General features: G+C 33.2%; 29 protein-coding genes, 1 long non-coding RNA gene, 2 other non-coding genes and 1 pseudogene across 129 annotated transcripts; 17 read left to right on the top strand and 16 right to left on the bottom strand.

The window, feature by feature from the left end:
* Nucleotides 1-173,340: 173,340 nt before the first annotated feature.
* LOC141454439 (uncharacterized) lies at nt 173,341-175,332 on the top strand. Its single transcript, XM_074128664.1, has one exon. The coding sequence runs from the start codon at nt 173,341-173,343 to the stop codon at nt 175,330-175,332; it is 1,992 nt and encodes a 663-aa protein (XP_073984765.1).
* A 78,480-nt stretch (nt 175,333-253,812) lies between these two features.
* LOC141454438 (uncharacterized) lies at nt 253,813-259,101 on the top strand. Its single transcript, XM_074128663.1, has one exon. It carries the CDS (start codon nt 253,813-253,815, stop codon nt 259,099-259,101), a length of 5,289 nt encoding a protein of 1,762 aa, XP_073984764.1.
* A 31,776-nt stretch (nt 259,102-290,877) lies between these two features.
* Nucleotides 290,878-291,032, bottom strand: LOC141454829 (U12 minor spliceosomal RNA). Its single transcript, XR_012458982.1, has one exon. It is a non-coding gene; the product is annotated as a U12 minor spliceosomal RNA (small nuclear RNA).
* A 36,512-nt stretch (nt 291,033-327,544) lies between these two features.
* LOC141454281 (serine protease inhibitor 88Ea-like) lies at nt 327,545-336,794 on the top strand. Its single transcript, XM_074128368.1, has 6 exons — nt 327,545-327,763; nt 331,838-332,131; nt 334,465-334,764; nt 334,845-334,980; nt 335,326-335,558; nt 335,952-336,794. The coding sequence occupies exons 2-6, from the start codon at nt 331,838-331,840 to the stop codon at nt 336,255-336,257; spliced, it is 1,269 nt and encodes a 422-aa protein (XP_073984469.1). The 5' UTR covers nt 327,545-327,763; the 3' UTR covers nt 336,258-336,794.
* Nucleotides 336,795-337,588: 794 nt separating this feature from the next.
* Gmer (GDP-L-fucose synthase-like protein) lies at nt 337,589-340,679 on the bottom strand. Of its 2 annotated transcripts, none has more exons than XM_074128369.1 (7): nt 340,521-340,679; nt 340,032-340,199; nt 339,820-339,934; nt 339,616-339,744; nt 338,239-338,452; nt 337,944-338,072; nt 337,589-337,860 (listed from the first exon to the last, which is right to left on the bottom strand). In XM_074128369.1, the coding sequence occupies exons 2-7, from the start codon at nt 340,166-340,168 to the stop codon at nt 337,622-337,624; spliced, it is 963 nt and encodes a 320-aa protein (XP_073984470.1). In that variant the 5' UTR covers nt 340,169-340,199; nt 340,521-340,679; the 3' UTR covers nt 337,589-337,621. The 2 variants fall into 2 exon arrangements, with proteins under 2 accessions (XP_073984470.1, XP_073984471.1); XM_074128370.1 differs by having other exon boundaries at nt 340,032-340,260; nt 340,521-340,660.
* A 286-nt stretch (nt 340,680-340,965) lies between these two features.
* Nucleotides 340,966-354,948, top strand: Gclc (glutamate--cysteine ligase). Of its 2 annotated transcripts, none has more exons than XM_074128367.1 (12): nt 340,966-341,210; nt 341,624-341,733; nt 344,074-344,259; nt 344,665-344,837; nt 344,952-345,106; nt 348,696-348,758; nt 348,836-349,032; nt 350,441-350,609; nt 352,019-352,216; nt 352,327-352,485; nt 352,570-352,751; nt 353,965-354,117. In XM_074128367.1, the coding sequence occupies exons 1-12, from the start codon at nt 341,061-341,063 to the stop codon at nt 353,975-353,977; spliced, it is 1,755 nt and encodes a 584-aa protein (XP_073984468.1). In that variant the 5' UTR covers nt 340,966-341,060; the 3' UTR covers nt 353,978-354,117. The 2 variants fall into 2 exon arrangements, with proteins under 2 accessions (XP_073984468.1, XP_073984467.1); XM_074128366.1 differs by lacking the exon at nt 353,965-354,117 and adding an exon at nt 354,288-354,948 and having other exon boundaries at nt 340,967-341,210.
* Nucleotides 354,949-362,476: 7,528 nt separating this feature from the next.
* On the bottom strand, nt 362,477-363,784 carry cold (coiled). Its single transcript, XM_074128371.1, has 4 exons — nt 363,628-363,784; nt 363,435-363,554; nt 363,178-363,356; nt 362,477-363,094 (listed from the first exon to the last, which is right to left on the bottom strand). The coding sequence occupies exons 1-4, from the start codon at nt 363,683-363,685 to the stop codon at nt 363,023-363,025; spliced, it is 429 nt and encodes a 142-aa protein (XP_073984472.1). The 5' UTR covers nt 363,686-363,784; the 3' UTR covers nt 362,477-363,022.
* Nucleotides 363,785-369,196: 5,412 nt separating this feature from the next.
* On the bottom strand, nt 369,197-376,659 carry LOC141454278 (uncharacterized). Its single transcript, XM_074128360.1, has 8 exons — nt 376,454-376,659; nt 374,535-374,830; nt 373,659-373,843; nt 373,096-373,145; nt 372,384-372,486; nt 371,427-371,590; nt 369,880-370,203; nt 369,197-369,783 (listed from the first exon to the last, which is right to left on the bottom strand). The coding sequence occupies exons 1-7, from the start codon at nt 376,525-376,527 to the stop codon at nt 370,119-370,121; spliced, it is 957 nt and encodes a 318-aa protein (XP_073984461.1). The 5' UTR covers nt 376,528-376,659; the 3' UTR covers nt 369,197-369,783; nt 369,880-370,118.
* Nucleotides 376,660-377,647: 988 nt separating this feature from the next.
* On the bottom strand, nt 377,648-387,381 carry Tcs4 (Threonyl-carbamoyl synthesis 4). Its single transcript, XM_074128359.1, has 8 exons — nt 387,179-387,381; nt 386,809-387,067; nt 386,195-386,323; nt 385,907-386,105; nt 385,361-385,506; nt 384,758-384,966; nt 383,936-384,055; nt 377,648-377,958 (listed from the first exon to the last, which is right to left on the bottom strand). Exons 1-7 carry the CDS (start codon nt 387,379-387,381, stop codon nt 383,962-383,964), a joined length of 1,239 nt encoding a protein of 412 aa, XP_073984460.1. The 3' UTR covers nt 377,648-377,958; nt 383,936-383,961.
* Nucleotides 379,292-383,739, top strand: LOC141454275 (peroxisomal N(1)-acetyl-spermine/spermidine oxidase-like). Its single transcript, XM_074128355.1, has 4 exons — nt 379,292-379,582; nt 381,874-381,949; nt 382,060-382,269; nt 382,352-383,739. The coding sequence occupies exons 1-4, from the start codon at nt 379,492-379,494 to the stop codon at nt 383,673-383,675; spliced, it is 1,701 nt and encodes a 566-aa protein (XP_073984456.1). The 5' UTR covers nt 379,292-379,491; the 3' UTR covers nt 383,676-383,739.
* A 144-nt stretch (nt 387,382-387,525) lies between the features above and the next one.
* On the top strand, nt 387,526-392,031 carry aay (phosphoserine phosphatase). 4 transcript variants are annotated; one of them, XM_074128362.1, is made up of 6 exons: nt 387,526-387,658; nt 390,490-390,711; nt 390,833-390,992; nt 391,130-391,264; nt 391,341-391,648; nt 391,739-392,031. In XM_074128362.1, the coding sequence occupies exons 3-6, from the start codon at nt 390,856-390,858 to the stop codon at nt 391,828-391,830; spliced, it is 672 nt and encodes a 223-aa protein (XP_073984463.1). In that variant the 5' UTR covers nt 387,526-387,658; nt 390,490-390,711; nt 390,833-390,855; the 3' UTR covers nt 391,831-392,031. The 4 variants fall into 4 exon arrangements, with proteins under 4 accessions (XP_073984463.1, XP_073984462.1, XP_073984464.1 ...); XM_074128361.1 differs by lacking the exon at nt 387,526-387,658 and adding an exon at nt 388,155-388,296; XM_074128363.1 differs by lacking the exon at nt 387,526-387,658 and adding an exon at nt 388,296-388,498.
* Nucleotides 392,032-394,004: 1,973 nt separating this feature from the next.
* ERp44 (Endoplasmic reticulum protein 44) lies at nt 394,005-401,086 on the bottom strand. Of its 2 annotated transcripts, XM_074128357.1 has the most exons (8): nt 400,901-401,086; nt 400,718-400,793; nt 400,480-400,635; nt 400,205-400,389; nt 400,013-400,128; nt 399,804-399,848; nt 397,517-397,815; nt 394,005-395,737 (listed from the first exon to the last, which is right to left on the bottom strand). In XM_074128357.1, the coding sequence occupies exons 1-8, from the start codon at nt 400,955-400,957 to the stop codon at nt 395,391-395,393; spliced, it is 1,281 nt and encodes a 426-aa protein (XP_073984458.1). In that variant the 5' UTR covers nt 400,958-401,086; the 3' UTR covers nt 394,005-395,390. The 2 variants fall into 2 exon arrangements, with proteins under 2 accessions (XP_073984458.1, XP_073984459.1); XM_074128358.1 differs by lacking the exon at nt 399,804-399,848 and having other exon boundaries at nt 400,901-401,085.
* Nucleotides 401,087-401,917: 831 nt separating this feature from the next.
* LOC141454274 (uncharacterized) lies at nt 401,918-410,683 on the top strand. Its single transcript, XM_074128354.1, has 8 exons — nt 401,918-402,078; nt 402,667-402,889; nt 403,368-403,519; nt 404,636-404,829; nt 405,415-407,336; nt 407,567-407,774; nt 408,925-409,223; nt 410,460-410,683. The coding sequence occupies exons 1-5, from the start codon at nt 402,057-402,059 to the stop codon at nt 405,745-405,747; spliced, it is 924 nt and encodes a 307-aa protein (XP_073984455.1). The 5' UTR covers nt 401,918-402,056; the 3' UTR covers nt 405,748-407,336; nt 407,567-407,774; nt 408,925-409,223; nt 410,460-410,683.
* A 14,318-nt stretch (nt 410,684-425,001) lies between these two features.
* LOC141454602 (uncharacterized) lies at nt 425,002-458,862 on the bottom strand. The gene is made up of 3 exons (XM_074129032.1): nt 458,279-458,862; nt 427,090-427,247; nt 425,002-425,616 (listed from the first exon to the last, which is right to left on the bottom strand). The coding sequence occupies exons 1-3, from the start codon at nt 458,607-458,609 to the stop codon at nt 425,425-425,427; spliced, it is 681 nt and encodes a 226-aa protein (XP_073985133.1). The 5' UTR covers nt 458,610-458,862; the 3' UTR covers nt 425,002-425,424.
* Nucleotides 458,863-465,917: 7,055 nt separating this feature from the next.
* On the top strand, nt 465,918-486,315 carry LOC141454096 (DDB1- and CUL4-associated factor 11). Of its 3 annotated transcripts, none has more exons than XM_074127923.1 (13): nt 465,918-466,346; nt 468,164-468,254; nt 468,360-468,443; nt 468,534-468,696; nt 470,341-470,490; nt 470,605-470,792; nt 471,709-471,801; nt 471,888-472,067; nt 481,345-481,411; nt 481,520-481,675; nt 483,314-483,420; nt 484,628-484,780; nt 485,891-486,315. In XM_074127923.1, the coding sequence occupies exons 1-12, from the start codon at nt 466,228-466,230 to the stop codon at nt 484,778-484,780; spliced, it is 1,551 nt and encodes a 516-aa protein (XP_073984024.1). In that variant the 5' UTR covers nt 465,918-466,227; the 3' UTR covers nt 485,891-486,315. The 3 variants fall into 3 exon arrangements, with proteins under 3 accessions (XP_073984024.1, XP_073984023.1, XP_073984021.1); XM_074127922.1 differs by lacking the exon at nt 485,891-486,315 and adding an exon at nt 485,707-485,748; XM_074127920.1 differs by lacking the exon at nt 485,891-486,315 and having other exon boundaries at nt 484,628-485,748.
* On the bottom strand, nt 474,759-483,245 carry LOC141454098 (odorant receptor 85c-like). 7 transcript variants are annotated; one of them, XM_074127926.1, is made up of 6 exons: nt 478,093-479,067; nt 477,903-478,002; nt 476,603-476,707; nt 475,965-476,126; nt 475,206-475,274; nt 474,759-475,001 (listed from the first exon to the last, which is right to left on the bottom strand). In XM_074127926.1, exons 1-5 carry the CDS (start codon nt 478,971-478,973, stop codon nt 475,209-475,211), a joined length of 1,314 nt encoding a protein of 437 aa, XP_073984027.1. In that variant the 5' UTR covers nt 478,974-479,067; the 3' UTR covers nt 474,759-475,001; nt 475,206-475,208. The 7 variants fall into 7 exon arrangements, with proteins under 7 accessions (XP_073984027.1, XP_073984026.1, XP_073984030.1 ...); XM_074127929.1 differs by lacking the exon at nt 474,759-475,001 and adding an exon at nt 482,723-483,245 and having other exon boundaries at nt 475,053-475,274; nt 478,093-478,252; XM_074127928.1 differs by lacking the exon at nt 474,759-475,001 and having other exon boundaries at nt 475,053-475,274; nt 478,093-478,252; nt 478,841-479,062.
* A 111-nt stretch (nt 486,316-486,426) lies between the features above and the next one.
* Nucleotides 486,427-527,882, bottom strand: Sin3A (SIN3 transcription regulator family member A). 14 transcript variants are annotated; one of them, XM_074127900.1, is made up of 26 exons: nt 527,653-527,881; nt 521,259-521,363; nt 521,035-521,165; nt 520,516-520,572; nt 520,202-520,431; nt 518,755-518,878; nt 518,529-518,665; nt 518,112-518,451; nt 517,071-517,154; nt 516,820-516,978; nt 516,262-516,693; nt 509,722-510,085; nt 507,150-507,364; nt 506,823-506,980; nt 504,702-504,822; nt 504,449-504,592; nt 504,115-504,340; nt 503,274-503,494; nt 502,103-502,286; nt 501,843-502,006; nt 501,559-501,741; nt 500,569-500,733; nt 499,698-499,792; nt 498,840-498,969; nt 489,597-489,830; nt 486,427-487,800 (listed from the first exon to the last, which is right to left on the bottom strand). In XM_074127900.1, exons 2-26 carry the CDS (start codon nt 521,341-521,343, stop codon nt 487,726-487,728), a joined length of 4,458 nt encoding a protein of 1,485 aa, XP_073984001.1. In that variant the 5' UTR covers nt 521,344-521,363; nt 527,653-527,881; the 3' UTR covers nt 486,427-487,725. The 14 variants fall into 14 exon arrangements, 12 of the variants coding, with proteins under 12 accessions (XP_073984001.1, XP_073984013.1, XP_073984007.1 ...); XM_074127912.1 differs by having other exon boundaries at nt 509,722-509,935; XM_074127906.1 differs by having other exon boundaries at nt 518,112-518,430.
* On the top strand, nt 525,924-534,153 carry sel (canopy family protein seele). Of its 2 annotated transcripts, none has more exons than XM_074127955.1 (5): nt 525,924-526,181; nt 527,953-528,169; nt 528,251-528,366; nt 532,300-532,506; nt 533,915-534,153. In XM_074127955.1, exons 2-5 carry the CDS (start codon nt 528,082-528,084, stop codon nt 534,068-534,070), a joined length of 567 nt encoding a protein of 188 aa, XP_073984056.1. In that variant the 5' UTR covers nt 525,924-526,181; nt 527,953-528,081; the 3' UTR covers nt 534,071-534,153. The 2 variants fall into 2 exon arrangements, with proteins under 2 accessions (XP_073984056.1, XP_073984057.1); XM_074127956.1 differs by having other exon boundaries at nt 525,928-525,997.
* LOC141454097 (uncharacterized) lies at nt 528,641-530,884 on the bottom strand. The gene is made up of 2 exons (XM_074127924.1): nt 530,447-530,884; nt 528,641-530,323 (listed from the first exon to the last, which is right to left on the bottom strand). The coding sequence occupies exons 1-2, from the start codon at nt 530,808-530,810 to the stop codon at nt 529,347-529,349; spliced, it is 1,341 nt and encodes a 446-aa protein (XP_073984025.1). The 5' UTR covers nt 530,811-530,884; the 3' UTR covers nt 528,641-529,346.
* A 1,268-nt stretch (nt 534,154-535,421) lies between the features above and the next one.
* Nucleotides 535,422-554,763, bottom strand: LOC141454094 (zinc transporter foi-like). Of its 7 annotated transcripts, none has more exons than XM_074127914.1 (13): nt 554,272-554,411; nt 552,103-552,244; nt 545,645-545,804; nt 545,102-545,271; nt 543,437-543,480; nt 542,371-542,551; nt 541,251-541,420; nt 540,984-541,175; nt 540,344-540,473; nt 539,709-539,797; nt 539,213-539,531; nt 538,700-538,887; nt 535,422-536,935 (listed from the first exon to the last, which is right to left on the bottom strand). In XM_074127914.1, the coding sequence occupies exons 3-13, from the start codon at nt 545,800-545,802 to the stop codon at nt 536,783-536,785; spliced, it is 1,794 nt and encodes a 597-aa protein (XP_073984015.1). In that variant the 5' UTR covers nt 545,803-545,804; nt 552,103-552,244; nt 554,272-554,411; the 3' UTR covers nt 535,422-536,782. The 7 variants fall into 7 exon arrangements, with proteins under 7 accessions (XP_073984015.1, XP_073984016.1, XP_073984018.1 ...); XM_074127915.1 differs by lacking the exon at nt 554,272-554,411 and adding an exon at nt 553,779-553,919; XM_074127917.1 differs by lacking the exons at nt 552,103-552,244; nt 554,272-554,411 and adding an exon at nt 554,684-554,763.
* Nucleotides 553,171-572,429, top strand: LOC141454100 (proton-coupled zinc antiporter SLC30A2-like). Of its 19 annotated transcripts, none has more exons than XM_074127943.1 (9): nt 553,171-553,704; nt 553,789-553,856; nt 558,202-558,425; nt 558,567-558,686; nt 558,767-558,929; nt 559,971-560,124; nt 560,214-560,364; nt 560,450-560,690; nt 561,150-572,429. In XM_074127943.1, the coding sequence occupies exons 2-9, from the start codon at nt 553,829-553,831 to the stop codon at nt 561,269-561,271; spliced, it is 1,203 nt and encodes a 400-aa protein (XP_073984044.1). In that variant the 5' UTR covers nt 553,171-553,704; nt 553,789-553,828; the 3' UTR covers nt 561,272-572,429. The 19 variants fall into 19 exon arrangements, 17 of the variants coding, with proteins under 17 accessions (XP_073984044.1, XP_073984040.1, XP_073984039.1 ...); XM_074127939.1 differs by having other exon boundaries at nt 558,178-558,425; XM_074127938.1 differs by having other exon boundaries at nt 553,171-553,711; nt 558,178-558,425.
* Stlk (Ste20-like kinase) lies at nt 571,584-577,927 on the bottom strand. Of its 2 annotated transcripts, none has more exons than XM_074127952.1 (7): nt 577,694-577,927; nt 577,391-577,589; nt 576,821-577,053; nt 575,814-575,985; nt 575,257-575,443; nt 574,936-575,166; nt 571,584-572,830 (listed from the first exon to the last, which is right to left on the bottom strand). In XM_074127952.1, the coding sequence occupies exons 2-7, from the start codon at nt 577,565-577,567 to the stop codon at nt 572,793-572,795; spliced, it is 1,038 nt and encodes a 345-aa protein (XP_073984053.1). In that variant the 5' UTR covers nt 577,568-577,589; nt 577,694-577,927; the 3' UTR covers nt 571,584-572,792. The 2 variants fall into 2 exon arrangements, with proteins under 2 accessions (XP_073984053.1, XP_073984052.1); XM_074127951.1 differs by lacking the exon at nt 571,584-572,830 and adding an exon at nt 573,407-573,563 and having other exon boundaries at nt 577,694-577,925.
* Nucleotides 577,928-578,174: 247 nt separating this feature from the next.
* On the top strand, nt 578,175-580,637 carry LOC141454104 (proteasome subunit alpha type-1-like). The gene is made up of 5 exons (XM_074127954.1): nt 578,175-578,312; nt 578,754-579,004; nt 579,636-579,795; nt 579,888-580,100; nt 580,242-580,637. Exons 1-5 carry the CDS (start codon nt 578,310-578,312, stop codon nt 580,461-580,463), a joined length of 849 nt encoding a protein of 282 aa, XP_073984055.1. The 5' UTR covers nt 578,175-578,309; the 3' UTR covers nt 580,464-580,637.
* Nucleotides 580,638-582,423: 1,786 nt separating this feature from the next.
* Nucleotides 582,424-587,991, top strand: LOC141454103 (methionine aminopeptidase 1D, mitochondrial). The gene is made up of 6 exons (XM_074127953.1): nt 582,424-583,990; nt 584,202-584,418; nt 585,181-585,372; nt 585,480-585,630; nt 586,993-587,103; nt 587,244-587,991. Exons 1-6 carry the CDS (start codon nt 583,902-583,904, stop codon nt 587,450-587,452), a joined length of 969 nt encoding a protein of 322 aa, XP_073984054.1. The 5' UTR covers nt 582,424-583,901; the 3' UTR covers nt 587,453-587,991.
* A 6,554-nt stretch (nt 587,992-594,545) lies between these two features.
* LOC141454109 (uncharacterized) lies at nt 594,546-598,955 on the top strand. 2 transcript variants are annotated; one of them, XR_012458406.1, is made up of 4 exons: nt 594,546-595,285; nt 596,065-596,255; nt 597,472-597,567; nt 598,713-598,955. It is a non-coding gene; the product is annotated as an uncharacterized lncRNA (long non-coding RNA). The 2 variants fall into 2 exon arrangements; XR_012458405.1 differs by having other exon boundaries at nt 594,550-596,255.
* LOC141454107 (uncharacterized) lies at nt 598,426-604,155 on the bottom strand. 7 transcript variants are annotated; one of them, XM_074127958.1, is made up of 6 exons: nt 604,087-604,155; nt 603,725-603,875; nt 601,605-601,805; nt 600,220-600,339; nt 599,182-599,358; nt 598,426-598,831 (listed from the first exon to the last, which is right to left on the bottom strand). In XM_074127958.1, the coding sequence occupies exons 4-6, from the start codon at nt 600,315-600,317 to the stop codon at nt 598,717-598,719; spliced, it is 390 nt and encodes a 129-aa protein (XP_073984059.1). In that variant the 5' UTR covers nt 600,318-600,339; nt 601,605-601,805; nt 603,725-603,875; nt 604,087-604,155; the 3' UTR covers nt 598,426-598,716. The 7 variants fall into 7 exon arrangements, 5 of the variants coding, with proteins under 5 accessions (XP_073984059.1, XP_073984058.1, XP_073984061.1 ...); XM_074127957.1 differs by having other exon boundaries at nt 603,973-604,130; XR_012458403.1 differs by lacking the exons at nt 599,182-599,358; nt 603,725-603,875; nt 604,087-604,155 and adding an exon at nt 602,047-603,684 and having other exon boundaries at nt 598,426-598,520; nt 598,701-598,831.
* Nucleotides 604,156-605,568: 1,413 nt separating this feature from the next.
* LOC141454675 (acyl-CoA-binding domain-containing protein 4) lies at nt 605,569-610,674 on the top strand. Its single transcript, XM_074129190.1, has 7 exons — nt 605,569-605,984; nt 607,106-607,299; nt 607,458-607,614; nt 607,698-607,801; nt 607,884-608,019; nt 608,374-608,474; nt 608,567-610,674. Exons 1-7 carry the CDS (start codon nt 605,924-605,926, stop codon nt 608,699-608,701), a joined length of 888 nt encoding a protein of 295 aa, XP_073985291.1. The 5' UTR covers nt 605,569-605,923; the 3' UTR covers nt 608,702-610,674.
* A 1,674-nt stretch (nt 610,675-612,348) lies between these two features.
* Nucleotides 612,349-651,759, bottom strand: row (zinc finger domain-containing protein relative of woc). 12 transcript variants are annotated; one of them, XM_074129185.1, is made up of 26 exons: nt 635,629-636,082; nt 635,390-635,556; nt 635,212-635,269; nt 635,040-635,136; nt 634,861-634,925; nt 633,951-634,029; nt 633,686-633,799; nt 632,957-633,139; nt 632,655-632,875; nt 629,494-629,715; nt 628,895-629,020; nt 628,137-628,373; nt 627,565-627,706; nt 627,315-627,427; nt 625,141-625,182; nt 624,739-624,927; nt 623,818-623,991; nt 623,532-623,714; nt 622,143-622,259; nt 621,936-622,050; nt 621,675-621,852; nt 621,160-621,347; nt 620,036-620,131; nt 616,874-617,067; nt 615,955-616,004; nt 613,240-613,376 (listed from the first exon to the last, which is right to left on the bottom strand). In XM_074129185.1, the coding sequence occupies exons 2-26, from the start codon at nt 635,548-635,550 to the stop codon at nt 613,373-613,375; spliced, it is 3,348 nt and encodes a 1,115-aa protein (XP_073985286.1). In that variant the 5' UTR covers nt 635,551-635,556; nt 635,629-636,082; the 3' UTR covers nt 613,240-613,372. The 12 variants fall into 12 exon arrangements, with proteins under 12 accessions (XP_073985281.1, XP_073985280.1, XP_073985279.1 ...); XM_074129180.1 differs by lacking the exons at nt 615,955-616,004; nt 635,629-636,082 and adding an exon at nt 651,631-651,759 and having other exon boundaries at nt 612,349-613,376; XM_074129179.1 differs by lacking the exons at nt 615,955-616,004; nt 635,629-636,082 and adding an exon at nt 637,488-637,600 and having other exon boundaries at nt 612,349-613,376.
* LOC141454671 (uncharacterized) lies at nt 640,863-678,276 on the top strand. 22 transcript variants are annotated; one of them, XM_074129168.1, is made up of 33 exons: nt 640,863-641,137; nt 642,228-642,484; nt 645,182-645,282; nt 645,766-645,805; nt 646,828-646,890; nt 648,134-648,227; nt 649,129-649,194; nt 650,832-650,927; nt 651,003-651,065; nt 654,851-654,949; nt 655,454-655,621; nt 655,798-655,965; nt 656,144-656,311; nt 656,490-656,657; nt 656,836-657,003; nt 657,182-657,349; nt 658,076-658,252; nt 662,619-662,795; nt 664,149-664,244; nt 664,320-664,382; nt 665,334-665,501; nt 665,679-665,846; nt 666,581-666,757; nt 667,053-667,145; nt 670,460-670,645; nt 671,544-671,687; nt 672,686-672,754; nt 673,380-673,466; nt 673,564-673,629; nt 675,044-675,142; nt 676,471-676,664; nt 677,548-677,619; nt 677,874-678,276. In XM_074129168.1, exons 6-33 carry the CDS (start codon nt 648,186-648,188, stop codon nt 677,986-677,988), a joined length of 3,525 nt encoding a protein of 1,174 aa, XP_073985269.1. In that variant the 5' UTR covers nt 640,863-641,137; nt 642,228-642,484; nt 645,182-645,282; nt 645,766-645,805; nt 646,828-646,890; nt 648,134-648,185; the 3' UTR covers nt 677,989-678,276. The 22 variants fall into 22 exon arrangements, with proteins under 22 accessions (XP_073985269.1, XP_073985270.1, XP_073985272.1 ...); XM_074129169.1 differs by having other exon boundaries at nt 646,819-646,890; XM_074129171.1 differs by lacking the exon at nt 645,766-645,805 and having other exon boundaries at nt 648,134-648,211.
* A 1,397-nt stretch (nt 678,277-679,673) lies between these two features.
* TRNAQ-CUG (transfer RNA glutamine (anticodon CUG)) lies at nt 679,674-679,745 on the bottom strand. Its single transcript has one exon. It is a non-coding gene; the product is annotated as a tRNA-Gln (tRNA).
* A 1,622-nt stretch (nt 679,746-681,367) lies between these two features.
* CCT5 (chaperonin containing TCP1 subunit 5) lies at nt 681,368-691,153 on the bottom strand. The gene is made up of 10 exons (XM_074127899.1): nt 690,921-691,153; nt 690,167-690,392; nt 689,562-689,760; nt 687,705-687,897; nt 686,995-687,144; nt 685,598-685,717; nt 685,330-685,515; nt 682,837-682,974; nt 682,580-682,760; nt 681,368-681,741 (listed from the first exon to the last, which is right to left on the bottom strand). Exons 1-10 carry the CDS (start codon nt 691,026-691,028, stop codon nt 681,614-681,616), a joined length of 1,629 nt encoding a protein of 542 aa, XP_073984000.1. The 5' UTR covers nt 691,029-691,153; the 3' UTR covers nt 681,368-681,613.
* Nucleotides 691,154-705,310: 14,157 nt separating this feature from the next.
* Nucleotides 705,311-1,129,699, top strand: LOC141454695 (uncharacterized). 6 transcript variants are annotated; one of them, XM_074129209.1, is made up of 20 exons: nt 705,311-705,933; nt 949,662-949,790; nt 974,588-974,689; nt 979,490-979,525; nt 985,922-985,945; nt 1,114,644-1,114,698; nt 1,115,932-1,116,125; nt 1,116,419-1,116,847; nt 1,118,110-1,118,223; nt 1,118,943-1,119,130; nt 1,121,237-1,121,395; nt 1,121,692-1,121,882; nt 1,123,985-1,124,157; nt 1,124,835-1,125,005; nt 1,125,245-1,125,277; nt 1,126,247-1,126,472; nt 1,127,633-1,127,726; nt 1,127,983-1,128,357; nt 1,128,613-1,128,821; nt 1,129,502-1,129,699. In XM_074129209.1, the coding sequence occupies exons 1-19, from the start codon at nt 705,709-705,711 to the stop codon at nt 1,128,809-1,128,811; spliced, it is 3,117 nt and encodes a 1,038-aa protein (XP_073985310.1). In that variant the 5' UTR covers nt 705,311-705,708; the 3' UTR covers nt 1,128,812-1,128,821; nt 1,129,502-1,129,699. The 6 variants fall into 6 exon arrangements, with proteins under 6 accessions (XP_073985310.1, XP_073985308.1, XP_073985309.1 ...); XM_074129207.1 differs by having other exon boundaries at nt 1,121,692-1,121,891; XM_074129208.1 differs by having other exon boundaries at nt 1,121,234-1,121,395.
* On the top strand, nt 843,424-843,555 carry LOC141454832 (U4 spliceosomal RNA; annotated as a pseudogene).
* Nucleotides 1,129,700-1,132,579: the final 2,880 nt, after the last annotated feature.

The following is a 1,132,579-nucleotide window of genomic DNA, read 5'->3' as shown; positions in this document are numbered from 1 at the left end:
TATTTTGGCGACAACATTAAATTGAACGAGGCGATGATTTTTTTGATATCGATTATCGTTGTGAGGTACGAAGTATGGAAAGAAGACTCTAAACGTTCTCTTTAGAAAGGCATCCTGGGAAACAAGAGAAATGTTAAAGCTCTCTCTCCCCGCAACAAGAGATCCTGCAGGATAGGCAGCCCACATTAGTCATCAAATAATTGAGGTTAGACCGAGGTAGAAGAATTTTTTCCCAACACCATTAGTTCGGTAAGTTGCGCTAACGAGTTAAGTCTAACTAATTGCTTGTCACTTTAAGTATTCGACATTGCTTTCTTGCTGGGCGCCACGATAGCCGAGCGGTTTGAGGCTTAGGCCCTCAAAGCTATGATGTGTTTGTGGTATTAGGTTCGATTCCCGGTCTAAGCCTTGAATTTTATCTAATTATTTATACGAGAATTCAATCGTATAGTAATGTATGTACCTAGTTCGTCTCAAAAAAATATGCATTACTTCACTTCATTTGCACTTTTTACATCGCTTTACCTCCGCCGCAAACGCGTTCAACGTCGGCGGATAACCTATTGCTTTCAGCCCGGACAGTCTTCTGTGCTGCTAACATGCAAAGATTTAGCTGAGACTCCTCTCTTAGCCCAAGAAATAGGCTGCTTCGCTCCACCCTCAGCTGGGGTTTTCTATTCAGGATTATGTTTCTGCCTTACTTCTTCTTCCATTACCTAGTTCTTGTACTCTTGGTGGTTAATTGGAAAAGAGTTTTGTGTTTCTTTTTTGCTAGAAATGGCGTCAAAAACAACTTGTACACCAACCGGGTATAATACTTATCTCTAATGCGAAAATGGGTGTATTTTTAAGGCCAAAGGAATTACCACAATTTCTCATCAATATTAGTGGTTACTTTACAACTCCGTTCGTTAATTTTCATCTTCCAGCTATTTGGAACACTTGGATAATTCAAGCTGATTGTTTCATTCTTCTGTTTCACTTTTTCAAACAACCTAAACCAGATTCTAAGCACATCTGATACCTAAACTATTGCTTGTATTGAAGACCCAAGTTAAGACTTTGAAATAGTAAAACTTTTATTTTTGCGAGCTCTAACTTCGAATTTATATTCTAGTTCTACCTCCTTTTATCGTGACAAATGCCACTTCTGTGGGATCTGTCGAATCGGTTGTATTCGCATGATGTCAGATAATTGCCTGGCTTGGTTTCGAGGATTAATTGATCTCTTGTCGCTAGGACCAGTTCTCGCTGATGTGAATTAGAAAGTGATCGAAACCACTAACACTTGTTTTCCAACCAGAATTTTGTTTTTACCCAGGTGAACTCGAACTCCAACTGTTCGTGGACGTAGATTGCAAACATTCTTTACTTAATCTTCTCACTTACCACAACAAGTAAAATCCATGACCAAAGCCAGGAATCGAACATAATCCAGTCGAACAATATATTTCAGCTTCGCCTATAACCGCTCAGCTGCCATTATAGATTTTTTAGAATTTGTTTTATTCCCAAATTTTGGGTAAAAAAAATGGATCCATCTTACAGCTTCTTTACAAGGTTTAGTTAAACTGTTTACTTTTAAATTCTCCAAATTACGTTAAACCGTGCCACTTTCATTTCTAGAGTTCAATATTTTTTTATTTAATCTCTTAGATTAATGTAATTAAAGCTATCAATAATTTTTTTATTTTTTTACTTTATTTGTACATTTACAACTGCAACAATTGTTGCATCAAGTAAATTTGATCTTATTGGCACAGTTCACTTGTAAAGTCATGGTTAGAGCAATCACTCACTGGTGAAACTCTTTCGCAATGATTTAATCACAACAAATCTCTAGGCCACTTCCGCTTCAATCGTCGGGGAGGACTATCTGGAAGGTGAAGAGAGGATAGCTGTTGTACGAGAGGATTAGGATGTAGAGCTAGGAGGCTGTGAAATTTACGGTAGCGAGACTTTATTAGGTCAGTGACGAAAGGGATGTGAAGGTCAGTGTGTATTGTAAAGTTAGAAATGTAGAATGGAGCATTCAGGATTTTCCGTAGGATTTTAGACTGTAGTGTCTCAGAGAGTTTGGAGTTAGAGAGAGTTTAGGTTGAGCCCCACACTTCTGCTCCGTATGGGTCTTAACAGTGTCTTGTATATTGTCAGTTTGTGATTCAAGTCGAGTTTAGATCTGCGGCCAAGTAGTCTAGTAAGTAGCTTGCAGCGTCTGTTCACGTCTTGTCGTTTCAGTCGAGTATGTGGGTTCCACGTGAGTCTCTTGTCAATGTACAGTCCTAAGTATCGTACGACTTCAGCTGGAGGAATCGTTACACCGTTCAGTTGAACTGGTGGACTTGCAGATTTCCGTAAAGCAAACGTAGTGTGCACTGATTTTTGTTCAGTAATTCAGTAATCAATAATTAAAAATAATTATTGTTTCACAGAGGTTTTAAAGTTCTTTTATCTTTTCATTAACTGGATAATTGTATTTTCTAAATTTAGAAATCATTTCCATCTGAACATTTAAAAGCTTTTAAAATAGTATAACGGAACGAAATCAAGTGATGATCTCACGTAATCATACCGCAATATGTATCTAATGTCAATATGTACGAAAAATGTCAAAATATGTCACTTTCTATGCCCTATTTTTCATTTCTTTTATCTTCTTCTGTCACATTTTTACCACTAAATGGATCTCATTGTTGCTCTGAAAATACCTTGATAACTTTTATTTATTTTGTATTAATGATAAGAAATATTTAAATTCGTAACGTTTCCGAAATTGGACCAAACTATTACAAGAAAAATAAATAAATAAATAATAATCGGGAAGAATCTAATAATATAGAACAAGTTGCAAAGATGTACAAAGCCAACTGTCGCCCACATTTTTTTCACACGACCAAAGGTTCATATTTGCATCATCATCATCATCATCATCATCTCCCCAATGTATTATTTATAACTCTACTTTTTAAATGTGAACTTCATAAATCATTTTATTAAACAATTATACAAAATATAACCTTTTAAGATAAATAAATCTGGACTTTTTTTTTCCTTTTGTTTCTCCTACTTATTGTTTTAGATGATTCATGCAACCGTTTCAGTTGGACGCTGCAGTTGGGTATCTAAATTTTGTTAATTATGCAAATTATGATATTTTGGAAATGTCTTTCGCATTGATTGAGCCCGTGGAATGAGGCTCAGTCTTATGCTAGCGTTTTCCTACCAATGAGACGGAAGACGCGCAGGTTTTATCAGGTTATATCTTTTTTTTCAATTAGAAAATGCCTAAAAATTATGAATATTTCGTAGATGCCTCAGTAGGTCATAAAATAAACGACACATGTTTGAGAGCTAAGGGAAGTTGTAAATATTCTGAGAAATTCGCAAGCCTGAATTCTCCAACCACTATACTATAACAAAGACTATGGTTTTTTGTTTAGAACTTTACAATACATAGAACATTGTTTTGCGATTCATTCTTTTTCTCCTAAGTCACTGAAGACATTCCGCCATTTAAGCGCGTAGTCCTATAATATTCAAATAAACATTGCAATCCATCAGCATGAACACATTGTTAAGTTTAACACCTATAAAGATGTACCATAGTCATATCCTCCATATTGTCTAACGGGCATTTATACCGAATCATATATACCAGTTCATAATAAGGGAGAAAGCTATAACAGCGATGAACCTACAGCGTGTCCTTCTTGGCAGTGGTTTCTTTGGTTCATTAAGGAAAGCCTGATCCTTGAAATTTTTTCTAAAAAAAAAAACTTTCCTTGATAATGGAACTTGCTGGCTAGTGTTTCAAGGGATTCGAGCTGGGTTATGGTTGAATCGTTACCATATATCCTGCAATGTGTAAAAAACCTATTCCAAAGCACATTACTTTACCAGATCCAGGCAATCATATCTGATAATTCCGCGATTGTCCGATGAAATAACGTTATTGCAATTTACGTCGCCTTTGAGTTGGTTAATACTGCTGTTTTTTTTTTTTTTTTTTTTTTTTTTTTGGCGCATCAACAGCTGAGGTTATTAGCGCCCGGAGCTTTTTCCAGTGCACTGCCGGCCTCCGGACAGTGTTCTCTCGTTACAGACAACACTGTCCATCACCGGACAGTGAGCTGTAAGAAGCTCCTAGGAAGAGAAAATCTAAGGGTCAGCTGCTGGATTCGAACCCGGGACCTCCGCGTGGGAGTCCAGTATGCTAACCTCATAGCTAATCCCTTCCCTCGCTATGTTATTATTGTAATCTGAATAATCCTTAAAAAATCAAAGTGATCTTTTTTATTATGATCAAGAGGGAGAGCGAAGGTTCAGTAATTTTGGACACCACCGCCCGAAAAGAACTCCTGCTGAGCCCTTACAACTACCACAAACAAAGTACAACAACAGGAAACCAAAGTAATGTCTGGGGCAAAAGTCCAATTCCCGAACTTAGTCACCGAAGATTCTCAGTGATCTGAACAAATCGAGTTACAACCTCTAAAGGTGAAACATTCTAAGCCTCTCTATTCTGACTAAAGGATCCTAAATTTAACCTCAACACGTCCCCCAAACAACCCATCATGACTCATATACTCTATGTCCCTAGGGACGACCGTGATTTTGCCAGACACGCATCAAGAGTGTAAACAGAAATTAATAAATCCAGTATTTAGATAGGAAACATCCCGATAAGGATATTAAGCTTCCTGAAACGAAGAAATGTTTCTGTGGAAAAGGTATCACTCGAACAGTATATTAACCTCTAGGACAGTGATGGCGAACCTATGACCCGCGGGCCAGACACTGCGCAAGCTTTTTCACTGACCCACAATTGCTAGGCAACTATTTGTTTGTTTACGCGGGTTGATTTAGATTTTCTAATTGTGTGGATAATTTATATTCTATCTATATGTTTTTCAATCACGCATTGACACAAAAGCAATTTAAATGCTATCTATAACCTTTAGTTTGATCATTAAAGTTCTAAAACGCAAATGAAGACAAATGCTTTTGTAGTATTTGAAATAAAGCAAAAGTGTTTACAAAATAACAAATAAAATGTATAATTTTACTCATATTTTGTTTGTTAAGAAAATCGACAACCCAAAGCAAATAACCATATTTAGATTTTTCTTCAGATAAAACACACTTTTGTAAGGTTTTGCTCAGTTATGTTTGTAAAAAGAGACTTCCATAGCACTTGTTTCGTCCCGTTTTACCCGTTAAGCCAACTGAATTTTAAAGATGTTTAGTTTTAAAAATATTCAGTTTAAAATTTTTAAACTTAACTCTTGTGCAAATGGGCATTAGCGACCCAAGAGCTAGTACTAAAAAAAAAAAAAAATGAGCAAAATTTGACCCACGTCTCAAAAAGGTTCGCCATCCCTGCTCTAGGAGAAGGACTATAAAGATTTTAAGTGAAAACAGAGTCAAAATATGGGGGTTTCAAGATTGTTGCACTTGGGTTTCGAGGAGAATAGAGCTCGGTTTCGAGGAGAATAGAGCTCATTCACGCTGAACACACAATATTAGAGAACAAAATCAAAAAGCTTCATTCAAACGATTAATTAACCTTCCACCCTTCTCACAACACTAAATTTTAAAAAAGCAATTAAGCATTTTATTATTATAAATAAGTAAATAAAAGTCTAGATAACAATAAATAAAAAACCTCAGAGGATAAGTACAGATGTACTTAATCAGGAAATGACTCAGTACATTCCTTTCTAAGCCCTTCCTCAAAAGCACTAGGGCTAACTCAGAATTTTTTATATGACGCGAGCAACGTCTGTCAAAAGGATAATAGCTTTTCAGTGTTGATTCGTTCTGTTACCTACAACATTAATGGATAAAGTCAAGGTAAAAGAAAGAATTAGAGACACATTTTTCATTTTGAGGTCATGACAGTCCAAAACAAACTGTGATTTTAATTGATGACCAAGTTCATAATAATTAGGGAATTCAGTAGAATAGTTTAAAGTATTATTAACTATGTGATTATGAATGATAGACGAAATCCTAAAATAGATTAAAAAAAAAAATGAAATCCATAGATAATCGATTCCAGTCGTTTATAGCGTGCTTAAGAAATAATTGTAGCGCTTTTAGAAATCACCTTAATGATTTAATTAACGAAAGCAACTTTATTATAAAGTTGAGAGCAGTAATCAATCCCAGAAGTTAAAGCAATATCAAGGCTGTAACAATGCCATAATCTACTTTGTTGTAGTTAACTTTGACATTTAGCAATCTTTTTTTAGAACTACAACTACGACCAAAAATGACTACAACTTCAAAGCGAAACTGCTTGCCGTCATGTTTCCGTTACGAATTGTATTTACCGAAAATTTTAGTTTATCGCAAATGGTCTGCGAATGTGAACAGTGAAGCTCGAAGATGGAAATTCATTGAAAGTTTAGACTGAATTTTTGATTTGAGTTAATTCGGCGAAGGCACTTACTCGGTTTAGTTCTCAAGTAAATACCGCAGGGCATCTTGGATACGTACGACGCATTATAACCCTAACTACCTTCCCAGCCGGAAAATACGTCAAAGGCAGGAGTCCTCAGGTTATCTAGCTCTAGAAACAGCCGTCTAGTCTGTGTTATCTCGCCCCTGACAACTCCTGAGGTCCACCCAAATCAGTCCAAACTTAGATAGCCCAAAAAACTAATTCTAAATACTAGTTCCTGCTTCATTACAATCATGGAAATCAAGCGAGAATCATAAGCATGTAAAGAGCAGCTACTCACCATCTGAATCAATTTAATTACAACTGTCCTGTTAAAACTGTTGTATAAGGGTTGATCGTCAAAAAAGTGCACGAAAAAGTGTAACGTTGAAAAAAAACCCAAACTTTGACAATTTTTTTCTCTTTTTCTATTAAAGATAAAAATTCCCAAATTTTCTTTACAGTAAGGGCAAACCCTCCTTTATAATTGTAATTTTTTTTTGCAACAACCCAGATCTAATGGATTTCGAGAATAAAGATGCAAAAGATAAGCAAAAACTGTTCTTGAAAATGTTCTTGTTCTTCTTCTTGTTACCTTTTTTTGTAAACAACGTAGCGCCTAAACGCGTGAACCGATTTTCATGAATGAGGTGTCATTCGATTTGGAATTTCATGTAGATTAGCTTTTGGGAGTCTCATTGTTGTACATTCTAGGGGAGAGGAGTTAGCCTTTAAAAACCTGAAATATCCGGTGTATTTCCGGACCTACAAAAGAACTAATTTCCCAGGTTTTAAGTAGAAATCATTAAAAAACAGTGAATATGACAATAATTTACTTCTATTCTGTATCGTGTGTATAGACTATTTTTACTCAAACTAAGCAATAAGGCCAGGTTTTTTTTTTTGGAACTCCAATGGTTATCTTTTTAAAATCAATTATGTATTGTTCCTTTTAAAAAAAAATAAAACCGAGAAATGACTCAGTTATTGCTTTATCTTGATTAAAAATGAAAACCGCAAATAGGGAATGCCCAAATTATGAACACTAGCTTTATTTTTCTTCACCTCCTCCTCCGGAAGAGGGCAGAGTAGAATATTTCCTTTTTGGTTATTAAGTATTGGGAACTCCAGACACGTGTGTTTCCGGTCATTAAGAATTTTTTTGCTATATAATTAACAAAATAAAGTTTCGTAGACCGAAGTGAAAACAAAGTATTAATAAATGATTCTTTTGTGAGGAGCTTACGAATTATAATTGAAGGCTGTGCATTTCGTAGCAGTCATACATAACTTATTGTCTTCTTATTATCTTAAGCTGCCAAGAATTTACGCAAAAAGTACGCTGTGGTTACTGGAGTGTCACCAAAGATTGCATTAAAGCAAATTTGTAAGCGCAAGAGGCCCAAAAGAAATAAACCAATTCTTCACTTTATTCAGTCCGATTTTTGTTCTTGTTAATGAAAAAAAATTACCCTAACTCGTGATGGTTTAGAGCTACAGCCAATTTGATTAACACTAATTGCTAGAAAATTAAATTCTCTATAAAAATTAAATGATGGTTTTGGTTTTTTTCCGGCCGTAGTTGATGGATGATTTTTTGTGAATATCGAGGCGCGGTCATCAATAAATACAACTTTTTTGCTTTATACCAACGTTTCGGTAATTTTTACTACCTTCTTCAGGGTATTATAAAAAAGTTTGTGAAGTTTAATGTAGAGCTATATCATCATAACTGCCTTACATTTTGCCTATTATTGTAAGAGATGGTATCTTATGAAGTGTTTTTCAGTTTAACAAAACCAAAATTTGTATTAACTTCATTACAACTATCACCATTTCTTTTATGAACATTAATATGGCAAATCTCTGACATTACGAGGGTCGTTTGAAAAGTCCGTGCAAAAATAAAAACTACTTAATTTTTTGGGGTAAACCTTTTTTATTTTTCAACATAGTCTCCTTTTAGGCTTATACACTTCGTCCAACGCTGCTCTAGTTTGTTGATCCCTTCCGAATAATAGGATTTGTCCAAGTCTGAAAAATAGCCATTCGTTTCTGCAATCACCTCCTCGTTTGAATAAAATCTTTTTCCCGCCAGCCATTTCTTCATATTGGGGAACAAATAGTAGTTCGAGGGAGCCAAGTCTGGAGAATAGGGGGGATGTGAAACGAGTTGGAACCCTATTTCCATTAATTTTGCGACCACAACTGCTGAGGTGTGAGCTGGTGCGTTGTCGTGATGGAAAAGGACTTTTTTGTGGGCCAATCGTGGGCGTTTTTCTTGCAGGTCGGTTTTCAAACGGTCCAATAACGATGAATAATATGCACCTGTAATAGTTTTACCCTTTTCCAGATAGTCGATGAGGATTATTCCTTGCGAATCCCAAAAGACAGTCGCCATAATCTTTCCGGCCGAAGGAACGGTCTTCGCCTTTTTTGGCGCAGATTCCCCCTTGGAATGTACGGGTACATAATATTTTGCATCAACATTTGGACATGACAAAGCTATCCACAAGATGGGTGCCGCGATTGCACACGCTTGACCAAAAACGAAATCGTGTGAAGTGTTGCAAGGACGGTTTGCAGCTGTTCCAGAAGAATCCGCAGGACTTTAAGCGTCGTTTTGTCACTGTGCATGAAACATGGATACATCACTACACTCCTGAGACCAAAGAACAATCTAAACAATGGGTTACCAAGGTAAATTACAAAAATTTTTGTTTACGTTTAAAACTTTGCTGTCATTCGATTAAATGCTGATTCTCAAAAACACTCACTGGTTACAACGATTTTTCTATCCAGATATCCTGAGATCTTGTTGGTTGGTTAGCATACACTTTCCTGCCTTGTAAAGGACTAGGGCCCTTTAAGGCTATCGCGCTAAATATTCTACAGGAAATATTATTCAAGGAATAATTTACCTTGAAATTGAAATATTGCTATTAAAGTTGTGGGCGTGATTTATCTCTTGCGGTTAGTCATTTAGAATCGTGAATTGATATTAAACTTAATAAAAACGAAAAAAAAAAACGCTTCAAAGAAGTGACGTATATTCTAGCCAAACAGAAAACTCGTCTAAGAGTATTCATATTTAGCGAAATTTACATAAACTTAACAATATTACTTGCACGTTCACTTTTTTTATCCGCCATTTTTTCTGCTAATGCATAAGTGAAACTTTTTTAAAAAAAACTATTGTTTAATAAATATAAACTTTTAAATAAATAATATGAATTCAACTTATGTAAACTTTCATTTATTGAAATTTATTTAATGTTAATTTAGTTCTCTTTTTATTATTATATAGTTTACTGTTTTAAGTTTATATAATTTTATTATTAAACGCATTTTTTTTTATTTTAAAAAACGTGTTGTATAACACTTGCATTATAATGTAGAATTTATAACTACTTAAAAAAATTGTTCAGTATTATTACAAACTAATTATGTTAATTTTATTCATAAAACAATATGAGATAAATAACAAACTTCAACCCCTTCATTGTCTTCTCTTTGCGCTGCCCTTCTTTGATTTCCAAAATGAGCCCCAAATTAAGATTGTTAGATGTTCAAAACAGGGAATATACCGGTTCTAGCCCTTGTAAACTATGTAGGATCTCTAGGGAAATCCCAGCTAAACGGGTCTGGTTGATTGAGTTAACCACTTTCTGGCGTCACACAGTTTGCCCTATTTTCCAGGTAAGATATATTGTAAGTCGTCTTGTCACCTAGTGAGCAACCAGGCTATATGGGAAACTGAAAGGAAAAAACTGGAGGAACAGGCTACTACCTGTCGAAGAATCCCTCGCCTCAAAAAAACAGGATATGTTCACCATCAACACGCGTTATTCGGAACTGGTTGCATGATACCTTAGACTGGGCTAGGGAAGAATTGGCTGAGACTGAGGAGCAACAGTCAAGGATAACTTGCTACTTTCCCTTTTCCCCAAACATATTCACTAGAGGCTCTGAGAACTTTGCCAACCGGTCAACAAGATGAAGAGGTATCCAGAATAAGGTTTACGACAACCTCGATGGTAATTGAAGGACAAATCCTCACAATATCTCTGTTCGCCTGCTTTTAGCACTAGTTAATGTAATTAAAAAAATGTAATAATGCCTGCAAGACACCATAGGGTAGGTAAATATCGGATTTTGACTTTTAACCGGATTACTGAAGCAGGAGCTTCAAGATCAGCAAAAGTTAAGAGAAGTTTTTTACTCAATGGTGATAGCGCAACAAAAATGATCCTATAATTCGATTAACTCTAGACAATGGATGTCAAATAAGATGGCAATTTGCAGGCAACATTCGGAGCAAGGCTTTTGCGCCACGATAGCCGAGCGGTTAGAGGCAAGGCCTGTAAAGCTAATATGTATTGTGTGGTACTGGGTTCGATTTCCGGTCTTAGGCCTGGGATTTTATTTAATGTTAAACATGAGAACTCCATTGTAAAGTATGTTTGCTAGTCGCCTCCGTCCACAACACCTAATCGGTAGTTGTACTGCATGAAAAAATAGGCTTTAAAAAGCAATTTCAATAATTCCCAACTCTATAAAAATGGTTTCCTAGATAAATATGCACTTTATAGCTGAAAATGTGCAATAATATAACGTAAGTGTTCATTAAACACAAGTGCAGAATATCATGCGCAGACAGGAGCCTTCATATAATTACAGGATATAATAATGCCTGCAAGGTACCATTATGACCTTGATCTATAACTAAACGTTTAATATTATTGAAATAGACAAATAGTTACGTAAAATAGTGGTAAATATACATTTTGTAATATACACATATCTATGTGAAATGGCTTTAGGCTAGGAAAATATTTATTTTAAAAAAATGAAATGTGTCAAAGATAGAATTTGATAAATATGGATGATAGACTTATATATTTATGTTATGGCACAAATTATATACGATACACTAAACACAAGAGAGCTTATATAAATCCAAAATTGGCAGTCCACATTAAAGAATTTAATTGCTGGTAATTCCGTTCATTCTGATGCAAAAATGTAACTCAAAAGTTGTAAAGAAAGACTCGACGAAATGAAACTTTTAATTGTGGGTATGCATTTTACAGAAAACAGTTGCAGTCTTTTATTTGGTCAGAGTATTTTAAACGTAATTGAACGATAATACGCTTTAATGTTAGTAAATTAAAAAATGTGTACCTAAGTTTAGGTCAACCTTATTCTGTTCAGATAACTAACTCCATTAAGAGTAAGATCAATGTTTAAAAAAAAAACCTGTAAGCAGTAATTATGCAAATAATAGTCTTTTTAAGACGCAGTAATTAACACTTTATTTGGAAATAAATTTCCAAGCTGCCATATTTAAATATTCTTTCAGAATCTGTACGAGAGTGAGAAATGGGATAATTAAAGTGAACTGGTTTCTTTTAAAAATAAAATAACTTAGCAATTAGTCAGTAGCTGTTGAGGCAATGCAAACGCCTATAAATGCATCCATCGCGTCTCTGATTTAAACGTTGCTTTTTTTTGTTTCACGATAGTTAATTTAGAGCAGACGGTGGATGTGATTCAGTTGTGAAAATGATTTGTATCTGTGACGAAATAAAACCGGCTTTACCCTTCATATTTTGTATTTTTCTCTCAACTCGATATGAAAAGTATTGGGTTCACGCTAAATATTTGAAATTAAATTTTCGCTTAAAAGTGTTAGTTTGGTGTGTACCCCTCCTCAGTCCCGAAAATGGTGTGGTTGACTTTATAGTTTAATTCAGTCTCACCGGGGGTCTCGTTCAAAATTCCATCGCCAGTAACAACTTAGGTCATTGGCACCTGCAGCTTTGTTCAGCAAGCTATAAGAAGCTTCTAGATAGAAAAAAAATCTAAGGGTCAACAGCTGGATTCGAACCCAGGATCTTCGCATTAGATTCCAGCACATGCTAAACCCCTCAGCTAATCCCTTCTCTGCTTTTAGCTCAACAATACCATTTCACTGAAAGAATTTCCTCTATTTTTCTGAGAAAATCTCCAAAAAAAAAATAGCTCCAACGAATTTTTCATTTTAATTTTTTTATGGAACATGTAATCGTATTGGTCTATAAGTTTCATTACTAACATTTCTATTGGACAGTTCTATTAAGAAGACTTCTTATACACGAATAAAGTACTCTTTGAGCTCTAAAAAATAGGGGATAAATGTGTCCATAAAATTTTTTGAGTTTCAAAGAAATTCCATAAACTGTGGGTAAAACTTTACTGCACTGATTTTCCATTTTTTTTTTATAATTTTTCCCAAAATGCCACTCACGAGGAGGTCCTTTGAACTTAATAAATACATTACAAACTATAATTTAGAAGATTTTTTTTTAGCGGAATTCTTTATTTTTGTGAATCCTGCGGATGTCAGAAGGCCAGGTTCGCCTTACAGTTTCATTTTAGGAACTCACTGCTCGCTGAGGCTACAGGTAACTGATGGGCCACTTTTTTGAATAGACTATTAATTTTTTTTTAAAGAAAACATTAATTTCTTCATTCCATTAAAATTCCCAGACGTTTTAAAAGTCAGCACACAGATTGTTTACTAAAATTGTAACTTTAAAGAAAAGATACAAAGAGATTAGAAATCCAAGAAATTATGGACGCCAAATGATCTTATTATACATACAAAAAAATGGGATCTCTTAATATAGAAGTAACCCGGTAGTTAATTAACTGTAGCAATCGTTAATTCAATGAAGTTCTAACGCAGTAGCGTTATTATTAGATAAGCTATTACACTGATGACAGAATATTTACTAATTACCCGGATTAATTGATGTCAAAGTTGTGTGGGGTGGAAAAATAAATCTGACGGCCATTAGATCTAGGAGGCTGCCATGACAGTAGTAGACATTACAATTACTAGACCAGCCACAAGCATACCTAGTTTGGAGTTTTTTAATTCCTTTAAAAACAAAAAACAAAAAAAATAGTCAAATTAAAGTTTTTTTTTTATAGTTATAAAAGTACTATTATTAATTAATTTTGTTAATTTTGGACTAAAAAGAAGTAAATCAATCATAAGTTCCTCAGTTTAAAACTTGTGCAAAATCTCGCATTAATATTTCTTACTACTACGTACTCTCAAAGTCCAAACTTCTATTAATACCATTGTCAAAGTTCTAACTTCTCTTCACTAACTACTATTCTCAAAGCTCTATCTTCTCTTACTACTATTGTCTAAGTTCTAACTTCTCTTGCTAATATTCTCAAAGCTCTATCTTCTCTTACTACTATTGTCAAAGTTCTTACTTCTCTTGCTAATATTCTCAAACTTCAAACTTATACATTTTCTTTAAACCCTTGATTTCGAAATGTTAATCAATATAGCTTCGAAGTTCTCACTGTAAATTACGCTAATTTGGTTGGCCTTTCTCATTGTCTTTTTTCTCATCAAAATTATGCAGGGAGGAAGTTGTAGATGCACCTGTAAGGCTGCCAGGGGAGAGAAGTTCATGCCTCCTTCGTGATCCCAAACGCACAAACTTCTGGACTAAAACAAATAAAAGTCTTAACACCCGAATGTATTTACAATATTTTTAAGCTCCAACGATTTATCAAAGCATCTTTCAGGTGTCCAAAGAATCGTGGTCGCGTTAATGGTGGTATCTTGCTCCACTTTTGGCCCTAATTCAGTTTTGGGCCCAGTGTTAATCCAAGATATACTAGACTCTTTCCGTTACAAGACAATATCCACGAAGGAAGCGTACAACGATGCCATCTTGTTTCTTTCTCCTCGTCCCTAGCATAACCAAAGACTTTTGCTTATCCAGACCTACCATGAAGCATCATCACACGCTGAATAGATTGCACAAACTAAGCTCTCCAGTAAAGCTAGCGCATTTTACACCAGGACCAACCAAACAAAGCTTGTAATAATCACAACAGTGGCATCACCAGTGACCAATCATGAATTTTATGAATAAAAAGTAATAAGCATTAAAGCAGCTTCTGAAGTTGGCTGGTAATGTTTGAACTAACATTTTAACTGCAACTCAGACATTGACTTCTTTATTTGTTGCCTAATTATCATTCATTGCAACCAACGCGCATGCACATTAATTTTTATTTCTTAATTAATGAAGAAGACTAGACGAAAGGTTAATATTTACAAATACATATATCTATATTCAACGAGTGTGTGTGTAATTCAGCATTAAATTACTGCGAATAATATGCTTCTGTATATTATATAATCGTAAACCAAATGAAGATGTAAATCGCTACGATTTAATTGATTGTAAAAAAACACCATCTTATTGTATGATATCAACCTTTGCAAGTATGTAGCAGGTTTTGAACATGCGTTCTTGTGTTCTTGGTTCTTTCGTATTGTACATTATATTATCTCTTCTTTGATGTAGATACTGAGATGTTCTTACAGAATCTAACTTTTTGATGCATGGAATTTACATTGATTTTTGTCTAACAATTTAGTGGTAACTAATTTTGTATTTATCGTAGTTTCTTTGTTCCAAACATTAAATTGCTGAGGAACTCCATCGAATTTATTTAATTCCTTCTAGAGTTATTGCGATTACAAACATAGTTTTAGGCTAAATGATCACGAAGTTTCGACTAGAATAGATGCTCGTTTTGACAGAATTATTAGTTGGATGTTTGGTCTAAATTGCTTTAAGTGGCAACATAGTTGCAAAAATACGTTGAATTTTATTTGACTTATTAGAATTTGAACTTGTTGCGGTTCTTACTTTGGGAGTTATACTCACTTTACTTTAGAGTTATACAGAGCAATCATTTCTTTTGCCTTGAATAGTAAGAGAAATTAATTAAACCATATTTAAAGAAGATTTCGTGTGTCAGTTTTAAGAGTTGCATTAATTGCATTTTGCTACTAGTGCAAAGATCAAAATTTCATTTAACAGATCCTCTGTACTTTTTAACTACGTGACAACAGGGAATGGAATACACGTGAAATAGAACTTTATTTAATGTATTTATATGTGTAACAACAGACGGAAATACAAAATCGTGAACTCCCATACAATTGTTTGCTGTAAATCAACAGTCAATAGATTGTGCATGTTATTATATCCTAGCTTTGTGAGCAGTATCACCTAAATAGGTATAATGCTCATTGCACTTTATGACGATCAACAAACCTGGCATTTCCTTATGGACAAGCAATAATTATACTACCGTTATTGTTTGCTACGAATATATTACCTTCTTTTAACTTTTTATTGTTTAAAATAACAGATTTTACTCCGGTTACAATAATTTCTAGTTACTGGTTATGGTTTAAACCATAAAAGTCATGGCTTATCTATTTAAATAACTAGTAGATTTGATGGGCCTGCGAGTTGATAGCTGTTGTTAGTAGTACAGATGAAAGGATCCTCCCCTTTAGTCTAGAAAAGCAGTTAAATAAATTATGTCAAACTATTTCAAGATAGATAATTAGTTAAGTGTCTAGGAGCATATGAATAGTTCAACGATACAACCTCAAAAAAAAATCAAATTTACCGTTACTCGAACAATTTTCAATCACTCGAAAGATTTTGGATTTCCCTCTAAAGTTGACTCGATCTTTTTTGCATCTAACTTCCGTTCGCGCTTTTGGCAATAATCGATATCTTCTACTTCTCTTAGTCAGCCTTTTCTTGAGGTGAATCTGTTACAAGAGGCAGTCTTTGCAAGAAGATAGCGCTTTGAATCATTCAAATATACTTTTTTGTGTACAGTACGAATAGGTCTTATAATTGCAGAAAACTTAAAAATGGCAGCAATTCTAAAAGTAGATGGATTCTGCGCCCAGTTTTTCTGGGTTTTGAAGCCATTCCAAAGGTTAGCGCAAATGAAAGCGTAGACATGCTAGTCAAAAGAAAGTCCTATGATTGTACCTGACTTGGTAGTTTCCAGATTACTGGCCATCAGATCAAAGGGGAAAAAATTACATAACTGGCGGAGCAAAATTCTTCGACAAGCAACAGCAATCAAGATAATAACTTCTGAAACCCAGTAATGCAGAACTTGCAGGGTTCTTAAGGTTGACCATGAATTTAAGAACAAATCTACAAAGTGAAAAGCTTGCCCTACAATATCCCCTTAGCACGCTCATTAGAGAAGATACTGTGAGGCCATTGACCACTAAGCCGAGTAAAAGAGTTTTCAAGACAGGACTTTAATGAAATTCTAGTATCTTAGTTTTTGGTCGAAAAAAATTCCAAAAAAATGTAATAAAAAGAGTCGCGCGAAGAATTTTAGATTGCAGAAACTGATACAGCATGGGAAACCAATCGAATTGGTTGATTGGTCCCTAAGCAGAACGTAGTTGATTAAACGGTTTGATGGTTGTATGTCCAGGACAACAGTGAATATACGAGGGTCGTTTGAAAAGTCCGTGTAAAGTCAGAGAGATAGCACTACTGGCGCGTATCGAGGTTATGTTTAGTTAGTAGCATCTCTTGGAAGAACACACACCAAGTTTCAGCCAGATCGGTCTATTTCTTTGTGTTTGGCATTCGTTTGAATCGAGGAAGTCGAGTGATTTTCAAAAAATGGACGACAAAGAATTTCTTGTGTTGATTAAACACTACTTTATGAAAGGCAAAACGCCTCAGGAGACTAAAGAGAAGCTTGATAAACATTATAATGACTCTGCACCATCGATTAGAACAGTTTATAAGTGGTTTCAAAATTTTCGGAGTGGCCATATGGGCACAAGTGACGCTGAACGTTCTGGACGCCCTGTTGAGGTTACTACTCCAGAAATCATTGATAAAATCCATGATATGGTGATGGATGACAGAAGAGTGAAGGTGCGTGAGATTGCTAGTGCTGTGGGCATCTCGAATGAACGGGTACATAATATTTTGCATCAACATTTGGACATGACAAAGCTATCCGCAAGATGGGTGCCGCGATTGCTCACGCTTGACCAAAAACGAAATCGTGTGAAGTGTTGCAAGGACGGTTTGCAGCTGTTCCAGAAGAATCCGCAGGACTTTAGGCGTCGTTTCGTCACTGTGGATGAAACATGGATACATCACTACACACCTGAGACCAAAGAACAATCTAAACAATGGGTTACCATCTGCGCCAAAAAAGGCGAAGACCGCTTCTTCGGCCGGAAAGATTATGGCGACTGTCTTTTGGGATTCGCAAGGAATAATCCTCATCGACTATCTGGAAAAGGGTAAAACTATTACAGGTGCATATTATTCATCGTTATTGGACCGTTTGAAAACCGAGCTGCAAGAAAAACGCCCACGATTGGCCCACAAAAAAGTCCTTTTCCATCACGACAACGCACCAGCTCACACCTCAGCAGTTGTGGTCGCAAAATTAATGGAAATAGGGTTCCAACTCGTTTCACATCCCCCCTATTCTCTAGACTTGGCTCCCTCGAACTACTATTTGTTCCCCAATATGAAGAAATGGCTGGCGGGAAAAAGATTTTATTCAAACGAGGAGGTGATTGCAGAAACGAATGGCTATTTTTCAGACTTGGACAAATCCTATTATTCGGAAGGGATCAACAAACTAGAGCAGCGTTGGACGAAGTGTATAAGCCTAAAAGGAGACTATGTTGCAAAATAAAAAAGGTTTACCCCCAAAAATTAAGTAGTTTTTATTTTTACACGGACTTTTCAAACGACCCTCGTAAAGATTATGTATTGGCTTGTCAGTTTAGGTATTTATTAAACGGTTTATCACTTTTTTGCCATCGGAAATACAAGTATTTCTTCAATTTTCTTTTTACAATGTTCGAGGAAACACTATTAAAATATTTACACTATTTACCAGTAAAAAATAATTACATTTTGAAAGTAATTTTAAATAGAGTGCCTTACACGATCTAATGATAGTTGTACAAGTAGAAAAATCAATCAACAATTCTGAGTGGAGCACATATATGACCTTAATATCGGCCTAATAAATGGACGAATTCACCTTTTATGATAGAAATCAATTTAAAGCACCCAGTCCAAGGTTGGTGTAATTACTTAATAAATAAAAATAAATACGTTTTCTACTGCATAACCCCATCAACAAATAGATAATTTATTTTCTTTGTTCCCAAAGTTAGGTTTATTCATAACAAAAATTGATTAATTTAACCATTAGCTTAGAAAATGATTTTGGTGTTTAGAAGCGTTTAAATTAGACTATAGAATATTTTTTTGTTTTCAGTGTTCTAGACTTACTCAGTAAAAGCAAATATTAAGTGATGAAAAATTCGTTGTAATCTGAAACCAGATGTAACGATGATCAATCAATCAATAAACCTTTATTTATAATTAAATGTAAAATACAAAAAATAAACAAAAAATTATTAGGAAATGCATGGCGTATAGCCGTCTGCAGGAGTTGGTACATCAATTATGAAAATCAAAAATAATAAAAAAACGGTGATAAACAAAGAAGAGAGAGAGAGTGAGAAAGTGTGGCAATAAGATGTAAATGAAACAGAATACGAAATTATCTATTAAAGTCATATGAGAAAATAAGGATGAATAAAACTAATAAATAATTACAAATTAACTATACAGTAATAAAACATTAAAAACTAAATAATTCCTTCTCTATTTGGGCAGGTTACAGAAGTGATGACAAAAATAATAATAACATATTAATCATAATAATAAAAATAATAAATTTAAAAAAATTAGAAAAAAATAATAATAAGCATCATGTTATAATTTGGAAAATGCGTATCAACTATGAATAAAGGAGCTGTCTACATTCAGAGCTTGAATCCTAGATCTCCAGGCCACTTTAGTGAAATTTAGAAGTGGGTGGAATTCCAATGAGGATAGCAGCCGAACAATTTGGTAGCTAGGAACAATAGAGGCTCCCATATACCGAAGGCGAAGCTCACCCAGTGATGGACATTCGGCTAAGAAATGGAAGAGGTCTTCGCGGACCCCGGATGTACATAATGCACAAAAGCTCTTGTCCTCCTCACAATCCAACCATGGCACGCTATTCAGCTTCAACAACTCTCCCCTTAGCTTAAATAGCCACCTTAAGTCCCCTAATTTCAGATTAGTGGCAATATCTTTGCCGAAATAAGCCCCAAAGTGTGCCTTCACATCAGTTAGTGTTCTATACAGCAGAAAACGCTTTGTACTTCCGGCCCTTCTGATAGACTCCTCTCGACAAACATTCCGGATTTTAGCAACTAAATCTAACAGCTGTGTTTGCCAACGGTCCTGGTGTTCCAGCGAAACATCAAACTCAGCAGAGTACCTCCGCGCAAGGGCCGTCCAGCGACCGAAGAATGCTACACCTCTCCCAATCACCTCAAGAGCCACAATTCGAGGCAAACGGAATGCCGGTAGATTTATTACTTTAAGGCAGTACTTAACATGAAGTAGTAGGGTAAATAAAAATAAAGGGTCTAAAGCTGTTTCAATGTGTAGAATATAGTTAGGCGTAGATGGAGGCAGGGCAAAAAGCTTTTTAATAAAGTACCGCTGAAATTGTTCCAGGGCGTCGAATTGCTCATAACCCCAAACCTGGCAACCGTAACAGACAACGGCCCGTGAAGCAGCCTCAAAGACTTGGTACTTAGCATTAAGTGGGACCTCCTCTTGTGAAATAAAGCTCGACCAAACTTTATTGATGCCTGCTTTAGCAGAGGAAATCTTATAATTAAAGTGAGGTGCGAATGAGAGGCGCGAGGTTAACGTCACGCCTAGATACTTATATTGATTGACATTCTCTAAACGTTGACCCTTGTAGAACCACCGCTCATTGGCAGCCGGCCGACCCCCTTTCTTAAAAACCAATACCTTTGATTTGTTAAAATTAAGAGTAAGGTTCCAGCGATCGCAATATCCCTCAAGAAGGATTATGTTCCTTTGAAGGAGAGTAGGACTGTCGGCCAGAAGCACAACATCGTCTGCATACAAGAGAATGTTAACTTTAGTTGAACCAGCACGCACCCCACCTTCCAAAAGCATAGGGAGGTCATTAAGGAAAATACAAAACAGGATAGGGCTGAGAAGGCACCCCTGTCTAACCCCACTTGCTACCCGGAAGAACTCTGATATTCCGCTTCTGCCTCGGACTGCCGACATCGCAACAGCGTACAAAGACTTCAGGATATGTATAAATTTGGTAGAAACCCCTATATTAAATAACTTATATATTAACGAGGCGTGATCCACGCAGTCAAATGCTGACTTGAGATCTATAAAGAAACTATAAAGCAGGAAATGCCTTTGTAGTTGCTAACCTCATTAATGTCACCTTTTTTTAAAAGAGGAAAAATAATGGACTTACTAAATGATTCTGGAGTTATGCCCGAATTATATATATGATTAAATAATGAAAGGAGTCTATCAAGGAATGTGGAAGGAGCATTTTTGTAAAATTCAAATGTTATCCGATCATGACCAGGCGCCTTGTTGTTACTGCAATTGTTTATAACTGACCGAAGTTCATCCATCGTGAAAAACGAATCCAGCGAAGGGCACACAATACTGGGCTCGGCATACAAGGTAATTGGCACAGGAGACATTGGGTTTAGCAAATTGCGAAAATGGGTCACCCAGGCATTCATGCTAATTTCGTTACCGCATACAAACCCTCTACGTTTAAACTGGTTAATTAAGTGCCAGAACTGTTTTGTGTCTTTAACTTCTTGAAATTCCGAATTTATTGAGACAAAGAAATTTGTTTTTTTATCCTTACACAGCAATTTATACCTACTCTTCGCTTCATGATATGCGGTAATTGCGAAGTGAGAACCAGTTTTCCGAAATAAGTTAAGGAGCCTAAATGATCTTTGCCTCGCCCGTAAACAAGAATAGTCAAACCAAGGCTTTCTTTGAAACTGTCTTATATAATGTGAAGAATGACCTGCATTGCAAGAGAGAGAGGGAGTCTTGATTAAATTTGTGAGAATATCCACACCCTCCTGTGGGTCCTTAGGGAGAGGAGGAACACTAGCAAGTAATGTCGACAATGTCTGTTTATACTCCGCTGCGCTATCCTCTCGCCATACCAACTGAGGCAACAAAGGAAGGACAGCTACATCTGCTACGCCGTCAGACTCGCCAAAAACTACCGAAAAATAGAGCGGAAGGTGATCTGAGAAAGTCTGTGTAAGTACCTTAAATACACCAATTAAAGAAATACAATTTAGAGAGACACAACACAAATCAATCACCGAACACCCAGGCCCACCGATAAAAGTAAAATCACCAGCCCAGTCATCCGCGAATCTCCCATTCAAGACAATTAACCCTGAATCGGCGCAAAAGTCTAAAAATTTAGAACCGTTGGCATTTAACAACTTGTCCTGAGACTGTCTCTCGGAAGAGCATAACGCAGAGTCCAACACCAAACCAATGGGGAGTAACTGTGCAGTGCCAATCCTCACATTGACATCACCCACTATAATAATGTTATCACATTTCAGGCCTTGTACGAAACTTGTTAAGCTGTTGAAGTCAGCCAACCAAGAGCTAGGGTTCAAGTAAACTGGTATTACTAAGAGAGAGAAATTATTCCTATTAAGTGAAACAATAATTCTACCATTAATACTGATAAAATCTGCAAATTCTTTTCTAATAGTAGATTTGATACCAAATAACATACCGCCACTAGGGCGCCCGAACTTAGATGATTTTATAGCTGGGACCCAGACCAATTTATAATTAACAAAATAATTTGAAAAAAAATTAATTTTTTCTTCTAAGACAAAAGTTTCAAATAGAAAAAAAATATCATACTCTGATATAAAATTAAGGAAAAAATTATCAGAAATTTTACTTCTCAAACCTGCCACATTATAAGATAAAAACTTAAATTCAAAAGAACGATGTATCGACATATGTTTCCTGCAGACAGGCCTGCCTCAGAAGCGATCAACTGAGCACGATGTGGAGGCGGGCAACCGTTGAGCTGTCGAATGCTGCTTCAGGAAGTAGTCCTTAGGTAGAGTGTTAGACGATATAGCGGAAACAAATTCTTTCAGGTCCACAGCAGTTAGTTCTCGTAGTTTCAGCAAACCGTCATCATTTCCATGACATAATCCTTTCGTATTACACCAGGTAAACTTAACACCCTCCACTAGCAAGCTGTCTAGTCTTAGTGATGTCTTTAACCGACTATTTAATCTGACTAATTCTTTACGTATTAGGATTAATTTAGTTCTCTTCTTTCTTGTAACTTCGGCCACATCCTGATGGATTATAAATCCAGTATTTTTCAGTGTTCGAATTGCGCCCAATACCAGTATCTTGTCACGAAAATGAGTAAACGATACCATCAATGGAGAATTAGAAGTGTCTCTCGAGCCCAGAGGAAAAGCGTGAATATTATCTGCCATGATTTCAACTTTAAGTATATCTTTGCAAAATTCTGAAATTATATCCGAGTACGTTTTAGTTCCTCCACTGGACGAGTGTTTCAAAACTCCCCTGAATATCAGATTATTACGACGTGATTTGTTATCAAGGTCTTCCATCAATTTTTCGCTTTTCACATTAGCTTCTTTTAATTGTTGTATTTCACATCTCAATAGCTTATTTTCCTCCTTCATCGAATTGTAAGCCTCTCTTAATGCATGTATATCTTGTTTGGTCGCTAGAGAGGCCAATTTACTATCTAATAAGTCAGATAGTACAGCTTTCATTTGGTTTAAAACCACTTCATTTGAAGTACCTTCTTTATCCATTTCCTCTACGTCCAACTTTTTGCTAACACGCTGAAGTTCAGGAGAGCTTCTAGCTCGTTTTCGTGTGACCAAACTAGAATTCGATACTTTAGGGCTAGAAACTTCTTCCAATTTCTTCGGAGGCATACAAAAACAGTAAAATCGTTGACAAGTAAATTTCTTCCAGACAACAGATAATTAGAGGAGGAAAAAAAACAAAAAACAAAAAATACGAGGAGTGAATAAGATAAAAATTAAATTAGTTGTTTAAATCTTAACAATCAGATTTTTTCATTCAGAATTCTTTTCATTCTATAGAAAGAATAGACTTTGCTTATAAACAAAGTTTAAATAGGTCTTCTATGACTCTTCTATTATTAAAGGCAGTTTATTTTGCAGATAAATAAATAAATATATAAATAAAGTTTTGTATCGCTGAGCCTCCACTCTAGCGTATGAAACCCAAACTACTGATTTTATCTTAAAAGTAAAGAGTTAATTATTTAAATTCATCCACTTACGTTAAGAAAATCCACCAAATAACTATTCACAACAGTTAACGGACACTATTTTTTTAAAACTGTAACAAAAACTACAAGAAAAATACAGTTTTCCTAGGAAAAATACTGCAAAAACTACGGAGCAAATATCACACGTGTTGACTGGTCAAAAGACATGAACCAACTCCAGATGTAACGATGATAATTGTTTGTTTCAGATAAAATCCATGGTTAACTAGTTTTTGGGGCGCGACAATCTCTGAGCTCATTTAGCGCCCGGAACTCTCGCTGAGTTCTGAAACAGTTTGTAGATTTGACTTTGGGGAACAGATAAAAGTCACATGGGGCCAGGTCAGGCGAATAAGGCGGATGGCCTAAAACTGGGATGTTGTACTTGGCTAGAAACGTCTTTGACAGACAATGCAGTGTGAGCCGGCGCGTTGTCTTGTTGGAGAACCCATGACTTGTTCTTCCACAAATCGGATCGTTTTTTTCCTTACTCTTTCACGGAGTTGAGCAAGCACCTCACTGCAGTAATGTTGATCAATTATAATCGATATTTTTCATCCGTTTTAGACGTGGAAGGGCGACCCAGGCGGTCATCATCTCCGACTTCTTCTCGGCCATTTTGGAAACGCTTGAACCTCTCAAAACGTTGCGCACGTGATAAACATTCATCGCCATAAACTTCTTTTAATAAAAGATAAGTTTCAGTAGCGGTTTTACCAAGTTTCATGTGAAATTTCACGACAATTCCTTGCTCTACTACTCGTACATGTGTAGTATCATGTTTTCGGCTAAACGAAACTAACACCTCTTACCCGAACGACGGTTCCAGTCAGACTGATTTCTCCACAAACACGTGAGACGCTGCAATCGAAAGAGAAGGCTTTACGCTGCACAGCTGTCGGTCGTTAGGATTTGGCGCATGCATAATTCTTCTGCAGCATCAGTCTAGTTATTTAATAGCCAGCCACACCTCGTATTTGGAAGTTAACTATTTTTTTAGTAGGATTATGAGTTTCGAGAAAATTAAATTACGAAAACTGGGCAAGAAAAGTCATGAGAGTATTTAATTAGATTTCCTGCGATATTTTTACTTTGGTAAAATCAAAAATACTGTATTACATATTTAGGTTTTAATTTATCTTATATGAAGAATTTTCTTTTATAAAATGGTATGTATTAAAGTATGTTTTAAAGTATTTTCGCCCAACATTTAGAGGCACTGCCGTATTTTATAAGTTTTCCTAAAAGCTATCTTTCTTTTCAAAACTTATATCGCCAAATTCATCCAAAAAATCCATAAAATTCGAAGTCATTAAATTCAGTAATCTCCACAAATTACTAGCTAGCGCACTAACCTAACATCAATCAGTTCAGCCAAGTTTTTAGTTTAGTTTAGTTTATTTTTCTGTAAAATCACTAAACACTAGAATTGATTAAAACCCATTGTATCTAGAGAGATATAGGTGTATTAACTCGTCCACCATTGTGATCCATCCATGCATACAAATCAGCTGCACACAGCCGGAACATTTTCCGCAAGCATGAATCTCATGATCCATGAAACAATAAACTTATATATATAGTATATAAAATGTTTTCATTATTATTATTATTATTATTATTAATTACAAGAGTACTTAATAATGAAATATTATTAAATCCATATATAAATAGATCGGATAAAGCGCCTGTAAAGTAATGAAACACTTATTCTTCTGCTTCGTTTTGTTTGCTGATTGGTGGAAAATAATTAATCATATTTTAACTCTTGCTTACGTTTATGTTGACTTTTTTTTAAACAAAATGAATTATTCATTTTATCAAATGAATATAGTTTATATGGCGGAGAAAGAATTAAAACTTAATTGTGAATATAATTTTAATTATTCTGAATTCAGAAAAACAATTTTTGCGAGAAATACTTGAAAATTGTTGTCCGTATCATTTATGGGTGGTTGAAGAGGATTGGTTTCTATTTTCTACTGTTTTTAAAACAGGAATTATTCCTGGCGATACTTTAATATTAAATATTTTTTTTATAAAAAACCTTAGCACTTCTGGATATTAAAAAATGTAAGAATTTAGACAGCCAATAAAATGGCAAACTAATACTACCAACAACTGATTGCATTGTAGTATGTCCGCTGCCTTTGTATACTAAAAGTATAGCACGTTAGAAGCAAGCTTAGTATACTCCTTAAGGCGTGGATATCAATATCTACAAAGCTGAAACTATGCTCAAAGCGACGGTGATAGGCTTTTAATGGAGGTTTTGGAGCAAGTGCGTCGAGGAAGGTGTTAAAAATGTTGTAATAAGTGAAAACGCCGATATAAAACACTCAGAGGAGTATGCAGTTTCACGGTTTTTTTTTTAGAAAAGTGGGAGACTTAGCTGGCTGGCAGTGGCTAGAGGTTTTCCCCAAACATATTCACTAGAGGCTCTGAGAAGAACCTCCCCTTTGCCAAACGGTCAGCAAGATAAAGAGGTATCCAGAATAAGTTTTACGACAACCTCGATGGTAATTGAAGGACAAATCCTCACAATATCTCTGTTCGCCTGCTTTTAGCACTAGTTAATGTAATTAAAAAATGTAATAATGCCTGCAAGACACCATAGGGTAGGTAAAGATCGAATTTTGACTTTTAACCGGATTACTGAAGCAGGAGCTTCAAGATCAGCAAAAGTTAAGAGAAGTTTTTACTCAATGGTGATAGAGCAACAAAAATGATCCTATAATTCGATTAACTCTAGACAATGGATGTCAAATAAGATGGCAATTTGCAGGCAACATTCTGGACAAGGCTTTTGCGCCACGATAGCCGAGCGGTTAGAGGCGAGGCCTGTAAAGCTAATATGTATTGTGTGGTACTGGGTTCGATTCTCGGTCTTAGGCCTTGGATTTTATTAACATGAGAACTCCATTGTTCTCAGAGGAGTATGCAGTTTCACGGGTTTTTTTTAGAAAAATGGGATACTTAGCTGGGTGGCAGTGGCTAGAGGTAATTCCAGGTTTTAGGGACATTGTGAGCATGATCACTAAACCAGGGTGTTTGTTTGCAAGGTGCATGGACCCTGTGTTTAGTGAGACCCATGACAGGAACATGATGTCCAGATGAGAGAAATACAGGACCAGAGTTATATGCTACGCCCACTTTTTTTTTCTTTTTAACGGCGGAAAATTAGCCTGCCCAGATCTTGACTTCGCCGCCATAAGTGCTGCTAGAAGCAGCGTGGGAGTCCAGAGTTTTGGCTTGCCTATCTGTTGATTGTGCCCAGATTGAACAGATTCTTTAAGAAAAATAACGTAATTTTGACAATAAACTTAATTTTTTTTTTCATATTTTAAATTACCATAACTTTTGAAAAACCTAACCGATTTCCAAAATTGTTTTTGTGTTTTGCTCAAATACTATAAAATTATGCAAAAAAATATATATAACGTCCCATTTGAAAAAACAAAGTTGGATGCTATATGTCGAGATACAGGGGTTTGAAAAAATGGGCCAATCACTGAAAATAAACTAGACTAAAAATGATCAAATACGTGTTTTTTATTTTTTCGAAATTTCCCGCCGTTAAAAAAAAAAAGTGGGTGGAGCATATAACTCTGGTCACCCTGTATACCAGTAAATTCATTGGAGATCTTGGGGCTTCTAACACTTTTAAGGAAAGAAGTTTTCATATAGTAGCTGTAGAACTCGTTAGGTTTATTAAAAACCCAATCCAACAAGCTGCTCCTCCTCAAGGAGATCACATCGCCATTCTTCTGTAATCAATCAATCAACCAATTAATCATTCAATGCATCTTCTTTTGTGAGGCAATCATGCTTGTCCGGATTATTGTTATTTTCTTGAAGTCCTCGCAATATTTCAGTACTCTACCGGTATTCTCTGTTATCTAATGACGATAAGCAATGTACAAAAAGTTCACCAGATTGCACTTAATTTACTTTGGACACAATTATATTTATATAACGTTGAGTTACTGCTCTGATACAAACATTAAAGAATGTTTGTGAACCTTAAACTGATCTTAATAAAAAAGAAAAAGAATTGATTAAATAAATGCTATTACAATATTAATTACTTTTTTATTCCTTTTAGGTTGCGCTTTATAAATAATTGAACACAACTTCTTGCAAACGATGTTATTGGAATATTAACTGGTTCTAACTAAACTGATCAAGAGCGGTCCAGCTTTATCTGAATCTCTTGCAAAGTTAGTGAGGCGAGTCATTTATATTTCTTAATATACTTTTCTTTTTTTTTGAGTTTAATAACAGGGAATACATCGTCGTTAGCTGGTGTAGTATGTAATAAACGGGATAATATCTATGAAACGGCAATTTAATGAGTGATAATTACTGTAGGTCATTTAATAAGACCATAAATCTTACTTTTCTATTTGTTGATTGGCCGCCCGCCAATACGTGGCTATCAATGTTAACATGTAATTTAACTGGAATAAAAATTTAAAACTTTTAGGCTTTAAAATCATTTTAAATTCATAAAACACTTAGTGTTATAATATTTTGTGTTATAAAGTAAAGTAATGCTTATTTTGAGAAGGGCTACCCAGATCTTTTCGAGCGGAGGGGATTGTTTGGAGAAGTAAATGCATTATAAAACTATTCATCTCATTTAAAATACTACACGAGTTACTTTCTTTTTGCGATTATTTTTGACACTATATTTGCAAACTAATTTATAAAAAATGATCTCTCCATGTTATAAAATAAAAATTAATATTTGACAGACATTAATTTACTAAATAAGTAATTTCTTGAAGTTTATGACTCAGTGAGATTCCCAAGCTCCGCTAAGACAGAAGAAACGGAAGCCAGATTGTAAGGCCTCATTCTGTGAAATGGCAAACTTAGGAAAACTGACTACAATGTTTCAGACTGAGCTAGATGTAGCATACGAGTACAGGTAGTCCTCGGTTTACGACGGTCGCGAGTTACGTCGTTTCGTGGTTATGACTCCCATTTACAGTATAGTACTGTACAGTTATGTACTATGAAGAGCCCGCGAACTACTGTACGTGTTTTGGTGTGCAGTACTGTACAGTTGTACGAAAAGTCCGCGAAATAATGTACGTGTTTTGGTGAACAGTACTGTACGGTATGAAATTTTTATTACAGTACACTACTGTTTTTTATTACTGTTTCATTTCATTATTAAACGTACTGTACAGTATTTTATGTAGGGTACTGTGTTAGGATAGGCTAAGTGCTTACAGTACTGTACTGTTATTATGGTAATACAGTACTGTATGTATATGGTATAGTTTACATTACAGTATGTTCCGACTTACGTCGAAAAAAAACTGTTTACGACGCCGCGTAGGAACGGAGCAACGTCGTAAGTCGAGGACTACCTGTATTTATCCTGCTGAGATTAGATGAAAAGGTCAATCAATTCTAGAGACGTAATTTTCTCAGAAAGGCAGCTTTATTGGTTATTATAACCTGCGAAGTTAATTCAAGATAGTGTGAGACTGATTGGACGAACATTCTGATGGGAATTAGCGTTCAGGGCAATGGCATAATGAGATGGTAATTAGGACTTGGAGGGTTTCCATGGTATCTTGAGAAGACCTGGAGCCATTACGCCATCAATGCCCATAGAAGGGCGTTGACATGCGCAAAAAGTCGTTGTAATAATGAGTGGAATTCCAGGCCAAAGACAGAAAAAATGGTTCATTACTAAACCACTCGCCAAAACCAAGATATTACTCCACGAAGTCCGCGAGTTCTTAAGCCACTTAAGGGTTACCGCATAAACTGTGCAAACACATGAATCATATTAGTCTGAAAACGGATATCCTATTTATGTTTTGGACAAAAAAAAATTGGAGAACAGTCGGCACAGCTCTTATTAGGTATTTCCAGTTGTAAAGGGCGGGTATGGCTCAGGATTTGGTACTTTGGAGAGAGAAAACAAACTCGTGTCTTTTTTGGGTTTTCTCCAGCTAAAAACAAAAGTCTCTCAGCAGACTTTGGACTCTAATCAAACCCAAAATACACCGAATCATTAACACTTACATACCTTATCTGCTTTCCAGAAGACTAAAATCTATGAACTGGTTGAATTATTTTGGATTATATGTTTCAGTGTTCTTTAAGGGAGCCACAATAGATTCTTTTAAACGCAAAGGATGTCCCTTTATTGACCCTTATTCCCTTAAACTCTAGCACTAAGTGACCAAACCCCAATTTTCTACAAATAATATATTTTATTATACATTATTCATATTATAATATACTAAACAGAAATTGGTTTCTAACTCTATTCTTATACTTTATTTACTTCAACAATTCAGCTACTTTTTTGATTTATTGCAAGCTTCAGTAACTTTTAATGACTCATTAATTAAAAATGAATATATGTATCCTTAATTTACTTCCGCAGCTTTATTTATATTTTCGAGTTGAACATCTTAATTTTTATGAATCATTTTGGCTGACATTTTGGTAGAAATGTAAAAAAGAAAATGCTCAGAACTTTCCTATAAATGATCTGATCAATTTAGTAATTCAATTACTATCCAATCTATGCTTTCACCATATACACTTAAATGCAACTGAATTCCAAAATTTAGAAGGTTAGGTCTTCGAAAGTTTTATACTTAAATGAATCAATTAAATATAAATTTTAATGGTGATTGCCTTAGAGTTGATTGCCATGGAAAAAGAAATCGTTTGCTGCTTTGAAGCAGAAAGTTAGTTTGAATCATTAAATTCAGGGAATGCATTCTAGAATAGATCGTAACACCAAGTTAAACAGTGGATAACATTGGATGTGCTTTTTATACAAATATATTATATATAAAAAAAAAACTTATCAAATCAACAAATTACTTTTATCAACAGCAAAAGTTAGCTTTTAATTAATTGTTGAAAGTGATGTTAGGACCGCTGGGTAATATCTTTGATTTAGAAGCACGAGACAGAAGCATAAAGACGAAATCAATAATTATTTAAAATTATAATTGTATTATACAACTGTAAAATAGGGAAATCGTCAGAATTTATCATGAAATTAATATAATTAAGTTACTGTTCCGTGAAAGTACCGTAGATGGAAAAGATTCAGGATAATAAAGAAAATATGATGATGTTAAAAAAAAAGAGCAGTCGATTTGACTTTGGTTCTACCAAAAACACTTGAGGAATCCCCCAATTTAGTCAGCCAAAATAGAGTCACCAGCTAGGTCATCTCACCTCAACCTCAAACTCTTAGCTAACTGTATTATTGAAATGAAATACGTTTAATATGGTGACTATTTTACCACTATAGAAGAATGACAATATTATTATTGTTTCAGATTATAACTTTCTTAATATAAAGTGATTAATATAAAGATTGTATAATCATGCAGTTGTATCATTCAAAGATTGCATGATCAATAATGGATTACGACATTATGATCGCATGTGAGGGAGTGTGGGTGTTAAAATAGAAAAACCGGCTTTGATATTGTATTACAAAAATTTTTTGAATTTCAGGAAATATTGCATCCTTTTCGCCAAATTGAAGAAGTTAGAGGAACAGAAGAACCAAGGTGACCAGCAAAAGGTTTTGTTTAAACCAGATTTCGGGGACACTCGAAGCAGAGGAAAATGATAGATACAGATGGCAAAGAGAATTGACAGAATTCTAGATAAAATACGAACAGTTTGGAGGTACAGGTTGAAGTAAGAGTTTAGTATATGTTTGGGCATGGTAAGGGTCCATTTTGGGCCTAGATTCTGGATCATAATTTCTCTATAATTGAATACTCTACTAGGGGATATTTTCTACTCTTCATAACTGGCAGCCTGTCTTGTCTGAGAAGGACTATTCATTTTGGTCGTCGCTATCAGATTCGAACTTGGAGAGTTCCCACAGGATGCTGGGATATGATTTCTAAAACGGAACAACTTCTTCTTCATGAGAGCTTTACACTATATTTATTTTATGTTTTTTAATTCTAGAGCAACATGAAGAATTTCGCCTTTTTTTTATTTTATTAAAAGAGAGGTTAAATTGCAAAAGTGAAAGATGCATTGCGTCATTAAAAATTAATTACTAGAACGAATATTTTTTTGCAAAATTGCAATAAATTATAAATAAAATAAAATAATATATAAAAAATAAATACACATGTAGAACAAATAAGATTCTTTAACAATGCTCTTTTAACAACATTATAAATAATAAAACTAAAGTCTAACATTATTAGTGTTATTTTTGCAATAATACAATGTTCTATGTTTAAATTATGCAAATATTATTCGCCAGCCCTGATTAATACACTCACGGCTTATTGCCACTTCCGCTCTTATTGTAAACCATATTTGATGCTCACTTTTAACGTAATTATAACATAAAAGTTGATGTATATTAAAGAAATAATAATGAAACTGGGATTTTTAAATGTATAATTAAAAAGATTTACAATTTATAAGTTTTCTTGTCCGTCCACATTCCGGGATACTAGAGAACGGAGTAATATGGGGAGTATGTTTTGTTTGAAGTCGCAATGACATAATTCTTAATTTCAACGACTTTTTGTCATACAGACTGTGAAATTTGAAGAGTCTTGAATAATAGAAAGGAAAATACATCCTTAGCTTTTCACCACATAACTATTAGCACAACGTCCATGATGCTATCAAAGAAATACCAATTTTCAAATTGAAGTACAAAGATCCAATCTTAATTTGATGTAGAACAAAACGAACAAAATCAATAACCACACAAACAAAGCACGATCATTGTAGGCAGCGGCATCCTCAACTGAACATAATCTTCAAATGGTTCATCAATTTCCATGCGTAGCACACCTCTTTATCACATCAGTCTCTCATGAGGGCACACATTCTTATCAGAAACGTTTGACATTTAAAAAAAGGACAAGTTTTACAGACCTAATGAACTAATTTTCAAAAACAAATTTTGTTAGTAAGAATGAAGTTTGTTTCTGAAATACGGATTTGAAGAAAAACCAAGAGAATGGCGGATTAAGAGAATTCATAAATAGTAAAAGGGTTGGAAATCTGAAAACGGGCTTCAAATTGAGGAAAAACTGATCATTTATTGGGTGAAATTCAAGTACTTTCGGTTTTTACAAAGTTAACCAACCAAACAAGTTAGTTTTTCAATGACAGCCATATTTCTGTTTAAGTATGAATAGCAAGTAAAGTAATACTTAGTTTTTTTCAGGTGGGCTTTACAGCCGAACTACCAATCAGGTGTCTTGTCCGGAGGCGACTAACAAATATACTTCACTGTAAATTGCTCATATTAACCATTAAATAAAATTCAACGCTTAGACTAGTTCCGCAATACATCTCTGCTTTGCGGGTCTAGCCTATAACTGTTCGAATTTCTCAGATTGTTACTTCCATATTGAAACGAAGCATAGAGGAGTGACTCCAATACCGAAATTGAGAGAATTCAGTGGTTTCAAAATAAAATATATATATATACGAGGGTCGTTTGAAAAGTCCGTGCAAAAATAAAAACTACTTAATTTTTTGGGGTAAACCTTTTTTATTTTTCAACATAGTCTCCTTTTAGGCTTATACACTTCGTCCAACGCTGCTCTAGTTTGTTGATCCCTTCCGAATAATAGGATTTATCCAAGTCTGAAGAATAGCCATTCGTTTCTGCAATCACCTCCTCGTTTGAATAAAATCTTTTTCCCGCCAGCCATTTCTTCATCTTGGGGAACAAATAGTAGTCCGAGGGAGCCAAGTCTGGAGAATAGGGGGGGATGTGAAACGAGTTGGAACCCTATTTCCATTAATTTTGCGACCACAACTGCTGAGGTGTGAGCTGGTGCGTTGTCGTGATGGAAAAGGACTTTTTGTGGGCCAATCGTGGGCGTTTTTCTTGCAGCTCGGTTTTCAAACGGTCCAATAACGATGAATAATATGCACCTGTAATAGTTTTACCCTTTTCCAGATAGTCGATGAGGATTATTCCTTGCGAATCCCAAAAGACAGTCGCCATAATCTTTCCGGCCGAAGGAACGGTCTTCGCCTTTTTTGGCGCAGATTCCCCCTTGGTAACCCATTGTTTAAATTGTTCTTTGGTCTCAGGAGTGTAGTGATGTATCCATGTTTCATCCACAGTGACGTCCAGAACGTTCAGCGTCACTTATGCCCATATGGCCACTCCGAAAATTTTGAAACCACTTATAAACTGTTCTAATCGAAGGTGCAGAGTCACCATAATGTTTATCAAGCTTCTCTTTAGTCTCCTGAGGCGTTTTGCCTTTCATAAAGTAGTGTTTAATCAACACACGAAATTCTTTTTCGTCCATTTTTTGAAAATCACTCGACTTCCTCGATTCAAACGAATGCCAAACACAAAGAAATAGACCGATCTAGCTAAAACTTGGTGTGTGTTCTTCCAAGAGATGCTACTAACTAAACATAACCTGGATACGCGCCAGTGGTGCTATCTCTCTGACTTTGCACGGACTTTTCAAACGACCCTCGTATATTAATCATTTATTTAGTTTTCAATCAACGCATTGCGTTATAAGCAACAATAATAACAATAAACAACATATAACATTCAGAGTGGAGAAGTTACTCCAACAACATTTTACTTTCTATTGACTCTCGTCATCAGAGAGGAGATCGCGAAGCCACACTGTCTTTTAAGACGTCTAGAAGTGTTGTCTGGAAATGTTCTTGAAGATAGATGTTGTACAAGTGGATTGTGATGTGTTTGAATGTTAAGATGGAAATTTCTGTAACGTGTTTTTGCAACTTGTGTTGCACGAAAGGAATGTTCAAGTCTGTGTGAATGGTTTGATTGGTGACGTAGAAAGGAGCGTCTAACTATAGAGCGAAGAATTTTAAGACTGCAAGGACTGGATCCTTTGCAGATTTGAGCGTTTGGTTGAACAACACAGTTCGATTGGCCATAAGCCCAGACTGGCTTTAATATATTTACATAAATAAGTCTTTTGTTGTCCAGAGTGAGTTTTGATCTGTCGTCGAGTAGTCGTTTCAGTTCTGTTCTCTTAAGTCGAGTATGAGGTTCCATGTAAGTCTTCTGCCAAGTTAAAGTCGAAGGGAGCGGACTACCTTGACTACTGGTAAAGGAATAAGATTGTAAAAGACAGGAGGAAGAGTGATGCGTCGAAGAGTGAAAGTAATGTTTTGAGATTTTGTCTCGTTCTGTTTGATAGCCCCATTTTTTGGACCATAATAAAATATTAATGACAAACATTAAGCATTAAGATATCAACCAAAAAATATATTTGCGCCAAAATTAAGAAAATTACCACGCCAAAGTATCCCTTGTTTGTGGAGCAATAAAATGAGATTGGATTACAAACTTGGACTACATCCGCTGAAACCTTCAAGACATTTTATAATTAGAATTAATTTTTGTACTTCAAATGCACATATTATTGGTTTGAAATTGTTTCCTCAATTAAAGCAATAGTAACTACTACAAAAACACATTTTGCTACAAAAATTGATCCTTCATTTAAAAAAACATTTACTACATATCTTGTATGACGTTAAAAGGGAGCCTATTAATTTCTTGAGATAAGTTTCTCTTTAAAATACTAAATACAGAAGAAAATCTTCAAATGTTGATTTGGTAATAAATACATATTTACAATAAATGCAAAATATTTTAGCATCTTTCGTTTTCTTTAAGTACATGCAAGTATTTCTTAATATTGTAAAAGTTTTTCCAAAAACATTACTTACACAACTAATGCCTGCCACTAGTTATTAAATATGTGGGTTTGATTAAATAATAAAACTCGCTAAAGTTGTAAGTAATAACCTGATTTATTCACACATTAACATTAACTAACATTAACATTTACTAGCAACTAACGCTATTCATTACAGTCACCATTTACAACAGTCACAACAGTTTACTGTTACTTACTCACTTCGTAACGCCACAAAACTGTTCCCCGACTGACCACTGGTCCGCACTGCACCGAATTGCACTAGTCTCAGCTGCACTAAAACAGCTCTACTCATCAACTGACTAATTGCCTGACTAGCTAACTTTGAAGCACTCCGCAACACTGACTCTCTCAACACTAACTCAGAACTTGACTAAAACTCTCTAAACTCAATAACTAACTGCTCTAAAAACTCCTTAAAACTTGATTAAAAACTCGTTAAGAACTCCTTAAAACTCTAAAAAACTGACTTCTCCAGCTGTGTCTGCCTCCTTTTAACTGCGGGCCTCCCTCCAACTGGGACTGCCCTCCTCCAACTCTCTGAGCATAAGATTCCACGCCCTCCTGACGTTCATTGGCTGGAGAAAACTTACTGCCACCACCTCAGCTGGGGCCGCCCTCCTCCTACTCTCTGTCTCGCTCCTACCTGTCAATCACTGGCTGGGAAAACACATATGCCACCACCGCAAACTGAGGCCTTTCTCTTAGCTGGCTTTTACACAGGTCACTAACTCCTTGAACAATCTAGCCCTTTCCTTTCTAGTTCAGGTAGAGACCAGCCCTTTTGTCTACACAGTGGTGGCCTGATACCGACTTTGGTCGCTTAACCCCTAGAACAATCTAGGCCTTTCTTCTCTGCCACAGGTAGATACCGCCCCATTTGTTTATGCAGTGGCGGCCTGTTACTGACTTTGGTCGTTCAACCTCTAGAACAATCTAGGCCTTTCTTCTCCGCCCAGGTCAACTTCGTTACAATATATTATGTAGGTATTAGAAAAGTTTTCCTTTGTTGATGGAATCATGAAATATTCTCATCAAATTTATTTGTTACTTTCTTATATGTATAAGATTTTAAAAGAGAAAGAAATTGTAAAAAACAAGCGTATTTTCGTTCAATCTTCAGTGCACAGGGGCCGCTACAATTTAGTAAAAAAAACCAACATTATTCCAGCTGGCTGAATACAATGGAATCGTGACCCATAAACATTTCCCCTTGATCAAGGCTATTATTATTGTAATTAGAGGAGTTTTTTAATTCAATTTGTTTTTAAAACTAAAAATAATATCTTCTGTTTTATTATAAAAAAAATCACAGATTTTCTAGCGGCGAAAAATGCTTTATTTTGATACTGTGAGACGATAATGAGCTGGCATGGCTCCAGTAAGATAGATGTGGGGTTTTCCTTGTAATATGGTTGATCACGGGGAAACAAAGGCATTCCACTAGTTCTGGATGACGCGCTTATAATCTGTTATAACGGAAAATTACCAGAAATATTTAAAAAGAAAAATACATATTACGACAGTAAAGTCTGCCGTTTATTGACGTACTATTTTGCTACGTTATTTATAGATAGATGTACAGTATAACTATAGCTGCTTACAAATGCTGACTGACCATATCTTTTTTATTCTGTTGATCTAACTAATGATGAATTTACATATATTCTAATGAGATATTCAGATTAGTAAAGGACGTTGTCAGTCATTATGCGGACAGACTATCGATGTATTTAACATACTTATCTAGATTCAATATAAATAAATTTCACTGAGCAGCATTCATCGATTATTCTGTGTTATTTAATTATTTTTGAGTTTAGATATTTATTTTCTCTCATTGCACTTGATAAAAGGAAGAATAGTAATCGTGTCAAAGTTTCTATTACCTATAACATTCGTTTTAAGTTCAAAAAACAGTTTTTTAAGTTGTTGTTTTTTTTAAGTCAGGCCAGTGTGTTTGTTTATATGACGAAATGAGGTTTTGCTATTAAGAAAATTCCGAGGTACAGCGTTTCAAGAAGGTTCTATTGGCTAGAAGTGTTCGACTTCATTCTAATGAGTCATTTCGTTTTCATTCCCCTTTTTTTGGTAAACTAGATAATGTTGGTGAGATTTTAATAAGTTTAATATGTTGGAATCCTAAGAATTTTAGCTAGAAAGATACGAATTAGGATACACACTAGATTTACTTTTTATAACGATATTTTAAGACAACAGATTACACGACGGGACGGGACCCATACCCCACGGCACTGCAGCCACCAAGAGGCTTATTGTGCCTTCCGTTAAGCCTAGTAGGTGAAACCTCCCATTCTAAGATGGTTGAGGACTTTCCCTAATAATTCCTTCCGCGCTACAATCTCCTCTGGTCTCAAGGTACCAAAGATTTCATAGCGCAGTCTCTCGATTGCAAAGCAATCGAATAACAGGTGATAGGCCGTTTCTTCCTCTTCCTGGCACAATCTGCACAACAGTTTCGAGCTAATAAGCCCTATCTTGTGCAGGTGCTTCCTGAAACTCCTGTGAATAGGCCTGTAGTCAGAGTGATCTAATTCCTGCCCAAACCTAGAGTCACTTTGGTTCTATGTTTGCACAACAAGGGCATAACCCTCTTGCTGTGTTTGACACCAGGAAGCATCACCCAGTACTTTTCATGTTCTCTCCAGATTCAGTCTCTGAGAGCCGCACGAACTGCAACCCTAGTAATCTCCAGGACTGGTTCTGGGCCAATGAAGGGAGTACTAGCTCCATTCCTGGCCAACTGATCAACTATTTCATTCCCCTCAATCCCCACATGGCCCGGCACCCACTCCAGTCGGACTTTATTGTGCCGAGCCAGTTGATCTAGAGCCTTTTTAAACTCCCAGACCAGGGAAGAGGTAGTTCTGAAGGATGAGAGGGCCTTCAGTGCCGCTTGACTGTCCGAAAAAATGCAAATCTCCCTATTTCTAAGATCCATTCGCAGATTTTCCCCAGCGCAATTTTTTTTTTTTAAGACAATAAGATGCAGTTTAGTTCTATGCTAATAGCAACATTAGCGCCCTAATCTAGACAAACACAACGTTCGTCAATCCTTGCGCATAATCTACCTAGAAACACAGGTTGTGATAGAAACTATAATTAAGTTATCCCAATTTCATTATTATTCAATTCTTTAGAGACGCCCAAGAGATCTTATCTCCAATCAAGCGTGTAGCTAGAACAAATTAAAGCATTAAGGCCGTTATTAATGACTAAAGCAAACTATTTGGACTGGAAATCCAGAAAGGTTACCTAACCAAACATAGCCATGGAATTAAAAACTTGAGATAGAATGATTGTTTTTTGTATATTTAACAGCTGGATTCATTAGTTTTCACCAATTCAATTAAGTAATTATAAGCGATTGATTTAGAAAATTCCATTTGTAAAACTTAGTAGAAGTAAAAATCCTGGAGCTGTTAATACTTTCATCACTACATCATTGCTAAATTGTTGTTTTTGATTATCTTTATCATTTTTGTAAATGATCATACCGAGCTTCGGTTTCCTGAATGGAGTTCGGGTAAAGATTATGCTTAAAAGCCACTTGATATTAGGGGATTATGATTAAAAAGGCAAGGAGTTGAAGACTGATTGCGGAATATTGTTAGATTGAATATAAAGGAAATGACGAAACTCAATAAGGTTTCATTATGAAGAGTATTGGTCAATTTTTTTGTAGGACTTTTGTATTTAACTCAAGTAAACATTGGATTGTTTAGCGGAATATATAGCTCGCAGCGAAGTTTTTTGAGCTAAGTAAGTCAGATCGTCTGTCAAGTACTCTTGGTATCGTACTAAATAGTCTTATAATTTCAATTATTTTCATTCTGGTGTGAGAATTCCAAGTTACTGAGTAATACAAGCTATTGTCAGAAGTAAAGTAAAGTAATTGCCTATTTTTTCAGGCGGGCTTTACGTCCAACTATCAATCAGGTGTCGAGAGTTACAGCAATGTTCACAGGAGCCCGACACCTCGAGCTGACTCCGCAGAATCACATTAATATATACACTTATTTTTCCCACATTACTCTCTTACTCTTACTCTCTTATGCCGCTTATGCTCATGTTCTGATGTTCTCTTAATATTTTTCCACGCTCTCCTGCAATTGTATTCTTGTCAAACCCTCCGAGCTGTTAACATCTAATTTTGCTGTTAAATAAATTTTTTTAAAAAGCTCTTCTCTCTTTCAAATATCATAACTGGGGACGGAGGCGATTCTTCTTCTTCTTCTTCTTCCTCTGGCTCTACGGTCCTCGAAGGACCTTGGCCTCCTCTAACACCTTTCCCCACTCCTCTCTTACTAAGGCAACTCTCCTCCATGTTCTCACTCCCAAACTCCGAACATCTTCCTCTACATCATCCAGCACCTAATCCTCGGCCTTCCTCTTTTTCTCGCCCCCCCTGGGTGTCCATTCATTATCTTCCTGGGAATTCGGGAATCTTCCATTCTTACCAAATGGCCTAGCCATCTCAATCTTCCCCTCTTAATGAAACCTACCAAATCCTGCTCCTGGTACAGCTTTCTTATTTCTTCGTTTTTTTCTTCGTATTTTCTTCTTATTTCTTCGGAGGCGATTAGCAAACATAATTTACTGTAAATTTCTTTCATTAACCATTAAATATAGAATCCAAGGGCCTAAAGACCAGGAATCGAACCCAGCACCACAATACATACATGTTAGTTTTACTGGTTTCGCCCCTAACCGCTCGGCTATCGTGGCGCCTATTGTCAGAAGTAAGAAGGTACCATGTTATTGAAATAACACCAGGACAATTAGGATGTTAGAGTGTTTGAAGTAGTTCATCCATCTTTATCTTCCATTTTTTGCACCTTCTTTCTGTTCTTGAAGGTGTCTAGAGGCCGAAGGTAGGTTCGGGCTAAGAAAAAAGTATAGCGTGTCATCAGCAAAGGAGGAAGGTTCTGTTCTAGGATCTGTAAAGGAAGCAGTGTAAACTGTGAATAACATAGATCCTGCAACACTTTACAGCGGAACTCCTGCATTCACAGGAAATTAAGTAGAAAAGATCCTCGAGAGGATTCTATTTAGAAATTTGAAAGGTTTGAACTAAGCATACACTTCGAACGCTTCCTTCCAAGGATCAAGTTGGTCACTAGATGAGATTTTAACAAAGTACATGTCACTAAATATTGAATTTTATATTAAATAATATTCAAATAGCGGTAAATGAAAGAAGAAATAGTTGATTTATACAAGAGAAATGCAAGAAAGATTACTGATGGGCTGGAGATTGAAGCAATCAATAAGAATATAATTATTTTAAAGACAGAGCAGAAGTATTAAACAATGGACAAGTGAAAGATAAGAACAAACAAATTGTCAATTCTCGCCTCGTGGCCGGAACTTGGCAAAAAAAAAAAGCAAACCTTAACGGTAAAAGTATGTACGACCTTGTGAGATGACCTTGCGGTCATCGTCAAACCATTGTATGTTTATAAAACATACATCTATCTATCTAGTAGCAAACATATATACATATTATGCATGTGCAAACACAGGTATTCATAAACTCGTAAGACAGGTGCAAGCTGAATGTGCAAGGTCTCGTACATGCATCTAACATGCTTTACAAAACTCATTGCTTTCTACTGAGTCAACTTATCTATCAAAACGAAACAGTTTGTACAGTTTTTTTTTACAGATAAACTGAATCGAATATCTATTTTATGAACGTTATCTTTGTAATAATTGAATTCATTTTAACGTAAAACTGCCGAAATTAGGAGGTTAGTTTCGTTATATTATTATTAATTATTGTTTGATTTAAATAATTAATTTTTGTATTTCACTCACTATTCTAGTTGAAAGGAAGTATTTTGATCATACCAAATTTTTGGGATAGGGTCAAAAAATTAAAAATCACAGATAATTCAAATTTGATATTTATATAATAACAATCACTAATGCTCTTAAGGGAAGGGATTAGCTATGAGGTTAGCATACTGGACTCCCACGCGGAGGTCCCGGGTTCGAATCCAGCAGCTAGCCCTTAAATTTTCTCTTCTTAGGAGCTTCTTACAGCTCACTGTCCGGTGATGGACAGTGTTGTCTGTAACGAGAGAACACTGTCCGGAGGCCGGCAGTGCACTGGAAAAAGCTCCGGGCGCTAATAACCCCAGCTGTTGATGCGCAAAAAAAAAAAAAAAAAAAAAAAAAAAAAAAAAAAAAAAAAAAAAAAAAAAAACTAATGCTCTTAATTATTTCTCTGACAAAACCCTACAGAATAATCTATCCATTCTATTTGCAAGCAATCTGATAAGTCTCTTCAATAGAAGACTCCACAACTTCTTATCCTATCACCGGAAAGCTCTTTTACTACAGCTTTCAAGTCTAACCTTAACCAATACTCCCTTCAGACGACTGAAGCGCCAGTGGCTTCGTGGTCATCTTCACTGATTCCAACGCCATGAAGTGATACCACGGAGTATCTTCTTCAAAAGTCACTCAAATCATTTTATTCTAGTTTCCTATTTCCATGTTGCAGATTTAAAAGTAGCTAATAAATAATTGATGTTAAAACAATATATCAAATAACAACCAACTTTTAGATTTTTCCACTTTTCTGAAAATGTTTTCCCACTTCATATTTACATTTCATCCAATCAGGCTTTGAACTTCAATTATTACGAGTATTTGAACAATTTTTTAGAAGAATCCATTTTGTAACGGTTCTGCGAAGGTATAGGATTGGATTTCTTTTCTTTAGTGCCACTTCATTGTAATATGCGGTTCAAAATACTACGGAATGGGGAATTAAATGTTTAAAATTGATGTACGCTAAAGTAATATGAATGTTCCTCCATAATTTTTAACAAACAAATATCAGTAATTTTAATTTTTGTTTAATGTGAGATATCAAAGCGTTATGAAGTTACAAGTTAGCTGTTTTTATTTAAATAATGCTAAAGATATTCTTTTTGGTCGAATACATTACAACCTTTTTCCATAATTCTGTTCATTTCTTGCATAAGATCAGGCGACAACTAAATTATTATCATTATAAGAATAATTTAGTAAAATTTAAATGAAAATATAAATAGAATTATCCAATAATCCACGGTTTGCTAAAGAAATACACATATAAGCTTTTATATGTTGCAATTTCAACATTATTATTTGTATAGATTACATAATTGAGTTTTAAATAACACTAGTATTATTATATGTCGTAAAAAATATAAATATGAACATGGCATATGTTTTTATAAATGATTGGAAACTGGATAAAAATGGTTAGAATTGTTTACTTTGAATCTATACCAGGATAAGAATATATTATGAAATAGTGGCTCTAATAGTCAATCGCCCACTATATCAGAAATATGTTCTGTCTCGAGAGAGAATAATGTTCAAAACCTGACCTATTGCATTCAAAAGCCATTGGTGTAGGCTAGGGCTAGTGTTGCTGCCGATAATAAAACTAGAAACAGAAATTAGGAATTCTGGTCCGGATTATCTGGACATACGAGGGTCGTTTGAAAAGTCCGTGCAAAGTCAGAGAGATAGCACCGCTGGCGAGTATCGAGGTTATGTTTAGTTAGTAGCATCTCTTGGAAGAACACACACCAAGTTTCAGCCAGATCGGTCTATTTCTTTGTGTTTGGCATTCGTTTGAATCGAGGAAGTCAAGTGATTTTCAAAAAATGGACGACAAAGAATTTCGTGTGTTGATTAAACACTACTTTATGAAAGGCAAAACGCCTCAGGAGACTAAAGAGAAGTTTGATAAACATTATGGTGGCTCTGCAGCCTCGATTAGAACAGTTTATAAGTGGTTTCAAAATTTTAGGAGTGGCCATATGGGCACAAGTGACGCTGAACGTTCTGGATGCCCTGTTGAGGTTACTACTCCAGAAATCATTGATAAAATCCATGATATGGTGATGGATGACAGAAGAGTGAAGGTGCGTGAGATTGCTAGTGCTGTGGGCATCTCGAATGAACGGGTACATAATATTTTGCATCAACATTTGAACATGACAAAGCTATCCGCAAGATGGGTGCCGCGATTGCTCACGCTTGACCAACAACGAAATCGTGTGAAGTGTTGCAAGGACGGTTTGCAGCTGTTCCAGAAGAATCCGCAGGACTTTAAGCGTCGTTTCGTCACTGTGCATGAAACATGGATACATCACTACACTCCTGAGACCAAAGAACAATCTAAACAATGGGTTACCAAGGGGGAATCTGTGCCAAAAAAGGCGAAGACCGTTCCTTCGGCCGGAAAGATTATGGCGACTGTCTTTTGGGATTCGCAAGGAATAATCCTCATCGACTATCTGGGAAAGGGTAAAACTATTACAGGTGCATATTATTCATCGTTATTGGACCGTTTGAAAACCGAGCTGCAAGAAAAACGCCCACGATTGGCCCACAAAAAAGTCCTTTTCCATCACGACAACGCACCAGCTCACACCTCAGCAGTTGTGGCCGCAAAATTAATGGAAATAGGGTTCCAACTCGTTTCACATCCCCCCTATTCTCCAGACTTGGCTCCCTCGGACTACTATTTCTTCCCCAATATGAAGAAATGGCTGGCGGGAAAAAGATTTTATTCAAACGAGGAGGTGATTGCAGAAACGAATGGCTATTTTTCAGACCTGGACAAATCCTATTATTCGGAAGGGATCAACAAACTAGAGCAGCGTTGGACAAAGTGTATAAGCCTAAAAGGAGACTATGTTGAAAAATAAAAAAGGTTTACCCCAAAAAATTAAGTAGTTTTTATTTTTGCACGGACTTTTCAAACGACCCTCGTAAACCTGAGAAAAAAAATGCATGCAGCATTACTAACTGATAGCTTTCTTTCTTCATTTTGGATCAATGAATCAATCACTATGAACAATATTCTTCATAAAATAAAAGAAATTGGTTTTTAAATGACCAGTTTTGGGTAATGGTATACCAAGTTGATTGTCCAACGATAAGAACAGTTTTGGATGAACATTTAATATGTAAAGATGCTGGTAAGATACTGTAATTTGTGAGAGAAAAAAAAAACAATTAAGTAGGAATAATTATAATTAAACTAGTTTCGTGCATAAAGAAGACAACAAGAGCATATCTTAAGACCCAAGTTCCAAGGCAAGGCATTTGTGATTGTCAGTCCTAAACGTTTGTAAAACTCAAAACACATCAAAAAAAAAAAAATTACTCTGAAGCTACTGGACTTAGAAAACAATAAATCTAGAATATCCGAGAAGAAGTACAGAATTTGGAATTAGCCTTTTTGAAAAGACTTCACCTTCTAAACAACCTCTTGAAAACAAAGTTGATTACTTTTATCCAACGGAAACTCTTTTATTAGACTCACAAGAACTAACGTGGCCATTTAATTCTTATAGCACTATAATTATCACGAATATTATACAATTACGCTACATTCTCAAGTGTTATTAATTAATGTTTGTGGACAATTAAGGCGAAGTGTTATTCAAATCAACTCCCAGTATTCTTATTAAAAAACAACTAGACTGTATCCTTTTCAACCGGAACTTCATCATAACTTGCGGCAAACTTAAAAAAAGAAAAACCATTGTTCGCTTAAAAGTATCGTGAGGTTTTTCTAATTGAAGAAAAATCAATTTTCCAATTATTGAGAAATGATAGATTTTCTGAAACATAAGCTTAAATATTGCCTTCCTTATAAATAAGCAATACCCTTGGCTGATAACTACCGAATTTGAAATAGAAAATTATAGCCAGAATATGTTATAGTAAGGAAGATATTGGCTGCCTAAAATTACTCAAGATACGAGGGTCGTTTGAAAAGTCCGTGCAAAAATAAAAACTACTTAATTTTTTGGGGTAAACCTTTTTTATTTTTCAACATAGTCTCCTTTTAGGCTTATACACTTCGCCCAACGCTGCTCTAGTTTGTTGATCCCTTCCGAATAATAGGATTTGTCCAAGTCTGAAAAATAGCCATTCGTTTCTGCAATCACCTCCTCGTTTGAATAAAATCTTTTTCCCGCCAGCCATTTCTTCATATTGGGGAAGAAATAGTAGTCCGAGGGAGCCAAGTCTGGAGAATAGGGGGGATGTGAAACGAGTTGCAACCCTGTGCGTTGTCGTGATGGAAAAGGACTTTTTTGTGGGCCAATCGTGGGCGTTTTTCTTGCAGCTCGGTTTTCAAACGGTCCAATAACGATGAATAATATGCACCTGTAATAGTTTTACCCTTTCCCAGATAGTCGATGAGGATTATTCCTTGCGAATCCCAAAAGACAGTCGCCATAATCTTTCCGGCCGAAGGAACGGTCTTCGCCTTTTTTGGCACAGATTCCCCCTTGGTAACCCATTGTTTAGATTGTTCTTTGGTCTCAGGAGTGTAGTGATGTATCCATGTTTCATGCACAGTGACGAAACGACGCTTAAAGTCCTGCGGATTCTTCTGGAACAGCTGCAAACCGTCCACACGATTTCGTTGTTGGTCAAGCGTGAGCAATCGCGGCACCCATCTTGCGGATAGCTTTGTCATGTTCAAATGTTGATGCAAAATATTATGTACCCGTTCATTCGAGATGGCCACAGCACTAGCAATCTCACGCACCTTCACTCTTCTGTCATCCATCACCATATCATGGATTTTATCAATGATTTCTGGAGTAGTAACCTCAACAGGGCGTCCAGAACGTTCAGCGTCACTTGTGCCCAAATGGCCACTCCGAAAATTTTGAAACCACTTATAAACTGTTCTAATCGAAGGTGCAGAGTCACCATAATGTTTATCAAGCTTCTCTTTAGTCTCCTGAGGCGTTTTGCCTTTCATAAAGTAAGTGTTTAATCAACACACGAAATTCTTTTTCGTCCATTTTTTGAAAATCACTCGACTTCCTCGATTCAAACGAATGCCAAACACAAAGAAATAGAACGATCTGGCTGAAACTTGGTGTGTGTTCTTCCAAGAGATGCTACTAACTAAACATAACCTCGATACGCGCCAGTAGTGCTATCTCCTCTGACTTTACACGGACTTTTCAAACGACCCTCGTACGAAACATTAAACTCTCCTTTTTTTTCTCTTATAAATTTGGTAAATCTTGGCTGGGACGAAATATTTCTTATAATTTGGAATTTAGAGTGTCAAAGCACTTGAAACGAAATGCTGCTTGCCTTTGATTGCCTTTCAAACAATTTTTCAATTACGGAAGTAAAAATTACAAGAAAAGAAAAAAACAACAAATAAATAAAAAAAAAACTAAACTAGTTTGTAAAACCAGTAACCTTAAACTTTTTGCTTTTTAAAAAATTAATTTTTATTGGCTGAACTAGTTTTAACGCAATTCATTTCAATGTTTACACGCAATAAAAGGTTATTCAAATAAATTAATGTTATTTAAATGCTATTCAATTAGTTATTGTTCTTTTAAATAGCTTCAATTAAATAACTAAATATTAAAACACACGAATTATTGTCGCAACTAGTCGAAAGAAATGATATTAATTGCATTTAATAAGTTGTCAATTATAATATTTTTTAGATTTTCGATTTCAGAGGTTAGAGTGTTTATTGTCCTGACTATTTAATGTATCTAGTACGTAATTGACTATCTAGTACGTAAACAGTCAGGACAAAAGGTACACCAAACTATTGATAGGTGAGCTTTGGTCCTTAGATCGAAACTTTGGCAAAAATTAAACAAAAAAAATTATATCTGAAATTGGCAATAATGTTCCTTCCTTTTGAATTAATGAATCAGTCACCAAAAACTATAAACTATATTTTTAAATTGAAAATAATGATTAGATCTGCCGTGCTGACAAAATCAAAGATATTTTTGAATTATTAAACTATAAAATGTAAAGAAACTCCTGATGAATGGCATTAATGACAACTGAAACGTAGAGAGCAACAATAAAGATTCCTTAAAAAGACTTCTTCAGGCTACAGCTGAAGAACATCTTCAAAAGTTCATTTAATTTAGAACAGTCACTTGATGAACCACACAAAGCAACCAAAAGAGTTCATCAAAACATTTTGCCTTTGTCTTATTGAAGAATATCTTCCACCTAATAATCTACAGTCTCATGGTTTAGAAAGCAAGAAGCATTCTAAAAAGAGAGAGGTGATTTAAAGTTGACAAAAAAAAAACACAAAAGCAAACTGAAATTGTTCGGGTACTTGAGCCTGCATAAATTGATTAACTCCACTTTTTGAAATATCTTAAATTTAAGTGTCAAAGCACTTGGTTCAGTCATAGCTTTTTTGTATTTATAATAAATTTCCCAAATAATAAAGATTAGCACCATTAAACGACCAAACTTTTGTTGGCCATTAAATAATAAATAATTTAAGCCATTAATCAGATTTAATCGAGCTCTAATGTAAATCGTTGCAATAATTCAACTCAAATTCAGGTTGCAGACGCTGAATGATAACAGTAAATTTATTTGAATTTATACTATAAACAGGAATTTTAAAAAAGCAATGTACATTATTTCATCGCATTTCTCCCACTATTTGTTTTATGGAGTTGAATCGAGTTATGCAGTGGAACGGCCCAATTGAAAGAATATAATTAATAATATTTCTTATTATTTAGATAATGCGCTGACAATTTGAGCAGCGATAATTATTAGATCATGCGCTGACATTTTGAGTAGTGATATTAAATTAATTGCTCATTTAAAGCATATCAATTCGTTTGTTATTCTGTTGGTAGCTTACAGCGGCAACCATAATCATTTAACAATTGCTGACGATGTAATTACCTGTCAAGAGAACAACAAAGAATTGCGGAGGTAGTTAGCGATAGATTATCTAAGCAATTAATTTCGTATTAATAATCTAAATAAATTATGAATTTTTTTTGAATGGAATTTACTAATCAATAACAAATGTCAATTAACAAATTAGCGATTGTTTTCTATATAATGGCAATTATTTATTAAAGACAAAAGAATGGTGAAATTATAAGTTTATTACAATGGATGGATTTTATTAATGAGTAAGTATTGAAAGCTATATCGTGCTTCTTTTATTCCTGTGATGAATAAAACAATTATTTAAGCCTGTAGAATAATAAACATCTTTGAACACAATCAAGTTGCACTTCGCATTCAAGAAAATCAACATCAGGTACTCTATATTAGTTATCTATTAAAGGAATATGAGATCTCCGTGGAACAGAAGGCTTCATCTAATCGCAGTTTACGTTGCTATTAGTTTTTTTTTTTTTTTTTTTGGCATTGGCTTCCGCCATACAGCCAGCATCGTCTAGGTGCTTATCACTAGAATATCACTCACTCTCCATTCTTACCTACAAATACATTCGCTTCACACATTCATCATTCTACTATATACCGCTATTTACATAAACTACTGCTAATGGATGGAGCAGCACATCATGGATGGAGCAGCACTCTGTGCTCCTGCCATCCTTCTACGAGCTTAACCAAAATTAAAATCACGTAATCCTTCTCTAAGCATTTTCTTCCATTCATTCTAATTCGGCTATAGCTTTTAAATACATTCATATTTCATTGCTAGCTCTGCTATCGACTTAAGCACATAAATGTTGGTGGAGAATATAATGTCTTCGTAGCGAAATGGTGCATCTAAATACCTGTATATATCGTCAAACATGCGTTTCCTTTCTACCACATAACGTGGACATATCATTATTACATGTTTGAAATCCTCCTCCTCATTGCAATCTACGCAAAGAGGAGAGGACCTTTTGTTGATCCTGTGTAGATACGATCCGCACACCGCGTGGTTCGCTCTCAGCCTGCTTATTGTCGTAACAACCCATTTATTAGTGACAGTTCCCTTAAACCATGGTTGTCTAGGTAACTGATCTGCCATAGTTTTATAGAATCTACCTTTATCACCATTATTGTAATCTGTCTGCCATTTTTGTAGTGCTGCTTTTGCAATTATACCCTTGATATCGGTGTGTGGTAATTTATAATTAGCCATTTCCCCACTATTGATGGCTTCCTTTGCAAGTGTATCAACAATTTCATTCTCTTTTATACCACAATGACCCCTTACCCACAAAAAATTAATGCAGACTCCCTTCTCTTTAAAAATGGCAATAGTTTCTACAATCTCTGCGATAATGTGATTGCTATTAGTTGACTTTGTATGTAAAATGCAATTCTCACTTTTTGATCTTAGTGAACTTTGGGAAGAATTCGGCTAGAAACATTTATTAACTCTCTTCTAGCGTGAAGGTAAACGTTTCAGAGAATTATGAGCGTTCGTAATAACAAGGCAGAACGCAATCAACAGGCGGAGACGGGTATGCAGCTCGGCTTCTACAGTCGCTGAACAAAAGGATATTCTATTCCTTAGAGTTCCTTCCTTATTAAAGAAAAAAACACTGGATAAAAAAAATACAGAATATAGTTCTAATAAACGTTTATCAGATAATTATTAAGAATAATGATAATAATTAAAGTAACGTGGGTGGGCTTTGAGTTTTAATTTGTTGAATAAATACTTTTTAAAATAATAACTTATAATTAAGTTTGAAACTTCTAATAAGATTCAGCAGAGCTGGAAACCTTTATAAATATAAAGTACAAGGCAAATTTTGAAGGAGCTTAAATTGAAATTGCGCTTAAGTAGAAATATCGAACATTTGATCCATCATACTTTATTTCCTGTCACTCTAACTGATTTCCTACCGGCTTTCATCTCAAATTCAGACTTCAAATGTTGGTTTTTAGTTTTGTGTAAATTAAATTCTATTTAAAAATTCTAAGGGCCTGCCAATGGCAAGCAAATACATGTATGCTAAAATAAAATTTCAACAAATTATTCATAAATAATTAAACTACTAAAAATAATAAACGCAAACAGAAAACGAATATTTGAACATCTGGATTTAAGCATCCATTTTTAGTAACTGAAAAATAGTTAACTTCCGCTCAAATTCAGTTGAAGCCTGATTTTAGAGACGAATACAATTTAGAGTCTTCAAAAGTGCTCATGTTCAACATATGACCGTCAAGTTTTTTGGCATAATTTGAACTTGAACTATTAAAGCAAGTATATTACAATTTCATATTTGTTAATTGGTAAGTTTTAACTTGCTTAAAGTTCAATTAAGACAGCGTAAAACAAAGAAACAAAAAACCACTCTTAATTATTGGCATTGGGTAAATATCTTCAGTTTTTTAGTAGTTAAAAAGACAATGAAGTAATAAAATGTTATTTGATTTATATTCGAAGAACTACCAGTTATAAATTAATGATTCGGAAAATAAGGTAAACAAGACAATCACGCAAATATTATATTATTAATAATTATCATTATAACTGCCACTTTGTTCAGCATTCTATTACAATAACGTGAAACGTTTTTCATTTGACAAACGAGGGGCTGTAAATACAAATAATGAAGACCAAAGCGATAGATAGATGAAGCAGAGAATATTTTAACTATCGTAGGAATCACCTAGCAATGGATATTAATTGTCCTAAATTCGTGAAAGAAAATTATGTATCCAAAAAAGTGCCCCAATATGCTACCAGTTTTTTCGAAAAGAGACTTGAAGATATTTAAAAGTAAATGAATTGAAGTTCTGCCCGAGGTTATACCCGTGGATTGTTCCTTAATAAGGGAGGTCCACTTAGAAGCTGAAGATGTCAAAAGAAGCTGTGATATCTCGGAAAATTCATTGCATTTATTCGATTGTTTGAAGGGTGATCGAAAAAAACTACTTCTTAAAGAATTCGGTACCCGATTAGTATAAAGTGTTTATTTTAGTTTAAGTCGGTTTAATATTGGAGATTATTGGCTAGCAGAGCTTTTTTACGTACACTGTCGGCCTCCTGGAACTGCACGAGGTCTGTAAATTAAGTAATGGGACTGATTTTTTAAAATTTTTTATTCAAAAATAATTACGATTCTATATTGTCACCTTCAAAATAACTTCCTTCTGAAGCCACACAGCGCTGGAGACGTTTCTTTTACTCCTCATAGCGGTGCTCGAACTCCGATACTGGAATAGCTTTCATCTGGTCGGTTACAGCCGTTTGAATGTTTCCGACTGCCCCAAAATGAGTTCCCTTGAGGTGATTTTTCAACTTCGGGAAGAGAAAAAAAGTCACAAGGACTCAAGTCAGGCGAATAAGGAGGCTGAGGAGCCACAGGAATGTTTTTACTGGCCAAAAACTCTGGTTTATTGAAATTGCTGGGTGACAAGGAGCATTATCGTGATGCAGCACCCACTTGTTCTTGATGTTTGGTCTCACACGAATGAAGCTTTTTTTTTCGAAGTTTTTCAAGAACCTCTCGGTAAAAGTGTTAATTGATCGTTTGACCTTGACATAGAAACTCTTTGTGGACGATTCCGTGGATATCGAAAAAAACAAATCAGCATGCATTTGATCTTCGACTTCGCCATCCTTGTTTTTTGGGGCCTTGGAGAGGTTGAAGGGTGAAACTCCATGCTCTGACCCTCATTTTCCGTAACGTGTCCATTACTGGTGACGGACGAGTCTTGGGCGTTTGAGTACGACCCAGAAACCAAGCGCGAGAGCATGGAGTGGCACACTTCAACCTCTCTAAAACCGACCAACTGAAGGCTATTCCGGTATCGGAGTTCGAGCACTGCTATGAGGAGTGGAAGAAACGTCTCCAGCGCTGTGTGGCTTCAGAAGGAAGTTATTTTGAAGGTGACAATATAGAATAGTAATTCTTTTTGAATGAAATTTTTTTTAAAAAATCAGTCTCATTACTTAATTTACAGACCTCGTAACTTGCTGAAAGAGCCTCCTGGGGATTGGAAATCTGGGATTAGCAGGATTAGTAACCAGGACTAACCACTAAGCTAATCTCTTTCTTATCTATTTATTGCTTATTGTTGTAATAACAAATCTCTAAAGCGCTTAATAAATCACGTATTAAAATCATGGAATAATTATTTTATATTAAACTCCTGCTAAATTAATTGGTTGGAAAAGGAAGCCTTATAGCCGGATATATTAAACGAACACATGCCATTCAAACTGGCTTGTATTCACTTTATACTATTGTGCAAACCTTTTGTATGCAAATTTACATTATATAGCAAGCTATATGCTTAAACCATATTATACTTATTATACTGGGTAGAAGTGGATATGAGAAGTTCCAGGCCTTACAGAGGACTGGAGGAGTGAAGAGAGTTGATTTAATGTAGGTGCTTGTATGGTACGTGAAGTCACATTAAGTCCAAGTATGAAGTACTTAAGGCTGGCTGTGGTTATATAGCCCAGTGTTTGGGGTCAATCTTGGGCTGGAGGGCGGTCGCTAGTGTTCAACACTATTGTTATGGCAGATTGCCTAGAGGGAATACCACCTTCTTCGCTGTGTGTCTCGTATTTAGATCTATCCTTCGTCTGCATACACATTTACAGCGCCAGGAGGGCTGGTCATTATTTCCTATTATCCGAATGTACCATTAGGTTCATTCATTTTGGTCTATCTCTTAGCCGAAACGCTTAAAATATAGTTTATATAAATCGCTTTGGGACTAGCCCACAATTTGCTAAAACTTAGACTTAGGATTAATTAAAAGCAATTATCTTACAGATGAAATAGCTAATCTTTTATTGTCTTCTAAGACTTTTTTTATATTGATCTCTCTCAGTTATATTTTAAAGGCTTTTAAAGTTGCCTCTGATAAGGCATCAGGCAAAATCAATACGTGTATAGAGGCGCTTTTTCTTCTTTCAGTTGATAGCCCCAACAATGCATGGGTTTTTCTATGTCGGCAATACCCCCATCAAGAGGTCTACGATCGCCTAAATTGTCCTCTAGCCTTGTTAGAGTCATGTCTATCAATGAACTTTTTGGCCATCTCCGCCCTGAAATATCCAACTACCTTTGCTACGACTATTTGTGCATTCATACTTCGCTGTTCGCACTAATTCGTGACGTTAAACTTATCGACTTCATTTAAAACAACAGAAGATTGGTCAATACGATAGAACATTTAATCCCTCTCTTTATTTTGGGTTCCTAGACTTATCGTAGAACCCAATATACTCACATGACTATTAAAAAGTAAAAATGTAAAATAATGCCAATTTTTTTTTAGGGTGGACTTAACGCAGAACTGCCTAATTAGATGTCTTGAACTGACTAGCAAACATACTTTACTATAAAGTTCTCAATTAAACATTGAATAAAATCCAAGCTCTAGACTGAGGGAATCGAACTTAGAACCATAATACATGATAGCTTTGCGAGTTTTGTCAATAACCGCTCGGCTACCTTGGCTACCGTATTGTAACTAAACAGTATTTCCTTCTTAGTTTACCATTATTATAATTATTAAGAACTGGCTTACATTAAAAGTCATTCCATATGGATTTGATTATTAAAATTAAAATTATTGACTCAGAAAGTCATTCCATAGTATTTAAATTGCTGTGTAAATAAATCCTATCGCTCAAAACGCTACATCCCCCTGATCAAATGAAAATAATGTTATATTGATTCTGGCGGAGTCCAAATAAAAATGAAAGATTGCATTTAGTAAACTTAGATTGTTTGAAATCAAATATTATGTTGATTTACTAGAATATTTCTAGAATATTCTAGAATATATTAGAATATTGATATTCTAGAATATTTCGTTCCGAAAATATTTCGTTCACAAGTAGACAGAGATGATCGTCTACGAGGTCTGTAAATTAAGTAATGAGCCGTTTGAATGTTTTCGACTGTCCCAAAATGAGTTCCCTTGAGGTGATTTTTCAACTTCGGGAAGAGAAAAAGTGATCGGGGAAGAGTTAAATTTGACTCACACCACCGTTCATCAAATTTGGACCAATGAATTGGGGATGAGAAAAATCTACGCAAAAATGGTTCCAAAAAAAACTTTCTTTTTTGGAGTTTTTGGCCAGTAAAAACATTCCTGTGGCTCCTCAGCCTCCTTATTCGCCTGACTTGAGTCCTTGTAGACTGTCAACCGGCGATCCCGGAACGCACAAGATCCCGGATTCTGTCAACATTTTCATCGGTTCTCTAAAGATGAAGGCCTTCCGCTTTGTGGTTTATCTTCAATCGACTCTCTTCCTTCTGAAAATGCCTTAAACCACCGAAAAACCCTGGGCTCTTGACAAAACACTATCTCCGTAGGCCTGCTGAAGTTTAGCCATGAGTTTCCGTTACACTGTGCCCAAAGTCTGAAGCAAAACAGTCGAAAACATTCAAACCGACCAGCTGAAGGCTATTCCAGTATCGGAGTTCGAGCACTGCTTTGAGGAGTGAAAGAAACGTCTACAGCGCTCTGTGGCTTCAGAAGGAAGTTATTTTGAAGGTGACAATATAGAATTGTAATTCTTTTTGAATGAAAAAAAAAATAAAAAATCAGTCTCATTACTTAATTTACAGACCTCGTACTTCTGAGCGGCTAGTAAAAGTGAAAAAACATGAAACACAATTATATTCCTTAGATAAACAGCATTGTTACCAAAAAATAAAGAAACCATTAGCTAAATGGGGGCAATTAAGTGGTATAATAATGTTGGCTGGCGTGTACAACATAGAAACAAGGGCTACATTTCACTTTTGACAAGGCATGAGACTTCCTTCCCCTCAAATTGTTTTACTGATTACACGGATCTTTGTGTTTTTATTTTCCACTTAATACGCATCACCAAAAAAAAGTAAACAGGCCTATCGGAATGGAATATCATAAAGGCAGCGCGCAATGTTGAAGGCTAAAAAAAATAAATAACCATCTCCCAGGTAATACGTTTCGGCAACGTAACAGTTCGTTGAACAACTTCAACTTAGTGTGGATAACTAACGAGAAATGGGGCTCAGATAAAACAAGAAGCTATTCAATCTCTAAACGAATAAATTTCAGTAAATTTTGAGAAATTTAATATTAATCGAACTAACGGATAAAGAACTGACTGGTTCTGTCTATAACGGCCCCGTTTGTGTCCTGCGATTCTCCTGCGTGCCCTTAACTGTTCAGATATGATACGATAGTTGCACAGTCTGCCTAATTTCAATGCCAGTTAAATAAATAAATGCTCGCTCTTTGATTGAATCTAACACTATATGTGCTTAATATTATTTAAAACAATTATTACATTGTAGAGTGTCTTGTCTAATGGGCTAGGAAAATGCAAAAGTAAAATTAACGTATTTTTGTTCTTGAAAGAATATAAATTTCAATTTAAATTTTTCTAAATTTATTTGAAATAGATCATTTAAATTTTGGTATTTTTTTTAATAAAAATAAAACTTTATTTTATAAATTTGGTTGAGAATGCCTGTTTGGAACCAGCTGGCCGCTCAACGCTATTAATATGATAATATCTTCAGACATTTAATTTGAATAATGTGCCCATTAGCAACACGTCGGACTTGAATTTGTCAATGATATGATTTTTACTCGATTGCATAATTTCTAGCTTAGCTTTGGCGGTCAATTCAAACTTAACAGTTATTTCTATGGATAACCAGAAAGAGAGGTTCTAATTTTAGTATGCTAATTATAGAATATAAAGTGGGTTAAGCAAGGTGGAATTTAGAAAAAGGGAATAGCAGGGTGTAATATTTATCTCCACTGATCTGCCGACTTGCGGTCCATCGCCAAAACAACTTAGTCTTAAATCAAGAATATTTAGTAATCATTTAACCTTTAATTTTGCACAGTGAATTTTAATTACTAATTATTAAATTTGGGGGGGGAAGATTACCCTGCCATGTCACTCCTGCTGATAAATAGAATATTTTAGCCGCGGAATAGTTAAAGTAGATCCAAGGTTTAAATATGTTTCTCTTGTAATGTACGGAATGGAAGCTACAATAATTTAAATTGTTTTCAATTAGTATTTGCCCTAACCCCAGCAAAAGAAACCTTCCCTTTTTTAAAAAAATTATTTGATTATTAAAACAGCAAAATAATTAATGATGGGTGAAACTACCTCCAGCATTAGCTCTTCACATATTAAGTTATCGTAGCTGTAACCAGATGTATTCACTAAAGCAAATCACGAGTCCATTGGCGTTTAAGATATCCAAGAGGATCGTCAGAAATTGTTCGGAAAAAGGAGGCACTAGACTAAAAGTTACTGATGTGCAGATTAAGGTGTTGCGGAATTGTTTATAGCGGATTAAGGTTACATCGGCCAGGAAAGAAATGTTGAGGTTATCATGAATGGTTCGATGGATACATAGAAAGAAGGGTTGACAATAGAACGGTGGGTTTTTGATTGCAAGATTTGTATTATTTGCAGTACCCAATAGTTCGAGGCCGCAACTCTGTATTGCTTAAAGTAAACTCTTGTACAAGAGACGTTTTATTCTCTAGAGATAGTCTGGATCTGTTGTTCTAATAGTCTTTTGAGCTGTATGTATCATGAGTCCATTTCTTGTTGCTTAACTAGAGTATAAGAGGTTCCATATTAGTCTACGAGGGTCGTTTGAAAAGTCCGTGCAAAGTCAGAGAGATAGCACTACTGGCGCGTATCGAGGTTATGTTTAGTTAGTAGCATCTCTTGGAAGAACACACACCAAGTTTCAGCCAGATCGGTCTATTTCTTTGTGTTTGGCATTAGTTTGAATCGAGGGAGTCGAGTGATTTTCAAAAAATGGACGAAAAAGAATTTCGTGTGTTGATTAAACACTTACTTTATGAAAGGTAAAACGCCTGAGGAGACTAAAGAGAAGCTTGATAAACATTATGGTGACTCTGCACCTTCGATTAGAACAGTTTATAAGTGGTTTCAAAATTTTCGGAGTAGCCATATGGGCACAAGTGACGCTGAACGTTCTGGACGCCCTGTTGAGGTTACTACTCCAGAAATCATTGATAAAATCCATGATGTGGTGATGGATGACAGAAGAGTGAAGGTGCGTGAGATTGCTAGTGCTATGGGCATCTCGAATGAACGGCTACATAATATTTTGCATCAACATTTGGACATGACAAAGCTATCCGCAAGATGGGTGCCGCGATTGCTCACGCTTGACCAAAAACGAAATCGTGTGAAGTGTTGCAAGGACGGTTTGCAGCTGTTCTAGAAGAATCCGCAGGACTTTAAGCGTATATTAGTTGAAGTAAACTGTTGTACAAGAGGCGTTTGTTCTTTAGCGATAGTCTGGATCTGTTGTCTAATAGTCTTTGGAGCTGCATCGTGTTTTCATTTCTTGTCGCTTAAGTCGAGTATAAGGGGTTCCATCTAAGTCTTTTATCGATGAACTTTAAAGTAGAAGTATAAAATCTTAAAAACAAAATTTTCCAAATTTGAAAATTGTTTATAGTTTACATTTTTCTTGACATAAATTTAACGATATAAAGGTTTTTGACAAATTGGCTTTTTCTGTTCTTATTCCACTTAAGAGAGTTTCAATTTTCTGTTTCACTCAAAAATAAATACTGTAAAATCGTCTGAAAACAAAAAAAAAGAAGTAATGTGTATTTCTGTTTCGAGATCGATAAGTTCTCGAAAACCTGGCGCTCGATTTCTTAACTCAACCAACAGTTTAGTTCTGCAATATTCCCCCCCAAAAATGGCAACCTAAAATTTTCTTTCAACACCCCCCTACATTCACAAGATCATGTGTGTAAATGAAATAGCCAATTGAGCGGCTTGCAACTAATATTTAGTAAAAATTCCAAGTCTAAACTTCGGTACACATTAAAATTTGTAATCTTTTCAGCAATAAATGGTTAATATAATGACGATTCCCTAAACAGCGCTTGAATGTAGCCATTCACCTTAATCTTAATGCTGAAATTCGGTCATATTTTACCTCTCTAGTGAGATCATAAAATATATAACTGGTAGTTAAGTGGACTGCTAAATAGTAATTTTTATTTCGTACATTTTTATGTAGCTAATATAATTTTTAAAAATAATCAGTATTACAAATGCATAAAACCTAAGAAAAATACACAATATCGACATCTTTATTATTAATAGTTGGTTATCAGTTATATACTTTTTAATTTAAATATGATGAGCTTATCCTAAAAATTATTATATAATGTTACATTGGTGAAAGGTGATTGGTTAAGATAGTACATAACTGCTGTAGAGTTATCCCCTGATACTGTAGTGACGCCGGTATTGCACGTCAGACATGCAGACTTGCATAACCAACTTTAGTTTTTTTTTAATGATTTTCTTAGGTATTAATTACATTATAGCTAATTATTGTAGCTAAATCAAAGAAGCTTTTAAAGGTGATTCTATTAAAAAAAACTAAATGGTCTATTGTTGCAACTGCGGTTTCAATTTTTGTGGTCGGAAAAGCTGGATTCCACGGATTGAACCTTCCAGTTCAATAGCTAATGTTCAAATTGGTTTTAGTTGTTTTTAATGTAGCGGTAGTTTTTTACGGGTATTTCAAGTAACAATGAAAGAAGATTAAATTGTTTATTGTGTTCTTGTCTCTTCAGTTGTGCACGCGGCATTTGTCAATGAATCCTGTACTGGACACGCGGCCGGAAACCATTCAGTTACGATGAAAATAATGCAGGCCGTCTTAGAGTAATATTTATGAATTTTTATCAATAATTTTGTATTCACCATTTTTTGAACTAGCAAGAGCACCCTGGATTTGAAGATAATTTTCATTCTACTGAGATACTGAGGCGTTGAATATCATGGTTTTTCATAAAAAGTCAACTATTATTCAATAGTTTCATTCGATTTTCATGACATAAAATGATAAAAAAAAATTTCAAAATTTCCCTGATAGCCAATCTAGATAGAATATTATTACCTTTTGATTTCTCTCTGGCGAAGAGAGATACACGCCAGAGTTATTTTGAATTGCTAAGCTAGATAAATTCTCAACTTAACTATTTATTCGATGTGAACCCAATTACATTCACGTTGATTTTAGCGTAATTGAAGAATATATAAATATTTGAAATTAATTCTAAAATTAGTTAAATATTTATAATAAATTTTAGTTTTCTTACAATTCTGCCTAATACTGGCCAAAAAATTAGACGTAGAAAATATATTAGGCAGAACAATAGGAGCAAAAAAAAAAACAGAAACAATAGGCCTACACGTGCGGAACTAATTACAGTGGTTTATTCCGCTAAAAATAAACATCAAAACAATGGTCTTTCTACCAGTCATCCAGTTCTTGATCGATGGAAAGATCTTATGTCTTCTGTGGCGACAACTGGAAACAATAATGTCTCTAAAGATGGAGTAGGGAATGACAGAAAACTGAGTTATCTTCTTTTAATGTCTGGTAGATATCTTCATATTTTAGGAGATAAGAAGAAATTTGAATGGGACATTGATCTGGCTTGAAGAATGTATTTGATTGCAGCTGAATTGATTTATAAAAATTCTAGATCCTTAATTAACAATCCTTGGAATGGAGTATCTCAAGAATGGAAAAAAAAAGAATTGCAGTATCTCAAACTAAATTTGGTTTCGTTATAACTATTCGCATTTAAGGTTTGAGATAGGAATAACCACCGGAAAGTGGTTTGTTTACGCAATTTTGGTGGGTGTTAGTTAGAAAAGGCTCTAATTATTCTTTAAATTTTGCCAACTAAAAACGTAAAACAAAAATTAAGTTCAAAGTAGAGAATGTTGCATGTTCGTTATTTACGCAGTTAATATTAATTGGGTTCAGGCGGTTAGAGGCGAGACCTGCAAAGCTAATATGCATTATGGTACTGGGTTCGATTCCCGGTCTTAGGCCTTGGATTTTATTTAATGGTTAATAAAAAGAAATTTACAGTAAAGTACGTTTGCTAGTGCCTCCGTCCACGACACCTAATTGGTAGTTGGAAGTTAAGCCCCGCCTGAAAAAATAGGCGATTACTTTACTTTACTATTAATTGGGTTCAGCAATAAATGATTTCATCATGTCAGTTTACCGCGGTTAAGAATACTCGTACATTCTGTGATTGAACTTCTGTTCTGAACTCATATCTTAAGATTGTGGCAGTAGTTGTATTGATGATTAAGGTCTTAAGGTAAGCCCATAATCACTCTGCAACGCTCTGTTTTTGCGTAATTCTAAAAATCGTTTCGATTAGAATAAAGTTGTAACAGAGCAGAGACAAAACGAGATGTTCATGGTTGTCTGGAGAACAGAATGAGCGGCTGTTGCAGAAGAGAACACATTTAAACCACCTTTTAGTGGCTATATCGAAAATTAATTGAGAGCAGGACAAAATCAACGTCCAAAACCTGCCCACTCAATCGGACGTTTTATTTTAAAACAATTAAGTAATTAAACTATTTAAAAGTAAGAAATGCTTTAAAAAATTGTTAATTTTAACAATAATTACTCTTGAACACTAATTGTTAGCACTAATTTGTTTGGCGATGTTTCCAAATTTGCACCTGATATTTCCAAAACATTCTCTCGATTAAAAAACCAAAATTATTCATAACTAAATTAAGAAATTATACGCAAATTTTTTTTTTTCAAAGAAGTTTTATGGCTAGAGAAGTATTTTTCTTTAAAAATCATTTATTTTTGTAATCTGCGTCATAATTTTGCATTGTTGATGATACTTAATTATATTTAATGAATGAACGCATTATTACTATCATTATTCTCGTTAATATTAATACTAGAAGTTATACTAGAGCCCTAAAAGAAAAAATATGCTTTTGAATTATTATGAACGCCCATTAAGTACGAAAATTACAGCTTTTTATGCAGATTTTTAAATAAATAAAAATCTAAATAATACACCAGAAACCTCTCAGAAACTTTGTTTTCATTTAGACAAATTTAATTTAAATAATTGAATGGAGCTATTAGAATGATATACCTAAAACTATTTAAATTAATTTCACTAATAATTTCAAATAATGTATGTAAAAGACTAATTATTAAGACTACTAAGAGTAAAGTTCGAATTTAAGAAACTCATTGTCTCGAACAAAGGAAGCAATGAAATATAATTAACTAAATAATATTATAAATATCTCCTTAACAAAAACTAACAGTTTAAGAAGTTAAGTATAAGGGTTTGATTAAACGCCAAAAGGTAGACAAATCAGCGAGTACCCAACATTTCATTTATATTTCAGATCTTAATTTCAGACATTTAGAAACGTACGAAAAAGCTTATGTGTTCTCTTCAAATTTTATGACAACATCATTTATGTAATTTTACTGCATTAAATTTTCATTAATATTCTTCAGAATTTATTAGATGACAGACATTTATGATGGCCATTGTCATCTACATAATATTTGATAAATGAATTCTAGCACCCATTTAACTTGGATTGATTGTAATAGGAAATAATAAAAAATTACACTCTGCAATTTCTACTCTATGGACATAACTAAACCAAGAATGACGATGTTAGCTATTTATGTCACAATGTCATTAACTAACGACGACAACACAAGCATCTACTAATCTTGTAACACACTGGTTCAAAAAAAATTAATAAATAAAACCTATCGAAAACGTAGGCAAAAACCTTGCCTCTAAGAAGGTTACGGATTGAAGATCTAAGATCCCTTATAAACCTACCGAGGAATCCCTTAGAATTCGAAAAACCATACAGGAAACCAAAAAGAAAGGTAATTTGGAACTTAAAGTAGATTAAAAAGAAATCATTAAAGAATACAACAATAAGGATTAGAAATCAATTCTGTAAAACTATTTTGGGAAAAAAAGATTGCTAATTTTCAACTTATATTCTAATTAAGAGAATCAATTAAAGAAGTTAACTGCACTGAACTAGTCAAGATGTATCGTTAATATTAATGTAAAAATTAAACTATAACATGCTATTTTCATGCAGAAATAATAAAAATATAATTGAAATTTAGAATAAGTAATTGATAATAAAGTCTTACCTTGTTTAAAAGAATATCCAAATTCATCAGCATCTCAATAGATCACCAGTCCAATAGCACTTGACACTAGTTAAAATAATTCACAATACTATTCGCACTAAAACTGTATATCACGCACTAAGTATAACTTAAACACAATTTATAAAGTAGAACTTCACTTTAACACGCACTGATATTCACTTAAAAATTCACGTTAATAAAGAGTCACGAGTAACGAGCTAAAGATGGCTGCCGGTAACTGGCCAGGCAGATCAGCTGGTAAATTAAGGTTTTCTCAGCTGAGTGACAATTTTTTTTTTTTTAAATTTTTATTCATTCATAATCTAAAAAATCTTTTTAAATCTTTTCTTTTTAATCTAGTAAAAGTTCGAACATACTTTTCCAAATGGTTTTTTGAATTAGACTTCTATTCATTGTTAATGTTTTCTTTGATCTTTTCTTTTTAATCGACCAAGATTCAAAACACTTATTATTGATCGTAAACAAAAAGTCAAAAATCTGCATGATTAGTGAAATTTCTAATTTGAATTTCCAGCGATTTTTCGTATTATATTTAGCATGAATACTCAAGTAAGGCTTTGTCTAATTTGAGAAAATAAATCACCTTTTCTTGATTACATGAAAGTATGGCTCCGTTTTTGGTGAGTAGATTTAAAAACATATGTTTTCTTAGTGAAATCACAAAATTGAAATCTTGGAAGGAAACCAAAAAGGAGAACAACATCTAAAAAGAACAAAAAATAACACAATCTTTCATTTTTAGTGAGATATTTATGGTTAGGTTGAACTCAATCTAATAGCACTTTTGAAAGAGATTACTTCGATCTCCTGCAGAGTGATCGATAGTATCTTGTGTTCTCGATATCACTCTCATGAATGTTAATAACATTTTGCGACCTTTAATTTTATATTTAAAAAAATAATAATAATTTTTCCATTTATTAAAAAATAGAATAAACAATATTAAAATCTGCAGTCTAATCACAAAATAATTTAAAGACAATAGAAGTATCAAATTATTTTATTAGAACCTACTTTACAATTAGGTCTTAAGTTATTTATTAAATGCATAAATCAACGTTTACTCTAACGATCCGAGAAATTGCAGCTGGTAATTGCATATATATACGCTGTTTGTAAGTGCTTAATTGAACATGCTATAAACGCTAGTTGTGATTGTACAAACGATCGCCATCTCAAATTAACACTTAACTTTATTTACATCACAAATTATCACTTAAATCAACCCTTATACAACTGTCCTACCGGACAGTTTTAATAAGGGGATATTCACGGTTTAAAAACTGAATTTTGGAAATTTTAAACGGAATGGTTCACTTTTTCGTTATCTAGTGAATGAAAAGAATCAGTTTTTTTAAGAAAATGGTTAGCCCAACAACTTCTCCTACTGATGGTTACTATTTAGGATTATAACTAACGAGAAGTCGGTCAAAATAAAAAAAAGCACCAACCATTACACCTACGTTTCGACAAATTTATTGTCTTCTTCAGGGCCTGGATATTACAAATAAATAATACAACAATTAGACCGTTGAAACATAGTAATGAAAATACTTAACATCTTATTTAAAAAAACTATAAGAAATGATATCAATTAATAATTCGTTAGAACTTAGGTAGTTATGTGACTTGGTTGAGTTACAGGTAAAACTGGGAACCATAGACTGGAGAACCAGATATAGATATATCCAAATGTAACAAGACTTAAGTGGGGAATTTAGGTAATTGTTGTGTTATTTGTTTGTAATAATCCAGGTCTTTAAGGAAGACAATAAATTTGTCGAAACGTTGGTTTAAATACGGAGTTTGTTTATTCTATTTTATTTTTGATCGAATCCTCGCTAGTTATAATCCTAAATATATTAAGTTTACTGTCACTGAAAGCTGATATAAATTCACTGATGGTTAGTTTATACTCTCCGGAAAGAAATCACCTATTGTTATTCTCTTGAAGTTTTAAGAACTGTAAAGAGATTGGATCATTGGACCACACTAATTTGACTTATTGAAGGTTTTGAAACAGTACTTAACCAGTTAAGCGCGTTTGACGTGTATACACGTCAAACCAAATCTCTATTATGGTGCGTTCGACGTGTATATAATATAAAATTGCCATTAACTATAAAAACTCGAAATTTTAATAAAATACAATAAGAATATTATTTGGTGGGATGTTTCCTTTATCTTACCCAATAGAACTGCCAAGTATTTTATACGGAGGGGGTGGAGGGAATCATTTGAATGATAAGTGGTTGGTACATGTTTGGTCTCCGCATTAGAGATTGGGAATTAGGCACACAAACAGAAGCTCTCAACCCTTGTGTAAGTCGTTTTTACCTAAGATAGAGATTCAGACCTCAGTACGAGCATAATTTCATTTCGTACAGAATTCAAAGCTCTTTTCTTCCTTGTAAAAGCTCTTGGGTATCAAGTTAACTAGGCTATGCATACGTAAAGCGGTGCAAGATTTTGAATGAGCATAGGATGCTCTACGTATAATCTCAAGCCCCAGAGATTGCAAAAAAAGTCGCTTGCAGTTAATAAACTACTGTAAACTTTTGGTTGTTTTGCTCTGCGTTCGACGTGTATACACGTCATTGTCTGATTTTAATTTCGCACTCTGTGGGGAGGTTTTAAAAATTAAATTCCACGCTTAACTAGTTAAAGATATTGCAGGAAATTTTATGCTCTGAAGTAGTTAAAACAGAACGAGGCTTTAAATTCTGAATCAAAATTCTTTTTATTCCGCAATTTGATTCTTGAGATATAATTAACATAAAAAAAATAAGATTAAACTATGACCTATAATAGTTAATCAGCTGCTAGAGATCATGTTGTCAGACTATAAAGCTGATGCAATAGCGCTATTTTGCTATTAGATGAGTTTTACAATCGCATTGCAAAGTCTAGTTACTTTGAATGACATTAATTACTGCCAAAGTTATACTGACTAGCCGACTTACAATCGTCAGTTTATAACTTCCAACAGGTCTTTTTTTTAAGCTCTTTGTTTAAAATAATCTCCTACTATTAATAGACGTGAACATTGACTTCCTTTTGTTAATTTTCTTGCAAATGGCAAATGTGCACTTCACTTGTCAACTGATACAAAGAGGCCTTCTTCGAGAACTGGACTTATTACTGGGCTAGAAACTGCCAATGAATGATTCTGCCATGACTTGAGAAAGAAGCGAACTAATTATATTGACAATAACCTTCGCTAAAAATGGAACAATAAGTTCTCAAATTTAATTGACTAACCTTGAACTTTCTAGGCGAAAAAATAATCTGATGTGCAACTCGCACGACTTCCTTCAAATTCCTAACATTTGAGCTACATTAAATTCTTGCTAACACTATACAATACAAATACAATAAATTTCAATCTAGTTTCTGAAGCTTTTTCAACTTCCTCACAAGCAATGAACAAGCCAATTAATTAATCATGAAAGCTCCTCCCCTATCCCTACAACGCTCCATGCGAATTTACCATTGTTCGAAACAGTGCTGGAAGTCTTTTTCTGTCAGCTCCTGCATGACGCGTACCGCTTTTTCTTTCACAGCTTCAACGGACTGAAATCGTGTTCCTTTTAATGCAGATTTGACTTTGGGGAACAGATAAAAGTCACATGGGGCCAGGTCAGGCGAATAAGGCGGATGGCCTAAAACTGGGATGTTGTGCTTGGCTAGAAACGTATTGACAGACAATGCAGTGTGAGTGACTTGATGGAGAACCCATGACTTGTTCTTCCACAAATCGGGTCGTTTTTTTTCCTTACTCTTTTACGGAGTTGAGCAAGCACCTCACGGTAATAATTTTGATTAATTATAATCGATATTTTCATCCGTCTTGGACGTGGAAGGGCGACCCGGGTGGTCATCGTTTCCGAAGTCTTCTCGGCCATCTTGGAAACGCTTGAACCACTCAAAAACTCGCGCATGTGATGAAACATTCATAGCCATAAACTTCTTTTAATAAAAGATAAGTTTCAGTAGCGGTTTTACCGAGTTTCTTGGGAAATTTCACGACAATTCGTTGCTCTACTACATGTGTAGTATCATGTTTTCGGCAAAACGAAACTAACACCTCTTACACAAACGACGGTTCCGGTCAGACAGATTTCTCTACAAACACGTGAGACGCTGCAATCGAAAGAGAAGGCTTTACGCTGCACAGCTGTCGGTAGTTAGGATTTGGCGTATGCATAGTTCTTCTGTAGCAGCATCAATCTCGTTATTTAATAACCACTCCTCATAGTTCTATTTTATTTCAATTGTTAATTTTTAAAGTTCTAGTTTGGTACATTTTGGGATGCGTTTTGTGTTCGGTTACATCAATAGTTTCCACTATTGAAACCAGATTGTTTGTCCAATGATTATTGCCTCGAGAGAAAGAAAACGATTGTCCTGAAAGTAGGACCTTATTGCCTGTACTTGGAGTATAGGTTTTTTCCAAAGTGTGAATATTGAATAGAATTGGTCCTAAGAACTCTGAACCTTGAGGAACTACAGCTCTGAGAATTGTGATTACTCTTACCTCAAAATGTTATGCTATTTAAAAATCTGAAGTCTATTCAGAATAGAGTGTATTCTGTAGATAGAGGAAAATATAGCTGTGGTTTGAGCTAGTACATCTCAGAGCCTGTTCAGCAGGTCAAAAGAGATGGATAACAGGTCTTTTGGAAACCGTTTGCGAGGTAACAAGTAAGAACAGAATTCCTCAGAGTGAATGATGGTTCAATTTCTTATTTGCAGAAGACTAAGCCGGTGAAGCTGTCTTAAGAGTTGAAAACTTTTTAAAATTAAAGCAAAACAAATAATTTGACACCATTAGTTTTATCAGTTCCTCTTTAACACTCTGTCTGGCGTTTGTTTATAATAACTCAATCAAAAATACCCCCAAAAAACCCTCAAGTTAATTGATGTTCGGTACAACCTCATTTCGCCGTACTTTGATCTTCATGTGATTAATAATATTTTCAACATCAGAAGATTAATGATTGCGTAGTCAAAAGCGAAACAAAAAATTAGAAAGATAAATATCTTACCAATTTATACCCATTATTTGCATAAATAACTTATTTTTTTTATAAACCTAAATTATTTATGCTAATTACTGACCGCAAACAAGTTTTTGGACATGGCTAACTTATTGGAAATTCAACTATATCGAAGTTAGACCCACTGGGAGTTATAGAGTATGATGAGAGCAGAGCTATTTAGACATCACAGAAAACAGGTAATACACGGCCGGGGATGGTGATCATTCAAAACGTTGAAACTCAAATATATTCGTTGAGCGATTACGAAGTTAGTCCGGCTTAAAACGGATTAAATGTAAATTACTAACAAAGGTAATTAGGATAGAGATTAGCATAGTGGTTAGCGAATACTGGATCGTGGGTTCGAATTCGAGTTGCTGGCCTCTTAGATTTTCTCTTTCAATGAGCTTTTTACAGCTCACTGTTCGTTGATGGTATCAAAGTATCTAAAAACTCTGGATTCTTTCATAAATTTAAATATCTCACCAACTTAAAATAAGAAAACAAAAACAGATATCAGTCTTAATAAGTCAAAACAACCATTCATTATTAAATATTAACTCTCAAAATTGCTCAATTTGTGATCAATACAGGGTGTATACGGAGGAGTGGTCGAAACTTCGGGAGGTGATTCAGCTGCTCAAATGCAACAAAAAATATTCTCTTCACTTTGGCCCGATTCTCAATAGTGTCCAAGAGATTTGCATTTTTAACTTTTCCGTCGATATTCGCGTTTTTCGCCATAAAAACGGCTGTAACTTTTCTATCCTTTATCCTACAACAAATCTGCTTATTTCAAACGAAAGAGCATTCAATTTTCTATAAAATTGCTTGGTACAGAGCTCCAAAACGTTTCTTATAACAATGAAATTTTTACTTTAATGTCTAAAAAAATTTGTTCTCGATGATTTTTGTAAAAATTTTCAACTGCATTTTTTCAATGATTAATGAATCAAGGAGTCACATAATTTCAGAAAAAGTTGCACATTTATTGAGCTTCAAGACTTATTTTGGTTTTTAATAAAACCCTACCCCGAACAGAGGGGTGTAAATGCAGAAAACTGGGATTTTGCGTAACCAACTTTTCGATACTAATTTACTCAAATGTCAATTTTTGGAGAAGGAACAAAAAGAAAAGTAACCAGTTTAGTTTTTAACAATTATTATTTAATAAAACGGAAGTAAAAAATAAAGTTTTTTAATAATAAATAATTTTTAAAAAGATAATTAAAACAAGATAAAGCCAAAATTGGGGAGGAAATTGAGGAAACTTCCACAAAATTTTCACAAAATAAATAGATAGCTTTTTTCAGTTAGTAGCCTAAACAAAAATCTTTATTTATCTTCTTCTTTTACCTAATGTTTCTAACCTATAGAAAAAATGTGATAAGTGGTTGAACAGAACAAAATTATTCAAAAGAAATAAAATTTAAAAAAAAAGATACAATTACTAGCAGGAAGGTGGGTTCGTATGAATATTGGCTCCAATCTTTCTAGTTTATCATTGGAATTGCGTTTTAAACGCGCGAACACACATATATAGAGAGAAAAAACACAAGAACAAGAGAGGGGGCAGGAATTGGTAAAGAACACTTATGGAAGCGATACGCATCATTGGACAACCCTAAGGCTATGGAATGTTAGAGGTTAAAGTATAGGAAATGCTAATGAGATAGTCTCATAACTTTTCTGTAGAACAGGGCTATAGAGGTTGCTTTCGTCCAGGTACAGAGCCAGCCTCTCTGGCCACTAGATAGGATTAACTGTACTGCGAGCAGAGACAGTGCCCTCTAGATCCAACAGGACTGATTCTATATTTTGTAAAGTGGGCCATTCTACTATCTTCTACCTCACCTAATTGAATTCCTCAATGATAGAATTATAAATTACCGAATAAAAACTACCTGTGATTGTAATTCTTTCTTTTATTTTCAGACGGTTGTCTTGCCTTTAATATATACGAGGACCTTTTGGATCTATCTTCCCTCCGGGCAACATTTTGTTTTATCTTTTCACACTTCAAAATGTTGAAGTAAATCAGTGCGAACTATTCGTCTTATTTTTCTCGGGCATTATTATTTATTATTTAATGACTTATATTTTTTTCATTTTTACCTAATTGATTAGGATTCCTCTGAAAATTTAATAAGATAATCTCATTTATGTGTCTCACCGTTTATCATCATTGTCTTTCATTCAGTCATCAGTTCTCACTCATTCTTCTAAATTCCGTCTCAATATCTGTGTGCTGCGTACAATCTCTTAATCTTCCAATTATCCCAGATCTTCCACATCTTGTATTCCACTTAAAGGACTAAATATCTTTACCAGAATTTTCTACTCCAAAACTCCTAGCATATCACAGTCACTTAGGTCAGGATTCGCTTGCGTATAATATTGTTTTGGCCCAATAACTATCTGGTAAATTTGGAGCTTAAGGGTTGGAGATATACGAGGTGTGGCTATTAAATAACTAGACTGATGCTGCTACAGAAGAACTATGCATGCTCCAAATCCTAACTACCGACAGCTGGGCAGCGTAAAGCCTTCTCTTTCGATTGCAGCGTCTCACGTGTTTGTAGAGAAATCTGTCTGACTGGAACCGTCGTTTGTGTAAGAGGTGTTAGTTTCGTTTTGCCGAAAACATGATTACTACACATGTAGTAGAGCAACGAATTGTCGTGAAATTTCACATGAAACTTAGTAAAACCGCTACTGAAACTTGATCTTTTATTAAAAGAAGTTTATGGCGATGAATTTTAATCACGTGTGCAAGTTTTTGAGTGGTTCAAGCGTTTCCAAGATGGCCGAGAAGACGTCGGAGATGATGACCACCCGGGTCGCCCTTCCACGTCCAAAACTGATGAAAATATCGATTATAATTAATCAACGTTACTACTAGCTCAACTCCGGGAAAGAGTAAGGAAAAAACGACCCAATTTGTGTGAAGAACAAGTCATGGATTCTCCATCAAGACAACGCGCCAGCTCACACTGCATTGTCTGTCAAGACGTTTCTAGCCAAGTGCAACATCCCAGTTTTAGGCCATCCGCCTTATTCGCCTGACCTGCCCCATGTGACTTTAGATCTGTTCCCCAAAGTCAAATCTTCATTAAATGGAACACGGATTTCAGTCCGTTGAAGCTGTGAAAGAAAAAGCGGCACGCGTCATGCAGGAGCTGACAGAATAAGACTTCCAACACTGTTTCGAACAATGGTAAATTCGCATTCTAGGGATAGGGGGGGACAAATATTGGACAAAAAAGAAAGGCCCCATTTACACAGAAAGTTTTATTAGAATCTCTACCTTTAGAGATAAGGTATATTCTAATAATAAGTTAGATGTGTACAACTTAAAATACGAACATTTATTGAGCGAATTAAGTGTTAACACTTCCTTCGACTTGATAAAGGTACCGGAAAAGATGAGAACCGCGGCCTTCGAAGATTACATTTCTTCCCATTATCCGGGCTCATATCGGTTATTTACAGATGGGTCCAAAATCAATAATAAAGTCGGAAGTGCTGTGTATGATCTATTTTACGATAATTAAATTAGAAGATGAGGCGTCCATCTATACAGCGGAGCTAATTGCTATTTTAACGGCTTTAAAATATATTTATTCGTTGTCGGAGAAAAAATATACCATTATTAGTGACAGCCAGAGTGCGTTGTGTAAATTATCACATATACACAACCAGTCTGCAGGAATGAATCACATTATCGCAGAGATTGTAGAAACTATTGCCATTTTTAAAGAGAAGGGAGTCTGCATTAATTTCTTGTGGGTAAGGGGTCATTGTGGTATAAAAGAGAATGAAATTGTTGATACACTTGCAAAGGAAGCCACCAATAGTGGGGAAATGGCTAATTATAAATTACCACACACCGATATCAAGGGTATAATTGCAAAAGCAGCACTACAAAAATGGCAAGACAGATTACAATAATGGTGATAAAGGTAGATTCTATAAAACTATGGTAGGATCAGTTACCTAGACAACCATGGTTTAAGGGAACTGTCACTAATAAATGGGTTGTTACGACAATAAGCAGGCTGAGAGCGAACCACGCGGTGTGTGGATCGTATCTTCACAGGATCAACAATAAGGTCCTCTCTCCTCTTTGCGTAGATTGCAATGAGGAGGAGGATTTCAAACATGTAATAATGATATGTCCACGTTATGTGGTAGAAAGGAAACGAATGTTTGACGACTTATACAGGTATTTAGATGCACCATTTCGCTACGAAGACATAATATTCTCCACCAACATCTATGTGCTTAAATCTTAACCAGAGCTAGCAATGAAATATGAATGTATTTAAAAGCTATAGCCGAATTAGAATGAATGGAAGAAAACTCCATAATTCTCTCTTTTTCAGGGCAGTTTCTCTTCTCCAGCTGAGCCTGTCAAAAAGACCTCTTACATCAGATTCACTGATTAAATTTAATTTAAAACATGTGTGTATAAATTATTTATAGTAGTCTAAATTTTATTTATTTCATCGAGAGATTAAAACCACTCCAGGAAGCAAAAATCTGACATCAAGACCAACAGTAGCCGTAACTTGATCGGTTATGTTTGTTCATCTATCTCTCTTTCTATCTCTATTTAGAAACAGTAATAATGTTAATAATAAAATATTGCAAACGCGGAAAAGATTCAATCACGATATATAAAGTGTAGGCCTAACTGCATAGGCAATAAGAAAGAGAAAGTGCATCCAACAAAGTGCCTACATGTCGGTGCAACATAATTATAGCATCTTCATTTTTAATGTACGTCATCAATGTGCTAGCTACATATAAACAAATATAATTGTAAATATCTTCTGATAGAATCATAACCTATTAGAAATGTGAATGCATTAAACATGCAAATCAAATGTGCAGTCTAATTTACATATTAGAAAATATTGCCTAGATTGTATGATTATATATATATATATGTATATATGTATATACTTTTCTCTTTTATTTTGGATTCAAATAGATATTGTTTGAGATAATATTTAATTTCTTTTTTTACGATCAGTAGAAATAATTCTAAAAGTTTTCGCCCTGGACGCGTTTCAAGAGAAAAATGGATTTCATTAAACTGAAAGGATCCAGAATTCCAGTTTATAGAAAAACCATTTGGAATCAATTTACGTTTTTTCTCTGGAAATCCATCGTCTGCATTTCTCTCAACTTCATTAATAAGTTATATTTGGGGCAAACTTTCAATATTTCTCTGCAGTGAGATATCAAAATTAGAAATCTGCAAAAATATTTTCTCTTACAAAGTTTAAGAGAAAGTTTCAAAAAAAAAAATGGACTTAAATTAATTAGAATAAATACTAAGTGTTCGAATTAATGTTATTTTATTCGCATAAATTATTGGATTATGACAAGAAGTTGTTGAAGTGCAAAGAACAAGATAGTGGCATAATGTTCTCTTTGCTTTCCTATTTCTTGATATAATATATATATATATATCTCTTCTTGGATTCATTATTCTTTAAGAGAAAGCTACACTATAAATAGAGAATAATTAAAATCATAAAAATAGAGTGGGTGGATAGGCCAGATGGAATTGAGCCATTAAATATAGAGATGATTTATTTTTATAAATTATGTTAAGCAATATTTTCTTTATTACAAGAAAATTACTGCTAGATTTCCCTAGCTAGTTAATTACATACTAGATAATAAAATAAGTTAAAGATGCCCTCTTTTTTTTAATGTATAGCATTAAATAGACTAAACGTCCACCAAAACTATACCAAATTAAAACTCGTGACTTCTATCAATTCGTGACCCTAACTCGTATCTAGTGTGGGCTGCAAATATTATTATATATATATATATATATATATATATATATAACGGCCGAACGCATTACTAGGCGTGCGCAGATATTAAATATATATATATAGTAAAGATGGCGTGCAGTAAAAACTGCGTCCTACAGTGTTTGTGTATATATATATGTATATACCACCTTCATTTTAATGTATTCATTGTTGTTGGAGGATAGTTACATCTGTTTAGCATACAATCATAGCAGACCTTTAACACCCCCGCGATTAGCTTGCAGGCATAACTATGGTCAGAGAAGTGTGCACTCTTTGAGTGTGCAGCTTTACCCGACATCTGTCCGCCTCCGACAGGTAATGGATCGGAATTGTAGCGCTAGCAGAATGGAAAAACAAATATACCGCCTCATTCTTTTATCATCTGAAGATTGAAACGAACAACAATGCAAGAACAATGTTTCATCTCTCTTGTTCCTAAAAATGCATTTAAATCGATAGGTCTTAAAATGCAGTTTGGTTTTATAACCAAAATGAAAGTTAATACTTTGACGGGGAGATATCGATTTCTGGCTAATCGTGGTGCCCTGCGGACAACTGCTCTTAGGAGCAGTCCAACTGAGAAGGTATCATAGCAAAGATATTGAGGAAATACTCAGCTTAGCACCTTTCCATCTTGCTGAGATTTGGCCACAGGGAATCTTCAAGGCCATCTGAAGAACATCTTCATCCCGCTCCTCTATTCTTTTGAAGCAGAATCCAAGGCATCGAGGACTCTTGCAGAAGGATGAATGGCATAGAGATGACTATATTAAAACAAGAGTCTTCGAGGAAACGTACGCTTTCTTGTAAGTAGCCTTTCGTAGTAAACCCGGGCTTGGATAAACCATTGTCCTCCCAAGAAAGCCTTCTTAAATGTTAGTGGTGGAGATGAATGTACTCTTTTTTAAAAGGGCTAGGCTTTAGGAAATAGTCATCTAAATGAAACAGCAAATCTGAGTGGTTATTAGGTGAGATGGGAAACGTTGTTTCTGGGAGAATTAGGAGTCTGTCGCCAATATGTCTATAGCACGATCTCAGCGTTTTCTCTAGATGTCCTGGGCGGTTAACAAGGTAGCAAGGGTGTACATCCTAAACATTCCCAACCTTATATTTTAGGACAAACTTTAAAATTTCTGGCAAGATTAAAGCTGATATTTACTCGCCTATCTTCTCCTACTTTAGTTTCCCTTAGATCTTGGGAAGCCATCTTTAGGTTATCTTAGAAGCATTGTCTGCGTGCAGGGGAGAAGTCCCTTTCTGAAGAGCTTGAATAATTACTTACTGGTAGTTGTATGCAGATAGATTTCATCACGGGTATTGCCTCTTAAGATTTTGGAAAAAGTTACTATTAGAACAGAATAATGTCTGCAAATTCTGTAGGACAGAATTAGTCCAACTTTTAACAGACTGTGAAGCCATTTTTAAAATAAGTTTTAGACTCCTGGAATGTTACTAGATGCTGGAGGACTTTTGTACTGAAGATGGTGCTTTAGGCCTTCAGCCGAACTCCTTGCTCATTGTATCTTCAACAAAGCTTTAATTGCTTTTCCAATCTCTTCTTGATAACCGCCCTGAATATTGTCCTTATCGTATAAGTTACTAATTACCTAATAATTGTTTCTCATCTTGTACTTCTTCAATCAATTTATAAAGCTGAGGACTGACCTATTTGTGGCTAAAAAACTACACTTTCTTTCATTCAAAAAGAATTCTATTTTACTTTGCTCTAAACATCAGTTAATGTCCAACAACAAATAATACTAATAATTTATAGTCCGCTTTACCATTAGTTCAAATTAGGATTGAATTAAAGATATAAAGATGGCATTAAGATCAAATTGCTTCGTGTATTTTTAAGGAATATAATCAATTAAAAAAGTAATAAAAATTTAATTTAAACGTTAATTGTGCAGAAAATCAATTTCTAAATAGAATAAATCAAACAAGAAAAATTAAATACTGTATATCTTTCATTTCTTTATATAATTAAAGAAAAAAAAAATTAAACAATTTTTTGTTTTTTGAAATATAAATAAATATAAGATTTAATGTAAATTATTTAAATGGAAATATTTGAAACATTAATAACAAGATTTCTTATTAAAAATGTATATTGAATTCTTGTACGAGTGGGGAGAGCCGAGCCAACCAACATTGCAGAAGGTGCGAGTTAATACGGATCGTGGCCACTTGAAATTACCCTGGAGAACCGCGTTGCTTTCACTAATTAAGCAGAAGATGAAGTTGCTGGAAGTTAAGCTTTCAGATGTATTTAATTATTGGCCACAGATGAAGTAAAGTTTGTAATTAACTTTTTTGTTAAAATAATCTGTTTAAACTCAGATTAAATACGTGTACTTTCATATTTTCTCTTACTTCTCTTTAGTGATAGAGAGAGAGAGAGAGAGAGAAAAGGATTGGAAAAAGTCCTGAATTTGAGAAACTATCGGAAACCGGATACGTTCAGTGATACCAACTTCAATACTAAATATTTGGAACAAAGTAATAAGAAATCTGTCTTCTCTGCTTAACCTAAAAAAAATTAATCGATCTTTACTTAGCAAAGTATCTGGCCATTTCCTTTTAAGTCAAACTAAAAAAAAAAAAAAATCTTCCCATTCTGCGACCGTTAAATAATTTGGCAATTATTATATAGAAAATAATGAGGGAACTTAATCTTTTAATCATCACAAGCGAGAGAGTGAAAACACACCATTAGGCTTCATTAGTTCATTAAATCTATCCGTCTTTAGCGTTCATTAAAGTATAATGCAGTAAATCTATTATTTTCCGTTATTGAGCAGAAACTTTTCGGCATGTTTCAACACGTTAATCACTAAACTAATTAGACTCCGCGAACTCTTTGATTTTTTTTACTCAATACATTATTGTCTTCACATTTCTTGTACGAATTTCTGTTGTAAAAAAAAAATGGCCTGAAACTCAAGAAGAAGGAGAAGAATACCAACGATGTCCAAAACTTTGAATGAAAATTCCAAAATTAATGTTTATATGTATATAAAAACACTTTCTTTGGCCATTACCTAAAATTGACCTTCTTAATGCAACAGATACTTTAACCAATGGCGTAATCTTATTGATATTAACGGAAATTCACGATCAGCAGGTATTATTAAGTATTAAATTAATTAATGTACTTTTTGATTGGAAAAAAAAGAAGTTTATTTTTAGTTTAAATCAGCCATCATTGTAGTCAGGACCGGGTTTTCCTATAGGCTAACTAGGCTTCAGCCTATGGCCTCAAGATCAAGAGGGGCCTACATTCAAATTGTTAGCAAAATTAAAATTACACTATTCTAAAAACAGTGAACACTAAAACACTGTTTAAGTGATGTATCACAGTAGTGATGTATTTTATTATCTCTCTTGTAATTTATAAGAATGGGACGTGAAAGGGCCTCATAAGTGGAATAGCCTAGGGCCTCTTTTCATCTAAATCCGGCCCTGATTGTAGTATAAGCAACAAAGTATAATATGGAAATGTTTGCAATTGAAAATCTAGCAAATCTCCTATTTATAAAAATGAATGGTCCACTGTAACAATTATTTATTCCAAATAAATAAAATAAAAATAAAAATTTGGTTGAGGTCTCATCGTTCAGCAGATGATCACGAAATAAAGAAAGTTCAACCAAAAGATCCTGAACATATTTGGAATATTTTATAAAAATTATTATTTTTAATGTATTATTGTAGATATTTATGCAATAGTTTATGAGTACTTTACGTATTTTATAATTTGTTAACTATTTTTATAAAATGTTCTTATTAGAATAGAATAGAATAGAAAAGAAATTTATTATTCTGGGACAATTGTCCCCTAAGAATAAACACAGGTACAAATAGAAGCCTTTATAGTTTGGCCTGTGATTAAACAGAAAATAAATAAATAAATAAGTATTTACAAAAAGTGAAAATAAAAATAACAGCAGAAATTAAGGAAATAAATTAAAACAACTAGAATTTCGGAGGAAGCTGGATACAAAGGAGATAACTGAATAGACGGGATTTAAAGATAGAAAGGGTAGGAGCATGGCGGACAGATGATGGCAAGGAGTTCCAGAGAGAGGTAGCACGTATCAGGAAGGACTTGTCAAAGGATGAGGTACGGTGAGAGGGAATATAGAGATCAGATGAGCGAGATCTAGTATTATGGGAATGTATCGAGGATTTAAACTTAAGGAGTTGAAAAATATAGGAAGGTCTTTGAGACTAGATGACTTGAAAAAAGGAAGAAGCCAAAAAATATTGGCAGCGATAGACAGGAAAAAGCAACTTCAACTCATCGTAGCAGTGCGAATTGCCAGAGTCTCTGGAAATGCTGAAAATAAATCTTATGAAGCAGTTCATGAGGCGCTTGAGCTTAGCTTCAATATCACCAGAAAGACCGCCATACACTAAACAACCATAGTCGAAATGGGGGAATATAAGAGAGGAAACTAGGAGCTGCCGGGTCTTAATTTTAAAACAATTAAAACAATTGAGGTAGTGTTCTACATTCAAAAAGGTGACGGGAACTATTAAACTGCTTAAGGATATGGATGGAGCGGCGAGAGATTTGGGAAACATGGTTTTTCCAGGAGAGGTTTTGGTTAAAAGTGATACTGAGGTTCTTCACAGAAGTGCAATATTTTATTGGGATATTATAGAGGAAAAGATTACGAAGAGGAGCCAATGATTTAAGGAGTGGGTTGGAGCCAATAACAATAGCTTTATTGTTTATTGTAATAAACGTGTACGATACATGAAATGGGGTCTGCAATGATTTTTGCTTTCTTTCCTTTTTGGAGCATAAAAAATATTTAAAAAAATTAAAGTAAATCTATACACAAGTAAGCGATACGGTAAAAATATAATTAACAAGACACCCCTGGTTATAAGTAATATTTATTTAAAGGATATCCTAATTTCGTCATTCTTCTCAGGGTTAATTTTAGCGAAGAGAGGTCCGTACTGTTGAAACAAAGACCTGATCGAAGTTTAAGTGTCTACATATTCTACAAAGTTTTAGAAACGAATACTATCTGCGGTAGGTATCTCATCATTAAAGTAATAAAAACGTGAATTACCCTCACGATAATCTAATAATCACTTAATTCACTCACAAATAATTAACTATTTACATGAATAATGGTAGAAATTAATCTCAGAACTGAAGTAAATCATATTTTTTTTTTTTTTTTTTTAACGTAAAAAAGAATTTGGTAATAATTCATTGCAGCGAGAGGAAAAGAGTGGAAAAAATATTGAAAAAAAGAACGAACAGAAAACGATAGAAAACGTGACATTTTATTCTTTGCCATATTTCTTGTTGATACGCCAAATCAAGTTGAAAAGGAATTTCGGAGGTAATTGGAACACAATCGTGAAGTTCAGAGTTATCTTGGGCGTGCAAAATTTCATGTACTTGTGTAATTTATACCTTATTTATTTTACATTCAAGGTGATCGAAATCCATAGTAACGTCTAGTCATTATTATCTGAGCTTTCAATAGTCTCTAATGAAATTTAGAAAATCCAAAATGACCCCGTAGAAAGAACTCCAGAGAGACTGGTTCCCTTAAAGTGGAGGAAGCTATCTTCTACTTTTCTCCAGTCTTCTTTAACGGTACCTCCTTGCACAGACCTGGAGTACGCTATCTTGGTCTGTTCGAGGATAAACGCCTAACTTGGAACGCACAGAGTAGGCTTAAGAGACAAGCCATGAAAAAAAAACCTGCCAAAGTTCTTTTCCCTGTACTTAAGATAAGATAAAAATTTATTTCATATTCAAAATACATACATATATACATTAGAGTGCCAGTTATGTACACTATAACCTCCAGACATAGTTTCAGAAATTGTACAAACAAATGAAATTATACACTAAGGGGAAAAACAATGAAAAACCCCCAGCTTATACGAGAGATTTCAATTCAGGGAGTCCCTAACTCTCCTGTGCCTGAGCACCGTGTCCAAACTATAGTCACCTATTCGTCTGCAGAGGTGACTTGATTCACACTTACTGAAGAAACCAGTAGCGAGGTACTTGAGGTAGTGTTCTACATAGTCCATGTTGGTGTTACGAGTGAAAGTCTATAATACGGGCGTAACGGGGTGAAGTTGTCACAAGCCTGAGGAATTTATTTTGTGTGATCTGTAGCGAGGCGATATTGGATCGACAGACTCCAAGAGGGACATGCATAAAGTAACATGGGCCTAACCCACTACCTTGTACAGGATGTGTTTATTCTCTGGAGACAGTTTAGAGTCCCTGTAGAACAGCGGGAATAACACCCGAATGGCTGCCTTACCTTTATTAACTCTGTCCTTTATGTGGGGAGTAAAGGTCAACCCACGATCCATTATTACTCTAAGATACTTGACAGTGGCAGGCCACGGCACAATTCGTCCCCCGAAGTGGACATGTTGATACAAGATCAGCCTGCGCTTAGTAAAAAGGGGTTAATTTTTATTTTTCACTTAGTGAAAAATCGGTCCATACATGACATGGTCCTAGTAAGCCATGTTGACTATCGTGTCCAATCTCCTTACCCAGTACTTCGAAGATCTAAACTGCCGACGGAACTAAAAAAGTACTATTAAGGAACCCTGTAATCAAACGAATGTCGACCTACAGACCAGAATTCTGGGACTCAGCCAGACATACAAACATACGGACAATGAATAAATTTCTGTCTCTAATACTCTAATACGGACAAATGGGTACCCTGTTACCATCTCACAAATCTAACATTAAAACACCAATCTCAACATTCCTTTAAAGCAGCTAGCCAAGGAAAAATACCAGAAATACCATTCTACATCTCTCGTCTTGTACAGCCTTTCGCTTCTAATACCATCCCGGAAATCTTAGTCGCCGACTAAAGCGTCAGTGGCCCCGATATTTCCTGTGGGACCGATCAGTCTTCGCAGATTCACGTCGAAAGTTCTATCAATGGGTCATTTCTCTCCTCTAGCTACTCACGTTTAACAAATACTGCTGTTAATCTTATTTGGTTATTGAGTTCTTAACGACCCTGACAGTAAGTTTCTGAATAGTTTTAACTATTCTTTAATTCTGTTTAATCCTGGATGAATCTTCGTCAAACAGAATCCGCTTTATACCATCAAGTTCTTTTTAATCAGTGTTTTTGATTTGCATAGTTTGTGGATTAAATCTTTAATCAAGAAAAAAGAACTTGTCAGAAACTAGGAAATACGAATATCAACCATCTTTACACGAACTTGATGAACTAAATTCTGATATTGTAGACAAATCCGGAAACCGGTCAGCATGAAAGTAAACTAGAACGATGCAAACGGTCTCACATAAATGAAGAATAATTTCCTGCTAAACTATAAAAAATAAGTGATCCTAGTTAAGCTGCAGAAGTATCTCTAGCATTAAAAAACTCTTGGAATTATCTTAAAATGTCACTGAAATAAGAAAATAAATTTATCAAAGTTGATCGATCTATTTAATTTCTAAAATACATAAACTAGAGAAACTATATATCGAAAATAAAAATAAAATAATCTGGATGTATAAAAATACAACTTGTGTATGATAATGTAATGTGTAAAAAATAGACCACTTATGTAAAATACAGAAAACGACTTTATATTTACAGTCAGCTAAATGAGTAGGTAAATGACAACCAGTAGCCAACTCCATTCGCTCAACATTTATAAACTTCATAGCTGTTTATTTGATTGGGATAATCAAGGTAATCGAACGATATTGATGCATTAAGAGTTACAATATCACGTTCATCTGATTCACACTTTTTCCCCACGAACAAAGTATTTTTAGTTGTTGTTTTCTCTCATTCTACTGTAATATTCTTTTGAGTTTTTAGATTTTCGATTTGGAGTTCTTACTGTATATATTCTCTTTGAGGTCTACTAAAATACGAACTATTCATTGGAATAAAATTGAAGAGCTTGGTGCAAAAAGGAGTTATCTACAGTTTTTTAAAAAATTTTTAGTAGGGACAAAAAACTGAATATGCTTTAAGATGTATTCCTTATGTTGTGTCTGCTGTAAGGATTAGTTAATATATTGTGATGGGGGTCATTTGGGGCCCAATTTGAACTTTCTAGGGCATTTTTTTAAGCTTGCTATAAGCAAAAGTTATTTTGCAGCTAACTCTTTTTTGCACCAAAATCATAATTTTCAGTAAAACTTGAGTACATATTAAGTACTTTAGTCAAGAGATTTCTGGTTTTTGAGCTTTTAAGTGGCATTTTGTGTCTTGTCGAAGCGAATGTTAGATATATTATTATGCCTGTCAAAAAGACAAATAATAATATCTACCTAATATAAACATTAAATAAACCTAATATAAAAATTTTTTTCTGCAACCATGTCGGGAAGTTCTCATTACTCAATTAAAATCAGCTGTGTAATGCCCAACTTCCCACACTAGTGGGGAAAAATTCCCATTAGTGTCACTTTCCGCACAAGTGAGTGGAAAAACTTTATTGTGCTACCTTGATATAAGAAGTTTTGTTATTAAATATTTTCTGTAAAACTTTAATAAGCTTATTTAACGTAACTAAATAATTAAAAAACGAATATTAAAAAATAGAATAAAAATTGAAAGGAATATAGAAATAGAAATAATACTTTAATAAATAATTAGATATTTTTAATTATAACAGTTAAAAAGGTTATAGTGTTACCTTATAGAAATTTAAAATGGATTCTTGCGATTCCTGTTTAGAAAACACTCCTCCATCAATAAAAGAAACAGCAGAAAATGTAATAAGTAATGTAAATACGTAAGTAATGTAAATAATTGTAATATGACAATAAATGTTTATAATAAATAAATTACTTTTTGTAGACTGTAAAAATGAAATTTTTAATTTTTTTAGTTAATAAATCTAATGGTTGCAGAAAAAATATACAATAATATTTAACTCGAATGTAAAGTATTTTCCTCACACTCGGCAATTTGCACTTGCACTCGCCTCGCTTCGCTCGCTCGTGCGTGCAAACCCTGCCTCGCGTGAGGAAAAGTACTACTTTCCACACTTGTTAAATAAATAACTATTGTTTGATTGATTGCGTCATCTTTTTTGTTTGCAGCAAAAGAAAGTTATCTGCAGCAGAAAACTCATTTTTGCTCCAAATCTAACCTAGGTTAGAGAATAAGTAATAATAAATGAGTCTGCATAAAGACTCGTTTATGCACCAAAAGATGTAGAATTGAACATATAGTAGGGGGCGCCACTAAACACATTTTCTGAAAAAATGTAGATAACTCCTTTATGCATCAAGCTCTTCAATTGTTGTCTGCAAAATGTGATTGAGTGAAGTTTTAAGAGAAAGAATGTATTAGAAGTTTTTGTCTTTTTTGGGGCGCCATTTTTTTGGGGGTTATATCCGGTCCCAACTCTTGCATATTGTTTTGGAGGAATTAGTTTCTAAAATTTTGAGTTTCAAGTAAGTTTCTCGTTCTTAACCTTTTTTTTTTGAGAAAGGATTGTTCACATTTAAGTTGTCCTTGCGCAAACAATATTGCAGCTCCTACAGAGCATTTTATTTCGCCAGATAAAAAGTACAAGTGTCACTAACTTAAAAAGAAAATCAATTTTTAAAAAATGCGATAAAGTGCGTGTAATCAATAAAATAATCAATTAATTAGAAAAATTGAAATGTAACAATCAAGATTATCAATTTTTTTAAAATCAAATAAAACTGCAACTGATAAAACAGTTAGATCCGGTATTTAGATGCACATTCTGCGTTAACCTCAATGCACTTTTATTTTACTTTCACTAAAGCTCGTAAAGAGAAGTATTTTTGCGTTCGTACAGATCTTTTTTTATTATTATTATTATTATTTAGAATTGACTCCGGAAACACAAAAATTTTAAGGGCTGCAGAGTAAATATACACTTTAAAGAGTCACAGTTGGTAGGAGACCTGTCCACTTCCGGCCAGCTTTCAAGTTAGAATCTCGAACATGCTATTCTACAGGAAGTCGTATGTGAGTTTACTACAAATATTTACTACTTTTTTGTCGAATATTAATGCGGACGCAAGATTAGTGTTTCCAGTAGCTAATTAACTTCCTCTGCTTCAAATTAATGAGTTTTTTTTTATTATTATTAAGTTTTAAACAAGATTTAACGGTCATAGCATCCGGGCTCGTGGCGGAACTTAGATTTTTTATTATCCATGTCAATAAAAAACAGAAAATTTTTTTTAAACAGCTTCAAAATAAAAAGTTTAGATGATCCTTTCTAGAATAGGCGGAGCCAAAAGCATAATCTAAGCAATAAATATTTATCTACGAGGGTCGTTTGAAAAGTCCGTGCAAAAATAAAAACTACTTAATTTTTTGGGGTAAACCTTTTTTATTTTTCAACATAGTCTCCTTTTAGGCTTATACACTTCGTCCAACGCTGCTCTAGTTTGTTGATCCCTTCCGAATAATAGGATTTGTCCAAGTCTGAAAAATAGCCATTCGTTTCTGCAATCACCTCCTCGTTTGAATAAAATCTTTTTCCCGCCAGCCATTTCTTCATATTGGGGAACAAATAGTAGTCCGAGGGAGCCAAGTCTGGAGAATAGGGGGGATGTGAAACGAGTTGGAACCATATTTCCATTAATTTTGCGACCTCAACTGCTGAGGTATGAGCTGGTGCGTTGACGTGATGGAAAAGGACTTTTTTGTGGGCCAATCGTGGGCGTTTTTCTTGCAGCTCGGTTTTCAAACGGTCCAATAACGATGAATAATATGCACCTGTAATAGTTTTACCCTTTTCCAGATAGTCGATGAGGATTATTCCTTGCGAATCCCAAAAGACAGTCGCCATATTCTTTCCGGCCGAAGGAACGGTCTTCGCCTTTTTTGGCGCAGATTCCCTCTTGGTAACCCATTGTTTAGATTGTTCTTTGGTCTCAGGAGTGTAGTGATGTATCCATGTTTCATCCACAGTGACGAAACGACGCTTAAAGTCCTACGGATTCTTCTGGAACAGCTGCAAACCGTCCTTGAAACACTTCACACGATTTCGTTTTTTGTTAAGCGTGAGCAATCGCGGCACCCATCTTACGGATAGCTTTGTCATGTCCAAATGTTGATGCAAAATATTATGTACCCGTTCATTCGAGATGCCCACAGCACTAGCAATCTCACGCACCTTCACTCTCCTTTGGGAATCCATATCATGGATTTTATCAATGATTTCTGGAGTAGTAACCTCAACAGGGCGTCCAGAACGTTCAGCGTCACTTGTGCCCATATGGCCACTCCGAAAATTTTGAAACCACTTATAAACTGTTCTAATCGAAGGTGCAGAGTCACCATAATGTTTATCAAGCTTCTCTTTAGTCTCCTGAGGCGTTTTGCCTTTCATAAAGTAGTGTTTAATCAACACACGAAATTCTTTTTCGTCCATTTTTTGAAAATCACTCGTCTTCCTCGATTCAAACGAATGCCAAACACAAAGAAATAGACCGATCTGGCTGAAACTTGGTGTGTGTTCTTCCAAGAGATGCTACTAACTAAACATAACCTCGATACGCGCCAGTGGTGCTATCTCTCTGACTTTTCAAACGACTCTCGTATGCGTTAATTTTAGACATAATCTCCACAAAGCTTTTAATATTTACAGAAATTCATAAATTTTTATATGGATATTAAAATATTGTTTATTCATTCTGTAAATCTATTCTTTTAGAGAAAATAGAAATGATTGAAAATTTTCTTTTTTCTTTTTAATTTTATGCCAAGCTTTCAACTTAAAATCTAGATCATCCTCAGGGCTTCTCCGAATTTGTTTTATTTTTATTTATTTATTTTTTATTTAAGGCGCGTCGACATCCGAGGTTACTGGCGTCCGGAGCTTTTTTGCAGTGCACAGTGTTCTCTCAGTACTGACAACACTGTCCATCAACGGGCAGTGAGCTGTAAGAAGCTCCTAGGAAGGGCCAGCAGCTGGATTCTAACCCGGGACCTCCGCGTGGGGAATACAATACGCCAGTGATGGCGAACCTATCACCAGCGGGTCAGACACTGCAAGCTTTTTCTCTGACCCACAATATTGCTAGGCAAATATTTGTTTGTTAACGCGGGTTGATTTAGATTTTCTAATTTTGTGGATAATTTATATTCTATCTGTATTTTTTTCAATCACGCATTGACACAAAAGCAATTTAACAAGCTATCTATAACCTTTATTTTGATCATTACAGTTCTAAAATGACGACAAATGCTTTTGTAGTATTTGAAATAAAGCAAAAGTGTTTACAAAATATCAAATAAAATGTATAATTATTACTAATATTTTGTTTGATAAGAAAATCGACAACCCAAAGCAAATAACCATATTTAGATTTTTCTTCAGATAAAACACACTTTTGTAAGGTTTTGCTCAGTTATGTTTGTAAAAAGAGACTTCCATAGCACTTGTTTCGTCCCGTTTTACCCTTTAAAATTTAAAAGTCAACATTTTTTGAAACACCCTACTCTATAGTTAGGTAGGGATCAGATTATTCTTACTTTTATAGGGGCACAGAGACTACTGGATACATCTACATAGAGTTCGGGACACTTTAACACGAAATGGTAGTACCATGGGGAACCGTAATCTCCCCGAATATCATAATAATCTTCCTAAGTAATTAGAAGTAAAATCATTGTTCAATTTTTGGACTATGGATAATGATTACCAGCTGGAATTCATTGCCAATGAAGATTAAAATGAAAAACTAAGTAGCTATTTGCTCAATCAAAATGTATTTTTAGAGTTGAAAAATAAAAACCGCCTGCCAGCTGAGTATAAATTTAGAAAAATAGGCGACTAACAATTGTAATTTAATGCGTTTTCAAACATCTATAACTGCTTATCACAAAGTGTTACTTTCAGAACAACAATCAACAGAAAAGATCTCCTATTTAGTTATTTTCTTTAACCTGTTATGGCTGACCTAAAATATAGAAATGATAAATGGATTGACTGTTTAAAAATATTTCATTAGCTGTACTGAAACACCCTCAGCTAATCGCAACGACCTTGTTTATAGTTGACTTCCTATCGAAATGCATTTGCAATTCTTATGAGCCGGCCTGTATTATTTTTTTGTTTATTATTATTATCTTGTTTTTTCTTCTTAAAAGAAGCTGCTCACTTAGTGACTGGGGCATGGTCACGCACACTAGCTAGCGAAGATAGATTAACGGATGGTTAGCCGGTTGGTTTAAGAAACTGTTTTCAGTTCGTCTTTATGTTGTAGTGGTATCTAGAGGAACCAGTTCTGTGATTGACCGCGCGGTACAACTTCAACTTCAATTAGTGAAGATGGTCACGTGACAGGGAGAAAGTGGACACCACTATACTTCATTCACTTCCATACCCTTAGCCACATATATCTCACTTGCATCTCCTTCGGCGCTCTATCTAAGCTATGCACTTTCTAACCGTTCACAATCTAATTTCACAAGCTCTACCTATAATTTCATTTGTTTTGTTTTTAAACTCAAACTTAAACTCAAAAGTCTTTCGTTGTCAATAAAATTAAATGCAGCGGCATTGATTAGAGAACCAAAGACGAAGTTTTTTTTTTTATTTCAATTACTCATCTGTTCAAAAAAACAAATACGAAGGCACTACTTATATTTTGAGCCTTGGCAACACTGAGTGTTGTCAGGTGCTATCTGACGTTTCCACTTGAAAGTTTGACATTTTTGACCATAACCTTCTTCAGAACGATTTGTTATTTGAGCACGATTTTTGTTACAGTCACTTGAAAATTGTGACTCAGCGAAAAAATGGAATTAACTCGTGAAAATTTTCGTGCAATGATTTATTACGACTTTCGACGTGGATTATCAAGACAGGAGTGCATCGATCAACTTACTTCCACTTTTGGCGATAAAGCCCCATCCTTTGCCACTGTGAAACGCTGGTATAACGAATTCAATCGTGGCCGTTCGCTCACCGACCGAAAGTCGTGAAGGTCGTCCAAAATCAGTTGTTGTGTCAGAAAACATTGACGCTGTGCAAAAGCTAATAATGCAAGATCGTCATGTGACATACTGTGAGATTGAGGCAACCTTAGGCATTAGTTCCACCAGCTTATATAAAATATTGCATGATCATTTAGCCGTGAAAAAGGTTTGTTCTCGTTGGATCCCACATAATCTGACAAAATCTCAAAAAGATGCTAGTGTCGATTGGTGCAAACAAATGCTTAAGAAATACAATGATGGTGCTTCAAAAGACGAGTAGAAGATTGTAACAGGTGACGAATCATGGATATATGCGTACGAGCCGGAAACTAAATAGCAGTCGACTGCATGACTGTTCCAAGATGAACCAAATCCAACTATTCGCGCTCGAAGCACTGAGAAACAAATGGTCGCCTGTTTTTTTCGGAAAAACAGGTCATGTGGCAGCAGTGCCTTTAGAGGAACGTAGAACGGTCAATTCTGAATGGTACACAACCATTTGTTTGCCGGAAGTCTTCGATGAAATAAGGAAAACAAACAAGCGCCGTCGGATCAATCTTCATCAAGACAATGCCAGCTGTCACACATCTCGTCTAACAACCGACTATTTGAGCACTCCAAAAAATCTAATTAATGGGTCATCCGCCGTACAGTCCTCATTTGACACCAAATGACTTCTTTCTGTTTCCGAACGTCAAGAATAAATTACGTGGACAACGATTTTCGCCGGCAGAAGAAGCCGTTGATGCATTCAAAAACCATGTTTTGGAGGTGTCTCAAGCGGAATGGAAAAAATGCTTTGACAAGTGGTTCGAACGCATGCAGAAGTGTATAGATCATAAAGGAGAATATTTTGAAAAACAATAAAGTCATTTTCAATGACAAATTACTGTTTTTTTATTATTAGGTTCAAAATATAATTAGTGCCCTCATATATTGGACTGCAAAGATTTAGTTATAAGTTATAAGTTAGTTCACAGAAATTATTCAATAGTATTTTCACCTGTACAGAAACTCCCGTGGTTACCATTCTTCTACTTCTTCATATTAGAGTAATGTGCTGAGAGATATTTTCGTCCATAGTCTGCTGGGCAACCGGTATGCCATTTTTTGGCGAAAGGAATGCCCAGATGTTTTAATATTAACTAATTAGCATCCAACCTGTTTATTTTCTTTTGTCGGCGTCTTATTCTGAATATCTTGTTGTAGAAGTGTGTATATTAAGGATTCAAATAGCGAGGAATCGGTCCAGAACAAAAAAAACAACAACGGACCAATTTATTGTCTTCTTTAGGTCTTGGCTATGCAAGTTGATTGAGTTACAGAAAAACGCTCGCTATTTGAATCTTTAATATAAATATTTACTGTCACTAAAATCTTTTTCTTTTTTTCCTTTGGACATGAGAGGAATGAACGACGACCATCCAGTGATGGAAGCCGTTAGTTCGCCCCGTTAACAAGCTTACACAGCAACTATCCTAGGAGGTAGGCATTATTTATTGAGAGTTAGTCGCGTGGTCAACGTCGCTTTAGTCTGCGTTTGAGGATTTGAAGGAAGTGTTGTAGTAGACATGTTGTGGAACAGAGGGTTGTAATGACTGAGTAGATTTGACTGGAGATTTATGTCACGAAATTGGGGCTATTTCAGAAACTAGAGGGATATTTAGATCAGAGTGTATTGTGAGATTGGAGACGTAGAAAAGAGCGCTAACTATTGTTCTTAGAATTTTAGACTGTAAGGTTTGAAGTAGGTTGATGTTCGATTTTTTGACACTTCCGAAGAGTTCTATTCCGTACGTCTATATTGGGGCAAGTAGAGCGGTATATAGTTCTATTTTGTTCGACATTTTGTTTAAGGTCAGGCCACTAAAATCTAATGCAATTTCATAGAAGTGTATGTTGGCAGAGCGAGTGGATGATCCCGGACTGCTTGCATCCATACCTTACTTCCTAGAATGTCTCCAGAGAATCTGGGTGAGTGATTCCATCCCTAGGAGTGCTATAGTTTAAGCAGTCTCGAGAGAGTGGGGCTCAACAGAATAACTTTGGTTCTAGTTCTGTAAACCTCGTAAATAAAATAAGAAACAACGACAAAAAGTCTTTGATAAACGGATATCCGAAAGCAACACGGTTTTAGTCAAAAAGTATGAAATTCCACGATAGCGAAAAATTACTCCTTTTTTTTTGTCACCAAACGGAATGATGTAAACAATCTCTTTAAAAGCAGACATAAAATTCATGGATGCTGAGAAAACATTCACGAACTTATCATAGACAATACTAATTAATAATCTAAAGTAATATACGTACAAAATTTCTCTGGTTAGTTTGGTTGGAAAAGACTTTTCTTTACAAGTCATCCATTCTGTTAAAAGAAATAATTATTCATTCAGTTAATTAATTTAGTCTACATTCACAAGTTGCAGCAGATAAAATAAGATAATTTTTTATACAATTCTGTAGATTTATTTAATTTAAAAATTACTTATTAAAAAAACTCTTTGCTAATGGATCAGAGTAAATGTTAAAACGCCCAATGTGGCCTCAGTTAAGTGAATTGAAGAAATAAAATAAGAACAAGTCGAAATATTCGCAAAATTCTAATTACCATTAATCGAATTGGCAGCAAGATTTACAAAAGAGCCCATAATTTCTGTCCAATCAGGATTCCTTATTTGACAAATATTAAAAATTCAAATTGAACCAATTACATCCAGCTATAAACACTCTAGAAATATCTAGTATTTGCTTAGGTTTGTTTATTTTTTCATTTGCACAGGAAATTGTATGTTTTCTTCAGGTAATTTTATATAATTTTTTTTCTTAATAACATTTCTTATTAATAATATGCGCTCAAATTTTACAAACTTTTTTTAAAAATATTTTATTGTAATTTACCACTGCAACAGTTGTTGCAACAAGCAAATATGGTGAAAGAAAAAAGAAATAAAAGAAAATCATGAGTGGAGAAGTGGAGACCATCTTCTCTTCAATCTCCTTAGAGGATTACCTGGTAATGTGGAGAAAGATAGGTGGCTCTATGAGAGGGTTAGGATGAGCTGCTGCAGAGGAATGAAATTTGAAGAAACGAGTGTTAGCAAGATCTGTAATGAAAGGGATTTTGAGATCATTACGGATAGTGAGGTTAGATACATAGAACGGAGCGTTAAGAAGTTTTCGAAGTATTTTTGGTCTGTAATGTCTGGAGGCGTAGTGAGTTGGAACGCTTAGTCCATCTCCTTACTTCAATGTCGTTTGACCAAATCGGTCGCAGTAACTGTAGATATAAGAGTCTTTTTGTTATGTAGATTAAGTTTCGATCGTCTGTCAAGTAGTCTGTCGAGAAGTTTTGTAGCGTTGGTTAGTTTCTTGTCTTTTCAGTCTAGTATGGGGATTCCATGTCAACCGTTTGTCTAGGTGCAGTCCAAGGTAGCGTACTTTGTCCACAGTTGGTACAGGAGTTTGGTTCAAGATGATGGGAGGTAGGATTTTCCGTCTGAGAGTAAATACTATAAACTTAGACTTCGTAACGTTGGTTTTGATTCTCCAGTTGAAAAGCCAGTCCTGTAAGTGGTTGATGTGTGTTTGAGAAGTTCGTGTAGCGATAAGAGGATCGGAATGAGGAGATAAGATTGCAGTATCGTTAGCAAAGGTAGAAAGAATGGTATTTGGATGTTGAGGTATGTCTGCTGTATACGAGGTGTGTTCAAAAAGTAACGGGAATTTTCGTGTTTTGAAAAAAATATTTATTTATTCATCTACATTAATATTGTCGCCTTCAAAGTAGTCCCCTTCGCATACAATACACTTGTGCCAGCGCTTTTTCCAATCCTCGAAACACTTCTGAAACTCGATCTTTGTGATAGCTTTCAGCTCTTTCAGCGATTCGCTTTTAATGTCATCTATGCTTGTAAAACGACGGCCTTTTAATGTTCTCTTTATGTTTGGAAATAGAAAAAAGTCACATGGGGCCATGTCTGGCGAATATGGAGGCTGGGGCATCGTTAAAGTTTTGTTTTTGGCCAAAAATTCACGAACAAGTAATGAAGTGTGAGCAGGTGCATTATCGTGGTGCAAAATCCATGAATTGTTTTGCCACAAATCCGGGCGTTTTTTTCAGATTGCTTCACGCTAACGGCGTTGAACTTGTAGGTAGTACTCCTTATTGATTGTTTGACCTTGTGGCAAGAATTCATGATGCACTATGCCATTAAAATCGAAGAACACAGTGAGCATAACCTTCACATTCGACCGCACTTGTCGAGCCTTTTTCGGTCTTGGCGATCCAGAATGCCTCCACTGGGACGATTGAGCCTTAGTTTCGACATCATATCCGTAAACCCATGTTTCGTCACCTGTTATAACACGTTTCAGTAGATCCGCATCGTTGTCGACTTCATTGAGTGATTCTTGAGCAACTTCCATTCTCCGCTGTTTTTGTTCGAAATTCAACAATTTTGTAACAAATTTTGCTGCCACACGTTTCATACCCAAAACATCCAAAAAAATTTCATGGCATGAGCCAATTGATATGGCAACATCATCAGCGACTTCTCTGATTGTGATTCGGCGATCGTTCATAACCATTTCTTTCACTTTTTTCACGTTTTCATCGGTTGTTGATGTGCTTGGACGTCCAGGTCGTTCGTCATCTTCAACGTTTTCGCGGCCATCTTGGAAACGCTTATACCACTCGTAAATCCTTGTTTTACTCATAGCAGACTCACCATATGCCTTTATTAACATTTCACACACTTTATTACACTTTATTTCATTTTTTATGCAAAATTTAATACAAATTCTTTGATCCATTTTTTTTAACAAACAAAAATCGCCAAGCTCGAAAAACACGTCTAACCTTAACGGCTGCCACTTAAGAAGTAAACAATGAATATTACTGAAAATTTTATCGTACTTCAGGGGCATGTGTACCAACATAATAAAAAAAAAAAAATTACAATCAGACTCTCCAAACCCGCGAAATTTAAAAATTCTTGTTACTTTTTGAACACACCTCGTACTCGTATATAAGGAGTAAAGAATAGGACCTAGGACACTGTCCTGAGGAACACCAGCTCGAGCTAGACGGATATCATAGTCTGCTGCTTCACAGTTGACTCTGAAATATCGATCTTCTAGATTTGAGGATAAGGTAGTGAGTATGAGGATTTACAAACTTGTTTTTTAAGTTTTAATAAGTTTTAGATAAAGTTTTAGTTGTCGTTTGTAAATTGTAATTTGATTTCAAACCAATTTGCGGTTTTTTTGTTATTTTTCAGACACGATCGCGCGATTCTCTCTGTAGCTAGTAAGAGAAATTAAGTCATTAATGATTTCAGTCTGCAAATAATTGGTCATAAAACAATCAAAATATAAAATAAAACACTAACATTTCTTTGTCAATTAGACTATTGGGAGTTGTAAATCTTTAAATAGCCAACGTATAATTATATTAACTGTTTTTGTAAATTCTCTACATAAATTATTGGGAGAAAAAAAAGAATCTAAAGTATTCCCCATACAGTTAAATTCAAAATAGAAATCCATTCTGCTCTCCAAATTAACTCTGTTAAGTTAGTAACACAAAAGGAAGATTTACTACAATCTCCTCTCCTATAAGCTAGCCATCAAATATCCCGGTTTGGGCATGCGCCCTCCTTAATCTCTTCTGCTCACTGGTGTACTAGAATCCCCAAGGCATCCTCCAGAGTAGCTTAAAACCATTTTTGGTTCCTTGATATATTACAAAATGACATACTGTTAGTTTAAAATAATAATAATAAATTTTCTGTAAAAAAAAAATATCATTTGCACAGGTACATCTAACTAATAAATAATAATCGAAACTTTTATTTGAGTAATTATATATCTTATCAAGAACAGATATATGTATGTGTATATAATGTAATATTTTCTTTATTTTATTATTATTGGAAACTACCATTTATTGTCGCCATTTCAAGATGTGTTTGGTTGCTTTAAATTATTGTAATTATCTTGAGAATATCTTAATGGGGAGAAAGAGAACAACGTGGAGATGATGAGAGGATATGAACAAGGAACTGTTTCCATCCACGGCCATATATATCCTATTGTCATTACAGCTATTAAATTTTATCTTAGAATATGGCCCCAACTTTGCATATCATCAATGACCAGTCCACGGCTGGCCTCATTGTAGCATAGAACTTGAATATATCTAGAGTGGCTAAGAAAGGAGAAAAGCAAAATTGTACTGAATGCCGGACGTTTGAACATTTTCTAAAAAAAATTCAAGGATCAAATTTCATCCTGTATAAACTTGTTGACGTGATCTTTTACTTTAATTTAAGGAGCAACAACATTTAAGGTCACTGGCGTCCGGAGCATCCTTCTTAGTGTCCTGCCAGTTTCTGGACATTCTTTTCCATCCTGTATTCAGGGTTTTTTAAGGACCTTTCCTATCGCATTTCTATTACAGTATAATCTCTGTATTACCTTTTCTGTCTTTTTTTCCAGAATATTTATACTTTTCAATACTTATTTCGCTGTTATTTAAAGATACAATCAGTGTACCTCTTCTAACGAAAAACTGAAAATGTAAAGAACTTAATCAAGGTTCTTTCTTCCATTTAATTCTATCTAAATTTGTTCTTACACTGACCAACCTAACTAAATACAAAGTTTTCTAAGTGAATTAAAAGAACAAAACAATTATAGAGCGACCAATTAAAAGAATTTTTCTTTTTTTTATTTCTTTTAAAAAATCATTCTTAAAATAACATTTCTATAAGATTAGATGAATTAAGTAAATATTCGAGTAATGATTATTAAAGTAACCGCCCATTAATTTACTGAAGTAATAACCAGGTACGTACTTTGTAAAGTTCTTTACTTTAAGCTCTAGACTAAAGTACCAGCATGTAAAAGTAGATTGTCTGTATTAATGTAAATAATCCAGAATTCAAGTTAATGGAGTTTATTTCTTGGTCGGTTACTAAAAGTTATTCCATTTGTAGATCAGAAATTCGATTGAAAAGTTAATATTATATCATTCTTTATTAATAATAATTTCAGGACCAAAAATACTGACTAGAATGACCAGCAAACTAGTGTATTTTGACTCTTACCACCGATATCTATAGCAGAGCTACATTATACATATTAGGTCGCCTTAATTTGGAAACTAAACTTCAAAAACGAAGGAAAAATGGTAAATACTAACTAAAATGAACAGCAAACTAGTGTATTTTGACTCTTACGACTGATATCAATAGCAGAGCTACAATATACATATTAGGTCGCCTTAATTTGGAAACTAAACTTCAAAAACGAAGGGAAAAATGGGAAATACTAACTAAAATGAACAGCAAACTAGTGTATTTTGACTCTTACCACTGATATCGATAGCAGAGCTACAATATACATATTAGGTCGCCTTAATTTGGAAACTAAACTTCAAAAACGAAGGAAAAATGGGAAATACTAACTAAAATGACCAGCAAACTAGTGTATTTTGACTCTTACGACTGATATCGATAGCAGAGCTACAATATACATATTAGGTCGCCTTAATTTGGAAACTAAACTTCAAAAACGAAGGGAAAAATGGGAAATACTAACTAAAATGAACAGCAAACTAGTGTATTTTGACTCTTACCACTGATATCGATAGCAGAGCTACAATATACATATTAGGTCGCCTTAATTTGGAAACTAAACTTCAAAAACGAAGGGAAAAATGGGAAATACTAACTAAAATGAACAGCAAACTAGTGTATTTTGACTCTTACCACTGATATCGAGAGCAGAGCTACAATATACATATTAGGTCGCCTTAATTTGGAAACTAAACTTCAAAAACGAAGGGAAAAATGGGAAATACTAACTAAAATGAACAGCAAACTAGTGTATTTTGACTCTTACCACTGATATCGATAGCAGAGCTACAATATACATATTAGGTCGCCTTAATTTGGAAACTAAACTTCAAAAACGAAGGGAAAAATGGGAAATACTAACTAAAATGAACAGCAAACTAGTGTATTTTGACTCTTACCACTGATATCGAGAGCAGAGCTACAATATACATATTAGGTCGCCTTAATTTGGAAACTAAACTTCAAAAACGAAGGGAAAAATGGGAAATACTAACTAAAATGAACAGCAATCTAGTGTATTTTGACTCTTACCACTGATATCGATAGCAGAGCTACAATATACATATTAGGTCGCCTTAATTTGGAAACTAAACTTCAAAAACGAAGGGAAAAATGGGAAATACTAACTAAAATGAACAGCAAACTAGTGTATTTTGACTCTTACCACTAATATCGAGAGCAGAGCTACAATATACATATTAGGTCGCCTTAATTTGGAAACTAAACTTCAAAAACGAAGGGAAAAATGGGAAATACTAACTAAAATGAACAGCAAACTAGTGTATTTTGACTCTTACCACTGATATCGATAGCAGAGCTACAATATACATATTAGGTCGCCTTAATTTGGAAACTAAACTTCAAAAACGAAGGGAAAAATGGGAAATACTAACTAAAATGAACAGCAAACTAGTGTATTTTGACTCTTACCACTGATATCGAGAGCAGAGCTACAATATACATATTAGGTCGCCTTAATTTGGAAACTAAACTTCAAAAAAGAAGGGAAAAATGGGAAATACTAACTAAAATGAACAGCAAACTAGTGTATTTTGACTCTTACCACTGATATCGATAGCAGAGCTACAATATACATATTAGGTCGCCTTAATTTGGAAACTAAACTTCAAAAACGAAGGGAAAAATGGGAAATACTAACTAAAATGAACAGCAAACTAGTGTATTTTGACTCTTACCACTAATATCGAGAGCAGAGCTACAATATACATATTAGGTCGCCTTAATTTGGAAACTAAACTTCAAAAACGAAGGGAAAAATGGGAAATACTAACTAAAATGAACAGCAAACTAGTGTATTTTGACTCTTACCACTGATATCGATAGCAGAGCTACAATATACATATTAGGTCGCCTTAATTTGGAAACTAAACTTCAAAAACGAAGGGAAAAATGGGAAATACTAACTAAAATGAACAGCAAACTAGTGTATTTTGACTCTTACCACTGATATCGAGAGCAGAGCTACAATATACATATTAGGTCGCCTTAATTTGGAAACTAAACTTCAAAAACGAAGGGAAAAATGGGAAATACTAACTAAAATGAACAGCAAACTAGTGTATTTTGACTCTTACCACTGATATCGATAGCAGAGCTACAATATACATATTAGGTCGCCTTAATTTGGAAACTAAACTTCAAAAACGAAGGGAAAAATGGGAAATACTAACTAAAATGAACAGCAAACTAGTGTATTTTGACTCTTACCACTAATATCGAGAGCAGAGCTACAATATACATATTAGGTCGCCTTAATTTGGAAACTAAACTTCAAAAACGAAGGGAAAAATGGGAAATACTAACTAAAATGAACAGCAAACTAGTGTATTTTGACTCTTACGACTGATATCGAGAGCAGAGCTACAATATACATATTAGGTCGCCTTAATTTGGAAACTAAACTTCAAAAACGAAGGGAAAAATGGGAAATACTAACTAAAATGAACAGCAAACTAGTGTATTTTGACTCTTACGACTGATATCGATAGCAGAGCTACAATATACATATTAGGTCGCCTTAATTTGGAAACTAAACTTCAAAAACGAAGGAAAAATGGGAAATACTGACCAGAATGACCAGCAAACTAGAATTTAATAATATGAATTAAGATTATAACTGGATCTATTATATTTTTACTAACTACTATGCGTATTTCTTTTAAACATTGGCAGACATTTTGCCCAAAGAATAACCTTACACCGAAGTATCTCCGAGTGAAACCTGCGATTCTAAAAATTAACCTGGAAAGTATGAAATGTGTATTTACTTAAATAATTGTGCCACATTAATTAGATTTGTACAGCTAGAAGGTAATACAAGTCTATTTGCTAGCAGTTTATATCTGTTCAAAGAATTTACACGTATGACTAAAATAAGACTATGGCTTCACACATAAACTGCTCTTTGGCTCTATGGCCAATTATTCTGCTAATTTCGCCCACTAGTTTCACTAGTAATTTATGAGCCGTATGTAGTGCCTTCATTGGCGACCACACACAATTATCTAGCTGCTGGCTATTGACGGTTAACGTTAACTGCAAAAGAAATATTTTTATATTTAACGGTCTTATTTTTTATTAGCTCCATTCTTGTAGTGGATGCGCGGTGGGTAATAAAATATTATGGAGCGTGTAAATATAATAAATGATCCATTTATTTATCCAAACTCATAAAAAATTGGTTGACATATTTTTCATTTCAGGTTGAAAATTGGGAATGCTGGCTCTAATTTTAATCCATGAACCTCCTTCTAACAATCTTGTCTATGCTAAGCTTTCTATTTGAAAATATTATCTTACTTTCTCCGACCGCTTTCAATAGTTATTGTTGCGATTTTGTAGGTTTTCAAAATTCGATTATTCGTAGTTTGGTCTAATCTGTGTTTAGCGAAGGTTTTCCCTCTTAATCTGCGTAATCAGCGCTTTTTAATTTATTATAATTTTGCAACTGCATAAAATAATGCAAAAAAGAAAACTGTTAAAGGTATATACAAAATATAATATGTACAAATATGCACGCACTAGTGTGTTAATGTAAAAGAAAACATAGTAAATTGGTATGCATTAATTTTATTAATGCAACTTAACAACCAACCTAGAAGGCTCCGTGCAGTTAAATGATTTCAACGCCTGAGACTTCGATAAGAAATGGCCGGAAGAGTTTTCAAGCAAAGAGAGCAGATTAAAAGTTTTGTAGCTGAACCCTAAATTGGTATGAATTTTTTTGGGGCTGAATTGGGCAAAAAATCTGATTCACAGAGAAAAAAAAAGTAAAGTAATCGCCTATTTTTTCAGGCAGGCTTTACGTCCAACTACCAATTAGGTGTCGTGGACGGAGGCGACTAGCAAACCTACTTTACTGTAAATTTCTCATATTAACCATTAAATAAAATCCAAGGCCTAAGACCGGGGAATCGAACCCAGTACCACAATACATATTAGCTTCGCAGATCTCGCCTCTAACCGCTCGGCTACCGTGGCGCCCTATTCAAAGAGAATATTCAGACCAAATTGGATGGTAAGGTTAAAGACATAAAATTGAGCATTTACCATTGTTCTTAGGCTTTGGAATTGGAAGGTTTGTATTCAGTTAGAACATTTGGCTATCCTGCACAGTTTAAGTCCTCCATGTAGGAGCAATTTAAACTTACATTTCTTGCGATAAAGTTAGTCCACCAACAATTTTTGTTTTTCGGTTTCAGACGAATATGGGGGGTTCCTTGTAAGTGGGGCAATAATTAAACAATCTTAAGAGTATTCAAATTTGATTTATGTTTGTTAAGTTCTACCTCCGCGAGGTAAGCGTATTAATTGAGCCGCGTTCACTGCACAAATCGAGTAACTCCACTTTTTGAAATATCTTAAATTTAAGTGCCCAAGCACTTGGTTCAGTCGCAGCTTTTTTATATTTATAATAAATTTCCCAAATAATAAAGATTCGACACCATTAAACCACCAAAATTTTGTTTGGCCATTGAATAATAAATAATTTATTTCAGGAGCCATTTTGATTAACTCCCCGTGCTCTGAATGTGAATCGTTGCAATAATTCAACTCAAATTTAGTAGCAGGCGCTAAATGATAACAGTAAATTTATTTGAATTTATATTATAAACAGGAATTGTAAGAAAACAATGCACATTATTTCATCCCTTTTCTCCAAATTTTGGTTTTATGGAGTTAATCGAATTGCTCAGTGAACGGTTCAAATTAAAAGTCAGAATAGTATTCATTTTATTAGCCACTCATTTTAGCCACTCCTGGATCTAAGTAAGTGCCATTTTTAACTCGTTTTTTGATCTTAGCCACTCTGAACTTTTGTTTTTTAACCATTTTATAGTTGTTTTTTCACACACTATCCCGTTTTAGCAATAATTGGCAAATAAGAGACTCGGACTAACTAATAGTTTTGTGTAATTGAAATTAATTTTCAAAAAACAAACTATTTTAAAACATCAGCTACTTACTAACTTTAGTAATTGAACTGTCCTTTCAAGTCGTAAAGAAATTGGACACTCTAACTGTAGATAAATCTGTGCCCCTTCGTGATTACTGACTCCCTCGTCAATGAACAGTGAAGTGCTTTCTTGCAGTTACTACACGCTATTGATGGAATATTGAGCAAACAACTTGATGATAACATTCAATAGAATGAAAATGAAGTTGCCAAAATTCTATCAAAAAGAATTTCTGCATAATTATATCAGACAAACAATCAGATGTACCAACAATTTTATTGTTTACATTTTCTAAACATTTTTTATTTTTTAAAGAAAGAACATTCGTTGTTTCTTTGTTATTTACTACCAGTGCTTAACAAGAGAGAAAGATAACTGGTTGTTAGTAATCCGATACAGTAGTACAAAGAGTATAAAGTTTTTTAATATAACCGTAATTAGAGAGTTGAATTTTTCGTTTTTGTAACTTTTGAGTATTGTGATCCTTCAGCTAAAAATGATTTTATCTAAGAGGAATGTTTCTCTTTATCGTAGCCAGCCTTTTGGGTAGGAATCAATCCTGTTTTTTGCACCCCATTACTACATTGATGTCAGGTAATGTTCTAACTTTACCGCACCTGCGTTATTTGTAATCACCATTTTCGTACAAAAGTATCCGTTGGTTACTTGTAATGCTCATACTTAGTTCATGTAGAGTATAGGGCTGCCTGCTGCTTCAGGGTCCACCAGTGTTGTCAATCTTAATTTAGCTGTCAAGTCCTTCGGTGAAAGTATTTAGCATCTTGTCCCTTTGAAGGTCTCCTAACTTTCCCTTCCACATTTGTGTGCTGTCCCTTTTCCAATCCCTCTTCCATCATGCCTCTATTTATATCGTCTGTATTTTGAAGATATGGAATAAGTTACTCGCTTTCTTTGTCCGTCTATCAGCAATCTCGTTCCTAGTTACTGAACTGTGACTAAGAAGCCACTGATAGTTCACTGTTCACCCTCTGGCCGTTGACCACTTTTCTAACTACATGAACACGGGGAAGCTGCAATCCAACTCCCAAATATCAATCACGAAGACTACTATGGACTTATCTCAACATTGGAACCCCAGTTTCAGCCGAGCTGGAAAGTGCTCGTACAGCACTTTTCGTTCGTCGAAACTCTGACCGAAGAAGTATCTTAACCAAACAGTACCCCCTCTATTGATTGGCAGATCAGTCAGTATAGATATAAAACAAATCTTTAGAAGAACAATCTTCAGGTAATTTAAAACTTTATTTTGTTTTTTGTTGGTTTTAATTAAGTCGTATCATCGTCTGAGATCGTTATCGCTAAAAGTTCCTCCTCAGTGCGTCTACGGTCCACTGTTCTCACCTTACTTGTAACTTATCCATTACTGGGTTTAGGCTGAAGAGGTTGTAAGGAAAAAAGAAATCCATGGGTTCTTTGGATAGAAATCCTTGGATAGAACCTGGGATTTTTGTTATGCTACCCTTTGTTATTCTTATTTGACACCTAATTGCAACTGATCATGCAACTGAATTCGTGTAATTATGAATGTTTATGAACTAATGATACGAGGGTCGTTTGAAAAGTCCGTGCAAAGTCAGAGAGATAGCACCACTGGCGCGTATCGAGGTTATGTTTAGTTAGTAGCATCTCTTGGAAGAACACACACCAAGTTTCAGCCAGATCGGTCTATTTCTTTGTGTTTGGCATTCGTTTGAATCGAGGAAGTCGAGTGATTTTCAAAAAATGGACGAAAAAGAATTTCGTGTGTTGATTAAACACTACTTTATGAAAGGCAAAACGCCTCAGGAGACTAAAGAGAAGCTTGATAAACATTATGGTGTCTCTGCACCTTCGATTAGAACAGTTTATAAGTGGTTTCAAAATTTTCGGAGTGGCCATATGGGCACAAGTGACGCTGAACGTTCTGGACGCCCTGTTGAGGTTACTACTCCAGAAATCATTGATAAAATCCATGATATGGTGATGGATGACAGAAGAGTGAAGGTGCGTGAGATTGCTAGTGCTGTGGGCATCTCGAATGAACGGGTAAATAATATTTTGCATCAACATTTGGACATGACAAAGCTATCCGCAAGATGGGTGCCGCGATTGCTCACTCTTGACCAAAAACGAAATCGTGTGAAGTGTTGCAAGGACGGTTTGCAGCTGTTCCAGAAGAATCCGCAGGACTTTAAGCGTCGTTTCGTCACTGTGGATGAAACATGGATACATCACTACACTCCTGAGACCAAAGAACAATCTAAACAATGGGTTACCATCTGCGCCAAAAAAGGCGAAGACCGTTCCTTCGGCCGGAAAGATTATGGCTACTGTCTTTTGGGATTCGCAAGGAATAATCCTCATCGACTATCTGGAAAAGGGTAAAACTATTACAGGTGCATATTATTCATCGTTATTGGACCGTTTGAAAACCGAGCTGCAAGAAAAACGCCCACGATTGGCCCACAAAAAAGTCCTTTTCCATCACGACAACGCACCAGCTCACAACTCAGCAGTTGTGGTCGCAAAATTAATGGAAATAGGGTTCCAACTCGTTTCACATCCCCCCTATTCTCCAGACTTGGCTCCCTCGGACTACTATTTGTTCCCCAATATGAAGAAATGGCTGGCGGGAAAAAGATTTTATTCAAACGCGGAGGTGATTGCAGAAACGAATGGCTATTTTTCAGACTTGGACAACTCCTATTATTCGGAAGGGATCAACAAACTAGAGCAGCGTTGGACGAAGTGTATAAGCCTAAAAGGAGACTATGTTGAAAAATAAAAAAGGTTTACCCCAAAAAATTAAGTAGTTTTTATTTTTGCACGGACTTTTCAAACGACCCTCGTAAGTAGTAAACAAGGCTTGAATATTCGCAATGATGCTAAGGTATCGCGAAGTGAACTCTTGAATTTAGTTCTATGTATAGCGCAAAATGGGAGATTTCGTAGTATTATGAGAGTTCTACTTCCAAGTACATTTTATTGAACGAGGCGATGACAACAAGTGGATTCTTTTCAACTTATCTCTTCCATAAACTGCACTTCTTTTTTACTGCTGTAACTATTTCCTACGGTGGTAATAGTTGTTCTACCTCTGAATCTCTACTTCAGAAGGAATTTTTGAGACAAGAGAAATTGTGCTGGCTTGAGGGACTGTATAGAAATTTGTTAAAAAGGCTAAGATCAAGATATGGACCTCTCCTTGGTAATAAGATACGATTGAGTACAACTGTGACTTTTTCTTTTAAGAGGTAACTTCTGTTGATGTGAAATGCCTTTTTCTTGCAGTAGAAAGAACCTCAGTTCTACCACTTCACCATCATCAGAAGAAATAAATTTATTTAGAGTAATATTTAGTAATAACTAAAGTTGAGATCTTTTTTGCGTCCGCCATTCACTGATATCCGTTTTCCTCCAGTTAAATACGATTCATAATTACAGATTCACAGAGAGGAAAACGCACTAAAGGTTCCTTTCACCAATCGAACAGTTTTAAAGCGCAATGTGCACGAACATTTTAGACAAACGCACAAATACTCATTATCAAAAAGAAAAATAAAAAACTTAAATATTTTTATAACTATTGAATCGTGTTTTAACTTTTCATATTACACGTTCTAATCAACGATTCAGCTGATCTGTAAACTAAAGTAAAAGCCTACTAAATTTATTTATTAATTGTACCTTACAAAAGAAATATTCGAATCTTAAGGAAATTGTTGTAGTTTATTTACTTGTATATTTTGGTTACAAAGAAAAAGATATTTTGATAATTTATTTTTGATGTCTTTCTTATTTTACAAAAAGTATTTCTACATAATTATAATTGGTAGGGAGATGAAGATTCATTAGATTGTTAACAATATGATATATTACCTTGGATATTAATTATTAGCTTGGTTTCGTAAATATCGATAGTATTGTAAAGGAGTTGATTGAGTTGTTTAAATACAATGATTTATTGTAATCGTCAGTCGTGAGAGTATTCCTCATCATTTATTAAGAAGTTGAAGGAACAGTTGAACACACTAACTGCAAAACTTGATAATAAATAAACCTTATAATACTACAACTTTCTTATAAAAATCTATCATTTTTTTCGAATTTAAATAAATAAATGAGGTTAACAGTTTGATGAAAAGGCCGCAGTGAGGATATTGATGCTTATTTTTCTCGATCGTCAAGAAGTTAACAGTTAAGGTTTTGCCATAACAGTATTATCTCTGTTAATGATGTCGTCTAAATGCATGGTTCAACCGCATTTAAACCAGTGGTACACAAAATTTCATTGCAACTGGCTAGCTGAAAAGATTTCACTTTTTAAAATTTCACACAGGTCTGAGATGAAATGAAATCGTGGATCGTAAAACCAAGGATGCGATCTCCTTACAACATACATCTCCATACTCAATGTTAGTCTCCAATATTAAACATTATGCAAAAGCGGAGTGCTATACAGAATGGCAGCGGATATGCGAATTGTCACAGGCAAGAAAAGGCCAACTTTACACAGCCTTTACAATCTAGTGTCCCCAAAAGACCATGGTTTTACAAATACAAAAACTACAATAGGAAGTTTGTTAGTACAGTCATTAGAATGAGGTTTAATCACAATTATTCGCCTCACTATCTAGCCAGGATTGGTGTGGAAACAACGCACAAATGTTCGAGTACTTCTGGAATAATAGCAGACGCCAACCATCTAATCCTGGGATGTGCTAATAACACTAAAGGAAGAGAACGATTGTGGAGGGCTGTGATAGCGACTGGATGTCCGTTACCTGCCAATTTAAATACTATTCTGGCAGCTGATGATGGCAGCATTTACACAGAGCTCTTTGAGTTCATAAAAAACAACAGGATAACGCTGTAATTAATCAAAATACTAAAGACGCTCGTCATGTATAGAGTTTATAGAGTAGACAACTAAAAAATCAAAACCCAAAACTCAAAATAATCTAAACAACTGATATAAAGAAGACATCAGCATAAACATTTATAAGAATAGAATCATTGATTTTATTTTGGATGTATTAACACGCAAAGATATTTGTTCGAACACCCAACATTTAAATAGCAGATTTGCTAAGTTCAAGAGACCAAAATACAAGGGGAAAAAGAACTACACGCAGTTTAGGACATAACTTTTACTAATTTCAATGATGTTAGTTTCCGTTGTCATGCGATTCCATTCTGTTTTATTAATGTAGAGAAGTAGAGAAGCATTTCGGGATACCCTTCGTCTATGGTTTTCTATTTTGTTTAGATAATTAAAGAGGTTAACTGTTAATTAAGCTTTACACTCATGTGAGCACTCATTTTATCGTGCCCCAGATGATGGAACCATTCAGCAAGGTACAGTATGAAAGTGGTAAGAAGAGCGGCGATAATTGACAGTCACCATTCGCTGCGCCGTCATAATGTTCTCTCTCCCTAATCTCCTTCAACATCATCTGAAGAAGAATGCTCTAATGGAAAAGAAACTAGAAGATAGATAACCAACATCTTGGCAAGTACCCAACCTCTTCAAGCAGACTCTAAGAATGAGCCGGAAGTTTTATAAATCCAATAATCTGAAGCCAACCTTACAGCGCTTCAAGTAGATGTGAGGAAAGCTTCTTCTAAAAGCAGTCTTAACGGCGACGATTTGCAAGACTTTAACCTGTTAAGTGTGTTTGACGTGTATCTCTATTACGATGCGTTCGACGTGCATAATCGTTGTGAAAAATATAAAATTGCCATTAACTGTAAAAACTCGAAATTTTAATAAAGTACAATAAGAATATTATTTGATGGGATGTTTCCTTTATCTTACCAATAGAACTGCCAAATATTTCATACGGAGAGGGTTGGTGGGAGTCAGCCAAATGATAAGTGGTTGGTACATGTTTGGTCTCCGCATTAGAGATTGGGGAATTAGGCACACAAATAGAAGCTCTCAACCCTTGTGCAATGCCGTTTTTACCTTAGATAGAGATTCAGACCTCAGTACGAGCATGATTTCATTTTGCACAGAATAGAAAAAGATCTTTTCATCCTTGTAAAAGCTCTTGGCGTCCCTAGTTAACTAGGAGCAATGCATACGTGAAGCGGTGCAAGGTTTTGAATGAGCACAGAATGCTGTGGTAATCTCAAGCCCCAGAAATTGCAGAAAAAGTTGCTTGCAGTGACTATTACGACTATTGTAAACTTTTGGTTGTTTTGCTCTTCGTTCGACGTGTATACATGTCATTGTCTGATTTTAAAACTAAATTCCACTCTTAACTGGTTTTAAGATTTGTTTTTCTCAACTCACTTGGTATCATACAATTAACGAATCATGTTCATATACTCGTAAACTCCAAGAAATCAATGTTTCTAGTTTGATTTCTTCAACAAAATATGCTCAAAATTTTGCTTAAAAACAAAAAACAAATAAAAATAAAAGTCTGTCACACATTGAGTTGAGGTTTCGGTTTCTTGTCCATCGTGGGTACCTAAACGATGATATGTATCACTTCTTGTGATACTTTGTCCACATAGATACAAAACCTAACGATTACTTCTTAATCAGGAACACTAATTATCTGAGGAAACTCTGTTACGCGAAGTTATCTTAGTAAATTTATTCCCAACAGCGAATAAGAAAGTAACCAATGCAAACACTAGCAATTCACAAACTTGATAGCACCCCCACTTTGAGGCTTAGCAATAACAAGTAGTAGAATGAGTACATAAACTACTAGGTTCGGCTAAAGAACAATATTCGTGTTAACTGTAGCGAAACGAATTAATAGTAAGTTAGTATCGACGGTCCTGGTCGAATCGTGTTATTTTTTTAGCCCCTTCAAGCAAAGGTAAGACATTGTTAGTGCCCAAAGGGGTTTCGTGATGGCGCCTTATATAAACTAGTGGAAAATAAATCATAAATACTTCATTCAGTAATCAGCTGAAGGTAGTGAAAGAGATTCGCAATAACTTCTTGTCTCTCCCCATGTTCCAAGAAGCCCTCAATTTTATTTTGATGGCACATACGAGTATCTCTTTACTCAAAATTCCGCATTCAAGTTACGAGCAAAAGGACTGAGATAAACTACTACAGGATACTTAGTATTTGCCTTATAACAGCAACCACCAGAGAAAGTGCATAAGAAGTCGCCGGAACCGTGGATTAAAAACCCCCCCAGACCAATTGCAGGCGAAAATGTTGTATCAGCTAAACTTACAGCGGCATCACTTCATCAAGGCTGACCTTTAAAAAAAAAAGTCACCGATGAAATTTCAAATTATAGAAGAGTTACTTCCATTTAATATCGATCAAATAAATTACGATCTCTCCTAACACATATATATCTGAAGTTTATTCAATTTGTATCGATATTCCCCATTTCTCCTTAGTTACAATGCCATTCGTCTTCTGTCAAATCAAAGATGACATTTATCGGTAGAAAGAACTATGCCATTAAGAAGTTGAAAGGTATTTTCCACTAGCAGGTGGAGATATGGACATGTCCGAGTTATAATTAATTACTGCAATTAATGTTGGATAATTATAAAGTTAATTTTTATTATTTAGTCTTTCTCTTTCCCATTTTCTTTAACATGTTTCAACCTGAATGTTTACTTTTTTGAAAAAAGTTAGAATACAAAAACAAGTAATACAAAAAAACTGGTTTAGAAATTATGTATCAGAAAATAGATTTTTAATAAGAAATAGTCAAAATGATGTAGTATGCTTAGAATTTATTTGTATGGATTCAATGATTTTTGAGTATTTTACTTTCCCAGAAGTTGAAAGCATGTAAAGAGTCCCATTTTAAAATTTTAAGACTATAAAAATAAGCTTGTATTGAATTAATAGTTTATAATTTGTTTAGACAACTCATAATTTTTAAATTTCAATGGTTCCTAGTAAAAAGGCAGAGTTTTAATTATGAGTTGTCATCGATAGAAAATGTTATTAGGGATCTCCAGATTTCGTATATTATTGGATTTCAGGGCTGGTTTTTCTTTCCCAAAGCACCAAAGCCAGAGACCCAAGATGGTCTAGTTGTTTGTCTCCCTTTCTACAACGTTCAGGATCTTATTCATCTGTAGCGTAATGATCTTCTTTGGTCGCAGAGAGCCAAGTAACTCATAATGAAAACCTAGCGGTAGCAACGCAAAACGGATATGAAAAATCCATTTCCACCTCTTCCTGACAGCTGATTAACAGCGGATTCCGGATCAAATGTCCTGGCTTTGAAAAGATATTTACTAAAACTACCGTGCCTTTAAATGAAGCTTGTAGTAGATTAATCTGGGCCCTTACCTATCTTTTGAATGTCCTCAGTTCTGAAAATACTTTTACCGTCCTTAGATTACTAGAATAGGTTTTATTGTGCCCTCACTAAAGTAATAACTTACCGTTCGTAAATTACACAGGGTAAATGTAAATTGTAGAGGTTGTAGTAACGAACTGGTTACTACTATTCTGGTTAGCCTCAGAACTTTTTAAAAAATCAAGTGAAGTAATGAAAAATATTAGTGTAAAATCTGATTTTAAAGACCTTAACTAAGCCAATCATAAAACTAAGGTTTTTAAGACTTGAAAAATTGAAATCACAATTCGAACTCTCCAATATTTACGAATGTTTCCACTTTTATTTGATTTTCTAACTTTTCTAGCTCCAAATTAGAGTAAGCCTATTTCTACTATCCGCTACTATTCTGGTTTTGCGACTTTATAGAAGGAATTCACACTTTTATCTTTAAAATATCTAAACTAGAAAAATGTTATTAAGTACAAAAAGTTTTAACTTATTTCCGAAGACGAAAGTTCTAATAATCCATGCCAAAGTTCAAAATCTTGTATATTTAGTGAGATAAAAGTGTTATATCCGTCATTGAAGTCTTGAAACCATTTGATAACTGGATAGTACAAATTTGAATACTTTAATTTAAAGGCAGAAGTGCAAAAACAGCATGAAAAAGACGAAAAAACTGGTCTATTATTAAAGATAAAATGTTAATTTCTGTCTTTAAAGTCCCAAAAGAAAACCAGTACCGAGTAGTACAAACAGATTTACCCTAATTTGAAGGGGAGCAGTGCTAAAACCCTATGTAATGGATATTCCATATGAAATGGTTATTCCCTTTTTCGAACTCCTAAAACAAGGCCAGCGCCATTAGGAGAACCTAATTCAAACGTAGAAGTGCAAAAAAACATAATGTAAGTGTTAGAAAAACTAGTTTATTAACAGAATTAATCTCTCAGAGATTGGATCTGGAGAGAACACGAAAAGAACTGGGTGATGCTTCCTGGGGTCAAACACAGCAAGAGAGTTATGCTCTTGCTGTGCAAACATAGAACCAAAGAGACTTTGGGCTTGGGCAGGAATCAGATCACTCTGATTACAGGCCTATTTACAGGGCACGGTAGGTTCAGAAAGCACCTGCACAAATTGGGGCTTATTAGCTCGGAACCGTTGTGCAGATTGTGCCAGGAAGAGGAGGAAACGGCCTCTCACCTGTTATTCGATTACGTTGCAATCGAGAGACTGCACTACGACATCTTTGGGACTTTGAGACCAAATGAGATTATAGCGCAGAAGGAACTGGTAGGGAAAGCCCTCAACCTTCTTAGAAGGGGATGTTTCACCTACTAGATTTAGAGGGAAGGCACAATAAGCCTCTTGTGGCTGCGGTGCCGTGGGGTATGGGTCCCGTCCCGCCCGTCTAAATCTAACAGAATTAATAGCGTAATTCCGTATTTAAAGTCTCAAAAGTAGATCAGGGTTTGGATTATACAAATAGATTTACCCTAATCCGATAGCAGAAGGGCAAAAACATAATGAAAGAGTTGTAAACCTTTCCTATTTGGAGAGATAAATGCTTAATTTCCGTCTTTAATTTAACAAAACCAGAGCAGTGCTAAAATTTACAAATAGTTTTACCTTAATTCGGATGTAGAAGTGAAAAATCTAACCAATTTCAAACTAGTGCTAGTTTGTTCTTACAGAATTAACCTAATTTGAAAGTAGAAGCGCTTAAATAGTATGTAACAGTGGAAGCACTCGTCAATTTTTTGAGAGTTCGAATTGTGAATTCGTTTTTCAAATCTTAAAACCAAACCAGTGCTGAACTGTACAGATAAACTTACTTTAATTAAAGAAGTTATTAGAGTTAGACCATAATTAGGGAATAACTAGGGCTGCGGAAGTAGAAGTTTATGTATTATAAAATGGATAAAGTTTTCTATTTTAGCAACGTATCAGTCAACATTGCGAGAAGCGGTATCTTCTTTGATAAATCCAAGTCAACAATGAAACCAGTGGAACTTGAAGCAGTTTATAGAAAGATAGATAGACTCAGTTGAGCTGAATGTATTGTGTTCTAGAGAGAACAACATGAGAACCGACCGAATGGCGGCTAGCTCATAAATTTGATTTAACTATGTCCTGAGAATAAAGGAAGAGCCAATTCTTTACTTAGATCCTTTTTTTTCCCCCGTCTTAATAAAATATATGCCGCGACATCCGGTTCTGACGGGTGTTATTAATAACTAGCTGTAGTTACCTGTCGGGTCTTACTTGCTATTGTGGTAGATGAAAAGAAGGCAGAAGTGATTGGTTTGAATGTGTGCTTGCTTCAATAAGAATAAATTCGTAAAAAACGCGTTTTTTTAAAAAAATTATTTAGTAATTTACCATCTGTATAAATATATACAATAAGTAAATAGGAGGTGAATGAGATGAACTGGTGCGGGAGGAGAGCAGGAGGAGAGAAGCTACCCAGCGGTAGCACTCTCTATAGGAGATAGGGGAATGTGAGGAGGAGAGAGGAGAGATAGGAGAATAATGGCGTTTAGTTCTTCAGACTGCAAGGAAGTCGCAGGGCCACTGGCGATTCAGTCGGCGAGTAGGATTGTTAGGGATGTCAGAGAAGGCGAGAGACAGTACAAGAGGATTGGAGCAAGTGGAGAGAGCAGTATGAAATTTTTGGTATTTAGTCTTGGCGAGTTGGTCTATGAATGGGATGTTGAGGTCGTTGTGAAGAGTGAGGTTTGTCACCGTAGAAAGGAGCGTCAGCTATCTGTCGGAGGAGTTTTGATTGGAATGTTTGTACAGTCCGTATATTTGTAGGTTTAGCTGAACCCCACAGCTCTAGTCCGTAAGTCCACAGAGGTTTGAGGATAGTACTGTATATTAAGCATTTGAGTTCTATGGGCAATTTGGAGCGTCGTCCAAGAAGTCTGTAAAACAGTTTCGCACGTTTCGTCATTGCTTGTCTTTTAAGTCTAGTGAGTCTATTGTCTATATAGAGCCCAAGGTAGCGCACCCAAATCTGTACAAGAAAGAGGATTACAGTTGAAGAGGACCAGGTGGACAGGAGCCCCGCCGGAGAGTAAACGTGGCATGCTGGCATTTCTGTGGGTTCATTTTAATCCGCCACTTCTTCGCCCAGGATTCTATTTTAAGTAATAATTTTGTGAAATAAGGGATTATTAAACGCATTAATCGCTAAATTTAAGAGACCCAATTGGTTCTTTCTGTAGTACAAACAGATTTTGATCCTAAATAGATCTCTTGTACTAGATTTCAAAGAGGCGTTTGAAAGTGGCTCTGACCTTGAGCTTGTGCTTCAAGGTAATTCAATTTAAAAAAAAAAAAAAAAGTTACTGAGACAAACTAGACATTAGAAGACTTAATTCTTAACTTCCTGAGAAAGTGAAGAATTGATTACTTTCTATAAGTCAGTTAAGTACAGCGAAAGTGCTGTTTATTTTTAATATCTTTTTTTTTTAAAAAAGATAAGACTGTCGGCGAAGGAAGTGCTGTACTAATTATCAAATCAGTCTTCGTCGATCCGGTTAGAAAAGGGAGGAGTCTATAACATCCGGTGGAAGTCGTTATGAAATATATTATATTCCAAATCTCTGCCATCCGGTCCTGCAGGTTCTTAATGCGTCACTTCCACATGTAAAATTAATGTTTTCCTTCCATTTAAATGAGTAAATTAAATTTAAAAAAAAAAAAACTGTCTTTACACATAAAGCATTTATTATCATCAGTTATCTCTATTTTAGCATCCGCTGGCCAGCTAAATTGAAAACGGAATTGTTGTGAATTGATTTGATTGAAATTTCCTTTTATGAGTTCGCTAAAATAATTATAAACGGCTGATGTACAAACTTCTGCACCAAAACCCACCTGGTTGTACTGGTATTGAACTGTGAGGTTCAACAAAACGCTCCAATCTTCACAGAATTTCAGTCGAAAATCCAACGCACTGTAGTTAACGGCTCCATTTTACATTTCAAATCTTAAATATCCACCCAAACTTAGAAATTCCATTTTTTTTTCTACGTCCAGATTGCTGGGACTCGCTTTAAAAACTTTCATCAGAAGTTACAGTCTCATTCAGAAAATCCTCTTGTCCGCCATTTATCCTCTCATCATATTCCAGTTGGTCCTCCTAGGCCAGGGATGGCGAACCTTTTTGAGACGTGGGTCAAATTTTGTTCATTTTTTTTTTCGTACTAGTTCTTGGGTAACAAATGCCCATTTGCACAAGAGTTAAATTTAAAAATTTTAAACAGAATATTTTCAAAACTAAACTTCTTTAAAATTCAGTTGGCTTAACGGGGTAAAACGGGACGAAACAAGTGCTATGGAAGTCTCTTTTTACAAACATAACTGAACAAAACCTTACAAAAGTGTGTTTTATCTGAAGAAAAATCTAAATATGGTTATTTTTGCTTTGGGTTGTCGATTTTTTTTAACAAACAAAATATGAGTAAAATTATACATTTTATTTGATATTTTGTAAACACTTTTGCTTTATTTCAAATACTACAAAAGCATTTGCGTTTTAGAACTGTAATGATAAAACTAAAGGTTATTGATAGCATTTAAATTGCTTTTGTGTCAATGCGTGATTGAAAAAAATACAGATAGAATATGAATTATCCACACAATTAGAAAATCTAAATCAACCCGCGTAAACAAACAAATGGTTGCCTAGCAATTGCGGGTCAGTGAAAAAGCTTGCACGGGTCATAGGTTTGCCATCATTGTCCTAGGCGATTAAAAATGCCAGTGGCCTTTGGCAGTTAATCCTAGAGATGTCTTAGATGACCAGTTAAGTAATGGATAGCCCAGTCAAAGTGCTCTAGTCTCAATATTATTGTCATTGTTATACTAATAGTGCATCTAGCGCTGATGTACGAGGGTCGTTTGAAAAGTCCGCGCAAAAATAAAAACTACTTAATTTTTTTGGGGTAAACCTTTTTTATTTTTCAACATAGTCTCCTTTTAGGCTTATACACTTCGTCCAACGCTGCTCTAGTTTGTTGATCCCTTCCGAATAATAGGATTTGTCCAAGTCTGAAAAATAGCCATTCGTTTCTGCAATCACCTCCTCGTTTGAATAAAATCTTTTTCCCGCCAGCCATTTCTTCATATTGGGGAACAAATAGTAGTCCGAGGGAGCCAAGTCTGGAGAATAGGGGGGATGTGAAACGAGTTGGAACCCTATTTCCATTAATTTTGCGACCACAACTGCTGAGGTGTGAGCTGGTGCGTTGTCGTGATGGAAAAGGACTTTTTTGTGGGCCAATCGTGGGCGTTTTTCTTGCAGCTCGGTTTTCAAACGGTCCAATAACGATGAATAATATGCACCTGTAATAGTTTTACCCTTTTCCAGATAGTCGATGAGGATTATTCCTTGCGAATCCCAAAAGACAGTCGCCATAATCTTTCCGGCCGAAGGAACGGTCTTCGCCTTTTTTTGGCGCAGATTCCCCCTTGGTAACCCATTGTTTAGATTGTTCTTTGGTCTCAGGAGTGTAGTGATGTATCCATGTTTCATCCACAGTGACGAAACGACGCTTAAAGTCCTGCGGATTCTTCTGGAACAGCTGCAAACCGTCCTTGCAACACTTCACACGATTTCGTTTTTGGTCAAGCGTGAGCAATCGCGGCACCCATCTTGCGGATAGCTTTGTCATGTCCAAATGTTGATGCAAAATATTATGTATCCGTTCATTCGAGATGCCCACAGCACTAGCAATCTCACGCACCTTCACTCTTCTGTCATCCATCACCATATCATGGATTTTATCAATGATTTCTGGAGTAGTAACCTCAACAGGGCGTCCAGAACGTTCAGCGTCACTTGTGCCCATATGGCCACTCCGAAAATTTTGAAACCACTTATAAACTGTTCTAATCGAAGGTGCAGAGTCACCATAATGTTTATCAAGCTTCTCTTTAGTCTCCTGAGGCGTTTTGCCTTTCATAAAGTAGTGTTTAATCAACACACGATATTCTTTTTCGTCCATTTTTTGAAAATCACTCGACTTCCTCGATTCAAACGAATGCCAAACACAAAGAAATAGACCGATCTGGCTGAAACTTGGTGTGTGTTCTTCCAAGATATGCTACTAACTAAACATAACCTCGATATGCTCCAGTGGTGCTATCTCTCTGACTTTGCACGGACTTTTCAAACGACCCTCGTAACTCTCAAAATAAATTTTAAAAAAGTTTACCAACACTATAGGAACTGCTCTTTACATTAAAATGTCCCTTTTATCTTATGCAATCCTCTTCAGAATGCCTGTCCTAAAAAGGAAAGGAAAAATCATTCAAATAAATGTTACGGATTACATGTGTACTAACTTACTATGTTAGTAAATACTATAAGATCGCTGATAAGTGAGCAATGCCCTGTAGAGATTTTATTTTTATTTTATTGATTGATTGATTAAAGTTGAAGTCAACGTCTCTACATTATAGTGATATCAATGGTAATTAAGATCACTTATTTATAATAAAGAAAAATATTTTTTGAAAAAGCACTAAGATATAAAAAATGGTTACAAATATCTGTAAATTATAACTGCGCAAGTCAATAATTTAATATATCTTTAGTTTTTTAATGTTTAAAGAGGAAAAATAAAAGCTGCCAATTATTTATGATTGCTAGACTGTTTATTTTGAAGCGATATTTTAGATGTTGCTATGAAATGTTTTCTTAATGCAAATAATTACATCTACAAAAAAAAAGCAAATAAAGTACCTGCATAATAATCTTTAAAATTAATTAAGAAATTTAATAGAATTATTAACAGTGATTAAAAAGAAATATAACTTATTTTAGTGTAATATTTAAAAGCAAAAAAATTGAAATACATTTTTAAAATGATATTGTTCTTTGAGATTTTAAAAGTACGTGGTAATAATTTAAGACTTAAAAAAAGCCAAACATAACTTTATTTTTTTTTTTGCAAAAAAAAAAGCTAGCTATTAATTTTTATTAGTTATTTATATAATTTAAATATTTATTACCAACTCTTTATACCAGATAAGGAAATCGCCAGTACGTGATTGTATAACTTTGGTTCTCTGAACTTGATGACTTTAAGACCTCTTTGGACTTATTAATTTACGATTTTAATAAACAGAATTTTTTTTTCTCGTCTCTGTTCGTTTAGAAATTGTTGTGAGTGTATGTCATTTTTCGTGTTTTATTTAAGGTAAGTGGGGGGAAGATGCCAGTCGGGGGAAGATGCAAGTAACGTCAGATTTTGCATATCTACAACTGGATGGCAGCGATTCCTACGTTAAAGTGTGTAGTAAACAACTGTGAATACCGTGCTTGTGAGTATTTCTATTTATATCTAGTTTAATCGTCGTTAAACCGAAAATTCAACTCTTTGAACTTGGTGAGTACCCATGTTATAATATTTCGTTGTCGATACTTAAGGTTTGGTGACGGATTGACTAGATTAAACGTAATAATTCCGTGATATTTGTGTCGTGTGCATCTTGGTGAGTATGTGTTAGCTTGAAACAACATGGCTGAAGCCGTAGTACAAAAAATAAATCTATGTGGCGTCTTCCTCCAGTGCTTGGGGTAAGATGCCACCTATTGAAGTGTTTCAATTTCATGTTGATTCTCATTCATTATTACATTATAATAATATATTTTATAATATAAAACAATTACTGACATACGAAATATGGTTTTTGTATAATACATTAATATTATTAACCCTTGAGCCGTCACCTTATGTGAAGTGCCATAAGCCGTCACCTCGGGTCATATTGACCCAGCATTAAAAACTATTAAATAAAAAGGAAAACTAACTAATATCATGTTATAGGGAATAGAAATCAAAGACAAAACTTTTTGGCAGCAGGCCCTTAACAACTGGATCCATTCTAACCCGGGACGCAGAATCACCACACTTCAATTTGGGTCTTTGCTGAGCGCCGCGTGGAATAGGGCAGCCACTGTTGGAAATGGCAGCGTGGGATTTTCTGCATGCGGAATTTATCCATACGATCCGCAAAAAATTCCAGAACATGCTTATACCATTTCTGACAATATGAAAGAAAATTTGAATGCCACACAAGAAGTTAACGCACCTCTGGCAATAGCTTCAACAAGCAGCAGCGGTGCCATCACTTCTTTTGACGAAATTAGTCCTATCCCCAGATTTCAGAAACCCAAGCAAACTCGAAGAAAGAAACAAACTGCTGAAGTCCTTACGACGGTGGAGAAACGGGAGGCATTGAGAAGAAAGGCTACTCTGCCGACAAAAAAAAAGGGGGAAAAGTACTCCAGAAAAAGAAAAGGAAGTACAGTTCATCTTCAGCATCCTCCGCTCCCGATAATGTGGTAATGACCAGTGGTGAGAGTGACATTAAAGAGGTGGTCAATGATTTTTGTATTGAGTGTAAAGGATATTTTTATGATAGGAAGGGCCCAAAATGCGATTGGCTTCAATGCATGACATGCAAGAGATGGCTACATGAAATTTGCAGCAAAGACAATTAGCATTGCAAAAAATGTTAAAAATTAAACAAAAAATGTCTTTTGTTCGGTGTTCCTTCCCCTCAGTGTTTAATGAGAATATTTTGCTGTTTACCTAACATTAAATTTGTAATTTTTTCTTTCTCAATTTATATCTTAAGATATTGTTGCATCTTCCCCCGCTCAACTGGCATCTTCCCCACATGATGGGGGAAGATGCCAGTTTGCCAAATTTCATTCAAACGCATTTTTATCGGTTTTGCATTTAATTAAATATACTAATATATAAATGTAATTAAAGAATAAAAAACAACCTGGACGTTGATACATTTGGTGTTGTTTTTCGATAACCCAGTTTCCTACAAAACGGAAATAAGTGTTAAGTGTGGCATCTTCCCACCACTTACCTTATGTATTATAAAAAGATCAATGATTTACAAATATATTCTTTTGTTTCATCGTGCAAAACGATTGAAGAGTTCTCGAAAGAACTTAATTGTCAAGAAGAAGGCAGTGTTAGGAATAGGAAACAGTTTTTCAGGATTTACTTACTTATATGTGTGCAGATATTCGAATTGATCAACGTAAATATTCGTTTTAAGGTCACTAGAGTCCAAAATGTGATATCTCGTGATTTCTCGAAATGTTACTCGTATTTTAACTCGTTACCACCTTGCAGCACTGCAATAAGCTTTTGGTTAAATTCAACCAACGGAGAATGCCTCTTTCTAATCTAATCAGATGTTGAATAGGGGCTTATTTGGGTCATAGTGGAATACACTTAAGAAGACCCCCTCATTGTCCTGCGTCCCTTTCTGTAGAAACCAGCTGTTGGTCATTCGAGAAAGGCCAGAAACAGGGTAAACTCCAGATCACGCAGGTGTCAAACTTTAGGAATCGTTAATTCGACTTCCTGATAAAAAATTGTATCTATTTAGGTATATTATTTTATTTTTTTTATAAAAAAAAAACCTGTTTTGAATCTTATTAAATCTGTTTAATGGCGTTGTGCATTAATATTTTTATTCCTCCATCTCCGAAAATGGGAAATAAAAATTAATGAACAAAAATCAGTGTACATTACTTTTACTTTACGAAAATCTGCGAGTCCACCAGTTCAACTGAACGGTGTAACGATTCCTCCAGCTGACGTAGTTCGATAATTAGGACTGTACATTGACAAGAGACTCACCTGGAACCCACATCCACAAGACGTGAACAGATGCTACAAGCTACTTACTAGACTATTTGACCGCAGATCCAAACTCGACTTGAATTACAAACTGACTATTTTCAAGACATTGTTAAGACTCGTATAGACATACGGAGCAGAACTGTGTGGGGCTCAATCAAACCCTCTAACTCCAAACGCCTGCAGACACTACAGTCTAAAATCTTACAGGAAAATCCTGAATGCTCCATACACCATTTCTAACCTTACAATACACACTGACCTTCACATCCCTTTTGTCACCGATCTAATAAAGTCTCGCTACCGCAACTTTCACAGCCTTCTAGCTCTCTCCATCCTAATCCTCTTGTACAACAGCTCTTCTCTCCTCACCTTCCAGACAATCCTCCTCGTCGCTTGAAGCGGAGGTGGCCTAGGGACCTACTGATGTGAGTGCAATCCCCTGAGAAAGAGTTCCATCAATGGGTGATTGCTCTTACAAGACCTTCACGTGAATTTAACCAGTTTCAACATTTGTTGCAGTTGTAAATATGGCAAATAAAGTGAAAAAAATAATAACGTATAAATTTTGTTGAACATTTTTGAATGGCTGAAATTACGAGCTGAAGTATTAAAGAAATGTTGGTTACCTGATGATTTGTGTACCTTTTGTCGTTTAATCAACCATTATACTTAACTTCTTAAACTGTAAGTATTTGTTAAGGAAATATTATTTTATAAGAAGTTTCCTGTATACTGTAGGTGAACTAAATTTATGTTATTCATATTTTTAAATGAATATAATAATTTTTTTGTCTCTTCAATTAAAAACAAAAACAAAAAATCAGTAAAAATGTTATGCAAAATATAATTGCGTAACAAAATATTAATAATTTAAAGTATCATTGGTCACATAGTAGGGTGACACTCTTGCACATTACATAAATTAACAAGCATACCGGAATTTACGCCTTGAATTAAAAAAGTAATATACATATATAATTTTTTCATTTGAAAACATAATATAAGAAGTAGAAGAATAAATTATATCAACTAAGATTTATCATGAGTGTAGCGAACAACATAAATCAGCTGTGATCTTATCTGCAAATCTTTTACTTTCCAAATTACAGTACTTTTAAAAATGAATAAATATTTAAAAGCTCGCCATATTTAAAAATATATTTATTTAATTTATAAGCTGAAAAAGCTAACTATAAGTAGGCGATATTATAAATGAAGTATACAAGAGGCTGTGGCGATAGAATCAATTTTCACTTAAGAATATCCGAGGAAATTTAAATTAAATGGAATAGAATTTGGGAATATTTCCTATTGGTAATCTTTATTGTATATTTAAATCCTCATATTAACATCAAATCATTAATTTGTATTTATTTATTTATTTACAACCTGTACATATACATATATATCAAGTAAATGTGATCTTCATTTAGTTATGCACAGATTGTAGGCTGAATCCTGGAGGATCCAGTGCCACAATCGGGAAGGCATGCTGAGAAAGGCCAGCCAATGCTGGAACTCTCTAAAGGTTGGAAGGAAGTTTAGGAAATAGGTAAAAGGTCGCGGGGCCAACGTCGTTTCAGGCGTCGTGGAGGACTGTCAGAATGGGTTGTTGTGGATAAAGGCTTGTGCTGTGGGATTAAGAGATGTATGGTTCAGGCTATTATGGAAATTAAGGAAGCCGAGAATGGATTAGGTCATTGACAAAAAGCGATATTGAGGTCTGTGTGGAGGGTTAAATTGGATACATAATTAGGAGCGTTGACTATATGCCGAAGGGACTTTAGACTGAAAGGATTGGATTCTTTGGATGTTGGGAGGTTTCGTAGAGCCCCACAGCTCAGCTCCGTTGGTCCAGATGGGTCTTAGTAGTGTCTTGTATTAGAGTCAGTTTGTTCTGTACGTTCATGGCTGAACTCTCCGCCATAGCAGCCTTCGTAGTTGTCCGTATCGTCTATAGAGTTCTTGTCTTTTCAGTCTAGTGTGTGGGTACCATGTAAGTCGACTGTCCTAGGTAGCGTACCTGTGTGAAGGTTCATTAATATTAAAGTTATTATTATTACAGCTCATTTTACTAAATATTTAGATGACACTATAGAAAGAAATGTGAGCGATTCCTTCCAGAACTGTCTTAAGAAGCATTTTCTTGGTAAAAATATTTTAAATCAAGATTATAGTTTTTCATTTGTGCAAGAAGAGCCTTCAAAGTTAAAGAAAAATCGTCGGAAAATTCTCCAAAACTGAAGATTTCTGTTCTGTAATGTGGCACCTTCTGTTAGTAGCTTTTATTCAAATACTTGTTATAGATGAGAAGGTGGTAATATGGGACAGTCTTTTTTTACCTTGCATATTTTGAACACAACTGAATTTAAAATCTACTCTGAAGTAAAATCATAGACATACATTATTTGTCTTGGTAAATTTGGAGTCGTGAGTGGATCACAGCAAGGAGTCTGGAGTTACACTGAAGAAGTCTAACGTGGTGCCATATTGGGTTTTCAGAAAGTGTGGTCGTAATATGGGACACACATAATAATTATAGTTAATGTTCTCCATTTCTCCATGAATTGTAAAAATAAGCCTTAAATATGGCCACAAAACTGTATTTTACACAATTATTGTACATTAAGGATGAAAATTAGGGTGTAATCAGTTTTCTTAGAGAAAGGTTAAGAAATCTTTGAAATGATCTTTTTAGGCCCTTTACATGAAACACTAGTTTCGTCCTCAGTGCCACTTTTCACACTTGTTCGTCAGACGATTAACGAGGTTGTTACATGGGACAACGCAGTCTCATAATACCACCATACGAGTACATCGCGTACAATATAACCTCATTTTTTCCCAATGTACATTCATATTTGAAATCCATAATACTGGCAATTAAAACTCTCTACTTTCTACATTTTTCATGTCTAAGGGAAATTATTCTAACTTCCGTCGGTATTAACCAAAAGCAGAGGAAAATCAACCTTAAGAAAACTTTTTAGCTGCCACTCGATTGACGCGCTGCCTTCTGCAGTAGACAAAGCCTACCCCAAAGGCACCAAATACTAACAGATAGCACTACTGGTTTGCCAAAAACAGGGGTGTCCCAAATGCCAACCCCGTTCCATATTACCACCTTCTCCTCTAAGTCTCCATGTGCAGCTTATTCAAAAAAATTTATAATTTAAATCTTCTTGTGGCATTGTGCAGTGAGACTTAATTGTATCATATTAAGTTCTCATATACTCATACTGCATACATTTTCTCGGACTTTAAATAAAAGTCTGATTCAGTAAATCATTGTATTATGCCAAGGAAGAAATAAACCTGCATGCAGCGCTCAAGATATCACTTATCTCATGGTAACCTTGAAAAAGAAAGTAATGGAATACGAGGGGGTACCCAAAAAAAACCGGAATTATTTTGTAAAAGCTATTTATTTACAAATTTTTTACAGAACAACCTTATCCCCTTCAAAATACTCTCCATTACAACTAATACATTTGTCCCACCGGTGCTTCCACTGTTCGAAACATTTTTTGTAGTCATCTTTAGAAATGGCTGACAGCTCCTTCTTCGTTTTTTTCTTGACCTCTTCAATGTTGTCAAATCGGTGACCTTTCATGCCCTTTTTCATGCGTGGAAATAAGAAAAAGTCGCACGGAGCCAGGTCAGGCGAGTAAGGTGTGTGGGGCAGCGGAACCATGCCATTTTTAGCCAAAAACTGTGTAACAGAGATGGCTGTGTGTGCAGGTGCATTGTCGTGGTGGAAGAACCAGTCTCCTGTTTGCCACAAATCGGGTCTTTTTTGGCGAACACTATTGCGCAATCTTTTCAAAACTTCCAAATACAAGGTTTGATTGACGGTCTGACCTGGGGGGACAAACTCTGAATGGACTACGCCTTTGGCATCAAAAAAGAAAATCAGCATTGTTTTGATGTTTGACTTGACTTGACATTTTTTTGGTCGGGGTGAAGATGACGTCTTCCATTGGCTCGACTGTTGCTTTGTTTCTGGGTCATAACCATAGCACCATGACTCATCACCAGTAATGACCTTTGACAGAAAGTCTGGATCAGTTTCAAGCTGTTGTTTCAAAGCACGACATGTTTCAACTCGATGTTCTTTTTGATTGTCAGTCAGAACTCGAGGAACAAACTTGGCAGCAACCCTTTTCATCCCCAAATCTTCCGTTAAAATTCGCTGAACCGAGCTCCAAGATAACCCACTACTCTCTGACAGTTGATCAATTGTCTGTCGACGGTCTGTGAACACCAGCTCTCGAATTTTTTCAACATTTTCGTCGATTCGGGCAGTTGATGGACTTCCAGAACGAGGTTTGTCATCAATCGACATGTCGCCATTTTTAAACCGAGTAAACCACTCGTATACTTGAGTTTTTCCCATAGCGTCATCTTTGTAAGCTGTTTTCAACATTAAAACACTTTCAGCAGCATTTTTGCCGAGTAGAAAACAAAATTTCAGAGCTGCACGTTGTTCACTTAAACTTGCCATCATAAAAAACGAAAAAAGAACAAAACAGCGCTGGTAAAAACAATCACTGCAGATGAACAGAACAAGCCAGGCAGACAACACAGGCAGGACTGAACTGGCAAGGAATTGCGCTATACACGTCTAGCGGCAGAAATGCGTACTACATAAGCTCCATGCGCGGCAACGCAATTCCGGTTATTTTTGGGTACCCCCTCGTAGAGCCACCGTTATCTCGTGAAACAAATGGACATTGGAAAAGCTGAGGGCTGGTTTTCTTAGCCAATATATTGGTTAAGTTTGAGACAATAGAAGCCAACTACAGCTGCGAATACCAATTTGTTGGTTTTCCAGCCCTTTAATAAAACAACAGAAATGGTTACTGCGTAAACAACACCAAAAAAAAAACATAACATTGCTGTTCGATGATGGACTGCGTTTCCTGTAACGGAAGTACTCCGTCCAGAGGCTGACAGTTAAATTAAGAATCCTCCGGGAGAGATGTCGCACCTTAATTAAAAAGAATTAATTACTTAATTAAAAAATGTATAATGAGTAAATACGTTTTTTATAAATATCTAAATCGCTTGTTATATATAATTTCCTTTATGTATCCTGTCAATTGACAAGAAATTAATTCATCCTGAAGCTTATGATGCATATCTGGCAAACATATTAATTAACTCACTTAATAAGTCTAAAATTCAATCCATTAAATCCATTTGTTAAAGTGAATAAAACAAAATTTATACTGGACCGGAAATTAGTGGTTGCCAAACGAGAGAAGAACTTGCTAATAACCCACCTCTTGAATGAATAGATACAACTTTAGATTCCTTTAATAAAAAAGAGATATTTCTTTATTTTTTGTTCGCTGGTTCTTAAAAACTAAAAATAGGAAAAAGTTTTATAAATTTTAACCGACATTTTGTTTTTATAAGAAGTTTGTAATTTATCTACGCCATGACCATCTGTGGCTGTCAACAGAGAGCTTGCCTTGTTCGTGCTTCAAAACATAGCTTTATCATTTAGAAGCTTATTTTCCACTAAACACGTACAACTAAATTATATTCCTTTAAAATAAAAAGAAATAATAATTTTTTGAGAGGGGGGATTGATGATAATTTTTGTTGTGTAGAGACCAATCCAGAGAACAACACTAGGGGCAGACTGGCCACATCCATGGACTTGTTCTCTTCTTGTTTATAAACCAGCGAACAAGCCAGGGAGAGGTTAACGCTTCAACAGATTAGCGCGTGCGCATAAGTGCCTTCTTCATTTTGTATTATAATTATTTTAATTTTTTTTACTGTATATAAATCAAACACTTCGACATATTGAAAAGAATGAGAGAAAAATTGTATGTGAACTCGGTAAGATGGGCCTGATTATTGATGTTTAAAACTAGCGGTCACGATCCCTCTGTGTATAGTTATAGAATGAGCGTCATATCAACTTTTATACCCAACCTGTCAGTGGATTTCATAGACGTTCACCTGTTAAACTCCGTGAATTGGCGTTAACATAGTTTATTATTTAGACGCGTGTAAAGGAGAAAATGAATTCCCCTGGTAATTTAAGGGGGAGTGAGATCAGATACGGTAATGAGAAAGTGGGGATGTTGAGTAATGTGTTCATTAACACTTTTAATTTAGCATTTCTCCAGTTCGGTTCTTCTCTATTTGAGAATAAATTGATGAGAACGCTTCTTGAGACAGTTCTGCGAGAAGAAGATGGTGTTCAGCTTCCTTCTACCATTTAATGGTAACGATTATTTTTATTCACTAGGCTCCAGAGTCGCAATTTGGGAAATCTGCAGTTGATGGTTGACTTGGTTGAATACTGCACAATAATGGGAGATGTACAGGATACTTGGTGGCTTCTGAAGATCTTTATGGGATTTTGTTGACCTTACAAGCTCTCTGAGGGGGCTCCTCTTCACTAAAGAGTGTGCAGATCGCTGGGTTGTAGCTTTTCGGTGATCACCAGCAAACTTAACGCGCCCAAGTTCCTGACAGCGTTTGCGTTGCACTCTGCTGCGTTTTTTTTATATTTTTTTTGGCGAAGGTGGAATGTATACACAGAGGGTAGCCTGAATTTGGAGTTACGATTGCAAAATTAATGGGGAAATAAGGAATTCGGATCTAGATTTACCTGAAATATTAGGATTTCTGTTTTAATGTATTAATAATTAAGCCAGAGGTGGAATGTACACACAGGGTAGCCTGAATTTTGTGTTACGTTTGAAAAATTAATGGGGAAATAAGGAATTCGGATCTAGTTTGACCTGAAATATTAGGATTTCTGTTTCAATGTATTAATAATTAAGCCAGTGGTGGAATGTACACACAGGGTAGCATGAATTTGGAGTTACGATTGCAAAATCAATGGAAAAATAAAGAAATTTCGTCTAGTTTGACCAGAAATATTAGGGTTTCTGCTTCAGTGCATTAATAATTAAGCCAGAGGTGGAATGTACACACAGGGTAGCCTGAATTTGGAGTTACGATTGCAAAATTAATGGGGAAATGAGTAATATTCCTCTAGTTTTGAAAAAAAGAATGTTTTATTGCTTTAAAGCATTGATAACTAAGCCACAAGTGGATTATGCAAACAGGGCACCCTGAATTTGATGTTAAAATTTCTTATTTTTCCATCAACTTACAGAAGTGATTTGCATTTCGGCTACCCTGTGTATACACTCCACCTCTGGCTTAATTATTGATACACTGAAGCAGAAATCCTAATATTTCAGGTCAAACTAGACCAGAATTCCTTATTTTTTCATTAAATTTTAACTCAAAATTCAGGGTACCCAGTGCATTCAGGGCCGGCTCCAGGTTTTTGTGGGTCCCTTGGGCGGCTCTTTGTGGAGGAAATTATGTGGCTACAGCCAACTAGATTAATTAATTACACAGTAAATAAAACGATCTAAATAAATAGGCCACGCCCCTGGTCGCTATTCTAAAGATTAGTCGTCGTCTTCTTTAGCAGTCATTCTGTTTAAAACCATGTACCTTGTGCTTTGTTGATTCATCTTCTTGATTTGCTGTAATCGCTCCTTCAGGGTCTGTACTTGTGGCGAGGAAGTGCCAAGGGACTCTAGAAGTGATGTGGGCTTCGACACTTGCCCGGGTAAGCCGAGTGCTGCCACTGACCCTGGCTGCAATAAATATAAACAAAAATTATCGTAGAATTAATATTTATTCGCACTTTCCATCAGGTTACTTACAGGAAAATAATAACAACGTGGAAAGGTCAATATGTCATATTTTCTGTGCAGTTACCGTTGGAACCACCACTAAATATAAATATTCCCAGCCACAGGCTATAATTGCACATTAGTGTATAATTTGTACATCTGAGCCACACACACATATTAATCACATTTAATCGTTACATCAAAACAAATAACAAACGTTTATATAATTGAAACAAAAACTTCTTTTTTATCTTTTCTTCATTTATCTAAAAAAAGTTAAACTAACCAATATTTTGAAAAAAATAAAAAATATACTGTTTGAAGCTGTAGAAACCAGATATCAATCATAAGGTGTGATTGCATAAAGTGACTTATGCAAAATATCTAATAAAAGTTAGTACGTCCACTGTTATACAAATTTTAGACGATCAATGCAAGCTACGTACATACTTGTGTTAGCTAGCTAAGTAACGAACGAGGAAGAAGAACTCTTTCAATCTGCAAGTTAACATTAAGTACGTGACTTTGTGAATTCTCCGGCTTATTTAATTATAACTTTGGAACACCTTTTTTATTTTTGTAGTGCTTTCTGTCAAAATAATACAAACGTTAACGTACATGTAGTGATTTTTAATTTTCTATATATGTACACATAAATGTGATATAAAGGTTAAAGCTCACTGTGTTAGGAATCATACCGGGATGTACGAGAAAAGCGACTCCAAATTCTGTATTATTTATCATTTTACATTCTCGGAAAAATATTGCGATCATGCTAAATCTGAAAACTCACCGTAAAATATCCGTGTTGCGGTCACGTAAGCCCAAAAAAAAGATTCTGACGAAAAGAGACCATCACAGGAGAAGCGAAAAATCAAAGTAAAATAAAAAGTTGATATTTACAATGAATGTCACCAAACGATCAGCGTTAAATGTAAGACATTTTGTGTAGAACCTTCACAAAAACAGCACATACGATTACCAGCAAAAATATCTTAGTATGCTTACTGAAAATACATTCATAGATGTAAAACATCAATTTCAAACCAAAATCTAACCATATATTAATTTTAGGGAATAACTGCTGCAAAACAAATCATTTCGTAGCACCAAAAACGATCTAAATTTAAGTACCTAAGTAATAAAGTATTATATAATATAATTTATAATCTAAGTATTTAAGTATTTAAACTCAAACAATGCATTAGTTTAGGAGAAAATAGCATTTAAACTTTTCAAAGTATCGTAAAAGCCTAGATTTTGAATATTTCGCTCCACATTGCTCGTAAACACTATTATTATTTTAAATAGCGTTTGAATTATTGAATTTACTTTTAATTGTAAGTAAATAACAGTTTCCAAATTTAATAGTTTGCTGAATCTTCTTTAAATAAATTAAGATCATTAGAAAATATTTAAAAAAAAAAAGAATTGGAATGACTATTTAAAGCTGTTGCTTACAGACGCCATAAATCGCATTACAACTTTCTGCATGTTTGGTGCACATTGACAGACGGCGTAAATAAGCAGATATATTCCAATGCTTTATATCCATGGACAGAGATGTCAGTATGAAAAGAGAGTGTCCTCCAATGGTAAGTTGGCAATTGAAATATGATATAGTCTGTGGTTGCAGAAACATAACTAGCTGTGTGATATATGTTTTGAAATATGTAGAAGGTATTATGTCAGATATGTTGTCTAGTAAATTGTGTATACAATGTTCTAACATAAATTTTAACATGTTTCAGAAATTAACTGTCGATGGTTGCCTTAAAATTTAAATAAGGGTTTAAGAAAAAATAACCTTAAAGAATTTAAAAAGAATGTTGAATTGTTTATTTTTAAATTACAAAATGTCCCTTAATTCTTTGCATGTTAGAAAATCGCAAATAAAGGCCGATTTCTCTGTTTACAAGCGTCACAAGTTTGTGCGAATTGTCGAATAAAAAAGAATAGAAAAAGTAAAACTAAAGATTATTACCGAGATTTAGATTTAACGGGCGGGACGGGACCTATACCCCACGGCACCGCAGCCAGAAGAGGCTTATTGTGCCTTCCCTCTAAGTCTAGTAGATGAAACCTCCCCTTCTGAGAAGGTTGAGGGCTTTCGCTACCAATTCCTTCTGCGCTATAATCTCCTTTGGTCTCAAAGTAACTAAGATATCGTAGCGCAGTCTCTCGATTGCAACGCAATCGAATAACAGGTGAGAGATTGTTTCTTCCTCTTCTTGGCACAATCTGCGCAGCGGTTCCAAGCTAATTTGTGCAGGTGCTTTCTGAACCTACCCTGTGAATAGGCCCGTAACCAGAGTAATCTGATTTCTGTCCAAGCCCAAAGTCTCTTTGGTTCTTTGTTTACACAACAAGGGCATAACAATCTTGCTGTGTTTGACCCCAGGAAGCATCACCCAGTTCTTTTCGTGTTCTCTCCAGATCCAGTCTCTGAGAGCCTCACGAACTGCATCTGTGGTGATCCCCAGGACAGGCTCCGGGCCAATGAAAGGAGTGTTGGCTCCATTCCTGGCCAGTAGATCAGCTACCTCATTCCCCTTAATCCCCACATGACCCGGCACCCATTCACCGTTTGATATAGTTTTTTTTATTATTTTTATTGCCAAGCTTTCGACTTTGATACTACGTCATCTTCAGACGAGCTTATTATATCCATGAACATTGGAATTTGTTTTACATTCTGAGCTTAGTCTTAAACTTCGTGTATTTAATACTGCTTGCTTAGTTACTGAGTACAAACTCGACGTTAAAATGTTCATTTGAACCGACTATTCCTCTACCTAAATCTGTCTGGACAGAATACAAACGATCCTTTAACGTTAACGACCACTAAGTTGTAAATAATTTTCGATAAATACTGTATAAGTTCTACAAGTAGTAAATTACATAAATCATATTTCAACAAAATAAAACGCACTAAAATTTATTAGATTAATTAAAAATAGTTTTTTAAAAAAACTATCGTCTCGCTAACCAAATAATGTTTACAAACAAATATTGCATAATAATGAGAATATTTGTAATAAATTAATAAAATAAGAAATATGTAAATATTTCACAAGTGGGTTGTATGTGGTTTTTAAGTTTAGACACAGTTCCCTGAGACTAGGTAGGAGTTAAGATAGATAAATTATAGTTGCGTTAACCTGCTGATCTGGCAACGGAGATTATTCGGTTGCATTATATAACAGGTGGTATGTTAGTGTATTCATGTTGCAACTACTGGCTGGCCAAAGTACTGAATGGCCATTAGTTCTGAAACTGTAATTATTCAATAAGATATAGTTTAATTAATACATTTTGGATTATATTTAGTTCATTTAGATCAAATGAATGGGTTTTAACAAGTAGCAAATACAATCAACTTCTCGGCCGGAAATTGAGTTACTTGTTTTTCATCATTTTCCTTCTTCTTTTTTGATAATAATTTGAGACCAAATTTTGGGACGTTGTTAACCCCTCTATCTCCTTCCATCGAAGGATAAATTTGAGCACGATCCCTCCAAAAACAAATCAGCTTAAAATCTCCAAAAATTTATGGGCGATCATTTTTTGGTTTGAATGATAAGGTAGGTAGGATCTTCATTTACTAATAAAGAAAGATTCAAAGAAGATTCTTCTTAAGCTATTAGTGGTGGACAGTGAAAGTGAACAAGGATACAGAAACTGCATCTAAAGGACATCAAGACATAGAAGTCCGAGTTCTTTTATAATTTAGAGGAGGCCAGGATATCTATTGATAAGTCCTTAGATGCTTTAAACTCTAGAAAAAGCGTAGCTGATGAGCAAGCAACTTCACCTGTGTGTAGGATGAGTCAAATAGAAAAACAATTGCTAAAGTTTTCATAATATTTCTTCTTCACTGTTTGTCTGTATGTTAATTTTCTCTTTCATCAAAACTATTTTTATTGACTTACTTCGCAAGATCTACACATGAAAAACAAGAAAACAAAAGAGCCTGTATGAATTAATTAGTAATAAAAAATTAATTACACTTCGGAAATCAAAGTCATTATAAAAATTTAATGACACTACATAATTATTATTATATTGCTAGACCAAAAAAAAAATTACAATGTAATAAAACTCAGAATTAAAAAACAAAGCATTAAAAAATATTAATAATAAATATGTGATTATTTTTTTTAAAAAAACTTTATTAACTGCTAATAAAAACATGCAGTTCAAGTAGGATGTGCAATTTTAATTGGCAGTTTCATTTTTATATATCTAGACATTTTAATAAAGAAATATTAAATTTTATAGTGGGTAACGTAATACAATTTATCCTTCTGCTAGGATAATTGAAAATAACAATGAAGTTTAGTAAATGATCTGGGTAGATACTAAGAGAATGAAATAGAAACTTTAGTAAAGATGACAATGATAATAACTGACGGGCAATGACATATTGTCAAAAAAAGAAATGCATATAACTTGGGGCAATGAGGAAATAACAATAAGTGGCCTGAGATTTAATAATTATTGAAGCAAATGTTCAATTAAATTAAAGAATGCAACAAATTTAAACAGAACAGAAGATATTTTTAGGTAAAGTATGAAAACTAAAAGTGTATTCAGTTATTTATTTTATTTATTTTCTTCTTTTTTTTTGGCGTTTATTTTTGCTACAATCAGCGCGTTGGTGCTATAAGTAACAGCGATAACAGTAACAAGAAATAACAGAAGTATACGAGTGGAGAAGTTACCCAGTGATAACACTCCAAAACATTATATGTTTAGTCACTCTCTTCACTAGAGAGGAGATCACGTGGCCACTGTCTTTTAAGGCGTCTTGTCCGGGTTGTCAGGAAGAGTTCTAGAAGAAAGATTTCAAGCTAGAGGATTTATATGAGTTTGCAGGCTGAAGTGGAGTTTTCTGTATCTTGTTTTAGCAACCTCGGTGATAAAAGTAATGTTAAGGTCAGTGTGTATAGTCAGGTTGGAGATATAAAATGTAGCGTTTATGATAGTTCGAAGTATTTTAGATTGTAGCGATTGAATCCTTTGGAGATTGGAGCGTTTGGTTGAACACCACAGCTCTATTCCATACGCCCAGATGGGTTTTAAAATAGAAGTATAAATTAGTCTTTTGTTGTCCAGAGAGAGTTTTGATCTGTCGTCTAAGAGTCTTTTAAGTAGTGGATAGCGTCTGTTGAGTTCTGTTCTTTTAAGTCTAGTGTGGGGGTTCCAATTTATTTATTTATTTTTAAATTATATTCTTTGAATGATCCCTTGGACTTGAAATAATTAGAGATAGATCTGTTGAACATTCAAAGTCACCCGGAACCAGGATGTTCCTTTATTTACAATTTGAAGTGCTGATAATTTCGGATATCTGTCATCTGTAAATTTGAATACTTTAATTATACGAGTATATACTTGTTTATAGTCAAAAAGAAATTGGATGATGAACAGAAATAACGGGACGAACTTGGTCTCGAAATGGACGAAATGGGTGTACTTTGTACTTTGTGACAATTTAAGTTCCTTTTTACAAAATTAACAAAGCAGTATCTCAATTTCTTTGTTCTTTACACCGCTTTATAGCACCAATTGTCGTTAGTCACATTGCAAAATACTTGTAAAAGTAAATAAATATAGGTACTATAATATCTTTAGCGTTACATCTTTCTAAAATACCATTAAACAGCTGTGCAAGAAACTTAAAAAAATAAATTTATTTTATTTATTAACCGCGCTATAACTCGAGTTACTACAATTAATAAAATTAATTCGCAAAGAATATTACAAGGGAGAAGAAAAAATTACAATAAGACAGATTTTACATGGTGGAAACAAGAAGTGGGGAAGTTGGTTTGTTTGTGGAAGAGAGCTGAAGAAGTTTAAATCATTGGTTCCAGTTTTGGTAGAGAGGAAAGGATGTGAAAAGGAAGTGCAGGTTAGAAGTGGACAGGGGACTAAAAGTCCTGCAGGATGCTAGATCTGGTAAAAAGAAATGAGTAAGGTCTTTAGCAATAAAGTGACGAAAAGTTAAGAGGAAAAGGTTGTAATTTGGGACGGGCTCGGAATTTGGAACACCCCTGTTTTTGTGAAACCAGTAGTGGCTATCTGTTAGTTTTTGGTGCCTTTGGAGTAGGTTTTGTCTGCTGCAGAAGGCAGCGCCGTCAGCCGAGTGGCAGCTTTGTCCAAGAGAGGACCGTGTTGATTTTTCAAATTAAAAAATTTTCTTAAGGTTGATTTTCCTCTGCTTTTGGTTAATACCGAGGAAAGTTAGAATAATCTCCCTTAGACAATAAACATGTAGAAAGTAGAGAGTTTTAATTGCCAGTATTATGGATTACAAGTATTGGAAAAAAGATGAGGTTATATTGTAGGCGGTGTATGGTGGTATTATGGGACAGCGTTGTCCCCATATATCAACCTCGTTAATCGTCTGCCGAACAAGTGTGAAAAGTGGCACTGAGGACGAAACTAATCTCTTATAAATAATTTGTTTTCTGCAGGGTACTATAAAGTGCCTAAAAAGATCATTTCAAAGATTTCTTAACATTTCTTTAAGAAAAACCAATTACACCCTAATTTTGTATCCTTAATGTACGATAATTGTGTAAAATATAGTTTTGTGGCCATATTTAAGGCTTATTTGTACAATACATGGAGAAAGAAGAACATTAACTATAATTATTATGTGTGTCCCATATTACCACCACACTTTCTGAAAACCCAATATGGCGCCACTACAGACTTTTTCCAGTGTAACTCCAGACTCTTTGCTGTAATCCACTCAGGACTCCAAATTCACAAAGACAAATCATTTATGTCTATGATTTAGAGTAGATTTTAAATTCTGTAGTGTTCAAAATATGCAAGGTAAAAAAAGACTGGTCCCATATTACCACCTTCTCATCTAATCTCCTACCCTGTAATTGAAGGAATCCTCGCATATGGCCGAGAAACCAGTGCCTATAATAGAAATGGATTATTGGAGAAGATGTTCGAAGGAACAGAATAAGAAAGGAAATGAAGATTAATCAGATTATGGAGGAGAGAAGGTATTAAAGTGGAAACCGAAATCATACGGGAACTTCTAAAGAATGCACCTGGAAAGTTGGCCAGAGACTTTGAGAACGTGGAATCCCCCACAAAACTGTAGTCTAAGAGGAAGAGCCTGAAGTTTGGAGAGGTGATAGGAGAAGCAGAAATAAATTGGTACAATTTAACAGGAAATGATAGTAAAGGATTGTCAAAAAATAAATTACTCCGGAGCAAGGAATGTCCACAAGGATTACTTTAGGATAATATTCTCTTTTAGACAGAGAGAGAGGAAAAAGAATTTATAATATTTAAATTCATTCCGTTGGTGAGTCTCGCCCACTATATTTCGGCCCAAGAGTGGGTAGCCACTTAATTTTGTTTCAATCTTTACTTTGGAATGTAATCTCCTCCATTATAATAATCCCTCAGAAAATGAAGAAATAAATCAACTTGGGTTTGATTTCGTTTTCAATTTATTTAAAGATAATCTTGAATTTCGGTGGTTTAACTATTTTTATAAGTTCGCCTTATTGTTTTTTTTTTTATTTGTCAGTCCATTGCTTATTATAATTTGTTTAAATTATATTTAACTTGCCCTTACTTTAAAGAGAGAGTATTTGTAATCGTGCAGATATTCGTTTTCCGGTGATTGGGGACCCAATCAAAATTTAAGGTTACAGTTTTGAGTGATTTTACACCTGCCGACATTTTTTTTAGGCCTCATTAGATCATTAAACGGATATTTCTGGTAAAATCTCGAAACGCTGATGATCACTGTACATTCTTCACTTAGCAAAATAAAGTAAATACTCTTCAGAAATCCATTAAAAAAAACTAGCCTTATATTATTTTAAAATCACATGTTCCATCATATACACCTATTTTACCATCTACGAGGTTCGTTTGAAAAGTGCGTGCAAAAATAAAAACTACTTAATTTTTTGGGGTAAACCTTTTTTATTTTTCAACATAGTTTCCTTTTAGGCTTATACAGTTCGTCCAACGCTGCTCTAGTTTGTTGATCCCTTCCGAATAATAGGATTTGTCCAAGTCTGAAAAATAGCCATTCGTTTCTGCAATCACCTCCTCGTTTGAATAAAATCTTTTTCCCGCCAGCCATTTCTTCATATTGGGGAAGAAATAGTAGTCCGAGGAAGCCTAGTCTGGAGAATAGGGAGGATGTGAAACTAGTTGGAACCCTATTTCCATTAATTTTGCGACCACAACTGCTGAGGTGTGAGCTGGTGCGTTGACGTGATGGAAAAGGACTTTTTTGTGGGCCAATCGTGGGCGTATTTCTTGCAGCTCGGTTAACAAACGGTCCAATAACGATGAATAATATGCACCTGTAATAGTTTTACCCTTTTCCAGATAGTCGATGAGGATTATTCCTTGCGAATCCCAAAAGACAGTCACCATAATCTTTCCGGCAGAAGGAACGGTCTTCGCCTTTTTTGGCGCAGATTCCCCCTTGGTAACCCATTGTTTAGATTGTTCTTTGGTCTCAGGAGTGTAGTGATGTATCCATGTTTCATCCACAGTGACGAAACGACGCTTAAAGTCCTGCGGATTCTTCTGGAACAGCTGCAAACCGTCCTTGCAACACTTCACACGATTTGAAAATCACTCGACTTCCTCGATTCAAACGAATGCCAAAGACAAAGAAATAGAACATCTGGCTGAAACTTGGTGTGCGTTCTTCCAAGAGATGCTACTAACTAAACATAACCTCGATACGCGCCAGTAGTGCTATCTCTCTGACTTTGCACGGACTTTTCAAACGACCCTCGTAAATGGCTTCGAATTGACGCTCTCTTCTACGTCTCCAATCACACAATACACTCTGATCTAAACATCTAAATAACTTCTATACCAATCACTAACCAAGTACGATATCTCGGACTAGATCTTGACAAACGACTAACTTGGAACCCCTACACGAGACTCAAACGAATTGACCTTAATCTGAGGTATTAAATATTGAAAAGACTACTTGACAAACGTTCAAAACTGACCCTGACGAACAAACGAACACTATACACCGCTATACCTGCCCCGATATGGACGTACGGAATACAACTCTACGGAAGCGCTAAAAAATCGAACATCAACCGACTTCAGACCTTGCAAACCAAAAATTCTAAGAACAACAGTTAACACTCCCTTCTACGTCTCCAATCACACAATACACTCTGATCTAAATATTCCTCTCGTTTCTGAAATAGCCCCAATCTCTGCATACAAAACTCCACTCAAATCTACAGAGTCATTACAACCCTCTTATCCAGAACATGTCTACAACAACACTTCCTTCAAATCCACAACGCAAACTAAAGCGATCATCTCAACACATAAAGCCGATCTCCTAGAACGACGAGCTTGCCAACCTGACGGAACTAACGGCTTCCATCACTGGATTGGTCGTCGTCCATTCCACTCATGTCTCTGGGTGCAAATATGTATATGTATGCGTTTTCTCATCTCTTATGCTTATAGTGAATTGATCACAGTAGAAAAATAAATAAAATAATAATAACAGTTATGTAGCTTAACGTTAAACACCACACTACTCTGAAGAAGGTAATAGATTTACCGAAACGTTGGTATGAAGAAACTAAATTTGTGTTTGAATTTATTGATTGACCGCCCCTCAATATTCCCAAAATCATTAGATTGGATACCTTTCAGGTGCCAAAACTGATCAAAACTCCAGCTCGAGAATGAGCGAATATCCCGTCATTCTGAATGAAACGTCCAAGAAGTATCAAGGGATATAAAACTCCCAAGGAGAAGTAAGGAATATAATTGACAAATAAAATTTTTTGCTAAAGTTGTCCCGATAATTTAAATAATTCAGTAATCAAACGCAATAAAACACTTAAAAAAAAAGAATATAAATTCTGTGGGAAAGATTGTAATTATTCCAGCCGGGTGAGGTAGGGGTATGTGTACAACTTTATTGTCTTACCTGAATACATAACTAATTACATTGAACTTGTGTTAAAGTAGGTGTCCAGTTTAAAAATAAAAAAGGTGAATACAATATTATAGGTTGGTAAATGTAGGTTGATTTAGTATGAACGCTTCTTTCTTTTTATTCTAAACTTAATTAGATATAGAATCACGCATCTTTCTATGTTGCTGTAAAGTACATGGTTAACTGGAGATCGTGGATTTTATGTTGTTTGGTGATTTTATAGTTGTCACTGTAACAACAACAACATGGCCTCTCTACTAGCCACATCATATGTTTTCCTTGTCGCCGTTTCACAACACGAATATAAAAGAACTATGTCTTCGGTTACAACTATTTTACTGGTATTAAAAGTGGCACACTAACAAAATATGCAAGTTAAGTTAATTCACCTTCTACTTTAAATGATTCTGATTAATTAAAAATAAAGGTTTAATTAAAGGTTAACTCGGATAACTAACTCTCATCTAAACAGTTTGTACGAATGAGATATTTCTATTCTAATATTAGATGGAGGATGGAGTTAAAGTAGTGCTGCACGAGACCGAGACGAGGCGAGACTTTATGCAGTCTCGATCTCGGTCTCGGTCGCTCAAATCTCGGTCTCGGTCTCGTCGAGATATCTCGGTCTCGGTTTCAGTTTTTTTGAATTTTTGTTTAAGTATTAAAAGCGGTTTGCTATTAATAATCTTTTCAAAATTTTTTATTATTTTCTAATAATTATTTTAATTTATCTATTGGTAATGAAAATGTGTGTAAAAAAAGACAACTACTTACACTTCAATGCATCATATATTACTATTACTGTTATATATCTTTATATAATTTCAAAAAGATGTTAAAAACGCGCCAAATGAAAGACCCAAATAACATATCTGCCTCCTATAACAAGTCGATTCGTGAAATAAAAAATACACCTCCCAACAAACTTCCCGCTCTATTAGTTATAGCTGTTAAGATTAAATTAGGGCGGCCTCAAGGCCTACGCCACTGCGACCCCTTTGGATCTATTGTGGCTCATGTCTAGTTATAGCTGTTGGTGAAGATAAAGAATCTGATGATTCACCTTTTGACGACGACGACAACTACATCAATATTTTTGCACCATTTGCTCAAAAATCAGCAAATATCACCGAAGCATGGAAGACAGAAATAATTAATTATACCAAATTAGACCAAACACCAGTAGACTTTGACATTTTAGAATGGTGGAAAACACTTGAGAATTCCTTCAAAAATTTGTCTAGAATGGCGAAAGATATTTTTAGTATCTGTGCAACTTCAGTGCCATCTTAAAGATTATTTTCGCAAGCTGCGTTGATAATGACCAATAGAAAATCGGTTAGAGGCGAGACCTGCGAAGCTAATATGTATTGTGGTACTGGGTTCGATTCCCCCGGTCTTAGGCCTTGGATTTTATTTAATGGTTAGTAGAAGAAATTTACAGTAAAGTATATTTGCTAGTCGCCTCCGTCCGCGACACCTAATTGGTAGTTGGACGTAAAGCCCCGCCTGAAAAATAGGCGATTACTTTACTTATGTAATTCGAAGTCAAATAGATGTAGTAATATTGAACATATATAATAAAATCGTATCTTTTAATAATAATTAATTCAATACCCGTAATGATTATTTATTAATAAAGTACACAATTTTATAATTTTGTAGCTAAAAATTAATATTTGAAAAACCGGGACGAGACCGAGATTTCTCGACGAGATAAATATAATGTCTCGATCTCGGTCTCGGTTGCTCAAGTCTCGTCTCGGTACCGAGACCGAGATTTGTCTCGTTTCTCGTGCAGCACTAAGTTAAAGTAAACCCATTCAGACCTAAATAAGACGTAGAGAATATTAAATCGAAAGTTTGACAATGTTTTTTTGTTCATAAAATGATTTAAAAAAAAAAAAAAGATGGCAATTTCATTAAGAAAGTTGTCCTGAAGGGTAGAGGTAAACCTCTTTCTAATTCAGGAGACAGGATGATGAGATGTTTAAAAACTCTATTAACTTCTACCATCTAAATAATTATCTGTAAAAAAAAATCATTAATTCATTAAATTGAAATTAAAAACAAAAAGAAACACCACTTAATTTGCAATATTTTTTCATTTTATAATACAGTTTAATTACAAATACGTTTTTCTAGATAAAGAACAAAACGTTCCAGTTGGTAGAACTGTTATTAGTTATTATATTATTATTGAATTAAATTGAAATTAAAAACAAAAAGAAACACCACTTAATTTGCAATATTTTTTCATTTTATAATACAGTTTAATTACAAATACGTTTTTCTAGATAAAGAACAAAACGTTCCAGTTGGTAGAACTGTTATTAGTTATTATATTATTATTGAATTAAATTGAAATTAAAAACAAAAAGAAACACCACTTAATTTGCAATATTTTTTCATTTTATAATACAGTTTAATTACAAATACGTTTTTCTAGATAAAGAACAAAACGTTCCAGTTGGTAGAACTGTTATTAGTTATTATATTATTATTGAATTAAATTGAAGAAATATAAACAAATGTAGTATTTACGTAACGTAATTTGTTTACCTCCATAGAATTTAATTAAGAACACAGAGAAACCATAAAATGGAAAAAAATTGTAATTATGGATAGTCAATAAAAAAAAATGCAATTATTTAAAGATTACAAAAAAAAAATATTATTATTAATAAGAGAGACACGTCCAATATTGAGAGGAGTGTTCACCAAGTAAAAGGGTAGAAGACCTCTTTTCCGCGTTCAATTTTATGGTCTATTAAAAATAAAAATTAAAAAAGTCTACATACGCTTAGTTGACAAAACAAATCTTTAAATTATAAACTGATTTTGGCTGCTATTTAAGACTTTCTAATAAGCAACACCATCTAAAAGTCTCTTTCTGGTACAAATAGATCAAATGTTGATTATATAATTTATTAATTGTAAAACAGAAATTTGGAAAAAACTTAAAGTAATTGCAGACCATCAGTTTGGCTTCTAGAGTCATCATTCCAATATTCAGCAATATCTTCGCGTTGTGGAGGGTGTCTTCATTGATGTGAAGCAAGCTTTCGCTAGGGTATGGCGTACTGGGGCTGCTCTAGAAGTTGAACGGTGTCTTTGACCATTCTTTTCAGGTAATGGTTAGAGCTTCTTTAGTTCGATTTCAAAGAGTGTAAGTAGATGCTCCGGTGGTTAGGGAGTATTCTAGGTTCTCTACTGTACACAGCAATACGCTGCAGATATCCCTATTTACTCTCATACTAAACTCTCCTCTGATCTCCCAGAAAGTTAGAGTATGTGGAGATAAAAAAATAAACGGAAGTAAGTATCGGCGTATTACTTCCACTCTTCGAAAAATAGCATTCCTTCCTCCATATTAACATATAATCAAACTCCTCTCCCTAGTTTTGATGTCGTCCTTTACTTTGGGCTGTTTATCGATTAAAGACTAACATGGAAACCCTTATACTCTACTTAAGCGCCAAGAAATGAACATACGATACAGCTCAAAAGATTATTAGACTACAGATCCAGACTTTCGCTTGAGATCCAACGCCTCTTGAACAACAGTTTACTTCAACTAATATGGACCTACAGCTATCGAACTATGGGAGTTCTGCCAAGCAGCCTGACCTCCCAAGAATTCAAATCTTGTAATCAAAAACCTTGCGTCCAGATGTAAATGCTCTCTTCTATGAATCCATCCGAACCATTCATGATGACCTTAATGTTCCTCACCTGACCGACATGACCTTAGTCCTCTATAAAATAAATTCCAACACCTTAATCTGCAAATCAGAATCCTTTAATCTATCGTCTCTCTACCTGAGAAATTCCTCCTGGACCTCCTAAGTGCCAATGGCTCAATAATTTGCACCAAACCTTCACATATCTGCTGTAAAAACTATTAAATCTTAACTATGTGTCTGTTGGGAAAGACCCCCTACGCTATCTAAAACTCCTATAGATCCTGGCCATTGCAAAGTAAATCATCAATAGCAGCTAAGCCGAGACTAAGATAGTAATGCATTACAGGACAGAGCTATCCTAGGACAATATATCTTAAGAAGAAGCAGCCCAAACTGTTCCACCTAGAATTCTCTTTTTAGAATTTTAGCTTCACAATATCCCTTCTTGATAAGACGGAAGTTTGCTGCTTCTTTTTGCATCTGCAGCTTGCTAACACCTTCCGTTTCCAAACATGAAACTATTTCCTTCCTTTTTACCTTTACCCCCACCCCATAGTTCTTCATGGTCCTTATAATCCTGTCTCATTGTAATTTATCTTTTCCACTGTTAACCCCAATTCCATAACGAGCAGCGTATATACTAAATTGTATTCTGTGGTTGATTATGGACAAAGAAATTAAATTGGTGCACAAATTCCGAGTATCATTTCTAATAATTTAGAGTAATTTCTCTTCTTGTGAACTTTTAAAATAATTGTACTAAATTAAGTTCTTTTTAGCCTAAGTACACCACGGGTGACATTTTTTCAGCAACCAGAGCTCATGTCTGGCTTTAAATCTCCCTTGAATCAACAAACGAACATAAAGTTGCCAAATAAAACTTCTAAACAGTGCTGCTAACAGTGTTGTTTTAATCGCAGTTTCAGGTTGGTTAGTTGGTACTGAATTAATGTAACCACAATAGCGAAGTATGGTATTTGTTAAGTATTTATGTTACGATATTAGATAAAATCATTCATAATTTTGATCTTTTACCTGGAAGGGACAATTTATTTTCACTTAGTGTTTTTAATGTATTGGAAATTAGGTTTTATTTATTCCTTATCTAGGTATATTTAACGAAAATTGAACTTTCAACTCTGACACATTATGTTTAGGGTGTGCATTCAATAGCGATTCAAACAAATTGCATCATTAGGTTGTTCGTAGGAGTGAGATCTATGAATGAAATGAAATGATAACGTATTTGCCCTTGAGCTAATAATCGTTTTTTTCCACCCCCACTTTGATATTTAGTCACCATTGAGTTATTTCATGAATAGGAACTTAATGTTGAAATGTCTTTTCTTTTCTCTTTGTTAGTCCAACTATTTCCTTCAATTAAACCTCTATTTGATTCAAAAACTGAACAAACTCAGTAGGAGACCTTAGCTTTTAAAGTTCATAATTCTTTTCTGTAAATAATAGTGTCATTTATTTTGTACGATAAAAATATCTTTACTGTACAATACACTAGTCTAGGAAGTAATCAACAGAAAACTGAAGGTCATCTTTCGGAACAATTATGATTTATTGCTCTCGTGAGCTGCTTGATGGTATATATTTCTCGGTAAAGCCCCCCAAAAAAAATTGCTCTTTAAAATCTGAAGATTATCTACAATTTTCAGGGTCAACAGAAATTCCTATTGTTTTAATTCATTAGCTAGATCGCTTCACAGCAGAAATGCGAGAAATGATAAGCATTTAGTAAACTTTATGTTATGATAAGTTTGGGGTTTTTGTAAGGTGCGCAACAACAAGGGTCCTTTGCACCTAAACTATACTGTAGAATAGACACTTTACTACACAGCCTAACCTAGTCAATCTGATCGATACAAACCTAACGGTTGGCCTAACTCCTTTTTTCTTCTAACCTAACCAACTAATGTTGGGGTGGAGTACTCGATATTCCTCGCACCCCATAGAGATCTAACCTAAATTTTAAAAAAACCTATTTACACATTTATATGTACACTCATATACTCATCTTATTAATTACATTCGTCCTAATAAATACAATCATCCTAATAAATACAATCATCCTAATAAATACAATCATCCTAATAAATACATTCATCCTAATAAATACATTCATCCTAATAGTTATATTCCTATATATACATTGAGTGGAGTACTCTATATTCCTCTCACTCATTTACAATCCTAAATCTATTTACATTTACGCAGCCCATTCATACGCGTGCCAGGGTGCCAATCCCGACACAGACCCACCCGTCCTAGAAAGCAGTGGCTCCCGAGAAAGTGCAGGAAGACGTCCTGCGAGACAAGAAGACAAAAGTTTGCCACCCCTGCCCCGACATTGGCCCCCCCACACCTCTTTCACACACACATTCACACTGCCTAACCTACTCCTTCCTTATGATAAGTATATACATTTAATAATTATCTAAGAGGAAGACAGATTATCGGCAGTAACAACCAAAAATGATTTTGTTTTAATGTCAAACTTTAGTTCCAGAAACTAGGTCATCTTCAGGGCTGTGATACATATTTTACAGAAAAAAGATTACAGTACAAAAACATTATTATTATTACATCATTAAACAGTATCATACTTACATCGTAAATGTTAAACCTAAAAAATGAGAGTACAGTCTGAACCGAAGATATACCAAAATCGTAAAGCTTAAACGTGAGAAAAAATAATTGTTCTTTAACTTGGAATCTTTTTTCCAGTAAAATCTATTCCACAGCCCTGAAGATAACGTAGTCTCTAAGTTGGAAGCAAATAAACAAAGCATATTATAAAACTTGTTGACTGATACTAGCTAAAAACTACCTTCTTATTAGATTAAAGCAGGGGTCCCCAAACTACGGCCTGCGGGCCACATGCGGCCCCCTGAGGCCATTTATCCGGCCCTCGCCGCACTTCCGGAAGAGGCATCTCTTTCAATGGTGGTCAGTGAGAGGAGCACTATATGTGGTGGCGGTGCCGCAAAGCGCGATGCACGCGTCACGGCTCCGAAAACGGTGTAAAATAACAGCAGAAGTAGGAAGAAAGGCAAAGCACTATAACTAAACCGGACATTGGACCATCTCATTAGCCAAAAGCAGGTCCATAATTCCCACAGAAATACTGGGCAGTTTGGTGATTTAAATTTACTTGTTCCTTATTTGAAATATTCTATTTGTTCCCGTTTTGTTTTTTTTTTACTTTAAAATAGTTTGTTTTATAGGCCGGCCCTCCAACGGTCCGAGAGACAGTGAACTGGCCCCCTGTGTAAAAAGTTTGGGGACTCCTGGTTTAAAGAATCAATCAGCAATAATGATAAACTGTACTATACAATTTAAAAAAAATATTAGAATTTTTTATTAAGATTAGAGTGTAGTTTCAGTTATTTTTTTTTTTTTTAGCGTATTTATAATAGAGGAAGGACTCTAAAATAAGGAGTTATTTTTTGCATACTTTCAAAAGTGACTGTAAAACGGAATCCAATCTAATTTAGAATTGGAAGCTTCATAAAAATAAAAATAAAAAAAATGCAAGATGTCTGCAGGCTAAAGTTTTTTTTTATTTTTTGTTACTTTGGTCCACATTTTGGAAGTTAATCGCACAATTTATGGGGAAAAAAAGCATCTAAATATTACACATTTCCGGTTCATCTTTTCCTTTCTTTTTTTTTTTATATTTCCGGAAAAGTATTCGATGCGGTTATAACAGGTTAACTTACTGCAACTCAGGCAGAATCATTAAAGAGCTTTTAGCAGCACTTCCTTTAAATTTAAAGATTTTATTGCAGTGATTATACATATTATTGAAAGTAAATTTTATTTTTAGAATAAATTCTGATTATAAATAAAATTTAATTACATTAAATTGAAGTAAGAGAAAAGGCGTGTGAGTGTTAGCATGGAGATAAATATAAATAAATGAGCTTATAGAAAGTTGTAAGTAAAGAGAAGTTACATGTTGCTAGGTTATGCTGAGGATGGTAATCGCTAATTATACTCCATGATACAGGAATGCTGAAAAATGGCCGTATTTTTAAGACATCTCAATCGTGCAGCAATGTACAGCATTAAACTCTGCGCGGACTCATTCTTAAATCATTACAATCTATATAGCTGACTATCACAATATTCTAACTTAATATAAATCATAATATATTTATGTATTTCTAGACATTCTAGCCGTTATTATATGGATAGAGTTAGTAAAAAAAATAAAGATAACATACACACAAAAAATAAAATAATAATCAATCCTTCACAATTCTGGTTGATTACTTCTTTAATAAAAAATAGAAAGAAAGATAGCTTTCACCATTTAATTTTCTATGTATTCTTCAGTGTTTGTCACGACTTTAGTACAGCAAGATCTTTTAACAGCAGACTGTTATTGAGCCTCTGTAAACAATCTAACAGCCTACAGGTCGTGTCAATTTACACTTACAGTTCTATCTGTTAAACTAGCCAACGTTCAGACAGCTGTGTAAGGCGTTGAATAAGATAGTTTACCAACCATTTCGTGTATATTTAATTTTGCCTGTAGTTAATTAATCAATACTTTTTTCTCAGTTGATTAATTAAATATTGGCAAAACTAAAAGCTGTTGTTTTCTTTGGATAAAGGCAATTTTATACTACGATTGTGCGACTTAGATTTAACCATAATCCAACGAGAACACACCTATTTAACATTAATATAGGGTGTAAGCGGAGGAGTGGTCGAAACTTCGGGAGGTGATTCAGCTGCTCAAATGCAACAAAAAATATTCTATTCACTTTGGCCCGATTCTCATTAGTGTCCAAGATATTTGCATTTTTAACTTTTCCATTGATATTCGCGTTTTTTCACCATAAAAACGGCCGTAACTTTTCTATCCTTTATCCTACAACAAATCTGCTTATTCCAAACGAAAGAGCATTAAAGTTCCTATAAATTTGCTTAATACGGAGCCTCAAAACGTTTCTTATAACAATGAAATTTTTTCTTTAATGACTTTTTTTTTCTTTTTTTGGGGTTTATTTTTGCTACAATCAGCGCGTTAGCTATAAGTAACAGTGATAACAGAGTAACATTGAATAACAGAAGTATACGAGTGGAGAAGTTACCCAGTGGTAACACTCCCAAATACGATATTACACGGTTAGTCACTCTCTTCACTGGAGAGGAGATCACGAGGACACTTCTCTTAAGACTCTTGTCCGGGTTATAAGGAAGAGTTCTAGAAGAAAGAGACTATTTTGAGCTAGAGACTTTATATGAGATTGCAGGTTGAAGTGGAGTTTTCTGTATCTTGTTTTAGCAACTTGTATGACAAAAGGAATGTTAAGGTCAGTGTGTATAGTCAGGTTGGGAGACATAAAAAGGAGCGTGTACAATAGTTCGAAGTATTTTAGATTGTAGAGATTGAATCCTTTGGAGATTGGAGCGTTTGGTTGAACCCCACAGCTCTATTCCATACGCCCAGATGGCGTTTCAAAATAGTAGTATAAATTAGTCTTTTGTTGTCCGGAGAGAGTTTTGATCTGTCGTCTAAGAGTCTTTTAAGTAGTACTTTAATGCCTAAAAAAATCGTTCTCGATGATTTTTGTTAAAATTTCCAACTGAATTTTTTCAAATGAATTATGAATCAAGGAGTCACATAATTTCAGAGAAAGGAGGGGTGTAAATGCAGAAAACTGGGATTTTGCGTAACCGACTTTTCACTACTAATTTCCTCAAATGTCAATTTTTGGAGAAGGAACAAAAAGAAAAGTAACCATTTTAGTTTTTAACAATTATTATTTAATAAAACGGAAGTAAAAAATAAAGTAGCAATAAAATGCAGTAGTTGACTACAATTGTTTGTGTAACTTATTTTAATGACGTAATGGAGGTTTTTTTGATCAAAGTTAATTAATAATAATTCAAAAATAAAATGGTCATTTTCTTTTTGTTCCTTCTCCAAAAATTGATTAGTTTTGAATTATTATTGATTAACTTTGATGAAAAGAAACCTCCATTTTGTCGTTAAAATATGTTGCACAGACAATTGTAGTCAAGAAACTAAAAATTTGCCACAATTCTTTTCCACTTCGTTGTTTGAATAGTTAGAACAATTTTTGTAGCGATTTTAGCTAGGCACCTCCCTGTAGTACTTTTTTACTAATGTGTTTTTGGGCTACTTTATTTTTAGTTAAAATTAGAAAAGTTAAAATTGCAAATGTCTTGGTCAATATTGAGAATCGGGCCAAAGTGAAGATAATATTTTTTTCTTGCATTTGAGCTGCTGAATCACCTTCGGAAGTTTCGACCACTCCTCCGTATACACCCTGTATAAACAACCCTAAATACGAATGAGGAAATGAGGAGAAAAATTACATCATTCATCTGTTTCTTCTCCTGCACCAATTTCAGGAAATAAAATAGTTCTAGCCATCATAAATCCAGCAGCGCTGCTGTAAACTCATTATTCTTCATATCCTATAGGAATAAAATACAGATTACTGAAATATGTGTAAGTAAGAAAGTTATGCTACACATACACAAACATATTTGCGCACACATCTTGTTTTTTAGAAAAATTAAAGACAAAGATCGTGGGCGCATTGAACATAGCGAACAAAGGGTCTGCAAGAATCAAAGAGTCTCTTACCTCCTGGCTGGGCAGTGGAAGAGCCTGAAGATCCACCAAAAGATGGGTAAACTTGGAAGGATAGAGCTGAGTTTTTTCCCTCACCATTGTGCTGTGAAGTTGCAAGCATCATTAGAAGCTAACATTAGTTAGAAAACCAAAATTTGTCCACAAAAGTATCCACACACTTGATGTACCGGAAAAGTAGTCACTTCCTTCAGCAAACTTCTTGATCTCGAGACGGAAAGTGAGTTCATGTCGCCAAGAGATGCTTCCCGCAACTCCTAACCATGAAAATGCTATGTAAATCTATTTTCTAACACCTAGGAAAAGTAATATTTCACAGTAGTTCTAGTGAAATTGTATTCTAACAAATTCTAGAAACTTCACAATTTACAGTACGCCGTGACAATGAGGTCCTTGAGCTAGTTTACGTTCATACGTCCATTCCCAGATAGGACGTAATCGTCGACCTCTTATTTTTTTTTTTTGGTCCACCTTTGAGCTGTATTAAGACTAATGTTACAGCGGCGACGAGTGAGAGAGACATAAAGACAAAGAGAGCGGAAATTTCCTAATTATTGTTGCAAAGAGATTCAGGTGGAATTAAAAAGTTACTTTATGTTAAGGTTACTTTGTTAGTTTGAAATTAGGGTGGCTCTGGCCACATAATCTTTCATTACACACACACACACAGATCGATTTGTTAAATATACTTTTCCAATTCAGGTGACCTCATTAACGTACAATTACGGTGCAAAATTTGAAAAACTATACGATCACAGAACTTTCTCCGTACAGAACTTTTAAAAGCTGTAAGAGAAAGTACCAAAAATTGAGAATAAATGCACTATTATGCTCACAAGATTCTATTAAACAAATTTTTTGGAATCTACGATCATTTGTGACTTGACAAATTCTTACCAAAATAATGCAGTTTTCAAAACATTTTATTGTTTTTAAATTCAACCTCTCTCCAAAAACGAGGCTAAAAACAATTTTTTCTAGCAAGATGATAAAAGTGCGAACAATAAATCTCTGTGCATGAAATTTATACAGGATGTTATCAGAAATCCTATGAACCATTTTTCAAGATAATCTCAAAAAAAATGAACAATCTACTGTGAAGCAGAGGGACTTCCGTTTGAGATTTGTTTTTTCATACTCTAGACCAGGGGTCCCCAAACTTTTTACACAGTGGGCCAGTTCACTGTCCCTCAGACCGTCGGAGGGCCGGACTATAAAAAAAACTATTTTAAAGTAAAAAAAACAAAAAACGGGAACAAATAGAATATTTCAAATAAAGAACAAGTAAATTTAAATCACCAAACTGCCCAGTATCTCTGTGGGAACTATGGGCCTGCTTTTGGCTAATGAGATGGTCCAATGTCCGGTTTAGTTATAGTGCTTTGCCTTTATTCCTAATTCTGGCTGTTATTTTACACCGTTTTCGGAGCCGTGACGCGTGCATCCCGCGTCATTGGAAGTAGTACTGTACATGAGCGACGCAGCGCTAAGCGGCACCGCCACCACATATAGTGCTTCTCTCACTGACCACCAATGAAAGAGATACCCCTTCCGGAAGTGCGACGAGGGCCGGATAAATGTCCTCAGGGGGCTGCATGTGGCCTGCGGGCCATAGTTTGGGGACCCCTGCTCTAGGTGGCAAGACCGGAACAATATACAAAAGATGGCCCTTTAAACGGAAGTCTAAACATCTCTTTCTCTTTTTCCCGGAAGTGCTTTTTAATCGATCTTTTCTGGTAAAATATTTATATTTAAAAAAATGGATCTACCCTTATGCATTTAGTAAACCATATTTAAAGAAAAATCTTTCCCTTCATTTTGAGAAAATCTGAAAAATCAATTTAGTATACCAGTACCCTGATTTTGACCACTTTCTTCTTAGTCTACTGGAAGCATTAAGCATTAATTAGGTATCTGGTAAATTTAAAACAGCATTGAAATATTTCTAACCTATAATTCAAATAAATGCCTTCGAGGACATCAAACAATCGATTAAAAGTCAACCAACATTGAAATTTTAATGCAGAAACTTTTTAAATAAATAAAGCTATTTTAATATGCATTTAAAAAAAATAAAAATAAAAAAAGACTATATTATCTTTTGAGGTTATTTGGTGCACGATTTCTGCATATCTTAGCACTTCAAACGCTATTATTCAAAAAGTCAGTTTCAATATTATCGATATATGCACACTGACAAAATAAAGTGCTCCTTATCAGTATATGAATTGAATATTATCTCTCTTTCAGATCTCTATTTATTAAAAAGTAAATAAATAATTAATAGCTTTTTCTTGAAACGTACTTGTAATGGTTGCCTGTCTAGAGAGAATATACAGAACTTAGTACTTGGTAACAAAAAAAGTAAGTTCTACTTCGGCAAGATATTTAGAACAGAAAAAAATGGTCTGTCAGCACTTGTATTCACTTTTTATGTTGCATACTTTATGCGATCTCACTTTAAGATCAATAGGTTTGTGAAACTTTTTCGTGCAATCAACTTTGAAGATATTTTTTTCTAGATTGCATTCACGAAAAGATAATCAGTGTGTTTTCTCCTTTAAAAAGTTGGGCAAAAGTTAAGGTCGGATTACTTATCTATTTGAACTTAACCTTTTTTAAAGGAACTCCTTGTGTTTTTTGTTTTATTATTATTTACTTTAGCTTAGTTACTTTTTTTGAAAAAAATCTGAAGTGAAGAGTCACAGGATTTCATCTTACCAAGTTTATCAAGGTGCTGAATTATTATTAGATTTTAAATTAAGCCTAAAGCGAATATTCCCACAAAAATGATTTAAAACTAAACTTTGTTAAGGAGTAAATCGAAGAATCCATTTTCGAAAAAACCCAGAAATGTGAAAGATTCACTTATAAAATATTACTTTCTGTTTTGCAGTTGCGTAAAATCTAGCATTTTTAGTAACACTTTAAATCTCAGTTTATAATAGTATAACCGTACATTAAGCTGAACTGGTACTTTAGAGAATTAATATCCAACCCTCTCTTTCCCCCTTAATTGTTGTAAATGTTCGGAAATAGAAGCTATAGATTCTATAGTATCGTATAATATAGAACAGTGATGGCAAACCTATGACAAGCGTGTGAAACGCGAGCTCATTTTTAGTAACACGCATCTTCAAAGATAGAAAATTTCATAATTCAAATAATATTAAGACTAACAAACGGAATCGGTTAACAGATGAAGGTCAGTGGCGCTTGCTTGGCTTTGAAATGTACCAAGTATAAACCCAAAATAGGAAGATTTAGCAGACAAACTTCAGCACCAAAAATGTCACTAATTTTTCATATAAATTTTATATTGTTTTTCTGTTTTTGTTCAATTATATATATTGATTTTCTATGTTAAGTGTAAATGAAATATGTAAAACAAGTCTCTAAATGTAAATCATTGGTTTCATAATTTTGGTTTTTGTATTTTAAATTGCATTAAACAAATAATTAACTTAAAATAATTATTAATATTTCTATTATTTTTAGTCTTCACTTTTGTGATGTGCGTCACGAAAATTATGTTTCGATTTTCCAAAATTTTGACGCACCGAGCTCCAAAAGGTTCGCCATGACTGGTCTAGAACATTACCACTGCTTTTAGAATACAAAGTAAATCTTTGTGGCCATTTTTTTTTTTAGATTTAAAGGAAATCAAAAATGAATTCCCGATGAAAATTCTGTATCTTCTTCCTTTTACCGGTACCTTTTCTTCCACTTCTTCCTCTTCTTCTAGTCATCATCCTGCAAGTCAATTTCCGGCTAGCTATTCCTCAAGAACGCCCTTCCCAAGGATATTATTCCTCTTCTTCTCTCTCTAAATCTCCCACTAAACTTCTTCTTTAATCCAACAAGCATTCAATAAGCTGTTCTCGTCCTTTATCCTATCCATTATCAACTGAAACCCTCCAGTTTTTCTCCTCAGCTCAAGATCCTGTTCTAGTTCATCCTTGTGTTCCTAACTTAGTAACCACAACCGCAGCACTTACTCCCTCTAAGAGTACGCAAAAAAAAAAAAAAGTAAATATAGTATATAATACGGATGTAGATAAACTCAAAGCTGCATATATTTTCTTGTTAAAATACAGATAATTAAGATGTTGTTTTCAGTGTGTTGTCGAAAGACACAACAATGTAGCGACTATATTAAATTGGCACTTTCTGTTTTTCAACGTTGTGTCGAAACATAATGTGCCACCTAACTACCATTTGATTTATTATAATAGTGTTTTCAGACAGTGTTGTTTTATGTTAGGCCATCTTCACAATAATAGTACGCACAATGTTTATTCCATCTAGGTGCATCCATGGCCATAAATACACACACAAGTGCTACGAGTGCAACAATGTATACATAGATGAATATATTCCTTACGGATTCACTATATAATACTAACTACATTATCTAGATCCATGTGCAACCCAAACCTGTTTGCACTTTTACATAAGAAGCATCAAACCAGCTAACCAATGATCATGCATTTTTTTTAATATTTGTTTTAGTTATTTATTTTGTATTTTTAATTGCTTTCGATATAATCGCGTCATAAATTTTAATTATGCAAGAAATTATATAATGTCTAATTAGTTTCTAAAAGTTATGTTTTCTTCCTCTAGGTAAGAGCAACGTTTTGATTCTGGAAAATGTGAATCCATCTTAACAACGCCACCAATATTAATCTGCTTCACTATTGATGGAAATTCACCAAAGCCTTTTTGATTCATCAAAGATTTTGCTACTTTATCAAAACCATTCATGTTCCTATTTCTTTCTATGTTAAGGTATGGTTTCATCTGTTGAAACCAAATCATTCTTAGAATACTTGAAGATCACTTCTAAATTTGTCTAACTTGTAGTGAATAATGTATCGAAGAATAATATAATATTACTGAATTCTGCTTGCGTGTGGATCTGACAATATGTAAGAAAAACGAAACATCTCCCATTGTCTATCGACAAAAATTACTTGAGATCTTAAATTATTACTACGATCATCGACCTATCTTCACAGATGGGTCGAAGATAGACAATGGTGTAGGATGTACCGTGTACACGGAGGGCGTTACCCTTAAGTGGACACTCCCTCCATACGCCACAGTATTCACGGCAGAAGTGTACGCGATATGCCAGGCCCTGAAATTAACCATTGAAAAGAAGTATAATAAAGTATTAATATTGTCAGATTCCTTAAGTACTTTGATGGCTCTCCGGGATATATTCTCACCTGATCCAATGATTATTAATATCAATGATATGTTGCACCAACTACGCACACATGGACAGAGGGTGACATTCACATGGGTACCAGGCCACATTGGCGTATCTGGGAATGAAAAGGCGGATCAGGCGGCAAAAAGTGCCGCCTCGAATCAAATACAAAGTGTCATCCCTGTCCGACCCACTGATCTAAAAGCTCACATTAAAGAAAAAATAATTAGGAAATGGTAGCATCAGTGGGATTGCGTAAATGAAAAATTGAAAGATATTGAACCACGGGTGCAACGCTCAACAGGTGAGAGTTTCCCGCGGCGAGAATCGGTAATAATTACGAGGCTGAGGATTGGACACACCCGAGTGACCCATGGGTATCTTCTCACTGGAACTAGAAGACCGAGGTGCTCATGGTGCAATGAAAGGCTTACTGTGGCACATGTGTTGGAAGAGTGCCAGACACTGCGTCAACATAGAGTTCAAGCAGTGCTAGAAGAAGGGTCTTCTTATAAAAAAAAAAGGCTATTTGCATTTTTGAAGAAAATTGGATTTTATCATAAGATTTAGGATTAGGTTAGGTTAGTTAGGTTAGTTTAACAAAAGGGGAGAGGAATATCGAGTACTCTCCCCTTTGGATGGACGAGGTATGAATGCATTTTTGGCATGGTTGTATTTATCAGCGTGAGTGTATTTATAAGCGTGAATGTATTTATCCGTGTGAGAGTATTGATCAGCGTGAGTGTATTTATCAGCGAGAGTGTATTTATAAGCATGAATGTTTTAATTAAGAAGAATGTAGGTATAAATGAGTTTAAATATTGTACATATTGCTAGGCTTAATATATTTTAAAGGGTGTAGGAATATTTATAAGAGTACTACACCCCAAAGTTCAAAAATGATAGCTAGAATAGTTTGGGAAAGAATAATAGATGCAAATAGCCTTTAGGTGGTGAATAAAACTGAGACAAGACGAATGAGTTTGGTAAGAGGAGGATGGCACTACTGGGCACCCGCACTCCCTCTTGCCGGCTGGACCGATAACCTATGAAGGGAAGTGTGGACCTAGGTCGGATTACCCGGGGCTCCGCCATGCCTCACTGGATGAGATATTGGTTGGACGCTAATCGGGTGGAGAGACATGTGCCATCCTAGTCCGAGAAAAGAACACAGCTCTAGGGGCGCTAATGACCATAGTCGTCGATGCGCCAAAAAAAAAAAAAAAAAAAATATTACTGAATTAGCAGCCATTTGCAAAAAAAAATGGTGGATTGATAGAAAGAAATATGCCTAAGTTTCGTTTAACTTCTTTTTAGATTGAATAATTATATTCATAATTTTTCAGTTACAGGTTTACATTAGAAGGGTAAAATTTTGGTTTTGGTTTTCATTTTAAAGACGCGTATTTTGCTAATAATTTTATTTATTTATTTCATTCTCAAGATACAGCTCCCACAATGTACCGCCTCTCTATTTTTATATATTATACATATATTATAAAAATTATATATGAATAAAAAAAGTTAGTAAAAGAAATGGTAGAAATAAATTTTATGAAGGTAGTTGAAGGAAGTGATGTCAACCTTTACAATCTAGGACAAACGAGTGTAGAGTTCAGTGGAAAGACTGTAGTGAAGAAGCCGAACCAGTGAATTATGGCCGCGAAGTGTCGTTAATCACTGCGCCAGTATCTCTTTAGAATTTTAAAAAAATAAAAAAAACTTTCCAACTTCAGTTAGAGAAAGAAATACTCGGTTCTCGGCGAGTGGTCGGTAGGTAAGGTATCTTGATGTGTGATGCAGAAGTGTTTGTATGTTAAACAGATCCTACGTAAACATGTTTATTTACAAGTTCATTAATGTTCGTCTGTAATCTTGATGGAAATATATTGCTAGAATTCTCCTTTTTTAGACATATATTAGTTATCTCATATTATTACTTCAGCCGTTTGTCATTTTGCTAGAAAAATAAAATAAAGAAATCGCTTTTGCGAGAGAAAAACTTCTGCTTTCCCTTTTTGCATAAATCATAAATTACTTTGAACAAAAATTATAGCGTGTCCAATCCTAAAAAGACTAGAAAAGATTAGTAATGGCTATTTCCGTCCTATCAGAGACTATTGTGTAGTGTCGGTTCCAATAGACGGGAAAATAGAAGCTGTTTAAACTTAAACCATGGAACTTAGTAGCTTATTAGCCAATATAATGCTACATTAGGTTCTTTTTTTTTTCTCAGCGCTCTGCCGGCTTCCTGAAAATGTTCTTTCGTTACAGTTAGCATTAACAGTGAGCTGTTGGAGGCTACTATAAAGAGAAAATCTAAGGGCCGGCTGATGAATTCGAAACCAGAATCTTCACGTGGGAGATACAGCGCTTAACATTGAGCTAACTAACCTCTTCCCAATATATTTGCTGTGAGAAATAACTTCTTATTTATTTCATTGCTGAAAGAGAAGAGAACTAATATCTAATCTAATTAAGTTCTAGTTTTTCTGGTCCCTTGAGAGTGAATAGTAATAATAATTAGGGATCACGGTTAACTCCGACGCCATATTAATGACGCATGGCAAAAGCTCTACGATCTGGAAAAAAAGGAAATAAGGGTAAATACAGTGGTACCTCGGTTTTCGAACGACTTGACTTTCGAACAAAATCGGTATTCGACCAAGAAATTCGAAAAAATATTGTCCTGAAATCCGAGCAAACATTTGGAACTCGAACACCCGAGATGAGCCGAGTTGTTTTTTATATTTACACTTTTAGATCTTATTTCTTGTTTAGTTACATGTTTTTACATAAAATATATATAAAAATTAGGCCAGTAAAACGGCATTTTTCTGGGGCTTAGAAACGAAATAAACTGACATAGTTTACATTATTTCTCTTGGGATAAATTGTTTCGGTTCTCGACTAAATTGGTTCTCGACCGCACTTCCGGTGGTCGAGAACCGAGGTACCACTGTATTACGCTGAATTACAGCCTAGGATCCCCAACAAGACCATAGTTTGTAGAAGTACTGGAGGGAAAAAGGCAATTTTACACTACAATAATGCGAATGAGGTTCAACCATAATCTCATAAATCCACACCTGCATAAAATCAAGTCCTTCAATATATATCAATATTAGATAGTCCTAAATGTGATATAACAGAAATAGTGACAAGTTCCTAAAGGATACAACACATGTACGATTTCCCTGTAGCGCTAAAAGTATTTTAGCCATAATGAATCCTGAAGCGCTACGAAGGATTTACAAATTCATTAGAGGGAATAAAATAAAAATATACTATGATGAAATAAAATCTCCATCTTTTGGATTACATTAGAAGAAAATTGGGTAAATCTTTAGAATAGCTCCCCAGAGGCGTGGCCTAATTCGAAGTGATTCTGATTCGCTGTTACTATAGAACCCGCCATATTCAAATATAAATATAAAACTATTTCTTTATTTTATATTTACACTTAAATCTAGCGGGTTATATGGTATCAGCGAATCAGAATAACTTCGAATTCTTTATTTATTTCTTATTGGGGGGCTTTGCCCCCCACACCCTCTGATTTTTTCTTTTTGGGGGGCTTCGCCCCCATACCCCCCTCCTAACCTACCTAATCACCCTCAATTTTTTAATTTGTGTCACACCATTCATTACAATAATTACACAGAACAACAAAAAAGAAACTACCTTATTCTGTGGAGTCCTTTTCCTGAGGAGGGTATACTTGTCGAACTCCATTCTTACTCACACTACAATCATGCTTTAATTTAAAACAACCCGCAAATTTAAAACGCTCATACTCATAAAGTTACAAAAAAACGGCACCTCCGGTCACATACAGAACACTCGCGGGAACTATTAATACATTAAACAGGAAGCAGTTGCTATGCAGTATGTGTACTGCGCATGCGCGCTAAACATAAGCGCTACGAAATTCGCACCATCCGCACATTGGCGGGAGGTAGTTTTAATTTTCCCCGGTAGGTGCGCTGTACTTCCCACCCCCTAAAAATAAACAGGCCACGCCTCTGGGGCGCTATTCTAAAGATTATCGTATTTGGTGATTGATTCATTGATCCAAGAAGAAGAAATATTGCCAATTTCAGTCACTGTTCAGTCAAGACAGATGTCACACCGACATTATAGGTTAAAAAAGTAAAAAAATATTATAATTATTGATAACTAGCTGTACCCGTTCACACGTTGCTGTGTTTGAACAAAAAGGCAGTTTTGATACCTCAAACATAATTTATTGTAGGGGTAGTGAACCCCCCACAACTCATCCACCCTAGCGTAGGGGTAGTGAAACCCCACCACTCATCCACTCTAGCCAGAGGGAGAGGTTCAGCCCCCTTGGCACACAGAGAAGGGAGGCTCGACGAAGGTATATAAGAAGAAGAGGAAAGTCAAAGAAGAATAAATTCGAGATTCAACTGGGATTCAATTCAGTGATAGATCATATTGATACTGCGTTACATATTCAGTTCGAAGTTTCTGCTCAAAGTCTTACACTTCAGTTGTACACATCGTTTAGCCACGTCAGTCAGTCTGTTCGGTTCTTGTGTAAAGTATACAGTCCTTGGCAGTCAGTCACATATAAATATAATATCTTATACCGATACTAAAAGTGTTATTTATCAATCAACGTCTACAACCAACATCTCTCTCCTAAACCATTACATTGGTGGAAATAAATTCAACATGATATCTCAGTAAATACACCCGGGCCAGGCATTAACAATTTTAGGTTAAACTTTATTTATTTAAACATCGAATTTTATGAAATTTTATACAAAGCATTACTAAAACATTTCCTATTTTAGATACCAGCAAAAGGAGTCATAAAGAGAATTGTTACTAATAAGTTTCTTATTTTAGAAAAACAAACAATATGGGAATTTAACAAACTGTACAATGCTAGAATTTATTGCAGGATTAAAATACTGGAGAAATTATAAAAATTGAATACAACTTCCACAGCATTGTCTCAACGCCGACAAAACAGGTAAAAACCCTTAATTCTTAGATATATTTCATTGACTTGCTTCTTGTTAATAGAATAAAAACGCCGACAAAAAGGGTGAAATAACAATAAGCATAGCCCCTTACAAACATTAGGAAGGAATTCCAGCTACATTCAATAGGAAAGGATTTTCCCAGGTCAATTGGGAAATTGTAATCTTCAAGGAATTGCCGATCAATGGAAGTACTAATAAAAGGACATATCTTTCTGCACCTGGTAAAAACCCAGTTTATTATGCTTACTACTTTCACTTTTAATTGTTCTTTGTCGCATGTACCTTGAAGGGTGATTAAAATCAACACCCCAACTAAATAATTTTCTTTCAAATGGCCATATACATTTATATATATATAATGCTATTATAATACTTGTTTACCACTAACAAAATATTAGCTTAATCTATCTAGCTTTAGCACTTCGAATTCTGTCGACATAATCTGCAGACATTCATCGAACTTCGAATTATTAATTAATTATGCAGACATTCATCGAACTTCGAATTATTAATTAATTATGCAAACATTCATCGAACTTCGAATAATTAATTAATTATTTATGAGCTCACACCCACTTCTCCTTACGGCCGTATCCTAGCTACGCATTCCCCTAGCTGCGCATTCCTACATTCCTGCTCGCAAGAAATCGATTTCGTCCACTAGTTATAGATTAATATTAAGTTTACATAAATTAAGTAACGTTTCTATCAAGGCCTTCTTCGTATACTACCATCGATAAAAAAAAAAAAAAAAAAAAAAAAAAAAAAAAAAAATTATATATTTTATTATATCATGTTACATATAAATCATATTATATCATCAAATCAATTATATCATTTTCTATCAATTATTTTAAGTATGTATTAATTTTTAAATTTTACTCTGCATCTTTTTACATCACATTTGTTTATTAATTATCTAGTTCTATAATTGTCATATTTATCACAAATCTTTCTAATCATTATTGTACCTTAGATTTAGTCAAATTTTATTCAAATTTTTAAATTTCTAATTTTATATCGAAAATGAATCATTAATTTTTTTTCAATTGTTTAATATTCATACTCAAGCGAAAATACTTATTTAATCAAAAACAGATACAAAAAAAAAAAAAAAATTATTTAATCATTTTTATAATTGTTAGTATATAAATTCAATATATGTAAATGAAGAATTATTAATCAATTCTTATCCATACTTGCAAAATGAAATCAATCTCAGCAATCTGTCAATTATATGATAAAGATGCTAATCTTGCTAAACTAACGCATGCTGTACAACAAACAATGTTCATTCTCTTTCTTCATATGTTTAACAATAAACGTCAAAACAGCATGAATTGAATTGTCATCTAAATCCAAATGAACCCATGATGCACATAATCAAAAATCATTGTATTCTCAACAAAATTGTAATATCATTTTCAGCAAAACTCTTGTATATATAAATTTTATTCTTACATGATACTTAGTAATGGATTTACCAAGTATTTCAATACCAACAAAATGGAAATAATTAATTTAATAAATGTAGAGTGTCATATATGTAAATAATTTTAAATTTTCCATGGCATCTGGATTACGAATGTAAATATTTAATGGATCTCTTAATATTTCTAAGACAAGTGCAGATCCAATATTATGTATTTAAATCATTAGTTTCTTTTTATGTCATTAACCAACCATGTAAATATTGTTCTTTCAATGTACATATTTTAAATTACTGCCAAAGACTGCTCCAAATTTTAAATTCTCTATAACAGACATGACAATTCTGGCTCTCATAAAAACAGCATGCTAGTCGCATATCACTAGCCAAAAATGCTATAAATTTAGCAGCATCAACAACAGCATTCAGCCAAGCTACCAACGCTAATTTTTCGCCAGCATTCAGCCAAGCTACCAACGCTAATTTTTCGCCAGCATTCAGCCAAGCTACCAACGCTAATTTTTCGCCAACGAAAAATTACTTCAGGAGGGGGGATGATGTAGGGGTAGTGAACCCCCCACAACTCATCCACCCTAGCGTAGGGGTAGTGAAACCCCACCACTCATCCACTCTAGCCAGAGGGAGAGGTTCAGCCCCCTTGGCACACAGAGAAGGGAGGCTCGACGAAGGTATATAAGAAGAAGAGGAAAGTCAAAGAAGAAGAATAGATTCGAGATTCAACTGGGATTCAATTCAGTGATAGATCATATTGATACTGCGTTACATATTCAGTTCGAAGTTTCTGCTCAAAGTCTTACACTTCAGTTGTACACATCGTTTAGCCACGTCAGTCAGTCTGTTCGGTTCTTGTGTAAAGTATACAGTCCTTGGCAGTCAGTCACATATAAATATAATATCTTATACCGATACTAAAAGTGTTATTTATCAATCAACGTCTACAACCAACATCTCTCTCCTAAACCATTACATTATTAATGACCAAATGTATACAATACATCGAAATGAAAATTAACAATAAAATTATCCCTACTTCAGAGTACAGTAGTGTCCTTGCAAAGGTATCATTTCTACATAATGTGAAAAATTCAGTTAATGTTGTTGGAGGTGGTGACATTGCTCTTGCATGTACATTTTCTGATGTAAAATACACACGCTGTCCATTTTCAAGATGTACTGCTATATGAACAACCGTTGAATATCGTTCATGAATGGAAAATGATATTCAGGTAATACGCCATACAGCCTCATTGCTAGTTATGAAGCGTCCCAGTTGATATTGGGTGACTTCATCGTTAGATGCAGTTGTATTTTCCACTCCAAACACTGCCATATCGCTTCCTTTGTTCACATATTTGCAAATATATTTTCTAGCTTTCACTGAATTGCAGTACCCAACATTTATGTGTGCGTTATACGTTTTTAGTAGTAATGGAGAATATGGTACTACCCAACGATTATCAACGTCAATAGTATTGTTGAGTACTTTTAGTTTAATGGATTTTCCACCATCTTCGGTATAATTTATTCTCGTATTAATAATTGCAAAAAACTGTTTTTCATGGTTTTCATGGTTACACTTTCAACAAATATTACTAATTAAATGATGTTATTTTGATATTTTTGGGATATTTGTTCGGGAGCACCTAGAACCCCAACTCTGATTTTAAAAAAACTTTGCAAAAACCTTCCAGGGGATATACCTAATAATTTCCCAAATTTTCACGGCGATTGGATATACGGTTTTTGAATCTATCGAGTACAAACAAACAGACACACATTCATTTTTATATATTTATATAGATAATCATAAGCGCTGAAGAAGATATAGTCCCCTAGATCGAAAGCTTGTCAAAAAATAAAAATATGACTGAAATTTGGAATAATCTTTCTTCCTAAAATTAAACAGATCAAATTATGTCTTTTAAAAAAAAAAAAACTTTTACGGACTTAGAGTACCAAAAAAAACAGTTATTTTGGTTTAAATCGGTGACACTAACACGGACCAACATCTCCCTGATGTTCATGTAAACTATATTCTTAGCTACACAGGAGAACTGCAACATTACCTCTAAATAGATTAGCGAGGAGAAGCCGCTAATCAGTAAATTAGACGAAGAAACTATAACTGGAGTTCGCACACCACCTGTCTACCGCCAGGTAGATCGCTTTAACTTAGTTTTACTGTAAGTCATCTTTACTACTACCGTTACACAACCTGATATGAACAGAGAAAATATATCGTAAGCAAGACCCAGTATTATGACAACTAAATAATTATATTTCATATCTTTAATGGTTTCTCAAGTGACAAGATATAATAAATTAATTTTTTTTATTTTTAAATGATTTATATTAGTAGAGTTACGGTTAAGCGTTGAAAGGTCAGTCTTGAAATATATTTACCAAATTACCTGAAACATGAAATAAAATATACAAAGAATTCCGCGGCTATTCGCTTGATTAGCTACAGTTAAGGAAATGAAAAAGCCTTAAAATTTATGGAAATGTTCAACTCATTGGCATTCCAAAAAAACAGTTTTGTAATTTTTTAAAGAATTATTTTAGAAAAAAAAATCGCTGTTCTTATTCAGGGTGATTTACATGGCACTGGCGATTTACACTTCCTAACTAACTTATTCTAATGGCCCTTTTCAGCAGTGACTATTGTAACCTTTTTGGTTTTTGGATAATATAAATCTCTATTTAAACTCAGCGTTATACTTATATATTACAATAACTGTAGTGTTATTGCAACTCAAAACACCTCTTTTTACTGAATGCGGTAGTGTAGCTGCATCAGACTGTTTCCCAGGAGACCAGATACTTTATCACCAAAAAACCTTTTGGCGTTTAATCAACCCTTATACTTAACATTTTAAACTGTAAGTTTTTGTTAAGGAGATATTAATTAAAATCAATCTTAATCGATTTGAAGAATATCGCTTGTCCGGATGTACAACTTTCTTTTTGCCGGAAATGTGAATTTACTTGAACGGTTCTTCCAGTTTTTTGTTTATTATTTATTTATTTTTTGCAGCTGTCTAAAAAGAATCACAAACTAGTTTCATTTATTTCTTTTTTTTTTAATTTATAATAATTAATTGCAAAATATGAACCGTTCACTTTTATTAAACATTTTATTCTAAAGAAGACACTTTATTCCAGGGCAATTTTGTGAAGAGATGGGATTGCCAAACTTCCTTCAAAAAAGCCTCCTCTTTTTGCTTTCTCTCTTTTTGCAATCGTTTGTTATTGCACTTTCACCGGAAGTGTATACACTCTGTGATGTCCAGAATCCATAATAGAAGAAGAATAAGAAGAATAGTATTTATTTGCTTTTAGAGTTACACTCTTTACAAATGGGTCTGGTTATAATTTTTTTTTTTTTTTTATTTAAACAAAGCTGGAAAATAAAAGTAATTCTTACAATAATTATAAAAGAAATTTTACAAAACTGGAAAACTGAAAAACAAGAAAAACAGGGAAAAAAGAAAGATAAAAAAAAAAATCAATTAAAAAAAGAAAAAAAGAACACAATAATATTAAAGAAAAAGAAAATGGGCTAAAGCTAACACGCCAACATAAGATGGTCACTTTTAAATTTTGTACATTTCGAATTAAGTTTGAGAGGGCAGAGTACGGAAATAACTGGTTTGTTAAAGAAAGAATAATAATAATGACAATAATAGTTGAAACACTGAGGTTAGCATACTGGACTCCCACGCGGAGGTCCCGGGTTCGAATCCAGCAGCTGACCCTTAGATTTTCTCTTCCTAGGAGCTTCTTACAGCTCACTGTCCGGTGATGGACAGTGTTGTCTGTAACGAGAGAACACTGTCCGGAGGCCGGCAGTGCACTGGAAAAAGCTCCGGGCGCTAATGACCTCAGCTGTTGATGCGCCAAAAAAAAAAAAAAAAAAAAAAAAAAAAAAAAAAATAGTTGAAACAGTCACAATGTTATCATTAAGTATCTTATGACAATAATATTAGTTGTCGTATTTTTAAGGCTTCCATTGCAAAATTGTAAATGTCATTTAATTTTTCTTTGGTATTAACTGTTAATATATTATGCAGATTTGTGAAATTAGAGAAATTTTTATTAATATACTTATACAGATATCTGCGCCTAGGGACGGATTTTTATGTATTTAAAAATGCCAAATATTTAATTAAAATATGCATTTATTTTCGTCAATTATGTGGAAAATATGTGATTTTCTTAAAATATTTTCTGGAATATTTAAGTAAAATGGACATTTTTTTTTTATGAAAATGAAATTTTTTTTGGGGGGCAAGTTATAATTATTTATACAAGAAAAGAACATTTTTACAATTTATAATAATTTATTAGGAACAAAATAATTTGTTTTTACAAGTTATAATGATTTATACAACAAAGAACATTTTTACTATTTATAAAAAGATGTGTTAAATTTTCAATTTTGAAAACTTCACTCTTCGAAATTGTTTGCAACCACATGAAATTTCAAATGTTGGAACGTAAAATGGCGACGATCTGGGCGTAAGATGGACTTGTAACGACTAAAAGATCGTTCAACATCTACAGATGTTATAGGTGCCTTGCTGAAAGAAGTTATCTCGTTGGTTGTAAAAGGGTACACGATGTTCTGAGGTGACTTCTGTTCCACTGATAATATCAGAAATCTGGCAGATGGTGTCCCATCCTTTGTTCTTGCTCAGTACTTCTACCAGTTTTGATCTGATCAGATCTCCCTTATTCCCACCTTTTCGATGTCTTTTTTAACGTTGGACACGTTTTCTGTCAGTCGAACATTTTGGGACTCAAGTTGGGTAATGGCTTGTGCAAGAAATACGCAATTGTCAGAAATGAATGCAAGGTCGTTCCTTAAATTAGGTTTCTCGAATAAAGACTTGGCTGTATTTATCGCTACTGCTTCGTCTTCGAGATGTGAAAGGACATTCTTGATTTTATTGTAGTTTTCATAGTAATACTGAGCTGCTTCCAGCCAAGTACCCCATCTTGTCAATATTGGTTCTGGTGGAAAGCACAAGTCCGGATAGATAGCTTGATAGCTTGTCACAAGCTGTGCAGTACAAAATGTCTCCATCACTTCGAAAAAGTTCTGCTGGAAACTCGCGAAGATATTTAGCAACCAGTTGTTTGTTTGAGGCCGATGTTCGTGGCATTTCACCCAAAAAAGAATACACTAAGTGACCGAACGAAATGAATTGGACACTTCAACGAACGAGCTGAAAGAACATACAACGTCAGACAACTTCAAAGAACTAACAAGTGCCCGTCACTGTTTAGCAGCATTCTGTGTAAATTACAATAACCATTGTACCCACTGTGATTCACAGCCCTACAGTCTGTGGTTCACAGTTCCTGTCAACCACCTCCCAATTATGAAAATATGCCCAAAATGAAAAATATGTACATATTTTGATTAAATATGTAGAAATATTTATTTATTTTAATCAAATATGTATAAATATGCGATAACATCCAAATATGTGAAATAAAAGTAGACTCAAACGGCTTAAAAAGTGTCAGTATGAATACTTCTAGTTCAAAAACGTCTGTAAATTGCCTAGAAAAAAATATGTAAATACATACGAATCCGTTCCCTAGTCATTATACATAGCGCATTCCATTAAAAAATGCAATAAATTTTCGGGACTACAAGAATTGCAAATCGGGCATATTTCCAAACTATTTAACTTGATACATCCATTATTGAGATAAAAAGAAGGCGAATCAAAATTAGATAGACGAATTTGAGAAATCAATCTGTGCTTTTTAATGGAACATCTAAATGCAAAGTACTTTTCACCACCCTTTAGAGAGCTAAAATGCCTAAATTCCTTATTATACTTTGAATGGATGACCCTATCGATATCAGAGGACAACAAATGGTTATAGAATCGCTCATCAATATCTTTTATTTCAATTCTAGAAAGGCTGGAGTTTAATTCTAAAATATGTTCTGAACCAACAGGCAATAATTTGTTCTAAAATTGGGTATACCAGTTATAATTTACGTTATTATAATTGCAACTATCGTTTACCTTTAAAGCATTAAATACAATTTTTGGTAACCGCTGGTCAGTCATATTTTGTATTTTATTGTACCAAGAGACCATTCTTTTCATTACTTCAGACTCTGGATGAGGGAGACCAGTCTCCAATCTAATGAAATGACTGGGAGTTAGATGAGGTAAATGATATATATTTTTAACGAAATTGTTCAGAACTTTATCAAGATCACGACTTTCACCGGAAGTGTATACACTCTGTGATGTCCAGAATCCATAATAGTGGTGAATCCATAAAATAGCCTCTTCAAAAAAAAATGTATCCCAAAATTATTTAGCGAGGTTCTTCTATTCACTATTTATTCTAATCTTAGGCAGAAAAATTAATCATTTCTTTAAATATTTATGTATTATCACATAAATATTTATTCCGTTTGTAGGCCGTCATTTTTTTTAAAATATAAATGAACTTTTATTCAAAACAACTAATCAACCTGTATTGTTAATTTGCATTTAAGCTATTAATCAATAAAATATGGTTAGTTAAATAAAACACAGGACGCGTAGTATGTAAATAGCATATCCGCAACTATCGAAATGGTCGATATAAATTCATATCGAATAGAAAAGATTTAGTAGGTAATATAAATAATATGAAGTATAAATATTAAATTTAACTATCTTCGCCTACACATTTAATTATAAAAATCGTAAGTCTTATGTATTTATTTGTGATCAGAGGTATGTCATTTCTAACAAATGGCGCTTCTGCATTTTGTTTTTTTGCAATGTTCTAATATTATGGCTTTGGGATTACTTTAAGTTAGTTAGTGGCCAATTGCAAATGTTCAATTAGCAAAAAGAAATCGTCCTGATTTGATAACTATTGTTACGTTATTGAAATCTGTCCGTTGAAGAACATCTTTAAGAGGTAGAACGAAATTAAAATGTGGTATCATGACGGACAGCTGGGGAGAAATTCCACAAATCACACTTCTTCATCTTCCTGTGAGGTGTGGACAAAGTGGATCATTCTCAGAACTTCAGGAGAAGATCTTTCGGCCTAAAGAAGGGAGCAAGGATTTCTTATTTCCCAATTTACTTTTAAACAACTTTTTACAGTATCTCAAACAGGGTTGGGCAAAAATTTAATCAATTAAAAAACAATTGAATTAAACCGAAATTCAATTTTAATCATGATTAAAATTAAAAAATTTAATCGGCCAAAATTAGTTGATTAAAATTAAATTCACTTTTAATTTAATCGGAATTTAATCAATTAAAATTTTTAATCATAACTAAAAATTAAGATTAAAATTAAATAATCAGAATTTTAATTGATTGAATTAAACTCCAAATTTAGTTTTAATCACTTTGGACGATTAAATTTTTTAATTTAATCAAAATTTGGGAGATTAAATTTTTAAAACCAAACATTGCCAATGGTTAAACCAGAATTGGACCAATGCATCTTGTAATGATTGAGGAGATGGTTGTTGGTTGTAGACGTTGCTTGATAAATAACCCTTTTAGTATCGGTATAAGATATTATATTTGTATGTGACTGACTGCCAAGGACTGTATACTTTACACAAGAACCGAACAGACTGACTGACGTGGCTAAACGATGTGTACAACTGAAGTGTAAGACTTTGAGCTGAATCTCGAACTGAATATGTAACGCAATATCAATATGATCTATCACTGAATTGAATCCCAGTTGAATCTCGAATCTGTTCTTATATATCTTCGTCGAGCCTCCCTTCTCTGTGTGCCCAGGGGGCTGAACCTCTCCCTCTGGCTAGAGTGGATGAGTGGTGGGGTTTCACTACCCCTACGCTAGAGTGGATGAGTTGTGGGGGGTTCACTACCCCTACATCATCGAAATTTAAATTCAAAAACAAAGAATAAACATTTTAATTAAAAAATAAATTCAACATGATATCTCAGTAAATACACCCGGGCCAGGCATTAACAATTTTAGGTTAAACACTTTATTTATTTAAACATCGAATTTTATGAAATTTTATACAAAGCATTACTAAAACATTTCCTATTTTAGATACCAGCAAAAGGAGTCATAAAGAGAATTGTTACTAATAGATTTCTTATTTTAGAAAAACAAACAATACGGGAATTTAACAAACTGTACAATGCTAGAATTTATTGCAGGATTAAAATACTGGAGAAATTATAAAAATTGAATACAACTTCCACAGCATTGTCTCAACGCCGACAAAACAGGTAAAAACCCTTAATTCTTAGATATATTTCATTGACTTGCTTCTTGTTAATAGAATAAAAACGCCGACAAAAGGGTGAAATAACAATAAGCATAGCCCCTTACAAACATTAGGAAGGAATTCCAGCCACATTCAAAGGAAAGGATTTTCCCAGGTCAATTGGGAAATTGTAATCTTCAAAGAATTGCCGATCAATGGAAGTACTAATAAAAGGAGATATCTTTCTGCACCTGGTAAAAACCCAGTTTGTTATACTTACTACTTTCACTTTTAATTGTTCTTTGTCGCATGTACCTTGAAGGGTGATTAAAATCAACACCCCAACTAAATAATTTTCTTTCAAATGGCCATGTACATTTATATATATATAATGCTATTATAATACTTGTTTACCACTAACAAAATATTCGCTTAATCTATCTAGCTTTAGCACTTCGAATTCTGTCGACATAATCTGCAGACATTCGTCGAACTTCGAATTATTAATTAATTATGCAGACATTCATCGAACTTCGAATTATTAATTAATTATGCAGACATTCATCGAACTTCGAATTATTAATTAATTATGCAAACATTCATCGAACTTCGAATAATTAATTAATTATTTATGAGCTCACACCCACTTCTCCTTACGGCCGTATCCTAGCTACGCATTCCCCTAGCTGCGCATTCCTACATTCCTGCTCGCAAGAAATCGATTTCGCCCACTAGTTATAGATTAATATTAAGTTTACATAAATTAAGTAACGTTTCTATCAAGGCCTTCTTCGTATACTACCATCGATCAAAGTTATAACAATTTAAATTGAAAACGACGTCAACGAAAATATACATCATATGATTTTAAACTAATCGACGGAAAATAAGTTTAATCGACGAATATATTAATCACAAAATTTTATCAAAAAAAAAAAAAAATTATATATTTTATTATATCATGTCCATATATAAATCATATTATATCATCAAATCAATTATGTCATTTTCTATCAATTATTTTAAGTATGTATTAATTTTTAAATTTTACTCTGCATCTTTTTACATCACATTTGTTTATTAATTATCTAGTTCTGTAATTGTCATCACAAATCTTTCTAATCATTATTGTACCTTAGATTTAGTCAAATTTTATTCAAATTTTTAAATTTCTAATTGTATATCGAAAATGAATATTCATACTCAAGCGAAAATGCTTATTTAATCAAAAACAGAAACAAAAAAAAAAAAAAAAAAAAAAAAAAAAAAAAAAAAAAAAAATTATTTAATCATTATTTTGCTTTTTATAATTGTTAGTATATAAATTCAATATATGTAAATGAAGAATTATTAATCAATTCTTATCCATACTTGCAAAATGAAATCAATCTCAGCAATCTGTCAATTATATGATAAAGATGCTAATCTTGCTAAACTAAACGCATGCTGTACAACAAACAATGTTCATTCTCTTTCTTCATAATATGTTTAACAATAAACGTCAAAACAGCATGAATCGAATAAACAAGTATTATAATAGCATTATATATATATAAATGTATATGGCCATTTGAAAGAAAATTATTTAGTTGGGGTGTTGATTTTAATCACCCTTCAAGGTACATGCGACAAAGAACAATTAAAAGTGAAAGTAGTAAGTATAACAAACTGGGTTTTTACCAGGTGCAGAAAGATATCTCCTTTTATTAGTACTTCCATTGATCGGCAATTCTTTGAAGATTACAATTTCCCAATTGACCTGGGAAAATCCTTTCCTTTGAATGTGGCTGGAATTCCTTCCTAATGTTTGTAAGGGGCTATGCTTATTGTTATTTCACCCTTTTGTCGGCGTTTTTATTCTATTAACAAGAAGCAAGTCAATGAAATATATCTAAGAATTAAGGGTTTTTACCTGTTTTGTCGGCGTTGAGACAATGCTGTGGAAGTTGTATTCAATTTTTATAATTTCTCCAGTATTTTAATCCTGTAATAAATTCTAACATTGTACAGTTTGTTAAATTCCCGTATTGTTTGTTTTTCTAAAATAAGAAATTTATTAGTACAATTCTCTTTATGACTCCTTTTGTTGGTATCTAAAATAGGAAATGTTTTAGTCATGCTTTGTATAAAATTTCATAAAATTCGATGTTTAAATAAATAAAGTGTTTAACCTAAAATTGTTAATGCCTGGCCCGGGTGTATTTACTGAGATATCATGTTGAATTTATTTTTTAATTAAAATGTTTATTTTTTGTTTTTGAATTTTAATTTTGAAATTTTTCCTTGGACTAGAGTATTGTCTCCTCCCAACACCAGGAAAATTTGTTTAAATTTTCCGAAAATGTTATTAAATTTTTGCCTTTCTTGGCCGCAGAATCATTTTATGTGTGTTTGTAGGTGTTTGTCGTAGATGTGCTTTTTTAATTTTGCTTAGATGCACTAATTTTCTTTCATTGTCATTTAAGGTGATTAGTGCAGTCTGGTTGGAAAATATTTTGTAAATTTGGTACGGGCCATGATATTTTTTTCTGAATTTTCCTGTGGGCGTAAAATTTTTTAAATAAACGTAATCTCCTACATAAAAATTTTGTTTTGAAGCACTTTTATTATAATATTTTTCCCTTATGTGCTTGGCTTTTTCATTATTATGTTTTGCCTGTTGACGAACTTTTTGAATTTTTTCATGTAGACATTTTGTATGAATGTTAAAATTTTGAACATCTTTTTGTGGATAGTTTAGTATCCAGGGAAATTGAAATTTGGTACCAAAAACTAGTTCATGGGGGGTAAAGTTTGTGGATACATTTTTCGTTGAGTTGTGTGCAGCTTTAATTAATGGCAGGTAATTATGCCAATTGTTGTTACTTTGGACATAGTGAGATATGTTATTGGCGATGTCTCTATGGATTCTCTCTAATCGTCCATTTGACGCAGGGTGGTATGGCGTCGTGCACACTTTTTTAATTTTTAACAGTGCACAGATTTGGAGTAGGATGGTGGACGTGAAATTGGTACCCAAATCTGTGAGTAGGTACTTTGGCGTGCCGTATCTGGTGAAGATATGGTTAACAATAACTTGAGCAATAGTCTCCGCTTTTTGGTTCGTAATTGGAAACATTTCCAAATAGCGGGAATATTGACAAATTATTGTTAATATGTATTTGTATTCTTCGCCAGTTAGAATATTTGTTGATGGCTCCAGCGGTCCAACAACGTCAATTGAAATAGCTTGCCAAACATTAGTTGGCTCGCTAAATGTGCCTATTGGTGGTTTATGGGCGTTGTCGGTTTTTCTAGTGGCGCAACTATAACACGTCTTGACATAGTTCTCCACGTCTTTGGTCATGTCAGGCCAGGAGAATTGAGTTTTTATGCGGTCATATGTTTTTTGTCTGCCATAATGACCAGACAATGGGTTGTCATGATACAGCTGTAAAACTATATCACGCATTTTGCTTGGAACAAGGATGTTGTTGTCCAGCACATTGATTAGAAGGCCTGAATCATTTACGGTGTAATTTTTTGATTGGGCTAGACGTCGGCATTGCTCATCTTCAGCTTGCTGCTGAGCTATTTCTAAGAAGTCGATGTTTGGGTAATATTCTGGGGATATATCGGTGTTGATGCAGCCTATATATCTGCTTAACGCATCTGCATGAGCGATGTTTTTACCCGATCTGTGTTCGATGTAGAAGTCGAACTCACTTAATTTCAGTGACCATCTGTACAATTTCGAATGCGGGTCTTTTAAATTTTGAAGCCACTGCAGAGCTGAGTGGTCAGTTATTATTTTGAATTTGTAGCCGAAAATGATATATCTGTACTGTTTACAGCCAAAGAGAATGGCTAACAGTTCTCTTTCCGTAGTGCAGAGTCTTGTTTCAGTTTCAGACAGTACGCGGGATGAAAAGGCTATTGGACGTTCTTCGCCGTTTATTTGTTGGCTTAGAATTGCAGATATGCCAACGTTGCTCGCGTCCGTAGTCAATATGAATTCGTAATTATAATTGGGGTATGCTAGAATCGGTGGGGAAATCAATTTTTGTTTTAGAATTTGAAATGCCGATGAACATTGAGAAGACCATACAAACTTGGTATTTTTCTTTGTTAAGTCTGTAAGGGGCTTGGCTATTTCCGAGAAATTATGAATGAATTTTCTGTAAAAACCTATAAATCCTAGAAAAGCTCTGACTTCTTTTAATTTTTTCGGAATTGGATAGGTTTCTACAGCTTTTAACTTCTCGTGATCTGGAGAAATGCCTTTTTTGCTCAATGTATAGCCTAAATATTTGCATTCATCTTTGAAGAAGGTACATTTATTTAGGTCTATACAAAGATTGCCCTTCTGTAATTGTGTGAGAATTTTTTGTGTAGATGTTACATGTTCATGAAATGTTTTGCCGTGAAAAATTAATATGTCGTCAATGAATGTGTGGCATATGTCACCCGTGTATCCCGATAATAATTTATCCATTAAACGCTGGTATGTTCCACTAGCGTTCTTTAGACCGAATGGAACAGATAAGAATTTGTATGTGCCGAATTGTGTTATGAATGTTGTTTTGTCTTGTGATGATTTGTCAAGTCTAATGGAATGGAATGCGTTTGAGATGTCGAGTGTTGTGAAGTATGTTGTGTCATGTAATGTTGATAATATGTATTGAATGTCTGGAAGAGGATAAATTTCCGATGTGGTGATTGCGTTTAATTTACGCAAATCAACCACGTATCTGTACTGTTTGCGTAACTGGGTGATGTCGTTTGGATCGACTTTTGTGTGATCCGCAGACTTCTTTTTAACAAGAATCACGGGATGAGCCCAGTTACTCGTCGACGGTTCGATTATTCCTCTATCCAGATTATCTTGTATTAGTGCTTTCAGTATGGGGGCTTCTGAATGTGATAGTTTGTAAGGTCGACTGTGTACAGGCGGATGATTTTGTGTGTCTATGTGGTGTGTAATATCTGTAAATTTTGTTTTGTAATCTTTATCATGAGTGAATGTGTCATAAAATGGAGAAAATGCTTCAACAATTTTGTCTGCTTGTTGTGGAGAGAGATGAGTGAGTTTCTGCCGTAACTGTTGTTGAAAAGCTCGTAATTGTGTTTTCTGTTCGTCCGAGAGTTGTTGAATAGAATTTATGGTATGTTTGTTTGATGAGTTGTACGTCTCAGGGTTGTATTGAATGTGTGCTATTGGAAAATGTTTCGTGATGCAGATTTCATGTTGTGTTGTATTTATTAATGTTATGGCACAAGCATTGTTATGTACGTTAGTCAGTGTGTGGGGTAAGTAAATTCCAGTAGGTAGACTGCCATGTTGTGTCAATAGTATGGAACCGTCTGGAATTTTTGTATGTAGCGTGTAAGTATTGACGATGTGTGATCGTGCAGGAATTGTGATTTTGTGTCTGGTTGATAATGTTTCTGGTAAAGTTGTGTTTTGAATGTTGTTAATTTGTGATGTTGTGTTGTCTGTTAAGAATGGAATGACTGTCTTGTTTATGATTATGTTTGAGTTTTTGAAATTAATAATGGCTCGAAATTTTGTTAGTAGGTCTCTCCCAATTATCATTTCAAATTCATTTTTCAGTTGGGACACTATGAATTTACCTTGAATTTTTGTGTCTTGGGCTATGGATAATTGAATGTTTGACAGACCATAATTAGGAATAATCTGGTTTGTGATCGATTTTAAAATGATACCAGATTTTTCGGGCCTCGATTTGACGTGACTGGCATCTATGAGCGAGTGTGAAGCACCCGTGTCGATCAGAGCTTTAACTTGTTTGTTTTTAATTTGGATGTTGATTAATAAATTATTTGAATCGTTGAGTGCCGGGATCAAGACCGTGGTAACCGTTCGAGCGCCTAATCGTTTTTTGAATTATTGAACCAGCATGCCTTTGCAGTATGGCCTCGTTTTTCACATATCTGGCATGTTGGTGGAACCCATCTATTCGACGTATTGCTAGTATTAAATTTGTTATTATTATTATTATTATTGCCGTTATTATTACTATTATTGTTATTGTTGGGCATTTGTTTTTTGAAATAGGGCCTACTTTGCCTGAAGGTACGATGGTCTGGCTTAAATTGTGGCTTTTTGCCAAAATTAGTACGCGCTTGTTTATTATTATTAAAATTATTATTTTTGTTGTTGCAGTCGCGGTTCCAGTGGTTGCCTTGACAAAATTTACAAGGCGAAGGTGGTTTAGAAATAGAAACTCTCCTTCTCTTATTTTTCACAACTTGAAATTTTTGTGTGCATTCCGAGTTCCAATGGACGCCGGAACAATGTTTGCATGGCGATGGCGGTTTGTCAGAAGACTGTATCGGCGAATCTGCCTTTTTAATGGCAAATATCGAACCTTGAGGTTCTGCACTTTGTATGTCCCTGAGGGCTGTTGCATAAGTTTGAGCCTCATCAAGGTTTTTGGGGAGTTTAATTTGGACTTGGGCCTTCATGGAACTTGGAAGTGATTTTATGAAGGCATCTGTTGTTAATTTTTCTACGAGATTTTGTAGCGTTTGTAAAGGATTCTGTTGAGCTTTAAATAAGAGCGATGTGGAAATATGCTTTATTCTGTCAGCAAAAGCTTCCAGAGTTTCTGCTGGATTTTGTTGCAAGCTCGTTATTTGCTGCAACAATACCACGGGCGTTTTTTCTTTTTGAAATCTGGCAATTAGACTGTCCGTTGCTAGTCGGTATGATAAAATGACGTTATCCTTTGTACACTGCGTTTTAAAAGTGTCAAAGAAAATTTTTGCTGCACCCGTTAATTTTAAAATTAGGATTTCCAGTTTGTCGGCTTCTGACCATCCCGAAATCGTACTATAATTATTAATTTGTTCTATGAACGAATTGATGTCGCTATTATGTGCTCCATCAAATACCGGTAGGTTATTTATTAACTGTAAGTTGCGGATGTTTACTGTGTTGGATGAATTAATTTTATTTAACAAATACTCGATTGCTTGATCAGCAGATTTTTGTTGCCCATCGATTGTGTACATGATTGTTGATAGTCTTTCTTTTAATATTAACAAATTGCCACTAGTAGGAAGTTTATGATGTTTTAATGTCTGAATAATTTCGGCTCTTTTCATAAGAAGTAAGTCGAAATTAATAAAAATATGAAACGTGCAAATAAATTTAAAATAGTGTAAATTAAAAGATAAAATTAGAATGAATAATAGAAAAATGAATGAAAAATTTATCTTACCTTTTAATGAGAAATGGCTGGGTTTCGATAGCGCTGCCACCAATGTAATGATTGAGGAGATGGTTGTTGGTTGTAGACGTTGCTTGATAAATAACCCTTTTAGTATCGGTATAAGATATTATATTTGTATGTGACTGACTGCCAAGGACTGTATACTTTACACAAGAACCGAACAGACTGACTGACGTGGCTAAACGATGTGTACAACTGAAGTGTAAGACTTTGAGCTGAATCTCGAACTGAATATGTAACGCAATATCAATATGATCTATCACTGAATTGAATCCCAGTTGAATCTCGAATCTGTTCTTATATATCTTCGTCGAGCCTCCCTTCTCTGTGTGCCCAGGGGGCTGAACCTCTCCCTCTGGCTAGAGTGGATGAGTGGTGGGGTTTCACTACCCCTACGCTAGAGTGGATGAGTTGTGGGGGGTTCACTACCCCTACACATCTTTATTCCGCCTAGCTGGTGCCTCTTCTCTATCAATATTATCACTTTTCCTAAACTTGGCACCTTCATTCTACCAGTCTGGTGTCTCACCTGTACTATGTTGGTGACTCTCAAGACTTACACAGGACCACCTTACACTCACATTTAACTATGTTTACCACTCACTAGACTTAGATAGGACCACCTTACACTCACATTTAACTATGTTTACCACTCACTAGACATAGATAGGACCACCTTACACTCACATTTAACTATGTTCACCACTCACTAGACTTAGATAGGACCACCTTACTCTCACATTTCACCATGTTTACCACTCACTAGACACAGATAGGACCACCTTACACTCACATTTAACTATGTTCACCACTCACTAGATTTAGGTAGGACCACCTTACTCTCACATTTCACCATGTTTACCACTCACTAGACTTAGATAGGACCACCTTACACACACATTTAACATAGTTGGCGACTCACTAGACTTCCCGAATAGTGATCCTGACTAAATCTGGTAAGTGCGAATCAGAAGAACCATCAAAGTTTCGGCCCATTAGTTTGCTGCCCGTGGCGGGCAAAGTGTTGGAAAAATTGTTGATGGATAGAATCATGCATTATATGAATTCAAATCATTTTCTTTCAAGTAAACAGCACGGATTCAGGCCACAAATGTCAACAATTAGTGCTCTGAAAGCAGTCAATGAATATATAATTGGTTATTTCGATATAAAGTGGGAAGTGCTTCTTATTTCGCTTGACGTTCAGGGAGCGTTTGATGCAGCTTGGTGGCCAGCTATTTTGAAAGGTTTGAAAGAGAGGAAATGTCCCAAGAATTTGTTTCAGCTCTCAAAAAGTTATTTTACTGAAAGATCTGCGAGTATAAATCTTAATTCAGTATCAAAAGAGGCCGTAGTAAGCAGAGGATGTCCACAAGGATCATGTTGCGGCCCAGGATTCTGGGTTATTATGTACGACGATCTCCTCCGTCTTCAGCTTCCTGATCGTTGTGATGTTATAGCATTCGCCGATGACTTGTTAATACTAGTTGCTGGAAAATCTGGCTTGGAACTCAATGTTGATGCCAACAGAATACTTACTACAATAGAAAATTGGGCTTTAGCCAATAAAATTACCTTCAACAAAAACAAATCTAAGGTGCTGCATATGTCTAGGAGAGACAGAATAAATTCTGAAAATATAGCAGTGTATCTTGATGGCGTGCAGTTAGAAATGGTGGACCAGTTGAAGTACCTGGGAGTGATTTTTGATAGAAAGCTATGCTGGGACCGGCACTTACAGTTCATTTGTGAGAAAAGCTGGCAGTTTGTTAATATATTATCAAGAGCGGCTAAGGTGCATTGGGGACTTGGTAGTCGTGCGTTGAGTGTCATCTACAAGGGTGCGTTTCTCCCTCTAATTACCTATGCGGCTCCTATTTGGAGGTCTGCCTTAGGACTTAAGAAAAATAGGCAGAAACTCAAAAGGGTTCAGAGATTGTTTCTTTTGCGTTTGATTAAGGGCTATCGCACTATTTCATTTAGCGCTGCTGGAGTGATTGCTGGAGTCATGCCGATTTGTTTTCAAATAGAGCAACTATCAACTATTGATACTATTCAATCGGGTGGAACAGTCAGGGACTGGGGTGGAGCAGTTATGGATGCACCTGTTGGCTTTAAGGATTGGCTGCATCCCGCTGAGATACCAACTATTCATATGGACTTGGAGGTGACATACGATACAGACATCTTTACAGATGGAAGTAAGGATGGTGATTTTGTTGGGTGCGCGTTTATTGTGATGAGGTTGAGACAGGTGGTGGTTCAAGAGGGGTTTCGTCTGGCGGCGTTTTGTTCAAATAACCAGGCTGAGCAGTTGGCCATTGTTAAGGCTCTGGACTGGGTTGAGGGCCATTTCTTCTTCGGAGAAAAGGTAAGAATTGCTACCGACAGTCGTATCACCTTGGACTCTTTGCGGAATAGGAAAAACCACAACCCTCTAATTGAGATGATAAGGACAAGGCTGTGTAGGCTGCGGAATAAATGCACTATTTCTTTTTCTTGGGTTAGAGCCCACGTGGGTATCATGGGTAACGAGACTGCTGATCTGATGGCAAAAGCAGCTTCAAAAGATAGCGATCTGACCATAGCCTACAATAAGTTCCCTAAAACAGCACTAAAGCAGTGGGCGTATCAACGCAGTGTAGAAGCCTGGGAGCAATTCTGGAACGAATCAACCACGGGTACACTCACAAGAGATTTCATTCCCTCTGTGACGGCTCGACTTCGAATGGACCACTTCACCATAAGTTATGGATTAACTCAGATTCTTACTGGGCATGGGAAAATGGCACATTATTTATTGAGATTCGGTATTTTGCAAAATTCGTCTTGTGGATGCGATTCTTTTTCAGCCCAGACAGTTGATCACCTGCTATGGGATTGCGAATGCCTCCTGTCAGCGAGACGGCTGCTCATGCAGAATGTCTTAACGCAGGGCGAGAATTGGCCACCCAACAAGGCTGTTTTGCTTCAGCCGCAATTCTTCCGGCATTTCAACTTTTATGTCAGGAGTGTGCTCGAGTTTTTGTATAGGGGTCAATAGTGTGTAGATAATGGTACAAAAAAAAAAAATAATAAAAAAAAAATAAATAAATAAAATAAAAAAAATAAAAAAATAAAAAATAAATAAATATATATATAAAAAAAAAAAAAAAAAAAAATAAATAAATAAATAAAAAAAAAAAAAAATAATAATAATTACTATTGAAAACAATTTCCTATTGTATTTGCCAATCAGATAGTAAGCTATCTTCGTCACTGTATTGAATGTCCGCCATGATTTTGTTTGCTTAATTTATCGAATCTTACATATAATTTAATTTTCTACAATAGCCATGTTTTAATTATATTATGTTATGCCCGTGGTTTTGTGTTTATATAAACGTTAGTTGTCATATTTGAATTTGTACTGTTATTTGTTAATTTCATGTAGTGCTCAAATGAGCGGAGCATGATGGAAATAAAGGAATTTTCTAAAAAAAAAAAAAAAAAAAAAAAAAAAAAAAAAAAACTCACTAGACTTAGGTAGGACCACCTTACACTCACATTTCAACATGTTTACCACTCACTAGACTTAGATAAAACCACCTTACACTCACATTTACCCATGTGCAGTGGTTCTTAACCTTTTCATAGACGCGGAACACTAACATAAAATAATTTGAAATTCGGTATTTAGCAAGAGCTTAAAATTAAATTCAAATTAAAAAAAAGGAACAATTTTTCGTTTTCGTATCTTTCCTAAGTTTCTAAATTTCAATAGATTTAAAATTGAAATTTCGCGGAACACTTGGACCATATTCGCGGAACACCGGTTAATATCTTTATATCTTCTAAAATTATAGATCTGTGCACAAAATAACTATAGTTTATAATTGAGAAAAACAAAGTGTACAAGAGAACAAAATTTTCATACGAATACGTGGTTCACAATGGGAGATATAGAACGGCCATAATTTTACAGAATTTCATGACCCAAAAAATTTTCAACCCTTTATATCATCTACAATAATAGTTCTGTGCACAAAATAACTATAGTTTATAATTGAGAAAAACAAAGTGTACAAAAGAAGAAAATTCCATACCAATACGTGCTTCACAGTGGGAGATATAGAACGGCCATAATTTTACAGAATTTCATGACCCAAAAAATTTGCAACCCTTTATATCTTCTATCTTTTTAGATCTGTGTACAAAATAACTATAGTTTATAATTGAGAAAAACAAAGTGTACAAGAGAACAAAATTCCATACGAATACGTGGTTCACAATGAAAGATATAGAACGGCCATAATTTTACAGAATTTCATGACCCAAAAAATTTGCAACCCTTTATATCTTCTACATTTATAGTTCTGTGCACAAAATAACTATAGTTTATAATTGAGAAAAACAAAGTGCACAAGGGAACAAAATTCCATACGTATACGTGGTTAACAATGGGAGATATAGAACGGCCATAATTTTACAGAATTTCATGACCCGAAAAATTTTCAACTCTTTATATCTTCTACATTTATAGTTCTGTGCACAAAATAACTATAGTTTATAATTGAGAAAAACAAAGTGTACAATAGAATAAAATTTCATACGAATAAGTGGTTCACAGTTGGAGATATAGAACGGCCATAATTTTACAGAATTTCATGACCCAAAAAATTTTCAACTCTTTATATCTTCTACATTTATAGTTCTGTGCACAAAATAACTATAGTTTATAATTGAGAAAAACAAAGTGTACAAGAGAACAAAATTCCATACGAATACGTGGGTCACAATGGGAGATATAGAACGGCCATAATTTTACAGAATTTCATGACCCAAAAAATTTGCAACCCTTTATATCTTCTACATTTATAGTTCTGTGCACAAAATAACTATAGTTTATAATTGAGAAAAACAAAGTGTACAAGAGAACAAAATTCCATACGTATACGTGGTTAACAATGGGAGATATAGAACGGCCATAATTTTACAGAATTTCATGACCCGAAAAATTTTCAACTCTTTATATCTTCTACATTTATAGTTCTGTGCACAAAATAACTATAGTTTATAATTGAGAAAAACAAAGTGTACAATAGAATAAAATTTCATACGAATAAGTGGTTCACAGTTGGAGATATAGAACGGCCATAATTTTACAGAATTTCATGACCCAAAAAATTTTCAACTCTTTATATCTTCTACATTTATAGTTCTGTGCACAAAATAACTATAGTTTATAATTGAGAAAAACAAAGTGTACAAGAGAACAAAATTCCATACGAATACGTGGGTCACAATGGGAGATATAGAACGGCCATAATTTTACAGAATTTCATGACCCAAAAAATTTGCAACCCTTTATATCTTCTACATTTATAGTTCTGTGCACAAAATAACTATAGTTTATAATTGAGAAAAACAAAGTGTACAAGAGAACAAAATTCCATACGAATACGTTGTTTACAATGGGAGATATAGAACGGCCATAATTTTACAGAATTTCATGACCCAAAAAATTTTCAACTCTTTATATCTTCTACATTTATAGTTCTGTACACAAAATAACTATAGTTTATAATTGAGAAAAACAAAGTGTACAAGAGAACAAAATTCCATACGAATACGTGGTTTACAATGGGAGATATAGAACGGCCATAATTTTACAGAATTTCATGACCCAAAAAATTTTCAACTCTTTATATTTTCTACATTTATAGTTCTGTGCACAAAATAACTATAGTTTATAATTGAGAAAAACAAAGTGTACAATAGAATAAAATTTCATACGAATACGTGGTTCACAGTTGGAGATATAGAACGGCCATAATTTTACAGAATTTCATGACCCAAAAAATTTTCAACTCTTTATATCTTCTACATTTATAGTTCTGCGCCCAAAATAACTATAGTTTATAATTGAGAAAAACAAAGTGTACAATAGAATAAAATTTCATACGAATAAGTGGTTCACAGTTGGAGATATAGAACGACCATAATTTTACAGAATTTCATGACCCAAAAAATTTTCAAATCTTTATATCTTCTACATTTATAGTTCTGTGCACAAAATAACTATAGTTTATAATTGAGAAAAACAAAGTGTACAAGAGAACAAAATTCCATACGAATACGTGGTTCACAATGAAAGATATAGAACGGCCATAATTTTACAGAATTTCATGACCCAAAAAATTTGCAACCCTTTATATCTTCTACATTTATAGTTCTGTGCACAAAATAACTATAGTTTATAATTGAGAAAAACAAAGTGTACAAGAGAACAAAATTCCATACGAATACGTGGTTCACAATGGGAGATATAGAACGGCCATAATTTTACAGAATTTCATGACCCGAAAAATTTTCAACTCTTTATATCTTCTACATTTATAGTTCTGTGCACAAAATAACTATAGTTTATAATTGAGAAAATCAAAGTGTACAATAGAATAAAATTTCATACGAATAAGTGGTTCACAGTTGGAGATATAGAACGGCCATAATTTTACAGAATTTCATGACCCAAAAAATTTTCAACTCTTTATATCTTCTACATTTATAGTTCTGTGCACAAAATAACTATAGTTTATAATTGAGAAAAACAAAGTGTACAAGAGAACAAAATTCCATACGAATACGTGGTTCACAATGGGAGATATAGAACGGCCATAATTTTACAGAATTTCATGACCCAAAAAATTTGCAACCCTTTATATCTTCTACATTTATAGTTCTGTGCACAAAATAACTATAGTTTATAATTGAGAAAAACAAAGTGTAAAAGAGAACAAAATTCCATACGAATACGTTGTTTACAATGGGAGATATAGAACGGCCATAATTTTACAGAATTTCATGACCCAAAAAATTTTCAACTCTTTATATCTTCTACATTTATAGTTCTGTACACAAAATAACTATAGTTTATAATTGAGAAAAACAAAGTGTACAAGAGAACAAAATTCCATACGAATACGTGGTTTACAATGGGAGATATAGAACGGCCATAATTTTACAGAATTTCATGACCCAAAAAATTTTCATCTCTTTATATCTTCTACATTTATAGTTCTGTGCACAAAATAACTATAGTTTATAATTGAGAAAAACAAAGTGTACAATAGAATAAAATTTCATACGAATACGTGGTTCACGGTTGGAGATATAAAACGGCCATAATTTTACAGAATTTCATGACCCAAAAAATTTTCAACTCTTTATATCTTCTACATTTATAGTTCTGCGCACAAAATAACTATAGTTTATAATTGAGAAAAACAAAGTGTACAATAGAATAAAATTTCATACGAATAAGTGGTTCACAGTTGGAGATATAGAACGGCCATAATTTTACAGAATTTCATGACCCAAAAAATTTTCAAATCTTTATATCTTCTACATTTATAGTTCTGTGCACAAAATAACTATAGTTTATAATTGAGAAAAACAAAGTGTACAAGAGAACAAAATTCCATACGAATACGTGGTTCACAATGAAAGATATAGAACGGCCATAATTTTACAGAATTTCATGACCCAAAAAATTTTCAACACTTTATATCTTCTACATTTATAGTTCTGTGCACAAAATAACTATAGTTTATAATTGAGAAAAACAAAGTGTACAAGAGAACAAAATTCCATACGAATACGTGGTTCACAATGGGAGATATAGAACGGCCATAATTTTACAGAATTTCATGACCCAAAAAATTTTCAACTCTTTATATCTTCTACATTTATAGTTCTGTGCACAAAATAACTATAGTTTATAATTGAGAAAAACAAAGTGTACAATAGAATAAAATTTCATACGAATACGTGGTTCACAGTTGGAGATATAGAACGGCCATAATTTTACAGAATTTCATGACCCAAAAAATTTTCAACTCTTTATATCTTCTACATTTATAGTTCTGTGCACAAAATAACTATAATTTATAATTGAGAAAAACAAAGTGTACAAGAGAACAAAATTCCATACGAATACGTGGTTCACAATGGGAGATATAGAACGGCCATAATTTTACAGAATTTCATGACCCAAAAAATTTTCAACTCTATATATCTTCTACATTTATAGTTCTGTGCACAAAATAACTATAGTTTATAATTGAGAAAAACAAAGTGTACAAGAGAACAAAATTCCATACGAATACGTGGTTCACAATGGGAGATATAGAACGGCCATTATTTTACAGAATTTCATGACCCAAAAAATTTTCAACTCTTTATATCTTCTACATTTATAGTTCTGTGCACAAAATAACTATAGTTTATAATTGAGAAAAACAAAGTGTACAATAGAATAAAATTTCATACGAATACGTGGTTCACAGTTGGAGATATAGAACGGCCATAATTTTACAGAATTTCATGACCCAAAAAATTTTCAACTCTTTATATCTTCTACATTTATAGTTCTTTGCACAAAATAACTATAATTTATAATTGAGAAAAACAAAGTGTACAATAGAATAAAATTTCGTACGAATACGTGGTTCACAGTTGGAGATATAGAACGGCCATAGTTTTACAGAATTTCATGACCCAAAAAATTTTCAACTCCTTATATATTCTACATTTATACTTCTGTGCACAAAATAACTATAGTTTGTAATTGAGAAAAACAAAGTGTACAAGAGAACAAAATTCCATACGAATACGTGGTTCATAATGGGAGATATATAACGGCCACAATTTTACAGAATTTCATGACCCAAAAAATTTTCAACTCTTTATATCTTCTACATTTATAGTTCTGTGCACAAAATAACTATAGTTTATAATTGAGAAAAACAAAGTGTACAAGAGAACAAAATTCCATACGAATACGTGGTTCACAGTTGGAGATATAGAACGGCCATAATTTTACAGAATTTCATGACCCAAAAAATGTTCAATTCTTTATATCTACTACATTTATAGTTCTGTGCACAAAATAACTATAGTTTATAATTGAGAAAAACAAAGTGTACAAGAGAACAAAATTCCATACGAATAAGTGGTTCACAATGGGAGATATAGAACGGCCATAATTTTAAAGAATTTCATGACCCAAAAAATTTTCAACTCTTTATATCTTCTACATTTATAGTTCTGTGCACAAAATAACTATAGTTTATAATTGAGAAAAACAAAGTGTACAATAGAATAAAATTTCATACGAATACGTGGTTCACAGTTGGAGATATAGAACGGCCATAATTTTACAGAATTTCATGACCCAAAAAATTTTCAACTCTTTATATCTTCTACATTTATAGTTCTGTGCACAAAATAACTATAGTTTATAATTGAGAAAAACAAAGTGTACAAGAGAACAAAATTCCATACGAATACGTGGTTCATAATGGGAGATATAGAACGGCCACAATTTTACAGAATTTCATGACCCAAAAAATTTTCAACTCTTTATATCTTCTACATTTATAGTTCTGTGCACAAAATAACTATAGTTTATAATTGAGAAAAACAAAGTGTACAAGAGAACAAAATTCCATACGAATACGTGGTTCACAATGGGAGATATAGAACGGCCATAATTTTACAGAATTTCATGACCCAAAAAATTTGCAACCATTTATATCTTCTATCTTTTTAGATCTGTGTACAAAATAACTATAGTTTATAATTGAGAGAAACAAAGTGTACAAGGGAACAAAATTCCATACGAATACGTGGTTCACAATGGGAGATATAGAACGGCCATAATTTTACAGAATTTCATGACCCAAAAAATTTTCAACTCTTTATATCTTCTACATTTATAGTTCTGTGCACAAAATAACTATAGTTTATAATTGAGAAAAACAAAGTGTACAAGAGAACAAAATTCCATACGAATACGTGGTTCACAATGGGAGATATAGAACGGCCATAATTTTACAGAATTTCATGACCCAAAAAATTTTCAACTCTTTATATCTTCTACAATTATAGTTCTGTGCACAAAATAACTATAATTTATAATTGAGAAAAACAAAGTGTACAAGAGAACAAAATTCCATACGAATACGTGGTTCACAATGGGAGATATAGAACGGCCATAATTTTACAGAATTTCATGACCCAAAAAATTTTCAACTCTTTATATCTTCTACATTTATAGTTCTGTGCACAAAATAACTATAGTTTATAATTGAGAAAAACAAAGTGTACAATAGAATAAAATTTCATACGAATACGTGGTTCACAGTTGGAGATATAGAACGGCCATAATTTTACAGAATTTCATGACCCAAAAAATTTTCAACTCTTTATATCTTCTACATTTATAGTTCTGTGCACAAAATAACTATAGTTTATAATTGAGAAAAACAAAGTGTACAAGAGAACAAAATTCCATACGAATACGTGGTTCACAATGGGAGATATAGAACGGCCATAATTTTACAGAATTTCATGACCCAAAAAATTTTCAACTCTTTATATCTTCTACATTTATAGTTCTGTGCACAAAATAACTATAGTTTATAATTGAGAAAAACAAAGTGTACAATAGAATAAAATTTCATACGAATACGTGGTTTACAGTTGGAGATATAGAACGGCCATAATTTTACAGAATTTCATGACCCAAAAAATTTTCAACTCTTTATATCTTCTACATTTATAGTTCTGTGCACAAAATAACTATAATTTATAATTGAGAAACACAAAGTGTACAATAGAATAAAATTTCATACGAATACGTGGTTCACAGTTGGAGATATAGAACGGCCATAGTTTTATAGAATTTCATGACCCAAAAAATTTTCAACTCTTTATATCTTCTACATTTATAGTTCTGTGCACAAAATAACTATAGTTTATAATTGAGAAAAACAAAGTGTACAAGAGAACAAAATTCCATACGAATACGTGGTTCACAATTGGAGATATAGAACGGCCATAATTTTACAGAATTTCATGACCCAAAAAATTTGCAACCATTTATATCTTCTATCTTTTTAGATCTGTGTACAAAATAACTATAGTTTATAATTGAGAGAAACAAAGTGTACAAGGGAACAAAATTCCATACGAATACGTGGTTCACAATGGGAGATATAGAACGGCCATAATTTTACAGAATTTCATGACCCAAAAAATTTTCAACTCTTTATATCTTCTACATTTATAGTTCTGTGCACAAAATAACTATAGTTTATAATTGAGAAAAACAAAGTGTACAAGAGAACAAAATTCCATACGAATACGTGGTTCACAGTTGGAGATATAGAACGGCCATAGTTTTACAGAATTTCATGACCCAAAAAATTTTCAACTCTTTATATCTTCTACATTTATAGTTCTGTGCACAAAATAACTATAGTTTATAATTGAGAAAAACAAAGTGTACAAGAGAACAAAATTCCATACGAATACGTGGTTCACAGTTGGAGATATAGAACGGCCATAATTTTACAGAATTTCATGACCCAAAAAATGTTCAATTCTTTATATCTTCTACATTTATAGTTCTGTGCACAAAATAACTATAGTTTATAATTGAGAAAAACAAAGTGTACAAGAGAACAAAATTCCATACGAATACGTGGTTTACAATGGGAGATATAGAACGGCCATAATTTTACAGAATTTCATGACCCAACAAATTTTCAACTCTTTATATCTTCTACATTTATAGTTCTGTGCACAAAATAACTATAGTTTATAATTGAGAAAAACAAAGTGTACAATAGAATAAAATTTCATACGAATACGTGGTTCACAGTTGGAGATATAGAACGGCCATAGTTTTACAGAATTTCATGACCCAAAAAATTTTCAACTCTTTATATCTTCTACATTTATAGTTCTGTGCACAAAATAACTATAGTTTATAATTGAGAAAAACAAAGTGTACAAGAGAACAAAATTCCATACGAATACGTGGTTTACAATGGGAGATATAGAACGGCCATAATTTTACAGAATTTCATGACCCAACAAATTTTCAACTCTTTATATCTTCTACATTTATAGTTCTGTGCACAAAATAACTATAGTTTATAATTGAGAAAAACAAAGTGTACAATAGAATAAAATTTCATACGAATACGTGGTTCACAGTTGGAGATATAGAACGGCCATAATTTTACAGAATTTCATGACCCAAAAAATTTTCAACTCTTTATATCTTCTACATTTATAGTTCTGTGCACAAAATAACTATAGTTTATAATTGAGAAAAACAAAGTGTACAAGAGAACAAAATTCCATACGAATACGTGGTTCATAATGGGAGATATAGAACGGCCACAATTTTACAGAATTTCATGACCCAAAAAATTTGCAACCATTTATATCTTCTATCTTTTTAGATCTGTGTACAAAATAACTATAGTTTAAAATTGAGAGAAACAAAGTGTACAAGGGAACAAAATTCTATACGAATACGTGGTTCACAATGGGAGATATAGAACGGCCATAATTTTACAGAATTTCATGACCCAAAAAATTTTCAACTCTTTATATCTTCTACATTTATAGTTCTGTGCACAAAATAACTATAGTTTATAATTGAGAAAAACAAAGTGTACAAGAGAACAAAATTCCATACGAATAAGTGGTTCACAATGGGAGATATAGAACGGCCATAATTTTACAGAATTTCATGACCCAAAAAATTTGCAACCCTTTATATCTTCTATCTTTTTAGATCTGTGTACAAAATAACTATAGTTTAAAATTGAGAGAAACAAAGTGTACAAGGGAACAAAATTCTATACGAATACGTGGTTCACAATGGGAGATATAGAACGGCCATAATTTTACAGAATTTCATGACCCAAAAAATTTTCAACTCTTTATATCTTCTACATTTATAGTTCTGTGCACAAAATAACTATAGTTTATAATTGAGAAAAACAAAGTGTACAAGAGAACAAAATTCCATACGAATACGTGGTTCACAATGGGAGATATAGAACGGCCATAATTTTACAGAATTTCATGACCCAAAAAATTTGCAACCCTTTATATCTTCTATCTTTTTAGATCTGTGTACAAAATAACTATAGTTTATAATTGAGAGAAACAAAGTGTACAAGGGAACAAAATTCCATACGAATACGTGGTTCACAATGGGAGATATAGAACGGCCATAATTTTACAGAATTTCATGACCCAAAAAATTTTCAACTCTTTATATCTTCTACATTTATAGTTCTGTGCACAAAATAACTATAGTTTATAATTGAGAAAAACAAAGTGTACAAGAGAACAAAATTCCATACGAATACGTGGTTCACAGTTGGAGATATAGAACGGCCATAGTTTTACAGAATTTCATGACCCAAAAAATTTTCAACTCTTTATATCTTCTACATTTATAGTTCTGTGCACAAAATAACTATAGTTTATAATTGAGAAAAACAAAGTGTACAAGAGAACAAAATTCCATACGAATACGTGGTTCACAGTTGGAGATATAGAACGGCCATAATTTTACAGAATTTCATGACCCAAAAAATGTTCAATTCTTTATATCTTCTACATTTATAGTTCTGTGCACAAAATAACTATAGTTTATAATTGAGAAAAACAAAGTGTACAAGAGAACAAAATTCCATACGAATACGTGGTTCACAGTTGGAGATATAGAACGGCCATAATTTTACAGAATTTCATGACCCAAAAAATGTTCAATTCTTTATATCTACTACATTTATAGTTCTGTGCACAAAATAACTATAGTTTATAATTGAGAAAAACAAAGTGTACAAGAGAACAAAATTCCATACGAATAAGTGGTTCACAATGGGAGATATAGAACGGCCATAATTTTAAAGAATTTCATGACCCAAAAAATTTTCAACTCTTTATATCTTCTACATTTATAGTTCTGTGCACAAAATAACTATAGTTTATAATTGAGAAAAACAAAGTGTACAATAGAATAAAATTTCATACGAATACGTGGTTCACAGTTGGAGATATAGAACGGCCATAATTTTACAGAATTTCATGACCCAAAAAATTTTCAACTCTTTATATCTTCTACATTTATAGTTCTGTGCACAAAATAACTATAGTTTATAATTGAGAAAAACAAAGTGTACAAGAGAACAAAATTCCATACGAATACGTGGTTCATAATGGGAGATATAGAACGGCCACAATTTTACAGAATTTCATGACCCAAAAAATTTTCAACTCTTTATATCTTCTACATTTATAGTTCTGTGCACAAAATAACTATAGTTTATAATTGAGAAAAACAAAGTGTACAAGAGAACAAAATTCCATACGAATACGTGGTTCACAATGGGAGATATAGAACGGCCATAATTTTACAGAATTTCATGACCCAAAAAATTTGCAACCATTTATATCTTCTATCTTTTTAGATCTGTGTACAAAATAACTATAGTTTATAATTGAGAGAAACAAAGTGTACAAGGGAACAAAATTCCATACGAATACGTGGTTCACAATGGGAGATATAGAACGGCCATAATTTTACAGAATTTCATGACCCAAAAAATTTTCAACTCTTTATATCTTCTACATTTATAGTTCTGTGCACAAAATAACTATAGTTTATAATTGAGAAAAACAAAGTGTACAAGAGAACAAAATTCCATACGAATACGTGGTTCACAATGGGAGATATAGAACGGCCATAATTTTACAGAATTTCATGACCCAAAAAATTTTCAACTCTTTATATCTTCTACAATTATAGTTCTGTGCACAAAATAACTATAATTTATAATTGAGAAAAACAAAGTGTACAAGAGAACAAAATTCCATACGAATACGTGGTTCACAATGGGAGATATAGAACGGCCATAATTTTACAGAATTTCATGACCCAAAAAATTTTCAACTCTTTATATCTTCTACATTTATAGTTCTGTGCACAAAATAACTATAGTTTATAATTGAGAAAAACAAAGTGTACAATAGAATAAAATTTCATACGAATACGTGGTTCACAGTTGGAGATATAGAACGGCCATAATTTTACAGAATTTCATGACCCAAAAAATTTTCAACTCTTTATATCTTCTACATTTATAGTTCTGTGCACAAAATAACTATAATTTATAATTGAGAAACACAAAGTGTACAATAGAATAAAATTTCATACGAATACGTGGTTCACAGTTGGAGATATAGAACGGCCATAGTTTTATAGAATTTCATGACCCAAAAAATTTTCAACTCTTTATATCTTCTACATTTATAGTTCTGTGCACAAAATAACTATAGTTTATAATTGAGAAAAACAAAGTGTACAAGAGAACAAAATTCCATACGAATACGTGGTTCACAATTGGAGATATAGAACGGCCATAATTTTACAGAATTTCATGACCCAAAAAATTTGCAACCATTTATATCTTCTATCTTTTTAGATCTGTGTACAAAATAACTATAGTTTATAATTGAGAGAAACAAAGTGTACAAGGGAACAAAATTCCATACGAATACGTGGTTCACAATGGGAGATATAGAACGGCCATAATTTTACAGAATTTCATGACCCAAAAAATTTTCAACTCTTTATATCTTCTACATTTATAGTTCTGTGCACAAAATAACTATAGTTTATAATTGAGAAAAACAAAGTGTACAAGAGAACAAAATTCCATACGAATACGTGGTTCACAGTTGGAGATATAGAACGGCCATAGTTTTACAGAATTTCATGACCCAAAAAATTTTCAACTCTTTATATCTTCTACATTTATAGTTCTGTGCACAAAATAACTATAGTTTATAATTGAGAAAAACAAAGTGTACAAGAGAACAAAATTCCATACGAATACGTGGTTCACAGTTGGAGATATAGAACGGCCATAATTTTACAGAATTTCATGACCCAAAAAATGTTCAATTCTTTATATCTTCTACATTTATAGTTCTGTGCACAAAATAACTATAGTTTATAATTGAGAAAAACAAAGTGTACAAGAGAACAAAATTCCATACGAATACGTGGTTTACAATGGGAGATATAGAACGGCCATAATTTTACAGAATTTCATGACCCAACAAATTTTCAACTCTTTATATCTTCTACATTTATAGTTCTGTGCACAAAATAACTATAGTTTATAATTGAGAAAAACAAAGTGTACAATAGAATAAAATTTCATACGAATACGTGGTTCACAGTTGGAGATATAGAACGGCCATAGTTTTACAGAATTTCATGACCCAAAAAATTTTCAACTCTTTATATCTTCTACATTTATAGTTCTGTGCACAAAATAACTATAGTTTATAATTGAGAAAAACAAAGTGTACAAGAGAACAAAATTCCATACGAATACGTGGTTTACAATGGGAGATATAGAACGGCCATAATTTTACAGAATTTCATGACCCAACAAATTTTCAACTCTTTATATCTTCTACATTTATAGTTCTGTGCACAAAATAACTATAGTTTATAATTGAGAAAAACAAAGTGTACAATAGAATAAAATTTCATACGAATACGTGGTTCACAGTTGGAGATATAGAACGGCCATAATTTTACAGAATTTCATGACCCAAAAAATTTTCAACTCTTTATATCTTCTACATTTATAGTTCTGTGCACAAAATAACTATAGTTTATAATTGAGAAAAACAAAGTGTACAAGAGAACAAAATTCCATACGAATACGTGGTTCATAATGGGAGATATAGAACGGCCACAATTTTACAGAATTTCATGACCCAAAAAATTTGCAACCATTTATATCTTCTATCTTTTTAGATCTGTGTACAAAATAACTATAGTTTAAAATTGAGAGAAACAAAGTGTACAAGGGAACAAAATTCTATACGAATACGTGGTTCACAATGGGAGATATAGAACGGCCATAATTTTACAGAATTTCATGACCCAAAAAATTTTCAACTCTTTATATCTTCTACATTTATAGTTCTGTGCACAAAATAACTATAGTTTATAATTGAGAAAAACAAAGTGTACAAGAGAACAAAATTCCATACGAATAAGTGGTTCACAATGGGAGATATAGAACGGCCATAATTTTACAGAATTTCATGACCCAAAAAATTTGCAACCCTTTATATCTTCTATCTTTTTAGATCTGTGTACAAAATAACTATAGTTTAAAATTGAGAGAAACAAAGTGTACAAGGGAACAAAATTCTATACGAATACGTGGTTCACAATGGGAGATATAGAACGGCCATAATTTTACAGAATTTCATGACCCAAAAAATTTTCAACTCTTTATATCTTCTACATTTATAGTTCTGTGCACAAAATAACTATAGTTTATAATTGAGAAAAACAAAGTGTACAAGAGAACAAAATTCCATACGAATACGTGGTTCACAATGGGAGATATAGAACGGCCATAATTTTACAGAATTTCATGACCCAAAAAATTTGCAACCCTTTATATCTTCTATCTTTTTAGATCTGTGTACAAAATAACTATAGTTTATAATTGAGAGAAACAAAGTGTACAAGGGAACAAAATTCCATACGAATACGTGGTTCACAATGGGAGATATAGAACGGCCATAATTTTACAGAATTTCATGACCCAAAAAATTTTCAACTCTTTATATCTTCTACATTTATAGTTCTGTGCACAAAATAACTATAGTTTATAATTGAGAAAAACAAAGTGTACAAGAGAACAAAATTCCATACGAATACGTGGTTCACAGTTGGAGATATAGAACGGCCATAGTTTTACAGAATTTCATGACCCAAAAAATTTTCAACTCTTTATATCTTCTACATTTATAGTTCTGTGCACAAAATAACTATAGTTTATAATTGAGAAAAACAAAGTGTACAAGAGAACAAAATTCCATACGAATACGTGGTTCACAGTTGGAGATATAGAACGGCCATAATTTTACAGAATTTCATGACCCAAAAAATGTTCAATTCTTTATATCTTCTACATTTATAGTTCTGTGCACAAAATAACTATAGTTTATAATTGAGAAAAACAAAGTGTACAAGAGAACAAAATTCCATACGAATACGTGGTTTACAATGGGAGATATAGAACGGCCATAATTTTACAGAATTTCATGACCCAACAAATTTTCAACTCTTTATATCTTCTACATTTATAGTTCTGTGCACAAAATAACTATAGTTTATAATTGAGAAAAACAAAGTGTACAATAGAATAAAATTTCATACGAATACGTGGTTCACAGTTGGAGATATAGAACGGCCATAGTTTTACAGAATTTCATGACCCAAAAAATTTTCAACTCTTTATATCTTCTACATTTATAGTTCTGTGCACAAAATAACTATAGTTTATAATTGAGAAAAACAAAGTGTACAAGAGAACAAAATTCCATACGAATACGTGGTTTACAATGGGAGATATAGAACGGCCATAATTTTACAGAATTTCATGACCCAACAAATTTTCAACTCTTTATATCTTCTACATTTATAGTTCTGTGCACAAAATAACTATAGTTTATAATTGAGAAAAACAAAGTGTACAATAGAATAAAATTTCATACGAATACGTGGTTCACAGTTGGAGATATAGAACGGCCATAATTTTACAGAATTTCATGACCCAAAAAATTTTCAACTCTTTATATCTTCTACATTTATAGTTCTGTGCACAAAATAACTATAGTTTATAATTGAGAAAAACAAAGTGTACAAGAGAACAAAATTCCATACGAATACGTGGTTCATAATGGGAGATATAGAACGGCCACAATTTTACAGAATTTCATGACCCAAAAAATTTGCAACCATTTATATCTTCTATCTTTTTAGATCTGTGTACAAAATAACTATAGTTTAAAATTGAGAGAAACAAAGTGTACAAGGGAACAAAATTCTATACGAATACGTGGTTCACAATGGGAGATATAGAACGGCCATAATTTTACAGAATTTCATGACCCAAAAAATTTTCAACTCTTTATATCTTCTACATTTATAGTTCTGTGCACAAAATAACTATAGTTTATAATTGAGAAAAACAAAGTGTACAAGAGAACAAAATTCCATACGAATACGTGGTTCACAATGGGAGATATAGAACGGCCATAATTTTACAGAATTTCATGACCCAAAAAATTTGCAACCCTTTATATCTTCTATCTTTTTAGATCTGTGTACTAATTAACTATAGTTTATAATTGAGAGAAACAAAGTGTACAAGGGAACAAAATTCCATACGAATACGTGGTTCACAATGGGAGATATAGAACGGCCATAATTTTACAGAATTTCATGACCCAAAAAATTTTCAACTCTTTATATCAGTGGTTCCTAACCTTTTCAAAGACGCGGTACACAATTATATGTATATATTTTTCTCGCGGAACACTAACATTAATTAATTTGAAATTCGGTATTTAGCAAGAACTTAAAATTAAATTCAAATTAACAAAAAAGGAACAATTTTTTGTTTTCGTATCTTTCCTAAGTTTCTAAATTTCAATACATTTAAAATTGAAATTTCGCGGAACACTTGGACCATATTCGCGGAATACCGGTTAAGAACCACTGGTCTAGAGACTCGTGAAGAAGTCCATGTCTACAAAAATGAACCAAAAAGTAATTATTGAAGACGCTCAGAAAAAGTGGCCTCGCCAATACGTGGTTCGAACCATTGGTTGAAAAGCCATAAAAGTGGATGTAGTTTGATTAACGATTGAAATTGAACAAATTCTGTGATTAAAATCAAAGTTCAATTTAATTCTCAGATTTAATCATAATTTTTTTAGTTTGATTAACGATTAAATCTGAAATTTAATTGATTAAATATTTGTCATATGATTAAAATTACGATTAAATTCGCCGATTAAATTCTGATTAAAATTAAAAATAAAATTAATCAATTAAATTTAGAATTTAATCTTTTTTTTAATCAGTGCCCAACTCTGATCTCAAAATGAATATTTCCTGTGATATCTTGAAATTAGATATCCTCAAGATTACAATATCTCAAATGTAGTGTGAGAAAAAGGGAGAATTTTTTGTCTTTCTCCCTCTTACTTCTGCTTGAATGAGAACAGAAATTAAATGGAGCAATATAATAAATAAAAAAAACGAGAAAACGGTTATTAAACTAGAAATACTAGTATTATTTCTATTCCGGACTTTAAGAAAAAAACGTGCAAACCTCACCATAAACATAAATAAAACAAAATAAATATTGTAATAACTAAGGTAAATTTAGCCAATCGTATAACTGTTAAAAAGTATCCAATAATATCTTTGTATTTATTTATTCAGTGAATTTATTCACGGTAGTGTTTTTAAAAAATCATAACTATTTAGGATATTACAAACACAAATTTGATTTTATATTTACAAATTATAAGCAAAATCAAATATTTTGTAAACAAAAAAAGAACCCAGTGACAGCATCCCAGCTTGTTAGCATTATTTACCTGTAGAATCACCGTTTTTATAATGAAATAAATTTTAAAATGCCCAATAATATTTGGTTCTTTATGTATGGAAATGGTTGACACTTTTTTTTGGTTCTCTTTTTCGAAACAAGTTGTTACTATGGTTACAAAATTATCAATTTCATAGGATTTATGACAAAATTTTTCTCTCTTCAGTTGTCTGTAGCTTTAAAGATTTATCTTTTAGTCGGATTTAGTTTTAAGGCTAACTGGGGCATTGTCTAGTATCTGATAATTGTTTAAGCATCAATTAATTGGTTTAATTTGGTCCAGGAAATAGTTTCAAAGAATGTTAGGTGAAGGGGCACTCCTAGAAGTGATTAGACTAATCCCTAAAGTCCATTTTAGTACATTGTACCGTCTTGCCATCTTATTGTACTAAAAATCTAATGCGGAAAGCAGTCAACTTGATCGGAATAGCCACTTAACGGAATAGATTTTCATTATTTTGAGATTCACTACGATGATTTTGTTTTTAAATGAAAAATTACTATATTCCATGTAAATTTTATAAATTTAAATCCACTTTTACTTAATTTTCTTTTTGGAAAATTCTACTTTATTTATTTATAATACGGACAATCACCCAGTTACAATAAAATAAATATAATTTAATGTAATTTATAAGTAACATATAATATAATTTATAGAATATACGATACATATATTGTCATAGAAATAAAATATAAGTATTAATAATATAACAAATATAAAGAGAAAAAAAAAAAGCAATTGAATTTTTAGGCTTTTTGAGGAATAATAATGATGCAGTAATTAATAAATTTTAATGATTGCACAATAAATTTTCTTTCGTGACTAATAAGTAATCGCCTATTTTTTTCAGGCGGGGCTTAACGTCCAACTACCAAATTAGGTGTCGTGGACGGAGGCGACTAACAAACATACTTTTTCTGCAACCATGTAGGAATGTTCTCATTACTCAATTAAAATCAGCTGTGTAATGCCCAACTTTACCTCAATAGTGGGGAAAATTCCTCACAAGTGAGTGAAAAAACTTTATTGTGCTTCCTTGATATAAGAAGTTTTGTTATTAAATATTTTCTGTAAAACTTTAATAAGCTTAAATTTATTTTAATTTAAGCTTAAGCTTTTAATTTATTTTATCTAAATAATTAAAAAACGAATATTTAAAAAATAAAATAGAAATTGAAAGGAATATAGAAATAAAAATAATATTTTAATAAATAATTAGATATTTTTAATTATAACAGTTAAAAAGGTTATAGTGTTACCTTATAGAAATTTAAAATGGATTCTAGTGATTCCTGTTTAGTTTTTTTTTTAGTTAATAACCCTAATGGATGCAGAAAAAATATAATTAAAACTGTCCGGTAGGACAGTTGTATAAGGGTTGATCATCAAAAACTGCACGAAAAAGCGTAACGTTGAAAAACACCCTACTTTGACAATTTTTTTCTCTTTTTCTATAAAAGATAAAATTCCCAAATTTTCTTTAAAATCTCCTTAACAAAAACTTACAGTTTAAAATGTTAAGTATAAGGGTTGATTAAACGCCAAAAGATACACAAATCAGCAAGTATCCATCATTTCATTTATACTTCATTGATATGATTTAAGTAATTTTACTGCATTAACTTTTCCTTCACATTTTTAGAATTTATTAGATGTCACAGACCCTTATGCTGGCCAGTTTATTCATTATATTTTTTTTGTTATAATTTTGATAAAATGTATAATATATCTTCGTTATTAAATAGGTACTTTATTTTAACTCTATTCCAAATTATTCTTCTGATTTATCTTTAATATGCCCTTTATTTTGACTAGTCACATATACGAGTACATGCATGTTAAAGTAGAAAAAGACTAAGAGTCGGCTACTGTTTAAATTTGAATCAATATTTTTGGATTTAAAACAATATTTCAGTCTTGAATTCGTCTTACCGAAATATTCGTGAGCACAAATAACACACAGTTAAACTCAGAATAATTCATCACTCATTTTATCATAATTATAATAAAAAAGTATTATGAATGAAGTGGCCAGCATAAGGGTCTGTGACATCTAATAAATTCTAAAAATGTGAAGGAAAAGTTAATGCAGTAAAATTACTTAAATAATATCAATGAAGTATAAATGAAATGATGGATACTTGCTGATTTGTGTATCTTTTGGCGTTTAATCAACCCTTATACTTAACATTTTAAACTGTAAGTTTTTGTTAAGGAGATTTTAACTCGAGTGTAAAGTATTTTCCTCACACTCGGCAATTTGCACTTGCACTCGCCTCGCTTCGCTCGCTCGTGCGTGCAAACCCTGCCTCGTGTGAGGAAAAGTATTACTTTCCGCACTAGTTGAATAAATAACTATTACTAAAAAAATTAAATAAAATAAGTAAATTTCTTTTATAAACCATTAAATAAAATCCAAGGCCTAAAGACCGGGAATCGAACCCAGTCACACAATACATATTTGCTTTACTGGTCTCGCCTCTAACCGCTCGGCTACTGTGGCGCCTTAGTGATTGATTACTAATACTTGTAATTACTAATAATTGTAAAATCAGTTATTTAAAAAAACGTTTCAATAAGATCATGCTAGTGTAGAATAAATTAAAAATCAGAGGGTAGAATAATGTTAGTTTTGTCAAAGTGGAAGAATAGATTTCCTTTAAGGTTCTATTTTTGGGTAAACCACAGTCCCATCTCTTGTGTATTAAGGAGAGGATTTAAATGTGCTACTAAAATTGGGTTTGAAGAGAAAATTTCTCGACCCAAATTCTTTGGGAAATCGTTCTCACGCTTTTCCGTGAAAGTATTACTTTTCCATAATATTGAGGCAAAAGCTTGTTTCAGGCTGGATCAGAGGGGGGAGATATTGAGGACCAGAACATGGAAGTAGTTTTAATCACATTTCATTCGCTGAACTAGCTAAATTATCGTTTAAAAACATCGCTAAAAATTTTACAACAGAATTGGATGATGAATTGCTTTAAAAAAAACAAAAACAAAAAATCAGAATTATAAAAAAAATAGATTAGAATTTCTGCTCGTTTAAACATACATTGAACGATCAGTTGTTAAAAGCGGAGAATATATGTAATACACTTGCAATGTGACATTGATGTAGTATTACACGAACCAAGGTACAGTAATTAAATGCAGAATTTGCTTTAGTATAGTGCAAGAGCGATGTACATCGCTCTTGTTAGGAAGGACGGCATTTTAAACTACACAAAGTTGCTCAGGGAAGAAACTACCGTGACTGGTCCATCCTTGAATTGACACGCCATTCTAACGGCATCTTTCATCATTCATCTCCACACACTCACACTCTCAGAAAGCAACCAACTGCCTACTTTATATGCAAACATCTACTTACAAAAAAAAAATAGAAGAAGTGGAATATTGAGGCATTACAATAACATCCTGATACATATTTAATTCTTGTTCTGACTTCACAAGATGTGTTTAAAAACTGAGGTAGACTTATATTTGTTTTTACGAATGCCGGAAGGCGGCGCATTAGATAATATTCTAGTTCTTCAGTCAAGGCTAGGTAATCGTTCTGATTGTCATTATTAGAGCAATACGAAAATAGCATCTCCATATTATTTCTATTTCAAGTTATTTTTCCTTTAATCATTAAATAATGGGCCCGAAATTGCACTAAATTCATTAAAAGGATTTCAAGTTTTGTGTTTGTAGAGAAAACTTGTCTGACCGGAACCGTCGTTTGTGTAAGAGGTTTTAGTTTCGGTTTGCCTAAAACATTACATTGCCGTTACACATGAAGTAGAGCAACGAATTGTCGTGAAATTTCATATGAAACTGGGTAAAACCGCTACTGAAACTTATCTTTTATTAAAAGAAGTTTATGGCGATGAATGTTATTCACATACACGAGTTTTTGAGTGGTTCAAGGGTTTCCAAGATGGCCGAGAAGACGTCGGAGATGATGACCGCCCGGGTCGCCCTTCGACGTTCAAAACGGATGAAAATATCGATTATAATTAATTAAAATTACTACCGTCAGGTGCTTCCTCAACTCCGTGAAAGAGTAAGGAAAAAACGACCCAATTTGTGGAAGAACAAGTTCTCCATCAAGACAACGCGCCGGCTCACACTGTATTGTCTGTCAAGACGTTTCTAGCCAACATCTCAGTTTTAGACAATCCGTCTTATTCGTTTGTCCTGGCCCCATGGGACTTTTATCTGTTCACCAAAGTCAAATCTGCATTAAAAGGAACACGATTTCAGTCCGTTGAAGCTGTGAAAGAAAAAGCGGCACACGTCATGCAGAAGCTCACAGAAAAAGACTTCAAGCACTCTGTCGAACAATGGTAAATTCGCATGGAGCGTTGTAGGGATAGGGGAGGGGTGTATATTGAAGGTGATAATAACTAAATATGTATAAATTTAAAATAAAATGTTTTATAGCAATAGTCTTGATTTTTAATAGCCACAACTTATATTTGAATATACATATATTCAGGTTAAATATAAACAAAATCTATCGAGTAGTTTACGAGATATTTGAAGTTAAAGTTTTCACTCTGTAAAACGAAACCAAACGTTAACCAAAAGTATCACGTTATCTGCTCGATAGATTTTTACAAAATTTTATACAATTATGTACTAAAGTTGCCTTTATATACAGGTAAAATATAATCAAAATCTATCGAGTAGTTTACGAGATATTTGAAGTTTACATTTTCACTCTGTAAAACGAATACTAACTTTAACCCCAAATATCTCGTTTTCTGCTCGATAGATTTTTACTAAATTTTACACAATTATATACTAATTTTTTTTTTTTTTTTTTATTTATTGACTGTTTAATACATGAATGTACATACAGCAAGGGAGTGAGGGAATTGCAATATACAAACTAAATACATTATATAAAAATACAAAGAAAAACACAACTAAAAAAGACACTATTCAATGAAAATAACAAAAAAGAAAGAAAAGAAAATATACATGTAGTCAATTATATACTAATGTGGTCTTCATATACAGGTAAAATAGAAACAAAATCTATCGAGTAGTTTACGAGATATTTGAAGTTGAAGTTTTCACTTTGTAAAACGAAACCAAACTTTAACCCAGAATATCTCGTTATCTGCTCGTTAGATTTTTACGAACTTTTATACAATTATGTACTAACGTAGTCTCCATAAATAGGTAAAATATAATCAAAATCTATCGAGTACTTTACGAGATATTTGAAGTTAAAAATTTTCACTCTGTAAAACGTAACCAAACTTTAACCCAGAATATCTCGTTATCTGCTCTATAGATTTTTACGAAATTTCATACAATTATGTACCAAAGTTGTCTCCTTATACAGGTAAAATATAAACAAAATCTATCGAGTAGTTTACGAGATATTTGAAGTTAAAATTTTCACTCTGTAAAACGAAACCAAACATTAACCCAGAATATCTCGTTATCTGCTCGATAGATATTTACGAAATTTTATACAATTATATACTAAAGTGGTCTTCATATACAGTTAAAATATAAACAAAATCTATAGAGTAGTTTACGAGATATTTGAATTTAAATTTTTCAGTCTATAAAACGAAACCAAACATTAACCCAGAATATCTCGTTTTCTGCTCGATAGATTTTTACGAAATTATATACAATTATGTACTAAAGTGGTCTTCATATACAGTTAAAATATAAACAAAATCTATAGAGTAGTTTACGAGATATTTGAAGTTTACATTTTCACTCTGTAAAACGAATACTAACTTTAACCCCAAATATCTCGTTTTCTGCTCGATAGATTTTTACTAAATTTTACACAATTATTTACTAATGTGGTCTTCATATACAGGTAAAATAGAAACAAAATCTATAGAGTAGTTTACGAGATATTTGAATTTAAATTTTTCAGTCTGTAAAACGAAACCAAACATTAACCCAGAATATCTCGTTATCTGCTCGATAGATTTTTACGAAATTTTATACAATTATATACTAAAGTGGTTTACGAGATATTTGAAGTTAAAGTTTTCACTCTGTAAAACGAAACTAAATTTTAATCCCAAATATCTCGTTATCTGCTCGATAGATTTTTACGAAATTTTATACAATTATATACTAAAGTGGTCTTCATATACAGTTAAAATATAAACAAAATCTATCGAGTGGTTTACGAGATATTTGAAGTTAAAGTTTTCACTCTGTAAAACGAAACTAAATTTTAATCCCAAATATCTCGTTATCTGCTCGATAGATTTTTACGAAATTTTATACAATTATATACTAAAGTATTTGTACATAATTATCATCTTCAGGGTTGTGTAAAATTTGTGGAGTTTAACTTTAAGCTATATCATCATAACTTTTACAATTACCCTGAAGAAGGTAATAGATTTACCAAAACGTTGGTTAGATGAAACGAAATTTCTGTTTGAATTTATTGATTGACCGCACTTCAATATTCCCAAAATCATCAATTGACAACGGTGGAAACCAAAACTATCATTTAAATGTAATAATGATAGCTTCTATGTGATTACACATAACTTAGATTTAGTTATTTTAATGACAGGCCTTATATTATAGTTGAAGAAATATTTAATCCTATTCTTGAAATTTATTTTCTAATATTTAACTGCTTTCGGTCCAGAACTCATACTACATGCGCATTGTTAGCGGCTAAAACATGGTTTGTACTGAAATGTGTCGTAAAATCGTATTATTAACGTTTAAAAGGAGATGATCAAGACAGAATGAAGTTTCTTAAAAAGAGTATAGATGAGATGTAAACGTAGTATAATTTAATTCGCTAATTTGATTTGGGATCTAGTATTGTGTTCGACCACTGCTCGCCCATAATATGAACTTTAAAATGTTGTCTAACTGACTGATCTATCACTTCTAAGTGGTATTCAACTAGAATGTGGTCAATGTCTTCTAATACATTTAACGTGCAATGTTTACAATTCAATTGAGGATTAATTTTGTGTGTCATGGATTTGGAGGAAATTTGTATGACGTATTTACCGGAGGTCCTGACTTCTGCAGACAGTGTGGTGAACTGAAATGGTACGTCACATGATAATTATATAATTTTTTAATTTTTTTTACGTCAATCAAACAACTAAAAAGAATATATTCATTTGAATCTAATAATTAGTTTAATTCAGTATTGATAAACAGAATTTTTATTAATTATAAGATGGCAATATCTTTTAAATATTGCAAGAAATTTTATACTTAGCTGTTTTACTGTTGATGAAATAGAAAGCAAGGTGGCGATTATGCATCCGAAAGGAGAATCACCAATCTTAAGGGTCTCTACCATCATCCACGCTAAATAGCGTCCTCCAAGGTACTAGTAAACGTGGAGTTCAGAACCCTACAATGGCATTTCACGGATCTTATAGTACCATTTTGTAGCAAGACAAAGTTCCACGCCTAGTTCCACTAAGAATGGTCACAGGATTTGACCACGCCAAGCAAATTGAATGGATTCTCCGTTACCTTTCTGCAGATTTCCGTCCATATATTGCAGAGATGCACTATTTTGGAGTTAATCCTAACAGAGTAACAGAACTGGGCAAGAAACTTCTTATTTACAGATCTAACATTAAGATATTGTAACTAATTTCACGCCGTTAAGATAAATATATTCCTTATAATTCTATAATTGAAATGGTTTCAACCAATAAGTTGCATATTAAAGCTTTTTATCATGTACAAGTTAAATTTTCATTTATTTCACTTCAAAATTCTTGATTGTTTCATGGCTTGTGACCAGTTATAATGGCCACTAAAAATATTAGAAGTAATCATTTTAGAAACCGGACCGTTTATTTTATCTCTCGTTATTTTATTTAAACTAAAAGAAAACAAGTCGTGTTTATGGAATAGAACAAAGGCAAACCGTCTCCAAACCAAAGAAACAAAAACATCCTAGACAAGGGTTCGTGCAAACATAACGGAATACCAAGGAATTGTCTCTCATTAGAGACAACACCTTGGTCTTAAAAATCCCTTAATCTCTCACTGGATAGTACTTCTTGTTAGGATAATATATCATTGCCACAACTTCATCTCTAATTGGTTCTATAACTAATAATGATAACTTTTATAGAAAATATTTTTAGAATTATTTAGTAAAGTAAGTTTTTTTTTTGTAGGATTTGATCGATTGTTTTTGTATTATTGAATGATTATAGAAACAGTTATATCGATTAGATGTTAATGGCGTTGTTGGAATTTTTATTTTACCTCAAAAATTGTTTAAATAATTCCAATTTTTTGGAATTATGCTGCTCACCAATTTTGTAAAAACTGGTTTTTTGGACTCAGGAGGTTTCAAAACGGATATTATCGAATTAAGCTCTAAACTGTAAATTTGCACGATTATGTCACCTGACTCATTGCAGTAAGAGAAAGTAATTTATAAAAACAAAAACATTCAAATCACAGAAAAAGTTGGTTGTAGATTTGTTTTTTAAAAACAAATCATGGTGGGGATGATGAGAACGGAAGTACAAAGAATAAACAAACAAAACAGACTTTAAAAAAAAAGGCAACAGTGACGTGTGAAATAGCGTATACGTGCTCCCATCTTACTATAAGATAGTTATTTTTATCTATCTAAAGAGTTAGTGGATAGAGAAAAAACCCATTATGAACGTAATGGTGAATAACGTAAAAAAAAAAGCAAAACGGAAGTTAAATACTATTTCCTTTTTCATTGTCGATTGTTTCAAATTACTTTACATTACATATCTATTTTAGATAATCTGTGTGTATATGCAAGATGGGTGGAAGTAAAAGATTTATCTTGTTCTTTGCCAAAACATCAAACAAGTGTACAACATTTCGGTTCGCCATTGACCGTCAGTATTCACTATCTCTATTTTCTTGCCTTTCTTCGATGAGAATATCATTATAGCTTTCTTTACTTTATTGGCCTCAGTCCTGCTTTCCTCTCTACTTAGCTACAGTTAGATTAGATTTGGGCTAGTTTGTATGTAGTGTGTGAATTCTGTTTGCTACCATTGTTATTTAGTACTAATGTTAAATTTCACATTAGTATACTATTCTGAAAGATATTTTCCAATAAGGTTTCCTTAATTTAATGTTTCAAGCTGTTTATACCAATAAAAATTTAGAGATAAAATGGAAACCTCATACGCTCACAAACATGAGATAAGGAAAAAATTTCAGAAAAAATGCTAAGGGAAACATTTTTTTATTCTTACAAAAAATAATAGCAATTGGCCATCTATCCCCACTGGGTTGGGTGAGTTGGCCAATGTAACTTGGGAGAGATGGCCACATATTGTACTCGTAAATGAAATTGCATTAGTAAAACGTAAAAATAACTGAAAACAACAAATGGCTACTTAATATTTACTTTTTTAAATATTTTCAATAATATATACATATATATTTTTTTATTTATTTATTTTATTAATTTTTTTCGGTATTTCGGTAATGACTATAAAGAGATGGGACAGATACAATAGACTAATTACAATGTTAAACTTTGACAAAATAGTAAATACAGTAGATACTGGGAAATTTCTTTTAATACAAAAACGTTAAACACAAAACATCGGAAAGATCAAAAAACCCTTACGAACCCTTATATAGATACAGAATTAGTAGTCAACATAATTGCCCAAAAAATGGAACACAATAAAACAATACACACAAATACCGCCACAGAAGTTTGGTTTTTCCGATGTTTTGTGTTTAACGTTTTTGTTAATGGTTTTGTTAACTGATTTTCTATGTTACTGATGCTCCTAGATTGTTTGTATTTTTGTATTTGTAATATCCAGGCCCTGAAGAAGAGAATATATTTGTCGAAACGTTGGCGAAAAAGACGAGTTCTTGTTTTTATTTGGACCGATTCTTCGCCAATTCTAAATCCTTAATTTAGTAATTTACGGTCACGAAACCAATATATTAAAAAAAAAATAAACATAAAATAGTAAAAATAATTGGCCATCTATCCGTACTGTTGGTATGGCCATCTGTCCCGAATGCTAGAGAGAGATGGCCAACATGATAACTCAACGCGTACTTTTTGACAGTTTTAGAAGTTAGGATTCATTAATGTATACTGTACTTTCCTAATATGTAAAAAACAACACTAAAATTTCGACAAATTACATTCGCTGCAGCACGCAATATGCAACCATCATAAAATTTTTTGTTGAGACGATAATGTTTTTATTCTCTGAGTTAATTAATAACGCTTTGACGCAGACCAAAATAAACTCACTGTTGTCAGACATGAACGTTCATCACTTGAGAGGTCACGCAGTGCCGTCGGACGACATTTCGGTTAAATTTCGGCTGTTGGCCATCTCTCCCGATTGGCCATTCCACCCGACTTTACCCTATATGTGTTTAACCGTGGCTTAGTTATTGGATAGCTCATCGTTACGGTAAATAAACTCTTCTTGCGCTTTTTGCCAATTGTTTTAACATTTACAGCAATCGGTGAACCAATTAGTGCACAAATCTTTAGTTTGGGCACAGTTTATTGTGTCTTTAAACAATAGAGAATTATATTTACTACAGCAGTATAGTAACCTGGTTCCCCGGTAGTCTGTGATGATGCATAAGAACAAAATGTCGATTAGTAAATATTGCATAGTTTAAAACAAATAATAATTAAATTGGTTTTACGATTCGGAGTTTGGAGAAAAGTTAGAACTTTCGAGATTTTTTGCAAGAGAAAATCGCGTCAGCATTTACATCAGATTTTTTCTATAAAATTGAAAATCATTCCATTGATAAGGAACTTTGTCAAAAAAGATGCCTTTAGTAATACACTTAAAATTCATTGTTTAAATAGTTCACATCCTTTTGTTGTATAATACACGTATCAAATTCTATAAAGTATTTAAATATTTGCTAACAAAATGTATTAATCACTATAAATTGAGTTTACAGAACGTATTAATTAAGATGGATCAAGTGAGAATACTTTGTTGAAGGACATGTAGTATACTCCTACATAAATGCTAAGTATAAATGATGAATATAAAGACAATTGATTTGAATATTCAGTCACTTGTGTGACATTTCACTAAATAAAATACCGTGAAGTTTAACATTTGAGTGGTTCAAGATCATTTAAGTGCTCAATGAAATTTATTCTGAGTGGGAAGCTAAAGAACTATTTTCTAACATTTTGCCACTTGTTAGCGCGACAAGTAATCACTGTACATCTTTGAAAATAAATAATTATTAATCAAATAAGATTATGGTTAATTCAAATAACATATGTTTTAAACAGTTTTTTGTAGACTGGTACAATTATTGATTGGATTATAACCCTTTTCCGTCCCAAAATTTGTAAATATTCATAAATATAAAACGTTTCAGGGCTACCCATCTTCAGTCTAGTCAAATAGAAGAGATATAAAGCCAAAACAATTTAGTTTAATCAATAGCTAAAAGTTTATTAATTATTTTATTCTAATAAATCATTGATTAGACTGAAAATGGGCTTCAGAAGTCCAAAATTTTGGTCTTTAAACATTTATTGCAGAATATTGTTCATTATTTTTGGTGACTGATTTATTGATCCTAAAAGAAGGAAGATTATTGCCAATTTCAGTCACAATTTTGTACTATTTTTTGCCAAGCATTCGTTCTAGGGACTACGTCATCATCTTCAGGGCTTATTGCTTGTAGAAAATTAAAATATTTTTTACATTTTTTAAAATCAAAGGTTATTTATGTCTTCTGTCCTGTCTATTTGGTGCCCTGAAGATGCTCGAAAGCTTGGCAGACAAAAAAAAAAGATACTAAATTTGAGACAGAAAAGGGTTTAAATCCTGTACAAGATGTCAGTGAAATCGCATTTTGGAATCAGTTGCAGCATGACTGTGTCATACGTGACGCCCACAATAAATAATTCAATCAAATCTAACCAATAAAAATATAGACATTTAGTAATCTCTCTTTAAAATAAACATGCCTCTCATCTGACCAAGCGTTTATTTTGAATTATAGAATGGATTCGCGGCCCGTTAGGGGTATTTAAAAAAAATATAAACATCCTGTGTAGATTTTTCAGTTTATTGCTCACAATTTCCTTTTTTTTATCAGTTTATTATTTTTTTATTTTCTAAGCAATAAAATTAAATTGTAAAAGTAAGTTTATTTTTATTTAACTAAATGCTAAGTAAACAATCAAACAATCTTAAATAACAAATTATGCATTAAATAAAATGAACTACTATCAGAAGGATGAGTTGCAATTATTTCTATGTATTAATTACGAGAGGGATGGTTATTAAAAGACTTTTAAACTGATAAGTTGTTTTGAAAGTGAAATTAAAAATAAATAATAGTTATTTTAAAGTAGGATTATTCTATTTTTCAGGCGTGCTTTATGTCCAACTAACAAAACAAATCATATTCGTGAAGATTGTTAAATACTTTGCCATATATTACACTAATTAACACAGTTCCTAATTGCAAGTCTAAGTGATTGTCACCCGAAAATTCATCTCAGCTTGGAGAGGCGCTACAACGGCGAGGCGTCTGATTACTGATATTAATATTATTAACAAATATTTGATAATATTTTGTGAATAAAATATTATTATGTTCTGTAAACTACATAGTCCTACATCAATTATTTGATACATTATTTGGGAAAATTCAAACAAGAGAACTTCAGAGCGAGGTGGGTCGATTGGGGTTGCCTTGGAAGTGCCGTTTCAATGGACTTGACCAACAGGGCCAGTAAATATTGAGATTTCTGCTTTACACTATTGATAGCTAAGCCAAAGGTGGAATGTACAAACAGGGTAGCCCGAAGTTGAAGTTATGATTGCAAAGTTAGTGGAAAAATAAGTAATTCTGGTATAGTTTGACTGGAAAGATTAAGATTTCTGCTTTATACTATTGATAACCAAGTCAGAGGTGGAATGTACAAACAGGGTTGCCCGAATTTGAAGTTATGATTGCAAAGTTAGTGGAAAAATAAGGTATTCTGGTCTAGTTTCACTGGAAAGATTAAGATTTCTGCTTTACACTATTGATAGCTAAGTCAGAGGTGGAATGTACAAACAGGGTAGCCCGAAGTTGAAGTTATGATTGCAAAGTTAGTGGAAAAATAAGTAATTCTGGTATAGTTTGACTGGAAAGATTAAGATTTCTGCTTTACACTATAGATAGCTAAGTCGGAGGTGGAATGTACAAACAGGGTAGCCCGAAGTTGAAGTTATGATTGCAAAGTTAGTGGAAAAATAAGTAATTCTGGTATAGTTTGACTGGAAAGATTAAGATTTCTGCTTTACACTATAGATAGCTAAGTCGGAGGTGGAATGTACAAACAGGGTAGCCCGAAGTTGAAGTTATGATTGCAAAGTTAGTGGAAAAATAAGTAATTCTGGTATAGTTTGACTGGAAAGATTAAGATTTCTGCTTTACACTATAGATAGCTAAGTCGGAGGTGGAATGTACAAACACGGTAGCCCGAAGTTGAAGTTATGATTGCAAAGTTAGTGGAAAAATAAGTAATTGTGGTATAGTTTGACTGGAAAGATTAAGATTTCTGCTTTACACTATAGATAGCTAAGTCGGAGGTGGAATGTACAAACAGGGTAGCCCGAAGTTGAAGTTATGATTGCAAAGTTAGTGGAAAAATAAGTAATTGTGGTATAGTTTGACTGGAAAGATTAAGATTTCTGCTTTATACTATTGATAACCAAGTCAGAGGTGAAATGTACAAACAGGGTTGCCCGAATTTGAAGTTATGATTGCAAAGTTAGTGGAAAAATAAGGTATTCTAGTCTAGTTTGACTGGAAAGATTAAGATTTCTGCTTTACACTATTGATAGCTAAGTCAGAGGTGGAATGTACAAACAGGGTAGCCCGAAGTTGAAGTTATGATTGCAAAGTTAGTGGAAAAATAAGTAATTCTGGTATAGTTTGACTGGAAAGATTAAGATTTCTGCTTTACACTATAGATAGCTAAGTCGGAGGTGGAATGTACAAACAGGGTAGCCCGAAGTTGAAGTTATGATTGCAAAGTTAGTGGAAAAATAAGTAATTCTGGTATAGTTTGACTGGAAAGATTAAGATTTCTGCTTTATACTATTGATAACCAAGTCAGAGGTGGAATGTACAAACAGGGTTGCCCGAATTTGAAGTTATGATTGCAAAGTTAGTGGAAAAATAAGGTATTGTGGTCTAGTTTGACTGGAAAGATTAAGATTTCTGCTTTACACTATTGATAGCTAAGTCAGAGGTGGAATGTACAAACAGGGTAGCCCGAAGTTGAAGTTATGATTGCAAAGTTAGTGGAAAAATAAGTAATTCTGGTATAGTTTGACTGGAAAGATTAAGATTTCTGCTTTACACTATCGATAGCTAAGTCGGAGGTGGAATGTACAAACAGGGTAGCCCGAAGTTGAAGTTATGATTGCAAAGTTAGTGGAAAAATAAGTAATTGTGGTATAGTTTGACTGGAAAGATTAAGATTTCTGCTTTACACTATAGATAGCTAAGTCGGAGGTGGAATGTACAAACAGGGTAGCCCGAAGTTGAAGTTATGATTGCAAAGTTAGTGGAAAAATAAGTAATTCTGGTATAGTTTGACTGGAAAGATTAAGATTTCTGCTTTACACTATCGATAGCTAAGTCGGAGGTGGAATGTACAAACAGGGTAGCCCGAAGTTGAAGTTATGATTGCAAAGTTAGTGGAAAAATAAGTAATTCTGGTATAGTTTGACTGGAAAGATTAAGATTTCTGCTTTATACTATTGATAGCCAAGCCAGAGGTGGAATGTATACCCAGGAATGCCTGAATTTGAAGTTATGATTGCAAAGTTAATGGAAAAATAAGGTATTCTGGTCTAGTTTCACTGGAATGATTGATATTTCTTTCTTCATTCTTTTGCAATCTTTCTCCTTCATTTGTTCAAAGCTAGAAGAGAATTTCTTATTTTTCCCTTCAATTTTCAGACATAATTAGGAATTCGGCTACCCTGTGTAAACATTCTACCTCTGACTTAATTATTGATACACTGAATCTTAATATTTCAGGCCATACTAGATGAGAATTTCTTATTTTTCCTATAATTTTGTAATGGTAACTCAAAATTCAGGCTATCCTGTGTATCAATGTCGTCAGTTCTAGGTTCCTTTGGGCCCTTGGGCGACAGAACCTCAGCGGGACCTTTGGAGGAAGATATCATCTGGCGACAGCCAACTAGACTAAAATTATGCAGTAAATAAATAGGCCACGCCCCTGGTCGTTATTCTAAAGATTAGTCGTCGTCCTGCTTTGGCAGTCATTCTGTTTAAAACCATCTACCTTGTGCTTTGTTGATTCAATTTCTTATATGTTTTCTTCAAGTATTTTCATTCACAGCGCTAAAATTTCATAATTTCCAAACTGGTCTATGAGAGATGAAATTAAAATATTCAGAATTTTAAGTGAAAAAGCAAATATTTACCCCCAAAAGGCTGACAGCTTTGAAATAGAATTGTAGTGGCAAGAATGAAGCAGTCAACAAAACTAAAGAATCGTGCAAACTTTAAAACTAAAGTTAAACTTTAGCTCCGCTTTTAAGCTTCAGTTTTTTTATTAAAGGAAAGTCAGGAGCCATTATTGTGGGAACATAACGGAACGTTCTTCATATTATTAGCTACTAATACCTTAATGAAATAGAAAATGTCAAATTTGATTACAGACCCTAAAAGTTAACTGCTTTTAATATTATTATTTGATTAGTTTATTTTAGGTCTTTAGATTTAGTGCAGCTTCGTGCTTTGGTTTAAATAGATTATATAGTTAATAAAGGCCACTTCTTTTGATTTTAATGTCACGTTTAGTCCAAGAGAAACGTGACATGTTTTTGGGATTGAATTTCTCAGATAATGAGGTGATTTGGTTTTATTAAACCAAGTATTTGTTAAAATCTGACGGACTACCTAAATAAAACGTTTAAATTTCAAACTGAACTCTATTAGAATTAACAAAAAAATTGTTTGTGAAATTGACCATTTGTATGTACGCAGTCCTTTTTATATTCGATACTTTTTCTTTCCGCAGTTTACGTGTTGAATTCTCTTGAAACATGTTCTTTGTACTGAATAGATGAATAACTTTTTCTCTTTAACGAATCATTTTCGAAAAAATACTAGCTAAACACTAAAAATCTATTCAGAAAACTTATAGTTTCGGTTAGGTGATACAATCCAAATTTGAAATTTATGGTTACCAATTTCTTTCTGCTTTGGTTTAACTCTGGACAACAAACTAACTTTCTCCGTAAACTCCGGTAAACTGTCTACAAGACTACCATTTCCTTTACTCTTTCGAGATTTGAAGATGACCGTATACAGGACAAACTCCTTCTCTACAGATCGAATATCCTATTGCAATTCAAATTCGAAAATATGCATTTCTCCAACAATTTTTCCTTACGAATTGTAAAATAAAGTGAAAAATATTAAATAAATATATACAAAAAAGAAGAAGAAGAAGAAGAATTTAAAAGAAGAATCAGTCCCGTTTTCAGTCAAAAGTTCATCACGATTTCAATTGGTAAATCGTGACAAAACTATACAACATACCCACTCATGGTTTAACTGAGACTTAAAAAATAAGTAAAAAAAAAAAAGTATCAACAAAATGTCCGTACGTGGAATGTTACAAACTGATAATTTAGTAAAAACAAAAACCAAAAATTAGTATGTCTGTAAGTAAGCGTGGTTACATCGTGAGTTTAAACTAAAAAAATAACTATCAATTTGTCGGAGGCTGTGAATCAACAGTTTACAGTGAATTGAATGAATAGAAAGATGAGTGGAAAACAGATGAATGTTAAAAATGAGATAATAACTAAATGCAGTAATGTTCTCATCTGGTTATAGTTACTGATGAACTCTTTGTCAGAAATAGTATTCACCTATTCATTCAAAAAGGAAACGAAACTATTTCATTTCTTTCACAGTTGAAATGTTGAATGGCTAGCTTACCCCGGCTTTATCAATGAACAAAATCTATTGCAGTTTTCTACAAACTATTACAAAAATATTCTTCAAAATTCAAATTCAGCTTAGAAATTAGAAACTAGAATAAAATTAAAATTGGCGAAGATACAATTTCTGTTCAATCTGTTTTCTCCAAATTCAGTTTTATTCAAGAATCGAATACCTTTTTTATTAAACTTACCAGTTCCGATTCAGGTGCATAGAATGATGTTTATATTCTCCTCTTCCTTTGCAAGTTCATCAGCTTTTCGTTACTCTTATCCCTGATTGTCCAGAAATCAAAAAATAGTCTAACCATACTTCTTTAGGTAAGATGGTCCAGGCGGTCATCTGCTTCTCCTGGAGTAACTAATTAAAATTCAAGAAATAATTCCAAATAGTTCAACCAAACATTCCAAATCACAAAGAATACAGTCCTTCCAATCAAAAATTCTCCGACAGATTACCAATTCTCCATTTTATGTCTCTAACTCCACCCACATACGTAACTGACGAATCTAAATCTAAATATAGAAAATTCTTTGACTCTCTTCCATTCTGTACCAATCCTCTTGTTCGAAAGCTCGCATCTAAAACGATTCCAGTTCACGACGATTGAAACGCTGTTGGCCTCGTGACCAGCCCCAGTAATGTAAGAAACTCCAGCGAGAGTGTTGCCGGTGGGCAGCTTCTCTACTCAAGCTGGTCTAGCCATGAAGTCTTTTTTTATCATATTCACTGATTGCATTTTATTCTTTTTGTAGATTGTGAATAGCAAATAAATTTAAAAAAAAAAATCCAAATATGAGCAAAAAATTATTAATTATTTAATTGATATAGCGCTTAAGAAGAAAAGCACGTACATTTGTGTGATGCCAGATTTGTCACTCATTTAAAAACTAGATACTAAAAAAATAAATTCTAATCTTTGGTAACTTCTATAAAAAATTGTGAGTATTCATTTATAACTAACTACGTATAAGCAACCCCAAGATGTTTGATGGGATTTCTATTTATTGTCCAACATTTGATTACATCCATAAACTGAGATAACAATATAATTGAAACTTAATTTAATAATAAGAAAGTAGAAATCCATTAAATAGCTTTCTGTGAAATGCAAAATCTATTGGAAAAAAAAAAGATACTAGAAGATAAAGCAAAGTGAGTGGCGTTCGGTTATACTCGTCTCTAATGGGGTCACACAGCGTCTAGTAATAATCAATTAAAAAGTGTCAAATAAAGGTAGGCTGGAAGTATCTAAGTATTAAGTATCAAAGTTGTTGAAGAGTTCAGGTAATTTTAGATTTACCAGCGGTGATAACCTAGTTTAAATTATACTTTAAATAATTTATATTAAAACCATTAAATAAAATCAACTGTCTATATCAGCGTTTCCTAACCTTTTTTGGCTCGCGTCACCACTTGGTAGTACATCATGCTAAATTGTATCACTTCGTAAAAATGATTGTATTTAGTGAAATTTGTTATTCCGAGTGTGTTATTTTATTATTATTACCTTTATTTGTATAGAGATACAATGTATCTGTTACAAAGGAGTCCCAAGTTCATGTTCACTTTATAAACTTTGTAAAGTGTAAGATCTTAGTTTTAAAACTTTTGTAAATTAAATTTAATGTTGCTTGGATAGAGCTTACTCATTACAATCAGTCTCTTTAAGCAGATTTTTACATAGTTATCATTTAAGTTCTGTCACATGATAGTTCTTTATCATTTAATATATTCTTTATCATTTATCGACAATGATGTAGCTTTTCCTAAATTTTCTTTATGGAAGGGGTTTGAAATCCAATGATTATTTGCGTTTTCGGGTTTTGGAAAATACTCCATGAAAGACAATTTTAATCCTGTTAAATGTGCTATTATATTTTTTCGTATATCTTGAGACAGACTTACTTTATAGATATTAACAACTTTACAGTATAATATTTAATTAAAATAATTTTTATGAATTATAGGAAAACAACGTATCTATGATATTTTTATGATTTAATTTTTTTTAATTTTTTATGTCCGCCATTACTGATTATTTTTCGCGTACCACTGGTGGGAAACGCTGGTCTAGACCAAGGATCAAACCCAATAACCAAACAATAAGGCTGTAATGCAAAACAATACTCTAAAAACGCTCGGCAATCAAGGCGCCTAAAATGTGAAAATCTTCACGATTTTGTGTATCACCTCGCATAGGGCCATGTACTCAATCTTCTCTGTATCGTTCCAGCTGTAATTATAAACGTCAAAGTTTACAGTTAACTATACTTTTTATAAAAAAAGAAATAGTTATGTAAATATGTTCCTCAATTTATTAACAACATGAAAAGGGCGCGTATTTGTTATTTTAATAACATATTTAATAATATTCTACATTTTAATTGAATTAATACTAATAATAATGGTACAAACTAAAAATTACAAACATATTTGGCCAGCGGCTATTTAGTGTGACTATTTTCACGATAAAGAAGGTCACCTTCAACAAGTTATGCGTAGAAAATTATTAATTAGCAAGGAAATCATTTATTTAAATAATATATAAAATATAATGTATAAAACTGAAAATAGAATATTAAATAATTTTGGTTTAATCAATTTGTGTATATACATTAAACGGATATTTTTTGAGATGAGGAAGTGGACATTTTTGGAAATATCTTTTGGAATTACCAGCCATAATTAAGATCAGGTATTGCCAAAGGCTTCAGGACACCATTTGCATGACTTGTTGATGTAAACAAAGTCGTCAAATGAAAAAAAAAAACAGAATAAAAAGTTGTACAAAGAGAACGAAGCAATTATTTTTACTCAAAGAATAAATTAAGATGGCAGTGTGCAAGGTGGAATAGAAGACCTGATTGTGTAGTGGAAGTCTACACTTTCTAAGATCAAAGGAGAAGGATAGTTTGTCCTGGAGATACTTCCCCAAAATAGATGTTTGGTTAGCTACCTGATCATCCATGTAGATGTGCCATATTGGCTTAATTGGCAAACTTCTATCTTCACCAGACTTATCAAACCACATTAAAAGATAAGTGAGAATCTAGAGTAGACATGGTTTTGGATTTTTCCTTCGACAAAATGCATTCTAAATCCACAATTCGATGGCATTTGAAAGAAAGATATTATTCTGGACAGAGTGGCTTGTAAACATGGAAAGCCACTGTAACTATTACTCTATTTGTTACCAAAACGGCTTCAAGCAGAAGGTTTGATATCTCTTATACGTAGAAAAGAGCTGTTTGAAAGAAACATCTACGTAGCCGAAAGCCTAAGACGAGCATTAATTTCCAGAGTCGTTGTTTCCTCGGATATTCAGATTGACCTAAAGATCATTAACCACTAAATATTTAATTCAAGTCTTGAGTGGAAGGTTTCAAACCTGCGGTATTCCGTACTGATACCTTAATTAGATCTATTGTGCTACCAGTAGTGTCAGGTGAGACCCTTGCAACCCCTCTAGGTGAAGAAACTACTTACCTAGAGGTACTCCAGGGTCGTTCGTAGTGGAGAAGTGTCGTCCTGGAGCCCATACTACCCTTCTTTATAACGTCTTCCCCCAAAGAAAATTCTAGGCAGAGTTCTATACTTCCTTTAACACCTGGTAACTACCTAGGATATACAGGGAACATAAAAACTCTCCACCAACGCCACATCTCCAACGAAGTCCACATATTCTAAGATGGTTCATCTAGATTAAAGAGATCCATGATTTCGTGTGAAGTTTTAGGAAGAATAGAGCAGTCAGATGTAATCTTGTCAGTGATCCATGCATTCCACCCACATATTTTTTAAGGCCATCCTAACCACCTATGGAGGCTCTATGGAGAAACTACCATGCCCCAAACCAGCCTCTTGATTCTTCCAAGGAGGGGATTGCCCGCCCCAATAACTAATATTAATTCTCCCTAACTCTCTGGGACAGAAAGGAAAGGCAGCAGATTGGTACGACCACTACATAAACCTTAAATCCCCTAAGAAGAGTATGTACTACATATATCCGCTGGGAGATCCTTGGAAGATCACTTTAAACTGACTACCGTGTGCAGATTTTGCCAAGAACTGTTCTTGTAACCCAGAATGAAAGTTCGAAAGCTCATGCATCTGAACTAGCCTCACTTCAGACTCATAATTAGGGAACGGATTCGTATGTATTTACATATTTTTTTCTAGGCAATTTACTGACGTTTTTCAACTAGAAGTATTCATACTGACACTTTTTAAGCCGTTTGAGTCTACTTTTATTTCACATATTTCCACATATTTGGATGTTATCGCATATTTATACATATTTGATTAAAATAAATAAATATTTCTATATATTTAATCAAAATATGTACATATTTTTTCATATTTTTCATTTTGGGCATATTTTCATAATTGGGAGGTGGTTGACAGGAACTGTGAACCACAGACTGTAGGGCTGTGAATCACAGTGGGTACAATGGTTATTGTAATTTACACAGAATGCTGCTGAACAGTGACGGGCACTTGTTAGTTCTTTGAAGTTGTCTGACGTTGTCTGTTCTTTCAGCTCGTTCGTTGAAGTGTCCAATTCATTTCGTTCGGTCACTTAGTGTATTCTTTTTTGGGTGAAATGCCACGAAAATCGGCCTCAAACAAACAACTGGTTGCTAAATATCTTCGCGAGTTTCCAGCAGAACTTTTTCGAAGTGATGGAGACATTTTGTACTGCACAGCTTGAAACAAGCGCGTTTCTTGCTCTTGACGTTCCCAAGTCACCCAACATATTGCCACCGGATCGCACATAGAGAATAAAAACAGAAAGCAAGAGAGGACGTCCTATCAAGCCTTCCTTACATCTCCATCATCAAGAAAGTCTACTCTGAGTACAGATCTGTGTCGGGCTTTGGTTAGAGCAGATATCCCTTTCCACAAACTTAAAAATCCTCATTTCAAAGGATTTTAGTCGATACAAGTTCATCTTACGCCCAGATCGTCGTCATTTTACGTTCCAACATTTGAAATTTCATGTGGTTGCAAACAATTTCGAAGAGTGAAGTTTTCAAAATTGAAAATTTAACACATCTTTTTATAAATAGTAAAAATGTTCTTTGTTGTATAAATCATTATAACTTGTAAAAACAAATTATTTTGTTCCTAATAAATTATTATAAATTGTAAAAATGTTCTTTTCTTATATAAATAATTATAACTTGCCCCCCCAAAAAAAATCCATTTTCATAAAAAAAAAGGTCCATTTTACTTAAATATTCCAGAAAATATTTTAAGAAAATCACATATTTTCCACATAATTGACGAAAATAAATGCATATTTTAATTAAATATTTGGCATTTTTAAATACATAAAAATCCGTTCCTTACTCATAATTAAACAGACCGGACTAGAGTGGATATTCTAATGCGAGTAGCACAACAGTCCCGTTGATCGCAGAGGCAACCACCTTGTATCTACTTTCTTCTTAACAAAATGTCTTAGACATCTCAACTTGTCTTAGAACAATCTTAGACATGTGTCAGCCTACACAATTTGGTGAAATATTTGGCATGGTTAATCCAAAACTCTTTTAATCGATTGCTGTGGCTAATTTCACGATAACTGAAAAGGCATAATACCAATAAATAATAGTAAAAAAGGCATAGATAATCTTTAAGTTTATACAAAAAAAATAAATCAATTAGGCATAGAATTAAAATATTTATTTGATTTTTTGGTTCATTAATTTATTGATGTGACATTTACTAAATAATGGAGATGGCGAACAAAAAGGAGAAATAATAGCAAATGAAATCTATTAGTTATTCTAAAATTTTGCACGCTTAAAATAGTTTGTAATCAACGATATAAAATTACCCTTCATTAAACTGAAAGGTCATTGTCAACATTGTAAGTAATGCTGTTATCCTGAATGTTCGTGAATGTCAACCTTCAAATTGTAATTCCATTTTTTTGAATCTACAGCATACCTAGGGTAAGTAATATTTATATGTATTTATTTGTCATTATTTCTACCTAACTACAAATATTATATTGTAAATCAAATTACCATCTAATTGTAGATAAATATTGATTAATCGAAGAAAAAAATATTTTTATTCACCGTTAGGATTCTTTACAACATAATTGAAATGTATAATTCATAAGTGCGTGTTACTTTAATATTGTAAATAAGTTTTAGTTTGCTCAAAGCATCATCTGCTTTGAAATTGCTGCAATTATAATCGATTAGATCAAGTGTAATATTAATTTATATAATTATTATGTAGTAAGATACATAATAAAGTCACAAGAATAAGAATTACAGAAAAAGTCAAAATCTTAGCTAAGTAAAAAGTCACACTTCAATTGTAGTGGCCAGCACAAGAAATATAAATTTTTGTAAGGCCTAAGTGAAAAATTTGAACATTTACAAGCAATTTATTTGCAATACTAAGTACCACTTTAGTTAGAGGCGAGGCCCTCCGCAAAGCTGAGCTCCAAAGTGCCAGAGAAAGAAAGTTCGTTCTCTTAGTTGATTCCCAGACTGCGATCTTAAGTTTCAGTACCGATCTCCAATCTGTGGACTCGATCATTATGATGTCATTATTCCAGGTGAAAGAAGAAAGTAAGAAAAGAAGTAGTAAACCAATGGATGGCCGGGCAATGTGTGTCACCAGCCAATGAAAAGGCTGAAAGACCCTGGAAGATGCGACATTTTCAAGTATTGTAAGTATTGGGTTCAATTCCAGGTCTAAGCCTTGGATCTTATTTAATATAGTAAAGTATAGACTAGTTTTTTTAATGTAATTTTAATAAGTTTTGGTCACCAAAAGAGGTGATTTAATTTTTACTCTTCATTTAAATGTATATTTATTATTTTTATTCTTAATCATTGCAATCATTTATGTTATAATAATCTATCACAATCAACCTCATGATATTATTACCACTATTTACTTTTTCGTATTACTTTTCTTGTAATTTCAAGTATGTTTTAAGTTCATTTTACAGTAAATTTCTTTTGTATGAATTGATAATATAAAACATTTTTGTTTCTCTTTAAATTTAATTTCAATTTAAATGTTATGTGTAAAATCATTATGTTATTATAATCTAGATCAGGGGTCCCCAAACGTTTCATTCAGGGGGCCAGTTCACTGTCCCTCAGACCGTTAGAGGGCCGCACTATAAAACAAACTATTTTAAAGTGAAAAAAACAAAACGGGAACAAATAGGATATTTCAAATAAAGAACAAGTAAATTTAAATCAACAAACTGCCCAGTATTTCTGTGGAAACTATGGGCCTGCTTTTGGCTAATGAGATGGTCCAATGTCCGGTTTAGTTATAGTGCTTTGCCTTTCTTCCTACTTCTGGCTGTTATTTTACATTGCTTTCGGAGCCTTGACGCGTCCGTCCCGCATCATCGGAAGTAGTACTGTACATGAGCGACGCAGCGCTTTGCGGCACCACCACATATAGTGCTCCTCTCACTGACCACCAATGAAAGAGATGCCCCTTCCGGAAGTGCGGCGGGGGCCGGATAAATGTCCTCCGGGGGCCGCATGAGGCCCGCGGGCCGTAGTTTGGGGAACCCTGTTCTAGATGATAGTGACAAACTCTTGTAAAAAAGTTTAACTTTTGTAGAATAAAGATTAATAATAATAATAATAATAATAATAGTACGTATCTTTGTTAGTCGCCTCCGTCCGTGATACCCTAATTTAGTTCTTGGACGTGAAACCTGCCCGAAAAAGTAGGTATTACTTTACTATTTAAGTACCGCTTTAACAAAATAAAACCATAAAATTGCTCAGTTAAAAGATTAATTTCGTAATTTTCTAACTAAATAAATGTTTTTAGTTATTTTAAAGATCCTGTAATGTCAGACCAATGTTAGACCAAGATATTATGTACAAATTTAGTTAACTTAAATACTGGCTGGCTGATAGATATCCGTTTTGTGAAAATCTAAAAGAAAAGGGTGTAAATAAATTCATCGTCACCATCATATAGTAAAAGACAGAGAAAGCACAACTTCTTCTTTTTTATAGATCACAAGTAGAATAACAATTTCTTTTTTATTTATTACCAATTTCTTATTTACTATTGAGAGACTGAGCAAAAACGTCAAATTAAAAAGTAATTTATTACAGATAGAATCTGTATTTAATTTAAAATAACTGGTTAATAATTAACCGGACGTTTATTAAAAAAGGAAGAACTTTTTATAGATTCCAAAGAAACATTCAATCTGAAATAGAAGCTCTTGAAACTGATTAATCATTCACATCCCGGTAAACAAAAGCAAGGGGGAAAAAAAATGAATGTGCTGAACTTAATATTCTTTTTAACGGAAATTGCTAGAAAACCCGGAAATAACGTTAACTCAATATTTATTTCAATTTCCTAATCTCTCTCTCATTTGCTCTTTTCTAATTGATATGTATCAGTGAACGATATAGACGCCATTAGTAAATTTTATTTGTTCTACAGGAAGGACTTAATTCTGTATACATATTGCTCTACAAAAAATAGGGGCAGTTGCTTTTTTAATAACTCTATTCGAAGGAAGTTTGTGTTCTGGGGCATAAATTTAAATAAATGTTTTTTAGTTAATGGTCTAGTTCTAGTTTCTAGGGAAAACCAAAACAAAGATGAAATAGTAGATAAACAAGATGAAGAATTAAATTAAGTCTTCGATAAACTTAGCTTAAATTATTCTTGTAATATCTTTTACTGTTAACTGTCTATTTTTATGTAATTAACGGAACAAGCTAAGTGATTGTCTTGAGAGAGGAGTTTCTAGTTTCGAGCCGCTGGCCATCCCAACCTTGCAGTTATTGGTTCTTAAATCAAAAAAGCTGTTCTCCGATTCTTGGAGACTGCAGTTGAGGATGATGTGCTCCCATTTCTGGTAAAGGGATCATCGCTAACTTGACTGACAACGGTGCACCAGTAATCCAGAACTTCGTTCTAGATGTTTAAGATATTTGTTCAAATTTATCACTGAACAAATCGTATGACTGAATAGAGAGTTCGTTTGTTTATCTTAATTTAGTAAATATAGTGGAATAGAACTGTGGAGTTGAACCAAACGCTCCAATCTCTAAAGGAATCAATCTCTACAATCTAAAATACTTCGAACTATTGTAAACGCTCCATTTTATGTCTCCAATCTGACTATACACACTGACCTTAACTTTCCTTTTATCACACAAGTCGCTTAAAACACGATACAGAATACTCCACTTCAACCTGCAATCTCATATAAATCCTCTAGCTCAAAATCATTATTCTACAACTCTTCCTGATAACCCAACAGAACGTCTTTATAGACAGTGTCCTCGTGATCTCCTCTCCAGTGAAGAGAGTGACTAATAGTTCAGTGTTTTGGAGTGCTATCACTAGGTAACTTCTCCACTCGTTTGCTTCATTTGTTACTCTGTTATCATTGTTACTTATAGCTGATTGTATCTCAATAACATCCTTATTCCAACAGTAAATCAAGTGAAATATCTCGGGTTTTCTGGACAAACTATCCTCGTAATCATAAAACCGGACAGAGTGTACGAAACTGACGCAAAATGATAAAACTATTACTTTGCAAACGCTATAATCTAATCCTAACGACTAAAAATAGACCATAGAATGCCTTTCCAGCCCCAATAAGGACTCGAACAGTGCCTAAACGATTCTTTCCCCTTCAAATACGATCTCTCCAATCCGAAAATCCTAAAAACAGTAATGAATGCTCTATTTTATCCAACCTAACAATCCAAACTATATAGCTGGATCCCGCTATTGGAAATTCTAAGCCATGGTCTCCTCTAATCCACTAATTCGAACCCAGCTCTACCAGATCACTTCCGATCAATCCTCCTCGAAGATTCTGGCGTCGAATCGCTCCGTAATCTTCAGATTCCTTAACAATACCTTCAGTTTGCTGACATATATATAGTTCTGTTGGTTAAGTGACCTACACGGGATAGTTGCAGTATTATTCACGTTATTATTTGTATTGATTGCATTGATGGAACTAAAAGCAGTAGAAAAAGAAAAAAAAACGAAGTTTATTATTTCTTGCTAAAAGTCTTATTGTTAGAGCTGTTCAAAGATAGAGTGGACTGGTTGTTGATAAATATTTCACTTTCAGTTTATATGTACTAACTTAAATGATCGATATATTGATATTAATATTGGTGATAATTTATGCAGTATAACGATAATCTTTACTAAACCATCTCGCTAAACAAAATTAAAAAAAAAAATCTGTCCCTTCATTCTAAAATACTTCGAACTATTGTACACGCTCCATTTTATGTCTCCAACCTGGACTATACACACTGACCTTAACTTTCCTTTTATCACACAAGTCGCTTAAAACACGATTCAGAAAACTCCACTTCAACTTGCAATCTCATATAAATCCTCTAGCTCAAAATCTTTCTTCTAGAACTCTTCCTGACAACTCAGACAAGACTCCTTAAGAGCAGTGTGGCCTCGTTTCTCCTCTCTAGTGAAGAGAGCGACTAATAGGCTAATATTTTGGAGTGTTACCACTGGGTAACTTCTCCACTGGTTTGCTTCATTTGTTACTCTGTTATCATTGTTACTTATAGCGCCAACGGGCTGATTGTAGCACAAATAAACGCCAAAAATAAGTAAATATATTTTCATTCAATAATGCAAAGTTTACTGATACATTAAAATATTTAAATAATCTTTAGTTTACTGGCACCGGAAGTTTAAAAAAAATTAATAAAAAAAAAATTCTCGCTATTAAAGTTAACTGCAACTAATAATTTCCGTTCTAATTACGTATCTATGCAAATAACTGTGAATCTAATTAGCATTTTATGCTTGATCAACTAATTAGCAGTTTCTAAATTTATAACCCAATTTATTGAACAACTTGACACAAGTGAATATACAGTAGGAATGGATGTTCTTGTTTTTCTGAACAAACTTAAGATTGGCTCCCTGTGTACAAAACAGGAAAAAGAGAAGACTTTTCCTGGCCTCTGAGATTATGTAGCCGAAACATTCTAACTTCAATTTTTTTGCTAAGATAAACAAGATCTTGGAGAAAAGAACTTGTAGAAATGGAATTGGCAGCATCTTCTTTGTTTAACTGAATCAAGGTATTTAAGTTATTAATACTTTGTGTAGCTGATTTCTGTAATATACCGTAGATTACAGATCAACCAGACGAGTTTTTGATTTAAGAAAATGATTTTTCCAATTTATTGCCCCTAAAGAAAGGTTTTCCCAAATATTTCAGCTGTTAGGCATTGAGGATTTTTCCTTCTCTTCTACTTCAATTTACTTTTCTATATCTCTGAAGTTAGAACAACAATAGCGTTAATAAACATCCATTAGCAGTTAGACATCTTCCATCATTATTAAAGCGAACAAATTCTCTTCACCAATTTTAATGAGCTAAATTAATGATATCCTCCATCTTCTCAAACCAGTACCTGAAGAAGGACACAAACGTTGAACAAATAAGAAAATTAATGCTTTTTTGGCCTCCATTAAAGTTTGAATAGTGACAATGAGCGAACATTCAACTTATCACAGGGTAACTTTTTTGTTTTAGACGTTCTTATTATACTTTCTGCAATACCCGACTGTACTGGGTGATAGCCGTTCGAATAATTCACTTCAGAACTTCATAAAAGAAATGAAAATTATGGTATTAATGTTGGCTTAGAACAGGGGAGTCAAACTTAATTAAACCGCGGGCCACTTGGTGCAACAGGCAAGATTCACGCGGGCCACAACATATTTGCAAAATTTTTCCTAGTTTTCCAATATCTGGATTTAGAGACTGAGAACAGACAATCTTCATTACGGTAGATAGATGTTTATCCGTTAATCTGGGTCTGTATGCGGTTTTATTTAATTTCAGAGACGGAAATAGTTGCTTACACAAGGACGTACTCTAAAAATAACACAAAATTTGTTCAGCAAACATTTTTGGGTATTTCTCACCTAAATGAGAATATATTTTGGGAATTCCTACTTCGTCTTTTAAAATCGAATCATTCTGGAATTTCACTGAGAATGGCAGGGACATATGGCTTCCAAACCTTGCTGGAACTAAGTCACCGCGTTTATACAAGCCCTCAGGAGGCCTCCCAGGAAAAGCCCTGGGCCACGTATATACTTGTCTTCTTCAGTAGTTATCGGAAACTGAGAATTGTGGGTACGATGTTGCCTCGATCTCCCCCTAAGCGCTATTTCCTTCACAGAACACTTTTTCTGTTTTCATTTTATTTCAGTACATCGTGGGCCTCAAGAGATTACCTCGAAGGGCCACCAGTTTGATACCACTGTCTTAGAAATTTTAGGCCAAAATATTCATAAACAAGCTGAGTTTTTTATACAGCGCTTTTAAAAAATAATCAGAATATTTAGCATGACTTTTGTAAACATAGAGTTCAGTTAGGTTAAGATTAGATTATATTGAAAATACAATATATATTGGTAAGATTAACACACATTATTATAGTTTAACATTATATATTCCATGTTTCTCTCGCATAGATATAATAATAAAATGAAATAGAAGAGTATCAAATTGATAAATGCAATCTTTAAATTGGAAATGGTACGAAAACAGATAGTTCACTATGAAGACATGGGCGGGATTGAGAGTGAAGGCGACTTGAAGAGACTGGACCGCACCAACGCCCACCACGCTCCGTTATAGTTGTGTCCGGGTGGGGCCTCGATGCTTTTTTGTTTTACTTCTTCCTTCCTCTTCATCTTCTTCTATTTCGAGCCCTTAGGGCGCCATGAAACAATGGTTGTAGAGAGTTCGTGGGCCTCCTAAGGGGTCTCCTCTATTAAACACACTGTATCGAGGTCGCAACCTGCGGGGGCGTGCTTGGCGGAACTTGCTTATTGCTATTGATATAACTTAACTAAACATTTACTTGTAAAAATGCAGAGAAATGTTTTAGTTGGTTTCTATTTTCTTTTCTTTTTTATTATAATATTTAAGTATAGAACATACTTTTATCACGATTATACGTGTCCCACGATATATGTGTTATTATATTCTTATTATTATAATAATAACATCAACTTGGACTTATAACTATTGTTTTAATGAATAATAGAATACATTTTATTTTATCTATTGCAGAAAATTTGCATTAATACATCATTGGTCTTCCAAACCTTTATGGATGATGTTACTAAATCAGTGGATAAATAGGGCACCACTTTATGAGCTCTAGAAATACTAATGGAAAAGGCGAACTAAATATTAAGAGGCCTAACGCAGTCTCCAATCACTCAGATTCCTTTACCTTTAAATTTGCTTTCTTCCAGTAGTCAACGACGCCCGCTACGTTGGGTTTTACTTAGGACCGAAGATTTTCTTGGAATCTCCACACTAGAGAACAGAACTAAACAGATCAACAACTTAGAAGACTCTTAGAAGATAGATCTAAACTCTCTCTAGACAAGAAAAGACTAAATTATTCTTCTACTTCAAAACCTATCGAATAGAACTGTGGGGTTCAACCAAACGCACCAATCTCCAAATAATTCAATTTTTACAACTTAAAATACTTCGAACTATTGTAAACGCTCCATTTTATGTCTCCAATCTGACTATACACACTGATCTTAACATTCCTTTTAGTTGCTAAAACACGGTACAGAAAACTCCACTTCACCCTTCAATCTCATATAAAGTCTCTAGCTCAAAATAGTCTCTTTCTTCTAGAACTCTTCCTTATAACCCGGACAAGAGTCTTAAGAGAAGTGTCCTCGTGATCTCCTCTCTAGTGAAGAGAGTCTTAATAGTTCAGTGTATCTCAATAACATCCTTATTCCAATAGTAAATCATGTGAAATATCTCGGGTTTTCTGAACAAACTAAAACAGGATACAAAAAATTCCATCTTAACATTCAATCACATATAAATCCTCTAGCTCAAAATCTTTTTTTCCGCATCGCTTCAGTTAGTTTTTGTGTTAAATCAATAAATTTTGAAGTTAAGATGAAAGAAAAATCAATTTTCGGTGAATGAATTTTATAAAACAAAACCAAAAACAGGGCGTTTTTTTCAGTAATAACTGTAAAAAATGTTTGTGAAATTTCAGTTTTAGCCCACAGACCATAACAGCCTGTGTAATACATCTATTTAAGACGTCATTATAAAGTAATTTATTAAAGACATTATTTCTATTAAAGTCAATTTAATAGTTAAAAGCATTCATCAAGGGTTTTAATGAAGTCTTCAATTTTTACTTTATATATATATGTATATATACCTGAAGAGTCAGCTAGCTAATAAACCTGATGGAAGTAAGATGGACAGTAATTATCTTTTTAGTACATTATTATTACAGCGATGTTTGGAAGTGGTTGAAGTTGGTAAATATATTAAATATAATCTACACTCACATGAGTCTCAGTTAATTGGCTAGATGGTGGAGGCTTGACTTAAATTGCAAGCTCAGCTAATGAGAAAATTGTTTCAATTAAAAAAGTGGATAGGCCACCATTTTATTTGGATACTTACTTCCTTAGGACACGAACTGTTAACCCAATCATTGAATTTATTGCTAAAATTAACAGAATCGTTTCCATAAAGTCGCACCTTGGTTGGAAAGCTTTAATATTAATCAAAAATAAGCACCAAGTTAGTCTTACCTTAGTTTTATAGAACCGTGCACTGCAAACTGGTCTTATCTTCGGATATTTGAACCCTATAGAATTATAATGTTATAGTTTCCTGCTTTTCATCGTTTTTAAGATATTTTGATTAAATATTCACCCAGTTGATTTTCATTTAAAACAAACAAAATAAACAAAACACTTTTCCTGACTCAAAAGAACTCAAAACAGATTTGGACGATCATTTCAGCCAATCATTTTCAGGCCGATAACTCTGTAGTTCAGCGCTTTCAAAAGAGAAGAACCTCCCGATCAAAATAGTTTTTGTTAAGGTTAAAATATCGCATTCAAATTCCTATTTTTTTGTGTGAATTTCCACCTTGAAGTGGCTCGGAAACTTTACCTGGTTCTTGATTCAAAAACTCTAGTCTCACTTTCCTCAAGAACCTTGATCTATCCGGGCTACCTTATAATCCTACGTTCCTTAAAGCGGTTTCATCATTAAATTCCCTCTTGCTAGTCTCTTTCTTTGAACTTACCCATTTCATTCTTATGTTTCAATCACTATCCATATATAGGCATCCTCAGATGCTCATTAATCTCTGAAATTTTAGCCATCTAAATGTACTCTTGTTTTTTAGCCTCGCTGTCTATTTTTGGGACTGCTCTCACCAATTTCCCGATTTCCTCGCTGGGAAAACTCAATTTCAAATATTGGCATGTTCGGAAATGATCCAGAAATTTGATTGTTGAATAATACATAACCATTAGATTTAGTAAATCAGAGAACAATTCAGAACGAAAGATTATCACACAAAATGGAATAATTATTTATTAATTTACTCAACATTTAAAGGTTGAGGTTAACTTAATATTCTTCACTGTTTTTTGTTAAAATAAATTTATTAAAACTCTACTTTTTGTGCGCAATTTTATAGAAATAAATAAGCCGAATACGAACCAAATAGATTTGTACAAAATAAAACATAGTTATGTTTAACTTCATCACGGGAAATGACTAATTTCCTCACAATAATTGAAATCTGGGAGTAAAATTAAGTCTACGTCGTAAAGAGGTTGTTCCTTTTTTGAACGCATAACCACATGGTAAGCAGCGTTTTTCTGCGTGACCATAGGAAACAAATAATCTTAATTTAATAACCTTAAAGATTCGTACTTCCGTGAAACTTTGATCCGAGGAACAATACCAGACAATAGAACTGTTGACACTGCCAAATTATATATTTTATAAAGAATATATATTAACTATATTAATTATATACATTAATTTCATACTTGGCCACCCAAGAGCAGATTAGTGCTTATTAAAAGCGTAAAAAATTAGTCTTTACGTTTTTATAATTTCATTTGATTATAATTTTTGTAGGTGTGTTAATTTAAGAAGTTTTTTTTTTAGCCCTTTTTAGCCGAAGGCACCTGTCTAAACCCCTTTTCATTAGCCATTAGCATGGAAATCAAGTGAGGTTCTTACTTGACGTAGCGTGTAACCGGTTGAGAAGATTCTTATGGAATTGTTATACTCGTACGTAAGGAAATGGCAGCTCTGATAATAATAAGTTTAACCAAAAAAAGAAGTTTGTTTGCTATAATTAAGCTGTTCAATGGGCCGACCAGTTGCTAAATTATTATTCCAGCTTTTATAAGAGCCTATACATACATTATAACTATATGACAGACCATTGGATATAATATATACATATACATGTAATGGAGGAAAATTAAATAACCAAACACTGTAATTGTAATAAACATAATTTAATTTATGCCCCATTAACTTAGTTATAAATTGAGCTTATACTAATTATTAGATGCTTTTAAAAAAAAAAAAAAAAATTAACAATTTTATAAGTTCAAATAATAATTTAGCGATTTTGGTATCTTAAGTTTTGTATTTAAGTTTGCTGAAAAAGAAAATTCTATGCTTCTAGTAGTTTATAAGAAGCAAACGTAGAATAAGAAAGCTTTATCGGTTGTTCAGAGGGTTGCTGTGACGCTTTGGGATATTGGCAAGGAAGCCAATGAGGATAATAGGCAAGATTGCTAACATGAATGAATGTCGTCAATGGATATTTAGCTCTCTCTGTTGAACTTTTAGAACCCAATGAGACACTTCATGATGGAACAGTGTTAGAATATCTTGAGCGGGGTCTTTAAGTAAAGAGAATTTCCACTTCCGTCGAAAACTGACAGGAGCAGTCACAAAAATAAAGGCAGCAAGGCTAAAAAATTGTCGATAGGATTCCGAAGATGATTTAACTAGTGCAGTCGAAGAATGGTGATGTCTACAGAGAGGTTTTGGTTGTAATGCTTTACAAACATAGTAGAATGTTGTTCTAAGTTTTTGGTATCAGAATCATTAGCCTAAAAGGAAGAAAGATTATTACCAGTTTCAGTCTTAAGTTTTCTTTCTTTTTACAAATATTATGAACTTGTCAATTTGTATTTACAAATTATATAGAATTATTTAAAAAATATCACATCCTACCGAATATAATTAACTTAACCCTTGAGCCGTCACCTTATGTGAAGTGCTATAATCCGTCACCTCGGTTCATATTGACCCAGCATTAAAAACTATTAAGTAAAAAGGAAAAACTAACTAATATCATGTTACAGGGAATAGAAATCGAAGACAAAACATTTATTCATACTTTAATAAAACAGAAATACAAATTTAAAATAAAACAATAACATAAAGATGTAATTTCTAAATGAGGTGCTGCTTAGCATGTAATGAAAAACAGAGAAAATATTTACAGTTTACAATTAAAATTAAAACAGTTAATTAATTACAATTATTTCTACAGTTAGTGCAAATAGTTACTGAGAGTATCTTACATATGTAATTTTTACAGTTACTGCAAAAAGTAGGATATTTATTGTCCCTTGTACAAGGGCATATGTGGCATCTTCTTCGTTTTTTAGGGTTAGGAATGTCTTCTTCATTTGTTGCAATCGGAAGAATTGTTGCGTCTTCTTCTTGCAGATACATATTTATCCTCACCTTCAAATTCCGTGGGATCACGGTGCTCAGCTACCCTCTGATAATGACGTTTCGCAATAATTGATGCCCCAAACTTTTGAGGAAGGTGCGTCGGTCCAGTTTGAAGTTTATATTTTTACGTTGAGAATTATTTTTACATGTGATATACGCATTAATGCCTGACACATTAAGTAAGTGGTAAATAATGGCCATGGGCCATCTATTTGTTTTTCTTCCTACAGAATAATTTGCACAAAGTTGGTCATTAGTGTCTACCCCTCCTTTGGTAGCATTGTAAAAAGTTATAATTTCGTGTTTATTTTTGTTCCCTGTTCCGCTGTCAATGGATCTATCGCTGTGCATTGTAGATAACAAAATTACTGCTCTTGATTTTTTGGGTACATAAGACACCATAGACTTCGGTCACTCAACTCCCAGAACAATCTCCACGGACAATAGCTACATCCCCCTCGGCGGCAAGGCAACTTTGATACTCGTACAATATTATTAGTAGCAATAACAATAAAAAAAATTCCTTTAATTGAATAAAGTTAAAGAATTACTTGCTTCGGAAACAGTTTTATTGGAGGAGAAAAATATTACTCAAGGAATCACCTCGGGTCAAAACACTAAGAAATGAATGACACAAACCGTCACCTCGGGTCAAAATTACTGGTTCGAGCCCGTACAAAAGGCGGCGGGAAAAAATCCTATGCCATCTCAATCAAAATACGTCAAAAAGAGATAAATAAAAATTTCGCGAGCCCAGCCCCTATAGATATTAAAATAGAACACTTGAAAGTATGAGTCGGGTCAATATGACCCGACGTGACGGCTGAAGGGTTAAAAACATGGTATAAATCGTTTCATAATACAAGTAAAACATTTCATAAAAGTAGCTAAATTAAAATTTAAAACCCACTTAAATAGATAATTTTAAGTAAAAAACTGAGCATGAGATGTAATCAGGAAGTCAGTAAAACAAATTGAAGATCTATAATAAGTTAATAACAAAACGGTAATCTTCACGAAATGGGCGTCCCATAACAAATCTCTTAGTACAAAAAAGAAGAGACAAACAAACATAGAGAAGAGCGGTACTTTTGCTCTTCATTAATAAGCAGATAACAAGCATCTGAGGAGGCTCATATTTGGCTAACGACTAAAGCGGAGGAATGAAATGGGTTGGATCGGTATGTTCAAAGATGAGGACCATCAAGAAGGAATATAATGAAATCGCTTTAAGATATCTAGGATTATAAGGTGCCCGAGGAAACTGAGGCTAAAGTGTTTGAGGTAAAGAACCAGATAAAGGCCCTAGCAACTTCAAGGTGAAAATTCATTGCAACAGAAAGTTGGATGCAATAGTTTATGCACAACAAAAACTATTTTGTTCAGGAAGTTGTCATCTTGTTCTTCTTCTTAGCCATTAAAGCACAGTACTCCAGAGTCACCGGCTGGAAAATGATTGACAAACTCAATGATTCGGGCAGAGAAAATTATGGGTCTGATCCCTTTTGCGGGTTAGTACTCTCCAAGAGGAGCTTAGAAAGGTGAAGAAGGTGATCAGCAAAGTCACCTCACTAAACCAACTTCCCAGTTCTAAGTCTTGGTGAACATCTGTCCGGTATGATAACCGAAAAAGATCCGAGTTTTGTTTTGGTCTGAATGGAAGATAAAATCCGCCAGCTAGCTGGTTTCCTCGAAGAAGTTAGAATGTTATGTAACCAGAAGATTATGTGCTGAGATAGAGGCAATTTAAATACACCTAATGACAGACAGCGCTACTATATCCAAAGAAGGTACACGTGTGAAGCTTCTAGAAAATGGAAAAGGATATAACCTCGCTTAAAATTTTCTCAAGTTTCTTAAAGATTTTTTTGAATTAAAGGGGATCTGAGCAGGCATCTTCTTTTTTTTAATTCAAGACCTGAGGTGATTGGCTCCCGGAGCCTTTGACAGAACACTTTCCGCTCCTACAAATGAAGCACTTAAAGAGATAATCAAGTTAAAGCAGCTGAATTCTAACCCGGTACATCCGCTTGGTTATAGTTTTTATCTTTTATCTGCATCCATTTCTGCTTCGGCTAACCGGCTTACAATTTAACAACTTAGAAAAAGGCTATGAAATTATGTAACCAATTTTATGTAGCCATTAAACATATATCTTTCAGAGAGGAAAAGACATAATTAAATTTATATCTAACCTAAAAAAAAAATCAAATAAAACGCAGGCAGAAACAGATGTATTGGAACCTTAATGTACACGCAAAGCACAATGTTTTGTAATGAATAATCCAATCTATACCAATATGGCGATAATAATTTTTTTTATTATTCTTAGTTAAACCGAACATTCCAGATATCATTGCTCCGAACAGATAATATAATGGTTACTTAATGTCCAGCTTTCTACTACTTTATAGCTTACTTGAAAAAAATTGTATAATGCAAGATTGTTTACAATAAATTAATTTTTACATAAAAGCTAAAAGTTCGTCATTATTTATATTCAATAGATACAATGAAAATGGGCTCAGTGTACCCATTAAAAATAATAAAAGAAATCTAAAGCTAAGACCTGGACAAACTCAAGTCTCCAAGCAGACCAACAAACAACTTTCCTGAAGGAGAATGTCTCAAGCAATTCACTTGAGGGATTGATGGTTGTGGCCATCACTAAAGAGTAGTCTTTCAGATTTTCTCGGAGCCATTTGGTTATGAATACCGTGCTAGAACCTGCCACTTTTGAGGAACAAGTAATGAAGTATTTAAGGAATGCAGGAAGATCTAAAATGGGCCAAATTCAATCTATAAGGGGGAAAAAACAGGAGAATACTAAGAATTCATTATCTACTGATGATCAAGTCAGCTATGTGAGTAAGATCTGCAATAAATGAAATCAGCATATCGGTTCGGATGGTATGATTGCTAAAATAAAAGAAAATACATCAATGATTGTTCGAAAGATATTACATCAGAAGGACTGGAACATATTTAGGCTTCAACGTTTTGATGTTCCGTACAGTATAAACTCGCAAAGTCCTGGATAGGTACAGTCATTTCTTGAGCCAGTTTTGATGGTTTGCTTTGTAGTCACTTAAGAAGCATTCGTTATCTCTTGATTGAGTCGTTCGAGTCTAAGTGAATCGCTTTGTCTAGGAACAATGTCGAGATATTTAATGGTACCTGCCGAGGGAACAGAAATAATAAGATGCAAATTTTCTAGGAGAGGAATTCAGAGTTTGTTGAAGGATGATGTTATTTTAGAAAATGCTTAAAACACAATTGGTTTATACATAAATGCAGTTCTAATTAAGATTTTAAAAAAGACAAAATGTTAGGGAAAAGCAATTGTGTTTTATTTTTTTATACTATTACGAGTATTTTGTGTTAAGTACTAAGTATAAGAAGTAAGTTGTAATATGTAGAGACATATTCTTCACAGAAACGAATCCCATTCGGAATGATTCCTTACCAATCCTCTACAAAGTACATTACAAAATTTCAATAAAATACTCTAATCAAGGAATAGATTAAAAATTCAATTTTAGAACTGTACCAGTTCTGTTACTAATTTATTTACAAAAGGTTGTAATTAAAATATAAGTTTTATTTAATAAAATGGGTTATTTTATGGAAGATTATTATTATTTAATTGTTGATTCAAGCACTAAGGGCATTAAGGTAATCAACAACGTAATATTTTAATTAATATTCACAGAATGACTGTTCTTGTAATAAAATAGAAAAATGAACGTCAAAGAATTAAAATGAAACAATATTTGTTAGAAAATGGTTCTAAAAGGCAAGTTTATTCTGATTTAATCGCTGGTTTTAATAATTTTTCATGAATGTGTTAAGGTTTTATTTAATTATATGAATTTAAAATATGTGATGGAAAGTATTCTTGCTAACCCTATGGTATCTATGTAAGTTTAGAGCATACTTTAGACTTCTAACGTGCCTTTTTATACAATCTACAGTTAGTATTCCTCTTAAACCCTTACATTCAATAATCTTTCATTTAAATACCCTTCTGCTACCAGACATAGTATTGTGTAAATATAAAACAAATTTAACGTTTTAAAGCTGAGAATTATAAGAAGAAAGTTGTTTTGAAGTTAGACTGTAGATTCGTTTGCATTGGAAGATTAGATTGGACCCAAACTGTTCTTGGTCACAAATAAATGAAATTAACTGTAAAGCTGTGGGTCGTATAAACACAAAATTTTTTTAAAACTCATTAAAAGACTCATAACTGGAGATGAGACATGTAGAGGCTCATTAAAGAGATGAACATTATTAGTATATAATATAATGAGTTGCTCATTATGTAAATAAGAAGTTGGTTAAGAAGTGTTTAGAAATTAGGAAAATTATACTTCATAAGTTAATTTCTGTTATATGGCTGAGTTACTTCTATGTGAATATGTTGACGGGATTGATTGGCGCTGAAAGCGGGGTCCCCTTTACAGACAGAGAGAGAGAACGTTAAAATTGAACGTTAAGTGAGGAGTCATCCCAACTAATAGCGAGTGACCTATGTAACAGTAGACCAGACGGTAGTTCCACTTTCCACCGCCATCTCGGACGGGTTAAAAGATGCGCTCATGTCTAAGAGGATGCTGTTTTAAGAAGGAGATGTACAGAAGAGACGACATGATTTAAGATTGCTTCGTGTTGGATTCTTCTGCTCTTACAAAGTCACGTCCTACGACAGCTTTATGATTTATTTGTTACTTATATTTGCTACACCACACTACGTCACTTCCTTTTCTCCATATCGGTACATTTGTTTATTGCTTTGAATTTTTCATCCTGTCTTCGGGGGGAAAACAAAATTATATTATCGTAAATTTTATAAACAAAAATAGATTAGAGTGGACCCGTTATTGAACTTTAACTTAACTTCGGCCAAATTAAATAAATTATGGACTCACGACTTGTACTTTTTATTTTTTTATTAAACTTACTTTATCAAAATTAAGTAGAAACTGGCTTATGTCCTATTTTGACCAAACATCGAATAGTTCAATTCGACAGACAGGTATATTGGCTAGGATTATTGCATCGTGATCATTACCCAAAAATATACGTTTTAAGCGTACTTCCTCCTGAACTAGTGGTTGAACCCAACAACATCTCTTCCAATTCGAGATATCTTGAGGAAAGTTTATAAAAGAGGTCTATAAGGAACATCCAAGATGTCTGAAACTTCCATGGATAATGGCATCGCCGTCACTCAAGAGGTTCATTAAAATTTCCTTTATCTTCCCACAGATTCTGCTCGAGCCGTCACCTTTTTTGGACTCAACTTCTTCAAATGTCTTCTGAGTCGACAATGCCCTGTGAGGAAATCCATCAGCTTATAAAAGCCTTATAACTTCTAAGGATCTCTCCCTCACTTACGACAGGCCCCCCTCTCCCATTGCTTCCCAGCTATTCTAAGGATGGCTCCTCCAGATCAAAAGAAATCAAGCTCTCCTGGAAAGTACTAGGAAGAAAGGCTCAACAACGGTAATCAAGTATAGATGTCACACCTATGCTTTCCTACATAATCTAAATTAGCTCCCAATTTAAAGATTAGAATATCATTGCTGAATGTCCGTCTTATGAACAGGCTCGAGGGAATAACAGAATTAAAAACAACATTGCGGAGGCTCTTAGAAATGATTCAGCCCAAATAAACCAGGTGATTAAGTTTTCGAAGCTAATTAAGCTATTTGATCAAATATAACTTGGAAAGTGGATCTACACCCTGAATATTCAGTGAAGTGGTGAAGAAGGAAATAAGATGAAGATAGTGGAAGAACTTAATAACCGAAAAAGGCTCATTGCTCAAAAAATAAAAATTAGGAGTGCTCCTATGCTGGATTTACTCCCCACAATCCGGTGCTGCCCAAAATGGCCTCTCACTTGGTAGTCCTTTCCCTCTATTCCTCCCCCCAAAAAAATGACATTTTTCGCCCCACTTTTGGTAATCTACGGGTTCCTTGGAAAAATTCGCGAAGAAAGTCCTTTATATCGAGTAAATTTCCAAAAACTAACATTTTCGGTCAACAGATTTGCTTCCTTTTTTGCGAATTTGGGATTCGCATTTAATTTTTTTTTTTTACACGCTTTAAAACCGTACATCAATCAAGTTACAGCATTTTAGGAAGCCATTCTTCCTAAAAATTTCAATTAAAGTATTAGAGGTACATGTTTTTTATTTAATTCGCATTATAAAGAAAATGCCAGTAAAATTTTTCCAGATGATTTCAAAAACGGAAAATTTAGCCAGAAAAATGATAGTTCTAGTTTTACGAGAGTGTAAGGCAGCATTTCCCAACCTTTTTTTGGCTCGCCTACCACTTGGTAGTACATCATGCTAAATTGTACCACTTCGTAAAAATGTTTGTATTTCATGAAATTTGTTATTTTGAATGTGTTATTTTATATTATTGCCTTTATCAAGAACAAAGGAGTTCAAGTTCGTGTTCACTTTATAAACTTTGTAAAGTGCAAGATCTCAGTTTTAAAACTTTTTTTTAATAATTAAAAATTGCGTACATATTTTTCCCTTCAAAATTATTAATTAATTTACAAAGTTCTTCTTTAGGATTATTATACGTATTGTATTTGTGCCCAAATCTTCTAAATTAATTTCTTTCAAGCATTCAACTACCTGTAAGTAACGATTAAATTTAATGTTGCTTGGATAGAGCTTACTCATTACAATCAGTCTCTTTAAGCAGATTTTTACATTGTTATCACTTAAGTTCCGTCACATGATAATTGTATTAAATTTTCTTTATCTTTTTTCGATAATGATGTAGCTTTTCCTAAATTTTCTTTATAGAAGGAGGTTTGAAATCCAATTATCATTTGTATTTTCGGGTTTGGGAAAATACTCCATGAAAGACAATTTTAATCCTGTTAAATGTGCTGTTATATTTTCTCGTAGATCTTGAGATAGACTAACCTTATTACTGTACATATTAACAACTTTACTGTATAATATTATTAATTAAAATAATTTTGATGTATTATATAGGAAAAAACGTTTCTATGATATTTTTATCATTTAATTTTTTATGTCCGCCATTACTGATTATTTTTATCGTACCACAAACCAGCAACTCGCGTACCACAGGTTGGGAAACGCTGTTGTAAGGAATCATGTTGAGAAAGGTGTTAACAAGGAATGCCGACGAAGAAAGCTGCAGGCAAGCGAATGCAGTTCATGCGCAGACATGCGGAAAATTCTTTTAAAAAAAATATGCATTTTTTCTTAGAACATTTTTTTATAATCAATTAGAAATGAGATGGGCACCCACCCAATTAGAAATGAGATGGGTACCCACCCAATTGAAAATGAAAACAATTAATTGTGGTCACGGTTTGTAATTAAAAATAACTTAAATTTACCACCCAAGTATAAAATATTTTACACCATAACCAGTAACGTTTTTTTATGATCAAGTTTATTAGTTTGGTTTACGCTACGGTTCGACGAACAACTTACAAGGAAAAATATTACCAATATCCAAGGGACCAATAAGCTGTCGAGAGATACCTAGTATTTATTACACACATGTAACAGCCTTCCAGGATTGCAATAATACAAAATCAGTCAAGTGATACCGTCCATAAATTCTATGTACACATAGTAGGGAATGTGTTGAACAAAAACCCATTTCAAATTGATCATTCGGTAGAATGTTAAATAATATTTAGTTGGCCAGAGTGCGCTGCACTTTGCGCTGCTCACCATGAGCATAAATGGCTAACAATCATTTGAATACAATGCTATTAAACATATGTTTACAGCCTCTGGTGAGGGAAAAAATAGTTATGTGTAATGGCGGTTCGTGATCGCCTTCTAGCTGTACATTTGTAACGGTTCTGAGGAATTGAAATTTATTGCCACCAATATTTATTAGGGGCGCCCCCGCACTAAACTTTAGCATTCTATTTAATATATGAAGGAAAATAATCAGAAATATGTGAATTACAAATTTTATTTGTAAATAATTTGAGCAATTTAGTTCATGGAAAGCATAGAGATATCTGGGGAGGTAACCATATGATTTTCCTTATTAAGAATCTCGAGATAATTATACAATATTTGAAACACGGAATTTTAAAATATATATTCAAGTATTTTCTAAATTATATTCATAAATCTGCACATCACTGTGTTCACAATTTCCTAGAAAGAATTGTGCTAGAATTATTGGTTAATTAGAAAAATAAGACACATACTAGACTTAAAAGACAAGCAATGACAAAACGTGCGAAATTGCTTAACAGACTTCTTGGACGACGCTCCAAATTACCCATTGAACTCAAACGCTTAATATACAACACTATTCTCAAACCTATGCGGACTTACGGACTAGAACTGTCTGGGGTTCAGCCAAACATACGGACAGTACAGACATTTCAATCAAAACTCCTCCGACAGATAGCTGACGCTCCTTTCTACGGTGACTAACCTCACTCTTCACAACGACCTCAACATTCCCTTCATAGACCAACTCGCCAAGATTAAATACCAAAAATTCCATACTGCTCTCTCTACTAGCTCTAATCCTCTTGTACGTTTCCTCTGACATTCCTAATACTCCCCGCCGACTGAATCGCCAGTGGCCCCGCGACTTCCTTGAGGTCTGAAGACCTAAAGATCATTATATCCCGTAGAGAGTGCTACCACTGGGTAGTTTCTCTCCTCCTGTTCTTCACGTACCAATTAATCTTAGTACTTCCTGATTTACTTATTGTATATATGTATATACAGATTGTAGATAACTTAATAAATTATAAAAAAGAAAAAAAAGAAAAATAATTGATCCACTTGTAAGTGATGTACAGATGAAGTTTAGTGACAATCTTAAGAGGCATTTTTGAACAAATTGGAAAAGAGAGAATTCTATTTAGTAAAGTGAAGGTGTTTGCACAATGTGTTGTGATGCCGCAACTTTATTCAAGCGTCAGCCGATGTCCAATTCGTAGCCTAGACACTACATCTATTCTCTATTGTATGGTGAGTCCCAGGCCAGTGAAGTTTCTTTAATAAATTTTGGGTTTGCTGTTAGTTTTGGATGTCCACTCTGGCTATGCGCTAAGCATTACTTGTTCTTTTACCAATTAATGTAAAACAGAAAGTTTTCTTGACGCAATATTTTACCAGAGAACTCGGCAATGATAAGCTTTATCAAAACAAAACTGTTCTGAATTTAAAAAAAAATTAAATGAATAGAGAATAAAGTTAGTTTAAAAAACAAATTGAGAGGGCTAAAGAATTAAAAGTCAAAGCTAACCGGGTTTAAATGAATAACAGAAGGAAGTAAAGATTCAAATTATCAGATAAAGCGCTACAATCAACGTTGTATTTATTTACTACATACAGTGGCTGAACAGTTTCCAAGAATGTTTGCAGATAAACAAGAAGAAACAAAAAACTAAGAGAATAAAAAGCAAGAGAAGGTTTAAGTCAGTGGGAGACAGCCTGGACTTGCTCGACACAGCTGCACAGCTTCAGGCTAAATCTCCAGAAAGAAAGTCCTTTACCCTTTTATACAATTACAAAAAAAAAATGAAGTGGCCAAATTATTATTTACTAAAATAATAATCGCTTCCAGTGCACGTGGGCCTTGGACGAAAGATAAAGAAATTTATCTCCGGTCGTCCATTTCAAGAAGTTCAGGAAAATGTTAATTATAACAACTTAGTCTTTTCTTCTACCCAACTGTCGCGTAGGAAATCCGTCTTTAAACGAGTTAAAGAATTCTTCTCCCTAAGGCGAACTGTTCTTCCACCCATTTACAACTAGCAATAAGTGCTCCTCTCTCTGCAGATTGTGTTAAGTATCTAGGAATCTTCAAGGACAAACGCCTAACCTGGGAATCCATATACTTAAACGGGAAAGAACTAAACAGATGATTCAAATCTCTCTCTAGACTTCTTGACAAACGATTGAAACATCCATTAAACAACAAACGACTGACTCTACACTTGTGATACGCAAACCTGCCTGGACATAAGTGATGGAAACTTTGGGGTTCAACATCTTCAGAACTTAATTCTCCACCACTTGAACGATGTCTCCAAGGATTAAAAGATGGGCCTGTGTTCATTAAACTATCTTTGTGAGAAGTTAAGATGGAGGTGATGTCTGCGTAAGGTTGATGAGATCTGGAATGGCGGCAGTGTAAAGTGCAGGTCCCAGGGTTAATTCTCTTAAGATGCTGAAGATGTCCTACTTCAACAGGATAAAATGAGGGAATGAGGGAATAGAGGGACTATTATTTTTTTTGTTACAAAACAAAGTTAGGAGGTCAACAGTTGGATTTAAATGTAAATGTGGTAAATGCGGGGGATGTCCTTAAAAATTATAAAAAATGTATTGTATTTTATTTATTTATACAATATTTTTGGAATACTGATTTTCAGTTCTCTTATTTTGTTTGTATTGTTGTATTTGTAATATCCAACCCCTAAAGAAGGAAATATATTTGTCAAAACGTTGGTAAAAAGACGAGTTGTTGTTTTGGAACGATTACTCGCCAATTTTAACCCTTAATTTAATATTTTACGGTCACTAAACCAATATTCAGGGTGTTCAGCATAAGACTACCGTAACTTCGGAAGGCGATTCTGGGCATCATTAACAACAAAAAATTCCATATAAACTATGGCTCGATTCGGTTCCGTTTTATACATATTGTAAAGTTTTTCTTGTCCTTTTACTCAGAAAGAACTTTACTTACACAACTAATGCCTGCCACTAGTTACTTTATATAATATGTGGGTTTGATAAATAATAAAACTCGCTAAATTTGTAAGTAATAACCTGATTTATTAGCACATTAACATTAACTAACATGAACATTTACTAGCAACTAACGCTATTCATTACAGTTACCATTTACAACAGTCACAACAGTTTACTGTTACTTACTCACTACGTAACGCCACAAAACTGTTCCACGACTGACCACTGGTCCGCACTGCACCGAATTGCACTAACACAGCTCTACTCACTAACTGACTAACTGCCCAACTAGCTAACACTGAAGCACTCCGCAACACTGACTCTATCAAACTGTTCCTTCCAAAGTCTCTCCAAAACTGTCTCTCAAAGACTGACTTCCACGACTAACTCAAAAATAAACTCAAAGCTTACTCAACACTTCACTAAAAACTCTAATAACTCCGTCTGTCTCACTCTCACCTGTCAATCACTGGCTGGCAAAACACATATGCCACCACCCCAACTGAGGCCTTTCTCTTAGCTGGCTTTTACACAGCGGTGGACCGTTACAGGCTACGGCCACTAAACTCCTACAACAATCTAGCCCTTTCTCCTCTAGCTCAGGTAGAGACCGGCCTTTTGTTTACATAGTGTCGGCTTGTTACCGACTTTGGTCGCTCAACCCCTAGAACAATCTAGGCCTTTCTTCTCTGCCCAGGTCAACTTCGTTACAATATTTTTAATTTTATGTTTTTTCAAGGTACTACTACTTTTTAGCAAAAAATTAGAAACTAGCTATTTCTTATGTTTGGGCCACAAAGTGAAATACTTGATATTATTATTTTGGAATATAAATTAGCTTTTTTAAAAGAAAATTTAACCTTCTTTCTAATGAGCTAATTGAAATTGCTGTAGCTTTAATAGTTTGAGAAATATAGGCAACTTTTTGCTAAAAAGTAGTAACACCTTGAAAAAACATAAAATTAAAAATATCTATAAAACGGAGCCGAATCTATCCATAGTTTATATGGAATTTTTTGTTGCAAATGATGCCCAGAATCGCCTCCCGAAGTTACCGGAATCTTATGCTGAACACCCTGTATATTCATATTTTTCCAAAACATTAGAAATTTCTTTAGTTGAACAGCAGTTAAATTTCAGGTTCAAGAAAATATTGAACACCAAAACGAGAATTTGGTAATCGTAAGTTAAAATATAATTTGTCTCTTTTTGAAAGTAGTAAATAGAGTAGGAGAATCTAAATCTTTGCGCAAGAAACTGAGAGATTTAGCGCAAGGAAATTATTAGAAAAATAACAACAAAAGATGGTGTCGAAATCTCTACTTTGCACTCTTATCACTGTAAATCTTTTTTTAAAAAAAAATCATTCATCTCTTTACAGAATTATGAACAAAATCAATAAATCAACATGATTATTAGTATTATTTTTTGTTACAAAACAAAGTTAGGAGGTCAACAGTTAATAGGCTAACCCTAGGCAAAGGAATATCTACAGTAGAGAAGGTTATTAAAATGCAGTAAAATTTGGCCAGCATCTCGTACTAACCAGTTTTAGATGAAGCTGTAGGGGGTTCCTTAAGAAAGCATGGCTGCCTCTGTGTTGTGGTATTAATGTGTATTATTGGTGCTCTGTGTGCAATTTTCTCTCTCTTCTTCAGGTGTTGTATTATTAGCTAACAACAGCCGCCGACGGTGATTTCTAATCGGTTTGAAATTACTTTACCATTAGTTATTTCCAGCTTTTTAGCTAGTTGAAACAGGCTAAGTAACATTGTTGGCGGCCTTACTTTGAACAAACAAATTTGTTAAAGATTGTAATGTTTGTTTTCAACTACTTCCTTAATTCTTTTTTTCTTTCGCAGTATCCTTTAGATTTTTTTTATTTTTTACAAATACAGAATTTAAATTTACGTATTTCGTATTGACACGCGTTGTAGTAGGGTAAAGTGCCCCAATTTCGTCCCTGCGTCTAATTTCGTGTCCCCCTATTTAAAACAATCGCCAAGTATTGCACACTAATGGCAATTTTAAGAAAGCTACATTGAGGCAACAGTAATCGTTTGGAAACGTCAACTCGAGGTACGGTTCATGTCCAGCCGAGTTCTGAACTGTTATATTTTTAGTCATAATAAGTTGTTATATTTGGTAGTGTTTCAAAACCAGTATTCCAGTCTTTTAAAGGTTCGTTAAAATATTGATGTTGCTCAGGGCATGTCACATTTTGTCTGTATTTTTTGAAATTCTTCGAAAAACGAAACGCCAGTTCATTCATGTGTTGTTTCTATAGTGGTAGCCATCTTTAAAAATGCAATTGTTCGTAATTTCGTCCCCTTAAGTAGTCTAAATTTCCTCCCCGAAATTATTTTTATTTCATATTTGAAAAAGTCATAGAAAACAGTTGATTATTTGCTATCGATTTAGATGGCAAAATGTAAGCAATGGAATCCTAAGACAATGGTAGAAGCAGTGAAGGCGGTGAGAAAAAAAAGAAATGGGATACAAAACGGCAACAAAGACATTCCAAGTTCCAAGAGCAACGCTGAAGGATTATGTCAAATCCTCGATAGAACCAGAGAATATGGTTAATAGAAGTATTGGCCGACCAACAGTTCTACCCAAAGTCATCGAAAAAACTTCTACGGGTTAACTGACGGAGACTTGCCTCATATGGCGGCGTTTCAGTTAGCTAAGAAGAACAATTTGCCTCACCTTCTTCCAGCAACAAATCAAAAAGCGGGTTGAAAATGAGAACGGCTATTTCTCGAAACAAAAGACATGACAGTTTTTTCAGTGAGATTTGTTCTGAGTTTTGACTTTTCATCTTATTTGAAATTTGTGTATCAATGTATAGTATTATAAAAAACACAACATTCTTTATTACCGAATATATTTTTTTTACTTGTGGCCGAAGGGACGAAATTAAGAACACTTTTTTTAAACAACTAAAAGTGTACTTTTGTTTAATTATATTTTTTGCGTTTCTTGTATGAATTTTCTTAACAATATTATTGCAAAAATCAATAACTAATCTTCAAGGTAACAATAGAAATTTTGTCAAAGTTATTATTAGTTTTTATTTTACAATAAAATTCAATATACTTAAGAGGGGGACGAAATTTGGGCACTTTACCCTACGCTACTTCTATCAAACATTAGGAGGATATCAAATGGTACAAACGTCTCTTAAGAAGTAAAAATGAGACCACCAGGCAAACCAACCTAACTTTAAACATACTGAACCAAACAATAATTGCATAATTAAAATAGTGCAATGCATAATAACCCTTAATTTTCTAAATTACTCCTTAACAAAAGATAGGTATCTAAGATTTTTCTTTTAGTTCTTGGAAGTTATATTAAGTTTAGCCAAGATAAATAGCTAAGTTTATGGTAAAGAACTTTGTAGATAAAAAGCAATAAAAACTAATAATTACTGACTAGCTAAATCACCCTGTACACTGAATATTAACATTTTTATGTTTCAATAATTAAATATTGTTACATATTCATTGCATTACCAAATGGTTGCACTTGGTAATAATATAACTTGTGTTGCGTTGTAAAATTTAATACATTCTTATTTTTTGCAACAAATTGTGCGGGTTTTTTGTTGTTTTTTTTACTTTTATTTCATGTGTGAAACTTTGCATTTAATTGCTTTAATTACAGTGTTAATATTTTACAATTTATCGTAGCTATAATTAATACTGGAAGGGTTTGTATTTTACTAACTGTTAATGCTAATAAAGATTCTAACACGAAAATATAAAATGAAAATATAATTATTGTACTCTTTAAATATTTTCCAGCGATTGCGCCTATCATATATCCTCTCCACAACATATCAACATTTACATTGGATACAAGCCGAACTTAATGCTAAGGCAAAAAATTTAAAAAAAAAAACCTTACTACATAAGATTAATTAAAGCAATATATGCTTTAGCCTTCTGTGCTTGTATTTTCTATAATTAAGAGAATTTAAGTTATAGTCCATAATACTTTTTATATGCGGGTAGGGACTATGTGTACAGGAAGTTACAAAGTTTTCCGTAGCGTTGTAGATAAATGTGGACACGCTGGCAACATCAAGTGCTGCATGCATGTAATCTATGGGTGTCCACACCCATACATACATATTTATCCATTGTACTGGGCACCAAGAAAACCTCTGTATGTGGATGTCGCCCTCACATACCCACAAAGTCTATCCCAATCCTTCCCGTTTAAGTACACTATTAGGTCTTCTTTGGACAGTTGAGCCTTCCCAAAATACCTCACTCTAAACTCGGCAAGAATTGGGCACACAGCCAGAAAATGGAGAATATCCTCTTTAGCTTTTAAGTTGCACATGGTACAATCCCAGTTGGCTTCAGTGAGGACCATGGCTAATAGTTTAGACCCAGCATATGAACCTCGTCCGAAATACTAACCTCATCGTTGATAGCTTCTGCTCATCTCAAATTTACGACACATAATCTACACATGAGAGCAGCTCTTTATAAAGAATGTAGCGTTCCGAACGGGATGCCAAAGCCAACATTTCCTCACCATGACCACGACCCACCATTTCCACAATCCCATAAGCAAATAAAATCTTACACAATGGCGGATATGTAAGGGAACAATATGCATAATATTTTTCAATAAAATAATCAATATTTCTTAACTTTTCCACTGTCGCTTTACATTAGTAACATAAAACAGAATATATTTCGTTTAAAAAAAACTCGATTTTTAGTGTATTTTTGGAGAATTACGATTACCGGATACTTTGCGTCGAACTTAACCTAGTGTACTCTTGCATCTTGAGATTCATAAGGAAAAAACGGAGATCTCGGTGCAAAATAGTTTTAGAAACTACTTAAGAAGTATTAGAGATTCGATGGAATGCTTTCTATTGGAAGTATTAAGTTAAATTAACTGAAATTGAAAACATAACGATCTTGAAAGTGACCTGTGCCGAAGTATGTCGGAACATACTGTCATAGAATTTCTCTTCCGTCTGTCAGAATCGATCGCTACCTTTGGCTGTATGACGACAAAAATTAGTTTGTAAATTAGTATTAGAACCCACATGGGTCAGCGGAATAAAATTTTGGGGTTCAACTAAATTTCCCTAACTCCAAAGCGTCTGATCTCTTCAGTCCAAAATTCTTCCTACCGCTCAATATCTTGTCACCTATCTCACTATCCACAGCGACCTTAAAATCCCATTTATTAGGACCGTTAATTCTTCTTCAAATAAGAAACTCCATTAAACCCCTTTCAAATCTTTCGTTAGAAACTTCTCTTTCCGATTCGTCCAGATCAACCTTCCCGTTACCTCAAGCGTCAATGGACACATGATCCTTCTTTAATAAATTGTCATGAGTTACCATGGTTACCCTATCAGTTTCTGTGTGTAGTGTTATTTCAAACAGATTTGCTTGTACGCGTTTGCTATTTGTAAAAAACGAACTCGGAATTAGAGAGAATTGTAACGTTTTAAAGGATACAAAAAAGGAACCGGATAAGCAGGCTGTTTAAGCAAAAGTAACCCCTAAGTGACTTTCTTGAAAGATGGAACTCTTTGAAGAAAACAAATTTCACTCCAAATATATGGTTCTTCAGACTTATATTCTAATCAGACGAGTTCAGTTATCATCTAATATTTCAGTTCTCTTCAGCGGTATCCTCTTAATATTAACCAATTAAGTTATGTTTTAAATACATTCTATTGCAAATTACCTTTTAACATATATCAAACAATATTTAAGGTTTGCACGGCCGAGTTAGTTTAAAAGCGTGTTCTAATTTTTACACAATAGTTGGCCCACAAGGCCGTCTATATCGTTAATACTGTGTTTTATTGAGAGCTAGAAGTTAGTTACATTCGTTAGTTATTATTATTGTTTAGTTTTTTACTTTGATTGTTATTTACAACAATGATATAAAATATATTCTCTAAATCTAATAATATAGTTCAATAAATAGCACCTGCTCTTATAATGACGTTTTCTTTTTGCGTATTTTAACCTTTAGGGTCACTTTATTTGAAGGTAATTGGGATTTATTGACAGTTTTAAATTATATTTAATATTTATTTTTGAAACTTATAATATTTAATTCTTTAACAATATTTTATCAACTATGGTTAGCCATTTTAGATTTTCACTTAATACACTTTTTGCCAATCCTGGGCCAACATTTTGGACATTACTTCTGTAGTTAAGTGTAGCTGGGGGATTGCTTGAATTTGTAGAGCCACAAAGTTAGTAGAGTACGAGAGGATAATTTATTTAAAGAAATAGGATTATTAACTGAAAATATGTGAAATTAGTTTTTACTAATCTAATAATTAGGAGCACTCGAAATATATAACTAGACTAAAGAAGCTAAAGAAACTGACCTAAATGAAGCGTGGTTAACGATTCCTGTTGGTTTCTTTCCTGTTGGTGAAGTCCTTGTAAGCTGGTAGTCCTCTTTGTAAGGCTTATGCTTTGGAAATAACCTAAGATTACCGGGGAGACCTGGTGCTGTGCTGGTTGCCTTTACTAGGGGGTAATAGAATGAACTTCTAGATCTCTCGAATTTCCAAAGTAACTAGCTATTCAAAACAAAAGCTCCCAAAGCTGGCTGGGAAATCAATCAATCGAAGGGTTATCATCAGTAACAGATTTTCCAATTTAAGATTTCGAACTTATAAATAGTTACCAGAGAAGAGTTGAGACGGAATACTGAGGATTTCTCTTATTTTCACCACTCTGTATTTCCATCTTTCGTATCAGTGAAATGAACACTGTACATCATTACATAGAAGAGTGAAAAACAAAGAAAAACCAAGATGAATTAAACGAGGCCAGCAGGAGTTGGAAGAGGTAATGGAGGGGGGCTATTTTTAAAAAGAGGATAGTAACGAATGTAAACCGGCAAGTTGTTCTTAAAGGCGCAGTCCTATGAGAAGTAATATTGTGGTCAGAAGAACGAGAACAGGTGTCGCAAATTTACGGAGGATTTGAAGATCTTTACAGGAGTCTATGAGGAAATGTTTGCTTCAGAATTCATGGTAAAGTCAATTTAACGCCAAAATATAGGGATCTCTGGCAATTCCAAAGATATCTCAGAAAACCATTCATCAGGTGCTCTTCAAGAAATTAAAAAGAAATTAGTGAGGTGACGAGCAGTTAGTGAGTATTTTTGGGGAATTGTGTAGATGTTGGTGATTAATTTAAGTCCCAGCTCAAGCATTTGATGCAATATGGCAGTTTTAATGCAAATCGTGGTAATTTAAATTTCGGAACATTAAAGAAAGAATTTTCGTCAATTTTGGCCAAGTACGAGACATTTTTATTGGATAATGACATACAACGTGTACAACAAAGTACCTTCTGTTATATTTACAAACTACTAAATATTGAATATCAATATAGTAACCCGCAATTATATTTAACACTTCCACTACCCCATAATGTCACAACAGTAATAGCTCAATTGAGAACTTGTAATACATTAAATTTAAAATTATATTTTAAACATAATATATACGCGATAAACCCGTCAGAAATTTGTCAAATTTGTAATATGATGGAAACTGAAGATCTTTATCACCTATTGGTAATTTGTCCTCTGTACACGCCACTAAGAGAAATACTGTTTACAAATTTAGGTATTAAAAATAAATTAAATGCAAGCAACTACTTTGAAGTATTAAACATCGATACAAAAAACAAAGCCGTATGGATTTATAATTATTTTTATAACATATGTAGATTACGTTCTTTTTGTTTGGGTCAATGACCCATTTACTATTTGCTATTGTACCCTGAATATACAAGAAAAGTATGCTCTTGTTTTAACGTGTTGATGTAACTTGGATAAGTTTAAAATTAGTGTTGAAAAATTATAAAATGTACTTGTGTTTGTGTGTGTAAATGAGTATTCAGTAAATAGTATTCAGTCTGTTAATGTACAAAGGCTAAATTTATGTTTTCACTTGAAAGAAATTATTATTATTATTTTTTTTTTTTCTTCTCTTTTTGTTTACTAGTTATTAACTATTAAGTTTGTTCATAATTGTGTAAGTTTGTTTGTTAATTATGTACTGTGAGCTCTGTCCAACAAGATTTTGTATCTTTAGAGGGATAAAAATAAATAAATAAAAATAAATTTAAGTCCATACGAGAAGGATAGACCTAAAGTGATATTTGAGCAAGAAGGTAGTTTTAAGATAAATGTTTTCAAGTAAAATTGTAAGATTATTGACGAAAAGTAAAAAAAAAAACTAAATCGGGAATTGATTGAGAGAAAAATTGGGAAAATAAGGAATGGATTTAACCAAGAGTTTTGGAACTAATTCAATTCAAAGTTTGCTTTAATTTACACAAATTTCAAAGTAGCTCCATTTCATTTGAATTAAAATATTCTTTCGCAGCTGCTTTTTTAGCCGCACGGAATTACAATGATTAGATTGAAGTTCGACACAGTTGACTTAGGAAGACTCGAAGACGGTTTGTTATTAATTACAATGGGAAGTAAGATTGGGATGCTGCATTTGATAGATTTGAAGCTGGGCCCATTTTTGTGCTCCCATATTTCAATACATTTGTGAGAGGGGAACTGAAAGAAGGGAATGAATACAATTTGTGTAAAGTTTTATAGTCAGCTGATTTTTCTTTCTTTATTTTTTTAATCTTAAATTATTTGTGTTGTAATTTTAGTTGAAAGTAAACAAATGGTTTTGCAACTAAAATAAAAACAAAACTTCCAAAATATACTATTTCAAAGTTTAACCTTAACTTAAGTGGAATTCAGTTAAGAAAAATTCCGAAATAAGGCCACGAGACAAGAAAACAGAATGGCCCACCAATATCGTATTTGAACTCTCGTCACAAAAGGTCAACATTGAGGTTGAAACACTTGGAAGTAACCAAGAAACGCAAATGCTGAGACAGACAACAAATAGAAAAGTAGCGACAGTAACAAATGAAACAATAAATTGCATTGTATTTCAATAAATCCAACTGTTGCGTTTTACGCTATTACACTATAAGTTGGTTATGAGTTATACAGGTGCGGTTTACCTTACAGGCTATTTTTTTTATAATTTACATACTAGTAAATAAATCAAATATTTTATTACTGCTTGAAAAAAGTTTGACACTTCGATTTATCTTTTTAAAAGGTATGATTTTTGTTGTTTCATAAACTGTTACAAACTATTAGAAATGGTTTTAATTGTTGTTAGTAATTAGCCATTTTTTGTAGCGTTTCTTTGTGCTGCAATCAGCGCGTTGGCGCTATAAGTAGCAATGATAGAAGTGAATAGTAGATACAAACGAGTGGAGAAGTTACCCAGTAGTAATACTCCAAAACACTGAACTATTAGTCTCCTCTCTTCACTAGAGTGGAGATCACGAGGCCACTTGTCAGGGCCTCTTAAGGCGTCTTGTCAGGTTGTCAGGAAGAGTTCTAGAAGAGAGATTTTGAGCTAGAGGATTGCAGGTTGAAGTGGAGTTTTCTGTGTCGTGTTTTAGCAACTTGTGCGATAAAAGGAATGTTAAGGTCAGTGTGTATAGTCCAGGTTGGAGACATAAAATGGAGCGTGTACAATAGTTCGAAGTATTTTAGAAATGAAGGGACTGATTTTTTTTTTAATTTTGTTTAGCGAGATGGTTTAGTAATGATTATCGTACTACATAAATTATCACCAATATTAATATCAATATATCGATCATTTAAGTTAGTACATATAAACTGAAAGTGAAATATTTATCAACAACCAGTCCACTCTATCTTTGAACAGCTCTAACAATAAGACTTTTAGCAAGAAATAATAAACTTCATTCTTTTTCTTTTTCTACTGCTTCTAGTTCCATCAATGCAGTCATTAAAAATAATAACGTGAATAATACTGCAACCATCCCGTGTAGGTCAGTTAACCAACAGAACTATGTATATGTCTGCAAACTGAAGGTATTGTTAAGGAATCTTAAGATTGCGGAGCGATTCGACGCCAGAAACTTCGAGGAGGATTGATCGGAAGTGATCTGGTAGAGCTGGGTTCGAATTGGTGGATTAGAGGAGACTATTTCCAGTAGCGGGATCGGACTAGGTTGGATTCGAACCAAATAGTTTGAATTTTTAGGTTGGATACATAAAATAGAGCATTCATTATTGTTTTTAGGATTTTCGGATTGGAGAGCTCGTATTCGAAGAGGAATGGATCGTTTGGGATTGATGCTGGAAAGGCATTGTAGTATGGTCTACTTTTAGTCGTTTGGATTAGCTTATAGCGTTTGCAATGTAATATTTTTATCACTTTGTGTCAGTTTTGTACAGTCTATCCGGTCTTATGATAACGAGGGTATTTTGTTCAGAAAACCCGAGATATTTTACTTGATTTGCTGTTTCAATAAGGATGTTATTCAGATTAAGAAAAGGGATTTTGGAAGTCCACATAGTTTCAGTAACAGTTTACGTCTTATTTCTGCATAAAAATAAATATATTTTCATTTTGATCATTTCATTTAAAGACCCATTTAAAAAAATGTCATTCGGATAAATTATTTATTTTATTTTTAACTTAATTAGTGATCTTAATTAGATTTATTTCCAATATCGGATAATCTAAATATGACATCTGAAAGGAGAAACACTGGGAGTGCATAAATGCAACAGCAGGCACATTCCTGTATTGTAGCTGTCACCCGCTGTCGGACAGATCACGGGGCTTAGCTGTTCCAGCAATCTCTCCTCTACCTTAATAGGCGGCCTTGTTCAAAGGCTTCACTATCCCTTCGTAACAACCGCACTGCTCATTAAAGTTGGTACCCTTGTCTCACTTGTGTTTTACTATCCGCTTTTATACACTTCTACACTCAGACATCCAACAACAATAACTAATAACTAATTTACAAATAAATAGAGAATTTAGGAGAGATAGTTGAAATTATTTTTTCAATATTGGTTCAAATTTAGTTTACCCTGTGTGTATTATCAACTATTGGCTTATTTATTAATATTTTATTTATTTATTTGTTTTGTGAATCACATACAAAGAGTTGAGCAAATGAATACACAAGAAAACTAATTCTACCAAAAACAGAATAAGTAAAAAAAAAGGAAACTTTCATTAAATAAATACTAATAAAAAAGATAAATGAAACTTAATAAACTGTAAGATTACATAAAATTGGGATTAAATAAGCAAATTACAATTAAATCAATGAAGTCAATAAAGTTGGGCTCTTCTTCTCAGACATTCTTTTAAATAAATAAAAACCTAATTCATGATCAATTCATCATTTGAACCAAACAGAGAGTATGTAGACAAAAAAGAACATCTTTCTAAATATTTCTGTCTGATTGAGTGATACGCTGGACAAATAAACAATATTTGTGGCAAATCTTCATACACTTTCAAATCACAAAATTGAGAGAAAATTTTAGGATCGATTATATACTTATTGATACTGATATTTAATGAAATAATGTATTGACCTGTAATTCTGGAATTGTGTAAATACTCTTGTTACTGTAATCTATGCAGAAGTTATTTCTGACTTTGCAAACTGTAGTCATATAAACCATAATAGTAGAGACTAAAATTGGAGAGATTCAATATCTAAGTTCTTCAAATAAACTTCATATTTGGACAGTACTAAAGGGATTATTTATTTATTAATATACTCAAGCATAAATCTCAATCTTTCCTCTCAAACTAGATGAGAATTCCTAATTATTCCATTAATTTTGCAATCGTAATTTCAAATTCTTGGATACCCTGTGTATACATTCTACTTCGGGCTCAATAATTAAATGTATAAAGAAGACTGCAGTAAAACTAGACAAAAATTCCTTTATATTTTCATTAATTCTGCAATTGCAACTTCAAATTCGGCCTACACTACGTTTATAGTCCTCCATTGGCTTATTTATTAATATACTCAAGCGTAATTCTCATCCTTCCCAAACTATAGATGAGAATTTCTAATTATTCCATCCCTTCCGCAATCTTAAAGGCAAATTAGGAGTATCCTTTGTGAACAATCCACCTCTGCCTTAGTTGTAAATGAAGGAGAAATCATATACTTTTGTTCAATACTAGGCAAGAATTCCTTATGTTCCAATTATTTTGTAATGGTAATTTGAAATTCAGGCCTAAATAGGATTGTACAAACAGGGTACTCCGAATTTGAAGTTGCAGTTGCAAAATAAAAGACAGAATAAGGAATTCTCGTCTAGTTATCCGGAAAGATTGTGATTTCTGCCTTCAGTATATAAATAATTAAACCAGAGGTGGAAAATATACACAGTGGGGCCAACATCAGCACCCTGCTTATCCGGACAAGTGCCGGGTCACACATTGCTTGTAAGGACTCACTTAATTTAAAGAGAATCAAGACGCTGAAGACAACAAAACCCAAGGTACGTGGTTTTAAACAGAATGACTGTCAAAGAAGAGGACGGCTAATCTTCAGAACAGCGACCGGGGGCCTATTTATTTATATCATTTTATTTACAGTATAATTTTTAATCTAGTTGGCTGTCTCCACATCATTTCCTACACAAAGCAGCCCGCTGAGGCTCTGTCACCCAAAAACCTGGAGCCGACGCTGTCTTCCGGTATAAAATTTACTTCGGCACGTTCCATGCGAAGGAGTTGAACCGAAAGGGTTCTCAACCCAAAACTGTCAAATACTTAATACTGCAACCAAATTACAGACATCTCTAATTCTGTTCTCCATAATCTTCTCAAACTTTCATTAGTAACAGAAGTGGTAGTAAAATCTAAATATGACAAAATTCAATCGTTCAACAGTCGATTAACAGTGGTTCGTTAATAGTTCGTACAACCACATAGTTATCTAATGGTTCGGACACTTCCCAGACAAACTACCCGATGGTCTGACCCATCTGAGGATGGGCACAAATCTGAGCTGGAATTGATAAGTTTGGAGAAGTGCCCTAACTTCAGTGTTTGTGCAGGCGTTCTATCTAACATACAAATACCCTAAACTAAGCAATAGTGTGTTCTAAAGCAATAAATCAAAGTATTTGGCGGCAGAAAGTAATTTCTTATTTAAAAGAAAAAGTAAATAAATATTAAAAAATTCGTCCAATTGGGTTAGTTGCACCCAAGATAACTGTAACTAACCCAAAATGTAAAATTTATGAGGTTATGAATTTTCTTACGTCGCCCTTAGCAATATAACATCACCATTCGTTCACTAGCCCCATATAAAATGAAATAATATGTTATGTACGAATATAAATGATAAAATACATTATTGTATGCGGTACTTTTAATCAAAGTATATAATGGCGGCTTTCCTTTTTATGTTTTAATATCTTAGGAGGTCCTCCATTTAATGTTTTATTATTTCTAGAGTTCTATAATAACTTTTATAATTATTTTATAATAATTTTCAAGTTTATTTTTATTTGTAAACATTAACGATTTCTAGAAATAAATAAATCATTTTTTAACGCATTACGTTTATCATCGTAGTGTTCGGGTGTACCATCGCTGGAGGGTCTTTTGGATAGAAAAAAACTCTTTGTGGTCCAGTGTGTGAATTGGAGGCTGCATTCAGATTTATATTGGGCTTTTTTAGAATTTATAGTAATTACAGTTGATTCAAAATAATTCTATGGTGATATATGGCACTTATATATACATAGCTATTGTTTGTATTAGTGTGTATACTATTATAAAACATATTGGAATTATGTCTGTATGCGCCATGGATACCTGTGTTCTAACGGTACACTGTGAGGGAGCTTACCTTTCTTTAAGGTATACCTGCAAATTATTTTACTCTCATTTAATTTAAATGATTTATAAATTATACTTTAATAATTAATTTAGTAAACATTTATTTTTTTCTTATTTCCTTTTTTAAATAAATATTTTCTGCAACCTTATGTGACAATTTACAGCCGTAGAGAGTAACATATAAAGTGGGTGTGATAATACGCAGTAGGCTAAGATGTCTGGGTCACTTACTAAGAATGGTAGAAGACAGAATATCCTTTGAAGCTTTTCATCGGCCATTTGGAGAGCAGAAGAAAAAGGGGAAGACTCCTGGATGTCTTGGAAGACGACCTAAGGATATTTGGTTTGAGAAGATGGGTGGTCCAGGTCAGAGAACACTGGAGGAAAGTGGTTGCGGAGGTCTAGGCTCTTCGAGGGTTATAATAGACCAAGAACCAACCAAGAAGAAGTAGAAGAGAGTCAACTTCTAATTTTATCAACTCTACTACGAAGACAGTGAAGGTAGCTCTATTTTAACTTTATTAACAATATTAATCTCCATTTATGGGGTTAGCTGAGTGGTTACCGAACTGGATTTCCACGTGTGTGTTCCGGGTTCGTATCCAGCTACTGGCGCTCTTAGATTTTTCTCTCCACGCAGGCTTCTTAGCGCTCACTTTCCGATGTTAGTGTCGTCTTTAAAGAAAGAACACTTTCCAGAGGCCGGTAGAGCTCTGAAAAAAAAGCCCTGGGCACAAATTACCTCAGATGTTGAATAATAATAGCTTTAAACCGATTACCTCTGCTCTGAACATGTAAATTATCATTTTATGAATTTTACTCATAAAAACATGTGCCTAAAAAATTTCTATTTCTTCACAATACCTTCCTAAACTGTGTATGTTTTTTTAAAAAAAATATCTCATGTTAAGTAAATTCATTAAAAAATTTGGATGTTGTGGTTTATCATCAAACAACAACAAGGTACTTTGTACCTTGAGTCGCAGTCTGTCTGTGTAGGGCAGTCGGTCATGTGAGTTGGGCTAGTGAGTGCGTGTTTAAATCATATCATATCAGGAGTATACTCCACTATCATTTTTGAATTATTCTTTAAACCAACTGTAACATTGTAAATTGGATATCCATTTAACTGTAACGTATGTTGAACTAATTAAACTATATATCAATTTATTTCTTAAACATTTTCTGATCAATCAAAATAATTTACTAAACATTTTCTGGTCCCATCCGGGCCGGATTTTGAACTAACGATCTACAGATATACAGTCCACATCTATTATAGAACATTCAGATTAAACAGTGTTTGTCTCAATCAGGCTATAATGCCTAAATAACTAAAAATAATTGTATTTTCAATCAAAACCATATTATATTATATTATTATTTTTGCTGTTACTGTGAAATACTGATTAATATTTTCAAAAAAAACAGCTATAGTTTCTTAACACACTTGAAAAATTAAAATAAAACTAAATTCGTCATTTCATCCAAATAATCTTTAAATTATAGAAATAACTAACCATGCGGTCTCGAGTTTAGGAGTACGCTGTCGTTAGTTCTGATTTTTGCCGTAAGTTAAAGCGTCATAGAGCTATCGCTTCCGTTAATTTTTAAAGTGTGTTGCTTTACGAAGTGTGGCAATAAAATTTAGGTATAATCCTAAATAGAAGAGTAATTAATTATTGTATTTTCATATTTACAAACTGCATTTCAATATTAACTATCAATATCTATTAAGCTCTCATTTATTCAATGTAATCATTTCTGATTTATTTAATTTGTGTTTATTTTCATAATTCTTTGTATTTATCTTGAATCAAAGCCTATGTTAAGTTAAAATTATATGTAATATTATCTTGTTGTCTCTGTTTATAGACGTTTACAGTAGTTGTTAATTCATGCATATTTTATGTTATTTGTATTATTTTTCTAGCTTTCTGATTTTGCTCTAATCTTCTGAATTCTGTAACTTTCCTTTTCCCTTAATATCTATCTTTGCTTATTCCGGTATATCTCATTTTATTTTACATTTTTTAACATGACGGAACCTCTCAAGCTGTCATTAGATCAAAAAATTACCCTGCATAAAGACAAGGCCTTTTCGCTAGCCGATGATATTAAGTCAATCTGTGAGACTGGCCGCCGAATTAGCACTGATTCCACAGCAATTTCGTTATTTAAAGGGATGTTTAGATCACTTGATGTAACTTATGAAAAATTTATGAATGAATGGGCTGAAATTAAGTCACTTTATTTGGCAAAGGATGCAGAATCGGAATTTCCGTCTAAACGAGAATCGACAATTCTTAGGGCTACCAAAGACTTTTATTATGAAGCCGGGGGTATTTTTGAAATTCATTGCGCCTCATATCAACCCAGGCCTACCACTTCAATTCAGAATTCACTGTTAGACTTATCTCAGTGTATTTCTATTCGATCACGACTTCCTCATATCACAATACCAGTATTTTCTGGCAAGTTGCAAGATTGGCCCTTATTTAGAGATACTTTCAGTTCCATGGTCCATGATGAAACTTCGTTGACAGCTGTTGAGAAATATCACTTTCTTCTTGCTAACTTACAGGGTTCTGCCCTTTCTGTCATTAAACATGTACCAGATTCTGAGGTAGGCTACGAACAAGCCTGGTCAGCATTGCTTCAACATTATGACAATAAGAGAAAACTCGCAGCATTCTACCTTGACCAGATACTGAATTTTAAACCTCTCACAGGTAAAGCTACAGCAGCTTCACTGCAACACTTTATGCAGGTTGTCATTGAAAATGTCACTTCCTTCGAAAAAATTAAAATTCCTAATTCGCCAAAGTACATTATGTTTGAACTAGCTCTTCGCTGCTTGGATGAAAGCACAAGAGAGTCATTCGAATTGGCTGCTGCAGATGAATTTCCCACTTGCGATGACCTAGCCAAATTTGTGCGAAAGAAGGTAAACGCCAAAGACATTACAGAAAGGGGCAAAGGGGATTTAACTCCAATCCTTAATCAACCTTTTAAGCCCAATAACACTAGATCAAATAGAACTCCTATCAAACCTTCCAATTCATTCTTTACAAATACAACCTCTTCTCCATCAGTAGTAAACGAGGCGAATAAACTTGTTTCTTCCTCTCGTTCTCCAACATGTTTTCTATGTAAGCAAAGGCATAAGCTTACGGAATGTCCCACTTATGTTCGAGGCACGCCTAAACAACGTTATGATATTCTAAAAAATTGGGCTGGCTGTAAAAATTGCCTTTATCCTGGCCATCGTACGAGAGAATGTACTTCTCGTTGGAAGTGTCGCCAATGTGGAGGACGTCATCATACCACCTTACATTTACAACCATCCATACCTAGTATGCCATCCATTACTCAGCCAACTCCTCAGTTACCTTCTACTAATAAGGAGGAACCATCCGCTACAAATGTAGCATTCTCTGCCATTTCTGCTAACCATACCCCGGAAGTGCTTTTGGGCACAGCAATTGTTCAAATTTGTGACGTTAATGGTGTTTTCCATCCGATAAGAGTAGTTATAGATTGTGGTAGTCAATACTCTTTTATAACAGAATCATGCGCTTCCATGTTACAATTACCCTCTATTCCCTTTAACATATCTGTATCTGGAATTGGTCAATCCATGTTATTAACACCAACCAAGAAGGTAATGTGTACATTACGATCACTTTGCTCCGTATCACCTGACCTCTATACAGAGGCTGTTGTTATCCCAATCATTACACAACAATTACCCCATCAAAGGTTACCCCCATCAATATGGAAACGCTACATTCATCTGAATTTAGCGGATCCTGACTTTTGGAACCCAGGTCCTATTGATTTTCTTCTCGGAGCGGATCTTTTCTTACAGATCTTAGACTGTTCTTCACCTCCCTGTGAGTTTAATTTTAATCAAAAGGAACCAAAACTACTTAGTACCATCTTTGGTCAAATTATTATGGGTAAATGCACGGAGCTTTCCTGTTCTCAATCTACATCATCATTCTTTATTACTTCTTCAGATGTCTATTCCCTTATGGAAAGATTTTGGGAAATCGAGACCATCAAAACTGAGCAGCCCACTTTATCACCCGACGATCAATTTTGCGAAGATCATTTCAAAGCTACTCATTCTCGTATGCCTGATGGGCGTTATGTCGTTTCATTGCCATTTCTCACCGTACCTAATTATCTAGGCCCAACACATTTGTGTGCTTTACACAGATTACGCAATGTGGAGTTTAAACTTGCATGCGATTCCGCTCTTTCCCATCAGTATCATTCATTTCTGCAAGAATATCTTGACCTGGGGCACATGGTAACAACTAACAGACCCGCAAAATGCGTAATACCTCATCATGGGGTTTCGAAGATTGTAAATGGTGAATCGAAATTGCGTGTTGTTTTTGACGGTTCTTGCAGAACAACTTTTGGATCACTAAATGATTATCTGGGTGCAGGCCCCAAACTACAAACGGATATCAGTGACATCATTTTGAATTTTCGAAAACATCGATTCGTGATTACTGCAGATATTGTAAAGATGTATCGTCAGATACTTATATCCGTTGATGATAGAGTCTATCAACATATCTTGTGGCGCTTTTCTTCTGATCACCCCATTGAAGAATTCGAGTTAACCACAGTTACCTATGGTCTCAAATCATCTCCCTTCTTGGCCTTACGGGTCATTCAACAGCTTGTGACTGATGAAGGTGCACTTTTTCCTCTAGCCACTAAGGCTCTTACCCATGACACCTATGTTGACGACATAGTCACGGGTGCTTCCACTATCGACGGGATATTATCTATTAAAGAGCAATTAATTGCCCTATTATCAAAAGGAGGTTTTCAGTTGAGCAAATGGACGAGCAACAGTTCAGACGTTATCAAACCTAGTCCTGATCAATGTAAGGTAATGCCAATATCCTTTAGCGAAATGGAAGAACCAACTGTTAAACTTTTGGGGTTGCAATGGGATCCAATACAAGATGTCTTCTCATACAAGATACATATGTCTGCTTTACCTCCTACCAAACGAATGATATTATCCATAATAGCACGTATTTATGATCCTCTAGGTTACGTGCCCCCATCTGTGTTTATCGCTAAAATACTTCTACAAGAGACTTGGAAATTAGGAATTGGTTGGGATGAGAATTTGCCAACTGCTATCTTGCACACTTGGGAGAATTTTCTTCTAGATATACCTAACCTTCAACAAGTTCGTATCCCACGCTACCTTATGTTGGACGATACACAGGCACCATGTTCCATTGTTGGCTTTTGTGATGCTTCGGAACGAGGCTATGGTGCTGTACTATACATAGTCTCCATCGTGAATTCGAAGAGGAAAGTTTTCCTCCTTAAATCTAAATCTAAATTGGCTCCACTAAAGCCCATGACAATTCCCCGCTTGGAACTTTGTGGTGCATTATTGCTTGCTTCATTGTACACATCTATTGCCAAATTCATTAAACACCTCCGAATCGAATCTACTTGGTTTTTCACCGATTCAGCTACTGTGCTTAGCTGGTTTCAAATTCCAGCACACACATTGAAGACCTTTGTTGCACATCGCGTAGTTCGCATCAGCGAACTAACCGAGATTAAATGCTGGAAGCATATTTCTTCCCATGAAAATCCTGCAGACTGCTGCTCAAGAGGTTTGCTACCAACCCAGTTATTGAATCATCCCTTATGGTGGGCGGGCCCCCCGTGGTTGATCCAACCTGAGACCTTATGGCCCTCAAATGAAACTAGTATCTCGTCTGAAAACATACCTGAAATCAAATCCTCTCATGTAACGTTAACTGTTACTTTTCACGCATCGGATTTCATCAACTGGACTGAAAGATTTTCTAAATACCGTCGTCTGGTCAATTCTTTAGCTTACGCCCTCAGATTTGTACCAAAATCAAAGTTTTCCGATCACATCAGACCTAAGGGTCCTATCACTGCTTTAGAATTTGACGCTGCTAACATCAAATGTATCAAACTTTTACAACATCATTACTATCCGGAAGCGTTCAATGAACACCTTAACCCAACTCCATTAATGTTATGTCTTAATGTATTTGTCGATCAAACTGGTATTCTTAGGGTGGGCGGTCGCTTACGCCATTCTTCCTTACCTATTGAATCCAAACATCCAATTTTACTTCCAAGACGTTCTCAATTCACTAACATTTTGATAGATTATTTTCATATAGAACATGCACATGCCGGACCTGCAACTCTTCTTGCTGCTATTCAACAACAATATTGGATTCCTGCTGGACGAAGTTTGGTGAAACAACGGAAACGAACATGCATCATCTGCCATAAAATGACCAAATCAAACCGAGCACCACTTATGGGCGATCTACCTCCCGAGCGGCTGTCTTCAGTCAGAGCTTTCTATCAAACAGGAGTAGACTTTGCTGGACCATTTCTATGCAAGGAGACGCCTCGACAAAAGTCACCGCTGGTGAAGGTGTATTTATGTTTATTTGTAAGCTTATCTACCAAAGCAGTTCATCTTGAATTGGTGCATTCACTATCCACTGAAGCTTTCATTGATGCTCTAGATCGTTTTATTGCAAGGAGGGGCAAACCTGTTAAAATGCTCTCCGAATGTGGAAAGAACTTTGTTGGCGCTGCTAACTATCTAGCTGAAGTAGCTGCCTGGCATGACTCAGAAACTACTCAAGCATGCATTCTTGATCACATCAATCATCATCACATCACATGGCTATTTAATCCTCCTCAAGCACCTCATTTTGGGGGAATCTGGGAGGCAGGAGTCAAGTCTACCAAAACTCTGCTTCGCAAACTTATTGGCAGTTCTACATTTTCATCCCAAGAGTTGAACAACATCTTCATAAAAATCGAAGCTATATTAAACTCACGGCCACTTCAACCTCTGTCTACAGACCCTCAAGATCTTCAAACTCTCACTCCGGGGCACTTTCTAATCGGAGCGCCACTCACTGCTCTTCCTGAAGCCACGTTAACAGACGTACCTCTTAATCACTTAACTCGTTGGCAATATCTGAGAGAGCGAGTACAACATTTTTGGAATCGTTGGCAGAAAGAGTACCTCCAAACGCTACAACAACGTACCAAGTGGATTACTACAACAACCCATTTAAAGGTTGGTGACATGGTCCTCCTAAAAGATTTACACACCTGGCCATTACAGTGGCCCCTTGCTCGAGTTATCAGTATTCATCCTGGCCCTGATGGTATCGTTCGAGTAGCTACTGTGAAGACAGCTCAAGGAGTCTATAAGCGCCCTGTAACTAAGCTAGCACCTCTACCTCAACTGAATGAGAACATGCCTTAATCAATTTCTACATCATATCCAGACCACCATCCACATCATCACGCAACTTCTCATCACATCACATCACATCTCATATTATTATCTTCATAGTTCTTCAAAAGTTCCAAATTTTGGTGGGCGGTATGTTAAGTAAATTCATTAAAAAATTTGGATGTTGTGGTTTATCATCAAACAACAACAAGGTACTTTGTACCTTGAGTCGCAGTCTGTCTGTGTAGGGCAGTCGGTCATGTGAGTTGGGCTAGTGAGTGCGTGTTTAAATCATATCATATCAGGAGTATACTCCACTATCATTTTTGAATTATTCTTTAAACCAACTGTAACATTGTAAATTGGATATCCATTTAACTGTAACGTATGTTGAACTAATTAAACTATATATCAATTTATTTCTTAAACATTTTCTGATCAATCAAAATAATTTACTAAACATCTCATAATCGAAAAATCACAGTTGAAACCTAATAAATCGATGTTTTTCTTATCAGGAGATCGGAATCTAATAATGCGATTGAAATACTTCAATTTAAAGTGCTAAAACTGTGAAAATGCAATTTGGAAATTTATTTACAGTTGCAGTGACTATCACCTGAACCTTAACTACAATTTATAACCTTCGCCCTAATTAGAAAACGATACTGATGAATATTTTTAAGATTTATTATGACAGGGCCACATTGTTAAGGGCCAATACTGAATGCATACAATAATTTTTTTAATGGGATTATTAAATCAAGCCAGAATCATTAAACAAATATGTAATCACTTAGCTTGTACCACTTTCTGTTCGTAGTTCATAACCCGGTACCTTGTTAGTTAGACATACAATTAAAGAAGAAAGATTGTCCAGTGGGTGTGCACATTGTCTAGTAAAACTCCACAATGACATTAGAATAGATTAATGGAGGACTACTAAAGGTTGTTTCTATTATTTTATTTCTATTTCATCTAGATAGTTATTTTGGTTTGTATTTTCTTTTTTGTACCTTCTACATCCAGACTCTTGTTCATCTAATGCTTTGATTTCCCTACTTCTTTTATTGTCCCACTTCCTTTAAAACTGTAATTAACTGTTTCGATCCTTTATTTACTGTAATTATGGACTTGTTGTTTTGTTTTGAAAATTAAATACATTCTTGAATTCAAATATTTATTTATAAATGATTTAAAGCAGGGGTGAGCAACCATTTTAATCATTGGGCCAATTTAAATTTAATTTTTTTTTTGGCGGGCCGCACATAGATTAACTTTTATTAATAATTTACGAAACTTCGTACGAAACGCATCGCGTCCGTATTGCATGTTTGAACAAGTCACCGACAAGTGTGTAACTCGTCACAAAAAAATCGCGCAGACGCGGCGCGTTCGTATTTAATGTTTAAAAACGTCGTCGACAAGTAACTCGCCATAAAAAAATATGTAGGTTTAGTATGTACTACCATTTTATTACAATTAATTTTATAACAATATATTGATGGGAGAAAGTCGATAAAATAAATTCAATTTTAGAAATGCTTGGCGGGCCGCGTGTTGCTCATCCTTGATTTAAAGAAATGATGAAACTATTTTCAAGCTGCTGCAGTCTGTGATGCAAAGAGAGCTCAGTTTAGTCGGAAAAGCTGCGCCAATTAACCTAAAATCTAAATTTGAAGAAAATTGGGAAATTCATTTTACTGAAAAGATTTTTTATTTTTAATGATTCTTTTTTCTGGTTGGAAAATGGTTACATTTAAGGGAACATTTGTATCAAATTAAAAACATAATTATCTTTAATGTATAATTAGGTTTTTTAGTACAAGTTCCAAGTTTAAAAAAGAAGAAAATGAATTGCAATAAGGAAATACTGAGTGAAATGCACACCAGGAAGTTACAATCGATAAATGTTTTGGTTGACTGTTTCAATTCGATAAAATTTTTCAGTAATGAAAATGAGGACGAAAAGTCCTCAAAATCCTATTTTCGGCTGGAAAATCCATTAAAAAAAACTTGTAGCAAACCAGTAAACAAACTATCTCATCACAGTTAAGGAAGCCCAAATCCCTTTTCGTAATGGATTTATCTTTGTACGTAACGACACCCTGTTCAAATCTAATCTTCAACATGTTCCATCATCTTTTACAGAAGATTGGATGAAAAATATTTTATAATGAATTAAAAAAAAAAATAAAAACCTCTATGTAAGAAATAATGAAGACAATAATATCGATTAACTATTGATGACACCTAATGAAGAATACATCCTGCGCCAGTGTCTACTTCCTCACTTAAGGATAATAACAGTAAATGAAGGTGATGGTAAATTAGTCCTGACAGGAAGAAGATAGTCTTGGTAGATATTTATGAGCCAGGCTAGAAACGTGACGCTTACCATCAGAATTGTCTTCTTTTCTTTTTTGTTCTTCCACTTCTTGTTCTTGTTCTTGAAAACATGAGGCGTTTTTCTTCACTACACACCTCAACTTCAAATCATGATTTCAGTCAATTACATCTACCATCTTTTTGATATTAAATACTTTAGTAACTTCTTTTTTTTTAATTATAATTTTAACATGTACATTATTTGTACTGAATTTTATTATCTCCAAGAACGTGAACTAATTGAAATTTCCCAAATGCGATCTTATTGGAATGTAATTGTAGGGTAAAGTGCCCAAATTGCGACCCCCTTAAGTATATTGAATTTTATTGTAAAATAAAAACTAATAATAACTTCGACAAAATTTCTGTTGTTACCTTGGAGATTCAGTTATTGATTTTTGCAATAATATTGTTTAAAAGGTGTGCTCCAAAAATTACAAAACCCAGGCAGAGACCCCTCTTTCCTGATTATAGATTCCTTAAACTTGCTGAACCAACTGATTAGGAATGGTAAGTCAGTATATCTGATATGGGTGAGAGGCCATTACGGGCTGGTCGGCAATGAGAAGGCTGACGCTGCGGCGAAAGCAGCCACTCGATTGCGGGAGCCTACCATTAACTCACTATCTCCCTCAGACATAAAAAGCTATTACAAGAGAATAAGTTATAAAAAATGGGAAGAAAGTTACTCCATATCAAAAAATCTGAAGGGTAAATTCTATTCATCCATTCAACCTTCCATTCCGGTCAAACCGTGGTTCCATCAATACACAGAAGGTAGAGGATTTTACAGCACCATCTGCAGGCTAAGATTTAATCATAATTATTCACCACACCATTTGGCGCGTATCGGAATTCACATAAACTCTACATGTCCTTGTGATTCCGAGTCAATAGCTGTTGCCAATCATATAATCTTAGCCTGTGACAAATATACCAACGGCAGGGATCAGCTGTGGAAGGCAGTATTGAAGACAGACTGCCCTCTACCTGCCGATTTACACACTATACTGACGCACCAGACAGACAACATCTACCGAGAACTATACAACTACATCCGAACAAACAAAATAACAATATAAAAGAAATAAATTATATCCCCTCGTAACATCTTTCAAGCTGTACGTTTCAACACAAATCCGACTGTTCAACTTTAAATTAATCGCAAGTACACGTTACCAATGGCTAATTTGCGATGTACAATAAGGCCAAAAAAAAAAAAAAAAAAAAAATTCATACAAGAAACGCAAAAAATATAATTTTAAAAAAGTACACTTTTAGTTGTTTAAAAAAAGTGATCTTAATTTCGTCCCCTCGGCCACAAGTAAAAATAAAATATTGGGTAATAAAGAATGTTGTGTTTTTTTATAATACTATATATTGATACACAAATTTCAAATAAGATGAAACGTCAAAACTCAGAACAAATTTCACTGAAAAAACTGTCATGTCTTTTGTTTCGAGAAATAGCCGTACTCATTTTCAACCCGCTTTTTGATTTGTTGCAGAAAAAAGGTGTGGCAAATTGTTCTTCTTAGCTAACTGAAACGCCGCCATACGAGGCAATTCTCCGTCAACAGTTAACCCGTAGAAGTTTTTTCGATGACTTTGGGCAGAACTGTTGGTCGGCCAATATTTCTATTAACCATATCCTCTGGTTCTAATGAGGATTGGACATAACCCTTCAGCGTTGCTCTTGGAACTTGGAATGTCTTTGCTGCCGTTTTGTATCCCATTTCTTTTTTTCTCACCCGCCTTCACTGCTTCTACCATTGCCTTAGGATTCCATTGCTTACGTTTTGCCATCTAAATCGAAAGCAAATAATCAACTGTTTCCTATAACTTTTTCAAAAATGAAATAAAATAATGTTCAAAATTTCGTTCCGAGACGAAATTTAGACTACTTAAGAGGACGGAATTAGGTAAAATTACATTTTTAAAGATGGCTGCCACTATAGAAACAACACATGAATGAACTGGCGTTTCGTTGAAGAATTTCAAAATAAAGAAAAATTACATTTTTAAAGATGGCTGCCACTATAGAAACAACACATGAATGAACTGGCGTTTCGTTGAAGAATTTCAAAATAAAGACAATGTGTGACATGCCATTAGCAACATCAATATTTTAACGAATCTTTAAAAGACTGGAAAACGTTTTGAAACGCTACCAAATAAAACAACTAATTATGACTAAAAATATAACACTTCAGAACTCGGCTGGACATGAACCGTACCTCGAGTTTACGTTTCCAAACGATTACTGCTGCTTCAATGTAGCTTTCTTAAAATTGCCATTAGTGTGCAATACTTGGCGATTGTTTTAAATAGGGGGACACGAAATTAGGCGCAGGGACGAAATTGGGGCAGTTTACCCTATCTAGCAATAATACTTGATTTGGCAGATTCTCTCTAAAATTTGTATAATAATAAAACCATTTATTAGTGATGGCAGAATATAGGACTCGCACCAGATTGTTTGATATTCTGGTGAATTTTGACTATGTTAAAACTTCACCAGAATATACCTAACCGGATACTCCATCTAAAAGATAAATTTTGTATTTTTTCTACAGCAGCATTAAATAAAATTTTTATTTTCAAACTAATCATTAGGTAAATTCATTAAATTAAAGTCTTCATTAGCAATAACCTGTTCTCAGGTAGATGAAAACGCCCTGATCATAATTTTGAAACAAAAAGGCCGGTGTGAAACATTCACACGACTTACTTTTACTGAACTTTACGTACTTAAATTTTTTTTTAATTTTAAAATCGATACTAAAGAGTAGTTCAATTCAATATCATGTACAGTTTCTCTTTAATTTTAGGAAAATTCTGTAATAATTTCAAAAAACTTTTCAGTTAAATCTCATTTCTGGTCAACTATGTTAATTTACTTCAAATTTGAAATTTCAGTTAATAAATAATCAATCTTTACTAATACATGAGCCGCTCATGAACTCCATAAAACCAAAAAATGGCGAAATGCGATGAAATAATGTACACTGTTTTCTAAAATTCCTGTTTATAATTTAAATTCCAATTTACCGACAACATTCAGCGCCTGAAACCTGAATTTGAGTTGAATTATTGCAACGATCTACATTAAAGCATTGGAGTTAATCAAAATGGCTTCTGAAATAAATTATTTATTATTTAATGGCCAAACACTTTTTTTTATAAATAAAAAAAAACTATGCCTGAACCAAGTGTTTTGACACTTTAATTATTTCAAAAAGTGCCGTTAATAGATTTGTGCAGTGAATGGCTCATATAATAGTGATTTGTCTTTAAATTACTCTAAAATGGAAAAGCTAAACCGCCTACGCCCAAAAGTGCCCCTTAATTACCCTTAATATTTTCGGATAAATTTTTCAGGTTAAAAGTTGTACATACGCAATATTTATGCGTAGTTATGCAAAGTTGAAAAATGTTATAATAATAATAATGTTATAAACCTAAATTGCATCTACTTTAACAGATGTTATTAGCCACGATATTGGCACTTGAATGTTGAGCAGGAAAAATAGGCGATTACTTGATTTTACTGAAACTGTGTATTATTTACTTTACATAAATTGCTGCAGTCACATTAAGTGTTCCAACAGAAAATGGAAAATTTTCAAACAAGCGTAATGTTTTTGTAATACATCATAGGGTGGAAAGTCTAGTCCTTGATAATCTTCAAGGCGTCTGCGGGTATTCCAGCCTAAATATACAAAACAGTACTGGCATCCAATTCTGCCACAAAAACTGCAGCTTACTGCCCCCAATCGTATTGTCTACATACATCGAACAATCATTCTCTCCAAAGGGAGCCATAATACATGTTTTAGAACGAAACAGATTTGTCTTTTATTTAGACGTACCTCTTCATTCTCCAATCTAGGACACTCACCAACAATCGCATTCCTCTTGGACAACTTAATCTCCAGAAAATGCAGTATTCCTGTACTATTTCTCACTACAGGATACTATTCTTTATGCTGCATAAGTTATTTGAAGTAACATTACAATTTCTTAGAATCGATCACACTTTATTAATTTCTTTTGCGATTATAAATTAATAAATAATAATTAAATTAAATGGTTTCAAGAAAACTATTATAAAAAAAAAAAGCGGTTAACATAATTTAACATAAAAATTAACCGTTAGAACAGAATTACATCACAATCAGTTCCACCATCGATATAGAGCGATTAACTCATTATCTTCTCACTTACATCTGCATATTATACTTGCAAATCCATAAATATGCAATAGAATATTATATTCATTTAAGAAATAAACTTCAAGTAATTAAGAAATCAGTGCACACCCTCGGGGTTTCCCAAAGCAAATGAATAAGTACTTCTTTTTTTCATGCCAAGAAATAATATCTTGTACTGATTTGTAAAAGAGATGTAAATGTCTGAACAAATTTAATTTCCACTTGAATACTATGTCTGTTAACATGTACTATACATTTAGAATGAAAAAATAATAATTATAATTACATAAAAACCATGTGCGAAACTTTGTTAATTCAAAACAAAGGTTTATTTCTTAATTGGTGACGTTTAGCTATTAATTGGTGACGTTTAGCTATTAATTGGTAACATTTAGCTATTAATTGAATGCCAACAGTTTTTATTTGTTTGTGCATCAGATTGATTGACGTTTTCTAGTCGAAATTCTCAATCATTTCCATAAATAAAATGATAATACCAAATATTTGTCCTCACAAGCAAGTTTTTTCGTTCCCAAAATTTCTAATTTCTTGGTTAAGCATCCCAAAGATCGCACCAAAGATAATCCCTTCAGTCTGCTTATTATAAACCCAAAAAAAAAAGGTTGCTTCAATAAGTTTGGGCCCTAAATTGTACCTATAGACAAAAACGTCTTGTTACAAAAAGAATGAATAAAAATATTTCTTTTCTAAGCTTTATAACTATTAATCTACTGGTTACTTAGCGACAGAGATCCTATAAAAGCGCAACAAAGGATAATTGATGTACACTAATGTCCTCCAAATTGTCTGAGCGTTAAGAGTTACCCTCTCACCACATCCAGCTTCCTCATTCTTGTAAGCCTTTAAAAACCAATTACAAATCATAAACTACCCAACATATATTTAAAACGGTTATTGCTTAAAAAAAAAAAAAAAAAAAATTTTAAGATTAGCAGGAGGTAAGAAGATGTTTTGCTATATATGGATAAACGCCACCAGAATCCTAGCTGGCAGCGCCTCTGGTGTCAAAAGGTCAGACCCGCTCCAATGGGCACCAGATATTTCTTCCTTTTTTAAAAAAAAATAAATTAAAAAACATATTCCCTGGATTAAAACTGTCCATAAATTTTATTTGATAAGATTATCAGTTATCAATTATTAGCCAATCTTTTCTCTTCCTTTCTTAATAATAATTGTTAACCCTAAATATGGATTTATTTAATACCTATAAATAGTTGAAATAGAATGTGTACTTATTAAATAAAGAAAGAGTTCATTTTTCGTAATGGTCACTTCGCAACATTAACCTTAATGTTTAGATATAACTTGTAAGATTCCTTACTTTTTATGGATTTACTCTGAGTAGGCATGCAATTATAATAATACACACATGCCTTTATCAATTTGAAGCGTTCACTCTAATTACCTTTTATAGGGTAATAAAAATATTAAAGTAAGTATTGGCATAACCATTCGCTTTTTGGCTTAAATTATCATATTTCTGATCATGCCATTTCTAATCGTTTTTTATTGCTTCAAATAAAAATAACAATTTTGGGCTAAGAGAAAGATTGGCTTAATTTTTTTTTTTAAGTAAACCGCGTCGACATGGCTGTCATTTACTGCCTTCGGAGTGACGGCCGTGCTATCTCTTTAATTCCTGCGAACGAGGTAAATTACTGAAATTGAGTTCTTCACTGTAATTATCTGTTTTAAGATCCGAAGAGTATTTTCAATAAAATCTACTGCGGATGCTGCCATCTCTTTCACTTAATATATTTCGATATTCTAATTTATTCATTTTTCTTAACTATGAATTTTTAAAAAAACATATCTACTTTTTAGCAACTAATTACAATTAGATGACTTCTTAACGTAATCAAAACTTTAACCTTTTGGCCAGAAATGCAATCAAACTCTAAATTTTTCGGTTATTAAGAGATTCTGATCGCAAGAAAAATGTTTAGTTCTTTGGTGAGTTAAAATCGTAAAATATAACGTTTCAGTTTCGTGCGATTTTGGAAAGAGTTTTCTGGTGGTAGGAAAGAAAGAAGATTGATCTTAACTACCTCCATAAAACCGTTCCTAAAGGAGAAGTGATTACTAAAGGTGACCGAAACGTCGAACATTTAAGAACTTTAAACCACAGCCATTGTTTTTAAATTCGACAGCTTACCCAGTACAGCCGAATAATTTAATCGTCGCTCTCTTCCTGAACAATTCGCTGACGATCCTCCAGGACGTCTTAAGTGCCAATGGCCTCATGATTAATTCGAATGAATAAATGGGAATAAAGCTATCAAATCTCTCAACACAGCCTTACCACTGGGTAATTTCTTCCCTCATTATTTATGGATATTGTTTAAAACAGGATAATTTGTTTATTTTGTCTTCAGTGGCAAGCATTCAATCTGAAATTAAAAAAAAAGTATCTATTTTGTAGTTTTATTGATTTTAGAAAAGCCTTCGATTCAGTAGATCATAACAATCTATGGGCTAAATTGGATTCTCTTGGAGTGAGTGGTAAATTTATTAGATTATTTAGTAAATTATACAAAAATGCCTTATTTAAATTATCAGTGAATAATATTTTATCGAACTGGGAGATTGATATAACTAAGGGTGTTATACAAGGTGAATCCTTGTCACCTTTATTGTTTATTCTCTTTTTTGCGGATTTTGAGGATTTTCTTAGAGAAAAAGGTGTCTCAGGAATTTCGATCACGAGGTCTGTTGATATTTTAACTCTAATGTTTGCTGATGACTTGGTGTTATTCGCTGATTCATGGTCTGATGCTCAAAAAAAATTGCAAATCGTTTCTGAATATTGCCACATAAATTCTTTACAAGTGAATGCTGATAAATCTAAAGTAATGGTTTTTCGGAGAAGTTTTAAAGTCAAAAAACTGAAACCTCTTTCACTTAATCAAATGAATTTGGAATATGTAAATCAATATCATTATCTAGGTGTACCCTTCAATTCAGTATGTAAGTTTTCTTCTGCAACAAAGTATTTTATACTCATTGTTAGAAGATGTTATCTTTTAAACAGTAAGTATATTTTTTTTTTTTTATTTTTTATTTTTTTTTGCGCATCAACAGCTGAGGTCATTAGCGCCCGGAGCTTTTTCCAGTGCACTGCCGGCCTCCGGACAGTGTTCTCTCGTTACAGACAACACTGTCCATCACCGGACAGTGAGCTGTAAGAAGCTCCTAGGAAGAGAAAATCTAAGGGTCAGCTGCTGGATTCGAACCCGGGACCTCCGCGTGGGAGTAAGTATATTATTATTATTATTATTCAAAACAGCTGCCATTATCAATGGCAAAATTTGGCCGTTTTAATAATCAAATCAATTTAAAAAAAATACATACGAGGGTCGTTTGAAAAGTCCGTGCAAAGTCAGAGAGATAGCACTACTGGTGCGTATCGAGGTTATGTTTAGTTAGTAGCATCTCTTGGAAGAACACACACCAAGTTTCAGCCAGATCGGTCTATTTCTTTGTGTTTGGCATTCGTTTGAATCGAGGAAGTCTAGTGATTTTCAAAAAATGGACGAAAAAGAATTTCGTGTATTGATTAAACACTACTTTATGAAAGGCAAAACGCCTCAGGAGACTAAAGAGAAGCTTGATAAACATTATGGTGACTGTGCACCTTCGATTAGAACAGTTTATAAGTGGTTTCAAAATTTTCGGAGTGGCCATATGGGCACAAGTGACGCTGAACGTTCTGGACGCCCTGTTGAGGTACTACTCCAGAAATCATTGATAAAATCCATGATATGGTGATGGATGACAGAAGAGTGAAGGTGCATGAGATTGCTAGTGCTGTGGGCATCTCGAATGAACGGGTACATAATATTTTGCATCAACATTTGGAAATGACAAAGCTATCCGCAAGATGGGTGCCGCGATTGCTCACGCTTGACCAAAAACGAAATCGTGTGAAGCGTTGCAAGGACGGTTTGCAGCTGTTCCAGAAGAATCCGCAGGACTTTAAGCGTCGTTTCGTCACTGTGCATGAAACATGGATACATCACTACACTCCTGAGACCAAAGAACAATCTAAACAATGGGTTACCAAGGGGGAATCTGCGCCAAAAAAGGCGAAGACCGTTCCTTCGGCCGGAAAGATTATGGCGACTGTCTTTTGGGATTCGCAAGGAATAATCCTCATCGACTATCTGGAAAAGGGTAAAACTATTACAGGCGCATATTATTCATCGTTATTGGACCGTTTGAAAACCGAGCTGCTAGAAAAACGCCCACGATTGGCCCACAAAAAAGTCCTTTTCCATCACGACAACGCACCAGCTCACACCTCAGCAGTTGTGGTCGCAAAATTAATGGAAATAGGGTTCCAACTCGTTTCACATATCCCCTATTCTCCAGACTTGGCTCCCTCGGACTACTATTTGTTCCCCAATATGAAGAAATGGCTGGCGGGAAAAAGATTTTATTCAAACGAGGAGGTGATTGCAGAAACGAATGGCTATTTTTCAGACTTGGACAAATCCTATTATTCGGAAGGGATCAACAAACTAGAGCAGCGTTGGACGAAGTGTATAAGCCTAAAAGGAGACTATGTTGAAAAATAAAAAAGGTTTACCCCAAAAAATTAAGTAGTTTTTATTTTTGCACGCACTTTTCAAACGACCCTCGTATATTGTGCGAAGCTATGGCGGATGTGTTTTCTTCATGCAAAAAAAGGCATCACTTTCCGCACTAGTGATACAAAATATACTAATCTAATTCTTCCTAGATTACCAGCCAAACAAATAGAAGCACCAAAGAAATCATTTCATCCATTTTTCTTTGAGTAATGCGCTGAAAATTACACAAAGATCTTTTTTTTTGTAACTTTGAACTAGCTGGACCTTGAGTCGATCATTTCTTATGCAAGCACTTACTGGTGTTGTACACTTGTCTAGTAGACTACTATTAAATAAGCTCTCATCAAAACGCTCTTTAATAGGAACATTAAAAGCTACATTGGATCAATTAGTTACCTTTAATGAAGTCAACGCATAAAAAAGGTATTACTATCGATTATAATTGCATTTTATGATTCTTCTATTAAAGAAATAATAATAATAATTTCAGTAATAACTACTAATATCAAAATCTTTGTCCTAGACAATTCTCTAGCGGGTAATTTTCTTTTTTCATCTGTTTTGTCCTTTTGTTCGTTGGTTCTATCTGTGGAGGAGACAAAGGTTTCTTAGTTATCGTCTTACTTATTTGACTTTTGTGTTATTTTAAAAGGATTGCTGTTGTAGGCTTACTTTTTTGAAAACCATAGTATTCACTTCGAGCTCTCTATGATTGCACATTTAATGAGCATAAATATGCTTCCAACTGCATTCATTATTCTTGCAATAGAAACCATTAGATTCTACTTCAGACAGTTAAACAATAAAAAGAAGTTATAATTGTGCAGTATATGGACACCTGTTGAGAATAATAACTTTCTCATTTCTCAGTTTCTGTCCAATTTAGGCTGTTCACTTGCCTCTTACAGCTGTAATTAATTCTTATACAAGTAAGAGCTTGAAAACATCAGCCGAAAGTGAGATACTGCCTAGATGAGAGGCGCCACCGTAGCCGAACGGTTAGAGGCGAGACCTGTAAAGCTAATATGTATTGTGGGTACTGGGTTGATTCCCCGGTCTTAGACCTTGGATTTTATTTAATGTTTAATACAAGAAATTTACAGTAAAGTATGTTTGCTAGTCGCCTCTGTCCATGACACTTAATTGGGTAGTTGGACGTAAAGCCCACCTAAAAATAGGAGATTACTTTACTTTACTGCCTAGATGAGGATTCTGATTACAATTGGTACATATTTTCTGGGTGCTCAAAACAAAAAAACGAGGACGATTTCTTGTCTAGATCAAGGGGTTTCTCATAGTTGGAAATTTGGTTAGGTCATATGGTACGGATAGCCAATTCTCACTGTATCCATCTAGAATCTAGACATTTACAACACGGCAAAACGCCGCAGTTGTGTAGCCAACAATGCTTGGAAAACAAATAGCAATGGCGGGTGAAAACCTAGGCCAGAAGCAAACGACGAAGAGTTTCTGTAGCCAATCGCTTAAGTTTACTACTAACAACAAGGCTAGAAGGCCAATCAGACCATAGGTATCTCTCCAGACTCTTTAAGAATTGCTCTAAGTAGAGTGTGCCACAAGAACCACCTGAGTCGCAGTGCCATTGGTTTACAGAACAAACTTGTATCTAGATCTAATCTAAACTTAGATTCAATTTGTAAACTTAGAGGATTATGTAACATACGTTATGCAGACAAAAGATGGATATTTCTACACAGATGTAGGAGAATTTAATCTCGTTTTACAGCTGGAATTTCCTAAATAATACATTATTATTTTATTTTATTTATTTATTTATTTGCACTGAAGAATAATCTTCATGGCAAAGGAGTTGGAACATTGGCAATAATAACGTACAATGTATCATAAAATACAGATTACAAAAAGTAAATTTAGCAAAGACAATAGTGAAAAACTGAGTTAACAATCAGAAAAATTCATAATACTAGTTTTACAATATATAAACAGGAAATGATTTTTTTTTATTTATTTTTTAATTTAATGGCATTAAGAAAAAATAGAAATATGTCTTTGATTTGGCTTGAAGAATTAGTGGCTAACAGGTTTGTTAAATTATCAAGTGCAGAAACATCATGTGATTTTAAATACTTATTGATAAATTTAAATCTGTGGGTCCTCAACTCGGGGCATATAAATAAAAAGTGATACAAATCGTTTTGACCAAAGTTACAGAAGTCATTTGGAAAAACTGTAATCTCACATCACGAACTAAAATTCTAGGATGTTTTTTAGAGATCATGCGCAACTGCGCTAAAATCCTTATCTTTTCAATACCCTCTATCTGAAGATAAGACATATCATTAGAGCCAAGAGGACTGACAAATCTATAGTGATCATTAAATCTGGAATTTATAACAAATTCAACGTCTTTGCTCAACAGGTGATTTTTAAATGCGATTAACATATCACTTTTACAGGCTGAAATCTCACTAATGTTCTGGTTAATACATTATTATTTACATTTTCTAAATCGCATTATTGGAATATTATTGTTCTGATCTAATTTTCTACCTCTACGACCTCCCCTAAGTGAGCATATGTTTACAATATTTGGGTTCTTGAGCACTTTTACTAAATATGATCGGCAAATAACGTCTATCTTATTAATGGAACTTTTAAGATTTCAATTGTTTCCTCTTTGTCAAAGGATGTTAGCTATTTTATTTTTTTGTGCCCAAGATAAATAGTATAGTTTTTACATGTGGGTGTAAGGCCATCTTTTATTGAGTGAAAAATGTGCGCACGCGCGGCATATGTATATATCCTGCGAGTAAACAGGATAAATGGGCACATTTCCTGGAGGCCGTAATTGTTAGAATTGGAACTTTAGCCTGCAGCAATGGTATTACTCTCTTCTAGTTGAACCCCTCTTTCGGATTGTTCTTGATGACGGACTCTCTCCCTAGGTTAAGTGCGGCCTTTACTAGGCATCATTTTTTATGGGCTCCGAATTGTACTTCGTGACTGCAATTACAACTAAACTACTTCTTGCAAAGTGAACCTGCCTATTTTATATCTACTTCAATGTTGGTATAAGCGTGTATTCAGGTGTTTGAACTGGTCCGTTTAGCGGTGATACGTTATTATTATTTACCATACATTCATGGCTAATGATGTTTACAATATCCTGATAGTATGCTACAAACTATAAATAGTCGGCACTATTTCTTGCTTAAAGATTATAAACTATTGTCCCAAATGGCCAGCATCAATGTCATTATGATAGAAAAAGAATTATTAGGCTAATAATAGATTTCGTATTTAATATTCTAAATGAAGAAAATTTAGGGTATCATGTTCTGGATCTTCGGGAAATCATGTAAGCAACATAAAATCTTTTTTTCGAAGCATTTGGCATCGATTTTCTTGCTCTTGGATTCCCGATCTTGGCAACATCATCTCCGTATTTGGGAAATCTTCAGAATTAGGGACTTTTCAACAATTCGGTTCATTATCTCCTCAACACTTTACCATTCCATGGTTCTTTTGCTCTTTCTTGTTAAAATAGACAAACTTGAAGTACTTTAGGCTTCATTTATTACTTAACAGGATGCAGTAAATCTTATATGGCAGATTTAAGACTTCTTGTGACGATCCCACTTAGTATGTTAGCTAGCTTCTTCAACTCCTTAATGTATTTTATCTCTATTCAGTTTTCAATATGTACAGTGCTTTCTTTTATCACTGATCCTTAAATGCTTTGGAAAATCGTCCTGAATCAGCGTGGATCTGTTCAACACATAAGACGGAGAATTTCCTTTTTGGTCGACATACTAAATAGATGTATTTCTTCTTTCCAGAGCTGACTATCATCTGGGTTGGCTGTGAGATTTTTTTAAGGCGTCGCTTAAAGAAATCTGTAACTTATAGCAAGCGAGTTCCACTGGAGGCCACAGATCATTCGCAAAAAGTAGCCCACTTTCTCCATGTTCGAGCGATCGCATTTAATAGTTCGTAAAAACAATATGTAGCTAAGTAACTACATTTGGAGTATATCTTGACGTTGCTGTTTGAAAGATGAAACAGAGTCTCTAAAAACCAGGCAAGTAACATACAACTGTGTGGCAGCGCCCTAGAAAGGTTTGAATCCATTTGAAAAGTCGTGCACCAGTTTTTGGAGTAAAAGCTTTAAACAAAGTCGATCATAAGCTGCCTTAAAATCCATGGATATCGCAGTAGACATTATATCTTCGTGTACAGTAACCACCCTGCATGGATTTGGACATAAATATGACCCTTGGTTGATGTTACTGAACAAAAAATAATAATAATAATGAAAAACCAGACTCTTAGGAAAACATTTTTAGCGTTAATTGGATTTAGCAACGATTCAAGGCGTTCAGAATAATTGCATAATAAAGTTAGTATTCTTTTTAAGTTAATCTGTATTCCACAAATTCATATAATTGCGATAAAGTACGACTTTTTAATGCGCCAAACTTCAAAATGTTCATTGGAGTTAACCAGAGTTCAAGACCTCTAAAGAATATCGTTTTTTTGTAGATATATGTACATAATTACTTCAGAATTACTTAATTATTAGCTTAAAAAATAATAACTTCTTAATCGTGACCATATTTTTTATTTTAAAAAACATAATCTTTTGTTAAAATATTTGCCATTTTGTAAGTTGTAACTTTAAAGGATAGAAATTATTATTTATAAGTGTTAAAAACATCTTTAAGACTTGGCAACTGTTGTTTTAGTAAAGGTCACACTCTTAAACGATAATAGACGATTTTTGAGCAACAAAATGTTAGAACATAATTTTAATTTTTAAACAGTATTATTTATTTCAAATCATAAAACTTTGAAAAACAGATGGAACATTATATTTAATTTATGACAGTTATTAAAACTAGATTGTCGTAAATATAGTAAATAAAGTTCATATTTATGGTTAAAAAAAAAAAATTTAAAAAAAATGTGCATGATATGGAAATTACTAAGTATGACTTTTGGCATCTTCCTTTACCTTGATATTTTAATAATTTACAAGAAACAATGGCTATACTCACTTCTAATGACGACAGTGTTTCTGAGCATTTAGATCGCGAATTGGGTCAAAGAAAATATAAAAATAATAATAATTACTTTTTGATGGAAATCTTCATATATGAGTTATTACAACAAAATTTTAGTTCGTACCAATCAGTGTTTTACATATATCTGTTAAAATAGAGGATATTAATGCGATTTAGTGGCAAAAGAACCTATTACTTTTCTTTTATTTATCGTCTATCTCACCTATGAAGTCCTTAAATTAATTTGATTTTAACAGACAATTCTATTCATTTCTATTGCCAGTCTTTTTTTTAGTCTTGATAGTCTTTTTTTTAGTCTTGATAGTCTTTTTTTTAGTCTTGATAGTCTTTTTTTAGTCTTGCTAGTCTTTTTTTTAGTCTTGCTAGTCTTTTTTTTAGTCTTGCTAGTCTTTTTTTTTTAGTCTTGATAGTCTTTTTTTAGTCTTGCTAGTCTTTTTTTAGTCTTGCTAGTCTTTTTTTTAGTCTTGCTAGTCTTTTTTTTAGTCTTGCTAGTCTTTTTTTTAGTCTTGATAGTCTTTTTTTAGTCTTGCTAGTCTTTTTTTTAGTCTTGCTAGTCTTTTTTTTAGTCTTGATAGTTTTTTTTTTTAGTCTTGCTAATCTTTTTTTTTAGTCTTGCTAGTCTTTTTTTTTAGTCTTGCTAGTCTTTTTTTTTAGTCTTTCTAGTCTTTTTTCTATTGCTAGTCATTTTTTTAGGACTGAAACGATGTTTTATTCAAAAAGAAAGCATTATTTATCGATTAAAAACAGGACTTACATTTTTTTAACTAAAAATAAATACTTTAACTTAACTTTCAACTTATAAGTTCCATTAAAAATTGAATCAAGTTTATCCGAAAAAATACAGTATCTTGCTGATATAATGCTTTCTTCACTTTGTTTGGCAAAGCCTGCCATGGACTATTACATGCACCATGCACTTACTAGTGTAAGTAAAAGTATAGTGTGGTAAGTTCTTAGTTACAAATTTTAGATCAGTAATGGCAAATCTTTTGAGCTCAGCGCGTCAACAAATTTTGAACTAACTTAACTCTGGTGCTATGTCACATACAGAAATACTCATAATTTTGTTGATATTTGCAACCACAGTAGAAGAAAAAAAAAGATTTATTAAATGACCCCATTTTATGATCATCGATCTAAGGAATGTTTTCCCAGATCCTTATTCTCAATAACTAATAAATGAATATTTAAAATTATATTATAATTTTTTGCCTCTGTCGATGCGTTACACCCCAAATGAGTTCGTGTGTCATCTCTGACACTCGTGTCATAAGTTCGCCATCACGGTTGTTGATGAACAGAACTTTATATTGATTGATTCCAGCCAAGCAGGAGAATCAAAACAATCACGAATTCCGAAGTCAATACCAAATAATAATATCAAGCGGTTAACAAATTACTCGAACGGTTTTGTTTATTGTTCTTTGATAAACCGCCTATTCTTAGTTGGTGTATTTTTAAATGTTTTATCTACTTCAAACCGAAAGAAATTAGAGAAATAGAGACTATCTGTAGAAAAAGTATGGCTGATTTTAAATCAGTTCGCCATAATAGAACGCTGCACGAAAATATTTTGTTCACCTATTTTAACATGATATATTCCTCATGTTGGTAAATAGATAGCAGTAATGGGCGGCCACAAAACATTGCACAAATATGATGCACTATCAGCGTGGTTTAAAATAAAGAAATTCCAAATCACGAAACACTAAATCTAACCGGAAACGCTCAATAAACTGCTCCTGATTTATTTTACTTTATTTTGTTTTTTCTTTTTCTAGTTCACCTAATGTTGTTTAAGTTATTTCATTAAAGGAAACCAAAACTGCTAAGGTTATGGAGGAATGAGAGAGATCTTAAGTTCGTGCCCGCCCTTCGGCGTTTTTAGTTTTTATTTCTTCAAATAACGTGATGTCCGAGTATACACGTTAAAATATATGGTAATAAATGGTTATTAATTTGATAATTTTAAAATTGTTATCGCTGGCGGCCTCACGTCTAATCGCTAAATACCTGTCCTGCACCATTTCCTCTACTTCTACCTCCGAGAATTCAAATCAAAGTAAATATTATTGAATGATGCTAAACGTATTGTTGCATTCACTAAAAGAGCCCCCATCAATTTACCCAATTTAAGGAAAGAAATTCTAATGGCACAGCTCTAGAAATTGTAACTATCGAATACAGAAAGAGCTGTATACTAGTGAATTTAGGAACTATTTCCACTTTTTCTATTAGTTATTACTCCGTATTCTTCGAAATAGATCGATCCTAATTGTACAACCTAGCCTTGACCTTATTGTTTAGTATCAAACACAGAAGCAGCAGAATTCTAGAGAAATTAGAAGACTATTTCCACTTTTTCCATTTGTTTTTACTTCTTGATGTCCAAAATAGATCGACCCAACATGTACAATCTAGCGTTGGCCTTGTTATTAACTATCGAATTGAAAAACAGCTGAATCTTTGTGAGTTTAAGCGGCAACTTCCACTTTTTCCATTAGTTTTTGCTTCTTGTTTATCAAAATAGATCGATCCCAAATGTACAACCTAGCATTGCCCTTAATATTAACCATCGAATACAAAAACAACCGAATTTCCGTGAATTTAAGAGACAACTTCCACTTTTTCCATTAGTTTTTACTTTTTGTTTTTCAAAACAGATCGACCCCAAATGTACAACCTAGCATTGACTTTATTGTTTAGCATCAAATACAGAAGCAGCAGAATTCTAGAGAAATTAGGAGACTATTTCCACTTTTTCCATTTGTTTTTGCTTCTTGATGTCCAAAATAGATCGACCCAACATGTACAATCTAGCGTTGGCCTTATTATTAACTATCGAATTCAAAAACTGCCGAATTTCCGTGAATTTAAGAGACGACTTCCACTTTTTCCATTCGGTTTTACTTCTTGTTTATCTAAATAGAAAGACCCCAAATGTACAACCTAGCGTTGGCCTTATTGTTTAGTATCAAATACAGAAGCAGCAGAATTCTAGAGAAATTAGAAGACTATTTCCACTTTTTCCTATCAATTTTGCTTCTTGTTTTTTAAAATAGATCTACACAACGTGTACAATCTAGCATTGGCCTTATTATACCTACATACGGTATAAATTTGGTTAAAGATTGTAAAACAGATTTCCTCAAATTACCTTGTTCTCGGCTCTTGAGAGCAATTTTTATGCCAAAATCTGATGTCCTCTCCACATCATCCTTCCACAGCAGCTATCCTCGTGCTCACTTCGTTTCATCTTCAGCAGACGTTTAGGTAGCCAACGATTCAGTATTCTCTACACCCCCAGTCCATTGCTTCTTCTTCACCTCTTCTTCCTTATCTAGAGCAGTGATTCCTTACAGTGATACCTTCTAAACCGGTACGTTCAACAACTTTCTAGATAACCACGTATCTCATCTAAAATTTATTATTACAAATTACTAAATTAATTGAAAGAACTTTAAATTTCGCCTCTGATACCTATTCATATTATTTGACCTTTTAAATAGTTAAACAATGTTTGTATCATCAGTACATAATGTATACTACTATGTATAATTCCAAAAATGTTATTTTATAAATTCTTTCTCTACGTTATACGTCGTATATATACATATATATAAAGAAGGAACGCCAATGCCTTTATGCCTTTCAAATACTACTATTTATTCTAAGTCACGATCAATGTGGCCGATAATGTAAGGTAGTGATGGCAGAAATTACTTTCTATTTTCACCTGTACTAAGCGGAGATTGATTAAAATAGTGAATGCTCTTAGTGCAACATTATTACCTTACTCTTATTTCCGGTACTTGGGAGCTCTCAGTAGACTGACGCTAAATGCTCTTCATCGTACCATGTGTTTATTGAAAATAGTAAACTCTGTTATAAGATATTAACAATGCAATATTTAAAGTTACTTGAATTTTTAAATATGAGGCAGCTTTTTTGAAAGTCTTTTCTTATGAGTGACGCCAATCTGACTTCCGTATCTCTCATGAGCTAATCAGCCGGTGTTTAGCTTTCTGAATTTCGTGATTTAATAGAAGAATGTGCATGCAGATCTGTTGCTGATGATTGTCCAACAAAGGACTATCTATTCACCGGAGACGGTGAAACACAAAAAACACTTTACCGAGATGTCCATTTTCTGAATGAATCTCTGGCCAGAGAGACGTGCCTACGCACTTACTATGACGACGTACCTCTTCAGAAGAACTTAGCTAACTTAGACTGATGGCGACAGGAGGTCCTCGATGGCCAGAGGATGAATGTGTACAGCCAACGCTTGAAGAGGCCAAACCACTAAGTTACACCCTTCAGAGTTAGGGAAGTCATACCCTAAAGCAAGTGCATAAAGCAAGTAGGGGTTGCACCGGGGATAAATTTATATTGCACTTCTCCTCTCGTTCAACTCATAACCATGGATATTACGATTTGTGATCTAATTTATCATTGCTTGAAGGTCAGAGGTTCAGTATCCTGGGATATTTGCAAGTAGCCCTACTTGTATTTATTTAAAAGAATAAGTTTTCTGCTCCTAAGTGCCAAACAAACTCTGGCAAATCTCCGTGACAACAGGAATGAAATCACAGTGGTTAAAAAAGATACCCGTTAAAGATGAATTATTTAAAAAAAATAAAAACCACCACCTACATCTCCATTTTTGTTTTAATTATCTTTTTTGAAAAGTGTTCGTAAGTCCGGCAATATAAATCTTTTCTTTAAAAAGTATCTTTTTTAACCACATATGAAAAGTGCCATCCTGAATTTATTTATAGTTGATACTAGAAATAGAAATGATTCTGCTTTGATATTACCGGCATCCGCTTAGTCCCTGATGCCATACACGAGCATACCATATTGAAAATATGCCCGTAAAATAGGAATCACTTCAAATAAATATATAAAGTTACATTCTCAAGCAGTAAATTTACTTCTAAACTGGTGTCAGTGAAATAGAGAAAAAAATATTTTTATCTCTGTCGGAAGTACGACTGGATAATTTAAATCTGTCTTAACTTAGATAAATTTTAAATACATAAGATGTATTTCGAATATTACTTTTTTTATAAAATTAAGTATGAAGCGGTCAGTTGGATTATTGGCTAGCAAATTATACAGCTATTTATTAATGAAGTAGGTATACACAAACTGCTGTCGCCGGACATAAACTATGAAAATATCATACTTTATACGGTTAGAATGGTCTTCAACAAATGGCAAATAAGTTAAATGAGTTTCTATGTTAAAATTACTAAGTATAAAAAGATACTTCCCTGTGAAGATGGCGCAGTTTATGAACTCTGAAGGGACTAAGATCTGTTAATTGTCACTTTATTCTTATACAAGACCTTTTTTGGAATTTCGGCAAATACGGGCACGGGTTTACGTTTTTTCATTAAAAAAAAATGAAACGTCTGGCGTGAAACACTGTTATGACTTCTTTTTACAGCAATTCACGTACTAAAGTTTTTGTTGAACATCAGGAACTGGTGTTACAAAAACCAGCCGTATGGTAGCTTTGTTCAAAGACACGAAATTAATCTCTTTTTTTTGGGCCAGTTTGCAAGTCACCGTTGCTGTGTTTGAAGGCAAATATTTGCGAAAGAAGATAGTTTTATAGTTCTGTAAAAAATGCTGGCCAAAAATGCAAATAATATCTGGAGCGAAGTGTTAAAAAGAATCACATAAGCCTGCATGCACTGAAAGCAATAGCACTGGAAGCCCTGCACGTCCGCTAACTCTCTCAGGAGATTGGGTGTACATCTATACAGCTTCCTAGATCAGAGCCAGCTTTGGTCTTGACAGTAAAGTGAAACTTCTTAGGAGCAACTTTGATGGAGTATTTGCTGCTGTATGTTGTTGTCCAAATACGCTTGCTAATTAAGAAACCGATTCAGAACTGCGTGAGCTCATATTGAGTGTGCAGATGGACCAATATGCACCAATGGACAGTCAGCCCAAAATATAAAAGACAACCAGTGGGCGGAGCGACATAACTAAACAGGGCTTAATAACTAAAGACTATACGAGGTGTGGCTATTAAATAACGAGACTGATGCTGTAAAACATTTTATTTTAAATTTGTACATATTTAGTTATTATCACCTTCAATATACACCCCTCCCCTATCCCTACAACGCTCCGTGCGAATTTACCATTGTTCGAAACAGTGCTGGAAGTCTTTTTCTGTCAGCTCCTGCGTGACGCGTGCCGCTTTTTCTTTCACAGCTTCAACGGACTGAAATATTGTTCCTTTTAATGCAGATTTGACTTTGGAGAACAGATAAAAGTCACATGTGGCCAGGTGGAGAATAAGGCGGATGGCCTAAAACTGGGATGTTGTACTTGGCTAGAAAGGTCTTGACAGACCAATGCAGTGTGATGGAGAACCCATGACTTGTTCTTTCACTAATCGGGCCGTTTTTTCCTTACTCTTTCACGGAGTTGAGCAAGCACCTCACGGTAGTAATGTTGATTAATTGTAATCGATATTTTCATCCGTTTTGGACGTGGAAGGGCGACCTGGGCGGTCCTACATCTCCGAAAGCCATCTTGGAAACGCTTGAACCACTCAAAAACTTGGGCACGTGATTAACATTCATCGCCATAAACTTCTTTTAATAAAAGATAAGTTTCAGTAGCGGTTTTACCAAGTTTCATGTGAAATTTCACGACAATTCGTTGCTCTACTACATGTTTTCGGCAAAACGACGGTTCCGGTCAGACAGATTTCTCTACAAACACGTGAGACGCTGGAATCGAAAGAGAAGGCTTTACGCTGCACAGCTGTCGGTCGTTAGGATTTGGCGCATGAATAGTTCTTCTGTAGCAGCATCATTCTTGTTATTTAATAGCCACGCCTCGTATTGAAGTTAGCGTGCCTTCAACAGCTCTTTGATAATGACTTATTAAACTATAAGTTGAAATCCCCTAAAATGCGAAAACCCAAGGAAGTAGTGGAACCATCTCCTGGCGCAACCGCTACCGGTAATCCTTCCTCGATAGGTAGCAGCAGCTGCTTAATCTGATTGGGCATGCTTACCTGTAAAGCTTATCGAGATTGAACTTTCTTTCTGTAAGAATAGGATGCCATTAAATGGAAACCATTTGATGGTTTGTTCCATCTTGTACACCATTCGGGATACTGAAGATAATTATAATTTTGCGTCTACAAAAGAATATTTTATTGAACTGCCAGAAGTTTAAAGCCTTTGATATTACGTAATAAAATACATTTAAAAATATGTTTTAATAAATAATAAAACAAATTGTGATTAGGATTAAAATTATAGTTATTATTTGCTAAGATTCGCAAACATCTGCATAATGTTTGTTCGTATGTATGTGCTGTATTGGATGGCTGTTAATTAGCTAGGGAGAAGCTGTTCGGCAGCCAATCTGGCCGTTAGGAGTTAGTAACTACTTCTTAACTTCTACATCGGTTTGCAGTGGTGTTGGATAGGATATTTGTGCACATGCGCGTTACCGCTATCCTTCCAACACGATTAGCAGATTAGCAAATTGAAAATTAATTTATCGATTGGACGTGTCAAAGTATAATTTAGTACCTATGATGATTGTACGCAGATAAAGTTGCGTTATAATGGCCGACTTAAATGTATGCACAGGATTTGATGTTCAAGCGTTAGTCCGTCAATTTCATAATTATTATTTCGCAACAGGGTTTTTATTAAATAAAACTTTAAAAAAAAGTCAAAATTAATTCTCTATGCAACAAATAATTTTGGTTGCAAAAAAACTTCAATACAAATTTTGATAGTTTGAAAAAACGGACAAGTAATATTAGAACAGTAGAAACAAGTTTATCGTCATTTAAAAACTGTATATTACTGTTATTTTATGAATATTTAAATTTAGTAAGATAACATTTTAAATTAATTAACAATTCAAATTAATAAAGGAACCTCTAAGACTGAATTTAACCAAACATGTTTGGTTGCGTTTAAGTTTTAAGTTAAGCCACTTACAATTTTGAGAAAGAAAAAAGACACTGAAAGTGGTATGAGAAGAAAGTAACTCAATAAATTTAAATTTTGGATATCAAGACTATTAGAGGTAATAAGACTATTAGAGGTAATAAGACAAATTAAAAAGTAAGTTGGTCACACTTTATTTTAACGCTATAAATAATTTAAAATAATAGATTTTCCTCTTCAACAGCAATCCTCTTCCTTGTACAGATCTGGTGCGCTACCTTGGGCTCTACATAGACAAACGACTCAAGTGGAACCCACACAGTAGACTTAAAAGACAAGCAATGACGTGCGAAACTTCTTTACAGACTACTTGGACGACGCTTCAAATTGCCCTTAGAACTCAAACGCTTAACAAGCAACACTATCCTCAAACCTATGTGGACCTAAGGACTAGAGCTGTGGGGTTCAGCCAAATCTACGAACATACGGACAGTACAAACATTTAAGTAAAAACTCCTCCGACAGATAGCTGACGCTCCTTTCTACGGTGACTAATCTCACCCTTCACACCGACCTCAACATTCCCTTCGTAGACCAACTCGCCAAGACTAAATACCAAAAGTTCCATACTACTCTCTCGACTAGCTCTAATCCTCTAGTACAGTCTCTCGCCTCCTCTGACATCCCTAATACTCCTCGCCGACTGAATCGCCAGTGGCCCCGCGACTTCCTTGAGGTCTGAAGGCCTAAACGCCATTATTCTCCAATCTCTCCTCTCTCCTATTCATATTCTCCTCCTCACATTCTCCTCTCTCCTATAGAGAGTGCTACCGCTGGGTAGCTTCTTCTCCTGCTCTTCTCCCGCACCAGTTCATCATACACTTCATATTTACTTATTGTATACTGTATACAGATTGTAAATAACAAAATAAATTAAAAATAATAATAATAATAGTTTTAAACGGAGGTCCCGGGTTCGAATCCAGCAGCTGACTCTTAGATTTTCTCTTCCTAGGAGCTTCTTACAGCTCACTGTCCGGTGATGGACAGTGTTGTCTGTAACGAGAGAACACTGTCCGGAGACCGGCAGTGCACTGAAATAAGCTACGGGCGCCAATAACCTTAGATGTTGACGCGCCTTAAATCATTAAAAAATAATAATAATAATAATAGTTTTAAAAAGTCCAGAATTGCCGTGAGAAGTCTTGGGAGTGTTAGACTAGTTGTTTCCGGTTCAGAGAATCTCGAAACTTGTATTTCAAGTGAAAATTGCAAACCAAAACGCATACTCACTTCCTACTATTTCACTCACCTGCTGGTGCTTATCTCAGTTGTCTTAAAAAATAAAATAGACTTCCTTTTGATGAGTGTCAATTGAACCAATATCAAAGATAATAAATTTTGTCAGAAACTATGCCGCAGATTAATCATTGAATGATTATCATTAAATTTAACCATCTCAAGGTAGCAAAAAGTCATTAAGTGACTCAGCAAAAAGAAAAAAAGCTTAAAATGTTCGGCGCGCACTCTGTCAAAGATTTCAATTTAAGGATTTCTTATTTTATCTTATCTAAATAGTTCAATAAGTTGTTGCCTTGTTGTTTTTTTATAATTATTAGATTTTAAAATTGATAAAATATCTCGTGCGAACTTGATTAGAAAATTTGTTTTGAAAACATCCGTGTATATACGCGACGGGAAGTTAAAGACCAAATTGGATTAGTGAGCCGCTGACCCAGAGGAAGGGGAAAGATTAATGGGAGCACTTTCGCCCATTAACTTCAATTATATTGGCATGCGCCTAACGGCAAACAGAAGCCATATCCACCTGGCGTCCCGCTACTTTAAATTCTGATAATTTACTATCAAAACAATTAATTTAATCAGTAACATACAGCCAAAATGTGCTACTTTGAGTTTTGAAAACATTTTACAATTTGAATTAATGAATTTCAAGTTCCCCTAATTCATTCATGCATTTCACGCTTGAACTATTAACATAGCATAGCTTTTGTAGGGCCAAAAGGCTGAGCACACTTAGAATATTTTCAAAAAAGGGAACAAAAAAAACTGTAGATATTTTAGCCACTCTTTTTTGACGAATTTATGAAGTATGAAAGTTCAAGAATTACACCAAAGGTTGCCGCTTTTCATAGTCTCCTGCACTTGCGCAGAACCATGCTCAAGTTTTGATTTCTGCTTAATAGTCTTGAGAGTGTGGTAGATGTTGGAGAGGCGAGGCGATACATTGAGATTAAAAACGATGTTAATTTTGAACTAAAAACCTAAATTAGATGCTCTACATAATAACAATACAGCTTCAACGGACTGAAATCGTGTTCCTTTTAATGCAGATTTGACTTTGGGGAATAGATAAAAGTCACATGGGGCCACGTCAGGCGAATAAGGCGGATGGCCTAAAATTGGGTTGTTGTACTTGGCTAGAAACGTCTTGACCACACAATACAGTGTGAGCCGGCGCGTTGTCTTGATGGAGAACCCCGTGACTTGTTCTTTCACTAATCGGGCCGTTTTCCCTTACTCTTTCACGGAGTTAAGCAAGCACTTCACAGTAGTAATGTTGATTAATTATATTTTCATCCGTTTTGGACGTAGAAGGGCGACCCGGATCGTCATCATCTCCGACGTCTTCTCGGCCATCTTGGAAACGCTTGAACCTCACAAAAACTCGCACAAAAACATTCATCGCCATAAACTTCTTTTAATAAAAGATAAGTTTCAGTAGCGGTTTTACCAAGTATCATGTGAAATTTCACGACTATTCGTTGCTCTACTACATGTGTAGTATCATGTTTTCGGCAAAACGAAACTAACACCTCTCACACAAACGACGGTTCCGGTCAGACAGATTTCTCTACAAACACGTGGAGACGCTGCAATCGAAAGAGAAGGCTTTACGGTGCACAGCTGTCGTTCGTTATGATTTGGCGCATGCATAGTTCTTCTGTACGAGCATCAGTCTCGTTATTGAATAGCCACACCTTGTATTATCTGTCAGATGGAAGGGAAACGCTACCTAAAACCAATTATAGCGACCACCAAGTAAAACAATACCAGTAAAGCAGATTCTAGGAAGCAAGTCTAGTTCCGAATTTCGCCCAACTAAGATTCGCAGCTATCCGAACAAATTGTGCAACAATTTCAAGGCTAAAGAAACTCTAGTTCCTTCACCGTCAACCTATTCCAACGAAATAACCAAAATCTAACCTCTTCACACCTTGAGATGGTTGTTTCCTCTAACCCTACTGAAAGAATTGATCGTGAGCCCAATATTTGTAAGGGGTGTTCCTTAAAGCATAATGTCCAGTGAATGAATCATCGATATTCCTGAGAAAGGTCGGTAACATCTCCCTCAATAGTCTAGAAAACAACAAATTTTGATCAGCCGATTGTCCAATAACCTCATCCGCCAATGATGTTTTGTTTAATTACCAATTAAGATGCTTTGTTATTGTGCCAATCAGGAAATTCGTCCATCAGTTCCGGATAAACGTTATCACTGTTTTCTTAAAATATTTGCGTGTAATTTAGTTTTAACGTCGTGAAAGTTAGATGTTTAAGTAACAGTCAGGTGGAAAATATTTATGAAATTTATGACAGAGATGAATTTAATTAAAATCAGAAATTTTTGCGGATACTTTGATGGGATCACCGCCTTTCTTTATTCACTAGAAAAAAAAAAAAAAAAAAATAGTGCTCGTAATCTCTTCTAAAGACTGTTTGTTGTTAAACTAACAATGTCATTTCCAAAAAATATAAACTTTTTATGTAAAGTTTATTAGATAAATCACAGTCAGGGAAAGTACATAAATAAAGGACTTAACACCTTTTTTGTAACATAATTACCATTTGATGACGATTTGATCCAACCAAAACTCAAAATTTGTAGAAAATTGGCTGACCGGTTTTCTTCTGAAAGATTTTTGGACTTTGTGGCGATTGTTTAGAAAAAAATTAAACACGTACAGTATTGAAATTATCTTAGTTTTAATAATAATTGTAAATTACAAGATAACTCAACTACGCTAACTGATTTAAAAGAAATTTCATCATGTGCTCATTCCAAATTTTTTGTTCTCTAACTTATCCCGAGCGTTTTTCTCATTTACGCTGCTTAGAATGAGCAAATGAAAGTTGTGTCTTGAACAGATGTTTTCCGTTAAAAACGTTGGAAATCTGGAATCTGACGGAAGCGCTATCTTTGATCTTATTTTTTTTAACCATTCTGTGTCAAGTTTAAAAATGAACATCATTGTCCACAAAACTCGTGTAACAATTATTTATAAATTTTAACAGTAAAAAGTATAAACTAATCAACAATCATTTAAACCTTTAAAACCTGATCCAATTAGCGGCGACACGACCCAATTTTTTTTTATTTTAAAAGACTGTTTCATCTTTTTTAATTTAGCACATTTTTTTTCCCAGTCGGTTGTTCCAGTTGGACAAGTAGATGGAATTTATTATATTTAATACATTATTCCATAATTACAATGTCCTGTCGTCTAAATCTCGTCTCCCGTCAACAAACGGAACTTCTTTTTTCAAAAAGAATACCACTCCTTTTTTATAACTTCCGGTAATTTTGTCTTGCTGGGTGAAACATCATGTTTAAAAAGGAAATTCTAAGGAATCTATAAATAAAAAATATTTCTTTTAATCAAAAATTCTTCCAGTATTTTATAGCTCCTGCTCAAAATGTAAGCATTTTAACCAAGTTAACTCTATTAAGTACGTATCATAAATTAAATTAAATCTAGAAAGTTTAGTCGATAATTTGCTTGATTGATCAAATTAACAACTTGATTGATTGTACTTTGTGCAAGAAAAGATGGATGTGCTTATCAAATGCATGTTTATGAGCATACAAAAAAAAGGCCTACAAAAAAAATACTACACTTTAGTGGCTACAAAACGGGAACACTCTGATTTTGAGACAAATTAGGCACCTTGATACATAAAATAAGTAAATTATTGAATATAAATCAACATTAAATCACATACTTAAAACAAGATTCAGTGTTATTAAAATTAAATTGTCATTGCATTTAACAATAAAGAATAGTTTAGTGGGAAGAATGCACTTGGTCTAGCGATATTCTGTGAATTTGTCTGGCTTATTTTGGCAATGTTATGCAGCTGCGTTAAACTACTTGCTTCTTTCTTTGTTAATAGATTTATGACTGCACTAAATCCATGCAGTTAAAGGAAAAGCTTTTTGCAACATTTGTACTGAGCCCTTAACTCAGATATCTCGCTCATATAGTCATAATTGTTAATATACAGATTTTATATTCCTCATGAGCTGTTAGTTTTATTAATTCACTTTACAAGATTTTAATGATTTTTTTTAAAGTTGAAAAAAGGATTCAAATCGTAACTTGGCGTGTTTATCTTTAAAATATCCTTTTGCATTTGAAGTCTGAAACGAGTGCGTCCAAATTACTGGTGAAAAACAACTCATCTTTGTTTCTACAGAAGAATTTTTATAACTAAAGCAGAGATAACACCATTTTTAAAAAAATTCATTTATTCAACTTCATGCTGCAGTTTTATTTCATTAAATTTGAATACCGTCAACTTGAGGCACTTTTTTTCGTTTTCTACTAGGTCCTACCATCTAGTGGTAATCTTATAAACTACTATCTATGCACACCCATACAGTTCTTTTGTGGGTCTATTAACACATTCGTTGTTATAATATTTATTCTTTATATTTATAATAAAGAAAGAGAAAAGAACTTTAAAACAAAACCAAAACGTTTCTATAAATATTTTTAGATATATGTATGTATTTGTAAAAATGTTATATTGAAACTTAGCCTTGCAGGTTTTCATAAAATCTGAAGGTTTTGTATTATATGTATATTTTTTTTTTAATTTCTTTTAACATGATAAATTTACAAATTATAAATACACACAAAAAATAGAAAAATATGGCAAAATGTAACCTTCAAAAACAAAATAAAATAACAAAAGTTGTATTACAAATAGAGAATTATAAAATAATTTTCAAAGACATCTATATCACGCGATCCAGCTCGCCCTATCACGGAAAAAGTACTATGGCGTACTTGTGTAATAATAATATTTATAATGAATGATCCATGAAATGGATGAAGGTAAACATAGAACATAATTTAATAACTATCTGGATTTGGTTGTCTTTCAGTTAGATGGAGAACGGTTATTAAGAATCAGGTGTAATTTGGGCTGAATTCCATTAGGGAGGATGTAAGTGTAACGGCCTCTAACTGTAATAAAAGTTATGGAATCTTCTTTACTAATTTTATTGCGTTTTAGACGGATTTTAAGTACCTTTCCTATTGGGAAACTTCGAAGGTGAGATTCAAATCCCAGAAGCCTAGGACCAGCATATAGAAGAAGCATTTCATAACCTTGCAGGAAAAATATACCAGACTTATTTTCCCTTTGATTTATGCTCGAGGCAGATTTGAAGTTTGATCTTCATTAACCAGTCATTATGAATGAGATGAGTGATTGGAAGCTATAAGCGCTGATGCTAGTGGCCATCCATGTGTGCCTTCTTATTGTAGAGATGCTGCGCCTTTGATTTGGCACAATCGGCCAACAGCAAGCTGAGTTTACAGCGAGAAATTGTGTAATTACCAAAAATTTTAAAAATTTGAGCTTTGGCTCTCGACGGAGTCTTAGAACCGGCCAACTCTTAGTGGACTCTCTGGTTGCTATTGAATCTGACAAAAGACTTGGCGGAAGAATGAGATGTTTTTGAAAAAAAACGTACACGATTGTAAAACATAAATCTATAGAAACGAACAGGTCTTTCAGTTGGCTCAACAGGAGATAAATGATACTGCAACCGCTCGCACCATTGTACTATTCTGCAGCAAAACGCGTACTACAATTACGCTCAAAGATATTTGTAGAAGATGGCATTTAGACGACGTATGAGAAAACAACGGTCGTCTTTTAGAAAGCCGTTGCCATGCTCGTCGAGTCGGGCTGGGTTAATGACTATTTTCAGAATATTAGGTGGCTACTTCTTAAAGAATCGACTGATTTTGGATTGGAGTAGTCGACAGCCCCACTTTCAATCTTTGCAAGAAAAAATGACGTTAAATATTTACAGCGATGTATAAGTTTGGTGGATGGCACTCACTCAGAATGACCGCCAAAGCCTGGTATAAATATGAAAATGTAATTTTGAGAAAAAAAAATGAAAATCTATACAATTTAGGCTTTTTGCAAACTAAATTTTGGAAATGTCTAGCTGGTGTTTATGCTAGATCAAGAAATTGTTCATAAATATAGCCAACTGTATAAGATACTCAAGTGCACAATATCTATTTTATATAGTATTGATCGGATTCCTTATTCAACAGGTTTGGTATCTTCAGGATAGTAACTGTTGTATATGTACAAAGGTAGTAAGTAAGAGAAGTAGTGGGGATCACTACTAGACATGTAAGTCAGTTATTAAGGTATGTTAACTGGTGAAATACTTATTAATGAACCTGACCAAGAATACGTTGCTTTTAAAAATAACACAGTAACCCAAATTTACCAAAGAATAACAGGTGAGGTAGATCGCTTCACCCGAATTCACTGTAAAAGTAGACAGCGAACTCAAGGGGACGACCTATACCTCTTTAAAAAATTTACATTTGCTAACTTGGTAGCTGAACCCAGAGTTAACAAGGCTCTATATTTTCCTTACTCATTAGTTTAAGGCACGATTGCCTTGAGTTAATTCCAGTAACATAATGTCTAAGTCTCAATTAGAACTACCGAGAGACATCAGTAAATGTAGGTCCTAATAATTGTTAATCTTAATGACTTTTTGATTTAGTAACTGATTATTTACATCTATTATTTCAAATTACAATAAAATATAGTAACAATTTTTGCACTTGGGACCAAACGAAAGGGTAATTTCACCTTTAACTTTCACCATCAAATATAGCAACCTTCGCGCTATCTATGAGCAGCTCAGAGAAACATAGTGACTTTCAGCTAGCTTTCTTAGGTTCAAAATTGTAATACAATTATTATTACGTCATTTATGATAATATTTCTGAATACCTTACTTTGTTAACATTTTATGTAGAGGGCTAATTAATTCTTATCTTGCTTGCCAATTTATTGTTTTATAAGTCCCCAGAAATGGTACTTTAAATGGATGATCCTTCGATTACTAAGCTGACAATTTTTCTTCTTCTTTTTATAACTCTTTCCCAATTCCTAAATTTACCCAAAGTAATATTTCTGCAAAGAAATTATTTATATGCTTCAATTGGAAGGTTGCAGCAACCGATAGGAAGACCTGGCGGAAGAGGATTGTGGAGACTAAGGCTCAGTAATGGGCTGTAGCGCCAATGGTAGTAGTAATATGTTTCAATAATTTAATAATAATTTCTTGAATTAGACAAATTATTGAAAATGAATAGGATCCAACAGTAGATCCCTAAATAAAATAAAAAAAGGGAAATAATGTAGTTTGAAGTTGAAGAGGTTTTTAATGAAATTGTCATTAAATGTTACGAAAATTACCTTGCCCGGCGAGTAAATGAGACAAGCTCAGGGGTTGTGAACCAGTCACGGTAAATGATAAGGTGATAAATACAGGAAAATATAGTTATAGACATATAGAAGTAGGCAAGGCTTTCATTGAAGATTTCTATTCGTTATAAAGAAGAGAAATTTAGTTTCTTTAGAAGCCGAATGAAAAATTGGTGGAAGATGGAAGACCTGGGACACCGATGTATTTAGTAATTGGAAATATCTGCATTATTAGTACGGGGGGTGAAGTATACTTTTTGATTAGAAAGTCTGCGAACATATCGTATGCTAATGCTTGTTGTGAGCGCAAAAAATAGAAGTAGGTTATTCTTTCCAGAGTTGGACGTCACATGAGTAATGTAATCATGAGTAATCACTGATGAGAGACGTAATTAATCACTATCTCTTAAGACCATGAATCCATGAATAATGAGTGGTCATTCATTACCCATTACTCAAAATAAGTCTCTTGAATTTGTTCATATAATGAAGTACTTGGATCAAATAACTTTCAAAGTGGTATAAACGTGTTTCCTACTACCTAACAGAGAACTAAGATCAAAGTAAATTTTATTATTAAAAGAAAGAAGGTATGCTGCTGTTTTATGTATTTGATATTTTATAAATCGTATAATATTGGAATATTTTCAAAATTTATTAGCATCTTGGAAGAGTTCATGCGAATACAGAGAGTTCAGTTTGGTCTTTTAGTGGCATCAATTTTTATATCAAGATCATTTCTATAGTTTTTTTACTCTTTTTTTATGTTAAACAATTTATAGCACTCCAATTAAAATACACAAAAGAATACATAACTATATGTTACATAGGGTAGCGAAGACAGTGGGCCGTTTGGACGACTGCCCCTACTTAAAATTTTATTAAAACTGTTGCATAAATAATAAGTTATATTTAATTCCTTGATAAGAATTATAAGCATTAGATTATTGAGATAGACAGATGAACTATGGAGAATCACCCTAGTTTTTCTTTGAATAATTTTCTAAAATTTCGACCTTTAGGACAGTTTGTCTCTAGCCGTAGTCAAGGAGCTCACGCATTCTAGCGGCAACTGTGCGAACTCACATTCGCTGCTTTCTCTTAATTTTTATTTAACTTCTAATTCTGTAACTTCAAAAATCTGCTCAATATCTTAAATTTTGCTTAATATATTTCATTTTTTTAGCTTCTATCCTTTTCATTTGCCAATTTTTTAGATAACAAATAATAAGTTACCTTTATGTGGGCTTAACGCTAATGCGTGACACAAGAAATTTTTCAATATTGATCTAAAACAACTGAAAACAGGGGAAATCCCAGAAGAGATTCACTTAATAATAAAGTACACAATAACTGATGTCACATAACCCATAGGCTATTATTTGCGCAATTAAATAATTAGATTATTTTATGTGATAGCAATATATCATAGCACACTTTTTTTAAATTATGAGGGTATCAAATTTCTCAATTCTTGCCTGTAATAAAGTACATTGACTTCGTTTCGATCAACGAACTCCAAATCATTAATTATGACATAATTTATTGACGGTAGTTGACATTATGACAAGTAATTTTTATGTGGGTATTACCGATCTCTAACGTCATTAAATGTAAATAAATAAAATAAACACTTTTGCAGGTAGCTTGATAGTTTATTTCATAAAGGTTAAAACATGTAGTGGAACACATTCAATGAAGTAACATTTAATTATTACATCTACAATAAATATGCTTTAAGAGAATTTACCGCTTCCTTTTCTAACTACAGACGAGAGAAATTCACATCATGAGTCCCAAAGTTGGAAGTTTTGAGGCAACTGTACTCGAAAAAAATTAATTAATTAATTAATCCAAGAAATTAATAAGAAATTGAAACAATCGAACATTTTTTTTTTTGGAACCCATTATTTATTATTTAATAACTTCAACTCTTTCTTTAATTAAATTATTATCACTGGTAAGCGGAAACGAAAGAAATGTTGAGTGGAATAGTAAGATCGAAAAACTAAATAGAAACATCCTGACAAATTCAGAGGGTTTGGATTCGTTTGAGGTTGTAACGCTTTGTTGACCCTTATCCAAAGAGTACAGTCAAAGAGCTACAGTCAAAAAATGCAGTAAATTCTTGAACAATTTTTAGTTTGGAGCGTTTGAGTCAGTAGAATCTCAAGAAGTCGCAGTAATCATTTTCTAAAATATTTAGAAGGAAGAGTTTTTTACTTAAGGTCAATGCTACTAATTTAAGTTTAATTTTATGCTAAATTCTTTGGAAAGAAAAAGATTTATCATTCTTGCAAAGTTAGTTACAAACACAAGAAATATGCCATTACATTACATATAAATTATAGTAATTTTATGCAAATATACGAAGGATATATGTAAATCAATAAGGCCAGTAAAACAGAGCAATGACGCCACAAGAAAGTCCAATGAAGCGTGAAAGCTGTGATTCCGTCACACACTTAATCCAACTATCACAACCTTGCCCCAATCAAAACGAAGCAGCTAGGAAGAACCGGATTTTAAGAACAAGGGTGCAGCTCTAACCTTGTCTTTTTTTTTACTTACTCTTATTTACTGGTAAAAGGAAGTACTGCGATCGAAACTAATTTTAAGAAATTAACTATTCACAAGAATTATCTTTTTTGTAGTCTCTTGAATTCCTTCCCCGAATAAAAGTAGATTTTAGCAAATGTCTCATCTTTCAAATCCATCTTCAAATTCATTAAATCAACGTAAATAAAAATTTAATTTTAGAAGAAAGCAACGAACGCCGACAGATTGTAATCTCCTACACAGGTACCAATGAAGAATTTATTCAATCTTAAATAAACCGCTGAACTATATATTCCTTAAATGCAGTCACATTTTAAACATTGTCAAAAGCAGCACCAAAAAAAAAATACGAACTGTTCAAGGAGAGCTGGTAAAGTATTCTACCTGAGTGAATCATGTAATTTACATTAGAATGCTTGTTCACTCATAATGTGACGATGCCAACCAAGAATGTTAATTTCACTTAAGTTCTGTTTTGGTAAATGGTTTGTTTACGCAACTATTACTTAAATAAAGCTAAAAGGATGCTAGGTTTTGGTTAAGAAAGTGGAAAAATGTGTTTAAATTTGTTGTGAAATTTAACTTAAATTTGTAGATCAATTTTAATGTTAAGAATCCACTTAAGTTAATTTAATAAAATAAGTCCAAAGAAATTACCAGTAAATAAGTCATTTTTTAAGTCTACTGATTGAATTAAATAATTAAGTCTGCTTTAATTTACTTAGAACAAAAACAAAATATTACACTCAAGACATGACTATTGAAGATGAAGTCATCCTCCAGGTTTTAGTGACAATCTTGTATTAGGTCATCTACATGCAGGTTAAAAAAAGATAGTCGTAAACGGCAACCTGCCCGATCGCCCTTATGTGTCAGAACAGGCTTCTTTTGTTTGTAATTACCAACCTCCAAACTGTAGACACAAAGACTTCTTATAATATTCTCAAGAAGGCTTGGAATTCTTTTCTTTGTTTTTTTCACATCCCTTTCCCACAGCTTCTTCCTCTTCACTCTGTTAAGTATATGGGTTTCCCTATCTTAAGTTGCTTAAAGAAAAAAACAGCATTAGTTCATTAAAAAACTCTTCACCAGGCTCTGCTCTGTTAACATGCCTTCTGGTATTATTCGTCGTTTTTTACCAACTTGCTGGTACACATTTTAAAAAGCAACACACTGAATGTTGATCTCTTAATAATTGGTAGTTTGAATTCTTTGTTTTAAAAAAAAATTGGTAGGAACCTCAACTATACTCCATTTGTTAGGTTACCGGTTACCTTATATTTATTCAATCTATAATATGTCCATAATATGTTCATCCATCATTAATTTGCTGAGACCTTAAGCCTTAAAAAAACTTCCCTTTGAAATGTAATTCTAGAGAAATGCGATTAAGGTCAATTCTGGAAGAGGAAATGGTTATGCTTCTTTGTAATAAGTAATTTCAGAGAAATGTAAGGTTGTACAAAACGAACTGTTTTAGGACGAATTAAATGTTTGACAGGAGGTTAATGAATATTCACATCAGATTTTGTTTTCAGTAGCAAACATGCGGTTTTGCTTCCTAATTTAAAGTGGAGTGCCCATCTTGTTTACTAACAAGACCAATCGTAAAATCTTATAGCACAATAAAACAATAACAATGAATCTCTAAAGTGAAACCTCACCATTGGAAAGTTGAATTAAACCTTGACTAGAAGTCTCCTCCATTTCCCCTTCCTTCTTGATCACCGTGCACTCACGCTTCAATTATCCACCTTCAAAAAGAAAAAGAAACTGGCAGTGGGGATCGAATAATTTTGCAAATGATTGTCCCTATTATAAAATCTAATGACGCAAGAAAGATTGCTTTGAATCTATTGTGCTGTTGCTTCGTTATGAATCATTACTTTGAATAATTTGTTACAACTCAATAGAATTTTCTTTATCCGTAGAGACTTACCATTTATTGAAGAGATGTTTTATCCAGATAAGCCATTAGTTATGAACTCCCCATAGAGAGAAATGGACTAGCCACTTCTTTAGGGATCTTGGCGGGAATCCCTGGACCAACTTCCAAGACCACACTTAAATTTCGAGCTCATTCATTCACACAAAACACACGTAAATACAATAAAGTTAGTTGATGTGTCTGTGACTATTTGGGTTTGGCGAAGCCACGGGTAAAATCTGACCACCAATATTCCCTCAATGCAACCTACATCGTACTCTTAGACGTTACCCCTAATGCAACATCACATTAGGGAAGCTATAGAGATACATTTTGAATTGAACGTTGTTGGAACGCTCTTCTATGAATGATCTCATTGTTGATCTCATTCTTGATTTCAACAGTAATATTTATTTAAGAAAATTCAAACTATTGATTATAAATAAAGGTAAGAGAAAGTGTTCACATCATATTTTTGTTAACACTGAAGCTTCAAAAATATTGAAATCAAATTATCTAAAATTGCTGGAGCTTGGATTCGGTCCAAAATGTAGTATTAAACCAACCTAGAAGCTCCTAATTACATAAACCGCTTTATGTTCGCTGAAACAGGGAATAACGAATAAAGATTCCAAAACTTCGTTTTAGTAAAAGATAATAATATTTGTGAAAATATTTCTAAGGGAACTTACCCCACCAGTCCTCAGAATTCCTTAAAAATAAATTTTCTAGAAATTAATTATGCAAAATAATTGCGAATATTCATGCAACCAAAATTTTTGATATGTATCTATGTCTTTTAGGTATACGAAGTATTTATTACATGTAATATAGATTTATGTAATTAAGACTCCAATTAATTTAACGGATCAATAATCTATATTTTCAAAAAGAAGAACGGATATTGCCAATTTCAGTCTTATAATTATTAGTAGTGTCTCCTACTGTATTCCTGAAGTTCTAGCCTGTATATTTTCTTCTAATTCTGAATTAGAACCACTTATTTAATCCTACTCAATAATATATAAGACTCAGAAAAGTACGTTCTGTTGAAGCAGCCAATTAGAGGGCAAATGCCCCAATTTGACTCTTTAATATGATTCTCTGGAGAAAATGTTTCAAAATAATTACAACTAATATAAAGTAGATCGTTCTATCCGTTTTTAAAAAACAATAAAAAAAAAAATCACAAAAAAAGTAAAAAATCTATTGTGAAAACAGGCCATTTGGTTGTGGAATTACAATCACTAGTTACAGTCCAACCCGCTAGAGAGACCAAACCATCAAAGTTTTATCTTCCTACGATTCTATTATGTTAGAAATATATTTTTAATACAGAACGAACACATTGAAAATTTTCTTACAAATCACTTTTTCGGACTTAGGCACTTCAAAAGGGATATTTCTGATATACAATCACTTTCGAAAATTCGGTAATCCTTTACCTAGTAAGTGAATTTAAGTAAAAATTAGAAGATCAAGGTATGAAAAAATAAAAAATAATAATTTGTAAAAGAATTACGGAGCAATTAGATTTGTTGTTATAACGGATGATTCATAATGATGACATTCATATCATAATCAAATTAACTCTTTTGAAAATAAGAAAATATTATACTATGTATTTAATATATGTATTGATCTTTTAAAAAAATAATAAAAACAATTAAAGCAATAATTTTATTCACTCATAAATAAAAATGCAGTAAAATTGTTCATTTAAAAAAGTACTTTAAAACCATATTCAACTGGGGAAAAAAATGAAAAGAAATACAGTCATTTATGTAAATTTAATAGTTGCTTAAATTATTTATCGTTGTATTAGTAAATTGTATTCAAGGTTAAATATTAGCATTTTAACAAAAACATGAGCCCAGCAAGAACAGAGGATTAGATGCAAATGTCTAATACTTCACTAGCTTATATTTGTAAATAATTGTGATTCACCTATAGTTACTAAACAGGAAAGCTTCAGTGACAAGACAAAATTCTATGGTAGACTATCATGTAATTAAAGATTTTCAATTATTGTAAAAACAAAAACAAAAAATAAGGCGAAACAACAGAATCCTTTGCGAAAAATTTACTAAATGCAGATTAAAAAAAAAGGTGAGAATATTCAAAGGACTTATCCTTACTATGATGATCACAAGTATTGTTCATTGTTTTTAGTGACTGATTCATTAATACAGAAGGAAGAGAGATTACTCTGCCAATTTCAGTCATTATTTATTTATTTTTCCCGAGCTTTCGACCTAGGCGCTAGTCTTCTAGCATTCTATATCCTTGTACTGAAGAAAATAGATGGGTTGGAGACTACCATGTTTAGATTTTAAAATTTTTGAAGAATAGGTTATTTTCCTTTTCTTGTGTAACTTTACGTGAAATATCTTTTTTTTTAAATAATGTTTTTTGCCATTGTGACAGTTATTAGAGCAAAAGAGCAGTAATATTTTTATACAACACAAGTTTCAGGATTATACTTGAGGTTTCTCCCAATTTTGTCTTTCTATTATCTGGAACGAAATACAATTTCCTGAGTTAATAAAATAATAAACATGTCAAATTAATTTCATGGAGGCCAATCGTGGGCACAATGAACAGATTCAGGATATTAACAAAATAAAAGAAGTAATTCAAAAGATAATTATTTTGTTACATAATTGAAGGTTGTATCATCATCAGTGTCTAATAATAATGATAAAAAAATGTACAGGAAAGTAATATTTCCAAACTTTATACTTCCGTTTAGAAAATATTAATATTCCACGATGTATTTTTGTAAAGATTAAAAGCAGTTTCAAAACTTAACGTAATAATACTTTATAAATAAACTTAATAAATACTACTTTTGTTGTGATCGATTTCCGTGCTGAAAATCAGTTTTTGAGGAAAAAGTTTGAACTTCAATAAATATCTTTATGGACAGTAATTGTTGTTTCAGTTTGATAAGGGAAACACATGTTTCAAAAAAGGGAAAAGTCAACAGGGCCCCAAATGTGTTGGACCTTGTCAAAAATCTTGCGAAAAACTTAACCACTAGTTCCCTTCCGAAAATTATTAGGGATTTATTTTTACGTTTAAATAAAATGTGTAAATTGTAGCATGATTGTGATTAGAGAAATTCATGTGCGTGTGTGTCTTCTAGATTTTTTAAAAATTACATTCACCCTTTATTCGTGAATGAACAAACCGTCTCTTTTGCGCAGAAACTAGGTCAAGCTTTTATGTAATACAATGTTTACCACCAACCAACCTGGCCAGCTGAATCTGCATTAATTTAGTTTTAGTCCCTCCTATAAAACAAATGTTTTTTAAACAAATAACTACAAAAAACATCCTAGTTTTTTTTTCTTTCTTTCTTTTTTAATGATTTCTAAAAACTCTGTACTGGATACTGTTTTACTATGCCTCACTTATGTCCGAATTAAGAAAACTTTGAGATTGCGGATCCAATTACCCAAGTTCCTCGAAAGAGAGTTTAATTTTATAAAAAAAAGAAAAAAAAAGAGACTATGAGCTGGATTTGAAATTGGGAAAACTTGGCAAGACTATCCTCTTTATGGTGCCCGAACCCCTCAGGGGATCTGCGACAAACTTCTCCAGAAAACGCTCAAGAAGGAGAAGAAAGCCTGCTCTGGAATAACCTTCCAGGACTGAGGCAAGAGAAGATCTACCTGGGCAACTAAACTGCAAGAGGTCTGATATTTGCCTCAGTATGATTAACAGCAGGCTGCAGATCACAGTAGCTGATTCTGTGGGGATGTAGAAGAAACCAATTCATTTAATTAAGGACTGCTTAGCTGCTGTTCAGAGAAGATTCAATTGCAATTGTTCACTCTTACTCTGGGCTGCACTGCAGTGCATCCTACGAGTTGCCATTGTTTTTATTAAGGTGTACTTATTTAAGGCTGTACCTTGAAAAGTATAATTCCAGATATCCCTAATACTGTCCTCCATTTATATGAACATTACCTGACATTGGCTTTTCTCGTCCATGTTCTTTCTTATACGTAGTATTTCTTGCTTTTATGATCAAATTCAACACGATTTAAGCGCTGCTGGCCTTGCCATTACTTAGTAGTTGAAAGTCGCAAAGCTTCATGGATGTATTGTGTGTTTTGAAAAACTAATACATTATGAGCTAAGTCTAATAAAAACGAATATTCTCAGTATGTTCTACTTTGCTAAGAAATAGCAATAAAATTATTAACAATATAAGAATTGAACCTGTTGAAAGATGACTTGTAAGTTGAAATTTATGTTGATTACTTTCAATAATTAATAATAAAGATAGTGATCAGTTTTTGGATTTGTATTCACTGTGGGATTTCCAGTATTATTTCTATTTATTAGATGAAATAAATAAAAAAAAAAAAAATTATTCAGGAGACTATTAGAACTTATAATCTTTGTAACCATTAGTACAGCATTAAGTATTCAAAGATTAGCCTCACTTAGTGGAGCTTGGCCAGTCATAAATCAAAGCCGGTACTTCCTGGAGGTTGATTAACAATCACAGTTCCGGGTAGTTCTAAGGTTCCCCACATTGGTATAATTCATCCACTTCTTGAGAGCCAACATTATTACTTTTTTTTCATAAAATCCGGCTTAGTTTCTTAATCAGTTAATTTTAATCGTATTTCTTTTTATAAATTGGATGGTTATTAAGGTTTCTTTTATTGCAGCAGTTAGTCATCTAATGATATGTGGGCAACCTAAAAGATTAAATTTATTTTGTTCGAAGACATTTTTAAATTAACAAATAACTTGCGACTGATGTTCGTTTGTTGCCGGTTATAAAATAGTGAATTAATTGAAGCAATTCGCAACAATTTATAAATCATAAAGGAAATACTCAAAACAATCAGCCACTTTCATATATTATTCCAGTTTGAAGTATTCTATTTGGAGAATTAGTCATTAAGTATTGAACAGATCTATAGGATTGATTTTAATAGTTTAATAGCCGAAATTTAATTTTTTTTTTTTTTTTTTTAATAAAATACAATCTCTAAATTTTTCAATTTTTTTTAATCCTTTTTTTTATTATTGCTCTTTCTATCCTGTTCACAATTCAGAATTTTTGGGGATTTTAAATAATCGAAAAGCAGTTTATTTGCAAGTAGAAAACAATTGTAAATCAAAAGTAACCAAAGAATTTACAGCCCATAAATGCTTAGAAGCAAGCAGAGTCTCAAAGTAAAAGCAAAAAAAGGGAAATGCACAGAGATACTTGATAAAGATCAACACTTCCAACTGTTTTATGCACATTTCTGTTTAAGATTAATTATAAGTCATATAAAATTCACTTAATTTTGCGTAATTTAATCTAAAATTGCCTAAATGGATGTATGTAAATGTAGTATAATGTACATCTTAGATTTACTAGTTTGGAAACCAGGTTTTCTCGGTTTTTCTATTTTCAAAGAGTTCATAAAAGCAGAAGTTCAGTATCGTCTTGTTAATAGAGTATCATATTGCAAAATTTTCTGCAAATTTTAAGATTGGGGAATTGTTTTTTACTTTACTTTTGTGGTTTTATCATTTTTTCATAATGATTGCAACATGTTGAGAAAGAAGATTCGGATGGTTTTCTAAACTAATAGGTAATGAAATGATACGATTGTTTTTAACTAAGGATTTCAAAGCATTAATTTTAATTTTTTTTTTTTTTTTCTGAGTAGGCTGGAAATTCATTGATAAATAGCCAATTCATCTTACAAACCTTGAACTAAGCTATTATTACGGTTCATTGAATTAATAATTGGGATTTCCTAACTAGAAATAAGAAGATTTTATAAACAGAGTACCCTTAGTAATTGTTCCTCCAATAGGTAAATCATTCTAAACAGTATTCAAATAAAACGTCAAACAATGGACAACGTAACATTAACAAAGTTACGAGTTCCTTCAATGCAAAATAGATTATAAGCCTTGAGGTTTTATTGTAAAATATGTATCTACTCCATTTGTAATGCACAAAAGAACAGCGGGGCTTCCCTGTAGGAAACTATACAGATTATAAGAACAACATCCTTTAGTAGCTTGATAAACAACTGCTTAGATCGGAATATTTGTCTTTGGTAATTTCTATGTTTATAACATTGTGAACAATACTGTCAGATATATTCTATGATGCTAGGTTTTTAGTTATTTACAGAAGTAATTACACATTCATCTTTTTTTCTAATTAAACATGTTACTCTTTTTTCCCATAAGTGTAATATTTAAAAATATGTTTTGTTTCATTCATTTACATTTTTATTTTACTGTTAGAAGATTCCACAAGTTTGATTTAATTTTTTCGATAATTTTGAACAGTGTAAACTACAACCTTATTTCATAGACCATGAGTTCTTATATATTTTTTGAGTAGTAGTAACAACCATACGTTCACTAGACACAATTTTGTTATTAATTTATTTTCCAACGTTTCAGCCACCAGGCTCATCATCAACCTATTTATTACTACAAAATATTTAGAGTATTATATATTTATAAACAAGATTAACTCATAGGTTAGCAAATTGTCTTTCAACGTGGACAGTGTTGACTGTATTGACAAAACACTGTCCGGAGGACGGCAGTGCCATGAAAAAAAATATCCGAGCGCCAATAAAAAACCGTCATTGACGTGCTTTAAATTGAAAATAAAATCGCATACAGCCAATACTATGCTAGTTTTATAGTTACAGTGTCATCACCATTACTTACAAGAAATATTTACATTTATTACTATTAATTCTTACTTTTTAATATTAAGTTTTCAGTTCGTATCACGCTCTAAAAATTATTTGAAGCTTTTAATAAAGACCAATATTGAAACAGCGCAGAAAAAAGTCCCAATTGTCGGGATAACAGTAAATATTCCCAATTATCATATTGCAATTCTTTTTACTCAGTTCTTCACAGAAAACACTTTATAAAATTGCCCCAGCTCTAGCTAATTCCATAGATAAGATACATTTCCAAAGTAATGAGTTTCTTACTTACAATGACTAATGCAAAATTTAAATCGCTTTTGTCTGTTGTCTTTTTTAGTAGGAGTTTTGTAGGATGGAGGACTTAGAAAGAGATAGCGCCAAGGATGACGTCAGTACGGGAATTCCAGTGTCAGCGAGATGAAATTGACGGTGCATTGAGCATGTGGCCCAGTTGTGGAAGGACCGTGACAAGCGCAATGACGGTGACCTCTTAAAAACTGTTCACCGCTTATTTCTACCTCATTTATTTACCTCTATGCTTCACAATCTATCCTTCACTTCCTATTTTTTTAAATAAAACTAGCAGGAAAGTTACATTTGTTTTGAACTTCTGTTTTTGTAACGAATGTTTATACATTTGAATACTTGCCTTGATTTTTATTATAGATAATTTTCTATTCTGTTAAATCTACCATCTTCCTTGCAAGAGTAAAAGTGCACAAACAATGTTTCCTGTATTTTTTTTTTTAACCTGTCCTGATTTCTTCCTAACTCATTTACTATGTAAAAAAAACATTGCAATTAATTGTTAGATGCGTTGTTTTAGTGCAGGAGATTTGTTCGCTAAAAATTGTAGTAAAGTTAAGTAATGCCTACTTTTTGTTTATGCCTGCATTGCGTAGAAATACCAAATCAGGTGCCTTGGACGGTGGCGACTAGCAAACATAATTTTACTACAAAGTTCTCATATTATCCATTAAATAAAATCCAAGGCTTAGTCGACTGGGAATCGAACCCAATAACACAATACATAATTAGTTCTGCGCGCCTCGTCTCTAATCGCTCGGCTACCTTGGCGCCTATGTGTTAAGTACAGTTCTAATACACATACATTGTTTTGAAAGGATAAACAGGTTGCTAAATTTCGAATTTTTAAGTAAATTTATTAAATGGAAGTTCTGCAAGGGTTTTTTTCTTACCTTTTTTGAAAAATTTGAAAAATTCTATTAAGGACTGTTTTGGAGAAAGGGTATGGGATAGACTCCCCCTTTATAGTGCCATTTTATTTTTAGGAATGGCTGAATCACTTAAACTCAGTAAATTAAATACACCACCTCATTGAATTTATATCTGACTTAAGCTATTCTTGTTGTTTGGCTTACTATTGTATTATCTAATTAAGACAATCAATGTAATGGGAACTACAGTGGTACACTACATAGTAAGTAATAATTAACACAAAGCTAGTACCTTTTTTATTTAGATAATGTAATAAGTGGAAAAAATAAAAGATAATTCACCATGTATGAATAAAACACATTCATTCATTTCTAAAAACTTGTTTACACCTAACTTTGTACTGATTACTCATTCATATTCTAGGTATAGGTGCCATTAATGAAATATATTGTACAATATTTAGTTCTCTGAGCAGTAAGTACGTCTACATGATGGCCTCGAACCTCCTTCAAATAAAGTAAATAGCCTCTCATTCCTCTAGCCATATTTCTTGACATTTTACGGGTGAAATCATATCCAGAAGCGGGTTTTTACGATCGACCACTTAATCCGAACAGATTCCGTTTGTATTCTTTTTTTTACTCTTAGTCAAATTTTTCAATTTTGAGTTTACATCAGAATATAAATTTTGAGGTTCGTCTAAGTAGCCAAAAGTGGTGTTTAGAAAAGGTTATATATTTGTGTGAGGAAAAAATATCTACAAAAATGAAAAACTGGAAGTATTTCATTACTGAATAGATTTTTCACTTTTTAAAAAATGGATATGTATATAAGACATTGTTTTTTTGAAGAAAATTCGATTAAAGAGACTTGAGGGTTAAGAGAGTGTGTATTCTTCACATTAAAATACCATCTCAGAACAAGGTACTGTTCTTGGTCTTAAAATAAATTCATTTTAGGGCCTTCTAAGGTATAAATTAAAATGTAAAGGTTTGGACTTTGAGAATTGTTAGTGAAAGTCTATTGACACGATTTTTCAGTGCATAAATTGTATAAATCAAAGATGTGAATCATACTTTACGACTTTCTCTTCTAAAATTTATTATCTCTTCAATTAATAAAATTACTTTAATTATTTATTACTCTCAAATAAAATATATGAGGAAGGCGTTAAGTTGCCTCTCTCGCATGATAAAACGTTCTGAATATATCTTGGTGTATTGCTGTAATTAACCTAGTCAGTTAACTCTTACAAGCAAATAATATTTTCTTCTTCTTATTCATCATCATCTCCTTCTTCTTCCTTCGAGAAGAACCTTCGCCACTGCAACCACTTTCTTCCACTGTTCTCTGTACTAATTGTATACATGAAAATCTAAAACTTTTATTAGAAACATTTTCCAAGAAAAAATTAAGGATATTTTTGAGAAAGAGGTGTTGGATTTCCAAAAAACTTAAATTCCAGCAATAATATTTTTTTACATAAAAGGAAACCTCAAATAGTACATTTCCAAAGAATAAGTCAATTCCAAAAAAAATTGGAAATGTACGCAATATTTTCTCTTGAGAGAGGCAATTAAAAACAAAAAACTAAATAAATACTTGAATTACAAATAGCTTTAATTAAAGATACGTGACTCATTATAATTTGTAAGAATCCGGAGGGAATCAAAATCAAAACGTATAGAGTAGAAATGCTATTAAACACTTATCAACAAATTGTCACACAAATTAAAAAACCGATCGTTAAATAATTAATTGAATAATTTTCAATTAAAAAAAATAGAAGTGTTTTCTTTTTATATATTTATTAATCTTGAAGAGTAAATAATTAAAAATTAATCAATCATTGGAAATTAATTAAATATTTTAACCGTCATGTCCACAAGATTTTTTTTTTATTAAATATGAAATCATCTTTAAATAAATCAAAATAATATAAGATTAAATGTATTTAATCTGAAATCTGATCAAGAAATAGTTTAGATTAAGTTTTTTTTTAAATCCATCTCATCGTTCAGGTTTCTAGACAACTTCACAATGTTTATCAGCTCTTAGAATCTCATCTGCGAACCAGGAATCAGCACTTCATTAAAATTCTCCTCTGCATCACTTTAAAGCAGAATTACAAGAGTAATTATTAAATTATTGCTAAAAATAATGGTTTGGAAGGCGGATATAAAAACAAATCATGGACAGCTAAAAAAATAATTTCCCCGGTATCATAGAAGAATGATTTTGTTTTTATCTTTAAGGAAGAAGGAAGCAGAATTTTTTTTTTTTTTTTTGACAGCTAATTGGGTTTTTGCAAAGAAAAATGCAATTCTATTGATTTTGATATTTCCATTTTATAAAGAATTTTATTGTTTAAAGTAATTAATGTACCCAAAATGTTTCTTAGATTCTTATTAAACTAATATAGGGTAAAATGAAGACATAAAAATATCATTTCCTTCTCTTATTTCCTATAAACCTTTTTTAACGAGGACACATTGAATCTCTACAAACTTTGGAATTGTACTAAAGGGGCTTTCCACAAGTTTCTCGGCAACATTTTCTTTGATTGCTTTAAAACATTTTTCCGGCGTTTAATCTTCTTTATTTGATAAAATTTCATTCTATAGATTTCATTATTTTTTAATTACTACAAAAGGATACATTTATAGTGAGGTAGTCCAGAATTCAACCGACCAATTCTTTAATTAATAACAAAAACTTACAGTTTAAAATGTTAAGTATAAGGGTTGATTAAACGCCAAAAGGTACACAAATCAGCGAGTACCCAACATTTCATTAATAGTTAAGTAATTCTACTGCATTAATTTTCATTAATAAGTTATTTTTTAGAATTTATTAGATGTCACAGACCCTTATGCTGGCCATTTTCGTCTACAAAATATATGTTCAAGTAGCACTGTAGATTGACTGTAATATCTAGTTATTTATAATAATCAAACTATTAATTACAGGTTAAAAAAAAAAAAAATATGAGGCTAAAAAATTCAAAACTTTTTTTTATAAAAAACTTACATTAATGATTTTATTTTATTTATTTATTTTTATTTTTAAATAAAAATCGTCGGTTTAAGTTCATTCTTCGATTAAAGTAATTGTTACTTTATGTAGTAGTCAAACGTTTATTAAAACTGTCCGGTAGGACAGTTGTATAAGGGTTGACCATCAAAAACTGCACGAAACAGCGTAACGTTGAAAAACACCCAACTTTGACAATTTTTTTCTATTTTTCTATAAAAGATTAAATTCCCAAATTTTCTTTAAATCTTACTCCAAACCATCCTTTATAACTGTAATTTTTTTGCAACCACCCAGATCTAATAGGTTTCGAGAAAAAAGTTGCTAAAAATGAGCAAAAACGACTTTTTCAAAAAATGTTCTTGTTCTTGTTCTTCTTGTTCTTCTTGTTCTTCTTGTTCTTGTTACCTTTTTTGTAAACAACGTAGCGCCTAAACGCGTGAACCGATTTTCATGAATGAGGTGTCATTCGATTCGGAATTTTATGTAGATGTGCCTTTTGGGGGTCTCGGTCCTGTACATTGAATGGGAGAGGAGTTAGCCCCCTTTATGTAAGGCCCCCTCCAAAATTATTATTACTAATTACTCTGTAAATCTTGGCCCGACTTTGATAAAATTTGGTAGGATGATAGGGTTAGGGCTCCCCTACCTGACAATAAAGCGACGATCTGCTCTTACACTTGTTAAGGGGAAGTATAGCAATCGTTTCAAATTATCGAAACGTGAACCGATTTTCATGAATGAAGTGTCATTCGAATCGAAATTTTGTACAGATTTGTACTTTAAAAGTCTCGACGCTATGCCTCATAAGGAGGGGAGTTCGCCCCACCCAAATAAGGCCCTTTCTAAAACTATTATTACCAATATTTCTACAAAGCTTAGTCCGATTTTGATAAAATTTAGCACGAAGAAGTGATTAAAGCTCCTCTACGTGGCTGTGAAGTGCCATCATGCTCTTACACCTACTAAGCGGAAGTACTGCAATCGTTAAAATTATCAATGAGTGAACCGATTTACATCAATGAATTGTCGTTCGATTCAAAATCTTTGCCTTTTAGGGAGAAGTGCTGTAATCGCAGTTTATTTTTCTTGCTCCTCTTAAAAGGAAGTACTGAAATCGCAGTTTAATTTTGCTATTTACGTACAAATACCTTCCTATTTTATTCAAAACGGTTTCGATTTTACACCTTATCAGGTTATAATGATAGAATAGCTTATTCCAAATTTTAAAAAAATCTGTAAAGCAGACGTAACTTTGCTAATAGACAAAAAGGTAAATCTATCCAAAAGGTACAAAAATCTCCTTAACAAAAACTTACAGTTTAAAAAGTTAAGTATAAGGGTTGATTAAACGCCAAAAGGTACACAAATCAGCAAGTACCCAACATTTCATTAATACTTCATTGATATTATTTAAGTAATTTTACCGCATTAATTTTCATTAATATTTTTTAAGAATTTATTAGATGTCACATACCCTTATGCTGGCCAGTTCATTCATAATAGTTATAACTGTGATAAAATGTATATTATATCTTCGTATAAATAGTTACTTTATTTTAACTCTATTCCAAATTATTCTTCTGATTTCTCTTTAATGTGCCCTTTATTCTGAAGTTGTCACATATACATGCATGTTAAATTAGAAAAAGACAAATTTAGAGTCAGCTACTGTTTAAATTTGAATCACGGAGGATTTAAAACAATATTTCAGTCTTGAATTCGTCTTACCGAAATATTCGTGAGGACAAATAACACACAGTTAATAACAAGTAGATTATTCAACATTATTTATTCATTTCTCAATTGTAATTTAATTTAGTTCCCCTAATTTTACTTATGGTAAAATACTGGAATAATTAGCTGTCCTAAAAATATGCATATCTTATTTATTTTATATTACATATACACAACATTGTGGGATGAATACCTAGATTGAGAATGTAATTGAAGAAAACTATATTATTTACGATAAAGCCAGATTGACTACTTCATAAAATAACAATTACTTTAATCGAAGAATGAACTTAAACCGACGATTTTTATTTAAAAATAAAAATAAATGAAATAAACAAAATCATTGATGTATGTTGGTGTAAGCAATTTTTAAAAAAGTTTATGAATTTTTTAGCCTCATATTTTTTTATTTTTTATAACGTTATCTTTTTCACCTGTAATTAATAGTTTGATTATTATAGATAAATAGATATTACAGTCAGTCTATGTTAAATGGTGTGCTACTTGAACAAATATTTTGTTGATGAAAATGGCCAGCATAAGGGTATGTGACATCTAATAAATTCTTAAAAAATATTAATGAAAATTAATGCGGTAAAATTACTTAAATAATATCAATGAAGTATTAATGAAATGTTGGGTACTTGCTGATTTGTGTACCTTTTGGCGTTTAATCAACCCTTATACTTAACTTTTTAAACTGTAAGTTTTTGTTAAGGAGTAATAATAGGTAATAATTATCTGGCTTTATCGCAAATAATATAGTTTTCTTCAATTACATTCTCCATCTAGGTGTTCTTCCCACAATGTTGTATATATGTAATATAAAGTAAATAAGATATAAGATATTTTTAGGACAGCTAATTATTCCAGGATTTTACTATAAGTAAAATTAGGGGGACTAAATTAAATTACAATTGAGAAATGAATAATTGTTGTTGAATAATCTACTTGTTATTATCTGTGTATTATTTGTGCTCACGAATATTTCGGTAAGACGAATTCAAGACAGTAGCCTACTCTAACTTTGTCTTTTTCTACTTTAACATGCATGTACGTATATATGTGATTTATCATAATTATAACAAAAAAATATTATAAATGAAGTGGCCAGCACAAGGGTCTGTGACATCTAATAAATTCTAAAAAATAACTTATTAATGAAAATTAATGCAGTAGAATTACTTAACTATTAATGAAATGTTGGGTACTCGCTGATTTGTGTACCTTTTGGCGTTTAATCAACCCTTATACTTAACATTTTAAACTGTAAGTTTTTGTTAAGGAGATTTTTGTACCTTTTGGATAAATTTTCCTTTTTGTCTATTTTACAAAGTTACATATCTTCTTTACAGATTTTTTTAAGATTTGGAATAAGCAATTCTATCATTATAATCTGATAAGGTGTTAAGTCGGAACCCTAACTACCACTGGAGAGATCTTTTTATAGAATGATTATAGTTGCGTTCCCCCAAACCATCCTCAATAACAATTTTTTTGAAAAAGCGTTTTGAATAACATAGGAAGGTATTTGTACGTAAATAGCAAAATTAAACTGCGATTTCAGTACTTCCTTTTAGGAGGAGTAAGAAAAATAAACTACGATTGCAGTACTTCTCCCTAAAAGGCAAAGAGGAAAGATTTTTTAATCGAACGACAATTCATTGATTTAAATCGGTTCACTCATTGATAATTTAAACGATTGCAGTACTTCCTCTTAGTAGGTGTAAGAGCAAGATGGCACTTCACAGCCACGTAGAGGAGCTTTAACCACTTATTCGAGCTGAATTTTATCAAAATCGGACTAAGCGTTATAGAAATATTGGTAATAATAGTTTTAGAAAGGGCCTTATTTGGGTGGGGCAAACTCCCCTCCTTATGAGGCACGGCGTCGAGACTTTTAAAGTGCAAATCTGTACAAAATTTCGATTCGAATGACCCTTCATTCATGAAAATCGGTTCACGTGTCGATAATTTGCAACGATAGCTATACTTCCCCTTAACAAGTGTAAGAGCTGATCGCCGCTTTAATGTTACGTAGGGGAGCCCTAACCCTATCATCCTACCAAATTTTATCAAAATCGGGCCAAGATTTACAGAGTAATTAGTAATAATAATTTTGGAGGGGGCCTCACATAAAGGGGGCTAACTCCTTTCCCATTCGATGTACAGCGTCGAGACCCCCAAAAGGCACATCTACATAAAATTCCGAATCGAATGACACCTCATTCATGAATATCGGTTCACGCGTTTAGGCGCTACGTTGTTTACAAAAAAGGTAACAAGAAGAACAAGAAGAAGAAGAACAAGAACATTTTTTGAAAAAGCGGTTTTTGCTCATTTTCAGCAACTTTTTTCTCGAAACCTATTAGATCTGGGTGGTTGCAAAAAAATTACAGTTATAAAGGAGGGTTTGCCCTATAATTTAAAGAAAATTTGGGAATTTTATCTTTTATAGAAAAAGAGAAAAAAAATTTCAAAGTTGGGTGTTTTTCAACGTTACACTTTTTCGTGCAGTTTTTGATGGTCAACCCTTATACAACTGTCCTACCGGACAGTTTTAATGAGAAAGAGAAGCAAACTAAACTTGGGTTATTATTTCTGCACTTCGATACTACAAAATTTGCCAATGATCTGCTATTAATAGCGAATGACAAATAGATATAATTAGTATCAAGGGATAAAGTTCAAATTAGAAACAAAAATATTGATGAATTAAACTACTGGTGTTCAACTTTCTTATTCATTGCTATTATTATCCAAGCCAATCCTGATAGATAGAAAACTATCCTCCAACTTGCACAATCAATCTTCACAGTGGGGTAACCTTTAGACCAACCAGTTCATCACAGAGCTTTTCTAAATTCGTTAAAAACAAGTTTATAACGTCGTCTTTCCAGTAATTCTCAGTCTTTTACAGTGCGCAAAGAAAAAGTGTTCCCCAAGGTAGTGATATCACAGACTCTGTGGAATTCTCAAATAAATCAGAAATATTCTTGACACATTGAAGAATAGAAGCTAATTGCTTTATTGTTATAAAATATATGCTACAATATTGTAAATAATTACAAAGATCAAGAAAAATATCACAAACGCAGATAATAAGCAATTTTATGAATATAAACGCATCTAATATTCAAGGTTAACATTTATTTTTGTCTAGTAAAGCATTCATAACTAACTGCCCAGCCAATTACACAGTTATATCAAATCTAAACTCCTACACAATATGATGTTTATTGGTCATGAAGTGTTTATTTGTTTATCATTCTGATAAGTGTTTTATCAGTAAACTCAAATAATTATGTTTGTAGATTGCGAACTAATAACCTTCTATCACAAATATTAAAGATAATAATTTTGTAATAATGTATAAAAAATAAAAATACATTTGCACTGTAGTAATTTTTTGTACTAGAATGAAGAGCAAACAATGATCAAATGCAAGGCTTCTTTTTTTACTCCTTAACAAAAACTTACAGTTTTAAAAGTTAAGTATAAGGGTTGATTAAACGCCAAAAGGTACACAAATCAGCAGTTCCCAACATTTCATTAATACTTCATTGATATAATTTAAGTAATTTTACTGCATTAACTTTTCCTTCACATTTTTTAGAATTTATTAGATGTCACAGACCCTTATGCTGGCCATTTTCGTCTACAAAATATTTACTCAAGTAGCACACCATTTAACTTAGATTGACTGTAATATCTATTTATCTATAATAATCAAACTATTAATCACAGGTGAAAAAGAAAACGTTATAAAAAATATAAAAAAAATAAGAGGCTAAAAAATTCATAAACTTTTTTTACATCAATAATTTTATGCATTTATTTTTATTTTTAAATAAAAATCATTGGTTTAAGTTCATTCTTCGATTAAAGTAATTGTTATTTTATGTTGTAGTCAAACGTTTGTAATAATAAGTAATAAATAATCTGGCTTTATCGCAAATAATATAGTTTTCTTCAATTACATTCTCAATCTAGGTGTTCTTCCCACAATGTTATATATATGTAATATAAAATAAAGAAAATAAAGATATGCATATTTTTAGGACAGCTAATTATCCCAGTATTTTACCATAAGTAAAATTAGGGGGACTAAATTAAATTACAATTGAGAAATGAGTAAATATTGTTGAATAATCTACTTGTTATTAAATGTATGTTATTTGTGCTCACGAATATTTCGGTAAGACGAATTTAAGACTGAAATATTGTTTTGAATCCTCCGTGATTGAAATTTAAAAAGTGGCCGACTCTAACTTTGTTTTTTTCTACTTTAACATGCATGTATATGTGACTACTCAGAATAATTCATCACTCATTTTATCATAATTATAATAAAAAAATATTATGAATGAACTGGCCAGCATAAGGGTCTGTGACATCTAATAAATTCTAAAAAATGTGAAGGAAAAGTTAATGCAGTAAAATTACTTAAATTATATCAATGAAGTATTAATGAAATGTTGGGAACTGCTGATTTGTGTACCTTTTGGCGTTTAATCAACCCTTATACTTAACTTTTAAAACTGTAAGTTTTTGTTAAGGAGATTTTTGTACCTTTTGGATAGATTTTCCTTTTTGTCTATTTGCAAAGTTACGTCTACTTTACAGATTTTTTAAAATTTGGAATAAGCTATTCTATCATTATAACCTGATAAGGTGTTAAATTGGAACCGTAACTACCACTGGAGAGATCTTTTTAAAGAATGATTATAGTTACGGTCCCCAAACCATCCTCAATAACCATTTTTTTGAGAAAGCGTTTTGAATAAAATAGGAAGGTATTTGTACGTAAATAGCAAAATTAAACTGCGATTTCAGTACTTCCTTTTAAGAGGAGCAAGAAAAATAAACTGCGATTACAGTACTTCTCCCTAAAAGGCAAAGATTTTGAATCGAACGACAATTCATTGATGTAAATCGGTTCACTCATTGATAATTTTAACGATTGCAGTACTTCCTCTTAGTAGGTGTAAGAGCATGATGGCACTTCACAGCCACATAGAGGAGCTTTAATCACTTCTTCGTGCTAAATTTTATCAAAATCGGACTAAGCTTTGTAGAAATATTGGTAATAATAGTTTTAGAAAGGGCCTTATTTGGGTGGGGCGAACTCCCCTCCTTATGAGGCATAGCGTCGAGACTTTTAAAGTACAAATCTGTACAAAATTTCGATTCGAATGACACTTCATTCATGAAAATCGGTTCACGTGTCGATAATTTGAAACGATTGCTATACTTCCCCTTAACAAGTGTAAGAGCAGATCGTCGCTTTATTGTTAGGTAGGGGAGCCCTAACCCTATCATCCTACCAAATTTTATCAAAATCGGGCCAAGATTTACAGAGTAATTAGTAATAATAATTTTGGAGGGGGCCTTACATAAAGGGGGCTAACTCCTCTCCCATTCAATGTACAGGGCCGAGACCCCCAAAAGGCACATCTACATAAAATTCCGAATCGAATGACACCTCATTCATGAAAATCGGTTCACGCGTTTAGGCGCTACGTTGTTTACAAAAAAGGTAACAACAAGAACAACAAGAAGAAGAAGAAGAAGAAGAACAAGAACAAGAACATTTTTTGAAAAAGCCGTTTTTGCTCATTTTCGGCAACTTTTTTCTCGAAACCTATTAGATCTGGGTGGTTGCAAAAAAATTACAGTTATAAAGGAGGATTTGCCCTATATTATAAAGAAAATTTGGGAATTTAATCTTTTATAGAAAAATAGAAAAAAATTGTCAAAGTTGGGTGTTTTTCAACGTTACACTTTTTCGTGCAGTTTTTGATGGTCAACCCTTATACAACTGTCCTACCGGACAGTTTTAATATATATTTTCAATCCAATATCAGAAAGTTCTTTTACACTTTCTTTTATTCTGACACCTTAGTAACAGAGCTAATTTTCGATTTCGTGATTTCCAAGGAACTGTTTTGAGGTATCTGGAGTTCAAGAAAGTAGTTTTACAAATTGGTCTGAGTCGGTATTGAGGTCAGCAGACTCCAAAACTGATTATCGCAGGAAAACTTCATTTTTTCATTTTTTAAATAAAAAAGAAAGTTTGATCCAAATCAGCGAACTGGAAAGTTCACATTATTTGGTCATTTTTCAGTTTCTGGATAATTTTTTTTAAATCGCTCTTCAGAATTTCTTTAAACGTTTTTTGAACTCTAATCAAATGCAGTGCTGAATCACTTTTTTATTAAACATCCTTTTTTATTCCATCATTTTAATGAGATTCAGGGAGAGAGAGAGGTTCCTAAAGATTCCAGTACCTTGAAAATCATGGATTTTTCCCTTTGTGCAATGCATATCTTAAAGGGTTCATCATTTACAGCTCTCTGTGAACGAATAAGTGAACTTCTTAAAGGGTCTTATTATTGCATTACAAAATGTTGAAGGCTCGTTACGCAGTGAACGTGTAAGGATGTAATTCAAGTTTATGACAGAATAAAGTAAATTCAGAATGTTTCAACTTATTGTAATAATTATTTTAAATAAAATTGTTTACATACAAAATCAACTTTTAAAGATCTTACTTCTAAATACTTACTTACTTTAAGCGGTAATCTAGGATGATCATAAAGACTTCATGGAATTTCCGTAATACATTCACCTGATCCTCGGAGTTTTGTGTACGAAACACAGCTTAGGAGATTCCGAAAGCGTTTCGAGAAAACGTTGGTTTGATGTGTGGCAAGAGTTGAATGATTATGTAAAGAAAAATAAGTGAAAATATTTTGCTGAAACACAGTCTCGAATCTCCAATAAACCCAGGTTTGTACTGGAATGAGAGAGGCATTTTTATTTAACTATGTAAAATGCGACTTAAGTTCAAATATAACTTCTCGAATCCGAATCTAAACAACCAATGAAGGTGAAGGTACTTTATAGTCCTAAGGATGTTTATGGTGGCAAAGAAAATGGAGATCAGTCGTCTACTCTTTAAATGCAGTTGATATAATGAAATAGAGACAAGTTTCTGAAAGAACTGTCTGCAGAAGCATGATTCCCCTGTAGCGCTAGAAGTATTTTAGCTATAATGAATCCAGGTGTGCTACGAAGCACTCATAAACAGATTAGCAACTTCATAATATTAAACACTTGCTAACAAAATAATCTAATTACCTAATTAATTTTTCTCAAAGCAAATTCGCTATTTGGCCGAATCTATTGCTTCCTAATCAGTAAATTTAAAAATTAAATGGAATAAAAAAATATATAAATTTACTGAATACTTCTTCTTTGGGTTTTCAAGTTCCACTCTTGCTTGCTAACTTCGCCAATTCGAGTAACCTATTCGTTACCTTAGTCACTCTATCTGGTGAAAATATATCCCAGCAAATAGTTTTTATCTCCAGTTGTATGAATAACAAAGCCAGTTTGGGTCTTACATCTTTGGCTTATGTCTGGAATAGATTTTATCTAGCTAACCAAAAAAAAAAATTCACATTTTTACAAATAAAAGAAGGGAGGGCCAGCATATTTTTATTTATTTTAAAATCCCATACTTTTACCCTTCTGTTTAGCTGTCACTTCCATTCAAACAAAATCTTTGTTTCTTTCCGCAAGAATAGACAATTTTCAGTAAAGCTATTATAATCTTCTCACAATAGTTTGCCATTAAACTTTAAAGAAGATTAAAGTATAAGAAAAAAAAATGTTCAGGTCAAAGATTTTCTGAATAACAGAAGGGTTGAACAGCAAACATCCTTTCACCAGCTTTAAACAATTTTATCAGTATTTGGGTAGGAATTCAGTTGAATATTTTTGACCGTAAATCTAAGGATAAAGTGAGACTGAAAGCTTCTTAATAGTGTCATATTTACTGCTTAACATAAATTCTATTTATCTTTAAAAGAGGAAGCTATTATTATGGTTTTTAAGTCATAAGAGAAATAATAGCTCACATAAAGGTTTAGCCGTTGCTCTCAACAATATTATGAAAAAAATGTTGACTTGAATTTTGTCACATCCTAGACAAGTTCTAAAGACTAAAGACAAGAACTTCAACAGACTTCTAATGCGTTATAAATTCTAACATTCTCATTTTAATTAGAAACAAGTTCTGAAATTTGAGACTTTTTATAACAAGAATTTTAAAGAAAATATCTTTTCTTAAATAGTTCATATAAACATTTTTTGAAAAACTTTAATGACTTTTTCGTCCTCTGAATTAACATCACATACTCTTTTAATAAATACTTGTTGATCTATTCAGGGAAATACAAAAGTGAGACAACTTGTAGGTCTTTACTCTTTTGGAGATAATTGCAATGCTAAACTGGAAGAATGTCTAAATTTTTGTTGCCATTATAGTTTTTACGAGTAAATTTAAACATAAGGAACACCAAACAATTCACCAAATGTTATCTGATTTTGGCCAAAATGTTTACTTTCAAAGATCCCTTTTTCCATATTGGAAATAAATTAAATAATGCATTTTCAGAACTAATTTAAACTCCATAAATTATTAAGAATTTCGCAGGCACTTAGATGACAGTGTAATAAATGTATACTGGGTTCGGGATTGACAAAAGCATTAATGTACTGGGTTCGATTTCTGTTTTTAGCCTTGGATTTTATTTAATGATGTAATATTAGAGCAGAGTATGTCAGCTGTCCGCCTCCATTTCAACTCCTGATCCGTAGGTCGATGTAAAGCCCCTCCCAAAAAATAATATTTACTGTTTATTTTTACCAATAATTTCTGTGGAAAAATCAAACAAAACTTTTAACATGTTTGGTTTAAAACCGTGGGAGCAAAGAGATGAAAAAGATGTCAGATGATTTTGGAATTTCAACAAAAGTTTTCAATAAAATCATAATGTAAAAAGGAATTCGCTTGCACATTCTGCTGGTAACTGATCTATGCAGTTGCTATTGGTCAATAATCTTTACGGACTTAATCCATTCATACATCTAAAATAGAAATGCGCAGAAATCTTACTTGTCCCATATTAAAGCAACTAGGGTAATGGATTAATCTCACCACACCTGAAAGATTGAATACTACAGGCAAGATAAACACCCACATAGAGGTTATATTGTGTCTGAAAAGGAAAACTTGTAAATTTTTGTGTCTTAATCCTACATTTTGTTTATTGGCCATTACTTCACGATTTTATTGAGTTGACAATTTCCATAAATTAAACTGTGGCATCCTTTAAAACTTTCACTGCATCGTGTGTAGGACCTAAATTAATTGAATGATCTGATTTCCATCGCGAACATTAACAAGAAGTTTAAAGATACAAACTATGACGAAAAAGTGAAAGCTACCATGTTCACCAGCCATCTATGACGTATTGCTAGCGGGCGTGCACTTCACACCGTGGCATGTACTACAGGTATTTATCTTTATTTCTGTCTCTATGCTAGTCAATTAACTAGTTAAACTTAAGGTTGATTTACTATTTACTTAGCAAAGGTATTCTTATTTATTCAAAGGAGTTAGATTTTACCACAAAAATGTTTAACAAATAAAGGGTGTAGACCACCATCAATACCATGTGTTTACTTAGTTTAATGAAAATTGTTGGGGCCATTTTTGAGAAAATCTCAAAAAAAAGGGAACAATTCTTTCAGTTTCTCTTCTTAAAAGATAACACTGTCCATCACCAGAGTTCTAAGAAGCTCCTAGAAAAAGGATATCTAAGGGCTAGCAGCTGTATTTGAACCCGAGATCTCCGCGGAGGAATCTAATATTTGTTGACCACTGAGCTGATCCCTTCTCTCCTAAAAATTATTATTCTTTTCCTTAAGTTATTTTTAATTTATAACAAATATTTATAACTTTTTACCACAAATAATTTTTTTTTCTTGTTTCTGGATTGGTTTTTCATATTCATATCTCAAACTATATTATTCTGAAGACGAAATAGAAGAATAGAATCTTTAATCCGGATGCATAAAATGCTGAAACAAACGTGACCAGTTTTCATGATTCTCTTCTGTCATCAAAACATAGAAACACTTCCTGCTAAAACACCGTTGTGTCCTATTTGTATGCATCGTTTTTTATTTGTTTTAAATCATAAATTAAATCTAATTGCTCTAAATAAAAAAAACTTAGTCGTTTGCAAAGCTGAAATCAAAAAAAATCACCGTTCTTTTATTTTCCAACATCACATCCAGGGTCAAAGTTACAAGGTTAAGGAATAACTTTACTATTATTATTATTATAAGCTCGTCAAACTAGATTATTCATTATTTTTATTAGTTTTAATTTGGATATACTATCTCATGAGACTTGAGTGTAACTAAAAATGATTGAGTGGTCAGGCAAATATGACGGTTACCTCTATCTGATTGTGTGATTGTAAAGCGCCTTCCATAATTCAGCGTATTTTTTTAAAAGGTATGTTGTCCGTTCCAGGAACAAGAGGTTATCTGAGAGGTGATCTTGAGCTATTCTTAATAATTGCTTCCCATTCTTGCTTTTCATTCTCCCACTCATCCTATTACAAAGAGCATTCTGTAAACGATCTGTCCCTCGCTGTTCTTACTTACAATTAGTGGCGCAGCTTCCCTATTGACCCCCTTCCACGCAGTAACAAATGAAGAAATCCGCTAGTTGGGATAGCCTGAATTTACTTAGGAAGTGGATTATGAGAGAGAATAAAAAAAAATCAGGAGATGAGGCAGATCATCAAAAAGATGGGAGGATAACTCCCATCCAGGAGGATGCTGCCAGAGTTCTGAGAGATTAGCAGAAATCTGGAGGGGATGTTTGAGTTGATGGTAACCTTGAAGAAAGGATAAGCCAAATTGGCATAAGTGAGTAAGGCGCGCGGAATAGGTGCAGGCAACACTGTCGATCCCGGACAGTGAACTATACAGGCTCTTTAAAACTTTATATACATATATTTTTCAATTGAAGAATTCATTTATTTTTTTATGCAGTATATATTTAGTACAATGCACTTTTTTCAACAGTTTAAAAATTGATCTTATGCGCGAAGTATGGATTTTGAATGCTGGGCAAAGAACATATTGACGGTTACTAATTCACTTGACTTTAGATTAGTAGCTGGCGGAATTCCTAGAGTGCCGCCATAATTGGTGATCAGGGATTTAAAGTGCAACAATTTTGCTCTTCCAATCTTTCATTTTTCATCGTAAAATCGCTTTGTGGGAATGCGATGTCCTGATGAAAGGTGATTTTCTTTTTTTAATCCACTTCTCTTCACTATCAATGATCTTTATAGCAGATAAAAATATACTTAGCCTACTTCACAAAATACACTCAACAAATCTCTTTATCAAGCCATGAAATGAAAACTGTTCAACAGATTAAGTTGACTACTGATGTATGTATGTTATTGATCAACCTATACCATCATATAAATATTATTTGATTGATTACAACATCTCTGTGCAAGACTGGGAAATTTTCACCATCTCTAGTACACTGAAATTGAGCTAATCCTTTCTCTGAATATGTCACCAATGATGAAGATTTATTCGAAAACAATTTTAATGACCACGATTATATTCTATATATATCATTATAATGGACCTATGAACTGGCTTAACAATCATTCTCGGAAAAGTTCTCGATCGTGCCAATCAATCTGTGATACTACTAGATTTATTGATTTCAGAAATATAGGAAACTACTTTGTACTATAAATTTATAATTGTTTAAACTATTTTATTGGTGAAGGAAGAAAGAATAATGCCAACTTAGGTCATTATTTTTTTTATTATTTGGCCGACCTTTGACCTTTTTTTCGTCCTATTCATAAGCAGACATAACAGTAGATACAGAAACTGTATTGTTACAATGTAAATTGTAGATTACCTAGTACCTAGGTCAAAAGCTCGGTCAAATCATAAAAATATTATGACCGAAGTTGGCATTTTTATTTCTTCCTTCAGCATTAATGAGTCACCAAAAATAAATTAACCATATTTGTTCTCAATATCTCAACTATTAATAAATTATTTATAATAGTTCATTAAAAAAAGTAAATCTTGTACATGGTTGTAAAATAATATTTTTATTGTCAACGAAAATATAGTAAGTTCTTCATACTCGTATAAATTAGAAATGTTAGCTTCACTTTCACTGTGACTCAAACTCCACCAATTGCAGCACTTCTATTCTTGTCTTTAAAAATAAATAAATATGGGTTGATGTCTAAAATTTTGTTGTTTATTGGTAGAATCCTCTTCCACGGCCTTTCTATTGATCGCAGTAAATGATTCCATGCAAAGTTGCTGATAGGAGCTAGCTGATATCGCGTAGGAGATAGCTTTGGAATGGATTTTGTCAGATTGCAGAATATTGGCTAAGTGCACACCACTTGGCGTAGATTGGAGCAGCCCCAAGCTTAGCCCAGATTGCCAATTTCTAAAGGCACTACGAGGGCAAGCTTAAAGCGATCGTTCTTCATCCAAAGAGGCGACTACCTATGAACCATCCAAGGAAACGGAGACAAAAGACGCAAAAGTGGAGTGAAATCAGTTTATGAAAAGTACAAAGATCAAATTGGAGCTGTAGTAGTAATTAAAACCAGTTAGAGAATTATCTTCAAAACCTCATTAAATGTAAGCCCATTAAATAATTGCTTAAAAGATTTAAAAATACAAAAAGTAAAGACAAATATTAATAATTTAATCAAATAAAAATAAAAGAAATTTATTCAAAGAAAACACCAACAATCCTGTTTGCCTTCATTCAACTTTTAAACTTCTTGGAAATAAGTTGGGCATTTTTATAAAATGTTAATTTTTGTGGTTTTTAAAAAATAAAATATGGTGGTTGTTACATTAAAGTTTTAAAACGTGTAAGATAGTTCTATTGCAAGATTTCTTGTTTAAGATACGTATAAGGAAGGAATGAATTGCCCATATTCTGTTGAGTAGTGGATGCAACAAGCTTGGAGAATGAACAACACACGCCTGTAAGCCGACGGCAAATAACGCAAATGACCGTCAGTTTGTCGCTGACCTTGGTAATGTTTACTCTGTATCTGACATTATGTATATATTTGCGTATAGAAGAAAAACAGATATGATGCACACTTTTTACGTTACACGGAAGAAATCCCAGCATCCAGGGCAAAATTCTTCTATTAGAATAAACTTATTAGATAGATGAACGATTCTAGAAAAGTAGATTATTTTTGGCACTTCTTAGCAAGCACTTCTTCACAGAAGGAAACAGGCGTTATAAATTTTCGATCTAGATGATAACTGTGGGATATGTTTTGTAGTGAGGTAGAAGGAAATATCGTTTTTAAAGGAATACATTTCAAACTATATTAGGAGAACATTTCATTAAAAAAAATTAATATATGTTAAAAAGTTTAAAAAGAGACATAGCTCCACCTTGAAGCTGAGAACCTGTCCAGACGAGAACCATCTTAAATATCTGGACGCTGTTGATCTAGAAGCTACCGTCGAATTTATTCCAGAATTTAAAACGTTGAAAGATGTCCGATTATGTTGTGTCATGATGTAAGCTAGACATAAATAAATTTTGGCATTCAAAGATACAATGAATAAATATTTTGTAGAGAAGAAAACTAAATATCGGCCCGAATACATCTTAGTGCATTGCTGACCTACGCTTTTTCTTTACAAGCAATTCTGTCTAACGCCGGGCGCTATGGAGGCTCTTAGGAAGAAAAAATCTAGTTACAAATATTAAGAAGATCAATTATCTTCTTAAGCCTTTTGAATCTTAGTTCGAAAAAAAAATTTAATTTATACCCTCCATTTGCAGAAAATATGTATTTGTTCAGTCGAACTCATCTTTTCGCGGCGCCCCCATCCTTTTAAATTTTCGCGCCATGCTTTTCCCGCGTTTTGGTCCCCGCCAAACTTCTGTAGCCTCGCATCTTGTAACCTTCATAGGGTTTTCGCTTCTCTTCTTTTCAGGCTACAGTGCATCTCGTCATCGGCAAGAAGAAGGAGCAACAACCGCCTTCCTGTATCCTTTACATCACACTTCTCTTCAGCATCAGCTTTTCTCCATCTACATCTGCAGGGTTATCTCGGTGTCTTTTGTTTGCCCTCTTTATGGCCCTGGCCCTTCAGGCCTTGACCCCACTTGGTGACCAACCTTGTCGAGGTGGTGGGGCTTACGCACTAAGGGCACTAGAGATTAACCCTCTCTAAAACTATCGCGTTTTCCGCTTCTGGGTGTAGGCGTCTTCGCGCGCCTACATTATGGTCCTCCGGGCCGGATATACTTCCGGTGCTTCATCTCAGGTCGCGCGGTTGATTGAATACTTCTCTTGCCTTTTCTTCGCATCTTTTACGCTTATTATTCTTAAGGGGGAGTAACTTGTATTTCAAGGAAGACGACCCATTCAGTGGTGCTTAACAGTCGTACTCTGTCCCCATTTATGCTTCGCCTACGCCCCCCGCCCACTCTACGCGTATTGCTGAAGCTGAGTCTTCAGGGCGGGCGGGATGTTCAGTCGAACTCATCTTTTCGCGGCGCCCCCATCCTTTTAAATTTTCGCGCCATGCTTTTCCCGCGTTTTGGTCCCCGCCAAACTTCTGTAGCCTCGCATCTTGTAACCTTCATAGGGTTTTCGCTTCTCTTCTTTTCAGGCTACAGTGCATCTCGTCATCGGCAAGAAGAAGGAGCAACAACCGCCTTCTTGTATCCTTTACATCACACTTCTCTTCAGCATCAGCTTTTTTCCATTTACATCTGCAGGGTTATCTCGGTGTCTTTTGTTTGCCCTCTTTATGGCCCTGGCCCTTCAGGCCTTGACCCCACTTGGTGTCCAACCTTGTCGAGGTGGTGGGGCTTACGCACTAAGGGCACTAGAGATTAACCCTCTCTAAAACTATCGCGTTTTCCGCTTCTGGGTGTAGGCGCCTTCGCGCGCCTACAGTATTGTTAAAATGATGTTTTTTTGCACAGTCATTTGATAGAGGATAGTGACTTAAGTGGTATAAAACAAAATTGAAAATAGCACAACATTTCAATTTTGAGCCAGTTCGTTCAATAAATAAGTTATATGGAATATTAATATGGACCTAAGCACCGTATAGGTTTCAAACTCCTTATTTTTCATAATTTTCCAGCTGAACCATCTACATCAATTTGGAAGCAATTATTTCTATTACTCAACTCTAATCACCTTCCAAATACTTCCAACAGTTTCATTTTTATTCCATTTTTAGTTTCCTGTTTGAATTAATAGATATGAAACCATTGATAAGTTTTACTTTTTTGGTTAAAGAAATAAAACATATTTGTACTGGTAAAAACATAATTTGAAGAATTCGAAAAAATTTGGTTGAGAAATGATTTCTGATTCCTAATCAATTATTTCTTTGAAATTCTTTTTGTCAATGAAGCAAGCCCGATGAGTCATCCTAAAGATTTTTAGATTTTATTACTATTTTTAACCATGGGGGAATCCTTTCTCTTTGTCATATATATACATATATCATTCTTTTGAACAATATGATAACTAACTTCCATTTTGTTTAAATTTTTTCTTTTCTTTTTTTTATTGTGTTTATTATATTCACAAAGTTTTTAGTGATAAATGATTAGAACCTAAAAATTACTTTTTAAAAACGAAGTAATTGGTTCAATTATTATTCTTTACAAGTACCGAGTTAGATAATAAATTTATAAAGTCCTTAGTTATTATAAATACTTAGATTTTAATGAATGAACGAGTTTACTGTTTGGAATTTTCAATGTTAGAAATGACGCATTTGGTATTTGTTTCATTCCTCGTTTACAGTCATCAATCTAGTATAATAATATTTCTAGTATTTTAGTTTTATCTGCTTTTGTGAATTCAAATGAGACAAGATTTTACAAATTATTTATCTCCGTAAGTGAAACAATATGTTAGATATCTCGCCATAATTTGAACATAATTACTGTCAATATTTGTGGTAAAATTGACCCGTCCCTTTTAATTTCAATGCGGTATCTTCCATTGAGAAGGGCAAGTTGTAGAAACAAATATTATAGACAGTGAAATATGTTTAAGTTTCAAACAAGAACTCTAAATTGTAATTTAGAGTTTGCTGGTCCCTTTGATTTTTCTCTCCCAAGAGGGTTCTTATAGCTTTCTGTCCTGTGATAGGCAGCATTAGTCATTATGGAGAGAACACAGACCAAAGACAGGTGTGCCCTGAAAAAATACTCCAGGCACCCAGCGACCTCCAGTGTTGACCGGCCAGAGTTAACCATTTTGTAAAAAACACTTTTTCAGATTCAGGGGACCGCATAAAGAATCGCAAATACCGGCTCTGACTACTATTCATTGTATACATGAATTTTTGTAAGTTTAGTCGTTTGAGTATTCACATCCTTTTTGATGCTCTCATTCCTTTGAGAGAGGTTCGACTAGAAATTAAATCGTTTGAAATAACTTCCCTTATGATCAGAACAGATTATGAAGTAGTGGGATCATCTAAGAGCGAAGAGCACTTTTTAATCTCCCAAAAGCCTTCTCGGGTTAACTGGTATCTGGCGAAACTCAAACCGATCGAAATAAATTGGAACTCTGAGTAGCCATTTTGTCTATTTATAAAATCCTTTTATTATTTATTTCATCGTCAACTACTTTCTGTACCTCTGTCACAGACTATTTATTTTGTGATAATTTATTGCCTACGTTATTTTCTGATACCTAATTTATACTTATTTCACTTACTTCTCACTCAAATATTCTACCTCCAGTAGAATCAAGTTTCTAAAGGTATTATCTTTGTGTAGAAAACGTCCTGGTATGACCCAGCATACTATTATTCTTATTAACAGAATTGTTCTATACATTCCTACCTTCAAACAAAACGTTGAGTACCTGGTATTTAACAATAGCAACCTATTAAATACAAGTTACCGTTATAAAACTGTTCAACTGGACAAACTATGCCCAGTCTTAGAATTCCATTTTTTTTTTAACACTTTAAAACTGTTTATTCTCTAAGAGGAATTTGAAAAATTTATTATAGGTGAACAAGTGCAAGCAGGTTGGTGATCATTTTTAGGGAAATCATAAAATGTTCTTTATTAAATAAACCACGCAATTGAATCGTATTAATTATTAAGAATTATTTGGTATTAATGTCAATCATTATAACTACTATAAGTAAAAAAAGAAAAAAATAAATAAAATTTATTATTGTGATAATAAATAATATCATAATTTATTTATAAAGCAAATATTTAATTTATTTTTAATGACCTTCCAGTCACTCTGCCAAAAAAAAATTATATTACTGCAATGAAGATTTTAGGATCAATATAAATAAATAAAAGCATTATTTACTAACTGTTATTTATTGATCACTCAACGTTCTTATCAATCATGACGTTGAGTTGATAACAATTTTTTTGCGTGTAAACTATAATATATTTTAATTAAGAAGTCAAATAATTTTACTCTTTATAAAGCAGCTTTATGTGACGGAATAATTATAAAAGGATGTCATTTTTTGACCTAATATCTTGATGACAAAATACATGTAAACATAGGCGTAGGATACATTTAATTTTTCTATATGATACAAACTTATTAGAACCAGCTTCTCTAAATAGTAATATTCCTGTGATTCTAATAAAAGTGAAACACAAACATCAGTTAGGCCAGAGATGAACATAATATTCATATGGTAGCAAAACGAAAACCTGGAAGTAGCAAAGAAATGGTTAACATTGAATAACATGAATCCTTGAAAAAGGATATTTACCTTAGAGTTCCAAACATGAAGCAATCATAACAAACTTAGACCATGAAAACTACTAAACTGAACCACGAAACATCACACAGAAGACCTCGCCGAAAAATTGTCCAAAGTAACATCCTAGTATTTAGAAAACTAGGCAGTAAAGTGGACCTCCATATAGGTAGGTGCTTATTTCTCCATTCTCAGTCAAAGCTTATGTCATTCTGAGCAATTCCGAACGCCAAAATAATATTCAAGCTACAAAAGAAAGCAATCAATATTAAATTCAAGTACTGTACAAGAATATACTGCGATACCAATACTAATAGAAAATAAAATAATGAGTCTCACCTTGCATACAGTGCTTGTTGTACATGAAGAATTATGGTAAAGTCCAAACCAGAGGCTAGGAACTTCACTAAAATAACAAAAATAAATACCAAATTAGTCAAATCTTATAACACTATATCTTGGTTATCAAAATATTGTTTCTGAATCACAAAATTGTCAACTTTCGTAAGTAGAAGACAAACTTATTAATTCGTTATAAAACTTCTAAAAAGTATTACTCAAAAATAGATGTTATTCAACATTAAATTTGAGCAAATCATCACCCGGATTCCAAAGCAATGTACTTCCCCCAATCGCTATCCTGGAAGCCAGAGGGTAAATGGAAAAATTATGGTGAGGTAGGGTGAGTTAAAATAAAGAAATAAAAGAATTTATACACATGCGATAAACCGATTCCAAAATAAGTATCACGATCAAATAAAACCTTATAAAAAGAATTAAAAAAGAAAAAGAAATGCACAAAGAATAGTTGCGCATGAGGTCCAAACATTATTCTAATGTAGTGGGGATTCAGAAGTGGCCACAGAGAGGTATTCCCCACATTAAGAACGTCTACCTGGTATATTAGCCGTAGAAGTGTCAGTCTGCGGACAACCGCTGTGGATGAAAGTGCCTAAATAGTTCGAACAGTGATATTTTGTTCATTTTATTTTAAATCGTTTTATTTATTATTGTTTTGATATTTAATTCGTGTGTGTTTAATATTCAAAAGTTATTAATCATTAACTAAGGTAAGTTTATTTGTTATGTTATTCTTTACAGCTTAATAAGAAAGTTAGTTGTAAATTAAATTTTGAATTGGCTTACTTTTGATTTTGTTATTCTCTTTGCGCACACAACAGCAAGTTCCTATGCTCACATTTTAGTGTGTGTAGTGTCAAGATTCATTTTTTATCCGAAATCCAGGTATACTTGTGTACTTTCTCAGGAGTAAATCATACATCAAACAGTTTTAATTAATAAATATCCTTAAGTTGCATAAATAAAATTAGTTAATCATTAACAGAAATGGAAACTATCACTTAATACACAGTTTACACAATTGTCTGTCGCGCAATTTCACTTTCATCTTACAAACGGTTGTGTATTGGAGACCGAGCAACTGGGTGAAAGTGTTGCAGTAACGTTTGTTGAATCGGTAGTAGAATTATGAATACTTGTTTTAAAGAAAGTTTTTTTTTACAAACAATATGCTTTATTTACAACTTGAATATAAACAAAGTTAATATTAGTGGAACGTGAAGCTTTAAATGCAATCTTTCATTTTATCTGGCGAAGAAAAAGGAACGAAATAAAAATAATACTCCAATGTTTTCCTTCGAGTTAGTATATTTTTGTTAAGGATGATATGAAATAATGAGTCGATGAGAGAGAGGATGAAAGGAATATACATGGTTCAAGGTTTTCAGTCAGATCTAATTGGCATTCAGTTTAAAGAAATAAGAAGGAGTAAAATAAAAGAATATCTTACCATATTTTCTGGATTTGTAATTGCCCACTGTAGATATGTGCATAGAAGGAATTAAACTGAACTATTTAATAACTAACTATTAAAAACTTAGTTCCCCAAGAAAAATCAAATAATACAGTTTTCACAAAGTTCTAACTTATTACTTTTTTGTATTTGTACCTCCTTTCTTGTTTCTTGTTCCGTTGCGTATCATTCTTGTTAAAGGTTTTAATGAAAGTGATCGACGGGACAAGTTTAGAAGGTTTTTTCCCCAAAAAAATGTTTTATTGCATTGTGTTCAGTACCCTACTACTGAATACTTAACATTGGCAGGAGATGATAGTATTTGTATTAACTCCTTTGTATATAATATAAATTCTCCTTAAATCATTTAATAAATTAATTCTATTCAGTAAGGTTTGAAACTTTACCTCCCGAAAATGAATAAAAGAGAACACGCTTAATGAACGCATACATTACAAAAATATAATCGTAACGATAACTAATTAATCATTTAAGAAGTTTCGACTCTTCTGAGACCTGGTTATCTGGATTAAGTCTCCAACTCTGATTCAATTAATATAAATGGGGAAAAGAAAGCAAGAGAAATTAATTCAAGTTTATATTAAATTCATAAGGGTTGTCTAATTCACCGAGTAATAAGGTTTTCTTCTCTGACGGGCTGATCACATATGAGTCCTTCAGACTTACCAATTCTGAACAGCAGTTCAATTTTTTGAAAAAACTTTCAAATACCTCAGGCTACCTTATATCAGGCCTATGCATTCCTGCAACAGACCGTTAAGAATAGCTACGAACGTCCGAATGGTTGTCCAGCTTGAATCCCGTTGGAAACTTTTTCGTTTTGGATTTCTAGCTACTATTGCTGCTACTAGTCCTATACTTTGCTTTACCACAAAGCGATTTGAAAACCTTAAAATTAAGATATGTACTAAAACATGCATTATATTTAATTCTAAAGTTATTGATTCCCTTCCTGAGAGAAAATCTGATTGCGCATTTGCACATACTTGTTTTACTTATGCCGTCAAGGTGTTTTATCTTATCAGTGAATGGTACAATGGAGGGTGTGATATTTCTATCTGCAGGGAGAGAATACATTATTTTCCATCGGTACAATGAACCGACTTGCAGTGATTTCAGGGAGTTAGTTGTATTCCATAGTACCACAAAATACGTGTATTTCGACTGTTATTTTCGCCGAACTTAAAAAAAATATATATATATTTAAAATAAAATATAAAAAGACACTTCTTTCTGTTGGTTGATTTAGATCAAAACCTTGTCGACGCCTGAAACAATATATGAAAAATCAAACTTTACTGAAATACCTTTTTCAAATCCTTAAAATGTTGTTTCTTTTGCAAACTCTAAATTCAAAACTGCATAAAGATTCCATATACAGAAGAGAGAAATAATAATGATACATCTTGTATTGTAGAAGGAGTTAAAATTGTAGGAATCTAAAGGAATTGAAAGAAAAAATTATAATATGACCTTGTGTTAAATGATTAAGCCACAAAGAGCTGGCGTAAAAACCCATTTTATAATTTCATTTCTTTTCTTTTTTTTAATATAGGTATTTATAATACAAATTTTAATGTCAAATGGTAAATCATGTTTGAAAAATTCTTTTAAAAACTCATTTCCAATAAATTCTTTCGTTATTTAATGATGTAGTGACCTGACTTGTTTCGGAACAATAACATAAATTAATACAAAAATCTCCAAAAAGGGCGAATATTTACAATTTTGTCTCATCATTTTTAATATTATAATAAATATCTAAATAAATAATGTAATATATATCGTCGGTGGTATGAATATTTATCTTCAAGAAATGTCAAAAATGGGACTCCTTTAATTTAATAAAAAATTATTTGCTATGCATTCAGTGTCCAGCAAAACCGCTTTTTGCGGTTCTTTAATTGAACAAGGCCTAAAAACTCGCTTTATGGAATGTAAGCTTTTCATTTAATTATCAACCTTAGCAAGTCTTGCAGAAAAAAAACAGAACATTGTGCTTATATTTTTATTGTACGTCTTATAACGTTGTTCGTGATTTTGTACTTATTTGTCTCCACGTGACATTCAGCTATTGATATTGTCATACACCCGTGCCGAAACATATAGCTTTTAGAGTTTTTAAAACCTACACTCAAACCAGATTTAAAAAGTAATTCTCAAAGGAAGAAAGAATAATCCTAATTTCAGTCATTATTTTTTTATTTTGCCGAGTTTTCGACCTAGACTAGGTCATTTTCAGGGCAATACAATATTTTTACATTGTTATTCTAAAGTTATTGGGTCTTCTGTCCTGTTTGCTTATGAACTCAGTTCATTATTTGCTAGTTACTGAAAATAACTTTTTTATTAAGTTCCGGCAAGTTTGTTGTAAATAAAATAAATGAATTTTAAAAAAATAAAATAAAAAACAAAATAAAATATGTATGTTCCATTAAAAAAACTAATTTTAATGACTGAAATTGGCATTATTCTTCCTCCCTTCTGTGTAAAACTAATTAGTTATTCAAAACTTTTTTCTGCATCTTTTATATTTTCATTTAAAGTGAGCTATTTTTAAAAAACTCCCAAAACTGAAAAGTCTTTTTAATAGAATAATACATTCGGTTAACTGAATTTGAACTTAAGTTTTTTTAGCATTCATTTATTAGAGTTGTTTCGAATTTATTCGAAAAATTCACCTACTCTGATTAATATAAGAAAATACTTTGGGAAATAATAATTTTAAATCAACAAAAATAAAATTTCGATCGAAAAAGGTTTCAATTAAAATTGTTTGAAATTTTAAGAAACTTTCTAGAACTATTTTCGAGAAGATCAAATCAACCCGCTTCCTCGGTTTGCTAACTAAGCCTATGATGAATTAGTAAAAGGTCTGAGGGGTGTTGTGATAGAAGATGAAGTAGTTAATGCATGAGTTAATAGTTAACTTATTTACTAGAGTGAACATATAGTAATTTTGATCAAAGACTCCCAGGGCTGGATATAGTTACTTCAGTATTCTGGTATTTCTAGATCGTACAGTTAAAGATCAGCGTGTTTCTCAAATCTTCTACAATGTCCCAAATGATATGACAAAATTTCTGAGGCTTTTTTTATTTTCTAGATTTTAATAATCACTGAAAACATTAAATTACAAGATACAATCCACCTATTATCTCAGTTTTTTCGTAGAAGTAATAAATTAATTTAACTGCCAGTAAAGAGAAATAGTTACACTTGAATGCACACCGATAGTGTAAATAGAATTTTTTGTTATTAGCTTTCTTTTCTTTGCTTAATTTTAATTTATTTTCATCTTTATTTCCAGATGATGCATCAGTTATTATTCATACTTATAGCATTACCAGCATTTAGCTTACAACAATGTTTAACACCAGATGATACAAAAGTGACTACAGATCCAAATGCAAGATTAGCTTTATATAAAGGGGAACAGCAATTCGCCTTAAGTTTATTACAAACTATTAATGGATTAATGCCTGCAGAAAATATTTTCTTTTCGCCATTTAGTGTCTATAATGCGATGTTATTGGCATATTTTAGTGCTTCAAATCATACAGAAGCTGCATTGAAGAAAGCTTTGTTCATACCTGAAGCCCAGGTGAGTTTATACATATGTTTATTTTGTTTAGTTATCAAGAATGTTAAATTAATTTAAAGAAAGCAATATATGCTGATAAATTTTAAATATTATTTAATAATACCACTTTGAATTGATCAATAGTTACCAATTATATTGTTAGAACGTGGACCAATTACATTGATCGTGAAAAAGGAATAAATCTTTCATAATTTTGGCTCTAATTGAATTACAGCAAAAGCGTGAGCGAAAGCATTTTCTGCTGATTAAATTAAAAGTAATGCCGCAAAAATTTGCCTATTGAACTCTCTTCCTATGTGTCTAAAACTCACTGTTCCGTGATGGACAGAGTTGACTGACTCAAGAGAACACTGCCTGAAGCAGAGCGCCAATGACCTTTGAAATTTTAGCGCGTCAATATTAAAAAGAAAGTAAACTCTTCCCAAAATTAAATCCTCCAAGTTTAGTTCATGTTATAATATCATTTTCGCATATCTAAATATTGCCAGCAAGCTGTCACTAAGAAGGATTTCTGTTCATCCTCCTAGGCAATTAAAACGTCTGTGGCCTCGCGATATTCTTTCTCCTGAGGAGAGTGATTTATCTGGAGATGACTTAGGGAGAGTTATCAAGAAATTGCACCCGTTTCTCTATTAAATGTTGCACACTAATAACGCTACAAAATATTTTGCTTTAGAAACAATAAAATTCAAATCCAAAGAAAAAGTAAAAGAAGAAGAATAAAGTAAAATTATTTTTGGGAAATAACTAAAGGGTTTAATTTTAGAATTACCGTAATGGAAATTTTTATTGATGTTTCCAACAAATTATACCAGTTACATAGATCTTTCAAAATAATCACTCTTTGATAATTTTGTCCCTAATTTATTTGTAAGCTGCTTTGAAAGAAATTAAATTTTTAGGGTAATAATTCCATCTATAATTTTTAACGAACTTAATTTCTGTAACGATATTTTAATTTATGTTTTGTTTTTAACGATTGATTTACAATTCTATACTAAAACCCGCTTGGACTTACGGTATTGAACTGTGGCGTTCAACTAAACGCTCCAATCTTCAACGAATTCAATCTCTTCATTCAAAAATCCTCCGCACTACCGTTAACGCTTCATTTTACGTTTCAAATCTAACAATCCACAGAGACTTAGAAATTCCGTTTGTAATTCAGGTTGCTCGAATTCGCTGTAAAAGTTTTCATCAGAACTTATACTCTCATTCCAATCCTTTTGTCCGCTATTTATAATCTCAATACCTTCGAGTTCATCCTCCTAGGCAATTAAAACGTCTGTGGCCTCGCGATATTCTTTCTCCTGAGGAGAGTGATTTATCTGGAGATGACTTAGGGAGAGTTATCAATGGGTAACTTCTTCCCTCAGTGGTGCATAGTGGTATTGCATTCCCTCAGTGGTATTGTCATTGCTACTAATAGTATATCTGGCGTTGGTGTAACTTAACAAATAATTTTTTTAAAAAAGTTTATGTATATACATATAATAAATATTTCACTTCTATACAAAGTTAGTTTAATATAACTAATGATACTTTAATATTTAGTTTCTTATTCAGGCTGCCAATGTGGAAAAGAGACATTATCTCAAATTCCCATCTTAATATAATAATTGAATAGTTATTGATAAGTGGGTATTTTATTGAATGTTGGCCTAGTTTTGTTAAACTGGTTCTAATAGTAACCTTGAATTACTGTCTGAAAAAGTATTTGTATGTTTGAATGTGATGACATTTTACCCCCATTTTTTCTTAGGGATTTCATTTGCCTTTATCCCAGTTAGTTCATGGAACTGAAATTTATACAAGCTCACAACTTTGCATGGTAAAAACGAGTAAAAGTTTTTATATTATTGATTCCTGTTTTGACAGGTTGCTTCCCTTCCCTTTTTACAGATATTTTACTCAAAAACGCTAACTTTATTAGCTTAAAAAACTACTTAGCTTATTATTATAACTAATAATGATGTGATCTGTCACGGTAGAACTAAGTGCGGAGGCCGGTTGTGAATTTAGTGAGAAGGTTCCGGGCGCCAATACCCTTTGATGATAGCACGCCCTAAATTAAAAAAGAATAGTAAAATTCTCCTGACGCAGTAATGTGGCGCTAACATTGCCACAGAATCAGAATTTGTATTTCCTATTAATCAGCGTTGTTTTAAAAGCTAATTTATTTCAATTTATCTACATAGTTATTTAAATAATTTCTAATATTTATCTCCTTATCAAGCTTTATTTTCCTTACTGCTCCGAAAACATATTTCCAAACAATTTCATAATAAGTGAAACTTCTTATTTTTAAAAATGGTGATCTGGATATGTTACAGGATAAACTAAGCACAATGCAAGCTTACAGATTGGAGAAATATTTCCAAAAGATGAGAGCCTACAATGGATCAGCCAGTTACGAGTTGTCTAGTGCAAATCGTTTATTCGTATCTCCGCAACAATCTGTACGAGAATGTATGAAACTATTGTTTGATGATGAAATTACTGTAACAGACTTTGCTAAAGATCCAGCTGCTGCTACTAAACAAATTAATAAGTGGGTAGCTGACCAGACCAAAAATCAAATTAAAGATTTGCTGCACGAGGGTCAACTAACTTCAGTCACACAATTAGTATTGGTTAGTATTAATTACCTGTTTATTGTTCTCTAATTCATTCAAAATTTCCAACGATATTATAATCTTTTTTCTTTTTTTAGGCAAATGCTGCATATTTTAAGGGTTTATGGAAAAGCAAATTCCAGCCGGAATCTACTAGAAAGGAAGTTTTCTACATTTCAGGATCTCAAAATGCATTTGTGACAATGATGAGACAGAAATCTACTTTTAATCACTGTAAGCAAATTAGTTCAGTTCAATTTTTTCAAATAATAAAAGTTATGAAGTTATGTTACCGTAATATTACATATCAATTCCAATACAAATAGTGCACATTTAAAATAACATATTACAAGAAATGGATTAGCTCAAGGTTAGTATTAAGTATGTGTTCAGCTTCCTTCACCTTAGAATACTCTATGTAAGAACTTCTTACATTTAGATGGACAGTTATCTCTTTAGAGCTTACTCTATTTTGGACAACAATTTGTGGCGACCGGTAGTGCACTAAAAAAGGCTCATATATATACTTATCAAATTAAATATATACTTATAAAAATTGTTAATTTGTTTGTTTTTCAGTGGTGAGTGAAAAACTTGGCGCGCACATTCTAGAATTACCTTACAAAGGTGATGACGTTTCTATGTATATCTTATTGCCCCCATTCGCAAGTCCAAATGGTATTACAAATATATTGAAACGTCTTACATTGGATAAATTTCAAGAGGTAGCCTCTGAAGGATACATGGTTCCTAGAGCTGTTGATGTCTCTGTACCGAAATTCACCATAGAAAAAGAGCTAGAAATGACTCCAGTAAGTACAATGCAGTCTATATAGATTTAACCACATTTTAGTGCATTAGATTAAATTTAAAGATTAGGTGTCATACTACTTTTTTTTAAAAAAAGTACTTACATTTTAAGTTGATAATAAAGAATCTTATCTTATTAAGGCAGAAGTATTAATTATTATAACGGTAGAAGGCAGATTTTTCTTATTACCACAACTTAGCCCTCCGAAAATCCTGCAGAAAGAAAGCAACCAATTTAAAGAAAAAAATTATAATGACTGTAGTCTATATAGTCTATGTTTCAATATTTTTTCTTCTGCTATTTGTTTGATATTCCTTTTACAATAAATATATAAAAAAAGATTAGGTTAAAAAAAAAATACGAGATAATTTGTAAGTAAAATAATCATTTACAGATACTTGAATCACTTGGCGTGGGTGACGTGTTCAAACCTACCAGTGATCTTTCTGGTCTAACCGGTAAACCTGGACTTAGTTTAGACGAATGTGTACATAAAGCAAAAATTATGGTGGATGAAGATGGTACAACAGCAGCTGCAGCTACAGCAGTTTTCAACTTTAGATCGTCAAGACCATTAGATCCTGCTCGTTTTATATGCAATCATCCATTTGTTTATGTAATATTTGATAAGGTGTCGCAGACCATACTGTTTACTGGAATTTTCAATAAGCCACCGACACAGCAAGCTGCGAAACCGTAGGAACTTGTTCTATTAAATCCAATTTTCTTTTTGAAAAAAAAGACCTTTAATCTTCGCTCGTACAAATTCGGTGTAAGATGCTGTAATAATGGAGGAAGTGTATTACCCTTTTATAATAACTCACTTTTAGGTCTCACTTGAGAAAGTAAATTTTGTTGTCAAAATAATAAACCAACCCAAAAAATTGTAAATACTTAATGGACTGTATAGAAATTAATAAATTTACTACATTATATTTTTAAAGAACACCTACTCGATTTGTACCTATCTCTTCTAATACTAATGACAACTGACTGACAAAACTCGCCTAGTGGAAGAGAGCTCCAATTTGTCTTTTATTGACTTTTAAATTTTACTGCTAGTCTATTTTTAATGTAGGTTTTAATGATGAAAAAGAGAGAATGTATGTAAGAGAGAAAAATCCAAATTGTATGTATATTTTTAAGTTATTTGTATTTTTTTTAATTTGTTTGTACAGCTATTATATTTTCAATGATATATTTATGTGTTAATAATAAAATTTGTTACTTAATTGAAGACCAAGCATTTATTCTATGTAAAGTTGATTTCTTTTTCTTTTCTTTTTTATTGGAGCTTCAGTCCGCAGACTAGTTTAGCCTCCCTCCAGAATCTTTTGCCAATTTTGTCTAACCTGGACACATCTTTTTTTTTTCAATCATATCTTCATAACACGTCGAGCCATTACACTGTAGGACTCGATTGCTTTCTAGCATCTAGCTCATAGAAAGCATCTAATAAAATAACTTCGTCCCCCATGCGCTACAAATGGCCCAGTCATTTTTTGGAGTCATTTCCTTTTTAGGAGTAAATACAATCTCGTCATAACATAATCTTAAAATAATCGTCACATCAAAATCGTAGAATGCTTAAGAAATTTATTTTCCTAAATAGGAAGTTAAATATTGGCACAACCACTATATTCTTAAAAAATGAGCTTAGAATATCTGAAGTACTTTCTCTTGTCTCCCGCATTAGAAACCACACTACAGAAATATTTCACATTATTATTTCCTCTCTTTTATGGCAGGAAACCAAACATCGGTTTTTAAGAGAAATTTTTATAATATATGTTCATCTCCTGTCTACCCTTATATTTTCCGTACCTTCAATCTCAATGTTCGTAGGTCGCTAAAAGAAACTCCGGGTTGCTAATAACTTACTTCTTGACGTGCCTGTTAAGAAATACTAATATGATTGTTACGATACTTCACCCTACTAAGCACTGTCTCATAATCAATGATACTAATGAACTTAGAAAAGTTGCAATGCAAGGAAAAATTAAAATATGCACTTAACGGAAATAAAAAAGATTAAAAAATAAATAAATTTATTTTTATCAATCTTTACAATCTTGCAATATGTTGATTATTTCTAAACCACTCCACAGTTTCTTTGACTGCCGCAGAAAATGGTGTAAATTTGAAATCATTAGGCAAAATACGCCTTAATTTTGCATTACTTGCAGTCTTCTTAAATTGTCCATCAGCTTTAGTAGTATCAAAAACTATAGTGCCTTTAAATCCAAAGGCATCTGCAATGAGGCGTGCTACATCGCCAATAGATAATTCACTTTCTTCGTCAACTAACAATTTAAACTATGTTTAGAAAAAATAGAACTAAATACATTTTAGTATATACATTTTTGTTTTATATATATATTTATACCTGATAAAATGATGGGATCAACTTCGTTATACGTTCTAAGTACATAAATAATAAGTTTAGCAAGATCTAAAGAATAAATAAATTGCCTTAATGGTTTTCCACTTCCCATTACAGTAAATACATCGCCATCTAAAATAAAGTTGAATTCTGTATCAAAATGAAGATGGTATATGCCAATCTTTTATTTGACAAGAGCAAAACAAAATATACGCTTCAGCTTTTAAATGAGTAATTCCGATTAGGTGTATATGATTAGAACAGTTTTAAAACTTTACTTGAAACTAAAAAATTGTACCTTTACTAATTACATCATGTAGTTTTCTTATAAGCCCAGGAATCACGTGACTTTGCTGGAGATTAAAGTTATCATAAGGACCAAACACATTACAAGGAACAACAGATGTATATATTTTTCCATGTTGTTCATAATATCCTCGATTAAGAACATCCAACATTCTTTTAGCATAACTGTATCCAAAATTAGAAGGATGTGGTGGTCCGTTGTGAATCTGCATTTAAAAGAAGCAAACCAATGGTTACTCCAATTCAAAATTTATGCTATTTCAATCTTATGTCCATCTTCCATTTGAAGAACTATTTTTTCTTTGTTTTTTGTTTTACTTTTTTTAAAAAAATAATCTGTGTGATTGGAACCGCATTGCTGGATAATATCGCTGAGACCATCTATCACAGTTGCTTGTTTTTCCAATTACACGCCGGTTTCGCATTTTCAACCAAAGTCGGAAGATGGTACAACTATTTGGCAAAGAAAATTCAATTTCCACTTATAATGTTTCTATCACACACTACTAAGCTGACAGTTAGAACAAGGAAAAACATGAATGTTTATGGTATAAAATTGACATGACCTTTTTGCTTAAAAACATTGGAGGCAATGCCTGTTATACTTTCACAACTATTTCTACAATTTCTTCAAATAAATGTAGAAAATAGTGAAAGGTGTAATGTTGTTTCTCTCCCTAGAACCTTCCTATATTCTTTATTAGGGGTGTATTTTAGGAAACTTGGAAGGTATCCCGAACTTTTGGCTTCCCGTGATTTCTTGGGATTTCCTTAGAGATCATGGGTAATTTTTCAGAGTTAAGAGGGAATATTTTTTTTAGAAATCTCTCTAGTTTGAAATATCTATGTAAGACTTTGGTGGAAGTTTATCCGTGACTGCTGATTCCCCTCTTCCAGGAACGTAACTGCAGAGCCTGGTCTCCTTAAGCTGAAGAAGCCATCATCAGGATTCGATATTGGGGGAGTGATTATTTCTACTTCCGGGGTTTTTCTTAGTAAAACTTCCCTGGAAAATACATAGATTAGTGGTTTCATCATTTAAGGTGTAGTACGATGAATGGTCTAATCGGAAATTCAGATGAGAAAAATCAGAAAACGAACAATGTACAGGAGTGCTGGTCGCAGTGAAGGACACCTGGCTCACAAACAATCAAATATTAGAAACAGGGCTGAAGAAAAACTGTAAATTTACTCAGACAACCTATTTTATGAACCGTTCCTAAATGTATGAAATGAGCCCTACGTCTAACTGATTTTTACATTATTAATGTAACGAAAAAAAATCCATTTCTGTCATGAACTCTATTAATTCTACAAGATATATTTTTGATATCAGAGAATATTGGACTTAAACATCATTAATTGTTACCATAGTCTCGTCGATTGGATAGGTCACATCGTCAGGAAATATGCAAGTTGATAGACAGGATACAACTTTGGCGACGCCAAATTCTAAACTGACACTCAGGACATTATCATTAATCTGCATGTTTTTCCTCTAAAACAAAATAAAGATGTTTACAAATCACAAAAAAAAATCTAGATGTTTAATCTGACGATTTCGCCAACTTACAAAAAAATCTAGATTTTGTGACATGTTGTAAAATAATCCTCCAACCATAGCTGCTAAATGTATCACATGTGTAGGATGGTGTTTCTTAAAAATATTTCTGGTATCTTCCAAATTACTAAAACATGAATATATTTAAAGAATACATTTACACAAAAGTAAAGAGTTCACTAAATAAGTGATTAATAACAAAGGGATAATTTATTAATATTTACCTAAGATCACCATCCTTTGATCCAATAAACACCCACAATTCGTCAGATTTACTATCATTTTCTATTATTGACTGAATGGCCTTTCCTACAAGACCTGTTCCTCCAGTGACCAAAATCACTTTTTGATTTTCACTCATCTTACAACCATTTAAAAGAATGGATTTTCAACTAAAAAGAAAAAATATACAAATACTGGCATTCATCTTGAGGTAGTGTCAAGTACCAGATCCTACAAAACGAAAGTGAAATAAATCTACTACTTCATGAATCAGTCTCATATAAATAATAATTTTTTGTCAATAACAAAGTGCAACTAAGGCAATTTTCTTGGTTCTTATCCTCAGAGAACAACAAAGTGCCGAATATCATTATCAAATTCAAAATTAAACAGTATCATTTAACAGTATCATCATCAATGACCAGACTTATCCATAAAGTTAAAAGCTATCATAATTTTTAAGTAACCTTATGAATGGAGAAGTTACTTACCAAATTTTTAATTAAATACAATAAATGCAGTTAGTATCAAAAACAAGCAAGAAAAAAACAGTTGTACTTTTTCATAACTTTGAGTAATGTAGGTTCAAATCTGGTAAATCACAGTCCACTTCAAAAATCCACTTAAAAATCCCTACAACACATAATTTAGTTCAAACTTGAAACATAATTTTAAAAGGAAGGTTTCACTATTGACTAATTAATAGTAGAGAACAGAAAAAATATCGACAGAGAATTTTTTTTAAAAAAGAATCTAACTTAAATCTCATCTCACTCAGTTGTACAGCAACTAAAGTTCTTTTTTAATACATAATTCACTTTCTTATTAAACATTTAATTATAAGATTGAACTCGTAAAAAATATTTATCGACGTCTGATCGATTATAAATAATTTATTTTATAGTGAAGGTTATCAGGTTAGTTCAATACGTCATTTATTAATAGATATCTCTCTCTCTTTTTACCTAGTGTCGGGTCCCCAATGTTTAGTTTTCGTTGGTGGTTGAGGTAGGTAAGATCTGCAGTCAAACATGGGATTACTGAGTGAAGGCAACCCTCTTTCCTGGGAGAAGACGAAACAACTAGCCGAACATGTTAGAGAACATGGAATAATTCAGTTCATTAATCTGTATCACAAATTGAAAGATAGGCAAGGCGATGTACTCAAATGGGGAGATGAGGTATTCTTGTATTGCAACAAATAAATAGCCATAAAATGAATTAAATGTTCGTCATTTTAACTCTTTTCTCACTTTCATTATATCCACTTGGATCTTTCTATGTGGACAATTTTTGACTCTAAAATATCAGTAAATATGATCATAAGGATATTTTAATGGTACAAATTACTAACATGAATTCCGTACTTTCATTAGAGATACTGGTAACATTTTTGTAATCTTATGAAAAAACTTGCATTTATGATTGAACATGTTCATTTATGTGACTCTGTCCTATGCACTTTTGATTTATTGAAATACATTGTATGTTGGGCGGTACTAAGGTTATTTATTTAATAACTACTTGCTTTTAATCATGTGCTTATCTCGCTAGAAACCTGTATTGTAGTGTGTCTACTTATTGATTGTTTCAGATCGAATACATGATAGTCAAATTCGATGACTTAAACAAAAAAGCAACATTGGCTCTTAGAGGGCAGGAACTTTTAAAAACTTTAAACGAAAAGGAAGCTATACATTCCGAGTAAGTTCTTTAAGTAAATGAATTGTTTGATGTGACTTTTTTTGGGGTTCATAATCATGTATATAATTTTTATCAGTTTAATTTATGTACTGTCATGAACATACTTGAACCTTTTGTAAAACTCTGTTACATTTCTAATTTTTATAAAGATACACTCTGGCTTATAATAATTGTTTCCATCGAAATGTGTCTAATGTTCTCACGCTTAAATACTCCACTTTAATTTTATCTCATATTCACATTTATTTTATAATTGGTTATAATGATTTTTATATCTTATTCCATTCACTTTTTGTTTTGTTTTCTACTTTACATAATTTGTAGAGCTCTTTGAATTTAAGCAGACATTGCGATTGCATTTCATTGAAATGTTTGGTTCTGTTAATATAGAAGTTGCGTCCTTTAAGTATTTTCGCTATTTGGATATATATTTCTTTATAAGAAACCCTCGTCAATGTTCACTAACTTCATATTAAAGACTATTTTCAACTTTTATAAGATAATCGTATTTGATGAATGAAATACCTCTATGCAGAATTTTATTAACCAACGGCTGTTGAACCCGCTTATAAGGTTAAATTGCATAGTATTACCATCTCAAATAAAAGCAGTATAAGTATAGTAATTTAAATATAAGTATTCAAAAGCCATAATTTCAGCAGATTTCATAAAAGCTATGCCCTTGGTAATTCTAATCCTTTAATTCATCCATCTTTCTCTTTTCCTAGTAACTCTATTCAACATTTGAAGTTGTTCGATTTGATAGTACATACATAAATAATATATTCAGTGCAAATAATCGCTGAGTTTTATGTTCTTGTTACAGTATCGTTTTCACAGTCTGTAAACTTCAATAAAAATGCAAGCATAATTGCATAATTGATGGCGCCCAGTTTTACACAAACTTATGTTGCACTCGTACTCTTTAGTAAGGTTTATAAATCTGTTAAAGTTTTAAAAATATCCAATTTTTACTAAAATTTTCTTCAACTTTTATTATAAGAAGTTCTCTTCAGATTTGGAGTATTACCTGTTCAGTTGCCCTTAGAGTTGAATATTTATTGATTAGTTTATTTATTTTAATTCTTAAAATTTAATTTTAAATTTTTTGTTCACTTAAATTAGTTTTTTGTTCCTAAAAAGTGACAAATTAGCATTTAAACTACTATAAATGTGGATAGTATGCCAAGGTCATACACTACACAATTTGCTCAACATTCAAGGTTTATTTTTACCAATTTAGAACTAATTTTTTGGCTTCGCCATAAGTGTACTAGAAAAAAAAGAGCATTTGATGGCTCTTGGTTTCCTGCTACTTTCTTACTCACTTACGAAAAACGGTTATGCTTATTAATATTGTTACTAACATTTAAGTAAGATTTTATGGTAGGAGCCTCCTATATAGTGCATATTGTGTTGATAGACCCTATTGCCTGTAACTAGTGAACGCTGTCTGATCGCCGGCAGTGCAGAGTTTTTGTAAAATTGTAAGAGAAATCGTAACTCATACTTCCGGACACATCAGTTACTCAGTAATGTTCCTCGGTAATATTGTATAACCGATAGATCCACAAAGCACACCAAAATGGCAATTTTAAGGCACAGAAAAATGTAACTACCTTCTTAGAAATTCCTTCACATAAAGTTTTCTTTGAAAAAGTTACATATAATTCTTGTAGATATTCATGTACACAATCAATTAGTGAACTTAAATTAAAATCGTAGGAACCGTTTTCAAGAAAATAAAAAATAAAAGGGAAATATATTCAGATGTATGACACATTCGATTGATTATGGAATCTAGGGGACTCTGTTGCACTTAAATGAAATGCGAATTTTTCAAATTGTCTACATTTTTTTTTTAGCTAATACTGACACATACTAAGATTTTTTCGCATTAGGGTACCTCACAATCTGAATTTACTTTTAATACTCAAAATCGAAATCTTTATGATTATTAAGTAATATTGTGTCTAAGCAAAAGTTTAAAAAAACCATAATTTCAATTTCAATTATAACCTACTAGTCTGGTTAACATACTCTAGCGTGGAAGTTGTTTTAGTTTCAGTTTACTTTTTACTTACTTCTTCCATCAACAAACTGTTTTTTTATACACTAATTGTTTCTATTTATCTTTTAAAAAATATCGAATAAACGCATAAACAATTTCTATAAACGAATAGTTAAAAAAAAGTTTACTACAAGCACTTTTTTAGGAACGTTTATAGTTGCAAGATTAGAAATTAACATTAATTCTGCCACATTGACAGAGTGATTAAATGGAAAAATCAATTATTCATTAAAAAAATTATTTCATTAACAAATTGAAATAATAAACAGGAGTGTAAAATCTGTATGGAATCCTGAGTATGCTTCATACATGCTTGAAGCAACTCCTGGAAAACCTTACGGCGGATTGTTGGCCCATTTCAATATTGTTGAAGCAAACATGCGATATAGGCGAGAAGAGGCGCAGAAACAACTCAATAGTAATGAGCGACTACTTACTTTAACCAGCTTTCCGAGGTAATGTTTTATAAAAAGTAGTATTGAATATTAATCAGATATTTTTATTTGCGTTAGTTCATTGTGATGATTTATTGAATTGTGTTGAATTAATTTTGTCAACAAATGTTAAGTTTCAGTATCATAAATTCAATTAACGAAACAAAAATTACATTATGTAGTTTTCTTATCTTTTTCTTCTTAAATCATTTATTAATTTTTTTTTGTTCGTTCAAGTGAAGTATTCGTATTACTTCACTTTATCATTAAATTTCTTAATAAAAAACAACCGTTTTTAAACTTTTTTATTTATGCATAATATTAAAAATGATAAGTGAGCAATTATTATTTTTAATTTTTGTTTTGTTTTGTAATATCCCTCTCCAGATCGTTCTTCTTGCCAATACAGTAGTGTGTTACTAACAGGCTTGGTTGCGGAGTATTCACAACTCCACCATCATATCCAACACCTGGCGATGGAGCATCTAGATCATTGTTCATACCAGATGAAGTAATTTATGGGGGCCATCCCCGATTCAAGACGCTAACTAGGAATATACGTTTGAGACGTGGAGAAAAAGTTGCTATTAATTTGCCTGGTAAGTTTAAATTAAAAATCGTTGAATAGAAAATGTTTATCTGTTTGAAAAATGAAATTAATTATTGTTTTATTTCGTTATTATTATTTTTGTTTTATTGACTTCTTTTTGCAGTTTACAGAGATGATCGCACAATGTCTCCATTCAAGGACGATTTAAAAGCACTAGGTGACGATGGATCAAGTGAGGAAGCAGCTAAACCTGATCATGTCTACATGGATGCAATGGCTTTTGGTATGGGTTGTTGTTGCCTCCAACTAACTTTTCAGGTTAGTTTTGAATTTTTTATTGTATATACATCACAGCTTTAATTTTTCTGATACATTACCTTTTTAATATAATTTGTATTATAAGTGAAGAATTAAAGAGGGATGTTTATGTGTTTTAAAGTGAAAAACGTTGAGTATAAACGTCCAACCTGAACGTTACTTTTCAGACATTTTCCAATCTACTGTATGAGAATTAGTCTGCCATACTTGATTTTGATTATAAGTTCAATCAACTGTTTATATTGCTTCTACAATGAGTCTATCCAGGACCGATTCCACTTTTGAAATGTGATTATAACTGACTCGCGTCTGACTGAATGGCGTCTTTCTTTTTTTCATGTTGTAGTCCAGCAAGCTTTTTTTTGGCCTTTTCATCCTTAAAAACATCCTCTACAGGGTTCCTCAGACCCCATTCTCTCACTGAGCATTCCGTTTTTTTTAATCCTCTGACAACGTGATACTTCTTTCTTGTTAACTTCTCTCCTCAAATTCTCCAACAAAAATAATGATCAACCTTACCTCTAAAGGTGGTTTATAGCCTGAAACCGATCCGGATTAAAACCAAAAAATATATATATATATATGCTTAATACCTGAATGTTATTTATCTACTTTTTTGTCGGATAAATTATTGTTTAATTAGGTAAAAAATAAATTTCGCATAAATGTAAGTAGTGAAGGTTATAGATATAGGGTGCGTTCCACTTGGCGACCACAACGACCACGACCACGACCGCGATTTTGGCCGTTCCACTTGCTTGTGAGCGTTGCGATCGAAAACCCAAGTGGAACGGACTGTGGGCGTTTTAACCGTTCATGTAAACATTGCATATGGCGGCCTCGAAAATAAGTTAAAAGCTTGAAGAGGTTGTTTTTTAATTTAAACCCCATTTATAAGCAGTTATAATAAACTTTATTAATTATTGGTAAAGTTGACTTATATTAAAAGAATATATATAATTCAATTTTTTATATTACATTTTAGTGGAGTATTTATAAAATTTACGTTTAAATAAAATTAAAATGTCTTTTGTGGCAACAGTTGGATATTTATTAATAATGCTTTAGAAAGTTCTTTATCTAGTTCCGATTAGAGTGGAATGTAATTTTACAAAATCGCAATGATAAAAAGCGAAAACTTAGGCCACGTATTATTAGCTATCAGAGTAATTGATCTTTATTCAAATAAAGAATTTAAAAGTTATTTCAGGTAAATGATTTTGTGTTATTCAGTGATTTAGTATGTAAAGGGATAAGTAATTATTTATTTATTTATTTTTTGGAGACTTTCGAGAAACACATTCTATTATTTACATGAAATAATACTTTCATTTACATGAGATAATTTTTTCGGTCGCCATATTTTGTTTTAAAAATTGCGCCAACTCTGAAAGCCCACTTCGACCCAGCTCTATAGATGGGGCGTTGTGGTCGTTGTGTGGGCGAAAATAATGACGTCATTAGTGACGTTTTCGCCACGACCACAACGACCGCGGTCGCCAAGTGGAACGCCTAAAAGTATGATTTGGTCGTTGTGGTCGCCAAGTGGAACGCACCCATAATAGTTAGGACTAATGCTAACTTAATTAAGACTTACCTGATCATTCTTCTATTTTTCCATGAATTTTGTAATCGTCGTAAATCTTAGTTGAAATTTCGAATTCTCCCTAGTGAAAGGGTTATAAAAATATAAATGAAATATGTACTAGTATTAGATAACTTTTAATTTTAACGTTGAAAAAAATATTCATTTGTAAACTCACTAAATATTTCGTATCCTTATTAAATTTTCTATCCACATTCATGAGTAATACCATTCATCAACTAATTGCATGAATTATTACTATTACCACTAATTGTTTCAATTTGTAGATTTCTTTTCTTTGCTCTTTTTAAAATTGTTTTAAAAATTACCTTCAGGCATTTACAAAATAATAGCTTATGATACAAGTTTTTATTGATATTATTCAAAAATATCTCGTGATTTTTTTTTAATCTATTCATCTTAAACTCTTAAAAATATATATATACACATAACATATGTATTATACATAAAATTATGAGAACACTCACACGACATTTCCATAGACACTCATGGAAGGTTCTTCAACCTTCGAATTTCACTAAATGATCCTTAGTTTCAAAATTGGTTTACAATAATAGCAGGACTTTTGGAGAAAGCGTTAAGAGTTGAAGATATGAACCCTTCTTTAAAGTTAATTTCCTTTGGTAAAGAATAACAAACTATTTTGAGAATAAAATGGATTTGGATTCTCTAAAATGAATTTGAAGTTTTTTGAACTGTAAGAACTGTGTTTTCGGGAAAATCCATTCAGAATAACAACTTTTTCCAGTCACGTCAATTTCTTAAAATTAGAAAAAGAGACTAGCCACTTCTATCCCTACAAAGCGTTCTTAAATTAATTTTCCTGAGTATAAGTTTCAAATAATAATTATCTTCATTGTGTTCTTATCATATTCCGGGGGATTGGAAGAGAATTGAGTTGACGGCTTATACAGAGATACTCCTTTTCTTGCCAAATAATTATATCATTCCGGGAGTGCCAACAGCTGAGTTCCCATCAAATCTCAGCTGTAACTAGCCATTTTTACCATTCAAATTTCGAAAATAGTGGTAATAGAAAGCAAGGCAACCGCCGCGAGGTATTGTTTCACTACTTTTTAATGATAGCTAATTTCTCTGCAGCTAAAATTAAAGTTCGCATTCGCATCAAATAGTTCTGAGAAAACTTAGCGCAAGATTTTTTTAACAAATACTAATATCCGGATGTTGATAATTTTTATTTTATAACTGTCTGTAAAAGTAGACGTATGAGATACGCCGAAATTGGAATGTTTAGCATCTAACCTTTTAATCAATGAATTTAATTACATTGTTTAAAAGAGGAAAAAAAAGAGAGAGATAAGGAGATAAAATGATAATGGAGTCTTGTTAAAGAACTAGTAGCTAATGTTACATCATTATATAGTGTAATATAATCATCATTATACATCATTATATAGTGTGACATTTTAGAGCAATGTTTTGTTGATCATTTCATTGTACTTATCCAACTAAAGAAATACAGTGAAAAAAAGAGAAAGCAACTTATTTAAAACTATTTTAAGTTCAATCCAACAAGAATATTTGAGAGCAAAAAGGAAAATTACAATAAAATTAAATTGATCTAAACAATTCCTATAATTTGTATAATAATTATTTATTCTAATTCTATCTTTATTTCCATTAGCTCCTCAAGACCCAGATTGTGTTGTAACTTTTTAGGGGTGAGTTTCCATTAGTAATAGCCATGGTACTGTAATCCATCAGGGCTCCATTTTTTTCTCTGCAGACGAAGATAACAGTGTGCAGAGATGTTCTTAGCTCTTAAATATTATTTATATAAATTTAAGGGGGAAAAAAAAGAAGTTTATTTTTATTGGAGTTTACGTCGAACTTCTGATCGGACAATTCGTGTCGAAGGCACTATTACGTTTTACAACTAAACTAGATCTGGATTCTGTATAATTTCAAACAATTGATTTAACTGCTTTGATGTATGCTTTTCTAAAAATATTTATTATACAGGCTTGCAACATAAATGAGGCCAGGACACTTTATGATCAGCTGACTCCATTATGTCCAATTATGGTGAGCCTGCTACAAGTTATTGATATTGTAAATTTAATATTTAGCATAGGGGTAATTAAATTTTTTATTTTATACAGTTAGCACTGACTGCCGCATCTCCCATACATCGTGGTGTCCTGACTGATGTTGATTGTAGATGGTCTGTAATATCTGGTGCTGTTGATTGTAGGACTCGTGAAGAAAGAGGATTAGAACCTTTAAAAAATCATCGATTTGTCATACCTAAATCAAGATATGATAGTATCGATTCTTATCTTAGTATTCAAGGAGATCCGTAAGTTATTCTTTTATATATTCACATATATTTTTTTAAATTTTTAAACTTTATATAAATTAAGTGAAAGAAACGAGTATTTATCCCCCAGAACCCCTTCTAATTAAATTCTAGAACTTTTACTTCATAACGACCCTTTAAAGTACTTTACTGAATCTGGTTCTTGTATAACACATTCTTGACTTTTAAAAGAACTTAGAGTATCACGTTAACTCTAAAATATTATTTACTACTGTCAAAATAAATAAACTTATTTTTGCTTAAACAAATTTGTTTGTTTATGAAAGTACTGTCAATACTTAGTTTTTCAACGGCCTTCTCAATAGATGAGTTCAATAAATCAAGGCCCAATATGTAGAATATACTTTCATTATGTACGAAATAGTTGAGAACTTTTAAGATCATCAATGGATGAGTTTGTAAAGGAAGTAGAGCAAACCTATTTACGCAAGGCCATTGCTTCATATTTTAAATAAAAACATGCTTTAGAAAAGAAAAGCCAATGATCGATAATATTAACTAAAGTTATTCTTTTAAAATGGATTATTAATGATAAGTCTCCAGTTCAAGGAAGGAACAATGTTAATGATATAACTGCGACCCCCTTTATTACAATGTTGTGTATACCTATTGTAATTTGATCTTGTTTACGTCAATCTCGCTTTCTTGGAGTTTTTTTTTTTAAATATTTATTTGATTATGTGGGAAGAAAAGAATAATGTCAATTTCACTCATTATTTTATATTTTGCTGAGCTTTTAACATCTTCAGGGCTTATTGACAGTATAATTATTTTAAATAATTTTAACGTTGGTGTATCTTCTATCCTTTCTACTTATTATGAACTTGAATGGCCTTAAACTCTCAAGAGGAAAAATCAATCCCATTTATGCAAGTAACGGCCTACTTCCTTGAAGTCCTAGTTATTCCATTTAAATGGTAGGACTACTTTAGTTTTTATAAAGTGCTTTTCAACCTAAAGTATTTAAAAACGAATTGCTAACGAATTCTCTCGCAACTTTAATTAAATGTATGGATATTCAAAAAGCTCAGGCATCGTAAAAACGGAGAAAAAAAATTATTCTATTAATTTGTAAGCTATATCTCTAACGTGTTTAGAAATATTCCAAATTCGGGTATATTCAATACTATTTGTTTACTTTTTTCATATTTATCAATTTTTGGCATTGACTCCAAAGAACTATAAAATTCGAAAGAATTTAATAATGAAGCATTGCGAAGAAATATAGTAAAATTGAAGATTCCTAGACTTTAGAAATTGAAAGAAACCCCTAGGGTTAGGTTAACATTCTTTTTCTTATATAACAATAATTTTTTAATTAATTAACTGAGTTCTATAAGATTATTTTTTTATTATTCGATTTACTCAGTGTAAAAGTTTATTTCAGGTATAATGATGTTCCATTAGTTATGGACAATAATATTTATAACAAATTAAGAGATGCTAATATAGATCATCTATTGGCACAGCATGTAGCACATCTCTTCATAAGGGATACAGTATCTTTGTTTAGTGAAAAAGTCAATCAGGCTCCAACAGATTCTGATCATTTCGAAGTGAGTAATTTATCAAAACATTTATTGTGTAAACAATGTGAGCTGGAGGTTTTTTTTTTTAGTGAACTCGAATTAACGTGATTGTTAGAAGGTATTCATTACATTACTGCGTATTAACCTTTCTCATGTTGACTCTCTGCCTGGATTTTTCATCATCATATGCTAGTATTTCACACTACAATGTTTCATTCATTCAAAAATACCCTACAGTTAGAATTTCTAATCTTGATATTAGAAGTAATTTTATCAAACAATACAAGACAGTTGTTTCCGTAAACCAGCCGTTATTCGACAGCATCTGGCATGATGGATGTCTTTTATAAACTAGACTTAATTCAAACGACACCTTATATGCCATTTTGATCTTTATTCCTGTGCAAAAGAACATTCATGGTAAGAGTTAACTCGTCTTTAAGTAGCAGACGAGGAATTAAAGAGGTGTACTTCGACATCTACACATTCCTAGATTTGACAATTCTGTTCGCGCGATTAACTCAGAAGACACTCGTTCTTTTCCAGATATTACAACAACAGTAATGTTATTTATGCCATAGTTAACTCACGAGCTGCTTTGTACGAAATAACAGATGGTTTTATAAGTGGAAATTGGATATAAATAAACAGACGGCTAAAAACAAAAATATTTACATTGAACTTAACTTATAGTTAGAACCTTAAATATCGACAACATTGACAAACACAATGTTGAAAAAAAAAAAAGAACAAATATATAAACTCTTGGTGCATGCAATAGACACCAGACTATTTTGATCTAATCGCATAAAATTGACGTTAGAGACATGCCTATCTACCCTTGGACAGCTCTATCCTCTTAATTACCAGACGGACTCCACTAAAACTACCAATTTACTATACTGTTAACAAGTCTTAGGTCTCTACTGTCATACTTCTCTCCAATCAGGATTGGTACCAGTAAGATATCAATGAATAAACTATAAATCTTCCAAAACAAAGTACAGCGCATTCCCTTGGAGCATTGTGGATTGAGCGAAAAGAGCTACTTACTGGTAATTAGTAATACCACTGAAAAAACTATAGAAAGAATTAAGTAAAGGTTTATAATTGTTTTCATCAGCTGCGGAAGATGAAATATGTTAGATTACTAAATTGGACAACCAACTACTTGACATCGACTAAATTATCGCAGGGCATACTTCCAAACTATTATATAAAATTTGACGATCAACCCTTATACAACTGTCCTACCGGACAGTTTTAATATTCATGACTAATATATACATAATAAGTACACATTTTACTCTTTTGTGTGGTTTGTAAGGCTGCCTGAAAAATAGAGATATTCATTTCTTTGAAAGCTTTATTATCATGACATTAATCTATGTACCTTGTAAAATTATATGTAATATTTTTTTTATTTTTTACTGTAGAATATCCAGTCTACAAATTGGCAAACAATGAGGTTTAAAGTACCACCACCAAACAGCCCAATAGGATGGAGAGTAGAATTTAGACCTTGTGAAATACAACTTACCGATTTTGAAAATGCTGCATTTGTAGTCTTTGTGGTGTTACTTACAAGGGTGATACTTTCATATAAACTTAATCTTCTTATACCTATCAGCAAGGTCAGCGGTTAGAGATTAATAGTTTTTAATTACTTTTAATAATTTTAATTACTTTTAATTTTAACGAAGAGAACATATCATCCAGTACCCCTTCCATTTATGTTCTAAAGGTTGATGAAAATATGACAAAAGCTCAAAAAAGATCCGCAGTAAGGGAAGAGGTGTTTTGGTTTCGAAAAGACATAACATCAAGTGGACAACAAGCAAGTGACATGCCCATTGAACATCAGTATGGAGCAATGACAATCAATCAAATCATCAATGGCAAGGTATTCTCATATGTTTAGATTCTGTCTTCAATGAAAATTTGGACATTCAACTTGTAAGTTCATTATTTCTTACTATACCTGCAGGAAGGTGTATTTCCTGGTTTAATACCACTAATAAACAGCTATCTGAGTGGTATGGATGTAGATACAGATACTCATTGTTCTATACAACAGTACCTGAAATTGATACAGCGAAGAGCGTCTGGAGAATTATTGACTACGGCTAGTTGGATAAGACAGTTTGTTAGGCAACATCCAGCTTACAAGTAAGTCAATATAATTTGTTGTCTTCTTTTTATGCGATAAACAACTTATACATATTTCTTTGAAACGATCAACCCTTAGCATCGAAGGTAAAAGTTGATGATTTCAGCACATAGGGTTTAGGTTTTTTTTTTGTTTTCTTTTAAATGTTTTAGGAACGCCATCTGTAGTTTTTCAATTCCTTGGCCGAAACAAAATGAAAACTGTAGAATTAAAAATAAACTTAATGCTTTTTATTAAACTTTGGGAAGGGGACTAGAATTTTGCCCTTTACATGGTGCTGATATTGGGCAATGTTACATTTAATGAAGTGTTGTACCGTAAAGCTTGATGGTCGTAATTGTATATGCATTAATTTGCTAACTAAATTTCTTTGATAACTTTCTAACTTACATTATTTTATAAAGAGTCAGTGGAATTATAGTGGACATGAAGAAGCCAAGAAATTGATGTATAGCTTGAATGTATTGGAAACTGTATTTCTGGTATGAGGTTTTAAGCCAATTTATGTTAATCAAATGAAAAGGACATTTTCGCAAATATCCGAAGTCCTATATCTATACATGTATATTATGTAATCAACATTCGATTCGATTCCTAAAAAATGTAGTTATATTGAACAATATCAACTAGAAGAGCTACTTTAGTATTAGTACTCGTATATATTAATTGAGAAAAGTTAAATGCATTGCTAAACTTTAGAAAATATTTTGTTGTGATGTTATTTGACTGTTTATATTTTTACTTTTCTGTATACTTGTTACTAACATTAAACACTCTTTGGTATTATAGCTTACATTTGAAACACTAGAAAAATTGAATTTTAGAAAAGTTTGGAATGGGTGGAACCTTGCTTCGTATTATTTTTGGTTTTGCAAACTGCTAGAAATTTGTTTTGACATTCGGAATAAAAAAAAAATTGAGTAGGAATTTAAGTAGAAAGAAAGAAAAAACAGTCTTGTGTGTATTTGTAGATTATTATTTTTAAATATAAACATTACGCCGGAAATGTATTTGTGATAAATTTATTTATCTATTTATTCCGGCAATTCTTAACAATCTATCAATTCTAATTCTGGACATGATAGAAATTTTGCTGCAGATGGATTGGCTGCATGCGATAGAGATACCTCTCTATTTATGCTATCACTAAAACCAAAATTATACGACTAGTATTTGTTCAATTAGAATAAACTTCCAAAAATTTGCCCTTAGAATGTGCAGTTAAAACCGAATATAAAGAAGAGCAGTGAAATCATCTATATTTACATCAATATTTATATCAAGAAAAGCTATCCTGATTTCTAGATGAGATAATCCAAGTCTGAAAATGCCCTTATTAAACAGTGACCAGCAGGAGTTCAAATATAAATATTTAAAACTTAAATTCAAGCTCGTCTTTTAATAATTATGAAAATAGAATATCAGTATGTTTAACAACAATTCTATAACTTTTTTAATGTGAGAAATCTTGAACAAATTACCATTACACAAAATAAAAACTTTAATATAATTGATTTTTTTTTTTTTTTTTTTAGGCAAGATTCTTTAGTAAATGACGAAGTAACATATGATCTTCTAAAAACTATTGACGGCATACAGAATGGTTCAATACCCTGTCCAGAATTGATAATACCAAGTCTTGTTTCCAAAACACAAGAATCAATTCCATCGGCTATGGAAAAAGTATATTGTGGAGAAGTCAATAATTGTTGTGATTCATAAATATTGGGGCATGCAGTTTAATTTTTTTATTTCATTATTATTTGTTTAGACACAATAATCCACTAGAAAAAAAAAAAGTAATCTAAACTTAATGTATATTAACTATTTGCAAAGTCGCAATTTATTTTTTTAGTTGTTTCCTTATCAGCTTTCATCTACAATACTTTTTTTTTTTTTTTTATCAACCATCAATAAATGCTTTGTTTAATTAGTACAGAATAAATAGTACATGTTTATTCAGGATAAATTTATGGAGCTTATGGCAATTATTTTTATATTTTCTTGGGAGAAAAAACAAATTATTTTAAGCTTCAAGATTATTTCAATGTGTACATTTGTTGTAAAATCGTAACTCCTCATTTATTTTTTGGATTAGGAATCGTAAGTTTGTATTAACTTAAGCAAACTTCATTCAAATAAGTCAAATATCGTTAAGAGCAAATACCAAAATAGATTTTAATATGAAATAAATACTTCATGTAAATAAGAAGATGACTTTTTGATTAATATAACTGTGATCCAAATCATTTTTGCCTTTATGAGAACTACTTTCAAATAATTTATATTTTTCAATTAAATTTGAATTATTTTCCCATTTTTGTTTTTTGTTTTTTTAATGAGTAGTTTTAACTTAAAACATACTATTCTTTTGTTTATAAATTTAAGAAAAGTAAAGTGCAATATTATATTTTGTAATATCCAAGTAGAAAAACTCGGAGCATTATTTAACCACTTTCTTGCCAGTGAATTTAAAATTATGTGATGTAAAGAAACTTAATTATTGTTAACATTAATAATTAAAATTTATTCTTAATTAATTATTATTAGGTATTGCAAAAAGTCTTAACTCTACAGCGCATTTCACTCGATATCAACTTTTGTTTTTTTAAAAATAATGAGTATGGTTCATTGTTTTAAGTGACTGAATTCATTAATCTATTAAGAAGAAAAGAATAATGCCAATTTCAATCATAATTTTTTATTTATTTTGCCGAGCTTTCGACCTAGGCACTAGGCTGTGGAACATATTTTAATGTGTAAATAATTGTATTATAATAAATTTGTATAAAGTAATGTAATGCAAAGTAGTATATTACTGTATACAAATTCATTAGTATACAATTATTTATACTTTTCAAATATGTTCCACAGCCTAGTCCCTAGGTCGAAAGCTCGGCAAAATAAATAAAAAATCATGACTGAAATGGCATTATTCTTTTTTTTCTATTGCAAAAATAAGGAGGTTTAAATTTTGGTTAGGTTATTCCAAATCCATCAATACTCCTTCCATAAGTTTACTAGGCTTGTTATTCCTACCACTTTTATTGAGTAAAGATGTTGCTGTCTTATTAACAAATTAATTAACACGAAATTAGTGTAAATTTATGATTCATGAGGGCATTTATCAATCCCAACTGATTGTTTGTTTCCATCATCATTTATCACTGATGATACCTTCTTAAACAATGTCATAAAATAATAATAATAATCCAGCAGATATTTCGAGCTGCTCATTCAGTATCAGAAGTTAAAAATCAAAACATTATAAAATATCTTTCGATCTAATACTTAAATTTTATTAAAATAACAGAACAACAAGCCTTTCAGTAAATAAAGGTTTTTTTACTTCTTCGTAGCTGGCTTTGCACCATAGCTATTTTATCTTAAATTTCATCCGTTAATAAGACTAATTTAAGATTAGATTTCTGCTTAACAGTTTTGATATTTTTTTACTCTTTAAGAAGGCTACTTCTTAAAAGCGAACTAATCAGAAAAAGCATTCAGAATTCATGTCTCTGTTGATCAAATAATCTTCCACATATTTTTAAGTTGATTTCTTTACATTCTCCAGTTGCTCTAACTTGATGTAAGAATGAAAAAAAACAATAAACTTTCGAATGCGAACGTGTAATTTCGAATAGACATTGCTCTAACAAACATTGTTTGTTCCAATTTCAATTTCGAATTTCCAGAATACATTAAAATATGTGTCATGTGAATTATAAAAAGAGCTAATTTAAATATTAGCTTTATTCCGGTTGCCAGATTTAACAATCGGATTCAGCATCTAGATGTAAAGCCTTAATGTTACTTGCACAGCTATGAAACGCCGCTGCATTTTATGTCTAGAACACCGTTGACACTGAAAGGTAATAGTTGGATAATATAGTTTTAATATAAGACCTTACTTAGTTTCTCACATTTAAAAACTTTGCTTCTGTTTTTCATTTAATTTCTGAAGTAACCATGTATGTGAAATTCCATATTGCAGCTAGGTGCAATACTCAACACACCGTTCTGTTGCTTCATTCGTTCTGTAGGTGTAGTATTCGATTCGTCGTGGATAGTTTCCCTCTTCTTTGTGTTTTGATAATCCCTTTTTTGGTTGTTAGTGATAATTTTAACTTGAGTTTAATTTGAATTTATTTTTCTTCATAACAAAAAGAAAGGTAAAGAACCATTGCATTTAGCGGTTCTAAGATCAGTAAAAATTACATTTACTATGAAGATCAGTTCTAATAAGAAAGTATAAATACTACTGTTTTTGGAAGGCTGTGATTCCTGGTCGATTTTTTGTCATTTTAAAATAACAAAAATGAATGTTTAGAAATTTACGTAAAAATTCGTAAATTACATGACTTGTATGTAATAAATGTAGTAAAACTAAGCAACTCCTTAAGTTTTATTCTAAACATAAGAATGTCCAGGTATTTGAAGTATTATATTAAGTTTTGCTGAATTTTGTAGATTTTATATGTATGTGAAAATCGCAATTTATTAAATAAACCTAGTAAAATTAGCCGTTTCATGTATAAAAATTGTACAGTCGACTTACTTTGGTCTTATTTCTCCATATTTATTTATCCTTTTGAAATAACTTAATAATAAATAAAATGTCAGAGATAATATACAAGGTGCCTTAGAATTTAGATTATTTGTTACATTTTATTAACAGTATGAATTTGATAGCATTTACATTTTTGAAAAATAAAGGTCCATATTTTTATTTAATATTTATAATATTTCAATTGACAATGAAAGAATATTTTTTAAGAAATATTTTTATTTAAACATTAGATGAATTTTTGTTGATCCAATTTTATAATTAGTAAGCGAATGCAAATTTTTTTAATCTTACAAATTACATTCCAGTAAAAGAATCACGCTGGATACCCTCTAATTATTTTATGTATGTAATAAGCTAATCACTACAAAACCATTAAGAAAAGCCTATTTATAACCTTGCATTATTAAATACCTTTGTTTGTGGATGTTACAGTAAATATACTTAAAATTTGTAAAAATAAGGATCTGTTAGATGCAAAAATAGGGTACATTAAGTATACAAGGAATTGCATGAAATAAGTGTATTACATGTACTCCTCCCCCATTCGATGTACAGCGTGGAGACCCCCAAAAGGCACATCTACATAAAATTCCGAATCGAATGACACCTCATTCATGAAAATCGGTTCGCGCGTTTAGGCGCTACGTTGTTTACAAAAAAGGTAACAACAACAAGAAGAAGAACAAGAACAAGAACATTTTCTGAAAATGCCGTTTTTGGTCATTTTCGGCAACTTTTTTCTCAAAATCTACTTAATCTGGGTTGTTGCAAAAAATTACAGTTATAAAGGAGGGTTTGCCCTTTATTTTAAAGAAAATTTGGGAATTTTATCTTTTATAGAAAAAGAGGAAAAAAATGTCAAAGTTGGGTGTTTTTCAACATTACGCTTTTTCGTGCAGTTTTTGACGATCAACCCTTATACAACTGTCCTACCGGACAGTTTTAAAAAATTGATTGCTCATTTCTGAAATATGTCAACAAAAAATAACCATTGAATTGGAAATAAATAATTTCTATTAAGAAAAATGTATTATTAGCCTACAGCGTGAAGAATTGCTGGAGATGAATTTAGTGGGATTAGAAGCCTGCTAGAAAACTAGCTGTACAATTATTTTATGCAAAATCAGCTTTTTTTTCTGCAACTAATGGAAAAGGCTGAACAGTTGCAGATAAGAATAGTGGAACAGTTGGTGATGCAATCTTTAAAAAAAGCCTACACTAGCGGCCCCCATTATTATTCTATTCAATGTACTTTCGGTGGCTAGCTCCCCTAAATGAGATGAAAAAAGATAATTTTATTCAAATCAATAAAAAATTGTTTTTTTTAGTCTTTTTATTGTTTTAGCAAAGTGAAACAATTATTTTATTACATCTTTGTAGATAAAAAAAACCAATACATATAAGTTAAATATGTGTATGTTTAATTTTAGTATTATTATTTTAATAAATAATATTACAATAAAATAAATAACTTCTTGTTAACATTTTTGCAGCTGGTGTTTAAAATCCTTTTTAAAGCTTTTAATTAATTTTAATATTTACGTCATAATTTTTTAGAAATCGCTTTTTATAATATTTTGTTTGTCAAAACTGCTGGTTTTCTATCATTTTCTTCGGAGATGGAAATCCGATAGCTATCAGGATGTAAAATAAACAAATATGCTATAACGATGAAATCATTGTGATTCTCCGTTAGTGTGGATCCAGCAATGAGTTATACTAAAAATTCTAGTTTACCTTAAGGTGGTGCTATACCATACCCATAGGTGGGGATGCACAAGTTCTTAAGGCAGACATCTATGAATACTAAAACAAGCATTAGGTATTTATCACTAATTAATTATTATAACTCAGTACATTTTCTTTTAAACTTGCAAATATATTGTTTGTTCTACATTTAAAAAATTATATAGCAACAGAAATGGTGGCAAAAGTGTTAATGAGCTCATTTTATAAATTATAGTAAATTATGAAGTTTATATATCTAAATAATAAACTTCAACTTGGTATTATTTTATTACTTTTTTATATGCTGTATAAAACTTTTAGATTTTGTTTGTTAAATTTAAAAAAATTAATCTATTTTTTAATTAGCATTCCAGTTAAAAAAAAAAAAAATTCAAATATTACTGTAACGTTAGTAACTAACTAAAAATTCAAATACTACTAATGAAATAAATATACCAAAGGATATTTCATGTAATTGTCGTTTTTTCCCTAACAAGTTTGTTTTTCCTCTGAATAGTTTTTAATCTCTCTCCTCCTCCTCATAAGCTCTTACTCAATGTCTGTAAAATCAGTGAGGGCTTCACTGTTGTTAGTCTCCTGTTATTTATTTATAGCAACCTCTATTCTGCGTTAAAGGCTACTGGTAGCGACGTCCGTAGCTTCCTACGTTGTCAGACGACTTTTCATGTAACAAAGATCATCTCCTAGACCTTCTTAATCTCATGAGAGACGATTTTAATAACAACCATTACTAGTGAGGCAGATAAATTCACATACTCTTTCGAATATTAATATTTAATAATACTCATTACTAGTTGGTAGTTGTTTTTTAATTATGTTATTGTTTTTTTCTTATTCCTTTTTTCATGTAAAGTTATTGTAATAATGCAATGACTATAACAGTATTCAATCAGTGATAGGGAATGGCAGACAAATGGCTGAGCTGGCTTACAACTTTAACTGAAGTTAAAATCAAGCAAGGGTTGATTTTAAGTCCGACCGTTTGATGATCAAACTTTGATCTTTCTAGAATAATTTAGGAGGTGATATTAAAAGTAAAAGTTTTGTGGATGAGATGGTGGTGTAAACCGAAAAATGCATTTTTTTGCCCTGCAAATATTGATTTAGAAGAGTAATATATTTGAACTTGAAAGTTGAAGGAGGTAGATAAAAAATTATTATTTTCCTAAAGAATCAAAATTAAACTTGGGCCATGAAATTTAAAAGGAAAACATTTTGGATCAGTTCGAATTAACACAAAGTTGAATAAAAGGCTAAAAAATTCTGATATTATAAGTTGAACTGGCCCTCCATTTTTCATTCAAGTTTATACCACTACTGCACAGCTACTAAAATTTAGCTGTCTGCAGATGATGACTATAACATTCGTCAAAACGTCTGCATTAGTTTCTGGTTGGCCATAATTAACAGATGGTTAATATGCAAAAGAAGTAGAGTAAAAATTTAATTTTAGCAGCTCACATAGTAATAAGGTTAGCAACTTATTTTGCAAATTTCCCCTCTTGATTATTAATGTCTTGTGAAGGGTAGAAAGTAGTCAAGATAGGAAAAAATACACTCTAATTCTTCTTTTAAATCAATATATTTGAAATAATGGCATGAGTTACATGTAAGAAAGTAGATTGTAAAAAAAATGGCAGGATGATACCGTGTTAAAAAATATTCAATAAAATAAAATAATGATTAATTATACAATTAAAAGTAACTGTTAATAAAGATTTGCAATTTTAATACTTTTTTCCTTAACAATAAACTACATAAAAAAATATAAAAATAATAAAATAGTTGTATTCGAAAATTATTGTGAATTTTCTTCAAATTATTTTTTACATCTTTTGCACTTATTTAAATACTTTTTTTAAGGACGGAAATGGTGTTTCTATAAAATCACAAAATTTATTTAAGTTCATTTATCAATGAAATATTTACAAATGTATGTATAAAAATAGGTACCGAAACTGTGGCATTAATAACGTTTCTTTAAATTTTTTTTTTTTAATTCAATAACATTCATTATAAAATATGCAATTATAATTGCACTATTAAATAATACTAATAATATTTGGTTTTTCAGGAAGGTATTTTATATGTTTTACCCTTTGAGACGGGCTTTATAATAAGCACGCACTTTTAGTTGCAGTCTTAAAGCAGATATACTAAATAAACGTCATATAAATAACCACACTGAAAGCTTGCGTGGATCCAAAATGAGCGATCTCCTCAAGTGAAGTTATATTTTTCTCATATATAAAAATAAGAGAAGTAAAATTATATTTGTATTGAAACAGATAGGTTTGCCTTCGTCAAGAAATAAAAGTTTCCATAGCTTCTACAAACCTTTAAATAGGTTATAATAATTGCAACAATTTTATAAAAAAAAATGGTCACATTTTTTAGCAATACCAAGATTATATATTAAAAATCCCAAAGATTTGCATAGTCATGAACTATTCAGTCCAATATTTCACAATGGCGAGCTCATTTCTTCATGCCATTGCTATAGTAGTAACTCCAAAAAAAAATTAGATAACGTTCACATGGCTGACTTTCTTTTAAAACGATTCTCAAGGTTTTCAAGAAACATAGAAGTAATTGTGATATTTTTCTAGAAAACTGCGGTAAATCAAAATAAAAACTTCAAGAAACTGGCACTTGTGGTTATAGTATTTTCTTTAAACTCGAATTTTAGCGACAATTCGTCAATATTATATAAACTGTAGGACGGAAAATGAATTTAGAAGGGTAGTATAATAAACCCCTCTTCTAAAATGCCCTTAATCGAATTGAAGGGATAGATTTTTCAGCTTGAGTTGTAGATCTACATGTGTACAATGAATTTATCAAGAGTGTTCTTCTTTTACATATATTTTACATTACAATTTACTCATTTTTTTTCCATTTCCTTTACAGATACTTAAATACTTAGATCCATCAAAAAACTTAGTTATAAATGCCAACGAAGGTTGTAATGATACAAGGGTTGGTGTGGAGTTCACAAGGTTAGAATCCTACCAGAAACTTTCGAATATAGACTACAATCTATTTTGGCTATGTATATATATGATTTTTCAATAAAATAATAATAATAATAAATACAATAATATTAATTATATCAGTTTTAATTGTTCCAAGAAGAACCATTTATAATTGCAGAAAATTACTTATTCTTTGACATTTATTAATTTTTTTTTTTAACTGTAAATAATTTTAAAGGATTGAAATGTTTACCAAATATTTGCACACATATGCGCATGTTTAGTTATATCTGGACTTAGTACAATTTTTCACGAAGAAATTGAGCATCAAGTCGTCGTGTGGCCAGCTGTGTCAATGGTATCTACTGTAGCTTTTGAGCATGTAGGTGGTTACCTATAAATCTTTGTATTCCTGTCTATAGTCTATTAGAGTCGGGTATTTCTTCTAACTACTTGTGCATTGGCTCGTTGCACACGAACCACAGTACTTCCAAGGTGATGCGCCTTGGAAGATTTGTTGTTTGTTAATTTCTGCCTAGCAAGCCTCAGTCCAGACAAAACAAGTGTATGTCGGTAGAAGTCTAAGTATTATTGTGCACAATAGTTACGAATAGAGCACAGAGAATTTAGTGAGGTCTGTCTGTTAATTACGTTTAAACCTATCTAAGGGTTAAATGATCTTTCATGTTAGAGGAATATTATACAAGATCTTGCAGATTTTCACGAGTGCCCGTATTTTGATATTTTGATATTGATAATTGAGTATTGCGTAAATTTTTTTTTGTCTGTGTCATCTGTATGTTTGTAATTCAAATTTAGTGATAAATGTTTAGTAATGCTATTTCAGGGAATACTTTTTTTGGTCAATGATTTAAACATAATTCTTTGAAAACAGGCCACACTTCACTAAATAAGTTGTAAAATAACTTAAAAAGAAATCAATTTCTATATAACTTAAAGTTACATTCATAAAATCTTACCGTAGATATATGATAAAGATAAACAGGAAGAATGAAATCAGAGTGGCTCTGCAGTTAGTAGCGGATGACTGTAACATAATAACAACATAATTACAATTTCAAAAGAAGTCTAGCATTGTGGTTACTTCATTAAAATTTTAAAAAATATTACCATAATGAAATAATTGCATTTGTCACCAGCACAGCATTCAGAACATTTCCAATCTTCGTACCACACATGTGTACATCTAGGCATGTACTTTTTCATTGTTTTTTCACACTGTTGTTTCGTAGCACATCTTTTGCTAATGTAGAACTGCTTGTCAGCTCCAGCCTGCCAATATGGCATAGCTAAGAAAAACAAATTAACCAATAGAATACAAATTATAATACAATTTATTGATTTTATTTTTTAAAGCAGTGACTTACTTCCCCATTTAATTTCTGTTTGGCACATATCATATTCAGGCCTGCACTGATCAACCGTTGTTAAACATTTACCATTATTACTATCTTGATCTTCACAGACATAACACTGAAGAGTGGAACCTATAAATATTTGTATTTAAAAACCAGGTTTGTTAGTATAATGGTCTTAATGTTTTAATAATGTTTTACTTACAAGAATTTATAAAAAATAAAATGAAAACTGACTTCAAAACAAAAATAGTGTTCTCCATTTATTAAATATTAACATGCACACATACACACACTCACAACCACAAGTAGACACGCCTCTTTCTTCACAACTGGCTGTTTGTTTGAATTATAACAACTAGTGATGCGACTATTTGAGCAGAATCGGTCTACTGGAACGAATCCAGTGGTAGAACGAGTTGATTCAAATCCTTATTTTTAAAAAATGTTATTCCGCCCAGCCCAAAAATTTATGCTAAAGTTACTTAGATGTTACATAGAAAAAAAATGTTAAACTGACTTGAGGCTTTCATGTAGAAGTCACACCAACCCACACCAACGTTAAAAACCTAGCAAGCAAAAATACTGAAGCTTGGTGGGGGGCATAAGTTCCAAGATTTTTTAGAAGACTGTCAATAATTACAAAACAATTATAATATCTATTTTTGTATTTATTTTGTTTATTTCTAAACACTATATGCAAAGACTTAGGTCCATGTTAATTTGTACATAAAATAAAGCAAACTTTTTAAACTAAAAGCATTTTATTGTTAAAAAGCATTTTTTAACTAAAAAAAAGTGAATTTATTATTAGAAAATAATTTCTGCAGTACCAAAGCATAAATTATTTTAATTTAACGGAAAATAACTGCAATAATAATGTTACATAATGAAGAACATTTATTAAATACAATCAATCTGATTCAATACAGGCAGCAGAGTGTTTGGAACCTCCGTGACAGTGTTAGTTTGAAGTTTCAAGCATAGTTAGAAGTAGATTACATCATCCAGCATTTATTTAAACTCATGAATCCTAGCTGATAATGGATTATAGTGCAAAATCTTTAAGGAATTTAACTAACGGTGTACTACGATGGACAGATTTTCATTTTTCTTTATTTAATTTATTTTTTTAAACTCCTGTAAGGTAAAGATTTGTCTTTAGAAAGGTTGAGTTTTAATTTGTAGTATCTTTGGATAGAACACTTTTTATTTCAAGATTACTCTTAAAAAAAAAAAAAACTTTATTTCATTTAATAATGATGCTTTTCAGATTGAAACAGCCACTACTTGCAAAATTGTTCTTCAAATGAAGTTGAAATGAAAAATACGTTAAAAAACATACAAGAAGAATATAAAGACAACTTTTGTTATGAATCAATTACTAAAAAATGTACTATTTAGTTATATTCAATACGGAAGTTTATGTCACAATGTATTATTTGAACTTTTTGAATTGAAAACTATTTGAATTTTTTACTTTTATAAAGATGAATAAACATTTTTAATTTTAAAAAAATTTACTCCCCATACCAATTTTTTTACATGGACTGGAAATTTATATTCCACTTTTGAAAAAGTTCAAAATAACAAATTAGTTCTTAAAAAATCCATCAGAGAACGCAGAATGTCAAAAAAGTTAAAAAATAAAAATTAGTTTCAACAAAATCCGTCAGAGAACGTAAAATATCAAAAAAATCAAAGAAAATAAAAATTAGTTTTAAAAAATTCCCTCAGAGAACGCAGAATATCAAAAAAGTTAAAAAATAAAAATTAGTTTCAACAAAATCCGTCAGAGAACGTAAAATATCAAAAAAATCAAAGAAAATAAAAATTAGTTTTAAAAAATTCCGTCAGAGAACGCAGAATATCAAAAAAGTTAAAAAATAAAAATTAGTTTTAAAAAAATCCGTCAGAGAACGTAAAGTATCAAAAAAATCAAAGAAAATAAAAATTAGTTTTAAAAAATTCCGAACGCAGAATATCAAAAAAGTTAAAAAATAAAAATTAGTTTTAAAAAAATCCGTCAGAGAACGCAAAATATCAAAAAAGTTAAAAAATAAAAATTAGTTTTAAAAAGATCCGTCAGAGAACGCCAATTATCAAGCAGCATTAAAACAGTAGTTTTTAAAATAACCACTAGATAGCACGGTTGTAACTTCTCCGGATAAATACAACACAAATTTTCTTCAGTACGACTTAAGTGATGAAGGGGGGTATATCGCTCTGTCGCTCGTCACTCCAAACATATCTTATTTAGTCCCACCTCTCTCTCTTAAAGAATCATGAATGTATAGGTGTTAATGGTTAATGGTAGAGGAGATGTCGCTTCGACGGTCGGAAGGCAAATATTCTATCTAGTCTAACATTAACCACTCTTTCTTAAAAAAAGATGATATAAATATAAACCATATCTTTAGTCCAACATTGACCTGTCTCTCTTAAAGAATTCTTAGTCTATTCTTTATTTAATAATAATACACAAATAACACTTATATTTTTTCGCGGTCGTCTCTTTTTTCCACAAATCACTATTTTTATTTTTCTCATTTACACCTGCCTCGTTTACGCACTCAGCACTCGACTGATTCTGTACAATAACATGTTTAACAATCTACATATTCAATCATATGAAAATCTTATTATTTTTTATTATGATTTTTATTAAGTGACTCTTGCGGTCGGGGCCCAGAATCATGAATTTATGGGTGCAAATGATAGAGGAGATGTTGTCGCTTCGACGGTCAAAAAGCAAATGTTCGCCCCACCCTCCCGCCCCAAGCGGCGAATTTCCTTATATACCCTCGGACGTTAGTACCACCAGTTGCCACTAGATCGCTCACGCTGTTCTATTTTAACTTTTTATTGCTCTTACACACTCTCACGACTTAAGCAGCCATATTTAAACCTTCTGTTAAGGTTTTCTTTTTTATTTCTTTCACCATTTAGACCCTGGTGGTCCTTTTTAACCTTCTTGTTCGGTTATCCTTTCTATTTTTTCGTAATTTCTTTATCATTTTCAAACATATTGTTAATTTTTTGTTATATTTCAATTTTTTCATATTAATTAAGGGAATAAAGGAAAAATAAGTACAATATTATCAATTATTTATTTTTTTATTTGATTAAAATTATTTATGCACTTTTACAACAATAAATTTTTATAAAATTTTTACAAACTCAATATTCTTAACTGATTATATTTTATATAAATTATCAAAACTTAATTTGAAATTATAATTTTATAAAGAAAACATGCAACTTTTAACCACCTATAAAGACCTACAAAGGACCACCTTACACTCACATGTAAGACCTTCTTTCAACAAAAATTAAAACTTTTAATTAGATAAAAAGGGAAAGATTTAAATTACACGAAAAAAGTTTTTAATTTATTTTATTTTTTATGTTGAACGTCTTTAATAATAGATAATATACCTTAAGAAAGCTCCATAAGATAGCGCAGTAGTATATTAAAGTTGTTTTAATTGAATGGTATGCAGAAATGATGGGAATTACCTCAACCTACGAGCGGGCGTGCTGCAATAAATAGCTCCATGGTAACTTCGAGGCAGCGTAGGGAACTGGATCAAGAAAAAATTAAGCCCTATAATAAAACCTTCTTTACTTACTGATAAATAAATTGTTTTTTTTTTTAAATATTGAAACCTTTTTTAATCAAATTTAGACACTTAAATGATACAATCAAGTTGAGACATTTCCCCTTAAACAGTGTATAGCAGAAAACATTTAAAATTGATATGCCTTAAACAAAAATATTAATTTTAATTTCTTCTTCTTCTTTGTCTTCGTTCTTATGCCATTCAGCGTCGTGCTTCAATAATTTAATTTAAATCTATAAATTTATTAAACGCAAAATCTTATACTAAACTATCTTTAAGCTTACTAATCAACTTGAATGCTTCCGGTTTTCGAAAACGAACGAACAAAATAAAATTGTTACAATAAAATTGCACAACAGAAGTTATTGATTAACGATAGGTTGAACTTGAAGACATAAAAAAAAAAGTGAAGAGAATTGAATTTTTTTATTCAGCGAAGATGATTGCTATGCTATCTTGTGGCGCTTGGTAGAACTTTATAAAGATTGTAGTTCTAATAATCGCCGCTAGATAGCATGAAAATGTACTTTTGCCCGTTATTGGACAACTCAACGACCCCATATTTAATTAACCAATATACAATTTTAATGAACTCTAATGGAAATATTTAGCATTTCAAAATAAAATCATTATTTATAATAAACACTTACCTTTAAAATAATGCATTTATAAGTAAATACTTCCAGATAGCAACAGCAATGTATTGTAATTACTTACTCTTCTTAGCATTCTCTATAAACTAAAGTAGTCAAATTATTTCAAATGCTTACGCTATAATGCCAAAATTTATGATAAAAACACTATTAGATGGTACTAAGCAAAACTCTATTTTCCCATAATTAATTAAGAAATATATAATTTTCATTAGAGCAGTTTTTTCTCAAGTTTAGTAAGAATTGCACTTCATTTATACTTTTACCTTATTAGTAATGCTTATTTATTATGTAGACAATTGCAACACAAGGAATATGTAGACGATATAGAATAATTACAAAAAAAATAAAATATTTGAAGCTTATACTTAGTAATACTAATATTTCTTCTACGAAAGAGGAACCATTACTTATTCTATTTCAAAGAGAAATATTATTCATCGTAAAAAATGTTCTAATTAATGATTTAATACTTTTAAAATACTAAATAATGGATAAGTTTACCTGAAGCATCATGTTGACATCATATTTTAAATTTAGTTTGACTAAATAATGTATTTGGTTGAATGAGTAATAATTTACCTACATTTCACTTTAAACATTTAAATAATTTTTTTTTTAATGAAAGCACTTATTCAGGACAAAGCACTCCCCATATACAAATGCAGAATGATAAAGTGCGCAGGTGGAATCAGTCCTGGTTACTATGATAATGGACTCGTTCCGTGGAATTGGCGTTAAAAGCGTTCATTTCTATTGACCAAAATCGGTGAACGGAAAAAGAAGGACCTAGAGTCCGAACTCAAAAGGATTTTAATCGTTTCAGATTCTACTCCTCTGATTCCTAGAGATTTAACCAATGAAAATGTTGGAATTGGAACCGGAGTTGTTTAATCGTTCCAAACCCTCTGCTGCTTGTATTTAATCAGCTACATAGTTCGTTTCTTTATTATATGATATCATTACAGCGGTAATTTCCTTTTAATTAAACTAATTTATGCTTTAATACTTTAGAAATAATTTTCTAATAATATTGTTTACTTTTTTTTGTGTACAAATCAACATACAGTGCATACAGGTACCTAACATAAAGCTTTACACATAGTGTTAAGATATAAACCAAATAAATTAAATTATTGTTCATTGTTTTTGTTAACTGATTCATTAATTCAATAAAAAGAAAAGTATAATGCCGATTACAGTAATTATTTTTTAATTTTGCCGATATTTTTTGGTACACGTTATTTTCTCAACCGATGTTTCACTTGTTGTTCAGTGAATTCCGATCAATTACAAGTTTGGTTAACTAAGCGGAACAAGAAACAAGCAGACAAAAGTAATTATTTTATTTAAATTTATTTGATGATGATTGTGTAACAGATGAAGAAACCCAAAGTATTTCATTAAATGTAAAAAAAAAAAAAAAAAAAAAATCAATATCATTTCACTTATTACACACAATGAATTTATATAAATAACGGAATAAAAAGAAAAATAATAATAGTAATATAAATTTCTTTATATTTTCCAACACAATTATTTTATACTTTCATTTCATTTAATTACAATAAAAACAAAAAACTGATTAATAGAAATAGATATTACTTATTTTTGAAATGTACCATGTACAAAGATAATTTGTTTCAAAGATTCCTCACAGCTATCGAAATACATTTTCAGGAAAAAAAGGTTAATTTAATTGCCATTTCAAAAACCGTAATCCCCCCATATCACACCATACTTATTTATTTAAAAATATATACCTGAATAAAAAAAAAAAAAATACAAGTGGCCTTTAGTTATCTGTAATATTTAAGTAATATGATCTGTAATAATAATTTAAAAGTAATATTTACAAACAAAATCATTAAATTTCAGATACATATGATAATTTGTAGCAGGATACGATAAAGTTTAGTACAATCAATTAAATAAATTACGTATTTTGATGAATAAATTATTTTTATTGTATACATATTTTTTTTATACTTGTACAAATACTTATTTTTTTAAAATATCAATTTGGTATTTTATATGGATTTGGTTGTGATGGGGGGGAATTAACTAACATTAGGTTAGTAATACCTATTGGCGCTAATGGCCATAGACGTCGATGCGCCGACAAAAAAAAAAAAAAAAAAAAAAAAAAAAAAAAAAAAAAAAAAAAAAAAAAAGTAATACCTATTTTGGTTCCTCATTAAAAATATTATGTATATAAAATTTAGGAATTAATTCCAACATTTTTATTTGTATTAATTAATTTATTTATTTTTTTTTGAGACTTTCTTAAGGAAGGTGTATTTTCAGTGTGTGAAGTGTCTATATTTTTTCACCAACCAGCAAACACTTTCAAAAATTACTCTTGCACACACAGCATCTGTGTTCCTTTTTTCTTTTAGATATTACATACTGTAGACTTGTCATTTAGTAAATAATGCTTTATGCACTGTGTTCAAATCGGGAACTATAGAACCTTTTGTAGACAAATTTCTAGAATTACTGTTTCTGTAACATTAAAAAATTTTATAAGTAAAATAAAAATCTAATTTAAAAAACTACTATACACGCTGTCATTTATTTTAGTAGTCACACATTCTGCAAACGTCCAATTCATATGACACTTTTTTTCTAAAACACAGGTAGGTAATGGTTTTAACAAAAGAGGAAGTGAAGCATTTAGCCAAATCCCACAGAAAACTTATTTGATTTGGGTACATTTTTTCTGAACACCCAATCAATTTTGTATGAAGCATTTCGATCCTTATAGTCGTACTATTTAGTAATAAATTGAAATTACTATATTTATTCTATAAAAAATTAATTCTCCAACAAAGTTAACATTTAGCTATTAAAAAAAAAAAAAAAACTTTTTTAAACTTATTTAATTAATATTTTTTAAATTTAAATTTACATTTAAATGTTAACTTTTTCATAACTAAGTTCATTGTAATTAGATTCAAAAACTCAGAAGTAGAGAGCTGCACGATGAATCAATGTCAACCAAAACATTCCCCACGATTAATTTGTTGAATAAGTTGGTGTCACTGATACGAAAAATGGTAACAAGAAAAATTAAGTCACTTTCAAGACCGATTTCAGCAACATATTTAATTATGCTATCTAATACTAGATAAATTGTAATAAAATATGCCAAATGTCACTTTACGACTACGTCATCTTTCTCAAAAACTTGTTCCAAGCATTAAACATATCCGTCATCCTTTTTCATTCCTCGAAGGCCTCCCATTTAGCTACCCATTCTTTCCGTGATGCCCTCCGCCCAAATTTATGCCTTCTTTCCTTCATATTTTAAGGTCATCTAATCTCTCATTTCACTGATCTGCATCAAATAGCAGAATGAATTTAATTTCCACGAAATACACAAATGTAGTTTGTACCCCCAACACAGATTCGCATTGAGTGCATCTTGAAAGCCCTAAAGGATCTTCTCTGCAGGCCGCTTCTGAATAATCGCACTATCATTTTCTTTGTTAGGCTCAAAGTTTCTGCCTCGTAAACGTACCATATTTTAATATTCACATGGATATATTTATTTCAAATCCTTCATTTGGCGGAATTTCAGAACAGAGTACAAATAAAAGGAGATTAATTTTTAATCGCTTTGCAGCCAGCCAAATTCTCATTGCTCAATAAATATTTTTAATGCCTAGTTCACTCATAACACTTGTCCCCCAAAATAATTATTTTCATAATTAAAAAGTACTTACGTAGGTTTAACGAGTAAACATTTCATAGGTTGACCATCTAATTGCCTATTGTGATAGGTATCAACTGCTGTCAACGCATCATCCACATTTTTATAAACAACTTCAGCTGTACCAGGTCGTACTACTCTAGATCCGATTAAAGTTCCAATATCTTCAAATAATTCCTAAAATAATTAATATTCAAATTACAGGGGAATTGATTAACTCAATGATTAGTGTACTAGACTACGACACGGAGATCGCTGGTTCAACTTCATCAAATTATTTTTTTTTTCATGAATATAAATGTAATATATTTAGTTAATAAAAAAGCCTGTGCTCATTTTTGTTAACTATAATTACAAAATAATTGTACGTCATAATAGTAAAGTAAAATTTGTTTCTAATCTAAATGATGTTCAGAATTCAGAAGGGAATGTAAAATGCTTATATTTCTAGACTTCTTAGAATTATGTGGTTTTATAATAAACACATTACTTTTTCTTCGGCTTACAAAGGAAATATGGAAATCTACTTTATGTGAAATTGTTTTCCAAAAAAAATTCATAAATTCTATTATTACAGCGAAGTAGAGAAGGATTCCCTTTAAAGTATCATTTCACTGAATTGAACGGTATTACCATTGTGTAATATAAGTGAGAATTAGAAGATTATTAAAATAGAAGCTCTTGACCAGAATGAAACTTATGGATGATGTTTTTTAAATTTATAAAGACCACTCAGATATAGATCTTTCGTTTTTTTCCAATTAGTTGTTTAATGGAAATTAGTTTGACAATGAGATTATGGGATATCACCTTTCTCTTAAAAGCCATTATATCTTCTAAACAAATGTACATTTTCTTTTAGTATTATATCAAGATTTACTGCGCAAATAATAAATAACAATAATCAATAAATAGTAAAGAAATAATTTCTATCAGTTAAACAAAGGTTTATCAAAAATATTGTACTGACCTTGATATCTTCGTGTGTGACTGTTGGTTGCAAATTAGAGACAACAATCCTATAACCTTCTTGTCTGGAACTATCCAATCTTGTTTTAATATCTTCTTTCGACCTATGAGAGTAGATTAAGGTTTGATTACGGAAAACTGTTGCTTATGCATATTCATAACTATAATTAAAATGAGAGAAAACAAATAATGCAGAATTTAGTTCGAAAATAGGATGGATCTATTCCATTTTTCATTGACTACTTTTATATATATATATCGCTATTCGATGCTAGCATCCATCCCAGTGAACGGTAGAATGATGCTTTATTTTGCGTGGCGTTCGATTGATACCTTTCTATAAGGGAGCGTTTTTCATGAATAATTGAACGCTAATTGCGTCTAATCCATTAAACCATCTTCACAGTGAGGGCAGGCATTCGAGTTAAGAGACCAAATTACGATACAAGTGTACTTGTCGGTAGTTTGTTCACTTGATGAGCAGAAAACAGCAGCTCTGTCTGGCTTTTGTTGGGTGTGTGAACATTAACAAAAAGTAGTCCAATTAATGACATCAATCAAGCTCTTCTAATTTATTAATTTATTTCTTCTAATTAATGTTCTAATTTAAAAAAATTCAAAATATTTAGTACTGAAAACTCATTCCGAAAATTAACATTACTTGCTCTGATAGTAAATAGTCTAACAAATTATTTATTTATAACTGAACAAACCTGTATAAACCTGTATTTTGTTTTCCATGGCGCAGCCAATCTTCTCTCTCCTGCAAAGAAAATCAAAAGTATCTTAAATTTAAAAACTTAACACTGAAAATTAATTGAATTAATGCCGTCAACCGCTAGCTGAATATAAATGTTACAATAATCACAATTGTAATTATGAGGTTTCTTTTTTGGAGCATTTGAAGTGTTGAAGTGCAAATGAAATGATTGTTTATTCATTGATGATGAGAGAGTTCTTCGAGAACAATCAGAGAAAGCTTTTTGAAACCTTTCAGATTTTCCTCTCATGTTTCGGGGTACTATTTTGGGTGGCATCATCGAGTTTCTTCAGGGGCAGAGAGTTTAGCATGTAATATTGAATGGGCAAAATACCATGAGCATAAATCCTAAAGAAGCTCCAGATGAAGGGTATTTTAACGTAAGTGCACCAATAAAATCGTTTTCAAAAGATTTACTCAAGTCACCACCGAAAGAGCTTTCACCATATTGTCCTTATAAAAACGCAAGTACAATTTTTTTAACAATTAATTATTAATGTATCATCAGATACATACCCTAACTACATTCCTTGGCACATGTATTTCTAAACGGGGTAAATTAGCCAGCCGATTACTCCAGCTTTCTGGAGCGTCCAAATCCATGTAAGCGGTGGGTCTTGGCGGAGCAGATACTGGTGGCTGTCTATTCTTAATTGTGCGATATAATGACTCTCCTGCACCACCACCTCTTCGAGAATCCGCTAGAAATAAGGAAACATAAATGTGGTTCAAGTATGTACATAATTTTATATTTTCAGAGAAAAATTAAAGCGTAAAACTCCATTAGATAAAAGGTTCTCATTCCATTAAAAAGCATAAGTCAAGGAAAGTTTATAGACCGCAATTCACTGCGCAACAGCTTATCACAAAGACACTTAGCCAGTAAATGATTGCTAGAAAGTACTTATATCACATTTTCTATCTTTAAGCTTATTTAACGTAGTACATACTACACTATCTTTAATTAATTATCCTAATACAGCTGATACTGAACATTTCATATTTATTTTGCACTTCATAAACATTTATTTAACATAAAAATGACCTTACGATCAGTGATTATTCACTTTTTTTAAAGTCTCTAACCTTCTACAATAAAACTGAAAACACGATTATAACTGCAAACACTGACGAAGTGAATTGGAATACTTCTTTATACATCTGTTCTTTTTTTCTTTGTTTTAGAAGTTAACTAAACTTTCCGTGGAACTAACTACGTAAACCGCTCGTGTTACAATTTTTGTTTAGAAGCTCGCACTCATTTTTAAATCACAATAAAAACAAAACAATAAACCGGAGTAGGTTTCCAAAAACTACTGCATTTTATCTAGTGAATTGTATTCCAACTAATTTTAAATAACAAATGAATAAAATAAGTTTAAAACCACTTACAAGATGGAATAAGTGCTGGCTGTTGATTTGGTACAGTTCTTCTTGGTATAATATCTGGTTTATTTCGTGGGTTTACTGAAACATTTCCAACACCAGAAGAATTACTTCTCATCATGATTCTTTCTCTAGCATCTGTCTGCCTTAGACGTTGATTCAGCCTGTCTCGAGCGTCTACCAATTTTGATCTCGTCTTTTCAATTATCTTTAGTCTGGCGTCAACAACTCCAACTGCTACGGCTCCACCAACTCCCCCGCCTGTGGCCTTTAGACGTGATGTTTTTTTACCGTTTTGCAATCTACAAAATACATCAAAACTAAAAATACTTAAAACCAAAAAGGGCTATTTCATACACAAATAAATCATGCACTCATCAATCTCTATAACGTAACATATTTCTATAACATCTCTATCTCTAGAATGTATTTTCTAAAAACGTTAGAATTTTTAGAAAGCTTTAAAGCGGACATCTTAAAATGGATTAAAGGGATGGTTTCCACCCACTGTTTCAAATAAAATCTGAAAAATATCTGATTTCGTGCACTTTCGGCAGTAAGAATAGAAAATACTTTTAAAAAAAGTAGCTGCTAAAATTTAAATTAAGTAAGTGCTATAAGTAGTTCAAAAACAAAGGCGGGATGAACTAAAATGCGTGCTACAACTGATAAAATCAAGAGTAGTACAATAACTTTTGGTAGATGCTAAAAAAGGAAGCAGGCTCCCTAGAAAGATCTCTAATGAAATTTATACATATTGCGAATATCACACACATTTGCTCAAGTGTCGAAAATTTTGACTTTTTATTTTCATTCTAGCTTTATATAGTTTCATCCGATCAGAATTTATTACGGCACTCTGTATTAGAGAATTGAATTCTAAAGAAACTATACTAAACACTAAAATTCACTAATTTGTCAGTAAATTCTAAGACCAGTAATCACAAACAGTAATTATGATAGACACCACCCAAATATATATTTTTTCTATTTCAAAGAACAACGATTGAGTTTTTGGATTATTCAAGATGAAACTGTCAATTAGTATTAATGATAAAAATATTAAAAATACCTAGAAATTTTGTTAAGAAAAATTTAAAAATAAACAGAAATAACATACTATATCTAATGCTTTCACCAGACTTCCACTTTTACTTTAGAGAAAGCTTATAATTCTGAACAAAATCTGCTGAAGTGGGACAAAGAATTAATACCCTCTCCAGTTTGTTTAGAATAGACAATTCAATAAATACAAAAAATGAGCCTAACGCCAAGTAAATTTTTTTTTATTCAACTTACATTCAACATTATCTTGAGATACATTGTATATTTATTTACATCTCATTATACGAACATTTTAGAGTCGTACCTATTTTGCAAATGAATTTCAGAAGGGATAAGAAAACTAACGAAGTATCTAACTTATAAAGTAGAACTCCGAAATTTTGACGCAATAATTAACTCACTTAAAGTTAGGAGTTCACTACAGCAACATTTCTTTAGGAAGTGTACAAAATAAAATTTTTAGTAAAAAAAAAAACTATTGATGCGGCAATTGGATTCTTAGTTGGTGATTAATTTAGTATGGAATTATATTAAGCGTAGGATGAAATATTTGATAATTTCTCTGATTTACAGGTTGCACAGAGTTTTTTTTAATAAGCATGTGTGCTTCTTTATTAAAAGTGACTCTCTAAAAATATATGGTACTTAAGTAATTCTTAAAAAAAAACAATAAAAATGAAATTTTTATTTCAAGCAAATAAGAACCAAAAAAATCGACAATACATTTCATTTAATTAGGTATTAACATTTGGGGAATGCAGAGTTTGGAAAATAATTAATTAGTAACGAATGACACCTAATAACTAACTACTTTTTACTGTATAACTTTAATAATAAACTTTAGGTTAAAAAGTACCTACCCTCCTCTTAACCTCCGGTTCCCACCAGCTTTCTTAAATTTCATTTTGATTAATTCATCAAGGCCAACGTCCATAATGTACTTATCTTAAATATAAAAGGTTAATTCTTCAATTTCTTTTGCTGCATAGAGAAACCACAAACACAACTGCAATGGTTGTAGCGGAGCACAAGCACAAATGACTGTAAACACAAAGTGCCTACTGCCACCTAGATTACATTTTTCATTCAGTGGTATTCATTATTTTGACTGAAATATTAAATGTGATAGGCAATCTTACGATTTGGATTGTGAACTGAATTTTTGTAGAATATGTTTATAATTACTTAGTATAATTGAAAACTCACATTGACTAACTTTAGTTCTTTAATGACTACAGAAGCTTTTTTTCGTATTAAGTCTGAATAGATGAGTACTTCAACAGCCAATTCAAATTTCTTGAAGAAATAAAGTATTTTCAGTTTCAGATAGGCTCTTTTTTTATTTCCCTACCAATGAATCCTCCTTTTAAGCTTAATAGAAACCAATAGGAGAAAATAAAAATAAAAAATAACCGATTTCTATTGAGAAATAACAATTTTATACTCAGATAAGCTAGATCAGTCAAGGTAATGTGTGATGGGATGTATTCATATACGTAGTTAAAGTTTAATTATTTTCACCAAATTTATCACCTTTGATGATGCATAAACCATCAGAAATAGAAAGAGTAAAAAACACATGCGTGCAACCTATCAGCAACTCAATTAAAATTCTGGTAATTGTTCAGAATAAGGTTTCGTGGTAACTTTGTACCCTCAACTAATTATCTCGTATTTGTCTTCATATTATTGAATTCTTATTCAATTCTCTTGCTTCTGTATAACAACAATATAATTAAAACTGTAGTAGATAAATGGCAGTTTAAGTATACTCATAATGGCAGTATACTCATATTCTCAAGTTTACTACTTACATATGTACTATTATTCGGCTAACCAGACGTCAGCCACTATTGCTCTGTTTTTTACATCACTTTACTGGTTGTAGTTATGGATCCGTGAGATTATATTATTATTGTATTCTGACAGATTTGAGAAGGAAAGCATACAGTAACGACTGGTAGATTCAAGTTTGACCAGTGTGAGTATTGATTGGGATTTAAGGTTTTTGAACATAAAATTGTTTATATAATTTAAAAAAGAAAATATGTATATAGTATTAAAAATAATGTATTTATTCAGAAATAAAGATTTATTGCTGTATAGATAGGATTTAATATTCTTTGGAAACAGTTTCCATAAAGTACTATATATATTAAAGTTATAATTTTACATTTTTTTTAAATGTTGAAAAATCAGCATATAACATAATGAGGCTTCAAGTAATAATAAAAGCTCAGAATTTTATTGAAAGCAGGCTAACTGAATTGCAAAGTATGGCCCTCCAGGTAAACTCTCTCGAGAAAGTTGTTTACCAAAAGTTGACAAAGACGCTTTGTGATTGGCAGATTGATGTAAAGCTTGCCTGAAATAATAACTTTTATTATTTAAAATATACTGTACTCCAAACAATCTTAGCCATGATTGGTCAATTGCAGACTGCAGAGCTGTTTCAATATCTCTAGAACTTACGAATTTAATTTAATTTATTGCAAGTAGTACCTGTATATTGATCGAAAATCTATATTTATGGACCATATTTATATTTACAGGCTTCAATGTTCTTAATCTTTTTTCCGATTAAGAGCAGTATCAAAAGTCTCACCTCCCATCTATTAATATAGATCCCCAATAAATGTTTTAGATTCTAAAACAGTCCAGCACCAGAATTTGACTATTTCTGACAAAACTGATAAAATAGTATGATTGATAGAAGGATATTAGTTAACATTTTTCAGATAAATTACTTAATTCAACCAATGAAAAATAAAAAAACATTTCACTGATATTTTATAGATTTAAAAATATCCCTTGATGATTCAATAAACAAAAGGGTTCGAGACATGAAATGTGGCTAATTTTATACTTTTTTTACTTATTTATTTTTTTAATTAATAATAGATACAATTTATAACCAGCAAAAGAAATGAGATACAGGAAATGGCACAAATATGAATGAACATAGCCCGTACATAACAGATCAACCAGAGACATAAGCAGCATGAACGATAACTAAGCTATAATGGAAGTAAGTACTTATAGCTAGCTTACACAACCACCACTTTAAGAGATCGATTTGTTGAAATGGTCGCGTGGTCATAAGCATCCGATGAAAATTTGAAGGAAGAAAGAAACGGTAGGATAGATAAGGTTCAGATATAAGAGAGAAGATAGAAAGCGTTTGAGTTTATAAAGCAGTTCTGTGAGCCATACCCGGAAAAGTATGCTTGGAATATGTCTAAGAAGACCCTGGCAATACTGCTTTAGTCCTGGGGAAATAGCGATTACATCCATTACTCGATGTGCCGAGAAAACTGTCTAGTGGGAACTCTGAAAACCGGACGGATGATCAGTTATATTATTTAAAGGTGCTATCTGTTTGGAAGCAGAGTTGTAGAAGTTTTTCGAGAGGAAGGCTGATTAATCAGAAGACAAATTGGTCGGTTAGAGCTTGGGAAAGAATGTTTATTTAATTCAAGGGTCATTTTTACAGAAGATAATTATATAAGAAGGAAAGTAAAAGTGGTCCTAAGCACAGCGTTACAAATATTAGAGATCAATTTTCTTAAATACTTTTTTACGTTTTCCAGAGCATTGGATGAACAGTATTTGTGGGAAGGAAAACTGGTACGACAAAGGGTTCAAGCTAAAGGGCTCTTAAGCAACAAATTTTATTCTTAACATTGTTTATTTATGTAAATATTTTAATTGCAACTAATTTACAAAATAAATTTAATATGTTATAATAACCCAGCTGGTCAATTGAAAAGAATGGACGATTAAATTCTTCTTTAAGAATATAATAAAAGCATACAAATTTTAAGAAATTATTTAGGCCTTGAATACATCAATAAAATCTTTATTAAAAAGCTATGTGACACAATATTTCCATCTAATTATGTTAAAAACTAGAATCAACATCTTGAAATATGTAAACACCCAAATAAATTATGAAGTTCCTCTAGTTAGGCCGTATTCAGTCATAAAATGTAAGTATATATCTTTTATACTAACTTTCAATATATGTAACTAAGAGCTAAGAATAGATTTTTTCGGATTTTCTTTTCCGGATAAGAATAATAAAGCATTAAATAGCTTGCCTCCTGCAAATTCTGTAGATAAATAATTACACTCAGGAAGCAGATGTATGAACAGGGCCAGGCAGCAGACACACTATATAAGTTTTGTCAGGAAGAGGACTAAAAAGCATTGCACTTATTCTTTTCAGCTTTATCCATCGTCAGGCCTCATAAATAAGTAGTAGATTTCTTTTTTGTTAGAAAATATTATATATATTAGAAAAAAAATCCCTTAAGAAATTCTTTCATCGTTATTATACCAGAAACGTAGAGCAACCGTTTCCTTAATCCAACAAAAATGTTCGAATATAGAATTTTTACTTACGCTAAATTCTATGTGAAAACCATACGTGTGCTGAAAGAAACTTCGCGCTTAGACTTATTACTTAAACTGTTCGTGAATAAAATTTCAGTCAAAAATGATTACCTTTATTATTTTCAGATAGCTTTTTTTTAATAGTAGCGCTAAATTTTATAGGGGACAAAATTTAAATTTAAAGTGAATTATAGATAAATAATTAAGTAGAAAAAAAAGCCTCAGAAATTTTGTGAGATCATTTAGGACATTATAGAAGATTTGAGAAACAATCAATTTTATTTGTGTGATCTAGGAATGAATACCAGAATACTGAAGTAACTAAATCAGTCCTGGGAGTCTTTGATCAAAATTACTATATGTTCATCCATGAAAATAGTCAACTATTTACTCATGCTTTGACTATTTTATCTTCTATTCGCAATGACCCTCAGACCTTTTACTAATTCATCATTGGCTTATTTCCGAAAAGTGTGAAGATTACATAATTGATTAAATTAGTTATACAAATTAAGGCAATTATAGGAATATTCTTAGAAAGCAACAACAATAAGAATTATATATTTTTTAACAAGTAACTGATCAAATACATGGTTATTGTTTAATAAAAGTGCGTTATAAAGTGCAAACGAGGGATTAGCAAAATAGAGCTCTGTTTATCCCGGATTTATTCTAGCTGTTCGGATGCCTCAAAACTACCCCACTTGAAAATGACGATTGGTAGAAACTCTCTTACAGCAAACAGTATAAGAACCAGCTACTGTTTTGAACCCATCTCCAAAAATACAAAAAATTATTTTCCTAATTTTTCGAATATTTTAGTTTAGCATTATTTTTTTTTTTTTTTCTGCAAAGACAGAAGATAAAACCGGTGTTTTAGTACAATTTTTAATTCACTGAAATGGAACAGTAGGAAGTTCTGTAAACGCCTGAAAAACTAGACACATGTTAGAGACATTTATCTATTTTTACCATACAAATTTATAAAGACGGCAAGATTCTACAATTTTGAGCTAAAGCTAAAGAGTCAGTTTAGGTGAAGAATGAAGGTTACAAATACGTAACAAAACTAATCATCAGAACAAAAATAACTTTATACTTAGTAATCTTCTACTCAAATAAAACTTAAATCATTGCTATTATTAGAACAATTAGGAAAACTACATTCTTATGTAAGGATATAGAACAAAACGTAAAATTACGTAAAACTATATGAAAAAAGTCAGGTATCTAAAAATAGGTAACACAAAACCATAACCAACTACTATTAAGTAATATTGAAATTGAAATGAGAATTTATTTACAATTTAAAAGAAAGATTAAAAGGAAAGGAGGTTCAGGTTGCAGTGCCTATATACACTCCACAACCTCAATATTTAGATTGATAAATGCTATACTAAGGCAAAGAAACTTAAAAAACGTTACTACATAAAGTTAATTAAAGCAATATATGCTTTAACCTTTTGTGCTTGTATTTTTTATAGCCAAGAGAACTTATAGTTAAGTAATATGAGAACATAAAGAAATATATAAAATGCCTTTAAACTGGATTGGTAAAGTATCAGGCGTGAAACGATCTCCAAGACTTTCTCTAACACTAATTTTCATGGTTTTGACACAGAGTGACCCTTAGGTACTATTAGGGTATCCCCCCCATTTAGGCTGCACATCTGTAGGCGGGCTGCAAATACAAGGATTTTCCTAGATAAGCAGTTCCGAAACGAGATGTACCGCTTCCAATGGTGATGACATGACCATTCTGTATTATAACTATACTATCTTCGCGGTGTTGTAAGTGCCTTCAAAAAGCTAGAAATTGGAGGCTCCATAGTTGTCCAGGCTCATTGCATTTTTTTTAAATCTCAATAACAGTGAATGCTTTTAGGGAACCAAGAATGTAACCTGAATAATATTCAAAAACCTTTATGTAAATTGAGGGACGTCAGAATACATCAGCTAAGGTAGGAAGAAAGCTCAACTTAATCCTTATACAACTGTCCTACCGGACAGTGTTAACATGTTTTATAAAAGTTTAGGATTCTTACTGATATGTAGGTTTACACTATTACAGGCATCACACAAAAGAGATAGTTGGGCCATGTCCTAAATCATGCGCTACTCTTCAAGGTGAACCATGTATGACTGACCCATGCTTTCTAGATCCTTGCCTTCCACAACCAAAAGTGGTAATCGTTGGAGCAGGAATGGCAGGACTGTCTGCAGCACACAGGCTCGCTTCGTGTGGCCTTAGAAATTTTGAAATTCTTGAAGCGACGGACAGGTAACGAAGTAATAAATCTATTAAGTTTTAATATAATTTGTAAGTTTTGCCATGTAAGATACAATGAGGTTTTTCATTCTAGGCCAGGAGGACGAATTCACTCTTGCTGGCTCGGAAATGTAGTTGGAGAACTTGGTGCTCAATGGATTTCTGGCGGAAGTGAGGCGAATCCTACATTTACTCTTGCTTGTATGGAAGGATTACTGAAAGAACCTCTCTGTAGAAGAAAAGTAACCAAAGATGATATAATATGTTTAATTAGTGACGGAAGAGCCATAGATTCATTTTCCGCTTCAGTTGGCATTAATATTTTTCGAAATGTAAAAAGACAAGCATTTACTTTATTTAGCACAGATACACAAAAAAGTCACGGTTCATTACAAAAATTTATAGAAACCAGAATTTCTGAAGAATTAAAACTAGTGCCAGAAGAAAAGCGTTCAGATGTAACTAAAGTTGTTTCTGGAATGGTAAATACTTTAAGAACTAGATGGGGAACAGATCTGACAAATATGTCATCAGATGCTTATGGAAGTTTCATAGAAATTCCTGGCAAAGCGATAAGAGTTCCTTTAGGTTTTGTTGGCGTACTTGGAACTTTGTTAAGAGCTATACCTAAAGAGAATATAAGTTACTGCAAAGAAGTAGATTTTATTAAATGGGATACCGGATCTCCGAGGGTGTTGGTGCGTTGCTGTGAAGGAGAACCTATATCTGCCGATTTCTGCATAGTTACTTGTTCTTTAGGTGTACTTAAAGAAAGACATTGTACTATGTTTCAACCACCTTTACCAGAGGAGAAGGTTGATGCTATAAAAGCCCTTGGATATGGTCACTTAAATAAATTAATAATGGAATATTCGCGTCCTTTTTGGGCCTGCGGTGAAGGAGCATTACTTTTAAGTTGGGATTCTAATGAATTAGCGGAACGATGTTGTTGGTCGAGAGGAATTTCAGTGATCGAAGAAGCGCCTGGTAGTGCTAATATGTTAATGGCTACAATAGGTGGTCCAGAAGCTTGTGCAATGGAAGAATGTTCAGATGAAGAAGTTGCCGTATTGATAACCCAAACGTTGAGAACATTTACCGGAGATTTTTCTTTACCATTTCCTGTGAATATTCTTAGATCAAAATGGTGTTCTGATAGACATTTTAGAGGTGCCAACTCATACATGGGTTTACATGCAAAAGTATCCCACCAGTGTGAACTAGGAAGACCACTGCCTGGCGCTTGTAATCCAGGAGCTCCCGTTTTATTGTTTGCAGGAGAAGCAACATCTCCAGGTCACTTTAGCACAGTCCAAGGGGCAAGGCTTAGTGGTGTAAGAGAAGCAGAAAGGATTCTACAGCTTGTGCGAAAATACAGAGGGCCTCCTAAAGAAGAATCATCAGCAGCAGTCCAATAAGTTTTTGTTGTTGTAAATTGAAACTTTTCATTTTTGTTATTAAATGTTTTCTAAATGTTTTAAATTTTTTTACTTAATTCAATAGTGTAAGCCACGTCTTTAAATAATCTATTTATAGCGAAATATGCATTATTGTAATAAAAAAAAAAAAAAAAAACCTGCAATTAAACAACACAAACGCAAAATAATAGCGCAGAAACACGCTGTCCTATTTCATATAATGTTTATTTAAAAAAAAAATTATACAAAAAATATCTTACCCCTCCACAAATAAGTTTCATAAAATTCAAATATTTTGCAAAAATAATTTAGGAGAAATCCATGGCACTTTCAAGTCAGCCTTCACCACTTCTTCACTGATATCCTCACCAAAAGGGCATCTATTTGAAAATAATATTACAAGATCATGACAGGTATATATCATTCCAACTGCACCATATACTTCACCAATTAAATTATTGAATATTTCTAAATTATTATGTTTACCAACAAAAAAAAAAGTTAACTTATCAAGTAGAAATTATTATACGTCCCCTTTCGTAAGGTAAAATATCGTTAAGTAATAATTTAACCTTGTGAATAGTTAACTATGTTCTGATGCATAATAACTACTTCATCTTCTATCACGACCTTTTAGAAGTTTATCTTTGGCTAATTTCTCAACAGTGTAAACATCAAACAATTGATCAAATGCTATCAATTAGGGCAATTAATTACTCTACTAGTCTAAAAAAAGAAAAAAGCTAGTCAACATTTGAGGTTATTGGCTCCCTAGACTTTTCAGTGGACTGTCGTCCTTTAGATAGTGTGGTCTTGATACAGAACATTGTCTATCTCCGAAGTGTGCTGTTGATACTCCTAGCAAAAGCTAAGTATAGATCGATGGCCTTGAAACCAGGGATTTATATTTTCTCTAATTTTATTTCAAGTTTCTAATAATCTCAAATAATAACTTTATTAATTAAAATTTTTATTTAAAAGTTAAATTTAACCAAGAGAAGGAATACATTTTCCTCTATAAACGAAATATATTGTAGAAGTTGGAACCCATAAATTCCAAGAATAAAACTTAAATTACTCACTTTCCTAAAATATCAACCAAATGCAACTGATCTGGGTTAAAACATGGCCTTCCAGTGAGTAATTTCTCGACGCCATTCCAAGCGATCATAACACCATTGTCCGTGCAAAGATGAGAAGGTGGTATGTGGCATCTATATCCTCGGCGTTCACAAACAGTCCGTAAAGCAAACCTGATCATTTTATTACAGGCCACGCCTCCAGAAACGACCTTAAATATTAAATTATTAACAATATTTTGAATTTTTTACCACAAATTGCTAAAAAAACAAAAAACAAAATAGTTTGAATAGATTACAATTGATACACATACACTAGAACAATAACAGCAGAATTGTAACATAATTTTAAAAATATCAAAAATGGCACTGATGGAGAAAAACGATCATTTTAGATCTTGCTCTTAAAATAGAGAATGGCGTTTTTTCACTTTACTCTTGTCTTTTTCACAAAACAACAGTATGGATTACTGCTGTGGGATTTTTTATTATGTAATGTTAATAGAAAGAAATACTCGAATATTTCAATTACGATATATGTATAACGTTCTGTAATATGTCTGTTTCAAGTTGTAATAATTAGGAACTTACGACATACCTACTCACCAAAGACTTCTCTTGTGGCAATAATGCATTTATTTCACAAAATTCCATAGCACGTTGTACCCTTCTACACAAATGTTTTATTACGGCGTATTGAACACTAGCACAAATATCGCTTACTGTTGGAAGAACCATATCGCCTATACAACCTTAAAATTTAAAATAAATGAAGCGTCGAAAAAAAAACCAAGGCACAGTAATTAAAAAAAAAAAATTGTAGACAATTTTATATAATATCTATCTAATTATAATAATAATATATTGACTTAGAAGTTTATGAAGAAATATATATTTATATTTGTATATCTTATAATAACATACAGAACCAGTTTGCCTCAAGACCTGTTTCATTTCTTTTCCGGCACATCAACATAAAGTGGATAATTTATCGACTCTTTTAAAAACTTGATTAAACTTTATCTTTAAATAATGTAATTAAATGTAACTCGTAATAAACAAAAGTCAATTCTGGATTACTATAATTCAAGTACTGTATGCTATTTAAGGAGTTATCAGCAAACTCCTTTAGCTACTCTTCCGCAAACTAACCATGTTTCTCTTCTTGCTCCAAAATTGTGCGCCTTGCAGAGTTCTTTATGCCTGCAAAACTAAAATGACAATCTTTAGATCGCAGTAACGGCTCACTAATAGCAAAAGAAATAGGATTTCCTTCAACCGCAATTCTTTCTAAATTGCTTGCTCCACTACCTAGACCATTTAAGTTATTTAACTTGAGTCGCCGTCCGATCTGTAATTAATACATTGATCAGTTAAATTAGAGACTGTTTGCTATTAAGACGATTTAGTATATAAATAAAGAATTCAAAGTAAATATACCTTATCCAAAGCTTCACCCGGAGCATCATCATGAGTTTTCCCAAGAAGCAGAAAATTATCTACATCCTTCGCAACTGCTATCAAAGCGTGCCCTCCAGAAACGAGAAGGACGAGGAAAGGAAAGTTCACCTATAATTGATTCCAACATTAATAAAAATGACTAAAGAATGAATATTGGGAAGTTTTTTTTTAATGAGTGAGTAAAACTACTGGACTCCACGCGGAAATACTGGGCCAAGACCTGCCTTTTTGTAGATTTTTGCTTAATAAAAACCTCTTCTTACAGCTTACTTTCCGGAGGCCGGCAATGCAAAGAAAAGTGTACTGAGCACCATTCAACTAGTAAGAGAAGGTATCGCGATCAATACCTCAGTAAAGTTAAAAGAAAATAAATATGTAAGTAAAATTCCAAATTTTAAGAATGAGGTTGAGCAGAATTTCCACTTTACTAAGTTAAGTTTTTTTTAGTGAACTATTCGCACAAAATCGTGTCAAGACAATGGTTTTAGTCAATTGCGTTAAAAGCCTTACATTAATGTTTCACAATCACCTATTTTTTTCTTTAAATTTGCACATCATGGTTTGCTTATAAAAAATGGCTATTTTTCTGTAACCTTTTCAACCATCCGAATAGTTAAAGCGTGCGCTTCCATGTGATGAATGGGTATTAACGGTTTTCCGCTCATTTCAGAAAGCTTTTTAGCGTACTTCATACCGACTGCTAAAGAAAGAGGTAATCCTGGCCTTGTAGTAACTGCCACTGCGTCTAATTTATCCAGAGTCAGATTTGCATTGGCAAGTGTTTCCTTTACAGCCTTTTGAATATTTTCATTGTGGGCATCTCTGGCAATTGGTGGAATGATTCCCCCTAACCTGCAGTAACGAATAAATGAACAGTGATTCTGAATCATAACTATCATAGAATTAAAAATCTTAGCGACAAAAACAGAATTAAAAGAGTTAAGGAAAGATAAGAAAACTTACTGTGCATGTAAAGATTGTTGAGAGAATAAGGACTCCCCAATTATTTTACCGGCTGTATCAACAATGGCAACTCCAGTGTCGTCGCAACTTGTTTCAATACCTAGTACTTTAGAAGCCAAATTCCTTTTATTCACATTTTTAAATAATATGTATGATATTGAATCTTTGAGTACGCTAGATATATTGCGTGGAATTTTAAACATATCGCATTACTGTTTTAAAAAAAATGTTTTAGCACTAAAGTTCAAGGGAATCTTGGCTAAACATTTAGCTCTTTCAATAAGTTTTACAAATTTAGTTTGCTAAGTTTATGTTACAGATGCAGTTAACATTTAAATCGATTGCAGATTACCTCTAAATGACGAGAAATACCCGAAATGATGCTGCGTACTACACCTGAGCAAATTCGTCAGCCATACTAAGCTAAGCATGAATACTAAACACTAAAACAGTCATATATTCTGCTGCTTGCTGAACAAGGTAAGTTTGTAAATAATTGATATTGTTGCATCGATTCATCCTAATTTAAAACTGAATAAATATTAAAACCAGCTTAAAAACTCAAAAATAGTACTATTTATGTAAAATACTCCATTTCAAATATTAGTATAGAATACTTTGCCGCCTTTTAATGAGAGTGAATGGTTTCTGAACTATTGAAAAGAAATCGACTGTAATATTATTTGATATAAATTTTCAATGCATTGTCACTTTATAATAATTTTTAAAACTTTGCTGTCTTTAAATTAGTATCTCATTAGAACTTTTTAAAGAATTAATTGTAAATAAAAATTTTTAAAAAAACGCAAACCCTGCATTTCACAACTATAAAACTTGAAATTATTCCGTAAACCAAGTTTATTAATATTTAAAAATCTTAGTTATTACTGTTTTTTTAAATGATGTAACAGGTTATGTTTATCTTAATGACAAATATGAGTAAATAAAATGAAAACGTAAAGTAACTTATTACTTGGTATTTATTCATAATTTAGTGAAATTTTAGTTGGACATACAGTTGTTTAGTGATTACGTTCTTTAAAGTTCACTTATGGATAAAGAGAAAACATGGGAGAAGTTACTGTTTCTACCCTTAGTCCTCCACATGGATGAGTGAGGTAGGGTCTGTATCTTCAGTAGGTTGATACAATTGTCTCATGTATTCAAACTTTTTTTTTTGTAGTGCATAATATGCATTGCTTGAGTTGGAAGATGTTTCGGTAGTAATTACGAAATGAAAAATTTGAGGAGGATCTTCCATCCTTTTACTGCAGTATTCAAAAATTGTTTATTTGCATAAACAATTCGAATCTTTATTTGGTAATAAAAACAGTTATAATGTAGCATCAACGTTTTGAAAACTTAATTATTTCATCAAACCAATCCCACAATTTAATGTATTATATACACTGGGCCAAAAAAGTCTGTGAACACTAACCTAAATTTTATTACTTTTATTATTATCTTATTAGAAACTTCTTTTATTTTCAAATGAAATATACTATTCGATAGAGAGAAACCAGAGTTTTTCATTTTATATTCAATCTTTTATTTTTGTTCAGCAGGAATATCACAATTAAATGTTTAACAAAACAACACCCCAAACGAATGCAAAAAAAGTCTGTGAACAGCTGTATAAATATGTAAAAACATTAAGATAACAAACAGAAAAACGATTGAATAAAGTTTCAAAGTTCTCTATTGTATTGTAGAAACCACTACAGTCAGTTTTGTGAATAAATAATCTAATTAGTACATATTTAACCACTAATATGGAAGTTCCCAGACCAATTCGAGAACTTATTGTGACGTTGCGAAATGAAAGAAAAAGTATTCGAGAAATAGGGAAGATAGTTCAAAAAAACCCTTCAACGGTGCATAATATAATTAAAAAGTACGGAAATGTGATTAGTAGGCCACGCAGTGGACGGCCACCAAAACTTAATTCCTTTCATAAACGGCAAATTCTGAAGTCTGTTCGAGAAGAACCCAGGACAAGCGCTCAAAAAATCAGTCAAGAATTATCAAATGGTTATGTGTAAGCGTAACACCGCAGACAATTAGAAATAAATTACATGAATACGATTATTGCGGTCGAGTCCCGAGGAAAAAACCTTTAATCAATAAAATAAATCGTAACCGCCGATTGGATTTCGCGAAAGAATATGTTTCTAAGCCTTCTAGTTTCTGGGAAACCGTAATCTTTTCAGATGAGTCGAAATTCAATGTATGTGGGTCTGATTGACGACAAAAAGTGTGGCGAAAAAGAAATGAAGCTATGAAAATGAAAAATATGAAGCCTACTTTTAAGCATGGGGGAGGCAACATTCTGGTGTGGGGTGCATGAGTGCTAAAGAAGTGGGCAAGTTAGATCTAATTAATGGTATGATGGACCAATATGTGTATGTGGATATATTAAGACGCAATTTAAAAAAAAATTCAAAAAAATTAGGGTTGGAGGGAACGTTTGTCTTCCAACAAGACAATGACCCGAAACATACCGCACTAAAAACTCGGGAATGGCTTTTAAATAATACACTCTGGCGCCTAAACACCCCTCCACAATTGCCAGACCTTAACCCAATAGAACATTTGTGGGATGAAATCAGCCGCCAAATAAATAAACGAGGAATAAGAAACCGTGAACAACTAAAAAACGCTATTTTAGAAGAGTGGGATAAAATTCCAACATTGACGACCACAAAATTATTAGGATCGATGAAAGCTCGCTTGTTGGAAGTGATTAGGAACATAGGAGGTCCTACAAGTTTTTAAAATTTATAATTCACGTACAATGTGTAAGAATGATTTATTTCTGCAAAGTGTTCACAGACTTTTTTTGCATTCGTTTGGGGTGTTGTTTTGTTAAACATTTAATTGTGATATTCCTGCTGAACAAAAATAAAAGATTGAATATAAAATGAAAAACTCTGGTTTCTCTCTATCGAATAGTATATTTCATTTGAAAATAAAAGAAGTTTCTAATAAGATAATAATAAAAGTAATAAAATTTAGGTTAGTGTTCACAGACTTTTTTGGCCCAGTGTATATCCACCTATACATGTCTTGAAAAATTAAGAGACGAGTGACATCACTATTTATAAGTAAATGTGAGCATTAAAATAAAAAAATGTTAATAATTATCTGAGTTAGTGTAATGTATTGCAAAATGCTTGTTAGAATGGTAATAATTTGTGGAAACTTTCATGCTGCATTTTACTTGGATTTTATTGTCTCCTCGCTACTCCCTTAGATGTAAGCAATTCCTTAACAGTACAAGGAATCTTAATTTGAACCGTTATCTGTTGCAGCAATAATTCGTAATGAATAAATTAAAGTAACCTTGAATAGAGCACGTTGCTGAACTGTATAAGCTGCTTTTTATCAATTGTAATGAAGGTCATATTTTTTTCAAGAAGTTGTTACTGTTACAACCTGCGTAAGCTTTAATTGTTAGTTCAGTTCCTTATGAGAGAGAAATTTCGGTTCCTCATGTGATATTTTGTATACTACCATAGGATTTATCTCAACTGGTAAGAGGAAACAAGTATTATGTAATCCTTTGTGACGCATGTTTTTACATTTTAATGCATTCTGTAACTACTGCTGAAATAATCCCAACAGTGCAACTTGCTAATTTATTGTTTTGTCCAGCATTTAGGTTATTATCAAAAGGTATGACTTCTGGAAGTACAAGAACTATTTGGCGCAATGCCGATGCCGTTTGTTTTGATGTGGACTCCACAGTTATTAAAGAAGAAGGTATCGATGAGCTGGCCAAATTCTGCGGCAAGGGAAGTGATGTGCAAGCTCTGTTAGTAACAATTTTCCATTAGTTTCAATCCCATTTTAATGAAATCTTGATGACATGTTTATTTTCATTAATTTTGTTGTGATAAACCAGTTTAGTGTTGTCTCCCTATTTCCTTATTCAGTGAAATTATTTTCCAGAACAAAAAAAGCAATGTCGGGAAAGATGAGTTTTCGAGAATCATTGCGTACTAGATTGAATATGATTGATCCTTCTGTTTCTCAAATACAAGAATTTATAAGATCCAAGCCACCTACATTTTCAGATCATGTGAAGTTGGTACATTATTTTTACTAATTGATGCTGTGTTTATTTACTTTAAAATAATATTTTTTTTTTTGTATACATTAGAGAGCTTATTTCATGTCTACATAGTCGTGGTGTGCCTGTCTATCTTATATCAGGAGGCTTTAGAAGTATAATCTCTCCTTTGGCACTTAGATTAAATGTTCCACTAGAAAATGTCTATGCCAATAAAATGAAATTTTTTTTCAACGGAGGATTCGCTGGTTTTGATGAAAATGAGCCTACTAGTGATAACGGTGGTAAAGGCCGTGTAATATCTGAATTAAAAAACAAGTACTGCTATAGTAATGTAGTAATGATTGGCGATGGAATGACTGATTTGGAAGCTTGTCCACCAGCGGATGCTTTTATAGGTCAAGTTTTTCGTCTTGTTGATGGTATTACTTTTTTTTATATACATCGAAAGGTCTTGCATTTAAAACATTTCTCTTCCTTTTGCACAGGTTATGGAGGTAATATTGTACGTGAAGAGGTGAAAAACAAAGCCGAGTGGTACGTTACTGACTTTCAAGAACTTATTAACGCTTTAAAGTGACATTTAAAAAATTAAGTTATTTCGAAACTTTAAAAGTAAACTACTTCAAATTTTTAAGCTAATTAAAAATATGTGAAAATTTCGATATATTATATTTTTTATCTTAACTTAAATGCATACCAGTGAAATCTGATAACATGTTTCTTTGCAAGAAGAAATTTTTATATTTCGTTGCAATAAAGTTATTTTTAACTAGTAAAAGGTGTTTATTCTATCCGAGACATTGTTCTCAGCAACTAGGTAATGATGTAATAAAAAAAAAAAAAAAATACTCTTTTTAATTATACTGTCAAAGGGAATGCCTAAAGGTTATCGAAAAAATGACAGTATATCAATCAGCCTTAGCTCTTAATCTTATCTAATGTACACACTTATTGGAAATGCAGAGTTCACAATGAGGAGAACAAAAAATCTGGTGTGATACTCGTATCCAACTTTCTATTTTAGCTTATCTGACAGGTTTAAGTGATGCTCACATTTTTTCCTTTTTTTAAAATGCATAACCTGTGTATGTAGGGCCCATTGCCAAACTAATTAACAAAAGTAACCGGCTGTAGTATAATTCGGCATTGTGCCATTCTACAATCTTCTGTAAATTTTACCTATGGTTCACTAAAAAACATCTAGTGATCTTCTACATAAAACCTTTCATATGTGTCCTACATACATATTACACGTGTCTTGGGGTTCCGTGAAGTCTACTGGAATAACCACAGGGTCACGATTATCCTTGATGAAGCGGGACTTCCCTAGACGCGTGATAGATACAGCTATATAGGTGGGGAAATTTTGTAGTTGAACCACTGACATAAAAGATTTGTTGCAATTTCGTCAAGTGACAGTGTTTACTTAAAATGTAGAATTCTTATAACACGTCACTTCATCGATAAGTATATAATAAGTGTTAGGCTGGCATTCGCAAAGATGCCATGATCCCTGAAGAAGTGGCTACTTTACTTCTATTTCCACTGCGGTTATGTTAACCTGAGTGACTCTAGGTTGATGGTACCCCAATCTTCTCCTATGTATGCAGTCTTATCTTCTGCATCGTACAGCGAACTCAGAGACTCTCGAGCTCAACAATGCGGTGGAGATTTTACTGCAAATAATCTGCCTAGCAACGAGCTAGAAAACAGACAAATACAGCAAGGGTTACATTTTAGAATCGTATCTTTGCCCTGCTTGCGCTTAGCTCAGACTGCCGCTTTTCTCAACGTAGTCTTTTCATAGCATCGCTGAAGTTGGCTGACAGCAAAGCTGGCTAGTGAAAGCTTTCATTGCCTAAAATGCCACAATTTGTTGGTACCTCAAGTAAAATGAAAAAAAATAATTTTTTGTTTTCACGTTAAATGATGGAAAAAATAAGGACCACATTATATAAATTTCAAAAAATTTCCTTCCTGAATAGAACGATACAACTTGCCTACCCTTGCAAGATCAAGTTTACCTCTTAAATAATTAATTCTGCTTGTGACTGGCGCTGAATAGTGAATGACTAGGGCGATGAGTGCGGCTTTAGAGAACAGGAGGCCTATCTTAATTTTTCTTTTAATCAATAATTAGATGATCCAGTGCGAAATTCAAAGCAGCTATTTCGCTAACAATGCTGCAGTGCATACTGGACTTTTCGGTCCTTATAGATGTAACCGACAAAAATCAGGAAACAAAATAATTTTTGTTTTGAAATCATGAATCAAATTAACTGACAAATGTAGGCCTAAACATTTTTGAATAATAGTATCTTCCTAAGTATAAAGTTGTAAACTAAATAGCATTTCTAATTAGCAATTAAATATCAATAAGATAAATTTCACGAGTTTAGAGAATAGATGCAAACCGGCGTGCTCGTTTACATAGATACTTATGGTGCTTATGTGTTCTACTTCCGTTTTGTTGGTTCACCAGAATTGTTACTTTATCCAGAAAAAAGTTTTGACGTAGATTGGCGGCAAAAGATCTTTCAATAATTTGATATCAGAAACAACTATGTACTAATTTGGAAATATGTTAGTCCTAAGATTGAACAAATTAAAATTGTCCGGTAGGACAGTTGTATAAGGGTTGATTGACGCAAACTGCAAGAAAAACACCCAATTTAGACAGACAATACTTAGATAGTATTGACAATACTTTACTGGGATAATTGGGAACCTTGTAAAAAAACAAAAGGAAGATAATTTAAAAACAAAAAAGCCTCGACATTTCATACATTTCAATATATACACAACAAATCTTACAATGTATAATAATTTAGCTATATATACAGAAGCAAGAAAAAGATATTTACTTTTATAAAGCTGAATTTATACTTATAATAAAATATTTAATTTTAAGTTTTCACGTTTAATGAAGGAGAAGACTACTTATGTATACTTCATAAAACTTCTTTTCTTAATAAAATAATAAACTATATTCCCCTTTTTTCAAGAAAAAGATCTCTTCGTAAATACTATTAATACTTTGGTCTATGAAAGTAAGTTAATTTTTTAACACGCTTCGTTTTACGGATGTGAAAAGAAATGCCTCTAATTTGGGCAATCTTTTGAATGCATAATTTGCAAATATTAACAAAAAGTATATGATCCAAAATGAATTTAATTAAATTATTATAAAATTATTAAAAAAGTTTTTTAAAAATACTTCTGAAGTTAATATGAACGATCGGGGCATCTCAAAACTCACTTTTTACAAACTGAAACAATATTTGTATCCAAATTGTAAAATAAAACAAAATTATTTATATAAGAATGAAAAGATGTGTTCATATATTGAAAAAAATTATATTCTTCAAATATAAGCACATTAATCATTTATTCTATCTATTCGAGAAAACCTAATTTTAGTCTTTGTGTATTTATTTCATTTTTTTTATTAAATACATCTTACCAAATGTAGTCACAAACTATCAAATAAAAATATTTATATACAATATTTTCTAAGTAATACAGTGAACTTCACTCACTGTACTAATTTAATATTGATAGCAAAGATGCATATTAATAAAACAGTTCAAACCATGTCCAGCATTCATGTACATGTACTATGTAGGTAATATAACAAATTTACGAACACCGTACTATACTTATTTCTTTACAAAAATTTATTTACAAAAAACTATTTCTAGGGAAATAGAATAAAAATAAATTAGAAGAAGATCCTATTAAATAAAGTAAACATGAAACAAAAAATCACAGAATTTTATATTACCTCCTGATGATGTCTTAATTAATTAAATAATACAAATTTAATGCAATCTAAAAAAATATATATCCATTAACAATTTTTTCTCAACTCAGCAAGCTACAAATTAGATTTTTAGAAGGTAATTAATAGTTTTTGAAAATTAAATTTATTGTAATCCCAACAAGAAAAAAATAAATATATGTATCGATATTTCTTGTGTAAAAATGTCTAAAGTATTAGGTGCTAGCAGAGGTGCTTTCAAACAATAGATGACAGTTATGTATACCTCATTGGATCACTGGATCCGTCCAAAATTATGCAGAGATTTAAGATTTTTTTTTACAATATTATCATAATCCTACTCTCTTCTCCCTCTTCTACAGTTCATCTCTTAACAATGTATAACGATTTTTGGACGGTCCAAGTTTTTTGAATGATGATTCTGGTGGTGTAGTCGGACCATTTCCGCTAGTACCATGTTGATGTGATCCAATTTCATTTGGATCAGGTCCATAATGGAATTCTCTATGTAATTTACCAGAATATAAATCTTGTATAAAAGATTTTAGACGACCAGGAATTTCCATATTTTTTACATCTGGGAATAAGTACATATGTCGAAATGAGTCTATCGCTATAAGTGGTAAATCGGATTGTGATTTACCCAGGTGGTGCAAAGGATGAGCAAATTTCTCTCCATCAGCCGTCAAAAAATTAATGTTTTCTGGAACAAAGAAATCATTATTAATCAGTAAAATACGATAAAGAAACCGATGGAAAATGAACATACATTTGAATATGGAAATTTTAAATTTCCTCAAAGATAAAAAAGTAATAATAGACGTGGGACTGTTCAAAGCGTTGGAGAAGAATGGTATACTGAATTAATAATAACAATATCATTTGGCCTAAACTCCAAAGTTATGTAAAATAATTTTTAAAAAACAGTGCCTGTTTTTCATTAAAAAAAATGGATAAAGAGAAAAATAATAAGTTCATCAACCTTGATTATTTAATGCTACTTTCAAATACGATATTTTATTTGTCGACTTTGCATCCAAAAAGAATGGCATTTTAAAGATAAAATTGTAAATGCGTTTTGAAATCTGTAATTATAGATTATAATTAATCTTTTTAAATTATAGATTTTCTATGTTTTTAAAAGGAAAGAAAAAAACAATTATTTTATTTATTTATTACTTTTTCATTATTTGTATTTAATTCAAATTAAAATTTAAATAAAGAAAAAGGCAAAATACCGAAAGAAAAAAGCATACATCATCAGTAAAAATTAATAAGTTTATTGACGGGAATAATTCTTGTAATTATTCTGCACCTATATTTATACAGCTCATAAATATAAGTATACGTATACTGTAATAATATTGACTAGTAATCTGTATCAAACGTATTGCCAAACATTAAAAATCTAATTTGATCTCAAGGTCTAAAAGTTGTCATTATCTGGTAATGGTATGCAGGCAATGCTCTGAGGGGGGGGCACCCAAATTTTAATTCGGTTATCTGTGTGTGTAATTCAAAATGTTAGTGAATGATAAAATTTTGTAAAAATAATAAAATAAATGAAATCTAGTTCTTGTTTAAGGGTACATTAGGTTTACTGCATGTGTGATGACATAGAATTGTAAAATTGAAATCGTATTTTATACGGGAGACACGCATAACTATGCAGAAAACATTAGAATCAAATTTTTATTTAACAATAATTATTTCTCAGTACAGATGAAATTAATTAAGTTCCATGTTTTCTGCATCAATTCGCGTGCCACTAATATTAAAAAATTTGAAATTCAGTATTTAGCAAGAACTTAAAATTAATGAATAATAACGATTTAGCCCATCACTAATTCATTTCCACTGGAAAAATGCTGTAAAAGACTATGACTTAAAAAGATAGGCCAGCTTTGGTAGTAGAAAATTCAAATTTAAAAAAAAGGAACGATTTTTTGTTTTCAATACATTTAAAATTGAAATTTCGCAGAACACTTGGACCATATTAGCGGAACACTGGTGTTCCGCGGAACACCGGTTAAGAACCACTGATCTATATATTTAATTTGCTAAAATACTTTTTTGAATCAACTGAAAAGTGAAAAGTAATATTTCTAAAAATACAATAAAAATTATCGCTCTGAAGAATAGCGCTTTGTTTGATTGAGAGCGAAAAGAATTTCATGAAAATTACACAGTCAACTTTCTTTAGATATAAATACCTATTCGTTTTCATCCCTCATCTTGTAAAGTGTTAAATGGTTCTAAACAAAAATGCTGTTAAAAAAAAATAATAAATCTTGAATTAAATTTGACCTACAGAAGTTGGAAAAATCAACAATGACAATAAGTGCTGCCAGTCACTGTGTTGTAATCCTAATTAGTTCTGATCCAAACTTCAGAATAAATGTAGGACCTATTTTTGAGTTTAAAGTTAATATAAATTAATTTCAAGGATTATTCTTAATATCACATAAAAAAAAATTCTTACGTTTTTCTGTAATTAGCTGATCGGCAACAATATCTTTAAATCTCTTTACAGTATCATCATCAATACCAGGACGATGAAATAAAATCAAAAATGGTAGTCCTTCTTCAGTTAATTCTTCAGCATTTTCAAAGGTAATTTCTCGAACCAATGGTACACAACGATCAGCCATCCATACTGATGTTGCATCATAATCTAATAATGAACCTTTGTAAGCTTCATCTCGTTCATTAGAAAGAGCTACATCTGGTCTAAATACGACTATAGGCTGCCCAGATGGATGCATCACACGTACTGTATCACTGAAATAGAGAATACTATTAATAAAATGTAATTGAAAATTACTATTTTAATGTTGAACTGTTGGGCTTCAATAAACAATTATTTTAATACAAGAAGGTACTGTGATAATACGATTTGCTTAAAAAACAAAACAAAAAATGATGCAAGTTTCTGTTTCGTTTTCATCAGTAACATATAGACTAGTTGTAACAAATTTTATGCATCGCCTTCATTATACCATCTATTACTTTATTACTATTATCCTTCAGGCGCGCTAACTTTTTCTCATCAGAAAAAAAGAATAAATTGAGTTAATTTGACAGTAAGTATATTTGTTAAAAGTTTATTGACGTAGCTCTTTACTAAATCAACGTTTGGTTAGGATTTGTGACCTTTCCCAAAAAACTGTCGACCAAATTAAGACATACAAACAAAACTGTGCCTACACAAATTCATTACAAATAACTATTATGATCAATTTAAAGTTAAGCCCACCTGAAAAAAAGCGCTTCACTTTACTAATTAATGAAACTTGTTTAGGCATTTAATCGAAGTAAATTAAGGATTTGTGGGCACGGTCTTACATTTATTTGTTTGGAGTATCACCGCTGTTTTGATGAATTGTTTTTAACTAATTACCAATTTTGTTCCATTGCGGTTTTTATTAATATTATAGTAAAAAAGTAATAAAAATTGATTACCAATAGTTATATATCACTTACATTACTAATAAAATTATTAGTAACAAAGTAAATTAATGGAATGATATACGTATTATAACACCACGTTGGTCAAAGAAAAAAAAATGTAACTTTAAAACTTTATAGGAAGCAACACTTTATGCCGGTTGGGATTATATAATTTCTATATCCAACTAGAAGTTGCTTTAAGGAGTGTTTAAACCAAACGAGCGAAAACATACATATTCTAACCACACCACAAGCCGATGCCCCAAATTTTTTTTCCAACTCTGAGCATTCGCGAAAATCTATTGGACTGCTAATTTCTGAATACTCGGTATAAATGGCTTCACCTACCGATTGGTAACACTATTTATCCTATTCCAATTCTTTGCTTGATGTACTACCGAGTCATTCATGGGTAAGAAGGGGAGGTTTTCCTGATCAAACAGTGTCATCTCATTATGCTTTTGTCCTGAATGGACACACTTATAATATCAGTCTTTCACTACTTGAATTAACTAAGAAGCACTTGATAACCAATTAAGCATCCTGGATTCTGAGAAAATTACAACTATGAAACTGTTATCTCTTGTGATCTAAGGAGCATGAATGTATCGCAAATATCTCTTGTCCAACGGAGACCCAGAAAACGCTGGTAACCCCGGCTGCCCTTCTTGTAATCTAAAATCGCCCTAGAAAACCAACGGGGTACACATAATCTCAGAAGCAATCTTATTTAAAAAGTTATTGCACTGTATCTTAAATGAAAGAATAGTTATAAATTAGAAAGTAATGGATTACTTCTCAAACCAAACCCTTTCCCAAAAAATGTTGGGAGTGCACCCTGTTGGTTTAATGGCAAATTCATCAACACGTAGTGAATATACGAGTGCGTTACTTACAAGTAAATCTAAAGGTTTTATTTTTAATATTTTGTCTATGAAAATTAAGGATGTTATTTGGACATTTGTAGACGGCGTGTTCGAAAGAACATGTACAGCAAGACCGTTTTAAGAACAACTGTAGGAATACCGTTTACTAAAATAATTCATACTGTTATTCTAGGATCTAGTTTATTTGGAGTAAACGTAGCTAAAGTCCTCTGTTGATACTTGATTTCTAATAGGATTCAAAATTCATAGTTACTGTCAAAAGGAGCCCAGTTGAGGAAAACCATTTCTAATTATTATCACTAAAAAATGTTGAAATTTTAAGGTGAAAATTTACAGTATGAATTCAAAGCGGTGCAATCACAAGTTCTTCAACAAAGTTATTTTTTTTAATCACAGAGAACTCAAAATGTCCTTTAATTTTAAGTCCCTTACCTGAAGGCATGTTTTCTTGAAAATAACAATTCAGTGACATTCATTCTGGAAAAAGTTAGGCCTTATATCAACAATGTACTAATTCCCTGGATGGTTTGGTTATTTTATATTTTATTTTATTTTTTAATAATAAACTAGTACTGCTATGAAGAAAAAAAAGTTAGCCAAAACTGCTAGTGTATTAATGACATTAGAAAAATATTTCTTACCCAAAGCCTACATGAAACTGGCAATCATCTTTAAGATTGGAAGCTGCTCTTCTAAATGTGTTATACTCAGGGCAGTCTTTTTTATCAAAGAATCCAATTATTATTCTTTTCTTTGTCTGCAACAGCAAATCTCACTGTAACCTTAAATTCGCCGAATAATATTTGCATGTATGTAAAAAAAAGTTTGCTTACATCAAGATTATTTAGTTCAGATACATCCTTAAATTCCTTGATAGGATCTTCAAGTTGTTTCTTAACAAATTCTAAGAAAGCTTCGACTGATCTCTTGCCCCTATACTCTCGTTTTGCTGGCTGGCCATTACGTATTACTTTCAGTGTTGGATACTTCGTAATGTGAAATCGCGTGGCGATAGAACCTACCGATTTTGAATATTTTTTGTTAACTTATTTTTTTTTCAAAACATCCTACAAAAGAAAGAAAAAAACTAATTTTTCAAATTATTTACCTTCTCTATCACAGTCAACTTTTCCCATAACTACCTGTCCAGGGGTGGGGAACGCTGCTGATACTTTATCGGCTGCCTCGTCAAATATAGGAGCCAACATATTGCTAAACCGGCACCAATCGGCATAGAAATTAATAAAAACTAATTCATTAGAGGCTGCAAAACATACAGAAAAAAAAAAAAATTAAACGAAGAGGCATTGTTTTAGTACTAACTGCAATAAGTAGAAATTATTTACCTAACGTGTGGTCTATCATTGACTGTGTAAGTGACACAGCGCCACTATTTGTGGGATTATAACAAATATATGTTACCTAAAACGCAAAATAGTTAAAATCTAAAACATGGAAAAAAAAATTTGCGTGTCTGAAAGATAACAGATTTAATTAAGTTGGTTGTGCAAACAAAAAATGCTACTTACGAATAAATATATTAAAACCATTAAATGACTGCATTTAGGAAACAACAAAATATTCATTATAAAGGTATAAATAATTATATCCACAAAACTTTAATTACAATCTAAATTCGATCTAATTCAGCACCGCTGACTGCTTTATGAGTGCCACTCAGCCACCTTTACAAGATTTCATTGCCAACATGGCTGAAAATCAACTGACCTAAAATTTCCCCATATATTCGCCAATATAAATTATCGAAAAAGTAAAAATAAGAAAATGAAAATCATTGAAAGAAAATATTGTTAACATTCAAAAGATAACTACTTAGTATTAGATAATAATATTTTTTCTCTTCGCTATCAATTTTCTTAATGATAAAAGTTGTCACCCAGTATCTCCTCTTTCAGAATTTATATTTAAAAAATTATTTTCAGATTACTCTTTTATTAATCCTTACGACATGCTAAGGCTGTAAAAAAATAATAATGCCGCAATTGCGGTGAAAACGTGTTTTAAAAACACAAGCCTTAATCATTGGTAAAAATAATTTTGCAAAAGTTTTGATGAAATTTTTCTTTCTTGAAGTGTCTGAACTATTAAAAGGCGTAAGTCATCGATTATTATTAAACTTGGTTAAAGAGCTGGGATACGTCCATTAGAACTTTTGTCCTGCAAGTGCCTAGCATACCTCTGATACTTTCGACATTTTGCAATAAATAAGTTAGAAATTCATTATTTCCGCACTCACAAATTAAATTTTTCCATTGCACTAAGTTTGCCTCGCACTTAGTCATCGATATCAGTAAAATACATACCAGTGGCGTACTTACCAGTAAAATACCATTCTTTTTAGAAAATATTTGCTATCTTATTTTCTTAAGAAAAATCTGTAATCAATTACTAGTTTTAATGTCTTTATCAAAATGTTCAAGTGGGGTACTACATATTTCAAATCATTTACAGGATGCCAACAAAAAAATTTTACTTAAATAATTTCGCCTGCCAGAAGCAATCAGATAACCTCAAAAATCTTGAAACCTTCAGCCTTCACTCCTTCACTGTGGCTAAGGGCTAGGGCAACTGATACTAAGTTGAGGTTGTGGTTTGTGATAGTTATCTGTACAAATAAAATTCAAGATATTAAATTTTCGTTGTAATATATAAATTTTTATTAAAATGTCTCAAATTACAAACAAAGGTGTGTTACAAATTTTTGTTAAGTTATAAATACCCTTTTCATAGATTTTTTTTTATTCATTGTTCAAGCCAATTTTTTTTTTAATTGAGCATTACTGAGTTGAATATCATATAAAATTAAAGTTTATATTTGCTCCTTTAAAATGCATTTTTCTACCGAAATGTTTCCTTTTTTTTATTTTAATGAAAGATCAGAACAATCTTCTCTGCTTTCACTCTTAACAAATGTACAAATGTAGCTTTTTGATTAATTGCACTGCTTCTCTATTTTCATTATAATTCTGTTTTTAATAGAAATTAGGGCATTTTACTAAGGGCAAAAAAGATGAGAAGATATGTAATATTTTTCGTATTCAGTCATTAAGGACGTATTCCAACAGGAATACACAGTACTACTCGAAAACGGGGTCTTGAACTTTCGAATTCCAGCACCTCCTAATGAAATAATTTCATAATTGTTTTTTAAATTCGTTGTTGAAACAAGTCTTTAAAATTAAATTAAGGCAATAATTTTAAATAAATAAAGTTACATAGTGTAAAATGAAATGAATACATTCTAAATGAATTATTTGTAAATTTTTCTGTTCAGCATTCATGCCCGCTGGGAGAGGAAGAGGAAGGCTTGTCTCTCAGGAGGTTTTGGACATCCCTCTCAGAAAACCTGGGATGTTGCCAGAGAGAACAAAAACCAATGTAACTGATAAATTAGCCCGATTAGATATCTTATTTACTGGACCTCTAGAAGATCTTGTTGTTTACAGGGTGTTGGATGTTTTTCTTTTTAGAGAAGGTTGTAGTGACAGCGACATGGAGTAAGTAAAATTGAATTGAATGTACCGATAGGAGGTTTTAGCTTAAGCTGATGCTCCTATTTTTGTCCATTTATGTATATATTGAAAATGAAGCTATCTATCTAAAAAATTGAATTTGACAAGGAAAAATACGGCTATTTGACAATGCGGTAAAGCAGTTTAACATGAAAAAAGCGTTATTTGATAAACTTAACTCAAAAACTTTGTCAACATGTCTAGGCTGTTTTGTTTACAACCATGGGCATAGAGTCCGACCATCCCGCTTTTATTCTTGGTATTTCGTTTAGTTTAGCTAAACGGATTCTGAAAATCCAAGCTTACAAGAGAAATCTTTAGAGCGTTAAAAATGCAATATTGTACCTTTCTATCTAATTCGTCCAAAAAATCCAGATTTGATGCTCATTCCCTGGTTCACACCTTCCAATCTTTTTAAAATATATTTGAAAGCAGCCAAAAATATGATGTTTGTTTGTTTCAGGAAAATGATGGAGTATATTTTTAAAAATATGATGGTTGATGCATCCAATAGTAATTACGTATGTAAATATTTATATGTAATGTTTCGACATACCGAAAAGGGATCTACTCTTCGTACATTGTTTTATCGCTATTTAGAAAAGTATTATAAAGGTAAATTTTTCTTTCATTAGAAAGCTGTATGAGACGATTATACTTTTTATTTGTTTTCAACTAGCCCCTTTAAATCATGTGATCGAATATTGCCATTTTTAGTGGCGTTTGAAAGTTTCTTAAGACCTTTATCTTTTATCCAGCGTTTCCCACAACAGAAGGTAGTTGCTATTGCTCAGCCTTCAGAAATCTTGTTTGGCCATTCTCCATCTTAAAGGTCTCGCTCTGACTTGGTAGTATGTACCTCCTTTTCTAGCCCGGGGAAAACCAATTTAGAACTCTCATCTATCTGTAAGGGCTGTCTATCTATCTTCGTTCCTACTTTGTATGAGGCTATTTCGTTGTAACATTCTTTTCGCAAACGTCTGCACTAAGGGAACCTGTGCCCTTATTTTACTGCGGACATCTCCATTTTATCTTGTAACTTTTACCTACTAACGAAATCTCCTCCAACCGTTAAACTCGAGTGGTTCTACAGACTAAATCTATTTCGTTTGCATTCAAATATTACCTGATTTAATTCAAGGTTCTCTTCGGTACAGAGGCGGGTTTAGTACATCAGAAGCGTAAGCACTTCAAGATTTTGATACAATAATAAAATATTAAAAATGTATATTTTTATGTAGAACCACTTTATTTGAACAGATTTCTCCTATTTTTTTTAATGTGCAAGTTCTTTGATCTGACCATCAAAGCTAATCTTATGTGTCTCAACTTTTCTCATATTTATTTTTCTTGTAAATACATAAGCTATCCCGTTTTCTCTTCTTCATGAGAAAACTTACTCTAGTAACTGAATAGTTCTATGAACGATTCAATGTACTGTAAAGATGAAGATATACTCAGAAATGTCCACCCAATGATCACAAAGCCGTAATAGAATTGCAATATACGTACATGGATTTATGGTCGCAAGTGTATATTGGCCGCTTAGCTATCTTCATAATCGTTAAGAGCAATCATTCGAGTTAGCCTAGCTAAAAAATTGTGTTACCATCATTCGATTATATATTTGTTCAGAAGCAAGAACAGTTCTTTTGTATTTAATGATGAAATTCTGAATAGTTCCATTCTAACTTAAAATTCAAACGAGTTTGTTCTTAATTTTCATTTTAGACAGTACAGCGATTAAGTTGAACCAGGGACCTGTTGAATATAGAAACTTCGTTATGCTTTTTGCTGCTGCAACCCATCATGCACGCAATGTGAACTTCGCTCCTTTTGATGAGCTAATTGACGGATTACTTTCGCTTGCATTAAATCTTGTGCCATCATCTTTACAGGAAGATATCCAAGTGTTTTCTTTATGCGTAAGTAATTCCTTTTCATTTGAGATAGTTTTAAAAAATTTCATTAACTTCATTAAAAAGCTAAAAAAAAAAAAAGTATGTAAACGCCTTCTCAAAATTAAGAAAACTAAATTTTACTTAGTGTCTTTGTTTTTTTTTAAATTGTTTACATAATATACAAAAAAAATTACTTTTAAAAGAAACCTCTAGATGGTGTCTCCCTTAAGGTTAATTTGTAGTTATTGTTTGATATGAGTTGTAGCCCTATTAGAAAAATTCTAATTAAAACTTGCCAAATAACTTAATGGATTTTCAAAACGTCAACTACTTTGATCTCCTTATAGAAATAATAATACTGTCTCAATTAAAGTTTTACCTGCCTTCAGGCAAGTTGATTTGCCAGCGTAATTTCTACAAGCAGAATCTAATGAATAGAATCATTGGTGCATACATACTTATATTCGAATTTTTCAAAAAGATACAAGATACATCAATTTTGAAGTTTATTTATACTCAGCCCTGCTTTCGATGTGAAATAGTTTGTATTAATTTAAAATACTTGAAACAAATATTGTTTAAAAAACTAATAATTTTTTTTTTTAACAGGTAATCCGTTATTCTCAGTATTTGACAATGCGCAAACCAGATGGTGCTCCAGTCACCCATTTAGTGGAAAGAGAAGCTAATTTGGAAGAAGCTAAAAAGTTAGCGAGACAGATGTATTTAAATAATGAAATAACCAAGAAATCATTAGCTTGGTTAAGTTTAGTTGTTGAGTGTAATTGTATAACGAATGATTTATTGGAACAGTATTCACCACCCTTAGATAAATGGTCACTTAATCTTCTAAGGACTGATACACTTCGCATAAGACTGCCAAAAAATGATTTCACCAGATATTCATTGAGTGATGTATCAACAATTATTGATTTTGTATAATGTCATAATTTTTATGTATATCTTTTTTTTAATATACTCTTCATAAAAGCGTAATATCTTCTTAATGTAAATTATTCATAATTTTTATTACGTATAAAATAATTTTTGAGATTTTTTTTTTAATTGTGTAATTGGGAAATTATTATAATTTTAATGGAGGCAATTTGCGATATAGCCACTTTCCAAATGTACATAACGATATTAAATCGTTTACAATGACTTACAAATTTTTGTCAACTGGGATTAAATGACATTAAAATTCCAGAATAACTAGGTTATCAGAAAAGAATAAATTAAAAAACTATTTTGAGATTAGAAATTTAGGTTTTGTTTTCTTTCTTTATGTTAAAGGATTTCTTTCTTTTGGAAAAACAAATAATGATAGTGAATAATTAAAATAATTTAGAATTATTCATAAGCCAAACATTAAGTTGCTTATGTTGTCAAGTTTTCCTAAGGTGTATGTATGTGCTTACATATTGTGCACTGAAGGTCTCTAAGAAGCGATGGATGAGACCACAACCTTACCATCTCGAGATTTGAAGCCTCGGTGGGTTTTATCCTCCCACAATTTGTTATTCAAAAATCAGGTTGATAGCTGACATCCCAGTAGCAAGAAGGGTAGAGGCACGAAAAATTCCCCTTAAGGAGAGTGCAGTACGTTTTAAATCAGAATTATAGTTAGTTTTCGAACAAGATTGACCGTAATGCTGAGTTTCAGTGATGGTTAATCCAGACTTCCTAAAAGTGTTAACGTTCAGTGTCTGGAACTTAGAATTGGGAAAATTAAAATTCCATACCGTCTGCTTTAACAAATCTGAAAATGTAGGAATTTAAAAAAACTATATTGAAAGTACAAGAATAAACAAACTATTCTGGGCAAAGTCACAGAAAGTTGCTCTAATTGTTGGGTACATGTAGTAATAATAATAATAATAATAATAATATTAATCTGAGAAAAGAGAAAAATAATTGTCCATTTCAGATATTTTTTTTTTTACTTATTTTGTCTAAAAACAGAAAAATGAAATTGGTAATTTCTTTAATTAATTCAATTGGCAGTAAATGAATGTATCAGTCACTAAAAAAAGATGAATAGTACTTTACAATAATGATTATAATAATGAACTTTTAAACTCTTTTGTATAAAGTAATAAAGTGCTTCTTTAGGGTGATGGCTTTTGTAGAGCAATTATAAACAGGTGAATAATTACCTTCTTAATTCTAAATTGACAGATTAATTAAAATTTAAAATTAGCGTTCTTCTATGCTTCTTAAAAGAGATATACAATATATCTGTGTTCCTACATATATCTCTATGTTTATATTATGAACTCGTAACAAATTTATAGAATATATTTCTTCCTTAAATGGAGTTTATTTGCTTAATATTTCTACAATGTAAAAGTATATTTTACTTTGTCTACTCTAAAAATAAAATTACATTTCTATTCATTTTATCTGATTTTATTCCTTTTTTTAGTATCTATGTAGAAAACATTTTTTTTTTTGTAGCACAAAATTTCAATGTGAAAAATTAAAAATTCTGAAAATTACATAAATTTTTATGTCAGCTGTATTTATTTAGAGTAAGTTTTCTATTACTTTAGCTTATTTTGTATTGAATTGTAGAAGACATAAGAAGTGTAGCTTACACTAACTAGAGAAAATATTATTGTGAAGTACCATTTTATGAGCATATGTAAAACATTGTGTGTTGTGATATCGAAATTTAAACCTCCAAAGTTGTTTGTGCCATCCGGTTTATACTGAAGAGTATTACTACAATCGTGCGCATTGAAAAGTTTTTTCGTTTCAGGTACAATGCCATTGTTTTTTACACGTGGTTTCAGAAAAATTAAGAATGTTTTGACTAACATTTGTGGAAATATTCGAAATTACTACAGTTGGCATGAATTCCAAATAAACTGGACTTTGCAGAAGAAATGCCTCTACCTACATTCTGCGATGTTGATTTCTTACGTTTTAATGTACGCTACCACTGAAGCTCTTAAGACATTCCCATGGTAGCAATTTTTTTTTTTAAACAAATTATTTTAGAAACAATATTGTTAAGCATTAAAAAAAAAAAATGGGATTTTTTTTATTTGCAAGGAGGACATTATCTTTTTTATCTTAAGGCTTATCTAGATAATTGCAATAGATGAACTTCTAATAATTGGAGAAAGGATCGAGAAAAATACGCTTCTTAGACCGCTTGAGGTCATAATTACACTGAACTTATTTAATATTTTATTCAATTATAATTGCATTAAAATTTGAGTTCTGTATCCGTTTGATGCACTTGGCGCCGTGGTGGTCACGGTATACATTGGGAGTACTGTCAGGCCCGGCGTGGGTTGAATTCTTAGTGCAGTCTTGTTTTCAATTTTCTTAGACCTGTCGCAGTAAATACTTCTGCTTCGTCTCGCCTCCCAGCAATCACAATTTAACAAACAGGGACAATGGTCAGTGGATATTCATCAATGAAAGGATCAACTAACAATAACATAACGCAATGTACGAATGAAGAAGCATAATGCAATGGAGGAGGCATTCACATATTTAGCTCCAGTTTATTTATCTCTGCAAAAATCTGCTAGAACATGGTAAAGAATTCGGCTCTGATATGGTTATGACGGTGATTACTAGGATTTTTGGATTCCAAAGTCATGAGGTAAATTTATTTAACGAAAATTCAACCACGGCAGTCACAGCTAGGAATAAGATTGGTGTGCAATCTTAACGAAGACCCTGTAGGCTAAACTTTCTCCTTGCATCTAATTCTGTAATTCAAGTATGTAAAAGAGATGTCATGCTTTCTACTATACTGTCTTGGAACCTTAACAAATCGAAAATACTTGTCTTTTGTTTATGGGGAAAACTGGCTGGCCAGTGAGAAGTTGTTTTTTTAATTTAGGAAAGTGAATCGAGATCCTAAACTGGTGTAAGTAATGTAGAGTTAACGCCACGTTGGCCTAAAATAACCAAGGCTAAAATTGTTAACCGTCCATAAAAGGAAATTATCTTAAGATGCTGTAAATGTCCTCTTGTAAGTAAGAAAATATGTTTGGGTTTTTGCTCTAAATCGAATCCCTCATTGATTCATTTTTGTTGTTGACAAATATAAAATAAAACCACTTTTAAATTAATAATTTTTCTTTTCTCATTTTTCAGACTAGTAGCATTTTCATCAAAACATCCGAGAGTGGTACTGATAATATATTTACTTGGAAATTTAAAACTTTTTGAGAACTATCTAGTTTACAGAAGTAGGGAATCTATTATATCAAACTGGATAGCCCTGGCAGCGTTACCCGCATGTTTGTTTGTTAACTATCCAAACGAAGTCATCTTAGAGACAGGAAAATTTATTTTGAAACAGTCCATCTTACTTCATTTTCTTTCAACAGCCCTACCATTAAACTCTTCTTTTTTAAAAGCTGTAGGCCCAAATATATCTCTGGGTGCTATTGGTAAGTTGGCCTTAAAGACTACATTAGTATAGTAAGAAGATTAGTACTTCCATCAATAATAATCATAATCAGGCCCCTTAGTGGCTGAGAGGTTTTGAACCGCAAAGCTGAGTTGAACTGTGGTACTGGGTTCGATTCTCAGTTTTAGTCTTTGATTTTACTTAATGAATTATTAAAATATGTTAATTGTAATTTTTGCTATCTACCGCCATCTGAAATTTGAGTTTAGTTATCTATTCATAATCTTTTTTGTCGTTAAGTAGGGTACAATTTAATAAGTACATAGTTCAGCTACTAAAACAAAGTAAAATCAAAAGCATTTTTGTTTAGAAATTTTCCAATATAAGTTTTCAAATTTATTCCAAAAAGTAACTACTCAATTTCAGCCCTCTTATTGAATTATTTTTGTTTCGGTTTTTAAGAACAGTTTTAATGTTTTTAAGACATTCATTTTGATAGAACATTGGAAACATTTAAACTATTTGAATTGTTAACATATTGAAATTATAAAGAAAAAGAAAAGAAAAATTAAATAATTTTGAGTAACTGAAATTTTTTATAAATAGTCCAGATTGTGACGATTCAAGTAATTCTCTCTTTTGTATCATGTTCATTTGAACGTACATATATTGTACGGTCTTTTTTGGGATTTTAAGATGACTAGAATTGTTTTTAGATGTTAAATGAAATTCAAAAGAACTTTCATTACAGAAACAAAATGTTCATCTATTAATATATGTTTAAAAGCTATTAAAGACGAAATTTCTTTTGAACTGGTTGTCTGAAGTAAGAAGAGAAGTAATAAATTAAATCTGTAAAAGAAAGTGATTCAAACCATTACCCAGAATTACAATTTGTCAAATGTACTAAATTTAGGAGTTTAGGGCGAATAATCTTTCAAATCTGGCAATCTCGAGAAGCTGTTGGTTGAAATGACCTACAGGAGTACAGTGGCACTTTGTAACATTAACTAAAAGTTTTATTAAGAATTCTAAGGAATTTGAACAATTCTTTCTAGCTCACTCTAGCTTTTAATATTAAATCAAACCTTATTCATTAACTCATACTTAGACTTTACAAAATACCTTGGCAGTATTTCAGAAATAAGAGTTCGACAATAATAATTGTGAGGCAAGTGGTTTCAAAATTGTCTCTTTAAACTTTACATTTTAAAGTGACTTTCGTCCTTTAACAGATTTTGATGTTATACAGCTTTAACAATTACTTTTTTTTCAGTTCTGTTCGTTGTGTCATGTATTGCTGGCCATCCTCTACACTTAAGTGCATCTCTATTCTTATGTGGAATTTATATTGATGAACTGCAATTCATCTATCATAAAAATGATAACATCAGAGGCTTACAAATTTTTGTGTTCTGCTTTACTTTATATACTAATTCTGTTTTAACATTTGTAAATACTTTGTTCGCTTATTATAAAATAGAACTAAATATGCAGTAATCTTTTTGTTTTGTTTTCTAATTCATGATGAATTTTTTAAAAATTTGTTTGAGTTTTCTATTACAATTTTTTGATGTAGAAAAATCAAAATACCCTAGTCATCAAGAGGCTTAGCACCAGCCAGCTCGTGTATTTAAATTAAAAATGTGTTAATATACATTGAGGATGGAAATATTGGTAGTATTACTTCGCCTACCCTAATGGCAATTTAATCGGGATATTCATATTTTGAGATTCCGTGAATGCAATTTTTTGCGCGTCTTTGTCTACACGTGCATTTGCATAAAAGGTCAACAAGTAAGCACAAACTTTGTGTTCAGTTTTATTTATTTTTCTTTTTAAGGCGCGTCAATATCTGAGGTCATTGGCGCCCTTTTTCATTGCACTGCTAATCTCCAGACATTTTTCTTACGTTATTGACAAGACGGCCAATGTAAGAGCCTTTTAAGACAAATTTTTTTGAAGTGAATGCTGAACTCTTACCCGGTATTTTCGCGTGGGAGTCTTAAGTACTAACCATTGACCTAATCACTTAGCTGTTTAGTAGTTATTGACATTAGTGTTAAATGTAACTAAGGTTTCTATTACTTAACCAGAAGAGTGACTTTACTGATGCGTTTTTTCTATTTTAGAGAATTTTGTAGAATAGAGCTACAAATATTGAATACTATTTGCTTGCCTAAATGCTCTCAATTGTATTTGAAATATTTCTCCTTCTAATTTGATTTTTTTTTTTTTTAAAGGGCTCTCGGGAACTGCAAATTTAAGCACCTCTCTAAACACACTTCACTATAATAAACGAATCTTTATCTATGTAAAATTCAGGGACGATAATTGTTAGCTTCTCAAAACAGTCTTTCCAGGTTAATTGATTTCGTGTGACGATAACTAGATAGGTAGTTTTCGCAAAATTCTAGTTTGCATTACAAAACCAATCTTTCTGTTTTATCCTCATTTAATGCCATAATGTCATCATAACGTATATTATGATGAGAAGTGTACTTTTTGATTTGGAAGTCATTGAATTTAGACTCAAATGTTCAGTTATTTGGTGGCGGTAAGAATGCTATTTGTTAAGTCCTGAAAGGGATCTTTTAGTACACCGGAAGGATGAATAGATGAGCAGCGATCAAAGAATTGTTGGCTTATTTGGTCTAGAGTCGATTCTCACTAGATGCAGGGCAAGACTTCCGAAAACAAAAGTTAATACAGGGAAGCACAATGGCCTGCAGATACACTTGGATGAGGGTGCGCTAGATTAAATTACTCCCTCACAAATGTATTTAGAAACGCAAAGTAGTAGGAACTTTGGTAAGTAAATAAGAAATTTTCGAAGTAAATTATGCAAAGTGCATCTATTTGTTCTAAAAACAGTAATTTATGATAATTTATTAGTGATAAGTATTATCAAAGTTCTTGGTACTCGTTGCAATTAAAGGGGAATGGGTCAATTTCCTTTAAATGATACTTATAAAGATATACGTTAGAAGTACAATGTAGGCATCTGTGTGTGTTTATTGGTGAGTGTGCTAGACTGGCAGGATGAGTTGTTGGTAAACTTTTGTTAAGTGTAACTGAGTGAGGTAAGAACAGAGGAGAATGTGAACGGGAGAAACAATAAGATAGGAAGACTCCGTTGGGAAATCTCTCAAGCATGCCTGCTAATGAGTAAAGTGGGCTGAGGCAATGATGGCGGCCATTGTTGGATGAGGGCTATAATTGCCTGTCGCCTTCCTCCGCTCTATATTATCTCATGATGATGCTGATGATGCCTCTTTCCACCTTGCTCTTCCACCCACTTCCTCACTCTCCACTTGCTATCTACTTCCTTTAACGAGTCAAACTGTATGTACTGAAGGGAAAGGGTTAGAACTGAAAGCGTAATACTACTACTACTAATGTGGCTCCAAGACAATTAGTTACTTATCTTACTTCTAGGGCAGCTTACCAACCATCACATCATCTACCTTCACCGAGTAGTAGTGATTCTGTCTACTTAGTTATCTGCCACAGATCTACACCAGTATGCTTATTCTAATCCTTGCACAATTAAATGTTTAAATATAAATGTTTCTTTCATCAAAATCTTAAAATTTATGTGAAATTTACATCATTCCTACAACTTTTACAGTATTTTCCCGTAATTATATTTTTTTTTTAAATGAGAAAATAAAGAATTATAGCAAATCTAATTGACAAACTTTCTTTGGATTTTTTTGTACAAAACATTTTAGAGTTCTCTCTTTCCACAGTTTCTGAATTTCAGAAGGTTTGTATTTTCAAATGGTTGAATTTTAAAAAGTCGACTAAAATAAAATCTTTTCCTTACGGAATGAAAAAGAAGGTAAAGCTGGAAAACTAAATAATAAAGTGGCATTTTCGCTTGTCTGATTTTGTTTACAAATGGGTTTGATGGCTGCTGAATAAAGTATCAATTTTAAACTCTCTGTGAGTTTTCATAATCAATCACATCTAAGAAATACTTTGTACTTGTTCTTATTTAGGTTCCCCTTTCCAGGGAAAGTAGAAGGTCTGCATTATCGCAATACATTCTCTTAGAAGAGTAAAGGAAGTAAAAATAGGTAACGGTTATAAAGATGTACAATCCAAAGTAACGAACGCCAACATGGTAAAGAAAGTACAATCTGATGGTTTTGTTTATGTTGGAATATTAAAATAAGATGACCAAATAAAGGGGGGTTTAGGCCTGGATCGTCTTTCAATCAGGGGTCGAGACGATCCTAGAGTATTATTAACTGGAAATATTATTGAAGAAAACAAATTAGAGCAGTGAGAATTTGCTCAGGTAGTCCAGCAGCTGAAGTATTCATCAAATCTAGTAGGCTATGTAGAATAATTGTTAATGAATTAGAATAGAAGAAAGCTTTGTTTATTAAGTGAATTACTGGTAATTAAGGAATCCGAGCTTATGAAAAAGCTGACGAGTCGCTGCAAGTGCGTTCTTCTCAACTCTTTGTAGGCCTGCCAGATTCAGAGTGGAAATTAAAATAAATTTACATCAGATGGCGTATCTTAACACTCTCTACTGAAAATATAGATAAACGTCATTGATATAGTGTTCAATTCGTCTTAAAGGTATGTAATAATGGAATATTAAAATAAGTTATTTTAAAAGAAGTGTAGTCCTATGTTTTAGAAAGAAGGTAGGGGAGGATGTGGAGGGATGGGACATATCTTATTTTCAATTTTTTATAATGCTATCTGTATTATTTAAGGAGCAGACAGTTGTCAAATTTTAAAATTCTACCCTTAGTGAAGGTATAATTTGTGTAAAAGTGTATAAATATTAAAAAGTTTACACGTAAACAACCATATTTTGTTTCAGTGTTAAATGTCCCATCCCTCCCACTCTGCGGGTGGGATGGGACACACTTGCAGGAGGAATGGGACGGTCCTTTTTGAACTACAATGATCACTTTAGTAACAATGAAAGTCTTTTTGTAACTCTAAGAAACTTTATTTCAATAAATACAAGTATTACCAAATTTGAACATTATGAATAATTATCCTCATAATGATAAAAATCAACAAGATTTAGACAAAAGTGCTATAACTAGCAAGATCTGTCTCGAAATAGAGTATGTCTTTGAATCTGGCTCTGGAATCTACTTGAGCCTTTGGCAAACATCCGATACTATCCTCTTCTGGTACATAAGCAACTTACCTGCTTTCGAAATTTAAGCTTAAAATTTATTGAAAATCATTTTACGAAGTCTGTGAAAAGAAATGCCGATCCTTGTACATGTAATTTGCGTGAAAAATTTAAAGAAGTCATTGTAGAAGTTTTCAAGAAAATTATGGTAAATAATAAAGTTAAATTCGTATTACAGTGCTTCATTTGAAAACTAAGTTTTAAAAATCTGAGTGAATCGTTTTCTTGAAAAAGTGAATAATAATAAGAAAATAGAAATAAGTTAAGTGTGGTATAAAAAGGAATATGAGGAGTAATTTATAAAATACCAAGTGGGTAGTTCGAGGACATGAAAGATCCAATTAGTACAGCCAGTTAGGGAATGGAACCCACCCTTGTCTCAGTATGTTATACACGGATAAAAACTAAGCTACTATAAATCTAAACGTGACTTTTTTTGTTATATATTTAAGACAGACTACTTGCCCACTCCTTGCCAGACAGTCATATTTCACCTTTGTTTTCTTCATCACCACTATATTACACAAAGTTAAAGAAGATTTGTAACATAATTAATGCCTGGGTAATTAGTATAAATTTAAATTAATATAAAGTTCATCTGATTAACATGCATCATCTAAAATATCATGTTAATTTCAGTTCTATCATTTAACTCCATCAAAGTTTAAATCTGATGTTCAATATTTAAAAAAAATAATAAATAAAATAAATAGAAATAAATAAATCATTTCCTCACACCTGTGAAACTGTAACATGAGTAAAACTGTTGGACGCAATAGTCTCGACCACTTCGTTGTTTGGTCCATTAGGGTGATCTTCTCGCTACTGAAGTGCAGCTAGAAAGAGGTTAGGTTCAGTATTTTAAGTAATAGCTTACAGCTCAAAAACTGATTATCAAGTTCTACAACTTAATTTAAGGAGTTTGAGACTGTCACTTTAAGGATATTCGGACATTCAGACCAAAAAGCCTAATGAGACGATACTTTCGCTGGCTTGGTAAACCCTCTGAATGTTACCTTCCAATATCCGTAATGCCTTTCTTGGCACTCATCATTTGGAAAATGCGGAACTCTGTTTCTTTCTTTGATTTTTTTTTTTATTATAGGAAAGTTTGATTTAAAGTTTATTTACTGTTTTTCATTTTTCAATTGTTTGTGAAGTTAGCGTGATGATTGCATTATAAGAGGATTGTGGTTAAATTTAGGTGGAAAAGAGGGAGAGGGATTTGGCCAGTGTTGATCTGTTGTGATGATTCTCTGCGGGAGAACAAAATGAGGATGATATGATGATAGTGGTGGGGATATTTGGCGCGCCATTGATCCCTTTTCACTCACACGGAGAACTGGCCGCACTCAGTTTACTAGAACAGTGATAGCAGTAGAGTCTCAATATGCCGACGGCTCCAGTTAAGTTAAGTGGCCAACACTGGCCTCTCCGCATCATCTCCATCACCTCCTAGGTTCCTTGGTTGCTGTGCTCATCACACTAACTTACTGATTCGCCCCGCATCCCTTCTTCAGTTTGCCTTTCTCACTGTTACATATGTATGGTGTTACTGGGCAAGGCCTCGTTCAACTGCTATCACCTAGATTAAAATTAGTACCCAAACCTTATCTTTCTTTTAGCACTTTTATTTTCCACTACGCTTTCTAAACTAACCAAACCAACAAGCACTTTCATGAAAATTGCTTACTAAAAATTATTTACATTTAATGCCCATTAAACCTTATCAGCTAAGTACTCTCTTTGGGATAGTAGCAAAATACCTTCCAATTTTCTAGATTTAATCATGAAAGTGGGGGTGAGTTGTTTAGTAGTATTATACATATCATATATTTGATTTTATATTAATACAATTGTTTAAATCTGTTAGCAAATTACAATAATTTTTCATCTAAGCTTCAAGTAGATTTGCCTTTCTGAGTTTAATCAATAAACAGTGGACGAAATTCTTTCTTTACTACCTTTCAATCATACGAGTTCTATTAAGGTTGATTCTTCTTTGCAGTTTTTAAAGCTTTTACTTCTTTAACTTCTTTTACTTAGCGCAATAACCCAATCATTGAAGCATGGTCTCCTCAATAAGTCCCCGCAGATTAGATAAGTCTTATGCTCTAAAACTCTCTGCAGCCATTTTTAAGCTATCTGAGCCACATCTGACACCACGATGCCCCAGCTTCTTGGGTATTCAAACGTTAGCCATCTGGGAAATATTTTCAGCCCGATAAATTCGTCCCTTTTGTTGGCAACTGTGCAACAACAAGTACTTTTATAAAGTATCCTCTGCTGACAGGTTTTGGATCAAGTTTTTAAAGACATAATCTTTAGGACTAACCTAATACAAACTCGTAGTTTGTACCATACAAGATAAATAGTTTTTTAAACATTTTTTGGAATCTAAAGTAACATGTATTTACGCATAAAATGTAAATTTTGTTCTAAGCCGAAATTTCATTATCTGAGTACTCGAATAAACCAAAATACATAAACTCTCTTACAAATTCTACAAATAACTTTGCTCCACTTTGGTTTTTATCAAGTGATCATATATTTTGTCTGAGTTTCATTTATTTGGAGTTCTATATTTCTGCGAGATATATTCAAAAGTAGCAACTGACTCACTACTTTTGAAAACAGTCTTGCGAATTGTAAAAATTTCTCATCAAAGCTAGTAAGTCATCTTCGTAATTATCTTTCTTATCTCAAGAAACAGAAAACAAAATTCTCTAATCACTAACTTTTGAGAATCGGTTTTTGAAACATTTATACTATTATAATTCTCGTTTCGCTACACTTTACAGCTTCAAATTGCCTAATGTTCTTTAATATTGAATATTTCTACAGTAATAGTAATTATTTTTAATTCCTTTTGCACAGCGTACTCGACTCAAGACGCATTGCGTTGGGATAACTTATAAGAAAAAATCTTAATGGAAATGGTTGCTTAATAGGATAAATTATAGTGGTTTTCTGTAATGTTTTCATATAATCAAATTCTTCAATCTTTGCTGGTGTATTGGTAGAGCGAAGACTATTCCAACAAAAATAAAGAAACTCCCTTAGGTTATTAAGTTCAGAGAAGAAAAGTATTTGATAATTAACTCTCCTTTTCTGGTTGCAGTTACAAGTCTAAGCCAAGTTCAAATTCATCGAGCTTTAACGCAACCAAAACATATTTTACTTCAAGAATAAGACTATAGCCTTCATAACTTCTCTCGGACTCTATATATCAAAAATATTTTTCTGTTATTTACTAATGAATCGGGAACGTAGACTCTGGTCTTCCACGTACAAAAACCTGGATTTGAGCTCTGCATGCAATTCAAATATCTCTCTTATATTGTCCAGTGATGGACAATATTGCCTTTAGCGAAAGCATTAACCAGAAGCCGGTAGGGCACTGAAAAAGGGTGCCAATGATTTCAGACGTTGTTCGTCTAGAACAAAAAAAAATATTGAAGTATTTAGTAAAGTATAGTAGTAAAGTAACTGCCTATTTTTTCAGGCGGGGCTTTACGTCCAACTACCAGTTAGGTGTCGTAGACGGAGGCGACTAGCAAACATACTTTACTGTAAATTTCTTTTATTAACCATTAAATAAAATCCAAGGCTTACAGACCGGGAATCGAACCCAGTACCACAATACATATTAGCTTCGCAGGTCTATTGAAGTCTTTAATAGCTCACTGTCTGGTGTTGAAAGTAGTATGAATCGAGTAAACACTTGTCTCTCTTCGGACAGTTGAAAGGAAATAGTTAGTAAGGGCCACTTCTCTCCGCGCATCATGTTCTTGTATTATCTCAAGTGGCAGTAGTCTAATCAAAAGAATTCACTGTAGCGCTGCCATTTCCTGTTACTATCGTAGTGGCTCCGAAATAAAGGTTTCATCAATAGATCTCCAAATTAGTGATGCAAGGTTATAACTTCCTTGGTACCTAGATGGGAAGAACATTCACGAATTGCATCTGTGAGTGCTGTTTTTCTGGAAAGGAGCATGAAACTAGATGAAGAGAATTTGGACAAAAAGTGGGAATTAAAGTGGTTTTTGTTTAAAGAACTTCAAGAACTGCCACTTGCGAAGGACTGTAAAGACACAGGAAATGAAACAACTGATATCTGTGAACTTTTTGATCATAAAATAGGGTGGATTCAGAGAAAATGGTCACCAATTTCGACTTTTTATTGAGTTTGGTGAAATATCGCTAATTTTTATTGAATAACTTAAGTTTTATTTTATGTGACAATAATTGCTGGTGCATTTAGTATAATTAAAAGAAAAACTAATTATCCAAATAATGGGAGAAAAGTTAAAAATAGAATGGTGATAATATTTCCTAACTGGCCAGTAGAGAATTTCCGGAAATGTTTTCGTATTGGTTAGTACAGTTAGTATGTGCGTGCGAGAATGAGACAGTAAATGAATAGAATAGAGTGGCAAATTTGCTGGGAGGAGGTTGAACGAAGAGTAGAGGGTGATGAAGAGCGGTGTTGCTTGCTGGCCCCATACTCTGGCCTCCAGTAACGCCATTAATCCAGTGAGGTTTTTCTCTTACCCACCCGGGGGCGGCAGCCCTATCCACCAGCCCAGCCGGAAGAAGGGCGGCAAGAGTAGGAGGATGCCCAGCTCTTGACAGCTGGAAGGGAGGTTACACTTTTAATTAAGCCCCCTAACTGTGCCCTAATGGGGAGCTTCCACATTACTTTAATCTGGCTCCAATTAGCCTTTATTCCATCCAGACCATTTCTGTGCTCTTATGCTCTCTCTCCTACTTCTAAATGTCTGGTAGTGTGTGCCACGCCCCACTGCTGTCCGTGCTCTGCCATTTCCCAATTATTAAATACATTATCGCGCTACATCTTTCTGATATTAAACGGTTTTTCAGAGAATTCGTATTGCTCTATCTTCGTCACTCTGCTTGGCTAGTAAGGAGCTTTCCAGACCTAGTCAACGAAAAATTCTGAAGGTAACCTTCCCGGGAAATACATCTAATGAAAATAAATAATAATATATGGAATGTATTAGGTGTGTTTTGCTAAAAGCCGTGTTGTTAATCATATTTCTCCCAGTTAGACAGTATTTTTCTATTTTGTAATAACGCATTTTTTTTATTTTAATGTAAGGACATAAACAAATGAGGTCATTTGATCCTTTTTTCAGTGCACTGCTGGACTCCGGGTAGTATTCTCTTGTTACAGATTTCTCCTAAGTTGCCATCTCCTAAGGTCAAAAATTCTAATGGCAGACAAAACACAAAAACCAGGAAATCGTTTCTGTATTTGTTGATTTGATTTCTCAAGATTAATTTTCATTAAATTCAATTTTTAAAAAACCCACAAGGGGTGTCTGTTGCATGCAGGCACTTGTGGAGTAGCGATCCCACAGGTTACTACAGCCACAGTACTCCATGCATACTCACCAGAACAGAACGCGCACAAATACACATAACACAAAGCTTATACACACATCATGGCTTTTATTATTTACTTAGAAAGGATATGAATTGCTTTATGGATGAATAAAATTTAAGAAAAATCTGTACCATAATAAAATGTAGAGGGGAACTGTTAAACCTTAATTCTAGACCATACAGTAAGGAGAGTTCCGATTTATGTTCCTTGTGCAATCTGAATCAAAAAGAAGATGATAAACATTTCCTTGCAGTCTGTCCTGTTTTGAGTGAATTTAGAACCAGGTATTTGGTGAAAAAAGAGCTCACACAGGCGGAACTGATAGATGCGTTAAATGGTAAAGACTGGAACAGCTCATGTATATATATGTTAATGTAGCCAGTAGATATAGTCAGTTTTTAGTTTCTGAGTTCAATTATTAAGAAGTTAATGTAATTTTGTTCAGTTAGGGTTTTATTATTATTTTTATTTTTAATAATGTTCTTATTTCTCCTTATTTATTGTATCATTTTCTCCTAATTAATTATTGTTTTAGTTTCATATTTATCCAGTTTTTCCTTATTTTATAGTTTTTATTTGAGTTATTGAGTTTAGTTCAATATAACAACTCCTGGCAGACGGTTTTTTATACCATGCCTAGAGCAAGCTTTCTTTTTCAATTTTGTAAGTTTATTTTGTATGTAAATAAAGCTTTCTACTACTACTACACATAACACAAAGGACACAAATAGTACAAAACCTAGGGCTATCTTCCGTAGGAAGGAAGCGATCCTTTTAGGAGAGATTAAAAGGAGGCATAGCCACGCCACTAAGACGAGACTGTGGGCCAATCCTTTACAGTCCCAAGAATTAAAAGATTAAAAGTTACCAAAGAACTCTGTGGTCCTTTTGGAAAACCTCTACATCATATAAGGCAGTCGACTACGAGTGAAATTCAATAAAATATTTGTAACGTTTATTTCGTTCAAAAAACATTAACGTCTATTTTGGAATTTGATTCACTGTCCGACCACAGAAATATACCTTGATAACCTTCTTTATCTCTTTTTTTGAAAGTAAATTTTATCTATTTCTGGATAGTAAATTTCGAAATACATGAAAAGTCGATCGGTATTTTATTCTTGATGAATTACTTCTTCATAACGAAAAAGCACAAATATATAGAACTACTTTTGATCAATTTATCCTCAAAGCACTTGCTAAAAGTATCGATCAATTGTAATTGTAATATGGTTCCTCGATTAATAAACGATTGGAAAAAAGACAAATTAAGTTATATACAGAATTTATGAATACTTTATATGCATGGAACTTATGTGTTCTCAAGAACCGTTGATTTATTGAGAAATCTTAAGGGGGTTAATAAATAATAAAGCGCTTCATGTAATTGTGGATTTTGTTGAAATATGTTGGTTTATTAAATTTATCGGAGTAATTGTAAAGTTTTTTAAATGTTCACTCGAATCGCCATTAGAAATAGAAGAAAGAAACATTTTAACACAAGAATAATTTCATCAAAAATAAATACAGTATCCAAAAATAAGGAGATTCGGGGTTCGAACCCAGCTGCTTGCTCTTAGAGTTTCTCTTGCAAGGATCTTCTAACAACTCGCTATGCGTTGATCGGCAACGTTATCTGAGTAACGAGAGAATACCAAAGACCGACAGGGTGCTAAAAAAGAAAGTTATCTAAGAATATATTAGCTAGCCCCTCTCTGACCACAACATCCGACAAGTTCGACATTAAGCCCGCCAGAAAAGAAAAAATGTAGAATCACTTTTTTTTTAGTTAATGACAAATTATCTAAAAACATGACTTACCGATGTAATCGTCAAGTGTAATAACAACAATAATAAACCATTTAGATAAGATGTTACAAACAAATTAATAAAAAAAAGAACTTGAAATGAACTAAATGCTCGCCAATTTCCTTATCACGGATTGTTCACTTTTTATTGACAAAATAAATCATGATCGATTATTAATGTAATTGATCTTAGTAAGTAAACATATCAAATATTATTAAGTACTAAATTCAAGTGTTTAAATAAATAATATCATCATTATTAATGCGTATTTTTTTTTTAGTTATTTATATTTAAATATACATGTCGTTTTTGGATAGATGGTTATTTGAGGAAGTATCTGTTACCAAAAAAACATTATTGGCATCATTTGACATGACATTTTGAGATCCTGTGAGTCCCAAAAAGTGATTTTAAGAAAATTCTCTCGAGTTTACATGTCTATATTAGCCGCCTTGATCAAAAATAAGAATCTGAAAGTTGATCAAGAAATAGCCAGAGGAGAAAATACAAAAAAAACTAGTTTGGAAAAAACTTAGACCTTGTCAAAAGGCGAGGTGTTTCCCCTGCTAGAACTAGAAGAGTGGATGGTTTAACCTAGAGTTAAACTGTTGGGCAGACTGTTTCAGGAAGAAGAGAAAATGGGCCTTGTTAATCTAGCTAACTGAACAAGCTGTAGGCGTACAAATTCTTTAAACCTCTTCTAAAATTAAAAATTTTTCATTTTTATTTCAGCCTGTCTGGATAATTCAAGTTCCATACTAGTTAAGTATGGTATTATTATGTTTTGATTTTGAATGATTACACCTGACTGACATACTGCCAAATTGGTGAATTGGAAATATGCCAAAAGTGAAAAAGTTGCAACGCATTTCACAGAAAAAATCTCTTCAGCTACTCAATAATTTGCTTGAATACTTACCACTTACATTTTGAAAGAAATCAATGAAATTCAAATTTAATCTAATTATTCTTGCTGGGGAACAAACTTCGGGCAATTAATGAATGTATTCATTATATGGATTAATCTCAGCTCTGCAGCTGTCGATCTCTTATTCCATTGCCATAACAAAGATTGTGCACTGAAAATTCATTTTCCGCGACCGTCAAACAAGAAACTGCTTTCGTTTCGTTACTATTGTAGATTACTAAACGAACCATTGGAATTTATTAAATAAAGTTTCATTTAGTAATTATTAATAAAAGATATAAACAAAAGAAAAAAGGGGGAATATAGAACAAAATAACATGAGTAAATCCAACTTGGAGGCACACTCTGGCGGAGAGACAAATACAGACTGAGCATGAGCTCAGAGGAAGTTTAATTAAAGCTTAATTGAATGTGTAAAGCACCGTGATACGGCCAGTATACGTCATCCAATTCTGTTTAGAAGGCAAACAAACAAGAATAAGTCATTGCCTTCCTAGGATTTGTTACCCTATAACAATATTATTGTATAAAATATTAAAACTATCTTTTATTTTCTATATTTAATTTATGTTGTATAAAACTAATAATAGACTGTTTCAAGTTAAACTGCTGAAATTAGTTTTCGAAGTAGGGGTACACGTTGCAACGAGAAAAACAAACTTAATGTTTCTTCAACCAATTAATCAACATTACTAACATTTGTTGGATTTAATGTCATTGAAATTAATCTTGGAAATTTAATCAACAAATACAGGAAATAAGGAAATCATTATTGAAGTGATTTCTTGGTACTAAACCAATCACAAATTATTACTTTTATTTTTACTTTTTAATTTAAGACGCACCAACATCTGAAGTAATTACTTCCGGAGCCTTTTTTTTTTTCACTTATTGCCAGTCTTCTGGATCGTGTTTACTCGTTACCGAGAACACTGTCTATCACCGGATAGTGAGCTGTAAGAAGCCTCCCCAGCCAAAGATTACAATATAGATATTGGAACACTGTTTTTTAACGCTTAGTCCATCGAAGCACGCATGTTTTATCTACATTATATCTGACTGATTTCTTATATTTATCCATCTGCAGAGAGATTGATTCATCAGTTTGGGTCAAAGAATTTGACTTCAACATCTCTCTGATGAATCTATAAGTTTAGCGTATAACAGAAACATAGTGGAAGATAAATTCATTACACCAAATTGATGATATCAACAATTGATGTTGGTTGAATAATCGTAACCTGCCCGAAACAAAAAGTAGTAAAAAGAAAGCGCATTACAATGGATAAAATCAACTATATTATCCAGAACTACTCATCTAACCATGTTCAACTTCTTAGTTTCTGTAAGTTGAGGTTAGCTGCTTTGGATAGTTGCTGAACAACAAGTTACTAACCTATAAATCAAAAAAACTATAGATAAAAGATAAATAAATAGTGAACTCAATGACATATTGGTGAATGTAAGAGCGAGTAAGTGAGAGATGAATGGTCCTAGAGGATAGATAGAAGGGACGTCAGCACCCTTGTAGCCGAGGTCCATGGCGTCAAGCTACACCTTGTAACTACATATGTTATCTGTCAACATAACCAACAGTCCAATACTAACATAACATTTACTATAATCAACATACATTTATCTTGTTTAATGTTCAAGGCTAGCCTCTCTGATTTAATATATTATAGATTATCGATGTTACTTTATATTCATATATTATTCGCTTTCAACCTGGAGTAATTTTCGCGCATTTTATGCTTTTGCTGCACTCTATTTCTGTCTTTTCGTAATTTAAATTATGGAAAGATTGATTAACATTAAAAAATTAATGTATTAACGCTAAAATTTCATTATTTCATTGATTATGTGTTAATAAATTAACTATTTCAATCAAACACTTTAAGATAAAAATAAAAAAAATTCCTACTCGTATTTTATTATTGACTTTACGTTCAATGTTTCAAACCTGGCTCAATAGTACAGACATTAGGACGGAAATAACAGTTATCATTATCATACGCCTCCATAACCGATTTAAGGAAAACGGCAACACACACAATCCCTACTTAAGAACATTTACTCAAGCAGCAGTTCGCAGTTCCAGTTCCAGAAGTTCGCAGAATTAATTATTATTATTATTATTTCTGTTTAAACCTCAAAGACATTTTTCTTGGATGTTGCAAAAGTTTGATCTTAACAACAAATTAAAGCTTTTAAGAATCCTGTAAGCTAATCAAAGCAATTATAATCAAAGGAGTGGCGACTACGTTCTAATTGGCTTAGAAGGAATCACTGAAAGCCATCATACCATAATGGAAAGATGGACTTCAGTCTCTTCACTGAGGAACCAATAAATAAAATATAATTCATGAATTTTTTTAATGTTAATTGTTTTTTATAATACATATATTTTTCTTTTTATAATGTTTAATTTTAATATTAATTACATAATTTATACAAATCATATTTATCAAATAATAAATCTTTTTTTTTAGGTCCATTAATTTTTGAGATTTTTTTACTTCCGATTTACGTATACAATTTATTTATTAAAGACATATTTTTTACAAAGATGATAAAAAGGCAAAAAAATAAATATGTTATTTAGGATTGTAGGATAATCCTTTTTCTTTAAAAAAAAATTCTGATTGTTCGGAAGTAATTTTTAAGGACACTGGACCATCTTTGGCTCCTCATAAAATATTTACAATATAACTACTATATTTACATCACCATTTTGTTTTGTTTTTTTTTGGTTTATAAACACAAAAAAATGGTTTCTTATTTACAAAAGTATATCCGGTGTTATTTTGATGGTAAATCACAGAAAATGAGAAAGTTTTTGGGGAAAATAAATAAGTAAATAATACAAAACCGGATATAAGGAAAAAGGAAAGGGCATCGAGGTGAATGGAATGGTAATGTTAACCAACGTAAGGCCTGTACAATGTTTCCTCTCTAGAGGAATCGTGCGCAGGATTTCCTTGTACTGGTTGTTGGCCGGTTGTCTGAGGCGATTCTTCTCGTTTACTTTCATCATCTTTACCTTTAGCTTCCGCTTGTGCTTTCTTACTTCGTTTCCATTTCATACGCCTATTCTGAAACCAGATCTTTACCTACAACAGTATGATTATCTTACTTAAACTTCGGCTTAAATAAAAGAAGAAGAAGAAGAAAGAAGCTAACTAACTGAGCGAAATTCAACGGCACTGAGAAAAATAAAGATTGCATAATCTTATAAACTTTAATAAAATCATAACATCGTTTAGAATTTTGTGTACAGTTATCTCAATTACAACAAAATAACAGTCTAATGAATACATTAAACAGGAAAAATTTGGATTATATAACTTATTAAATAAATGACTAAAATTACAAGAAGAATATGTTGACCACATATAACAAGCTTTCCTTTATAAATGAAGACCCGCAGAACTGAGATTTTGGGAACAAGAGAACAACCAAATTGGTTCTGATTACAACAATTTTTTTTATTTATCGATAAGATGCTCAAATTTGTATGCCATAGTGAACATAACACTTGATTTTCGAGGCTTATAAGTATATTTTCTTATCTTAGAGACTAAAAAACTAGGGATGATAGACCTCTGGACAAATTAGGTGATGTTTTGTTTACAGTTTTAAAAAAAAGTCCTATTTATATTTGCTTAGATAGGTAAGCAATTATTTTTTTCTAAATAGATAATTTACTTTTGATTTTGATATTCTTTCATCTCTAAATCTTTACGTTACCATTTATCTAGATACTCTCCGAAACAATCATGAACATCTGAAGCACTAGAAGTAAAGAGAGTTATACCAAAATCTCTTTTGCGCAGTGCTATCACTGGCTGGCTAGGTTTTCTTTTCAAAGGATTAATGTTGTATCACCTGTAAGTTATATTACTCTTCGTAAATTATTTTTTTGGACGCAATCAAAACAATAAAGAAAACAAAAATTTACAAGTAATAATTTTTGGAAATGATTAGTACTTTTTATGCTATTTATTGAATACTATTGATATTTATTGAATACTATTGCTATTTATTGAATACTATTGATATATATCGAATAGTATTGCTATTTATTGAATACTATTGCTATTTATTGAACACTATTGATATTTATTGAATACTATTGCTATTTATTGAATACTATTGATATATATCGAATAGTATTGCTATTTATTGAATACTATTGATATTTATTGAATACTATTGCTATTTATTGAACACTATTGATATTTATTGAATACTAATGCTATTTATTGAACACTATTGATATTTATTGAATACTATTGCTATTTATTGAATACTATTGCTATTTATGGAATACTATTGCTATTTATTGAATACTATTGATATTTATTGAATACTATTGCTATTTATTGAATACTATTGATATTTATCGAATAGTATTTATCGCTGGACGGTTTACTTCCAAACAAATAGATAAACCGAGCAATTAACCGTAATTTTTGTGGAAAGGACGCCAACTTATTGTTACTCTTGGTTAGATTAATTTATTACCCAACACTCCTTAATTTATTTAAAATATTATAATTTAGATAAATAAACTTGTTACTAACTTGTGTTTCTGTGAGCATTAATGATGTGGCCACTTCAAACCTTTTCGGCCTGGACAGATATTTATTCTGCCTGAATTGTTTCTCTAATTCTAATAACTGTTGCGAGGTGAACGCTGTCCTAGGCCTTCTCGTCTTGCCCAACAGACTGTGGTGGGCTTCTGAAACAGATTAATTTTGCATGATCTGATGGTGTAAATTTAACCTACAATAATAAAGAACATGAGTTGAAGGACAATGTGCCAACTTGAAACTTTATTTATTGGAGTTTGAGGGTGATACAATCGATTTTTATCTTAAGTTAAAGATTTTGTAGCTTATTTCTTTTTCTTATTTGGATTGGCACCAACCAGAAGATAACACCATAACCTTTTAAACAAATTCGGTCCAAAGAAAGTACTGCATTACTGTTCTGTAAGGAATACTTCAAACTAAAACTTCTGTATGAACCATCCTAAATTCAGATGAACTGTACATCTTTATGATTTCTCAACTTTTAAGATAACGATTGTAGCTTTAAAGTCAGTTTTTACGTTGAAGAGGATTAAAGGTCTAAAGTCTAAAACAAATGAAATTGAGAAATTAACAATAAACCAATTCTCACAAGTATTTAGCCAAAACGAAATCTTACTGGTTTAAGATTTGAACACAACAATGGATTGGTTGTTGACTAATACCTGTGTAACAAGACCAGAATGACTTTTGGCTTATTCTCTTCTACAGAACGTTTCCAAGCCGAAAGAAATGATTTATGCTTTCGAAAACCTTGAATTACTTGGGACCATCACCGCCCATCTTGAAAGAGACTTGAAATACACTTTTAACAATTTTAGTTTACGCATAAAATTATTGTCAGAGGCAGAAACAAAGTCGGTGGATCAGATTGAAAAGAATCAATTCTAAGATCTGATTGATCAATTTTCTGTATGATATTATAGAAGTTATTTAATTTAAAAATGTTTAAAAGAAAGAATAATTCTGAAATAAAGTAAGTATACAGCTTAAATCATTCAACACTTTTACTTTATAGCGGCCATTTAAACATAAACGTTGGACGATTTAGAAGTATATTGAGAAGGCAGTTTTGTGAGCAGATGGGATATGTAAACAAGAGAGTTGTCGTCAGTGTTTACTCCATCTGTCCAAGTATGACTGTAGTATATATATATATATATATACAACTCGGTGTGGACCAGCCTAACAAGATCACATACCGTCTCTTTCAGTTTTATTTAAAGAGGAGTTAGGCCGGCACTGTATAGTATGTGTGTATACTTTGTAGGAGGTAAACGGAACGAACCGAACGAACGAAAAGAGCGACGAGCGGCGGCCAACAATCAAGAGATGATTGTCACATACAAGTGAACTAAGGGGGGGCCGCCCTGGGCAAGGTGACGGACGAGTAAGGGGTAGAAAGCCCCAGACGTTGTTCATGATATAATCAATTGGGCAAACCCCCTACCGACAACTCTAACCCACCTTTCTCCTCATCCAAAACTTGACAAAACCGACCCTACTACTTGTACACACGCGCCAAACTTGCACATATTCACCTTGTATTCTACACACGAGTGAAAAATTTCACTTGTACAAGTAGTGGAAGACATTTGAGGCCACCTTCTAAACTATACTATCTGTCCAATTTGTCCACTTTCTATTTATCTAACGATACCTTCCAACTTATTTCTACCTTTTTTTTTTTGGTTAAGAAGTCAAAATTTATTTTAAACTACATTTTTGTCGCAATTTAGTTTGCAACTGATCTCCCATTAGTTATACCTTCTAGAATATCTATCTTTAGTCGAAACTTGGAGCGATAAAAAGAAGACGAGGGTGAATGAACCAAACTGTAAAATAACCACTTCTACGCTCCGATACTCTATTAGCGCTGATATTAAATTCACTGATACGTTGGTTCCTACTTCTGATAGAGTGCGCTACCTTCGATTACATATGTTCAAACGACTAATCCTCACACCAAACTGAAAAGAATGGAGACTAGTAGATGATTTCGCATGCTATAAATACTAGTAGACCAACGAAATATAATTTTCATTGCAAACAAACATACGATTACAAACTTGCGATATTATATGAACCTCAGAACTAGAGGAATGGGGTTCCTCTAAGACAGGGGTGTCAAACTAGCGGCCTCTGAGGTAATCTCTTGTGGCCCACGTTGTACTGAAATAAAATGAAAATAGAAAAAGTTCTTATGAAGGAAGCAGCGCTTTGGGGGAGTTTGAGGTAATATCGTACACACAATTCCCAGTTTCCGTTTAACTACTGAAGGCGAGTATACGTAAACGTGGCCCAGGGCTTTTCTTGGGCGGCCAATGGGCATATATAAACGCGCTGACTTAGTTCCAGCAACGTTATTAAGCCATATGTCCTGCCACTCTCAGTGAAATTCCAGAATGATTCGGTTTTAAAAGTCGAAGAAGGAATTCCCAAAAATCCAAAAATGTTTGGAAAAATGTTTGCTGTACAAATTTTGTGTTATTTTTGGAGTATGTTTTTGTGTGAGCAACTATTTTCGTCTATGAAATTAAATAAAATGGCATACAGATCAAGATTAGCTGATAAACATCTATCTGCCTTAATGAAGATTGTCTGTTCTCAGTCTCTAAATCCAGATATTGGAAAACTAGGAAAAATTTTGCAAATATGTTGTGGGCCGCGTGAATCTTGCCTGTTGCACCAAGTGGCCCGCGGTTTAATTGAGTTTGACACCACCCTTGCTCTAAGCATTTAAATCTTTACCAAATCCAATCCTTACCCACCACTATCCTTTCAAAAATCACCTTTGTCTCAAATAGAACCCTACATAATGAACTATCCAATCCCACCGCATCTGAACCGATAAAATGGTCACTATCAAAGATTCCACAACTTCTTATCCTATCATTACAATCCTCTTGTAGAACAGCTTTCAAGTCTAATCTTGTCTAATACTCTCTTTAGACGACTGAAGCGCCAGTTGCCTTGTGATCATCTTCACTAACTTCAACACCATGAAGTGATAACACTGAGTATCATCTTCAAATGTGTCTCTTCATCGCATTTTTTCGTGAATTTTTACAGTTTCAAATAAATAATTGGTTAATAAAAGATACAGATCTTAAAATTAAATGAAGAATTGCCCAGAAAATGGAGAAATAAAGAGAAATTCTGTCAGGAAAACGAAGTTAAAGGTGAAAGTTTGCCGCAAGGTTACATTATTGAAAGTTGACGCGACAGCGGTGTGAACAATTGGCACCATAAGGACTGAATGGAAGATCCCCTGTTGTAAACCAAAGCCTCTCTAATCTGTTACCCCCTACTAAATAGTTACTATTTTTCTCTTGGCTAACCCTGTCTCCCCTCGACAATATTAGTCACAGCACTTGCACATACGTACAAACACACAGACAGACAGACGCGTGCTCACAAAGAAGGACAATTAACACTAAGCGGTTTCCACTAATCACATTATACAGTATTTTATTCATTGACGGTTTTTCTGCTTCCATGTTTATCTTGGCCACATGTCGTTTCTTTGTGCCTTTGCAATCATTATCATTGAATTTGTTTCTTTCTGGCTGACAATGCTTGTATCGTCCACTAATGCATTAAATGTCTTCTAATTCATTTCGTTCAACACGTATCTGGTTGGCAAACAAACAAAGTTGTAACTGTTGCTAAGAATCGCCATTTAGATTAAGAAATATGTTAGCTCTTTAATGTTGCAGATAAATTTGGTAATTCGACATTTTTCATCTCTTTCCAGGCAATTTCATTTCATTCACCCTTAGGTCCATATGTCCCCTTAAGGAGCTCCAGAAATCAGGAGAAAATACTTTTTGACGTCAAGTAGTTTAAATGTTGGATTACTACCCAACAATTTCTTGATTAAGCGTGCTTTCGTAACTTCTAAAAACCAGTAATTACAAGTAAAAACAAGTAATTCGACTGTCTACGGCAGCTTTACCCAAACTGGAATGAACCCTCTGGCTTTATATTGCAAATATACAGGGTGTTCATTTTAAGACGGCTCAAATGCATTTGATACTTAAACGGTTGATCTGAACGAAAAATATTAGAGGAAAAATTTGATGCCCGTCACCTCTAGTTTCAGAATATGTGACTTGATTTTAGATTCCTGCTCGCATACGCGGCTGACGCGCGTCCAAAAGTGAGGGTTTACAGTTGAACCCCATTTTCATATATACAGTTTTAAAGAGTATAAAAAGTTATGAAAATAACCGGAAACCGCAATTCGATATCTTTAATATTAAATGTGCTAGGCCATTTCAAAATCTGGTATTTATTAATCATATTTCAATTTTTTAACTTGTTATCAAAGAGAAAGAAGAGCACGCGATAGGTCATTTTTATGTATTTTTTCCATCCTCTTGCTACTAAAAATATTGCCAAGGCAGTAAAGCTAGTATTTTTCTTAAAATCGGGAAATAAGTCGTTTTCCGAGTGATTTTTCTAAGAAAAATCAAATGTTAAGAGCTTTAGATGTTCTCAAGCTTACCAAAAAATGGCTAAAAAATAATTTTACATCTGTTACAAACAAGAAGGTTTAATAATTATTTGGTAATTTTGGGAGAGTTGCGTTTAATTACCAAAAAAATTGGTAACCTCCTGCCACATATTTAATTGATCAATATCTTTCATGTAAAGGATCAAACTTATTCTTTACTTTATCAAATAATGCACTTTACGCAGCTTGTGCAGCATGTACTGTGCCTCCAAAGGTGCCTTCTCAGATACAGAGAGCAGTTAATAACCTCCTGGATAAACTGGCTTGCGAGCCAGAGAAGGGGGTTAACTGCGAACCCTTACTTTTGAATGAGCGTCTGCCGCGTACGCGAGCAGTAATCTAAATTCAAGTCACATATTCTGAAACTAGAGGTGACGGGCAACTAATTTTTCCTCTACCACTTTTTGCTCAGATCAACCGTTTAAGCGTGAAATGCATTTGAGCCGTCTTAAAATGAACACCCTATATAGTTATTGTAAAAACTATTTTTCTGTACTTTACAAAATATAGAACATGGATTTGTGATTGTTCCCTAAAGAAGAGGGTTTTTTTTTTGGAAGGTTTCCGGGTATTGGAGTCTGGTATGTTCTTCCTGTGGAATTGAGAAAGGTTTTATATAAATCTACCGGCTCCCTGATTGTTGATGTTCTCCTAAAAACTTTGGTTGATACCAGGGCTAAAGGGGCATTTACCTTCTTTAGATTTACAAACTTTGATCTGGGGGCCAATATTGGAATGGGTGAAAAGGGTTTGCGGAGAGGGATATGCGGAACATCAGGGAAATTACATCTGATTCCGATTCCCCTTCACTTTAAGAACTTCTTGGTTCTCTTTTTAGCCTGGGAAAGCCATCCTTAGAAATATTGCCTCATGGGACATTATCGATTTAGTGGGCAATCTGAAGAAACCTGTTCTAAAACTTGATTGCACTTGCAGATTTTTGGGTGAAAATGCCACCTTCTAACCTTCTAACTGATAGCGAAGCCATCATTTAAAGGAATTTTCAGACTCCCGAGAATCTACCAGGTGATAGAGAAGAACTACCTCCCCTTCTGGAACCTTCTCAGATTCTAAGATTTCTTCAACAACCAAAACTGGGTGCTGTAAGATTTGTCTGGCACAAGAAGAGGGCACATTTTGAATCTGAAAAAAAGACGGAAGTGTACTGTCATAAACTGCCATTAAAATTATAGAAAATTATATTATAATTTAACTTTGTATATTTTTTTTTAATAAATATTACAAATTCAAAGTAAAAATAAATGGTTACACATTGTTGAATTGTAGCAGAATATTTGCTGGAATAGGCCGGTGGTGACAGATGCGACTGTTGACATAACAGAGGGTGAAATTATGGCCGCCAGGGGTAACAACCACCCATTCAATAATACTGTAATAAATACATACATTAAATTAGCAATATTGCCAGCACTGATCTTTATTGCCCACTTCCCCGTCACCCTAATATCAACATTGCGCGTATTTCACAATACATTTAATTCTAAATTATTACCATTTACTGTTTTCTTTTTATTTATCTCTTTTCAACCCTAAGTTTTTATATTTATATTTTTTTTTTTGCTAATTTTATTTCGTCCTGTTATTAAGAAACTACAGCGATTGGTGACAACTTCACTGGTTCTGTTTCAAAAAAAAACATCACTAAAACTGTTCATCCTTCCTTATGAAACAAAACAATTGGCGTCCATTATCCAACTTTCACACTAACTAATTAACCAAAAAGGAAATATTAAGGATGTGGCAAACAATATTAAAGTAGAAATTTGATAAGAGGATTCTTAATAAGTTTTATTCGTTAGCTATAAACTTGAGGAGATACCGTTCTCTTGGCGTATAATTTAGCTAATAACTTGCTGAAGATGTTGAAGAAGTAAACTGCAATAAATTGTGGTAGCTGATAAATTCTTGAAATAAGTTATTGTTCTGCAGTTACATTGTTGAAGCTGCAAAAATAAGACATCTCTAAACAAATTTCGTTCTTAAACCTGTTCTAAAATTCCATATTTTCTCCAAGATAAATGTTTCTGTATTGGTAAAAGTTTTCAACTAGCAATAATTAAAGTTTTAGCTTTTAAGATGAACTTTTAATTTATTTTTTATTCTACTCTTTTCATTTGAACTGCACTCATTGTAAAAAATTATTTAGTGGGTATTGACCGCATAGATACTTAATAATTTTGAACAATATTATTTGTACATTTTTTGTAAAAACCTCTAATAAAGATCGATTGATTGATTGAAATGTTTTTGTTCAAGAAAAATTGGTTGAATAATTCCAGGTTCATTTTGTTTTTGTTTTCTAGACTTATTACTCGTATAAATTCTTAAATACTATACAGATGAATACATGCTGAGGAAAGTACAGATCGGACAAGAAGAAACTGCGAAAAAACAATTTAAAAATAAAAAAGACAAAAGTTTTTTTTTGAATGTTCTTGTCTCTCATGCTTGGTTCGGACATTGATTCGGACATAGATAATCTTTGCAAAATGTGGGTGATACCAATGGAACCGATCAAAATTCGCTCCCCAATTTTCTAGTTAATAAGAAGTTAAAATTCTCCTGAAATACGAGACATAAGGAAGTATATTGGGGGTTTCTTCAGATCTCTGCAGCAGCAACCACTTCTAGAAAACCGCCCAGCGAAAATGGATAACATTTAACAGAGTCAGAATGAAGATATTTTTAATCTTTAGTTCCATAAAGGGAAATTTTGTAATGGACATAATAGTATATATGACATTATGGGCTGCAATAATAACTAAAAAAACTCTTTGATTCGGCTTAAAAATATGTGTTTGGTTAGAAGTAAGAGAAAAAATGGTGGAAAAATCAGACAAAATGGTTAATGGTTATATACGTTAGTAAAAAGTGCAGAGATAATAAAAGTGGATAAGAAGGTATTTTATGAATGGTTTTAAACAACATAGAGATCGTCGTGTGTTTTACTGTGGGTTGGTAAAAGAGATCTGTTTGTAGAGGAGGCTGCCACGCTGGACCAACTTTAATCTGTCTCAACTTTCCATCTACCCTTCTTATGACCAGCGTACATACTCATTAATTCCAGCCTGCTCTCCCACCCCGTTCGCCTAACAAATCTCATTGTTTGGTGTACACAAACAGATAATCCTATAATGGGAGTCACATCTGTGCGAGAACATCTCAAACTGCTCTCAGCTAGCAGGACGGTCTGTATAGTTACAGAGCGGTTACTCGTACAGCACAATCAGTACTCTCTTTTACTCTTTCTACAGATCAGCAGGGGGTACCCTTCAATGTTACAAATCTAGAAACATATATCATTTATGGAGCTTGTACGTATATCAGTACCGGGCTGTAGACAATCAAAGCGACGTTATTGCTTTAGTAACACCTGCCAGAATACCAATTCTCCCTCAATTCAATTCGTCAGTTTCACAAAAACTAATCTGAAATCTATAAAAGAGCAATTATTTCATCCCAGATCGTTCCCCATTCATTGAAATGTTTAGAAAAATATTTATTATTCAGGACAGCTTAAAGCTACTCCAATTGCCTTCAATTGGTTTATTTGTCTAGCGAATGAAAAACATAAATTTTGTGACTCTTAAATGGTGATAATTAGGTGGAATTTAACTGAGCATTTGTTCAAGTCCAACTTTGTTGGATTAATTCATTCAAACTTGTAAAAACGATTTACATATTGCGAATCGTTCTCTATGAACAGCATAAATACTAATTGTCACAATTGCTACGGCAAGATGAGAAACCCAGCTAGTTCTGGAAACTCTACAGTAACTTCAACATTAGACGCGGAGTTCGTGAATCTTTACATTCACAATAAGAATTTTAAGCTGCAATCTGGGTTAGAACAACTTGAACTAAACAGAATCGGGATAACTGGATAGACTAATGTGAATGCTAAGAATGCGGAATCATTCGGAAATTAAATATATGTTGAAGCTAATATTGGAGGTATCATTAGAATCATTGAAAGGAACATTGACGATTCATCTGAGGTCTTTTAGATTGGAATGACTGTATTCTCTAGATGTTTGAGGTTTACGTATCCAAATTTGTATTGAAAGAAAGAATCGATTAGTCAAGAATACAAAATTGTGAGAGAAATATCCGTTACAAATACTGTATCGAGAACATTGCAACAATCAAACACGATTATTCTATCGAAAAATCATTCGAACGATCACATTTAGGTAAAGTATGTTATTTTGTTTAGAATCAATAGAAAATACTGGGGTTCATCTTTTAAATTAAAACATTTAATTCCAAAATAAAGCTCCAGTGATTCTGATTGGGGGAAAAAAATCTTTTAACTTAGAAGAAAAAGAAAAATAGAAAAATCACAAGAATAACACTACAAATAGAAATGCTATAAATAAATTTTAAAAAAAACAGAGCAATTAAATTGGTAAGATTCTTTGTCCTGTTTATTTGAAAATGTTAATCAACACATAATGGTTAACCACAAATTGGTTGGACTTATAAGTAAAAGGTAGAGAGGATTGTGGCATTGAACTCACAGCGTCACATTGAGTGTGTGCAGTTCGACTTGCTATACTATAAGCAAACACGTTTCTTAATTGACTCTCGCTTAGTGTTTGACTTTGGAAAACCATGTTCAGTCAGAAACCCTACTCTAATCAGTACTATCACTTACAATCACTACCGCTTAAGAAAACCACAATCTACCCTACATCAAGAAGTAATCTTTAATGGTACGTAGTTTGAACTTCAACTTATTTTTACCAAACTAAAGTTTGAACTGTGATAAGAAATATTTTAATAATTAAAATTAAAAAAAAAAAGATGTTCAGGGGTGGTATTCCCTTCCTAGAAGATCCACTGTTTGAACATTGACAACTTGAAGAATATTGTCCGGAGGCCGCCAGTGTAATGAAAAAGCTCTGGGCATTAGTGACCTCGAATATCGTCGCGTCTTTATTAAAACATACTTATATGTTTGCCCTTTTGTATTTGAAATGAGAATTTTTGTGTACCGAATCAAAATCAATAAAATTAAAATTATGATTATTGAAAATCTAAACGAACAAACGAGTACTTAAATTATAAAAGAGGAAAAAGTTCTATAAATAACTAGCACACAGATCAATAAATTTCAATACTCACTTGAAAATGCATCTGCTACGTTTTATTTCACAAAATTTGTAGACTTCACCCAATAATTTCTTTTAAAAAACTGTAAACTTAATTGTTGAATCAATAATGACTTTCGAAATGCAAATTTCAGACCTGCCACAATAAAAATCTACGTTTCAATTCAGCTTCTGGAATTCAGAATCTGAGATTTTGGCACTGTTGAAGTGAAGACATTTTTTCGTAGTTTTCTTGGCTTTCAACGCAGTGTCTTCAGGCTTCTAAAGAAACCTAACTACATTTTCATCTACTGATTTTCAATTTAGGTGTGGAGAAGCTATGAAAGTTACAGTTACTAAGAGCTTTCTTGGAGATGAAAGGTTAGCGAAACTGAATGTAAGTAAAAAGTAAAAGACTTGGTTCAAGATTTTGTAGAATAGTCTTTTCTAATTTTACTTGTGCTAAAAAAAGAACTAATTCTGTTAAAGAAAACTTTTTATGAAATCTAAAAATCAATCACAATTTAGCACTGATTACCATAAAAATTATTAATTACATAATTCCGCAAAGTTAAATCTTCCTTTAAATGTAGTCTAAGTCAGAAGAGCGAAAAGTTAGTTTTTTCCCCAAGCGATAGATTCAATATTCTATTGACATAAAACTCAGAACTAAAAGCATACCATTGCATATACATGAGGGTGTATATATGTCGTACAGCATGGATTCTCATGTAGTTCGCATTGTTTGTATAATCTCACGTATACACTTCAAAGTTAAACATATACAACATGAGTTATGGTTTGGATATGTCAACAAACTTCATGCAGAATGCTGTATTTATAATAAGTCTAACAACACTTTATGTGGCTGGCTGTGAATTACTGATGAATTTTAATGATTTCATTATGATTTTTTTTTTTGCTTGTCTAATTAAAACCATGAAATAATTTATTTGTGATGTTAAGAAGGCAAAATCTACAGAAATCTTGACCCAAAAAATGTAACCATCCTGATCCTTAAATCACGCTCACCTTGCATTGTGTTTGATTTGATGGTTCTTCTTCAGTCCAGTTAAGGAAGAAATAAGAAAGCATACATGAGAAGTATTCTATCTTTTTTGTATGCCGTTTCCTCAAACCCTTCATTTCCGTTTATAAGATACCAATAACATCAACAAGATTTCTTATTTCCAGGAGCCTCTACTCTACAACTCAGAGATGATCAGTGTTGTTTATAGCGAGAGAATACTGTCCGGAAATCGGCAGCGCACTGAGAAGATACCGTTAGCCAATGATTTTACGTGTTAAAGTGTACATGTAGCCACGGTAACCGAGTGGTTAGAGGCCAGCAAAGCTAAGATGTATTGTGGTACTATTGGGTTCGATTCCCAGTCTAGGCCTTGGATTTTATTTAATGGTTAAAATGAAAATTTATTAGTAAAATGAGTTTGTCAGTCACCTTTGTCTACCTAATTTGGTAGATAGGCGTATAGCCCACCCGAAAAAATAGGCATTACTTTACTTTTTATTTAATTCTAGACATGAAATCCTCTCAATTAAATGACAGCACAATGATCGTCGCTCTGGTTGCTCATGGATTGGGCAATATTCGTCAGTGGGATGTTGTTTTATCTGGCCTAGTTTAGAGGTCGGCAACCCGTGGCTCTTTTACCCCAATTATATGGCTCTTCAGCCTGCCCAAAATAAATTGTATATTTCAATTTTACTGAAACAAGTGAAAATTTCATTTATTAAAGTAAAGATATTTTTTCAAAAAGAATTTTAAATGCGATAGGTTTGAAATTGAATAGAATTATATTAAAATGAAGTACGTAATAATATAAGACTGCCGCCTTTTCATTCTAATACAGGTTTAGTTATTATTTATTTGTTTATTTACTTTGCAATATATGAAAATAAATATATAAAACATTTAAATGTTATTGAATATCGTAAAATAATTGTTTGTGAATACAAATGATCTACAGAGATTTTTATTCTATCATCCTTGCGGCTCTTGGGTAAGATTTAAACTTAAGGCGAGGCCCGCAAAATTAATATGTATTGTGGTACTTTGTTAGATTCCCGGCCCTAGACCTTGGGGATTATTAGTTATTAAAAGGAATGAATAACAAAGTATGTTTGCTATCCACCTACGTTCACGACACTTGATCGGTAATTGGACGTAAAGTCCGTTTGAAATAACAGGCATTTCTTAACGTTTTTTATTTTCATCAGTAAGTATTTAACAAAAGATCCTTCGGAGTCACCATGATTCTGGAAGTACACTCAATGACCAAACATTTTTTTTGGTGTAGAGCTATACCAATAATGACTTATAATTATTACTTTTAGTTAAGCATAAATTGGTTAATTAGAAAACCTTATTTTTTGGATTATTCCATGAGGCTAGAAAATAAAAAATACAATATATATATAAAAGTATATGCAATATCGGAAAACAAATTGGTATTTGTCGATATAAATATGTGAAATCTGGCGTATGTGTATTGAATATTATTAGACGATGTATAAGATGTGCGGGAAGGAAAGAAATGTAGTGTGATATAGGAGGGTGGTTGGGAATGGTATAATATTCTTTAAGACATATAGCCGAGAATGGGAGGCAGTGCAGCGAACAAGGAAGAACAAATCTCAAGGATTTATATGTAATATGTCTGGTTGGAGGAGAGCTTCTAGTGTTCAGGGTGAGCAGCAATAGGAGCGGCAGTGTACGAGCGTCTGGAGACAGAAAGGGAGCCCCATCTCTCCATTTGAATTGTATGAGAAGAGAAAGTTAGCGGAGGGGAGCAGAAAGGTCCTCAACATCGCCCTTCACACTCCATGTGGAAGACGGTGAGGTAATGTGGAGTTAAGCTCATGTATTATTTATTCCTCTTCTCTTTTAAGGGAGATTGGAGGCGGCCATCTTTAACTTCACCAGCCTCGTTACAAAGGCAAATGTACAATTAGACTAAAAATGCAACCTTGGGCCCAGATCCAGTGGGTAAACTGGTGGAGGGTAAAAGAAGCAAGAGGAACTTTCAAGTCCACCTTCTCTCAGGTGAACCTTCAACAATTAAATATAACCCAAGCTTAACCTCTTTCACTAGGAACGCATTTATTTATCTGCTCTCTATTTTCCACTGGCTGCATTTCCAGCAGGGTCGCCTCCAGGTTTATGCGGGCTCATGAGCGACAGAGCCTCAGCAGGCTCCTTTGGGGAGGAAATCATGTGGCTACAGCCAACTAGATTAAACATTATATAGTAAATAAAACGATCTAAATAAATAGGCCACGCCCCAGGGCGCTATTCTAAATATTACCCGTCGTCTTCTTTTGCAGTCATTCTGTTTAAAACTATGTACCTTGTGCTTTCTTGATTCATGTTATTTGTCGAGCCCGGGTAAATAGGGTTTTGACGATGGCCCCATTGCCTATACATACCACCTCTGGCTTAATTCTAATATTTCCGTTAACCAGAAGAGAATCCCTTATTTTTTCCATTAATTTTGCAATCGTAGCTCAAAATTCAGGTTACTCTGTGTGTACAATCTACATTTTGCTTGTAAAATATTTCACTAAAACCAAAATCTCTATTTTTCCGGCTAACTACACCAGAATTCTTGCATAGTTTTGATTAAAAATATTTAGATTGTGCAAAAAAGGGTGCCCTGCATTTGAAGTTAAGATTGCACAATTTATAGAAAAATAAAGAACCCCTTTAAAGTCTGGAAAGATTGAGATTTCTTTCTTCAATTATTCACAATCTTTCTCATTCTACTGTACAAGAAGAGAATTTCTTATTGTTCCAATTACTGTTCAGACGATATTTAAATATACAGGCTACCCAGTGTATTCATTCCATCAATGGATTAATTATAAAACATTTAGAAAAACAAGTGCAAACCATAGGAAAAAGATTGAACTTTTCTCACAATATCATTGAAATACCAGACTGTGTACGTTAGGTCGACCTATTTTGAAAAAAAGAAGGAAAACCATAGTAAAAAGAAGAAATTGTATCCTAAATTCACTGGAAAGCTGTTTTTTCTGTATTTCATAGTTAATATTAAGGGCAATACTAGATTGTACTTCTTGGGTCGATGTATTTTGAATAACAAAAAGTCAAAACAATTGGAAAAAGTGGAAATAGTCTCCCAATTTTGCTGGAATGTTGCTGTTTCTGCATTTCATAGTCAATATTAAGGGCAATACTAGATTATGTACGAGGGTCGATTGAAAAGTCCGTGCAAAATAAAAACTACTTAATTTTTTGGGGTAAACCTTTTTTATTTTTCAACATAGTCTCCTTTTAGGCTTATACACTTTGTCCAACGCTGCTCTAGTTTGTTGATCCCTGTCGAATGATAGGATTTGTCCGTCTGAAAAATAGCCATTCGTTTCTGCAATCACCTCCTCGTTTGAATAAAATCTTTTTCCCGCCAGCTATTTCTTCATATTGGGGAACAAATAGTAGTCCGAGGGAGCCAAGTCTGGAGAATAGGGGGGGATGTGAAACGAGTTGGAACCCTATTTCCATTAATTTTGCGACCACAACTGCTGAGGTGTGAGCTGGTGCTTTGTCGTGATGGAAAAGGACTTTTTTGTGGGCCAATCGTGGGCGTTTTTCTTGCAGCTCGGTTTTCAAACGGTCCAATAACGATGAATAATATGCACCTGTAATAGTTTTACCCTTTTCCAGATAGGCGATGAGGATTATTCCTTGCGAATCCCAAAAGACAGTCGCCATAATCTTTCCGGCCAAGGAACGGTCTTCGCCTTTTTTGGCGCAGATTCCCCCTTGGTAACCCATTGTTTAGATTGTTTTTTGGTCTCAGGAGTGTAGTGATGTATCCATGTTTCATCCACAGTGACGAAACGACGCTTAAAGTCCTGCGGATTCTTCTGGAACAACTGCAAACCGTCCTTGCAACACTTTACACGATTTCGTTTTTTGTCAAGCGTGAGCAATCGCGGCACCCATCTTGCGGATAGCTTTGTCATGTCAAAATGTTCATGCAAAATATTATGTACCCGTTCATTAGAGATGCCCACAGCACTAGCAATCTCACGCACTTTCACTCTTCTGTCATCCATCACCATATCATGGATTTTATCAATGATTTCTGGATTAGTAACCTCAACAGGGCGTCCAGAACGTTCAGCGTCACTTGTGCCCATATGGCCACTCCGAAAATTTTGAAGCCACTTATAAACTGTTCTAATCGAAGGTGCAGAGTCACCATAATGTTTATCAAGCTTCTCTTTAGTCTCCTGAGGCGTTTTGCCTTTCATAAAGTAGTGTTTAATCAACACACGAAATTCTTTTTCGTCCATTTTTTGAAAATCACTCGACTTCCTCGATCCAAACGAATGCCAAATACAAAGAAATAGACCGATCTGGCTGAAACTTGGTGTGTGTTCTTCAAAGAGATGCTACTAACTAAACATAACCTCGATACGCGCCAGTGGTGCTATCTCTCTGACTTTGCACGGACTTTTCAAACGACCCTCGTACTTAGAGTCGATCTATTTTGAAATAAAAGAATTAAAAACCATTGGGAAAAGTAGAAATAATCTCTTTAGTTCGCTGGAATGCTACTGTTTCTGCATTTCATAATCAATATTAAGGGCAATACTAGATTATGTACTTAGAGTCGATCTATTTTGAAATAAAAGAAGTAAAAACCATTGGAAAAAGTGGAAATAGTCTCCTAATTTCGCTGGAATGCTAGTTTCTGCATTTCATAGTCAATATTAAGGGCAATACTAGATTATGTACTTAGAGTCGATCTATTTTGAAATACAAGAAGTAAAAACCATTGGAAAAAGTGGAAATAGTCTCCTAATTTCGCTGGAATGCTAGTTTCTGCATTTCATAGTCAATATTAAGGGCAATACTAGATTATGTACTTAGAGTCGATCTATTTTGAAATACAAGAAGTAAAAACCATTGGAAAAAGTGGAAATAGTCTCCTAATTTCGCTGGAATGCTAGTTTCTGCATTTCATAGTCAATATTAAGGGCAATACTAGATTATGTACTTAGAGTCGATCTATTTTGAAATAAAAGAAGTAAAAACCATTGGAAAAAGTGGAAATAGTCTCCTAATTTCGCTGGAATGCTAGTTTCTGCATTTCATAGTCAATATTAAGGGCAATACTAGATTATGTACTTAGAGTCGATCTATTTTGAAATACAAGAAGTAAAAACCATTGGAAAAAGTGGAAATAGTCTCCTAATTTCGCTGGAATGCTAGTTTCTGCATTTCATAGTCAATATTAAGGGCAATACTAGATTATGTACTTAGAGTCGATCTATTTTGAAATAAAAGAAGTAAAAATCATTGGAAAAAGTGGAAGTTGTTTCTTAATTTCACTGTAATGCTGCTGTTCCAGCATTTGATAGTTAATATTAAGGCCAATGCTATATTATACATGTTGGTTCGATCTATTTTGAATTAAAACAAGTAAAAACCATTGGAAAAAGTGGAAATAATATCATAATTTCGCTGGAATGCTAGTTTCTGCATTTCATAGTCAATATTAAGGGCAATACTAGATTATGTACTTAGAGTCGATCTATTTTGAAATACAAGAAGTAAAAACCATTGGAAAAAGTGGAAATAGTCTCCTAATTTCGCTGGAATGCTAGTTTCTGCATTTCATAGTCAATATTAAGGGCAATACTAGATTATGTACTTAGAGTCGATCTATTTTGAAATACAAGAAGTAAAAACCATTGGAAAAAGTGGAAATAGTCTCCTAATTTCGCTGGAATGCTAGTTTCTGCATTTCATAGTCAATATTAAGGGCAATACTAGATTATGTACTTAGAGTCGATCTATTTTGAAATAAAAGAAGTAAAAACCATTGGAAAAAGTGGAAATAGTCTCCTAATTTCGCTGGAATGCTAGTTTCTGCATTTCATAGTCAATATTAAGGGCAATACTAGATTATGTACTTAGAGTCGATCTATTTTGAAATAAAAGAAGTAAAAATCATTGGAAAAAGTGGAAGTTGTTTCTTAATTTCACTGTAATGCTGCTGTTCCAGCATTTGATAGTTAATATTAAGGCCAATGCTATATTATACATGTTGGTTCGATCTATTTTGAATTAAAACAAGTAAAAACCATTGGAAAAAGTGGAAATAATATCATAATTTCGCTGGAATGCTAGTTTCTGCATTTCATAGTCAATATTAAGGGCAATACTAGACTAAAAACCATTGGAAAAAGTGGAAATAATCTCTTTAGTTCGCTGGAATGCTACAGTTCTGCATTTCATAGTCAATATTAAGGGCAATACTAGATTGTGTACTTAGGGTCGATCTATTTTGAATAACAAGAAGTCTAAACAATTGGAAAATGCAGTAATTGTTTCCTAATTTCACTGGAATGCTGCTGTTTCTGCATTTGATAGTTAATATTAAGTGCAATGCTGGATTGAACATGTTGGGTCGATCTATTTTGAAATGTAGACTGAATTTGATATTACGTTTGCAAAAATAATGGAAAAAAGAGGGATTTTGGATTAGTTATACTGGAAAGATTAAGATTTGTGCTTCATACTTTTAGTAACTATGACAACGGTGGATTGTACCTATAGTGTAGCTTAAATTTGTAATTACGATTGCAAAATTAATAGTAAAGTGAAAAATTCTTTTCGAGTTTTGATCAGAAGAATGAGATTTCTGCTTTAGTGAATTAATATGGAAATACTGGGTACCCTGAATTTGAAGTTCGTCGAGATTGATTCGAAAGATTGAGAGTGCTTTCTTCATTTTTTTGCAATTTTCATTGATGAGCTAAGTATAAGTATAATTTCTTTCACTTCAGTTTCATTCAGTTTAAACTTGAATTCCGGTCGGAAAATAATTAATAAATTTGCGTCTTTATTAAATTTAATTGTGTCAAGATAATAAAAATTTGTGTATAAATTATACTTAAAACGAAATAAACACCAATATGATCCCAACTTGACTACAAAAGATGGTACTGCAGAGGGTCATAAGGGATTCAGTAATCACCATTCTATTTATAGATATGATACAGCAGGGCTTTAATAAGTGCAGTGAAGGAGAAGAATAAATAATTAAGCTATAATTAATTATTCTAATTTTTCTTAGTATTGTTTTGTTATAAAAATATAAATTTATATATAGGTGACAAAGTGTGACAGATGGGTGGGCTTCTGATAATCTGGTAATAAAGTGATAAGGCCTCCATTTAATGCCATTAATACACATTTTTACTAAATCAATCTGAGATTAAAATTTTATAAATTAGATATAAAAGCCTAGGGTATTAACTTTTATCTAAAATATTTAATTAATAATTATTTAAAATTGTGGACAATATACTTTTTTTTATTGTATAATTATTATTGATCGGTTTCCTTAACTACCTTGGTAACCTTGGTCAATTTTCATTGAACATTGTTCGTTTAATCGAATTCAACTGAACCAAAACACATGATCAAATTGACATGCACGTTTTTTTTACCTCTCCTTAGGGTGGTAAAGTTATAGTTTGTTTGTTATAATTATAGTTTAGTTATAGTTTGCTACCTTAACTTCTCTTCAGGTTTGTGAAGTTATAGTTTGCTACCTTAGCTTATTAATAATTATTCTCTATCATTTTGGTAAGATGCTTTTAGCTTCTTTATCTTGTCTAAAATAATTCATTTTGTAATTGTTAAAAGCAGAGAATTTATCACAACAAGCAGTTTTTAAACAAAATATAGCGTGAAACATTCACTCAACTTTTCTATTACACTATTATTATTGGTAGAAATGAAATTTACTTCAGTTCCTCTCAAATAATTGTGAGGAATAAGGATTACAGAGGACGATTGACTTTTAACCTAAAGAATTTCAGTAAAGTATGTTTGCTATCCGTCTCCGACCGCCGCACGCCTGAAAAAAAAGTGCTATTCTTTACTAAAAATTGCATTAAGTATGTTATTTTATATATATTATTCATTTGTTTTATTCATAAACTTATGTTTCCCTTTATATAAGTAATTGATTCAGGTAATAACTAATTTTTAGCTAATTAAAAGAACTGTTCCAGTAACTGGATTCAGTTCTTGTTTTAAAGTTTTAAAAAAGAACAAATATTTGGGCCAAGTCTTGGAAAATATTCTCATTTTCAAACAGCAGTGTAACAATCTGTAGTCATTTCCTATTGGAAATCTATCGCGGTTAGAGACACGAAGAACTTTCAACAGAAAACCCAATTTGAATCAAAAGATTCAATACAAAAATTGTTCAAACAAATGAAAGATACGTACAAAAAAAAATTATGTTTTCAAAAAATAACGAATAAAGCACAGAAGTATTAGATATCATAAAACAAAATTGTATAAATGAACTGTTTAACTTTGTAATTTAAATTGGCTGCTGATGAGGTTGGAAAATGTTGTATCAAGATAGGTTATATAGCATGATGTGAGAGAGATGCTGTCAGCAGTGTTGGTGGTTGGAGGCGGTAGTGTGTGAGTGAGAGCGCGCCACCCAAAGAGAAAACGGAAGGTTGTAATGCGGTTAGAAGTTTGGCGGGCGAGTGGAACGCAAAGGTGGGGGTTTATATATATATATACAACATTCTAGAAGAGTGGGAGCAATAATGGGCGTGGTCAAAAAACTAAACTCCGCCCTGTGTGAAACTCAATCCTCATACTGTGTACAGGCTTGGTGCAGGTCTCTTCGTCAGTGGGTTTACTGGAGGATGGGACGAGGCTTAACAAAGCTCTTTATAACAAGGTGTGCAGATGGAGGGTGCCGTATCCGGTGGCTGGACGAGGAGAGAGATCGTTAACAATTAAAAGATACTAACTTGATTAGAAGGGTTCACCTCGTGCTCTTATGTGCGTACTGGAGGACCCCTGGGGGCGGCAAACAGTTCACCAACCTAATGATCCTCCTCAGCCCCTTCGCCCTGGCATCTATCTCCCGCCTCTTGATACCTTACATTGTAACTCAGATATCTCTAACCATCCGCTGTACCATTCTCTCTCACACAATCTCTCCAAGCCATTCTACACTCTCTAAAGGTACAAAATCCTTTTCAAACCTGTTTTAACTATCAATAGACAAATAAATTACAGTTTAAATTAATTTATTCTCCTCTTTATAAATAACAACACTCCTACTAAATACGCCATACATTTATATAATTTAGGTAAATTATCTATAAATATTGTCATTTACGCCTATTAAATAATCTCTGAATTTTTAACAGAACCATATTTATCAAACAGTTCAAAAATAAAGAAAACAGGTTGAAATTATAACATGAAGGTAAGCGCCACGATAGCTGAGCGGTTAGAGGCGCGGCCCACTAAGCTAATGTCTAATTTTGGTTACAGGGGTTCGATTCCCGGTCTGGACTAAGATTTTATTTAATATATTTAATGAATAATTGAGTGAACTGTTTGCTAGCCCGCTTCTAGCCAAATCTGATCCAACTTTATGTTGGACGTAAAGACCGGCTGAATAATAGTAACAGATTTTACTGTTGTACTCATTCTCTGATAATGAATGATGTTGCCTTTAACGAGAGAACACTCTCTTGAGGCCGGCGTGCACAACTTATCAAAGGGATTTTCAAATGAAAATTGTAGTATTATTGTTGAGAGCTGAATGCAAGTGAAATACAATAAGTATGTATTATATTCCTACAAATGTAATTATATATTCTAAAAAATTGAACTGTATTAGATTATTATTACTCAACATCAGTGGTCACCAAACAGTCGATCGCGAGCTACGCTCGGGTTGGCAATCCTGAGTTGCTTGTGGTCTGGCTGCAGCCGCGCAGTAATTGTAATTCAAGTTGCATTGAGGTTGAAAGCTATGTTCAGCTCTATCTACTTGTGTGAAGCATCTTTTTCAAGTATGAAATTCATAAAAAGCAAATATAGAAACAGACTGACCGATGAACATTTGGACAACTGCATCAGAATGGCTGCTACAACATACTCTCCAAACTTCAAGAAAATACTTGATGACCAAAAACAGTTCCACTCCTCTCATTGAAATGTACATTTTAACTTTTTGTTACCCTTACTGTCAGATATGTAGATTTTAATACTAGAAATGTATGTTTGTAGGCAATAAACGTGTGTTAATTCCATTTTGCGTACTTTCTTTCGTCCAGTATTCCTTGGTAGCTCACTAGAAGATTTATAAATGCTATGCTAGCTCACACGCTCAAAAGTTTGGTGACCACTGCTCTACATATTATATTTTATTAATTATATTTCATTGTAACTGGGTGATTGCCCGTATTGTAAATAAATAAATAAAAAATAATTAAGCCTTTGTGTAATGTGTAGTAAATAACAATATCGATTGATTAGCCTCAAATAATTAAGTACTTGTAAATATTGGCGGGTAATCAAATTGTTTTTTATATCTATCATTACAAATAAATATTTCTATAAAGTAATTCATTTTTAATTTATATCTGACAAGTTGAACATTGAATCATTTTTATTATCTAAAATGCACAGCGTGTTAAATAGAGAGAGTATCAATCAATAAACCTTTATTTATAATTAAATGTAAAATACAAAAAAATAAACAAAAAATTATTAGGAAATGCATGGCGTATAGCCGTCTGCAGGAGTTGGTACATCAATTATGAAAATCAAAAATAATAGAAATAAAAACGGTGATAAAGAAAGAAGAGAGAGAGAGTGAGAAAGTGTGGCAATAAGATGTAAATGAAACAGAATACGAAATTACCTATTAAAGTTATATGAGAAAATAAGGATGAATAAAAATAATAAATAATTACAAATTAACTATACAGTAATAAAACATTAAAAACTAAATAATTCCTTCTCTATTTGGGCAGGTTACAGAAGTGATGACAAAAATAATAATAATATATTAATCATAATAATAAAAATAATAAATTTAAAAAAATTAGAAAAAAAAATATTAATAAGCATCATGCTATAATTTGGAAAATGCGTATCAACTATGAATAAAGGAGCTGTCTACATTCAGAGCTTGAATCCTAGATCTCCAGGCCACTTTAGTGAAATTTAGAAGTGGGTGGAATTCCAATGAGGATAGCAGCCGAACAATTTGGTAGCTAGGAACAATAGAGGCTCCCATATACCGAAGGCGAAGCTCACCCAGTGATGGACATTCGGCTAAGAAATGGAATAGAGAGAGTATGATTTGCTGTTGTTCTTCTCTTGCAAGGTGGGGAAAAGTAACCTATTAAATTTTTTTTTATATGTATTTTAATTTATAATATCAGCTCAATGTTCTTATATTCTAGAAGAATAAATTGAAAAATAAAGGCAATCAACATTGACGTATGCGAAGTGTATAGTTAAAAAAACTTGAAAATGGAAAATAGCGTTAATCTTCAAATTTAATAATTTGAATCGCTGCCATTACGAGACAGGTAACAAACTTTCAGACAAACTTATAATTCCACTGTAACTTAATTTCACATAATTCATAAAAGAGTTTTTTATATAAATTTTTTGCTTTTTAACCCATATAAATAATGGGCACTCAAAGAAAAGTCACGATTTTATAAACATTGTTTAATTAAACATTTGAACTAACGCAATTTCCTCGTACTATTTACGCTAATCGATGCGCAATGTTTATATATTTTGGAGAGCTTATTTCAGAATATAGGTCGCCTTTAATTAAACAACTAATTACTTTTTTAATATCTTGTATAAATAAATAAAAGATTCTATCAATTGGCCAAACTGTCGCAAAAACAGTAGCGGCTTGAACAATGGTTGTTTTAAATTTAAGTCGCTAAATTTTAAATCGCACTAAAGGGGAGCAAACTCTGCAGAAAAACTGTAGGAAGGAATAATTACTCCAGTTTGGCATATAGTCCTACCCACAAAACTCCTAGAAATTCCCAAGTTAAAGATTGATTGAAGTCAAATTAGAGGTTCTAAGCTATGGTGAAGGCATCCATATCCTGATCCTGGTGAAGACATTCTGGGAATCCTCAGGTACGACCACTTCCTCTAAAAAAAAACAAACCTTAAAACCACTGTTCCAGAAGCAATGGTACATCTTCCTCTACCATTTCATTAGGGGTGATAAAATGCGCTCGAAAGTACGCGGTTGGAAAAGTCTTCTTACTCCAAAAAGAACGGGTGCCCAGTACCACTTTAGCCTCGTTTAAGACGAGCACTCCCTTGTCTCATCTTTTCTTCATCCTTGGGACTTCTGACCCCTTGAATTGGACCAAAGAACTTCTGAGACTATCTTTTTCTTTACATAATGTTAACGAGGCTTAAGCGTTTCCCTTTTGTCCAGATTTTGATGAAAATGTGACTTCTAGAAGTTGAAAAATCTAGCAAGATTTTTTTACTTTCTCTAAAGTAACTTACCTCTGGAAGTTTACGTCACATCCTCAGAACTGCAATAAAAAGGTTTTTCTGAAAAAATATCCCGGATAAAAGTTTTGGATGTACAGTTTACATATGTATACATATGATTTGTGGAAGAACCAGTCATGGGTTCTCCATCAAGACAACGCGCCGGCTCACACTGCATTGTCTGTCAAGACGTTTCTAGCCAAGTACAACATCCCAGTTTTAGGCCATCCGCCTTATTCGCCTGACCTGGCCCCATGTGACTTTTATCTGTTCCCCAAAATCAAATCTGCATTAAAAGGAACACGATTTCAGTCCGTTGGAAGTGTGAAAGAAAAAGCGGCACGCGTCATGCAGTAGCTCACAGAAAATGGTAAATCCGCATGGAGCGTTGTAGGGATAGGGGAGGGGTGTATATTGAAGGTGATAATAACTAAATATGTATAAATTTAAAATAAAATGTTTTACATCAATAGTCTCGTTATTTATTGGCCACACCTCGTATATGCTTCTCTGCTGTACTTCTTCTTAAGACTGGTTAGAGAAGATAAAATTGTACGAAAAACTGTTATTATATTAATTTTTAAAGTCGATAAGTTTAGATACTTTCATTGGATTGGCCATAGAAATTAATCAGCTATATCTAAATGATATGTTATTTATAGAACAGATGGGAAATGGCTAAGTGAAATACCGACAATTAGACTATGAATATAGGAGCTTGATTTATAGTTGATATCTATGTATATGTGTGTCTTTGTGTACTGAAGTGGCACGTGTGCATCCCGAGAGACCACTTGGAGGGTGTGCCTACTTCCCTCCGATGACCGTGGTCACATACTGAATGAGTATCAAGGGACAAATATAAAGGGTACTACTTGCTAATTGCATCGCACATACATACAAACATCTCTCTTCTGTATATATGTATATATATATATAAGTATAACACTCATTTAACTGTATTAATGTAATGGAAGTAATTTAAGAAAATTACTACAATATTGCTACATAAATATGTTTGCAATATTTACTTGTTAATTACAAATAACTGGGCTATTAAAATAAAAATTGTCTTTTTTTATTTAAATTTTTATTTTGTCGATCCTCTGACCATATTTACTAGAACTGGGCTAAAATAGTTCGCATTAAATAATATTTAAATTGATACTAAAAAGAGGACTTATCACACTATCTTTTTTTTTACTATTTTCGGACTCTACTGGTATTGGCCTCTTCTGGCGATGGGTCGCAAAATTTGGGGGAAAATGTTTTAGTACCTGATCTATGGTTGTTAACAGAATATCCGTTTCCGGTCAGGTCTTTTAGTGGTTCTCAAAACGAAATATAAAGTTTAGGTCTCCCGTGATTGTTGCTTTTAAAGCTAAAATGATAATTAGAGAATTACAACTAAAAATTTCAAATATGCCAAAGAAATATTTCATTTTTGTGTTCTTACAGTATTTAGGAAACATTTTAAAATGTTAAATTTAAAAAAAAAAAATGTCTCTAAATAAAGCATTTTGTAATTGACAATAATATTGTTTGCTCGGATAGAGAGTGTGTATTGGATCCACTTGAAGATTCTGGGTGTAGATGATTGACATTGCTTGCCAACAATTGCTCTATTATTAATAATAATATTGAACAAAAAAGACAACTTTTTGTCTGAAAACAATTAAGCAGGATGTTACCTATCGTATGAATCGAGCATGATAACGACAAGGGCCCCTATATCAGAGTGTTGCCCTGATATAGATCACTAATGTGCACTGTTATCACTAAATATATATAAAATTATTAACAATTAACAAGAACCATATGTTATCAATTATAAATTGTTTGTGGAGCAATATTATGTTTAAACACTTGAAATACTTTGGTACAGCACATATGTTACGTTATCTTACATAGAATTTTTTGAAGTAGCGCAGTGATTGAAGCAGAAACCGACCTCTAGTTCGTCGTGTGCCAACTATTGAACAACTGGATCCTTGGGAGTACGCCCATAGGAGTTGTCACACAGGCGGGTTTGAGTCATCCTCAATGTCCATCATGCTGTGAGGTAGGCAAAGCGTTCCTCAGAACATCTGAGGTTGTAGGAAAGGGATATATCCCAGAATGTTGCTACCCTTTCTTCCCTGTACTTCCCTAGCTAATCCCAAGCGAGGTCGAAGAATTGATGGAGGTGAATAGGTTAAAAACAGAGCCTCCGAGGAACTGGGCACTCCCCGGAGTAAAAAGCCTTTTCCCAGATCAGCTTAAGATCCATCGAACTTCGGAAAGCGTTTGACCTTTCTATGAAATCTTCCTAAAGGATGTTGATACTCTCTCTTGAGCGTAGAGAATTCATGGTTTTTTAAAGAAGTGATCATCCCATCTCTCTTTGTGGGAGTAACCCAACAAGTCATGGTTGGTCATCAAGTCTTGGGTAGGATATGTCATCTATGGAAAATTGGAGAAGGCGTCTGCGCTAAGGACTGGATATCACGATTTCAGTGCTACCTTTATAGAACCTTATTTCAATTTCACTTTACAAATAGCAATATCGTTAATTAGATCAGATTAGTCTTAAAGTTAGGCGCCACGGTAGCCGAGCGGTTAGAGGCGAGACCTGTAAAGCTAATATGCATTGTGGTACTGGGTTCGATTCCCGGTCTTTAGGCCTTGGATTTTATTTAATGGTTAATACAAGAAATTTACAGTCGCCTCAGTCCACGACACCTAATTGGTAGTTGGACATTAAGCCCCGCCTGAAAAAATAGGCGATTACTTTACTTTACTTTAGTCTTAAAGTTATTCAATACCAATTTAATTTATTATTTATAGAGAAAGTCAAAAAAAAGGTTAACAGAATCCACATATTTGAGATTACGAAGTCAGCATCCCAATAAATCAAGAAAAGAGACTTTAACGGGAGCATAAGTATGAACTATTTTATACGTCATCTTTAATAATATAATTTTCATAATAATTATGATACCTAAAGATATTGTTTATTATTTTTATGAATCAATTTTATTGGTACTTTTTTTGCAATTATTTTATCAGTACTTAGAATTAATTTAATGACATTGTTAATCTAAAAAAATGACTTGCTAAAAGATGCCATTAGAGATTAGTTTTATCACAGGAATTGATAATTAATCTCCCTTCAGATTAAAAAAACATTTTAATCAATTTCAATAATAATAAAGGGTATATTTTTCACTTATAATAAACATAGCAATAAAAAAAGTTATACAGAACACAAATGCAAGGACATCTATCAGCAGAGTTGCACCTAACTAAAAATTCCAACTTGTTACTGAACAAAAAATTGGGGTTTACTTAACTGCTTTGCCCCAAAACATCTAATTCTAAACTCTCCTAAAACAGAACAAACGGCAATACAGTAATAAACACCCCTCTACTTGGCCCAGATTACATAAACTGCACAAATGCACTCGCTCATTTCTCCCAAACTGTAGAATTTAATCCTAAGAGCTGTCCTCTAACCTTGAATACATTTTTCATCAAAATTAAGTTATTATCATCTGAAATATAAGGATTTTGTAAACTCAATGAGAAACCCTTATATATACTATGATAAACAGAACCATTTAAATCCATTTCAATATTTTTTAAAGAAAATTTATAAATTCAATTTAAAAAATAATGAAGGAAATAATATTGCATTTGTTAAGAGTATTTCAAATTTCAATTTTATTTTGCAAATCTCCTGCATCTGGCTAAGAAAACTAAATCATTAGAAAGAACTCCCATGTTTGTCTAAAACCTTATTATTATTCTAATATAATAAAAATTAACAAATAATAAAATCAGGAACATAATGTAGAAAGTTTAGAATGAAACCCATCGGACTTCCTTTTATTCGGAAATGGGAATATTATAATCTTGATTTGACTAGTTTTCTAAACTAATAATTGAAATTTAGTTGAAGTTATGAAAGTGGCAGCAAAGTGAAGTTCCATTTGGAGCGAACAGTCCAGATTTCAACCCCTCAGCGAAGAGGGGAATTACGGTAGGTAGAACAATGTGATTGGTTTTCTAGAATCCGGTCTGAGTGTTTTTGTTTACAAAATATCTCAAAAATTTGAAAATCAGAGGTAGCTGAAACATTATAGTTTAATTTTGTCCTTGAACTCGAAATTATTATTAAAAAAGAAAATTACTTCTTTTATATCTAAGGCAAGCAATAAGTGTTGTAAGTTTATGAATTTTTGTTCAGTGAAGAACCATTTTGTATCTTTACATTTCAAGTTCAATAGAAAATTCAACTTAATAAATATTAATTACAATTTAAAAAACAATAAAAACAATTACCTAAATAAATAAAATGTAATAAACAATTAGTGTACTGTACACTATGCAGTTAGTATGCCCCTGTGAAATCTACTGGATAGACTAAAACCAACAACTACATGCATGTTATGAAGGTTTAGCATAACATTATCGGCCTGTTTTTGAAGAAGACGCATTATTCTTAAAGTATCACTTAAAATGTAGAATATAACAGAAAAAAGTATTCCAAACAGTGTCAAAGAGTTTATCTATAACTTGGAAATTTGCTTTGTATTACCCCATCTTTGGCAAATTATAAATATTAGAAGATATTTAATAATGTTTAAAATTGAAAGGAAAAAAACTATTTTTCAAGAAAATTGCATGTTTAAACTTGCTAATGAAAGATTTAGTCTGCAATCTGCATCTCGGGAAAATCAGTTTCGAGCCTCCAATACAAATATTTACTCTAAAAACTATAAAATTACAAAACTTGAGTCTGTTTCAAAATATCTCTTTTGAGCAGTAAGTAAAAGAAAGTAATTTGATTCAACTTTTTTTAAATTTCAATCATTCTAGTAAAAAGAAACAAAGGGATTAATTAAATTCGAGACCCACCCTTGCTTTTTAATTTTGCCACCGATTCCTGTGCAAGTGTTTCCTTGTAAGGTGATGCTTCAAGTTCTCTTTCCGGCGTCCCAGGACACGAAAAGATTCTGTGAGTAAAGTTATACATCTTCAGGGTTCAAAGTATTTTGATCTATTCTCCAATTCTTTTGATTAGGAAATAGTATTTAAATAAAATTGGATTTACTTTTTTTATAAAACAGAATAAACGAGAATGTTCGCAAAATGATTAGAATTAGCTTCAGCAGTTTTTATTGTGTGGAATAATGTTTTTCATCTTCAAACTGTTATTGAAATACTTATAATTGAAATACAGGTAGTTTTAAAAATATCTTTAACATTGCATCCCTTCTTGTTCATAATAACTTATCACAACTCCCCTGCGTTTCGTAAACTACCTAATTTTATAAATACTATTCTTAAATCACTTTGACAAAACAGCAGTTTTATCTAAAGGAGGCATTAATTACGATTTCTGGCAATTACCTGGAAAATCGCACAGTTATGAGTGGCTGCCTGGAGCATAGCTGATCTCGCTAAAGTTGGTAAGAAAGTGACATTGCACTGAGTTCTATCAGATTGCAATTGAAGATGTCCAACCAAAGCATCGTTTAAGGAAGCGTCCCAAAATTTGGGAAACTCTGACTTATAATAAGCGAATGTTTTTGAAGAACGGATCAGAACGGACTGATGTTAGCGATATAATTTTTATACGTCAACTTCTATTTTTATTAATCATCAAACTTCTTAAAAAATTATTTTAAGATTTGTTTTGTAGATTATTGTGTGATAGCACCTTAACAAATTGTGTTGTCTACTTATCCGTAAAGTGAATCAGTTGTCAATAACATCGTCAAATCATTGCATTTATTACTTGCAGTGAAGTTTAAATATATATATATATCACTCATCACGTTAGGAATGTAATTCCTGCCAGAATATCTATTGCCATTTCAAGGAAAAAAAATAAAAATGGTAGATAGTTTGTTGATGGCCTGATTTAAACAAAAATCAGACCTAAAATGTTGGAAAAGTAGAATAAATTCCAGGCCTACAAGTAGATAACAAGACGTAGAGAACAGAACTGGACAATTGCCAAACTTATACCATTAAAAATACAAAAGGATTTACTCTTTAGCCATTAGGATTTAAGACTGATATAGATTTAGATTGTAGAATGATCGGATAGAACGACCTAAAAGATCTATTTTGGTTGTTTTAAAAGTTTGTTTAAAAGTTTTTAGGCGATAGTAAACTACACAATTTTAGTAGAATGTGTGGTAGTTAAGATAAAATTTGCCTCCGAATTCACAAAATTCAAACATTAGTTTGCTGACATTTTATACTGGGCTTCCCAAGATATTGTAGACTGTTCAGGGTAGGTTTATTTAAGCAATAATTACTTTTTGTTATGCCCCAAAGTATGTCAAGTTCAAGAAATGCCTAGTCCACTTTCCTGGCTGAGGTTATAGGGCGATTAGTTGTTAAGAAATGTGACGAACTATTTGATGCATAAGTTTTATATGCCAAACAGTAGCTTAAGCTCTGGCCAGTAAACTTCTAAGTCCATTACACTCTAAACAGAGGATAAAAGAAGCATTTGATGTAATTAAACTTTATATGTGTTTTTTTTTTTTTGCCTAAACTACCCCAATTAAGCTTGAATAACTAATCACATTGGCATAACAAATCTATATTGGCGTCTGAGTTTAAGCTTGCACTTAAAGACTGACGCTATTTGTAGTAAATAGCGTTTATATTAAGAATTCTTGCGAGGAAAAAGGATGAATCACGTCAATTGCTACTTAAGAAAAAACATTTTACAGCCAATTACCTTTTCTGTTTGAACCTTAATACCTAAATATTTAAATTGGGTTTAACCTCAACTTATTTATTTTATTTAAATACCTTCGGAGTTTTTTGAAGGGTTGATTTTTGAAGGGACCAAAAGAACTACTTCATTGAAGTTTTTAGTAGTAACTAACAGGAAATATGACTCTTTAAATGTACCTGCTGAATTGGTAGTTTAAAGAAAGGCGATTTACTAAAAAAGCATATCCGCTGAGAGTGTTCTGTCTCAGAATGGTCAGCCTAGTTCAAAAATTTATTTATAGCAGAAGTTACAAATATAATATTTTGTTTACATTTTACCAGAAGACCCGGTTACAAGGTGAAGTTGAAAAATCAGCATTTTACCATTTTAGTGAATAATTTTCAATTTTTTTGAATATTGAGATTTCCTTTAAAATAAAGCTATTAACTGATTGGTGAACTGTCCAAGCTTAAATTTTGAAGAAAAGGTACTTTAAACGGAAAAGGAAATTACCAGATTAAGTCTCTGAGATCACTTCTTTTAACTGTATCAGGTACCATTGATGCTATGCGTTAGAAATTGCAGCGTTTCCCCAACCCTAAAGGGACTTCTGATGTAGTTTAACTTACCAGTCGTTCCCGAAACGTACTAAAAGAAATTTATCTCCAAAAATGACTCGTTCTTGCCGATAAAACTTTCAACACCGTATGTTAATTTCTATCCTTCAAGATCTAAAACTTTTTATTTGAAATATGTACGTTGAAGGACAAATTAATTGAAGGCTAGTTTTGGAGAGATTTCTTTATGAAGTAATAATGTAATGTTGAGTATGAAGCTAATCGCGAGATTTAAGATCGATTAAGATTTTAGAGAAAATTGTTCCACAAAATGTTTAAAATTTTAGGAGAAAGTTGTAATTATTTTTTTAGAAGACTACCATAATCTTTTTACATATTTATTTTAGTTCCAGTTTTTAGTACATTGCTAATGTATGTAATTCTAATTACACCTAAATAATATTATTGTTAATTAAACATTTTGCTACTAATTCAGTGTTAAAGAAGTTTGTTCGCTTGAAAATGTGAAATCTTTTCAGCTTATGCATTCCGTTAACTCAAATAACTACTTTTGTTTGAAATTCTTACACAAAAATGGATTCTAAGGAAAGGTTCTAGGATGCCATGGTTCCCCCGAAATTCTTTTGTTCTTGGTGACTTTGTATTGTGGGCAAGAAACTTGGTAGTCAACATTTTATTTTATTAGAAAAACTTAAGTATGAGAAAGGTGAATATCTGATTGTGTGTTCAAACCATTTATTTTTAAGTAATCTACCCATCTTATTTTGAATAACAATTAAGAATTCATTAAGAATTCATCTACTCGATCAAATATTCTTCTGGCATCACAATCAAACTTTGTTCTTTATAAATTCTGTACAGACATACCTGGAAGATGTAGCCTAGGTGCAGCGTACAGCATTCCAGTTCTAGCCAGCCATTCCAACTGTAATTGGTGTAAACTGTTTTGTTTTTTATATAAAGGTGTGAAAGCTGATGGTTGAGCAGTGGCGCCAGGTGGTGAAGAACCATGATGATGATGGTGGTGGTGATGATGATTATGATGGTACAATAGTGGAGGATGGCTAGCTGTTTCCGAACCTGGACTAATACTGCCTTCCTCACTGGCTGATCTATTCTCTTCGGAGGATAATAGCGAATCTATACAGAATGAAGTTCTGGCCGGTGGCCGTCTCTGTTCCTCACCCGAAGTAGACATGCTAACGACTAAAACTTTGTTGTTAAAGATAGTAGAGGTGGAGGAGTGGTTGCCGTAGGAAGAGGTATATAGATAACACAGGCGGGGCAAACATACTCTGTTTTACCCTATATCTGGGTAAAGTGGTAGGGTAGCCTTAGTAAAGGCTGTGTGTAGCAAGCCACGCCCAATTATAGCCTAAAGCCACGCCTATTAAACCTCTCTCTCTCTCGGTGGCTTCTCTTTCCACACACCAGCATCGATCTCTTAACAGACTCACCCCTTCACTACATCCCTGGTCCTCTCTACCCAAACCAGTGCCATCACTACTTCTTCCTCTTCTTCTTCACCAAAACTCCGACTGGCATAGTCGGTCTTTGGGCTGCTCTCTATACTATAACTGGCGGCGGCTCCAACAACACAAAGATGAATTGTCTTTTCCTCTCTGACTTTAGCTGCAATTTATTGCGATTACTTTTTGTATCAGTTTGTTTGTACTAAAAGCCGTGGTTTCTTAGTCCCTGTCTTTCTCTCCTTCACCGCCCCCTTTCATCGCTAATATTACTGGTAATACCTTTTACAAGAATTTATCTTTCTTCTACGACTGTGCGCCGCTTGCGGAAGGGGGCGGACAACATACTACCATACATGCCATTTTATCAACACCTAGGTTCCCTATATATGATATTTCTTATTGCCTAGCCGACTTCCGCCCAGATAACTCCTTCCCATCTCAGCAACGTTTCCATTCTACACCTCCACTTTATATCACATCCATTAATTTTTTTAGTTTTTATTAATTACATTAATTTCCAACACAAATCTTTTATTTTTATATTCGCTGTATCCTTGGAAGAAAACGGAATTTAGTTTATTGTTTCAAATTTTAGTTTTCACATGTTTCTAGGCCATCTGGACAGATAATCGATCATCTTTTTATCTTGAGATACTAAAAACTCCAGTGTGAACTAACACGATCTTTTTCCCATAAGTTTTACAGGTTCTAACTCCGAATTATTGTAATATTTAATGCTTTATGCAGTTTCTTATATGCAGTTTAAAAGGACTATTCTTCTTTTTTATGTTATTGATAGATTGAACAGAAAGCGAATAGAAATATTGTCAATCTCAATCTTTTTCATTTTCCTCAAACATTCTCCTTAGAGACTAGTTCATCATAAATCTTAACAACGTATGATGATAATTAACAATGCATATTAATTTTTATTATGCAAATAAATTGTGAACATAATAGCTGATTAAAATATTTTGAATCACTTGCAAAATAAATAAATTTAAGTATAATATAAGTACATGTATTTTTTCGTAGGTAATGTTTCAAATGAAAGAGAAGAAACATTATTTAAAAAAGTTTTTTAAAAAGTAATTCTAAAAAATGCACATTTCTGGAAAAGAAAATACATGAATCGAATTTTGTTTTCAATCATTTGGGTTAAAAGTTTACTATCGCAAGTGGCGATGGAATACAATCGATTTTTCTGGGGGGTTTTCTGTTCCAGCATACTTGTTTACAGTTAACAGGCATTTTTCTATTCAGTATGTAAAAAATAATTCGTTATAATGTAACTCTTGCAATGCATGATTTTGCAGCAACGATTGTACAAATGGCCTTACGTTCTTGGAGTAATATCGAAGTAAACTTAGGTGAGTGATTAATAATAATAACTACAACTATTTGAGCATTTGCGCTTTTGTTGATTGCAATAATACGGCATTTTGCTCTGACGTAAAATTTGCTCAGATCCATTGATTGCTACCCCTACAGAGCCAGGAAAGCTGCCACCTCATTTCCCTTTTTTCCTAAATACTCAGGCATCCAGGCAATTTGTACCAACATTCATCAGAATGCCTAACAGTCTTTCTTTGCCTTAAATTAATTTTTACGTCATGTCATGTTTAAATTGCCTGGATACGACACCTTCTTCTGTAATCTGAGCATCACAACTATATTGCGGCTAGCTCTGTTCTCGAACAGAGTGGCCATCTCGATAGTGTGGCCACTATCCTTTGTATAACGATAGATCATAGCCAGAATTAGCGCTGAACTCCCTCTTTTCTGTCTAAGAACTTTCAGAGTCACATGCTAAAAGTAATTTCTTTATTAGATGATGTTATATCGTACATTTATTTCAAAAACTAAGCCCTGATACCCAAAAAGTCTGGGGCTTACTATGTGATTTAAATATAGGGAGGATGTGTGCAACTAAGAGGGAATAGTAATCCCAAAATCGGCTTCCACAGCCATTTAAACAATATCTTCTATCTATCTTTGTAAATTTGAAAGAATATCCTAGAAATGTGTTTAAAATAATCGAAAAAACTGAAATCCTTTTGAGATAAATGAGGAATCAGAAGCGAAAAGTTTTTAGATTGGACCTTTCGTTGTTTCATTTCAAATTACAGTAACTTACTATGAAATTAAACTTTAACAAAGGTAGAATCAAGAAATAATTTTTTATTTTTTAAAAACAAATATATTTAAGAATATTAAAATATAGTAACATTAGGATGTTTGGCTGTAGAAGGAATGGAATATGGTAAAAGATTTGCAATGGAGTATAGAAGCCGGCAACGTTTGAGTGTATGTCATATTTGATTGTTTGTGTTCGCTTCGTTAAACTCCCTCTATTCAGTGTATATAACCTTTGGGTTATATGTTATATATATATAAAACCTTTATAACAATACTAACACAACAATGGTAAGAAAGAATTGCGCACACTCTGTTGTCAAGTCACCCAAATAACCATATAAGAAGACTTAGTAAATTTTGACAAGTTCCACATACCACTATTTCAGCATATCTATCTTGTTCTGATGCTAGAGAAGACGTGTCTAACATAATATCAAGGATAAAGATATGTTATGTATGTCGCATAAATCCATGCATGCGCATGATCCTTTTGCAAAACAAAATCCCGACCTGAAGCTGTCGCATGATATTATTTTATTATATTTCTCAAGGGCTACATCCAGTAAAACTTGTTTAAAATTTGGATTTTTTACCGCTTTAATTAGTAGAGAAGCTTAAGTCTCAGTTACACTCAAATCTGCTCGTTCAATTTTGATTTTATAAAAATATCAGATATTTGTAGATAGTATAAAGAAAGTTCTTCCTCTTTCTTGGCCTCAAGTTTCTTGTAAATCAGACTTTATTTATTGGTCTTTCTTTAAATAGTGGTCTGCCTGTAAAATCCAATTTTAAAACAATTGTCAGTATAAATCAGTAAAAGTTGATATTTTAATTTTGGGTAAGTCAGAACTTTGTGTTTAAGTTAGTTGGAAGTGGGCATTTCCACCCAAATCCGTAGTGTCCTCTCACAGAGTAAGTTTTTTACTGTTAAACTTAAGGAGATAAAACTAACCAATTACAAACAGAATTCTTAATGGAAAATTTCTACTTTGCATTTAAGAACTTTGGTTCAGATAGGAATATCGTTTGTGCCATGCCATTCTTACAAAATGGATCTGGAGTATATTGTATGCAAGCTAGAGGAATTAGAAGATCTCTGAGGACACTAATCTGTACTACAAATAAATTCACTCTTGGATGTACCTCGCAAAGATCCTGAAGTTTGTTCATCACCCAACGACTATTTGGAAATACCTTCAATTGAAAGAGATTTACAAGGTATTCGAAAACAATCTTGTAGTAATTCTTCGTCTGTGTTTTAACAAAATTTTCCCAGAAATGGATTGCCACAATCTTCTAGAAGCTTACTTCTCACTAAATTAAAATAAATCAAGTTTAATACTCTTTTTTTTCTTATCGCTTTCTTTTCAATCATTTTGTTAGAAATGTTTTTCTTCTTAAACAGTATTTTTATGTTCCTTGCAGGAAAATATTGTGATCGGGTAGAATTTTTAAAAATTTTGCCACCATTTTCATTGAGTACATCTACAATTTGTATTGGATCATTTAACAGTAAAAATTCATAATTCACAACAATTGCATTAATAATAATAACGCTTTGTATTAAAATGTAAACAAAAAATAATATGAGAAGGGAAAATATTAATAATAATGATTGGGAAGGGATTAATTCAGTGATTAGTTTATACTGGATTCCAACGCGGAGATCCTTACAGCTTACGGTGTTGGACAACTGATGGGTAACTAGAGAAGCTGAAAGAAGCTCCAGACGCCAATAACCACAGATGTTGACACGACTTAAATAAAAATAAAAAGAAGTTATTTAATAATGTTTTCTTTTTCATCAAAGATGTACAAGAAATAATTAATATTTACATTAATAAACATCGGAAAATGGAACATCTATCGATTAGACTGCTATACAATTAGTAATTAAAGTATTTCGTGAATAATCAGCCAATGTGTTTCTAATAGGATGGTACATTCAGTCAAAAAGTGAAACATGTCTTCCCCTGATCCTGAGCTATGCAGGGAGCACTGTTCAATTTCAACTGTCTAAGAAAGATGTCAACAGTTAGGCACAATAACTTACCTCACAATTTAAACAACCGCCGGAGATCGATGACATAAATGGTAAAGAGAACATTAAAAGGCCGTCGTTTTACAAGCATAGATGACATTAAAAGCGAATCGCTGAAAGCTATCACAAAGATCGAGTTTCAGAAGTGTTTCGAGGATTGGAAAAAGCGCTGGCACAAGTGTATTGTATGCGAAGGGGACTACTTTGAAGGCGACAATATTAATGTAGATGAATAAATAAATATTTTTTTCAAAAAACGAAATTCCCGTTACTTTTTGAACACACCTCGTATATGTGCGAAGATCTCATGTGCAACGCTGTAATTTATCTTTAGATCTATCCTAAGCTTTTAATCAGTTTTGACCCAGATCTTTCTGAAAAGATTTTTTTGCCAGCTAAGAACGTTCCTTTACATCCAGATAACCATATCTTTAATGGCATATTCTGCTCAATCTATCTGCACTTAATGCAAAAAAAAATGTGGAAATTCACTGAAAAAGAGGTTTCGTTTCCATTATATGGTTTTGAGTTCTAAAAATAGTAATAAGTATAATCCTTTCAACCAAATTTAAACGAATAGGTATGTACTTATAATTTTCGGCCTAGTTTCGACATCAGTGCCATCTAGCGGTCTAGGCAAAAGTTATGCCTGCATTGGACATTTTTTTATCACGGACTGGGAGCACTATTAAAGCTCAAAAGAAAAAGATTTTTTAAGACCCAAAGCTGGAAATTGAATAATTGATTATTTTGAAGCTGAAGATCCTGGTCTCAATAGCATTTTTCTAAGATCAAAATTCATGTAACTGGTCAAATTGGATTAAATTAATCATTAAAATATGTGCCATCTCACTAAAATCTTTGTTATTCTTGGTACAATTGTAAGTGGAGTTTATATACACGAATTGAACAGAGTTAAATAACAAATAGTAATGGGCATTGGATCTTCAGAAGATATATTTCAGTTATTACACTCTTTTATCACAAAGACTAGAGAATTTTCACATCATAAATAGGTACACAGCAAAATTTACTTTCAGTTGATCTTCGGGTTCACAAGTAATCATTTCTAAGTTTTTAAATTTTCTTTCCACATTCAAACCTGGAAAACGAAATTAATTTCCAAAAATAATTCATAACTTTTATGGATAATTTGAATTAATACATAAAATTAGTAAATTTATTTTCAGCGCATAAATTCATTTATTCATTTCAATAATTTCTTATAACTTATCTCTTAATTAATAAAGTAGAATTACAAAATCTTTTGGGTTTTTCATGCAAACTCATTTGCAAAAAATTAGTCTCTATAATATATCCCTTTTTATTTTTCACTTTGCATTTCATTCACTTCTCTCGAAGCTCTAATTTTACCCATTTTACTCTACTTTAGCAGTGAGGGCCAGTTTTATTACGAAGCACTATTGCATTGTAAAAACTATTGTAAAAAATAAATTTCATCACAAATTTATGGAAATATGGTAAATGCTTCAACAAGGGGTTTTTCGTAATAGTCCACTAAATATATGTACAAACAATTAATTGCCTTTTTGTGCTTTTTGTTATTCTTCTTTTGAACATTTTTATAAAGAATGTAAATTGAGAAGTGTTTTCTTCTGCTAGAATTCCTTCTCAAAATGGTTCATAATGTCGAAACAAAGAAATCTGTTAATGAAGAAAAGAAAATGTCTCTCATTATAGAAAAGTCAGAAATAAAATTTCTATTACAATAATAAAATCTTGGCTCAGAAACCCCCAAGCAAGCAGTAGGTCAGCATAGACATACAAAATTTCGTCCGCTTTTGAATTTTCTTAAAATGCTACAAACATCGCACATAGTTTAAACAGTTATCTATAACGGAACCCCAATTCTCGTGAAATTGGTTAGCCGGATTTACTAGAAATTATTTTAAATGATTATTACATTTGTGTATATATATATATATTGGTTGAAATAAGAGAAATTTGCGCGTATTTCTCTCACTGAACTTTCTTTTATAAACAAGATGTACTTCTTTTTATTATACTTGCTAACAATAAATAGATCATAAAATTTAAAATTAGTCATAAATCATGTACCTTGACATAAATGAGTGAATCCGTGGATATCTTTTTCTTGGTAAAAACCAATCTTTGCTTTTCAAAGAATTATCGCATAACCAAATTCCATATTCTTGGTATTCTGTTTCATTTTTACATTTCAAATCTGTTAAAAACGTAGAAATTAATAATTAGATATAAATACTTAGGTATTATCTCTTAATTTGTCTATTATATTACTATTAAAAATTGCAATCTAAATTGTATATTAACTCTGTCGGAAGTCAGTATCCTCTGTCGTTTTGTTTTCATTTTCTGGTTCTAATTGGTGGGTATCTGGCATATCTTTAGAGGAGACTTCTTTTTCCAACTGCACTTCTCGGCAACAGGGATATTCCATTTTTTTAAAGAAGATTTTGTGTACATGTATATTTTTTTTTTTAGTTCAACCAGATTTTGACTTAAATCATTATGGTATTCATAAGTTAATGAACAGTATTTTTGAAAATTTTGTTATTTTGTTACCTAGCATCAATTTTAATTTTTCAAATTATGAGGTAAACATTAATATTAATGATTAAATACAACTTAAGCATACTCCAAAATAAACTTTCTCAAGAAGTATTCGGGAGGGGCTCCTCTCTAACTTATCAGTTTTAAGCATGAAGTTCAAACTTTGTCTATTTGGTTCATGTATTTCTTCTAAAATATTCTATTGCATAAAAAATGGATAAAAGAGATCATAATTTAAAAAATAATAGTTTTCTGTTGGCTATTTTCATTGTAACCAAATGTAAGCACTGCACAAGGTATATACTATGTAGTATACAATACACTATGTAGGTTTCTTCTATATCTGTATTCTGCTCTATCAGAACCGTAGAACGTAGTTGCTGATAGTAATTCGTGCTTTTCAATAATTAATTAAAGTTTAAAAAGGAGTTAGATATTTAAGATGGTTAAATAGTATACTCTTAAATATTTATCTGTGATATTTATTACTTTTGTGTAACGGCAGTGATTGTGTTAAGAATATTTTATTTCAGAAACCTTTGTGACCAAGAAAGCCATATATATATTTGTTATATATTTTTTGTTTTAATAATATGATCTGAGTTATTTTAATGGGAGTAAATAGGTCAAGAGAAATGTCTTCCAGTAATGTTCAAGACGATGAGTCTGCCTCTGGTAATTCAGACAACGAATCCGATTTGGCGACAATATTACAATATCTTATCAGAAGGTATAGCTTTTGTTTTTATTCTTGATGTTTAGTTTGATTTTTAAAAGATAATGCTTCTTCATTGCATAAATTGATTAAAGTCTCAGTAAAAGAATTGCAGGTCTGATATTAGAGAACAATTGGTTTGCAGATGATGTAAATATGCTTCTTATATCTCTTTTGAGTTTTATAATTTCGAGTAATTTATTGTTTTAATGAATTTCTACAATTCTTAACAAATTTTAAGATCGAATTAAATATATTAGGCTAGCTCTTTTTTTTTCTTTCTTTTTTCTTTTTTTTTTTGAGAAATGTTTAAGTTTTGAAACTGTAATTGTCATTTTATTTTTCGCCTTCAACGGTAAACTTTATTTTATTCTGTTATTATTTTTTTAATAATTCAGATTTTTAGGGTTTTTACTTGTCCACTTCCAAGTGTAAAAATGAAAAGCAAGAAAGGTATATAAACTTAGTTGTTACATCTTAACGATTTTTCAGATTCCTTGTTAATTTAATGGGGCAGAAATGCAGAGATAAATCCTCCAATCATAAAATATAACTTCAGAATTTGAGATTATTTTAATACATTCGATGCATTTCTAATATTTAAGTTCGAAGGAAACCTAACTTCTACAATTGTCAGCTAGTAGACTTTGTTGGAACAAGAAAATTCTTGTTATTAAAACTTTTTTTGGCATGCTTTCAATCTTGGACTTCTGTGAAACAGCATGGACAGCAGTGTAATACGCCTGCTAGAAATTTAAAAACCAGCGGTGCAATCTGATATTATACAGTCTTTTCCCGCAAAAGATGGTTACCTGTCGACCTTGAACAATTTATCTACTATGTGTTCGAAACCATTAATTTTGTAAAAAAGGACCTTATTAGGTAGTACAGAAGTAAGCTGTGCTTCTGTAATGAGGAGCTTGCCACACTTAAATCGGGCAGATCTCTGCCGTTGACCATTCGTCGTACATCCGTTCCTGAACCCTGATTCCCAGATACTTATATACAGTTCCTTTTAGACGCTCTTACTTCCATATAAGTTCGCATTTTTCTTGGCTGACGTTCGAGCTTTTATTTTAACCACTCTAAATTATTTGTTTAAAGCCGTATTGATGGCATTTTTAGCAGTGAAAATTAAGAAAGAACTTTTAAAGACGAATAATTGTTCTATCCACTTACTTATAAATTTTAAAGAGATATAGATGCTTGTATTCGTTTAGTCCAGAGAAAATTTGCTGCCACTAATGTTGATAACATTAATGCAGCTAACTTTAAATTGGCTTTTAAGTTTAAGCCAATTTTGGGAATTGACTTGAACAGTGGTTCTCTCACGAGTTGGTTTACAACACTGTGAAAGCACTTGGAATAAGGATGGTTTGAATACATTTTTTATCACCGAGAAAAAAGAGTGCCTTAGCTTCAATTAATTTAATCACTCAGCACAGAATCGCAAAAATTTGCCTTTACAAAAATGTATTGATACCCTTAGATTCAGTACTCGGTTGTACTAAAACAAATACTGAATATTTTTAAATTGATTTAGAATTTGCCACTGCAAATTCAAAGTTTCCAAGTATTTTCGGAAATCTTTTCACCGCCAATCGGGTTTATTTCCAAAATAATGTGACTGTTGGATAATTGCTGCAGGTCTTCGCAATTTATTAAATCGTAGTCATTGTCCAGACCGGCCGAAGAGAGAGATGACATTTTCTCTTGTAACTGGTCAAATTGGCCTCATATTATCTTATAGTTAACCCTATCCAATCATCAATAGCAACTGAAGGATAAACCACACTTTTAAACTGCTTTAAATGATTTTTTTTTGTTTTCAGTGGCCAAGTGCGAATATTGGGCAGTGATGACTCTCTACCATCTTTTCCCAAACTGCCTCCATCAGTTACATCTAATGTTGAGAATATCAAAGTAAGTGTTTTTTTTTACTAATTACAAACTTTTCTTCGGCTTTCGCGTGTCTTAAAACTTATTTGTAATTTATTGAAAAAAAATTAAGGTATATTTTTGTTTCAGAACAGTGAAATTGCACATATGACTAAACTTGCTTCAGGTATTTCTTACAATGACTCCATTACAGAAATGCTCAAAAAAAGAGAGGTAATCTAATGTAATTTTTAACAGAAATCGGGATTTAATATTAACTTTTGTAATTTTAGTAATTCTTATTAATAGAAAACTATTTTATAGATTGGGCTTTTAAAAGGTGGCAGCGGTTTTAATGAAAGGGAAAAATGTTACATCAGTAATAATAGATTACCTGTAAAACTGAAACCCATTGATACGTATGATCATAAAGTGTTTTGTGGTATTTATTCTCAAGACGGAAATCGATTACTTACAGCATGTCAGGGTGAGTAAGATAATACTTGATTTACATAAGAGTTTATTGTTTTGTAGATTTTAAATCATTGTCAGAAACAAGTCTGTAAACAGAAACCTTGCCTATCCTCGAATAACTTAATAGAGCATATCCTTGCCTGTCATTGCTAACCTTCACTATATTAACAATGCTGTGGCTCTTGCAATAAGTGATTATGAGATTCTTCATCACACTAGTGGAGGACCTTGTGAAAATCATCCATACAAATATGAGCCTCTTTTACTTAAGGCCTATAGAACATAAAATTAAAGAATAAAGGCAGTTTTAATGTGAAAAAAATAACTGAACAAGTCTAAAGCGATGATTACAGCAGACCTTAACTTTGTTTCTCCTTCGATAGAAGAGGTTTTGATTGGAAAAAGTTGAGAAAACATTTCGAGACTTCTTTTAACGCCTATTACGAAAATGTGTTCGATAAAAAGAAGATCGTTGTGCTGCTTAATGCAGAAAGAAGAGAGAGATATCTTTATTAGTAGAATACTATCAAACATAGCTCTCCAAAAGTCGTTGCTTTTAATAAAAAGATTGTATTCTGCAAGAACGTTGGAGTTCATTGATCGAAAATGTTAAATTGTTCTGGATACAGTTAAAGAAGTTGCAGAGGCAATTTTACGATAAAAGTAAAAGATAAGCGAAGGCAACCAAAGGATAGTAGAAAAGATCCAATTACTTACAAAGTTATTTAGTCAGAATTTGCAACTTTTAAGTATTAATATAGTATTAAGCCCGGCAAGCCTGTTTTATTAAAATTGTTTCACAGACACACAAACATGAAATTATTATGAAAAATATGAAGTTCTTTACAGAACAAGGTGTATAAGGAGACTTATCCAGGAATAAAGCTGTTGGTCGTAACACTAGTTTTAACGACTTGGGGTGGAAAATTCTGAGTTGGATGAGTAGATAAATTTAGAGACAAAATATAAGATGAGATCTAGAATTTTAAAGTATGTAGGTTATTAGTCTGCAGTGTCTCTCCAAGTAAGCAAAGGATGTTAGAAGAAGAAGGTTGGAAGAAGGTTATGTTGTTTGAATTGTTGAAAGAAAAATGTGGAATTTGAGGAAAGAGATGAGAAAGTCTGTGGTTTACGTTAAGCAAGTTAATATTAAGCGAAACTTCGGGAAATAGGGCGTTTTTAGTGGAAAAGTTGGCTTTGGAGTAAGAATGTTTGTGGAAAACCGAAAAGTGAGTGAAAAAAATAGCCCATAAACTGTGACTTCAACTGGTACTAGACTCTTTTGCATTATTTACTAAAGTTATTTACTACAAATTATAGACGTTTAACTTAGGGTACTTAAGAGAAGCAAGGTGTTTTGGACTCTTTGAAGACATATCTCTGTATAGCTTCAATAGGTTAATAAAACAGTGCTATTTTTTAAGCTCCGTAGTAGCTAAGTGAAATCCGCCAGCAGAAAACAAATCTGAACATTTAAAAGGTTTAAAAAAATAAGCAAATACACATTTCTTTGATCAATATTTTTTAACAAAAGCTTTCTACAGTTCGACCCAGAGTTATTTATAGTTCAATTAATGGTCGAATCCATTTTGATTCATGATTTGTAACCAGTACTATAGTTCTCAAAATATATAATATTTAATTTTGTACATTGCAGATCGGTTAATGAGACTTTATGATTCTTCGAATGGTGTGGTATTTAAACAGTTATTAGAAATACATGGTAGAGATGTAGGTTGGAGTATACTAGACGCTGCTTTTTCACCAGATTCCAGGCATATTGCTTATTCTAGTTGGTCACCTACTTGTGAGTTAAACAGTTGAAATATAATAAAACTTAATTGAAATGGTAAATTTCATTTTTTATATTGATTTTTTGCCTATATTGTTCTACATATCCGTAAAAATTACAATTTTCTAGTACATATGGTTGATGTAGAAAGCGGTGGTGATGCGTGCTCACACAAAGCGCTTGAACTTTGCCCAGAGGAACGAAGGTTTTGTGTGTTTTCATTAGCATTTTCAGAGAGTGGACATGATATAGTTTGCGGTGCTAATGATGGCAATATTTATATATATAACCTTGCCGCTAACGACAGGACTCTTAAGGTTTGTAAATCGTTGTTCTATTATGTCTCTAATCTCACTTGTCCTCAACATTTCTGCTGTACCCGCTCTTGTTTTATCCTTTTACAGTAGATTACTTTCTACATAAAACCATTACGTGAAATTAAAGACCATGTACATCATCTTTCATTCTACATACAAATACAAAACTAAATAAAATATTTGATAAATGAATAGTAATATTTGCAATATTAGAAAGTCTTCCACATTTTGTTTTTGTTTTTAGTGCAATTGTACTTGGAAGCAAAACAAAGACCTGTTTTAATAGCTCATTTTAATTAAGAATGCTTTAATAAATCCATAATAAATAAGTTAAAACAAGCTATTGGTAGGAAATAATTATCTTATTCCACTCTAAAATCTGACTACAAGAAGCTGTTTTTGTTACTGCTAATTAGTGTAATTTTGGAAACCCTTTAAATGAAAGGAAATTTTAGTTACTATGAAGAAAAGCAATAGTTCCGACAGTAAAGTAAAAGCCTTGCTTATATTTGTTTCATGAAATGTGAAACATTTAACTGTAATGAATCGAGAATAAGAGTTTTGTACTATTTTTTCATAAACTTTATAAGAATTCAGGATTCAAGATTGGCGAGGAATAGGTCAAATAAAAAACAATATTCATCTTTATCTTATATTCATCTTTCATTGATATTCATCTTTATAAGAATCTAAGGTTGCCAAGACTAGACGGTCTTCTACCAAAGATTGCAGTGGTTGTATTTTGTTTCTACCTGGTTGATTTCCTTTATTTATTTGATAAGCATACTGCAAAGTTTAAAAAGCATGCGTGGTTCTTTTTTTCCACATACTTATTAGTATGTAAAAATAGAAATTTTTATGTAGTTTTTGAATCAAAATTATGTTTTTATACTTAAACAACGACTTATTTATAAAGGTTGAAGCTCACGATGATGACGTTAATACGGTGACATTTGCAGACAACACCTCTCAGATTGTATACAGCGGAGGTGACGATGGTTTATGTAAGGTGCGTCAATTAGATATCATTTTATTTATATGTTGCAATAGTAAAGTTATTTAAATATGTAAAATTTTATTTTGTAATATGATTAGGTTTGGGACAGGAGAACACTTTCTGAAATGAATCCAAAACCTGTGGGTGTATTAGCTGGACATATGGATGGTGTAACATACATTGATTCAAGAGGTGATGCTAGACATCTTATTTCTAATTCTAAAGACCAAAGTATCAAACTCTGGGACATCAGGGTATTCTCTTCATCGTCTGCTCAGGTAGGAAATGAGTAAATTATAGTTTTATAAGATAGTTGTTTGGCTTTCGTTTTTCATTTTTCAACTCGAAGTATACGTCTTGAAATACTAGAGGCCCGAAAGTGAGCCTTTGTGGGACATCTTAGGCTCTTTAGAAACCCAGTTTTCAACTTAATTACCTTACAATGCTTAAATAAAAATTCAAGTGATGTGATTTTAAGTTTTGATAACGCATCGAGTCTTCAAAGTTATTGAGGAATATCCTGCCGGATGTCATCTCATATCTATTATTAAGTATTCTTGAAAACAAATAAATATTCATTCATTCAGATAAAAATATTCTATTCACTTCAAGAAATTGTGGTAGTGAGTTCGATTCCCGGTTTTGGCCTTGAATTTGATTTAATGGTATAAAAATAAATTTATAATAAAGTATGTTATCTATCCGTTTTTATCCCCGTGCAAGATTGGTATTTAGACGAAGTGCCGAAACCTGAGTTTAATAGGCATCACTTCAAATATGAAATGGATCTTCAACATTATTATTAATATTTTTATAACTTTGATGTGTCTTACAAAAAATTAATTCAGGAATTTATACATCAATCTAAAAAGGAGTAAATGTAATCTATGGTCGTCAATATATTTATTATTCACGTTTTCATAAGTTTGAGTCTAATAAAACTTGAATTAGAATTTTTTCTCAAATGAAGTTATAGTACTTAACAGCAGTTACTTACTATTGAGTAAATTACAAACTTAATATTGAGAAAAAATTGCGGCAAATAGCAATACCTTATCTGACCAAAATTCTGTCAAAAGTGGAGGCATCACCGTCTCTTTCATATCAAATTTATGTGTTACCTTGTAGTTGCAAATTTGAAACAAATCAATTATTCAAATTAGACGAAACCGATACCTTTTTTTTTGTAATATTTGACATTAACTGTTAGCGACATTAAGAACACAGACATTTTTAATTAAGTATACAGTAAAGAGAGAATATTTATTAGCAACTTAAATATTTTATTAATTTGGGAGACCTTTGGTCAAACTTGGGATATGTTTATTTATCTTTTGAATTGTTTTTTGTTTAATGAATTTCATTGTGGAAATCAATATTCCTTATCATTCATGTAATAATGTGATCACTTTATTCAAAATTTAGTATTCAATGACTTTTATAGATTTTTTAAAGTGAACTATTTTTTTATGGAATTAAATGTAATTTCAACACTTTTTTTTTTATCGTTTTGCTTAATTTTACCATGCGATATTACAGTGCTGACAATACTGCTGAGTCATAGACTATCTTTATGGTCTGAGGAGATATTGGGTGAATATCAATGTGGTTTCCGGAGTAATCGGTCAACGATTGATTATATTTTCTCCTTGAGGCAAACCCTAGAAAAAACGTATGAATATTATATAGACCTACATCATCTCTTCATAGATATTAAACAGGCATACGACTCGGTCGATAGGAATGAACTAGTGAAAGTTCTGGTTAATCTAGGTATTCCTAAAAAGTTAGTACGACTCATAAGGGCGACACTAAATAATAGCAAGTGCAAAGTTAAGATACAAGGAAGGCTGTCTGAAAAGTTCGCCGTTGATAGTGGCCTAAGACAAGGAGATCCACTGTCACCTGTACTTTTCAATCTTTTATTGGAGACTGCGGTAAGAGCCATTCGTACCAATCCGAATGTTACGATTCTAAATAGATTGACTCAACATTTAGCCTACGCGGATGATGTTGTGATCACAGCAAGGAGTAAAGCGGCACTAACAGGATCCTTTCAGGAATTTGAAAGAGCAGCCAAAAAACTGGGACTTCGAATTAATTTCGAAAAAACATGAAGTAGTCTAAGTCCCCATTAAATAGGGAGAATATCCAACTGGGAGATTATTCCTTTAGAGCAGCAACTCAGTTCAAATATTTGGGGACCATTTTGACTGAAAAAAAATGAAATAGAAGAAGATATAAAGGCTAGGATTTCTGCAGGAAATAGATGTTATTTCTCCCTACGAAAAACCCATTTTATCCAAAATGATGTCATGTAGAGCTAAATTGCCAGTTTATAAGACCATTATCCGACCGGTAGTTACCTTTGGCTGTGAAGCATGGGTATTGACCAAGGATAATGAGCGTCTTCTAAATATTTGGGAAAGAAAGATTTTAAGAAGGATATTTGGTCCCGTAAAAGTAAATAATATTTGGAAGATCAGAACTAACAATGAGCTTCGTGACTTATATGGCGAACCAGATCTGGTCTGTTTGGCTGAGATGGCTGGACGATGTCGAAACCGACATCAGAAGGCTGGGAGTCAGAAGATGGTGACTCCGTGCTTTGGATAGGGACGAGTGGAATGCTGAGCTGAAGGAGGTCAAAGTCCTTACAGGACCTCAGCGCCCTATTTAAAGAAAAAAAAAAAGTGCTATTATAAGGCTCTAATAAATAATCTTTCTAGAAAAATATTTCTGGTAAAACTTAATAATGGATGTGTATTCTAGGTCATCTAGGTAATTATCAGAATATTTAAAGATAATCTGTGCATCTCTTATCGAATAGATACCAAAAAACTCATCGATCTAAGAAGTTTTATCGGGTAAAAATGTTTTGTATAAAAACAATCTCAGAAAATGCAGATTATTCCAATTTTCGAAATCTATTTATTCTTGTTGTTGCAAAAAACTATAAAAATTGAAAAAGTTGGGTATTTTTTAACATTATGCTTTTTCGTGCAGTTTTTGACGGACAACTCTTTTAAAACTTCATACACTTGTGAGATATTCGAAATGAGGGACCATTCCGAAAAAAAGTCCTTAATTAATTTTGAAATCATATCCCTTCGTTCAATCATTTCTTCAGCATATATAAGTATATTCATATTTCATTCTTCATCAGGTTTATTTATTGTTCTTTTCAGTCTTCAGTTACTTAATCAAGGTTCCTGTTTTTAATTGAAAATTTAACTTCTTCAGAATACATTTTTTATTCTATAATAATACACTACTTCAAAAACAATTTTTTTTCTGATCAGTTACATTTATAATTAAATCAATAATAATAGGCTGTGCAGTATCTAGAACAATTAGTGTACGCTATTTTTACTAATTATAAAATATTTTAAATATTTCAATATTAATTATCTTACTTATTAGTTTGCTTTATCTTCTCTAAAGGCGTATAGTAAATTAAAATATGAGTACGCTGTATTGATCAGCTGAAAATAAGTAAACATTTTGTATTAATTTTTTAAGAATTTATGAATAACATTCTTGAAAAATGCCCTAAATATCAAGGTATAAATCTCGTGCTTAGTAGGAAATTCTTAGATATGAAGGATATTATTTCAGTTTGAGAGATGAAAGTAATAATGCAAATTTTAATAGAAAAAAGAATATATTTTGTAAATCTGTTAACCCGATACTCTTTGCGATCCCTAATAGTTCCCAAAAGATTTAAAGATATTTAAAGATATCCTGTTACTAAATATGACAGAATTTTTTGTCACATTTCAGGAGATTGGTTTAGACATGAGTTTTTAGTTGATACTTTCTGTAACTGTTATATTGTGTTTTCATTATCATATTAAATTTCCGATAGTAACTTACCTAATAAATATTTTTTGAGAATGTTTTCGTCACCTATTCATCTAAGTAAGAAAACTGTCCGTGAATGCATATCTTGCTGATAAAATAAAAATATAAAAATAATTAAGCTTGTAAACGCAGTTTTGTTTTAGCACGTTTTAGTGGTTTTCTATTTTGAGGAGGTATTATCTTTGATTGAATAATTGAATTGAGAGATTCAATTTTTTTTTCTACTACAATTTGCTATTAAATTGAAGGTTCATAAAATAAATTGTGGGCTTAACAACTGAATAATCTTAAGAATGAAAAATTATACTTACATTTGCAAATGTCTCAAAATTTGCTGGCAGCTTATTGATTGAATTAAAATAAATTTCATAAGGATTTTTAGTCATTGCCATCATTATTAATATAAACTTTGCAGATTCCTTATTTGCGTTTATCCACTTTGTATCATACAGTGCCATATATAGTAATTCGCTCTGAAATCATTTTTCTTTATTTTCTTTTTTTTTTAACCAGAGTACCATTTGTATATTTTTTGCAATAAAAAGTTTAAATTATTAAAATCTCTTAGCTATTAAAAAAAAAATGGAGAATTTACTTTTTGTAAAGTAAATTAATAGTCAAGAAACCTTGAACCATTTATAGATAGTTTAACTTCAGATTTATGTATCGTAGGCCAAATTAATAAAAAAGTAGAACTCTACTCTGGGCAATTTTTAGATTTTTGTTTTACTAAAACTAGAAGTATCTTTGAGTTTTTATTTGCTGTAGAATAAAACGTAAATTTGAGATACCTTGAATACTGTCCAATAAGTTTCCATTATAAATCAAGTAACTTAAAATTCGCCTTTTAGTTATGCTGACCAAAAAAAATTGACAGACGAATTTGTTAAAACTATTTTTTCGGGTACAGAATTAACTTAGCTAGTTAACATTAATTATATATAATTACCGCATCACTTATTGACTTCCCGCACCAGCAAATGTAAAACACATCAAAAATTTCTGTAAACCCCATTACCAGTGCATTAACCAGCGTCGTAATCTTCCCGTCACCCTATGAAAAAACAAAATTATTTTTCTATTATATATATATATATATACGTACAAAATTTTGAGAAAGTATTCAATTTATGTTAATATTTGTCTGCCAAATAAAAAAAAATTTGTGAGCAATTACACGATACTGTCTTAACTTTTTTTAAAACATTTATTTAGTAATTTTCAACTGTATATAATTATATACAATATGTAAATCTGATGAAGACGTAAATTTCTGACCTCAAGGAAATACCCAGGTGTCTGGCGATTCAGGCGGTTTGGTGGATTGTCAGGTATAACAGTAGAGGCGTATGACTGCAAGGTTTAAAGCAAATACGGAGAGCAGTATGGAACTGGTGATATTTCGTCTTGGCAAAATGTACGAATGGAATGTTGAGATCGTTATGAAGAGTGAGGTTGGACACGTAGAAAGGAGCGTCAGCTATCGATGTCGAAGTAGTTTTGATTGAAATTTCTGTACACCTGTAAGTTAGTGGTATGTCCACATAGATTTGATGACATTATTATATAAAGACAGTTCTGCGCGTCGCCCAAGTAATCTGTAAAGAAGTTTCGCACGTGTTGTCATTGCTTGTCTTTTAAGTTAGTACGTGGCGGGTTCCTAGTGAGTTATTTGTTTATGAAGAGTCGAAGGTAAGGTCTGTGGAAGGAAGAGGATTATTCAATAAGACAGGAAGACTGTAGCCTCGCCGGTGAGTAAATGTGGTTTACTGGCATTTCTGTGGGTTCATTTTAATTTACCCTTCTTTGCCCAGGATTCTATTTTTATGTGCGTCTGTAACTTAATATCAATTACAATCACCATAAACCAAATTTGTAGTTTAATAAAAATAAAAATAGCAAGCATAAAAATGAAAATTACTTTACAAAATACTGTTCAAGAGTGATAGTGTTCGAATATTGTTCAACAGTGTTAGTGTTCAAATAGTATTCAACAGTATCAAAAATCCATTCAGTAAAAGTAATCCGGGTTGGATGGATTTTGATCGTTATGGCTTTTTTTTTTTTAGGTAAAAATAAGTTTTCAGTTTATTGCAATATTTTGTTACCATAGTCCTTAAACGATTAAGTTCTAAAATTAGTATAAAATGGGAAGACCAGAAATGATTAAATCCCATTCTTGTTAGGATTTTTGGTACTTTTTAAAAGACATCCTAAAAATTATTCGCTAGTAGCATAAATATACTTACAAACATTATAAGAATCCCAGAGAAGGCCATCGAGATTGTACTTACAAAAAAGAATATCATTAAAGTGTAGTTCCAGAATGTGTTCATATCGTTAATCAATCTGAAATTTTGAAATTCAAATTAATTAATTTTTATGTAGCAGCCTCCCTCACAAAAAAAAATATATATCGAAAAGATTTTCTACTTTTACCTAATAATCCGAATATGATGTTTAATGTTCTGTTTAATACATTCATTGTAGCAATGTTGTAGACTGGGGTTTTCATGATATTCTGTAATTTTCCCGTTGCATTTTTTACCATATATTTTCTGATACATAATTGCTGCTCTCTCAGGTAATCTGTTCAATGCTGATATTAATAAATGTATTTCTATTAATACATGTCTTACCATGACTGTCATGATCAGATTAGCTGTTACTATGTCTGTTACAATTATGTAATGATCGAGGATTTGCAATGTACCAGAAATTAAAAAACTAATTGTAGAGTTACTGCCGAACGGTGTCCAACATGGTAATGCTAAATTTACAGAAACGCCATTTTCATTGTATATCTTTTTACCAAAATCCCCTGTGAAATAATCAGATATAGGTCCTAAGCTTACAATTAACATCCCAAAAACACCTATTAGTAAAGGTACCGTTATATAAATCACTTTTTGTAATTTTTTCATATAAATCTTCAAATTATCCACAGTTTTCATAGTATCATGATCATATGGTTGAATATCTCTTCCAATGTCATCGTGAAATCTACTCAGACTTGGCCTTGTATAATTACTTGAAAATAAAATTGTAAAAGTAATTGCATTCATAAAAATAAAATGTACAGTTTGTGTAGCAACGGTTTGATCATTTAATGAAAGATAAACTGTAATTGCTAATGCGATCGTATTTAATATGAGCACAATAAAAAATATTGAAATTTGTATTATACTTAAAATTGTATAAATGCCTGGTTTAAATATCGCATAAGTGCCACACAATACTGTTGCAAAGCCATATTCCTTTTTAATTGTTTTATAAGCAACATCAGTATCCTCTTTTGTTATATTGTCATAAAATGCCATAATTTAAGCGTTCTAATGGTGGATTAGATTCTTTCCCAGTGCCTTCTGGTACTGACTAGTGATGACTTATACAGTTTTTGTTTGAGGAGAACGTGCCTTTTTTTTAATTCATGTTATGTTGTAAATATTTAATTTTGTTTTCCTAAACTTTGGTCAAGAAAATATTTAGTAAAAAAGAAAGTGAACTTTAAGAACAAGTTGGCTGTGAATAATGAATTTAATACCTTTTTTTTTATGCCTTTTCTCCCTCTTTCTCTTTTCTTTGTTTTTCAGTTAAAATTTTTATTTATTTATTTGTGTATATATTTAAAAAGGAAATGAAATTTTAGTTTTCTTTCTTCTTTTTTTTTTGTTTTACTCTGTATATATTAATTTAGCAGCAACTCAGAGGAGAAGTATTTGTTTAATTAAATTTATGTATATACTTTTTGTTGTCCTTAAGGGATTAATGTCCCAGGACATAACGTATTTCTTTCTTTCATTCTATAACACACACACAGCGATAGCATTTGTGAATACATGTTAGATTCTCGTTCTCATATCTTACGGCTCTAAAACCTAAAAAAATTGAGTTACGTTGTACATACGAGGGGCGTTCATAAAAGATTTCCTCTCGCCCACTTTCTGTGCAATGAAACTTGCCAGTTATTAGTCCTTCTCTACATAGAGACACATAATTCTCCAATTTTTTTTTTTAAGTAACTGTAAACGCCTCGCTTGTAAGTCGACAAGTTGCTCCAAAAGCCACGTTGTAACTTCGGAAATCGAGAGTCTCATCATCTGGAAAATGCTAACCTTTTAAAAATAACTTCATTGTTGGAAAGAGGTGGAAGTCCTATGGTGCCAGTTTTGGTAAATAAGGGGTTTTGCAATAGAATTTAAAAGCCATCAGGAGCATGCTTCCATTTGGGCAACATGGAGGATTGTGAACTGATGTATTGTCTTGTAGAAGACTAAGGAATATCTTATATGCATGTGAAGATAGTCTAGAATGTTTTTTCTTTATGGACCCGACACTAATGTTAACATTTTGGGCGCTAGGTGGCAAATGGTTACGCAACGTTTTTCCAAAATGGTTGGATGGTGTGTTTATGAATAGCATGAGCAGGGTCGCCTTGGAATAGGGAGCTGTTTGCTCCGAAGTCCGCCACAATTGAATTGACGATGCCATCATCTTGACTACATCATATGATGGGGAATCATCTCCATAAACCTCTTTCATCTCCTTTAGGCTGGAAACATAGTGGAGCGGCGAGCAAAGCGGTGATGATAGCGAAGAGCGAAGCGGCGAAATCAAACACAAGTAAACATATGGGACCGCGCATAGTGGCGAGCAAAGCGAAGATAGAGCAACTCTATCTATTTCTAGTTTTTGTTTTTGCCGCTTCGCTCTTCGCTGTCATCGCCGCTTTGCTCGCCGCTCCACTATGTTTCCAGCCTTAGTGTGCGTTCTTTGAAGTAAAGCAACTTGGTGACTGCTCTATATTCCACTGGGTCCATTATCATACCTCATACAACTTCATCACCTGTAAAACCAAGACCGTTCTGAGAGACCTATATCATTACACACGTGCAGTTTCAGCGACCTAATTTAAATAGAAGTTGGTCAGGAGGAATCTTTAATGAACGCCCCTCATACGCTCAAAGTTAGAGGAAATTGAGTCTATCGGAAAGGCTGTTTTAGTGAATTCACTGATCATTTTTTCAATATTTTCTTAAATTCTTTACACATCTGTTGTAAAAAAAACTTGCACAAATAAAATAAATGAAGTATGCCTATTTTTTTCAGGTGGACTTTACGTATAACTAAGTATCTACCAAATTAGATGTCGTGGACGTAGGCGGTCTATCAAAAGTAGTTTACCATAAATCCTTTTATAACCATTAAATAAAATTCAAGGCCTAGTCCGGGAATCGAACCCAGTACCACAATACATCTTAGCGCTTCTAACCGCTCGGTTACTTTCAAATTTGCTATTTTTTATTGAAACATTTTTCTAAGAAAAGTAAATTGATTTAGGGTTGCTTTCGACAATTCTTGCCTAAAGTGTATAACTTTGTATTCTTTTGTAACGGGCTGCAGGCCTAGAGACAGTTAAGAAGTTTTTCAGACATTTCTTCCAACCGATTCAGTCCTTTGTGGTAACGATTTTCTCAGTCTTTCTCATCTTCAGTCTATTCTTTACACTTCCTTATTTTAGGTTAACCGCGTTTGCCTTCTGCATTCCACTCGAGAGATGCGTCTCGATCGAGATACTCCATCACAGATACGTTTCTCTTTTTATGTCCCTTCACGATGAAGGAAAATGTAGTTACTTTCTTTTCTTTTTCATTTTTTTACAGAAATTTAATAAATAATTATGATTTCCAGGAAGCGGCAAGAAGAGCTGTAGGTTTAAGTAGATGGGACTATAGATGGCAATCAGCACCAAAGAAATGTAAGTAGAAATCAAAATAAATGCAAATACAGGAAGGAAATTTTTCATTATTTATTCTAAATAAGAAAATTATTTATTTAAAAAAAAAAAAACTTTATTTTTGCCTAGTGTTGACACGGAGGGTGAACATGAAAGGCGACACGTCACTAGCTACCTATCGTGGACATTCTGTTCTGCAAACGCTAATTAGGTGCCATTTTTCACCAGCTTTCACAACAGGACAACGTTTTATCTACACTGGCTGTGCTTATGGAAGAGTAGTTGGTTAGAACAGATTTTGTTTATTTTCTCTCTCTCTCTCTCTCTCTCTCTCTCTCTCTCTCTCTCTCTCTCTTGTGATTCACTTGGGCTTTATTTAAGACAAAAGATTGACTTGGAACGCGCACTCACGACTTAAACGGACTGAAGTTAACAGGCGCTATCGTCTACTCAAGAGACTAGACCAACGATCTTTTTTTTTTTTTTTTTTTTTTTTTTTTTTTGGCGCATCAACAGCTGAGGTCATTAGCGCCCGGAGCTTTTTCCAGTGCACTGCCGGCCTCCGGACAGTGTTCTCTCGTTACAGACAACACTGTCCATCACCGGACAGTGAGCTGTAAGAAGCTCCTAGGAAGAGAAAATCTAAGGGTCAGCTGCTGGATTCGAACCCGGGACCTCCGCGTGGGAGTCCAGTATGCTAACCTCATAGCTAATCCCTTCCCTGACCAACGATCTAATCTTTTTTTTAAAACAGACCACTGATGTACACTTATATTTATTTCAAATTATAACAATAAAAGCAAAATATTCCCTAATTTAGAAGTTTCAGTAACCAAAATTATTTGTTTTTTAAATTCTGTACGAAACACATAAAAAATGAAGTGATTTTAACGTTAATTAATCGAATATATTTTTCTTAATATTTTTTTTTTAAAAAATACAGCTTCTTTAATTATTCATAACTTTGAAAGTAAAATGGCCATTAAAATGATTCCCATTGCATTGTCTTTATAGCAAATTATATTTAAATAAACTTTGTGCAATTACATGTTTTGCTAATAATTTGAAAAGATACAAAACATTTAATTAAGATTTTTTTATGAAAAAAAAAGCAAAACAAATATTTTTTGATCAATGGTAGCGACCTCTAAATATTAATCGATTTCGCTCTACTACGGACAAAACTTTTTGTTTTTAAATGAACTTTAATTTTCCGCCCGGTGCTCTTTAAAATTTAAAAGTCAACATTTTTTTGAAACACCCTAGTCCCAGGGTTTGCTCGAACTCGCTATAAAAACTTTAAATTTTAACTTTTAAAAACTCAGAACTTACCAGCCTCATTCCAATCATTTTGTCCGCCATTTATCATCTCCTCTTACATTCCAGATAATCCTCATAGGCGATTAAAAACGCCAGTGGTCTTGCTATCTTGTGAAATGAGTAGTTAATCCTGGAGTTGGCTTAGGGAGTATTACCGTTGGGGTAACTTCTCCCCTCTCAGTCAGAATGTTGTAGTCTCAATATAATTGTTATTGTCACTAATAGTGCATCTAGCGCTGGTGTAACTCTCAAAATCAATTTTTAAAAAAAATATATTGCAAAACTTTTCGTTGAAAAGCGAAAATCAATGTTAAAAAACTTTTTCTGTACGATAATTTGTTACCTTCCCCTGCTATGTGAAGGAGATGTGACTTCCGAGTACACAAGTTTAAATATCCTTTAACTAATTACTTTTAGAACTCTATTGTAAATAAAGTCATTTATACCTTCTAGGATTTCCAGTATACTTAGTACACTAAACATAATTAAATCTACAGATAAATGAAACCAATAGGATTCTGATTTTCTTTGACTGCTTCGAAAAGTTAAATCTAGCTGGTGAAAAATAAAAACTAATATATATATATATTTTTTTTTTATTAGTGTATGATCTGCTGACTGGACAAATTATACTAACATTGCAAGGTCATACTAGCTGTGTAAGAGATGTTTCCTGGCATCCATATCGACCTGAAATCATTAGTTCTTCTGTAAGTACTCCATTAATAATTGTACGTAACCAAGTGTATGTTTTTTAATAATTTAAACTTTTTTTTTTTAATCTCTCCCGTAATAATCTTTCTTAACATCAAAATAAGCAGGTTCCTAACAAAAACTAGATGTGTTAGAATGTATCTTTTACTAATTTCTTATTCAATCAAGGTGTTTTAAGAATTGGACATTTATTATTTCTCTGAATTGATAACTCAATATCTCTCGGACGAAAGTAACTGTTAAAATGTTCAATCGGCCGCCATTCAAATTATGATTTGTTTTAGTAAATTTTTGATACCTGGTTGGTTTTGCATTATTAAACAGTATCAAATATTTTATCCGTTTTTTGTTTACAACTTTCGTGGGTTCGGCTCGTTCCTATAATTTCTACTTTTAAGAAAAAAATAACTAACCGTACTTGTTACCTTAATAACTCTTATATATCTATTTTCATCTGAGGATGTTTTAAAGCATAGAATACATTGGCATAAAGAAAACTTAGTAATATATCGTAAATGTGATTGTAGATTATGTAAGTGTTAGATCAGAATTTGTGGTTGCTCGTTTTAAAAGTAATTTCAAGTTAGGTTACAGGCTATATAGGCACAATCTTCTAGCTTCCATTCTTTGTGTAATCACTTAATAACTGATTTGAGAGATAATCTCTACTTTAAACTGATACTAACAGTTTCAGCCTTATGAAGGTAATTTTTAAGTTAAGAGGGGAGTTAGGTCAGACGGAGGAAGAGCGATTATGTGCCCTATGTAACTTAGGAAAAGTTAAGAATATGTCCCTATCTTACAAGAATATAGAATTAAGTGGCCAAGAAAGAAGGTAATCCTGATAGAAATAATTCAGCTACGTAATGGAGGAAAATTGACAAATTTGTTCAGTTTGTAAATAAATATAGGATGTTCTGATAATTGAATATTATAATTATAATACTTAGTTTGCTGAAATTCGTATCTGTTTAAATTGAAAGTATTCTATGTCCACAAACCCAGAATTTATTTTTCTTGATTTCTTTTCATCTTAGAGAGTTTATTTTTTATTATTTTGTACGATGAACTCTAGGATTACTATGCCTAAAAATAGCTTTTAGTATTCTTTCATATATTTTCTTATTATAAAATATGTAAAATAAAGCTTTTTCTATTCTATAAATATTTTCATGATTTAACTTTTATCATTATTTGTTTTAGTGGGACTTCTCAGTAATTTGTTGGAACCATTTTGGATTAGTTCAAGAAGACGGCGAAGTTGGAAGCCATCTGGTAATGGATGATCCATTAGCCATTAGCTCAAGGCCTCTTCGTAGATCGCAAAGAATTGCTGACCGTAATAGGACACATTAAGTTAGTTAATAATAATTTTATGCTTATTTAAATATTTTTTAAGAATTTTAGATCACTTGCAGAAAAAAATGTGTTTAAAGTATACAAAATGATATTTCGCAGCTTTTCACAATGTTTTGAAATATAAAATCTCGACTACAAAACGTTCATTGAAGCTATTATTTGATAGTTAACGTATAAAGCATTAAATAGTCAGTGGTGTTTAATTGTAAATATGAACTCTAACCGTCGTTGTAAATAGGAAGTTTTGTGTCTAATGATTTACATCTTAGATTTAAATTTCATTTTATTGTGAATTCAACTCAATCTAGTATCTGTATAGGGGGGTCGGCGCGTCTGTCTTTATTTTTTTTCTTCACCACTGCTGTCCTGAAATATTTTCTCCATTCCTTGTCATTCGAATCTTCAGCAGTCTTTTATCTCCGCTTAGATCTTTTCTTCTCTCATACCACCTGAAGTTTAGTATAGCTTCTGAATTTTTTTGCTCTCAACTCCTCACCTGATCCATCCTCCCTCATTTAATCATAAAACATGTTCGTTATTTCTCAGACCAAACATATCCATCTTAGCAATATCATCTCCTTCTACTTTCAACTTTTACTCTTGTTCCCAGTTAATCAATCCTCGTCTCAGCACGCACGATTTCTCTGATTGTAGAAGTTTCCGATTTGTATACTCAGCGCTGTTTAAATTTAAAGTTGATTTATATTTATTACTATGTAGAAAATTCCTCTTTCACTTTTAAAGCTAATTTATTTAGATCATCAAGTTTTGTAAAACTGTTCCTGATAAACTAGTTTACATTTAGTGGATTATATTATATTCATTACTAAGGTTTACTGTTTAAAGGTGTGATTTACTCATTATTAGCTAATACTGTATTTTCACGTTAGTTATTAATTTATTTTTTCAATAATGTTCTGAAGGGAAATATGCAGAAAATGATTAGCAACAATGTGGTTGAAAAAGTGGGCAGTAATAGTGGAGGCTTAATTCTTGAAAATTCATCACCAAACCTTTGGTTTCACTAAGTTACCTTCTTAGGCCAATTAAATTTTCTGATTTAAATGTATATAAAATGATAGTAATTATTAAACCTATTTGTTCCAGGAAGGGACGGTAGCAATTTATTCCCTAAAAATATTTTGTTGTATAGTAAAGTTGAGGATATTTTTCAATAATTCGGTGAACAAAATAAAAATTTATGTGTCGCTGTTTCATAAATAAATATTTTGACAGAAATGTAGAAAATCTAAATATTGTAATTAATATAACTGCGGAATTAGGAAAGGTATTAGTCAGAAGATGTGATCTGTAACGTAGCACTCATTATTAATTTAAATATTTGCAATATTTCAGTAAATTTTATTTTTTATATAAATGTTTTTAATTATGCAGTAAAGTGTAGCTCTTGTGTATATTTTTTGTGAATTTGTTTTATTTTATTTACAAAGAGATTTGTATATATTCTTAATTTCAGTTTTGAAACCCATCCAAACATGTTTATTCATAATAAAAGCAAACGTTTTTTTCAATTTGTTGTAAAAAAAAAAGTTTTTATTTTTCAATCCAAGGATAAAATAAAATTTATCAAAAATCAAAATGTGCCTTTTTTAGAATAGACTTTGCTTTACCTTCTTGTATTAAAAAAAAAAAAAATCTGAACATTTATTAACTTATAACACATGTTGTCCGTAAATTTTAGAGTAAGAAAATGGAGAATAATATTTTCCATGTAAATTTTGTGTAAACTAAGGGATTGTAATTAAAATAATATATCACATACCAGGAAATTTGTGATTTTTTTTTTAATTATTATTTTTGTTTTCAGTAAACAAAAATAAAGTGATTTAGTACTAATATCTGCTTTACTTGACTTCTATTGTTCCAAGAAATATGAAAAAATATCTCTTGAACACGACTAACTCTTACCAGTCATACAAAATATGACCCTAGTGATCCTTTAATTATCGCAGATTTGCAATAAAAAACAATCTATTAATCAGTCAGATTTTGATAAAAGCTTGTTGCAATTTATTGAGTGGGACACAAACTAAACATTCCAATTCCAAACCTAAAAAAATCCTTACTTCAGCCTGCTACACGTTTAACCTTACCATACATCATTACCTTCACAATCCCTAATTTTTGCTGATCTAATAAAACCTAGCTCCCACAATGCACTAGCATTGTAATTTTATCTCCATTCTAATCCTCTCGCTCTACAGCTCTTCTCTTACCAACCAAACAATTCTCCTCGACGCTTGAAGTGGCCTTAGAGATCTATTGATGTGAGTATATTTATAACCATCCACGGTGAAAGAGTTTCTTCACCTGCCAAATAAAATGTGAACTGAACCATTTCCACTGAACATATTATTACTTGTTATACTTGTGTTATTAGAAGAATCAAACTAACCAAAATAAAATAAAACTAAGTCCTCTTGCAACGTAAGTGCCTGGAAATGTGGTAATTGTGAAGTTGCTGTAATGTACAATGCACTTGTAATGAAGTGAGTGAGTCTATGCAGCTCATTTGTATATTGTCACTCAAGCTTTAGCTACCCAGGTAAGTGTGCAGATATTCTTTTTTTATTTTTTGTTTTGTTATTATCAAGAAATGAATTGACGAAGGCTTCCTTCTTTTCATTATACAGGAAAAGATCGAGATAAATTTAGTTAAAATAGAAAATGATTTAACCATCTAAAGGGGAAAATTCTTGCAAGCCGAAGTTCATGCTAATTTTCACCCTCTAAATAAAATACATTCAAACTATTTTAATTTATTCTTTACTAATAAAGAAGTAGAATTCCCAAAGTCAAAATGTCAAATATTTATCTATATTAGTATTCAAATTAACACTACCTGAACATATAAAAAAAAGGGCTTCCTTTTATTTAAAACAAAATGGACAAATTATAAAAATTATATTACTCTGAAATTTTCATTTCCCGTACATGAAAATTCTGTTCCTGATATAAAAATCCAAAGACGCTTGTAGATAACTGTTGGTGCACCTCTGAAAGTAGTTGAAAAACAAAAAAAATCATTAAATTCATAACTTTCTTGCAGTTAGTTAAAACTGAGATTTGTAGAAGTAAAATATTCTATTGGACATTATTCAGTTAAATCTTAAAATTAGGTTAACTAAAATTAATATTTTCATTTTCGTAAAAACGTCCAAGATATTTGTGCAGGTCACGAATGTACGGGTTATTATACGCATTGTGAATTTCAATACGAGGAATACATGCAAATTTCTACAAGAAAAATTAAAGGGTACTAATCTCAGAGGAAAAACTAACCTGATTTTTTTTTAACCATGGTTAACTTTTAACTGTATGACGATGATAGTTTATCATATTTTTAAATCTGGATTTAAAAAATTCAGAAAAAGTTTATTAACTTAGCACCTCTTAAATCTACACATGACTTGTTTTCTTTTCTTTAAGAGACTATTATTTTAGAACCCCATATTAATTCGTGACAAAAAATAAATAATTACCACAGGTATTAAATAAGATAATTTGAACTAATGGCTCAAGAGAAAGCTGGTGAAGGGTTTACAATAACATAAAACATACTATAAAACTTCCAAAAAGGACACTATATTTTCTTAATAATTTGTTCCTTAAAGTCTAAGGGGTTAGTACAAATTTATTTACAGTGGCAAAAAAAAAAAAATATGATCATAATGTAAATTATAGCGATCAAATTTCAAATATACTTTCAATATTTTTGTTTTGTTTTTTGTTGATTTTGTACAAAATTGTGTAAGCAGTAAATTAAAAAATAAAGTTTGTAAAACTAACAACTCTTAAAATATTCACACATTTACTTTGTACTTTGTTCTATAATAATTATAATACAATTAATAAATATATTTCCTCTTTTTTTTTTTTTACACAATATTTAAAGTTTCATAAAAAGGATTTATAAAAATTTACAAATACACAAAAGACAATTTTTAATTTTTAGGGGATCACAATAAAAAAATCTTTTTAAATTCATTTTGTTACGAAAAAAAATTTTAACAACCAAATTTTGAGCAATTTCGGAAGGACTAGCTTTTACATGTTCACAGTTTGTTTCAAACATGGTCCCACCCCATGATATTTATTTTAATTTTTTTTTTTTTTTGAGATTTTTTTATTATGTTGTGTATTTTCGCTTATAAATCCCTTTTTTAATTAAAAAAAAAAATTAAATATATTTGTTCCTACAGGAATGTAAACAAATTATTTAAATAATAACAGGGAAAAGAGAGGGATATATAAACATTTACAATATATTAACATTATAAACAGTGTGTACTCTAATCTCTTTCTTAATAAAGCTAGTTATAAAAATATATTTACATAAATACTGTACATTTGGAGGATTGCTTTTTTTTAAGGAAATATTTTATAATAAAGAACAATGTAAAAGATTTTTTTTTTAAATAAATAATTAGTTTATTTTTTTGAAGAATTATGAATTAAAGGCGCAATCAAATATACATCATATATACACTATTTGAAATATACAGTTATAACTATCTTTTTTTTGTGGTTTTTAATTTGCTCAAATGCGATTCCACCGTCTAGAAAATCACTTATAGAAATAGAAATATAGATTAATACACAAATTATTTGATTGCAAAAATAATAATGTCTCCCGTCTATCATTCGACCTTTATTTTTTTTTTTCTTATATCACCAGTCTGCTGAGTCTAAGCAAATTACCTAATTTATATGTACAAAATAAAAAGTTATATCATTAAAAAAAAAATATATATATATATAAGTGGAGTTAATGTAATGATGATACTTGTACCGAATATTTGGAGTACTGTCGATATGGTGGCGAACTGTCATGTGGTGAATGAGTTCGAATTATTGTAGCATGTTTAGATGAGGCGTTATTATCACCGCCAACTGTTGGAGGCCCGCGTCCAAGTAACCATAATCTACAAATTTCTGCTAATTCCCTAGATACATGACCTTTAGCCCAACCTCCGTGCCATTTTTCAAATCTTGAATATTTCCGTCTTGATAAACGACAATGGCTCTGTAAAAAAAAAAATAAATAAATAAATAAAAACCAACGTGTGTATATAAAAGTAAAATTAATAATTGCTTGCTGTAATTGAAATAATTTTCCTTAAATCTTATGAATATATAAATAAAATAATTAGCACTGTTCGAAGGGGTAAGTACCAGAAGGTATGCATGCTCTCTTACTCACAGAAGGCCAGGAGTCTTTCATTGAAACCAGTAAGACAAAACAATTGCTACTGTTACTAATTTTTTAAATTACGGTTTACCTTAAGCACATGTCAGATATCTGATTGGTTCTTTTTCGATTGATCGGAAACCCAATGTAAGTGGAAAGTCTAGGGTTTTGTACAGGTTTTTCACCATCCATGCAACCTGGGCAAGATAATCTATCATCTAACTTAGTAGAAGTAAAGTAAAGTAATAGCCTATTTTTTCAGGCGGGGCTTAACGTCCAACTACCAGAATTAGGTGTAGTGGACGGAGGCGACTAGCAAACATACTTTACTGTAAATTTATTTTTATTAACCATTAAATAAAATCCAAGGCCTAAGACCGGGGAATCGAACCCAGAACCACAATACATATTAGCTTCGCAGGTTTCGCCTCTAACCGCTCGGCTACCGTGGCGCCTCTTAGTAGAAGTAGCTGATGTGATACAAGCACTTTCAAGTAACAGTATATTTACCATTCTACACTTAATTATTGAATCTCTTTCATGTAGTTCTGTACATAGTTTTTGAGTAGATTCATATTCATGGGAGGATAATAACAAAAATGATTGCCTAGCTAAAGAAGATCTCCCATAAAAACAGCAGTCAGACACGTTAAGGCAGCTCGTATAAATATATATATAAAAAAATGTATTCTTATAATACACAGCAACTATGCAACCGCCAAGTAAACTAATAGTTGGATTTTTATAAAACAGAAAGTTATAAATAATATCTAAGAGACCCCCAAAAGGCACATCTACATAAAATTCCGAATCGAATGACACCTCACTCATGAAAATCGGTTCACGCGTTTAGGCGCTACGTTGTTTACAAAAAAGGAAACAAGAACAAGAAGAACAAGAACAAGAACAAGAACATTTTTTGAAAAAGCCGTTTTTGCTCATTTTCGGCAACTTTTTTCTTGAAACCTATTAAATCTGGGTTGTTACAAAACAAATACAGTGATAAAGGAGGGTTTGCCCTATAATTTAAAGAAAATTTGGGAATTTTATCTTTTATAGAAAAAGAGAAAAAAAATTGTCAAAGTTGGGTGTTTTTCAACGTTACGCTTTTTCGTGCACATTTTGTCGATCAACCCTTATACAACTGTCCTACCGGACAGTTTTAATACAGAACTAGAAATAAATAAATGCGCACCTACTCAACTTGCAATTGAGGTACAAAAATTAAACACAAAATAAATCAAAAGTGAATAATAACTAAAATACGTAAACGCCAATTTTTGTTTACTATCTTCTTCCCTCTCTATTCGTAAATATTATATTAAAATCTACTAGTATGAGTTTTCGAAATAGAAATTCTGTCATCACTAAAAAAAAGTGAATCTAAGCAAATTAAAAAAAAAAGGTCATTCCCTCCTACAGTGTATGAATGATTTAGGTAAACAAACTCAGAAACTAATCTTAAATCGCGAGTAGCTCAAATTAGGTCTTCTTGTAGTTACTACCATTGGATCTAGTGATAAGATTTGGGACAAAATAAATCTACCAAAAATGCCCTTTACTAAATAGATTTTTCATTTTATGGCGATCATCTCGTAAACGATTTTCTTTCAAATTTAGTGAATTGTTTGCAAACCTGTAGGTCTATACATATATTAGTTTTTTAAAGAGGGAAATGATTATTACACTTCCATTTAAAGTGCTGTTTTAGATAATGTATATTAGATCTTAACAACTGTATCGTATAATGGAGGCTAAATTCCTTAAAGGGATTTTTTCCCGGTTACCACATATTTCTCAGAAAAACCACTCCTACCTTAATGTTTAGGTATAAAACAACCCAAACATTAATAGAACATAAAATTGTTAGATTTTTATTATTTATTAGCATTATTACTTTATTATTAATTAATATTAAATCAATCAATAATATTCTTTGCACTTTCACATTTTAAAAAAAAATCTAGATAAATCTTTCAAAAACAAAATACATTCCTCATGATTCTAACTTTTATTACTGCCATTACCATTCATTAGATTTTTAAATACATGCTACATTTATTATCAGAAAAAGTTACCCGACAACGAGGATAATCATAACAGTTACATGTTTGTTATTTTTTATAACTAAACAGAATTAACTGGGGAAAATTTTTGACTTTGCAATTTCTAACAATTTACTTACGGATGATCTAATCCTGTTATCTCAACTTTTCCCATTTAAAGATAAGAATGGCAGTGAATTGTACCCATCTATTTGTTTAGGTGAAACAGTTTAATCTCAAAAAATTGTTTCAAGAATGGGAGAAGATTCGATAATTTTTTTTTTTCAGCAATGTCTAGAACATGGTTCTTACAAGTGTGTTCAGTGAATATGCCTTTATGTTTCATGAACAATATTGAAATAAATAGCATAAATGTCGTAAAAGCTGTTATTTAATTTATCCCAAGGTTGAGAGAATTTGGTCAACTAGTCGTATCATACATACTTAATGTTGTATATGATCAGGGGTATTAATGTTTTATATTAAATTAAAAGAATAGGAAATATATACTATTTTTCTTAGCAATCCTGAGCCATGTAAAAATTGCATAAGGTGCTATCTATTTGTGTAAAAAAAAAAATCGAAATACGAATTAACACCGCATTCTTCGGATCGCGGACGTCTCAAAGTTTAACTAACCGATGCATTGGGGATACATAGTACTGAACATTTCTAAATTTTCATGTTCCACAACAAAAATATCAATTGAAATGAGATCCGCAATTATAAAAGAAATTGAAAACACTGGTCTAAAGAAAGGCCTTGTATTTATTGTTATTCTTTCTTGAAGGGCGCCATTGATACACGAATTTAATTGCAAAAATTAAATAAAAAACATTTTAAAGGCTTTTTCTCTCTCTCTGGTCATTGCCGAAAAAGAACCTTCTGTTAATAATTTCAGGCGTTACCATATAGAGTTTTAAATTAATTACTGATTGTTTTAAATTAATTTGATTAGTTTTTCCAGAGTTGTACACTCAATAACCTTATTGATAAACGAAATTACAAGTATTTTATTTGTTTAAACTTTTACTTAAACTAGAGTTAAATATTATTATTATTCCTGCATTAACCTTGAAACATTTTTTTGTTCTGATTTTAAAATATAACAGATTACATTGTAATTAATAAAACAAATTCACTACCAGGTAAGCTCTGGTGCTGAAGACATTCTACAATCTAACTTGGGGGATCTCACAAAAGAGGAGGAGAAAACACTATAACTGCATTTTAAGCGTTCTTCTCCAAACAGAGATGAATGTGTGTTAGAACGGCCCCCAGGATAATCATGGAGTCTCTACACATATCTGAAAGTTAAATGTTTGATAGAATAACTTTTAAAAATATTTATGGCTATATTACAATTAGTTATTTATTATTATTACTATTATTATTGGCGTCTAGGTAATCTTAAATATTTAGCGATAAAAAAAATAATAATAAAAATAGACCACAATGCCACAATGTTCCAGATAAGAAACTCCAATTTTTTTAAGACAATGTTTATGATTAACAATCTTGCATTTTGGGAGCTCAATATCGAGAACAAAACTGTATTTAATTAGTAATGCTTTACGAAATAACTGTGAACTCTTAATTATCACAATACAGATTAATGAAAGTTCAACAATAGATTAATATTTTCTTAAATAATTTCTAACACGCTAGTGACTACTGTTAACGTGAGACTAGAGCGAGTTCTTTACCTCTCACTACCAATAAAAAGTCGGCTTTACAAAATTAAATTACATAATTTTTTTTTTTTAGAAAAAAATAAAAATCAAGTGGATAAGAAATCAAATGTTTCAAGATTAATGCAGTTATCAAAATAAATACGAATAAAGCTTCAAACAGAAAATAAATAAAGAAATAAATACAAAAGAGATTGTTAATATTTATTTGGCAAGGACTGAAGTAATTTCGTTTTAGCAACCATATACTATGTAAAAAGCATACCAATTATTATTCCACTTAAGTCAGTGGATAAATAGTCCCTTTAAATGGTCCACACAGAACTAAACAATTAAGGTAATAACGTCACATAATTTGATTAAACAAAAATTCGGCTCAAAAACTGGGCAGTGTTTAATAACCAAAAAAAAATTGTTTTAAAAAAGTCATAAAATGGAGTAGGTATTAACAATGATTGCTCTTTGGTTAGTATAGCTCTGGATTTAGGATTTAGAAGATTCTTTAGAAACTACACGGGTTACTTTTACTGAGTGCTAATGGCGCTACCTTTAGATTTTTCTCTTCCTAGAAGACTTGGGTCTTAGAATACTGTCTGCTGATGTACGCTTGTATACAGGGGAAACCTAGTCTAGAGGCTGACTGATTCTTTGAAAGAGGCCAAAGATTTTTTTTGTATTGGTGCGTCTTTAATAAATCTGAATGTCTGATATAAATGGAAAAAATCCACTTTTCTTGGTTGATTTGAAATTAAAAACATCCTTATAATTTCCCATCTGTCTATTGCCTAGTTATTGTTTTCTTTTATTCCTCTTAACGTTAAAGGAGAAAGTATTCCGATTGTGACAAACTTTCTAAAACATCCATATCTTTTGATCCCGAGTTTTTATACGTTCTTTGATAGAGTGAGGGAAATATCTGACTTGATAATAAGTATGAATATTTTATGCTTACAACCTAAAGGTTTAGATCAAAATCCAAAATTTCCACTTCCATTTTTATAACTAATTTATTAATTTTCTTATAATTAACACACTTACAAATGAGGATCCCCCCCGGAAAAATTATTTTGGGTAATTGCAAGATAATCGTTTAGTTTCCGCCATTTTCTTGGCAACTTAATAAAAAAATTATTAAGTGAAAAAGTGTAATATGTTTCGCAATAAAATTTACAAGTTACAAACAAAGTGGAATATTTATTTCATATATTCTATTAAAGCAATGTAGCCTCCATCTATCTGCTCTGCAATATAAGACAAATTTAAAATCAGGCTGATTTCATCATTCTGGTGTGATAACTATTATTCATGAAATTTAGATTTCTCAGTTTTGTGATTTTGGTTTGTTTCACGATGCATCATTACATTTTTTTCTTTTAAGCTTTTGTTTCAGTTGTTGTTAAAATGTATATTTTATCTTACAGCTTTATATATATATTCCGTGTTTGAAGAAAAAGGCCAATAGTTGAATTAACCGAAAAAGCAACTTTTTCATGATTTTTGTCCTGAAAACACTTGAGTTAATTGTATTTACAACAAAGAGGCTCTACAAAGTGAAATTTCATTCCAAGAAAATAGATTTTTAGAACTTTTTGTTTGTAAGGAAATATATGGGGGAATCATCTCTTTAATGGGCCTATTTCAATAAATCGAACGGTGTTTCAAACAATGTAATATTATATTAAATCAGAAACATGTTGCTAAATTTTCTTCAACTTTGGTTATAAAATTTTGTTAAAAAAATAATGAGTGCAACATGAATAGTTATCAAGAATATATGAAACCAATTAAAAACTGATGAAGCAAAATCAAGTAAAGGAAACGTAAATTTGAAAAGAATGTTCGAAGATCGTTAGCCTTTTTGAATGAAAAGTGGAAAAAAAAAAAAATTAGCAAGAAGCATGCAAATAAAATGACGAAACTCTAAGCAGCATTGACCTAACCTAACCTAAACATCTATTCGACATACATAACACAGCTTAAACTTTTAAACAAACAACGATTAGATTAACACTGGGCCACATTTACCAATTAACGGAGAAAAAAGAAAGTTGAAAGTTTGCTGGTTTATTGTCAGAAATAATAACTGAAGAAGCTGGAGAAGTCTAGGAAACTGGGCCACAGTCCTCTAGGTAATGGCGGATAATCCTTATCCTCAGTGATACATCTGATGGCATTGGCTCTTGGCATCCAAGCTACTAGCATCTCTGGTTCAAATGAAGTTGGAGGAACAAAATTGGTAAATTAGAAAAATTTCGACCAAATCTAAGAGCGTTCTATTCCAAAAAGAACTAGGATTAACAGCGAACTTCTTGCAGAAGAAACTATTCTCTTATACCTATTTTTATATTTATATATCATTCAAACTAAGAATTCCAAAACATATTTAAATACTAACTGACGTTAGTTGGCAATATCCGTATATTGCACTAAAAGACCATTTAGAGTGAAACCTACCCCTGGCAACCACAGAACTGCTTTCCTAGTGAAATTATCAAATAAAAGTTAAATATTACTTGCACACTATGTAAATAAGATGTTAATGGAAAAATCAACGAATGTTTTGAGAAAAGCACAGGAAAGTGAACAAATTTTTCAATTAATTTTCTTCAATCGAATAGAATCGAACATTACCGTATCCTTCATTAAATAACATTTAGAGGGAACATAATCACCCAATATCCTTGAAGTCCTTGAAATACAAATTTTCTTGAGAATTTGTTTAAAAATAAAAGTGTAAACTTGATTTGCTAAGTTCGTAAACCAAGTTAATAAAGAAAATTATTAGAGCCAATTTGGCAGAAAATTTCAAAGGGAATTGTTTAATTCAGATAAGTGACACTTCCGGAAGAGAAACATAATACAAATATTAAGCTCGTATAGCCCCCAAAATATATTTTCATTATTTTCTAGTAGTAAGTATTATTTCTGTAAATCTCTGATAAAAATATTAAGCATTATTATTTTGTTAGTTACAAGGAGCTTTTATTTTTTATTGACTTCCGCAAAAATGCGTTTTTACAAAGAATTTATGGTTTTACGTATTTAAGAGATTTTGTTTTCTCAATCATTCTTTCTCCCTCAAGCACACACCAATTTTTAAAACAACATTCATAAGAGATCATTCAACTCAATTTTGAGTTTGTCACGATTGCAATACTTCTGTTTCACTAATAGTAAAGAAAAGAAGACAAAAGACCTTTAAAAAAAGATAATAAAATGGTAACTGACAAGACAAGAAATGTTTTCTACTTTCCACACACTATTTTCCTCTTAAAAGTTAAGTATTGTTTTCGTAAAGATTTTTCATTTTAATTTTTCACCTGAAATAATAACTTTTGAAGAATCTATACTCTTAAACCAGAAAAACTGGTTTTTAGAAATGTTCTTTTTACGTTTATGTGATCAGCCTAAATTAAAAACTGAAATTAGCCGATTGTTCGAATTGTATGGCAAAAACAAGAATAATATATAGCGTTTAGAAAAATTAAATGTCTTGACAAAATTATAGTTTGAATAAAACAAGATATTTTAGAAAAGCGAATTTACGGAATGTTTTTTTTAAAACTCGTCTACGATTATCTAGAAAAAAAAAATTGTAACGGAGTTGGTTTTTTGATTATAAAAAAAGGTATAAGACTTATGTTTGAAATATTTAATCAGATTATGTTACTGGGGAGCCGAGTCATGACTCTTTCTTAATCAGAGTCAAGGAACCAAAAACAAATATTGTACAAGTTGGTTAAGCAGTTGCATTAAGATAAAGCCCGCAAGAGATGTATTTATTTTTCGTCCAATTATCGACCTTCGACTCTCTTCATGTTTGTGTAAAGTTCGATTTCCGATAAAAATACTCAAGTTCGAATCCAGCTGCCGGTCTTTTGGATTTTTTTTCTTCTAAGGAGCTTCTTACAGATAACAGAAAACGCAATAAGAATTTAGAAATAGTATAAGAGTAAACATGTATATCTAAAACAACTGGGATTAAAAACGTTCACTCCAGTAAGTACTACCGAACAGATTTTCTTTTTAGATTATAAAATGCTTTCTTTCTCATCTAAACGACTCTCAGTCATTACAATAATTTTTCCATGAAAAAAAAAAACCAATAAAATTTCTAATATAATAAACATTTTCAGAAGAAAAAATTAAAATTAAATTTGTTATGACTTCATTAATCAAATTCCTTTAATTATTTTATCCGGTCATTATTCGATCATTATAAAATGTTACATAACGTCAAATCTTTTGTACTGAGAGAAATCGTAAACACAAATTCAAATAGAATAAGTTAGAAACAAGATTATGTTCGATCCGACAAAAGCTTGGAATTCTATGCATGAAAAGAATCATAAAGTACAATCTCTTCTAGTTTCTAGGAAACACCTGGTAAAAGAGGAATGGACAGAAGTAGGGCATCAAATGGGTCAATACAAGATGGGGACTAGATTCAGCCTTGTGCAGGACTGCATTCATTTGAAAGAAGTGATCACCAGCCTTTGCTATTACAGAGGACATCTTAAGTAAAAAAAAAAAAGGAATACACAGCCTCATGTATAGTTAAAATAATCTGTTTGATTACAATTATTTTCTTTAATTTATCTCTAAAGAGGTAGAACATGAACACCAATCATTCTCATTTATTCGATTGAAAAAAACCTACCAACAATCCTGATTGTATTTAAAATTACTATCTTGTGCATTATTATAATTACTTGTCAAAAAGTAGACTTCCTTTTGAAAAGAAAACGGAAACAGATTCTGGTGTTTGAAGAAAGCTTTAAAATAGAATTCGAATAATTAAATTTTGACCACGAATCGAATCGAATCCACTTCAAGAAATTGGTTACTTTTTCTAAATGAAATAAAATGCCTTATTATTAGTCGGTTAGAACTTTTCAAAAAATCATTTCCATTGTTTTAAAAATTAATGAAAAAAAAGGAAGAAAATCTATTATATTCTGTGAGTAGTTTCTTTTCATAAAATGAATTACAATTAAAAAAAAAAAAAATGACGATGAGTAGAAAAATAATCTCAATTGTTTTTTCCCCTAAGGAAAGCTTAAATGTTAGTGTTGAAGCATGAAGTATTGAAGAGAAAGGCACCATACCTGTTTAGCTCTTGTAAATGCTCCTTTTCGGTATAGTACACAATTATTCGCCACATACAATATCTTATCGTTTGTTGTTTGGAACAGACACTGCGAGTGGTCAAGGTTTGATTCCTCCAATTTATTTGAACTGAAAGTAAACAAAAGATTATATTTCTATTTATTACTAAGGTTAAAGGCTTATATTGTAATATTTAAAAAACTCTTTCGCTGCAATACAATTAAAAGGGTAAACTTAAAATCTTCCCATATCTAATTTTCTCCAGCGAAAGTTGGAGTCGTGGATATAGCCTATAATTGCTTTTAACACCATATAATATATTTTACCATATAACCATGATGCGTTAAAATACTGAAGTAAATTATCTACAACTGATACCCTACAATTTCATCTTCATTAGAACAGAAGTTTAACCTAGTAAAAGCAATCAACTCTGCATGTTCTTACTGTTAATAAGAGTATAAACATTTTGTTATCGAGCGGATCACTGTCCTTTAAATAGTTATTGATTTGCTTACATCCGCAAAACTATTAGACAAAGGATAATTTTATGCTTTAAAGTTTCATCTGTGCCATAGAGTAAGTTTGAGGAACTCACGTTTACAATTTGAAATTCAAATTTAAACTTAAAGTGATATTCAGCAGTTCTAATCACTGGTAGCCCCACTCTGTCAAAAAAAATAAATAGTATATACCGAAGAATATTTATTAACTTCGAAACCCCAAGCTTAATAATTGTTAAAAAAATTTGCATTTAAAGAAAACTATATTAGTTTTAATTATATACTTAACTATTTCATTAAATACTTTTAATATTTTTTGTCTAATAAGTATACTTTTAAAATAATAACTCATACCTGTTGTCAGGGTGTTTATTTTTTGACCATCTCTTCAAATTCCGATGTAAGTAGACTGCTTTTTTACTCCAGTTCTCTCGATCATCCACATTCATCTGGCAATTCGAACAAAAACAGAATGAAGAAAAGGAATTTTCTTGTTAAAGAAAATATATTTATATTTATGAAATAATTTTACTAAAAGAGACTATCCTAGTTAACAAGTCATAGACGGGTCAGATTTGCACTTTTGTTTATATTGCTTCCAGTGGACAATGGCCTTGTACTTCTAAAGAGATTTATGCGATATAATGTAAGAATGTTGAAGAACTAAATTAGATCAATTATTTGTTTAGAATAATTATTAAATTAAATTTTCTAGGTCGCGGCGAAATGGGCTCTTTGGTCAACACCCATGAAATCCTACAATTAGGTACTTAGTTTTTTTACTCTATTTTTAACAGAGGCTCATGAGCAACCAAATTTGTTCATGTACTTCTTAAAATATATTAGGTATTTTCCTCTCTTTCACCTAAAAGATAATGCAATTGTTATAAGATCAGACTCACTAATTCAATTGCATATCAGTAACAATTTTTTGGTTTTAAAAGATAAGAAATTGCAATTGTTAGCACGATTCGGAGCATGTTGCTTTTGCTGACATCTTCAACACGGTTCGGTCGTAAAGCTTATTTCTAGAATAATTAGTGAACAGAATATTTTTCACATAACGAAAAATAAATATCAATTTGCTTAAGAATCCATAAAACTATGAACTAAATGAATTCATGGAAATATTTATAACCAATTCAGTAACAGAACATAATCGTTATTAACTTATATTTATAACTAATGATACAATTTATTAATAATGAAAGCAACACTTACTGACCTTGTCGTTGGCGCTAATGCTATCAATATATTCGTCCCATTTGGCCGCTGCGGACTGTGCTGCAGATTCTTGTGCATTATTTTGCAGAGAATTGCCTTTTTCTGTTTCTTCTTCTTCATTTTCCGAGTCCAATAACTCTACAGTCACCTTACAATCTTCTTTATACTATAAAACACACAGTCAACAAGTTGCTAGAGTATTATTTTTTGAATAATGAAATCCTAACTTTCATTTATTTTAATACTAAATTTGTAATAAATGTTTATTTTAATATTGTGTAGGTGGGGGCAAAACCGCCCCAATTAATAATCAATCAACGTTATCCTCATTTGGCAAAATGGTGAAAAAAAATAGTAGTTCTATAAACGAATTGTTCACACCATAAATCTTGGTGTTTGCGAATATCAAGTATAATTATAGCTAGTGAAACTATATTATGTTATCATTCAGTCATAAAAACATATACGACACACACCACAGATAAAACTGACCATTACATCTATCCAATTATTCCCCCATGCCGTTTAAATGTAATATAAACACGTTTGAACAAATTCAAATGAAATAAGTATAAACTTAACATTACTCATACATTCCAGATTATTAAACAAAATTCATATTGTTGGGGAAGAGTTCTCAACATTCCTAAAACCCGAATAAAACAAACAAGACCATTATATTCAAGATGGGATTCTCAATATTTCAACCGAACCTGCTGTATTTAAACCTTACCTATTAACTCATTTTAATACTCCAATACTCATTAAAGCCAACTACACTGCCTAGCTATTCTATTCTCGTTTAGCGTAGAATCAATGATGAAAAAATAATAACTTCTTAACAAATGTTTATACAGTAAACTGTCGAGACGATAACGATTTTTATTTTATTTTTGAGCTAATTTTTTACATTTAGACACATTTTCTACTTTTTCTGTCTCAGGGGACCTCAAAAGTATTTTTTTAACTTCTTTCTTAGCAAGATACATACTATATATATTTTGTAGCAATTATCTCCCGCAAGAACAGTTGTAGCGGCTCTGAGGTAACCAGATTCAGCTGACTGCCTGCTAGCTGAACCGTTACACGTTCCTCCAGCACCTCCTTTTAACCTGTACTTGGTATGCAGCCGATAGCATTCAACACATGTTTCTTCCGTTACTAATTGCTGCAACTAAAAGAAAAAAAAAATCCTTTAACTTGGGTGCTATCCAAACAATAATAATTTTTATTATTATTAAAATACAAAAGTGCTATCTACAAAAATATATATACCTGCCTAACTGCGTATGTTACAATTCTATCAAGAGTAAAGCCAACGTAAGCATGAATCCCGAACATATTTCTTAGGGTATCTTCATATGTGGTTGGATCCATGCTACAATCAAGTACACTTTTTACCATGTCTAACATTACAGCGTAACAATCTTGACAATGTTCTAAAAAAAAAAATTAGAAAATCGAAAAAATATTTAAAACTCATTTAAAGCCAAATTATTACCTATGTAAATGTTGCATAAAAATAAATAAAATACCATTTGGTTTCAGCCTAAGCGCAACAGCTGTAGATTCTTTCCTATTTATACTATTGGCAGCTTCTTCTTCAGATATTTTAACAGATCTTTCTAACATCTTTGCCAGACGTTCACAAAGTATTTGATGAAGACGAAGGAACAAATACCAGCTATTATTCCCATAGAATAACGTGTACTCGTCATCCTGAAATAGGTTACCAATTACAGCATAATTAGTACAGATTAACAAACAATCTTGTGCGTGGTAAAAGCAAATTAATGCTATATTTCTACTAGTTCACACTTCAAATAAAAAAACAGAAGTAAAAATAGATGTAGTCTAAACATTTTTACAATTTATTCTTAGAGCAGTCTAAACATTTGAACTGTTTATTCTTAGAATATTTTTTTTAACCTTTTTGAAGAAATTTATTTGATACTTGTTTATTATTTATTTATTTAAATGCACGAGCTTCTTCTCCTATGGCCAACATTTAACTTCAGTTGCTACGTTCCGCTCTGTTTGAACCGTTGACTTTATGAAAATAGATGTGATACCTTAAGTAACTTATTAGAAAACTAGTCAGTTTGGAGGAGCTGATTTATTATGTGAAAAAATTTAAAGAAGGTTTGTAATGACTGAACTGAGTTGATAATCCTACCACATTTTTATATATTCAACTTAAATAATCAAGTCACAAAAGCCGACTTCTTAAAAAATTATAAGTTTAATTATTTATGTACGCCCTTTTCCAAAGTGCTGAGTCATTTAAAAGGACAAAGACATTGGTAATTAAGGACATGTCTTTTTATAGCACTCTAAAAAATAACCATCCACTTATTATGAAATAAGGAATGGACTCCAAGGTGCCTCTTTCAATTTCGAACTCGTAAACTTTCAAGTTTTGTTAGATGTGGGGGGTTTCGAAAGTTATAGCATAATTTTAATTGTAATTTTATCTTTTATATTATTTCTATTTTAATGTATGCTTCTAGTTTACAAATAAAACACACTGAAATAACGCTACAAAAAGAACTTGAAAAGTAGCTTCCGGAAAACTCCCCTGAGTACAATTTTCAAATGAAAAATATTACATTTAAAACTATAAATTTAGTTTTAGTTCAGTGTAGTTCTAGGATTAATTTAAATTAAAAATTAATAAGTTTAAAAAAGCAAGTAATTAAACATTACCAGGTACTGGGTTGGTGAAACTCTATCATTAACATTTTCTTGTTTGACCTTCGAGCTATCACTATTAGTATTGCAAGTTGTTTCATTAGATGATGCACCGGCATGCGACCTTGACGCCATCGTACTATCGTTCTTGTTATTACTGGGAGGAACTGAGTTACTATTTGTAGGACCATTACTCTCTTTACTCAGCCCGCCGCCATCAACTTCTATTTTCTCATCTAAAATACAAAAGGTATAATATAATAATGGTAAATAAACTAAAAAAAAAGTTTACTGAAATTCAGATTGACTTATGTTGCAGCGACTGTTTAGGAAAGTTAAGCTTTCACGATTATGAAATTTCTCAGATATTTCAATAAGATATGCAAAATAGTGATTTAAAATTGAATTAAAACCCCTTAAGTCGTTGACAAGCCTTTAGGTAAAAATAAATAAATATTATGAGAAATAATGTGTAGAACATGTTTGCCTCAATCTGTCTTACCGAAGATGTCTTCATAGAGTAAGTTATCAAAGGCATATTAATATTAGGAGCGTTGTGACAGTGGACCATATTTCCGTTGAACACTGTGTATTTGCAACTCCTCTAAACATAAACTTTTAACTTAGAACGTTCTTTAAAAAATTAATCGAAATTTACCAAATTATGGCTGTGCTCTCGTGAATTTAATCTTGGAAGTTTTTTTTAAACATTTACTGCACCTAGCTTTCGCCCAACAATCAAGATTTATTGGGTTTTAAGAGATCGAAAAAGAACATTAAACCATTATAAGAAAATAACGATAGAATCTTTTCACTACACTAAACTTATTAAAAATCATCAATGCAATTTATTTACCAGTGGAATCCCTTTCATCGTCGCTCAGTTCTTGCCGCGGATGATGAAACAGATCTGGTAGGAATTGTCTTAATAACTGTTTTATTCTAGTTTTATCTTGTTTGTGAATAGTTGTTTGCCTTTTCACATGATAGATTAACAAATTTGCAGCATCATCCAAAACAGATCTGTCACAATATGTAAACATCATATGTGGTCCATTTTTACCTTCTTCACTCTCATTACGCTGCAGTAAACAAAATATTTATATTTAATAAACACATTACTAAGTTATAATAAATGAGAAATTAATATTGTTTTGTACACAAAAATATATATATTAAATAACTCTTACCTCATCATAAGCAAGTTCAATTTCGTTGATTAGTGATTTGGATCTTAAAGCCTTGAGATCGTTTTGCTTAAAATTAATACCTTGATGATCAAGAGACTTGAGGTAGAATTTTTCATTTTGTTCTCGCCATGTTTTGTTGAATCCCTTTATAAAAAAAAATAAAGTAAATAGATAAAAAATAAGAACAATAATTAATTGAAAGAATTCACAAAAAATCTATGCAACTACTTTAATATCTGACACAATAAATTACCTTTTGTGCTTGTCGCCATTCGATTTCTTTCCCTTTTAGTCTTTTAAGTACTATTGGGACAGCTACACTTGGATTCTTTTTAAGGCCATCAATTATATCCGTGGCTTTTTCACCATATATTCTACAAAAATATTAATTTGATGAAAATTCAGTAACTAACCCTCAAAACTAAACCCCAGGTTTATAGGTATGTAATAATTTTATAATCCTAAGAATAGAGTGACTTAAAATGATAAAGTTTGCTGTATACAAATAAAATGATAACCAAAGAGTCAACGTTTCGGATCCCAGATTTTTTTTAACGTAAACGTTTGGCAGAAACCAGTAAAAATATCCTAATTGTCAAAAAAAAAACTTTTGTTAAAAGTGCAGTCCCTTAGAAAATTCACCCCACAATTACTTATTTGGGGAAATTAATATGAAGACGCAAAAAAAATGTTTTCGTCAAAGTGTATCTTGGCATAACAAACTTCTGATGATGATGAACCTTTAATTGGTAATCCAGCTCAATTGTAGACATTTTTAGGCTGGAAACATAGTGGAGCGGCGAGTAAAGCGGTAATGATAGTTGCTTCAAATCAGAGAGAGCGACGAGCAAAGAGTCGCATGCACATAGTGACGAGTTAAGTCACGTTCTCCTTTCGACGAGACATGATGGAGGAATTATTTCTACAAGAAAATTCTTTATTGAAAATTTGGTATTTTCAGCAAGCAGGAGCTGCAGTGTTAATGATATGAACAGGACTAGACATGAACATGGTGAATTCCGTCAATTGTACCAATAACTTCGGGAGCATCCTGGCAAGTTTCATTCGTATTTTCGAATGCCTATTTCATCATTTAATTACATACTAACCAGTGTTGAAGGCATGTTAATCAAGAAAAGAACGAATTTCAATGATAACCACATTAATCTTGTTCCATTTCTTATCCAACACAAATCGGATGAGAAGTAGAGGATCCTTTTGGTCTCGCAGAGGTTTCTTTAAAGAAAACTACACCAATAAATGCAGCAATATCCATTTTAACCTTTGAAAATTGAGCGCGATAAGAGCGAAGAAATCAAACAAGTCACAACGTGTTGCTCTACTCTCTCTCTTGGTAGCGTTGCTTTATCTTCGCTTTGCCCCCCACTATGCGCGGTCCCATATGTTAGCTTGTGTTTGTTTTCGCCGCTCTACTGTTTCCAGCGTTAGTAGTTTCAACGCTCTCATATTTTTACAGCTAACCATGATTCTTTTGTCAGTTAAATAGTTATGACAAGTTTTCATATAAATTTTAATTCAGTTATAATGGATCAAAAATTTGGTGAAAAAATGCATTAGGATGCCACATTAATTTCTTTGTTGAACTAAACAAGTTATTTGACGACTAAATATTCAAAAGTATGCTAATTAAACCAGTTTATGGAAGTTTAATTAATGGTTGACTTTATTGTTAGAATTATAGGTACATACCTATAAATTTTTCTGAGAAAGCATTAATAAATTTTTAAAAACATAATATTGTAAGCCCCGTATCTGGCAGTAAACAAAACTAAAAGTTTACTGTCAAATTAAGGCACTTTTAATATAAGGAGCTGTGAATGTTATGACAGAGGCTTTTAAAGTCTTAACAGAAACGCAACTCCTTTAATGATTCCCTAACTTGTACTACTTCTAAAAGTGTAGGTAAAACAAACACACTTCATCTAGAAAGATCCTAACAGGTGTACGGAATAATGCTTGTGTAACTACTTTATGTAAGCAACAAAATTAGTGAAGGTTTAATGCACGAATCTAGCTTCACTTTCTTAAATTACCGAAAATCAAGTTTCTTTTTATAGAAAAAACTTGAAACTTTAAAAAAAAAGTATTTTTGAGGAAATTTTCTTAAATTTGAAAAAATTACATGGACATTTAGAATTTAAGATCATTAAATTTTATACGAAAATTTATTGACTTCCCTAAAATTTAGTGTTTCTTTGAAATTATGATTATTCCTTTACACAAAAAAAGGTTCTAAACAATATTTTTTCTTAAAGAGAATTTTACCTACAACTGATGTAATTTCAGTCTACCTCATTTACTCCTTCTGACAACATTAAGAGTATTTTTTGACACTTATAATAATTAAAAATACCTTTTGATGGCTCTAATGTGTATTGTGGGAGATGAACCTCCGAGGGTGTCATCAAGCCTGAATTTTGTTAGTTCTTCAGGTGCCATTCTTGACATTTTCTTCTGTACGCCTTCCAGTATACGAATAGTTGCTGCATTAGATTCTATCACAAGATCCAACTAGAAAATAATAAAACCATATTGAAATTATTTTAAAACATTTTTACCTATCCTAAAATTTTCACTAACTATTCCAGGTTCCTGGATATTTTCAGATGAATACGTGTCTAAATCCAGAAACAACCTTTTTTTGTTTTATTATCATTGATGATTGATGAAATAGAATTACCTCAAATCTTTCATCTTCACAGCGGTAGATATATTCTTCATATTGTGTCTTCCTTGAAGTAACAAAGGTAGAATCTTCGCTCCATGTTGGAAACGAGACCCAAGTATCATTGAGAACTTGTTTACAAAGAAAATTTCTTCCAGAACACTTGGGTGGTGGAACATGTTTTGGTAGTGCACAATAGCTTGCACCAATCCTCTTACATGTTGAAAAATCTAGAAAAAAATATAAAATTGAAATTCAAAGTACATTTAAACAATATTAATTAGTAATTAAAATCACATAAAACATTTGATAGGAGCCAACGATTCTTAAGATTCATGAATTGAGTATTATTGTAACTGGCTTTTGGTAAATAGTAGTTATATGTGTTCCCAAAATGACTCGACATAGTGATATATAACTCTGAACTGTAATCGCATCAGAAAGAGCACCATCCACACTAAAAAGGTAACGTTTACTCATTTGGATGTAGAAGCTCGACATTCTATTCGCGTTTACAACAAAAAAATGTATAATTTTATATGCTTAACAACTCTAAGGAGTTCGATCAATGAAATTTATAACAAGAAAATGTTTTAGTGGCGATCCGAATAAAACTTAACTTATAATATTGAACAAAAATGCAAAAAATATACTTTAAATATTCCTTCCAATTCAATCAATCAAGTGAAAGATTTTAGATGGTTTCTGAATAAATGCAAGGATTGAATTCCCTCTCTTTCTTTTAAATTTGAAACTTTCGACAATTTTGCTTTCTATTATCACTAAATTAATCAATTAGTAATTACACCATTGACATAGTGAATAAGTGAACATTCATTGCACACTATCTAGCGGTGATTCTTCATATCTATCGTACTTCGCATGCCTCCACTTTTTGTCACCACCAACATCCAACACCCTTTACTAATATTAATTTCATCAGTGCTATAACAAGAAATATTCAAGGCTCGTTCTTTCAAGTACTTTCTCTATTTCTTTTCCAAAACAAAACAATGGAAAGAGCCTAAACTGTTTCAAATTGCTTTTCTGAAAGGCAGGTTTTTTTTCTATTTTGGAGCAAACAATATTCTCCTGTCTCTACTCAATCGTATTCACCGCTTGAGACTACTTTTTTCATAATATCTCATTCTAAATGTTTTAAGAAGGCGCTTATATTGTCCGAGAAAAGATAATTCAGCCAGGACTACGGAAACTTTCTGATACAAATCTGGTCGAAGAACTCGAATCATCTTCATATTATAAATGTTTGGATAACTATCATGTCAAGTTAAAAATGAGGCATAGGATCCGTACATAAATTCCAGTCGAAGGTTTCAAAAAGGATACCCTGTTGTTCGGTGCAGTAAATTTTAGGCTCCTAGTAAATTATAAATTATTTTTTTCTCTTAATTATTTTCGCATTCTCTCTCTAACAAATACACTAAAATGCTTCACAATATTACTGTCCTAATCTTCGCTAAAACCATTTCCTTACTCCAGAATTCAAATATATTATTTTCAGCGAATCTCATTCATTACAATCATTTTTAGGACTTATACAACAAGTAATGTTTTATTTAAGGGTAACTTTCAATTAATTATTGTGATAAAAACTTGTAAGAATTTCTATTATCCCAATTAAGAATATCTAGTTTAACCACTATTTTATTATCATTATTTTTATTTATTTATTTTTTTAATATTTTTTTTTTAGTTGAGTGTAACTGCGCCTTGAAACATTTTTTTCGAATTCTAAGTACCTTTCTCAGTTAGGTTATAAGTTAGACCAGTGATGGCGAACCTATGACCAGCGGGTCAGACACTGACCCGCGCAAGCTTTTTCACTGACCCACAATTGCTAGGCAACCATTTGTTTGTTTACGCGGGATGATATAGATTTTCTAATTGTGTGGATAATTTATATTCTATCTGTATTTTTTTTAATCACGCATTGACACAAAAGCAATTTAAATGCTATCTATAACCTTTAATTTGATCATTACAATTCTAAAACGCAAGTGACGACAAATGCTTTTGTAGTATTTGAAATAAAGCAAAAATGTATAATTTTACTCATATTTTGTTTGCTAAAAAAAATCGACAACCCAAAGCAAATAACCATATTTAGATTTTTCTTCAGATAAAACCCATACTTCCATAGCACTTGTTTCGTCCCGTTTTACCCGTTATGCTAACTGAATTTTAAAGATGTTTAGTTTTGAAAATATTCAGTTTAACATTTTTAACTTAACTCTTGTGCAAATGGGCCCAAGAGCTAGTACTAAAAAAAAAAAAAAAAAAAAAAAAATGAACCAAATTTGACCCACGTCTCAAAAAGGTTCGCCATCCCTGAGTTAGACAAATGCCAATTTTCTCTACATTAAAAAGCCCTCTTACGAGGGACATAGTATAATGTTTAGCCTTCATTTGTGGCAGAAGCACTGGATCGCTATTTACAAATAAATTAAAACTAATTTGAGAATAATTATACATACACATTCTCTTGAATTATTTTTGTCGCAGACACTGCACTAAATATTAATTTTTTTTTTTTTTTACAATATTTTGTAAAGTTTAATAAATTTACCTATATCCGCTGTAGCAGCAGTAGTGACCAAATCTGGCCGAGTATCATGAGGGATGGGCCTGAGTGGTAGTTGTTCGTGAGAAGACTGTGGTGTAGCTGTAGCATGTGTTGGCGCGCAGCTCGCTTGAGAATGATGAGACGGAGGTGGTGGACTGGCACTGTTACCACCTCCGCCTCCGCTTGTCAATCCAGTATCACCTCTCCCCAACATATCCTTGAACCAAGCCAGCACGTCAGGACACCGTGATAGCAATGGTGTGATCAGGCAGAGCAGTTCACACCTAGAGATGATCTCAAGGTTGAACAGATGGCAGCATCGCAGAAGATTCTCGTATGCTTGAGGATTCCTCAACTGCCGCTTTATCTGAAGAGCAGCCATAACACAAGGACGTATTCGTAATAAAAACTAACAAAAAAACGTGAGAAGAAAAAGGTGCGGAAACTACTAAAGCGATCCAAATGGGGCACTAAGACATTCAAAATCTCAATTCTCTTTCAATAAAGAAGTAGCACTTAGCAAATAATAAGAAACCAAACTACACCAACAAAACTCCTAGAAGCTAAATAAAAAAAGAAGCTTTTACTAAAAGTGAAAAATCCTAAGTGTAGATAGTGCAAAATTAATAAAGCTAAAATATAAATAATAGTGTGGCTACAAAAAAAAAAAAAGAGTTAATTTTTATAAATTAGTAAATCCAAACAAAAAAGCAGGTAAGGTCTTCATTAACATTCACAGCAAACCAAAACCACTGTTATATGGATCCCAGTAACAAAATCACTGATGTACACAAAAAAATATGGCAAATAATAATAGATTAATTATGCAAAATCCACAAAGTTTACAATAAACTAAAAATAGATGATACGAAATTAATATATGTATATAAAGATAATTCTATAAGAAGGATGACTATTTCCATTGATTGATGAATGGAAGGGAACTAAATATAAGCTCATAATATTTTGATTTACAGCGATTTTAAGTATTTACTTTTGAAAAAATTTACTGTGTACTGCTCTTTATTCAATCAAAAAACAAAATATTCTTAAGTAACAGTAACATGTTCTTATTATAGATGTTTTAAGATTAAATGACTGAACTTCATAAATAAGTCTGGAAAAAACAGAACAAGAACTCTGGACAATACATCAAAATATTTTCTGAGAGATTCTAGCACATTTTTAGCCGACTTTCTTCTGTATTTACCGAAATATATAATACTTAACATTTACCAACATTTCTACAATATTAACGAAGCGATAATAAAATGAAAATAAAGGTGATAAATGTCCCAACTTTACAACTCTCCCAAAGTTTCTTATTTGTAATTTTCTGCAATGTTCAAAATAAAACTCATGTGGTTTAGGATGAGTTCTACAACTTTAAGAGAAAATCGTAAAATTTGTAACGAAAAATTAATACTAAGGAATAGAATAAAAATTCATCACTTTGAACGAAAGAAAATTTTTTTCTAACATGGTTAATAATGGAACATCAATATCACATAAATTTCAATGTCCTAGTATAATGAGTATGGTACATTGAAATATAAAATTTAACATTAAAAATCGGATGGTCAGCACAAAATAATAAATAAGTTATCTTTTTCTTTTTTCAAGTTTACTTCTTAAAAAATAGTGATCTTATTTAGTGTCCAAAACAATAAACTCGCCAAAAATATCTTCTAAAATTTAAACCGTTAATCGCTAAAAAAAGATGGCATTTAAATTGCAACACGTAGGAAGGTTATCATATCCTTCCAAAGAAAAGATTGTGGACTCTGCGGACTACACCCGCCGATTATATTAATATTTGCAGATTCCTCTTAAACTTCCCGTATCATTTACTAGGAGGTTGACAAGTGATGTTAAATAAAGTAATACACTATAATTACTTTAGTAACCTTAAAATTGCTTATTCGAAGTTTGAATTCGAATAACAAAACTATAAGCGCAAAATATGTATCAAATTTTATCAAATCAATCTATCTCATCATCACCATCACCCTTCAATTGAATTATAGAGTATAGAATTATTATAAAGTAGTACAAAATAAACGATTTATATATGTAAGATAAGCCAAACCATCATAAGAACGGGAATTAACAATGTTTAAATATTTAATTTCTTATTTTTTTTTATCTGGATAAAACTTAGATTATATTTAAATTAACTTCCATTAATATTTAAATCAATTATTATAACTAACTGCTGATCAAATCATTGACTAGGGATTGTTTGATATGTTGGCACTGCGTTCAAAGAGGTTATCTGCAGAAAAAATATCTTCTGTTACTTAAGGTTCCAATTAATGATATAATCGTAATTTAAAATGAATATCTGTTGTCATTTTTTAACTTCTTCTACTTCACATATTTTCTTTTAAAACATTTCAATGAACTTTTAAGTTATGGTGCTTTGACGGGTACATCTGAAAAGAATGAGGTATATCCTTGCTTCTTTCTAATCAATCGAGAGTTTTTGTTATAAGTTCCTTACAAACCAATGTCCAGAGAATAATACTAAAATAGCCAGACGCGCGCAGGTGGACTTCTGGTGTGTCGCAATATCAATTATAGAAGTTTTGCACAGATAAAGAAAACGTGGTACAATGAGGAAAAAAAAATAAAATAAAAATAATCCTAGCCAAAAAATTAAAACAAGAAATTGGTTATACATGCAAAAAAAATAATTATAAGTTAATAAGAATTAAAATATTTTTAACTGAATAAAATAAAGCGAGTGTGAAAAAGGAAAAAAAATCACCAACCAATAATTATGCAACAAGATATTCAAAAAATTAGCTAATTATACAAAAGCGAATGAGCCATTTTTTGTGAAAGTATTTTTCTCAGTAATTCAAGAATTCTCACTTAATCCAATCTCAAAATGTTTTATTAAAGATAATGTTCAGTTCAAAAATCACTTCAATGCAATTCAGAACTTTAAAAATATCTGAATAATAACATCAGAGTAAGTAATAAAAATCAGTACTGAAACTATTATTTTTCCAAACTAATTGGCAGCTTAATAGAAACAAGAATAATGACCTAATAAAGAAATATGAGTCATTCTCTTTAGCCATCTTAAGCAAATTTAAGAGATAGGTAACAACAAGAAATAGAATGTTAGAAAATTTAAATTTGGAATTAATTTCTGTTTTAATAATCCAGTAAAAAAAAGTCAATAGAATCGATAAAACATACTCGTACTTGCAACAATGAAAACAAAAAGCTAAAAATTCACTTTTTCGAAAAGAGAGCTCAATAAATTTTAACTTTATTTACATTTAAAATGAAATGCACTAAGTTGGTAAAATAATTAATTAAAAAATACAATTATTATCATAATATTATAAATAATATTAAAGTATTCAGTTACAACAAGGGTTAGTCTTGTTTTATGGCTGCTCAATTAAATTTATTCCAGCGATACTACCATTTATTTTTTTATTTTTAAACTTTTATATAAATTACAGTAAATAATTGCTAATAATTCACTAAATATAAGAGCTGAAATGAAGAGAAAAAAATCGAGATTACCGACAGGATTGTAAATTGTTATTTTAAGAATCTATTGTATGCATGCAAGCAGAGCTTCACTCTTTAAATTTTAAGATTAGTAAATAAATGCAATTCAAAAGAAACGTTTCAAAGCAGTACTTCATCCTTGTGCTTTTCTAATACACCTCTTGAAGTTACATTAACATAAATTATCACAGTTCTGAACAGGCACAAACTAAACTAAAATAGCCATTTGTTTTTTAGAGGATTTCTTATTTTTTTTAAAAAAAGTAGTTTTCAGCGCTATATCAACAATAATTTACAATATGATTGATCTACCCACCGCCTAATCAGGCGTCAACTTGCATAAAGAAATAAAGTAATTCAGGACCGTGTGTTTAAATTCAGAGTTGAAAAAAGAATTCTTAAAAAATTTGGAATCTAACAATTTTTGTTATTTCTAATGTAAGAAACGAAATAGGGTCGGCTGGTTGAGAAGCAATATGTTCTCAAGATCAACGAATGGACATTCGTTGGATGGTGCAGATAAATGGGGCAAGTAGACCAAAAATTAAAAATATGAGTTCCATAGTAAAGTATTATAGGAAACTCGAACGTATTCCCTTAAAATAGCAGCGGCCACTGATGGTTGGTTAGAAAGATAGGTATCAATCTGAATTTTTATTTAAAAAATGTGTCAAAGAATTGAATTCTAAAGCCATGTGTGGAAATCCACTTGTTGCAAAAAGTGAATTAGGTGTCACAGTTTTTATCACTGTTGGCTAATTGAAATAAAGAAAAGATACGAATTTCGGATCTTATATCTTCCAAAAATTTGTTTTTTACAAAATTCGCAAACAATATACATGGGAAGAGAAAGAGAAACATACCGGAATGTCAGGGCGTGATGGTTAGTAATAGAAAGTAAAAAAGCAGTAAGACGTGAAATAGTAATGGCTCAAGAACAGACATTAACTTTCAGCAGTTGGCATAAAATGGATGACTTTTTTTTTTTTAATTTCCAGTTTCGGATATTACACTTCCTGGAAGGAATCCACAAATTGTCTTGTTCTTAAATTTTGGAATAGATTCTAAAACAGGCTAAAAGAAGCCCAAATAATGAGCAGGAATGGATTTTTGAAATGTAATATCTTGGGGGGGGGAACGTTTCAATGGCTGATTAAGTTGAAAAAAAGCTTTTGCAACTCGATTATTCCCCACTCAAATATATTTTCACGTCCTCCAACGAGGTTATTATTTATCAATAAATATTGAATAAATGAATAAATAGCTGAAGCAATTTGCTAAGGTGGTACACTTCGCTAATATTTTATTAAAAATAGCCTAAAGAACTCAATAATAAGTACTCCATGCATCATGGTAATGATAAAGGTCAACTCTAACAACAAGATAAGCTGTTGTACATTTCTGTATCAACGAATGTGCAACAGTCCCAGTTTCAACCATTTGATACACAGCTTTAGCAGTTCCAAGGAAAATGCTATGGAAATGTACGAAAAGTTATTCTAATGGACATTAATAAAAGTATGTAACTAATAAGAAACATTATCAGTTATGAGAAAATAAATTAATTTCATTTTCGAGAGAATAATTTAAAAAAATTAAATTAAAAGGGGGAACTTAATTTAAGAACGACTAAACTTTTACTTCTTTATTCTTTTACAGTAAATAAACGCTAATTTTCTTCAGATTTTTGTTGTACAGAAAATTTTTATTCGCCTTTACATTATTTAGATCACGGACCCGTTCTTATTTTTTTCTTTTTAATTAGCAGTTTAATAACCTAATTGTGAAATTTATACCTTATTTTTCCTACATCTAAAAAAAAAATCTAGATTTATTCAATTCTTATTTACATGTTTTATAAACTCATGTACCTTATTAGAAGTCTTTTAATCGTTTTGATGTATGAAAAGGTCGTTTTGATTGATGGAATTGAGCCGAAATCTTGGACTGACCAAGTAACCAATTCATGTTTGGTTTTCCAATTTAAACTTATTTAAATACTCAGAAGTTACATGCTAAAAACGGTAGTTCAGATTTCTTTAAAATAATATCCGAAAAGAAAAATAAATAATCTGATGTCAAACAATTTAACTGTTTCCTTTTACGGTTATTAACGAAGTTTACGCTCTCAAATTATCTCAAAGCTATCAACTTTTACCAAAAATGTTGTCTAAACCTAGATAGATATAGTAGTATCGTAGATGGTAAAACAGTACTAAGACAAGCGTGATATTATAACTCCTTCAGAACCCATTTATAAAATGTAGGTTTATGTACGCTTACATTATTTCATGCGTATAGCAATTTCTTAACCATTTCCGTCAAAATAAACAAAAACTATGACGTAAATTCGCATTTTTGCTTTTCCGATTTTCATCTAATTCAAAACTTTGGCAATGAAATTGATTTTTAATAGTATTATACACGAGATGGATATTCTATGAAATAAAACATTATAGCGCCGTTGTAACAGCTCCTGAAGACTCCAAAACAAAATTGAATAACACAAATTTTCCCCAAAAAATCATTCTAGATAAACATGCGTATTCGAAGTTACTGAAGAAAATAGTTTCAAGATATTTCTGAGGAAATGAAAAAAAAAAAACTGTGCAGTACGAGTTAGTAAAGGTACAGTTGTTATTTACTAATTTTGATCGAGATCGTATTGTCTCAAACGAAACAAATAATTTCACTTTATGATTTACGCCCTTGTACATAAAAGCTGAGATAAGGGGAGCCCCCTTTTCGGACACTGGAGACATAACTTGTACATCAAATGAAAATTCAGGATGAATAATCTGTACATTGCAATACTTTCGCCTTATGTGAGAAGGCAGAAAAGAAGTAAAAAGGCTCTTAAAACGAATTAAAATGCAGTGATCATAGACTCCAAACTAAGATACAAAATGTACATTGTTTTTCTTGTCGTGCACCACACCAAAAAAAGCAGTAATTAGCGTACAGAAGAAACATGCAAGATAATTTTTTTTAAAAAAAAAATGTACTTACAGAGTCGAAATACGTAGGTTGTGTAATATTGGAGGTCTGTAATTTTTGTCTCTTGATTGGTGTGGGTAGTGATGATGAGGAGTGATGATGGTGATGATGATGATGGTGGTGGTGATGGCCCGATGAGGGAGCAGCTCCTGCGGACACAGGACTGTGAGAGCTGCTAACAGTAGCTGCGGCCGCTGCAGCTGCTGAATATAATTCACTTGCTGACCTCTTCGCGCCAATACTACCGCCAGCACTACCACCAGAACCACCACTGCACTTACCACCACCACCACTTGACCCTCCAGGCGGAGAACCTTTAGTAAGTCCATCATTCCCTCTTAATTCATTACTATTAGTACCAATCACACGACTTGATTCATTTCCACGTCCACTTGGGTACTTCATACTCATAGTGCTTCCTTTTCTGTCGTTCATCTTAGAACTCTGTAATAAGCACAACCGTTAATAAAATTGAACAAGGAAAGTATTTCTGCTTTATCTTAAATTTTTGTATTTTTAATAAATTTTGGATATAAACAAACTTTAGAACTAAACACACAACACACTTACCAGATTTGCCAGAGAAAGAGAGTTATGGCTCGTAGCATCAGGCAAAAATTGACCAAATTCCATAAGTAAATCATCGTGATTTTCGAATAGTTGAGCCACTTGTGAATACACTTCAGCTTCTGTCAAATGTTTGCCACCTCCTCCACTCCCTCCACCTTCCTAAACACAATCAAACAAAACCCCCCTCATTAGCCTAGCTTTGCTCTATTCTTAAAGAAATCAGACTTTTTGATAAACAAATGAAAACTCACCTTTACATTTCTTTGTTCTTTTTGATAAGTGTGCAAAATTTCAAGGAATTTCTTATATTTGTCTGGCTGTCCTTGAAACCGATTCTATGGAAAATATAAAAATCGTAACAAATTAAAAATGAATTAATTTAACTATAGTAATAAAAATATTGTTTATCTACTGAGTTAGAGAACTTAAAACCACTGTAACACGAAGAAATGAATATTTAAATAAATTTCTAAGAACTTGCTTTACATATGAAACCTTATCGGAATTACTAGACAGGCCTTTGAAATTGTTTAAATTTACGGATCCAGAAGGCGGATACATCTAACTTTGCTGTACACAGTTCTTAATATACAATACATATAATGTTGTAATACAATGAAAATAGGTATTATTATTATTATTATTTCAATTCTCAAGTTCATAAGAAAAACCTAATTCAAATTCTTTTTAGAACATTTTCATTGTCCTCACTGAATCATATAGTGGCCGAAACAAGCAGTAAACGCAATTTTACGTGAATAAAATCACTGACTTTTTTATTTACAATTTATTATATTTGTAAAAGAACTTTTAAAATTTTCAATTCGTTTTAGCAATTTTTGAAGAGATGAGAATAGTTCCGACTTTTGGGGTGAGTTGAGTAAATAATTTTACAGAGCACTCTCCCTATTTCCGCTTAGAAGCCATAATTAAATAAATTTTAAATCTCGAATTTCACAAAACTACATTTTATAATTTTTTTTTAGAAAACAATGTTTAAGTAAGTGTTTAAAATTATCGTTTGAGTTTAATGATAATAATAGTAGGATAATTTTCCAAGAGAACTGAAAAACTCTAAACTCTCTGATAATTACTCCAAATCAAAGAATACATGATGGTTAAACCGCACAAAAAATAATTTTGTAAAAATTAATAATTGAATGTTTTTTTCGAACAGAGTTTTAACCAAATCTAAGCATGAGTACACGAGTAATTTAGGCAAGTTTTCAATAACAGCTTTATCGATTTTACTAAAGGGAATGTTACTAAATGGAATAGAAAGTAATATCTACCTTAATCTTATTAACATAGTTAATAGCATGGTTGAATTCCACCGGTTGGCTAGCTGGACCAGAACCTGGTGGAGGACCACTATTATTAGAAGTTATTCCTGGTGGTCCTCCAGTAGATGGTGCTGGTACTTGATGATTTCCTTGTGTTGGAGGATGTACAGCACTAGAATTAGCAACGGATGGACCCTGGGAAATAGGAACAGCTGTACCACTACCGGGGACGGTGCCTACAAGACCACCAGATCCAGTTCCTCCACTAGAACTTCCTCGATCATTTCCTTTAACATGTATCGATCCAGCAGAAACTAAGGCACTTCCGCTGCACAAAGTATATATATTTCTTTTAAATAATACAAAAATGTTATTAAGTAAAACTTTACAAGAATCGGTTTTTGCGAAAAAAGTATTAAATCTTACCTAAATACGGATGAAGGAGCTTTATTCTGCTGATTTGTAACAACCACACTCTGTGGTTGGGTGGGAGTTAAAGGTGGAATTTCTGTCATTGTGTGATGTCCAAGAGGATTGGAAACGGATACTTGCAATGAATATCCCTTTTTGGAAATAAAAAGACAAATTATAAAACCCATTTTATAAAAAAAAATGCAATATGTATATTTACACAAAATATTAAAAAACTTACAGTATCATTTGCTTGAACCTCAATTTTATAACCTGGTGGAAGGAATGTATTGAAGCCTGATATTAATTCAGGATAACCTTTAAAGAGGTGTGAAACTCGAGCTATAACTCCTGGAGTGTCAATACTGAAATTAATTATAACAAAAATATATATTATTCAATTTTTAATGGATATAAAAATAATTGACGCTATAAAAAAAAAATATTATTATTAAGTTTGTTGAAAAAAACGTAGCAAATGCTTCAAAGTATATGATTAAGAATTACGGAGCACATACTTCTCTCCTTAACTTCAAAAGAAGTGTCGGATTTAATCACTGATAAAAGATTTAATGAGCCACTAAAAATGATCATTATCCGCAAATCTTAGTATTTGTAGACTTGAATTTGTTACTTAAATCACTGAGCAAAGAATGTTTATAAAAACGAACATTTCCAAGTGATTTTAGAAGGTTGTTTTGATTAATTAATTAACCTATAAGAGAAGCTTAAGAAACACGGAGAAGGTGGATTTAATTCCAGCTGTAGAGGTGGCCATTTTTGATTGACAAATACAAAAAGCTCTAAAGGATACAAAAGTTTAATCTTACAAATATCACAAATCTCACAAATAATACTTAATAACAATCGTGTTGCTACAGCTTTAAATAATCAATTTTAGTCAAGACTTTATAAATATCCACTTCTTATACTAAAATAATCATCTAATTTTTCAGGATGGTCTTAACGACCTCCTAACAATTAGATGTTGTATACGGGACGGAAAGCATTACCTTGCCATTAACAAATAAATAATAGCTACAAGTGGGATTCGAACTGGGGATTTCACACTTACAAATAAATCCACCCTTCAGAACTACCAACAACACCTGCCCCACTTCTTGTTTTATATTTATTTTTTAAAGCCTAGTCTATTGCTTTTCCTTATCGATCATAAGTGCGATTTATCCAGTACAACTTTTTTAATGTCAGAAATTGTTAACAAACCTAATTTGCTGCATCTGATGTTCTTGTATTAAACTCTTATTTGCTAAAACTCATTTTCAAATATTTTATATGTTTTACGTCTTATGAACATAGATATTGAACTCAAATTAAAGGAACCAAAGGTTGATGGAGGCAGATCTGCATTTTGACTACAAAATAATGTCAAAATCGCTTCACACACTAAGCATTTACTAAGATATAATAACAACAAAGTATAATCAAAGTATCCGTCTATATAAAAGAAATGCCATTACTACAAAAAAAAAAAAAAAAAAAAATTAGCAAATGCTACATTTTTATAAAACACATTTATTTATTAAGGATATATATAGAAATATTTTGTAATTATTATAGCTCTTAAGATTATACGTAATATTAGATTTTTTTTCTTAAGACGGAAATGACAGTTTAGGAAAAAATAAAGAATCTTTAAAAAGTGAGAAAAGGCAAAATTTGCTTACCATTGGGATTTAAATTCTTTCATAATCTCAAGAAAGTCATTATAAACTTTAGGCTGGCTATTAAATTTATATTTGACTTGATCCAAATAAGATAAGGCATCCTCTACTTTAAGCCTTTGAAATTGAGGCGCACCACCAGCCCCCGGCGTGGACCCTCCTCCAGGTCCAGTGCCCCCTCCAGAAGGAACCCCAGGACCGACAGCTGGAGAGGTTGCTCCTCCACCTTGCACCTTCATTTTGTAGAATAATTTAAATCAAAAAACTTTGTAGAAATTGAATAATTAGAAAAAAAAGAAAGATAAAATAAGACTTACTTTATTATGTCTTATGTGCGATTGCACCAAGATGCCTGTGTGGCCACCACTTTGGCTCTGCAAAGAAATTGAAATCATTGAACATACAATTAATATTTCATAATTTTTGTTTGACATATCTAGTGGGCACTGACAGAAATTGATCAGAAAAGGTAACAGGCTAGGTAGGAGATACATTTTTAATAATTAAGTTAAACTGAATCTTATAGGTTACGAATAGAATATCAAATTTAATACATTAGCCAGAAAATCAAGATGAAAAATCTGTACTTCTTTTCATCATTTTTTGAGTTTCTTAAATTAGATTTTTAAAAAATGCGTGGCAAATAAATTACGAATCTTTCATATTTCAACGAAAAGCACATGATATTCACAAACAGGACAATTTTTACCAGAAAAATATGGTAAAACGTTTTATCTCCCATGTATAGAAATCAAAAGTGAAATAAATAATGGAAAAATTAAGATTAATTTTATTTCTTCAGGTAATTTTTGTTTATTTCGTGAATAATCAGTTACCTTAATGTTAGTAGCTATTGATGGCATTGTATAATTTGACTGCAGTGAATATTGAGCTAAACCACCAACTTCGGGATTTCCCCCTCCTTTTACACCTTGGGTAGTATAAGTAGTTTGCACAAGACTTGAGACTATAAATTATATTATTAATTAATATTCATTATATTGGATACATTAAATAAAAAAATAATCTACTACAGAATATTTATGGACGTAATAAATACCAGTGTGCGGTGAACGCTGACTATGCAATGATTGTGGGGTGAGCACCCCTTCAACTTTGGCCGTTTCTTCGACCCGACGCTTCATCGCAAGTCACATTGGCCCTGCTGGAAACAAGTTAAAAAAAAAAAAGGATTAAAATTATGAATAAATAAATAAAGTAAAATGGTTTTTAATAACAACAAAAAATTGACCCAGTTTGCACATTCAGAGCCAAGATACACAATATTTGAATGATATGTTCAAAGAAACTTGAGTAAATCGGTAAACGCGATAGCTAAGAGGATAGAGGAGTTGCATCATTTTAGCTGATCCGTATGTTAATAATCTATTCGATTGCCGGTCTTGGACTTACGATTTTATTGAATAGCATTAAAAGAAATTTAGATTGAAGTATATTAAGCTATTGTGCTTAAGCCACGACCTTTAATCTACTGTTGGGCGAGAAGCTGCCTGAAATAATAAAAAATTAACAATTATAATCAGTATTCCGACCATACATTTCTAAAACCAAATTTAATGCTTCAATTAAATTTGAACATCCAGTGTTTTTGAAGAAAAGTGAACAAAAATTAAATTGATGTATTTAAATATATATAATATTGATATAGAAAATGAACAAAATATAAATAAAATTATACTAGGGACTATTAATCTTTTTTGCGCATGCTCTTTTTCTCTTAAAATTTTAACGGAATACATAGGCCTCCAGTATGTACAAAAAGACCAATTTCCTCTGTACTAAAATCGTTTACAAAAGCCTTTAATAAATTTGGAAAGAAAATGAATTTAAAAAAACACTAAAAGCTGTAAAGACACTGCATAGATAAAAACAATAATTATGGAAAGGAAAAAAGACAACTTTCAAAAAAAAAGGTTTCAATATTTTACTAACATTTTTAGTCACACGTAAACACTAAGTAAACCACACTCAGTAAGCAGGTGTAGTATATGTGACTGAAGCATTATAAGTAGAAGTAAATACTGTACGCCATGCTCAAAAAGATGAATCAACTTCTGGTGATGGATGAAATTCCGGGACGGCCAGAAATTTGAAAAACATGCGCGGTACAACGAATAAAAACAATAATATTATCCAGCGAACCAAACCAAATTTTCAGATGTTTTCAACGCTTAATATTTATATATTTAATCGTAATAGATCATTCTTGTGTAAAATTTTCTTTGAAACGATTATAATACAAAATGATAGTTCTATATATTAATCACTCAGACTTTTTTTTAAGATTTGAAATTTTAATAAATAAAAAGTCAATTAAAGGCAGATTTGAGGATTAAAGAAATTTGTAGTTTGAAGTAAACTATGAAAATATTTAAAATGAGTTTCACAGCAGAAAAAATTTTAAGAGATTAGTTGTCAGTACCATCTATTGCTGAAAAATAATTTTTCTTTTATTTGAAAAAATGTCATAGTCTAATTCCTCACCTTCAGGTCAATGTTGTGTGTTAAATTTAACAAAATTAATATATAAACGTACTTAAGAACAAGTACTAGTCACATAAGGTATATTTTAATTTAAGCCCTGAACAAGCAGAAAATTCCCTGTGAAACTTTGATTAAGGTACAAATTAATAAAGTAGTTGTTAATTTTAACTGCAATATTTACTATTTACTACTAGTAACTATTTACACGGATCCCATCTTATATATAAATCTTATAATAAAAAAAGTTGTTAATTTGAAACTAATCAACAATAAATTCATGCATAACATTTAACTTTTCTTTTTTTAAATTACAGCAACAATTTATCGGAGATAATGCAAGTTAATTACAAGTTAAGCTCTTCTTTTTTTTCTTAATTTACAGCAGTTTTTATTCATAAATTTTTCTGTAGTAAGGTTTAAGAGAACTCAATAACTACATTTTTTAATTTTAAGGAGAGCAAACAAACGTCAACTTAACGAACACTGAATTAAGTTTAATTCATTTAGGGCACGGTGAAAAATTGTATGCTTGCTTATCACAGAATTATTGTTACTTTTTCATATAATCTATTCATTGATATCATCTGTAAAATGAAATTAGTAAATAAAAAAATTTATGAAATTCAGAAATTATGTCATTGAATTTTATCAAAAGTAAATCTTAATTTTAACAGCGTAATTTTTTTTTTAAAATTTATTATACTATGTTCCCCATATTAATTTTTATTAATGATAAAACGTACAATTACAAAGAAGATTTAATTACATTTTTCTCCTTATAGGGCACGTAATTATATTAAATATTAAGATTTTTTGACTGTTCAGAATAATTTTAAAACATTCATTATTTTAGTTTTTTTTAAACTAAGTATTGTTGTTTTGTAATAATGCAGTAAATGTATTTTTTTAAACTATAGTGTATTTTAAAAAAAGGAGAAATATATGAATTTCCTACAATTCAGAGATCATTCAGAATATTTTATTCAGCAATTACTGGCTTCAAATAACCAATACACATACAACTGCCTCAATGGAGAACATCTGCCTTGGCCAAAATTTACTTTTTTAAATAAATTTTAATAATGTACATTAATAATTTTTTTCATTTACAACTTCAAAATAGAAGGATAAAAATAAAACAAAAAACTCAGTAACTAATGAAAATTACACTTCCAGAGAAATTAATTAAAATAAGCTAACAGAAAATTGCAACAGCAATGACCGGGTAACGACAGGGAATGAGATTGAGGCGAAGTGGGTCCTGTGGGTGTGTGAAGGCAACAGTTGTTGCTTTTGCGCAGGTTACCAATATCTTCTGAAGCGGCATAAAGCATCAAAGAAACTGGAATAGGATACTTTTCATCCAACTTTCACTAATTTAAACTGAACAATCATAAGTCATGACATTATCTTCTTTAAAAATAACAAATATAAAAATAATATTAATTCTGAACCTACCTCACTAAGTATCCTTGCTTTATTGACCTTCATTTCATGTTGGATATAGGCTTAATAATTTTCGAAATAAATTTTCGTACTTTTTACTTAATATTAAACAACAAAATAATAAAAGATAACGACTAACTATATTTATGCACAACACTAACATAACGCTACAGAGTGGCATGCTAGACTGTCTTCCTTCTACACCCACTAAACAAAAAACTGAAGAAGGGAGTAAATCATTTTTATTCAAAAGATATACTTAAGTCCAATTTCAAAAAATTTTGAGAAAAAAATTGATCATATTTCACAGGCTACCTCTTAGGCACCAATGCCAAAGAGGGACAACTAATTATTATTGTTTTGGAATGAGACTCTTAAAATATGAGAGAAAGGGTAAACATGGCAACCCTGCATTACCCCCACTCAAAACCCGGCTACCCCGCCATTATAAAAGTGAATAAGGCAGGGCGAATCGATAAAGGAAATAAGTTCCAAATTATGCGCTTTTACTTCAAACTATAACAAAAAGATGAGAATTTCATTGACAAAAATACTTGAGAATACTAAATTCTAATATAAAAACATCAAGCGGCCTAGCACCACATAAAATTAACAAGAATACTAATTTATAAATGCGTATTAGTAGTTCGTTTTATTTTCGTAATGCCTCCTACTTGACAAGCTACAACGTTGCCGAACCATTCACAACTTGGCAACATAGCATCCTAACGTCTGGCTGGAGAGCCAAGAGATCCAAAACAGGTCCGATTTCTAAACGATATCTTAACAAAAATTTACACAAATTGTCTATTTAATCCCGTAATTCTTAAATTCATTAAACAGTCATTCGTATGACGAAGAATGACAATTCTGTCGGATAGTTAAAATATTTATGCAATAAGGTATAAGCAATTTAAACTGTTGAACAAAAATGACACTTTTATTGGAGGTAATAAGAATATGCTCACGAAGCTGTGATCTCTTAAATAAAATATTGGCAGTTTTTTTAAGTGGATACTAAAAACAATTACTCACCCGGATTATCAAAACAGTCATTTGTAACTTCTTTCAACTGCGTTCCTGTAACAATCTTGATGCACTAAACTTAACTCCCGAATGAAACTTAACTAAATAAATAAAATATATTTAACTAAGTAAAATTAAATAGGCCAGAAAGAAAACAAACGGAAGCTAATTGCCGTAATATCAAAGAGAAATAAAAACAAACATTAGAGTAAGTTAAATAATAAATTAACAGTTCGCGAATAATCGGATATGATAGTAACTGCAGGAAAAGAAGTGTAAAAGATGAAGATCTCACTGAGAGAGTTTCCATCGGTAAGTTGCATATCGAGAGCGACACTGAGTACACTGGTTTGAAGTTTAGAAGAGTCCAATCCAAGCACAACCCCCTCCAAAACTATTTCAACAATAAAATGGACTCATCCTACATTTGTCAGGTTGACAACATAAAGGGGAATATCTCACTCTATTATAACACTAAATATTTGAAGGTATATTATTTCGAAGTAAGCACAATGCATTTATTAGAATTAGTAGAAACAGAACAAAAAAGGATATGAGAACTAAAAATTGAAAGCATAATTTTCTTAAGTAAAAAAATATTTTCTAAAACAAAAAATTATAAAAGTTAATCATAACATCAGCAACCAAATTTGCTCTATGCTTCAAATTTTGTATTTGAAAAACCTAAAAAATTCAACGAGAAGAGACGAGTAGGTACATTAGTTCATGTTAAGTTGGTAGAGCAAGAGACATCGTAAAGTGTAAAAAGAGACCATGTTTACAACCACAATGGTATGCGGCTCTAAACTGTAACTAGTAAATGTAATGTCGTTTTACAATCTTTAGTGCCTTAAATATTAGCAAAATAATATTCTAATTACTAGATAATAGTTCTTTCCAACAAAATATAAAAACATGTGACAAGGAGAAAGTGAATTTATTGCTTGGGAGTTACAACCAATCAGAACAGAGATACGAAACCAGCTGTTCGATGAGCAAGGAACAGGTCAATAATATGAATTCTAAATTCTAACTACAAACGCTTCGGGTTGCTAATTACTAAATTTTTTCTGACTTGGACACTTTCTATACCCTTAATGTAAGATTGATCCAATTAAGTGAAAAATATCCTTTCCACTCTGTTTTAAATAAGTGTAAAGATTTTTTCGAGATTCTATATTTGAATACAAACAGATGTTCAGTATGGCCTATCAATTTGAAATAATTAATATTTTGTACAAATCTCCTAGCAACACTATAACCAAAAAATTTTTAACACATTTTAAAACATTAAAAATGAAAAAATGAAACTTTATTTGTTTAAAAACTACTTTTTAAATTCTAAAATCTTGAAAAAAAAAATTGTCACAAAAATTAATAACTCTGATTTGAATAATTACAAGATCCAATAAGTTACTAACAATTTTATAAATGCGGCCTACTTGAAACAATGAAAATTAATTAAAAAAACTAATCAGTTAATACTTTTAATGTAATTTTATTCTATACTTCAAATATATCAATTAAAAAAGTTATAAATAATTTTTGTTTCTAATAAGTGATGTTTTTAATGCAAATTAAGAAATACATAGCATGTTTAAATTAAAAGTGAATCCAGTTAAGGCTCATTTCTACTTTCCTTTTATTTTTAAATGGGAATTAACGAAAATAAAGAAAAATGCAGCGTCCTATATGCAGAATAATTAAAATAAATGTAAAAAAAACGTTTTTTATTAACGCTAGGATAAAGGTTATACAGGTGACTTAATTTAGAAATTCAAATCCAGTTTTATTTACAAGTTTTTTTGAACCACAAAGCTATATGTTCAATTTTTCCAATGCATGGGGATTGCCAAGCTCTAAGTACTTAAATGCCCAACAAGAGTATTCATGAAAAAGAATAGGATTCAATGTTGTTTAGAATGAATTATGAATTTACCCGGATAGCTGATATTAACGAAAATAAGTTTTAATCCTAACATTTGCAAATTACTTCTATTATTTGATGTTTTTTAATTTCAGAGATGTTTAACCACAATAGGGCTAAGAGCAAATATTGAAATTTGTATATTAAATTTTATTTTCACTTAAATAATGTAGTAAGTAACATACTCTTTAAACTCACAAAGATGATAAGTGAGTAGAAAAAAACTTAAAAATCGTAAGGTCCAGTCTGTAAATAGCATCAGAAAGAGGGGGCGGGGACGCTTAACTTCCAAACTTGACATTCAATTTTATAAAGGCTGTATCTTTTCCCTTTTTTTTAATTTTAATAAATGAAACAAAAACCTCTGACTAAAAAAGAAATTTTAAAAAAAAACCGAAGGGAAAAATAAGTTTTAGAAGGAAAAGAAAAAATAAAGACAATCTTTTTAAAAGAAACGTTATATCGACATTTTAATGCCTAACTTATCAGTTTCACTATATTCTGTGATTCCAAGTGAAGGATGAATTACAAAATATTAAAAATTGTTTACCTGAAATTTTCATGACGCCTTAAATAATTCTTTCGGTGATCGCAAATCACACTAAAGCAGAAAAACAAAATGTTTATATAAACAAATAAAACGCTTAATTTCCAAGCCCCTTTACACTAAACGATTAATTATATCAAAAGAATTGAAATTAACTTTTTGAGTCTTTTTCCAAATAAGACAACCATATTGGCCTGTGGAGGACGCGGGACAGCGTTCCTAAACACAACTGTAATCACGACGTCACGCTTTCTGACAAATCAGCTGATATAATACAGCTGTTTCTTTTTTTCTGTTTACTAGCGGCCTGTCTTTCAATTAGCCAATAATGGTTGAAAACGTGGTCCTACAGTTTGAGTGTAAAACAACCGAGTTTTTTACATTTTATTAATTACATTTAAAGGGTGAAGTTGTAATTGTAAATGAACAAAAATGAGGATCTGGGCTCTCATATTTGCTATTTTATATTTAGATTTCGTCAGGTCTGAAGAAATTAACACTTCTGAATTAAGATGTTTAGGTATTTATTTATATTTTTATGTATACACCTAAAAAAAAATATTTTATTTATTTATAATTTTTTCTTAAATCGATCATTTAGTGTGCCAAAAGCTCGTAGAGGAAATGGAAAAGGAAGTGGAAAAAGTGGATCCCTTGAAAAAGGTTGAAGTTGGTACATACCGTATAGACCATAAAGGAGATCAAAAGCAAAAGACTGTAAGCTAAGTTTTCATGTACTTATATCTGATATGCAATAAGTAATAATAGAAAGCAACATGTTACTATGGCTAACACTTTTGACTTTTTATTATTTATGATTACAACTGTAAATTTTCCCTCTATACTGGAAATTAATTTCTATTGATGAAGTGTTGGAAAACTTGACTTCTTGAATGATGTAGGGCCTGACCATCGAAGTGGTATTTGATAAAAGAGGTAATATCCTAATACTTTTCTATCTAGAATCAAAGGAGATGGAATCCTGAGACACACGGAATCTACTTAGTGTACTGTATTACCATTAAAAAATTTCAAATTTTCATGGAACTAAACGTGAAAGCGTAGAACGTATGTATATCCCATTTCGTGAATATCTCAACAGTTTTTACTGTGAAATAGCATTCAAAATTTAAAACCTATTTTACTCAAATTTGTAATTAGAAATTTATTAAATATTCTTTGTTATATAGTTACAGAAAACGAAAGGTTTTTTTACTCTCTGCCCAAATATTTGGGTCCAGTCTACACAGAAAAAAATTAATTTAATGCTGGATTAAAGCCAGAATTGTGGCCGGCATAAAGTGCACTTTCACACTTCCACAAATGATTAATTTCAAATTTCTATCAAGAAATATAAAATTGGTTTTTTACTGATCAATTTTGAGACCGGTAGTTACTTAATTTCGTTGATAAAACGTTCAAAGACTAAGAGCCTAGGAAAGGTAAAAAAAAGATATTCGGCGTAGTGAGGGATAGAGTGGGTCACTGGATAGCGAATAACAAAAACAATGAACTTGTGGAATCATTGAGGCAGACTTGCATGTAATATAAAGGCCAGTTCAGTTGGCTAGGACGCAAATTAGAAGAGAGAGAATTCCCAAAAAAATTGTTAATGGAAATTCTGGCGGGAGTAGACACATGGCAGAACTCCAGTAAAGATGATTGCTCGATATGTATACAAGAAAAATTTAATAAATTTATTTTAAAAAGTTCGGAACATTTTGAAATGTCTGAACAATTTTCTTTAATTTATTTATAAATATTAATGCATCTTGTCCATGGATTTTTTCATTGTTAACAGTTAATGCTGTGGACATAATCGGCTGAGAAATCATTTGTTGTTGGCTTAAAATTTTTGGTTTCAAGACTACATTGTTTAATGCTAGTGTAGCAAAATTTGAACTGTAAAGACAAGATGGTCCTCTTACACTACCGTAATCCCAATCATTAGCTATAGCAAAACATTCGGTATCGCTTGTATATTTTATTTCAGTGTTTCTACTGTATAAGCTTCTTTCAATTTCTTTTAAAGTATCTTTTAAATTTGAATACGTCATTTTATCTACGTTACGTAATGATGGAAAAGCTAATTTACCACCAGCTGCAATACCAATTGTTAAGTCAATGTTTTCCGTTTTATCGTCGAGACTTTTGATTAAATGGGGAAGTGATCTAAAAACTTGGATGACTGCCATTATAATAAGGCATTTTATTTCAAGTTTTATATATTGTTTTTCCCCTAGCCGAAGAGCGAAATTTATTGCACTAGTCATATCTATGTCTGCTGTTGCTACTAAAAATCTGTTTCTCATACCATCATCTATTACGTGTGAAGGTGTATCTATTGAGTCAGTAAAATGTTCTTTAATTAATTCTTCGATTGAATCACTAATTTTTTTTTTATAAAACTTGTCAGCACGATCGCCCAATGAAAGTGTTGTGCCGCCATAGTCAGAACCTTCTAATTCCCTAATGTCTTGAGGAATAAATTGATCATAGTGCTCTATTCGTTTTTTATGTAATATCTTTCTAATATTTTCTAAATGATGTTTTTTTGAATGTTGTCCTGTAGGTTCTATTTTATCATCTTCATCTAATATTGTTTCATCGTCTCTTAGTGGAATAAATTCTTTTGTTTTTATGCGTGTATCGTAAATAGCTTCCTCTTGGCTCGCTAAATCAGATAATTCATTAAACAGTTTTCTTTCATATAAGTATAAATCCCTAGCAGATTGCTTATCAACAAACTCACTAATTTTTATTAAACAAAGTAATGAATGTCCTGCAATATATCTACCTTCATCAACAAATCTATTTGCTATGAAACCTTGAGTTGGAGATGTAATTGTGTTTACTAGAATTCCATTTTTAATTATTTCACATATAGGTTCACCAACACGTACAAAATTGCCTGTATATTTTAGCCATGAAACCAAACCATGTTTTTCTATTATTATAATTCTATAAGTTAAATTATTATTAGTAACTATTTGTTTGTCATCGTTACCATCTTTTATATTGAAGTAGAATTTGTTTGATGAACATATTTTTTTTTTTGCGCCCATAGTTTTATTAACAGATAGTAGTTTAGGAAGAAAGCTGTGCATAGTCGCACAATATCGCACTTTACTACTTAATAAATTGTACGAGTAAGTCACCATTTCGTCGAAACAGAATTTTTTTGTATGAAAGTTGTTAAAGATTAGCAATGCTACAGATGGTAATTTTTATTTGTTATTTAGTTATTTGAGTGGAAAATAATATTAAATATTTTAAATATATACTAATACAAATTAAATAACTCATTTCTATAGTAATAGATTGATATGATTCTTGTTGGTGTTATACAAATAAGATCAAATTAGATCTTAAAAAATTCTGATAATGCACTGTGTTTTTTTATATACGTGAACATTATTATGAATGATTTTTGGGAAATATCGAGGTGCGGTCTTAAATAAAAACAACTTTTTTGCTTTATACCAACGTTTCGGTAATTCTTACTACCTTCTTCAGGGTCTGTACTAAAGGAATATTTCACTAATATAGATAAAATTGAAAACCAAAAAATAAAATGAAAAATATTTCTAAAACATAAAATTAAATACATAGATAAATATAATAAATATAATTTGGAAAGACTTACATTATAAAAAAAAAATCACAATATCTGAACAAGAGACTATACCAACACCAACACGACTGCAAAACTAAAAAACCTAATGATACCTTATCTTCTCTCACTAAACACCATCTAAACTTACAACACGAATTTGACTTTGACAACACTTCCATAGTTGCGACTAACACCAACAGAAACAAACGGAACATATTAGAAATGATACACATTAAAAAACAACAAAAATCCATCAACTTTAGGACAGACACGAACAATCTTTCAAATTTTTACAACAACATTCTTCAGACAGTAACTTAACAAGTTACTCACCACATTCCTTAGGTTTTTCCAGCCTTATTGTTTTCACTCCTCCCTTACTTCTATATAAACCCGCTTTTCCGTGAATCCTTGTTATTGAACAGTTATGATGATATACTCGTAGCTCTACATTAAACTTCACAAACTTTTTTTTTTATAATGTAAGTTTTTCCAAATTATATTTATTATATTTATCTATCTATTTAATTTTATGTTTTAGAATTTTTTTTTATTTTTTTTTTTAATTTTATCTATATTAGTGTAATATTCCTTTTGTACAGACCCTGAAACGTTGGTATAAAGCAAAAAAGTTGTTTTTATTTAAGACCGCACCTTGATATTCCCCAAAAATCATCTAACAACGGTAGAAAACAAACCAAAACCATCATTATTATGAATTTTTAAGTTTTTTCGAAAAATTTATTTCATGGGGTTTCTGGAGTGCTGGTAACGTTTTAATTCCCTCTTAAGTTCTATCTTTTTAAATCTAATATTTACCTGTAACCGTTTTCATGAAATTCCTAAGTCGGTACTTATTATTTTGCCCTACAATAACTATCTAAAGAATTAATATTAAATTTGCTTCTCTTCAGTTTTCGGTTTTTAGTTATGCTGAATACTCATAGTCAATTCAAAATATCCATTTCCCGGAATTAGGAAGGAGAGAAACATCAATTTCCTGCGAATTTTAATTATAGTTCATATTTTTTCAGGTTGAATATAGAAGATCAGAAGTATTTTTAACTGAATTAATGGAAAATATTTGTGATAAAATGAAAGATTTTGTGAGAGCTAGATTAAAAAGTAATGGGCAGTTAGTGGTTATACCACTATTCTCTCAAGCTGGGCAGATGAATTCCATGATTAGTGATGTAGATATTATACAGGATTCAGATTTAAATAAAAGTCTACAGTTTTACGTAAGTTTTATCTCAATCTCACTAAAATATACTTTATATAATAAGAGATCAAAGATTTTGTTCTTCATTCTTCTAAGACTAACTTCAGGTGCGAAAAAGATTACCGAATTTGAACGGAATTCTAAAGCCTTTTTTTTTTTTAAATTAAATTAAGTAGCAAATTTTATCTTTGATAAATATCCATTTTATATGGCGTATTAATTATCACTTGATAGCCACTTAGATCGTCCAACATAGGGCATTAATCACTCACACTTCCTGCAGTTCATTTTTATTATGTATCAGAAGAACATAGTGATTTAAGTGGGATACAAGCTATTTTAGTTTTTCTAACTTTCTCTAAAAAACATATTAGAGCTTCCCTGGGTTGGGATAGCATCGCATTGTTTTTATGGGTGTGGGATTAGTCAATAGTAAAAGTTAAAGAGACAGGTAACAGAAAGCTTAAATACCAAAATCCGTAATCAGAAACATCGCTTTACTATGAAGATTTTCCAGTTGTATGGCTTCTGTTTAAGACACTTTTCCCGAACCCTTGAATTTTATCTTCATACTATGGACTAAATGGATAAGGTTGTTGTACAGGTTCGCCTCTGTGGGTGTAACTGACTCAGTCGGCGATATCTCGTCCTTTAATTCCAGTTTTTCTATCTTTAAGATGACATGGATTTACAGCGTTCAATTCAATAATGGCATCTGAAGCTTAAGTTTAATTTCATCATTACGGCTTCTTTAACTTAGGCATTCTTATATCTTTTCATGCTTTCTCTTTTTCTTTTTATATCATTGCATCACTTTCTTTCCAAGATTTTTTTCAATTTTCTCTTTTTCTAATTCTACTTTTTCAGTACCTTCTTTAACATCTTTTTTTTCCATCTTCACCGACTTTTTACTTTTGCAGGCCTCATCCTATTCTGCATATTTTTTGTGTTTGTTTCCAAACCTTTATTTTCTTTTTAATTTTATCTTCAGCACTTTTACTTCGTTTAGGATTTTGCTTTTTAATTAATTTTACAGAATTAGTTTTCGTTTTACCATAATTTTTTCTGTAGACTGTTCAATCTGTTACTATCTGCATTCTCCGTTGATTCCTAAAGCCCTGAAGGTTTGTTTAAATTAGACGCCATCTGACTCTATTGATTTGCGATAATATTTGTCGCAAATATTCATATTACGATATTTCTTCTCATTATTTTGTTAACACTTTTATCTATTAATTCTTTCCTCTAAACATTATTTCCTCTATTTGTCATAACTTCCACAGAACTGATGTAGTTAGCGCTATATCAGCAGTTGAGTTTATTTGCTCACTTATAACTAAATAGCTGTTGTCTAACCTAATTCATTTTCCTAAATTTCCTTGTAAAATAACTCTTGAGAACCTTTTTAATCATCTCTTAAATTTTAGTGTGAAGGAATTCTTGAAGAAAATGAAGAAAGTTTTGTAAAACGTTTCTCAGAAGGTGGAGAAAATTTGGATATTAAATTATGTACAGAAGCAGCTCAACTTTGTAATCATACAGTTGAGCAAGATTATGAATTTGAAGCAAATGATGAATTGTGATATTATTTAAATTATAATTGTAACAAAATTTTGTGTTCTAGTTGTTTTTATATTTTTCTATTAAATATCATGTTTAAAACAGATTCGTTACTTTTTTTTACGAATATTTAAGTGATGGCGAAAAAACAATCCGTCAGTAAAACCTCCAGGAAAAACAGATTCAGTAATTTTTATTTAAGAATTTCTTTTACTTAAATGCGTATTGTTAAGATATTATTTATCTTCCATGATGTTACATTTTAAGTGAAAGGGGTGTAATGAGCCTACCAAACAATGCAATAATCTAGTCCTATCATACCGTACTGTGAGAATCAAAAGTAAACACATTACTAGTTATTTGTAAAGGTAAAAAACTTAATAAGAAAACGTGACTTTATAATTACCATATAATCCTAATATAGAAAAATGCCTTGAATTTTCACGTCACTTTTTTTTTTTTTTTTTTTTAATGAGAAACATCTCTCCTGGCGAAATTTGTAAATAAGTCCTGAAAGAGTAGTTAAGAGATACTTTGCAAAACTAAACAAAAAAGGAGTGATTTCAGTCCCCTACTCGTGGTGCCCTCTCGTTTTCGCCGAACGACTGTCAGCGGGTAGGTGAGACTTGTTAGCTGTGGTGAAAGCAGCTTACCTAACCTAGAAACCCTGAAATAAAACAATGGATATATTGAGTTAATAAGCCATAGTAGTAGGACACTCTAAAATCAAGGTCTCTGGACCTCCAGGTTGGTGGTTGGACGTAGGGCTAACAAACCTACTCCGTACAAAACATATTGTTACAATTCCTCAGTGGAGGAGGCCCAGGTCCTTGTAGGGCCGTAGCAATGTATAGATAGGTAGGTAAACAAAAAAACTCAGTCCTTACATTAGCAAAATGTATGAATAAGTATTCTAATGTTATTTTTCGAGTAGTATAATTGTAGATTTTTTTATATTTTTTTGTGGTTTGGTTTGTATTGCTAGATAACATCGCGTACTTTTATCCGTCTTAGCTCGTTTTCTGTATCCCTGATTGGACTTTCTTGCATCATCAAAGAAGGTTGATTATTCAGTTTGGTTTAGAGATTTGACTTCAACTATGTTTCCGAATCATAGAGTCTGCTAGGGTAATGTGATAAGAACCTGACTAGTAGTCATTAAACAAAATAATTATTCGTAGTCTAGTCGTAGATGAAGAACCTATTCGCTTTACAGATATCTACTTAGGACAAGCTACTTTTCAAATATAACCTGAGCACCATCCTGAGTTTAGGAACTCACTATGAAATCTTACTTAAATTGGTTTTTACATGGAATATTCACCAACCACCGAAATGAGCTTTGGCACAGGATCTCTTGGTACAAATTATATATTTAAAAAAAAAAAATTTATTGAAAAATATTTTATTACATAAATGAAATTTCTTTCAATTCTACGTTATTAATTGATTTAATAGGTAATTCATTTATTTGAACAAAAATTAAGTAAATAAAGCTTGTTTAAAAAAAAAAAATTGCGTAAAATAATTATAAATAATAATAATTTATACTCTGAGAGGCAGTAACAGAATAACAAGATTAAAAAACGCAGCTATATAAGTATACTTATATAGTAAGATATTTTTTTCTTTTTTTTTTGCTTGTTACATATAAAATATGAAATTAACAAAGGAATAAATAGCGTAACTGAAAATGAATATGTACAAAATGGACAGTATTTCCTTTAAAAGATGCAGTAACTAAAAATAAAATTAAAGTACAATACATACCATCAATAACATACTTCTAGGAACTATGTGTATTTACAATCTACTGGAAATTAACAAACTTTCATCCTCTTTTTAAATTACTTGAACACATTATCTACACAGAATGGAGGGCAATAAATTTAATTAAAAAAAATAATAATTGTTACTAAAACCTACTTTGTATTCAATTTAAAAAATACAAAAATAAAATGAAATGCTGACCTGGATAATGAAGACAAAATTTATTATTGTATTATTACTTTTTATTTCCTACGGGTGAATGAAATCACAGACATTCCAAGATTGTAGCTGCATCATCTCATTTTTTATTTATATTCAGTCTCACTAATTTCCTTTTATTTCGTATTTTTTAATTTTTTATTTATACCGCCGACCTCTGGACAATGCTCTCGTTACAGACAACACTGTCCATCACCGGACAGTTAGCTGTAAGAAGCTCCTTAGAAGAGAAAATCTAAGGGCCAGCAACTGGATTAAAACCCGTGATCTCCGCGTTATTTTATTATTTATTTATTAATTTTTATAACATTTCCTCACAGAAAGAGAGAGAGATTCATTTAAATAACCCTTATCTTTAGGTAATAAATAATTTACAATTATTTAAAGCGTAGATAAAAGTCTAAGGTCTCTTTACATATTGTTCCTTCACCATAGCTCATACATAAAAATAAAATAAAAAATAATGGTTAATACTCGAGAAAGAGAAAAAATAAAAAATAAAAAGCTTAATTAAGAGTAAGCTTAAGTAGTAGAAGCACTTATTAAGGCTTTGGAAATTTTTCTAAGTACATATGCTTACATTCTCAATTTTAATGTGATGACTTTTATTATTATTGACTTTTTAAATTTAATAATATTTTATTATTACTTTTTAATTGAATTATTAATTTGAAATAAAAGAATTACTTGAAAAAATACTATCTTTTTTGTTCTTTTTAAATTATTTACAAATCTTTAGATGATTCTCAAAGCGAATGCTGGAATGATGTCATGAGGTCTTCTTCATAAAGAGCAATAATTAGCATAATACCAATGCCAGACATAAGTCCAAATAATTGAAGTAAACACTGACAGAGTGAACCACCTTCTTTAGAATGACTGCTTGTCAGTTCTGGAATCTGAAATATTCCAAATTTTAAGTAATTACTCATATATTCTTCAAGTACGTAAATTTCTTTCTATACTTGTATTGCAATCATATTTCAACTCTAGTTTCCATCGAAAATATTTACTATGAGACACTACCAAAAAATTAAAAAGTTGTTAACCAAATTTTGATTGAAATACAAAAACTAGAAAAGTAACTTTAGGGATGCGACTTTCTTAGATCTTCATATCTATCTTTGATAGCCGATTAAATTGAACTTTGCTTTGGTAAATAAATTCTTTATTTAATTCTTCAACTTGTTAGGAATATTAAAAAGTAAAACTGATTGAAATTAATTAAGAAAAAATTCATAATACTGTGTTTATTAATTAAAAATTACTGTATGAAATTTAGTTGTCTGCAGTGTTGCTTATCTAAATGTAAACATGCAAGCCCATATTTTAAATTAAATTATGTAATAGTAAGAAAATTTACTTTCGTGGTTGCAATGAATTGATAATAAAATGTTCATTGTAAAATTATGTCTACAAACCATTTTTTCTCAGCACTTTTTTAAAAATTGAACTAACAGGAAATGTTTTGTTTAAAAGCCGTTATGTGGTGATCCCTTTAAAATATTGATTCATTACTAGCATAAAGAGTAGGTACCATTTTCTGTACCCATTAAAACGAACCACTCAGCTTAATTAAGTTATCCTGCCATTAACATCAGTTATACAAGGAAAAATTAATTTTGCGCTTTAAAAGACAGGCTGACATTATTATTCAGATATAACAATTCACTTCTTAGCTTCATTCAAGGCGGACCAACTCTAGTTGACAAAGAGGAGAAACAGCCATTCAAAATATGAAGGAAATGCAAAAAACCCAAACTTTATCACCTTATATCTCCTACTGAAATACTACTAGAAAGTTGGAATTGTGCACCACTGTAGAGGTAAGCGAGTATTATGATTGCACATATTTTCGCAGGATTTATCCCCAATAAGACAGGAGCTACAGCCATTCGAATTGAGAAGGAAATGTAAAAAACTCCTAAACTTTTGTCACCTTATATCTTCTTTAAAAATACTGCTAGGCAGCTTGAGTTGTGTACAATTGTAAAGGTAAAAAATACTATAAATTTACATAGTTTTGGTTTAACTTTATGTTTTGGTACATTTCATTTGCGAAAATAGCCATTCGCAGATGTATGTCAATCCAAATGCTCTCACAACTTATTGTGCCAGATTTCTTAAATTAGAAAATTTTAATTTTGTGAAATAAGTGTTATAAAAAAACTAATTTTGATTCTGATGCTTCTAAACTGTGTTTTAGTTCATTACTACATTTTAAATCAATCAGTTTCATTTGGAGATAATAAACAAATTTTGTAAAATCAGGATGGATTTCGTGGGCCATAAAATTATTATTAGTCGCTGGTCCTTGGTATAAGCCCTCCACTCCTTATCAAAACCTCTATGAAATTTATGTTCTCGGAAAAAATTAAACAAATATCTTTAAGCTACTTTCAGGAAATCGCACAAAACTGAACAATGATTCAATAAAGTCTTCCGCTAAAGGAATCAAAATTGATAGCTTCTTGCGGAACTCCTTAGCATCAATTTTCAGTTTGAGGATATCTCAATGAAATACATTTCTAGCGAAAATTTATTAACGAAAAATTGTATCAGTAGAAAGAGGAAGATACAAAGATTTCATAACTGAAAATAGAAAAAATTACCATTTAATTTATGTGAGGAATATTTTTATTTTATTAAAATTCCGTACATACCATATCAACAAGAGCGATGTAAAGGAACATTCCAGCCGCTCCAGAAAAGAGCCACATTTTTACATCACCATTATGTCCAAGAACAACACCAAGTGCCATACCGATAAAACATAGCAAAGAGGATAATAAATTGTAAAATACTGCTTGCCTAGCTGACATTCCAGCCTTTAATAGCACTGCGAAATCCCCTAAAACATACGTAAAAAAGAGTTTTTTAACATCATTAATTTTTGTGAAAATAAATAAAAAACTGATTAAAAGAATTCCTTCATAAGGTCACGAAAACATTCAAATATGATGCTCAATTAAATTTAAAAATTATCCCTTCATTTATGTTACTTTCTTCGCTCAGAAAATCTTACTAATTGAAGATAACAAACATTTCTTCTTTTAATAATTAATTTAATGAATTTTATTTCATTCATACAATAATATTGACCAAGCTTTTTATTCATAATAACCTTTTCTCAAATTGTATTGTATCAAATTTGACGATTAAATAGAAATACTAACCAATTTCATGTGGTAATTCATGACAAAAAACAGCAACTGCTGTAGAAATGCCACCTCCGATATTTGCAGCAAATGCGGCACCAATAGCTAAACCATCAGTGAAATTATGAATACCATCGCCCATGATAACCATCCATGCTACATTGCCCATTGAACCAGGTGCTGAATGTACATGGCCATGTGTATGAGCGTGACCATGATGATGTGTTTCATGTTCCCTTAAGATTATTGTTGTGTAATCAACTTGAGAATCTGTTGCTTTTTCTAAAAGTTGTTTTTCGTAACTAGGAACTTCTTCCTTGTTCGTATCACTCTCCACCTAAAAAAAAAATTGTTTGTTTAAAAGTTCTATCAATTCGTTCACTCACCAATAAATACCACCTTATAAAAACACATAAAGTTGTAAAAAAATCGGGTATCTTTCTAAACTTTCCCCTTTATAATTCATATTATCATAAAAGCTAAGCAGTTTAGTAAATATCATTATAAAACTTACATCTTGACATGCTGCTTTTGTTGCACCATTCTCTTCTCTTATCCGACTTATGTTATTAATTTCTGAATCAGCAAGTGCCTGATGGCCATCTGAAAAAAAATATTGGTAAATTAAATTAGATACACCCGAAAATCTGAATGAAAATAAAAAACCTCGTTTAATTTGTTAAAGAGGTATTTTATAGTGTTTTTTTTTTTTTTTTGAAAATGGTACCATATAAGCAGAATCCGTAAATTAACAGTACGATCTTCACTTAATAAATTTTGATGCAATTAGTCCTTGGTTATAGTGAATAGCTTGCTTACTAATAGGTTATAAACAAATTTGAAAAAAAAAAGCGTAAAATTTGCTATAAATTCTATATTAATTCTAACAAAATTTATGTCCTTCAGGGGCCACGAGTTACACATTAGTTTGCAGCGAAGTTACTCTCACATTAGATCAATGTTTCGTAACTTTCAAAAGCTTATTATTTACAGATTAGAGCCATTACTTAAGCACATTATTCGTGTCAACATACAATTATTCACTTTTCACTTGGTTTGCACGGAAAGCACTTCTAGTAAAGAGGTCATTTTTTTTTAAGGACATTACGGTTTTAAAATTATTGTAAAAGGTATCTATTAAAAACTTACCAGTACTGTTAGTTATTTCTCCATAACAATAAGGATAAGAGCTGTACTTATGTTTACATAGTTTTTCACCAACTCTAGATTCTTCATCTGTACCATGATCTTCACGCATAACTCTCACAATGGTATTCATCTTTAATTCAGAAATAAAATATTAAAACATTCATAATTGTCTATTCTTACAAATTATAGAGAAAATGGTAATTTTGTCACAATTCTATATTTTAATTTTATATTTTGTTATGAACATTTATTTACATCTAATTTTCATATCTACAGAAAAAAATTGAACTAGTTGAAGAATTAACAGGCCTTAGCATAATATTTCAAATTAGATAACCTAATTTTGGATTGCTGAAGACGCCTTAGAACAAATCGTTCAACCCTGCTGATAATGCGCCTCAGAAGCCTTTGTTTTGTTTTCTAATTAAATTATTGTTGTGTGTTATAAAAACTTCTACAGGATGCACCAAAAAAAAAGATAAAACAAATCAAGAGTACTCTTCCTTAAACCACAGTAAAATGGCGTAGTGAACCAATTAAATTTTCTTGATCTGAAGTTACGAGACCGTACTGGGTGGACCAGTTACAACAGTTTATAGTACATAAGAAGGTATGAAAATACTAATCCATACGTCATTACCTTATTTTTCCTCTGATTTTTTTTCTTCCATTCTGTAATAAGTGATAAACATTTTTCAGTAAAATAGAAGAAAGCTACAGAAAGAGCAGCCACAAAACCTCTCCAGAGATTTACTTCATGTTGATTTATCGTTTCAGAATTATCTTCAGCAGTTTCTTTTCCATGAAAGTCAATGTGACTAGACATCATTGCCTAAAATACTTACAATTAAAAGCAAGGAACACTTTTTGTTTTACTGTAGACTTACTAATTCAATTAATTGCTTACATGAGGAAGCAAATGGAGTAAGGCATCTCCGCATAATGTACCAACAGCTAAGGCTACCAAAAATTGTAACAAGCCATGGTAGACTGCTTTCTGCATTACAGGAATTACTGCTACAGCCAGTACGCCGCATAGACTAATCAATACTACGCTAACGCTAGCATATATCCATGCTACAAAAAAAAAAATTAATTAATTACAAGTAATCATAATAAAAAGATTCAAATACTTACTAATAACAGTAATCGTAGAAAGAACCTCTCATGGTACATGTTCGCTTTCCTTGATTCAGGTATGACTTTCTTATTTTCGAGTTAGTGTTTAGATATTGATTAAAACAGTTTCTAATTCCGAGAAAGAATGGACAAAAGTGATCAGAGTCTAATTTTGTTCTTTAATAACAACTTTAATTTTGGTCAAGCCATTTTTTAAATGCGCAGAACTCACATTTAAAATATTCCTATAGAATTTTCGTAAAGTTATTTTTTTGCTTAAGTTAAAGAATATTTAGGTTGAGGATTGTTCTCAGTTTTTAGATACTGATATTTTACATATTATTTTGGATTATAAGATTAGATGACTTTGAAGACATTGGTACTGGCTTGTGACAATGTCAACGGTATGTTTACAAGAAGAAATACCCCTAAAGGACCTACGGCACCAATGATTTGATTTCAGATCTTCAATTTACCCATTCTTGTTTTGGAAGAATCTCATGAAGAAGGAGTAGCTTTAAAGGTTTAATTTAATCTTAAAGGAATGTGATACAATAAAAATTAACTTTTTAATGTTAATGACAAACCAAGGTTAGTCTCACAGTGGGCTGAAATGCCGAATATAAAATATTGATAGTGAACACACGCTAAAGTAAACCCATTTACTGAATCACTTTTTAAGTTTTCTCCAATTGTTTTTGGTATGCTAAATAGTCTTTAAAGACATTAATTCGGTGCCAGGCAATTGTAAGACAAGTGCCATTCTAGAGCAATGGAATCAGATCGATTGGAAAAGAATGTGAGTCGCTGATGAGTTAGTTGGTGCGCCCGAGTTTTCGAGTGGATGATTCAATGATGAAATTATAATAATAATAAAAAACAACTACATAAAAATTAATGTACATTACCGCTAGCTGAAGTCCCAGATCCAGAATGTTGTTGATGATGATGATGATGGCTGTGGTTGTTTTGTTTACCATCATGTTTACAATCATTTCCTCCAAATGCCATGTAATATAATAACTTCGGGCATAGTTCCTTATATTCTGATTTAGTCACTACTTCGTTACTAGCATTTAAACTCCAACACTATAGATTTTAAAAAATTAAAAAGTTGTATGGTCAATTTACATTAAAATAATAAATGTTGATCAAAATAACTTCAAACATCCTATCAAATGCCAGATATTTTTTCCACAATTCGTCTAAATTGTTGGCAACCCTAAAACATTGTGAACTATAAAAAAAACTTTTAGTAAAATATTTCTAGTTGGCTGGTATTGGCTGAAAATTTAAGCATTCTCCCCAGATTTTAAATTATTACAAAGTTTATGTTTTCCAAAAGTTTCACTTGTTTTCAAGTCTTCTCAGACTAGATCAGAGATACGCCAACAATTCATTTTAACTTGCCACCTTTTTTACCCAAATTGCCTCGTTTTGATTTTTTTGTATTTTCTCTTAATCCAAGTCTAACTTCGAAATTACCATTTCACCGGAAATACACATTAAGGAATATATTTAATGATGTTTTGAGGAATTCGGCATATTTGCCTTACCTCTAAATGACATTTAAGAGTTATTGTTATAATGTTTACATGTGGTATGGATCTGGACACTATTTAATTTAAATTAAAAAAACAACAAACTCAAGATCATCGTCGAAGAACAGCTGTTTTGACTCTTAAATCTGGAAATTATGAAAGTAATGCAATAAAGAGAGAGAGAAATAATTTTTATTCAATTATGTTATATAAGTTTCAAAATTATGCAAACAAGCACACGATTATGCAAATTGTTGGGACAACTGCAATAGTTAATTCAAAAATTATTATTCCACCGCCTGTCATGTTCGGTCAGCGAGTTACTTATATAATACATATTTCATTCTACAATCAAGATCGTTTTCATTGCAATATTGATCGAAAAATAATGACGTAAAAAATGTAAACTACTAATTATTTATAAGTTTCATACCAACTGAGAAGTCCCACTTTTTTCATCTTTCTCTTGAGTGTTATCTAAGTACAAAAAGCAAATAACATAGTGTTAATAAAACTATTAATACAGTTTTAATTGAGCTGTTATTTTTGAAAGTGGTATAAGTCCAATTTTTAAAAAAATGAGTTAATGGTAATTTTAGTAAGATATAGACACATTCTTTCCATATTTATTATCATACATTCAATGGAGTACGATTTTTTTTATAAAGTCAAAATTTTGACTATTAAATGTTATCACAAATTTTTTTTTTTTTTAAAGTGGACTAAGTCCATTTCTAATAATTATAATTAAAACAATTTTTTTATTGCAATTATTTTTTATTATTGCTACTTCACTGTACGCTGCTCATTAGCAGATATTATGCTAACTGTAAAAGAAAAATAAGTTTAAAATATCTTTTTTTTGCTTTAAAGATCTTAACGAGTAATTTTCATTTTTATATTTTTAATATAACTGAAATTAAAAAAAAATAAACTTGGTTATTCGTGTATTTAAATGTCTTTATTTTAATTATTACTTTTTACATAAAAACCTATTTCAGTAAAGCTATAATGTCTATAAAAATATGGACTTATATTTACTCCTGTTTTTATTTCTTGTAACATGTTATTTTTGAAAGTAGTATAAGTACATTAGGAGCTAAAAAAAAAAAATCGTTTAATTTTTTAAGAATTGTAATAATTATTATTTTATAATAAAATTTAAAAGGTGTATGGTGTTAATAACATCACTTGAATAGATTAAGGTTTGCGAATATTTTTAAATTAATTCAAATGCAAAACCTTAAATATCTCGATACATGGAAAAATGGACTTATACCACTTTCAAAAATAACAGCTCAATTAAAGAAATTTACACTTAGCTTTGAAAATGCAGTTTATAAAAACTTTAAAAATAATGTAAATATTTCTTCTCAAAATTAAATTTTTGCAAGTTGTTAATAATCTATTTCAAGTTATAATCTCTCCTGATCAAAATAATCTCTGATCCTAAACGTTTCGCAAAACGAAAATAAAAATAAATTAACAACGATCTGTGCATATTAAATTTAATTTAAGGAAATCTGCTTGCCCATCTATTTAACGGGTCGGTGTTACTGTTTCATTAGCTGACGTAATACGATTCTTAGAGCTGACTGTACACTGATAAGAGGAGTAACCTAAAACTCATATGCTCGACTGAAACGTAAACTAACGTTTAAAACTACTTTCAATAGCTCTAGAAACCGGGCATACGGAACAGAAGTGTGTGACTCCAATTCCAAATGTACCCAAACCAAACTCTGTGACAAATGAAAAACCCTTTATGCACCGTACGAAATAATACCTTAACATTCTCACTGGTCTTACATGTCTTTTTTGTTACCGTTCAAATAAAGTTCCGCTAACGCAAATTTCATAGACAATCTAATCCTCAAACAGCTCTCGTGGCCTCATCTTCCAGTTAATCCTCTACATCGTTAGAAGAGGAAGTGGCAAAGAGGCCTATTGAGGTTGATGAAATTTACCGTAAATGAGTTTTACCATTGGGTAAACCAAAACATGTGAAATGAACCAATTAACATCCAATTTTCTAGTAACTTTTGTTGATGTAAATATTATTAATGAAAGATTTTTAAAAAAAACAAAAACAATAAACCTTCAAGATGATTATTTTTAATAGGACGTTGCAAAGATAATATTAATCGTTCAAATCCTGCTCTAGACAATGTTTCGCCATCGCCGAACTCGTCAAAAACTCGCTTAATGAAATCATCTTTGGATAAGCTATTGGTTTTATCTATTTCTCTCACATTTCTCATTACTTTTCTGAAACAAATGTTATAAAAATATATTGTAAATATATGTACATTATTTATTGATATTTTTCTTCAAAAATGTGTATTCTATAAACATGTTTTATCTATTACCAAGTTGTACTAACTCAAAATACAAATAATAAAGAGGATCATTTCAATAAAAACATTTTTAAAAAAATAGAACGTTGTAAATGTTGCAGTAGATATTCAGAAAGAAGCAATTTTAACACAAATTTGGCATAATCTTTCCATCTGTCAGGGAAACGTGCCAAGTATAAATTTTTTCGTGTGTCTACTGCAGACAGTCATAAACTCACCAAATTCAATTAAACAAAAAAAAAGTTACTTTGTAATAACTAAAAATATCTTAAATTCACACTTACTTAGGTATAAATACATTATTTATTGTTGTACGACCACCACCTTCGTCATTGTATTGAATTGTTGCATACGTATCATTATCTACATGGTGTGATGCACAATGTGTATGCGTTGCACATAGCAAACAGAAAATACATGCTGTTACCAACTCGCTGCTCATACCTAAGCAACATAAGACCACCAGTAAAATTTAATGCAGAGTTGTATGCATTTTCAAACAAACATAAATTTTGATTAAATCAATAGAAAAAAAAAAATTGTATTTTCCAAATTTCTATAGGTCATTCAAAAACCATTTCAAACTAATTACTTCGATAAAATAACGTTTTGACAAGGATTCGTCATTGTACTAATACAAAATACAAAAATCTCGCGAAAAATAGTATTTAGTAAATCAAACATCAGGTATCTCCTGAAAATGACTAGAGGGCGATATGAAACGGGGTTCCTGGGCGCTGGAAATCTATTTGTGACTATACCTTCAAAATTGAATTTAAAATACACATCATAAAAACTTTCTTTACAGTGCAAGTACTACTGGGAAAAGGTATTGGAAGATATTCCGTTCCTGAAAGACAAACTACTTTCGCGAAATCATATACTTATACGACAGAAAGGAGAAGTTCAGCTAAATGATTTGCACTCACTACTCATAGTTAAAAGATACCAATTCTTGAGAATCGACAGTTTCCTCGTGGATCTTTTAGATGTAACTTAGTGCGAAGAACTTATTAACAAATTGATATTATTGGTGTTCCAATAATTTAAAGGAAAATACAAGAAAACTATATTTAAAAAAGATTACAATAATACCTTCAGATCACATATCAACACCATGCAAAATACAGAAAACACACAGCTGTGCGGATGATATTTGTGCAACTATGTGAGGATGTAAACTATTCATTCTCATTCTTGCAACAGGACACATTCCACGAACAGACAAAACGGCTAGGTGAGCTGTACACCTCTAACATGTGCCTCTTTGTACCAAGGTAAATTCATTGAAAAGACATATTGAGTAGAAAATAAACAACTGCCGTTTGAAAAGTAAAACAGCTCGAAAATATGCATCTCCACGACTGGCCTCAATTAAAAGCCTAAAAGAGGGCATCGAAAATGCTCATTCCTTGCTTATTATATTCACTTTTATTACTGTAAAAAGTTACTACATTAAGAATATTTAGATTTTCGAAATGATTTACAGATAAACACGTTACTTGTTCTTTCACTTAGATAAATTAATATTGCATCATTTCTACAAATCGTCCAGTTTATATTCAAGACAACTACCTCTTTGTGGTTTGAGCTTAAAAAATTCTTTTCACTCCAAATTTTCTCTTATTATCATTCTTAAGATTTTAAATCAAGAATTTTTTCCGAATTAATTATTTAATATTTACATTCAGCTGTTTGTAATCCTGTACATAAATGATATTCTGGAAAGAAGCCTTCCCCTTTCATTTTAGAAAAATTGTTAAAATAAAAACGAAAAATCTTAAAGTACTTAATGCCCGCAATTTGATTTAAACTAAGGAGTTTAGCACAACACATATAACTCTCCTTAATGGTGTATAAATATTTAGACTGCGAAAGTACTTTATCGAGATTCGTTACCCACACCCTCTCACTCCCAAAATTACTTGTAATTAAAAGTTAAATAAAAACGATTTAATTTTATTCGATATTAATTTATTTTTGTTTTTCGATTACTTATTTTTATCTACTTATATTGGGTTGATATTTTGTATTCACATAATATCTTTATTATTTTTAATTGAACAAATCACTTCTAGGTAAGTAACTATCGTGATTAGTAAGCTGTAATAATACAATTCAATGTACTGTATCGATTTCATATCCAACAGAGTATCAGTAAGTATGAAGTATTTAAAATGCTGAGTTTGAATAAGTTATCTTGACTTAATAACTGCGATAACGCGATAAATCTAAATGAATGCACTACATTGTAATTCCAAAGATAAGTTTATGATAATTACCAAGAATCACACAGCGTAAACAAATTATTTAATATTGAAAAGAATTGGTTAGCCATTATTTAAAAAAAAAATCATGTGGTGTTTTTCCCGAGCGAATCAGATTGAATCATTTTAATTGATATTAAAGTACACTGAGTTTTGACCACTTAAATTAAATTTTAATAACCTAGTGACACAGTTTTTTGACTGTAAGTTATGTATAAGAAAAAGTATTTTCATTATCTTTTCTAATCTTCATTATATAAGCAAATATATTTGACATCAACTGTTTTCTAGATATAATATCACTTGAAGTAACAAATATAAATTAAGATATAACAAATATTCAATCAGTCAAATCATTTAATACTCCTGTCAACCAGAATTTTTTTTAAAATATTTAATTACTTGTTTCTTTAATTTTAAGTTCTGATAGCAAACATATAAAGCAGAAAGGAACTTAAAATGGCAAATTCCCACAATCCCAAAAAATCATTTGTTTCGACAATGTTTTATAGTAAAATTTATGGAAACTTTAACATTAAAATCGCGATGGAAACAGCATAGCAATTTTAAAATATTTACAAGACTTCTCTGCCAATTATACAACCTTAACAGTTACATAAAAATGAATTTTGAACAGAATTTTCAACTGACAAAAAAATATTGTCTGTAATTAAAACTAATTTAACTTTAATTGTAATATTAATTACAATTGACAAACGATAGTTCGGTGCCAGGAAGCAATAACGCGCTGAAAAATCAGTGAGATTTAATGGCCGACCACTAAAGCCTACGGAACCATATGGTATATAATATACTACAATTTTTTTTTTTTAATGTAATAACTTTCTAAAATGATTAAATATATTTTTCTATAATTCATTATATTAATCGCTGGCGCATACATATTGGGAACATTTTAAATTTAGAAAAACTTTGCGATACATTTGTAAGATAAATTAAATATCTTAGTCAATGATTTTAGGAAAAATACACCTTTACTGAGAATGTTGGCCCTCTTCAAAATAACATTTCAAAACATTCAAAATCCCAAAAATTGATTACCAAAAAAAGAGTGAAATTGAACATTTAATGAAAACTACCTCTTTTAAGGAAATATATTTATTAGAAATGTGGAAACTTTCTAATTATTTCGCATCTTTTCATCGCAGCTTTCGTTTGATAGTTTATTCAAAAAAAATGTACCAAACGCTGGTTACCTTAATTCTGTAACATCTTATGTGACACAAATTGGAAATCTATGGAGTTTCACCCTAACTATTTCTGGAGTACAGAATTACTCATATATAGTGACAACCTCGGCCTTAGTATCAAATGTTCAAATATCTAAATATAACTGAGCTTACGAACACTAAGAATGATGTAGTATGACCACATACAAAGAGTGAGATTCTTAAAAATATCTAATAAATATTTAAGAGTGACACTCTTAAAAAGGTATAATAAATTTTTATTATAATTTACCTCTTTTTAGGTTGGAAATTATTATTTCATTACATTATGAAACATGATGAATTATTTCTCTTGATGGTTATGTAGCAATAAATCACATTTAAACAATAATTTTCATATTTTCTTCATTCACAGAAGATGTTTCGGCATCACCTTATTATGTACTCAACATCAGCTTTAACATATTTCAAATTCTATTTACTTCTCTTTTTTACTACCTAATTTGATCTGTTACATTAATTATATTTTATTTCCTAATATTAGACATTTTCTTTCTAGATATATTTTTTCGGTTTTTTTTTTTCAACATTCTTACAACTAAAAATTTAAGACTTAAAACATTTATTATGCATTTTTTTTTTATTAACAATTAGGAATGTTTTTTTTTTTAAAAAAAAAAGAAATATTTTTAATTGTATTTTGAGTGTTTTTTAAAAAAAAAATCTTTTAACACAGATGTATGTACTAGAATGAAAAAAATGTGCAGGGATTACTTTTTAATAAAATAAAATAATCCAACCTTTTGTGAATGGAAAGAAAACAATGTGTTAGAACTAAATCTGGTGGTGATAGATATAAGATGATGCCGAAATGTTTTTTGCAAAATTAGGAAAAAATAATGAAAACTATGTAGATACATACACATAAATACACACATACATATATACATAAATATCTATAACGGGAAATATTTTTCATAATCTCTCCTTGATCTGAATTTTTCAGTTATTTATTTGTCTTTTTACTTTTTAAAAATATTTATTTCGAATAAATGAAAAATTAATGAAGGGTCACACAAAATAAATAAATAAATTTTATATAAAAATTTACCTGCCAGAATATTTATTTTTCAAATGAAAGCTAAATAAATCTCTCTGCTCGCCGGCACAAAATGTCCAAATAGAAACCGTAATACAAAACAATGGGAATTAAAGAGACGCTAGTCAAACACAATTAAAGTCGATTGACTTCTAGTTACAATTCAATTTTTAACAAGCCCATTTAAAACAATTATGCAACGAATAACGAAATTGATGACATGATATGAATAGTAAAAGAGAGAATTGTAAGGTATACTTCCTTATTTGTGAACAAATACTAATTTTACTTTTGTAGTTAAAATATAACTATTAAAGCGACTGATACTAATTTATAATAAATAAATCCAGATATAAGTTAACTGAAAATGCAATTAGATAACGCGTAGGAATGATACAATAAAATAATCAAATAAAATTATTTTGCATCCTATTTACTTAGTTTTACTTACATTTATATTTACTTGAGGAAATGGACTTATTGTAACCACTTTTTCAAATTACATGGTTAATTTTTGTTTTTTCTTATCTCATTCTTCGGCATTTAAAATAACAGAAACTATTCGTGAGCTTAAATAGAACTTTTGTGAAATAAGCTAGGCTTACAACACAACACTTCAATGGCTAATAATTAGGCGCCACGATAGCCTAGCGCTTAGAGACTAGGCCCACAAAGCAAAGATGTTTTGAGGAACTAAGTTCAAGTCACGATCTAGATCTTGGATTTTATTTAATAGTTAATAATAGAAATTTACAGTAAAGTCCGCCTAAAAAAAGTAGGAAGTACTTTACTTGATTACTTCATTCACTTGAAATAAAAAGTGCTTCTGGAAGTAATTGCTTAACTACTAGATTCAGCAATAAAGTAGCCATTTTTTATCTTATAATTAGGTTCCTGGTCAACCGAAACAAATAAAAATCTTATTAGTGAAATATATGCAAAGAAACAGCGTGGGAGACTGGACTAACTCTCGAAAATGTGAATAGAGCTCTTGATATTCCAAATTAGGGAAAATTCCTGATTCCGTCCACCTCCCTTCATCTATTTTCTAAAATCTCAAATTTTCCTTCTTTTTTTTAAATAAAAAATAAAAAAATAAGTACTGAAAATAGAAGATGAACTTAGATAAAAAAAAAAGATGGGTATACAATTAGCCTATAGCCAATAAAATAGCTTGTCTTTCATAAAAGAAAACCTTAAAAAGGTGAAATTTCTTTAGAAAATCAATTAGAAACATTGAGGAAAACGAAATTTCATGTATAAAGGGCCTCATAACATGAGACAGACCATAAATAAACTTCTTCTAATATTAATAAAGCGAATTTGGAAAATTTATAAACTTTAAACCTCAATCTACAAAGGTCTGATGTTAACAACCCTCTATTCCAGAATTATATCTAGATTGTGTCTAAATATTTTTGGAAGTATTCTCTTCAAATAGTCAGGTAGAAAGATAGTTCAAACGATTAATCATTATGGTGTTTTATAAACATCAATAAAACATTCGTTGGTACTGATATTTTTATTTTATGATCCGCATTTTTAATTTTTACATTATGACCCCATTATTTTTTTAAGTATACAGTTTGTACAAAATATACATAATTAAGAGATCTCCAATCTAATTTAATTAAAATTCCAATGTTAGTCTAAAAAATGGTGATAGAAGAAACCATCTTCTTACAGAAATAAGAAATATCAAAGTAAAAAGACAACAAAAGATCCGAAGTTCTAATTTTCAGTAACAAAGATTATCGAATAGACAAGTAAAAAAAAACCGTTCATAATCAATATTGTTAATTTTTAAGGGTGAAGAAACTTGTTTTTTCTAACGATGAGCATTCCCAAAGCACTAAAGTTGTTTATTTATACTTTTGTTTCTAATTTGTTTATAGCTCAGACTTAATAGTTTATTCGAGTTCTATTTATTTAGGCATTTCTCTTTTTATTATACATGAAGATGACGCATACATCGTAGGTGTTTACAAAGACTTTTTTTAAATTTTAAGACGAGACACAAAATGGTGTAAGCAATCTTTTGTTTTCCCCGCACTCTTACCCTAGGAACAAACGTCGTTTACCATAAAACTGTTTTTATAATACTTTTCTCTTATTTTGAAGAGAGAAAAATTTTAAAGATTTATCTTTAGAAACCTTATTATTTAATTTAAATGTCAACGACGCACCTTTTATTTTCTCTTCTTAGGAGCTTCTTATATATCTCACTGTCCGGTGATGCACAGTGTTGTCTGTAACGAGAGAAACACTGTCCGGAGACAGGCAGTGCACTTAAAAAAGCTCCAGCGCCAATAACCACAGACGATGCGCCTTAAATCATTAAAATATGTATATACATATTTTTTCTCTTAATTTTGAAATAAAACAAAAGTAGTGCCAAACTTTTTTTCCTTAAATAAGAATCGTCAACATTTACGGTCACAGAGGGACAAGACTTTTTTCAAGCACTGTCAGGCTTTGGACAATGTTCGCTTGTACTGACAGACTGCCTATCACTAAACCTGAGCTGTACGGGATTTCTAAGCTGAATAAATTTAAGGGCAGGCAGAGTGACTCCTCTTTGTACAAATTATGTTAATTGCAAAATAAAAAGTTATTAAAATTCTTAAAACATATTCAAAAAATATACACAACACAATTACTAATGGCTTAGAATATTTATTAAAGTTACTTATTACAACTTTTGTTGTAGTTGTAAAAGTTATCAACGAAGTAAAAAAAAAAAGTTACAACTAGTTTGTATGTACAATAAATTGTCATTTATTTGAAGTCATTTTGAACAGAAAAATAAACTTCTACCTCTGGGACCACTTAATTTTATTTTCACTTACAAAAAATAGAATGAGGAAGTAATAAGAAATGCAAATATTAAAAACATTTGTATCTTTGGATGTAAGTTTTATGCAGTTATTTCAACATGGAATTACTTTGGAAACAACTATTTATCAAAATATGATAACCAATTTCAATAACGGTAACATCAAACAGCCTGCCCTATTGTATTTTATGAAATATGTCAAGTAGCCATCTATTTTGTGTTAAGAATTTCAAGCTTACGTTAAAAGTTATTAATAACATTACTTTTGGAGAAAAGTAAATATTCCTCAGTAATTTACTTTAGCAAAAGGAACTAAAAATATTCGCTATACTTGTTAGTTTCGGTTGAAAGAAAATACGACCTTTTTATGTTTATTTGAAAGGTAGATTTAAAACATAACTATCAGAAATAGAAACAATAATAGCATAATTCAATATAATAGCAAAGCAAGTCCCATTCACTTCATTTAACTAAAACAACGAAAAGTAAAATAAAATAGATCAATATGAAAAGACGAGTAAATGAAGCGAAGAATTAAGCCCAATTAAAAAAAAAAAAACTAGTTCACAGATACATGAACCGAGTCTGAGTTACATGAGAAAATGTTGAAATTCAACGTTCTTTTAGTCCCAAATTCAAAATTAAACCTACGTTAATAATCGCCAGCTGGTTGTAGCATAGAAAAAATCTGAAGGTTAACGATATTAAAAAAATGTTCAATCCCATTTTTTGAATAAACTCACTTTCAATATGATCCATTCAGTTACAAAAGAGTATAAGAATACATTTCTATGACATGTGACATTAAAGGAGAATTTAAATATTTAACAACTGGACTTTTACAAATTTAGAAAAGTTCTGGAATTTAAAAATATAACAATTTAAATAGTATCAGATACAAATCAATACATCGTGAAGAACTCGAAATTTCATGAGCCAACTATCAAAATAAGTAAAATGTATTTGGGTTCGTTTATTTTTATTTTAAAAAGTTCTAGAGTAGTAATATAAACAAAATTAACTTACTTATTTTAAGGATGGTTTAAAGAAGACATAATAACCTCTAGCTCTTTTTTATGAGACTGAAGAAAAGGAATCTTAAAGGTAGATATTTTCAATACACAATCCTTTAAATAACCGTTATTCGTCAGCAAAACTTATAATTACCGCACTACATCAACGACACAAACTTTGCAAAGCACAATGTGTTCAATAGATAAGACGTAGAAATCATAACTACCAAATAATAACGAATCAACTAATCGTAACAACTTCTAATCGTAAGATTAGAATATGAAAGAATCACTCTACCAATTAATTAGAAAAACTAATTTAACATCTATGTTTAATCAAAAAAATTAATAAGAACCTTCCCATTGTCAATATTTACATTTCAGAATCATAGCAAAAAAAAAAAAAAAGACTTCATTATTAATCTAAACACATAACAGCGTAATGAGAAAATATTAGATTTCTAAAAGTTAACTGGAATTTTCTCTAAAAATAGTGTCTTTCTTACCTACATACAAGTTCGATCTATTTATGATCAAATAAAAAAGCCTTCAATGAAAGAAGTACAGAAAATATCTTGTGCAACAATATGTTATGTTAAATCAATTAAATCAAGTTCAACTGGTATACAACGTTTAAACTCCTAAATGCAACTGCAATGAAAGTTAAGTACATGTTAAGTCTCATATGAAACCACAACAAATGGCAACCATTCGGTATATATACATATATATCAATTACAGTCCCTACCGGCAGAAAGTTAAGAGGTTAAATATGATTCCCTTCGACAGTGTTTTCAATTTTAAACACATTTAGATTGGTAATTTTTTTTTTTTTGAAAAGAAATTAATTATTGTGTAACTAGGTTTAAGAAAATTATTCATCATAAAAAAAATGTAATTTCTGTTAAAACATTTTACCTGTGCAAAAAAGTTTATATCAAATATCTTCAGAACATTTTCTTTTTAGGGAATAGATATGATAGAAGATCCTGTAACCTGTAAATTTCAATCATTCAAAAATACACTAATCTTATATATTCTGAACAAACTTGTCTCTCATCAAAGGATAATAAATACATAAAAGTCACTTACAAAATTTTGTGCAAACAATTGTGCAGAAAAAAGTTTCATTTTATCTTCATTTTGAAGATAGTAGTTTATTGGATAAATTTCAGAAAAATAATAAACCTACATGCATACATATATGGAAATCTCCGTTATCAAGTGCCGAGTAGTTGGTACATCTAATAAAGGTAACAGAAATTAAGATGTTTAACTTAATTGTTTCCTGTGTTCTTTGAAAACTCTTTCATTCCATACTATGAATTTTTCAAAATACAGATTTTTCTAAGAAAAGAGGAATAAAATTTTTTTCTAACTCATAAAATTAAAGATAAAACAATGATTTCAATAGATGACTAATTTAACAACATTTAACTATTTCATTTACAAATACTCTTCCTATTAAATTCCTAGATCTAGAATTATGTTATTAAATTAAATAATTCAAGGAAATAATTGGCATCTTGAATTTAAATCAGTATCACTTTCAAAAGCACTGAAACAAAGTATCATGATTTCGAGTGTATTCTGACTCAAAATTGGATTTTAACTAAAACTGAGATCCAAGATCTACACATTATTTGTGTAATCTTGGTAATACATTAAAAACTAGAGTTTATATTCAGCAAATAAATATTTAATTTAGGGCAATTGCTTGAATGATCAATACCAGTTACACGGTTGTCTCAAATGATTTAAGCCAGTATAGCTGAAAAGTGGGTGGTTTAACAAGCTCATCACTGTGCTCTTTTTAATTTGAAAATGAAAACGCGATTTATTAAAGACAAAATAATAATAATAATAAAATTTAGGATAGCATGTTTCATAGATTTTTTCCTCAGGACCTTATTTATACATACATATGTCAAGAGATAACAAAATTTTCCTTTGAATAAAAAAGAAATGCAAAATCTTTGTTGTCACCAAATCTGCTTTCTGAAACAAGTTAATTTTTTTTTTACCTTCTTTTGGATTGAGAAATACTAATTATAAAAAATACCATAAAAACAACGCTAATGCAATATCAGAAATTAGTTTTAAAATTGAATCACAGAAACTTAAGACTTTTTGTTTTATTTTTTTGTTGGGACAGTTCATATACATATTTTAACATCCACGCTATGCAGTAATCGTAAAAGCATTATATACAATACATAATAATAAATAAAATATTTAAACATTAATTATCCTTATGTTTATTACTTGTTAATGATTGAGTTGCGCCGAATTTTCTTCTCTTTTTAAATTATCCTTAAGCTCTCGAATCCGAAAGGAGTAATAGCTTAGCCATTTCTTTAAGGATCTTGGTTTCCCTTTAACTTTACCTTGGATTATAATTATTTAGATAATTATTTATTAGATAATTATCTATGCTTAACAAAAGCAACCCTGCGGTAACTCCCATAACATTTACACACCTCATATCGGAACCCCAAAAGAATTTTGGTGCCACTAGTAGGCTTTAGCGGCTCTAGAGATTTCATACATCAATTTTTGTATTGAAGACAATACCTATGTAAATAGGATGGAGTTGGGTCTGAAAACATGGTCTTCATTGTGATTTATTGTTTCTAAGAGAACTGGTAGGTCAATTACCCGAAAATTATTTTAGGTAATACACGGGTAGTTGCAGGGTGTATGGAACTATCTGGAGTGGCGTTCTACTTTGAGAATGAGGATCACTTAGTGGTTTCTTGGAAATGGTCCATTGTTTTCCAAGCCACGGTTAATCCTATTTGTGTTTCGGTTGAGGCTGGCCAAATCAGGCCCCACATCAGTCCCAAACCAGCAGTGTACCTCGGGTTTCCAGGCGTGGTCGGCACTGCAGCATTTAACCTTATGGATGAGCTTTGTGGGCAGCCGACAGTCCGTGTGTTTGATTGCCTTTCCGGCGTCGATTGTGAAATGCTATCCGGTCTTTTAAGGATCTCTCAGATACGGATCTTTACAGATCTTGGTTCCCTCACTGGATCATTCAGTTAAGGAGACAGCTTGACAAAAATGGGATTCACCAGATTCTTTTAGTTGAGCTTGTGATGTTTACGATTGTTTGGAGTGTTAGGATTTATAGTAGGACTTGGTTTGTTAGAGGAGCTTGGCTTAAGCTTGTTCGAAGCTCGATTTGTTCGAATAGCTGTGAATCCTAGATAGATCAGACCTGAGGCTAGACCTATGTTGCTATTCTTTCGGGTATCCCTAGTGGTTTTTGATTGGTAAGGTTTCCCTCCCTAAGATGAATAAATAGTAGTAGGGTCTGATTGGTAGTAAACAATTAAACAGTTCACGATAGTAAAAGCAATTAAATGCTCCTTAAGCAAGTTTTGTATGTATATTTTTTTTTCTGAAACTCTTTTTAGTTTGTTTTTAATTAAAGGTACTATCGCTATCTATTCTTCGCATGTCAATAAAAAAAAATTACAAAGTCAATTTCTTTAAATAAAATATTCCCATATAATATTTTATCTAAATTTAACATTTTTTTTAGAAATTTGCAAATGATCAATATAAACCGTAAGAAGTGCTCCAATGCGCGATATCTTGGGCTCATAATCACAAACAAATGTTCTTGCATGTTAAATAATTGTCTTCTTTTTTCTAAAGGATATATGTATCTAACATGATCATTTCTCTGTGCTACTGGCATCAAGGTCCGAAATTTACTTATCGATTTGTTACTTTTTTTTTTTGGTCAAGATCTAAACTTGATAATTGAATTTCACACAGTTGAGGGAATCATGATAATGTATAAGATAGTTTGATTTAATGTTAAGATACTCTGATTCAAGAAAAAGACAATCTGTGAAATGTTTATAATTGACTTCATATGCTACAGCCAAAAGGTGGTGGGCCCCTATGATTGTCTCAATATGACCATAAGACTCTCAATTCTTGCATTTATGAAACCTAAATTTATAATTATTAATGTATTAAATTAAAAAAACAAACTCTTAGAAAAAATGACTTCCTATGAGTTGAGAAAATTACGGACTCAAGTATGTCACAAGGTTTGCGAGATAACCTCAAGATCACTGAGTAGTTCGTAGCGCCTAGCCTGTTATCAACTGTAATCATAAGCTTCCGCCATGATTAGTAATTATTGTAAGTCAACAGCTGTCCTGCATAACTTGTACCTTTCTGCAATTAAGTTGTTTTCATCTTTTATTATATTCCTACTTTTTTAAATAATTTTAATGTTTATTTGCGGCGCGACATGTTTGTTTTATTAATCCGCAAAAGTCTTCAAGAATGGCAATACAGATCGTTCGTAATTTAGTAATATATGTTTTTTAATCTTAAGGTTGTGGTATTTTTCATGGCTACGTACATGAAGCCGCATTTTGTTTATAAAGGTAATGGTCGTGTAAATCCCTTAGGAGAAGATAGATTTATTAAAGATGATGTGACTATGCCCATTAATCATGACGTGTATGAAGAAGCATCTTTTTACGTCCAGAGGCCCAGCATTAGTGTTGATAGTGAAACAAATGACTCAGATCCACCTTATCGAAAAGCACCTACGAAAAGCAAGGATAGTAAGTCACAAATATCACTGAGTTGTCCAGAAGATGATGCAGATGTTCCTTTGTTGAACGGTATCGTGAGTGTCTTTTATACTGAACTTGCTACTGGGAATAAATAATTTTCCTCAGATGGCGTGGTTTGATTTATATAATAATTATTACTATGTTAACTTGCACGTAAAGTTCTTAAATTTAAGTGCATATGTACTATTTTTTAGGATGGTTTTTCAAACTACCCTTCTGAATTAACAAATTACTGTAGAGAACCAATGCCTGTCACAAATTCGCATGCTTGGAGAAAGTTAGTAGCTGCCACAACAATGTGTCTTATCTTCATGGTAAGTATTGTAGAGCTTACACTATTTTTTAATTCGGTTACATTTTTTTAATCTTACTAGCTTTTCTAAAATTTTACAAGGTTATTGAACTGGTAGGAGGTTATATTGCTGGTAGTCTTGCAGTAATGACTGATGCTGCACATTTGCTTTCGGATTGCGTCGGGTTTCTCGTTGGTTTATTCGCAGTCTGGATTTCGGGTCAACCCCCAACAAATCGGTTCACATATGGCTATCACAGAGCCGGTAAGATTTACACAGATATTTTTCTAATTAAAGAAACTTTTGATGTTTATATTCTTGTTAACAGATGTTCAGTTAATGTAGTATTTATTCCCATATCTTTTGCCCTTAGGAGATTAGTGGCGGCTCCCTTAGATGTGTTTGTATGCAGAATGTATTTAATTAAAAACAGTGCGTTTATAGCTTGTGTGAGAAGCTACGTTTTTGTATGTGGGTACGTCAACCCATTGTAGATTCTCCATAAGTCCTTCACAGGTTTAAGATTTTGTTGGAACATTAGTGGTGTGAGGTAGTCAGATGTAATTGTTTATGTCTAGTATAAAATAAAACAATTATGTATTAACCAACTGATCCAATAGCTGGTTAAAGAGTCGAAAATTGAGGGTGGATGTATTAACTATTCCAGTTCTAATCTAAGCATTCTCACTGGCTGAATTTCCTAGAATAAAATGAATTTGAAACCAGAATAATTGAAATTCTTTAATCATCTCAACTCCAGCCAATAGAAATGCTTGCTATGAGTGCAGTTTTTGGAGCCAATGAACACTAATAGCTTTATTTTATTTTACTTTGTGAAGTTGTAATATGAGTGGATGTAAATAAGTAGATTAGTGATCAAATAAAGTGAAATATGACCCCTGAGGGTACGAGACTTCGACCTCGTAGAAAATGTTACTGTTCAGGTTTATGTTCACCCGATATTTCAGGGGGTGGACGATGGTAGTACCGTTTTGTATTTTTGATGGGAACCTTTGTTATGATGCAGGTCCGAAGTTTTTGTAATTTTAGTATACGCCTGTCTTTAGTTATCAAGCAACTGAGACATTTAATATTCCCTTTTTAGTCTTCTTTGTTAGAGACAATTATATTCCCTCTAGAGATCTTACATAAGATCACAGATTTGAAACTATTTTGTTTTTGGAAAAAACAACATTTTGAAAGAAAATTGTTTGTTTTCATTGAAAGTTTTTTGTTGTTGTTTTAGTCGCCATGAGAAAGCGTTGCTTCAAATTCTAACAAAATAATTTTTTGAAACTGTTGTAGAAGTGCTAGGAGCTCTGTTATCTATTTCAGTCATTTGGATTTTGACTGGAATTTTTGTTTATTTGGCCGTTGAAAGATTGGTGAAAGGAGAATTCGATATACATGCTGATGCAATGATGATTGTTGCGGCAATTGGTATTGCTATTAATATAGTGTACGTATTAAACCAAAAAAATCTTTTAATAAATTATGCAAATAATTGAACCGTTATTTTTAATGCTAGATGAATCTTTTTGATTTTAGTATGGGTTGCATATTGCACGGTAGTTCCTTTCATCATGAACATTCGCATCATGATGAAAACATAAACGTCAGAGCTGCAGTGGTTCATGTATTAGGTGATCTTATACAGAGTACTGGTGTATTTATTTCAGCTTTAGTCATAAAGTTGTATGTAAGTCTATTTCAGTGGCAGCAGAAATTAAAATATTGACTTATTATTCATAAAAAAATAATTTTTTTTTTTTTTTTTATCACAGCCCAATGCGAAAGTGATAGATCCAGTATGCACTTTTCTTTGCTGTTTATTAGTTATGTGTTCAACGATACCTATACTTCGTCAAAGTGTTTGGGTGTTGTTGGAGTGCCTACCGCCTGGATTAGATTATAGTCAACTGCATTCAGCTTTATCTTGTCTAGATGGGGTACAAAGTGTCCATGCTTTGCATGTATGGGCTCTTACCCCAGGTCATTATGTTGCCACTGCTCATCTTGCAGTAGGTAAGTGTAAAATGCATGTAATGAGTACATCTTCCAAATCGTTACTAAACCTTTTTAGCCCTTTTGTGAAGAATAAACTGACAAATTCTGTTGTTCGCATTTTCTTTAAGAGTGACTAAAAGTCTCTCCAATGATATTAAAATAAACCACTGATAAAACGAACAAAAAACAAATGCTAGAATGGACATTTAAGGCCCAACACTATGCTTCAGAATTCCTTTTTTAAGGCACAAGTATTTATTATGAATTTTCGTTATAAATACGATTTTTTTGTGCTTAACGTTCAAATCTGAGAAATAAAATATTGAGGTCTCAAAAAAAGTTTTGGATGTTGAATTACTCGTATTGGAGTTGAGAAATTATAGAAACCACTTGAATATGATCCATGTATTAGATCACCCAGTTTTGGACATACGTAGTTGGTCGAAAATTGATTATATTAAAAATAAATAAATTTAGGTGGAATGACAGATCGTGATGAAGTACTGAAGAAGGCTCAGTCATTGTTACATAACAAGTTCAGATTGGAAAGAACAACAATACAAGTGGAGCGGCATCTAAGTGATATGATCGCTCAATGACAACACATCAATGACATCAATATTTGGCTAGTTTAATTTTTTATTATTATTATAGTCTACCTGTTTTATTCTTGCCTTTTTATTTCGTTTATTTGTGATTTTTTTTTTTTTTTAAATGAAAATTTTTATTTTTTTGAGAAAGAGTGAATGTTATGCACACAGTTGTTATATGAATGCAGAAGAGAACATAAAAGCATACATAATGTTGCATGCTTTATTAAAAAATGCTATCAAAGTAAGAAAAAGAAACGTTCTTTATTAAAAGTACAAATAAATTTCAGCCAGGTCATTTAGACTGTGATAGATTTAAGGTTTAAATAATTTATATAAATGTATAAATATTTTAAAGAATTTTTTTACAAGTGTGTAAAAAAAAAGTGAAATAAAACTTGACATTGCAAGGTTCTAATAATAGTTAGATCTCGCTTAGTGATTATTTTAAAAGTTCTAAGTGATGATAATTTAAAAAAAAAAAGAAGCATTTAAATAGTATAATTTTTTAATTAATTACGATACTTTTCAACACTTTTTATTTTTAGTATAGATAAGACAAGATATTTTGTACATCACGCCAATGTTTGTAGAAATAATTTTTTAAATATTATTGTTAAGAATTTCTTTTGCACTTTTGCATGAATAATTCTTTTTTTATTTATTTAAGAAGCGAGTTTTTCACAAAAACATACGCGTCTAATTTCAAACTTACGGATTTTATAAACATTTTTTAAATAATTTTCGTCAGTTTTTTTTTTTCAGACATGTTATTTGTGTGTGAGGGTATTACGACTTCACTTTTAAGGTATTAATTTGATTTTGTTTTAACACTTCCACAAATTCATTTTAAATATTTCGAACTTTTTTCATATTATTTATTCAAATATGATTTAAACTAAGTTACTCGTTAAATATGATTTAATCCAATAAAATATTAGTTACTAGATTCATTGAAATGATTTACTTTGCCCTATAAAAAATAAATACGGAAAAATCAAAAGAAATATTTCTGTAAATTTGTGGATTGCCCTGTGACGCAAAGAAACGCCCTCGTTGATGAAGTCTATAATTTTTTTATGTTCATTAAAAATATTTGAAAACGTTTACAAAAGATATATTAAGTATTTAAGAAATTTGAAAAGTACCCTTTAATATTTTTTTGTAACATAATTAAATAATTTCATTTAATTGATGCATTTTCGTATTCAATTCATGCTTGAATAACAGTTTTGGGCATTATTTTAGTTTAGCGTACAGTCGTGTAATAATTTTTTATAATTTTTGAATGTCGTTTGTCTAGCATTGAATCAGTTGTAAAAAGAGGCCCTTAGTGCAGGAGTCGGCAACCAGCGGTTCTTTTATCCAAATTTTGTAGCTCTTCAGCCTGTCCTAAATAAATTGCATATTTTAATTTTATTGAAACAAATGAAAATTTCATTTATTAAAGTAAAGATATTTTTTCAAAAAGAATTTTAAATGGGAAAGGTTTGAAATTAAATAGAATTATATTAAAATACAGTACGTAACATATAGGACTGCCGCCATTTTCATTCAAATACAGGTTTAGTTATTATTTGTTTGTTTATTTACTTTGCAATATGTGAAAATAAATATATAAAACATTTAAATGTTATTGAATATCATAAAATAACAATTTGAGAATACATATTATCTTCCGAGTTGTTTACACTATCATCCTTGCGGCTCTTGGTAAGATTTATTAAAATTATTTAAGGAGAAATGGCTCTCTACTTAAAATAGGTTGCCGACCCCTGCCTTAGTGAAATAAAATTGATTTCTTTTTTTGTACTCCTACATTAATTCGAATTGTTTGAATTCTATTTTGACTTTATTTATCTAAAAACGAAAAATTGTGAACAGATATACTAAAAATTCATAAAAAATAATAATTAATAAATAAAATATAGTAAAACAAAATAATTGGGCGTCGCATGAAAATGATGCAGTCGTTTTACCTTTATAATTTAAGGCTAACATACAGATGATTTTTTTTACTCCTTTATTTTTTTATTAAAGCTTTCGGATTTCTAGCTTGAATCTTATTCTCATATTTTTTGAAATTACATAAAAAGTTGTTAAACATAGTTTTCTCAACTTTTAATTGTCTTCATATTTGGACATACAAAATAGTTTATAAAATTAAGTGATCTTAGATAATGCTAGATATTAATAATTCTCACATTTCTTAATGAAAATAAAAAAAAAGAAGTGAAATACACAATCTTAAAAATTAGTTGCAAGTTTTCGAAAGCACTTAACTTTTTTTTGAAAAATGGAATTCTAATTTTACTGCCAATTTATTAATAAGAAATAGTTTTTAATAGAATATCTAATTAACTAAAATTGTTGTTCATCCCATCAGGCCATTTTTTTTTAGGTTTAAGTAATTGTCAATGATTAATGAATTTGACATTTCTTTCGTGGCAACATTACTGACTCTTTAGTGCTAACATATATTTGTATAGTTGTTCGTTGAGGACTTTGAGCTGCCATATAATTGGCCTTTTATTTTTGTTTTAAAAAAGATCAGTCTTGCGAGAGTGGCCATCAGAAAGCAAATGATCTTTAATGCTATGTTAGTAGTTCTCGACTTAGTCGCTGTGAGTAATGCAGCATTGAAAGGAGAACGGCTGTAGCCAACATCACCGATACCTAAAATATGTTATGGTAAATGTAATTTCGTATGTTGTTTGTACGCATTGATTACGAACGATGTGAGCCTGTGCATAACCAGTTCCGTGTAGGTCTTTTTTCTGTTTTTTTTTTTTGTTTTTCTGTATTGCTCGTTGGAGACCAATTAGAAAGAGATCAATAAAAGGCTTAGTTTGTGTTATTTGTGCGAACGCTACATTCTAAGAGTTACCTGGTAGATAAAGAGGAGTATGGTAACAGAGTTAAACATTCATTCCGGATCTTCCACTGCAAGGCAATATGTTTTGGGCTGTTGAAATTATGTACTATGAAGGTAGATCTGTTTCTAAATGAATTCTTATTAGTTTGTCGTTCACTTATTAATAGATATGTATTAAAATACTTATTATGTGCGGAATATTAATTCATTATGTAAAGTTGGCGAATAAAGACTATATTATTTTATCTGCCGCAGTTTCACATGGAACATTTATCTACTCAAGTTCTTTCGATAGGGTTCTTACTGATGGCTTTTGTAGAAAAATCTACTTTTTTTAAAAGAAAAGAGAAGTGATTTAGAACGTTTACGTGTAGTATTGATGGACAATTGCAACGCAATGATGAATGTCCTCAATACGGGTTACAAGTGCCTAATCTAAGATTAATTAAGAACGGAAAATCTTTAACATTAAAGGCTTATACAACTAGTAAGGGAGATAATACTGATTACAACAAAAAATTACTCTTCAGATTAAAATTATCCATCTGTAGTTGTTAGACTTTTGTCTTGAAAGGTTTGAATGGGTAGAAATTTTTTTGAAAAATAAAATAAAAAATCTTGTTGAGGAGATGCTGAAGTTCAAAAGTTGATACAGTGGTGTCTTGCCCATGCTTATCGATGGCCGTTCTAAGATCTGTTCGCGACATCAGACACGCTCAACTAGCGGCCACTTAGCAGGCTTATATGAAAGATTGGAATCTTGAAAATTTTCATTCATTTTCATTTTATACAATATTTCTGTCTTAAGAGAAAACAAACTTCTGCTTTAATCATTATTTTAGTGTATTTACATATGAAATGGGACCATATTAAGACACCTAAAACATTCAGATTGCATTATAAACAAAACAGAAATAAATATTTTAATCTGGAAAAACTAATTTTCAAATTATATTAAAAAGCAACATTTTAAAAGTAAGTGTGCATAGTGGGTGAAATACGTCAATACTGGTGGCAATTGTGTGCATATGTCCATTCAGTATTCAATTTATATTGAGACAAGGTGATAAAAATTATAAAAATTTGTTAAAATCTTTCTTTTTAAAATTTGATTAAATTTAAAAAAAAAATTTGACCTATATATACAAAAATAAAACTGATCATTATGTAGTGACAATACACCTGTGATAAAAAAACACAAATCATATAAACATAATCCAATGCATAAAACGTGCGAGCGTATTATTGCTTTTAGCGTGCTGAAATATTATTCATTCCTATTTTTACTTTTTTTTTCCCACATAAAGTTTATAAAAACAAAAAAGGATGTATATTAAAATTAATCATAGACTATTGTCAGTAGTGTTCATGTAAAAAATGGTCTCTTGTCAGTGTTAAACTCAATTGAAAGACTGCTTCAATTCTCATTTCATCTTTTTACCCATCATAAAGCATCTATATAAATATTTGAATAAATATATTTACTATATTAAAGGTTCATCTAGCAGTATTTTGAACATTGCTAACATTTTACTTTTCGCTCGCTTGCAATGTGTTAATAAATTAAAAATTAAATTTAAAAAATAACAAATAACATTACTTATTAAATTATCATAACACATCATAATATTTATTAATGCACAGTTTGTACACTTCAAACATAAACAAAAAAATAAGATATTTAGAAAACACATTACAAAAAGTAATTATAATAAAAAATAAATTAAAATTAGCTAAGTTACTACTAAATTTAATGATTACAAAATTTAAACATAAAATTGTAAATGTATATTATTTAAAATTTTTCTTTACTATTTTAAGCTATTTCGATTTTGGATATTTTTTTAAAAAAATGATATCACTGCCACATCACTTTTTACGTCAAATTAAAAAGAAACATAATGAAAAAGATCACCATTGATTAATTATATTATTATTATAACTACTATTATTATTATTAACTTTACCTGGTTTTAAGCCCATTTTCTGAGCAAATTTGGTTATTATGGTTTACATTTTTGATGCAAATATAATTAATGCAAAGCAAAGGAAATTATTTTGAAATAACTCTATGACTACCTATCTTAGCCAAAAATTAAAAAGAAAAAGAAGTTGTGTATTCCGTCCATTTTCAATTAATCCCAAATTTAAACAAGAAAGAAAAAGTTTCCTGGATAAAATGTATTTTTTTTTTCTTTCAAATCACGCCTTTCATAATTGGTTAAAATTCATTTCCTACTTATAAATGATACCTGAAAAATTACTGCCAAATGTAATGTATAAGACATTGCGAATTTTATGCCAAAAGTGATAAAAAATAATAAATGTAACTTTTTAGATTTATAATCAGAAAATACAAAAAAACCTTACTAATTCTTTTTATTATTTTTAAAAATAGAACGATTAAACTTATTCAGTTATTTTTATTTCAGAAAAAGTCTATTTGCGTAAAAACTAATACTTCTTTCCTCTTACTTGAGTACCTTAATGTTAATTTTTCAAAATGATGGTTCAAATAAATACGTTTTAATAAATAATGACATTTCAAGGTAATATTTAATTGTTTTATTGAATTACATAAGTCTGACTTTTTTTTAATTAATTTATTTAATCATAACGAGCCGTTCAGAAACCAACGCGATGAAATAATATTTTTATGTTTTACTTTGGTAAATTTTAAAAACATATTAAATTATTCAAGAATTACGTTCACAAATGTTGTATTTTATTTTTTGAGCAATACAATATTTACCTTTCAGAATTTCCGCTTCTTATAATCCAGGTGATTACCAAGTCTATAACTTCTCTGGCAATTAGGATCTTCTCGTATGTTAGAGTTCTGTTGAGCTTTCTTTCTTCTCCATCTTTTTGAATAAAATTTAACTGCTAATTTCTTTTATATCAATCATCCACTAATTATCATGAAAAAATGAAAGCAATAGGTAAAACTAAACTTTTAAAAATAAAATTTAACTTCTGATTTCGACGCTTGTTCTGAACGTTTTTTTTTTTTTAATTTTTATTTTGACTTAACTTACTCTTGTATTGCTTGCGTCCAAATCATCATTTCTAAATGAACTTAAAGTTTTTTGAACTTTTCTCAATGAACTTCGTGTTTCTACGAATACATGTTAGAAACAACGACTTATGAGACCCTTCTCCTCAGAAATGTCTATAGTCTATACTCTTAAATATATATATATATATACATATATTTAAATATTAAATATATATATATATGTATATATTATTTATAAGCTCTAAACAGTATTGAATGATTCGTCCAACCCGTCATAGATTATGTGCTAAAAGCGACTCTCCTCTCATCATCTCAATTAGTTAAACGTGAATAATTTTCACACTTTTTTAATTTTTTTTACTTTACTTTTTCGAACTATTCTTGTTTATCAGAATCTTTTAGTCAACCAAAAGATTCATCAGTTTCTTCAGTTAAAGCCGTTTAGGTCTAACGACCTTGATGGTTTTAAAAATTTTATCATCTAAAATTATACTCGTAAATTAATTTGCAAATTGTCATTAAATCTGTTAATAATTCAAAAGAAAACTTTCTTTTTTCATTTTTTATTTTTCTAGAAAAAGTTAACTAGAATTGGTTAGGTAGCTTTCCTATAGATTTCTTTAAGTGAAATTAAAGAACATTTTGCCTCAACCTCACAGTAAATTAACCTGTGGGGAATTCAATGAACTGTTATCTGAAAGCGAATGTAAAGCATCACCACTTTTCCCAGAAAGAAAATAAATTAAGAAAAAAAAAACTTGGATAAATCATGACGCTTTTTACTTTTTAATTAATTTAATAAGACGTTTGAGTTGCCAAACCAAAAAATGGTACTAAATACTCTGTTAATAATTTATTTAATTCAGTAACATAATAATTAATTTAGGAATAAAAATAAATTAAGAATGTTACATTTAGATTCTTTTTTAAAAAGTTTGGATTGGTTCTTTCTTATTTATGGCTTTTGTTAAAGATCTCTTTTTATTCGCTTGGTTTTTTATTTTTAGCCTCCATCACAAATCAAATGAATTATTTAAATATGTGACGTAACCTAGAATTGGGATATCTTAACCAGTTTTGAAGAGTCATTTTAGTGTGTAATTTTCGATGTATGATAATAATAATGTTATTTGTGTTAGTAAAGCATTATACTACTTTTAACAGTTGGCACTATGTTCTACATCCTTGAAAATAGTGCTTTGAAGCTTGCTAATAATGACCTTAGTTGTTTGATGCGCTTTAAATTTTAAATTGTAAACCTAAAGTTTATAATGTTATAGAAGGATCGGAAATGATTGTCCTAGAGGTAACTTTGGTGCTGAGTTGTTGCATGTAGCCCATCTGTATCTTGTCACCTTCAATTTTGGAAGAAACGTGTGTAATTGTTTCAGAGCGGCCATAAAATGTACAAAAATGTTAAAAACAAAGATTTTTAACAGAAGTTGGTCTTAACAATATTTCAGATTAGATGATGACATTATTCTCTTTTCGCCTTAGACTTCGACTTCTTGTGAATCTTATTTGGCTACAAGAAGGGACTTTATGTTCTTTCTGGAGTTAGCAAATCTTATGCGAAGTCAAACTGCGAGTAGTGGAGCTGATGGATTCTAAAGGCTTGAAAGAGCCAATATCCCATTTCAGACCTTATCAAAAATTATTTGACTGATTTGTTGATCACTCTAGAAGCTTTTCTTCACAGGAACCAAGGCAGAGGAGGTTTAAAATCTAGTTATATTCTCGAAATCTACAGAACAGAACTTGAATCAGAAGTAATGACTAATTTTTTCCATTATTCTAAAATACTATTTATTTTACATTCTAAGATGCATTCACTCTTGGATGCAAGTTTTTTTTCCAGGATCCTCCGTCTCTTTAAGGATGTTGTAAAATATGTTTTATATTAGAATGATTTCCTAAAATTGTCCTAATCAAGCATAAGAATAGGTTATGTAATTCCGACTCGACTCAATATAATATCTCGGAATTTTTAACAGTTTCTACATTTATTAAATCTTACTTTCCTTCAGTAAATAATCAATTTGCAGTTTACAGCAATCCTTGCAGTTTAGTTATAATTATTATCTTTCTTTTAATCCTTAAGCTTTTAATTCACTTATGACAAATTCCGTAACTAGTTAATTGTGATTTTTTTTTTTTTAATTTTGATTGATTATTTTTATTGATTCTTTCTCTCATCTGAAATTTTATTGGCCTAAACAAGCTAAAATATATTTCTGTTCTATTTTCCTCCTCACAAAATCCTGATGAATAGTATTATTCTAGATTTTCAAACCATTCTTCTCGATGAATTTCCTATACAGAAAATCAGTTATTAATGTTATCATTTAAACCAAGCGAATAAAAATGTTAGTGCCAAATATAAAAAAAGCAAGTTCTAAAAAATTGTAAAATACCGATGAAATTTTTTCTAAAAACCAAATATTTTGTGACAAAAACTAAAAACTTTTTGATAACATACAGGTTTTAATTGCAAGATTATTATATCAGTTACAACTGTTCTGATAAGGGATAAAGAAAAAAAAAGATTAATCAGTGACAATATAATGTTAAAAATAAGTAAATTTCGTTATTTCAGAATAAAATATTACCTGTTTAGATAAACACGTTTTTATTTATTTTTTTTATTAGGTGCAAACATTGTTAAAAATATATCACACTACTTTTATTTTGTACTAATATTATTTACATTTACACCTTAATTTTTACTTTGTAAAATGGTTCTGTTTTTGTTTGTTTATGTAAGCCCTGTGAGTAATGAGGAAGGAATATCTCGTGAGATCTATTATCTTGAAGAATACTAATAATTTATCAGTAATGCCTAATTTGTTTAAGAGTCTCTAACAACTGATTTTGCACATCTGATAAGAATGAGTGTCTCATAAATTTGACAGTAGCCATCATTTCTTTTTAACCCGCTTATTTCAAGTTAAACAAAGGAAAGATGAATTTATTTTAAATAACTTTTTACTTATTGCTAGTTATTGTTTTTTTAAAACTACAAATGCAGGTCCTGAAGATGTATAATAAATCAGACCCAAATTAAGAATCATTTACTATTTGCCTTTTTTCACCCCTTTATACCCAAATTTCTGGCACCACATCACCTTGATCTCCTTTTTGAGAACTTCTGGTAATGTTGAGGCATTCACCATGGAATGACCAAGTTTACCGAACGCTACCAGACAAACGTGCTTAGATTTATTTTTTAAATTTCGTATTTCTCACAGGAGATCACTGAATTTAGATTTAAAAATTCTTTTAAATTTTGGTGATGAATTCTGTTTATGTTTCTAATAAAGAATAATGATAGCAAACAAATATGTTTGGTTCTATAATTAACATTTACTCTGTTCACTATCTTGGCAATGAAAACTGTGACCTTACTTCCACTAAACTGAGAGACCGATACACATTTCTGCTAATGGTTCATATTAGTTGTGATTTTGACACTCTTCAAAAGTTCTCTTTTATAAAGAGCACTCTCGATTAAACCAATTTGAGCCCCACCTTCATGCCCTGGCACCCTAATTAGGAAGATTTTTCTAGGTAAGGTAGGAACCAATCTGGCCTAAATTAATCAATTCAGACTCGGAGAAATGCTTACGACTGAAAAAGCATTATTGGAATCCTTAGACTAAGATATCTGAGATACATTTTTTCTTCCGCTTCTTACTCTTAAGGGTAAAAATCCGTCTTATTAAACAGAGAGAAAATATTTCTTGCCAAGTAATTTATGCTTTTTTATTCATTAAAATATTTTTTATATTAAAATATCTTTAAACATACAACATATAATTTGATTTTAGTAAGTTTCAGACCATTTTTTTTTTTTTTGTATGTATCAATAGGAATTTTTTTGTATATTTATTCTTTAAAATTAAAATGACAAGTACTTAAAAAATGTGGTTTGTACAGCTAAGTCAGAAGAAGTTATATATGAACTGTTTTACAGCAGATTTGCTTGAATGTTCAATATTTCTTAATTTTAAAATATTGAAAAAAAAAATGGGTATTTAATTTCATTTATGGGCATTTATATTATTATCTTAACAAATTATTTATTTTTAATAATTAACTCGGACATAAATTTATTTATATGTCTAATTAATCATCACAATTTTATATTAAGAAAAACTTATTCAAAGAGATTCCATTATTGTAAAATATAATGTGTGTCTTTTTACAATATAGATAAGTATAAAATTTTATATTGAATTATCATCATTAAACTGTATTTATTTACAATTTATTATCAATCAGAATTATATTTTTGTAACAGTAAGTTTTTTAAAAAAGAGAAAGTTTGTTTATAAAAAAAATGGGTGTTCTCTTTTGTTTCAGTGTGGATTTTTTGTTAGCTAATCAAGAACATATATCACTGAAAAATTGGCTGTTTATCGACTCTCTTTGACTTTTTTTATCTTAAATGAAAACCAGTTACTATTAGAATCGATTTATGGGGATGGGATCGTTTAATATACTTTTTTTTTTATTATGCATATTTTCTTGATTGTAGCTTTTTCCATCACGCGTAATTGCTTAAAGAAAATTGTAGCCATCTGATGTTTTATAGATTTTTCCAGCGCTTTTTTTTTTTTACTTTGAGAACTTCAAAATTAAGTTTTAATTTTGCATTCGATTTCAACCACTGCAAAATTAGACATCTTATGTACGTTTGATGGCATGTAAAGTATTTTAACGATTAGGATTTAGTTTTTTAAATAACGCTTTAATGTTTTCTACTAACTTCATCATGGAAACATATTTTGAAGTTTTTTTCGCTTATTCGATTTTTATTTCGAGTCTGCGTCATTAAGTCTTGTTTGTTATTAACTTGATTTTAAATAAATCCTTTATAAGAATACTTCAAATGGATATAAAATTGTATCAGTTTCATTGATTCTGTAAAGTTACTCACCATTGTTGAAGAGATATTTTTAGTTCTTTTACTCAAACAATAACGAAGTTGATTGAAAATAATATATAGCACAGTACATAAAGCCAGTCATCAAAACTTTCACAAAAGTATGACATATTTTTTAAACCAAGGATAATCAATTCCATGGGTTAATTTAGTCACATATAACATCGCATAAACTCATCACATTTACACATTTCACAGTTTACATAGATTATGGAGCGACAATAGATTTCTTAAGTCGCAGTGGATTTGGCTTAAGCCCTCCCTGTATAAACTCTAAGGCCACAAATACATTGTATTGCATTAAACAATGTGGTTAAAAAAAAAAGAAGTGTATTCTTACCATAAGAGAATGCCAATTTTAAATAAATCGTTTTGGGAAACCCCAGACATTGTGGTTGTAATTTATTTTTAAGTTATTTTATTAATATTCAAAAAATATAAACTTATACAAGTACAGAAGTGAAGAATAATTACATTTAATACCTTTTGGTGATTGTCAAAAACGTGAATTAAATATGGACTTTCATTATCAATGTATATTTAATATCTGTATATTGTGATAAATGCAAAATAATAATAAAATAATGCATAATTGTAATGTTTAATGTGTGAAAATAAAAACTACGATCGGGGCCACCTGTTGTTTTTCTTGATTATCTTCTTCTTCGAATCGTTGGTGCTGAAGGTTTTTTCATAGAAGTGTTTTCATTGACAAGCGATATTTATGTTCTTAAAAAAAAAAAACGAGAAATTTAGAGACGAAACTTTTAAATTAGGGATAAAATTGTCACTTTATTTCATAAAGTTCTGTTTAACGTATTATAAGATTTGCAACATTAAACTTTCTTATATTTTATTTGGCAAACTTGATTAATCATTAAATTAACATTATTTAGAAAAATTATAAGTTTAAACTAAAAGTAAATATAAACTTGATTGCATTTTTTCACTTTTACACGTTAAACACTTTATTTATACAATGCAATTTAAATTTAAATAAATTAAGAAATCTATGAAGTTATCAAGAGCTGGAAAATTTGTGATTAATTTGATTACAATCAGTCAGCTTGTCATTTTCGGTAAGACGTTACAAATTTGGTGTTCTGCTTGTGAAATGAATGATTAAACGCTAAACTTTCTTCCCGAAAAATAGCAAAGCCGAGTAAAAACCAAAAAAAAAAGTATCATCTTAATGCATATCTTATCAGTATGTTATAAATTATGCAAGAAAATTTGTTTCAGCAACACATCTTAAGTTAAAGAGAAAATACTTAATGATGAAGACTGAGAGAAATTAAACTACAGTTCATAAAAAATATTTTTATTTGTTTAAGATCCTGTACACTTAAATAATTTTTTTTAGTTGAGATAGCATAAAATTTTGATCATCAGAAATCCCAAACAGTAGTTTCAAGGTTTAGATTATCTATCCTCTCACAAGCCATTATTGATTCCAATTCATCTGAAAGATGTACTCTAAATTAAACTAATATTTATTCATAAGTACATTGATACAAGGAAAGGTTAAATATATCATCTACATTTTAATTTAAATACTGTGGGTGGACAGTATTTTTTACCAAAACAAGCGGGATGGAACAGTTAGAGATCTATTGTCATTAAAACAGCTCTTCAACTTGATTGTAAATCAATTTAACCTTACCCAACACATTATTGATAGCAATTCATTAGAAGTCTTTAATTTAATTCAAACATAACACTCAGAATCGTTCTTCTACAGTTCTCTTACATTTTACTGTACCGATTTTAATTAAGTGAAAACGACGAAGTAACTTAAATACCTATTTTTTTCAGGCAGGCTTTACTTTCAACCACCAAATTGTGTACTGTAGACAGAGGCGACTCGCAAACATACTTCAAATTTATCATAGTTACTATTAAAATAAAATCCAAGGTCTAGATTGGGAATCAAACACAGTACCACGATACTTGATAGCTTTGCGGGCCCTAGTGTTGCCGCTCGGCCTCAGCAAAGTTTATGAACAGTGCCAATAAGAAAACATCCCACAGAAGAATTATTGCTCAACATAAAATACACAAGAGCACTTAACTCCCAATCAAAGCGACGATTATTATCTTGGGCTTTGACCGGCTCTGAGGCCGATAATGACGCCTTAGAATCATTAATAGCTCCTTTCAGTGGAATTAAAACAGAGGGAGAATTGCAATATCAGGCTGAACGTCTGTTCAAAGAAGCAGAGTGATTTGCTTCATTCGAAATAGTCTAGCACCTTCCCCAAGCTACACAGCATACAAGAAAATTTCAGAACCACCAGATTCAGTCAGAAGACAAGCATTTGAGGTCCAACGGTGGTGTAACCTTTCAATAATTTGCCAGGTAATACGGACGCACAGAGCGAAATTACTTACTAGCGCACACAAATGGAATGGTAAGGTTATATTCTTTTGAGAGTGAGAATGAATGTGATGAGATGATGAAGATGAAAATAGATTCACTTATTTAGTACCGACACTAGATTATATTCAAATATTATATAAATATAACTCCGAGCTAATTTATGCTTTAATTATGAAAGTATGATTAACAAAGAATTGATAATAATAAAGCAAGGGTAGACGTGGTATATTGTTAGAGCGGATGCTGATGGTATTCATGAAGTGATAGCAATTACATTATTTTGTGCCTGGAAGCATATGCTATTGCATCATCTTTATTCCAATGGAGCCCATGACCTTAAGACTAATTTAAGAACTTAAGTAAAAACTCTATATAGGAAGCAAATTTGGTGAGATTGAAACAAAGTAGAGACTGCTGATGAAAAAAGAAGCAAATGAAGTTTTCATTAATTTACCTTGATTGTCAGGAAGAGTGTTAGGTAAGACAGGAACTGCGGGCAATAGTAGAGCTGGTAGTGAAGAATATGGTGGGGCATTTTTAAAGAAGGAATGAAGTAACAATTCTCTTGCAGAAGGCCTCCATTGGCAGCAATTCAAACATGACTCGATTGCTGAATGAAAACTTTCAGAAAATTTTCGTTTTGATAAAGTGTGCGAATAGTCCTCTCCGTCTCCACCATCGTCACCTGCAGGCTCCAAATTATTAATTTTAATAAAAATTTTCTAAATTATATTTGGAACAATTACAAATAACGTAATAACGAATAATTAATTACCTTGTCCGTTTATAGGATTTGGAAAAAAGGTAGTTGCATCTAATAACTGTGGCGGTATCCCTCTTAATTTTTCTATGAGCATAAGAGTACTTGGTGTACCCCAGTAGGGCACTATACCATTAGCTAATTCGCATGCAGTTACACCAACACTATATACATCACATTTTTCGTTGTAGCCTTCTAGGTTCTAAACATAGCAACAAGTATTATTTTTTGAATCATCATTTTATTAATGCGCGGCGTGTTAACCCTATTCCCTTGTTGTAGAATCGGTAGACATGTCTGAAAAGTTGCTTAATGTGATAACCATATTGGAATTTAGTCTATTGTCAGCTGTCCAAAAGGTTAAAGCGTTTTGGTAGGATTGGCGATTTTGTAAGTGGATCAGAGAATTTGTATTAAATTTTGCTATAAGAATGGAATAGAGTGAAGCACATTTTTAGAAATATTAAAAATGGCTTTTGATGAGTCTTCTATGAGTAAAATAAGGGTTTACATGTGGTATAAGCGTTTCCTTAATGAACGTGAATAAACTTCTAATAATACGAAATAATTACCTGATGGAGTAATTCTGGACTCAACCAGTATAAATTAGGAGCAGTCGTTGAAGGAAATGAATGCACTTTTTTCTGCCATCTACCAGAACTAATTAGCGGACAAGAATATCTAAGTCCAGTTAGGGTGACATGACCTTCAGCAGATACTAAGACATGGCTACCACGCACTGCCCTGACACATAAAACATAGGAACTGTTTATTTCTAAAATAACTGCTAAAAAAAAATTAATTTAAAAATGTCTCTGAAATCCTATAGAAAAAAAGCAGTTAATTCGAATTAGGATATTAAGTAATACTGCGAAGCTCTTAATTTATTCCCAGCCAGATTCAAACTAGTCTCCTACGAGAAAATAAATAAAAATTCCAAGTGTTCGTTTCCAATAATAATTCATTGATTAAGCTTACTCTTTCGAAATATTTTAAAGAGTACCTTTAAAAGAACGTTTTAGGGTCTTCTTCAGTAAAGTATAGCGGCACATTGCCTATATCACTAACTTAAAAATTGAAGGGAGTATTACATTATAACGAAACTAGTCAACACCGGTATCTTATTGGGTTAGAGATGATACATTTGTATGCGGCATTAAAGTTATATTTGCCCTGTTTTTTCTATAGTTTCAGTTTCTTTTAAATGTACTGCACGTTCACCTCACACTGAGTATTAATATCAAAGGGAGTATAAATAAATAATTTAGAAACGATCACAAAAATTATATTCTGCTTTTTGTATAAGCTCTGCTCACTTCCAAGTTCTTAATACCAAACACTTTTTCAAGTAACAATAGGGAGGAAATAGATCCAAAGGGGTCGCTGTGGCGTAGGCCTTGAGGCCGCCAAAGCTGAACATTAAGGAGAAGCTTTCAAAGAAATTATTAGGTGAGTGTTCTACAACATAAATGTTACACTCTCCTCCACTCAGATTAAAGTGGTTGTGACTGAAGGTCCCCAAATGAATACGCTAAAACCTGAACGGCTGAAGAAGAAACATAAATACCACTATTCTCACCTATGAATTATGCCTTTGGAATGTAAATAATGTAATGCATTCAAAACAGCTTTAAGTATTATAGCTATTGCTGCTTCTGGTAACCCTGCGGGGAAATATCGTAAAATAAGATGTGCACAAGATCCATAACCCATCACTGGCAATACAGAGACTATCTCGTGCCCACTCACAAATGAACTAAGTACTGGCAAAACATTGGGATGATTCAGTTGTCGCATTAAAATTATTTCATCCTGTCGAACAAAAAAAATGTACATACATCTTTGACAGTCAATGCATAATGTTGAGTTTAACATTGAAATTTATGAAAGAAACTAAGTGATTACTATTTCGAACATTCTTCAGAAATTTCTTATTTGAAGACAAAATAAATTTATTTATTTATTTTCTGAAGGTAATAATAAAGAATAACTGAAACATTGTTCTAGGTACTGATTCACTTAGGAACTCCAAATCCCGAATTAATGTTCGCATATTCATTATTATTATTTTTTTTTAAGTAAAGCATTGCCTATATGTATAAATAAACAATATTCAGAATGTTATTAATAAAGTGTTAAGACTACTTACCTGCACCAGCTGTACCTGTTCTCTATTTAGTCTTTCAAAATTATATTTCTTAAGTGCCACTAAGGTCTTAGTAGGAACATGCCTAGCAATATATACATTAGCTATCTTCGTTAAACTATGTCCAACATAAAATGAAATTAGATAACTGTCTGATTCTGAACCATACGTTACTGCCATTCCTTATATAATTCAAACGTATCTGTTTAAAAAAAAATAAATCATGATTTTTTTACGAAATGAAAGTATCAAAACTTAGGATTCAAGTGAGATCTGCATGTCTACTTATGTATGTTATAAAAATACCTCGATTGTGAGGAACAACTCTCTGTTAGCATTTTATTCGTCTAGCAGACGCCTGAGCCTTCATAACCTGTGATACAATTATAATGAGTCAAAAAAGAAATGCAAAATACAACCAACACGCTACATAATTAAAAAAAAAATAAAGTTAGCGATAGTGTTTGGAGGTTACAGGTACAGCACAAATTTGTTATTTTTGTATATTTTAATTTGCCATGACATCTAAGGCAACGAGTTGATTGAAATATCATCAATTGTAATTATGATTTTCAGAACAGTCAACAAACTTGAATTTAAAATATTCAGATCTATTTTAATATCACACATTCCTGTATACTTATATATTTTTTAATTATATATTTCAATACTGACATGAAATTATTTTTAGCTGAGAAATAAAAACAAGAAAACTTTTTAATTCTATTCTTATTGTATTTGAAACCATCTTTTGAATAACCTTTATATTTTTTTTAATTCCAATTTTGAGGAAATTATTTCACCAGGGCAATCTCCCTGTGCTACCTTACCTGTTCTAAGTTGTGAATTGAAACCTTTTTCATACTCATCCAGTGATTTGTGCTTTGTTTGTGTGAACAAGTGTTGAGGAAAAAAAGTAGTAATGGTATGTTCATTTTTATATTTTTGTTTAAGTAGATACATCTAATTTTTAACATTTTGTGCTTTACAAATTCTTAAACTGTGACAAAGTGTTGGATGATAGAAAGTTGACTAGTTGCTTTAATACCAATTATTTCCGATTATCTCAAACATTTTGTTATTTCTGTTTTTACTTTACGAGAAGAAATTAAAAAAAAATTAACTATCTTTATTTGTACATTTAGGATTACATTAAACTTAATACTGAAAATATATGACTTAGCATGTTTTCATACTCTATCCGAATTTGAAGTATGTATATTTCTTGTTTCGTTTTTATTAATAACTTGCAGGTTGAGAATTTGAACTAGAATTTTTTTTTCTAATAAAAATAATCATTTAGGTTGCTAAAATAAATGTTTGTAGAACATGGTAATGATATTCGTTTCTTTCTTTTGAACAAAAGTTTCGCAATCAGTATGATAGTGATGTGACAGTCTGGAGCCCACAAGGACGTTTACATCAAGTAGAATATGCAATGGAAGCTGTTAAACTTGGAGCCGCCACTGTTGGTGTCAAGAATGAGACTCATGCTGTCCTAGTCGCATTGAAGAGGGCGAGTTCCGAATTATCAGCTCATCAGAAAAAGATTATACCTTTAGATAGTCATATTGGAATGAGTATATCTGGATTAACCGCAGATGCAAGAATTCTTAGGTATGTTGCTGTTTAGACACTAAGCATGTTTCTATTACTTTAATAAACTTACAATTAGACAGTATAACCTTGTTAGCAGTTTTGGTGATCAGTATTACTGATTTTTGGTAAGGATTTATATTTTAATTTAAAATCATAAAATTTAATTTAATTTAAATTTATTTAATTTAAAATCATAAAAGAAATCTGCTATCGATTGTACGACCAAAAGCCAAAGCAATCAATCCTGATTTAATTATTAATCTCATCGTTAGTATTGAATGTTATTCATTCCATTGTTTTTGTAATGTTAATATGATTGCTATGTTGCTAATAAACTTAAAAATTGGTCCGTGCGATATTGCCCCACTTAAGCTGTTAGCGATGTCCTCTATATCATTAAAATGCGTTGAGAAAGCTTTTCAGCTACAGGTTTTTAAGAATAGAATTTTAAATTTTAGAGTTTTCAAAGATAGCCGAACTTTAGTGGCAATGCAAACAAACTTGGCAAAGTAAGCTAACTACCTTCTCGCTACGGGAAGATGAGTTTGATAAAAGTGCATTTTTCCAAAAATAAATCAAAGTTCCTTCTTAAAGTTTTCTTGCTTGATTTACTTTAACGTTGTTTGTGAAAAAATTAATCTGATTGTAGTCGCCACATGAGAACTGAGTGCCTATCTTATTTGTATACCAACGGTACGCAGATACCGGTAATCCGACTTATGAATAAAATCACAAATATGATGCAACATTCTACGCAAAGGTACGATCGTCGCCCATTCGGAGTAGGCCTATTGGTTGCGGGTTATGATGTAAGTAGAGTTAATTGTTCAAAATTTTCTCGAAGAGTGTAAAAAATTAGAGCATTGAATTATTTTGCTTTTTTTTTTTTTTATTTCAACAGAATGATGGTCCTCATGTATTCCAAATTTGCCCATCCGCGATTATGTATGAATGCCGTGCAATGGCAATTGGTTCGAGATCTCAGAGTGCTAGAACGTATCTTGAAAAACATTTGAGTGAAATTGGTACGTGTCCTACAGAAGCTGAACTTATTAAACATGCTCTCAGAGCTTTGAGGGACTCTTCGCCAAATGACATAGAACTTAATAATAAGGTAAAGCATTCCCACTGATTATTTTTAATTATAGATTCAATTATAAAGAGTTTCAGTTTCTCGTTTATGCGTTTTAAATGACCTTCATTCCATATGCACTTGCCATATGACCTTGTAATAGAAATATTGATATCATTGCAGAACGTAGCGGTCGCCATTGTTGGAAAGGATACACCATTAAAAGAACTTACAGAAGAAGAGGCTCAAGTATATTTGGATATGGTACTTAGCGAAGAAAGACGAACTGGTGGGGCTGGAGGCAGCACAGGTTCCACGGGACCTAGTGATTCTGGTACAAGACCTTCAGGTGATGGAGAACCACCACAAGATCCAGTTCCACAAGTGGCAATGGACACCCAATAATAATTATTTTATTATAATTCAATTCTCATACGTTACACTTTAATGCCTTCGAATAAACTAACTTCAATATTAATAACTTCGTTCCGTTGATTACATTGCTAGGAAGAAGTAGTATTCCTATGTTCCTCTTGTATCTCAATAAAAAAATCAATAAATAGAAAATGAGAAAACCAAGTCTACCATGGATGCAGACTTTAATGAGTTAAGAACAGTTACGATCATATTTGATAGAGTAAACAAAAATACAATTGTTTATATTTTTAAAAATCGTAAGCCAAACATTTGCAGTCCGATTTCTAGAAAAAATTTAATGAGACCATCCCTATCTATAATGCTTAATATTTATTTATAATTTTTATGGACTCAATATAATAATACTAGCTGTTTCAGTTTCTATAAATTATTGCTCTTTTAAGGTTTTTATGTACATAGATTTGATTTTTGTTTTAATTTGAAATGGAACATTGCTTCCCCTTTATTATAACTATTTTTTTAAATTAATATTCACAGCAATAAGTTCATGCAAGCGGAATTAATAACTTTCTCACTGCATTAAGCTCAACCAAAGAAAGCATTGCTACTTTAAAAACGAAGTAACAATTTTAAAAAGCCATCCAGCTCTTATGATTTAAACAAAGATTTTTTTATTATTAACAAAAGTAGCGCAAAACCGCAATAAACTGTAATCAGATATCGATAATATTGATTTTACGGATGCAGATATATGGTTCTATTTTTAACTGACATGGTATGATTAAAACACTGCCTTTTTGGAAACTCAATTTACACTAAAATACCGAAAGTTAACAACAAAGCCTGGCAAGTTATTTGTTGAGAGCTATAAGTGTTAGAACATTTATAAAAAACTAAATTGATGATTCCGTCACAGTTTACCTTTCCTGAAAAAATAAATGTTCAAAAAAGATGTAGACATATTTAATTAAACATTTTGAAAACAAGCAATTTTAATCGTTAAATTAAAGTTGGGGTCTCAGGGGATTAATCAAAATATAAATTTCCAGCTTTCTGTAATTTTCTGTTTTTGAGTGTTTTGTTCTCACATAGACTACTTTCTTTCGGACTGAAAGAAAACTAATAATTCTGAGGAAAACTCGAAATAAAAATAAGGAAAATGGAACAGTCAAAACTGGAAAAAAAAAATTGAATAATGCATAATACTTGTTACTTTCAGATAATACCATAGTCATTCAACGTTTCATCGAAAAGTATTAAAAGTGCCAAAAAAACAGGGTGCAAAATGGCTCCGGTCGCAGCACATCTTCCACTAAATATCAAGATCAAGAACCACAACATTCTTCAAGAAGGAATGTTCTAATAATAACGCTCTCAGTCTTGACTTCCATACTAGTACATTTCTTTTGCCACATCATGATCACTTCGTAAATAACCAACCAAATCCATTGTCAGTGCAATACTGTCTTCTTCAATTCTGAATGCATTCAAACCATCAGTCCTCTAAGTCTACCAAGCTCAAACTAAATATCTCTTAACTTGCCAAATGATCTCTTTATATTGGAATGGTTCACTTGTTATTTGTTCCCGCTTAAAGCGAGTTGGTGAAGAAGCACTCTATCAGGGTAGGTGAATAAACTTCACATTAAATTTATACATTAACGAGTGTCACTTACATATTGAAGTACAAACCCACAAATATAAGAAAAAGTATAATAAATTCTGTTTTGTGGAAATAAAATCCTCATCTAGTATTTTATCTGGTTATCTAGTATTTTTGAGGGCTAAAGGTAAAACTCCTTGAAGATACATGGTCTTTTATTTTTACACGATTGGAGTTTACTTTTTCAATTCCTAATGCTTAATTTTAATTAGTAATAAATACTTACTATATATATTTTTCTCCTTTAATGTATAAGGTTAATGTTGTCCTCAAATTCGCGCTCTTAAGTATTTTTTTTTTAATAAAAAATACTGAAAGGAACAACAAATAAAACTACATTGATAACAATGTTTGTTTTTTATTTTAACAAAATCACACTTGTAAACAAAAGCTATTAAGATACACACTAAAGCAATTAAGTGAATTTATGCTCTTAAATTGTTAACAAAAAAATGTGGAAAGAACAATACAAAGGTATAGATCATGTGAAATTTTCTTTTCTTATAGACTATAAGAACTCTTGAGAAGTTCGAAAGTGTCACAAAATTGTTAAGATAGGTTTCGAAAATAATTGCTTTTCAGATAAGTTCACATCTAACAGGTTTGATGTGTTATGCCCGTGGTAAACATGGAGTTCAAGAAGAATAGAGCATCCATTGCAAGAAATTAAATTAGGAATTTAGGAATAGATCAGATAGAAGAACAAAAATACATAATGCCTAAATGTAACTTCAGTGTACCTCAGTAAATGTATACTCTTCTATGTCATTTATAACGCCCCTAAATCTTTTCCCAAAATGAAATTTAGGATTAGGAATTATAAAATTTTGAGGACAGAATAAGAGTATAAACATTTCTCTTTTGCTAAATTTGTAGAATCCAAAGAACCAGTTATTTTTTTTATGTGAACTTAATTTCTTTATTAGTTTCTTATTGTTATGTTTGACATCAGGGTTTGTTGCTTTTTACTGAGAACAGACTAGTACAAGCTTCAGGAGATTAACACATAAAGGTCTCCATTTGCTCTAGAGCTTCGTCTGTTTTCGTCCGATTTTCACTGATTTCACAAGTTTCCTGAGAGAAATCTGGCCTTTCTTCTGAAAGAAAACATCTAACAGGTTTGATGTGTTATGCCCGTGGTAAACATGGAGTTCAAGAAGAATAGAGCATCCATTGCAAGACATTTAAGTTTTACATTTCATTCAGAACCATTTAATTGTCGTAATTTCATGAGACGCTGTACCTAAGTAAATGTATTTTTTCAAAAAACCCATCTAATTAAACCTGCTTCGGAGATACAAAATAAAAGTAGGATAAGTTAAAATGAACTTATCACGATTTAACTGTTAACATCATTCATGCGGTCAAAATGTAACGTAATCTATGGAATAGTTATTTCTGAATCAAATATGTTCAAGAAAGAAAGGAAGCACTTACGTTGTACAATATTGGCAATCTCTTTCCAGGCTGCTTCTTTCTAGCTGGCATTCTCTCATTCAAAATTTGTTTTATCGGAAATGAATGTTTTAAAGTTCTCAAATTAATTAAAATATCGTAACTAGTCTCTTATTACTGACATGTTTAAACTGTAGCTTTTAATAAACGAACTTAACATGTTTGTTTACACTTCTAGGTTTTTAACCTGTTATACTAAAGACTTTAGGCGCTGTCATAACAAATAGGCGACAGTTTAGTGGTAATTGTGGAGCCAGATGGTAACTGCTGCAAAAAAGGTTATGATTATGGGAAAGCTAGTTAGGTGAGAAGGTAATGTTAAAAATACTTTAACACTAAATTTTTAGATGGAATTACTGTCATTTCTAACGAAGGGGAGCCATGTTTCTATCAAATCAAAATTAAACCAGTTACATAGATCATTTTTCTGGAAGAGGTGAAAGATAATTTCTTTTATATATTTTAATTTTATCAGTGATAACCAATTGTTCGTTCTGAGAAACAAGTAGTAATATTAATTGATTTTATATTGTTTTGTACGACAAGTGCACAGCAAATCTGGATAAGAAACTTGTTGCGGCTATTGCAATTGGATTGTTTTTCCATTTTTAAGCAGATTGTTATTTATCTCACAAAATTTGTAACAGGAGGAAAGTAAGAACTTACGACGTTGTTGTACCTTGGAAGAGGAGCCCATCGTTAACTGTGCCAGATCATATAGGTAAACCTACTTACTTTGATTGTGGAATACCAGCTCTCTCACCTACATTACCAGAGAAATTGCCTGCAGAAAAAGTTCAAGCACTGAGGAGAACATGTAAACTAGCTGCAGATATTCTGAAATCATTAAAACATTTTATTCAGGTTTGCATAATAGAACTAATTTTGAATGAGACATTGTAATTTAAGAGTAGACGCTCTTATTTTTATTAGTGTTGATTTTTTAATGTTGCAAAAATAAAAAATAATTACTGAAATTGGTAAAAATGTTTTTTTCTTTTGGATTAATGAATAAGTCATTAAAAACTATGAATTCTAGTTACTACTCTACAGCAATTACTTCTAGTTTGTCACTTGCTTTAATTGTATGATTAATGATTTTGTTTGATTTCTGAAAGAATATTTGTAAAACCGTATTTCAATAGACTTTCAAATGCTATTTTAGAGGTAAGCTTATTACTACCTCAATTCAAAATCTGTCCAATGAATTTAATAGAAAAATGGTCCAAAACAAAGTACAATGTATGCATATATAACTTATATACAATGTATAGAAAAAAAAACGATTTTTGAAAACATTCTAAGAAAAAGTATTCTGTGAAGTTGTTCTTCCGGATGAGGATTTTTTTTTTTTTAAAAACAGTTTTAGCATATCCCTCAATTTAACCCTTCAAAATGGTATGTATACAAATGATGGTTCATTGTACTGATATGATTTGTAGGATTCAACTATCGTACTGCTTCTTTTTTAATCTTAACAAAATTATAAGAACTTGTCAATTATAATCTTTTTAAAGGAAAAAGATTTGTGAATGAACCTCACAAGATGTTTTTTCATTTCAATTTAAATTTTTGTTTATGCAATTTTGTTTTTAAAATTTTCTTCAAAGCCGCTTTTTCTTCTAGGTTGGAGTAACTACCGAGAGCATAGACCATGAGGTACACAAGTTGTGTGTGGAAAACGGAGCATACCCATCTCCACTAAATTATCATTATTTTCCAAAATCTTGTTGTACATCCGTCAATAATGTAGCTTGTCATGGTATTCCAGACACAAGACCACTTGTTAATGGAGATATTATTAACGTTGATGTAACTGTGAGTAAACATTTCAATAATAAATATATTATTAATATCCGCTAGGGTGTAGACATACATGTATGTATTTATTTAAAGATTAGATTTATTGCCATATAGTTGTATAGGTATTTAGAGAAGGTGTTCATGGTGATTGCTCAACGATGTATCTGGTCGGAAATGTGGACGAACAAGGGGAAAAAGTATGTACTGTAGCTAAAGAAGCTCTTGACTTAGGGGTATCTGTTTGTAAACCTGGAGTCTCTTTCGCCGACATAGGTAAATTACTTTATATTTGTATTTTTTAATTATTTTACTAGCCTAAGGTAGGAGAAAAAAAAATCAGTAAGATTATTTTTTTCTCATGGTCCAATGAATAAAAAATTTTTAGGAAGAAATCCCACAAAACAATCAAAGATTTTAAAAACGATGATTAATCTGAATTCAGTTTCAATTAACATTTCATAATTGATAATTTTTTCTGAAAAAAAAAATTGAAACCTACTGTTTAAAATTGATGTTTTAAAATTGATCTAACAATAAATTAGAAAATAGTACATCTATAAATCATCAGCGTGGTTTTCTTGAGGAACTTATGCGGATGTCATCAATCTTTCTGTCCCTCAGATTTCTAGTTTTGTTGTTAAGAAAATTTAGTTTTATTTTATGTTTGCTGCAAACAATCCGTAAATTTAAAATAAACTTTGCATTTCAAGCATTTTTATAACTTTTATCTTTTATTAAACATTAAGTTGGTAGCACCGAACATTGCTTTTAAGCCATTCGCTTCCTGAACACGATACGATTCAGATCGGTATATCGCCCTTCTTATCGGTATCCGATGTGACTATCCCGAGGATCACTAGCATTTGCAGATTTTTCAAATAAGGGATGGGCACTCATTACAGCTTTATCTACTGTGTTCGGGATTTGATTATCTAAGTTTAGTTACAAGTCGAAGGAAGGTCAATCTTCTTGGCATTCTTCGCAGCTACAACCATCTGTCCAACTCACTGTAAATTGGTGGAGAATTTTTTTTTTTTTTTGCCAGGACAAAAATCTTTTCTTAGATAAGGCCAAAAACATTCCGATTTCCCTTTATTTATGCCACACATCCCCTGCTGAATTCATATCACGCTGCTACACACTTGTAAGATTGTGTAATCAAAACTTAGAGCAGTTGTTAATTAATATAAGCCCTGAAGATGACTCTAGGGCCGAAAGCTTGGCACAAATAAAGTAAGTCAACCTTTTTACGACTGCCTTACCAGACTGTTTTAATTAGATTGAAATTTACTATTATTTCTTCCGTTAGTGGATTCATTGTTAAAAGAATTTATGTAAACTAGTTAACTTAAAGAAATAGATAGCGTCAATTCTGATTTAAAAAACATTTTACCGGAATTTCTCCATCATATAAAAGTAAAGCAACTGTTACATAAAATTATTTTGAACACAATTGGTCTCTAGAAATCTGAAAAAATTAGTTGCACATTTTGTGTTTGTTTATAGTACGTGAAATTGGTCAATAAAAATTTGAAAAAGTTTTGTGTTTTTTTCTGTGTGATATCTGATTCGAAATTATCTTTAACTTTATTCTTATTAAATATAAATTTCACTATTTTTTATTTCTTTTTTCAGGAGCAGTAATAGAAGACCATGTAAGAAAAAATAATTTAACAGTGATACCCTGTTTCAATGGCCACGGTATAGGAACTTATTTCCATGGACCTCCATCTATTTATCACTTCAGTAAGTCAAATTACTAAGTTTGACAATATTACTTCCGTACTTCTTAAATGTGGTTATATTTATAGTGAAATGTCATTAATGACTTCAATTAGTATCGAGAGCAAGAAATTAACGTAGTATGTCCGTGATTTATTTTTAAGGATATAATGAAGCTGAGGATAGCAAAATGGAAGAAGGTATGTGTTTTACAATAGAACCAGTAGTTGGTGATGGAAGTCCTGAAATTGTTATTCTGGAAGATGATTGGACTGCAGTTACGGAGGACGATTCAAGAACAGCTCAGTATGAATATACTGTACTTATTAACAAGGATGGTGCAGAAATATTAACACCTCATCACCTTCCCTAATAATTGTTTTTCTTTTTTTTTTATAAATCCATAAAATTTGAATTGTCATTTAAGTTGTAGTACTGCGTGTTCTTATATGGATTTCCTTCAACAATAGTACAAGAAGGAACGTTACAACTTTTTTTACTTCTAAGAAGAATAAACAATGCTGGTCTGTTTCATTTCTCCCAGTTTAATTGTTTCGTTTTAAATCCCATAAAGCATTTGCTTTATAAATTAACTTACCCGACTTTTTTGTTTATTTACAAAAAAAAAGTATATAAGTACAGGTACGGAATAAAAGAAAGTAATATGTACAAGACAGTCCAGTGTTGGAGGTATTTTATTTCATTAATTATAAGAAAAGATATCCCAAAGCAAAAATTATATCATGGAGTGCTCAAGCAATCAATCATTCGTTTTTTATTTTATTTAAAATTCGTTTTTAAAGTTATTATGTAACCTAAAAGGAAATTGATTGAAGGAACTTAAGTAAATGATTTACGATGTTTCTGGAAGAACTGATAATCTTTTTTTAACAAAAACTATCTTGAAAATGGTATATTGTTCGTTTTATTGTTACATATCCTTGAAATTCATACTGAAATACTGATTTTGATGAACAGAATCTATTTTTACAGCAAAAGAAATTAAATGAACGTACCAGACATTGATTTTTTGAAGGCGAAGTGGTTAATTGAAGATTTCTATGAATTTTTTTTTTTAAATTCTTACTTGGATTTGCTATCTAACGTACGTTTTAATGATGCACCATTAAATTCCTACTAAAATTGCAACCCTAATCTATTTTGGTTGCTGGATACGAAGGTTGTTCGGTTTGTTTTATGATTTCTCGAAAACGACTACGTTTACTATACCAATTTGTTTGAATCTTTGTATAATTACTGAACATATAATATTCTATTATTTCAATTGAAAACTATTTTCTGAGTTGTCATTTTAAAGAGGTTTTTGGGTGGATGTTCAACTTCAGGACCTTCATTTTTATCTGACTCATAGAATTGCTGGTTAAAGAATTTCTAAACATTTTTTTAGAAATATTTTGTCTTAATTGCGTAAATTTGCTATCTAACGTACGTTTTAACGATGCACCGTTAAATAACTAAAATTTCAACCCTGATCTCTTTTGGTTGCTGGATACCAAAGTTGTCTGGTTTGTTTTATGATTGAAAAAAAAACGACTACAGAAATTTACGTTAAACTTTGTACAATTACTGAATATATCATATTCTATTATTTTTATTGAAAACTGTTATCTGAGATATGAGGTTTTTTAATGGAAGTCTAACTCAGCACCTTAACCCTTAGCTACTTAAGATACGGACCTATTATCATTAACTTATATTATGGTTCAGCCACTGATTAAACATTGAAGATAGTTTATTATTCAACCCAAATTTTAATTTTAAAGGAAATCTATCGAGCCAATTTTCCAGAATCGCCAAAATGAAGTTGTATGTAATAGCTTTCTATTTTCGACTTTAATACTTAAATTACTTTTTAAAACTCAATTCCAAAAATTTGTCAGACTAAAACTAGTCTGAATAAAGCAAAAAATAATTTAAAAAAATTGTTAATTGGAACTAATTTATTATTAAAAGTACCGCATCGTCACCATCCGCATGACGTAATAAAGTAGTCCCTAATAAATTAATAATAAATGAATTACAAAATATTTTAAAATTAGAAAACTTTTTTTTTTATCTATAATTTCGTGAAATTAAATATAGGTTGATAGAAAAAATTTTAATATAGCAGCACATGTGTAGAAGAACATCATGTACGTATCGGCCATTTAGCTAGTTTTACTCGTGATCTCAGCCAGGTAACATCGTAGCTGTAAAGTCATTTTCTTAATTAAAACTGAAAATATTCCATCAAATTTTTATTATTAATAATATAATAATACAAAAGGTTATATAAAACTTTATTACTTCACAAAATTTTATTTTATTAAAATCGAAAAAAAAAACTGGCTGCTTTTACAAACGAACACTCTTACTCCTACACTGACACCATATTAGATATCAAGAATCACACAGTGTAACAACATAACTCATAACTACATTCTAAAATAAAATCACTTTACACTTAAACATTCAATGTTATTTGAATTATCAAAGTGTTGTATAATGATTCTTGAATAATACCACTTTTTATTACTAAACAGGTGCAGTTAGTTTGACACATATGTATATATTTTTGTTGGTATCAAGAGGAAGAATTCGTCAGATACAATACGTATTTGATGAGGTAATATAGTGTCCAAGCAAGTCATTATTCCTATTACGTACATATAAAGCAATGTCAGGACCAAAGAAAATGACAATCTAGATCTAATTACTAAAGTTTAAATTGCTTTAAGTTCGCTTTAATTACTTTAAAATCTCTATAACTGGTATAAATCGCAGGGTTTTAGTGATAATAATTTAAGAGAGGGAAGGGATTATCTATGAGGTTAGCATACTGGACTCCCACGCGGAGGTCCCGGGTTCGAGTCCAGCTGCTGACCCTTAGATTCTCTCTACCCAGGAGCTTCTTACAGCTCACTGTCCGGTGATAGACAGTGTTGTCTGTAACGAGAGAACACTGTCCGGAGGCCGGCAGTGCACTGAAAAAGCTCCGGGCGCCAATAACCTTAGATGATGACGCGCCTTAAATCATTAAAAAAATAAAAAATAGTTTATGAGATATAGAAGGTTAAAGTTTTGTGTTTTGCAAACACGATCAAACTTCAATCGTTTATATCTCCTTTCCTATACATTAGATTTCAATGATTTCTTTAGCAAATTGTAGAGAAAAGGTAGCCCTATAACTGGTATAAATCGCAGGGTTTTAGTGATAATAGTTTATAAGATATAGAAGGTTAAAGTTTTGTGTTTTGCAAATACGTTCAAACTACAATCGTTTATATCTCCTTTCGTATTCATTAGATTTCAATGATTTCTTAAGCAAATTGTAGAGAATAGTTAGCTCTATAACTGGTATAAATCGCAGGGTTCCATGACAATGGAATCAAACTCTTGGCTAGATTCAGTGAACGAAAAAATGGAACGATTCCGGTTTCGAAAGGATTTAAATCACTCCGGATTCGACTTCACAAACTCCAGTGGATTTAACCAATGAAAATGCTAGAGTTGGGCCGGAGTCGTTGTAACGATTCCGGTGTCATGGTAACGAGGACTGATTCCACCTGCGCTCTAGATCATTCTGTGTTTGTGTATTGTATTTTATTTGAAATTCTTCGTATTTTATAAGAGTAATGGAGAAAAACAAATTTTAAAAATTAAAATCATCTTAAGAAAGTGTTATAATTTTTTTTGTATTCAAATGAAACGAATATTTAACTAAAAAATATTTCCAATCGATGAATGTTTGTGAAATAGGTGGATTGAGTGGGAGGGATACTGCATTAAGTAAACCAATTAGGTAATACTACATTTTGGCTCAGTTTTACTTTGACGGTCCTGCGAACATGTACACGTTTAAACTTACGCCAATGAAGATAAGAGTTAGAGTGTCAAGCGCTAAGTTAAAGATTAAGCACACAGCTTTTTCTTTTTGTAAAACAATAAGGTAATATTTTAAAAGCTTGCTATTCAATTCTTAGTAAATAAATATTATGAGTAACTACTATTTTGTTTGAAGGGTTAGAATTTGTATGGAATAATTTCCTACCCATTTCCGTTTCTCTATCTTGAATCCTCTTGAAGCCTCCAGTCTTCCAGTGGTCAAGTTAGATAAAGACTAAGCTGCATTGCTTTAATTTATAATTGACTAGCCTATTTTTGTGTTAATATTTGTTGTTAATTTTATATTTATCAGAGCAATTGGAAATTAGGGATAGTACTTAATGTGTATTAAAGAAACACAGTTTTGTTATTAACTGGGAAAGCTAACTGTTAATGATAATATATTTTAATAAATTGCGTGACATTTGTTCTTATGTTTAATCGTTCCAAAACCTCTGCTACCTCATTTTCATTTTAATTTTTTTGGGGCGGGGCGGAATCACTTTTTTTAAAATAGGGATTTGAATCAATTCGTTCCACCATCGGACTCGTTCCACGCTCAAATAGCCCATCACTAGAGAGCAGTGAAGTCGTAAACCTTGGCCTAGTCTGGTAATTCTACCTCTCAGATGGATGAAAGACCGAAAACGATAAGGGGTATAATAAAAATACGTCCTACTGCGGACATAGTTATACAAATATTAAGCACTGCGGACGTAATCTCATTTTCATAAGGCTAATAAATTCTTAAGCCTTTACGAAGACCTATAAAAAGTAAGGTTCGAGAAGTGTTAGTTCTATGTCGAAGTGAAGTAACGAAAACTAAAAGTCAAGATTCTAAGACGAGGAAGATGAGTACGATAAGCTTAATTCTCTTGAAGAACGAGTTAGACGTGTACATGAAATTGACTACTTATATTACATTAACAGTATATCTGAGGAGTCACTAAATCTACAGATATAGATTTAATTAAAAGGAATTGTATTGAATGATATTAGGTAACCTATGTATGTATTACCTACAATGGTTTATGTTATTTAGGAGAATCGTTTCATGTTTTTGTTATTGTGGTACTTCGTATAATATAGCCAGTGTTAGAAAAAATAATTTAAACTAAGTTAATGTAAGTTTGCTTTCAAAAAAGTTTAGTTCAACAATAAAATGCTATAACATTACCCCAGGATTGTTAGTAAGGTACACATAATTTACTTTTTACAATCCTGTACATTATAATTTATTAAAGATTTATCCGATTAAGAGATTTATAATTTAAATAATTTCATTAAAACTGTCCGGTAGGACAGTTGTATAAGGGTTGACCATCAAAAACTGCACGAAAAAGCGTAACGTTGAAAAACACCCAACTTTGACAATTTTTTTCTCTTTTTCTATAAAAGATAAAATTCCCAAATTTTCTTTAAATCTTACTCCAAACCCTCCTTTATAACTGTAATTTTTTTGCAACCACCCAGATCTAATAGGTTTCGAGAAAAAAGTTGCCGAAAATGAGCAAAAACGGCTTTTTCAAAAAATGTTCTTGTTCTTGTTGTTGTTCTTGTTGTTGTTGTTGTTACCTTTTTTGTAAACAACGTAGCGCCTAAACGCGAGAACCGATTTTCATGAATGAGGTGTCATTCGATTCGGAATTTTATGTAGATGTGCCTTTTGGGGGTCTCGATGCTGTACATCGAATGGGAGAGGAGTTAGCCCCCTTTATGTAAGGCCCCCTCCAAAATTATTATTACTAATTACTCTGTAAATCTTGGCCCGATTTTGATAAAATTTGGTAGGGTGATAGGGTAAGGGCTCCCCTACGTAACATTAAAGCGACGATCAGCTCTTACACTTTTTAAGGGGAAGTATAGCAATCGTTGCAAATTATCGACACGTGATCCGATTTTCATGAATGAAGTGTCATTCGAATCGAAATTTTGTACAGATTTGCACTTTAAAAGTCTCACAAGGAGGCCGAGCCTCATAAGGAGGGGAGTTCGCCCCACCCAAATAAGACCCTTTCTAAAACTATTATTACCAATATTTCTATAACGCTTAGTCCGATTTTGATAAAATTCAGCCCGAATAAGTGGTTAAAGCTCCTCTACGTGGCTGTGTAGTGCCATCTTGCTCTTACACCTACTAAGAGGAAGTACTGCAATCGTTTAAATTATCAATGAGTGAACCGATTTAAATCAATGAATTGTCGTTCGATTAAAAAATCTTTCCTCTTTGCCGTTTAGGGAGAAGTAATGCAATCGTAGTTTATTTTTCTTACTCCTCTTAAAAGGAAGTACTGAAATCGCAGTTTAATTTTGCTATTTACGCACAAATACCTTCCTATGTTATTCAAAACGCTTTTTCAAAAAAATTGTTATTGAGGATGGTTTGGGGGAACGCAACTATAATCTTTCTATAAAAAGATCTCTCCAGTGGTAGTTACGGTTCCGACTTAACACCTTATCAGATTATAATGATAGCATTGCTTATTCCAAATTTTAAAAAAATCTGTAAAGAAGATATGTAACTTTCTAAAATAGACAAAAAGGAAAATCTATCCAAAAGGTACAAAAATCTCCTTAACAAAAACTTACAGTTTAAAATGTTAAGTATAAGGGTTGATTAAACGCCAAAAGGTACACAAATCAGCGAGTACCCAACATTTCATTAATACTTCATTAATAGTCAAGTAATTCTACTGCATTAATTTTCATTAATAAGTTATTTTTTAGAATTTATTAGATGTCACAGACCCTTATGCTGGCCACTTCATTTATAATATTTTTTGTTATATTTATGATAAATCACATATATGTACATGCATGTTAAAGTAGAAAAAGACAAAGTTAGAGTCGGCTACTGTCTTGAATTCGTCTTACCGAAATATTCGTGAGCACAAATAACACACAGTTAGTAACAAGTAGATTATTCAACAATAATTATTCATTTCTCAATTGTAATTTAATTTAGACCCCCTTATTTTACTTACGATATAGTAAAAAATACAGGAATAATTAGATGTCCTAAAAATATGCATATCTTATTTACTTTATATTACATATATACAACATTGTGGAATGAATACCTAGATGGAGAATGTAATTGAAGAAAACTATATTATTTGCGATAAAGCCAGATAATTATTACCTATTATTATAAACGTTTGGACTACTACATAAAATAACAATTACTTTAATCGAAGAATGAACTTAAACCGACGATTTTTATTTAAAAATAAAAATAAATAAATAAAATAAACAAAATCATTGATGTATGTTGGTGTAAGCATTTTTTTAAACAAGGTTTTGAATTTTTTAGCCTCATAATTTTTTTTTATTTTTTATAAGGTTTTTCTTTTTAACCTGTGATTAATAGTTTGATTATTATAGATAAATAGATATTACAGTCAATCTACAGTGCTACTTGAACATATATTTTGTAGATGAAAATGGCCAGCATAAGGTCTGTGATATCTAATAAATTCTAAAAAATAACTTATTAATGAAAATTAATGCAGTAGAATTACTTGACTATTAATGAAGTATTAATGAAATGTTGGGTACTCGCTGATTTGTGTACCTTTTGGCGTTTAATCAACCCTTATACTTAACATTTTAAACTGTAAGTTTTTGTTAAGGAGATTAATATTTCGAAATGAATCAATTACCAAAAAATTTATTATTTAGGTGTAATATGTAATATGCATTATTTAGTAGGAGAAAAAAGAAAAACGTTTAATTTAAAAAATATATATATTTCATACCTTTTTTTACATAAACTTAGTATTTTACTTTCTATGATAAGAAAATATACATATATAATTTAATTAAATACAAAAAGAAGTGCTAAAAAACGTTTAAAACTAACAGAGAAACTTAATGATCAAAGAAATTAGAGTAAAAAAAATTAAAAGATAAGTTTTTAAAAAATCCGTCAGAGGGCGTCACTTATTACACAGGTGTAAAAATGGTTCCAGAAACAGCCATTAGGTAGCAGTGACGTAACCTTCCTCTATTTATAGTGAACAGGCCAAATTACCGTCATTGTAGTAATGCAGGCGGGAGGTCGTCTAGTCCCTCCAAGCATATCTTTCTCTAGTCTAGTCTAACATTCATCACTTCTCTCTCAAAGAATCATGATGTTGGGTAATGGTAAGGGAGATGTCGTTTCCACGGTCGGAGAGCAACTATTCTCTAGGTTAGAGAGGTAAACTGGAGTCACAATAAACTAAGTAGTAACCAACGTAGGGTCATAAAGTATGCAGTTATTCATAACTTCCAAAGACACTACCTGGAGAGAATAAGTGCAAAATTGGTTGAAAAAGAAGTAAGTTCTTAATCTTACATAAAATTGCATGTGCATGGCTGGAACACCTCCAAGTTCACTGGTTTTCTGTACTCAATATTTCTATGCAACATAAAGTATAAATGATAAATCCCTTTTTGCTTCTTCTTTTTACTCTTCATATTGCCCCCCCTTCCTCTGGAGTCTATAAGTTAAATTATTTATTATTTCACCAAAAAATTAAGATGTTTAAAACAATTTTTTTCCCATAGGTATTTGATAAATTATCAGATTATGCTAATAAAATTATATAAAAAAGTGATAATATGTTCGGTTTGTCTTATATATGCTCAAGGGAAGTGCTAAATTACTTTTGTCCTGGCTTACATTATGTAATACCCACCTGTAACGTAATATTAATTATAAGTTTGATTATGAAGCTTACACAGATTAAATCTCCTTCACAACATTTAAACTTCTATGTGATAAATATATCTGCAAAATTGGTTATTCTGTTGCAATGTTAATTGTTTGAACTCTTGGGTCCCATATAGTGGACTGTTTTAGAGGCTATGCCTCAGCTTCATCTTATGTAAAATGTAGTATGTTTTTCTCTTCATCCATTGCCTTTGCTCAAGGACCCTTTCTGCCCTTCGCTGGCTTTATCATGGTCCTTCATTACATTCAACAGCACTCCCGTATAAGTTGAGGTGAAAAACCTTTACTTTTAATAACTGTCTTTATTTATTTCCTTACATGTTGAAAAATATAATATATCTAAACTTTGGTATTTATACATTATGGTGATTTCAACAATTCAGATGAAAAATTAAATGGCTTCGTAGATAAGATTGATAAGAAGTTACTAGCTCTGTATTTTGCTGGTAATGGTTTTGGACTGTTTCGTAACAAGAATGAAGAGGGTAGTAGTGCCCACAAGCAGGAGTAGAATGAGAAGGACTCGCTGGAGCAAGTGTGTGAACAAGACCTTTCCTTTTGTATGCTTCTTAAGGTATGTTGCTTATCTTTATCACTTGGCCCTTTAATTTTTCTCTTTTACTTTAATATCCACCAAGCTCTAGTTACAATTTAATTACTTTTTCTTACCATTAATAATTACAAGGCGTTACGATCAAGTAGAATGCTATTGTTTTCAACGGAAGTATTTGTTTTCGATGTTTTTACGAATCGTCAAGTTTCGTGTGTGATGAGAGCATGTATTGAAACATTTCTCTTGAAAAATTGATATAAACAAAAAATTCTAATTTAATAAATAAAAGACTGCTATAGCAGCTGGTATGGTGCAATCTGTACTTTCGACAGAAATCGTAGGATACTACCTTTCCAATTGTCAACGAATTCAGTCTCTCCCATCAAAAATCTTTAGGAATATAGTACATGCTTTTCAGTTCGCATTGATCTTACCATTCATAATGACCTAAAAATCTTTTATCTTCCATCTAGCAGAATTATTTCTTTGCAAAATTATTGTTGTGTGCATATCACTGTTTTAGTTTAATTACAATCACATTTATTTAATTTTATGAACAATAATTTATCAGTAGTTATTAAATGTGTTTCTTTAGCTTTTAAATAATTTTGAACAAAATTGAACTTGAAAAATAGTTTATATTGGTTGACAAACTTAAACTAATGATTTAAATTTATGGCTGCGGGTGTAACTTGATTAAAACAAGTTTAGTGCAACGTTAAATTGCAACGTAAAAGTAATTCATGTTAAAATAATTTAATATTTTACAATGTTACGAAAACATACTAAAAGATTGATCTGTTGAAAAGATTTTAACTAAAATTTCAGCATTTATATTTTATTTATTTCATAAATTCCTGAAAGATACAAATTTATCTTAAACAAATTGTTGCATTTTAATTAGCAAAATCAGTTAATAGAATGCTTCTTAATTGAATATTAAGGGAAGGGATTAGCTATGAGGTTAGCATACTGGACTCCCACGCGGAGGTCCCGGGTTCGAATCCAGCAGCTGACCCTTAGATTTTCTCTTCCTAGGAGCTTCTTACAGCTCACTGTCCGGTGATGGACAGTGTTGTCTGTAACGAGAGAACACTGTCCGGAGGCCGGCAGTGCACTGGAAAAAGCTCCGAGCGCTAATGACCTCAGCTGTTGATGCGCAAAAAAAAAAAAAAAAAAAAAAAAAATTAAATATTAAATCTATAAACTGTTTATTTTATTGAATAATGATTTTCAGATTGAAAACAGCCAATACTGTGAGCCAATAACTGCAAATCTGTCCAACAATTGAAGTAGAAATGGAAAAGAGGTTGAGAAAACATCGATCAAATGAGTATGTACGAACTTTTATATTTATCAATTACTGAAAAATGTATTATTTAGGTATATGTAATTTGCATGTTCGTTTCGCAATCCTATTAAATGATTTTTTTTTTACATTATTTATTTTCACAACTGCAATTAGTAAAGCTGATACATACAAGATGATAATAGGTAAATGCTTGAATAGCATGTGGGTAGAGTTCACCCATTTTGAGTTCATGTGAAAATAAAAAGTATTACTTAGTAGGAGAATAAATAAAAATCTTTAATTTTAAAAAAAAATCTTATTTATTTGCATATCTATTTTGTTTATACATAGATTTTTTATTTTACAATATATTATGCAAAAAAATATACATGTAAATCAATAAAATACAAAAGAATTGCTTAAAAACGCCTAAACCTAACAGAAAAATTTCAAATAATGAATTTAGGTAAAAAACAAAAAAGTTAGTTCCAAAAAATTCCGTCAGAGGGCGCCACTTATCAGACAGATGAGAAAATAGTTCCAAAAGTGGCCACCAGGTAGCAGTGGTGTAACCTTTCCTATATATACGGCAGCAGCACAGATTCTCGTCAGTACGACTTGAGTGATGCAGGGGGGTAGATCGCTCGTCGATCCAAACATATCTCTTGTCTAGTCTAACATCCGTCACCTCTCTCTCAAAGAATCATGGTGGGGAGATGTTGTCGCTTCGACGGTTCTCCCCACCCTGCCCCGCCCTTCCAACGAACTTTGTTATATAGCCTCCCACAGACAAGATGGCGGCAGTAAACTCACCTGATCGGTAGCCTCCTAGATCGCTCCAGCTGGTCTGTTGCTCTTGCACACTCACACGACCTGTCGGCCATTGTTTAACCTTCCCTCTAGGTTTCCTTTTTTACTTCTCCCACTCCCTAGACTCTGTAACCTTCCTTTTAGGTTATCTTTTCTATTTTTACCTATTTTTTCATCATTTTGAACTGTATTAATAAAATATTATCAATTTTTTCGTTTTGTTTTTTATTATTTACCAGAATAAATACAAAAATAAATAAAATAATTTTTTAAGACTTTTTTATTCAGAAACAAACATATTTTTTTTTAAACAAGCAATTTTTAATTGTGTTCAAATCATGCATATTACGTATAATAATTATTACCTTTTTTTATAGATTCCTAACCAATGTTTGTTGACACATTCACGTTGGATTGGTGTTTTACGTCTTTATCGCTTGGCCTTCCATTGATGGATAATTTGCAGGCAGTACTCTTGGTATCACCAGTATTAATTCTGAAAATCAACATTATTTTTTGTAATTAAAATAATTAAAATGTTGTAAGGAGTTTCACCTAGCATTAAGAAAAACATCTATAACAATTTATGTACAAGATTAAATAAAGAAGATTAAACTAAAGAATTTATTTTTTTTTAAACCCTTAATCTTTTCATTCAATGATAATGAAATATATTTCCCAAAAAACACATTATTCCATATGAATAAAATTAATTTCTTTGGAAAATTATAATATATATATATATATGTTATGTTTTTCTTTGGGGAAAAACCGTTTTTAAACATTGCAACTTTATTGAATTACAAGAATATATCGGTCTACGTTAAATATCAAAACAGTACATACAACTTAAGGGTACTAAATGTGACAGAGAACTGCCGGAAGCGACCTAATTGAGATGCAGAATCAAAGTGGAGCAGCGGGGTGTGGCTGCCAAGTCTTATATACTTTTGTTGTTGTGTGCGGCCTGTGATAACATTCTTCTCACGGCTATCGCGTGTGAAGTCCGATGTCAGCAGGATCCTGTCCATAACTTATATAAATTAATATAGAAAATAGAATAAGAAATTCTTTTAATTCACTGTATATCAGTAGTGCTTATTAAAAACGCCAGTGATTATTAAATGGTTTGTTTCGTAAAAGTTATGACAATTAACTCTATTTGAGTAAGAAGATACTAATATAATCCAAGTTTTTGACCCGTCAACTGTGAAGGTAACTATCTTCATGTTCAACAAATCGAACGGTCGAAGCAAGTGCAATAGATAGTGTAACAGTTTTCAGATTATGTGTGAGTCTCGAGTACGTCTGTGATATTCAACTCATTAAATAAGGAAATACATATAACAGTATTTGATAATATTCAGTCTCGTTAGATGAGTAATGTCGGTAAAATAGTAGAATATAAAATAAAGTCTGTGTAAAAACTAAATAGGTATGCAAATAAATATTTTTTTTTCCAAATTAAAGATTTTTATTTACTCTCCTACTAAATAATACTTTTTATTTTCATTTTAAGTCAAAAAATCATTTAATAAATAAGATCGCGATACAAACATGCAAATTACATACGCCTAAATAATACATTTTAAAATTAAAATGCTGAAATTTTAGTTTAAATCTTTTAAACAGATCAATCTTTTAGAACGTATTCGTAGCATTGTAAAACATTAAACAATTAAACATGAATTACTCTCCTATGTAGCAATTTAACGTTGTACTAAACTTGTTTTTTTTTTTTTTTGTCAAGTTACCCTCTGTCATAAATTTAAATCATGTTTTTTAAGTTTGTCAACTTTTTTATAGTTAAAAATCATTCGTTTTTTTGACATGCAATTTTTAATTGTGATAAAAACAAGGGTATTACGAATAATAACTACATACCTTTTTTTATAGATTCTTAACCAACGTTTGTTTATAAATTGGAGCTTTACATCTTTTTTACTTGGGCTTCCATTGATGTATAGTTTTGCAGGTAGCATTATGGTATCACCAGGGTTTAATCTGTAAATTATTATTATTTATTGTAATTAAAATGTAAGGAGTTTCACTTAGCTTTAAGATAAACATCTATAACAATTTATGTAGATTATAAAAATTAAATAAAGAATACTGTGATTAAACTAAAGAATTAAGCTTTTTTTTAAGGACCTAAAACATTTCATTAGACGTTTATCTGTTTGTGATTTAGACGTGAATCGCGATTACGTTTTACCAAACTCTGAACACAACTACAATACTAACAAAAAATTATTACAGAAATAAAATTTGCAAATAATAGCAAAAAATATTAAGAAACATTGCCGCTGAAAATAGATAGGTTGAATGAGTATAGAAATAAAATGGTGAAAATAGGTAGAAATTTGACACTAAAGTGTATGCTACACCGAATAGGTTACCCCATTAACTGAAGATATCTCACTTTCGTAAAAAATGTTTAATGAACTTTAAGCGGAAATAAAACTAAAAAGAATTTACTCGGTATAACCTACAAAAACTTGTTTTCCTCAAGTTACACTCTGCCATTTTAAATCATTGTTTATTAAGTTTGTCAACCAAAATAAACGATTTTTCAAGTTCAACTTTGTTCAAAATTATTTCATTTAATTTATAAAAGCAAAATAAACACATTTAATATCTATAACTTCTGATGAATTATTATTCATAAAATTGAATAAATGTGACTTTAATTAAACTAAAACAGTGATATTCACATAACAATAATTTTGCAAAGAAAGAATTCCGCTAGATGGAGGATAAAAGATTTAGAGGTCATTATGATTGGTAAGATTATTGCGAACCTAAGAGCATTTACTATTTTCCTAAACATTTTTCATTGGAGAGACTGGATTCGTAGACAATTGGAAAACAGTACCCTACGTTTTCTGTCGGAAGTACAGATTGCTCCATACCAGCTGCTACAGCAATCTTTTATTTATTACAGAGAGTTTTTAGTTTTTTATCAATTTTTCAAGAGAAATGTTTCAATTCATACTTTTTTAATGGGGGGGCCACAAAGTTTAAGAAATTCTAGAGGAGGGCCAGAATGATAGAAAAAATGCATTTTGTGTGTTGTTTACAGAAAATCGTAAATGCTATTCAAGAGAAAATACGAAATGTATTTTCTACATTTTTAACATTCTACTTGACTGTAACACATTGTAATTATTATAGGTAAGTGAAAGTTATTGAATTGTAACGAGTGCTTGGTGGCTATTAAAATAAAAGTGAAAAATTAAAGGGTCAAATGGCAAAGATAAGCAACATACCTTATGAAGCCAATACAAAAGGAAAGGTCTTGTTCACACACTTGCTCCAACAAGTACTTCTCATTCTACTCCTGCTAGTAGGCACTACTACCCTCTTCATTCTTGTTACGAAACAGTCAAAAACCATTACCAGCGAAATACAGAGCTAGTAACTTCTTAACAGTCCTATCTACGAAGCCATTTAATTTTTCATCTGAATTGCTGAAATCACCATCATGTATAAAACCAAAGTTTCGATATATTTCACACCTTTTTCAAGCCCAAAAATTTATGATATATACACATTGTCATCTTGTTTTTTTTTGTAACACTGGCTATATTTAACGAAGTACAACAATAACAAAAACATGAAACGATTCTCCAAAATACTTAAACAATTGTTTGTAATACGTGCACAGGTAACTTAGGATCATTGAACATAAAATGAGGATAAGCAAAATACCTTATGAAGCCTATACAAAAGGAAAGGTCTTGAAAGCTTATCATACACATCTTCCTCGTCTTAGAATCTTGACTTGTGGTTTTCGTTACTTCACTCCGATATAGAACTAACACTTCTCGAACCTTACTTTTTATAGGTTTTCGTAAAGGCTTAAGAATTTATTAGTCTTATGAAAATGAGGTTACGCCCGTAGTGCATAGTAATTTGTAATTTTGTCCGCAGTAGGACGTATTTTTATTATACCCCTTATCGGATTTGGTCTTTCAACGATCTCAGAGGTAGAATAACCAGATTTGGAAAGGGATTTCGACTTCACTCCTCTCCACAGGCCTCACTACACTTACTGACTGAGCAGACTAAGGGAGGTTACGTGGTGTTATCAAAAATATTAACGCATTGTCAAACATTTGTAAAAATTATGAATTAAAATAATTGAAATCTAGTATATGTTAAAAGGATTTTTTGTTTTTTAATTCTATGCGATTAATATTTTAGAACTGAGAAGTAGGAAATGTATTTTATACGTGGGAGGCGCGAAAATTTAAGTTGAAAACACGGACATTGTTGCATTTTCACTGCGAAATAATTATTGTTAAGTAAAATCTGAATGAATATGCGATTCTAATCTTTTAAAAAATACATAAGTTAATAAAATCTTTAAAGGAAAACTATTAATCAGCATAGAACATGCAATATGCTGGTATATTCAAGCTTTGTCAATGGCTTTCTGTTAGCACATTTCTAATACTTACATTTCTATCCGTAGCAGAAACACATCGGTTTTTATTAAACAGAAAGTTTATGAAATTGATTCATAAAATATATAATTGATTTAATTGAGAATGAACGATTCTACTTTTAAATAATCAATGCATCGTAGGACATACAAGTGGCTCAGATTGGATTTCTCCAAAGGAGCTTTCTTAGTCTTACAACACATTTTATTTATTCGGTTGATCTAGTAATTTTTTTGATAAGTAATCTGCAATATGTCTTAGTTATCAATAGTATAAACCAGAAATCTCAATCGTACCAGTCAAAAGAAATCTTATTCTTTTGCACTCAACTACATGTCAATATGATGTTCTCCTTTATACTTTTAATAACTAAGACAGTAGAGTATTGTTCATTCACACCGAGAAGCCTACATTCCAAATTACCATTGCAAAATTAATAGAAAATTGAGAAAGTCTCCTCTAGTTCAGTGCAAAAGAATAAGATTTCTGCCTTAATGTATTAATAACTAAGGCAGAGGTGGAATGTACATACACGGTAGCCCAGAATTTTAAGTTACGATTGCAAAATTAATGGCAAAATAAGGAGTATTCATCTTGTTTGACTGGTACGATTGAAATTTCTGGTTTATACTATTGATAACTACGGAAGTTACGATTGCAGAAATTATGGAAAAATGTATATCTTTTTTATTTTGCTACCTTTCTCATTCTATTGTTCAAAGAACTAGAAGAGAATTTCTTATTTATCCCTCCATTTTTCAAACGTAATTGACGTTACGTATACATTTCAGACGTATGTTTAAAAGGTTTTTAAACTTACATGCATACACTTAAAATGCATCTAGTATCAACTGTATTGGAAACATGTCAATTTCATAAACACCTCTAATCACATAAACTCGTAATTAAAAATAAAAGTATATACAAAAAATGTTGCTTACCTGCCAGAAGTCCTTAAAATAGAATAATGTTGCAAAAACAAGTTTTTTAATTCCCTAGGAAGTTATCGCTTGATGCAAATAGATAATACAATCAGTTTTCTAGGTTATGTAAAGTTCTCACTGAGTTAGTTACAGCAGCATCAACTTAAAACTATCAATCATAAATTAAAAAACATCAAATTATGAGGTAAGCAGTGATTTTAAACATGGAAATTTTTTAGAGGAAAACTTCTTTTTAAAATACATACGATATAAAATGTTTATCAACGTGGGTGAAGAACATTTAATAAATAAAACAAATTATTACTTTGCCACAAGGTAAACACAATATTTGCACAAAACCGAATGATCTTTTTACCTACCGGTCAGTTGTTTTGTTAGGAGGTTACTTAGTGTTTATTTTAATAGTGTCAAAGTACATGTTCATGCTACCTAGCGGTAATAACTGGAACTACTTCCTATGGAATTACATTTTTTTAGTTCAAGCTATAGCCGCTAGATAGAACTGGCATGCTTTTAATGTTTTTTTTCCATTCCTAATTTTAAAGTAAGAACAGTAATGTGGAATTTCTAATATGGTTGCCGAATTACTTTAAGTTAAATATAAGGACTTGAATTTCTGATTTATTCATTGATTTAAATAGAGCAAATACCAAAATAATATATTTATAAATTCCACTTTCTTCACAAGCTATGCATATAGAACCAACCAATCTTATGAAACTATTTTAATAATTATGGGACAATAATATTGGTACATCAACCGAGAAAATTTCTTAATAAATCTCCATAAGATGTATTGATATTTCACTATTTACAAGTAATGTAAAAATTCCGCCAAGTTATCAATCAGTTTGGATAGAATTCTAATTTGGAAAGGCCAAAATAAGAAATTAAAAATATAATAATACTTCAATATCTTGAGAATGTTCTCACATAGAAAGTGGGGCGTGACGTCCGAGGTGTAAAATTCCAAATCGAATTACACCTCGTTCAAAAAAATCGGTAAATTGTTTAAAAAAAAATTACACTTATAAATGAGAATATGCCCTATATACTATAGAAAATTTAGGAATTTTATCTTTTATAGAGAAAAAAAAAAATTGTTAAAGTTGGAAGTTTTTCCACGTTATGCATTTTCACAATTTTTGATGATCAACCCATACATAACTGTCCTACCGGACCGTTTTAATATCTAAGATGGGTCAACTTTAGTGAATAATTTATTTTTATAAAGCTAAATGGACAAAGTGAAGTTAGAATTGGTATGTACTCCTACTTAGTGTTAGTTACAAAGGATAAGGACCAAATCTTATTTTTATTAACAAATTAATAGTAAAACTTACTAGGGAGTTATTTTATTTACAATAAAACATTTAATTTAAATGTTTAATTCAATGTAGATTGAACAGATAATAAGAACTCAAATTTGTTACTTTTGGTTAAAATTAAACAAAAAGTTGGGAGAATTTGTATATATTATTTAAACCATTTTCTTCCTGACATTTACGGGTTCTTAGATTTGCATAAAATTTTGTATGTACCTACTACAGAGAAGCAAACGATCGGATTGTTAACGATAGTAATTAAACTTCCTAAACGTGTTATATAAATATAGATCGATTGATGCTCATCAACATCAAGGCGTCTCGTTGTATCTTATCTTATCTACTATCTAGTATCTATACGATTATAATAGGGAAAAAGGAACGGATCTCAAAAGGAACGCTCTGAAGTGAACTAGTTCACTGAAATGAACGAGTTTGTTCATCTTTCAAAAAAATTACCCACAATGCAAATTAACGCAGGAATGAATTGATTTTTGTTTGCATTTTCTTACAATAAAAATCTAATCAAGAAATTGGAAAACTTTATTGTTGAATATTAAGAAAATAACTCATTTCCAAGTAGCCAGAATATTTTTTAAATGATAAAGTGTCTTCTTTCATTAGGAGAATATTAAGCATTAAGTTCGAATTCGAAGATTCGTTAGATGAATCCAGTGTCGAATGAAAAGTTGCCAATCACAATCAGTTCATGAATTGCTGACTGTAGGTTAGTTACGAATTGGTAAAAGTTTACAAGTTTGAAGTATGGGAGTTGAAGTGGAGGAAGTAAACGTCATGTAGCGAACAAAGTTCGCTTGGTTTGATTTTAAAAGAATTTTCTTTTTATTAACTAAATTTAGTTTTTTTTATTATGTCGTGCGAGGAGAAGTTTAATGCTGCTGTCAGTGTAATTAGGAACCTTCCAAAAAATGGTAAATATTGAAGTTCATTTTTTTGTGTAATTTACATATTACTTTTACTTTTTTTAAATGATTCAATCATATTGCTAATGATTGAAACTTTCCTTGGATTAAGAAAACGAATGATGTTAAAGTATTACTCTTACAACTTGCAATATTTGTATGACAACATTAAGATGTGATTATGATTTTTTTCAATCTGTAGATCAATTTGTTTTTTTAACTACATAAGTCCTGTTTCAATCCTTGTAAGATCCAGCGAATTGTAGAAGGTCAAACGGATAAATAATTATCTCATGCATAATGAATTAGCAATATTTCTTCAATGGCAACAAATACTAAGTTCATTTTGTGTGAATATCATTTTTTACGAATAGGATGCAAAATGGTAACAATAATTTATTCGAGTTTTCCCATCTTATGATATTCCCAGAAATATTGAAAGTTAAATTTTTATATACATAAAGTGAAAATATTGTTCAAGGTTATCAAGTAACACAAGCAGCATACTTAATTTTATAACATTTGACCTAAATTTTATCATTTAAGATAAATTAGACATTCTTCATTAAAGCATTTCATTAAAAACTTTTTTTCAATTCTAAAGAATGCCTATTTTCGTATAATCAATTTGCTAAACACTACTTTTCAAATCAAAAAGAACTATTTAATAAATAATTCATTACTTTTCTACCGTAATATTTCCACATAATTATTCTTGAAATTTATTCAATTTTTTTTAAACTTATTTCTCAGTGATATTATTGAATGAAGTAGATAAACTAATTTAATTAATAAGGATATACATATGCAGGTAATTGGTATCATTTTCTTTTCTGTATACGTTAGATTTAGCTTGAATTTTCAATTGTCTTTTTATTAAGTCAACTTATTGTATGAACTTTGTTCAAAAGTTATTTAATTATCTTCAAAGTGAATTCTAAAAACGTCTGTCTGTCTGAATTAAAATTAAAAGAGTAATGTTATAGTTCTTGCCTTTGTTCTATAAATTCTCAAAAAAATATGGAAAGTCCGTACCATTTTTTGATCAAAATTCTCTTATATTTCAGACAAATGTTTTCTATTATATTTGTTTACGCACACTTACTATAAATGTACTTTCTTAACTGCAGGTTCCTATCAACCTTCTAGTGAGTTGATGCTTAGGTTTTATGGCTATTACAAACAAGCCACAGAGGGAGTAGCAAGAGGTCAACGTCCCCCATTCTGGGATGTTGTAAGACGAGCAAAATGGGATGCATGGGCCAAATTAGGTAATATGTCGAAGGAAGAAGCAATGATTAGATACGTCGAAGAGCTAAACAAGGTGTGTATGGTGGTCCAAGATAACAACTAATTCTTAAATGAATATATAGTTAATAAAACATACCTGACATTCAAGGTGTTTGTAAAGTGTTTCTATTATATCATAACTGTTATAGTTTTTATTTCTATTTGGAATTGTATCAATTTCTTTGCATGTAGATAGTTGAAACAATGGCACTTACTGATAACGTCGCAGATTTCCTAACCAGTCTAGATTCTTTTTCTGGCTCTGTCGAAGACTTAGAAATGTGCATTGGCCCTACGTTAGATAAGGTTCGATCGCAGCCAGGCTCACCGCTCTCTAATTCTCCTTTGGGTATGTCCTGAATCTAGTTTATTTTTTCGTTTTTCTCATTAATACTCCTATTCTGAATATACAAAATCTAATATCTTTTCTAGGTTCACGTGACACTTCACCTATTAGGAGTAGATTATCACCAGTTTCTCATTGTCTTCAAGTAGATCAAGAGGATGATGAGGATGATTTTCTTGATTCAGTTGAGGTAAGTAATAATATTATATTTCCTCCTTATTATTTCCTCATTCATAATTTTTTCATTAGAATTAACTAATAAATATTATTAGCAAGCTGAAACCTTGGAAAAATCAAGTATTAAGGAGAAACGGAAAGATGTACAACCGATAGCAAATGGTTTGTTGCAGGTTCCAGACAATAAGTTGCCTAATGGGTATATCACAGACAACAGAAAAATACATCACGGTATTTTAATTTATGTACTTTTTTTTATGACAATGTTAAAAATGTTATGAAAATGTTAAAATCTAATTATTTTGTAAGTCATTGTACATAATTATTTTATTAGCCCCTATATAAACAAAATAATTTTTGTGTTAAATGAAAATCAAACTATATTTATTATTTGTAGTATGAATATTTAAGTTCATACTCAGTAATTTGTATCTTCTGAAATAAAATATCTTTTAAATATTCTGTTTACGTAAAATTAGCAAAAGAAATTAGTTATTTAAATGTTTTAGTAATACGTTTAAGATAATTTTATCTATACACATAACTTTATATGTAATAATTTTTTTTCTTATATTATTTTTACAGATTCTGTAAATGAAGTATTGCAAAGAGCAGTAGAAAGCCTTCGTCGAGATTTAACATCACTTTCTGATAGAACGCATGTTTTGGAAGAAAAACAGAAAAAGGTAAAACAATTTTTCTAATTATTTTAAGCACTTTCATTGTATGTTTGAAATTTTCATGTCTTTAATTTTTTAAATAATATTTAATGTTTCAGATTTATAAGCGATCAAAATATTTTTTTGGTAATAACTCTGGACAAACAATAGCTTTTATAGTAATTTGGCCAATATTTATTCACTTTGTGCTCAATTGGTTACGAAACAAAAGAAATAGATATGTTCATCCATAAAATATTTCAGCATTTATATATTTTTGTGAAACATGTAAAGGTGTTTGGTTCATTAATTGTTATTAGAGGTGCATGATTTAGCAATTCAGATAACTTATTGTTAATCCAATTCAAAAATGTGGTTTGGTCTGCAGTGTTAGTTAATATCGTTGATTCTATCCCCCTGGCACACATGTATTTTACTTTTTCTAACTGGTATTGGATAATCATCTATTATTGATTCATCACTTTGATTTAGTGAATTTCATTTTCGCTATGTTTCTGTTGTACACTACTTAGTAGATAAATACAAAGTCAAATTCTTTAAACCTAACTGATAAAAATCGCTGATAATGGATGAAACCCCTAAATGTTTGGGCATTTGCATGAAGGATATTTATTAATAATCATAATAATAAGACTGTAGTGTATCAGTAAAGCGGATTAGAGTGAATTTTATACTTAATTTTTGCCTTAGTAAGGAAAATAAGAACATTCCAAATGCCTACAATATCGTGAGGATTCTTAAGACTTCAAAAAGTATATATTCTGATAAACATACTTTTTTTGAAGTCTTAATCAGAAACCACAATTTCTAACTTGAGTTCGATTGTGTTTCTTCCTCATACTAGGAGTAAGAGAAATAAAAAGGACATTTAATTATCTGATGAAAGTCGTGATTTACCAGACATTTGAAAACTCTCTGAATTTCTTGTTAGGCCCTGTAATCATTATTACTTGGTTCTTTACAATTTTCGTTCCATTTTTGAAATGATTTAGTTAAATTACAAACCGTAAAATCCTTGTTTATGTCTTAGGAAATGCTTATCAAGTTGATAGGTGTTTACTATATTGCACGGCCTACATGGTTATTACCAAGGTATTGTGAATGTCAAGTGTAAGATAAATAACTAATTAACCTAACTTCGACAATAACGTTTTACTTTGTGCACTGGTTCAGCATTCACCAATATCCTCCAGCTATGTTTCTAGTGCAGCCTACCCTTTTCTTAGAGGTCTCTTCCTCCATTACTTCTTATCTTCTCCTCTACGACTTCGAAGAAGGACGAACTCTACTCTTTCCAAACTAGTAATTTCGGTCATTTGATTGCATTAATTTTATTATCGTGACATACCACATTAGTTTTCTTGTGCGAAAATTGTGAAGAAAGTTTTTCTTTGTTGGGTACATGCTGTAGATGCGAGACATTTTAGCTTCTAAAATTAAAAAAAAAAAAAAATTGCTGTTTTTTTATTCAAGCTAGCACGTATCACAGTCGTACATATAAATTCCATATTGAGATTTATTGCTTTGTGATTCTTTCTTGAAAAATTCATGGATATTTTTAAGGTTTGTTTTTCCGAACTAATGTATTTGTATTTAGAAAATGTTAATTGGAAAAGCTATTCTACTGGCATGTCATTATCATTTAATGACTCAATCGATAAATTTAACGGTAACAGCTAGCGGCTTGTCATTTAAGTTGAAATAATGTAAACTAATAAATAGTAAAATTGTTAAATTTAAGGGAATTGTTCTGAGCAAGTTTCTTAGGATAATTTTATGCATAATTCAGGACACCCTGCAGCGAAGAACATAAAATATATAATGCGCATTCTTACTTTTAAACCAATTATTTTATGAAGGATGTTATTCACTTAAGTGAAATAACAAAGGAAAATTATGAACAATTTACTATATTTTTATATATTACTCGTCAAAAATAATATTTGTGGGCCTTTATTTGTGATTTTTTTAGTTTACTTTATATTTTTGTTGTACTAGTAAAATTACTAAATGTGTAGTAATTATATTTCAAAAGAAATTTTTAATTAGATGTGGAAAGTATGTTAATACTTTTATTGCGTACAAAATCAAAGTGTTTGGAAATATTAAATTGTCTTGTAATGAAAGTTTAATATATGTAATTGTGATAATTTTATTGTTTGTTAACTGTACAGAAATTATATAGTTGTTTACCACAGATCAATAATTGTTCGTCCTTTTTTTTTACCTATAGATATGTTAGTTGTTTGTAAAACATCATTTGTCAAAAATAATTTATAATGAACTACTTAGAAGGTCTAAGTAAAAGAACTGAACTACTATTGTCATGTTTCACAACTTTTTCAAAATTACATCACCCGTATGTTACCCATATTTTAAGGGTTTTATTGAAGTACTCGCTAAGAGAACATTGAAAGCCTCTTTTTTAATTGAGGATACACACTTCATAAAATGATGTAGTTCACCAGTTCAATTCTAAACTGTTAATAGTAATACTTACGAGCCCAACAGGGTATATGCTGCTCTTTATCAAACTAGATCTGTTGCGATGAGATCTGATCTCAGAATCTCTAGGAAGTTCGGGAAGCAGCAGTCGAATGCGACGTCCTGTTTCCTTTCTTTCTTACAGTAACCTCCCGAGATAGAACTACTTATGTATTACTAAAGTAACCTCTTCCATCGCCTAACAACCCTTGCACAGCGTCCCCAGTGAGATACATCCATCTTCTTTCTACTAGGAAAGAAGAGATAGAAACGTTCCCAAGATTGAAGTAATTCTAAAACTTGAATGAAAATGCATACAATTTTTTTTTCTGGAATTACATCTCGGAAAATGGAGTACTGGAAATATTTTAGCATTAGATAATGCTGTAGAGGATTAAAAAAAGAAGTTAAATTTTATTATTTACTTAGGCCTCGCTTAGAAACCATGTAACTCCAGCGAGTGTTGCCAATGGGCAGCTTCTTTCCTCCAGCTGATCCAGTTAAGAAGACTTCTAAATCATATTCACCGATTAAATTTTCTGAAGATTATGAATGAACAAATAAATGCGGAAAAAAAGTTAGAATAAGTTTAATAAAACATTTTTCCTGTAAAAATCATTTCCAAGAGTTGTGGGTGACGGTATATTAGGGTTATACTCAACATGTGCCCTATAGAGATTGCGTGCTCTATAATTCCTGTTTAATAAGAATAAAATTAGTCAAAATTCAGACACTAAAGTGAATTGGAAGACAGGATGTATTAAGTATTACCTTCTTGAGCACATCCTAATCTGCAGAACACCATTTTAGAGATTCTGTCAGGGATGACATTTACACGATAAACGCTAATTTCACACTAGGTGGGTGAGTGCAGACGCTCATGTGATTCTCAGAAATTTGACGTGTCAGAAAAATAAACCCTTATAAAACTAAGTCAACTCCTTCGACTCTTACAGATCTAGACCCCACGTGAAGTGTGATTCGGCGGGTGGCAATCAGACCAATCAGTATAGAAATGCCTCCCTATCAAACTCCAGGACATTAGAATGAGCTGAGCACTTCAAACTAGGCCTTAGTGAACAAAATGGCATCAATTCAATTGAAAAATGAATTATTGAAAGTGATATTTGTCGGTGTTTCATTTCAACATTTAAAAAAATAAATAAAAAAGGACTGCCTCACGGCACTAGATTGCATTCTCCTTTCTTTTTGAGGTTATCTCGCTCAGCCAGTGATTACAACTCAACTTGTGATAAGGACCTAGCATTATTGTTTTTGTCAATATTATTAATGATTTATTAATTAGTTCCAAATGAGTAAGGGTCTGACTATTAACTAGGATAGAGATCAATACTTCATCTCAAACCCTATTAGATCCAACCAATCCAAAGGAATATTAAAAAAATTAACAATTTTATTGTGTAAAAAAAAAAACATGAATTAGAAAATACACTGGAAAGATATTCTACACAATTTAATTTTTACACGATTTCTAAATTCATCAGAATATAACCACATAAAATAATGTAAAACAAATGATGAAGAATAACTTTTTTTACAAACAAAAAAAATTTAAACCAAATCCTTACGGTGGTTCTGCAAAATTTTTATGAATATAAATTTCTTTATTCAGAAAATTTAGAGAACGTTTTACTGTTTTCTATGTAAATTAGCCTAAAGCCTTAGTAGATAAGGCAATAATTATGTTCATAATACTTCTAAAATGAAGCAGCAATTGCACATTTAATAACTGCAAAGAAAGAAAAAATAATAATAATCATAAATTATAAAATAAAAATAAAATAGACATTGCACAGATGACCACTCAGTATGTAAAAACTGATATAATAGCAGCGTTTTTATCTAAAAGGTCTTCGGGCCAATGTCTGAATCTTACCCTTTTAAAAACAAACACGCAAGATAGATGTTCTTTTTTATTGAATAGTTGGAAATATTTTGCTTTTAATGATGAAATTAATCTGATCATTAAAAAGCAAATAAAAGAAATAAATAATAAACGAGATTTCTCCTTTCTTAAAAACTAGACGGATATTTAAAACAGTAGAAACAGGTAAAATGTACAATGGTAATTAATAAATAGTAAATTTATATAATATATAAATCTTCATAAGTGTACAGGAATTAAAAAAAAAATAATCACATAGAAAAAATAGCTAATCATAAATTCTTAATAGTTGTTTAAGAATCGAATGTCTTACATTAGAATAAATATATTCTTAATATAAACTAATGAATAATGTACATATGTACAAAAAATATAATATGATGGCTACTATATCAATCGAGAACCATGGCTTCCGAACTAGAATCATCAACAGTCATTGAATCTTCTAAATCATCACATTCCATATTATCATCGGTTTCTTCAATATCAACAGCCATCTTCATATTTTCTTCTTTTACCTGTTAAATAAAATGTATTGGTTTAAAATTAATTTTAATCCTTTTTTTTTAAAAAATAAGTCCTTCCTACTAAATGAAATACCAAGCTGTGTGGGACGGACACGTGCCTCGGAATCTTAACGAAATTACAAAATATATACATATTTGTTTTAGTGTACCTACTGATTTCTATATTGAGTTAGAAATTTAGATTAAAAAGAATTTTTTAAAGATATTTTCTTAATTGTTTTCCCTCACTTGAGGTAATAAAAATGGAGGGATGCATTAGGATCTTAGAATTCAAAATACTTCAACTAAAGTAAAGTAGGTGAAAGGAGACCAGAGAATTAAAACAGGTTGGAAAAGTGGTTCTCTTTTTAACCTGTTTACAGGACATTTTTTAAATCTGCTTCTTGAATTTTCTGTTGGAAATTTTAGAAACTAACTGTTATATACGTAAGCGTCTTAATGTATATGTATATAAAATAGGAATCTAGTGATTTAAAACAAAGTACAGGGAGTAGATACTTGGATACTTTAGTTGGAAAGGAGCCTAAAAACTTGCAAGCAATACAAAACGAACAGGATCCTATGTTTTCAAAAAAGAGTTATTGAATCATAAACCAAGTTACCTAAACTTTTTATTTTTTAAAAAAGTGAACAAAATAATTATCTACGAAATCCGTTTAAACTTATGTTTATGAAAAACGAATAATCATTAAAGTACTTCCGACGGTATATTTAAATTTTAAAAACAGATTAGAGAATTTTTATTAATATTAATGTCGCTACAAAACCCGATAGAACAGAACTTCAGAGACTATACGTATAATCTATAGGTGTAGTTTAAACCATAATGTCTGCTTTTTCTAAATGGGATTAACTTCCAGCAACATAAAGCAAAGGAGGAAGGACGTTACACTAACTACAAAACTTCAATGTATAAGTAGCGAAATGTGAAGAGATACGAATTCGGAACCATTCTAAAAATTATGGTTGAAAATTGTTTGTTATTATGAAAGACTTACAACCTAAAGTGCTAGTATCATCAGGAGTATTTTCGGTTTCATTATAAATGGAATAGAAACAAAACTTCTGGCAGCATCCTTGCTGAAGTTTCTTAATTTCACTAAATTAAACCGGAATGGTACTTCTAATAACTGTAGCTGACGATTTTATATGAAGAAAACATCGTACTTTTGCAAATAGTAAATTTTGTTTCCAAATTTTTTAAAGATTCATCAAAACAGAATCATTATTATTTAAATAATTATAAACGGAATAAGATACAAATAAATAGGTGTAGGATTATTATCTATAACATATCACATCATCCACATTTTAAAAATCCAATGCTACATTAAATAAAGAACAAAAATTCAACTAACGGAATAGAAAAGAATTACAACTGTGAACCAAACTGATAAGTTAGTAAAACCACTCTGATTCCAAGCAATTTAAAAAAAATAGCTTACTAATGTTTGTATGTATGTAATCATGTAAGTAAAGTAAATTTCATCATAACCAAAATAAAAATTGTATGTAAATCAGGTTTACTTTTTAAAAGCAACGCATTTTCATTATGCAAATTATAAATATACGTATAATAAAAATTGTCAAAGTAAAAAATGAGTTTAAGAATGAGTATTAGTGTTAGAGAGTATGTTCACAATTATATGCCACAAATATATTTTTTAATTTTCTAAGGAAATGTAAATTTTGCTGTAGGTGAATTTAAAATTGAAGTGTCATGAAAAATATATGTCCGAGAGAACAAAAAAAAAAAAAGTTCCAGACGTCAATGACCTCAGATGATGTCGAGTTATGAAGAAAGAAATAAAAATGAAATACTGATTTTGTAAACAAAAAAAAAGTAAAATCCTTCTTTTTGTACTTTGCCTTAAAAGAGGCTACTTTTAAATTTAATTTTACTACTTGAGTATGAGAGCAGACTGACGGCAGGAAACAAGTGCCTGGGTGCTCTGAAAAGAACGCTCCGGAAAAAAGATGTTTCCAGGAAGGCCAAGATCACCATATACAAAACAGTGATTAGACCTGTAGTGATGTACGGGTCGGAGACTTGGACCCTGACAGTGGCAGAGGAAGCCAGATTGGACTGTTGGGAGAGGAAGGTGCTGCGATGCCTATTCGGCCCAGTGAGCGAAGACGGGGTTTTCCGGATTCGGAAAAACACGGAGCTATACCAACTGTTCGGAGAGGACACCTTGGTTTCATGTATAAAATTGAGAAGGCTCCAGTGGTTGGGTCACCTGCACCGGATGGAGAGGGAGAGATGGCCCCGCAAAATATATGAGGGACATCCTGGAGGGAGAAGGCCAAGGGGTCGCCCGAGGCTGCGCTGGCTGCAGGATGTGGAGGCAGACCTCCAAAGACTCCGTATTGGGCAGTGGAGGAGGAAAGTCGGGGATCGTTCCGAGTGGAGAGATTTGTTGATGGAGGCCAAGGCCCTTAATGGGCTGTAGCGCCAATGATTAGATTAGATTAGACTTGAGTATGAGAAACAAATACTGAATCTAAATGTAAATCTTATTTAAGAAATATTAAATCCTAAAATCATAAATGTGAAAAGAATACATACAAAAAATTGCGATGTTTCCGACTTTTTACTGTTTTATGTTTCACAACGCTCTAAAAAATGATTTCAAAGTTTTATTATTACAGATTTTGGTTTATTTGATTAATTATTTACATATTTTTGTTATTGATTTATTAAAGGCTCTTTAAATGTTAGTAAAAGTTATACTTAAGTTATATAAAGTATATATAAGATGGATTCACAATAAACCAGTTATGCAGTAACGTCGTCAAATATGAACTTAAGTAAGTTAATGTTAGATAGATACAAATAAATATTTTAATAGTTTTAAATGTTTCTATCACCAACTATGAATTAGCATGAAGGATTCTGCAATCTCCCAAAACAAAGTCGCTGCTAGCTAAATCAGTTATATTTGCAAAAATTAGGAAAACTTTTATGGAAAAAAGTGATAGTCCCGGTTTTTCATTTTGATTGAAAGCTTGAAACTTCGAGTACTCAAAAATAAAAGTTTAAACATTTTCTGACTGTCCCTTCCACAGTTCATTCACGTGGCAATCCTTCGACATTACCAACAGTAGTTAGGGTTCTGTCAGATTAGGTAAGCTACGCTGTGCTAGGGACACATTGGGGCTTTGAATTGAGCCCCTCCTTAATTCCGTAGGAACAATAGATTTTTCCTTCAAGCTAGCAGTAGAGTAATTTTCGCGTAAAATTAACGAACTACTTTGATCTATGTCATCTGTACTCTCGTTTAAAACAAAAGATGCTTCTGGCTTACAAGGACAAACTCTTGAGATTTCAGTTCCAGATTTGATTAGTTCGTCAAGTAGCGCCTCCACTTGCTGGTAAAATACTAAACTAGTGTTTTAAGTGCAAGTAATGTTAGGGAATTTTACTTGTTATGTTTGTGTCTCTTAGTTAATGCGGAGAATATACAACCAAACATATTTTATTTCACCTCATTATTTGTTGCGGTGAGTGAAGTAATAAATTTTGGAAGCAAGTTATCTGAAGAATGAGAAACAGCAATAGTAGTACTGATGGCAGGAGGCGGTAAGGAACCATTCAATTTCAAGGAAGTAGCTGATTGTGATGCATTACATGCTTTAACGTCCGTTCCTTCTTTGTCCGTCATCATCATCACCATTTCATCTTTATCCACCACATCATTAATTAATAATTATAAAAACACAGAGAATGTGCCCACTAGTAATATTGTCTTTTTAATTAAATATCTTGCTCTGACTTCACTATAGTACGTACAAAGTTGGTGCCAGCTTAACCCCTTTTGGTTCATGTTTATACGCAAGAAAAATGAGAAAGAGAAAGAGGCTTACGATCTAAATTATTATCAAAAAATAGAAAACAAAGCATATAATTTTCTAAAAGTCCATGATCGATTGCTTTGGCAAATCAAATAAGTTGTAATCTCGCAAATTACTCTTAAAATTTAGCAAAATATAAATTCTACTTTCCAAAAAATTAGGTCAAATTTTTTATTTAAGACGATTTAAAGCTGATATCAAAAATGTAATAATTAGTGAAATCAAAAACACTATAATAAAATGTGCACTATACAATTTCATTGGTATATTGATTTAGCTATACTTTGGAATGTTTTAAATATTAAAATTCTTCTCCATGGTTCCTGGAAAAGCTGGACATGTGATAACGCCGACACACCCCCTTGCGGCTAAAAGATCGATAATTGCTGCAAAAATTGCGAGTATGAATGAAATTCGTATCTGAAATTAGGGAAAGGAGAGTATTATCTTATTTTTTTCCTATTAAATAAAGAAAGTAATATTTTCTTAATATCTAAAAGAATGTATTACATTCATTACAAAAACAAAAATCGTGCTATGAAAAGCACATTTTAAAAAATCAGTTCCACACGAAACAATACTCAATCACAAAAGAGTGGGATTCTAAAATTTTAGATTTCGCAATTGAAAACACATTAAATAAGATAATTGGGAAAGGGTGCTCTATTTGTTACAAATATTACCAACAAAACACTTTTCCTTTCATATAATTTTTAAGTTACCCTGAGTACATTTTTCCGAACATTACTTTTTTTCACATAATTAATTATAACGAAAAATTGAAATCCCTTGAACTACTTTTCTGGATCGCAATTTTGAAGTAAGCAAATTACCTTTTAAAACAAAACTCTTTTAAGAAACTGTGAAACATGAAATAAATATCATATGACTTGTGTTTATGATGTAACGCCATTGAAAATGTACAAGAGTTTGGCAATCTTACAAATTGTGAAGTCAGAGCATACTTGGATGCTTTCAAATCTGGCCGAATAATCACATCTTACATGCCAACTACTAAATGACAGGTTTTGTATACTTTTTAGAGTTTCAAAATAATCGATGTTCGCATTTTTTTTTTTTTTAAATTCGAATTCGTGACGTGATGGGCAGTAATATTAAACACAGGAAAGTAACTCTTTAAGTAGAAACCTTAGATGTGTAATGAGGATTTTGGCTAAAAAAATATCCGAGGGTAATTTCTCTAAAAAGTAAAATGAAAAATCAAATCCTATTAAAATGTATATTCGAGTTTCCCTATTTCGACTGAAATTTGATTAACATTTGGCATTTTTTCGCGTACTGGCCTCTAGCTAGAAATATAAGGCTTAATAATTGATGTTTTTGCGAAGAAAGCCGCGCTGGACTTACCATATTGCTATGAATGGGTGTTTCTTCGACACCTTTTGCAATGCTTACTTGATTGCCGATTTCTTATAAAAACTTCACCGAAAAAATTTATTTCGGATTTCAGAAACATTAATAGAGATACTCAAAACAGTGTGGCGCTATGTTAGTAAAAATTTAAACGAGCTTGGAAATTTAGTAAATTAAGAATCCAAACCATTCAGGATAGTAATGTACATTTTGTTTACTTGCTTGTCACAATTTAAACATAAATGGAAAATACTTAATATTTTTGTAAGACATTCGAAGTATAAATTTTCTTATTTATTGTTTTTGTAGAAACCAATTTCTTATTTATTCCTTCCAGGAGGAAACTATCCATCAGGATTTTTTTGAGCAATTTTCTGGAACCAACTTTGTTTTGAAATTCACTAATCGGATTAAATAAAGACGAGGGAAATAAAGAAAGAAGTTGAGAAAGAGATCTATCAAAAAGAAGTTTACTAAGGAACACGTAAAATCGACTTCAAAAATGAAATTTTAAGTTTTCGCTGAAATTATGAGTGTGCAACAAGTGTTTTCACTTACTTGTCAGATAAGATGATCATGAAAGAAATCAAATAAATGCATTTCAGAAGATATAATTACCCAATTAAAGATGTGAAGACAAGAATAATGAAGAATGATGACAATAAATTAGGACTTTGAATAATAAATAAGATTTTCGATGATTTAACAGATTAAGCTTTTCCACTATATGTGTAGGATAAAAAAGTAAAGTACTCCAAATTGAGTAAAAAAAGAAACCGCAAGAATAATAAAGTGAATAGAAAAATACTAACAAAATGAAGCATATACAATTTTTTAAAAAAATATATAAAAAGAATATCTAATACAAATGAAACAAGTTTAGCTACCTATAGGAAGGATTATATACGCATAAAATAATGTTATCACAGTCACTTACAGGCTCAACGTGTTTCATAAGTTTAAATTCCCAATGAAATTAATAGTATTAAATGAGCTGTTATTTTTGAAAGTGGTATAAGTCCATTTTTCCATATATCGAGATATTTAAGGTTTTGCATTTGAATTAATTTAAAAATATAAATAAAAAAATAACTGAAGTAGTAATAATCAAAAATTATTGCAATAAGAAAGTTGTTTTAATTATAATTATTAGTAATGGGCTTATTCCACTTTCAAAAAAAATATTTTTGTGATAACATTTTATAGTCAAAATTCTTTTGTTGACTTTATAAAAAAAATCGTACTCCATTGAAAGTATGATTATAAATATGGAAAGAACACGTCTATATCTTACTGAAATTACCATTAACTCATTTTTTTAAAAATTGGACTTATACCACTTTCAAAAATAACAGCTCAAATGTTTATCTTTTTTCTTTTTTTTTTGTTAAAGCTAAATTTAAATTAAATAATAATCTTACTAGGAATGGCGTTCTCTTCAGTTTTGATAAGTATTTCTTCAAATTTTCTTTTACTGGTATAACAAGTTTTATAGCCGCATTCTACTAAGTGGTTTGCTGTAAAATTAATTTTGTATTTATTAAAACGTCCCTCAGTTAATAAAATACTTTAAATAAAAAAAATAAAATAAACCGAATTACTGTCACACGTTTTAGACGAATGAAAATAAACCACACTACAATAATAATACATAATAATAGATATGTCCTACATATGAATAGAAAATGTTCAGTTATTTCCTTCAGCCTCAAGTAATAAGAAAATCCTGTAGTTCTGTACAAAGATTATTGGCGAGGGCAAATAGCAAAAAAAAAAATATCAATTTTGTTATAACTAACCATTATTTTGAAAATGATCTACATTATTAATAGTATTACAGTACTTTATTCTAAAGAAACAGAAAATAATCCTATAAGCCAATTGGTTTGCATTGAACTGGAGCTAAATTTAGGTTAATATAAACTCTATTGAACAGAAGACGGATTAGCTATTTTACTTATGTTAACCCTCCACTGCATGAATTATCCAATTTTGCAGACACTTTTGCTTCAACATTTAAAAGATCTGGAAGCTTTGCTATCCCATCGCCTACGATTTTTTTTTTGGATTCGGAGATATAAGCGTCAAGTTACTATATTATAGTATGACATCGAAGTAAATAGAGAGAAATGGAAATGTAATGAGAAATGTTTCAGAACATATCCTAAATAACGAAAAGCAATCATATTTATTCTTTGCCTCATATAGGCAAATAAAATATCTCTTTAGCAAGAGTGCAAAACTTTGATAAATTATCCTTAAAGTATTTAATATTTATTATAACCGCTTTAACCCATTTTTAATTCCGCCAAGAGCTATCGAAAAGCAATATCTGACAAGTTCTGTGACAATATAATGACTTTTAAAGGTTAAACTTAAAAATAATAAAATAGTTCAAAGAGAAAAGTAAGTAACCATCGCTTACAAATGCAGCGAAAGGTAGATTTTGAGAAAATCCATTTTTCGGTAATGGCCGAAATGGAATAATTTTGAAAATTATGAACATCTAATACAAAACATTCCAAAAGTAAAACAAAATCCTTACCCATATAATTTCCATTGCGCGTGGAATATCCACAAGTGCAATACAAAAAATAATCAAATGTAGGTGCCCGTCCAATAATGGGAGGCCTTAGATGTAAAAGAGATGTCCCATGTAGAAGTGCAGTATGCTCCTTCATTGAATTGTTACAACAAGTCGTAAAACGGCACTTTGTACACATCATATGTCCACTAAAAAAAGAACAAAAACATTTCCTTCCTATTTACTGCTAACATCTCGAAAGAGTTGACTCAGTTTTGTAGAAGAGCCTACTCTTAAATTTTCCTCTTCTAGACATTTTATAGCTTACCAGTGTTATCTATCACGATAGAACACTGTCAAGAGGAAGGAAATGCACTGAGAAGGCTCAAGTCACCAATGAACCTAACCAGACACTTCTTAAATTAAAAACAAATTGCTATTCTTTTGAATTTTCGTTATTAAAATATAGCAGTCACTATAAATCTATTAAATGATTATGCTAAAAATAAGTATTAAAACTTTTTAACAATACTTACACGAAATGCTCTGGATTAAAATTTCCATCACATTCGCAACAACGTTCTTTAGAATAATCAAAATCAAATTTAAGTGTTCCTTTGCAACTATTATCAATTCCAGATGTAGAACTCGGTAGGGGATCAATTAGAGGCGCTGCCATTAGCGTGCATTCTTCCATGGTGCATCTTTCAACATCTTTTTTTTTGAAAAGATTAATATGAACAAATTAAAACAAAAAAAATAATAATTAATTATTTTAAAACAATATTTTGACTCACCTTCAAGTTGCTTACAACTTTGATGCCAAGTATCTTGATGTTCTTTGAGAATAGATCTATTTGTAAAATTCAACAAACATTTTTCGCATTTTCTATTTACAGTTAATTGATGTTTCTACAAATAAGAAAAACAAATATTTACAAAAACAAAAACAAAAGTTGATCTCTTCCTAAAAGAGAAGAAAAAGAAGTGAAAAATACGGTTACCTGAATGTGAAGTACAAAACGTAACTGTTCACTTTCTAAAGCAGTTCCATCAGGTTTTGCAAATTGCATAACTTTTAGGCAATAAGGGCAGTATCCTCTTGTACCTTTACCATGAGCCTGAAATTATTGTATATATATGGTCACTCAAATTTAAACTGAGCAGTTTAAGCTTCACACTGGCTACAATTTTATAAATAATAAGCTTCAATTATGTTTATGTTGCACAACTAATTATACGAATAAAATAAGGGAAATTGTTATTACAAATAGAATCAAATCAAGATTTTATACAGTGAATTCCTGTAGTAACTAACGATTATAAAGGTAATTTAAAAAAAAACACTGCTTACTACAATCTTGTAAGAAAAAGGTCAGGATTTCAGTTTTCTGAAGAAACAAATCACAAATACGAATCTAATGAGATACTAAGTACATTACATGAAATTACGTGAAATGTAGCGGAAAAAATAGACGTAATTTTAGACAGATGAGGTACTCCAAAAACTTAAATCCTTTTGTTGCAAAAAAGCGTATCGTGTCTCTGCAGCGTATCACTCTTTGCACATTGATTCATATTCATATCATTAGGCAAGTATGAGAAAATAAATTATTCGGATGCGCAGTATGGTAAGATGATCAAGGATCTATCAGTTTCAATTAATAAATCAAACGAGACAGAACTGGAAAAAACCGTTTACCAACTCCACTAAAACTTCTTCGAGTGATTTGAACAGTACAAAATTAATAAATGACTCGATATTTTGAAATGGGACGAAACAACATTAATAGAATTGACTGATTAGACAATGAGATGCAACGCAGTACACACTTTTACAACAAATGGATTTATGGCTTTAGAGTTCTATGTATAATATTATCCTTTTATGAGGATAAGTCCGTTATTTAATGAAATCAATTATAAATTACTAGAGTAACCACGGCCAAGAGAAATGTGTTTCTGTTTGCAATGGTGACTTTGAAAAGTTTTCCTTAACTGGTATACCGTTTTATAAATTATTCACAATGAAACTGTGCATATAAGTAGAAAGCAGCTGGCTCTTTTATAGTTGGAAGAAATACTGTCATGTGTTGTCTATCAGATTGTTGAGGAAGCATACGAATGTTAAGTAGTGAAATGTCCATATTGATTTTTAAAAGCAGCAAGTCGGAATAAAAAAAATCGTTTTTAAGAATACTAAGCCTACATTGGCTTATTAGTAAAATACGAATCCTTAGTATGCATACTGTTTTCATATGTATTTACAGGAATTGATTGCGGAGTTTTTTTTTTAAATTGATTTTGAGCTAAAATCGATTTTTTTCCACTTATACATGAGAAAGAAAAATAAATACTCTTAATTAAAATAAGAAATAGCAGGTAATATTAACCGTAATAAAATGTTGATGAATACTATCCAATATAGAGGTTCTGTATTTACATATTTCACAGTGATATGGCATGTCTAGTTCACAGTGGGATGATATCATGTGGCTTTGTAAACTGGCAGCATCTTTATGTTTCACGGAGCAAATTTTACATAGAGTACGGCAAGTCAGTCGATCACTGTGGACCTGTAATTAAATGGGAACAAATATTATTAGTAAGTAATACTCCCAAATACTAATTTAAATCCAAAAACTTAGAAAGAAATATCATAAATAAACTTCATCATACCTGCATCCTATGGGTATTTAAGTTCTGATTATTTGTTTTAGGGCATATTTTTAAACATAATTTACATAATTCTTTTGTGTCCGCATTATCCCGTACTCTTTTATTAAAAGCATGGGCTATTAAATGATCAGTAAATTTCATTATCTGTTTAAATTCGTCTTTGCACATGATGCACTGAAAATAAGATTAAGAAAATTAAATTTTTGCGGTGAATTAATTTTCCATTTTATCTTCGATATTGATTGGTTCGTAACGATTCATAGTGACTTTAAAATTATGGTTGACAACTAAAATATAGATTAGTTTATTTATCTATAATTAATTAAACCTACTTTACCTTAATAAATAGAAAAGGTATCCTTCTATTTTGGTTGTAGTAAAAGTATTATGATCCCTAAATTGAAATGTGGTAACACAAAATAGCTTTCCTCAGGATTCACTATTTGCAGAGAATGTTAAATAAAAGAAGCAGATCAACAAATCTATGTGGCTAGGCATGATAAGCATTATAATGGAACTGAAATACACTATTCCAATTGGCATATAGTTTCAAAAAAGAAGAAGACTGCGTTTGAGAAAAATTAGTTCAATAAAAGTGACTTTAGAGAATAGAAGAAACTCATAAGGGAGTTTCTTTAAATTCAGAAAGCTTTAGTGAGAAATGAAAGAGATAGGTTTTCCTCATGGAAAAATATTCGTGTATATATATATATATATATATATATATATATATATATATATATATATATATATATATTCATATATCACGTCTCATGGAAAAATATTCGTTATCTATATAATATATTCATTATCACGTTTGAAAAAAATTCGCAAGTGTTAAGGAACGAAATCACCAATACACCCCCGACCACGATCGACTTTACAGAAGGTATACAAATTATTTTTAACTTTTATATTTACCTTAAAATAACCATGAGAGAATTTTTCATTAACTAATTTTGGATTGCCAGCTAAAGTACCATAATAATATGGTTCAAGAGCGATCATGGCAGCTTCTAAAGCTTGAGCCTGATTATTCTGTAAAGTATTTGCTGATGAAGCATTAGGAGTAGACAATATGGTAGTGCAATTTAATAACGCTTGTTCTAGCTAAAAAAGAAACAGAAATATTAATAAATAAAACACACACAAAAAAAAATTAAAACAGTTTTACATTTTTATAAACATTTCATTAAAGAAAAAAATTAAAAAATATATCAAAACCCGCTGTATAGAAAAGTTTACTGTAGTTCAGCAATTACGCGAATATATATAAATTTAATTTTCACAAAATATAGTGCGTAATGTATAAAAATAAATTACCTGAGAAGCATGGTCTTCAACTGGAGCTCCAGGTTCTTTAGGCTGTAAAAATACAAAATTCTAAGTATAAAGAAAAATGGAGTTTAAATTTGGTAGTTTGTAAAAAGCAAACCCCAAATTATTAATAATAATTAAAAAGAAATAAATCTTGCACACACTCGATTCATCTTCAATCCTACTTTAATTATGTGGTAAGCTCTTTCTAATGATACATTCAAGTTGGCCGATAATTCATTTAATGCAATTAGAATTTGTTCATTGGGACGAACGTTACTGCCTTTAGCAGTAACTCCTTTCAATGCACCCAACCGCCTTCTTGGGGTTTCATCTAATACCTTTGTTTTGCCACGTTTAAAATGTCTCCACCATTTGAATACTGCAGCTCTACTTAAAGCACTTGATCCATAAGCTTTTTGTAACATTTGTAAAGTTTCCTGTCCAGTTTTTTCAAGTTTTACACAAAATTCTATTGCACATCTTTGCCTTGTAATAACAGAAATATCTTTAATTAAAGCCATTGAAACAATCACTTCCACTCATTCATAACTAATTTCATTTTGAGCTTTGCCGAAAAACGTTTGAGCTTCACACAGCTGTATGAAAACCATAACCTACAAGCAATACTGAAATAAAAGCGGGAACTATAACCTCCGAAGCAGGCTGTACATGCCTGTACAGACAGTGTTGCCAGATCATTTTTAGATTTAATGAAAACACAACTGAAGTTATTAGATTTCAATTTTCAAATATAAGTGCCAAGATTTTTGCTCGAAAGTGCTGTCGGCCATGTAATTTTTATAATAAATTTTCTTACAATATCTTTTGCCTACTAATAAAAATACAGAATTGTAGTAAGTGTTCAATAATAAAAACTTCATTCTCCAATAATAAAGATAAGCGACTGATTACTTCGTAAATTAAAAAAATAAATAAATAAATACAAAAATTTATGTAATTTTAAAATTTGCCTCTGAATGAGGGCTTAAACACGTAAAGCTAAGAATCAACATGGAAAATTTTTTCACGAACGGACGTTACATGTAAGAAAAGATTGGAGTACATAACATGTTAAGAGAAAATTGTGTGGGGATCTCAGGATTCTGAAGAAGTGCTCGTCTGAAAATTGTACACGAGTTTACTTCATCTATTTAAGTAAATTACTGTTGTTTTTTTTCTACAGGAATTGATCTCCCAAAGTGCTACTCTTGAAAATAAAATTTTACAGGGAGAGAGAATCTAACATGATTGTTTTTTTTATGTAAGAATGATATAACAAATTTGCTGCTCATGTAAAGCAAAACCACAAATGATTAATTTTTATACAAACCACTAATAAAAAGTGGTTTTAAAATAGGGTTTGAAGTCACATGAATGCAGTTGGTAGATTGCATGTGATCTCCCAAAGGGCTTTTGTTCGGGGGTGACTGTTTCTAACTCTCAGTTATACAAATATTTCTGCGGCAAATTCACGTCTTTAAATTTGCTCAGATTGAAAACTTAAACTTCATGATATATTATCTTAAAACTTAAACAAAACAAAATTCAATGGTTGGCTGGGGCCGAAAAGAATTTTTTCTTACAGTTCTACTCTAAATAACTGGGTAATAACTCTTATGCCTTACGTGGAGGACAGAAATAGGTATTTAGACACTACAGTTACTACAGTAAGTACAGTTAGATACAACTGAATAGTAAGTATCAGGCAGCAGAGAAATTTTCCAACTAGATCTTATCAAAACGTTCTTAAAAGATAACTTAACCAATAGGCCATTTAGCTTGCAACAAAAATATCTGAATTTTTGTACATGATTTTATTGTTTCCTCCAATTTAAATTAGTGTCAAAATGAAATAAAAAGCAAACTATCTTGCGCAATGACAACGTAAGCCAATTACGAAAACTAGTGTTGCAAAATCGAGGTTTACATGTTCCAGAATTTATGCGTCCTGTTTGGTATTTTTGCGCCAAAAATAAGAAAAATTCTGGATGTTCAAGAAAAGAATGTAACGATTTCTCATTTTAATAGAAAATTTAACTATAAAGCCAAATCCGACAATTGTAAGAATACACTACTATTTAATTTATTTAGAATTAACCACTATCGCAACTTCTAAAATAAAAATAGGTCTTTTTTTTTTGTTTTTGTTTATAAGAGCATATAAGTATGTGACTAACCTTTCCTGAAGAATTTAACAACGGTGTTTTACAATTAGTGGCCCATCTCTCATATTTCCAATTTTTTAGTGGATTGGCAGCGATACGTGCTAATCTATGCATCAGTGATCCTCCTGCAATGTAGAAGTAGAGTTTTATATTATTTCTGAAAGCTACATAGCTTTTGGAATTGAAATTTAACATTATAAAGAATTCTCTTTTACAGAAATTCGAAGAAATTTTTATTAAAAATTGCAGCCAATTTACACACCACTTTCTATTCTAGTTTGCTCCGATATGTGTTGAATGATACTATCAAAAGCTCTTGAAGGGATTGGCCCATAAGTCTCTCTCCAAACTAATTCATCTAAAAACTGCTGAATGATTTGCCGTGATAAAAGTGACAGGGTATTCTGGAAAACATTATTATTATTATTATTATTACATATTATTATTAAGGCGCCACGGTAGCCGTGCGGTTAGAGGCGAGACCTACAAAGCTAATATGAATTGTGGTACTGGGTTCGATTCCCGGTCAAGGCCTTGGATTTTATATAATGATTAATAAAAGAAATTTACAGTAAACTATGTTTACTAAAAGTTCTCATAGGAATGAGAATTACGTAAATATGTCATATTAGGAAGCTCGAGCGAGGGAAGCTCAGAAAAATACTTCTACGTAAAAAGATTTTTAATTATAATCCAATGAAGTTTAAAATGAATATATATATATATATATTTAAACAAAAATAAAAGTAGTTTATTCTAATTAACCCAACGAAAACTCACCCTAAAGTTAGAAACGCACTTACTTATATGTTATATACAAGAAAACAGGCTCACCTGAAACATTTTTGGAATGACTTTTCTCAAATATTCCATTATAGCTTGATTTGTCGGTTGTTCTGGCGTTGAAGGGATGCCATGAGAATTTTGTACAATATAATTAAATCCCATCAACAGACAAGTGGCCCTGTCTACAGTATAATCTGTGACTATCACCGACTCTTTATCAACCCATTGTTGTAGTGGTTCCAAAATTTTCGTAAACTTTTTCTTCATAAATTGTCTGTCATTATCCTAAAAAATAAAAAGTTATTATTTAATTCAAGGAGTATCATCATCGGAGATCACTGGCAACTGGAGCCTTCTTCAGATCGCTGTCAGCCTCTAAAAACAGTATCTCTCAATACAGATAACACTGTCAGGCACCGGAAAGAGAGCTGCTAGAGCCATCTTGAAAGTGAAAATCTAGGAGTAGCCAGCTAAACTCGAACTCGGTAGGTTCACCAACCACTACGCTAAATTCTTCTTTTTATTATTATTTTTGGAGCATCGAGTACTTCGGTCTTTTTTGATCGTTATGAATTTTGAGAGCTAAAGTGATTTTTGCGATTATTTACTTGTGAATTAATGAACAAACGTATAGTTAAGATTAAGCACAAGTTTGATTCAGATCTCGACAAGAAGTTTTGTTTAAATCTGAACAATAAATAAATTATAAAAATAGTTCCAATAAATGAATTAAAGAAATCGGAAAAATCAAAATCAGTTAGGTTTATAATTACAAAAAGATTTTTTTATACAATATGTAAACTTACTGCAATGGGTTCTAAAGCTTTTAATCTTATCCTCTTGGTATCTGTTTCTAATACGCCAAGAACTTCCACTTTAATGTGCTTCATCTGTCCATCCTGGGTAGTTGTACCTAGACTGATCACCCCTACCTACAATTAAAAATTAATTAAAATATAGTGACAGTTTTAATAATTCTACATATCACAAAATTATTCTCCTCAATTAAGCATGGTTTCTATTTTATAATAGAGATTCTAAATTCCAAATTCGAAGTAATGAAATATAAAAATGTGAATGAATCAGAAAAATGACTGAAAATAAGACAAATATTCTTTCTGGGAACATAATTTCACAACCTCCTTCAGATATGTTAATTACGTATTTTACAACTTTAAAACCACTTCTTTGAACAAATAGCACACAAAAACTATAAAACGTAGAAATTTATTTGTTAAAAACGACTACGTTTTGAAGTTAAAACTAAAACAATAGTTCAAAAAATAAAATACATTTTATGCAGTACTATTTGAATTAAAATCCTAGTTTTCAAATAAATGGACAAATATTTGTCTTTAACTGTTAATGAATTATTTATTAAATAATCTTTAAAATAATTATTTACCTCAATAGTTTTCTTGTAACCTCCCAATTTTCCAAACTTTTCATGAATGGCTGCAGTACATACAGCCCTTAAATTTGTGTACATTGTTTTAATATAAAGATTATCAACTTTAACCCATTGTAGAACATTTTGGACAATTGTTTGACATGACCAGTGATAAATTAATTTTAATAAAACGGTTGGTGGGTGTGGAGCTCCTTCGAATAGTGAACCAGAAAATACCTAAAACAAAAAAGTTTCAAGCAAATCAATTTAAGAAATTAGTTCATCGCAAGCGCAAGAAAAATAAGTTCATTATTAAATATGAATATCCAAAACTGTGGAATGAAACCCTACCAATCCTAAGACCCTCTGAGCTTTTTGAAAAGACAACTAACAGACCGAGTCTAGGACAAAAGTCTAGTCTCGCTTTAAAGCCATCAAACTTTCTTTTACAATGGAATGCTACAGGAATAAGCATTATTCGAAAAATTCAAATAACGAATAAATATCCGTTATTTTAACCAAATTAATGATACATAAATTTTGTAACAGTGAAGCAAATGAATAGGGTAATGAATAAAAATTGATCTGTAATTAATTTTATTAAAAATACAGAATATAATCTATTCATTATTTGAACCTTCCTACTAATTGCATAGATGTTTTAAGTTTATTGAAATTTTTGCGAAAACAACTTCAACAATCTATTGTAAATTTTATGTGTGATCTATAAGTTTTATAACCAATTTTTCCCAGAAAAGACCTTTTAAAGAAGTTCTTTCTGGGTATACGTGGAAGCAATCGTCTTTATAACGTCATTTAATGCAATGTGTGCGGCCTTATTCAATAATCATAGGAATTTAAATTCGAAAATTTGAAGAACTTTAGAAGACCGCAATGCCTCTTTTAGTTTTTAGCTTTTCGCTTTCCTTCATGCTCTCCTTTCCGAGCTCTGAAAGAAGTAGGAATTGGTTGGTGTGCCAATGTTACTAAATCTATTCAAAACGAACATTCATGTCGCACTTAAAAATGGAATCAAGCCTGCAGCACATCGATGGTTTTTATAATTAAAAATATTCTGCAACTCCACAGCGTGCTGTTAGCAGATGACCTAATGATAATCGCCTAAGATCAAGAGGACATGGAATATATGAACGCAAAGTAATGGAAGCAAATAAAAAATTACTATAAAGATAAATTTAGCTTAAAACTGAGTATATGTCGACCATAAGCGGAGAAGACCTTACTATAGAAGACATAAAAATCCCAAAGATTCGAGCAACTCAAATTCTTTGTCGTCAGTAAGAATACTTCCAGTAAAAATGATGTATTACAAAGAAATGTTAGCGCAAAAAAAGCGATACCCCGTGCTGAGCGGCAATATTATAAACAGCACCAATATATTAGGTAGGAACAGAGTATGCAACTACTATACTACGCCTCTAAGACTTGGAAAATGCATAAAGCTTTAAGAAAAAAGCTTCTAGCCTCCGAGTTAGATTACTGGTGAAATGCAGTACGAATATCAAGGCTTGAATGAGTACGAAACAAAGAAATAAGAAAGAAAATGAACGTTTCAAAAAATATGCTGCAGAAGATAGAGGAAAAGAAACTTACAATGGTATGGCCATATAAAAAGAATGGAAGGTGGAAAAATGGCTAGAGATCCTAGGCTGGGATGTTGGAGGAAGAAAAAAGACGTTGAGAATGAATATTTTTTGTTTAGGGATACATAAAAAGAACTTTCATCACAACCTTGTTTTTGTATGTAGGCAAAAATATATTGTGAGAACAATGTAACAAGGTCAAATGCTTCCTATATTTCACCAAAGCGAAGACTGAAATGCTGTTTTCGACCGACATTTGCACATTCATTTTGAAAGATAGGTACCAAATACCAAAACTCCCTTTTTAGCAACAACAAACTTTGTCCCAATATGTGAATATGTTTAGTACAGAAGGTGTATTTAATAAATTCTTTAAACCAACCATCTTCAAGCTTTAAAGTCCCTCAAACCGACCGTTCTGATTAGATTTTGGTGTTATCAAATTCACAAACTGTAAGATTCTTTGAACAGAGCATAAGTTTGAAGCTAGAGTAAATGTTATTTATTTGACTGCTCCTAAATTTACCTCTCGAGACCCTTGTAACTGATCATCACTTTGCCGCATCTTGAATCCAAGAAGGTTTTAACAACTGTAACCGCATTTAGTTGAATGTTTCCAGTAAAACACTTTTCTCATTGCAATGTGCCGTATTAATGCTGAAGAAAACATAATGCCACTCTTACGATTTTGAAGTTAAGTTCTATACACCTTATATGTTTTCCATTATTGTGAAATACCATTTATTCTCGCCAATAATATTTCCAAGTATGTCCAATATTATATTACCTACTTACTTTAAGGGGGTGTCGCTATTAATAAATTGTACATCTAATAGTACAGCACCAGTTTGGAATTGGCGAGGAATTGCACTATCTTAGACCACATAAACGAGACTGGAACTTGTCCATCTCAACTAATGCCAATGCAAGCGGGGAATCCCTATCTTAAATCATTCAAAACTATCTGAGCGGATTAGATTAGTGATTAGCGCAAGGTATTCCCACGAGAAGATTCTAGAATCCAGCTGATGGCCCTTAGATTTTCTCTTCTTAAGAACTTTTTACAGCTTAAAATGATGTACGATGTAGTGTTTAACGAGAGAATACTGTCCGAAAGCCGGCAGTGCACAGGAAAAAAGCTCCGGGTCACTATAGCTTCAGATGCTGACGTACCTTAAATCAGATGTTTGTGATAGCCAAAAATGGAAGTGCATTTAAAGACTGCAATGACTAATACAATACCAAAACATTCCAGCCTAACAAGAAATTAATTTGTAGAACATCCACTGCTCCCGAGACATATTTTTATGAAAGCCGAATAAAAAAAAAAATTAACTATTTAACTCACTCACTGAAGACGTGACACGAAATGAAATCTTTCAAAATAAATGTATTCAAGATAATGCCAAATAAAGAGTCCTTTCACTAGTAATTGTGAAATCGATATATCTCCATTCTTGCTTTGAGTAAAAAGGTGTGGATTCAACACAATTTTGAGAGCATTGGTAATAATGGTTTTAATAACCATTATTAAAGGCAATTATTATTTTAAGATTAAACAAAAATACGAACCGATACAAAAGTCGTAGGGCAACATTCACTGATCCATACATAACCGCCAGAATATGGAAATTTAGATACATCTGAATAAATTCCAAGTTTTAAGCTATTATGTCGTCCGTTAGGTCCTCGATGAAATGCGCATAATTGTCCACATTTAAGTAGACCTTGCTGTAATAACCACTCAGTAAAATTTGTTGGTGTCAACATAAGTACTCTTTTAACTCGTGCATCTGTAAATAAAGAATCAACACTATTGAGCTATGGATATTCATTAGAAATATTAAGAAATTATTTGAAAGAAAACTTGTTACCTAGTTGCACTCTTTCAGAATTTGCCACTGACGTAGGAATATCTTTAGACCGTAAACAAACCCTTACAGTAACCACAAGGGAAGGAAATGTTTTCTCTGAAACTTTACCAATGGATACTTCTTTCTGATCAGCTGCTGATTCGGAATCATTGTTATCATCGTCTGTTAGATCGACAACATCATCTACAAAACAAAATGTATGGATTAGAAAAAACGGTAATAATAAAGCAGAAGAAGAAAATTTGAAATTGCTTCTTACCTGTAACAAGTTAAAATTAAATTTAATAGATCAATTTTGTACTAAGGGTGGATAGCATAAACATGAATACAAAGAGATACCAACTTTTTTTTTTCAATTAGCAGAAAATTTTCAAAAGGCACTTTATTAGAAGGGTTCTTAAAGTGAGATGACAAATCAGGCTTCTCTCTAAAGTTCAGTTTTATTGAGCGAATCTATAAATCGTTAAAACTCATTAAACCTTTTGTAAATTTTCAAATTTTACAGAAAAGAAAGATATTGTGGTATGATGAACTTATAAATGAAACAAACTTTTTAGCAAAAAGACTTATTGATTGGCAAAACGTTTCTTGCTAATATGTGACTCTCTTTCTGTCTATCTTCTTACAGAGAAGCTTAATTTGAGCTCCAACAGCAATAAATAGTAACAGCTTAAATTAACCATGCTATTAAGTAGGTACATTTCATTTTGGCAACAGAAATTAACTTACTTGAAGGATTAGTCTTAGCTTGTAACGGTCGGAGATTCATCAATGTCTCTGTAGAAACAGGTGATTTCAAATGTATTTTAGTTAAACCTGGTGAGGTAGTGGGAGTAGATGCTTCTGAAAGAAAGGATTGTATAAGTTACATTTTAAGTTCATGAAACCATTTTTTTTTTATTATTATTTATTTATGAATTTACAAGTTAGTCAGGTTAACTTGATGAAAAAAATAAACAAAAACAGTTTCAGTAAATAAGTACGTTAACTTTACCAGCATTAACAGATAATTTGGTTGCAGGAAGAACTTTTGCTCGGACAGCAGTATTCATTGACCTTGGCTGTGCTAGAATCTGAAAAGTAATAAGCTACCCATAAGATTCAAAAAAATACTTTAGATTTAAAAGCAACATTTAAATGAGTAAAAAAACAATAAACTAATTGGAGTGAACCACTTAATTCTTAATTAGGTTGTTTTGAAGGTTAAAATGTATTGAACATTATACTTCATTGTTTATTTTATGTATGTATATATTTATTTAAACAAATATTTATTCAGTTATTCATTCTTAATTAGAATCCCTATATGTATATATAATACCAGCACCACATGTATTCGATATCACTGTTTTTTTTTTATCTGTGTCAAGCGTTATAATTGTTTGGCGCTTGTAAGCGACATCGTATAGTCAAGTTTTAAATTTAAGTTTAATTTACTAAATCCTGGACATTACGAGTTAATTTACCTAACTGGATGCCAAATGTTTCTAGAACATTACAAGCTTATAATGATTAAATCTACTTCATTTAGACACTTCATAATAATATATTTGGCCATACTAATGTCATTTATGTGTAAAAATTGTCTTGTGAGTTACAACATCCTTCGTCTACTGAAATTTGGGCATCTGTTTCATCAGTACACCATTTGATTAGTATACTTCTGACATAATACCCAAAAATGAAAACCCTATCCTAATTTTTTAGATAGGTAATCCGCATGCACATCCAATTTTTACTTCAGACAACAGTGGTCATATTTTTTTTTTTTTTAGAAGGCCGATTAACATACTTGCAAAAAAATGAATCAACGATTGGAGATTTAGATTAAGACCTTATTTTCTCTTTCAATAGTGATCGTTTAGAACATCAAACTTAAACATAAACTATTTTAAGCTACTTACCCTGGGTGTTCTAACGCCTGTTATTGCCGGTGGCGGGAATCTTGTTGCAGTATTTTTCCCAAGAACTGTAAAAAAATTGAAGCCAACTTATCCACAAAATTTACTATCAAATAAGTAGTAATATATAATAGAGACATCTTCTCTTTATTTTTAACATAACTCTGAAATGAAATACTTACGAGGTGGTGGTTGTTGAGGGCCAGTATTGCTCATTACCAAGTGCGTTCCTCGATTTGGTTCCAGCACAATAATATTATTTTGGTTCGGTTGAGGATTCTAAAAGAAGTTAAATAATTCTTGCTACTAAAGTCTTTACGTTTAAAAATGATATTATTAAATAGTCATACTTACTGGCATTATCACAGAAGGCTGGGTAACTGATTGGCTAGACACTGCAGGAGAAACGCTGCTGAAAGGCGAAAAACTCAATATTTCATAAAACCAATTAGGATTATACAAAAACAACGTAAAATGCTACATAAAAAACCAATTGACGAATATAGAAGAAAATTTAGTAGATTGGTCTTACCTGGTAACTTTATTCGGCTGATTGAGTCTATCCAATTTTCTACGAAATTCTATCATTTCTTGTTGAGCTTTTTGGTATCTTTCAGCTTGTACTTGACTAAGACCCTCTTCAAAGCATTCTAACACTAATAATTCCGGAAGTGGTGTTCTTTTTCGAGTCATTGTGATCTAAAAAACAAAACTTATTACTACAAAACGTTTCACTCACACACTAATAAATAATCAAAATATAATTTTCACCGTATTCAAAACCAATTGGTCAGAAGAATTTGATTAAATATTCAGGTTTTTCTGGCGGGAAACGTCAGTTCCACACAACTTATAAAACTCTACTAAGGTTGTGATAATGATAAAATTGTAACTTAATTCCTGAATTCTGATAATTTTAACAAATAAGCAAGCCCACAGAATTTACATTTATCCGATGTTCCCGTGGGCGAGCTATTATATTCTATCCTGAACATTTATAACCTACACGAACCTCCTTTTACATTTAAACGATGACCGCTCTGCCTTATTGATATAAACGAAAAGAAACATTTGTATTATGAATGAAACTGATACAATAAGAATCAACACATTAACTACCATAGAACATTTTTTTAATACACTTTTTAATAGGTTAACACGTTAATGAAATTTGACAAATCCAACTGCAATTGCAACGGATCATTACTAACAAAACAGAGAACCACACTGTCGTGAAACATGACGTCACATTGGTTAGTAACTGTGATCACAGCGTTATTAGCGTACTCTATTTGTAAGCACATGAACTCAACAAGCAGCCATGTTGGTTTTCGCACGCATCAAGGCGGCTGGGAACCAGACCTTATTTACTTGAACTGAACAAAATTCTTAAGAGCAAATAAATTTTTCTTGGTTCTTACAGATAAAAATTAGGTTTTGATATTTAAATAGTCATAAGTAAGCCATAAAAAAGAAAATGTTTCGTACCCTACATAAGATAGAAAACTAAACTAGCCCAGAAAACAACAATTTTTAGTTGCAAATTATTTCGATGTAATTTAAATTCTGCTGGAATTAATGAAATTCTTCTTATATTATAACCATTATGTATCTTTGTCTTATTTAGCGGCATCGCAACTGAGCACGCTCAAAATGCTGTTTGTGCTAACTGAAGTATCCTCTTGATTGAAATGGTCTTTTTTTAAACGAATTTCACTGAAACATTCATAGCTTGCTGTGTCATTAAATTTTAAAATGGTTTCTGGTATGAAAAACTTTATGGTTTTCTAATTAGCGTCCCACATTCCACAATTTGGAACTAACTTCTTCCTGCGGGTTCACATCTTGGATACAAATATAAGTTTCAAGCTTCCATTTGCTGAAAGACGATGGTGCCCTACTTTGGCAGCTGATATTAGACAAATGAATAAAAGGTAGGCTGAGTGGCGAACCGCTAATGCCGAAAATAAAATCATGGTACATCTTCGCTTTTAGTTGAAAATTTTAATTTTCAGCAATAACGAATTGATGATGGATTGATTTAGTTGCCTCACATCGTAGCAGACGCTTGTAAAATAAGATCAGTTACAGAAAAGATAAAAAACGTTTAACCAAATGCGATTCCGCAACAGTTCTAAATATCACTTTCGCCCATAGGAAGAATATGAACCTGCGCGAACAAGAAAATGAAGCATGCGCACTGAAGACGAATATTCTTTCAATGAGACGCTGGAGATAAAAATGTTAAAGATTTTTACCTTGAGTATTGTTAGAAACAAATTTAAAAAAAGAAGAAGAAAATTTCGGTCGCTTATACATAACAAAGAATTTATACAGTAAAAGTTTTGCTAAAAAAGTAGTAAGAAAACTATTTAATATACGTAATCAATATTTATTTAAGTAATTTTAATTTCACCATTATTAAATGAAGAAATGAAAATAGAATAATGAATAAGTTTAGTTAAAAACAGTCACACTGGGAATAAACACTAAACAAAATTCAATATGGCCGGACCTTGAATGTAGGTTAAGGCGTCATTAAATGTTTTTCTTGATAATAAGAAATATAATTATTACATATTAAGTTAAACTGATGCAATATTAATAGAAAACATTAAAAAAATAATTACCTGGTATATGAACGCAAATATGAAAAGAAAAAAAAAGTTGAAAACAAGTTAGCTTGCCGCAAACGTGACGTTTTCGATAGAGTCCTGATTGAAACAGAGGGGGCTGGCATGGCGTACAACGGACAGGTTAGGTGGGGAGAACCCGCATGTCAACTAGCAACCATCCTTGTTCAGTGTTGGCGCTTAACTTAAATTTGAATTACAAAATATGTCGTGCGCTATTTTTAAGTCTCCTAAGATTTAAATTGTTTGATTTCTAATTAAATAAACTAATTAATTATGTTTTTAAATAAAAATTATAATTATTAGATGTAATTACCTCGAAAAATTACCTCTAAAGATACATTTCTTTCGTTATAAGAATCTAATTAACTAATAATTCAATATGTTAAGTTTAAAATCCTTATTTCAATTATTTTTTGATCATAATGAACTTAATTAGGTCGCGCTTTCTTGATTACCTCTTAATTTTTACTCCTTACTCTGTTGAAATTTGTTTTTTTGATGGTGTAGTTTAAAGTTTTTTAAATAATTGCTGTATGTGTATATAATTTACATGGATGCATGTTTTCTTCAGTGATTCTGTAGGATTAGAAGGTGTTACCTAAAATAGGTTGTTAAAATCTAAGTAAATTTTCGTATATTTCTTGTTTTTTTTTTAATTTTCATTTTCTATAATTTTAGGGTTGCTAGTGTTAAAAGTTTTCATGTGTTGTTACGGCGTTTTATTATCTTATGTATGTTTATTTTTTAAATCCTTTTATTGAAATTTACACCTGTACCCACAGGGCACAATAAGCAAATGAGATAAATGTATATAGTAACGTGTCAGACGAGAATGACGGTCATCCAGTGATGGCCGCCATTAGTCACCCAGTTGGTCACGGGGCCAACGGCGCCTCATCCGTATTTTTATTGTGAAGTGTTTTCCGTACATGTATACTGCATATGAAATTAATTTTTGTTGCACACGAAAATCTATCCAGAAATTACCATGAATTTTCTTTTATGAACAACTTCAACAAACCCTAAAGTAAAGTGATGCCCTTCAGGCGAGATTACAAAACAAAAAATACTAAATGAGAAATCTCTATCAAAAGTTTTCACCCATTTCAGTTTTTTTTTTTTTTTGCACAATAATACAATTTGTAAAGAATGGCTTCAGCTGGGCATAGAGAATTTGATTAAAGATGTTTTCCCAGAATTGAGTGATCTCTACAGAGCAGTGATATCGTTTCTAAATCACTAAACGTAAGCATGACATTGACTGATTTTGTGTGAATGTTGCGGATAATTTTATCGTTCACTATCGTTATGAATATTTTAGAAGATGGAGACATCTATCAAAATGGCCACATAGTCTAATAGAAGATAACATGGGTGATTCAATACAATGAATCTCAAATAAACAAAATTAGGCGTCCTCTCCGCTACATAGAGTACGAACCTACTTTGAGCATGACAAACGCTGATGCACTTTAATGCTGAGTCAGAAGATGTAGGGCGAGACGGGAACAAAAGTACAGTCAAAATCTCTACACCAAATTAATTAATCTATCTCTGATTATGGATGAAAGTTCGAAACCGGTCAGAGATACAATAAACACGTGCTACGACGGATAAAATCAAAGATATGCTCTTACAGTTGCGGCAGTGTAAAAACTCATTAGAACCTTAACTTTAACTGTAGCAGCCAATGAAATTTTTTGGGACGTCTTCCAGCTTAGATAACTCTTGATAACTTCTACAACTGTTCAAAAGATGTTTTGGACTTATGTTTTAGGCTAAGTAAATTGGAAGATAAACCAATAACATCTTAAGTACATAAATAGAAAACAGATTTAAAATCTTAGATTGGAATGGGATAAGAAGAATTAGCATGTTCCCTTGTGATGAAAGCCTGTTAGCTCGGTTTGCTGTTAGCCGTAGGCGACAGTTCATTTTGTAGCCGGTCACGCTAGGTTTTCGCTAAGAAGCTTCCTTTGTTAAAAGTAATAAAGAACACTTTTGGTTTCAAAGCAATTGCAAAAAAATGCCTGAATATTATTCTCCAAATAAATCCTTTCTTTCCACAGTAATTAGAAACAATAAATAAACGCTTGATGCAAAGCCCCGTGGCCTGTTTGGGAACTTTATTGCAGAAGTATGCGCAATCGGATCCCAACAACATTCACAACAATACACTAACCAGACTTGTTCAAGATATCAATTGCTGAATGGTTAGAGTTCCTTACGAAACCATGAAGTCATTACCGTGTGGCTAGCGTGAATTCTAAGGAACTTTAAGACGCAAAAATTAATGGTCTCAGGAAGTCCAAATGTTCTCGAATTAACAATAGAACGCATAACAAGAATAAACGATCGGTTACTGTTGAAGTGGTACATAAAATTGGTCGCTTAAGTATTAATTGCTTTAAATCTTTCTCTGTGCAAAGATGAGTGCGGTTCCCTCCCTTACTACATGATTGGGTTAATCACGGATATCTGTAACTTGGATGACATCAAGAGTCTTCGGAGTGAGGGTAAAGAAACGAGGTGGTTTAAATTGCTTGTCCTTGGTACGCCTATTGTACTGCCATTATTAATGGATACGGCAAGACTGTTAAGGCCCAAAGAATATGTACATGTTTTTTTAGATTCTTATTTTTTATACTATCTTAATACCAAATATTTTATTTCATAATAAAATTTCGTAAACCAAAGTGGTGGATTTACCGTGCACCTAATTGGTTTTATAAAACCATTCTCTTAAGTTCATTTTAGGTTTCCTAAACTATTTGTAAATCTTAAAGCTAGTAACAATTTTGTAACCTCAAGTAAATATAACAATGCAACTTATTTTACAAGTATACGCCATTTCTATTAACCAATATAAATGTTCTTTCGCCAACACTTCACCATTTTAATTATTGAACTTTTAATAGGTTAGATGTATCCTTAAAATTTCCGAAATTACTATCCCAGCGCTCCATTTGTTTTAATTTATATCACTACCGATATAAATTAAAAAATTGCATTCGAAATTAAATGTCAATTTGTTAATGAAATATGAAATAAGTGAGGGGGGAAATAAAATTAGCAGCGAAAGAAGGTTTCTAAGGAGAGTTTCAACAAATTTCACAACAAAAGAATATAAAGATTTAAAAAAATATAAAATAATATATTGTAAAACTCAAAAGAAAATAAACTAATAAGAAAATAGTTTATAAACAGTATATATTTTAAGTGGATTGGTACGCGTGAGGTTAGGAACGCATTCTGACAGAAGGGATACAAAAAATGAATCAAACTACGTCATTCTCCCCTCTACTTGGACAAAGGAGAAGGAGAGAGGTTCAACTCGAGGCCTCGCTGACTAAACATTTTTGCTGCATCGAGGTTAAATTAAGTCTCTCCTTTTTATTCTTAAATAAACCAAAATTTATTCAATATTATACATTATTTGTTTTCTACCAAACACAATTTTTACACTTTAGGTTATTTAAACCAATCAAAGAGGAATACAGAAGTAGTTTGTGAGGCATTACATTGATGCATTTCTTTTCCGAGTGCAGTGTACTCACACCAATTAGTGAGAAGAGAGAAGGCAGAATTTTTTTTTGTAAAAAACCGAAACTTCGATTTTTAAGTTCTAACAATTCAAGTTGGAGGTGAGTATTCTTTACTCACATATACCATTTCAGTATAAAGCTCGGTTCTTTTTTTATAAAACGAGAAGGTAAAATGTAAAAGGGTGTTGGTGTAGTGGTCAGGATCGTGGATTTGTAAGGGGAGAAGTAGTAGTAGTAATCGCCTATTTTTTCGGGCGGGGCTTAACGTCCAACTACCAATTAGGTGTCGTGGACGGAGGCGACTAGCAAACTTACTTTACTATTTCTCATTTAACCATTAAATAAAATCCAAGGCCAAGACCGGAAATCGAACCCAGTACCACAATGCATATTAGCTTTGCAGGTCTCGCCTCTTAATCCGCTCGGCTATCGTGGCAGTAAGGGGTGGATCCCTCATTCAAATCCCGAGGGTAGCTTCTTTTCATTAATTTTGAATAAAATTTAAGTAGTAAAGTATGTGCTTCCGCCTCCGTCCACGACCACCTATAATCAGTAGTTGGATGTTAAGCCCCGCCTGAAAAAAAAAAAATAGGCGATTTGTTTACTTTATTCCAACAGGGAGGTAAAGACAGTTGCCTCCTCGATGGTGCCCCCGAGGATAACGCTAAACAACAGTCCCCGACGCAAACAAATAACCCGATAATACGTCGGTATGATTTGGCCAACACCCTACAGGGCCCCTACAAACAGCCTTACTCAAGGCTCTGACAAGTTCTTTATAAGGACGCATTTTTTGGAATGGAGGAGGTTTGATGGATAATAACTTCACTTCAAGTAGGTTAAAATCTTACAAAAGAATGTATCTCAAATATTGTATTATAAGAGAAAATCGTATGCTTTTTTGAAGCTGGTTTAATTTAATAAACACTCATGAGTAGCGTACGATAGTAATCTTTAATCAATGAGGCAAGTTAATTTTATTGATTAAGTTTTTGTTATTGAAGTATGTAATAAAAAAACGATGTGTTTATAGTTTTAAGATTGAAATAAGTTAGCTTCCACATTTAATTACCTAAACCCCCAATAAAATATTGAAGAGTAATTTTAATATCTTTGATTATACCCTGTGTAGCTTTATGTGCATGTTTATTGTATCTCTGCAAAGTTTCGAACTTTCATCTATTTTCAGGAATTAGAATAATCAATTTGGTGTAGAGATTACGACTCCCACTTACGTTTCTGTCTTGCACTACATTCACTGACTGAGTGAAGGAGGTTACATAAATAAGAAGGTTACATAAGTAAGGAAGGGTTATTGAATCGTGAAAGATTTTGTATAAAATAATGTGATAAAAATTAATAAACCTAGTGGTTGATGGATGAGTGCTTATGTAATGTTATAGAATTGTAAAGTTGGGATTGTATTTTATTGAGTGAAGCGAAAATGTAAGTAGAAAACAGAAGTATTCATATTTCATTTGTATTGGAAAATAATTATTGTTAAATTAAATATTGATAAATAAGTGCTCCTATTATTTAACAAATACGAAATGAATAAGTAAAATCTTAAAAAGCAACTTTAAAATAATAATAAAGAAAACGCAATAATTTTAGTTCTTGTATTTTACTCGAACGAATCCTGGCTTGAGAGGTACGAATTGGCCTTTTTCACCATAGTGGGTTGTAAGTTGCCTAGTTCTAGATTCTACACCATAGAAGTAGCCGGATTGGTTGGTATATCAGCGACTAATAACGAGGACTAGGTCTCTAGTTACCAAACAGCTCTGTCTTCATTCAAGAAATTTCTTCAATCGGTGGGTAACTGCGGTTAATAAAGCAACTAGTTTCGAAATAAAAATCAACTTACAAAAGTGCCAAAACCATATGAACTTCATTAGTTAAATCATGTGATTAGCATAATTAAATAAAACCTTCTTCACAATAAAAAATTGAGAGTAAATTGCGATGTGACAGCTACCTAGAAGTAATGTAGGACAGACAAGTCCTCTACAAATAGGATGGAACGTCCTCGAGTAAGTTTATAAGTTTGACTTAAGACCGAGTATTTAATTTTTTACAATCACCTTAATACTAGTAAGAGAAGATATTTCTATCGGTAGATTTTAGATTTTTGCGTTTTTAAAGGAAATATTTCTTTTAAGATCTTCTGTCCGAAAAAGTGATTTTTTAGAAATTGGGGAGGGGGGACAGAAAGTGCAAATATGAAATTGCAACGTAATGCCATCTATATAGGTTCCGGCGATAAGCAATTAGACAAAATTTGCTTTCCACGGAGTGCCTTCTATTGAAGAGATTTTCAATTTTTTGGAAATTTAAATGAAAAAAATCTATAACTTGAATTTAGTTTAAATGCTTTCTAAGCCAATTCTGTGGTGAAGCAGAGTAAGGCTTACTTCTAAAGAATTATTCAAGTGTAATGGTACGACTTAATTACCAGTATAATAACAATAGCGGTGTGGCTATTAAATAACGAGACTAATACTACAGAAGAACTATGCATGCGCCAAATCCTAACGACCGACAGCTATGCAGCGTAAAGCCTTATCTTTCGATTGCAGCGTCTCACGTGTTTGTAGAGAAATCTGTCTGACCGGAACCGTCATTTGTGTAAGAGGTGTTAGGTTTCGTTTTGCCGAAAACACGATACTACACATGTAGTAGAGCATCGAATTATCGTGAAATTTCACATCGAAACTTGGTAAAACCGCTACTGAAACTTATCTTTTATTAAAAAAATAGTTTTTGGCGATGAATGTTTATCACGTGCGCGAGTTTTGAGTGGTTCAAGCGTTTCCAAGATGGCCTAGAAGACGTCGGAAATGATGACCGCCCTGGTCGCCGTTCCACGTCCAAAACGGATGAAAATATCGATTATAATTAATCAACATTATTACCGTGAGGTGCTTGCTCAACTCCGTAAAAGAGTAAGGAAAAAACGACCCGGGTGGGCGAACAAATCATGTGTTCTCCAACAAGACAACGCGCCGGCTCACACAACATTGTCTGTCAAGACGTTTCTAGCCAAGTACAACATCCCAGTCACCTGCCAGGTCATCTGCCTTATTGGCCTGACCTGACTCCATGTGACTTTTATCTGTGCCCCAAAGTCAAATCTGCATAAAAAGGATCACGATTTCAGTCCGTTGAAGCTGTGAAAGAAAAAGCGACACGCGTCATGCAGGAGCTCACAGAAAAAGACTTCCAGCCCTGTTTGGAACAATGGTAAATTCGCACGGAGCGTTGTTGTGATAGGGGAGAGATGTATATTGAAGGTGATAATAACTAAATATGTTTAAATTTAGAATAAAATGTTTTACAGCAATAGTCTCGTTATTTAGTAGCCACACCTCGTATATGCTTCTCTGCTGTACTTCTTCTTAAGACTGGTTAGAGAAGATAAAACTGTACGAAAAACTGTTATTATATTAATTTCTAAAGTCGATAAGTTTAGATACTTTCATTGGATTGGCCATAGAAATTAATCAGCTATATCTAAATGATATTTTATTTATAGAACAGATGGGAAATGGCTAAGTGAAATACCGACAATTTGACTATGAATATAGGAGCTTGATTTATAGTTGATATCTATGTATTTCTGTCTTTGTGTACTGTTCAATAAAGTTACAAATTTGTCAATTAGTCAATCAATATTTTGGCAGGTTCTCAAAGAAGTGCATTGTTCTAAGAAAGCTACGTCCAGCTATCCTTAATGTATGTCTTAGAACAATTTATGGGATTAATTTGTTTGGAGAGGCAAAATCTAATTTTTTTAACATTGAGGTTTTACGTTAGTAAGGAAGACTTGATTAGAAAAATGTACAGCATTCGATTAATTATTTATTCCGAAGATACTCTAAGGAGGATTTTATACACCATTTATGGTACATCTTGCTGATATGTTTTATTGAATGTCTTAAACGCGCCAACTAAATCGGTTCACAAAACGTACAGTGTATTGCACTTAAACTAGACTTTATCTTGAGGTGGAAGTTTATAACAAATTTCATCATAAAAAATAATTGCGGACTATGATACAGATTTACAGACTGAAGTCAACATTACTTTTCAATAATTTCAGTAATTTTGTGAAAAAATAAATATCTGTATACTACTTTGTAGATCACTTTAGAAGTAACATTTCGAGACGATATAGATGGGGAAGAAGTCAGTTTGAAAGGTTACTTTACATTTGAAGTGGAAAATCATATTATTACTGTGAGGTAAGAGTTCAATAATTCTATTAAAAGAGAATTAGTAATCAAGTCAATTTAATTATAAAAAAAGTTTAATTTGGATTATGATGAACATGAAATCGTATTACTGACATTACAAGTAATGGTTAATATCACCCAATCACTGCTGTTAATTTAGAACTAAACATATTTTTATCCTAATACTAATTTGTTTACTTTAATATAATAGAAAAATAATACAATACAGGTAGATTCCTACGGTTCCTCATTTGAACTTTGAAGAATTTGCCAAAGTATAGCAGCTGATCCAATATTTCTCAATCAGAATTTCAATGATTGCATTGTAGTATGTAGTGTTTTACCGTACTACGTCAATGCCATTGCTAATGGAAAGTCAGTAAAGAATAACAACACTACTTTACTAAATTATACTGGCAATCAAACTCATTTCCATTTTCTAAGTTTCTATCAGCCCCTTTTAATGATGAACCATTTCATTAAAATTTTCAGGGCAGCATCTCTACCCAACAATGCTGTGATATCGGCAGCGGTAAGTTCTCTACCCAAATTATTAGTTTTATTATAATTAATATAAATTTTCTCTTGCTTTGCAAGAAGTGACCCAAGAGGGACAGCTTCTCTGATAAAAAGAAAAAAGAAAGATGGTCTAGCTTTCTGCACTACCTTTCTATTGACGCTGATCCCCCTACCGTGGCCGTTTGCCGAGTCCACTGCAGGAAATCACCTAGATTACTCTTATATCTCCCATATCGCTCAACTCTTCACTCCCAGAGTCTGGTACTGTGGCTTAAGTCTCTTCTCTAAGTCACAGTGGAGACAACAGTAGTCTAATGGGAACAATGTTCACGAACCATCACCCTTTCTGCAGCCATGTCCAACCAGATTATATCTGATTTGTCGAATTAGACTACTCAGAACGTATGAAATGCTTAGTATGACCACAACATTTTAAAGCAGCTAAATACTGTTTGAAGTCTTCCAATTGTAATAAAGGACTTCCTTGATTTCCTGGCAGTAGACAACGATGGGCATCCCAGAACATATTCAATGGAATTTCCTGGTTTTTGGCCCTGGCCTCTTACCACGCGACGTGACGTTGATAATTTCTCGAGGGATCTATTTCGTTTTGAATGGAAATGATAAGAATTTCTCAGTTTCTGTATAAAGACCTCCGTTAGCCATCCACACTACTGACGACAGCAAGTCTACAACCTCTTCCGTGTTCGCAGCCAGAAAAGGGCCACGTAGCTCGTAGCTGTGTCCACGTGGCTCGTCTCTACCCTCTGCTACTAAGTCCCATAGAAAGCTTGAGGTCACGTTGAGAGAGGTTTAGTGCAGAGATAAACACACACATCTTCCCGACATAATCGTTTCATGCAAGACCGTCGTTATTATTGTAGGATATTTATATTCAACTGTATAATTTCTTGCGTAGAATGTATAATAATTTGGAACTGTATAATTCAACTATATTATAATTAGAAACTTATAATTATTTGCGTATTTTCCCCCTTACTAAAAAATTAACCATTTTCTTTTTACTTAACACAGGATGACGGAATAATTACAGAAAGAGGGTTCAAAATTTGTTCAAATGTTGAAGGAAATGAAGATGTAAGTTTTTTTGAAAGAGTTTAACAAATATTTGTTTGCTAGTTCGATTAGATTAAAATATAAATTATTTTCTTTAGTTCTTTACAAAATAGGTCACCACCAATTTTGGGCAAAGGAATTCAGATAATTGGATGTTTTTAGAGTTTTATTTTATTTTTTTAAATTGTATTTTGTAACGTAAATCTAGCAAAAACAAATCAAGTAGAAAAAAAAGGGTGGCTGTGTCTTGGACACGGCCGTGTGTTGTACGTGAATACGTTTACGTAGCGGGTTATATTTTTTATATAAAATATTTTTATTTAAGTATTTAGGATGAAATCAAGGAAACAAATCGACGATGGAACACAATCTATGCCTATACAGTCCGTTGTCGATGTGGAAGCGATTTCATCATCCACTCGTATAATTTCAACCGCCCCAGCTGCAGATGTACTGACACCGTCGTTGATCCGCTCGGCCGCATTCATTCTTTCACGTTCCTGGAACAGCTTGACTCGGTCATATGGTGTTTTATTATTACCATTCAATTGTTCTTGAGAAGCCCTTTCCAATCGTATACGATCTCTGTATTTGGTTTTGGCTTTTCGACGCGAATAGGCCGACATTATATATTTTTGATATTTTTTTATTCTAACACCTTATATTCACTGTCACTATTTTACACTAATGTTTTATATACAATCGATAGATTGTGACGACAGCTGACGATTAAAACTTAAACGAACATCGTAGCTTCTCCGAGTCAAAAGTTATACTAATTGCAAATCTCGATACGCAGCAAAATGATCTCAAAATGGCGGCGCTGCGTCACAGTCCTCGCTTATCGTAAAGAATTCTTTGATCCTTTAGCTATTTAGTGGTCTAATTTAATTTTGGATGTAGACGATAGATTCGAAACTATAATGCCAAACTGTATCACCCGATTTTGTTATCATTAGGTTTTTTGGATTGCCTCCATACGATAGCAAATTTTAAGACATATTCACATCAAAACACCTTTTGTCAGTGCGCTATTACCTCAACGCAATTTCTACGTGCATCTATGATTACAGAGATCCCAAGCACTCAGTTCTTTTACCTACTTTATCAACTTTTCTCACGAATTTTTCTGAGTAACTTGCCACCCAAAGTATTGTAACTCATTTTTAATTGTGATCCTTATTCATAAAATAAAAATAAATTAAATTGTTCTTAAAATTTTTCTATCAATATCCCTAATTTTTTTTTTTTTTTTTTTTTTAAGGTGACAAAATGCTTATTATGCCCTTGCCTTTTACCTACGGCAATGAATCAGAATGATTTACCAGACTGGAAACAACAGGTATAAGGACCGTCAGGTAACTGTATGTAGATTCTTAATTTATAATAAAATCTCTATTACAGCCCACATACAGTGGAATTTACTAAAAAATAATGTAGTAAAATAAGTTATCGCCCAAGGGCTGGTTTAGTGTGGTGTTAGTAGCGCGGCCTTGTAAGTGAGATTCCCAAGTCGGATTCCGTCTGTAACTAAATTGTTTTGGAAAAATGTTGGTAAAGTATGAGCTATTGTGCTCCATCTACTTCCATAATTTGGTAGATGGATATTAAATTTTTTCTACAAAAACTAAATTTTACTGTACGCTTTTAGCTACCAGTTAAAATTATTAAAACAGCAGTTGGGATCAGTCATAAATTGCTAGCAAGTAAGTTACATTTCCCACCACTGTTAACGTATGATGTATCTTTTTAAGTTATATCTATTGTACTAATAAAATAATATAATTAATTTCATTCAACAAATTTTTCAAATAAATTATTACAATATATATTAATAAACAAATAGCATCCCAATTTTTTAACGAGTTATAAAAGGCTCCTAGAAAGTGATACATATATTGGGACAAGCAGCTAAATTCAAACCCGAAATGTTGGCGTGGGATTCCAGCGCACTAATCTCTCATCTAATCCATACCCAGATAGTCTTATGATTATAATTTTTTTAAAAATCTGCAGTTTATGTATTTTAAAGGACATTATTAAAACTATTTTTAAGAAAACCTTGAAAAAGTGTACCTTCAAAATATTCACATATTTTTCCAGTACCCCTGGGGTTATTTATTATATTCTCATATTTTTCCTTTTTTTTTTAAAAAAAAAGAAAGACTTTTTAATCTAAAATTATTCACTTTAAAATTTAATTTGATTTATGAAATTTACTACATTCCTTCATTAATAATTAAAAAAAAAAATTCCCAGGGTACAAGAAGTGATCAATGCATTTGTTGTATGCATAACGATTTAGCCAAACAATCGCAAAACAAGGTAAGAACATAATAAAATAAATAAGTAATATTAAAATGCAACAAGTGATGAAGTGCCACGGTAGCCGAGCGATTAGAGACGTGGTTCGCAAAGCTAAGATCTATTTGTAGTGTAATAAGATGTATGCTACTAGGTTCGATTCCTGGTCTAAACCTTTGATTTTATTTAATCGTTTATTAGAGAAATTTATTATAAAGTATCTTTGTAATCCGCTCCATACGCGACAGCTAATTTGGTAGATGGACATTATGCCTGCCTGAAGAAAATAGGCATAACTTTTTTTTTGCTTACAACAAACGATAATTTTAAATCCAGTTATCAAACTATAAAATAGGAGATTACTTACTTTAAAGAAAACTTATTTGCTTCATTAATTGTATTATTACAATTCTAACGTTTTGTGATCAAACTTATTGACAATATTATTAATGCGCAAAATGTTGAAATTTTTCTCCGTTAATATTGATTTAACTAAAGAAAAATTAATATATTTTTCTTTGTTTCAATATAATTTAAACATAATTTTCTGTTTTTACTTACTTTGGAAATTATATAAAGCTCCGTTTAACAACCCCCGGACCCCGCTATTATAAGGATTGCATCCTCCTCCTCAATATTACATGTTGGATGTTCTAGAAACGCCAATGAATTATACATTAAAATCTTATGTAACCAGATATATGCACAAAGAATCGGCACCGGTTAGGGAAGGATACTGCCCATTGTTCTGATTCTGATAAGCGTAACAATCCTTAACAAAATGTCAAGTAGCTTCATTAAATACTGGTCACAAGCAATGGAGAATACAATGAAGACCGAAATTATTATATAGGTTAAACGAGAAAACATCGTGTCCACTTAACCATCTAGCCTAGATAACGAATTCGAGATCTGCAAAAGTAAAGCAGAGTCTCCTAGTCAGTTGTGTTATTTTAAAATCCACTGATACACCTCCGTTATACACCGTAGATATGAGATACGTACAACAGGTTGAAGATTTATTGTAACTAACGAAGCTTCCTCCCGCGCTCATCTACATCTGTTCCTTAGAATCCCGGAGTGCTCATGAGCCCAGGTATTCATTGCTCCCGAGGAACTGAGAGCAGCATTGCAAATAATAAATAAGAGTTGACTTTTACTAGGAGGGCCTTGATAAGTGGCTATCCTTGAAGAACCAAATATTATGTAAATCCGTTTTAACGGAGTGTTATAGGTGCAATTTCAATAGCTCCGCTTAAAGAACACGAACAAAGTGAGGGTCTCCGACACACAAACCCGCACCATGCGTTAAAATAAAAGAAACAACATCTAAGGGTAACTTTTCAGCCGAGGCCCCAGCATCCCTCCCCTTACTACCATCAGAATCTTGTAATTAGTTCAAAAGCCCAGAACCTCAGGAAGAAAGTTCTTCGGTTATAAAAGACCCTAATAACATAAGCCCATACTGTGGAAATCTTTCTTGGTTTTGAAATAACTCATTAATGGATGGCTTACGCTTACGATATCATTATGATAAAAATAAAATTATCAGCCTCGCAGCAATAAAATTTTTAATTAATGTTTTAACGTTTTTATTATTGGAGTTTACAAAGTACGTAAAACAGATTGGCTTTTTGAATAAGAATTATATATTCTAGGATGCAATAAGTACGTGTCATTGTGATCCAGCAAAACGAGATGGCCCAGAATTGCCAACCAAAATTGAAAGATTAATTCAGGTGACTTATGAACTGGTAAGCAAATGATTGCTCCTTATATTAAATTATATAGGCAATTCTAATGAGCTGCAAGTTATTTATTTTATTCAGGAATCAGAGCTGGAGGAAACTTCTAAGGTTCCAGGCCCTTCTGAAGAACAAATACTTGAAGAAGTAAGATGTATAAATTTCTAAATAATGTTCTAAATACCTCCAACCGCTTATTGGATCTTATGTAGAAGCTAAGATTTTTTTTTTACAATTTTATTCAATTTCAGAATTATTAAATACTCGAAAGTTGATTAACAGAATTTCAGAAATCAAAGGGGTCTAATAGAGTCTAAGTTTCGTACGGTTTGCCCTGTTAATAAAAGGGAGACGGGCAAACCACAGAATTAAGATGGTGGTCTATTTTATCTCGATAGGGTAGCAGTGGTAACTTACTTCAGTAAAACTTCTCCAAAAAACTATTAGAGAATGCAACCAAATAACCTTTTAAATTACCTCTCATCAGAAATGGGTAGGTAACAGTTTTTGGGATTGACGAGTAATCATGTTGCCTTAAAGAAAGATTAGTTAAGACATTTTCAATTTGTTGTTATGAAATGAGAGAAGAGCGAAGATTTTATTCAAATTTTTGATAAATTTTCGTTTTCCATTGAACTGTAATCTTTATAATTTAAAAACAGTACTATCATTCAATAATAAACTTGCATTTACTACTATACTTAGTACTTACTGTAATTTGAAACTTGAACTAATTTCCTTAAGTATGGCACAAATAAGAAAAAACTCTTCAGGCTTGATGGAAAACGAAGACCGAATTTTTTGACAGGAGACGAGAAGGTTGTAACAACTTGCAGTCTACTGTTAGTACCTTAAGTAGGATCAGCCTTCTGTATGCGCAGTTTGTAAACTTTTCGGAACTCCAACTTAATTTTTATTAAGCAGTACAATATGCAACGCATCTTTATGCTCAAATGCCTATTGATTAAATTGCTAGCTTATTCTGAAAAAAAAAAAAAAAAAAAAATTAAAAATTAAATTTAATTACACCGAATGATAATAGTGAACTATACTCTAGAGATAATTAGATTATCGCATAAGACAATAAATACATTAAAATTAGAATAAGAATAATACTTATCGTATTATTCTTTAAAATGTAGTTCACATTTTTTTGATTGAATATTAAAAACATGAGAAATCAACTAGTTAGTGATCTACCTCTAAATAAATTTGAGTACTATACATACACAACTAAAAAGTTTTGTGCAATATCGATCTACTGAAAATGATCTAGCTTCAAGGTTAAAAAATCGAATAAATAAAGCTGTACTTTAAAAAGAAGTGCTTAGTACACAATTACAATTCTTTTGTTTCTATTAACAGAATTTTGTAAGACAGTGATTTTTGTCTTAATCTTCTTGATTATTTGGCACTTTAGCCAAATAAACATCTTTTTGGGTAGTACTACAAATTTAAAGAGAGTGGCTGAAGTAAAATCCACTGGGGCCTCCAACAATTGTGATCCCTTCGTTATTTATGGCGCCTGTGTGTTCGCTAAACCCCAATAGTTGTGTACATCAACTATTTCAGGCCTTTTATTGTTACATTGGAAGATGCCGAGATTCTTGAAGCATTTGCTAGTCCACTAAGTCATAGTATGATAATCGAGAAAAAAGAGAAATTTCGTTCGTTTCTTTCTGACCAGTTTCTAGAAGTCTTGTCGACAAGAAAGTAAAATGTTTGCGAGCTCAAGGTTTTTTTTTTTTTACAATAAAACTATTATGAATCAATCTGTTTAGGCTTTTTAAAATTATATAATACTTTATGGTAAGAATATGGAAAGTTGAGTTTTTACTCACCGAATCTAGGTTTGCCTTCACGAGCGTAGCGTGACGGCTACAGGACAAGGGAGTGATAACAATTCCTTCAAGAGTTTCTTATTAATTTTTTTCTGCAATCCTTTCAATAATGTTGAAGAAAAACTCTTGAACTTATTGAAAAAGCTACCCGCTGAAGGTTGGGTAGATTATTGAATTTAGAAAGTTTGGTTGACTTGAGCTTTAGAAATGTACAAATTAAGATAAAAATTAATATATTTTAATTCAGTTTTAAATTATTTCTTTAATCTGATTTACTAACAATTATTTTAGTAACTGCCAGTGGTAGGTACTCTTGGAAGAGCTAAGTAAGTTATCTATTAGCATTCTGTAAATGATTTAATATTAGGAGGAGAAATAGCAAACACATTCATCACTATCACGCGCAATTAGTCATTACACCATTGTGATATTAAACCAATATGTATAAGGTTTATTTTGGGTTACAGACCAGGGGTGCCTAAAAAATTCATCTAATATTTTAAAGTTATTGCAAACTTCTAATTTTGAATTGTATTTATTAACACTTAATTGAACAATTTATTAAATCTATATTGCATTATTTTGTTTTAATGATTAATGTTAAAAATAAAAACTTACTAATTAAACACAATTAACGGTAACGTACAAAAGAGTGACTGGAAATTTGAACTACATTCCCTAAAATTTGTAAAAATAATGGGCTTATTATTTATTTAAGGGATTGCGGGAAAATGATATATTCTTCAATTTTCTCCTTTTGATATTTTTTTTTTTTTATATTTGTACTAAAAGTTTAATATCAAGATTTCTAAGTTACAAAAACAGAAATGATACAAGTTTTCTTTTAAAATGTCATCCTTGGTTCCTCACTACCTCATGTACAAAATAGCCTGAGCGATTTGGCATTGGGTAAAACAAACAAGAATGTTTTATAGACTATGGGTGAAATATAATCAGTAATTTTAGGAATATTACTAATCCCCAAGTCTAATCACGTCATGTTTCTTGATTCAACCCTGGCAAACAAATTGGCCTTCTTTATCTTTGGCATGGCCAAAGTGAACTCCAGAAAAATAACCACAAGGAAACTTTTCCCAATACTCTCATACGTTACTATATACCTGCTCTGCATGGAGTCTGACCTGTAGTACTTACGTCGAGAAATTCAGAACAAATTCTTAAGATTTACGACCGACTTGACATAATATAATAGAATTGAGTACCTCAATGAAAAATCTTTCGTAATCTTAGTACACGCCACAACCGTTAACTGAAACTCGTCACTCCTCTGCCGCAAAATAGTCACCTTTGATCCTTCCATCTCCACAGATGGAACAAATGCTCCTTTATCCTTCTTTAGCTGCAGGTATTCGTCTTTTTTTCGCTGCATATAATGTGCTTACCTTTCCCTAAACGCCCCTAAACACAATAGAAAATAGTGTTGTAAAGTTTCAGATACTAAAACTTTTTTATGTTTTTATATTTTTAAAGTTCATCTATATGTCTTTCCATTAAAATTATTTGACTTTGGCTAAGCATATTTAGAGTTTAGTTTTGAGTTTATTTAGAGTTTTATTTTATTTCATTTAGCTCTGTCGAATTTCGTCGGTAGGAGTTTGGAACAAGCGTTACTACATCTTTTAATTAATGATTAGCAAAGGAAAGTTAAAAAGTACTTTTGACATTTTACTAAAATTACTACAATTGCTAGAAATCAATTTGCATTTCTGGTTTTAATAAGTGATTGATAAACATCACTGCCAGCGGTTTTGTACAGCTTGGTTAAGAGCGTAGATATTTAAATGGAGATGAAGTTTCCATTCCATTACAGAGCATCCAGTTCGTAACTAATTAAAAATTAAATTTAAATATGTTAGAAAATTATGTGTTACTGTTCTTTGTTTTGTACATGGAAGTTGAAAGCTTGATTAAAAAAAATAAAGGATTACTTTAACTAATATTTTGGTTCTTTTTACTAGTAAATCTTTTAGAAAACCGACGATAACCTGAATTAAGGCGTTCAAATTGGATTGTAAAGTCAAACTAATCTTAGAAGTTCAGTAGCAAAATTAAATTAATCGTACTTTGCAGACTCCAAAAATGAAATGCCTATGTAAGGAGGGCGCTCATGCAGATGCAGCCAAAAAGTTACCAGAACAAGTTGTCCAGTCACCGACGCCTAATTATGAGGTATGATTTTACGGTTTTTATATAGTATTAATTGATCACTACTGAGGAAGAAATATTTTTGGTTTGAGTAGATGATTTTCCGTTTAAAGGTCGCCTGATAGCAGATAGTTTATTTAGATAGATATTTTTTTGCTGCGACAGTTTTAGGACTCAGTACCTACACATTCCGGGCAGAAGACACACCAACCTTAGATGTAACAATGTAAAAAATATTATAATTGTTAATAGCATTTGTGAAAGCGGAACATCCAAAAATAAGCCTGTAACTGTAAACAATAGGCAATTAAAAATTCCAATTAATAAAATTCATCATTGCAAGTGTTATCATAAACTGCCACTAATTTAGTCTAATAGCATTGATTATGTTTCATAGCACGTTTCTATAATAAATGATTAGACATATCTAATCATTATATAAGCGAAAGGTAATATCTATTCAAATAAAAAAAAAACTTTCATGTATACTAAATATTTCATTCCTTAAGACACTTTAAATTTGATTAGAAAGATAAACCGGAACAACAAATAATTTCTCCTCGGCCAGCAATGCAAGAAGTCCGTACACCTGGGCAGACACCGCAAAAACCATCCCAATATCCACCACAGGGAAGCCCCAGCCCACCAAAATCAGCAATCACAACCAGTCCGAATCAAACAAAATCAAAGCGAACAGTGAGTCAATTCAATATCTATAAAAATCAATTCAAGGTTTGGCCCTGTATTCTTTATAGAGCCAGCATCTTAAGTCTGTATTAAAAGTGTTTTCATTTTGTACTATTAATTATTAAATCAAGCAACTTTACTTTTACTAAATATTTCATTCCTTAAGACACTTTAAATTTGAATAGAAAGATAAACCGGAACAAAAAATAATTTCTCCTCAGCCAGCAAAGCAAGAAGTCCGTACACCTGTGCAGACACCGCAAAAAACATCCCCATGTCCACCACTGGGACGCCCCATCCCACCAAAATCAGCATCCACAACCAGTCCGAATCAAACAAAATCAATGCGAACAGTGAGTCAATTCAATATCTATAAAAATCAATTCAAGGTTTGGCCCTGTATTCTTTATGGAGCCAGCATCCTTAAGTCTGTATTAAAAGTGTTTTCATTTTGTACCATTATTTATTAAATCAAGCAACTTTACTTTATACTAAATATTTCATTCCTTAAGACACTTTAAATTTGAATAGAAAGATAAACCGGAACAAAAAATAATTTCTCCTCAGCCAGCAAAGCAAGAAGTCCGTACACCTGTGCAGACACCGCAAAAAACATCCCCATGTCCACCACTGGGACGCCCCATCCCACCAAAATCAGCATCCACAACCAGTCCGAATCAAACAAAATCAATGCGAACAGTGAGTCAATTCAATATCTATAAAAATCAATTCAAGGTTTGGCCCTGTATTCTTTATGGAGCCAGCATCCTTAAGTCTGTATTAAAAGTGTTTTCATTTTGTACCATTATTTATTAAATCAAGCAACTTTACTTTATACTAAATATTTCATTCCTTAAGACACTTTAAATTTGAATAGAAAGATAAACCGGAACAAAAAATAATTTCTCCTCAGCCAGCAAAGCAAGAAGTCCGTACACCTGTGCAGACACCGCAAAAAACATCCCCATGTCCACCACTGGGACGCCCCATCCCACCAAAATCAGCATCCACAACCAGTCCGAATCAAACAAAATCAATGCGAACAGTGAGTCAATTCAATATCTATAAAAATCAATTCAAGGTTTGGCCCTGTATTCTTTATGGAGCCAGCATCCTTAAGTCTGTATTAAAAGTATTTTCATTTTGTACTATTAATTATTAAATCAAGCAACTTTACTTTATACTAAATATTTCATTCCTTAAGACACTTTAAATTTGAATAGAAAGATAAACCGGAACAAAAAATAATTTCTCCTCAGCCAGCAAAGCAAGAAGTCCGTACACCTGTGCAGACACCGCAAAAAACATCCCCATGTCCACCACTGGGACGCCCCAGCCCACCAAAATCAGCATTCACAACCAGTCCGAATCAAACAAAATCAATGCGAACAGTGAGTCAATTCAATATCTATAAAAATCAATTCAAGGTTTGGCAATGTATTCTTTATGGAGCCAGCATCCTTAAGTCTGTATTAAAAGTGTTTTCATTTTGTACTATTAATTATTAAATCAAGCAACTTTACTTTATACTAAATATTTCATTCCTTAAGACACTTTAAATTTGAATAGAAAGATAAACCGGAACAAAAAATAATTTCTCCTCAGCCAGCAAAGCAAGAAGTCCGTACACCTGTGCAGACACCGCAAAAACCATCCTCATATCCACCACAGGGAAGCCCCAGTACTTCGGAATCAGCATTTATAGCCAGTCCGAATCGAACAGAATCAAAGCAAACAGTGAGTCAATTCAATATCAATTCAAGGTATCCTTTACTTTTTAAGGAGTCAGCTTCTTAAATCTGAATTAAATATGTTTTAATTTTGTACCGTAGTCTTGTGAGAAATCAGTTAGAGTATGACTCCATTATTTGATCGCCTAAAAGTCTGAAGGAGTGTTAGATACGTTAGAATTCGAAATAAGCTACTGAAGTAAATGAAATATAATCTCTGACCAAATTGAATTGATTCAACATGAGAAATTTAGATATTCTATCCAAATTCGCACATTGTCTTCTTGACATGAAACAGCAGATGGGTTTGTTCTTTTCAAACTCCTTTATAACATAGTAGTCACCACGAACTTCATTCTCTACTAAACTTAAATGTTTCTTCTTATTCAACCGTTAGCTGATCGAGAATGATGTATGTACAACAGTTAACTCTTTAAGCGAAGATTTTTTCTATTCCTCTATTAGCATTACAAGCCAACATTTCTCAACTTATTAATAGTTTGGTAAATTATTCATTATACTCCTATCCTGCCATATTATTCACAGTTTAACTTATTTTAACTTTATTACTCGATCAGTTCTGTATTTTAAATTAACTATTATTTGTATGCGTGTATATAAATATGATTGCCTTCATTACAAATAACCTTTCCAATGGTACTTTTTCTATATTGTATACAAACTCTATATATAAATCATTTTGATTATTTATTTACACTTTTGTTCTGTACAGATTACACGATCAGACAATTTGACAGATTATAGAAGACTCGATGGTACCTTATCTACTACAACAGAAGATGAACAATCATTTCAGTATCCACAAACTCGACCAGGAACACCACAGTTCTCATCGCCGGAAACTCCTCAAGCTGGAGACAGAACATTTATTGGCACTCCACAACAAACAGTAAGTAAATTCCTCATTTATAAAAATAAAGGTAATATAGTGCTAGTACTTCTTTTAACTAGCATTTTACTTTTAAAGCTCTCTGGGTTTTGAAGTTTCATTAAACAAAATCATAAAAAACCGTCTTTTTTTTAAATAAAAAAAAAAGCGTTAAAAAAAATCGATTCAGCTGATTTTGATGGAGCTCTACAATAGCCGATCTAAGACTAATACCAAATTTGATCGCTAGACTTTTCATTTTTGAATGATTGTGAATTCATAATTCCAAAAATAGATTTATAGCACCCAGACCCATCTTTAAAAACCGCTGTCTCTTACTCAAGGATTTTAAAATATATGAAACTTAAAATAAACGAATGAATCAAAGAGAAGAACCACACATATATTACCTAAGTATTGAATGTAAAAACGATAGTAATCTCATAAAAACGAATAGATTCCTTTCTTATGAGGGAATCACCTTAAGAATTGTTAATGTTTCATAGAAAGTCACTTTTGCTGACGAAACTCAATACAATGTAAGAAAAAAAATCAACCACCCCTTAATAACAATAACGTTTATTTTATACTTGTTAATTAAAATTAAATTAAATACACGTACTCTTTTGTTTAAAACTAACCTTTAGTAAAGCATTGTCAAATTTAAAGATTTCGTCATCACTGCAAACCAATCTAACTGCTCCAAAATTCATCTTCAGGACAATCTCAAGGTTAATGATGCTTAGATAACAGATGAATTGTGAATATTCAAATAAACTAAGTATTAAAGATTTTTTACTTCCAATCCAGTTCCTTACAAATGTTGGTTTATGTAGTATTAAACTTAGATTAGAATATAAAATACAAATGCAAATGATTTGATGCTTGAGAGTGCAGTAATTACGCCTGCTTCGTACTAATCGTCAATCATAGTTTCTTCTTTTCTTTTCAAATTCTAGGTAAGAAGGTACTGTGATCAAATCAAATTTTACTCAGAAAAATAAAACTTTATAACTTGATTGTAGCCTCCCAGGATTTGAATAAAGTTTCAGTGATTAAAAACCCTAAACCGAAGTTTGTGCATTATTGACTGGAGTTTTCCCTTTTTTATTTTTTCAAAAACCCATTATTTTCTCTGAACTCATTCTTCTAATAACAGATCAAAATTCATATACAGGGTGACCAAAGTTATATGCTCCACCCACTTTTTTTTTAACGGCGGGAAATTTCGAAAAAATAAAAAACATATTTAATCATTTCTAGTCTAGTTTATTTTCAGTGATTGACCCATTTTTTTAAACCCTTGTATCTCGAGATAAAGCATCCAACTTTTGTTTTTCAAATGGAACGTTATATTTTTTGTTGCTTATTTTTGTGGTATTTGATCTCTTAAAAACAACAAAAAATTTTTTTTTGAAATCGGTTAGGTTTTTCAAAAGTTATGGGTATTTAAAATATGAAAAACAAATTTCAGTTTACTGTCAAAATTACGTTATTTTTTTTAAAGAATCTATTCAAACTGGGCACAACCAACGGATAGGCAAGCCAAAACTCTGGACTCCCACGCTTTGCTTGTAGCAGCACTTATCGTGGCGAAGTCAAGATCTAGGCAGGCTAGAAGTTTCGACGTTCAGGTTGCTTTTTCTACAAACGTTTAGGTGGAGTTGTAGGAAATCAACTAATCGGCCCATATTTCTACAGAGAGAACTTAACTGGTGAAAGGTATCCAACTTTTTTTTCAGAGACATTTTGCCAGTTCCGCTTGAAGATGTTCATCTACAACGTCGGATAGATATGTATTTTCAACAAGATGGATGCCCGGCGAGAGTGGTTCGAGGTTAGCTGGGCAGAAATTTCCATTAAAAGTGCGTAAGGACTCATGGTCCCATATCCAATGGCCACCTCGATCTCCGGACTTGACCCAGATTGACTATATTTTGTGGGGATACCTAAAAAAGTAAAGTGTAAAGTATCCTTAATCCCGTGGCTTCAGTCGATGATCTGAAACGTCGAGTTACTCTAGCCTGCCTAGATCTTGACTTCGCTACCGTAAGTGCTGCTGCAAGCAAAGCGTGGGAGTCCAGAGTTTTGGCTTGCCTATCCGTTGGTTGTGCCCAGTTTGAATAGATTCTTTAAAGAAAAATAACGTAATTTTGACAGTAAACTGAAATTTGTTTTTCATATTTTAAATACCCATAACTTTTGAAAAACCTAACCGATTTCAAAAAAATTTTTTTTGTTGTTTTTAGGAGATCAAATACTACAAAAATAAGCAACAAAAAATATAACGTTCCATTTGAAAAACAAAAGTTGGATGCTGTATCTCGAGATACAAGGGTTTAAAAAAATGGGTCAATCACTGAAAATGAACTAGACTAGAAATGATTAAATACGTGTTTTTTATTTTTTGAAATTTCCCGCCGTTAAAAAAAAAGTGGGTGGAGCATATAACTTTGGTCACCCTTTATAGTAATAAATATATATATATGGTAATAAATAAATATGATTGCCTACATTAAAAAATCATCTTTCCAATGGCTCTTTTTCCTTCATGAATACAAACTCTATATATATATATATATATATATCTTTATTGCTTTTAGAATTTTACATTCATAGCAGGTGAGTGGGAAAAAATAAAAAAAAAAAATGTAAACATTGAAAATTAAATTAAATATCTTTCAACAAACTGAACTATTTAAAAAAAAAAAAAAAAAAAAAAAAAAAAAAATAACAAAACTGAACTTCAAATTGCACCAAAAATAATAAATAAACAAATTTAGATCAAAACTTTTTGAATACTGATCTGACAATAGTAACTAACAAAGACAGCATAAAACATAATATATAACTTAATTATTTCCAGATAAAATGATTTTCTACTATCTCATGTCAACATGAATTTTATAAATTTTAAACTATTAATTACAAATAGATATACATTGTTAATCTTATTAATATCTAAATCAGATAGCATACTTTCAAGATTGTCCAACATATTATTACTTGTAATGTACTTGTCTAGGTATATTGCTCTATAGGGAGAAAGGGCTGGACAATAAAGCAGAAAGTGAGGCAGATCTTCTTTCTCACCTGTACCTCAACATCTACAATATACATCTTTATTAAATTGTATTCTCTCCCTATTTACAACAATCCTAGAGTATTTTTTGCCTGCCATTCTCAATTGGGAAATCAATTTAAGTTTACAGAAGTTTATATTATAATAAAGATAAGCTTCTGGTATTCCAAGGTTACTGACTCTACGAAAGTATTTATTAAATGAAGAGTTTAATATAAATTCTATATCTTTACTTAAATAATGATTGTTTATACTGTCAATGAGACTCTTCAAGTTTTCACTGTCCAAATTTTGGCAATCCCATACATTTTTGGCTCCAAGTTCTCTTAGAATTACCCTTACATCTTTTGCCCAATTAAAAGGGACACTTTTAAAATCTATTATTTGCAATAATTTATTATAACATTGTTTGGGCAATTTTTCCTCAGACATTTCCAGTAATTTACTCCACCATCGAAGAGTTCGTTTTAATATTTTACATATAACATGGGAGCGTCCCGTCTCAACTCTAACAAAACTATCTGGAGTATTGACTGGCAAGCTTAACAACATTTTAAAAAATTTTAATTGTCCTCTTTCTACAACATTAGCATACTGTAATCCCCAGATTTCAGACATATACAGCAGCACGCTTTCAGATAACGAATCGTACACCTTATTCTTTGCATCCCAAGAGTCAGACTTACACGATCCTAATAACCTTTTAACTCTTTGACTGGCAATGGCATTCTTCGATAGAAACGATAAGCTTGCTTGTCTAAATTTCCCCGATGATGCAAGTTTTACTCCCAGATAATTAAAAGACTTACAAATTTCAATTTTAGAGCTATTGTAAAAGAAATTATTTGTTTTGCCTAATGTTCCCCCTTTATGGAATATTACAATTTTTGTTTTCTCGGAATTTACAGTGAGAGAGTTTAATTCACAATATTTAGAGAGGCAATTAAGTTTTAACTGGGCATCTATCGCAGAGTATGAGAGCATCACTAAATCGTCCGCATACATTAAAATGTGTAAATCCTTTTCTACCCCAAGGTTAATTCCCTTGAAGTTAAATTTATCAAAGTATTCAATAATTCCCGCAGTATAAACTGAGAAAAGGAGAGGGCTTAATATTTCACCCTGAAGCACTCCTTCCGAAACGGGGATTTCATTCGAACTATCTGCAATTTTTATGGAGGCTAAATCATAAAGATTTATTAATAACCGCAAACACTTACCACCTATACCCGCCTCATACATTTTTTACAAACTCTATATATATAAATCATGTTTGATTGTTTATTTACATTTTGTTCTGTACAGATTACACGATCAGACAATTTAACAGATTATAGAAGACTCGATGGTACCTTATCTACTACAACAGACGATGAACAATCATTTCAGTATTCACAAACTCGACCAGGAACACCACAGTTCTCATCGCCGGAAACCCCTCAAGCTGGAGACAGAGCATTTATTGGCAGTCCACATCAAACAGTAAGTAAATTCCTCATTTATAAAAGTAAAGCTAACACAGTGCTAGTACAACATTTCTCTATGTTTTTAAGTTTCATTAAAGAGAATCATTAGAACTGTTTTAAAAATCAAAAAATTGCACATATATTAAGGTTTGAGTGAAAGAAAAGATAGTAAAGATAGTTATAGTAAAAATGGAAGAAGAACAAAAAGAAGAAGAACCCAAGAAGAACAAAAACGTGTTTGATTCCTTCCTTGTCTTGGAATCGCCTCAAGAATTGTTGATGTTCCATAGATAATTTTCTTTAATTTAACAACCCCCGGACCCCGCTATTATAAGGATTGCATCCTCCTCCTCGATGGATGTTCTAGAAACGCCAATGAATTATACATTAAAATCTTATGTAACCAGATATATGCACAAAGAATCGGCACCGGTTAGGGAAGGATACTGCCTATTGTTCTGATTCTGATAAGCGTAACAATCCTTTACAAAATGTCAAGTAGCTTCATTAAGTACTGGTCACAAGCAATGGAGAATACAATGAAGACCGAAATTATTATATAGGTTAAACGAGAAAACATCGTGTCCACTTAACCATCTAGCCTAGATAACGAATTCGAGATCTGCAAAAGTAAAGCAGAGTCTCCTAGTCAGTTGTGTTATTTTAAAATCCACTGATACACCTCCGTTCTACACCGTAGATATGAGATACGTATAACAGGTTGAAGATTTATTGTAACTAACGAAGCTTCCTCCCGCGCTCATCAGTACATCTGTTCCTTAGAATCCCGGAGTGCTCAAGAGCCCAGGTATTCATTGCTCCCGAGGAACTGAGAGCAGCATCCAAATAATAAATGAGAGTTGACTTTTACCAGGAAGGCCTTGATAAGTGGCTATCCTTGAAGAACCAAATATTATGTAAATCCGTTTTAACGGAGTGTTGTAGGTGCAATTTCAATAGCTCCGCTTAAAGAACACGAACAAAGTGAGGGTCTCCGACACACAAACCCGCACCATGCGTTAAAATAAAAGAAACAACATCTAAGGGTAACTTTTCAGCCGAGGCCCCAGCATCCCACCCCTTACTACCATCAGAATCTTGTAATTAGTTCAAAAGCCCAGAACCTCAGGAAGAAAGTTCTTCGGTTATAAAAGACCCTAATAACACAAGCCCATACTGTGGAAATCTTTCTTGGTTTTGAAATAACTCAATAATGGATGGCTTACGCTTACGATATCATTATGATAAAAATAAAATTATCAGCCTCGCAGCAGTAAAATTTTTAATTAATGTTTTAACGTTTTTATTATTGGAGTTTACAAAGTACGTAAAACAGATTGGCTTTTTGAATAAGAATTATATATTCCAGGATGCAATAAGTACGTGTCATTGTGATCCAGCAAAACGAGATGGCCCAGAATTGCCAACCAAAATTGAAAGATTAATTCAGGTGACTTATGAACTGGTAAGCAAATGATTGCTCCTTATATTAAATTATATAGGCAATTCTAATGAGCTGCAAGTTATTTATTTTATTCAGGAATCAGAGCTGGAGGAAACTTCTAAGGTTCCAGGCCCTTCTGAAGAACAAATACTTGAAGAAGTAAGATGTATAAATTTCTAAATAATGTTCTAAATACCTCCAACCGCTTATTGGATCTTATGTAGAAGCTAAGATTTTTTTTTTACAATTTTATTTAATTTCAGAATTATTAAATACTCGAAAGTTGATTAACAGAATTTCAGAAATCAAAGGGGTCTAATAGAGTCTAAGTTTCGTACGGTTTGCCCTGTTAATAAAAGGGAGACGGGAAAACCACAGAATTAAGATGGTGGTCTATTTTATCTCGATAGGGTAGCAGTGGTAACTTACTTAAAACTTCTCCAAAAAACTATTAGAGAATGCAACCAAATAACCTTTTAAATTACCTCTCATCAGAAATGGGTAGGTAACAGTTTTTGGGATTGACGAGTAATCATGTTGCCTTAAAGAAAGATTAGTTAAGACATTTTCAATTTGTTGTTATGAAATGAGAGAAGAGCGAAGATTTTATTCAAATTTTTGATAAATTTTCGTCTTCCATTGAACTGTAATCTTTATAATTTAAAAACAGTACTATCATTCAATAATAAACTTGCATTTACTACTATACTTAGTACTTACTGTAATTTGAAACTTGAACCAATTTCCTTAAGTATGGCACAAATAAGAAAAAACTCTTCAGGCTTGATCGAAAACGAAGACCGAATTTTTTGCCAGGAGACGAGAAGGTTGTAACAACTTGCAGTCCACTGTTAGTACCTTAAACTAGTAACTGTAAACAATAGGCAATTAAAAATTCCAATTAATAAAATTCATCATTGCAAATGTTATCATAAACTGCCACTAATTTAGTCTAATAGCATTGATTATGTTTCATAGCACGTTTCTATAATAAATGATTAGACATATCTAATCATTATATAAGCGAAAGGTGATTTCTATTCAAATAAAAAAAAAAACTTTCATGTATACTAAATATTTCATTCCTTAAGACACTTTAAATTTGAATAGAAAGATAAACCGGAACAAAAAATAATTTCTCCTCAGTCAGCAATGCAAGAAGTCCGTACACCTGTGCAGACACCGCAAAAACCATCCCAATATCCACCACAGGGAATTCCCAGCCCACCAAAATCAGCATTCACAGCCAGTCCGAATCGAACAGAATCAATGCGAACAGTGAGTCAATTCAATATCTATAAAAATCAATTCAAGGTTTGGCCCTGTATTCTTTATGGAGCCAGCATCTTAAGTCTGTATTAAATGTCTTTTCATTTTTTACCATTAATTATTAAATCAAGCAACTTTACTTTATACTAAATATTAAATTCCTTAAGACACTTTAAATTTGATTAGAAAGATCAACCGGAGAAAAAAATAATTTCTCCTGAGCCAGCAATGCAAGAAGTCCGTACACCTGTGCAGACACCGCAAAAACCATCCCAATATCCACCACAGGGAAGCCCCAGTACTCCGGAATCAGCATTTATAGCCAGTCCGAATCGAACAGAATCAAAGCAAACAGTGAGTCAATTCAATATCTATAAAAATCAATTCTAGGTATCCTTTACTTATTAAGGAGTCAGCTTCTTAAATCTGAATTAAATATGTTTTAATTTTGTACCGTAGTCTTGTGAGAAATCAGTTAGAGTATGACTCCATTATTTGATCGCCTAAAAGTCTGAAGGAGTGTTAGATACGTGAGAAGTCGAAATAAGCTACTGAAGTAAATGAAATATAATCTCTGACCAAATTGAATTGATTCAACACGAGAAATTTAGATATTCTATCCAAATTCGCACATTGTCTTCTTGACATGAAACAGTAGATGGGTTTGTTCTTTTCAAACTCCTTTATAACATAGTAGTCACCACGAACTTCATTCTCTACTAAACTTAAATGTTTCTTCTTATTCAACCGTTAGCTGATCGAGAATGATGTATGTACAACAGTTAACTCTTTAAGCGAAGATTTTTTCTATTCCTCTATTAGCATTACAAGCCAACATTTCTCAACTTATTAATAGTTTGGTAAATTATTCATTATACTCCTATCCTGCCATATTATTCACAGTTTAACTTATTTTAACTTTATTACTCGATCAGTTCTGTAATTTAAATTAACTATTATTTGTATGCGTGTATAAATATGATTGCCTTCATTACAAATAACCTTTCCAATGGTACTTTTTCTATATTGTATACAAACTCTATATATAAATCATTTTGATTATTTATTTACACTTTTGTTCTGTATAGATTACACGATCAGACAATTTGACAGATTATAGAAGACTCGATGGTACTTTATCTACTACAACAGAAGATGAACAATCATTTCAGTATCCACAAACTCGACCAGGAACACCACAGTTCTCATCGCCGGAAACCCCTCAAGCTGGAGACAGAGCATTTATTGGCAGTCCACATCAAACAGTAAGTAAATTCCTCATTTATAAAAGTAAAGCTAACACAGTGTTAGTACAACATTTCTCTATGTTTTTAAGTTTCATTAAAGAGAATCATTAGAACTGTTTAAAAAACAAAAAATTTCACATATATTAAGGTTTGAGTGAAAGAAAAGATAGTAAAGATAGTTATAGTAAAAATGGAAGAAGAACAAAAAGAAGAAGAACCCAAGAAGAACAAAAACGTGTTTGATTCCTTCCTTGTCTTGGAATCGCCTCAAGAATTGTTGATGTTCCATAGATAATTTTCTTTAATTTTCCAGGGAGTGAGCCAGCCATCTCCTCCTGATACAGACTGGGCCTCAAGAAAACAACCAACCAAAAAAGTCACTTTTGCTGACGAAACTCAATACAAAGTAAGAAAAAAAATCAACTATCCCTTAATAACAATAACGTTTATTTTATTCTTGTTAATTAAAAAAAAAAAAATTAAATACAAGTACTCTTTTGTTTAAAACTAACCTTTAGGTAAAGCATTGTAACATTAAATGATTTCGTCATCACTACAAACCAATCTAACTTTTTTAAAATCCATCTTCAGAGTAATCTTAAGGGTAATGATATTTAGACAACAGATGAATTGTGAATATTCAAATAAACTAAATATTAAGTGGATTGTTTACTTCCAATATAGTTCCTGACAAAAGTTGGTTTATGTAGAACTGAACTTAGCAAAGAATATAAAATACAAATGTAAATGATTGATTCTTAAGAGTGCAGTAATTAACCCTACGTTAATCCTAACATTTTCACAAATATTTCAGTGAGATCAGAAGGAAATGTTTAAAAGGTAATTTGTAACCTTTGACTTCCTAATTTTAAGACAATCTAGTTTAAAAATTGACTACTGGTCCATCTAAAAGAGTTTTCAATGAATTAAACAACTTGATAAACTAACACTGTTGAGTACTCGTGAACACGTTTTCTTGTAAAACAAACGTAATTTCTCATACGAAGATAAAAGGAATCCTAGAAAATCATATACCGTTTGAAAGCCCATTAGACAAGGAAACTTTTATAACCCTACTAATCGTCAATCATAGTTTTCGCACAGATTGCGATCAAATCAAATTTTCTATTTTAAAATCTACACCGTTTTCAGCATTACAGTAAGGAAAAAGTAGAGTGAAAGTTCATACCATATTTTCAATATGCAATATAATCAAATTTCATTAATTTTATCCGTAGTAGAACGCATGTTTGTTGTATCCCTGACCGGTTTTGGGCTTTCATCAATCATGATTGGTAGATTATTCAGTTTGGTGTAGAGATTTTGACCTAGCTTACGTTTCCTTCTCGCACTACACTTGCTGACTCTCCAATCTCCAGTATTGCGGGCCTGACCACATTTTCTGTAATCAAATAATCTTGTCTTATTTCACTTTTGGTTGTAATCACACTACCATTTCAATTATTTTATTCATAAATTGTCCTTTTAAAAAAGAATCTATTAATGAATATTTCCTCAGGGGCCTCAAGTAAGTAGGTATTGCTAAATTTATTTGATAAAATACACGGTTGGCTCCTTCTATTTCGTACACAGTACTTTAAAAAAACTTTTATGTAGGTAATTAAGATACATAATGTTTTGGATTACACAATATACATATAACAAATTTATTTTGCTTAAACCATTTTACTGTATATGTGGATGAATGGTAATGAAATATTACGATAGGTAATAAAAATGTAAGTTATTCTTGTTTAGCGACATTATCCGAAATGTTTCTTTCACTCATGTCTTTTATTTCTTCTAATTTAAAGTATGTTAGTATAAAAGTTTATCTTGAACGATAAAAATGAATTGTTCTAATTAGTTTCCTCCAAATTATCAAGAAAAAAATATCATTTTCGTTTTAGAGGAATAAAATTGCAAGAAAACCTTAGAATATAAATTGTAGAAAACTTCCCAATTTTAGATTCAAATATGTGGATTTGATTTTTGGAGATAAAAAACATTTCGTTTAAAGCAACATTCACAATTAAATTTATGAGAGTTGCAAACATCATTATACGTATATCCCATCAGCATAATCGCTACAGATTAAAAATGAAGGACCACTGATTGAAGCTAATCGGTTTTTTTGTCATACAGATTTAAACTACCAAGTAAGAAATTTTTCGAAGAGCATAATAATTGAAATTTATGCAGCTTTTTTTTAAGCGATGTCCCTGTGAGCATTTCTCTTACACAGATTTAAATTTCTTGTAATTCTATTATGACTAAGATATTGTAATTCAAGCTGAATTAGCGGCTTTAGACAGTGGAAAGACAGGATGAGAAATTGTTGTTCGTGTTCGGGTTGTACTAATTAATCAAATCCTTGATTTGAAGTCCATACAGCTAGGTTCCTCTAGCAGCAATATACTTGTCGGTGTTTTCTCCTCAGGGACACTCACTAAGTTTCAGTTTGCTTCAAATGAGCCAACTACAGTTAATATTCTCAGGAAAAATCCGAGATACCAGTTTACCATAAGGGCGAATGAAAAGATACGAGTTTTATGTTTGGCTTTTTGAAAGATACTGCCCTTTTTTCTTAAAACCCAAGAAGAACAAAACGTGTTTGTTATTACTAGCAACGTTTCGCTTTGACATCAAAACTAAGAGGAAAGTAGTATCCTTTTACAACCTAAAAAAGGGCGGAATGTATGTAATTTCATTTTTTATGAATAAATAATATTCAGTAAAGTTTTGAATTGTGACAATTTGAACTTAAAACCAAATTCAATTGTTCCATTTCTATCGAGAATAAAACGCCGAGACTAAACTATGTTATGTATGCTGTAATGTTAATACTGAAGATAAAAATCTATCCAGCCAGGAGAAGCTGGATAATTAAGAGATAAGAAACTAGGAGTAATGACGGTTCTGTCGCCTAGAGCTTGGAATGAAGCTAGAAGGTTCGTTTAACTTACTGAACGGCACAATATCGGAAAGAGAAATCTTCATTTCTCAAAGGCAAGAAATGTGATTTCAGCAGAAGCAAACAGACCTCTACAAAATGGCGAATAGTTTCATCAGACTGCCAAAGTCTTTTAGACAAGGCTAAAAAGTTCGCCTTTCTAGCTGCGTGATATCCAGATACCGACAATTACAAGCCTAAATTGCTCGTCTTGGATAATTGTTGAATTAGATTTTTTTGTTTTCATTTTACAAGGAAATTTTCTATTTTATTGTAACACCTAGCGAAGGTTTTAGCAAGGAATTAATGAGTGCATTGAATTCAGCTGAAATGAAATTGTACAGTATTGTTCTTTTGTTTCGGCGTCTGATTCATTAATACAAAAGGATGAAAGATTATTGCCAAATTCATATTTTTTTTGTAATTTGTTTTTACATTGCGAGTATTTGCCTCATAACTATCTGCGACTTTTGAGTCAATGTTCACAGATGTATACACACAGAGCTTCTCCTATTCAATGAACCACGAAAGGATACTCCGATGGAAACTGTTTTTTGGAAAGTATTAGACGAACTAGAAGGCATGAAACGCAACAGTCGACGAAATAGGAATTTAAAAAAAAAAAGTAACCCACGCAGATATTGAGTTGTAGCTACCTATTAGAATTTCTAAAAGCCTCTACTAAATGCAAATGACTTCAGATGTTGACGAGTCTTAAAATATAATTCTAATATTACTTTGCTGATACACATTTCTATTTGGAGTAGGAACCGCCAGAAGAACTAAAAGAACATCATCTAGGTCCAATCGATACAAAATTAACCCGGCCAGAAGAAACGTTTCAAGATGGCGAACCCTTTACATCTCCAAGACAATTTGCCCATCCAACAGATAAAAAACGGCTAGCAGGTCCGAGTGGTGTAGATTCGCCGCAACCAGAAACAGCTGAAAGAGTAAGTATTTTTTTTTTTCTTTGAAGTTTTAGCAATTTAAAATAAGAGGAATTTGGGTAAACATTCGAAAAGTAAATATGTAAATTTCATTTGTGAGTTTCAAATTTGAAAATATAATGTAATGATTTCCTTTGAAACCTGAAGATTTTTTTGCAACTTCCAAAACTTCTTACTAATACTACTGTCTGAATACTACTAGCTAAATAGAAATGAACTACTTAGTGTCTAAATAAAAGAATGAGTATTGAATTCTAAATTGAAAAATTCTTTAACAAAAAATCTAGCAAAAAGAATGAATATTAATCAAAAATTTGAGCATTGCTGTTAAAGAATGTCTAATTGGATTGAAAGATACATCCAGCTTAATATCCTAACAATGGTTAACAACTTCACAAAACATTCTTTTTTATCACTCGACGAATAAATCAAGTTTATGAACAGTTTTATCATAGCTGACAAACAAAATCTTGTTTAGCAAAAAAAAATAAGTAATTTCTCTTCACGTCTATGATTCCCTTCACGATCGGTCTATCGGAAAGGGAGTTTATTTGTAATGCTTTCTAACACAAGGAGGAGATATTAGAAAAATGGGTTAAATTTAGCTAGAATGTTGTTGGAGACATCCCTTAAAAACTTAGAACGTCTTTGCTATGTTTGAAATTTGTAAGCAAAAACGAATGCTACGACGCAGATTAACCGAATTGTTTGCCAAAATAAATATTTTTATTTATTTGATTATCAGCATTAATAGGTTGTTTTTTATATAGAGTAATGCAAGACAATAAAATTTACTTATAGAGGAATACCTATGTTCAGCTTATGTTGAGACTTCAGCTTTAGTTTTCAAACATTTGGGCAGAATCTTCTGAAGATCAATTAATTTTTATTTTTTTCGTAGGGAACACCGCCAAAAACAGCATATCAACCTCCTGAATACTTCGATCCAAACTCATCAATAGTCTATAGTGATCCAATAGCATCATCAACTCCTTTAAGATTATCCCTCGAAGATGGTGTAAAATTGGAACAAATACCACAACCAGTAAGTGCGCTTGATTCCTGCATATTGAAGATAATATAAATTAGATTATAGTTAATTATTTAACAAATGAGAAAATAAATTATTTCTCAACGAGTCATAATGAGTGATTGCAAGAGCACAGTGTGTTGTATGACGTAGGCTCAGGTTAGTTGAAGTTAAATAATTTCGCTCTTAATGGGAGCTCATCACTTGATATGATAAATGAGCAAGGACTTCATACTCAACAAGATGGTCTCCGTCAAGTGGCTGCCCCGCACAGAAAATAGTCTAGATTATCGACCTCCCAATTCCGTACAAATAGGCTAGAAGATAGTAATTAGAAATTAATTGGGAGCTGGATATTTTTTTTTTTTTTCGAGACACGTTCCTCGGCAACCCTCTAACCTACTTCACATAATACATATTGTCATGATTTCAATATTACATTTACTATTTAAGCAGCAAAAAAGTAAATAATTTAATTTCTTTAAAAATATCACATTACCAAAGTTATACGGGTCATTTGACATGATTTTTATTCTACTTACAGCATTTTTTTTTTTTTTTTGCAGCATCGTCCATTAGAACGGAACGTTCTCTTTTCATATTAGATAGCCGTTTTCAACCGGATGTAGCCGATCGGCTACCACTCTCCGATCGTTAATCCGCTAGAAAAAAGCCCGTTGCAAGATTCTTTCGCTTATTGTGTGATACACAGAACACATGGGTTTATCTAGTTTCATTTATTTACATACATCTTGACAGACACACACTCTTACTCTCAAATACACATACATATACATACTGAAAAAAGAAGGTTAGGAATAACAATCTTAGGTAATAGGCAAGTTTGACTGCTATGAAGTCAGCTGTGCCATTAGTAAAGCCATGCAACTAGTTCTCTCGATTTACAGATGTGGCCTTCTTTAAATATCTGAGTAAGCGACCGCCCTTTATGTTGACTACACAAAATAATGAAAATCAAATACATTTAATTGTTTCATTGTTTGTTATTTTAGTCAAAACAAGTGGTTCAGCCAGAAACAGTGGGCCCAGTTGTTCAAAGTGCACCAGTTGAACAAGTCGAGGTAAACTTGTGTATTCTTTTCCTTGTTAGGGATTAATTACGTAGGAATATAATTTCTGTGTCCATCCAGTATCCTTGGTAGATCTAGTGTCTGAAGTATCTTTGGATTCTTTACCAAAAATATTTTTATTTTGCTTGTGAATAAATGTTTTAAGAGTTTTGTAGGGATATAATGTGTAATTTGACACCGAAATTGTTTTACATTTGAAAAATAAGAATTTGATTTTTATATATATATATAAATTACAATCAATCAAGCCATTGTCATTACAGTATAATAACAAAAAGCGGGCACTTATGCGCTTAAAAACTCAGTACCAAATTATGTAAGATTACAATTTAATACAACCAGCCTGGCACGATCAGCTAAGCTCAGATAAATTGTGGAACTGAGTTCGATTCCAGAACTTTGTATTGAATTTTATTGTTATTATAATGAATTTTTAAATATTTTAGTTATTTACCTCCAACCTTCACCTATCAGTAACTGGCCAGTAATTATAGAATTTACGTTTCATACTTACATTTTGTTTAATATGTCACTATTTTAAATCCTACATTTTGATTGTTAGAATATAATCCATGTTAACACAACTTTGTTTTGTTTTTAATCTTGCAAAAAAAAGGATCTAGTCCTTTATGATTTGATCAAAGAAGTGTACGATCTTCATAAATTAAGCCAAAATTCAGATTTGGAAGAAAGTAAACAAGGCGTAAGTTTATTTAAAAGTTTATTTTATCATCTCTAAAAAGTAATTATTTAATTAAATTATTTCTCTTTTGACTTAAAATTTGATTATTTTATTTAAGTCATTTCATGAAGAAAATGAGGTTGGGCCATTGAAAGCATTAAGAGCAATACATAATCAAAGAATGGTGAGTGAATGGAGCTTTTGTATCAGTTTTATTTTTTTAATTGAAAATCATCTTGTGAACCTAGGCTTGTAACTGGAATTTTAAATTTCGTTAATTGTCAAAGTAGGCGCATGTAGAAGGTTTTAGAGATTGACCCTATGAATTTATTTGAAAAGGTACAAGTTTTCCAATAATATGATTTAGAAAGAGTAAACTTATTCCGTACACTTTGTTTAGAAATTACATTCCAAGACAAAGTTATTATTATTCATGATAGGCAGATGCCCTAAGGCATTAGACCTAGGCCATGAGTGAACTCCTAACCTATCTTGAAACAAAATGAAATAGCTTAACTGTTTTACATGGTGTAGATGTAGAACATGAATCCATCAGTTGTTTGCATTCTAAAAATATGTTCAGATTAGATTAGATTCCGTGGGGGGTTGGTTAGTCAGCGTATTCTATTGCGATCCAGGGATTTTTTGCAGCTTCCAGTCCTGCCTGCTTGACTAGACACATTAGATTAGCCTGTTAAAGTGGACACCCACCTGGGTAAAGATCCAAGTGCCAAACTTAAGCCCTTCACACTTATAGAAAATATTCAATACATGTAGAGCTTTTTTTTAAAAAAAAAACAAAATAAAGGCTATCTGTTGTCTTGCCCATTCGATATATGCATTTATTCAATCTCCCGGCCTTGCGGGAGTGATGGGATAATAAAATGTACGCGAGTACCAGTATGACTTTTTTTTAACTCTGGCGTGAGTTCACTCACCAATTGCTACGACTATTTATCTTATTCTAACTCATTTTTGGCTGCACTATAATAGCATTTTCCTTTTAATGGCCCCTTTGAAGGTACCATGGAAAGGATTCCCGGACCATGTAAACTGCCGTCTTATACTTTTTTTTACTTAATGCCCGGCCACAGTATGTACCCAGTACTCATCAGAATGTCCATCCTGGTAGTCTCACTCTCTTTTAATTAAGTTCGTAGGACTTACTATCCACTGAACCACATGAATGTCTTAGAAAATATCTATTCAAAAATTGATTATCCTTCTCTTATAATCTAATCAGCAGAATTGTGTTGGTTACGATTTCTTATTTTAGTTGAAAATATTTGTTAGTTAAATTGATAAATAAATTGTTTTCTTTTCGTTCCCTACTATAAATTATAGTCGATTTATTTATTTGAAATTGTATCATTATTTATGGTTATTATTATTATTATTACTATTTCTATTATTATTATTATTATTTATAATCTAGGTGTAATTTATTTGAAACTTTTAAGACAACTCTTCTGACAAGTCAATGTTTTTTTGTCAAGAATTTACATATAGTTTATTAATCAATTTTTGTGTTATACTAAAGACAATGTATACTGTACATATTTACTGTAGTAAATACGTAATGTTTTATAAATTTTTAGGATGAGCTTCACAAACATGCAGAAAAAATATATAATAAAAAATATAATCAAGAAGAGCTTGATACTTTTCGAAAGGTATTTGATGAGCATAAATCTGAAGTAAGTAATCATACTTTTTTATTGTAAAATTATTTAACTAAATATTTGGCCAAAATAAGTTTTCCTCTTGAATTAAATAAATTAAAAATCCAATATGAAACCCTCTCTTCGATTTTTCGTGTGCCAATTCCCACAGTGGAATATATTCCTGGGATTTTCTGCAAATTCAAAATTTTTGTAACCTTTTAAATTCTCACAACAGGATGTACCCCTAACCTATTCAATTCAATTCCTTCTGAGATCAATTTAGCTGAAGTTTCAAGCAAAATCATGTCCTCCCACTAGTATGTAGCATAACCGCATTAAGTACTTAGTTCAGCGTTCTTGGTTTTCGAGAAACGCGGAAAACTGAAATCTAACTGGAAAATAACCGTTTTTGAAATGGTCTTTTAATTCACGTTAGTATTATACTCACATGCAATAGAAACATGAATCACAGCAAAATGGCACTTAGCGTATAGCCATTAATCCTTAATCGGATTTATCAATTAAAGTTAGATGGATGTTATTATACTGGATATCAAAAGAAGGTTAAATGCTTACGAAAGTTGCGTTCATTTTAAGCTGAAACAGCACTACCTATTTGGCCTTTTTTTAAAAAATAATAATAAGCTCCTGAATTGTTAAGAAAAAATGAGAGGAAAAACTGATAAATATTGTATTCTAAAACATATTGAGTTATAGTAATTCTTTCATTCTTTATTACTCTTACTCTACAAAGTGAAATCGATCGCAACTTAACTATTTTGACTCTCTCTAGGGTCAGTGTTTATTCATAGAAAGAGTGTGTCTGTGTTTATGCAATAATGAATTGTGTAAAAGTTGCGAGATGTCAGTATTGTACAGTTGTCATTCCTGCGGTGCACCAAGTTCCCTGAAGTGTGGCTGATCTTTTTCTACGACGACTACTTACTAATGTTACATACGTACTTACGCTAAATACTCATTGAAGGCCCTAACAGTTTTGCTTGAAAGTGAGCAAAGATCTGCTGGATATTGTGTTAGTGTGGTCACAACCTAACAGAAGCCGTATAAGTGGAATACACTCAAACCTGTTAAACCAGTCTTTGATCATGAATGAAAATCAAAAACGGATCAGATTAAAAGGAAAAATCTCTGATATTCATCCAGCATTGTAGACCCTTATAAACATAAAAAATTAAGAATTTCGTAAATCAGATTAACCTTAATTACAGATACTTGTACTTTAAGTACGAACACAAAGTTATCACTGAAATTACATAAGGAAGAAATCTTCAACCTTCACTAGTATTTGTTCTTTCGCATTAATTAAATGAAATTAATATTTCATTGTTTCTTTCACCTAGTCAAGAGAAGGAGTCAACTTTTGGGACGATTCTAATTTCTATGTGGAAGTTAATAGAAGTTTAAGAGAATTACCAAATGAAAAAAGAGCTAGCTTTACCCCTGGCCAAAATACTAGTAGTGCTGGATTTCCCAGTGATTTAAAAAAATCAAGGCGAAAATCAAGTTGGGTACAAAGATCTAGCGAGTTTTTAAGGTGAGTTTTGAGTTTTTTACCATTTACTATTGAACGCAAGCAGATAAACTGAACATAGATTCATGGTACTATTTTTAGAATTTGAGACATGCTGACAAAATAGCTTTTATCTTTCAATCAATAAATCAAGTTTTTATTTCTTTTTTATGTAGTATCAAAATTTAGCTCCTTAAAATTGACAGGAGAAAGAAATGCATAGTTTGGAATTTAAATATGTAGTGTTGCCTTTAGAAGTGCAAAATAAAAGATTACAATTTACCCATCGTTGTTAATTATGAGATAGCGATTGAAGCAATCACTAATACGTGCATCTAGTTGAGATACCCACTTCCGCTTTTTTAGTTTCAGTTTTTAGTTTATCGTTAGTGCTGGTTTATCCCGCCGTGTGCAAAATCTCAGCGTTATGCCGCTGTAAAATTGAGTCTAGCTTCAGAAGAATAGGGGTTAAAATACAAAATAAAAATTGACCGAGTCGCTATATGATAACTTGTCGGCTTCCTTGCTGTTGCCATTCCCTTGGTTTCCACTTAATAGTCTTATTCACAGGCTTACTTTCGTAAACTAAATTATCCCAAAAAGTCTCAAATGCAATCGATAGGTTTGTTTTCACTGTTAATAAAGTGTTGAAGATAAATGATGCTTTCAAGATTATCGCAAAATGCTGTGCAAAAATCTGTTTTAGACCTAGGTTCTAACTTATACATTTTTTAACGTCAAATTTTTATTTTTTATATGTATATTCTGAGTATATCTGAGAAATGTTCATGTGAATTGAAACTGATGAACATTTTTATATGAAGAATTCATAAATATTGTGTTTTTGAGGTCTTGATAATTACAATTATTGTTATTAAATAATAATATTATTATGTTTATTTTTCAGATACAGTGCTAACAGTTTAAAAGTCAAATTGGGTTTCAACAGACCAAACACAAGAAGTGAGGTTAATCGAAGGTAAGTCTTACGACAAATCAATGTCAATTGTATTTTTGCAATCATTACCTCACAAAATTTAGTTAAGGAATTTTAAGTTTTAATTACTCGCAACTGAAATCTAGTTAAAAGAACTATTTTTTAGTATTTCTGCTTTATACGCTGAATAAATAAGCTTCATTTTTATATTAATCACCAATTGATTTAATTTCTGATTCTTACCTTCTGAATTAATAATTATAAGACATATAGTTAATATTTCATTAACTTTTCAGCACCCGATTACAATTTATTAGCGTTTCAGAAGACAACTTTTTCACAAATGGATATCTGATGTTCGTATTCCATCTGTTTTATGAACTCTACACGTTTATTTTTCAATTTACTTAAAATCTATGATTTAAAATTTAAATATATGTACATTAAAAATGTAATTTATAGTTTTATTTGAATGCCTGTGTTAAATTTACCTTTTATATTTTTCTAGTTAGTTTATTTTCTACCATATTTTTATCCAAATTTTTCCGTGCACTGCCGAACGCCTTACTCTCGATATAGAAACACTATTCACCGCTTGATAGACTGGACGATAGACTTCCTGGACAATGTCTATCTTAGCTTATGCAAACTGAACTTAATATTCATTACTTTTCTTACAAGACTATCACAATTAATACACTGGACATTTGAGATTAGAGTACATTCGACTCTCAGTACACAACAATTTACCAAGGGAAGGATTTCTCAGGACACCGTTCTCAGTTTGTTCCTACTTACAACTACCTTATTTCGTCACTGCTTTTCTTGCAACTTTAGCGGTTAATCATATTCTTTAGCAGTAGAATACTTACTAAATAGAATGGAAAACATACTAACCTGATTTGACAAAATTAATGAATAGTTCACCAATTGAAATGGGATAAAAAGTAAAAAGAAACAAAATGTTTACTCTTCGAAGAATACACTCGACTTAAACTTTGAAAATTAGCAGCAGTGAAGTACAATGGAAGAAATCGGTCGCAATATTAAAATATTTCAACTTGACATAAGACAATATGATGAGCTGTAGTAGTCTTTGCACGTAATAGAATTCTCTACTTCTGAATCTTTACTTCCGGTACTTTTCAAATGATCGGGGCCCTTATTTGCTTGGTAGATCGTCAAATAAGCAGAATATCGCTAAAGAAAATCTCTGATCTAGTGAAAAATTAATCAATACTGGCGTAAGTGCACTTAGATTTGACTCAACAACCTTATGGTATATGGTAGCCGTCTTAATCTAAGGTTATATTGCCAATGTTACTGATTGGAACAACCGCCAATATCTTCAGTAATACTTCAGGGTAAGATTTCTTATAATCGTAACAAATGAGTGCCTGAAATCGAAAAAGGTATTTTCGTCTGCAACGTACCTCCTCCCACTAAAAACTACATTTGTATATTGATTTACTTATCAGTATCTAGGCTAGACGATTCGAACAAGTCGTTAGTAGTAAGTGGGTTTAATCGAAATAAAAGAGTGCCAATGAGTTTGCAGTAATTTAACGAATGCTCCAGCTATTGTTACCGTCATGCATTTTTAAGGTTTTATTAAATAAAAACATTTAACGACTTTTTTTGCGCAATTAGGTTTTTTTATACATGTATTTATAAGATCTGCAAGATTTCATTGAATCTTAAAGAGCAGAGGTTAATTATACGTACATGCGTAGTCCTGTCCTCTTCAACCGTGTGAACAGTGTTGAGGCAGAGGTTAATATGTAATAAAATTAATATTACTCTTGATTATAATAAGTTAGGAACTTAAGAAATGACTGCTTACAAAGCATATGCGTTTAATTATTATAATACGACCTAAAAAATGGGGCGGAGACCTCTTGTGGCTAAGCTGAGAGTTATTAAATATCTAGAGGTAATACTTTAAAGAATGAATATTTGAGAAGTGTGATTTAAAGTTTAAATGACCGAGTGTTAGATCAAGAGAAAAAAGTTTATTACACTTACCTACAATAAGTAGTTCTCTCTATACACGATGTCTTTGGCATTAAGGCCCTTTAAGTAAAAAATGTATTTTCAGGTCCCACCGAGATTTGAACTCGGATCGCTGGATTCAGAGTCCAGAGTGCTAACCGTTACACCATGGGACCCTGTAGACAATATGAACTCCCAGAATAAGCTTCAGCTATTGTCATATAACTTACATTTAATAATCTGGGTGACAGCTACCATTAATCTGATTTTTAAAACATTACCCAATTTTTTTAAGAATTTTGAGTGTTTTCTAAAAATTAGTGTAAATCAGATTAAGTATTTCCAGGTTTTGCAACTATAATGGTTTATTTTGATACTTATTTCGGTAATTTGATTATATATAACGCTAAATATATTATTTGTTATGCCTGGTTTTTGCTAAAAATAACAATATAATTTCGGTAAATTTACTAAAACGGAACTTTTACAAAACTGTAGTTTTTGAAATGGTGTTTTCAGCAAATTGAATGTATACGTATAATTTAAGGCTTTTCGTCAATCAATGTTTTAGATAGATTAATACTTCAATAAATAAAGGATTTTAAGACACACAACCTTTCTTAGTCCCGTTTAAGATTGAGATTTCAATGCTTAAATATTCCGGTGAAATTTAATTTTTTCCTTATGAGCAAGCACCCTTTACTTACATGAGCTTAAAATTTAAATTTGCCCAATCAAATTATAACGGCTCAAGAATACAATAGAGAGTTAAAATTTGGTTAATAAAAAATTAGTCTAAATTAGTGTAGTCTATAGAATTTGTTTTTATTTTGTAAAGTTTAGGAAAACATAAATATGAATTTCTAAGGTTTTCGCCTTACAAAAGCTCATTTACGTAAATCACTAATAATTAAGCGGTTTAGTTTATATAAAATGTATTGATATGCAACTATAAAAAGTTAGTTAATGCCTACATTTTAGTCCAATGCATATTAGCTTTGCAGGTTTTATCTCTGGCTATTTTCTGGTCACTCCTAAACAACTTAGTATAAATTTATAGCAAAACTTGACTGGCTGTGTGCAGAGAATAAACTGCAGAGAGGAGTGGGATACCGCACGAGCCAACTTCAGGTTGAAAATATAGTTAGGATCGCAGTGCTTACAAAATATACATATAAATTATTAACTCTTTGATTTTATAAATAGTAGCACTCATGATTATTATATCCCTGATCAGTTTCGTATTTTCATTTATCATTACAGTTAGATTAAGCAGTTGAGAACAGAGATTTTTTACTTCACTTAAATTTCTGTCTCGCACTTTACTTGCTAAAAGCGATTTTGCCGATGCTTATGAATCGCTTTTGATTAAAATCTCCCGTACTTTTCACCTCTGATTAAGTAGGCGTCAGTACTCATAATCAGAGATGAAACAAAGGAGTCAAGTCAGCAGTCTGTGTTCCAGATGCATCAACAGATCCTACGCGTACAGGGGCCCAATAAATGCAGTAAATATAATAATGGTATTTTAGAGTTATGATCTTTCTAGAGTACTCTGACCATGCATAGGTCTTCTTGCATGTGTTCTTCTTGTAACAAACCTTTTTATATTCTTTCTAGATGTCTCCGGTATATAAAAAAAATTCAAAAACCACCTCTTCAAAAAGTGAGTACTAAGTTTCGTCCAAGAGGCGTTTAATAAAAATAAAAAAGCAACCAACAGATGAATAAAGAATCAAAACCACAAAAATAATAAAAGTTAAACATAATTTAAAGAATTTAAATGATGAAAGAAATATTAAATTTTATTAATCCTTTATTAAACATAAATAAAAAATTAGAAAATTAAGGGAGGAATTAGACAAATTACAAATACGAAAAAAGAGGTTAAGGAAGAAATAAATTCCTTTTGAAATAGATTTTTTTTTGTTTTAATATACTTATATAAATAAAGTTATAAAGCTTAAAGCAAAATTTTTAATGCCGTGAGAAATGTGATGGGAGACAAAACTGATGAGGCAATTTCGTCCGGTGTATTTCTTTTTTAAAGTGCCAATTCATTAGGTGTCCTTACGTCATCAATTTTCAATATCATTTTCACTAACTGTGTAGCTAACATAATTTGTTGTTTTTTACTCTTAACTGTTTCAATAACATGTTGTTCTTTCATATCTGTGAACAAGCAAAAAAAAATCAGTTTTAGTGAAAAACAAAGTACAAATATTACTTAATTTGTTATTGAAAATGATATACTTATTCTATTATTTTTATATGGATAAATATATCATCGTTTATCTTTTACAGAGAGAGTTCAAATAAATTTCAATTTTAATGCTAGTGTTCCATCAGAAACCCTTTTAACACCGAGAAGGCCGGCTGTTACCAATTTTTAATTGATAAGGTTTTAATTCCGCTAATATTTTGTGCGTAAACAACTTTTATTACTGTAATAGATTTGTTTTTATTCCCGGGATTATTCTAAAGGATCACATAAATTATTGACCATTTCTTAATTGATAGCACAATAAACATCTGGAGGTGCACAACTTAGACTTGAAACTAACTTTGGATAAGTCATAGGTCTTTCACCATTTTATGAATATTATAAGTTAAAATAATGTCCACCAAATTAATAATTAAAATTTCGATATCAAAAAAGACCTTGACGTCTCCCAGCCGAAAAGAATGATACATATTATACTCTTTCCAAAGCTTATCACACAACTAAATTTCATTTAAACAAACACCAGAATTTTAAACATTTCTTTCTAACGTGATTACAAGTTTAGTTATAAACTAAAGTCTTTGATGCAACAATCGAAGAAAAGCCAAAAATCCTTCAGGCGACAAATTGGTTAGGGAATTTGTCGGGTTTTCATCGCGTTTTAGTTTTGGTCACCGATACCTGTTCGCTTATCACTTTTAGGTAGCCACTTTTACTACACTGTTGCAGGTGCTTAGTAAACTAATATTGGAAATTTGTTTATTTTAAGGAATAAAAAGTATGTACCATTAGTTCCTGTGCCCATACAGTCTACACCTAAGAAAGAATTACCCTCTTTGATCTGCCTAGCTTTGATTCTAGTAACTTCCGCCATAGGTGAAAGTCCAGCATTTTCTGCTAAAGCTAAAGGAATACTCTCTAACGCATCAGAGAAACCTCTAAAAGCATACTGCTCTAATCCACTGATCTGAAAATAATTTAGAATAAATTTAATGATTTTTCAATAACTTAAAAATAAATAAATGAAATTGTAATGTAGTAACCTTATCCGCTTCGAAAGCAGTTGCAATGGAACATGCTAATTCTGGTGCTCCACCTCCATAGACAATTTTATTGTCGCAAACAAGATTTCTAACAACGCATAAAGCATCATGCATTGACCGTTTGGCTTCATCAATTATCTGTAAAATTACAACACAATTGTAAAAATATTATTATTGTCCGGTAAGACAGTTGTTTAAAGGGTTGATCGTCCAAGAACTGTCCGAAAAATTGTTGAAAACACCCAATTTTGAATTTTTTTTTCCTCTCTTTTTCTATAACAGATGTAATTCCCAAATTTTCTTTAAAATATAGGGCATATGCTCGTTCACAAAGTGTATTTTTTTTTTTGCAACTAAGCAGATTTGATAGAAAAAAGTTGCCAAAAATGAGCAAAAACGGCATTTACAAAAATTGTTCTTTCTTTTTTTTTGTAAAGGTAGCGCCTAAACGCGTGAACCGATTTTCATGAATGAGGTGTCACTCGATTCGGAATTTCATGTAGATATGCATTTTGGAGGGAGAGGGGTCTTAGTTCAGTACCTCTAATGAGAGAGGAGTTAGCCCCAATTTTATATGACCATTCCAAAACATTTATTTATAACTCTGTAAATCTTAGCCCGAGTTAGATAAAATCTGGCAGGAAGCAGAGGTGAAACCTTCCCTACATAACATTGCAATGCCATCCTGATCTTAGATCCACTAATGGTGTATATGCAGGAGAGATGAGTAAATTATTGAGTTATAAATAAGTATCTCCTTAACAAAAACTTACAGTTAAAAAAGTTAAGTATAAGGGTGGAATAAACCAAAAAAGGTACACAATTCAGCAAGTACCCAAAATTTCAGCTCGTAATTTCAGCCAGTTAGAAACGTTCGAAAAAGCAAGTGTTTAATTAACATTTTATTACAAGCGATATCATTTAAGTAATTTTACTGCATTAAATTTTCATTAATTTTGTTTAAAGAAAGAGTAAGTCCATACAATACAGGAAATGGCATTCTATCGAAATGTCCAATCACCCCCACCCCCAAAAGTGCCCTTATTCGAATTATTTCAGAAAAATGTTTCCTATAAAAGTTGTAGAACTATTTGTGAGCTATAATTATACCAAGTTTGAATTAAATCAAAGAAGCGGTTTTAAAGAAAAAGTGAAAAAGGTAAAAAAATCTATTCAGTAAAGTGGCACTTCTGGTGGACCTATTTTGACCAATAAATTATTGTCACTTCCGCTAGTGGCACTTGAAGGAAATATCAAATTTGAAGTTTCTGCTATTTTCCGTTCCCGAAATATAGTGGATAAACTCACTACAGAGTAGTAATGTCAGTCAAACTTATGCCATTAAAGACCGATGGGTTAGAGGAAGGCAAATTAGCTGGAAAAAGAACAGAATTCCAGGAATCACTGGATCTGTAACCCATCCAGCCTTAGCCGTGCTTTTTAATATTATATTTCTCTCATTTCTCTCTAGCAAGCCGAATGCGATCGGGTTTTGTCGGCAACTTTCGGCTATATCATTATTAACTTTATTTCTAATTTAATTTTTAACACCTAACACGCAGGGAAGGGATTAGCTATGAGGTTAGCATACTGGACTCCCACGCGGAGGTCCCGGGTTCGAATCCAGCAGCTGACCCTTAGATTTTCTCTTCCTAGGAGCTTCTTACAGCTCACTGTCCTGTGATGGACAGTGTTGTCTGTAACGAGAGAACACTGTCCGGAGGCCGGCAGTGCACTGGGAAAAGCTCCGGGCGCTAATGACCTCAGCTGTTGATGCGCTAAAAACCTAACACGCACATTCACACGCCTTTCTTTCACTTTATTTCTAACAAGTCGAATGCGATCGGTTTTTGTCGGCAATTTTCGGCTCAGATGAATAAACAATTTTATTTCCAATTTAGGTAATATTTAACATCTAATATGCACACTCACATGACTATTTTTACTGATAGTACTTAGGTTTTCTTGTCAAAGATGTTTTAAAACATAAAATTTCGGTAATGTATGCAGGCGTATGTATTTTTTAATTACTTTTTTTAATAATTGACGTCATCATTATTATTTTTTGTTATCACCTTCTTAAAATCATGTGCATGAGTAGTTGTAACACCTTTTATTACAATCAATCTAAGCTAAAATGGGTGCTACACTTTATTGAACTAATATTTTGTAGATGAAAAAGGCAGCATAAGGGTCTGTGACGTCTAATAAATTCTAAACAGTATTATTGAAAAATTAATGCAGTAAAATTATTTAAATGATATCAATTATAATAAAATGCCAATTAAACACACGCTTTTTCGGAAGTTTCAATATAACTGAATTTACGAACTGAAGTATGAATGAAATGTTGGGCACTTGTTGATTTGTTTACTTTTTGTCGTTTAATCAATCCTTATACTTCACTTTTTAAACCGTAAGTTTTTGTTAAAAAGATACTAAAAAATTTCAATCTTTATTTTTAAACACTCATTTAAATATTATTGTCCATACCATCTGATTCGATCCTCTGATGAAAATTGTAACTGCGCGAGAATTAGCACATTCTTCAATAACTAACATTTTATCTTTTGTAGTACCAAATGATAGCTCTCTAACAAGACCTGCTTTGCCAAGCTTGTCAATTGTAAGTTCCTCAAACCTAGGAACAATTCTTCCACCAGTTGCAATTGCTATTAACTAAAAAAAAAGTAAAAATTTTAAGTTAACACAATTTTTTTATTTTTTGAAATGTGATTAATAAAAATCAATAATTACTTACTTCTATTTCTGGGCCACCAACCCAACGGACAGCAGGTAGTTCTCTTTTAAGCAACAAATGGTTTGCTTCGTCGTCAAAGCCCCATTGACAAATAGCTAATGTTGCGCCAACATCTTTAACCTAAATGTTAAAAGTAATTTAATAATTAACAAACTAAATTGGGTAACAATAGTATTGAAAGGTGAACTCCTAAAACTGAATAAACATTTATTATGAACTAAGATGTAAGAACTAATTTTGAGTCTTCAACTTTATTTAATTAAACATTTTAAAAAATAAATAATTCTAAAAGTTATGGTATTTAAAGAAGAAGGTATATAGCTGAAAAACAATTCCTCTAAGTTTTGAATCAAATCCACCAAACATTTACAAATATTGTGAAATGATGGTTTTCTTACTTTGTTAAAAAAAAGAAGTTCTGTTACATAAATAAAACCTAAAAACGGACTTCTAAAGGCAAATAACTCGCAGACTAAAGTCTGCTGATCAAAATGATCCTTATATTATATAACCCTGGGAGGTTATTATTGGAACATTAGGTGACCTTTGTTTTCTCAAACCTTTTTATATTTCCAACAGGAAATAATATAATGCATAAAATTTGTATTATTTTTACCCAAAAATAATAAATATGCTATAATGGTAAAAAAAAACACTGAAAAGGACCAATTTGATTCAATCTGTATATTGGGAAAAGTCTATCCCTAAAGTTGGCCAACTTTCCACAAAACGTAGTTACTTTATCTCTTTTATTTGGTCTGTAAATCTCACATTATTTTTTGAATACGTTAAACGAAAGAAAAAAACGCTTGCTATTAATGTAAGCAAATGAAGTAGTAAAGAAGTAAATTTATATTATAACAGCTAGTGGGCAGGTTTAACTGGGCTTTGAAGGAGCCCAAACTGTAAGCTATCATGAACGCATCTACATAGCTCACAAATTATTTTATATAGTTTTAATTTTTTTTCTAATCTTAACTAATTTTTGTTTTTCACGTTTAAAAAGTGTGCTATAGCGTGGATTTTGTTAGTTTTCATCAGATTTCATTGTTCCTCAGATTGAAAACTTGGTAATCATTCTTGACCAAAATTTTGCTTCCCCGAAGGGTCGTTTCCGTGGTTGAGTAAAAAAAAAAAAAAAAAAAAAAAAAAAAAAAAAAAAAAAAAAAAAAAAAAAAAAATTACTAAAATAATTCACAATAAAAAAATAAATAATAATAACCATATAAAATATTACTCTCAATAATGAAAACTAAGCTGAATTTTTATCAAGTTTCATCTTTGCGCAGTAACACATCATTGGAACATAAATTTGTTTACGTGATAAGAACTAACCTGAGAATATTGACTAGAATAAAAAAAATTCTTTAACTTTTTAGATTTAAATCGATAATTACCTGAGAAACCATTTGATCGAATTTGTCTGCTTCATACTTCCTAAGTGCTCTGTAATCTTCAACACTAGCAACATCGAGTTTATGCTTTGTTTTTGGCTTAGGTGGTTCAAAAGGGCATGTTAATATTGCTATTTTAACATCCTTCAATTCCTACATAAATGGAAAAATTTACATGAAATTTTTTTTTGTTTTTTTCTTAATTTGATGGTTAATTATTTGCACGAATAATGTATTAACATGAAGAAAACAAAAAATGTCCAATCTCACTATTCATTAACATTTCAATTAGAATGAACAGTTAAATACAATAACAGATTGATAGGTTATTTTTATTTAGCATAGTGTCTGACTGTTAAACATATTTAAAATGTTCACAGAATTCTCTATGCAGCTTCTAAGAAGTGATCTCTATCAAAACTACAAATAAGAACTTAAGGGAAGGGATTAGCTATGAGGTTAGCATACTGGACTCCCACGCGGAGGTCCCGGGTTCGAATCCAGCAGCTGACCCTTAGATTTTCTCTTCCTAGGAGCTTCTTACAGCTCACTGTCCGGTGATGGACAGTGTTGTCCTGTAACGAGAGAACACTGTCCGGAGGCCGGCAGTGCACTGGAAAAAGCTCCGGGCGCTAATAACCTCTGATGTTGATGCGCCAAAAAAAAAAAAAAAAAAAGAACTTAACAATAAAATTGTAACAAATTTTGCTTACCTTAGGCATCTGGGGATGAGAGAAATCTTTATCAATTACAACACCTTTAACAAGAATAGTATCTTCAATTCTTCCACCAACTTTTCCTTCAACTTTAATCAACTCAAAGTTAACGTCCCTTTTTTCCAAATCTGCTACCGATAGCACAGCATTAACAGCAATTTCAGCAAATTGGCGTCCTGTCTTATTGACTCTAATTACAAAATAAAAACATTTTGAATATATTAATTTCAAAAATAAAAGTACTTTTCATAAATAATTAATTAGTTAACTTAAACATTGTAATATCTAACCCAAACTATTTACTTCCTAAATAAAAAGAAGGAAGTTAAAAATATAATACGTAGTTAGGTTATTTTAATGTAGCATGGTGTCTGAGTACTGAACTAATTTTACATATCCAATACAATTCTCCATGCACTCAATGAACATTCAACGTCTTAAATTAAGCAAAATAATTTTAATACGCTTAATAGGGAAGGGATTAGCTATGCGGTTAGCATACTGGACTCCCACGCGGAGGTCCCGGGTTCGAATCCAGCAGCTGACCCTTAGATTTTCTCTTCCTAGGAGCTTCTTACAGCTCACTGTCCGGTGATGGACAGTGTTGTCTGGAGGCCGGCAGTGCACTGGAAAAAGCTCCGGGCGCTAATAACCTCAGCTGTTGATGCGCGTGAAATTGTTAAAACATATTTGATTGTCCTCAACATTGAAGAATGTGGAATCACACAATACATGGCGGACAATTTAGTAAGCCTAAGGGACACCGCTTTTCTTGAATCCACAGAACAAATGGCACCAATCAACGAAAAGTAATATGAAATGGGTTTTAATATAGATCGAGCTTATAATAATATATTGATCGATAGATCAAGCTTATATTTTTTTTCTATTATGTGTACTGAAACAACAGATTTTTGTATATTTATTTGGAAAAATCGTAACATTTTTGTCTTAAGAAACCGAAGATAAATTCACTTTTGAAAATGTAATGACAATGAGCATTAGAACGATCAGTATGCTTAGTATTAAATAAATAGCAGCAGCACCTCAAGAAAAAAAAAATGTCGTCTGATTCTAGAAAGAATCATTACGAAGGTTTCCCTCGAATATCGGTAGTTACATGGGAAAACCATTCAATAATTGCACTTTTCAATTTTCTCGAAGAAGCGTTTAAGGTTTTAAGGACTTTCTTATATGCAATTATTTAAGAAAATGGCACAGCTTTCCATTAAAAATTATTGAATTTTCTAGTTCTCTAGCTAAATATATTTTGACAAATGTTTAATAGTTTCAAAGATAACATAAATATTCAATGCCTTAAACTTACCGTCAAAAGCATTCTCAGGAATTATGAATTGTTAACGAAGTAAAATCAAATATCTTTTTCAAAGATAAGAGAAACATTTTAAAAATATATGAATCTTCGGTTAAACGATTTGGACCACATGTACAGCGGTTTTCAAAGAACTGTAGTGATTGTATTATTTTAAAATGTATTATTGGGCAGGTTCATTTAATACGTAGTTCACCAGTTCACATACCTTTATTAACTGACATACATGTCTAGTAGTGATCCCCACTACTTCTCTTACTTACTACCTTTGTACATATACAACATCTTCCTGACAGTCGTGCAGTTATTATGTTCAGATAAGTATGGTGCTAAAACATGTGTAGCTTACTTGTCAAACTTTTCTTTTTCCACAGTTGCATATTTCAAATTCGTTTTTGAAGGGTAGGGATATAAGAGTTAAAAACTCTAATCAAATTCTAGATTAAGTTTTTTACGCCGCTTATCTAGTACAAAATTTAAGAACTTAAGAACATTATTAAATTAATACATGAAATACTTACATTTTTGAACCAAGAGGTGTCATTGCTGTTTTAATTAAAGGTTCCAGATTATTAGGATCAACGGGAAAATTGTCAGAAATTGAATCCAAATGTTTTATTGCACACTGAGCAGCAAGTTCGAAGCCATCTGCAATTCTTATTGGATGGATTCCTTTATCCAACAGCATTTCTGCTTGTTCTAGTAGTGCACCGGCCAGTACTAAAAACACAATTAATTACTTGAATAAATTAATTATTGATACTTCATAAGGCTATTTTTCTACCATACTACCATTTCCCTAATGAACTTGGCGTTTCTGCAACTACTCAAACCTTTCAAATGCTTGCATTAATACCACCAAAATTTACTCAATACAATACGGCCTGCAAAAGTAGTTGAGTCCACTTACACCTACACGACAGACGCCTACATTATATGGAAACTAATGTTTATTAAGATACTGCACTAGATCTTTTTAGTCGCAGTGAATACGGCATTGTAGTTAATTCATTTTTCAATCCAGTCCAACTATCATCTTTCTTAAAAAGCTATGAACACCGAAGTATCTCACTTTCGAATGAATATTCATTTTAACCTACCGAATGAGAAGATCAATACAACTTACCTACAACACCAGTTGTGCCATCGCCTATCTCATCATCCTGAGACTGTGAAAGTTGAACCATTAATTTGGCTATTTCATTATCCACGTCCATCTGTTTCATAATAGTAGCTCCATCATTGCTGACCATTACGTCACCATCTTGAGACACCATAAGTTTATCCAATCCTTTTGGTCCTAAAGAAGTGCGAATAGTTTTGGCAATGGATTTTGCTGATAGGATGTGACTCTAGAAAATTAATAATAAAATTAATCTTGAAGTAAAACAAAATGAGAAACAAAACAGACACTTCCAAAAAAAAAATTTACTTTTGTTTAATAAGATAGAAATAATTTCAATCCAATCTACATAAAAAATACCAATTAATAAGGAATGAAAGATTTTCAATAGAAAAACAATTTAGTTAAATTCAAATTACAAATATTCTTGCATGAAAAATATCAAACGCCGATATCATCATTGCAATCGTAAATATTTCTGACAAGTCGTAGGTTACCTTTTTGTAACGCTTATATTAGTAAATTTACTGTCATTAGAACATGTTTGGCTAAAATAAATGTTGATACATTCTTTAATAACTTCGTAGAGTTTATAAATAAAAACCATGTGGCATCCAATTAATTTAATACAGGTTTAGGTTAGGTGCTTTATATTAAGCAAAAAATACAAACTACATGCATGCCCTGTTATTAAAACAGAATTACAACTATTACTAATTAATAATAGTTATTCAAAAATAATTTAAAAAAAAGTTACTTTAATAGCATCATTGCCGGTGAGCCTCTTCTGTTTTTCTTGGTCTCTCAAAATAATAAATGGCCGTCCATATTCATCAAACGCTATTGATCCTGGTAAAGAAGTCATGTTCAAACTGTACACAGGATTACTTGGATAATTGTGAATAATTTCTAAGCAACCAAGAACTTCATCAATAAACTGTTCCTAGCAAACTCAAGCCCAATAAAACACTTCGACTCGACTTATCTAGTCACTGCAATCTTGTCAATCATCGATACGCATTCAAATCGATAACTATTAAGCAACTGTAAATTATTTTAAATGAATTTTACTTAAAAATGATTTTAAAATATCCTTCATAAAATTAGAGAATAATATACATATTTCATATATTAAAGAATGAAAACATATTAACGCTTTTTAAATTGTACGGGAAGGGGTGTTCTTGAAATCATAAGTAGATACTTTTCTTATTTGTTTGTTTCTGCTATAATTCAAAATCTATTCATTTAATTACCTTGAATTAAGTGAACGCTCATTTGTCTTTGAAATCGACAACATAGATTACGTTATTTAATAATGTTAAAAAAAAAGAAGTTATTTATTAAAAATTTAAGGAATTAACATTGATTTTTCAAGAAGCAAACTGCAGTGCTGATTGCAATTAAATATTAAGAAATGCTACGTTCATTTTTGATAGGGGTAAAAAACCATGTAAGTTACAACATCTTTATCAGAACACAAAAACTATTCCAATTACGCACGATAAACATTAAATGTAATACATAGAAGTGAACTTTGTGAATAAATAAATTGAGAAATATGACTGCTTATTCAAATATTAATTTTTCTTCCATTATTTTGATTTCTTTATTATTATATTATTTGAGGGTACTATATGTCGACAAAATAACAATTTTTCAGAAGTACAAGAAAGAAAATTCATTGATTATTATTTAAAAGCATAACTCTAATAACCTTTTCTGATCGAATAAATAATATTAGTAATTATTTCTTGTCCTACAGAAATAAGCACGTACTTTGAATAATTTATTCAATAAAATATAACTATTCTATAAAAGTTTAAAAATATAACAGATTTAAAGAAATACTTTCCTTTTTAGTTTTTTTATTGCCGCTAGATAGCAACAACTACATGATTTTTAACCTTTTAGTTTTTATTTGTGACACTAGGTAGGGCTAAAGTATCATTTTGACACCAGGTCTCCCTGCCTAGCCCCTTCAATATTCTTTCAAATACCTTCAATTGGTGTTAAAATTTTAAAGTAGAAAATAAACTAAGTACTTGTCAAGCAATCTCAGTAAATATAATTACAAAAAAGATTGTGGTGAATAATACTTCGAGCTTAAAATCAGTCTGATTTCGCACAATTACATTAAAGTTTCATACTAAGAAAGCTTTTTAACTCGGACTTTTCAGTCTCTGCTGGAATCATTCAGCAGGAAAATAAAATTTATCCCGTAAAGTTGTTAAAACGAATAGTAAAATTAGCGAGCCAAAATTTTGGATTTGATTTAGAGAAGCAGTTGGAGAGTTTATACAAAAATGTATAAAAATTTGTTGGAAAAAGCATGAGGTTTTAAATATAGTTTAAAAAAATGCATTCGACAGGACTAAGGCTCTAATTTTTTCCTATTTTAGAACCTAATACCCAAGTATAGATTTTAGACTTACTCATACAAACTCAACAAGTATTTGTTGATACATATAATCTCCTGATATCAACGCCTATATTTCATCTCTTTGGGACATCTCTCTTTCAATCATCAATTTTTAAAATTTAATTTTTGAACATGGTATTGAAAATGGTACTATTTATAAAATGAATCCATTTTTTTTAGTTCTGATTAAATAAAATAAAAAAAAAACAAGGTTCGTAGGCACACTTTCACTGAAAAGAGCTATTGTACATAGAAAACATTAGGATCCTGTTATACAAAGTAAAAAGAAAGACGAAAACAAAAAAAAAAATCATCAATTTCCATCAGGAAATGTAAGTTTCTTACCTATTATGGGTTTCCTTTAGTTTTTATTCTGATGTTTAGAATTTCTGTTCCACTTTTTTCTGCGAAGACACCAACCTGCTTTGCATTCGTAACCATAAGTCGTGTCTGGCTCTTCGCAAAGAGTATTGTTGCTGGGCATGCATGAAATAGGTGTTACGTAAAGATAATACTGAACAAATTTGAGACAATATTTATTTAATTTTGAAAATTTTATTATTTTTTGGCTGCGATAAGTTTAAGTACAAAGAAATTCTAATTTAGAAATACTTATAATATTTTGTAAAGATATTATTTGATGTTTTTTTAGTGAATGTTAACTATTTTGTGAACAACTTATGTTTTATAAATATAAAATTAAAAAAATCGTTTAAATTCTTTAAAAACAATTGAAAAGATAACTTTTCAAATATTTTGAAGAAGAGAACTAATAACCACATTTCGTAGTTTTCAAAACTTTATAAAAACATTTAAAAATTAAGTATGTACATATTTAGTGATTGCAAAATGATAATTTATATTTTACAAACGCGAACATTAATGCCTACAAAATCCTCAGAAACTTAACAATGTGAAACTCGTTAAAACTTGATAATGGGTAAACTCAGAACTCTGCTATTAGTGAGTTTTGAGAAAATTAATTGTTTCTTCTGAATCCATTTTAATTATTATCTTATTTCAATTCTTCAGTAATTATTGATAATATTTATACAATATTTTTACTTTAGGTTTCACGATAATTAGGTTTTTCAGTGATTGCAGTCGTAAAGTTGGAAAACGAAGATCGTATAAAATAGTATTAAAGTAAATGGAATGAATTGCATTTATTTTATAACATGCTCACAATGACGGTAGTTTAATAGTTGGTAATACTTGGCAATTTATCACTGCGATAAGCAGATCAATCCCACCTTTATGTTGAAGTTATATGTCTTAAAAGAGTAACTGGCTATAGTGGTCCCTAGATTATAGTATCTGGACTAGACCAGTCAATCTTTTTAACCCAAACGGCCGCTTGCCATTGTTTTCAAGTCTTGGCGGACCGCAACATCGGCAAATCAAAAAATCTTCTCCGCAATTCCCTCTGAACGAAATATAAGTTTTTAGTTTCTTTGAAATATTATTACCGCTGTTATCAAAAGCAGAGCTAGAATATACATATCAACCCTTATACAACTGTCCTACCGGACAGTTTTAATTAGGTCGTCTTAATTTGGAAACTAAACTTCAAAGACGAAGGGAAAAATGGGAAATACTGACTAGAATGACCAGCAAACTAGTGTATTTTGACTCTTACGACTGATATCGATAGCAGAGCTACAATATACATATTAGGTCGCCTTAATTTGGAAACTAAACTTCAAAAATGAAGGGAAAAATGGGAAATACTAAATAGAATGACCAGCAAACTAGTGTATTTTGACTCTTACGACTGATATCGATAGCAGAGCAACAATATACATATTAGGTCGCCTTAATTTGGAAACTGAACTTCAAAAACGAAGGGGAAAATGGGTAATACTAAATAGAATGACCAGCAAACTAGTGTATTTTGACTCTTACGACTGATATCGATAGCAGGGCAACAATATACATATTAGGTCGCCATAATTTGGAAACTAAACTTCAAAAATGAAGGGAAAAATGGGAAATACTAAATAGAATGACCAGCAAACTAGTGTATTTTGACTCTTACGACTGATATCGATAGCAGAGCTACAATATACATATTAGGTCGCCTTAATTTGGAAACTAAACTTCAAAAACGAAGGGAAAAATGGGAAATACTAATTAGAATGACCAGCAAACTAGTTTATTTTGACTCTTACGACTGATATCGATAGCAGAGCTACAATATACATATTAGGTCGCCTTAATTTGGAAACTGAACTTCAAAAACGAAGGGAAAAATGGGAAATACTAATTAGAATGACCAGCAAACTAGTTTATTTTGACTCTTACCACAGATGTTTACTGTAGATGTAGATTATACATATATAATCGACCTAATTTTGAAATGAAACATTGAAATGTAAGAGATTATAGGAATAATTAGCTAGAATGAGCAGTATGTTATTACAATTTGGCACTATCCACAAATATCACAGCAGAGATAAAGTATTCGTATAAGGTCGTACTTATTTATGAAAAAGTACTATTAAAACGAAGGAAAAATTAAGAAATAATAGGAAATAGACCAGCAAATTAGTATACCTACTTTAGTTCTTACCGCAGATATTTGCTGCAGAGCTGGAATATACACGTTAAGTCGCCCTTGATTTATAGAATTAACTTTAAAAACGATGGTAAAAGAGAGAAATTATGACTTGAATGACAAGCTATTATTAATACATTGGCTCTGTTTAACGATATCAAAGCCGTGATAGAATAAACACGTTAGGTCATCCTAGATTTGTAAAAAAAACTTAAAAGCAAAGAAAAAATTTTAAAAATACAATCTAGAATTTTAAGTAAATTATTGAAGTTTAACTACTTTATTTCTCTTTAATTTTTTATTTTCCCTTTAAAGAACACATTTTAAAAGTAATTGTGGCTATCATAGAGATTTCTGTTGCGTAGCTAATCTAAGATTTCATCGTCATTCCCCACAATTTTTCAGTAACTATATTAACAGACAATTATTGTTAATAGCTTGTTATTTTTTGAACCAATTTTTAATGGGCGAAGTTATTCCTCTAATTTAATTAAATAGTTCAGATATGATTACTATTTACTGCAACAGAGAGATGACACTGGATAGGAGAGAATAAAATAGTGTGTTAGTTGACCATCTATCTATTAGCGAGTGGGCGATTGCAATCAGTACATGATTGGTCTATAAAGAGTCATTAAATCCCAACCTCCTCTTTTATAAATATCAAGTCCTGAATTGCCTTCACTATTTTCTGTAATTATAGATAATTCTATAAACTGCTACTGAATTAAGCTTTAATTATTTTATCGTAATAACTTTCATATAATTAATTATTTATTTTCTATTTATAATAATTTATCTTCGCTAAATCAAGCTGCCTTTTCAATTAAAAAATATTAATTAGCTTATTATTGGGCGTTCGACCAGAAATCTTTTTTTTTTAGAAGAAATAATTTTTAGAGCTGAGTTTTTTAGAATGAGCGAATTTGAAAACAATGTGAGTCCTCGACGCTTCTGTAGACCATACTGTGGGTTTATACCAGGGAAGATCTTTACAAAGCTGTTCTTCCTGTACCACCGTGGGAGAACTGGCAGTCAGGGATAGCTCCTCTCTGATACTAATCTCTCTGTGCTTTTCGGTGGCTCTTTTATTGACCACCATCTCGATCATTTCTAGGTAGAGGAGTTGTAGGATCAAAAAATTACCTCCATCCCGGCAGTGGGATAAGTCCTGATGGCCGCTGAGTGCAAACATGGACCAGTTTTCTTAGCTGTGGTCAATTAGAGCCAATCTTTCCTTATTTATTATGCTAAATATGTTGGTGGGGGAACCTTTCTTTATCCGCTCGTTGGGTTTTTCTTGGCTCAAAATTAAAAACGAAAATCAAGATATTTCTACAACATTTATTTCTTAGTTAAGGAAGGGTGAGGCGGAAAAAGATTATAATAAAACGTTCGAGTTTTTATTTTCATTAAAAACAGGAGAAGAAAATAGACTCGGGGCGAGTGTCCTTTCTCGAAGGGGGAGGTTTTTATTTATTTAAAAGAAAACATTACTTGGTAGTAAATTTACTCTTAGTTCCCTTTCTTAGATTAAACATTGTTATTGGATACTCATAAAGTAAGGCGAGTCTTTCTCACACTCTCCTTAGAGTCTGAGACCGACTGCGACCTCCTCCTTGCTCACACTGCCGTCTGGAGGCTGCCGCTCCAACCCTCTTCTCATCTCACTTCTTGTGAGTGCAAAGTTTTCTCTTCAAGATACTAGTTACCTCCTCGTACACTGTCGCTTTCTTGATCGTGCTCTCCTTCTCTGTTTAAAAATCAATAGACTGAGATCCTCCCTCTTGTTCACTCTCTTCTTCTTCTTCTTCTTCTTCTGTTGCCTCTTCTTCTACCAACCCCGACCGACAGTACATTGGGAATGAGTAGGAGAGGTAAATAGCGAATTGGCCGCCAACAAGAACACTGTTAGGGAGTTCACCCACACGCAGAAATGCTACAGGAAGTTGTAACCAGCGCCTATAAGCTGCAACCTACTCCAATTCTAATGGCAAGAGGACAATTTCCGCTAAGTAGGCTGTGTTGTAGATGTCGGGGTACCGTAAACAATCTATCTTGTCCTTCAACTTGGACTTAACATCTTTTAACATCAATTTATTTTATCTTGTCAAATAAATATTGTAAAACTCATCTAAAAATTGTTCAATTTAATCGCAATAAACACGATATAGCATTAGCATACCTTATCCAAAAAGAAACAAATCGATTTATACCATCAATACAAAAATTGGCTCCTCGACTTTTCAAGTAATTTGATGTATACAGGACCTCAGTGAAGAAGTTTCTCTATCATCAAGAGAGCTCTGATTACCGGCTGTTGTTATGATAATGCTTGAAAAGGTCATAATCCGATGGTGGGTAAGGCAGAACTCCTGCTCATTTAATTTTTGAACGATGATTTGTGAAACATCATCATTTTGGTGACTTATTCAAGTATTACAACTTAGAGCATCTTCTTTTCCTAAAACAATACCATGTTTCCCAAATCTCTCGCCGCTCCATTCACATTCTGAAGCAGTTTAATAGTTCCTGTCACCTTTTACCAATTAAGGACCCGGCAACTCCTAGTTTCCTCTCTTGTTTTCCCCGATTTCCACTATGGTTGCTTAGTGTATGGCCGGTCTTTCTGGTGATATTGAAGCTAAGCTCAAGCGCCTCATGTACTGCTTTATTTTCAGCACTCCCAGAGACTCCCGCATTTCGCACTACTACAATGGGTTGAACTGGCTTTTTCCTGTCTACCGCCGCCAGTATCTTTTGGCTTCATGTCTTTTCCAAGTTATCTAATCACAGAGAGATCATCTTATATTTTCAAACTCTTCAAGTACAAATCCTCGATCCTCGCAATACTAGATCTCGCCCCTGTGATCTCTATCATCCTTTGACAAATCCTCGCTAATTCGCGCTACCACTTTGTGGAACTCCTTACCTAAACCTTCCGCCATGCTCCTACCCTTTCTATCTTTAAATCTTTTCTGTTCAATTATCTCCTTTCTACCCAGCTTCCACCAAAATAATAATTGAATGCATTTACATCCTTAATTTTAATTCTTATTTTTGTAAATACTTCCTTATTATGATTTTGTACATAAATATCTAAAATACAGGCCAAACCAATAGAACCTCCAATAGAACGTGTATTTATTCTAAGGAGACAATAGTACCTGGATAATAAATTTATTTTCATTCATTCAATACCGGCTGTTTTGAGGCGTCAAATTAAATAATATTATTGTGCTATAGCAGTTAGTCAAAATACGTTATGCTACTTCGTCATTCTGGAAGACTGGTCTCCCTTTTGAAAAAAATTTTCTTTATATTTCTAAATGTGTTGAAGGAAGATACTTAGTTCGCTTAAATAGACTTTGCTGACCAATACCTTCAATTATCGGCAGATTTTATTAACTTCGTTTTCAATTAAAGATATAATGCTTTCTGAGATAAAACAATTTTATTTTTAATTCAGAAAAAAATTAATAAACACTTAACAGAAGGAGAAATCATTCGTAATGTTTACTTATGTTTAGATTCATGTGTAATAAGGAGATACTTTTGTTATAATCAGCATTTAGCAAAGTCTGCAAAGTTCAGCAGTTTGTCTTCGCTACTATCTCTCGCCTTTATTATAGAGAATGCAGACAGAACAATTTACCAACCCGTTGCAACATTTCTAAAGAAACTACAAGAGAAAGAAAATGATATTTTTTATTTCTACATTCACAGCTTTGCAGTTGTGCTTTACAAATTATCATGTACAGTTTAAGGGCTATAGAAAATGTTCAAGGTTTGACTGAGTTACTGAAATTCAAAGTTTAGGATAAATGATAGTTTTGCGATTGGTTAAAAAAAAAAAAAATCAATCGAGCTTAAGTCTTAAACTTTTATCTTGTCTATACTAACTTATTTATGTTAGATCTTAGTTTCGCTTGTTACTTTTTTCATTTGTTTTAATGATATTTTGGAAGATTTCTCCAAAGGGTTTACTGTGTAATGTTACCGAATTAGATGTCTTTTATCTTTGTTAATGATATTTAAAAAATAAATACCAAAACTGTTTCTTTGAGCTGATTTTAGCGCCCTCTGAAATTTGGTACCTGAGCCAGCTGCCTCTTTCGCCCCTTTATGCACGTCTCTCAGAGGTGGTAAGATTTTATATTACGTTAAAAAAAAGAAGAAGAAGAAAAACTCTTTTATAATAAAATATTTCAACTAGAAAGTGAGGAGAAGATTTCCAGCATTTTCATGAGGGTTGCGGAGCAGATCATTTCAGCTGGATAAAAATACTGAGGCCATTTAGTTTGTCACCAAACTTGGATTATAGCTCTCAGAGGGTGGTTATAGCTTAAAGAGGGTTCTACAGATATCCACTTCTTCTTTTTGTTCCTTTTTTTTATATCTCACAGCCTGACCATACTTTTCCCCTTTAGCACAATCATTTTTTACTAATATTAAATAAAAAATTGGAAATATTTTTCATTAAAATCTTTTATGTCTAATTCTAGACATTCAATTCTTCCTTCCTCCCATTGTTTATTGCAAAAATAAATATTACTGAATTTATAGATTTTAGACAGTTGCATATCCAGTCGCCACCATTTCAACAGCCCATCAAAATGGTCTTTGAAAGTTATTGCAGTTTGTAAATATGTTAATTTATTCAGCACTTTGTTCCAACTATTAATGGCATGGTAATGTCGCTAGCTTTTGGGTACATAGCTTATTTAGTAATCCCATGTATAATAAATATTATATAGTTGAAAATAAGACAATTTGTTTACTTAATTGCAAAGTAATAATTGCTTGTAATAACTGCATATTTACCGAATTCTCCATCTTAAAATTTATACAATATGTGACGAGTGGTTTAAAATGATCTGAAATCAAACATCCCATTCATCCAAAAAACCTGACTACATTTCCTTTTGAAGAACAATTGAATAAGTGGTTAAAAAAATTAATTATGCACAGCTTAATATTGCGCTTAAACTTAAAGGAGAAAATTATGATTAGAACTTTCAAAAAAAGTGAACGTAGAAATGTAAAAATAAGTCATAATGAAAGTTCCGAAATACATGCATGTAATTAACCAGATATGAAACCATGGGAGACCAGATGGAAAATAAAATAAAACGGCAGATGAACTCCAACTTTAGTTATTACTTCTACAAATATGGTTTTATATTTCCTTTGATAAACCTATTATATATTCTCTCTCTCTTTACGCATCATGGGATCTCTTACATAATTTAATAACGTTCTTTGCCACTTGTTTTTATAAAACTGAAATAAATCAAATTCCAGGTTGAATACATAATATTGGAACAGAATGTTAAATTGATTAACAGATGAAATACGAGGGTCGTTTGAAAAGTCCGTGCAAAAATAAAAACTACTTAATTTTTTGGGGTAAACCTTTTTTATTTTTCAACATAGTCTCCTTTTAGGCTTATACACTTCGTCCAACGCTGCTCTAGTTTGTTGATCCCTTCCGAATAATAGGATTTGTCCAAGTTTGAAAAATAGCCATTCGTTTCTGCAATCACCTCCTCGTTTGAATAAAATCTTTTTCCCGCCAGCCATTTCTTCATATTGGGGAACAAATAGTAGTCCGAGGGAGCCAAGTCTGGAGAATAGGGGGGATGTGAAACGAGTTGGAACCCTATTTCCATTAATTTTGCGACCACAACTGCTGAGGTGTGAGCTGGTGCGTTGTCGTGAAGGAAAAGGACTTTTTTTGTGGGCCAATCGTGGGCGTTTTTCTTGTAGCTCGGTTTTCAAACGCTCCAATAACGATGAATAATATGCACCTGTAATAGTTTTACCCTTTTCCAGATAGTCGATGAGGATTATTCCTTGCGAATCCCAAAAGACAGTCGCCATAATCTTTCCGGCCGAAGGAACGGTCTTCGCCTCTTTTGGCGCAGATTCCCCCTAGGTAACCCATTGTTTAGATTGTTCTTTGGTCTCAGGAGTGTAGTGATGTATCCATGTTTCATCCACAGTGACGAAACGACGCTTAAAGTCCTGCGGATTCTTCTGGAACAGCTGCAAACCGTCCTTGCAACACTTCACACGATTTCGTTTTTGGTCAAGCGTGAGCAATCGCGGCACCCATCTTGCGGATAGCTTTGTCATGTCCAAATGTTGATGCAAAATATTATGTACCCGTTCATACGAGATGCCCACAGCACTAGCAATCTCACGCACCTTCACTCTTCTGTCATCCATCACCATATCATGGATTTTATCAATGATTTCTGGAGTAGTAACCTCAGCAGGGCGTCCAGAACGTTCAGCGTCACTTGTGCCCGCCCATATGGCCACTCCGAAAATTTTGAAACCACTTATAAACTGTTCTAATCGAAGATGCAGAGTCACCATAATGTTTATCAAGCTTCTCTTTAGTCTCCTGAGGCGTTTTGCCTTCCATAAAGTAGTGTTTAATCAACACACGAAATTCTTTTTCGTCCATTTTTTGAAAATCACTCGACTTCCTCGATTCAAACGAATGCCAAACACAAAGAAATAGACCGATCTGGCTGAAACTTGGTGTGTGTTCTTCCAAGAGATGCTACTAACTAAACATAACCTCGATACGCGCCAGTGGTGCTATCTCTCTGACTTTGCACGGACTTTTCAAACGACCCTCGTAAAAAATGCTCACTAAATATTTATAACACAACAATAAAATTAAACAAATAATCATCCACAAAAAGAAGATTTTGTTAACTTAAATGTAAAATAAGAAAGTATTGATTTGAAGGAAAAAAAGGTGATGCTATGAAAGATACAATACAATAAGTTTATTGCTTTCAAGTTTTCACCATAGCAAGGGGGTGAGCATACAAAGCTGATAACGTAATATTAAATTGTTAATTTGACATCAGTGCTGGGTTCTTTTAAATCCTGTAAAAACAGTAAAAATTACATTTAAAAAAATACATATGGGTATATACTATATTTAGACAATATAATGGAAATCTTCAGCATCTTAACAAACAGATAATGACAATAATTATAATGATATTTTGAAGAAATGAATGTTATGTCAGAGAATAATTCAAACACAAAAGTACAAAAGAGACAACAATAGTACATGTTTACGCCCTACAATAATACCTATTGAACTTACTCTTAATCCCTCGATAGTAAATTTACAAATATTATTATTATAACCTTTATTTAAATAAATACAATTATACAAAAGTGACAAGTGCAAAAGGTATACAGCATGGCCAATGCCGTCTGCTGGAGTAGCTGCTTATAGAAAATAAATGAAAAATACATTCAGATAAATGAATTTCTAAGATATTTTAAGAACGTTATATTAATACACTAATGAGAACGAAAAGAGAGGGGGGGAAAATAGATAATACACAATTATAAAATGAGAAAATAGAAGATACTTGGAGAGTAAAAATAAAAAATGGGTTGTACCAAAAGATTTTCAATTCTTCGCTGACAAAGAAAATAAATTAAATATATATACTAAAGAAAATTAAAAATTGAGGTGCTTTAATCTATAGTTCCAGGCTAGTTTTGCTAAGGTAATGACGGATCTACAATCGGGAGAAAAAGAAGATTAACTATGTGATAACCTGCAGCACTAGATTTCCCTAAACACTGAGGTCGAAGCTCCGTTAATACCGGACAATCAATCAAGAAGTGAAAAAGGTCTTCTTGGACACTTTGGGAGCAAAGAGGACACAGCTTCTGAGAGTCCGCCTTTTTCAATCCAAGGAACACAACTCAAGGGTAATAATTCCCCTCTAAGTTTAAAAAGCCAACGCAAATCACTCAATAACAACTTGTTTTTTTGCTTTTTCACCGAAGAACAGTCCAAATTGAGAACTAACTTCCACCAGTGTTCTGTACAAAAGAAAGCGTTCTGTACCTCTGGCCCGCCTAAGAGACTTCTCTCGAAAACTGTCCTTAATTTTTATGAGAATTTATCGAGAAGGTTAAAATTCTGAAAACCCCAGATCTGATCTCCGTAGCAAACTATGGTTCTCGAGACCTAATTAAATAGTTGATATTTCATACTAAGTTGGTTTTACTTCTTATTTTGTACATTAGATCGACTCTACATTTACAACCTAGCATTGCCCTTATTATTAACAACCAAAGACAGGAAAAGCAGACTTCTTATGATATCGGCTTCAATTTCCACCTTTTCCAATGGTTTTTACTTCTTATTTTGTAAATTAGATCGACTCTACATGTACAACCTAGCATTGCCCTTATTATTAACAACCAAAGACAGGAAAATCAGACTTCTTATGAAATCGGCTTCAATTTCCACTTTTTTCAATGGTTTTTACTTCTTATTTTGTAAATTAGATCGACTCTACATGTACAATCTAGCATTGCCCTTATTATTAACAACCGAAGACAGAAAAAGCAGACTTCTTATGATATCGGCTTCAATTTCCACTTTTTCCAATGGTTTTTACTTCTTATTTTGTACATTAGATCGACTCTACATGTACAACCTAGCATTGCCCTTATTATTAACAACCAAAGACAGGAAAAGCAGACTTCTTATGAAATCGGCTTCAATTTCCACTTTTTTCAATGGTTTTTACTTCTTATTTTGTAAATTAGATCGACTCTACATGTACAATCTAGCATTGCCCTTATTATTAACAACCGAAGACAGAAAAAGCAGACTTCTTATGATATCGGCTTCAATTTCCACTTTTTCCAATGGTTTTTACTTCTTATTTTGTACATTAGATCGACTCTACATTTACAACCTAGCATTGCCCTTATTATTAACAACCAAAGACAGGAAAAGCAGACTTCTTATGATATCGGCTTCAATTTCCACCTTTTCCAATGGTTTTTACTTCTTATTTTGTAAATTAGATCGACTCTACATGTACAACCTAGCATTGCACTTAATATTAACAACCAAAGATAGAAAAAACAGACTTCTAATGATATCGGCTTCAATTTCCATTTTTTTCAATGGTTTTTACTTCTTATTTTACAAATTAGATAGACTCTACATGTACAACCTAGCATTGACCTTATTATTAACAACCAAAGGCAGGAAAAGCAGACTTCTTATGATTTCGGCTTCAATTTCCACTTTTTCCAATGGTTTTTATTTCTTATTTTACAAATTAGATCGACTCTACATGTTCAGCCAAGCGTTGGCCTAAGTATTAACCATCAAATACGTTAGCAACAGTCTTGGAAACTTAAGCTCTATTTCAGTCGGAGACAATTGTCTCAATTGTATCAATGTTATTTGATAACTACAAATTATAGCCAAAAAATTATAGGTTGGTATGTAGAGCATATCTGGTTCCAAAATAAGAAGTAATATTCATTGGAAAAAGTAGAAATTGTATGTCATTTAACAAAAAAACTACTTTTCTGTAACTGATACTCAATATTAAGGCCAGTTTTTGGTTGTACTTGTAGAGTCGATCTAATGTAGAAAATAATAAGTAAAATGAATGGGTAAATTTAGAAATGACTCTTCAAATGTTATTACGTGGATGAAGGCAATAAATTTACGAAAACGTGTGGAATTATTTTCGGTTTCTAGAAAAAGTTTTTGACCGTTCCTTAATATTCTTTAAGGTAATCGTTTTTTATAGGTAAGAAAAAATACAATAAATATTTTGTACGTTTTGTCAACTAGGGAATAAAAAATAGGGATCAGAAGTGCTTCGAATTCCTTATATTGATTTACATATAATAGGCATATGGTAGTATCTACTGTTATTTGTTCAGTGCTTTATGAAAAGAAATAAATAATCAACTCTGTCTTTAAAGTTAAGTGTAGTTGTGGATGGGTTAATAAATAATCTGGTTGTAATATAATAAAAGTACGCAATTTGTATTTCCCTATATCTTATCCAAACACTTATAAGATATTTTATTATATATTAGATAAATAGAGGGTAAACGATGTATTTACATTTTATTTTTTCTAGCTAGAGAAGAGTAGCAATACCTTTTTACAAGTAAAAGCAACGTATTGACGTCGGTTGGTAGCACTGTGATCCTGTGTAAAAGGGGGATTGAAAATTTTTGAGTGGGGGAAAGTGTATGGCTCAGTTAGCTTCAGTTTAGTGCCGTAGTGAGGTCTGGTGGCAGGGTGTCTAGCACGAGAGACGAGTGTTTTTTTTAATTTTTTTTTTATTTTTGTTAGTGCGTTAGTGGATTGGTGTGTGCGGTGATGCTTTTTGTGTGTTTTATGTGCATTTTTCTGTTTTCAAGGTGAAAAAAAATTGGTTCTTCCCAGTTTGTTATTGTTATAAAATAAAGATAAAAAAAATTCGTTGATGGGCATCTTTTTAGTGGTTGTTTTAGGGCGCAACGAGCGCCAGCTATGGCTTAATATTTTATTAAATATCTTCAGAAGACGAAGCAGGTAGAAATAATTAAAGTTATTAATTACATCGATAGAGTCGTTTGTTTTATTTATAACGTATTAATTGTTATTCAACGTAAGTGCGTGTCAATCTTTTTTCTTTTAAATTTGAGTGCTGTGTTTAAAAACCGTTTCCTTTTCTGTGTTTTTTAACCTAAATTTTAATAATAACGATGTCTACTGTGGACGAAAGGCGGGCCACGCATCGTTCTCGTCGACGAGCGTCTAGGATACTCGCTGAAAAACGCCGTAAAGGTGTACCAGTTAGTTGTGATGATGAATCGCCAACTAGGGAACGTGCGAAACCGCCAAGGCGTAAAAAAAAGGAACCTTTATATGAAGAAGATGTTGTAGATGGATTCGCTATATTATCATTTAAAAATTACGAAGATATTGAGGTTAGTCTTTTTTCTTTTTTTTAATTATACTATAAATAGATCTTTTTCTACCCAATAAATGTTTCAATAATTTAGACTGAACAACAAAGTAGATAGATCTCCTGCATACTTGTTGATGTTGTTGCATTTACTATTATTGATTTCACAAGTCCTTTATAATACGCTATACTGTACTTGTAGAAACAATTTTTAATACCTCAGTTTTCATTATTTTATGTTTGATGATTAAAAAACTAATCGGTTAACAGAATTTATTGAGACATTTTTTTTACATAGTTCTCATAATTTAAAGATTTATTTCGCAACATTTTCTTATTTGCCAAATATATTCAACAAATTGGCATTACTTCAAATGGTATAAATTAATAATTTGTTGAATTTCCTAATCATAAAATTACTCTTTTAAGTATTTTTCTAATAACCTTTTCTGTACATACATATCTTGTAACAGTTAATTAACCTCTTCTGTAGTTTAATTATTTGAAGTGCCTACGATAAAAATCACTTTAAAAATATATTTTTTCATTAACATACAAAAAAAAAAAGCTGATAGCTTTTATAACGTAAATAATTTATGCATTTAATACTGTTATTTAACGTTACTGTTCATTTAATTTGCATTGAAGTTAGGTTATTTAAAGTGAGTGGCAACCATATACAGTGCCGTCAGTAAATCTTTCTACCATTATAAATCAAAATGCTAAAAACATTGAAAATTATAGTCCGACTATTCATTTTGTATAAGCGGTTTTCTTAGCCACATTCCTCCAAATAGCATTTATTTACTGATGCTTCTTTTTTTTTAAGTAATTTTATTTTCATCGCTTTTTTATTTATGAATAATCCTATTTTAAAAATTCTTCTCTTCGCTTTGCTGTTAAAGGGTGAATTAAATTTTTTACTGAAATGTTTGTAATTTAAAATTTAATAAATTCACGGAAGCTATATTAAATATTGCCCGAGTATCCCGAAAAATTACAGTTAAATTAGACTTGTTTGCAATTTCACTGATTTGTTTTCGCCTTTTCTGTGATTTATTCAAGAGAGAGGCTCTATTGATATTCTGTGAAACTGATTTCTGAATAAATCTATAACTTTTATTTAAACTATTCGGTGAATTGAAAACAGAAATTAGCACCAAATGTAATTGCAATCAGAGGATGTAATTTGTGACTTGAATACTGACAGCTTTCAAATAATTTTCTAAGGTAACATTTTTTTATCAGAACAGCTAATTGGTACTACTCATCTTAAATATTTCTTTACATATTTTGTATTTGAATGCTAAATGTTGTAAAAAGGAGTATTGTTTGCCTTACTGCTTTATAATTCATTCTTTTGTAAAATCTTTGTCGTTCTTTAAATCCTTTTAACGGTAACTTCTATTTTGTAATGAAAATTTGTAACAGTATTTATTTTCGTATATTCTTTAAAGATATTACTTTTAAACATAACAAAGGTGCTTTTCAAGATGTGAGGTACTAAAATAATGTTACTCAAGTATTGGTTCAAAAAAATCAAATAATAATGTATGTTAAATAAATAATTCGGTAACGTTCGAATTGCACCAGTCAATAGTCAACAAGACAAATTTTCTCCTAATAAGAAAACAATAACCTTCTAAATCGTTTATATAACCAATAATTAAACTCTGTGACCAGTATTTTGTTGTAATAAAGAGCATTCTTTGCATAATATTATATAATCTGGCCCAGCTATTATAGTATTAAAGGGTTATATATATAAGTTCTATCATCTCCTAAATTGACTTTTTATAATATGATGTTTCCCAATATCGGGCAGGTTAATAAAAAAATGATATTTTTTTGTTTAAATCTCACTTTGAAAAATCTCTAGTTATAGAAATATTAGGTTACAGCGATTTTTCTTTTAATTGTTTCAGTTTAATTTTACTATATTCATAAAGTGTACTTTTATCTTCCATAATCTCAGCTTATATTGATTTTTAGCTTATTTTTACGTTTTGATGGTATTAAACTTGTACCAGTACAAACCAAAATTTTTTCAAAGGTTAACATTATTGGTTACTTCAGAATAACGCTTCTTATTGGAAAAATTATACGTGTAGTGCAGTTTTGCACTTTATGAAACCTTTACTGCTTTTGTCAATGCAGGCGCATGCATTGCATTTGTTTACTCCAGTATGTATTTGTATTGTATTTGAGAAGTCAGATTAGCCTCAGCCTTCCAAGTAATATGAACTTATTTGCTATTTCCTGTCTGGTTTTTGCACCCGTGTGATCGTGCTTTTCCTTTTTGGCTGCCATACTGCTGTATTTTTCTTTGCCGTAAATGGCTTAGGTTTTTGTTTTTTTTGAGTGTACCTAAGGAACTCAGTCGGGCAAGAGTGGCTCCTGCGTCCTTATGCTTTGCCCTGAATGCCCAGGCAACTGACAATATGGATTCCAGTAGTCATTATTATTCTCTGGCATAACTTTCATTTCTTCAAAATATCATTATAATTATTGTCCATTTATCTATATGTTAAGATTCTGAAGATTTCCATTATATTGTCTAAATATAGTATATACCCATATGTATTTTTTTAAATGTAATTTTTACTGTTTTTACAGGATTTAAAAGAACCCAGCACTGATGTCAAATTAACAATTTAATATTACGTTATCAGCTTTGTATGCTCACCCCCTTGCTATGGTGAAAACTTGAAAGCAATAAACTTATTGTATTGTATTGTATCTTTCATAGCATCACCTTTTTTTCCTTCAAATCAATACTTTCTTATTTTACATTTAAGTTAACAAAATCTTCTTTTTGTGGATGATTATTTGTTTAATTTTATTGTTGTGTTATAAATATTTAGTGAGCATTTTTTACGAGGGTCGTTTGAAAAGTCCGTGCAAAGTCAGAGAGATAGCACCCCTGGCGCGTATCGAGGTTATGTTTAGTTAGTAGCATCTCTTGGAGGAACACACACCAAGTTTCAGCCAGGTCGGTCTATTTCTTTGTGTTTGGCATTCGTTTGAATCGAGGAAGTCAAGTGATTTTCAAAAAATGGACGAAAAAGAATTTCGTGTGTTGATTAAACACTACTTTATGAAAGGCAAAACGCCTCAGGAGACTAAAGAGAAGCTTGATAAACATTATGGTGACTCTGCACCTTTGATTAGAACAGTTTATAAGTGGTTTCAAAATTTTCGGAGTGGCCATATGGGCGGGCACAAGTGACGCTGATCGTTCTGGACGCCCTGTTGAGGTTACTACTCCAGAAATCATTGATAAAATCCATGATATGGTGATGGATGAAAGAAGAGTGAAGGTGCGTGAGATTGCTAGTGCTGTGGGCATCTCGAATGAACGGGTACATAATATTTTGCATCAACATTTGGACATGACAAAGCTTTCCGCAAGATGGGTGCCGCGATTGCTCACGCTTGACCAAAAACGAAATCGTGTAAGGACGGTTTGCAGCTGTTCCAGAAGAATCCGCAGGACTTTAAGCGTCGTTTCGTCACTGTGGATGAAACATGGATACATCACTACACTCCTGAGACCAAAGAACAATCTAAACAATGGGTTATCAAGGGGGAATCTGCGCCAAAAAAGGCGAAGACCGTTCCTTCGGCCGGAAAGATTATGGCGACTGTCTTTTGGGATTCGCAAGGAATAATCCTCATCGACTATCTGGAAAAGGGTAAAACTATTACAGGTGCATATTATTCATCGTTATTGGAGCGTTTGAAAACCGAGCTGCAAGAAAAACGCCCACGATTGGCCCACAAAAAAGTCCTTTTCCATCACGACAACGCACCAGCTCACACCTCAGCAGTTCTGGTCGCAAAATTAATGGAAATAGGGTTCCAACTCGTTTCACATCCCCCCCTATTCTCCAGACTTGGCTCCCTCGGACTACTATTTGTTCCCCAATATGAAGAAATGGCTGGCGGGAAAAAGATTTTATTCAAACGAGGAGGTGATTGCAGAAACGAATGGCTATTTTTCAGACTTGGACAAATCCTATTATTCGGAAGGGATCAACAAACTAGAGCAGCGTTGGACGAAGTGTATAAGCCTAAAAGGAGACAATGTTGAAAAATAAAAAAGGTTTACCCCAAATAATTAAGTAGTTTTTATTTTTGCTCGGACTTTTTAAACGACCCTCGTACATACTTGAGACTTGATGTCTGAAAAAAAATTACAACTTAAGAATTGATTATTATCCAACTCGTATCTCGGCAGCACAAATGCATTGCTCTAGCTATGTATTTCTAAAATAACTAGTACCTGTTTAACCCCCAAATAACCTCCTTTTGAGCACCTTTGCCTCTTTTTTCTGTCTTTATCAAATTTATTGCTTTAAAATTGTCTACATTATTATTTAAACATATTTTTTGAAACAATTTCTCTGATAAAGAGATTATTTTATAATTGTTAACATTCAGAGAACTCAGTTATGCCCAAAAAATGCATATACTTCTCAATCTTAATCCCTTCCATCAAGAAAACCAATATCCCGGTTGCATACTTGACTTAAATGGTTATTTATTTGAATTTTATAAATGTTTTTTAAAGACTTTATGTGGAGAATTTTTTTTTTTGGTAGTCAGACATTAGTATGATTCATAATATTAATTAATGATATAGTAATAGTTGCAGTTAATGATGCTGTGGGCTAATTATCTAGCTATAGAGTATAGAAACAGAAGGATATAATAATTTGTTATTAAGTTTCTACCTAAGAAACAGGTGTTGCGGTACAGATGTTCCCCTCTGTGGACCGGTTTTCTGTTTGATATTGTGTGCCTTAGACATATAAATATAAATGTGCTTGTTTTTTTACAAAATTTTATATCATTATTTTATTTAAGGCTGTTATAAACCATTTATTTTTATGTCTTTGTTTTTTTTAAATAAAAACCTGTAACGCGCATTGTTTACAGCTGAAACTTAGTTTCATGGATCTTTATTCTAATTTTAGTTGATAAATCTTGTTTATTGTTTTTATTTATAAATATATAATATATTTACGATCGTGTAACCAAATAAAGTTTTGGCGTGTTGTTAGACGGTTTCAGAACAGGCCGCGAAATCTCCAGTAAATCTGACGACTTGGTAGGTTGTTTGGAACTATAGTGGAGGGCGAGATTTTAAATTTCTAGATTTGGGTCTAGAAGGTAGACGCTTTAAAAGAGTGGATCATTTTAAATACCTAGGGTTAATAGTAGTGCAGGATGGTTCCTCCCAGCAGGAAGTAGAGAGGAGAATCAGGGAGGGGAAAAAAGTAATAGGCCTATTGAACCCAGTGCTATGGAGCGGAAATTTGCTACCCAGAACCAAGAGGCAAATCTTTACATCAATACTCCAAAGTATCCTATTGTATGCCGCAGAAACGTGGGTCTTGAACAGAAGACAGCGCGATAGGCTCCTAGCAGTGGAAATGGATTTTTTGAGGAGATCTGCATGATGTTCGAGGCGCGACAAAGTGAGGAATGTTAATATCAGAGAAAGGATGGGAGTGGAGAGAAACGTCCTGGAGATTAGAGAGGCTAAGCCACTCACTTGGTATGGACATGTGAGGAGGATGGGACCAGAGAGAGATTGCCTAAGGTGGTGATGGACAGAGAGGTGGATGGCCTAAGGAGGAAGAGAGGAAGACCCAAAAGTGGGTGGAGGGACCGGGTGAAGGAGATGATGGCGGTATATGGTCTGACAGAGGCCGAGGTTCATGGTGGTTGGAAGAAGGCATTTGGCTGAAGGGAACCACGAGTTGTGGAGAACCCTAAAAAAAAAGATTTGAGTCAGACAGCACATGGATTGTAGACCTTTTTTTGTAGTTAATTTTTGCTAGTTTTAGATCCTTCATTATGTGTTGTAGAGTTAATAGCAAATATCCGCACTTTCAGGCAGAATATTGAGTTGAAAATTTGATCGTTTGGTTGAAACCGATAGTTCTAGTCCAGTAAGTTCTCGTCAGCTTATAATCTAATGGTAATTCAGATCGTCTATCTAGTGGTCATCAAGTTACAGTAGTTTACTAAGCTAATTCAGTTGTAGTCCAGTTTAGCGTGTGGTTCCACGTTAGTCTCCTGTCAATAAACTTGCTAAGATAGAGAACCAAATCTGCAAAGATATTGGAGTGGTATTAATTCAAGTTTTTGTCGTAAGAAAGAGTGCTTCTCCTCTGTAGTGTAAAATTTGCTTGCTGCTTTTTCTTCTTGGTGGTTTTCAAGTTATTTCCCTATTTTCGGTCTCATTTCATCCATTTAAGTGGGTCTTTATGCGCGTACTGCAGGTCTGAGTTGGATTTTAAAAATGAAAGAGGCGGTATTGTTTGTGCCTGTACAAAGAATTATAAATATTTCGTTGAATTGAATTGAATCTTATTTAAATTTACACTTTACAACATGCAAAAGAAAGTAGTGTCAAAATTGTAATTTGAGGACTTTTCAGGGAAACCACCGTGAGTATCCACCCTAATTTTCCTCATCAGGATAAAGTCGTCTCTCCTATAGAATATCCAATAAAATTAAAAAAAGCACTTCTAGAATTTCAAATTTGAAAACCAAAATTAGCTTTTTAATTAATAATCAATCACTTTTTATTTCTGTAACAATGTTCCGGAAGTATTTTCTTGGGTTTTGTGGGGGGAGGTAGATGTAATTTTGAGAATCTCCTATTTTGACGTTGTTACAGTTAGTTGATGCATTAGGATTTTTGTTTTATCAATGTGCTTGCTTCTGCTTGTAATTTATTGTTGTTCGGACGATACCCTTTGTAACTGAGCCCCTACTATGAAATGGAATTGTAATAATTGGTGTTATTAAAAGTTATTTGTTAAGTGTCAAAAGTTATTTATTAAAATTCGATTATTAATATCAATATTTTTTAACAATTTTTAATTTACTTTACAAATGAAATAAGTATAATTCCATGTTTTCTTGCTCGAATTCGCGTGCCCCTCTCTCCATATAAAGTACAACTCTAAATTTACAATTCTAAAATGTTGCACATTGCACTAAACGTACAAAAACCTTTAAATAATTATTAAATTTTATTAATTTTTAATATTATGATATTAACGAGAAATATAAACATTAAAAGAGTTTTAAGCATATACTCAGACTATAGTCTAATTTAGGCTTTAGCATTTTATTTTACATTTTTGAGGTTTTTATGCAATTTTATGCCCCTCTAATCAAAATTTTACTTCCTTTTTAGCCTGTGTGATAATACTAAGACTATATAGGAGCTAGAATTACTTTATTGGTACTCCTGTAAATACTATGTAGTTTCTTTGTAAATAAAATTTAAAAAAATAACTTTTAAATTCACATTTAAAATTCATTTTACAAAATACATTTTACAAAATTCATTAAACATTTTGATTTACATTCTCGCCATTTAAACCTCCCGCACTCTATCAGCAAATGTAAAACGAGATTGGAAATATAATAAGTGAAGTAGAAATCTTTACACTAGACTGTTTAATCTCCTCTGATGATGGCTAGAAGTCCGAAATCGATCAGGATTTAAAAAAAATCAAAGATATTACCCAGCATTATGGACCAAACCGTATTTTCAAAAAATAAAAAAGAAAATTAATTTGTTCACATGAGATTTTTTTAAAAGTTGGAAGAACTAATTATAAGGGCACTCACCAACTTATGGTACAATTAATCGTTATTAGCTTTTGGTGAATTGCTCATAGTGAGGCGATTATTGATTATCTTTCACTAAACTATAAACTCAACAAATTATTCGCTATTATTTAAATCGCTGTAATTTAAATCAGGACTCTTTTTTTAAAAAAATAATGAATCCTGTATTATTTAAAAAAGTTACAGGTATTTTCCCTTGGTTTACTACAGTGTTGTAAGCTTGGTTACATACTGATGTAGTAATATTCCATTCTACAAGTATTGATTGCGGGCTGCATCTGTTGTAATTTAATTTCCCTCCTTCCCTCTCTCCCTCTCCTAATCGCCTCTTACCCTATCGCCCATCCTACAAAACTCTTATTATAGGATGTACCCCTGCAGTTCTCCATTGTGGGCCACATAACCAATTCTATACGTTAATATCTATGATCTATGTTTTACATTATCTTTTTTATTTATCTGTTTGTTAAATAAATAGATACATAAATTCTACACTAAATGCTTTTACAGCTGAAAAAGGATAAATTTATAAGTTTTGGGGTTGCTAATTTCAGTCAATTATTTATTTATTTGTTGCCAAGCTTTCGATCTTAGGGACTAGGTCATCTTCAGGAACACATTTTACGGTAACAGATTATAATTTACATTCATTTGATATAAAAAAAATAGTACCCAAAAATGATCTTACCTTAATGCTAATTAACAATTATACACCATCTTTGGGAAATGCAGGATCCTCATGTAATCCGTAAAAGTCTAAATACAATGTTGTCAACCTATGAAGCCAATTTACACAATACTGATGTAGCCAGACTATACTCCTCAAATTATAGTATTTATTATAGAAATATCCCTTTAAATATCTCGGATGTTCAAAAATATCTTCTACTCTCTCTGCCATTTCCTGTAACTAGCATATTATTCCAACTTAGAACTTGCAGTAATTTCACCATTAAAATCATCCACAAAGCAATAGCCTACTTACTAAATCCTAACCAGCTCTGTACTCTTTGCAATCGCCATGAAAATGAAGATTTATTTCATTTAATTATTTCCTGTCCGCTTTATGAATGCATGAGAATAAAGTATCTTCCTCAACTATCTACCTCAACCACAATTAGTAGAAAGGAACTACTATTATTTTCAGCATTTCCAGAGACTCTCGCATTTCGCACTGCTACGATGAGTTGAAGTGGCTTTTCCCTGTCTATCGCCGCCAATATTTTTTGGCTTCTTTCCTTTTTCAAGTCATCCAGTCTCAAAGAGACCATCCTATATTTACCAACTCCTTAAGTTTAAATCCTCCATCCATTCCCGTAATACCAGATCTCGCTCATCTGATCTCTATATTCCCTCTCACCGTACCTCATCCTTTGACAAGTCCTTCCTAATACGTGCTCCTCTCTGGAACTCCTTGCCTTCATCTGTCCGCCATGCTCCTACCCTATCTATCTTTAAATCCCGTCTATTCAGTTATCTACTTTCTATTCAGCTTCCTCCGAAATTCTAATTGTTTTAATTTATTTCCTTAATTTCTACTGTTATTTTTATTTTCACTTTATTCTAAATACTTATTTATTTATTTTCTTTTAAACAGGCCAAACTATTAAGGCCTCTATTTGTACCTGTATTTATTCTTAGGGGACAATTGTCCCAGAATAATAAATTTCTATTTCTATTTCATTTTCTTTATTTAAGTTATGTTTAATTTTTATCTTGTATTATTTGTTTATAAAAGGATTTGTCTATGCAACTCCTTCTGTACACCTTTTTGGTAAAAACAGAATAAAAAATAAAAATAAATAACAATTATAATATTTTGGGCAATGTATCGACTATCCTTACTGTTTAGGTAGGTGTACTAAGTGTGATCGATTTTTCAAATGTTCTTTTTTGTGTGTGTGATCGAATGTGGCTAAAGCGGTAGTGTCCATGCAACCATTTCACCACCATCCTTAGTCGATCTCCTAGGACGACCAGCTTGCCAACATGTAGAGAACTAAATGGCTTCCATCAATGGATGGTCATCATTCTTTCCACTTATGTCTTTGGGTGCCCATATTTTGGTACCATTTCTTGTATCTCTTATTGTATAGTGTGAATTCAGTTGCAACCACAACCGACTGCAGTTTTAGGGTTCATATTATAGACAATCATTTGGTTTTTAGATCAAAGCTCGCTCGCCAGAATCTAAAAATATTTCTTTCTTTTAAGAGAATTTAATTCTTCTTATAGGTTTTAACATCCAAAAAAATTCAGGGGTACACATTTTGGGTGCTTATCTCGCTGAATTAAAAACTCACCTTGAGAAGAATTGAATCAAATTGAGTTGTTCGAATACTTTATTCATTTTCTATCCGTTTAAGGTAATTATTCATTACAGCCATAAGATAATTATCATGTGATTAATGCATTGATTGACACTAATCTTCTGCTAAATGTATTATATATTACAGTATCCTTAATGTATTAATGATTATGCGCATTACCCATTGATGGCGAGGTAATATTGATTTGGCACATATTATCGTAATAACGTATGTATTTCTGGAAATCATATCTAATTATGAATCATTCTAAATATCTTCGCTAATAAATTGGAAAAGGATTTATTTTATTTTCAATAAATTTTCTTTTTTTAATAAAGGAGAATTTATAAATAAATAAAGTTTTACTGAAAAAATGATTTAAGGTTAGGTTAGTTATAATGCAAAGATACTTTGAACTTTTAACATTATCTTCTATACGCCTACATTGTTTTTCATTCTCCTTTTAATTCAAAAAAATAAAATGAAATTTGTTCTTTATTACACTGTTAGAATTATTTAAATTATGTAATTTATTTTTAATGTCTGGCGTTTAAAACATTCACAGACTTGATGTTTTATTTATTAAGACTAATGGCTCTCCATTTATATAAATCCATTATCTAATTTTTTTGTATTTAAGAAGTTTTCTCATTATTTTTTTTAAACTATGAAAGAGCGCTAAAAGTTTGCATCAAAAATTTTGTTGACTGGTCGTTAATTTCATGTCGTTTTTTCGTATATTTTTCATGTTTCTAATAGTTTTCGAATTTTAAGCCAATATTCAACAGTTATGTGTAAATAATTTGATTTCTACTGTGTTGTACCTTTCACATAACACTGCACTTTGCCAGGAATGGTTTTTTTTAGCTTAATACTTACTTACTCCATGGCTCTAAAGCCCTTGTTGGGCCTTGGCCTCCTTCAACAATTCATTCCAAGCCGTTCTATCACTCGCTTTCCTTCTCCATCTTCCCGCATTTAACTTGGAGAGGTCCTCCTCCACCTTGTTCAACCATCTCAGTCTTGGCCTTCCTTCTAGGCCTTCTGACTCCGGGATGCCCTTCATAGGCGATGCGAGGTGCTCTACCTTGGTCCATGCTGTGGAGGTGCCCCAACCAGCGTAGTCTTCCCAGCTTAATGCTCTTTACAATGTTCGCCTCCTTAAAAAGCTCCCTCAGCTCAGCATTTTTCCTACATCTATCTATAAGTACCATTTTTTTAGCTTAATGGTTAGCATATTACGGGATGTCGAACGATAGTATTTCTTAGGAAGCGTTAGTGAGTACGAGATAAGACACAGCGTGCATGTCAGTCTATAGAACCCCAAAACTATTTTGAAAAAAAATCTTTCACAAAACTGCGAGAGGCCAAAAAAGTCGCTAATAGATATACTAACATATACTAAAAAAGCAAAATTAGTGTTTTCTTGCCTCAGGAGCTTCCACACTCCAGATGAAAATTACACTCAAATGGCTATAAATGTATTTGTTTACCAAAAACAGTCTTAACTCATTGAAACGCAGATGCCACTGCCTACGCGATTAAGTACAACCGAGCAGTATAACTATATACAGTTACCATTTGTATGGCAGCAAAAGTACTTTTATACGATTTAAGCACCGGTACGACTTAGGCTTAAATTATATTTATAATTTTTTGATATTTTCAACCATAGTACTCCACAAATCGCTCAAGCATTATTTAAAATGATGATTATTTATTTTTGTCTCTGTCGATGCGTGTCAGAGGTTCGCCATCATGGGCATATTTGATTTTCCCCTGAGAGCCTAGGTTTGAATCCAGTTTCTAGCCTTTATATTCTTCTTACCTGATGATTTACCCGGTGATGGGCAGTGTTGTTTGATACGAGCCTGTCCGCAGGCTGTCAGTGCTCTGAGATAAAGTAAAAAAAGCCGTGGACGCTAATGGACGTCGAAGCCCCGCAAAAAAAAAGAAATAAGCAAGGGTAATTTATTTCAGAAACAAAATGGAAGTCAAATTCTCTAAACTAACCTCTAATGATGACTGAAAATTCGAAATCTATCAGAAACATGAAAGCATCATCATCTGACTAGTGTCCTTTTTAAAAGCCTATTCCGTTTTCACTAACTTTTCAACTTGAAATGAATTACGCTTCTTAACCGTTACTCTTAACAGTTCTTGCGAGTAATTCATGAAACTAACTTTGGCTAGGAAAATAATTTTCTCCTTATTAATATAAATTTTTTTATATCTTGAAGTCTATTTTTTGATTATTTTAATATGCGACGTCAAAAGAAATGTGTTTTACTATCTAATAACTAGAGTATGCTATATCATCTTACATAAGAATTCTCAAGGCTGTGGTATTTCATTGGACCGGAAGTTAGAAATAGTTTTCATAATTCGTCCAGTCAGGCGTCACGATCCTAGCACTCTGTCTCTCTCTCATACACCCACAAACCGTGCCATCTTGGCGTTGGATGACCATGTTCAAAGTAAAGTCTTCTTCTCATATAAGAAATATTTTTCTCCTAGTTCTTATTTTAGTCTTATACGACCATAATTTTTTCTTTTTTTTAAATTGTTTTTGAAAATCGCAGAATGTTCTAATTCGATATTTCGTATCGATGCTAACATCCGACCTGTTAATAAGCTTTTATGACAATATTAGTGTCATTTTACATTTCCATATATATGTTTTATTATCCCTCCAAAAAATGGTTCCTATTTTCTCTACGATTCCTCATTGCACATTATGTTGAACTATAATTCTTATTTGTTCCATTTTCTCTTCTTAAGCTCTTAACCAGTAGCACGTTTAACGTGTATATAAGTCAAACCAAATCTTTATTACAGTACGTTCGACGTGTATACTCGTTGTGAAAAATATAAAATTGCCATCAACTATAAAAAAAACTCGAAATTTTAATAAAATACAATAAGAATATTATTTGGTGGGATGTTTCCTTTATCTTACCAATAGAACTGCTAAGTATTTTATACCGAGGGGGGGTGGTGGGAGTCAGCCAAATGATAAGTGGTTGGTACATGTTTAGTCTCCGCATTAGAGATTGGGGAATTAGGCACACAAATAGAAGCTCTCAACCCTTGTGCAATGCCTGTTTTTACTTTAGATAGAGGTTCAGACCTCAGTACGAGCATGATTTCATTTTACACAGAATTCAAAGCTCTTTTTCTTCCTTGTAAAAGCTCTTGGCGTCCCTAGTTAACTAGGAGCAATGCATACGTGAAGCGGTGCAAGATTTTGAATGAGCACAGAATGCTCTCTGTAATGTCAAGCCCCCCAGAGATTGCAGAAAAAGTCGCTTGCAGGGCTATTACTGACTATTGTAAACTGTTTTGCCCACGACGTGTATACACGTCATTGTCTGATTTTAATTCTGCACGCTGTGGGGTGTTTTTTAAAATTAAATTCCGCGCTTAACTGGTTAAGGTAGTTCTTAGAGTCAGATTTCTCCTAAGGAGTTACTTAATTGTAAATGTGCTGCCTCATTACAATTGTAAAAACTAATAAGAACTAAATATTGTAGAAAAATTCTAAATTTGGAGTAAATATTTTCTGAATAGAAGGGCCAATTTCTTGAATAAATTTTATGGTTTATATTTCGCGTAATTTAATAATAATAAAATTTAAATGTAGTAAAGTTTGCGTATACATCATGCATATTGTATCAAATTATTTTGAAGAACAGAAAAATATATTAATTAAAATTCGATTACCTGGGGGACTCATTTACATGCCTGTAATTTCCTGTAAGTTAGCAATTGGTGTCTACATCTTGGAGCATCATTGGCAAACCATAAGAACTTGTTATTGCATTATTATTCTCTGGAATTATTCATGACCAGATTTACCTCCATTTTTTACAACATTATCTGCCTTAATTATTAAATTGACAAGCCTTTCCAGCCCTCTTTAGATATCATATTTGTAGCTGCCATATTTCTGTCTTAAGTTTATTTTACGTTTTAAAAATTAAGATTTAATGACGTAATTAGAATAAAGCAATTTCGGTAATTATCACAGCTTAGTTAATTATTGTTTTTAATAGCTTAAAATATCCAAGGTCCGTTAATTTTTATGTGTTCATTGTATTACCGTATGTACGATTACTCGAAGTATATCTTGAACTTGCTCGTTAGGTTTATAATTTTATTTTTATTTTTTATTCATTATTTTTGCTGTGAAATAACATTAATTTGCTATAAAAATTTGTATTAAATCTACCCCGAGTGTGAATAGCAGCATTTACGTACATGTGAGAAAGTCAAGAATATTAATAATGGAGGAAAAAATTAATCTATTTTTAGTTCATTATTCTTGATGTGCCCTTTTTCTTACTTCATCAATTATTTGGAACAGAAAATTATTGATAATTTCAGTCTTAGTTTTTTTTTTTTCTCCGTTTTTGAAGTTTAACGTGATTAATTGTTGTAATTAATATGAACAATTAACGAGGAGGGATATTCTTTTTGGTTATGAGAGCTTTCAATTTTAAAGTCTATAAAATAAGGATATTTGTAGTAGATTGGATCTCTTGTATACTTGGGGACTTGCAGATAGAATCAGACAATAGCGACGACTTCCTGGACATTTAGTAAAAGTCTTTTTACCAGTTTTCTTCTCTTTCTAAGATCCTGGCTGTACACATAGTTCTCTTCTGGGCACATTTACACACTCACTGTGCTACACCACTAGGTATTATAACAAAGGACTAACCGTCGCCCTCCAAAAGGACCTTCATTCTTACCCCTCCGTGAGCACAAACACAAAAAAGAAGAGAATAGGTAGTATTTTTACCTTTTCCCCATTTCTCTTTCTACACCACTTAACCTTCTTATGTAGTCTTAACTGACATGAATTCATTTTTCAGACTAGTTATATAACAAAAGACTATGCCTAGCTCGTTAAATGAATACAACTGAAATTGAATTACCTTTTTGGGACCCGTTTTTTGCTGTTTTTCCCCCACTATATGTTTTTGTATATTTCTTTTTTCAAAAATTAATTGACTATTAAAACTCACTAGTTACTCAGGAAACTCAGGAAGGTTTTCTAGTTACTCAGGAAACTCTAGTGAGCAAACTCACTAGAATGTTCAAATGGTAGATCTGCTTTTAACTGAAATTCTTTGTTTTAAACTGAACCTTCCACATCTATCTGAATTCCGATCATTTAAATAAAAGATGTTTGATGCTGAGTCTGAAATTGATGATCTTACTTATGATTACGGTTAAGATAAACCACAAATTGAACTGTTGCTCCCAAAAAATATTCACTATTTAATCTTTAACTATCTAGGAGGGGGTCTCATAGCTTCCCCTCTAGCCTCTAGCCAACCCCCTATAGCAGGGGTGGCCAACAAGTCGATAGCAAGACCAGTTTTTTGGTCGATCGTAGATCGCTTGCAATGTCTGGGGTGGAATTCCGTGTACCATGTGGACTTTGAAGCGATTGTAGAAGACAAAACTTTCTATCTACATACAAGGACCTACATAATTTATGCGAATCGGCATTTTCATTCTTGAAGCTAACGAAGACTAAACAACGTTCTGTCCCTGACTGATTCCCATACTGAAGGCTCGCATAAGGTTCACTGTTATTACACCTAATTAAAGCCGTATATCTATATTTCAGTACGAGGTGAACTCAGCGAGCTATTGATAGATTAGCAAAAAGTAAGTCATATTATTCTTTCATGATAAATTTTCCTGGCCCAAAAAAAACGCGAAAGTGAAATATTGAAATCAAATTATCAGCCATACTGTGCATTTTTATAACAACTTTCTCATATTTACGAACAAATAGTACAACTTATACATTGCTGTTGATAAAAAAAATTAAATTGCACTTCTATTTTGAAAACCCATCTGGGCGTATGGAATAGAGCTGTGGGGTTCAACCAAACTCTCCAATCTCCAAAGGATTCAATCTCTACAATCTAAAATACTTCGAACTATTGTACACTAGGGTGGGTCAAAAAAATCGGCTATTTTTTTTTTTACAAGTGCAACGGAAAAATGGGTTCCTAGACACCTTAAAAAAATTCCCACCAAATATGAGCTCTTAATTTTGAAAGGAAGATCCTCCGCATCGCAGTTTTTCATTTTTTTTTTAGTCCAATAGAAAAAATTCATACCTTTCCATTAATTGACTGTACAAAAAAATGTTTCGAATAAATTTTGTAGGAAATTTAATGTTCTACAAAAAAGGTATCTTATATTTTTTTCGTAAACCTCGCCATTTGAAAGATATAAAGGATTTAATTTTGATTATTTTATGACTAATTCCATTTTTGTTTATGAATTTTATACCTCGACAATAAATGACTTTTACGAAATGCGAAATACTAATATTTGTTGGAAATTAACTGCTCTATAAAATCGGTGTCTTATGTTTTGGCGATAAAGTTAACCGTTCAAAAGATATTCATCATCAAACTTTCATGTGTACGGATTTTAAAAGTTTTTGATTAGATATTCGAAAAATTTCAATTTAATTTATAAATTTCATTTCTTGTCATTAATATAAGTATTATTTGAGTTTTATTTTCAAAATTATCAAAATTTTTCTTCATTTATTCTAAACATTTTAGTTTTAATCATTAGAAATCACGAGATCCTAGGGAAAATTTCTTCTCTAGAGAATTTTTGTTTCGTATTTTATTTCATCTGTTTGAATTGTGAACTTTGAACTAGCACCACCTACTTTTTACTTCATCGTTATGTTGTCGTTGGTTTGTATACATTTATTTCTACAGCATTTTTAGTGTTTCCAAAATTTATGGTCTTGTATATGTGATCGATCGATTAATTATTTACAAATATTGTGGTTACTACGTGAATTAACTTGATATTTATCGAAAATATGGATAAAGAAATTCATTTGATCGGAAAACTTGTGCAAAAACTTTCAGAACGTAAGTTACCAACAGTGAAAGAGGTTATGAGTGTTTTTTTTCATCAGCTCAAAGTTTTGAAATGTTCTATCAAACAAAGTGCCAAAAATGCAGCTGATCAAGTTATTGAATTATGGAAAAACAACCAGATTCCGACTAGTGAATCGACTAGTGTAATAAAAAAAATTCTTCGCTATCATAATCGATGGTTGAAATTGCAAAAATCTTTTGCGCGAAAAAAATCATCAGGACGATGCAAAAATGAAATAAAATTTCAGAACGAACTTAAAGCATTATTTGATATTGTCGATAATAAATCGAGACAAATATACTTAAACATAAATAAAAACTTAAAAAATATTTTGACGTTTCTCAATCGATAACAACTAAAATTCGTGTAAATTTTCTTAAAAATCATAAATTAAATTGAAATTTTTCGAATATCTAATCAAAAACTTTTAAAATCCGTACACATGAAAGTTTGATGATGAATATCTTTTGAACGGTTAATTTTATCGCCAAAACATAAGAAACCATTTTTATAGAGCAGTTAATTTCCAACAAAAATTGGTATTTTGCATTTCGTAAAAGTCATTTATTGTCGAGTTATAAAATTCATAAACAAAAATGGAATTTGTCATAAAATAATCAAAATTAAATCCTTTATATCTTTCAAATGGCGAGGTTTACGAAAAAAATATAAGGTACCTTTTTTGTAGAGCATTAAATTTCCTACAAAATTTATTCGAAACATTTTTTTGTACAGTCAATTAATAGAGAAGTATGAATTTTTTTCTATTGGACTGAAAAAAAAATAAAAAACTGCGATGCGGAGGATCTTCCCTTCAAAATTAAGAGCTCATATTTGGTGGGAATTTTTTTAAGGTGTCTAGGAACCCATTTTTCCGTTGCACTTGTAAAAAAAAAAATAGTCGATTTTTTTGACCCACCCTATTGTACACGTCACAAAACCCGACTATGACGTGACTGACCTTAACATTACTTTTATCGCCGAAGTTGCTAAAACACGATACGGAAAACTCCACTTCAACCTGCAATCTCATATAAATCCTCTAGCTCAAAATCTTTCTTCTAGAACTCTTCCTGACAACCCGACAAGATGCCTTAAAAGACAGTGGCCACGTGATCTCCTCTCCAGTGAAGAGAGTGGCTAACCATCTAATATTTGGGAGTGTTACCACTGGGTAACTTCTCCACTCGTATACTTCTGTTATTCAATGTTACTCTGTTATCACTGTTACTTATAGCGCCAACGCGCTGATTGTAGCATAAATAAATGCAAAAAAAAAAAAAACGCATTTCAAGTTAGTAAGTTAGTAAAAATCTATCTTGGAAAAGTGTCGGAAAAATCGAATTTTTTAGATACCGCATGCTGCTATCAAAAGTTGGGTCTGGAAATTTATTTTCTTCATGAGCCTGTATCTCGAAAACTTAATAAATGATTTAAAAAAATAATATATTTTACTTATCTACCCATACCTCGCTGGAATGCACCTTATACTGAGACACAGTGTATAAACAAAGTATGCATTTCACACCCCTTCTTCACCCTTTAGACTACGCCTATGACAACAAGTCGATCGCGACACACTTTTAAGGTAAAAATTAGATCTTATATACAGAAAAGTTGGCCACTCCTGCCCTATTGGACCAGCCTTGCAAAGGGCGAAGGTCTTTCTAGTTGAGAATATTTATAAATCTATTTATCGTCTTTATTTTTAGACAAGGCTTAATGTTCAACTACTAGTTAGGTGACGGAAACAAATACTATTAACATTGTTTTTTTCTTACAAACAATATCTAGTTAAAAGTGGGATCCGGGAATCTTTCACTTACAAATCGATGCTTCAAAACCACTACACTAACATTCCCGTTGAGATTAATTATATTTCCATTCAATTATGTTGAAAAAAAGAGGATTTACCTAATTAAAAATTTAATCCGTGGATATTTGTACGTCAATTTACAGATTGTCTTTATAGCATTGATCGTCACAAATATAAATTGAATTGTTCGCTCTTTGTACATATATACAGTTAATTTAAAATTGATGTATATTGAAATAGGATTTATTTGTTTATTTTTCATTACTTTGTTGGCTAAACTGTTGGATAAATGTAAATGTTTATAAGAGAGAAAGAGAGAATATTTTAGGAATGGCGGCAGCCGGTTGGCCATACTGTGGGGCTCGGTGAATGTCTGCTGTTAGCTGCTATATGTGCTGCGCGATAACCAACAAAGATAAGCAGCCTTTAACGTCCCTTGCTTGCAGTTCCTACTCAACCTTTTCAACATTTTACATTCTTTCTCTATCTCCTCTTTAACAGCTTATTTATTTATTTATTTTTATTTTCTACTTTAGGTAACACGAAGTATTGCTAAGGTATCCAATTTTACTATTTCTAGTTTCCAACGGGAGGTATCCGTTAAGAAGTGGTCCCCTGAATTTAACGTATTTATTTTTTACAAATTGTTGTTATGTGGGTTTATCTAACTTCCTGTGAAATTGAGCTCAACATAAATTACTCGTAAGTTCTAATTTAGTTACCACTGTCGGACCACTTCCTTGGTTGGATTTTGAATAAAATCAATCATCCCAAAGTGTGTCTTCATTGAATCATTCAAAACTTGGCATGTTTATTGCTCAAACATAGCTCTAATAAATTTTATTAAAAAAGCATTTTACTAACAACACTTCTGAGCAAATATTTGGTCCCTTATTAAACAAGGTGAATCAGTAAGTAATGTCCACAGGCCTGGTGTGTGAAGTACATCTAAAGTGGACTTCAATGACGTATTGGCCAACTTCATATTGTCCCACTGTTCTTGATTGACGTCACTTATTTTTTTTCTAAAAACTTTACTTTTTTTTGCAATAAAGATGTTATTACTCAGAAAGTTTTAGTCCGAATTCGATTCTGATGACACGGTTAGAAAGACAGATAAATTTTCTAAAAATTGACACCATTTTGAAGCATAAGTTATTCTCCAATCAGCCTCAATCTTCCTCCTGGATACTGGAAAAATAAAAGTAATCGAAATTTTTAAGTAAACTCATTAGGCCCTTATGGGGATCATTATCAGACCTAGGTGCTGGCACTTTTTCTAAAAGTTTCCTTGTTTAATGGGCTTTCAAACGGTATATGGTTTTCCAGGATTCCTTTTATCTTCGTATGAGAAATTACGTTTGTTTTGCAAGAAAACCTGTTCACGAGCACTCAACAGTGTTAGTTTATCAAGTTATTTAATTCATTGAAAACTCTTTTAGATGGACCAGTAGTCAATTTTTAAAGTAGATTTTCTTAAAATAAGGAATTCAAAGATTACAAATTGCACTTTAAACATTTACTTCTGATCTCACTGAAATATTTGATAAAATGTTAGGAAATATGAAGTTGGCCAATACGTCATTGAACTCTACTTCACACAGTAGGCCTATGGACATTACTTTACTGGTCCACCCTGCATGAAAAACAGTTAGCAAAAATAATCTGGCAATATCGTGTAAAAGTTTTATGGTAGCACTTGATGCATCGTAGAATGCAGTCACTTAGACGGAAAGAGACATTCTTTAGCCCCACGTCCAACCTAAATGCGGGTGCATTTCTTCCACCGCACATAATTTTGTTTACCGGAGCGATTTCTAAATATAAAACGTATGATTAATATCATCAGAGGTTCAAACAGAGATTCTAACTTCACTTACTTACATTAAAACTTTGCCCTTCCTAGTAAAAACGTTGTCGAGACTATTTTAAACGTTAATTTCGTCGTTTAAAGGTAGTTTTAGTAGCGTATACATGAAATATCAATTACGGAGCACTTGTTGCTTTAAATATTAAAAGTAATAATACATTCTAAATAGGGCACATATTTTTCCTTAAGTGGTATATTTAGAAGTTTTATTAGAAAAACGCTAGGTTCAATATCTTAACGTAGGCAGTGTAATTGACGTGTTAAGCTCATAATATTCTTCTCAAATTTGTGGATTTCAACGTTTAAAGACTGTATTAATTATCATTATTATGTAAGGAGTTCCTCAATTCTGAAGTTTTCTTCTTCTAAATATTTCTTTTAATTTCATCTTCCAATTGGATCTATCCCAGAAGAATAGCCTCTTCTCTCAGTCCGTAATCGTGGAGGCATTCTCGTACGCCGTTAATCCATTTTCTTCTATCTTTGGCTTTCTAGTCGTGCGATTCCCTTTGCCATTCTTCACTTTCCATTCTTTTTATACGTATGCCCGCATCTTTCTAAGTTTCATTTTCTGCTCCACCTTCTAGAGCACCTTTTTTTTGAAACGTTAGTTCCTAACTTTTTCTAGCTTTGATAATTTGCTGTTCATCTCCAGTAATCAATTTCAGTGGCTAGAAAGAAGTTTTTTTTCTTAAAGCCTTATTCAAGGTCCAAGTCTTAGCGCCATATATAGCGACGTACTTTGTACTTAGCTGCTCGTATTGCCTTTTTTGGAGCACCATAGTACGCCGTTAATTCTGTTTTGCGCTTACGTTTCATTACAATGAATCATTTTAAACTTGAAGCTCATTATTAGTTTGTTTTTTCTTTTTTTTAAATGGCATTCCTTAAAGAGGTTACAAATAGTTTCAGACGGGTTTTCATTTACGTTTTACAAGTTTAAAGCCAGCCTTCGGTACCCCAAGATAGATGAAGAAGGCTACGGTAAATATTTTTCAATAGAACAATTGTGTGGGCTGTATCCTGAGTGGAAAGAGCTTTTAGTTCGGCCTGTACTCAGCAAAGAATCCCTTTTCAGGCCCTAGTAACACCTTTGTACTGAATATATACCTTGTACAGATCTCTCCACCCACTAGAAATCCATTCTTTACAATCTTTACATGTCCTTTAACATTGTTATATAATGTTATAAGAACTCCAAAGGACCAGCCTTCTTCTTCTTCTTTTTTGCGCATTTAAACAGAAATTTGAGGTACCAACAATTGAAAATATCCTCTTTAATCTATCCCCCAGGCCACAGCTGAATGCGGGAAATACGATGCATCCCCCAGGGTAGGGTGTATTTTCAAAATACAATACAATTATTTTAGAAAGGTTTTCTGCCTGAAGTGAAGGCTTGAAGCGGACCCTACCATAGGTTTTGCAAGCAAGGTGTTGATTTTCAAAATGATTTGATTTTCTCCCGAACACCGTATGTAGTAATCCTTAAGGACACTAAGGATTTTGAGGCTGAAATTATGGGATTTTTAAGTAATTACTTAAACTGCTTCATCAATTTATAATATTAAATTTATTAATATTTATTGGAAATGTTAAATTCAAAAGCGTTGCCTTTAAAAACAATAACTTTTTCTAGGGAAGGGATTTAGTTATGCAGTTAGCGTATTGTATTCCCACGCGGAGGTCCCGGGTTCGAATCCAGCTGCTGACCCATTTAGATTTTCTCTTCCTAGGAGCTTCTTACAGTTCACTGTCTAGTGATGGACAGTGTTGTCTGTAACGAGATAATACTGTCCGGAGGCCGGAAGTGTTCTGGAAAAAAGCTCCGGGCGCCAATAACCTCAAAACACGCACTTTTTCCGTTAAATAATAAAAAAATATTGGCAACAGTTAAATTAATGAAATTGTGACACAACCTCCAAAAAGAATGTCCTAGTTTTTATCCACTTACTAAAGTTAGTGCTGCACGAGACCGAGACGAGGCGAGACTTTATGCAGTCTCGATCTCGGTCGTTCAAATCTCGGTCTCGGTCTCGTCGAGATATCTCGGTCTCGGTCTCAGTTTTTTTGAATTTTTGTTTAAGTATTAAAAGTGGTTTGCTATTAATAATCTTTTCAAAAAATGTTATTATTTTCTAATAATTATTTTAATTTATATATTGGTAATGAAAATGTGTGTAAAAGAAGACAACTACTTACACTTCAATGCATCATATATTACTATTACTGTTATATATCTTTATATAATTTCAAAAAGATGTTAAAAACGCGCCAAATGAAAGACCCAAATAAAATATTTGCCTGCTATAACAAGTCGATTCGTGAAATAAAAAATACACCTCCCAACAAACTTCCCGCTCCATTAGTTATGGCTGTTGGTGAAGATAAAGAATCTGATGATTCACCTTTTGACGACGACGACGACTGCATCAATATTTTTGCACCATTTGCTCAAAAATCAGCAAATATCACCGAAGCATGGAAGACAGAAATAATTAATTATACCAAATTAGACCAAGCACCAGTAGACGTTGACATTTTAGAATGGTGGAAAACACTTGAGAATTCCTTCAAAAATTTGTCTAGAATGGCGAAAGATATTTTTAGTATCTGTGCAACTTCAGTGCCATCGGAAAGATTATTTTCGCAAGCTGCGATGATAATGGCCAATAGAAGATCTTCTTTAACTTCTGATTCAGTAAAAGCTCTTTTATGTATCAATGCTCAGTCAAAGAGTATCTTAAAAACGAAAACAGTGCGAGACCTGCGAAGCTAATGAGTATTGTGGTACTGGGTTCGATTCCCGGTCTTAGGCCTTGGATTTTATTTAATGATTAGTAGAAGAAATTTACAGTAAAGTAAGTTTGCTAGTCACCTCCGTCCGCGACACCTAATTGGTAGTTGGACGTAAAGCCCCGCCTGAAAAATAGGCGATTACTTTACTTATGTAATTCGAAGTCAAATAGATGTAGTAATATTGAACATATATAATAAAATCGTAACTTTTAATAATTAATTCAATACCCGTAATGATTATTTATTAATAAAGAACACAATTTTATAATTTTGTAGCTAAAAATTAATATTTGAAAAACCCGGACGAGACCGAGATTTGTCTCGTTTCTCGTGCAGCACTAACTAAAGTTGTTTAAAAAAAAATAGTGTTATAATTAGAAAGGGAAAAAATGTTTACTCGCAATGTGGTATAAGACAAACACCATTCCACAACTATCTGGATTAATATATTTGCGAAAACGTTGGCTGTTAACAATTATGCAAAAAATTAAGCCTTATTATTAGGCTAAACTTCATTTTTATGCACGTAAAGCGCCGAGTGTTTTAAACTTTTTTAAAAAATTATTCTAAAAGTATTAATATTCTTTATTAGTAAGCATAGAATGCTGTGAGTTCGATTAGCCAATTTTCAAACTACGAGAATACCACAAAGTATTTGCCATTCGTTGATAATGTGGTTTATTAGGTTCATTTTAAATCTATCATATTCGCGTAATTGAGAATTCCAAAACGTATTGAAGTTCAAAATTCGGGGTAGGTAACAATCTTACACTTTTATCCCATAATATTTATTTAATATTTGGGAATTTCGACTAAATATTTTTTACTAAATATGTACAAAATTACCTTTACCACTAAATCAATATAAAACAATGAGATAGCCACACTAAAGTTTAATGTTTAACCATAAACACGTTTATAGTTATGATAAGCAAAGATTATTACAAGCGATAAGTATATTGTCTTCTGTTGTATCACTTATCTCGCCAAAATGATAATCTTATCATAGTGTTATCTTACAAGAAAGTGTTACTGACATTCGCATCAAGTTGTTCTTTCGTTCGTTCATTTTTTTGAAGTAGGTATTTTTTGCTGTATAGAAAATGTTCAATTTGTGATTATTTATTTATTTAATTTTCAATTTATTATCTGCGAGAGAACTGTATGTATTTCCGGAAAATGAAGTCTCGGAAGAATTTTTTTTTTTGGCATTGGCTTCCGCCATACAGCCAGCATCGTCTAGGTGCTTATCACTAGAATATCACTCACTCTCCATTCTTACCTACAAATACATTCGCTTCACACATTCATCTCTCTGCTATATACTGCTATTTACATAAACTACAGCTAATGGATGGAGCAGCACTCTGTGCTCCTGCCATCCTTATAGCTTAACCAAAATTAAAATCACGTAATCCTTCTCTAAGCATTTTCTTCCATTCATTCTAATTCGGCTATAGCTTTTAAATACATTCATATTTCATTGCTAGCTCTGCTATCGACTTAAGCACATAAATGTTGGTGGAGAATATAATGTCTTCGTAGCGAAATGGTGCATCTAAATACCTGTATATATCGTCAAACATTCGTTTCCTTTCTACCACATAACGTGGACATATCTTTATTACATGTTTGAAATCTACGCAAAGAGGAGAGGACCTTTTGTTGATCCTGTGTAGATACGATCCGCACACCGCGTGGTTCGCTCTCAGCCTGCTTATTGTCGTAACAACCCATTTATTAGTGACAGTTCCCTTAAACCATGGTTGTCTAGGTAACTGATCTGCCATAGTTTTATAGAATCTACCTTTATCACCATTATTGTAATCTGTCTGCCATTTTTGTAGTGCTGCTTTTGCAATTATACCCTTGATATCGGTGTGTGGTAATTTATAATTAGCCATTTCCCCACTATTGGTGGCTTCCTTTGCAAGTGTATCAACAATTTCATTCTCTTTTATACCACAATGACCCCTTAACCACAAAAAATTAATGCAGACTCCCTTCTCTTTAAAAATGGCAATAGTTTCTACAATCTCTGCGATAATGTGATTCATTCCTGTAGACTGGTTGTGTATATGTGATAATTTACACAACGCACTCTGGCTCTCACTAATAATGGTATATTTTTTCTCCGACAACGAATAAATATATTTTAAAGCCGTTAAAATAGCAATTAGCTCCGCTGTATAGATGGACGCCTCATCTTCTAATTTAATTATCGTAAAATAGTTCCGAACCGGATCATACACAGCACTTCCGACTTTACTATTGATTTTGGACCCATCTGTAAATAAACGATATGAGCCCGGATAATGGGAAGAAATGTAATCTTCGAAGGCCGCGGTTCTCATCTTTTCCGGTACCTTTATCAAGTCGAAGGAAGTGTTAACACTTAATTCGCTCAATAAATGTTCGTATTTTAAGTTGTACACATCTAACTTATTATTCGAATATACCTTATCTCTAAAGGTAGAGATTCTAATAAAACTTTCTGTGTAAATGGGGCCTTTCTTTTTTGTCCAATATTTGTGAGTGAGGACTTCGGTATTTAATTGGCTTATTTTATTATAAATTATCCGGTTCGTGGCTAATTTTTTTAAGACATATCGATCGGACAGTACTTCTATTCTATAAGCGAGCGGTAATTCGCCAGCCTCTGCGTACATTACGTCCACAGGTGTGCTGTTCAAGAATCCGAGACACAATCTGATACATTTATTTTGTAGTACGTGAAGGGGTCGCATAACATATTTGCAGGCCTGACCATACAGAAAACACACGTAATCCAGTACCGCTCTTATTGTGGCCCTGTAGAACATTAGCGACACCTCCGGCCGGCCCGGAAGAATTTTAAAAAACGCAGAAATAAGAAATAAAATGAACTTTTCAAAATGGCGGATTATGGCAATATAAAAAGATTTGGTAAAGAGATAATAATGGCTTGAGATTAAGCTCAACGTATCTTCCGTCTCATCCATATCTATTGAATGAAAACGTAAACATTTGGTTAAAATCTGACAATTCTAATATTGGCAATAATAATCTCGTAAGCTCTCTCACAAGTGGTAGCATTATAAATACCTCCTGTTTTATCAAGGAAGTTAATAATACCAATGATATTCTCGAGTATAATATAGCTGTCTCTGATCATCGAGAATGATATTCACCCTCATGTTATGTCTCATCTTGCAGACTGAGCCCAGCACCAAGTGGGACTAGCAATATAGCGTACCCACATCGTACGTTACCCACTCATCATTACCCATTATATTTACTGTATATTATTATTGTAATTACTTTAATTAAATATCGTATTTCCCTTTTACATCCTAATTAAAATGAATTATTATTCTCTCTTTATTAATTATAATTAGTATAATTATTTTCTTTACACACATGCAAAAGGAAACAAAAAATATAAAAATGGAATCATTATTTTCCACTAAAAGTGTATAAACATGCTTATTTAGTATTTTTAATGCTTTAGTGAGTTTAATTTGTATTTCCATTTTGGGTTAGTAATTAATTCTTAACTGTTTAATTAATCTATTAAAAACTATGAAGATTGCAGTGAACCTTTGCTACCAGTAGTTTGGTTTTTTAATTAACCTTTTTTTTCATCGACATTTCGACACATTTATTTTGCCTACTTCAGGTTTAAGGTTGTCTTGTTTAATTAACCGTCATATAACTGTTGACAAATTTGCCGAAACTTTAGTAAATAGGTGATAGTTTTGGTTTTTTGACCATTGTTAATTGATGATTTTGGGGAACATTGAGGAGCGGTCAATCAATAAATTCAAACACAAATTTTTGTTTCATCTCACCAACGTTTTGGTAAATATATTACATTTTTCAAGGTATTGTAAAATTTGTGGAGTTTATTGTTAAGCTACTCTGGTACATTATAACCGTAAGTTTTGTTTTGTCAGATGATAGTACAGTAATGTTAAGAGATTTGAGATAGGAGTTGAAGGTTGATTAGGGATTGGTCTTTGGATATAGTTAGTGATGATGTTAACAATTTTTGTCCTAGCACAGGGGTCGGCAACCCGCGGCTCTTTTATCCAAACTGCGTGGCTCTTCAGCCTGTCTAAAATGTATATCTTAATTTTGTTGAAAAAAATGAAAATTTCATTTATTAAAGTAAAGATATTCTTTCAAAAAAAATTTAAATGTGATAGGTTAGAAATTGAATAGAATTATATTAAAATGAAGTACGTAATTATATAAGACTGCCGCCTGTTCATTTAAACAAAGATTTAGTTATTATTTATTTGTTTATTTACTTTGCAATATGTGAAAATAAATATATAAAACATTTAAATGTTATTGAATATCATAAAATAACAATTTGAGAATACATATTATCTTCCGAGTTGTTTACACTATCATCCTTGCGGCTCTTGGTAAGATTTATTAAAATTATTTAAGGAGAAATGGCTCTCTACTTAAAATAGGTTGCCTAATCCTGACCTAGCAGTATCTTGTGAATTATCATCTATTTTGCCTATGCCATTATTCTACATCATAGATCAAATTAGGCAATAGAAGTCAACAGTTATGATGATGTAGCATTAACATTAAACTCCACAAATTTTACAATATCTTGAAGAAGGTGATAGATTTACCGAAACGTTGGTATGAAGGAACAAAAATTTGTTTAAGAGTTTATTGATTGACCGCACCTCAATGTTCCCCAAAATCATTTGTTAAATAAGTGAATCACTAATCAAGATAAAGACTAAGATTCGATATATCGAACGATACACTTGAGCGAGTATTTTTGTATTAAGAGGGAGCAATATTTATGGGGGTACATGAATCAGAGTGGGGGGATAATAGGTAAATTCTGTCCTAGATTTATGGCAGGATTCATTAATAGGTTAACGTAACTATACATTACTAAATTCTATCTTTCTTGAACTTTTAAATACTTCTCACCGTTTTCAAATTCTCGGACGCTTCTAGATACTACTACGGAGTAGTGCTGCACGAGAAACGAGACAAATCTCGGTCTCGAGACCGAGACCGAGACGAGACTTGAGTAACCGAGACCGAGACCGAGATCGAGACATGATATATATCTCGTCGAGAAATCTCGGTCTCGTCTCGGTTTTTCAAATATTAATTTTTAGCTACAAAATTATAAAATTGTGTTCTTTATTAATAAATAATCATTACGGGTATCGAATTAATTATTAAAAGATACGATTTTATTATATATATTCAATATTACTACATCTATTTGACTTCGAATTACATAAGTAAAGTAAGCAAAGTAAAGTAAAGTAGTTGAAGTGTAAGTAGTTGTCTTCCTTTACACACATTTTCATTACCAATATATAAATTAAAATAATTATTAGAAAATTACAACATTTTTTGAAAAGATTATTAATAGCAAACCACTTTTAATACTTAAACAAAAATTCAAAAAACCGAGACCGAGACCGAGATATCTCGACGAGACCGAGACCGAGACTTGAACGACCGAGATCGAGACTGCATAAAGTCTCGCCTCGTCTCGGTCTCGTGCAGCACTACTACGGAGCGATTTTTCGGGAACTTTTCTGAAGAATGTAATAGGTATTTGATTGAAGAAGTTAGTAAATGTAAAGCTTCTTCTTTAAGAACAACTTTACGTCCATTTTATCAAATTAGGTGTCGAGGACAGAGACGGATATGCTAACATACGTAACTATAAATTCATTTTAATGAATCATTAAATAAAATCCAAGACCATGAATGGAAATCCATTGCCAAAGCTCATCCACTAACCTCTTACTATCTGCTAAGCTGTTACCTTAAGAAGTTAGTATTCGAAAGTCAAACATTGAAGTTAACCGAAGACTTTTCGGAGGCAATAGAAACTTGTTCAGATATTTTGATATACTCGCGCCATAATACACTTTTTTTTTAGACAATTCGCTGCCGATAATAATTCATCTACTTCAAGGTCCATAGAACTTGTAAATTGCCGACAATAAAACAAAAAACAAATTAATTCGATAGTTTGACATGATAGCTTGATGACATGATAATTTGACGAGATCCTTCTCTCGTAAAAAAAAAAGGAGAAAGTCAAAATATAATATTTACCAAATATTTTTGTCACCTCCAGCTGTGATGTTTTTAAATCAACCCGCTTTTTATGAATATTTTTTTTTCCAAAACGGGTAAATTACATAACAATTTTGAATTGAGTGCTCTTCTACGCCGCTAACAAAATAAACTAATGAAAATCAAGAATTCTTTGGTAATTCTATAGTGCTTGACAGATTTGGTATTTTGAACAGAATCTATATGACAGCACCATAATGTGAAAAACATTCTGTTACACATTAAATTGATGTTTAACAATCCAAGCTATAAGTGGGTTGCGTAACAGCTTTTGTTCTTAGATAATTGTATAAAATCTCGAACAAAATTACCATATATGGAAATCAAACTAATTTTAAAAATTTAAATAGCATTATAATTCGATACAAGTACGTAATTTAAATTGGTCAATTTTATATTACAAAAGAAAAGAACTAAATTAATGCCTATTTTTTTCCATGGCTAGCTTTGATTCAAACTACCTATTTAGTGTCGTTTAAACGGTATTTTAATAAAACATTTTTCGTATTAACCATGAAGTAAAATTCAATGCCTAGACTGGGAATCGAACCCATTAACCAACAATACATCTTAGCTTTGCGGGACTCAGCTCTAAACCGCTAGGCTATCAAAGCGCCATTTGTTATTATTATTTCGCTCTCTTTTACTTCTAATTTGAGGAGAACTGTTTAACAAGATTTTGTTTTTCTTCTAGTTCTTTCCACTTTTAAAGTAAAGTGATGCCTATTTTTTTTTTTGTAGGCGGAGCTTAACGTCTAACTACCAATTAGGTGTCGTGGAAGGGGACAGAAGCTTATACTTTACTATAAACAATTTTTTGCAACAAATAAAAAGTAGTGATACACGGGATTCGAACTGGTGATCTCCTACTCACAAAGCCACTCTCTTGACCACTAGACCAACATGTGCCCTCCTTCAATTTCTATTTCTTTTATTCACAACTCCCTTTCTCCTACATGTAAATGTTAAAAAAAAAACAATAAAATTGTGAATTAGAACTTGAGATAGTCGTTTAAGTGGTTCTGTTCGCACCAGATTTTTTCAAAAATTAATTTTATCCACAAATTATTGATCTTTAATCAATTACAAACAAGTTCCTTTATTGGTGGCAGAAGAGAACCATTATAAGAATCAGAAGGCGCTCTAATTATGATTAATATTAAACCAATATTAAGTACACACTTACTTACTGACGTAATAACATAACTGATAAAATAATTGTATTGTTTGCTCCCCAGTCTTTCTTGTACAATCCCCAGCTTCACAAACTAGAAGGTGCCTTTTGTGATCCATTCTACTAGTAATATCGTTCGTTTCGGTTCAAACTAAGAGGGACTGGAGGAATCTAAGCGCTGTTGTTGAGGTAGGGGCCTGTGCTACGTGTGGAGTAGAATGAAAGAATTCGGTTTTGAATGAAATCTACATATGAATAGGTGGCGATATGCGCGCTTTGTGTCAGGGGTTATACCCCCCTCTCTCTCCTAGGCTCAATAAAACATTTCCTCTCTAACAATGTGTGCAATTCTGTGCCACTACGTCACTATTCAAACGGCTCTGTTTTTAATTGTAACCTTGTATTATTTACATTTGTTTTTAAAAAAAGATTGGTTGATGTCTAATTGTTGTTTCCAATTACCTAAATTTGTAAATATACGTTTATATAATAAAACAGTTGAACTTCTATGCCACAAGTTCTATAATGCAAGTTATTTTAAGAGTTGCAATCTTTTAAAAATGGCTACCATTTTTAATTGGTACTACTTGCGAAGTTTTGATAGATACAGTACCATTCACTCACTCATTACGAAATCTTTAAAAACAATATGCCGAAAATTAGACCGTAGATTTCAATTGGGCTAGGGGTCCGCTAAGAATGTACGTCTAATTCCAAAATCCTCGACTTGATGCTGGTGTATTCCAAAAGAGCGGAATTCTTTAACCAGTTTTATGGCATTTCTCAGGGCTTGAGACTGTGTTGCCCATAAAATGGATAAAATTAATAAAAAAAAAATATTGCTATTAATAAAATAAATAAAATGCACTGTAAAATTAATAAAATAGATGCATGTAAACGCAGTTCATTATTTTAATAAACAAAATATAAGGAAATAAAATATGAAATTATCCTATTCAACTTGGAAGCAGAAAGAAATACAGCTTTTAAGATGTTAGAAAATGCAACAAAATTGGTAATAATTATATTTACAATAAAGCAAATAAAAGAACAAAATGTCGGTCTGTTATATAAATTCAAGATAAAACAACAAATAGAAACTTTATTTAGCCTACCTTGTTTAAGAGTAAGAATATTTTAAAGATTGATAAAGTAAACAAAGACAACACATCAATTCTACCCACCATATTGGCTTGCCAACAGTGATAGTAGTTGTATGTGTATACACAGAGATATATTATTGATATTTATATGGTGACTGACAATTATTTAGTTATTTAATTTAAGTTGGCAGCACTGTTTATTTAGGTGCTCTTCTTAACCCAACATCCTTCTTTATGCTTGGTGTAACTCTAGTTCTGGCGGCCATTACTGATTTCGGTGATCATCATTGTGTGTTTAATTGACTTTTTTTTTTAAATGTTAAACGGTTTTAAAGTGCATATTGTTAATTAAAAAAAGTTTTTAAAAGTTTCTTGTAGTTAATGGCGTACAGTTTTATTGTATGCAATATTGTGTTTTATTGTTAAATTAGTGTTAAGATTTATTCTCTTCAGATTAGATTCCCCATCAGTGGAGAGAATTACATCTTTAAATAAGGTAGGATGTTTTAAAATGTGCACCTTACTCTCTTTATTCGTTAATAATTACTAGTGATGGTAAAACTTTTACAAAAATGTTTTATTGCTCACATTTTAAATATTATGGTAAGTTACTTGTTAATGGGGATTTTGTCTAATGGTTGCAGTCGGTTCGCATTCGGTTTGTTCATTTTTCAAATGCCAACTAGTTTCTTCGATGTTAATAGCACCTTCTAATATTTGAATAGTTTAATTATCTTACAGTGAATACATAATTGGTAATTAGAATTAGTTTAATATCTGAATTAGTATAATAAAATAAGATATTACAGCTAGCTTCATTTGACTAACGTCAGGAGCGCTTGTGTCTGACTTTTAAAGGTGCTTTATAAGTTTTCTACATTTTCTTGAATTAAAATTTATTCTAATTTTAGGTCGAAAAAGTTTTAAAATTCATTGTTTATGAACATAGTAAATTGTAGGTTTTTCTAATTCAATTTGCAGTTTTATTTTGTCTTATTTGCTGAAGAAGTATTAGTTTCGTTACCAACTAGTCATTGCCTTTTTAATTTATATAAATTATTTTGATGTATCTTTATCAGTTTCTACCATTTCAAAATAGCTTTTTTTCTTTGATTCAATGTTAAATTTTAATTACATTTTGTCTTTTACACTTAAAATGACCAGTCTTGAGGTATACCAAATTTATTTAAAACTCATAACGATCTATTCAATAAAAGGATTCTCTTCTATAAATTTTCTATGCCTCTTTTTTACATGTAGGTCTATCACTTTTTTTAAAAACACTTTTACACCAAACTTCATTCAAATGGAGAGTTTGCAGTTTATTGAATATTTAATATTACGTACGCCCTGATGGTATTCTGCAAAACTAGGGACCAGTATTTGCCTTTACTAAATTATATCAAATGATTTAAATCCATTCTTACAGTGATGCATGGCTTCCCGTTCTGATTCCATCTGCACAGTATCTAAACGGCGCTGGCCAAGTGACCCGGCTATTATTTAATTCACAGTTAATACCAACATTGTGGTGCGCTGGCCGGGAGCTTTATAGTTATATTATTTCCTGTATTTCCTGTCGATTGTTTTACATAATATGCAAAGTTTCTTGTTAGTGTAAGTGTACTGATGTCACGATTTAACAATGAGATAAAAATAAACTATGTTACTGGTTTTGAAGCAAACTTGTTGATTAGAGTAGTGAGTTTTACATAGATAAAGAGTGTTTGTGAAAGACTTGCTTAGTTGTCATGGAAGACATAACTTGTCAAGTAAGATTTGTAATGCTATCGATTACATGGGAAGTTAGATCAAGTTACTGGTGGTGTGATGTTAGTAGTGAATGTGTAGAGAATGGAACTAGGGTATACTGAAGGCGTTGCAAGAAGCATGATGTTGATACAGAGTGGGAGTGGCAGTCAAACAGGGATATTGGGATAACACAAGTTAGGAACTACAACAAACCCAAAGGGTTAGTAAACGAGTTTAGAGGGTACACCTTACACGCCACTGCAAGTAGTACTCTATTTGAACCCAATAAAACAAACCCTAGGCCCTTTCTTGGGTTTTGATAAATCTGTCGTTTCAATTATTTTACTTTTCTTTTTATCTTTGGATTAGTCAATTCATTTTTTTTTTTTTAATTTTTAAATACGGACAGTTTTAAATTTGAATTTGAATTTCACATTTGAATTACAATTAATTCATTTCTTTGATCTTACGAGGTGTGGCTATTAAATAACGAGACTGATGCTGCTACAGAAGAACTATGCATGCGCCAAATCTTAGCGACCGACAGCTGTGCAGCGTAAAGTCTTCTCTTTCGATTGCAGCATCTCACGTGCGTGTAGAGAAATCTGTCTGACCGAAACCGTCGTTTGTGTAAGAGGTGTTAGTTTCGTTTTGCCGAAAACATGATACTACACATTGTAGTAGAGCAACGAATTGTCGTGAAATTTCACATGAAACTGCGTAAAACCGCTACTGAAACTTATCTTTTATTAAAAGAAGTTTATGGCGATAAATGTTAATTACGTGCGCAAGTTTTTGAGCGATTCAAGCGTTTCCAAGATGGCCGAGAAGATGTCGGAGATGATGACCGCCTGGGTCGCCCTTCCAAGTCCAAAACGGATGAAAAATATCGATTATAATTAATCAACATTACTACCGTGAGGTGCTTGCTCAACTCCGTGAAAGAGTAAGGGAAAAAAACGACCCGATTGGTGGAAGAACAAGTCAAGGGTTCTCCATCAAGACAAACGCGCCGGCTCAAACTGCATTGTCTGTCAAGACGTTTCTTGTCCAAGTACAACATCCGCCTTATTCGCCTGACCTGGCTCCATGTGACTTTTATCTGTTCCCCAAAGTCAAATCTGCATTAAAAGTGACACGATTTCAGTCCGTTGAAGCTGTGTGAAAGAAAAAGCGGCACGCGCGTCATGCAGGAGCTGACAGAAAAAGACTTCCAGCACTGTTTCGAACAATGGTAAATTCGCATGAAGCGAATGTAGGGATAGGGGAGGGGTGTTTATTGAAGGTGATAATAACTAAATATGTATAAATTTAAAATGTTTTACAGCAATAGTCTCGTTATTTAATAGCCACACCTCGTGTTAATAATACTCGTATATGGGCTGGAATTCACGGTGTTGTGCATTTATGATTACTTGTTGTATTTTGTATTAGCCACGTAGGCAAGAGCGTTTAATTTTTCACAAAGAATAGAATGATAATTAAAGACTAGACTTAAGAATGCTGTGAAATAACTAATTTATTATAAAAAAAATAATGATAAATTAAACTTTGAGCCCTTTTCAAATATAAAATATAGAACTAGAGAGACAATTGTAACAGGCAAATATCGATACAAACAAACATCGAATTGATATATCGCAATTAACGGGGTATTTAGAACTCCCATTACTGTTGGCAAAGCCTGTACTTTATACAAACAACTTGTGTGGTTTATTTCCTGAAAAATTAAAGAGCCAACCGTTGTCGGGTAAATCCTTTTTAGTTATTTTGACCTTCATCTCCTGCTAAACGTTTTTAAGTTTTTTTTTTATTTTTAATTCTCGAACTAGGAAGTGAAATCGATGAGATAAAAATTTGAATTTAAATTAGTGATTAGGAATGCAAATTACTTAATTCTTTCAGTTTATCTTCCTAGAAAGAATTTATAATGAAATATCAGTTGAATCATCTAGTTTACGTAAATCACGTTGGCCATATTTTTTAAATATTTTTGAAAGTTCTGGCAAAAAAAATTTTTGAAAGAAAAAACAAACAGGGATCCGTGAAATATCTAGAAGGCATTAAAATCACATTTTATTAATAATAAAGATTATTTATTCAATAAAGTTCCTTCTTGAGGCAAATTAAATGAAGTGACACTAATCAAAACAGCAGAGATTCTCTGTTCTATTGAATTTCTTTGAGATCATCTCACTTGACTAACACAGCATCTTTATTTATCACCCAACTTATATAAGTCCCATTGTTCACTATTTATAGTTCTTAACTTCGTTTTTATAAAAAGAAATGGCAATAATTCATTTTTTTCTATTCTCGCTAATTTAGTTTGCAAATTATGGCGAATTTACTTTTGTCTTTATTTTTATTTTTTGAGAAATTCTATCCTCACTTTAGGGCATCATCAGACCTGCTTCAAATTGTACACTATTATATAATCATACGTATATATTTATATCATTGTGTTTAATGGTTCTCAATAAATAACATTTTAAAAACAAGATTAGACACTCTTCTTTGGATCCGATATAAGATATCTCTCGAAATTTTATTCAAGATGTCTAGTTTTCTTTGGGTTTGGTTTGGGCTTCAACAAAAAAAAAAAAAAAACGAACTGAAGTTAACGACAGACGTTATCGACCACTTAACAGACTACTAGACCGACGATCTAATCTCTTATTTTAAATCAAACGACTGATGCAAATCTCTGCGCTAAAACCCGCCTGGATGTACTGGTATTGAACTGTAGGGTTCAATGGAACGCTCTAATCTTCACAGAATTCAATCTGTTCAATCAAAAATCCTGCGCACTATCGTTAACGCTCTAAGTTTCAAATCTAATCATCCATAGAGACTTAGAAATGCCATTTTGTAAGTCCAAGTTGCTTGAACTCGCTTTAAAAAACTTTCATCAGAACTTACCAGCCTCATTCCAATCCTTTTGTCCTCAATTTATCATCTCCTCTTACATTCCAGATAATCCTCCTAGGCGATTAAAATCAGCCTGTGGTCTTGCTATCTTCTGAAATGAGTAGCTAATCCTGGAGATGGCTTAGAGAGTGTTACCGCTGGGGTAACTTTTCCCCTCTCAGTTAGTCAGAATGTAGTAGTCTCAATATTATTGTCATTGTTACTAATAGTGCATCTAGCGCTGGTCTAACTCTCAAAATAAATTTAAAAAAAAATTAAATAATTTTTGCAGTGTGGCCATCTTGTTTTGAGTTTTATTTTATTTATATTAAAAGAGCTTGTTCATCAGTAGAGCTGAAGAGAATATACCGTGAGAAGGAATAAAAAGGGAAACCAATGCGCAGGGTCTCCACTAGGGTGTCTCAGAGCAGGTGATACTTAGAGCTCTTTCAAAGCACAGGTAGAACAGCTGGGGCTGTTTGTAAAAGTAGTCGTCCTAATTTCCTAGTTTTTTTCTCTTTACGTCTATCTTTTATTTGAATTATTAAAAGTAAAAGCAATTGCTCATCTTGAGGCCAGACCTAATTGTTCTCGGTAATTACTTTTATACCTGCTGCTCATTTCTCAAGAGTGCTTCTTTCAAAGTATTGTACGATTTTATTCAAAAGTAAAAAAAAAACAAATACGAGTAAATTTATAAATAAAATCCAACTCAAAAAGGAAAGTGTCGGGAAAACTGCCGGAAGTGTCAATTACGGATTTTTGTTCATTTGTTTGTTGTTCCATTAAAAAATAATTTTTCTAAAATATTTTAGCAAATTATATTATGTTATGTTATATGTACATCGAACCCTCCCAAATTCCTTCCATTTTTGTTATATCCATCTGATCTAGTTCTAAATCTTGAACTACTTTTAACTTCTTTCTCTACCTCTTCTAAGCCCAGCTCTACTTGTTTCTGGTTCGCGTTTCTTTGGCAACACCTTCTCTTAGGCCATTAACATCATTTGGCCATATCATAATAGCTTCCTGGCACCAATAGTGAGAAGTACAGTCCCATTTGTATTAGCTTTTTCCACCACTGGAGTTGTGCTTTAACCGGGGGAACGGTTACGGCTGGTGTGCCTCCAAACTTTTAAAGGATAACAATTGGTTGGAATTGCTCTTCTTATTTGATCTAGGCTTGTATGCCTTAAATAGTGGCTCACTGTGAATTTTACAAAAATCCTTGTATTTCAGATGATAATAACTTTATTTTGATGGAAAATGTATTCAAGGTTAGGGGACAGCTCTTAGGGTTGAATTTTAGAGTTGGAGATGAAATGAGCGAGTGCATTTGTGCAGTTTGTGCAATCTGGGTCAAGTAGAGGGATGTTTATCACTGTATTGCCGTTTGTCCAGTTTTAGGAGAGTTTAGAATTAGATGTTTTGGGGCAAAGCAGTTAAGTAAACCCCAATTTTTTTGAGTATTTGAAGGGTAGGGATTGGATTCAGCTTAATATGTTCTTTATATTCCCAGGTAGATACAGGAAGTTGTTATGGTTTATGAATTTAATTATTAGTTTCTTCTTTTAAAATTTATGTATTTTTGTTTTATTTTATTTCTTATTCTGTATCAAGTTGCAAGTTTTAGTCAGGAGCTACTCTGCTGATGGACGAAGTCCATGCATTTGTGTTCTGTATTGTAATTTTTATTCATTGTATGTTTATCATAAATGAAAAATATACACTTTATTATTATTATTAGTGGCTCACAGAAGGAAGCAATACGGTTCTAACTCCTGTAATAATGTCTAAAGTTTAAAATAAAGAATCCTCTACCGAATCGTCAACGCTCTGTTCTGTGTATCCTACCACACCATTCAAACGACTTAAGAAAAAACCCTTCCCCTCTGAAGGGTTAGGAGCTGCGGTAGCCGAGCGGTTAGAGGCGAGCCCCTCAAAGGTAATATGTGTTGTTCGATTCCCGGTCTGGGCCTTGGATTATATTTATTGGTTAATATGAGAATTAATATTAGTACAGTATGTTCGCTAGTCGCTTCCTTCCACGACACCTAATTGGTGGTAGCTGGACGTAAAGCCCACCTGAAAAAATAGGCATTACTTTACTTTTTACTTTTTTAAATAAACTTTCTTTTTTTGTAATTTAATTTATTTGTTAAGTTACACCAGCGCCTAGATACGCCATACGTAACAATGACACTAACTGACACCACTACAAACTCACTAATTGAGGGGAGAAGTTACCCAGTAATAACACTCCCTAAGTCGTCTCCCAGGATTAGCTACTCTCTTCAGAAGAGAGAAAATCGCGAGGCCACTGACGTAAAAAAAATTTCGATACCAGAAATCCCACAATTCATTGTTCTCATTACTATCTGAACATATGAGTGCTGCACTTTCCTCGCAGATTTACTTGCGTCAATTTTGCTGTTTTTAATACACTAGCCTGTCATTAAGGTTAATTACAGATTACTGTAATTATCCTGTTGGCAGTGAAATTTACCTTTTAAGCCCTTTGACGGGTACAGGGAACCGAATGCGTTTCCCCTCGCCACAAAATATATTGATGAATTTGTCTTTAAAATACACTTCCTTTAACTGAATAATTGCATTTATTTCCGCACGATTTCTGCGTTGAAAATAAAACAGTTTCTATCGTGAATTTGAGAGAATTTCTTCTTAAATTTTATTTTGAATGTATTCAGCATCACAAGCATCACATTCTCCGCATTTAGCTAGAGAGATAGTATTAGATCTTGATTGCGTTAATCTTAGTTAAATTTATTGTAGCTACTCCTAGATTCTGTCTAGTTGAAGCTGAAAGGCCATCAAAATAACGAACATATCTTACGAACAGCTAATCTATTGTATTCGTTTAAAAAGATAATATTTGATGTTTTTATTATAAAATCAATCGATCAGTCATTGTTTTTGATTATAAATCATTGATGGAGATATTCATAAACTTTGCATGCTACTTTTTCTTTTTCTTTTTTTAATTTAAAGCTGTAAATAAATGATGTACTTTCAGCTTATATTAACCTGTACTTTCTGTATGGATTTGTTCGTATTTATAATTTAATATCTTCTATCCCTGGTAGACCAAGATAATAACGATGTTTGTAAAGTTTAAATATTTGATTATTAAGATAATGGCATGAGTATCGATCGATTGTTCAATGGAATAGATACTGGAAAAACTATTTGGTCTGGTTGTTCGAGAGTTAGAAAATGTATACGAGGTGTGTTCAAAAAGTAACGGGAATTTTCGTTTTTTGAAAAAAATATTTATTTATTCATCTACATTAATATTGTCGCCTTCAAAGTAGTCCCCTTCGCATACAATACACTTGTGCCAGCGCTTTTTCCAATCCTCGAAACACTTCTGAAACTCGATCTTTGTGATAGCTTTCAGCTCTTTCAGCGATTCGCTTTTAATGTCATCTATGCTTGTAAAACGACGGCCTTTTAATGTTCTCTTTATGTTTGGAAATAGAAAAAAGTCACATGGAGCCATGTCTGGCGAATATGGAGGCTGGGGCATCGTTAAAGTTTTGTTTTTGGCCAAAAATTCACGAACAAGCAATGAAGTGTGAGCAGGTGCATTATCGTGGTGCAAAATCCATGAATTGTTTTGCCACAAATACGGGCGTTTTTTTCGGATTGCTTCACGCAAACGGCGTTGAACTTGTAGGTAGTACTCCTTATTGATTGTTTGACCTTGTGGCAAGAATTCATGATGCACTATGCCATTAAAATCGAAGAACACAGTGAGCATAACCTTCACATTCGACCGCACTTGTCGAGCCTTTTTCGGTCTTGGCGATCCAGAATGCCTCCACTGGGACGATTGAGCCTTAGTTTCGACATCATATCCGTAAACCCATGTTTCGTCACCTGTTATAACACGTTTCAGTAGATCCGCATCGTTGTCGACTTCATTGAGTGACTCTTGAGCAACTTCCATTCTCCGCTGTTTTTGTTCGAAATTCAACAATTTTGGAACAAATTTTGCTGCCACACGTTTCATACCCAAAACATCCGAAAAAATTTCATGGCATGAGCCAATTGATATGGCAACATCATCAGCGACTTCTCTGATTGTGATTCGGCGATCGTTCATAACCATTTCTTTCACTTTTTTCACGTTTTCATCGGTTGTTGATGTGCTTGGACGTCCAGATCGTTCGTCATCTTCAACGTTTTCGCGGCCATCTTGGAAACGCTTATACCACTCGTAAATCCTTGTTTTACTCATAGCAGACTCACCATATGCCTTTATTAACATTTCACACACTTTATTACACTTTATTTCATTTTTTACGCAAAATTTAATACAAATTCTTTGATCCATTTTTTTTAACAAACAAAAATCGCCAAGCTCGAAAAACACGTCTAACCTTAACGGCTGCCACTTAAGAAGTAAACAATGAATATTACTGAAAATTTTATCGTACTTCAGGGGCATGTGTACCAACATAATAAAAAAAAAAAAATTTTACAATCAGACTCTCCAAACCCGCGAAATTTAAAAATTCCCGTTACTTTTTGAACACACCTCGTATAGTAAGGGATCTTTCAGTTTAGAAATAGTTCTTTCTAGACACTAGATTACTCTTAGCGTATGTAAGTTAGGTATAATGTACGTAATAGCGTTTGCAGCTACTAGCTACTAGTTGAAGAAAACTTATCATAGTTTGCTAATTGTGGTAATAACCAGAGCATATATTTAATTTAAATGGTTTAAATGGTAAAATATAGAATAAACTGTGTATTGCAGCCATAATATAGCACCATCGCGTTAATTTTTAATTGTCCAGTATTTTCCCCCTAATTAGCAGAGTATTTAATGGTAAATATTTTAATTACTAAAAAAAATTAATTAAAAAATACTTTCAATTTGGTTAAACCAAATTTAATTAAGAATTTCTATACTCCGATAATTTAATAATTAAAAATTCTGTTCGTGCAATAATTTTGGAATAAAATTAACTCTTGCTTTTGTTTCCGTTAGACAATCGCACTCATGTATTTTGCAGTTGTCATGGAAACAATGCAGTGCTTTAATCTAATCAAAATAGCTTTAAATTTATCAGCATTAGTGGTAATACGGTTCGATTCTGGATGTAAAGCATTGTTTTGGCCAAATACGGGTAGAAAATATGAAAAAATTTCTATTTTAGTCAGCAACTAAAAATACCTGCGTAATTTGAAAAAATCCTTCTTCGGAATGGAACATTCTTTAATATATAACCTTGTTATTATATAAGCTTAACATGTTACAAAAATCATGCTTTTGGCTAGTTTTAAGTAGCTATTCTTGTCGATTATTCCTTTTGACGAATATTGAATAATCAATTCTCCATGTAGAATTTTTTGTTTTCTCTCTCTCTGTCTAATTTAAACCGTTTTTTACCCACACACTAGACTTAAAAGACCAAAATTAAGTATGTTTGATGCGTCTGTATTCACTGCCGAAATGGTTGCTCTAAACAACAGTTTAGCTTACGCGAATTCTCTGAGCGCAGATCAAGTGGTGATTCTATCAGACAGTAAAAGTGCCCTCCAAAAAAATCAAGCACCCCAGAACTAACGCATCCCATTTAATCTTAGACACAAGGGAACTATTAGAAAAAGTTACTTCAGCCAAGAAGGTAGCCCTTATCTGGATTAAGGGGCACTCCGACGAGTTGGAACGAGTTGGCTGATGCCAAAGCGAAAGACGCGATAAACCTACCACACCTTTCCATAAATTCAATACTCCATTCAGACCTAAAAAACCATACAAAAAAAATCTTGTTACAACATCTGTAACTCAGAATACATAAGCTCTCAGCAGTACAAGGGAAAATTCTATGCGTCTATAGAGCCTAGAATCCCTACCAGACCGTGGTATCACCCTTTTATGGAGTCATCATAAGGTTCAACCACAATTATTCTCCACATCATCTTGGCAGAATTGGCATTAACACTGAACCAATATGTTCCTGCGATAGGGAATCCATAGCGGATCACCTAATCACCTAATCCTAGGATGCCCACAGTATACGCATGGTAGAGATATCCTCTGGCAACGTATCATCAAAGTTAAATTTCCACTTCCGCCACATCTCTCCACAATTCTAAACCGCCAAACTAACGATCTATATGTAGAAATAGTCAAATTTATTAGAGACAACAATATAAAAATTTAATGTCACCCCACCAATATTAATACCATATTAATATGGCTAATTTGTTAACCACAAAAGGCAAAAAAAAAAGTATGTTTGACGTGTGTACTTGTGAAGAATATAAAATTGTCATCAACTATAAAAACTCGAAATTTTAATAAAAATACAATAAGAATATTATTTGGTGGGATGTTTCCTTTATCTTACCAATAGAACTGCAGAACTGCCTAGTACTTTATACGGAGAGGGTGTGGAGGGAGTCAGCCAAATGATAAGTGGTTGGTACAAGTTTGGTCTCCGCATTAGAGATTGGGAATTACGCACACAAATAGAAGCTCTCAACCCTTGTGCAATGCCCGTTTTTACCTTAGAGATAGAGGTTCAGATCTCTCAGTACGATCATGATTTCATTTTACACAGAATTCAAAGCTCTTTTCTTCTTCCTTGTAAAAGCTCTTGCCTCCCTAGTTAACTAGGAGCTATGCATACGTGAAGTGGTGCAAGATTTTTTGAATGAACACAGAATGCTCTGGTAATCTCAAGCCCCCCAGAGATTGCAAGAAAATGTTGCTTGCAGTGACTATTACAGACTATTGTAAACTTTTAGTTGTTTTTCCCTGCGTTTGACGTGTATACACGACGTCATTGTCTGATTTTAATTCCGCACACTGTGGTTTTTTAAAAAACTAAATTCCACGCTTAACTGGTTAAAACTGTTACTATTTTATCAATACATAAAACTGAAATCTGTAATTTTGTTAGTTTCTAAAATTGTTCCAAATAGTAGAATTGACTAAAGAGGGGCTGATATTTTATTGTTATTTAAAATATTTATTTTGTTAGCGATGAAAAAGTGATCTCTTTCACTAAACATTTAAATAAATAAATAAGCCCAAGTTTTTTGTTTGTCGTTTTCATTTCATTTTTTTTGCTTTTAATTTTGTATTTCGTCACTAACAATTCTGTTTGTTTTAAAAATTTATTTCCATCTTTGTGTGGTGAGAGGAGAGAGAGGTGGTTGGATAGACGCTTGTTTTCCATTCATAACCTTTTTCTCCGCCATCTCTGTAGTATTTTTTCCTCTATATAAATTAAATGCTTTGTCATCGGCATTCCATACTCCTCGTACAAACATCTTTTTATTTATTTATTGTAGTTTTTTATTTATTTATTTTTTATGAAGCTTGTTTTCAGAGTTTATTTAGTGTCTCTTTAAAAAGTTCAAATAAATATAAATATATAACTTTATGTTGTTTTTTTTAAATAGAGGAGATAGCTTGTTAACAGTACAAACAATATGTTGCCCAAATTGTCAAACTTTAGGATATGTGGTGGTAAAAAAAAATCTATTCGGTCTGTCTGTCTGTCTGTCATTGTGTACGCAACTACATTCTGTAGTGCTATAGATATATTGTAAATAAAACTGTTGAAGATTTGGAAGGAGGGTTAGTGGAGGGTGTACGCTTCAAAGTTGGCTTTATAAGCTCACAGATATCATGGAATACTCGTATAATGATAGCGAGTATGAACACGTCACCAGCATTCCATCCGCGACACTAACAAACGACAATCATGGGCCAACATGTCACTCCCAGAATATTACTATATTCACTTTAAATGGGATCTTTTATGTGTTTACATATATTTTTTTAATGTATTATGTATAATCCGTTGGGTTTATTATCACTTTTATCTGCTGGGTTCTTTAGTATGGTTCATCCATACTTTACATACGGGTGACTGATTCATTGCTCTAAAAGGGAAGAAAGAATAAAGGCCAATTTTTAGTCATGATTTCTTATTTTAGTCAAGCTTTTGATCTGGTGATCTAGTTCAGCGAAGGGCCAACTACGGCCCAGTGAAAGGTTCCATCCGGTCCGCCACGTATTTTATAATAATTATTCCAAAATAACAATTACACGTGCATTGTAAACATTCAAGATTTTAATAAGAGTTGAAAAATTGGGGTAATATTTGGAATTTAAACTGTGTTGAATTAATTGAACTCCAATCTAATAATAATCTCAAACAAAGGCGCCGAGCCGGTTAAGAGGCGAGACCTCTGCAAAGCTAATACGCATTGTGGTACTGGTTTCGATTGCCGGTCTTAACCTTGGATTTTATTTAATGATTAAATGAGAAATAGTAAAGTACGGTAGTTGGACGTTAAGCCCCGCCTGAAAAAATAGGCGATTACTTAACTTTAATCTTAAACAATTATTTCTAAATATTCAAAAATTTGTGTTCTACAAGGTGGAAATCCAGTTTTTCAAATCTAATATCCTCATGCTCAGAGAATTTATGCAACTTTTTGTATCTCCATGTATTTTTGAGCAACTTTATCCCAAAAAAAATGAAACTTAGAATAAAGCTGAGTTAGAAATATAGTTCACTCTTAAGAATAACTACGTCCCCCCAATTTGGGCCAAAATTATGACGAACTATTTATCAAAACACTCGCACCTTCATAAATCGCATTAGTTTAATTTTGATATTATAAAAATGTCGCACTCAATTAGGCTGCCCTTTTTAAAAATTAAAAAAAAATATTATGGCCCGACAGAAATTATGCTTTTCAGTTTTTGGCCTCTCTCCTAAAAAAAAAGTTTGCCTGTCAGTGATCCTAGATCCTAGTTCATCTTCAGTGCTGTCTAATATATTTTTCTGTTTGAGTGTTAATTAATTAATTTGATGTAAAATTACTTCATAAGAAATTAATTACCCTATACTATTGACAATTATAATTAATATGTTGTAAGAATTAAAAAATATAATTATATTTTTCAGTTAGAATTGCAATCTAGTTGAATTCGCTTTATTTACCTGTTCGTTTCATTTTTATCTTTATTTCTATTTGAACATTTATTTGCTGAATAAAATCCAAACAGCTATTTAAAACAACCATACGAGGGTCGTTTGAAAAGTCCGTGCAAAAATAAAAACTACTTAATTTTTTGGGGTAAACCTTTTTTATTTTTCAACAGTCTCCTTTTAGGCTTATACACTTCGTCCAACGCTGCTCTAGTTTGTTGATCCCTTCCGAATAATAGGATTTGTCCAAGTCTGAAAAATAGCCATTCGTTTCTGCAATCATCTCCTCGTTTGAATAAAATCTTTTTCCCGCCAGCCATTTCTTCATATTGGGGAACAAATAGTAGTCCGAGGGAGCCAAGTCTGGAGAATAGGGGGGATGTGAAACGAGTTGGAACCCTATTTCCATTAATTTTGCGACCACAACTGCTGAGGTGTGAGCTGGTGCGTTGTCGTGATGGAAAAGGACTTTTTTGTGGGCCAATCGTGGGCGTTTTTCTTGCAGCTCGGTTTTCAAACGGTCCAATAAATATGAATAATATGCACCTGTAATAGTTTTACCCTTTTCCAGATAGTCGATGAGGATTATTCCTTGCAAATCCCAAAAGACAGTCGCCATAATCTTTCCGGCCGAAGGAACGGTCTTCGCCTTTTTTGGCGCAGATTCCCCCTTGGTAACCCATTGTTTAGATTCTTCTTTGGTCTCAGGAGTGTAGTGATGTATCCATGTTTCATCCACAGTGACGAAACGACGCTTAAAGTCCTGCGGATTCTTCTGGAACAGCTGCAAACCGTCCTTGCAACACTTCACACGATTTCGTTTTTGGTCAAGCGTGAGCAATCGCGGCACCCATCTTGCGGATAGCTTTGTCATGTCCAAATGTTGATGCAAAATATTATGTACCCGTTCATTCGAGATGCCCACAGCACTAGCAATCTCACGCACCTTCACTCTTCTGTCATCCATCACCATATCATGGATTTTATCAACGATTTCTGGAGTAGTAACCTCAACAGGGCGTCCAGAACGTTCAGCGTCACTTGTGCCCATATGGCCACTCCGAAAATTTTGAAACCACTTATAAACTGTTCTAATCGAAGGTGCAGAGTCACCATAATGTTTATCAAGCTTCTCTTTAGTCTCCTGAGGCGTTTTGCCGTTCATAAAGTAGTGTTTAATCAACACACAAAATTCTTTTTCGTCCATTTTTTGAAAATCACTCGACTTCCTCGATTCAAATGAATGCCAATCACAAAGAAATAGACCGATCTGGCTGAAACTTGGTGTGTGTTCTTCCAAGAGATGCTACTAACTAAACATAACCTCGATACGCGCCAGTAGTGCTATCCCTCTGACTTTGCACGGACTTTTCAAACGACCCTCGTATAAGCAACTGTCTTACTAATTGTTAAAACACTGATAATCATCAAAAACATTTTTACCTCTATAGACACTTATTTCCACTTATTGCTCTAAAAAGAACGAATGAAGATGGCCGAATTTGATAATTCTAGCTCTTTACAAAATATCTTCTTATTTTTATTAAATATTTGTAATAAGAATTAATTACGAGAAAGTTTCGCTATTTTCAATCTTTTATTTTTTTCTTTTTGCCATGGATTAAGTATTTTTAGTGTTTTCTCGCTCCCTCTCAACAACCCAGCTGAGTAAAGTCGCAGTAAATGCCAGTTTAATCCAATCAATGCCACCATGAGAAGCATTTATTAAGTTTTTCGGATAAAATCAACCAAAAAAACATTCTCACTTGACTGAATAGATTTTAATTTTTATTTTTCTTTATAGAATTTCCTTTTATAGAACTCGAACGATTATATTTAAACTTTTTCTCTCTATTTTCCTCATGTACATCTAGAACTTTGATTTGAAAACTTTTTCCTGGAGAATTCTTGTTTTAAACAGTTCTGTGGGTAATGGTGGGTTCAGATTTTCTTATCCCTAGTTGTTATTTAATTGCGATGAAAATCATATCACGAGAAGAAGCTCCACTTTACTGGAAAAAAAGTTTTGATAATTATTTGTTTATTTTTAACGTTTTTTTTATACGAAAAGTTGAAAATTTTATTACATAAATTGCGATTAGAAAAAAGTAGTAACTTTCAAGTCTAAGTTTTATTTTCTTTTCATTAATAATTCCATTAATTGAATATTTCTCTGATTTAGAAATTGAATGAATTACATTTTTAAGATTGTTTACCACCAGACGCATCGCGTTGTGGATGTCATCGCTACCTCCCTTGAGCTGAAGCAGTACTGCCCGGGTGTTTTCCTGGACATATCGCAAGCCTTCGACAGGGTATGGCACCTAGGGCTGCTGTATAAGCTCAAGGGCGTCCTACCTGCAACCTATTATCTTGTCCTCAAGTCCTACCTGTCCGACCGTTTCTTCCAAGTAGTCCAAGGTGCCTCATCCTCTCCTATTTATCCCATTCTTGCAGGAGTTCCTCAGGGAAGCATTCTTGCTCCCCTCCTCTACACACTATTTACGGCTGACCTACCAACTCACCCAAACACTATCACCCTTACCTATGCCGATGACACGGCAATCCTTTCTCCAAACATAGATCCTATCGTGGCAACACGAACCCTGCAATCCCATCTTCACATCCTCGAACCCTGGCTTCGGCAATGGAGGATTAAGGTAAATGAACCCAAATCTAAACATGTAGTCTTCACCCTAAACAAAAAAATACTCCCTTCTCTTTACCTGAATAACATTCCTATCCCCCCTGCGAACCAAGTACGATACCTTGGCCTACATCTAGACAAACGACTAACGTGGAACCCTCATACTAGACTCAAACGAACTGACTGCAACTTCAGGTACAAAATGTTGAAACGACTACTTGACAAACGCTCTAAACTTACTTTACTGAACAAAAAGAGACTCTACACTGCCCTGATAGCCCCAATATGGTCATACGGAATTGAACTTTACGGTACTGCTAAACGATCCAACCTTAACCGTCTTCAAACCCTACAATCCAAAATCCTGAGAACCATCCTCAACGCTCCTTTCTATGTCTCCAACCATACTATCCATTCCGATTTAAACATACCATTTGTCTCTGACCTAGCCCAATCCCGCTACACAAAATTTCATTCCAAACTATCCTTCCATTTTAATCCCCTAATCCGTGACCTATCCTCAAGAACACTTCCTTCAAATCCTCATCGAAGACTAAAGCGGAGGTGGCCGCGCGATCATTTAAGTGCAGAACGGCGGCCTCCTAGGATGGCTGCTGTGTAAGATTGCCTTCTCGGCGAACTAGCGGCTCCCATCACTGGATGGTCGCCGTTCACATCGCTCATGCCAATTTGTATATATATTTATTTATATGTACATTATTCACACATCAATTTTGCTTGTTGTATATATGTACAGTAGCAGAAATAAAGAAAAAAAAAAAAAAAAAAAGATTGTTTACAATAATAAATTATTTATTTATACACAAATGATATTATACACTTTATACAGGTGTTCCCTGTATTCTCAATTTTTAGAAATGATTATATCAATAAATATTTATCTGTGAACGATAGCAAATTGGGAAATAATGAGCAGTTACTTGTAATAGAAGATGATCACAAAATTAACGATTTATATTTTTTCTTACAAAAATCACTTGAACTAGAAAAAATGTATTTTAATTTTGTAAAGCAAACTCATTGTTATAACCTTATGTTTATAAACAATAAAATACATTCACATACATTTAGATATATATATATATATCGTTGAAATGACTGAATATATTGGTAGGAAACGCCTACACGTTGCCAAATAGCATAGCTTATTTATTCTGTCTTGTTGCCACAATCATAAATTAATACATCTGTCATCTATATTGTTAGCAATTAATTCTAGCTAATTTTATTATATATTAAATTATAGCGGCAATAATAATCTGATCTCTTGTTTTTTTGAATTAAACTTTTTACAAGTATTTTTTTTAATCTTTATTTGTCAATGGGTAAAATTAATTTATTTGTAATTGAAACTACTTTGTAGTGAATGGTTTTGGTCTTTTCGAAACTTTTAGAAGATTTTTTTCTTATTTTTGGAATTGTAAAACTATAAACCAGTAATGGCCTTGTCTGGTATGAGGTAAAAATTTTGATAAAATTCGGATGCAAGGAGTCAACGTCCAGGTGTGATTGCCCTTTTGAAATTAGTATCTCAATTTTTGACCTCCAGTATCGTACGTCCAGTGTAAGCCTCAGACTTTGGATGGCCAGTTGGCTGAGGAATGAAATTATTTGTAGCTATTCTCTGGAAGCTCAAGACCATCCTTCCAGCCACCTATTTCCTCATTTTGAAATCATACTTGACTGACAGACATTTTAGAGTGAAGGTAGGGAACTATTCTTTCTCCATTCAGCCATGCTGACGCTGGAGTTCCGCCAAGGCAGCATACTAGGCCCCATTCTGTACACTATCTACTCTTTAGACATACCTACTCATCCTCAAACTATTCTTCTCACCTATACTGAAGATACTGCCGTCTTATCTACTAGCGAAGATCCATTAATAGCTCATAGAAACCTTCAGTCTCACCTCACCTCCTTAGAAAAATGGTTCAAAAAATGGGCTACAAAACTGAACGAAACAAAATCTCAAAACATTACCTTCACTCTTCGACGCATCACTCTTTCTCCTGTCTTTTACAATTTAATTCCTTTACCAGTAGTTAACGTAGTCCACTACCTTGGGCTTTACCTTGTCATAAGACTTACATGGAACCCTCATACTCGACTTAAGAGAACAGAACTCAACAGACGCTTCCGACAACTGAAAGACTACTCGACAACAGATCAAAACTCACTCTGGACAACAAAAGACTTATATATATAAGTATATAAAAGCCAGTCTGGGCTTATGGCATCGAACTGTGGGGTTCATCCAAACGCTCAAATCTGCAAAGAATCCAGGTCCTTGCAGTCTAAAATTCTTCGCTCTATAGTGGACGCTCCTTTCTACGTTACCAATCAAACCATTCACACAGACTTGAACATTCCTTTCGTCCCACAATTGGCTAAAACACGATACATTCAATCTCATCACAATCCACTGGTACAACATCTATCTTCCAGAACATTTCCAGACAACACTTCCAGACATCTTAAAAGAAAGTGGCCTCGCGATCTCCTCTCTGATGAAGAGAGTCAGTAGAATTTAGAATGTTTTTGGAGTGTTACCGCTGGGTAACTTCTCCTCTCTGATAGGAGTGAATGTTATTTATTGTTATCATTGTTGCTTATAACGCAAAATGCGTTGATTGTAACTAAATAAATGATTTAAAAAAAAAAAAAAAATTATTTAATGTCAAGATCATTGATGAACTGTTTTCTTTGCTGCACAATTTTTGTTGGAACATTTTGGTAATTTGATGAAGAATCTTGTTCTACAATGTTTTTTTGAGACGATGGAAGAATGCTAGGGATGACCCTGATACTTCCAAGTCTTTAAATTTCCAAATCTCGTTTTTTAGTAGTGTGTTTTGAATATTGTTATTTTTGAAAGTCTGCCGTAGTTCGCACTAGTAAGTAGTAAAGATTCATTGAGTTCTTGTTGTTTAGAGTCTTTGTGTCAGTCGCCATTAAAATGGTTCCTAATATCGACGTAAGTCAGTTTATTCTGATTTTTAAATAAACTGGGAGGCAAAGTAGTACGCCTGAGTTCCAAAATTATATTTTGGAATTTATGGAACATTATTTACCAAATTTCAAACCACCTTTTCCAGAAACTTTGATAGTTAAGTGTAGCTGGAAGGTTACGACATTGTACTGGATCAGAAGGAAGTGATTTATAGTCTTGGTGGGAAGAGGAGCTGTGACGTCACGCTTTCTTCATATCCTTGTATTTTAGTGATGTAATATTGAACACAAATACCCTTTTAGTATAAATACTTAATATTAAAACAATTTAATTACGTGAATTGCGGATTGCCGATTTTATTTTTGTGCCATTATTGCTATTAATATAGTGTGTGATGTACGAATTTCAGTTTGGCAGTGTTTTGAGCGTGTACTTTTGGGGTGCTTTAGGTACAAACAGAACGATACTGGTGAGAACAGCGAGTTACCAGTCCCTTTTGGTTATACAGCAGACCTAGAGTGTTGTGCAGCAGCCCTTTACAGTTGATGTATTATCTACCTGCTTTTGGGTATCCACCACCTAGAGAGATCCCTTTACATTTGCTTTGAATAGGTTACTCTTCTTCTCTTTGAATATTATCTATTGTTATGTTTCTTTACAGAATATTTCTTTTCCCTCTTTCAATTTATCTCCATCCCTTTTTAGGGTGTGTTCTATTTCTTTCTGCTTATGTTTGGTGCATTATTATGACAGCTTTGTTTTTTAATTTCTATGGTTTGAGCATTACAATGGATATCATTATTTGGCGTTCCAAATTAATTTTTATGCTAAAAATTTTCTTTTAAAATGTAATTAAATAGATTTTGTTCTGACCAAATGCCCAAAGACTTGCACAAACTCGGATAGAAAAGGCATTTATTTTCACAAACCATACTGAAGAAGCGTCCAGAAAGATATGATTGGAGTACTTGAATCAAATGGATGCTGTTGGGTTTAGCAAACAATCTTCGGGTACCGTACTCTGTTGAAAGCTACTTCGTGAAAAACTCCCAGGTCCAATGTTGCTTCTCCTCAAAGAGTAATCCAAAACATTACTTTTTCCAGAACGCATTGTTATTTTGTTGGACAATAGAGAAAAGATTAGCGCAAAAAAAATGAAACTACCGGAAAGGAAGGTTATATTTCCTGTTACCCTTGTCGAGAATAAATTTGTTTTTTCTTTCGATAAGTTGTCCTAAAAGTGAAAGTAGTCTAATAGAGTTATTTCAAAGTTATTAAAGAGTGTAATATAAAACTCTGTAGAACATAATTTGAACTGGTTATTAAAACTGTCCGGTAGGACAGTTGTATAAGGGTTGATCATCAAAAACTGCACGAAAAAGCGTAACGTTGAAAAACACCTAACTTTGACAATTTTTTTCTGTTTTTCTATAAAAGATAAAATTCCCAAATTTTCTTTAAAATGTAGGGCAAACCCCCCTCCTTTATGACTGTAATTTTTTGCAACAACCCAGATTTAGTAGATTTTGAGAAAAATGTTGCCGAAAATGAGCAAAAACAGCTTTTTCAGAAAATGTTCTTGTTCTTGTTCTTCTTTTTTTTTTTTTTTTTTTTTTTTTTTTTTTTTTTTTTTTTTTTTTTTTTTTTTTTGCGCATCAACAGCTGAGGTTATTAGCGCCCGGAGCTTTTTCCAGTGCACTGCCGGCCTCCGGACAGTGTTCTCTCGTTACAGACAACACTGTCCATCACCGGACAGTGAGCTGTAAGAAGCTCCTAGGAAGAGAAAATCTAAGGGTCAGCTGCTGGATTCGAACCCGGGACCTCCGCGTGGGAGTCCAGTATGCTAACCTCATAGCTAATCCCTTCCCTCTTGTTGTTGTTGTTACCTTTTTTGTAAACAATTTAATAACAGCTTCGTTCCTAACATTTCTTAAGTTATTTAAAAAAATTGAAGAAAAATAAAAGTCTGCAGAAATGTGTCCTGCACCTGCATTCGTTATATGTATAAAAATATATGTATTTATAAAAAATAACAAACCTAACTAGCACACTTATATTTTAGACTCGTTCAATTAAATTAGTTATTTTTAACATTTGACGTCACATTATAATCTCAAGTTCTTTTTTTTTTTTTTTTTTTTTTTAAACTGTATAAAGTTGATTTGATGACTGGTTCTAGTTCTTTATTAGTTCTAAAGGAAGTAAGTAGTGCGTGTGTGTTAGTGCAGTGTAGGCTTCTCTCTCTCTCTCTCTGTGGGAGATTACTGTGTGTTCGGGTCGTTCAACCAGCTGTAAGATCGTCCAACGGAGCACATCCTGACTGATCTGTGTTCCTTGTACCATTCTCTCGCTCATGTTTTTCTCATTGAAATACCACTTTTCTCTTATTAAATTCTCTTACAATAGAGAAAACGAGAGATAGGTTTTCATATTCATTAATAAAAAACATTTAATTGTATAAGTGGAAGGGTTTTGTTATTCTGTTAGCCAATTCATTTTATTGACCATCAAATTAATTTTTTAAAAATCACATTAAAACTAGCAGCCCTTTTTTATTAAATGATTATTACGTATTTTTAATTACTATTCATTAGCAAACCTAATAATTAATTATGTTCCTGTTTAATTGGTAAGGCCGAGAAATCAATAATGGTGCTCACAGTAATTTATTTTGTTGCAGGTATGTAGCTGAATTTTATTGGTGAACTATACGTGAGTAATTTACTGTCTTTTATTTAACTTGGATCATTTTTATAGAAGGATTTCCTTTATATATACTTATATTTTTTATTAAAATCCTATTGATTGAATAATAAAAATATTATTCCATTGATTTTTAAATAAGCTACTTAATAAATACAGAAATTACTATAATAATGAGGGTGGTTGGCTAAATTGGCTAGTTTGGTAAGTTGCCAAACATGAAAGTATAGAATTAATAAAAAAGTATCTCTTGGAAATAGCTAATATTGAATCATTTATCTCTTTATTGGATTCAATTACTTTTGGAATTAACTGTACTGCCGTTGTTGTTACATTAAAAGAAGGTTATCTGATTCCAGAGAGATTCGATTAAATCAATAAAAAGAGCATTACACCATTTATTATGTTTTTATTTAATTAATTTTTTCGTTAATTATTCCAATTTCTTTACGTCGTTACATTCAAAGATCTGTCGCTTTTATTTAGGATTCGCATTTTTGTTCTGGTAGGAGACGCGTTTAATTTAATATCCATTTAATTTTCCTATTATTAACTTAATATTTCCTGAGTAGCCTGGCTAGAAGTTTGTATCGTTTGTTTAGTTCGGTACGTTTAAGTCTCGTATGGGGGTTCCAGGTAAGTCTCTTGTCTAGGTACATTCCAAGGTACCGCACATGGTCGGCTGGTGGGATAGGTGTGTGATGTAAGAAGACAGGTGGCGGAGTTTGACGTTTGAGTGTGAAGACTATGTATTTAGATTTAGTTGGGTTAATTTTTATACGCCAGTTTTCTAACCAAGGTTCTATTGAGTGAAGGTGGGACTGTAGTGAGCGTACTGCGAGGATAGGGTCAGAGTGTGTGGAGAGAATGGCAGTGTCGTCAGCGAAGGTGTAAATAGAGGTATTAAGGTTAGAAGGTAAGTCGGCAGTGTAGATTGTGTAAAGAAGAGGAGCTAAGACACTTCCCTGTGGCACACCAGCAAGGACGGGATAGATGGAAGAGTGAGTAGTGCCTTGAAGAACTTGAAAGAATCTGTCAGAGAGGTAAGAGCTGAGTATGAGGTAATAAGTGCTAGGAAGGATGCGTTTTAGTTTCCACAGTAGACCTTCGTGCCAGACTCGGTCAAAGGCTTGCGAAACATCGAGGAATACTCCAGCGCTCAAAACTCTCACTACAGAACAAACGACGACTCTATACAGCCCTTCTCACACCAATATGGACTTACGGACTCGAACTTTACGGTACAGCTAAAAAATCCAACCTCAATAGACTACAAACACTGCAATCCAAAATTCTCCGCCGCATACTAGACGCTCCATTCTATGTAAGCAACCACACTATACATACAGATCTCCAAATTCCACTTATCTCCGAACTTGCCAAAATCCGATACAAAAATTTTCACCATAAACTCTCACTGCATCCCAACCCTTTAGCTGCAAACCTGTCTACAACTACGCTACCCTCCAATCCTCGAAGACGGCTGAGGCGCCGTTGGCCCCGTGACCAACTGGGTGACTAACGGCGGCCATCAATGGATGACCGTCATTCACGTTTGCCACGCTATTCTCATACATTCATCGCATTTACCTATTGTACCTGTAGGTACAGGTGTAAATTTCATAAAAAAGGATAATAAAAAAAAAAAAAAAAAAAATATTTCCTGAAATATTAATAATGGGTACAACAAAACTGGGACTTATTGCATTTTTTGCATTCAATAAATCTTTTTATTAATTTTTTTTACAATTTTTTTTGATTATTATTTGTTTATTGCTACCTGTATAATACTTTTATACATCAGACAAAGTGTGGATAGAGATTTAACTCTAATTAAATGATGCAAAAACTGCCCGACATGGCTAATGCTTAATGCTACCGTAGCATAACTAGACAGGGTGAACCAGTAAGTAATGGCCTATGGACAAAGCCTACTGTGTGTAAGTACATCTAAAGTGGACTTCAATGACGTATTGGCTAACTTCATATTGTCCCACTGTTCTTGATTGACGTCACTTTAAATTTTTTTTTTCTAAAAACATTCTTTTTTCCAATAAAAATGTTATTACTCAGAAAGTTTTAGTCCGAATTCGTGTCTGATGACACGGTTAGGAAGACAGATAAATTTTCTAAAAATTGATTCCATTTCAAAGCATAAGTTATTCTCCAAACAGCCTCAATCTTCCTCCTGGATACTGGAAAAATAAAAGTAATCGAAATTTTTAAGAAAACTCATTAGGCCCTTATGGGGATCATTATCAGACCTAGGTGCTGGCACTTTTTAGTAAAAGTTTCCTTGTCTAATGGGCTTTCTAACGGTATATCATTTTCCAGGATTCCTTTTATCTTCCTACGAGAAATTACGTTTGTTTTGCAAGAAAACGTGTTCACGAGCACTCAACAGTGTTAGTTATCAAGTTGTTTAATTCATTGAAAACTCTTTTAGATGGACCAGTAGTCAATTTTTAAAGTAGATTGTTTTAAAATAAAGAAGTCTAAGGTTACAAATTGCACTTTAAACATTTACTTCTGACCTCACTGAAATATTTGAGAAAATGTTAGGAAATATTTTAAACAAGTGCTATTTTTATAATCGAAGGTTTATTTGCTTAGTTTCAAAAAGAGTACAGTAGAAAATTTTGAAAAACCAAGTCTAACAACAGATCAGGGAAGTTTATTTATAAGATACCTAGTTGTATTGGTTAATTCCAGATCCAGGTGTAAGGATTATCTGTTAGTGCAGATACGTATAACAGTGTAGTTATGTGTGAAATTGTAATTTGGAGTAAATACAAACTGTATGAATTTTTGTTTAAAACAGTGAAAAATATGAAGTTGACCAATACATCATTGAACTCCACTTTAGATGTACTACACACAGTAGGCCTATGGACATTAGTTATTGGTTCACCCTGTATAGGAAGTGGAGAAATAAGCCAGTGTTGACACTCTCGGGTAATTTTAATGAATGGAATCGTCTAGGATAGGAGGCGTTTTAGACGTCGTGGTAGATTATCAGGTTGGGTTAATGAGGAAAGAGTTCGACTGTTGGAATGGCAGGCTAGGCTTCTGTGGAAATTGAGGAATTGTGAATGGATAGATTCGGTGGCATAGGGGATATTTAGTTCTTTGTGAAGAATGAGGAAAGAGACATATTAGGGAGAATTACCAATATGGCAGAGGGCTTTTGAATGCCAGGATTGGATGCGGGAGAATTTGGATGGCTTAATTGAATCCAATAGTTTGATCCATAATTCCAGTTGGGTTTAAGAAATGGTTAAGCAAAATAATCTTGTTCTTAAAAGAATATTTGTTTTAAAAAAATTATTATTTGTACATAAAATTCCGCGGAGTTATTATTAGACTTTATGGTAACCTTCGTATTAAATTACTATTGTATTGCGAATACACTTTTATATGTAGATAATTTGAATCAGGCTAAAGCGGAGGATATTATCTCTGTGTGTTGTAGTTACAGTCATCTGTTTGTCTGTGTGAGTTAAAGAGCGAGACAGGGATGGAGTAGAATAATAAATGCTCTGATATGATTTTATTACCAGTAATAAATAACAATAATCTCTATATAAACTACGTTTATTATTTTATTTAGTCTAGAATGCTTAGCTGGCTTATTTTTTAGCTGTTCATTTTTTCCTTTTCTATATAAATTATATCGTTTGAATTTGCATAATGTGTTACATTAATTATATTGTTCTTTAGAATAATTGTTTAATTGAAAAAGTTAATGGTAGTTTCTTTTGATAGTAATAACAATGCTAAAGGATCGATTAGTTGTCTCGAGTATAGGGGATTAGATAGTTAATCTTTCACTAATTTATAAAATGCGTTTTGTAAAGTGGCACTTCTCGAACAATCGACATTTAATCGATTCCCATACTTCGATGATACCGTATAACCAAATTGGGAGTATTTATTTATTGTGTTTGTGGTTTTCTTTTCTGTTTGCACATTAACCATCTATTGTTTTATTGGGGGCTGGTTAAAACCAAAGTATTGGTTTTTTTTAACAGTTACTTCTAATGCCCTTAACTTAACCAATATATTTTTTTTGTGTGTGTGTATGTATGATTGGTTTTCGAGAAATAATTTCTGTGCAACCACCGTCACTTCCTTCTTCAACATGACTTCCACCAGGTGGAAGAGTGGCTCTCTTCTACTACTAGGTCGGAGTAATAGTTGGTATGAGTCTTTTCTTTTGTAGGTTGAGTTTCGATCTTGTGTCAATCAGTCTGAGGAGAAGTTTGTTTTTCAAGTATGTGGTTAGTTTCTTGTTCTTTTCAGTCTAGTCTGGAGTGGGATTCCAAATCAAACGTTTGTCTAGGTACTGTCCAAGTGTTGGCACATGAGTTTGGTTGATTAAGGCTGGAAACATAGTGGAGCGGCGAGCAAAGCTGCGATGATAGCGAAGAGCAAAGCGACAAAAACAAACACTAAAAATAGATAGAGTTGCTCTATCTTCGCTTTGCTCGCCACTATGCGCGGTCCCATATGTTTACTTGTGTTTGATTTCGCCGCTTTGCTCTTTGCTATCATCGCCGCTTTGCTCGCCGTTCCACTATGTTTCCAGCCTAAGGTGGCAGGTGGGATTTTTCAATTCCATTTCAACCATTTGTCTAGGTACAGTCCAAGTGTTGGCACAGGTGTTTGGTTGTTTAAGATGGCAGGTAGAATGTTTCGACTAAGTTTGAAATACTGTATATTTTTTCATTTGGTAACGTTAGTTTTGATTCGTGATTTGTTAAGCCAGACTTTTAAGTGGTTGATGTGCATTAGAAGAGCCCTGGTCAGTGGTAAGGGAGTCTGAATGGAGGTGATAGGATTGCAGAATCATCAGCAAAAGATGATTTTTGGATGCTGAATTTATAAGCAGTAAAGAAGGAGACCTAGGTTGCTGTCCTGCTGAATTTTTTACTTCTATTAATAAAATATTTAAAAAAAATGAGGGTTGTAAAACTGTTTTTATGTGTACTAACAAAATTTTAAATCTTAAATAGTTTTAAAAAACGATCAAATTGTAACAATTTACAGAGATAAATTATTCACACTTTATTCAAGTTCATGAATAATCTACTTGAACTTATAAGTTTTTATTCCCAATAATAACTCGAGGATATTAAAGATTCCATTCTTAGTTTATTACTTTAATAAAATTAGTTTAAGAAATAGAAGATGTCATAGTGAAAAAAAAATGAAATAAAATAATTGTCCCGATGTAATGGAGAACGTTAACCCTAAGTAGTTTGTGTGTCTATGTGTAGGAGACTTGTATAACAGGTTTCTTCAGCTGGATAGACTTTTAGTAGAATGTACTTACTTGCTTTTCTTACTACTCTTTCTGGGGTGTTTCTTTAGAGGACAGAACGATCTGTGTGAGTGTGGTAGCGTGGTTAGATAATAAAAAAGGAATCACTGCAACTTGAGAGCATGTAAAAGGTACAAGTTGAGATCAACTTAGTGGGAGCTGGGGAAACAGAGAAAAAAAAAATAAAAATACTACATACCAAGCAGAGGCAGCAGAGAGGTAGCTCTGCAATTCTAGGGAGTTCTTGGAAAATGGTATTTATGAGAGTGAAGCCGCTTCACATAGCAGAATATATTTGTCTGTCAGTTTGTTGCTTTTTGCATATGTTTTAATAGTTTGTTTTCAAACTTGTTTGTTGAACAATCACTTGGTCCCAGTATTCCTATATCTACCTTTTTGTTTATATATCTAACATGTGCATATATTTAAAATAGCTAATCCAAAAATAAGTAAAACTATTGCATCTAAACATTTTGTATAAAAGGCTCTAGGAGTGTGGTCTATTTACTTATTTTCTTGATTTTTATACAGTGATGTGATCACATCTGCAAAAATTTAGTTCCAAGTACTCTTAGATCATGTGTAATCCAGCCTAAATCTTCACAATATCGATTTATAGCAGCAAAACGTTAAAATAACTAATCAAGTAAACGTCTTTTTTAAAGTATCAAGTGACAACTTTGAACGAATATTGGTTTCTGAATTGAAGGAGTTCTTACTAAAGACAACAAATTTTATCAGTTGACTGAGATAATATATAACTATTTACTATATTTTTTAAAATTTTAAGGAATTTTCGAAACTTGTAGACAATCCAAAGTTTATTTTTAAACTTTATATTAAATAAAATGGGCCTCCTGAAACTGTCCTCCTAACTTATGCAGATGATACAGCTATACTTTCTCCTCACATTGATCCTGTAACTTCATACAGAAACCATCAAAATCATCTCTTTTCTCTTGAGGAATGGTTCAAGAAAATGGAAAAATCAAGTTGAATGAAACAAAATTTCAAAATATTACTTTTACTCTCCGCCGCATCACTCTTCCTCCGGATCTTCTATGACTCGGAATCCAATTCCTCCTGCCAATGTTGTCCGTTATCTTGGGCTTTATTTAGACAAAAAGACTGACTTGGAACGCGCACACATTTGTCTTTTTTTGTGTGTGCAAGATTATCTGCACACTTTAGGGTATCATCAGACCAACTTCAAATTGTATACTATTACATGATCGTATATATTTATGTCATTGTGTTTAATGGTTCTCAATAAATAACATTCGAAAAACAAGATTAGACACTCTTCTTTGGATTCGATATAAGATATCTCTCGAAATTTTATTCAGTTGTCTTGTTTTCTTGATCTTAGTGGTTTGGGCTTCAACAAAAAAAGAAAAAATATTCGACTTAAATGAACTGAAGTTGTTAACAGACACTATCGACTACTTAAGAGACTACTTGACCAACGACGTAATCTTTCACTCAATAACAAACGACTGATACAAACTTCTGCACTAAAACCCGCGTGGATGTACTGGTATTGAACTATAGGGTTCAACGGAAACGCTTCAACCTTCACAGAATTCAATCTCTTCAGTCTAAAATTCTCCGCACTATCGTTAACGTTTCAAATCTAACCATCCACCTGGAAATTCCGTTTGTAGGTCAGGTTGCACGAATTCGTTGTAAAAGTTTTCATCAGAACTTGCACTCTCATTCCAATACTTTTGTCCTCAATTTATCATCTCCTCTTACATTCCAGATAATCCTCCTAGGCGATTAAAATCAGCCTGTGGTCTTGCTATCTTCTGAAATGAGTAGCTAATCCTGGAGATGGCTTAGAGAGTGTTACCGCTAGGGTAACTTTTCCCCTCTCAGTTAGTCAGAATGTAGTAGTCTCAATATTATTGTCATTGTTACTAATAGTGCATCTAGCGCTGGTGTAACTGTCAAAATAAATTTTAAAAAAAACTATGGGTCAGCACATAAATGTTTATACATATATGTCTTATATATTCAAAATGGATTTCAGTTCTTAAAGCACCCAAATTTAACCACCTTTTATCTCGTTCAAAATATTAAGGAAATTCAAAACTCCCAACCTTGTATCTCCTTCTTAAATAGAGCTAGAAAGCGGGTATTCTGCACAATTGAAGAGGTAAATGAGTACCACAATTACCCATGTTTTTGCAAAGATTACACAAATAGAATCGGAGATACAGCAGTTTGAAATAAGAGGGAAATGCAAAACTCACAAACTTTACCACCTTATTTATATCTCCTTTTTAAATACATTTAGAATGCGTTGAACTATAAGTGATGTATAGATTTTTATAGATTAGTCTCTAACTGACTTGATGTAGTTTTCAGTGGAAATCTCCGTTTTGTGGTAAATTTCGAGTTTTAAATCATTGCACATAATTTCAAGAAAATCTTAGAACCCGTTTAGGAGATAATTAAGAAAAACTAACAGTTCTAATAACTTATTTTACTAGAGAGAAAAATATGCTTTTTATTATAACCCATTATTAGTAACCTCATGACCACTTTATTGTGGAGGTCAGATTGATCTTAATGAGTTTGCTGGACTTCAATATTGGGAGCTAAAACAAGTTTTTCTCTTTGAGTCGCTTACAACACTCTCTTGCTCTTGGGAGAAGGACAGAGTTATAAGGTAATAGCAGTTTATACTGTAAAAGGTTCGGTCTGGAAATAGTGTTTAAAGTTAGACGAACTAGTGGGGGCTCTGGACACGGCCTAGTGACGTCACGCGGCTGGTATGTTACCTGGTTTGTTCCTTTCAACTTAACTTACTTCTAAATCTCTTTGATTTTTTCTCTTACAGCTAGCTAATAGCTCTTATTCAGCTAAATTATAGAATAAAATATAATTTTATACAGAAAATATTCTGTGCTGTTTTAATCATCACAGTTTGAAATAATATCTTTTGGATTAGAAATGTCACTATAATTCTTAGTCAAGTTATGCTAATTTACGTTGTTTTAAATACAGATAATCTATTAATGATATCAGAGAAGAAAGATTACTGCTAATATTTGCCCAAGCTTTCAACCTATAAACTAGGCTACATCGTCTTTTAGAGCTTATGCTTGTTGACATAGTTTTTACATATTTAACATTAAAGGTTAGACTATAGTCTGCCCTGACTGTTAAGGTAATGAGTTGGACAGAAGACACGCACTCCAACCTTTGATCTTGAAAATGTAGATATTATAATTGACAACAAGCATAAACCCTGAAGTAGTGATGAGCAAACTTACGAGTTGTGGCTATTAAACAAAGAGACTGATGCTGCTACAGAAAAACTATGCATGCGCCAAATCCTAACGACCGACAGCTGTGCAGCGTAAAGCCTTCTCTTTCGATTGCAGCGTCTCCACGTGTTTGTAGAGAAATCTGTATGACCGGAACCTGACGTGTTTGTGTCAGAGATGTTAGTTTTGTTTTGCCGAAAACCTGATTACTACACATGTAGTAGAGCAACGAATTGTCGTGAAATTTCACATGAAACTGGGTAAAACCGCTACTGAAACTTATCTTTTATTAAAAGAAGTTTATGGCGATGAATATTAACCACTTGCGCGAGTTTTTGAGTGGTTCAAGTGTTTTTAAGATGACTGAGAAGACGTCGGAGATGATGACCGCCCGGGTCGCCCTTCCACGTCCAAAACGGTTGAAAAATATCGATTATAATTAATCAACGTTACTACTTGCTCAACTCCGTGAAAGAGTATTGAAAAAAACGACCCGATTTGTGGAAGAACAAGTCAAGGGTTCTCCATCAAGATAAACGCGCCGGCTCACACTGCGTTGTCTGTCAAGACGTTTCTAGCCAAGTACAACATCCCAGTTTTAGGCCAACCACCTTATTTGCCTGACCTGGCCCCATGTGACTTTTATCTGTTCTCCAAAGTCAAATCTACATTAAAAGGAACACGATTTCAGTCCGTTGAAACTGTGAAAGAAAAAGCGGCACGCGTCATGCAGGAGTTCACAGAAAATAGCTTCCAGCAGTGTTTCGAACAATGGTAAATTCGCATGGAGCGTTGTAGGGATAGGGGAGGGGTGTATATTGAAGGTGATAATAACTAAATATGTATAAATTTAAAATAAAATGTTTTACAGCAATAATCTCGTTATTTAATATCCACACCTCGTATTTTGGAGTGGGCCAAACAGTAAAAGGTGTAATTTCTGTCGGGCCATAAAAATGTTTTATTATTTTAAAAAAAGACAGTAATTGAGTGCGACATTTTTATAATATCAAAATTAAACTATTACGCTGTATGAAGCTGCGAGTGTTTTGATAAATAGTTCGCCATAATTTGGTCCAAATTGGGGACGTAGTTATCCTTAAGAGTGAATTGAGGTGGTTCATTCGTCAATCTATTTCTGACACAGCTTTTTCTGAGTTTTATTATTGGAAAAATACATGAAGTGAAATTGTTATTTTGTAATTATCATTACGAGGGTCGTTTGAAAAGTCAGAGAGATAGCACCACTGGCGCGTATCGAGGTTATGTTTAGTTAGTAGCATCTCTTGGAAGAACACACACCAAGTTTCAGCCAGATCGATCTATTTCTTTGTGTTTCGCATTCGTTTGAATCGAGGAAGTCGAGTGATTTTCAAAAAATGGACGAAAAAGAATTTCGTGTGTTGATTAAACACTACTTTATGAAAGGCAAAACGCCTGAGGAGACTAAAGAGAAGCTTGATAAACATTATGGTGACTCTGCACCTTCGATTAGAACAGTTTATAAGTGGTTTCAAAATTTTCGGAGTGGCCATATGGGCACAAGTGACACTGAACGTTCTGGACGCCCTGTTGAGGTTACTACTCCAGAAATCATTGATAAAATCCATGATATGGTGATGGATGACAGAAGAGTGAAGGTGCGTGAGATTGCTAGTGCTGTGGGCATCTCGAATGAACGGGTACATAATATTTTGCATCAACATTTGGACATGACAAAGCTATCCGCAAGATGGGTGCCGCGATTGCTCACGCTTGACCAAAAACGAAATCGTGTGAAGTTTAGCAAGGACGGTTTGCAGCTGTTCCAGAAGAATCCGCAGGACTTTAAGCGTCGTTTCGTCACTGTGGATGAAACATGGATACATCACTACACTCCTGAGACCAAAGAACAATCTAAACAATGGGTTACAAGGGGGAATCTGCGCCAAAAAAGGCGAAGACCGTTCCTCCGGCCGGAAAGATTATGGCGACTGTCTTATGGGATTCGCAAGGAATAATCCTCATCGACTATCTGGAAAAGGGTAAAACTATTACAGGTGCATATTATTCATCGTTATTGGACCGTTTGAACACCGAGCTGCAAGAAAAACGCCCACGATTCGCCCACAAAAAAGTCTTTTTCCATCACGACAACGCACCAGCTCACACCTCAGCAGTTGTGGTCGCAAAATTAATGGAAATAGGGTTCCAACTCGTTTCACATCCCCCATATTTTCCAGACTTGGCTCCCTCGGACTACTATTTGTTCCCCAATATGAAGAAATGGCTGGCGGGAAAAAGATTTTATTCAGACGAGGAGGTGATTGCAAAAACGAATGGCTATTTTTCAAACTTGGACAAATCCTATTATTCGGAAGGGATCAACAAACTAGAGCAGCGTTGGACGAAGTGTATAAGCCTAAAAGGAGACTATGTTGAAAAATAAAAAAGGTTTACCCCAAAAAATTAAGTAGTTTTTATTTTTGCACGGACTTTTCAAACAACCCTCGTATAAAATATGTGACGGGCCGGATTGAACCTTTCACTAGGTTGGAGTTGACGTAGTTCCTAGATCGAATGCTTGGCAGAAAATAGTACATAACTATTACTGAAATTGGCAATAATCTTTCTTCTTTTTTGTATCAATGAATCAGTCGCCAAAATCTATGAATAATTATTGTACAAATAAATTATATATTATCTATTTATATACAATAAAATGAATTTAACTAAATAAATTTGTATTATGGAAGCTAGGACGGTTAATCTACTTTTAGAATTGTGTTATTTTTGTGGTTAACTGACCTCACAATATGCTGTATCTTTACATCTCTGGCCACCGCCCTATTATGTTATGCAACCTTGGTCTGATTTCCGTAACCATTACTTTCTTACCATGCTCTAGTAATGGTTCACTACTTTTAGTCATTATTATTATCCCATCGTTTTTAGTTTAGTAGTTAGATTGGTAACGTTTGTATAAAATGCTATTTGCAGATTAAATGATTCTAAATATTTAAATTAAGGATTCAAATTAGCGTGTGGAATTGGTTCAAATAAAAAACAACAACTCGTCTTTTTTGCCAACGTTTCGACAAATATATTGCCTTCTTCAGGGCGTTGCTATGCGGGTTGGTTGAGTTAAAGAAAACTGTAAATTTACGGAAAAAAATTGTAAAACAGTTTTGTCGAAACGTTGACAAAAAGACGAGTTGTTGTTTTTTATTTGAACCAATTCCACACGCTAATTTGAATCCTTAATATAATATTTTTAAGGTCACTAAAAGCTAATATAAATTCATATCTTCAAAATAATCTTTAAGAGTTTTTAAAGAACGTGCCCAATTTTCCATGTTGAGTTGCAATTTTGGAGGTTCCAGTCCAAAAAAATATCTAATATGTAATGGGCACTCTCAAAAATTGTGTTTTAATAATGTATTCAAGCTTCTTTCTCGGTGATTTTCAACAAACTAGGAATTTTGCAATAATATTCAAGTCTTACTTGATAAGATTGTATGAGGATTCGCCATAAAGCTTGCTCCATATGTATTCGAGTTAGATTGCCAATTCCATTTCCATCACTTGTCTAAGAAGCCTGGTGAGAGACTACCGGACATGGTTATAAAGCGAGGATTTTAGCTTCTCTAAAGAGCCTAAAACTCTAGGCTAATCTCTTCACACTGACAGGCACAATACGTGCAGTGTTGTTTACTTGACTTTCTAACAGAACTTGCATAAACTGTCCTTCGCTATGCCTATGCGATGCATATGTTTATTTACTCTAAAAATCATTTCTTTCAATTAATCATCATTTTGCTGATAATGATTTCAATTATCATCAGTAAAGGGGCAGCCTAAGATCATTCTAATGACTACCCGGGTCTTGCTTAATAAGTTTAGGCGAAGTAGCTGCTTATAAACTTGTTTCGCCTGCATTAAGCTTGAAAGTTACCTCTCCCCATTACTCCTGTAACTTCTCTGGTGCACCTACTATTATGCACCCATTCCTCTGATGACCTCTAACTTACAAAACGTTTTACGATGCCGTAAATGAGTTCATGTATCGTGAGAACAGTGCAGTACCTTTCCAAAGCCACTAGCCTCCTCATTTGCCCCCTTTAATCCAACGATCGTGGTACCCAGGACAGAAAAAAAACTTCTTTTGTCTCGTCAGGATTTCTATAGTCTTAGATCTTTACAAGACCATCCTAAATCCAAAGGCCATTCTATATTTTCCAACACTTCAAGTTCAAATCCTCGATCCATTCTCGTAATACTAGATCTTCTCCCTCTGATCTCTATATTCCCTCACACCGTACATCATCCTTTGACAAATCTTTCTTAATTCGCGCTACCTCTTCCTAGAACTCTTTACCTTCATCATCTGTCCGCCATGCTCCTACCCTTTCCATCTTTAAATTCCTTCTGTTCAATTATCTCCTTTCTACTCAGCTTCCTCCGAAATAATAATTGAATGCATTTACATCCTTAATTTTAATTCTTATTTTTGTAAGTACTTACTTATTTTTTGTACATAAATGTCTAAAATACAGGCCAAACCAATAGGGCCTCCAATTGAACGTGTATTTATTCTTAGAGGACAATAGTCCCGGGATAATAAATTTATTTTCATTCATTCATTCAATTCCGGCTGTTTTGATGCGTCAAATTAAATAATAATATTGTACTAATAGCAATTAGTCAAAATACGTTATGCTATTTCGTCATACTGGAAGTCCTAGGTAAGCGATTGGTAAGCGATTTCGGAATTATAATTGACCTCCAACAAATTTGTGAATCACTGGTTTAGAGTGCGCCAAAATTATTTGAAAACTAGTTCTTGCTAAATGGAGATTAAAGCCCGTAATAACCACTTTGTAATCACAGTTTATTGTTTAAGGCAATATGAGCGCTAATAAAAAGATAAATATTTAGTAAACATTAGAGATTGTTTACAAAACTATCTATTGTAATTGGCACATTCGTTAACTTGTTAACAATTTTATGAGTTTGTAGTTTTAGAGCTATTTGAATGATCCACGCTAGATTATTAGTACTACTGGCACTGTTATGAATGATGTTATTAATGTATGTGTGTTTGTGTACATGTTGTTGTTTTAATAACACTGTTTGTGTGTTTGTATAGGAATTTATGTGTTTATTTATTTTTATGGAAGGTGGAATATTGTTGTTGAAGGAGAATGGTTAGCCTCTAGGTTATTAGCATGCGGTTGTATAATAAGTACATGTTTACCGTTAAGCCAGGCCATTGTAAAGTACGATTAGCTGCCACCATAGCTACGAGTATACCATAGCTGGCAGTGTTTACTCTTTTAAATCTCACTTCTCTCTTCTCTCCTCTCTTTCAATTCTCTTTCTCTCACCACCGCCTCATCTATCTAAGAACCTATCTGACTACTAGACCGCCTTAGTTATTTATAGCTGTCTATTGATCCTTCCGTTTAATTTTAGACGTTTTCATTTACTTTACTTACTTTGCGTTTATATTTTAGTAATTTTGTAGTTTTATTCCTTTAGGGCAGTTCAGCCTCTCAGACAGTAGTAAAATTATTCTTCCACCTACTGCCTTCAATTTTAGCCTTAAAAAATATATATATCCAGAGAATAAAAAGAAAAAAAGTCTTTATGTACAGCATTTCATTCACAGTATTGAAGGACCTGAGCCTCACCTTGAAGGACAGTTTGCAATCCTTCACGTTTCTTGTCTCCAGATTGTCCTCGTCAAGTCTTTCAACCATCTCTAAGTCTTGGTCTAACCTTCGGAGCCTTCTTCCACAAAGAAGCCCATATAATACTTTCTTTGGGTTCTTATGTCTTTCATCGGGTATTTGTGTTCAAACATCCATAGTTTAGCATCTCTCTTAAAAGAAAAGTTCCCTATAAAACCTCCTGCAATTCTCGTTGTAGGACAAATCTCTGGTTTAGGTTTGTTAGTGAGTTCGAGGAAGCTTATAACCTCGACTTCAGTTTCCTGAATGTTCCTTGAATAATAGCATCGCTGTCTATTAGGCTGGAAACATGCAGCGAGCAAAGCGGCGAAAACAAGCACAAGTTAATCATATGGGACCGCGCTTAGTGGGGAGCAAAGCGAAGATAGAGCAACACGTTGTGACATGTTTCATTTCTTCACTCTTATCGCGCTCAATTTTCTAGGTTAAAATGGATATTGCTGCATTTATTGGAGTAGTTTTTTTTTTAAAGAAACCTCTGTGGGACCAAAAGGATCTTCTACATCACAACCGATTTGTGTTGGATAAGAAATGGGACAGGATAACATTGAAATTCGTTCATTTCTTGATTAACATGCCTTCAACACTGGTTAGTATATGTAATTAAATGTTGAAATAGATATTCGAAAATACGAATGAATCTTGCCAGGATGCTCCCGAAGTTGTTGGTACTAGTGATGGAATTCACCGTGTTCATGTCTAGTACTGTTTATAACAAGGAACACTGCAGCTCCTACTACTAAGCTGTTGTAAATACCAAATTTTCAAGGAAGAATTTTCGTATAGAAATAATTCCTCCATCTTGCTTCGTCGAAAGGAGAACGTGACTAAAAACTCGTCTCTATGTGCATGCGATTCTTTGCTCGCTGCTCGCCGCTCCACTATGTGTCCAGCCTAGTGGAATATCCTCCGCCTTCCTATTCCACCAGTGTCATTAGATTCTAGTCCCCAGCTTCTCCAGGTACCCTATAAGCCAACAAAGCTCCGTAAAGAAACCCCTTCAGCTTGGGGATTTTATCTGGGGCACACCTTAGTGATCAATTGCGGTTATAATTGCCCTGACAGATCTTCTGTGAAGGTCTCGAACCAAGAAGTGTTGAGCCGAAACCTAATCTCTTCTGCGGTCCTCATTTTTCCCTTATGCAGCTCCTCACGAAGAAAACCATCGCGTATCCCATTGATGATAGTGGCTCTGGTGCTGTGTCTAGCCAGGGCGTCGGGAAGCCACCGTATATAGTTTCCTTTGAATGCTTAATTTAATTTTAACATCTCAATTCTCAGTAAATATTCAATATTTTTCGTTTATACTGCTGTAAACACTTCATTATCAAAAGAGGAGACTATTATTTCCATTTTTAATTGATGTTCCTAATAGCAGTTTCATCACAATGCTCTTATTCAACCATGCACTTTTAGTTTCCTCATTAGAATGGAATTTAGTGCATTCTGTTATTATAAATTAAACAAAAAAATAGTCATAACAATAATTAATATTCAATTACGAAATAAATAAAAATATGTAATGGTCTTTCTAAACATTATTTTATTAAGTTGCATCGAAATAAATTAGATGTAATTTAAAATATAATAAATGCATTGAAGAATAAAAAAAAAACTGTAAAGCAATGAAGATGCGGTTTGTGCTTGCAACAGCCAGTATATTTATTATCTGTGCGGCTGCACAGTTGGCTTTGTATTAGTGTGATAGTATTGGTGGGTTATTATCCTGCTCAAGGACTACTACAGGACACATAACAGACGGCTAACAACATAGGCCATTTCAAGACACTCGGAGTGCAGGAGACAAACTGGAGAACTATCTCTCCTGTACTGCTCTTGGTTGTTGTTGGTTGGTTGCATTCCAAGCGATGTGCTCCTCACAGTCAGCATCCCCTATTTGTAAAGTTGCACTTGATTGTGTCTCCTCATGTCACTATGGTAACAATGTAGTTTTGGAAAACAAAATAATATAAACTTTAATAACAGAATAAGTTTTTTAATATTTGAAGCAAGAATTGTACGTAGACATTTTCAATGTTCATCTTGAACTCAAACTTCTGTGGTCCTTTGAGTCTGTAAAAGTAATTTTTAGATATTGATTTTTGGTGTGGTTATCATAACTCAAAAATTTTGAGGTCGAAGAAAGTTCATATTTGAGAATTACACATTGGTTCTATCATTGAATTCGACTATAAAAATTTTCTAGAATATTGTTCATCGCTTTTTGGTTTATTGATTCATTAATTTAAAAAAAAAGGTAGATTATCGTCAATTTTAGTCATAATTTTTATTATTTTGTTGCCAAGCTTTCGACCTAGGGATTAGGTCATCTTTAAGGCTTATCTTCGTTGACAGTTATAATATTTTTACTTTTTAATCTCAAAGGCAGGCGTGTCTTCTACCAGTTTAAGTACCTAAATAGTCAGGATTTTTAGCGACTTTAAAGTGAACTTAAATAATATAAATATAATTAAGTACTTTTTAGTTCAAATTTTAATTTTTAATAAAATTTAATTGGGTAAACGGTGCTAAAAGTATAGTGGAGAGTCTTTTCTCACTCAGATTTTTTTAAATTTAATTTTATCCTTATAAAACAAAGTATTCCCTTTAGAGCAAACAAAAATTTCCCTCGCCAAAAATAATTTCCCTACTTTATTTAAAAAAAAGTATCGTACCAGAGAGAACGTTAAAAATTTTGTTCTAGAATAGCGGAGAGACGATCACCAGGTGCTCTTAGCCACCTAACAGATGTTTCCAACTTCTCCTTTTTTTGCTCTATACTTCCCCAATAAGGGGGTTCCGTTACTCCCTTCGCCTACTATTGCATTAATTAGGAATTATGTTAGAAGTTATATATATTAAGAAAATAATTCCCTTGGTTACGCCAAAAATAATAGATTTCAGTTGATTCTGTAATTATAATAGTTTCTAGTACAATATTATATTAATTCCAACATAATTATATATTTAGCTGATATTCATTGAATTTTAAATTACATATAATTATGTTATTATGTAAGATTAATGTAAGAACATAGTCTGATAATCTCTTGAAGTCAATCGGTTCTCACTTGCGAATGTCCTGAATAAATAACTGTGCATATAAACAATCTTTATCGTTTGAATTAATGAATTCTTCCGTCTTCATGAAACTGAGCATTGTTTTTTCGTCTGTCTTTGAGGAGTTCTTTTATTGCAGTGAAAAAAAAATCGTTAATAGTCAATTTTTTATTAACTTATTACGAATTTAATATAATTACTGTAATTAACTTTATTAAGAGTAGTGCAAGACGCTGTAGAGGAATTGATTTCTTTGAAAAACATTTGGAAAAGATAGGGCTGTTTGTTTTTCTATATATTGGTTAAGTTTCGAGGCATTAGAAGCCAACAGTAGCTGGGAATGTTAGTTTTTTCCAGCTCTCAGTTAAACAATATATGGTTAATGTGCAAACAAAACAAAACATAAAAATACTATTAATAAAAAAAAAATAAAGATGTCATAAATAAGTCTCGTCAGGGAAGGGATTAGCTATGAGATTAGCATACTGGATTCCCAAGCGGAGGTCCCGGGTTCGAATCCAGCTGCAGACCCATTAAATTTTCTCTTCCTAGGAGCTTCTTACAGCTCACTGTCCGGTGATGGACAGTGTTGTCTGTAACGAGATGAGTACTGTCCGGAGGTCGGCAGTGTACTGAAAAAAAGCTCCGGGCGCCAATAACCTTTGATGTTGTCGCGCCTTAAATCATAAAAAAATAAAAAAGTCTCGTCTGGTGGAGTCTGTAAATCGTGCAGCAGTATCCGAACGGTTTTTATTGATTAGAATTTTGGAGTATCGGGGAAAAAGTCTCCGAGAGAATCTAAACTACTCTGAACTTCGCTGACTATTCAAGCTGAGAGGAGAACTATTATTATATTTGAACTGTAGACCTTGACTGAGTTGAGATCCCGATGTTGAAATGTGTTCTCTCTGATACCCGCAAAGAGTTATACCATTTTCTCTGAGTGAGTGCCCTCTATTGGCAGAAATGCTACGATTAACAATCTATTTAAACATGGTTTTCCTACCTTTATCTTTTCACAGATTGAAATCTAAAGTAAATCCCTTGGATTCAAAACTTTTTAATCAATAAAACGGTTTCAGACTGTAAATATTGCTACTTTTACCCCATTAAATTACACGATGCTCAGCCCACCATAAGAAAACCAGTATTTTAAGTGTAATTACTTAATTATTAACTCCAGTAGAATGTAATTCACATTTCAAAGCGAACAGTTGTTATTAGTTATGTAATATAGGTGTCATAGTTATGTTTAGAAGTTTAGTAGCGCGATCTCTACTACAGCATCCCAGTTGTAGCGGCGAAACGTGAGTTGCTTAAGGGCATTCTTTTAGTGGCTAGCTGGCAACTACAGCCACGGTTGTACAAATTAAACTCTTGACGGTGGGAACCTAGGTCCATCCTTCTGATGCCTCTTCCATCTCGCTCTATCTAACCTTTCTCTTTTTAACCTCCTCTGCTCAGATTTTATCACAGGATTTTCTTTTTTTGGAGGCAAACTGTTATTTTTGGAAGTATTTTTATTTTCTAGTTTTTCTTTTCTTTTTATTCCACGTTTCCAACCTAGATTTATGAGTTCAAAAATTTTCCTGATACAGATTTGATATATTATTAGAGAAAAAATAATAAAATTCTGGTTTAAATTTTACCTTTTCTTCATTTCTATCTGTTTTATACCCTTCTTTGTTACGGGCTTTAACAGTTAACTTTCTTGTGCACCCTTACTGCAATAGATTGATGTTATAACTGGATCTATCTTGTTGATGTAGCAATAACACAAAATAGCTTATATAAGTAATAACTTAAAAAATAACTAGAGATAATAGGCGCCACGGTAGCCGAGCGGTTAGAGGCGAGATCTGCGAAGCTAATATTCATTGTTCATTGGTTCAATTCCCGGTAGATGCCTTGGATTGTATTTAATGTTTAATATGAGAACTTTGACGTAAAGTATGTTTTAACACCTAATTGATAGTTGGACGTAAAGCCCGCCTGAAATAATAGGCATTACTTTACTTATAACTAGAGATATTAAAAGTAACCTAAGGAATTAACTATATAGAACATTAATGAGAGAATTGGCTCAGCTGCAGATGAACTGAGGACGAGGTGTAGAGTGATTGTTGACGGACAGAGTAATTGCTGGCATAGAATTGTAATTAGAATTAATTATTAGTGGACCATGCTCATCTCCAGTGGGTGGTCTCTTAATTTCTTCTTTTTCTGTCCGTATACCTAGAAAAAACTTATTTTCCTTACATATATTTAATTTTAATAAATATGTATATTTTTCAAATTTATTCAAGTAATACTATTTGGTTTTAATGAAAGATTTCAACAATTTAAATTTTTTTTTAGTTCGCAGAAAATTATCAAAACTCATAAGATTTAAAAATCCCATTAATTTACATCATCATCTTAACCAACAACCTTTGTGTCTGTCTAGAACTGACAGCTTTGTCTTTCTGCTAACAAGGGCACTCTACTTCTAGCTAGAGATATGTCCCTTCCGCTCGAATTCTTGTTTTAGGAAGGCATCTCCCCAAATGTTTGTGCGTTCATCTCGTGCTCGTATTTTGTTGTGGCCTAAATTGGTCTTTCTCTTTAAGTAAAGAATTTTCATGCATTTGATGAACAGACATAAACTACTTGCTATCCATGAAATAAATAATAAATTTTATTGGAATAATTTTTGCACGATTCATTTATTATAAAACTTTTGAAGTTTTAAAATTTGATACTGTCTTGAATCATTTTATTGATTGAATTTTTCGCACATAAGAATACTTTTAAGTATACAATATTAAACGTTTTTTCACAATGAATTCCAAATTTTACCTATAAATTTTGCTGTAAGTTGTGTCCATCTACAGAAATGTTTTCTTTTTCTTCCCTGAATACCGCCCATCAGGAGCGCTCCTGCACCATTTTGTCCGTAGGGTACGCAAATAAGAGGGACAGACTTAAAACAGACCAAACTTTCGACCTGCAATAACCGCGAGTCAATTAGCCATTTTAAATCTTCAAAATTGGATAACCACCCTATTATCCGTCAAATAATCGTCACAATACCGTTCTTGTTCTATCATAAAAATCCTACGTCACAGCTGCCACGTCATTATTTTAGTACTAATATTTAAACTTATCAATTAGCTTGGTAATTTTAATATTTTAATGTATTGTGTGGTTTAATTAGCGGCCATTATTGTACTGCCATTTGCATAATGCTCTCTAAATCTGTCTCTTTTTTCCTCTTGAACGCCCTCTCATTTACCTAAACCGTATAACTGAGCCGTTCACTGCACACAACTCGATCAACTACATAAAACAAAAAAAAGATGGAGAAATGAGATGAAATAATGTGCATTTTTTATTTTTCAAATTCCTGTTAATAATATAAATTCGAATAAATTTATCGTTATCATTCAGCGCCTGCTACCGAATTTGAGATGAATTATTGCAACGATTTACATTAAAGCAGTGGTTCTTAACACTAGTGTTCCGCGAATATGGTCCAAGTGTTCCGCGAAATTTCAATTTTAAATGTATTGAAATTTAAAAACTTAGGAAAGATACGAAAATCAAAAATTGTTCCTTTTTTTGTTAATTTGAATTTAATTTTAAGTTCTTGCTAAATACCGAATTTCAAATTATTTAATGTTAGTGTTCCGCGAGAAAAATATATACATATAATTGTGATCCGCGTCTATGAAAAGGATAAGAACCACTGATATAAAAAGTTGAAAATTTTTTGGGTCATGAAATTCTGTAAAATTATGGCCGTTCTATATCTCCCACTGTGAACCACGTATTGATATGGAATTATTTCTCTTATACAGTTTGTTTTTCTCAATTATAAACTATAGTTATTTCGTGCACAGATCTATAAATGTAGAATATATATAGGGTTGAAAATTTTTTGGGTCATGAAATTCTGTAAAATTATGGCCGTTCTATATCTCCCACTGTGAACCCAGTATTGGTATGGAATTTTGTTCTCTTATACAGTTTGTTTTTCTCAATTATAAACTATAGTTATTTCGTGCACAGATCTATAAATGTAGAATATATATAGGGTTGAAAATTTTTTGGGTCATGAAATTCTGTAAAATTGTGGCCGTTCTATATCTCCCACTGTGAACTCAGTATTGGTATGGAAATTTATTCTCTTATAGACTTTGTTTTTCTCAGTTATAAACTATAGTTATTTTGTGCACAGAACTATAAATGTAGAAGATATAAAGGGTTGAAAATGTTTTGGGTCATGAAATTCTGTAAAATTATGTCCGTTCTATATCTCCCACTGTGAACCACGTATTGGTATGTAATTTTGTTCTCTTATACACTTTGTTTTTCTCAAGTATAAACTATAGTTATTTTGTGCACAGATCTAAAAAGGTAGAAGATATAAAGGGTTGAAAATGTTTTGGGTCATAAAATTCTGTAAAATTATGGCCGTTTTATATCTCCCACTGTGAACCACGTATTGGTATGGAATTTTGTTCTCTTATACACTTTGTTTTTCTCAATTATAAACTATAGTTATTTCGTGCACAGATCTATAAATGTAGAAGATATATAGGGTTGAAAATTTTTTGGGTCATGAAATTCTGTAAAATTGTGGCCGTTCTATATCTCCCACTGTGAACCACGTATTGGTATGGAATTTTGTTTTCTTATACAGTTTGTTTTTCTCAATTATAAACTATAGTTATTTCGTGCACAGATCTATAAATGTAGAATATATATAGGGTTGAAAATTTTTTGGGTCATGAAATTCTGTAAAATTGTGGCCGTTCTATATCTCCCACTGTGAACTCAGTATTGGTATGGAAATTTATTCTCTTATAGACTTTGTTTTTCTCAGTTATAAACTATAGTTATTTTGTGCACAGAACTATAAATGTAGAAGATATAAAGGGTTGAAAATGGTTTGGGTCATGAAATTCTGTAAAATTATGTCCGTTCTATATCTCCCACTGTGAACCACGTATTGGTATGTAATTTTGTTCTCTTATACACTTTGTTTTTCTCAAGTATAAACTATAGTTATTTCGTGCACAGAACTATAAATGTAGAAGATATAAAGGGTTGAAAATTTTTTGGGTCATGAAATTCTGTAAAATTATGGCCGTTCTATATCTCCCACTGTGAACCACGTATTGATATGGAATTTTGTTCTCTTATACACTTTGTTTTTCTCAATTATAAACTATAGTTATTTCGTGCACAGAACTATAAATGTAGAAGATATAAAGGGTTGAAAATGTTTTGGGTCATGAAATTCTGTAAAATTATGTCCGTTCTATACCTCCCACTGTGAACCACGTATTGGTATGGAATTTTATTCTCTTATACACTTTGTTTTTCTCAATTATAAACTATAGTTATTTCGTGCACAGATCTATAAATGTAGAAGATATATAGGGTTGAAAATTTTTTGGGTCATGAAATTCTGTAAAATTGTGGCCGTTCTATATCTCCCACTGTGAACCACGTATTGGTATGTAATTTTGTTCTCTTATACACTTTGTTTTTCTCAATTATAAACTATAGTTATTTCGTGCACAGATCTATAAATGTAGAAGATATATAGGGTTGAAAATTTTTTGGGTCATGAAATTCTGTAAAATTGTGGCCGTTCTATATCTCCCACTGTGAACCACGTATTGGTATGGAATTTTGTTCTCTTATACACTTTGTTTTTCTCAATTATAAACTATAGTTATTTCGTGCACAGATCTATAAATGTAGAAGATATATAGGGTTGAAAATTTTTTGGGTCATGAAATTCTGTAAAATTGTGGCCGTTTTATATCTCCCACTGTGAACCACGTATTGGTATGTAATTTTGTTCTCTTATACACTTTGTTTTTCTTAATTATAAACTATAGTTATTTCGTGCATAGAACTATAAATGTAGAAGATATAAAGGGTTGAAAATTTTTTGGGTCATGAAATTCTGTAAAATTATGGCCGTTCTATATCTCCCACTGTGAACCACGTATTGGTTTGCAATTTTGTTCTCTTATACACTTTGTTTTTCTCAATTATAAACTATAGTTATTTTGTGCACAGATCTAAAAAGGTAGAAGATATAAAGGGTTGAAAATTTTTTGGGTCATGAAATTCTGTAAAATTATGGCCGTTCTATATCTTCCACTGTGAACCACGTATTTGTATGGAATTTTGTTCTCTTATACACTTTGTTTTTCTCAATTATAAACTATAGTTATTTCGTGCATAGAACTATAAATGTAGAAGATATAAAGGGTTGAAAATTTTTTGGGTCATGAAATTCTGTAAAATTATGGCCGTTCTATATCTCCCACTGTGAACCACGTATTGGTTTGCAATTTTGTTCTCTTATACACTTTGTTTTTCTCAATTATAAACTATAGTTATTTTGTGCACAGATCTAAAAAGGTAGAAGATATAAAGGGTTGAAAATTTTTTGGGTCATGAAATTCTGTAAAATTATGGCCGTTCTATATCTTCCACTGTGAACCACGTATTTGTATGGAATTTTGTTCTCTTATACACTTTGTTTTTCTCAATTATAAACTATAGTTATTTCGTGCATAGAACTATAAATGTAGAAGATATAAAGGGTTGAAAATTTTTTGGGTCATGAAATTCTGTAAAATTATGGCCGTTCTATATCTCCCACTGTGAACCACGTATTGGTTTGCAATTTTGTTCTCTTATACACTTTCTTTTTCTCAATTATAAACTATAGTTATTTCGTGCACAGATCTATAAATGTAGAAGATATATAGGGTTGAAAATTTTTTGGGTCATGAAATTCTGTAAAATTGTGGCCGTTTTATATCTCCCACTGTGAACCACGTATTGGTATGTAATTTTGTTCTCTTATACACTTTGTTTTTCTTAATTATACACTATAGTTATTTCGTGAACAGAACTATAAATATAGAAGATATTAAGGGTTGAAAATTTTTTGGGTCATGAAATTCTGTAAAATTATGGCCGTTCTATATCTTCCACTGTGAACCACGTATTTGTATGGAATTTTGTTCTCTTATACACTTTGTTTTTCTCAATTATAAACTATAGTTATTTCGTGCACAGAACTATAAATGTAGAAGATATAAAGGGTTGAAAATTTTTTGGGTCATGAAATTCTGTAAAATTATGGCCGTTCTATATCTCCCACTGTGAACCACGTATTGATATGGAATTATTTCTCTTATACAGTTTGTTTTTCTCAATTATAAACTATAGTTATTTCGTGCACAGATCTATAAATGTAGAATATATATAGGGTTGAAAATTTTTTGGGTCATGAAATTCTGTAAAATTATGGCCGTTCTATATCTCCCACTGTGAACCCAGTATTGGTATGGAATTTTGTTCTCTTATACAGTTTGTTTTTCTCAATTATAAACTATAGTTATTTCGTGCACAGATCTATAAATGTAGAATATATATAGGGTTGAAAATTTTTTGGGTCATGAAATTCTGTAAAATTGTGGCCGTTCTATATCTCCCACTGTGAACTCAGTATTGGTATGGAAATTTATTCTCTTATAGACTTTGTTTTTCTCAGTTATAAACTATAGTTATTTTGTGCACAGAACTATAAATGTAGAAGATATAAAGGGTTGAAAATGTTTTGGGTCATGAAATTCTGTAAAATTATGTCCGTTCTATATCTCCCACTGTGAACCACGTATTGGTATGTAATTTTGTTCTCTTATACACTTTGTTTTTCTCAAGTATAAACTATAGTTATTTTGTGCACAGATCTAAAAAGGTAGAAGATATAAAGGGTTGAAAATGTTTTGGGTCATAAAATTCTGTAAAATTATGGCCGTTTTATATCTCCCACTGTGAACCACGTATTGGTATGGAATTTTGTTCTCTTATACACTTTGTTTTTCTCAATTATAAACTATAGTTATTTCGTGCACAGATCTATAAATGTAGAAGATATATAGGGTTGAAAATTTTTTGGGTCATGAAATTCTGTAAAATTGTGGCCGTTCTATATCTCCCACTGTGAACCACGTATTGGTATGGAATTTTGTTTTCTTATACAGTTTGTTTTTCTCAATTATAAACTATAGTTATTTCGTGCACAGATCTATAAATGTAGAATATATATAGGGTTGAAAATTTTTTGGGTCATGAAATTCTGTAAAATTGTGGCCGTTCTATATCTCCCACTGTGAACTCAGTATTGGTATGGAAATTTATTCTCTTATAGACTTTGTTTTTCTCAGTTATAAACTATAGTTATTTTGTGCACAGAACTATAAATGTAGAAGATATAAAGGGTTGAAAATGGTTTGGGTCATGAAATTCTGTAAAATTATGTCCGTTCTATATCTCCCACTGTGAACCACGTATTGGTATGTAATTTTGTTCTCTTATACACTTTGTTTTTCTCAAGTATAAACTATAGTTATTTCGTGCACAGAACTATAAATGTAGAAGATATAAAGGGTTGAAAATTTTTTGGGTCATGAAATTCTGTAAAATTATGGCCGTTCTATATCTCCCACTGTGAACCACGTATTGATATGGAATTTTGTTCTCTTATACACTTTGTTTTTCTCAATTATAAACTATAGTTATTTCGTGCACAGAACTATAAATGTAGAAGATATAAAGGGTTGAAAATGTTTTGGGTCATGAAATTCTGTAAAATTATGTCCGTTCTATACCTCCCACTGTGAACCACGTATTGGTATGGAATTTTATTCTCTTATACACTTTGTTTTTCTCAATTATAAACTATAGTTATTTCGTGCACAGATCTATAAATGTAGAAGATATATAGGGTTGAAAATTTTTTGGGTCATGAAATTCTGTAAAATTGTGGCCGTTCTATATCTCCCACTGTGAACCACGTATTGGTATGTAATTTTGTTCTCTTATACACTTTGTTTTTCTCAATTATAAACTATAGTTATTTCGTGCACAGATCTATAAATGTAGAAGATATATAGGGTTGAAAATTTTTTGGGTCATGAAATTCTGTAAAATTGTGGCCGTTCTATATCTCCCACTGTGAACCACGTATTGGTATGGAATTTTGTTCTCTTATACACTTTGTTTTTCTCAATTATAAACTATAGTTATTTCGTGCACAGATCTATAAATGTAGAAGATATATAGGGTTGAAAATTTTTTGGGTCATGAAATTCTGTAAAATTGTGGCCGTTTTATATCTCCCACTGTGAACCACGTATTGGTATGTAATTTTGTTCTCTTATACACTTTGTTTTTCTTAATTATAAACTATAGTTATTTCGTGCATAGAACTATAAATGTAGAAGATATAAAGGGTTGAAAATTTTTTGGGTCATGAAATTCTGTAAAATTATGGCCGTTCTATATCTCCCACTGTGAACCACGTATTGGTTTGCAATTTTGTTCTCTTATACACTTTGTTTTTCTCAATTATAAACTATAGTTATTTTGTGCACAGATCTAAAAAGGTAGAAGATATAAAGGGTTGAAAATTTTTTGGGTCATGAAATTCTGTAAAATTATGGCCGTTCTATATCTTCCACTGTGAACCACGTATTTGTATGGAATTTTGTTCTCTTATACACTTTGTTTTTCTCAATTATAAACTATAGTTATTTCGTGCATAGAACTATAAATGTAGAAGATATAAAGGGTTGAAAATTTTTTGGGTCATGAAATTCTGTAAAATTATGGCCGTTCTATATCTCCCACTGTGAACCACGTATTGGTTTGCAATTTTGTTCTCTTATACACTTTGTTTTTCTCAATTATAAACTATAGTTATTTTGTGCACAGATCTAAAAAGGTAGAAGATATAAAGGGTTGAAAATTTTTTGGGTCATGAAATTCTGTAAAATTATGGCCGTTCTATATCTTCCACTGTGAACCACGTATTTGTATGGAATTTTGTTCTCTTATACACTTTGTTTTTCTCAATTATAAACTATAGTTATTTCGTGCATAGAACTATAAATGTAGAAGATATAAAGGGTTGAAAATTTTTTGGGTCATGAAATTCTGTAAAATTATGGCCGTTCTATATCTCCCACTGTGAACCACGTATTGGTTTGCAATTTTGTTCTCTTATACACTTTCTTTTTCTCAATTATAAACTATAGTTATTTCGTGCACAGATCTATAAATGTAGAAGATATATAGGGTTGAAAATTTTTTGGGTCATGAAATTCTGTAAAATTGTGGCCGTTTTATATCTCCCACTGTGAACCACGTATTGGTATGTAATTTTGTTCTCTTATACACTTTGTTTTTCTTAATTATACACTATAGTTATTTCGTGAACAGAACTATAAATATAGAAGATATTAAGGGTTGAAAATTTTTTGGGTCATGAAATTCTGTAAAATTATGGCCGTTCTATATCTTCCACTGTGAACCACGTATTTGTATGGAATTTTGTTCTCTTATACACTTTGTTTTTCTCAATTATAAACTATAGTTATTTCGTGCACAGAACTATAAATGTAGAAGATATAAAGGGTTGAAAATTTTTTGGGTCATGAAATTCTGTAAAATTATGGCCGTTCTATATCTCCCACTGTGAACCACGTATTGGTTTGCAATTTTGTTCTCTTATACACTTTGTTTTTCTCAATTATAAACTATAGTTATTTTGTGCACAGATCTAAAAAGGTAGAAGATATAAAGGGTTGACAATTTTTTGGGTCATGAAATTCTGTAAAATTATAGCCGTTTTATATCTCCCACTGTGAACCACGTATTGATATGGAATTTTGTTCTCTTATACACTTTGTTTTTCTCAATTATAAACTATAGTTATTTCGTGCACAGAACTATAAATGTAGAAGATATAAAGGGTTGAAAATTTTTTGGGTCATGAAATTCTGTAAAATTATGGCCGTTCTATATCTCCCACTGTGAACCACGTATTGGTATGGAATTTTGTTCTCTTATACACTTTGTTTTTCTCAATTATAAACTATAGTTATTTCGTGCACAGATCTATAAATGTAGAAGATATATAGGGTTGAAAATTTTTTGGGTCATGAAATTCTGTAAAATTGTGGCCGTTTTATATCTCCCACTGTGAACTACGTATTGATATGAAATTTTGTTCTCTTATACACTTTGTTTTTCTCAATTATAAACTATAGTTATTTCGTGCACAGAACTATAAATGTAGAAGATATAAAGGGTTGAAAATGTTTTGGGTCATGAAATTCTGTAAAATTATGTCCGTTCTATATCTCCCACTGTGAACCACGTATTGGTATGTAATTTTGTTCTCTTATACACTTTGTTTTTCTCAAGTATAAACTATAGTTATTTTGTGCACAGATCTAAAAAGGTAGAAGATATAAAGGGTTGAAAATTTTTTGGGTCATGAAATTCTGTAAAATTATGGCCGTTTTATATCTCGCACTGTGAACCACGTATTGGTATGGAATTTTGTTCTCTTATACACTTTGTTTTTCTCAATTATAAACTATAGTTATTTCGTGCACAGATCTATAAATGTAGAAGATATATAGGGTTGAAAATTTTTTGGGTCATGAAATTCTGTAAAATTGTGGCCGTTTTATATCTCCCACTGTGATCCACGTATTGGTATGTAATTTTGTTCTCTTATACACTTTGTTTTTCTTAATTATAAACTATAGTTATTTCGTGCACAGATCTATAAATGTAGAAGATATATAGGGTTGAAAATTTTTTGGGTCATGAAATTCTGTAAAATTATGGCCGTTCTATATCTCCCACTGCGAACCACGTATTGATATGGAATTTGGTTCTCTTATACACTTTGTTTTTCTCAATTATAAACTGTAGTTATTTTGAGCCCAGATCTATAATTTTAGAAGACACAAGGCAGTGGCTCTTAACACTAGTGTTCCGCGAATATGATCCAAGTGTTCCGCGAAATTTCAATTTTAAATGTATTGAAATTTAGAAACTTAGGAAAGATACGAAAACAGAATTTTTTTTTTTTTTATTTGAATTTAATTTTAAGTTCTTGCTAAATACCGAATTTCAAATTATTTAATGTTAGTGTTCCGCGAGATAAATATATACATATAATTGTGTTCAGCGTCTATGAAAATGTTAAGAACCACTGCATTAATGGATTGGAATTAATCAAATTAGCTTCTAAAATAAATTATTTATTATTCAATGGCCAACAAAATTTTGGTCGTTTAATGGTGCTAATATTTATTATTTAGGAAATTTATTATAAATATAAAAAGCTATGAATGAACAAAGTGGCTTACACCTACATATACGCCGCTTTGACCATTGAAAATAATATGTTGAATGAATTTTACAACCGATGATATGTTTGAATGAATTTTACAACCGATGATATGTTTGAATGAATTTTACAACCGATGATACATCGACGACTTAAATAAAAAATAATGTGCTACATCTATACAGTTTTGCTCTAATACATTATTATTATTATTATTGATTAATTTATCTATTATTTAAGACGCGTCAACATCTGAGATTATTTGGCGCCCGTAGCGTTCTTCAGTACACTTTTGGCCTCCGGACAGTGTTCTCTCGTTACAAACAACACTGTCTATACTTCTCCTACGAAGAAAAAACTCTAAGAGAAATCTCCGCATGGGAATCCAATCCGTTCCCTACAATATTATTAATAAAATTTAATAAAATAAAAAAAAGTTATTTTTTATATATTATATAATACAGTGTTTATTTTATAGAAACCTTAGAATAATTACTTTTTACTATAGATATCTGAAGTTTGAGGTATGTTGTGCTAAGAAGAAGCTAGTCTAAGAAGTGCTAGCCTACCTTATTATGTGCCACACTGTGCTAGCTAGAAATTTATGTGCCCGCATTACTTCGCTAATTGTATTGACTGCCAGCACAGCCCGGTTTGCCTACCTTTTACTCTCTACATTAACCTACCTTCACTTAATTAACTGCACCAAAGAAATTAACTTTATACACACTTTACTTATTAATATTAAATTATTAATTAATGAACCCACTTTTTTCATTATCATGCTTAACTCCTTCTCTCCCCTCTCTCTGTTACCCCCTCTCCTTAATTATATCATTTTTGCGACCAAATATGAGGCTTCTTATAAAACTTCCATTAAATTGAATAACTTTATTAACTCCGCCATATTCTCTGTGTAAGCTCCTTGATAGTAAGCCCCGCCCCCAACAAATTAGAATTTATAGAATATTTTTGGGAATACCACTTTCTACCAAAATCACTCGATGGTACTCACCATTAATTAATACGTTTGTGTGGAATTTTTGTGATAACGTGAATTTCTTTCGTCGACTGGGTTTGATGTCTAAAGGGTTATAGAGGGGGATAGATTTGATATGAATCAATTACTCACTGTTCCTCTTTGGAAGCCGGAAGGGACGCCTCAGAGAGAATTTAGAATAGCCTAGGTCTTAGCGAACACGAGCATCGACAGAGACAAAAAATTATTATATTATTTTTAAATAATACTTGGGCGATTTGTGTAGCACTTTGAAGAAATTACGGTATTTATTGAGAATAAGGATCTGGCAAACTTCCCTCAGATCAATGATCATAAAGTGGGGTCATTTAATAAATCTTTTTTTTCTACTATGGTTGCAAATATCAACAAAAATTATGAATATTTCAATATACAGGGTGTCCCAAGCTATATGGATAACGACTTTTTCTCGGAAACTAAGATAGCTAGAAAAAAACTAAAAAATACGTGTTCCCTTAGTTTTTTGTTAGGAATCCAAATTTACTTTGTAAATTTTTTTCGGTGCTTCCAGAAGCGAGGTACAGGCACCAACTTCATTTTTTCAAATAGGAAGGTGCGGTTTTTATTTCAGAAATAGATTCCTCTATTTTTTTAAAGAAAAATTTACTTGAACGGTTTTTTTCTGTGAGCGATATTTTAGAAGTTATGAATGAAAACATGATTCTTATAAGAAATTTCAAAATGATAATATTATAACGGTTTTTTGATTGAATAAGAAGAAAAGTACTATTTTATCATAAATTTTACTCCTCATTAATATTGCAGATCATGCTCGAAATGGCCTCCACCATTAGAGATGCATAGACATGCACTTTCCTGCCAATTCAAGCAGGGATTGCATCTGTAGATGAACTAAACCAGAGAATAATAGATGCCTGTAAGTCGGTTAAAGCTGAATCTATTTCTTTGGCAGTAAGGGGCAGGAAAGTGCATGTCTATGCATCTCTAATGGTGGAGGCCATTTCGAGCATGATCTGTAATATTAATGAGGAGTAAAATTTATGATAAAATAGTACTTTTCTTCTTATTCAATCAAAAAACCGTTATAATATTATCATTTTGACATTTCTTATAAGAATCATGTTTTCATTCATAACTTCTAAAATATCGCTCACAGAAAAAAACCTTTCGAGTAAAAGTTTCTTTAAAAAAATAGAGGAATCAATTTCTGAAATAAAAACCCCACCTCCCCATTTGAAAAAATGAAGTTGGTGCCTGTATCTCGCTTCTGGAAGCACCGAAAAAAATTTACAAATTAAATTTGGATTTCTTACAAAAAACTAAGGGAACACGTATATTTTAGTTTTTTTCTAGCTATCTTAGTTTCCGAGAAAAAGTCGTTATCCATATAGCTTGGGACACCCTGTATATGTGACACGGAACCAGAGTTAAGTTAGAGTTTTATCAAAATTTTGACACGCCGAGCTCAAAAGCATATACGCCATCACTGGCCTAGATCATTGATACCCAAAACGCAAACAATCAAAAAGACGTGGAAACGGATTAACCCTGTGGTTAGCGTAAACTGAATTCCCTCCCTTCCTGATCCTGGGTTCTCGAATCCAGCTGCTGGCCCTCCTTGGATTTTTTTTCCTTTTTTACCTAGAAGCTTCTTACAGCTCACGGTCCAGTGATGGACTTTGCTGACTACTCGTGCACTGGCAGTGTTCCGGAAAAAAGAAGCTCTGGCGGCCAATGTCCTAAGATATTGACGGGCCTTAAATTAAAAAAGGATTGCGTGGGAAGGTTATTGTTCTTATATTATTAAATGATTTGTAAACAAGTTGTGGAGAGTGGGGCACATTTGAACAGAATTTACATTTTCTGTTACAGAGTGCACAGAATCGTATTATTGAACCTTTTTATTTTGTTTTCTATAACTTTCAAGTATTCTTAACAGATCTATATCAATAATCAGTTGGTACTTTACGTACATATCTATATTTTTTTTAATTTAAAAATTTTGTGTCAAATGTTAATATCTGCCCCACTGGTGCGATAGCTTTGAACACAATATAAAATAGAAAGAAATGATATTACTTAACTCTGAATCTACCTTCTATCAGTTATTTCTCTCACTACTACATTACTTTCTCCTTTAAACCACTGATATCTAGTTCAAAAATCAAGAATGACTCAGTTGGGGATGTTCTACCCGAAGTGTGATGGGTTTAGGAAGTTTGAACAAAATATTCGGTTTGTTGCGCTTCTTAATGTAGGTTCGGACCACTTTCCCCTTCTCTGCGATTAAACAAAGTCACAAACTTGCAGGTCGGTAGGGCACATTTTAACTGAGATGTTGAAATGTGCCCCCTCTCCTTCCATAAAAGAAAATATAATATCCAACACTTTTTGCAAGCAAATAGACTTCTGTAAATACTAGATTTAAAAATACGAATTCCAAATGTTAATATGGACTAACAATACTTACACCTTGTCCACTACAATCTTCACAATACACTTCCAAAGCTGCAACAAAATTTTTACTTCCACCTTGCGAAATATAACATTTCTCAATTCTGTACTTTACCTAACAATGAAAACGAAGGGAAACTCTGTCAATTATGCAACAGGTCTACCACAACATATGGAGAAAATTACCAATAATAATAGTTTTAAATATTTGGCGAGAAATTAAAACTGTTCAAAGGTGCCCCATCGCGGTACCAATTACTGCCTGATTCTTTTTATGAAAAGGTACTTTTTATCGTATTTAAATTTTCGTAAAGGGACTCAGAATACTTTTACTCGTTTCTTTTTCTTTGTATTTCATTTAAAAACGGCTAAAGAACATTTGTATTCCCTCGGAAGTTTTTTTTGTTTCCACCTTTATTACATTGGGAATAGCAGTGAGGTTTTGGTGGTCAGTAAAGTGACTGTAATTTAATGTTCGTGTAGGGCAATTTTAAAATCATCAGCATCCAGAGACCGGTCCATTACCTGTGAATTAGAGTCTCTTGAAATCTTCACATTGCTCTCACCAGTACATTCCTCCTGAGTTTATATATAATTTGTGTCTCCTCTCTAATAACATGTATTAATACGAACTGGTAATCATATAAATACCAATTAGTTCCCTTTTTTCTCCATTCGTATGGTCTGAGAAGCAATATATTATTAGTGTTTGCATTTAGATCTTCAATCTTCTCTTTTTACTTGGCTTCCATTACCTTCTGCCTTCTTTCTGTTATTCGAATTTAAATTTCTGCCGCTTTTTATATTCCTCTAAATAAATTCTAAATGCTCATGAAGCCTAAACTATTTAATTCAAGCAGCAATTCGCTTCCCCGTAGCGCAAACAATAAAAACAGAGACGATAGAGTTGTCCAGTATCAGTAGACTTCCTTTAGAAATACATGTGCGGCCTTGTTCTTGAAATATTTTATTGATGTTATTTCCAGCTCCTTGCGAAGTTTCATTCTGTAGTGCTTCCAATAACTGTTCTGTTTCTTTTCTTCTGTTGAAAATAGAAAATTTGAATCATTTTGTCGGGTAGCCTTTTTATCATTTAGTAAACGTAAATTAAGTTCCTGTCGCTTGTATTAGGTTTGAAGATGAATCTAAATCATGATATAATAAGTCGATATCTCTACACCATTAACTGTGATAGATGAAAGCCTGGAACCGTTCAAGAATATAGAAAACAGGCATGCTAAAAATCTCAAAAGACATTTGCAATTTTTTAATTAATTAGAAATATTAGATTTCTGGATGCGAAACAACCGCATGATTTTTTTCTCTCTTTCCGCAATTGACATAATACAAATTTCTAGAAACAAAATGTGCGTCAAAATTGAACAAAATTTTTCCACATCAATTTGGAAGTTTCGCATAATTTAGATTTTTTTTTCCAAAAGTGATTCCATTAAAGTGAATATTAACTGCCCTAAAATTAATTTGTACATATGTGAGTGAAGTACTCAAATTAAGAGCCTTAATAGTTTATATATTATATAATTACCTTAATATGACTATTAAAATAATAATAATAATAAATATTTATGTATCAAATAATAAAAATTAAACTTGGAAAATAATAAAGCATAGACTGATCTTTAAATTTTTCTCTTTCTCAGCTAACAAAATTTATCTAGGTTTGTCTAGGAGTGTGGGGCAAAATTTAAATAAATTTATTCATGCAAATTAATTATTCTAAAAAATTATTATTATTATTATTATTATTTTTTATTTATCCTTTTAAAGAAATTCACACCTGTACCTAGAGGGTACAATAAGTAAATGCGATAAGTGTAAATAAATATCATGGCAGACGTGAATGACGGTAGTCCAGTGATGACGCCTCACGGCGCCTCAGCCGTCTTCGAGGATTGGAGGGTAGCGTAGTTGAAGACAAGTTTGCAGCTAAAGGGTTGGGATGAAGTGAGAGTTTTTGATGAAAATTTTTGTATGAGTGGAATTTGGAGATCTGTATGTATTGTTTAGTTGAATGGGAGCGTCTACTATGCGGCGGAGTATTTTAGATTGGAGTGTTTGCAGTCTATTGATGTTGGATTTTTTTAGCTGTTCCGTAAAGTTCCGAGTCCGTAAGTCCCATATTGGTGTGATAAGAGCTGTATAGAGTCGTCGTTTGTTCTGTAGTGAGAGTTTTGAGCGTATTTTCAAGTAGTCTGGCTAGAAGTTTGTATCTTTTTTTTTTAGTTCGGTACGTTTAAGTCTCGTATGGGGGGTTCCAGGTAAGTCTCTTGTCTAGGTACATTCCAAGGTACCGCACATGGTCGGCTGGTGGGATAGGTGTATGATGTAAGAAGACAGGTGGTGGAGTTTGACGTTTGAGTGTGAAGACTATGTATTTAGACTTAGTTGGGTTAATACGCCAGTTTTCCAACCAAGGTTCTATTGAGTGAACGTGGGACTGTAGTGAGCGTACTGCGTGGATAGGGTCAGAGTGTGTGGAGAGAATATTATTTATAAAACAAATGTTTAAACTATTATTTAACCTTAAAAACAAGATTTATCTTTTAGTTTTCTCTTTTGAGCTTAACTTTTAATTTATTTTTTATTCAACTCTTTTCATTAGAACTGCACTCATTGTAAAAAATTTCTTTGGGGATTGGCCACGTAGACAATAATTTTGAATAATATTATTTGTACAATTTTTGTAAAAACCTCAAATAAGGAATGATTGATTGACAGTGAATATTAAGTAGAAATCAATTACTATTGTTATTATTATTTACCTAGTACAAATAGTAATTTTCAAAAAAATTGCCTACGTCTATTGTGGTTAGGGTGAGAACCAGATTTTTTTAAAATTTTAATTGTAAAAATGATTTCTTTTTTGTTGCAGGTACGTACAGAATTGGTAACCACCTTAAAGTTTATGTCAAGTTGTAAGTAATTATTTTTAATGTACCTTATTAACAATCAGTGACGAAATATTTTGGTTTTTTTCTTCTTTCTTATTTCAATTAATTTTTTGATGCCACAAACATTTAACGGTATTTTAAGGAATTACGAGGGTCGTTTGAAAAGTCCGTGCAAAAATAAAAACTACTTAATTTTTTGGGGTAAACCTTTTTTATTTTTCAACATAGTCTCCTTTTAGGCTTATACACTTCGTCCAACGCTGCTCTAGTTTGTTGATCCCTTCCGAATAATAGGATTTGTCCAAGTCTGAAAAATAGCCATTCGTTTCTGCAATCACCTCCTCGTTTGAATAAAATCTTTTTCCCGCCAGCCATTTCTTCATATTGGGGAACAAATAGTAGTCCGAGGGAGCCAAGTCTGGAGAATAGGGGGGATGTGAAACGAGTTGGAACCCTATTTCCATTAATTTTGCGACCACAACTGCTGAGGTGTGAGCTGGTGCGTTGTCGTGATGGAAAAGGACTTTTTTGTGGGCCAATCGTGGGCGTTTTTCTTGCAGCTCGGTTTTCAAACGGTCCAATAACGATGAATAATATGCACCTGTAATAGTTTTACCCTTTTCCAGATAGTCGATGAGGATTATTCCTTGCGAATTCCAAAAGACTGTCGCCATAATCTTTCCGGCCGAAGGAACGGTATTCGCCTTTTTTGGCGCAGATGGTAACCCATTGTTTAGATTGTTCTTTGGTCTCAGGAGTGTAGTGATGTATCCATGTTTCATCCACAGTGACGAAACGACGCTTAAAGTCCTGCGGATTCTTCTGGAACAGCTGCAAACCGTCCTTGCAACACTTCACACGATTTCGTTTTTGGTCAAGCGTGAGCAATCGCGGCACCCATCTTGCGGATAGCTTTGTCATGTCCAAATGTTGATGCAAAATATTATGTACCCGTTCATTCGAGATGCCCACAGGACTAGCAATCTCACGCATCTCCACTCTTCTGTCATCCATCACCATATCATGGATTTTATCAATGATTTCTGGAGTAGTAACCTCAACAGGGCGTCCAGAACATTCAGCGTCACTTGTGCCCATATGGCCACTCCGAAAATTTTGAAACCACTTATAAACTGTTCTAATCGAAGTTGCAGAGTCACTATAATGTTTATCAAGCTTCTCTTTTGTCTCTTGAGGCGTTTTGCCTTTCATATAGTAGTGTTTAATCAACACACGAAATTCTTTTTCGTCCATTTTTTGAAAATCACTCGACTTCCTCGATTCAAACGAATGCCAAACACAAAGAGATAGACCGATCTGGCTGAAACTTGGTGTGTGTTCTTCCAAGAGATGCTACTAACTAAACATAACCTCGATATGCGCCAGTAGTGCTATCTCTCTGACTTTGCACGGACTTTTCAAACGACCCTCGTACTTGAACATTACAAACACTTATCGTTTTAAAGCATTCTTGGTTAATAGAGATCAGTTTGTCTTTAGGTAGTTCCATTTTTTATTGTCCGACAGTGGAGATTGGTCTATCTTTAATATGAGCTGGCCTTTAATGCTCATTCAATTCTTCAAAAGTTGCAAACAATGTTGGCTCTCTGTGAAGTCTGTTCTTTTCGATTCTTTCTTGTGTTTCGTACAGTTTAATGAAATTGCCTTTTATTTATATAAACCCCTAAACTTTTTATTTCTTATTTTCGAAAACTATGGAGGTGATTAAAGATCGCTGAGGCTACATTTTTTTTAAAAAAAAAAAAGAAATTCAATTGTTAAAACTTAAATTTCTTATTTGTGCTCATCACTTTATCGTTGTATTTTTTTAATTTTGGGATTTTGTGTTTGAGTTGTTTTTAAGTTTCAATAAGAGCGTCATTTCTGGGGATTACTTTACCTTACTTAGTTAGAATAATAAAGATCCGTTACTTCTCACATACAATGAAGGAAATTTGGTTCAAACCGGTTTCGAATTTTTTTTTACATAAATCATAATCACCGGTAGCAGTTTCAATGAGAATTACTTTGATGTTCCCAATGTGTATATTATAAAACTGGTCTAGCCAACAATGTTCATTCATAATGCAAGTGGTTTCGGTTAGTGACCTTCACGCGTTTGAAGCACTGCCTCACAGAGTGCCTTTATTATTTTTTGGATTTATATATTTATCTTATTTTTTTTTTTTTTGAAATTTTTGCCATTAAATTGATTTGTATGCTAATTAATTTATAAATTTGCTTTTTATCTCCTGTTGCGGCATAATCACGTCCATTTTACGATGTGAAACAGAATCGCCTCTTTCTTATTTCCTGTTTAATTTACAACAGCCGAATAGTGCTATTAAATGAGGTGACGATATATTTCATAAATTAAATGGCTTGAACCATTTGAATGTTGGTCATCAATGATGACCATTTATGGTTTAACACTAAATACCAATGAAGTGAAACCGCAAAATCGATCAGGTAATCGCAAGACCATCAATGCTTCAGTCCTTTGAGTAGGATTCGACGAGGGTAGTTTGGGTTGCTTTAGCTGTTGATGAGGGTGATGCTGATAAGTAAAGCCATACTAAAAGTGGTTTTAATTAGCTAATAATTTATAGACACGAGGGGATAATTAGATTTGATTAGGCTGAAGGGCTGAATAGTATAAAATATAGAATTACTGTCTAAAAGTTTAATAGCTAAGCATTAACTTAGGAACAAGCGTAAATTACAGTAAAATTACACAAATTACAGTATCATATTACAATGATAAACTAAAATAGAAAGTGTTAACTAAATGAATCGGCCAAACTGAAGCCCCGATTTAAGTGGTAGATACTGGTGAGAAGACTGAATGTAGGCCTGAGCGGTGGTTTGGCGTCCATTATTCTCTCGATGCTTGGGGCAGCTTCTATTGTTCAGAACCTATTTGGGCCTTAACCCTTTTAGTAATCTTTTCCCAGCCACTTTTTACCATCTTTTGAATTTCCTATAATATTGTGAAACTATAGGTTAAATTGGAATGGAATTTAGTGTGAAAAAGAATTTAGTGGTGAATTGATGATGGTACGTAGCGGTTTTGGGTATGAACGGATTGATTATGGTTAAGATTGGATGGCTTAGCTGTTCAACTCTGAACATTCAAATTGGGGTTAAAAGGACTGTATAGAAATTCATTCAGTAACGTAAGTTAAGTTCCAGTCGCTTGTGTTGGGTTTTAAGATGAGTCTGGATTTGTAGGATGTCAATAATACTCGTATATTGTAAGTCATGATATAGTAAGTTAATTCGAAATGTCTATACCACATGAGAACCTGTCGCTGATGATGGGTGCAACTCCAGAAGCAGTGAGGAATGCAATAAACATGGCTCCATGCTGCGAGAAAGAAAATCAACGATTAAAATTTTCTTTTCATTTACACTACTAATTACTAACCAAGTACTATATCTCGGACTACATTTTGACAAACGACTAACTTGGAACCCCCACACGAGACTCAAACGAATTTACCTCTATCAGAGGCATAAAATGTTGAAAAGATTACTCGACAAACGGTTTAAACTGACCCTGATAGACAAAAGAGAACTATATACTGCCCTACTTGCCCCAATGTGGACCAATGGAATACAACTCTACGGAAGTGCCAAAAAATAGAACATCAACCGACTTCAAATCTTGCAATTTAAAATTCTAAGAACAATAGTTAACGCTCCCTTCTACGTCACCAATCACACAATACACTCTGATCTAAATATTCCTCTTGTTTCTGGAAATAGCCCCAATCTTGGTACACAAAACTCCACGACAAATCTAAACAGTCATTAAAACCCTCTGATCCACAATATGTCCACTACAACACTTACTTCAAATCCACACAGCGCAGACTAAAGCGGCGGTGGCCATGCGATCATCTCAACACATAACGCCGACCTCCTAGGGTAGTTGCTGCGTATGCTTGCCAATCTGGGCGAGAACTAACGGCTTCCATCACTGGATGGACGTCGTTCACTCCAATCACGCCTCTTAGCGCACATGCATGTGAGATGTTATTGTATGTGCATGTGTATTTGCGCTGTCCTTCTCATCTCTTTTGCTTGTAATTAATCTCATCTCTTGTTGTAATTAATCTCATCTCTTGTTGTAATTAATTACAGTCGCAAAATTAATAAACAGATTTAAAAAAAAATAATTTAGAAGCCACAGATATTTTGTCAGTGAATTCATCCTTTCACAAGAGTTTACAATTCCTGAGATTTTAGAAGTTCATATTGTCTTGTAAGAGTTAGCTGTATTGATCAATGTTACTCCAGTTAAATGTGATTGCCAATGTTATTATAGGCTTATTGTAGAAATCAATAATCTATTTTAGGTTATGTAAGAAGGCCAAATAGGCTTTAAGGTTACTTAAGTAATGAGCGCAGTTAATTGAGCACTTAACTAGATGAGCAATTTAGAGCTAACGCTATAACTCAAATTGTTGGCCAATTATTTCACTTTCGGAGTCAGTTTCTCGGTATATTTAAATGTTTCACTTAATAAAATAAGTTCATTGAAAAGTGTTGAATAAGTTTTTAAGTAATGGAGTTGCGGGAAGAATTAATGCGGGTCATAATTGCCCTTATTTTCTTTGGAAGGTGATGCTTAAAATCTACGTTATTTTATTGAAACTAAGTTAATGATTGCGACTCTTCTTTTGCTAAGAGGCTGGGCTACAGAGTGCAGTCAATATGGTTACTCGGCCTTTGTTAATCGTAGCCTGTTGAAACATGCAACACAAGTACAATCGTCTTGGGCGATAGATTGCTTTTAAATAAATATAAGAACAAAAGTAACGTTATATTAAAAGAGAAAAAATCTGAGAGAAGATTCCAAAGGGTAGAACTCGTTCAGAAAATGGTAATTGACAAAAAAATCATTTACCGAAAGCCAATCTTTTATTATTTATTGTATTTCTAAGAGTCTAGAATTGATATGGACGATATGAAAGCTGTGCTGCGAGGTAGGCTATGATTGAAGGTTCTTTTCAAAATTTTAAAGCCAGCAATATTATTGATGGAAAAATGTGTAGATCTGCAAAAAAAGAAGACTTCTTCATTGTTGTGCAGCATTTGGAAGTTTGCTTTTTTAAAAAACTAACAGCTTTTCTTGTGTTTACGTGAATATGGATGTCACCGTGTGTCTGTATTTTAGAAGCCTTGCTAATGCACTCCCATTGGACAATGATCTTTACCAGAGGTGAACTCATGATTTCCTTCTTTCTTTACCATTTTCAATTATTGGTGATAATTTCTATGGTTTCTTCGCCATTTATTCCATTCTTTATTATTTTGTTAATGTTTTTTCTTTTAACCTTTACATCTGTAACAGGAGATTTATTTGTTTATTTTTCCGATATTCACTGTCGTGTTCAGGTTCGTCTAAACTAAAAGCTATTGTTGCTTGTTGTGAATCATTCACATAAGTTCTTTCAAGCAATTACCATATTTTCTGTAATTCTTGAATGTTTTTATTGCACTTTATTACTATTATTAGGGTGTATGGTAGCATGCAATTAAAGTTTAATTGAATTGTAACTTAGGAAATGCCCAGCAAGATACAATTTCGTCAATTTTTGAACCTTCGCAAAATGTCTTGCTAGCCCTGTAAGCATTTTTTTTTTCCAGCCAGAAACAGAGCAATAATTCTTATTTTTTTAAGTGTGTCGCGAGTATCGCTTTTATCGCTAATTCAAAAGTTATGCATCCAAAGTTATTGAAGGTTTATAAAGGATGTTAAAACGTAAAAATAACAGAAAAAATGAATGGTTACTTAATATTTACTTATTCTTCTTTTTAAATGCTCTTTTACTACAATTTCGGCAAGCGTATGCAAAAGAAGAGCAATTTTCGTGGAACCACTTCCGGCATATTATGCATTCCAACCAATCTTTTCTTTATGGTCTTGTTGCAGCTTTCCCCATATCCTGTACATTCAGTTTCATCCATTTCTAAAATGGCATCACTTTCCTCTTCAAATTCGATTCCTGTTTCGTCCTCTTCATCGGAACTTGGGGAAGGTGAGCGTTTTCTTTTTCGGACAATCCTTTCTTTCAGAATTGTCTCTTTGGGGATGATATTTCTTGTTGGTTTGGATTTCTTTGCAACTCTGTTTTTCACAACAGCAATGTGCTCGAGAGAAGTTAATAAGGTGACAACAGACTTGGCTCGTTTTCTTGCAGAGACGACAATTTGGGTGTGGGGTTAATACGATCTCAAATTTTCTTCAGTATAATTTCCGCGGTTAGTGTTTTGTCTTTTATGCTAAGTTGGCATTTTTCCGCAGTGAATTGGAAACTGAGCCAAACTATAACAGAAAAAAAGTAAAAATAATTGGCCATCTATCCCTACTGTTTGATGGCCATCTGTCCCGAATGCTAGAGAGAGATGGCCAACATGATAAACATAACTCAACGCGTACTTTTTGACAGTTTTAGAGGTTAGGATTCATTAATGTATACTGTACTTTCCTAATATGTAAAAAACAACACTAAAATTTCGACACATACATTCGCTGCAGCACGCAATATGTAACTATCATAAAATTTTTTGTTGAGACGATAATGTTTTTATTCTCTGAGTTAATTAATAACGCTTTGACGCAGACCAAAATGAACTCTGTAGTCGAACGATGAAGGTTCATCACTGGAGAGGTCACGCAGCGCCGTCGGACGACATTTCGGTTAAATTTCGGCTGTTGGCCATCTCTCCCGATTGGCCACCTCACCCAACTTTACCTTATCCAATTCCCCCCGTATGTCAACATTCCGTATCCTCTTGCTTTTTTTGTGCAACCCTTAACTTTTCTGAGGAATCACATCTCTGCACTTTGTATGTTATTTTTTTTTATCTCTAGCCCTGGTAACCCAAGATTCGCTTCCATAAGTGAGCAGAGGCACAGCCATAGTTTTGTAAAATTTTAGTTTTGTTTCTGGTCTCGTTTTATTTTTAAGTGATCTGTTTATTACACCACAGATAGATTGAAATTTACTTATTTTATTTTGTATATCATTACCTGGATAAAAGCTAACCCCTCAGAACCCAAATAATTAAAATACGAGACCTGTTTCAATTAATAATTAACAAATAATTAATGTATTAGCTTAAACTAATATTTAACTCCGATAACTTATTTAACCTCAAAACTAGACAGCTTCAGTTTCTACTTTTTACAGTTTCCAACTGGCTGACTCAGTTGACCTTAACTGACCTTTTTCATTAAATTTCCAAATTATTTGGCAGTTATCTCTAGGTCAACCCAATATTTATTTCCTATTTTATTAACTAGTACAGTTTATTGACAGAGACTCGACTAAAGTTGACAGACAATCATCACAGAATTGATTAGTGAGATATACATATTTAGAGTAAAACTAAATATCTATTTGATATCGAAAATATAGCTGGATGCATGGGATAGTTTTGTCGCTGTTCCTATTTTTCGGTAGAATAAGTCGAATGTTTACTAAATATCTGTACGCCACATTATCTCTCTTGTCTCATAAAACTTGCGATATAGGAAGTATAGCCACATTCTTTCTTAGAATCGAGTGGATAATCGATACATGCTCGATATTATCTTACAGAGAGTGAGTAATTTAAGATTAATCATCATGATAATCTATTGGTATAATAATAAAAAGATAAAAATAATGTAGACATATAAACTTACATGATAACAAAATATAGATTGGAGATGGTGATCTTGAGGAAGAAAGTGCGGTGAAGAAGACACGTGGATTCACAGTGACTCCCGCCCTCCAGTACATGTCCCGCCAGTTCAGCTTCCACTACTATCGACTGTAACAAACACAACAATAACAACTAACGCACACCCATATAACACAAAATAAGCTATCGATTTATCTTACACACTATTGGGACTGTACCCGCTTCTGTGCCTTTTACATCCTTCTTCCATGGAACTGTTTTTTTTATACATGTCTCTCTCTCTCTTTCACTGCCAACTAAATTCTATTTCATACTAGAGGAGGCTGTGTGGATGTCGGTGGAAGGTAGATGGGAACAATCAGACATAATGTTCAGTGCAGCAGTTGTCTTGTACGGATAGTAGGTCTGTATTGTTCAATTGGAACAACATTCAGTTGGAGAGTGTGGAATTTGTGAGAGAATTTCTCTCTGTCTCTCTCTGTCTCTTCTCTCCCCCCACCACCTCGTCACTGCCTACCCCTCCACATACACACATTCTGAACAATCACTGAACTTGTCTTTCAGTTCCTTTCAATAATGAAACTTACAATTTGCCTGTTAAGTTACCCAGTAGCCTGAGCTGTGTTTGTTTCGTAACCTTTCTCTATTCTTTTTATTATGTTGTCTTGAATTCTTCACGTTATTTTTAAGAACATTGCTGAAATAAAAGGCTTTTTCTACAATTTTACAATAATTATTCTTTCTAAAAAAGTGGCCACCCTTCAGTATGTGCACTGATTTCCAATCAATTTCTTATTAACGTCTCCACATACTTTTAGAATAGATAACAGGCCACTTGTGACATTCTGAGGTATACCTTCTTCTTCTTCTTTGTCTTCGCTCTTATGCCTTTCAGCGTCGAGCCTTACTTAGGCCTTTAACCAACGGATGTACTCTTCCCTGTTGTTTGCCAATTTTTGGATAGAAGACCTAGTCTGGACCTTCTCGCTTTTGTGCCAATCGCCCGATGTAATCCAAATAGCCCAATTTTGGTCTACGGTCTTCTGATTTGGCCTCCATCAAACACCTCCTCTCCACTTCTCCAGCAGACGTGGCCAAACCACCCCAACTGCCGATTCCTCCAACTTGGTTACGAAGGGTTGTATCACTAAGTTGCTCCTTAGTTATTTTGGAAAAGGAAACCTCTAGCAAAGCGGATCTGGGTCTACTCCTCCACTCTAGAAAAGCTACACTAACCCAAGCTGGGACCAAAATCTGGTCCCAGGCGTGTGCCACCTAAGATTCACATCTGTCCACAATCTATAACCTCTGGACAGGCCCCAAATCAACAACTTGATTGTGGACAGCACACAAAGGTCATTTCTACGAGGCTTTCCGACATAAGATGGATCAATGAACATGATGAGAATATGGTTTCCGATTTGGCCAGCCTATACACCTGATACCTTAACGCGAACCGGCTACCCAGACTTGAAGAACGTCTTCAACTTTACACCTACATCCGATTCCTCCAACTTGGTTACGAAGAGTTGTACCTCTAAGCTGCTCCTTATTGTTTCATTTCTAATTTTATCACGCTTAGTTTTCCCTTCGATCCGGCGGAGAAATCTCATTTCCACAGCTGTAACCCGGCTTACATGCTTATCCAGCGTAGTCCACGATTCTGCCCCCATACTGAAGGAGAGGTAAGTAGGACGGTCTTGAAGAACGGACATTTTCACTGATTTGCTGACCCCTCTTTTACCGACCACAGTATTCCTGATCAGACCGTAGGCTTTATTGGCCACACCCACTCGATTCAGCACCTCTTTATCAATTCTGGCCATCCAAGGTACCTAAACTCCTCTACCTGTTCCATGAATGCCTCTTCACACTCCACCTGAAGTGATTCCTGTGTCCTTCCAACGTGCATTACCTTGCTTTTACTCACGTTCAGCGCCATTCCTTTCCATTTGAAATGTTAATTTTCCAATTAATAGGGTGTGTTTCCGCCTCTTGCGTTTATTAGGGCTTGCATTCGACGGGGCATTGACCTAATAGGATTTTGAATAATTTCCTGAGGGATATTTTCACATTCTTCCGCAATCCTTAACTCCTAAAGCGAATCTGCTAGTGTTGGACGTCTATTAAATTCGTCTTGACAACTCATCCCATAGATTTTCAATAGGCTTTAGATCTGGACCTACATGCTGGCCATTCTAAACATCGGATTGAAGCATTTTCCAGGTAGCGAGTAACAATCTTTGCTGTAAAGAGGCCGTGCATTATCGTGTTTACATGTCTGTAACGAGAGAACACTGTCCGGAGGCCGACTGTGCACTGAAAAAAAGCTCCGGGCGCTAATAACCTTAGATGTTAAGATTGAAATTAAAAATAATTGATAAAAATTAAGAACAAAATGTTATTTACTCAGGTGGTAAGATCGTACAAATAACGGCGATTGTACTTCAGAGATAAGTCTAACCACTTTCTGAGTAGAAAGCTCATCCCATCTTACTTACAAACATTTTGGGGGAACACGTTGCTTGCACAACTGTAATTTTATGCAGAGTTCAGTTACCGAAAACCTCACTGATATAAACTATATAAACTGCAACAGAATTAATCAGATAGTTTTGCTGATGAAGTGAGAAGTTTAGAAAATAAAGTTAATTGAATTAGTTGTAAAGTTAGTGTAGTTGAATTTGTCAGTATTGATAGTGTAGAAATGTATAGCTTAACGTTATTACCGCCGAGTCATTGAACTAAACAGATTGTGACAAGTGGCCCCAGCTTCTTAACGCATGCTATTTCACGCGATGAATATAAATTAGTATTCGATTAATGGAATGTTGTTTTTCTCAGGGCATTGATCCACCCATTATTAATTTCTGTTATGTAGTATATTTATTATACTTAACGCTAAACCCCTGGGAACCTACATTGTCCTTGTTAATATATATATATACTTATAATTCAGTAAGGCATTCACTTCCGTTCGTTCGATTTTCATAGAAATTTAGGCTCACATTTTGTTTCCATTAACATTAACTTGATGTCAAGAAATTGCGTTAAACTGTTACGGCCTTTTAAAAGAAAACCAAACCGCCCTTTCTTCCGGAAGTGCAATTAAAAATATTAGTATAAGGAAAAGTCAAATTTGAAAATCAAGTTCAATAAAGTAGTATTTCCGATTGAGCAATTTCCTTTATATATAGAATTTTTGTTTAACATTTAATCCTAATTAATGTTTAATATGAAGTAAATCCATAACAGCAAACTGGCATTTTAGTCCCTCCCCCAAAAGTGCCCTTAATTGAAGTAATCCAGAAAAATGTTTCCTATAAAAGTTGTAGAGCTATTTGTGAGCTATAATTATACCAAGTTTGGAGAAAATCGGAAAAGCGGTTTTCTAAATAAAGTGAAAAAAGTGAAAAATCTATTAAGTAAAGTGGTACTTCCGGTGTTCCTATTTTGACCAAAAATTTATTGTCACTTCCGCAAGTAGCACTTGAAGGAAATTTCAAATTTGAAGTTTCTGCGATCATCCGTTCCCGAGATGTAGCGGATAAACTGACTGACTGAGCAGTAAAGTAAGTCCAAACCTATGCTATCAAGGCCCGTTGGGTTAGAGAACAGCAAATTAGCTGGAAAAAGAAGAGAATTCCAGGAATCACTGGATCTGTAACCCATCCAGCCTTAGCCGTGCTTTTTAATATTATATTTCTCTCATTTCTCTCTAACTAGCCGAATGCGATCGGTTATTGTCGGCAACTTTCGGCTCTATGATTATTAATTTTATTTCCAATTTAATATTTAACATCTAATATGCACACTCACACGACTTTCTTTCACTTTTATTTCAAACAAACCGAATGTGGTCGGTTACTGTCGGCCACTTTCGGCTCTATGATTATTAACTTTATTTCCAATTTAATTTTTTACATCTAACTTGCACACTCACACGTCTTTTTTTTCTCTCTAACAGTAATTATATTTATTTTCTCAACTAAATTATTAAGTTTATAAATAATTTGAAGCTTTTTTCTATCTGAACAGTAATCTTACCGTAATTTGACATCACCAATACGCAACTCTAAGTAGTTTCTCATACAGTCCTTACTCACAAAGTAATTAAGAAAATTTTTTAATTTGTTGCATGACTTGCAATTACCATGAAATGGCTTTGTTTAATTATCTTGTATGTTTCAATTTCCCAACTATTTGGCAATGGAGGACTCTACTAATCGACCACTAATTACTGTGACAGTGCTAATTTTCGAAATTTCTCTTTAAAAAGAAAACTCATTATTTTTTGTTTTTGTACTTTCTCTTATTAGGAACGTAGAGTGATGTTTTTTTACTGGAAATGAGTGGTCATACTGAGGTGCCACAAAGATATTGTCTACTTTTTTAAACTGTTGCATTCTGTGGTGGAAGAAAATTCTTAGTTCTTTTTAAAGTAAAATTATATCTGTTTCCGTTAAAAGGCAACACGGTTCCACCTTTACGTATCTTAGTTCTTTTTAAAGTAAAATTATATCTGTTTCCGTTAAAAGGCAACACGGTTCCACCTTTACGTATCTTAGTTCTTTTTAAAGTAAAATTATATCTGTTTCCGTTAAAAGGCAACACGGTTCCACCTTTACGTATCTTAGTTCTTTTTAAAGTAAAATTATATCTGTTTCCGTTAAAAGGCAACACGGTTCCACCTTTACGTATCTTAGTTCTTTTTAAAGTAAAATTATATCTGTTTCCGTTAAAAGGCAACACGGTTCCACCTTTACGTATCTTAGTTCTTTTTAAAGTAAAATTATATCTGTTTCCGTTAAAAGGCAACACGGTTCCACCTTTACGTATCTTAGTTCTTTTTAAAGTAAAATTATATCTGTTTCCGTTAAAAGGCAACACGGTTCCACCTTTACGTATCTTAGTTCTTTTTAAAGTAAAATTATATCTGTTTCCGTTAAAAGGCAACACGGTTCCACCTTTACGTATCTTAGTTCTTTTTAAAGTAAAATTATATCTGTTTCCGTTAAAAGGCAACACGGTTCCACCTTTACGTATCTTAGTTCTTTTTAAAGTAAAATTATATCTGTTTCCGTTAAAAGGCAACACGGTTCCACCTTTACGTATCTTAGTTCTTTTTAAAGTAAAATTATATCTGTTTCCGTTAAAAGGCAACACGGTTCCACCTTTACGTATCTTAGTTCTTTTTAAAGTAAAATTATATCTGTTTCCGTTAAAAGGCAACACGGTTCCACCTTTACGTATCTTAGTTCTTTTTAAAGTAAAATTATATCTGTTTCCGTTAAAAGGCAACACGGTTCCACCTATACGTATCTTAGTTCTTTTTAAAGTAAAATTATATCTGTTTCCGTTAAAAGGCAACACGGTTCCACCTTTACGTATCTTAGTTCTTTTTAAAGTAAAATTATATCTGTTTCCGTTAAAAGGCAACACGGTTCCACCTTTACGTATCTTAGTTCTTTTTAAAGTAAAATTATATCTGTTTCCGTTAAAAGGCAACACGGTTCCACCTTTACGTATCTTAGTTCTTTTTAAAGTAAAATTATATCTGTTTCCGTTAAAAGGCAACACGGTTCCACCTTTACGTATCTTAGTTCTTTTTAAAGTAAAATTATATCTGTTTCCGTTAAAAGGCAACACGGTTCCACCTTTACGTATCTTAGTTCTTTTTAAAGTAAAATTATATCTGTTTCCGTTAAAAGGCAACACGGTTCCACCTTTACGTATCTTAGTTCTTTTTAAAGTAAAATTATATCTGTTTCCGTTAAAAGGCAACACGGTTCCACCTTTACGTATCTTAGTTCTTTTTAAAGTAAAATTATATCTGTTTCCGTTAAAAGGCAACACGGTTCCACCTTTACGTATCTTAGTTCTTTTTAAAGTAAAATTATATCTGTTTCCGTTAAAAGGCAACACGGTTCCACCTTTACGTATCTTAGTTCTTTTTAAAGTAAAATTATATCTGTTTCCGTTAAAAGGCAACACGGTTCCACCTTTACGTATCTTAGTTCTTTTTAAAGTAAAATTATATCTGTTTCCGTTAAAAGGCAACACGGTTCCACCTTTACGTATCTTAGTTCTTTTTAAAGTAAAATTATATCTGTTTCCGTTAAAAGGCAACACGGTTCCACCTTTACGTATCTTAGTTCTTTTTAAAGTAAAATTATATCTGTTTCCGTTAAAAGGCAACACGGTTCCACCTTTACGTATCTTAGTTCTTTTTAAAGTAAAATTATATCTGTTTCCGTTAAAAGGCAACACGGTTCCACCTTTACGTATCTTAGTTCTTTTTAAAGTAAAATTATATCTGTTTCCGTTAAAAGGCAACACGGTTCCACCTTTACGTATCTTAGTTCTTTTTAAAGTAAAATTATATCTGTTTCCGTTAAAAGGCAACACGGTTCCACCTTTACGTATCTTAGTTCTTTTTAAAGTAAAATTATATCTGTTTCCGTTAAAAGGCAACACGGTTCCACCTTTACGTATCTTAGTTCTTTTTAAAGTAAAATTATATCTGTTTCCGTTAAAAGGCAACACGGTTCCACCTTTACGTATCTTAGTTCTTTTTAAAGTAAAATTATATCTGTTTCCGTTAAAAGGCAACACGGTTCCACCTTTACGTATCTTAGTTCTTTTTAAAGTAAAATTATATCTGTTTCCGTTAAAAGGCAACACGGTTCCACCTTTACGTATCTTAGTTCTTTTTAAAGTAAAATTATATCTGTTTCCGTTAAAAGGCAACACGGTTCCACCTTTACGTATCTTAGTTCTTTTTAAAGTAAAATTATATCTGTTTCCGTTAAAAGGCAACACGGTTCCACCTTTACGTATCTTAGTTCTTTTTAAAGTAAAATTATATCTGTTTCCGTTAAAAGGCAACACGGTTCCACCTTTACGTATCTTAGTTCTTTTTAAAGTAAAATTATATCTGTTTCCGTTAAAAGGCAACACGGTTCCACCTTTACGTATCTTAGTTCTTTTTAAAGTAAAATTATATCTGTTTCCGTTAAAAGGCAACACGGTTCCACCTTTACGTATCTTAGTTCTTTTTAAAGTAAAATTATATCTGTTTCCGTTAAAAGGCAACACGGTTCCACCTTTACGTATCTTTGCAGAGCTCTACTCAGATTTCTCCCCTCTCCCATTCCCTCTCTCTCACTCATTTACTCTCTTTCTCTTCAATATAAATATAAAATTATTTAAATTACTGTTCTTTAAGAGATAAATGCTTAGCAAAGTCTATCTAACTGATCACGTAATCACGCTCTTGTGAATAATTCATGCATGTATTACTACTTTGTCGGAAAGAGTTAATTAGTTATTTCTGCTGTTTCTTTGGTCTGTTCTTTTCTTTGCCTGGTCGCCATTATTTATTCTCCTCTAACATTCTTCTCTGTTTAGGTAGTCTTTATTAAAGTAAATTTAATTTAATGTAAATAAATATATCTATTTGGAGAGGTATTATTAACATTCTGTCGGTGTTCATTTTAAATTCTTTAATATATAGGAGTGATTAAACAAACGTTTTTATGCACTGGACGCCCTAGGCGAAGGTTTTGGGATTCGAATCCTGCAAGAAAGCCATTGATTTTTCTCGTCGTAAAGTAGCCATTTACAGCTCACTGTCAGATGTACGAGGGGGTACCCAAAAAAAACCGGAATTATTTTTTAAAAGCTATTTATTTACAAATTTTTTACAGAACAACCTTATCCCCTTCAAAATACTCTCCATTACAACTAATACATTTGTCCCACCGGTGCTTCCACTGTTCGAAACATTTTTTGTAGTCATCTTTAGAAATGGCTGACAGCTCCTTCTTCGTTTTTTTCTTGACCTCTTCAATGTTGTCAAATCGGTGACCTTTCATGTCATTTTTCATGCGTGGAAATAAGAAAAAGTCGCACGGAGCCAGGTCAGGCGAGTAAGGTGCGTGGGGCAGCGGGAACCATGCCATTTTTAGCCAAAAACTGTGTAACAGAGATGGCTGTGTGTGCAGGTGCATTGTCGTGGTGGTAGAACCAGTCTCCTGTTTGCCACAAATCGGGTCTTTTTTGGCGAACACTATTGCGCAATCTTTTCAAAATTTCCAAATACAAGGTTTGATTGACGGTCTGACCTGGGGGGACAAACTCTGAATGGACTACGCCTTTGGCATCAAAAAAGCAAATCAGCATTGTTTTGATGTTTGACTTGACTTGACGACATTTTTTTGGTCGGGGTGAAGATGACGTCTTCCATTGGCTCGACTGTTGCTTTGTTTCTGGGTCATAACCAGTAATGACCTTTGACAGAAAGTCTGGATCAGTTTCAAACTGTTGTTTCAAAGCACGACATGTTTCAACTCGATGTTCTTTTTGATTGTCAGTCAGAACTCGAGGAACAAACTTGGCAGCAACCCTTTTCATCCCCAAATCTTCCGTTAAAATTCGCTGAACCGAGCTCCAAGATAACCCACTACTCTCTGACAGTTGATCAATTGTCTGTCGACGGTCTGTGAACACCAGCTCTCGAATTTTTTCAATATTTTCGTCGATTCGGGCAGTTGATGGACGTCCAGAACGAGGTTTGTCATCAATCGACATGTCGCCATTTTTAAACCGAGTAAACCACTCGTATACTTGAGTTTTTCCCATAGCGTCATCTTTGTAAGCTGTTTTCAACATTAAAACACTTTCAGCAGCATTTTTGCCGAGTAGAAAACAAAATTTCAGAGCTGCACGTTGTTCACTTAAACTTGCCATCATAAAAAACGAAAAAAGAACAAAACAGCGCTGGTAAAAACAATCACTGCAGATGAACAGAACAAGCCAGGCAGACAACACAGGCAGGACTGAACTGGCAAGGAATTGCGCTATACACGTCTAGCGGCAGAAATGCGTACTACATAAGCTCCATGCGCGGCAACGCAATTCCGGTTATTTTTGGGTACCCCCTCGTACGTTTAAAAGGAAGTAACTGCTTGTACGAGGAGCACTATTTATATTCTGAGCCTAATAATAAAAAAACAGTAATTAGTCATTGAAAATGACTTTATCGTTTTTCAAAATATTCTCCTTTATGATCTATAAACTTCTGCATGCGTTCCAACCACTTGTCAAAGCATTTTCTCCATTCCGCTTGAGACACCTCCAAAACTTGGTTTTTGAATGCATCAACGGCTTCTTATGCCGACGAAAATCGTTGTCCACGTAATTTATTCTTGAAGTTCGGAAACAAAAAGAAGTGGTGCCAAATCAGGACTATACGGCGGATGACCCATTAATTAGATTTTTTGAGTGCTCAAATAGTCGGTTGTTTAGACGAGATGGGTGACAGCTGGCATTGTCTTGATGAAGAATGATCCGACGGCGCTTGTTTGTTTTCCTTATTTCATCGAAGACTTCCGGCAAACAAATGGTTGTGTACCATTCAGAATTGACCGTTCTACGTTCCTCTAAAGGCACTGCTGCCACATGACCTGTTTTTCCGAAAAAAAAGAGGCGACCATTTGTTTCAAAGTGCTTCGAGCGCGAACAACTTTTGTTGGATTTGGTTCATCTTGAAACACCCATACAGCCGACTGCTGTTTAGTTTCCGGCTCATACGCATATATCCATGATTCGTCACCTGTTACAATCTTATACACGTCTTTTGAAGCACCGCCATTGTATTTCTTAAGCATTTGTTTGCACCAATCGACATGAGCATCTTTTTGAGATTTTGTCAGATTATGTGGGATTCAACGAGAACAAACCTTTTTTCGCGGCTAAATGATCATGCAATATTTATGAATATGCTGGTGGAACTAATGCCTAAGGTTGCCTCAATCTCACAGTATGTCACATGACGATCTTGCATTATTAGTTTTTGCACAGCATCAATGTTTTCTGAAACAACAACTGATTTTGGACGATTTTCTCGACTTTCGTCGGTGAGCGAACGACCACCACGATTGAATTCATTATACCAGCGTTTCACAGTGGCAAAAGATGGGGCTTTATCGCCAAAAGTGGAAGTAAGTTGATCGATGCACTCCTGTCTTGATAATCCACGTCGAAAGTCTTAATAAATCATTGCACGAAAATTTTCACGAGTTAATTCCCATTTTTTCGCTGAGGCACAATTTTAAAGTGACTCTAAACAACACAAATCGCGCTCAAACAACAAAACGTTCTGAAGAAGGTTATGGTCAAAAATGTCAAACTTTCAAGTGGAAACGTCAGATAGCACCTGACAACACTCAGTGTTGCCAAGGCTCAAAATATAAGTAGTGCCCCTCGTATATTACTTTCTACCGGACTGACCCCCAAAAGTGTCCTTAATCAAAGTAATCCAGAAAAATGTTTCTAATAAAAGTTATAGAACTATTTGTGAGCTATGATTTTACCAAGAATAATTTGAAGAAAATTAGAAAATTTAAAAAAAAGCGGGAGAGATTTGCTGATCTAAAGAAGTGAAACTATTCAATATTGACGGCACAAACGAACATACTTAAAAAGGCGTCTTCAGGCTTTCTAATAACTCTACCGGATACAATTAGAACAATACCTCGGACACCCGCTGTGGTTATAGTGTTGGGAAATATGATTTATATGGTCACAGCTAGAGTTGATTGTCTCCAAGCAGTGCGAGCTATTAGAATACATTACTGTTTGAAAGCTGACCGTAAAACAAATCACCGAAACTACGATAACTTTTGTGAGATCACATTTCTACTTGCAGAATGATTGTCGATATCATTCAGGCAGATATAAACCAAATATAATATGGATTCCTTTTAATAGAAGAAAAGCTAATCTCTCTGGACTTCTTGATATCCATGGATCTTTTTTATTATTATTTCCTTGACATTTTTTTTTATATTAATCTAATTTTTGTTTTTATTTTATCTTTCTTGGATCTATAAGTTTATAAATATAAAAAGTTTAATTAAAAAATTCCACAGCTTATTGCATTCCACACAATAAAGCTCGTGAGTTTTATTGTTATTCTATAAAAAATGAAAAAATGATAAAAAAGTTGTAAATCCGTTTTTCTTTTCAACAAAAATTAACCCTTTAACTGCCAAATTTTTTTTTGAGAAATTTTACTATTTTTCCAAAAAATACAGTTTTTTAATAACTCCAGTATTAAATAAATAGTTTTTAAACATTTCGTTTTATTAAAAAAATTAATTTTTTTGAAAAGTCCCATTTGGGGATTATGGCAACTACAGGTACAAAAAATCATTTTTTAAAAAACATTTGACCTTTGTAAAAACTAAGTATATTCATCAACAGAGATCATTTTATTATTAAAAGAATGAACCTAAGGGTTTAAAATATTAAGTTTTAAAAAAAATTAATTAAAATTGTCAAATTTTTGAAAATAGGAGTGCCATTTTTCCATACATTCTACATGTATCCCCTACATTGCATTTCCTAAGTTTTCCACATCTTCATCCTCGTACCAATATAACTGTTCTTGCGGAAGAGAAAGGTATCCAGTAAGCAGGAGAATAGAGTAAACTTACGAAGTCAATCTATAGAAAAATGGATTTCATGACGATTATTTTGGCAGCGTCAGATACACACTCACTTTCACGATATACAGCATTATGTCTTCTGATATCAGGGTTTCGAACATCCGTACAGGTGATTTTCCTTGAAGAACCTTTTCTTTTTTCCTCTCTTTTTAAAGTTACCTTATTACCCTCAAAGAGTTTGAAGGAATCACTTTATTTTCTTCCAAGATGATCTCACAGGCTATTTTTTTTTTTGTGTGACTTTTTTTTAGCTTTTTTAGGCGGGCAAGGTAATTCTTCTTTGATACCTTCTTTAGGAAGATTGTTATGAATTTCGATACGTCCTGGTAGGTTCTTTGGGACTGTAGATTCTAAGACATTCTCATCACTCTCCTCGTCATCAGTCAGAGCAGCTACTTTATCTGGTGGTAAGTTCATGACGTCCATAACATCACTGGCCTCAATTCCATCATCAAATTATTCTAGAAAATAGGGATCATTTTCTATTGACTCTAAGTTCGTCCAAAGTGAATTGTTTTGAACCCCTAGCTGGAGAAACAAAAAAACTGATTTCACAAAAAATGTACCTCTATCAGCCATAATCCCCAAATGGGGATCACTAAATATAAGGTCAAAACTCGAAACAAAAGGCTTCATTTGGAAAGAAAACTATATGTTTCAAAAGTTAAAGATATAGGGCACATATTAAAAGCAGAAGAAGTTTTTAACTCCAATTCGTTGATATTTTTTTTAAATTGTGAACTCGGTCATAATTATCCTTACCGCACACCTTGCGTGTTGACAACTTCAAAATGTTATTTTTTAGTTTAAAAAAACTCTAGTTATTCCAAACTCCCTTAAAATGTTTACACACTGTTTTATTAACGTTATAGAAGGGTTCAGTATCAAAACTATCAATTCTGCCGACAGAAAAACCTAAATAAAGCTATGATCCCCAAATGGGGCCTATGGCAGGTAATGGGTTAATTAGTTTCCCCCACTTCCGCTTCTTTTAACCATTAAATTCCCAAACATTTAGAAAATTATTCTTAATTTTTATGAGATTTATTTTTAAAAATGGCGTTAATTGAAATGTGTTTGTACAGGGATTTGTTGTTAAATCAGGATTAACAATACTAGTTGATATTTTTTCCCCCCCAATTACTGTGCGATATTGTTATTTCATCGATATGTAGGGTGTTTCAATTCTGTTATTAAATGGAAATCTTCATGTTTTCCGCTTTATAACGTTTTTCATTATTAACTATTTTTGGTAATCTAAAAATTGTTTTTTTTTTTTGTACCATCTATTTATTGTTTTATCTTTAGACTATTTGTTTGGTAGGTGCTTATTGATTCATACAAATGTCTGAAGAGTAATTTCCGTCGACTAGAACATTTTGTCGATCGTTTTACGTAGGGAACTGTACTTCCTCATCTTCTTCAACGTCCCCTGCATGGCTTTTGGGCCTTCTCAAAGAGCATTTGAAAATTGGTCCATTCCACTATAGCTGCACACCAGTGTATGAAGTTCTGATATCTTCTTTGATTTCTTCTTGTCTACTATTTAAAAGCTTCATAGTTTGTCCAGATATTCCAAGTTTTTACGATGTCCAGTTCAATGACCAGTAACATCAGCACTCAGTTACATCTCCGCCTCCAATCCTAATCGGCTCCCGAAAGCCAGATTAGGCTTTCCTTCAAACATTTGAAAGACGGCGCTCGTCTGTTTTCTTGGGAAGAATCGCATGTTTTGGTACCATACATGAACTATGGGTGAATTAATAATGTACAGGGTGATACATTTAAAACGTACCAATCGCTAATAACTTTTTAGGAAAACAGAAATCCGAAAAAACTCACGAAGTAAACTATATGTTTTTTTTTGGGTCTAGTTTTAAAATTTTCCGCCCACCATGCTGTACCTTCATTATTGACGGAGTTAAGGCCAAAAACCTGATTGTGGTTTTATAAGGACCACTAGTTTTGACATTGATTATGAAAACTACATAATAAACTGTGAAAAATGACGTTAACCCCGTTTCGATATCCCTAATATTAGTCGAGATATTTAAGATGAAAGTTACAATTTTATCTATTCGTGAACGGTTTTCAATATTAATTTTCCACCAGAAATACTCGCGTTTTTGGAGATCCTCTAGCTGCAAAAAATTTTATTTGTGACGCAAAGTAAAATAATAATAATAATTGAAGATTTTAAAACTTGTATAGTGTAATGGTTGTGGGTGAATCAGGATAAATTTGTTTTATCATTAAATGAAAGCAATCATCACATCGTTTAATGTACCTCGCTTGCATACCCTGTATATATATATTTTAAATTAAGGAACGTCAACATCTTAGGTTATTGGCGCCTGTAGCTTTTTTCAGTAAACTGCAGTTCTCTCTTTACAGACAACGATGAGTTGTGAAAAGCTCCTAGGAAGTGACAATCTAGGGGCCAGCAACTGGATTCGAACCCGGGATCTCCGCGAGGAAATCCAGTAACACGCTAACCACAGAGCTAATCCTTCGCATAATAATAGGCCTACAATTATTACTATTATACGGGTTCGAATCCAATGCTGGCTATTAGATTTTCTCTTCCTAGGAGCTTCATACAGCTCTTTCCGATGATGGAAATTGTTTTTCTACACCGAGAGGACATTGCACTGTAAAAAAGCTCGGATGCCACTCATCTTAGATGTTGATTCGCCTTAAATTAATTTAAAACAATAATAATAACAATAACGAAGCGATAGGGAAGGGATTAGCTATGAGGTTAGCATACTGGACTCCCACGCGGAGGTCCCGGGTTCGAATCCAGCAGCTGACCCTTAGATTTTCTCTTCCTAGGAGCTTCTTACAGCGCTCATTGTCCGGTGATGGACAGTGTTGTCTGTAACGAGAGAACACTGTCCGGAGGCCGGCAGTGCACTGGAAAAAGCTCCGGGCGCTAATAACCTCAGCTGTTGATGCGCCAAAAAAAAAAAAAAATGGAGCGATAATAACGTAGAAGTTGATGAGCTCTCTCTCCCTCAAAATGAGCATGTCATATTCCAGAAAATATCAAGAAGATGAAAAATTCATTGATTAAAATGGGTTCATCGCCAAGTTACAGTGAGATCTGATAGATACCTACCTGTTAGATAGATTTTTAAAAAATCGCTCTAATTACCTTGTTAAAGGCTCGCCAATTAGAATAAATTAAAGCCATAAATATTCAAACAGTATTTTCACATTAACAGGTTGAACTAAAATAGCTTTAAAAAATAATATATATGTATATTTACAAACAAAATGTAAGTGAAATATACCTAGTATATATAAATTAGAGAACGTAATTATATCTTATTATTTTCATATTAAGTCACGCTAGTATGCTGTAATTTTAGTATTTGTTGCAGTTTACATAGTAGCTTGGTTTAGGTTATTTTATATAAACCAACTGTGTTCATTTTTTTAATGTGATATTTTCGTGTAAGATCTTGAAAACTTTTTAAAATCATTTATCAGTTAACATATGTGATTATACTAAATTATATAAGATAGTTTTATCTTGAAGCTGCTAACAATAGTGCTGTATAAAGATGGGATTAGCGGAGTGGTTAGCGAATACTGGATCACAACACAGAGATCATGGGTTCAAATCCAGCTACTGTGACCCTTAGATTTTCTCTTTCTAGAAATTTCTTACAGTTCACTGTCCGGCGATTAGACAGTGTTGTCTTCAGTGAGAGAACACTGTACAGAGTTGGCAGTGCACTGAAAAGTATTTAGTAATCACATTACATGTTTTAATAGTTTTATTGCAATCAGTAGAGTGTACGTGAAATTCTCTTAGTAAATTAAATACCCTTACTGCTGTAATATTAACTCTTCTGTTGTTTCCATTATGCAATCGCAATTATCATTGAAACAAGGCAGCGGTTTAATCTACACAAAATTACTTGAAAAATTATCTGCACTCATGGTATTACCATTGATAATCTGCTCACTTCACTCGGTGTAATAACTACACGCTATTAAAATAAACATTATCTTTTACTATGTACTTCTTGTCTTTACATCTTCCTTTTTTAACCAGTTAAGCGTGGAATTTAATTTTTAAAAAACCCCCCACAGTGTGCAAAATTAAAATCAGACAATGACCGTGTATACACGTCGAACGCAGGGCAAACACAACCAAAAGTTTACAATAGTCGTAATAGTAACTGCAAGCGACTTTTTCTGCAATCTCCTGGGGGCTTACAGATTACAGAGCATTCTGTGCTCATTCAAAAATCTTGCACCGCTTCAGGTACGCTAGAGCTTTTTACAAGGAAGAAAAGAGCTTTGAATTCTGTGCTAAATGAAATCATGCTCGTACTGTTGTCTGAATCTCTATCTAAGGCAGTGATGGTCAAAGTACGGCCCGCGGGCCAACTCCGGCCCGCGAAAGTATTTAATCCGGCCCGCCGAGGGTCCATCGACATGGATAGTATATGGCCCGCTATAATTACGTTTTGACGGTCGAGAAGTATAAAGTAGATTCTACTTAGTAGAATAATAGATGCATAACCTATAGGTGAAGCTAAACTAGCCGCGTAGTTACACAAGTGTGTAATGCTGTAATGTTTTTATAATATTATGATTAAAAGCTTTAACACAAAATGCATTTTTTCTATAATTCTGGCCCTCCTCTAGAATTTCTTAAACTTTGTGGCCCCCCATTAAAAAAGTTTGCCCACCACTGATCTAAGGTAAAAACGGGCATTGCCCAAGGGTTGAGAGCTTCTATTTGTGTGCCTAATTCCTAATCTCTAATGCGGGGACCAAACATGTATCAACCACTTATCATTTGGCTGAATCCCTCCACCCCATCCATATAAAATACTTGGCAGTTCTATTGGTAAGATAAAGGGAAACATCCCACCAATAATATTTTTATTGTATTTTATTAAAATTTCGAGTTTTTATAGTTAATGGCAATTTTATGTTTTTCACAACGAGTATACACGTCGAACGCACTCGTAATAGAGATTTGCTTTGACGAATATACACGTCTAACACACTTAACAGGTTATTTATCTAGTAACGATTGACAAATCGATTACTTAGATTCGATAGTATCATTTTTAGAAATTTATTGCTTATTTCTTAAAAAATATTACCCCAATATCTAATTCAATAATTGTCTAAAAGGCAAGCGGTATGATGTCGTCATAATACTAAACCGGAAATCAATAATACTGACATCATGTCCGGTATTGCTTTATAATAAATTCAGCATCCGAACAATAGCTTTTTATCTTTCTGTTTTGTGCAAAAAGATGTTATTATTTATTTTGGTCCCCTGACATAGCTTTTTCAGAATTGAGTTCCCTCCAAATTTTTGCGCTCGAAAAACGAATTGTTCCGAGGGAAGGTTACAAATATTCTCTTTTTTAAAAGGCTTAAAAGACTTAATTTTGATTTTTTTTTTACCGTTATCAATGAATTGATCAGAGTATTAACAATGTAATGTTCGGTTCTATTTATAGACCATTTAATGAAATTGTCTAGTTTTAATAAAATAAATTAAACAAGTCTTTCTGATCTAGTGATTTAGTCGATATTATCTCAATTAATTCAATAAGTTGTGTGAAGCCCAGTTTAGCAGATGGGCGAGGATATGACATTGAATTTTTTATTTTGCTTTTGCTTCGAGGCGTACCGCGTGGATCAGAAATTGAAAAAACTTGATTGAGTGGATTTACTTGGCAAATTTAAAATATTTTGAATGAAAATCTATTGGAGCTATTTTGGATAAGCAAACATTCATTGTAAACTTTTATTTTGTATACTCTGTAACTTTTTGTTAGTAATACTGTGTTATTTTTCTAAAATTTTTTACAGACAGTTTTTATGAAATACCGGAAACATATTCTATAAAACGTGGCACACTATAATAAAGCACTTCACCTAGAAATAAAAAAATAGGTAAAAACTTTAAATTTAAACATAAAAATAAAGGTGGAAATGCCTTTTTTTTAAAAAAAATTATTCTATCAAATAGCAAATGTTGATTACTCGCTGAATGTTCTGTACTGCATTCTTCGATCGTTAAACTTTAGCATGTCACTAATCTATTCAACCTTTTCAAAAACCGGTTTAATTTTAAAAATGTATATAAATTAAATCAGACGCTAACTTATTCAGTTCAATGCGTTCAGTAAAATAAAATAAAATAAGTAAAATAAAATAAAACCAGTTTTAGAATAAATTTGTATAAATAGGTACATTGCCGGTCTAGTTCAAGTAAAATATCGTTACCAACAAATCCTGACAGTTTGATTGCTTTACCAGCTTTAAGGTTTGTTAGTCTGAGGTCCTGTTTTCTATTGGAACTTATTTTTGTGTCAACTGAACGAATGTTCTGCTTATACAGACGGTCCATTTCTTTTCTTTGTCTTTATTTAAAAGGAAAGTTAAGTGATTTGAACAGTTATAAGAAGAACTTGTGCCTTCATCAGAAATGCAAGTTGTAAATAGTTCTATTATATAGCCCAATTGCCCCCTCTAACCCAAAAGTGCCCTTAATCTTTCGATCACGGGCAAATGATTCACAAATTTTAGAACTCCTGGTGTGTATTCTGAGACGACTTTCTGTTACTTCAGCTTCTAACTCACAATCTTTCTTAAAACTCCAAACATTTGAGTTATACCTTAATTACTTATCACTTAAGAACATAGTTTCCCAAAACTTATTTCGTCTAGCCACCATTTTTTGAGAATCAATTATTTTCTAGAGCCCCCCCAAAAATTCGCAACTTTACCACATCTTAAAAATCACAATCGTAATCATTACTTTAATTTAATTATAGCGTGCCATATGAGGTCTCATCCAGTTTCTGGGTTCAAACTTACATTTTAAATGAGACTGTTCTAATGAGAGCAATAAAATGCAACTTTATAAATAATAGGATGAAAAAATGATTGCCAGTATCAGTCGTCATACATTTATTCTGCCGAGCTTTCGACCTAGGGACTAGGTCATCTTCAGGGCTGTGGAACAGACAAGACAGAAGACACCAACCCTGTAATGTAAAATATTACTTTGTAAACTAGCCCTGAAGATGACCTAGTCCCTAGGTTGAAAGCTCGACTGAATAAATGTATCACGACTGAAATGGCAATTATTTTTTCATCCTATTGAAACTATGAATCAGTCACCAAAAAGAATGAACAACAATTTTTGTAAATAATATCTAGAAAAAACTTTTATTCAATTAAATCAAACATTTCAGTTTAAATTTTAAAACTAATCTAAAGTGAAGGATGAATGTGATTGTTTTTTAACAAGTTTGTTAATATCAGGCTATATTTTCTCAAAAAACAGCCGTATGTAACCGCGTTCGGTAACGTGCAAACGATTTCTCTTTCTAGTTAGTAGCGTTGCTAACAGCACTAAATCCACGTTGGAAATGCTATCAAAAATCGTTGAACAAATCGACCACAATCCAGGGGTACAATTGCGGGATTGGCTTTTGTAGTCCACAATTAATGAAATAATCGATAGTACTGTAGTAGGCAGGTTTTGATTTTAGTTTAAAATATTAGGAAAACACAAATCAGCCATCAGCTTAGATCGCTTCAACACCCCCAATTTTTTTTGGATCCTTTACCGCCCCACTGTAGGCCTCCAGCGCCCACAAACGGGGCGTTATCCTTAATCCTATTTCCAAGAAAAGTTTAAGATTTATGTATTTGTAATCTCTTCTCTTCTTCTTCCCATGGTGCTACAGTCCTGTAGTAGGACCTGGACCTCATTCAGGAGAGAGCACCACTCTTCCCTGTCTCCGGCTTTGAGGCGCCATCTTCTAACACCCACCTTTCACAAATCTCTTTCTACGTCATCCAACCATCTTATCCTGGAACGACCTCTACTTCTTGCGCCCCCCCCCACCCAGGGTGTCCATATAATACTTTTCTCGGAACTCGGTGATGGGGCATCCGTTCAACATGGTCCGAGCCACCTCAGTCTGCCTTTTTTGATACTAGAAACTATGTCCAGTTTCTCCGTATAGTTTCTTGAGTTCTTTGTTCTTTCGGAGCCTCCATTCACCCCGTCAATGTACACCGGGCCGTAGATTTTCCGCAACACTTTTCGCTCCCATATCCTCAGCATATTCTCACATTCTTGTGTCATTGCCGAAGATACTCGTTGCCGTACATCACTACCGGCCTTATTATTGTTTTATAAATAATAATTTTCGCCGGACGTGACAAATTCTTAAACCGCTAAACTTTTAGTAACGCATATAAACACCTGTTTCCAGCAGTTACTCTTCCTTTTATTTCAGCGGTTATGTCACAATTTGTAATCACTAAAATGTTTAAATAAAATCTTCTGGAGAAGTTAGGGTGGGCACTTCCGATTTGTCTTTTTTTCGAATTTAAAAATTCATTCCCCCACGTTTAATTTTTATTAATATTATACTGGGCCCGAGGCAGTACAATAAACAGTAATGGCACGTTAGAGGTAAAGCCTAACTACACCTCTTTCCTAAAAGTGCCCCTCTAATCCTAAATCCTATCTTGGCATGTTTCAAATAAAAGTTTTACACCAAATTTAAAAAAACAAAAACAAAAATCGTTTGAGATATCTGTCAGAAAACTTTAAACGAATGAAAAATTGATTCGGTGATACATCCGGTTGACTATTTTTTGGCCAAAATTTTAAATTTCTACAATTTTTGTTGTTTTTTCGAATTCAGAAAACTTCAGTACAGATATTTGCGGTAAAACTCTAAATAAGAGATCTACACAATTGCAATTTGTTCTTTTACTTGTAGAGTAAAAAAGGAAAAAAGTAATTCTCGACGTCCATGCAGCGGTTAAGCGTTTTGTAAAGAATAATAAAAAAAAAACTATTTGGTTAAAATGTTAAAAAGAGCGCGATATTATAGCATTATTTCATGGCAGACTTTTATGCGGCGAGATTCAAGCAAAGCTATGGGATTTAATGCTAACCTAAGCTGGTATTATACTACCAGATGGGGCAGCCGATTCTCTCCTCCTCTTCTACCCCCCCCCCTCTAAAAGCACACTATACGAGCCCAACATTATTTATTACTTTCTAGAATTTAAATCGTAAGTGATGGTTGAACAATCTTTAGATTTAAATCTTGCTCTGCTAGACAGCTGAATTAGTTTCTTATTATTGGAACGCTGCCAACACGCATTATTATGCCGCTTTCATTATCTAAATGAACCTCATTTCCGTTTTCTAGTCTTTCACTTCTTTGTACAGATTTATATCTCGAGAGTATTAGACAAAAATAAGTGTTGTTCTATTTATTTTTATCAAGTGAAAATCTAATTTTATCTGAACTCAGCTGCACTTTGAAGCGAAATAATTAGGATCATAATGCTACTAAGTTGTCAGCCCTGCAATTAGGACATTGTTAAAATTAATGCCTATTTTTTTTAAGGTGGGCTTTACACCAAATTAGGTGTCGTGGATGGAGGCGACTAGCCCACATACGAGGGGGTACCCAAAAAAAACCGGAATTATTTTTTAAAAGCTATTTATTTACAAATTTTTTACAGAACAACCTTATCCCCTTCAAAATACTCTCCATTACAACTAATACATTTGTCCCACCGGTGCTTCCACTGTTCGAAACATTTTTTGTAGTCATCTTTAGAAATGGCTGACAGCTCCTTCTTCGTTTTTTTCTTGACCTCTTCAATGTTGTCAAATCGGTGACCTTTCATGCCCTTTTTCATGCGTGGAAATAAGAAAAAGTCGCACGGAGCCAGGTCAGGCGAGTAAGGTGCGTGGGGCAGCGGAACCATGCCTTTTCTAGCCAAAAACTGTGTAACAGAGATGGCTGTGTGTGCAGGTGCATTGTCGTGGTGGAAGAACCAGTCTCCTGTTTGCTACAAATCGGGTCTTTTTTGGCGAACACTATTGCGCAATCTTTTCAAAACTTCCAAATACAAGGTTTGATTGACGGTCTGACCTGGGGGGACAAACTCTGAATGGACTACGCCTTTGGCATCAAAAAAGCAAATCAGCATTGTTTTGATGTTTGACTTGACTTGACGACATTTTTTTGGTCGGGGTGAAGATGACGTCTTCCATTGGCTCGACTGTTGCTTTGTTTCTGGGTCATAACCATAGCACCATGACTCATCACCAGTAATGACCTTTGACAGAAAGTCTGGATCAGTTTCAAGCTGTTGTTTCAAAGCACGACATGTTTCAACTCGATGTTCTTTTTGATTGTCAGTCAGAACTCGAGGAACAAACTTGGCAGCAACCCTTTTCATCCCCAAATCTTCCGTTAAAATTCGCTGAACCGAGCTCCAAGATAACCCACTACTCTCTGACAGTTGATCAATTGTCTGTCGACGGTCTGTGAACACCAGCTCTCGAATTTTTTCAACATTTTCGTCGATTCGGGCAGTTGATGGACGTCCAGAACGAGGTTTGTCATCAATCGACATGTCGCCATTTTTAAACCGAGTAAACCACTCGTATACTTGAGTTTTTCCCATAGCGTCATCTTTGTAAGCTGTTTTCAACATTAAAACACTTTCAGCAGCATTTTTGCCGAGTAGAAAACAAAATTTCAGAGCTGCACGTTGTTCACTTAAACTTGCCATCATAAAAAACGAAAAAAGAACAAAACAGCGCTGGTAAAAACAATCACTGCAGATGAACAGAACAAGCCAGGCAGACAACACAGGCAGGACTGAACTGGCAAGGAATTGCGCTATACACGTCTAGCGGCAGAAATGCGTACTACATAAGCTCCATGCGCGGCAACGCAATTCCGGTTATTTTTGGGTACCCCCTCGTATTTACTACAAAGATGCACTTATTAGATGCCCGTATTACAAATTACCTAGAGATCAGTTTCTAGAGAAATACAGTATGTACCAAAAGTCCCATTTACCCCAAAACTAACTGTGTGCTCTATGATGTTTTGTGATCCAGGTGATATTGGGTCGTGAGAATAATGCCTGACGAAAATTATACCCTTGAGGAACGAATCTTCTTAAGTACCTGGGCTCATGAACGACCTCACGCTGGGAAAACATTGATTGAGAGATCCAAAATGATTTTAACGTTAGATTTAATAGGGCAGCACCACTGAAACCAACAAATTTAAGTTGGGAGAAGAAGCTATTTGAAACTGGTTCCATTAAGGATAGACCGCGTTCTGGAAGACCATCAACCATTCTGAAGACCTCGAGTCTCGTGTGACCATGTCAGTGAATCAGCACACTTATCTCGTTTGTACCGCAATTAGAACGTTTGGGGCTTAGTGATCGAATCTGGTTTCAACAAGATGGGGCCGCTAGCTTACTTCGCAATTCGTATGAGCGATTAGAAGTGTTCAGAAACATATGAATCGCCAGCGTTACCGCGCACCCCAGAAATGGCCACCACGAAGTCCTGGATCTGACCTCCTGTGATAACGCATTATGGGGATACATCAAACAAAAAGGCGCCGAGAATCGCGTTATCAGACAACTGAAGACCTCAAAGACGCTGTTCGGAATGCATTTGCTTCCATCATTCCAGCAATGCTGCGGTGCATCGCTCCTGGAGGCGAACAATATTGTGCCATGAAAATGACGGTTGTGCAACTCAACGCCTGGAGTAAATGATGGTTACTTTTTGTAATTTGTTTATGCTACTTCAAAGCTTCTCCTCAACAAATACATGCTGTTAAAAGAACACTTTACAGGATGTTTGCAGAGGGGAAATGGGACTTTTGGAACATACTGTATATTGATAGAAATATCAGCGAGGGAGAAAACACTGTCAATTTGTTAAAATAATCTCTGATTTGAATAAATTCAAATCTATAGCATTTTATATGTTGACTGTAATTAAAAGAAGAGATTTTGGCTTAAATTTATTTTGAAATATTTTATTTTACTTTATTTATTTGCTTCTCTTTGTTCTTAAAATGTGTACTTTAATTTATTTGGAGCTATTTGTACATTTACTCGCTTATCTTTGACTATTTTGATTTCAAAAGGAGTCTACTACTATCAATTTATTATTCATTTAATTATTCTTATTTTCATTCTGTTTCATTTATTTGTACTGCAAATGTGTTGATGCAAAACAAAAAATTGTACGAAGCTGTGATATGTCAAATTGCATAAATACAGAAACTATTATTATTACCTACTTTACTAAGTATAAAGTTCTCATATTAACCATTAAATGAAATCCAAGCCCCTGGATCAGGGCAATCGAATCCATTAAACCAACAATACATCTTAGCATTGCGGGCCTTGCCTATATCGTGAAATTGTATAACCTCTCCAGTTCTTAAATTAAATTACTTATCAGTTAAATCTTATCATTTGATAATTGTTTATTTAACACATTGCCAACCACTCGGGAAAATTTCCCCGTTTGACAATGCAATGTAATGGAGTACTGAATTAAGGTATAGGCCTGCATATGATGTATAGCGGCATTTATTCAAACTAATGAGAAAATATAGATCTAGCTGTCGCGACTAAGTTGTATGAACATGAATAACAAAACAATATGACAAGCAAGGGAAGGGATTAGCTATGCGGTTAGCATACTGGACTCCCACGCGGAGGTCCCGGGTTCGAATCCAGCAGCTGACCCTTAGATTTTCTCTTCCTAGGAGCTTCTTACAGCTCACTGTCCGGTGATGGACAGTGTTGTCTGTAACGAGAGAACACTGTCCGGAGGCCGGCAGTGCACTGGAAAAAGCTCCGGGCGCTAATAACCTCAGCTGTTGATGCGCAAAAAAAAAAAAAAAAAAAAAATGACAAGCTATGGGTGAAAAAATAGATACCAATGCCTAAAGGTGTATCCAGCAAGGTACTAGGGAAAAACATCAAGTACAGATACCACAGATATGAATGAAAATTATCGACTTGTAAAGTTTTAACCTACCACAGCATCCTTATTCGAACATCCCAACTTGTCTCAGAATTTTGAAATGAAGGTTACTGGCGGCAATAAAAAATATCCTCACAGACAATGTAGAGTCTGTTCTTCTAATAACAAAAACTGGATATACTCGCTATATTTGTAAAAGTTTCTGGAGTACCATTGCACTAACTTATATGTTTCGAAAGATATCACACTTTACAGAAATGAATATATAGGACTTCGTGACCGTAAATTATTAAACTAAGGATTCAAAGATTGACGAGGAATCGGTCAAATAAACGTAACTCAACCAACCCGCATAGCCACGCCCTGAAGAGGACAATATATTTGTCGAAACGTTGGCAAAAAGACGAGTTGTTTTTTATTTGATCGATTCCTCGCCAATCTTGAATCCTTATTTTACAGAAATACTAAATTTTACAAAATACTATTTTATATCATTTGAATTAAAATAAATGAATATTAATTAACTTATCACTAGTTTATTTCTTTCAATATTCTTAAATGCGTAATTGTGGTCTATATTTGAGAACTGCCCTAGTTGCCGCACGTAACAAATGCGCGGTGGATAGCTTTTATTCAGTTGCAACTCGTGCGGTCGGCAATGTGTTAAAAGAGAGTTTTTTTCTGTCAGGAGAGGCTATCTGAAATAGATGCGAACACTAAACGGTATGTTTGTCTCTCTGTCTTTATGATTCACGGTTTCCTGTATTTGTTCTTCACCCTCTTCACAAGAACATCTTAAATAATTCAACCAACAAACAAACAGATAGTTGGTTTTTATCTGAGCAAACAAAAATATTTGTTCTCGCCACATATTTTTAGACCCTCTTGTCACGGAGATAATTAAAAATAATACAGAATTAAACTCACAAACATTTATTTGAACCTAAAATAAAACGGGTAGAGAAATTGTTCTAATTCTTACATTTTCCTTCGCTTACACCGTTTTCCCTGATAAAAAAAATGATTGCGATTGGGCTGATTTTTACTGGAAGTATCCGGTTTTAAAGTTCCTTGAAACAACATACCAGAAGTGATAGATTACTCGATCGATTTTTCAGTTTAAAGAGAATTTCTCGAATATGGCTCCATCTAATTTGTTTTTAACTTTGTATTCACACTGCACTCATGTAGATCTATAATTTTAATATCTAGAATTGGTTCATGAAAATGCTTTTTCAAGGGCAATTTTAGGGTAGAGATGAAGATATGCTTTCTTCTTTATTCGTACAACAAGTCGCCAAAATATCGTAAGTTCCATACTGGGCTCTCTACTTGCTCTAATCTTTTCGTATAGTCTCTCGCCTCCCTTTTCATTCCTGGCGATCCACTACGCCAATCGTCAATGGCCCTGAGTCTTCCATGAGGTCTGAAGATCATCATCATTATCGATTTCCTTTAGAGAGTGCTATCGTTGGGTAGTTTTTCCCTCTCCTCCTGCTCTTCACGTACCATTCATCAGATTTACTTATTATATTTATCTGCAGATTGTAAATTGCCCAATAAATAATTAATTACGTCGTACTCCCAGTTTATTGCAAAAAATAATAACCATGAAGTAAACAAAGTTGCAGCACAGAATTGAGAGAAATACTATTACGTAAACTGCTCATTTTTCATTTCCTGATCATAAACCAAAATTGTGTATAATAATAAAGGAATTTATAAAACAAAATAAAAAATAAAAAATCGATGAAGAAATCGATGTTCGGTCGTGGCTGGTTGGGCATCGAACAAGGGGCAACAAGAGGAGGGGGGAGAGAGGCAGAAAAAAAGAAGCGTAATGTAAATATTATGTAGAGTGACATGTCTGAGACGGTATAATCCTGCCGTCTGTAACATGGCCAGAGTAACATGTAACTGTCGACAATATTAGCGTAAAGAAGCCACTGATGTCATTTTGTATTAGGGTCATTACGTCATTGCTTGTCCCATATATCTTTATTTTTTTAATTTGTCTTTTTGTTTCCTGATTTTTTCATTTTTAACTAAATGCGACCTTTTTTGCTCATAATTAGTTTATTAATTCAGCTGCATTAAAATAGAAGAATGATTTTTTTTTAGTGTATGATAAGAGCGTTTTCTAAAACAAATTGTTCAGCGTTAACTAGCACTTTACGGATGCAAAAGAAGTACATCATCTCTGGGGGAAGAGAATCAATTATTTCAGTACAATTAATAAAAACCAAAACCTAGATCAGGAATTGTATTCAGTAGCTATATAAGGTGATCCATTTAAAATGCACCAATCGCTAATAACTTTTTAGGAAGGCGGAAATCCGGAAAAACTCATTAAATAAACTATATGTTTCTTTTTTGGGTCTAGTTTTCAAATTTTCCACCCCCAGTTGCTGTATCATCATTTTTGGCGGAGTTACGGCTATAAAACATTGATCGGGGTTTCATAAAGACCACTGGTTTTTAACAATGATTATGAAAACTACATAAAAAACTATGAAATATGTGTATTTCTGGTGGAAAATTAATATTGAAAACCGTTCACGAATAGATAAAATTGTAACTTCTTAAATATCTCGACAAATATTAGGGATATTGAAACAAGGTCAACGTCTTTTTTCACAATTTTTTTATGTAGTTTTCATAATCATTGTTAAAAACCAGTGGTCTTTATGAAACCCCGATCAATGTTTTATAGCCGTAACTCCGCCAAAAATGATGATACAGCAACTGGGGGTGGAAAATTTGAAAACTAGACCCAAAAAAGAAACATATAGTTTATTTAATGAGTTTTTTCCGGATTTCCGCCTTCCTAAAAAGTTATTAGCGATTTGTGCGTTTTAAATGGATCACCCTGTATATTGCATATTTGCTTTACGGAACTCGCCAACTTACCGCTTGGATATCTTGATGCTGAGTTATTGAATATTTATAAAAATAGCTTTAGAACAATGGCCAGCAGCTGTAAATACATTGTGGACAAACTCCGCTGCTAATTCATTCCATCCTTACTAGTTGGACAATCCTTCTGGACTAGAGTTAGTTTATACCGTTAAGCCAATCTCCTACTTATGTTTCGTTTAGTAAGTTTCCTTAGTACTGTAATTATCTCATGTTCCTTTTAGTAAATGTTTATGCAAGTCATTAAACTCTTAAATTGTACTTCAATCGTTATCTCTAATTAACTTTTATTTTTCTCTCTCCACATATAATATTATTATAATTATCCGCTCGGATTATAATTAAAGCTACTTAGCGGAGCTGTCAGCTACATAAACTCCTGCCCATCTCATGACATGGCTCTCTAGTTGTAGGACAGCAAATTATCTGAATTTAGCTGGGAGTAAATTATATTCCGTGTAATGTAACATCATGGGTAACATGTTTTCATTTTCTGACAGAAATGTTAGAAAATATGTTAGATTTTATATTTTTGTTGGAGATTTATAAATTTCTCACGGAATATAATTATATAAAGGATTAAGGGGAGATTATGTTAGATTTTTCCAAATAACATACTTTAGTAGAAAAAGATGGAGAATTGGAGATTGTGGTAAAAATATCTGGTGACTTTTTTTTTGTCTTTTCCGTTATCTCTCTGCCTTTGCGCAAATATGATTTAATTCAATAAAATGAAATTATAAAAGATAAATAAATAATAGTAAATGAAGTAGGGAAAGGATTAGCTGTGAGGTTAGCGTATTTGGATTCCCACGCGGGAAGACCCGGGTTCGAACCAAGCTGCTTGCTGGCCCATAGATTTTCTCTTTCTGGGAACTTTTTACGCAACACTGTCTGTAACAGTGTTACCTGTAACGAGAGAACAGGCTGACAGTGCACTTAAAAAATGCTCCGGGCGCCAATAACTGCAGATGTTGATGCGCCTTAAATTAATAAAATAAAATAAAGGGAGTTCGAAGTTCAATCTCATTAATTGAATGATCTGATTGAAAATACTATAAAATTATTTTTAAATTGTTTAAAAAAATTCAAATCTTAAAAAGTTAGAAATAGCTTTTAAATACTATATACAGTTTAAGACATCCCTGATCGGTAACCTAAGAGAAACCTTCTTACTGGTCTAATTTCTAACATCCGATGCGGTTCTAATAGTAAAAAATAGTAAAGAGTATTTGTATAAAAATCGTTCTAAATCAAATAAATGGCAGAAAACTAATAATGGTATTTACTAAGTATTGTATTTAAAATAAGAATATCTTATGATCTTAACGTTTTAAGTTGATCAACATTCTAAATTCAATAAACCTATCTTAACCTTCAATGTATCGCCTTTTCGTATAATTTTAGTGTTCATCTTTTAAATTACTGAAATGGGTTAAAGAAAAAATTATCCATTTTAATGGGAAGAAATATAGCTTTGTGGGTTAGCGTGAACTGGATTCCAAAACGGAGATCTAGGACTCGAATCCAGCAGCTGCTAGACCCTTAGATTTCCTCTTCCGTAAAGCTCATTGTTGTCCGCAACTAGAGAACTCTGTCCTGAAGCCGGCAGTGCACTAAAAAAAGCTCCAGGCGCCAATGACTTCAAATGTTGGTGCGCCTAAAAAAACAAAAATGCTGTAGGAGAAAGTTGCCAATTAAATGTAATATTTTATTTGAAAAAAAAAAAGAATTAATTTAAATAAATATTCAATTGTCATAAGTTGTGATTAGGACTAAATAAATTTACAAAAAAAGGAAGACAAAACGATTATCTACTGCAATTATATATTATTTTTAAATTAAACTAAATTGAATTTAAAATAAACACTGAGAGGCTTTATTTAGAATATACATTTGTCTAGTAGGAGAAGTAATAGATGTTCAGGGTGTATTAGTTGAGAATGAATCTGTTACGCAGAGTGGAGTTGCGTTACGCCAGTACATTTATATCGCAACTAAACCAGGTTCAACAACCTCTCCACTTCTCTGTTGAAGCCCTCACGCCAAAGTTAGCTTAATCTCTCACTTCCTCTTGCTTTGCATTTTTCTATGCACTGTCTACTGTCTTAACTAGGTATCTATTTTCCTTAGTTATACTTGTCCAAAAATGCTGTAAATTATTTGTGTACAAACACGCTATTGGTCCTGATTTCTGGTTTTATTTTTTATCCCACTAGTTGGTATTTATAATTAGAAATATAGGGTGAACCAGTAAGTAATTTCCGTAGGACTACTATGTGTAGTACATCTAAAGTGGAGTTCAATGACGTATTTGGCAAATTTATATTTTACACTGTTCATGAGTGACGTCACTATAATTTTTTTTTCTAAAATCATTACTTTTTTGCAATAAAAATGTTATTACTCAGAAAGTTTTAGTCCGAATTCGATTCTGGATGACACGGTTAGGAAGACAGATAAATTTTCTAAAAATTGATACCGTTTTGAAGCATAAGTTATTCTCCAATCAGCCTCAATCTTCCTCCTGGATACTGGAAAAATAAAAGTAATTGAAATTTTTTAGAAAACTCATTAGGCCCTTATGGGGATCATTATCAGACCTAGGTGCTGGCACTTTTTATAAAAGTTTTCTTGTCTAATGGGCTTTCAAACGGTATATCATTTTCCAGGATTCCTTTTATCTTCGTATGAGAAATTACGTTTGTTTTGCAAGAAAAAGTGTTCACGAGCACTCAACAGTGTTAGTTTATCAAACTGTTTAATTCATTGAAAACTCTTTTAGATGGACCAGTAGTCAATTTTTAAAGTAGATTGTTTTAAAATAAAGAAGTCTAAGTTTACAAATTGCACTTTAAACATTTACTTCTGATCTCACTGAAATATTTGAGAAATATTTTAAACAAGTGCTATTTTTATAATCGAAGGTTAATTTGCTTAGTTTCAAATAGGGTACAATAGAAAATTTTGAAAAACTAAGTCTAACAACAGATCAGGGAAGTTTATTTATAAGATACCTAGTTGTATTGGTTAATTCAAGATCCAGATATAAGGATTATCTGTTAGTGGGTTCAAAGGGTTGTTAAGGCTTATTCACATTCTTATCTTTTTCACAGTGCAGTTATGTGTGAAATTGTAATTTAGAGTAAATACATTCTATATGAATTTTTGTTTAAGTACTTGTTTAAAATAGTGAAAAATATGAAGTTGGCCAATACCTCATTGAACTCCACTTTAGATTTACTATACACGGTAGGCCTATAGACAATTACTTACTGGTTCACCCTGTATAGTAGATCTATTTCTAACCAATTACTAGATAATTGTTAATTTCTTATCATGGAGCATAGGGCATTGGTTATCGTTCATTATTTGTTGAAGGATTACTAGCGCCATGGAAATGTCTTTGAAGGCCTTCAACAGATGATGTAATGGTTCTTAAAGTAAAAGTCATTTTTGTACTCAGCATGTCACCAGCACTCATTGAATATCTCTCTTTTGATATGATACATGAAAAAGGAAAACTCTGATCATTATTTTGGTGAAAAAAAATTGAAAAATGAAAATTGAGTTGCATATTTAATCATTCTGTTCTAACAAAGGGGGCGTCACAATTTTAACAAAGTAAATTGCGTACAATTTCAATTTCTGTTTAAATACTATCAGAGTGTGAATCGGAAAATATGTTTCAATAAATAGAAACATTCTTACAACCTTTTACAACCTGAACATTTGTTGCATCAGCTTGGCTATTTATTTAATATTTAGGTAATAATGGATATGTTCCTTTGTTAATAAGCTAGTTTTATACACTATGAAAGACATGGTATTGATCTGTAACGTTGTTAAAAAGCCGTCAGCCTTTCTTAGGCATACTTCTCTAGCTGCCCTACTTACTAAATTATAGTCTATGTTCACATAAAAAAATTACAAACTTATCATACGTAATATTTTTAAATGTTTTCAAGTAGTTACTAAATTTAGTGTTAGTAGTCTTCTTCAGGAGAGTGGGGGTCCATGTTTAGAAGATGTTTTCTATTACCAGTTATGACAATTTGAAATTCTCAAATTCTGTAATACAATTTAAGAGGCAGCCGTGATTTATTTTTACTTTCGTTTAATACTATTTAAAAGAACTTTTAGCAAAGTAGAATTATCGTCCAGACTTTTCACGTTTTGAGTTCTCCTGAAAATGGAAAGATGCTTTTTTCCAAATTCTCGCTTTGCATGTGTGTTTCTCACTCACTGTATTCAGAATCACTCAAAAAAATGGAAAATAGAAATGGTGGGTAAAATGCGAAAATTTCGTCATTTCCTTTAGGTGTTCCTGTTTTTTCCTCTACATGTTTTTTACGTAATGAGATTTTTGCACAAAAATGATCAAAAACGGAAGTGTTATCACTAACGGAAGTGGTAAACACGGTACTTTTCTGAATCAAATTCCCTTGATAATTTTCGAGCGTGATTTTAAAAAAATAAAAATGAATGGCCCCAACAAAACTTCGTGCATGTTTTAAAGTCATATAATGCACCCCATTGCCTCTGCATGAAGAACTAATTAAAGGCTGTAATGATTTATTTGAAACTTTTTTATAGGTTAGTTTTGAGAGAGGAATGAACGTAGGCTTTACTTGAACGTACCATTTTCCTGAAAATTTGGTATTTTCAATATCAGTGTTTTGAAGGAAATTGTTTTTTTTTTCTTTCTTTTATTGGAATTTACAACTGCAACGATTGTTGCAACAAGCAAATACAGTACCTAATGAAAAAAAATAAAAGAAAATCATGAATGGAGAAGGCACCCAGTGGTGTCACTCCAGTAACGTGCTTTGCTCTAACGATAAGAGTAGATCACGAGGTCATCTTCTCTTTAATGTGGAGGAAGACAGGTATTCTGTGAGAGGGTTAGGATGAGCTCAGCTGTAGTGGAATGAAATTTGAGAAAACGAGTGTTAGCAAGATCTGTAATGTGGTCATTGTGGATAGTGAGGTTTTAGATACATAGAACGGAGCGTTAAGAAGTTTTCGAAGTATTTTTGACTGTAATGTCTGGAGGCGTAGTGAGTTGGAACGCTTAGTCGATCCCCACACTTCGATGCCTTAAATAAGTCGTAGTAACAGTAGATATAAGAGTCTTTTGTTATGTAGGTTAAGTTTCGAACTTTTATCAAGTAGTCTGGCGAGAAGTTTTGTAGCATTGGTCAGTTTCTTGTCTTTTCAGTCTAGTATGGGGGTTCCATGTCAATCGTTTGTCTAGGTGCAGTCCAAGGTAGCGTACTTTGTCCACAGTTGGTATAGGAGTTTGGTTCAAGATGATGGAAGGTAGGATTTTCCGTCTGAGAGTGAAAATTGCTTTATTTTAAAATTTTAACGATTCTATAAATTATTTAATTTTTTTTAAAGAAATATATTTTATTATTTATTATTTGAATGAAGGGTTCTTGATTGCTTCGCTCACTTTATACTCGGTTATTTATTTAAATATAATTTGTTTTTCAACCAGCAACAATAAAATAAACCCTGTGCTACTGATATAACTTCGTAAGAGATCGCGAAACTTTAGTCTCCTCGAGTCGACGAGGAGGACTATCAAGAATGAATGTTAAAGATATTTGATGGAATAAAGAATTGGGATTATGCGTTTGAATGGTTGTGCGAAATTTGAGTAAATCCTTTCGGATTAGGTCATGAATAGAATGTGATGATTAGGAGAGTTTATTATGATGATTACATGAAAAAGTAGGAGCATTAGTTATTCAATGAGGTATTTTGTGATGAAAGGTAATGTTTGAACGCTGGTATTAACCAACTTAACGCGAATCCATAAGTCAAAATTGTTTTCAATAGTAAAGTAGTTGAAGTAAGCAAATTAATACCTATTTTTCAGGCGAAGCTTAAAGTCCAACAATTAGCTGTCGTTGACCAGGGGTGTCCAACTTAATTAAACCGCGGGCCACTTGATGTAACAGGCAAGATTCACGTCTGGCCACAACATATTTACAAAATTTTCCTAGTTTTCCATTATCTCGATTCTCAGAGACTGAGAACAGACAATCTTCATTACGGTAGATAGATGTTTATCCGTTAATCTGGGTCTGTATGCGGTTTTATTTAATTTCAGAGACGGAAATAGTTGTTCACACTAAAACGTACTCCAAAAATAAACACAAAATTTGCTCAGCAAACTCTTTTGGATATTTTTCATCTAAATAAGAATACATTTTGAGAATTCCTACATCATCTTTTAAAACCGAATCATCCTGGAATTCCAGTGAGAATAGCAGGACACATGGCTTCCAAACGTCGCTGGAACTAAGTCAGCGCGTTTATACTGGCCCACTGGCCGCCCAGGAAAGGCCCTGGGGCCACGTGTATACTCGTCTTCAGTAGTTATCGGAAACTGGGAATTGTGGGTACGATAGTGCCTCGATCTCCCCCTAAGCGCTATTTCCTTCACAGAACACTTTTTCTGTTTTCATTTTATTTCAGTACATCGTGGGCCTCAAGAGATTACCTCGAAGGGCCACCAGTTTGATACCCCTGGTCGTAGACGGAGGGCAGAAGTTCATACTTTACTATAAACAATATTTTTAAACAAATATAAAGTAGTCATTCGCTGGATTCGAACTGGGGATCTCCCATTTACAGAGCCACGCTCTTGACCACTAAACCAACTCCTGCATTTTATTAATACTTTTCGATAAATTAAAATCAGTTACACGCAGTGATCTCTCACTTTGAACGCACTCATAATCACTGGGAATCATTTGATTTTTTTGTGAATTCCTGTTGCAGGAGGGAGTAAGTTGTAAAGGGAATTGAATCAACTTCAATCAATAAAATAATAATAATAAGAATGAACGAGTTATAGTAGATAAAATTGTGCGAATGTTTACATCAGTTAAAAAAAGATAGAAAAACAAAACCTGATCATTCCAAAAACAAAATTTCAAAATTTATTTGTATCACATAAAATACATGAATCTACTACGTGCGGAATGCTTCAAAATCACAGATTTTTATTAATACAATAAAGAGATTTGTTTTTACAGCATGGCCAATATAGTAAAAGATAATAAATGGAGACAATAAGTTAGTGTATTTGTAAAGCCGTTAACTATACAACGCGAGAGATGGCTGGGAGCCGTTTTGTGCACCTGTTATTTATTTCTACTTCCGCCGTGTTGTTGAAGTTTATTTTTTTTGTTTTTATATTCATTCTACACAATTATCTAGTTGCTGCCTGAAATAATTGACTTGGATTTCTTGTTACGGTTTATCTTCAACTGCTGCTGCTATATCTTCTATTGTACAATACAGCGATACTGCTGTATCGCAGTCATTGTTTAATTCGTTTACTGCTCTCATTCGGAGCTAATGTAGATACGAGGGTCGTTTGAAAAGTCCGTGCAAAAATAAAAACTACTTAATTTTTTCGGGTAAACCTTTTTTATTTTTCAACATAGTCTCCTTTTAGGCTTATACACTTCATCCAACGCTGCTCTAGTTTGTTGATCCCTTCCGAATAATAGGATTTGTCCAAGTCTGAAAAATAGCCATTCGTTTCTGCAATCACCTCCTCGTTTGAATAAAATCTTTTTCCCGCCAGCCATTTCTTCATATTGGGGAAGAAATAGTAGTCCGAGGGAGCCAAGTCTGGAGAATAGGGGGGATGTGAAACGAGTTGGAACCCTATTTCCATTAATTTTGCGACCACAACTGCTGAGGTGTGAGCTGGTGCGTTGTCGTGATGGAAAAGGACTTTTTTGTGGGCCAATCGTGGGCGTTTTTCTTGCAGCTCGGTTTTCAAACGGTCCAATAACGATGAATAATATGCACCTGTAATAGTTTTACCCTTTTCCAGATAGTCGATGAGGATTATTCCTTGCGAATCCCAAAAGACAGTCGCCATAATCTTTCCGGCCGAAGGAACGGTCTTCGCCTTTTTTGGCGCAGATTCCCCCTTGGTAACCCATTGTTTAGATTGTTCTTTGGTCTCAGGAGTGTAGTGATGTATCCATGTTTCATGCACAGTGACGAAACGACGCTTAAAGTCCTGCGGATTCTTCTGGAACAGCTGCAAACCGTCCTTGCAACACTTCACACGATTTCGTTTTCGGTCAAGCGTGAGCAATCGCGGCACCCATCTTGCGGATAGCTTTGTCATGTCCAAATGTTGATGCAAAATATTATGTACCCGTTCATTCGAGATGCCCACAGTACTAGCAATCTCACGCACCTTCACTCTTCTGTCATCCATCAATGATTTCTGGAGTAGTAACCTCAACAGGGCGTCCAGAACGTTCAACGTCACTTGTGCCCATATGGCCACTCCGAAAATTTTGAAACCTCTTAAAAACTGTTCTAATCGAAGGTGCAGAGTCACCATAATGTTTATCAAGCTTCTCTTTAGTCTCCTGAGGCGTCTTGCCTTTCATAAAGTAGTGTTTAATCAATACAAGAAATTCTTTTTCGTCCATTTTTTGAAAATCACTCGACTTCCTCGATTCAAACGAATGCCAAACACAAAGAAATAGACCGATCTGGCTGAAACTTGGTGTGTGTTCTTCCAAGAGATGCTACTAACTAAACATAACCTCGATACGCGCCAGTGGTGCTATCTCTCTGACTTTGCACGGACTTTTCAAACGACCCTCGTAATACAGCTGCACTCTGAGTGATTAACCTCAATCGAACCTTTAAGTCATATTTTTAAACTTTACTAAGGTCAAATCTTCAAAATTGTGTTCCCCTTGCAAATAAATATACAATTTGATTGTTCCTCAAGTTGGTCCAATAAATTCAATAAATTCAAAATAAGAAATGATCTGTAGTTAATCTATACTTCTAACCGGATAACCTAGCATGGTGTTCATAATTAAAAGTTGGCCAAAAAATTGATATGATTCAAAATATAGTATAGTAATCGCCTATTTTTTCAAGCGGGGCTTTACGTCCAACTACCATTTAGGTGTCGTGGACGGAGGCGAATAGCAAACGTACTTTACTAGATCTCATTTAACCATTAAATAAAATCCAAGACCAAGACCGGGAATCGAACCCTATACCACAATGCATATTAGCTTTGCAGGTCTCACCTCTTAACCCGCTCGGCTACCGTGGCGCCTGATTCAGAATATTAGTTGTTTAATAGTGAATGGCTGAAATTAATTTGAGGCCTCCTTTGAGCCATAATTACCTTGAGAACAGGTTTTATATTTTTTGAGGCCTTGAGACTAGGGGAGTGAAAACTAGATGGATGGAAATTCAAAAAAATGTAGTCCAGCCATTCCCAAGATCTATAGTACTATGAAACTCAAAATATATTCATTCTACACAATTATCTAGTTGCTGCCTGAAATAATTGACTTGGATTTCTTGTTACGGTTTATCTTCAACTGCTGCTGCTATATCTTCTATTGTACAATACTTTTGCCCAACCATCTCCATGGTCTTAAGTACTGCCTAATTTTAATTTTCTTTAATTCCGGAAGTAAATATATAGGTATCCAGGCCTCTACTTCGATACTCAAATTGTGTACACTTCAGAACCTGGTTGAAAAATAAAATCTCTAAAGCAATGCACGTTTTTAGGGTTTTGTGTTCCTACAGCGAGTTTTGGTTTTGATCACTCTAATTTATCCGAGGTTCGCCCGTAACAAACCCTGTTTCGAACAGTGTCATACTAAACTGAATTTCTAGGGTAGTTTTTCTTAATGCATTATACTCTCTTAAATTGTATACATTTTATTTTTATACAGTTTCAACTGAAATTTTATTTATTTATTTATGCCTTTGGCGCGCCGACAACTAGGCCATCAGCGCGCCGTCCGGGCATCTAAATTCATTCCTACTGGAATGGTACCTTTTGATTTCTCTCTCTCCGACGTCCATTTCTGTTACTTCCATTGGATGTCCAAGAATTGGGAGCAATCCTGCCGCTTCTTCACCCCTTTAGCTATCGAATCCAGTCGATGGAGGAAAGAGAGTCGACAGAAAAGTGTTCCTTCCATTTCCATTGCGTCGAACGAGTACTGTTGTTGCCATTTTCTTCCTCCTCAACTTCTCCTCTTTCAGTATTTTATTGATATAGTTGTACGCTTTTTTGGTATAAATATTGAAGCCAAACTATAAACCCAAAGTACGGAGATTTCATGGTATTTTGAATTATACTAATTCACTAAGTTAAAAGCCCTCAATAAAACTATTGCATACGACATGAAGTGGAGAAGTGCTAGTTAGTAAATACTCGGTTTGACACAGTGGAAACGTCAAACCTGATAACTTGGATATGACAGGCCGTGTCGAGTTAACTAGCCTTGAATCTCTCTGTCTCTCTCACTCTCACTCTATCTCTATCTCCCACCCCCTATAATTCCACTTTAGTTCATTTCTCTGTTGAAATACTCGCATGAATCCAGCATTGCCACACTTGTTTCTGTCAATATTTATACCACTCTGACAGTTGGTTGTTAGGGCTTTGCGTTTTTGTAACTATTTAATACTAAATCTTCCCTTTTATAACCTTTTTAGAAAATAATTGCGTATATAATTTGTTGGCATTTAATTCTAATATTTTATTTTAATAATTAGTTATTATTCATCCAATCGCATTTCTTTTTTTTTTACAAATTCCATTCCAAAAATATCTCTTATTACCTTCATTTGTTGGGTAAGGAAAGTGTTACAATCATTGCAGTTTTCTAAACTGAGTCTTCAGTGAGGAAATATCCGTTTTGAGGTCTCGTAAGTCAAAAAAAACAAAAAGAAAAGAGATTTTGAGAAAAATAACCCGCAAGAGTGTGATTTTGGGCTTAAAAATAACGTAAAAACAAATCGCAAGCAGCTATTACTTTATATTACGATTTGTACCAATCAGACGATTACGATTTCAAGACATAAACAAGAAAAACTTGCATCGGAAGTACAACAGTGTAGAATGGATTAATCCAATTTTTAAACCATTTTCTTGAAAATGGTTTTAACCACACAGTTTTACTCATGGTGCTTGAAAACTTCTTTACAAGAAAATTTGGGACTTTTTTTTTTGCAGGCTTCACTGTAATGTTTTCCTTATCAATATAAAGCCCTATGTCTTAATATATTACGGAATAGAGATAAATGTGTCACTGTAACTCACGACATTGAAGGAAATTACAACACAGGATGTGCAACACCTTCTCAACGGATTTTCATTTAACTGAAATTATTTACAAACTTTGTATATACTTTATGAATTACATATCGGTAGTTCAATAATTTTTATTTGGATTAATTTTTCCAGTATTTTTTTTTTGGCCATAAGGTCATTTTGGGGTAATATTTTGGTATTGTACTAGATAATGTTTTGTAATAATTAATTATGTAGGCGCCACAGTAGCCGAGCGGTTAGAGGTGAGACCTGCGAAGCTAATATGTATTGTGGTAATGGGTTAGATTCCTGGTCTAAGGCCTTGGAATTTATTTAATGGTTAATAAAAGAAATTTTATAGTAAAGTATGTTTGCTAGTCGCCTCCGTCCACGTCACCTAATTCGGTAGTTGACGAAAAGCCCGCCCTAAAAAAATAGGCGATTACTTTACTTTAATTAATTATGTTTTCATTTTCATAATCTGAGTTTAAGTTAGGAGCAGCTAAAGATCAGTTACAAGAATTAAGTCGTCTGAGTGTTCACAAGTGATTTATTTTTTGTTTACTCAAATTTTTGAGATAATTAAGTTTTAAACATGAATTGTAAAAATTTAAAAAAAAGTAAACTAATTGCCTATTTTTTTCAGGCGGGCTTTACGTCCAACTACCTAATTAGGTGTCATGGATGGAGGCGACTAGCAAACATATTTTATTATTACATTTCTCATATTAACCAATTAATAAAATCCAAGGCCTAAGACCGGGAATCGAACCCAGTACCACATTACTTACGAGGTGTGGCTATTAAATAACAAGACTCATGCTGCTACAGAAGAACTATGCATGCGCCAAATCCTAACGACCGACAGCTGTGCAGCATAAAGCCTTCTCTTTCGATTGTAGCGTCTCACGTGTTTATAGAGAAATCTGTCTGACCGTAACCGTCGTTTGTGTAAGAGGTGTTAGTTTCGTTTTGCCGAAAACATGATACTACACATGTAGTAGAGCAACGAATTGTCGTGAAATTTCACATCAAAACTGGATAAAACTGTTTAAAAGAAGTTTATGGTGATGAATGTTAATTACGTACGCGAGTTTTTGAGTGATTCAAGCGTTTCCAAGATGGCCGAGAAGACGTCGGAGATGATGACCGCCCGGGTCGCCCATCCACGTCTAAAGCGGATGAAAATATCGATTATAATTAATCAACATTACTACCGGTGAGGTGCTTGCTCAACACCGTGAAAGAATAAGGGAAAAAAACGACCCAATTCCAAGTCAGGGTTCTCCATCAAGACATTGTCTGTCAAGACGTTTCTCTAGCCAAGTACAACTTCCTAGTTTTAGGCCCCATGTGACTTTTATCTGTTGCCCAAAGTCAAATCTGCCTTAAAAGGAACACGATTTTAGTCGGTTGAAGCTGTGAAAGAATAGCGGCACGCGTCATGCAGGAGCTGACAGAAAAAGACTTCCAGCACTGTTTCGAACAATGGTATATTCGCATGGAGCGCTGTAGGGATAGGGGAGGGGTGTATATTGAAGGTGATAAAAACTAAATATGTATAAATTTAAAATAAAATGTTTTACAGCAATAGTCTCGTATTAGCTTTACAGCTCTCGCTTCTAACCGCTCGGCTACTGTGGCACCTATTTTTGCCCTTGGAAACCTTGCGCAGTGGCAATATCATAAACCAATGAAGGTCTCCTGATGTGCGATTATTGCTAGTTGAAAACTTTTAAAAATGAATTGTTTACACTGGCAAACCGTTTTCATTTTTTTTTATTGCAGCCTTCAAGTTAGCGTAATCAAAAGCATTATCGTTACTTTGCCATTATCTTTGGCGGAAGTCTTTGTGGTTAACTTGCAGTTTCATTTTTTGCTCACTTATTTTATTCTATCTAAATATGTAGTTAAAAATATTCCTCTGCTAAATTATTTTATTGTGAAAAAGAGATAAAAGGCTTCTTAAATTTGTCCTGAGTAAAACGTTGAAAATATTTTTCTTTGGATTATTTATTATGTAATCATTGGCGCGAATTAAATTTAACCTGAGCTGTAATTAAATATTACATTAATTAACAAATCTCAAGTGGAAGTGTGCATAACAAGTACATTTAGTTCAAAATAAATAATAAACATTTAGATTATGTTATTATAATTATTTATATCTTCATTAGGTATTAGTTTTATTAATTTATATCACGCATAATTCGATTATATTTAATCACTTTGTTGCAACACATTAATTGGCATATATCGTGGAAGAACTGAAAATAGCGTTTTGAGGATTTAAAAAACTAATTTCCCTTTCCCCCTCTAAGGCTGGAAACATAGTGGAGCGGCGAGCAAAGCGGCGATGATAGCGAAGAGCAAAGCGGCGAAATCAAACACAAGTTAACATATGGGACCGCGCATAGTGGCGAGCAAAGCGAAGATAGAGCAACTCTATCTATTTCTAGTTTTTGTTTTTGCCGCTTTGCTCTTCGCTATCATCGCCGCTTTGCTCGCCGCTCCACTGTTTCCAGCCTAACAGGCAATGTTACAAAATTTTACAATTCTAGATTAGTCTGTAATCAGTTAAAATAAACAGGTACAACTTTGTGGATCAGCGTTTGCAAAATTTTGTGAGATTGGTTGCCAGCCAATATAGCTTGTTTATGAATTTCACGAAAATTCTAAACATTTTTTAGGAAAACAAAAAGGTTTCAAGATTTGTTATTCTGGTTGCAGGTTATTTAACAGTGAAGTAATTGCCTATTTTTTCAGGGCTGGCTTTATGTCCAACTACCAAATTAGGTGACGTGGACGGAGGCGACTAGAAAACATACTTTACTGTAATTCCTTTTATTAACCATTAAATAAAATCCAAGGCCTAAGACCGGGGAATCGTACCCAGTACCACAATACATATTGCAGGTCTCGCCTCTAACCGCTCGGCTATCGTGGCGCCTTGTTGGTTATTTAAATAACATTTATAGGTTTCTGAGTTTGATTCAATTTACCAAAAATTATGTTCTTTAATTTTGTACACTATCATAATCGATTGTAGAAGTACCTATAATAAGTTTTTATTTTTGTTTCAGGTATGTAACGTTGATTTCCTCGTCTTTCATTCATAATAAGTAAGTAATTACTCTGTACGAATACTATTTATCTATTTTTAAGTGACTAATTCATTACTCCAAGGGTAAATAAGGTTATTTGCAATTTCAGCCCTAATTTTTGTGTTTTTGTTTTAATACCAGGCTCTCGACCTAGGGACTAGGCTAGGTCATCTTTAGGACTATTTACAGCAACATGCTGTATGTTTTAATAAGCAACATGTTTTACAGTAACATATTATAATGTAATTTAATTTGAGCTAATTTTTAAGTCAAATTAATGTTTAATGTAGTCTGATTCTGTAAAAAATATTTTCCACAGTCTTGATGATCTCTTGTCTCTTGAAAGTAACCACTTCTTCGTCGATTGCCTCATCTATCCTATGGTATGGAAGCTTTCCAATAGGATCGCCAGAGGGGTCTCTGTTCTTAGCCAAGATACTAGGCCTCCACCAAAATGCTGGCTCTTCTGTGTAAAGCTTTTTTCCAACATTATCTTCCTAGGAGATCCTTCATATGGCTATTGAACGGCACTTTTCTGTCGCTTTGTTTCGAAAGCTTTTTGTGGGTTTCGTCCTTCGTGTCTAAACCATCATAGATGCCATTTTTTCTCACCTGGTATACTACGAGTAGGTGTTTTTGAATGAGGTCTTGCATTGTTTTTTTCCTTTTCTTAGACCAGGTTTCACAGGTTGCTCTCTAAGTAAACACAATTCGCTACCACAGATGAGTATGGGGATAAATGTAGAGTAATGTACATGCAATAGCACAGATCACAAAACTCAAAGGGTACAAATAGTACACAACCTAGCGCTACCTTCCCTAGCAAGCGATCCTTTTAGGAGAGCTTTAACGGCAAGCGTAGAAGCCTAAAGTTGGCATTACGTTAAGAGACTGCGGGTCAATCACTCATATCTCTAAAAATTAAAAGATACCGAGTAACCAAAGGAAGATCGGTAAGATTCTCAAGGTGGCGTACCTAGCGAGGACATGATATTAACACAAATTTCGTTCTTCTCCTTGTTAACAATTAACTACTAACTAAATATTTATTTAAGCATAAATTATTCTTAACTGTTACTGGAGTGAAGAATTACGTTATGTAACTTCCTTAGTTATGTTTATAAATTGAATTATGAAGTTATTCCACTTAGTATAAAACTAACATGTTTAAACCTGTTTGAGATGTTATTTTTTTTTTTTTATTTTTTGAAGTATGTAGTTTACAGTTCATTTATCAACTTCAATAAGTGAAGAACTTTAAACTTAATTGCCATTCACTAACGAAGTAATAATTGAAGAAATCATCAGGTTGACTTTGAATGAGCGGCCCCCTTAATGGAAAGCAATAATGGCGCCAATTTATTTTACTCATTTTTCAAAAGGGCACAGCGCTTGTTTTCCCCTCTTTTTTTAAAATTTTTAATTTAATTTTTTTAAAGAAATATTTAAGTTCTAAATAGAATAAAAAATAACTTTTTTTTTTTTAGAATATGAGCGAGTAGAAAGGCATTTTCTGCCATTATAGTTGCATATAGTAAACGGTATCTAGGCGCTAATTTGTCAATGTCAGTCTTCTTTTAAAAGTTGCTAGTGGTATTTACCGCGCCGTTAAATGAATTAATCATCTCGTGCCAAAAAATGCATTGTTTATTAAAATTCCTGGTTTCAGATATTCTAAATATTAATACCTAATTATTTTTAAAGTAAAACATTCTCTGCTCGCTAGAAATTAATTACATTAAAAAATCATCAAAAAATGTTTTGACATCACAAATTTTTCTACTTTTCCAAACTTTTAAAAGTTTTTATTAATTATTTAGTGTTAAAGTGACCTTTAGCCGTTGGCTATTGGGTACATTACGAGGTGTGGCTATTAAATAACGAGACTATTACTGTAAAACATTTTATTTTAAATTTAAACATATTTAGTTATTATCACCTTCAATATACACCCCTCCCCTATCCCTACAGCGCTCCATGCGAATTTACCATCGTTCTGAAACAGTGCTGGAAGACTTTTTCTGTCTGAGCTCCTGCATGACGCGTGCCGCTTTTTCTTTCACAGCTTCAACGGATCGAAATCGGGTTCCTTTTAATGCAGATTTGACTTTGGGGAACAGATAAAAGCCATATGAGGCCAGGTCTGGCGAATAAGGCGGATGGCCTAAAACTGGGATGTTGTACTTGGCTAGAGAAACGTCTTGACAGACAATGTCTTGATGGAGAACCCATGACTTGGAATTGGGTCGTTTTATTTTCCTTACTCTTTCACGGAGTTGAGCAAGCACCTCACCGGTAGTAATGTTGATTAATTATAATCGATATTTTCATCCGTTTTAGACGTGGAAGGGCGACCCGGGCGGTCATCATCTCCGACGTCTTCTCGGCCATCTTGAAAAAGCTTGAACCACTCAAAAACTTGGGCACGTGATTAACATTCATCACCATAAACTTCTTTTAATAAAAGATAAGTTTCAGTAGCGGTTTTAGCCCAGTTTCATGTGAAATTTCACGACAATTCGTTGCTCTACTACATGTGTAGTATTATGTTTTCGGCAAAACGAAACTAACACCTCTTACACAAAGACGTCAGGTTCCGGTCAGGCAGATTTCTCTACAAACACTTAGAGACGCTGCAATCGAAAGAAAAGGCTTTACGCTGCACAGCTGTCGATCGTTAGGGATTTGGCGCATGCATAGTTCTTCTGTAGCAGCATCAGGCTCGTTATTTAATAGCCACAACTCTTATTTTGTTGTTGTTATTTCTTGTTAAAGTAAGTCGTACGATAGTGTTCACAATTGATTGGTCTTCAAGGTTTATGCTATTGACGGTGTAATTAATTTGAAATTTAAAACCCCGATCAAAATTAAGATTTTTTTTTTTCTTCAATTTAATTTAATAGCTGTTAAGTTTTAGTAAATATTGAAGAGAATGAAGTAAATACTCTTGTCAACAATCCATTAATTTGAGTAGGCAATCTCCCACTTTCACTTTGAAGTAATACCGCCAACACTATGTCAACATATTTGTTTCTTATTGCTTATTAACAGCCTTGCTGATGCGTGCGTATGTCTGCAAAAGGAAGACCAACTTACCATTTTACAAATAGCTTATCATATTCTAATTTAACGTTTAGCATTACTTTTTCAAAGCTTGCAAAATAGATTTCTTTCTCCTTTTTAGTCTTAAACATCTTTTTATGGGAATAAAGTAGAATATTACCAAAGTAATGAATAGATTTCTGCGTGGTAGGGGGCCAGAAAGGTTTTTACTTGGCGACCTTTCTGTTTCAATTTACCAACCCTCAACAGAACTGGCTGCAAGAGCACAACATCCCCTCTCTTATTTTCCTCTATTAATCAATAATTTTTATACTAAGGGTGTTGCCTGACCCTAAATCTTCACACTGTCCTCATCCATTTTACTTCTACTCATTTCATTTCCTTGTATATCGGGTTAATTGCGTAATTAAAAGCAATAAACAACTTTTATTTGGGGGCCGAAATCTAATAATTTTTCTCTTTTTCGTTAATAAAATAAGTTCTAACTTTGGTGTTAAAATTAAATACAGTTAGATCCGAGGAACAGGATGCACATATGGTGCATTTTGCACAATTTAACCAGTTAAGCGTAGAATTTAGTTTTTAAAAAACGCCCCCACAGTGTGCGGAACTAAAATCAGACAATGACGTGTATACACGTCGAACGCAGGGCAAAAAACAACCAAAAGTTTACAATAGTCTTAATAGTCACTGCAAGAGACTTTTTCTGCAATCTCTGGGGGGGCTTGAGATTACCAGAGCATTCTGTGCTCATTCAAAAAATCTTGGACCGCTTCACGTTATGCATTGCTCCTAGTTAACTAGGGACGCAAGAGCTTTTTACAAGGAAGAAAAGAGCTTTTTGAATTCTGTGCAAAATGAAATCATGCTCGTACTGAGAGGTCTGAACCTCTATCTAAAAGGTAAAAACGGGCATTGCACAAGGGTTGAGAGCTTCTATTTGTGTGCCTAATTCCCAATCTCTAATGAGGAGACCAAACATGTACCAACCACTTATCATTTGGCTGACTCCTACCAACCCTCTCCGTATAAAATACTTGGCAGTTCTATTGGTGAAATAAAGGAAACATCCCACCAAATAATATTCTTATTGTATTTTATTAAAATTACGAGTTTTTATAGTTAATGGCAATTTTATAGTTTTCGACGTATACACGTCGAACGCACCGTAAATAGAGATTTGGTTTGACGTGTTTACACGTGTGTGATAGCCGAGCGTATATAGGCTAGACCCGCAAAGCTAAGATGTATTGTTGGTTTAGTAGGTTCGATTCCCCTGATCTAGGCCTTGGATTTTATTTAATGTTTAATATGGAGTATTTAATAGTAAAGTATGCTTGCTAGTCGCTTCCTTCCACGTCACCTAATTCGGTAGTTGGACGCAGAAAAGTCCCTCTAAAAAAAATAGGCATTACTTTACTTTTTTTTTTTTTACTTTTTGGAGGTCCGTTACTGAAATTTTGACCAGTAATTTTATGATTTTGTTTTTCCAGCTTTTCCATTTTTTTTTTAAAGAAATGTCTTCAACGAAATGGCTTCAATTATTTAAAAATAAAAAAAAAGTTAAAATAAAGTAATCTCCCATTTTTTCCTGGTGTGCTTTAAGTCTAACTACGTAATTAGGTGCCATGGACGGAAGCGACTAGCAAAAACATACTTTACTGTAAATTTCTTATATTATCTAAAAGATAAAATCCAAGACCGGAAATTAAAAACCCAGTACCCCGCCAAAAATGCATCCAAGCTTTACGAGCCTCGCCTCTAGCCACTCGGTAAACGTGGCGCCTCAATTTTGGCTTAAAATTAATAAAATTGTAATTTAATGAAACATTACGAATTATATCCTTGAGTATACTCGTAGTTGCTCAATGAATGATCACTACCAGATTTCTTGATTCACATTTATTCTCGTACCTAAATGTTAATAATTTTTAAAAAAAAAAACAAAAACCAAAAAAAGAATAAGTACAAAGGCGGAAACGCTGCATTGTGATTATGTGATGACCTTGGCATGTCTTTGAACCGGTCCCCTCATGGCGAGTTCATGTCCCTCCTCCACCTTGTACTTCTCTAACCACTATTCTCTCTCTTATATATTATTACCTCACTATAGTTGCATCATTAACTTTTTTTTTATGAATAATAATTTGCATATTTGATTTTTTTCCCCCCCCATCTCAAACTTAATTGATAATACCTTTACAATTTCTATAGTTCTTAAACTGTATTTTATTTTGTATGTTTTCTTTATTCCGAGCTTAGCTAGCTAGACAGCTGATAGCATCAGAATATTTATTATTTTTCCATTCGCATAATGTATTCCATATAACCGCGTAATATTGTCGAATGACTGGCACTAAAAATACTTAGGTATCCGTTTTGTTATAAATTAGAATTTGATTTGCATAGTTCAATAACCTGTGTAAGTTTATTTATGTTGCCAATTCTTTACAAGATTTGAGTTTACATTCCTTATTAGATTAGTTTGTTTTTCCGAAGTATTGTTTAAAAAAACAAACATATAAAGTAGCTGGGAAATGAAATTAGCCGAAATAAAATAGAGAAGAGCATCGGAATTTCGCTTCAATATTAAACATGAATTATTTCTTTTATTCTTGATTTCATCGTGGGTACTCTATCCCAGACCGGATGTTAGATTGGGGATACATGCAGAGATATTAGAGTATTGAGGGAGGTAACACTGTATATTGTGATAGTCATGAAGAATTAACACTAAAATACCTCTTACCCTCAAAATGAGAATAGTAATGTAATCGCCTATATTTACAGGCAGGGGTAACGCAAGTCTAACTAATACTAATTAGGTATCGTTGACCGGGGGCGGAAGCTCATACTTTAATATAAACAATTTTTTTTTTTTCTAACAAATAAAAGTAGCCATACGTGGGATTTGAACTGGGGACTCATAACTCACTCACTCACTCACAAAGCGAAGATCATGACCACTAGACCAACATCCGCCCCTCATATTTTATTTATTTTGGTACAGTCGACTCTCGATAAATCGAAATCCAAGGGACTACAAGAAAAATTCGAATTATCGAGACTTCGAATTATCAAGAAGGGAAAAAAAATTCGAATTATTAAGAGTTTTTATTATGTATATATGTATGTACATACGTATATTGAAAATACGTATGAGCTTACCTAAGTTTTAGAGATATATAGCCTCAAGTAAAAAAGTAAAAATAATGAAAACGACAAAAAAGAGCAAAAAAATTACATATGTATTAACATTTCAATAAATAATAATATACATATGTACCTAATTAAAAAAATGAAGAACAGTTTTTTGTTTCAATGTGGCTTGACTTAGTCAGTGACTTAGAATTGTGGAAAGCGTTGATGGTGGAATATTGAGAGTTTTGGCGATATCTTTTTTTTTCGAACCACTTTTCACGGCCACGATACTGTTTTCTTTGTTGGACACAGTAACGGAGAAAGAGAATCGGAAAGTTAAACTGGGCTGGAAGGAGGGAAACATTACGCAGGAAATGAACAATAAGCGGAAAATGAGAAGTAAACATTACTAGGGAAAATTCGAATTATAAAGAGGGGCATGCGGCCTAGATTCGAATTATAGAGCCTTCTCTCCCCCTGTTGTTAAGAAAAGGATTTCGAGTTATCGAGCGTATCTAAATACACTGAATTTTTTCGATTTACCGAAGTTAGCAGCTGTAGAGTTCGAATTATCGAAAAATTCGAATTATCGAGTTTCGAATTATCGAGAGTCGTCTGTACGAGGGTCGTTTGAAAAGTCCGTGCAAAAATAAAAACTACTTAATTTTTTGGGGTAAACCTTTTTTATTTTTCAACATAGTCTCCTTTTAGGCTTATACACTTCGTCCAACGCTGCTCTAGTTTGTTGATCCCTTCCGAATAATAGGATTTGTCCAAGTCTGAAAAATAGCCATTCGTTTCTGCAATCACCTCCTCGTTCGAGGGAGCCAAGTCTAGAGAATAGGGGGGATGTGAAACGAGTTGGAACCCTATTTCCATTAATTTTGCGACCACAACTGCTGAGGTGTGAGCTGGTGCGTTGTCGTGATGGAAAAGGACTTTTTTGTGGGCCAATCGTGGGCGTTTTTCTTGCAGCTCGGTTTTCAAACGGTCCAATAACGATGAATAATATGCACCTGTAATAGTTTTACCCTTTTCCAGATAGTCGATGAGGATTATTCCTTGCGAATCCCAAAAGACAGTCGCCATAATCTTTCCGGCCGAAGGAACGGTCTTCGCCTTTTTTGGCGCAGATTCCCCCTTGGTAACCCATTGTTTAGATTGTTCGTTGGTCTCAGGAGTGTAGTAATGTATCCATGTTTCATCCACAGTGACGAAACGACGCTTAAAGTCCTGCGGATTCTTCTGGAACAGCTGCAAACCGTCCTTAAACGATTACGTTTTTGGTCAAGCGTGAGCAATCGCGGCACCCATCTTGCGGATAGCTTTGTCATGTCCAAATGTTGATGCAAAATATTATGTACCCGTTCATTCGAGATGCCCACAGCACTAGCAGTTTCACGCACCTTCACTCTACTGTCATCCATCACCATATCATGGATTTTATCAATGATTTCTGGAGTAGTAACCTCAACAGGGCGTCCAGAACGTCCAGCGTCACTTGTGCCCATATGGCCACTCCGAAAATTTTGAAACCACTTATAAACTGTTCTAATCGAAGGTGCAGAGTCACCATAATGTTTATCAAGCTTCTCTTTAGTCTCCTGAGGTGTTTTGCCTTTCATAAAATAGTGTTTAATCAACACACGAAATTCTTTTTCGTCCATTTTTTGAAAATCACTCGACTTCCTCGATTCAAACGAATGCCAAACACAAAGAAATAGACCGATCTGGCTGAAACTTGGTGTGTGTTCTTCCAAGAGATGCTACTAACTAAACATAACCTCGATACGCGCCAGTGGTGCTATCTCTCTGACTTTGCACGGACTTTTCAAACGACCCTCGTATAAGCCCTTTATGAAATAATAAAGAAAACAAATTATAATTTTACTCACACTTCAAACTTTTTTAGCAAATTTAACAATTTTAATTAGTTAATAGAAATCTGAGTCATTTATTTAACAATAAATACACATATTGGCTTTATTATTCACGGACTGGAGAAAAAAATAAATTATAAAAAAAGTTATATTTAAATTATTTCCTTTCCGTTTAAACTACGTTTAATTAATATGCATGCATAATATATAAAATTCATTATTAATGAATTTAATGGCTATAATCGCGGTAATTAAACATTATTTTCTCGATATTCCCAACAATTATTTAATGCCTGTAGGGATATTTGCCAACAAAATGGATGAGAAATAGAATTTTCATTCAGAGAGCGAGTAAAAAAACAAGTGAAATTGTAATTTATATGGCAGAATATAGAATAAAGTGTAATTTGTTGATTTAACTGATTATTCTAGCTATGATAACAAATTCTGAGTAAAGGGGAATATACAACCGTCTGTAGCCTCACACATGGCTTTTCAGTTTGGTTTTTTATATTATTTTGAGATTTATTGAAGTAAAAGGAAATTATTAAAAAATTAATTAATCAAAGTTTGTTTAAATTTTAAATTGTAGAATTACGCCTAACGCTTTAGCCCACTTACACTTACATTAAATAGAATCCTGGGCAAAGAAGTGGCGCATTAAAATGAACCCACAGAAATGCCAGCATGCCACGTTTACTCTCCTGCGGGGCTCCTGTTCATCCTCTCCCTTGTACAGATCTGGTGCGCTACCTTGGACTCTTTATAGGACAAAAGACTCACGTGGAACCCACAACACTAGACTTAAAAGAAAAGCAATGACAAAACGTGCGAAACTGCTTTACAGACTTCTTGGACGACGCTCCAAATTACCCCATTGAACACAAACGTTTATTATACAACACTATTCTCAAACCTTTGTGGACTTACGGACTAGAGCTGTGAGGTTCAGCCAAATCTATAAACATACGAGCAGTACAGACATTTCAGTCAAAACTACTCCGACAGATAGCTGACGCTCCTTTCTACGGTGACTAACCTCACTCTTCACTACGACCTCAACATTCCCTTCTTAGACCAACTCGCCAAGACTAAATATCAAAAATTCCTTACTGCTCTCTCCACTTGCTCCAATCCTCTTGTACTGTCTCTCGCCTTCTCTGACATCCCTGACAATACGCGCCAACTGAATCGCCAGTGGCCCTGCGACTTCCTTACAGCCTGAAGAACTAAACGCCATTATTCTCCGATCTCTCCTCTCTCCTACTCATATTCTCTTCACATTCCCCTATCTCATACAGAGAGTGCTATCGCTGGGTAGCTTCTCTACTCCTGCTCTTTCCGCACCAGTTCATCTTATTTACATCCTATTTACTTGTATATACTTATACAGATTGTAAATTGCAAAATAAATTTAAAAAAAAAATTAAATAATAGGTATATAAATGAATAATTTTTTAAAGGCCAAATTTTGGTAATTTTTGATTAGTTTTGATTGAGTCTTGTCAACGAAGTTTGTAAGAAGTTTCGTCTGGGTAGGCTTTACCCCTAGCTCAGTGGTTAGCGTTTTGGTTTTTCCTACGCGGAGATTCTGGGTCCAAATGTAGCTGCAGCTGGCCTTTAGTTTTTCTCTTCCTAGGAATTTCTTATAGCTCAATGACCGGTAATGGACAGTGTTTGTCATTAACGAGAGAACACTGTCCGGATGCCGAGAGAGCGCTGAAAAAAGCTCCGGGTGCCTATTACCTCTGATGTTAATAATAGTAATAATAATATTAGGTTGGCAAATAAGTTCGTTCGGTTTTTGAGGGTGGAATAAATAACAATTTTTTTGATACACAGAATAAATTTTAATCAATTATATATTGGACCATTCTTACTGATGACCTCTTGCCATCTTTCCACCAACTTCATTATACCACGTTCTTAGAACGTCTGTGGCTTAACGTCGAAAAACTAATCCAAATTTTTTTTTTGACAGTCTTCTCGCTATCGAAATTTTTTCCGTTCACGGAGTTCTGCAACTATCAGAATAAATGATAATCAGAAGATGGCCAGGTTCGGTGAATGCGGAGGATGAGGCAAAACATCTCAGCAGTTTATTCCGAGTGGTCAATGACGTATGTGGTCTGGCGTTGTCGTGGTAGGAGAAGGCCCCTTTGCGATTTGCCATTTCTGGACGTTTTGTGCGGATTGCATGGTCCAATTCGCTTAACTGCAAGCAGTATGCGGTTGAATAAATTGTTTTGCCTGACGGTAACAACTCTTTCTAGATGATACCTTTATAATCCAACCATCCGGAGAGCATACTCTTCTTCGGATGCAATTCCGGTTTCGAGCTTGTTTGCGACGGCTCACTGCAATGCTTCCAATGATCTTTTACGCACTACATTATTGTAGGCAATCCATTTTTCATCTCCCGTTACCATCCGCTTTAAAAATGGGTCGTTTTCTAGACGTTTCCGCAGCGAATCGCAAATAGATATGCGGGTGGCTAAGTTGGGCCTCGGTTACTTCATGTGGTCCCCCAAACATTGAGCCGAGAAACGTATCCCAGCCGGCGCAAATGATTTTCGGCGCTCGTATGGGATATGTTAAGTGCTATTGCTATCTCTCTCACCGATTCGCATGGATCTTTATCGATTACGCTCTTGACATCGTCTGAATTAATCTCGGTCGGGCGACCGGAGCGCATTATTAATGTCAAAATCTCCAGTACGGAATTTGGCAAACCACTTTTGGCAGACGTGTTCTGTTAAGGCATCATCACCATATAACAACATATCTTTTTATGAGCCTCTGCAGCTCCTTTGCCTTATTTAAAATGAAATGAAAGCCATTTATTAAATCATTTAAACAATACATTTAAATATTTAAATCAGCTAACGCTGTGGCACCCCTAAGGGTAATTTGAGTTGCTAATCATTAAAAATAAAATTTATCTGTTCTTAGTTCAAATCAAATAATCTTCAACATAAATGTACTTTTTTTTTAATTCAAAATTATTTAAATTTATATAGTCTTAATAAAATAGTTTAAAAAATATTAACTTACACAAAAATACTAATTTAAACAGAATTTTACAAATTCAGAGGTTATCATTTTTTATTTTATTTACATCTTTATTCACACAGAGTATTACACTAATAGACCAACATATTTTAATTTAATTATTTTTGCTTCTAATTATTTTAATTTTCACCGAATTTATTGCTAATATTTTGTATTGTTTTTACTTCTCCTGTGGTAGCCAGGCTTCAACATATATTGCGCTCATTCTCCTCCATTCTGCTCTGTCAAGGGCGACTCTCTTCCATGCTACTCCGCCGCAGCATTTCCTCATCTCGTGATCCCATTTTATTTTAGGTCTACCCCTCTTTCTTTTTAAACCCAGGGGGCACCATTCCAGTATTTTCTTGGCCCATCTGCCATCCTCCGAACGCACAATGTGGCCAGCCCATTTCCATTTTTTTTCGCAGATCACCTTTATAATATCATCCATTCCAGTCTGTGCCCTTATCCATTTGTTGCTTTTCCTTTCTCTCCTACTTATCTTCATCATGCTTCTTTCCATCTTTCTTACTGTCTTTCTTATCTTCTCCAAATCTTTTCTAGTCAGACTCCAAGTTTCGCATCCATATGTTAGGACTGGTCTCACTACGCAGTTCCATAGCTTCTTCTTTACTGCGATACTCACGTCTGATCTAAATAATTTTCTGTATTTACTATACATTCCCCAGCTTAGTCTTATTCTTCTGTTAATTTCTTTATCTATTTTCTCTTCTTTATCAATGAGTTGCCCTAAATATACATATTCAACTACTTCTTCTATTGGTTCTTCGTTTATCATTACCATCATATCTTCAGTGTTATTTATTTTCATTATTTTAGTTTTTTGTGGATTTATTTTTAATCCGAGTTTTTCGGCATATTTAACTAGGTCTTTCAACATATTCATTATCTCTTCATGAGACTTTCCAATCAGCACTAAATCGTCTGCGAACTTCATAGTGACCAATTGTTCACCATTCACTTTAATACCGTAGTTATGCCACTGGCAACTCTTAAAAATTTCTTCCATTACTACTCCAAATATCTTTGCAGAAGGTACATCTCCTTGACGTAGACCTCTTCGTATTTTAATATTCTTTCTTTGATTTCCAATGTTAACTTGCAGTTCGGCGTTTTTGTAAATAAATTCTATAATTTTAATGTATTCATATTTAATTTGTTTACTCTTTAAGGTTTTCAAAATTGCTTCGGTGTACACACTGTCGAAGGCTTTCTCGAAGTCTATGAACAGTAGTAGCAGGGTGATTCCATAATCTTGTGCTTTTCTTATTAGTTCACGAATCACCAGAATAGCATCCAAAGTGGAAAAATTCTTCTTAAAACCAACTTGATCCACAGGTGAATCGAAATCCAAATGTCTATCCATTCTTTTAGTTAAAATATTCATAAATAGTTTGTATATTACAGATAAGAGGTTTAATGGCCTATAGTTTTTAATATCTAATTTATCTCCTTTCTTAAAAAGTAAGATTAATTTTGATTTTAGCCAGGACCGAGGAACGCTTTGTTCTTGTAAACAAACATTGAACAAATCGCATAGCTCAATTGCTAGTTTTTCACCACCCACTTTCAGCTGTTCGTTCACACTTATTTAAAATAATAGAGCAAAATATGACGAAAATGCACTTTATTTACTTCCATTTTTACAGCTACGCAGCAAGCACAATAGTAATGTTTGTCAAACCGAAATCCATAGAAAGGTTACACGCTTAAAATAATCTTTCAAATGAACAATCGAGTTGTGCGCTTGCGCCGAGATTAAAAAAAGTAAATCGGAATGAATCTGTACCAAAATAAAAACCGAACGAACTTATTTGCCAAACCATTAAAAATAATAATAATAACAATAATGAAGTCAAAACTACCAATACCTAGAGGACCATTAAACGGATATTTCCGGCAAATGCCGGAAATAAAAAATTTGGACATGATCGCAATAACTGTTGTTACCTAGGGTATACAATAGTTAAAGAAAAGGTGTCGTGTGTAAGTGCGCGCGTACGTGTATCTATGTGTAGGAATTAATTATAGTTTATAAAGTCAGATCCTATAAAGCAATAATGGATAATGAATAGTGTGGAATAGTGAAACACTAAATAAACTTCCTAGAATTGTTTGGCTGTTTAATGGCTGTGATAGATAGAGAGAGGCTGTGTGCTGAAGTTGGGAGTGCGAGCGAGATAGAATGAGAAGGATGATGAACATTTAATGTTTAAACTGAGTGTCGCTGCCAACATTGTCTTTCCGCAGTCTGTATCTATGTCTGTGTCCTGTAATGTGTCGAGTGTCTCACTAATTTTTTTGTATAATTTACCGCAATTCTCATTTTTCTCTCTGTTTCCCTCTCTTGTTCTCCATTAATTCTCTCACTTGTTCCAAGCAGTTAGTTGGCCAAATCCTTTCACCACTAGTTTTACTAAATATCCTTCACAGTAAACTAAACCAAAACAAAAATTGAAATGTAAAACGTAAACATTTTTCTCTTCTCTGCAATTCACAAAAATTCTATCTTGCATATGTTTCTTCAAGCTTCGCATTGATACTATTATTGGGTTAGTTGGTAATAAGCGATTTCTTCCACGGCTGTGATAACTAACTATGCCTAAATCTCTTGCCTTCTAAGTAAGTGACAGCGCTGAAAACACAGTGCAAAAATGCTGTTAAGGAGGCAAACGGTAACGATTTACTAATTGTAGGATAGACTTAACTCAAGTACGAGGCGTGGCTATTAAATGACGAGACTATTGCTGTAAAACATTTTATTTTAAATTTATACATATTTAGTCATTATCACCTTCAATATACATCCCTCCTCTATCCCTATAACGCTCCATGCGAATTTACCACTGTTCGAAACAGTGCTGGAAGTCTTTTTCTGTGAGCTTCTGCATGACGCGTGCTCCTTTTTCTTTCACAGCTTCAACGGATCGAAATCGTGTTCCTTTTAATGCAGATTTGACTTTGGGGAACAGATAAAAGCCATATGAGGCCAGGTTTGGCGAATAAGGCGGATGGCCTAAAACTGGGATGTTGTACTTGGCTAGAGAAACGTCTTGACAGACAATGTCTTGATGGAGAACCCATGACTTGGAATTGGGTCGTTTTATTTTCCTTACTCTTTCACGGAGTTGAGCAAGCACCTCACCGGTAGTAATGTTGATTAATTATAATCGATATTTTCATCCATTTTGAACGTGGAAGGGCGATCTGGGCGGTCATCATCTCCGACGTCTTCTCGGACATCTTGGAAACGCTTGAACCACTCAAAAACTCGTGCACGTAATTAACATTCATCGCCATAAACTTCATTTAATAAAAGATAAGTTTCAGTAGCGGTTTTAGCCCAGTTTCATGTGAAATTTCAGGACAATTCGTTGCTCTACTACATGTTTAGTATCATGTTTTCGGCAAAACGAAACTAAAACACCTCTTACACAAAGGATGGTTCCGGTCAGACAGATTTCTCTACAAACACGTGAGACGCTGCAATCGAAAGAGAAGGCTTTACGCTGCACAGCTGTCGGTCGTTAGGATTTGGCGCATGCATAGTTCTTCTGTAGCAGCATCAGTCTCGTTATTTAATAGCCACACGTAAGTTACTTAGCTTACACAATAACCAAAACGACAGTACTGATTCAAGTATCAAAAGTAGATAATAATAACAATAATAATAAAAAATAGAGAATAATATTATTAAAACTAATACGAATACAGTAATAGTAAAAAATATACAAATTGTGCTTTCTAACTTCAAGAAGCAATGATCAATAATTTAAATAAACTAAAAATTTTCTTTTATTAAACGTTATTCAATTTAAATTAATTCTAATTAATTTTTTCAATTTACTTTTGTTTTTAATTATTATTGCTCAATGAAAATAGATTAATAGGACAAAGCATGAAGTAGAGCTACTATTCATTGAGATAAAATCACTGAAAATTATTGGATCTTTTTCGACGAAATCTTAAAAAAAAAATAATTAAAATAGAAAATTCGATTGATTAAAGTGACAATTGAAAATCCAGACAACCGGATTTCCTGACAGATTCTGTACTAATTACCCCCCACCCAGTTAATTATGATCCATAAATCCAGACGGCGAGTATTTGCAGTGAAAACATTTAATAGAAAATCCATTTTCCCGCGCGGAAAGTAATATACTTAATATTATTAGTATTATTAATACTAAATCACTGCATTTAGCCTTAGGCACTTGACATGTTCTCATTGAAAGTATAGCTTTCACGAGCGCTCCGAGGCCGTATATCTGACTGTAGTTTTATTTAGTATTATTTATTCACTAACTGGCCGGCGCGATGAAATATCACTTGTGGTAATTGAGTGGTAATTGATGGTTTTGGTCGCTCGCTAATCCTAGTTTGTATTATTGGCACTATTTTGTAGTTGGCACTAGATCTTTGTTGTTTGGTGTTGTAAATAGAACTGTTTTTTTTTTTTTTATTCGGTTTTGTGCTTTATAAAGTACTTCAAATATTTTTGTTTGTAACTTCAAAAAAAAAGCTCTCAGAAAATTGCCAGCGATCTCTGCATGTATGGAAATACATATATCTTTAAATATTAATCCAAAATATTCCTTTATTTTTCACACCTACAATCCATGCGTTACAAAATAAAAAATTCATTCTTATCCATTTATCCGAATAATCTGCTCAATTTTAGCGATATTCTGAAATATCTCTGGACTCGCCCAAGAAGTTCCTCGTCCGTGACTACTCTCTAGGCCTATTTTAGACCCTACAGTCCACGTATTTCACCTCAGATGACCATGGTAATCCAAATACTCTTAAATGAAGACTCGTGCCTGCTGCAGTCAACGATTTAACACTCTTTTGATACCTCTGAACCTACTCCCTCCCGCACAAATTCCAGTCACCCAATTTATTTGATTGTATGGACTCACTGTGCAGTTATAACACGTTCATTTTTTTTTGGTTCCTTTGGACTAACCACATCAAGTACTTTACGGCTTAACTCTAAACAACAAATTGACAGTTTCAACGTGAATTTCAGTGAAATGACTGCAAAAATTTTCTCATTATTCTCAGAAGACTCTAGAGAAGGAATACTTCCGGTGTTAGACTAACTCTCCAGAGTTTTCTAGTAGTGTTAGCTGGTTACAATCGAGCGATTTCCTGTTCAGCAAGGAATATCTAAAGCTAGCTGTCCTATTGATGGCCATCAATTGTTGTGAACGAAACTAATTAAATAAATAATTTAACATTATTTATTAATGGTAAATTTATTGTAAGAACAGCGTGGAATTGATTAAAAACGGATTCTATTAACTTAAAAAAGTTGTCAAACCAATATCTACTATGTGCACTTTTTGGAGATGTCAACATTTTGAGTATTATGACTAGTTTACTAACCAAATTTTCGTATAAAAAGACTATGTGACTCTAAACATTATACGGCGAACTGTGGTCGCCAAATATGCTATGTGCATGAGACAGAATATTGTCAGAATAAAAACTAAGAAAACTAACATAATCAAAAATAAGATTACGAGCATCTAACCACCAATTTTCAGTCTATCAAAGCTGGTAAAAAAAGGGTGAACCCACTGTGAATGATATCAGAGGATGTTTATACAGGTCTAATAGTGGAATGTGCTTCAAACTTCGGCCATCCACATGATTATATAATAATTCCTCAAGGAAGGCGTCTTCCTCGAGAGTATCCTGAACCTTCAACATTGTATGACGGCCCAATAGAAAATAACTCGATCTACGAATAAGTTCAATCAGTTACAGGAACTTAAATCGTTTATTGACCGTGTCTACCATCCATCCATTTTATGATTGTTTTAAGTGTAAGTCTGATTAATGCCAGTTATTTTTCAACAATAATAAAATACTAATGTAAATTAGACATGTTTTTTCACGAATAACTGCTATTTTCCAATAATTGACCATTTATAATCTGCTATGTGCACAAAGTTCTCTAATTTGGTAATAATAAGTAAATTATAAAAACCTAAAAATGAAATAAAATAACGTATAACACATATAACTTGAATTTAAATTAGTTTTCAAAATTCTGCTTAATATAAAATTTTAGAGGAGAACGTTTTTATTCAATATCTCAAAGTTATTCTTTTTGTACACCGCAGATATTGGTTTGAGAACGACGATATATTGTAATTTAGAGGGGAGAGATTATAAAGGAAAGAATGTTACAGTATTTTTTGAAATTGTTTACAAGTAGTAACTATGGTATTGGTGAAGTCGTTAACACGTTCTAACTTTAGTAATAAAGCCGTTTAGTAATAAATAGAGCAGATCATATTCTCTCCGTTTAATTCCTATATTTAACTCCCTCTCACTGCTGCCAGTTAAATTTTATTGCTCTCTCCACATCTGCACCAACCAGCCATTTTTTTCTCCTATTTCTATTCCTAATTCTCTTCTTAATTTTCTTTTTTATCTCGTCAAGGATGATAATCTGTGTTATTAGCTTCTAATTGTCACACTTCTCTCTAAAACTATTGTTCCTATTTCTATTCCCAAAGATCCTCTCCAAAAATTGTGAGCTTGACTCCCTTTGTCCATATCTCAATAATATGTTGTTTGAGGATTATTGTCGAGGTTTCTAACAGTTCTGATGATATCTCTATTGATGTATCGCTGGAGCAATTGTTTTGAAATTTTTTTTGGGTTATAACTTGATCTGAAATTGCTCCCGCTATATCATCTTTAGAGGGTTTTTTTTTTTTTTTTTTTTTTTTTTTTAACTCTCTTTATTTAATTTACAACTGCCTATTGGCAACAAGTAAATCGGATTAAATACATAGATAAAAATGGTTTGAAAGATTTGAATGAGGGTCATCCAACGATAACCATCATGAGTCGGCTAATACAGGATGCCATTGAAGTGAATTCGAAGGATGCCCTTTTTCTATCATGCGATCAGGGTGATCGCGAGGCCATCGACGCTTCAGTCTTCGGCGAGGATTTTGAGGGAAGAGAAGTCTGGGGCAGATTGTATATGAGCGGATTGAAGTGTTGGGAAAGTTTGGAATGAAATTTGGTGTAACGGGGATTTGGCTAGGTAAGGACAAAAGGGATTTCTAGGTCAGTGTGGATGGTGTGATTGCTTACGTAGAAAGGAGCATTAAGGATTGTGCTTAGGATTTTCGATTGAAGGGATTGGATGCGGCTGAGATTGGAACGCTTTGCAGAACCGTACAGTTTAAGTCCGTATGTCCAGATTGTGGGCTAGTAGAGCTGTATAGATTATCTTTTTGTTGGTAAAAGACAATTTGCAGCGTCTGTCGAGGAGTCTTTTGGTCATTCGGTAACGTAAGTAAAGTTCCTGTCGCTTGAGTCGAGTATGGGGGTTCCAAGTAGGGCGCTTGTAAATCTTCAGAGGGTAAACAAAATATTAATATGAAATCTTGTTCCCTTATACACTATACTTTTCTCAGAAACAAGCTATAGTTCTTTTTGTTTACCGATCCATAATACGAGAAGAAATTGAGAGTTGAAATTTTTTTGGGTCATGAATTGTTTCGAAATTGCGCCCGCTATATCTCCCTCTGTAAACAACATAATACGAAGGCGCCATTGTAGCCGAGCGGGTTAAGAGGCGAGACCTGCAAAGCTAAAATGCATTGTTGGTACTGGGTTCGATTCCCGGTCTTGGCCTTGGATTTTATTTAATGGTTAAATGAGAAATAGTAAAGTACGTTTGCTAGTCGCCTCCGTCCACGACACCTAGTATGGTACTTTACTTTACTTTTTTTCACAACATAGTACGAAATCTTGTTCACTTGTACACTATAGTTTTCTCAGTTACAAGCAATAGTTTTTCTGTTTACTGATCCATAAAATATGAAGATATTAGAGTTGAATTTTTTTGGGGTCATGAATTGTTCCGAAATTGCGCCCACTATATCTCCTTCTGTAAACAACACATTATTACGAAATTTTGTTCCTTTATACACTATACTTTTCTGAGTCATAAACTGTAGTTTCATTTGTACAGATCCATAAATTGAAAAGATATTGAGAGTTGAAATTTTTTTGGGTCATTTGTTAGGTCCTTTGAAATTGCACCCACTATATCTCCCTCTGTAAACAATATATTAGTATGAAACTTCGTACTCACACTACATAAAACCTCGGATGTTCAGTTTGGTCACGTGTTCGCATTCCTAAAGGGGAAGATCTGTATTAAATTGTTCTCACGCTGATATCCTATCTAATAAATTTAGTATAAAGGAGTATTCTCACATAGCATTCATGCCTGATCTTTATTTACTTTCAGAATATTGACGTAACAATAGACTTACATTAACCTTGAATATGAAAGCATTGATCCTAAGGAGCAAAAAAATTGTGGCTGTAATGGGAAACTTTGTTTTGGAATTTTCTTTACCGGAAGTCGAGAAATGTTTTTACGTTTAGTTTGTCTGTCTCTCGTTTGTGCATTATTGAGAGAAAGTGAGAATACAAATTTTATTAGAGAAAAAAGATTTTTTGCAAGTTTTATCTAAAAGTAGTACTTGCCCTTATCCCAAAATTCATCTCTGACGCTTATATCTCCTTGGACAACCTCCTTTCCTCGCTCTTTGAAGGTTAGCTTGACCTTTTGCTTAAGGTTCTTTCTTTAGATTATAATTTTTTTGTAGGAATGGTTCGTAAAGAGCTAAAAGCACTATGATCTAAAAAATAAATCTATTATGCTTCGTTTGCTTACAAGTGTAAGCGTCTGGCAATGAGTGCAATATGTCTGATTTGGTGATGTGTTCGAGTTCACTAAAACCCAAATTACGTATCTTCTTCTTCTTTTTTTTTAATGATAGAAGTGTCAGTGTGCGTGTTGAATGTGTTGCTATGCTGGAATACTGCCATTCTGAAATTCCTAAAATCCTTGAAGAAGTTACGGGTAGTCTCTAGTCTTCCTCTAAACGAAGATGATTCTCTAGATCCTAAAAAAGTATGAAAGCCGTCAATTAAAATTATGGTTTTTTTTTTACCTTCTTAGGACGAAATGGGTCAGTCCCTGTATAAATGAATAAATAAATGAAACATAGATTTTTTTTTATGTTTATATAAAGGATAACCTAATCTATAAATAAATAATTTTACTTCTATAAATTGTCAATACAAAAAACATTCCAACACTTTAAGGTAGTAAAAAAGAGATAGAGTCACTTGTACCAGAGGCAGGGTTACTTGTGTTTGTTTACTGTAGTACTCTAGATAAAGGGCTACCCTGATATTTAAGTTTAACTGATTAATTCGATTATTTAACTTAAGTTGGTCGCACTGCTTTAGGTAACTACTAACTGCTGCGGACTTAGCTAGTTACCGGCGGCGATATTTTACTCTCTGTAATTGTAATGTAATCGTCTATTTTTGTCAGGCGGGGCTTAACGTCTAACTATCAATTAGGTGTCGTGGACGGGGGCGGAAGCTCATACTTTACTGTAAACAATTTTTTTTTATACAAATAAAAAGTAGTCATAAGCGGGATTCGAACTGGGGATCTTTCAGTCACAAAGCCAATCTCTTACCCACTAGACCAGGGATGGCGAACCTTTTTGAGACGTGGGTCAAATTTTGTTCATATTTTTTTTTTTAGTACTAGCTCTTGGGTCACTAATGCTCATTTGCACAAGAGTTAAGTTTAAAAATTTTAAACTGAATATTTTCAAAACTAAACATCTTTAAAATTCAGTTGGCTTAACGGGTAAAACGGGACGAAACAGGTGGCTATGGAAGTCTCTTTTTTACAAACATAACTGAACAAAACCTTACAAAAGTGTGTTTTACCTGAAGAAAAATCTAAATATGGTTACTTGCTTTGGGTTGTTCGATTTTTTTTAACAAACAAAATATGAGTAAAATTATACATTTTATTTGATATTTTTGCACTTTTATTAAAACACTTTTGCTTTATTTCAAATACTACAAAAGCATTTGTCGTCATTTGCGTTTTAGAATTGTAATGATCAAACAAAAGGTTATAGATAGCACATTTAAATTGCTTTTATGTCAATGCGTGATTGAAAAAAAATACAGATAGAATATAAATTATCCACACAATTAGAAAATCTAAATCAACCCGCGTAAACAAACAAATGGTTGCCCTAGCAATTGTGGGTCAGTGTCTGACCCGCTGGTCATAGGTTCGCCATCACTGCACTAGACTATGAGTGCAAGGTGCATACAAAGGTAAAAAAAAAAAAAACCAAATAGATGGAGCCATATTCGAGAAATTCCCTTAAAAACTGAAAAATCGATTCAGTGAACAGTCACTTCCGGTAAGTTGTTTCAAGGGACTTCAAAACCGGATACTTCTGGTAAAAATCAGCCCAATCGCAATCATTTTTCTTATCAGGGAAAATTGTGTAAGCGAAGAAAAATGTAACAATTAGAACAATTTCTCTACCCGTTTTATTTTAGGTTCAAATAGATGTTAGAGTTTAATTCTGTATTATTTTTAATTATCTTCGTGACAAGAGGGTCTAAAAATATGTGGCGAGAACAAATATTTTTGTTTGCTCAGATAAAAACCAACAACTATCTGTTTGTTTGTTGGTTGAATTATTTAAGATGTTCTTGTGAAGAGGGTGAAGAACAAATACAGGAAACCGTGAATCATAAAGACAGAGAGACAAACATACCGTTTAGCGTTCGCATCTATTTCAGATAGCCTCTCCTGACAGAAAAATTCTTTTTTGAATAAACAATTATCAAATGATAGGATTAATTTAACTGATAAGTAATTTAATTTATTTTAAAACCGGAAGTGACAGAATTTAATTTTTAAATTGGATTGAATTGCTAGATTTCATAAAATTATATTTAAACCATAAAACAAGAGCAATTTATTGGTTCTTAGGATTCTGGATTGAAGATTTTTAAATTTGAAAGAAATTAGGTTTTTTTAATTAAACGATCCAATCTCCTGCGATTTCAAATTCTCCAATCCATAATTCTAAAGAACAATTTAAGCCGACCTAAATTTATCCCGCTGTACTAAATTCCATGGCAGATATCTGCCCACTTTATTACACTAATCCGTTCCTTTTCTTCCAGTACACAGAAATAGTTGCTCCTGCGATCTTCTGTTTAACGTCAACTCTTTAAGATGGGGTAACATTTATCGATAAAATTTGCTTTTACGGTTGGCGAAAAATAAATTCTATGTATTCTTGATAGTTTTGACATTGTGAAAAGTGAGATTTTTAACATAACAGCAAGTTTTCTTATTATTACATATAACTTCTTTTTAGAGAGATAATAGCCTAAATGTAATTAGCAAAGTTATATGATTTACAAATAATATAAATTATTTGTGTGTTTGGAGTTAGTGCTTGCATACTACTGTGTTATGTTAGTGGGAGAGATATTTAGTGAGTTTAGTTTCAAAGTGTTCATGTTTTTCTTTAATAAAAGTTTATCCGGCTCCTTCAGTGAGTTAGTAGAGTTGCTCGAAACTTTAATGCTCAATTCCTCAAAACTTTATGTCATTTGAAGTTTTGAAACAAAGTTGTTTGCTATAAATTAATTAATTTGTGAAAGTTCATTAATATAAATTAGATTTTAGATTTATTAAAATTGTATTATAATTATTATTTTAACTAAATCGTAAGATGAACTAGCTGGTTACTTGATAAAATCTGCTTTTGTTTACATAAAACAGAGTATCCATAAATAATTAAGCTGGTGGATAAGGAGGTTTTGGATGGTGGGTGAAGGTTAGGATGGATGATTGAACGTGCGCAGGGTGAGCTCGTGTATTTTGATCCTTAATTTTGGAGAAAAGCCTTAAATTAGTTTTAGTAATGTGTCCTTGGGAATAGATGAAATTGGAAGAAGTAAGGGATTTTTTTAAAATTTACTAAGTTATCTACAATCTGTAAATACATATAATACAATAAGTAAATCAGGAAGTACTAAGATTAATTGGTTAAAAGTGCAGGAGGAGAGAAACTACCCCGTGGTAGCACTCTCTACAGGATATAATGATCTTAGGTCTTCAGACCTCAAGGAATTTCTGGCGATTCAGTCGGCGAGGTGGATTGTTAGGAGGGTTGTCAGAGGAGGCGAGAGACTGTACTAGAGGATTGGAGCAAATGGAGAGAGCAGTATGGAACTTTTCGATATTTCGTCTTGGCGAGTTGGTCTATGAAGGGAATGTTAAGGTCGGTGTGAAGAGTGAGGTTAGTCACGTAGAAAGGAGCGTCAACTATCTGTCGGAGGAGTTTTGACTGAAATGTCAGTACAATCCGCATGTTTGTAGGTTTGGCTGGACCCCACAGCTCTAGTCTAGCTCTAGTCCACAGCTAAGTCTACATAGGTTTGAGGATAGTACTGTATATTAATCGTTTGAGTTCAATGGGTAATTTGGAGCGTCGTCCAAGAAGACTGTAAAGCAGTGTAGCACGTTTCGCCATTGCTTGTCTTTTAAGTCTAGTATGTGGGTTCCATCGTGAGTCGTTTGTCTATTGTAGAGCCCAAGGTAGCCCACCCAGATCTGTACAAGGAAGAGGATTGCTGTTGAAGAGGACAGGTGGACAGGACCCCCGCCGTAGAGTAAACGTGGCATGCTGGCATTTCTGTGCGTTCATTTTAATCCACCACTTCTTGGCCCAGGGAATTTAATTTCATAGTTTTAATTACAGAATCAAATATTTAGCCAATCAAGATGAATTAGCCAAAATCTAATGATTTAAGCCGAACAATGAAATTTTGGTAATTTAATTCATTTGAAAACTTTTAATTAGTTTGTAAAATTTAATGGGAGAAAGTCAATAATTAACTGCCGTTAACTGCTAAAATAAATAGGCGGATAAATAAATACATAATAGAAGATAAATAGGAACAAATATGTAACTTCATTGCTAAGCAATGTTCAACTGTAACAACGCTTTGAACATTTGATTACTGTTTGCTTGGGTTGTAGTGAGCTGTAATTAAATTTGCTTCTATAATTTATTAATCAACTATTAATAAAAGCTGTATAACTAGAACGTGTAACACAAATATGCCTTTTGTTAGCCGAGTTCAGTTAGAATGTAGGAGTGAATTGGGTTATTTATTTGGTGCCCTAGAAGATGTTTATTTGAAGTCTTTATTTGCAACCCTTTTAATTAATTTCAGCAACAATAATTAGTGCCTGAATTAATAATGGTTCAAAAATTATTTATTGTATTTAATATCTTATCCAGTTTTTTATTTTTTTTATTTTTATTTTTGTAAATTTGCTATTTATTTGATTATTGAATAAATTGTATAATGTTAAAGCCTCGCTCTAATTCTGCATGATTTAATTGGCCTATTTATTTGGGATTAATAACAATTATTATTATTAGTTGGTTTCATTTTACAACTGCATACATTGGTGCAACAAGCAAATTCGTATATATATTTACTACACAAAATATATCGACGTCTGAGTCGTCGAGGAGGATCCGGGAGTGTTCTGGATTAGAGAATTGTAATGGGAAGCTAATTTGACGTGGAAATATTACGACGGTTGGAGACATAAATTGGGGCAAATATTTATTCATTTATTTATTATTATTATTTCTGTACAGATTGGAAGGTCAATTCTTTCATTAAATGTAATTGGATGGAAATTCAGCCATTTTAGGGGTGTTTGGGCGGAGTGGAGAAGGTTCACAAACTGAACAAGTTACAGGATGGGAAATAGATTCTTGTTTAGAAATAGTTGTCAACCGGGTTTTCTAGTGTCCCTAAAAATGTTTGAGAATCAAAATTGCTATCATTTTCTTTCTCTGAACAGATGAAATCTTGAAAATCAGTAAATTTAATTGTTACCATTGAGTTATCAAAATAAGGTCTTTCTAGTTTGGTTATCTAGGGAAACGAAGTGGCAGATTTATTGACCCGGATAGGCTCTGCGGGACACTTCGTTGGCCCGGAGCCCTGTTTTGGGGTTTCGAAGTGTGTTAAGTCTGCGGGCATTAACTTATGGGTGCAGAGTAGGTCTCAGGAGTGGTGGTTTTAGCACCACTGGGCAGAGCTAAGCGAAGGAGTTTATCACGGGCTATTCGCCGAAGCTGACTGCAGAATTAATCCGTCAAGGCCGTGGGGGCTATAAGGATAATTGTAGGCCTATTAACTGGCCACTGCAGGCTCAGAAAATACATGCATCGCATGGGCCTGGCAGATGATAGCCTCTGAAGGTTCTGTCAGGAAGAGGAGGAAACGGCACTCTGCATAGTGTTGTGTCAGTGTGAGGGGCTTGTCCCGTGTTACTTTTCGGGGAGGAAAAACCAAGGAATTAAGAGTCTGATCAAAAGGACGGGTCTGGAGGGCGAGCTCTAAAACTGGGGAGCCACAATAGATTCAAAGGGGTCGCAGTGGCGTAGGCTTTGAGGCCAACCTAATTTAATCTTTTCTGTTCTACCATTGAGTTTGACTTCTTTTCGAAATTCGATGGAAATGTATTTTCTTCAGAGAGCTCGGCATTTCTACGGGAATTAGCTACTCACAAATTCACAATGCTAGAAAATAGTTGACTATTGGTTATGAACTTGGTTTATAAGTGGAAGATCCCCAGTTCGATGTCCGTGAGGGCTACTTTTTATTTACTAGAAAAAAATTGTTTCTAGTAAAGTATGAGCTCCGCCCCCCCCCCGTTCACGGCACCTGATTGGTAGTTGAACGTTAAGCCCCGCCTAAAAAAAATTTAATTACTTTTACTCATACACACATTTTTATAATTAGTCACTTAACAATTAATAAAATTCTTTTACAAACTCTGTCACCTAATTTTGATTTGAAAGCTATTAGATCTAGATCTATAAATAGATTTTACCAGATCTATGATGGAGAGACATGTATTGTTGTGAGGTGACCAAAGGGGGCGGTGTTTTAGAAAGTGATGAGCGCGTGCACTGGAGGCGGCAGCCAACAGAGCAGTAGGTAGCTTGACAGGAAGCTAATCAATAAGTCACACATTGACCCAATTAGATTGTGTATATGACGGCAGCAGCCCTACTGTGTCGCAATGTTCACTTTATTATTATTGTATGGTATTGAAGAGATCTTCTAGGACATTTAGGGCATTTCTGTGAAGTATGGTACAATGTATATCTGTATTAATTGAATAATACAGATATACAGAAAATTGCACGCTCCAACTACGTATTATCCATCTATTCAAGCCGATAGTAATTTGCTGTTACCAGTATCTACACTATCAATCTAATCTATATTTTAACCCTAAAATCTGTAGATATTATTTTCCCCCTTACCTGAAAGAAAACTATGGAGTCTAAAAAAAATTGTTTGGTATAATTGTTTACTATTGTTACTATAGTAACTGTTAATTTCATTTTAGTTTGTATGTATTTCAAATAGTTACATTTTTATTGGAACTCTCACAGTAGACTTAAAAGAACAGAACTAAACAGACGCTGTCGACTACTTAAAAGACTCTTAAACGATAGATCTAAACTGTCTCTAGACAACAAAAGACTAAGTTATACTTCTACTTTAAAACCTATCTAGGTATAAGAAATAGACTCTTTAATCTAAAATACTTCAAACCACATTAAACGCTCCATTTTATGTCCCCAACCTGACTATACAAACTGACCTTAACATTCCTTTTATCGCACAAGTCGCTGAAAACACGACACAGAATGCTTCATTTCAACCTGCAATCTCATATAAATCCTCTAGCTCAAAATCTTTCTTGAAGAACTCATCTTGATAACCCGGACAAGACGCCTTAAGAGGCAGAGGCCTCGTGATCTTCTCTCAAGTGAAGAGAGTGACTTATAGTCTAAGGCAGGGGTCCCCAAACTTTTTACACAGGGGTCCAGTTCACTGTCTCGCAGACCGTTGGAGGGCCGGGCTATAAAACAATCTATTTTAAAGGAAAAACAAAACGGGAACAAATAGAATATTTAAAATAAAGAACAAGTAAATTTAAATAAACAAACTGCCCAGTATTTCTGTGGGTACTTTGGACCTGCTTTTGGCTAATGAGGTGGTCAATATCCGATTTAGTTATAGTGCTTTGCCTTTCTTCCTACTTCTGCTGTTATTTTACACTGTTTTCGGAGCCGTGACACGTGAATTCCGCGTCATCGGAAGTAGTACTGTACGTGAGCGACGCAGCGCTTTGCGGCACCGCCACCACATATAGTGCTCCTCTCATTGACCACCCATGAAAGAGATGCCCCTTCCGGAAGGGCCGGATAAATGTCCTCAGAGGGTCGCATGTGGCCCGCGGGCCGTAGTTTGGGGACCCCTAGTCTAATGTTTTGGAGTGTTACCTCTGGGGTAACTTCTCCACTCGTTTGTATCTACTATTCACTTCTATCATTGTTACTTATAGCGCCAACGCGCTGATTGTAGCACAAACAAACGCAAAAAAAATTATTATTATTATTTTGAAGAGCTGTAGAAAAAATATTGTGCCGAACTAGAGCAGAAGTGTTTTCTTGCTCGTTCGGTTACAAGACTCATCTTCTGTTCCTGTCCGAATTGCCTACCCTCGCAACACAGTTACAGAATAATGTACGTTAAAAACGTTGTTGTAATCGAAACCATTTGGCCTCTTAATGATATACTTAACTAAAAAAAAAGTAACCCACTTTTTAAACTTTTGTCTTTCCGTTCTGAAGGTCATCTTACCGTAAACGGATACACCGTGGTAATTTTCTGTGGTGACTGGTGAAGGTTGAAGTAAAGGTAGCAATGGTTATGTGGTCAAAGTAGATGGCACATCCTCATATACCCGGTCAGTATTCTATTCCATGACCGTGTAGGTAAGATGGCTTGCCATTCCAGCGCGAAATAACAGCAGGTGCAGCTTACTGGAGACAACTGGAAATTTACGTTTTATAACTTCTTTTTTGTTCCTCTCTCTCCAAACTCTACCCATCGAATAAACCATAAATCTAAATTAAAAAACGATTACGGCAAGCTGTTGTTCACTTCGTACATCTATACCACTGCAGAAATATTGTATTTACTGTTCTGGGTAGAGCTTGAAGCTGCAAACTAACTGTCAGCTGCAGTTCTTTTAGAAAGAAGATGTTAAAAGATTATAATAAATGCAGAATTATTGGCGAGGAATCTATACAGTTACTGAATATACGAGGGTTGGCAGAAAAGTAATGCACACATGCTAGGAGAGGGGGAAAGAAAATTGTTATCAAGTTCGGACAGAAAGTATCTTAAAGTGCAATTCTTAAGCTTCACAATTATGTATTACTTTTCAATGTAGTCACCATTAACGCTAGTACATTTCTCCCAACGTGAAACTAGTTTTTACATTCCGTCACTGAAGAACTCTTTTAACTTTTCTTGAATCCAGGACTTGACAGCTGCCTTCACCTCATCGTCTGAGGAGTACTAATTACCCTTGAGATCTCTCTTGAGTAGAGGAAACAAATAAAAATCGCAGAGGGCAAGATCCGGGGAATAAGAAGGGTGTGGAATTGGTTCAAACTTCAGTTTTTCCAAAGCCTCTGAAGTTTTGCACGAGGTGTGAGGACGAGTGTTGTCATATTGCAAGATTATTGGTGCCAAGCTGCCTCTAACACGGCAAACTCAACGTCGGAGGTTTCTTAGAGTCTGTACGTACCGAGAAGAATTTACCGTTGCCCCTGGATCCAGGAAAATCGGTCACATAAACTTGGTGAGCATCCCAAAACACAGACAGAAGAATTTTTTTTTTGCGGACGGTTGTGTTTTGAACTTTTTCGGCCGAGGTGAAGACGCATGTTGATATTCAGTGCTCTGCCTTTTCTCTTCTGGGTGTCGTAATGATGGACCCATGATTCGTCCCCTGTCACAATATTCAAAAGAAAGTCCGATAACAGCACGCTGTTTATCTCGCAATGACATAGTAGCACCAGTACACGTGTCCATACTTCGGCTTCTAAAAATACACTGGCTGAACGCAACTAGTTCAAACTGCGCATACGTAATAAGGGGAAATGTGACTTCCAAATGCTACCTCGCGCGCTTTTTGAAGCTCTTCGTTCGCGCTCGGCAAGCGTGAATGCATTACTTTTCAGCCAACCCTCGTATTGAAACAATTGCAAATGTGGTTTGGGTGGTCCGCCATATATCTTTGATTTTATCCACTTCAGCAGGCATATTTACAAATAACTTATTAACGAGTTTTATTTTTCAATCTTCATCAGTACGTACCTTATTCGGAATCCACTCGGCAGTTTAACCAACCTTTCTATCGAATAGATCTTAACTTTTGAATTATTCGACTCACGTCATACACACCTCCTTGAACCTTTTCGGCGACATTTCCTACAAAATTGCAGAATAGGGTAATCCAAAAAATGGCTCCCATGGAAGCATACTCTATATCAGAGAAGTTCTTGAATGATACAGTTAATTGTTTTTCTGATTCAGTTTTAGCCTAAGGCATATTTTTCTAAGTGCGTACTCGCCTAGTCTTATAAAATTAATCTTTTTTATTATTTCGTTATTAATTATCACAATTATCATTAATTGATATTATGTTCCCTTCATGAATCTATTATTATTACAAATTTAAAGCATAATAACATTTAAGCAATATGATTAAATTAAGATTACTAGAACTGATTGTTAATTATACAAATGAGAACTAATTAATTATAATTAAAGGGAACATATAATATTAATTACTTTACAAAGCCTTGTTTTTCGCCTTGCCTTTTAAAGTGGGTTTGAGTAGAAGTTCAACTCTATTATACGGTTATAGCTTCAGGTTAAAACATGCCGGAAACTTACGATTTGTTGTTAAGATTATAACAGTATTCTAACTTTATTAGAATATAAATATTATATTAAGGAATATTATTATTATTATTCATTCTATAATATATTGCCTTTGGAGCATTCCCTCCGGAATCGGCAATAAATATGTAAAAGTATAACTACATCATGTTTTAATGATAGTTGACATGCTTTGTTGAATCCGACCTAGTTGTGAGGATCTCTTTCTGCTTTCGAGTGCCTAGATAATGAGTAGATGCTATTGTAATGGTGAAAAGTGGTTGCTAACAAGACCGTCAAGATAGTATGAAACGGAAAATACGAGAACTTGCCTTGTCCTTAAATATACTTAAGTTTTTTATAAAATTTTATAAATAACAAAATTTATTATTTTTTGAAATAAAAATTAGTGTAAAACATTCACATGAATTTTTCTTAGTGCGTAGTTGGTAATAAAACTAATTTAAGGGGAAAACTACCTAAAAATCAAGAGGTCTGTTTCAAAAAGTGGCACTTTTGGTTAACTGAATTTCTTTAAATTTAGAGAACAACTTACATATTTAATTTCTAATTATATTTTTCACAAAAGGCCGTTCATTGTACTTAAATGATACCTTAAACTATCGTGTGTTTTTAGTTTGTTTGGCGCTAAGATCAAAATATTGCTTTATGCGGATGATCTTGTTCTCATAACCGATAACCCAGTCAGTCTCCAAAGAAATATTAATATCTTAGCAAATTATTGTGACCAATGGAATTTACAAGTAAATCTTAAGAAGTCAAAGATAATGATTTTTCGTAAGGGAGGCAGACTTGCGGCATCTGAGAAGTGGTTTTACAAAGGCGAAAGAATTGAGATTGTAAACCGGTACAAGTACCTTGGTGTAATGTTAACTCCCCGCCTTTCCTTTATACCCCATCTTGAAGAGAGAGTCTCCTCGGCTAAACTTGGTCTAAACAGGGTCTGGTCCAAATTTATTTCAAATAACAACATCCCATTAAATGCTAAAATACAAGTTTTTAAGAGTGTCTCACGCGCAGTAGTCTGCTATGGCTCCCAAGTTTGGGGCTTTCAATCTTATGAAATCTTAGAAAAATTTCAAAGATTTTTTATAAAGAAGTTGTATGGTTTACCATTAGTATCACCTTCTTACATGCTAGCCATAGAGACTGAGTTGCCTCCTTTTGAATCCCATACCCTTCATTTGCACATAAAATATTTAATTAAAGTTCTTTCCTTGCCTGATCACCGCCTATCTAAAATTGTTGCCCTCCAGATTATTAATAATAAGGTCTATTGGTTTAAACATTGGCTCACCCTCTCCAGGTGTTACCAATATGATTTTCATTTCTCTTTGGTTGACCCTTCTGATTGTCCTAAACAACTTCTGCAACTTCCAGATGCTATTAATAAGTCTCGTCTGGTGGAGTCTGTAAATCGTGCAGTAGCATCCGACCGGTTTTTATTGTATAGAGTCTTGATTTCGGACCATCGGGAAAAGGTTACGGTCTCTTTCTCCGAGAATCTAAGCCACTCTGAACTTCGCTGGCTATTTAAGCTGAGGGGAGAGCTACTATATTTAAATTGTAGACCTTGGCTTGAGAGAGATTCCGACCTTGAAATATGTTCTCTTTGTAACTTCAATACCCGCGAAGAGATATATCATTTTCTGGGTGAGTGTCCTCTATTGGCGGAATTTCGAGTTCTTTATTTCAATAAGCGAACTCTTGCAAGGGATGAAATTATTGCTTATTTATCCGGCCAAGTAAATCCACGCCCATTGATCCGCTATGCTCGTCATGCTTGGAGAGTTCGGTATATCTGGATTGTGGATTCTTCTTAGAATTTCTTTTTATGTACATTTCATTTATTTTTTGTATTATTTATTTTGAACTTTTTTTCGTTTTTGTACTTTCTTATTTAATTTGTTATAAATGTTGGTCTCTTCTTTTTGTTCTGTAGCAGTTCACTATTATTATTTTATGTTTATACTTTTTATTTATTTACTTTATTCATTTTTATTTCATGTCTTTTTAGGTCTAGCTTTCTTTGTTTTATTGAGAAAGAGTATTTTCATTTAAACATTAGTAAACTCTGGCAGACGGCTGCATGTAGCCATGCCTATTATACTTTTGTACTAAAAATTTAATGTACTTATATACTTTTTAAAAATAAAGTATTATTATTATTATTATTATTATTATTATTATTAGTTTGTTTGGCGCATCAACTGCGACAGTTATTAGCGCCGTAAATCATTTTTCCTTATTTTTCTAGAGCCACTCGAGCTGGTTGGCCCTATATAGCTTCTTTCTATATAGCTTCTTCTATAGCCTATATAGCTTCTTCCCAATGTATCTTGTCCAGCAAGGCAAGGTGAAGCATATGTGATAGGATATCGCACTAGTCGACGAAAGGGAGCAGTCAGAAATCACTTGATTTGATTCCAGTAGAGCGGCCTTAAAGGCTTACGCCACCGCGTCCCAATGGATCTAATGTGGCTTCCACAACTATAGAGCTAACCCTTCAGACTCGGTTCGTTTAATCAGGCTTTTAATGAAGAATCAGTGTCGTATTATTAACATTAAGATCTTGATTTAAAATTCTATTAAAGTTGACGTATGCTACGTCTTCGCGTATCTTCTTGGACAAATTATCGAATTAAGTTTTGGGAATGAGCTTAGAATTATTATAATATATTTCGAGAAAGTGACAAATCGATTCAGTAAAGCCGCACAATTTATTGGCTGATTTTCTCCAAAAGGTCATTAATTTTGAAAAAAAAACAACAAAGTGTGCGGAATTAAAATCAGACAATGACGTGTATACACGTCGAACGCAGGGCAAAACAACCAAAAGTTTACAATAGTCGTAATAGTCACTGCAAGAGACTTTTTCTGCAATCTCTGGGGGCTTGAAATTTCCAGATCATTCTGTGCACTTTCAAAATCTTGCACCGCTTCACGTATGCATTGCTCTAGTTAACTAGGGACGCAAGTGCTTTTACAAGGAAGAAAAAGAGCTTTGAATTCTGTGCAAAATGAAATCATGCTCGTACTGAGAGGTCTGAATCTCTATCTAAGGTAAAAAACAGTATTGCACAAAGGGTTGAGAGCTTCTATTTGTGTGCCTAATTGCCCAATCTCTAATGCAGAGACCAAACATGTACCAACCACTTATCATTTGGCTGGCTCCCATCGCAGTTCTATTGGTAAGATACAAGGAAACATCGCCACCAAATAGTATTCTTATTGTATTTCATTAAAATTTCGAGTTTTTGCGGTTGATGGGCAACGTTATATTTTTCACCACGAGTTTACACGACGAACACACCGTAACAGAGATTTGGTTCCAAATATCAGATTTAAAGTTTCTCCGATTTTTTTTATTTTTGATTTAAACTAATCACACACACTCAAGATGAGGAAACTTTTGAAAAAAAGAGTGAAAAATGAAAACCCAGCAGCTCATCCTTTACCTTCAATTTGAACTTATCGATGATGACCTTAAGATAGAAGATACAATTCCTCAAGTCTCTCTGAGTAAACAAATTAACTTAATAAAATCTGGAAAAGCTTCTTTTTTATGTATATAAAAAACAAATTCAATTATGCGTATAATCTGAATCATTAGATTTCCATTTCATCATGTTAATTATAAGGGAAACATAACGTGCAGAGTGTTTCTGGGCTACAAGAAGAAGGAAGAGCAAACACATACAAGGGGAAGGCAGGGATTGTAGGGAGCGAAGCTCCTTTTTTTAAAAAAAATAAGATACAATTGCTTAAGAAAAGAATTACAATTTCTAATTATTTTGTTCTTAATTGGAATCACCCACTTAGCAGTGGAGCACAGCTGTTCTACTTCTCTTTGATTTACTTTAATGAAACATAAAAATGCTAAGTCTTTTTGAAAAATTATTGTGAGACGAAGTGTGAGGCTGCCCTTTATTAAGGACTTTGCAGGCGTCCATTTCTTTTTTTTCTCGACGGTAATTTGCAGATTGTTAAATGTTTTGAAGTTATACAACTTTGAATATCTCTCTCATCCTTCTTCTCTCCCTCTCTGTCTTTTCTCTTTCTCTTTCAATCTCAGAATATATTTTTTTGTGTAAATATATAATTAGCCGAGTTAATAAATATTTATTGCTTTTTTTTTTTTTTGTATTTATCTCCTGGACGATGAAAAGTCTCTATCGCGCCTTGTTAGATTATTATTTCTTTTTTTAAAACAATGTGCAGCATTTTATCTGCAGAAAAAATAAAACCTTTTATCAATAAAATGTGTCAATTAGATTAAAATGCCTTTTTACTTTTTTATTTACTATAAAAAACGTTTTCATTCAATGTGAAGACCTGTTTAATTAATCCAAAATGGTGGAGAAGTTATTGGTAATTTCAGTCATATTTTTATTTATTTATTTATTTTGGTACTTGGAAAACTGAAGTGCTTTGGATCATATTTTTCAGAAAAATTAATGTTTTACATTAATTTTGATAATTTGCAAAATACTCCATAAAAAAAGATTTTTTATTAAGCCGAGCTTTCGGCCCAGGTCATCTTCAGGGTTGTGGAACATACGAGGGTCGTTTGAAAAGTCCGTGCAAAGTCAGAGAGATAGCACTCACTACTGGCGCGTATCGAGGTTATGTTTAGTTAGTAGCATCTCTTGGAAGAACACACACCAAGTTTCAGCCAGATCGGTCTATTTCTTTGTGTTTGGCATTCGTTTGAATCGAGGAAGTCGAGTGATTTTCAAAAAATGGACGAAAAAGAATTTCGTGTGTTGATTAAACACTACTTTATGAAAGGCAAAACGCCTCAGGAGACTAAAGAGAAGCTTGATAAACATTATGGTGACTCTGCACCTTCGATTAGAACAGTTTATAAGTGGTTTCAAAATTTTCGGAGTGGCCATATGGACACAAGTGACGCTGAACGTTCTGGACGCCCTGTTGAGGTTACTACTCCAGAAATCATTGATAAAATCCATGATATGGTGATGGATGACAGAAGAGTGAAGGTGCGTGAGATTGTTAGTGCTGTGGGCATCTCGAATGAACGGGTACATAATATTTTGCATCAACATTTGGACATGACAAAGCTATCCGCAAGATGGGTGCCGCGATTGCTCACACGACCAAAAACGAAATCGTGTGAAGTGTTGCAAGGACGGTTTGCAGCTGTTCCAGAAGAATCTGCAGGACTTTAAGCGTCGTTTCGTCACTGTGGATGAAACATGGATACATCACTATACTCCTGAGACCAAAGAACAATCTAAACAATGGGTTACCAAGGGGGAATCTGCGCCAAAAAAGGCGAAGACCGTTCCTTCGGCCGGAAAGATTATGGCGACTGTCTTTTGGGATTCGCAAGGAATAATTCTCATCGACTATCTGGAAAAGGGTAAAACTATTACAGGTGCATATTGTATTATTCATCGTTATTGGACCGTTTGAAAACCGAGCTGCAAGAAAAACGCCCACGATTGGCCCACAAAAAAGTCCTTTTCCATCACGACAACGCACCAGCTCACACCTCAGCAGTTGTGGTCGCAAAATTAATGGAAATAGGGTTCCAACTCGTTTCACATCCCCCCTATTCTCCAGACTTGGCTCCCTCGGACTACTATTTGTTCCCCAATATGAAGAAATGGCTGGCGGGAAAAAGATTTTATTCAAACGAGGAGGTGATTGCAGAAACGAATGGCTATTTTTCAGACTTGGACAAATCCTATTATTCGGAAGGGATCAACAAACTAGAGCAGCGTTGGACGAAGTGTATAAGCCTAAAAAGAGACTATGTTGAAAAATAAAAAAGGTTTACCCCAAAAAATTAAGTAGTTTTTATTTTTGAACGGACTTTTCAAACGACCCTCGTATTTTTCAATGTTCTTGTTTATATTTTCGGCCGTGTTGCTGCTCAAAAAAACAACAAACCGGGTACCAACCTAACTACAAAACCATTAACAGCCCAACAAGTCACTCTTTTCTTGAATCTGAAGAAATGGACTGAAACTAATTGGCATTTAAAAATCTGTCAACTACGTTCTACAGCCGCCATTAAGGTGACCCTAGTTCTTAGGTAGAAAGCTTGGCAAAGAAAAAAAATTAAATAAATAAATACCTAAGGGTAAATTTTGGCTAAAAATTATTTCAAATTTTTTGTTTTCATTTAGTTTAACTAATTTTAAATTTGAATTAATAAACTTTGACATTCATTTAATATTTAGCGTTAGCGTAAATAAATTGGCAAGTATTTAATTTAATTTTATTTAAAAAAACAATTTGAAATTAAACAAAAAAAATGAGTTTGTTGAAACCAAAAATAAAACTGAAACATTAGAGACTGAATTTTCATTTTACTATAATTACTTTCGCTTTAAATTCTGCTTATATTAATTTTTACGCAAAAATGTTAAGACAAAAAAGATAAAGATAGGAAGATTTCATATTCGCGAGACAGAATTAATTGCTGATAACTTAGTTTTTTGCTTACTGCTGGAGTCGTGACATATTTCAAAACATCTATTGAGAAAATAAAAACTATATTTTCTCCTGAACGTTAAGAAAAAAAAAGGTCATTCATTGTATTGTTTATATCGATAATTGGAAAATAACTTAATATTCCTGAAATTTACGAAATCTAATCCCAGCAGCCGGTTGTGCCTGCCGTAAATTAAATTCATTGGTAATTAAAGATGTTATCTTGCAGCATCACTGCCTGATTTGGAATTGAATTTTAATTTGTATCTGTGGCCCCCCCCCAAAAAAAACGTTAAAATAATTTTTTCTATCGAAAAATGGCAAATAAAAGTGATAGTTTTATTAATTTGGAGCCGGCCAATTTTAGTAGCAAATTATTTTGCAGTTTTGGAGTAAGATAGGGTAAAATGAAATATGAAATCCAAATATGGAATCTTGCTTTAAACGATTTTAATAATAAAAAATAAAAGCTATAAATTAGACTAATATGGCGCTTTGTAGGTTGCAGTACCCTTCTAAGGGGGTTTAATTAATTAGATTATAAATTATTACGAAAAAAACTGTTCTTTTATGTTTTATTAAAATTTGAAATAATATAAGTAAAAGTAGGTTATTCGAGTTTGGTCAGTTTAACAAAGTGACTCCAAGGTGATCGGCCTTCCAAAATTGAGCTTGAAAAGTGCATTTCCCTGTTGGTTTGCCGTTTTGTGGGTTTACTCGGGCTGAAATGTTTTACTGAGTAGAAAAAACAAAACAAATTAAAGCAGAATTAGTTAATATTTTAATCGTCCATCTTGCGAAATGTTTACCTTTATTTTTTTGTCTAAATATAAAACTGTTGATATTCCACATTCCTTGCAGCCGTGTGTATGTTATTTTGGCATGGTTTTGTTTACATGGAATTTTATATTTAGTTCCTTCTGCATACAATTGCCTTGGTTTCTTATTTTGTTTCTCTTTTAAAAGTATTTTTATTTCTTAATATTACTCTTTATCAACCTACTCACCACACTAACTACTACGACATAGCACACAGAAAATCATCACACTTTCGATTTCCCAAACACAAAGATACTCAAAATCAGAAACCAACACACCAAAAAAAGGGAAGTGCTAGAAATAGATATACATATCTAAGACAGAAAACAGTCTAAATTTCCAAAATTGACTCCAACAATTTAAACAATATACACGGCCAACTTACTACAAAATACTTGACAATTGGCAACACTGACTTCCTTACAACCAAACACAATCACACACAGACCGATCACATTCAGTCCATGAATAGACAAGACAGAAGACACACCAACCCTCTAAAGATGTGAAACAGTACATTGTCAATTAGGTAAATTTCGTCATATTATACATATTCATTGTAATATAATTAATTGGTAATATAATTGTTAACATAATGTAAATATGTTCCTCAGCCCTAGATGATGACCTAGTCCCTCTACGTCGAAAGCTCGGCATAATAAAGTTTATCATGACTGAAACTGGCATTTATTTTTTTCATCCTACACGACCAAACTTTTTTCAAATAAGTTCGTACATTGATAATGGTGATATAGTCCCTAATTTTCTTGTCTGAAATCAATACCATCAATTAAGGTTGCTGCATTTTGGAGAGCTATCAAAAGGGAGACTATCCTGGGATAGTCAGGTAGCGCTACGGTTTGGAGTAGTTGAAGGAGAGTGAAGAGAAAATTCCAATGGATATGCTGGAATGTAAAACGAGAAGGACGTCTAGCCGTCACAGGATTGTCATTCCGATAGAGGTCTCCCTCTTTTACAAACCAAGAAAAGGTGGTTAGTTAAATTTGGAGCTCCTAAAATCTGGGTGAAAAAACTAGCCCTAGATATCAATAGAACTATCATCTATGATGCCGCCTATATTAGACGGCAACCGGTTTGAATTTTAGGAATGCATCGTTACGTTGACATGCTTTTTTTTTTTTTACTAATTTTTATTTCCTCCCTGGCCTGATTCGCCCCTCCTTAGCGAACCTGGAGCACTTTGAGTTCCCTTAAGTACACCATGTTGATGACCAGCTTAGTGCGGACACCCGGTCAACGTGTAACAATCCAGCCGCTGTGAACCCCGTCCTCAAACCATCCTCTGAATCCGACTTCCAAGTAGCTGGATTACAGGGGCACGCCAGAACACCCTGTCTAATTTTTATTTATTGTCTTACAAAATAGTTTAATTCTATACTTTAAGAAGCAAGCATCAAGGTATCTGTACAGCGTGATTTATCAAACAGGCATAATTCACGTATTAGTTAAAGACTACGTAGATTAAAAACGATTCCGAAAAGAGTCTAGTATATACTACAGATCAATGAGTTAAAATAAATAACTAAATCTTTTAGAAACAATAGTTCAGTCAGTGCCAGAATATTTGGATTAAATCAATTATTTATACAGCAAAAGATGGTTTACATTTTAGTTCCATTCTCTTATTTGAAAATGGAATTTCTATGTTTTCTCCCTCATAGATTATTCAATTCAATACATTTGCATAGATAAACTTCCTTTATTTCTTGTACAAGTATTGTGTAGAACCGGGCATTGTGAAAATAACACCTTTTTTAATTTTTTGTTTGCTTTTTGTTGCAGGTATGTTGACTTTGAATTCCTGTTGCATTGTTTGCATTATTTGGCTGGAATGTAAGTAATGCATTTAAATTTTAGTATTATTCAATTGTTTATAATAAATTTTCCATTGTAAGAATATAATTTCTTTTTCCCATGTACCTAAACGTTGGTACCAACAGTTCAAAATTTTGTGTGCTGTTTTATTAATAAGGTCGCCCAGGAGGGTTACAATAATGAATCAGTTATCTGGGGGGGGGGGCTGTGAACCCAATTCGGAGATCCCAGGTCCATGTCCATCCTCTTAGATTTTCGTCTTTAACCAGTTAAGCGTGGAATTTAGTTAAAAAAAAAAAAAAAAAAAACAGTGTGCGGAACTAAAATCAGACAATGACGTGTATACACGTCGAACGCAGGGCAAAACAACTAAAAGTTTACAATTTTAGTTGTAATAGTAACTGCAAGCGACTTTTTCTGCAATCTCCTGGGGCTTGAGAGCATTCTGTGCTCATTCAAAAAATGTTGCACCGCTTCACGTTATGCATTGCTCCTAGTTAACTAGGGACGCAAGAGCTTTTTACAAGGAAGAAAAAGAGCTTTGAATTCTGTGCAAAATGAAATCATGCTCGTACTGAGAGGTCTGAACCTCTATCTAAGGTAAAAACGGCATTGCACAAGGGTTGAGAGCTTCTATTTGTGCGCGTAATTCCCCAATCCCTAATGCGGAGACCAAACATGTACCAACCACTTATCATTTGGCTGATTCCCACCGCAGTTCTATTGGTAAGATAAAGGAAACATCCCACCAAATAATATTCTTATAGTATTTTATTAAAATTTTGAGTTTTTTTTATAGTTAATGGCAATTTAAAATTTTCCACAACGAGTATACACGTCGAACGCACCGTAACAGAGATTTGGTATCACATGTATACACGTCAAACACGCTTAACTGGTTAAGTTTGACCATAAAGTAAGTGTGGTGAGTAGGTTGATGTAAAAATGTACCCAAAAATCACAGCTTCCTTGACATTAATGATAAATTCGCATAAATTACGAATACTGTAGATGCTCTTTTTTATGCATAGTCCAGTATCGTACGGAATATCTTCAGCTATTTTAGTATAGCCGACTAGGCACGAACGGATGATTTATTTAAAGACATAGAATCATTAAATGAGAACTTAAGAAGCTAGAAGTAAAAAAGTGAATGTAAAGTAGTGTTTTGTTTTTAGAAGGGTTTTACTGTGACCAGCTACCTAATTAGGTGTCGTAGACGGAGGCTATTAGCGAACATACTTTACTATGAATTCTCGTATTTAACAATTAAATAAAATCCCAAGCATAAAGACCGGGAATCCAACCCAGTACCACACAACACATCGTAGCTTTACGGGACTTGCTCTGCTACCGTGGCGCCGAAGTTAGCAGCTTAGTAACACTTTAAAATAACTAATTGTCCAAGATTAATACGAGTAAGAGCTGTTGGTCTAGTGGTCAAGAGAGTGGCTTTGTGAGTGGGAGATTACCAGTTCGAATCCCGCGTATGACTACTTTTTATTTGGTCGAAAAAAAAGTGTAGTATGAGCTTCCGCCCCCTCGTTCACGACACCTAATTGGTAGTTTTACGTTAAGCTCCGCCTAAAAAAAATAGGCGATTACTTTACTTTAATACAAGTAATTACTCATTCAAAACAATGCAATTATTAACAGCTAAGCAAACTGACATACAGCGCGGTTTACAGTTTACATTTAGCCTCTTCAATCTGCTGACAAAGTTCTTTTATCTAAACAAGCTGGGTTCTCTTGTTTTCTTTGTTGCGATTTAGCCGCTGGCTAAGGTTGTTAGGCACATCTCTTTTTTCATCTTTTGACCTAGATATAAGCAAATCGTACCTCAACTTAGTCTAACTTGGGGGTTTTTAGAATTTTTTAAAAAATTATTTTCAGTTTCTAAATTCCCTTCTCTATCCTAAGCTTTCCGTCTGATTCTGCTGCCATGTCATTTATCTTATGTTCTTTACTGAGTGCTAGCCTACAATTGCATTCAATAGCCTTACATTGCTCGCTGTTATGTAGGGCTACTGAACGTTTAGAAATCTTAAATTACAATGTTTTATTGCTACTAATCTTCTTCTTCTTCAAGATATTTCCCTAATCAGGGTTCCTTGCACCAAGTTGATCATACATCCTCCTTATTATGGGCGTCATTCCTTACATAAACCTCTAGCAGCCATAATTTTCTGAAATCTGCACGATCCAACTATCTCGAGGTCTGCCTCTTCTCTGCTTTCCAGTTTTCTTTGGGGGAACCGTTCGTTATTCATGCAGTAGGACATGTCCATGACACAATAATTTCTGTTCATTTATTCAGTCTGCTATGGTACACATCGCGTCAGTGGTCTCTCTTATGACTGTATTGCGAACATTGTCAAGGATTGTCTTATATAAATACATCTCCTCCTAAAACCCATTTTCATCGCATTCAATGCAGTATGCATCCTGAATGTAACTCTCCTTGCCTCGGATATGTGCAATATCAGGCTTTCCACTAAAAAGATGTAGATTTGTATGCTTTGCGGTGATGCTAATACCATGGTTCCAAATTACTGAATGTACCATCTTGTGTTGCGGCTCTTAACAATCTTGTCCTTAATATCTTCTGAACAGTTACCGTCTTTACTTATAACTTATAACTGATTATTATCTATAGTTTTTATATTTTTATATTACAAAAGCTTGTGGAGATAAACTTTTTTGTTGATTAAACTTTGTTATTTATAGTGGGGTTATTTTGTACAATGAAATGATAGCCTAGTAAGATGTAGGAGTTTGATGTCTCGTAAACATTGTTACCACCCCTGAAGACTTAGGGTGTGTACGTAAGTTAGAAGGAGCTCTCTGCCTTATAGTGAGTGGGGTGTTGGCTGTAAAAAGAAATGAATCTGTTCAGATGAGAGTATCTATCTATCTTCTAGTTACAGTCCGAACACCACTACTACCTCTGGCTGCATGTGTTCTTGCCTTGCTCTACAAACATGGCCGTGTAGCTGTTGAATGAAAGAATGGGGGATAAAATTCTATTAGAATTTACATGGTAACTGCGGGGGACTTCTACCCTACATAGATACTTCTCTATTCCAACAACCTTTAAGGTTGTTATACGTTTTTATTTCGGTCTAAGCCAGGTATGTGTGCCATTTCCCACCGCAGATTTTATAATCTTATTTACCTGTTCTCCTTTTTGTAAAACAAACAAATGCATATCTGCATTTCTAGGCTGGCTAAAGCCGTTCATTGAGATTATCTATAATCGAATAATAAATATAATACACTTCTTCCAAAATAGGAGTTTACCTAGAACTAGTTTTGTGATCTCGCTGAATTTTTGATTACAAGTTTTCAGCAGAAGTGACGAGTTTTTTTGAGGTTCACTAAGACCGAAAAAGTTGTTTTTACTAGCTGATATAGCGTGTGAGTAACTAACTAACTAACTAAGCAGCTCTACAGCCCATAGTGAGCCTTGGCTTCCCCAACAATGCTCCACCAGTCCTCTCTACTCATGGCCCTTCTCTTCCAGTTCTCCACCTTTAGCACTCCAAGGTCCCTCTCAACATCCTGGAGCCAACGTCTTCTCGGTCGCCCTCTTCGTCTCGTACCGAAAACGTCCGCAAGTAACATTTTCCGAGGCATTCTGTCCTCCGCCATTCTCGCAACTTGTCCTAGCCAATCTATCCTCCTCACTTTGATGAACTGTACAATATCACAGGACCCGTATAACTCATACAGCTCTTTATTACTTCTTCTTCGCCATGCACCCTCCTCCAGCACAGGTCCAAATATTCTTCTTAATATTTTACGCTCAAACACTTTTAGCGTGTTGACTGCGCTAGCACTTAGGGTCCATGTTTCTGCAGAGTATATCACTACAAGCCTTACTAATGTCTTGTACAGTGCTACCTTTGTTGCACGAGCAAGGAGGAGCGGAAAAACTTCAAATTGGCGAAATAGGCGCGGTTTCCAAGCATGATTCTCCTGTTTATTTCCTGTTCAATTTTGTTCTCATTGTTCAGCTCAGCCCCCAGGTATATGAATGATGACACACTTTCAAATTTGTACCCTTCTATTTCGAGTGGGACTCTCACATCGCAATCTGAACCAACACTCATGTACCTTGTCTTGTTCTCATTAACTCTCAGGCCAATCTTTTTTCCTTCAACATTTATTACTCTAAATGCTTCCTCCAGGTCCTTTATATTCCTTGCCACCATACAGATATCATCAGCATACGCACAGATCTGAATGCATTTATTAAAAATATTTCCCGATAAGTTCAATCTCCCAATTACGTTATGTAGCGCGAGATTAAACAATACCGCAGAAAGTGCATCCCCTTCCTGTAATGACTGGAAATTCTCGGCTTAGGGAGTTTTTTGAGGTTCACTAAGACTGAAAAAGTTGTATTTACTAGCTGATATAGCGTGTGAGTGTGACTCAAAAAAACAGAAAATCGCTGAAAATTCAAATTTCTTACTTTGTTGGTGAAGACGCCAACTGGTGGGATTCGGTACTGGGCAGTCAAAATTTAGGATTACAAACGAATCATTCAACTTTAAATATCTATTAAAAATATTTTTCAGTTTATTATTATTATAATTATTAACCTCAGGTTCGAATCCAGCTGCTGACCCTTAGATTTTCTCTTCCTAGGAGCTTCTTACACTGTCCGGTGATGGACTGTGTTGTCCGGAGGCCGGTAGTGCTCTGACTCTGAAAAAAGCTCCAGTTGTTGACGAGCCTTAAATTTTTATTATTATTTTATTTTAATTTTCTGAACGATATTCCAAAGATTTTTACTATCCTTCTTATGCTCATGCATGGCACACATGTAAAACTATATGGTGATATTGAAGCTAAGCACAAGCGCCTCCATGAACTGCTTCATAAGATTTATTTTCAGCATTTCCCAGAGACTCCCGCATTTCGCCGCTGCTACGATGAGTTGAAGTGGCTTTATCCTGTCTATCGCCGCCAATATTTTTTGGCTTCTTTCTTTTTTCAAGTCATCCAGTCTCAAAGGCCATCCTATATTTTTCAACTCCTTAAGTTTAAATCCTCGATTCATTCCCGTAATACCAGATCTTGCTCATCCGATCTCTATATTCTCTCTCACCGTACCTCATCCTTTGACAAGTCCTTCCTAATACGTGCTACCTCTCTCTGGAACTCCATGCCATCATCTGTCCGCCATGCTCCTACCCTATCCATCTTTAAATCCTGTCTATTCAGTTATCTCCTCTCTATCCAGCTTCCTCCGAAATTCTAATTGTTTTAATTTATTTCCTTAATTTCTGCTGTTATTGTTATTTTCACTTTTTGTAAATACTTATTTATTTATTTATTGTTGTTCATTCTTTTTGGTGACTGATTCATAGTTTCAATTGGATTGAAAAAATAACTGCCATTTCAGTCTAGAAAAAATTATTTTGCCGAGCTTTCGATCTAGGGACTAGGTCATCTTCAGGGCTGTGGAACATATTTACAGATTGTTAACAATGATTCTATTAAAATGAATATGTATAATATAACGAAATTTACAAAAATTATTTACCTAGTTTACAAAGTAATACTATTACATTTCAGGGTTGGTGTGTCTTCTGTCTTGTCTGTTCATGTGATCGGTCTGTGTGTAATATGTGTTAGGTTGTGTGGAAGTCAGTGTTGCCAATTGTCAAGTATTTTGTAGTATATGTTGTTTAAATTGTTTGTGTCTGTTTTAAAGTTTAAACTGTTTTTTGTCTTAGATATGTATATTATTTCCAGCACTTTCCTTTTTTGTGTGTTGGTTTCTGATTTAAGTATCTTTGTGTTTGGAAAATCGAAAGTGTGATGATTTTCTGTGTGCTGTGTAAGGAAAGTGCTGTGGTGTTCTTTTTTAGTTTTGTGTCGTAAGAGTGTTGGTACAGTCTTTTTTTTTAAATATTGTGATGTTTCGCCTATATATTTTTTGTGACAGTCTTTGCATTCAATTTCGTATATCAGATTTGATTGTTTGTCTTTTTTCAGTCTGGTCTTTTAGCTTCGAAAAAAATTGTCTTTTTGAGTTGTTGGTGTTTTTTGTAGTGATTATTGTGTTTGTCGTGTTCTGTAGTAATGTTTTTAATTTGTTTGTGAGTGGTTGTACATATGGTAGTGAGGCATATTTTTTGGGTTCTATGGATAGGTTGGTGTTGTTTATTCTTAGGGGACAATTGTCCCAGAATAATAAATTTCTTTTCTATTCTATTCTATAATTTTTTGACTACCCAGCAAAATGCTACTAAAGTTAGTTTTAAGGGAGAAAAATGGTTTAAGCGAAACCTCTGACGTACCATTTAAGTGAAATGAACGACCTCTCACCATTTGTGTACTATTATTATTGGAATTAAATATGTAAACCAAATTTTAAATTTTTTAAAATTAAAAGAGAAAAACCGCTGTAGCGAAATTGCCAAAATCTTCGTTTTGGCGGGCTCCTCGATTTATCTTTTAATTTTTTTCATTAGATTGCTTCTTCTCTTCATTTACATGGGATGGAAAAGAATGAATAGTATCGCAACATTCGGGATGGACATGCCCAGATTGTGTCTGTGTTCTCTCACCAGATTTTCGATCCATTTAAATACTACATTTGAACTGTGAATTTTTTTTTAAATGGAATTTATGGATTTCACTGTTTTGTAGCTTAGTATAGTAACAATTCTCTGCATGAACATTTTATTTTTATTTGACTGAATATTTAAAAATATTGCAATAGATTCTTTTTTGGTGCCCTAAACCATAAACTGATTTAAAAACAGAACTTTGCAAGGGCGGGAAGAGAAGGTCACGTGTCTTTCTCCATTTTTTTTTATGTATTTTTATATAGATTTGATATAAAAGAACTCTGAAGGGCAGCTTAGTTCAAGCAGAGAAACTATGTGAAAAAGGGTGACTACCTCATTCGAACTGAAAGGGGATGATTTGCCCTTTATTCGATCCCTTCCCTTAGGATTTACATAACACCCTTTTTTTTCTTCGTCTTTGCATTTATTATGAAAATGTTTTTTTTTTTTCCTGATAATGTTAAATTATATTAGGCGCTGTTTTCATTTCTTTATGTAAGCAATAGATATTTATTTAACAAGTGCGGAAAGTATTACTTTTCCTCACGCAGGGTTTGCACGCACGCACGAGCGAAGCGAGGCGAGTGCAAGTGCAAATTGTCGAGTGTGAGAAAAATACTTTACACTCGAGTTAAATATTATATTTTTAACTTAAAAAAAAAAACTAAACAGGAATCACTAGAATCCATTTTAAATTTCTATAAGGTAACACTATAACCTTTTTATCTGTTATGGTTAAAAATATCCAATTATTTATTAAAATATTATTTTTATTTCTATATTCCTTTCAATGTTTATTTTATTTTTTAAATATTCGTTTTTTAATTATTTAGATAAAATAAATTTAAATAAGCTTATTAAAGTTTTATAGAAAATATTTAATAACAAAACTTCTTATATCAAGGAAGCACAATAAAGTTTTTCCACTCACTAGTGAGGAAAGTGACACTAATGGGAATTTTTCCCCACTAGTGAGGGAAGTTGGGCATTACACAGCTGATTTTAATTGAGTAATGAGAACATTCCTACATGGTTGCAGAAAAAATTAATTTTCGCCCTTACGCATCGGTAGAAGTTACTGCCATCTTAATTGAATCACAACGGGAACCCAAATATTGATGCTGAATTGATTCGCTATTAGAAAACCAAATTAGAAATGATTCTATTATTAAGTCCTCTGCAATTTCCTTAAATTCCACAGTTAAGACAGTCAGACCGACACTCATACGAGGTGTGGCTATTAATATAACGAGACTATTGCTATAAAACATTTTATTTTAAATTTATACATATTTAGTTATTATCACCTTCAATATACACCCCTCCACTATCCCTACAACGCTCCATGCGAATTCACCATTGTTTGAAACAGCGTTGGAAGTCTTTTTCTGTGAGCTCCTGCATGACGCGTGCCGCTTATTCTTTCACAGCTTCAACGGACTGAAATCGTGTTCCTTTTTAATGCAGATTTGACTTTTGGGGAATAGATCTAAAGTCACGTGGGGCCAGGTCAGGCGAATAAGGCGGATGGCCTAAAACTGGGATGTTGTACTTGGCTAGAAACGTCTTGACTGACAGTACAGTGTGAGCCGGCGCGTTTGTCTTGATGGAGAACCCCGTGACTTGTTCTTTCACAAATCGGCTCGTTTTTTTCTTAATGTTTCACGGAGTTGAGCAAGCACCTCACGGTATAGTAATGTTGATTAATTATAATCGATATTTTCATCCGTTTTGGACGTGGAAGGGCCGACCCGGGCAGTCATCATATCCAACGTCTTCTCAGCCATCTTGGAAACGCTTGAACCACTCATAAACTTGGGCACGTGATTAACATTCATCGCCATAAACTTCTTTTAATAAAAGATAAGTTTCAGTAGCGGTTTTACCAAGTTTTGATGTGAAATTTCACGACAATTCGTTGCTCATGTGTAGTATCATATTCTCGGCAAAACGAAACTAACACCTCTTACACAAACGACAGTTCTGGTCAGTCAGATTTCTCTACAAACACGTGAGACGCTGCAATCGAAAGAGAAGGCTTTATGCTGCACAGCTGTCGGTCGTTAGGATTTGGCGCATGCATAGTTCTTCTGTTGGAGCATCAGTCTCGTTATTTAATAGCCACACCTCGTACACCCTCTTCCTTGAATGAGTGAGAAAGAGAGAGGAGTATCGAATTGGTAAAACCCCCAATTTTTTTTGAACTAATCTCAAAATGAATATTTCCGCTTCAAAACTTTGATTGACTTAATTCTCTCTCGTCAAGCAAGAGAAAGCAAACCAGCTTGTATGCTTTGTAACTAAGAGAACGAACGAGTTAATTCTCTTTTCTTGTTCTCTGTTGATCTCCCATAGTAAGCTCAGCCTTAGTTACTCCGTTGTATTAGTGTGTTTTAGACTTTACTGTTGTTGTAGCTCTGTATTTTAAACTGGTTATAACAGGCAGTGTAATGTTCACTCTTGTTATTACCTTCCAGTCACTGTTATATTTATTTACTTAACAAGCTTTAATTAGGCCTTTGACTTGCTAGTATGTACACACCCTGTTGTTTAATGATACATATACATATATACTTATATAGACATTGTTTCAAACATCGTTTTCCAGTCTATGCTAACATTATTATAACATATTGTCAACATAAATAGATTTATTAATTAAAGCTGAATTGTGCAAAGTATAATTTAGTTTTTTACTTATTTAGAATTTAATACATAAGAAATAAAAACGTTTAAATTTAATTTTTTTTTTTTTTTTAAAAAAACAGTCACTTCTATAATTAAGATTTTGGTGAAACTCTAAAATTTGCCTCAAAAATGCCAAAAAAAAAAGTTTTTTAGTATACTTGAGACTCATACTTAATTTTGGCAGTCGGACGTAAAGCCTGCTCGAAAAAATAGGCATTATCTTATTATTACTATTTTTTGATACACGTATGGCTCCATATTATTTAACCATTCTGAATTTTAGAGGGGCATTTCATCTTTTCGGATTTTATGGATTCAAATTCTGGAATGTTTCTTGAAAAAAAACCATGATCCCTAAATTAATAAATTTTATTTATTGCTTAATAATGAAAAAATATATTTCTGTGTAAAACTGTGTTTTTTTTTCAATTTAATGATTTTAGGCGCGTCAACATCTCAGGTTATTGGCGCCCGTAGTTTTTTTTTTCAATTTAATGATTTTAGGCGCGTCAACATCTCAGGTTATTGGCGCCCGTAGTTTTTTTTTTCAATTTAATGATTTTAGGCGCGTCAACATCTCAGGTTATTGGCGCCCGTAGTTTTTTTTTCAATTTAATGATTTTAGGCGCGTCAACATCTCAGGTTATTGGCGCCCGTAGTTTTTTTTTTTCAATTTAATGATTTTAGGCGCGTCAACATCTCAGGTTATTGGCGCCCGTAGTTTTTTTTTTCAATTTAATGATTTTAGGCGCGTCAACATCTCAGGTTATTGGCGCCCGTAGTTTTTTTTTCAATTTAATGATTTTAGGCGCGTCAACATCTCAGGTTATTGGCGCCCGTAGTTTTTTTTTTTTCAATTTAATGATTTTAGGCGCGTCAACATCTCAGGTTATTGGCGCCCGTAGTTTTTTTTTTTTCAATTTAATGATTTTAGGCGCGTCAACATCTCAGGTTATTAGCGCCCGTAGTTTTTTTTTTTCAATTTAATGATTTTAGGCGCGTCAACATCTCAGGTTATTGGCGCCCGTAGTTTTTTTTTTCAATTTAATGATTTTAGGCGCGTCAACATCTCAGGTTATTAGCGCCCGTAGTTTTTTTTTTCAATTTAATGATTTTAGGCGCGTCAACATCTCAGGTTATTAGCGCCCGTAGTTTTTTTTTTTCAATTTAATGATTTTAGGCGCGTCAACATCTCAGGTTATTAGCGCCCGTAGTTTTTTTTTTCAATTTAATGATTTTAGGCGCGTCAACATCTCAGGTTATTAGCGCCCGTAGTTTTTTTTTTTTTTTATTGCATTGCCGGGTCTACGGGCAGTGATCTCAAAGTTGTAGACAACACTGTACATCACCGGACAGTGAGCTGTAAGAAAAGCTCCTACGAAGAGAAAAATCTAACGGAGCCAACAGCTGGATTCGAACCCGGGACCTCCGCGTGGGAATCAAATACACTAACAGCTTATCTAATCCCGTTCCCCTTAGTCCTGCACAATTGCAGAGGACTGAGGTTGGCCACAGATTAGCTTTGTGCCTTTTTCTATTGAATATAAATTTTGAAAAAATATGGTCTATTTAGCATTTAATTAATTATAATTATAAGAGAATTATTGTAATATCTCTCTTTATAAGAGAAACATTTAATTTTGATTTTCAAATCTAAATTATTTATGTAGTTTTATAAATCGGTATATAGCCAAGAAAAATATTTATTTTTTTAAAGAATAGCACAATTGAAAAATAATAATAGCATGAAATTGAATTCACGGTGTGTTTGCATTTTAGTAAACGTAGCGCGGCCTCCTGGATCAGGCAATCTCAGCATTGCCTGGAACAGCGGTAGGTAAATACACGGATTAGCTTCACAGATAGAAATTTATACGTAAAATAAATGGAATTCATTTTTGCATTTCCTAATGTAAACACATTTTAATTGATCTAATATTTTTTAATGAAAATTGGCCTTATGTTTTATATAACCACTTTTTATTTATGTCCCGTAAATATTTATTAACCAATTTTGACTAAAACCTTATTGCCTGGTCAACTTTCTGCGATTTACAATACACTCATCTGACAGGTTATTTATTTGAAAATATTTTGGGCAGAACTACGAAATTATTTGCGGAGAAAAGAGAAAAAATTTGATGCTTTGAAGAGAATAGTATAAGAGTTGTAGGTGGTCGAATCTTTTATGTGCCTAGAACAGGGGTCTTCAACTTAGGTTCCGCGGAGTCCTAGGGTCCACTGGAACGTTGACAGGGATTCCGCAAGTGATCACTATTTGCTCAGTCAAAACCCACGTAAAATGGAAATCACTTTCGTTCATTTTTTCACAAGGTGCGATCGGATCCGACCCTGTACATTTTTTTATTTCGCCTGCTTCTCATTTTGCTTTTTTTTAAAGTAAATATCAACTAATAATGATTAATGTTAGTTTGTGGGTATAGTTTGTGGTTCCTATATCCACTGTTTAGTCTTCTATTTTTCACATCTCATTTCTATTTCTTTATTTGTACAACAAACTAAGGTGCCAATCATTTCGTCTGTTTTAAAGTTTCCCAAGACAACGAGAATAATTTCCCTCCTTCAAAAAGCTCTCTGGCTTCACTCTTTGGCTCTGGAAGATGTGTTACAATGTTTCTTTTAGGAGTTTTGGAGAATTTTGATTTAAGAGGTTTGTCAGACCATAGAGTTTCCAATTTCTTTCCTCTCTATCTTCGTCGTCACCACTATAACTTACGTCCTCACCTCCTGAATCGAAAAAATCGTCCTGATTGGATTAAAGGTCATCCTCTTCCTCAGAACATGTTTCTTCCACAGATTCGCCATCAGATTCAGTCTTATGTCTTAAAAACTCCGCACTTATTTCATCCTCCGTGATAAAAATATTTTTTGACTCATTTTGTCAAATTAAAAATTTGTTAAAAAACAATTTAGTTGTCTTGGGAAACTTGTTTTTTTTTAAAAAAAAAAGTTCGCACTTTATAAACAAGGTGGGGTCTTATCCGACCCCAAGAGACAAAATTTTGTAAAAATGATATTAGAACTCAGTTAAAAGAATACTAAAAACAAAATCTACCAACTGAACGTGTTTATCACTATTGGGAGAAAGGATACCTGAGTACATCTTGGTGCCAAAACGGTATCACGTGCGTAGTTCACAGAAATGTAAGAGCTGGGTCGGATCCGACCCCAGCCTTGTGGGCAGAGGGTTAAGATGTTTGTACTAAGATTAAATAAAGATATAAGAATAATTTTGGGAATTTGAGTAAAAACTATTTTATCTGCTACTTAAACATTGAGGTTCCTTCAAGAAAGACCATGAGCTCAAAAGGTTCCTAAAAGTGTGTAAAAGGTTGAAAGACCCTCTGGCCTAAAGATTGAAGAATCTTAGATGCCGCCTAGTGCTGCTGAGTCGGATTAGAATAACTACCTAGAATGGGCAGACCAGACCGGTTTTGATTGAATGAATATTTGCTAGTAATGCAAAAGATTTTACGCGGGAGAAGTCGGTTTTTTAGTGTGACTTGGATGGGTCAGTTGAATAAGCTAGGGAATTATTGGTAGCTTCATAGTTGTCGAGCAGATTCTTTGATTTGGTTTCCTCTACATTAGATTAGGTACCATCAAACGATAAGGCATCTATAAGGTTTTTGCCGAATTCGATTAACCGGATGTAAACAGTCTAATGAATCGATTGTTCATTTAAATATTTTAAAATCGTGTTTGATTAAAATTTTTCAATCATTTTTATACCCAGTAGATCGTTTCTCTTCGAGAAAATAGCTCCCTAGATTTCCTTGTAAACTTTCTCATAGGATTTATTCCATTTTCTTTTATCATGTTTTTTTGTTTTTGTGGTGGTTATAGCTGGTCGAAAATTCGGAAGTTGGGAGATAAGAATAGTTGAAAGTTAGAATTTATTGAAATAACACTTAGGCTGGAAACATAGTGGCGCGGCGGGCAAAGCGGCGATGATAGCTGCTTCAGATCAAAGAGAGCGACGAGCAGCGAGCAAAGATTCGCATGCACATAGTGACGAGTTTAGTCGCGTTCTCCTTTTGACAAAACAAGATGGAGGAACTATTTTTATATGAAAATTCTTCGTTGAAACTTTGGTATTTGCAGCAGCTTAGTAGTAGGAGCTGCAGTGTACATGACATAAATAAGTCTAGAAATGAACTTGGTGAATTTCATCACTTGTACCAAGAACTTCGGGAGCATCCTGGCAAGTTTCATGCGTATTTTCGAATGTCTTTATCAACATTTGATTACATACTAGCCCATTAATCAAAATCAAATTTTATTGTTTTTGAGTAATACAACTCATAACAAGAGTTAGGCACAATATAGAAAAATTAACTATGTAGGTTATTAACTAAATACAAATCTCTGTAACCCCATTAATCCTAGCAGTTACTTTAAGATAAGAAAATCAAAATAAATAAAAATAAAATAGAAATATATGCAGATAAAAAGAAATTAGTCAATTAAAAAAACACAATAATTTTATTAAATCACTACACCATGATTTGTCGTAAATTAATGTTGTTCATCTGAAAAACTGGAGTAGTACGACGCTACAGAAGAAGGATTGGAGAATTCGTCCTGATCAGAAGTAGTAGGACGTGAAAATGTAATTTAATTTTGCCTAGTATTTAGATGAAAGTTAGCATTAAGGGATTGAGAACCAAATTAAATGTAGCAAAAATTACCTGAATTCTCCATTAACTACTAATTGTTAATTAATTTAAACTATTAATTATTAATTGTTAAAAACTATTGTAGCTTCACAAATACTATGGGCCCCACAGAGGTTTCTTTAAACAAACTAAACCAATAAATGTATCAATATCCATAACCTTTGAAAAATAACCTTTACAAATTGAGCGCGATGAGAGCGAAGAAATCAAACATGTCATAACGCTTTGCTCTACTCTCTAGAGATAGCGTTGCTCTATCTTCGCTTTGCTCGCCACTATGCGCGGTCCCATATGTTAACTTGTGTTTGATTTCGCCGCTTTGCTCTTCGCTATCATCGCCGCTTTGCTCGCCGCTCCACTATGTTTCCAGCCTTACAGAGGGAACCATCCGATAAGAAAACAAATTATTTTCTTTAATCTCAGAAGGAGAATCTACGCTAAGAGAGGATACAATCTAATTTGTATATTGTAACGTGATGTCAAAATTTGTGCCCACTGTAAAAGGTATATTATTGTTGAGGCAGATGAAATGCTATCATGTCATTTCACGCTTGATGTATTCAGGTCAAACCTGAATTATAGAAAATATAAAACGCGTTTTAGCATTTTATTAAACCTAATGTTTATTGAAATTAACTAGCACTTTGTAAAAATTAATAAATAATTTCTAGAATGGCATTGCTAAAGAAAATAAAAAGATAATCTGTTTTGAATTTAATGCTGAAATTATCTCAAGGCTTTATTAGTATTAGTTTGATGTTGTAGGGATGGGTATGAGGGGTGTGGGAAGGGGATCACTTAAAACCCGTCCCAGTACTCCTCGGTGCACTGTTAGATCGTATTAGTTCGGTAAGTGGTCGTGCATTTCCGTGAACGGGTCGATAACTCTCCAGTGTTACCTCCACAAAACCTGGCTCACCCTACTGTACGTTGCCGAGTGTAGTCTGGCCGTGGTGGTGATATGAGCGCATGGCATACACCAGTAGGAGCAAGGCTATATTGCCGTTCCCTCCGCCGAGAGCAGCTGTGTGCCTCAACTCGCCGTTGTTGTGTGCCAGTAATGTAGTTGACGGGTTGCCGTTTGCTTCTCGCTGGCCCTTTAATTGAGCCACTTACTACATTTATTGGACTTTTTCCTAATCAAAATAAATACGTTCATTTCCGTTATCACGGCCAGAAATTATTTGAATTTATTGAAAAATCACCATATAGATTACACGAATCATTTTATTTAAACAAAATTAATACTACATCGTTATTATTTTTAATTTTACTTTTCATTTATTTTATTTTTCATTGTTTATACACTTTTTTAACTTATTATTATTAATATTTATATGATTTAAGGCGCGTCAACATCTAAGGTTATTGGCGCCCGGAGCTTTTTTCAATGTTTCTCTCGTTACAGACAGCACTGTCCATCACCGGACAGTGAGCTATAAGAAGCTCCTAGGAAGAGAAAATCTAAGGGCCAGCAGCTGGATTCGAACCCGGGACTTTCGCGTGGGAATCCAGTACGCTAACCGCATAGCTAATCCCTTTCCTGACTTATTATTATTATTATTATTATTAGGACTAGGAGTTCTGTGCTTCAAGGTACCGCAGCCTAGAGGCTTACAGCACCATCCCCTACGTAATCTTGTAGGCAAATCTTCCCATTTTTTCTACGGCCACGATCTTACTCAGTAATTTTTTGTCGTGATTTCTCATCAGGCTGCAATGTACCAAATATTGTATGGTCAGTGCTTGCCTGTCCCATCACTTATACCTTTTGTATTTTATTTTTTTACCAAAATTAACAAAATTATATTTGATTTATTGTAATTTTCTATAAATTATTTAGAATTTGTATGTCAGTCCTCCATACTTCTGTGTAGATTATAATTGCTATTTAAGGCAGGTTTAGAGTCAGCTTCCAATATATTATTGCATCTATTGTACGCACATTTTAGAGATACGTTTAAAAGAACCCAAAATTACAGTCTCATGATTTATTTCAAATGCATTTTTACATGAAAAAGACGTTTTAAGTTGATCTTCGATTTTTTTTTTTTTTTAATCATTTATTTAGTTACAATCAACGCATTTTATTGCGTTATAAGCAGCAACAATGATAACAATAAATAACATTCACACATATCAGAGTGGAGAAGTTACCCAGCGGTAATACTCTAATAACATTCTAAATTCTACTGACTCTCTTCATCAGAGAGGAGATCGCGAGGCCACTGTCTTTTAAGACGTCTAGAAGTGTTGTCTGGAAATGTTCTGGAAGATAGATGTTGTACAAGTGGATTGTGATGAGATTGAATGTTAAAATGGAATTTTCTGTATCGTTTTTCAGCCACTTGTGCGACGCAAAGAACTGTTTAAGTCTGTGTGATTGGTGACGTAGAAAGGAGCATTTACTATAGAGCGAAGAATTTTAGATTGCAAGGACTGGATCCTATGCAGATTTGAGCGTTTGGTTGAACCCCACAGTTCTATGCCATAAGCCTAGACTGGCTTTAATATACTTACATATACGAGGGTCGTTTGAAAAGTCCGTGCAAAGTCAGAGAGATAGCACTACTGGCGCGTATCGAGGTTATGTTTAGTTAGTAGCATCTCTTGGAAGAACACACGCCAAGTTTCAGCCAGATCGGTCTATTTCTTTGTGTTTGGCATTCGTTTGAATCGAGGAAGTCGAGTGATTTTCAAAAAATGGACGAAAAAGAATTTCGTGTGTTGATTAAACGCTACTTTATGAAAGGCAAAACGCCTCAGGAGACTAAAGAGAAGCTTGATAAACATTATGGTGACTCTGCACCTTCGATTAGAACAGTTTATAACTGGTTTCAAAATTTTCGGAGTGGCCATATGGGCACAAGTAACGCTGAACGTTCTGGACGCCCTGTTGAGGTTACTACTCCAGAAATCATTGATAAAATCCATGATATGGTGATGGATGACAGAAGAGTGAAGGTGCGTGAGATTGCTAGTGCTGTGGGCATCTCGAATGAACATGTACCCGCTCACGGTCTTCGCCTTTTTTGGCGCAGATTCCCCCTTGGTAACCCATTGTACACTCTCAGGAGTGCAGTGATGTATCCATGTTTCATGCACAGTGACAAAACGACGCTTAAAGACCTGCGGATTCTTCTGGAACAGCTGCAAACCGTCCTTACACGATTTCGTTTTTGGTCAAGCGTGAGCAATCCGGCACCCATCTTGCGGATAGCTTTGTCATGTCCAAATGTTGATGCAAAATATTATGTACCCGTTCATTCGAGATGCCCACAGCACTAGCAATCTCACGCACCTTCACTCTTCTGTCATCCATCACCATATCATGGATTTTATCAATGATTTCTGGAGTAGTAACCTCAACAGGGCGTCCAGAACGTTCAGCGTCACTTGTGCCCATATGGCCACTCCGAAAATTTTGAAACCACTTATAAACTGTTCTAATCGAAGGTGCAGAGTCACCATAATGTTTATCAAGCTTCTCTTTAGTCTCCTGAGGCGTTTTGCCTTTCATAAAGTAGTGTTTAATCAACACACGAAATTCTTTTTCGTCCATTTTTTGAAAATCACTCGACTTCCTCGATTCAAACGAATGCCAAACACAAAGAAATAGACCGATCTGGCTGAAACTTGGTGTGTGTTCTTCCAAGAGATGCTACTAACTAAACATAACCTCGATACGCGCCAGTGGTGCTATCTCTCTGACTTTGCACGGACTTTTCAAACGACCCTCGTAATTGTCTAATACCATTAAACAATAAATAATCAAAAATTACTAATTGTAAAGAATATTATAAATAATTCTCCCTTTGGATATTAATGCGACAAGTTGTAATATCTTCATTTAAACTATATCAACATAAATTAATTGAAACAACATTTAGGGAATGCTTGTTAGTGGACGGACCCTTAATTAGTAGTAAAACGCGTTAATTGTCTTTGTAAACCATTATTCTCTGTGTGTAAAGCTCTCCTTTTACACTAAACTAACTATTGAATTGATTCCCAACATTCTACACATAATTCCAGTTATTTTATTGATTTATTTTAATTAATAATTGATTAATTAAGTTTCAATTTTAAGGGAATTATTTTGTTTAACATTATAATGTTACAATTTAGTGAGCATTAGTATTAACCAAATTCAGTGTATGTGATGGGTCATTCCATGTCAAATCAACACAAAAAAAGACCATTTTTGACCTCACCATCTCGGATTTTCTTAAAATTTGGCACATCTGTACTATTGGTATAGACTTGGAAAAATATGAAATTTTACTGTGATATGTCAACTGGTTTATGAGTTACAGGGCTGTAAAGTTGCCAAAAATGGGCTGAAAAACAGGGAACCCCGTGTTTTTGAGTTACTGTAGAAGCTTTCCTAATTGAGCTACAGACTTGGGATTGGTGTCATTTTATAGCATATATAATGCCCTTTCCTGTGATGTGCGACACCATATGGGTTAGGATAAATAAAGTTTGTTAAATTTAAATTTTAAATTTTTTAAAAATACATATTTTAAAATTTTAAAATTAATTCCATGAATAGCTAGTAGTGTTATGAATCATTGGGCAAAATATTAATTTGGGACGTCAATGGCTTCATTGTTAAAAAAATTTAAGACTAAAGCTCCTTTTCATGGAAAATATATTTTAATAAAATTAAAGTAATAAATAAATTGAAAATAGTAATAATGAATCAATGAATCAAAATTAAAGAAAGAAACCGGAAACCGCAATTCGATATCTTCAAAATTAAAGGTGCTAGGCCATTTCAAAATCTGCTATTTATTAATCATATTTCAATGTTTTAACTTGTTATCGAAGTGAAAGAAGAGCACGCGATAGATCATTTTTATGTATTTTTTCATCCCCTTTCTACTAAAAATATTGCGAAGGCGGTAATGCTAGTATTTTTCTTAATATCAGGAAATAAGTCGTTTTCCGAGTGATTTTTCTAAGAAAAATCAAATGTTAAGAGCTTTAAATGTTCTCAAGCATTCACAAAATGGCTAAAAATTAATTTTACATCTGTTACAAACAAGAAGGTTTAATCATTATTTGGTAATTTTGGGAGAGTTGCGTTTAATTACCAAAAAAAATGGAAACCTCCTGCCCCAAATTTAAGTGATCAATATCTTTCAAGTAAAGGATCAAACTTATTGCTTAATTTATCAAATAATGCACTTTATTCAACTTGTGAAGCATGTACTGTGCCTTCAAAGGTGCCTCATCTGGCTCGCAAGTCAGGTTAGCCAGGAGGTTATCAACTGCTCTCTATATCTGAGGAGGTACCATTGAAGGCACAGTACATGCTGCACAAGTTGAAGCCCTGGGGCATCCTCACAGGATATTCACCTAGGTCCTTGAGGGAAGTACTAGGAACTGCGGTTAAGTCCTGTAGTCGGTGATCACCACCCCCTTATGCTAAAACAAGTTCTTCGCCTCAAAATGTCTTCGTAAGTTATTCCGCTTTAGAATGCAACCAGATCGAATGAACCTTGAAGAATGCTATAATAAGGTATATTCACCATTCAATACTCTAGTAAGAACATGAAGTCGGCTACAAGAACTCTCTGTTGCCAACACACATCTTCTATCCCCAATGTCACCAGAGAGGATAATAATTCTCTTCCATCAACGGCCATAAAGACAGCTCAGGTAGTCAACTCGAAAAAAGAGTCTAGGAATGAAAGACTTGCTAAATTCTGCTATCTCTGTGCTATAGCGGTGAAAGTGATTTCTGTTTAGTAAATTAGTTTTAAACACTCCCTTAAGATGTATATTTTTGAAGAGAAAGGCATTAGAGGATCAAAGATAAAACAGTTCTTTTTTAGCATTAAAACATTGAACGCTCCAAGAAACCTAAATCATTAGGCGAAGGGGAAATCTATAAAAGGAAAATATTGACCCTTATTGTGATTGCCTTTGTCCCATGTCAGAAACCATTCAGAATGCTCGCTCAGTTGCGTGAATTTAGTTTTTCAAATCCCATTTCTGCTTTTCTATTATTTTCACTAAACTATAAATAACTTTGCTAATAGAACGTGTATAAAAATAGCCAAAGAAATATTTGTAATTTGTGATAAGAACGCCCAGAACGTACAACCAGAACGTTGTTTTCCAGGTCAAGGGTGACTATATTCACGATTAAATAATATTATTACGAGACATGATAATTTTAGAAAAAGTTCAAAGGTTACCGTAATAGTAATTTTTTTTTTATTTTTATGTAGTATATTGATTAAAATTCTCTTCAGTTTTACTGTGACGCTAAATTACTACAATATTTTTCTGTAATATTAAAAAAATATGATCCATTACTTGCTCTTTTGTAGTAACAGAAAGTAATAATAAATGGAACAAGTTAAATTGGTTTAGTGGCTAATTGAAAAGCTTAATTAAATGGGATATTTGTCCAGTAAACAGCTGTAGATCAGCTCAGTAATTTGCAAACTAATGGGTCGCGGTTCCCACCCTTTGCCAAAAATTTAAAATAAATTTTTAGTTTTATCATAATGAATTTTCTAAAAAAAATTGAAAATGTTTATAATTAATAATTACTCTTTAGCAATTTCTTAAAGTTCTGAAATTAATCTTAAGGAAAATAACTACTTTTCGTATTTATCATCTAATTAAACGTTAATTTTTCATTTCAAAAGATTTATCTGCTGCAATGATTTGGATGTCTATTTGATAGGAATATTTTACAATTATCGGATGAAGATATACTTTTATTGCTTCCATTTGCTTCTATCTAACTGTGTGGAAAGTGGGTTTCCAAAATTATTAGCGCTATAAAAACCCATCAGATATTTTAAATGATGAACAATTAGCTTTTTACATCTTTTCCCAACTTTTTGTTTTAATTATAAATTAATTTTAATTTTTTCTTTCTGACTAAACAAAATCTCAAAAAATTACCTTCACTCTTCGACGCATCGCTCTTTTTCCCGTCTTTTCGCTATCTCGGGCTCCATCTCAACAGTAGACTTGGAATCCTCGTACATGACTTAAGCGGACAGAACTCAACAGACGCTTCCGATAACTGAAAGGCTACAAAGAGAACAAGTCAAAACACTCTCTGGACAACAAAAGACTTATTTTATGTTCCTCCTTGGCCAATGGCATTGAACTATAGGGGTTCAACTAAACGCTCAAACCTCTTTAAAGGTTCCTGGGTCTTGCAGTCTAAAAATTCTTCGCTGTATAGTTTGACGCTCCTTTCTACGTCACCAATCAAACCATTCACATTTCAGACTTGAAACATTCCTTTCGTTGCACACGATACAGAAAATTCCATCTTAGCATTCAATCTCATCACAATCCCACTTGTACATCTATCTTCCAGAACATTTCTAGACAACACTTCCAGACGTCTTAAAAGACAGTGGCCTCGCGATCTTCTCTCTGAAGATGAGAGGCCGTAGAAAGTAAAATGTTATTGGAGTATTACCGCTGCGTAACTTCTCCACTCTGCGTGAGATATGTTTGTATATTGTTATCATTGTTGTTTATAACGCAATAAATGCGTTGATTGAACTAAATAAACAATTTAAAAAAATACATAATATTTCCTTAATAAAAAACGTAAATAAAGGCAAATCTTTTCTGAAAAATAATTACAATATTTTTAAAATTACATTCAAAGTTTATAAAAAAAAGAGTGGCACATCACCGGACCAGCTGATCTCTAATTATTCAGGTTACCACTGATCTGAGTGACAAAGGTCATGAAGGCAGTAGTCGTGTTGCACCTTGCGATATATTCTACCCGTTGCGGTCAGGGATAATAGTCTAGTGGGGGGATGTGTACGCTTTTACAAGGCAAAAAGCGGTAAAACGGTGGCTTACAAAGTCTTTGTTGCTTACCAAGCTACACATTGTTTATTAGTTTGTTGTATGTGAAACATTGGTACGGGTTAAGTGTTATGGTATTGGTTAACTATTGTATGTAGTGTATGTTTATAGGCCTACCATTTACCACTAGCTTAACCACCCTTGGAGTTAAAGGAGAACTATAAAGATATGGCAACAGTGTGTTGTAAGGCAATGACCGTGTGCACAATATGGCAACGTCGATGTGTTGCCATCCTCGACTAGCTCTCCGCTGTGTATACCTCTAATGCTACTCAAAGCTACCACACTACTCGGGAGGTACCCTGCTTATACCCACGACAGCCACCGACCTGGGTCTTCCTCCACTGCTTTAGTAATATTGCTTCTCCGTCTCCACGTAACTATGCTTTCTGCCTCATATATGCACGCTTGTCTACTTGTCACCCAATGTCTACCCTACCAACTCTGTCACCCGACCAACCACCGTCTGAACACCACTACAATCCCTTTTGTCCAACTTATCAGCGCTGACATTTATTGTTTGCCCTCTTCATTTACCCATTATTTTACATAACAATATGTACTACATCCAAAAATGCTTTCTTTTTCTTCTTCCGTTGAAAGTATTGTGATGATGCGGTTTGGCCGCATATCGTGGGAAAAGTTAAGCGCATTTTTGATGATGTTTCCGCGACTTAGAAAATTAATCTGTGCGTTACAGTTTTATTTGCTCAAATCTCTTGTGATTAGAACTAAATTCGTGTAATTTTCTACTTTAAGATTACATCGACAATTTCTCAAAAACTAATCAATCTAAGTTATTGCAAAAATTATACAGTTATAAAGGAGGGTTTGGAGTAAGATTTAAAGAAAATTTGGGAATTTTATCTTTTATAGAAAAAGAGAAAAAAATTGTCAAAGTTGGATGTTTTTCAACGTTACGCTTTTTCGTGCAGTTTTTGACGATCAACCCTTATACAACTGTCCTACCGGACAGTTTTAATTCAACTAAGGATTTCTCCTTATTTTTACAAAAAAGGAAAAGAAAAAAAGATGTTTCAACAAATTAGCCTGAATGTAATTAATTCAGTTATATGCCTATATGTGATCAGTATGGCACAAAACGCAGCAATCTGCTAGAAATTGTGTTAATATATTGTTTAACCAGTTAAGCGCGTTTAACGTGTATACACGTCAAACCAACCCCTATTACGGTGCGTTCGATGTACGAGGGTCGTTTGAAAAGTCCGTGCAAAAATAAAAACTACTTAATTTTTGAGGGTAAACCTTTTTTATTTTTCAACATAGTCTCCTTTTAGGCTTATACACTTCGTCCAACGCTGCTCTAGTTTGTTGATCCCTTCCGAATAATAGGATTTGTCCAAGTCTCAAAAATAGCCATTCCTTTCCGCAATCACCTCCTCGTTTGAATAAAATCTTTTTCCCGCCAGCCATTTCTTCATATTGAGGAACAAATAGTAGTCCGAGGGAGCCAAGTCTGGAGAATAGGGGGGATGTGAAACGAGTTGGAACCCTATTTCCATTAATTTTGCTACCACAACTGCTGAGGTGTGAGCTGGTGCGTTGTCGTGATGGAAAAGGACTTTTTTGTGGGCCAATCGTGGGCGTTTTTCTTGCAGCTCGGTTTTCAAACGGTCCAATAACGATGAATAATATGCACCTGTAATAGTTTTACCCTTTTCCAGATAGTCGATGAGGATTATTCCTTGCGAATCCCAAAAGACAGTCGCCATAATCTTTCCGGCCGAAGGAACGGCGCAGATTCCCCCTTGGTAACCCATTGTTTAGATTGTTCTTTGGTCTCAGGAGTGTAGTGATGTATCCATGTTTCATCTACAGTGACGAAACGACGCTTAAAGTCCTGCGGATTCTTCTGGAACAGTTGCAAACCGTCCTTGCAACACTTCACACGATTTCGTTTTTGGTCAAGCGTGAGCATTCGCGGCACCCATCTTGCGGATAGCTTTGTCATGTCCAAATGTTGATGCAAAATATTATGTACCCGTTCATTCGAGATGCCCACAGCACTAGCAATCTCACGCACCTTCACTCTTCTGTCATCCATCACCATATCATGGATTTTATCAATGATTTCTGGAGTAGTAACCTCAACAGGGCGTCCAGAACGTTCAGCGTCACTTGTGCCCATATGGCCACTCCGAAAATTTTGAAACCATTTATAAACTGTTCTAATCGAAGATGCAGAGTCACCATAATGTTTATCAAGCTTCTCTTTAGTCTCCTGAGGCGTTTTGCCTTTCATAAAGTAGTGTTTAATCAACACACGAAATTCTTTTTCGTCCATTTTTTGAAAATCACTCGTCTTCCTCGATTCAAACGAATGCCAAACACAAAGAAATAGACCGATCTGGCTGAAACTTGGTGTGTGTTCTTCCAAGAGATGCTACTTACTAAACATAACGTCGATACGCGCCAGTAGTGCGATCTCTCTGACTTTGCACGGACTTTTCAAACGACCCTCGTATATACTCGTAAAAAATATAAAATTACCATTAACTATAAAAACTCGAAATTTTAATAAAATACAATAAGAATATTATTTGGTGGGATGTTTCCTTTATCTTACCAATAGAACTGCCAAGTATTTTATATGGAGGTGGTGTGGAGGGAGTCAGCCAAATGATAAGTGGTTGGTACATGTTTGGTCTCCGCATTAGAGATAGGGAAATTAGGCACAATAATAGAAGCTCTCATCCCTTGTGCAATGCCCGTTTTTACCTTAGATATAGGTTCAGACCTCAGTACGAGCATGATTTCATTTTGCACAGAATTTAAAGCTCTTTTCTTGCGTCGTCCCTAGTTAACTAGGCGGTGCAAGATTATGAAAGAGCACAGAATGCTCTGGTAATCTTAAGCCTCAGGAGATTGCTGAAAAAGTCACTTGCAGTGACTATTATGACGTTATAAAGTTTTGGTTGTTTTTTGCCCTGCGTTCGACGTGTATACACGTCATTATCGTGATTTTAATTCCGCATACTGTGGGGGGGGTTTTTTTAAAACTAAATTCCACCCCTTAACTGGTTAAATGGTGACGATTAGTTTTTAGCCAATCGCTCTGCCGACCATCGTACAGTGTTCTCTCGTTACAACACTGTCCCATCACCGGAAAGTGGGCCGTAAGAAGCTCCTAGGAAGTGAAAAAATCTAAATACCAGAGGCTGGATTTGAACCCGGGGATCTCCGCGTGGGAATCTATTACGCTAACCGCCTAGTTAATCCCTTCCCTGATCTACTCTATTGTATGGGAATCATTTCTGCTTCTATTTGACGGTTAAATATTGAATCATTTGGATTAATATTTACGAGAAGTTAAAAAGTGCCTGAATCATTTGAGTTGGTTTAGTTGGAAGTTGGTAGTGAAAGGTTGGTTTATCTTTCCTTTTAAGGATTAAATACGAGTTGATTTTTTCATTATTTTTTGGTTTTTCCCTTTTTGTCGTGCGCCACAAGAAACGCCTTAGCCATATAAGCTACCACGATAATTAATACTTAACTGCAGATAAAAACGAGTGGAGCAGTTGCCCAGTGGTAACACTTCACTAGAGAGGCGATCAAGAGGCCACTGCCTCTTTAGACGTCTTGTTGGTTTATCAGGAAGAGTTCTAGAAAAACGATTTCGAACTAGAGGATTTGCGAATGGATTACAGGTTGAAGTGAAGTTTCCTGTATTGTGTTTTGGCGACTTGGGTGATAAAAGAAATGTTAAGATCTGTATAGCCCGGTTAGAGACGTAAAATGAAACTTTAAATGAAGATCGAAGTATTTTAGATAGTAGAGATTGTGGCGCGTTTGGTTGATCCCTACAGAATAGAATCCCCAAAAATTCCAAACTTAAATTTCAAAATTGATTGACCGGATTCATATTTCACTCATCAGATTTTTTTGTTTTGTAATTTTTACTGCTTAATATTGCAGTTCAACTACTATATCAATAGTTTTTGAATGTCAAGAAAATTTTAGTTCATAATCTCCAGTAAGAAAAAGTCATGTTTTTAAAAAAAAATTAAATCAGCGTAAAAATTAACCTGATAGATGGAAACAAATTGAACAAGCTGTCCACATTTGTCTCGACCATTTATTAAAATTGACAAGATAATTCTGCATGTAACTTCCTCCCCACGCAACAGCTGTTTCGCACCAAGTTTTATATTTGAATGACAATATCAAAACAAAATTATATTTAATTGAAATTGGCCATTGAAATAATACAAATTTCACCTTACTCCACCCTGTATCTGTGTTCAACTTACCACTGAATTTAATATTACTGGCACAACGCAAATATAGACAACAAAAGAATATAATTGATTAAAACAAAGCACAGTACACCTCGGGCCAGTAGCCATTATTTTGAACCAGTGTATGTTAAATATAGCTTCGTTTTTCCACCTTAGCGTTTATTTTATTTTATTTTTTTTTTTATTCAGTTGATTTATTCATTTGAATGGCGATATGTGCGTTTTTGTTCATTCAACTTTAGTACGATTGAATCGATTATCGAGCAACACAAACAGGTTAGTTTAGATTTGTTTTCATCCACATTTTTGCAAAAAAAAAGTCATTTTTATGTTCTCTGCGTGAGCTAATAAATTTAATTAAAATTACTGACCTTAATTAGAACAGCATTCACTCAGTGCTCTGAAAAAGGTGCCTGGCGCCATTGGTCTCAAATGTTGACGACTTTAAATAAAAACGTTTTAAAGTAAAACTATATCTTTCTTCAAACAAATATAATAATAGTTTTTTCACTTGCTAAGAATACTTGCAAGATAAATCCTTGCTATTACTTGCTAAAGATAAATCAGCTAAATACATTTTATTCAAAAACAGCATCTAATTTATTGCTGCCTAAATTACTTTGAATTACAATATTGTTCGAAATATTTGCGCTCACTGCTTACATAAAAGACGCCCTGGTTTGTAAAACTGTTTACGTATGTATTTGTAACTTAATTTGCGACAGCCGAATTTTCTGACATATTGATTGATTGGGGCTAACTATTAGGTTTGGTTAAGAATTGTTTTTTATTTAATTTTGAGATAATTAATAAGGTAATTCTGATTATTCATATATATGAATATATAGTTTTCATGACCGCAAATTGTTAAACTTAGGATGGAAGATTTGCGAGGAATCGGTCAAATAAAACAACTCGTCTTTTTGCCGTCTTTGTTTCGACAAATATATTGTCCTCTTAGTTTTCTGTAACTCAGCCAACCCGCAGAGCCACGTAAGTTTCAATAATTATAAAGAATTTATTGTATTTTACTGTTTATTTTTGTAATACTGATTTTTACTGTTTTTCCTATGTTACTGACTCTGTAAATTGTTTTGTATTTGTCATATCCCTGAAGAGGACAAAATATTTGTCGAAACGTTGGTAAAAAGACGAGTTGTTTTATTTGACCGATTCCTCGCAAATCTTCCATCCTCAGATTATTAATATAATTATTTATTGTCAACTTTATGTTATACTAGCTGTACCCGTTCACACGTTGCTGTGTTTGAACAAAAAGGCAGTTTTGATACCTCAAACATAATTTATTAATGACCAAATGTATACAATACATCGAAATGAAAATTAACAATAAAATTACCCCTACTTCAGAGTACAGTAGTGTCCTTGCAAAGGTATCATTTCTACATAATGTGAAAAATTCAGTTAATGTTGTTGGCGGTGGTGACATTGCTCTTGCACGTACATTTTCTGATGTAAAATACACACGCTGTCCATTTTTAAGATGTACTGCTAAATGAACAACCGTTGAATATCGTTCATGAATGGAAAATGATATTCAGGTAATACGCCATACAGCCTCATTGCTAGTTATGAAGCGTCCCAGTTGATATTGGGTGACTTCATCGTTAGATGCAGTTGTATTTTCCACTCTAAACACTCCCATATCGCTTCCTTTGTTCACATATTTGCAAATATATTTTATAGCTTTCACTGAATTGCAGTACCCAACATTTATGTGTGCGTTATACGTTTTTAGTAGTAATGGAGAATATGGTACTACCCAACGATTATCAACGTCAATAGTATTGTTGAGTACTTTTAGTTTAATGGATTTTTCACCATCTTCGGTATAATTTATTCTCGAATTAATAATTGCAAAAAACTGTTTTTCATGGTTTTCATGGTTACACTTTTAACAAATATTACTAATTAAATGTTATTTTGATATTTTTGGGATATTTATTCGAGTGCACCTAGAGCCCCAACTCTGATTTTAAAAAAAATTTGCAAAAACCTTCCCGGGGATATACCTAATAATTTCCCAAATTTTCACGGCGATTGGATATACGGTTTTTGAATCTATCGAGTACAAACAAACAGACACACATTCATTTTTATATATATATATAGATTTACCAGAAATCCGTAACCGGGGACCAAGTATTCTGAAATTTCATAGAAAACGCCACAAGACTTCTTTTTTTTTTGGCAAATTGTTCAAAATTCAAATTTAAAACTTAGAAAATCCATTTTTTCTTTTCATAAGTGGCCTTTCTTTTAGACTCTAAGGCTGAATCTACCCATAAAAACTTTTTGGAAAAAAGGAAATATTGCTTTTATAAGTCCTCTACAATTATCTAGATTTCAAAATACAAGCTTTGGTACAGAAGTAATTACCTCAAAGCTGGTTTTGTGGCAATTGAGTTCGATTCCAAGTCTAGGCATTGGATTTTATTTAGTGGGTTATGTGAAAAATATACAGTTAAGTACGTGTGACAGTCGGCTAGTCCTTCTACGACACCCTAAATTGGTTGTTGGACGTAAAGCAGCCACATGAACAATTATGCCAATCACGATGCAACTTAGCCAAGACCTCGCTCCAGGAAACAAATATCGCATCTAATCGCGGGCCGGATTTTGTATTGAATGTGAACTGATATTCGTAATTTTTACGGTTTTTATTGTATTATATGGTGTATAGAATAAAATTTATAATAAATAATTGTACCTGGTTTAAATTTGGGATATGGTTCGACGAATATGTGAGTTATAAATTATATTATTTTAATTATTATTATTTTTATTACATATACAGGGTGATGATTGCTTTTATTTGATGATAAAACAAATTTATCTTTATTCCCTCACAACCATTACTTTTTTAAAATCTTCAATTATTATTTTTGTTCTTTGAGTCACAAATAACCTTTTTTTTGGAGTCAGAGGACCTCTCAAAACGTGTATTTCTGGCGGAAAATTAATACTGAAAACCGATCACGAATAGATAAAATTGTAACTTTGATCTTAAATATCTCGACAAATATTAGAGATATCGAAACGGGGTCAACGTCATTTTTCACAATTTTTTATGTAGTTTTTACAATCATTGTCAAAACCAGTAGTCTTTTGAAACCCCGATCAGGTTTGCCAAAAATGAAGTTACAGCATCGGCAATGAAAAATTTGAAAATTAAACAAACAAAAAAAAAAAAATTTTTTTCGAAATTCCGCTTTCCTAAAAAGTTATTAGCGATTGGCGCGTTTTCAATGGATCACCCTGTATATAAAATAGGTATATATTGAATACAAGTTTCGGAGGTCCATGTTTAGTAAGATTTTTGAAAATTGTTACAAGTGCCGGATGAAATCACTTCAAAGGCCGCATATTGCACATGCCTGAATTAGGCATTACTTTTCGTACACTCCAGTTGTGATTAGTGCTTGTCTGCAGCCCAGAGCCCACAATAAAGTTTAACTTTGTGGAATCGCTTCTATCCGCTCGACGATCGTGGCGGCTAACAGTAAAAAGTAAAGTAATCGCCTATTTTTTGCAGGCGGGGCTTAAAATCCAGCTGCCGATTAGGTGTCGTGGACGGAGGCGGAAGCATATATTTTACTATTTGGCTTATCTTTTTGTATCTTTAATTTTATCTTTTATTTTCTCCTGACTGCAATTTGTTCTAAAATCTGTTTGCTCCAATTAATTAGAATGTCCATATTTTATGATTGATTCTTACGCACTGAAAGTATCGGCTGATCTAATGAAGCCATTAAATGTTATCCGTGGAATATCGCTTTGCGAAAAGCAACGAAAGAACTATCAAACTTCAAGATTTACTTAACTGCTGGTCGAACTTTACCGTTCCCTCGCCTGCAATGTTGCGTTATATCTGTGACTTAAGAGTGCTTCTTTACCTTCAACTTCCTTATCTTTTCACCATACTTCTTCCTCCTTGCTTCTTCTTTTGATGATAGCTACTTTCGCTTACTCCCCCTCACTTGGCCAGACTAGGAAGAGTAGAATGATCTTTTTGCTCCGCCTTTCCTGACTACAGTCTACTCATAAATTTTATACCAAAGTCATCTCTTGAACAATGACGCTGAAGAAAGGGAAAGAAAGGAAGTAAGTCTTCTTAGAATTTGTTTTTCTTTATGGACTTGAGGGTTATTTGTTCTTAAACTGGGCCTCGCCTGGCCGCCCTGGGCAAGCATCTACTTTCGGCCGCCTTTCTTCTTACCGCTCTTTCACTACTCGCCATAACTTTATTTTGGCCTTCCCTCCTCAGATAGAAACATCGTAAGCACACCTTGCTACTTATTGATCATATGGATAAAGGTCGACTATATTTTGTTTTGTATTTCATCATAGTTACTTTCTAAAAAATGTAGACTTATCTTTACATTTTTGCCACTCGTTCTCTCACACCTACTCACATACACACTACTCACTACTCTCTCGTGATAAGGCTTATACAATAAAGAAAAGAATGAATCACTTCACTCCTAATTTAATCAAAACTGTTCGCGAAAAACTGCACGAAGAAGCAAAATGTTAAAAAAACACTTTGATAATTTTTTCCTCTTTTTCTATAAAAGTTTTCCTACCCATAATACATAGCATTAGCAATCTTTGATTCATAGCTGGCATTACAAACATTTTAGATGCATTTTAAACATTATTAAAAGCATTTTTTTTTTGTGGGCAAATTAAATTTTAATTGCACTCCCGGAAGTGTTTAGTTTTTCTTCCGAAAGGACGTAATCGTTCAAGGTGCTTTCTTGATATCTATGTAATGTTAATGGGCATAAAATGTGAGTCTAGATTTCTAGATCAAAGAAAATCAAATCACTGGAAATGACGCCCAATTTAAATTGATTTACAAAAAAAAAAAAAAAAATGACTCGTACAATTGAAACATTTTTCCCGGTACGTAAAGATTATGTCTTCAATTGATATTTTATTATAATTGATGTCTTTTACTGCATTAAATTTTCATTAATATTTTTTTAAATTTATTAAATATCACAGTTCATTCATAATTTTTTTTTTGTTTAAATGATGATAAAATGAATATCACATCTTCATAAATAAATAGGCACTTTATTTTAACTCTATTCCAGGTTATTCTTCTGATTTATCACTAAATTATACTTAAGCACATCAAAATACGGACGGTAGAAGACGTAGAGTTGTTTACAGTCGGAATTTGAATCACGAAGTTAAAACCAAATTTGGAGATTATCTATCTACGGCCAAAAATACTTAATCTTAAATTGGATAGAAAGTTTTAGGCAATAAAAATGTTGAACACCACGTCACTGCCATTCATTATGAATTCTCTCAACATGTTCAACCATTCAACATCATATGAATGGAGGAATGTTGCATATAAAATTCAACCACTGTTATCCCTTAGTTAATAATCCCAAGTTATATTTATATATGTTCCTGCTATTTTATGCCAATATCCACTACTTGTTAGGCGAAAATTATCATTTTCATATTATAATCTTGTATAACATTTTATTACATTTAGTTGAGATTTAGTTGGCACTATTATATATGTATTTAAAATTGCCTACAATTTATATCCTGAGATTTGGAAATTGGCCAAATATATGTAAATGTTTTTTTTTGTTGATAGTTATTTTCTCAGTGTATTCTGCGATCATGGTCTCATTTTGCCTCCCGCTGTGCTCTTGCTCTCCCACATTCCAGATTGGTCTTTCTTAAATATAACCTTATTAAATTTGCCTTAATATGGCTCAATTTATTTATTTTTTTGTTCGTCTTAAATTTGTAACTTTATTTTACTCAACAGTCTAAAAATTTATTCACATTTCATTGAGATAGATTTAAATTAATGTAGTCTTATTAGTTTTCTTTTTCTTGATTTATACTAATCACAGGAATTTCTTTAAAACTTAAAATTTATACCAAAAAGTTGGCCACAATGAACACATGTTCATTTTCAAAATGCGCTGGGAACTATAAAAATATATTTTTAACTTGTAAAAGAAGTCTTGTAACTGATTTCTTAACCAGTTAAGCGCGTTCGACGTGTATACTCGTAGTGAAAAATATAAAATAGCCATTTAACTATAAAAACTCGAAATTTTAATAATATACAATAATTGGTGGGACGTTTCCTTTATCTTACCAATGGAACTGCGGTGGGAGCCAGCCAAATGATAAGTGGTTGGTTCATGTGTGGTCTCCGCATTAGAGATTGGGGAATTAGGCACACAAATAGAAGCTCTCAACCCTTGTGCAATGCCCGTTTTTACTTTAGATAGAGGTTCAGACCTCAGTACGAGCATGATTTCATTTTGCACAGAATTCAAAGCTCTTTTTCTTCCTTGTAAAAGCTCTTGGCGTCCCTAGTTAACTAGGAGCAATGCATAACGTGAAGCGGTGCAAGATTTTGAATGAGCACAGAAGGCTCTCGGGTAATCTCCAAGCCCCAGAGAGAAATTGCAGAAAAAGTCTCTTGCAGTGACTATTAAGACTATTGTAAACTTTTGGTTGTTTTTTGCCCTGCGTTCGACGTGTATACACGGTCATTGTCTGATTTTAATTCCGCACACTGTGGGGGAGTTTTTTAAAACTAAATTCCACGCTTAACTGGTTTCTTAAAGTTCAAAGTGCCTTAAACAGTCGTCATTATGAACCAGGATTCAGTCCTAAACTTGAGAATTGTTCTCGCGTCTTAATAATCTTTACTATTTTTCCATTGAAGTTCTGATTTTAGAGTCGGTAAGGTTTTGATTTATTTTAAAATGAATGCAGTTAAGGTTTAAATAATGCCTGATATAATACTTATCTGTTTTCTTCTACTTATAATTATTTTATTGAATAAAAATACGGAATGAGAAAACAAAATTTCCCAAAAACATTTTCCTCAGTAAAAGTCAGGAATTTTTCTCTTTAAGTAAATTCATGATGGTGAAAAGAAAATTAGATTTGCTAATGAGAACTGGCGGGGCAAACAGCCAACGGTTTAAGCAGCAGAAGCAATTCTGGTCTCTCTAATAAGGCTAGCATTTTCTCCTCCTATATTTTCTCCTAAATTATTCACCTTTTGCCTTGAACTGCTTTTTCTCTCCAGTCTTTCTCACAGTTTTTCTTTCTGTGAACCCAGTTGGTGACTTTTTTTAAAACGATTTATCTGTTCTTCTTCTTCTTTTGAACTCTATTAAGAGAAATATTCTACTATTCTATTAGTTTTAATTGCTTGAGAATAATGAATAATTATAATTCTTTTATTATACGGTTAGTACGATAATTTAGGTTTTGTTAAATTACTATTTATTCTGCCTCCGTCTGAAAGTATAATTCAATCAAAACTAAACAGTGCATGTACAACTGAAAGGTTGTAAAAATACAGTCAGTTGAGGGCAATAATGTGTTATGCAGCACAAGTGTGGGGTTTTCAGCAGCATCAAACTGTAGAGAAACTCAATCAGTTTTTCCTGAAGAAGTTGTTTAGACTTCCTCAATGTACGCCGCACTATGTTTTATATAATGAAACTAATGTACACCCTCTATATTTATATACGTTTAGATTGCACTATAATTATATCACCAAAGTGTTATCTATGCCACAATCTCGCCTTCCGAATATGTTAGCTTCCATTATTATTCAAAGAAAATTGTTCTGGTGTAAAGAATATATTCAGTTGTGTAATAAATATAATTTACAATTGTTTGATAGTACTGGATTAGAGGATAGTACTTTTGAAAATTTAATTGCATCAATTTATGTAGATTTTAAGAGAATGCTGGACACCAGAATATTGAACGCCAGATTTCACGCATTGTATAAAGACCTAAAAGTAGATCTTGGTGCAAATCATTATGTCAGCGATGGTAACTCGCTAAATTTAATAAGTACTGTAATGAAATTTAGAGGGGAGTTGCTATCGCTGAACTATAGTGTCAGTAGATCTGAGAGAGGGTGTATTTGTGCGCTCTGCAACACTGGAGGTTTAGAAGATACATTTTGTGGGTACTTGTCCTGTTCTGAGAGAGTTCCGTGTCAGACGGCTAGGAAAGGTCTCCATCAGTCGGAGGGAGGTTATTAACCACCTGAATGGACAGTACGGTTGGCGGAGTATTCATAGATACACTCTTGAAGCCTGGCGTTACCGAGCATTTCTAATTGAACAATTTAATTATGGTCCCTAATTCTAAATTTCTAAATTTGTAGAACTAAAGTAACACCAAACTCCTGGCAGACGGCTAATAGTCATGCCTTATTCTGCTTTAATTCAAACTGTAAATAATGTATACAAAAAAGTGTAAAATGAATAAAGCGTTTATTATTATTATTATTATTAATACAGTCAGTTAGAGTTCAGTGTAAAGTACGCTTTTTCCAAAAATTGTGTTTCTGTAAAATATTATTCAAATATTTAGGGATTTTAATGAATCTTTTGGAGTTTGATCTTTAAAATAGGAGCAAAAGAAATTCGTTTGAATGCTTATTCCTGATTTTATTAGTTTTATATGAGCCACCGTTCACAGCACAACTCGATTGACTCTATAAAACAAAAAAGTCGCAGAAATGCGATGAAATAATTGAACATTGTTTTTTCTAAAATTCCCTTTTATAATATAAATTCTAATAAATTTACCGTTATAATTCAGCGTCTACTACAGAATTTAGAGTTGAATTATTGCAACGATTTACATTCAGAGCACGGGGAATTAATCAAAATGGCTTCTGAAATAAATTATTTATTATTCAATGGCCAAAAATTTTTGGTCGTTTAATGGTGGATGATCTTAATAATTTGGGAAATTTATAATAAATATAAAAAGCTATGACTGAACAAAGTGCTTAAAAACAATTAATTTAAGTTATTTTAAAAAGTAGATTTAATCGAATTGCGTAATGAACGGCTCATATTTTTTTCTTTAAAGTAGATTCTTGCGAGCTACACAATTGAATTTATATCAAACCAGTTATGATTAGTTAATAAAATGTAAATTATGCATAATAGGGTTTGAAATTGAAGTAGGAAATGGCGTTGGGCGGCACTATAAAGGAGCAGATCAAGGAGGCGGTGGCTGTGGAACGTTGCATTAGCAAGTGAAGGGACTAAAATTGTGTATAGTATGTTTGGCAGATGTGAATAATGCATGAGATTGGCGGGTATATTAGCGTTGTGATGCAGGTGTGGCCCGCCAGTAATTGTCCTAACACACTGGATGGACTCGAAATACAGAGCTACTCCACTCTATAATGACTCACACGATTCCACTCTGTACATATGCGGCCAAATTTCACTCATAACAGCGCCTCCTTAAGTCATTTACCAGCATATTTCCTGTTCTCACATCATTTATTTTAATTTTTAATTTTTTGTTCAACTTATGAGTGTAGTTAGTTTATTTTTGTATTATTTTTAGTGGTTTATCTTTCTTTCTTGTATTTCAAAACATAATTGAATATTTCTGTGCGTTAAATGGTTGTGGTTGAATGGGTTGAATGATTAGTACACTGTAAGAGTATAAATATCTTAGGGAACTTTTCAATTACCTGAACATTTAGCCAAATTGCGAGAGAGTACCAGATTAGAAATTCTTTCTCCAAAATGACTTTTCGTGACTAAAGTTATTCTTGAAAGAATAGAATAGAAAATAAATTTATTATCCAGGGACTTTTGTCCCCTTAGAATAAATACACGTTCAATTGGAGGTTCTATTGGTTTGGCCTGTATTTTACAATAGATATTGACGAGTACCTACAAAATCATAATAAGCAAGTATTTACAAAAATAAGAATTAAAATTATGGATATAAATGCATTCAATTATTATTTCGGAGGAAGCTGAGTAGAAAGGAGATAACTGAACAGAAGGGATTTAAAGGCGGAAAGGGTAGGAGCATGACGGACAGATGATGGTGAGGAGTTCCAGAGAGAGTTACCGCGAATTAGGAAGAATTTGTCAAAGGATGAAGCACGGTGTGAGGAAATATAGAGCTTCAGAAGAACGAGATCTAGTATTACAGGAATGGATCGAGGATTTGAACTTGAAGAGTTGGAAAATATAAGATGGTCTCTTTGAGACTGGATGACTTGAAAAAGGATAGAAGCCAAAAAATACTGGCTGCTGTAGACAGGAGAAAAGTCACTTCAACTCATCGTAGTAGTGCGAAATGCGAGAGTCTCTGGGTATGCTGGGAATTCTTGGACAAGATACTTCTTACTTTTCGTGACAATGTGATTCTTTAAAAAAATTCTTACTTTTCATGACAATGTGATTCTTTAAAAAGATTCATCTTACTTTTCGTGACAAAGTGATTCTTCGGCAAGATCCTTTCTAGGAGTATGTTTGCTTAAAAAAAGTACAGTCGAACCTCGCTTAACGAGCATAATTCGTTCCAGAACCTTACTCGTTAAGCGAAACAATTTTTTTCATTTAAATTAAAATAAAAGGGGATAATTGGTTCCATGCAAAAAAAATATTGATAAAATTTTTTTTTATAACATTTATTTCGAAAAAATTATATACATATGTACATATGATGTAATATAATATAAATTACATATATTAATTGAGATAAATATGTACATTCATAATTAATCCTTTTTAATTATAAATTTGTCCAATGTTCCTTGTTTCTGCCGTCGCTTCAAAATGTCTTCAAAATGTGACACAGCATTATCATTAAATAAATTTATAGATCGCATAGCCACAGCCTTATTCGGGTGATAGTTTTCTACGTGTGTTGCAACATTTTCCCATGCTTTCAACATTTCTCTTATTGCGCTGGAAGATTGTTGTTCCTCTGATATTTTCTCCTCTTTGTCTAATAAATTCTCTTCCACCAATTCTTGTTGTGAAATGTGTTGCAACTCAACAAGTTCCTCTGTGGATAGCTCTTGACTATGATCTGCTACAAGCTCATCAATATCATCTTTATCAACTGTCAATCCCATATCCGTGGCCAAAGACACAATTTCATTATCTAGAGATTCCACAGGTTCGGATTCAATCGCCTCAAAACCAGATTCGACGAGGATTTCAGGCCAGAGCTTCTTCCATGCAGAAAGAGTTTTTTTGGTAACCCCGTCCCACGCCTTGTCGATTATCTTGAGGGATGTAACAATATGGAAGTGGTATTTCCAAAATTCTCGCAAAGTAAGGTTTGTCTCTTCAGTCACCTCAAAACAATGTTCGAAGAGACCTTTAGTGTACAGTTTCTTAAAGTTGGAAATTACTTGTTGATCCATAGGCTGAAGTAACGGTGTAGTATTAGGAGGCAGATATTGAATTTTGATAAATTGAAATTCGTGAAGAAGATCATTTTGTAGACTTGGAGGATGAGCGGGAGCATTGTCCAGTACAAGCAACGCATGGAGCGGCAGATTCATCTCCAATAAATATTTTTTCACAGAAGGACCAAACACTTCATTTATCCATTCAACAAAAATGTCACGTGTCACCCAAGCCTTGTTATTGGCTTTCCACATTACATTTAGTTTGTTCTTGTGGATGTTGCATTTCTTAAAGGCTCGTGGAGTTTCCGAATGATACACCAGCAATGGTTTAATTTTCAAGTCACCGCTTGCATTAGCACAAAACAGCAACGTGAGGCGATCTTTCATGGGCTTGTGGCCGGGTAATGCTTTTTCTTCTTCTGTTATGTAGGTTCGCTTGGGCATTTTCTTCCAAAAGTGACCTGTCTCGTCACAGTTAAAAATTTGTTGTGGCAAGTAACCCTCGGAAATCAAAAGTTTTTTTGAAGTCGCTGACGTAGTTCTCAGCTGCCTTCTTATCGGAACTTGCTGCTTCACCGTGCCTCATAACGCTGTGAATGCCGGTTCTTTTTTTGAATTTACTGTATCAGTGCATTAGATACGTGGAGAATATGAAACGCATATGCGTAAACAGGAATGACTAATCGAAGAATGCGCAGTTTTCGATGAGTCAGCGAAAACTGCGCAGTCAGCGAAATGTCATTAGAAAACTATCGTTATGCGAAACATCGCTCGCTATAAGAATCAATTTGTTTTACTCGTTATGCGAATTACTCGTTAAGCGAGGTGCTCGTTATGCGAGGTTCCACTGTACTAGGCTTACAGCTGATACTCCCACAGCTCAACGTTAGTTCCTGTCGCGGCAGTAACTATTATAAACTGTAGCGATTTTTTGGTTCGCCAAGAGTCTCTAGTTAGTCAAGTCCGACTCAGTAAGTTTTTTTACATCTTAGTCTTTATCTCTCTGCGGAATTAAGCAATCGAGTTAGATTGAAGGTCTCGTTGAGTGAGATGATCGTATTATCCCCTCTCCAACTATAGTTCAGTAGGATGAGATCAATGGCTAATCAGAGATTAATTACATTATCCATGATTTTCCCCTACTTAAATCGTATTATTTCAAGAATTAAATGTAAGCAATAAAGCTTATTTTCTCTTCATTTATTTTTTTCATTAATATAAATGTTAAAACACCGTTTAATTTAAAAATTATAATGTCTGTCATCTTCTTTTTAGGATAAAGAGAGCAAATGTTTGTTTGAATTATTTATAAACACTTATTTCATAACACAAAGTTTGGAAACAGAATCTCTTCTTCTGGTTTTTTATTCTCTTTGTCGTTGTTAACAACATGACTGAACAGTTTGTACCTCTTTGCTTTCATTTTATTTATATTTGCTAATTTAGTTCAGGTTGTGTTTTAATTAAATTTAACGAAAGTTTAAGATTTTTTTTTTTGCAGTTATTAAAAAATTTATTAGAAAGTAGATGTAGCAGAAATTTATTCTTATATAATTAAAATTGTTGGTGATAAATTATTTTGATGCCCCCAGTAATTCATCAAAATTTACATTGTAAAAATTATTATTTTCAGAACTTAAAATTAATTCATAAGTGGCCGTTGAAAGGCCTAAATTCCTTTGAAAGCATCATTTTCAAATAATTTGAACATAAATAATGTTTTAAATAATTCTGCTATAAATAAATGCTAAATTATAGAAGCTATGAATTTAAAGCAGTCTAAATTGAAATTCAGTACAAAAGTTTCATTTCTGGCACTGACAGTGTAGTTATGATGATGATGTTTGCTCCTCATCAACCACATGATGATCCCCAACGAACTGTCGGTGAACTTTTCTAACTCGTTATAGAATTCTGCCGTGAGAAGTTCCACGAGATCCTTTAAATTTTGACTTGATTGATGTTTGGCAAAATTTTCAAATTGTTTTAATGTCTTTTAGTGACGTAATTCTCAGGAACCTTAGCCTGCTATAACTTAGCTCTGTTATTTTAGATAACCTGTTTCATTTAAAGATAACCATCCATCCATAACTACGCAATCTTCAGCTAGAGCTGTTGTTAATTCTGTCACAAGTGGCTGTTAGAATAGAATAGTAAAGAAATTTATTATCCTGGGACAATCGTCCCCTAAGAATAAATACAGGTACAAATAGAGGCCTTAATAGTTTGGCCTGTGATTAAACAGAAAATATACCTAAATATTTACAAAAAGTGAAAATAATAAAACAGCAGAAATTAAGGAAATAAATTAAAACAATTAGAATTTCGGAGGAAGCCGGATAGAGAGGAGATAACTGAATAGACAGGATTTAAAGATGGATAGGGTAGGAGCACGGCGGACAGATGATGGCAAGGAGTTCCAGAGAGAGGTAGCACGTATTACGAAGGACTTGTCAAAGGATGAGGTACGGTGAGAGGGAATATAGAGATCAGATGAGCGAGATCTAGTGTTACGGGAATGGATGGAGGATTTAAACTTAAGGAGTTGAAAAATATAGGAAGGCCTTTGAGACTGGATGACTTGAAAAAGGAAAGAAGCCAAAAAATATTGGCGGCGATAGACAGGAAAAAGCCACTTCAACTCATCGTAGCAGCGGCGAAATGCGGGAGTCTCTGGGAAATGCTGAAAATAAATCTTATGAAGCAGTTCATGGAGGCGCTTGTGCTTAGCTTCAATATCACCAGAAAGACCGGCCATACACTAAACAACCATAGTCGAACTGGGGGAATATAAGAGAGGAAACTAGGAGTTGCCGTGTCTTAATTGGGAAAAAGGTGACGGGAACTATTTAACTTCTTAAGGATATGGATGGAACGACGAGAGATTTGGGAAACATGGTTTTTCCAGGATAGGTTTTGGTCAAAAGTGATACCAAGGTTTTTCACAGAGGAACAATATTTTATTGGGATATTATATAGGAAAAGATTAGGAAGAGGAGCCAATGATTTAAGGAGAGAGTTAAAGCCAATAACAATAGCTTTGGTCTTTTCTACATTCAGGGTAAGCTTATTGTTCGTGGCCCATGCTGAGATATTATTGAGGTCTTCTTGAAGTTTAAACACAGCTTCAAACAAATCCGACGGGGAAAAGGATAGGTAAATCTGAAAAATCATCAGCGTTACGTCAAAGTATTCTGTGATTCCTCACGTTCCACTTTGCACTTAGTTTGTGCTTTCGCTGAGATTGAGTTTTGGTAAAAGTAGTTTATTGCACAACTACAACAAAAGGGTCCTTCCTGTAATCAATAAGGGACTTTACAAGCTATTGAATCCCCTTTACAAGGTGTCTTAAGTGAACCCAAAATTTGGTATACCTGATGTAACCCACACTTCTAAACATTCTCTGAATGTAGTAGCATCGTAGACTATAAGGTTTATACTTAGAATTGAGTCCATTTTTTTCTATGGAATCTTCAGCAACGTTGTCTTCTGGTTTGTAGATGCTTCTTGTATTGCACTTTGAGAATATCTTTTAGCATTAAACAATCCCTATTTTTGCTACAACAGAACTCTGGTACAGAGTGAATTTCCATTATATTCGCATTTCTCAATGTTCTTTCACAATTTGAAATTAATAAAAGTTAATATACATTTATTAAATAACTAAAACAATTTGGACAAGCTGTTACTCGTAATGAAAGTTTAATAAAAACTAAAAGGGTCAAAAAAAAGTTATTGAATGAAAGAGTGTTAGGAGGGCCCTTTGTTGTAGGAATGTCCGCTTGATTGGATTCTCTTACGGACGAACAAGCCCCTGAACAATAGAGATGACCGGATTTTCACCTTCAGTACAGCCAAGTGTTGCCAACTTAGTATAAACACTTCCTTTCTTTCTATTTACTTTCACCAATAATGAAGTCATATATTTAAATTAGCTTTTATTCTTTAAAATTCTAATTCATCGCAATAGTTTTCATCAATTTATTGGAAATTATTGTCTGTCTTTTACGAGGTCTGTAAATTAAGTAATGAGACTGATTTTTTAAAAGTTTTTTATTCAAAAATAATTACGATTCTATATTGTCACCTTCAAAATAACTTCCTTCTGAAGCCACACAGCGCTGGAGACGTTTCTTCCACTCCTCATAGCAGTGCTCAAACTCCGATACTGGAATAGCCTTCAGCTGGTCGGTTACAGCCGTTTTTGAATGTTTTCGACAGTCCCAAAAAGAGTTCCCTTTAGGTGATTTTCTCAACTTCGGGAAGAGAAAAAAGTCACAAGGACTCAAGTCAGGCGAATTAGAAGGCTGAGGAGCCACAGGAATGTTTTTACTGGCCAAAAACTCGTTTATTGCAATTGCTGTGTGACAAGGAGCATGCTGATTTGTTTTTTCGATATCCACGGAATCGTCCACAAAGAGTTTCTACCTTAAGATCAAACGGTCAATCAAGACTTTTACCGATAGATTCTATAGTATTTACGCCTAGTATAAGGAAGTGTTGCGATCGTAATTTCTCCATTGAGATCTTACCTGGAAGATCGTTATTTTAGAGTCAACTGTGGAGCAGCAGACTCTAGTATTCATCCAGCTCGAGCTGGTGTTCCTCAGGGCAGTGTCCTAGGTCCTCTTCTTTACTCCTTACATACAGCAGATATACCTCAACATCCAAATCCACCTTTGCTGACGATACAGCAATCTTATCTCCTCATTCCGATTCTATTATACCTGCACCAGCTCTACAAACACACATCAACCTCTTATAGGACTGGCCCAACAAATGGCAAATCAAAACTAACATTACTAAATCCAAATATATAGTATTTACTCTTAGACGAAAAATCCTATCTCCCATCTTCATAAACCAAACTCCTGTACCAACTGTGGACAAAGTACGCTACCTTGGACTGCACCTAGGCAAACGGTTGACATGAAATCCCCTATAATAGACTGAAAAGACAAGAAACTAACCAAATGCTACAAAAATTCTCGCCAGACGACTTGGCAAACGATCTAAACTCAACCTACAAAACAATAGGCTGTTTATACCTTATGTTTCTGCGACCTATTCGATCATACGGCATCGAAGTATGGGGATCGACTAAACGTTCTAACTCTCTACGCATCCAGACTTTACAGTCAAAAATACTTCGAAAACTACTTAACGCTCCGTTTTATATTTATAACCTCACAATCTATAATGATCTCAAAATCCCTTTCGTTAAAGATATTGCTAAAACTCGTTTCTTAAAATTTCAATCCTCTACCGCATCCTAACCCCCCTTTAATCGAACAACTATCTTCTTCTGCAATAAATTAAAAAGATATTTGTAAATTACACATTTTTTTTAAAGTCCATTTTTATTTATTCAAGAAAAGCCATTAAATTGCTGACTTAACAGCTAGTTCATTACAAAAGTTTTTAGACCATCAATTTTAATATTTTATCCACTTGTTTAAGTGAACACAACGTTAGAAAGAGATAGAGAATAAAATAAAAGTATACAATGTTTTTAATAAATATACAAGTGAGGTAGATAGGGCCGAATGGAGAAGATCCAGTTGGCGTGCGAGCAACCCAATCCAATTCCCTTAGTAATACATTATTCATGGACTCAACTAGAGCCGCTGTTTCGCCGCCATACTACCGTTCTCGTAAAATGAATTCCTATTATATCTAAATTCTCGTAAAGTGATTTAAAATATATCTCGGACTGCAGTCTGCCCTGGCTACGAATAGCTTTTACCTAACAATTTCATTATAGCTAGAGCAGCAATCAAATATTCCTTAAATATTATTGTTATATTAATGATTTTTTTTTTAATAGGTCAAAGTTACTTAATTGGGCTTTTACAGGAAATACCCGTTTTAAAGTCTTCTGAGTTTGAAAAAAGTGTTTTAAAAAAATGGTCTGGTTTTTGGGTGTGTTCGTATTTGCGGACTGTTTAAAAAATATTTCAATAATTAAAAATACAATTAATCAATGTTATAAAGCTTTTTTTAAGATTCGAAAATAGTTTAAAATTTTTGAGTGTTTTTTTGGTGGTCGCAGTAGCCTGCAGTGTTTATGTGGAACGTTTTCCCCTGGATAATTCCATTGAAGTTACTTTTAGAAAATAGACATAGGGTATGTTTGGTTCTTTTAAAGTTCCATTTTAGTACAAAGTATGGGCCTATGTCGTACTTTAACTGGGGGTTAAAATAATTAATAGTTTAAAGGGAATTCCATAACCTACGAACAACTTTACTGTAAGGGATTTTCAACTATTTAAAGGTTTTATCGTTAATGGCTTCTTTAAACAACAGGACGCACAAACCAAATTGGCTTTACTGGGCAAAAAGAAGTGCCTTCCTAGCCCTAATCTGGATTTAGGGACTTTAACTTTACCGTACTAAGCGCTTCGATCTTAACCTGTTCCAGTCCCTCCTACAAAAAAAAAAAAATAATCCTTTGAATCATTGACAACGCATTTTACTACATTAACAATTAACCTATTAGGGGCGGGTGTTGGTCTAGTGGTCAAGAGAGTGGCTTTGTGAGTGGGAGATCCCCAGTTCGAATCCCGCGTATGACTACTTTTTATTTGTTTGTTTGCAGTAAAGTATGAGCTTCCGCCCCCCTTCTACGACACCTAATTGGTAGTTAAACGTTAAGCCCAGCCTAAAAAAAATAGGCGATCACTTTACTTTACAATTAACCTATTCTCTCTGGCCCAAAAATCCTTTCTTTATTGACCTTGCTGAACTCCTTTACCCTAAATTTTATTCCAAATGGCCCCAACGTTACAACCCGCTCAAAACGCAACCTTATACGCGAACTATCATCATTCCCTCGGACCCGTTCCCGAAAGGCATCGATGGCCTCGTGATGACCGGTTTACATAATAGGATACGGCAACAGCGACCATTATGAGTTAGCTAACACCTGAAAATGGGTTCGAATTCACTTACCGTTACCCTCTCGCATTACTCTTGCTGATAAGAAGTCGACAATACCACTTGACTCAGCGAGATCCGCTGCAGTAAGTTGGAATAGAAATCTCTTCTACCCCAAACTGCGCGCCTAACCACATTTCCGATATTATGTTCACTGCTCAAATTTAGATTTTAGTTGCAAGAAAATTTAATTGCTCACGAAAACTGCGATTAGCATTAAATTCTATTATAAAATTAGAAAAAAAAAATAAATTAAAATAATAATTATCTATTCTTCTCATTCTATTGATTCAAAGACTCCCATGTATGCAAATATGGACGTTGAGGGGATCGAACTACTATTCCATATCAATCTGTCTTTCTATGAATGTAGGATAAGTTATTGTCTAGCATTAATCTTGATTTGGAGGCTGTACTACTATACTCTGGGGATCTATCTCCATGTATTGTCGGCCCAGATGAATGGATGCATTTATCACAGAGTCTGATATTCGGGTACCGTCTAACAGTCCACCCTCTTGAATTTTCTTCGGATTAAATATTGTTCTTCATCCATTTAATTTAGGTTATTTAATTGGATCTCTCTGTTTTTTTCTCCACTAATAGTTAGGTCGCTTTTAAAACTGTTAGGACCATACATTAAATCAGTAGATAAATCAGTAGTGAACGTGAATGTTGCATTTTAAAGAACTATGTTTTTCTGTTGGTCACGAAATAGATAGCACTCAATTTGCACGCCATTTCGATTTAACTGCCTCCATGGTTAGAATTTATTTGATCCTAATCCTCATACTTCCTTTTAAACTAGTAGGAACTGAAGTGAAACATTCTCTTTGCTAGCTATAATACGATTTAAATTCAAGATGTTGCTAATCCTAAATAGAAAATTTGTTGAATTATTCTCGTCAAAGATGGGACATCAATTAGTGTACCAAAATTTGCTAAAAAAATTGGGTGGCGCCCAAATTGATTGAGTTTGCTAGAACGTAGCATGACGGAAATCGAACCCAGTGCCACCACAATAGTTGTGGGCCTCGCTTTCTAACCGCTCGCCTACCGTCTCAATAAAGTTACATATTTAATAGAAATAGTAATATTAAGATTGATCATAATAGTATAAATAAGAATATTCCCTTTTTCAGAAAAATCAGCTCAAGTCTCAGAATTATTACTGCGGAATCCAAAATTAATAAATAAGTTTTGAAAATCTTAATTAAAAAAGAAATTATTGGTTAAAAGCTCGTAAAATTTAGTCAGAGGAAATCGTTTTCACTGCATACTTTTTTGTTCATACGAGGGTCGTTTGAAAAGTCCGTGCAAAAATAAAAACTACTTAATTTTTTGGGGTAAACCTTTTTTATTTTTCAACATAGTCTCCTTTTAGGCTTATACACTTCGTCCAACGCTGCTTTAGTTTGTTGATCTCCTTCCGAATAATAGGATTGTCCAAGTCTGAAAAATAGCCATTCGTTTCTGCAATCACCTCCTCATTTGAATAGAATCTTTTTCCCGCCAGCTATTTCTTCATATTGGGGAACAAATAGTAGTCCGAGGGAGCCAAGTCTGGAGAATAGGGGGGGATGTGAAACGAGTTGGAACCCTATTTCCAATAATTTTGCGACCACAACTGCTGAGGTGTGAGCTGGTGCGTTGTCGTGATAGGAAAGTGCGTGGGCCAATCGTGGGCGTTTTTCTTGCAGCTCGGTTTTCAAACGGTCCAATAACGATGAATAATATGCACCTGTAATAGTTTTACCCTTTTCCAGATAGTCGATGAGGATTATTCCTTGCGAATCCCAAAAGACAGTCGCCATAATCTTTCCGGCCGAAGGAACGGTCTTCGCCTTTTTTGGCGCAGATTCCCCCTTGGTAACACATTGTTTAGATTGTTCTTTGGTCTCAGGAGTGTAGTGGTGTATCCATGTTTCATCCACAGTGACGAAACGACGCTTAAAGTCCTGCGGATTCTTCTGGAACAGCTGCAAACCGTCCTTGCAACACTTCACACCATTTCGTTTTTGGTCAAGCGTGAGCAATCGCGGCACCCATCTTGCGGATAGCTTTGTCATGTCCAAATGTTGATGCAAAATATTATGTACCCGTTCATTCGAGATGCCCACAGCACTAGCAATCTCACGCACCTTCACTCCTCTGTCATCCATCACCATATCATGGATTTTATCAATGATTTCTGGAGTAGTAACCTCAACAGGGCGTCCAGAACGTTCAGCGTCACTTGTGCCCATATGGCCACTCCGAAAATTTTGAAACCACTTATAAACTGTTCTAATCGAAGGTGCAGAGTCACCATAATGTTTATCAAGCTTCTCTTTAGTCTCCTGAGGCGTTTTGCCTTTCATAAAGTAGTGTTTAATCAACACACGAAATTCTTTTTCGTCCATTTTTTGAAAATCACTCGACTTCCTCGATTCAAACGAATGCCAAACACAAAGAAATAGACCGATCTGGCTGAAACTTGGTGTGTGTTCTTCCAAGAGATGCTACTAACTAAACATAACCTCGATACGCGCCAGTGGTGCTATCTCTCTGACTTTGCACGGACTTTTCAAACGACCCTCGTAAATGGATTCAGAACCAATGATTTAATTCCCTCATTCTCTCAAATCCATTCTATGGTTAGTTAGCACACCTGCATTTTAAACATAACTTTTTTTTTCTTTTATTTTCGTCCAGTTACCGTTTAGGAGGCAGTGGCGATTAACAAATATACTTTAATATAAAGTTCTCATTTTAACCATTAAATAAAATCCAAGGCCAAGACCGGGAATCGAACCCAGTAACCGCCATACATATTAGCTTCGCAGGTCTCACCTCTAACCGCTCGGCTACAGTGGCACCTCCATAACTCATTTATATAAGCCATAAAAAACAATCTGTGACATTGCCTAAAAACTTGTAACCGTTATCTTGCTAGATAAATCTTTGATTAAAAATAATATAGAGATTTTTATTTCTCTGAAGCTCGTTACTAATACGACAACAGAAGAGCTTTGTCGCCATAATTTTTTAGCTTAACGCTATCAGATAAAGATTCTGTTTTTTATCTTCTAGTACATGAGATTTCATGGCCCACCATCTTCAATCAAATTCATGTTCATATATAATACATTGTTTATTTTTATATATTCCTTTTTATTAAAAAAAGGAAAGAATTCTAATAAAAAATAATAATATTTCTATAAAGCTTTAAAGGTAGAGAGGGTAATAAAAAGTTTTTATGGCCAACCAACAGCAACCACTAAAGTATATATATATATATAATGTGTATGTTTGAAGGGAGTAAAAATGGGGGTTAGTATTATAGTGGCAGTGGCAATGTTGTATAAGAGAGGAGGTTATATCGTTGTATACATTCAATGGTTCACTCGCTCCATCCGCCAAACTAAACATGACTTACTATTTTATCGTTATTTTTATTTATCTTATATATACTCAAAATATATATAACATAATATAATGTGTAATATTTAATATTTGGAAATTTACTTTCATATCATTACATCGTATCTTATTCGTTCAATAACATACCTTACTTTCTGTATCATGCTGGCAGTGATTGATTTATATTTATAGTAAAAATCAACCTTATAAATAAAAAGGTATTTATTCAAATAAACCATTCAATTTTCTAATTAATGTGTATTTAAAGTTTTTTGCTTTATTTCAAAATTAATAATTTTTTAGAGGCCCTTCTTTACGGAGGGGCGCCTTGTTATGTGTAAAAAGAGGGTTGTCATTTAAAGCAAGAGGTTTTTAGTCAGGGCGTACACAGATGTATATAATTGGCGTTAGTAATGTAGTCTAGAATAGGGGAGACTGGTTGCTGTTGGCAGAACTGATGGTGCACAAGGGCTGTATATATTTCTCTCGTAACACACATATACAAACGGACCCACATTCATTGCCTGTAATAAATTTCCTTTTACCAAGCGCCACCCCTCTCCTTCTGGAACTGTTCTCTTTATATATGTACGCACCACCAAATCCCTAATCCCTAGATTGTCTAGATCCCCGCTTATATACACCCATCTGTCCTTCTTAGTTCATCGCTAGCTTATACTTAGGTTAATGTAATACCGCTTATATAATATATGCCATTATTTAGGTATTTATTTAAATATACTAATTAATTTAACAAATAAAGATTTATAAAAACTCATTTATCACAACATTTAACATTTTATTAAAATTTGAATGAAATTATTATAAAAATGGATGACTTTTAAAAAAGAGAAAAGGCGTTGAAAGCACTGTTTGTAATGAATTAGAAGTTGATGCGTCGTAACATGCATTACTTTGATTAAAAAAGAAAAACGAAAACGTGAACGCTTTTGAATTGAAACTTATTTAAACAGTTCCTACATCAATATAGAAATAAGCGTCGCAAATTCGCTTAAAAAGAATAAACTGTTACGAGGTGTGGCTATTAAATGACGAGACTATTGCTATAAAACATTTTATTTTAAATTTAAAGATATTTAGTTATTATCACCTTCAATATACACCACTCCACTATCCCTACAACGCTCCATGCGAATTCACCATTGTTCGAAACAGTGCTGGAAGTCTTTTTCTGTGAGCTCCTGCATGACGCGTGCTGCTTTTTCTTTTACAGGTTCAACGGACTGAAATCCGTCTTCTCTGCCGTTGCTCTACTCATACTACATGTCTAGTATCATGTTTTTGGCAAAACGAAACTAACACCTCTTAGACAAACGGACGGTTCCGGTCAGTCAGATTTCTCTTCAAACACGTGAGACGCTGCAATCGAAAGAGGAGGCTTTACGCTGCACCGCTGTCGGTCGTTAGGATTTGGCGCATGCATAGTTCTTCTGTAGCAGCATCAGTCTCATTATTTAATAGCCACACCTCGTACATCCTCAAACTCGGCGCGGTAAGGCAAAATTTAGTTCAAATTTTCACTGGTTATCTTCTTTTGTTTAACTTCATTTATTTTCACAATGGCAGAACATTTCAGCAACAAGTAAAGCTGATAGATAGATTCAGCTAGGGCGGCCTCAAGGCCTACGCTACCGCGACTCCTTTAGATCTATAGTGGCTTCCCCCATTCTAAAGTTCGCCCTCCAGAACTGTCCTTTTAATCAGACTCTTAATTCTGGAGAGCGACTCTTGGGTAAAGCTCACAGGCCATGGTTTTTCCTCCCCGAGAAGTAACATCCTTAGCCATACGAGCCCCTCACACTGACACAACACGTGCATTGCTGTTTCCACCTCTTCCTGACAGAACCTATAGAGGCTATCATCTGCCAGGCCCATGCGATGCATGTGTTTTCTGAGCCTGCAGTGGCCAGTTAATAGGCCTACAATTATCCTTATAGCCCTAAGACCCGAATTTGACGGATTAATTCTGCAGTCAGTCTCGGACAATAGCCTCTCATAAACACCTTTGCCTCTCTCTGCCCAGTGATAGCAAGCCACCACACTTGAGACCTTCTCTACACCCATAGGATAATGGCCGCAGACTTTACACACTTCGAAACCCCAAAACAGCGCTCCGGGCCAACGAAGTGTTCCGCCGATCCTTTCCGGGCCAATAAATCTGCCACTTCGCTTCCCTTATGTTCTGAATGACCAGGTACCTACACCAGAAAGGCCTTATTTTGGTCACTAATTTCCTTCAGGGCACCCAGACAGTCTGATATATAAGCTGATATAACATGACACACATGAGTAGCGTGAGGGGAGAATTTACCCAGTGTTGAAACAGCCGAAAGAAGAGCATCACACTATTATACACTCACTTCCTTAAGAACGTCACGTGACCACCGGCTCTTTTTAATTAGTGCCCATCTCTGATCAAAATGAGAGGGCCACAGGGAGGAGAAAAAGGTTCAAGAAGCGCTGGATTTGACAGAATCGTGATTTAGTGTTTAAAGAACTCTGTGGTATTCACAAAACGAGTTTAAATATTAAACCAGATCAATGAAATGTATTGGTCTTTTTCTTCCACACATTGCCAGCCAACAGTCAGTGAAATCTTGTACAGACATCCTCCATCATGTTCGAAATGAGCAGTAAGAGGCTCCTAGACAGAAATAGAACTAAGGGCAGGTTATAGAAGTTGTATTTATGGTAGATTTTGGTTGCAAGAATATTGCATTCAATTCTGACTCCATTAAAATAGCTTTTACACTTATTCTTACAACAATGGTAGCGTTTTTGTTGTTGTTGTTGAATTACCAAAAAAAAGGAACTATGCATAATTTGGGGCATTAGCATACTTGGCAAGCCGAAGAAGTTATTTAGATCGATGGAGGTTGGTCTGTTTGCTTGGTTAAACACACGGAGTGCGTAACCAATATGGTTCTTTGCCTTCTATATTATTATAGTTTATTTATTTTTATTTTTTCCCTTATTGGGCGTTGTTTTATTTAAATGTTTTTACATTGACCTAAATATATTATTATATCCCTTTTTTCCCTTTATCGCTATTTATATTTATTTACACGTTATCTGTGAGAAGTGGAAATATATTGTGTTCACTCTCTAAGAATATTCTACCAGCTGGTGTAAGAGAAATTAAAAGAAAGAATTTCCACATAATTTAATATTAGATAATAAGTAGTGGGTAGATGTTGAAAGTAGAGGACAGCATAGAAGTGCAACATGTGTGAGGGACATTGGATACCGCCAGCCTGAGTAGCGCTGCAGTCTTTTTTTTTTTTCTTGGAAGGACAATCGCAAAACGGAAATTGTTATAATAATGTAAAGTTATAAAACAACTTTGGTTAGCCACAATGAAACAGATGCTCTCTCTGCTTTATCAGCATCTCCATTTTGTACACGAACATTCCTTTTGTAAAAAAACCGTTCTAGCTTTATGCACTGGGAAGGTACAAGTGAACCTCTCCTCTGGTAGGTTACAAGGAAATTTCTGTTTCTCAGCGTCATCTGTATAACGTTTTATTTACCATCTGTGTATTTTGTTCGACTAGCGGACAAAGAGGCAAGATAGAGAGGGGCTTCTAGGTTCTATTTTACAGTTGGTTGTACTCGAAAGAGATTAGCTATCGTATTTTGAATAATTTCTTGTGTTTATTGGAATTTTCAGGAAGAGTTACAAAATTCCAAAAGAGAAGAACATATGTTAACACAATTTTGATTTATTAATACAACAGATTAAAACGTCATCAATCATAGCGGCGGAATTTTAGATTATTTACTCTGCCCTTTAATATATTCATCTGACAATGGCTCTTATCTCTCCTATACAAGATAAGGTGCAGCAATCATGACCAAATATTCAATTTAGAATATAACCGTTTGGAGGTCTTTGGAATCCGAGAAAAATGAATTTTTTTTTTTTATAAAAATCGGATTTTTTGATGTGTAAACAAAATTAATCTACAAAGAAATCGTTGTTAAGTGTGGTTCTTTGTATTGCTTCAAATGTACCGGTAAACCTAAACTATCTCACTGCAAGCTCTTTATCTTTTGTAGGTATCAGGTTAACGATAAGCTGATACTTTTAATTACAAGTTAATAACAGAAACCATCCTTATTATAATATCGGCAAAAGGTTTTAACCTTTACTTTGGCCTTGTAATTTCGGTCAGTAACCTCAGAGAAGTTTGCTTTCAGAGTTTACTCATCTTTCTTATAGAAATTAACATTAGGTGTCTAATTTGTTACCACCTGAACTAAGAGTATTAATTACTATTATTACTTCATTAAAATGTTCAACACTAAAAATAACGTTTTGAAAAGAATATGGATTTAAGTTTGATTTGTTCAGACAGTTAATGCATATATTAGCAGTAGATACCATGCCCTAAAAAGCAAAGAAAGTCTTCCATGTACAACAGATCAACCATTCCTATGATAACCTCTAGAAATGGTTAGTAACAGTGGAAAAGTGACAGAATCGCAATTACGGTTTAGTATCTCATCCATAACGCCAAAACGTTGCAACCAGCGCTGTGAACAAACCATTTTTTAATTAGTTTACATAGTGAAGAGATTAGCTTATACTGGATTCCAAAAGGCGCCACGGTAGCCTAGCGGTTAGAGGCGAGACCTGCGAAGCTAATATGTATTGTATGGTACTGGTTTCAATTCCTGGTCTTAGGCCTTTGATTTTATTTAATGGTTAATTTGAGACTTTTTGTAGTAAAGTATGTTTGCTAATCGCCTCCATTCACGACACCTAATTTGGTAGAGTTGGACGTAAAGCTCGCCTGAAAAAATTAGGCATTAGTGGAGAGGTGAGCACATTTGAACAGAATTTACATTTTCTGTTACAGAGTGCACAGAATCGTATTATTGAACCTTTTTATTTTGTTTTCTACAACTTTCAAGTCTTCTTAACAGATCTATATCAATAATCAGTTGGGACTTTACGTACATATCTATATTTTTTAAATTTAAAAATGTTGTGTCAATGTTAATATCTGCCCCACTGGTGGGGTACCTTTGAACACAATATAAAATAGAAAGAAATGATATTACTTTACTCTGAATCTACCTTCTATCAGTTATTTCTCTCACTACTATGTACATTACTATCTCTAGTTCAAATCTAGTTCAAAAATCAAGAATGACTCAGTTCAGGATGTTGTACCCGAAGTGGTGATGGGTTTAGGAAGTTTGAACAAAATATTCCGTTATTGTTGCGCTTCTTAATGTAGGTTCGGACCATTTTCCCCTTCTCTGCGATTAAACCCAAAAAAAAGTCACAAACTTGCTGGTCGGTAGGGCACATTTTAACTGTGATGTTGAAATGTGTGCCCCCCTCTCCTTCCATAAAAGAAAATATAATATCCAACACTTTTTGCTAGCAGACAGACTTTTGTAAATACTAGATTTAAAAATACGAATGCCAAATGTTAATTTGGACTAACAATACTTACACCTTGTCCACTACAATCTTCACAATACACTTCCAAAGCTGCAACAAAAATTTTACTTCCACCTTACAAAATATAACATTCCTCAATTCTGTACTTTACCTAACAATGAAAACGAAGGGAAACTCTGTCAATTATACAACAGGTCTACCACAACATATGGAGAAAATTACCAATCATAAATGTTTTAAAATATTTGATGGGAAATTAAAACTGTTCTATGGTGCCTGTCTCTCCCCTAGTTGACTTTACTTTTACTGGATTCCCAATGTAAATATCGCAGGTTCGAATCCGGCTGCTGTCGCCTTTAGATTTTCTCTTCCTAGAATCTTCTTGGACAGCTGACTATCCTGTGATGATCTGTCCCATACTCCTTGCTCCTATTTTACCACAAAAAGTGGTATTAAACTTTCTCCTGCCACTTAAAACGTACACATCTCGCGAAGTACAAGATTTGTCGGTGAATTAAGGGGAAAAAAAGCACAGCTTATCACTGAGAATGTCCCTTGAGGGGATACCTTTAAAAAGAAAATGAAGATTAAACCACTTACAAAATGGTTTCCTTTTTGGTTATCATTAATTGGAAAATAATTAAATTTTTAAAATTCAGATTGAATCCAATAATAAAATATTTTTTTTATAATTAAGAAAAAATATTGATGGATTTAATTTACATTTTGTGCTAGTGTAAACTTGTTAAACCAACTTTTATATCCGTTTGGTTAATTTAATTGCCTCTTACGTACTTCCTGAACTGCTTTAGTGAATTCCTTTGATTAACAGAGCAAACTGATTCAACACGTTTTCCTCTGTTTCAACATAGCCTAATGACATTTTTTTATCTCCCAAGTAAAAAAAAGAATTGATAATGTTGGAATCATTTACACTGAAGGTTTTTTTTAACCATTTTTTTGCCTCTCTCATGAGAATCAAATTCAGAAGGATTGAGTTTTAGTTAGACCTAGAGGGGACTGGTTACTAAGTGAGGGATGAGAGGCCGATTTCGCCCATTTTATGTCGAGTTTTTCCTCCTATTTTCCAGCTGTTGTATTTTTGTACACAGTGTTCTCTCTTTTTTTCTTTTTTCTGCTTTTTTTTTTAAAAAATATTTCTTTGTTGTTGAAAAGTTTGTTCATAAAACTTTGTAACAATCATTTAACTTTTGTTATTTCGAAAATTATTTCACTTTATTCGCTCCATTTACTGTTAAACCATATTCTTCTGTTTTTAACCATTGTGATAGGATTTCTGGTTACTATGAACAGGGGAGATTTGTTTAAAGTGGTTATAACCGGCAGAATTACTTAACTCTTGTCGTTTTTCATTTCCGTTATTAAATCGGATTTAGCTTCTTCACGGCCTACCTTATCTTTCCCTAATGTTCGTTACTGCTTCTTAATATTTGCAGTTTTTTTTTTTAAATATTTAATTTCGCAATTTTTATTTATTTTTCTTGTTTAGAGCGAGTTACTGAAGAGAAATCATGTTTGATTAATAATAATAACAAGTTGTTTATTGGCTTACACAAAAAAGTAAGTTTTACATTTTAACATTTAAGCATGGACTTCTCGTCCGTCTGCTTGAGTTGCACTTTTGTACTAATAATTACAATTCCATCCCGACCAATAACCAAAATTTAAAATAAAAACAAAGAGAGACTACTTTTCCTTTATAAATATAGAACTGAAACTTAAGAACAATTTAAAAAATAATACAAAATTAATAATTATAATTTTCCATGAGAAACTGTCTATATCTTCCAGCGGATGTACAGAATTTATTTAAGCTAGCCCAATTCTTACCGTTCAGGTATTCTAAAAAGTCCGCCCTGTCCAACACTCTCTTGCCAAAACATGTAATTCTAAATTCGACCATTATGGGGCATACAGCCTCAGTTTCTACTCTATTGCACATAGAACACAGGTGTTTTTCATTTGTTCTAAAATTCAAATTCATCAGTTGAATCAAATCAATTCACCTAAATCAAATAGCAATTCATTATATATGCTATGATAAATAGATCGACCAGCTTTGGTAAATAAATCATGTTTAAATTCGGAATCAATTGCATTTAACAATCTCTCCACATGTTTGATTACGTTATCTTATTTGTGCTTAGGAGAGAGGGGAAATAGAACAATTTAAGGAATTATTTAAGGGAAATAACCTATATCTGCTTGGATATGTGTCAGAAGAAGTAAATCCTCCATATTGTTGTGTACATATGGCCGATTACCTGTGAAAACGGGTTCCTCAAATAGTATTAATTAAATACATTGTTAAAGACGTCGGGTTGCTCGTTCAATGCTGGATGATATTTGGTCCAAGCAATAATGATAGTTTCCTTATAACCTTATTGTAGGCAAACCCAAAACAAACATATTAATACTGTTATCTGCCTTGAAACTTGAACCTAAACTCCTCACATCACAAGCAACTCGAGAGATTATTGGGGGTCGTCAGATCTTCTTCTCTAACTGTACGAAAAGCTTCTGGGTATTAGCTCCACTATGTGGGAGATGTTTTGAGACCACTATAGTGCCCAACTAGGAGTCTGAGAGATGTCCGCGAAGGACAATACAACTTTCTAAATATTTAAATTGCATCAGCAACTCAACGACAAGGGGTTTAATCGTATCGACGACAAAGAGACAAGGTGATTTTTTTTTTTTTTGGGCGTTTATTTTTGCTACAATCAGCGCGTTGGCGCTATAAGTTACAATGATAACAGAGTAACAAATGAAGCAAACGAGTGGAGAAGTTACCGCAGAGGTAACACTCCAAAACATTATATGGTTAGTCACTCTCTTCACTAGAGAGGAGATCACGAGGCCACACTGACTCTTAAGGCGTCTTGTCCGGGTTATCAGGAAGAGTTCTTGAAGAAAGATTTTTAACTAGAGGATTTATATGAGATTGCAGGTTGAAGTGGAGTTTCCTGTATCGTGTTTTAGCAACTTGGGTGACAAAAGGAATGTTAAGGTCAGTGTGTATAGTCCAGGTTGGAGACATAAAATGAAGCGTTTACAATAGTTGGAAGTATTTTAGATTGAAGAGATTGACTCCTTTCGGAAATTGGAGCGTTTGGTTGAACCCCACAGCTCTATTCCATACGCCCAGATGGGTTTCAAAATAGAAGTATAAATCAGTCTTTTGTTGTCCAGAGAGAGTTTTGATCTATCGTCTAAGAGTCTTTTAAGTAGTCGATAGCGTCTGTTCAGTTCTGTTCTTTCAAGTCTAGTGTGGGGGGTTCCAAGAAAGTCTTCGGTCTAAGTAAAGCCCAAGGTAGCGGGCAGCGTTCACTACTGGTTGAGGTGTTAGGCTATAGAAGACTGGAGGAAGAGTAATGCGACGAGGAGTGGAGGTGATGTTTTGCGACTTTGTTTCGTTAAGCCTAATAGCCCATTTCTTGAACCACTGTTCATGAGGAGAGATGTGACTGTAGATTTCTGTGAGCAAGAACAGGATCATGATTAGTAGACAGTAAGGCGGTGTCATCTGCGTATGTGAGAAGTGTAGTGTTAAGATCAGTTGGTATGTCTGAAGTTTAAATGGAGTAGAGAATAGGACCCAGAATGCTGCCCTGTGGAACTCCAGCGTCGATATGTTTAAGTGGGAAGAAAGAAGATCCTATTTGTACTCGGAAATTTTAACTCCAGAACTTCGAAACCAACTTAATTCTTGTTCGTACAAGGAAGAAATCATGTTTTAAAATAGCTCTTGATTTGAATCTGCTTTACTGTTTTGTTTTTTACAAACAAGAGTTCGACAAAAGTAACGAGTTGACGCTGGTTTTGCACAGCTCAAGACAGATCTTTTATTGCTGTAGATTCTCAGGTTCTTCATAAATCATGTTTCTATATAATCTTAAAAATTTAAAACTCGAATCCCATAAGGTCATAAAATGAAAATAGCTAAAGCTATTTTCTGTAATTTGATAATGATCGCCACTGATTGGCTGGAAATTAGACTGTACAATGTACGCTATGATCGGTTAGGTAGGAAAAAAATGATTTGACCGATGATTTGATGATGTTTCTTCATACTAAATGCATATATTAGTAAGTAATCGTTAAGAATGATGATGAAGGGAGATGTAACAATAACTAATAACATCAATGGCGAAGTTACAGGCGGGAAGATCCCAGAAAGGTATTAAATATAATTAGTTTTCTGCAGTATTCATGCCCTACTGATATATGATCGATATCTCTATGATGTATAGATATATAACAATAGAAAAGGTTACTCATAGATCATATAAATATGCTTATAATGTAGATGATAGATTGTTTTATTATATTTAGTATGGTGATGTTATCTCGCAAGAGTATGATTTCAATATATATGTCAAAAGTAATTAAATTCTCTGTCTAATGTTGTATGACATGTTGTCAAACTTCAGTTAATACCCAGTTTTATTATTATTAAAGCTCTATTTGGTCCATTAGATGTACTAACAACTTTAATTAGTGTCTCTAAACTCTAAACATTATTGACATTTTAGTTATTATTACTTACCTTTCTCTTAATTAATTGTTTAGATAATAAAGTTAATATTATTGATAATAGTTTATAAATGTCAACAGTAATAAACCTCGAACTGAAGATAATAATCAGTTAAAATATTTATTATTTAGTAATTTCTGGGTTTTTTTTTTTTTGGTCAGTTCAAATGTTTTTGAACGTCAAGAATATTTAGAATTATTCAAAAATAAATAAAATCACTTTCTTATATTGAAAATTTAGCAATTCTAAATGGGAAAATATCGAAGAAAGCATTTTAACCACTCTTTCAGGATTCTTATCTCTAGAACTCAGCTTCAGAGGATCTACAATTTTACTTCCGCTTCTATACTAGCCTTTACTTTGTCCTGGCTGTTTAGGTAGTTACTACCTAATTAGGCAGTCAGGACAGAAGGACATACTGACCTTAGACATATTGTAAAAAACGTTCACTGCAAAAATCGATTTCACTCCACTTTTTTGAAATATCTTAAATTTAAGTGTCCAAAACACTTGGTTCAGTCATAGCTTTTTATATTTATAATAAATTGCCCATATAATAAAGATCAACACCAATAAAAGATAAAAAAAATTGTTAGCCACCGAATAATAAATAATTTATTTCAGAAGCCATTTTGATTAACCATGGGCTCCAATTGTAAATCGTTGCAATAATTCAACTCAAATTCAGTAGCAGACGCAGAATGATAACAGTAAATTTATTCTGAATTTATATTATAAACAGGAATTTTAGAAAACAATTTACATTATTTCATCGCATTTCTCCCGCTTTTTTGTTTTATGGAGTTAATCGAATTGTGCAGTGAATGGCGCAATAATTAGCCCTGAAGATGATCTAACCCTTAGGGCGAAAGCTTTATATTCCTTCTCCCTTTTATTTCGATTTAAAAAAAAAAATTGTTAGCTCTATCAGAGAAATGTCCTAATCAGGGGCGGCTTAACCTATAGCGCAGGGTGTGCAATGCACACGGGCGCCGCCGTCTCAGGGGGCGCCGCGGCGCTCCCTGAGACAGCTAAGAGCATCGTCTTGGACCATCATGGTACAACAATGATATGACAGAAGCGGCCAGCCAGCGCGGTGGCGGCAGTTATCAAACGCGAGCGCCCTACGGGCGGCTTCTTTTTCGAACATTTTGTTTCAACTCAAAGTTAATAGTTATAGCCGCCGGGGGGGGGGGGGGGGTCAGGCCTAGGGGGCGCCAGGGTTTCATTGCACACGGGCGCTACACGAGCTAGAGCCGCCCCTGGTCCTAATTTTACTTTAAAAAGATTTCATTTGGCCGTGAAATCATGTTTTACTATTGACTATTACAGGTATAATAAAATCTATTACTTTGAACGTGGTTATCAACTATTGATTTCCGTATAAAATATGATTTTGTAAACAGTATTGTAAATAGAATATAAAGATATCTTTCTTGCCGGCTAATATTTTTTCTATAACCGTAAAATTCGTTTTTTGTCCAATATTTTATTACATATTTCGCTATAATATCAATAATGTAATACAGCATTAATGAGTGTAACGAAGTGTATGTTGTAATACTGTACAGTAGGTGGAACTACAAACCTTTGTAGATTATTTGTGAAATAAGTAAATTGTGAGAGGGAGAACACGATATGCTATAAGAAAGCAATCTATCACGCAACAACATTTACATCGCTTATTATCTCGAGAGTTCTCTGTCTCCTTTCCACGCATTTTGAACCTTTACTCTGTTACCGAAATGTTGGCCTCTACTAAATCACTTACTTTTCTATAGTCTAATTCTGTTATTGTTTTATGAGTTTATATTTTATTGTGTATTTGACTTCTACAAACTATGAAAAAAAAAGCATAAACGTCTACGCATATTTCTCCTTACAAATAAAATTTAAAATATCTCTTTCTACTATTCTCAAGTTCCAACTGATCAGTATACTTCAAAACTCCATTAAAAATTGTAACGAATTTAAATCTTAACATTATACACGAAAAATGCAATCTTAAGGAGAAGCAAACCCTAACATCTTCCTGTAAGCTATCCTAAAACAAATGTCTCTAGAAACATTATTTATACAAAAATTCTAAATACAATATTTAAGTGGAAGTTTTTATAAAATCATTTTTGAGTAAATCTCAAATAAGGAAACATAAAAAACCCAAGGTTAAAAAAAGGGTTAGTTCCTTTCGAGGAATGATTAGTTCCTTAAATCTCTGAATTTTAGCATCACATTGTAACAGTCCACAACAGTACATTACTCAATAGGTTGGTACCTAGTTGAGGGAAATCTATTACGTTAAATTCCTCTTAAAACAAAATTTTCGAGAAAAATGTTTTTTTTTTTTTTTATGATTTAAGGCGCGTCAACATCTAAGGTTATTGGCGCCCGGAGCTTTTTTCAGTGCACTGCCGGCCTCCGGACAGTGTTCTCTCGTTACAGACAACACTGTCCATCACCGGACAGTGAGCTGTAAGAAGCTCCTAGGAAGAGAAAATCTAAGGGTCAGCAGCTGGATTCGAACCCGGGACCTCCGCGTGGGAGTCCAGTATGCTAACCACTCAGCTAATCCCTTCCCTAAAAATATCTTTTAAAAATTTAGATTAGTATGTTTTTAATCAGTATCCAAAATTTAATCAAATTAGTAGAAGCCGTTTAAAATAAAAAAAGAAATAAAAGAAAAACCTTTAAATACTGAAAAATCTATTCGATAATGTGGCATTTTCAGGCAGCCAATTATTTTAAGCTTAAAAATTTATTAAGCAATTTGATTCTGATTAATGTTATACAATTAGCAAGTCTCTACAATTTATTATATACTCATTTTCAGCAACTTATTTCTCGAAATATATTAGATCTGGGTTGTTGCAAAATAAAATTACACTTATAAAGGAGGATTTGCCCTATATTTTAAACAAAATTTAGGTAATTTTCATAGTAAAAGAGAAAAAAATTGTCAAAGTTGGGTGTTTTTCAACGTTACACTTTTTTGTGCAGTTTTTTGACGATCAACACTTATATATAATATATAATATAACACTTAATATGTAATATATAGTAAAAAAAAGTGATCGCCTATTTTTTTCAGGCGGGGCTTAACGTCCAACTACGTCTACGGAGGCGGCTAGCAAACAAACTTTACTATTTCTCATTTAACCATTAAGTTGCACAAACAATTGTAGTCAACTACTGCGTTTTATTGCTACTTTGTTTTGTACTTCCGTTTTATTAAATAATGATTGTGAAAAACTAAAATGGTTACTTTTCTTTTTGTTTCTTCTCCAAAAATTGAGATTTGAGTAAATTAGTAGTGAAAAGTCGGTTACGCAAAATCCCAGTTTTCTGCATTTACACCCCTCTGTTCGGGGTAGGGTTTTATAAAAAGCCCAAAAGATCTTGAAGCTCAATAAATGCGCGCAACTTTTTCTGAAATTGGCTGACTCCTTGATTCATTAACCATTGAAAAAATACAGTTGAAAATTTTAACAGAAATCATCGAGAACGAATTTTTTAGACATTCAAGTAAAAATGTCATTGTTATAAGAAACGTTTTAAGGCTCTAGGTTATCCAAATTTAAAGGAAATTTAATGCTCTTTCGTTTGGAATAAGCAGATTTGTTGCAGGATAAAGGACAAAAAAGTTACGGCCGTTTGTGTGGTGGAAAACGCGAATATCGACGGAACAGTTAAAATGGCAAATATCTTGGACACTATTGAGAATCGGGCCAAAGTGAATAGAATATTTTTTGTTGCATTTGAGCTGCTGAATCACCTACCGAAGTTTCGACCACTCCTCCGTATACACCCTGTGTATACAAATACTCAAATTGTACAGAAAGTTTAAATAAAATCGAAATAGCTGTTTTCGATAAATCGCAAAAAAAAAACTTAAGAATCGATACAGTAAAGTGAGACATCTGTTTGATCGGTTAACACCAAGTAATGTCTTAAAAATAAAAAAAAAATCAACGCAGTCTGTGCTAGTGGTCCGGAAGTGATCTTAAGTTTGACAGAAAATTGGTCAATATAGGAAGTTGTGATTTATATTGAATTCATTTTTTCTGACATTATGCAGGGCTCTAAAAGCAGCGGCAAGTCCCCGTAACTCTCCTTAAGTATAGCATAATAGAAATTTACCAAAAAAAAAAGATTTTGAAAGCAATGTTTGGTTTATTTTTTAAAAAAATTGAATTGTTAAGAATAAATCTTTCGCAAAAAAGTGGAGAAATCAGATGATATGTATCTTTTCCAGCGAACATACATTAGAATGTGCGATCTGCCACTTGGTAGATATATATCCCCCAAAGGTAAGTCAGGAATCTGCCTGAATACCTAACCGGGTACGTGATGCTACAATGTAATCATCTTCAATTCTTATTTATTTCCCTTCTTCCTTATATTCTCCAAGCTCACTTTTTATTTATTTATTCTAATCTTACTTTTCGGATAGTTTTTCGTTTTATTTTTACTTGCAAAAATCTGAAATAAAATGAAGTTGTTCTCTTTTTTAGTGGCACAAGAATTAATTCTTGACTTCTGTTGTAGATTATCTGGCAGATGGATAGATAGATTTATTTTTTGTTTTGTATTATACTAAAATCTGCTGAAGACAACCATGCATTCAAAAGATAAGCAGAATAACGACCCGAGTTTTTACCGATAAGTTCTGGCACAAGAAGAAGAGCCCGATATTAGTAAACCAGTTCAGCCAACTGTCTCACTTCGCCTTAGAAATAAATCGCTATGATTGGCTCCCTGTTTTCAGTTTTGAGCTGTTAGTTTCTATGGAAAATACTAAGAACATTCATACAAACTTTTTCCAATACAACGAAAACAATTCAAATTCTTGCAATGACGCACTGTTTTCTTAACAAATTACACCGCTACTTTCCCAACGGATATCAGTTGCTCACAGATGGCTCTAAGAATCAAGACGGGGTGGGATGTACCCTGATTGATCTTTCCGCTACCGTCACCTTGCAATTCAAATTAAATAAGTTCGCTTCCATATTCACAGCCGAATTATTTGCAGTATAATCAATGTTTAATGTATGTAGTTTCAATAGACCAATCCCTTGTTTTAAATTCTCACCGACAGCAAAAGTGTTCTCCAAAAACTACAAAATTTCGGAAATAATGCACCCGCTTTAATCTTAGAAACTTCCCAATTATTAAATAGTATTCTAAGAAAAGGCAAATTGGGTACATTTAATCTGGATTAAGGACCGCTCAGGTCTGAGAGGAAATGAAATCGTGGATCGTAAAGCCAAGGATGCGATCCCCTTAGAAAAAGCATCTCCAAACTCAATTTTTAGCCTCCGATATTAAAAATAATGCAAAAGCAGAGTGCTATACCGGAATGGCAGCGGATATACGAATTGTCAAAGGCGAGAAAAGGCCCAATTTTACACAGCCATCCAATCTGGTGTCCCCAAAAGACCTTGGTTTTACAGATATAAGAACAACAATAGGAAGTTTGTTAACACAGTCATTAGAACGCGATTTAATCACAATTATTCGCCGCACCATCTAGCCAGGATTGGTGAGGAAACAACGCACCAGTGTTCCTGTACTTCTGGAATAATAGCAGACGCCACAACCATCTAATCCTGGAATGTGCTAACAATACTAAAGGAAGAGAACGATTGTGGAGGGCTGTAATAGTGACTGGATGTCCGTTACCTGCCAATTTAAATACTATTCTGGCATCTGATGATGGCAGCATTTACACAGAGCTCTTTGAGTTCATAACCAACAACAAGATAATTCTATAAACATTCAATATACTAAAGAAGCTTCGAAAGAAGATTGTAAATGGCTGATTTGCTAGCTCAAGAGGCCAATAACAAAGAAAGAAAAAGAAAATTGCTGTGAACTGTAGATTGTGAATTACAAAGAAAAATTACAGAAAAAATCAAGAAATAGTTTCGTGGCGCTATCTTTGTGTTTATTATTAAGTAGATGATTTTTGGTGAATATCGAGGTGCAGTCTTAAATAAAAACAACTTTTTTGCTTTATATCAACGTTTCGGTAATTTTTACTACCTTCTTCAGGGTATTATAAAAAAAGTTTGTGAAGTTTAAAGTAGAACATATTTGCAACGCTTTTTCTCATAGATGAAAGAGAAAAGAATTACCGGGATAGATACTGTCCAGATCTGGCGATGAATGCAATGGAAAAGTGAATGTCTGCATCTCTACAGCATTGAGAATGATGCACCAACAGCCAAAGTGAGTGAGTGAGTCTGTTGCATACTTACAAGAACACTGTTCAATCTCTCTTCTCTTTAGCCAGAGTTGTCTTTGTATGCCTGCAGCCTGTTGTGTTGCATATTATCCGTGAAATCCTTATGAACAGTTTATTGTCAGTTCTGCATGTGTTGTGCACGCGTTCAAAAAGCTACACCGGCGTCCTCTCTTTGACTATTGTAATTGGAGCCAAGATTTCCTTTCATCTTTAATACCTGCTTACAGGTTTATTTTTTTTTATTTTATTTAATATTTACTAGATGTCTTTCTTCTTCTATATTATCATCTACATCAACTTGTAGTCTGGTGAAAGTGATTGTTTTAACACCAGTTTTACTCCTCTTTGTTTCGTTCCCTCTCTCTCTTGTTTAGTTTATCACTCACTCCACAATGATGATCGCTCGCTAGGTTATTACAGCTATAAACAACGCATCTTCATTTTAAGAGCTCGTACACGTTTGGCAATGATATTTTAGTGTAATCACTGCCACATCTGTAGTTCGTGTTAATAATAAACCAGTTCTATATACTAAATTCTACGCTTTAGTATCTCATTATACAAACTATGATGTAACCAGTATTATAGTAACTCTTTTAGACAAATTAAGATTTTAAACTGCAAGCTCCTTGGGCTGTTCATCGATAAGAGTCTTAACATTGAACCCCTTACACTCGACTTAATCGACAAGAAATGAGCCCACGATACAGCCTATCGCTAGAGAACAAGCGCCTCTTATACAACAATTTATTTCAACTAATATGGACCTACAGCTATCGAACTATGGGGTCCTGCTAAGCGGTCCAATCTCCTAAGAATTCAAATCTTGAAATCAAAAATCCTCCGCCCAGTTGTCAATACTCTCTTCTATGAATCCAACCGAATCATTCATTATGATCTTAATGTTCCTTACTTGACCGACATAACCTCAGTCCTCTATAAAAAAAGAGATTCCGTGCCACTTAATCTGTACATCCCGAGTCCATTAGTCGTCGCCTCTTTTTCCGAACATTCGCTGACAATCCTCCTAGACATCTTAAGCGCCAATGTTCTCGTGAGTTGCTCGAATGAGACTAAAGCTATCAAATCTCTTAACGCAAAGTCCTCTACCACTGGATAGTTTCTCTTCTCATTAATTATTAACAGCCTTGAACTTTGTCCGCTAGTTCTTGATTGAAGTACTTTTTAGTTTTGTATTTTACAGTTACATTTTGATTTTTGTTATTATCAATTACTTAATTTATAAATATTAGTATTAATACTTTTGAGTTGTAACAAAATGTAAGTCACAGTACCACTGAACCATCTATACTGTACAAATTCGTATTTTTTTATAGATGTAAAAATAAAATAATAATAAATAATTAATATTGTTCAAAACAGCTGCATTAATAATGCCTAAATTTGGCCGTTGCAAATACGAGTCTCCATTCATTTTTGGGCAATGAACCAGTCCAAGTTTCTTGAAAGCTAGCCGCCTAAAATTTCCTTAAGCCTTGAATGTATATGACGAGGTTATTTTGAATAGTGGATACATTACATTACACCTGTCAATAAGCATACTGGATGCTGCGTGCTTAACATTTCAAAAACGTTACTCATGTATTTCTTTCTGGGAATAGAAAAATAATTAATTTATAGGTATTCCTCTTCTACCCAGTAGTTTTTGCTTTAGACTAGTTGCAATAGATCCTTCACAGTTTAAAATACTTAACGCTAAAATATTTAATATTACTTTATGACTATGCATTTCAGTCAGCGCTGATTCTTCCTTAAAAGCTTTTACTTTCAAAATAGATGTTAATAATTTAAATTTATATATTTTGTTAAATTTTGGTTACAGATCTCGTTGAAAATGGGTAGAAGTAGTACGAACGGTTTGTCGCCGAGCAACGCAACTGCCGACGAATCGCCCACAGTAAAAGTAGAACCATCGCCAATTATTGCACAAAAGAATTGTCACGATAAGCTGGTAAGTCATCACTATCCTATTCTGTTTTTTATTAATGAATAATATTAGTACAAACAATTAATACTCATTGTATCACATGAAAGCGAAATAGAATTTAACAGTAAGTTATTTTTAATGATCAAATATCGATTGCAGATTTTACCCTTCTCATTAACTGATAATAACAAATTGTTTGGCCTCATATACGAAGGTCGTTTGAAAAGTCCGTGCAAAGTCAGAGAGATATCACCACTGACGCGTATCGAGGTTATGTTTAGTTAGTAGCATCTCTTGGAAGAACACACACCAAGTTTCAGCCAGATCGGTCTATTTCTTTGTGTTTAGCATTCGTTTGAATCGAGGAAGTCGAGTGATTTTCAAAAAATGGACGAAAAAGAATTTCGTGTGTTGATTAAACACTACTTTATGAAAGGCAAAACGCCTCAGGAGACTAAAGAGAAGCTTGATAAACATTATGGTGACTCTGCACCTTCGATTAGAACAGTTTATAAGTGGTTTCAAAATTTTCGGAGTGGCCATATGGGCACAAGTGACGCTGTACGTTCTGGACGCCCTGTTGAGGTTACTACTCCAGAAATCATTGATAAAATCCATGATATGGTGATGGATGACAGAAGAGTGAAGGTGCGTGAGATTGCTAGTGCTGTGGGCATCTCGAATGAACGGGTACATAATATTTTGCATCAACATTTGGACATGACAAAACTATCCGCAAGATGGGTGCCGCGATTGCTCACGCTTGACCAAAAACGAAATCGTGTAAGGACGGTTCGCAGCTGTTCCAGAAGAATCCGCAGGACTTTAAGCGTCGTTTCGTCACTGTGGATGAAACATGGATACATCACTACACTCCTGAGACCAAAGAACAATCTAAACAATGGGTTACCAAGGGGGAATCTGCGCCAAAAAAAAGGCGAAGACCGTTCCTTCGGCCGGAAAGATCATGGCGACTGTCTTTTGGGATTCGCAAGGAATAATCCTCATCGACTATCTGGAAAAGGGTAAAACTATTACAGGTGCATATTATTCATCGTTATTGGACCGTTTGAAAACCGAGCTGCAAGAAAAACGCCCACGATTGGCCCACAAAAAAGTCCTTTTCCATCACGACAACGCACCAGCTCACACCTCAGCAGTTGTGGTCGCAAAATTAATGGAAATAGGGTTCCAACTCGTTTCACATCCCGCCTATTCTCCAGACTTGGCTCCCTCGGACTACTATTTGTTCCCCAATATGAAGAAATGGCTGGCGGGAAAAAGATTTTATTCAAACGAGGAGGTGATTGCAGAAACGAATGGCTATTTTTCAGACTTGGACAAATCCTATTATTCGGAAGGGATCAACAAACTAGAGCAGCGTTGGACGAAGTGTATAAGCCTAAAAGGAGACTATGTTGAAAAATAAAAAAGGTTTACCCCAAAAAATTAAGTAGTTTTTATTTTTGCACGGACTTTTCAAACGACCCTCGTATTTATTATTCAGTTATTTTTTATTAAACCAATAATTTGCAACAAATGCATTTAATTACCAATATATTGGATACATTAGAAAGTTGCATTATAGAATAAAAATACCACACTAGCTGGTTTACCTGGGAATAATTGTTCTACATACTTGATTGCACGTCTAGTAGACTTGAATAAGATCCTTTGATCTTGCCGACAATATGCTGGAGTTCTTTTGTCTGTAGGTGGATGTATCATTATGCAGTAAATATGTTTTCTAGACAACTTTGTCTTCTCTCTCTTTCCATATTTCAAATTTAATAGTTGGGCATAATACCATATTGTATTAAATATTATTATTATTAGTAGTATTAAATATTATATTAAACAAATTTGAATTAAGTTTTTTTTTTTTACAATAAAATAGAAGTTTGTGCGGTGTACTGTCATACTTTTTGCCAGCCGATAATATTGAATGGGGAATTCCATTAGTGGCCTTATCTGAGTGAATAAAAAATTAAGTTCATATTTTTGCACTTTAAGGAATGTTTTTTAAAAGCATTATTTATCAATTTTCATTAGTTGGTAACACTGTAGAAAACACTTTATTCTTTTCAAAAGTTACTTTTAAATGAACTTTAGTGACTTACTCATTTGATCTTATCGAGTAAAATGATTTTAAAAGCGTTAGCTCAAGATCACGAATATTAGCTTAAATGAGAAAACTTTTTATTCAATATTTGACTCTAATATTTTTTTTAGCTTTTTATTTTATTTTATTTTTAATCTTTTATTGTAACTTACAACTGCAACGGTTGTTGCAACAAGCAAATGTGGTACATGATAAAAAAACATATCAGGATATACGAGTGGAGAAGGCACCCAATGGTGTCACTCCAGTAATGTGCTCTTGCTATACTGCTCTCACGATAAGAGAAGATCACGAGGCCATCTTCTCTTCAATCTCCTTAGAGGATTACCTGGTAATGTGGAGGAAGATAGGTGTTCTATAAGAGGGTTAGGATGAGCTGCTGTAGAGTGGAATGAAATTTGAGAAAACGAGTGTTAGCAAGATCTGTAATGAAAGGAATTTTGAGTTTATTAGGGATGGTGAGGTTAGATACATAGAATGGAGCGTTAAGAAGTTTTCGAAGTATTTTTGAATGTAATCTCTGGAGGCGTAGTGAGTTAGAACTTACTTGCCCTTACTTCGATGCCTTATGACCAAATAGGTCGCAGTAACAGTAGATATAAGATCTTTGTAATCAACGATGCACTTCTATTAGAGTTAGTTTCAGTTTAAATGAAGTTAAGTAATTACTTTTAAAATATTATGTAATAAAAAATAAATTAGATAATCTCCAAAAATAAGTCAACTTTACAACAAGCTAAAGTAATTTACATAATTTATCCTTTCTAACAGGTAGTTATTAATATTAATCAAATAGGCAAAAAAAAAAAAAATTAAACATTAATTTCAATTTAATTATGTCAACATTAAAATCGTCGGCAATTAATTACTGTAGACTCAAGTGTTATGCGTAAAATACACCATGTGTTAATTTGATTTATGTTTGTAGTAATTTAGGTGGGCTGTAATTTCATTTTTTTTTTTTTTTTAAATTGGATTGTTTGGTTGAATTGGTTGATTGATTAATTGATTTTTTTACTTTTACTACTACTAAGTGAAAGTATTGAGAATGTTTTAATTTTTCAATATTGCGTTTTTAATTGAAGTACTTGTTAGTGAAGAAGAGGTGCTACGATAGCCGAGTGGTTAAAGACAAGGTCCTAATTGTTAAAGATTAATTGTGGTATTGTAGGTTCGATTCCCGGTCTAGGTCTTGGATTTTTTATACAGTGGAAAAAAAAAATAGTATGAAGCATTCAAATTCTCCCCCAAGTTCTTAACAACCTTTTATTTTCAAAGCCATAGTTACATATTGTGTGTAGGTAAAAGGTTACCATGGAAACTAAACTAGGGAGCAGAGAAAGAGAACAGTAATGGAATAGAAAGAGTGTTTACTAAATAAAAACTCTCCTCATCATTTCGCACTCACTGGCAGGAGGAGAGTGTGTTAAGTTGGGTGCCCTGGCTGGGATGTTGTGGGGGTAGTCCGTGAGAACATAGAAACAAGCTTGTGTTGGCCTGGAGGTTTTGGTTTGGTGGTTTGGGCCGTGCTTTTCGTGGTTAAAGTTATTTTGTTTACAGTTGACACTACCCTTCTCTAATTGCTACTGTTATTTCTACTGTATTACATCTTTTAATTGCCAAACATTAATCTTTTTTTTAAGTAAATGTTAGTTATCTAGCTAGTACTCGTATATCAATTGCGATAATGTTTTCCGATTTTATTAGTTATTCTCCTTTAAATCGGGTTTCATTCCACTCTACAGCAGCTCATCCTAACCCTCTTATAGAACACCTATCTTCCTCCAAATTACACCAGGTAATCCTCTAAGGAGATTGAAGAGAAGATGGCCTCGTGATCCACTCTTATCGCGAGAGCAGTATAGCAAGAGCACGTTACTGGACTGTGACTATTGGGCGCCTTCTCCACTCGTGATGTTCTCGTATTTTTGTTATCAGGTACCACATTTGCTTGTTGCAACAATCGTTGCAGTTGTAAATTCCAATAAAAGATTAAAAAAAAAAAATCTGAAGTAATCATTTCATTTTTATTCTTTTCTTTGAAATTGTTTACTTCACTTTTATGAGATTTCCCCGATTTTCTTACTAGTTTTCCTTTACATCTATTAGTTTTTCCAAAAGTCCCATTTCCTTCTTAGATTTCCTTGCGTACCACTTCCTGAATTCTATTTTTAATCCACATATTTCACAGAATGCTGATTAGTGGACCGAATACATTGTTTTTTTAAATAGTTTTTAAAAGCGCCATTGTTTACAAAAAAAAAAAAATATTTTGTATCTGTAGCTGGCCGTTGGCTTTCACGGTTAAATACAATATAAATTGGGAGCAATAGTTGGACCAGATTCCCAGTCCATTTGTTGCCTAGGTTACCGTTCATAAAATCGGATACGCTTTCACTTTTATTTATTGTGTCAAATAAACTGTGGGGAGGCTTAAAACTAAATTATTTCTGCGCTTTATTATTTATTTATTTTCAAATTCATTTTGTTTTGTTTTATCAATAAACACGTACCTTAATATACGTATATTCTATCTGTAAAAAAATACAATATATTTGTATTAATTGGAAGGAATCTGAGGTTCGTTAGCCCATTTACTTAATTAATACTCTATTATAATTATACAATACATATTATAATTATAGCACAGTTTTGGTGTTTAATTATGTAAAGAGCTCCGTTCTCCTCCATCTAAAAATAGTATTTTGGACTACGATCTAAACGTGAACTGCATCACCCTTGCGTAGGTTGTTTAAATTTTATTAATACCAATTAAAAGTTCATGCTGATTTTCTAATTACTGAAACTAATTTTCTCTTCAGTCTTTCCAAAGTTTTTCATAAAAAGATAACTTTGTCTGGAAATTATGGAAAATTTGTTTATAATATATGGCACGAAATATTTATGAGATAATTTTAGCCACTAACCGTGTTGTGAAGTGCGTGGAAAAAGTGAAAAGTGGTTTCCCTTACCATCACCGGGGGCCCGCCTGGAGAAAGTTATCTAAAGAAGAAAATATTTTTAGAGCATTTTAAAAGAAAAATTAAAAACTATAAGTAGTATAGTATAATTATTACTATAAGTAGTATTGATTCAGTAGAAGGATAAAAAAAAAGAAACAGACAGATCGGCCTGAAAAGGTTTTCGACGAATGAGGCCCTCGAAGGGAACGATTGAAAATTGAAAGACTAGAAAAACAAACCAACAAAACGGACGAAAACGGACAAGGTTAGTCAGTCAGGTTGCTTTTTTAGGGTTATTAGGAGACACTTCGTTATAATATTCTGACTAAAAAGTAAATCGACAAAAGAAGGAGGATTTGACACATATCCTTCGTACACTTCGTACAGCAGGGTACTAAAAGCAAAATTGTCAATCAGACGGTTCTTGGACCGTAAGTATTTGTCTGTTATTATATAATTAAATAAATAAAATATGTAATTTTGTAAACCTTTAAAAAAAGACACTATTATTATTCTAATTATTATTATTACCACTGTTCTTTTTTTTTTTAATTATTTAAGGCGCGTCAACACTCAGGTTGTTGGCGCCCGGAGCTTTTTCCATTGCAACAGACAGTGTTCTCTCGTTACAACACTGTCCATTACCGGAAAGTGAGCCGTAAGAAGTTCCTAGGAAGTGAAAAATCTAAAGACCAGCAGCTGGATTTGACCCCGGGACCTCCGCGTGGAAATCTAATACGCTAACCGCATAACTAATCTCTTCCCTGATCTACTCTATTGTATGGGAATCATTTCTGCTTCTACTTGACGGTTAAATATTGAATCATTTGGATTAATATTTACGAGAAGTAATAAAGTGCCTTTTTTACTGAATCATTTGAGTTGGTTTAGTTGGAAGTTGGAAGTGAAATATTGGTTTATCTTTCCTTTTAAGGATTAAATGCGAGTTGATTTTTTCATTATTTTTTTGTTTTATCCCTTTTTGTCGTGTGCCACAAGAAACGCTTTAGCCATATAAGCTACCACGATAATTAATACTTAACTGCAGATAAAAACGAGTGGAGGCGTAACCCAGTGGTAACTCTCCAAAACATTAGAGTATTTAGTCACTCTGTTCCCTTGAGAGAAGATCACTGTCTTTAAAAACGTCTTGAATACGCTAACCGCATAGCTAATCCCTTTTTCTTTTCTTTTTTTTTTTTTGGGGCGCATCAACAGCTGAGGTTATTAGCGCCTCTAATATCTGTTCTTTCTCGAACATATTACTCCACTACTTGGGATGGCGGATGTTCTTGTAACCCATGCGCATCCGACGCTGAACCTTGACCAGCAAGGTTAGTGGAGCTCCAGGTAACGAACAATGCCTCCATACATCCACTCTTACATCATCGACTCAGTCGACGAGGGGGAGGGTGGATACATAGTTGCCATCCCTTACATTTTCCTCATTTCGGGGTTGTCTAAACCCTTAGGTATGCCTCTTATCAGTAAGATAAATTAAAATAATTGTAAGTAAATTATCGATGTGCTTCCCTATAGTATATCATGTAGACTCAACTCGTTTATTTCTTGGCCAAAAGGTTATTTGCTCTTGAAGGGAAGTACTTTTATAAATATTCCTTCCCCTGTTAATAGTCCTTAATTCTAACTGGGTGTAGTACTCTTATAAATATTCCTACACCCGCTACAATAGCTATACCTACAACTAAATACTATACAGTTATACAATCATTCACGCCAATAAATACACTCACGCTAATAAAAACAAACATGCTAATAAATACATACACGCTAATAAATACATTCATACCAATAAAATTCTTTCACTTTACATTTACACTTTGGGAAGAGTACTCGATATTCCTCTTCCCTTTAACCTCTAAACCTAAACCTAATCTAATCTAAATTTGGTGATACATATTTATTCTCTTCAAGAAAGCAAATAACCTTTTTGTATATGAAGACCCTTCTTGCAACGTTGCGCGCAAATCATTTATGACCCTTCCCTTATTATTACTATTATTGTTATTATTACTAATTTATTATTATTATTATTATTATTAAAGCAAAATTACGGTTGCAAAAATCAGTGAAAATTGGGTCAAAGTAAGCTAACAATATCTTTGAATATGCGCAGCACCCATTCTTATTGTATCCCTGACCAGTTTCAGATTTTCATTCATCGTCAGAGCTAGATTAATGAATGAATTAATTGTAGTGTAAAAGGGGAACATAACAGAAGTCAAAAATCTGGGCACCAAACTGATGTATCTACCTTAGAAGAAAGATGAATGTCCAAAACCATTTAGGAATACAATAAGCATGCCGTACTAGGTCTAATCAAATCAAAGAAATTACCGAGCAATATTCTACAATATTGCATACGAATCTTGCATAAATGTTTGGTATATTTAAATAATGCTGTAAATAATGCTTGAATATGATAATAAACATTTTTGTATTCATTATTCATGGGGAAAAGGAATAAATAAAAATATAGAGGAGAAGGTATGGGACAGGGGTGGTAATTTGGGACATTTGGAAGTGCTATCTGTTAGTTTTTGGTGCCTTACTACTCTTTGGGGTAGGCTTTGTCTGCTGCAGAAGGCAGCGCCATCAATCGAGTGGCAGCTTGTCCAAGAGAGGACCGTGCTGATTTTGTCATTGCTAAAAAGTTTCCATAAGATTTTCCTCTGCTTTTGGTTAATACCGAGGAAAGTTAGAATAATTTCCTTTAGACATTAAAAATTGTAGAGAGTAGAGAATTTTAATTGCCAGTATTATGGGTTTTCCAATATTGGAAAAAATCTTGTAGGCGGGGTATGGCGGTATTGTGGGACAGCGTTGTCAAGTTTTAATCGTCTGCCGAACAAGTGTGAAAAGTGGCACTGAGGACGAAACTAGTGTTTCATGTGAAGGGCCTAAAAAAGATCATTTCAAAGATTTCTTTACATTTCTCTGAGAAAACTGATTACATCCTAACTTTTGTCCCTAATGTACGATAATTGTGTAAAATATAGTTTTGGGGCATATTTTACGAGAAACGAGAACATTCAACTACAATTATTATGTGTGTCCCCATATTACGACCACACTTTCTGAAAACCCAATATGGCGCCACTACAGACTTTTTCCAGTGTAATTCCAGACTCCTTGCTGTATTCCACTCAGGACTCCAAATTTACAAAGACACAAATAATGTATGTCTATGATTTTACTTCAGAGTAGATTTTAAATTCAGTAGTGTTCAAAATAAACAGGTTAAAAAAAAAGACTGCCCCATATTACCATCTTCTCATCTAATGTTTAATTTATTTTCCAAAAAATGGCCATTTTGGAAACTGTGTCGCAAGCAAGGCATTATTGAAGCTGATGCTGAAAGATTGAGAAGTGATATTTCCAAAACGTTTAATTGAACTTTTTACTTTAAGCAGTTATTGTAACTCATTTATAACAGGAAGTAATTTATTTTTTCTTTTTGTTTTCTCTGTATGATTGAACTTAAGAACAATGTATGCTGTTAGGGCTAGAGAAGTTGATTTCAATTCTACGGATGGCTAGTCATGGCTCTATTGTATGGAGATGAGTTGGTTATGAATGGTATGATTGTAGTGGGGAGAACAAGCATCTGGAGGGAATGAAGTGATGTTTTTTACTTTAACTTTGTAAAGGCGAGCGCTTATCACCAGGTGTTTCAGCTGTAAAGCGGTGTTAAGCGAAATTCATCAAATTTTAATTATCCAACATACGAGGGTCGTTTGAAAAGTCCGTGCAAAGTCAGAGAGATAGCACTACTGGCGCGTATCGAGGTTATGTTTAGTTAGTAGCATCTCTTGGAAGAACACACACCAAGTTTCAGCCAGATCGGTCTATTTCTTTCTGTTTGGCATTCGTTTGAATCGAGGAAGTCGAGTGATTTTCAAAAAATGGACGAAAAAGAATTTCGTGTGTTGATTAAACACTACTTTATGAAAGGCAAAACGCCTGAGGAGACTAAAGAGAAGCTTGATAAACATTATGGAGACTCTGCACCTTCGATTAGAACAGTGGTTTCAAAATTTTCGGAGTGGCCATATGGGCACAGTGACGCTGAACGTTCTGGACGCCCTGTTGAGGTTACTACTCCAGGAATCATTGATAAAATCCATGATATGGTGATGGATGACAGAAGAGTGAAGGTGCGTGAGATTGCTAGTGCTGTGGGCATCTCGAATGAACGGGTACATAATATTTTGCATCAACATTTGGCCATGACAAAGCTATCCGCAAGATGGGTGCCGCGATTGCTCACGCTTGACCAAAAACGAAATCGTGTGAAGTGTTGCAAGGACGGTTTGCAGTTGTTCCAGAAGAATCCGCAGGACTTTAAGCGTCGTTTCGTCACTGTGGATGAAACATGGATACATCACTACACTCCTGAGACCAAAGAACAATCTAAACAATGGGTTACCAAGGGGGAATCTGCGCCAAAAAAGGCGAAGACCGTTCCTTCGGCCGGAAAGATTATGGCGACTGTCTTTTGGGATTCGCAAGGAATAATCCTCATCGACTATCTGGAAAAGGGTAAAACTATTACAGGTGCATATTATTTATCGTTATTGGACCGTTTGAAAACCGAGCTGCAAGAAAAACGCCCACGATTGGCCCACAAAATAGTCCTTTTCCATCACGACAACGCACCAGCTCACACCTCAGCAGTTGTGGTCGCAAAATTAATGGAAATAGGGTTCCAACTCGTTTCACATCCCCCCTATTCTCCAGACTTGGCTCCCTCGGACTACTATTTGTTCCCCAATATGAAGAAATGGCTGGCGGGAAAAAGATTTTATTCAAACGAGGAGGTGATTGCAGAATCGAATGGCTATTTTTCAAACTTGGACAAATCCTATTATTCGGAAGGGATCAACAAACTAGAGCAGCGTTGGACGAAGTGTATAAGCCTAAAAGGAGACTATGTTGAAAAATAAAAAAGGTTTACCCCAAAAAATTAAGTAGTTTTTATTTTTGCACGGACTTTTCAAACGACCCTCGTACATAATATCGAGTCTTAAACTTGCCAGTTAGTAGATCCATTCATACCAAAATTTTGTTACTTAGGCATTAGAAATCTGTTCTCTTATTTCAGATCAAATTTAAAGGGAGAAAGTAACAAATTGAGCAACTTTGATTTTTTTTTATTCAAAATTTACAACTGCAACGATTGTTGCAACAAGCAATTGTGGTTCCTGATAAAAAAAAAATATTCTGGATGTACGAGTGGAGAAGGCACCCAGCAGTGTCACTCCATTATCTTAGACATAATGTTTGTCTGCTCTTATGACGAGAGTAGATCGCTGAGGCCATCTTCTCTTCAATTTTCTTGGAGGATCACCTAGTATTGCTGGAAGAAGATAGTTTTTTTTTTCGATTAGAGGGTTAGGATGAGATGCTGTAGAATGGAATGAAATTTGAGGAAACGAGTGTTAGCAAGATCTGTAATGAAAGGGATTTTGAGATTATTATGGAGGTTAGAAATATAGAATGGAGCGTTAAGAAGTTTTCGAAGTATTTTTGACTGTTTTCTAAAATTTGAATTGCAATCATTTTTATTTTTCGATTACTGTGAGGTTAAGCCAGATTTTTCCATTTGAATTTTCAGAAAAGTTTATCTTAAATTGTGATTTCTACTTAAATTACGTAGCAGAGGATTTACTATAGTATTTAGAGAAGTATTTCATCTTACCTTTGTTGTGGAGGGTAATCACCAATTAAGTGAAAATACTTTTAAGTCTGGTAATTTAAAGAATCTTCAGTCTTATTACCTAGACTTAAGTGTAAACTAGAGAAGCTGGTTTCTTAACTTCTCTTTTATTACTTAAATTAATTTAAGTAATAAAAGAGATTAGTCCAAGAATTCTCGGCATGTCTTTGCCTATAACTAATTATTAGTATGAGCAAAATTATATTGCATCATTAAGTTTATAATTAATAAATAAACTTTAAAAAAAAGAAGCAATAATACTAATTAAAAAAAGCCGTCTGCTGCAATCAAATGTTCACGCGGCAGCTATCAAATAGGCGGCTGAACAAGCAATTAGTATCCGCTGATTGTTATTTTTTAATTTTATCTTCCATTAAATCATCATTACAAGTGTAATCAACTGCTTTTAAAATTTACATTCGACAATGTCACCGTTCGTTTTCATTTTATCTTCATTAAAGTGAAATGATCTTTTCAAAATGGAATAAACTTTACAGAGGATTTTATTTTGTTTTATTTATCCACTCAATACGAACTCTATTATAAGAACAACGCTTGCCAGATAATTAAAAAAATTAAAAAAGGGAAAATCTGTAGTTTAAACTCAAACGAACTCTGATTCTCAAGTTTTCAGAACATAAAGTTTAATTCTGCTTAAGCTTTAATTCCAATTAACATTTAAAGTAAAAGTTATTCATCTGTCTGTTCATCTATGAACAGTAACTGGAGCCTTGTTCTTGAAAATCTTGAATGAATAGCTTGGAAAATAGCCATCAATAGACCGTAAGTGATAAGGAGCGTACATTTTACAGAAATGGCACATTAGAGGCTAGCCTAACTAATTCTCTCTTCCTGAAATATCCTTAACATACTTTTGCTGGGAAAATTTTTAAATAAAAGTTTTATAACTACTTTGACCAATAAGTTTACAAAAATTTTTATTTTTATTTATTATGTAATTTACAATCTGTATAAATAAGTAAATAGGATGTAAATAAGATGAACTGGCGCGGGAAGAGCAGGAGATCTCTATAGGAGATAGGGGAATGTGAAGAGAGGAGAATATGAGGAGAAGAGAGGAGAGATAGGAGAATAATTTTAACAAAAAAAACAATTTCACTTAACCCAGGGGTCGCCAAACCTTTTTTGATCATGGACCTCCTTATATAATTTTTCGAAATCTCCATCGACCCCCATAAAAGTAATTTTCAGTTAATTAAAATAAAACTATCTATTAGGTACTGTGTTTGTACATTTATTTTATGATTTTAAACATTTATTGTAAGAAATTTTACATTGTGTAGCAATAGTTTTATGAAAAATATTAAATTTATTTTGTAATTTACAATCTGTATACATTGTATACAATCAGTAAATATGGAGAGAGTGATGAACTGGTGCGGGAGGAGAGCAGGAGGAGAGAAGCTACCCAGCGGTAGCACTCTCTATGGGAAAGAGGTGAATGTGAGGAGGAGAGAGGAGAGATTTAGTTCTTCAGACTACAAGGAAGTCGCGAGGCCACTGGCGATTCAGTCGGCGAGGAGCATTAGGGATGTCAGAGGAAGCGAGAGACAGTACAAGAGGATTAGAGCTAGTCGAGAGAGTAGTGTGGATTTTTGGTATTTAGTCTTGGCGAGTTGGTGTACGAATGGAGATGTTGAGGTCGTTGTGAAGAGTGAGGTTAGTCACCGTAGAAAGGAGCGTCAACTATCTGTCGGAGTAGTTTTGACTGAAATGTCCTGTACAGTCCGTATGTTTGTAGGTTTGACTGAACCCCAGACAGCTCTAGTCCGTAAGTCCACAAAGGTTTGAGAATAGTACTGTATATTAAGCGTTTGAGTTCTAAGGGCAATTCGGAGCGCCGTCCATTAGTAGTCTGTAAAGCTGTTTCGCACGTTTCGTCGCTGCTTGTCTTTTAAGTCTAGTGTGTGGGTTCCACGAGAGTCTTTTGTCCTATAAAGAGCCCAAGGTAGCGCACCAGAACTGTACAAGGAAGAGGATTGCTGTTGAAGAGGACAGGTGGACAGGAGACCCGCCGGAGAGTAAACGTGGAAGTTTACAAATTTTTTTCAGGACTATGGTTTGACCTATTTCAACTTGAATATCCGTCAATTCATCAAGACAGTTTGGATTTTAGATCGGTTCTAGCCAACTACCGCTCCAAGTTATCAGACTTACAAGTGATTTAACTGAGGCGGTCAATTATAATAAACCGTTCGGTATAGTCATGCTAGGACATGAAAAAAAGGCATTCTATACTTTATGTGGCAGGGTTCTTCAACCTTTTTTTCACTTTGAGGAACCCTTCGAGCTTCATGGTCTTTCTTGAAGGAACCTCATGTTTAGGTAGTAGATAAAATAGTTTATCATAGCTTTTTTTCTACTCAAATTCGATAAACTATTATTGTATCTTTATTTAATCTTAATATAAAACTTCTTAATAATACAATTGTACAGTAAGGTAGCGAATCAGGTTTTATTTTATTTATTTTCTAGAATAGATTTTATGAATGATTAACTTTTAAATTTTATAATTAATGCGTCTAGATTGAAGCACGTGAATTTTACCGAATTTCAAGATTTTATTTCATCCATAAAATATTTATTTACATTTATTCTTTACAATCAACTGCCTTTTTATATCCAATTTTATATTAATATTATAATTTTTACTTAAATATTTAATTAATTTAATATTTTAATAAGACGGGTCTTCTACCTCGTTCCTACTTGAAAAATTCTTGTACGAGTACAGATGATTTCCATTTTACGTGCGTTTTGGTTGAGCAAATAGTGATCGCTTGCGGTATTTCTGTCCAACGTTCTAGGAAACACTAAGGTTCCGCGTAACCCAAGTTGAAGACCCCCTGCTTTATGGTATATTGATTTGGTCTACAGACTGATAAACTGTATCACCACTATATGGGTTTGAAAGTGCTCAGCTTGTATCTTGCAATAAGAAAATTTAAATTAAATTTGAATGCAGACTGCTCACAAACACTCAATGCGAATAGCTGGAGAAGTTCCTCCACTCAAGGGAGTTTCGTACGTCATCAGTTTTGTTATAAAGATTGGCTCAGTTGAATCCAGCAAAGTGCAGTGCGAAAGGGTAACCTAGGTGAAACCGTAATCTTTGCTTAGGATTCAAGATTGGCGAGGAATCGGTCAAATAAAAAACTAAGGCTGGAAACATAGTGGAGCGGCGAGCAAAGCGGCGATGATAGCGAGGAGCAAAGCGGCGAAATCAAACACAAGTTAACATATGGGCCCGCGCATAGTGGCGCGCAAAGCGAAGATAGAGCAACTCTATCTATTTCTAGTGTTTGTTTCTGTCGCTTTGCTCTTCGCTATCATCGCAGCTTTGCTCGCCGCTCCACTATGTTTCCAGCCTAACTCGTATTTGACCGATTCCTTGCCAATCTTGAATCCTAAGTTTAACAATTTACGGTCACGAAACCCATATATTCATATTCGTAATCTCTGTACTAAACTGAGTAATTTACTTCTGATTATGGATGGAAGTCTGAAATCGGTCAGATATATAACAGAAAAGCGTGCCACGACAGTTTAAAATCAAAAGATTATTTTATCTTCTTTTTAGATTATCGTACTCGTCCACTTCGTATACTTGTACAATTATTACAAAAGCGGCCTTTATATCAGGTAAAATAAAAATTATTGGATATTAATCTATCGGATTTACCGGAAATGGCCAGTACTCGTGGTATTACCGTTGCTAGTGACATCCGCCGAAGAATGGGCTGAGGAGCTTATTGTCTCACTCAAACTCTGCTGTCAACACTGTTCTACACCACTAAAGCTTCGCCACTAAACTTCAATGAAGTGGGATTAAAGAGCAATCATGCTTAGCCCAGTTTTCCCAAATTTGTCAAATAAAGGCCTAATTTATATCAAATAACGTTTTATTTCACTCAGTTTTAATTTAAAAAAACTAAACTAAAGTTAGAGTTTTGTTAAATTGTTACCAATTAATTGTGAGACTGATTTACCGACTTTTCTAGAAAGTTTAGGACTGTAACTTTTAGTATAGAGCTTTGAGATGAGAGGATTAATTGAATGTAAAACGAAGGGTGTATTTGCTATTAGATCGTGTTGATAGCTTTATCATTTAGCCAGGAGTGGTGTTGGCTTAATTAAATTTTGTGGTGAGTTACTCTAACGTTCTGAAACCACCTTTACTCATATCTTCATCATAACCAACTCCCATATCTGATGCATCTTTCCGCCGTACACTTGGTTATGGGGAAATATCTCTCGTTCAATGATGATGATGTTCAAAAGATGTTGTTTGTACATAAGTTTGAATTGGTGACAAGAGATTGTGGTATTTGTGGAAGGAGTATGTTTGGATTTTATTATCATGCAGGCCTTGGCTCCTAGTATCAAGAAGTCAAGTCACCCAGTCTGGGCAAAACCTTACCCAAAGCAACATAGTAGGGTTGCTGCTGCCTCTGCTGCTCTGGGCTTTGTATTGATTTCTAGTTCCATACATACAGATGGGAAAACACTATACTCTTATGTTTCTCTTGTATCCCCCCCCCGTCCACAGACGGCCATAGATATAATAGTGTGACGGCGGCCTGGAGGAAGTGCGGCTCGGCAAACTGGTGGATATACACAACCTTGCCGCCTTCCCTTAGAAAAGGGAAGTGACGTTTCCAAACCAAAGCCGTTATGAGTGCACGTGACATAAATATGACGAGTACACGCTCCCGGGCTTCATTTCACATCGGGCTGTTTTTATTCTTTATAAAACAAAAAACAAATATATAATATCACGTTGTAATTCTTTTATTAGTATTAGTATTTCTGCAAGAAGTGGGCCCTTTTTTATTTCTGTGTGCGTTGCAACATTTCGTATTTGGTGCAGAATTGTTTGCACTAATCTTGTACTAAACAAGAAGTACACCAATTTCCTCATCTTTCTAAAGTCCAACGCTCTAAAACTGTAAAGTCTAAAGCTCTACACCATTGACCGAGGATATCACAGTCTACAGACCACAGTCTTACTCAAGCAGAACATCTCCTTCAATTCAAATCCAATTCCTGATACTTTCTAACCTTGCCCTTCCCACAATTACTCCATCTTTGCATCAAGAGAAGCGGTGTAATAATAATTTATTTAGTTTAATTTCCGAATTTGAATTTTGAATTTGAAAAAGTTTACAATTGTTTTTTTTTTTTTTTCACTTTATTTTTATATTTACAACTGCAAAAATTGTTGCACCAAGTAAATCTGATCTTATTGGTTCAGTTCTCTTGAAAAGTCATGGTTAGAGCAATCACCCACTGGTGAAACTCTTTCACAATGATTTAATCACAACAGATCTCTAGGCCATTTTCGCTTCAGTCGACGAGGAGGATTGTCTGGAAGGTTTAGAGAGGAGAGTTGTTGGACAAGAGGATTAGGATGGAGAGCTAGGAGGCGAGACTTTATTAGGTCAGTGACGAAAGGGATGTGAAGGTCAGTGTGTATTGTAAGGTTAGAAATGTAGTAAGGAGCATTCAGGATTTTCCGTAGGATTTTAGACTGTAGTGTCTGCAGGCGTTTGGAGTTTAGAGGGTTTGGTTGAGCCCCACACTTCAGCTCCGTATGTCCATATGGGTCTTAACAGTGTTTTGTAAATTGTCAGTTTGTGGTTCAAGTCGAGTTTGGATCTGCGGTCAAGTAGTCTAGTAAGTAGCTTAGTTTACAATTAAAAATTTTTTATACAAATATATTTAAAAGGAGGTTTCAGGCTGCATGCCTATATCCTCTCCACAACATATCAACATTTACATTGGATACAAGCCGAACTTAATGCTAAGGCAAAAAATTAAAAAAGAAAACCTTAGGCCGATAACTGCTTGTCAAAGAGGGGTCTTTACCAGGTTTAGCAATGACTATAATTTTTGCCATTTTCCATATATCAGGAAAGTAGCCGAACATAATTATGTGATTAATTATTTTAGTAAGGTGGATTAGACACTTTTTGGAAATGTTTTCCATAATTTTGGAATTAATTCCGTCTATGCCGCCGGGGGGGGGGGCTTTGTTATTTTTTAATCTTCTTATTTCTCTTCTTAATTCTTTTGGTGTTAATTTGCGAATTCTGATATTAGAATATCAGATATTGTTGTCCGGTATTGCCTTAAAAATGTTTATCAAACATCACATCAAACCCAATGTAAACTCTGATTGAAACAAATATATTAATTAATCTTTAAAAAAAATATTCACTTACGTAGTGTATTGTGGTTTAAAACAGTGCTTCCCAACCTATCCGCCGCGGTACACAACCGTGCCACGGCTACGCTAGAAGTGTGCCGTGGCAAAAAATACAAAAAATTATAATAAAAATTAATTATAAGTTAAAATAGTATAAGCATTAGTTTCGAAACAAAACAAACCTAACGCTCAAATTGAAACACTTTCACGGGGACCTTGCAAAGCCAGCCGTCGCATTAAAAGCACTGTTGGTCACTTGACTAGTAACTGTTGACTAAATTAGTAAAATATGTCACAGCTTTCGTTCTTCTTTATTGACTGTTTAGTTTATGTAACTTTAATCTCATTTAGAGGGGCTTTTAATCACTTTCTTTTAGTTAGGGATTTACAAATTTTACATGAATTACTGGCACTTCTTGACACCAATAGTGGCATTAAAATAAAGAATTTCTTTGTCATAAGATTCATTGCTACTGTATACATGTAGTTAATGGTATTGACAGAGAACGGTATAGACGGGTGTATGATTGGGTTTGTTATTAATGTTACAGCCTGCCACGAAAACTTGTATTTTTTGTAGGATTGTAATAGTGTTGCTATTACAGCACTAATTGAGAGCATAATACGTCATTTTAAAATGAAATGGGAGCATTTCAGTTCCAATGTGCCGTTTACTGTTTAGAATCTGACTATTGTGCCATGATTAGAAAAAGATTGGGAAGCACTGCTTTAGAGAAATAATTGTTTAATCTGAAATTATATGAAACTTTAAAAGAATAAAAAGGTATGGACTTTTGACGAAGGGGCATCATCATTTTGGATTAGTAGTTGTACGGAATTAAACACGTTCCGTGCCAAGTATATCACCGGTGGTACACGTAGTCATATTTATTTAATGCGTTTTAAACATACATTTTATGACAAATGTAATTCTGTAAAATATATTTCTACCCCAAAAAATGAGGCATTATACAAAATGGAGTATATTATACAAAATCGAGTACATAAGTTTATTTAATTGTTATACATACAATAATCAATAATTACATTTAATAATGGATTTTGTTTTGACAAGAGAGGCGTAAAGACGGCTTTTTCGGGGAAATCGCTGCTGCAACGTCATTACTCTTATAGTTTTCTCTCTTGCTAATTCAGTACCAAAATTTTGTTTACATTTTGTTAGCAGCAAGAAATGCAACGTTGTCTTGCTGTCCTCGTTTTGCCCTCTTTCTTTTTAACTTCGTGGCGTCTTCTAGAGTTTGTCGCAGTTTCTGAAATTGAGTGGTTATTTACATCCTCTAAGTTAATATATACCACAAGTGGTACACGATGTGATAGCTACCGCTAAACAAAAGAACTACTTATCGATTGATGCTGTAAATGAAAGATAGTGTGATAATATATCAACGTTTAGTCAAAATATCAAATAGCCTGAACGACAAGTGGCTTGGCACAGATCGTGTTAAAAGAGAATTAATTTAAAAAAGAGTTAGTGCTGCACGAGACCGAGACGAGGCGAGACTTTATGCAGTCTCGATCTCGGTCTCGGTCTCGGACTAGTCGATATATCTCGGTTTTTTGAATTTTTGTTTAAGCATTAAAAGCGGTTTGCTATTAATAATCTTTTCAAAAAATATTATTATTTTCTAATAATTATTTTAATTTATATATTGATATTGATATAAAGAAAAAAAAAATGTATGTAAAAGAAGACAACTACTTACACTTCAATGCATCATATATTACTATTACTGTTATATATCTTTATATAATTTCAAAAAGATGTTAAAAACGCGCCAAATGAAAGACCCAAATAACATATCTGCCTCCTATAACAAGTCGATTCGTGAAATAAAAAATACACCTCCCAACAAACTTCCCGCTCTATTAGTTATGGCTGTTGGTGAAGATAAAGAATCTGATGATTCACCTTTTGACGACGACGACGACTGCATCAATATTTTTGCACCATTTGCTCAAAAATCAGCAAATATCACCGAAGCATGGAAGACAGAAATAATTAATTATACCAAATTAGACCAAGCACCAGTAGACGTTGACATTTTAGAATGGTGGAAAACACTTGAGAATTCCTTCAAAAATTTGTCTAGAATGGCGAAAGATATTTTTAGTATCTGTACAACTTCAGTGCCATCGGAAAGATTATTTTCGCAAGCTGCGATGATAATGACCAATAGAAGATCTTCTCTAACTTCTGACTCAGTAAAAGCTCTTTTATGTATCAATGCTTGGGCAAAGTGTATCTTAAAAACGAAAATTTGTGGCAATATTTTTTAGGTACATAGATAGTCTTTTTTTCAAATTCAATAATTCACTAATTCTAAAATATAATTCAAATAATATCTAAGTTCAAAGTATTAGATTATTAATTGTGAAATTTATGAAATTGAATGAATGAATGATATGAATAGTGAAATTTAGTGAATTTATGTAAAAATTAGGTAATTCGAAGGGGGCGCTAGGGTAGCCGAGCGGTGCGAGACCTGCGAAGCTAATGTGCATTGTGGTACTGGATTCGATTCCCGGTCTTAGGCCTTGGATTTTATTTAATGGTTGATAAAAGAAATTCACAGTAAAGTTTGTTTGCTAGTCGCCTCCGTCCAAGACACCTAATTTAATGCCCCGCCTGAAAAAATAGGCGATTACTTTCCTTTGCTTACTTTACTTATGTAATTCGAAGTCAAATAGATCTAGTAATATTGAACATATATAATAAAGTCGTATCTTTTAATAATTAATTCAATACCCGTAATGATTATTTATTAATAAAGTACACAATTTTATAATTTTGTAGCTAAAAATTAATATTTGAAAAACCGAGACGAGACCGAGATTTCTCGACGAGATATATATCATATCTCGGTCTCGGTTGCTCAAGTCTCGTCTCGGTTCTCGTGCAGCACTAAAAAGAGTCGAGTTAATCTTTAACCGTGCTAAAGTACAAATACTATTATAATATTGAACAATAAGAAACAAATTTTAGGAAATATTAGCTAGAATGGCCAGCAAATTAATAACATTTACCTCTCACCACAGATGTATTTGTAACAGATCTATTATAATATGAGTACTGCGTCGCTCAAATTAGGTGAAAACTACTTTAAAAACCAAGGATAAAACAGGAAGACAATAAATAATATTGTATTGTTTCTCTAATTTTAATGTCAGAAAACATTGCTGTGGCATTATTAAAAATAAAATCAAAGTAATGATCACGAAGTTAATCAATACACAGACAAAACTACAATTGAATTGTTCTAGACGAATGGAGAAGTTTAATTTTCATTAAACTTAGTTATTTTTCATTGTGTGTGTTCGTATTTTTATTGTATACTTTTGGTAGATAATAAAGAAATATTTAATACAGAGAGGATTAGTTTGTTTACATCGTGTGTTTGTCTGTAAGTATAAGAGAGTGCATTGGCGTTAGCTATTTGGAATTAAATTGGGTCAAACATTAATAACCAATTAGCAAAGAGAAGTTTTAATAAATTATTAATAGCTTGTTTATATCATATCTCTCCATCAATTTTTTTAATTTAAGATAGATTACTTATTTTTAATTTAAATAATTATTTGTTTATTTTTTAATTAATTTTGTAGCGGAATTACACGAGTGTAATTACTTACTTTATCCGCTAGATTGCATCATATGTCAAGGTTGATTTAAAGAATTAGAATTTATACATATAACGGTAAGCGTGTCAGAAATATCATGTAAATGGTATCCGTCTAATATGTCTTATGTCTTACCAAAATTTTGCATGTGCCTCCTTTATAGTTGTCTAATTCATCTCATTCAACCTGTTAATTATCGTGTATATTCCAGTTGATGCCCTGCTAGCAGCTCCCCTATCTCTACTATTTCAAACTGAATGCTAAATTTTATTTTTTAATTAATTCATTGAAGAACTCGGGTTCTATTTTTTTATATAATCGATGTGTATTTGCAATGGGTGAATGTTCTACACTATAGCACACTCACACCAATAAAAACCATTCATTATAATTTGTTTATATTACAGTTTCATTTTGTAGCATTCAATCGTTCCATTTGTTATTTATTTGAACATATTTTTTCAGTTCTCATTTATTTTTATTGTATTTTATTTAATTGGATAATTTTACGGTCATTAAATTGATTAGAGTTAGGTAATTATTTAAAAATTAAAAATGAACAGTTTTACTGTTTTATGCTTGGCTGAAGCCCCGACAGTCCTGTAAGTCCACATAGGTTTTGAGGATAATGTAGTGCAACAATCGTTTCGAGTTCTATGAGCAATGTTCGTCAATATAAGTCCTGAAGATTATCTAGACTTCTAATATCGAAAGCTTAGCATTAAAACAAAAAAGTCATCTCTGAAATTGGTAATAACTTTCCCTTTATAGAAGTAACTACACTAAACCCCAAAATACCTCCATAACATTACGTAGTTTATCTCTCTCTATATATATATCTCCTCTAGTTGTGTATAGAAGACTACAAAACATGAACAGTTTGACAATATTCTTCCAGCCATAATGTTTTCTTTTCCATTATTTCTTTTGAGATAACAAGAAAGTCTTTTAGTTTTGTTTACACATGAGTTACCTCTCTTCTTTGTTACAACTTTTAAAACCTTCCTTCCTTTTTATTATGGTTGTCCTCATTCTTCTTCTTCTACGGGCTTATGCCCCTCTTTGTCGTTCCCTTCTCTTACAGTCTACAATATAATATCAATTCTTATTTATTTATTTTATCTTTGCTATTTATTTTATTGCATTAATGTTAAAATCTACTTTTTAAAATTTATTCTTTATTAATGTTTATTTAAGTTTTAAAAATTAGATTTCTAGTTCTTACTTTACTTTCAAATAATATTCCCAAAGATAGCGCTTTCTAAATAAAAAAAATTTATACTAATTACAATTCTTTTAAATGAACTCTGGTTTGTTGGGGTTGTAAGCCTTTTCCGACCAATTGTTTCCATTTAATCTTCGGAATGGATCTTTGCTCTCTTATACAGTATTTTGTGGTAGAGGTTGAACTATGTTACACCTAATTCGAACTTTTTGGGCTGTTTGCGACAAGGTGAGACCATTTGACCCGTGCGTTCAAAGGGGTCAATGTAGGATAATCATTTTTTGTATTTTTCTCGACAAATACAAGAACTGTTTCCGGCTACTAACTGACTTCGCACCAGGATTGCAAAACAGTACCCTGTTGCCAGAGTTATGTGATCATGAGAGGAGGAGTTTTCTTTCTCTGCTTCGTATTAAGGGATATTCCATTCCAGTGAGAAAGTTGCAATTTTAGAGCTCGTGTACTGATAGAATAAAAATGGCTGTTACTTACTCTTAGATTACCTCGTTCTTGGAGTCTCCTACAGCTTAGTGTCTGAAGGCCGACAGTGCGCTGCAAAAAGTTGTGCCTGAAATTGGTAATAACTTTTCCTTTATAAAAGTAACCACACTAAACCCCAAAATACCCCCATTACATTATTAGGTAGATTTTTTTTTTTTTTGCATTGGCTTCCGCCATACAGCCAGCATCGTCTAGGTGCTTATCACTAGAATATCACTCACTCTCCATTCTTACTTATAAATACATTCGCTTCACACATTTATCCCTCTACTATATACCGCTATTTACATAAACTACTGCTAATGGATGGAGCAGCACTCTGTGCTCCTGCCATCCTTATAGCTTAACCGAAATTAAAATCACGTAATCCTTCTCTAAGCATTTTCTTCCATTCATTCTAATTCGGCTATAGCTTTTAAATACATTCATATTTCATTGCTAGCTCTGCTATCGACTTAAGTACATAAATGTTGGTGGAGAATATAATGTCTTCGTAGCGAAATGGTGCATCTAAATACCTGTATATATCGTCAAACATTCGTTTCCTTTCTACCACATAACGTGGACATATCATTATTACATGTTTGAAATCCTCCTCCTCATTGCAATCTACGCAAAGAGGAGAGGACCTTTTGTTGATCCTGTGTAGATACGATCCGCACACCGCGTGGTTCGCTCTCAGCCTGCTTATTGTCGTAACAACCCATTTATTAGTGACAGTTCCCTTAAACCATGGTTGTCTAGGTAACTGATCTGCCATAGTTTTATAGAATCTACCTTTATCACCATTATTGTAATCTGTCTGCCATTTTTGTAGTGCTGCTTTTGCAATTATACCCTTGATATCGGTGTGTGGTAATTTATAATTAGCCATTTCCCCACTATTGGTGGCTTCCTTTGCATGTGTATCAACAATTTCATTCTCTTTTATACCACAATGACCCCTTACCCACAAAACATTAATGCAGACTCCCTTCTCTTTAAAAATGGCAATAGTTTCTACAATCTCTGCGATAATGTGATTCATTCCTGCAGACTGGTTGTGTATATGTGATAATTTACACAACGCACTCTGGCTGTCACTAATAATGGTATATTTTTTCTCCGACAACGAATAAATATATTTTAAAGCCGTTAAAATAGCAATTAGCTCCGCTGTATAGATGGACGCCTCATCTTCTAATTTAATTATCGTAAAATAGTTCCGAACCGGATCATACACAGCACTTCCGACTTTATTATTGATTTTGGACCCATCTGTAAATAAACGATATGAGCCCGGATAATGGGAAGAAATGTAATCTTCGAAGGCCGCGGTTCTCTGTAGGTTAGGTTAGGTAGATACTTTATCTCTGTAATATTAAGATAAAGGTACTTTTAAATTTATTCTTTGTAAATGTTTATTCAAGTTTTAAAAATTTAATTTCTATTTCTTACTTTACTTCCAGAAAATATTTCAAGTTAGCATTTACTCCCTCTTTTTAAACAAAAAAAATTATAATATACTTTCAAATGTACTCTGGTTTGTTCGGGTGCAAGAAAGAAATTGGTAATAACCAATAAAATAAAACAAACATATATTTACATACATAGAGAGGTACGCCTTGTATGCTTTCATAGACCGATTCGCAATTCATAAAATACTTTGAGCTGTTATAAATTCCCTAATTGTTTGAATTACTTAACGATTTTAATAAATAAAATCATAGTATCTATCATGCATATCCCTGATCACTATCTAATCCAAATATAATCCATATATCCATATAAATAAGTGAGCAAATATGGGTATGAAAAATTCCTTTTATGTGTAAAAAAACCTGTAATTCTTTTCAAAGGGATTTAATTCTCTTATTTCTCCCAACAAATAATTTTCATTAACGATTCAACTTCTTTAACAAGTTATTCAATTTGTAATAAAAAATAATAATTTATTTTAATAATAACTTAATACAATAAACCTTAAATTCAAAGGAAACTTTGATTTAATTAAAAAGAAAACAGTAAATTAATGCATTAATAACAATCTTACTAATTAGTTCTGTTAGTTGCCGCTTGAAAGCGCTATAAGCTAGGCTAGTTGAGACTTCGTTAGTTTCAATAAACGACAACAGGTAGCACATGTATCTATTATTGGCTGATCTTGTGTTAACCACTTAAAAGTTTTACGGTCAGTTATATTTTCTTATTTATCATCTTAACTAGAATTTCAATAAATATCCATTGTTGACCCAATTATTGGAACTTCAGGTAGATGTTTCAAACCATGTTATATTATTTACATAGGTTATTATGTTGATCATTGTTTATCTTACGCGTGTAAGATAATAAGGTAGTTTATATTGTAATTCATTATAAAGTAACTAATGTTATTTTTATTTCTTTTTTTTTTTTAATTGCAGGGCCAAGACGCGCACACTAGTGATGATAGTTGTAAGGATAAGGATAAAAGGAATCCCGTTATTAAAAGAGATCCTGAAAGTGAGGATAATAGACTTAGTGACGTAAGTATTTTTGTTTATTTTTACTAATTTTGTTTTAAAATAATGTGTTCATACTTTGTTAAAATTAAATTAAAAAAATGCTCTTTTAACTTAGGCTAGAATTTACAATGAAAATAATAGAAGTTCAGCACATTAACTTGTTAGTTTATCCTCCGCCCTAGCAGTTACAAGAGATTATCTTGAAATGTTTAATGAATAGAATATTGAGCTTTTGGAGTTTGTAATCGTTTGTTTGTTGAGCTTGATCGATTATAATTAACACTTGTTATTATGACTCATTGTGTGTTTTCTGGCTTTTTAGGTTTTAAAATTAATGGGCTTTTTTAAAAAGAGTTGTACAATGCTATTTTTGTTTTTTATATAAAAAGTTAATTGGATATTTTCTTTTGTTTCATAATCTTTGTTTAAACAATTTATTGTCAATTCGAAAATTTATATTAATGGTTCTCAATCAAACATTCTTAGGGTTAATTTTATACAAGTTAAGTACAAAATTTCTAACATCATTATCCTAAAGCATGTCTTTTTTAACAGTTGCACTTTAGACGAAGGTGTATTTTGTGTTTCGACCTTTAATTTCGGAATTATCGCTGAAAATATTAGTTATTATTGTGATGCTTTTGTAACTGTACAGACTGTAGTTTTTAAAAGGTGATTGTCTTCTACACTCTTCAAAACTATTTACGCTTCTGTTCAGGTATGTCACTGATATCTGAGTTTTCAAATTTACTCATTCCTACATTCGTTCCTACTACTTAAAGCACCTAATCTTTACTTCGTCTGAATAATTTATTTAACATCTTTGGTTAACGCACATTTAATATCTCTCTATATAATAGCTACATACTCTTTCAGGTGAGCACATATATCTTAGTAGAATAATCTATTTAGGATGTATTCACTTTGAGTATCTTCGCCTTCATTCTGTAACTATTTCCTGATGATCTATTTAATTTTCTTACTGCTAGAAAAAATGGAATTGTAAGTAAGGCTTTTAACAGGTTTGCAAAGATGACTTACGTCAATTTTTTTTGAAACCATTGTTATATTCAGCGTTTGGAATAATCTTTGGTCAAATATTACAAAATTTTGTATTTAATTTTTAATTTGAGGTTTTTAAAGTCTAACTGTAGATCTAATCATGAATCTTAGTTAGTAGTTGTAACTGCAACCCACAACACTTAGTTTAGTGTGTCTCCAGTTAAATGTTATGGTTAATAACTTACCTAAACTGAGCTATCCTGGGAGAGAGTTAGGTTGCAAGCAGTTCAGCGCAAATGCCAGAGGGTCTCCAATCAAACTCTGAGATCAATAATTATCACGGATATTCAAATAATCTGAAATGTAGAGATTAGAATCTCACGCTTTGACAAAATATCCAAATATCCTTAATTGGATTGAAGTTTACATTTTAATTTCTTAAAATAACTTGAGATAATTAATGTAATAAGATGATTTGCTTTAACAGGGCGGTTAGTTAAAGAGAATTCATTAAGAGAAACTCTTAGCCTTGATTTAAATTCCAAGACGTCTTTACTAGCTGAGCTACAAACTTGCTATGGGTGGCAGGCAAACAGCGCCGCTAAAACTGCCTCTAAAATAATTTCAGCCTTAATTAATTTCAGCTGTTCACCAGCGCTTAATTTTAGTGATTTATAATGGAAAAGGGGTTTGCTGGGCCAGCGAGTATAGTCGCCGCCACTTTACCGCCTTCCGTGGAGGTGGTAACTGTGGGGACTAGCGCCTCCAACCTTCCTCTGCACATTATATTTTGTTCTCTAACCATTTTTGACCTTTTTAATTTATTGAATTCATAAAACAATTTGCAAACTGTTACCTTATCATTCTTACAGTTCTTATATTCACGTACAAACTGCTTCTTTTGGTGTTACACAAAACTTGCTGAAGACTTTTCTTCCAATTGCTGCAAGCCCTAAATTTCCAAAAAAAAAATGATTGACTGTTGGAAATCCAGCCATCTACTCATGTTTCCTTCAGAACAGTTCTGCAACAACACCCACTTTCTACAAGATCTTTTGCAGATCAGAACCTTGTTGACACTTTTCATTCCATGATAAACGATTCAGGTCAATAGAGGAAAGTTTTGTTAGTCTTTCATGAAGATAAAATGCTTTATGCCCTCAACTTTTGCATGGGCTTGGCAACAAGATTGTATTTCTTCCAATAGGTTGTTAGCATAAGTGCTTCTGAGGCCCAGACTTCTTTAGGGCTTATTCCTGAGTATCATGGTGGAGGATGTACCTTATTTCCGTATTTATTTCAATACAAATCCTCTTTTGAACTAGTTTCGACTATTGGGTTTACTTACTTTTTTTTGAAACATGAACCCTATGACCGGTATCCTAGAGATGGCCAAAATGAAATATTAAATTTAGACAGGCTGCGGAATAAGTTGAGTAAAAGTTCATGCTCTTTAATTCATACATTTACTATGTATGCTCATATATTTTCTGAACTCATCTGCTTATACTTTCTAGCAATATAACTCACAATACGAAAATCATTTTTCTCAGTAAGAAGTAATTTTTTGTTCTAACATTCCGGAGAATTTCCTAGTAAAAGACCAAACATTTTTGACTTACTTGAATAACGTCGTACCTTTAACTCGTTTCATAACTGTTCCATTTGGCATTGTTAACGAAGGAGTTTGCTTAAAATTTTATCTACAGTGAACTCTTAACCTTGCTTTGATTAGATTTGGGTTTTCCAATTAGATTATTAACTTGTATATTCACAGGGAAAAGGAATAATTAAAGTTAGTGTTAAGACTTTGCATAAATTTCTGTTCAGGAAGCGTAAGAGGTGGAATAGTTGATTTCAGATTCTGTGCAGTTCATCATAATAACGTAACACTGATTAACATAACAATTTTTATTGGATTACTTTCAAACTTTCAGAAAATATTAAATTTATAATTTAATTATTATAGAGGGAAGCTTGTAAAATGATCGCTCACCCTTAAAATAAATTTTAATTTAGTTGTCCCCTGGGCCAAGTCCAACCAGCCAAAGAGAAAACTTCTGTAGAATAATTAGTTATATTTATAAGAAGAGGGATGTTCTGTAAAGGCCGTAGAAAATCTTTTTACAAGGACCACTTATTACTTTTAAATATGCTTAGCACCAACAACTTATACCATTTGTTAACTGTAAACACAATCACTCAGCAAAACAGAAACTTGTTTCTAACAATATAAGTAGATAGCCAAAAGGTTATATCGCAGCAGGTTGGAGCAGGTATCAAGATATTAGGGTAACCTCTAGCGGTTTGACTCTATACTAAGACATGTTCAGCCATTTGTGTTGCGGCATTAGTAATTGCAGTACTCAGAGTTAAATCGACTAATATTCAGCTTCATTTTTAATTGTTCTTATGTTAATTGAAGTAGTATTAGTTTGCAAATTAGGGTTCATGTTCTTTTTAAATTACCACAGTTAATTTAAAATAGATATACTTCATAAAAATATTTGCATTTAAAACTGAAAACCGTTTTGAACAGAAACTTATAAGAAGCCAGCTTTGGTATTTCTTTTTGGTTTCATCCTTTAAAAAGTTTTAGGCATATTCCATTAACCGTAAGTACGACTAAACGACTTATTCATTATTATTCATTTTCTCTTAAACTTGAGATGAAGTATTGACTTTTCCCATACTTCGAACTGCTTTTTGAATTCAGAATTCTTCTAGAAAAATTTCTTCACACAAGGTTAAATCAAAGTATTCAACTTCTTAAATAATTAAAAGCCCTGACCCTAATTATTAAAAGAATAATGAACAATAATTATTATTACCAAGTTAGAATATTTAGTAACCTACTTTCATGGTTGATAATTCCATCCAAGTAAGTGGTAAATCAAATTTTAATTCTTTAAATAATTGTTTTCTACCCCATTAAACGTTGCAGCCTTGGGCAGAATGTGCATTTCAGACTTGGAATTGGTTGATTATTTTGAAAATAACTTAATTTACGAAATCGTATGAAAATAAGTTAAATTATAGTTTTGAATCGTTTCCAAAATTGAAACTGTAATAAATTTTATGTAATAAGTTAATAAATCATTCAAAATAATGTGATTATGAAATTGTTTTAGTACATTCCATTCTTTATAATCCTAGAACTAAGTTTATTTAGCCCAGGCATTCTTGTACATTCTTCATCAAATTGTATATTAATGTACAATCAAAGAATAGTTAGTCCGTTTTATGGAAAATTTTCAGTTTACATCTTGTATCTTAGATTGCATTTGTGTACTTTTTCTTCTAACTTAATGTGCATCAATATCTGAAATGTTAGGTTCTTGGAGTCTTATTTTAGAGCGTTGGCGGCCTTCAGGCAATGTTCTAGACATTCCTATCAATATTTTTAGCTGTCATCTACAATCGAGCTTACACTTTCGGGAATTTAGAGTAATATCCATCTTTTCTTGGGTGGCTGATAGATTAATTTGCAAAGGAACGGGAATTATTTCAATCTTTTCTATTTAATTTTGCTAAGCTTTCAAAGCTAGCATTTAGAGCATCTTCAGGACTGTGAAATGTAGTTGTAAGGAGCTGGTAAATTTTAGTTCAATTTAAAATTACATTTCATATAGTTTTATATTTTTTGTAAATTATCTGTTTTCCTTTTGCTGACTAATTTACGCATCAATTGATTTTCAAAATGGTACAGTCTTTTGTTCATCATATGTAATGATGCTATTGAAGTCATCTACGCTTACTGAATTGATGCTATTCCATTCAGAAATATTTATATTTTAAAGAACTTTTCTTATTTTGCAGGCGAGCAGCCGTTGCAGTTCCGGAAAGGGCTACATCGTAAGTATTTTATTGATAGTTATTCGTTAATTATTGGTTTTCCACCATTACTAATAAGTTTAGTAGCGATTTTGAGTTTCTGTACTCATAAACAACTTACTTATTGTTCATTGTTTTTGGTGACTTATTCATTAATGCAGTCAGAAGAAAATTAAAGAATGCCAATTTCAGTCATGTAGTCATGAAAAAAAACATGACTGAAATTGGCATTCTTTTCTTTTCCTACAACCTACTTTATTTTCTGACCAACTAAATTATCAATGATTCCTTAAGGCTTAATAATCATGTGCTAAAATGATCCGAAATTCTGTGTACGTTGGATAGATAGAAATTAAATGTGAGACAACGGTTATAATCATCGCGATCTAAAAGTATCCTGTTTGAATTAGTGCTTAAGTATCTAAAATAAGCTGGCTTGAGAGGCATCAATCGTTTAAACTCTGTTGCCTAAGGCTGGAAACATAGTGGAGCGGCGAGCAAAGCGGCGATGATAGCTGCTTCAGATCAAAGAGAGTGACGAGCAGCGAGCAAAGAGTCACATAGTGACGAGTTTAGTCGCGTTTCTCCTTTCGACGAAACAAGATGGAGGAATTATTTCTATATGAAAATTTGGTGTTTACAGCAGCTTAGAAGCAGGAGCTGCAGTGTATAAACATATTTAGACATGAACTTGGTGAATTCCATCACTTGTACCAACAACTTCGGGAGCATCCTGGCAATATTCATTCGTATTTTAGAATATCTATTTCAACATTTGATTACATACTAGCCCAGTGTAACCCCATTAATCCTAGCAGTTACTTTAAGATAAGAAAATCAAAATAAATAAAAATAAAATAGAAATATATGCAGATAAAAAGAAATTAGTCAATTAAAAAACACACAATAATTTTATTAAATCACTACACCATGATTTGTCGTAAATTAATGTTGTTCATCTGAAAAACTGGAGTAGTAGGACGCTACAGAAGGATTGGAGAATTCGTTCAGATCAGAAGTAGTAGGACGTGAAAATGTAATTTAATTTTGCCTAGTATTTAGATGAAAGTTAGCATTAAGGGATTGAGAACCAAATTAAATGTAGCAAAAATTACCTGAATTCTCCATTAACTACTAATTGTTAATTAATTTTAACTATTAATTATTAAAAACTATTGTAGCTTCGCAAATATTATGGTCCCTTACAGAGGTTTCTTTAAACAAACTAGACCAATAAATGTATCAATATCCATAACCTATGAGCAATAACCTTTAAAATTTTAGCGCGATGAGAGCGAAGAAATCAAACATGTCATAACGCGTTGCTCTATCTTCGCTTTGCTCCCCATTATGCGCGGTCCCATATGTTAAGTTGTGTTTGATTTCGCCGCTTTGCTCTTCGCTATCATCGCCGCTCCACTATGTTTCCAGCCTAAACGATTCTTACTCCTGTAAGCTCTGCAGCAGACCCGGTAAATCTATGATATCATGTCAAAAGATTAGGGCTATTGGTCCTCCTGACCTGACTCAGACCTAGCATCCATCAGACTCTTCTAAAAAGTATCTACAGTCTGGACTCCCCTCATAGATAGAATTGAGTCTTTATTAGAGATCATCTTCAGAAATAAAACCTTCTAAAGACTCAATTTATTGTTATCACAATTTTAACAATTTGGGTGACATTTCTACCGTCATCCGATCATCTTTATGCCAAAGTAAAACAATATTACAATTTCCTAATTATTACCAAGTTACATGTGACAGTAATTATAAACCACAAATTCTTTCATGCTTGGCTTGGATTGAAAAAATATTCTGCAAAAAAGCAATAGAATAACATGTGTGTGAATTAAGGAATCTTTAGACTTTAGGGTGCTCCATTGATGCATTTTGTGTGAGCGCTATTGCTCAATGCACTGTTTTGTTACAATACTCGTATTAGATTCAAAGCATACCAGTGTTGCAAATAAAATAAAACAGAATGATATTTTGAATTAATGAAATGATAGAGTCTTCTCAAAGATAAAGAGGCAGGTTGAAGATCTGTGACTTTCAAGCAGTTGTAGAGCTTTGCCTTTTAAACCCACAAAACCAGTTTATCTTTAGAAACTGAGAAGATTTTATTCACTTTGTGGCTGTGAAAGCAATGAGATTGCTCCTCTTCTAAAGGTATACATTGCTGTTAGACTTACAGATTCAATTTCCCCTTGTACTGTCATAGAATGGTTTGTTTTAAATAAAATAAAAGGGCCAGTACTAGCATAAATTTTCCATCATTTTCTCCTTATAAATAAGTCTTTATTAAATCTAAAGTGATGGGAGAAAGGTTATTTAAGTAGATATTGTGTACCACTTCTGTCCGCTAGAGTGTACCACTTTGTACAGTTATTGCTTCTGTGTACTTCAGCATTATGACGTTGAACATGGACGACATTATAACCTTCCCTATACTGTTATCCTCCTTCTTCTCTTTATTTCCGATGTCTTGTTTTTTGTTTGTTTTTTTTATGTTCTCTAGAAAATCAAGCACAATTACACTCTCAGCCCCGCCCATGCTGCCAGATCTCCTTTTCCTTGTGGATAACAACACACATTTATAGACTCCTTATCTCCCATATTTCTTTTGTTTGTATAGGTTTGTGGCTATATCCTCGGTGCTTTATTCAACCGTTTCATTACATTTTGCAATGTTATTATTATTATTGTTTCAAGTACCTCGTTATACTTTTTTGTTTAATGCTTGATATTTATGTATTTATTACATTTCATAACCTTTACAAGGTTTTGTTATCTAATTTGTGCAAGTATTTTAATGTTACTGCCGGAGTTGAAGACAATATTCTGTCCCCACAGTCTTTTGTTTGCAATAGATTTTATTTAATGGTTAATTTGAATAATTTATAGTAAAGTATGTTTGCAAGTCGCCTCCGACGACCCTCAATTTGGTACTTGGACTTGAAACCCGCCCGAAAAAATAAGCATTACTTAACTTTTGTCTTGAGAGTGTGTTTTTTTTTTGAGGTTAGTCCGGTATATCCATGTAGATGTCTGAAGTTAGTCTAAAAATGTGTAGTCTTTTTAAGTGTTTGTTATAAATTATCGGTTTCGGTTTATGTCCTTCATAAATTTACGACTACTTACCGACCAAAAAAACTTTTGTCTTTTTTCTTTTAAGCTCGTTCGACTACTTTGCAACTTGAAACAAATTAAGAAACATGAAACAAAATGGAAATAAAATAAAAAAAATAAGTGGTAACATATCAAATGCGTGTGTCACGATTAACATAAACATGTGTAACTGTCAATGTGTGCGTATGGTCACGTGCCTGATCTGGACCCTTGTCATGTTGCCCCTCTAGTCGCAGTTCATTCCTCCTACCATCACCTCTCAGACGTTCTCCTACTCTAATCTATATAACTAAATCCTAACACAATTTTTACTACTCTCCTACTGTGGCTGTTACCCTACTATCTTGGGTTAGCGTCCACTCTTTACACCCGATGTTCCACTGACCATTCTTCCACCTTGCTTTAATGTGCTGATGTTTGTTTGGGAGTTACTTCTTTTCGGGTTTTTTTTTAAGTATCACTTTAACTCTTTCCAAGAATCCCTTTGTGACCCATAAAATACATTTATTGCTGGAAAAGTTTCCGTTTTTAGTGATTCTGTTTTTATTATAAAGCTGCAAATATAAAATTGAAATTTTTCTTTTTTGTAAGTTATGGGATGGCTTGTACTGCCTTGTTTAAGGATAACTAATTATTTGTAGGACTTGTGATTCTTTTCTGGCGAGTCTGGTTTGTTGCGACACGAGCTGAGGTCGTGTGTTTAAACCTCAGTAAAAAAAGTAATATTTCATATGTTAACACTGGTAAACATATGAAATTAAAATGCAAAAAATTACAGTTAGACTTAATAAGTCTGGAAACGAGTAAGTAACCAATCAGTTAAGTGTAGATAAAGTTAGAGGACGCCAAAGTGGTTTATATAAGACCCCCAGGGGTCTATTTAAAAAAAGTAGGGGTCGATCTGAGCCAGAGGGTCGAAGGAAAAACAATTTCGAACCCAATATAGCGGAACCTTGCAAAGAAACACCAGGCACACCCATCTCATTAATTAAGAAGCATTACTGAAGTTTCTTTACTTATTTATAATTACTTATAGACAAACGACTCACGTGGAACCCACATACTAGACTTAAAAGACGAGCAATGACAAAACGTGCGAAACTTCTTTACAGACTTCTAGGACGACGCTCCAAATTACCCATTGTACTCAAACGCTTAAATATACAACCCTATCCTCAAACCTATGGTGGACTTGCGGACTAGAGCTGTGGGGTTCAGCCAAACCTACAAACGTACGGACAGTACAGGACATTTCAGTCAAAACTCCTCCGACAGATAGCTGACGCTCCTTTCTACGGTGACTAACCTCACCCTTCACAACGACCTCAACATTCCCTTTATAGATCAACACGCCAAGACTAAATACCAAAAATTCTATACTACTCTCTAGACTAGCTCTAATCCTCTTGTACTGTCTCTCGCCTCCTCTGACATCCCTAATACTCCTCGCCGACTGAATCGCCAGTGGCCCCGCGACTTCCTTACAGTCTGAAGTACTAAATCTATCCTCTCTCCCACTCATATTCTTCTCCTCACATTCCCCTCTCTCCTATAGAGAGTGCTACCACTGGGTAGTTTCTCTCCTCCTGCTCTCCTCCCGCACCAGTTCATCACTCTCTCCTCCTCACATTCTCCTCTCTCCTATAGAGAGTGCTACCGCTGGGTAGTTTCTCTCCTCCTGCTCTCCTCCCGCACCAGTTCATCACTCTCTCCTCCTCACATTCTCCTCTCTCCTATAGAGAGTGCTACCACTGGGTAGTTTCTCTCCTCCTGCTCTCCTCCCGCACCAGTTCATCACTCTCTCCTCCTCACATTCTCCTCTCTCCTATAGAGAGTGCTACCACTGGGTAGTTTCTCTCCTCCTGCTCTCCTCCCGCACCAGTTCATCACTCTCTCCTCCTCACATTCTCCTCTCTCCTATAGAGAGTGCTACCACTGGGTAGTTTCTCTCCTCCTGCTCTCCTCCCGCACCAGTTCATCACTCTCTCCTCCTCACATTCTCCTCTCTCCTATAGAGAGTGCTACCGCTGGGTAGTTTCTCTCCTCCTGCTCTCCTCCCGCACCAGTTCATCACTCTCTCCTCCTCACATTCTCCTCTCTCCTATAGAGAGTGCTACCACTGGGTAGTTTCTCTCCTCCTGCTCTCCTCCCGCACCAGTTCATCACTCTCTCCTCCTCACATTCTCCTCTCTCCTATAGAGAGTGCTACCGCTGGGTAGTTTCTCTCCTCCTGCTCTCCTCCCGCACCAGTTCATCACTCTCTCCTCCTCACATTCTCCTCTTTCCTATAGAGAGTGCTACCACTGGGTAGTTTCTCTCCTCCTGCTCTCCTCCCGCACCAGTTCATCACTCTCTCCATATTTACTGAATGTATACAGATTGTTAATTACAAAATAAATTAAAAAAATATTTTTCATAAAACTATTGGTTACACAATGTAAAATTACTTTAATAAATGTTTAAAATCATAAAATAAATGTACAAACACAGTACCTAATAGACAGTTTTATTTTAATTAACTGAAAATTACTTTTATTGGGGTCGATGGAGATTTCGAAAGATTATATAGGGGTCCATGATGAAAAAAGGTTTGGCGACCCCTGGGTTAAGTGAAGTTGGTTGTTTTTAGTTTTTTGTTTTTTTGTTAAAATAACTAAATAAAAACACCCATTTTGTGTGTATATCTGTAGAAATAAATAAATCAGACTAAACAGTTAAATTTAAAAATAACTTAGGATGGAAGATTTGCGAGGAATCGGTCAAATAAAACAACTCGTCTTTTTGTCAACTCAACCAACCCGCATAGCCACGTAAGTTTCAATAATTATAAAGAATTTATTGTATTTTACTGTTAATTTTTGTATTACTGATTTTTACTGTTTTTTCTATGTTACTGACTCTGTAAATTGTTTTGTATTTGTAATATCCAGGCCCTGAAGAGGACAATATATTTGTCGAAACGTTGGCAAAAAGACGAGTTGTTTTATTTGACCGATTCCTCGCCAATCTTCCATCCTAAGTTTAACAATTTGCGGTCACGAAAACTATATATTCATATTTAAAAATAACTGAGTCTTTTTTTAAGCTTATGTCTTTCGTCCACGACGCAGAAATGGGTTACTTTTAATTTTTCTGTTTTTCGGTAGTTTTGTGGTAGATCAACAGACTTCTTGTTACCATGTCAAAAATGTGTCATAAAATTGGGTTGGGTCCCTAGTTTAAGTTTAGATATTATCACCTATCTCTGTGTATGCAGTTTAATAAAAGAAACTTTTTATTTTGTTACAGTGTGATAGCGAAGATGACGATAAGGTAAGGGTCGCTATTTACTTTATTGCAATGTGCATTTATCGTTTGCTTTTTTACAGGAAAATGTTCAATCAATTTGCATTATATTTTCCAATATTTCAAGTATGGAAATTAGTTAGCATCTGTATCACACTAAAATTCTGTTATTTTTTAAGAAGTAACAACTCCTTAATGTTGAATAAAAAGAATTTATTATTAAACTATGTCTGGTAGTCGCCTCCGTCCGCGAAGCCTAATTTAGCCTGAAAAATAGGCGTTACTTTTGTTTTAAGAGAATGGGTTTCAGCTGTTAGTCTAGGGATATTCATTAAGGTTTCTGCTACTGATACTTCACGAAGATTCTGAATGTTAGTCTACCATCATTATTATATAAATAAGAATTCTAATGGCTGAATACTTGGTATTAGTTTTGCTTGAGTTGCAAGAGATATCATTTGTGAAGTATTTATGTACGTAATATCGATTATTTTCTACAGGATTTTACATGTTTAATTTATTAGATCCGTCAATTATTTGAACTGACGTTTGATAATACCATATTTACTACTACATCACACAGCCGTTAATAGGAGCATCGATTTATTTGGCTGTGGTGGCTTTGATTTATAATTGAATCTATTGATAATGTATTACACGAGGTGTGGCTATTAAATAACGAGACTATTGCAGTAAAATATTTTATTTTAAATTTATACATATTTAGTTATTATCACCTTCAATATACACCCCTCCCCTATCCCTACAACGCTCCATGCGGATTTACCATTGTTCCAAACAGAGCTGGAAGTCTTTTTCTGTGAGCTCCTGCATGACGCATGCCGCTTTTTCTTTCACAGCTTCAACGGACTGAAATCGTGTTCCTTTTAATGCAGATTTGACTTTGGGGAACAGATAAAAGTCACATGGGGCCAGGCCAGGCGAATAAGGCAGATGGCCTAAAACTGGGATGTTGTACTTGGGCTAGAAACGTCTTGACAGACAATGCAGTGTGAGCCGGCGCGTTGTCTTGTAGGAGAACCCATGACTTATTCTTTCACAAATTTGGTCGTTTTTTCCTTACTCTTTCACGGAGTTGGTCATCATCTCCGACGTCTTCTCGACCATCTTGGAAACGCTTGAACCACTCAAAAACTCGCGCACGTGATAAACATTCATCACCATAAACTTCTTTTAATAAAAGATAAGTTTCAGTAGCGGTTTTACCCAGTTTTTCAAGTGAAATTTCACGACAATTCGTTGCTCTACTACATGTGTAGTATCATGTTTTCGGCAAAACGAAACTAACACCTCTTACACAAACGACGGTTCCGATCAGACAGATTTCTCTACAAGCACGTGAGACGCTGCAATCGAAAGAGAAAGCTTTACGCTGCACAGCTGTCGGTCGCTAAGATTTGGCGCATGCATAGTACTTCTGTAGCAGCATCAGTCTCATTATTTAATAGCCACACCTCGTATCGGGTTAAGTTTTCTGTTTTCTGTCCAACACCAATTTTTACCAAGTTTGAAAGTTCTGGACCTCCGGTAATCTTATTGGTGACTTACTGTAACCTCCCACTTCTCTCTTTCTTGAGCGGTTTTTTTTAGTTACGAATAGTTAATACAAATACATCTGGTTTTTTAAAAAAAATTGTTTACTGAGTCCATTTTAATTGATGTGACTTTTTCCTAATCAAATTTGTGACTTCTTTTTCCTGTGACCTTATTACCAGGGCACCTACTGCGTGGGTCTACAAAATTGGTCATCACTTGACAATTAAGGTTTCAGTTTGTCACAAAATTAGTGGACAGCCATAGCATCAGTGGATTTTTTTTTTTGTAATTTGTATAAAGTGGCTTATATTGCTGAGAGCTGTAATGGAATTGTCACCAATTAGAACTAAATTAGAATTTTATTTAAAGCTATAGAATTACCCAATAATATTAGTGGAATTGTTGGTACGCATGAGCACTAACCAACACTCAAGATTGTTTTAAACAGTAATTCAGGAGCCAGAAAGGCACTGGATAGAGGGGAAGCTACGTCAAGTGTCAATTTACCTTGCTTGCTCACGTAGCCTTTCAATTTCCAACAGCCAACTTTATATCGTAAGTACCCCTTCACCGTCGGTACCACTTTAACTCTATCTCCTCCAGTATAGTCACATAGCAGCCAACTGGAGTAGCAACTGAGAAATGTAATTCTAGCTCGTTTAGAATTTAATCACTGCCAGCTATATACTACTGTTCAAGCTCTTCACCAAATTGAAGCCCCTTTGATCTCACACTCTAAAACACACCCCACATACTTCTCTGCCTTCACCCTCCCCTTCCACCTAATACCTCGCTTCGCTTCCCATAAAAATCCTAAATCCTTTTTCATTCAAACTTCGCTGGAATTTTATTTTTTTTTCTTTTGTTTTGTTGTATCCTTCTCCTTTTTTGCCATTTTATACTTTGTGTTGTTGGTTTAAATTTGATTTCCAGTTAATATGATGAAGATTTTAGATCGCCCCAATATACAACCATAAATCTTCACCCCTTCTGAACACATCCTCTCCTACGTAATCTCCCCGCCAACGTGTTTTTTGTTTGTATTCTGTTCAACATCAATCGGCTAACCGCTGACGCTTTAGTTCTTTTATTTATATTAAATCTTTTACATGTTTGCACATTGTTCGTGGGTATTTGTTCCTTCTCTCCTGATCACTCTCTCCCTTGTTCTTGGTGGTTTCATTTTTGGACGGCGATTCTTTTTTTTCAATTTTTTTCCCTTTCACTTTTATGTATTATTATTATTATTTTATTTATATACAGGGTGTTCATTTATAGACGCCTCAAATGCATTTCATGCTTAAACGGTTAATATGAGCAAAAAATGGTAGAGGAAAAATTTGTTGCCCGTCACCTCTAGTTTCAGAATATGTGACTTGATTTTAGATTACTGCCCGCATACGCGGCTGACGAGCGACCAAAAGTGAGGGTTCACTGTTGACCCCCATTTTCATATACACAGTTTTAAAGAGTATAAAAAGTTGTGAAAGAAACCGGAAACCGCAATTCGATATCTTTAAAATTAAAGGTGCTAGACCATTTCAAAATCTGGTATTTATTAATCATATTTCAATTTTTTAACTTGTTATCAAAGAGAAAGAAGAGCACGCGATAGGTCATTTTTATGTATTTTTTCCATCCTCTTTCTACTGAAAATATTGCCAAGGCAGTAAAGCTAGTATTTTTCTTAATATCGGGAAATAAGTCGTTTTCCGAGTGATTTTTTTTAAGAAAAATCAAATGTTAAGAGCTTTAGATGTTCTCAAGCATACACAAAATGGCTAAAAAATAATTTTACATCTGTTACAAACAAGAAGGTTTAATAATTATTTGGTAATTTTTGGGAGAGTTGCGTTTAATTACTAAAAAAATTGGAAACCTCCTGCCACATATTTAAGTGATCAATATCATTCATGTAAAGGATCAAACTTATTCTTTAATTTATCAAATAATGTACTTTACGCAGCTTGTGCAGCATGTACTGTGCCTCCAAAGGTGCCTCCTCAGATACAGAGAGCAGTTGATAACCTCCTGGCTAACCTGGCTTGCGAGCCAGAGAAGGGGGTCAACTGCGAACCCTCACTTTTGGTCGCTCGTCAGCCGCGTATGCGGGCAGGAATCTAAAATCAAGTCACATACTCTGGAACTAGATGTGACGGGCAACAAATTTTTCCTCTACCATTTTTTGCTCAGAACCGTTTAAGCATGAAATGCATTTGAGCCGTCTTAAAATGAACACCCTGTATACAGGGTGGACCAGAAAGTAATGTCCATAGGCCTACTGAGTGTAGTACATCTAAAGTGGAGTTCAATGACGTATTGGCCAACTTCATATTTTCCACTGTTCTTGAGTGACGTCACTTTAATTTTTTTTTTCTAAAATCCTTACTTTTTTTCCAATAAAAATGTTATTACTCAGAAAGTTTTAGTCCGAATTCGATTCTGATGACACGGTTAGAAAGACAGATAAATTTTCTAAAAATTGACACCATTTCGGAGCATAAGTTATTCTCCAAACAGCCTCAATCTTCCTCCGGATACTGGAAAAATAAAAGTAATCGAAATTTTTAAGAAAACTCATTTGGCCCTTACGTGATCATTATCAGACCTAGGTGCTGACACTTTTTAGTAAAAGTTTTCTTGTCTAATGGGCTTTCAAACGGTATATCATTTTCCCAGGATTCCTTTTATCTTCGTATGAGAAATTACGTTTGTTTTTGCAAGAAAATGTGTTCACGAGCACTCAACAGTGTTAGTTTAATTCATTGAAAACTCTTTTAGATGGATGGACCAGTAGTCAATTTTTAAAGTAGATTGTCTTAAAATAAGGAAGTAAAAGGTTACAAAATTGCACTTTATTTCTGATCTCACTGAAATATTAAACAAAGTGAAGCAAATGTGCAAGTTGTGAAAAGTTAGGAATTGTAATAAGATTTAGTTTTGTTTGTTCGCATCGAAGTTTTCGTGATGTTAATGCTTTAAAACTAATATCAACACATTCGAGGAATGAGAATAAGCAAATATGTCGCAGAAGGGTGTTTATATGTTAATATCTAATAATAACATACTCATTCCTCATTATTATTTACTACATATGTAATTATTGATCAAACTCTCATGTTTAGATAAATATAGATTGGAATAAGTAAATATTTATTATGTAATAATTTTTTTTATATATTAATATTTAATTGGATTTTTAATTATGTTGTAACAAACTTGTTGTTTGTGCGTGCGCGCGTATGTATGAGATAGAGGAGGAGAGTTGTGATTTTAAGATGTAAGGAATCTTGAAAGCTTCTTGTTCCCTATGAACCTATTGTGTGTGTTTGATGTAAATATTATTTGTCTGTAAATATTTATCTTGGATGTCCCTACTACATTCTATCTCTCTTCTCATTGCTTTCTATTTACAATACAAACACACATATATATCTGCTTGGAATATATTCTAGTTACGTTGATTATTATTTTTGTTTGATTTATTTACACTACTCTTCATTACATTCAGTTTTCTTTAGACGTTTTGTTGCGCGTTAGTATGAGTTCATTGATGGTGCGTATGGACAGACATATTACCCAATAGCCGACACTGATGGTTTGCCCAATACATATATAAAATTGTTAGTTTTATAAAATTCTTCTTATTTTTAAGTTACCTCGTCATAAATTTTGCTAATCTTATCTTGGTCTTTTACAATTGTGCTCTCTGTTAATGTGTTTTACTAAGCATGTAAAAGTTTGGTGAGATACGAGGTCTGTAAATTAAGTAATGAGACTGATTTTTTTAAATTTTTTTTTATTCAAAAAGAATTACAATTCTATATTGTCACCTTCACAATAACTTCCTTCTGAAGCCACACAGCGCTGGAGACATTTCTTCCACTCCTCATAGCAGTCCTCGAACTCCGATACTGGAATAGCCTTAAGCTGGTCGGTTACAGCCGTTTGAATGTTTTCGACTGTCCCAAAATGAGTTCCCTTGAGGTGATTTTTCAACTTCGGGAAGAAAAAAAAGTCACAAGGACTCAAGTCAGGCTAATAAGGAGGCTGAGGAGCCACAGGAATGTTTTTACTGGCCAAAAACTCAGTTTATTGAAATTGCTGTGTGACAAGGAGCATTATCGTGATGCAACACCCACTTGGTTATTGATGTTTGGTCTCACACGAATGACCCTTTTTCGAAGTTTTTCGAAGAACCTCTCGGTAAAAGTGTTTGATTGACCGTTTGACCTTGAGGTAGAAACTCTTTGTGGACGATCAGCATGCATTTGATCTACGACTTCGCCATCCTTGCTTTTTTGGGGCCTTGGAGAGTTTGAAGTGTGCCACTCCATTCTCTGGCGCTTGGTTTCTGGAGGGTCGTACTCAAACACCCAAGACTCGACACCAGTAATGACTCAAACACCCAGAAAATGGGGATCATTTTCAATTGAATCCAAAAAGTCAAAGCACCTTTCCTTCCTGATGTTCGACAGTCGAAAACGTTCAAACGGCTGTAACCGACCAGCTGGAAGGCTATTCCAGTATCGGAGTTCGAGCACTGCTATGAGGAATGGAAGAAACGTCTCCAGCGCTGTGTGGCTTCAGAAGGAAGTTATTTCTACTGCATTATTATTTCTGCATTTTATTGTACTAAAGATATTGTTTGTGCACTCAGTACAGTGACAATTGATCCATTTGTGTCCCTCTATCTCTCGAATTATGGTTACCTCCAACCATTATTTCTTTCTATTTATCTTTAAGCTGCAATGATTATTTTTTCTTTAATTGTTGATATTTATTAGTAATAAAGATCAACAATTAAAACCACACTGCTTTTATCATTACTAATTCTCTATTTCCCCTTTTGAGATTTGTGAGAGGACTTCCTCGTTAAGCTCTTCACCGAATCTTCTCTTCTTCAATTTTTTTCTTTTCTTGTTTTATACATGTCTCTTCTAGTTCCATTTTCTTTCATCATGTGTTGACCTTTGTTTCACCTTTGTTACCTTATCTCGTAATTCCTCTCATTAACCTCTCCATTGACCTCACAACCTACTCTTCATTTCTTAATTACTTATTGACGATTCTATTTATTACAATTGATGGCAATTTTTTAATTATTATTATTATTATTATTATTATTTTTACTTTTTTTGCCATATTTACAACTGCAACAATTGTTGCATCAAGTAAATTTGATCTTACTGGTTCAGTTCTCTTCTAATGCCATGGTTAGAGCAATCACCCACTGGTGAAACTCTTTCACAGTGATTTAATCACAACAGATCTCTAGGCCATTTTCGCTTCAAACGATGAGGAGGATTGTCAGGAAGGTGAGGAGAGGAGAGTAGTTGGACAAGAGGATTAGGATGGAGAGCTAGGAGGCTGTGAAAGTTGTGGTAGCGAGACTTTATTAGATCAGAGACGAAAGGGATGTGAAGGTCAGTGTGTACGGTAAGGTTAGAAATGTAATATAGAGCATTCAGGATTTTCCTTAGGATTTTAGATTGTGATGGCTGTAGGCGTTTGGAGTTAGAGGGTTTGGTTGAGCCCCACACTTCTGCTCCGTATGTCCATATGGGTCTTAACAGGGTCTTGTAAATAGTCAGTTTGTGATTCACGTCGAGTTTGGATCTACGGGCGAGTAGTCTACTAAGTAGCTTGTAGCGTCTGTTCACGTCTTGTCGTTTCAGTCGAGTATGTGGGTTCCAGGTGAGTCTCTTGTCAATGTACAGTCCTAAGTATCGTACTACTTCAGCTGGAGGAATCGTTACACCGTTCAGTTGAACGGGTGGACTCTTTCCATTTTCGGAACCAGGTTTCGAGAAGCTTCAAGTGTGTTTGAATATTCTGGCTGGCTTGCACCGGGTCGGAGTAAGATGAAAGTATAGCAGTATCATCAGCGAATGGAGGAGTGAATTTAAAATCCAAGTTTTAGGTTGCTATTATAACAGTTTTGTTCATTTAAGAGAATTTGACAATATTATTGGCCGCTGATTTTTTTATAGTTGGTTTTATAAAACAACTTATCGCGATAAGAAAAAGGAAAATCCATTTTTCCAGTTGGATTATTTTATAATAATTCTTACGATTTATTTATGGTAAAAAGGAAATGCTCATCAGATAAAAAAGAAAATTATAAAAACTCTTTCCCTTTCTTGTTTTTTTAAAATAACTAATAAAAAGGAAAAAAAAGTTAATTATCTACATTAATAATGGAAGGCTATAAAACGCTTTACTATTGTTATCTTTTATTACTGGCACCGTATTTGTGTTTTCATATTTAATAGTTAAGTAATTATATTACTTTATTAAGGAATACATTTTTTTTATTTTTAAATAAAGAATTTTTATGGACCTACAAGTTGAGGAGTAGAAAATGAAATATCACTAGCTAATTCATATTTGTTACTTTATCGATTTATTAGATTGAATATTGTGTTTATATGGCCGTTGTTGATTAGTTTCTAACGGTATTATATCCAATATTCAATTCTCTTTGGAATTTCAACGCATTCTTAATATTGATTGTTATTTTGATAAATTGTATTTGATGGTTATAAAATGTATGTAGTAGGTACACTGTAATTTTGTATGGTGAATTATAGTTTTTGTTTTGCGGGGGCAACAAATAGCAACTATTATTGAGGCTAGATTATGGCCCGATAATGGGCGCAACCCAATTAATTAAATTGGGCAAATATTACTTTTTGTGTTTGTTTAGATACAAATCGGTGAACTTTTGTAAACAATTTCTTGTAATTACGAGGGTCGTTTGAAAAGTCCGTGCAGAAATAAAAACTACTTAATTTTTTGGGGTAAACCTTTTTTATTTTTCAACATAGTCTCCTTTTAGGCTTATACACTTCGTCCAACGCTGCTCTAGTTTGTTGATCCCTTTCGAATAATAGGATTTGTCCAAGTCTGAAAAATAGCCATTCGTTTCTGCAATCACCTCCTCGTTTGAATAAAATCTTTTTCCCGCCAGCCATTTCTTCATATTGGGCAACAAATAGTAGTCCGAGGGGGGATGTGAAACGAGTTGGAACCCTATTTCCATTAATTTTGCAACCACAACTGCTGAGGTGTGAGCTGGTGCGTTGTCGTGATGGAAAAGGACTTTTTTGTGGGCCAATCATGGGCGTTTTTCTTGCAGCTTGGTTTTCAAACGGTCCAATAACGATGAATAATATGCACCTGTAATAGTTTTACCCTTTTCCAGATAGTCGATGAGGATTATTCCTTACGAATCCCAAAAGACAGTCGCCATAATCTTTCCGGCCGAAGGAACGGTCTTCGCCTTTTTTGGCGCAGATTCCCCCTTGGTAACCCATTGTTTAGATTGTTCTTTGGTCTCAGGAGTGTAGTGATGTATCCATGTTTCATGCACAGTGACGAAACGACGCTAAAAGTCCTGCGGATTCTTCTGGAACAGCTGCAAACCGTCCTTGCAACACTTCACGAAACGATTTCGTTTTTGGTCAAGCGTGAGCAATCGCGGCACCCATCTTGCGGATAGCTTTGTCATGTCCAAATGTTGATGCAAAATATTATGTACCCGTTCATTCGAGATGCCCACAGCACTAGCAATCTCACGCACCTTCACTCTTCTGTCATCCATCACCATATCATGGATTTTATCAATGATTTCTGGAGTAGTAACCTCAACAGGGCGTCCAGAACGTTCAGCGTCACTTGTGCCCTCATGGCCACTCCGAAAATTTTGAAACCACTTATAAACTGTTCTAATCGAAGGTGCAGAGTCACCATAATGTTTATCAAGCTTCACTTTAGTCTCCTGAGGCGTTTTGCCTTTCATAAAGTAGTGTTTAATCAACCCACGAAATTTTTTTTCGTCCATTTTTTGAAATTCACTCGACTTCCTCGATTCAAACGAATGCCAAACACAAAGAAATAGACCGATCTAGCTGAAACTTGGTGTGTGTTCTTCCAAGAGACGCTACTAAGTAAACATAACCTCGATACGCGCCAGTAGTGCTATCTCTCTGACTTTGCACGGACTTTTCAAACGACCCTCGTATAAAAGGAGTGGATTAAAATTATTATAATACACTTTTAACAATCGTTATATAGTAATAATTCTATTCTCTGCTCTTGTAGATCTTTCTATTCTTATTTATTTTCTCTCTATTCGCTTTATTTATTCTCTATTCTCTTTATTTATTCTCTATTCTCTTTATTTATTCTTTAATCTCTTTGTTTATTCTCTAATCTCATTATTTATTTTCTATTCCTCTTTCAATTCTCTCTTTCATAGTCCTTTCTTATTGCCAAATGTTTATTTTCTCTGTATCCTACTAAGAGGTAGTTTTACGATTTTGTCACGTTTTTGAAATTGAATTGGATATTCTTATTTTTGGGAAGGGGAGAGTTTCTCAGTTGTGAATACTCAGACGATGTTCTCATATTGCATTTTATCTACTTAATTAAATTCTCTTCTTGTAACTTACTATTATAGTTATAACCATTTAGTTTTTTTTTTTTTAATCTTTTATTGAAATTTGCGGCTGCAACGGTTGTTGCAACAAGAGAATGTGATGTAATATAGTGTCTTGATTGAAGATTGGAGAAGGTACCCAGTGGCGACCCTCCATTAAAGTGATTAGATGCACTATACTGCTCTTATGGGGAGAGTAGATCGTGGGGCCATCTTCTCTTCAATCTCCTTGAAGGATTACCTGGTAATGTGGAAGTAGATAATTGTTCAATTAAACGATTTAGCTGCTGTAAAGAAATGAAATTTTTTAAGAAACGAGTTTTAGTAAGGTCGTTAATGAAAGGGATGTTGTGGTCATTATGAATGGTGAGGTTAGAAATATAGAATGGAGTGTTAAGTAGTTTTCGTAGTATTTTTGACTGTAAAGTCTGGATGCATAGGAACGTTTAGTCGATCCCCATACTTCGATGCCTTATGACCAAATAGGTCGCAGTAACAGTAGATACGAGGTCTGTAAATTAAGAAATGAGATAGATTTAAAAAAAAAAAATTTATTCAAAAAGAATTACAATTCTATATTGTCACCTTCAAAATAACTTCCTTCTGAAGCCACACAGCGCTGGAGACGTTTCTTCCACTCCTCATAGCAGTGCTCGAACTCCGATACTGGAATAGCCTTCAGCTGGTCGGTTACAGCCGTTTGAATGTTTTCGACTGTCCCAAAATGAGTTCCCTTGAGGTGAGGTGTCATTACTGGTGACGAGTCTTGGGTGTTTGAGTACGACCCAGAAACCAAGCGCCAAAGCATGGAATGGCACACTTCAACCTTTCCAAGTCCCAAAAAAGCAAGGATGGCGAAGTCGTAGATCAAATGCATGCTGATCGTCCACAAAGAGTTTCTACCTCAAGGTCAAACGGTCAATCAACACTTTTACCGAGAGGTTCTTGAAAAACTTCGAAAAAGGGTCATTCGTGTGAGACCAAACATCAAGAACAAGTGGGTGTTGCATCACGATAATGGTCCTTGTCACACAGCAATTTCAATAAACCAGAGTTTTTGGCCAGTAAAAAACATTCCTGTGGCTCCTCAGCCTCCTTATTAGCCTGACTTGAGTCCTTGTGACTTTTTTTTCTTCCCGAAGTTGAAAAATCACCTCAAGGGAACTCATTTTGGGACAGTAGAAAACATTCAAACGGCTGTAACCGACCAGCTGAAGGCTACTCCAGTATCGGAGTTCGAGCACTGCTATGAGGAGTGGAAGGAATGTCTCCAGCGCTGTGTGGCTTCAGAAGGAAGTTATTTTGAAGGTGACAATATAGAATTGTAATTCTTTTTGAATAAAATTTTTTTTAAAAATCGGTCTCATTACTTAATTTACATGCCTCGTATAAGAGTCTTTTGTTACGTAGGTTAAGTTTCGAATGTTTGTCAATGACGCCATTTAATTTAATTTAATATTATACATGTTCACCTTAAATGGTACCATTAATTTAGTTCTTCTGGTCCTGCAATCAATCCTAAGAGATGTACTCACAACGTACTAACTTTATTTGTAAACAAGAACTCTTTTTTAGACTCAGAAGAACTGAAAGTGGGTCATAATAATTGTTTGATCTTTTGAGGTTTTGACCCCTAAATCTATCAACCGTATTAATCTAATTTTTCAATCTTCAACAATTTAAAATTTTGTAATAAAATAGTTAATAATTCTAAGTGAATTAAATATAATTGTAGAAGGTGTTTAATTATAGTAAGGCTTGTAATACCTGTTAAACTTGCCGATCGATGCACACACTAGTCGGGAATGAAAGTGAAAAGCAGTAATTATTGTGAGGCCAAATTCCATTTTCTATTGATGCCATACTAATAATAGGTTATCGGGTCTTATCGTCCACTAATTAGGTAAATAGCAGGTTATCCTCACTGCCATGCCATAATTAATTAAGGTTTTGTTATTTTCTTTATTTTTTTTTCTCGCGTTTTACTTTTCCTTTTAAATTGTTCTTCCCAGTTTTGTGGCTTAACCAGGGATAAATGAGTCGGACTGACTGGTAAAATTCCCTGGGATTCTATGGCTCAATTTTATCTCTCATAATTTATTTATTTTAAATTATACTGATTGGGATTTCGTCTAACTTTAAAGATACCCACATACTAGACTTAAAAGACAAGCAATGACAAAACGTACGAAACTGCTTAACAGACTTCTTGGACGACGCTCCAAATTTGAACTCAAACGCTTAATATACAGTACTATTCTCAAACCTATGTTGACTTACGGACTAGAGCTGTCTGGAATTCAGCCAAACCTACAAACATACGGACAGTACAGGACATTTCAGTAAAACTACTGTCGATAGATAACTGACACTCCTTTCTACGGTGACTAACCAACCTCAATCTTTACAATGACCTCAACAATCCCTTCATAGACCAACTCGCCAAGACTAAATATCACAAATTCCACACTACTCTCTCGACTAGCTCTAATCCTCTTGTACAGTCTCTCGCCTCCTCTGGCATCCCTAACAATGCTCCTCGACGACTGAATCGCCAGTGGCCCCGCGATTTCCTTGAGGTCTGAAGAACTAAATCTCTCCTCTCTCCCACTCATATTCTCCTCCTCATGTTTCCCCTCTCTCCTACAGAGAGTGCTACCGCTGGGTAGCTTCTCTCCTCCTGCTCTTCCCGCACCAGTTCATCTCATTCACCTCCTATTTACTTATTGTATATATTTATACAGATTGTAAATTACAAAATAAATCAATAAAAAAAAATAATAACTTTAAAGATTGTTTCACTTTTTCAATTAAGATAATTTTAGACTTAAAATTAATAGTCTTACGATTAGACTACTAACATGAATCTGCTCAAAATATAAATAAAATATCAATTGGAAACGTTGCATTACTGTATCGATTTTACGAGTTTTTCTTTTTTTAATCGATTTTCTTTCAAATATTTTTCTTTTAGTTCGATTAAGGACACTTCTTGACCAGAAGGCTGTTTAGGCTATCCTATAAAGTGCCTTTTCCGGCTAAAGTATGGGAATATCACCTGTTAAATATTTGTAAATAATTAATATCGTAACTAAAATTACAAATTCGATGAAAATTAGCACACCGAAAGTATTTTTTTGTTAAATTTTTTTAGCCACTTCTTTGAACGTGGCTCCTATTTTGGGGACATTTTTTAATATTAAAGACAACAATCAGTTTTGAGAACTAAATTGTAAGTTTCAAGGAAAGTTAATGACGTAAACAATAAGCTCACCCTGAACGTAGAAAAGACGAAAGCAATTGATATTGGCTCCAACCCACTCCTTGAATCATTGGCTCCTCTTCCTAATCTTTTCCTCTATAATATCCCAAGAAAATATTGTTCCTCTGTGAAGAGCCTTGGTATCACTTTCGATCAAAACCTATCCTGGAAATATCATGTTTCCCAAATCTCTCGTCATTCCATCCATATCCTAAAGCAGTTTAATAGTTCCCGTCACCTTTTTCCCAATTAAGGTCCCGGCAACTCATAGTTTCCTCTCTTATATTCCCACGTTTCGACTATGGTTGTTTAGTGTATGGCCGGTCTTTCTGGTGATATTGAAGCTAAGCTCAAGCGTCTCATGAACTGCTTTATAAGATTTATTTTCAGCATTCCCGAAGACTCTCGCATTTCGCACTGCTACGATGAGTTGAAGTGGCTTTTCCCCGGTCTATCGCCGCCAGTATTTGTTGGGCTTCATTCCTTTTCCAAGTCATTCAATCTCAAAGGCCATCTTATATTTTCCAACTCTTCAAGTTTAAATCCTCGATCCATTCTCGTAATACTAGATCTCGCTCATCCGATCTCTATATTCCCTCACACCGCACTTCATCCTTTAACAAATCCTTCCTTAATTCGCGCTACCTCTCTCTGGAACTCCTTACCTTCATCTGTGTCCATCTTTAAATCCCTCGTGTTCAACTATCTCCTTTCTAGTCAGCTTTCTCCGTAACTATAGTTGTATTCTTTTATTTCCTTAATTTTAATTCTTATTTTTGTAAATACTTACTTATTTTTTGTATATAAATATCCAAAATAGAGGCCAAACCAATAGGGCCTCCAACGGAGACAATATTCCTAGGATAATAAATTTATTTTCTTCTTCTTAAATCTGCGTTAAGATAAAAAAGCGCGAGTGTTCGCACCATATTTTTAATTTTTTCTAAAATAATTATTGTTTAAAAGCCATTCTGCGGAAATTCCATTTCCTTGTGAGCAAACCCAGAAAGTAGATAAGCTATTGACTAGCTAACTTCTTGTTTTACTAATCAATTTATTAAATTCATTTATAAATAGATGACTTTTACTACTTAATGAATTGTAAATACACTATTAGAATGAAAGACAGATTGCCAACGGGATATTTTATTACATCCATTTGAATTGATGATGATGATGATGATGGTGATAATAATAAAATATCTTGAATGACATGAATGGACGAAGTAATTAAACATTTCAAAACAATACGCATGTTCAATAGCAGCAGCCAGTGCCTTCTATATCGTATTCTAAATGTTTATGAGTGGAATGAAGTAAGGGGGAAGAGGGAAACAGCTTTTAATCCATATTATAGGCACTGCCATTATTATTAACATGAATATGGAATATGATAATGGAAATGATATGCTGATATTTGTTACGCACACAATGAATGGGAGATAGGTACTACATTCAAGTGTTTGTCTGTCTGTCTGCGAGCTAAAAATAAAAAGAATTGTGATGAATCCATAGCTCTTTGCGCACATACCTCAATTTTTATTATTCATTTTATTTTTTCCTTTATTCGATTAAATAAATAATTTTTATTTCTAAATGTATTAAATAATTTATTGCTACAGGATATACAGGATAAAAGAAAGCTTTTTCCTTATTTGTTAACTTTAATTACGGTGTAACAATATTCTAATTGATGCTTCAATTAAAAATTTTAATTATATCTACAAATGTTCTGGTGTGTGCGCATATTTTAACATAAAATTAATCTCGAAAATGTATAAATTTTATCTCACCGTCTTGTTTGTCTGTTTTTTTACTTTTTTTTCTCTCTCTTAATTTCTTGTTGTGTTTCGAGATAATAATCTCTTGTCCTTGAGCTGGCTGTGTGCGAATTAAGGAACAAAATCTTGTTCCTTGTAAATCATTCATTCATTACAATTTCTCCTTTTATAATTGTGCTTTAATTGAAGAAACTTTCATTTAAAATATAGAATTGTGCCTACCCAAAAACCGATGTGTTTTTCACATTACGAGGGTCGTTTGAAAAGTGCGTGCAAAAATAAAAACTACTTAATTTTTTGGGGTAAACCTAGTCTCCTTTTAGGCTTATACACTTCGTCCAACGCTGCTCTAGTTTGTTGATCCCTTCCGAATAATAGGATTTGTCCAAGTCTGAAAAATAGCCATTCGTTTCTGCAATCACCTCCTCGTTTGAATAAAATCTTTTTCCCGCCAGCCATTTCTTCATATTGGGGAACAAATAGTAGTCCGAGGGAGCCAAGTCGGGATCTGGTGCGTTGTCGTGATGGAAAAGGACTTTTTTGTGGGCCAATCGTGGGCCAATCGTGGGCGTTTTTCTTGCAGCTCGGTTTTCAAACGGTCCAATAACGATGAATAATATGCACCTGTAATAGTTTTACCCTTTTCCAGATAGTCGATGAGGATTATTCCTTGCGAATCCCTTTGATGCAAGCAGTATGCGGTTGAATCAATTGTTTTGCCTGACGGTAACAGCTCGTAATAGATGATACCTTTATAATCCCACCCATACGGATGCAATTCCGCCTTTCGAGCTAGTTTGCGGCGGCTCAATGCAGGGCTTCCAATGATCTTTTACGCACTACATTATTGTAGACAATCCATTTTTCATCTCCCGTTACCATCCGCTTTAAAAATGGGTCTTTTTCTTGACGTTTCCGCAGCGAATCGCAAATGGATATGCGAGTGGCTAAGTTGGCCTCGGTTAATTCATGCGGTACCCAAACATTGAGCCGAGAAAAGTATCCCAGCCGGCGCAAATGATTTTCAGCGCTCGTAGGGGATATGTTAAGTGCTATTGCTATCTCTCTCACCGATTCGCATGGATCTTTATCGATTACGCCCTTGACATCAACTGAATTAACCTCGGCCGGGCGACCGGTGAGGGGAGCATCATTAATGTCAAAATCTCCAGAACAAAATTTGGCAAACCACTTTTGGGATAATCGTTCTGTTAAGACATCATCACCCTATACACAACATATCTTTTTATGAGCCTCTGCAGCTGGTTGGCCTTTTTTAAAATAATAAAGCAAAATATGGGTGAAAATGCACTTTATTTTCTTCCATCTTTACAGCTACGCAGCAAGCACAATAGTAAAGTTTGTTAAACCGAAATTCATAGAAAGATTACACTCTTAACATAACCTTTCAAATGAACAGCCGAGTTGTGCGCTTGCGCCGAAAATAAAACAAGTAAATCGGAATGAATCTGTACCAAAATAAAAACCGAACGAACTTATTTGCAAACCTATTACTAATAGTTAGGTGATAAGTCCATAAATGTCATTAAAATGATATTTTAGAGCCCTTCTCATCTCGAAGGGCTTTTAATTACATATACCCTGAAATAAGTATCAAATAGAAGTTTTAGAACAACATGTACTCGATAAGTAGTCCAAATTAAATAAACTAAAATCAATCATAGGAGTTGCTTTTTGAAAAAAAAATTCAAAATAATGAAAAATGGATTCAGTCAAGAGGAATTTCCGGTTGGTTGATTTTAATCGAAAGTTTTTTGGTCGAATCCAACAGTGGCACCTAAACCGGATATCAAATTTGAAATTCCAACGATTTTGAGTTGTTGAATTACATGGCAATTTGTAAAAATAACTTCTTTGTTTTGGGGGGTAAGTTCCTAAAGACGGATTTCCATTGGTAACTCTATCAAAAAAGTGACTAGATTGCTGAATTTCCTCTTAACTATTATAAATATGAGTAAATCATAATATAACAATTTGATTATAAAATTAATAATAAAAACCAAAATTATATTAAGTTTTTAAAAAAAACTATTAATCTCAGTATGACGTGATTGGTTCTGGAACGCCCAAGGTAGCCGAGCTATAGTTATATAGGCTAGAACCGCAAAGCTAAGATGTATTGCTGGTTTAGTAGGTTCGATTCCCCCGGTCTAGGCCTTAGATTGGTTAATAATTAATAATAATAATAATTAATAATAATTGGTTATAAATAATTAATTAACTTTTAATGGTTAATATGAGAAATTCACAATTAACTTGCTGTGACGCGTTCGTCCTCGGTACCTAATTTAGCCAGTTACAATTTTCATTACTTTATTTCTGACTCTTTGATTGGTCAACTAGTTCATTCAGTTTCAAAGTGGTATTGAAGCCATTTTTGGGCCAAGCTAACACAGCTATGGGCCACTTCTTGGCGGCAATTAGAGTCCACCTAAACGTGATCAATCTGAGCCCAGCTTATCATTATGTTCTGCGTTAGAAACGGAAGTAGTGAACAAAGGGAGTTACTGCTGCAAAAAGAAACATGAAGTCATTAACTTGTGCTAGCTAAAAAATATCATGACAATGATTCTGATTTAGATAATTAGATGTAGAAGTTGGTTAAGCAGTAGAAATGCAGTTTCAAAGTATACTTAGCGAAGAAAAAGTGTTTGCCTAGAGTAAATGTGTTCATTAAATTTTACTTGAGTCGTACTTGGCGCTACACCCTCGTACAACGCGCCCCAAGCCAACTACCGTCATCCTTCTCTAAATTAAAGGAATCTAACCACTCTTCTGGGACCAACTAACTAACAAGAAACGCCACGATTAAGGAGCCCCTGTAGCTACTTCCACCACAGGGCAACTCATCCTCCTAAACTCCAAAATGGCCTCTTTGAGCCTTCCACCTCTGATTCTCCTTCTATCGTTCTTCTTCTTGTTTTTCTTTTTAGCTCCCCAACTAAATTCTCTTTAATCATAAAACTTTGTTGAAGTCTTACTTTTTAAAGGTTTTTTTCATGCAAAAATAAAGACCACTTCCAATATAATCTCTCATAAAATCTACTTTTGCTTTAATATTTACCGCAACCTCCATCTTTCCCTTTAACCGTTTGCTATATATTACTTCTTGCCTTCTCCACTAGAGGGAGGAAAAATGATTTCGTTGGAGAATTGGTTTTTATCGACTATTTATTTTCACGTAAAAATATTTTGATTTTTAAAAGATCTATTGTGAACACCTAGACGACTTTTCACTTAAATTAAAGTTCTCTTTCAAGGAGCTGAAGACTTATATGAATTGAAACATGTATCTGAAAATGCCCAAAATTAATTTTTTCCCACTTTTTTTTTCAAGAAAAAGTCGAAGAAGGCTTTTTCTCAGATAATTTCTCAAATTCAATTAGTAAAATAGTATTTACGGTTTGGAAATTGTCTACAATCTCTGAATTTTAATTTTTTCAATCAGAACAGAAGACACATCATCCTTTGATGTCAAAAATATTATAATTTTGAACTAGTATAAGCCCTGAAGATGATCTAATCTAGTCACCCTAGGTTGAAAGCTGGGTAGAAAAAAATATTACTAAAATAGGCAATAATCTTTTTTCATTTTGGATTAATGAATCTGTCACCAATAAACGACTAACTAGATTTACACTGAAACAAAACTAAGTAAAAAAGTAATTTTACAGTAAATATCAGGACGGTTAAGATAAATAGAAGGCGTGGACTAAACGGTTAGAATGACTATAGTTGGCGGTATGAAGAAGAATACGATCGTAAATTGTTCTGTCTCAATGAACTGTTTTCCTTAAATAGTGACTAGTGAGATAATGACTATCTTTTGTGTTTTTTAGCTACCTGACTTTTTGCCTTAAATCACTCTATACTCTACAGATTCTAACGAATTTTCATTACATGAACAGCAACAAAAAATTGGGAAAACGTTTAATGCTTCTAGCCAAAATAGTCATGCACCAACCATTCACCGCAACACCCCTATAGCTTCCTTCCCCAAACCGGGTACAAAAAGTCGCCTCAGAAAATTTTGAAAATCCTAGAACTATGGAAGAACTATTAAACTTTGAAGGTACTTAAAAAAAAAAATAGCTGTACAAAAAGGAATAAATAATTAATTTTAATGGTTAAATCTTCTTAACAAAAACTGACGGTATAAAAAGTTATGTATAAGGCTTTTATTAAACGACTAAAGGTGCACAAATCAGCAAGTGCCCAACATTTCATTCATACTTCATTGATATTATTTAAGTAATTTTACTGCATTAAATTTTCATTAATTTAGTTTAGAATTTATTAGATGTCACAGACCCTTACGCTGGTCAGTTCATTCATAATAATTTTTTTTGTTATAATAATGATAGAATATACATTACATCTTCATAAATAAATAGGCACTTTATTTTAACTCCATTCCAAATTATTCTTCTTATTTATTATTAAATTATTCTTAAGTACATCAAAATACGGACGAAAAAAGACGTATCGTTGGTTACTGTCGTAATTTGAATCGCGAAGTTAAAACCAAATTTGAGATTATCTATCTACGGCCAAAAATACTTAATCTTAAATTGGATAGAAAGTTTTAAGCAATAAAAATGTTGAACACCACGTCACTGCCATTCATTATGAATTCTCTCATCATGTTCAACCATTCAACATCATATGAATGGCGGAATGTTGCATATAAAATTCAACCACTGTTATCCCATAGTTAATAATCCCAAGTTATATTTATATGTGTTCCTGCTATTTTATGCCAATATCCAGTACTTGTTTAGCGAAAATTATCATTTTCATATTATAATTTTATATAACATTTTATTATATTTAGTTGAGATTTAGTTGGCACTGTTTAATTGCCTTTTTTAATTACAATTGATATCATTTAACCAGTTAAACGCGTTCGACGTGTAAACTCGTGAAAAATATCAAATTGCCATTAACTATAAAAACTCGAAATTTTAATAAAATACAATAAGAATATTATTTGGTGGGATGTTTCCTTTATCTAACCAATAGAACTGCCAAGTATCTTATATGGAGGGAGGTGGAGGTATCCAGCCAAATGATAAGTGGTTGGTTCATGTTTGGTCTTCGCATTAGAGATTGGGAATTAGGCACACAAATAGAAGCTCTCAACCTTTGTGCAATGCCGTTTTTACCTCTTAGATAGAGATTCAGACCTCAGTACGAGCATGATTTCATTTTGCACAGAATTCAAAGCTCTTTTCTTCTTCCTTGTAAAAAGCTCTAGGCAATGCACACGTGAAGCGGTGCAAGATTTTTTAAAGAGCACAGAATGCTCTGGTAATCTCAAGCCCCAGGTGATTGCAGAAAAAGTCGCCTGCAGTTACTATTACGACTATTGTAAACTTTTGGTTGTTTTGCCCTGCTTGTATACACGTCATTGTCTGATTTTAATTCCGCACAATGTGGGGGGTTTTTTAAATTAAATTCCACGCTTAACTGGTTAAGTAATTTTACAGCATTAAATTTCCCTTGATATTGTTTAGAACTTATTCGATGTACAGACCCCTTATACTTGGCCATTTCAATCGTAATAAATTTTTCGTTAAAATAATGATAAAATGGGTGTAAGTAGACGCTATTTTGTTTAACTCTAATCCAGATTATTTTTTTGATTTATCTTTATTATGCTCTTTATTCTGAATTTAAATGGTTAAATAATCACTGCCTTTTCAATATTCAACTAGAAAGTTAAACAGTCATTTCCTTAGCGCCCAACTTCCTTTGTCAACCATTGTAACCATTATTTAAATAAAACTTCAATAGCATTGATTTTCTGTATCTCAGATACATTCTTAGCGATCCAAACATGCATGATAGAATCATTATTTATAAAGATAATTATTTTCTAAGTCATTAGCTCTGTATTATATAATAGAAAGTGGAAGCATAATGGTCCCTAAGTGTATTTGAAGAGAAATATTACAAAAGAACCATTGAGTGAACACATCTAAAGCACACTCTGTTGGATCATTTTGATAACACTTTTAGATGATAAAAATGTTTTCTTATTTTTATTTACTTATTAGCCGAGCAATGCAATAGGGGTAGATTGTAATCACAGAAGTGGGTAAGTTCGGCTGAGCGCATTCTGCGAGTGAATGAAATCTAAGGTTGTGAGAGGGGGGACATGCCCTAACAAATTTAAATAATTCATTATTAAAGTTGAAGTCACTTTATAAATATTTAAACATTAAAACTAGACTGACGGATAACCTTATTAAAACAGAAAACCTCCTTCTTTCCCAAATGTTTGTCGTTAAGTTTGGGACTTACAAAGTAAAAGTTTAAAGTATAGTACTTAGGAACTTAGAGAAATGAATCGTCTCTCCCTTTTTTACTTTGTCCTTGTGTAAATAGAATAAGGGAAACGTAACATTTAAGTTTTCAAACAATAATAAGTTTTTAGTTTTACGAGGGTCGTTTGAAAAGTCCGTGCAAAGTCAGAGAGATAGCACCACTGGCGCGTATCGAGGTTATGTTTAGTTAGTAGCATCTCTTGGAAGAACACACACCAAGTTTCAGCCAGATCGGTCTATTTCTTTGTGTTTGGCATTCGTTTGAATCGAGGAAGTCGAGTGATTTTCAAAAAATGGACGAAAAAGAATTTCGTGTGTTGATTAAACACTACTTTATGAAAGGCAAAACGCCTCAGGAGACTAAAGAGAAGCTTGATAAACATTATGGTGACTCTGCACCTTCGATTAGAACAGTTTATAAGTGGTTTCAAAATTTTCGGAGTGGCCATATGGGCACAAGTGACGCTGAACGTTCTGGACGCCCTGTTGAGGTTACTACTCCAGAAATCATTGATAAAATCCATGATATGGTGATGGATGACAGAAGAGTGAAGGTGCGTGAGATTGCTAGTGCTGTGGGCATCTCGAATGAACGGGTACATAATATTTTGCATCAACATTTGGACATGACAAAGCTATCCGCAAGATGGGTGCCGGATTGCTCACGCTTGACCAAAAACGAAATCGTGTAAGGACGGTTTGCAGCTGTTCCAGAAGAATCCGCAGGACTTTAAGCGTCGTTTCGTCACTATGGATGAAACATGGATACATCACTACACTCCTGAGACCAAAGAACAATCTAAACAATGGGTTACGAAGGGGGAATCTGCGCCAAAAAAGGCGAAGACCGTTCCTTCGGCCGGAAAGATTATGGCGACTGTCTTTTGGGATTCGCAAGGAATAATCCTCATCGACTATCTGGAAAAGGGTAAAACTATTACAGGTACATATCATTCATCGTTATTGGACCGTTTGAAAACCGAGCTGCAAGAAAAACGCCCACGATTGGCCCACAAAAAAGTCCTTTTCCATCACGACAACGCACCAGCTCACGCCTCAGCAGTTGTGGTCGCAAAATTAATGGAAATAGGGTTCCAACTCGTTTCACATCCCCCCTATTCTCCAGACTTGGCTCCCTCGGACTACTATTTGTTGCCCAATATGAAGAAATGGCTGGCGGGAAAAAGATTTTATTCAAACGAGGAGGTGATTGCAGAAACGAATGGCTATTTTTCAGACTGGGACAAATCCTATTATTCGGAAGGGATCAACAAACTAGAGCAGCGTTGGACGAAGTGTGTAAGCCTAAAAGGAGACTATGTTGAAAAATAAAAAAGGTTTACCCCAAAAAATTAAGTAGTTTTTATTTTTGCACGGACTTTTCAAACGACCCTCGTATACTGTTTAAAAAAAAAATAATAAAAATGCAATTTTCACCCTTACAAATGATGCAAGTGTGCAAGTGATAGCACAGTTCCATTAGTAAGGAATTTTATCTAAGTGTTTTACACAATTATCGAATTTAAATTATCAGCAATAATTAAACTGATAATTTTTCCGGAAAAAGAATATCTTGTTTTCGTCATAGTGGCACGGATACGATTATCTAATTGTCTCATTTTATTGGTGGATAATTTTACAACCACTTAAATGATTTTGAAAATAAGGAAATTACATATTCAGTTGGTAATGTTGATCGATATATTTTTTTTTTTTAATTTAAGTAGAGCGTTTTTTTAAAAATAAATATTTTGTAATTAATTATAATTAGTACTAATTGCATACACAACACATTTATTAGAAACATTTTCTCAGAAAAATGTTCATGATGGCGATCTTAAGTGGCAGGAGGCGGTTTCCTCTAAAATCCCGGCCCCTGAGTATTGTCCATCCATGATTGAGACCGTCCTCAGTAACTTGCCAGAAGAATTTCAGAATTTGATATAAATCGGCCGTCTACCTGAAGACTTTTACAGTTTTTTTTAGTAATTTTTCTCCGTATCTCCCGTAGTGTTTTAGGAAGTAATACTTGGCTAATGCGCTGTATAGAGGTTTTTTTTTTTTTCTGAGCTTTGAAGCCAACTGCAGGAGACTGGGGTGTTGGTGGTCATTGAGGAAAATAATCAAATTCTTTTCCACCGATCCAACACTGAAAGAGCCTCTCCGCATAATGAAGAATAGATTTGAAAAGGTCGCTGAGTTTGATTATCTGGGATCTTTTGTGATGGCAGGCAACGAACGTCTTCCAGGAAGTTAGGAAGAAGGTCGGCTAAAAAGTGCTATTAAGGTCTAAGTAAGCTCTACTACAAAAGTAAATTTATTAACAAGGGGCACCAAACTTATGATTGTAACAAGACCTTTGTTCGGCCAGTCTTGGTGCATAGCCTCAGAAACTTGGACCATCTCAAAAACTGATGAGCACCGTTTTGAGAAGAAGCTGCTACACAAAAATCTATGGCCCAATACATTGAAGGCACTATCTGACGTCGTAGAAAGAATATAGAGTTGGTTCGGCTCGAACAAAGGAGCCCCCAGTAGTAGTAGTAGCTTGAATTAAGTTAAACCGACTTGAGTTGATGGCAGGCTATGTGGTGAGATTCCTTCTAAACTGCTGCGTGGAGGATCAGGAGACCCAAAATTGCGATCGCACGACTGGAATTGCACAGAAAGCGATGGATATCCTCAACACTGCGACTGCTAGAAGTAGGAAGGACTGGCAGAAAACATTGTGAGGAAACCCAGAGACCCTCACAAAATTGGGTTAAAGACCCAGAAAAGAAGAAAAATAATTAGATAGGTGGCTAATTCCATTCCACCTGCCCTTACCAAACCAAAACCACTGTTACTTAACAGCCTTGGCAATTTCTACTTCCACGGAGTATTAAAAAAAAAAATAATTCGGCTCGTCTGTTAATCGTAAAATTGTGTTTTACGAGTTATTATTAAACCCCCCTAGGAGGTCTTAGTGGCCCATAAATTGAGTTAAGGAAAGGAACCATAAGGATTCTATGGGGGGAGTGGCTTGGAACCTTATTCCGCCGCCGTCACTCTTAACCACACTTCTCCTGGTTGACCTGCCCTAGATATTGTTATCGTAACCACTCTGCTAAAACCATTACCACCGACGCGTCCATCATTAAGTACCTCCCTCTCAAACAATGGCGCCCCTTCATCAAATGACCTCGTCCAAGGTTATTACATTTTATTGCTATCCCATAAAAGAAATTTTCCTGTACATGGTATATATAGTCTCTAATCGCACTACCCCGATATTTCCTAATAATAATTGTTTTTAAACAACGATTACTTCTAGCGGTAATGTTTATGGCGAAGTTAAAGATCACAGGTGCAACGGATTTTAGTAAAAAAAAAATAATTTGGATTACTTAGTATTTAGTAGAGTGAGCGAATTGTGATAATAAATGAAAAAATTGGCAACTGCATCTGAGTTGCAAGTTTTAAGTACCTGGGTGCCTGGTTATCAGCTACTGGGTCTTCAGAATTGGATATCCAAAAGAAAATTGTAAAGGGAAAGAAAGCAAGCTATCCATTTATTGAACTCGGCACTTTGGAGATTAAAAAAAGGATCTTGCACGTTTTCTTGGCGAATATAACCTTCTACGCGGCAGAAACTTGGAGCCTAACAAAGAAAAATGGAAGATGGGCTATTGGCCTTAGAAATGGATTTTTTGGAGAAGAAGCTGGGAAAGGTCTCCAAGATATGGATGTGCCTATAATCCGGAAATCCGAAGACGTGTTAAAACACAGAACTTAAAATGGTACGGCCACGTGATGTGAATGAGTGATGAGAGATGGCCTAAGAAAATCATAGATTTCATTCCTAGTGAGAGGAGAAGGAAAAGGAAGGCTTAGGAAAACTTGGATGGAGGGTATCACCGAAGGAATGGCCTCCAAAGGCCTTCGGAAGGAGCAGTGGGAGAACAGGAAATTTTGGACTTTGGGCATTGGGGATATGATTCCTCAGGAATTGTCTTTACTTCAATTTTTTAATATTTGATTTACTGAGACAATGTCTGATGTGAATCCTCAAGTCTCACCTGTTGCTCTTCTACTTCTTCTTCTTTCTTGGCCTTATGTTCCTTGCAAATTAGCCATCATGCAGAGTTTTGTTTGAATGTAGTGGGTAGTTTGTCTGTTAGTATGTATAGTTTTATAGTCACTATCACTGAGTGAGAATTATATTTAAATTTTATTAGTCCTAATGTAGTTATTCAAGTCTGGGTAAATGTTTGGGTAAGTCAGTATAGTGTTTAAATTGGCTGGAAATTGGCAGTTCGTCTGTAATATGGCCCTCCACAGCTGATCCCTACCGTTCTTGTTCTTGCTGCTGGCCAATATGATATGATTGGCTTCGGCTGCTGATTCCTTATCATAGGAGCATTTGGTTTCTAAGCCAAATGGTGAGCTGAGTAGTTATGGTTAAATCTCGAATCTGCTCATGATACAGTAAAATCTGTTTGCCGAAAGTGGTGTAAACCATGGTTTTAACTGGGTATGGAGGAGTGTATAGGGAGGAGTAGAATTTTCCTTTAACTGTTTTTGAGGATGAATAAATTTCCGCGCATTTTCTGTGTTACAGATTAGTTTTTGAAAGTATTTTTTTCCGATCTGAGGCAGTGTCTTGCAGACGGGCTGACCAGTTTCGCGTTGATATCGCTCTTCTCATTTCTATTCAATCCGCAATGTACTCTCATCCACACCAGATACACTAATCTACCGTTAGAATTTATTTTATGTAGCTGAGTTTAAGGGTCTAGGATCTAAAAGGAAGTGGGTCCCTACTGGGTTGTTTCAATTTTTGGAAACTCGCTTCGGCGGTACATATTCTAAAATTGGACTAACCCTTACAGTAATTTAATAACAAAATTTTCTTGAATAAATATTGCTTTAAAAAACACCAATCTCGTTTTATTCAACTAATTCATTTTTGGAATGAGCTAATGAAGTTTTAAAGGAAATAGTTGGAGCCGTTTTAGAAATTTAGTTTAAAAAAAACTGAAACATTGATTCAAATAATCGGTGTTCCTCGTTGGTTGATTTGTGAAAACCACTCAGTACCTGTAACCTGATCTTTACCTGTAAAATTTGGTTATCTACAATTTCGTAATACGTTCTTTTACTCGTAATTGAGAGAGATTATGAAAAGATTAAATCTATTGTTAAGCTTTAGCGATCAAAGTAAATTGATCCGCTTATTATTAAACCCTTAATAGAGTTAATTATTAAAATTAATTACTATATCTAAAATAGACGTCTAATAAAGGTAATAACCAGGATTGGCTATTCACTTTGCATAAATTGAATTAGTTAGATAAGCGATAAAGGTATTAGATATTCAATCAAAGATTAACGGAATACTGAATTTCATTAGTAAAATGGATGATTCTATTTCCAAAGTTAATAATTGATAAAGGTTTGTACGGTATTGACAGATCTACAATAATTTTGATAAGGTTAGATCCTCCTCTGGGTTTAGAGTTAATCCTATCTCTTGTTAGCAATTGAATTTTAATGCATACATTTCCTTCTAATCATAAACACCCATATTGCATAAAATGCAGAACAATTTTAATGGAATCATGGACTTCTTAATGAATTGCAATGCAATAAATTGAGTACTTGAACAGCACTAACTAAGGAGTACACTTCTTCTTCTGGGGCGCTACAGTACTGAAAGAAACCTAGGTCTCCTCAATTCCTCTAAATCGTGGGCTCTAGAACGAACGCCATCTACGCCGGCTCCATGTTTCTCAGCTCTGCCTCCACATCATCCAGCCACCTCCTGATACAAGGCCTTCGACCCTCCCTGGAGTGCCTTAAAACTTCCTTTTGGGCTAGCGTTCTAGTTCCATCCGCTTCACCTAAGGTGTCCTCGTTGAATGAAGGCTACAAGATCCGGTTCCTGGTACAGCTCTTTTAACTCTACATTCGACCCAATCCTCCACCGATCTCGCTACTTCACTGGCCCATAAATCTTTCTGAGGATCTTACCCAGACCTTTTTAGAGCCCGCTCGTCTTCCCTGGTCGAGAAGTATAACCTCAAAATCTGAAAATTTGATTAAATTAAGTTTTATTTCCGGCTAGGTGGTAGACTTCTCCATAACGTTACATTTCAGGGTCTTTTTAATAATAATTAATTGTCTTTAATATTAAAAAGATTATATATAATGTAAATCGTTGCAATAATTCAACTCAAATTCAGTAGCATGCGCTGAATGATAAATGGTAAATTTATTTGAATTTATATTATAAACGGGAATTTTATAAAAACGATGTCCATTATTTCATCGCATTTCTCCAATTTTTTTGTTTTATGGAGTTAATGGAGTTGTGCTGTGATACGTCTTTTGCATTAAACACTGCTGTTTTCAAGTGTTAGTGAAATGCATTCTATTAAAAATGCAATAAAGTGTGGAGAAGCTACCCGAATGGGTGGTAGCACTCCAGATAAATAGATTCAGTTTCGATTGATTTTGGGACACTTGATCAATGTTCTCTAAGCAGGAAACTAGGGGGTCGAAGCCTCTTCAGCCTTTGTGGAGAGAGCAAGTTGGAATCTGATGGGAGTATGCTGGTCTGTTAGAGGAGTTAAGGTTTGTAGGCACAGGGATTTATGGAATTTGCAGTAGTAACTGGAGCGGATTGAATGAATGAATTAAGATTTTTATTAATTTTTCACATTCAAGTACATACAAAAACATACAAAACATCACTAGACAATGATCTTTCGACCGTCTGGCAAGCTGTTATCAAACTAGAAATTAAAAAAAAAAACTAAGATAAATAAGTAATAAAATAATAACAAACTATAAGAAATAAATACTAGGGCACTAGAGCGGATTGGTTCGCATCCTTGATGGCCAGGGTTTTCTAGGTCTTAATGGATTGTTTCACTGCTTACGTATATAGAGAGGAGTATTTACAATTTTTTGTTGAGGATTTTTGGATTGGGCGGTTTTCGGTGCATGGGCAGTACTCCACAGTTAGTAAGACCCACAAATAGGTTTCAGTACTGTGAGTTGTACCATTAGTCTTTGTTGAAGAGTCACAGATTTTGAAGGTTGTGAGTCTGATGAGTTCCAGCTCTTGTCAATGTACTTTCTGTGTTACCTCTTCTGGTGCATCGTAGTAAATGGACAATAGATGTGGGGGACATGTTCGGATGAATGAAAATGAATTTCGATTTTGCTCTATTGAAGCTAAGCTCAAGCGCCTCTCATGAACTGCTTCATAAGATTTATTTTCCGCATTTCCAGAGACTCCCGCATTTCGCCGCTGCTACGATGAGTTGAAGTGGCTTGTTCCTGTCTATCGCCGCCAGTATTTTTTGGCTTCTTTCCTTTTTCAAGTCATCCAGTCTCAAAGGCCATCCTATATTTTTCAACTCCTCAAGTTTAAATCCTCGATTCATTCCCGTAATACCAGATTTCGCTCATCTGATCTCTATATTCCCTCTCACCGTACCTCATCCATTGACAAGTCCTTCCTAATACGTGCTACCTCTCTCTGGAACTCCTTGCCATCATCTGTCCACCATGCTCCTACCCTATCCATCTTTAAATCCCGTCTATTCAGTTATCTCCTCTCTACTCAGCTTCCTCCGAAATTCTAATTGTTTTAATTTATTTCCTTAATTTCTGCTGTTATTTTTATTTTCACTTTTTGTAAATACTTATTTATTTATTTATTTTCTGTTTAATCACAGGCCAAACTGTTAAGGCCTCTATTTGTTCCTGTATTTATTCTTAGGGGACAACTGTCCCAGAATAATAAATTTCTTTTCTATTCTATTTAACTGCATTATTTTTGTCCGGCACCATTTTCTGTGCTAGGCCGAGATCTTCTTGTAGAATTCGAAAGGGAATGACAGGATCTGAATGAGTGAAAGAATGGCTGTACCATCAGCTAAAGTAAGAGTTTTGGATTGAGAATATGTGGGAATATCAGCGCCTGATTAAAGATGAGAAAGAGGGTAATGTAGTCAAGATTGGAGACCCTCCATTAAATCCGGAGGACTAACTGCGTAAGATTAAGGTAATATTGACAGAAGTATAAATTAAAAGTAAGCCTAAATTTTGTAACTAAGAGCGGAGGAAAAAAAAAGCCCGTGTGAATACGGAATTAAGCGAAAGAGGTTAGGGAGCTGTGTAGATAGCCGCTATGTCTGCGAACGGGGCGCCCGGCTATAAGAGTGCCGGGTTGCCTACACTGTCTACCACCCTTCCTCTCCATACTGCATTAGTGGTACGTTGTGCGCACGCGTAGTGTAGAGAAAAAAAATCAATAGGAGGGGGGCTCGGCGGCGGTTAGAGTTGTTGGGGGTCTGTGCGATGGTGGGACAAGGAGCCCAGTAGTGACGGATAGATCGTCCGGATTACCTGTGTGTTCGTGGTAGAGACGGACGCTTCTCCGATCTCATCACCGCTCCTCTATAATCTCTACTCCCTATAGTTTTCTGGATTAGTTCTATCTACACCATTAAAACTTATTCGTAGTTTTCATTTTTTTCAATTTTTGAAAAACAGTAACCTGTGTTGTGTTTGGATTAAGTTTCATCGTTCATTTTTGTAAAAGTGGCTAATATTGTGTTTTATTGTGCTACATGAATAAATATTCAGTGTGTGTCTATATTGTAGCTGCAATTACAGAAGATGATTTCGTTGTCTGTTAGTCTAGACTATAGGCAAGTTTGATTTACAAGACGAGTGTGAAAGGCGGGAATTTAAGCGCGGGTGGTGAGATGGTAACAGTGACTCTCACCACTCCGCTGTCTACGACCACAATCACCGTGCCGCATGTCAATCTCAACAACAATCTCATACTCAAGGTACAAAATCTTATTTTGATAACCTCCCTGATGTGCAACCGCGGAAAAGCTACTTTGCATTGCCCGCAGATTTGTTCGGCCAAACTTCTCAGTTAAACCTGAACGATTTCCTCCACACTAGAATTAGAAGAACAGAACTAAGCAGAGGTTGGCTAAAAGACTCTTAGACGATAGATCAAAACTCTCTTTAGGCAACAAAAGACTGATTTATACTTCTATTTTAAAACCCATCTGAGCGTATAGAGCTGTTTGGGTACCGATCTCCAAACAATTCAATCTCTACAATCTAAAATACTTCGAACCACAGTAAACGCTCCATTTTATATCTCCAACCTGGACTATACACACTGATCTTAACATTTTTTTTTATCGCACAAGTCGCCAAAACACGACACAGAATGCTTCACTTCAACCTGCAATCACTTTATAAATCCTCTAGAACAAAATCTTTCTTCTAGATCACTTCTTGATAACCCGGACAAGACGTCTTAAAAGACAGTGACCTACCTCGTGATCTCCTCTCTAGAGTAAAGAGAGTGGCTAAATAGTCTTAATGTTTTGGGAGTGTTACCACTGCGGTAACTTCTCCACTCGTTTGAATCTACCATTCACTTCTATCTATTTTACTTACAGCCCCAATGCGCTGATTGTAGCACGAAGAAACGCTACAAAAAAACCTGAACCCAGTCTGATTAATTTTTATAAAGAGTTGTGCCCAAAACAGGAAATTAGATCTTGAAGAATATATATTTTAAGGCTCAAACACTCACTGACAATGTCCACTGACCTTAAGAAGATTTTGCTTAAGTTCTTCTCGATTTCACTTTAAACTTTGCTCTTTGTTCATACAAACAACTTGTACTGTACTCATAATAGAACTGTGCAAAGCTGTTTTTGTGGTTCTGGGTTTTGATTCCCTGTTGTTGGCCTTGGATTTTTTATTTTTAAATATTTCGAGAGAAATATGCTATGTTAGCTATCCGCCTCCATTTACTATGCATGAACGGTTTGTGGATACGTGCTGTCAGCCTGTAGGAAATAGACATTACGTTCCTCAAATATTCTGATAACATTCATCGATCATACTTGATGTATGCAATTATTTCATTTATTTGGATTTTTGCGAAGTTCAGATTAAACAAAACAGAATTATCACATATTTAAATGCAATCTGTGCTCAAATAAGAATATCTAAGGCACTGGGTTCCAAACTGCCTAAACCGTTGCATTAAAAATTGTCGCACTTCTCTTGAATTTTTATAAAGTTACACTGCTATTACTTTTTTTTTAAAAAAAAACTAAATAGCAGAATTCTCCAATTCATTGGCAGCATTAATTGGCATTGCCTTGGACAATACGTAGTTGCTGCCAGAAGCTAGCTCATATCTCTTTAAATCTGATAAGTAGGTGGACCTTACAGAGAGTTTTCCATCTCATTGCCGGTTATAGTGGTAAAGAACAGGCGACTCGCTTGGCGCGGTTGAGGTGCACTTAACCCTGTATCACGTTCACACAGTGTTACCTTGTGAGAACTAGCAAGAAAAATTTTCCTCGAGGAAATGAGAAAGACAAACATTTAGCCATCCTTCTTGATGCCAAAGAAACGATATCCCCTATTAAACCTGCCAAGAGAGGAATGTCAGAAGCATGCACGTTGTTGAATATGAAGCCTGTAATTGCAGAAAATGTCTAGATGTTCCGCATTGCATTGCATTTATCCTGACCACACCTATTCCCTGCTGGCTTTAAGGAGAGAATAAGGTTTTTAATATTCATAACAATAGTCCATTAAAGCGTCGCCATTTCCTTAAAAAACAGATTCCACTGAAAGTTTAGCGTTAAAATGTTGTTTAAATTAACTTTAGTCTTTTATCTTATATCTACCGAGTGTTTTAAGATATATTAAAGTCAGATATTGGGTCTGGAATTCCCCGAAGACTTAGTAACCAAAAGAACACCTGTCCTTTCGTCTGTCTATCCAGTGACTCATGGTAACTTTCTCCCGTTTTAATGTCCAACTCCATCAGAGTGCACTTTCCAAACATCATTTGAACTTTATCCACTTAATTCTTCTTCTACTTCTTCCTTTTGAGAGTAACTATTAAATTATTTTATAACTTGATGTAATATTATGAGTATTATCATTTCTTTGATAACTTTTTTAGTGAATGATTTCTATGCGTTCATCTGAATACAGGAAATCTCAAAAACGATAGATAATTTGTTGAAAGTTAAGAGTATCGTCGACGTTTTCTGTACTAATAAGTTTTTCAAAATTATGAATAGGAAAATTTGTCTTTTCTTAAAGGGTTCAGTTCAGTTTTTTCGAGGTTTTTTCCACCAAAAAAATGGTTTACGCCTCATGCCTTTAAGTTTACTCTTTTGAAGGCCTTTTGTGAGCCAATCCATATCCATTTAGACCATCGTTGTCCATATTTATCCATTTTTCTTCTTAGACTACTCCTTTTTTCAGTTCACTTTTTTTATTATCTCCCAATGCCAGGACCTCTTTCTGCCACTATATTTTGTTACTCTATCCTTTTTACGCGACCACAGGCTCAGGCTCACTGTAGTCACTGCATCTCTATTATCACAATAATTTCTTTTTGTTCCATTTTATTTCAGAATATTTTACTCCCCATATTTAAGTTAACAAAAAACCGGTTTGCAACAATCCATTTCGGTCGCTAGCAATTTCTTTCTGTACTTTCTTCATTCTGGTCGACGTCTACACCTCGTAGATGACAGAATCGAGGAGGGCTGTTGTTTTCCTTGGTTATCCAACTCTTAGTCAAGTATTTCAGTTATTCAGGTGCTTATCATTTATCATAACATACATTAATCCCAAACACTTTTAAAGTTATTCACTGTTCTTGTAATTTGAACATCGTTAACTATTCATACCCATCAAAGATAAGTCTAAGAGCATTTGCTTTGGTCCATATTCATCTTTATCTCCTCACACTTTAAACATATGCTTGTACAATGTCCTCTTTGACTTGAGCTTAACATTACTTAATCATGCGCTAATATTGAATTACTTGTCTTACCATCATCTTTGCTAATTTCAACACCCCAGATTTTTGGGATTGTCTCAAAAAGTAGCTCTAACGACTGTCTTTGAGCTTATTACATTCTCTAGGTCTATTACATTTACAGTCGACTCTCGATAAATCGAAATCCAAGGGACTACAAGAAAAATTCGAATTATCGAGACTTCGAATTATCAAGAAGGAAAAAAAAATTCGAATTATTAAGAGTTTTGATTAAGTATATATGTATGTACATACGTATATTGAAAATACGTATGAGCTTACCTAAGTTTTAGACATATATAGCCTCAAGTAAAAAAGTAAAAATAATGAAAACGACAAAAAAGAACAAAAAAATTACGTATGTATTAACATTTCAATAAATAGTAATATACATATGTACCTAATTAAAAAAATGAAGAACAGTTTTTTGTTACAATGTGGCTTGACTTAGTCAAGTGACTTAGAGTTGTAGAAAGCGTTGATGGTGGAATATTGAGAGTTTTGGCGATATCTTCTTTTTTTCGAACCACTTTTCACGGCCACGATACTGTTTTCTTTGTCGGACACAGTAAGGGAGACGTACTTCCCATCGTGACAAACTAAGAAAGAGAATCAGAAAGTTAAACTGGGCTGGAAGGAGGGAAACATTACGCAGAAAATGGACAATAAGCGGAAAATGAGAAGTAAACATTACTAGGGAAAATTCGAATTATAAAGAGGGGCATGCGGCCTAGATTCGAATTATAGAGCCTTCTCTCCCCCTGTTGTTAAGAAAAGGATTTCGAGTTATCGAGCGTATCTAAATACACTGAATTTTTTCGATTTACCGAAGTTAACAGCTGTAGAGTTCGAATTATCGAAAAATTCTAATTATCGAGAATCGACTGTATTTGCATGTGATTGGATAGAAGTATTTACTATTAAATTATTTCAAGTATTTAATTTCAGCTCTAAAACTTTAATTACAAGAATAAAGTGTATAATTGCTTTATATTTTCACATTTTAACGGTTTTTTTAATGGCCGTAATTAAAATTTATTATTATTTTTTCTTAAAGTTAATGCATCAATGGTAAATTGGTCATAATCTTATTTTAGTTTTTAGTTTAACGTTCTTCGCTTTTAATACTTGTTCTAAGATTTTATTTATGCAGAGATTTTATAGCTCGGTGTTTACAATCAATCTAATGAACGTTTAATTTAGTCATTAAAGGTTTCTCTTTTTTATATTTCTTTTAAGTGTTTTTCTTGTTCCTGTAAAAGTAAAAATATTTTATCTAAATCTTAACAAATATTCAATTATTTATATATTTTTTATAAGATTTTAGTCGACATTAAAAAGTGAAAGTAAATAGATATCGAATGGAAACATTGTCATGGTTACCGCAATTAAAGTAAAATAAATTACTTTGCGCTAAAAAAGAATTATTAAAAACCACCAAAACGTATTTAGCGACACCTTCAACCTAATATATTTTCTTCAAAATCAGTGTTTTTACTTACACATTTTATTCCTATTAGGTGATGAGGTCGCCTATTTATAGGATTAAATGACATTTTAAGGGGTGTCAACATCTAAGGTTATTGGGGTCCGGAGCTTTTTTCAGTACACGTCCATCTTCCATTACACTGTTCTCTTGTTACAGACAACACTGTCCATCACCGTATACAGGATGAACCAGTAAGTATTGTCCATAGGCCTACTGTGTGTAGTACGTACATCTAAAGAGGGTCACTTCAATTTTTTTTTTTCTAAAATCATTACTTTTTTCCAATAAAAATGTTATTACTCAGAAAGTTTTAGTCCGAATTCGATTCTAGATGACACGGTTAGAAAGACAGATAAATTTTCTAAAAATTGATACCATTTCCAAGCATAAGTTATTATCCAAACAGCCTCAATCTTCCTCCTGGATACTGGAAAAATAAAAGTAATCGAAATTTTTAAGAAAACACATTAGGCCCTTACGTGATCATTATCAGACCTAGGTGCTGGCACTTTTTTTAAAAGTTTCCTTGTTTAATGGGCTTTCAAACGGTATATCATTTTCCAGGATTCCTTTTATCTTCGTACGAGAAATTACGTTTGTTTTACAAGAAAACGTGTTCACTAGCACCCAAGAGTGTTAGTTAATCAAGTTGTTTAATTAATTCAAAACTCTTTTAGATGGACCAATAGTCAATTTTTAAAGTAGATTGTCTTAAAATAAGGAAGTCAAAGGTTACAAATTATGAAAAAAGTAATGATTTTTTAAAAAAAAATTGAAAGTGACGTCACTCAAGAACAGTGGAAAATATGAAGTTGTCCAATACGTCATTGAACTCCACTTTAGATGTACTACATACAGTAGGCCTATGGACAATACTTACTGGTTCACCCTGTGTAGTAAATAGCTGTAAGAAAAGCTCCTACGAAGAGAAAAATCTAAAGTATTCGAACCCGGGACCTCCGCGTGGAAATCAAATACGCTAACAGCATAGCTGAATCCCTTCCCTAATTTCAAACTAAATTAAAACTCGAATAATTAAAAAAAAAAAATTTGTTCATTATACCTTTTTTTGATATTAAAATTACAACCAATTAAAAAAGAAAATCAATTAATTTTGTAATTTTAAAATTAAAAGGAATTACAAAGTTTTTTTTAAAAAAATATGTTAATTATTTAAAATATATTAACAGAGAATAATGCCGGTAAAGGAGGGCCCCTGTATTATAAGAATAAAATTAAAATTAAAAAAGTAAAACGAAAAACCAAGCTATTAGACATGTAAATAACGTTTTACTAATTTGCATATTTATATATTCATTTTTTTTATTTAACCCAGCTTTTTTTTTTAATTTAATTTTTATCTTATAATAAAATTTACATAACTGAAATAACAACAATCAAAACCAGCTCTTATTATCGTCAGGCTACGGTTATTTATAATTAATTTCTGTATATATGTGCGGTTATTTTGAATATATAACATTCATTTTATCCAATATATGTGTTTTTTTAAATTAAATAATGCAAATAGCCAATTAAGTAACAGCATGTAAGAAATAAGAACAACTATATTTTTACAAATAAATAAAATCAAATGAAATGAATCAAAAAAGTTTTTCGATTCGTTCTTATCACAGTTTTACCCCCCAAAAAAACGTGCCTTTCTCAAGTTACGAAACATTCTGCCCGCCCAATTACCCCTCACAATATTTCGATTAACTCCACTTAAAAATTTCCCTTTTTTTAACTAAAAAACAAAAAAAAAATTGAGTTAATTTATAATTATACAGATTTAACAAAAAAGAAAAAAACTTCGCTTTAATTATTGTAATTATTTTGTGTTTTAATTTATTTTTTTTTTGTATATTATTATATAAACATCTACTAAATTCATTACCCATAATTTGGCTTTATTTATTTTGTAACTTTATTAATTATACTGTAATTAATTCAAGAAATAAATACCTACTATTATTATTAAAATGTTTAATAATAATTGAAAGGGTTGGAAATAATTTGATGTTAAAGGTTTTATTTTTGGTATTTAAGGCGTGTTACCTCAAGGAAGCATACTAGGCCCTTTCCTTTTTCTAATTTACACTGCTAACTTACCTCTATCCAAAAATACAATAGTTTCAACATTCGCTGATGATACTGCTGTTCTTTCATCTCACTCCGATCCGGTGCAAGCCACTCAGAACATTCAAACTCACTTAAAGCTTCTCGAAACCTGGTTCCGAAAATGGAAAATTAAAATTAATGAACAAAAGTCAGTACACGTTACGTTTACTTTAAGAAAATCTGCGAGTCCACCTGTTCAACTGAACGGTGTAACGATTCCTCCAGTTGACGTAGTACGATACTTAGGACTGTACATTGACAAGAGACTCACCTGGAACCCGCATACTCGACTGAAACGACAAGACGTGAACAGACGCTACAAGCTACTTAGTAGACTACTTGACCGTAGATCTAAACTCGACGTGAATCACAAACTGACTATTTACAAGACCCTGTTAAGACCCATATGGACATACGGAGCAGAAGTGTGGGGCTCAACCAAACCCTCTAACTCCAAACGCCTACAGTCATTACAATCTAAAATCCTAAGGAAAATCTTGAATGCTCCATATTACATTTCTAACCTTACCATACACACTGACCTACACATCCCTTTTGTCACTGACCTAATAAAGTCTCGCTACCGCAACTTTCACAGCCTCCTAGCTCTCCATCCTAATCCTCTGGTATAACAACTCTCCTCTCCTCACCTTTCAGACAATCCTCCTCGTCGCTTGAAGCGAAAATGGCCTAGAGATCTGTTGTGATTAAATCATTGTGAAAGAGTCTCACCAGTGGGTGATTGCTCTAACCATGACATTACAAGAGAACTGAACCAGTAAGATCAAATTTATTTGATGCAACAATTGTTGCAGTTGTAAATATACAAATAAAGTGAAAAAAAAAAAGGCTATTGACTCCCAGAGCTTTTTTTTCATTGCACTGCCGGCTTCCGTACTGAGTTCTCTCGTTACATTTAACACTGTCCATAATCGGGAACAGTACAGCTGTAAGAAGCTCCTTAGCTTCCTATGGGCTAGCAGCTTTATTCGATGTTATTTTAGACGATTTTAAGTTTAATTTCTAAATCAATTCCGTCGAAATGAGTGATCATTTGATTGGTTTTTATTTGTTTTTCGTCCAATAATTTTGAATTTTAAAAAAAGTAGAAGTATACTTATGGCTAGACTGTCCGTACCCCTATGTACACAATTTTTGTTGAATTTCCTTGCCACAACAGTACTGGAAGAATTAATAAACCATCCAGGTGTATATTGTGTGAATTACCTCTCTTTTCAAAATTAGGCACAACAGATACAGTAAAATTTCTAAATCTCTGAACGATTCAAACAAACAAAAGTTATATAAAATAGAGCAAAGGTTCCCAAATTGGGCGATTGGAACAACTCATTGGAGTGGTGTTAACTTCGTTGCAATTTTGGCTGCATTCATCTGATATTCTGAATAATATTGTATTAGTTAAAATTATTAGCCATTCTTCTTTCATAGGTTTATGGTGTTTTGTGTGTCGTATATCTATTTATAGACACAAAACCCGTTTCGTAGCTACAAATAGATTCGCTTTATTTACTATCTCTACGGCCATAGTTCTTTACATCAGGCTCTATTTCTTACTGCCGACATTTTATAGTTAAAAGAAATTTTAAATTCCAAATAAATCATAGTTTTTATTTTAGAAGATAGTTTTTGGTGTAGTTCAGTTGACAAGATGGTAGTACTTTTTTTTATTTTTAATTTTTAAAACTGCTTGAGAGGGAAACCTAACCATTCTCTTTCTAGGTCTCTCTTTAGCAGAGGTGCCCTTAATCTAATATTTCTGAAAATACGTTTGAAGTAGAAGTTTTAGATTTACTTATATAGAATTTGGCACTCGACCTTTCATTTGAAGAAATTGTTCTGTTTTTGTCTAAAAATATTACTTCCAAACTCACTGCTAAGCAAGATTTTGACTGCATTTCCACTCGTAATCTCTCTTTAAATATGCTTTATTGGAATTTTACTCCCCTCATTTCCAAAATGCAAGTTAAACATCTTATTTTACTTGTGAAATTAACAAAAAAAAATTTGTGAATTCCTTCACAGTATATCCCAACTTATTCTGGTGTCCACGAAACGATATTCAAAAAAGTTGTTAGTAGCTTCATCTGATGTAATATTGGTGCTTTTTACCTGACAGCAGTCTATCCAGATAAAATAAGAATGATACACAGCTGTGGTGGTTTTATATACGAGGGTCGTTTGAAAAGTCCGTGCAAAAATAAAAACTACTTAATTTTTTGGGGTAAACCTTTTTTATTTTTCAACATAGTCTCCTTTTAGGCTTATACACTTCGTCCAACGCTGCTCTAGTTTGTTGATCCCTACCGAATAATAGGATTTGTCCAAGTCTGAAAAATAGCCATTCGTTTCTGCAATCACCTCCTCGTTTGAATAAAATCTTTTTCCCGCCAGCCATTTCTTCATATTGGGGAACAAATAGTAGTCCGAGGGAGCTAAGTCTGGAGAATAGGGGGGGATGTGAAACGAGTTGGAACCCTATTTCCATTAATTTTGCGGCCACAACTGCTGAGGTGTGAGCTGGTGCGTTGTCGTGATGGAAAAGGACTTTTTTTGTGGGCCAATCGTGGGCGTTTTTCTTGCAGCTCGGTTTTCAAACGGTCCAATAACGATGAATAATATGCACCTGTAATAGTTTTACCCTTTTCCAGATAGTCGATGAGGATTATTCCTTGCGAATCCCAAAAGACAGTCGCCATAATCTTTCCGGCCGAAGGAACGGTCTTCGCCTTTTTTGGCGCAGATTCCCCCTTGGTAACCCGTTGTTTAGATTGTTCTTTGGTCTCAGGAGTGTAGTGATGTATCCATATTTCATGCACAGTGACGAAACGACGCTTAAAGTCCTGCGGATTCTTCTGGAACAGCTGCAAACCGTCCTTGCAACACTTCACACGATTTCGTTTTTGGTCAAGCGTGAGCAATCGCGGCACCCACCTTGCGGATAGCTTTGTCATGTCCAAATGTTGATGCAAAATATTATGTACCCGTTCATTCGAGATGCCCACAGCACTAGCAATCTCACGCACCTTCACTCTTCTGTCATCCATCACCATATCATGGATTTTATCAATGATTTCTGGAGTAGTAACCTCAACAGGGCGTCCAGAACGTTCACTTATACCACTTATAAACTGTTCTAATCGAAGGTGCAGTGTCACCATAATGTTTATCAAGCTTCTCTTTAGTCTCCTGAGGCGTTTTGCCTTTCATAAAGTAGTGTTTAATCAACACACGAAATTCTTTTTCGTCCATTTTTTGAAAATCACTCGACTTCCTCGATTCAAACGAATGCCAAACACAAAGAAATAGACCGATCTGGCTGAAACTTGGTGTGTGTTCTTCCAAGAGATGCTACTAACTAAACATAACCTCGATACGCGCCAGTAGTGCTATCTCTCTGACTTTGCACGGACTTATCAAACGACCCTCGTACATATTTTAAATAAGGCTTTTTACTTTTAATGAATAAAAACTAGAAAAAATAAACAATATTAGAAATACATAACACTACATTGTGATAGTGAAATTGAGCTGAAATTATTTATCATTATAGTAAAAAAGTCATAATTAGAGCGATACCTCTAATGATCGCCATTATGTGGAGGTTTTAATGAAGCCTCAAACTGGTTGTTATTATTATTATTATTTTTTTTTATCGCTATAGTTTTATCCTTAACTGCCATAATTGTACTCAATTTTGGACGTTATACATGAAATTGTCATTATTACTAGCTGTATAAATTTTTTTTTTTTTTAATATTCAGCTGCCAGTGGTTAAAATCGTTAAAATTAAACAAAAATCTACCGTCATAAAGTGAAATCAACCATTATTTTATTTATCTAGTGACTCTTAAGAGATTTCGAGGATTACTGTTCCAATATCCAGAACTATTTTGGATGGTTATCTTGCTTTTTCTTACTAGGTAAGGAAAGTAATGAGATTACTTTAGTCTTTTCTACATCCAGTTTTTACCAGAAATATCCCTTTGGAGGTTTTCTCTGAGTCTGAAAAAGTTTTCTTCAGAGAATAGTGTATGAAGTATTTATTGATAAATAAATAACTCAGAAAACTAAATGATGCAGACGCTCAAACATTTTATACATTTATTATAATATATTTGAATATAGTTGGATAAATAACTTGGATTTCAAATTTTTTCCAATCGGTAATAGCACTTTACTGGAGTTTTTTCTTTATTAAATATTTTTCTGGAATATAGCTATAAAACTCTTCAACGTTTTTAAAAAGTACCATTTAACCAGTTAAGCGTGGAATTTAGTTTCATAAAAAAACCCAGTGTTTGTTAACCCCCTCACAGTGTGAGGAATTAAAATCAGACAATGACGTGTATATACGCCGAACCAAAAGTTTACAATAGTTGTAGTAGTCACTGCAAGCGACTTTTTCTGCAATCTCCTGGGGCTTGAGATTATAGAGCATTCTGTGTTCATTCAAAATCTTGCACCGCTTTTACGTATGCATTGCTCAAGTTAACTAGGGACGCAAGAGCTTTTACAAGGAAGAAAATGAGCTTTGAATTCTGTGTAAAATGAAATCATGCTCGTACTGAGGTCTGAACCTCTATCTATGGTAAAAACGGGCATTGCACAAAGGGTTGAGTGCTTCTATTTGTGTGCCTAATTCCCCAATCTCTATTGCGGAGACCAAACATGTACCAACCACTTATCATTTGGCTGACTCCCACTAACCCTCTCCGTATAAAATACTTGGCAGTTCTATTGGTAAGATAAAGGAAACATCTCTTCATCATTTTATTAAAATTTCGAGTTTTTATGGTTAATGGCAATTTTATATTTTTCACAACTAGTATACATGTCGAATGCAGCGTAACAGAGATTTATACACGAATACAAACGAATGTAATTTTAGTTATAAATAAATGTGTTAGGGAAGGTTAGCGAATACTGGATTCCAACGCGGAGATCGCAGGTTCGAATCCAGACTGCTGGCACTATAGATTTTCTCTTCCTAGGTGCATCTTGCAGCTCACCCTCCTGGTGATGGACAGTGTAAACGAGAGAACCCTGTTCGGAGGCCTTGCAATGCACTGGGAAAAAAGCTCCGGTTGAAATGAGCGCCTTATACGGGGATGTTCAGTGTTTAAGGTCAATATCGGTTCTTGTTATTCTCTTAGGGGTGTTCAATACTGACCTCGTTATTCTCTTAGGGATATTTAGCGTTCCAGGTCAGTTCTGACTTCTATTTGGGCTGTTAAGTGCTGAGTTCTGTTAAGTCCAACATCGGACCTCGTTCTTTTCTTAAGAATGTTAAGTGATTCAGGCTAAAACCAATCTCTTAAAAAAAACTTCCGGAACATCTTAGCTCATCTACAATTAGCTCACCTACAATTCTTTACCATCCCATGCATTTTTGCATAAATTTCACCTAGTTCAGATTCTTGACTTTCTCGAGATGATTGCATTCGAATCACACTGTTGGGGTTCACCTCACCAGTTAGCATTGCTGGACTAGTCAAGAGTCCTATATTCGCAAACCTTCGTCAATCGCAAGGACCTCCCCTTCAAAGTAGAAGAACTCCTTTGATCCCAATAATAGTTGATCACCATCTTTATATTTATTAGCTTTAGGCGGTGTAACTTTAGATTGTCTAATTCTCTGCCACTTGCATAGCTTATAATCTCGCTCATTGCTGCCACCACAAACTGGAATATCAAAAAAAAGCCCTTATTGTTCACTTATCAAAGAAATATTTGGAACTATCTTCTGAAATTCTATAAAATTCAATTTTTTGCGTAGTTTATCCCGAAAAGTGGTCAGATATACTAGTATTAATTTAGATTTGTGAATATTTATTTATAAAACAGAATATACAAGATTTTTTGTCTTTAAAACAAATTATTAGCCTCTCTTGATTACACCACGTCACATGGTGGCTTTGTGGGGGACAGCGCAGTGGACACTGGACCGCAGCCAACTTTTTTGCTCCGTATGTTTGGATAGATAATTTTTTAAAACCTTATTTATTACTAGCTGTAACTAATAATACCACATTTTATTACTATTCTATTAGCATTTTGAATATAATCGTACTTAATGGAGAAGAAAAACTACTAGAGTTTCTAACCTAAGATTTTTCAAACTCCCAACTGAAAACATTGGAATTTGGTTACTAACAGAATGCAGGTTATAAAACTGTTCATCAAGATGTAATGTCAATTATAACCTGCTCCCAAACGTATTCAGATGCTTCCCTAATATCTAGAAAAGAATAATCAAAAGTAAATGATTGAAAATACGATTATTATCCGCCTTTTTGGTTAATATCTTAGATTTTATCCCGTCCTATCACGCGATTTTGGAATTTCATCCATCTGTAGAGTTAGATTAATTGGAATAAGATTTCGACTATGTCTCGCAACTACACTTGCTGGAGCATGACAAAGTAATAACTAAAAGTCGGTTCTCATTAGGAGATCTCTTTTACTTTGATCCGTAGAAAAGGAAGATGCTTAAATCAAAATAATTCCGGATATTTATAGGATTCCTTTACAATCTGAGTTGCCATTTTGAAAATACAACTATTAAGCTGAATAATGAATGGAACGAAATAGTGATGTTAAAGATTCCTTGTAGTTCCATGTGAACGAGAATCGGAGGTAAATAAATACTACTAAGTATTTAATTGGATCCAAGTATGGAGAGAGTAATACTACGGCATATTGGTTGTACCAGTTTTAACACATTAACCATCGAGAGTTCTTTAAAATTTCAATGGTTTTGACCTTTAAAAAAAATAACACAAGAATTTACCGTTAACTGATTTTCTCATTTATATGTTCTTTCGCTCTCTTAACATAGTATAACCGTTTTATTTATTAAATGCTAATTTATTATTTAATGATTTTTTTTTTTAATTGTCCTTAATTTTTTTTAGTGCCAGTTATTGTCATTTCTTATATTAATAGTGCATCTAGCGCTGGTGGATTTTTCAAAATGAATTATTATTCAAATTGTTTAATTTAGTTTCATTTCGTGAAGTTATAGGAGGCGTCATCAGGTAGCCCTGAAAAATGGTTAGCGCTATATTTCTCTCTCCAAATAATAATAATCCAAGTTATCCAATATCATTTTTCGAATAAAAGTGACGGAATTTAGGGAATTTATAAAGTATTTTGGTAATTCATTTTGTTTATGCTAACAATTAACAAATTAGCACCCATTAGTATCAATGATAAAGGAATAATTAGGAGCACAAAGGAGTGGAGAAGTTAACCAGTGGTTCAACACTGAACCATTCATTCGTCATCCTCTTAATTAGGACTGATCACAAGGCCACTGAGTTTTTTTTTTTAGAAAAATTTAAAAAGCATTAGCGTCATAGAGTGGAGTACGAGGTGTGTGGCTATTAAATAACGAGACTATTGCTGTAAAACATTTTATTGTAAATTTATACATATTTAGTCATTATCACCTTCAATATACACCCCTCCCCTATCCCTACAACGCTCCATGCGAATTTACCATTGTTCGAAACAGTGCTGGAAGTCCTTTTCTGTCAGCTCCTGCATGACGCGCGTGCCGCTTTTTCTTTCACAGCTTCAAAGAACTGAAATCTTGTTCCTTTTAATGCAGATTTTATTTTGGGGAACCAGATAATAGTCACATGGGGCCAGGTCAGGCGAATAAGGCGGATGGCCTAAAACTGGGATGTTGTACTTGGCTAGAAACGTCTTTGACAGACAATGCAGTATGAGCCGGCGCCGGTTGTCTTGATGGAGAACCTATGACTTGTTCTTCCACAAATCGGGTCGTTTTTTTTCCTTACTCTTTCACGGAGTTGAGCAAGTAGTAACGTTGATTAATTATAATCGATATTTTCATCCGTTTTGGACGTGGAAGGGAGACCCGGGCGGTCATCATCTCCGTCGTCTTCTCGGCCCATCTTAGAAACGCTTGAACCACTCAAAAACTCGCGCACGTGATTAACATTCATCACCATAAACTTCTTTTAATAAAAGATAAGTTTCAGTAGAGGTTTTACCAAGTATCACGTGAAATTTCACGACAATTCGTTGCTCTACTACATGTGTAGTAATCATGTTTTCGGCAAAACAAAACTAACACCTCTTACACAAAACGACGGTTCCGGTCAGACAGATTTCTCTACAAACACGTTAGAGACGCTGCAATCGAAATAGAAGGCTTTACGCTGCACAGCTGTCGGTCGTTCAAGATTTGGCGCATACATAGTTCTTCTGTAGCAGCATCAGTCTCGTTATTTAATAGCCACACCTCGTATATCTCAAAATGCTTTGGCGTGAACGTGAACCAATGAAATATATATATATATTTTAAGCATCTGATTATGGCTCAGACATGCCAAAACATTCTCATATTTAAAGAAAAACAAATTAAATGAAACTATCAGGTAGTTTTGTCGCTCCTCCAAGAAATAATTAAGAAATTTGGGATCTAAGACAAGAATTATGGTATCATTTGATGAAAGAACAACTATACAACTTAGTTCTGTGGAGGTTCTATTTATTATGATATTTCATCTGTAGAGAATTCTGAACATTTAACAAGCTTACAATATTAATTATAATAATTTATTAATGAAGCTACGTGTAAGTTTGTGGAGATATAAATTTGTTTGCGTAGTGAATTATTTTTCTACCATTTTTTTTGAATGACACCAGAATTGAGGCACCATAATGGCTGGCTAGTGAAAGACTTTAGATACAACTCTCACTACGAGTTCGATAAACCGTCGGAAATATTCCACTATTTTTTCCCTATTTCTTATTATCTCTGAATTTAATCTACCATTATTATGATCCAATATATTTGATAATTAGCCTTTCATTTTTTCTTTTTCGCTAATAAGGCAAAAAGGAAAGAAATTTTAGTTAATTAAAATTAAAATATTAGATAAGTTTTTCTTTCATTGATTGTTTGAACCAATTAATATTGATAAAATACTTCTTTTTATTTGCATTCAATGGTATGAACTAGGTGGTTTAAATTTGAAGGAGAAGAAAACTTTAACATTAACGTAATTATTATTACTAAAACATTCAAAGCTTAAAAACTATAATTTATAATTAATAAAAAAAAAGATATTATTGGCAGAACATTATAGCAGAGCGCACCATTTTCGAGTGCTGGCTTCTAATTCTTAATCTCAAGCTTGAAAAATTAAGGAAAAATACTTGCGCAAATACTGCAAGAAATCCAATGGCCGATCAGAATTGGTGCACCTGATTTTCTGATTGAAAAGATAACAAAGAATTCAATGATGTATTTTTTTCCCCGTTTCAAAATGACAATATGACAACAACAACAAAAATCGATGCACTTGTCTCTCGTGATTCTCTCAGGTTTTTTGATTGTAGATAAAAGCTAGACACGAGACCTCAAAACTCAAAAAGTTTTAAACAAAACTAGAATGAAAAACAGCGCAAGCTTTATTGTTATTAATATTTTCTATTGACATTATTGGCTTTGGAATAATTGCTCGTTTTTGAGTGAACAAATTTATATCGTGAAATTTTAACCTAGTTGTTCTGATCTTTTGTTGCAGGTAATTTTGCTGTTTTATGAGCTTTGATTTGTATGTAAGTAAGTTATTCTACTTTGATTTGTATGTAAGTACGTAATTCTACTTTGATTTTGGAGTGGGTGTAAGAAAAACTAGATCTTTCGAATCTGTGGAAAAATTTTAAATGCGACCTAACTCTCAATATCTCGCTTCATATTCACCATATTACTATGAAAATTTACCCAAATATAGAATATACCAGTGCTTACAAACGGATATGTTTTGAACCCAAACGATGTATTAGTTTAGTCTAAGGGATGGTAGAATAAGCGTCCTCGCAACGGTGCTTTGGGTAACTAGACTCCTTGTCCCAATAATAACTAAAAGTAAAGGATACTACGATCTATTACTCGTATATTAACGATACTAATTCCCCATTCAGGTATGATTGAAGAACTGCAATATTAATTGAAGAGAGCTTATTTTTAGTTTGCTGTTTGGATTAAGGAAGATAAATCTTTTCAATTTGATTCAGTCCAATCCGATTGCCCTAATGAATGTAATTTATACTGTAATTGCAGGAATCAGTTGAATTAATCAGTCCGTGTTTCTCTCAGGCAGTTTTTATCTAATGTTCAGTCTTACAATGTCGCCTACACATCTTTTACATAACGATTAAGGGTGTTTCTGCCCCTTTGATGTATAGAGAATTAACTTACATCTTATTTTGACTTATTGATAGATAAAGGTTTAATTTGTTACCAGCATCGAATCGTCTATTAGCTGAAACTTTACAGCCTTCTAAATGAATTCTTGTTTGTTTGCTAATATTTTACTCTGCTCTATTTATTACTAAAACGTTAAAATATTCAAAATAAATGAACTAAGAAAGTATTACATTCATGCAATTCACATAATTGTGTGAAAACGAACACTACAATAGTAAACTACAGTTGGCAGATAGTTAAACTCTATTTTGAAACACGGAAATCCCTTAGAGAACAGTTTTCAAGGCCGTACCGTGCTGATATAGTTAGTTCTGGGACTGGTCCTATATTTGAATCAAACAACGCATTCAAGTTTCATGAATCATTGATGTTTTTTATAAACTCTGAGCGTTCATATTCAGGTTTTTTTTTATTGTAAGTAGAAAAATTGGCCTAATTTCAAATCTTAGAATTTTAAGTTTCATATTTTAATTTAGATGTACCTTTTACTTAGACTATGCTTTACTCTCTTTAAGCTTACAGCTTCCATTCCTTGATACGGGTTCGATTGAGCTCTGTGTTGATACAGCCTTAACTCAGGCTGTGTTTTACTCTATTTAAACTCAACTTGCAGCTTCCATTCCTTGGTATGGGTTCGATTGAGCTCTATGTTGATGCAGCCTTTACTCAGGCTGTGCTTTACTCTATTTAAACTCAACTTGCAGCTTCCATTCCTTGATACGGGTTCGATTGAGCTCTATGTTGATGCAGTCTTAACTCAGGCTGTGCTTTACTCTATTTAAACTCAACTTGCAGCTTCCATTCCTTGATACGGGTTCGATTGAGCTCTATGTTGATGCAGCCTTTACTCAGGCTGTGCTTTACTCTATTTAAACTCAACTTGCAGCTTCCATTCCTTGATATGCGTTCTAATCGCAACTGCGCCGTGATAGCTGCAGCTTCCACTCTTTGATATGCTTCAATTGATCACTATGTTTATACAGCTTTAATCTTTGCTGTCACTTTCTTAAGCTCCCCCTGTATGTTTCACAAAGAGGTTTTTTGGAGAATGGAAATATTAGGATTTAATTCGAAAGTACCGCACAGAGAATCTACAATTGAGTTTTATTTGTAAGAAGACCCTAGAGGGGCATGTAGCCTTAACAGAGCAATCAAACTGATAACTCTTGAAACACTTCACAAAGACCCCTGCGAGGGTCCGAAATATTTAAGTACCTTACACATGAACATATGTTAGTTCTTGATGGGGGCGGGGCTATTGATATTGTGGTTAACAAGCTTGGATTTGTTAGTGGGAGATCCCCGAGTTCGAAACCAAAAAAAAATGTTAATATAGTTGGTAGTTGGGCGTTAGCCCCGTTAGTAGATTTCTACTTCCTTCCCATCACAAGCACGGTTAAGTACACCATTATCATCTACAGATTGCTACAAGGTTCCTAGAGATGCTTTGCGCTTAGCAAATTCCCTTATCTGCAGACCAGTATTATTGGTACAAAAGTTGCATTCCTTAAGTGTGGTTTGATGTTACCCCTAGGGGGGATCAATGTACTCGTAAGTTAGAAATCTAGTATCCTATCTTCTGTTTTTAAGAGTAAATACATTTTTAGTAATTATAACCAATTAGCAAGGATTTTTCTTTTGATTTTTGTAAATTATTTTCTTAAATTTTGTTTTAAGATTAAAATAGTACTGAAAGCGGCAATAGAAGTTATTTCAAAAGATTTCCGCCAAGCTGTTATTAAATAAAAGAAACCATAAATAAATACGTATACAATTTGACATAAAATAAATGTTTAAAAGAGAATATATTTACCAATGTACAATATCAATAAAATAACATGTTATATATTTTGCTGTTATCGTTGCGATTGTATGAAGTTATGTATTATATAAGTTTCAAGAAGAATACTTGTACATTTTGTGTATAGGCGGACATAGTATAAATATATAACAGGAATATGCTATGTATTCAATTTGTTTATGTCTCTCGTATTGTTGCTGTATATATATTTGTTGCATTCATTGCGCCATATTACTTTTTTATCTTCCACTTTTTTTTACACAACTTTTATTTGATTCATAAAAAGTATTATTTCACTTTATGTTTCCCTTTATTACTTTCTATATTTATTTTAAGTGCGTTTTAAATATTATATATGTTTTCCCGCAATAATAGTTTTTTGTATCTTCTGTTATTTTGCAATATAGTCTTCGCTTACTACGTAGTCTTAACCCTTTTTTTTAAGAGATAATTGTGACTTTGGGTGCCAACATAAATAAAAAAAACTATGAAAAATCACAGTTCAAATGTGATATTTTGTTTAGATATCTCTTGAGGGCGTACCAGTAAGGTTTACGTAACTCCTGAGGACATACCAGTAAGATTTTGACTTTACGAGTATGTAGTGGTGTCATTCCATTATCGTGAACACTTACTATACTGCTCTTACGATAAGAGAGTAGATCTAGAGGCCATCTTCTCTCTGCAAAATCTCTTTGGGCAAAGCCTTTAGTAGATAGGTATTCTATTAAAGGATTAGGATGAGCTGCTTGCCGAGAAATAATAGTTGAGGAAACGATTTTTCGCCAGATCTTTGGCGAAAAAGATTTTGAGGTCAATTATGGATTTTGAGGTTAGATTAAGAATTTTCTTGAAGTATTTTTTTGAATGTAATGACTGGATGCGCAGAGAGATTTGTCCAAATAGGTCGCAGTAACTGTAGGTATAAGATAGTCTTTTGTTTTGTAGGTTAAGTTTAGATCGTTTGTCAAGTACTCTGGCGAGAAGTTTTGTAGCGATGGTTTGTTTCTTGACTTTTCAGTCTAGTGAGGGGATTCCTTCTAGGTACAGTCCAAGGTAATTACAAATAAAAGTTATACTTCCGTTCTTAAAGAATTAGTATGTCGTTTAAAAAGATATACTTTTGAGCTGTTTTTAGGAGAAGCTACATAATAATTAAAAATCAATTCCTATATTATTTATTTACTTTTTCGGAGGGCAGATATTGGTGTAGTGGTCACGAACGTGGATTTGTAAGTGGGAGATCCCCAGTTCGAAACCTAAAAGAACCCAATTCGGAATAAAACCTTACTTTGCTTTATTAGTTGACTTTGTCCTAAGAATTATTGTCGTATCATATCGTAGCCCCTAAAACTAGTATTAAATTGGATTGTTTTTCTTTTTATATATTTTGCTGGCCACAGTTAAACAGACAATTAAACCAATTTTGAAAAATCTGACGCTGATCAACTCACATGACTTTTTCTTATCGCAATTGTTTTTGAACATTAAAATTGTGCCAAAATTTACTGTAAAAAAATTCAATAAATTTTAATACCAAAATTTTGCAGCTAAATGACTTTTAGTTTGAATTCCAGGTTTGAAGTAAACCATGGAAATAATAGTAAAAGAAGGTTTTGGTTTTACATTGCAAACTTTAGGTAAAAAGAAGTAGGTTAGTATTATATCAAGTAAACTATACTGGTTACCCAAAAAACAGGAAAGAGCCAATAATAATTATATTTAAGTAGTTCATAATAATATTTACAGATACTTGAAACTAATGCAAGGTTTATTATTTTTTTGATAACAAATATAGGATTGAGATAATAATTGCTTTAGGTAAAAACAAATTGAACAAATCAGTAATAATTAATTACTAGTTTCAATTAGAATTTTGATTGGATGAGGCGATTAAAGATTGGTGGGTACAAAAAAAAAGGTAGTCTATAAAATGTATAAGTACTATTTGGAGTAAGGCGCCACGGTAGCCGAGCGGGGTTAGAGGCGAGACCCGTGAAGGTGATATGTACGAGGGTCGTTTGAAAAGTCCGTGCAAAAATAAAAACTACTTAATTTTTTGGGGTAAACCTTTTTTATTTTTCAACATAGTATCCTTTTAGGCTTATACACTTCGTCCAACGCTGCTCTAGTTTGTTGATCCCTTCCGAATAGTAGGATTTGTCCAAGTCTGAAAAATAGCCATTCGTTTCTGCATTCACCTCCTCGTTTGAATAAAATCTTTTTCCCGCCAGCCATTTCTTCATATTGGGGAACAAATAGTAGTCCGAGGGAGCCAAGTCTGGAGAATAGGGGGGGATGTGAAACGAGTTGGAACCCTATTTCCATTAATTTTGCGACCACAACTGCTGAGGTGTGAGCTGGTGCGTTGTCGTGATGGAAAAGGACTTTTTTGTGGGTCAATCGTGGGCGTTTTTCTTGCAGCTCGGTTTTCAAACGGTCCAATAACGATGAATAATATGCACCTGCAATAGTTTTACCCTTTTCCAGATAGTCGATGAGGATTATTCCTTGCGAATCCCAAAAGACAGTCGCCATAATCTTTCCGGCCGAAGGAACGGTCTTCGCCTTTTTTGGCGCTGATTCATTCCCCCTTGGTAACCCATTGTTTAGATTGTTCTTTGGTCTCAGGAGTGTAGTGATGTATCCATGTTTCATGCACAGTGACGAAACGACGCTTAAATTCCTGCGGATTCTTCTGGAACAGCTGCAAACCGTCCTTGCAACACTTCACACGATTTCGTTTTTGGTCAAGCGTGAGCAATCGCGGCACCCATCTTGCGGATAGCTTTGTCATGTCCAAATGTTGATGCAAAATATTAAGTAACCGTTCATTCGAGATGCCCACAGCACTAGCAATCTCACGCACCTTCACTCTTCTGTCATCCATCACCATATCATGGATTTTATCAATGATTTCTGGAGTAGTAACCTCAACAGGGCGTCCAGAACGTTGAGCGTCACTTGTGCCCATATGGCCACTCCGAAAATTTTGAAACCACTTATAAACTGTTCTAATCGAAGGTGCAGAGTCACCATAATGTTTATCAAGCTTCTCTTTAGTCTCCTGAGGCGTTTTGCCTTTCATAAAGTAGTGTTTAATCAATACACGAAATTCTTTTTCGTCCATTTTTTGAAAATCACTCGACTTCCTCGATTCAAACGAATGCCAAACACAAAGAAATAGACCGATCTGGCTGAAACTTGGTGTGTGTTCTTCCAAGAGATGCTACTAACTAAACATAACCTCGATATGCGTCAGTGGTGCTAGCTCTCTGACTTTGCACGGACTTTTCAAACGAACCTCGTAATTCCTACAGACCAGAGAAGCTACTTCTTCTGAGTTCTTGTCTTCTCCAAGGATATCCCAAATTAAAAACAACAACAACAGACAATCCTACCAACTCTTCAAACTCTCATATAATTAAGCAGGATCGGCAGAGATGATAGTATTTAGCGTAAGCTCAGCTCAATCTATAAGATTTAATTTACTTGGAATAATACGAAATTTTGAAAGTTTAAATTCCAAAATACCAAGTATATAAATAATTCTTAAATTCTCAGCATCAGTATCTTTTAGCTCAAATACAGGAAGATTATTTATTTATTTTGTTATGCTAGGAGCTTCTAACTGCTCGCCGTCCGGTGATTGTCAGGTGATAATCTGTAAACACAATCCTGAGTCCTGTAGAACACTGAAAAAAAGCCTCAGGGTACCAATAACCTAAGATTTTTTTGTGCCTTAATTTAAAAAAATAATAACAAAATTATTCAATAATTAAAAACTGGTAAATGTTCAGTAGTAGCGTATAATTCACAAGGTTAACCTATATCTTCTATTAAGTTCAGAAACTGTCGTAATGATTGTGAAATATGTTAAATTTAGAATAAAATTTGTATTAATACTTTGTAGAATTATGTAGAAGTATAGATTTCTGGCTTCTTATAATAAATTTCGAACGAATATAGTTGGTACAGATTTACAGCATTAGTTTCACATTTGTCTTGAGTCCCACCCAATGAATGTTACTCATTTCAGGATCATAACCTGCAATGTCTCTCTCTCTAACTCTGTGAACACAAGTCACAATCTACCAATCGGACCAGAAATAAATTAAAGAAACTGACAAGATCTGTCCAGAAAAGTGGAAACTTTTCTAACCCGGTATTTCACAATTTGTGCCTGAAACCTTTTCTATTTCAGCCAATTTACTTTTATTAAATTTTATTAACGTTCCTATCGAAAATATTACTCAAATAAATGTTTTAATCATTTTAACGTTTACTTTAAATAAAACTTTTTATAAAAACGTGAACGGTGAAAAATATTGCTGCAGAAAGAGGGTACAAAGCTACATAGAGCAGAATGTGTTTCCATTATCGACAGAACAGATCTAACTTCCTTCCTAAACACTAGCCAACAATACTGGCTGTGGTTACAGGAAGTGGGTATGAATGTAAAACTATCAGATGTAAACTACATTTGAAAATATCAAACTTATAATAATGATCCACTAAAATAGCGGTGAAAATATTTTATCCTATACAAAATAAAAACCTGATTACAGGACTTGAAGGATTTGATATTTAGCGAATCGTTTCGAATCTAAATAAGGTTCATAATCATTTGAAAAGTGATTATAAATAAATATTTGCATGGGTCCCAAAATAATTTTGTAGTTACGATATAAAATTGTTAAGTACCACAAAATTTAAGATTTAACATTTATTGTCACCTCATAAAAGACATTCTTTTTGTTCATTAATACTGTAGACTGTATTTTATTTTCGATTTTATCGCTTAAAATTAATTACATCAGTTTTCTAATAAAACCTTCCCAATAATCATGAAAATGACATCATTAGGCACCATCATCATAAATTTTTAGCGATCTTTCCAATTTTTTTTGGGTATTACACTCCTAATTTTTCCTCCCTCCTCTTTTTCTGATACCTAGTCTGAAAAGCCAATTTAATTTCCGGCATTAATTAACTTTTCGTACCAGATTTGTCAGTTTCTCAATCCCGTATATCCTACAATTGGTGGGCCTTTAATATACGAGGTCTGTAAATTAAGAAATGAGATAGATTTAAAAAAAAAAAATTTATTCAAAAAGAATTACAATTCTATATTGTCACCTTCAAAATAACTTCCTTCTGAAGCCACACAGCGCTGGAGACGTTTCTTCCACTCCTCATAGCAGTGCTCGAACTCCGATACTGGAATAGCCTTCAGCTGGTCGGTTACAGCCGTTTGAATGTTTTCGACTGTCCCAAAATGAGTTCCCTTGAGGTGAGGTGTCATTACTGGTGACGAGTCTTGGGTGTTTGAGTACGACCCAGAAACCAAGCGCCAAAGCATGGAGTGGCACACTTCAACCTTTCCAAGGCCCAAAAAAGCAAGGATGGCGAAGTCGTAGATCAAATGCATGCTGATCGTCCACAAAGAGTTTCTCCCTCAAGGTCAAACGGTCAATCAACACTTTAACCGAGAGGTTCTTCGAAAAACTTCGAAAAAGGGTCATTCGTGTGAGACCAAACATCAAGAACAAGTGGGTGTTGCATCACGATAATGGTCCTTGTCACACAGCAATTTCAATAAACCAGAGTTTTTGGCCAGTAAAAAACATTCCTGTGGCTCCTCAGCCTCCTTATTCGCCTGACTTGAGAGTTCTTGTGACTTTTTTCTCTTCCCGAAGTTGAAAAAATTACCTCAAGGGAACTCATTTTGGGACAGTAGAAAACATTCAAACGGCTGTAACCGACCAGCTGAAGGCTACTCCAGTATCGGAGTTCGAGGACTGCTATGAGGAGTGGAAGAAATGTCTCCAGCGCTGTGTGGCTTCAGAAGGAAGTTATTGTGAAGGTGACAATATAGAATTGTAATTCTTTTTGAATAAAATTTTTTTTTTTAAATCTATCTCATTTCTTAATTTACAGACCTCGTATCTCAGGAAGTTATTTGAACTTCACTGAAGACTTGATTTTTTGTCTTCTTGCCTCAAAAAAATAAATAACTTTTTTTGTTTTTCATTCTCATGGAAACTCGATGAACGTTTGTTATAGTTGAAAACTAAAGAAAATCAGCATGAGTATAGTAACTTCTCCTTTATAAGACATTAAATTTTTAACTTACAAATCGTTGTGCGTTGCTTCCAATCTAAAATACAAAAATTTGCTTATCACCTCCTATGACCAAGCTTTTTTTAAAATATCAATTCATTGTTTTCAATTACAACAAGTACCTCTCTTTCTTCTGCTTTTTACTAGAATATTATTTATTCGTCATATTTTATTCATACGCGCTGACAAATGTACATTCCACATTCTAGTATAAATTCAGAAAATAATATTTAAAATAAAAAAACATGAACAGACCAAAAGAATAAATATAAACAGCATTGAACATCCAGCGGAATTATTGTCTTTATTGCCAATTTCATTATTTATGAACATTTTTATGAGCCTTTATTCTTTATGAAAGGTTTATACCTACATTTTTAGTTGTAAGTTTTCTATTTTTTTTTTTTTATGTATTCTTTATGATACCATTTTGCTCCTTTTTTATCTTTTTTTTTCTTTTGAAATAATATTAATTTATGTTCACTTAAAAGAAATATTAATAGACTTTAAAAAAATAATAATGCTATATAAACAAATTATTTAACTACGTTTCATTGAAAATTTTATCACCTCTTTTTTTATGATAGGTGCATTAAAATAAAGCCAACTATTGGATATAAAATGTTTATTTGCAAATATTGACATTCCTGTGAAGAAAATTACCGGGGAAAGAACAAATAGTTTATAGCGGGGGGGATTTCCTAAAACCTTATTTTTGGAATAATTGGCTTTTTTGGTGGTCGTCATTATAAAGAAATGCCAATCGGTTTACTTTAAAAAAAATTGTTGTTTTAAAAATTTCTTTCCTGCTAAAAGAGTAGATTTCCTGCAATTGCTAGGTACACTTACATCAATTTGAGGGTGATATTACTCTTAGACGGACGTACGAGGGTCGTTTGAAAAGTCCGTGCAAAAATAAAAACTACTTAATTTTTTGGGGTAAACCATTTTTATTTTTCAACATAGTCTCCTTTTAGGCTTATACACTTCGTCCAACGCTGCTCTAGTTTGTTGATCCCTTCCGAATAATAGGATTTGTCCAAGTCTGAAAAATAGCCATTCGTTTCTGCAATCACCTCCTCGTTTGAATAAAATCTTTTTCCCGCCAGCCATTTCTTCATATTAGGGAACAAATAGTAGTCCGAGGGAGCCAAGTCTGGAGAATAGAGGGGATGTGAAACGAGTTGGAACCCTATTTCCATTAATTTTGCGACCACAACTGCTGAGGTGTGAGCTGGTGCGTTGTCGTGATGGAAAAGGACTTTTTTGTGGGCCAATCGTGGGCGTTTTTCTTGCAGCTCGGTTTTCAAACAGTCCAATAACGATGAATAATATGCACCTATAATAGTTTTACCCTTTTCCAGATAGTCGATGAGGATTATTCTTTGCGAATCCCAAAAGACAGTCGCCATAATCTGTCCGGCCGAAGGAACGGTCTTTGCCTTTTTTTGGCGCAGATTCCCCCTTGGTAACCCAATGTTTAGATTGTTCTTTGGTCTCAGGAGTGTAGTGATGTATCCATGTTTCATGCACAGTGACGAAACGACGCTTAAAGTCCTGCGGATTCTTCTAGAACAGCTGCAAACCGTCCTTGCAACACTTCACACGATTTCGTTTTTGGTCAAGCGTGAGCAATCGCGGCACCCATCTTGCGGATAGCTTTGTCATGTCCAAATGTTGATGCAAAATATTATGTACCCGTTCATTCGAGATGCCCACAGCACTAGCAATCTCACACACCTTCACTCTTCTGTCATTCATCACCATATCATGGATTTTATCAATGATTTCTGGAGTAGTAACCTGAACAGGGCGTCCAGAACGTTCAGCGTCACTTTTGCCCATATGGCCACTCCGAAAATTTTGAAACCACTTATAAACTGTTCTAATCGAAGGTGCAGAGTCACCATAATGTTTATCAAGCTTCTCTTTAGTCTCCTGAGGCGTTTTGCCTTTCATAAAGTAGTGTTTAATCAACACACGAAATTCTTTTTCGTCCATTTTTTGAAAATCACTCGACTTCCTCGATTCAAACGAATGCCAAACACAAAGAAATAGACCGATCTGGCTGAAACTTGGTGTGTGTTCTTCCAAGAGATGCTACTAACTAAACATAACCTCGATACGCGCCAGTAGTGCTATCTCTCTGACTTTGCACGGACTTTTCAAACGACCCTCGTATAAGGAATTTATGGAATTTGGTCACCTATTAAATAATTACAGTCGAAACTCTCAATAACGGACACTGGCGGGGGAAAGCAAAGTGGCCGCTGTCTGGAGGTGGTCGTTAGAAGGAGGTAGACAAGTTTCATAATGAAAAAATATGGGTGTTTTCCCCAAACATCTATTTAAAAATTGTTTATTATTAATAGATTTAAAAACGTACATAATTGCATAATTATTTAGCTATATGATATGCATCAAATTTTTCTTAATTATCCAAAAAATTTATCAAAAAACTACATATTATTGACTTATTTAATAATTTTTCTAATAATCATCGCATTTATTCATAACAATAATAATTTATGGTAAAATTATCATCATACTATCATCTATAATTAGAAAAATAGAACAAACCTTTCGGCAAGTTGACGATGGCTCGATTTGGTTTTTGCAAAATCTTCCAACACATTTATTTTCTAGAGTTAACCACTTTCGTTTGAGAGACATATCGGAATAAATAATATTGTTCGTCCAAAGTTGTATTGAAAAATGATTAAAATGGTACAAGATGTATGAGCTTATATAGGAAACTTTAGGAAAAACCAGAAAAAAACAAAAACTTGAGAGGGGATAATTATTTTGATCACCGCGTCAAACAAACTTTTAATAATAAAGTGGTCGTCGGTGGGAGGTGAAACATAATCCCTTCCCAAAAATCAATGTCCGCGGTCGCTATGTAGAGTGTACGTTAGACGGAGGTTCTTTTATACATGTAGACAAGTGTATAGGGGTAAAACGGGGAAATCCAAAAACTGTCCGTAAATGGAGGTGGGTCTCTAGTGAGAGTGTCCTTTATGGGAGGCTCGACTGTATAAGGTATAAATATAAAAGTAAAATTCAAAATTTAAAGGAAATTGGCTTACCTGTGCATAGATTTTTAGTTTTTAGTGATTTGTTTGTAAATGGTTCGTATAAAGTGAACAAATATAATAACTTAAATTGTTGCTTAAGCAAAGAGATTCAATAACTATACTTCTTAATTTTTTATATGATTGAATATTTATCTACAAGGTTTTCAATATTTATTCTAAAATGAGTAATTTTTGATCGGTTTATTCATGTTTTTATATTTTGTACCAAATTAAGAGAAACTTATTTTTTATCTTTGATTTTATCTGCATATTTCTTGTATATTTGACAGTTTTTTTGGACCTTCTTCCATTATCAGAGGTATATTAAATTAGTAGAGATTTCGATTTCACTTTTATGTTTCGATCTCGCACTACAACCGAGTGTAGCTTACTTTACCTTGAGCAAGTGCATGGCAAAACGCTGGAAATACTGTAGTTTCTAACTATAGTTTCATCTAAACTTTTTTTTTTTGTTTAATTTGTATTAACCAAAAGCTGTTAACTTTTTGTAAGTGACGTCTTCCACAATAATAGCGTGCAAAGCCTCTTACAAAATATCCTACCGGACACTTTTAAAATACTGCATTCAAAGTAAAAATCCAGAGTTCTGAATCAAGCTACTGGCCTATAGATTTTTGTTTTTTATCTTCGTAGGGGCTTCTTACAGCTCACTGTCCACTGGTGGACAGTGTTGTCTGTAACGAGAGAACACTCTCCGGAGGATGAAATAAAAAGCTGTAGGCGCTAATATCCTCAGAAGTTGGAAGCGCCCTTAAAAACCTTCTAGAAAATTCTTTTTCCCCTGTCTTTTAGAATAGTCTAGGTTTGAGAAGCAAATGTTACTCTACTAGTGTCTTGTAGAACTTACTTCCTCTTCACATCGTTCTGTATCTATATCTTAGGTCCAAAGAAGCATCTTCTGGTAGCCATTAATCTTTTATTAACCGCCTGAGACATTGTCTTTTCATATTTCTTATTAGGAGGATAGATCATTGCAGAGATGAGCTCATGTGAACAATTCCATTTTGCCATTAGGTAATTTGCCATGTCACAGATTGCTCCCTTTAACCTTAGAAAATAGAAATCTAACCGGTGAACTAAGCCGTCGAATTGTATGAGGTAATTTAATAGATTTGATCAGAAAAGTTAATAGTTTTTATTAAGTTTTAGTGTTAGCATTTCCTTTTCTATAATAGATAATAAAACTGGAGGTTATATTAGGTCCTTTTGTGGCAGTCCTCATGTTTTGGTAAGAAGAGTTCCTGTTAGAAAAGAAAAGTTGAAAAGTTAATATTGAAGATAAGTTCTTGGCAGTGGCAGGAGGTCAGTTAAAGAGATTAGCGTCGCTGGTTTGAAGCAGGTCGGTCGAGTTAGTGTTTGGTGACAATGAGTGTAAATGGAAAAAGGGAAACTGCTGTAAGTAAAAGTTTTTCCAACAACTTTTCCTGATTGTATTTGGATTTTATAAGAGAGAGGGCTCCCAGGAGAGGAAAATAAATAAAACAAGTGGTTTTTCTTTTGGAAATTACTCCCTTTTTTTTATTTATTTTTCTTATTGTAGTACTACTTAGTTTGTTATTTTCAACTTTATCTTTTATTTTATTTATTTGGCGGAAGTTGGTTTCAGTGTTTGGTAGTATTGTTTTTTTTCCGGTCAATACTTACCTGAACCCTAATTTAATAATTTTCTGAGGAATCGTAACGATTCGAGGGCCAATGAAAAGGCGCAGAACTAATCCGAGAAACCTGAAAATAGGCCATCCAGGGGCGAAATCAGTCTTTAAGGCGAGCGCATAACAGAAGTCATAGTTTCCTTAGGCTTCGACCGCTCACCCTAGTTCCTAGCATCGTTAAGGACTTCTAGAGATTCACTGGACTGTGAGCTGCTCTAGATACGGATTCAGAAGGGCTTACAGGAAAGGAGCTAAACTTTTCGACGTCAGGGCGAGTTTTTGTTTCTTGACTAAAAGGAAGAAGTATCCGTCTAATGTTTCTTCCTGCTTAGGACACCAGCAACATCATTCCTTTAAATGTTGAATCGCACGCGGTGGCATAGTTATGGTAGGCTGCTTTTTAGTAAGATTTTTAGCCTAGGCTGCTTTTCAGTAAGATTTTTAGGCTAGGTTGCTTTTTACGAATAGTAAGAGTTTTAGTGGAAGGAAATGGATATTTCTAGAATTTTGATCAGGCTACCCCGGTAGCCGAGCGGTTAGAGGCGAGGCCCGTAAAGCTAATATGTGTTGTGGGTACTGGGTTCGATTCCCGGTCTTAGGCCTTGGATTTTATTTAATGGTTAATAAAAGAAATTCACAGTAAAATATGTTTGCTAGTCGCCTCCGTTCACGACATCTAATTGGTAGTTTGATGTAGAGCCAGCCTGAAAAAATTGGCATTACTTTAATTTTTTTTACTAGAATTCTGTAAGTTACTTCTGAAGCTAGTGTTTGCAATTCTGCAAATAACTTCTGAAGCTAGTGTTTGCAATTCTGTAAGTTACTTCTGAAGCGAGTGGTTTGGTATATTCTGCAAATAACCTCTGAAGCGAGTGTACGCAATTCTGTAAGTTACTTCTGAAGCTAGTGTTTGCAATTCTGTAAGTAAGTTACTTCTGAAGCGAGTGGTTTGGTATATTCTGCAAATAACCTCTGAAGCGAGTGTACGCAATTCTGTAAGTTACTTCTGAAGCTAGTGTTTGCAATTCTGTAAGTAAGTTACTTCTGAAGCGAGTGGTTTGGTATATTCTGCAAATAACCTCTGAAGCGAGTGTACGCAATTCTGTAAGTTACTTCTGAAGCGAGTGTTTGCAATTCTGTAAGTAAGTTACTTCTGAAGCGAGTGGTTAGGTATATTCTGCAAATAACCTCTGAAGCGAGTGTACGCAATTCTGTAAGTAAGTTACTTCTGAAGCGAGTGGTTTGGTATATTCTGCAAATAACCTCTGAAGCGAGTGTACGTAATTCTGTAAGTTACTTCTGAAGCGAGTGTTTGCAATTCTGTAAGTAAGTTACTTCTGAAGCGAGTGGTTTGGTATATTCTGCAAGTTACTTCTGAAGCGAGTAGTTTGGTATTATTGAAAATAAGTGACAATGTCTTCATTGATTTGGAGCTCTATAAAGCGGTCTGATTATGATTACATGTTGAATATTATTGCTGATTTTATCCGACATGGCGCGCATGTTCATCGTACCCTGACCGGTTTTTTGACTCACTTCCATCGTCAGAGTTTGTTAGAGAAAACTTTGATTTCACTTATCTTACCGTCTTACACTCGCTGACTGAGTGATACAAAAGGTGTACCTTATTGTTATTCAAAATTTTAATGAATTGTAAAGCATGAATAGATATACTGGTACTGGTAGTGCATTTAGTAGGCAAATTTCGGAAATTTGGGCGCTTTCAAAAAAAAGTTGGAGAACGTAAAATGACCTCCTTTTTTATATAAAACAATTTTTGTTAGAACAAAACAAAAATCGGTTAAATGAGCTAACCGATTATTAGGTTTCGTTTTACAATTTCAGTTTCGAAATTATATTAGTGCCCAACCAACAAACTAATAAATGATATAAAATAATACTTTTCCAACCAATAAGGCAAGTAAAGCTCAATCCTTGCAAGTCAAGCTGTCGTTTCTTGTGCAGTCAATTTCACACACATTTCGTCCCGCAGTTGTACGATTAGTGTTTTTTGCATTTTAACCTTGAAGTAGTAATTAAGCTCGTCAATTAAACCTACGGCACCAAAAGAATAATTTATGATGCCCTAGTGAAAAGTATATTGTTGTATGGTTGCGAGACATGGTCAGTTGGGTCGCAAGATCAGAAAAAAACTGGAAGCTACCGAAATGGACTTCTGACCGCAGATCTGCGAGAAAATCCCGAAGAGAAAAAGTAACGAATGATTAAGATCCGGGAGATTATGAAGGTCCAGAAGTTATTTGTGAGAGACGACTGCGGTGGTTTGGCCATGTTAAAAGGATGGCTCCAAAAAGGTTGCCCCAACAGGTTTTGGATTGGGAACTGGATGGTAGAAGGAGGAGAGGCCGCCCGAGACTTGCTTGGAGGTCTATAGTCAATATAGACATGACTGGCCATGATTTGACGGAGAGTGATGCCGAGGATAGAGTTTATTGGAGACAAAGAATATTTGGCGAGGAAAACCTCAATTGTGGGAAAACTCCTTAGAAAGAAGAAGAATTAAACCTGCAAGTTACCTACCTCTGAAGCTAAAAAAGGTTTTGTTGAAATATCTTGCGTAGTATTCTAATAATCTACAAGGAAATCAAATTCAATAATTCATGATTTCTATTTAAAAAATCAAAACTTGTAAAGTACAAGAAAGTTTTCTACTATCTACAATAAAGATAACCAGTTAAATGAAGAATCGTTCATTAAGATTAATGATAATTGCTGCATTCAAGGGGAAAGTTACAGAGCGTATCCTACTAATTAAAAAAATGGGCATTTGTAATTAAATAATTATGAATATTTGTCATTTTAATTTCCTTCTTCATTTTTTGCGGTTTATTATGAAGCAGTTATTTTTAATCAAAAGTAATTTTAGTAAATCTATTTGGAGTGTGTACTACCATCAAGGTATGCAATTAGTCACCGGCTGTTGAACAAAATACCGATCTTTAGAATCCATGTCAATTACTCACCTGCCAATGTCGGAGTGCGCACTTGTAATTTATCACAGTGTACACATTTAATTATACTGAACATCTCCTCCTCTTCCGTACGTACCTCTTAATTACTTCGTACTTTTTTTAATAAGTTGAAATCTTATCAACTTTTTCTTACTTATAAAAAGGAAGTAGTATGATAATGATGTTTTTTTTTAGTTTTTATATATTATATATTTATGTTATATATGTAAATATAATCTTATATAATATTTATATCTGCAGGGATGGGATTAGCTAAATGGTTAACAAATATTGGTTTGAAACACAGAGATCGCAGGTTCAAATCCAGCTGCTGGCTCTAAAGATTTTTTTTTTTTTATTCCTGGGAGCTTCTTTACAGCTGTCCCTGTCCGATTCGATGGGCGCTAATAACATCAGTCTTAAATCTAAAATAATAATTAATATAAAGCCAGAAATCTTACACAAATATTCTGGTTAATGAGCAGATTTAGAAATAGAAATTATATATTTATTGTTAGATAGTTCAATTTCAGACCCGCGGCATTGACACATAACATTTCATTCGACCCTTAGGGCAGAGAAACTATACCCAGGGTTTAAGATAAGATAAGATTAAATTAGGGCGGCCTCAAGGCCTACGCCACTGCGACCCCTTTGGATCTATTGTAGCTCCCCGACTTTAGAGCTCACCCTCCAGACCCGTCCGTTTAATTAGACTCTTAATTCTGGAGAGTGACTCCTGGGTAAAGCTCTCAGGCCTTGGTTTTTCCTCCCCGAGAAGTAACATCCTTAGCCATACAAGCCCCTCACACTGACACAACACGTGCAGTGCAGTTTCCTCTTCTTCCTGGCAGAACCTACAAAGGCTGTCATTTGCCAGGCCCATGCGATGCATGTGTTTCCTGAGTCTGCAGTGGCCAGTTAATAAGCCTACAATTATCCTTATAGCCCCCCGGCCTTGACGGATTACTTCTGCAGTCAGCCTCGGCGAATAGCCTCTGATGAACTCCTTCGCCTGTCTCTGTCCAGTGGTGGCGAGCCACCACTCCTGAGACCTACTCTGCACCCACAAATTAATGGCCGCAGTCTTGACACACTTCGAAACCCCAAAACAGGGCTCCGGGCCAACGAAGTGTCCCGCAGAGCCTTCCCGGGCCAATAAATCTGCCACTTCGTTTCCTTTATATCCTGAATGACCAGGTACCCAAACCAGAAAGACCTTATTTTGGTCACTAATTTCCTTCAGGGCACCCAGACAGTCCCAGACCAGCCTTGAATTGACCTGGTAGGAACTAATTGCCCGTAGAGCAGCCTGACTATCCGAGAAAATTACGACCTTGGAATTAATAATTGCTCGCCCTTTAATCTCGGTAGTGCAGAACCTAATTGCAGCTAGCTCAGCTTGAAAAACTGTAGCTAGCTTTCCTAGGCTAACCGAAAAGCTACATTTCGGCTTCACCCCGTACACTCCTGCTCCTACACCCTCTCCCATCTTGGAGCCATCCGTGTACCACATCGAGTCTCCCATAACTGGGGGTCCACGTCTCCAAGCCTCCCGGTCTCCAATACAGACTTTGAAAGGCTTGTCGAAGTTATATTTGAGAGTCATAAAATCTGAAGGCAGGCCCAAAATAGGGTCCGCCTCCAGCTCCTCGTATAACTCTTGATACGCTCCTCCGTGCCTAACGGTAATAGGAGCTTGTCCTGTCATAAGCCTAATGACAACGGCCCTTACAACGCCTTGAATATATATGTGCAATGGGGGCAAATTCAATAAAACCTCCAAGGCCGCAGTAGGGGAAGTCCTCATGGCCCCAGTGACACTCAGGCAAACCAGCCTTTGAATACCACTTAGTGCTCGGATTCCCCCACCTGCAAGGTTTTCGCCCACCACGCCACCGCCCCGTGTGACACCATGAGTCTAACTACACAGGGTTTAGTACCTTAAATTAATTTTTTTTGGCAAAATCGTGGTTCTTAAAAGGAAAATATTAGGAGAGAAGGAGTGCTAAGAAAAAACCAAGATGGTTTTAAGGGAAATAAATAGAAATTGGGGACAGTTACACTGATATCTGATAGTTACTGATATTCAGAAGGAGGTATTTCTGGTCGTAGAAAGAACTAGTCTTTCTCTGGAAGAATTTAAAGAATTTTGAAGAAAAGAGATATATTATTTAAGGTACCTTTAAAAGCTTGTATCCTCTGTTATAATTTTGAAACGATTCCGATTCTACTTCCAGCCTCGGGACAGTGCGTAAAAGTGATCTTAGGATTCAAAGCGGTTAAATATCGGCCTGAACTTAGAAATGAATTTTCATCGCATCTCATTTCTGATTGCGTATGAATCTTAAGTATGTTAGAAGCATTTTAAATTTTAACACAGCTTTTTGGGAAGGGATTAGCTATGCGGTTAGCGTACTGGACTCCCACGCGGAGGTCCCGGGTTCGAATCCAGCTGCTGACCCTTAGATTTTCTCTTCCTAGGAGCTTCTTACAGACAACACTGTCCGGTGATGGACAGTGTTGTCTGTAACGAGAGAATACTGTCTGGAGGCCGGCAGTGCACTGAAAAAAGTTCCGGGCTCCAATAACCTTAGATGTTGACGCGCCTTAAATCATTAAAAAAAAAAAATAAACAGCTCTTTAGGTCAGAGAGAATGTTGGAAAAGAAATTAACCAGAGCTGGAGGTTTGTGTACAGGGGAATTAGGAACTAGGGTATTTAGGTCTTTGCTAGGCCAACATCAGTTTTAAGCCACCTGGAAGAAGTGATGGAATGCGATTGGGACTTGCGATATAGGGACTTGATATAGGGACTTGCGATTGGTCTGCAAGATTATTGAAGAACGAGAATGGCTTAGTTCTGTAATTGAGGGAAAGTTGAGGTATTTGGAGGCGGCAAATCGGGGGGACACAGGAGCGCTGACAATATGTTGAACGTCCTTTAGATTGGAAGCCATGGATTCTCTGGGTGTTGGTTGGGTTTAACGGGAGCCCCACTTAACTGTTTTAATTATAAAACTATCGCATTTGGCTGGGTATTCAACTGATAAGTTTTACTCATAATATCGTCAACTTTATCCGTTATAGCTCGCAGTTTTTCTAATCGGTTTTGGATTTCCCCTCAATCATTAATGGTTGATTCATCAATCTGATGTGGAGAATTTGACTTTTTGTGAAGAGTTGCAACGGATAAAATCAGCGATAATATCCAGCACTGCGGTCTAACTACGTTTCCATCAATATATTCATGATGATTGCACGTTTTGGTTAATTTATACATTTTGGTTAGGATTTAATTCTTGGTCCTAACAATGTTGGAAATTGCTTATTATTCATCGAAATAATCATGGCCCATTGATGCGGAAATCACAATTCCATGGAAAAGGATATGCGATGTTATAATAATTATTACATTAGTAAATTGTAATTAGAGATTTTAGCAGAGAGAGAGATATAGTAGTATATGTAAGTTTCAGCATGATGCTAGTATGCAGAATATGGTTTAGCAAAGCATGTAATCAACATATATATATAACTCTCCTCCTGTATAGAGATCACCATTACTAACCCTACTCACCACCCTAACTCCGAGACTAACCTCATCTTGTAGCGAGTTGCCCCGCACTGCCGGGGGTTCTACCACCACAGCTAAACTAATTCCCTGCACAATTTCATTATTAATAGAAACTCATCCAAACCAATCACCACTCACTAATTTCACACTTGGATTATTATATCTGTAGCCACCGCCGCCTCCGCCCGCCTCCGTCATTCCGTTCTCTGCCTCTATTCCGCTCGCTAATTCTGCATTATACACAATTGAGTTAGTACATCATGTTACAAACCAACCCTACTCATTCTATTCTCAACCCTCTCTCCTCTATACACATTTATTAATGAATATGATGTAATTCTGCCCCCGAGCTTTCCCAATATGGGCGCCATGTTTAATTTAACTAATTCCTACTACCACTTTGGCCGGCTATTAGCGGACGTTGGCAACCATTCTGGCAAAATTTTGCTTACCTATTTACAACGCCGTGGTAGGTTTTCCTTCAATAATTCTGTTCTCTCATTAAAAACATATTTTTACAATCAATCCGTAAGAAAAAAAGATAGTGAGGAACTATTCGACAGTTTATTGCCTCCTTCACCGTAATAGAAAATCCATTAAACCAGTTTTTGGATTTTGGATTTAGACTGGAAAAGATAAGGCTGAAGGAAACCAATGCTGACGGTTGATGAACAATACTTTTACAGGTTACATATTGGAAAATTTGACAAAATTTCAATATTTTTCTTACTTCTAATAAGATAAAATAGAAAACAACTTACCGCCACACAGGTTTTCTTTCATTAAGACTTCCGGCAACTAAGTTGAACAAATTTTATGTAAGTTTGCAATTAGGCTTTTAGAGAATTCGACATGACGTCTGCATTTACATATTAGACGAATAATAATATTGTTCCTCAACTTTAATAATAAAGTAAAGTAAAAACAGTCTTCGATAGAGTCCCAAATACGGTTATAAGGGAAGCCGTCGATATGGATAAAACCATACTGGATAGGGTGGACGAAAGAAGGAGGTTGTGGTTTGGACAAGTTCTTCGCATGAGCGATACGGGCCTCCCCCCCAAAAAAAGCCTGCTGGTAGCCAAAGAAGTGGAAGGCCAAAGAAGTAATGATAGCGCGAGGTGTGTGCGAAAGCGGCGCTCAGGATAGGGAAGGATGGATGCTTGGCGCAAGGAACCCTGCTTAGCGAAATACCTTGGAAGAAGAAGAAGAAGAAGTAAAGTAATCGTACTTTTTAACTTAACGAAGCTTAACGCCCAACTACTAATGAGGAAAGAGGACGAAGGCTGAAGCATTTACTTTACTGTAAACAATTTTTTTTTCTAACATATAAAAAGTAGTCATACGCGGGATTCGAACTGGGGACCTTCCACACCTAAAGCCAAGCTCTTAACCACTAGACTAACAACTGCAACAATTTTAATAATAATCAATTAAACTTTTTAGAACGAACTAGGTGAAATGAAGTATACTATTAAATTACTAATGATTGTACAAATAAATTATTGGAGTAAATATCCGTCTGACGTAATCACAGTTTTTGTAAAATAATATCAAAGTGTACACACACCTACTCGTATATCTGTACGATACAATATGAGAAGGGCTAATTCCTTATGTACCTTAAATCATATATTTATGGTTGTTTCCCAGCGTATGTCTTTTCCCTTATTAAAAAATGTATAAGGGCCTAAATTACTTCTCTACATTAAACAAAAAAATTCTGTTCGCTTTTACTGCCCCCAAATTATTAATATATTAATTTTGTCTGACGCAACATTACTTTACGTATTGCATGGTTCTTATTTGGTCGATTTTTTATTTTTTATTTTTGTAAATATATTAATTTATTTTTTCTACTTTTTCTTCCTAACTTATCTTTTATTCAATCGCTACCATATTTGCCTTCGCTTCGAATTTACCTTTTAGCATTACCTCTAACCAGATATGGGGCACGTTTTGGCGAGGCCACTTTTCTCATTATCTCCAACAAAAACTTTTCGATTAATTTTTTCAGACTTGGACTTCACAAGCATACGATTCAAGATAGATCCAAACTTATATTCTCATTCAACCGTGGTGGTGATTCACTAGGCCTACATAGCACCATCTTATACACTCATTTTATTGTAGGCGGAATTAAATAAGGTTTTCTAAACTTCCATTTAGATATTTTAAGGTTTTACTATCTCTAAGTATTTGATTATTAAATTCCTAACCAAACCTCTAAGAAGAAAGATAATCAATACCCCGAAAGTGCAATCTTTAAGAAAGGCTTTTCCTGTAATTTACTACGAATTAGCCAAACTGATTCATTTGAAGCTGATCTAATGGCTACTTAAGCTTGAATGTCAGTTTGGCTTGTAATTTCGTTCTCAATAGTTTAGTTCATTGATCTTTTCTTTTTATTAAGCAATTCTAAGTTACAATAAAAGTCAATTATGTTCGCAAATTATGGTAAGAAAAAGTCATGTGAGTATTCATACGAGATTCTTTTCTTGAGAAAGTAAAGTGAAACTGTCGAATATTGGCGAAAACTATTCGAAAACGATCTTAACTTATAAAAAGTTCTTGAAAAATATTTTCGAATGATTTGTGAGCATTATTTTTCAATACCTACGTAAGATTAATATTATTTCTTAAATAAGCAAAAAAAAGTTAATAAAAATATGAGAAAATAATAAAAGAGTTAGAAAAATAAGAGAAAGGTATTGTAGCACCATTGTTAATACCGCTTTGACCAGCCCATAACTGCTTTTCATTGGACAGGGCGTGGCTACAGTAGAGGTGGGCATGACCCGCCCACAGTCCGCATTCCTACTACGCTGTGATTGGCCAATACTTTAAACGTGATAATTTCAATGAAATAATTAATTTAAAATTTTTTTTCCAACATTTCTCCCATAGGTATTTGATAAACTTTCTAAATAAGGAAGAAAAAAAATTTCTCGTCAAAAATACTATAAATAATATTTCTTTTGGCATAATACTTCATATTTTACCCAAGTATCGTTAACAGAAACAAAAAAGTTGAGAATTTGTATTGTTTAAACGTGAAATGGATAAAAGAGAAATGGGCATATTGTTGACTTGTAAGCCGCCATTAAATGGGCTGTATGCTTACTTTATACTTCATCCGGTGGAGAACTCTAGTGGCAATTTCTGTAAACGTAAATGCAGTCTAACCATGTTGACGACTCACTAGACTTATATAGGATTATCTTACAGTCACATTTAACTATGTTGACAACTCGCTAGACTTATATAGAACTATCTTACACTCACATTTAAACATGTTGATAACTCACTAGACTTATATAGAACTATCTTACACTCACATTTAACCATGTTGATGACTTACTAGAGTTATATAGGATTATCTTACATTGATATTTAACTAAGTTGACAACTCATTAGACTTAGAACCACCTTACATTCACATTTAACCATGTCGGCGACTCACTAGACTTATATAGGACTATCTTACACTCACATTTAAACATGTCGGCGACTCACTAGACTTATATAGGACTATCTTACACTCACATTTAAACATGTTGGCGACTCACTAGACTTATATAGGACTATCTTACACTCACATTTAAACATGTTGGTGACTCACTAGACTTATATAGGACTATCTTACACTCACATTTAAACAAGTTGCAGATTTACAGAATTCAATGACAAAAATCCTGTTGATCATGGTGCCCCTACCAAACAATTGCTCCAGCAATACGTCAGTAGAGACTTCATTAGAACTTAATTCCAAAGGCCAGATTGCGATATTCCTCAACCACTCTTCTCAACTACCTCACTATTTTTGGAGACGGTCTTTGCTAATAGAAAAGTCCAACAATAGTAAGAGAGAAGATATTTCAAAAGTTTCTCCAAGCACTTTCTATAATTAATAGTACTCGTATTGGTAGAGTGAAGGTGCTGAGTTTGAGCACAATGATAATATTGATGGTGATGAGGTACCAGTTAGACAGATTGAAGGTGCATTGGCCCGATCCTGGTTCAACCATTGGTAAAGTTGTGGTTTTCTTCTTGACTTTTTTTAAATGATTAAATTAGATGTAAAGTGAACTTAATTCAATCAACTAATTTTGGCCGATTAAATTATTTAATTTTAATTTAATTGGATTTTGATTGATTAAATTTTTGTCCATCTCTGCCTCTAGCGTGGCCGTTATGTCTTCCCTTAAAATGCAGTCAGCGTCTATTCCTTTGGGCATTTAAAACGACTTGCACCGATTTATTGCGAGCAATAAAAATGTCTTGAGCCATGGAAGATGTCGTTCCATTGGCTAACAATTCATTTATCTCACTCGTCAATTTTCCTTAGCAGCTTCGATAGGTGATGTGTTAATGCGAAATTTAAAAATCAGGTTCCAGGGTTTCGGTAACTTATTTTAGAAATACATAACTTTCGTCTAATAGACTTCAGTTATTCGTCAGAATAGGGAACAGAATTATAGAAATATATCTCCACAAATGCGGTTCAGTAATTATATATTTTACATCATCATCATAATCTATTCCCCTTCTACCGCGTCAGCAGTGTAGGGGCCTTGCATAGTTTCTTCCATTCGGCTCCATCTCTGGCTAGTTCCTTCCTTCTTTCCCATTCAATTCCTCTTGATGTCAGACCGGCCCTCACTTCCTCCTCCCATGATCTTCTAGGACGGCCTCGACGTTTTTGTAACCTTTTTCCACGCCATGTCTTTTCCCGTAAAGTGCTTCCGGTTATTTCGTTCTTGTTTCTTGTAATAATAAAGTTTAAGAGGAACGGGTTATTGGCCCGAAAACTCCTATCCTGATGATGGGGCTGCCGCCTAAGGCATCAGGCTACCTTTTGTGTTTCTTCGAGCATAAAGGTGTTCTAATGCACTACTTCCTGAGACAGCACTCTACGTGCCCTCAGGTTGAAACACACTGTTGGTCGTTCGGTTCCTGCCTAAGCAGTATCCAGGGGCACCACGAGGAGGAAACCAATTCACCCCCTATATCTTTTACACATTTTAAAATGAGGCAACAGTAGCCTCATTCAGCTAAATGTTGCGTAAAACTTCATTGTTTGAGAGAATTGTTGTATTTTCATTATTAGAATTGTAACAATATTTCAATTTATTGATATTACGAATACCGAATACAGAATTGATTATTACTGATTATGTTTTCAAAGAAGTAAATATGAAATATATCAATCATAACTGAAACACATAAATGTACATATTGAGCACAAATTACAAGAAAAAGGTGCTCTCTTATTGCCGCATATGCGTACAAATTACCATTTATTATGTTGATGTTATCGATCAGGTAGAGTCGATAAGTACACATTACTCATTACTTTGTACTCTCGAACATATTCCCTATATATTCGTCTATATTCCCCTTTACACAATCTCTGTTTCAATAACAAGTAATATTCACTGGCAGCAAAAAAATACTGGTCTGCCGCTTTTACTTCTGGTGATTTTATTGGATTATTTCTGTAGAAGAAGTAACTAGGGGTTTGTGAGGTTGTGCTGAGATAATATAAATAAATCGGCTACACTTACTTGTGGATTATTTTAAAGTAAGTAAGCGGACATCCTTTGCAAAGCAAGACGCATACCCTTTAATGGGACTCTGATCTCTCTGGTTGGATCGGTAACATACTTCCTTAAGGAGCCGCTCAAGAAGCAGGAGGATGTACCAACCCAAGGGGGAGGAAACTTTTGCGATAAACTTTTACACTCAAAACCACTACATAGATTTTTTTTTTAATTTCTTCAATAATACTACAATTTTTAAAAACTCAAAAAAGGCCCTTGGGCACACAGAAAGCTGTCCGTCGCGGCGTGCAACGATCTCCGACCGAGGTGGTCAGGCGGTCTACTTGGTATTAAACAATGTTTTGCCTCATCTCTGTCAAACAGAACGCGGTCTTCCGCCGCGGGCTAGTCTTTGTCGCGACGACAAGCGATCTGGTAGTACAAAATTACAGATTTCAACGTGACCGCCTTGCCACCTAGTAATACGAAATGAAGATTCCAATGTTAAGAAACTTTATTACTCATTTTTTATTTAATTCTCGCGACATACGAAAATACTAGAAGAACCTATGATCATGTGACTCCAGTTCGATACATAAGCGGTGGTATTCCCCTAATTGTTCCCTCTTCTTATCGATTTCATGCACCCAACTTCGTTCTTTCTTCTTTTTGCTTTGCAAAGCTAAAAGCAGAAGGAGTTGTTCTTCGTCCGAGCTCGTACTCCATGTATAAAAATTAAAATAAAGAACAAGAAAACGCACTACTACTTCTCAAGAAGAAAGCCACCAAACTGTGGACCGCTCTAACAAAAGAATCGCGTCCTGTGTGACGTCCTCATATCGCAGACCGCTTTCTGTGTGCCCAAGGCCTTGTAGTGGTGAACTCTTTCTCAGTCATCACAAAAAAAAAACGAAGGTAACATCTAGGACGTATTTCGAGAATTGAGTACACATTTGAATACAGTCAAAACCGTAAAAACAATCAACAGTTAACCTTTAAGGTTAACACCCACTTTTTTAAAATCTGTTAGTACTATATTCAGAGTAAACAATCTTTGCCTCATTTGTAATTCTTTTTCTCCTGATTCAGTTGTTCATCTCCTTTTTGAGTGTACCTCACTTTTCCCCATTAGAAGTCATTTTCTTAACTCGTTATCAGTCTTCAAATGATTCTTTAAAAGATAAGTTTCTCAAATTGTTAGATATAAATAGTGTGAATCAGATGAATGAAGTTTACAGTTTTATGCACCAAGCTCTGAAGCTCAGAAGTTCTTTGCTCTTAGAGTGGTAATTGTTGAGTAAATTATGTCTAACTAATTAAGTTATTTTTCACTTATGTATGTCAATGAGTTATGCTTAAGTTTTCTACATTGTTATTTCATAAAGAAAAGTTTCATTTCCTTTATTTTACTACTGTATTAATGTAATGTAATTCTAATTTTTTGTGCAATGTTGTTGTTACAACTGCCAGCTAAAGGTATAAGAGGGTCGTTTGTAAAGTGCGTGTAAAAATAAAAACTACTTAATTTTTTGGGGTAAACCTTTTTTATTTTTCAACATAGTCTCCTTTTAGGCTTATACACTTCGTCCAACGCTGCTCTAGTTTGTTGATCCCTTCCGAATAATAGGATTTGTCCAAGTCTGAAAAATAGCCATTCGTTTCTGCAATCACCTCCTCGTTTGAATAAAATCTTTTTCCCGCCAGCCATTTCTTCATATTGGGGAACAAATAGTAGTCCGAGGGAGCCAAGTCTGGAGAATAGGGGGGATGCGAAACGAGTTGGGACCCTATTTCCATTAATTTTGCGACCACAACTGCTGACGTGTGAGCTGGTGCGTTGTCGTGATGGAAAAGGACTTTTTTGTGGGCCAATCGTGGGCGTTTTTCTTGCAGCTCGATTTTCAAACGGTCCAATAACGATGAATAATATGCACCTGTAATAGTTTTACCCTTTTCCAGATAGTCGATGAGGATTATTCCTTGCGAATCCAAAAAGACAGTCGCCATAATCTTTCCGGCCAAAGAAACGGTCTTCGCCTTTTTTGGCGCAGATTCCCCCTTGGTAATCCATTGTTTAGATTGTTGTTTGGTCTCAGGAGTGTAGTGATGTATCCATGTTTCATGCACAGTGACGAAACGACGCTTAAAGTCCTGCGGATTCTTCTGGAACAGCTGCAAACCGTCCTTGCAACACTTCACACGATTTCGTTTTTGGTCAAGCATGAGCAATCGCGGCACCCATCTTGCGGATAGCTTTGTCATGTCCAAATGTTGATGCAAAATATTATGTACCCGTTCATTCGAGATGCCCACAGCACTAGCAATCTCACGCACCTTCACTCTTCTGTCATCCATCACCGTCACCATCATGGATTTTATCAATGATTTCTGGAGTAGTAACCTCAACAGTGCGTCCAGAACGTTCAGCATCACTTGTGCCCATATGGCCACTCCGAAAATTTTGAAACCACTTATAAACTGTTCTAATCGAAGGCGCAGAGTCACCATAATGTTTATCAAGCTTCTCTTTAGTCTCCTGAGGCGTTTTGCCATTCATGAAGTAGTGTTTAATCAACACACGAAATTCTTTTTCGTCCATTTTTTGAAAATCACTCGACTTCCTCGATTCAAACGAATGCCAAACACAAAGAAATAGACCGATCTGGCTGAAACTTGGTGTGTGTTCTTCCAAGAGATGCTACTAACTAAACATAACCTCGATACGCGCCAGTAGTGCTATCTCTCTGACTTTGCACGGACTTTTCAAACGACCCTCGTATAAGCTTGTAAATAAATAATAATAAATATTCAGAGTAAAAAAATAATAAAAATTTGAAATGCAATCTGTCATTAAAACTGTCCAGTAAGACAGTTGTACGTCAAAAAAACTACACGAAAAAGCGTAACATTGAAAAACATCCCACTTTGACAATTTTGTTTACAATATAAGGCAAACACTCCTTTATAACTGTAATTTTTTTTGCAACAATTCAGATTAATCAAAACTATGAAAGTATGACAAAAGTAAATAATAAATGAGAGGCTGTATTTGGTAATAATTATCTAATTATTTCAAATGAAAGAATTAACTGCCAAAAAAATAATTAATATTTATAATTATGATTAAAAAAAAACAAGACAAAAAAATATCTCATACTTCCCAATAATAATTTATTCATTATATTCTTGTTAACGTGCCACTCGTAAATAAAAGATTATTAATTGTGTTTTTCAAGTACCTAAATATTAATAAAGTACCAGTATGATGAAATCAGGTCATAATAAGAGTCAAATTATGATTCTTTTATTGTTCTTCCTGTTTCACTAAATGTTTCAATACTAACCCAATGCTCTCATCTATATACAGTTCCTGTAGTAACATTAACTAATTACTTAATGTGTTCTTTGGTTTGTATTGGTAGATAATTATAGCTTATTACTATTATACCAAGAAATCGTCTTCTGCTTTCATTTGTCCACTTTATTGAATTTTATTAGCATATTCGTTTTTATTATTGCATCATCTAGCTGGAAATTCGATAATAGGTTGCAAAGGGCGGGATTTAAATCTATAACTTTGTGTTAAAACAATAGTAAACTAGATTTCTCATCACTTTTTTCTGCTACAATTACAACTTCTCAGCGAGTATCAACAAATTTGTAATTTGTAATTTTGCCCCTAATCAGCAAAAATAATCTTCAACTCATCAGCAGAACCACTTAAATAAATTATTGGTAATCAAATTTGATGCGCAAAAAAAATGTTAATAGATTATTTTCAATCAATGGCTTAACTCTTGTTTTCCTTGTAAGACTGAACTCCAATTACATTTCTGCTGCTAATTTGGTACACCACTTTCGGGGGTGTTTTTTACATCGACAAACAATTAATTGGAACTTGTAGACTAAAAATTGTATGTGTAACTTTTTTTTTTTTTTTTTTTATTTATTTGTAAAGTTACACCAGCGCTCTAGACACGCTATAAGTAACAATGACAATAGCTGACATCGAACTAACTAATTGAGGGGAGAAGTTACCCAGCGATAACACTCCCTAAGTCATCTCTAGGATTAGCTACTCTCCTCAGAAGAGAGAAAATCGCGAGGCCACTGGCGTTTCAATCGTCTGGGAGGATGATCTGGATGGTGATGTGATGATAAGTGGCGGACAAGAGGATTGGAATGAGAGTGCAAGTTCTGATGAAAGCTTTTATAGCGAGTTCGTGCAACCTGATCAACAAACGGAATTTCCAGGTCTGTGTGGATGGTTAGATTTGAAACATAAAATGGAGCGTTAACGATAGTGCGGAGAATTTTAGACTGGAGAGATTGAATTCGTTGAATATTGGAGCGTTTCGTTGAACCCCACAGTTCAATACCAGTACATCCAGGCGGGTTTTAGTATGGAATTGTAAATCAGTCGTTTGTTGTTAAGTGAAAGTTTTGAACGTTGGTCTAGTAGTCTTTTAAGTAGTCGATAACGCCTGTTAACTTCAGTTCGTTTAAGTCGTGTATGCGGGTTCCAAGTCAATCTTTTGTCTAAATAAAGCCCAAGATAACGGACAACATTGGCAGGAGGAATTGGAATTGAGTCATAGAAGATCGGAGGAAGAGTGATGCGGCGGAGAGTAAAAGTAATATTTTGAGATTTGGTTTCATTTAACTTGATTTTCCATTTTTTAAACCATTCCTCAAGAGAAAAGAGATGAGTTTGAAGGTTTCTGTGTGAAGTTACTGGATCAATGTGAGGAGAAAGTATCGCGGTATCATCTGCATAAGTTAGAAGGACAGTTTCAGGATGGATTGGTATGTCTGCAGTGTATATAACATATAGGATAGGTCCTAAGATGCTTCCTTGAGGAACACCCGCTTCAATACGATGTTTAGCTGAAAACGATGTCCTGATTTGAATTTGAAAATGACGATCAGACAAATAGGACTTCAAGATGAGGAAGTGAGTGAACGGAAGAATGCCCTTGAATTTCCAGAGCAAGCCCGGGTGCCACACTCGATCGAAGGCTTGCTTCACATCGAGAAAGACACCCGAGCCAACACTCTTTCTTCTCAAGGGAGGATGAAATCGTGTCTAGCACTCGATGGCACTGTTGTACAGAAGAGTGTTGTCGTCTAAATCCAAACTGATGGTCTGGAATTATATTAGAGGATTCGTATGTGTAACTTAAGGATAAAAAGTCAAAAATAGAAAATTCCTCTATATCTTCCTTTCTACGCAAACCCTCTGGTCAAATTTCGATTCCTAATTGCTCAATCAATCGAATAAGGTACAGTTCTCTTTTTTGACCAGTAAAGTAAAGTGACTTAAACTCTAAAGCGACTCTAAACTTAAAATGGGCTATGGAAAATACTTTCGGGACAGTTTTTATGGAAATAAAACATTTTTTGAGGGGGGGATAAGTGCTGAAAATTATTTCGAGTGATTTATTATAAATATACATTTCTTTGAGAGGATTTGCAACACTTTTTTATCCACTTCCATTGCCCAATAAATTGAACTCATCATTTTTTAAAATGTTTAAAATTTAATGTACACGTGTACAATATAGGTAATGTTAAAAACATTTATTGTAACTGTAAGAATCAATATAGGCCATTTTAATATGCCCTTAAATGCTAGTAAAATTGAATTGTTTACGCTTAAGTGAAGCTAACATTACAACTGGTCCAATTGGTAGATCTGGCAGTTGTCCATATTCCGCTTTGGTTTGCCAACAAGCCAACCTAGACGATGTCTGCCTAGACTGATCGGATCCAGCTTTTTGCCTTTAATAGATAAACTCGAATAGTTATCTAGCCGGGTTGATCTTCATAGTGAATGTGGTGGCTTACAATTATTAGTTCACCTTCTTGAGTCTAGTGTTTTACTTGCTACCATCATTTTTTAATAAAGTGTAATTGTGTATGACTCCCTCTTTTACACCCACTAATTTGGTAGTTGGTCTGTGACTACTTGTAATTATCCAGTTGTTCGATTAATTGAATTTGTACGAGGTGTGTTCAAAAAGTAACGGGAATTTTCGTTTTTTGAAAAAAATATTTATTTATTCATCTACATTAATATTGTCGCCTTCAAAGTAGTCCCCTTCGCATACAATACACTTGTGCCAGCGCTTTTTCCAATCCTCGAAACACTTCTAAAACTCGATCTTTGTGATAGCTTTCTGCTCTTTCAGCGATTCGCTTTTAATGTCATCTATGCTTGTAAAACGACGGCCTTTTAATGTTCTCTTTATGTTTGGAAATAGAAAAAAGTCACATGGAGCCATGTCTGGCGAATATGGAAGCTGGGGCATCGTTAAAGTTTTGTTTTTGGCCAAAAATTCACGAACAAACAATGAAGTGTGAGCAGGTGCATTATCGTGGTGCAAAATCCATGAATTGTTTTGCCACAAATCCGGGCGTTTTTTTCGGATTGCTTCACGCAAACGGCGTTGACGCTGTAGGTAGTACTTCTTATTGATTGTTTGACCTTGTGGCAAGAATTCATGATGCACTATGCCATTAAAATCGAAGAACACAGTGAGCATAACCTTCACATTCGACCGCACTTGTCGAGCCTTTTTCGGTCTTGGCGATCCAGAATGCCTCCACTGGGATGATTGAGCCTTAGTTTCGACATCATATCCGTAAACCCATGTTTCGTCACCTGTTATAACACGTTTCAGTAGATCCGCATCGTTGTCGACTTCATTGAGTGACTCTTGAGCAACTTCCATTCTCCGCTGTTTTTGTTCGAAATTCAACAATTTTGGAACAAATTTTGCTGCCACACGTTTCATACCCAAAACATCCGAAAAAATTTCATGGCATGAGCCAATTGATATGGCAACATCATCAGCGACTTCTCTGATTGTGATTCGGCGATCGTTCATAACCATTTCTTTCACTTTTTTCACGTTTTCATCGGTTGTTGATGTGCTTGGACGTCCAGGTCGTTCGTCATCTTCAACGTTTTCGCGGCCATCTTGGAAACGCTTATACCACTCGTAAATCCTTGTTTTACTCATAGCAGACTCACCATATGCCTTTATTAACATTTCACACACTTTATTTCATTTTTTACGCAAAATTTAATACAAATTCTTTGATCCATTTTTTTTAACAAACAAAAATCGCCAAGCTCGAAAAACACGTCTAACCTTAACGGCTGCCACTTAAGAAGTAACCAATGAATATTACTGAAAATTTTATCGTACTTCAGGGGCATGTGTACCAACATAATAAAAAAAAAAATTTTACAATCAGACTCTCCAAACCCGCGAAATTTAAAAATTCCCGTTACTTTTTGAACACACCTCGTACATTCACCTAAAAAGTCACCAATTAAATACAATTGGCTATACTTAAAGGTGATGCTATTTATTTCTGATATACTATTCGACATCGATCAGGTTGGATAGATCTAAACACCTTCTATTTTATTCCGTTAAATAAAAACCAAGCCCAAGACTGGGGGAATCGAACCAGTGTCAGATTATTTACTTGCTAGTGTTATTTAGGGCTGCGACTCTAACTGCTCGGCTACCACGGCGCTTCGCTATTTTAATTTTAAACAGAATCATGTATTGTAGTTAGATTATTTTTAAATCATTTTTTGCTTAATTTAGGTTTTAGGGCCTATAAGTTGGTGAATTAGGAAAACAGATGCTTTACTATTTTAGAATACTTTTTCAAGTTTAAATATGGTAAAAAATGGATTTCACTACCTTTATTTTCCCTCACATCTCGGAAGTACGAGCCACCACCAGCACAGAGCCTCATACTGACGCACACTCTACAAGATATGGTAGATTAACTTTAAACTTGAGGAATTATGTTGAAACTGGTCCACTATATTAGCGAAACGGTGCGCAACACTAGACATTATGGGTAGTACATGGGATATTCAGGTTTTATGTCGCAACATCGGCGTGTTCAGCTAAACCACATTTATGCGTGAACACCTGTGTGTGGTATATTGTCTTGAACTTGCCAGCTTCTTTGTTGTAAGTCATTTTTTTGTTGGTTCAATTAACTTCTGTGATTAAGAATCACACTGTTTTATTTTATTTTTGATTAAACTCTGAATCTTAGAAGCAACAGTAGTAAAGTAAAAAGTAAAGTAAAGTAATCGCCTATTTTTTCAGGCAGGGCTTAACGTCCAACTACCATTTACTAGGTGTCGTGGACGGAGGCGACTAGCAAACGTACTTTACTATTTCTCATTTAACCATTAAATAAAATCCAAGGCCAAGACCGAGAATCGAACCCAGTACCACAATGCATATTAGCTTTGCAGGTCTCGCCTCTTAACCAGCTCGGCTACCGTGGCGCCTGCAAGAATAAAATATAAAACTGTTTGTTTTTCTTTTCGTTTTTTGAGAAATTATAGAGTGCGCCAGAAGCAGTGCTTACATTTTTGTTGTTCGCTACTCGGTAATACCATCTACCACCATATTCATCGTTGTTTGGAAGTTCAGTTGGAATGGAGATTCCAGAATTTAGATGAGGAACCGCATTTCCGCGATTAAGATTTCTATCAAGTTTGTTACAACTTGAACAACAACGTTACCCTGCGAGTTTCTATTGGGTATTAGGTGATAAAAAGAGGAGTGTGAGAAATATCAAAACCTATAGGGCGTATCATGTAGTCATTGCATACTCCTGAAAGAATAAAACTAGTAACAGAAGCCTTCTTTATAGTCGCTCTTGAACGGGGTAGCCATTTCCTACATAATGACGTTCATTTCTAATCACACAAGATCCATGTTGACCTTAAGAAACAGGGGATTAGGGCAATCGTCTGCAGATTATTAATACTAAGAAGATCCTCATGGGACCGATATCAAGTGTATAATTGCAAAAGCAGCACTACAAAAATGGCAGACAGATTACAGTAATTGTAATAAAGGGAGATTCTATAAAACTATGGCAGATCAGTTACCTAGACAACCATGGTTTAAGGGAACTGTCACTAATAAATGGGTTGTTACGACAATAAGCAGGCTGAGAGCGAACCACGCGGTGTGCGGATCGTATCTACACAGGATCAACAAAAGGTCCTCTCCTCTTTGCGTAGATTGCAATGAGGAGGAGGATTTCATGACAATATAATAATATGTCCACGTTATGTGGTAGAAAGGAAACGAATATTTGACGACATATATAGGTATTTAGATGCACCATTTCGCTACGAAGACATAATATTCTCCACCAACGTATATGTGCTTAAGTCCATAGCAGAGCTAGCAATGAAATATGAATGTATTTAAAAGTTATAGAATGAATGGAAGAAAATGATTAGAGAAGGAGTACGTGATTTTAATTTCGGTTAAACTATAAGGATGGCAGGAGCGCAGAGTACTGATCCATCCATTAGTTGTAGTTTATGTAAATAGTTGTATATAGTAGAGGGATGAATGTGTGAAGCGAATGTATCTATAAGTAAGAATGGAGAGTGAGTGATATTCTAGTGATAAGCACCTAGACCAGTGGTCGCCAAACTTTTGAGCGTGTGAGCTAGCATAGCATTTATAAATCTTCTAGTGAGCTACCAAGGAATACTGGACGAAAGAAAGTACGCAAAATGGAATTAACACACGTTTATTGCCTACAAACATACATTTCTAGTATTAAAATCTACATATCTGACAGTAAGTGTAACAAAAAGTTAAAATGTACATTTCAATGAGAGGAGTGGAACTGATTTTGGTCATCAAGTATTTTCTTGAAGTTTGGAGAGTATGTTGTAGCAGCCATTCTGATGCAGTTGTCCAAATGTTCATCGGTCAGTCTGTTTCTATATTTGCTTTTTATGAATTTCATACTTGAAAAAGATGCTTCACACAAGTAGGTAGAGCTGAAAATAGCTTTCAACCTCAATGCAACTTGAATTACAATTGGATATTTTTCTTTGGGGGACTAGAGGCCAAATATTTCCAGTGGTAGAAAGGGTTCTTAGTGACAGATCATTTTGAAAATCGACAAATTCCATTTCAACTGCAGCCTGATCTCCACCGAAATGTTTTACAACACAAGCTGAGAAATCTTCTGCATCGATCTCTACAAAAGGAGAGTTGACGAATTGTGCCATAATCAATATGCTTTTAAAATCTTTGAATCGTTGATCGAATTGTTGCCTAAAGTCTGAAAGAATTCCAACGTATTCTTGGTTATTGCTGAGGTGCTAATCTTCTTCAGACTAGGAAAGTGCTTATATTCAAACTGGATAACATTCTTTTCCCACAGTTCGAGCTTTTTGGACAAGCAACTCAGGGTTGCCAACCCGAGCGTGGCCGTGAGCTACCCAAAATTACCCCGCGAGCTACCGGTAGCTCGCGATCGACTGTTTGGCGACCATTGACCTAGACGATGCTGGCTGTATGGCGGAAGCCAATGCCAAAAAAAAGAAAACAAAAAATCCTCATGGGAAGAGACATCGCTATACTAAGGTGAATTATTCAGATCCTCAACTTTTTTTGGCTAATACTTGGGGACCCCCCGCTAAAATGTGTTTTTCGTTTATTTGGGGGAAAATTTTAAAAAGTTTATTGCGAGAGAAATCTCAATTTCTAGAATCTGACTTTTTCTTTTTTACTTGGAGTTTACGAGTAAGACGATAATAATAAAATTGAAAAAAAAATTGAGCGACTGTTTTTTTTTTTTGTTTTTTTTGGAGGTAGAGAATGGGGAATAATCCGTGGGTAATTATAGATAGTGAATTCAGTAAGTAGTAAAGTGGGCGTGGATTGGCTGGTAGAGAAGTTGGTAGCTCCTGTGTGTTCTGTAATTATGTTGTTAAAGTTGGTAGAACTGTGGCTATATAACACTATGGCGTAGTTATATAGTAATAGCAACTAGTTAGCTGTGTGGCATACTGTTGTTAGCCCCGGCAAGTCTGCGGTATTGTAATAAAGGGGCTGTTGTACTATAGGTGGTGGACCGTCTCCTCCACGTACTCTCTAGAACTCTCTGCGGTCACAAACTGAATATTACTAAACCCTGTGATCATTGTCCAATATCTAACTACACACAGCTTTGCTACATACTTAACTGAAAACTAACCAACTAGTGCCACGCGCTTTCTGCTCTTTACACCTCATCTGGATTTTGACTATAAGCTGTTCAAAATATTTCTTGTAATTATTGTACCTATCTGTATCAAGTGTGCTCAATTGAAACAATTGTCAGTTTTGATTCTACTTTGTTAAATAGCCATTCGTTTCTGCAATCACCTCCTCGTTTGAATAAAATCTTTTTCCCGCCAGCCATTTCTTCATATTGGGGAACAAATAGTAGTCCGAGGGGGGATGTGAAACGAGTTGGAACCCTATTTCCATTAATTTTGCGACCACAACTGCTGAGGTGTGAGCTGGTGCGTTGTCGTGATGGAAAAGGACTTTTTTGTGGGCCAATCGTGGTCGTTTTTCTTGCAGCTCGGTTTTCAAACGGTCCAATAACGATGAATAATATGCACCTGTAATAGTTTTACTCTTTTCCAGATAGTCGATGAGGATTATTCCTTGCGAATCCCAAAAGACAGTCGCCATAATCTTTCCGGCCGAAGGAACGGTCTTCGCCTTTTTTGGCGCAGATTCCCCCTTGGTAACCCATTGTTTAGATTGTTCTTTGGTCTCAGAAGTGTAGTGATGTATCCATGTTTCATCCATAGTGACGAAACGACGATTAAAGTCCTGCGGATTCTTCTGGAACAGCTGCAAACCGTCCTTGCAACACTTCACACGATTTCGTTTTTGGTCAAACGTGAGCAATCACGGCACCCATCTTGCGGATACCTTCACTCTTCTGTCATCCATCACCATATCATGGATTTTATCAATGATTTCTGGAATAGTAACCTCAACAGGGCATCCAGAACGTTCAGCGTCACTTGTGCCCATATGGCCACTCCGAAAATTTTGAAACCACTTATAAACTGTTCTAATCGAAGGTGCGGAGTCACCATAATGTTTATCAAGCTTCTCTTTAGTCTCCTGAGGCGTTTTGCCTTTCATAAAGTAGTGTTTAATCAACACACGAAATTCTTTTTCGTCCATTTTTTGAAAATCACTCGACTTCCTCGATTCAAACGAATGCCAAACACAAAGAAATAGACCGATCTGGCTGAAACTTGGTGTGTGTTCTTCCAAGAGATGCTACTAACTAAACATAACCTCGATACGCGCCAGTAGTGCTATCTCTCTGACTCTGCACGGACTTTTCAAACGAGCCTCGTAGAGTGAATATTATTATATGTACTCTAAGGTAAGGGTGCAGCGAATGAAAAAGATTCGATAACCTTCTGAGACAGTGTTTACAATGCGGAGCCTGAGAAGAAATAACAGTGTGAAGGTATCCCAAGTACTGAGAGGACACAAGCATCTAGAAAGATCTAAGAAAGTGAACTCTAAATTTGTGGCAAACGCGGCCAACAGGGTGAGAGATCGATAAGACCAAGAACAGCTCCCAACGCCAGAAAGAAGAGATAAAGACGCATATTGTTGTAAAATTTGCAAATTCATGGCTCGCATTCTGTGATGACCTCCAGTATCATATTAATTCATGTCAAGATGTCAAGGAACTATACATAGAATAAAACTACACACCTTCATATATATGAACATATACTTGGCAAACATATTCTAATGTATATCAAAAGTCTCTAAATTAGTCTTAATTTATTCAACACCATTTGACGTGTTAAACAATATTGCACTTGTATTATACATTATACTACTTCAACAAACCTTTTTATTCCTTTTAGAAATACGAATTTATGTTGCAAACATAACGGCACATCAAATACGTTATATGACGTCAATTATATTTATAAATTATAATTCAAACAACATATCCGTATTTGTTGAAGAAGCCACGATCCTGTTAAATAAATAAATAATTGTTTGGATATTTAAACATTCCAACTGGGCGCCATTTTATCAATTCAAACATGATTATTCAATATGATGCAGCAAAAAACTGAAGTAAATAAAACATGGGAATAAAATTATGAAGAGGAAAAAAAAATATTCCCAATCTTACTATCAAATTTTATATATATGTAGTGTTTATATATATGTATAATATTTTAAAAACAAGTAGTGTAGAAGGTATATAATATATTTATAGATGGTATTATTGTAACACATGTGGTCACACTATAAATAGCTGTGTAGGCATTGGATGGAATGATTCTTTGTTATTAATGTGCTGGTCCATGGCGCTGTTTTCTTGGTATTTATTTGTGCCATGGCTTTATTTAACATTGCCAATATATATATATATATTTATATTTGGAATTTCAGGTTTAACTTATTTTGTTACTAGATTCATTTAATATTTTTTGTTTTGAATTAGAATGTTCGTTCAGTGTCTATAATTTTGTATGTTTGTCTCTGTCTGCCTAATAATCACGTAGGGGAGAGATGGGGCACATTTGAACAGAATTTACACTTTCTGTTACAGAGTGCCCAGAATCGTATTATTGAACCTTTTTATTTTGTTTTCTACAACTTTCAAGTCTTCTTAACAGATCTGTATCAATAAACAGTTGGTACTTTACATACATATCTATATTTTTTTAATTTAAATTTTTTGTGCCAAATGTTAATATCTGCCCCACTGGTGGGGTAGCTTTGAACACAATATAAAATAGAAAGAAATGATACTACTTTACTCTGAATCTACCTTCTATCAGTTATTTCTCTCACTACTACATTACTTTCTCTTTTAAACCACTGATATCTAGTTCAAAAATCAAGAATGACTCAGTTCGGGATGTTGTACCTGAAGTGTGATGGGTTTAGGAAGTTTGGACAAAATATTCGGTTTGTTGCGCTTCTTAATGTAGGCTCGGACCACTTTCACAAGTCACAAACTTGCAGGTCGTTAGGGCATCTTTTAACTGGTGATGTTGAAATGGGCCCCCTCTCCTTCCATAAAGAAAATAAAATATCCAACACTTTTTGCAAGCAAATAGACTTTTGTAAATACTAGATTTACAAATTCCAAATGTTAATATGGACTAACAATACTTACTACACCTTGTCCACTACAATTTTCACAATACACTTCCAAAGCTGCAACAAAAATTTTACTACCACCTTACAGAATATAACATTCCTCAATTCTGAACTTTACCAAACAATGAAAACGAAGGGAAACTCTATCAATTATACAACAGGTCTACCACAACATATGGAGAAAATTAAATATCGGGCGAGAAATTAAAACTGTTCAAAGGTGCCCCTTCTCCCTATTTCTAATGAACTTTTGCAGTATGTCAGCCACTAAGATAATCCGTTGCAAAATTATTTTAATAAAATTTGTTTGAATGTAATCTTAAATGATTTGAGAATAGATAGAGCTCTTAAACATCTCATAAAATTAAGGTAAAAGTAGAATATTGATAGAAACAATAAGTACTGTTTTGGAGAGTTAAGGGCTAGATGTTTTAAGCCTGAAGTCAATTTAATATAACATCGATAAATTTCAGATTTCATTTTTTGCTTTCCATTTTGGCCAGCGACCAAATTTTATTAATGCTTTCCTTAGTTGTTATTAGAGCAATACTACTTTTTGTTCAGTAAAATGTCGAAGGTGTCCAGAATTATGGGAACAAGTTCAAGGACAAAAGATAAAGAGTTTCATAACGCGGTGCTTATATCAACAATTATATAACTTGCTTTTAGCGAATTCTTGTTTAATTATGGAATTTTGAAAGAATATTTAATTTATCTAAGGTCACATATAGTCTCGGAGAGTGTGAACAGAAGGTGGTCGACCTCTTTCTAATGGCCACTATTTCTTCTTCAGAAGATTTTAAAATATGGCAAAACTCATCTCCTCCTTCTTAAGGTACCTGGGAGTTACATAAAAAATAAATAAAGTAAAAAAATATTTCTAATATAATAGAATAAACGAATTAGAGTCTAGAGAGATAAAAGGTTTTACAGAACAAAGCTTTCATATAATGCGCATATACGAGAGTATATTCACATTCACCTGTACTAAAATGAAAGCCAATTTTGCCTAATTCAACTTTATTAAAGACTTTGATTAATTAGCATTAATTGCCAGAGAGATATTGTCTGGCACACACACGGCCAGCTTTCTGTTTTTAGAGAATTAATTAAATCTGTCATATTGTATGTCGTAATGTCAATGGGTTAGGTTAGCGAGGGAGGTTATTTATTTTACATCTATATTGTGTTTGGGATGAGGAGTGGAGAGGGAGGCCTTGGTAATTGGTTTGGTGTTTTGTTGGTTAATAGTAATTAATATGATATTGTCTGTTATTATATTTTATATATCTATATATTTATAAATGTACGCTGGAGATCAAAGGCATTGACACTGCCGCCATTCTGCTGGCTTTATTACTACATTCTTGTGGTTTCCCCTGCCTCTTGAATATTATTTGGCCAAAAGGGTTCTTTTTTTTTTTTTTTTTTTTTAATAAAAAGCATTTATCATTTTATTGAACGAAATAGGTTTATTAAAAATTTTAAGTATCCCTTTTTATGTATATTTTTTTAAAAAAATTTTAATTGCTAAAATAACGGAGGTGGAGCAGTGGATTTTGAAGGAACATCTTGAAACGGTGAAGATCCCGAGCTGACTGCCGTCAGGCTAAAGAAATTCTTGGCCTGTCAAGAACGGATATGGTTGGTTTTAGCAGGTCCCGGATCCGCCAGTTTAGTTCAGGTGTTGAGTAGACATGCGAATTTAGCGCACCATCTTTTTTAAATGCGGCCTTATCCAGTCGCCAATCTGTGCTGGCTGTGGTGGAGTCCAATGAGACTGTGCGGCACTTTGTACAGGTGTGTCCAGTTTATTCTAAAACTAGATTCCTCGTCTTCGGTAGGGTAAATGTCTCCCTACCTGTCTTTACCAGAACCCTCTAGGTTTATTCAGTGCACTGTGGCGATTGAGTCGTCATGCTCCCTAGTGTCCTGTTACTACTTTATTAGTTTATTAGATTAGCATCCGGCAACCTTTAGCCAGTTCTGTTGCTCTTAAAGACCCGGTATCTCTTATGAGATGAAGGGCGGACGGGGAACAATGGGCATTTTGGATTGCCTGCGTTCCTTCTCGTTTTTAGTGGAACCGCCCTTCTAATACAATCTACAATCTACAATTGCTAAAATAGTAAAAATAAATAGATAACTTATTTATAACTTATACTTATACCATTACGTTCTAGATCATTTTACTTTTCTCAGTGGGTCTTTCCACTGAATCAACAGTGCCAACTGAATTTATGGAATTGATCTTTTGCTCAAGATCAAGGCACTCCTTGAAACCTCTTTTTTACGGTTATACCCAAGTAAAGATCTTCGCTTAGACTAGGTAGGCGCCTGGGGTCAAAGCGTACTTCGTTCTGTAGGACCTCTTTCCAGCCATCTCCCATAGCAAATTCATAACTTTGTGGTTTATACGATTACGATGATGAAGTTAACGGACCGGCCTTTAATGTCCTTCAGAAGAAACGTAGGTTTGAACTTACTGAGTTTTTTTTTTTTTAAGCATTTTACAAAAGCTTATAAAGAATAACATATTTCTCAAAATTATCAGTGTTTGGTAATCATTAAGAAACTTAAAACTTTAACTTGAAAATTATTGGAAAGCTTATAGAGGTATTATAAGAGCTTTGATTTATTAAGAAATTGTTAAAAGTTTAAAAACTTATCAATGAATTTAAGTTATATCGATAAATCAAACTGAATTGTATTTCATAATTTTGAAAACAGCTGATTTTTGCCACCAATTGTGGATTTGTGAATGTAACTCCTTTATTAAAGTAAACTTTTAGTTTTCTAACTTCTTTTTTTCTAAGCTAGAAAATTAAAAACTTTACAAAATATAATTTATAACAAACACGAAAAAAGATAGTAACGTTTGAATATTCCATTAACTAATGTTAACAAGCTTAATGGATAAAGTTTGCCGTAACTTTGTTACAACTTTCTTTAATTATATTCAGTTTGAAATTGTCATTTTCATCCAGTTGTTACCATTTTCAAGTTTTGTTACTTATTAAATTGTATTTTCATAACTTACTTACGATGTTTATAATTACTAAATTGAATTTCTGGTTATGGTCTCGAGTATTGATTAGTTAATCGATACTGGGTGTGTATTTTTTTTAAATGCCGGCAAATAGAAGCTTTTAGCTGCTTAATATAGAGAGAGAACTGTTGACTCGATAAAAGCTTTATGAAATATCTCTCAGTTTCAGTTATTTATTTTTGTTCGCTAATATTAGGTTATTTAACTGCATTCTTTTAACTATTAATTAATTATACATTTGCGTTTTCTTACGTTTATTTTTGTACCAAATCCATGATAGTGGAAAAACAATTTATGAAGTGGCTAGTCCGATTGATAATAGATCTTAATATTCTTTTTTTTGCGTTTATTTATGCTACAATCAGCGCGTTAGCGCTATAAGTAACAGTGATAACCGAGTAACAAATGATAAGGTAACGAGTGGAGAAGTTACCCAGTGGTAACACTCTCAAATATTAGGAGTTAGTCACTCTCTTCACTGGAGAGGAGATCACGAGGCCACAGTCTTTCAAGACGTCTTGTCCGGGTTATCAGGAAGAGTTCTAGAAGAAAGATTTTTAGCTAGAGGATTTATATGAGATTGCAGGTTGAAGTGAAGTTTTCTGTATCTTGTTTTCAGCGACTTGTACGATAAAAGGAATATTAATGTCAGTGTGTATAGTCCCAGGTTGGGAGACATAAAATGGAGCGTTTACTATAGTTCGAAGTATTTTAGATTGTAGCGATTGAATTCTTTGGAGATTGGAGCGTTTGGTTAAACCCCACAGCTCTATTCCATACGCCCAGATGGGTTTCAAAATAGAAGTATAAATTAGTGTTTTGTCGTCCAGAGAGAGTTTTGATCTATCGTCTAAGAGTCTTTTAAGTAGTCCGATAGCGTCTGTTCAGTTCTGTTCTTCTAAGTCTAGTGTGGGTGATTTTAATATTCTAAAACCAAATTTTTTACCAACTTCAGTTGACCCACAAAACGGATATTTTCGGTGATAACTTGATTTACGAAAATACGATCCCAATATTATCATTTCCGGTATAGTGAGAAAGTAAAAACTCCTAAAATAAAATAAAACTAAATAAAAATAGTCACTTCCTGCCAGTAGATTTTCTGTAAATACGTATTAAGTCTTAACGTAACTCTAAAATTTACAACAAATTGTCCTCAGATGCTTTAGAAATTAAAAAATTGCATTCTAATTATTATAATTAAAAATTTTTTAAATCCAAATAGTGGCCATTAAAGAAAAATGGCTGCATAGAGAGGTAAAAAATTAATTTTTCATGTTAAGTACGAATAAAAGGCGAAATTTGTTAAACTTTGTCCAGTTTAACAAAGTTAATGATAAATAACTTGGCTTCTATAAGATTAAGTACAGATTTCTAATCAAAGATATTTCAAATATAAAGCACGTTTTCTCATTAGCGGTTACTCAGTTAATGAAGTCGAAAATTATTGACAAACTAACGAAATGTGTTATAATTAAGGAACGGATTTTTATGTATTTAAAAATGCCAAATATTTAATTAAAATATGCATTTATTTTCGTCAATTATGTGGAAAATATGTGATTTTCTTAAAATATTTTCTGGAATATTTAAGTAAAATGGACATTTTTTTTTATGAAAATGGAATTTTGGGGGGGGGCAAGTTATAATTATTTATACAAGAAAAGAACATTTTTACAATTTATAATAATTTATTAGGAACAAAATAATTTGTTTTTACAAGTTATAATGATTTATACAACAAAGAACATTTTTACTATTTATAAAAAGATGTGTTAAATTTTCAATTTTGAAAACTTCACTCTTCGAAATCGTTTGCAACCACATGAAATTTCAAATGTTGGAACGTAAAGGGAGGACGATCTGTGCGTAAGATGGACTTCTAACGACTAAAATCCTTTGAAATGAGGATTTTTAAGTTTGTGGAAAGGGATATCTGCTCTAACCAAAGCCCGACACAGATCTGTACTCAGAGTAGACTTACTTGATGATGGAGATGTAAGGAAGGCTTGATAGGACGTCCTCTCTTTCTTTCAGTTTTTATTCTCTATGTGCGATCCGGTGTCAATATGTTGGATGACTCGGGAACGTTGAGAGCAAGAAACGCGCATGTCACAAGCTGTGCAGTACAAAAATGTCTCCATCACTTCGAAAAAAGTTCTGCTGGAAACTCGCGAAGATATTTAGCAACCAGTTGTTTGTTTGAGACCGATGTTCGTGGCATTTCACCCAAAAAAGAATACACTAAGTGACCGAACGAAATGAATTGGACACTTCAACGAACGAGCTGAAAGAACAGACAACTTCAAAGAATTAACAAGTGCCCGTCACTGTTTAGCAGCATTCTGTGAAAATTACAATAACCATTGTACCCACTGTGATTCACAGCCCTACAGTCTGTGGTTCACAGTTCCTGTCAACCACCTCCCAATTATGAAAATATGCCCAAAATGAAAAATATGAAAAAATATGTACATATTTTGATTAAACATGTAGAAATATTTATTTATTTTAATCAAATATGTATAAATATGCGATAATATCCAAATATGTGGAAATATGTGAAATAAAAGTAGACTCAAACGGCTTAAAAAGTGTCAGTATGAATACTTCTAGTTGAAAAACGTCTGTAAATTGCCTAGAAAAAAATATGTAAATACATACGAATCCGTTCCCTAGTTATAATTAATACAGAATCAGAAATATTAATTATTTTGATCTATAAAAGGTTAATGAAAATACCTATGAACAATTAAACGGATATAATTTGGTTGTTGAATCCATCAAGATAGCGAAACTTATATTTAATAATAATTTATATGACCACCAAGATTGGATTTTTATCTGATTCAATGTTCTTGTAAATGAATTTAAAATCAAAATCAATTTATTTCTAGTAAACACTGATATGTGTTTACTCTGGACAAACTGATAAGAAAAGCGGAAGGCCAATAAAATGAAATCGGCAACTTTTGTCTGTATATATAAGTGTCTGTGTGATTAACACATAAAAATAACCTTTAACTTTATTATTTGTAGAGGTTTTTTGCTTTATTATCATTAATAAAATATAGCGATTTCATTTTAATTTTATTTTGTGGAGTTTATTGAATGAATTTAGATTTTGCCTTATTAGCATTTTTGGCCTGTACAAATAATTAAATAGATATGATTGCCTCTAATTGAAAATAGAAAAATATTTCACTAGATATTCCGTGTGATGTAATAAAAATGGCTGAATCGAAGCAGTTGTTGCAAGTCCTAACGTGACCATCCACAAAATTTATTTTTACTATTATCAAGGATTTGAACACATTAATTACTCTAAATACTCCTAACATTTCAGCCATATTCAATTCTTATCATCATTATACAATTTGTCACCGATTTCATTGAAATTGTACCTTTAAATCTTCGAACATAGTACCAAAATGATTTTTATTAGGATATTACAAAATGGTAAGCTATACATGGCATTATATACAGGGTGATCCATTTAAAACTGGTTACTTTGCTTAGTGCGGCCCATATACAGCCAACCCAGATAAAATACCACGCTACAAGTTCACAAGTTGTGGGAAGAAGAAAGAAAAAAATATTGTTTGCGATTTTATTGGACTGTTTAGTAAAAAAGTTTTATTTTTTTGTCGACAACCTCCTCTCAAGTTACCAGAAGTTGTGGAGTGGCTACAAATGCCGCAATACTCCACTTTTTTTTAGAGAATTTCGGAGTTATTTTTGTCGGGGCTTTTATTTGTTTACTTTTATGTGTAAGGCTGAAAAGTTTTATCCCCACTTATTGTACTGGGGTTGGGGGGATAAAAAAGGAACTACTTTAAGTTTGAAAAGTAACCATTCCACTTTTGGTGCTTATTCCATGCAAAGAGCGGTATGCAAGTTCAAAAACTTTGTCATGACTTATCTAGTGGATTTCTTATTATCATAAAGTATTTTTTATTTACATACATATTTAGCTGCAGGAGAGACGGCAGAATATTTCCTGTATTCTCTTATATATTATTCTGCATAACAATCACCTCTATTCCATCATAACTTACTTTCATTTTGGGTTGTTTATTCTTTTTTAAGACTTTCATATTCACTTTTTTCTTTATTTTCATTATGGCTTACATTTTTAATAATAATAAAGCCTTTTATTTACAGCAGAAACAATAAATACAATATAAATTCCTTTCCTTTAAACGTGATAAATAAAATAGACAAATAGACTGGGTCCAAAAGACCATCCGTGGAATTGTTGCCTACAACAGCGTTTCCCAACCTCTTTTGGCTCGTGTACCACTCGGTAGTACATCATGCTAAATTGTACCACTTCGTAAAAATGATTGTGTTACGTGAAATTTGTTATTCCGAGTGTGTTATTTTATTTTCTGTTACAAAGGAGTTCAAGTTCATGCACACTTTATAAACTTTGCTTAGTTTTAAAACCTTTTTTTAAATAATTAAAAAATTACGTACATATTTTTCTCTTCAAAATTATTAATTAATTTACAAAGTTCTTCTTTAGGATTATTAAATTTGTGCCCAAATCTTCTAAATTAATTTCTTTTAAGCATTCAACTACCTGTAAGTACCAATTAAATTTAATGTTGCTTGGATAGAGCTTACTCATTACAATCAGTCTCTAAAACCAGATTTCTCATAGTTATCATTTAAGTTCTGTCACATGATAATTCTATTAAATTTCCTTATCTTTTATTGATAATGATGTAGCTTTTCCTAAATTTTCTTTATGGAAGGGGTTTGAAATCCAATTATCATTTGTGTTTTCGGGTTTTGGAAAATACTCCATGAAAGACAATTTTAATCCTGTTAAATGTGCTATTATATTTTCTTGTATATCTTGAGACAGACTAACCTTATTACTGTACATATTAACAACTTTACTGTATTAATTAAAATAATCTTTAAGAATTATAGGAAACAACGTTTCTACGATATTTTTATGATTTAATTTTTTATGTCCGCCATTATTGATTATTTTTCGCGTACCACCAACCAGCAACTCGCGTATCACCAACCAGCAGCTCGCGTACCACCAACCAGCAACTCGCGTATCACCAACCAGCAGCTCGCGTACCACCAACCAGCAGCTCGCGTACCACCAACCAGCAGCTCGCGTACCACCAACCAGCAGCTCGCGTACCACCAACCAGCAACTCGCGTACCACCAACCAGCAGCTCGCGTACCACCAACCAGCAACTCGCGTACCAACCAACCAGCAGCTCGCGTACCACAGGTTGGGAAACGCTGGCCTACAATAATATATTAAAACATCACAAAACATTGCTTTTAACTTTAAATATAATTAAAAAAATCACTAAAATATTACTGAATTTATTTTATCATAGCATTATTTATTACAATTTAATTGAATCAGATAATTGTGACGAAAATTCCAAATACATATTTACAAAACATTTTATAATTGGTTTCCATTTAAGATAACCATTTAGATATGTTATTAACTGCTCTTTTGTAAGACTCTCATAAGGCTTAAAATATATTATTTATATAATTTAATTCACGTAATAATAATTCCGGAGAACACTGTCCGGAGGCCGGCAGGGCACTGAAAAAAGCTCCGGGCGCCAATAACCTTACGCGCCTTAAATCATTAAAACAAAATAATAATAGATAGATATAGATAGATTAGACTAGGACGGCCTCAAGGCCTACGCCACTGCGACCCCTTTGGATCTATTGTGGCTCCCCTCACTCTAAAGCTCACCCTCCAGGCCTGTCCTTTTAATCAGACTCTTAATGCTGGAGAGCGACTCTTGGGTAAAGCTCGCAGGCCTTGGTTTTTCCTCCCCGAGAAGTAACATCCTTAGCCATACAAGCCCCATAATAATAATAACAATAATAATAATAATGGCATTTGTGTTCGTCTTTTATCTATTTATAAAGATAGAGATTTACCCTACTTGATAGATTGATTGTGCTAAAGGACGCTACTGTTAAAAATGTAGAACGCAACCAAAATATTGCTCATTGTTTCATTGTCCGCCCGTTATACCTAGAAAAGTGGCACCAGGGTGTGCGATAGATGTTGCTGGTTAATTATAAGCACCCAGGGTTCCACCAAGAACTAGGAACTAGAAGAGTAGAATGGCGATCCTAGAGTCTTCCAATGCTTTATACGGACCTGGTTCTTGCTAAGAGAAATCATTGGCAATGTTATCTTTTTACTAAAAAGTTTTTTAATTAATCTACAAAAATTGCTGCAGAGTATTTAGTTGGAATTACAAAAAAAGAAATGCATTATGCAGGGAGGAAACAGACAAGAACTGAGATAACAGCGGTTAATATTTATTTTATTATATGGTATATGCGTATTTACATGTGCATAATTAGGTAAATACAATTAATATATTAATAGAGTGCATTGTCTCTAACCTTGCATCTACGCTGCATTTGATTTTAATATATTAATTAAATGTAAATTAACAGAATGCAATTAAAACAGTTTACATCTGTATTGTTTTATTTAATTCTTAATTCTCATCTCCCCCTTTATTAATCGTAATATGTTAATCATTGTCTACAATAATTGTTTAAATTCTTTAAATGTTTTCATTTTCTACTCATTTTATTTTTTTAGACATACGAGGGTCGTTTGAAAAGTCCGTGCAAAAATAAAAACTACTTAATTTTTTGGGGTAAACCTTTTTTATTTTTCAACATAGTCTCCTTTTAGGCTTATACACTTCGTCCAACGCTGCTCTAGTTTGTTGATCCCTTCCGAATAATAGGATTTGTCCAAGTCTGAAAAATAGCCATTCGTTTCTGCAATCACCTCCTCGTTTGAATAAAATCTTTTTCTCGCCAGCCATTTCTTCATATTGGGGAACAAATAGTAGTCCGAGGGGGGATGTGAAACAAGTTGGAACCCTATTTCCATTAATTTTGCAACCACAACTGCTGAGGTGTGAGCTGGTGCGTTGTCGTGATGGAAAAGGACTTTTTTGTGGGCCAATCGTGGGCGTTTTTCTTGCAGCTTTCAAGAAAAAGGTTTTCAAACGGTCCAATAACGATGAATAATATGCACCTGTAATAGTTTTACCCTTTTCCAGATAGTCGATGAGGATTATTCCTTACGAATCCCAAAAGACAGTCGCCATAATCTTTCCGGCCGAAGGAACGGACTTCGCCTTTTTTGGCTCAGATTCCCCCTTGGTAACCCATTGTTTAGATTGTTCTTTGGTCTCAGGAGTGTAGTGATGTATCCATGTTTCATCCACAGTGACGAAACGACGCATAAAGTCCTGCGGATTCTTCTGGAACAGCTGCAAACCGTCCTTGCAACAATTCACACGATTTCGTTTTTGGTCAAGCGTGAGCAATCGCGGCACCCATCTTGCGGATAGCTTTGTCATGTCCAAATGTTGATGCAAAATATTATGTACCCGTTCATTCGAGATGCCCACAGCACTAGCAATCTCACGCACCTTTACTCTTCTGTCATCCATCACCATATCATGGATTTTATCAATGATTTTTGGAGTAGTAACCTCAACAGGGCGTCCAGAACGTTCAGCGTCACTTGTGCCCATATGGCCACTCCAAAAATTTAGAAACCACTAATAAACTGTTCTAATCGAAGGTGCAGAGTCACCATAATGTTTATCAAGCTTCTCTTTAGTCTCCTGAGGCGTTTTGCCTTTCATAAAGTAGTGTTTAATCAACACACGAAATTCTTTTTCGTCCATTTTTTGAAAATCACTCGACTTCCTCGATTCAAACGAATGCCAAACACAAAGAAATAGACCGATCTGGCTGAAACTTGGTGTGTGTTCTTCCAAGAGATGCTACTAACTAAACATAACCTCGGATACGCGCCAGTAGTGCTATCTCTCTGACTTTGCACGGACTTTTCAAACGACCCTCGTATGATGAGTACAGTGCATTGCATCCAAAAAGAGGTCAGCTGTGCCCTTTTTGATTGATCTTTGGACTGTTAGGAATGTCAGAAGGTCAGGGTTCAAGGTCTCTGATAGCTGTGCTAAAAGGAATTTAGGGTATTTCCCCTTAAGGTTTACTATCTGCTACAGTTCTGAATGGATATTGAACTACCAATCACATGTTCAACTAGGTGTAGTTGTAGTTCTAAGTAGTTTTCCATTTTTTACCCTCTAGTTTCCGTAAATTGATTCAAGTTTACCGATTTCTTATAATAATAATAATTATAATAATGAAATATAAAAAAGACAAAATATTATATTGGATATCGAGAGAATTGGGCAGTACGGGCCTCTGATTTCAATGGCTGTGAACTTACGGTTCAGATAAATGTATAACGCACATTAGGTCTTGAGATGATTCTGTATCCTCAGCCTCCGTCTTCACCTTTTTTCAACATTGAGTTACGAGAAATTTTGTTTTAAGTTTTTCAAATATTTGATTGCACCCACTCATTATAATGAATTGTTTTTTATTATTATTATTTATTAATATTATTAACGTTAAATGGTATGACTAACTTTTATTTTGTTTGTTCCAGGTAATTGCTGCTTTACAAGATCATTCTCTTAATTTTATTACTTTGTAAGTACTTATTAATTTGTATTAATTGAAGCAATACGAAAGCTTAACTTTCAACGACTTAGAATGCTTTTCTTAGATTTTAACTAGCAAATGGGTAACTTGGAAATGGTGCCTAAGCATAAAAAGAAGTAATTTACTATACAGGATAAATTTTCTAAAAATTGACACCATTTCGAAGCCTAAGTTATTCTCCAAACAGCCTCAATCTTCCTCCGAATGCTGGAAAAATAAAAGTTATCGAAATTTTTAAGAAAACTCATATTTCCTAACATTTTCTCAAATAATTCAGTGAGATCAGAAGTAAATGTTTAAAGTGTAATTTGTAACCTTTGACTTCCTTATTTTAAGACAATCTACTTTAAAATTGACTGCTGGTCCATCTAAAAGAGTTTTCAATGAATTAAACAACCTTAATAAACTAACACTGTTGAGTGCTCGGTGAACACGTTTTCTTGTAAAACAGACGTCATTTCTCGTACAAAGATAAAAGGAATCCTGGAAAATGATATACCGTTAGAAAGCCCATTAAACAAGAAAACTTTTGTAAAAAGTGCCAGCACCTAGGTCTGATAATGATCACATAAGGGCCTAATGAGTTTTCTTAAAAATTTCGATTACTTTTATTTTCCCAGTTTCCGGAGGAAGATTGAGGCTGTTTGGAGAATAACTTATGCTTCAAAATGGTATCAATTTTTAGAAAATTTATCTGTCTTTCTAACCGTGTCATCAGAATCGAATTCGGACTAAAACTTTCTGAGTAATAACATTTTTATTGCAAAAAAGGTAATGATTATAGAAAAAAAAATTAAAGTGACGTCACTCAAGAACAATGGAACATATGAAGTTGGCCAATACGTCATTGAAGTCCACTTTAGATGTACTGCACACAGTGGGCCTTTGGCCATTACTTACTGGTTCACCCTGTATATGGTCTGTTAATGCCTTTATCGGAAGGTTCGATTTTCTGCATTTCACTTGCATCAACACTGCCTGAAATCTCAGTCCCAGCCTCCAGCTAGATGCAGTCCAAAATGCAGTTGAGAAGTGTGGCTCTAATAACGGAAGATGAGAGTGTACTAAGTTCAGAATCAATATAAACATCTTCACAGAAAAGAAATAATGGTAAAAATAAAGCGACCTAAAGTTGAAATACAGCAAGGGGTTTGTTAACACAATTAGAATCTGACGTTAAACCTTGGAGAAGTCGCATTCCAATTCATCTTCTTTCAGGAAATCTTCCCTAAAAGTGGTTTTAACCCAAACGGAAATCTCCCTTCATCTACATGTCATTGTCATTGAATTAAATCAATGCACTCAAGAGGGTAAGAAAAAAAAGACCTTCAAATTGCATTGCACTGAAGGGGAAACGAAAGAAAAACTATTCTAGGAAATATCCCAGGTTTTAAAAGCAAGGTGTGTAGACAGCAGTAAGTCTGTAACAGATCAGTTTCCATGTGCATGGACCCAGAACAGCTAAAGAGAACTGACATCTTTTGTCTCACTCGTACAGTCTGCACAGTTTGGCAATGTAAAAGTAGATTACTGTGGATATCTATCAAGAATTCTTTTTTCGCTCCCTACTTTTATGTCTTCTGTAAAGCACTACCAGATCTTGCTATATTATCCCAGATCCCAGCATTTCTCTTTCCCAGATTACCATATACATATACAAATGGATAAAGTGAATATCTCTATCCCATCCTATTTATTTCTTAGTCATTTAAATATCATTTCCAGTAGCGCGGTGAATCTTCAACTTTATCAGTAAAACTTTTTTGAATATCGGATCAGCACTGCTCGCATGTTTTATTATCTGTGCATAAAAACGTTCCCGGTTAACACTTAGGTTCTATTTATTTACTGTTGGCTCGCTTCTGCTAATTGCCTTTTTGCCTAACTTGCACTAAATTTAGTGTAAAAATTGCTCGCTAACTTTGTCTTTTAACTTTTTAAACTCTTAACGTAAGTATTAATAGTTGGATAAAAATTTAAGATAATTTAAACTTCGAAAGAGAAATGTTATCTGTTTGTGATGCTGGAATGACGGTGTCATGTTTCACACCTGTATTCTTAATTAGCAGAAACGGTTGCAAGCATGTACCTGTCATTTCTTGTCGAAGGTTATAATTATTACCATCAGTATATGAATCTTCACAGTAATTAATATTAATTATTTCGTCCGGAATAAGGAAAACTGTAATCTATATTTTATTTGCACAATTCGGCGTAATTATTGCATCCATTTTTTTGTGATTTGTTCCCTCTAAACAATTAGTAAGAAATTGTATTCTGGTCTTTTCAATTTTTTATTTATATGCTTTTTTTTGAAGTCCCTAAAGTAGGAAAGATATTGGTTTTCACATATTGGTCTCTTACCCCCCACCCACTCACGGCTCACTCTTGGTACCCCCATCAAAACTCAAGAAAAAGAAAAATCAAAGCTAGTTCAAAATTGAAATTCATCAAGATACTGACAAAGGATGCAACAATATGGATTTTGCTCGGCAGCTAGTACCATTTTAATTGAATCGATTTTCCAGTTTTCTGTGATTTACACGAAAACAGCGCCATCGATTTATCGAAAACTTTCATTCGAAACTTATTTTCATGATTATTTATTAGAGGCACCCGTGGAAAAGAAGGCATATTTAGGCTTCCCTTAAACGTGCCGTTACTGATAATTGTACTGCCTTGCCATTTGCATAGTATTATTAAAAATCAAATATAATACTAAATTAACATAGTGGGGGGGGGGGAAATAATGGCGAACGGTAGTGCCACTAAAAGATTCAAAGTTTTTCGAAAACGGCTCATAAAATTTTTTTTTATTTTTTAAAAATTTATTTCGTTATTTACAATCTGTATACAGGGTGTCCCAAGCTATATGGATAACGACTTTTTCTCGGAAACTAAGATAGCTAGGAAAAAACTAAAAAATACGTGTTCCCTTAGTTTTTTGTTAGAAATCCAAATTTCATGTCTAATAGACATGAAAGAGCATGTCTATGCATCTCTAATTGTGGAGGCCATTTCGAGCATGATCTGCAATATTAATGAGGAGTAAAATTTATGATAAAATAGTACTTTTCTTCTTATTCAATCAAAAAACCGTTATAATATTATCATTTTGAAATTTCTTATAAGAATCATGTTTTCATTCATAACTTCTAAAATATCGCTCACAGAAAAAAACCGTTCCAGTAAATTTTTCTTTAAAAAAATAGAGGAATCTATTTCTGAAATAAAAACCACACCTCCCAATTTGAAAAAATGAAGTTGGTGTCTGTATCTCGCTTCTGGAAGCACCGAAAAAAATTTACAAATTAAATTTGGATTTCTAACAAAAAACTAAGGGAACACGTATTTTTTAGTTTTTTTCTAGCTATCTTAGTTTCCGAGAAAAAGTCGTTATCCATATAGCTTGGGACACCCTGTATACATATATACATATACAATAAGTAAATAGGAATGTATAGGATAAATGAATGCGGAAATAGCAGTAGGAGCTACCCAGCCGGTAGCACTCTCTACGTCTACAGGATATTTAATGATGTTTAGGATGACGATTCAGTTGGCGAGAAGCATTTTCAGGAATGGCAGTAGAGGCGAGAGACTGCACAAGAGGATTAGAGCAAGTTAAAGAGTGCAGTATGGAATGTTTGATATTTCGTCTTGGCAAGTTGGTGTACGAAGGGGATGTTGAGGTCGTTGTGAAGAGTGAGGTTAGTCACCGTAGAAAGGAGCGTCAGCTATCTGTCGGAGAAGTTTTGACTGAAATGTCCTGTACAGTCCGTATGTATGTCGGTTTGGCTAGTCCATATAGGTTTGAGGATAGTACTGCATATTCAACGTATGAGTTCAATGGGCAATTAGGAGCGTTCTGCAAGAAAATTTTATTTAAAGTACGTATAGTGATTTGATTATTGATTAAAGTAAAATACAGGCAACTGTGATGAGATATCTGAGGAATCTAGTTGTAAAGACCAAAAGATACAAGGATTTGTAATTTCACAATAAAGAACCAGCTTGAATATACAGCCAGCAGAAAGAAATAATAGAAGAGAAATAGGCTGCGACTGGTTCGGGCACGTTCTACGGATGGATTCCAGGCAGAATGGCATAAATGGAGGAACGGTAAGAAAGAGGTAGACCGCGGTGCTGGTGGGGGTAAAGGAGGCGTGCGAGAAAAGAGGAATTGTTTGGTACTTCAGGAGAGCTTTGGCACAGGTCAAAGAGGGATGCAAGAAGTGGTATAAGAAGAAGGGGAGTCTCACATTGCGGTAGGACAGGCTGTGATGATGGTAATGATTACAGAATCTATAAATCTGGTAACGTTTCTTCCATAAAATGATGCGATTAGAGTACTTCCGGGATTCATTTTAAGCCATCTTGCTAAAATTGATTGTACAGAATCATGCATAACACACGTTCTCAGGGTCTCCTGTATAAGCTATTATATTCTATAACCTTCTAAGGGTAGAAGTCACAGTTTGCTGCCAGAATGTAGTCCTACAGTATGCAATCCTGTCTTTTCAATTACTTAACTGCACGGTTTTCTTGCTTGCAATTTTGTTGCCGTACATTGCAGTTTGCTAAACGTCATACTCCCTGTATTCTTGCCATTTCCGGTTTTTTCCACCCTGTTTTTTTAAAGATATTTAGACGATGGACATTTAAATTTAGAGATTCCAATTGTGATTTTATTTTTTTGTTTTTATATATTAGTGCAGCAAGTTCAAGCATACTCTTTTCATTCCAATTTCAGTGAATTATCATTTATTTATATACTATGGGATTTCTACCCAATCAAGATTAGTGTCTTTGTCTAAACTATACTTTTTAACGAAAATTGATAGGTTTCCTCTATAATAATTAAGATATTTCCACCATTATTGATCATTATCGACCAAAACATCGCCCATTAATTACTGCTATGAACATCGTTAAGTAAAGTACTGTTATCACCGATCATAGTGTTTGGATTAAGGACCTACTTACTTTTCATCATTTATTGATTACTTTTAATGGGGAACTAATAAAAACTGAAGGTAACAATTTTTTTTTTGACATTTTAATACAGCTTTAATTAAAAATGGACTGAGTTATTACAAAAAAATATGTTATTAAAAAAAAGAATATTAAAGAATATTTTATACTAAATTAATAGCTTGTTCTATTTTTTTTTTTAAGTTATAGTGAAAGTTTATTTAGTGTTTGTTCGACATAAATCGATATCTATCATATATTTATATCGATTATTTATTAACCTTCAGATAATGAAGTCTCTTTAGTGTATCTACAAGTTCTAGTTCATTAACTTTAATTGTCCAAGAATAATTAAATACTTCCGTCTTTCAAACAGTTTCCCCGGCCAGACTCGTTAATTATATATTAAAAACTATAATTACCCAAGAAGGGTGGAGTCTTTGTGTGTTCATATATATTTATTTTTTTTCTCGTTTTTATTTTCGCTTCAATGATTAACTCTTTCATTTATGAAAATTTGTTATAAATTCCTTTTAAAAAAGTTAAAAGAAGAAAACTTTTTTTGCCATTTTGATATGTGTAATTATGTATTTATATTTAATTAGTAGACTCGGTTGTTATTCAAAATTGTTTTGTACTTTGAAAATGTAATTATTTAAATGATAATAATAATAATTAATAACCTCGAAGTATTATCATACGTATTACGTTAAGTTAAAAAATTCCATCATGCGAAAATTTTATTCTACAGAGATTCTATTGGACATGGCGACTTTTGGCCAGGTTCTAGCGATTATCTAGATCACAAGAACTAATTAGATAATACCTTAGACCAGCGCTTCCCAACCATTTTCTGGTCGTGGCACATTAGTCAGATACCAAACAGTAAATGGCACACTGGAACTGAAATGCTCTCATTTCATTTTAAAATGACGTATTACGAGGGTCGTTTGAAAAGTCCGTGCAAAGTCAGAGAGATAGCACTACTGGCGCGTATCCGAGGTTATGTTTAGTTAGTAGCATCTCTTGGAAGAACACACACCAAGTTTCAGCCAGATCGGTCTATTTCTTTGTGTTTGGCATTCGTTTGAATCGAGGAAGTCGAGTGATTTTCAAAAAATGGACGAAAAAGAATTTCGTGTGTTGATTAAACACTACTTTATGAAAGGCAAAACGCCTCAGGAGACTAAAGAGAAGCTTGATAAACATTATGGTGACTCTGCACCTTCGATTAGAACAGTTTATAAGTGGTTTCAAAATTTTCGGAGTGGCCATATGGGCACAAGTGACGCTGAACGTTCTGGACGCCCTGTTGAGGTTACTACTCCAGAAATCATTGATAAAATCCATGATATGGTGATGGATGACAGAAGAGTGAAGGTGCGTGAGATTGCTAGTGCTGTGGGCATCTCGAATGAACGGGTACATAATATTTTGCATCAACATTTGGACATGACAAAGCTATCCGCAAGATGGGTGCCGCGATTGCTCGCGCTTGACCAAAAACGAAATCGTGTGAAGTGTTGCAAGGACGGTTTGCAGCTGTTCCAGAAGAATCCGCAGGACTTTAAGCGACGTTTCGTCACTGTGGATGAAACATGGATACATCACTACATTCCTGAGACCAAAGAACAATCTACTTGTAAGCAATGGGTTACCAAGGGGGAATCTGCGCCAAAAAAGGCGAAGACCGTTCCTTCGACCGGAAAGATTATGGCGACTGTCTTTTGGGATTCGCAAGGAATAATCCTCATCGACTATCTGGAAAAGGGTAAAACTATTACAGGTGCATATTATTCATCGTTATTGGACCGTTTGAAAACCGAGCTGCAAGAAAAACGCCCACGATTGGCCCACAAAAAAGTCCTTTTCCATCACGACAACGCACCAGCTCACACCTCAGCAGTTCTGGTCGCAGAATTAATGGAAATAGGGTTCCAACTCGTTTCACATCCCCCCTATTCCCCAGACTTGGCTCCCTCGGACTATTATTTGTTCCCCAATATGAAGAAATGGCTGGCGGGAAAAAGATTTTATTCAAACGAGGAGGTGATTGCAGAAACGAATGGCTATTTTTCAGACTTGGACAAATCCTACTATTCGGAAGGGATCAACAAACTAGAGCAGCGTTGGACGAAGTGTATAAGCCTAAAAGGAGACTATGTTGAAAAATAAAAAAGGTTTACCCCAAAAAATTAAGTAGTTTTTATTTTTGCACGGACTTTTCAAACGGCCCTCGTATGCTCAACTAGTGCTGTAATAACAACACTATTATGATCCTACAGAAATACAAGTGGCAGGCTGTAACATTAATAACAAACCCAATCTTTCACCAGTCTATTCTGTTCTCTGTCCATGCCATTACTACATGTGTACAGTAGCAATGAATCTTATGACAAAGAAATTCTTTATTTGAATGCCCATTATTGATGTCAAGAAGTGCCTGTAATTCATGTAAAATTTGTAAATCCCTAACCAAAAGAAAGTGATGAAAAGCACCTCTAAATGAGATTAAAGTTACCAAAAACTAAACAGCCAATAAAGAACAACGAAAGCTATGACATATTTTACTAATTCTCTATCTTGAATCCTCTTGAAGTTAACTCTAGTCTTACAAGCTAGACAATGACTAAACTTCAGTGCTTCAATTTTTATACTTTACTAGCCTATTTTTGTGTTAATATTTGTATTACGTTGTTAATTGGAAATTAGGGATAGTACTTAATGTGTTTTTTAAAGAAATATAGTTTTGTTATTAACTGGGAAAGCTTAATGATATATTTCAATAAATTGCATGACATTTGTACTAATACATTGGGTAAGAAACTATAATCAGTGAACAAGTTGTTGGAATCGATTCCAACCCTGGAACTGATTCAAATCCAACAACTCCAAAGGTGGACTCGTTCTGCCCATCACTATTGATGTTGTGAGGTTTGTTTTGTTTATAAACTAATGGCATTTCCGCATGAATTTATGTTTTATTTCATTATACAGGAATATAAGGTTATACTATTTTAACCTATAATTAATTTTGAATGCAACGCCATTACAAATTTATAATTTTATTTTTATTTTTAGCCACGGCACATAGGTTAGGAAGCACTGCCTTAGAGCAATTAGCATTTTCCAGATTTTCCGTTTCGCGAATTACCAATTTTTTGTGTGAACTCGTATCTATAACTCCATCTATCCTACCTTAATAAGAAATCTTAAAACAGCCTAAACAAGTTATAAAACTTTTATTAATAACTCTTCACTCTTCATGCATTGCTTCGTATTAGAAATTTATTCCTTTATCTGCTATTGTAGGTTTAATCTATATTGGAAACTTATTTGGACTCACCTGGGGGGCGACCCAAACGATTTCTTTAAAAGGCTATTAATAGCCGATAGATTAATCGTCAGTTGAAATACAAATTTTAACTTATTATTTTGTTTTAATTAGTCTTTACTAATTTCGCTTTCAAAAAACTAAAAATCGTCAGAAAGAACATACCTAAGAAAAGACTGAATAGGGTCCCAATCAAATGTTTTAACTTATCAAAGAATCCAATCTCCATGGGAAATAGGAAATACGAGGGGGTACCCAAAAAAAACCGGAATTATTTTTTAAAAGCTATTTATTTACAAATTTTTTACAGAACAACCTTATCCCCTTCAAAATACTCTCCATTACAACTAATACATTTGTCCCACCGGTGCTTCCACTGTTCGAAACATTTTTTGTAGTCATCTTTAGAAATGGCTGACAGCTCCTTCTTCGTTTTTTTCTTGACCTCTTCAATGTTGTCAAATCGGTGACCTTTCATGCCCTTTTTCATGCGTGGAAATAAGAAAAAGTCGCACGGAGCCAGGTCAGGCGAGTAAGGTGCGTGGGGCAGCGGAACCATGCCATTTATAGCCAAAAACTGTGTAACAGAGATGGCTCTGTTACAATGCAGGTGCATTGTCGTGGTGGAAGAACCAGTCTCCTGTTTGCCACAAATCGGGTCTTTTTTGGCGAACACTATTGCGCAATCTTTTCAAAACTTCCAAATACAAGGTTTGATTGAGACGGTCTGACCTGGGGGGACAAACTCTGAATGGACTACGCCTTTGGCATCAAAAAAGCAAATCAGCATTGTTTTGATGTTTGACTTGACTTGACGACATTTTTTTGGTCGGGGTGAAGATGACGTCTTCCATTGGCTCGACTGTTGCTTTGTTTCTGGGTCATAACCATAGCACCATGACTCATCACCAGTAATGACCTTTGACAGAAAGTCTGGATCAGTTTCAAGCTGTTGTTTCAAAGCACGACATGTTTCAACTCGATGTTCTTTTTGATTGTCAGTCAGAACTCGAGGAACAAACTTGGCAGCAACCCTTTTCATCCCCAAATCTTCCGTTAAAATTCGCTGAACCGAGCTCCAAGATAACCCACTACTCTCTGACAGTTGATCAATTGTCTGTCGACGGTCTGTGAACACCAGCTCTCGAATTTTTTCAACATTTTCGTCGATTCGGGCAGTTGATGGACGTCCAGAACGAGGTTTGTCATCAATCGACATGTCGCCATTTTTAAACCGAGTAAACCACTCGTATACTTGAGTTTTTCCCATAGCGTCATCTTTGTAAGCTGTTTTCAACATTAAAACACTTTCAGCAGCATTTTTGCCGAGTAGAAAACAAAATTTCAGAGCTGCACGTTGTTCACATAAACTTACCATCATAAAAAACGAAAAAAGAACAAAACAGCGCTGGTAAAAACAATCACTGCAGATGAACAGAACAAGCCAGGCAGACAACACAGGCAGGACTGAACTGGCAAGGAATTGCGCTATACACGTCTAGCGGCAGAAATGCGTACTACATAAGCTCCATGCGCGGCAACGCAATTCCGGTTATTTTTGGGTACCCCCTCGTATGATATAAATTGTAATTTTAGCTGTCCGAGTGGATTTTGAATTTCGGATTTTTGGATTGTATCTTAATTTATTATATTAAACAAAAAATCAGTTGCTCAAATTCCAAAAAGTTATTAGCAAATTCCAAAACAGGAAATGTCAGTTCACAGAAATTTTTTAAGAAAATGCTTCTAAAAATTTTCTCTAATTAGGTCTTTGGGTTTAGTGCATTGGGAAGGGAGGCGTAAGTCAAAATCTAGGGGGTTGCATCTCAAAAATTGCAGGAAGAGAATGTCTAATGAGTATTCTCACCAAAAAATACGAGAAAATAGTGAGTTCAGTCCAGATTTTAATTCTAATGGAAGAATATATATATTTATTATTATTATTAATTTGGAAAATTAGCAGCAGTTTAATTAAACCATTTATCGAAACAGTTACAATAATATATTGTGTAAACAGAATTAATAATTAATTGATAATATTTAATATAATAATACACTATATTAATATTAAATTGTTAATGAGGTTGTGTTAATTACAAATTAAATGTAAACTTTACAATCAGTACGCAAATATGCATAAATTACTTTGCACCTTCAACTAACACAAACACAGAAATAGGTAAACACTATTGATTATTGTTTCATTTATTGTCTAATGTGTGCGGGCTGTATGGAGAACATGTATTTATTTAATTAACAGCACATTTTATATATTTAATTACTCGGTATGAATTAGATATGGCGGGGTGAAGAGTAAAACAGTTCCTAAATAAACTGCGAGTTCTATCTATCTACTGGTTAGCAACAAGGATTATATACAGCAGTCCGGAAGACAGGTGTGTTCCTCTTCAGACCGGAATAACAAACACATAAGCAGCTAGTAGAAGTGGATATTACTGTTTAATGAAGCTCTTGTGTGCAGTTGTCAACCCTGTAACTTCATGTAATGTAGACAGCTAGTTTTTGTAATGAATGTTGAATTAAAAATTAAAAGGGTTATGAAATGATACTTTTTCCATGTAGGGAAGTTCTCATTACTCAATTAAAATCAGCTGTGTAATGCCCAACTTCCCACACTAGTGGGGGGAAATTCCCATTAGTGTCACTTTCCGCACAAGTGAGTGGAAAAACTTTATTGTGCTTCCTTGATATAAGAAGTTTTGTTATTAACATAAATATTTTCTGTAAAACTCTAATAAGCTTATTTAAATTTATTTTATTTAAATAATTAAAAAACGAATATTAAAAAATAAAATAAAAATTGAAAGGAATATAGAAATAAAAATAATACTTTAATAAATAATTAGATATTTTTAATTATAACAGTTAAAAAGGTTATAGTGTTACCTTATAGAAATTTAAAATGGATTCTAGTGATTCCTGTTTAGAAAACACTCCTCCATCAATAAAAGAAACAGCAGAAAATGTAATAAGTAATGTAAATACGTAAGTAATGTAAATAATTGTAATATAACAATAAATGTTTATAATAAATAAATTACTTTTTGTAGACTGTAAAAATGAAATTTTTAATTTTATTAGTTAATAAATGGTTGCAGAAAAAATATAATATTTAACTCTAGTGTAAAGTATTTTCCTCACACTCGGCAATTTGCACTTGCACTCACATCGCTTCGCTCGCTCGTGCGTGTAAACCCTGCCTCGCGTGAGGAAAAGTACTACTTTCCACACTTGTTAAATAAATAACTATTGGTTGCCCAAAAAGTTGCTTATTTCCAATTTCAGGCATACATTTTTTTAAATTTGTTTCATATTTTGTTGCCAATTTTTCGATCTAAGAGGCTAAGGCATCTTCAAGATTTACACTTGTTAACAATTATATGTTTTACGTTTTTAACATCAAAGATTGGTGTGTGTTCTGTCCTGATTGTCTAGGTACTGAGTTGGACAGAAGACACACCAATTTATGATGTTAAAAATATTATAATTGTCGACAAGGACAAAACTTTTAGATGTTCTATTCCTCTTTAACAAGAAAATAATGAAAGTCGTGTCACCAAAAAACGATAAACAATATTCTACAAAAATTGCTTGTTTGAATCGTTTTTAGATTCTTTGCAATTCGAAGCTAACTTTTTTAGAAAAATACGTCGGTGGTTTACTAGCTTATTTGATAAACTCAAAAAAAATGATCAAGGTTGTTTAATAAGAAATATTTAACAAATTAACTGAAATAAATGTGCACCGGATATTTTATAACTGTTAAGTGTTAAATTCTCCAAGAACATTTGCGATACATTTTAGACAGTTCTAGGAGGGAAAGGATTAGGGCCTTCCTCTATTGATTGAACTGCGATTGCTTTCTTGTAGTGAACGTATACGTTGAGATTCTGTGATTAACACTGCATTGCCAATCCGAAGTCAATTTGACTCCAAAAAAAAAATAGGAATGGTCTCGTGTTTCCCCACAACTCATAGCTATCCCAAAATGCTCTTAGATATGCTATCCCCACTCTCTCACCATTCGATAGTCACGAGCTGAAGACCGTGGAATTCTTAGTTTCTTTTTGTAGATTAGTTTACTTGAATCATAAGAGTCATTTTGACTCCAGATTGGCGTTACACGTAAGTATATCGGAGTCATTTCGACTCCTGATTGGCAATATAAGTAGATTTTCTGTTATTATCTTGACTCCAGATTATTGCCTAAATGCTTATTTGATAAATTTACATAATTTTCATAGAAAGTATCAAGGCACAAAAAGAAAAGCCTCTTTCTAGAATTGATTTTCTGTTCGAATTGCAGCAAAAACTTGCAGCGAATTGGTTAATTTCCGATCCATGTCAACAGCGCACAGTAATTGAAAAAATAGTGAATGCAATTTTTAAAAAATGCAAAAGCCTCTGATCAGAAGGCAGTCAATCAGGATTCTAGAAAATACTGAAATTACTGCGATCCTAAGTTGAAGTTAATTCCTTCTGCGTGAAATGTTGAAGCCGATATGAGGACAAAATTGGTTTTTTCGTTCTTAATTCCTATCCTTTCTCATCCTTTAATGCAAATTTTATTATTAAAATTGAAATCAATACAAATAAAGATAAAAATAAGTTATAGATTCAATATGACTCCACATTGGCAATAACTGACTAAGCTCGAGCATTGGCAATGCAATGTTAAGAAAATAAAACATTTAGAACAATTGAAAGGGTTTTAGCTTTTTAATCTTTCGAAAGGAGTGGTATTAGATAAAGTATTCCGAGATTGTAGTTTCTATTGAGACTTGAGGCTTCTTAAGACGGATCAAATTTCTAATCTCTTAGAATCTAACAGATTTCTTTTTCTAAATCCCATCCTTATTGTTTCTTTACCTTTAAAAATCTTCTTACTTTTCAAGATACATTCCAATCTTTTCCTCTGCAACTGATAACTTCTTTTCCTCATCTCTTCCAATCATGTTTAGTCTTTTTTTGTTTTCTACATTTAAGAGTGGTCCTTCTTTTAGTACTGCAATTTTTCTAACTTACAGTCAAACAATCAATGCATTAATAAGGTGCATTCATATACATCCTTAAAGCGGATTACCTGTGTCTCCATTTCATTACCATTGAAACTGTTTCTAAATTTTACTTACTTAATTCTTTAATTTATTCGTTTTTATCCTTTTTTTATTTAATTTAAGACAGTGTCACAAACTGAAGTCTTTTCTACCTGAGAATTCAGTGCTCTAACCACTAGGCTATTCTCTTCCCTCATACTAAATACGAGTAAGCAGTAATTGTACGAGGTGTGGCTATTAAATAACGAGACTATTGCTGTAAAACATTTTATTTTAAATTTACACATATTTAGTTATTATCACCTTCAATATACACCCCTCCCCTATCCCTAAAACGCTCCATGCGAATTTACCATTGTTCGAAACAGTGCTGGAAGTCTTTTTCTATGAGCTCCTGCATGACGCGTGCCGCTTTTTCTTTCACAGCTTCAACGGACCGAAATCGTGTACCTTTAAATGCAGATTTGACTTTGGGGAACAGATAAAAGTTACATGGGGCCAGGTCAGGCGAATAAGGCAGATGGCCTAAAACTGGGATATTGTACTTGGCTAGAAATGTCTTGACAGACAATGCAGTGTGGCGCGTTGTCTTGTAGGAGAACCCATGATTTGTTCTTCCACAAATCGGGTCGTTTTTTTCCTTACACTTTCACAGAGTTGGTCATCATCTCCGACGTCTTCTCGGCCATCTTGGAAACGCTTGAACCACTCAAAAACTCGCTCACGTGATTAACATTCATCACCATAAACTTCTTTTAATAAAAGATAAGTTTCAGTAGCGGTTTTACCAAGTATCACGTGAAATTTCACGACAATTCGTTGCTCTACTACATGTGTAGTATCATGTTTTCGGCAAAACGAAACTAACACCTCTTACAGAAAACGACGGTTCCGGTCAGACAGATTTCTCTACAAACACGTGAGACGCTGCAATCGAAAGAGAAGGCTTTACACTGCACAGGTGTCGGTCGTTAAGATTTGGCGCATGCACAGTTCTTCTGTAGCAGCATCAGTCTCGTTAATTAATAGCCACAACTCGTATAAGAAGTAATTATTTTAAAGTAAAGTAAGTTAAATAAAATTCTACAATATTATTTAAAAGCAGAAGTATTTGTATTAAAATCAGAGTCTTCTATTTACTGCTACAGTTAGAGGCCCTGTTGTTGGAGAGAATACAAATAGCAAATATATAGATGTTGAGGTTACTAATGATATTTCTTTAATGATAATGTATAAGTAATGGTTGAATGATGTTGATGGAATTGAAAATACATTAGGTATAATTTCATTTGTACGTGAGTGTGAGTGAGGATAGCGCCTGGCGCGGCGACTGTAGAGGAGATCCCTAATTGGTGGGAGAGAGCAAGGTTGGACGAGTATTGAATACAAAGCAATGCTGCAGTTGTGGTGGTATGTGGCTGGCAGACAGAGTTAGCGCTCTGTGTTAGCCCCCGGCCTCCTGGTACAGAGAATCTGGTAAGAAGAACGGTTCTTTCAGAGAAATAAATAAGGCGATATCCGGACCAACTATTCGTCTCACGTACCATTCTCAACACCCTTTGAATTATTTATATCCACTGCCTTCACGATCTTGGGGGCCCTTCTGTTACATCTCCGAGAGTGCCGCCAATTCTCTCTCCCTCTCTATTTCTCCTGCTTCTTCTCTTCCATCTTCTTCGCCCATACTCTTGCTTCTTGCAAAACCGTTTCTACCATTTAATGAGATTACATCTGGGTCGGCCATAAACGTTTCCTGCAAAGCGTCGCCTCTCAGCCTCCTAGTCTCCCCAGTCAGAGAATATCGTTTCTCTTTTCGTATAACCCATTCAGCCCATACTCTTTGCACACACCCATAAAACTACCAAGCAAACTTGCTCCTCCACATAAACTCCCCCACCTTGTTCGCTGTGTATGTCCTAACCTAACCATTTCATTCCCATCCTTGGAGTGTCCTCACCCGTCTTTGTTTTTCTCCTTACCACTACCGGGTATCCTTGTTGCGCACATTTTTCTCCATAGTCACTTGTTCTCTTTTGTCCCAAAGTATCACATACTTCACTACTTGCAGAAAGCCTAAAAAAAGAATGCCCCTCTGCTTTCCACAAAACCTTATTGCTGTCACCTACAATCTTCACTTTCTAAATCTTCATCTTTATGTTTTTATCTATGTTACTGAGTTGTACCAAACAAATCTATTATTCAGTCCATTTTTTATCTTTTTACAATTACATAGTATGTGTAGGTTTTTACTACAAAGAAGTTATTAACATGGATAATGCACTTAACTCGATAGTAAAAGTAATCGCCTATGTTTTCAGGCGGGGCTTAACGTCCAACTACCAAGTTAGGTGCCTTGGACGGGGGGCGGAAGCTCATACTTTACTGTAAACAATTATTGTTCTAACAAATAAAAAGTTGTCATACGCGAGATTCGAACTGGCGAGCTCCCACTTACAAAGCCACTCTCTTGACCACTAGACCAACACTCACCTCCCCAAACTTGATGGTTTCTACTTATATACCAGAATCATTGTGATTGTGTTAAATTTACTCAAATGTTTTTTCATGAATTCCAAAGATTTTCTGTTACTTTGTATGCTTACCTCAAACACTAAGCTTCTACACTACGTAATATACAGGGTATTTAGCATAAGACCACCGTAAAAACTAGAAACTTGCTGTTTCTTATGTTTGGGCCTCAAACTGAAATACTTAGTATTATTATTTTGGAATATAAATTAGCTTATTTAAAAGGAAATTTAACCTTCTTTCTAATGAGCTTAATGAAATTGCTGTAGCTCTAATAGATTGAGAAATATAGACAACTGTTTGCTAAAAAGTAGTAGTACCTTGAAAAATCATAAAATTAAAAATATCTATAAAACGGAGCCGAATCGAGCCATAGTTTATATAGAATTATAGAATTTTTTGTTGCAAATGATGCCCAGAATCGCCTCCCGAAGTAACGGTAGTCTTATGCTAAATACCCTGTATTGTATTGTAAATAGAATAGAAATAGAAAATAAATTTATTATTCTGGGACAATTGTCCCCTAAGAATAAACACAGGTACAAATAGAGGCCTTAACAGTTTGGCCTGTGATTATACAGAAAATAAATAAATAAATAAGTATTTACAAAAAGTGAAAATAAAAATAACAGCAGAAATTAAGGAAATAAATTAAAACAATTAGAATTTCGGATGAAGCTGGATACAAAGGAGATAACTGAATAGAAGGGATTTAAAGATAGAAAAGGTAGGAGCATGGCGGACAGATGATGGCAAGGAGTTCCAGAGAGAGGTAGCACCTATAAGGAAGGACTTGTCAAAGGATGAGGTACGGTGTGAGGGAATATAGAGATCAGATGAGCGAGATCTGGTATTACGGGAATGTATGGAGGATTTAAACTTAAAGAGTTGTAAAATATAGGAATGCCTTTGAGACTGGATGTCTTGAAAAAGGAAAGAAGCCAAAAGATATTGGCGGCGATAGACAGGAAAAAGCCACTTCAACTCATCGTAGCAGTGCGAAATGCGAGTGTCTCTGGAAATGCTGAAAATAAATCTTATGAAGCAGTTCATGAGACGCTTGAGCTTAGCTTCAATATCACCAGAAAGACCGCGCCATACACTAAGGCAACCATAGTCGAAATGTGGGAAAATAAGAGAGGAAACTAGGAGTTGCCGGGTCCTTAATTGGAAAAAGCTGACGGGAACTATTAAACTGCTTAAGCAATTGTAATGGCAGAAGTTTACTTTCAAAGGAACCTTCTGGCGAAAGCAATATGAAAGCCTCCTATTTCTGTGGCCCAACTTCAGACAACTTGCTTCCACTATTCAAAAAGTAAAGTGGTCTAGTCGTCCCACTAGTACGGCAAATATTATAGTAATCAGACAAAAATGATATAAAGCTCAGTAATATATGATTATATAGAACTGTTTGTTGCTTGAATAGAGCATTCTGTAATTAGAATTAGATCACTAGTTATTACAGTTAACCAATCAATGTTGATTATTTGATTGTGTGAAAACAAGTTGATTGGCCGTGCAGTATGGACAGATTGTTTACATAACCTGGGCTAGGCTTATTTGTGCTTCCATTAGTACACAATGGGCCATCAAGTCTGTGTGACAGTTTTATTTAAATAAGAAAATTAACTGCCGCTGTAGTGGAAGCAGAATTTTGAATTGAAAAACTGATATTTTCTAAATCAGAAATTGATAAATTTTGTTTGTTTTTTTACAAAAATTTATTTTCGAGAGTTACACCGGAGCTAGATGCACTATTAGTAGCAATGAAAATAATATTGAGACTACTAAACTACTTTGACTAACTGAGAGGGGAGAAGAAGTTATCCCAGTTAAGTCATCTCTAGGATTAACTACTCTCTTCAGAAGAAAGAACATCGCGAGGCCCACTGGCATTAGAAATTGCAATGAATTTATTGGAAACCCAACTAAGGAGGAGTTTTTGCTATTGATCAAAGGATAACAGAAATTTACTTAAGAACTTTAGGTTTTCTGCACCAAAGGGCTAAATCAAACAAAGAAGGATAATCTTGTATAAGATGGAACTTTTTGCCAGTCCCGGAGAAGAGAATGCTTTCAATCGGTAATCGCGCTGTTTCACTACCCGTTTTTTTAATTCTTTATAATTATTATCCACATTTCTGTACTCGTTGCAGTCATTGAATCAGTTATTTCTAAAATTTCATAGTCTATATTTCTGAGTTCTTAAGATTAAGGTTAGAAAAGGGTCGGGACCTATACCCCACGGCACCGCAGCCAACAGAGGCTTATTGTGCTTTCTCCTTTGGATCTAGTAGACAAAACCTCCCCTACGAAAGAGGTTGAGGATTTTCCCTACTAGTTCTTTTTTGAGCTACTATCTCCTTTGGCCTCAAAGAAATGCAACGCCATCGAACAAAAAGTGAGAGGCCGTTTCCTCCTCTTCCTGACCACAATCTGACTACCGGTTACTATCTAATAAGCCCTCCACCTTGAACAGATGCTTCCTGAACCTACCATGCCTCCGTGAATAGGCCTGTAATCAGAGTAATCTGATTTCTACCCAAGCACAAGTTCTCTTCGGCACTTTGTTTACGCAGCCAAGGCATCATTCACTTACTGTGTTTGACCCCTCAGAACATAACACCCAGTCCTTTTCATGCATTCTCTGAGAGCCGCACTTACTGCACCCTTGGTTGATCCCCAGAACAGATTCCCAGCCTTTTTTACATTCCTTAACCAGGAAAGAAGTAGTTCTGAAGGAAATAAAGGCGTTCAGTGCAGCTTCTGAGTCCTTAGTTTCTAATTTTAGTCGTTCCAATGAATTATCTGTTCTTGCCAAACTACTTACCTATTGTAAAATACTGCATATTTATAAAGTGTATACATATTCCAAACTAATGACTTGATTAACAAAACTAGAATAAATAATCTGGAAGATGGTAGAAGATGGGCCTTTTGATTAATATAATGAGTAAGAATAAATCATGGTAGACTGATATTTATATTGATGTTAGATTCAGATTTGTTTTAGAAATTTTAATTGATATTCTTTAGACTGATGATCCGTTCTCTTATTAATGCAGCTCTTGGTAGAAGGAAGAGCTCTCCAATTGGCTAGAACAAGAAGTATTAGAAGGCAGTGATAGGTAGATCCAAATTTTCCTTTTACCTTTCTTGTAGCTGTGATTATTTTCGAACATTTTCATTGGTCGATTAGGGTCTGAAGTCAGTTAGTTTCCATTATAATTTAATTTTGTCAACATCATTGCTGTTCTTCCTTTAAAGAACAACCAGAACGTTTGTGAGGATAACCTCGGGTCAGAACACAAACTGAATATAAAATTTAAACTTTCTGCAATGCTGTGCCTTTAAATTATACTTCTTTTTTTTTTAGTAAACTAGTCACGCACATAGTCTGTGAGAGTTTTAGTTAGAGCTAGTCTTTAAAATATTTTCTCCAGCAATGACTAAATTTTGGAAACTTGTAGGAGATAATAAACAAACAATTTAGAAATAACAATAGACAAGTGCAGACGTTTTCACATATTGCTTAATTTGATTCTGAATTGTCAAAATAAAAGCTGTTCTTTTCAAAAAGTTCATATTCATCTCTTTTCGATTACACTGTGTGTTCTAGCGGACCCTTGTCTGGCTCTATGCATTTCTTTTTCTACCAGATGCAGTAGACTTAGAAAACATCTCTACTGCATAGTGTGACTGAATTTAGTCAGAAATATTAGGCAGATCTTGATAGACCTCAAAATATTCTGTATTTAATACAAATACTTTAGGAAATCAAAGAGTAAATGTTCTAGAAAGTTTGGCATTTAGAAGAACATGTTTTCTCTTTGTAAATTCAATCACGAAAATTCCATAGTTTCGCATAACTATTAAAAATGCTTTATATGTTGCAGTTTCACGACTGCAATTCATCATGATTAGTTAAAAGCCATTTTTATTTTAAAATGGGTAATAAAAATCTCATTAAAATGTTTTTTTATTACTAAAATAATAAAATAATAACTTTGATATAATTATTAATAAAAGAAAGAAAAGAGAAATAAAACTTTTATGAAACTAAATTTTAAGTTAATGTTCTCTTTTTTATTACCGCAATACATACTAATAAAGCGGTAATTTTTGTGCAGTAATGATGCATCAAATAATCTTTAATACGCAATAATATAAATTACACAATTAGTTGATTATATTTCTAGCATATTGTAAAGTTTTATTAGTCACAAAATAAAAATTAAATAGGCTTTATTGTCTGTTATTGAGAAATGGAGCCAAAGAGGACTCAAGTTTGGGATCTCTCTGTAATTATAGTTCCAGACTGGGAGAACTTTCACCATCTTAATGTAATGCTGCTTCCATTTTATTATATTACCTCGTTATATGGTTTTATTAGCTTTACCGCCTTTATAGCATTTTTATGGCGGCTTTTTTTTTTTTTTTTTTTTGGAGGGAAAACTATTAGTGTGCAGCGCTATATAATTCTGTTTCTACATGTGTGTTCCGAGTTTTTGGCACAAAATTGCCATCGTTAATAAAACATTATGTTCAATGATAAAACAGCGATGGTTAATAATTATAGACGTTTTTGAAAATGTCGGCTTGAAAACAGCTGATGTTTAATAACTAACTGTGGGTTACATCTTCCAATCAGAAGATTCGCGCTTATTGTAGTGAACAAGGTTAGATATAATCGTAAGAATTTTCAAGAAATAATAGTAAAGATGGAACTAGATAGTTTGCATACAGTATTTTGTATCAAATATCCCAAAATATAAAATGTGATGGATCAGCCAATGGTGTTAAGAATAATAGAATAACAGAATATCATACCGCTGTAGATGGTCTAGTGGTCATGAGTTTGGCCTTGTGAGTGGAAGTTCGCTGGTTCGAATCCCGCATATGACTACTTTTTATTTGTTAGGAAAAATTGTATACATTAAAGTATGAGCTTCCGTCACCCTCCAAGAAAAATAGGCCATTACTTCCCTTAGTTAATTCGCAGAGTTTTGAACAAGTATAAAAGAAACTAAAAAAGTTCCTAATGCAGTGTAAAAATAAGATGTAAATGATTCTGCATATAAAATGATTTGATGCATTTTAATAACCACAATTTAAAGCTAGTTATTATATTCAATCACTTCTCTTTCATTAAATCCATCATTTTATTCATCTCAATTAAACTGCTATTATTGTTAATAGTTTCAATGGAGATTGAAAAGAAAAAACATATAATTGAAGTTAAACATTTGCATTAGAATTAGTTTTTTTTAAATAAATAATTTGTTCTTTATTTATATATTGAACGTAATCTCTGAATTCCTGCTATTGGTCGCCATGACTGTAATAAATAATGTAATTATTTGTTTTCGTCATTTAAATAATAATCTTTATTACCTTGCCTTTAATTTTCCATTATTATTTATTTCCAATTATTTTATTTATTAATAAATATTAAATTGCTCTTTATTAATTTAATGTTCAACCTTCAAGATTTAAGGCTATTTTTTTTAAATCTTTATTTATTTTAGAATCGTAATTTTTTTTTCTTATAAGTGTCAGAAGCATTTCTCAAATTTTTAAAATATAGTTTCACACTGATTAGAGTGACTGTAAAAAATTGTTTAATGAATTTTAGAACAATTTTGAAAATAACTGATTTAATCAATAGAATAATACGAGCATTTTACGCATATTAAAATATTAGAACTAAATAAGTAATTTTGTAAACGGGTAGGTTAACAGTTTGGTTATATTTTCAAGATTCACGAGATAAACAGAAAGCTAACTAGGTGTTTATTGCTTTTACAAGCGAAACAAAGTTGAGTATTGTTAAACTCAAAAGGGGGAAATTTAAGTGGGTTTCAAAAGTGGGTGAGTAGTGATAAATCAGTAAATAAAGATGGTACATTTATTTTAAGTACGTGCATGTGTTGGTAGGACTGTGTGAACTAACATTTGAACACAACGAAGATGACGATTCACAGATTATCAACATACACAAAGACAGATTGCTCTTTATATATACATATATATTGTATCTTCTTACATAACAAATAGACCTTTACATACATTTATAACTTACACGTATGAGATAAATCATGACCTCCTGCTGTGAACAAGTACAAACTTGCATTGTATTATATCACAGACCATGCGCCACTGTTGCTGCTATTTCTGTTTCAGCCACTTATTGAGTCGTACCTTAAATAGACTAGTAGCAGTTTTCTATTTCATATATTTTAACACATTATTTTCATCGATTCTTTAGATCGTTCGTCTAAAAAACTGAAAAATCGATACAGCAAATTAATGTACTTGTTAATCGATTTCTTCCAAAACTTTATTCTCGTGTCCTAAATGTGTTAAACGTAATTCTTAGTTTTGCTTGAATAGACTGTTCTTAGAATACTCCCTGTACCTGTAGTTAGGCACTGAAAAATCAGGTTCTTGTTGATTCTTCAAATGTACGTTGTGAAGGCTTTTTTCTTCTTTTGAGGTCATTTCAAGATTGTTTTGATAAGTAATTTACAGGTCCATGTGAGTAAGAAAATAATATATTTATCTGTGTCTCTTGAATATATTTATGTATCTTATTCTCAAGCGTGCCTTAGAAACCTGAAATAAATGCTCCTTAAGTAATTAAGAATATTTGAATACAAGGAATTCATAAACAGAACTACGATTAGCATTTTTCGTTTCTTACTCATTGAAAATTGCAAAAATAATACATTGCATTCCTTTAGACAATTAGTAATATCTTAATTGCACTTCTTAATTACTGTAGCACGTACACAGAATACCACCTTCAAGGATAAAATGCAATGAGGGGATGCAGTTTTCCTTATTCCTATTTCGTGTTTGATTTCTGTTGCATTTTGTTTTGTTTGTGGTTGTACGTCTGAGAGCTCAGTTATATTTTATTTAAATTTAAAACTGAGAAATATGGTGCGACAATATGTCTAAAACTAGTTCAACTGTGCTAATATTCGCGTAGAGAATTTAATTTTCGTTGCTCATCAGCAAGCAAAGCAAGTTCATTTTAATGCACAGTGATCCAGATGCACATTGGGAACTATTTTGCATTCCTTTGGCTAAAACAAAAACACCTTTTTGATGCGAAATTTACAATAATTAAATAGAAAATTCAGTTCTAATGAACTAGTTGTATTTACCTAACTTAACGTGGACAGTTAATAGATAAAAGGGTTATCTTGTTACTAATTAGATATCCTCCTAGTTGCGAGCTTTCTGATAGAAGTTGCCCCGAGGGAGAGACATCCTTCATTATAAACCAGTGTATCTGACCAGTGGCAAATCTTTACACCTAGCATAGCTCCACATCACCAGCTTTCTCTAGTAATAAATGGGCTTCACACTTACCACTGCTCTGAATATGGAAGAACATTTGAAATTATTATTACACTTCTTCGCAGTTTCCTTTAATGTGGTCTTTTTTATTTAATCTTGTCCTTCCACTAACTGGTGTTGGTAAAGAATTTTATTTCTCGTAACAACTCTAGTATCATCCAGAGATGTATCTTTCAATATTAGAGTTAGGGTTGTTGGCTGAAATTAATAATCTTGTATGACTGATTATGCTGAATTGGGACAGCTATTTTTTTACCAATACCACTCTTGTGGGCACTGAATCTGATGATCCTATCTAGGCTATAAAAATCCGTATATTGCAGTAGATATTTCAAATTGATTTTTTTGATTGAATTTCTTAATCAGTTTAGAAATTAACCCAGTTTTCTAAAATGCTCTCACTTTCATAAGAAAGTTTTGAAGCCCAATACATTTTATTTACAAAACTTTACTCTCAAGGGATTTAGTTGACGATTGCTATCATTTACAACAGGGGTGTCAAACTCAATTAAACCACGTGTCACTTGGTGCAACAGGCAAGATTCAAAGGTGCCTCCCCTGGCTCGCAAGCCAGGTTAGCTAGGAGGTTATCAACTGCTCTCTGTATCTGAGGAGGCATCTATGGGGTCACTGTACATGCTTCACAAGTTGAGTAAAGTGCATTATTTGATAAATTAAGGAATAAGTTTGATCCTTTACATGAAAGATATTGATCACTTAAATATGTGGCAGGAGGTTTCCAATTTTTTTAGTAATTAAACGCAACTCTCCCAAAATTACCAAATAATTATTAAACATTCTAGTTTGTAACAGATATAAAATTATTTTTAGCCATGTTGTGTATGCTTGAGAACATCTAAAGCTCTTAACATTTGATTTATTTTTATTTGAAAACGACTTATTTTCCGATATTAAGAGAAATACTAGCTTTACTGCCTTGGCAATATTTTTAGTAGAAAGGGGATGAAAAAATACTTAAAAATGACCTATCGCGTGCTCTTCTTTCTCTTTGATAACAAGTTCAAAAATTGAAATATGATTAATAAATTCCAGATTTTGAAATGGCCTAGCACCTTTAATTTTGAAAATATCGAATTGCGGTTTCCGGTTTCTTTCATAACTTTTTATACTCTTTAAAACTGTGTATATGAAAATGGGGGTCAACTGCGAACCTTCACTTTTGGTCGCGCGTCAGCCTCGTATGCGGACAGGAATCTAAAATCAAGTCACGTATTCTGAAACTAGAGTTGACGGGCAACAAATTTTTCCTCTACCATTTTTTGCTCAGATCAACCGTTTAAGCATGAAATGCATTTGAGCCGTCTTAAAATGAACACCCTGTATTAATTGTTTAATCAATGTTCCTCACCCATTGTCTACAGTCTCAAGAGAATAATTGTCTTTAAATAGATGTTTATTTGGGTTTGTTGCTTAATTTTGCTCAGTAGAATAACAAAAAAAAGTTAAAAGTGTTCAAGAATTTGGTGGAAAGCGAACCGGAGCTCAGTTGCTTAGCTCTTCAATTCTTTATATCAATATTGGTTCAGAGTATTATTCCATTGAAATTGAACTCGAGCCTTGGTCTATTCAAGTGATATAAAAAAAAAGTGATGCCAATTGTAAAGAGAAGCTGTGGTTGTTGCTCTTTTATCTGGACCCGTCCTGTATTGTGTTGGTGGTCTGTTGAAGGATGAAGGCCCGACAGAGTAGGGCTGGCTCACTCAGATACACCTCTATATATATATAGATATCTCGCATCAAATGTCCAGATTCAGTCTGACATGTTCGACGTGGCCGTTTCACATCGTCCCTTGCTCTCCAGGGCACTGCCTGCAGGTCTTGTCCAGTAGTATACCTTCTGCTTCTCCCATCTCCTCTACAGTTAGACCTGTGTCTGACGTTTATTGAATTCTATACTCCTTGTGTTGCTTGCAAACTGTCCATATCCTCTCTGCGCCTCATAAAAACATATTTGTCAAATATATTTAGCTCTCAGTTTTATTGAGTGAGAAATTTATTAAATCAGAGGCGTATCTCCTAGTCTAAAGATGAATTTAAACGACCATAAAAACACCTCGAGCAGGTCCTGCGATTTACTCTTGCTGTTATTTAATGAATGAATAAGAATAAATTTATTATCCTGGGACTATTGTCCCCTTAGTATAAAAACATGTATTTTAGATATTTTTATAAACAAAAATAAGCAAGTATTTACAAAATTAAGGAAATAAATGAATTAATTCCGGTGGAAGCTGGGTAGAAAGGAGATAATTGAACAGAAGGGATTTAAAGATGGAAAGTTGGAGCATGGCGGACAGATGATGGTAAGGAGTTTCAGAGTGAGGAAGCGCGTGTTAGGAAGGATATGTCAAAGGATGAAGCACATGTGAGGGAATATAGAGTTCAGAGGGACGCGATCTAGTATTACGAGAATGGATCGAGGATTGGAACTTGAAGAGTTGGAAAATATAAGATGGTCTCTTTGAGATTAGGTAACTTGGAAAAGGAATGAAGCCAAAAAATACTGTGTATTTAGTGTATTTTTTAGGATGATGTAATTTTCTCCCTCTCATTTAGAAACTTCATTAATTAAAACTCAATTAAGAAGGCTGTGCCTAGCCGCCGTCACGCTCACCTGATTGTAACCAAAGTTTAATTATAACCTTTCATACACATCTCATACTCCATTTACATGGCACCTCAGTTACGAATCTTATCATCCATTGATGCGAGCGTCATTCTGTCCCGAAACTATTCGTATACAAGCGAAGACGTGTCTTTACGTAGAGAGCTTCAGGTAATCCGCCTATTCTTGTATTAACAAGAAATTCGCAGTTATTTGGTACACAGATGGGGCCGAGGACTCCTAAAAGAACTGGAGTAGGGTATTTGGGTCTAGAACTAGGCGGAAATTTACGCAATAAGGATTTCCTATTGTAAACTGCATACAGTTTACTCTTAACATGGGCTATCTTGGATCGAAAGATTTGTATAATTCTCTCTGATAGCCTAACTGCCATCAAAGTGCTGAACTCAAGTTTATCAGCTCAAAGAGGATCTGCAAATTTATCGATCTGGGCAATGAACTACAGTCTTCTATTGAGGGTGCTGTGGCGTATTAGCGTGTAGGGAAATGTGTTGGCCGACGTTCTGTCGAGGAAAGGCTTTCAAAACCACTTTTATAGACCGTTTTCCCTAGCGTACAAGAAGCAGGAAGATCTGCCATTCTGGTCAGTAACCGGCGAAAACTGTGCAATTTTAAGCAATACATATCTGAAGAGTGTCTGGCTGAAGAAAAGATAATTTTCATTGTCGTCACAGAGAGCCTCTGGGACAAGCTGGGTCTGTGGAATGCAGCAGCACTCCCAGATTCTGTGAGGAGATGAAAGAAACTCCAATACTTACTTACTCTAATGATTCAAACTTCTGAGAAATTTCAAGGTGCTGGAGGAGGATATACCCACGCAGATCCTGGGATTTCTGGGATAACTGGGATTGGGACAAGGGTGTTTTAATAAGAGAAACACAATAAATACATCTTATAGGTTGCCATTGCCAATTCACTCCTAAAAATTTAAGTAATGATTACAAAAAAGACGAATTTTCAAGACCAAAGCAAGCAAAGCACGCCCATATTTGTCTATTTTGTTTTATCGAAGTTTTATTTATTACTTCTGTCATGTATTAATAATTTCTCGGTAGCAAAACTTTTGCTTTCATTTCAAAACTACAGTATTTCTCTGTATAATATACATAACTTCAAAAGAAATATACTTTTCGTTCAATACCTAAAAGAGAGAGACTTTTTACTGAAATCTGAACGATATAATTTTTCAGTTTTAATATTTTTTTTCCTGGTGGAACTATACCAATTCTTATTTGAATATTCTTTTGATAAGCTAATGACCCCTAGTTTCCAAAACGAAGTAGGGAAAACTACATTTATAAAAGTAGAATATTTACCTTATACCAGAGGGGTTCTTTCCTGTTCCTTTGTACGGTTAAACAAGAACAAAAAATAAAAATAATAGGGTACTTGGATAATAACATAATGGATCTTTAAAGTAAAATAAAAAAAAAAATCATTTTAGCCACAATTTTCAGTGGGGAAAACAGTGTTTATCGTATATTAGCTATATCTATTCTGAATATCATTATTATTGTCACACGCAATTTATGTAATAACAGTGTAAAAATCGTCCAATTAAATCGATCGATACGGTTAACTTTTATGTATCCAATCGATAAAATACAGAATTTTGAGACAAAGAATTATTTCATCCTAGCTTATTCTATTAGTTATTGTATATTTGTGAATATTAACTAAATCTATCCCGCATAATGTATATTTGTAAGCAGTTATTATAAAATAGGTTAAGAAACAGTAGTTTTAATATATCATTGGCAACTGAGTTCATATATTGCGGAAGTAAAGTACTCTTGCAACATTATTATTATTTTTTCCAAATAGTCAAAGAAGAGTACACTGATGTTGTGACCGTTCATTACAATTCTGTATTGATAGCAATGCTCCTCCGACATAGGAAATAACCTGACTCAGTTCCTGTGTAACTAATAAAAAAAGCTTTGATAATTCAAATAAATAAAGTTTATCTTTTAATGAAAACTTGTTTTTGGATTCCAACTAACCATTTTGACATTAATTGCAGTAGTCATAGGGATTAGCTATGCGTATAGAGTATTGGATTTCCACACAGAGATCCTGGGTTCGAATCCAGCTGCTGGTCCTTTAGATTTTTCTTTATCTTTACTATTTAAAATCCATCGCCATATCACTGGTTGTGTCCCTATTGATACTTCTTTACCCACTCAATCGACCACCTCTTCTTCTCTATTCTGGTGGAGGGAATTTCATTGTTTCGCTTCTGGTGAAAGAAAAGTAATGCCTATTTTTTTCAGGATGGCTTTACGACCAACAACCAAGTTAGGTTTCAAAGACGGAGGCGATTAGTAAACATATTTTACTTGCAAAGTTCTCAAATTAAACATTAAATAAAATCCAAAGACAGAGATAGGGAATCAAACGCAGTACCACAGTACATAATATTAGCTTTACAGGTCTCGCCTCTAACCGCTCGGCTACCGTGGCGCCTTCTGGTAACATTAAAAATTTGTTAATTCTCTTATCGACTTCTTCTATAACAAAAAAAAATGTTTAAAAAGAAGAAAAAAAAACCTTTGTGCTTCTTAAATGTTAAAAAGGGAATATTAAAGTTTTTGATATTTTTGCGTTATTTTTCATTCCAAGCGAATATCGTATATTCTGCGTTGATTTCAATTAATTTACGATTGAATAGCATTGGTGTTCATCGACCATCCTAGATCAGATCGACCTCTAATTATATTCTATCGACCATTGTGCCTTTTGGAGCCCCTTCCTTATTTGCGATGCATTCGCCGCTAGTTATCTTCATTCGCTAAATATCAATTTGTAATTTATTAATCCTTTTAAAAAGAATACAAGCTCTTTCTCTCTCCCTATAGGGTGGGAAGTAGGCAATTAAATTGATGAGGGAATTAAAAAGTAATGCAGGCTAAAAGCTGTGTCCTATCTCTGGCCCTTCTACAACCAGCCACTATATAAATATAGAATCTCCAGAGTTACCTCCTACTTCTCCTTCTTCTTCTTCACCTTCTTCACTTCCATTGCGTCTCTTCTAGAATTTCAATCTGGAAGTAATTCGGGAAAGACGTGAAGAAGGGGTTGTTGTTGGATGAGTTAGGGAGTTGGGTGTTGCCGGAGGGCTCCTTTCCAACGGCCGTGCATCATTTAATTAGAACGGTTTTCCTCTTCAGCGAAGTGCTCTAGAGAGACGCTTCTCCCCTACAAGAATCTGCTCCCAGGTTTTATTACCATCTTATCATCTTGTCTCCAGCAGCGAGGGCACCTACCTACTTCACTTACCATCTCACCTTTGTTTTTTTCTTTTTAAACAGATACTTTCATTATCACAAAGTAATTATTGTTTACGAATTCCTTTCTTTCCAAATAAATAAAATTAAAAATAATTTTGTTAGGAATTTAATTAACTATAATTAACTATTTTGTCTAGGGAGCTAAATGCTTCTGGATGATGAATTAGTCGTTGGAACGAATACTAATTTCCTAAGTCCTCAAGAGATGGTTCCGTGCGGCCCCCTCGTTACACTATTTGAATAGACTCACCTTAAAAAGTCCAATTTACCAATCTTCCTCAGAGACAATGTAATTCCTGTTAGTGCAGCTCTCCATTACTGTTTAACGACTCAGGAAAATTAATATAGATGGCAGCGAAAAATTGGAATTTTTTTTTATAAAGTCGTACAGCTGATGACGGATTTTCGCATCCGCATAATTTTGATTGGGCTTGGATTCACTGCAAAATGGCATGGAACCATCCATTTGAGATTATACTTTATAGGTAACCACCTACTGTCTTTGATTTTTGCCCATCGTAGCACGCGTATCCCTAACCGCAAATGACTGTAATGCGAGACAGTAACGTAAGTGAAGACCGAAATCTCTACCCTAAACTGTTTAATCTACCTGTAATGGTAGGATGAATGTCCAAGAACTGTCTGGAATACAAGAAACATGCGTGCTACGAAGCAAAAAGTCAAGGATATTATCATAGCACTGATGATTTTACCACAATTTCAACGACATCCTAGAGCTTCAAGCTTTCAAAAAGCATTTTATTGTCATTTTAATCGGTAATACCACGAGTGCTGTTAATTTTTAACCAGTAATTTTGGGTAGATCAAGTGATTGCCTTGTTTTCATGAGAAATTGCGGCAAAGACACGGGACTGAATGTCTTACAGAAACACGGCAAGTGTCAATAATATACTCAAAATGACTGAAAAAAAAATTGCTCGATTGGTATAAATTTTTGGATCACAAAAACTATAATTATTGAAATAAGGTTATTAATTATTAAACCGATTATTAAAAAAAAAAAAAAATACTTTTCAATTTAGTATGAATGATGTACAAATGTACATATTATATTAATATAGTATTATGTTAATTACAGCTGATATGCTAGTAATGTAACCTAACCTTAGTATCAGCTGATCAGTAGAAATACTGACGGAGCTGGCAGCATTATCATGATAAAAGAAATGTGGTGCTATTTTAGACGTTTGTAATGTCCAGCGTTTGGGTTAAAATCATCAAAATAATGTATATGGGTTGACAATTGAGTTAAGTGAGTGAAAGAAATACTTTGGACATCTCGGAGCCCTGCCTTTTCTTAGATGTTATTTACTTGCGAAGAACCTCTTGCTTGCTTATTGTTTGGTGATAAAAGGTGATGAACGTGAGAATAGTCTGGAGTTTGTCAGAGCTCTGAGGCTACAGAGAATATGGACGAACCTAAATCAAACATAAGTATTTTATTACTGTTCATTTTTTTCGGTGACCGAATCATAGTTTCAATAGGATGAAAAAAATAGTTTCAGTCATGATAAGTATAAGTATTTATATATAACATAAATTGATGCTCAGACTTTTCTATACAGTAAAACCAACCGATTTATGCAGTCTTAAAACCGGCGAGGTATTTGGTTGTGCCTTCCATTTTTCGGCAATTAGAGAAACAATGGGTTCACTTTCTTTTTTTGGTTTACTTTGAAGAAGTAAATCTGTTAAAAAAATTCTAAAAAAGGTAATAGTCAACTTGGTACGAGTATTTCAATACTTAAGAATAATTATTCACTTAAAAAGTTGTTATGGAAACAAATTTGTCTGTTGAAAACAGTCGCGAATCCTTCCAAAGTATTATTTTTTTACAATTTCATTCATTTATGACTTGTTAAAACCAATATTTATTTTCAAAATAAAATAATAATACTATTGTTATTGTTTCAGGCTTCAGATTCTGGTTCTGTCTTGTTTTCTGCATCACCACCACCAGTTAGAAAACGTAAGTATTTGGTCATCTCATTTAATTATTATTTTTTTTTTCATACAATCAAATAATTCACTTCAACCTTCAATACCAAAAGAGTTAAATACTTTATATTTCTGATACAGTTCAATGATAGAATTTATATTCCACGATGAGGTGGCAACTAAGTAGTAGTTTTGATTTCTACGATTAAAAACTCAATTAATTGAAAGTAATTACAAATATCTATTCAAATAATTTTAAGCTTATGTTAAGGATTTAGTGAAACAATTAGCTAGCAAGACTAAGTATCATGAGATTTGATCATTTACCACAAATTAGAATTTGACAACTAACTTGAATTAGAAAAATATAATTTACTAATCATCGATTCGTTTCTTCAAAAAATGGGAAGAAAAATTATAACCTATTTCAGTCTATTATTTCTTTTTGCCTAGTTCTGACTTAGGTCATTTTCAGGGCTTATGTTTGATTATTTCTATTCAACCATTAATTTGGTACTTAATTTGAACTGTGTTTCAAGATTGGTGAACACAGTAATGGTAGCTAATATAAAATGTGTTTACCTCAATGGTCATCTGTATATTTTTTCTTTGCTCGTGACTTTTTGGGTGTTGCTTTTGTGAATCTAATCGAGATTAACTCATAGTTATATTCAATTGCAATGTGTTCGTTTGTTTAATTAAATAAGTTAAGTAAGCCTTGAAGATCTCTTAGTCTGCAGGTCGAAAACGTGGGCTAAAAGTCAATAAAAGAAACTGAAGTTGGCAATAATATTAGGAATAGGACAAGTGCATAATTTAGATTGCTTCTAATTAATAGTAATTGCATTATAAGTTAAATTAATAGATCTTGATATTGTTAGACAAAATTAAAAAAAAAAAATAATAACACCACTGAAGGTAGGATATTTTTACAAAATATCAGGCGCGCTCCTGATGTTCTACTTCATATTTTTTTGGTACTCGTTTGTTTCCGATTTTGGGACTTCAGGTTCACTGAGTGACATCAACAACTTGAACAAGGGTGTGCCGGATAAACTTATTAGAAGGCCTCTGGTTACAATAAACTTACCTACAAGTTAAAAGATATTATTAAGTACTTTAGAATGGAGCTTATAAACGTCGTATAGCGCTATAAAAAGTTATCATGTCAAAGATATAGAGATAAAATCTACTTATTTTTGCAATTTTAGTATCAAATTAAATTTTTATATTAATTTTAATAAACTGTTTATAAATATTGCAGATGAACCTGTAAGCGAAGTTAGTGTGGTGAATGGACACGGTGTTGTTAAAACTAATGGATCTCCTAGACCTGAAACGCCGCCTCCGGCGGTGGCAACAGTCTCCGTACCAGTGGCCACTTCTGTTCAGCCAATACAATCGTCTCAGTCGACACATACATCGACCACGAGTAGTTCAGCCTCACACTTTACACCAGTAAGTATAAAAGCTGAAAGTCTTCATTTTTTAAGTTTTTTCTTCCTTCTGGTTTTTGCTTACATCGGCAAGGTTACGTTGAATAGTAAGTGCAGCCATCGAGTTCAAGATTTGTTTGATGGGTTTTTATATTTCTAAGCATTGAAAAAGAGCATTTTATATTATTCTTTGGAATTCTAGGACTTGCTAAATAAATAAATAATTTAGTGCAAATTTCAATTTTTCTGAAAAGTGCTGAACTCCAAAATTTGATTATTGGTACAGCTGTTCAAATTACTTATTGTTTGTTTCAGCTGTCCAATGGTGTGACAAAAGTAGAACGTTTAAGTCCGCCACCTCAATCTGCGTGCGTCAGTTCACCGCGAATGGTAGTTGGTGCACCAAGCATCTATTCCCGGCCAAACATGTATCCGGCCAGCTATCCACCGCCTCCACAGGCAGGCCCACCGGCCTCCTGTTTGCCGCCTCATCCAGCTGCAGTACCGCCAGCGGTCGCCGTCGCATCTTCAAGTCCAGCACCGCCTCCTTCTTACCATCATCCTCCACTGTACGCTCCATACAACACGACACCCTATTTACCGCCCGCACCAACCACTCATCAACCGCCTCAGCCGCCTCATCAGGCGCATCCGTCTCACTCGGCAGCACATCCTCCAGTGCCACACCAGACTCACCAGCCGCACCAATCTCCTCACCAACCGCCTCATCCACCACCTCACCAGGTAATGTACTGCTTACTTCTCATTTGATTGATACAATCTGTAGAGATTGCAATGCTTACAACTTTACTGAAATTCTACTGATATTCTGAAATATCTTCGACATTTATGTGTACTTTCTACTTCTCATATCTAATAATTTTCATTAACAAATCAAAAAAATATAGCCATCTAAATATAGTGTTAGACTTACACTCGAGGTTAACAAAAATTAGATCCTGTAGTTCTGTCCTTAACCATCAATTATATTTTTCCAAAAGGATCAACAATTCTGTAATGAACTGTTTATTCCTGAGAATTTCATTTAAATCAATTTGCTGGACAAAATCATCGTGAACTACTTGTACAGAAAAATCAATAAAAGTACCACGGTTAAATTAACACAAAATAGCTTTCAGCATTGTTCGAGTGAGATAACGTCCAGTTACCACTGAAAGTATATTTAAAATTGGCAATAATGTTTGATTTGTAGTTTTATTTTTCTTCTTTGGGAACTGTCTAATAGCGTAAATAAGCAGCTTTGACCGTTCGAAGTAAACACTATTTGCATGCAAGATCTCTTTTATGAAGGAACATTTAAAATTTACTGCTGAACTTATTGCAGTGAACTGTTAATTCTTAGAATGCATGTAAACAGATTCTCTCCTCCCAAAAATCTGAATCCTCTTTATTGGAATTATCCTTTAAATAGAAAATAAATAATAAGCTGTAAAGGTTATAAAATTCAAAGGACTAATTCTATTTAGAGACTATAAAAACAAATTTTTTTTAATCCTGTTTAATGTTTTAATCCTGGAATTTTGGAAAGTTTTGCCAAGCTTTCTTTCCAAAATAAGCTATTTTGAAATTTAAAATAACCCAATAAACATTTGTTTCATTTCCTGCAAAAAAAAAAATCTATTTTTGAAGTGGTTCAATTGAAGAAAACTGCAAAGTCGTTCAAGTTTTATTCATTTTTCTTGATAAAAAGTCGTAGAGTGACTTGTCCAGCAAAATAACTTCTGAACTATCTTTACTTTTAAAAAAGTACCAAATGCTGGCGAGGGTTTTATAAGCAAAAAGTTTTATTTTTTGAGAAACACTTTTTATCTTATTGCCCTTGCCAATCATTTGCATTTTATCATGTAAATTTACATGTATTTTTCAATTTATTAATGTTCATGTTTAACACATTCACTAACGTAAACAAATATTTTTTCATGTACTGTTTTCGTGTCCTGTCGCATACTTGTTGAAAACAAAACAAAACTAACAAAACCTTATAGTTGTTCATGCCAAAGACTGAACAAAAGGTTTTGAATCAGAGGTTCCACCCTGAAGTGAACTATGTCGGTGTGAATTGCAAACCTCAAGAAAGGAAGCATATACCACAGGAAATTGTACGTTTTTTTTAAATAAAAAAAATTTATTATTTTAATTTTATCGCATCTGTGTTATCAACACTCTAGTTTAAAAGATAAATGTGGCAAAATTAATGGTTTGAAATTAATAATTTTTTTCCCCTTTCAAATTGAAATATGAGTTAATTGGTTGCTTGTATAAATAACTCACGGTAGCCTAGTGGTTAGAGGCGATGCCCGCAAAGATAATTTCGTTTTGTGGTTGTGGGTTCGATTCCTGGTCTAGGCCTTGGATTTTATTTAATGTTTAATATGAGAACTTTATAGTAAAGTATGTTTACTAGTCGCCTACTTCACCTGCTCAACTGATAAAATGGGCATTACTTTACTTTGTATTTACTGAGAATTAAATGAATTGATCATTTTAGCTGTTATTGTCGTTATCGTTTTAAGACGCTTCAACATCTGCGGTCATTGGCGCCCGGAGCTCTTTTGCCGTACATTGTTGCTTCTAAAATGCAAATAAAAACACTTTTTTTTCCTTTACCAATGCAGTTATTTATCCAATTAAAAGCATTCCTTAACTCCATTTAGTACAAATAAAACCTTCTGAATTAGCTTATAATTTTTTGTTTTTTGTTTTTCTGCCGCCTTTTCTTTTACACTAAGTTCTTTGATTATTTATACACTAATGTTATAATTGTTTTTATTTCATTCTTTTAAATATAAATTAATAAATAATTGTTTATTATTTTTAGCAACCAATGACACGTTCGCCGATTGGTTTAAAACCTATTTCATCAATGGTTTGCCCACCAGTGGCAACTTCAACGCCAACAACTAGTCATAGAGACATGGTTGGTGCAGCAGTTACTGCGACTTCTTTAGTTGGTAGAAGTCATTCGCCGAGAGGACACAGTCCTACAAGAGAAAGAGATAGTTATAGGTATTACTTGTTTTGTATAAGTATATATCTAGTTATTTTGTTATCAAAACTATAGTTTTCAGGCTACATATATACTAATAAGGTGTTCAATTGATAAAAAATTATTTTAAGGACACTCAGTTAAAATTGTGTGAAATAAATTGTCCTATCATTCTGTCCGGTTAGAGACTTGGACCAAAAGCTCTTCAACGAAGAATTAAGAGCACGGCGATGCACTGTTCGTAAAGCAGTTGCAGGCCATTCTCTGCTGCTAGAATGTCAGATTATCTTTGCAAAATAGTAGCCCTAATTTAACAGAAATACAATTAGAATTAGAAAAATAGATGGGACGGGACCTACGCCCCAAGGCGCCGCAGCCACAAGAGACTTATTGTGCCATCCCCTTCTAGTAAGCGAACCCTTCCCTCCTAAAGAGGTTGAGGACTTTCCCTACTAGTTCTTTTTGCGCTACTATCTCCTTAGGTCTCAGTGTTCCAAAGGTTTCTTACCGCAAACGCTCGATTGCAACACAATCGAACAACAGGTGAGAGGCCGTTTCCTCCTCTTCCTGACATAATCTGCACAACGGCTTCGAGCTGATAAGCCCCACCTTGCGCAGATGCTTCCTGAACCTACAGTGCCCCGTGAATAGGCCTGTAATCAGAGAAATCTGATTTCTACCCAAGCACAGGGTCTCTTTGGTTCTTTGTTTACACAGCCAAGGCATCATAGTCTTGCCGTTTTTAACCCCAGGAACATCACCCAGTTCTTTTCATGCTCTCTCCAGATCCAATCTCTGAGAGTCGCACGAACCGAACCCTGGTGATTCCCAGGACAGGCTCCGGGCCGATGAAAGGAGTGTTAGCTCCATTCCTGGCCAGATGATCAGCCCTCTCATTCCCTTCAATCCCCACATGACCCGGCACTTATTCCAGCCGAACTTTGTTGTACCGTGCCAGTAGTTCAAGGACCTTTCTACATTCCCAAACCAGGGAAGAGGTCATTCTGAAGGATACAAGAGCCTTCAGTGCAGCCTGGCTGTCCGAAAAGATGCAAATCTCCCTATTTCTAGGGTTCCATCCGCAGGTTTTCCTCAACACATGTTTTAATCGCAAAAACCTTGGCCTGGAAGACTGTGGCGTATCTCCCAAGAGATATCTTAATGAGTACCTCGGGTTTAACCCCATACACTCCAGACCCAGTTCCACATTCCATCTTGGAGCCATCGGTAAACCAAATGCCTCCCTTACGGTACAGAAATACAATTGTCTAGGACAAAGTTACGGAAGGGAGACGCGAATCGCGTTTCAATGGATATGTGGCAGCATTATTGCTACTTGGACGAATTAGTGTGGATCGTTCTGGCTGTAAGTGTGCTAGAAATTTTAAATCTATCTTATAAATTATTAATTTATTTTATTTATTCATTTATTTATTTTGTATTTAGTAGAATCTTGTGTATAATGATTTTTATTTTCTGTATTCGTGCAACTTTTAGAGTTTAAGTATTCTCGGAATATCTATCTGTTTTAAGGTCCTCTTAAGAACGAATAAGTGGTTTTTACACCTAAAACCACTTAACCTAAGTTTAGTTAGGATAAATCAAAAATGGAAAATCGTAAAATTTGTATATTTCGATTACTTCCCGTCTGGACAATTATAAGCTTTTAGTAAAAATCGATCAACCATAATTGCCACTTTTACTGTACCAATTTTTTAATTTAGATCTTCACACGCACCCAAAACAAAAAAGTTCTGGCAATTTTTGAAATTTTGATATACCCATTGCATATGTGTAGAACTATATCTTTTATTAAAAACATTTGCCCATCAAAAGTTTGCCTATGTTCAGCTCTGTGGGAGCAGTAATTGCATAGCATCTTGATAGTGGCAAAGAATCACTAAAAGAAACAAAAATTGGTTACGAGGTTATACGATGATATAGAAGGCCTGTTGGATTTCCAGAGTTTAAGGTCATATACCGAAGATGGCCATCAGTAAATGACATAGAACCTATCGTAACAGATACAATTGCTGCTTTGTAAAACGAAAAACTATTTTGTCTTTCTACGATTATCTCGAATAAAAATAGAAAAATATTTAATCTGAATGATTTTATCGCAGTAGTAACGTGAGCAGTTTGAGCCGAGGAAGTGTTGGAACTCCAGTCAGTCTGCCATCACCGTACACAGCGCCGCCTTCGCACCACCAGCCACCGCAACCACCGCCTCCTCCGGCACAACAGCCATCTAGTCTTTCTTATAATAAACCTTCTGTTTGGGTTAGGTAAGGTTTATGTTCTTAGTTATTTATCTATTTCTTTTCATCTGCTATTAATAGATAAATTTCACTAATATTTTCAATCTAAGAATTTATTAGTGGCTGTTTTCCTCAATTTTTTTGTATTTGTATTACCAAAAAAACTGGACTATTGGCCTAAGGCGGCCATCCTCAGCAATATTTGTAAATATTTATCACGTTTTAAATACATTCATAATTTGGAAATTATAATATTTTATTTAATTTTTATGTCATTAATAATTTTTTTTTGTGTTAATGAAAGTATCTGTGATAATTTTCAGTTCTGGAAGCAGTTCTCAAGTATCTCCAGCAGCCGGCAGACATCCTTCCAGTTTGACACACCCACAACCGCATCCATTTCCACCAGCTCCAATGTTCCCGCCAGCGCCAGTAGCCGCAGCTCCTCCTGTCTCCACTGCTCCTCCCCCGCCTCCTCCTAATCCTTTTTCAGCAGAATCCCTTTTCCAGTCAAGTAAGTCAAGTAAGAATCCCTTTTATTTACTAATTCTTCCCTTAGTCAATAAAAAAGTAGCTTTTAACATTTTGGGAGTATTTTTTTTTTGCTTGCTTATTTGGTTTGCAATCAAAGTTCGTGTTTTGTTCTTTTCCCATGTCTTAATTTTTTTTATTACTTCAAATTAATAACACTAAACCTACCGAATTTATGCATAACTATTCCTACCGTGACCGGTCAAATGACCGGACTTTAAAATTACTTAAATTTCTTATTATAGACTGAGGATAATAGTTATTTAACAATGAAATAGCATAAATTCTTTTGTTTAAAAATAAATCTCGTAGATTTTACTCTTTATTGCATCCTTTTTTATAATTATAGCCTTCTCAATTGCTCATTCCTCGCATACGCATTTGTTACATTTTAGACAGCATTTTTTAGTCTTATTGCCTTTGGCTTATCTTATTCAACTATTTTCCGACCACTTGTTCGTGTACTAGTATTTGTCATGCTTTTACAATGATAATATAAAGTTTTGCCTTGAAATTTCACTTCCGGTAGTTTTTTATACAAAATCCAAGCGTTTTTCCCAGCTAAGTCTATGATATTGAAAAATATTTGTTGAGGCCATCTCCGAGATTTTCCACGGTTATATTTCCTCCTCGAGCTGTATACATTTCTGCTAATTTCAGAGCGACATACTCCCCAAGCGGAACTGAAGGTTTCTCTATTTTCACGTTTTCCCAAATATGGATAGCCTTTTATTACATCGAACGCTAGCCAAGATTTGATACCAAATTTGTCCGGTTTATTTGGCATGTAGAGAGTAAATCTGAGTACAGAGATATAACAGTTTTGACTGTTCTCTACGAATTTGTTCCAAAATTTAGAAATCAAAGCAAATTTAACGGTTTGTAAGCGAGGATTTCTTTGATTCAATCGAATAAACCTCATAATTTCCGTCTATACATTTCTGCTCACAGTGTTTGAGAAGAATGCTCGTCCCTATTTTTTGTTCCATAGAAAAGGGCAATATCGTACATTTTTTGCCTCATATGCACTACTCGCAAACAATAATCCGATAAATGCATTATCAAATTGAGTTTTCGAGAGAATTCTGTTACAAAAAATAAATAAAATAAAATATTAAAATAAGTAAATAAAATGAAAATATTCAGCCGGTCAAATGACCAGTCGCGATAGTTATGACGGACTACATATTTTTCTCAAAAATCAAATATTAGGAAAAGAAGTGAATATTAAAAAAACAATAGTATACATATTTTAGGAAAAGTCGTGAAGTTTAATGGCGGTATGATGACGTTGTAATTAGAAAATTTAAAACAAATTTGAAAAACGGTCAATTGACCTGACCGGTCGTGGTAGGTTTAGTGTTAACTAATTTTCAACTCAAAACCACAGGTTTTTTTTTTAAATTAAGAAACATGGTTTAAATTTTGGTTTGCTGGCCATAAATTCTGAAGAGGCACAAAAGATTTCAATGGCTGGTTATTAAAGGTTTTCTCTGACCTTGCGATAATCAAACCTTTTTTTTAGCCTAAATAAAATTATTTTGTGTATTATCAAGATTAAGGCAAATTATTTGTTCAGCTTGCACTACTTGGTATGAAGAACCCATACAAGGTTCTTTTAACTGCAATTTCGAATGTACTGACTTTCAAATTTTTTTCATGTTAAGATTCTTACTAAATGAGTTACTTACTCCTACCACTAGGAGATTCACTTTGTGATATAATAACAGAAAAAATGAAGAGGCCTGTAAAAGCTTCAACTGGATGCAAAAAAATAAAATAAATATACCCTTTAAAATCTACTCAACAAAAAAAATATTAATGGTTTTCGTCCCTATTGACAAAATTTTAACCGAAATCTTGTAATATTGAAAAAATTGTTTAACAATGGAGTTTGCTTTTCCACACTAATTTATTTTATAAATTAACTTTAATTCACCTAAAAAGGCATTATTTTAAACTAAACTTTTAAAATATTTAAAACAATAAAGATATATTAATTTTCCATTTTCTGATTTAATAAAATTGCTTTAACATTTGTTTTTCCATAATTAATAATAATTGCATAAAATTTATTTGATTTAGATCAAGGGGATTTGTTGAGGAGAGAACTAGACTCCAGGTTCCTCGCCAGCCAGGACCGAGGGCCTTACATCCGAACTGAAATGCACCATCATCAACATCAACACACCCATGTGCATCAGCATACAACGCCAATTATACCTCCACCTCCACCCACACTCTTTACCCCTCCAATAGTAAGTTTTCTTTCATTGACAGTGGTTTTTGCACATTTTTCTACTATTTATTATTAGCGTCATAATCTTTATTGACGAGTAGTGCCTAAAACAGAGGTAATATGGGCTATCAGCAACCCCCAACCTTGATAATTACCAACAAATACCAAATTAATTATGTCTGCAGCATCCCTGAGCTCGCAAGTATCGCCCAAGCAATCTGTTGAGAGTGTAAATTTTACTTACTCCTCATTGAACACATTCTGGACGCCTTTACTTGGCGGTGCACTGAGTTACTGAGTTTAACTTCGAATCTCTTACGCGTCTAACCTCAAGTTTTTTAATTTTTTCGTCGCAAAATTCGTAACTGCTTCCAAGGGCTTGGAACTACAAAACGGTCCCTTCTTATTCAGTCTGCCCTCTTACTTTCCTTGCTTGTCCGAAGAGTGCTCAGAAGAGTATCATGATATATTACTTCAAGAAAGGCAACGCTAGGTATGTTCCAACAGAACTTGTCCAACTGGTTGTGTGCAACTATTGCAGCCACAACAGTCTCTTTTAGCTTATAGCCTTCGCTTGCATTAGAAAATCTTAATCTTAAATTTTTCTAGATTTTTTAAAATATTATTTCTTCTTTATCTTGTTTTGTGTATTTTCATCTTTAGTAAAGACAATTTTTAATAAATTATTTATCTTAGTTTAAGGAAATTCCAAAAGGAGCAGCTGTGGATACGCCATTCTATCGACAAGCTCTAGGTTTTACCGGTTACCCTGGATATTCACCAGGTTTATTACATCCAACGTTTGGGCCAATGCAAGGAACAACACCATTTGCACCACCAACACATCTACCAACATTTACACCTAAGGTATAAAAAATCCTCTCTTAATAATTCTTATTTAAATTCTTTTTTTGTTGTTTTCGTTACATTTGTTTTGTTTTTCTTAATTTTAATTTGTAAATGGTCTATTAAACATTGCCCAGCCTCTGTAGCTTTTTGTATACTTTAGTGGACCAGATATTTTATTTTTCTTTTCATTTTTATTTTCTGCAAGAAACCTTTTTTTTGTGACTAATGCTTGATTTTTAAATTTTTTTGTTCCACAGCAATTGACCGAGCCCTCTAAACCTAAAACAATGGTATGTTTTTGTTTTAATTTTAGTTTGTTTAGTTTTCATACAAGTAACTTCCATTTATTAATTTTTAGTGCAATAATTTTCAACTTTCCTGACTTCTACCACCGCATGAGACTTAGACCATTCACTGCTAATTTACTTTCATGTTTATTATAATTATTATTTTATGAAAATGCCTATAAGTAGAATGCCTGCTTCAAGATATTATTTGAAAACAAAGAAGATAAATACGTGAACATAGGAAGAATTCATTCCACAAAAGTTGAGGGTTTACTTGATTAAAAAATAATAAGGCGAACCAAATAATTCAAAAACAAAAATTTTTGTGGAAAAATAAAATTGTAAAAATACCATTAAGTGCCAGTCATTTGGATATTCGTTTCAAGACAAAATTATTTCAAGAAGGCCTAAGAAGAATTTTGAGATTAAATTACATTCTTGTTTTGACTTATTTCTGAGTATAGTTAGAACCATCGAGTTTTGTGTACATTAAATAATTCTAAGAAAGTCACTGCTACAGATTAACAAAAACAAAATCTTATAATAAAAGTAATTAACTACGAATTACTTGTAGTAACCTCACTCAAATGGCGAAAGTAACTTTTTTTAGTTTAAGATTTTTAAAACATTGAAAATAAGTATTATAAAATTTGAGCTATTAATAAGTTTTGTAAATAAAAAGAAGTCAGTTTAAAATCTACTTATTGCAAGTGGAGGACACATTTTCAAGAGCGCAATAATATGTTGGTAGAGATATTAAGGGCTCCCTGTAATTTTCAACCATAAATAATGTTTGAGTAATTGAAGTAAATATTCGAATCATTGTGTGTACCCTGATGTAAGCTTTGAATATTGTGTAATGAAGGAAATTTTTTTTTTTTAGCTTATATGAGAGAATTCAAATATTCATTTCTAAATTCTCAAATATGTTACATTTTAGAACTTATAGTTCAATTTACTATATTATTGCAGAAGACTGGCAAATGGAACGCAATGCACGTGAGGGTAGCATGGGAGATTTACCATCACCAACAGAAAGGTGGTTTAACTGGGGAGAGTAAAGTTGGCACGTTGGTTGGTAAAAGTGATATGCTACGACCTCCAACGCATATGTTTGGGCCACCGCATGCCTATCCGCCCTCTCATCGAGCTCCACCAGCATTTGATCCTGCACCGCCTCCCACGTTTCCACCAATTGGTAAGAATTTTGAGATGATAAGTGGAGATTGGCACAGAAACCATGGATGGCCTTGAATAATCTTTATCTATCTTGTCTTTGCTGAGTTATTGTCAAGGACTGGAGATTATATTAATAATCTAATTGCTTTTATTATTTTGTCATTTTAGTTCATTCAAACATTTTAAGATATCCCTAGTTATAAACTTCAGCATATGAATTATTTTCTGTCGTGTGAACAATTTTTTTTAAATGAAAGTATTCGAGGGTTAGTTGAAAAATCGTCACATATATTTTACAGTTAGTAATATTAGAAGTTCAGAGCTGCTTTGAGCAAGGAGCTCGTATATTTAAGTCACATCTTTCCCTGTTCCAAATCCAGGAAAAAGGAACTTCTACTCTGTAGGACAACGTTTCCTAAACCATCTATACTTTTTGTCCAGTACAAATACTACAAATAAGCCATTGTATTTACCTGATTTGGCCATAAAATAAGCCATGAGAGAATAAGAATATTCTGAGAAATTACTATGCCTGAAGAACTATTACACTTTAAAAAATAATACTATTTGTCTGTTTATAATTTTATGAAACGTTGAAAATTGATTAGAGTCTAATAAAATTAATTGCAATATAACAATATTATTTATAAAAATAAAATGGTAAAAAAAGTATGGCTATGGAGGCAAAAAAAAAAATTTGTTATGAACGAGAAGGGGACAGGAAATTAAGGTCTACCTTCTCAGATGATTAATCGACAAATTTAAGGGTATTTATTATTGACAAGAATATTATTATGAAATGCGAAAAGTTAGTCATGATAATATAACTCCTTCTAGTCGATGACTTCTTTATCCCCATCCATTTCAACTGCACGTTTATCACTTTCAAGTAAACAAAGTTTAAATAATTGATAAGGCTGTTGTTATTGCTTATCATTTACTAGGGACAAATCATGTAATGGCAATAAAGTTGATGGTCCCTGTAAGAAAGGTGCTGGCTGAAAGTGATAGCCAATTCCTAAAGATTATCTTGGAAGCACCATTAGGAGGTAGAGAACGGATTTTCCAACCCCCACCAACGCCATTTATGTAGCTTATTTCTGGATTTTTTTTTTCCATTTTAAAGTTTTTTATTTCTTGAATAATTACTACAGTCTGTTCCATTATTACTTTATACAGGAGGCAGCATGTTTGGAAGGTACGGTCCTACGGCATCATTCCCATCGTTGCCTGGCTTTGCCCACGCACCTGCTCTGCATGACCCATGGGCTAGGTATGTAAACATAGTTTCTTATCTTAAAAATAAACTTAACTTGCGTCAGCATATAAGGTCTCTGGTGCTCCCTCACTATGTTTAACACTGCTTTTCACTGTGAGCTCCTATCAAGCTCCTAGAATCCGGGGACTTCTTGCTTACTTAGACAACCACGCTTCCATCTGGTTAATCTCTTTTCTAATAAACTCTATTATCCAATAAAATTTTCATAATAATTTATTGTATTCATAATTTTTTAAAATTATGTTTATAGATTGCAAACTAGGGGCGTTACAAGTCAAGGATTTCCCGGACCTCCTGGTCCGTGGGGCTTGAAACCAGATCCTAATGAAGAAAGGGAACGTGAAAAAGAACGCGAAAGAAGTAGAGAAAGAGAACGTGCAAAAAGGGAAGAAAAACAACGGCGACTGGCGGCAAGTGCAGCAGCGGCTGCAGCGGCTAGCAAAGCTGCTGCGGCAGTTAGGGATAGATCACCGTTGAGGGAACCACCGAATACAGCACAAGTGCCTGCGTCAAGTAAGGATGATGAAATGTCAATGCTTGCAAGACCGCCGCAACACTTTCTAAGGCAGCCTCCTAGGCCATTGCCCCCTCATTTCCCACCAAATCCATGGGAACATACATACAGGTAGAGTGAGATTCATTGCTTACTTTGAAGTAATAATATGAGTAAATTTGTTTTATACGTAAGTAGATATGTTATGAGATTTTTATTATCACTCTGTTTTTCAAAATAGTTCTCCGTTACGAAAAAGCCTTCTATCTATTCTAGATTTTCTCTAAATGTTTGGGAACGCCCAAAATTAAAAAAGAGTTATTATTGTATTTCGTCTTACAAATAAACGCTCCTAATCTATATTTTTTTTTTTTTTACAAATTTCAGGTATGATCCTTTGCGTTATAATCCTATAGTAGCTGCTTTAAGAGAAGAGGAAGAACAAAGGGCTAAACTATTTGGAGGGTATCCAGCGGGCCCGCCGGGTGTTCCCACACATCTACGTCCGAAAGCGCCAAGCCCTCCGACACACAGGCTCCCGCCAACATCTCACCAGCCCAAGGAAGAATCATCTCAGTCACGATAGCATCCAACAAGTAATCCATTTTTCAAGTCATATTATTCTGATATAGTCTTTATTACTCACAAGAAATAACTAATGTTTTTTTAGGCACAAAATCAATTGCTCTAAAATCAAAAACGCTTTAAACGTCTACAACTAAGACAAAATGTTTTGCCCTTTTGCTTTCTCATAGTTTCTTCGAGACTTTACAGACAAACGTGAATTGTGGCCTTAAAGCCCCTTTTCGAGAATCACAAGCAATCTTGTATGTCTGTCCTCAAGCTTTGCTTTCCATTCTCTTTTCTCAATTGGACTTGACCAAAATGGAGTTGCTAAATGACATTAAATGTTAAGACGTACAGGTTGGTAGAGAATAGATATCGAAATAATGCAAACTAATGTCTTACTTCATAACATATATAAGCATAGAAGATTGTTTTTAATTCTGAAGGGTCGATCAGAAAATAATAATACAAAAAATACGTTTATCTGTATCACTTTTTTCTATCTTTTGTATCTATTGATCTATATGTAGTAAAACATTTTAGTTCTTTATGTTGCTAATTACAGCTAAACTGTATTCATATTAAAAAAAAAAAACCACACACACACAAAGTAACAATTTCACTTAAGTATGGATATTAATTTAAAATTTTGTAATATTAATTGCGTTGCATAAAGTAACAACTTATTTTCGAAATTTTTCTGTTCCAGGTTATATCAAAGCAGATTTATACCGACATTAAGCGAAAAACTGCTAATAAAAAAAAAACTAAATGTATTTACAAGCTGGATAAGTAAGATTTACAAAACAAATTAATTGAAAAAGAAGAAGAAAATAGTCATTTTTGTTTTGTTCAATTGAAAAAAGAAACTAAGTCATAGACTGAATTTTATTAAATATCAAATTTATGGTTTTTTTTTTGTGCAGACTGTAAAAAAAAAAAATGTGATTTGCATTTAATTTAAACCATTAGAATGCGTTTTAGCATTCTTTATTTTTATTGCATTTTAATATTTTTTTCAATATATTTTTGTTTGTTTTTTGTTCAATACGAAATAGGAAAACATTTGTACGACAAAGGTACGTTTTGACTTATTTGCCTACGGATTGTAAAATATTTATATATTGTATTTAACTATTAATGATTTTTTTTTTATATTTGTTTAATAAAACAAAAATTCTTTTCATTATCCGGAGTACATCATCAGTAAATTACGGAATCATTACTAAATTGAAAAAGAACCACTTGAGTAATTGTATCTTATTTAAGTAGGCAGCTTCTGCATGTATATTACTTGTTCAATTTAAACACAGAATTAAACACCAAACTTAACTGAAATTTTGATTGTTCCAATAAAAAAAAGAATATATATATATTGAAATTTGTAGTTCCAAAAATTTTAGACACTTATTTATTTTTATTATTATTAAAAAAAAAGAAGATTTCTTTACTCAAATTTATTTTATAAATATCCCAATGAAATTTTAAGAGATTTTAACAAATTTTTTATTCACAAAAAGAAATGCTTAAAAAACATTTTTGTGCCAAGTTTTTGCTTAAAACATATATATATACATATATTATAATTAATGAATTGTTTTTGTACATAATCTAACTATGCTGTCTAAAAAATGATTTTTACATAATAGCATAAATGGTAAAAAATATTTGTCTAGATTTCGGGACCCGTTGGTATAGATCTGATTGTAAATTTTAAAAAAAATAATAATAATGAATAATTTAAAGAAAAAGATTTTTTTAAAAAATTATAACAAGGGGACCATTTAAAAAAAAAAGAAACCATAAAAATATCACTCTGTAGAATTGTTAAATTTAAAAATAAAAATTTAAACTTGGTACCAAAAATAAACTTTGTTCAAAGGAAAAAAAATGGTAAAATTAAATTTTAAAATGATTATTTGTGTTTTTAACTTTGTTTTCGTGTAAGACTTTACTTAACACTTGCTGAAATAGGATTGGGAAAAAATTATTTCAGTTGAATTCTTAATCAAAAGTTATTTTTTTCAAATAATTGAACATATTTTTGGAGTCTTTTGGGCTTGGAAGTCAGTGAACAGTAATTAACAAATTTTTAATTAATTAAGTATGAATCAATAACCAATGAAATACAGTTTTGTTTAGATAAACTGTTGTTTGTCATTTTGACTGCAGTATTGCTCTTTATGGAGGTAGATATATTTAATAGAGTAGTATTAAAGTGAAAATCATGATCCCCAATCTGGAATGTTTAACTAACTGTCGAAACCTACATAAATCTCCTGCTGTTTTACAAATGAAAAATCACCACATCTGGGGCTAGATCTGGACATATTGTTCTACTTCTGAGCCAGCCACAAATATTCTGTTTAAATAACCTTCAGTAAAAACAGATTCAAAGCATATAGTAGACACTCCGCTATTAAATTTCTTGAATAACATAACGCAAAACATTTTTTCCTTCCTTTCACCATCTATAAAAGTGATAAAATAATCGAGAAAATGTCACAATAAATGTAATGTCTTTCTTCAAGAATAAGGTTTGCAAACAAAACACTGAATCCTTGGGAAAAAATGGTCGGCCTGTCGATAACTCTCTTGACAAATGCACATGTCTTGATGCGCGGCCATGAATTAGCAAGAAACAGGACTTTATTCATCCAATTATTACAAATGGATTTATATTTACTGGGGTTCAATTAATTTATTCTACTACTATCTTCTTTACTGCCTTATGTTTTCCTTTCTAAGTATACTTTTTCACCATTACTTCATGTCTCTGACTTAGTACGTACCCACAAATTCCTTTGTCTCTGACCTACTTATCTTCCTATGTTCTGTTTCTTCTGCTTCTTAATAATTTCTTATCTATAGAATATTTCAGATCACACCATTCCTAGGCGATTGTTTAAGGAAATTGTTGGTCTTCTGCCCTTATTGCTCCGCATCTGTCGCTTGATATAATCGACATAATCACGTATTTATTGCATATATTTCACTATGTTTCTTATTGTTCGGTCCCTCAGTGTTCAATTTTTGAAAGTGTATCCTTCAACAATGAAGATGGATGGTTGAGAACATCTATGTTGATAGATAAATTGAATTAAGCTTGAGAATAGGTAAAACATTCCATTTGTTAGTATACACTTAACCAGTTTTCTTATCATTTATCTCCTGGCGTCATTTAGAAAAGCAACGTTTACTTGATATAATCGACATATATTTTTAATATTTACTGTGTAAGGGCAAATATTTGAAAGTCTAAAATTTAAAGCATGGCAGTCAGAGTGATTATAATTAGGTTTTCTACTAATGTGATGACTAAAAGTAGCCCATTTTCCAACTTCGTTCATTTGAAGCTTGTACCATGAATTCGATTAAAATACTTTTTGGACCAAGCATTGAGATATGCATTAATCATCTTTGAGTGGAAAATTCAGAATTTTTTATATATTTTTTCTTCTTACTACTTCTAGAGAACTCATTACAAACTTCCTCTTTTGTGATTCACTAAATATATTCTGAAATAGTATATTTAAACAGAATGGAAAAATAAGATGGAAACTGTTTTGTCGCAATTTTCCTACTTTTCAGATGTGATTAAAACTCGGTTTAAATAAAACACAAAAATATACGAAATTGATATTGATATTTTATCACATAAGATTTCTTGAAATTTTGTAACATTACAATATATTGTACAAATAATATAAATAATTATAAAATTAAACATTGGAAAAGATGTAGTGTGTGCATTAGGAACTATGTTTAAAAGATACATGCTATTTAT

This window comes from Rhodnius prolixus, unplaced genomic scaffold (genome assembly GCF_049639745.1).
Source record: "Rhodnius prolixus isolate KJV_2025 unplaced genomic scaffold, Rpr scaffold_9, whole genome shotgun sequence".
Lineage (NCBI taxonomy): Eukaryota > Metazoa > Arthropoda > Insecta > Hemiptera > Reduviidae > Rhodnius > Rhodnius prolixus.
This window is presented reverse-complemented; position numbering and strand designations above follow the sequence as displayed.

Coding starts and splice junctions, on each gene's coding strand:
- LOC141454439 (XM_074128664.1), top strand. CDS start 173,341: ATGCATTATATGAATTCAAATCATTTTCTTTCAAGTAAACAGCACGGA.
- LOC141454274 (XM_074128354.1), top strand. CDS start 402,057: ATGTCTCAAATTACAAACAAAG. Junction 402,890..403,367: donor TGTAGTGACAGCGACATGGA/GTAAGTAAAATT, acceptor TGTTTGTTTCAG/GAAAATGATGGAGTATATTT. Junction 403,520..404,635: donor TTTAGAAAAGTATTATAAAG/GTAAATTTTTCT, acceptor TTTTCATTTTAG/ACAGTACAGCGATTAAGTTG.
- Gmer (XM_074128369.1), bottom strand. CDS start 340,168: ATGAGTGAAAATCAAAAAGTGATTTTGGTCACTGGAGGAACAGGTCTT. Junction 339,935..340,031: donor TCAAAGGATGGTGATCTTAG/GTAAATATTAAT, acceptor TTCATGTTTTAG/TAATTTGGAAGATACCAGAA. Junction 339,745..339,819: donor CACAAAATCTAGATTTTTTT/GTAAGTTGGCGA, acceptor ATTTTGTTTTAG/AGGAAAAACATGCAGATTAA.
- Sin3A (XM_074127900.1), bottom strand. CDS start 521,343: ATGAAGCGTCGGGTCGAAGAAACGGCCAAAGTTGAAGGGGTGCTCACC. Junction 507,365..509,721: donor TGCTGCTACAGCGGATATAG/GTAAATTTATTA, acceptor ATTTTTTTCTAG/ATTTTTCAACATGTAAGAGG. Junction 499,793..500,568: donor GCATTAGCGCCAACGACAAG/GTCAGTAAGTGT, acceptor TCGAATTGCCAG/ATGAATGTGGATGATCGAGA.
- LOC141454094 (XM_074127917.1), bottom strand. CDS start 545,802: ATGAGCAGCGAGTTGGTAACAGCATGTATTTTCTGTTTGCTATGTGCA. Junction 540,474..540,983: donor AAAATCAGAGGAAAAATAAG/GTAATGACGTAT, acceptor TCTGAATTAAAG/ATGAATACCATTGTGAGAGT. Junction 538,888..539,212: donor TGAATTACCACATGAAATTG/GTTAGTATTTCT, acceptor CGTATGTTTTAG/GGGATTTCGCAGTGCTATTA.
- LOC141454278 (XM_074128360.1), bottom strand. CDS start 376,527: ATGGACGTTGGCCTTGATGAATTAATCAAAATGAAATTTAAGAAAGCT. Junction 373,844..374,534: donor GCCAGCACTTATTCCATCTT/GTAAGTGGTTTT, acceptor CCTTATTTCTAG/CGGATTCTCGAAGAGGTGGT. Junction 370,204..371,426: donor TGTTTACTCGTTAAACCTAC/GTAAGTACTTTT, acceptor TTAATGTTACAG/AAACAGTAATTCTAGAAATT.
- row (XM_074129180.1), bottom strand. CDS start 635,550: ATGACTCGAAAAAGAACACCACTTCCGGAATTATTAGTGTTAGAATGC. Junction 629,716..632,654: donor GCCCTACGACTTTTGTATCG/GTTCGTATTTTT, acceptor TTTTTGTTTTAG/GTATTTTCTGGTTCACTATT. Junction 623,992..624,738: donor TCTCTCATGGTTATTTTAAG/GTAAATATAAAA, acceptor TCTTATTTTCAG/TGCATCATGTGCAAAGACGA.
- LOC141454281 (XM_074128368.1), top strand. CDS start 331,838: ATGATGCATCAGTTATTATTCATACTTATAGCATTACCAGCATTTAGC. Junction 332,132..334,464: donor TGTTCATACCTGAAGCCCAG/GTGAGTTTATAC, acceptor GATATGTTACAG/GATAAACTAAGCACAATGCA. Junction 334,981..335,325: donor GAAATCTACTTTTAATCACT/GTAAGCAAATTA, acceptor TTTGTTTTTCAG/TGGTGAGTGAAAAACTTGGC.
- LOC141454100 (XM_074127933.1), top strand. CDS start 558,108: ATGTTTTTTAATCTTAAGGTTGTGGTATTTTTCATGGCTACGTACATG. Junction 558,687..558,766: donor CAATGTGTCTTATCTTCATG/GTAAGTATTGTA, acceptor AAATTTTACAAG/GTTATTGAACTGGTAGGAGG. Junction 560,365..560,449: donor CTTTAGTCATAAAGTTGTAT/GTAAGTCTATTT, acceptor TTTTTATCACAG/CCCAATGCGAAAGTGATAGA.
- LOC141454098 (XM_074127926.1), bottom strand. CDS start 478,973: ATGGCATTTTATGACAATATAACAAAAGAGGATACTGATGTTGCTTAT. Junction 478,003..478,092: donor CATCATATTCGGATTATTAG/GTAAAAGTAGAA, acceptor TCAAAATTTCAG/ATTGATTAACGATATGAACA. Junction 475,275..475,964: donor ATTTTGAGACATTTGCAAAT/GTAAGTATAATT, acceptor ACTTATTTTCAG/CTGATCAATACAGCGTACTC.
- LOC141454107 (XM_074127958.1), bottom strand. CDS start 600,317: ATGCTACCTGCAAAACTATACATCAATGGAAGCCCAAGTAAAAAAGAT. Junction 599,359..600,219: donor TTAAGAATCTATAAAAAAAG/GTATGTAGTTAT, acceptor AGTTATGGACAG/GATCCTGCTGACATCGGACT. Junction 598,832..599,181: donor ACATTTAGTACCCTTAAGTT/GTATGTACTGTT, acceptor GTTGATTTTCAG/AATTAATACTGGTGATACCA.
- Gclc (XM_074128366.1), top strand. CDS start 341,061: ATGGGATTACTGAGTGAAGGCAACCCTCTTTCCTGGGAGAAGACGAAA. Junction 348,759..348,835: donor CTCCATTATGTCCAATTATG/GTGAGCCTGCTA, acceptor TATTTTATACAG/TTAGCACTGACTGCCGCATC. Junction 352,217..352,326: donor TTCTTATACCTATCAGCAAG/GTCAGCGGTTAG, acceptor TATGTTCTAAAG/GTTGATGAAAATATGACAAA.
- LOC141454675 (XM_074129190.1), top strand. CDS start 605,924: ATGTCGTGCGAGGAGAAGTTTAATGCTGCTGTCAGTGTAATTAGGAAC. Junction 607,615..607,697: donor GCTCTCTAATTCTCCTTTGG/GTATGTCCTGAA, acceptor TATCTTTTCTAG/GTTCACGTGACACTTCACCT. Junction 607,802..607,883: donor ATTTTCTTGATTCAGTTGAG/GTAAGTAATAAT, acceptor AAATATTATTAG/CAAGCTGAAACCTTGGAAAA.
- Stlk (XM_074127951.1), bottom strand. CDS start 577,567: ATGGCAGTAACGTATGGTTCAGAATCAGACAGTTATCTAATTTCATTT. Junction 575,986..576,820: donor TCCAAAGGCATAATTCATAG/GTGAGAATAGTG, acceptor TTTATGTGTCAG/GGCAGTGCGTGGTAGCCATG. Junction 573,564..574,935: donor CACTCTTCCTGACAATCAAG/GTAAATTAATGA, acceptor TACATCTTTCAG/ATGAATTGGAATCAATAATG.
- LOC141454104 (XM_074127954.1), top strand. Junction 579,005..579,635: donor GCAGATGCAAGAATTCTTAG/GTATGTTGCTGT, acceptor ATCTGATTGTAG/TCGCCACATGAGAACTGAGT. Junction 580,101..580,241: donor ACATAGAACTTAATAATAAG/GTAAAGCATTCC, acceptor ATATCATTGCAG/AACGTAGCGGTCGCCATTGT.
- sel (XM_074127955.1), top strand. CDS start 528,082: ATGAGGATCTGGGCTCTCATATTTGCTATTTTATATTTAGATTTCGTC. Junction 528,367..532,299: donor GAGATCAAAAGCAAAAGACT/GTAAGCTAAGTT, acceptor ATATTTTTTCAG/GTTGAATATAGAAGATCAGA. Junction 532,507..533,914: donor ATAAAAGTCTACAGTTTTAC/GTAAGTTTTATC, acceptor CTTAAATTTTAG/TGTGAAGGAATTCTTGAAGA.
- LOC141454695 (XM_074129206.1), top strand. CDS start 705,709: ATGTCTACTGTGGACGAAAGGCGGGCCACGCATCGTTCTCGTCGACGA. Junction 1,126,473..1,127,632: donor TCCCACGTTTCCACCAATTG/GTAAGAATTTTG, acceptor TACTTTATACAG/GAGGCAGCATGTTTGGAAGG. Junction 1,127,727..1,127,982: donor CTGCATGACCCATGGGCTAG/GTATGTAAACAT, acceptor TTATGTTTATAG/ATTGCAAACTAGGGGCGTTA.
- CCT5 (XM_074127899.1), bottom strand. CDS start 691,028: ATGACTTCTTTACCAGGATCAATAGCGTTTGATGAATATGGACGGCCA. Junction 687,898..689,561: donor ACACCTCTTGGTTCAAAAAT/GTAAGTATTTCA, acceptor TTTTGTAATTAG/AGTCAATAAGACAGGACGCC. Junction 685,718..686,994: donor TCGATCAAATGGTTTCTCAG/GTAATTATCGAT, acceptor TTTAACATTTAG/GTTAAAGATGTTGGCGCAAC.
- Tcs4 (XM_074128359.1), bottom strand. CDS start 387,381: ATGTTTAAAATTCCACGCAATATATCTAGCGTACTCAAAGATTCAATA. Junction 386,106..386,194: donor CGGGTGAAGCTTTGGATAAG/GTATATTTACTT, acceptor TATTAATTACAG/ATCGGACGGCGACTCAAGTT. Junction 384,967..385,360: donor TGCCACAAGAGAAGTCTTTG/GTGAGTAGGTAT, acceptor TTAATATTTAAG/GTCGTTTCTGGAGGCGTGGC.
- LOC141454671 (XM_074129154.1), top strand. Junction 662,796..664,148: donor TTGGCAGTCCACATCAAACA/GTAAGTAAATTC, acceptor TATATATTCCAG/GATGCAATAAGTACGTGTCA. Junction 665,502..665,678: donor GAACAGAATCAATGCGAACA/GTGAGTCAATTC, acceptor AAATTTGATTAG/AAAGATCAACCGGAGAAAAA.
- LOC141454096 (XM_074127923.1), top strand. CDS start 466,228: ATGGGAGTAAATAGGTCAAGAGAAATGTCTTCCAGTAATGTTCAAGAC. Junction 468,444..468,533: donor AAATGCTCAAAAAAAGAGAG/GTAATCTAATGT, acceptor ACTATTTTATAG/ATTGGGCTTTTAAAAGGTGG. Junction 472,068..481,344: donor TCTCTTCATCGTCTGCTCAG/GTAGGAAATGAG, acceptor TATGATTTCCAG/GAAGCGGCAAGAAGAGCTGT.
- aay (XM_074128362.1), top strand. CDS start 390,856: ATGACTTCTGGAAGTACAAGAACTATTTGGCGCAATGCCGATGCCGTT. Junction 390,993..391,129: donor GGAAGTGATGTGCAAGCTCT/GTTAGTAACAAT, acceptor ATTATTTTCCAG/AACAAAAAAAGCAATGTCGG. Junction 391,265..391,340: donor ACATTTTCAGATCATGTGAA/GTTGGTACATTA, acceptor TGTATACATTAG/AGAGCTTATTTCATGTCTAC.
- ERp44 (XM_074128357.1), bottom strand. CDS start 400,957: ATGAATATTTTGTTGTTTCCTAAATGCAGTCATTTAATGGTTTTAATA. Junction 400,636..400,717: donor AATGATAGACCACACGTTAG/GTAAATAATTTC, acceptor TATGTTTTGCAG/CCTCTAATGAATTAGTTTTT. Junction 400,129..400,204: donor CTGAACTAAATAATCTTGAT/GTAAGCAAACTT, acceptor TTGCTGTTGCAG/ACAAAGAAAAGAATAATAAT.
- LOC141454602 (XM_074129032.1), bottom strand. CDS start 458,609: ATGTCTACTTCGGGTGAGGAACAGAGACGGCCACCGGCCAGAACTTCA. Junction 427,248..458,278: donor ACCTAGGCTACATCTTCCAG/GTATGTCTGTAC, acceptor AATCTGTTTCAG/AAGCCCACCACAGTCTGTTG. Junction 425,617..427,089: donor TAATGCTCACAGAAACACAA/GTTAGTAACAAG, acceptor ATACTGTTGTAG/GTAAAGATCTGGTTTCAGAA.
- LOC141454103 (XM_074127953.1), top strand. CDS start 583,902: ATGGAATTACTGTCATTTCTAACGAAGGGGAGCCATGTTTCTATCAAA. Junction 584,419..585,180: donor CATTAAAACATTTTATTCAG/GTTTGCATAATA, acceptor TTTTTCTTCTAG/GTTGGAGTAACTACCGAGAG. Junction 587,104..587,243: donor TCCATCTATTTATCACTTCA/GTAAGTCAAATT, acceptor TTTATTTTTAAG/GATATAATGAAGCTGAGGAT.
- LOC141454097 (XM_074127924.1), bottom strand. CDS start 530,810: ATGGTGACTTACTCGTACAATTTATTAAGTAGTAAAGTGCGATATTGT. Junction 530,324..530,446: donor AAATAGATTTGTTGATGAAG/GTAGATATATTG, acceptor TATCTGATTTAG/CGAGCCAAGAGGAAGCTATT.
- LOC141454438 (XM_074128663.1), top strand. CDS start 253,813: ATGACGGAACCTCTCAAGCTGTCATTAGATCAAAAAATTACCCTGCAT.
- LOC141454275 (XM_074128355.1), top strand. CDS start 379,492: ATGTTAAAAACTAGAATCAACATCTTGAAATATGTAAACACCCAAATA. Junction 379,583..381,873: donor GCCGTATTCAGTCATAAAAT/GTAAGTATATAT, acceptor GAATGCTTTTAG/GGAACCAAGAATGTAACCTG. Junction 382,270..382,351: donor ATTCTTGAAGCGACGGACAG/GTAACGAAGTAA, acceptor TTTTCATTCTAG/GCCAGGAGGACGAATTCACT.
- cold (XM_074128371.1), bottom strand. CDS start 363,685: ATGGAGAACACTATTTTTGTTTTGAAGTCAGTTTTCATTTTATTTTTT. Junction 363,555..363,627: donor TTTATTTTTTATAAATTCTT/GTAAGTAAAACA, acceptor AAATATTTATAG/GTTCCACTCTTCAGTGTTAT. Junction 363,095..363,177: donor AATGCAATTATTTCATTATG/GTAATATTTTTT, acceptor ATTATGTTACAG/TCATCCGCTACTAACTGCAG.